The following is a 998,647-nucleotide window of genomic DNA, read 5'->3' on the forward strand; positions in this document are numbered from 1 at the left end:
TTTCTCTGCTCCAAACTCCAATGTTTCAGTTTGTTTGACCTCACTGTGTGTCGGGCACAATAACTTGCGTTAACAAAACACTCATTCTCTTCACCCTCTTGGGCATCAGCACCAGGTGGGAAATGGCTGCACTCCTTATTTAACCCTCCAATTTCTCCAGAACCTTTCCTTCAAGGAGAAATCTCTGGGCTCTGCAGGGACTGTGAGTGGTGACAGGTAACTCTGAGACTGATAATCTGGAGGAAAAGAGACAAGGTGTGGAAGCATCTGGAGAGTTGGGGCAAAGGCAGTTTCTCCGTGGAGAGGAGTAAATAACACAAGTATAAAGGCCCAGGCGAGGGGTTGGCACGAAAGGTGGCCTGACGGCACGTGGATCAAGGGCCCCGACTCAGGAGGTGCCCTGAGCAGGGCTTCTGACCCGGCGGCTGCAGTTTGGGCCAGGGAGGAGGGAGACGCGTGGGTCACCAGCCCTTGTTCTGACAGATCCTGGGAAGGAGCGGGTCGGCTCCTGGCTGATGAGCCCGGGGAGGGACTGGGTCTGTGTGGCCTGGTCAGGAAAGGGGGGCTCCTGAGTCTCAGCAGAGTCTTTGTGGGGAGGGGTCTTTTCAGGAAGCCATTTCCCAGACGCAGAGGGTGAGGGGATTTCTGGACCTTTAGGTCACCTTCAACATTGTCGAAAGGCAATGGGCTGTGACAGAAGGGAGGGGACACTCAGACCCTCGGCTGTGACGGGAGGGAGGGGACACTCAGACCCTGGGTTGTGACAGAAGGAGGGACACTCAGACCCTGGGTTGTGACAGGAGGGAGGGGACATTCATACACCTTGGTCACACCCAGGACATCCTCACATCCTGTCCTCTGACCTGTAGCCCCCGAGGTCACACTCAGAATGTCATCACATCCTGTTATCTGACCACTGGATGTCATCGTCACAGTCAGGACATCCTCTGGTCCCCTGTGAGGGTCACTATTATTCCTGTTATTATGATTCTAGGTTGGGGTATTTTCTCAATTCACATTTATGTCACATAAGAGCTTAGAAAACTGAGATCTTTATTTTGTAGTCAAAATCTTTCTCTCCTTAGGTCTTCTGGCTTTCAGCAGAAAATCGTCAGCTTTGTAAGTCATTCATGTGGCTTCTGAGAAATGGGACTACTGTGATTGATGTCTTGGCTGCAAAGTACCCAGTCTGCTCAGAATATGGTAGAGAGATGAGGAAGCATGAGTATCTAAACAGTCTTATGATCCGAATTAGATCTCCTAAAATTCACATGTTGAAATCTTAACCCCCAGTACCTCAGAATGTGACTGTATTTGGAGATAGGGCTTTAAAAGGTGTAATTTACTTAAAATGAGGTCATTGGGATGGGTCCTAACTCAATTAAGAAGCAGAAATTAGGACACAGGCATGTACAGAGAAAAGACCATGTTAGGATACAGGGAGAAGGTTGCCATCTTCAAGCCAAGGAGAGGGACCTCAGAAGAAATCAACCCTGCTGACACCTTTTTTTTTTTGGCCATGCCACGTGGCATGTGGGATCGTAGTTCCTGATCAGGGATCGAATTCGTGCCCCCTGCAGTGGAAGTGAAGAGTCCTAACCACTGGACTGCCAGGGAATTCCCCAACCCTTCTGACACCTCGATCTCAGACTTTCAGCTTCCAGACTTGAGAGAAAAATTTCCTTGTCGAAGCCACCCAGCCTGTGGTATTTGTAAATTCAGCCCGAGCAAACTAAAATACATAGGTATCGCCTGGAAGCAGAGTCCCACCTCTTCCCACACACAGGTGAGACGGTTGCCTTGAAAATGTGATCTTTTTGGTCAGAGAAACGTTCAACTGGCTTCTCAGCTCCTGTGCTGATGTAATATGTTGGCAGTATCTTTAGCGTGCTTCCTAGAAGAAGGATCAGTGAATAAGCACCTTGATAAAGAAATAGCATCCAAATAAACAGGTGTTTCTTTTCACAGACGCCATCCATTATGCATGGGAACAGTTCTTCTGGTCTGTTTTCTTTTCTTTTTCTTTTTTAAATAAATTTATTTATTTAGTTTTGGCTGCATTGGGTCTTCATTGCTGTGTGTGGGCTTTCTCTAGTTGCAGTGAGCCAGGGCTACTCTTTGTTGTGGTGCGCAGGCTTCTTATTGCAGTGGCTTCTCTTGTTGTGGAGCACGGGCTCTAGGTGCACGGGCTTCAGTAGTTGCAGCACAGGGGCTCAGTAGTTGTGGCTCACGGGCTCTAGAGTGCAGGCTCAGTAGTTGTGGCCCACGGGCTTAGTTGCTCCGTGGCATGTGGGATCTTCCCGAACCAGATATCGAACCCGTGTCCCCTGCATTGGCAGGCGGATTCTTAACCACTGCACCACCAGGGAAGTCTATGTATCTATATTTTTAAAGGATTTTTTTGAGCAGTTTTAGGTTCACAGAAAAATTGAGCAGAAACAGATTTTGCACATTTGTTACAGCTAATGAATCTACGTTGACACATCATTATCAACCAAAATCCGTGCTTTACATTAGAGTCTGTTCTGGGTGTTGTACATTCTATGGGTTTGGACAAATGTATAATGACATGTATCCACCATGACAGTATCATAGTGTTACGGTCTCGCAAACACACCTGCAGTTGCTCCCGGGGAGGGAGCAGATTCAAAAGAGAAACAAAAGCTTGCAGTAGGATTAGGTCATTTATTAAGCGCAGAAACACAAACCAATCGATCGGGGCCTCTCCCAAAAGAAGGGTGAGACCCCTCACTCAGAGGGTGATTTGGTTTTATACCCCCTTGTAAACAGGATGTTCATCTCAATTTCAAACAAAAGAACTGATAGAGCGTCTCCGAAACCCACTTTTCCCGTTCACGGTGGGCTGGCAAGCCAAGCTCAATTTCACAGAAGCCAAGTCATGCGGTTAGCAATAAAGCAGTAACAGCACAAACAGTTTTTGGAAAATAACATATTATTTATACCAGGTATTTGAATTGTATGTTCCGGGACATCGTGTCCCGCCACAATAGACAGCATTTTCACTGCCCTAATAAACCTCTGTAATATATTTTTAACTATAGAGATCATACACATTTTACAATAATATGCTTTTTTCAGTTGACTATCTTGGTCTCTACACATCAATAAATTTTATCTCACCTAATACCTGAAACATGATATAAAATTTCCAAATGTTCCAATTATGTTTTTATAGCTGGTTGTCCAAATTAGTATCTAATCCAGAATCACACAAGTGCTTGTGTTTCAATAATTTTTTGTGTTTTGAACAGGTCTATTTCAGTCTAATAAGTACTTATCTCTGTTTTATTAAGGTTTGGTTCTGAGGTTTTGTCTTGTTCTTTTGTTTGGAACATATTCTTTTGTTTCTTCGTTTTGCTTGACTCTCTGTTGGTTTCTATGCATTAGATAAAGCAGCCAGACTTAAAGCAGTGGCCTCCTGCAGGAGATGAGCCTGACCGTTCAATCCTGCCTCACTCTTGTTGTCTCTCAAACCTCAGTGACTGTCCAAGCAGCCTATTTTATTTTTAATAGCTCGTAGTAGATGAGGGTGTGCTAAGACCAGTCGGTGTTCCAAAGCAGGGGAATCTCAGTCAGAACCTAGATTCAGGCTGATTGGAAGCCAGACCCTCAGGCAGAAGATTTTAAAATATGCAAATATAAACAGTGCTGTGGGGCTGAAAGCCTAGGCCCCATGGCCACCAGAGCCAGGTGATGTAGAGGTGTCCCCTGGAGGCAGCCTCAGTTTTATAGACCCATATTTTTATTTCCCTGGTAACAAGCTAGTCATGATTTGTTTTTATTTAGCAGTGTCTTATTTTTTTCAGTTAAATTCTCTGAAATTATTTTTAATGCTATGAGTAAGCAAGCTCCAAACACCATAACTAAGTGAGGTTTGATGTTTGCTTCAATATAAAACTGACACATGACTGCAGACTATTAGGAGACACTCAAAGTCAATCCAGGGATTTGAGATCAAGTTGCTAGCAAGTTAAACCCTAAAATTCACCATGGTCAATTTTCAGGATGCTGAGCCATTTTAAGTAATACAGACGAGATTTATGCAAAACCAGAGCACCAAACCGCAGTCTGAAAATATTAAACGGAAAATTCCAGAAATAAACAATCCATAAATTTTAAATTGTGAGCCTTTCTGAGTAGCGTGATGAAATCTCACGCCCTCCTGCTCTGTCCCAGCCGTTATTCAGCTAGCAGCCGTCATAGTTATCAAATCGACTGTCACTGCGTTACTGAACCACACTTGGGTCCACTTGCCCACGGACAGTAAAACCAATCTACTTGACACCGGGTTATGGTGAAGGAAAGTGTAGTGTTTATTGTAAGGCATCAGACAAGGACAGCTAATGTTCAAAAACACCTGAACTCCTCAGTGGGTTTCAGGGAGCATTTAAAAAGGCGAGTTGAGGAAGGGGAATCCCAGGGTAGGTGATCAGCTCGGACACAATTCTCTGATTGGTTGATGTGAGGTAAGAGGGCGGTGTCACAGGGGTTAACATTATCAATACTGAGGCTCCTGTCAGTCTGGGGGCTACGTGCTCATCATGGTCATCAAGTAGTTAACTTCTTCCATTTAGTGGTGGTTTTAGCATTTGTAAAACAACTCGGGAAATGTGCATCAGATACTGTTACCTAGGTACTTCACAGAGGACCCAAAGCAGAGGACTCGGGGGGAGGGGTCTTTCCGGGGAAGACCCCGTAGTTCCTGCTTGGTTACTACAGCATCACAGTGCTTGTGTTCAAGGAAGCCTTATTAATGGCCCCAAAGTGCAAGAGTAGAGATGCTGGCAATTCGGATATGTCAAAGAGAAGCCATAAAGTTCTTCCTTTAAGTGAAAAGGTGAAAGCTCTTGACTTAGTAAAGGAAAAAAAAAAATCCTATGCTGAGGTTGCTAACAACTAGTAAGAACAAATGTTCTATGAAACTGTGAAGAAAGAAAAAGAAATTTGTGCTACTTTTGCTGAACCTCAAGCTGCAAAAGATACGGCCACAGTGTGTGATAAGTGCTTAGTTAAAAGATGGAAAAGGCATTAAATTTGTATAATAAAATATTTAGAGAGAGAGGGCACTTTCACATAACTTTTATTACAGTATATTGTTATAATTGTTCTATTTTACTATTATTGTTGTTAATCTCTTACTGTGACTAATTTATAAGCTAAACTTTATCATAGGTATGTATGTATAGGAAAAACTTTATACATAGTGTCCAGTACTATCCTTAATTTCAGGCATCCACTGGGGGGTCTTAAAACATATCCTCCACAGATAAGGGGGACATACTTATATGCCTAGGTATTTAATATTTTTTCATGCTCTTACAATGGAATTCATTTTCAAATTCAATTGCAAATTCTTTTGTTGTAAGTACATGGAAATACAATTTTTGTTTATTGATCTACCCAGGGACCTACCTAGCTAAAATAATTTACTAATTCTATTAGCTTGTATGTAGATCCTTTTGACTATTTTTTTCATCTACGTATTCTGGTTAACCACAAATAATAATAGTTTTATTAAAAAAAAAAAAAATACCAACCAGGGCACACGACATAAAGTTGGGGCACCTGATGTAAAGCCAGGGTACCTGACATAAAACCGGGCATGTGACTATATTTCTCCACATAGTAAGTTGAATGATCTGCTAATTTAATTCACAATATCAATTAATAAAGGAAGATTTTATAATATTGAAACATCCTTGAACTCTTGGAATAAACCCCAACCAGGCTCTTATTTCTTTCCCACAATTTTCAAGAGGAGACACAGGCAGAACCATCTTTACTCTGTCATCTTAAAACTGGAAACACCAAAAGAGATTTTTTAATGTGAGAAGACCATCAGGGGAAGCCTGGGATTTCGAGGACAGAGGGTCCAGGAGAATAAGCCTTAGATCTGAGTGTGAAAAAAAGTGGCTATAGGCCCAGTATAGAGATGGACTTGCAGAACACTGAACTATTGTGTGATTCTTTTCACCAGTCCTTATTTCTAAGGGTATTAGCTAGGATTTGGGCTGCTAGGGCTGATATAGCAGCTCCATGACTCTTCCTTCTGGCTGCTCTGTCATCTTCAGGGGCCACATCCTCATTCATAGTCCAAGATGCTCACACCCCTGCCAGCATTCCCTGGCTGAGGGGCAAGGGAGAGCATGCCTCTACTCTTTAAGACCAAAGCATTGCTTTTTCTTATAGCCCATTTGCTAGAAGTTACTCACATGTCCACACTTTACTATAAAGGCGGCTGGGAAGTATGTTATTTTTTCTGGACCGTCTTTGCCTTGCTAGAGATTCTGTTACATATAAGAAGGGAAGAACAGAGGTTGGCAGACGAGGAGTGGTCTCTGCCTCTGCAGGCCTTCTGTAGAGCCTTAGAAACTTGGCATGCACCTGTCCTAGCACTCTTAGTAGTAGAAGATTCATGATTATTTAGGAGGACTTATTTTTTTGTGTGTAAAATTAGGCAACTGGTTTATGATCCAACACTTGGGGCCATCATTTCTGTGACACTGTGATCTAATTCCTTATTTCTTTAGACAAGTCCTCATTCCTAGCTAAAGGTCTGCTTTGTGAATCTAGGAAGAAGTGGAAACAGCAGTTCTTGCCAAGAGCAATGTAATCCCCAGCTATCACTGTACCCAATCATGAGACCACTTTCCTATCTGAAGGAGATGAGCCATGTAAAGTGCTCATTTTGGGCAACAGTGATGATCAGAGTCAGGGCAAAGCAGAGATGAGTTCCTGGTCAGTGTCATGATCCCAGGCATAAGACGTATCCTAACCTCTAGTGGCACAGAAATAAAGAAAGCTTCTACCCAGGAGTTGGGGCTGAAGCCTTTGGATCATGTCAGCAACCAACGTTTATTGCACACCTCCTTTGTGCCAGGCCTTGTGCTCTAGCTGAGGACAATGGTGTTGAACAAGATAGATATAGTTCCTGCTCCCTGGAGGGATGAGAGAAAACAGAGATTAAATAACTGTCACCATTGAATAATTACACATGTGCCATGTACTGAAAAGTACAGGGTGATGTTGGCATGTGACTGGGGACCTGCCTTATTCTGGGTGGTCAGGGAAGACTAGCTTCCCACGGTAAATGGGATATGAGCTGAGACTTCAAGTAACAGTCAAGACAGAGGGTGAGAATGGGAAGTACATTCTAGGTTTAGAGAACAGCATGTTCAGCAAGTGGGGCTGAAGTTGAGAGGAGAATGGGAGTGCTAAGAGGCTGGAAGAGAGTGAGGGCTGGCCACCTTCCCCAGTGCAGCAGCACTGAGGGATCAGAGCTGAAAGAACAAAGGCCAGCTTGGTCACGGTTGGGAGGGAACTTAAGGGTGGTCAATTCAGTGGCTTTTGGTGCTTTCCCCTCCCCCAGGCCTCATTTTGGAATTTTACGGGGCCATTTTTGTCACAAGATTTGGGGGTGTTGGATGGGAGCCAGGGGTACCACAAATCCTGCAATGCACAAGACAGACCTGTCTATTGAAAGTTTTCACAGACTTTCATATGTCTTGCTGAACATTCACATAGGTAAAAACTGTTTATAAATTACCTGAATCTAGAGCTTTTTAAAAAAAAAATCAGGATGAACACAGTGTATCTTTGCACAGTTTTAACATAACTGAGTCTCCAGAAATATAACTACTGTATAATCAAGAGAAGATTCTGTGATCACCATTTTTTTTTTTTTTTCTATTTATGCCCATCTTGCAGGATCTTACTTCCTGGACCAGGGATCAAACTCGTGCCGTGCCCCCTGCAGCTTGGATGCGCTGAATTCTAACCACTGGACCGCCAGGGAAGTCCCTGTGCTCACCATTTTGGATAACAACTTGTGATTTTTGAAACACCAATATGAGATACAGCACTGTGGCATTCAGGCACGTTCTATGTGTAGAACAAATGATCTGACCACTTATTAGGTCTCCTATACCAGTCACGACCAAACCTATACGTTCTGAAATATATATTTTAAATCATAATTTTCCTTTTATTTCTCCTTTATTACATAAATGTTAGCACATAACATTACTTTTTATAATGCAGGTTGTTTATACTGTCTATGATCTTCTAAGCCATTACCTATGAGTTTCATGCCAGGAGAGTATGCTGGTCATTAGGAAATATTTGTTCCAGAAAGGGGGCCTTGGGTTTGACAGCATGCGATCCAGGCGTCCAGTCCGGAAACTCCCAAATCTGGTTGCACGGCAGCTTTACTAAGATACAAATCCCCGGCGCCACCCATGGTTTGGGCCCAGCGCTCGCCGCATTCTTGTCTTCCCTAGCTCACCGCGAGGAGCAACTGCTTCCTCGTTGCGACCCGCATCGGGGAGAAGGGTGCCAGGCTTCGGAGTACCAGGGCTTCGGTTGCAGGGGGCGGGGCCAGAGCACCGCCGAGAAGGAGCGAAGCTGCTCCTAGAGAGGCTCGGCCGGGGCCTGGTGACGCACTTCCGGCCGCCCGCCGCCGAGCAGCCCGCTTTGGAGGTGAGTACGGGCTGCGGGAGGCGGGGGCGGTGCCTGGTTCCGAGGCTCTGGGTGCGGCTGGGACGCTCCTTCCCCCTGCGTTGGCGGTGGGTTTCCTGTCGGGGGGGGGGGTCCTCTTCCCCCCTCCTCGACTCCCGCTTTGGTCTTGGTGGCCGATGACGTTCTGTCTCGTGGAAGGCGAAGCCCGGGTTACTGCCACAGCCACGAAGCCGCGAGCATTTAGCCCTTTTGGGAAGATGCTACTCGCCTTTTGGGAACTTGTGTTGGAGCAGCCAGGGGGGTAGAATATTTGCAGGCGTGAAGCGGTCTGAGGTGATATGAGTCTTTTGACATGCTGAGGTCGTGCAGGGGCTTTTACCTGCACGTTTTATGCATTTCAAGTATGGACTGTATGCGCCCCGCCCTCCTAACTCAGGGTGTGAATCGAGGCCAGTGGGGGAGCAGAAAAAGCAGAGCCCCTCCAGGCTATAGAAGAAGCCCGACTTTTGAGGGCACTGTCTGCAGGAGCCGTGTCAGTTCCAAAAGGTAACCCGGCCCAATTTCTCTTGGGCGGTGGGATGACAATGACCTGGGAATGATTTCTACAATGTAGAATATACTGATTTACTTAGTCCTAGAATACACAAAAAGTTCCAGAATGACTCATTCATACCCTCATGAAAGCAAGTTTACAAAAAAAAATACTATAAAACAGTAACGAAAACATGAAGTGTGGCTAGTAGTGTATTCAGAGGAAATTTTGTGGCCTTATAGGTTTTAATTGCCAAATAGGAAAGAATGAAAATAGATTTTAAAAATCATGCAACCTCAAGAAGTCTTTGGCTACAGGTCTTTTTAGCCTTAGAGAATTTAGTTAAAATACTGTTTTGCAGAGTTACTTAGTTCTTTTCTTTCCCATCACTTCACTGTGGTTATGCTGTGGTATAGTTAGGCTTATTTACTGTTGTTTGTATTTTTTGGACGTCGTCACCCCCCCATCCCATTCTGTCTATCTATCTATACATATGTATAGATAGATAGATAGATAAATACAGGTATAGATTTGTGAAACATTACTGTGGTTATGAAAGTCAGAACAAAAAGGCACAGGGAAGTATCATTTCCTTCTCATCCCTTCTGCACTGTTTCCTTCCATCCTGTTTCAGTTCCCAGGTTCCTTTCACCTACTTCCCATCCACACCTGAGGCCCCTATTCTCCTTAGTTTCTTGTTTTTCCTTCTGTTTCTTTTTGCACAAATCACCAGATACACATGTATTTTCTTATACTCCCTTTTTTTCTTACACAGAAGATAGCACACTACCTTTTGCACACTGAAAATCATTTCATATCGTAGAGATGAGTATGTATATTTTAAATGTTATGCATCTAGCATGGCATTTATGGAGCATAGTGGTGATGTGAGTACGCATTAAACACACCACACCATTAAGAAGAGCACTGCCCATACGGCTGCATCTGTGTGCTCCTCCCCAACCCAGTTCCCACATTCTCACCCCTAGAGGTAACAGCTCTCTTGAATTTTGTGTTAATCATATTTTTGATTTTTGATAACACATATCATATTTGTGTTAATCATATTTTTAAAAATAATTTTATCATATATACATGTGTCTGTAAATAATGTGATTAATTTTGTTTTTGAGCTTTATGAAGATGGCATCATGGTGTCTGTAGTCTTCTGGGACTTGCATAACTCAATATTAATGTTCCTAAATTCATCCATATTTTGTGTGTAGCTGTGAGTCGTTCATTTTTGCTACTGGGTAATGTTCCATTGTAAAAATGGTATGACAGCTTATTTATGTATTCTCAGTGGACATGTGAGTTGTTTCCAATTTTTTGCTATTAAAATACTGCTGATAATAATTTTGTATGTATATCACCTACATATGAGAGTTTCCCTAGGGTATAAGTTTTAAAATTTAGGCATGAATATTGAATTTATCCTACACTTTTGACATCCACTGAGATGGAGAGTATGTTTTTCTTTGATTTATTAATGTGGAAAGTACAATCTGTGCTAATATTGAACTTTACTTGCATTCATAGGATCCCTCTTAGTCATGATACGTCACATTAAGGAACTACTGGAGTCTAGTCCTCAATATTTAGGATTTTTGCATCAGTATTCATAAATGAGACTTGTTTATGGTTTTTGTATCCATATTTTGCTGGCATCATAAAAAGGTCTGGGAAACTTACTTTGCTGTTCTCTGCTACAGTTTAAATAGTGTTAGAATTATTCATTTCTTAAAGATTTGAAAGGCTTTTCCCATGATACATAAGGGCTCAGTGTTTTGTGAGAGTTCACTCTTTACTGGCTCTCTAAACAATTAGGTAAAAGTAATCATGGGTTATGGAGAAAAATCTATATAATAAAATTGGTAGAGTTGATTTATTAGATTCAGAGAGATTATATGTTCTTCCATCACAGGATAAGTTTTCTTTTTTTAAATTTATTTTATTGGAGTATAGTTGATTTACAATGTTGTGTTAATTTCTACTGTACATAAAAGTAATTCATTTATATAGGTATATGCACATATTATACACACATTCTTTTTCATATTCTTTTCCATTATGGTTTATCACAGGATATTGAATATAGGTCCCTGTGCTATAAAGTAGGACCTTGTTGTTTATCCATTCTACATATAATAGTTTGCATCTCCTAGTCCCAAACTCCCAGTCCATCCCTCCTCCACCGCCCTCCCCCTTGGCAACCACAAATCTGTTTTCTATGTCTGTGTTTCTCTTTCACAGATAAATTCATTTGTGTCATATTTTAGATTCCACATATAAGTGATATAATATGGTATTTGTCTTTCTCTTTCTGACTTACGTCACTTAGTATGATAATCTCTAGGTCCATCCATGTTGGAATAAGTTTTCTTTTTAAGCATCCATGGAATATTTTTAAAATGGACACTGCAGCCACAAAAGAAAACCTTTAAAAATCTGTAAAGCAGAAGTAAATAGATCAGGTTACTTAAACACCATGCAATAAAGCCAGAGAATAAATTAACAACAACAAATTATCCTGAACAGTTCTTTGTCCAGAGACAAAACACAGTTGCTGACGAGTTATAAAATAGTAATTAAAACATGAAATATGAAAAGCCTCTGGAATGTAGGGAATAATGTATTCAGAGGAACATTTGTAGGTTTAGATTGCTACACAGCAAGAATGAAAATGAATGAATCATGTAGCCTCAAGAAGGTAGAAAAAAGCTTTTTGTAGTCTAGCTTCCCCCGAAAGCAGAACATAGGACAGAGATTTGTGTGCGGCCAGTTTATTTGGGAATGTAGTCCCAGGGGCAAAGTGAAAGACAAGGAGAGTGCAATGGAGAAGGAGGGACAGCCAATACAAGGATGTGCTGTCAGGCTGGCCCTCCACAGGCGACTCGTGCTCTGACTTGCAGGGTCTTTGAGGAGCCTTGGAATCTCATGGCTGCCCACATGGGGGACTAAAGCTGGAAACGTTTATCCACTGACCTCTGTCTCATGTTGGTCAGTGGTAGCATCACAGGCATTAACTCCCCTATCCTTCAGGACCCAGCAGGTGTCCGCAGATGTCCCACACAGGACAGAGAAGCCCTAGGGCAGGAGCCAGGCATGTGTGGTGTAGACCCTTGAGGAGGCATTTGTAGGTTGTACTTGTGCAGAGCTGGTCAAAGCCTCTGGAAGTGGACTAAGAGTGGACGAGGATTTGGTGAGGTACATAGGTGTCTCTTACAGAGCTAAAAAACAAATTTTAAAAAGCAGAGTTTAATTTAAAACAAGTAGAGGGGGCTTCCCTGGTGGCACAGTGGTTAAGAATCCGCCTGCCAATGCAGGGGACACGGATTCGAGCCCTGGTCTGAGAAGATCCCACATGCCGCGGAGCAACTAAGCCTGTGCGCCACAACTACTGAGCCTGTGCTCTAGAGCCTGTGAGCCACAGCTACTGAGCCTGTGTGCCACAACTACTGAAACCCGTGTGCCTACGGCCTGTGCTCCACAAGAAGAGAAGCCACCACAAGGAGAAGCCCAGGCACCACAACGAAAAGTAGCCCCTGCTTACCGCAACTAGAGAAAGCTTGAGCGCAACAACGAAGACCCAGCGCAGCCAAAACTAAATAAATAAGTTAATTAATTTTATAAAACCAAACAAACAGGTAGAAAAGGGAGTGGTGTTCTAAATAGAAAAGCTAGTTTTTTGAAAATAAAACATTAAACTAGATAAACCATGGTTCAGCCTGTTATTAGTCTGCTTGGGCTGCCATAACAAAATATCATACACTGTCTGGCTTAAACAACAGAAATTTATTTCTCACAGTTCTGGAGGCTGGAAGTCCAAGATCAAGGTACCAGACGATGTGGTTCTTGGCGAGGCTGCAGGTGGCTGCCTTCACTGTGTCCTCACAGCAGAGACAGCTCTGGAAGACTCTTCCTCTTCTTACTAGGGTACCCGCCCTATCAGATTATTACCTTGTTTAACCTTATTACCTCCTCATGGGTCCTGTCTCCAAATACAGTCACATTGGAAATTAGGGCTCCAACATACGAATTTTGGGGGGACACATTCAGTCCATAACATTAACTAAGGCTAAAAGGTCTAGAGAGCATATATATTCAAAGAAGAAGTAGGAAAAGCAAGGTATACCTCAAGGTATGGAGGAAATGAAAAAAAAGCATGAGCCACTGTTTCCCATAATTCTACACTCAAGTTTAAATTCTGGAAGATATAGACAATATTTTAGGAAAATATAAAATTTCAAGACTGACTTTGGGAGCACTAAAAATCAGAAAATAACCGGTCCATGTGGTCTTGAATACAATGAACAAGGAGTGCTGGGTCATGGGGCCAGGGACGGGATGCTATAGTGACACCCTCTCTCAGGCAGCTGAGCCCTTGGCTTCTTTGCCATCAGAAGGCTGGAAGGTATGAGGAGCCATCCGGTACCTCACTTGTGGCCTAGCTTCCTCACAGTAAGCCTGGGCTGGGCAGGAGCCTAACCTCCCAAGATCTCTACAGAGGTATCAGGACTCTTGAGGGCAGTCAGCTGTGTGAGGGAACGGGCATTATGGGAGGGAGCTGCTGTCCCTTTCTCCAGGAGGTGCCTCCCTGGGGCCTGACTCAGGCCTATGTGCTGGGGCTGCAGCCCGTCCAGCTGGCTTCTCTTGCAGTATAATAGAGAGGGATGCTCGTTTAGAGCATCGTGTTGCTACACGAGTCTTTGTTTTATTATTCTTTAGACTCTGCATTTTATGCACACTCGTGTGTGTGTGTATGATATGTGTCCAGAATTGTAAAAATCCTAGGGTCCGTGGCAGTGAGTGTCAGTGTCATGGCCAGGAGGAGCCCTGGGCACAGAGCCAGTGAACAGATCACTCCTTTCTTCCCATGGCAGCTCCTGCTTGCACTTCTGTCTGGATGCTGGCTGCCTGCATCTCAGATCTTCTGTGAGGGGCTGTATTGTTCGTGGTGGGGGTGGCTTGTCTCACACCTGTCCCCCTGTTTTCCCTCAGCTCCAGTCCTTCTCTGAGAGGGAGACCAGGTGATGGCAGCCATGCTTCTGACAGCCTGGCCCCAGGTGAGCTGTGAGTCCTTCAGCTCTTCCTCTAAGCAGTTTCACATTGAAGAAAACTGAGAAGGGAATCTGGTGAGCCTTTCTATGAAAGCTGGAGGGGCCCTCCATGCTTCTGCCTGCCAGACTGGAGCTTGTGGGAAGAGCGATGATATGGAGGGATAGGGGCCAGAGACCAGGACAGGCAAGACAGAAGTGTTTGGAAGGCAGAAATATAGTCTTCTGCACACCAGTTTGCTTTGCTCTCCCAGCAGAGGGCTTTGGTGAATGAGAGACATGGAAGCTGCCCATGAATGGAAGAAGATAGCAGGGGACTAGGATTCCAGGGAGGGGGGTATAGATAAAGAGGAATAGCAGGACCAGATCCACATAAAGAATGGCTGTGCCTCTAATTCCAGGGGAAGGGGACATAAGGAGAGTGGGATCAAGGGAGGGAAAAAAGAAAGTCCTGTGTCTCATTGTGTCCTGGAGAGGCTTTCAGGGCTTGGGGTGCAGTGGCCAAGCTTTAGGTCTCTGGATCCTCTCCCCAGAATAACATGCAAACGAAAATTTCCATACGATTTCAGGGATTTCATGGACCCCACTGATGCTCATCCATGGACCTCCATGGGCTACAGTTTGGGAATAATCATAGTCCCAGTAACTCTAGTTACACCATTTGAGGCTTACTATGCCGCAGGCACCATACTAAGCACTTTACATGGATCACTCAGTCCTGACAGCCGCCCTGGGAGATAGGCGCTGTGCTGCGTTCATTCTACCACAAAAGAAACAGAGGCAAAGGGGAGTGAAGTGACTTGTCATTGTGTGACTCAACTGTTCAGTCCTATGACACGTATGGAGCCAGTGAAGTTAACGTGGTCAGGTTTCTGATGCCTGTGTGGGGAATAATTTTGAGGGGGGGTTTAAAAGCAAGGTGACCACTTCAGAAAGAGTCCTATTGGTCTAGGTGACATAGGCTTCATTAAGGCAAGTAGTTGCTAAAGAGGGAGACCCAATTCAAGTAATGCTTAACATAAAACTCTCTAGGAGGGAGAGTCAAAAGATTGGGGTGGGGTAAGGGGGAGGAAGGAGTCAGGACCGAATCCCCAGGTTTCTTTCCTGCGCGGATGGTGATGCGTGACCCCAGCTGAGGTTTGAATTAAGGAGGAGGCACCAGTCGTGGGCTAAAAGGGGATGGTGGGCGACAGCGAAGGCATTTCATTTTGTACCAAGAATTCCTTGTCTTATCCGAGTCACACAATGAAGTGCCCACAAGTTGGACTAGAATTGTTGATGGGTGGAGGCCCGTAGAATCAAGCAAGACAGGTCCTGGCAGAGAGCAGCTGAGAGGCAAATCGCCGCCAGTGTGTCCCCAAGGTTGTTACAGAAGGCCGAGGTGGGTAGAGCGAGGGCAGCCAGAAGAGGCAGCTGCCCGGAGGGGAGGGCGTGGCCCTGGGAGCGCTCGGCCATCAGCCCTGATGGTGGAGCCTGTGCTGGGCGCCGAGTGCCCAGTGATGCAGAGGAGCAGCTGAAAAGATGGCTGACCTCCCTTCTTTCCCAAACCTCCTTGGAGAGACAGTGAAGTCTTGGGTGAAGTTGGACAGGATGAGGCTTGTCTGGGAGAGGGTAACAGAAAATGGGTTTTTGGCGAGAGCCATTTGCAAGCAGGATGGGCTGCCTGCTCTCACCCCTCCCTCCACCTCCACGGTGCCCAGCCGATCTAGGCAGCACTGAGCTTCCTCTGCTGAAGGCGCTGGAGCGGAGGCTATGCAGCCTTTTGTAGGGGGGTCTATGACAGAAATCAGGTGGGGCTGGGTGAGATGGAAGCCATGGCTGTTCTTTGGGCGTGGCTTGAGGTTTGAGGGTGAGGGCGAGGGCGAGGAAGTGAGAAAGCCTGTGGTGGGTCCAGAGCTACTTCCCCCAGTGAGGGCACGGCCTGACTGAAATAAAGCAGTTGCGTTAGGGGAACTTGGTCATGGGAGGTGTTTTTCTTTCATCTCAACTTATGTCATCCTTTGTAAGTGTGAAATATGGCATGAGGTTTCTCTGCTGTGAGCCAGGTCTGATATTCCATGGTTTCCCTTCCAAGTGTTTTTCTCAAATCTTTCCCCCTGTTATTAATTTTGTGCTCTTCACAAGCCCCTCCTCAAGCCCTCATACTGCCCTCTGCCCCTCACCTAGGGCATGAGCCATGGAATTGGCCCCTAGGGCAGCAGGAACCTGTTGTTTCAGAAGTCGGACCTTTGAGGACGTGGCTGTGTACTTCACCCAGACGGAGTGGATGGCCTGTCCCCTGCACAGAGGGCTCTGTACAGGGATGTGATGCTGGAGAATTATGGGAATGTGGCCTCCCTGGGTAAGGCCTTTCTCCCCCGGGGACTCAGACTCTGCTGATTAGGGTTTCCTGGCTTCCTTTCCCCTTACTGGTTGCAGGTGGGGCCTCTGGTAATCCTTCACTGAGTGGGAACCTCAGGGGCTGATTCCTAATCCCCTAGACCCGGGGTTGCTGGGAGGGGTGAACCCCAAGCCCTTTTTGGGCCAATATAGGACTTTACTGGGACTGTTGTGCACTCTTGATCCACCCGATAGAGGCTGTGTTTTGGACACAGCGTGGAAAAAAAGTAACTTCCTGTTCTACAGCATTACCTTCAGGTTCCCCCTCACCCTACCTGGATATCTTGAGTGTTTCCAAGGATCTCGGTGTACTTGTAATATTTTAGGCCCTGGTCAAAAAATGGTACCTATCCCTTTTAGGCAGAATCTCCCTCTTTGCCCTGCATGAGGTCTCACAGTCTGGGGCCCTCCCCAACTCCTCCCGCATCTTCTCAAGCTTCTTCCTCCCACCCCCCCGCCACTTTCCCATAGTTCTTAGGCACGGGACCCTCTGGGCTCTTTCCTTCCCTCCCCATTGCTGACACAATCTGAGAAGAGGTTAGGAAATCAGCTGTGGGAGATTATTCACCTATCTTTCCTATTTCCTTTCCCCAAAACAGGATTTCCCCTTCTCAAACCTAACTGTGATCTCACAGCTGGAGGAGGAGGTGAGCTGGAGGGCCCATCTCCACTGCCTCTGGAACAGGCAACAGGCCACCAGGGCCTCTGGACTGGTAAGGAGGCACACATTGCCCATTATGCTGGAAAAAGTAATCCTTTAGGAAGAAGTCAGCTTTAGCAACATATAAAAGTGCCACATTTATTAGCTAACCGTACAGAGTAACATTTAAATTTTTTAAAAATTAATTAATTAACTTTTGGCTGCGTTGGGCCCTCGTTGCTGCACGCAGGCTTTCTTTTTTTTCAGTCGCAGAGAGTGGAGGCCACTCTTGGCTGCGGTGCACAGGCCTCTCACTAAGGTGGCTTCTCTTGTTGTGGAGCACAGGCTCTAGGCACACGGGCTTCAGTAATTTTGGCACATGGGGTTAGTAGTTGTGGCTTGCAGGCTCCAGAGCTCAGGCTCAGTAGCTGTGGCACACGGGCCTAGTTGCTCCTCGGCATGTGGGATCCTCCCGGACCAGGGCTCGAACCTGTATCCCCTACATTGGCAGGTGGATTCTTAACCGCTGCGCCACCAGGGAAGCCCCATTTAAATAATTTTTGATGATTTCTAGAGATAGCAACAGTTGAGACCTTTCTGACTATTTTCATAGTTTGCTATTTCTTTCTAATTCCAAGAAGAGATCTTTTTTTCAAATGCTTTATTGTAATTATTTTCAATCCTAATTTTGGAATGCTACCTTTCTCAGACAAAATGAATGGATTCAGTACTTTTTTTGGGTCCTTGCTACTTTCTAAGCACTGTCCACTTAATGTGAAGTGTACAGAATTAAAAGTCTTTTTACTTAGACTTTGGAGTAGACTTTCTGAGTTCCAATCCCAACTGTGCTACTTCTTAGTTGTGTGACTTTGAGCAGGTCAGTTATCTGCATTCTCTAAGAGTTAGTGTTCTCACCCTTGAAAATGGAGTAATAATTACAAAATGAGGTAATGTACTAGGTTTGATGATAAATGAGATAACATGTACCAAGTGCCTAGCTTATAGTGTGTGCTCAGTTAAATTCTGTTTTATTATTATTATTACTATTATTATTATTATTTGGGTGGGGAGAAATCTATATATAATAAGCTCTAGGAAATAAGGTGGGAGGAAGTAATGCTGTCAATTTGGTGCTTCTCAAAATATGAACAAATGCATCACCTGGGCATCTTGCAGATGTGCAGATTGTCATTCAGTTAGTTTGGGGCAGGGCCAAGATTCTGCATTTCTGTTAAGTTCCCAGGTAATGCCAGTGCTTCTGGTTCCCAGACCACTCTTGAAATAGTGAGGTTCTCATTGGCTCACGCAGAGTAGCTGCCAGGTGATTTCCCATCTCCCATGAGGCCCGGCTTTACTTCCTGCCTTTGGGGTCCATAAGATACTCTTGCATGCTTTTGATGAATCCTCTTTTTTTAAAAGATGGTTTCAGTGGCTTTTTGTTCCTTGTAATCATTCAACCAGATGTTCACTGACCAAGGAAGACATGTTTTGGAAATGGAGAGCTTAAAGTGCTTGACATATAGAGGGGGATGAAAGTGATATTGTGGAGATTCTTAGTCAAAGAAGTCTGGATTTCATTCTGTAGGCAACAGACAGTCCTGAAGTCTTTGAACAACCCATCATGATGTCAGGTGAGGATAGAAACATTCATCTAGTCAGTGTATGTAGGTTAATTGGGGTCAGGAATCATATGGGTTCTAGGCAGGAAGAAGGGGAAATCACAGGGCACAAGACGCATGTCAGCAGAGTTGATTTTTTAAAAAATTTTCCAGGTAATTTGAATTTTTTTCTTTGTAAGTTTCTGATACTACAGATGAATATTATTTCTATAATCAGGAAAAGACCAATATTATTTTGAAAATGGTTGCTAGGGAAGTCCAGGTCATTTGGGTCTGTTGAGGACAATTATAATGAAATACTGGGGTAGGGGGCATATTACATGTGGCTGAGGAGAGATGAGAGATGAAAAAATAAAGGAAGCATTTTGGGGCCAATTTTGAGAAATTTGAGAATAAATGTAGAGATCATTGGTTCTACTAGAACTATGGGATTATAGAAAGACTAATAAGATTATAGAAAGAATTTTAGGGAGTGACCAATTTTAGGATTGAGGGAAGAGGTAGAAGGAAAGGCAAGGAGAATGCTGCAGTGTTCTGGAGGGGTGGGAAGAGATGGGATCAAAGGGATCAAATGGGCCTGAACAGAGCCTTTCTGAAGTAGAGAAAAAAGAAGTTAAAGGAGAAGTTTTGGAAAGCCTAGAGTTTAAGTTCTAAGAAAATGAACAAGATTTGTTCCCATTTGCTTCCTAGTGCTAATACCTGCCATCCCTTGTTGCCACATGTTGTTGGATTCTGTGCCTTCTCCTTCTTAAGCAGTTTCCATTTTTATTAATAGAAACTGAAGAGTGTAGTAAAGTATGGTGTGATGGAAAGAATGCTGATCTGGCAGATAAGACCTAGAATTTTGTTCCACTGCTGTCACTTTTAACCTTCTTGTTACTGGTTATTGGTTTAGAGACTGGTGATCTTTTACAATCATTACTTTAAAATTTGTAATATTGGTACATGCTCAAAACAGTATAAAAAGTGCATAAAGTGGGAGCAGTGGGGAAGTCTCCCAAACTTACTGTGCCAGTTTGCTCAGTTTCTTGTGTATTCTTGCAGTAGTTTTCTAGGCATTTTCAAATATATGTGTTTATGTCAGCCCTTTTTACTCTCCTTTGCACAAATGGAAGATACTCTACATACCATTTCTCAACTTGTTTTTCTACTTAACAGTGTGTCTTTGACATCTTTTCATGACAGTACATATAGATTTATTTCATTTTATAACAGCTGCATGTTATTCCACCTTATGGATGAACCTTAGATTCTTTGACCTAGTCTGGTGATTTTAAAGAGCACCCCCCCCCCTTGATTACCCTGATCCTTTTTTCTTTCTATCACAGTTCTTTTTTTTTCTAACATGGTTCTTACATGATATTTTATGTTTTCTGTTTTTTATAGTAAATATTGATATCCAGACTGACAATAATTTGACAGAGGAAATGTATGAAGAAAAACATAATACATCATTTGAACTTCAAAGGAACTCTTCCCAGGAAACAGACTTTTCAGAAACTTATATTCTAGAGAAACAGCAGGAAGTCCACTCAGTAGGAAGTATGGAGAAAGAAAACAGGAGTGTCATTGATGGGACAGTGAAAGACAATATAAGCCCCATGGAGGAGTGTTTCTTTAGGCAAAGTCCAAACTTGAATCAGTGTCATACCATCTCCACTGGAGAGCAGTCCCCTGAGTGTACAGGATTGGAGAAAGCCTTCAGCTTTGACACAAAACTTATTCAACATGAAATAATAAATTCTGGGGAAAGACCTTTCAAATGTGAAGAATTAGTGGAAAGCTTTAGGTGTAACTCTCAACTTAATCAGGATCAAGATAGCTACACTGGGGGGAAGCCCAATCAGCGTAAGGAGTGTGGCAAAGCCTTTAGCGTTAATGCAAAATTAATTTGGCATCAAAGACTTCACAGTGGGGAGAAGCCCTTCAAATGTGTAGAGTGTGGAAAAAGCTTCAGTTACAGTTCCCATTATATCACACATCAGACTATCCACAGTGGGGAGAAGCCCTATCAGTGTAAGGTGTGTGGGAAAGCCTTCAGCGTTAATGGGAGTCTGAGTAGGCATCAGAGAATCCATACAGGAGAGAGGCCCTATCAGTGCAAGGAGTGTGGGAATGGCTTTAGCTGCAGTTCTGCATATATCACACATCAGAGAGTCCACACTGGAGAGAAACCTTACGAGTGTAATGACTGTGGGAAAGCTTTCAATGTCAATGCAAAATTAATTCAACATCAGAGGATCCACACTGGAGAGAAACCTTATGAATGTAATGAGTGTGGGAAAGGCTTCAGGTGCAGCTCCCAGCTTAGGCAGCATCAGAGCATCCACACTGGAGAGAGACCCTATCAGTGTAAGGAGTGTGGAAAAGCCTTTAGTAATAATGCAAAACTCATTCAGCATCAAAGAATTCACACAGGGGAGAAACCGTATGAGTGTACTGAATGTGGAAAAGCCTTTGGCGTCAAGGGGAAGTTAATCCAGCACCAGAGAATCCACACGGGTGAGAAACCCTATGAGTGTAAAGAATGTGGGAAAGCCTTCAGGTGTAACTCCCAGCTTCGGCAGCATCTGAGAATCCACACCGGGGAGAAGCCCTATGAGTGTAATGAGTGTGGAAAGGCCTTCAACGTTAATGCAAAACTAATGCAGCACCAGAGGATTCACACTGGGGAGAAGCCCTTTGAATGTAATGAGTGTGGGAAATGTTTTACTTCTAAAAGAAACCTGCTTGATCATCACCGAATCCACACTGGAGAAAAGCCTTATCAGTGTAAGGAATGTGGGAAAGCCTTCAGCATCAATGCCAAACTAACTAGGCATCAGAGAATACACACTGGGGAGAAACCATTCAAATGTATGGAATGTGAGAAAGCATTTAGCTGTAGTTCTGACTATATTGTACATCAGAGAATCCATACTGGAGAGAAACCCTTTCAATGTAAGGAGTGTGGAAAAGCTTTCCATGTTAATGCCCATTTAATTCGGCATCAGAGAAGCCACACTGGGGAGAAACCCTTCAGATGTGTGGAGTGTGGCAAAGGCTTCAGCTATAGTTCTGACTGTATCATACATCAGACTGTCCATACTTGGAAGAAACCCTATGTGTGTAATGTGTGTGGGAAAGCCTTCAGGTTTAGCTTCCAACTTAGTCAGCATCAGAGTGTCCATAGTGAAGGAAAATCCTAATAAGGATGTAGAAAACTGTCAAGGTTAATGCTGAACTAGATCAAGTATCCTCAGATTCACCCTGGTGGAAAACCCTGAGAGAGAAATGGATATAGCAGAGTCTTCACAAGGAAACAAATCTTTTCCATTTTATTCAATTTTAGATCAAGAATGACAACCAGTTTTAACATCCAAAAATAAGTGGTTTGTTTTATACCAACAACCAATAGAAAATATAATGAAAAGAGAATATCTCATTCCCAACAGCATCAAGAAAAGTTGACTTTCTAGATATAAACTTACTAGGACCTATGTGGAGAAATTATAAATCTCTGCTGAGGGGCACAAAAGGAAAGTTAAATAAATGGGGGGAGAGAGAGTGATACCTTGTTCTTAGATAGAAAAACTCATAAAGATACTACCTACCTAAATTAATTTATTGCCCTTTTACTTTTGACAACAAGCATGCATCACTTTTGTAAAGAGGAAAAACAATAAAGAGTTCCTTAAGGAAAAAATATGAGTAAATCTTTTTATTTTCATGCTATGGAGAAAAGCTTTCTAAGCATCAGATGAAAGCCAGAAACCAACCATGAGGGAAAATATTGATAAACTGACTTCAAAATGAAATATTTATGTTTTTGTTTTAAATAACCCCAAATAAGTTTAAAAGATAAAGCACAAAAAGTGGAAATACCTTTGTAAAGCTTGTGATATAAAAGTATCATACAAAGAGGTCTTAAATTATGAGAAAAATAAATGAAAATGGCAAGCAGCTTTTAAGAAGATATAAAAATGACTAATAAAGGAAGATGTTCAGTCTCAGTAGTACTCTATGGAGTAAAAATTTAAAACAAGCATACAGTCACACACAGGAAGCCCTCCAACCTCTCTCCCACTGACAAGACAAACACAGAGACCCTCTTATAGACACACAGCGTATCCCCACAGTGCCCCTTTCCCCATACCTGCTGCTGTGCTCTCTGTAGCTCGGGAGGCCCATGTTGGCTGGGAATGCTGTCTTGGCGTACCTCAAAGGAGCCACTCCTGTCAGAAAGCTACTGATACGGTATAGGACCTCAGCAGAGTGTCCAGGGCCATTGTGTAAGTGACATTCCCCCCACCCCACCTGCATATGGGTGGAGGCAGATCCTGGAGCCCCCAGAACAGAGAGGAGGGAGCAGAGTCCTTCCCCCTGACCATCTGGCCCTGCTCCTATGAGCAGCTCCAGACCATACAAAGAGACCCAGAAGTGCCCTGGGCCATGGGGTCCAAGTCCTTCATTTACTTATAGAGAAACTGAAGACCAGAGACGGATGGCACTGCCCCTGGTCACACAGCAAATCAGTGGCTGAGGTGGTCCATTACCCAGGCTGGAGGAGAGGTCAGAAGGCTATGGCTTACCCCAACCTTCCTAGATCATGAATCACCTCCAGATGGTCTCCAGATGTGACAGGGAAGATGGGGACTGGAAGTCCTGCTGTCCTGGCTCCCAGTGGGGTTTGGCAGTTTGTTTGCTGCAGCAGGACCAAGGCAAGGGCTCTAGGAGGGCTGAGAACTACTGAGGACAGGACCAGATGTTCCAGATCTGCCACCAATGTCCTGTGTGACCTTGGCCTCTGGGTCTCAGGCTCTTTCTCAGTGCAGGGTGGGGGCCAGTCCCAGGGCTCAACACCCTTCTCACCCAGTCGGTCCCTGAGGGTCTTCTCCCTCTCTGTAGCTTTGTTACTGTCCACAGCAGGTCCTTCTGTTCAGATCCCAAGGATATGAGGGTGAAGAAGGAAGATACCTGCAAAGTCTCATGAAGTCACGTGGTCCCATGGCCCAGGATTCCTGACACCCTGTAGTCTTGATGTTCACTACTCCAGCCAAGAGCTGCCTGGATTCAGTGGAGGCCTTATGAGGAAGGACAAAGAGGAGCCATGGCTCTGGATACCCTTTTTCCCCTCACAAAGGCACCTCTTTTCTGAAAGGGAGCCATGAGCCTGGAAGGGTCAGGATTAAAGTAAGTTTCTCCCTCAGTCCAGGTCAGCATGTTCTGTCCCTGCAGCACAGGGCACCCTCCCACCCTGGCCTGTCACCCTGGAAGGGGCCTCAGAGAACATCTGGTCCTGCCCTATCCAGGTCAGGAGGGGAAACAGGCTCAGTGGAAAACGCGGCTGCTGCGGGGCCCCAGCAGGACCAGGAAGCCTAGTGAGAGAGGTCCAAACACAGCTGGGAGGTTCCGTGGGTGGGTGGAGACAGGGCTTGGGTGTCATGTGCGGGGACGAGAGACTCAGCAGAGCTCTCCCTGGGCTGGCAGCCCTCTCCTGGTGATGGGTCTGGAAGTTCTGAAGAGAGGCACCTGGACGCTCTTCTGTCCTCTCTGCCTCTTAGGTCTCCATTCTCCCCAGACCACAGCCCCACCCTGTATGCTATCCTTTCTCCTGACAAGGAACTGAGGACACCCCTTCCCTTACACAGTCCATTCAATTCAGTTGAACATTTGCACGCCCTTCCACGGGCCGGGGTTTGCCAAGTCCCAGGGAACCTGAGATGGGGTAACCTCGGCCACATCTCCCCTCGGCGAGCTCCTCGCAGCCCCTTCCACCTGCTCTCAGGCCCCATTCACACCACAGACCACGTGGTCTCAGCAAATCCAACACTTCACGTGTCTCCTGAGGCTTCCGCCTGGTCTGAGTCCCCTTTGCGGGGCCCTGCGTTTTGCGCCTGCTCCTGGGCTGCCCGCGGCCTGACCGTCCCTCCGGCTCTGGCTTTCCCTCCCATCGCTCGCCAGCCTGTGAACGCGCAGGCCAGAGCCTGGGAGGTTCCAGTGCTCCTGAAACGTGGCCCCCACCTCCTCCCGGCCACTGAAATCCCACCCACGCTCAGCCTGAGCCAGCCTCCAAGAAGCCCTCCCGGAAGCACAGGCGCACGCGCCTCTTCCGGCTGGTTTCCTCAGCCCGCCACGGTAAGGGATCGTCCTGCCACAGGTTTGGCGCGTCTGTCAGCCGTGCGTGGCCCGGGCGCCCAGGGCCCATGTGCTCCAGGCGGCGACCCGAGGCTCTGGGTTCCACCCTCCCACCCCCGCCCTGGGCCACAGGCGCGCGGCACTGGCAGACGGGTGGCGGCCTCTACCTGCCGCCTCCCTCCCCGCCGGCCTTGGGCGCACGCCTTCTCGCCCTGGGACCCCGTTTTGGCCTCGAGGTGAGACGGAGCGGGGAGGCCGGGCCTGCGCGTTCAGGGCCCTGAGGCCAGCGCTGTGGGCGTGAGAAGCCATTACGAGGCACTGGCCGCCAGCCTGGGCCCCCTGCTGCCCCTGACGGCCGGTCCGCTCACTGCAGGGCGGGAAGAAAACGACCGCGAGGCTGCCCGGGTCCCCCTCGGCGCGGGCCGGCTCTCCCTGCTCTGATCCCGCGGAGTCTCGCGCGCGGAGTCCTGGGGCAGCCGGTTTGACCTCTCCGCGGAAAATCTCCTGTGGCTCCGCGGGGTGGGGGGGGTGGGTGGTGGTGGACACGGTCTTAGAGGCCCTGGAGGACTGCAGGGATACCTGACCGCGCGGAGCCGGGCTGCGGCCGGGACCCCGTGCCCTGAAGGCCAGTCAGAAGAACGCACACAACGCATTGCAAACTTTTCTTAAAAAAAGCACAGCCTGCTCCCCTCCCCCATCACCCATGAAATCTTGCTTAGAGGTCTATCTTGTAAGTGCACATATGTACAGCTGCTGCGAGGAGGGGGCAGTTGCCAGCGGGGCCCTGGGAGTGAAGGCCAGGGGTTTTGCTTAAACGTCCCTTGGGAGGTAAGAGGTCGATCCAGGATGGAAAGTGGAACGCAGGATTCAGAATGCAAGCGTTCGATAGCCAGGCCGCGGGCACGAGCTGGGTAGGAAGAACCGTACAAGATGGGGGAGGTGGGACCCGCCACCCTGCTTTCCTGGGAAGGGCTCCTGGGAAGGAGTGGTGAGTTGGAGGCTCCTCATGACAGGGAGGGAGGAAGAGAGAGGAAGCGCAGGAACCAGGGGAACAATGAGGAGTGTCCCTTATACCCGGAGAACTCTCCCCCTCCCCCTTCAGATTGAGCTCAGACAAAGGCCACCTACCTTCGCTGGCCTCCCTGGTCTCCTAGGTTGGCATTGGGTCCCCTGCTCTGGGTCCTCCGCCAGCTTTCTGCTCTCACCTTCGTCTAGTCTTTACCACTCTCTGCCTTCTCTACTTGGAGCTGCTGGTTTACCGGCTCGCCTTGTGGACCGCAAGGTCATTGGGGGTAGCGCATTGGGCCAGGCCGGAACTTGCTTGGGAATAATTTCTGAGCGGATGATGTCAGTGAATTAGTAAGGGAAGAAGTGTTTTTTTGCCTGTGTTTATATGGTTTATACATTTTCATCCACAACAGGCGCCCAGGTCAATTCTCCGGGGGCTCTAGTGAAGAAAGAGAAATTCTGGGGTGGGAGAGCAGTATCCTGAGCACAACCATCGAGTGCACTGGGCTGTGAGCACAAACGTCTTACGGTCAAGTTAGAATTGGGTTGCTCTCCGATTGCCCACCAGAGGGCGCTCAAGCCCCTGCCCATTTGACTATAGCTGGCCAGGGTCTCGGCAGGGGTACCTGCATATGATTGGTTCTTCTCCTGAGAAAGCAAAGGTAAGAAAACCACCAGCTAAACTGTCTGGGGTTTGGTGGATAAAGAGGAAGAAGGAAAAAATGCTACTGGGACTTGCAAGGCCTCCAACTCATTGACACAATGTCTGTTTTTGTTTGTTTTTAAATTGTGGTAAAATTTACCATTTTACCTGTTTTAAAGTGTACAACCCAGTGGCAGTACGTACATTCACAGTGTTGTGCACCCATCACCACTGTCTAGGTTCAGAACTTTTTTATCACCCTAAGAGGAGCCCCATGCCCATTAAGCAGTTACTCCCCATACCCACTGCCTTCCACCCCCTGGAAACAACTCATCTGCTTTCTCTCTCTATGGATTTGCCTGTTCTGGGTATTTCATGTAAATGGCCTCATACGATATGGAGCAGTTGTGTCTAGCTTTTTTCATAGCGTAATGTTTTCAAGGTTCATCCATGTTGTAGCATATATCTGTCCTCCGTTTGTTTTTATTGGTGACTAACATTCCGTTGTATAGATATACCACTTCTTGTTTATCCATCCATCCGTTGATGGACACTTGGGTTGTTTGCACCTATTGGCTATTGTAAATAATGCTGCTGTGAAATTGGTGTAGAAAAATCTGAGCCTCTATTTTCAGTTCTTTTAGGTATATACCTAGGAGTGGAATTGCTGGGTCATACTGTAATTCTATGTTTAACTTTTTGAGGAGCTGCCGAACTGTTTTCCACAGTGGCTGCACCGTTTTACATTCCTGGCAGCCATGTGTGAGGGTTCCAATTTCCCCACATCCTTACCAACATTTATTATTTTTTGTAGTTTTGTTGTTGTTACATCCATCCTAGTGGGTGTGAAGTGGTACCTCATTGCGGTTTTGGTTTATATTTTCCTAATGATTACTGATGTTGAGCATCTTCTCTTTTAACTGGTTTCTCAGACTTGCTCCCTCCTCCAATCTTTACACTGAAGAGTAGGCTGAGTCCTTATAAAACACAAGTCTGATCATGTCTCCCCTAGTTCAGAACCCCTCAGTGCCCTCCCACCCACTCTGCCTAGATACAGCACACATCCCTGCCCTCCCTGCCCCTAAAACACACAACTTCTGTGCTCCAGCCTTTAGAAAATTCTTCCGGTGCTAAAAGACACTTCTGCAAACCCTTGCACCTGCTGTTCCCTCTGCCTAGAACATCTTCCTATGCTCTCCTCTGCCCCTCCCCCACTAAGGCCTCCCATCCATCATGTCTCAGACCTCACTGGCTCCCCATAACCTTTCACATCAGGGTTCTGTGCCCCTTCTCTGTGCTCCCCCATCACACCCTCCCTCCCTCACCATGTCACTTTCCCCTCTGATTTGTAATTGCCAGTTCAGCTGTCAGTTTCAAAGGCTGAAACCCACAAGGGTCAAGGTCAGGTCTGTAGGCTCAGCCTTGAATCCTCAGAGCCCAGCACAGCCTGGGTCTCAGTAAAACACAGTGCAGACTGGTCACTTGGAGGGAAAGGTGATGGGCTCGTGGGTGGATGCCTAGATGTGTTTGATTGCCCACCTGGCCCCAGTCTGCTTCCTCTGCCCGGAAGTTCCTCCACCCTAGTTCAGACATTTTGGTCCCGCCACTTGGCCATGTGCACCTGACTCTCATCCGCGCACAGCCTGGGCTCAAGCCAGCGCCTTCATCCACAGACATGGTTGAGAGACAGTAAGTCCACATTATCTTTCCACATCTGGGTTTTAAATTCCTTTCCATCTTAAATTCCCTCTTCTGTGCCCTGGACCTCAGCCATCCCCAGCACCTCAGGAATCTTCCTTTGTCACTTCTGTCCCTCCGTTCCCAGCCTCTGCAGTATCTCCCACCCACTTATCTCTACCCTCTGTCCTATTTCCTTCCCTACAAAACCCTCTGCTTTGGAGATTCCAACCTTAGCTTTGGAATTGGAATCACAGTGGGAGGTCTGAAAATTCCCCATGCCCAGGCTGCATCCCTACTAATTAAATGGGAAAGGGGGGCACACAGATACCTGCACATGGGTACTTTTAAAGCACCCAGGTTACTTTAACTTGCGTCTTGAGTTTCAGAACCACTGTTCTCCTTGACCCTGTAACCCCTCAGGCTGCCCCATTTTTTCTTTTGTCCGAATGTCTCAGTTGAGTTCTCTGCACCCCGACTTCCATTCTTATAAGCAGCTAATTCTACTCTTAGCAATCTAGCATCTGGCCTAAGAGTGCCCAGAAAGCACCCCTCCAGGCTGCTGCAGCCAAGTGGCCCCCTGTCCCTGTCATCCTCCTCTGTCTCCCTGCAGCCTGGTGGAGGGCTGTGTGGGGTTGTGAGGACCTGGCCTCAAACCCTAACTCCAGCCCTTCCTTGCTGTGCCATCCTGAGCAGGTTACTTAAACTTTCTGAGCCTTAGTTTGCTTCAGTGTAAACCTCCCTCCTGGGTCAGCTCTGAGAGTGGGCTGTGATAATGCAGAAAATGCATGTCCAGTGCCTAACAATGCTCTGGATTATGATCCAGACCCTAGGCCCCTTCTACAAACCCTCTTCTCCATGGGCTGCCTCGCTGACCACTAGGTTCCTCCCACTGACCTCTCTCACCTCTCTCTTTCTTTCCTCTTCCTCAGTCTCCTAAGAATTGCTAACCCTGAATGAGCCTTGACTTGAAGCCTGGCAGCATCAAAGCCCTGTTAACCTCCAGGTCTGACCACAGCTTTAGGAGGAATGTAATCTCCTCATCTCCATTTTATAGATGAGAAAACTGAGGCACAGGCTGGCAAGCTATCAAAACTCATGCTGCTTGGAAGTGACAGGCCTGGGTTTCAAATCATGACAGTTTGACAGAAGGGCCAGGCTCCTCGCCCCTGCACCCATTGCCTTCCGTTGAGAGAGGCCCAGGCCTCGGTCCTGGACCCTCTGTGTTCCCTGCAACCCTTTCTAGATAGTGCCAAGTTCCTAAATTTCATAGATCTAGATGTGAAAGGTAAAATAGAGAAGCTGCTGGAAGAAACAAAAGAGCACATCATCATGACATTGGGGGCAGCAAATATTTCCTAAATAGGATTCTAAAATAACGAACCTTAAAAGAAAAGATAAACTGGATTGAATTAAAATCGAGAACTTTTTTTGCTAAAAAAAAAAAATCGAGAACTTCTGCTCATCTAAAGACACCATTAAAAGAGTTAGAAAGCCAGCCACCGAGTGGTAGAGACATACACAGTCTGCACAGCTGACAAAAGGTTCGTATCCAGCATAGAGAAAGAGCTTCTATGATTCAATCCACTTTCCCACAGACTTCCTTGTAAACATCATATAGGCCTGGATTCGGATCCTGGCTTTTCCACCTGTTTTAGTGAGATCTTGGACAAGTCCTCTCTGAGTTTCTGACACCCTAAATTAATTCTCATATTTCTAAATTGGGGATCAATCCATCGCCGGTATCCCACATTGTTGTGTTTCCTATGGGAATCAAAAAAGAGATAATTTTCCAAAAGTAGATCATGTATTAGATGGGTGGTTATGTGTATATATATCAAGACCGCCAACCCCCTATCCCTCCTCTCAGATTGAAGCTCCCCAAGGACTTGGGCCAGGTGTTAGGCTGATCTCTGACACTGTGCACAGGCCCTGGCACATGGCTCAGAGTATATGGGAGCACATATTTTTAATACATGAATGGGCAGGGAACAGCATTTCTGGATGAGGGAACCAGCATGAGGGTGGAAATGTACAGTCAAGTACATTGGGGGTCAAGTTAGGGTATAATCACAGGAAAAGTGAGAACACGCTGGGCCTGGATGGGGATGGATCTTAAATACAGGCATTGTCTGGAAGGCCCTAGGCAGCCATTACAGTTTTGGGGACAAGGGCTGTGTACAGGAAGGGGGAGAGAGAAAGGGAGAGACAGAGAGCTTAGAGATTGGAGGTCAGTGGTGGTAAAAGATTTCTTTCTAAGCAGCAGCCATTTCAGAACTTCCTGCTCAAAAGAAGGAAGCCGATGAGTGAGAAAAAACAGAAAAGAGTGCATTCAGTGGGAGGGGTGGCCAGTGGCCAGAGTGTGAATGAGGGGAGCAGAGCAGGAGAGGATCTGGCCTCACCACCCCTTCCTCTCCTGCCAGAAAGGGACCACCAGACAGAGTGCTTCTCCAGTGGGGTCCCCAGACCAGCAGCCTCAGTGTCACCCTCACCGGGGAGGTTGCCAGAGATAGCAAGTCTCAGACCCCACCCCAGACCCACAGAAAAAGAATCTCTGGGGGGTGGGCCAGCGCTCTGTTCTAACAAGCCCTCCAGGAGTTCCGAGTGTTGCCAATCTAAGAATCACGATGAGGCGACCGCAGAGAAGAAAGTCTTCCCTGATCTTCCCTTTCAGAGGCACTGGTGAGAGATGAGAGGTGACTGAGCCGGTCTCCCCAAGCAAAGGGGACTCACCTGGAGATGAGCATTTGAAACTGCTCTTGGGTGCAGCTCAACCCGACTCTCCATCTTTGCACAAACACTGGCTCTTGTGGGGCGCCCCAGAATCCAACCAAAGACTCATCCCCTGAAAAATGTCTCACTCCACCTGGCCTCCTGCTGTGAATTTACTTGGTACACCCCGTCTTATCCCAGGACTCAAGCATTATCAGACCTGGCAGCCCAGCAAGTGCTGTGTGGCGGGTGCTGGCTGAGGCCACGCCCGGTAATTGATGAGCCATTCAGGGCCCTGCACCTGACCCAGGTTCTGACCCAGGGCTTGATTATCAATTAGCATAAAGTAGCAGCACTGCAGGGGAAGGGGCAGTACCTGGGTGTGGGAGGGGCGGACCGGGGCTGGAGGAAGGTCTTCCCAGCGCACTAGCTGGGCGCAGTTCTGACCTCCCATCTCCAGGGTCTGACCTGCCTTCAGAGGTGAGTTTGCATGCTGCGGGGACTGGTGAGTGCTTGTCTTGCTGGTAGGGTGGACCCAGCTCTAGCATTTTGTGTTGAAGTCTGAGAAGAAGGGTTGCCTGTATTCCCAGCTCTGAGAGTAGAGTGGAGAGGGGAATCGGTGATACTGAATCTTCCTTGTACACTTTCTAGAAAGCCTTGTCTTAGGATGAAGTCCCCTCCACCCATGGAATCCTGGTTAAATGGCCTCCCTATCTTTAAGGTTTACCCACACGTGAGCCTGGGCTGCTGCCCATATCTCTTTGCCCATCCTCTTCACCCTGGGCTGGGAATGTGTGTCCTCCCCGCTTTCACCCCTCCCCGGGGGGGGGGGGCCGAGGCAGCCCCGGGGTCCCAGTTAAAGGAGACTGCTGCGTGTCTGGGCCAATTTGCTAAATTATTTAAACAAGTAACTAAGAATCATGAGGACCCCAAATTGTCAGTTGGGGAAGATGACAAAGAAAGGACTTGGTTGAAGAAAAGGCTCATGGCCTACAATTTTAATTTAGGTTTAAATAGCCACAGATATGCAAAAACTATCCAAGTTCTGCAGTGACAAATCTTCCTCCCATTCCTCTTTCCTACTTGCCCATTTCTATTCCCAAGGGCAATGCCCTTCTTAATTTCTTATGTGCATACAAAACATATGCAAGATAGGTTCTAATTCCATCTTTTTACAGCAAATCTGTGCATTATGTGCATTGAATCCACCCCTCCCCCATTAACTGACCTTGGGATTTTCCTTGTTCAGATGTAAGTGTCCTTGTTATTTTTAACAGTTGTGTCATATTCCACTTAATGCATATACTGTGACTTATCTCACCAGTTCCTTCTTATGGACTTTGGGTTTGTCATCTACTATCGTAAGCAATGCTGTGTTGCTTCAGTTTAGACATGGATTTTTATCTGAGGGCACCTTTAGGATAAATTCCTGAAAGTGGAAGTGCTGGGTCAGAGGGTAACTGCACTGTCACTGTGGTGGATACTGCCTTCCTTCCTCTGATGGGAAGTAGAAAGCAGACTGCTGAGAACCAGACAGGGCAGAATTTGAATCTCTTCTCCGTGCTTTCTAGCTATTTGCTCACCTGCTCAGAGCTTCAGTGTTAGAACCTGTAAAATGTGGCCCACACAGTTGTGTGGATGAAATGGGACCAACTATGTAAAGTATTTGGTTCAGGGCCAAAGACACAGTGAGACCTCCAAGTGTCAAGAGGAGTGGAGTCTGGCCATATAGCTGCCCTCACGTCTTCCCAAGGGCAGGCAGCGTGGGTACCCCCGGGTGTCTGAGAGCCAAGGATTGAGCCTGGTCTCAAGGCATTGGTTCCAGTTGGAGGATCCCCTCCCCAGCCTTGCACATCGTCTTCTCCCTGAAGCTTCTAATACGTCCTGAGAATGGAACACTGGGTCTCCTCAGGGCCTTCTGGGGATAGCTATTGGGCAGCCTGAAGGAAGGCATTTGGTCTGCCTTAAATCCTCAAAGCTCTGGTCCCTGGCACAGCCTCCAAATAAACACACTGTCTGCCATGTAGTGAGTGTTTGCCACTGGCCTGATATAATTATGAGTATTTCTACACGCATGATTCCATTCAGTTCTCAGGAATTATCCCCTAGGATGGGAAAGATTAAGTCACCACCAGCCAGACTCTTCATCATTCTGCAGCCTCGCCCCATCCAAAGGGAACGTCTTGTTTGCAGGACCGCTGAGTTCTTCCACGCTTTTCCCCTCTGGGGAGTACGTGGGGCAGGGTGGCAAGAGACACTGCGATGTGTGTGCAGTTTCCTGTTTCTTTTTTCTTTTTCTTTTTCTTTCTTAATAGCCATTCTAGGGGCTTCCCTGGTGGCACAGTGGTTAAGAATCCGCCTGCCAAGGCAGGGGACACGGGCTCGAGCTCTGGTCTGGGAAGATGCCACATGCCATGGAGCAACTAAGCCCGCATGCCACAAACTACAGAAGCCCACGTGCCTAGAGCTGTGCTCTGCAACAAGAGAAGCTGCTGCAGTGAGAAGCCCGTGCATCACAACGAAGAGTAGCCCCTGCTCGCCACAACTAGAGAAAGCCCACGCGCAGCAACGAAGACCCAACGCAGCCGAAAATAAATAAATAAATTTATTTTTTTAAAAGTTAGCCATTCTTCTTTTTTTAAAAAATATTTATTTATTTGGTTGCATGGGGTCTTAGTTGCGGCAGGCAGGCTCCTGAGTTGTGGCACGTGGTCTCCTTAGGTTGTGGTATGTGAACTCTTAGTTGTGGCATGCATGTGGGATCTAGTTCCCTGACCAGGGATCGGACCCGGGCCCCCTGCATTGGGAGCTTGGAGTCTTAGCCACTACACCACCAGGGAAGTCCCACCTCTTGTTTATATTACTCGTGGCGGGGGTTGGGGGTGAGCCCTCATTTGAAAAGTATACGGTCAGATTAAAGGGTGAATTTGATTTTAGAGGATGGGGAATGCAGTCTGTGTGTCTAGAAGGAAAAACATAACTTACCTGGTACTAACATCTCAAAAACATGCATGTGAAATTTTACCCTCAACACCATTGCTGCCAACATGTAGTATCACAAGTTAGTTGGTGACCAATCTTTTGAATCCTCTCCCCGGAGGAGTGTTCTCTGAGTCTTCTCAATAGACCCGGAACATTGTGTCTGCGTGTCAGCATCTTTTCTCTCTCTTGCTACAGGGCCTCGGGACGAATTGGAAACCAGGATCTGGGTGACGGGCTCATTCCTCTAAACCCTCGACCTGGTAGCTCAGGTACTTCATCGATCAAAGACCATGAGTGAAGAGAAGGAAGAGACCTCGTTCAGTATACTCACAATTTATGATGAACCAGGAGAAGAGGAGGAATGTGCCGAGAGCCCCGGCATTTCCTCCCAGCACGAGCACCATGCACAGTCCCAGCTGGGCGAAGCGTGTGGTCCCCCCCAGCAGCTCCCACGCTACCCAAGGCAGCATGACCTGGCTTATCAGGAGATGAGCTGTGTGAGTCCACAGCAGTGGGCCCCCAGGCCCTGGACAGATCTGAGCTGCAGGCCACTCAGCTCTCCGAGGCAGAATCAGAAGAAGCAGAGCCTGGCCTCAGGTAGGTCTCACCTGAACAAGACTGGTGGGGGGAGCGACACTCGTCTCAGGGAGAGGGATCCTGACACAGAGCTCTCCATCCATTCTCATGCCCTGACTCTCCCTCTCTCCTCTGTGTGTCACAGCTCCCCACCAGGATCCGAGGTCGGTAAGTCCCAGCTGGGACGGTGCAGGCAGGCAGGGTGTCTAGCCCATGGCTGGGCGTTGGATGGAGACCTGGAACGAGGCTCCTGGGTGGAGAGAGCAGTCTTCTCCCTGGATCCCGTGATGCTGTTGCTGCCAGACCTCCTCTCTCTGAGTGGCTGGCCGCTGCTGTCTCCCTGCAGGTCAGCCTTGTCCTTCACCTCATCCCAGTGAAGAAGTCTTGGCATTCCTCAGAGCAATTGTAAGTGTCTTTTTTTTTTTTTTTTTTTTTTTTTTTTAAAAATGGCATCTTTCCCTTCCTGTCACCCCTGGAACAAGAAGCTCGTAGGAAGAAGGTGAGGGCATGCGGTATGTCCACATCCTCACTCTCTCTCCCATAGGTGGTGGGTGCACTGGACTTCCTGCTTCTTTGGACCCAAGCTGCCCTCCTCCCATCACCAGTGTGTAGGGCCTCAGCTGACAGGGTCACTTTGAGAGCTACATCCTAGGAGACTCTGAGCCAGGCTCTGCTCTCATTGCTTATACTCAGAAGTGTCTCAAAATGTGGCCTGTTTATGAGGGAGGCCATCCTGGGCTAGTGCAGAAGGATGTCAGTGGTCTGGGGACCCCAGCTGAGGACACAGTCCTGCCTGAGGGTCAGAGAGGAGCTGTTGGATGCAGGGTCAGGAATCGAGTCAGAGGACAGGGAAGGCTGTCCCCCATGGATGAGGGCAGGTCAAGGCTGTGACCCTTTCATGGGCACCCCAGCCTCCCGTTCCAGATGAAGTGGTGGTCAGGCAGATGACCCCACATAAGTCCTGGAAGGTTGGCAAACTCCGCCACGGAAAGAAAGTCCACTCCCTGGCCATCAGCAGCTCTACTCACCACGTGTACACGTGCGGCCATGGCTACATCAGGGTGTGGGATAAGAGTGCCCTGCATGCCTGGGACCACGCCCCCCAGGCCCAGCTGAACTTACAGGTGAGGGGTCATGCAGAAGGCTCAGGGAGCCTAGATGTGACCTGTGTCCTAATACTTGGAGCCCATGCTTCCAGGAGATGATTTGAGAATGTCACCCATTCCTACAGGACCGTCAGAACTGTGTCCTCACCTGCAAGCTGTCCCCCGATGAGCAAAGCCTGATCACGGGGGGTCTGTCCCAGACCCTGACTCTCTGGGACCTGGCGCCCACCCCCCGCATCAGGGCACAGCTGGCCTCCACAGGCCCCATGTGCTATTCCCTGGCTGTCTCCTCCAATGCCCAGATCTGCTTGGCTTGTTTCAAAGGATTTGTTGAGATTTGGGATTTGCAGAACCAAATCTTGATCAGGTATGACCTGGGGGAGGCTGGATGGTGAGGCCTTGGGGAAGCCTGGGCCTCTTTTCCGACCTCACTCTCTCCTCTGCAGTAGGACTAGGTGAGTCGGTGTGGAGAACGCACTTGGGCTACGTATCTAGGGGCTTCCTGGGCCCAAAACTTCTGAGGGTCCAACCAGTGCATGAACCTCTGAGTTGTTTTCCCACCAGGAAGCACGAAGTCCCCATATACGGGTCCCGATGTGTGGACATCACGGGCAATAAGTTCTGGACGGGAGGTGAAGACACCAGACTGTATTCCTGGGACCTGAGGAACTACCAGAGGCTGCAGCAACACGATTTACAGCATGAGGTGCCCGGACGGCCGCGGCTGTGCTGAGTGCAGTCCCCCTGGGGACTGGAGTTGCGGGTGCCCGCAGGAGCAGAGTCCGAGTTTGAAGAGGTGGCCACGAATGATGGCGCCGGCAGCTTTGTGCGCTGACCCCAAACCTCCTTCCAAACAGATCCTCAGCATTACCCACGACCCCAGTGAGGAGTGGCTGTTAGTGGGCCTGAGAATGAGTGACATCGTAATCCTGCACACACACCGAAGGGAGAAGTTTAAGGCTGTCCTGCAGAAATATGTCTACCACCACAATCTCAAGTTTTCCTCCTGTGGTGAGTGAGCAGGCAGGGGACACCTCTGGGTGCCCTGTCACCTGACAAGGCATCCACTCACCTGTAGAGTCTGGACCCAGCCTTATTTCAGACTCTTAATTCCCCCCTCTCCAGCCCCAGCACTGGCCGGGCCAAGGTCCAAGGCCACCTTCCCACTGCCCTCGCCTCTGCTTCCTCCTATCACTGGTGTTCCTCCCCTGCCAGCCTGGCTACCTTTCCTCCCTTCTTTTTCTGCTCACCCCCTCTCCTTTTCTGGCCCTGTCTGTAATGGTAGCTTCCTATATGGAACCACAGCCCAAAGACATCGGCAGACAGAAGATGCTTGAAGCCCCACGTGGCTGTCCAGTTGTTCAGTGCCCCTCACCACAATCCCAGGACTGGCAGGAGGGAGAGGGCAGATGAGGGAATGGTTTGGGTCATGTCTCTGAGTTGTATAGATGGGGAAACTGAGTCAGAGAAGGAGTGGTCCTCTCCCTGGTCTAGTCGGGAGCAGAGAGCTGGGACTGGAAGGCAGGCTTGGCCTCTGGCCCTTCCATCTGTCTTTCCTTCGCCAGGGAGCTATTTTGTGTCCACACTGGATGAGTCGATCCGCTGCTTAGCTGCTCCTTCTCTACAAAGATTGTTTCAGGTACTGGATGGAGGCGTGTGCAAACCCAGGCAGCTGGAGCTTACAGCCCCAGATCCCAGTTGGTCGGGCCCCAGAAATAGTGCTGGAAAGTACCTCTGAGATGGCAAACAGGGCCATGGAGTACATCGAGGGAACAAGGACTCAAGGTCCTAGGAACTCCTGGGCTCCACCTTGAGCCCTGAACCTGGCCCGGTCTCCAGACTGGGCCTCAGGTCTACACGGAGCCCTGAAACAGACCTGCGTGAAGTGTGCGTCTCCGGCCCCAGTCTGGCCCCTGCATATCATTCCTCTGTGGCCTCTCTTTCCCTCCAGGTAGAGGAGTCTACAGACATCCTATGTTGTGATGTGTCTTCTGACAACCAGTACCTGGTCACGGGCTCCAAGAACAGTGCCACTGTTTACCAGCTCTTGTATTGAAGCTTGCAAGCCACGGTCCTGCTGGTGAAGACCCAAAGAAGACCAGTGTGCTCGGAGGGTGACCTTGGGGTGCCAGGCAACTCTAACACCTCCCACAGCCCCACCTTCTCCTCCCTGGCCGGTCATCTGTCCATTCCCCTCCCACCCAGCACACACCTGGCCTGTTCTCCAGGTTTTTTACTGTGTAACTTAGGGATTTTTCCTTTGTTATTTTTTCTACCACTGATTTCTTTATTTTGTAATTGATAAAATGGAAAAGCAAAAACCAAAATGGCTTGGATACCCGGTCAGTTATTTCAAACAACAAACTCGTCGTGATGGGCTGCTTATGCCCCCTTTCAGCAAATTCCAGGTTGGGGAAGGAATTTTAGACCAGACTTAGTTTCGTTTATAACTTTTCTGGAATTCTTGGACTCTTAAGAAAGCTCAAGAAGCAACGTATGTCCACGTACAAACTTTCAGATTGTATCAGCGTGTTGGTAGACCAACAACACCCAACCCTTGACGCAGGTTAAGACTCCAGTCACTGGTCTAACCATATCCCAGGATGAGCTGTCCTTTTAACTACCTACTTCGTGAAACCTCGCTTTATCTGAGGCTTTCAAAGTCCCGATCCTAATTCTGGCATTTTGTGCCGGTCAAAAGCTGCCTGTCTCTGTTTCCGGGCAACTTCCTCACGTTGGTGGGTGTGATATTTTGTCTGGCCTTTGCCAGGCTGAAAAAGCCCCAGCTCCCTGAACCAAGCCATAAAGGCCTGCTCTCTGGTCTTTTCCATCCTCCCGCCTCTTTGCTTGGTGTTGGCATGGCTGAGACAGCTAGCTGTCCACTAACGTTTGTAGCTTAGAGTTCACCGGAAGAGGCACAAAGCCAGGGAAAAAATTACCATCTTTTGCATTGAAATATTATTGGGTCCTAGTTCTTGCTGATGGATCATGAATGAAGAATGTGTCTCCTTTCCGGGCCAATGCTAAATGAGTGGGGTGTCCCCTCCAGGCTCTCTGTCCCCTTCGACCAGCTCCAGGCAAGCGATGTGAAGGCCCGAGGGGATTGCAAAACAATGAGATGGAAGCATCCCGTGTCCACAAATCACACGTGGAGAAAAGCTTCCCCCTTTGGGTTATTTCATGGGAGAGAAACTTGTATTCGAATTGTTATACATGTTGGAGCCTATTTGTTACTATAGCCCTGGAAATAGCAAACTTTTACTTAAAGGGCCAGATAGTAAATATTTTAGGCTTTGCCCTGTGGTCTTCGTCCCAATTACTCAACTCTGCTGCTGTAGCATGAAAGCTGCTATAGGCAACAGATAAGTGAATGCAACTGTGTGCCAATAAAACTTTATTTATGAAAACAAGCAGTGGGCCAGATTTGGTCTGCTGACTGTAGTTTGCTGACTCCTGTAGCCAGCGTGCCTCTAAATAATATATTTATTTAGCATCCATTGAAAAATATAATGCAGCCGGTAGAGTCCAACAGTAGGTCTATCCTACTGGGCTATAGTAACAATAAGACTCCCAGTGTCTCTATAACAAGTGTCCATCGATGGATGAATGGATAAACAAAATGTGATATTGTTATATATATAAAATATATATAATGGAATATTATTCAGCCTTTGAAAGGAAGGAAATTCTGACACTTGCTACAACATGGATGAAACTTGAAGACATGCTAAGTGAAATAAGTCAAACATGCTAAGTGAAACACAAAAGGACAATACTGTATGGTTCCACTCATATGAGGTACTTAAGAGAGGTCACACACAGAGACAGGCAGTAGAATGGTGGTTACAAGGAGCTGAGGGGAGGGGGAAATGGAAGATTAATGGGTACAGAGTTTTGGTTTTGCAAGATGAACAAAGTTCTGGAGATGGATGGTGGTGATGGTTGCACAACGGTGTGGATGTGCTTAATGTCACTGACCTGTATACTTTAAAATGGTTAAGATGATAAATTTTATGTTATGTGTATTTTACACACTTTTTTTTTTAAATGTAGGGAATTATAAAGATCAAATTCACAATGGTGGTAAACTATGGAGACAGAGGTAGAGAAATTGGATCATAAAAGGATATAAAGGGAGCTTCAACTCTATCTGCAATGTTTATTTCTTCAAAAATAAGGTTTGTCAAAAATGAGTGCTTCGGGGCTTCCCTGGTGGCGCAGTGGTTGAGAGTCCGCCTGCCGATGCAGGGGACACGGGTTCGTGCCCCGGTCCGGGAGGATCCCACATGCCGCGGAGCGGCTAGGCCCGTGAGCCATGGCCGCTGAGCCTGTGCTCCACAACGGGAGAGGCCACAGAAGTGAGAGGCTTGCGTACCGCAAAGAATAAAAAATAAAATAAAAAAAATGAGTGCTTCGAAAGAAGCCATCAACAAAGTGAAAAGAAAGCCCACAGAAGGGGAGAAAACATTTGCAAAAATATTTCTGGTAAGGGATTTATATCCAAAAGGTGTAAAGAAGTCTTACAACTCAACAATAAAAGACAAGTAAACCAATTTTTAAAAGGGCAGAGGATATGAATAGACATTTCTATAAAGAAGGTATACAGGGCTTCCCTGGTGGCGCAGTGGTTGAGAGTCCGCCTGCCAATGCAGGGCACACGGGTTCGTGCCCCGGTCCGGGAAGATCCCACATGCTGCAGAGCGGCTGGGCCCATGAGCCATGGCCGCTGAGTCTGCGCGTCCGGAGCCTGTGCTCCGCAACGGGAGAGGCCACAACAGTGAGAGGCCCGCGTACTGCAAAAAAAAAAAAAAAAAAAAAAGAAGATATACAAATGGCAAATAAGCACAGGAAAGGATGTTCATGAGGGAAATGCCAAACCAAACCCTCAGTGAGATGTCACTTCACATGTGCTAGGATGGCCAAGAATAAAAAGGACAGACAATAACAAGTGTTGCTGAGGACATGGAGAAATTGGAACCCCCATACCTCTGCTGGTGGGATTGTAAAACACATCGCAGCCACTTTGAAAAAACAGTTTGTGTGGCTTTTCAAAGTGCTAAACATAGAGTTACCATGTGACCCAGCAATTCGATTCCTAGATATATACCCAAGAGAATTGAAAACAAATGTAAGTTGGGAGGGTAATAAATGGAAATGATAAAGTAAAACAACTGTAAATTTTTTTTTTTCTGGAAAGAAGGCTAAAACTCCAAATTAATAGTAGTCTTGATAATCAAGGAGTAGTGTGGTAATTTCAAGATTAATTACTAAAAGAATATGAAACAACGGTACAGCTTCCCAAACTAATAGAGGAAAAATACTGGAATATAGAGTATAATAATATATATAATATAAGTTTAATAAATTTTATTACTTTATATTTATAATTGACATACTTTTATTATTAACTCATTATTAATAGTATATTGTTTAATTTGATATTAATCTAGTATAAATAAAATTGTATAATAATAATAACAAAGAAACACAAAACCTGACCAAATACTGAGCCATAAATTTCAGAGTATTTAATTCTTACAGAATATATTCTACGACCATAATGCAATTAAGGTAGAAATAAATAATAAAAAGAAAACTAGAAATTTCCCTATTTTGGAAATTAAGAAATATATTTCTAAATAATTAGTAGAGGCTAAATCACAAAGTAACTGGAAGCTGTTGTAAACTGAATAATCATAAACCGAAGGATTCAGCTAAAGCTATAGTTAGAGCTTGGCCATTCCCGGCTCATCAATGTCGCCCCACCTTGCTTTCCGGGGCCACGTAGGGGACCGGCACTGACAGCCGGTCTTGAAAGCTGGGTCTGGACTAGAGCGAGAATACAGTATCCGGAGACAGCCGAAAAAGAACGTGGAGACACGGCCTTGCTTCGAGTAGAGGAAGCTGGGGAAAAAGGAGATCGGAAGTGATCTCGGAGACCGAGATTTTTCACAGATGTTGCGAGAGGAATTGAACCACTCAGCAGCGCAGTGTCCATTTTCTTGCAGTCGCGCCGATGCCGCACGTTTTCACATTTACGGGTTTTTTATCTTATTATTATGGTAGAGGGGACAATGATCGTCCCTCGTGGGCCGTGGCTTGCGGGTGAATGGGCTCTATGTGGACTTAAGCATTTACTTTATGTCCTCTGGCAGCACGTGGAATTCCCCTTTACATGCTGGGCCCCGCGGGGCCTCTGTAAACACCATCCCAGAATATGCAGATTATTTTCTGTGAATGGCAGCAAAAACGCCATGAGTTCTCTGAAGCTCGAACTCAAGACCTTCAGATTATGAGACTGACGCGCTTCCTATTGCACCAAGAAGGCAAATATAGAAAAAGTCTTCCTTATCAATAAAGGGAAAGTGCCTGCAGCCCATTCCTCTGGCCAAGCCGCCTCCCAAGTGTCAGTGTCTCCCGGCAGAAATCCGGCAGGTCGCCGGACACGTGGGGAAGGAGGATCGCTCTTCGACGAGAGGCGCCGTCTTGCGGTGAGAGGGTGGCCCGCGCCTGCCGGGAGCGCAGCGGGTCCCGGGGAGGACGTGGGCTCGTGCAGCAGCTCGCGCCGGGGGACAGGATTGGGAAGGGGCGCGGCCGGTGGGGTTCTGCTGGGTGAACAGGAGGAGGCGGGGCAGAACACGCTAGGGCCAGGCGAGGGCGCAACCCGGAAGGCACGCGCCTGGCTTCGGCGCGAGGCCGGGCGAGGCCGGGCGGCGGGGACGCGAAGCGCACAGAGGAGGCCAGCGCGAGCGGCCTGTCCGAGCCGAGGGCGCCCGCACAGACGGCCACCGTCGCTTGAGCGCGCGGTGCGTGAGCTCAGACTCGTATTGCTGACAAACGGCGGGTGGACGAAGGCTGGAGGGGGCGACACCGGCTGCAGGTGGGCATCGAGGGTTGCCCTGAATGGTGGGAAGGGCCCTGGGGGCGCGGGCAGGTGGGGAGAGGAGGAGGAGAGAGTAGAGAGGGGCGCAGAGCAGTGGGGCGTGAACTTGCCTAGGCCCTGGTCCGGGATTGGGCCGTAGAGGTGACGTAGGAGAAGGGAGAGAAGATTCCAGAAGACTCTTGGATGTGAATTCCGCTGGAAAACGGAGGGAGAAACTACGGTTGTCTTGGACTTGCCATCTTAGTCGTTTATTCAACCTTGTGGTTCTGTTTGTTTCCTTATTACATATAGGGCGTCACATTTTGAAGGGCAGAGGAGTAGCAGCATTCCCTCGGAGCAAGGTTTTAGATCTTTTCATAAGAATGCAGGGTGGATGGATGAATGGATGAATGGACAGATGAGCAGAACATATAACCATCTCTAAGAAAGCATTCCTTCCTTACTTCTTCAGGGGAATTTCTGTTGCTGATGCCCGGAAGGGATGACTACAAACGAATCAGTACCCCCTCCCATGTGTCCAACGATTATTATGGGGTAGGATTACTACCTTGGACTGGGCCAGCTTATTTCTTTTTGTGGAATTCTTGTGGAATTCTTGTTTCCACCAGGGGAAACAATGTATTTTCATATCTGGTGGGTCTAGCCCCTTTCCCCCACTTGCCCCTTTCAGGGGTTTGGTGCTCAGTTGGACACAGGTTTCAGGTCATCTCTTGGACGGCTGTTCACACTGATTCCCCCTTCCTGTTCTGATTTCCTAGGGCACTTAGTGATGGTATTGCATCTTGTGGTCAGTTGTTCCCTGTATGTCAGTTCTGTCTCCTCCCTTGACTCGGCGCTCTGTGACCCACAGGCAGGATCTGAGCCACCCCTGGAAACACCATTTTCAGAGCATGCTCGGGGAGGTTCTGGACCCCACCCCCAAGCCACTCTCTGCTGACGCCTCCTGCCTAGACTCAGTGCTGGAGGGGGCTTGTGCAGTGAGCAAAGAGCACGGCACGGGGTCAGGGCTTGGCATCTCTTCTCTCTCGGCCACTACCCAGCCTTGACCTTGTGGCTCCCCCTCCCGGTCATCCTGGGGTGGTACAAATTCTGCCCCGGGAACTGGAGGAAGAAACTGGCTGCAGGACAGGCAGCTTCCCCAGAGGGACAGGTTCTCAGGGGCTGTGAGAGCTGTGTCGCCAGAGCTCCCTCCTACCACCCCCGCCACCTTGAGAAGCTGCAGAGCAAAGGACACGGTCTGTTCCAGGAATCTCTGTAAACACACTTTTCAAGGTGTCCCAGTCTTGAGTGGCTCCTCAGTGCCTTTGGGGAAATATTCGGTCGATAAGGCTACCCCTTAGCCTCTCAGCCGGATGAGTCAGGCCATGCGCTGACCTGCAGATCCACCCAGGGCCTTCCTGCCTCCCAGCCTCTGCTGCTGCCTTCCTGCCACCTACCCACGCCTCCTAATCCGATGTCAGTCACCCCCAAAGTCCCTCCGGCCTGGGCTCCCCTTGCACAGCTGACCAGAGCTAGCAGAGAATGTTTCCCTCTCCATCACTTCCTTGCACCTCTACTCTTTCCCTGAGATGATTTCTTTTTCTTTGGGGCAGAGGTTGGTTTGGAATTTTCTGGATCCTCTGCAGCAGGTACACAAGAACTAGTTTTAGCTTATTGATTGATTACCATAGAGATTTCTCTGTAGACAGGCCTACAAAGGACCAGAAGATCTGAGGGTTCAGGGTTGGGATTGAGTGACTGCAGGAGATGTGATCAAGGCCGGGTAGGGGAGGACCTGTGGAAGAGGCAGGTGCAGCAGGGGAGGGCGCTTTGTAAGGAGTCGGACATTGGTGGCTGGGCAGTGAGGGGCTGAGGGGAAGGGCAGGCACCAGGGAACATGGGGTGAGGCCCTGGCCCTGTTTTCCCTCTTTCCCTGGGAATTTTGTACCATCATCTTCAGTCCTGAAATCCTTTCCTCTTCACACTTAACTCAGATGTGATGCCCATGAGCCCCACCCTCCATTCTTTAGTTGGCGTCTGGTCCTCCCCTGCCTCCCTGTCCCATTCCAGCTCTCTGCTCACCACAGATTGTGTCTGAGACACCCAACACATCATAACCTCCATGTGGATAGGCAGGGTCACCTTCTCAGATTCTGTCCCCACGCACCCATCCCAGTGCCTCATACATGAAAAGCCATCTCTATCTGGGTGTTTCTTGAGCCAGTGATTTCAAGGATGCAGTGAGAGGAAAAACTGCTTTGTGTATGCTAGACCCCTGATATGACTTCATCAACAGAGTCCTGGGGGGTTCTGTAGAGGGACACTAGTAAAGACGGAGAAACCCTCAGGGAGGTGCAGGGTCAGGAAATCCATCATGCAGAGTGAAGCTGCCCAGGGTCTCAGGACAGGGACGCCTGCAGTTTTCCAGTATTTCCTCCAGGGGGCAGCCTTGCATTGCCTCTAAACTCCTGAATGCCTTGCAGGTGGGTGCAAAGACTCCTGCTTAGCGGACCTGGACTCTGTTCTCAGCTTTGACACTGACTGGCTGTGATCTTGAGAAAGTCTCTTCCTTTTCTGGGTTTGTTTCTCCTTTATGAAACGACAGGGTCAATCCCTTCCTGCCCGTTCTAGGATCCAGCATCACGTAACTTCACCTTGGGCTATGGCCATGCAGCGTAGAGAGTGGGACTTAGTGCTGCGCTTTCTACCTCTCATAATGTCATTAGAATCCAAGGTCTTGGAAATAAGGATGCATGGCCGCTGGAGTGAGATGCCTCTGTTCACCCCAGGTCTGCCTTGATTGGTTGTCTTAACCTCTCTGTTCCCATAAAATGGTGATCATACCTGAATTTACCTCACTGGGCTGCTGGAAGATTGAAGGGAGATACCATTCTAGAGTTTGCAGAATACACCGAGCTTGGGAAGGCAGCTGTGGTGACAGGTACTCATCACTGATGGTTTGACCACTCTCAGCTGGAGGACTCCCCTGGTCTTGCTGAGCCTTCCCTATTCACCGCCTGGTGTGGCGGGTTCACCTGTTCGCAAGGACCCTGTTAGGGTGTAGGAGCACCCCTGGGGCTGCCAGATCCCAGTCCTGTCTGTTGTATTCCCCCGGTTCCCAAACCCGGCTGCGCATTGGAATAACTGAGAGACTCTTGCTAATCATCCGTAGAAAAGGATTTATTTATAGTGGGAAGTTTATCACACTTAGAAATTAAATGCATTCATACTTACAGAGGTGGTAGGAGTTAAACTAAGAAGGTGATTCTGTAAATGATTCTATAGGTGGAAACAGTTTAGGCAGTGGTCTTTATAATGGTCAGTTTTTTTAAACTCCAAGCCTCAGATTATTGTCTGCATATACCCCTTGGGCAAAAGGAAGTTCGTACTTGTTGGGGGGGGGGCACAGATTGTATTTTCTCTAAGTAGGTCTAAGTGGAACCATAGGTGGAAGGGTGGCGCAGAAGGTCCTCCTAGATAAGACAGTGGTCTTCCTGGTGCGGCGGGCATCTTCGTCTCCATGTGATCATGGAAATCGTGGAAATGACAGGTGACCTGTGACATCGAGCTCTCTAGAAGAGAAGGGTTTCTTGCATCTGTTGGTGGGGCCCCGATGAACCAGCCAGGAGGCAGGCACTGCACTGGAGGGCTCAGGTGACCCCTGGGAATGGTTGTCAGGGCTTCCATTACGGGCCGGGCTCCCAGAAAAGGAAGAGTCTTAAGGCCCTATATGTTGGCTTATTATTAATACTGGGAGCAAGATTTCACCTGTTTTTGGTGGCTGGGCCAGAGGAACTCTGGTAGTTGAGAGTGTCTTCCAGGAAGTTTCTGGTGGACTGCTTACTTCTTGGAGCTGTTTTGTGGGGCACAGTTTGTTGATATTAAAGTTCATATGGAAAATAAACCTGCTAGAATATCCAGGGAAACATTGAAACAAAAGAGCAGGGCAGGGGGTGGAGGTGGTAGGTAGCTACCAGACATTAAAACAAACTGTAAAAGCATCTGTAATTAGGACAGAGTGGCCTTGGCACATGAATAGACAGACCAATGGAACAGAACAGAACATGCAGAAATAGACCTAAGTACAAATGGAAATTTAGTATATGACAAAGATGGGATCTCCAATCTCAGAGGCAGTGATAGACTTTTTTTTTTTTTTTTTTTTTGCGGTACGCGGGTCTCTCGCTGTTGTGGCCTCTCCCATTGTGGAGCACAGGCTCCAGACGCGCAGGCTTAGCGGCCATGGCTCACAGGCCCAGCCGCTCCGCGGCATGTGGGATCCTCCCCGAACCGGGGCATGAACCCGTGTTCCCCTGCATCAGCAGGCGGACTGTCAACCACTGCGCCACCAGGGAAGCCCTAGACTTTTAAATAAATGGTGCTGGGACAACTGAGTAGTCTTTTCAAAAAAGATAAAAATGAATTCACAGCTCACACCATATAGAAGAATAAAACTCAAATGGATCATGATATTAAATGTAAAAAAATGAACCACGGAAGTACTAGTGGAAAGAAAAAAGCGTTCCTGTTTTTTATTTTTTTAATGTATTTATTTATTTATTTTTGGCTGCTTTGGGTCTTTGTTGCTGCGCGGGCTTTCTCTAGTTGGGGCAAGTGGGCTTCTCATTGCGGTGGCTTCTCGTGTTGCCGAGCACGGGCTCTAGGCACGGGGGCTTCAGTAGTTGTGGCACACAGGCTCAGTAGTTGTGGCTCATGGGCTTAGTTGCTCCGCAGCATGTGGGATCTTCCTGGGCCAGGGATCGAACCCATATCCCCTGCATTGGCAGGCAGATTCTTAACCACTGCACCACCAGGAAAGCCCGATTTCTTGGTTTTGATCGTTGCATGACAGTTACCTAAGGGTTAATGTTTGGGGAAGCTGGGTAAAGGGTATTATGGGAACTTTGTTATTTTCAAACTGTTTTATAATTCTGAAAATTACTTTAAAAGGAAAAGTTAAAAGTTAAAAACAAATAAATAAAAGTGGAAGCCCTCAGGCCTTCCTTCAGAGATTCTGATTCAGTAAATTTTAGAAATGGTCTTGAGGATTGTACTTTTCACAAACTTCTTAGGTATTTCCAGTATTCAAGTGTAAATTCTCCCAGATCAGGTGACCATTAACATCTTCATTCATTAGCTCAAGAAGTAGTTGAATGAATAGTCAACACACATCAGTGGGTGAAAACAGAATAAATGAATGAATCAATAAAAGTAGGGCAGGTGTGCATGGCAAGGGGCAGAGTGATATGGGCTGTGGGAGTGGGCAGGTTTTTTTGGTTTTTTTTTGCGGCACGCGGGCCTCTCACTGCTGTGGCCCCTGCCGCCATGGAGCACAGGATCCGGACGTGCAGGCCCAGTGACCATGGCTCACGGGCCCAGCCGCTCTGCGGCATGTGGGATCTTCCCGGACCGGGGCACAAACCCGTGTCCCCCTGCATCAGCAGGCGGACTGTCAACCACTGCGCCACCAGGGAAGCCCAAGTGGGCAGTTTTATAAGTTTCTGTGTTGGGAATACATACAACTTCCATGCTGTTAATTAAAAAAAAAAAAATGCTCCCTCTGAATCAGACACTTTCTGCTTTAACTAAATCCCCAAATTCTTTTACTCAAAATATGTTTATTAGTGGTTTTGTGTGCTAATTTTTGTGAATGGTGTCATGGGGACAAAAAATAAAAAGACACAGCTCCTGCCCCCAGGGAGTTTATGGTTCATTGCGTTAAGGTATACACTGGGAACTAACTCTAATAGGGGCCAGGGTGTGGTCAAGACTCAAGGGGGCTTGGATTTGACCTGAGCTGGCAGGAGGGCGGGGAGCAGTTGGTTTGTTGGGAAGTGGGGGAAGGGAACAACCTAAGAGGCAGTTGGGAGGCGGTTCTGAGCAGAGAGGATGTTGGGGGAATGAGGAAGCTGCTGGAGAGGGATGGTCCAGGGCCAAGTTTCAGGTCTTAAAGGACCAGATACAGGATACAGTGCTGTGAGCCGAAATAGGAGAGCTAGGAGGGGACGCTGGTTGGAGGGATAGGTAAGTCCTGTATTGATTGTGCTTGGCTCTGCGAGAGGCACCTGAGGACAGATTCCTGCTCTCCAGGACCCCACACTGGGGATGGAGACCAGCATGGCCACCCTTCTGGATAGAATGAACTTAGGAGGTACAAGGCATGAGCTAACAGACTCAGGCTAGAGGGAGGGGCTGGGAACTTGGGGTGGGTTAGGTTTCAGAGGAAGACAGACATCCATGTGGATCTCTATCCCACTGGCCTTTGGAAATATGGGTCTGTTGATCAAAGGAGAAGACCAAGGCCAAAGATAAAAAGTTGAGATTGGTCCCTACAACTGTCAGAGGAGGAATTGTGGAGGGAGAATGTGTAGCTTGAGGGTCATGGAGGAGCCATGGAGAGTCCTGGGCCATCTCACTTGGAGGCCATATGAAAGCGTGGTTAGGAGAGGGGTGCTTGACATGGTAACCCACTTCAAACCCTTGTTGTGTGCATGTAAAACTCTGTCCTTGAGTTTTCTCATCTTTAAATCAGGGAACGAATAGAACTGATCTCAAAGCATTATTGTAGGATGTAATGGGCTTGTGCTTTTATATGGGTACAGTACTCAACAGATGCTACCATTAATTATGGAAGGAGAAGAGATTGAAGGAGCAACTCAAAGGGATACCAAGGTGGTGCTAACTTTCTGAGGCCTTGGGAAGAGCAGGGGTTAAGAAGTAGAAAGTGCAAGGTCGGATCTTAACAAACGGCACTGCGAAACGGAGGAAAGCTTCAACTGAGCTTTATTAGGGAGCTCTCCCGTACGAGGTTCACTGGTCCGAGAGAAAGGGGCCAGAGAAGTCGCCCCCGGGCGAGGGTTGGGCAAGATTTTGTAGGGGAAGAAGGGAAGGGGTGTGGTGAATCTGGGAGGGCGCAGGGTATTCCTTATTTGGTGGTCTTTTCGGGTATCCTGGGGGACCGTTTAGTCATTGCCCCTCGAAAGGCGTGAAGGCTGGGCCGGGTTCAAGTCCCCAGGTCAGTTCCTGGAACTGGTGTGGTCCGGGAATGTCTCCAGGGCAGTTTTCTGGAACTGGGTGGTCCGGAGAATTTCCGTCTGATGCAACCTGTGAATCTGATTGTGTTCCCCTGCCTTGGGCCAGTTGGCCTTACAGAAAGGAGTCACCTAGCAGCAGGTAGACGCCAGCTATGGAAAGTGCCTTATCACAGATAATTCTTACCAACCTTATGAGGGAGTTTCTGTTATCATCCTGACTCTGTGGTGGAACAAGCCCAAGGTCACAAGAGCATGACTTTAATTTCCTGTTCTGATCTAGACCTTGAGTCTTAAATGGCCCTTGGGTTGAAGGCTGGCCTTCCATGCATATGGTCAGCTGGAGGAGACCTTCCAAGGCCAAGGCTCTACCAAATGCTGGTGACCTTGAGATGAACACCCTCTAGCCGTACCCTCAGTGAGCTCCCAGGATGAGGGTTCCTGTAGCCCCTTCCTCCATTGTACCATGTCTGATACACCCCAGAAGGGCCTGTCCAAGGACCAGACTACACCTTGGCTTCAATGCCTTTCTATGGCTCACTGTGGCCTCCAGCCCAGGAACTGAATCAGCTCTACCCAAGCCATCCTCTGTCTGCTTTCAGGGCCTTGCCTGTGTCTGAGCCACTCCCCCAACCCAGCTTTATTTCTCACTGCTGCCCAATCCTTACCTGGTGCCTGGTCACACTGATCCCCTTCCTGCCTTATTAATACTCTTCATTCATCTTGGTCTTTTGGCCTGAAAGGCTGCCTCTGCCTCCACAGCCACTGAAATCTCACCCACCCCCTCTCACAAGTCCAGCCTGCAGGAAACCTTCCCTGGCCACACATCCGTCCACACTGATCTTTTCCCTTCTCTTTCTTCCTAGATTTAGAGATGGTCCCACAGCGTGACTCAGGGTGAGAGGTTATGCTTGGCTGATATCGTGTGTGTGTTTTGAGTTACATATGAGGATGGACGCGCCTCGAGCCGGGATGGTAACTTAGCCATCTCTGGGATGCCAACAGTCCCGCATGCTGAGAGCTATGGGGAAGTTCCAAAACCTCACCAAACTCGCGCCACTGTTTATGGCCATTTGGTGCCCAGGCCCAGCTCTGGGTTGCTGTGGGAGAAAGAGTACTGGACCGGGAGTCAAGGGTTTTGAGGTCTGTGCCATCCCACCCAACGCATTGCCAATGTCTGAGCAGATGGACTCTTCCGTCCGGCTTCAACCTCTACATCTGTAAACCAGGTTTTGTGTAGGCCTAGGATCTCCCCCAAGGGCCCTTCTGGTTACTAAGACCAGCATTCCTCAAATCTTAATACGCAAACAAATCCCCTGGAGATCTGGTTGAAATGCAGATTCTGATTCAATAGGTTTGGGGTGGGTCCTGAGATTTTTGCATTTCTAACAAGCTCCCAGGTGATGTTGATGCTGGTAGTCTGTGAACCAGGCTTTGAGTTACAGTGGTCTATCTAGCCCCGTGGTTCTCATCCTGGCTGAAATGTAGAATGGTCTGAGAGGTTGCTGCTTCTCCTCGTCTATACTTTCCCTGTTAAACAAAATTAAAGTTCTTGTGGGGAGACCAAAAAGTGTGATGCTGGCTTGCACCCCGGGCCAGTTAAATCAGAATTTCTGGGAGTGGGAACCTGGCGTCAGTGTTGTTTAAATCTCCCCAGGTGAATCTGATTTGCAGCCAAGGTTAGGAACGGCTGCTCTAGCTGTTTTCAGGTAAAGCTTTGGTCTTCTGCTGCCCCCTGGTGGCAGCACAGATTTCTAGCTCAAGATGATTTCTTCCAAAGGAGACAGGAGTATCAGGATAATGCTGCTGTCCAGGGTGAATGGGTTTCCCTGCACCTTCAGGATCCACTCTGTCATGAGCGAGGGTGTATAACAGCCATAATGGCCTGCAGAGAATGTGCAGAGAAACTTCTCTCTGCTTGACACCTTTGCCCCTTTTCTCCTTTCCTGGGATGAATCCTCTTTCTTAGAGACAAAGGATGGTTTCGACTTTGCTGAATACCCTGCATAAGAAATATTTCCCACGTATTGAATTCTCAAGGGTCCAGATTGTGGACAGACTTGTGCAGGATTCAGGGAACCAAGTGCTCCTTGGCAGGGTCAAAGTATGAGGGCTGGGAGAGTCACAGGAATCCATTCAGACACGGACCTTGTCAGAGAGGGGAGCTGCAGCCAGGAAAGGTGGGTGGCTTCTCTAGCTGGACAGCCACTGTGACCCATGGTGAATTAGGAGGGGACGGAGGAATAGGAAGCAGCTGGGACAAGGGACAAGTGAGGAAGGGGTATTGGCTTGTGTATGTTCCATCCCCCACAAATGCCTTCCCCTCTCTCCATATCTGTCTTCCTGTGTTTCCTCCTCAAAGCTCAGCTCAAACACCTTGGTCTGCCATTAGAGCCCCTCCGACCCATTTCCCTGGTACTTTATCCTCCTTTCTACTCCCCCAGCCCACTGCACTCCATCAAATCTTTGTCTCACTATGTTTCCTTGGTTGTCTGCCTCACTCAAGAAATTCCATGGTGGGTGGAACAGTGTCTTGTCATTTCCATCCCCAAAGTACTGGACCCAGTGGCTGGCCCGCATAAAGCCATCAATAGATGATGCTGGTGGGACACATTCAGGGAAGCAGTCAGAGAGACAAAGGGTCTTGTACACGGTGGACATGATTTCTTATCAACTGGGATCTTGAGGGTTCCCCCAGGGGTGATGCAGAGCAAAGGAAAATCTCCCCAGGAGGGGTTTGCTCTGAACCCAGCCCTCAGCTTTCCTGGGTGGGCACCACAAGAAATCTGACAGGTAGACCTAAGGTTTGGGTTACTTAGCAGTTAGCCACAGGGGGCGCTGTGGCTTCACCTAGATTCCTAGCTCTGGTGCCCTAGGCCTCTCCCTCTTGACCAGAATTGCTGACCCCAGTGGCAGGATGCCCACAAGCGGAATTGCAGCAGCTCAGAGCCTCCCGGCATGGCTGTCTGCAGCTGGCTGGCTCCTCTCCAGACCGAGTGCAGTGGGGAAGGAGGATTCCCGTCCACATAGCCTGCTCTGTGTGGGATGAGGAGGAAGAAGGTTCTGATGATGTCACCAGCTCAGGAATGCACCCTGGCCCAGGCCAAGAGCGCAGGTCTAGTCCTTACCTCACCGCTGACTTTGTGATCTTGACACATTCACTTCCCCTCTCTGGGCCTGTTTCTCCTCCATCAGATGGCAGGGTTCATCCCTTCCAGCCTAGGATGGAAAACGCCACCCAGCTACAGGGATCTGACATCCAGTCAGGAAAAGGTGCTGGGACTGTTTTAGAACGAGCCTAAATAGGGTCCAGACGTGGGCAATATGCTACTTTTTCTGTAAGTTGTCAGAACCCACCGGGCAGGTGTGACATGTTGATTTCTGGCTACACTAGTGTCCCATACCAGTAAGAAATATCCAGAGAAGGGATGCTCTGGTTATATAGTGCTTGTCCCAGAGGGGGAGTGGGTGACTGAAAGGAATAGCTGGGTAGTGGTCGATGGGGGAGCTTAGCTTTAGAGTAATGTTTACTCATTTAAAAAACTGGTCTGGCGCTCATACGGCAAAGCGGTAACATCTGTAGAATCTGGTTGGCTGTTGTTTTCTGAAACAAAAATTTTAGATTTGAATATGTGTATTTGCAAAGTAGAAGAAAAAAATGTGCCTCGGAATATAGTTTGCCTGAATGCTGTCTCTTCATTGTCACAGGCCTCTGGATGCAAAGGTGCCCTGCTGGGTGGTTTTCAACAGGAACCTGTGGATCAGACTAAAGTGTGACCACCAGGAAATGAAGACACGGGACGAGCCCTGGGGCATGAATGTCCAAGTCTGGCATCAGTCTCAGCCAGAGGAGGAGAGTGAGGTTGGTCCCTGCAGGACCGCTGGCCCGCCTCGTCCACAAGCAGCCTCTTGCTGTGAAACAAAAGCAGAGACAGACTGAGGGAACCGAGGAGCGGTTCAATGGAGGAAAAAATAAGGAAACCTCAGGGACTCGTCATTACTTATTGATTTCTAGGTATTGGCTGGCTGCTGGCCTCCGAGGGGCACAGAGAGGCTCCTGGCAGATGCTGTGAGCGGGCAAGTTTGGGGGACCATAAATGCACAGGTGATGGGCCTTGGAAGTGACTTGCTCCATGAACCAGTAGCTGCTACAGGTGCTGCTGGCCACGTTCGCACGTGAGCGTGGTTGCGGAGGAACGGGAGCTGGCCCGCCAGACTGGCATCTGCGAAAACCCGCGCGGCGCGAGAGTTGGGGCAGGGTCCTCTCTGCGCAGCCGCGGCGGCCCGTGGGAGGAGCTGCGCCTGCCCCACGCTACGTGTCCGCTTCACGTCCCAGGCCCCGCCTCTGACCCCGAGAGCCGCCCTCCCTGGTGAGGGCCGTGCTAGAGGGCCGGCCCGGCCCGGCGCCTTGGATGCCTTCACCTCCCAGCCAGGGAAGGGCAGCGGCTGCGGAGGAGGTGCGAGCCGGATGGAAGCAGGGCTGGGATCGGAACGCCCCGCTCCCCCGTCGGCTGGGACCCCACCGCGCAGTTCCACGGTGGCCTCGGAACCCGGAGGGCCCGGGCCTGCGGCTCTGCCACTCAAGGGCTGTGTCACCTTGGAAAAGTTACCTAAACCTCGTTGTGTACCCCAGTCTCCTCCTCTGTCGCATGGTGATCCTGAGTCCCGACCCGACTGGATGGCTGTGAAGTTTAAACGAGGTAATAAGTGCTGAAGTTTCTTTGAGCGGGGTTTCTTTACTTAGAAGGATTTTTAAAAAATTTGGAAGACTCTCTAAAAAGAGTACTTGAACTCAGCATCCCTGGGTGCCTGGCATTGCGGGGCGGGGTGTGGGGGAGAGTTCATGAGTGGGCATCAGGCATCGCTGGCACCCCTCCACCACCCCTTCAAGGCTGCGAAGCTTTGTGTCTGTGTGTATAAACCCCGCCCCCGCCACCAGGGACAGGGCCTACTGAGTGGGGTGCTCAGAGGGACTCAAGAGAGTGGATGCCTAGGGGAGTTCGCGTGACGTTAGGACTGGCGCTTCTCAGCCTCAGCAGTACTGACACCGGGGGCTGGATCGTTCTTTGTCATGGTTGGGGGTGGGGTGTGCTGCCCTGTGCATCGAAGGATGATTAGCAGCGTCCCCAGCCCTCGCCATGAGATGCCAGGAGCATCCCCTCCGATTTGTGACAATCAAAAACGTCTCCAGACATTGCCAGATGTCCTCGGGGAGGGGAGTTGGGGACAAAACCGTCTCTGGTTGAGAACTACTGCTTTGCGGTGGTCCCTGTGAGGTGAGCCCTCAGAAAGCGGCTGTTAGGTGCTGGGTTGAGTTTAGCGAGGTTACTTTTCTGAACCTCGGTGGTGTCTGCCTACTTCTGTGCACCATCTGGAGGCTCCCATGAAGCCATGGCAAAACGTTTTTTCAAAGTTGACGAACACAGACTTTTCAAACCCCAGCCCTTTCAGATATGAATTACTGGTTCCTAAAGCTGGTTGGGCAGCTGGATCGGCTGGAACTCGGTTTTTATTGTGTTTCTTTTCACTCAAACCCAAATTTTTTTTTTTTTTTTTTTTCCGGTACGCGGGCCTCTCACTGTTTGTGGCCTCTCCCGTTGCGGAGCACAGGCTCTGGACGCGCAGGCTCAGCGGCCATGGCTCACGGGCCCAGCCGCTCCGCAGCATGTGGGGTCTTCCCGGACCGGGGCACGGACCCGTGTCCCCTGCATCGGCAGGCAGACTCTCAACCACTGCGCCACCAGGGAAGCCCCAAACCCAAAGATTTTTAGAGCATTACACGCAGTGCTGTAAGTCACTCAGCCCTTTACTGTTAATTGACACCTGAGCTGCTATTAAAATTAAACAGTTATGTGGCGAACAAGGTCTTGAGGTAATCTTCTTGTGTGGTGAATACATTTTTGTTTTTTTAAAATCACAAACTTCAGCAGTGGTAGTTGCTCATTCAGGAGAGAGAACAGAGAAGGGTTTTAAGGAGAAGGCCCAGCAGGGAACGGATGTGGCAGAAGAATTGGAAGCATTTGAGGTCCCCACTATTTAGGAGGTGGTGTAAAAGCACTGCACTTGCTGTGCCCTCAGACCAGGGCATCCTGGATGCAATGAGGGTTTTGGGTCTTTTTTTTTTAAATGATGACTCATCCTCCATAGCCGAATCAGGCTCGCCTCTCCTTTCCCTGCTTAATTCCTGGTATACCTACTCGGACAGCTCCCCAGGAATTCCAAACGACTCGAGGATGTGTTGCTGCTCAGGAGTGAGGAATGTTCCTCCAGACATTGGAAGCTTTTTTTCTGAAGGCTCACGTGGCCTGCTTCGGGCAGTCCTTCAGTTGTGGGTCTACCAGCCAGAGATTCCCTCGTTGTTGGGACTGTGATGCCTGGTACCAGGCAGCAGAAGCAAGCTTTGGAAATGCTGTGGGTGCAACAAGGAGCACCTCTGGGTGAGGGAACCGAGTGCTGGTTTTTGCCTTGAGTCGCCCCTGCGCTCTGTGGGATTTGGGGATCTTGGCAAAGACCCCAGGCGTCAGCATCAGCGTGAAGTTGGGCTGTGGGAGGTACGTGTCCGTAGCGTTGAGTGTGGCCATTTGAGTCCCCCTTCCCATTTTGTGGACCTGGACGGTCATCTGCCCAGCTGGCCCTGTGAGCTCGGTGACGAAGATTCCATCTAGTGCCTTGTGACACCACGGCTTTGCCACGATACATGTAATGTACGCAGAGGCATCTGGAGTTGGGTAAGGTGTGTGCACCCTGGCAACATTGCTGGCTGCTTTAAAGCATGGTGGTGGTTCTCTGCAGAGCGAATGTGGCCGTTATCATGGGAGTCTCTAAACGATGCTGCTAGGATGTTGAGGGCTGCATGATATAGACCAAGTCGATGTTGCAGGTCATCATCGATGTGTGGGTTCAGAGATTCTGGTTTTCCATGTAAGTGTGGTAGCCATGGAGCTGGGCCTGTCAGGCTTGCAGTTAATTGCAAATAGCACCTCTTCAAGCTGGTCACACTGCACCAAGGATTGTGGTATGAATCGTCATAAGAGTGTGGAAGCCTCTCATTTGCTATGTAGACAGCAGAGCCGATGCTGGAGTATGTCCAGTCTCCACAGGTGGGGCCACAGTCTCCGGATTCTCACTGGGAAGAGCCAGGGAGGATTGCTGAGGAAGATGACGATTGAGTTGGCCCTGGCTTGGCTGTGTTTGTGGGTATCAGGTTGGTTCTCCCTTGATGCTGTGACACAGTGGCTCTTCTCCACGTATTTGCAGAAGTGAAAGGTTTCAGCAAAGCACAGATATGTGGTCAGGAGAGACCTCAGAGGAGCCCAGGACAAGATGTAGGGGCTTCCTCTGCAGGCCCGGACCCAAGTCCAGGCTGAACTCCTCCAGTGAGGGATGAGGAGGGGCTTGTAGGCTGACTCGGTGGTGGTGGTGGGAAGAGGCAGTTTAGCCAGTGGCCTTCACAGTGGTCAGACGGTTGTTTAAAACACAAACCTCAGATTGTTCTTACTGGGCAGGCCGGGGAGGGGAGCACAGTTTGTATTTTCTCAGTAGGTCTAAGGCGAACCATAGGTGGAAGGATGCAGGGGGCACAGGAGGTCTTCCCGGTGGGGCGGGCATCTTTGTCTCAGTGTGATCATGGAGATTGTGGAAATGACACATGGCCTGTGACATCCATTTCTCTAGAAGAGAATGGTTTCTTGCATCTGTTGGTGGGACTCCACTGAACCAGCCAGGAGGCAGGCACTGCACTGGAGGGCTCAGGTGACCCCTGGGAATGGTTGCCAGGGCTTCCAGTCTGGGCCGGGCTCCTTCAGCAGGAAGAGAGAGGCCCCACAGGTTGGCCTATTATTGATACTGGGAGCAAGACTTCACCTGTTTTGGTGGTTGGGCCAGAGGAACTCTCTGGTCATTGAGGGCATCTTCCAGGAAGTTTCTGGTGGACTGCTTACTTCTTGGAGCTGTTTCAAGAGACAGGGCTTGTTGAAGAGTCTCTCTGTTTCTTGGAGTGCTTGTCCTAAAACATGTCTGAAGTTGGCAATTCCCACCTTCTCTGTGGCAAGAGCTCTTTTAACATCCTGTACCCAGAACAGAAGTTTGTGGCTTTCCTGTTTAAGAAGGCAGATGTACATTTTAGAGGACCTTTTCTTGTTTTTCTAATTTTTTTCTCCAGGTCTTGGATTTTCTGCTTATTCCTTTTCACTTCCTCAAGCTGCTTCTGCTGTTTCTCCACTCTGATTGGCTGTCTGTGCACCAGCACAGACTCGTGGCTGACGACCTTCATGAAGGCCTTGCGTGGTTTTGCCTTCATTTTCCAGGGGAGCATTGGCCAGATGCAGGGGACACTTGCCCCCTTCACTGTTCCCCTTCCTCTTCCAACACTTGCCTGCTGGACACATATCTCATCTGGGATTGGAAGGCTGCATCTTTTTCAAACCATTCCCTTTCTTCCCGATTTGTTTGTGTTGTAGAGCCATGACTTGCTGCCGGTGGCCTTCTGAAGGCCCACGTGACTCTCTTGCGTTTTCGGTGGAGCGTGGGCTGTGCACCTTCCTTGTCTCTCTGCTGTGGCACAGTGATGCCTCCTCTCTCCATTTGGATGGGAAGGAGGCTGCCTCTTGCCAACCACTGTGGGCGGTATTTTGTCTTGGGATCGTATTTGTCATGATGGGACTCATCAGATTTCGGATTTTCTCATCCTGGGATTCAACTACCTTCTGACTCGGGGTGCATTGGATGCCGGGGTGGGGGCACAGGGCAGGGGGTGGGGTGTGAGCCATGGGAAATGGCACCAGGAAGTTGGGGTTTTTACCCACCGACTGCAGTCTCTCAGTTGAGGGATGCTTTGCAGGTGGTAACTCTCCGGGTCTTGTGGCCTCCCTGCCTTTTGGGGTCCATTTCTTTTCCCCTTTATACCTTTGCCTGGGGCTCTTCAGCTCCTTGCCCGTTAATCCGGCTGTGGTTTCAGCTGCTTAGTCTTTGATGCGATAACCTACTACAGAGGAGTGCCTCCTTCAGTGATTTTTCATGAAGCCAGAGGCCAAGAAAGGGGAGTCCTGAGCAGCAGCCGTCTTCCTTCAGGACTTAGAAAGGCCACCTTTGGGGTGAGATGAGCCATCCTCCTCTAGGCTGCGGCTCTGGGGACAGCTGGAGCCCCTTCAGTGTCATCTCTCTGCTGACATGTCCCTGGAGGGGACGTGCTGCCCTGTCCATACCTGTCCCAAAGCCGGGGTCTGCTATGTAGGCTTTTGTGATTCAGAGCATAGTTTTGTGGTCACAGAGGACTCTTCACAGCTTCACTTTGGTTTTTAAAATTCATATTCAGCATCCTTGTTTTTCGTTAACCGTTGAGTTCCATTTGCAATTTCTGCTCTAACAAGTGTTAGCGATCCCTTTTACGGGGGGTTGATGAGATTCTGGGCCCCGTTGGGGGCCGTTAGCGATGAGAGCCCATCCCCCTGCTCATGACAGGCTGACGGGTCACAGACTGGGCTGCACAGGTGGGCATCTGTCCTGTTCTGCCCCAGGCTGGTGGTTGATAAGCTCGTTTATGTCTCCGCGTCCCAGGGGCACGGGGCTGGCTTTTGGAGTGTGCAACCTGAGCAGCCACACAGGACCCCACGCTTGGTGTAATGCTCTGCTGTCGTTGCCTTGAAATTCTTCATACCTTTTTGAAGAAGGAGGCCCCGCAGTTTCTTTTTAGCACTGAGCCCTACAGATCATTTACCTGGTTGGTCCTGAAGAGGGGCAGTTACAGACCACAGTGTGTCCCTGGAATATTACTGAGGGCAGTGAGGGAAGAAGAGGGGACAGGTCACTGGAGAAAGAGTGTGCAGAGAGCCTGGGATTGCGGAGAGAGAGTGGAGGGTGGGCACAGAGGGACAGGGAGAGGGGCCGCCTTAAAATCAACGGGATGAATAGGATGAGAGATTAGGCATTTTGTATGGGACTGAAAAAGGCAAGAACACCCCTGTGATTATTTGCCTGCTGGAAGTGTTTGCCGTCTCCTCGACCGGAGCCTTATCCGGGCAGGTCTGTTGTGGTTCTTCATTATATAAACCCCAGCGTGAGTGTAGCTCATAGCCTGTGGTTAATGCTCCAAACAATAGTCGTCAAACAATGACAAACTTCGTAACCAAGCTGAATGACAGTGAAATCTGTTTCTTTGACAAGCAGCCAGGTCCCCGTTGTCGGCCAGGGCACTGGTTAAGCAGAAACCAGCAGGTCCTCCGGCGTTGATCACTGATATTTCCATGGTTGGTTTGATGTGATGGAGCACATGCCCTTTGGGACATATCCATGGGAATTGAGCTGGTGGCACTGACCCCGTGGATCGCTCTGCACCTTTTGAAGAAGTTTCTTCTCTCAGCTTCTGGCCCTCCAGTCTGGATTCTGTGTGTCTCTCCTGGGTGGTTCCTTTTTCCTCTGCCACCCCTCACCGCAGGCACTGTGGCGCTCCAACTCATGCACCTTTTAAAGACATCCACTTAACAGGATGACAGACAGCGTGGTTGGTCCCTCCAGCCACTTTTGTCACTTTCTGCCTATTTCCATGTTAGGTACAGGCTTCCCACCCGGCCAGCACTCCCACCCTTATCCCTGCAACTGAACAACCCCTTTGGTCCATGTAGGTGGTCTGTACATGATAAATATGCTTGCATTGCCTCTCTGGTATCTACCCAGTCCTACCTGCTTTCCCTCCCCTGGAGGCTGCTCCCTCCAAGGCCAGCTCTCCCTTGCTCCTCTCCATGTGTGGATGTGCTGGAGAAAATCCTCCAGGATGAGGCCCCTCCGGGAAGATGATGATGCTAGGAGCCAGGACAGGGTCTCTGTGTGGTGTCAGCTGTGTCCTGGGCAGCTGCAGCTTCCTGCGGGAGGGGACATGGGAACCTCCGGGGCCTAGGGTGAATTTCACCACCCTTCTTGGTTTGTGGCGGTTTATTATCAGTGGTCTCTGCAAGGTCCCTGCCTTGTTTCAGGCTCTCTGAATGAGCTTTCCCACTCCCATGCCTCCCTCTCCCACCATAGACCACCATTCTGGAACACTCAGTGGATGTCTTTTGGTTGTCTTAATGCTCTAACAGAGCATCGATGCTGTCTTGTAAGTACTTTTAATTCACATAGGTGGTGTTGTTACGCCATTTCTTAGTCTGTTTCCTTTCGCACTCAACACTGTTTTTGGATGTGGTTTTCCCCTCTACCTTCTTAAAACTCATTTGAGATTACCCAGAGAGCTTTTGTTTATGTGGGTTAAAACTCTCGATACTACTTACCGCATTTGAAATCAAAATGGAGACATTAAAAAAATTACTTATTTATTGAGTCATTTGAAAATAGCAATGATGAACACATTGTATGTTAACATAAATAACATTTTATCATTATTATGAAAATAGTTTTGACCCCGCAGACTCTCTGTCCTACAGTAAAGTATCAGTCTGTTCCAGAGAGTGAAAGGGCACCGTGAAGGACAAGGTCTGGAAAGTGAAAGTGAATTTCATTTGTATTACTTTATAATACCTTTGTCTGAAAAGAAAGGGTGAAATATATTCTATTTCAGCAAAGTTCGCTCAGGTTGGGTGGGCTTGCCTCCTTGGTTCACTGATTAATACCATTGCCTACAATACAGAAGGTTATTCTCGATAGCAGAGATTCTGTATCCCACCAGAAAACTTTTTGGTGCTTTACGTTGAACTCGCTGTGTCCTAGAATAGACCATTTTACACCACAAAAAATAGAAACTCCTCACTTATGAACAAGCTGTATGTATAATTCTGTTTATTTTACTTAATTTTTTCACAATCAGTGCCTGCATAGGCATTTTAAAAGAAAGTTAAGATATTATTCACCTTTGTAGAGAGTATAGGTCAGTGGGTTTTAGTATGTTATTAGGTTGTGCCACCGTCACCACTATCACCACTATCTAATCCTGCCTAATTCCAGAACATTTTCTTTTTTTTTTTAAAGACTTTTTTTGGTGTGGACCATTTTTAAAAAAGTCTTTATAGGGCTTCCCTGGTGGTGCAGTGGTTGAGAGTCCGCCTGTCGATTCAGGGGACAAGGGTTCGTGCCCCTGTCCAGGAAGATTCCCACATGCCGTGGAGCAGCTGGGTCCGTGAGCCATGGCCGCTGAGCCTGCGCGTCCGGAGCCTGTGCTCCGCAACGGGAGAGGCCACAACAGTGAGAGGCCCGCGTACCGCAAAAAAAAAAAAAAAGTCTTTATAGAATTTGTTACAATATTGCTCCTGTTTTGGTTTGGTTTTTTGGCCACGAGGCATGTGCGATCTTAGCTCCCTGACCAGGGATCCAACCTGCACCCCCTGCACTGGAAGGCGAAGTCTTAACCACTGGACGGCCAGGGAAGTCCCTCCAGAACATTTTCAGAATGAAACCCCATCCCCATTAGCAGTCACTCCTCAATACCGCCCCCCGCCACCCCGGCCCCCGAACCACTGCCCCAGCCCCTGACAACCATTAGTCTACTTTTGGTCTCAATGGATTTGTCTTTTCTGGACATTTCATGTGAATAGAATTATACAGTATGGGGCCTTTTTTGTGTAACTTCTTAGTATAATGTTTTTGAGGTTCATCCATGTTGTAGCATGTATCAGTACTTCATTCCGTTTTATGAGTGATTAATATTCCAGTGTATGGATACACCACATTTTATTTATCCATTCATCAGTTGATGGGCATTTGGTTTGTTTCCACTTTTTGGCTATTATGAACAATGCTGCTGTGAACATTTGTGTGCAAATTTTTATGTGGTTGTATGCCTTCAATACTCTTGGGTCTGTTTACTTTTAAATGTTGTTAATTAAGTTGGGTAACCAAGAATTGTTTCTCAGGCACCCATGATCATATATTAATCAAGTGTCTATATCCCTTCTGGTAACTCTTTAGATTCTCCCTTTTCAAATAATTTAATAAATATAGAAAAAAAGAGAAAACTTTCAAGGTACCTTTACACCTACTATGTTCTTTGAGATTTCTCAGAGGAGCCCTGGAAAATCACAAAGATTTGTTTTTGCATCTTATCAAAAGAGAGTGCCAGAAAGAATTAGGTTTGTTTGATGTGTTACTCTTATAAGATTTGCACAAGACGACTTGTCAGATCAGAGAACGTTTTTGGCCTTCCTGAGGTTATGCTTATACAGATGAAATGTTAATGTAAGTATTTTAGGAAATCGTTGTGGTTTATGGAAGCTCCTTGTGATTTGTCAGTGCCTCACTGCCCATATATTTTACCCTCAGGGGAAAGGCTCATCTAAAGTCTCATGAAATCGTTCCGTAGGATAGCCTGAGAGAGAAGTTTACTCTCCTCCATTTTGACCTTATTGGTTAGAGTAATCAATTAACCACAGCCATGAAGTCGTGTCATCTTAGAGATGTTTTCGTTTTAGTCTGGTGTTTTGCCTGAAGGCTCTGCTCTAAGCTGCAGGGTGCAGCGTGTGTCATCAATTGAAAAGGACAGTCTTAGAGCCTTGTGATAAAAGACTGTACCAGGTGCTTCAAACCGTTCATACTTTATATAAAGAATAGACTCTTGGGTGCAGCCTTCTGAGCTGACGTCAGTTAAGCAGCTCTCAGACTATAAATGGTGGATCGAGTCAGGATTTCCAGGACTCTTTTTGGTCCAGAAGCAGAGGCTTCATGAAAGCAGACTGCTAATCCAAGATCCAGTGGAACAAGAATGAATTACAGAACACTGCATGGAGGGATGTGGAATTTCATTGTGGTTATTTTTTAAAACTGTCGGTAATGTTGTTTTAACACTCAGCTTACTGGCTCTATGAGGAAGCCTTTTTTCTTCTTCAGCTCCCTGTCATCTGCAACAATTTAGTAGATTCTGCTTTTGTAAGCGGGGGTAAGACATTTAAAAATGATACTCAGTTTACACTGGTGTGCAGTGGGATCTCACAGTGGCATTTCCCTAATGGCTGATGATGTCAGTCGTCTTCGATGTGTTTGTTTGCCATTATAAACGCTATTCAGTGAGATGTCAGGGGGTAAGATTTTGAAGGAGGCTTGCACACCGTTCACTCCAAGCTTCCCATTCTACAGATGGGAACTTGAGACCAACAAAGGGGCTGTCTGGCCAAGTTCTCCCGGTTGACTGTGATCTTCTGAGTGGCAACAAAGGACAGGCCTAAGGAGGACCAAGCACCGTGACCCAGGCTTCTGGGTGGTTTCTAGGACCCCCCTCATGGACCCAGTGTGTGAGGTCAGCTCCTGGGCCCTGGCAGACAGAGCTGTCCCTTGGGGTGTCCGCCAGGTTTGGAGGACTCCCGTCCCCGAAGGAGGATGCGGCACACCAGGTGAGCGCCTTCTCTCAAAGGTGAGACTTCCCAGGTTTGGAACCAGCTGGGTCCCCGTGAGTCCTGGGGCAGCCACAGAACACACAGCAGAAAGCAGAGGAAGCCTCCTGTGCTACGGCCACAACAGACATCATCCCCACGGCTGCCAGTTAGTGAGACTCCGTGCCGGGCACCGTGCGAAGCGTGTGTGCGACTAGCATCCACTGGAATCCTCACAGAAACACTCACAGGAAGATATATTCTTACCCATATTTCATAATGTGACAGGAACACAAATATCGAGTAGGTGGGCCTATGTTTTATGTTTTGTTTTGTATTCACTTCCCGTGGCTGCTGTAGCCACTTACCACAAACTCGGTGGCTTAAAACAACACAAATTTATTACCTTACAGCTCTGGAGGTCAGAAGTCCAAAATGGGTTAAAATTGAGGTGTCAGCAGGCCTGTGCGCTTCTGCAGGCTCTAAGGGAGAATGTTTTCCCGCCTTTCCTAATTTCTAAATGCTTCCCGCTTACTGCATCGTTAGAAACTCTGGGTTCTGCCTGCCTCTTTCACATCCAAGGACCTTTGTGATGACTTTGGGCCCACCTGGATAATCCGAGATAGTCTCCCTGAGGTCAGCTGATTAGCAACCTTAATTCCTTCTACAGTCCCAATTTCCCCTTTGCCACGTAAAATACGTATTGCTACCTCCGAAGATTAGGGCTCAGACATCTTTGGGGCCACTATTCTGGGGAGCTGAGGGGTGCCAGGTGAGGAGGAGGTCAGAAGGAATGGTGCCCCCAGGTGTGTGGGTTGAGTAGGTGTGGGCAGGACAGTAGAGTGTGAGCACCGCCCTGGAGGACTTATCTTCTCGCTGGGGGAGCAGCTGAACGCACGTCAGGGCACGTCGTCATGTGCTATGGGGAAAATATTCCTGGTGGGGAGGGGTTATGGGCATCGGGTGGGGGGTGAGTGGGTTGCAGTTTAATCAGGGTGGGCCTCACTGAGGAGTCGACGGTTGAGCCAGGACCAGAAGGAGAAGAAAGGAGTTGCAAAGCAGCCTGGGAAAAGAGAGTGATGTCCAGCCTTGCACAAGCTGGTCCTGTCTGGTCCTTGAGCTTTACGCTCTGAGCTTCTCCCCTCTGAGCTTCAGCTCTCAAGGGACTTGCAGTCCCCCCAGTTGAGCCTGGCTTCCTCTGGCTCTGGTGCCACTGTGGACGCTGACGTTTTAACTGCCAGGCATTCTCACCAAGGAATTCACCCCCACCCCCAATCTAGGGACCTCTTCCTGTGCTTTTTCTGACCTACCACTTACCGTGCAGACTTGCAGGTTTCCTCATCTCTCAGGCCCAGGAGCCTTTAAGCTCTCGGCAAGCCAGGGACTCTCCTCTTCACTGCTGTGTCCCCCAGCACCTAGCGTTTGTCTGTCTCGTGGATGTTTGTGAAGGTCCACAATGTGAATGTGCAGTCTGGTTTCCGTTGGTGTCCTGACAGACGCCAAATGCCAGGCAGCGAGTCCCAAATCCCAGTTACTCCCCCGACCCACCCCAAACCTGCTCCTCTCCTGTCTCGGTTAATGGCAACCCACCACGCACCCAGTTGCTCCAGCTAGCAGCCTCGGAGTCATTTCTTGACTCCTGTTTTTCTTGTGTGTCACGTATCTGGTCCTTAGCAAAACCTTTTGATTCAATCCTAGAAACAGGTCCAGAATCTGCTATTGCTGTCACCTCCCCACTTCCTTGGCCCAAGTCATCAGCGTTTTCTCAGTGGCCCTGGTGCGTCAGCCTCCTAACTGGTGCCTCTGCTTTCTCCCTTGCCTCCTATAGTTTAGTGTTGACACAGGAGCCAGAGTGACCTTGAAATAAATCATGTCACTTCTCTGATGATCTCCCCCCTCAGTGGCTTCCTTTGACACCGTAAGATCAGAAGTCCTTTTTGTTGTGGCCTCCACCTGGCCTCACCTGTTTCCCCGGCCCCATCAACTGTTCACCCCCTTCCCTCATTCTGCCCAGCCCCAGTGACCACATTTCTGAGCATGCCAGGAACTCTCCCACCTCAGGGCCTTTGCACTGGCTGTTGCCTCCATCTGGACTCCCTTCCCCAAGATGGCAGCAAGGTCCACTCCCTCACCTCATTCACATCTCTTCTTGAATTTCACCTATTCAGAGAACCTAAAATAGTGCCTCCCTCCCCTCTTCCTATCTCTTTCCCTTGTTGAACTTTAGAGCACGTATCACAACTTTATGAACATTTTAATCTATGTATTGTCTTCTTCACCTTAGAGTATAAGCTCCATGAAGGTACTCAACAAATACTTGTTATTGAATAAAGGTGCCCATGGGAGTGGCACCCAAACTGGGAAGCCAGGGAGGGATTCCCAGAGGAAGGGGCAGTCCCTTTGTTGCTGCTGCCAAAGGGGGCGTGTGGGCCACACGTTCAAGGGTGCACCAGATACACCAAAGGGAGGCTCCTTGTGGGATCATGTGTTCCCCGAGGGTCAGGGCCATGCCCTCTCAGTGCCACCGAGCCTATCCCCTATGTCTTTGTCTTCCTTCCATCTCCCCATGCAACCTGTGGTAGAAAGTAGTTGTCAGGAAAATTATATTATTGACAGTTTTCTTGGGGAAAGAACTGCAGTGGTCCAAACCATTTTGGGTTCTTCCCAGTGACCTGGCACCTTGTGGATTTGACCACCCTGCTCTCTCGGCCCTGAGATGCAACTAATTCCAGCGAATCGAGTTAGCTGTGTGACAGGGCTCTCTTCCTCAGGACTTACTGACTGGACTTGGTGTTCCTGGGCATTTTCCTTTTTCTTCGTAGCCTGTTTCTGCTGGCCTTTGTGTTAGAAGGTGGGGCTGTTGATAGAGTTGCCTGGAGAAACTCAAGACAAGAGAAAGGTGCTGGACCTCACAGGGGTGGGGGCCGTTCCTGGGGTGGTCCTAGGAGGCTAGGGTAGAAGACAGGTGTCCCCCTCCAAAATACAGAGTTAGATGGGTTTGTGCCTGGCTTTTGGTAATCTTTCCAAAGGAATTTTGTGAATGGAGAATGTACCTGGGAGACAGTTGCCTTTAAGTTTGAAATCTCTGCGTCTGCATGGGACTGCTCTATTTTGGACTTTGGTCTCAGGTCCCAAGGCTCTATGTGGAATGGGAAATTCCACTCAAGGGCATGGAGCTGGGCTAGGATCTTCCGCTGAAGGGTTGTGTTTAGAGCTCACCAGCTCCTATCGCACCTGTGAGTCCGGCAGCAACAAAGTCTGGTGTCCACAAGAGAGAAAGAAGAGGGTGAAATGAATCCCAGATGCCATCCCACGCTCCCTGTCACCCCAGCCCCTGTTCCCCTGGCGTGGGCTCCTAACACAGGAGAGAGTCAGCACAGCCCTGAGGACAGCACGGCACTGTGATGGCCTTAGCATCACCCTCCCCTCTCCCTTTGTCTCAATAGACAGATACCTGCATTCACAATGAACTAAACGGGCTTCTGAAAGACCAGGTGTCCCTGATGGCATGAGTTTCCCCTTCTGCTGAATAGAGATTGTGCCTGGGAGAAAGGGCTCCCAGGCCCTTTCCCTTTCCAGCAAATCTGGGTCCCGGAGTTGCAATCAGGTAGAAAAGGACCCACCTCTGCCCCTGCATGGATCCCAGGCTGTGGCAACCGCTCCACCCCATCTTGCCTCGGGGGCTTTGAGGGGAAGCCCAGGCAGAAGCGGTGTGTGTCAGCAGGGCAGGTGTGAAGCTATAGACTGGGCTACAGCGCCTCATCCTGGGGGATGCTGGCCGAGGGACACCTAGGGATGATAGGGTGGGGGGCTGCGCTTAGTGGACAGGAGATCCCCTGGTAGGATACATAGGGGTGGCAGGGAAATCGGTATTAGGCAGTGCAACAGGGCCTCGTGGAGCTGGTGGGTGGTTCCCCTTCCCCTCACTCTGTTTCTGTCTCTTTCTCTGTCTCTCAGTCTCTGTCCTTCCACCCTTCCTTCTTTCCTGTGTTTTTCTCTGCATCTTCTCTCCACTAACTCTCTGACTCTCCCGGGGCTCTTGTTCCTACTCTTCTCAGCATCACTTCAGGCTTGTTTGGATCGCTGTCGTGCCACCTCTCGCCCCCAAAGCTGTATCACCACCCAGCTTCAATGCCACACATTCTGCCTGACAGCCCTGGCTCTCAACCTCAGATTCCAGGAGACTCTTAGGGGCCCCGCTTGGACCAGATGTTCCACTCTCGGCCCCGTCAGCTGTGGGCAGGCAGACAGAGGTCAGGTGGCTCGCCGGCTGCATCATCCAGGGGGTGAACAGGACAGGCTCTCTCAGAAAGGGGCGTGGCTGGGAAAGAAAGGAGGCGTAGATTCGACCCACAGGGCTCTATTGCTCCAGGTGAGTTCCTGGTTATTGAACGGACACTTCCAAAGTGACTTAACGTCTTTGAGCTTTAGTTTTTTCATCTGAAAATCGTATCCATCACAAGGATTGTTGCGACGTTAAATGAGGTAATGTCAAAACAGTCAGTATCTGATAGCATTAAAAAAAAATCAGGTATCTCTCTGTTCTAGGATCCTAAAGAGTTCTGTACACCCAAAGGCCATGCTGGCCCTATAACAAGGGGCATCTGATATGTTGCTGTGGGGCAAATTGCATTTCGAGGGGGAGAAGTTAAGTTCATGGTGCCTGGAACTCCTGGGTGGAGGTCCCCCCTGCTGGGTGGAGATCACCTAGTCCCACTGTTGCCACAGGACATTGGTAGCCCTACTGTAAAGAATTGTGGATCCAGGGAATTCCCTGGCGGTCCAGTGGTTAGAACTCCGAGCTTCCACTGCAGGGGGCTCGGGTTCAATCCCCAGTCAAGGAACTAAGGTCCTGCGAGCCGTGCGGTGTGGCCAATTAAAAAAAAAAATGTGGATCCAATCCTCGGGATTCATACCCTGGCTTTGCGCCGCCAACTGGCCCTAAGACATGGGCTCGTTACTTGACCTCTTTAATCTTGAGTTTCCTCATCTGTACGCTGGAGACAATCACAGCACCCCTCTCAAGGGACTAAGAGAGATACCGCAGGCAAACTGTTTTGCATAATACCTGGCATTTAGTAAACTTTCAATGAACTGATAACTGCTGTTATGATTTCAGAAACGTGGAAACAAACATGGAGCAGAGAAGTGACAGGCTGATGGAGAGAAGGCAGTGAGTGGCAAGGGAAAGTACAGCGTCCTGGGGTCCCACACCCTTGCTTCTAGTGGTTATGCCCCAGTTGGGTGGTCCCCTCACTCTCCCCACTCACTCGAGAACAGGCTCTCTCTTTGTCAGGGACTAGCGGCAGAGAGAAAGTTGACCACTCAGCCAGAACTGGGAGAGCTTCCACAGGAGAACATTTCCTTTTTATTGTCTGTCAACTCTTCTTTGGTAAACAAGAAACCCAAAGGGGAAAGGGAGCACGCCAAGTCAAGGACAGGGCCGGTGCCCGCCACGACAGGAGCTCTGAGAAGACAGCTACACCACTAGCGAGGCGGGGCATGGAACCTGGGGGTCCGGGGTGGCTGGTGGCATGGGGGAGAGGCAGAGGGGAGGGTGCACTCTGTTGGACGTAGAAGCCTAAATCATACAGCGAATGAGCTCATGCCTCACAGCGAAGAGAGCGAGGGACTCCCCACCTGTGCCCCCGCCCACCTTCTATGCGGTTGGTGCCCCTCTGCATGCAGAGCGCTGTGACTGGTCATCCAGGCTTGGGTTGGAGGGGGCTCCAGGGGGCCCGTCAGCAGCCCCTTCTGCATCTCTTCTTTCCTGCTCTGCAGGCTGGGGTGTGTGCAGATGGCAGGGGGCAGCGGGAGGGATGCTCAGGATCTCCGGGTCTGGGTGGGAAGTGGCAGGGCAGCAGGGGCAGGTTTGAGGGGAGGTGGATAAGCAGCCCCCATCCCCCCTTTTACATGGGTGGCTCACTGCAGAGGACAATCTCCAGGTCCTTGCGGTAGAGCTTCCCCGCCTCGGCCAAGGACATGACACTCTTTTTGTAGCTGGTGAGCTGTTGGATGTTCATTTCCTAGGAGACAGAGAGGAGAGGGTAAGAGGCTCAGAGGACGGCCCCACCTACACGGCCAGCTGTTCATTCAGCCAGAACCTTTCCCTTATCCCATCTCAGTGCAAGTAGCTTAGAGGCACACAAAGCATGGCCTTGGGAGTCAGAGAGCCCTGGATGAAAAACACTCTCCCTTTCACTTAGTGGCTGCATCGCTTTGGGAAAGTATTCAACCTTTGCTGAGTCTCAGCTGCCTCATCTGTAAAATGGGTACAGTAACGAGCCTGCCTCATCGGCGTGTTTTGATGACGTGAGGAAATGAATGTAAACAATGCTTAGCACAGTACCTGACACACAGCACGCACTCCAAACAGCAGCTGTTGATGACAGTCATTATCTATGCATGGCTTCTCCAAACTCCTCTACCTCAGTGAGCCTCCATTTACTCAATCTGCTGGGTCCCTGCAGGTGAGGAGGAGAATGCCAGGGGAGCTCCCCGGTTTCGTCTTCAGGCCCCTTGGATTCATGCTTCCTAAAAGCCTCACCCAGCGAAACAAGGGATTCTAACTCCTTTCTCCTCCAGCGGCAAGCCTACCAGCCTACTGCTTGTTCACTGGCTCCTTGTGGCCTTGAGGGGCACTAAGACAGGTGACCCACAGACATATGCCCAGAGTCTCATACAAAATGGAGGCCAACATGTACAGAACACCAACAGCCCACATGCCTTGTGTTGCTTTGGATGGAAATAGCCGAAAGTTCTGAAATAGAGCAAAGTCATCATCAACGTTGGAAACTCACTAAACAACTGTCTTTTCTTTCCCTCCTCCTTCCTCTTCCTCCTCCTTTTGTATGGAACACGTCGGCAGATCTTTTTTTTTTTTTTAAATAGTTCCCCTTCCAGGCTGATGGGTCGTTATTTCCATTCAGCTAATGAGAAAAGTGAGGTGTAAAGACTAAGGTATTGGCTAAAGGATGGGACCAACTCTACAGCCATAAGGAGTCTTTGTCCCCTGAGTAATTCTTTACGTGGCTCACCTGCCCTCAGTGCTCCAAGGTCAGTCTTTTATTGCATCGTTTGGCGACATCCCCTCACGTTACTGATTCCTGGGTTTGTGCCACCACCCAGCCCCAAGGCACTTTGCAAGCATCTCTAGCTCTGAGGGGCATCTTCACTAAAGTTGTGAAGTTCCTGGAAAAAACGTCACCTAGTCCATAACACCAGGGTGTGCCTGAGCGACCTACCACTCGATTAGGAGCTATGGAAGTGACCCCATATATCAAGCCTGCGCTTGACAAAAACCCTCCAGTTCAGTGTGGCATCAAGAGTTTTAGACAGGAATGACAGAGGGGGCTGCTTACTTTCTGTGTCTAGAAGTATTGCTTGAAGCTGAGGATGGCTTTAGCAAGTTGCAACTGTCTTAGGACTGATAGGAAATGTCGACGTTTGAAGCCCATCAGCCTGTCCCTCAGGAGCCTCAAACATAAATCTGCTCAGAAACCGAATCACCGTCCGTGAAGGCACCATCAAAATGGCATACACGGACTTCCCCTGGTTGGCGCAGTGGGTAAAGAATCCGCCTGCCAATGCAGGGGACACGGGTTTGAGCCCTGGTCTGGGAAGATCCCACATGCCACGGAGCAACAAAGCCCGTGTGCCACAACTACTGAGCCTGCGCTCTAGAGCCTGTGAGCCACAACTACTGAGCCCGCATGCCACAACTACTGAAGCCTGCGCGCCTAGATCCTGTGCTCTGCAACAAGAGAAGCCATCGCAATGAGAAACCTGCATTTGGCAATGAAGAGTAGCCCCCGCTCGCCGCAAACTAGAGAAAGCCTGCATGCAGCAACGAAGACCCAACACAGCCAAAAAATAATAAATAAATAATAAATTTATTTTTTAAAAAAAGGCATATGCATCTGCCATGTGGGCTCACCTAAAAATGGCCATTCCCCTCCCACTCAGGGGCTGTTATTTACAAGCATGCAGCTCTCTCTACTGATTCAATTCACTCAATCCCATGTGCTAAATCTGGAGCTTAGTACAGGTGAAGGCTCCCGGGTAAACAATTTTATTAATATCCTGTGTCTCTAATCTTCAGAGTTGTTTCCTAGCCCCAACACCTGACTCTTTGTTTCCACATCTCGAGTCAAGCTGTGTAGCCATATGAGTTGTCTTTAGTGGTAATCAAGAAAGAGCCTAGTTAGGATGATGACCAGGAAATTCGGATCCTCTCCCAAGATTTGATGCCTGCCTTCAAGGCCCATCAGCCTCAGGCATAAAGCAGGGTGATATGGAGAATAATCAGGCCTCATTAATACAATTACAGTTAAAGATATTTTCCATTACGATGTGCAACATTCCTTGGACACATAAGGATGCACAAGTAATTTTCTCCTAGAGTTTGGTGCCAGGAAAACGTCTGCTGAGTTCAAACACTTGGTGAGTACTTCCTTTCTTCCTAGGAAGTATTTGCTTATAATTTGTTTTCTGCCTCTTTCAAAAAGCAATTGTAGGTAGTGTAAAGCAAAAAAATAAATTTAGGGTGAAAGAAATGAAGGATGGTATTCAGGATAAAGAAGTCGGAAGGCAGTTGGAAAGGGAGACAGATAGACTCAGAGGCTGTGATGAATTTTTTGCCCTGAAATTGAGCATTATATTTAGCTCTAGCCTGACCGCCCAGGCAGTTAGACAACGCAAGGAATTATAGAGCGTTCCTCATCTAATTAAAGAAAGCAGCAAAACCATTTTCTCAGAGAAAGACATTTTGCAGGAGGTGGAGGAAAATGCTGCCAAGACTCATCTCCCGGTTCCTGTAAAAAGTCTTTTTTGTTGGCCGTGTGGCTGACACTTCCAAGAACTGGGCCACATCAAAACTGCCATGGCCTCATAGCTGCATTATTTACATCAGCCAGCAGGTAGAAGAAACCCAAGTGTCTGCCTGTGAATGGACAGATAAAATGGGGGCTAGACACACCACGGAATGTTACTGAGCCTTAAATAGGAAGGAATTTCCGACATGTGCTACAACATGGATGAACCTTGAAGACGTTAACGCTGAGTGAAATGAGCCAGACACAGAAAGATAAATACTGTATGATCTCACTTATATGAAGTATCTAGAGCAGTGAGATGCACGGAGAAAGTAGAATGATGAGTGCCAGTGGCCGGGGGCAGGCAGCAAGGGGGAGTTATTGTTTAATGGCTACGGAGTTTCAGTCTGGAAGGATGAAGAAGAGTGCTGGATGGTGGTGACAGTGGCACAACATCGTGAATGTAGTTAATGCCACTGAACTGTACTTAAAAATGGTTAAGATGGCAAACTTTTTTATGTGTATTAAAAAAAAAAAATCAGTCAATTCAACCAGAAGAAAACCAAACCAAAAAACTGCCGTTGCCTTGTTAGGGGGTGATCAGAGAGGAGCAAAACGCACTCCTCCGCCTTCCTTCCCACCCCCATCCTGCCTCCAGGACAGCACCCCACCTCCGGGCTCAGCCACTCACCTTCTTGTTTTTCTCATACAAATCCTTCAGGAGGGCGTCCAGCTCATTCTCATCAATGTAGCCACTTCCATCCTGGCGGGGAGCAGAGGGTCAGCACAGAGCCTCAGAACTCAGGCCCCGTGATCCCCGACCACAGTCTAGCTTTGCTAACGGTCTCTACTCTGAGCAAAAGAGGTGCTCAAATAACGTGTCACTTCTGACTTTACCAGTCACTGCAGGAACGGGAGGGTCCAGGGAAAACTGTTGGTAACCTTCCCTTCTGGTGTTTTTCATTTGCACTGAAATTGTCAGTGAGGTTCAAGAAGCATTTCGCTAACTCCCTGGGTGTCGAATCCCACAACAAGATGTCAGGATGAACACAGGCTATTTAAAGTTTACCCCCAAGCCTACAGTTCTAAGGAAAACCATTGGAGTCACCTACACAGGGGCAGCTAAGGGAGGGGCGACATTGGTACGGAGGGCCTCTCACTCCCCACTTCCTAGGAAGACAGCAAGATTATGACCTGGCACCAGGGGAGCAGTACTGAGCACCTCCTCTCTTTGGGTACCAACAATGTAATCACACCCTAGTTCCAGGCATAACCCTCTTCCATGAGCTATTCTCTCCTATACTTTTAAGGAACCAAAACCTTGGGTCCCACAGGCCACACACTGAAGGACATTTATCTTCTCACACAGCAGGAGATGCTGCAGGGAATCCAAAGGGACAGGAAGAAACTGCATGGCTCAGATTGCTGCTCCGACAGCTCGTTTACTCCTAAGGACCAAGGCGAGCCATTCTGGTGGGGTGGGGGAGGAGGGGGGGCTGGAACGGGCCTCCTGCTTTTCCATCCACACCGTCCTCTGTCTTACCTTGTCGTAAAATGTGAAGATTGCGTTGAACTCCTCCGAGGTCAGCTTCATGCCCTGGAAGGCCCAAGGTATTAAAGACAGAAGCCAAAGCCCTGCAGAGAGTGTGTGTGTGTGTGTGTGTGTGTGTGTGTGTGGTGTGTGTGGTGTGTGTGTGTGTGGTGTGTGTGTGCGCGCGTGCGCGCTGAGGAGGGGTGAGCTCAGAGGGGTGAGGGGAAGGGAGGAGGAATTGAAGAAAAGCAAAGAGGCTATTTTACCTGAAATTTAAGCAGGAAGTTTTCCTGTACAGGCAAGAGTCTGGAAAGAGAATGTTAGAGCAGCGATTAAGAGACAGAGCAGAAGCAAGAACAACTCGGACCTGGGGGGAGAGGATGCAGAAGGAGCATCTGTAGTTATGGAAACGATTCTCTGAGCACTTAATAATCGGGTGTCAGTGGAAAGTTTCTAAAAGAGGGAGACGGAACGTTGAGGTGATGCTCATGATTTGATCTAACTGATTTGTGCTCAGGACACCTGACCTGTGACCTTCCCCACTGATTGATCTTGGCGATAGGGACGGTAGCACAGGGATGATCTGCAGGGATCTTGTGAAAAGTGATGCTGGGGTGAGGTGAGGGCAGGCACTTACCGGGACATCTCCGAGAGGCCCAGTTTGCCGTCCCCGTTCAAGTCAAACATCCGTAGCTGTTGGGGACAGAAAGTGGTGTCTGGGTTATTTGCTTTGACTTTCTCTCATGTCGGACCTTGGCCTGCCATCCCCTGTACTTGGAGAGGAAGGAGGATGGGGGAATATGCTCATGCGTCCTCTGAGGTCACCTGGTGGCAGGGACCAGCATGGGCTGAATCGGTTCACTGGGGAGACAGCAGGGACTTGGTCACGGCTCCCCTCCCCCTTTCTCAGGGACAGGCCGCAGAAGACAGCAGACCAGCACCGAAGGCCCACCCTCTCCAAGTTTATCCTCTCCTGGAGCTGTGGAGGCTGTCATGGACAACAGATGCTCCCGTCTTACAGTGTCCCAGGAGCATTTGGCTGAGGGGGGACCTCAAGAGAGAAGGCTCAGGGCCCATGAACTAGCATCCCTCTTGCTGGCTGCCACTGGAGTCACCTCTCCTGGACCTGAAGAATCAGCTAACTAGCGACCCCACAAACCCTGAATCCACCGATTTGGGGCCCGCGTCCTGCACCCCTGGGGAGGAGGGATACTTTCAGCCACTCACTATGGTTTGGGTGTACTCTTGGAGCTTAGGTTCATCATATGGTCGGTTCGCCTTCTTCAGCAGGTCAGACAGGAATCCCTGGAATACCAAAGTCCTCTTCAGATCTCCCAGTTCAGGCTGTCTGTCCCTGACTCACTTACCTGCTCCTTCAGACGGTCACTCAACACTGTTTTCTGGGGCACATCATTTGCGTAGCTTGCAGCCCTCACAATTCCCTCACCCCTTAATGCTTGTGGAGTAACCCTGAAGGGGGAGGGAGCTGCTGGATGCAACCTCACCCCATAGGCCAGGCAGTAGAAACTGGCTCTGGCTCCTCAGAGAGCCCAGGACACATGCTAAGCAGTGCCTGGGACTCCTTGGGTCCAGAGGAATTTAGGGGTAGACGTGCAAGCGAGAAGGCCAAACTGCTGGAATGCCTGTCCTGGGCACTGACGTGCAGAGGAACGTGAACTGGTTGAACTCCTACAGCTCTGTGTTGCTGATTTCACATGGCTGAACATGTCCAACCATTCAGAGCTGGGCCTGAGTATCCCAAAGCAGACCACACACCTACATTCCTCACCCACCCTCTCCTCCCTCCCCAGGTTCCTTAAACCCACCACCACTTTGGTCTCAGGCCCATTTTCTGCGCCCTCCATGTCCTCTCCAAGGTTCATCTTACCTTGAGTTCGTTGGCTTCGATGTAGCCGCTTCTGTCTGTGTCATACTTGCGCCAAGCCTGCAATGGGAATGTCAACCTATTCACAAAGATTTATCCACACCTATAAGCTTCCCTCCATCTTCCTTTAACGGGCCAGGCCGGGTCTTGATATTCAAGAATATTACAATGAGATGGGGACATGGAGATGGTCCAGACCAGTCCCTTCCATGTCGCAGTTGAAGAGATAAGGGAAGGTGTCTTGGCCAAGGTCACAGAGAAGAAAACAAGCCTGCTGGGACAAGGTCTCCTTACTGTAACTGGCTTCAGGATCATCTTGTAACCAGGGTTATGGTTTTCTAAGGTGTTAACCAGGCAGATTTTTACCAGGGCCAGCACTATGATCTGTTGGATCCCATTTTTGCTGTGGGTATATTGGGTGTCCTTTTACTGTTCTGGAAGCTTCTCATTCTCCGCGTGGGAGTTGGGGGCAAGGGTAAGAACCCTCTGGAAGGGGCAGAAGCAGGCTTTGGTTACTCCTCATTGTACTGCGTCCTCAACCCCTCCACCACGATGCATATGGCAGCCACGTCTGAAGGTGGAACAGAATTGGTAGTGTAATCAGTTTGTTTAGACTATCCCAAGGCCACTCCCCCATCTTTCTGATAAAAAACATCGCCCCATTTTTTTTTAGGAAACCACCCCTCTCTCATGCTCAGTCCACATGGTTCCAGAGGGGCTGATCCATCTCCAGAGGGAGGCATGCGATCTAGGCCTAGACAATCGGTCCATCACTGGATCTTGCTCCATACTGGTTCTGGGCTCTGATATGAGTCCCAGATATTCAGTACATGCATTGGGTCCCTGTGAGGGACCAGAGAACTGCCTGCTGACCACAGCATCTGGGGGATCAAAGAGAAGCAGAGCTTCAGCAGGTGATATGGGTCTGACCACCTCCTTCCTCTCTATTCTGGCCATCCGAGCAGGAGCAGACATCACACAGGAGAAACAAGGAAAAACAGTTGGAATGGTTTTAAAATGTTTTCACCTCCCTAGTTTCTTCACCTCCCTAGTTTCCCTCTCCTTGAATGTGGACTGAACTTAGTGACTCACTTCTAATGAATAGAACACAGCAGATACGGCAGTGTGTGGCTTCCAAGCCTAGGTCATAAAGACATCGAGGCTTCCTTCTTGTTCTGCCTCTTTGATCACTCACTCTGGAGGAAGCCAGGTGCCACGTCATAAGGACACTCACTCAAGCAGCCCTATAGAAAGGCTCATGTAGTGAGAAACTGAGGCCCCTTGCCAACAGCCACGTGAGTGCACCACCTTGGAAGTGCATCTTCCAGCTCCAGTCAAGCCTTCAGATGACTGCAGCCCAGCTGACATCTTGACTCTGAACCAGAGCCACTTGGCTGAGCTGTTACCAAATTTCCAACCACAGAAACTGAGAGATAATAAATGTTTGTTGCCTTAGGCTGGTAAATTTTGGGGGGGTAATTTGTCACACAGCGATAGTTAACTAATACAATGGTCCTGAAAAAATCTGGTCCTGAATGCAGCTGTCCTGAAACCCCAGTGTTTAACCCAGTCTATCTTGTGGGGAGGTGGGAATACCATGGTGGGGGATGAGAGTGGGTGTATCTGTGACAAACGGCCCAGAGAACCCTGTTTCCCTAATCTTTGGTCTATTTTGGTGCCTGATCACAGTTCTTAGATTTTCTTCCAAGTTTTCTTCCCTTGATTTTTTTTTTTTTTTTTTTGCGGTACGCGGGCCTCTCGCTGTTGTGGCCTCTCCCATTACGGAGCACAGGCTCTGGACGCGCAGGCTCAGGGGCCATGGCTCACGGGCCCAGCCGCTCCGCGGCATGTGGGATCTTCCCGGACCGGGGCACGAACCCGTGCCCCCTGCATCGGCAGGCGGGCTCTCAACCACTGCACCACTAGGGAAGCCCTCTTCCCTTGATTTTTATTCCCTTCTCCCTCAGCTCCAAACAGCACAGTTAGATACCAGCAACTCTTGATTTTCTGAAAGTCAGCAGGCGCTAATTCTTTTCCCAGATTTGATCTCCTGTCTCCTCAACTTCTCCACATCATGTCCCCCACTTTAAAAAAAGTTTTTATTGTGGTTGATTTACAATGTTGTGTTAGTTTCTGGTGTACAGCAAAGTGATTCAGAAATATATATATATATATATATATATATATATACACACACACACACATACACACGCATATATATATATTTTTTCCATTATGGTTTATCACAGGATATTGAATATAGTTCTCTGTGCTATACAGCAGGACCTTGTTGTTTATCCATTCTATATATAATAGTTTGCATCTGCTAGTCCCAAACTTCCAATCCATCCTTCCCCCACCCCACCTCCCCCTTGGCAGCCACAAGTCTGTTCCCTATATCTGTGAATCCATTTATATTTCGTAGATAAGTTCATTTGTGTCATATTTTAGATTCCACATATCAGTGATATCATATGGTATTTGTCTTTCTCTTTCTGACTTAGTATGATAATCTCTAGCTCCATCCATGTAGCTGCAAATGGCATTATTTCATTCCTCCTTTATGGCTGAGTAATATTTCATTATATATATGTACCACACATTCATCTGTTGATGGCATGTCCCCCTTTTATTGTGAGGAGTGTGAGAATGTATAGATATTTTAGGATCTTTCTTCCATACCAGCAAACTAGGCTGTGTAATTCTCATGGTATAGTAGTGGCTCAAAAAATTTGATCCTGATTTTTTAAAGAGTTATGAGATATGAGCAAGTCCCAATAAAAAGGTAGATATATTCTACGTACAACTTGGGTAAATGATTTTTGATTAGGGGAGAGTTCTTTCTTTGGGGAAAGAAAATGCCCGGCTCCATCAAAATATTCCTTCCCATGCTCCGAAAGCCCGCCCTTGAGTAAGCACAAAGAAATATGTGCAGATTTTCAAATATGACTTCACCAACCACCTGCATGCCTTTAGTGTATAGGAATTTAGTTCATCTAGGTTGAGTCTTGACTGGGAGAAAAAGGCAGACACCCCCTAAATTGCCTCAGGGGAGGATAACCTGAAGGGACCCCAGTCCTCCCAGAAAGCAAAGCAGCCAGCTGCTTTCGGAGTGAGATCATCCTAGCAGTTCTGACCTCCCTCCCTCCCTCTCTCCCTCCCTCCCTGGATCCACACCCAGCTCCATGCTCTCACGCTGGACTTCTCTTTCCATCTCGTACTTTGTGCTCAGCCATCACAAAGTATGGTCATTATTCTCTTCCCATTCAAGGAAAAGAGTTCAAGGAACCTGGGCTTTGTGAAATCTCAAACAAATCCTGAGGTGTCACTTACGTTAGAAATTAAAATGTTGGGATGAGCAGTGGGATGGAAGCATCTGGCAGCACAAACCTTTCAGGGCTACAGAGGGGCCATTTCATGTTTCCAGCTGATAAAGATGGAATGAATGGACAGCCCCAGGAGGGGATGGTCCTGTAGGATGATGGGGTCCCAGGAAACCTGTGGGATGGGGGTGGCGTTGGCTCAGTAGTTATGCTGGGGCTTAAAGGATAAAGGCAGGTAAAATATGGAACCATGTCAACTACACAGAGAGAAACCACTGATGATTTAGAGAGAGAGGGTTTCCTTCCCCTCCTCTTTAAGCATCTCTGCCCCCTGCAAGCTGTCATCCCCATTCTCCTGATCATAGGTGGAAGGGAGGCCAATCTCTGGCCACCTCCCTATCAGGAAAGGAGTAATCAAGTATAAACGCTCCCTTTTCTACAGACAGAAAAACGGACACTCACAAAAGCAGCACCCTGACAAGTTCTATGTATAGGCGGACTTTTCCTCCTAGACAGGCAAGGGGGGAACTAAGAACAGAATCCAGCCTGTCAATGACCAGCTTATGGAATTTTGCCATTGTGAAAAAACTGGAGAAAATCCTTTAAAGCACAATAAAATTAAATCCATATCTGATGCTTAGGCAAGCTACCACTTAAAAAAATGAGTGTTCTGCCCTAAGAATCCATTATTTCTAACTGACTTTCTATCTGTATGGGGAACTCACTGCCACGTGTGTTTCTGAACTAGCTCTCTAGTCATGTTTAAGCAGTGAATCAGGGACAGGGGATTACCGGTGGCTAGAAATGGATTTAACATGACAAATGGCGACTGGAGTTGTGTTGAAGGCTAGTCATTATTTATCACAGCAGGCACTGTGTGTGCGTGTGTGTGTGGGTGGTATGGGTTGAATTTCACCTTGAGGGACACATACATTGAATCGCTAGGGTGCAGAGCCCCAGAAAAATAACAAAAATAACTGGTAGTTCGCTGGACATCAGGATTAGTAATATATTTGGTTAAACCGCATGGAATTTCCAATTTTTGTAAATAAAGAATGGTTAAATATGAGCAATTTCACATGGTTCAGTCTATCAATTGCATATTACTCAAAAGACACTTGAGTTTGGATGTCCTATTTCCCACGAGGATCTCAAAGAATTGCTACTGCAAAGATGGCAACATCCATTTTAAAGATGGACAGTGAAGCCCAGACCACAGTCAAAGACCAAACCTGGAAGATACTGGAAACTGGAATTCTCACTGGGCTTTTCCAGTTTTAGAATGGTACCTAAATCCATCCTTCTCAAGAATGCTCCTTGGAACTCTGAATTCCAGGAACACTAATGCTATTGAGTGAGAAGGAACTATGAAAGATTCTGGAGGCAAACCAAGTGAAACAGGTCTCTTTACTGCAGGATTTCTCAGAGCTTGTAATATGCAAATATCTGTGGCAAATACCCAAATGGGAAGTGGTGTGTACACATTATTTTCCAAAGGTACTTTACCCAAGCTTACTTCTCACCTTATTCCCCACACTTTAACGTGCACACACGTCACCTGGGGATCTTGCTAAAATGTAGATTCTGATTCAGTGGGTCAGGGACTCTGCATTTCTTTTTTTTTTTTTTTTTTGCGGTACGCAGGCCTCTCACTGTTGTGGCCTCTCCCATTGCGGAGCACAGGCTCCGGATGCGCAGGCTCAGCGGCCATGGCTCACGGGGCCAGCCACTCCGCGGCATGTGGGATCTTCCCAGACCGGGACACGAACCCGTGTCCTCTGCCTCGGCAGGCGGACTCTCAACCACTGTGCCACCAGCGAAGCCCGGGACTCTGTGTTTCTAACAAGCACCCAGGTGGTGGCGACATTGATGCTCCTGGTCCATGGACCACATTTTGAGTAGTTGAGCTACTCAAAAGGGGTTTAGTGTCTTCCAGGGACCATTCCCAGGCATTGGGTGGGCCTGGCTCTGAACACGAGAGAAAGTCAGGCCCCGATGTACAAAAGAGAAGGCAGCGCCTTGGTCTCACCTCCATAAACTCGGTGCTGGAGCCCACATGCTGCCTGAAGCACAGAAGGAAGTTCTCCTCGGTCGGCAAGATCTGCGCCAGCTGTGGGGATCAGAGAGCAACAGTAACATTACGGAGAGCCCTGCCAGGAAGCAAACAGACTTTCCTGTAGGAAGGATGGAAACCAGCCAGTGGCAAGGCAGCATGGGAGTCACATTTTGCTCCATTTTGCTTCCTTTCTTGAGAACAGGGGCTGACAGCCCTTCAAAGGGGAAGAAGGATGTTCTGAGAAGCACTTCTGGGTCACCCCCAAACCTTCAGGTATGAGCAGCTGGAGGGACAGAAAGTGGTGTCACTTTAAAACGCGAGTATCCAGACTCAAAAGAATACTTAATAGATGATTCCATATATATAATTCTAGAAAATGCAAACTAATCTGAGTGCAGGAGGGCCTGACCAGACAGAGGAACATTTTGGGGGTGATGGAGATGCCGTATTTTGATTGTGGTGGTGATTACATGGCTGTATACAGCTGTCTAAACTCATGGAATTTTACACTTCAAATCAATACTGCTTATTATATGTAAATTATACCACAACAAATCCGATTTTTAAAAAACTGCAAGTACCCTTGTGCCGCAAACACTGTTGGCTGCCCCCCTCCACCCCCAATGGCCTTCCGCTCTTCTCTGCTCCCAGCATGCTTGAGTCACAGGCAGATCCTGATTAGTCTCAGCTAGATGTGATAATCCCATTTCCCTGGCCAGTGGTTGGCTTATGGCTAGACATGTGACCTACTCCTGGCCAATGAAATGTGAGGGGCGGTCTACTGCTGGTACCCCTGGGAAAGATTTCCTTATTCTTCTCAGGGACCAAATGAGATGGGCCCCTTCTGCATCTGGATGTGATGCCTGGAACTGCTCTAGCCAGCTTGCTACCAGCCTGAGGATGAAGCTGTTTTAGGGGTGGAGAACAGAACCAAGAGAACTGCCGAGAAGCAGGGCTGGAGACCTTGTCTCCTTCACCAGGAGTCAGTCCTTCTCATGGCCTTTCTCATTAGGAGCCTCTCATAGTTTAAGCTAAGAGTCAGTATATTATGGCCCATGGGCCAAATCTGGCTCAATGCCTGTTTCTGTAAATAAACTTGTATTGGAACATGGTAGGGCCCTTTCGTTTACATTACTGTTTGTGGTGGTTCTGTGCCACAGAGCAGAGTTGCTGAAGGCAGGGTTTACAGCTTGCAAACCCTAAAACACTGACCATAGTCTGGAACTTTACAGAAGAAGCCTGCCAACCCCTGGTTTAAGCCCATTTGAGTCAGGATGTCCTGAGGCTTGCAGTTTAGGCATCTATAGGGATGGTCTTGGTGCTTTTCACAGATCACCGTTGACTAGGCTGGTAGCCCATCCCTCAGCTGCTGTGAAGGATGACCGCTGGTGGCTCATTGCTGCCCCCTGCAGGAGAACTGCCCTCCACCAAACTGCCCCAGCCATCCTCCCTTCCGACCCCCTTCCTGGAGGGGGCAGCTTGCATCCAACGCCTGATTGACATAGGGGTACAAAGGGCCATCCTACCGCTTGCTTCAAGGTGGGGCCAACCCCGTGGCGCAATCCACACTCCAGAGCCCCCACGAGATCAGGCCAAGACGAGGCTCCAGCTGAGACCACGCGCTTGCTTAGCTTCTTGCGCTGCCCTTTCCTGTTGCTCTCTCCTCCCTTCTCTTGAAATCCTACCCACGAATCTCTGTCTCAGTCTCTCCTTCCAGGGCACTGACCTAAGGTACCACGGCAACCAATTCACCGCGGGAGGAGTTCTGCCCTCCTTTATGTGCCGCTGTCATCATTCTGGACCACTTGACCGTGGGTTGCAGACTGATTTCCAGAGGTGTCTGGTTAGGCCTGCACACACAGGCACATGTAGATGTGTCTGTATAAGTGTATGTGTGTATATATAAATTGTTAAACAAGGAGGCCATTAGACTGAGGCAGCCTTAATGCCTTAGTAGCCTACGTTAGCAAACCAAAGTCTAAACAAACAGCCAAAGCAGCCAACTAGGCTCTCCTGAATGATGCGGCCAATCAGATAATTTCCTTGCTTTGTAACTGGCTCTTCCATATAAACGTCTTTCCCGTAGCTCCCATTGGTAGAGTGTTCCTAACTATTTTAGGTTCGGCGCTGGCCCATTTGAATGGATTTGTGCTCCAATAAACTCTTAAAATTTTTAACATGCCTCAGTTTATCTTTTAGCAATATGTATATATCTATGCCCATCAATACACACATATGAATGTATGTGTGTGTATATATTAATATATATAAATTATACATGCTACATATATAAATTATATACACACACACCTTTGGATGCCTTAAGGTGGGGCATGAGCTCTCCTGTTCTGCAAACTTCACTCTCTCTTCTGTCTTAAACTGAGCTCATCACACATTTATAGTACCCGTTGGACCCTGAGAGCATTAAAAGTCTTCATCCCTGTCTTAGGCCAATGTGTGTTGCTTCCTCGTTCCTTGTGAGTCAAAGGAGAAGCTCCATCTGTTCTCTTTCATCAGCCTAAGTGCTGGGAGGGGTGGTGGGGCTTCAAGACCACCACCTCACTCGGATCCCTAGAAGGACTCCTGTGCATGGGAGAGGCACAGGCAACCGACGGCCCTTCCCGTGTAGCTCTTAGCAGGATACTAGGACTCACCTCTGCCATCTCGATTTTCCCATCTGCGTTCTTGTCATACTTCTGCATGAATTCCTTCATCTTCTCCCCAAGGTTGTCACTCTTCGACATCTGCAGAAAGACAAAGGGCGCTGATTTTGCTGCTGGGTCCCCTGCGAACCGTGGATCTCTCACCCTCTTGGTGCAGCAATGGTGGGGAATCATTCTGCACCCCAAATATGCAGGGATGGAACCAGGTTGAACCAATGCTCTGAGTAATCAGGGCTGCACCATTTCCCTTTTTAGGGTTCCTCCAAATCTAAGTGTTCTCTCTTTTTTAAAATTTATTATTTATTTATTAATGTCTGCGTTGGGTCTTTGTTGCTGTGTGTGAGCCCTCTCCAGTTGCAGTGAGCGGGGGCCGCTCTTTGCCGCGGTGCACGGACCTCCCATTGCAGTGGCCTCTCCTGCTGTGGAGCACAGGCCCCAGGAGTACGGGCTTCAGTAGTTGTGGCACGTGGGCTCAGCACGTGCGGCTTGCGGGCTCTAGAGCGCAGGCTCAGTACCTGTGGCGCACGGGCTTAGTTGCTCCACAGCACGTGGGATCCTCCTGGACCAGGGCTCAGACCCGTGTCTCTTGCATTGGCAGGCGACTCTTAACCACTGCGCCACCAGGGAAGTCCTAAGTGTTCTCTTCTTTGAGGCTCAATCACATTATTTTCAAGGGGAAACAGAACATATGGATGTGCTCTGTACCACATAAGTAAACATGCCCGTCTGCCTTTGAGATGGATTAAACCATAAGTCTACCAGAAGGGTGAGGACTTATTTCCATCACTCAGATGTGAGAACTCAGGCCCCAACCTTTCATTGAGGCAGCTTCTAATAAGCCCAACCTATTGCAGGGGCCCCCAATAAGTTCTAGACATTCCACCAGAGCAAAGGTGAGTGCTCATTTTCTTCTTTAAAGACTAACTGGAAATTCTACAATGCTTTTCACTCTGATTTTAGGCTAGGAAGAATGTGACCAGAAAGTCTATATAGTTGAGGGGTCATTTAAATAGTCCACTAGATGAATGTGACTACTAAAAAGGCAGAGAGCTTCAAAAGTTCTATTGCGCCATCACCGCCTAACTTAAGTCTAAGGTTCTCTTGAAGTTCTCAGAGCTTCTCTTCGCTTGGGGTGCTGCTTGTTAAGTGTTTGCATTAGTGAGCTCTTCTTTATCCCTAATCAGTGATGAATCATCTTGGCATCTGAAGCCTCTTCGCTTCTTTAATGGCTTTCTGGTGGGTTGTGTGTTTCCTAGGATTGGGCCAAGGAAAATTCTACCAATTCTTAGAGTCTTCTGTTTTTGACCTTTTGGACTGGTCTCAATTTGCCCATATGTATTTGTTTATCAATATTTATCACGTTACATCTACAAATGTGCCTGGAATGAGCCTAGGCCCTTATCAGAAATGTGGCCATCCTGTTTGCTTTCCACAACAGTCCCCAAGATGTTAGTAGCCCGTCCATTTTACACACAAACGGAGGCTGAGATGACGTGACTTGTCCTGAGGTCACCAGCTAGTATCGTCAGAATTTGAACCCATGACTCTTGTTTCCAAGGCCAGTATTTTTTCTACCACAGAACAGCTGCTCTGAGATCCAGTCCGGGGTGATGTTAGTTGAGAATGTTGTTGACAGACTTGAAAATCACCCCTGATGCCATCTGAGGAAGGGAATGACTAAGAGAAGAATTTCAGATTTGAAGCACTTTGTAAAAACACATTCCTCTATCTACCCCACGATCCCAGAACCAGTTGTGAAGCCTGTGTTTTCTGTGATCCGGGCTTCATTATCCTAGTAATGAGGGGTGACGGGGGACTGTTGATAGACAAACCCATGAATCACCTCCATCACTTAAGCCCATCGCCTGGACATCCTCCTCACCAGGGCGCACTGACAAGCTCTGAACCAGGTGTTCACCAGTGGATTTGTGACTCATCTCCCAAAGCGCTCCATGAAGACTTGCTAATAAGCAGTGGATTGGCCAACAGACACGCAGCAGGGGAGAGTAGAGAGACCACCCCCCCCCCGACCAAAGGACCCGCAGGAGCTGGCGGGGAGGGAGTTGGTCTAACTCCATATATTCGAGAACCAGACATGGGAATCACAACAGACTAGCTCCAATCACCTTACGTTTTCAATATTTCAGACGGTCCCCCAAAAGGCTTTAGTGAAGTCAGTCATGCCAGGTTGGCACGTGGGGAAACAATATGCCTGCCGTTCAGGGCCTGGGACATGATTTGCAGTCACTTCAGGCCATGAAGGGCAGTCTGACGAATGCACACATGAGGCAGTACGATCTGGCTCAGATGCTGGTTTGGAGCAATCCTCCGCTTTCCTCTAGGTCCTTGCCGAGGTTCCAACCTTGGTTGGTCTAGAACAGTGGTTCTCTAGTGGGGACGATTCTGCATCCCCTGCAGGGGACATTTAGCAATGTCCAGAGACATTTTTGATTGTCACAATTTGGAGGGGTGCTACTAGCATCTCATGGGTAGAGGCCAGGGATGCTGCTAATCATCCTACAATGCCAGGGACAGCCTCCCATGACAAAGAGTCACTACCCCAAATGTCATTAGTGCCGAGGCTGAGAAACTCCAGTCTTGAACAAAGGCACTTGAAACCCCCTAGGCATCCAATCTTGAGTCATGACCCCTCTGAGCATATTAGGTAGGCTATGGACTCTTCCCTAGGAAAAAATACTTTTTATACATACAGACGCAGACACAAACTTTTGCAGTTTTGGGCAGTTTATCAACCCCCGGTACCCATGAACACCCCTCAATCCCAGACACCCAGAGATAGTGAGGTAAGGTACTCTTTTAAGGGAGTATTTCAATTTTTAAAATCCTTCCAGATAAAAGAAAAACGCTAAGGGTCAAGACCAGAGTTGTCAGGCTGCTGATGGAATGTATGACCTAGGACAGACAATGCTCAAAGCCATGCTCAGGATGACAGAAAATTCCAAACAATGGGAGAGGGGTCTGGGCTTACCATGCCAGAGCCTTTTCTTGCCTTCTCCAGTTCTTGGAAAAAGTTTTCTAGCTCTTTACCTTCAATATACCCATTTCCTGCAAAGATAGCAAAGAAAAAAAGCAATGAACCTCAGAGCTAAGTAGTAAAACTTATGGTGGATGGGTGGGGTGGGGAAATGGGGGGCTTCATTGAGAACTTGTTCTCCTCAGTGGTCAAGCAGGTGTCTGGGCCAGCCCTGGACTGTTAGGGATGTGGGTCCTGCCCTCTGGCCATTTGCAACCATAGAGATCCAAGATTAATAACGGTTTTGCCTTTGTGATATACATTCAGTAGTCAGAGACTGGGAGGGACCAGCGTGTGGGCCATGCTGGCAGAGGGAGCTGGGAGCTGTCTGTCCGTAGCCAGCTGGGAAGGCAGCAGGAGCTGCAGATCTGACAGGGGACAACAGGTCATCAGCCTCGAGATTTGTCAGCAGGTGGCAAGCCCTGGTCAGTAGGGCGAATGAGGTCAGAGGCAGAACTTGGGTCTTTGGGGTAGGAGGGTGTACTGAGTTGAAGAGTGTCCCCCAGGGACTTCCCTTGTGGTCCAGCGGTTCGGACTCCATACTTCCACTGCAGGGGGCACGGGTTCAATCACTGGTTGGGGAACCAAGATCCCGCAAGCCACTCAGTGCAGCCAAAAAAAAAATAATAATAAAGTAGACTTTCTAATAAAAAAAAAAAGTGTCCCCCCCAGAATCCATGTCCACCTGGAACTCAGGATGTGACCTTATTTGGAAATAGGGTCTTCGCATATGTAATTAGTTAAGATGAGGTCATACTAGATTAGGGTGGGCCCTAAATCCAATGACTGGTGTCCTTATAAGAAGGCCAAGTGAAGACACAAAGACACACCGGGAAGAAGGCCACATGAAGACAGAGGCAGAGATTGAAGTGATGCATCTCCAAGCTAAGGAGCTCTGTGAATTGCTCGTAACTACCAGAGGCCAGGAGAGGGACATGGAACACATTACCCCTCAGAACCTGGAACCAACCCTGCCAACACCTGGATTTTGGACTCTAGCCTCCAGAACTGTGAGAGAATCAATTGCTTTTGTTTTAAGCCACCCAGTTTGTCGTACTTTGTCACGGCAGCTCCAGGAAACTAATGCAGAAGGGAAGAGTGGCAAGAGAATAGCAGGGATGGGGGCACCTGAGAGGTGGTCACAGGGATCAAGCATATGGGAGGCAACCCACTCCACAGTAATGAAGAGAGGGGGCGCTGAGGTCTGTGGAGGTAGATTCAAATCCTGGTTCTGCTGTACTTACGAGCTGTATGGCTTTAGGAAAGATATTTAACGCATGTCATCTGCAAAATGGGTAATTAAATGGGATTTTTGCATGTAAAGCCCGTCACTCAGTCCGTTACGGGTGCAGTGTAAATGTTACTATTGTTTGAGTTCAATTACCAGAACTTGTATAAAAAACGGGAATGAATTTGGGTGAAAAGTGCCCTTATCGGGAGCAGGTCCCAAGGTCAAGGCCTGACTTGCAAGATCACGTACGTAGTAAGAAGTCCTTTAGGTTCTTCACCACTGAACCCAAAAGACCTAGAGACCAGGGCGAGCTGAGTCCATGGCCAAGCTCCCTGGTCCTTCTGTGACCGGGAGGAATCATTTGTGGGTGGGAGATCAGACAGGTCTAAGGCAGTGCTCCCCAGACTGCTGTGAATGGGAATCTCCTAGAATCTTAAAAAAAAATATGGATGTCTGGCTCCTATCCCCAGACATTCTGATGTAATTGGTTTGGGGTATGAACTAAGCATCGTGATTTTTAATACAGCTCCCCAGGTAATTTCCATGTATATAGCAAGGTTTGGAAACCACTGACCAAAAGTCAAGTTCCAAATCTGATCTAAAGCAGTGAGCAAGGTTCCCATAGAGACTTGAACAGGAAAGGGAGATGGTAGCTTGCTTCAAGGGCAAATGGAGTTACAAACTAAACAAAGAGAATAAAAATAAGTATTTAGCCTGGCCTTGGTGGGGGCTTTGGGAGGCTGGAGGGCGATGTGGGAGTCGGAGTGTGTGTTCTTCCTAGCCTCCCCCACTAGTGTCCCCTGAGAATTTAGATTTGGAATGAATAAGCCTAGTGGCGCCCTCTAGTGGAGAAGGTGCCACAATACATAGTGTATGGAGGAATCATGTGAGATAAATTAAGTTTTGTTTTTTTTGGTTTTTTTTTGCGGTACGCGGGTCTCTCACTGTTGTGGCCTCTCCCGTTGCGGAGCACAGGCTCCGGATGCGCAGGCTCAGCGGCCATGGCTCACGGGCCTAGCCGCTCCGCGGTATGTGGGATCTTCCCGGACCGGGGCACGAACCCGCGTCCCCTGCATCGGCAGGCGGACCCCCAACCACTGCGCCACCAGGGAAGCCCCTAAATTAAGTATTTTTATCTGCAGGGAAAAGATATGATTGTAATTGGAGGCCGGGGGTGGGCATGGTGGGGAGAGATGAGACTGGAGTTCCCTTTTTTACCCTAGGCTAGAGTGGTCATCTTTCTTCTAGGATGTTCTGAAAGCTTCTTGGGAGAGCTGGACAGCTGCAGCAGGGGGAGTGAGGAGGGGAGGGAGGGAGGGCTTTCTAAACAAAAAGGCAGTGGTCCAGTTGACAGTGCCACTGAGTTGGAGGAACGAGTACTCTTTCTCTCGCTGGTCGCTCCCTGCCGTGATCTGTCTATTCTTCCATTTCTCAGGCAGGACGGTGAGCTCAGCTCTGGGTCCAGGAGCAGGGGCTGGGGTTGGAGGGGCCGGGGGGCGGGGGGCAGGGGTGGAGCTCACATTGTGAGCATGCGCTGGGGTTTGAAGTACCAGAGGCCTCAGAGCTGGGCCCGGGCCAGGGCTGGGTGGACACCTGAGTCAGTGAGTATGAATCTGTTTTGTGAGTGTATTAGGAGGTGGCTGAAGTATCTATGAGGGCTACTTCCCTATGAGGCAGGGAAGGCCTCGCTGAGAAGCCCCAGCTACTAGCAAAGGCAGGGAGTGGGGCCCAGTGCCCCTGTGGAAAGAAACCCCTCTTCCCACGCTGGGAATTACAGTACCACCTCGCTCTGTGCAAAGGGACAGAAATGTTGTTCAATTCCACAAGCCTTTATTTATTTAATTTTTTCTGTACGTGGTTCCTCTCACTGTTGTGGCCTCTCCCGTTGCAGAGCACAGGCTCCGGACGCGCAGGCTCAGCGGCCATGGCTCACGGGCCCAGCCGCTCTGCGGCATGTGCGATCTTCCCGGAACGGGGCACGAACCCGTGTTCCCTGCATCGGCAGGCGGACTCTCAACCACTGCGCCACCAGGAAGCCCGCCTTTAGTTTTTTGAACTGAACAACAGTTCAACGTTGTGGGAACTATAGCCAAGTTTAGATATGGGCCTGTTCCCCAAGAGCATTTAATGGTCTACGGGGGTGAGGCAGCCAGACAAGAATAGCAGGGATCTACCAGTTGAAGGGAGAGGGTGAGCAGAGATTAGATAGGCAGGCAGTGTCTGCAGGGCCCAGACGGGGCATCCTCCAGCACTGGGGGAAAAGGTCTTCGCTACTTTGGCTTCCCTCAGAGCAACTCCCTAACCATCATGCGGGAGGCACCTATTACAGGAGGTGGGAGTAGAGGACAGGTTGGCCTCCCTCCTTCCAGGGAGGACTTCAGCACTGGGCAAGTGGTTTGCTTTTTCTGTGACCGTCTTATGGGGGGGGGGGGGGTGACTGGCCACCACGCAAATCTCATGTGGATGGGCATGGATAAGGATGTGGTTACCATAGCAACCAGCATTCCTAACTTCCCCATATCAAACCGCAACCTGTGAATATTAGGGAGGGGGATGAGAGGAGCCAGGGACCCTGCATCCGTCCTTATTCTGGGCTTGCTACCATTCTTCACCACCATGGTGCCTCAGTTTCCCCAAATTTTGAAGTGAGACAACACTTCTTTACAATTAATCTGACCACAGACACTTGGAAAACCTTGACCAAAGAATGCCCTGCCTCACAGTGAAAAGGAGCTTGTTTCTCACTGAGATTTGTGCGTACAGATTTTCTGAGAGTTGAACGGGTAAGAGGAGCCCGATTAAGGGTCGTAAGTCTACCACCAGCTCTGTGACTGTCCATGCAATGTCGAGCAAGTCAATCTCTCTAAACCTCAGTTTCTTGATCTCTAAAATGGGTATAACTATTTATGCTCAAAATAAATGCTTTTTTTTTTTTTTTTTTTACTTTATAGAACCATTGTGACAGCCATACAAGATAAGGCTGTGAAAGCATTCTGGAAAATGTAAAATCTCACATAAATGGAAAGCATCATTTTTATACTCTGTGCTCTTAAGGTCTTCCGAACCAATCCATGGCTGTAAACCCTTCAGCCCAAAGAGTTCCATCATGACTGCAGCCTCAGAGTCCTGATTTTCAGCCCAGGCTATGTATTAGAATCACCTGGGAAGCTTTTCAAAGTGTACCACTGCCTGGGCCTTACCCCCAGAGCTCCTGATTTAATTGATGGGGTGAGGGTGTCTCGTGGGCATGTTTTCAAAGCTCGCCAGATGATTCTGATGTGCAGTCAGGATTAAGGACTGCTTTAGTGCGACCTGTCTCAAATTTTAAGGTATGCAAGAATTACCTGGGGAGCGTATTAAGATGGAGATTTTAATTTGATGGGTCTGGAGTATGAGGGCTTGTCATTCAAAGTGTGGTCTGTGGAACGGGAACTTTGGAATTACCTGGGAGCTTGTTAGAAAGGCAGAATCGCAGGCCCCACCCCAGACCTGCTGACTAGAATCTGCATTTTAACATAGGAGCATGAACGTCTCAAAGCAGAACCACTGCTTCTGAACGTGAGCATCTTCTCCCTAGAGAGACAGCGCCTTTGGCTTCACATTCAAGGTTGAGGTGGGGGGTTGGTGTGAAGCCCGAGATGGTAGACCGGGGTCTCATTTTGACAAGTGATGGCACCTCTTTTGACAAGAGGGGCCTAGACCAGCACTATTCAAAGAGTGGTTGCGTCCTGACAGTGACAGTATCACCTGGGAGCTTGTTATAGATGCAAATTCTCGGACCAACCCCAGCCCAACTGAATCAGAATTGTTAGGAGTGAGGCCCAGAAATCCGCGCTTGAACCAGTCTCCCGCGCGCTCAAGTTCGAGAAGCACGGGCCTAGGGCGTGGTGCTCACCAATCTGTATTATTCTGTGTTGCGGAGTTTAAGGAAATCAAGGAGGGGAGTTATGCAGTTCTAGACTCCTCGTTACCTGCACAAGAAAGCATTCATGAAGCCAGACCTCCTGGCTGTCTGTCCGGAGTTCAAATTTATGGAAGGGCAGATAGCCCTCTACCCTCCAGCCTGAGTTCCTCTGGGACAAACGCCACCCTTTGCGGCAAGGAATTGACTTCCTCAGGCTCTGCTCCAATATAAATATTACTTTGCACGGTGCTCACCATTTACAAAGAGCTCTCCCCTCCCTGCCCCAGCTGGTCTTCAGGACACTACCAGGTAAACAGACGGGTGTTATCGACCTCGTGTTCCAGAGGAGTTTGAGAGGAAAGAAATTGAACCACGGCTAACAGCCTGTTTTCCTTCTGTTCACCCCAGGGACGATCTCTGTCCATATCTCTGTCTTGTTTTGATTTCTCTCTTTGTCAGTCGTGCGCGCGCGCGCACACACACACACACACACACACACACACACACACACACACGTGTCTCCCAGAGGCTCCTGGGGGGAAAAAACCCAGTGCAAACAGCTACTGGATGAATGTTTAGACACTTGACTTTTAATCTGTGTTTCTGGGCAGAGCTGCTTCTGGAACAGAGGCTCTGGAGCTGGGCTGGGTCTCCTGAACCTGTGGACATCTGGCAGCCTAATGCTGGGCCAGTTCCTGGTGTGGAGGAGGCCAAAAGGTTGGGGCAGATTGGGCTAGAGAGGAGGTGAGGCAGCCGAGAGCCAGAGAGGAGGGGGAGAGGGCCAAAGCCAGAGGCCCCAGCTGGGACCTGCGGGGCAAAGGCGGGATCTGATGCAGTCCTCCAGGACAGCCACCAGGTCCTGAGCTGGAGAGGCTCAGGTCTTGAAGAGCCTCACGCCTGCTCTGTTAATTCTGGCTCCCTGGGTATTGGGAGGGATTTCCCTGAGGGGTCTCCTTAGCCCCGGAAACCTCCCCCAGGGGCTCAGGTGGTGAAACTACTGAAGTCAAAGGGGAATAAACAAGGCGAGTAGGGCAGGGACGCGGGATCGCTGGTGGCCGCCCGTGCGAGGCGAGGCGAGGTGAGGCTGAAGTGTCCTGTTTGTGAAAACGCCCCCGCAGCTGCCTCCCTGGGGAGCGCCAGCTCTCAGACACAGCTGCGTCCCCCATCGGCTGGCTGGGCCATGGGGCATGAGGGCCTCACAGAGGACGTCCGCAGCTGGCATGCCGCGGACATCCACACCAAAGGGCACTGTTGGCAAAACAAGTGGGGAATTTGGGGGTGAAAGTGGAGGTGGGATCGGGGACTTGTTCCTAGGGCTTACCCCAGGTGGGGCAGGAGGCTGCTCCCAAAGAACCCCAAATCCTGACATCAGGCCTAAACGGGACACACGGACCCCACAGAGAAATGCCGACAGGGTTAAGAGAAAGCTGCCCTCAGACAACTTTGGCTCCCTGCCAGCACCAGACCCCTTTGCCTTTAATGCTCCAAGAAGCAATCATTTTTATAAATCCTGTAATTGTCTTATGAACAGCCCAGGTGTATTGCATAGTAACAGCCATGGGATTTGTGTGAATGCTTAATACATACCGGATATTCTCTAACCCTTTTGAGGCAGGTCTTTTATTATTATTAATTTTTATTGTTGTGTTAGTTTCTGCTGAGCAGCAAAGTGAATCAGTTATATGTATACATATATCCGCTCTCTTTTGGATTTCCTTCCCATTTAGGTCACCACAGAGCACTGCGTAGAGTTCCCTGTGCTCTACAGTAGGTCCTCATTAGTTATCTATTTTATACATAGAGGTCTTTTCAGTATTCCAAAAGACTTCGTCATTTAGAATTCCAGGGCAAGGTGCCCAGGCCTCTCTCCACCTCCGAGAGGCGCTGTTGTTCAGCTTTCTTCTGCTTCCCCTACCAGGGACACAAGCTCCTCAGTGACTGAGAACCGGCCTGAGCACTCTCTGTCTGGCCAGTGTCCCCCATGGGGGATGGGTTTGGAGGATGCTTCCGTTACTACTACTGGGTGTCGGGAGGAGAGAGGAGGGAAGACTGCACAGGGCCTTCCTCAGTTCTTGGTGGTCCTTCCTGTCATTCATTTCCAAAGTCCTCAGGGCCACACCCATATGGAACAAGGGTCAGTCCCTGTGCAAGGCTTTGAGAGCCTCCTGCATCACTAGGGCCATCTGGAGGCAGACAAAGGCCTAGAAAACTCTGGGCAGATCCCCACAACTGGAGATATATATGCATTTCTTTTGGGGGGGGGGTGCCCATAAAATTTTCTTCTTGAATATTTATTGTTTTGCTGATTACACAAGAAACACATGCTCTTGTAAAACACTACAGAAATTTACTTATAAAGTTAAAGAAAATACCTTTTAATTTTACATCATCTACTCTGTAGAGGACCACTGTTATTATTGTCTTTCAAATATTTTCCAGCATACTTGTTTCATTAATAGTAAAAATGGGCTCATACTGTAATAGTGTCCTGCCATAATTAAAAAAAAATCTCCATAATACATCTTGGACACTTCTCCATGTCAGTACAAAAGCCCCATCTCGATCCCATTGGTTGCATAATATTCCACTGTAGAGATTAGCAGGATTTATTTTTCTGTCCCCTAGGGAAGCACATCCTTAAAATTTCAGTATCCCAAAGAACTTGATACTAGGCCCCTTGTTCACATAAGTTTATGTACATGTACAAGTATATCCATGTAGGTTGATTCTTGGAGTGAGTGGGATTCCCTGCGTTGTCCTATGAATGTCTGCTGGCCTCTGGGAGAGGAAATATCCCTACACTTGCAGTTGCTCCCAAAGGGTAGCAAAGGCCAAGGGCAGAACTTGGCTCCCCACGGACCTCGTACTGATCGTCAGCAGAATAGGAGCCTGGTGGCCGTGTGGTCAGAACCACAAAGAGGCCAGCGTGAGCTCTGAGCTGGGCATCCCTCTGAAGCCTGGATCTCGCAGAGTGAGAACGTTTCTGACCAAGAAGTGACCAGGAAACAACAGAACGGGGGACTCAGTAATGTAGGGCATGTAAGGGTCACTCAGAGCATGGGGATGTTATGTGGAAGAGCTCCAGCCCCAACCTGGCTCATAGGGTGCACTCGGCTGCCGTCTTCCCTTCCTCTGCTTTTGAGAGATGACACCTGAACGCTTCCAAGGGCATGACCTTGGCTGACCACTGAGGAGGAGTGAGGGGGGGGGCTAGGAGAGGATTCCTGGGTCCCCCTACCCTCTCACTTTGCTGTGTGATCTTGTGAAAAGAACGTTGCCTCTTTGAGTCCCAGTTTCCCCCTCTTCAGACACCTGCTCCTTCATTAGAAATGGGCTGAGTTAGGAGGGTCAGATTCCCTGCGTCATCCCCACTGTCCTCGGAATCCAGCTTCTCTGCGGACTCCTAGTATCTGTTTATTGGAGTCCAGGACAGGTGGGGTGGGTCGGTGCTCCCCCTGCTTGGTGGCTGGGCTCCAGAGAGCTCACCCCAGGGACCTGGTGAGCCGTGGAGAGTCCTCCCAGAGCTCTTTAACTCTGTGAGCGGCAAGGGGACACTTAGAGTCGGGGGGAAAACCCCCAAGATAAAAACAGAAGCCAGAGTTAGTAAGAGGAGGCCCAGCCAGGGCAGGGAGCGCCTCAGGGGGGAGGGAGAAGCTCCCTGGCAGCCATGGGAGTTCAGAAGGGGACCGGTACGGGAGGTCCAGAGCAAGGTGACCCACAGCTTAATTCTGGGTCCTTTAGTCGAATTTCAATTTGGCTATAGCCTCATTTTCCTAAATCGCCTTCTGCGCCATCTCTGGTATTCTAATCCTTTTTGCTTTCCTTCTCTGTTAGGTCCATGGTCCCTCCTTGGGACTTCCCTGAAGTGGTGACCAGAGAGGGCGATGGGATGCCGAGGGGGACAAGGAACCAAGAAGCAGTCTAGCTCCCCTTTCACATTGTACCAGAGGTACGATGGTTTTGGAGGTCTTTAAAGACTCTTTGGCCTCACCCTAGCTTAGCTATGCTCCAGCCATAGGACCCCTTTCTGGTATTAAAGGGACTGCCCACCACCTCCGAGGCTGGATCAGGAGGGAAAGTAGGTGTCCAGAAACCAGAGTTGGGGAATTAAGCGCTGGCCAGGAACCAGTGCCGCCATCACCTCGCTACACGACCTCAGAGAAGTCACACTTTGTGTCTGTTCCCTCATGTGCACAAGGAGAATCATGGTCTGCCCACAGACTCACTGTGCAGGACTCAAGGTGCGACTGTGTTTTGAAAAGTACAAAGTCTCAGACAAATGTGAGGGTTTGCATGATTATCAAGAGCGCTCTTGGCCGACCCCGTGAGAACTGGGGGAGAAGAGAACCGTGGAGTCCTCTGTTTATAGCTGACTCATCTGGCAGGAGGCCTGTGGTATAACCTTGGCCGCTTGATAACTTTCCTTGAATCATGCAAGTCTCTGGTGCAGATAAACTGGCAGGAGAAGCCTTAGGGAGTGCGCGTGTCACCTAGAATACAGAGAGGCTGCAATCTTTTTATAGCCCTTTCCCCCAAGGGAGTTTTATGGTACCAGCCAGGGATTGGAAATACAACCCCTCCTTAGCCCCATTTTACAGATTTAACAATCTACCCACCTCCTTTAGTAATTCATAGGCAGATCACCATCCTAATCCAGGTGTCACATGCCCAGTCCTCTGCACCCCCAGATTCTCAGTTTGCTCCAAGGGAACAAAACTTCATTGGTTATCATACCCATTAACCCCTGCCTCTGCACAGCACTCTGGGCCGAGGGCCTCTGTTTAGCCACCTTTATGCCCGCCCTGCCGAGGTGAGGAAGGGAAGGGAGAAGAATGGAGGGAGCCTCCCCCTGATCCTCCCTCTGGTTCCCATGCCCCTCGCTCTCAATCCTAGGATAAACACCCTGGGCCACCACCCTCCCAGTGGTCTGAGATGCCAGAACATTTCGGATGCCCACCCCAGCCAGGACCTCAGAAGGAAATCAGATCACTTAATTTTTTGGAGTGGTGGAGAAAAATTTGTCTCTAGTGATATCAGAAGCCTCTAAAACGAGGTGGGGGGGGGCTCCCTTTATGCCTGAGTCAGGCCATCATAGACCCTTGTAATACCAGTCCTTAGAGCCAACTTCCAAAGGTTGTTCAGTCCAGCCCTCGATTTTTGGGTGAGTAAATGTCAAGACCACACAGAGCAGAGGGTGGGTCACTGAGGCATTTAAGATTGTGCCTCCCCCGACCCAGAGAAGGAAGGAGTCACCCAAAGCACCCAGGATTATCACCATGAGGGAACATGTCAGGCTGGCACCCGAAGCTTGCCTCCCACCACACCCTGTGAGTGGGACCTGAATGCCCGTGAGGGATGGAACGTGGGCAGAGGAAGCCTAGGGGATGCTCACTGCCTGGATGCCCTCTCCACTCCTGCTCCCACCGGACAGGCTGGGGAGGCCAAGAGTGTCCCTTCAGGACCCCCCAGTTTGCCCCAGTCCCCAGGACCCCACGGGGCTAACCTGGTATTCAACAAAAGGGGAACTTGAGGGAAAAAATGAGTGGGTGTCTGAGACCTGTGGCTGCCGCAGCTGAAGGCAGGATGTTACCTTGAAGAGAAAGGCGGGGAAGATAAGACGGCAGGGGGAGTCATGGGGAGCCTTGCCAGCCCAGGCCTCCCCTCTGGTAAAGCCCAAACTTGCCCAGAATGAGGCTGCAAAAGCCGGTGGGCTCTGTCGTCTCTGTCAGGGAAGAAAACTTACGGGCGGTTGTCACCAGGGCACCCAGGTGTCTCCCAAACTCGAGACCCCTACCTCAGCAGGCACTGCACCCAAAACACCCACTGGGGCAATCTCACCCCTGCCCGCAACTTCCTTGCCCTCTTTTCTCCACCGCAGGTCCCCTGGGGGCGAGCGGGCACACAAGTTGGGAGCTTTACTTACCGTCTGCGTCAAAGTGCTTCCAGATCTCCAGGAACTGGGACGCCGTCAGCTCCGCCAGGTGCAGGTAAGGGGGTTGCTGCTGCTGCGGCCCAGCCATGGCGAGCCGCTCGGAGACCTCAGGCAGCACTGCGCTCTCCCTGCGCGCCGGCTCCTCTACCGCACTCGGCCAGGTCTCGCGCGCCACGCTGCCTTTATATACAATCCGGAGGCTGCGCCCGCGCCCCGCTGCCAGCAGGGGGCGCGCGCGCTCAGAGAATCGGCTTGGGTCTCAGCGGGGCGGCGGCCGACCCGGGGCTCCGCAGGGGTTCTCAGGGTGGGGGCGCCCGTCTGTGCTGAGACCACTCCTCGCCTGGCCAGGGAAACAGAGGCTCTCGGGTGCAAAGGGGAGAGAGGCTGCCCTTGCCTTCCTTCTCCCTCTCTCTGATCATCTTGAGGTGCAGCCACCACGTATCGTCACTAGCAGCAGCAATAATACTAACAGTAGTAACAGCAACGCCGCCAGTAGTAATAGTAATAAAAGTTTGACAAGTCTTTAGCATCTGGACTTCGGAGTTCTCTAGGACTTTCTCATGCCTCCTCTCGTCTGACCCTTTCACAGCAGGAAGACCAGGGACCACTTTTCCGATGAGGGGACTTGAGACTTCAAAGGACCAAATGACTTGCCCAGCCCGGCTCTGTTTCCTCCCTCTCACAGCTGCTTAATGGGGCCCAGTCTTGTGGAGAAGCCCAGGGTTCTCTAGACTTTACTGGGGGTGGCTGGAATCAGCGACCCCCAGGAAGGATCCAGATGGTAGGGAGTGGAGGAGGGGCTTCCACTGATTGCCCTTGCCTGGGTACCTCCCTCCACCCTCTGGTGCCTGCCGCACCCTGGACAGGCTCTGGGGGCTTTCAGACACTCGTCGGAGAGCTGCAGAACTATATCCTCCTCTACCAGGTCTTAGCCACGCCCACCCATGGACATCGTGGGAATTTGCTTAGGCTGGTGGGCAGAGAAGGTCTCACGGCTGACCTAGGAATATTCTGCGCTGGTCTCAGAAAAGACAGAAGCAGCTGCTGAGGGTACAACCCGAGAATATAGACAGGACTCCCCAGCTGGGGGCTAGGCTCCCTCCCCATTCTCCCTGGGGGCCTGAGCCTGGGGGCCTGTCCTGGCCTTGTGGACCATTACCCCCAGAGTGGCAGCTTTGTCCCCACTTTCTCCCCTCTCCTGCTGAGTGACTGAGAAATGAATTGATGCTCATTAGCATGTGCTAATGAGTGTTAGCTGAACTGCCTTCCAAAAGGAGTGCAAAGGCAAGGAGGTGAGAATGAAAAGGAGGTCACCAGGGGAGAGAGGAAAACCAGGAGACAGAGGGGGTAGGTTGTTCCTTAGGGGAAGGGACAAGCCCACAGTGAGCCCAAAAGAGGCAATACAGAGTGAAGGTTCCAAAACCACTTGTTTTTTTTCTGCCCAGAGCAAAAGTGTTTAGAGTTCCTTGCAGGAACAGACTAGGAGAGAGGAGGTGTCATTAAGAAGCTAGCTTTCCAGGCCTGTATGCATCCCCCTCCCCCATGCTGCTGGTGAAGGGTCCAAGGGCTGAGGAATTCACCAAAACTGCTGGGTCTAGGGAGGCAGGATTGCTCAGTGGTTAAGAGCAGGCACTCTAGAATCAGGCTGCTTGGACTTGAATCCCAGAGTAAGCTGTGTGATCTTGGGCAAATTACATAACCTATCTGTGCTTCAATTGTTCTCTTCTACAAAATGCGAATGTGGGTATTTACCTCTTAGTATTTATTGTTCCGAGGATTAAATGAGCTCATGCTCTGGCTAACCTTTGTGGAGAAAGAGCAGCGGCGGTTGGCGGTTGGTGGTTGGCGGTTGGCGGTTGGCGGTTGGCGGCGGTTGGCGGTTGGCCGTTGGCGGTTGGCGTGGCAAGAAATTCTTTCGCCAGCATCCCTCCCCTGAGGTAACTAATAGTTTCTAGCGGGGCTAACCCCAGAGTGAGGCCCAGGGGAAAGGCTAAACACAAGCTCTTAACCAGTGTGCTGCCAGCCCCTCAGGGGCCAGGCTCAGCCCCTTCCAGCTCTGACACTGTCATCTGGGCTCTTCTGGCTCACTTCCTGCGCCCTCCCCTGGCCCAGATCTGGGGTGAGGGATCTCATCTCTGGCTCTCTAAAGACCCAAACCAGTACCCCCCTTGCTGCTTTGGTTTTCCTGGTGAGGAAGAGAGAGTGGAGCTCATGCTTCCTACTTTCCCGAGCTGCTGAGATGGGGGAAGATGTTGGCTTGACTAGGAGAGGTCCTGAGTATGACAGCAGGGTGACCACAGTGGTCTCCAAAGCCTGCATTGGGATAGCCCTGCATCGTTCATTTTAGATGCATGCTTGGAGTCTCTTTGTGGGAGGCGCATCCCTGACTCCCAGATACAGGCCCAGGGAGGGCTGCAGAGCCCAAGCACATCCCTTTGTTCCCAAGCTGAGTCCTGCAGAAGCAGCCATGTTTAGGATTACAAGCCCCTGCTGTGCGGTTGGAGAGATGCGGGTACAAAACCTCCTTTGAGACCTTGGCCAAGCTATTTAACTTCTTTGAACCTTAGTAAAAATACAGGTAATAGGGCTTCCCTGGTGGCGCAGTGGTTGAGAATCCGCCTGCCGATGCAGGGGACACGGGTTCGTGCCCCGGTCCAGGAGGATCCCTCGTGCCACGGAGCGGCTGGGCTCGTGAGCCATGGCCGCTGAGCCTGCACGTCCGGAGCCTGTGCTCCGCAACCGGAGAGGCAACAACAGTGAGAGGCCTGCGTACTACACACACACACACACACACACACACACACAAATACAGGTAATAATAATACTGGTGGCACAAAGTCAGTGTAAGGCAACCCAAAATAATGTAGTCGAGGAGTTAGTTAGCAAGAATCCTGGCAGCTGTAAGTGCTTGATTAACAGGTGGATATTGTTATTAATATAGAATGTTAGGAATTGTCTTGTTGTTCTGAAAGAGTAGCACAAAAGGGGCTTAGTATCCCACTTGTTAAGCTTCTCCCCAGGAGCCGGGTCCCTCCTGTCTGCTGGGCTGCCCTGTAGTTCCAGCCAAGGCCATGGGCTATGAAAGGAGAAGCTGCATAGGGGAGAGGAAGGAGCCTTAGTCTTTGGGGAATGCAGCGTGTGGGGCTCCTCTGAAGCCACACTTTGCTGGGGAGACTCCAGAAGACCTCGCCAGGTCTTGGGGGGTGCCTGCTGTAAGGGGACACTAGCAGGCCCGCCTGCTCCCGGAGCAGAATTCTGGAGTCTGGGCCCCTTGTGAAGACAGAACTGGTGCTTGTGTCTGACTTAGAGCTGTCTGAAGGCCCAGGCTGTCCTGTCCTGGGCCTAGAAGGAAAGGTGGGGGCGATGGCACCCCGTTCCTGTTCTCTGCAGCCCTTCCTTGGAGGTTGCTGTGGCTTCTGGGAAGGTGCACAGAGTTGAAAGGAGGAGCAAAAGCTAGATACTGCTGGTCGATCCTTGGTGTTGAAGGAGGCCGGGGTAGACCTGAAAATGGCTCCAAGAAAGCCTTCACTCTACCGTGCAAGGTGCCCTCGAACTCCCCAGAGACCAGCTGCAGTTCCCACACCCCGAGGTGACCAGATGGGTGGGAAGATCTCCTCCCTGCCCCGGCCCCTGCCCACCGAGGGAGGAGATGTCTCAGAGCCAGCCCCCTGCTCGTCTCCACGCTCAGCCCCCAGCCAAGACTGCAGGCTACAGCGGGGGGAGGAGGAGAGCTTTGAATAGCAGAAGAAACTGGAGTTGTCAGCTGGCCCTGACCAAGTTTAAATACCCGAATGTGAGAAGAAAAACATGGATGCAGACATGGCTCAGGGATGGGAAAGAGTTTCAGTGATCTGAGGTTCTGCTCCTCCTCCAGGATCTCCCCACACGTTTATAACGATGACAACGATGATAATGACCACAAGGATACCTTTAGTTGACTTTAAAAAGAGGGCTTTTACTGTGTCTTGCTTGGTTAGGTCCTCACAGCTAGCCTATCAGTGCGAGAGTTGGGCCTGTTTTGAAGATAAGGAGACCAAAGCTCGGAGAGATGAACACCCAAGACCTGGCAGGGGTGGGAGATAGGGAACATTTTGGCTCCTCTGGTCTATGGAGTCCTTGTGGACCAGGTGCTAAGGTCCTGGACAATATGTACAAAGTTCTTCCCATGTCCTGACCACTGGAACTGCAGGGAACCTCCTAGTGGCAAGGGATGACACCACGTCTACTGTTTCTGAGATGCCTAGGAGTTTGGCTGATGGCTGCTTCCTCCTTCTCCAGAAGGGGCAGACTGGGTGCCATCCTTCCTTTCGCACGTCCAGGCCACCAGCTGCATCACGAGGGCTGCAGTCCAGTACCAAGCATCAGCGAGAAGACCTGCCCTCTGCCTCAGACCCCAGACTTGCTCCCCCCAAGAAGGGAGGGAAGCCTGCTGACTGTCAGGTGGTGAGATGGAGAACAGATGACAACTTGTTAGCCGGTATCCACTGGGTCGAGGTAATTGGCAGAGCTGCTCAGAGCACCTGGTGTTATTTTGGAGAGCATCAAAGAAAAAATCAGAAACCCTGCTTGGTTCCTCCCTCTGCCTGGAAATATTTCTGTCAGATATTGCCTCTTTGGTCTTTTTTTTTTATATATATATAAATTTATTTATTTATTTATTTATTTTGGCTGTGTTGGGTCTTCGTTTCTGTGCGAGGGCTTTCTCTAGTTGCAGCGAGCGGGGGCCACTCTTCATCGCGGTGCACGGACCTCTCACTGTCGCGGCCTCTCCCATTGCGGAGCACAGGCTCCAGACGCGCAGGCTCAGTAGTTGTGGCTCACGGGCCTAGCCACTCCGCGGCATATGAGATCTTACCAGACCAGGGCTCGAACTCACATCCCCTGCATTGGCAGGCAGATTCTTAACCACTGCGCCACCAGGGAAGCCCCTGCCTCTTTGGTTTTTAAAATGGTTAGGCCTGGCTACTGGGGTGCCGGAGAGCTGGCCTTGCTTCCCAGAAAGAAGGATGAAAAGGATGCAGGAGCCCAGCAGTTTCCATGGAAACGAATCAGGTGGAGGGAGAATAGAGTCCAGAGGAACCCAGAGGTGGGAGCAGGACTATTGAATAAACTCAGTCTGAAGCCTGAGAATCTGTGGACAAAATACTCCCCTCTGAGCAAAGGATTTGGGCCACCAGGATAGCAGTAGGAGGTGGAATGACAGTAACTGGGGGCTGTTGAGTGACACCCTCCCCCAATAGGCAGGGACACAGAAGAGGCTGAGAGCTCAGGCTTCAGGATCCCACAGGCCCCTTTTGGCTCTTGGTTTTGCTGCTAATCAGCAGTTCTGCTGTGTGATGGCTGTGTGACCCTTGGCAAGGCTTCCAACCTCTCTGAGCTTTCCTTTCCTTGTTGGTAAGATCTAGTAACTTCCTCATATGACCTTTGTGAGCATTAAGACTTGGAAAGCATGTAAAGAGTGATGTAGGAAAAAAAAAAAAAAAAAAAAAAAGAGTGATGTAGGGCCTGGAACATATGAAGCACTCAAATGTTGTTATAGGTGAGGAAACTGAAGGCAGATGCTAAGGGGTCTCATTGAGTCAGTGCAGCCCACCCCCCGGCCAAAGTGCAATCAAGGATAGGAAGTAAGAGATCACATTCCAGAATGGGAAGGAGCTGCTGGAAGGGATGCCCTCTCTACGGCAAACAGACTGGTATGCCGCTGTGAGGTCTGGAATTGCTGCAGCCACCTTGACACCATGAGCGAGAGTCTAGAGTGACCCAAGATGGAGAAGGGCACGGAGTGGAGACTGAGGATGCAGTCCAATCACAAAAGGCAAGACAGAGAGACTGCAAGAAATTGGGTCACGTGTAGCATCATTTGAGCTGCTGGATCAAGCTGAGTCTGAAGTACCTTGGACTTTTCAGTTACGTGAGTTGATATATAACCATTGGTGTTTAAGCCCATTTATATTAGATTTTCTTTCATTTGTAACCAAAAAGTCCTAACTAATAATCCAAGAAGAGTTGTTCTCATGAGACCTGGACTTGGGAAACCTTCAGAGACCAAGGCTCCTCTCTTTCCCTTTTTCTTAGGGCAGCAAGCCACTCCTGCTCAGATTCTGTCTCCATCTGCACAGTTTGTCCAGTTTCTTCTCTCCCACAGCACCTGTCCTCACGACTTTGCCTTTCCTTGCCTGTCATAGCCACCTCGCCTTGACTTGTCCCAAGAGTCACAGCTTTCATTTCCCCTCTGTTTGTTTCCCTTTCCCAAATCCCAGGAGAAGGATCTGATCGGTCTAGTTCATCTCTTTGTGTCAGGCTATTCAAATCATAAGTTGCTGCCCAGCTGTGGATGGCACCCACCCCTTGATCCCATCAGCTGTGGATCCAGTCAGAAGAGGGTGAGGGGAGTGGGGGGGGGGTGCGCAGTGCAGAGAAACGGCTGTTTCCCTTAGAGGGAGTTGTGGGCACAGTGGCATTAATGAACACCTCTAGTCTTGGGTGCTCAACATGGAAAACTCAAACAGGCAGTGGGACATGTAAACCTGGGTAAAAAAGCACTCTGACCAGTGAGTCCAAATGTGAAAGAACAGGGGGAGGGGGGTGTTATCTAGAACAGGGGTTGGCAAACTTGTTTTTTGTAAAGGGCCGTGTAGTAAATTTTTTTAGCTTTTCAGGCCAGGGTGTCAGTCTCAGCTACGCAACTCTGCCATTGTAGCACAAAAGCAGCCAAGGACAGTATGTAAAAAAACATGGCTCTGTTTCAATAAAACTTTATTTACAAAAACATGCACTGGGCCAGATTTGGCCTGGGACATAGTTTGCTGATTCCTGATCAAGTAGAGTGAATTTTTAGTCTCTCTCTAACCTCTTAAAGCCTCCGTTTCTTCTCCTATGAAGCAGGAACACTAATAGAACCTACGCAGAAGAACTGTGATGATTCAGTAAAATGATGCATGTAAGTTACTCTGCACGGTGTCTGGCACAGAGTAGATAGATATTGACTGCTTTTATTCTTTTTATCACGGGGTTGGATCTCAGAATAACTGGATTCTAGGTCCACCAGCATTTATGAATCTACAAGAGTCTCTTCATCTTCTCTGAGCTGAGCTGGGAGCTGATAATTCCTCTCTCCAGAAGGTTAGAGAAGATCACTGAGGGACCGGGGTGAAGGAGGTCGAGTAAGATAAGGCTCAGGCAAGGCCGGCAGAGGGCAGAGGGAAATATCGCTGCAAACCAATCCAAACCTGCAGGGCCTCTGTGTGAGGCTGGCTTGGCCTCTGCTTGGGGCCTGGCAGGGAGCCCTGGGCTCGATTTGCAAACAAACCTGCTCCATTTCCTGCCAGAATGGGACTTCCTGGTGGCTGAGAATTTGGATCCTTTCACCAAGGATAGGTAAAGTGTCCCTAGAGGAGCAGTGTCCCACTTCCAGGATTTTCCAGGATGTACCAGGGATGTTGGAGTGAGGTGTTCAAAGGTCAGGGTTGCATTCCATTCGTTCATAAGCTCGTTTAAAACTGAATTATTCATGCCCTCAAAAAAATATTTAATAACCATCGGCTTTGTGCCAGGCAGTGTAGTAGGCCTTAAGGAGTCACTGGTTAGAAAAACAGAACTAGCCCCTTCCCTCAGGAGTTTAAAGTCGAGTGGGGGAGACAGATATTGATCAAACCACATAATGGAACATAGAAGGGCAAACAGTTTTTAACAAGAGTCCCGTAAATATCTAGTGTTTAAGGGAGGTCATTCTGAGGGGGAATTAACTGGGAGAAGGGAGGAGGGGAGCATCCCTGGGATTTGAACCCCATGCTCCGTGGTGGAGGAACTGTAAGAAGACTAGTGGGATTGGAGCATAGGGCGGGTGGGGTGTGTGGTGGGATGGTGACCCTGGAGAGGTAGGCGTTGGCCAGGGTCCATCTCCAGGGCTGGTGGCCACCTTCCTTCCGTCAAGGGCAATCCCTGGAGAAGGGTGCAGGTGTGACAGGTAGCAGCCAACACCTGCAGCAGCTGTGAGGTGGGAGCCCTGGTTAGGGAAGGGGATGGAGTGGGGCCCCAGGAGCAGCTGCTGCACCCCAGACGGGACAGGTGCATCGCAGCAGTGCAGCCAGCAAGAGAACAGGCCAGCCACTCTGGAGCAGCGGCCAGCAGGGAGGACCCAGTGTTCCTCCAAGTGACCTCCATCCCCCCACCATTAGTTATCCCGTTATCACTGCCCTCCCTCACGCTCAGACACCATGCTGGAGAAGGAGGTGAGGAGAGGATGGAAAAGACTGAACATTTCTCCAAAGGAAACCAGATTCTTCAAGAGTGCCCTTCTGAGCAAAACAGCATGGTGGTACCATAAATTGGCAGGCTTTTTTAAAAGTCTTTATTGAATTTGGTACCATATTGCTTCTGTTTCCTGTTTTGGTTTTTTGGCCACGAGGCATGTAGGATTTTAGCTCCCCGAGCAGGGATCGAACCCACACACCCTGCATTGGAAGGCGAAGTCCTAACCACTGGACCGCCAGGGAAGTCCCATAAATTGGCAATTTTCAAGTGTGTTCCCCCATTCCCGCCCCCCTACTGCCTGGCAGGATGGAGGCATTTGAGGAAGACAGGCCCAAGAAACTGTATCTTCGTTGTGCATCTCTCTCAGTGATTTGTGACCCCACCGTGCTCAGTTTTTCTCTGTCGCCCCCACTAGAATGGAGGTAGGGACCTTGTCTATTTTGTTCATCACTTTTTCCTGGCTCTCAGCACAGTTTGTGGCCCATATGTGCCCAATGAATAATTGCTAAGTGAATGAATGAATGAATGAAGGGCAGCAGAGAGGAAGAGGATGTTTCTACTTAGAGAATTACAACCCTCTGAAAGCTCTAGAAATGAGCCCTTGCATGGACCTCGCCAGCTCAACTCCTGGCAGTCAAGTGCCAGGCAGCGGGCCCCCAGGGTCACCCTCGGGAGGGCAGCTGCTTGCCCTGCTGGCGGCTGAAGCACCGTCTGGCGAGGAGGAGCTGCCTGGCTCTCGTCCTCTCCCTCATTCATTAATTCCCAGGCCTGGCTCATAGCTGCTTCCCTGCCCTGCTTTCCCCATCACGTCAGTGGGGATCCCCTCACAGGCGGAACACAGGGTGGGGGCTGGGCAGTGGTGGGCAGGGAGCAGGCCCAGGCCGGAAGGAGCCACACTGGGGCGCTTCCTGGAACCTTCAGCTCTGGCTGTGATTGCTGGTGGTCTGATACAGGAGCCAGAAGCCCGGGCCAAGCCCAGCCCAGCCAGTGCTGGAGGGTGACAAAGGAGGAGGTCCAAAAGCAAGAGAGGAACAGGGGGAGAAAGGGGAGTGGAGGGAAGGGAATGTGGTTTTCCAGGAGTCACAGAGACAGATAGTGAGGTCTGCGCCTACAGGGTCACCTGCCCATAGGAGATGCCAGTTGCGCCCTGCTGAGGACCCTTCAAACGATGGTACTACGCCCACCGGCTGCTGTGAGGGTTGACTCCTAGGGCTCAAAGCTGTACCATTCTCTGGAGAATTGCTACCTTGCCCAGAGATGCTCCCCTACCCCACCGTGGGACAACCCATAGCCAATGACTGACAGATACAGCATATCTCAGCCTGGTCCCTTGCCTCAGGGCGAGAGGACCCTGTGTCCCATTCATGCTCCAGAGCTCCCCAGAGATCAGGCTGAGGCCAGACTTCAGCTGAACCTCTACCTTCTCAGGGTTCCTCCTGGGTGTCCTCACCTCAATAATTCACCTGCACAGAATCCCTGTCGTGGTCTCTGCTTTTAGATCAGACCTAAGACACGCTGTCAGGCTAAGGTTCCTCTCTCGCCACTTGTTGGAAAGCCCCTCTCAGTCTAGGACTCTGGTTTCTGACACTCTCTCGAAATGTTGTGTTTTCACAAGAGGGCAGGATATTTCCAGCATGTCAGTGATTCTAACAAAGGGTTCTAGCACCACCATTTATTAGCTACGTGAACTTGGACCAAGACGTTAACTTCTCAGAGGTTCTATTTCTACATCTGAGGAATTGGGATACCATGTTGGAGTGTGGCTGTGAGATAGAGAGGGCTGGGGGAGCCGGGTGACAGAGAACCTGGCTTTAGAGTCAGATAGATCCGACTGGCTGTGTGTCTTGGGTGTGTTGTTAACCCCTCTCGACTCAGTTTTCTCATCCATAAGATGAAAATAACGCTGGTACTGAAGCCGTGGGTTCCTGAGAGCCCCAAGTACATGCAAAGCACTTAAAACAGAGCCTGGGTCATTCTGGGAATATTAGCCACAGAAGGTTTATATGGCACCTGCACAGACCGACTACCCAGTACGAAGTGAGTGTTGTTTTATTAATGGGGATGGTTCGTCTAAAGTCAGATGTCATAATAATGATAATAATAATAATAAATACCTTTGGTAATTTGGGAGAGGTGCCTAAAGAGTGGCCCAGAAGTGTGACGGATGGAACCCTCGGGGCCTGATACATCCCATGTGGGCTGGGGAGGGGTAGTCAGATGCAAGCCACCCTCAGTCAGCTGGCATGAATCCGAGGCCACTGTTCTAAAGCAGCTTGCTGCTGGTGGCTAGCCTGCATGCCAGCCCATTTGTCACCCTGTCTTCTCCACATTTGAAAGCAGATCCCCAGGGATCGTGGACAGAGCACACAGAACAAGGAGCCACTTTTTTCTCTTGAGGGCTGGAGAGGCGAGCAGCAAAGAATGACCAAGGGCTTGTCCTTGAGGAGAGGACGGTTTGACAAGATGGGAAATGTGCAAATTCTGTCTCATGGAGGACGGGGAGCTGCGAGCTGTGGATCTCAGGCAAAATCCAGCCACCTCCTATGTTTGCATAGTCTGCAAACTAAGAATGGCTTTTACATTGTAAGTGGTTGGGGAAAGATTAGAAGAAGAATATTTTATGGAAATGATAAATTTCAGTGTCCGTAAGTAAGGTTTTAGTGGGACACAGCCACACCTATTCATTTACTTGGTGTCTACGGCTGCCCTCGTGCTACGACGGCAGAGTCCAGGGATTGCAACAGAAACTCTACGGCCAGAAAAGCCAAAAATGTTTACTGTCTGAGCCTTTTCAGAAAAAGTTGGCTGACTTCTGACTCAGAGCATCAGGCTGACCAAGACTGGGTAGAAGGAACGTTGCTTCTCCCTGCTTACATTTGCTTTTCCTCCACAATGCCATCTCTTTTTAATAACCCTCCCCTTCAAATGCTTGGTACTTTCTTAACACCTGGCTAAGGCAGAGGGAAGAATCTGATTAATAAATTCACCCTAAGGTGTTGGTGACTTAATGTCTTGTGCCCTCCTTCTCCCAGGAGATTGAACTGAAGGAGTAAGTCTTTGAGTGGTGGAATTTTAGGAACTGTGGATTGTGTGTGTGTGTGTGTGTGTGTGTGTGTCTGTGTGTGTGTGTGTGTGAGAGAGAGAGAGAGAGAGAGAGAGAGAGACATAAAGAGAGAAAAATGTTTAATCACAAAGGAAGCTGTAGAGCCCTGGCCCTAAAGATATAATAGATCAGTAGCTTCCTTGGGAAGGACTCGCCTGGGAATGAGCAGTGTGAGTCCCCCTTAGTGGCCCCCGGAACTTCCGAGGGCGGGTTAGAGAAGGTGTGATGCTTCCTGATGTGAACTCTCAACCTGGATGGTACAAGGCTTCTCTGATGACCAGATAGTGCTGGGAGGACATGGAGTATGTGAACAAGTCAGGACAATGGGGGCACCCCCCCCCCGCCCCCAGGTGCTGCCCAGGAGGTCAAGCCCCCATGGCGTGGCCAGGGGACAGGTGACAGCTGGCTTTGTGCCTGTGTTGGCCTTGACACTTGCTTTGCAGGCTCTGGTGCTCTGGGTACCAGCTGCTTGCCTTTATGCAGAAGCATACCTTTGTCCTCCTCTTCTCTCTGCTGCCTGAATCTGAAGGTCAGTCGCAGCCGGAGGGCAGGGCGAGTGCAGCTTGGCCCCCACTGCTCAGCCGTCCCCCAGACTGCGGACTCAGCCATCCTGACTTCAGGCTCTGAGTGGCTGGAGAGCTACAATGGGTTTCATCCAGCCTGCCGCCTCTGGTTTCTCAGGCTGCCCTCTCCTACCAGAACCAGGGAGAGCTTTCTGAAATGCCTGCTGGTATGGGCTGAACTGTGTCTCCCCCATCCCCACCCCGTCCCCCATTCATATGTTGAAGTCCTAACCTCAGTTCCTCAGACTGTGACTGTATTTGGGAATAGGACCTTTAAAGAGGTAATTAAGTTAAAATGAGGTCCTTAGGGTGAGCTCTAATCCAATCTGACTGGTGTCTTTCTAAGAAGAGACACCAGAAAGACACACACACACACACACACACACACACACACACACACCAGGGGTGCTCAGAGGAAAGACCACGTGAGGACATAGCAAGAGGGCGGCCACCTACAAGCCACGGAGAGGTCAGAATGAAACCAACCCTGCCAACACCTGGATCTTGGACTTCTGGCTTCCAGAACTATGAGAAAATAAATTTCTCTTGTGTAAGCCATGCAGTCTGTGATGTTTTGTTATGGCAGCCTCAGAAAACTAACACTCCTGCCGAACCACAGAACTCCCGATTTGAAATCTACATGACTCTCCATCATCCAGGGTCTGCTTCTGCGTGGCCTCCATGCCCCCAGTCTCATCTCCCACCGCCCCGCACGCAGCCTTCATCCACCCCCACCAAACTCCTTGCAGTTGCCAGAGTGTGTGTTGTTCCCCGGGGCCAAGCCCTTGCATATGTTGTGTCTGTGTTGGAAAGGTCACTCCCCCACCTGGCAACTGCTATCTCTCCTTCAAGACTCCTTCCCAGTGTCACCTCCTCCAACCTCCCTGATAGGAGCCACTAAGTAGGGCTCTGGTGGAAGTTACGTGCTAGATACCCATGAGCAGTCACGTTGATCCTAGGCTTGTTTTATTTATCTCTGCGGCCCCAGAATTCAGCACAAGAACAGACCCAGGATACAGTAACACCTCTTACTCTGTGGTGGGTGATGGGCCTGAGCATCCCACATGGATTACCTCCTTTAACTCTCAGCTGTGACGTGGGCATCACGTACTTCCCACCTCCTATCACTGCGGCGAGGAGTCAATGTTATAATGTACCCAAAGTGCTTGACACAGTGCCCTGTGCCTCGGATAGCTTCCGTGGGCTTTGCTTCTAGTACCTCACACCTGTTCTCTTCCTCAGGGACTGCCTGAACCACTTCACCTGCAAGGGAACTGCTCGTGCGGGGTCAAGTCAGGCTGAGGCTTTAATAATTTTATTTATTTATTTTAAAATATTTATTTATTTATTATTTTGGCTGCATCGGGTCTTAGTTGCGGCATGCGGGATCTTCTTTGCCAGGCATGCGGGGTCTTTTGTTGCAGTGCGCAGGCTTCTCTCTAGTTGTGGCATGTGGGTTTTCTCTCTCTAGTTGTGGCGTGGGCTCCAGAGCACGTGAGCTCTGTAGTTGGCACGCGGGCTTTCTCCTTGAGGTACGCGAGTTCAGTAGTTGTGGCACGTGAGCTTAGTTGCCCCGAGGCATGTGGGATCTTAGTTCCCTGACCAGGGATCGAACCTTCACCCCCTGCATTGGAAGGCAGATTCTTTACCGCTGGACCACCAGGGAACTCCCCAGGCTGAGGCTTTACCTGACGTCATGCCCTGGCTTGGCCTCCTCCCTTTCCCCATCCTGCTGCCTTCACCCCCTTACTGGTTCCTCCTGGCAGCATTTCCTTGATAAATCACTGCCCCCAAATCCTTGTTCCACTTCTGAGAGACTGTAACCTAAGCTGGGGTCGGCAATAACAGGGCCAGATAATAAATATTTAATACATATTTTAGATTCTGTGGGCCTTATAGTCTGTCATAGCCACTCCCCTCTGCCATCCTAGTTCGACAGCACCCACAGGCATTCTGTGAATGATGTGCCTGGCTGTGTTCCAATAAAACTTTATTTAAAGAAGCAGGAGGTGGGCTGTATTTAGCCTGGGGGCCATAGTTTTCTGGCTTTAGACTAAAGACAACAGCCCTGGACGCTTGGTGCTGTCATATCCTCAGTTTTATAAACAAAGAACCTGAGGTACAGAGAGGTTGAGTAGCCCGCCCAGTAACATGCTGGTGAGTGGCAAGGCCGCAGCCTGGCTCTGAAGCCTCTGTGCTGAACTGTTCACCGAAGCCAGGGCCTAATAAACGAATGGCTCCAGGTGTCTTGCAGGGTGAAAGCAAACAGTGCAGGTGAGAAAGTTCTGGTTGGCTCAACTCCCCTCCATCTCCAGAAAGAAGAGTAGCAAACGAATCCCTGGGGTGGGGCTGGGGTGATGCATCTCCTCTAAAGTTCTGGGTGATTACTACTAAATCATTAATAGGTTCATTTGCCTTCCTAAAGCACTGGGTGGACTGAGCAGGACTCCTGGAATCCTTTGTGAAACTATGCGGTGGAATGATTTTAAAAATAGCACCAGATTTTTTGACAAGTGACGTGTTAATTACCCTGCCGCTCTGGCACCCTGGCCGGTGTGCTGCCGCCACTGTCCGCCCTCGGGCTTGGAGCCCTCCCCCAGCTTTGGATCCTGAAGGCTTTGTTGAGGAGTGAGGTGAGGCTGTCAGTATGCCCCCGAATTTTCCAGCTCAGGCCAGGGAACTGCTTCATGATGAGGGTCTCTAACCTGAACGTGACTCTGATGGGGACCTGGCGGATCCTTGCTTTCTGCACACCTCAGGGAGTGGAGTGGGGGGTAGAGGAGCCCAGGTTGGTGCCACCCAGTGGCCGCCAACCCAGGAAGCTTTCTGGCCAGCTTTCTGTGTGTACGTGTAAACTTTTTCTGAGCAAAAATAATTTATATTATTTGTAGTGAATCCTGCTGAACAAAAAGAAAAACCACCCACAATCCTACCCCCCGGGTTAGCGATTTATCACCATTTTGATTTAATTCCTTCCAGCCTTTTGCCTGTGCGTATATTCACACATTATTTATTTGTTACCAAAATGGGATCCTACTGTGCATATGAGTTCATTTCAATGACGTAGTTCGACCATCTTTCCACGTCATCGCATAATCTTCCACGTCTTTTAAAATGGCAATGCGTGAGACACTCTTTACATGCGTGTATCGTAACTTCTTTATTCACCAATTCCTTCTTATTAGGGAAAAGGTATTGTTTCCAGTTATTTTGCCATTATAAAAAAGTAGCTAAATCTTTGTTCAAGTCCTTGATGATCCCCTACAATTTTAGGCGTGGAGTCGCTGGGGCTTTGGGTAACTGTGGCGGGTTGGAGTCTTACTGATCTGTTCTAGTTTCCTACAGCTTCTTGACGAGATATTCTAAGGGAGCAATTAAGGGCACATGTTCTAAAGATTGAGCGGCTGGGTTTGATTCCCAGCTCTGTCTAGAAAACGTTTGAGACCCTGTGCATATTTCTTACCCTCAGTTTATTTGTCTGTAATGTTGGAACAACAAGAGTGCTTGACTTTTTCATGTTACAGTGATAATAACAATCTGATTCTCTTCCATTGATCTGGCCTGGTCCCCTCCTGCTCCCCCAGCCTCACTGATGGAATGTGTCAGTGACATGTCCACTACAGGACCTTTGCACTTGTTATTCCCTCAGTGTGATACATTATTCCTCCAGATTTCCATGTGATTTACTTCCTCAGTTCCCTCAGGTCTTGGTTCTGATGGTCAGGCCCCTTTCTGACCATCCCCTGTCAGTCACTGTCTGTCACTGTACTGGGTTTTATTTTTCTTAGACCACCGTGTCTTCCTGACGTAAGACATGTCTATTTGCTTTTGTTTCTCTTCCAGCCCCACCCCATCCTGAGAATATAAGTTCCTGGAGGGCTAGGAGTTTATTTTGTTCATGACCATGTCCCCAGTATCTGGATTATATGGTCTGTTGCATAGAAGGAACACAAACATTATTTTTGCAATGAATGAATTTTGCATTTGAAGTACTGAGTGCAGTGCCAACCCCAAGTTGATGTGCAGTAAATTGTTATTCATCTCCTAGAAGAGCTGAATGGAATGACAGAGAAGTTGAAAAGGGGTGTTCCAGGGGGTCTGAGCAGTGGTGATGCTCTGGGGAACAGCAGTGCTTGGTGGAACAGGAGTTGGGGCTGGCTGGGCTCATGGGCATCGGGAAGGTGTGGCCACGGTTCCCCCGTCTGTCCTCTTTCAGCACCCTTCACCTCAGGGGCACTGTCCCTCCTTCCCCAGATGCAGAGCCACTTCTCAACTAATCTCTTCCTGTGCTGTTTAATTTTTTTAAAAATTTTTATTGGGGTATAGTTAATTTGCAATCTTGTGTTAGTTTCAGGTGTACAGATTTTCTACATCTGTAACTCTATTTCTGTTTTGTAGATAAGTTCATCTGTAGGCTTTTTTTAGATTCCACATATAAGTGATGTCATACGATACTTGTCTTTCTCTGTCTGACTTCACTCAGTATGACAATCTCTAAAAAGAACAAAATAATGCCATTTGCAGCAACATGGATGGACCTGTGCTGTTTGATTTTAAAGGGGAGTTGGGCAGCTGGAAGCCCATGGAAAACCAAGGCACATTCCCTTTCTTGCCCTTGCTTTCTTCTTGAGCTGCATTTCTCCTCTCTTTCAGCCTCATTCTCCATGCTGCAGCTGCATTGAACTGCTTGCTGCACCCTGAATGCTCTCTCCTATCTCTGGGCTTTTGCATATGCGGTTCTCTCTGCCTGGAGCACCTTTCCTTCGTTCTATCCATTTGCTCACCCCATCCTAGCTAACTCTTGCCCAGCCTTCAAGACTCAGCTTAGGTTTTGCCTGGCAAGTACCCACTACCCCCTCCCCAGTCTGCTGCCTCCCCACCCCCATGCTTCTGTTCTCATCATTTTTCTCACGCTGCATTGTAATTCTCTGTTTTCTTGTTGGCCTCACCGACTACACTGCGTGGGTGAACACAGGGACTCTGCAATGCTCACCATTTATCCTCAGTGCCTTGCCTGACACAGAGAAGGTGTTCAGCACTGTTGAGTGAATGGATTAATGATGAAATGGGCACCACTGAGTGTCAGCAGGGGCACCCTCTTGGGCGGGTTGCAGCTCACAGTCACGTGGGCAATTTGTGCCAGGCCTGGAGTCCCAGGTTCTGTCTCCCAGGCTCTTACTGAACCTGGATTTGAATCTGCTTGCCTGATGGGCAGCAAAGCCAATCTACTGACACCAGGTTGTGGTAAGGAAAGTACAGCGTTTATTGCAGGGTACCAAGCTAGGAGAACAAGCAGCTAGTCCTCAAAAGACCTGACCTCCCCAATGGCTTTCAGGGAAGGGTTTTTAAAAGGAACATTAGGGGTGTGGGTTGCAGGGTGCCTGCTCAGCTCGTGGATGTTCCTCTGATTGCTTGGTGGTGAGGTAACAGGGTGATGTTTCAGAAGTCAACATCATCAAACTCCTGGTCCCAGCTGGTCTGGGGTCTGTGTGCTTGTGGTCAGCAGTTTTCATTTGGTGGGAGTCTGGTTTCCGTAAAAACAGCTTAGGAATGTGCATCAGACATTGTTATCTATGTTCTTCAGGGAGGAACTAAAGGTCCTGTGACTCTGCTGTATGGCTGATCTATTGTTTAAATTACTACCAGTTTCCTGGCCCAACAGCTATTCTTGTAACAACATGTTCACATTTTCCTAATCATTAATTTTTTTAAAAATAAATTTATTTATTTTTATCTTTGGCTACATTGGGTCTTTGTTACTGCACACAGGCTTTCTCTAGTTGCGCTGAGCGGGGGCTGCTCTTCGTTATGGTGCGCGGGCTTCTCATAGCAGTGGCTTCTCTTGTTGCGGAGCATGGGCTCTAGGCGCATGGGCTTCAGTAGTTGTGGCACGTGGGCTCAGTAGTTGTGGCTTGTGGGCTCTAGAGTGCAGGCTCAGTAGTTGTGGCGCACGGGCTTAGTTGCTCCGCAGCATGTGGGATCCTCCCAGACCAGGGCTCGAACCCGTGTCTCCTGCGTTGGCAGGCGGACTCTTAACCACTGTGCCACCAGGGAAGCCCCTAATCATTAATTCTTGAGCCAGGCTTTTGAGATTCAGGGGAAGCCTGAAGCCTTTTACTTCAAGAGATGGAAGATATGGGGGGCTTGTATACCAGAGAGGGTCTGGAAGGGTCCTGCTCGGTTTCAAGTCCAGTACTTCCATGGTTTCTGGATAAAGCATCCTATGTGTCTGGGGGGGTGACATTCTCTGCGTGGTGTGCCAGCCCTGTCAGATTCAAATGCTTTAGCGGTTTCTATAAATGTGAACATTTCAATTGGGCAGCAGCTGCCATGGTAAACAGGCTGAATCTTAGAACTTGGGGACCAGGAACAGACCAGAGATCAGACAAATTTTAAGGAGCTCCTTTTGAATTGTGCTAGTGTTTGGAAACTCACCAGTGAGAACTGACTGTCCAAGTGCCCCATTATGCCAGGACTCTGTGCTTCCCTCTCTATGGAAGGGATCTTTAAGGACTTTCACTGATTGTATTTGTGGCGTCTTCATCTTAATTCTCTTGGATCCCAGGTAGTTTGGGGCTCAGATGCAGCAGGCTGAGATTTTCCTTGGTACACCGAGGTTATAAGACTGGGGAAAGGATTTGGTCAAGCAGGGGGATGAAGGTTCACAGACACCTTTAATATTCTCTTCCAGTCTAACTTCCAAGTAACAATCCAGCCTCATGGGTACCTCCTTCTTCTGGAGCTTTCTTAAGTGGCAGGGCAGTATTTCTGAAACATTAACTAATGTTATTTCCCCATGGCATTTTTTTTTCCTCCCCATTCAGACTGTACGACTGTGTGGTCAATATTTTGCAACCCATACAGCTGTGGATATGCATACAGCTGTTCAGGTTGTGCACTGCATAAGTTCCATGGTGCTCCCTGAACTGTGCAGTGTGATGGCCCTGAAAAGGGATTTAACAACAAAAGAAAATGGACCTGCCTCAGGGATTTTTGCATTCAAAAGCCTTGGCCTTAGGGGAACAAAATGAACTCCAGGTTCCGATAAAAGGATGAGAGAATGTTGGATAACTAACAACAAGGATTCTTCACCCTCAGTCTAAAGAAAGATTCCTTGGGCTGTCAGAGGGAGAAGAAACAAGTGCATAGAAGTTAGTGGCTCACTGGGAAGAGGACCCCTGCCCTCTGCTCTCTGGGCCAAGTCCTGGTTAGGGCAGGACGGTGTGGCAAGAACCTCCAGTCAGTTTGCAGAATCAAAAATCTCAGCGATGTGTGTCCCATTTCCCGTGGAGCTCCAGAAAGAAAGGGCTGCATGGTAATTCTAGGCAGACAGGACCTCCAAATGTGAGGGGCAGTGGGATGACTTTGGTGCTGTGGGCATAGCATCCGAGTTGGCCAAGGAGTTGTTGAAACTGACCGATCCTGGGGTCAGGTGAGTTTTCTGGGCCGTCTTCTGTGTGGACCATTGATGAAGGTGGATGGGGTGATGGCTGAATCGGAGGAGGCCTGAGTGGACGGGGGACAGCCAGAATCGGACCTTCCTCCACCCCCAGCCCTAGACACTCCTGGGAACATAGATGCAAGTATGTGGGGAAGTGGAGCTGGGATCCTCAGTTTGGCCACGATTTGGTATTCTCTGGTGGGGTGAGAGATCAAAGTAGAGGTTAAGTTACATTAAAGAAAAACAAAGTGATGTTCTTGCAGTCAGGCCTGATCTGGGATACAAGATCTGTTCCTGCCACAAGAAATTGCTTCCAGATTTATAAAAATAAAGCCTGATTGGCTGTCACTGGCTTATATTGGTGTTATCCACCAGGGCTGCCTCTTAGAAAAACTTAGGGAGCTTGTAAAAACACATGTGTGCTTTTAGGCTTAGCGAAGCAGACTATCTCAGATGGGTCTGGTTTGTATATTCCGTTGGCTAGATTAGTGCCTAAAAAGTAGCCAGTGAGAATCTTTCTTTGCTGAATTTGCTGTGTGCTTTTGGGAAAAATTTCTTATTCTTTTTCCTGTTTCATTATTTATAAAAGTGAGTCTGTCTTCTTGGGAGTGACTCTGAACACTTAGAAATCCTCAGACGAAAGATCTTAAAAGAAACATACAGCCATGCTCTTCATTAAAAAAGCATTCCGTGGGCTTCCCTGGTGGCACAGTGGTTGAGAGTCCGCCTGCCGATGCAGGGGATGCGGGTTCGTGCCCTGGTCCGGGAAGATCCCACATGCCACGGAGCGGCTGGGCCCGTGAGCCATGGCCACTGAGCCTGCGTGTGCTCCGCAACGGGAGAGGCCACAGCAGTGAGAGGCCCGCGTACCGCAAAGAAAAAAAAAAAAAGCATTCCGTGATTACTGTTTAAAAAGGAGTCTTTGGCACTTAGAAATTCATTCTTTAATATTAACGGATGAAGTAATAAAATCATGATGATAGTAATAAACTAGTTACCTATGGGGGAGAAGGAATAGGGTGGGGGGACAGGGTCCAAAGCTGGACTTTTCAGAATGTACCTTTTCTGTAGATTTGACTTTGAAACAGTGTACGTATTTTACATGATTACCAAACAAAATGAACTGAGAAAAAGGGAAAAAAGCCCCAAAGTTACTGAAAGATGAAAATAACAATCCCTGAACATGGAACGAAACATGAAACGTTGGAACCTGATTGTATACCAAGTTGGAGGAGCACAAAGAGAAATTATTTCATAGGACTTTTAAAACACAGTATTTAACTGTACATACCTAGTAGAACATATTCCTAAGGACAAATAACTAAAAAATAGATCTTAAACTTTTATTTCAGTAAAAATATCATTAGAAATGATATTAGTATGATTATTCAAAACTATTTCTCTCTCTCTCTCTCTCTCCCTCTCTCTCCCTCTCTCTTCTCTATCACACACACACACACACACACACACACACACACACACACACACACAGAGTAAAATAATAAGTAATGATGTTATTAGGAAACCAAGATTTTCAGCATGAAAGAAAAGATGCAAATATAAATTTAAGACTTCAAAAAAATTCTGTTAATTTAAAATTTGATTCAGAAATAGTTTAGATTTATGATATATTTTCCTTTAAAAATACACTGTTTGCATTTCCTACATCTGTAAGCCCCCAAACTAGAACAATGACCAATTCCATAGCAATGAGAAGCTCGGGACTCAGTTTATGGTCTCCGAATTACCATTCAAACACTGGAAGGGGGACATTTCAACCAAATGCAGCGTGTGGAACTTTTAGATCCTAATTTGAGCAGAATAAAACTGTAAAGAAACTTTTCTGAAATGATTGGAAAATTTGAAGACCAGTTGATATTTGATGAAATTAAGTAATTATGATATTTGTGTTTTGGCTATGCTTTTAAAAAGAGACCTTATCATTTAAAGGTAGTCATGAATGACAGCTCTTGGATTTGCTTCAAAATAATCCCAGTAGGAATGGGGGAAAAATAGGGAGAGGTGTAGAAGAAAAAGATTGGACATGTGTTCATCATTGATTACATGGGGGTTTATTGTATCAATACTATTCTCTGTACTTTTGCCATATGTTTGAAATTTTCCATGAAAAGTTGCTTAAATGGAAAGGAAAGAAGGATTAGGAGAAGAAAGAGGAGGGGATTCCATCTCCCAAATCAAAGGAATCTTAGGTTATCCCCCAAAGCGAGAAGTCCAGGCACCTCCACACATGCAACACAAGCCCCTTCCCCTCTGTCCAGAAGTCACAGTGCCTGCCATGGCAGAAGGGGACACATGACTGGTGACCTAGGCAGTGATCCAGAAATCATGGCATGTGAGTTGGATTAATCCCATTTAGAGCGGCTGGCTGAGCTGGCCTGGTAGAAGGGCAGCTGGGAGCACAAGCGGAGAGACTGAGGAATGGGACCAGCTATGGGCCTGATCCCTCTTTTTCTCTTGGCCATGGCTTTTAAAGGTAACAAATCCTATTTTTTAAGGCAATATAATCCTATTTAGAAGGTGTCACTGGGAGGGGATCAACTGAATCTGGCTCTGGAAGGCACTTGTGTGATTCCAGCTTTAAAATACTTTTGTAATGCAAATGTTTTTTTCTTCAGATTATAAAAACAACATATTCTTAATAACGTATGTTATTAAATGACATATGAAAAAACATAATGTTTTGTGAAAGGAGCCAGGTACAAACAGAATACAGAGGATATTATTCTATTTATATAAAATTCAAAAGAGTAAAACTCTGTCGTTTAGAGATACATGATTAAGTGATGATTTCGAGGAAGAACAAGGGCGTCAACAACAAGACGGTGAGAACGGTTCTCTTTTAGTGAGGTGGGATGGGGCTATGGTCAGAAAGGACACGGTGGGGCTTCTGAGGTACAGATACGTGGGAGTGGTTATGTGGGTGTTTTATTCTACAAAAGCTGCAAATTTGTCTTTCTAGATGTGTATATTTCACAATATAAATATAAAAACAATATACTTTGCCAGTAGAAAACTAGGAAAATAGGGAAAAGTACAAAATAGAAAAAGGCCCCCTATGATCACTCCATATGACAGTAACCACAGTTGACATTTTGGTGTGAATCATTTTGGAAGGAGTTGAGCTTGGTGGTGAAGAAGTAGATTTTGGAGTTAAACAAGTACGCAGCAGTGTTCAAATCTTGGCCTTGGCAAGTATTAAAGGTGAGAACTTGGCAAGTGAGTAAAGTTCTCATCAGCAAAGGGGGGATAATAATAATAATAATAATAATATAATAATAATAATAATAATACCTCTCTTGGCGAGTTGTCATGAGGATCAAATTAAATAATGCATGAAGAATACCCAGAATGTAATAAATGTTCAATATGTTAGCTATTTTTAGCTCATTCCAATCTTTTAAGAACTTACGTATATATGTATTACATATAACCTGTGTATTACATGCATATATGTAGAATAAATAGTTTTATGAAATTATGATTGCACTCTTAACAATTCTGACCTGAGACAATTTTTAAAAAGTAGTGATCTCTCACTGAACTTCTCAGAGGACAGTTCTATACGATAAAGCCTGAATTATCTGGTATAACTTCCAAAGCTGTCTGTAACCCATGCTACTCCATCATTCTCCAAAGATTATCTGCCTGTACATTTGCTTACCACATTCCCACCAGACAAGGAGCCCCTTCTCCTTTTTTGCTCGTTGAAATTCTATTCATTCTTTGGGACCTAGCCTAACTGCTTACCCCTACCCAATTGGGGCAGGAGAGAGCAGTCCTCACCCTGAGGATTTCCTGGGCGATGGAAGCCTCAGTGGAGAAGCCCCCATTTCCTCCTAGCTCCAAGGCACAGGTGGAACCTTAGTCAATACCTTACCAATACGGGTGATGAACAGGTCCCAAACTTGTTTCCTGCTGATTTGAAAACCATTGGAAATGAGTCTTGGGTCAGGGCTCAAGGTGGGGATAACCTACCCAGATGCTAGGCCCTTGAGCAGAATTTTAAACAATTCAAGGTAGTATGACACCTTCCCATCATCTAAAAGCTGGAAAACATTGCGGATTAAAGCATACAAGGGCTCATTCTCTCATGTAGAAAAAAGTCCAGCGGTTGTGGTCTGGGCCTGTTAATAAGGGCTTTGCCACCTCCCAGCGCATGGCCGTCCTAAGGTCATTTCATGCACCATAGCCATTAGCTATCCATGCCAACCTGTAGGGCCAGGTCACAGAGGGAAAAAAAGTGGTGGTGGTGGGAATGCCTTCCTTCAAAAAGAGTCTTTCCAAAAGTCCCATACAACATTTCCATTTACATCTTATGGGCCCAGAACTTAGTCACCTGGCTCTACGTAGATCCCAGGGAGTCTGGGAAATATTGGTGCCCCAATACAACTTGCATCCTGTTATAAAGGAGGAAGGTGTGAGGAGGTTGTTGGGATAAACATCAAGCAGCCCCTGCCTCCGCTGGACGGCTCTGCCAACAGCAGTGTTACCTGCATGGCTACCTGTACCTGCTCTTACCTATAACAGGAGCTGGCATAGAACAGGCACTTCTGGGGGTGTCACTGGGTTGAGGGTGGGAGCATCAATGTCACCTAGAAATCATCCTGGAGTCCTGAAAAGTCACTTGTCCTGCACTGCAGTGGTTTCCTCTGGTCTTGCGTGTCTTCTTGCTCTGGAGTGCCCTGCCTTGGACCCCTTCTTAAAGGAGATCTTCCCCTCCCAAGCCCCCAACTTCCAAAATGTGATTCCCAATAATTGCTCTGTACTTTTCAAAGTGCTTTTACACTCATGGTTCTGTTTTATTCTTACCAAAGCCCGGTTTCAGGGTAGCATCACAGGTAGCGTTTGTGGATTTTGCGATACGCCGTGGAAAGGCTGAGCGCTTTTAAGGCCTCATCTCACTTCATTCTCATAGTGACCTAGGAGGGCCCCACCTACCGGAAGGCCCATTTTTTCACATGCAGAAATGGAGGCTCAGAGAGGTGAGCTCACTTGCCTGAGGTCACAAAGGTCACAGTTGGGATTTCAACCCAATTCTGATTGATTTTGAAACCCCTGCTCCATCAGGCTAACGTGACTCTTATTCCCCTTTGGGAAAAAGAGACCCTGAGAGAGTTAAATGACTTGAAAAAGGTTGTAAAACAAGTGGGTGGTAACGCTGTCAGGACCCCAGGCTCCCAACACTTGCCACTGAGCTGCGTGGCCTCCATGGCCCAGGACCTCAGAGTACCACCCGGCACGCTGACTGATGTGGCCCAGATTATCCTCAGATCCCTGCCCCATCCATGCCATTCTAACCTAGAGGCATCCAGGCTAATCAAGGCCAAAGGAGGACTGCTGAGGTTCTGGGAGTGGCTGCAGACTTAGCAGGAGGGAGTGAGAAGCATCTTTTGATTTGTGAGCTAAACCCCTTTGATCTGAAAATCAATAGGAATAAATTGGTTAGAGCCACAGAAGGCTCTTCCTGCCATGCCCTGCATGCAGTAGCTCTTGAACTTGCTGCTGTCCTCCAGCATTGTGACTCCAGGACAACCCTTGCAGTGGCCCCCAAGGAAAAGCAGGCAGCAGATGGAGTTATCATTGTGCCAGCACCAAACAGGCACAACCCATGGTGTGACTTCAATATCTCTTGCCCACTGTTTGGCAGGGGCAGCTGTCCCAGAGTCTTAGCTGTAGGACGAAGGCCTGGATTTAAGAGATCGTTATAGAAAATGCCAACTGGACCGTAGCAAAGCTTCCTGGAGACCCCACAGGGAGCACCACGGGGCTATTTCAAGACTCCCCAGCCTCGTTCAAGGACTGAGCCCTATGACCAGCTAGGCATTTGGGATGCATGGGCTGCTGGGCTGAAATGCAGCCCTCGAGCTTATCTGTCCTGTCCATTACTCAGAAGCTTTCACTGGCCACCTGATCTGTTTCCGGAGCACCCCCGATCAGCAGACCCAAAGCTGGAAAGGAATGCTACAGTCATCTTGCCCACTCCTGGATCTCCATGGCAAAGCAGACCTACCGGGAATATTTTCCAGTTATAAATAATTTGGCAGCATATCCTAGGCACTCAATGAATAAAAACTGCATGAATGAGTACGCGAACAATACGGTAACAAATGACTCAAGCCAGAGAGTTCTGCAGGAAACTCCGAGGACTCACATTCAATCATCCGCTGTACTGGAGTCGAGACAAGTGTGAGCTTAAGAAACCAGCACCTGGGTGTTCCCAGCATTCTCCTCACTGAGCACGGACCGGTTACTTGATCCCTTGTCCCGTCACAGGCAGATTTCCTAGACTCTGGTGGCTGTAGCATGGTGATTGAGACCGTGAGTTTCAGCATCCAGCACATCTGGGTTCAAATCCAGCCTCTGTCACTTGTTGGCTGTGTGACCTCAGGACAGTCACTTCATCTTTTTGAGACTCAGTTTGCTCACCAGCAGAATGGAGCAATAGTTGTACCTAACTCTTGGATTTATAGGATTGCCTGAGACAGTGCATGTGAAGGCTGCCTGGCACCTAGTAATAAGAGGGTCAATAAATAGTAATGGTTACTGTGACATCACCACCACAGTAAGTCTCCGGGTCACTCACTCCTGCCCACCTTCACCCCTAATCCAACCAGGTTCTCAGTATAGACCTTATGCTCTCCTGTTTTTCCAAAGCCAGATTTTTTCTAGTGGAACTTCACTAAGAAAAGAAGGGTTGATGAACCCTTCTAATGACCAAAAATAAAAAATTAAGCAAATAAGTGTTTGCCTACCATAAACTCATTTGACTGGCTTAGCTTACCTGATATACCACTCTAGTAGGCTTCTCTTTCATCATATTTGTCTGAGTATCCTTAATAATAATTTATTATTCATGGTTGATGATTTATTTACTGTATGCTACTATCATCCTGGCTTGGGGGATGCAGTGCTGGGTTAGTCAGACAATAAGCAAACAATTAAATATTTGGAACATAAGATGGTTTTCAGTGCCCTACAGCCAAAGACCACCAGAGGTGCAACTGTAGTTGAGCAAGGTTGGCTTTTTTGGCCCTTGGCAATGAGGGAGATTGTATACTGGAGGACCATGGGGCTTCTCAGTAAGATGTTATAAAGGACTAATTATAGGATTTGAGGTTGTGTTGGGTGATTTGGGGGGGAGTTCAAGGAAGTGGAGCTTTGTTCCAGACTGAATGCTGTAAGGAAGTAGGGATAATTCTGCAAGTGGTATCTGTATTAGTTTCCTACTGCTGTTGTCACAAATCACCATAAACCTAGTGACACAACAAATACTCATTATATTAGGAGGTCAGAAGTCCACAATCAGTCTCACTGGGTTAAAAGTCAAGGCATCTGCAGGGGTTGTTCCTTCTGGAGGCTCCAAGGGAGAATCTGTCTTCTTGCCTTTCCCAACTTCTAGAGGCCGCCTGCATTCCCTGGCTTGTGGCCCCTTCCTCCATTTTCAAAGTCTGCAGCATGGTGTCATCACATCTCCTCCACTGACTCTAACCCTACTCCCTCCCTCTTATAAGGACCACTGAAATTATATTGGGCCCACCTAAATAATTCATGATAACCCCCTCAGCTGAAAATCTTCCACTTACTCACATCTGCAGATTCCCTTTTGCCATATGAGGTGACATTTTCACAAGTTCTTGGGATTAGGATATGGACCACTTGGGTGGGATGTATTATTCAGTCTACCCCAGTATCTTAATAATTCTCATCCAGGAGTCAAGAGGAATGGAGCAAAGCCAGAGCTGTAGTAGGTAAAGCAGCAGCAACCACTCAGTATTAGCCAGAATGTGGGGATGATTGGGCTTTTTTGTGTTTTGGACCATGTTCGTATTTTTGTCTGTGTTTAAACATGATTAGGGAGTGGGCTTGTTTTTTTCTTGACCCATTACAGACACAGAGTGGCCTTGTCTGGTGGTGTTTTTCTGTGAAACTCCTTATGGTCAACAAGAGAATACCATGGCCCGGCTTATGGTGCCAGGTAAATTCTTGGCTGTTAGGGATGCTTTTCTCTTCCTCCTGGTGATGAATTCTATGAAGAAAAGTAAGTCAGTTTGAGGAAGATAAGGCATAGTGGTTGGGTGTGCTTTTATCTTACAGGCCTCTTCAGGGAAGGCCTCACTGATGAATTTGACGTTTGAGCAAAAACTCGAAGGATACGGAGGTGGAGGCTGTGTGGTCAGAGTGAAGTGCATTCCAGGCAGATGGATTATCAAGTGAAAAGGCTCTGAGATGGGGGCGTGCTTTGATGTTGGGTATGGCATGGGAAAAAGGGAATGCGCTCAACGATGGCTCTAAAAGTTGTAGCCCGGGGACCTCTCTGGTGGTGCAGTGGTTAAGTATCTGCCTGTCAACGCAGGGGACACCGGTTTGAGCTCTGGTCCGGGAAGATCCCACGTGTTGTGCAGCAACTAAGCCCATGCACCACAACTACTGAGCCTGTGCTCTAGAGCCCGTGAGCCACAACTATTGAAGCCTGCGCACCTAGATCCCGTGTTCCACAACAAGAGAAGCCACTGCAATGAGAAGCCTGCGCACCGCAACGAAGAGTAGCCCCTGCTCGCCGCAACTAGAGAAAGCCTGCGTGCAGCAACGAAGACGCAACGCAGCCAAAAGTAAATAAATAAATATTTAAAAAAACAAAAGTTTTGGCCTGAGCAACTGGAAAAATGGAGTTTCCATTTATTGAGATGAGAAACACTGAATTTTATTATGACAGGAATTTAATTTTTAATAAACGTTGAATGTTAGAATAGTTTTCGATACATAGAAAAGTTATAAAGGTAACAGAGAGTTTCCATATACCTCACACCCAGTTTCCCCTATTCTTAACGTATATTGGTATACATTTGTCACAATTAATGAACCAATATTGATACATTATTGTTGACAAAAGTCCATCTATTATTCAGATTTCTTTGGTTTTTACCTAATGTCCTTTTTCTGTTCTGGGGTCCCATCCAGGATATCATACTACATTAATCATAATGTGTCCTTAGGCTTCTCTTGGCTGTGACAGTTTTCAGCATTTCCTTGTTTTTCTTTTTTAAAATTTTTTTTATGAACTTGTAAGTTTTGAGGAGTTCTGGTCAAGGATTTTGTAGAATATCCCTCAATTAGGATTTGTGTGATTTTTTTTTTTCCCCCCTCATAATTAGGGCTGTGGTTTTTTTGGAGGAAGACCTCAGAAATAAAGTGCTCCAGAAATCTCTTGCATTCTTATATACTAATCATGAAAAATCTGAAAGGGAAATTAAGGGAACACTCCCATTTACCACTGCAACAAAAAGAATAAAATACCTAGGAATAAACCTACCTAAGGAGACAACTTAGATACAGAAAACTATAAGACACTGATGAAAGAAATTAAAGACGATACAAACAGATGGAGAGATATAACATGTTCTTGGATTGGAAGAATCAACATTGTGAAAATGATGATACTACCCAAAGCAATCTACAGATTCAATGCAATCCCTATCAAACTACCAATGGCATGTTTCACAGAACTAAAACAAAATTTTCACAATTTGTATGGAAACACAAAAGACCTCGAATAGCCAAAGAAATCTTCAGAAAGAAAAACGGAGCTGGAGGAATCAGGTTCCCTGACTTCAGACTATACTACAAAGCTACAGTAATCAAGACAGTATGGTACTGGCACAAAAACAGAAATATAGATCAATACAACAGGATAGAAAGCCCAGAGATAAACCCATGTGCATATGGTCACCTAATATATGACAAAGGAGGCAAGAATATACAATGGAGAAAAGACAGCCTCTTCAATAAGTGGTGCTGGGAAAACTGGACAGCTACATGTAAAAGAATGAAGTTAGAACACTCCCTAACACCATACACAAAAATAAACTCAAAATGGATTAAAGACCTAAATGTAAGGCCGGACACTATAAAGCTCCATGACATACATCACAGCATGATTCTTTTTGACCCACCTCCTAGAGAAATGGAAATAAAAACAAAAATAAACAAATGGGACCTAATGAAACTTAAAATCTTTTGCATAGCAAAGTAAACCATAAACAAGATGAAAAGACAACCCTCAGAATGGGAGAAAATATTTGCAAACGAAGCAACTGACAAAGGATTAATCTCAAAAATATACAAGCAGCTCATGCAGCTCAATATCAAAAAAAAAAACAACCCAATCAAAAAATGGGCAGAAGACCTAAATAGACATTTCTCCAAAGGAGAAATACAGATTGTTAACAAACACATGAAAGGATGCTCAACATCACTAATCATCAGAGAAATGCAAATCAAAACTACAATGAGGTATCACCTCACACTGGTCAGAATGGCCATCATCAAAAAATCTAGAAACAATAAATGCTGGACAGGGTGTGGAGAAAAGGGAACCCTCTTGCACTGTTGGTGGGAATGTAAATTGATACAGACACTATGGAGGTTCCTCAAAAAACTAAAAATAGAACTACCATACAACCCAGCAATCCCACTACTGGGCATATACCCTGAGAAAACCATAATTCAAAAAGAGTCATGTACCACAATGTTTATTGCAGCTCTATTTACAATAGCCAGGACATGGAAGCAACCTAAGTGTCCATCGACAGATGAATGGATAAAGAAGATGTGGCACACATATACAATGGAATATTACTCAGCCATAAGAAGAAACGAAATTGAGTTATTTGTAGTGAGGTGGATGGACTTAGAGACTGTCCTACAGAGTGAAGTAAGTCAGAAATAGAAAAACAAATACCGTATGCTAACATATATGGAATCTAAAAAAAACACAAATGTTCAGAAGAACCTAGGTGCAGGACAGGAGTAAAGACACAGACATAGAGAATGGACTTGAGGATATGGGGAAGGGGAAGTGTAAGCTGGGACGAAGTGAGAGAGTGGCATGGACATATCCACACTACCAAATGTAAAATAGATAGTGGGAAGCAGCCACATAGCACAGGGAGATCAGCTTGGTGCTTTGTGTCCACGTAGAGGGGTGGGATAGGGAGGGTGGGAGGGAGATGCAAGAGGGAGGAGATATGGGGATATATGTATAGCTGATTCACTTTGTTATACAGCAGAAACTAACACACCATTGTAAAGCAATTATACTCCAATAAAAATGTTTCAAAAAGTACTCTTCTCATCATATTACATCAAGAGTACATTCTGTCAACAAGACTTACCATGTTGATGTTCAGCTTGATAATCTGGATAAGATAGTGTTTTCCAGGCTTCTCTACTCTGCAGTCGCTCTTTTACCCCCTTTCCAGGCTGTACTCTCTGAAAGGAAGTCATTCTGCACAGTCTAAAGTTAAGAAATGCTATGCTCCACCTCCTTGAGGGCAGAGTATCTTCATAAATTATTTGAAATTCTTCTGCATTTAGCTAGTCTCCTTCATTTACTTACTTATTCATTCAGTCATGTATATTAGTATGGACCCATGGACTTCTACTTTATACTTTGAGTTGTAATCTAGTACTATTTTATTTTGTTGCGGAAGTTATTTCAGCTTTGACCGTTGAGAGCTCTTTCATTTGGTTCCTATGTCTTTTTGACATATCCCCATCACAATTATTTTTTTTCTTTGAGCATTTTCTTACCTTATCCTTTTTTAAAAAAAAAATAGCTATTACTGTATGTTTTATGCTTATGGGAATAATCCAGTGAAAAGGAAAAACCGATGATTCAGTAGCAAGTGAGGACCAATACCTACAATGTTTATTGAGACTTTCCTATTTGCTAACTGCTAACTGCTTTGCATGTACCATCTTATCGGTTACTCACAAACCCCTACAAGGTAAACATGATCCCCATTTAAAATATTAGAAAACTGAGGGCCAGAGAAATCAAGCAACTTAGCCAAGGTCAAACAGCTAGTGAGTGGCGGATCCAAGATTCAAACCCAGGTTCTTTTGATACCAAAGTCCATGTTCTTAGCCAATATACTCTTTTTTAAATCTTTGGGAAATTCCCTCTTCTCTTTCCTTCATTTGCTTCTTTCCTCTTCAGGAGGAAGAGTTTTTAGAACAATGGATATAGTGTGAGCTGATAACCCTTTCTGTGGTTGGGCTACGGAGCCACCATACTTCTCCTGAGCCACATAAACAAGGCAATAGTTTCTGGTGACTTTGAGGTGCTTAATTATGTTCCTCTTTTCCAATGAGGGGCCCAAGATCTTTCCTTCTTTCCTTCCTTCCTGCCTTCCATCCATCCATCCCAGAAACATACAGAGTACCTGATATATGTTAGGTGCTAGGGATACAATAGAAAATGGACACAGTGAATGCCTGCCCTCATGAAACTTAGTCGCCTTCCTGAGCACCTTTGGACAGAGGAGGCCAATTTTATGGCGAAAAGTGAAAGTGACCTTTCACTGTCCTCTGGTCTCAGGCAGGTAATATAAGGAAGGCAGAGGGGTTGGGTGTAGCACAAAAGGGATAAGCAGGGACTCTGGTTAACTGGAAAGTACATGGCCCACCTAAAGGGGACAGCCGCTCCCGAATTCCACCTGAATGCGGTCCCAAGGCCCAGTGTTGTCAGATATTTGTATTTTGTCAAAAGAAGGTGGAAATTAACATTTTAATGTGAGAACTCCCAATTTAAAGATTTAGGGAATTCATTCTAATAAATCCTCCCCTGCCTGTCCTCCCTCTTTGTGCCCCCAACATTCCCCCCCCCCCCATCTATGGGTCTGATCCAGTCTATGCGCTGTTGGTTTGCAATTTTTGCTTTATAGCAATCCTGTGGATTACCTAGAATGACAGTGCCCGTTTAAGAGATACTATTTCATCCTTGCTACTCTTTGATCTTTTTAAAAATTCAAATTGGGACTTTAGCCCTGTAACTATCACTGCTTAAGAATAATTTCTCTGAAATATGCCTTCTGTCTAGTGAAATTACTGAAGTGTACCTAGAGAATGCAGGCATGAACATGCGTTTAGCTATGTGGGTGTTACTTTAATTTTTAAAGCTACCTCGTTTAAGAAAAAAGTCAGAAAGAAATGTATTATAGGAAGCCCCTTTGGACTTTTGGAGACCACTTTGATAGGAACAGTAAGAGCAGAGGGACAGGACAACACAACTCAGAAACTTAGAACTGGGGCACAGCCAGTCTTTCATGTCTAGGTCACTGAATTGAATCCAGCCGAAGGCAAACTGTCTAAAACATGTAAACATCAACAGCTGCTCAGTGGACTGTGTGTGAAGGACTTGGGATTTCGATTTGCTGTCATATTTAGATTTTCTGTACCACTTTGTGGCTGAGCTTAGGTGCCGCCGCCCTTCATACCAAATACGTAAATGCTACCAGCATTGTCATACCCTATTTAGTGGCTGTAGACACCAAAGTGGAGAGAGGATGGGCTGCTATGTTTAGAGAGACCAAGAAGAAGCCAAGATTCAAGTCTTGATCTTGAATTTAGGTTCTTTGCTCACCATGTGTAATACGGTATTTCCTAAACGTCATGTGCTCTTACGTTGCCATAATGATTCTTACCACAGCTTTGTACCACCTGCGCTCTTATCTACACAATTTAAAAAAATTGATCCAGGGACTTCCCTGGTGGAGTAGTGGTTAAGGCGCTGCACTCCCAATGCAGGGGGCCCGGGTTTGATCCCTGGTCAGGGAACTAAGATCCCACATGCATGCTGCAACTAAGAGTTTACATACCACAACTAAGGAGCCCACCTGCTGCAACTAAGGTCTGGTGCAACTAAATAAATAAATATTAAAAAAATTCTGACCCATATTTTTGCTTAAATAATTTCTTTCATAAGGAAAATTTATCTCACTACCATTATTATTTGCCATAAATAGAAGGTAACAATATGGTATGATAAATTACATAAGCATTACAGTTTTGTAAATGTTTGTCCATGTATTAATTACACTTATTTTGCATGCCATTAGTGGAATGCATTAGGTCTAAATCCTGAGGAAAGAAGAGTATGCCTAGCTCTGCGTTATATGTAGGCCATAGGTCAGGTTCACCATTCTCCTGTATCTTTTTCTAGGAAGCTGTTAGTTCATTAATTCATTCATTGACTTGACAGTCATTAGATTGCCTACTCTGAACCAGGCATACGTTCCCAACCCTGTGATCCCTTTTAAGTGAGATTGTTTCCTTGGGTCATGAATGCTGGGTTGTTTTGCCCTGATTTTTGTCATGCTTCTTTGGCTGCAAACTGGGCCCATCTTCAGCTCTTTTACTGAGTAACTTGTGAGAAGAGCTATTTGGCAAGATGTTTTCCAGGAAACTTTTCTGTGGCCTCAGGCCAAGACAAACTTCCCAGTGTCTCTCCTGGGTTGTTCTTACCCAGATTGGTATTCTAAAGCAGATGCATCTGTAGAGGGCTCCACAGTTCATAAGCACTCCCACTGGTGAACCAACTTTTGGGTAGTACTCTTCAACTTATCCGCCTTGTGGGAAAAAAGAATTTGCCTGGTTATTGAGCATCAGATAGATCAAACCCCAGATGTCTGACTGATGTTTTGACTCAGTGTTTTTGATATTTGGAGTGCTAACTTAAGTTCCCCAGAGATGTGGCTTGCTGGACCATTGGAGCTGCTTTATTCATTGTGGCTAGACCAGGAGAAATGGCATGTGTGTCTTCAACCAAAGGGAGACACCGACAGTCAAGCTAGAAATACTTTGAGAATGGATTTTTCTAAAGAAAAGTGGATCAGTGGTTTGCTAACTTTTGACTTATATGTGTGTGTATATATATAAATCTCAGTACACACACACACGAGTTCATGAAATAGTACTTACTCTGTGCAAAAACACTGTGCATTTTTATTCCATTCTTTTATCTAAAAAATGCTGATCACAGCCCTCTAGTATTGATTTTGCTATATCCACAGTTTTAAAAACACCAGTATAGCTGGCCAAGTTCAAAGCCAGCACCTTCTGCCCTATTTGCTGTTGGCAGACCTGTCCACAGTACTGATTTCTGCCCACTAAATAGATTTGGTATGTGAAAAAAGGCATCCTAAAACCTCTTGAGCTAGCCACCAGAAGACGCACTTTTATGCTCAGTTTCTCCTCTTTCCGACCCTGAAAAATATTCTCTGACTATACAGCTGAATGTATCAATGTGGAAATCTGTGCGTCGAAAACAGCCCTTGTTAGCTGTCAGCCACTGTTCAGAGCACTTTGCATGTATTATCTCCCTTAATCCTCGTAATAACGCTGTTTGCCCGAGGTTGACACCATTCTTATCTCCATTTAAAGATAAATAAGTGGATTCCCAAGGAGATTTCATAAATTGCTCAAGGTTACACAGTTACGAGGGGGTGGAGTGGAGATTTAAATCCAGACCTCTCTGACTTCAAAGATCTTTAATAAAATGTTCTCCTTAAGATGTGTAAGTATGGGAGTTGAGTAATTTAGTTCAATTCTGCTGTGTAGTATTTACTTTTTCGCAGAAGGTTCAAATAACAGTACTTAGCCCAGTGCCCAGATCTGTGGCCGATTGTCACAGTGCACAGCTGCACGTGATGCTCAGTGCGTGACTGGCCAACAGCGAGGACTAAGCCTTGTTGATGGCCAAGAACACATCCCTCTGAACCTAAAGCACCCTGCCATCTGGAGAAATGCTTCTCTTACGTTTTGAGGGATTGCTAAACACAGCAGGCTCTCCTGCGGCAAAACATACCTTCCACATGCCTATATGTTGGCTTAGAGAAAATCCAGCCAAAGAGAACACAGTCAACTCAAGAGAGTAGGAAGAGAGCACACATGTTCAACGAGCACCTCTATTTGCAATTGAGGTAAATACACTCTGTAGCTCAAACCAGAGAGTTCAATATAGCTGCGTAAATGGCCGGTATAATACTGGTGCAAGCTTCCCCAAGGTCACCTGGGCATTGCAATATTTTACAGTCCAGACATCTGACATGAACCAGATGGCTCCCTTCTTTTTTCTTAATAACATGTTTACTTCTTCTCATCCTCTGTCTGACATTTATGGAGTACCTGGTCAGATGAGCAAAGAAAAATAAGGCAAGGCTCATCTGCTATTGAAGCTGACGCAGTCTCCTCCCCTCCAGAACTGCCTATTAACGGGGCTTTGTGCATTGCCTGAGACCTCACCTGTCTCTTTCTATTTTCTGTCTCTGCAGACTCCTCCCTACTTTCCCCAGAGATGATCGCAAATTAATGTGTGCAAGGAGACAAGCACATGAGGACATCAGGATGTCAAGGAAGTGGGTTTTCCCTGTGTTGAAATCATAGGCTCGGCGCCCTGTGGTTCCTCAACTCGCAAACAAACATGCTGATTAGATCCACATAAACAAGCAAAGTCTCAAAAGAGAGTGGTTTCAAAGAGGTTAAATGTAGAAAGCTATTCAGAGCTCTATTTACATTGCCGGTTAATATTTCTTACCCTTTGTTCTTCATCTGTAAGTATTGTTCTGTTCTCAGCCTGCATTCTCTTACCTACTCTACAGGATTCCTGAGAATGTTTTGCCATCATCTTCATCAGAGTTGACAAGTGGCACTTACATAGCTTTGGTGGTTGATCAATGGATGCTTTATAAGAATAGGTACTGGTGTCTCTTTTGATCTCCCTTTGACTGCACATGGCAGGTGCTGAATACATGTTTGTTGAACTGATTTATTTAAAAATTGATCTGGAGGACTTCCCTGGTGGCGCGGTGGTTAAGAATCTGCCTGCCAGTGCAGGGGGACACGGGTTCAAGCCCTGGTCCGGGAAGATCCCACATGACGCGGAGCAACTAAGCCCGTGCACCACAACTACTGAAGCCCACGCGCCTAGAGCCCACGCTCTGCAACAAGAGAAGCCACCGCAGTGAGAAGCCCGCGCACTGCAAGGAAGAGTAGCCCCCCCTCCTCGCAACTAGAGAAAGCCTGTGCGTGGCAATGAAGACCCAGCGCAGCCAAAAATAAATAAATAAATAAAAATAAACAAAATAAATTTGATCTAGGTAAGTATCACCGTGGTAGTTTTAGTGCCAAGATGTTGGATACAGCCCAGGTCCATCTGTAAAGGGTTTTCATTGTTCATGGATGGTGTAAAATGGAACATTCTCGAAAGAAAATACTCATAAAATGAGAACTCTGAGAGTCAACAAACATCTCTGGATTAGAGGCAAAGGTCCTATCAGCCAGTGTCAACCACCATCTTTTCTGATAGTGCCCTTTTGCTTGTCCTAGGTTGTGATTACAGGAATACAGAAGAGATAATAAAGCTAAACCTAAGAGAAGGTTGTGAAATATTACAGTGAGAGAAGTTTTGGGGACATTTGGACAAAATGTGACTGAGTTATATGGAAGATGATTAAAACCTTGTTCCCATCATTAGGCAAACATCAATTATCAGTAACATCTCCTAGAATTCCACAATCCAGACAGATCACTCTCTATTCCCTATACTTGGCTTAGGGCCCCCAAATGTTCCAAGGTTCTTCGAATTTTAGAGCTAGAAAGAAATTTCATTACCACTGAACCCAAGGGAATCTTGTTTCATAAATGGGTCTTGGGCTAATTGAATTCCTTCATTTGTTCATTAATTCAATCTCTATGTCTTAAAGATCTACTAGATGCCAGGCACTGAGCTTCTGTTACTGCAGGGCCTCCGTAGTAAACAAAACAGAAAAAGTTCTAACTACCTTCTTTGCTCTTCGGTGGTTTACATTCTGATGGAGTGACACAGGGGGAAAACCAGTCAAATAAATAAATAAGTAAGATAGTTTCAGATAGTGGTGAATACTGGGAAGAAGATAAATCAAGCTAATGAGACAGTGACTGGGAAAGGGGTTGGCCATGGGAGTAAGGGAACATGCCTCTAGAATGGATTTTTGAATTGGGATCTGAGTTGACAAGGAGTCAGCCTTGCAAAGGTCAAAGTGAAGAATTTTCTGGCTGCTACTCTGGCAAATACCACAAGGGAATAAGTTGTTATATTCAAGAGCAGAAGGAAGGCCAGTGTGACTGGATCACAGTGAGGGAAGGGGTGGCGCTGCAGTGGTCGTATCATGCATGATTTTGCAAGTCACGGCAAGTGTTTTGGATGTCGTTCTTTGTGTACTGTGAAACCACTGGGAAGTGTTAAGCTGGGAAGCAAAGTGATTTGATATTATTTTGAAAGGGCTACTCTAGCCGTCTAAGAAAAATAGGCTATTGGAGGTGGCAACAGAGAAGCACGGAGTAGAGAGAAGAGGCTTCTGCTTTGATCCAAATGAGTGATAACTCCTCAATCATAGAGTGAGTTAATGGCAGAGCCGGGCGTAAAAAAAATTAGGTTTCTTCTCACAGTAAATGGATTTGGTACAGTAGAAAAAAATGTAAGAATAAAAGAATAATTATCATTGGTTAAGTGCTTAGTGTTGCCAGGCTCTGTGCAATGTGCTTTATATGCACCATTTTATTTAATAGTTGTCATAATTATGTAAGGTAGATTCTATTCTTCTTTCTGTTTTACAGATGAGGAAACTGAAGCTTCAAGAATTTAAGTATACTGTCCAAGTTCACACAGATGGCAAATGACAGGAAGGCAGAATGGGGATTAAAATGCAAACTAAATCCCAGAGCCTATAAGCTACAAAGATCAGTCTCATTACTTGTAGTGAGGGGCAGTGTATTCTAATGGTTAAGCTTCTGGGTGTTGGAATCAGAAAGCCTGCATTCAAATCCCAGCTCCCTTGCTTACTAACTCTGTGACCTTGGGCAAGTCCCTTCATTTTTTAATAACGGGGTTGAATTTTTTGCTGTATTGCAACCCTGTCCACTCCCCCCGCCCCACCTGCCATTTCTCCACGGTGATTAGCAGTAAAACGCTGGAAAGAAATAATGATCCATGGGCTTTGTCTTTGCAGAGAACAGAGAAGCTGGGAAGACTGGGTCCCATGTTACAACCATAACTTAGAGAGTGGATGGTACCAGTGCCTGAGGTAAAGGAACAAATGCTGATTCTCTGGATCCCTGGGGGAAAAGGAGAAGGGAGGGGGGAGATTCTGAACTAGGCCTAATAAGCAGCCTTGGGGCTGAGTAGGCAGAAAGTCCTCATAGGTTCCTTGGTACATGTGTGGTCTGGTGGTCACTGAAACCCAAGTTCATTGTTTTCACTGGCTGTTCAGTGTTTATGCTCTTACACATGATGGTCAGCAGGGGGCAGAGTAGCCAATGTATTACTTGTGAGTAAGGGGTTGTCTGCTTTTCACATAAGGGTCTGGGTAAGAGTTTCTGTAGCCTAAAACTGAGCCTATGTAGGCAGTTTTAGACTCCTCCTGGGTAGAGGAGTCCACCTTTTCTCTTCTCCTAGATCCTGTTCTACCCTCTTTCCTCTTGTCTCCTGTTCTATTCTGCTTCCTCCCCTCCTTTGCTCTGCGTCACACCCGCAGACCTTTTATCTTCGTAAAGCATACTCGCACTCATTGCCTCCTTGGGTCCTCCTAAATATTCTATGAGAGAGACAGGGTCAGGTTAAATATTTATCATTTGCAGATGAAGAAACAAAGGCCTTCCGAAGTGCCTGGTCCCTAGCCCCTGTTCATTCCTCCAATGTACTTATAGGACATGAAATCCAATAGCTGAGACTGATCTTGTTTACCGTTCTAAAGAAGGCTATTATGCCACCAGGCACCACACACACTTTGGAATTAGAGCAAAAGCTCCCAGAGCAGTAAACCGAGAAGGAGCTTTTTCAGAGTTGTGAGCTCTCAGGTCCTATCAATTTCATAGGACCCTCCACTGAAAGGGTGAAAAATCAAAGGGCTAAACCCTTGAATACACATTTGGGACCAGGTAGGTACAGATCAATCTTTATGCTTTTTTTAAAAAAATAAATTTATTTATTTTTATCTGTGGCTGCATTGGGTCTTCGTTGCTGCGCGTAGGCTTTCTCTAGTTGCGGCGATTGGGGGCTACTCTTTGTTGCGGTGCGCGGGCTTCTCATTGCAGTGGCTTCTCTTGTTGCGGAGCATGGGCTCTAGGCACGCGGGCTTCAGTAGCTGTGGCACACGGATTTAGTAGTTGTGGCTCGTGGGCTCTAGAGTGCAGGCTTACTAGTTGTGACGCACAGGCATGTGGGATCTTCCAGGACCAGGGCTCCAACCTGTGTCCTCTGCATTGGCAGGCGGATTCTTAACCACTGCGCCACTAGGGAAGCCCTTTATGCTTTTTAAGAAAAGAAGCTACCAGAGCCTCTGGCTCAGGGCCCAGTTGGTTGGAGAGCCAGCCAAGCTGAGGCTATGTCCTTTGTGCAGAAGTGTCAGATTGTGAGCAAGTTTCTTCATTTCTTTAAGCCTCAATTTCCTTTCATATGAGGGGCAATTGTAATAGAGAAGTTGTGAGAGAGTCCACACATACCCTGCATTCAACCAGTATTGTTACTGGTGTCAAAATAGGTGTTTGACTGTTTCCACAGCTATTCATTGTGGAAGATTGATTGCATCAATGGCCCCAGTTAGTGACTCCATACCTTTGCAGTGAGAATTTCTAGTCCCTGCCCACTCTGACTCCAGGCTCGCCTTATGTCTTGCTTTGGGCCATAGAATGTGGCATCTTTTAGTTTCAAGCCGGGGCCTCCAGGTGCCTTGCACTCTTCTGCAATCTCTTGCTTGCTTTTGAAACCCTGCCACTGTCGTATGAAAAAGCCTGGACTAGCCTGCTGGAGGGTGAGGACCACGTGGAGCACAGGCTAGTTGTCCCAGACGAGGCCATCAGGACCAGGCCATCAGTAACCTACAGACCCCAGTGGTGTGAGAGCCCAATTAAGGTCAGCAGGACTGCCTACATGACCCACAGCTGACCTCAGTTACGTGAGTATGTCTAGCAGAGACCAGAAGAACTGCTCAGCTGACCCATGCAGACTCGAGCAATCACAAGTACTTACCGTTTCATGTTGCTTAGTTTTGGGGAGAGTTTACTCTGCAGCAGTAGCTAACTGATACGGTACTTAAAGTTTTACGTAGGCCAGTTGAAGGAGCGGGGTGATGCTGGGTGAGACTATTTGGAAGGTTACTAACTATATTACTAAATACTTAAGGCAACTTGATATTTTTAGAGTCTCAAGTTTAGGGATCAAAGACAGTGGTTCAGAGTAAACATTGGAATAAAACAGACCTGGTTCCAAATCCCTGCTCTCCCAGTTACTAAACGTGCACCTTTGGTTAAATTTCTGAACCTTTTGATGACTCAATTTCCTCTTCTGTAAAATGGAGATAATGATAGTTATTGGGAGGGTTGCTGTGAGGCTCCAGTGAGCGGATGCATGCCTAGTGTTTAGTGTGGTGCCTGGCACACAGTGAGTGCTCAGAAAGCATCATGCACTCTTCCTGATGATGATGAACCTCCAAAGGACATCTCCACATAGAAACATGTGGTTGCTGCATGTCCAATTGGTAATGTAGGACCGGATTTTGCAATTAATTCATCTAAAGCTCTGATAAAAAAATGACGACTGCATATATATATATATTTTTTCCTCCTTCCTTTAATTATAAAAGTAACATATACCTTAAGAAAAATCTCTTCTAGGGAAAAATTCCTGATTCAAGGAAAATTTGTATTGTGAGTTGTGACTTATAATTATGAATATTGATCTCCACTTCAGTGCATCGAAGTATATACTTTACTTTTTTAAAGAAAGAAACGTGCACACCACGCTCAGTTGTGAGACAGGGGCATAAATCTGTCTTTGTTGCAAATTGTAACAATTTACCCCATATATCATTGGACAAGGAAGCAGAGCAATCATCCACAATATCTAACGTAGGAAAAAAAATCCTCTGACCGTATAGCTCTCATGCAGAGGTTTAACTCAATGGGATATCTCAAAAGGAAATCAGATTTTGGTTTAATGTGCAGGGCAAAACTTCCTTCAGTGATCAATTCCTTACCGGCTTTCAGATGGCACTCATTGAAGTTTATTCCTAATGGAGAAAGAAAATGGTGGGGAGACAAGGAGTCAGGGTGGAAATTCTTCCGAGTCTAGAGAGGAATGCTGTGTTTACTCCTTGTTCCTGAGCAGAATCAGGCTGGGTGAGCGTTCACTGATTTTGCTGACTCTCAGTTGATTTAATTTAAAAAATAGTCATAAGAAACCTAATCCTTTCCCTAAACAGCACCTCTTCTCTTTTTGTCTTGTCTTCATTTTGTCTTGTCTTCGTCATGTCATTGGAGTGCCTGATGTTACCTACATACCTGTGAGTACCCACAACTCTCTGTGCATACAGTCTAGGGGTTCCCAGTCCCTGGAGTGTATCAAGGAGCTCCATGTTCCTGTTTTAGACGGAGTGGCAAGTTCCCCAAATCCCACAACCCACTAGTGGATCTAGCCCCTTCTCACACAGATCAGATGGAAGCTTTCCATACAGGAAAGCTTTTTCTATACAGGCCTATACAGTGGCCTGTATAGGCCACTTGTGTGTGTTACTGCAGGGATCACAGTGAACGCACTTGACATTATCACAAAAACTCATCTGTGAGTTGTCTGAAAGCGATACTGACTCCCCAGTGGGCTACAGAGGAAAGCTGTGATCGCACTACAGTTTGTGTGATCTGCTGCGTGGTCCTGCTCTGGTGATCCTGAGGTTCTTAGGTCACACTTTCCTGCAGCCTCACTCTCAGAGGGCAGCAGTGTGGTCGAGGTGGGAAAGAGGTGAACTGTGGTGGTGGTGGGGGGCAAGAGCTGATGAGCACCCAGAGTCCAGCAGTGGGCTGCACTAGATGTTTACGGTGAGTTCCCTCTGGATTGGTTGGCATTTGCGCCTTATCGGTGGTTAAGTATTATGACTATCACCCCTGGTTACACGTGACAGAAACCTAAACTTCTTATTGCACCTCTCAAATCCAGAGGAGGAAGCATTATCTATCTATCTGTCTCTCTCTTTCTTCCTCCCCTCCCCCGCCGCCCCCCTCATATGTGGCTCTCTGCTTATTTTGGAGCACAGCCGAAGATGGCTGCCTCATAGCTCCTGTTAATTTCAGTCCATTTGAAGCCTCTCCTAAAAACCAACCAGGGTCTCTGGATTGTAATTCTGAATTCCCGTGGGGGAACGTATCTAACTGGCCAGGTTTGGGTCAGGTGTCCAGCTCTGGACTGTGGCTAGGGGGTCACAGTCACATTATACAATCATACCATTTAGCCTGCCCCAGTGAGTGATGGGAGAGGGGCAGTTACGGTGACAGGCGGCTTCTGAAATGGCTCTCAAGGATCACTGCTTCCTGGCATCCACAGGAATTATCCTCTGTGTAACCCCCTCCCCTTAAGTGTGAGCTGGATCTAGCGACTCTTGCTTCTAATGAACAGACTGTGGCAAAATTAGGTTACAAAAGACTGGGACTTCCATCTCGCTCAGACTCTTTCTCTCTGGTTCTTGTTTATTTGCTCTGATACAGCAAGCTGCCACGTTGTGCCCTTTGGAGAGGTCCATGGGGCAAGGAACTCGGGGTGGCATCTGGCCAAGGGCCAGCAAGGAGCGAAATCCTGCCAGCAAGCATGGGTGTGAGCTTGGAAGCAGATCCTTTCCCACTCGAGCCTTGAGATACTGCAGTCCAAGCTGACACCTTGATTATAGACTTGGGAGGGACCCAGAGCCAGAGGCACCCAGCTATGCTCCAATTCTCGACCCACAAAAACCATGAGATAACAGATGTTGTTTTAAGCCACCAAGTTTTCCTCCACCATTCCGGAAGTTCCACCCCTAGGCTAGTAAATTTTGGGCTAGTTCCTCGTGCAGCAATAGATAACTAGGCAGGCACGTGGTGATTGAAGAGGCTCTGAGGTCAGATGACCTGTGTCTTGTCCTAACTTCACCAGGTGCTAGCTGTGTGGTTTTGTTCAAGCTCTTGAACCTGTTCAAGTCACATTCTCTTCTGTAAAATAGAGATAACAGTAATAATCTGGCTGTTGGGAGGACTAAATGAGTAACCCAGTGCCAGCACTAAGTTTAGCTACATTAATATCCATTCGTTCATTAACTAATATTAGCCATATCAATAAAGTGTAGCTACTGTTACTAAGCTTTCACAGCTCTGCTAACTCTATACTCTTGGGTTATTGTTGCTTCAGTTTCTCCTTCAAAGAAGTGGAGAACTCTATGCCCTTTACAGGGATGATACAGAGAGGAACAAAAAACATCCAAAAATCTCTTTAAAGCAAATGGCTATTTAACTGCTAAATATGGAGGGCTGTTTTCATTTTACTCTTTTTGGTTTTATAGTAAAGAACAATTTCATATCGTGGAGAAGTCACATAACAGAATTTGTGCTCTCCGATTCCAAATATCAAAAAATATTTGAGTTGATAGAATTTGTTTTTGCAGCTTCCTTCCCACAAAGGCGTCCAACAACCTGCTGCAGCCAATTATTTTGTGCTTCGAAATGCCAGGGCACTGTGCGGGTGGCCATCCATCACCGAGACAGAGCCTAAGATGCAGAGCAGAGCGATGATCATTGGCACTTAAAAGGTTTCTGCCTTCTGAGGCCAAAGCCCATTGTGTCAGGGTTTTCTTGGGATTTGCTCACTAATTCGAAGCTCCAATGCTCAATTACCATGTTTTCATTGCTCCTCGGGGATGCTGGTTTTCTCCCACTGGCAGCTGTGGACCTTGTGTGATGATGGGAGATGTCAGATTTGCAGATCTCCCACCCATCTCACCTCCGTGTTTTCCCCCACTCCATCCCAAGACCACTGCCCAAGCCCGGATTTCCCACCCGTCTCCTTCTGTCACGCTGTGTCTTTATTACAGTGCCTGGGGCTCGCCCACCTGCTCTCATCTCCACTCCTTCACACTGCTGGGCTGCTTCCTTCCTGAGCCTGGTTGCTGAGTGGGGAGCAGCTTCCTGGTTCTCCCACTTGTGCTGTTCTAAAGTCAAGTACAATAGAAGCCCTTTCTGTGTTAAGGGTGACACTACTCCTTGCTGAGAAAACACAGGGCAGCAGAAAGAGTAAATGAGGGTTGTGGTAGCCAGATATCCTTTGGAAAAAAAATACCAGGCTCCCTGAGAAGAGCCTGCCGCTGCCACCAGGCGGGGGTCTGTGTAAGTTCACCACATTTCATCTCCTCCCGCACCCAACCCTGTCCCTAAGGATGGTAGAGTGAAATGGCCAGTCTCCAAACAATTAAAAAAAACCACTTTTTTGCTTCCAGAATCACTGTCGCCATCACTCAATGAAATAAACCAGTTAAAAATAATTGCCAGCAACAACCAAACAAGGGAAAAGACCTTGTCCTCATGCTATAAACTGAAGAGCGCCCGACAAAAAGAAAAGCAGATTCTGGTGTGACTTAGTGCAGCCCTTACATCCCCCTTTCCCCAGAGAGTGGCACAAAGAAAGGAAGGAAGAATTCCCACCAATGCCCCGATTTGAATTGAAGCTGACAAAATTGGGAGTAGGGAACTTAGAGAAAAGGCAAGGAAATCTCTTCCAAGAGTAGAGGTTTCCACCTATGATCTCAGGTTTTCCTGAGCCAGGAAAAATCCCCGGGTGTTATCATCTGCCAGGATTCCATGAGTCAGGGAACTGAGATGAAGCCCGAGAACACCCGCTCCTCCCTCCACCCCCATGGAAAGGGGGTACCCCAGCCTGGACGTTGACAAAATCTTAGAAGAGAAGGTAAGCCCAGTCCTATACCAAAAGCTGCAGGAAGTTTGCCAAGCTCGTTCCCAAGTTCCTGCCCTAAGGCTATAGGAAAGTGGACGGAATACAGTTCCCTGGCCTCAGAATGTAGCTGGAAGGGGGGAAAAAAGGTCCTAGATAAGGTTGAGAAGTTGTCATCCCCTTTCTACAAAGCAGAATGAAGAACTGGGTAGAGCTGTACATTTGAAGCATGAGCAACATGTAGCAACATGGTAACTAAGGAAGCATTCTGCAGGTGAGTGAAATGAAAGGAAGAGTTACTTGAGGACACAGGGAGGGGGAAGGGTAAACTGGGACGGAGTGAGAGAGTAACATTGACATATATATACTACCAAATGTAAAATAGATAGCTAGTGGGAAGCAGCTGCATAGCACAGGGAGATCAGCTCTCTGCTTTGCGACCGCCTAGAGTGGTGGGATAAGGAGGGTGGGAGGGAGTCGCAAGAGGGAGGGGATATGGGGATATACGTATGAATATAGCTGATTCACTTTGTTATACGGCAGAAACTAACACAACGTTGTAAAGAAATTATACTCCAATAAAGATGTTAAAAAAAAAAAGTTAAATGAGCACAGCAGGCGTAAAATAGATGCCAAAAAAAAAAAAAAAAAAAAAAAAAGGAAGCTAGTTAAAGTTCCCTGCAATTGCTTTGAGCTACAGAGGAAATTAACATGAATTCAATAAGAAAAGAGTTTGAAAAAAAAAAAAAACCTACTTCAGTGATGAAATTCAACAAATCACAAGATGAATGGAGAGGTCAGGAAAGAAGAACTAATGCAACACTCATTACCAGGTGATCATGGAACAAATTCTACAAACTTGTGAGGGAAAGAAAGTCTAAATATCTTTTGAGAATAAAGGAGACATTTTTAAGCTTGCTCAAGCTTTGTACCTAGGAGCCCTCTTGAAAAAAATTCTTGAAACCATGGTAAAAAGACACAAATGGAGAAAGCATAATAAAAGGAAATGAGTTAACTTATATATGATGAGACCAAGGTTTGGGCCTGTACAACTGGGAGAGTGAGTTCCCATCTATTGACATGTGGAAGGCTGTGGGCAGAAGAGGTGTTTGGGACTGGAATTGGATCTCGGTTTGATCAGAGATGCCTAGGATGCATTTAAGTGGAGAAGTTGAGCAGGCAGTTGTATATAAGAGAATAGAGGTTGGAAGAGAGGTCTGGATTGAAGATATATATATATATATATATATATATATATATATATCTATCTAGGAATCATAGATCTAGAGATGACATTTATGGCTTGAGATTGGATAAGATCTCTCAGGGGATTAGTGTAGAGAAGAGGGCCAAGAAATGAGCCTTTGTTAACCCCAATGTTAAGAGTCAGGGAGAAAGGAGAAATGAGCAAAGAAGACTGAGAAGGAAAGTCAGTGAGGAAGGAGGTAAACCAGAAGAAGGTGGTGTCTGAAAAGCCAAGTGAAGGATGGATATTAAGGGAAAGTATGTGACTAACTGTGTCAAATGCTGCTGAGAGATCAAGGTAAGATGAGACTTGAAAATTGTCCACTGCCTTTAGCAATGCAGGAGCCATGCGTGATCTTGACAAGAGCTGTTTCAATGGCGTTGTATAGTAGTAAGCTTGATTGAAGAGTTTAAGAGAATTTTCAAGAAACGCTGTTGCATATGGGGTGAAGAAAAGGAGAGGTAGCTGGCTGGGATGGTGGGGTCAAGATAATGCTTTGTAAAGATGGGACTGGATGTGGTGAATAAAGGAGAAGAGGGATAATTTCTAATTCTCTTAGGCAGTTGGCCAGCTGGCTGTAGCCTCAGCAGTGAGCTCTGGGTTGAACAAGTAACGTTGAGAATCATCAGGTTATTTAAGGATTGCCTGGAAATTTGACGAGACATCCTAGGGGAGCATGTAGACTGAGGAGGGTAGAATAGAAGGCCTAGTGGAGGACTCTGAGGACACCAACATTTAATGCATAGACAGCGGTACTGGAGCCTACAGAGAAGCTTAAGGAAGAATGAGCATAGGAGGAAAACCAGGAGATTGTTGCCAAAGTCACAGAAAGAGAATGTTTGAAGAAGGAAGACCACAGTGTTGAATAGTGTCAGGAGTTCAGTAAAGATAAGGACAAAGAATTCCAGGTTGGATGTAACAACAAACAAGGTTATTTCAGGTCTTCAAGGAGAGAGTTTCAGGGATATGATAGAGGAGAAACATTTTTCATGAGTTGAAGAATTGCTGGGAGATGATGAAGTGAAAACCATGATCACACAGCTCTTTCAAGAACTTTGGCCATGAAGGAAGTAGGGGAGAGATAGGACAATGATTGGAGCAAGTCACGAGTTTGAGAGACTTATTTTCAAGATGGTAGAGACACGCATATGTAAATGTTGATGGAACCAGGAGAGAGGCTCCTCTGCGCCTTTGGGATGAAGTTCAGAGAGAGAGACCGAGAGATACAGGAGAGAGAAATGATTGATGGAGTCACATTCCCTGAGAAGGTGGAAAGACCCGGGACACAGAGGAGAGAAGGAGGGATTAGTCTTAGACACCTATTGCATTATGGCAGGAAGAATAGAGAGTGCAGGGGGGAAGGGAAGGAGGAAGGGATAGTTAGGCAGTTTGGGATTGACACGTACACACTGCTATATTTAAAATGGATAACCAACAAGGACCTACTGTATAGCACAGGGAACTCTGCTCAATATTATGTGACAACCTAAATGGGAAGAGAATTTTAAAAAGAAATAAAAAGTTAAAAGAAAGAATAGAGAGAGGGGCTTCGCTGGTGGCGCAGTGATTGAGAATCCGCCTGCCAATGCAGGGGACACGAGTTCGAGCCCTGGTCCGGGAAGATCCCACATGCCGCGGAGCAACTAAGCCCGTGTGCCACAACTACCGCCTCTGCGCTCTAGAGCCTGCGAGCCACAACTACTGAGCCCACGTGCCACAACTACTGAAGCCCGCATGCCCTAGAGCCTGTGCTCCGCAACAAGAGAAGCCACCGCAATAAGCCTGTACACCGTAACAAAGAGTAGCGCTCATTCGCCACTAATAGAGAAAGCCCGCGCGCAGCAACGAAGACCCAATGCAGCCAAAAAAAAATAATAAATTAAAAAAAAAAAAGGAATAGAGAGTGGGTACAGATAAGTTTGGGATGAGTGGCAGAATTCTGAAGGAGTTCTCTTCTGATGGTTTCTATTTCCTTTGTGAAGGAGGAGATGAGGTCATCTCCTGACAGTGAATGAGAGGACGATAGGGTAGGAAATATGAGAAGAGTGGGAGAAGTTTAAGGTAGTCTCTGGAAGAGAAAAAGACTAGTCATTTGGAAACACAGAAAGGGTGTTGGGGGAATAGAAAGGAGTTATTCGTTCCACTTTCTTCTTTGTCCACTGCCCCCAAGAAATGGACCTCTTTTCATTTCGAAATGTTAAGGGGATTCAAAAGTGAGTGATCATGGATTAAGTGCTCCAACCAAAAGACACAGACTGGCTGAATGGATACAAAAACAAAACAAGTGGGGCTTCCCTGGTGGCCTAGTGGTTGAGAGTCTGCCTGCTGATGCAGGGGACGTGGGTTTGTGCCCGGGTCCGGGAAGATCCCACATGCCGCGGAGCGCCTGGGCCCGTGAGCCATGGCCGCTGAGCCTGCGCGTCCGGAGCCTGTGCTCCGCAACAGGAGAGGCTGCAGCAGTGAGAGGCCCGCGTACCGAAAAACAAACAAACAAACAAACAAACAAACAAAACCTAAAACAAGTGATCAAGGAGGATGTGGATCAGTTGGGCTTGGATTCCTCTAGGTCTCTTGAGAGCCATTGTCAACAAGGTCCTCTCCTCCCTTTTGATCCCAGCTTTGTGGCCAGTTTTCTCATAAGCCTTCCTCAACTCCTTGGTTTGGAGGTATGAAGGGATTGTTGACCTAACTCCAACGGGGACTATGGATACACTGGAATCAGGATTCTGGGATTTGGATTGAGGCAGAGAGGATGTTCAGTGAAGGAACCAGAGACATAGGAGTGTCTATTTTACCATCTTCTACAGCAAGGTCCCCAAGCTATGGCCTATGGGCCAAATCTGGCCTACTGCCTGCTTTTGTAACAAAATTGTATTTCAATTCAGCCATGTCTATGTTTGCTTTCCAGCTACAACATCAGAGTTAAATGGTTGTGACAGCGGCCTTATGGCCTTATGGCCCACAAAGCTGAAAATATTTACTATCTGGCTTTTTTACAGAAGATGTTTGCCAACCTCTGTTCTAGAGGAAAGATGGGGATGTTTTGGAGGAAGGAAAACCTTGAGAAACCCCCAACTTCTGAGTCTGTTTCCTTTTCTGCAAAATAAGGACAACATTCATTAAGTCATTCTTTCATTTAACAAACATTTATTGATTGCTCACTGTGTGCCAGAAGCTGGGAGTGCAGAGATCAATAAGACCCAGGCTTGTTCTTTCAAAGCCCAACAGCAGAGATAGATGGGTAGACAAATAGTTGGAATACTGAGAGATAAATGCTCTGTGCATGCCATGGGGATGAAAGCGGGGCGCGGGTGTCTCACCTGGCCCAGATGGACCTGGGAAGGCTTCACAGGTAAACAGAAGAGGAGGAACTCATCAGCATGTAGGGCTGCTGTGGATGAAGATGAAATCAGCCAGGGACTGTTGGAGGCTGAGTGAAGATCAAGGGGAATGAGGGAGGGGAAATTCTTGGAAGCACCAAGATAGAAGGGGTAGGTGAAGGTAGATGAAGAAAAAACAGTGAGAGAGGCAGAAGGAAAATCAGGAAAGTGTCAGGAGTATCAGTGGGACACACAGGGCCCCATTCTACCACTCTGCCCTTGACATACCTCCCTGGGTGACCGTTGCCTGTCCAGTGGAGCCCAGATATTGTTTCACAATTGGCTCAACACAGCACTCTAGGCAGCCACCATCAATCAGGGTTTGCCCCTGTGATGAAACCCATTGGTGATCTTAAGGTATACACACTCTTAAGGTATATGCAATCTTAAGGTATACACAACCAATCTGTTAATTACAAAGCACCCCCAAATTGTAATGTGGTCTTACTATCAACTGTTAATTAAATCAAATGAAAGAAAAATTCAATAATATGGTAGTATGTGTAATTCAACCGAGATATCAGAATTTGAAATCTCTTTTGGTAACATAAACGTGACACAGAACATAACCTATTTTTAATAGATTCATTATACTCTTTTCAAATTGATTCTGAGAAGCAGGCTCATTCCTGAAAATCATTCATACATGTGATTTAGCTGAACAACTCGATTTCTACAGTGTGTGGGAGTTTGAATGGATTTAACAATGAGGCAGGTTGTCCTCTTTTTTATGTTTAAAATTTTTAGGGAATATTTCAGACATTCAAAGAAGTAATGAGAATAATATAACACCCATGTATCTACTACCTAGATTTTTTAAAGTGCTAATATTTTGCCACTGCTTCAGTGCTTAATAAAAAGAATAAAAACATTACAGATACAGTCGAGGTCCCTTTTGTGCTTCTTTCCCATCCCTTCTGTCTTCCCAGAGCTTACCACTCCCTGGAAGTTATAGTGTGCATCCTCCTCATCTGTGTTTTTATATTTTTACTATGTTTGTATCAATAAACATTAAACAGAATTGTTACGTGTGTTTTTAAACATTACACCAATGGTAAAGCAATGTAAAACTGCTGCCACTTGCCTTTATCATTCTACACTGTTTTCGAGATGCAGCCACGTTGATTCATGTGCTCATTCATTTTACAGCTGGCCCTCTTTCTGTTCTTTAAAACCTGCCCAAATTGTTGAAGACAGAAAGCAGATACATCTGGCAGCTTCTCAGTGACAGATGTGAAATAATTTGGTCTCAATTGTCTTCTCAGTTTTCCCTTTCTCTTCCTTAGTCTCCCTCCCTCTTTTCCTCTCCTGCTCTATTAAGGATTTTGAATAAAAAAAGAAACAGCAAAAGAAGGAACACTCTGCGAGGACGGCCTGAATTTAGCACCCTATCTTCCAGAAAAGAATAGACATTTTTCAGGAGCAGCTAACATTTGTCAGATATGGGCTAAGTGCAAAAACCCTGTACTAAGCACTTTACATTTATTTGTTAATCCTCAGTGAGACCCTTGGAGATTTTTCTTGCCCGAGGTCACAGAGCTCTAGATGAAGATTTTAATCTAGGCACTCAGATGCTAGAGCTGATATGCTTAACCGTTCAAAAAGAGAAGCCGTGTTGAGCCCAAGGAGGGACAGTGTTAGGTGAGCTGTTAACAGAAAGAATCCCCAGGGCTAGTGCTTTTAACAACTTTTGGTATGGATTTCACTTATGAATGAAGTATCATAATGGATGTTAATAATAAATAATAACAAAGTACTTAAAAATTCACAGGGTTGAGTGTTACCTCAGTTCAGTTTTCTCACCTGAACTTCAGCCACCCATTGATTTCAAACTCCCTCCAGGATATTTCTGCTTGGCTATTCCTCTACCATCCCTAACTCTCTAAGAACCAAACTTAGTTATTTCTTTTCTTCTTGACCATGTTCTATTGCTGCAGATTCTGGCACCTCAGTCTGGCTTCAATGGTCCTCTATACTCTGGTTCTTCACTACCTGCTGTGTACTGAATTGTGTCCTCACAAAATTCATGTTGAAGCCCTCCCCCTCAATGTGATGGTATTTGGAGGTGGGGCCTTTGGGAGGTAATTAGGTTTAGATGAGTTCATGAGAGGGGGGTCCCCATGATGGGATTAGTGCCCTTATAAGAAGAGACCAGAGAGCTTGCTCACTCTCTCTCTGCCTTGTGAGGACACAGTGAGAAGGCAGCCTTCTGCAAGCCAGGAAGAAAGCCCTCACCAGGAACCATATCTGCCCACACCTTGATCTTAGACTTCCCAGCCTCCAGTACCGTGAGAAACAAATTTCCATTGGTTAAGATTCCCAGTCAATGGTATTTTGTTATAGCAGCCTGAACTAAGATACCACCTATATAGCGTTTTAATCTTATTAACTTTCCGTCCCTTTTCTGCAATTATCCATCCTCTTCCCTGTTTTTTCACTTATGGTATTTTCTCTCTCCCCAAATAATAACACCCTTTTAAGGGAAAAATTAAAGTCTCTTTCCCCTATCTTTTCATTACTAGTTCCCCCTTTCTTTAGACTCCTACAACACTTAACCTGTACTGTACGATACAGTACTTAGTTGTATAATGTTATTTATTTTTTAACATCGTGTCTGCAATGAATTGCTTAATGCTTCAAGGGTGGGCCATGTCTTGTATTCTATTCCACATGTCAGTGTTTCCCAACTAATTTTTTTTTTAGCCTCCTGAGACCATCTCACGGTAATACATATCCTCTCTTAAACCCTTACATTTAAAAAAAGTCATTTTGGTCATTTCTACAAAAATAAAATAAAGAATTAATTTTAAGTAAAAACATATTTTAGGTCAGCATATTGTCAATGACTGTATTATAAATCTTGTTTTAAAGTTCACTTAAATATAATCTTGAATGCTATTCATAACATATAAAAACACATTTTGACTTTTCTTCCTTTAGTAAGTGACTCACTCTGTTTAGTTGACTTTAAATTAACTATATGAGAAAAAAAACATAAATTGTTAAAAAATAAATTTTATGAAAGACATTTCATATTGAGTTTTAGTCCTGAATATTTTAAAATGCAGAATGAAGTTTAGCTATGTTTACAGCACCAAAGATAGACAAAAACTGCTTTAATGATCAGATATTTAAAATTCTTGCATTTATGCTTAAAAATTAGTTGATTTGCTTTAATAATTTTTGTTTAGTTTCCAAACAGTAAGAAAAAAAATAGACTATAGGCTGCTGTTTTCAAGCATTTTCCCACAAATACCGCCATGTACAAGTTCTAACCAATGGCTGAATAGACAAATTGGTTATAATTTTTACTATATTTTCTCTTTTTAACATTGTATTTTGACAGTTTAAGGTGCTGCATGAGAATTTTGATCAGAATACAATTTAAAGATCTAGTGGAAGGTCGTCATGAGGGAAATTGGAAGACTTATTATCAGGTTTATAACCTTTATTGACTTCTGAAATTTCAGTGTCAATGTTCCCTTAGCTTGCTGCCTTTGAACAAGTCCATTCTATGTGGAAGGAAGAGAGGAAGCAGAACACTATGTGACAAAGAATAGGAACAGTTTAAGATTGTGTAATCGTCAAAACCAAGCCTAAATGCTGTTCACTAAGTCAGGTAAGTGGGTCAAATGACTGAGCCATAAAGACATTCACTTGGTCTTCACCAAATCGAAGCTGTTCACCTAAAGCTCACTTTGAGGCTCTCTTTACTGCATTAATGGGAAGTACTAGATACTCATTGTATGTATTTATTTGTTTTTTAGTGGAAAGAGATGCCATTTTTGCCTTTCATGCTGTGAATCTCTGTTTATTTCCCCCAATATTTTATTATGAAAAATTTCAAAAGAGAAAAGCTGAAAGAATTACATAGTGAACAGCCACGTGTCCACCACCTAGATTCTACAGCCGTGAACATTTTGCTATACTCACTTTATCATCGATCCGTCCTTTTCTCCATCCATCAACCCATCTTATGTGTAGCGCATTTCAAAGTAAGGGGCAGATGTAGTAGTATACTTCTCCCCTAAACATTTCAGCATGCAAATGGTTAACCTAGAGCTCAATATTTATTTGTGGCTCTTTTTTTTTTTTAAAGCAGAATTTATATTTAGTGAAATGCTAATCTGAATTGTACCATTTGATGAGTTTTGACAGATACATATACCTCTTAACCTAAATCCCCTATCAGGATATAGAACATTTCCATCACCCCAGAAAACTCCCTCTGGGGTTTTGGAACCACGATTTGTACATTGTCACCTCACAGAATCTGAGGATGTGATTAGAGACTCAGCAAGTTGATTGGTGATAAATGATCGCAGAAGCAGTTTAGTTTTTGTTTGCTTTGACAGAATTATAATCAGAGTAGAGGCCAGGGAGCCAGTTGTTTCAATTCTTGGATGCTACTTATGTTGTAGTCATGCCAGTTGAATATAAGGAACACTCAGGAACTGGAAAGAATAACTAATTGTAGCTAGCTTCCACTCAGGTACCGTGTATGATCATCAGAATATACTTTAAAAAGTTGAAACTAAATGCATTCACATAACTGCATTTTAATACAAATTTGCAAATACATTAGTGCAAGGCCTGGTTATTTTCTTTGAACTTTGCAAAGGTTTAAATACTAATTTCACTCATTCATTATATTTCATGTTTTCCAAAAACTTTGCGACAATCTACCTTCCTGCTTTTTAGGACAAAATGAATAAAACTCATCTTTTTTTTTTTTAAATTAAATTACTGGCCTACTGTAAGCATTTCTGGCCATGAATGTGGACTATAAAGTTGTTTTTAAATCACTGGAGGCAATTTCTAGGAATTCTCTGCAGAACAGATTGGCCTTGAAGTCAGGCAGACCTAGGTCCGAACCTTGACTCCACTGCTGACTGACTGCATGACCTTCAGCAAATTGCTTAATCACTTTGGTCCTTGATTTCCCTGTTCATAAAATGGGGACAGGGGCTTCCTTGGTGGCGCAGTGGTTGGGGGTCTGCCTGCCGATGCAGGGGGCGCGGGTTCGTGCCCCAGTCCGGGAGGATCCCGCGTGCCGCGGAACGGCTGGGCCCGTGGGCCGTGGCCTCTGGGCCTATGCGTCCGGAGCCTGTGCTCCGCGGCAGGAGGGGCCACGGTGGTGAGAGGCCCGCATACCGCAAAAAAAAAAAAAAAAAAAAATGGGGACAATACATATACTGACCTCATAGAGCTGTTGAGACAAGGAAATGAAAAACGGCAGTTTTCAGCGCTTAGCACGTATTATGTACTCAAAAAATGTTAATGTTGTGATTATTTTAGTAAAGACAGGCTCACTATAACCTTTGTTATTTGGAATATTCCTGATTATATTTATAAACTTTGGGGAACATAGTGATTGTGTTTAAGAGATTACATATCCTTTAATCTAGTCTTTGGTCCCATGAAAGAACAATATCCACAGCTTTTAGTTTTTAATTACTATTTATTAAGAATCAGATGTAAAAAGCAGCCATTTCCCACCAATAGCTAAAATAATAACGATTCACAACACCAAAATTTGGTGAGGACGTGAAGCAACCAGAATGCTCACATACTGTGGGTAGAGATGTAAAATGGTGTGAGCCCTTGAGAAAACTGTTTGGGGGTTGTTTGGAGAGTTCCACGTACATCTCCCTTGGTGATTCTCAAAATGACAATAATGCTAAGGTTGAGAAACCCTGATCTACTTCATTACACAGCCATATGATGGCTAGGTATTTACCCAAGAGTAAAGAAAACATATGCTCACCAAAATGTCTTGTACTGGAATGCTTACAGCAGGTTTATTCCTAATAGCCGCAAACTGGAAACAGAACTCAGATGTCCATCAGTAGGAGAATAGATAATTAAACTGTGGTCTATCCATATAATGGCATACTACTTATCAATAAAAAGGAACAAACTACAGATACGGAAGACAACATGGATGATTATTGTCAGGGTTCGGAACACACTACCACCAAATATGGTGTCTTGGCATACTGAATACTTTAAGCTAAAGGAATTTAAGAAATGGTAGGTGCAGGAAAGACTCTCTGACCTTGCTCTGAAGCAGGTCATAAGAACCTTGTGTGAGAGATGCCCTCCCTGTGCCTGGAGGAAAGAAACATCCTTATCCCCAAAGATGGAAGGACTCCAACAGGAATTTAAATGAAGGTACCTTGCTAAATTTCCCCCAGTTTGCCACTCTTAGCTCATACTCATTTGTCACATTTTCCCACGACTTTCCACTTCTCATCAAACCTATATAAAAACACTCAGGTCCTAGTATAAAAACCTAGTATAGGACTTCCCTGGTTGTGCAGTGGTTAAGAATCTGCTTGCCAAGGCAGGGGACATGGGTTTGAGCCCTGGTCCGGGAAGATCCCACATGCCATGGAGCAACAAAGCCCGTGTGCGACAACTACTGAGCCTGCGCTCTAGAGCCCACGAGGCACAGCTACTGAAGCCTGCACGCCTTAGAGCCCGTGCTCTGCAACAAGAGAAGCCACTGCAATGAGAAGCCCGCGCACTGCAACGAAGAGTAGCCCCCACTCACCACAACTAGAGAAAACCCAAGCACAGCAACGAAGACCCAATGCAGCCAAAATAAGTAAGTAAATAAATAAATATATTAAACAAACAAACAAACCCAAAATCCTAGTGTAAAAACAGTTTCTTCAGATCTTCATTTCCTTGTGAAGGCTTCCATGTCACAAAAAGCATTAATAAATTTATATGCCTTTCTTTCGTCAATATATCTTTTGTTACAGAGCCCCAGCCAAAAACCTAGAAGGGTAGAAGAGAAAGATTCTTTTTCTCCCCTACAATATAAAAAAAAAAAATTACACTGAATGGAAAGGGGCTGGAAACTAAAAATTATAAACTGTAATGATAGAATTTATATGACATTCTAGAACAGACAAAACTAAACTATAGTGTTAGAAAGCAGATTAATGGTTGCTTCTTGGGGGTGGGAGATTGGGAAGGGGCTCAAGGGAAATTTCTGGAATATTTAATAGGCCTTTGGCAAAAATGGTTGAGTAGTACACTTAAGATCTGAACATTTGACTGTATATATTATACCTCGAAAAAATTGAAAAAGGCAAACAACCTGTGAGTTTGGAAGATCTTGGAAGATCTTTTTCTTACAAACAGCTTTCCATTGGTCGCCCCTCAAACTCTCCAACAATTATATTTTCAGTGTTTCATTTTAGCTAGTAGATGTGTAATTGTATTTCATTTTGGGTTTTGTTTACATTTTCCCCAAAACATGAGGTCAAGCATCTTTTCATATGTTTATTCGCCTTTTGGATACCATCCTTTTGAAGTTTTTTTCTGGTTTTTGCCCATTTTTCCACTGGGACATCTTTTCTCATTTATTTGTAGGAGTTATATACTCTGGATACAAGTCCTTTGTCACATATTCGTATGGTAAATATCTTCTCTCACTCTATAGGTTGCCTCTTCACTCTCAGTGCTGTCTTATGATGAATAAACATTCTTAATTTTTTTTTTCTTTTGCGGTACGCGGGCCTCTCACTGTTGCGGCCTCTTCCGTTGCGGAGCACAGGCTCCGGACGCGCAGGCTCAGCGGCCATGGCTCACGGGCCCAGCCGCTCCGCGGCACGCGGGATCCTCCCGGACCGGGGCACGAACCCACGTGCCCCCTATCGGCAGGCGGACTCTCAATCACTGCGCCACCAGGGAAGCCCAACATTCTTAATTTTAATGTAGTTCAATTTATATATTTTTTTCTTTATGATTAGTGCTTTTTCCATCCTATTATAAACTTTTTGCCTATTTAAAGGTTACGAGGATGTCCTCTTATGTTTTCTGCTAAAAGAGTTATTGTTTGATCCTTAAAATGTAGATTGGCAATCCAAATGAAATCTATTTTTATTATGTGAGGTAAGAGTCCAAATAAAGTTTTTTCCATATAGATATCCAAATGTCCTAGCACCATTTTTTTGAAAAGACTTTTTTCTCCACTGATGCATGTCCTGGAAGACTTGTAAAAAATGTGTATATATATATATATATATATATATATATATATATATATATACACACACACACATATATCTACATCGACATATATATACACATATATGTGTATATATACATATATATGTGTGTATATATATATTACATAAATGGATCAAACTCTACACACAGTTCTATATTCTATTTTCATACAATACTGTTGGCACATATGGCCTATTAATGGCTGCATAGTATTTCATTATATGGATGTACCATAAAGAATTTAATTTCCTTATAGCAGACATTTAGAGTAACCAGGTTTTGTTACTGATGTAATTAAGGTGCTGTAATAAACATTTTGTCCAAAGTGAGTGCCAGTTGTTTGTTTTCTAAAGATAAATTGCTAGGAGCGGGAATAGCTGGGCTAAGGTGCAAGGCCATTTTGTAAGGTAGTACCAATTTTCACTCTCCCTCACAGTATGTAAACCTGTTTCTCCACATTCTCACCAAAAGTAGCTATTATCGATCTTTTAAAATCTTTGCTAAGTCGAGTGAAAAGAAAACATTTCTAATTATTTTTTAAAAAGTTAAACAGCTTTGTACTATATCCTTATTGGCTATATTACTGTTTTTGGGTGGCCTGTTCAAATCTCCCATTTTTCTTCTGAGGTTATCTTTTCTTATAGGTTTATAAATATATGTATGTTATGATAACAGAGTGTTATTTCGTAGTTTCCCTAGCTTGGCTTTTCTCATGTTCTTCTGAGCACCAGTTTGAAGTCAAGCAGTACTAGGAGTTCAATTCTACCCAACGGCAAAAGAAAACCTCTGCCCAGGGCCCAGGTGGGCGGGGCCAGCGTGTCCCGGACAGGTTGGCCCCGCCCCATCCCACGCCTCCACTCTCGAGGGGGCAGGGCCAAAGGACGCTCCGTCTGTGCGCGCAGTTGCCATAGCAGCCTTGGGGCGGGAACCTGGAGTTTCCCAGCTTCCGCACCTGCGGAGAAGCGAAACCTAGAGAGCCGAGGTCTCGGCGCTGCGAGAGTCGCCGGCGTGCGTAACGTTGACGTGTGACGCCAGCCGGGCCTTGCGGCGCATGCGCGAGCGTGTGTCCGGGCTCTCGGGCCGCCGTCTGCCGACTTTCGGCGGCGGCGCATCCTGGAGGAGTGCTTCTGCTCCGCGTGTCCTGCAGCACTAGAGTAAGGAGGGCAGGTCCCTGCCTCCTTCCCGGCCTCTCGGCGCGCCACCTCCCTTCCCTGTGTCGGGGACACAGAAGGCCTGAAGGAGCGACGCTCCCGGAAATCATCCCCACGAGCGGAAGTGGAGAATGCCCTACTCGAGTGAGGAGAGGGAGTGAAGCGCAGCCTCTGTAGACTCTGGGGGCTGAGGTGGGCGTGAGCGAAGGTAATCCAGGCCCTGGTTCCGAGCCCGGGTCCTCCTTCGACTTTCCAGTGGGTTAGGCAGGGGCTGGAACTGAAGTTCCTCCGAGTCAGGGACCGGGCCGTTCGAATGGAGCTTCGGACTCACTTTCACCGGAGGAATCTAGGTCTTGGGTGCTCCTCGCCCAAAGTAAAGCGCTGGATACACACTAGGCATTATTTTCACCGTTGCTAGGAGGAGGAGGAGCTGGCGGAAACACTTCTAAAACTCGTTTAAGTGTTGGAGGAGTAACAATTGTATATGAGATATTGCGGGTTTTGTGTTAGGCCGGCGAAGTTTGCGGGTATTCCCTTCGTGGCTTTGAGCAGGGGGTCTACATGACTCCCTACTCGACTCTGCAAAACAAGAATGGTAATACTGACCCTCGTAGCAGAATTATGATGCCACAAAGCTCTTTGGAGTGCTTAATGAGAGGGACAGAGGAACACATACTGGAAACTTTTATCTTATATCCTGTAAACCACAAGCATTTTTGTTGTTAAGCATTGCGGTGCTAGAGTGACGTTGAAGTGCATTGTTAAGACATTCAGAACCTAATCGGAGGAGTGCCTTTTGTGCTAATCTGATATCCCTTCAATTATTCGGTAAATACTTATTGAGTGCTTACTGTGTACTGAGTGCTTACTGTTCTAACTTATTGGAAGGATAAGTGAGTAAAGAAAACAAAGATCCCTGCCATGTGGAGCTTAGGTTGTAGTTTTGGGAAGACAGTTAACAGTAAACATAAATAAGTAAATTATATGTTGAAGGAAAAGAGTGCCATGGAAAAAAGAAAAAAAAAATACAGCAAGGTTCTTTACCATTGGTAATGCAAGATGCAATTTTAAATTAGGATGTCAGGGTAGGCTTCACAGAGGAAGTGACACTTGAGTAAATTCTTGAAGGAGGTAGGGGAAGTAACTATGCAGATATCTGAGGGAAGAGCATTCCAGGCGGAGGGACTAACTCGTGCATAGACAAACTTTCCCCTTGCAGTGTGTCTGAGGTCTTACCTGAACAGCAAGAGAGCCTGTGTGGCTGGAACACAATTAGTAAGAGGGGTAGTACTAGAAAATTAGGTTAGAGACGGAGTGGGGGTGGAGGACAGACATATTCAAGGGCCTTGTAAGTTACTGTGAAGACTTTGGCCCTTACTTTGAGATGGGGAGCCACTGCAGCCCAGTTTTGAGCAGAGCAGGGATACAATCTAACTTAGGTCTTACAAAGTTACTGTGGTGGGTTATGTTTCAGAATAGAATGTAGGAGGCAAGGGTAGAAGCAAAGAGACCAGTGAGAAGGCTATGGGAGTAATCCAGGAGAGAGTTGACAATCAGGAGGCTGATAGCTGGAGGTGGGTGAGAAGCAGTTGGATTCTGGGAATTTGATAGTAGGAAACAATGTTTGGATAATTTGTGGATTATTGACCTGAACATTATTCAATATAATATACAATTTATATATAAATATATAATATATAATTTTGGTCTGTGTTCCACAGGTATAGTCGGGAAGAACAATGGAGTGTTTGAATCACTTTAGTTGTTTTCCTGTGAAAATAATTACCTATTAGCTTAAGTAAGATTTCAGAGCTTACCTACAACCATTAATTAATATGTGAAGTTAATGACTAAAATCAGACTTTTTCCAAAATAGAATATAGTTGAAATCTAAAAGTTGTAGTTTCCAGTTAGCAAAGTGTGAGTTAGGACAGAATAACTTGTTGTAGTAAACTTTCATTTACCTTTATTTAGGATTTTAGTGAATGCCTTCTTTTTGCCATCTTTCAGAAGTTTGTCTAATATAGCTCCTAACAGTTTAAAAAAAATCTAAGGTAAGAAAAATATATTAATGGGTAACTGTGATTATCTGCAATTTTTGTGCAATGTGTAAATATATGGTGGCAAACAGAAATGGCTAAGAAGATGCTTGTTACTTTAAGAAGTTTACAAGCTAGTAGAGTAGACAGACTTGTAAATAATTTAAACAAAATGTAGGGCTTCCCTGGTGGTGCAGTGGTTGGGAGTCCGCCTGCCGATGCAGGGGACACGGGTTCGTGCCCCGGTCCGGGGAGATCCCACGTGCTGTGGAGCGGCTGGGCCCATGAGCCATGGCCGCTGGGCCTGTGCGTCTGGAGCCTGTGCTCTGCAACGGGAGAGGCCACAACAGTGAGAGGCCCACGTACAGCTTAAAAAAAAAAATGTAGAAGGATGAAAAAGTGTGTTAAGAGCAGAGTACAAATGCTAATAGAATACAGTCTTCTGGCTGTTATTTTGTTTATTGTATTGCTTGCTCACCTTTATCTCCCACTTTAATCTTCAGACTGGTGTAGAATGTATTGAATATGCTAAGTAAATGCAGTAGTCATGAACTGAAGCACCTATTGATTAACATTGTGCCAACAAGTACCGTGTAATACTCATTGCTGTATCTGCTGGAATTTAGAACTTTTCCAACACTATGCCATTAAGCCTTGCTTCTTTCTCTTGTATCCCTATCCCTTTCCATTGGACAGATGTTTTTGGTTTCTTAGGCAGTGTTAGAACACAGAATGTAGGGTTACTATTTGTAATTTGTATATTATTAAGGATATTTCTTCAGTTTAAAATTATTCTATCAAAGTGTATTAAGTTTTTGTGACAAAAAATAATATTTTATAATACAAGCATGGAGCTGTCTGACCAACCATATAAAGCAGGAATCTAGTTTAGAGACCTGCCAGGGTGAACTATAGGTCAGTTTCAACATTGATCAGGAGGCTAACCTGTCAGGTACACCACAGTTGACAAGCAAGATGGTGATGAGTGTTTGCTGGTAGCCTGTAAAGGCGATTTGGTACCACCAAAGTGTGTGTGTGATTTAGCAAGAGAGAGATCTGGACAGAGGACATATTTGGCAATCTTCGTAGGTGAGTAAGTGGGTGGTGGCAGAGAGGTCTGGTAACAGGACCAGTGCTGGGTTCAGGTGCAGGAACCTCTCCTGGAAGGAAGTGAGATTTGGAGGGAGCTAAAAAAAGCTAAAAGTCACTTGTTAGAGTTTGATCAAAGGTCACGTTCAGGGACGAATCTTAGTCTAAGTAAGTGTTTGGGGCCCTGTGGGCAGTGTCTCAGTGATGGGTAGAGGAGAACTTTGGAGAGGAGCTCAGTGCGTTACTTTGGTAGTAGGAGCTGCCAGTCACTGATGAATATTCTTTGGTATATGCTTTTTATATGCTAGCATGTTTTATCCTCATCTAAGAAAAGGATACCTCAATTTTTTAAATAAGAAACTGAGATGTAGAGTTATTTGCCCACAGCCACTTCCTAAGCTGTAAATGGCAGTGCTGGGATTTGAGCCCAGGTCTGTCGGATAGCAAAGCCTTTATTCTTTATTCCAGATTGCCTCATGATGTAATGAACTGTGCTGACATTAGTCTTCCCATTTTTGGTGGGTTGTCATGATTGTGATCCAGTTTGCTGTGGATGAGATTTCACTCACTAATAAATTTGATTCATTTAATTGTGTGTTTTCTTTTTCTAGATTTTAATTTAATTTGAAAATGAGTAAGTGCAGAAAGCTACCACTGGGTTCAAGTCCTGAGACATTCAGCTCAGATATTCTTGCTGATATTTTTGAACTCTTTGCCAAGAACTTTTCTTATGGCAAGCCACTTAACGATGAGTGGCAGTTACCAGATTCCAGTGAGATTTTCACCTGTGACCACACGGAATTCAATGTGTTTCTTGATTTGAAGAGCTCCCTAAATGAAGTGAAAAACCTACTGAGTGATAAGAAATTGGATGAGTGGCATGAGCACACGGCTTTCACTAATAAAGCTGGGAAAATAATTTCTCATGTGAGAACATCTGTGAACGCTGAACTTTGTACTCAAGCATGGTGTAAGTTTCACGAAATTTTGTGTAGCTTTCCACTTATTCCACAGGAAGCTTTTCAGAATGGAAAACTGAATTCTCTACACCTTTGTGAAGCTCCTGGAGCTTTTATAGCTAGTCTCAATCACTACTTAAAATCCCATCGATTCCCCTGTGATTGGAGTTGGGTGGCTAATACTTTGAATCCCTACCATGAAGCAAATGACAATCTTATGATGATTATGGATGACCGACTTATTGCAAATACCTTACGTTGCTGGTACTTTGGTCCAGATAACACCGGCGATATCATGACTTTGAAATATCTGACTGGACTTCAGAATTTCATAAGCAGCATGGATACCATTCACTTGATCACTGCAGATGGAAGTTTTGATTGCCAAGGAAACCCAGGTGAACAAGAAGCTTTAGTCTCTTCTTTGCATTACTGTGAAGCTGTCACTGCTCTGATGACTCTTGGAAGTGGTGGCTCTTTTGTTCTGAAGATGTTTACTTTGTTTGAACATTGTTCCATAAACCTGATGTACCTGCTAAACTGTTCTTTTGACAAAGTCCATGTTTTCAAACCTGCTACCAGCAAGGCAGGAAACTCAGAAGTCTATGTGGTATGTCTCTACTATAAGGGAAGAGAGGCAATCTATCCTCTTTTATCTAAGATGGTGCTGAATTTTGGGCCTGAAATGACCAGGAAAGCTCTCTTTCCCCATCACATGATTCCCGAATCTTTTCTTAAAAGACATGAAGAATGTTGTGTGTTCTTTCATAAATACCAGCTAGAGACTATTTCCGAGAACATTCGTCTGTTTGAGTGCATGGGAAAAGGGGAACAAGCAAAGCTGAATAGTTTAAGGGACTATGCTGTTCAGTATTTCATGCAAAAGTTTCAATTGAAGCCTCTTTCCAGAAATAATTGGCTAGTGAAAAAATCTAATATTGGTTGTAGTACAAATACAAAATGGTTTGGGCAGAGGAACAGATATTTTAAAACCTACAATGAAAGGAAAATGCTGGAAACCCTTTCATGGAAAGATAAGGTGGCCAAAGGGTACTTTAATAGTTGGGCTGAAGAACATGCTGCATATCATCCTGGGCAAAGTGCTCTTTTAGAAGGGACAGCTTCCAATCTTGAGTGTCACTTATGGCAGATTTTACAGGGAAAGAAACTGCCAAGGGTAAACTGTTCTCCTTTCTGTGATGGTGAAATTTTAAAGGCTCTTAATGAAGCAATTGAAAAGTCACTGGGAGGAGCCTTGAATTTGGATTCCAAGTTTAGGCCAAAACAGCAGTATTGTTGTTCTTGTCACATTTTTTCTGCAGACTTGGTATTTTCTGAGGTGTTTAGCCTTACAAAATGCCTTCAGGATGAGCAGGATGTAGAACCCAGCAACCAAGTAAAGTGCCTGCTTGTGGGTTTTCCACCTCTCCAACATGTCAAAATACATACACCATTGGAAGTTCAACTCTTGGAATCAGCTGAACTCATGACTTTTAGCTGTTCATTGCTTCATGATGGAGACCCAGCTTACCAGAAGTTATTTTTGGACTGCCTTCTACATTCATTGCAGCAGCTTCATACAGGAGATATTATGATTTTGCCTGTACTTTCTTGTTTTACAAGATTTATGGCTGGTTTGATCTTTGTACTCCACAGCTGTTTTAGATTCATCACGTTTTCTTGTCCCACCTCTTCCGAGCCCCTGAAGACTTGTGCAGTCCTGCTTTGTGTTGGTTATCAAGACCTTCCAAACCCAGTTTTCCAGTATCTGCAGAATGTGAATGAATTGTTGAGCGCTTTGGTTAACTCTGATGCACCCCAGCAGGTTTTACAGTTTGTGCCAATGGAGGTGCTCCTTAAGGGCACACTACTTGATTTTTTGTGGGATTTGAATGCTACCATTGCTAAAAGGCATTTGCATTTGATTATTCAAGGAGAGAGAGAAGAAATCATCAGCAGCCTTCAGTTATGAAGTTGAACTTGTCCTTTCTGAGATTTAACTTCATGGCATCTTTCAGTTTCCACTGGTATTGCATCCCTTTGTATTGATTTAAAACCTTTTATTTTGAGGAAAGGCCAACTTTTGCATCATTTAAAGTTTCATTTTTTCTGGAAAGCCATCAGCTAGTTCTGACCTCTAGGGTATATACACTCACAGACATAGAGTTTTCTATGTGGTAGAATATATGCAGTGATGATATTCAACCTCAAACATGAGAAGTGTGTATGAGCTTGGGGTGGACACACCCATGCTTGCATATGCAGTTTATGCAGTTGGTCTTATTTATCTGCTTAAGATTTGCACCTGTGTGCCTTCATTCAGATTAGATTTTTTTTCCAACTAATTTTCTTTCAGTGGGTAATACTGTTACTGAATTGATAGAGGTCTTTGATGAAAGGAGGTGAGCCACTACTCAGCAACACTAATTGCCTTTAATACTGACCATGTCAGTTATGGATATGTGGAATTCATCATGCCAGACATCTTGATAACATGCCATTCATTGCCTTTAGGCCATCGATCCGGTTTACTTCTGTGGTTTAAATGAAGCTACTGTGCTGTTTTATAAATATTTTACTTAACCACAACCATCCAACTAGAAAGGATATCAAGACAGCTTCGAACCCAAAGATCATGTTTAAAAAAATGAAAAATTATTATGTCTGAAACACTCCTATATGAGTGAAAAGTTTCACTTAGCAATGGTATGTAATTTTTAACTTCTGGGAAATAATCTGTGAGCAAAAAGATTTTTTTAAATTGCAAAGTAATGTTTATGGTCTCATGATGTGGACATGTGTATGTGATGAATGTAGTGAGTACTGAAGAGAAATTTTAACACTTTCAGAATGATGGTATAACATTAAAATTTTTTAAATTTTCATTAATTCTTTTTTTCAGTATGAAAGTAGCACTTTACCAGAAGATTAACCATGAGATCGTTACTTTATCAATTACGTTTGATTTCTTTTGAATTATATGTATTTGTCAGTATAAATGGGCTATTCTGGCCAATTGAATTAAGCGGATCTTTGTTACTTTGAAATTCTGCAAAGTGAAGAATATGTGTATTGTCACATGTGCATTTTAGACATTTTTGTTAGTTATATGAAAAGTAAATATATTCTTTGATGTATTTGGTTGACAAATATTAACCTGAATTTTTTCATGTTCTTTGCTATTTTGAGTTCCATTATAGATTTATGAATAAAGTCATTAGCAGAGAGATTTTGTGTTCGGTTTTTTAAAGAGAATCATGGGAGAAGTTAAAAATATAACTTGGAAACGCATTTTTTTTAAAGGAAGGTTTGAATGGGAGTTAACGTTCCTTCATTTCCTCTGATTTGTATTCATTAAAATTTAGTCCTTAATATTGCAATATTTATGGAAGCTCTGCTTCAGGAAAGAAATTGAGTACTTAAGGGAGGGAGGAAGAGGGTAGATGTGCTTCTTGTCAGGGAGGGTGTGGAGTACTAGAGGTAGATTTCTGAAAGAAATGTGATTTTCTTCTTGTGACTTTATGGAAGCTTTTATAGTTGTATAATGGTAGAAATCTGATAGAAAAATTGGTTACCAAGAGAGAATCAAAAACCACTCTTGGGAAACCATTTTGTGCTTAATAGTCTTTATGCCTTGGTTGATTTGGTCCAGTACAATGACTCAGTTTGTTTTTACTTAACTATTTGATTAGAAGGAAGTTGAAAGCCTAGGTCCAGGTTCTGGTACTAGCACTTTCTTTTAAGCCCCTCAGATAAGTATTGAATGCTTAGTTGTTTTTAACATTAACCTGTGTTGGAATATGTAACATACCTGGTGTATGTTAGAGTGTATTTTGGTTTTTAATCCAGTGTTTGGGATCAGTTGCTGTTCATCTGGTTTATTGGATTCAAATTTGCTCTAGAGGTGAGATACAACTTGAGGAAAGTTCATATTGAACCGGATGTAGCTGACGGGTACCAATGATTTATAAGAATTTCTCTTTAAGAAAAAGGGAAGGAAAAATGCTGTCTGAAAAATGAATAAAAAAATAGAGGAGGACCATAAGATGAGGGATGATTTGTATAGTTTATCAAGTTAGTTACTATTCTTAAAAAAATTCTTTTTAGTAGATTTTGAGATTTTTAACTTAATTGTGATGCTGTTTATTTATTTATGGCTGCGTTGGGTCTTCGTTCCTTCGTGCGGGCTTTCTCTAGTTGTGGCGGCGGGGGGAGCTACTCTTTGTTGCGTTGTGCAGGCTTCTCATTGCGGTGGCTTCTCTTGTTGCGGAGCACAGGCTCTAGGTGCGTGGGCTTCAGTAGTTATGGCATGCAGGCTCAGTAGTTGAGGCTCACGGGCTCTAGAGCGCCGGCTCAGAAGTTGTGGCATGCGGCCTTAGTTGCTCTGCGGCATGTGTGATCTTCCCGGACCAGGGATCAAACCTGTGTCCCCTGCATTGGCAGGCGGATTCTTAACCACTGCACCACCGGGCAAGTCCCAATTGTGATGCTTTATGAAAGGAATTTTTAACAGCCAGAAAATTTAAACATCACAAATGTGTTTCCTAACAAACTTAGAGAAAGAGGTCTTACACATTTACTTTCTTCAGTATTGATTTTTGTTCTCCCTAAGAGAAAAGTCAGTTTTGTATTTTAGTGAGGGCTTTTATATATTATACTAATGTCACATAAATATTTAAATGTGTTAACAGTATCTTTTCTGAATAAATTTAAAATCCAAATTTGTGGACTTTCTCTATCTTTAATTATTTTGTTTAAAAAGATTTGCATTACAAATTTTTTTCTACTCCAAAGATCTTGGAGTGTAATGAAAGAAGCAAGATATTAGGATAGTTGGAAAAAACATGTTTATTATGCTTTTGTTATTTTACTTATCTTTGATGAGAATACTGGGTCTTTTAAATATTTAAACCGTATCTTTTATTTCCAGATGAGGTCATTAATTGAATAGTTTTAACGTTAGTTATGGTACTGTTATATGTGGTATGGGTATATGAAATCAGTTAATACCTCACATTTTTAGAAATGAAAATATTGATTATAAACCCAATCAAAATCTTATTTTCCATGTTTAAATATTTAATACTTTTCATTGATTTTTTAAAAAGGGCAACATATTTCGTTTAGTATATTTTTGCCTTTTTTTTTTTTTTTTTTTTAAATTTTTTTTTTTAATTAATTTATTTATTAGTTTTGGCTGTGTTGGGTCTTCGTTTCTGTGCGAGGACTTTCTCTAGTTGTGGCGAGCGGGGGCCACTCTTCATCGCGGTGCGCGAGCCTCTCACTGTTGTGGCCTCTCCCGTTGCGGAGCACAGGCTCCAGACGCGCAGGCTCAGCGGCCATGGCTCACGAGCCCAGCCCCTCCGCGGCATGTGGGATCTTCCCGGACCGGGGCACGAACCCGTGTCCCCTGCATTGGCAGGTGGACTCTCCACCACTGCGCCACCAGGGAAGCCCATATTTTTGCTTTTGAGGTGAAAGTACAAAAAAGGAGATTTTTAGTTTTGTTTCAGTTTTTAAAATTGTCTCAAGCAGTAAATGATTATTACTTTTTATAAAACCAGTACCTCCTTACAAAGATTTTAACCAAAGTGTGAGAGGTTTTCTGTTAATTTTTATGTTCTAAAAAAATAAAAACATTTACTAATTACACTGGTACAATTATGTCTTAAATTTCCTTTGTAATCTGTTTAATACAATTTGAACAAAACTTAGACTTAATATAGATATTATCCTTTATTAAAATGATGAAAAATTATTATACTTAGATGGTACAGATAGCCAAGGCCTGGCTGAAAATTTGTTTACAACATAGTTACTATTGAAAAGAGAGACTCAATTATTTGATAATAGGCCTCCCCACTTTTTTTTTTTAAGTTAGATTAAAACTTATTTCTGGATGATCTTAGTAGAACTAATTATAAAACAAAAATTTCAATATTTCCTAATAAATTTCTATTTGGATGGTAAATATTTTTCCGGTTGGCCTAATGGCCAAGTAGCAAAAAACTAAAAACTTGATACTACATATAGTCACTTACAATATGTTGGTATGTTTTAGGGCATGTAATTAAAACAATAATCCTCAATAAATTTGTAATAAGTTATTTATTATTTTGTGCTTCCAATCAATGCATTCTTTAGTTTATATAAAATAGTTTATATAAAATTTTTGAATAAGAAGGGATTCCCCTGCCCTCCCCCCCATTCTGTTATTTGTTTTTTCTTAGTTTTGGTCAATACAGAAGATGAAGGTAATTTATCTTTGGATAAGTACAGGTTTATACTGGAATGTTTTGGGAAGAGGTGAAGCTGCTTTATAGCCACAGATATGGAAGATGCCAACTGTTCTTTACTAGTGAAAATATTTAGAAATTATCTGTCACTGAGCATAGGTTTGCATTTAATTTCACTCAATTGAAAATTTTATTTAAAAGTGTAATCTGCTTATGTTCATATATAGGTTGCGTACTCATTTACAAATTGTACCCATAATAGTGTTTTTCTAATTTTCTCAAGATCTTGACCGTTGTGTTTTTACAGAGTGTCTTAATAGATTAACTAGGTGTAATCATTCTATGTTCATTTATACCAAGTGCAGGAGCATCAGTTTAGCCTGTTACCAGGGATTTAATAATATTTAATATTGCAGCCACATGGTTGATTTGTGGCTTAAATTTGTTATGATATAGTTAAGGAACACATTTGTAGAGATTGTTCTTTTTCTCTACGTATACTATGCTAAAAAGATACTTTTATTTTGAAAAGTCTACATATCTTTGTGGATAAACCTATTTTGTTTACATGTATATCTACATCTTTTTTCTCTTTAAGGGTTTAGGATTTAAGATTGTGTGCATCAACACCAAATTAATTTACTGGGCAAGGCAGATGTGCTTTTACTATCTAGAATTTTGGGAGTTCTATTCTGTTTCCAGTGAACTCCAGGACTGAAAATTTAGTTTTTATACTAGACTAGCTGAGAAAATTCGAAACAAGCACAGATATCCTAATGAATTTTTTTTTTTTGTTGTTAGAGTAAACATCATTCCTGCAACTATCCTGTAACTCAAGTAATGTTAATCTCGTCCTGGAGCTGTTTTTACTTCACTTACTGCTTGGGTCATTCAACTTGAAAATTTTTGATTGGTTGATTTTTCTGCTCTCTGGAACATTTTATTTGCAGTATTTTTTATATATATATATATATATATATATATATATATATATATATATTATTGAGATATAGTTGATGCACAATATTATATAAGTTTCAGGTGTACAACATAGTTGAGAATTTATTAAAGATTATATTCCATTTGAACATTACTTACATTGTTCTTTCTTTTTTTTTTTTTTTTTTTTTTTTTTGTTCTTTCTTTTTTTTCTCCATTCTCTCATTTTCTTGCCAGAATTATAAACTCAAGGGCAAGGCACTATGACATATACTTATTTTGTATCTAATATTGTCAATATAGGTGTCTATAGAATACTATTTGATTTTGTGTTTTTATTATAGAAAACTTTCAAACATATACAGCATTAAAATTAGATAACAGCCCCCCATACCCTCACGCAGTTACCATAACTGTCCACATTTTTCTGAACTTATTTTATCCTCCACTTTTTTTTTTGGAGTATTTTGAAGCAAATTCATGAAATATCTCTAACAGATATCACACCTAACAAAATATCATCCAATACTTAGTCTGTGTTTAATTTTTCCAGATTGTCTCAAAAATGGCTTTTTACAGTTGACTCAAATAAGGATCCGAATAAGGCTCACACATTGCATTTACTTAATATGTCTCCAAAGTCTCTCCATCTATTGAGTCCGTCTCCCAACATTTTCTTTTCCATGCTAATTTAACTGTCCTGTAGTTTTCCACATTCTGGGTTTGGCTGATTATTTTAACTTGTATGTATGCCACACATTGTCTATAAAATGGTAGTTAGATCTAGAGAATTGATTGCTTTTGGCAAGGATACTTCATAAGTGGTGTTGTGTACTTCCTTTTCTATCACGCCACAAAGCACAAAATGGCTGGTTGCCCCCTCTCAGTGACATTAGGGTTAGTCAGAGATTCAGATATCAATTTTATTTTTACACTACTAAGTTTTCTGTCAACCTTTCACTTAATAGCATTAGCTTCTATTGAATATTGATTTTTAGCTCTATTAGGGGTTGCAAATTAGTGGTTTTCTGACCACATTTCTTCTGTACTAATTGGACTTTATAATATGTTCTTGAGGTCATCAACTATTTGTTTCTTCCTGAAGCAGTTTGTTCAGAAAAAGCTGGAGAAATGCTTAATTTTTAAAAAATTTAATTTTTTTATTGAGGTATAGTTGATTTGCAATATTGTATTAGTTTCAGGTATACAACATAGTGATTCAAAATTTTTATAGTTTATACTCCATTTATAGTTATTATAAAATATTGGCTATATTCCCTGTGCTGTACAATATATCCTTGTAGCTTATTTATTTTATACATAGTAGTGTGTATCTCTTAATCCCCTACCCCTATTTCCCCCTCCCCTCTTTCCTTTCCCCACTGGTAACCACTAGTTTGTTCTCTATATCTGTCACTCAGTTTCTTTTTTATTATATTCACTAGTTTAATTTTAGAGTCCACATATAAATGATAACATTCGGTATTTGCCTTTCTCTGCCTGACTTATTTCACTAAGCATAATATTCTCTAGGTTCATCCATGTTGCTGCAAATGGCAAAATTTCAATCTTTTTTATGGCTGAGTAGTATTCCATTGTATATGTATACCACATCTTCTTTACCCACTCATATTGATGGGCACTTAGGTTGCTTCCATATTCTTGGCTATTGTAAATAATGCTGCTATGGACTTTGGGGTGCATGCATATTTTTAAATTAGTGTTTTTGTTTTCTTTAGATAAATACCTAGGAGTGGAATTGGTGGATCACATGATAGTTCTATATTTAGTTTTTGAGAACCCTCCACACTGTTTTTCATAGTGGCTACACCAATTTACATTCCCACCAACAACGTACAATGGTTCCCTTTTCTCCACGTCCTTGCCAACATTTGTTACATGTGGTCGTTTTGATGATAGCCATTCTGACAGCTGTGAGGTACCTGAGATCTCGTTGTGGTTTTGATTTGCGTTTCTCTTGATGATTAGCCATGTTGGGCATCTTTCCATGTGCCTGTTGGCCATCTGTATGTCTTTGGAAAAATGCCTATTCAGATCTTCTGCCCATTTTAAAATTAGGTTGGTTGGGTTTTTTTTGGTATTGAGTTACATATTTCAGATATTAATCCCTTATTGGTCATATCATTTGCAAATACCTTCTCCCATTCAGTAGGTGGTTTTTTATTTTGTTGATGGTTTCCTTTGCTGTGTAAAAGCTTTTAAGTTTAATTAGGTCCCATTTGTTTGCTTCTGATTCCTTTGCAGTAGGAGACAGATCAAAAAATATATATTACTACAGTTTATATCAAAGAGTGTTCTGCCTATATTTTCTTCTAGGAGTTTTATGGTTTCTGGTCTTATAAATGCTTAATTTTAAAAAACACCTTATCAGTTTTCAGATAAGTAAGTTGGTGTCTTAGCAACCTCCAGGGGTGACAAAAATTTTTTTTGCAGTTGTTTTTTCTAAACTATCTCTAGGGCCTCATGGGTGGTTATATATTTGATGTGTCTTTTTTTTTTTTTTTTTTTTGCGGTATGCGGGCCTCTCACTGTTGTGGCCCCTCCTGTTGCGGAGCACAGGCCCTGAACGCGCAGGCTCAGTGGCCATGGCTCACGGGCCCAGCTGCTCCGCAGCATGTGGGATCCTTCCGGACTGGGGCACGAACCTGTGTCTCCTGCATCGGCAGGCGGACTCTCAACCACCGCGCCACCAGGGAAGCCCTGTTTGATGTATCTTAATCAATTACAATTATTGTTCTTACTTGATGCTTGAATTATCCTATTTGACATGGGTGTGTGGGAGAGAGACTCCTTCAAGTTGATACTATGTCATTTTTTACATAATTCAAACAGTCTTTGATACTTTCTGGCACAGCATGTGCCAGTTTCATCTTTTATATTTTCTGCCTAGACCTGATGTCATCCTGACCTTAGTGGGAATGTCTGCAGTGCTGTGGTTCTCAAGATTTTTGGTGTCAAGACCCCTTTACGCTCTTAAAAATTATTGAGGAATCCAAAGAACTTTAGTTTATGGGAGTTTATCTGTTGATATTTTCCATATCAGAAATTAAAACTGAGAAAAATTTTGTTTGTTAATTCAAAAATAATGATAAAACCATTATATGTCAATGTAAATATTTTTTATGAAAAATAACTTTCAAAACAAAATTTAGTGAGAAGCATGGCATTGTTTACATTTTTGCAAATCTTTTTTTTTGTCTTTATTATAGAAGATGGCTAGAATCTCATATCTGTTCTTACATTCAGTCTGTTGTGACACAGTTTTGATTGAAGTACTTAAAATCTGGCCTCAAGGCTATGTGGTTGAGAAATGGAGGAGTATTTAACAACTTCTTTATGTAATTATGGATATTCTTTGATGCTACTCTAGAATGTGACAGGTAATAGTTTCTTAAAAGTTGGTTGCAATGAAGAATCTTAAACTATATTAATAACATTTTATACTCTGTTACACTAACATCCACTGGTCTGTCTTGCACTTTGAGAGGGTCACTTACCCACATGTGGTTTTGTAACACCATGAATTTGTCATTTGGAAAATATCAGTTCATTGAATTTTGTACATCTTGCAAATGTTGACACATTTGATTATATGGTATCAAAAATAAATCACATTTTTAAACATCCCCACTAATCTCATCAGAGAACTCTAAGTACTGAGAAGCTGTCATGCTCATGGTGGTGGACAAAATTTTTCTAAAATTCTGATTTTCACTTGAGTGCTTGAATTTTATCATGGCAGCAAATATTGTCAGTTGTTTTCCTTGAAGTGACAGCTCACTTTATCAATTTTTGAAAAAATATCTGTCAAAATTACTCAAGTCTGAGTAACTATAGTTTGTCTGCTGGTCGTTCTTTAAAGTGAAAATGGTGTTCCATGAAAAATGCACCACTTCGGTTTACAACTCAGTCGCAGATATGCTTCCTGGATACAGCCATCCTACTTGGATATGCAGCAGAAGTGCTTCATGTGTAGTTCCCATTTCTTCACCTAGAATATTAAAGACATACTTAAGGGTTGAGACAATAAAATTCCTCATGTTTACTACTTCATCAAAGGTATTCATAGGTAAAAATGGCTTCCCCTCCCCCCACTCTGATATGTGTGATGAAGAATGACTACTAGTATAGTTTGTTGCCACTACCATGATTTGTGCTGAGACATCAGCAATTTTGCCCACTGCTTTTACATAACATTCACTAGTAACATAGTGAAAAGGGGAAATAATGTCTTGGTTGGGTCCACATACCACACTTTGAGAACTGGAGCTCTGGTGTTTCCCCATTATATCAGCTGCTGAGTTTTTAAAAGTTTGTTTCATTATTTTTATTTATATTAATGAGGTATTCCTATTTTTGAGGCTTTTAAAAACATAAATGAGTGTTCACTTTTCCATTTTTTGAAATCTGTGAAGATAAGCATATTTTTCTCTTTAGCTCTATTAATATGATTAGTTGTATTAATGGTTTTCCTAATATTGAACTCCTCTTACATTTCTGAAATAAGCACTGCTTGATCTTGATGGATTATTGGATTCTGTTTGCTAATAGTAGTTACAATATTTACATTAATATTTATAAGTGAAATTGGTCTATAGTTTTATTGAGCAGTATTTATCTAGTTTTGGAATCAATTTTATATTTGCTTTATTAAAATAATTTGGATGTTTTCTTTTTTTCCCCTGTGTGCTGAAGGAGTGTAAATAGCATTTGCATCATCTGATCTTTAAGCTTTGGTAGACTGCTTTGTGAAACAAGCTGAGCCTGGTGTGTTGTTGGCAGGGGAAACTTATTTATGATTTCCTTTATTTCTTTTTACAAAATTCATTTGTTTAGAGCTTTTGTTTCTATTCGTGTCAGTTTTAGTATATTTAGTTAGAGTGTTACTTTGTTCATCTAAATTTTATTAGAATTTTTTTTCCATAAAATTGTAAAATCATGTAGTCTCATGATTTAAAAAAATTTCCTGTTTTGAGTTAGTTTCTTTTGTGTGTTTGTACTTTCTTTTAAAAATCAGGTTAACTATTTCTATTTTGTTGATTAATTTTCAAAGAACCAGCTTTTTTGGTTTACTTTTTGTTTTTTCTGTTTCTAACTCATCAATTTCTGCTTTATTTTTTAAAAATTGACATTGTATTAGTTGCAGGTGTACAGCATAATGGTTCAGTATATGTATATATTGCAGAATGATCACCACAATAAGACTGGTTAACATTCATCAACATACATGAGTTACAAATTTTCTATTTCTTACGATGAGAACTTTGAAGATCTACTCTCCTAGCAACTTTCAAGTATACAGTAGAGTATTTTTAACTACAGACAGTTGACTCTTGACCAACATGGGTTTGAACTGTGCAGGTTCACTTACATGTGGATTTCTTTCACTAAATGTGTATTATATACATACACTATACTGTCCGTAGTTGGTTGAATCCATGGATGTGGAACTGTGTATAAGAAAGGCTGAATATAAAGTTATAATTGAATATTTGACTGCATCGAGCATTGGTGCCCCTAATCCCCGACTTGTTCAAGGGTCAACTGTATATGTATTAACCTCCACCTCTGCCAACCACCAACCTATTCTCTGTATCCATGATCTCACTTTTTAAATTTTAATTTTTTATATTCTACATGTAAGTAAGGTCATATGGTATCTGTCTTTCTCTGTCTGACTTATTTCAATTAGCACAATGCTCTCAAGGTCCATCCATGTTGTCACAAATGGTAGGATTTCCTTTTTTGTGGGTGAATAATATCGCATAATTCATACTGCATTTTCTTTTTCTTTCTTTTTTTTTTAAATTGAAATATATTTAATGTATAATATGTTAGGTTCAGGTGTATTACGTAATGACTTTACATTTGCATACACTATGAAATGATCACCACAATAAGTCTAGTCTTGTAACTAGCTGTCCATATGCAAAGTTATCACAATATTATTGACCATATTCCTTATGCTGTATATTACATCCTCATGACTTATTTATTATATAACTGGAGGTTTATACTTTTTTTGTGTGTGTGTGGTACGCGGGCCTCTCACTGCTGTGGCCTCTCCCGTCGCGGAGCACAGGCTTCGGATGCGCAGGCTCAGTGGCCATGGCTCACGGACCCAGCCGCTCCGTGGCACGTGGGATCCTCCCAGACTGGGGCATAAACCCGCGTCCCCTGCATTGGGAGGTGGACTCCCAACCACTGCGCCACCAGGGAAGCCCGAGGTTTATACTTTTTAATCCCCTATACCTATTTCACCCTCACTTCTATTTCTGGCAACCACCTGTTTGTTCTCTGTATCTATGAGTCTGTTTTCATTTTGTTTTGTTATTTTAGATTCTACATGGAACTGAGATCATGAGGTATTTGTTTTTCTCTGACTTACTTTACTTAGCTTATTTAATACCCTCTAGATCCATCCGTGTTGTCTCAAATGGCAAGGTTTTTTTATGGCTTAGTAATATTCCATTGTATATATATATACCACATATTCTTTATCCATTCATCTGTCGATGGACACTTAGCTTGCTTCCATATCTTGGCTATTCTAAATAATGCTGCAATGAACACTGGAATGAATACATATATCTTTTTGAAATAGTGTTTCTGTTTTCTTCGGGTATATACCCTGAAGGGAAATTGCTGGATCATATGGCAGTTCTATTTTTAATTTTTTGAGGAAACTCCATAGTGTTTTCCATAGTGGCTGCACCAATTTACAATCTCACCAACAGTGCATGAGGGTTCCCTTATCTCCACATCCTTTCCAACACTTGTTTTTTGTTGTCTTTTTGATAACAGCCATTCTGATAGGTGGGAGGTGATATCTCCCTGTGGTTTTGTGATCATCTATTGAGATGATCATATGATTTTTTTATCCATTTTGTGAGTGTGGTGTATCACATTGATTGATTTGATGTTGAACCATCTTTGCATCCCTGGAATAAATCCTACTTGATCATGGTGTATGATCACTTTTAATGTATTATTGAATTTGGTTTATTGAGGTTTTTGCATCTATTATTATCAGGGATATTGGCCTGTAATTTTCTTTTCTTGTGGCATCCTTGTCTGGTTTGGTATCAGGGTAATGTTGGCCTCATAAAATGAGTTTGGAAGTGTTTCTATTCTATTTTTTTGGAAGAGTTTGAGGAGTGGTATTATTTCTTCTTTAAATGTTTGGTAAAAATCACTAGTGAAGCCATTTGGTCCTGGACTTTTGTTTATTAGAATGTTTTTGATTACTTATTCAGTCTCCTCACTAGTAATCTGTCTGTTCAGATTTTCTATTTTTGTGATTCAGTCTTGGTAGTGTTTTTAGGAATTTACCTATTTCTTCTACATTGTTTAATTTGTTGGTGTACAATTGTTTATAGTAGTCTCTTATAATCCTTTGTATTTCTGTGATATCAGTTATAATGTCTCCTCTTTTATTTCTGATTTTATTTGAGTCCTCTCTTTTTTTATCTTGATGAGTCTAGCTAAAGGGTTATCAATTTTATCTTTTCAAAAACCAGCTATTGATTTCATTGATCTTTTCTATTGTGTTTTTAGTCTCTATTTCATTTATTTCCACTCTGATCTTTGTTATTCCCTTCCTTCTACTAACTTTGGGCTTCATTTCTTCCTCTTTTTCTAGTTGCTTGAGGTATAAAGTCAGATTATTTATTTGAGATTTTCTTATTTCTTGAGGTAGGCATTTATTGCTATGAACTTCCCTCTTAGAACTGCTTTTGTGGCATCCCATGTTTTTGTATGTTGCATTTCCATTTTTATTTGCCTTAAGGTGTATTTTGATTCCTCGTTTAATTTCTTTTTTAACTCACTGGTTGTTCAGTAGCATGTTGGTTAATCTCTCCATATTTGTGAATTTTCTAGTTTTCGTCTTATAATTGATTTCTAGTTGCATACCATTGTGGTTGGAGAAGTTGCTTGATATGATTTCTGTCTTCTTAAATTTATTAATACTTGTTTTGTGGCTAACATATAATCTATCCTGGAGAATGTTCCATGTGCACTCGAGAAGAATGTGTATTCTTTTGTTTTTGCATGGAATGTTCTAGATATATTTGATAAGTCCTTCTAGTATAACGTGTTATTAAAGGTCAGTGTTTCCTTTTGATTTTCTGTCTGAATGATCTATCCATTAATGAAAATGGAGTATTAGAGTCCCCTATTATTCTTGTATTGCTATCTATTTCTCCCTTTATGTCTGTTAATATTTGCTTTATATATTTCGGTGCTCTTTTGTTGAGTGTGTAAATATCTCTCATTCTTTTCTGAGGGACAGCTTAGTCTGGTAAAGTTTTCTTGGTTGGCAGGTTTTTTTTTTTTCTTTTGGAAGTTTGAATATATAATCACATCACATTCTCTCTTGGACTGCAAGGTTTCTGCTGAGATATTCAGTGATAGTCTTGTGGGAGTTCTCTTGTAAGTGCCAAGCTTCCTTCTCTTGCTACTTACAAGATTTGCTCTTTTTTTATTTTTATTTTTTGCAGTTTTATTATGATGTGTTTTGGAGAAGATCTCTTTGGGTTGAATTTGTTTGGGGACCTCTGAGCTTCATGATGTCTAAATCTCTCCCCAGATATGGGAAATTTTTATTCATTATTTCTTTAAATAAGCTTTTTGCCCCTATCTCCCTCTCTTTTCATTCTGGGACTTCCATAATGCATAGATGATGATGATGATGGTGATTTTGGTGCCCCTTAACTCCCTTAGGGTTTCTTCATTCCCTTTCATTATTTTTTCTTTCTACTCTTCTGACTGGATCATTTAAAATAATCTGTCTTCAAGCTCACTGATTATTTTTTTCTTCCACTTGATCGAGTCTGCTGTTGAAGCTCTTTATTGAATTCTTCAGTGCAATTGTTGAACTCTTCACCTCCAAAGTTTCTGTTTGGTTTTTATTTATATTTTCTATCTCTTTGTTGAAATTCTCATTTTGCTCTTATATTATTTTCCCAATTTCATTAAGATGTGTATCCATAGTCTCTTGTAGCAGTCTGACCATCTTTAGAACAATTATTTTGAATTCTTTTTGGGGTAATCTGCGGATCTCTATTTCTTTGGGGTCAACTACTGGAAGTTTACTGTGTTGCTTTGGTGGTGTCATGTTTCCCTGATTCTCCATAATCCCTGTAGCCTTGTGTACACATTTGCACATTTGAAGGATCAGTCACCTCTTCCAAACTTTATGGACTGACTTTGGTAAGGAAAGACCTTCACCTTTGGGTGGTGGCATGCTGGAGCATCTTGTGATTCTAAGTCTAGTGGTGTGGGGCACCAAGTGTGAGGGTGTGTTGTGGTTCTGGGTCCAGGAGTACATGGTGTTTTGTTAGCTCAGGCGGCTGGGTTCCACGACATTGACAATTGCGTGATCCTTGGAAAGAGCTGCAGGGGTCCACAGTGGCTGCAAGGGCTCCTGGTCCTCAGTGGTGCCTCTAGGTCTAGTGGCTAGGGACCAGGGCATGTGGTAGTGGTGGTTGGAGTCAGGGTATACACATACTTGGTTGCGGGGGCAGCTGCAGGTGCCTGCATGGTGGCAGGGGCTGGCTGCAGACACCCGTGCAGTGGCAAGGGCCAGAGCCAGCAGCAGGGACCAGGACCAACTGCTGTGGCTGCACGAACAGCTGTGGAGACCCTGGCTGTTGGTATGTACTCGTTTGACTAAAGGGGCAAGCCTTAGTAGGTGAGTGCAAGGCAGTGGAGGCTAGTGATAGGAGCTGGGGCAGGCAGCTTGCAGGCACACACTTGCAGGGGCTTGCTTCAGGCCCATGTAGCAGTACAGGCCAGTGACAGGAATCAGGGCCATCTCTGGGTCCACAAGCTGCTGAGGGGGCCTTGGCTGTCTCTGTGTACTCTTGCAGCTGCAGTAACTGGCCATGGGTGCATACACAGCAATGGGTGCATGCACAGTAATGGGGATCAGTTTTGGGGACCTAGGCTGCAGAGACTTACTGGTAGCCAGTGTGGATCCTGGGCTTTGGTGGGGAGGGACTTGTGCAGATGGTGTCTTTGAACATGAAAACCTGTGAGGTGAAAATCTCAGCAGCAAAATCTTTAGGGGCCTGCAGTGAGTATGCTTACCGTTGGTTTCCTCAGCAGCAAAAGCTGTTAGGGTCCTCTGCGAGGTGTCTGCTGGGATCTGCAATGAGATCTTCAGTGATAAAAGCTGGAGAGGCGGTCTACAGTGTCCGCAAGGGCCATTGTGGTCCTCAGCAGTGAAGACTTCTGTGGTCCTCTGCAGAGCCGGCTACTGGGAACCACATTTGCTCATGCTTCAGGACTGATACTGGTAGCTCCTGCCCTTCTCTGTTCCTAGCCAGCTCTAGGTATCTCAGCCTTGCTGGTCTCTGGGCAGGGTGAAAGTGAAGTGGGTTCTTCGTGCAGTGCTCCGAAAGGCTGGGGAAGCTGGTTGCTCACCCCACTTTCCTTTCACTGATGAGGGAAACTTCAGGCTGAGGAGTTTCCTCTTAGCACTGAGCAGTGCCAGCCTGGGGGGTGGGATGATACAGACAAAATGAAACTATTCTTCCTACCCTTTTTTTGTGGTTATTTTCAGTTTTTTGGCTCCATTGTGTTGCTGAAGCTTCTTAGGTAGACTCCTGAGCTCTCCCAGAGCTAATTTCATTCATGGATAGGTGTCTAATTATTATTCTTTGTGTGTGTGTGGGGTTCTCCTACTCCACCATCTTGATGATGTCACCCTTGTCCAGTCCTTTAAAAATGTCACACTATTGTCTTTTAGGTGCATGGTTTCTAACAAGATGGCTGTTATAATTGTTACATTATTTCTCTTTAGTAATGTGTCTTTTTTTCCCCTTTGCCTTCAAGATTTTCTCTTTGTTCTGTGTTTTCAGAGGTTGAATTTGATATGTCTCCATCTTGCTTGGGTATTTATCTTGGTTGGTGGTTTAGATCTGTGGTTTGATATATGCCATTAATTTTGGAAATTCTTAGCCATTATCCCTTCAACTATTTATTTTATCACAGTCTTTTTTTTTCCTTCTGGAATTCTAATTGAACATCTATTAGATCACTTGTTGTTGTCTTACAGTTCCTGGATGCTATATTCTATTTTTATTTTTAAATATTTTTTCCTTGTTGTTCAGTTTGTATGTTTAGCAAGTTCACTGATTCTTCCCTTAGCTTTGTTAAGTCTACTAATGAGCTTCTCAATAACAGTCTTGATCTCTATTACTGTGTTTTTTATTTTCTAGCCTCTCTTTTTTTTTTCTTATAGTTTCTCTCTCTCTGCTGAAATTCCTCATTTGACAATGAGTGTTGTCTAATTTTTCCACTGGAGCCTTTGACATATTTTTCATAGTTATTTTAAATTCCCTGTCTGATAGCACCAATTTCTGTGTCATGTATGAGTCTGGTTCTGTTGATTGTTTTGTCTCTTGGCATTGTGGGTTCTTTCTCTTGCTTTTTTTGTACACGACATTACTGGTAATTTTTTTTTTTTTTAATAGGGGAGATAGAGAAGAAGGATCTGGGCAGGACTCCATGCCTTTCCTGCAGCAGCTGCTCTTCCACTCCCCTAAGCCTGTACCATGAGGAGTGCTTTCTCAGGACTCTTGCCATCATTTTTTGTGAGTATCCATTGGAGTCTGCAGAGAGAGAGGCCGGTGAGTGGTGTGAAGTCCCCTTTATCTGCAGCCTTTAGAGCTCCATACTCTGTCACCAGCCTTCACCACTTTCTTAACAATTCTAGGTGAATTCTTCTTACCAGTGTTCAAGTGCCCCAAGTAAACAAGTGCTTGCATTTCATGTCTCCCTGTAGGCATTTGTCTCTCATATTTGGGGCTAGTTGGCATTTCTTCAACTTCAGCTCTGTGATGGATCCAGGAAAAGTCATTAACTAACTAGTTCAACTTTTTCTTTCTATTATAAGGTCTGTTCCAGTTCTCAATAGCCAAGCAGAAACCCAAAACCCAAAACCCGATCCTTCTTTTTACCCCCTAATATCTCTACTGGTAGGATGACTCTTTGTCCTGATTTATACCAGTCTAATTATTAATAGCATCCCCCTTACATTCAAGAGTTTCTTCATTTGGAAGATAAATTGTATGATCAGCCTGTCCTTGAAAATATTACATAATGAGGTTTCACTAGGAACATATGTTAAGTTTGGATGGATTTATTTTGGATAAAAATCAAATATTGAAGGTCATTTTGGTAATATTCAAAAGGACATGAGGAGAAAAGGTGTAAATGAAAGACATCAACCAAATCCAATGTGTAGACTTTGTTTGGATCCTGTTTCAATCCAAAACAATTTTTTTCAACAATCAGAGACATTTGAACATGGGCTTAGGTATTAGAAGATATTAAAAAATTATTGTTATTTGGTTAAGTATTACAATGATATAGTTATGTTTTTTAGAAATCTTATTTGTCATAGATAAATTCTGATGTATTTGGAGGTGAAATGGTATGATAGTGGGAATTTATTTTAAAATGCTCAAAAATAAAGGTGAAGGGTGAGAGAAATGTGATAGATAAAAACGAGAATGACAAAATATTGATAATTACTGAAGCTAGGTGATAGGTAATTATTTTATTATCTTATCTTTATTGTATTTTTTGTCAGTTTCCATAATAAAAACTTTTAAAAAGAGAGATAAGAATATAATCAGGAATCTATTTCTTTAAAAAAGAAAGGTAATTATCCTAAAATTTAAAGTGGTAAAGGTGAACTTTTCTTGTGGCAGATCAGAGGTCAGGCAGCCCTGCCTAAAATTTCATTTGAAAACTTCCTGTGCTTCAGTGATTATTTAGCAAACCAGATAATCTGTGATATGACAGGTACAGGGAGAAGAAAAAGAAGTGAAATGCCATGGTTTCAATGTAGTTCAGTCCTGCAGACCCACACTGGACCAGGAGGAGGGAATGAACCTTGCAGATGTCTTATTAATCCTGGTTCAATTCAGTGTCTATTTCGTGCAACCTTACCTTAAGGATACGCTCTGCTATTCTTCCCTTATCCAGGTTCTCACTGTCCGTCCATTCTCTCCTGTTTTCATAATTTGGAGAGACAAATGCCTTGGGAAGTGGGTAGCAAGGTTATAAACTCTGAGGGGCCAAGGAACAGTGAATGGTATACCTAGTACCATTACTGGCACATGAAAGACATTAAATAAATATTGGATGAAGAAATGAATGAATAAATTCACACTTGCTGCTTGCCACATGGAAGGGACCTACTAAATATTGTATTTGTTCAATTGAATTGTGAGTGACAGAACTGAAAAGAGAATTTTAGAGTTTTATGTGCATTTAGTGCTGGACCTCTTCAAGTGTTCGAAAGATGTCCAGATGAACAGAATTAGCCAACGTGATGTCTGTGAATAGGCAGGGGAAATAAAATGAAGTGCAGCTTCATTGAAAATGAAAAGAACATTATGCGGTTGCATATCGGCCACCTTTGTTTCAGATGTATTTATGGGAATGATTGGGAGAGGACAGTGATTCTCTCCTCCCCTCTAAAAGTCCTTAGCTATAGTTCTGCCAAGAAATCAGGAGATTGTAATATCCTGTCCACAAAAAGTTGGTATGACAGGTACCCTTAAATAAACAGGTGTGATTAATCATGGTGCTGTTTGTTTTGATGAGCATGCAAGAGTGACAAGTTAATAATAAATCTCCAGCTCATACAGGGGAGGTGGCTATAAGGAGATGCTGCGGTTTAATTTACATCTTTGGAAGGCACTGAAGATTTAATAATCTCCTTGTCTCATATATCAAACTAATACCCCTGAGGTAGAAAAGCAAAACATTTTTAACTATTAATCTGAGAAGTAATAAAATCTTGTCTCAGATCACAAATAAATTGAGTTTCTTGTGGTCTTAATGGACCCCTAGTATGTGTGATTTATTCAGATTCCAAAGCCACTGAGGACCCCTGGGAACCTTGGCTGCAAAACCATGCAAGCTGGGAACACCATGGGAATTGCCAATCCAATCAGAAGGTCTAGACCGAGGGCAGTGACTGATTTTACCTTAGATCTACCCAATAATTTATTTCCCTTTCTGTGTCGACTACAAATAGATTATGGAATACAAGTGTATGTGAATTTGAGATTCAGTTCTAAACAATTGCTTTTAGTTTTTGCTTTGGCTTAGTTCTGCTTATGTTAATACTTGTTCTTAAAAGATCAAAAGCTGTTTTGAAGTTTTTACTAAGTGTAGGATTTTAACCTGACTCGAGAAACTGGGATACAGAAAGGGGAAAACAATCCTTCATGGCACGATGAGCCACTTGTGAAATCTAAACTGTGTTCAGTCTTCCAGCTCTTTGTTTCTTAAGGAGCTAACCTATGGGGTGTATTGAATTTATTAATTTGAAAAACTGTCTCCTTATTGATACTAATAGAGAAGATATCATCTTCCTTGTTTAAAGAATGGACCATAATGGTCTTAGAGAAAGAGGAAGGTAGAATTATATGCATTTGCTGTATGTACAAGTGTATTCATTGCTCTAATTTGCTATGAAATAATTTTTATAATGAAATTAGATTATAAAGTATGATTTCTGTTCGTCTTTTTACTAATGCTGCTTATAATTTCAGCTGAATCATTGTGATGTTTAATGTACTGTTATAGGAAGTAGAACATAAAAATATCCAATTCCCCTCATCCTTCTACCTTCCTTCAGCCCTGTGGCTCACAGCTGTAAATTAAGGTTGCATTTTGTCATGTCTTCCAAGGGCACACTGACTGGCATAGAATGAGATTCACGCTTCAACTAGCATATCCATTCGACTTAGCAATTAGGAAAACACATAATATCACCCCAGATATACTTTGGCTGCTTCTGCCTGCCTCTCTTTGAGGAAGGCTATATTCTCCTGGTCAGGAGTTCAGGTTGGGCCAGGTGGGAGAAGCCTTAGAGGAAAATCTCTTCCTCCTTCGTGTTCACCTAGCAAACATCCATTGACTCCCTTAGGTCATGGGGATGTAAGGACAAACAGGCACAGAGGCAAAGAGCACTGTATCAGTTGCCTACTGCTACTGTAACAAATTACCACAAACGTAGTGACTTAAACCACACAAATTTATTATCTTCCTGCTCTGAAGGTCAGAAATCTAAAATCAAGGTATTGGCAGGTCTGTGTCCTTCTGGAGGCTCTAGGGGGAAGTCTGTTTCCTTGCCTTTTCCAGCTTCTAGAGGCTGCCTGCATTCCTTGGTTCATGGCTCCTACCTCAGATCACTTCAACTCCTGCTTCTGCTGTCCGTCTCCTACTATTCAACATATCTCCTGCTCCCTCTTATAAGGATTCTTGTGATAACATTGAGCCCAGGATAGTCCAGCATAATCTCCTCACCTTAAAACCCTTAATTTAATCACATCTGCGAAGTAGTATTTTCCATATAAGGGGTTCCAGGAATTAGGATGTGAACGTCTTTGGAGGCAGCATTATTCAGCAAGAATTTGGCATTGGACAGCTCTGCTACTCTCTGACTTAGTTTGACTATGCAGTAAGTTTCTTCACCTCTCTGAATCTCAAGCTTCTTATCTGAGAAATGGAGTAAGTAATACCTATCTTATAGGCTTGTGTGAAGATCAAATGGCTGAAAATAATTAGCATTGTGTCTGACACGTGTTACTAGTTCAACGAATGGGAAGTTAATGGATTATTGTTTTTACTGTTCAGTGATGAAAGGGCACAGTCTCACCTCTTTGAGGACTTGTAAGTCTAGTGCAGAAGATAAACACCTAAACAAATCATTATAAGTCAGTGTGAGGCAGTGTTACATGGGCTATATTTGTCTCAGGCTACAAGGTCCTCCATGCATGATTTCAGTCGTTCGTTTGTAGATGATTACCTAACATGAGTTTTGAGGTGAAGAAAGGCAAAACATAAAAGGTCGTCTCTGAAGCTATGACTGACGTGGAATGTCAGGTCCTGGAAGGTTGTGTATTTTTATTTTGATGATCTCATGTTTTTTCCTAAGAAAAAACTATTTCCTGCTCTTGAGATATTATGTTAACTTTCTTGGACTTAGGGTATATGCTGTTTAACAAGTTAGGGCCTTGGACGGCTCAGACTACATCATATGGTAAAAGGAGAGACCGTAGTGTAGGTCTGTAAAGGAAAGTTGAAAGTCTTCTTGCTCCTTTCTCCTCCTCTTGCTACTGACTTTCACACCTACTCTCCCCCATGGGGAAAGAGTGCTGATCTGTTTGGAAATGTCCCAAGATTGTAGCTGGGCCATGTTTGCTGGTGACTAGAGTCCCTGTATATGAAAACGTCTGCATTCTGAGTGGGTACCATTGTTGTGTCTCTCCCATCGTTGTGGCTTGAGTGCTGAGGACCAGGGTTCACTCTTTTCCTTCTGTGTATCAACTGGCCTGAGCACGTGTGCTCTCCCTATTCTGTCTGTCTTGTTTGCTGATTCTGCCCTCATTTTACCTCCCCCTTCAGCAGCAGACGATGCAGACTCTTCCTTTGGCTTCTAGAATACCACTTTCTTGTTCTACCTCATGTCCACTCCTTTTCTGTCATCCCGGTTGGGTCTTTCTCATTTCCCTGACTTAATATTCAAATTTACCAAAGCTCAGTCCCAAGACCTCTTATCTTTTCTGTCTCTATTTATCCCATTTGTATGGATTTAAATACCATCTATATATTTATGGTGCTGGCATTAGTTTTCCCTTGCTGCTGTAACAAATTACCACAAACTTAGTGGCTTAAAACAACACTAATTTATTATTTTACAGCTTTTTAGGTTAGAAGTTTGACACAGTCTCACTGGGCTACAATAGCCTGTCAGCAGGGCTGTATTCCTTTCTGGAATCTCTAGGGAGAATTCGTTTCTTCATCTTTTCCAGCTTCTAGAGGCCTCCTACGTTCCTTAGCTTGTCTTATTCCTTAGCAACGTCATATCTCCCTGAACTTTCTTCCTTCATTGTCTCTCTCTCTCACCACAGCTGAGAAGAATTCTCTGATTTTAAGGTCCCATCTGATAAGACTGGGGTCACTCATATAATCCAGGATAATCTCCCCATCTCAAGTTCCATACCCTTAATCACATCTGCAAAGTTTTTTGCCATGTAAGGTAATATATTCACAGGTTCTGAAGACTAGGTCATGGACATCCTTGGGAGGACATTGTTCTGCCTTCCACAATGCCCAAATATACGTCTCCAGCCTAGACCATTCTCCTTAACTCTAGGACCATATATTCAATCACCTACTTGACATCTCTGTTTGGTTGTTTCATAGACATCTCAAACCTAATTTGTCCAAAACTGAGCCCCTGGGCAACATACATATGCATATACTATATGTACATACATACATACATATACACACATATATGTATATATATAATTTGAGGTTAAACTTGAGCTTGGTATGGAATCTCAGCCCTCGATATCCAATGTCTAGAGTTCATGCAATCCAAAAGCTCCCTGCTAGAGTAAACTTGTATTCCAAGCCCCATTTTATAAGACCCAGAAAGGTTTTGACCATGTCTGGAGGAAAAGACTCATCTCTGGACCTTCAGTTTGATGCATGGAATACATCTTATCCCAAAGGTAGAACTGATAATTTGAGACGTCATAATGTATTCTTGTCTGTGGCTCAGCTTTTTGTGACATTAAAAGATTATTTAGGACCAAGTGCAAAACCTATCCTTTGTAATCCTGTCTGTGAACCGTCACTGGTATGACAGGAGGGGTCAATACAGACATAAGGACTTCTTTCCCTCACTGATAGGGGAGCTGGCCTCTGGCCCCCACAGCTGTTCCCTGCTGGAACGGTCATAGTTCCTAGGTGCTCTTTGACATTCTGAGCAGCTGCAATAGCAAGCAATTTAGTGCAAAATAATTCATCAGTTAATCTCTTTGTTATTGGACATTTCAGATGCTTGTGCCTTAGTTCATACTATAAATGAGGTGGGATGTGGCATGACTCTTGATTGTCACAAATCTCCCGACGTATGTCCTGCCTGTCCCACCAGTGACCCGTGGGGACTTCCAGAGCCCAGAGAAGAATAGGGACAGTGTTAGGAGATGGTGAGACAGGTAGCCTGTGGGTTATACACAACTCCCTCAACATTAGCAGTGACTCCACCCTTTGTCTCCCACCCCAGGAAACATATTAGGATGCCACTGAGTGAGTGGGCTAACTTTGGGGCCTCTTTAACTGTGACTAAAAGTACGTTATTTGAACATTTTAATACTTGAAACATTGGTGACAAACTAGTTTCAGGATATCATGGTTCAGAGCTACTGCTCTCTTGGAATACTTTAATAAATAAAGAAATGTAAAGCAATGTCTACACACTTCAGCAGAATTGTCCAGAGGCCTGACTTTTGCCAAAGCTGAAAAATCCCTTGGAAATCTTCAGCTTCACACTTAATTACCACCTCCTTCGGCTGTTTCTCTTTTACTGCTTTTCTCTCCTCCCCCTGTGATTTTCCCTTCTTGTTGCCAAACACACGTTCTCTTCCAGACACCATCTGTTTTCAGAATATATTTGCATTTTCTTTTTCCTTCCCAAAGTAGCCCTACTTTGGGGCCTATGTTTTCCCCTCAATGGACTGCTTCCACTATGTTACCCCATGCCTTGGTGGGAAGGAAAGCTGTGGCTTGCCGAATTGAAATATAACCAGGAACCCAACAGAGGCATTCTTCTGGACTTGGAAATATGCACCCACCCTCTTGAGGACCTCAGGGTACAGGGATTGGTTTGTGGTATGTCTTTAAGATAGCTTTCCTTTGTTATAAAACTTCAAAGAATTCCAAAGTATCAAAAGGAGAAAGTGAAAGTAATTCTTTCCAGTGTCTGCCATTCACATTCCTCAGAGGGCCATGAACTCCTCAGCCACACTCAGTGACCCTGTGACTGCTCTCAACAGTGCGGCCCATGTCCTTCTAGTCTCTTTTGCTATGTGTGTATCAAAATGTGTAATATGAATACGTAGACATGTAAAACAAGTTGGATTATGCTGTACATATTGTCTGCAGCTTGCTTGCTGTTATTTTACATAAATAGCATGGGCATCTTTTCATGTCAGTACACATACATTTTCTCATTACATTTAACAACTAGTATTCCACTGTATGAATGTACCATGATTTATTTACCCAACCCATTACTGATATAATTTCTAATATCTTATTATTATTACTAGTGCCTAACACATTTATCTTTACGCTTGTGCAGCTGTATTCTCTAGGATAGTTGGAATTGCTGCATCAAAGGGTATGTGCATTTTGAATGTTGATAAGGATAAAAGATATCTTTAAAAGGGTTATGCGGGGCTTCCCTGGTGGCGCAGTGGTTGAGAGTCTGCCTGCCGATGCAGGGGACACGGGTTCGTGCCCCGGTCCGGGAAGATCCCACATGCTGCGGAGCCGCTGGGCCCGTGAGCCATGGCCGCTGAGCCTGCGCATCCTGAGCCTGTGCTCCGCAGCAGGAGAGGCCACAACAGGGAGAGGCCCCCGTACCAAAACAAAAGCAAAAACAAAAGGGTTATGCATTTTAAACTTGGGTAGATACCATCCTAAACTTTATATGTAATCACAGAAGCACAGCATTTTCTTCCTTCAGTTATCAGAGATTATGAGATAAATGATACTAATTTGTAGCGTGTAAAGCATCTTACGAAGTATTTTTATTCAACTTATTTAACACTCACAGATATTCTATAGGGAGATAATGTTATCTCCAGTTTACAGGTGAAGAAACAGAGGCTCATCAAAATTAAGTGATTTGCCTAAGACAGTACACTTGGGTGGCAGATCCGAGCCCGAGTCCATCTTTTATCTCCAAGCCTGAAATTCTTTGTCCTACAGCACTGCTGGCTTCTCATGGAGGAGCGCCAAACCTTCTGCTGTGGTGGATTGACTGAGCATAGTGCAGGGGAGAGGGAGCGTGGAGGGAGTATTGGTCAGCTAACCCCTGAGGCGTACCCGTGGACATACAGACTTTTCTCTCTCTGCCATCACTTCCTTGGTGATGTTATTTGGTCACAGCTTTTAAATACCTCACTGTATGTCAGCGAGTCCTAAACTTATATTTCCAATCTAGAACTCTCTCCTTAACATATCCTATATGGAACTCTTGATCTTTCCTCCTAAACTTGCTCTACCTATAGCCATCTCAATTGGCTACTACCTCATCCTTTTAGTTCTTCAGGCCCAAATTCTTTTTTTTTTTAATTGAAGTATAGTTAATTTACAATGTTGTGTTAGTTTCTGGTACACAGCAAAGTGATTCAATTATACATATATATATTCTATTTCATATTCTTTTCCATTATAGTTTATTACAAGATACTGAATATAGTTCCCTATGCTATACAGTAGGACCTTGTTACTTATCTGTTTAATATATAGTAGTTTGTATCCTTTAATCCTAAACTCCTAATTTATCTCTCCCCCCGCTTTCCCCTTTGGCAACTATAAATCTGTTTTTTATGTCTGTGAGTTTGTTTCTGTTTTGTAAATAAGTTCATTTGTATCATATTTTAGATCCCACATATAAGTGATATCATATGATATTTGTCTTTCCCTGTCTGACTTAACTTCATTTAATATGATAACCTCTGGGTTCATCTGGTTTGCTACAAACGTTCAGGCCCAAATTCTTGATTCCTTTCATTCTCTCATACCCCTCATTCTCAGAGAATAGAACCAAGGCCAGACTGCCAGTTCCTACCAGGTTTGTAATTAAAATCCAGGCATGCCTTGCTTTAACACACACCTAGATTATACTGCTTTATTCTAATCCCATTAGCCTGAAGTATAGTTCTGATTTGACTCTTGGGATTTGTACTCTAGTTTAGGAGTCCATGGACTGAGTGAATGTTTAGACATGAGATCACGTTCTTAATAAATTATTTCTCCTGGTTTCTAAGACTACAAACATTGAAAATCTGAGTTAAACTTATTGAAAACATAATTAATCTTAGCTCAGGAGATCACTGGGCCCAGATTTTTAAAAACAAACAAGTCCTTACTAGGTTAGTTCTTCCACATTTCATGCATACATGTTGGGGGAAGAAAAATGGGGATGAGAGGAGTCCCAGAAAGGAACCTCTTGCTCTGCTGCTTATTCTCTCCCTCGCAAAAGTACAGGATCAGAATGAAGGTCTTCCAGTGGAAAGGCAGCTGATTTGGGGGGTTTAAGCAGGAGCTGAAGGCAAAGCTGTGGATCTTTCTCCATGCACAAAGGAATGCAAACTCTTAAGTAAACCATGGTGAAAAACTTAAATTACTGATCAGAAGGGGGATTTAGCTTGTCAGGAGATTTGATTTTAATTTTAGTGTACACTTTCGGTATTTGTGTTTCTGTGTATACGTTTTTGTATAAGAAGAAGTCATACTTAGAAAACAAAAGCTGAACAGTATGTGTGCTATTTAAGTTATAATTTAGTTGTCAACTGGGACCTCCCTGGCCTTAGGAAATTTTGGTAAACTTAATTCATCCTCAATTTTCCAGCCTGATTAGAGTTTGCTTGGGACAGAGGGGGTTCCTGGAATGCGAGCTTTCCAATGCTAATGTTGGAAAAATCCTACACAAATCACAACAAGTTGGTTACTCTGAGCTTGACTGAGTCCAGAGCCCTTGCTTAATTTTTTCTGCCTCCTTGTTGTGACTCCTCTATTCAGACTTTCTCAATTCTACCCTGGGAGGACCTGCATCCAAATCTCAGTTCCTTCATGGATTTCCACAAAAGATTCACTTGGCACTATGCATTTAAAGAAGTAAGCACCTTTCCTGAAGACTTAAACGGTCAAATATTACACGGAGTGGCCTTTAACCATGTCTTTGGCATTTTAGCATCCATCTCTTTCTTTCTGTTCCCTTCAACAAAGGAGCAAATTTGTTCTCTTGTCTTATCCAGAGTATTTTTGCCTCTCAAGGTCCTTGGTGGCAGGGGTCCCACATTTTATTCCATAGGGTACACCAAGAAATTTTTTCAAAAAAGGTGGGTCTCATCTAAGAGGAAGTCTTTACCCAGCTACTTAGAGAATAAAAATGTGTCCATTACATTACATAATGAAGAATATTTTATACAAACATGGGCAAAAAGTTTTGACCTGATTTGGGATTATAAAGCTGCCTTCCTTTTTTCCTCTTTGCTAAGATCTTGTAAGATGCAACTCTACCCCCCAATTATACAATGCCATTTTTTTTCTCCTCTCCTGGAGCTTACCAGTAAGGACTAAACTGAGGATAGAGCTTAACTGTCTTCTTGTTTTAGGGACATCATGGAATTTTCCTCAGAGGTATGTGGCTTTATGCATTAACAAATGCATAAAGGATACTGGCTATGCGAGGGGGAATTGAGTGTGCATCTTAAAAATCAAGTGATGCATCTTTCCTAATGGAAGGCATTAAAGATTCAGTTCTGTTCTCCATAGTGGCTGTACCAATTCACATTCCCACCAGCAGTGCAAGAGTGTTCCCTTTTCTCCACACCGGAAGCAGCCACATAGCACAGGGAGATCAGCTCGGTGCTTTGTGACCCGCCTGGAGGGGTGGGATAGGGAGGGTGGGAGGGAGGGAGACGCAAGAGGGAAGAGATATGGGAACATATGTATATGTATAACTGTATAATTCACTTTGTTATAAAGCAGAAACTAACACACCACCGTAAAGCAATTATACTCCAATAAAGATGTAAAAAAAAAAAAAAAGATTCAATTCTGGCTTGGACCAGAGGCAGTAATAATGAGGAAGTTGTGAAAACCATTGATCAGGAAGAGTCCAGAGGGAAGTGAGGTCAGATGGATGAGATTCTGGGTGGTCTAGAGCCTCTGAGTGAGGATTGTTTTGCTCTTCTTGGAAATGACACACCTGAGCAGGGATGGGAACCTGTTTGGGGTGGAGGTCAGAAGTCTCGCCTGGTTTCTAGTTCCTCTTATTCATTATGTCTGGACTGTGGGAAAGTCATGGAGTGTTATTAATAGGGAAATTAACCAAGAGAAGTGGGAGACATGGGGAAGGGCATACATGGGAGATATAAAAGGTGGATCAAGAGAGTATAAAATGTCTAGAAACTTCTAGAAGTCTCTGTCCAGGTCCCTATTTGAAAAGTTGTGCTTTGGTGACCAGAGAATAATAATAATAATAGTAGTAGTAGTTGCATACTTACTATATGCTAGACATGGTGTTTAATGCACACACAGAAAGGTGTTCAACCAGGGAAATGCAAATTGACACTGCAATGTGATAGTGCTACAAATCCACTAGAATATGTAAAATGAAAATGTCAGAAAATACCAAATGTCGTTGAGTATGTGGAGCGACTGAACTCTCATCCGCTGCTAGCAGGGATTTAAATTGGAACAACCACTTTGGAAAACTGATTGGCCCATCTGTTAAAACTGATACCCTCTGACCCAGAAATTCCACCTGACCCAGAATTGTATACATAGTTGCACCAAAAGACATGTACAAGAATTTTCATAGCAGCACTACTTACAATAGCCCCCAAATGGAAACAACTGAAATCTCCATCAAGAGTAGAATGGATAAATAAATCAGAATATTTGCAAAATGGTCTAGTATACAGCAGTGAGAATGAATGAACTCTAACCACGTGTAGCACTATGTGTGAATCTCATTTGCGCCTCACAGTAACTCTATGAGGTAGTTATTATTATTACTTCCATTTTACAGGTAAGAAAACTGAAGCACAGAGAGGGTAAGTTATTGCCTAAGACCACACAACTAGGAAGAGGAGTAGCTGGGATTCAAACCCTGGCAGTTGAATTCCAACCCTTAACTACTATGTACCACTGCCCCTAACCTCTAGCTGTACAAGCGGCAGGTACTTTGTGTGTGTGCTGCTTTAGTGTAACACACCCAGAGGCACAGGGTGGAGCTGGTGCAGGTGGGCCCTGCAAAAGGCACCTACCAGCTAACTTTAATTACCATGTGCCAGGCTGTGTACAAGTGCTTCACCTAGAGTATAATGTTTAATCCTCACAGCAGCCTTCATAGTGGGTACTCTTATTGTGCCCATTTTTACAAATGGGGAAACAGATATGGAGAGGTAAACCAGCTGACTAAGGTCATATCACTGGTATGTGATGGAGCCAGGATCCCAAGCCAAGTCTGTGTGCTACAGAGTCTGTGCCCTTCACTATCGCACCACGTGCCTCTCTTCAGCAACAACCAGGAAAGCAAAGCTGCAGGGCCTACATCCTAACAGGAACCGCTGCTCCCGGTTACAGAGCTTGAGTTCTTTGAACTGTATCAACTGACAACAACAGTGAGAATTTGAGACCAAACCCTGAGGTTTCATGAGACCATTTGACTTTGTTAAGCAAAGTATCTGCCATAGGTTATTTTCACCCACCTTCAAGGGAAAAAGAAGCCTGCATTTCCGTGGCTTTGACCACATCTTCCTGGAAACAAAAAAGATAGATAGAAATCTCTGCAGCTTTTGAAGTTATGCCAAAGTGCTCCCAGGCAGGCACTGAGCATGGCCCCCTTTTAACATCCAGAGCTGAGAGGACTTGTACTGGGGAGAAAGGAAGGGTTACTTAGCAGATGGGTGCATGTGGAATTCCTTGGTGAATTCTGAAACAGGCATGGGCCTGCACCCTAGGATTCTCTAACGAGAGGAGGCCTGAACACTGGCAACCTCTAGCCAAGAAACAGATGCCAGGCCTTCCTGCGTTGCCAAGAGCAGAAGACATCGGGGACTCAGGTTCTTTTGCTTGAATGTGTTGATGGAAGAGTGAGAGGGTAGGATACTTGGGGCATTTTTTATATTTCTTCCTGAGTGTAGAGTTTCATCATCACCAGCTGGCATCATTACAGTAGCTTCTTACCTGGTCTCCCTAACTCTAGCCTTTCTCCTCCCTGATTGACCTTTCTCACAGCCCGCAGGTAGTAAGTCCATACCTGAAACTCTGGCTGCCACTTCCCCAAGTACACCGTGCAGTTGAATGTTGCCATGTCTTTGCAAATGCTGAATCCTCCCACTTAATATGGCATGAGCCTACTTGTCTTTTTTTTTTTTTTTTGGCCGTGCTGCGCGCCATGTGGGATCTTAGTTCTCCAGCCAGGGATCAAACCCACATCCCCTGCATGGGAAGTGCTGCGTCTTAACCACTGGACCACCAGGGAAGTCCGAGCCTACTTATCTCTGAAGCACCAGTTCAAAGCTCAGTCTTTGATGTGGCCCTCCCTGACCACCTTCCTAGGTAAAAGGAAGTCACTGTTAACTCCTTAGCCACTCCCAAAATGACTTTTTTTTGCATTTTAATACATAACATCCCTGCTCTAACCATGTACTGTAATCATTTGCCATCCTGTCTCTAGTGTAGACTGTGGGCGTCTTATGTGCAGGAGCTGTGGTGTATTCCTCCCCGTATCCCTAGCACCTCACAGTACACAGCTTGTCTAAGTGCTGAGTAAACGTTTGTTGGATGAAATCCGAAAGCACAGAGCTTTCAGGTATATGATCATAGTGTTTACAGCCCTGACACAATCACTGGAAAAAAAAATGCTCTTCTCAGGTCAGCTTTCCCCTCTGCTGTCACATTGCTATCTCACCCATATGTGCCCCTTCTTAATTTCAACATTAGTGCCAGGAACTCTAGCTTTTAAGGGTAGGCAATGAGTTGCTTTCCTCCATGTCAATTTTCTCATTCAGGTGGGTGGTGGGGAGGTGACAGAGTTAGCAGGGATGAGGTCTAATGTAATGGAGTATTTGTGGGTGGGGAACAAGAACTTATTAGTTCCCTGTGCCCCCAGCTCCCATGATGGGTTAGCATATATCAAAAGCTTTAATAAGGGACTTCCCTGGTGGTGCAGTGGTTGGGAGTCTGCCTGCCAATGCAGGGGACACGGGTTCGAGCCCTGGGCCGGGAGGATCCCACATGCCGTGTTGCAGCTAAGCCTGTGAGCCACAACTACCGAGCCTGCGCTCTAGAGCCCACGAGCCACAACTACTGAGCCCACGTGCCACAACTACTGAGACCTGTGCGCTTAGAGCCCCTGCTGCACAAGAGAAGCCACTGCAATGAGAAGCCCGCACAACACAATGACGAGTAGCCCCTGCTCGCCACAACTAGAGAAAGCCTGCGTGCAGCAAGGAAGACCCAATGCAGCCATAAATAAATTAATTAATTAATTTGAAAAGAAAAGCTTTAATAAGCAAACTTTAAAAAAAATTGTATTTTTTAGAACAGTTAACTAAAGTGTATCACTTACTCAGATTTTCTTAGTTTTTATGTAATGTCATTTTCTGTTCCAGCATGCTACCCAGGATAGCACATTACTTTTAGTAATCCTGTTTATGTGGGCTTTTCTCTGTTGTGACAGTTTCTCAGACTTTGTTTTGGATGACCTTGACAATTTTGAGAAGCACTGGTCATGTGTATTGTAGTGTGTCCCTCTATTGGAATTTGATGTTTTTTCTCATGTTAGACTGGGGTTATGGGTTTTGGAGAGGAAGATCACAGAGGTAAAGTGTCATTTTCATCATGTCATATCAATAGTATAAGCAAACTTTAAAAAATGTGAGCATATAATTACCCTTCCCTGTCCTCAAACTTGTATTCCCGTCTGTATTTCCTATCTCGATTAATGGCATCATCACACACACAGTCATGAAGACTAGAAACTGCATGTACTCTTTCTTTTCCATCCTCCATCCGACAAGCCATCAGTTACTAAGGTGCTTCTGCCCCAGTAGCTCTGTGCTTTTCCCCTTCTCTCATTCACACTGTCTCTGGTTTATTCTGCGCTGTTTTTTCCACCAACTATAACCGTTGTTCTCTAACTAGTCTCCCTGATTCCATTTCCTTTCCTCTCCACTTCATTATTCCTATTACTGTCAGTTAACGGTTGGTTTACGTCAGCTCCATCTTCAGAAATCTCAGAATGGTTCCTCACACACAGTAATGTTTAAATTTCTAGATGTGGAATTCAAGTCTCTTCTGGTGCTAGCACCAAATGACCTTGTTTGCCATAGTAAATATTAGTTCCCTTACTCTATATTTGTTGGTTTTGGGGAATTAATTTATCTCAAAAATAAACGGGTGTTTTCTTAAAGTAATTTTTCCCCCAGAAGAGTAAATGAAATGATGTGTGCATGTGTGTGTGTGTGGGGTGTGTGTGTGTGCTCACGTGCACATGAGTGACATGTACACCTCACTGGGGATGTGTACCTCTCCTGGTCATGGCTTTATCTGGGAAAAAGAGCTACCCATGGCTTAAAGTCTGGTATGAATAGGACCCGTCCACTTGCAGCATAGTTTCTATCAAGTTAGAAAAGATGAGAGGGGAAAAGAAGGTGAGGAGAAAATAAAATACACTTTCCCAGAAGTGTGTGTAGGTGTTTAACAAAGCATCCACTCATTTTCCTTTTTTTTAGTGGGCTTAAAACAGCAGCATCTCTTCCCTCACAGTTTCTGTGGGGCAGGAATCCCAGCTCCCCTGGCTCAGGGTTTCTCACAGGCTGCAATCAAGGTATTAGCTTCTTCACTCATTTTCTTGCACTTCAATCACAAACACTTTCTAAAATGCACTGGCTAAAAACCTCAAGTACTTCAAACTTTAATGCAGAGAGCTTTTGTCATACTCCGGGAATAGCATTTAAATGTAATTGAATTCCTTCTTGCCTAGGAGAGCCAGTTGTCCATGTCACAAGATGTGAAATGAGTCTGTTGTGCTTGATTGTATAATATGGCTGTCCTAAATTTTAATGAGCAAATGAAATTGGCTTTCAAATTCCATCTGCGTATTATTCATATAAGTCCACAGTCTTCATTATTAAAGTTTAAAGTGCACGAGCAATTTGTGAAAAGTCTCTTGGGCAGCCTGGTGAGGAATGCATAAAGCAATCTAGACCAGGGACCATTTTCGTGCCCAACACTAGACAAAGAGAAGGGCTAACAGAGGTGCGGAAACAAGAGTGGGGAGAGCAGGAACCACGGGTCCGAGAGTGCTCGCAAGCAAGACTTTGGATAAGTCATTGGCTTAATAAATCAGGAAGACCAATGCTCTCTTTGCATAGTTATGCATATTGAACTGTTAACACCTCATTGAAGCTGTGTTATGGGAAAAAGGCAGAGACTGTGCAGATATCGTCACCACTGATTTGGAAATTTTTTATTTCCTGAGCTCCTAAATAATGAAATTGTTTTACTGAGAGTGGAACAAGAACAGTTATTTTGGGATGGGAAACATCCGCAGCTCATCAGATAAGAGCCGCAACTGGTGTTTTTGCATTCTTTGGGAATCCCATTATCCACGGTATAGAGTTGCTTCAATCTCACGTTATTTGATAACTCTATTGCCAGCTGCAGAGGTAAAAGCCTGTTTATTAAGGGTTTAGGTGGTAAAGGTGCAGACACTGGCAGACCAAGACAGTTGGTGAGGAACAGGAAGAACACATGGACAGAACACATCATATAATTCCACTCTATCCATGTGGACTTCGACTTTATGTCCTCTTCATTTTGGCTCTCAAGAAACACACACACACACACACACACACACACACACACACACAGCACTATCCACCCATGTATATATCAGCCATGTTCCTCTGCTAGGTTCCCAATTTTGCCCTCATTAGTAGAATAGCTAAGAATATTTTGAAGTACTCTTTTTTGGTGTATTATCCATGCCACGACTACCTTTATTAGTGCAAGTGGGCAATATTTGATTGTATAAATAGCCATGTTGCTACTACTTTTTAAATTTTCATTTCTTCTTTTTTTTTTTCTGTTTCTGTCGGGAGGATTATTTTCTTAAATTCTAGCATAATTTTAGATTTTACCTTGTTGTTCATTCCCCACCAAAAGTTGTTGCCCTCAGTTTTCAAAGTCATAACCATCTCTAGAGGGTCAGCAGCTAGGACCAAATCATATTGGGGTCATCCTTGGCTGCCATTAACCCCTCTGATATGTCCATCTGCTTTTCTAATGAGGCCTGGGGCTGAGGACTCTCTGAAGCCTCAGAGTTGGTCTAATGAGATGACAAGGGCAATGGGCTACTTTCAAATTGGACTTGGTTGTTTCCTCCTAACGTTCAGGCTGGACAGCTAATGAAAGACCACTGGCTCAGTGTCTGCTTCCTACTGGCCCCCTTCTCATGTCATTATCATGGAGGTTGTACCCTTTTATGTTTAGTCTAGCTGGAAAATGAACAACTGAGAATTTTCCTCTCTTATCCCTGGTATCTGACACAGTTGATACAGTCTTGAATATATAGGTGTTTGAGAAATTTGTGCTTAAATGAATGAATGGATGAGTTCTTATATATTCCTCTCCATTTCTGTAACAGGATATAATTATCAGAGCAAAATTATTATATGGACTCAAATCAGACCTTTCTTTCTTCTCTTCTAGGTCAACTGGGCATTTCGCAGAACCTTCCTCATTTTGCCAGAAAAGAGAGTATGAGATTTGTTGCAACCTTTTCCCTCTAAAATCAAAGTTATAGCCCATCTCCATTTTCTCCTCTATGTAGTTCGGCTCTGTTGCTTTCAGTTCTTTCGTTCCAAGTATCTAAGACTAAGTTTTATCTCAGAATTTGTCATCTTCACCGTGGTGAAGCCCTGACAAGCTATTTATGGGGATGTTGTGGCCCCGATATGGAGCCTCACCCCTCCTTTTCCTCTGCTCTCTGGGGCTCTTGCTGGTTCACAGCAGCATCACCAGTGCCTGGCATGGAATACATACTCATGAATAGCTGTGAGTATGTTAAATGAATAGATGATGGGGTTGTGAGCTTTCAGTGGCCCCCCAGTGACTGGCATGATCTGTTCTAGTGTGAAGATTCAATACAATATTTGATGAATCCATCAGAGGCATATTAATAAGTGAATCAGAATTTTACGGGTCCTTCAATGGCCACTTTAAGTTCAACCTCTCAAGCTTTACTCACAGCTGCAGCCAACGATGGTCTTGCCCTTCTTAACCACCCTTGTGTTTGTTGGATGTAATAATGTATTACAGTGCTATTTTGTGATGTCTTACACGTTAATATTTGCATGTCTATGTGCCTTCTCTCCCAGTGCTTTTATAGTATCATTTTCTAGAGAGAATAGGTAGTTCAGGTTTTTTTTCTCTAGCATGGTTGGTGTAAATTGGTGTATTTATTATTGATAGTTGCATGTATATCTTTGTCTGCTACCTCACAAGCAGACATATTCGCTCTTTGTGGTACTGCTACACCTTTGGGCCCTACAAACACAGGGATTCTATTTTGTGAGATTTTCATCAAAAAAAAGGAGAACAAACATAGTGCATCTCTAATTGTATAACTGCATTATCAAGTATTTTCCTAATAGGAGATGATTTTTACTTTGCCGGGATCTTGACAAGAACCAAATCCTCTGCCGACAATTAATTGTGCAGGCCTGATGACTGGAAGAATTTTTCACACACTAGCTCTGGCTCCACCTCTTTTAAACTGTAGGTCTTCTCTACCACATACTTTTGGTTCCAGAGCCGCATGACACTTTTGTATCATGAATCAATCCCAGATCCTGGGTGTTCACATATACTATTCTTTAAATTGTGTCTCAAGGCCAACAGACACAGCAAGTGTCTGGTGTCTTCTCTTGACAAGTGTTTCTCTCTGGGGCTCCTCTTGGCAGTTAATCACTGGCAGTATATTCCCATTGGCCGTTCTTGGATTTGCATTTTTAGGAAGTCCAAGACAGAACAAAATCTGGTTTCAAACTCTCTTCCAACCCTATTTGACTCTATTGACTAAGGACATGAGGTCATCCTTAGGGCCTGAGATAAGATATATTTTCCCCCTACAAGCAAAACAGTGGGTAATTAAACATGGTGCGGACAGTTTTTGTTCCTAGGCCCTGTAATAGCATTGTAATTAGTCTTTAATTGTTGAGCTGAGTTTGATGTCCTAGCAGGAGAAGTTCAGTTCTACAAATTGAATAAATATAAATCACTGATATCAGAGGGGCAGGCATGGAAGATGGAGTGCCACAAAGAACCAGGTGGGGAAACTGGGAGTTGTGTCATCTTGGTTAAGACCTTAGACTCAAGTCAGACAGACCTAAGTCCTGCCTCTTACTGCCTGTGTGATTTGGGGCAAGTCACTTACGCTTTGTGAGCTTCTGTTCCTCACTTGTGAAACGAAGAGAATAACCCCATGGTGTCGTGAGGATTCATGTGTAAAGCACTCTGCACAGAAGCACACATTAAGCACTTCAGAAATATTGGGTACCATTTATTTACTTCTAATGTTTCTCTCTCTTCTAGTTCTATCTATCTAGATAGATAGATATCTCATATATTTGGTTGTTTAAACCTTTTCCCAGAATCCAGCTTCTTTAGCCATTTTTCAGAAACAACTCTTTTGACAGCAGGGGCCAGGGCTTAGTCATTTTCTGCCCATAGTGCCTAAAAGCAGCACTTTGCACATAATAATCCCTCCCATTCATTCAGTAATTTACTATTTCCAAAGTGTTTTCCTCTGCTGTATCACTCAGTCTTGAAAACCACGCTCCGATGGCTGTGGCGGTGTCACCCGAGCTCACCGTGCTCAGCCCTTCTGCTGCCTCTCGTCCAGCTGGTGCCCAGCAGAGGGCCACCACCCTAGAGGCTCCTCCTTTGAAGATGCCTGGCTGCCCCTGTTGTCATTCAGATCTTACCACAGAGGTCACCTCTTCAGAGAGGCCTCTGGCTCATCACCTCAGTCATTCTCCATCAGCACATCCTATTTTACTATTTCAAGCACTTTTCCCATCTGATACTTGTTTGTTTATTTTTAATCCAACTTCTCATGCTAGAATATAGGTTTTGTGAGAGCAGAAATATCCTCTCTCTCCTTACAGTGTGCATTTTCAACAGGGGCGATAATATCCCTAGGGGGCAAAAAGTAGTTCTTGAGGGGGCAAAAAACTCACTCTTTTTATACAGATTTATATACGATACACCAACAGATATACAGTGTATACATGGTATTAAAATTTGGGAGGCAGAATTAGGACCAAAAATGTCTAAGAAGTCTCCTTAGAGGACCAATAATGAAATAAAAGGCTGAGAACATTGCTTCACAGTATAGAACAATACTGAGCACAGAGTAGGCTTATAAATAACATTTTTTTGAGTGACCGCATTATGCCCTTAAATAGCTGCAGAAACAGGTTCAGAGAGGTGAAGTAGCTAGCCTCAGGACATGAAGGTGATAGATGGTAGAATTGAGTCTCCAACCTAGGTTTCCTGGGTCTCGTGCTTTTTATTCTAAATGCTCAATATATGCTTTTTTGAGTTAGCTTGAACATACTAGACATTCCCACAAGAGGAAGCAAAGCAAACATATTTCCTAAGTGACCCAACAGGTGATCTCAGAAAGTCATTCTGTGCAGAAAGGTCCCAATAACCTTCTTCTCTGGGGGCATTAATGATGCTTGGCTCATCTTTGAAATGGGAGTTGGTTCCATCTCCGACTCTTGGTAAAATGAGAATGCAAAGGTGAGCAATATTTTTAGTGTCTTAGTAATTGTTTCAGTGCACCCCTGGGCAGAAAGAAATAACAAACAACTCCATTTACTAAGTAAGCAGGTCCAAATACCTTAATAAGCACTTCTGTTCTAACAATTTAGTGCCTGTTGAACAGTGCACACCTTTTCAAGCCTTGGAATCTTATCAGATACCATGAGTCTCATATCCTGTTCCACACTGACTTTCACGTGGTGCTTGCTTTCATCACAGCAATTACTAAAAGCCCAGCTCTGAAAAGATTTGGTCATTGGAAGCAGTATAATAATCTAATATTAAAACTGAACCACCTCAAGCTAGTAGTTTCTGACAGACATTGCTGTGATTCCCATGACGATATAAAATAACCTGAGACGCCCCTCTGAGTTCACTGTGGTACCCTGAAGTGCCTCAGCATATAGTTTGGGAACTGTGGCAGTAGACCAAGGCAAGATATGATGCTGGCTCGAGATGGAGTGATGGCAGGGCAGTTGGGAAGAAGTGGGAAGATTTGCAGAGATGAAGAAGTGAAAAATTAGAGGCAAAGAGAGCTGATCCAAAAATGGTAAACGAACAGGATGTGGAGGAAAGGTCTGAAAGATGAAGTCTGGCGCCTGGATACTTGAAGAACTCCCATGTAGTAGATGGCTTCTGGGGACTCTGCCCAGCCCACCTTCACTTTCTTGAGAACTGACAACCACCCTCCATACCGGAGTGGCCCTAGCAGCCATGTTCATCCACTGTGACTCATCTCTCTGGCAGAAGCGAATGGGCTCAGGGGATATGGGTTTGTCCATGAGTCAGCCTAAACCAATCAGATTTTCTCTCCCAAGAATTTGAAATGAAAACCTAGTGTTCTTGTTTCTTATGGCTGCTGCAACAAATCACCACCAACTGTGTGGCTTCCAATGATAGAAATTTATTCTCTCACAGTCTGGAGGCCAGAAGTCTGAAATCAAGGCATAGGCAGGGCCGCACTTGCTTTGGAGGCTCTGGGGGAGAATCCTTCCTTGCCTCTTCCAGTTTCTGGTGGTTGTTGGCAGTCCTTGGCTTCCTTGGCCATATCTCTTCAAGCGTTGCCTTTGTGGTCTCATTGCTGTTTGCCCTTTATGTGTCTGTGTCTTCTCCTGTTCTGTCTCTTTACAAGGTCAGTGGATTTAGGGTCCACCTGGGTAATTCATGATATCTTAAGACTCTTAATTACAGCTGCAAACACCCTTTTTCTAAATAAGGTAATATTTATAGGATCTGGGTTTTGGGATACAGACACATCGTTTTTGGAGCCACCATTTAACCCACCACACTTAGAGACTTAGAGATGCATGTGAACTGAGAGGATGGATACGTGGGGCACTGGGATGACTATTTTGTAAGATTTGGGTGGAAAAGTAGAGAAAGATAGGTCTATGGTAAAGGAGAAAAATGACATAGATGTAGAGAGAGAAGCAGAAACAAAGGGATGTTTGGGCCCAGAGAGAGAGATGTAGACAGAGGAACCTGCCCTGCTTTGGCTTAACTTTCCACTCCTTGGTTCCTGTTGCCCAGGAAGTCCAGCCGCCCTCAGGTTCTATGACTTAGTTGAATTCTTCAACAGATTCTCCTATTTGCTTACGCTAGTCAGAGTAGATTTCTCTAATTTGCAGCCAGGAGCCTTGACAAAGGCCAAACAGCAGAAGGGAGGGGAAGTGAGTCTCAGTTTAGGCAGACCTTCAGTCTTCTTAAGGCAGTGATTTATGCCACCCCACCCAACGTCAACAGGAAATTCGGATGGTGGCTACTCACAAAACGAGGCTGATTAGAGTTTTTTTAAATGTAAACCAGGAGAAGGTTTATTTACCTCACTGTCTCAGAGTGTGCAGAAGTAAAATTTTTTCTTACAATAATTCCACTCTACACACTACTCACAGCACTTGAAAGAACCGTGTGTTCCATTTTGAGGATTGATGAAGGAGGGCATTGGCCCAATGGCATTTGTCCTATGAAGCATGACTAGGATGTAAAGGGACTAGAAATCATACCACATGAGAAACTGCTTATGGGACTTGGGCAGGTTAGTCTGAAAAATGGAGAATTTAGAAGGCCATGGTGGGTGGTTTTTAAACTGGAAGGATTGTCATGTAAGAGAGAAACTATTATTGGGAGTCACATTCTGGGTTAATTCGGGAAGAGATTTCCAAAAAATTTTAGTTCTTCAAAAATGGATTGGCATGATGCTTGATCTTAGGTTTGAGAAGGTGTGAGAAGTAAGCATCCTAAAAAAGACTCTGAGCCCGTTGGGAGTAGGGACTGCATTTTATTTTCTGGGTGTACTCAGTACCTAACATAATGTTTAGTGCTTAGTGAGTTCTCAGTCAAAGCTTGATAAATGGGAGAATGAAGAGCAGGAGTTTCGACAGAGACTGAGTGTCTTAGTTCATTTGAGCTGCTATAACAAAAACACCAGAGACTGGTGGCTTAAACAACAGACATTCATTTTTCACAGTTCTGGAGGCTGGGAAGTCCAAGATCAAGGTGCTGGCAGGTTCAGTGTCTGGTGAGAGCCCACTTCCTTTTTCATAAGGAAAGACACTTCACTGTGTGTAGACACTGTGAGAGGACACTTCACTGTGTCCTCACAGTGAGAAGATGGCGTTTCTTCTCGCTTCCTCCTCACATGGAGGAAGGGGTGGGGGAACTTGCTGAGGTCTCTTTTTACAAAGGCGTTAATCCCATTCATGAAGGCTTCACCTTCATGACCTAATCACCTCTCAAAGGCCCACCTCCTAATACCATCACACTGGGGATTAGTGAATTTTGAGTAATGACACAAACATTCTGTCTCTAGCACTGGATGACTATTGAGAGGTGATGTCAAAAAGAAGACAGACTGAAGGATGGTGACAATATTAGCAAGAATGATAGCTTTCATTTGTTAGGCCCTTGGTTTATGTTATTATCTTATTTAATCTTCAGCAATTCTGTGGGGTGGTTGCCCCTATTTTATAGATGTGGGAGCTGCATGAAACACAGAGAGGTTAAGTAGCAATCTCCACACAAGGAATAAGTTCAGAACTGGAGTCATCTCATACTAGTAAGAAAAATTACTGCTCATGTATTGAGCAACTACTATGTTCTAAGAGTTTTATACACATTGAACTCTAAGGCTCTTTACAATGGTGAGTCCATGATTTCTGGGTATCTGTCTCTCAGCTTCTTGCCCAGGGCCCTCCTCTGCATGGGTCCCATGGACCAGGATTGCTGAGGTGGGCTTGGTGTCTTGGGGCCTTCAGGGTTACTGGCATACTTCATTCTGAAGTCTGAAGAAGTCTCTGTCTTCACAGTCTTATCTGCTCATTGACCCAGTTATCTGCTCACACCTTGGAAAGGACGAGGCCCTGACCTCACCTCTCACACCCGATCCAAATGTGAGTTTCCTTGGGGGTCAGGTAGCTTAGGAATGGAGAAGTCTTCATACTTCCTGTTAGCTTTTTTGGTTGAAGGGACATGTAAGTTAACAAAAATGATTCCTAAATTTGATCTACTTTTTAATATCATAATTAGCGTTCAGTTGGATATCCATTTCTGGATAGTTTTTGTTTGTTTGTTTTTCCCTGTGTTTGCCTGCATGCCCGTCTCCCTGGCACTGAGAACAAAGTAGGCTTCCATCATTGTGCACCAGCTGCAAATGGGCTCTGAGGGAGTAGCGGCCATGGTCACTGGCTTCAGGTCTCAGCAGCCCTGGCAAGGCCTCGGGGGATGGGGGCTTAGATGCTAGTCTTAGGTCTGAGGCTGAGGTGCTGTGTGACTAGATAATCTATTTTCCTATGATAGTGTGCACTTTGATCCTTAACTTTATACATCTTCTGCTGTTCTGCACTCTTCAAGTGTAGCACATGTCGCTGCCTATATTCATAGCCTGTCTCATATTTGTATGTAACTGTGGGCCGCAGTCATAAAGCAGCTTAATTTGTTTCTTCTAGTCTCTTTAAAATGTCTCTGTGGGGCAAATTGCTTTCCAGCCTCTGGGTTAACTCAGTCAGGTGCCAAGAGTTTTGTGGACCCTCTTGGGTGTCAAAACACAGTCTCAATATGTTCTGTCCAAGGTGATAATCAAAACTTTTAACTTAAAATTATGGCTCCCTCCTTTTTTAGTTTGGGCCTGCTGCAAGCAGGAAACCTGCAGTTGGGGAATGAAAGCATCATCACTTTCTGCTTTCTTTCCTGTTGTCTGCTAATTGGGTTTATTGCCAGCTGCTATACCTGTGCCCCCAGTTGGGTAACTAACTGTTTTCTGGCTCCTCTGGGATTAGATTAGGAGGAGGGAAGAGAGGAAAAGGCATTAAGGAAGTTGTTACTTGTCTGATACTGCTGTGATTAGAATACTTCCTCTTGTGGGGCACTTTCAAGTGTCAGAAAACTTACCCTCATCACTGGGCATCTGTACCCTGCAGTTCTCTTAGTGGGGGTCAAATGCATCGCTGTTTTAGCTGGATCTTTGCTTTTCCTTGGCCCCTAGGAACCTGACAGTACCATTAGCTTCCCTGCGCTGAGGTGTCTTTGTCTCTCTTAGAAAGGACGCAGAATAACCCTACACATTTCTCAAGAGAAATCTGTAGCACCATAGAAAGCACTCATGCATTTTTTACCCTTGATAAACCCTGAGGTAAGGTGATGGGTTGTTCCCAGCCAAGCAATTCTTCCTTTGTTCTGCTGTCTGCTTTCTAGTCCGCTCATGTCTTGCTCTTTAGAACAATTAGGTGGGATTCAGACACAAGCCCACTGTGCACCCTAGTATTTTAAACTTACTGAGTGGTGCCCTCAAACTCCTATTTTTTGGACTAGAGTTTAGGAAGTGGGGCTCACAGCTCAGGTCTCTTTGAAGAAATCCTCCTTAATCACCTACTCTTGCCTCTTTTATACACTCCATGTGTGAAAGGCTTAAGAGTTGTCTATCCTGTTTTCTTTGTAAGTTCTTGTTCCTCTATTTGAAATTTGCTACGTACCGTGCCTCCACTGAAAAGTCTGTTTTAACATCTGTAATAAGATAGCACTTGTTTAGTCAACTAGCATTAAGCTCTCACTAGACCAGTGCTGTCCAATAGAAAAATAATGCAAGCCACATATGTAGTTTATGTTTTAGAAAACATGTGTTTTCTAACAGATTAAAAAAAGGAACAGTGAGATTAATTTTAATAATAATCTTATTTAATCCAATATATCCAAAATGTTGTCATTTCAACATGAAATCAGTGTTGAAAATTATTGAGATATTTTACATTCTCATTTTGCACAGTCTTTGAAATCCAGAGTTTATGCTTGCCCCACATTCCGATTCAGGCCAACCACATATCAAGTGGTCAGTGGTCACAGGTGTCTAGTGGCTACTGTAATAGACAGCATGGCAGTAGACTGTAAGCTCTACAGGCAAGACTGGTGTTGTCCTTGCCTTGTCATTGTTACTGTATGCACCTACTACATACACCACAGTGCTTGGTATATAGTAGGTGTTCAAATTTGTGAAATTGAACTAAAATATATTAAATGAAGAAATTGTCAAGGAAATTGTTCAACAGCTTCCCACAGCACTTAAAGTCTAAATCATTCAAGTCTGCACACATTTAGTTTGCCCATGTAGTTTGTAAGTCATTTATCCCGCAAGCATTTAAGCTCTATGAAGGCAGAGGTGTCTTTGTCTTGTCCTCACCATCTATCCCAGTTCCTAGTATTGTAAAATGAAGATTCATGTAGTCAACAGATACTTATTTAGTGTCCATGCTGGGCTAGTTATTTTAGGTGCTGGGATACCTTCTTGAACAATGTAGACACAGTCTTTGCCTTCATGGAGCTCACAGACAATAAAATGTAACAAGGACTGAGAAGGAAATAACTCGGGTTATGTGATAGGGTGTAACTAGGGGGCAGAAGAGCAAGGGAGTAGGGAAAAGTAGCCAGTCCTTCAAAGAGCTAGGGGAAGGGCCATCTGACTGTGTCTTACCACAGTCCAACAGGCTCTCTCCTTTTCAGCCATATTGGCCGTTCATTTTCTCTTAACACCCCATATTCATTTATTTTAACTTTCTGTTTCCTTTGCCTGTGTTGCTGTCTTCCTTGCTCTTGTATAGGTGTTGTCTTCTCATGTCTCAGCTCAAATACCATCTCCTCAGTGTGAACTTCCCTGATCATCCTTTCTAAAGGGCTCATCACCTTAGACACTCTCCATGTCCCAAATTTTGTTTATTGCCATATTCTGAAATGATCTTGTCTGTTCATCTGCTGTCTCCCACGCCATAAGGAGAGCTCTAAGAAATTAGCGACTCTGTCTTGACAATTTCTATCTTCCAGTGGCTAGAAAAGTGTGTCTATGGTAAATGTACGACCCATAATTAGTGATCAATAGATAATTTATTGAATGAATGAATAAAGGTCAAGAGTTAAAGTCTTTGGGAGCTGTCTCAAGGCATTTGAATGAGGCCACAGTCTCAATGGAATCTGGGAAGAACGGCACTATTTTTTATCTTAAGTCTCTGAGAAGGAAGATGGGGGTAAATGCATACAGCAGTTATTCTTTTGGACTTTCTTGGGCATCCGGTAACCTGGTTTCTGGTTCTGGCTCCTTTAAGACTCTACAGTTATGGAGCGTCCTGGGTAAATGGACATAAATTTTTGCGTGTAACTTAATGGTTCACAGACCTCCTGAAGAGGTAAAAGGACCCTTAAGTTAAAAATTCCTGTAGAAATGAGGACCCTCACAGCAACACCGGCAGAAAAATGTTAAATAAGATAATGCATGATGTATTTAAAGAACTAGGACAGGTGCCTGGTGAAGGGTGCCTTTGGGGAGAGAGGGTGTCCGAAGAATTTCTAGAAAACAAATGCTTTCCAAGTATCGCTGCCTGGCGGTTGCTATGGACGCTTGCCTTCTCCAATCATCGAGCGGCTTGCTAAGCTGTGCGGCGCTCCGTGGTTGCTGTGGCAACGGATGGCAACAGCTGTGCGACCAGGCTGCACCCGAGGAGAGCCCGCTGCTTGGAGCCGGGTGGGGAAGCCCTTGCTGCTGCGTCTGTGAGTTGGACGCGGGGTCTTGGTGGGGAACGGGGCGCGGAATGCACAGGGGTTGGGGGTTGAACGGGGTCGGGGGGTCCTCGCAGTGATTGTGGGGTCACAATATGAGGGGCCTGGGGCCTGGCTGGGGCGTCCCCTCGTGTTCCAGCCGTTTGTCCCAGGGGTTCACCAAGTTTTCCAGATCCCATCCCTCCCCAGCCTCCTCTGGCCCTTTCTCTTCACCCCCATTAAAATAGCGGAACCTCAAATTTCTGTTCTTGGGATTCCCCAGCCAGACTACCTGTTTGGGTAGGGGCAGGCATCACCCTGGACAGAGACTTAGGAGTTCACCTTCCTTCTAACTTCTAATTAGCCGTGAGGCCTTGGGCAAGTCATTTTCTGTATTTCCTTACCAGAAAAATGGGGTGCCATGCTCCCTTCCTCTGCCTCCTCCCCTTTTCTCAGGATGACTGAGGATCAAATGCATGGCCAGTATACCCTCAGATGTGCTTTACCTGTGTGGTCTTGTTTCATAGCCACACCTGTGAAGTGACTGTGATGATTAACTGCCCTTTAGAGTTCAGCAGTCTAGGTTCAGAAAGTGTTCCATGATCAGGGCTGTTGGTATGACTCTTAACCACCACCTATGCTGACCACCTGGTGTCCTGTCCTTTACGTGTGCTCACCTGTTTAGCTTAGGTTTCTTGCTCCCTGTCTGTATTGGGTCTTGGCCTTTTCACTTCAGAATACTTCAACCAGTATGTATTTTATCAAGATGGTTCTTTCCCCCTCTCCTTTGCTTTACTCCTTAAAGTAATTGAGATCCTACTTCATGTTTAGTAGTAACCTAGGTGTTTACAGGAAAAAAATGTTAAGACAGGATCTGTGCCCTTGATGAACTTATATAGTGGAGTCTTGTTTTACTGTATTAGGCTTGGAGTCAGTGCTAACGTCAAAGTTGAACGCAGTCAAAAATATCCCTGGAAAATTCTTTAAATCACCTCTGAGCAACCTAATTCAGAAACTGAATCATTGAAAAGCTTTAATTCTGGGAACATTTAAGCACATTTCACACAGTTCTAATTTATAGACCTTTCCTTTTTGTCACCATAAATTAGTGGAAGGATAAATTAATCTGTTCCATTATGTCATTGTCATCTAAATTTTGCTGTGGCCCTCATTTCATTCTTGAGTTTCTTCCTTGAGAATGTTGACGAGGCTATCACCATTTACGTGGCTACCTGGACATCACTCTTTGCTTGGGGGGCTGTTAAAGCCTTGGAATCACTCATGCATCCTTCTCTGTCTCCCCAGTCTGCACTGGACTGACTTTTAAGCATTCTTGAAATTGACACACTAGCATTATCAGGACTACCATCTCACCTCATTCTACAGCCCACTGACTGGAACAGCAAAGACAATCACCCAACTATTTTAAAGGTTATATTTTTGTTTTTTGACTTAGCTAAATATGAATAAACTGAAGTTCCATCATCCACATTGATGTAACTCTCTTGAGGTCTTATCGTAGAGCTTGTACTTGCCCTGCATAGGCATCAACACTTGATATTATCAGCCTTTTAAAATTTTGTCTTTCTTACGGGAAAATAATGTTTACCACTTTGTTGTAATTTACATTTGCCAGCTTACTAGTGAGATCAACCAATTTATGATTATTGACTATTAATAATTGATCTTCTGTGGGTTGCCTCTCTTTTCCCAGTTTAAATTTGACTGTCCTTTTTATATTGATTTGTAGGGGTATTGTACATACTGTGGGTATTGATACTTTGAGATATTGATAATATATTGAGATATAATTTAAATTAATATTTTCTCCCAGTATGTTCTTAGCTATTTTTTAAAAGTCAGGTTTATGATGTGTAACTTACATACTGTAAAATTCACCTCTTTTATTTTTTTCTTCCAGTTTTATTGAGAGATAATTGACATACAGCACTGTATAAGTTTAAGGTGTACAGCATAATGATTTGACTTATATACATAATTAAATGATTATCACAGTAAGTTCAGTCATCATCCATCATCTCATGTAGATACAAAATTGAAGAAATATAAAAATTTGTTTTACTTGTGATGAGAACTCAGGGTTTATTTTCTTAACAACTTTTTTTTATTAGTTATCTATTTTATACATAGTAGTGTATATATGTCAATCCCAATCTCCCAATTCAACCGCTCCACCCCAGCTTTCCCCCTGCTTGGTGTCCATATGTTTGAACAACTTTCATATATAACATACAGCAGTGTTAATTATATTTGTCATGTTGTACATTACATCCCTGGAACTTACTTATCTTACAACTGGAAGTTTGTACCTTTTGACTGCCTTCATCCAGTTCCCCCTCCCCCCACTCCTCACCTCTGGTAACCACAAATCTGATCTCTTTTTCTGTGAGTTTGTTTGTTTGTTTGTTTTTGAAGTATAATTGACCTACAAACTAAACAAAGCTAGTTTACACTAAAAAGCTTTCGCACAGTGAAGGAAACTATCAACAAAACAAAAAGGCCGCCTACAGAATGGGAGAAGATATTTGCAAATGATATGTCTGATATGGAATTAATATCAAAATATACAAAGAACTCATACAACTCAACATCAGACAAACAACCCAATTAAAAATGGGCAGAGGATCTTTTTTTAAAAAATTTTTATTGAGGTATAGTTGATTTACAGTGTTGTGCTAGCTTCAGGTGTACAGCAAAATGTATCTGCCATATATATACATATATCCACTCTTTTCTAGACTCTCCTCCCATATAGGCCACCACAGAGCACTGAGTAGAGTTCCATGCACTACACAGCAGGTCCCCATTAGCCATCCCTTTTATATATTGTAGTATGTACATGTCAGTCCCAATCTTTCAGTTTATCCCTTACCCCCCAGTAACCATAAGTCTATTTTCTACATCTGTAACTCTATTTCTGTTTTGTAGACACATTCCTTTGTAGCCTTTTTTTAGATTCCACATATAAGCGATACCAAAAAATGGGCAGAGGATCTGAATAGATACTTTTCCAAAATTCATCCCTTTTAGATGTACAGTTCCATGAGTTTTGAAAAATATATAGTCATGTATCCATATAAATGTATGGAATGATTCCATTAGCTGAAAAAGTTTTCTTGTTGCTGGTTGTAGTCAATCAATCCCTTTCCCCACCTCCAGCCCCTGGCAACCAATGATCTAACTCGTTTTGTGTGTTTTCCAGAATATCATATACATGGAATCATAAAATACACAGCACTTTTGTCTGGCTTGTCTTATTTAACATATTGCTTTCGAGATTTATCCATGTTGTTATATGTAACAGTAGTTCATTCCTTATTATTGCTGAGTACTCTTCAACTGAATGGATGTACCACCAGTTGATGGGCATTTGGATTGCTTCCAGTACTTGGTGATTATAAATAAATAAGGCTTCAATAAACATTCACAGACAGGTCTTTGTATCAACACATGTTATTATAATTTTTGGATAAATACCTGGGAGTGGGATTGCTAGGTTCTATGGTATGTTTACTTTTATAAGAAACTGCCAAACTGTTTTCTACAGTAACTGTAGCCTTTTGCATTTTCACCAGCCTAGTGTGAGAGTTTAATCTGCTCTACATCCTTGCCAGCAGGTGAGAGTTTTGTTAATTTTAGTTATTCTTGTAGATGTGTAATGGTATCTCATTCTGTTTCAAATTTGCATTTCCCTGATGACTAATGATGTTGAACACCACGAGCTTATGGATTATTCTATCTCTTTTGAGGTGAAGTTTCTGTTCATATCTTTTGCCCATGTCTTATTCAGTTGTCTTCTTATTGAGTTGCCTTTTGGAGTCAAAAGTTTTAAATTTTGATGAAGTCCAGTTTATTATTTTTTTCTCTTATGGATTATGCTATCTAGAATTCTTTGCCTAACCCAAGGTAAAGAATTTACCGCAGACTTTCTTCTATGTTTTCTTCTTGGAATTTTATAGATTTAGTTTTACATTTTATTTCCCATTTTGCGTATGAGCAAACTTAGAATTATTCGGGGGAAGACACATCAATACCTCTGGCTTGTGCGTGAGAATGATTCATGTAATCACAAAGTAGAGGGGAAGTTATCATCTCTTATTAATTAGTGGTATGGTTTCACAAGCTTCAAAATAGCTTTGAGAATGTTTTTCCACATTAACATCAAACATATTTAGAAGATGAAAACTCATCAGAAGCCCACATAGCCTGTGAGTATTGAAACCATGTTTTAACTGGTACACTTAGGGATCCGTGTAGAGTAGAGATGCTTGACCCTGGGTTTATGTTTATGTTTAGATTTTAGATTTTATGCTTATGTTCATCTTTTGAGGGACAGTGTTCATAGCTTTTAACTGATTCCCAATGGGACTTGGACCTCAAAGGTTAAAGATCACTGGTTTAGGACAGCACATTGCAGAATGCAGGGCACTGTGATACGCTCCATCACAGTTGCTGTTGTTAAAAGCGAAGAAACAGCCGTTTCCTGAGGGCAGTTTCTTTCTCTCACATAATTTCTCACAAGATCTATTTCCTCATTAACACTGCAGAGGCACTTAGCATTTGGCTGTTCTTCATATAAAATACCTTGCAAGGGGCAACTAGGCTTGTAATAAGGCAAAAATCATGGATTTGTGTTGGGCAGAGCATAAGGGAGGAATTGGCATATCACAAAATGCCTCTACTGCAATTTAATTTTAAAAGCTGTGCAGTCAGGCTTTTTACATCTTTGAGGATTTAAATTGCTTTAGTAACATTATGATCTCACTGCATCTGTCTTGTTTTATTTCTTTGAACTACTATTGTAAGTCCAAGTTAAAAAACTTTGCCTAATTCTGTGTTCTGTACTATGTTGTTGATGCTTGTTTTTATTTTAAACAATCCACCCATGTTTGCGGCAATGGCTTTGAAAACTCCTTAATTAGAATAAATTTCAAGGTTAAGCTATTTTTATTCATGCCTCAGAACAATTACCAATACTTGTGGCTTTTAAAACAATGACAGTGTGGTAAGCATATTTCAAAACCAAGAAGGCAGAAATTTGGGTTCATGAAAGCCAAAAAATTAGTCTTACAATACTTTGGAATGTCCCTGGTAATTAATTATAGGTGATGTCTATTATATGAAACCTCAAAGATTTTAGCAGGAGGTAGAAAACAGGAGCCTTAGGTATTTCATTTCTGATATACCCTGTCACTCTCAGAGGGAATTAAAGTTTAATAAAAAAGGAATAACAGAGAAATGTAATCTAAGAATACTAATTAATAACTTTAGCTCCACCAGAATGAGATTCTGTAATAAATGGTAGGCTGTCAGTTGCTAAATCATGAAATATTGCAGAGAGGAAAAAGGCGACATACCCTTTCACAACATGGCTTGTTATGTTAAAACTGTTAGTGGTAGGGAAGTTTTGTACTTGTTAATCACTTTCGTTTTTGCATCGCTGTTTGTAATTACAATTACACAGATGGTTCCTAAAAAGATAGTGTGTTCTTAGCAATTAAAATCATGGCAAGCAGCTTTTCCTCTTCCCCAACATACAATTAAACTGAATAGAATCACACACTCTGTGGGTTCCTCAGAGAAAAGGTTCTGTGCAGATTCAAGTATATTAGCATTCTCTTCCCCAGCCCTGACAGCTTGACCCCTGCAAACTGAGAACATTAAAGCTGGCAGAGAACTTCCAAACTTGGGTTTTAGGAAGTAGTTACCCCTCTCTGCCCTCTTCCCAAGTCCTAGTCTTGCCATATGGGGATTAATAGAATAGGTTTTTAAATGGGATCTTTGGAACAACCTCTAACAACCATTGGATGTGTTGTTTCCAATATGGTTTTCTAAATTCTGGGAGCTCAGCTAGCCCATGAAATTCCTCAAGGGCACAGGATAATTTGTCCTTTTAATCTTTGCCAGACAACTAATGACGTTTGCTTGTGGAAAAAAAAATTCTCTCATTTCAGAGTTTTTAATCTAAAGAATGTAGAATTTACTTTGGGTTCTAGGGAAACCAAATTCTACCTTATTTAAGATCCCTATTACAACAAATTAACTTGAGGAGATTTTTCAACAAGGAGTCAGCACCCCATGATATATTTCACTAGTTGATATATGGCTTTGTGGCCAGTGTCCCTTCCTTGACCCGGACCTCAGCAGTGTTAATGGGTCTCCCCTAGAGCAGTGGAGTTGGAGCCCGTGGTGGTCTGCTCACAGATGAAACCTTGGAAATAAGTGTTTTGTTTGCAAGAGCATAAATACACCCAAGTACACTTTCAATGATTTTTAGGTACAGGCTTTTGTGCCCACAAGTAAGCAGTTATTTGCTGGTATAATTAACCATCTGCACCTTATTATGAGGGTGCAGCTGGCTAATTATGCCCAGCGCCTGTAGGGCAGGTTAAACTTCTCATCTGCATAAGAAGTGGATTTGCAGTAAAGGACACTGACCTTTACAAATGAGTCCCTAAATTTAACCAGTTCAGTTTGAGGTCACCACTCATGGATTTTTGTTTTGTTTTGTTTCGCTTAGAAGAGAAACTTATGTATGGGTAATGATGTTTCTATTTGTAAAGTAATGAATACAGAGCCATAGGACAGACATATTATTATGAGTCAGGGACAAATGATATCCCTGCTGAGTTCAAATTATTTTGGTTTCTCATTTTGGAAAAGTCGTACATCAGTGTGGAGTTAGTATTCATGAACTTGTATGAATGACAACTTGGACCATCATTGAGACTTCAAATGGGGTAATTTGTGTATGAACCATTTCAAAATCATTTTCAGCAATAGTTCATTATTCTTGTGACTTATTGGATGGATTGTTTGAGACAATAGCAGAATACTGGAGAGCACAATCTAACATATCAGTGTTGGTTAAATTCACAGTCAATGCCAATTAACTAAGTGTGAAGTAGGTCTGCTCTGGTGAATCTTCCCACATGTGTTTGTCCAAAATTGTCTTTAATCTACTCTTACTCTTGAAAGATATTTTTGCTGGTTATAGAATTAAAAGATGGCATTTTTTTCTTTCAGAATTAATAGATGGCAGTTTTTTCTTCCAGCACATTTGAATGCATCATTCTACCATTTTCTGTCTTCCATTATATTGAGAAATGAGCTCTCAATCGAACCATGGCTCCTTTGAAGATAATGTCTTTTTTATTGGCCTTTCTAATGAGTTATCTGTTTATTTTTGGTTTTCTTTACCATCTCTAAGATGAGTCTAGGTATGGATTTTTCCCCCATCTGTCAAGCTTGGGATTTGTTGGACTTCTTGAATCTATATATTGTCCTTTTACAACATTTCAGTAAAATTCTCAGCTGTCGTTTTTTAGATATTGCCTCTGACTCACCTCTTTTCTCTCAGGGCTCCAGTGATATCAGATCTCTCTCCTCTCTCCCTTAAGTCACTTGTATACCCAAGAAATTTCTAAATTTAGTTACTGTATCTTTCATTGCTAGATGTTCTATTTGGATCTTTCGAAATCTTCTATACAACTTCCCCCTTACAACATTCTGTTCTTAAAAATTTCCGGGGGAGGAGCTTCAAGATGGTGGAAGAGTAAGATGTGTAGGTCACCTTCCTCCCCACAAATACATCAGAAATACATCTACATGTGGAACAGCTCCTACAGAACACCTACTGAACGCTGGCAGAAGACCTCAGACCTCCCTAAAGGCAAGAAACTCCCCCACGTACCTGGGTAGGGCAAAAGAAAAAAGAAAAATCAGAGACAAAAGAATAGGGACGGGACCTGCACCAGTGGGAGGGAGCTGTGAAGGAGGAAAGGTTTCCACACACTAGGATGCCCCTATGTGGGCGGAGACTGCCGGTGGCGGAGCGGGGAAGCTTCGGAGCCACGGAGGAGAGCTCATCCACAGGGGTGCGGAGTGCAAAGTGGAGAGATTCCCGCACAGAGGATCGGTGCCGACCAGCACTTACCAGTCCAAGAGGCTTGTCTGCTCACCTGCCGGGGTGGGTGGGTGCTGGGAGCTGAGGCTCCGGCTTCTTCGCAGGTCAGACCCCAGGGAGAGGACTGGGGTTGGCTGTGTGAACACAGCCTGAAGGGGACCAGTGTGCCACAGCTAGCGGGGAGGGAGTCCGGGAAAAGTCTGGAACTGCCGAAGAGGCAAGAGACTTTTTCTTCCCTCTTTGTTTCCTGGTGCAGAAGGAGAGGGGATTAAGAGCACCACTTAAAGGAGCTCCAGAGATGGGCGCGAGCCACGGCTATCAGCGCGAACCCCAGAGACGGGCATGAGACGCTGCTGCTGCAACCACCAAGAAGCCTGTGTGCAAGCACACATCACTGTCCACACCTCCCCTCTCGGGAGCCTGTGCAGCCCGCCACTGTCAGGGCCCTGTGATCCAGGGACAACTTCCCCGACAGAACGCACGGCGTGCCTCAGGCTGGTGCAATGTCATTCTGGGCTCTGCTGCCGCAGGCTCGCCCCACACTCCGTACCCCTCCCTCCCCCCAGCCTGAGTGAGCCAGAGCCCCCGAATCAGCAGCTTCTTTAACCCCATCCTGTCGGAGCGAAAAACAGACGCCCTCCAGCGACCTACACACAGAGGCGGGGCCAAATCCAAAGCTGAGCCCCTGGGAGCTGTGAGAACAAAGAGGAGAAAGAGAAATCTCTCCCAGCAGCCTCAGAAGCAGCAGATTAAAGCTCCACAATCAACTTGATGTACCCTGCATCTGTGGAATACATGAATAGACAACGAATCATCCCAAATTGAGGAGGTGGACTTTGAGAGCAAGATTTATGATTTTTTCCCCTTTTTCTCTTTTTGTGAGTGTGTATGCGTATGCTTCTGGGTGTGATTTTCTTTGTATAGGTTTGCTTTTACCATTTGTCCTAGGGTTCTGTCTGTCCGTTTTTTTTTTTGTTTTGTTTTTCTTTTTTAGTATAGTTTTCAGTGCTTGTTATCATTGGTGAATTTGCTTTTTGGTTTGGTTCTTTCTTTTTTATTATTACTTAAAATTTTTTTTTAATAATTATTTTTTGTGTTTTATTTTAATAACTTTTTATTTTATTTATTTTATCTTTTTCTTTCTTTCTTTCTTTTCTCCCTTTTATTCTGAGCTTTGTGGATGACAGGCTCTTGGTGCTCCAGCCAGGCATCAGGGCTGTGCCTCTGAGATAGGAGAGCCAAGTTCAGGACGTTGGTCCACCAGAGACCTCCCAGCTCCATGTAATATCAAATGGCGAAAATCTCCCAGGGATCTCCATCTCAAAGCCAAGACCCAGCTCCATTCAACGATCAGCAAGCTACAGTGCTGGACACCAAACAACTGGCAAGACAGGAACAAAACCACACCCATTAGCAGAGAGGCTGCCTAAAATCATAATAAGGTCACAGACACCCCAAAACACACCATCAGACGTGGACCTGCTCACCAGAAAGACCAGATCCAGCCTTATCGACCAGAACACAGGCACTAGTCCCCTCCACCAGGAAGCCTACACAACCCATTGAACTAACCTTAGCCACTGGAGGCAGAAACCAAAAACAACGGGAACTACAAACCTGCAGCCTCAAAAAGGACACCCCAAACGCAGTAAGTTAAGCAAAATGAGAAGACAGAGAAACACACTGCAGATGAAGGAGCAAGGTAAAAACCCACCAGACCAAACAAATGAAGAGGAAATAGGCAGTCTACCTGAAAAAGAATTCAGAGTAATGATAGTAAAGATGATCCAAAATCTTGGAAATAGAATGGAGAAAATACAAGGAACGTTTAACAAGGACCTAGAAGAACTAAAGAGCAAACAAACAATGACGAACAACACAATAAATGAAATTTAAAATTCTCTAGAAGGAATCAATAACAGAATAACTGAGGCAGAAGAACGGATAAGTGACCTGGAAGATAAAATAGTGGAAATAACTACCACAGAGCAGAATAAAGAACAAAGAATGAAAAGACTTGAGGACAGTCTCACAGACCTCTGGGATGATATTAAATGCACCAACATTCGAATTATAGAGGTTCCAGAAGAAGAAGAGAAAAAGAAAGGGACTGAGAAAATATTTGAAGAGATTATAGTTGAAAATTTCCCTAATATGGGAAAGGAAATAGTTAATCAAGTCCAGGAAGCACAGAGAGTCCCATACAGGATAAATCCAAGGAGAAACACACCGAGACACATGTTAATCAAACTATCAAAAATTAAATACAGTGAAAAAATATTAAAAGCAGCAAGGGAAAAACAACACATAACATACAAGGAATCCCCATGAGGTTAACAGCTGATCTTTCAGCAGAAACTCTGCAAGCCAGAAGGGAGTGGCAGGATATATTTAAAGTGATGAAAGGGAAAAACCTACAACCAAGATAACTCTATCCAGCAAGGATCTCATTCAAATTTGATGGAGAAATTAAAAGCTTTACAGGCAAGCAAAAGCTAAGAGAATTCACAACCAAACCAGCTTTACAACAAATGCTAAAGAACTTCTCTAGGCATGCAACACAAGAGAAGGAGAAGACCTACAATGACAAACTCAAAACAATTAAGAAAATGGTATATCGGTAATTACCTTAAATGTAAATGGATTAAATGGTATATCGATAATTACCTTAAATGTAAATGGATTAAATGCTCCAACCAAAAGACATAGACTGGCTTGAATGGATACAAAAACAAGAGCCGTATATATGCTGCCTACAAAACACCGACTTACGACCTAGGGACACATACAGACTGAAAGTGAGGGTATGGGAAAAGATATTCCATGCAAATGGAAATCAAAAGAAAGCTGGAGTAGCAATTCTCCTATCAGACAAAATAGACTTTAAAACAAAGACTATTACAAGAGACAGAGACACTACATAATGATCAAGGGATCAATCCAAGAAGAAGATATAACAATTGTACATATTTATGCACCCAACATAGGAGCACCTCAATACATAAGGCAAATACTAACAGCCATAAAACGGGAAATCGACAATAACACAATCATAGTAGGGGACTTTAACACCCCACTTTCACCAATGGACAGATCATCCAAAATGAAAATAAATAAGGAAACACAAGCTTTAAATGATAAATTAAACAAGATGGGCTTAATTGATGTTTATAGGACATTCCATCCAAAAACAACAGAATACACTTTCTTCTCAAGTGCTCATGGAACATTCTCCAGGATAGATCATATCTTGGGTCACAAATGAAGCCTTGGTAAATTTAAGAAAAAATCATATCAAGTATCTTTTCTGACCACAACACCATGAGGCTAGATATCAATTACAGGAGAAAATCTGTAGAAAATACAAACACATGGGGGCTAAATAATACACTACTTAATAACGAAGAGATCACTGAAGAAATCAAAGAGGAAATCAAAAAATACCTGGAAACAAATAACAGTGAAAACATGACAACCCAAAACTTATGGGCTGCAGCAAAAGCTGTTCTAAGAGACCAGTTTATAGCAATACAATCGTACCTTAAGAAACAAGAAACATCTCAAATAAACAACCTAACCTTACACCTAAAGCAATTAGAGAGAGAAGAAGAAAAAAACCCCAAAGTTAGAAGAAGGAAAGAAATCATAAAAATCAGATCAGAAATAACTGAAAAAGAAATGAAGGAAATGATAGCAAAATTCAATAAAACTAAAAGCTGGTTCTTTGAGAAGATAAGCAAAATTGATAAACCCTTAGCTGGACTCATCAGGAAAAAAAGGGAGAATACTCAAATCAATAGAATTAGAAACGAAAAAGGGGAGGTAACAGTTGACACTGCAGAAATACAAAGGATCATGAGAGATTACTACAAGCAACTATATGCCAATAAAACGGACAACCTGGAAGAAATGGACAAATTCTTAGAAATACAGACTTCCGAGACCAAACCAGGAAGAAACAGACAATATGAACAGACCAATCAGAAGCACTGAAATTGACACTGTGATTAAAAATCTTCCAACAAACAAAAGCCCAGGACCAGATGGCTTCATAGGCGAATTCTATCAGACATTTAGAGAAGAGCTAACACCTATCCTTCTAAAACTCTTCCAAAATATAGCAGAGTGAGGAACACTCCCAAACTCATTGTACGAGGCCACCATCACCCTGATACCAAAACCAGACAAGGATGTCACAAAAAAAAACTATAGGCCAATATCACTGATGAACATAGATGCAAAAATCCTCAACAGAATATTAGCAAACAGAATCCAACAGCACATGAAAAGGATCATACACCATGATCAAGTGGGGTTTGTCTCAGGAATGCAAGGATTCTTCAGTATACGCAAATCAATCAATGTGACACACCGTATTAACAAGTTGAAGTAGAAAAACTGTATGATCATCTCAGTAGATGCAGAGAAAGCTTTCAACAAAATTCAACACCCATTTATGATAAAAACCCTGCAGAAAGTAGGCATAGAGGGAACTTACCTCAACCTAATAAAGGCCATATATGACAAACCCACAGCCAACATCGTCCTCAATGGTGAAAAACTGAAACCATTTCCACTAAGATCAGGAACAAGACAAGGTTGCCCACTCTCACCACTATTATTCAACATACTTTTGGAAGTTTTAGCCACAGCAATCAGAGAAGAACAAGAAATACAAGGAATCCAAATCAGAAAAGAAGAAGTAAAGCTGTCACTGTTTGCAGATGACATGATACTATACATAGAGAATCCTAAAGATGCTACCAGAAAACTACTAGAGCTAATCAGTGAATTTGGTAAAGAAGCAGGGTACAAAATGAATGCACAGAAATGTCTTGCATTCCTATACAGTAATGATGAAAAATCTGAAAGTGAAATTAAGAAAACACTCCCATTTACCACTGCAACAAAAAGAATAAAATACCTAGGAATAAACCTACCTAAGGAGACAAAAGACCTGTATGCAGAAAACTATAAGACAGTGATGAAAGAAATTAAAGGTGATACAAATAGATGGAGAGATATACCATGTTCTTGGATTGGAAGAATCAACATTGTGAAAATGACTATACTACCCAAAGCAATCTACAGATTCAGTGCAATCCCTATGAAACTACCACTGGCATTTTTCACAGAACTACACAAAAAGTTTCACATTATGTATGGAAACACAAATGACCCCGAATAGCCAAAGCAATCTTCAGAAAGAAAAACGGAGCTGGAGGATTCAGGCTCCTGGACTTCAGACTATACTACAATGCTACAGTAATCAAGACAGTATGGTACTGGCACAAAAACAGAAATATAGATCAATGGAACAGGATAGAAAGCCCAGAGATAAACCCACTCACATATGGTCACCTTATCTTTGATAAAGACAAGAATATACAGTGGAGAAAAGACAGTCTCTTCAATAAGTGGGGCTGGGAAGACTGGACAGCTACATGTAAAGGAATGAAATTAGAACACTCCCTAACACCATACACAAAAATAAACTCAAAATGGATTAAAGACCTAAATGTAAGGCCAGACACTATAAAACTCTTAGAGGAAAACATAGGAAGAACACTCTATGATATAAATCACAGCAAGATCCTTTTTGACCCACCTCCTAGAGAAATGGAAATAAAAACAAAAATAAACACATGGGACCTAATGAAACTTAAAAGCTTTTGCACAGCAAAGGAAACTGTAAACAAAATGAAAAGACAACCCTCAGAATGGGAGAAAGTATTTGCAAATGAAGCAACTGACAAAGGATTAATCTCCAGAATTTACAAGCAGCTCATGCAGCTCAATATGAAAAAACATCCCAATCGAAAAATGGGCAGAAGACCTAAATAGACATTTCTCCAAAGAAGATATACAGATTGCCAACAAACACGTGAAAGGATGCTCAACGTCATTAATCATTAGAGAAATGCAAATCAAAACTACAACGTGATATCATCTCACACCGGTCAGAATGGCCATCATCAAAAAATCTAGAAACAATAAATGCTGGAGAGGGTGTGGAGAAAAGGAAACCCTCATACACTGTTGGTGGAAATGTAAATTGATACAGCCTCTATGGAGAACAGTATGGAGGCTCCTTGAAAAGCTAAAAACAGAACTACCATACAACCGAGCAATCCCACTACTGGGCATATACCTTGAGAAAACCATAATTCAAAAAGAGTCATGTACCACAATATTCATTGCAGCTCTATTTACAATAGCCAGTAGTTGGAAGCAACCAATGTGTCCATTGACAGATGAATGGATAAAGAAGATGTGGCACATATATAGAATGGAATATTACTCAGCCATAAAAAGAAACGAAATTGAGTTATTTGTAGTGAGGTGGATGGACCTGGAGTCTGTCATACAGAGTGAAGTTGGATCTAGAGTCTGTTATACAGAGTGAAGTAAGTCAGAAAGAGAAAAACAAATGCCATATGCTAGCACATGTATATGGAATCTAAAAGAAAAAAACCATGGTCATGAAGAACCTAGGGGCAGGACAGGAATAAAGACGCAGACCTCTTAGAGAATGGACTTGAGGATATGGGGAGGGGGAAGGGTAAGCTGGGACAAAGTGAGAGAGTGGTAGTGTATATATGTCTATATATAGACTACCAAACGTAAAACAGCTAGCTAGTGGGAAGCATTCGCATAGCACAGGGAGATCAGCTCGGTGCTTTGTGACCAGCTAGAAGGATGGGATAGGGAGGGTGCTAGGGAGGGAGATGGAAGAGGGAAGATATATGGGGATATACGTATATGTATAACTGATTCACTTTGTTATAAAGCAGAAACTAACACACCATTCTAAAGAGTTATACTCCAATAAAAATGTAAAAAAAATTTCCGAATCAAAAGAAAACTTGAAATAATAGTACCTAAATATCCTTTACTTAGAGTCATCAGTTGTTAACATTCTGCCACATTTGCTTTTGATTCATTTTTTTTCTCCTCTCTCTCTCTCTCTTTTTTAAACTACTTGGGAGCAAGTTTATAACTTCCGGAAGAGAGGTATCATGACACTGCTCCTTTAAATACATTAGCAGGTATTTCCTAAGAAGAAGAACATTCTTTCACATAGTCACAATAGTGTTTTCACAGTCCATAAACTTAAAATTGTTACAGTATTATCTAATACATTCCATATTCATATTTCCCCCAGTTTTCAGTAATGCCCCTTGTTGGTTGTTTTTTTTTAAAATTAAATTCAGGATCCAGCCAAGGATCATATGCTTCAATGAATTTTTAAGCTTTGTAGTCTCCTTTAGTGTAGAACAGTTCCCTTGACATTTTGTGGGGGTTTTGTTGATTTTTGCTTTTCAGGACATTAACATTTTTGAAGTGTCTGTTTTTACAGAATTGCTGTATCATTTTTTTAAAATTTATTTTTATTTATTTTTGGCTGTGTTGGGCCTTTGTTGCTGCGTGCGGGCTTTTCTCTAGTTGCGGTGAGCGGGGGCTACTCTTCGTTTCGGTGCGCAGGCGTCTCATTGCAGTGGCTTCTCTTGTTGCAGAGCATGGGCTCTAGGCGCGCGGGCTTCAATAGTTGTGGCACACGGGCTCAGTAGTTGTGGCTCGCAGGCTCTAGAGCGCAGGCTCGGTAGTTGTGGCGCACGGGCTTAGTTGCTTCGCAGCATGTGGGATCTTCCTGGACCAGGGCTCGAACCTGTGTCCCCTGCATTGGCAGGTGGATTCTTAACCACTGTACCACCTGGGAAAGCCGCTGTATCATTTTTCGTTATAGATTCCTGTGTCCTGAAGAGATCTTCAAGCTTATCTGTTAGTACTTCAGACCCAGTAAGCATAGTTGTTTTATAGTCTGTATCCATTAAGTCTCCTCTATGAAATCTTTGATGATCTTTCTCCTGTCTGTAGTTTCTGTTAATTTTGCTCATGGTGTCTTGTCTTCTTGTGTGTTTGCTTGTTTTTGTTCCTCATTATCTTTGAAATATTATTTGTAGGGATTTTTATTTTTTGAGTCTGGTAGGGTGGTGCCTTACTCCATAGTAGATTTATATTTGCTTCTGCCAGACACGTCAGGATTTGTTAGTCTGGGACTAAAGTAAACCTAGCTCATGGCTTGAAGTTCTGTAGATGGTTTAAGTGGTAGGGAACTGGGCTGCAAATTTGAGTCAGAAGTGACCCCACCTTTTGGGGTATTTTTTTCCCCTTCTTTTTCTTTTTATTCTCTGTCTCTGATGAGCACCATGACAAATTTTACTTTGGCTTTCTGGGGATGGTGATGGAGTGGCCAGTTTTAACTGTGGGCCCCAGCCTAAAGTGAAAAAGATCTCTCATTATACTTCCCATCTTGAGTGGACTCTAATCATTAACTTCTCTCTCTTTGCCCAGCAAGGCCAGCTAAACCAAAGCCCAGATTTTTCTGTACTAGCAAATGCTGTAGGGCAAAAGTGGCTATGGGTTCTAATGCTTTGCTGACTTCTCTGGTGTTTGATTTCCTTTAGATTTTTGTCTGGTAATTCTGACTATCTTGAAAGCTCTTTAATACTTTTAAGGAGATAAAAAAATTTTTTTTTCACCTGGAATTTTTAGTTGTATTCACATGACTTGTTGGTTCATGTAACTGTTACCTGCTGTTAGTGGAAATGGAGGTCCTCTTTAATTTTAATTTGTTGTCCTTATTAGAGATATGGGCTGGATACAGATGTTTTTCATACTTTTAATGGGAATTGATCTGGCCAAGCCCTGTGAAAGCACCACAGTCAGAGTTTCCTAGTCAACATTTAGCAGTGTGATAACTGAAAGAAGAAAAATGGCCCTGTTACATGCTATACAGCTCAAGTACAGTGTTTTAGTTTGTAACCAATCTCTGTCATTGGTTTTTCATTACTGAATTCTGTTATGACAGCCATCCAGTATGAATTAAAAGAATTCCGTTTGACATTTGACATTTTAATAAAAGGTAGACGTGCAGCATTTAACAAGTAGCTGCCAGTGAGGGGGTATGAGACAGTGACCAGTGTTGAAAGCACTCACTTGAGCAGGGTCAGGCAGGGTTGGTGTTCACTTTCTTCTGGGGTTTGCCACATGCCTAATGGCTGGTGGAGATTGATGAAAGCACTGGTCCCTTTCTTCACTCATGTCAGTTGGAACTATGCAAGGGTCACTGCGTGAATCCAGATTTGATCTTATGTGAATGGCTGGCTTTATTAAAGAGATTCTGTGAAAGGAACTCTGATTCCCAGTCATTATTTTTGTCAGAAGGATTTGGTTAACAAATAAGATCACTTTTAAATAATGTTTGCTAATAACTCTAAGTTGGTAGTACTTGGAAAAAAATGATGCAAAATGTGTCAGTTTTCTGTAAAGGATTTTCTCTGTAACCCTCTATAGCCTTTCATCTTTAAAGTCTGAAAATGAAATATTTTAAGTCTTCTCTTCTGGACTCATACTTTCTGGATGACCGGAATATTTGTATCCATATGAGCTTCTGCAGAGACCTTGCTATGTGCTGATCATATTCAAATGTGGGCTTGGTAAGAGCAGAATAATTTGTATATGGAATTACCTGTCCTGGGTTACCTAATCCAAACATGCAGTGATTTTTCATGATTTCCAGGTTTATAGTACATCTGATGGTGCAAATGAATTAGCCTTTACATTATATGTAAATACAAAATGTATAAACTTATTCTCTCCTAATAGAAATGAGGCATTTTTAACTTGCTTTGGAAATAATAACTTATGCCTTTGCATAGTAGTTGTTTGCAAATCTTCCTCCTAAACGCTAGGAATAATTTTCAGGTAAATGTATGACTCCTAAGAATATAGCAGTTATCATTAGAGAGTGTTAGATTTCAAGTGACAGAATCTTACTTCCAACTTCAGTACTGCTTAAACAAAATAAGAAATTTATTAGATCATGTAGTTGGGACACTAAGACACTAGGATGGCTCATAGGGTCAAAAGATGAGCTGCAGATACCAGGGCCTCAAGGTTTAGAACTGCTGTCAGTATGATTATGATTCACTTATATTCATCTTTCTTGCCTCCTGTCATCCATCCATCCTGCTCACATTTCTGCTTTTACCTCCATGGCTTTGTTCTTCAGAAAGCCTTCTCCATGTGGTGGGAAAGATGCCTGCTAATATCTTTAAGTTCATTTTCAACCTAGAAGGTCCAAAGAAAGAACTTCTCTTTCCCAGTGTTCAGCTATCGTTTAAGGGAAGAATTCCAATTGGCATTATCAGGGTCACATGTTCATACCCAAGAACAGTCAGAGTATAGGAGAACAGGATACTATGATTGGCCAGGTCTGCTTACCCCTTGTGGACAGGACATTGGGTTCTTATAGGAAGACAGAGAATGGGAGGGGGGAATTATACTGGAGAACCCAAAGAAATCCTTTACAAAAATAGATTGTTAAAAAGCGTTAAATACTGTTAAAGAGTATTCCTTATTGAGTACGCATTCTTGAATACAAGTAAGATAAACAGATTTGAGAAAATAATCCACTATAAGGGGATCCACAAACCCTTTATACTCATATGAGAAGATATTTTCTCATGTTAGAAAATTCCATAGAAATGTTGACTATTATGTGAACTCTATTTGGCCAGTGGAAATGAAAATTGAAAAAGACTAAATAGTTAAATCCAAATAATTCCTCTGTATAAATGAATTATATAATTTTTAAAAAAGTCTCACACACACGCACACAAAAGGAAAATTCCATAGATTAGAGGAACTGATACAGCACACTAGAGGAGAGGACAATTGAATTAGGGATTGTTGTGTTAGAAAAGAAATTAATACACCCAAGATTTTCCTTTGCTTACATTTCTTCCACAAAGAAGTCACTAAGAAATGATAGACTGTAGCTTTTTTAAAAATTATTTTTTATTTTTGCTAAGCCAGCAAGAGTGAGCCATTTCATCTGTTGTTATTAAAATAAGCCCTCATTGATTTAATGGTTAGATCCAAAATAAGGGATTTTAGTTATCAGTAAGTGGTAATTTCAGTATCAGTTCTTCATTGCAGCAAATTCATAAATATGCATTTGTTTATGAATATTCTGCAATGAAAATAATATGAATTGACTAGCATTAATACGGATATAAAAATAGATTACCTTGAGTGATGTATGTGCATGTGTGAATTGAAGCAAATTCTCCAAATGAACATTCATCATGTGTAATATCTGTAGAAACCAAAAACATTCTCACTGTGCTTTTGCAAGCCTACTGGTTTTTAGACTCTGGTGGTAACAGAATCAATGGCATATAAATTAGAAGTTATTATATTTTAGTAAGGCAAACATGGATTTAAAATAGCTCGTCTGCTATATTTAAATTAGTATATCTGACAAAATGAACAAGTCTGTCAAAAACTGCTTTTACAAGTTACGGTCTGGAAACGTAACTCTCAAGTTGTTTATGCTATAGTAATACATTACAAATAATAGAGGGACTGCAATTATTTATAAGGAATTCACTTTGTCAGGAGACTGTGGCCACAGCATACAGCTCAGATGACACTTGTGTCAAAGAACATTAATTGGCTCAGATAACTCAAAAGTTCCTGGCTGGATCTAAGGATTCAAGTGATGTCATCAGAACTCAGTCTCTCGGCACTGCTTTTATTTGTGTGGCTTCGTTCTCAGCTTCCCCCCTCATTGGGTGCTAGAGGGCTGCCAGCAGAATTAAGCTCATATCTCACTTCTCAGCAACCTCAATGGAAAGAAAGCATGCCTCTTTTTCAGCAGTTGCAGTAAAGTCAGAATTAAGCCTCATCGACTGATTGGTTTGACTGGGGTCGTTTGCCCTGTCCTGAACCAGTCACTACGGCCAGGGAGGTATGATATTGGGGTAGGCCACTCCCGGATTGGAGTAAGAAGTGGGGTGTTTTCCTAAGCAAAAATGATATTGATCCCAGAAGAAGGGTGAATGGATGCAGGGTATTAAAAATCAATAAATATCTGCCAAATGATTCTTTTTTAAAATGAAGATATCCTTGAGAAAGAAAACAGAATAAATGATTCAGTGATTCAGATGCCCATTAATCATTCAACAAGTATTTATTGTCTCCATGCCTGTCACTATATTAGGCATATATGCTAGTGGTGAGCACAGTGGTCGAGGTCTCAGAACTCATAGAAGTTGCTCTCTGGTGGAGAAGGCAGACATAAAAATCTAGTTACACAAACAATTTACTTATTATGTGAAAAGTGCAATTGCTATGGGAACATATAACAGGGAGCCTTCAGGGAGGTCAGGAAAGGCTTTCTAGAGGCAGTGTTGTTTCAACTGAGACCTGTAGGATGAGTCTAAGCAAGGGAAAGGGGGTGGGATGGAAGGAGAGAGTTTCAGAGATTTTTACCTCTAAGTAACCCTGTAGTTTGATCAGAGGAACTGGGGAAGCCTGAGAACCTAGACAAAATGGGGACAGAGTGCACCAGTAGGGCTAACGGACTTGGAAGGCGATGCTGAGTGTTCCAGAGACAAGAGCTATGCATTTCACTGTGTCATCTGCGGGTGTCTGTGATAAGTGAGTCTCAGAATCCAGATCCATACATGGATCAAGACTTTCTGAAAGAAGATCTAGCTAAAGCTCAGAGAGTCTCAATTTTAATACACCTTTTCAAAAATTTTTGCTTTTTTGGGTTCTTCAAGTGAGAAGAGGCTGGAAAATATGCCCTTGGCTGCTTGACAGACAAAAATGTTTACTTTTGGCCATTAAAGTTCTGCAAGTAGCTATTCAGTGTTAACACATTAAGTGTCCATCTAAGCTAACAGTGATTGTATCTCAACCTTTTACCTGAAATGAAATGATATTGAGACATCAGCTCTGTATATCTTAGATTAGTGGCATGAATGGGTTTTCCAGGTAATTACAGACATCTGAGCATCTAAGTAGACTTCTACCAGTCCTGGACACTCTTTGTATTTTGCTTAATTTTTGCATTTTATCTTCAAAGTTTCAAAAAAGTTGGACTTTTGGAAAATTCTTTCGGCCTGGGTTAGGATTTCTCCCCTTATACCGTCTACACTCAGTAAATGAGGATATCTGCTCCTAAGAATGGTAGACTAGGTAATACAGGTCTACCCTCCTGCTGAGGGCAACTAGAAAAACTGGACAGATTATAAACAAAGGCCTGCTTCAAGGCACTAGAAGGCTAACAAATAGTGAAGAGGTATCATCCAATAAAGATGTTAAAAAAAAAAAAAAAAGCTATCAGACCAGGTCCTGGGGGAACAGCAACCCAGGGAAGTGAGCCCCAAACTTGGTGCCCCTGAGAGCACATGCAAATTCCAAGGAAGAAGCTGAGAGACTAAGAGGCTGGGCAGTCTTTGTGGGCTAATGCAATGAGAATTGGTGCCCAGGGTCTGCAAGGATACAGGGAGCCTGGTGAATCCTTTCCCTTTGGGTTTGGACCTTAAAGGGCTGCCTCAAAGGAGTAGGGATGAACTAGAAGTCAGCCCATGAAGCCAGATGAAATGAAAAAATAAGCCTGGGCCAAGACATTTGTAAAAACCTGTAACTGAACAAAGGGCTTGCGTCCGGAAGGACTTTCATCAATCAATAAGAAAAAGACCACCCAATAGAAAAAAGTCAAGAGAACTGAACAGTTCACAAGTATGAACTGTTACAAAAGGGACATCCAAATGGCCAGTAAACATGTGAAAAGGTACTTAATGTCGTTAGTAATCAAGGAAATGCAAATTAATACCACAGTGAGCTATCATGACACGCCCACCAGATAGCTGAAATTTAGGTTGCCAATAGCAAGTGGTAGCAAGGTCAGGGGGCACCCAGATCTCTCATACACTGCTGGTGGGAGTATAAATAGGCACAACAACTTTGGAAAACTGTTTAGCGTTATCTACCATAGTTTAAGATATGCATACCCTATGATCCAGCAATTCCAATCCTAGATATATATGCTGCTGGTCCTTGTGCACAGACGTATACAAGGGTGTTCATAGCTGCATTATTCATGATAGCCTTGTGGACCCATTATTCATTTGGGCTGGGAACAACCCAAAAGTTAACCAGTAGTAGAATGGATTAATAAATAATAGCATATTCAAACAGTGAACTATTATACTTAAATGAAAATGAACAGACTATAGCTAAATGCGACAAAACAGATACATAAATAGAGCGAAAGAATCCAGACACAAAATATTACATGCTGTGTGATTCCATTGTTCTAAATGTTAAAAGCCAGGCAAAACTATAGTGTTTAGGGGTACATGCTTAGGTTATAAATGAAAATCAAGGGAGTGATTTCTACAAAAGTGAGGACAGTGCTTACCGTTAGTGGGGAGGGAGGGCTTAGTGATGAAGAGGGGGTTTGAGGGGGTGCTGGCAGTGTTCTTTAGTTGGGTGATCATTACACAGATGTTCACTTTGTAATAATTAATTCAGCTGTACATTTTAGAGACGTTTTTCTACATGCATATAATATTTCACAATAAAATCTTTTAAAAGACCATATCACTTTGTCTTTTCTCCACCTCAGTGAAACTAAAAGCAGAATTTATGGCATACTCAATCAGATTGCAGCAGTGCTTTTCCCTTAGAGATGTGACAAAGCCTGAATGTGGGCAGACAGGCAAAGTCAGAGTCAAAATCGAGTTTGATTTCTGGGTGTTTATTACTAACTTTCATCTTCTTTCCTTATGATTTTACTTATAATTAACTAATACAGTGGCTTAGCGTATAGTAGACACTGTATTATTTAAGTATTTTAAAAATTTTATTTTTGGCTGCGTTGGGTCTTTGTTGCTGCACACAGGCTTTCTCTAGTTACAGCGAGCGGGTGCTACTCTTTGTTGCAGTGCACGGGCTTCTCATTGTGGTGGCTTCTCGTTGCGGAGCAGGGACTATAGGTGTGAGGGCTTCAGTAGTTGCAGCACACAGTCTCAGTAGTTGCGGTGCATGGGCTCAGTAGTTGTGGTGCGTGGGCTCAGTAGTTGTGACGCGTGGGCTCTAGAGATTTGGGGAGAGTGTTGCCCTTGGAGAGGGCATGAAAGCTCTGTTCCCCTTCCCCATACCTTGCCTTGTGCATCTCTTCCATTTGGTTGTTGCTGAGTTATATCCTTTTATAGTAAACTGGTGACCTAGTGAGTAAAATGTTTCTCTGAGTTCTGGGAGCCGCTGTAGCAAATTAATTGAAACTGAGGCCGGGGTCTTGGGATACTCTGATTTATAGCCAGTGGGTCAGAGCACAGGTAACAAGCTGGGCTTGTGACTGGTGTTTGAAGTTTGGGGGCAGTCTTAACCAGTGGAACACTTAGCCTGTGGAATTTGATGCCATCTCCGTGTAGATAAATTACTTGCTGTTTTGGGGAATACCCCTCCTGCCCCTGCCACAAGCATGCACACACAAACACGCATGCATGTTGGAATTGGTGACCAGAACAAAATACAAAATACATCTTTATTTTTCTTTTCTTCAACCTGGGTCAAATAAGAGGATTCTTTCTGAAATTTGTCTCTCTTTTATCTACCTCAGATATATGTCACACATTCTGCAGACAGATGTTTTCAGGAAGTATTTCAGGGAGAAAAGAGCAGAGGCCAATGTGAAACCTATGAACTCTGAAGTAATCCAATTTAAAAGAGATCAAACAAATAGAAAACCAAGGAGCATAACAGCTTTAGAAACAGTAGAAAACCAGAAGAAGCGCAAGATTAAAATATGAAAATTAATCCTTTTACTCCAAGTGCCTAGAGAACCTGTCACTGACAACAAAAGTCATGTTGCATTTACTTGAGCATTTTCTGTAATTTTTTTTCTTTGATATTTTCCTGCTAAAATGGTTCTTTGGGATAAAGAAATATTTATCAACATCCCAGAGTATAATTGCCCTTGCCCTCACTTTAGCAGTAGCAGAACTTGAAGACATGTGAACAGTTTCATATGCTCTTATTTATTTCCAGCAAGCAAGATTTAATTGAATGGAATTTCCATCTTTTCAGTTTTTTTAAACCAAACTTTCTGCTAATAACACTAAGAACAATTATATGCCAGGTACTGTGCAAAGTGAAGTACTTTACAAATATTATCTCATTTAATCCTCATAATAAACATATGAGGTGGATGTGATAGATGGCTTCCGATGATCCTCACTTCCTGATATTTACGTCCCTGTGTGGCCTCTCCCACATTGAATAGGGCTGATCTGTGTGACTAATAGATCTTGCATAAATGATGGTGTGTGACTTCTGGGGCACAAGCTACATTGCAGCTTCTCCCATGGTCTCTCAGACTGCTTGCTCTGAAAGTAGCCAGTCATCACGCCATGAGGACACTCAAGCATCCCTGTTGAGAGGCCCATGAGGGGAGGAACTGAAGCCTCCCACCAACAACCAGGAACAGCTTGCTAGCTGTGTGAGTGAGCCATCTTGGAAGTGGATTTTCTAGCCCTAGTCAAGCCTTCAGATGACTGTAGCCTTTGCTACCATCTCTGACTGCAACCTCATCAGAGACCCCAAGCAGGGTTCTCTTTCCTGAGTTATGTGGGAATACATTTTCCTCTGAAAGAAAGTACTCTGTCATACATACTGAACACTTATTTAACTAGATTCTTAGGTAGAAACACTAGAAGGAGCTGGAGGTTGACATTTAAATGAAGGAAAAAGAGGAAAATAGTTCCTCTGTGAAATGTTTTAGCCTAGTGAAAATTCTCTTTTATTGAGTGCAATTTAATATTAAATTCAATTCAACGAATGTTAACTGAGCCCCTTCTATGTGCCAATCACGCATGGTCTGTACAGCAAAGAAGCTTACATTCTGGAGGTAGATGCGGGCTGGTAAGCAAATAATTACTGTACAGTGTATTACATTCAATAATAGAGGCATGTGCAAAGGACAAAGTGATTGTCACTCTTTGAATGCATTAGGGAAGGCCTTCTGGGGACCCTTGAGATGAGTTTTGTAGGATGAATAGAAGTTTGCAAGGCAGACAAGGATAGGGATGTGAGAAGAAAGTATGAGTCTATAAAGGTATAGAGGTGTGAAATAGCCTGGCACATTTGGGGATTGTGAAAGTCATTTAATTAATTACAAACATTTATTAAATATGCATATGTATGAGGCCCTGTGCTGGGTATGGGGAATACAGTGATAAGAAACACAAAATTCCTGTGCTCAAGGAACTTATAGACTCAAGGCAGAGGGAGATTAATAAATAACCATGATGGGGTGAGCATGAGGGCCCGTGAGTTCATAAAGAAGGGGCAGCCTTGGGTAGTCAGGGAAGCCTTTATGAAAGAGGTCACATCTGAGTCTGGAAAGACAAATGGGAGTTAGTTGGGGAGAGAAGGGGAGGAGGGGAGAAGAAAGGCATTCCAGGTGTTATGTACAAGTCTGGAGGTGTGTGAGCCCCTGAGACTTTGTGAATTGCGAGTTGAGCATAAAGTGCGAGAAGGGCAGGTTCCTGGGATGGATGTCGTGCTGAGAAGCTTACAGAGTATTCTGGACTAAAGGATTTTAGGTAGGGAAATGACATGACCAGATTTTCCCTTTAGAATAGTCACTGTGGCTGCAGGGTAGAGAATGTCCAGGCTATGGGGGTGGGGTGGGAGTGGGGACACAATTCTGGAGTCAGGGAGGTCAGTTAAGAAGCTGTTGCAGCCACCCAGGCAAGACATGAGAGTGACATTAACAAAGGAAGGCAGCAGGGATGAAAGGGAGTAGATGGATTTGTGAGATGTCAGGAGGTAGATCCTCAGGGTGGAGGCAGAATAATGTCACCATCAAGAGTGTGGACTCCGGAACCAGAGTGACTGATTTTCCTCCCACTTCTTTCCTTTACTAGTGTGGGAACTGGAGCAGGTTACTTACCCTCTCTGTGCCTCTGTTTCCTTATCCGTGATATGGAGAGAATAATACTACCCACATCTAGGGTTGTTGTGGCGATTAAATGAGTACTTATAATGTTTGGAACACTGTCGGCACATAGTAAGTGTTCCATAAACATTTAGTTATTATATGATTGATAGGAGGAGAGAGAAGTCATAGGTGACTCTGGGCATGGGCAATTGTGTGAATCATGATTCCATTCACAGAGGGATACAGAAGAGAGCAGGCCTGGGGGGCATGCTGGGCTTGAGGTGCTTGTGGACACCTAAATGGAGACATCTTGTAGGCGTTGGAGTCAATGGAGTGGAGCTCAGAAGGGATCTGGGTGGGATAAATTCTCTAGAACTGCAGGGAGGGCATGGGCAGGGGCGTGAGAAATAGAAGGACTGAAATAGTTGTTGAGATGAGAGGTGACAAGGGAAAGAGATCGGGAGGTAGAGGCCCCAGTGGAGGCTAGAGACTCCGAATTTGCAGTCACATGATCTGGACCATTGTGTGGTTTTCTCCAGCAATCCTAACAGCCTGTTAGTATGAGAGAAGAGTTGAACAGCTAGACTGACCCAGTGTTGGGCTTTTACTGGCTGTGATGGCAAGGCTTGGAATCAGGACATTGACGATATTACTAAGAAACTGGAGGACAGGATCAACTGTGAGGTCTAGGCTGGAGAGGGAAGAGTGAAGATGACATGAGAGGGTAGAGAGAGCCATAGAGAGGCTAGGAGATGGAAGAGCATAGGATGTTGGAACCAGGTATATTGGGAGTATCAGAATGAGAGAGAGTGATCCTATGGAGAGAGGGTGCCCTCTCCACCCCCCACCATAGTGTTTGTTATTATTTTTAGACTTAAAAAGTAGTACATGCTTGTTGTAAAAAGTTTGAACACTTTAGACAAATCCACTTAGGAAGTGGAAGTCCCTTATTCTAATAGTTTCTTATAATTTTTAGTGTTCATTATTTTAAATGTATTGTTAACAGTTTAGTATATACTCTTCCGTATTTTTCTGTGCATCATTTCTTAGTATTGTTTCAGAAATTGAATCATTATACGTATTGTTCTGAAACTTGCTTTTCTTCGAATATACCTTGGCTATAATAATTTCTTGTACATTTAATCTTTGAGAATGGGTTATTTATTTATTCATTGTCCACAGTGATTTTAATTACTGTTCAAAAATTTTCCCTGTTATGACTTTTGGGTAGATTGAGAGGCTTTTCTTTCTTCTTTTTTCCTAAGAATTTTTTTTTAACATACAGAAATCTGTACATAATTAGTGTATACTACTTGATACATATGGAGATAAGTATACACCCATGAAACCATTACCACAGTCTATGCCATAGACCTATCCATCACCTCCAAAAGTTTCCTCTGGCCCTCTTATTCTTTATTATTATTAGCGTATGTGTGTGTGTGTGTGTGTGTGTGTGTGTGTGTGTGTGTGTGTGTGTGAGAGAGAGAGAGAGAGAGAGAGAGAGAGAGAGAGAGAGAGAGAGAGAGAGACAAGAACACTTAACTTTTGCCCTCTTAGTACTTGAAACTTTGTACCCATTGACTAATATCTCCCCCTAACCCCTGACAACCACCATTCCAGAGAGTGGGATATTTAAACTCAAGATTTTATTCGGATATAGAGCAGTATCTGGTGATGATAAGGTCTGGAAGGGCCTTCCTGGGAATGCAGATTGAAGTATAATGGAGGTGAGTGTTTTGAATCGGTTTCCGGCTCTATGGATGTTGCAGTCATCCAGAATGATGGCAGGAGTTGGGAAGAAAGGGAGGACAGTGACCCGGTTGGCAGAATCCTCAGTGTGTGAGTATGAGGATGTGAGTAGACAGAAGAGATGAAGGCAGGGAAGTGAGTATAGAGGGGCATGGTTTGAGCCACAGTGGAGCAGCATGGGTCAGTCTGCAAAGCAGATGGGAACCAGGCAGGGAAAGTGTGAACTTACAAGGAATGGGGATCAGGGAGAATAAAAGATGCAATTTATATATTTTAAAGATTTTATTTGGTAAGAATTGAAAGACTGAAGGCAGGCAGCCCTGCTGGGAGACTATTGTGGCCCTGGAAAAAATAGCAGAGCTTGGGGATGTGGATAAGAGAGATGTTTGCAGGGCCGACAGGACCTAGTCACTGATAGCACTTGACGTGAGGGGGCAGGAGAGTTGAGGGTGATTCTCCAACTACTGGTTTGAGAAAATGACAGTGAAAACTAAGATGATAAGAGACAGAGGATGAGGAAAAACAAGGAGTTATGTGTACGTGTATGTGTGCAGGCTGTGTAGGGGAACAGAGGGTGGAAAGAAATATAATGACTATTTAATTAAAACATAATTCCATGAGTTTGTGAAGTTAATTTTAAAAAATAAAAATTTATTCTAGATAGAAACTGAAGATTTGGAGATATGCCTAGATGAGATAGTAAATGCCCTAGTAAAAGTATTGTTGTCCAGACCTTTTTAGTTAAAAAGTTCTTTGGTTCATGGGTTCTTTTACCGTACTTTGACTGGAGGGAGGTCTTTAAAAGCAGGATGTTAAGTTAACCCATGAATTACATGACTCAAGGCATTCCAGGGACATTAATGCATGGATTTAGTCCTGTGTTAGATATTGGAGCAGTGGGCTAGGTGATTATCATTTTTCATGACACTCCTGAATACTGACTCTGTCTAATTTACTAGACGATGGTTCGTTAGAAATTCACAAGCATCCATTATATACAAGGCACTATACATTACAGTCTCTACCTCAAGGAGCTTGTATTAATATTGGAATAAGCACATACATAATTGCAAAGTAGAATGTTTTAGATGTTACAAGAGAGGGAAAAAGTAAGGTACCGGAAGGTCAAAGACGCTGAACAATCACTACTGCTGGTAGGATTAGATATTGCTTCGATAAGGAAATGACATTTGAATCAGGAAGTAATCTGTGTAGAGGTAAAGAGAGGACATTGCAGAGAGAAGGTGCAGTGTGAACAGAGTTTTAGGGAAACATACCTTAACCATTGTAGATACAGAGCTGTAAAAGCATGATCCAAGTATACTATAGGCTGGAGTTGTAATATAGTGCTATTTATCAGGAACAAAAAAGGAAAGTGGTCAAGATTTTTAAAGTAGTTAAATCAGTTACAGAAATAAATGAGTTTTAATAAAAAAATACCTGGGTAATCAGATTTTAATGCAATAACTACTCTGTATTTTGGTATGATAAAAGGACATGCTATTTCTATTTTGTTGAGATAGAGTGGCCAATTTAAGTTACAGCATAGCTTATGAATACATCTTTTCGTACTTGGGGTAAATTCTCCAGCATCAAAGGATATGTACAGTTTAAAAAAATTGCCTAATGAAGTTACTGATTTACATTCTACCTGTAGTGTATGAGAGTGCCCATCTTCACAACATCTTCATAAATAATGAGGTTTTTTTTAACATCTTTATTGGAGTATAATTACATTACAATGTTGTGTTAGTTTCTGCTGTATAACAAAGTGAATCTGCTATATGTATACATATATCCCCATATCCCCTCCCTCTTGCGCCTCCCTGCCACCCTCCCTATTCCCCGCCTCTAGGTGGTCACAAAGCACCCAGCGGATCTCCCTGTGCTATGCAGCTGCTTCCCACTAGCTATCTATTTTACATTTGGTAGTGTATATATGTCAGTGCTACTGTCTTACTTTGTCCCAGCTTACCCTTCCCCCTCCCGGGGTCCTCAATCCATTCTCTATGTCTGTGTCTTTATTCTTGTCCTGCCCCTAGGTTCATCAGGACCATTTTTTTTTTTTTTTTAGATTCCATCTATATGTGTTAGCATATGGTATTTGTTTTTCTCTTTCTGACGTACTTCACTCTGTATAACAGACTCTAGGTCCATCCACCTCACTACAAATAACTCAGTTTCATTTCTTTTTATGGCTGAGTAATATTCCATTGTATATATGTGCCACGTCTTCTTTATCCATTCATCTGTCGATGGACATTTAGGTTGCTTCCATGACCTGGCTATTGTAAATAGTGCTGCAGTGAACATTGTGGTACATGTCTCTCTTTGAATTATGGTTTTCTCAGGGTACATGCCCAGTAGTGGGATAGCTGGATCATATGCTAGTTCTATTTTTAGTTTTTTAGGGAACCTCCATACCGTTCTCCGTAGTCACTGTATCAGTTTACATACCCACCAACAGTGCAGGAGGGTTCCCTTTTCTCCACACCCTCTCCAGCATTTATTGTTTGTAGATTTTCTGATGATGGCCATTCTGACTGGTGTGAGGTGATACCTCGTTGTGGTTTTGATTTGAGTTTCTCTAATGATTAGTGATGTTGAGCATCCTTTCATGTGTTTGTTGGCAATCTGTATATCTTCTTTGGAGAAATGTCTGTTTAGGTCTTCTGCCCATTTTTGGATGGGGTTGTTCGTTTTTTTTGATGTTGAGCTGCATGAGCATAAATACTGAGTTTTGTCAGTCTTTTTCTTGAAAAACTAAACAAAATATAATTATAATTATACATTCACAGGAAGTTGCAAACAAAGTACAGAGAGGTTTCATATACCTTTGACCTCCTGTTTCCCTCAGTGGTTACACCTTATATAACCATAGTATAATATCAAAACCAGAAAATCATCATTGGTACAATGTATGTGTATAGTTATATGTCAACCTATTGCATATGTAGATTTGTATAACTTCCACCACGATCAAGGTACAGAAAATTCATTTATTAGCTTCAGTGATAGCACTAGAAATTGAACTCATAGCTTATAAGAAGTGAAAAACTTTCTGTTAGCAGGTTACCTCTTATTTACCCCAACTTTGTAAACCTCAAGATTTTACCCATTTTATTTCTTCTTTATGTGTATTCTATCACCTCAAACATCTCCTTTATAGTCATTTTTCCCCACCCTCTGCCAACCACTGGCAACTCCTGATTTGTTCTTTATCTCTGTAATTTTGCCATTTGTGAATATTATATAAATGGAATCACACAGTATGTGAGCTGTTAAGCATGTCTTTTATCACTTCTTTTTTTCCCCGAGATCCGTACAATTTGCTATATATATTGATAGTTTGCTTCTTTTTATTGCTGGTAATATTCCATGGTATGGATGTACCACAGTTAGTTTCACCATTCACCTACCGAGGGACACTTTGGTTTTTTAAGTTGCTAAGAATAATCGTGCACAGGTTTTTGTGTGGACATACGTTTTCTCTGGGGTAAGTGCCCCAGGATATGATTGTTGGGTCATAGGTTTACTTTTCCAAGAAACTGTCAAACTATTTTCCCATCAGCAATAAGAGAACCAGTTTCTCTGCATCCTTACCAGCATTTGATATTTTCACTATTTAAAAAAAAATTCCTGGAACATTATATTATATATCCATATAATGCCCATTAAAAATATCTCAATGTAAACCTTATCTTTAAATAAACAGCAAAGTTTTACAAAATTATTATAACAACTCATTATCATTAGTTTCAAGAACTGCTTTCTGGACTTTTTTGTTAAGTTAGAGGTCTGATTATACTACCAGAAAAATTTGAAGTTACTAATACTATTTTGATCCATATGCTTAAGAGAATAGGAATTCTATCATTCTATGATGAACCTTTTGCAGCTTTACTGAGGTATAATTGGTAAGAAAAAAAAAACCCTGCACGTATTTAATGTCTATAATTTGATGAGTTTGGATATATGCATAGACCTGTGATACCATAACAGTCAAGGCAATAAGCATATCCAATACTTCCAAAAGTTTCCTTGTGTCCCACACTTAACATGAGCTCTACCCTCTTAACACATTTTTAAGGGCACAATATCATATTGTTACCTATAGGCACTATGTTATACAGCAGATCACTAGAATTTATTCATCTTACATAACTGTTTACTTTAGCTGTTTTGATAGGTAAGTGATATTATTTAATCATGGTATTAATTTGTGGTTCCCTGGTGGCTAGTGATGTTGAACATCTTTTCATATGCTTTTTAAAAAAATTTATTTTATTTATTTATTTTTGGCTGTGTTGGGTCTTTGTTGCTGCGTGTGGGCTTTCTCTAGCTGCGGCGAGTGGGGGCTACTCTTTGTTGCGGTGTGCGAGCCTCTCACTGTGGTGGCTTCTCTTGTTGCGGAGCACAGGCTCTAGGCATGTGGGCTTCAGTAGTTGTGGTGCTTGGGCTCAGTAGCTGTGGCTCGCGGGCTTAGTTGCTCCACGGCATGTGGGGTCTTCATGGACCAGGGCTCAAACCTGTGTCCCCCGCATTGGCAGATGGATTCCCAACCACTGTGCCACCAGGGAAGCCCCTCATATGCTTTTTGCTATTGATATATCTTCAGTGAAATGTCTCCATGTCCTTTACCCATTTTCTAATTGGATTGTGTGTTAGGCAGAATAATGTCACTTTTCTGCCAAATATGTCTATGTCCCAATCCCTCAAGCCTGTGAATATGTTAATTACATGGGAGAGGAGAGTTAAGGTTGCAGATGGAATTAACATTGCTAGGCAGGTGACTTTGAGAAAGGGAGATTATCCTGGATTATCAGGGTGGCTCTAATGTAATAACAAGGTTCCTTAAAGGTGTAAGTGGGAGGCAGAAGAGGAGGTCAGAGTGATGTGGTGTGAGAAAGACTCAACCTGCCATAGTTGGCTTTGAAGATGGAGGAAGGAGCCCATACAGCAAGGAAATGGATTCTGCTAGAGCTTCAGAAAGGAACACTGCCCTTGCAGAACCTTGATTTTAGGCCAATGAGACCTCTGTTACACTTCTAACTTTCAGAATTTTAAGACAATAAATTTATGTTGTTTCAAGCCACAAATTTATGGTAATTTGTTGTAGCAGGAAGAAGAAACTAATACAGGTTTGTTTGTTTATTTCACTGTTTGGTTTTGAGCGGTTTTTTAAAAAAATGTACTCTAGATATGAGTCCTTTGTCAGACATGAAGTTTACAAATATTTTCTTCCTGTTTGTTTCTTTCATCCACTTAGAAGATTCTTTCCAAGTAGAAAAGTTTTTTTATTTTGATGAAGTCCTCTTTATTGACTTTTTCTTTTCTGCCTTATGATTTTGGTGTCATGTCTAAGAACCCTTCACTGAACCCTAGTCTAGAAAATTTTCTTCCTTTTTTTTCCTAAAAACTTTGTAGTTTTATATTTTACATTTAAATATATGCCCCACTTTGAATTAACTTTTGTGTAAGATGTGAGATTTGGATTGAGGCTTACTTTTTGCCTATAGAGCTCCAATGGCCCCAGCACCATTTGTTTAAAGGCTCTTTCTCTTACATTGAATTGCTTTTGCACCTTTGTCAAAAATCAATTTGGAATATTTGTGTAGGTCTATTTCTGAGTTCTCTGTTCTCCTCTATTGATCTATATCTATCCCTCTGCCAATACAACATAGTCTTGATTACTGTAGCTTATGTAATAAGCCTTGAAATCGGTTAGAATAATTCTTCTCATTTTCTTCTTCTTTGTAAGTTTGTTTTAGTTATTCTAGGGCCTGTACCCTTCCATATAAATTTATCTTTGTTTAAATAAAAACTTTGCTGGTATTTGATAGGTATTAGATTAAACTTGTGTATTAATTTGAGGAGAATTGACATCTTTGCTATGTTGAGTCTCCCAATCCTTGAACATAGATCTCCTTTTAATTAGATATTCTTTGATTTTTTTAATCAGCACTTTGTCGTTTTTAGCATATAAGTCCTGTATATGTTTTGATCAATTTACACCTATTTTTTTTTGAAGGGATGGCAGTTATAAATGGTATCGTATCTTAAATTTTGGTTTCCACATCTTCATTGTTAATATATAGAAATATGAATGATATTTGTATGTTTATCTTATATCCTGTGACCTTGCTGTACTCACTTGTTAGTTCTAGGAGGTTTGTTGTAGATTCTTAGGGAATATCTATGTAGACACTTATCCCATCTGCATATAAGGACAGTTTTATTTCTTGTTTTCTGCTCTGTATGCTTTTTCTTTCTTTCTTTCTTTTTTTCTTCTTATAGCACTGACTAGAACTTCCAGTACTGTGTCTGATAGCCATGTTGAGAATGGACCTCCTTGCCTTGTTCCCAGTCTTTAGGGGGAAATCATTCAGTCTTTTACCATTTAGTATGATGTCACCTGTAAGTTTTTTGTATATTTTCTTTATTATGTTCCTCTATATTCCTAGTTTTCTGGGAATTTTTATCATGAATGATATTGAATTTTGTCAGATGCTTTTTCTGCATAAATTGACGTGATCATATGATGTTTCTTCTTTAGCCTGCTAATATTATGGATTACATTGATTGATATTTGAGTATTGAACTTGCCTTACATTCCTGGACTTAACCTATTTGGTCATGGTATATAATTATTTTTACATATTGCTAAATAACTTGTTAAGATTCTGATAACATTTCGTTAAAATTTTTAAATTTATATTCATGAAGGATATTGGTTTTTAGGGTTTTGGGGTTTTTTTTGTACTTTCTTCATCTGGTTTTGTCTTAGGCTTCATAAAATGAATTGTCAAGTGTTCCCCTCTTTTCCATTTTCTGGAAAAGATTGGTAATATTGGTGTTAATTCTTCTTTCCATGTTTGCTGTCATTCTCCAGTGAAACCATCTAGACCTAGGTATTTTTTTTTTTTTTTTTTGTGGTATGCGGGCCTCTCACTGCTGTGGCCTCTCCCGTTGCAGAGCACAGGCTCCGGACGCGCAGGCCCAGCGGCCATGGCTCACGGGCCCAGCCGCTCTGCGGCATGTGGGATCTTCCCAGACCAGGGCACGAACCCGTGTCCCCTGCATCGGCAGGCAGACTCTCAACCACTGCGCCACCAGGGAAGCCCGATATTTCTTTTTTTGAGTTATAAAATTATGAATTCAGTTTCTTTAATAGAGTTATTCAAATTATCTATTCATATTAAATTGTTGTAGTATGTGTTCTTTGAGGAATTGAAGCAGTACATCTAAGTTGTGAAATTTATGAGTGTGGAGTTGTTTATAGTGTTCCCTTATTATCCTTTTGATATCTGTATGGTTTGTCCTCTCCTGTTAAATTCCTAGTATTGGTAATTTGTGTCTTCTTTCTTTGCTAAAGGTTTGTCAATATTATTGATTTCTCCAGAGAATCAGATCTTTGTTGAATTAATTTTCTCTATTGCTTTTCTGGTTTTAATTTTATTGGTTTCTGCTCCTGTCTTTATTATTTCCTTCTGTCTGTTTGCTTTCATTTTATTTGGTGTTCTTTCTTCTGAACTTAGGAGCTTAGATGACACATTTGACTTTTACTGCTTTCTAATCTAAATATTTAGTGTTATAAATTTCAACACTGTTTTAGCTAACTTTTCAATATTTTGAAATGCTGTGTTTTCATTTTCATTCAATTCAGTGTGCTTGTGGATTTCCCTCTTTGACTTATGTATTTATTTACAAGTGTGTTGTTTAGTTTCCAAGTGTTTGGAGAATTTTGTGTTATCTTTCTGTTGTGCATTTCTAATTTGATTTCACAGTGGTCAACCAGCGCCCTCTGTATGATTCCAATTCTTTTAACTTTGTTGAATTTTATTTCTTGGCCTAGGAAATGGTCTATCTTAGTATATGTTCCTTGGACACGTGAAAAGCACATGCATTCTGCTGTTGGGTGGACTGTTCCATAACTATTGATTAAATCATGTTGGTTGTGTTAAGTTCCTCTACATCTTGTTAATTTTCTGTTTAGTGCTTATATCAATTGTTGAGAAAGAGATGTTGAAGTTTCCAGCTACCATTGTGGATTTGTATAGTTCTTTTCATTTTTTGCATTATATATTTTGAAGCTTGGTTCAAATCACACATTTTAAAAGTTGTTTGGTGCACTTATAATTATGATTGCTATGTCATTTTGGTAGATTCACCCTTTTACATTATATAGTGTCCCTCTTTGTTCCTGATCTTTTTTTTTTTTGAAGTCAACTTTATCTAATATTACTGTAGCCCTTCTGGCTTTCTTTTGGCCAACTTTTGCATGGTATACCTCTTCCATCCTTTTGCTTATAATCTACCTGTATCATTATCATTGAAGTGATTCTCTTAATTCATAACTATCCTTCCTCCCTCTCTCTCTCTCTCTCTCTCTCTCTCTCTCTCTCTCTCTCTCTCGTGTGTTCATGTTTGCACACACACACTCTTTATTACTTGAGTGAAGTAGGTCATTTTCCTATAACATTTTCCACATTCTAGATTTGGCTTAATTTTATTCTTACAGAATACACATGTTCCTGCATTTCTTGATCTCCTGCAACCTAGCTGGTAGGTCTAGAGACTTAATTAGATTTAGGTTTAGATTGTTGTTCATAGTTCTGCACAGGTGGTGCTGTGTACTGCATCACGTCAGGAGGCACATAATATGTCTAGTTTTCACTCTTTTAGTGTTAAGACTGATTTAGAGGGCTCAGGTGTTGTTAGCCTGATTGAGCCATTATAAAGTTCTTCAGCAACATCCTTTCTAATGGTTTTAACATTGATGAACCTTTGTTTCATTAGGGGCTGCAAATGGTGATTATTTTTCAGTCATTTCTTCTGCATTTATTAGCTGGAGTTCTTCTATGAAGAATAATTTTCTGTCATCAACTATTTGGTTAACTTGCAATGCAATTTGTACAAAAATGGTACAGAATAAATGGTTGATTCTTCCCAGTTATTATTTCCAAAATAATTAGTCTGGTGCCTTAGTAACTTCCAAAGGTGACCAACGATTTTTTTTTAAATATCTTTTGAACTCCGAGTTTTAAAGACTAATCCATTGCAGACTTTTGTTTTTGTTTTCGTTTTCTCCAAATTGTCCTGTCTTTGGTGAATGGAAACTCCTTCAAGTGGCTCTGGGCTCCTTAGATACAACCCTAGTAGCCTTTGATAATGTACTTATTTTACAGTATAATAGAATGTTCCAAGTTCATCTTATACATTTCATGCCCCAGACCTTGAATTACCCATTTCTCTAAGGAGTTATGGTTTCTTTTAGTGGGAAATGGTGTTTAAAGACCACATTATGTCCCTGGACTGTCATTGCTTACTTAGCTTTCTTTGCTTCTGGGGTCTTTCAGTAGGGAGGTTATTTAAAAGGAGAGAATAATCAAGAGCTAAAACTCAGATTTTCTATTTAAATTTAAGATTATAGGGCTTCTTAATATAAGAACTTTTTTTTGTTTTATATTTTTAAAATGCTGAAATGCTTGGCTCCTAGCAATATTGATGTAGCTACTTGTTTTTAAAATATTATTATTAATATTATGACCAAACAATAAGACTACTATACGATGAAGATATATAGTCAAAAACCATGTTTTAAAATTGGTTGGAATAATTGTTTGGTGTTACAACACCAATTTGATATACAGCAAGGTTTATTTGTTTCACTTTTCAACTTTTAATAATTGATTTTTCAAAATGTTTTAAAATATATATTTTAATAACTTTATTGAGGTATAATTCACAATTCAGTTCAGGATACAATTCACCCATTTAAAGTGTACATACAATCCACAGTTTTTAGTATATTCATAAACACGTGCAATCATCACCACAGTCAATTTTAAACATTTTCATCATTTCAGAAAGAAATCTCATACCTTTTAGTTAACACCCTTCTATTCCTTCATTTCTCTCAGCCCTTTGCAACGACTAATCCATTACTTTCTCTCTAGAGATTTTCCTGTTCTGGTCACTTCATGTGAACAGACTCATACAACATGTAGTTTTTTGTGACTGGCTTATTTTATTTAACAAAATGTTTTTGAGGTTTTTCCCTGTTTCTGTGATCCAAGGGGATGCTTCAGTCTCATCCTGGGTTCTGGGATTTTCACAAAGGTGTCTTGTCTATGGATGATTGCTAGTTGGTCTTTTTGTGAGGGGAATTGAAGTTGGCAACCACCTATTCCACGTTGGTGACATCACACTGCCTATATTATTTTACACTGTAATAATTATGTGTATTGAATAGTGTATACTGTGATTGTATATGATTTATTGTTTGTCTTTAATATGTCTTCTTTGCTTTTTCTAAAATTGCTTTTGGTATTTAGGAAGGTGTATCTTTATATTCAGTAGTTTCTTTGTATATAAACCCTTTATAGTGCCTGTATTGTTATCTATTACTGTATAACAAATTACCCCCAGATTAATAGCTTAAAACACTGAATATTTGTTTTCTCAGTTTCTGTAGGTCAGGAATCTAGGTGAGGCTTAGCTGGGTGCTTCCTACTCAGGGTCTCTCATGCATCTCCTGTCAAGCTGTTGCCCAGACTGCAGTCATCTTAAGGCTCAACTGGGGCTGGCAACTCTGCTTTCATTCACATGGTTGTTGGCAGCCCTCAGAAGATCCACTGCCAAGCTCACTCATGTCATTGCTGTCAAGGCTTGGTTCCTCACCACATGGGCCTCTCTGTAGGTTTCCTGAGTGTCCTTACAATGTGGTAACTGGTGATTCGAGAGAGCCAGGCGGTGCCCAAGATGGAACTAATTTTCTTTATAACTGATCTCAGATGTGACATCCATCACTTGTGCTGTATTATATTTGTTAGAATACCTAAGCACAGCCCACACTCAAGGGGAGAGGATCATATAAATATATGAATGCTTGGAAACAGGTATCATTGACTGCCATCATAGGGGCTTTCTACCATAATTCCCTTAATTCTCCTTTATTCTATCTCGTTAAATGCTTTGATTCCTACCTAGTACTTATATAGTTGTTAATCTTGTCTACTTTTCGGCTGTCTTTCTTTTTTCTTTTCATTTAAAATTGCATCCTTTCTACTTTGTCAGAAAATATAACGTTTAAATTCTATTCTTCTCCTTATGTCTTCAACATTATTTTAATACCTGTACAATTATATATATGAAATGCTCATCATCAGTCCTTTTGCTGAAATTCCCCAGCAGCTTTTGGTTGGATGAAGCCCATCCTCTAGTATATTCTTCAGGAAGGGAACATGTTTATAATATTCCCTGGGCTTTTGCATGTTCAAAACTCCTTTTCTGTAGCCTCAGTGACTGAAGGAGAGCTTGGTTCCTTCTAAAATCCTTGGCTCCTGCTTTGTAAAGTCTTTGAAAAATGCTGCTCCTCTGTTTTCCCCCCGCATAATTTGCTTTTACAAAGTCCAATGACATCTAATTCTCTTGCCCTTGTACATTATTTTGACTTTTTGCCTGGATGCTAATTTTTAAAATTCTTTGAAGCCTAGTAGTTCTTCTAAGACATGACTTATAGTTGATCATTTTGGGTCAGTTTTCCTGGGTACCTACTAGTCCCTTTTCATTGTTTTTTTTTCTGGAATTTTTCTTGGATTATGGCTTTAAATATTAATTTCCCTCCAGTACTTTTTCTTCTTCATGGGCTCCAATTATAGCATGTTAGAACTTCTTTCACTCTCTTCTATTCCAATCATTTCTTTCTCTGATCTTTTTTCTTATTTTAAAATTTCATATTCATTTCTTTGGGTGTTTTACTGCTTCATTTCAGTGTACCTTATTACATTTTCATCATATCTCTTTTCCTTTATGCACTGCTTTCCCCTCCATTTTGGTCTGGTAGTGCCTTATTGTCTTTTGAACTTTTAACAATTTTAAGGTTTTTTATTTGACATTGAATCAAGCTTTTTTTTTTTTTTTCCTGCACAGGGTTGAACAACCTAGCCTGCTATTATTAAAAGTAGAAATCCCTACATAGTCATAAATGGACTTCCAAAGTTGCAAGTGTCCTGCTAGAAGTATATGGAAATATATGCAAAGGGGAGATGTCATATTTCTTTGCTTTGGAGGTATTGGGTGGCTGTTTAATGCCTTGTTTATTACTATAAACTTCAAAAAATTTTTCACAAACTTCTTTTTCCACGTATCATCTCATGCTGCCTTTTTCAATTCTCTGCCTAGGTGTGAAGGTTTGAAGCCTTATATTTATTGTGTTTGAAGGGTGCCATGAGAGAGAATTGTCAAATAAGCAGATAAAGTAGCAAACTATGAAGTATAGTTATTGAGCAGTTTTTGTTTATTTATCTGGAGAAGATAAAAGTACCAAAATATAGTAACTGCTTATGTTTTCATGTCTTCCCTGAGCTTAGTCCAGAATCACTTGCTTTTTCTAAAAGCGATCCTAGACTTCGGGATAAGGCTAAATCTAGACAGATTCATGGAATAGACTCCTACAGTTAAGGCATTTGTTCCAAGCATTGGATGTATTTTTGAAAATCGCTATTTTCTAAACCTTCGTATATTGGAAAAAGCCTCAAAAAATGTGACCTGTATTCAGGAATTAACTGTATTTATTCTAAAACTATTTTTTTTTCACTCTTAGGTATACAAAGGAAATAACTAAAAATGACAAGTAGAAGTCTTGAGGAGTCCATGGGGGCTGTTCAGACGGGGCTAGTCAGAACGCTTAAAGGATTCCAAAGCAAGATTTTGCCACCCCTGAATCCGAAGGTGGTTACAGAAGAAGAAGTAAATCGAATGGTAATGTATAAGAGAATTTCAGAGTAAAATACTTAATGCAGTCTTTCTCCTCAGGAGAATGACAGTTGCTACTTGACATTCTCAGAATATCAAACAGAATTACTGGCTGATAATACCCGTTTAGTTAACATGGGTAGATTGCTGCAGAGCACAGTTACCTTTTAAAGCTTGGGGAATTTTTGAAATTATATACATCAAAGTAGAGGCTTAAATTAAATTGCTTAAGTTAATCAGTTGAACTAAGACTATGCAAGCAAATTATTAAGATTTTGTAAATATTAGCTAGAACCTTAAGAAACTGTCATTTATGTAGTTCAAAAACAGTCAAATATCAGGATTTCATAGGTGTAACATATATAATCAATTACCTGTTGATTGGCAAGAGTTATTTTTGTTTGTGTATTTGTAGAACATAATGCATTAAAATGATGACTATATAATATCTAGGAAAAATGCATAACTTTTTCTGTCCTTTATGATAGAAAACAATTACATTTTTAATGAATTCTAATGATTTGGTGAGAATTGAATTATAAACTACATGCTATGGAAATACCAATAACAATTTAAAGTGTTAAACATTGGGTTCACTGCATTTTAAAAACTAGTCTCAGGTTATTTCCAATTAGAAAAATAAAATCTATCATTTTCTTTTGTGATTGTTCTTGTTTCAGCTTTAAAGTAACTCCTTACTTTTTGCTTGTAAGAGTTTATTTTTATTTAAATCACAACACAGCTGATACCTCATAACATTTTAACATTCTAATCTGTGTTCCAATCAAAAGGAATCTTAGAAGCTATATTAGATATATGCCTTCATTTAAATGGATTCAATCACAAAAATTAAATTTGTAGGGAATTTGAAGAGCATTGATTTTAACCCAAGGCGAAATGAATCAGCTAAACTATACACCCCTGAATGTTTTAAGAAGTCTTGGCACATACTTAAGCATTATGTTGCTGCCAGTGATCATAATCTCTTTGCATATAAAGTAGCCCTAGAACAAAGTGAACATTCCAGAGCAACAATCAATAGTGATTGGTCTTGGGTAAGCCCTTGCTGGTTTATTTAAATGATAGGTTACCTTTTTTTCTCAAAACAGTAGAAAGTGTTAAAGAATTTTGTGTTCTTGTTTGGGTATGTGGATGTGACTGGCTGCTGGATCTGATGATTGACTTAGAGCTCTTTTAAAACAAGGTCTAAATGTGCTCTTACGATTTCTAAAAAGTTCAAACTCGTTCCTAAGCAGCACAGTCATACTTCCCAGATCCTTTACTTTATAAGATTTCTCTTTAACCTGATATAACATGATAAACACCCAAAAGCTTTACTTGCATGTTGTAACTTCATTTGAGAAATAGAAATATTTCAAGGAGGATTAGCCTCCTTAGCTCTGAAGCCCTTAAGTGATTTTAGAAACCTAGAGTTTTATGCTCTTCTGAGCATAATGTTAAGCTCTTTGGTCATGTTCCCGTGCAATTTCTTGCCCTTCCTCTCCCCCACCCCAGGTTCTTTTGTGTGATTCCTTCAAAATCATAAGGAAACAGCAACCACATATCCTTTCAAATTATTGTGCAAAGAGCTCAGAAGTGCACGGGTACTTCGCTTGTATTATTCAGTTATTTTAAACGTTTTATAGGGGAACTTAGTGGCATTCCAGAATTATCCTGAAAGCTGCAAACACAAATTATTCATTACTGGCACTTATGAAAGCACTTTTTCAGTATTACCATTTATGAATCTTTGGCTCCTGTTGCTTTAAATTCTAGCTGACTCCCTCAGAGTTCCTGAAGGAAATGTCCCTCACCACAGAGCAGAGACTGGCCAATACACGTGTGATGTGCCGACCACAGATCACTGAACTTTTAGATATGAGGGAAACAACACATCAAAAGGTAGCTGCTTTCTGTCATACTTGCATATAAAGTAGGTCCTGGAATAATGTGAATATTCTAGAACAATAAGAACTAAGCAGTACTTATTGTTCCTGGGCTACCTAGTCCCTTATTGGGTTTGTTTTATGTATTCTTTTTCTACCTCTGTTGATCTTGATATCTATAATTTGATACAAAAAGAATTACACAATACAATAACTTTTAAAAAATATTTATTTATTATTTTTATTTATTTATTTTTGGCTGTGCTGGGTCTTAGTTGTGTCATGCGGACTCTTAGTTGTGGCATGCATGTGGGATCTAGTTCCCCAACCAGGGATCGAACCTGGGCCCCCTGCATTGGGAGCATGGAGTCTTACCCACTGGACCACCAGGGAAGTCCTCAACTAACTTTTGACTAGTCACATTTCTTCCTTAGCTACTTCTGGACACCATTGTTTACAGATTAGGAGTAATCCCAAGAATTATATTAGCCAAGCCCAATTAGGTTGTCCTCCTAGTGTAAGAAATCCCTCCTTACCTGAGCTGTCATAACTAGAAAGGAAGAAGGAGGAACTGTTTGTTAAAATAGGCATTTTTGTCTATTCTGGCTGATTTCCAATAACAAATGTATCCTTTTAGTCTCTAAAGAATAGCTATTTTAACATGTTTCTGTATTCTCATGTAAACCATACATTCCAGGCTTTAGGAGTATATGTTTTATAAAGTAGTTCTTATTTCCTACATTTTAATTAATTTCTTGAGTTATATGCTTCACTTTTTTGCACAAATTATGGTATGAGCCTCCATCAGTTAAACTGCTGGAGATTAGCCTCCTCTCAAAGGGTTCCCAGCTATTCCTGAGGGTTTTTCAGAGTGATTTCCCACAAGACAAGTGAGTCCCTCAGGCTCTTTTGCTCTCCTTGGCATGCCATTGCCACCCCATAAAATTTGCTCTTCTTCTGAGCACTTCTAGCTTTAGCTATTCGTTGTTTCCTCTCTTTCCCATAACACCCTCTAACTTTGAGAGCAGGGAACACAGCTTTCTCCAAAGCTAATTCATCCTAATTAAGGGCTAACTGCTCCTTTCCCAGAGCATAACTAAGACCAGACTATGTGTATTGTTCTGTGTGTACTGCTTGTGTGTGCGTTTTAATGTATTTTGATTCCTGCTATGAAGGATGAAGAAATTAGCGTACCACATCTCATCTTCTTGCCTCTGTCCTCTGTCAACTCAGTCAGTTATTTTTTACTTTGTTTTCCGGAGTTTCATTTGTTTTTTGGTAGATAGTCATACTCTTCTCATTTCCTCCAGAAGAGATTATGGAAACTATATTTCCTTGATTTTATAAATTTGATAATATTTGCCTATTGCCTTTATAGGTGAACTGCAGGTTTGTTAGATGTAAAATTCTTGGGTCACACATTTTCCCCATAAGAGATTTGCAGGCATTTTCTTCACTACCTTCTGGCTTTAAATGACGATATGCGGAAGTATGCAGCCTAATATTTTAGCTTGTATGCCCAAAGATTGTTTATTCTTATTTGATGCCCAGTGATTTTATTAGGATGTGACTAAATTTTTCCTAAGACACTGCGTACCATTATTTTATTTTTAGAAAGTTTTTCTTGAATTATCAAGTATTTGTTCATGCCATTTTTGTTTTTATGCTTTTTAGAAATATCAATTGTGAACATGCTGGATCTTCTTTGTCTGCCCTTCTACACCTTGCATTTCCTCCCTCATCCATCTTAAACTTTCTGTTCATTCCCATTTCATTGTAATTACATTCATCAACTTATCCTCTGTATCCCTTACTTTGAGTTGTGTGTGTGTGTGTTTCTCTTAAAATTCATTCTTAAGCTTGACCAGTTCAACGCACCTGGGTTGTCTCACAGCATTTTACAGTTAGTTTCTTTTTTTGTACTTTTTAATTCACTTGTGTCTCAGATATCACTCTTCTTTGGCTTTCTTCCTACTTAACTGGTTGCTTTTTTCTTATTTGTTGGATCTTTCTCCTCTTCCTGTTGGCTAAATATTGGAGTTCCCCAGTACTTGGTCCTTAAACTTCTTTCTCTTCTGAACTCATTCCTTAGGTGACTCCTTCCAGGAACAAGGCTTTAAATTTCACCTTTTAAGTGATTGCTTTCATAATTATATCTCCTGCTATGGCCTAGCCCCTGAACCCTGGATCATATATTCAGCTCAATGTGTGATTGGCAGCTCAAACTTAAAATCCTTAAGAGCTAATTTTTGCATTACATTCTTTCCCTAAAGGCATGATCTTTCCTCTTTTGTCTTTCCTCCCTCCACCATGTAATACCCCCATTTATCTATTTTCTCAGGCCAAAAACCTTGGTGTTATCTCTGATGCCTCTGTTTTTCTCACGTCTTATATGAAATCCAAAACAAGGGCTAATAATCACAAATATGTCTTTAATCCAACCACTTCTCACCACCTCCACCACTGCCATCCCAGTTCAACCCACCATCATCTAGACTCCTGAAATAGCCTCCCTGTTTCCAACTCATCGCCCCGTTACCAATTCTCCACAAAGAAGTAAGAGTGGTTTTTATTTTATTATTTATTTAAAATATTTATTTATTTATTTATTTATGGCTGTGTTGAGTCTCCGTTGCATGCGGGCTTTCTCTAGTTTGAGTGAGCGGGGGCTACTCTTCGTTGCGTTGCGCAGGCTTCTCACTGTGGTGGCTTCTCTTGTTGCAGAACATGGGCTCTAGGTGCGCGGGCTTCAGTAGTTGTGGCTCGCGGGGTCAGTAGTTGTGGCGCACGGGCTTTGTTGCTCTGTGGCATGTAGGATCTTCCCGGACCAGGGCTTGAACCCATGTCCCCTGCATTGGCAGGCAGATTCTTAACCACTGCGCCATCAGGGAAGTCCCAAGAGTGGTTTTTAAAAATATAAATCAGAACATGTTACTTCTGTGCTGAAAACCACCTAGTAGCTTCCTGTTACCCTCATAGTTATAAGTTCCTGCATTATCTGATCCTGAGTCCTTCATAGTCTTTTCCTTCCTCTCTCCCCCAGCTCATTCTCCTCTAGCTGCTCTCCCCTCTTGCTGCTCTTCAAACACTCAAGGATAATTCTCACCCTAGGGCCTTTGCATTTGTTATTCCTTCTAACTGGAATGCTGTTCTCTCAGATCTTTGCGTGACTTGCTTCAGATCATTTCCTCAGAGAGGCCATGCCTTGGCTACCTATCATAAAGAGCAACCATCCCCCATTCACTCTGTCTCCTTGTCCTACTTTGGTTTTCTTCATAGACTTATCACTGCCTGACCTCATATTATGTATTTCTTTTTTAAAAAAAATATTTATTTATTTACGTGGCTGTGCTGAGTCTTAGTTGAGGCCCATGGGATTTTCGTTGCCGTGTGTGGGATCTTTAATTACGGCATACAGGATCTAGTTCCCTGACTAGTGATTGAACCTGGGCCTCCTGCATTGGGAGTGTGGAGTCTTAGCCCCTGGACCACCAGGGAAGTCCCTATTTCTTTATTTTTTATCCATTTCCTTAAGCATTTCAGCTTCATGAGGCAGGGGCTTTATTGGCTTTGTTCACTACTGTATGCTCAACATATGGAAAATATTAGAAACTCAATTAGCATTTATTGAATGAACACATGAATTTTTCATCTCTTTGTCATTGTGATTATTATTATCACTCATCTTTGAAATAAAGAAGGGAATTCTTCCTGGACTTGCTGTTTGCAGGTAGTTAATGTTGAGGCGGGGCTCGGTAGGGTCACAGACCAGCAGGAATTCTCCATGATTCTAAGGGCAGCTCTTTATGAAAGCAAATCATATGTATGTGTTTATTTGGAAGGGAAATGAGAGGAAGGGAGGAGGAGTAACTGAGTTGTGTTAGCCTTTTCTTCTCCCCAGAGTTCTAACTTAGGGATTCTTATGATTCTTTTTTTTTTTCTTATGATTCTTTTACCCTGTCTAAATGATGGACTCTTCCTATAAATATGCATTTTGTGTATTTTCCATGCAATTGTCAGTAGTTCAGTGTAGATCTTCTTTAATTTCTGTCGATAATGGTTTGTAGTTTTTCCAGGTAAAGTTCTTGCACATCTTCCATTGGATTTATTCCTATGTATTTTATGTTTTAGGATGTGATTTTAAATGATATTGTTTATAAATTCCATTTCCTAAATGTTCATTGCTAGTACAAAGAAATATAATTGATTTTTTATGTTGACCTTGTACTCAGTGACCTTGATAAATCACTTGTTAATTCTAATTTATCTATAGGTTATTTTGAATTTTCTAAATAAACAAGTTTTTGTTCTGGGGAAAATGTCAGTTTTGTTCTTGATCAAAACTTCTAGTGTTAAAATAACCTTCTATTTCTGAGATAGACTCAACTTGGTCATGTATTATCTTTTTTATATATTGTAGGTTTCAGTTTGCTAATGATTTGCTTTTTTTTTTTGATCTATGGTTCATAACCTATAATTTTCCTCTCTCTTACTGTCTTTCTCAAATATATGAAAGTTATGCTAACAACATCATCATTAAATGGAAGACATTTAATTTTTTGTTTTTCTTTTTCATTGTAGTTTACTATAGGACATTATAGTTCCCTGTGCTATGCCGTAGGACCTTGTTGTTTATCTATTTTATATATAGTAGTTTGTATCTGCTAATCCCAAACTCCTACTTTCTCCCTTTCCCACCCTCTTTCCCCTTTGGTAACCATAAGTTTGTTTTCTATGTCTGTGAGTCTGTTTCTGTTTCATAAATAAGTTCATTTCTGTCATATTTTAGATTCCACATGTAAGTGATATCATATGGTATTTGTCCTTCTCACTTACTTTACTTAGTATGATAACCTCTAGGTCCATTCATGTTGCTACAAATGGCATTATTTCATTCTTTTTTATGGCTGAGTAGTATTACATTGTGTATATATACCATGTCTTCTTTAGCCACTCATCTGTCAATGGACATTTAGGTTGTTTCCATGTCTTGGCTATTGTAAGTAGAGCTGCTATGAACATTGGGGTGCATGTATCTTTTCAAATTAAAGTTTTATCCAGATATATGCCTAGGAGTGGTATTGCAGGATCATATGGTAACTCTGTTTTTAGTTTTTTTTAAAGAACCTCCATACTGTTCTCCGCAGTGGCTGCACCAATTTACATTCCCACCAACAGTGTAGAAGATTCCTTTTTCTCCACACTGTCTCCGCCATTTGTTATTTGTAGACTTTTAATGATGGCCATTCTGACCACTGTGAGGTGGTAACTCATTGTGGTTTTGGTTTGCATAATTAGTGCTGTTGAGCACTTTTTCATGTGCCTATTGGTTATCTGTATCTCTTCTTTGGAGAAATGTCTATTTAGATCTTCTGCCCATTCTTTGATTATTTCTTTTCTTGTTATTGAGTTGTATGAGCTATTTGTATATTTTGGAAATTAAGCCCTTGTCTGTTGAATCATTTGTAGATAATTTCTCCCAGTCTGTAGGTTGTCTTTTCATTTTGTTTATCATTTCCTTTACTGTGCAAAAGCTTATAAGTTTGATTAGCTCCCATTTGTTTATTTTTGCTTTTATTTCTGTTGCCTTGGGAGACTGACCTATGAAAATATTGGTACGATTTATGTCAGAGAATGTTTTTCCTATGGTCTCTTCTAGGAGTTTTATGGTGTCATGTCTTATGCTTAAGTCTTTAAACCATTTTGAGTTTATTTTTGTGTATGGTGTAAGGGTGTGTTCTAACGTCATTGATTTACATGTGGCTGTCCAGCTTTCCCAGCACTGCTTGCTGAAGAGACTGTCTTTTCTCCATTGTGTATTCTTACCTCCTTTGTCAAAGATTAATTGACCATAAGTGTGTGGGTTTATTTCTGAGCTCTCTGTTCTGTTCCATTGATCCATATGTCTGTCTTTGTACCAAAACCTTGCTGTTTTGATTACTGTAGCTTTGTAGTATTGTCTGAAGTCTGGTAGGGTTATGCCTCTAGCTTTTTTCTTTTTCCTCAGTATTGCTTTGGCAATTCTGGGTCTTTTATGGTTCCATATAAATTTTAGGATTAATTGATCTAGTTCTGTGAAAAATGTCATAGGTAATTTGATAGGGATCACATTAAATCTGTAGATTGCTTTGGGTAGTATGGGCATTTTAACAGTTTAATTCTTCCAAACCAAGAGCATGAGCTATCTTTCCATTTCTTTGAATCATCTTCGGTTTCTTTTATAAATGTTTTATAGTTCTCAGCATATGCCTTTCATCTGCTTCATCAGGTTTATTTGTATTTTGTATGTGATTTTAAAAACATTATTTATTTATTTATTTATGGCTGCATTGGGTCTTCATTGCTGCGTGTGGGCTTTCTCTAGTTGCGGCGAGTGGGGGCTACTCTTCCTTTGGTGCGCTGGCTTTTCATTGTGGTGGCTTCTCTTGTTATGGAGCATGGGCTCTAGGCACGTGGGCTTCAGTAGTTGTGGCTCGTGGGCTCTAGAGGGCAGGCTCAGTAGTTGTGGTGCACAGGCTTAGTTGCTCCATGGCATGTGGGATCTTCCTGGACCAGGGATCGAACCTGTGTCCCCTGCATTGGCAGGCAGTTTCTTATCTACTGTGCCACCAGGGAAGCCCATATGTGATTTTAAAGTGAATTGTTTTTTACTTTCCCTTTCCAGTATTTCATTGTTAGTGTAAAGAAATGCAGCAGATTTCTGTATGTTAATCTTGTATCCTGCTACCTTGCTGAATTTACTTATCAGTTCTAGTAGTTTTTGTGTGGAGTCTTTGGAGTTTTCTATATACAGTATCATGTCATCTGCATATAATGACAGTTTTACCTCTTCCAATGTGGACAAATTTTATTTCTTTTTCTTATCTGATTGCTATGGCTAGGCCTTCCAATATTATGTTGAATAGAATTGGTGACAGTGAGCATCCTTGTCTTGTTCCAGGTTTTAGTGGGAAGGCTTTCGGCTTTTCACTGTTGAGTGTTATGTTGGCTGTGGGTTTATCATAAATAGCTTTTATTATGTTGAGATATGTTCCCTGTATACCCACTTTGGTAAGAGTTTTTTTTAATCATGAATGGATGTTGAATTTTATCATATGTTTTTTCTGCATCTATTGAGATGATCATGTGGTTTTTGTCTTTTCTTTTGTTGATGTGGTATATCACATTGATTGATTTGCTTATCCTTGTGACCCTGGGATGAATCCAACTTGATCGTGGTGTGTGATCTTTTTTTACGTGTTGTTAGATTTGGCTTGTAATTGACTTGTAATTTTCTTTTTTGGTATTGTCTTTGTCTGGTTTTGGTATCAGGGCAATGGTGGCTTCATGGGATGACTTTGGGAGTGTTCTTTCCTCTTCAGTCTTTTGGAAGAGTTTGATATAAGAGTTTTGGTGTAAGTTCTTTGTGCGTTTGGTAGAATTCCCTAGTGAAGCCATCTGGTCCTGGACTTTCGTTTGCAGGGAGTTTTTAAATTACAGGTTCTATTTCATCTCTAGTGATTGGTCTGTTCAAATTATCTATTCCTTCTTGATTCAGTTTTGGTGGGCTGTATGTTTCTAGAAACTTACCCATTTATTCTAGGTTGTCCAATTTGTTGGCATATAATTGTTCATAGTATTCTCTTATGGTTTTTTGCATTTCTGTGGTATTGGTTGTTATTTCTCCTCTTTCATTTCTTATTTTGTTTATGTGAGTCTTCTCTTTTCTTCTTGGTGAACCTGAACAGAGGTTTGTTGATTTTGTTTATCCTTTAAATAAAACAGCTCTTGGTTTTATTGGTTTTTTTCTACTTTCTAAAAATCCCTATTTTATTTATTTCCTTTCTGATCTTTATTATTCCCTTCTTTCTGCTCACTTTAGGTTTTGTTTGTTCTTTTTCTGATTCTTTTAGGTGGTAGGTTAGGTTGTTTATTTGAGATTTTTCTTGTTTTTTACGGGAAGGCCTATATTGCTATGAACTTCCCTCTTAGGACTGCTTTTGCTCTGCTCTCTCTCTGTTCTGCCTGTTGCAAACTGACTGCTGCACTCTCCTCCGAGCCTCTGAAGCTTCCTTTCTGTCCCAGCTGATCACCACGCCAGTGAAGGGGCTTCCCAGGATGAGGGAACCTTTCCTCTTTCACAGCTCCCTCCCAGGGGCGCAGGTCCTGTCCTGATTCATTTATTTTTTTTCTTTCATCCTACCTGGTTATGTGGTAATCTTTCTTGCTATTTTGGTTTTATGATCTTCTGCCAGCACTGAGCAGGTATTCTGTGAGAATTATTCCACATGTAGATGTACTTTTGATGTATTTGTGAGAGGAGGTAAGCTCCTCATCCTTCTATTCTGTCATCTTGATTTGGCGACCCCTAATTTTTTGTCTTTCTTTCCTTTGGGAGAGTTCCTATAATGTTTGAGTTGTATTTTCTTTAAATGGCAGCGCCATACTTAAAAAAAAATTAATTAATTTATTTATTTTTGGCTGTGTTGGGTCTTCGTTGCTGCACGTGGGCTTTCTCTAGTTGTGGCGAGTGGGGGCTACTCTTCATTGTGGTGCATGGGCTCCTCACTGTGGTGGCTTCTCCTTTTGCAGAGCATGGGCTCTAGGGCACATGGGCTTCAGTAGTTGTGGCACATGGGCTTCAGTAGTTGTGGCTCATGGGCTCTAGCGCGCAGGCTCAGTAGTTGTGGCGCACAGGCTTAGTTGCTCCGCGGCATGTGGGATCTTTCTGGACCAGGGCTCGAACCCGTGTCCTCTGCACTGGCAGGTGGATTCTTAACCACTGTGCCACCAGGGAAGCCCCAAGTTGTATTTTCTTTAAATGTTTGCCAGAATTTGCTTGTAGAGATATTTGGGCCAGAGTTTTATCCATGAAAAGTTTTTACTTTACAGATTCAGTTTCTCTAATAGTTAGGGAACACTTCATATTTTCTATTTCTTTTTGTGCTAGTTTTTACAAATTGTATTTTTCTAGGAATTTATAATTTTAATCTAAATTTTCGCATTTGTTATCGTTTTACTTAGTTTGGGTTATGTAGTAATGTTCCTATTTTTTATAATTGGCTGTGTCTTCTTTTCTTGATCAGATTCAGGTATTTTATTATTTTTATTAGTCTTTAAAGACTCAACTTTTGGCTTTGTTGATTCTGTGGGACAGTTACCTTGTATTTCATTAATTTCTGCTGTTTTTGTTGTGTCATTTTTGGTTTTTTGTTTGGGTTTTAATGTGTTTTTTATGTTTGCTATTGTTGTTCTAAATTATTGAGGTGGATACTTACATCTTCAATCTCCAAACTCTCTGCTGAGGTGCACCCAGGATACAACCATGAACTCAACACGGCATCGTGGGGTATTCTGAATTTTTAAGGGAAACATGGCAGTACTCAAAACCTGTTGGATACTACATAAGCTACTAGCTTGAGATAATTCAGTTTTACCATTAGATAATACTGTCTTGTTAATCCCTCAGTGCCTCCAAACAGGTTTTTGTTGATACAGCTTTTCTTCTTATTCTCATAGGGGAGTTGGTTCAAATTACCTTATTCACCATTACTGGAAATGGAAGTTTTGAGTTGTTGTTCTAACTAGCCTATTTTTTAAATTGAGGACCAAAACCTAGAAGTTGATGACGATAACCTTACTGATTATAATAGTGTTTATAGTACTTTCCCCTTTTTGAATGTTTCCTTTGTTCTTGGTGTTAATATTCATAGGTATATGTAGTAATTTCTTATCTTCCCCGGTTGTTTCTGCCATTGTGTGACTATATGATTTTCTTTTTTCAACTGCAGTTTCCAGGAATTGACCTGGATCAGGCCTTATTCCAGCCCTTTCCGTCAGAAATTGTATTTCAGAACTACACTCCCTGTGAAGTCTATGAAGTTCCACTAGTTTTGAGGAACAATGACATAGTGAGTATGTTTGCTGGGATGACTGTACCTTTCATGGATATATAAGAAGGGATTAGATAAAATGGGATCCTGTAGGGTCTTAGATAAACTCTTGAACTTGATAGGCCTAGGAAGGCAGATAAAAACATGCCCTTTGACTATAAGCTTAATGAAGACAAAACTGTGTCGGTTGGTTTGTTGCTAAATGCTCAGTCCCAGGGCAGTACCCAACAACTGGTAAACTCCCAGTGTGTGCACTGACATTTTGTTGAATAAGAGATTGGCTAGATCAGTGTCATGAAGTTCTCATGAGTGACCATTTGGGCTAGGTTTTCATTTAATACAAGATGATTACTGTTCATGTTTACATGCTCCACGTTAGAGCCACTATTTCCCCAACTGAAGGTATCGACTCTACTCATATGAATTGCAGTTGTTGAGCCAATGCATTTAGATTCTGCAAATTGTATTAAAAAAAAAACAAAACAAAAAAGAAGATCCCCTTTTCTCTTTTCCATCTCCTCCCTTCTACCTCAGATAGCCTTCAGATTTTGTTCACAGATAGTTTTGGATGGCTTCTCCCACTGTCTGTACCTTGTTGCTTTGTGCTTGCAACTGAGGATTTCTTCTCCATCCTTATGCCTTTTCTTTCAGAGATATATTAGGGTATATTTCAAGAAAGAGTATTAAATGACTGAAGAGTTCCTTGACACGTAACAATAAGGAAAGGAAGAATAATGCAGAAGGTCAGCATGAAGCACAGTTAAGTGTGAAAAGTAATCAGGTAGGAAGGAAGGCATTAGAGAGATGCTAAGCATCAGGTGTTAAGGACAAGTAGAAATACTTATGGGAGTCTTAGAATGTTGAGACAAAAATTCTAGCTATAATAAAGTAGGGAAAATAAGTGAAGACTATGCAAGAATTCAAGGCAAATGGGAAGACTTGCAGTTATATTCAGTACAGTAGCTCATTAAAGGAATCAGTGATGCCTTTCAGAGATCAATGGGGTGATTTAGTGACAGCAAAGTCAGACTTTGGAGAAAATGGAACATTTAGTTCTCGCTGAAGGCGTGTTAGCAAGAGAAGCTCATGGGTTGGAAGCTAAAAGGTAGGCAGAGAGAAGAAAAAAACCCCGAGGTGTTCAGGGTTATGTTCCTAGACCTCAGGAAGAGGTGAGTTACATAGACATTAGAACTCTCTCTTTTCATGCAGGGCTGCCAACCAATTTAGTTTCTCACTTCGAGTTCTTGTTTTCCCTTTCTCCGTTACTTTTTGACTCTTGTTCAAGTTTTTTTAGGCTATTAAAGGCAGAGAGGAGCTAGTCCAAAGGGTACTTTGGGTACTCCTCCCCAGCCATAAGCAAGAAATGCTTGTCACTGAGTGTGTATGAGCACGTCAAGGATAAGAGGCATGTGTGAGTCTTGTCTGCCAAAGGGCATTCAGTTGTCATGTATAAAACCCACACTTCTTGGTAAGATGCTGCTAGAGTATTGGATCCCATGAAAGGAAGGTCCTCATCTAAGGAAAGTTCAACTATCAACAAGAAGACAGATTCTGTAGGCTAGGCGGGCTTGTTCTGGGTGAGTTACTCCCAGGACCTTCATACGAGGTGGCTGATGTAAGCCTGCTTCTCTACTTCCTGGTTCATGGATATGCAAGGAACCACTGAGATACATTTGGGGCACTGAGAAACGCTTTCTGTGTCGTTTACCTTTTATTTGCTTCCTGAGTGCCATGGAGTGCAAAAGACAGAGCCTGTTTGGTCTTTGTTTCTCTACCTCTCTCAAACACACAAGTTGAAAGTAAGCCATGAACACTCGACAAGCCACAACACAATTCACTTGGGGTACAATTATAAACACCCAGACTCCAGAGTCAGACTAATCTGGGTTCAGATTCTAGGTGAACTGTCTCCCAGATGTAGACTTTGGGCAAGTCACTTCACTTCTCCAAGCTATGGGGATAAGAATAGCACCCATTTCAATAGGTTGTTTGGAATATTAAATGAGATAATGGATGTAAAGTACTCAGCTCAGTGTCTGTCCTATAATAAGCACTAAAGCAGTGTTACTATTCTTCTTCTTCTTAGTGTTGCTGTTGTTTTCCTTTCTAGTTTTTAATCCACAGTTAGGCTCTTACTAAAGTATTCCCAGCAAGCTTATATGGCATCATTCAACACATCATAAACACCACTGCACATTTCTCTTACCAGCAAAGCCAATTCTATTCCTACCAGATATGTACACATCTCTTTCTTACCTCCCCACTCTCTAGTCTTTAGATCTGTCTGAATTCTCTCTGCATTTCTTCTTCCCTTCTGCATCTGGGTTTCAGCTTTGAGAGGTTGTGGGAGTTCCTGTTTCCTCATATTTCACCTGAGACTCCTAGGACATACTTAACTATAGTTAACTTTCTTCTGCCCTCTTTGAGTTTTTAAAAAAACAATCCTCTCCCATTCCTGTGTCTCTAGAACCTCCACCCCTGACCACCCCCCTTCTCACAGTTACATTTCTTTTTAGAAATATGTACTCTGGATGAGGCAAGCAGAGCAGAGGAATAAGACTGTAAAAGGATGGGACTGTTTGAAGCCGCTCTGAGACTGGCCTTGGGGATTGTACTGCCCTCTGTGTTCTTGCTTCACAGTGGTGTTTAGGTAGGACAGTCCTATAGGGAGGGAAGGTGGAGTTAGGCCGGGACTTGATCCGGAACACCATTGCTTGGTAAAGCTGTAGCACTTATGGCAAGTGTCTGTTTCCTCATCTGTAGAATGAATTGTAATGAAGCCCAGAGGTTATTGTGAGGATCAAGTGGCATCTCATGTGCAGTGGATGATCCACAGCAAGAGTGCAGTAAATGTGATTTCTTCTCCCAGAGCAGTTCTCAAATGTTGGGAAGTCCGGTGCAGCTCCACCGTGTGGGTGGGGTTTTAGATGATTAAGCAGTTAGTCTTCGAAAATAGTCACATTTAAATAATAAAATAAAGATTTGCAATAACAGTTAAATTGTGTAATAATAATAATGTTAATAAAAATTAAAGCTAAAGTACATTGAGTGCTTACTTTGTGTGAGGTCCTGGGGTAAAGGTAAGTACTGTCATCTCCTTTTACACTTGAGGAAACGGAAGTTCAGACCTAACCAAAGTCACACGGCTAGTAAGTAGTAGATGGAGATTTCACGTTTAACTGCAAGGCCTGTCCTTTTTCTTCTGCTTTCACATGTACAGTGCCCATTATTGTGTTTTTCTTGCAGGTTCCAAGGATGGTGAAAGTTGTTGAGGAAAGTTCACCTTACTTTAAAGTAATCAGCCCCAAAGATATTAGCCACAAAGTAGCACCAGGAGTGCCATCCGTTTTCCGAATCCTCTTTAGTCCAGAGGAGAACAAGGTAACAGCAGCGCTGGCAACAAACTGGTTGAATGCTTGTCGCTAGCAGTTTGCAATTCTGAGCATTCGAGGAGGTGGTGTTGGTGTTGGTATTGTTGGTGGTGGTGTTACTGGTATTGGTTGTGGTGTTGGTGTGGTGGTGGTGGTAGCTGTGTCGTCGACAGTGTTGTTGGTATCGTTGATGGTATCGGTGGTGGTGGTGTTGATGGTGGTATTGCTGGTGGTGGTGGTGAGGAGAGGGATGGTGAGGGTGGATGAGAGGAGGGGATGGTGCACCACTGGGAATACGGAGAGAATTGTCAAACAGTGATGAGGGCTTATATGAGCTGCAAGTAGCCAGAGTGTAAAGAAGGGTAATCCTGGATGCTCCCATGGAACCTACTTCAGCATATTTATGTTGGACTGTACACCGAAAAGGAAAAGATGTGGTCCAGGTGCAATGAGCTGAGACAAAGCGTAGAGATTACGCCTTCTTGGAAGTTTGGGATTCTTGTTAGTTGCATCCCTCCTCCCCACACCCTAATTAGTTTAGGAAAGAGTCCTAAGATCCAATATTGATCACAGTATCAGCCTCACTAATGGCAAAGAATGTGGCCAGGACCTGAGGCCATATTCTGCTCCTTAATGACCAGTAGATAACCAGTCCTCCGTGAAGGGGTGACCTCACCAGTAGCTCTTCCTAAGCACGAGTGGAGAGGCTAGAGCCAAAAGCAGAGACCTGCCCTGTCTGCTTATCCTTGTCTGCACACAGACCAGCTAGAAAGAGCCTGAGTTCAAAAAGAGGCCGTTTCCTTCCAGCATCACCACAGCTGTCAGGAATCTAGCCTATTCTCAGGCTCTCCTCAGTTGTATAAATTCCAGTTACTTCTGGAAGAAAAATCTAGCTTGGGTGACTGAGGGAGGAGGCTTCTCCCCAGCCCTTCTCCAAGACTGCAGAATTGTGGGTTGAGTTTTCCTCTGTAAGGGCCAAAGTGGGGGCTTGTGTGGAGGAGGAAAGGGCTTTTACCAGCATGACTGAAAGAGTGAGGACAAAAAGCAAGGCTAAAACAGGCATAACAAAATGTCAGGTTATATGTAATGTTAAATAGTGTGTTTGCTTATCTGTATTGTGCTGTTATGGTTGGAATCAAAAGAGCGTAATGGAGACATAGAGAACTGGCTTTGAATCCCTGCTTCTCCATCACTAATACTTATTAGCTGTTGCAAATGTCATTACCAGTATTCCTGGTGCTGGTGCTACTGTTTCTGCTTTTCTGGAGAGCAGGGATAGAGAATTTAATGTGGTCTGCCAAGCATATATCACTGGAGCAAGTGGTTAGAAATTTCATTACTATTATACTGCTGTTATTATTTTTCCACTCTGTAGTATTACTGTTTGTTTCTTGGGCTGTGTTTATGAACTTACCATTTTGTTTGGGGTATTATTGAAGTAAGCAGAAAGATAAATAGTTCCAGAAGTAGTGCTTTTTGTTACACGTTATTGAAGTCCTTATTTTTTTTCTCCAGGCTCTATATCTGAATGCTCTCTGTGAAGAGAACAGTACTTGGATTTAGTTTGGGTGTCAAATTTGCCTACACTGTCAATTAATTATAAAAGCTGAATATAATAAGCTTTTGTGCAGCTTGAAATATTAAACTTGCTGGATTTGAGGAGTTGGCTTTCCTTAATTTTTTTCTGTGCTGGAGAAAAAAATATCTTCTGTTGAATAAGTATTATTCTACCTGTAGGTAGTCCGGCTGAGAGAGGGATACACAGAAGTTTCTGAAGAGGTGGAATGTTCGATGTCATGATAGATGTGTGGGTTACATGGATGAATTCATTCATCAAAATTGTATATTTAATATTTTTGCACTCCAAAATATCTAAACTTTACCTTAAAAACTTTTAAAGTATAAAAACAATAGAAAGGTGAATGGATGGAGGTACAGATAAACCAGAATGACAGAATGTTAATAACTGTTGAATCTGGGTGATGGATACATGGGATTTGTTATACTATTCTGTTTTATTTGTGTATATTTAAAATTTTACCTCATCAAATGTTAAAAGCAAAGGGAGAGAGATTTTATTACTGCTTATCTATACAGCAAATAAATAACTGAAATATATTTTAGGTGAGTTTGTATTTACTTTAAGTATGAAATGCCAGCATTCCCATTGAGGCTTATTACTTGGCTATATTTTGTGGAAGCTTATCTTACTCCTAGTTTTTTTTTTTTTAATAAATTCATTTTATGAATTTGGTTTTGGCTGTGTTGGGTCTTCGGCTTTCTCTAGTTGCGGTGAGCGGGGGCTACTCTTCGTTGCTTCTCATTGCGGTAGCTTCTCTTGTTGCAGAGCACGGGTTCTAGGCACACGGGCTTCAGTAGCTGTGGCACGCGAACTCAGTAGTTGTGGCTTGTGGGCTCTAGAGCGCAGGCTCAGTAGTTGGGGCGCACGGGCTTAGTTGCTCCGCGGCATGTGGGATCTTCCTGGACCAGGGCTTGAACCCGTGTCCTCTGCACTGGCAGGTGGATTCTTAACCACTGCGCCACCAGGGAAGCCCACTCCTAGTTTTTTTATTCCCTCTTAGCATTCCATTTCACCAACATTGCCTATGGCCTATGGGGAAAGCCTTAATTAAAAAAAATAAGTTAAATGTTGTTTTACTGTTTTTTCTAAGTATTTGAAAGTTATCAATGGTTACATGCATGTATGAGGAGAGAGAGAGTGAGTACAATGGCTACCTATGAGAAACTTATCTAACTTTGGACACATTAGGATTTTGTGTTGGATTGAGCTCTAAGCTATGAAATAATTGACATAATACGTTTTTCTAAGGACGTAGTGATTTCTCCTGCTGACTGTCTAAGACTGATGGTGGGTTTTTGGGGAAGCTCCTGCTGCTAGTTTTGGTTCCCTTTTTCTGCAAAGGTCCTGCCACCCTTGCACCATCAGCAGGGCTCCATTCCAGTAGTTTTTCCAGTCGTCTGGGCATCTACATTCACTCTTACTGTTGGAAAACCAGCAGGGCCATGCACAGAATGACCAGCTAGGGTTAGTTGTGCTGTCTTTCGTGCTGCTCCAGAATGTAGCAGAGGAGTACTAGAGCCAGATTTATTTCAGGAAGAATAAAAGTCAGTCTTTTCACTGTGTCACTTTTTCTCCATTTGGCCAAATTGATAGCCAATGTGCATATGTATTTTTCCTCCTTATCCCCTGCTGATCTGAACACACTCCGTTCTCATTTACCCTCCTCACACCTGGAGGGTGAGATATGTAAATTGCAGCATGCCACAGTTTAATAAGCCAGTCCCCTTTCAATTGGATTTTCAGCACCCATGTATATTAGCATGTCGAAGATGATAATGCAATTTACATTTTTTCCTGTCATCTATTAATCTAGCTTCCTGGAGATTTAACTTGTTTAGAATGCCAAATACCCAGATAATGGGTGCAGGAAATTCACTTTGGCTTTCCTTATCTCTTCTTTTCACATGGACTTGAAAAAAAAAAAAGATTGGATATGTTATTTATCTAATAATCCTAGTGTACATGTCATGGATGGTAGAAACATAGTAATCAATGTTATCATAACACTATAAAATTCTGGAGACAGGCATTTTTCTTGACCTCTTAAATCTGTATCTTTACTATTAAAAGGAGTATAAAAATATTAGGCTTATGTAGGAAAGCAAAACTGGGTACTTTCTTGGACTTAAGAAAGCATCTCTTTGTAATAGTGTTGGCATATGGAAATGGCAGCAGTGGTCTGAAGAAAATATGAAGTGATGTAATCTTATTGCTCAGTTATGTGTTGAGAAAATATCTAGTTTGTTGTCAAAATAGTTTTCTTGATTTGTTACTATGAAATTTAAAGAACATGGCCCAAGCAAAGTAGAAAAACGTTGACATAATTTGTAACCCAGGTGTGTAACATTAATGAACTATAGTGCCAGCACTTTGAATTAAAGTATAGATGTCATAAGATTTTCTACAGTCAGTGATTCTTGTTGACAGAAATAATGATAGGGATTTAGTTTTCTTCCTGCCTAGCATTCGCCCTCCCTGGTTCTGTCTGGGCTTCCCCTGTAATCCAGGTGCCTAGTACGGGGCCTAACATATAGGAAGTGTGCAATAAATATTTGCCAAGTAAGATAAGGAAGTTAATCTCAAGAAAATGTAAGGTAGTTTCTTCAACTTGAGGATGGCCTGAAGATGATAAAAGCAAAGGCATATAAAAAGGGGGCTCTAATATCTTTTTGTGCCATGAATGTATTAGATGTTAACGTTTTTTCCCGTCATTTCAACCAGGAGAAAGATATCTAAGAAGGCTTATTTAAAGGTGTTTCTTCCCATTTTGTTTCATATCTTCAGTGAGTCACATCACTACTTTCTAGCTTTCTGGATTTGACAAATATCATTTTATAATACGGCTAATGAGGATCTCAGACATTCTCTTTATGAAGAACTCTTGATAATGTAGTATCCAAATAAAGATATTAAGATGAATATTATTTCACTCGCTCTGCACCAGGCCCAGTTCTGTCAGCCAGGATCCAGTGGAGAATAGAAGAAGCTTGGCCTTCATGGAGCTTATGTTCCACAATGAATAAGCAAACAGATCATTTAATGTCAGATATTGACATGATAGAGAACAGAGAGTGATAGAGAATGGGGACTGTTTCCTTTCAGCAGGAAGATCAGGGGAGACTTCTCTGATGAGGTAACATTTGGGCAGAGAGCTAAACGGGGAGGATATTTGTGTGGGAGCAGGAACAGCACTTACAAAGGCCCTGTGACAGAAATATGTCTGGCAACAGGTCAGGGAAGTGCAAGGCCAGTGTGGCTGGAGCAGAGGAAGCTGCTGGGAAAATGGTAGGAGACAAGGTTTGTAGAGGGTAAGACCATGAAGCGTCTTAGAAATCATGCAAAGTAGAATAGGAAGCCACCATAAGTTATTTAAAATATTTCTATTATGGAAGCTTTCACCCATATGTAAAAATGTAGAGAATGATATAGTGAACTGTCATCCCCCAGATTTTCAAGCTATCAGTGCGTGACCAATCTTGCTTCATCATCCTGTCCCCTGCCTCAGAGGATTTTGCAGCAAGTCCCATACATCATTTCATTGTAAATACTTCATTGTTTGTCTCTAAATGATAAGGTCCTTTCTAAAAGTTAACGTAACCACAGTACCATTATCACCCCTAAAAAATGACAGGAACTCCTTAATATCATCAGATATCTGTCAGTACTCACATCTCCCCAGTTGAGTAATATGAAAACATATATGTATATGTAGAGGTGTGTGTATATATGTATATAAATATCACATAAATCGATATATGTGCATTTTAAGTTGCTTAAATCAATCATATGTATATGTGTAAGTTGGTTTGCTTAAATTGGGATCCATACAAGGTACTGAGTGCAACTCCACCAGATTCCATAGAATGATCCTCCATCCCCTCTGTTTCCTGTAGACTGGTAATTAGGTCTAGAGCCTTGTTTAGATTCGTGTTTGATTTGGAGGGGCCAGAATTCTTAGGTAATGTGGTATTTCCTATTGCATCACATCAAGAGGCACAAAATGTCTGTTGTTACACTTTATTTTTGTAATGAGTTAATAAGGATCCTGAGGTACAGTTCATACAGGAAAGATAGGATAAATGCTTGTTTCTTTCCCTTTATCTGCCCTGGTGAGTTTTGATTAGGAATGACGTATCTGGCTTACATTTTTAAGATCACTCTGGTTGCTGTGTGGAGAATAGACTGAAGAGGGTGTGAGGCATAATGGCTAGTTGTCTACTCTTAACATCCATTTTCCCTTTCCTCATTGGTAAGAGAATCACATGTTTTGATTGGATTCGTTGCTGCCAGAAACAAAATGTTGCATTTCCCCAGCCTCCTTTGCAGCTGCATGTTGTCTAAATGTTGGCCTGTGAGATGTGAGCAGGGCTTCCAAACGCATGTACTTGACGGAAGCTGACACAGTGGAAAGTGCTCTATTCTGCCTTCTCCTGCCTGCAGCTTGGCTGTGAGAATAGCTGGCATCCCAGGAATCACTCTGCCCCATCCGGCAACATTGAGGATGGACCCTGTGCTAGACTGGTAGAGCAGGAATTTAGGAATTTGTGTCTCTCATGACACTGTGGAGTCACCATACCAACCTGGCCCAACTACCTCTGGACTTTCCAGGAGAGAAATAAACTTCTAGCTGCCTAGTTTAACTTGCTCTTATTTTCTTCTGTTCCCTGTAATTTGTAGCAGAACTGAACCCTGATGAATATAGAGACAAGCGTCTATTGTAATAGTTTGCGAGAAAAAGATGAGGATGATTTGGACGAGGGTGGTAACAGTGAGGTGATGAGAAGTAGGTGGACAAAGGATATATATTTTTATGGTAGAGCTGTCAGGGTTTGCTGATGAATTAGATAAAGGGTGTGAAGAAACAGGAGTCTAGTTTCTCATAGTATTTTGGCCAGCAGCTGACCGAATGGTGCCACCATTTGCTGAGATATGGAAAGTGGAAGAAAAACAGGTTAACGAGGCTGGGTAGGAGTGAGGTAGGGACTCAGGACCTCTTTTTTTATATGTTAAGTTTGAACTTCCCTTTAGACATCCAAGTGGAAATATCAAGGAAGCAGTTGGACACAATTGTCTGCAATAAAGGGGAAATGTTGGGTCTACAGACAAATATTTAAAAGTCATAGTGTAATGATGCTACTTACCACCAAGGGTGGAGGAGATGATTCTGGGAGTGAGTGGAGATAAAGAAGCGGGTGGAAAGAGGAGGAGATGCCAACAGAAGATGACACTAAGAAGGGGTAATCGTGAAGTAGGAGGAAGGCCAGGAGACTGCCGTGCTCTGGAGTCCAGGTGGATAAAGTATTTTAAAAAAAGAAGGAGAGATCAACTGTGTCCAAAGCTATAGAATAAAACAAGGATGTGGACTTAGCCATTAGATTTGGCAAAGTCATTAGTGACCTTGGTGAGAACAGTTTCTGTGGAATGTTGGGTAGAGAAGTCTGATGGGGTGGGTAGAAGAGAAAAGAGAAAGTGAGGAGGTGGTAATATTGAGTATAAATAACACCTTTGAGGAGTTTTGCTGTAAAGGGTAATTGGAAAAATGGGGCAGTAGCTGGAGGTGGATGTTGAGATTGAGGGTAGTTTATTTAATATTTAAGTTGAGGCTATCTAAGCATTGTTGTAAGCTGATGTTTAAGTTATTTAAGCATTGTTATAAGCTGTGAATGTTCAGTAAAGAGGGAAATTGATGCTTCAGGAAAATCCTAAGGTAAGTGAGAAGGATTGAAATCTAGTACGCAAGGAAAGGGTTTGGTCTTAGATAAGAACAGGAATGAAGGCAGAGTATATGGGTATAGACACAGGTTGATTGGTAGATTTAAGGTAACTTAGAAAGCAAAAAAGCTAAACAGGAAATTAATTACCTTAAGTGGATGATTTGTACATGAATCATGAAGTAACCACATTATCGTTGTATACTAATGATAAAGATGGTCAAAATAAATTTGGAAGTCCTCGGGTCACTTTACAAGCCAAAGATCAGAGGTCATTCCTTTTTAATAGGTGGAGAAGTATAGATGCCCCTAGGAAGCTCAGACCCCAGGTAAATCATATGAAGAGTCAGAGTGGTAGAGGGTAAGGCCCGAGAGACCTGATCAGTCTTGTTTTTAAACTGATTAGGACTTGAGAACTAATTCTTCCCTTTAGAGAGGTGAATTTCAGATTGAGTACTTTTAACTGGTTAGGGAATTTATAACGTTTTTCAGGGACAGTGAGTATTAAATGTGCTGAGTCCTGATCAAATCTGGTTTTACTCTGTGTTAGCCATTCCACCATCAAGTTTAGGAGTGGAGAAAAGGGAGAAAGAGGATTGTGAGGGCTTAACCACACTGGCTGTGCTTGCACTTGAATGCCTGGGGAGTCGTTTGCTGCAGTAGAAGACATCATTTTCCTTTGCCTGAGTTGTTAAAGGACAGAATTATTGCCATGTTTGCTTTCTATCGTGGAGCTAATATAAAATCAAGATTCATTCTTTTCACTTCTCAGAGTCAAATCTGCCACTTGCATATTCCACTGCCTTTTTTTTTTTTTTTTTAAGTTTGGAGGATAGGCAGGTTGGAAGGAAGGCTAATGGACAGAAAAAAAAATGGATAGGCAATTTCATCTGGAGGCCATTGTTATATAGAATAACATTTTGGGATATGAAGTAATTCATTGCTAAGTCTCATAGTAGATGGGAGAGAGTTTGGAATAAATATTTTGGCTCTGAATGGTGACCTGATTGCTCTGAATTTAAGTACAGAGGAAGGAAGTACATCAACTGAAGTAATTGCTTAGCTTGCAGGCTGACAAAGCCTCCCAAGTCATAACATCTGAATTAATTTTAAGCCAGTAGAGCAATATATAATTGTATATTATATAATCTAATATAGTCATATTAAATACAGAGCTTAAGAGATTGGAATACATTTTTAAGGAGTTTAAAGAATTTCTTCATATTCTTTTATGTGACTTGATTATGAAAAAATATATAATTCTGATCAAACTTCAAATCTTCCTCATTTGGAAATTTGAATATTTCAGTTAGCCTCCTAAAGTATTTTCAGCTGTCTTCAATTCCTTATAGAACAAGGCAGAGAATATGTAAACATAGAATAAATTACTTGGAGATCCCCTCTCATCGTGGATTCAGCAGCATCTTTTGTTCTTTCTCTCAAAGCCTCAGTTAATATTAAGTTTCCACATGTGCCAGCAGCTTTCCAGTTTCTAATTCCCAACAAAACCTTTGCTTGCTGGGTTTGATCTCCTAAGAAAAAATGAAAACAGTACTTATCTCTTTAGGATTCTGATGTAATCAGATTAGACTGTTTTGTTGTTGAATTCTGTGGAGTTTTCTAGGATCAAGTATGCTTCGTGTAATTTGTACTTTCTTATATCTGAATGGCATAATTTTTGAGCCTGGCATTACCATGCAGAAACCAGAATCACTTCAAGAGCTAAGAGTCCAACAACTCAATTTAAATAAATTTCATGAATACTGTCCATTAATTGTTATTACTTGCTCCTACCTTAGGACTTTCATGTTTGCACCTCTCCTTGCCAGGAACACTCCATTCCTATATCTTGCCTGACTGGATGCTTTGGCTATTCAGGTCTCTATTTGAAGGCCACCTCCTCAGGGAGGCCTCCTTGGTTGTTGTAACCTAAAGCAGCCGCTTCCCATATTATCACTTTACCATGTTTTATTTTCTTCAAAGTCCTTGTTGTTTTTTGAAATTATCTTGTTCCATTATTATCATCATTACCAGGATTATCATTATTATCCTAACAACAAGTACACAAAAATTGAGTTTTCCTACATGCCTTACACAAAACATTGTATTTTATGCAACACTTTAGTAATGACAACTAACATTTACTGAGTACTTAACTACTCGCCAAGCTCTAGGCTAAGCATTTATTGCACTAGGCCAGGTCAGTTTCATCTCTTGCCTGGACTACTGCAGTGGCTGCCTAACTGGACACCCTTTTTTCATCTTAGCCTCCCTACAGTTCGTTGCCTACATAGCAGCTAGTAATTCTTCTAAAACATAAATCAGGTACATCATGATCCGCTTTCAGCATCATTAATGTTTTTGGCCATCCTCAGGTCCTAACAATGGCTTACAAGCTCCTGTGTGATCTGGCTTCCCACAACCTCTTTGCTGCATCTCTAACCTCTCCTTACCTTATTCCCCTATGGCCACAGTCTCTGAATCATGCTTCGGCCAGATTACCACCCACCCCCATGACGTCATTTCTCCTTTCACTTAGATTTCTGCTGGAATGTCACGTCTTCATAGAGGCCTTTTCCCACTCACTCTTTTTTTTTTTTTTTCTTGCGATACGCGGGCCTCTCACTGCTGTGGCCTCTCCCATTGCGGAGCACAGGCTCCGGACGCGCAGGCTCAGCGGCCATGGCTCACGGGCCCAGCCGCTCCGCGGCATGTGGGATCTTCCCAGACCGGGGCACGAACCCACGTCCCCTGCATCGGCATGCGGACTCTCAACTACTGCGCCACCAGGGAAGCCGCCCCACTCACTCTTTATTCCCTTATGCTTTATTTCTCTTCACTCAGCACTATAGTACTCATTTGCCTGTCTTTAGCAAATATTTGTTGAATGTTTACTAAGTACCACGTCCTGTTCTAGGAGCTGGATATGTGAAGTCAGTACGATGGGCAGAATCCCTGTTGACATGGAGATATGGGGGGAGGCATACAATAGACTCAATAAATAGGTAACATATATAATATATTAGATGGCTTTGGTAAACTAAAGCAAACGAAAGGCTAGGGAGTGATGGGACAGGAGAGGGAGAGTTAAGTTTACAATAGGGCAATCAGGGGAGGCCTCAGGGAGAAAATGGACATTGTGCAAAGTCCTGAAGGAAGTGAGGGAGCAAGCAATGTGAATAATTACAGGAAAGCATGTTCTGGATGGAACGAACATTGAGTTTGAAGGCTCTGAAGGGAGAGCATCTCTAGAATACTCAAGAGACAGCAAGGAAACCTGTAGCTGGAGCACAGACGCAAGTGGGGGAGGGGGAGGTGTGGCCAGAGAAATGACAGGGGTGCCAGACCCTAGCACTCAGAGCCCCCCAGCTCTCTGCTTGGGAGATTTTGAATGGAGGAGCCTCCTGAGCTGACTTATATTTTAACTGGATCCCTCTGGCCCTTGTGTGGAAAATAGACTTTAGGGAGCAAGGGTTGAAATAGAGTCCAGTTAGCCCAGGAAAGATTGGAGTGGCTAGGGTCAGGGTGGCAGGGTGGAAGTAGTTAGACGTGTTTGTGGTCTGGATATATTTTGGAGGTCAGTCCTACGAGATTTACTAAGAAATTGAGAAACAGAGTGATCAAGGATGCCTCATGCCAGGATATTAAATCCAGGCCAGTGGAAGGATGGAGATTCATGTACCAAGATGGAGAGGCAGTGAGGGGACAGATTTAGGGTGGAAGGAAGGTCATGAGCAGGACCTCAGCTGGCATTGTGGAGCTTTTGTGGGCATGAGAAAAAGGCTGCCCCTCTAGGCCGATTCAGTTGGAGCCAGCAGAGTGGACTGGATTTCAGGCCCCGTTCCTTCCCTTGGTAGGGTATCTTTATGCACAGTTGCAGGCAGGGGCATTAGTCAGCAGCTTCGCTTTGGGCCATGGTAAGTTTGTATCCAGTGAGATGTTGATCTGGCTGCTGGGTATGAGTTTGGAGTTCAGGGAGGCAGAGAGATTGCAGGTGTAAAGCTCTGTCGTGGGAACATTCCTGGCTATTTTCTCTTTATATTTATTTAATATATTTGTGTATGTATTACATTGTACATTAGATATGCTTTATTTACCTGCTCACTGTCTCTTCCATCACTATGTAAGCTCGAAGTGATCCACGTCTGCGTTTACTACTCAGTTTCATACCCAGACCCAGCTCAGTGCCTGGCACCTGGACACTTAATAAACACGGTTGTATGAATAAACGAATTGGGGATACCACTGCTTTCTACTTGTCCTGTGGGTTTCGTGAAATTGAGTGCATGGCCAGGTCTAAATGTCAGTCAGTATGTCAGACATTCCCATTCCTGCTCTGTGCCTAAAGTCCAAAGAGAGGTTTTAAACCTCCACCACTGAAAACCATTTACTGCATGATTACCAAAAGGAAACTTAAGTTCCAAGAGGCCTTTATACTTATAAAGATTGCCTTGCAGCCAAAACACACACTAAAATGTTGGGGAAACTTAAAATGAAGGAAAATGAACCTGGTTTAGATAGCAAATTCCTTTCACAGTGACTTCTGAGCCTATTCTTTTTTATTTTATTTATTTATTTTTGGCTGCATTGGGTCTTCGTTGCTGCATGCAGGCTTTCCCTACTTGTGGGGAGCGGGGGCTACTCTTTGTGGCTGTGCGCGGGCTTCTCATTGTCGTGGCTTCTCTTGTTGCGGAGCATGGGCTTTAGGCGCGCGGGCTTCAGTAGTTGTGGCGTGTGGGCTCAGTAGTTGTGGCACACGGGCTCAGTAGTTGTGGCGCACGGGCTTAGTTGCTCCGTGGCATGTGGGATCTTCCTGGGCCAGGGCTTGAACCTGTGTCCCCTGCATTGGCAGGCGGATTCTTAACCACTGAGCCACCAGGGAAGCCATTTGAGCCTATTCTTGAGGAGACTGTTAATGCTTTCCTTTCACATTTAGGTTTGCTTGTTGGTGATGGTTTACTTTTAACTTTTTCTTTGTTGCACTGAGGATGAGATTTCCATTTTCCTATCTTATGAGAGGAGATAAAGGGTGACTTAATTCAGCATTTCTGTTGCATTTAGACTCAAGATTGGGGACGATGGATGCCTAGGGCCTCAGCATTTTTATTTGGAATGGTCAGTAATGGCTTTGCACAAGAGGTGAGGTTTAAAATGGGCTTTGAATAAGTTAGCTATTGTTGTATAATGACAGACCACTCCCAAATTCAATTATGGATATTATGGCTCACCAGACTATGGTTTAGCTAATCTTGACTGGGCCCACTCATGAGTTGGGTAGGCAACTCTGCTTAACTTGGCTGGGCTCTCTCACATATCTGGGGCAGTAGGCTGGTCTAGCATGGGACATTTGGGCTCCCATCCTGCCGTAGGCTAGACCAGGCTTGTTTTCATGGCAGAGTTTCAAGAGCAAGAATGGAAATGCCCAAAGCTTCTTGAGGCCTTAGCTTGGAACTGGCATAGCATAACGTCTGCCGCATTCCAGTGGTCAAAGCACAGGGTAAAGAAATAGACTCCACTCATGATGGAGAAGCTGCACAGTCGTATTTCAAAGAGTGTGGTCATAGAGAGACCATTATTCGGAGCTATCAGTCTAACACATGGCTTGAAGGATAAGTAGGTAGGGTTTAGAAGGAGGAAGTTACTGGTGTGAACCTCCTCTGATCTAAAGAAGAATGAGCCTCAACTGTCCTGCATCCCACCTCCCTAATATCCGGGAAACACAAGAAGCATAAGCTTCTCTATTGGCTTGTAGGTTTTAATACTTGAACTGTTCTCTTTTTCTTAGAAAAGAGTATCTCATTGAAGGTACATCCATAATTGTCTTGAGAAGGTTTCATAGAATATATATATATATATAAAGTTGTTTTGCAAGATGCTTGGCATACAGCCATATTTCTTGCAGTTATCTTGGTCATGTTGGTGTTTCCACAAGTAATGATTGTACCCTTCTCTTGTAGGACTATGCCCATATGTTGACCTGTGTCACTGAAAGAGAAAAGTTTATTGTGCCCATCAAAGCTAGAGGTGCACGAGCCATCCTAGATTTTCCTGACAAGCTGAATTTTTCTACTTGCCCTGTTAAATACAGCACTCAGAAGATTCTGCTAGTGCGAAACATTGGCAACAAAGATGCTGTGTTTCACATCAAAACTCATAGGTATGCATTCCTTCAGCTTTTGTTTTTGATTGATTATAACTAAATCTAGTCAGCACATGTAGTCTCCTCGAATAGCAGTCAAGATGCAACTGCTTATTACAGTCTTCACTTGCAAGGATGGGGGACCTCAATGATGTGGCGCAGACTGCTTCATCCCACGAGGAACCCAAAATTCAAGGTTACCTGTTTGGATACGGGTGGTTTTCTGAAATGCTGGATAAGAGACTTTCTATTTAGCATAGCGAATGGCTCATGGGAATATATTAATAGACATATTTGTTGTGACTGAGACTTTTATAACTGACTGTATTAGTTTTCTACTCCTATTGTAATAAATTACCACAAATTTCATGGCTTGAAACAACACAAATTTATTATCTGACCTTTCAGTAGATCAGAATCCTCACTGGGCTAAAATCCCAGTGTTGGCAGGGCTGTGTGTTCTTTTCTGGAGGCTTGATGGGAGGATCCATTTCTTTGCCTTGTCCGGCTTTAGAGGCCACCCACAATTTTCTTATCTGAAAAATGGGGGAAAGTAGCCACCTTATGGGGTTGTTGTGAGGAGTAGATGAATTAATAAACATAAACTGCTGGTATATAGCAAGTACTGTATAGTGAGTGTTTCTTCGTTTATTATTTCTTTAAATGACCTACTGCCAGTGTGGTGGGCAGAATAATGGCTCCTCAAATATGTGCATGTCCTAATCCCCAGAACCTGGAAATGTGTAGTGTTACATGACAGAGGGGACTAGGGCTGTAGATGTAATTAAGGTTGCTAATCAGCTGACCTTAAAATGGGCAGATTATCCTGGATTATCTGGGTGGGCCAAGTGTAATCACAAACATCTTTAAAAATAGAAGGAGGCAGAAGAAGAGTTTGAAGTGATGAGATATGAGAAGAACTCAACCTGCTTTGAAGATGAGAAAGCTGAGCGATAGAGAGGTTGTATAACTTGCTCAAGAGCACGTAGCTAGTAAGTGAAGCTGTTTGATTTCAATCTGATAATTTATGGTGTAGCTATAGTGTAGTAGACATTATGGGACAATCCTTGCCCTCATTGATCTCTCTCATAAGATGGGGAAGAATGGTTGTTATGGGACGTGAAGATGCTGGCTGATTAGCAGGGCCATAACAAGAATGGCCAGCTTGGGAACACAGGAGACAGAAGGTCAAGTTCTTTTTCTATGACTTTTTAAAAATAAGGCAGGTATTGAGCTGGATCATTTTCATAAGGGCTTTATCTGTGGAATCCTTCGCTAGTTTAAGGACAATCTCTAGTTTAAGGACACATCTCTCCAGTAAGGATTAGCATTTACTTCTGCCTGGTTCCCAAAGATTAGACTACATAGACTGCCTCTCTGGTAATTTCTTGGTTTAGGGGTCCCTGGACTGATCATGCATATCTAAACCCTAAACTGGTAGAATACACATGTCCAAAGTATGAATTCCCTAGAGAATCCTTGTTTCCCTCATTCAAAACCACGATAGACATCTTTCCTTGTGCTAATGGGAGAATGTTTTGGTAACCTTTGAAGTTTCCCAGGTTTATATGGGGATTTTGTTACCATTCCCCTGACTTAACCATCCATAGACCTTGTATCCTGCTGCTATTAGCAGGGCTGTTAAAACCCAGGCTTCAAGGGCTCAGTGGCTTACTGCTCTGGTTCTTATTTCCTCTTGTTTTTGAATCCTGTGGATTTGCCTCTTTTTTTTTGCATGCTCAGCTACACATTTATGTAAGTTATATTTTATCCAGACTTTCTAGGTATTTTCTGGTGGAAGAGTTTTCGGGTTACTTGGTCTGCCATATTGTAGGTAGCAGGGATGCCATAATGTGGGTTGAGGCACATCCCTCAGGAGGGAATTTGTGTTTATTCTTACATGTGTCCCAGGAGCATCACTAGCTCTAAACCATTTCATGTAGATTCAAGTTTCTGTTTGGTATCATTTTTTCCTGGCTGAGAAACTACTTTAATATTTCCTGTAGCACAGATCTAGTGGATATTACTCAGTTTTTGTCTACTTGAAAAAAAAGTATTTTGCCTTCATTTTTTGAAAGATTTTTTCTCTACAGTATAGAATTGTGAAATGGCAGTTATATATACATTTTTTTTTAGTACTTTAAAGATGTCACTTCATTGTCTTTTGGCTTACATTTTTCTAATGAGAATTCTGCTGTAATTCCTAGCTTTGTTCTTCTGTAGGTAATTATGTCTTTTTCTTGGGCTGCCTCAAGATTTTGTCTTTATATTTGGTTTTTAGCAGTTTGAATGTGATGTGTCTAGATGTGGATTTTGGTTTTGGTTGTTTTTTGGTTAAAGGATCTTATTTTGCTTTTATTTGGTTTTCGTTTCAATCCTGCATGAAGTTCTCTGAGCTTCTGGGATCTGTCATTTTTGGAAAACATCGGCCATTATCCCTTCAAATATTTCTTTTCTCCATCCTCTCTCACCATTTCTTCTGCTTGTAGGAATGTTCTGTCTGCCACAGGTGACATACTCTGCACATGTCTTGTCTTCTTTAGGGGCAGGGGATTGTCCATTTTTGTTTGCCCTGCAATCTCAGCTCTCTAATGGGTTTGAGAAAAATTGTGATTTTGTTGTTTATCTGGTTTGTTGTTGTTGTTGTTAGGGTAAAAGAAACACTCTTTTCAGCTCTCTACATCCTGGGTGGAAGCAGGACTCTGACCCACTTTAGATAAATCAACCGTCAGAGGCAAAGGAAAAATTCTTTTGAAAATCAGTGTCTCCTGACATTGTCAAAGTGCTTATAAAGGCTTCTTTTGTCATTTCGTGGTGAGACTCATATTTTGATTGAAGGGAAGAGAGCAGGTTGTTCAACGGGCTCACCATGACTTAGAAAGAACCAATCTCTTTCGGTTAAAAAAAAAAAAAAGAACTTTCATAACCACCATCCATAATACACATTAAAAACTTCCTGTGACATTGGTATTGTTCCAATGAAAAAGAGAGTCCACCTAAGGTGGAAGAACAAGCACAGGCAGCACATCTTCCTGAACTGTTTGGCTGAATCTTAAAAACTTCACATAATTGGCAATACATTCATGTAAAGTGAAACAAAATCACAGATTTAATAGTGTGAAGTTGCGGGAAAAGATCTAAAACTTTTATATACATGTAACTGTGAATGTGAATCATCTTTTCCTAATGTAGAAACACTTCTAAGGTAAAATGGTGAGCTAACTCAAGGACTAGCCAGCAATCATAATGACATTAGAAACTCTAGTCCAACATTCCCAGTTTACAGATGAAAGAAGGAAGGTCTGAGAAGGTAAATGACTTAGCCAAGTTCCCCCAGTAAGTTAATAGCAAAACTTGGATTAAAACAAACATGGGCCACTTCTGGCCTTGTTTACCTCAAGATCCATTCCTTGCCCTTCCCAGGCTTTGCTCAGTATCTATGTTGGGCTGTGTTAGCCCCTCTAGCTTCCACGACCTGCTGGATTCCACCTGGGTTTGACCAGTGGGGGGCACTAGAAGGAGGTTGGAGAGTAGGAAGAAGTCAGAGTATTTCTCTTCCTCCCTGTCTAACTTCAGTAGAGTCCCCAGCAAGCAGCTGTATCTCCCTTGTGGTTCTAGCTCCTGTCAGACAGACCTGCTATGGTTCCAACTTCTGCCAGGTCCCCAGGATCTGCTCATACTTCCTCCTCTCCTTTGGTCTCCAGCCCAGTGGTGGAAATGGCTTACTGCTATTACCAATCCCTGAGCTATCTCACCATCTTAAGTTGGGCTTTTCATAGCTTTCATCTTCTGTGTAACCAAGTCTTTCAATTAAATTTCCTGTTTATTTTTGTTTTCCTGTTTAGACTCTGCACAAAATGGTACTTTTATGCACAAAATGGTTCTTTCCACAAAATGCATGTATTCCAACCATGATGTCAATTCTGTGAGCTACCCCAAATCCTTCCAATAAATCCCTTTTCTGTCTAAGTTAGCCAGAATTGGTTTCTATTGTTTGCAACTGAAAACCCTAACGACTACAATGAGAAAGAATGCAGTTGAATTTGTGGTCACATTTTATTGAATCAGAATGTCTGGGGGGATTCCCTGATGAGTATCCATTCTGAAAAGTGCACAGGTGATTGTGTTGCCCAGCCAGGGCTGAGGACCGCTCTTTCATTGACAACCTGATTGTCAATAGACATAGTGGAGCAGTATATGTAGTTTGAGAATTTGGAGTCAAAAACATAGGGTCTCTACTCTTGGTCTTGCTGCTTTTATAGGCATTATACAGTTAGAAATAATATCTCACAGGAAATTGTTTAAAAAACAAATCATATTCTTTTCATTGAAATAATGATTTAATTAATGGTAAAGTTTATAAGTGGTCAGGTTCATATAAATTATAAAACTTTATGTGTCTGTTGCTCCCATTAGAATATGATCTCAAATGCAAGGATTGTATCTCTTTTCATTTGTATGTCCCCAGCATCTAGCAAATTGTCTAGAATAAATAAGTGCTTAATAAATGTTTATAGGATGCCTAACCAACAATATATCACAACAGCAGAGCTACAACTGTAAACCTCTACAATAATTTAAAATAAAAAATCATGCTCCAAGTACTATAAAAGAGGCATAGTGTTTTTTTACACTAATAAAAGGAGCCTCAGTGTGCTATAAAGTATACAAAGAACATAAACAATTACTCTTCAACTTTATTACAGATTTGACCTAAAACTCGAGTAGGTACCAGAATAACTTTGACTATTAAAGTAGGATTAATTTTGGAAGGTGAAGTAGAAAGAATTAAGGAGCACTTTCAAAATCTAAAATCTCAATTTAGGAATCAGTTAATAAGAAAGATTATCTGAAGGAAAAATACTAATTTTATATCCAGTGTTTAATATAATAGAACCAGTATTTAGTCTTCTGCTAAAATATTGAATCATTTGAATGGAATAGTTTTAGTTCTTAAGAGCAGTTCATAGTGGATTGAACAAAAACTCAAAATCTTTCTTGTGGCTCATGATTTTACACAAACCCGAGTTCCCTCCCTAATCAAGTATTCAGTATTAATGAGGATGTGATATCGAAACCAGACATTCTGGTAGACAGAGGCAGCTTTATACCCTGGAGGAACAGCACCTTTTACCTCTCTGTAAGATCATTTTCTGGTACTTGGTATTCTCTAGCCTTTTCAGCCTGTCTGCCTCTAGTAAAATGAATACAAAATCAAATTATAGACAATGTTTAAGCACCAGAACTTAACACACTCTATCCAAGTAATGTCTAACTTATAGAGAAAGCTTAGGCGGCTCTAAGTAGCAGTGGCTATCCCAGGTGATTTTCTAACCACTGAAGAAGTTTAGTGTAATATAAACCCAACAATTAGCACAAAAGGGAAGAACCTGTTACCACTGTATGGAATTAGGATTTCTGGAGGTCCTAAGAAGAGTCCCTTTGTCCATAGAAAATTAGCTTATGTTCTATAATGTAATACTATCCAATTCATTTCTAAACTGTTATTTTGCTACTAAGAAATGTTTGAGAAAAAAAATGAAAGCACAGTGTAGGGAGAAAAATATTAGAAACTGGGGAAGCGGAGGTAGAAGAGAATGTTACAATGTTGTTCCCAAAGCCAGGAAACTGGGGCCAGTTCTCAATTCTTCAGATTCTTCCTGAGGCCATAAGGAAGGAAAGAACTTTAAAGATGCTGAGACTCACCTTCATCTCGCATCAAGCAGAGATTCTTGTGATACCAAAAGTCTGCTCCTTTTCTGTTCCGCCGCGTTGTTATAAAGATTAAATAAAGATTAGAGATATTTTAAATTTCCCTTTAAAAGTTGATTATAATTCAATTTAACAACCTCTTTTGAGAGGCTCCTGTGAGTACAGAGCTATGCATGGGGTAGTGAGAGACACAAAGATAAATCTAACCAGGTGGCTTCCACATTGAGGGATGGTTTGGGGAGACAGAAAAAACTTGAAGGCAGGCTTCCATCCCTGCTCTACCACTACCTAGTTGGGTAGCTTTGGGCCAGTTGCCTGCCCTTTTAGAGCATCTGCTTTCTCGTATCTAAAATGCAAATAACAAGACCTACTTTCTCAAGATTTTGTGAGGATTAAAAGAATTGACATATGTAAAGTGCCTACTGTAGTACCCAGCATAGAGTATGTGCTAATGAAATTTTGTTTGCTTTCTCTTTCCTTTCATCTCAAGAGTCTCTAGCTATTGGGAGAGACAGGCATGAAAACTTATTATTGTACAAGGTGAGCTAATGTAAGAAGTAAAAATAAAGTTATAGCCTCTGAGAGGAAGGAGACATTATTAATAAGAGAGAATCAGGAAAGATTCTATTTAAAAGGTAACTTTGAGTCTAGGCTATGTTGGGTGACTTTGGAAGGAGTATGACATGGAAATGGTGAATGTTCCTATCTGACCCAAGCAGTTCCGGAACTATGTAGGGGGCACTGTCTGGTTGGAAGGAAGAGTAGGTGCAGTGCTGGGGAAGGTTATGGGTGTAGAGACTAAAGCCCTCCCATTCCGTCCCACCCCAGTCTGACATGGAAGGTGACAGGTGTATAATGTATTTGGACAGATGTATCTGTTTAATGAGAAGGCCAAAACTAGTTGGGAGTAGATTGTGTGGGACCTCAAATGTCGAGGACTTTGAACTTTATTACATAAGTTATGGGGGCCACTGAAGGTGTTTGAACAAGAGATTGATGTGTTATATCCTGTGTGTGATTTTTTACAATGTCTCTAGAGCAGTGTGAAGGATTGAGAGGAGGATGATAAAAACCTGAATACCCAAGATCATCCTCTGGCTGCCAATGAGTGAGATAACAATAAAGATAATAATAAACATTTGTTTAGCATTTCCTCCATGCCAGACATTATTCTACGCCTTTACCTCTATCAACTCCTTTAATTCTCACTACAACCCTGTGAAATGGGTGCTGTCTTTATCCTCATTTTACAGTTGAGGAAACTGAATGTTCAGTGACTTACCCAAGCTCATGGCTGATCTGGGTTTTGAACTTATTCAGTTGGCTCCTGGCTAGTAACTACTACCTCATGGTGCCCCTACTACAGTGCCTGGAGTTCATTGGAGGTTCGGTGCTGAAGGTATGGGAAAAGGACAGACAAAGGAATGGGAAAGTAGTGAAAGGAGAGGGCAATCCAAATAGAGGGCACCAGAGAAAATAAACAAGTGCCCGTGGTAGGAAGCACTCGAGGTCCTGCAGTGATAATTTCAGGTACCACCAAGTGCTACCCATGCTGTAAGCTCCGTACCCTCATAGAAGAAAGGTTAGGTTTTCTGAAATTAAGTTCATTATCTAAGGGAAGGTTTAAGGACTGAAGACTAAAAACAGTTGCGATAGAAGTAAATAATCAGAAACAGCTTAGCCTGCCAGATACATTGTCCAACACATTACTTTGAAAAACTGGCAATTTAAAGAAGTGAAATGGACCATGAAAATAATTAAAAGGGCTGGGTTTCCTGTTTAGAAGGAAGAGCTCTGTAAGTTACTTAAGGTACTTCATGATCAGATCCAGCTTCTCTCTTACTCTTCCTTTCCAGGACAATTAAAGTCAACTGTTTCCTGTTCCCAGATCCACCCTACCTCCCCATAAGGTCTGCATGGCCAAATTCTATTTTCAAGACACAGATGTCCCCAGTTTGCCTTTCCAAATGCTCTCCACCCTTCCCCAGCTTACTCTCACCCAGGAGGCTAACCTATATGGCAGAGGTCATTAGACTCCCCATGCCTTTGGCTTCTGGTTGGGTTCAGCCAGTGGGAGTCCCAGCAGGCAATCAGGCAAAGGATGTGAGGTCAAGGCACTTTTCCCCCTAGTGTCCTATGTGTGAGGTCTCCTGGGCTGACTGTCTCTCTTAACTAAAGCCCTTTGAGCCTCATAAGGTAGCCTTCTCTTATGACTCTGGTGGGTTTCAAAACCACTCCTCCTTGGCTCTTTGGGCCTAGAGGTGGTAACAGTTCTACTGGTAACAACCCTGGGCAATTGCATCGTCTCTTGCAGTTTCCCTACACCCCTTCCCCCCTTTTAAAAAGACCCCTTGTTAGACTGCCCTCCCCTTATCCTCATGTGATTGTGTGATCACTTTACTTTTGAGACTCTGGTATGTTTTTCCGTCATAAAACCCTCTCTTCACTGAACTCTCGCAAAACTTGATTTTTATCCCTTTGAAGGTACTGTTCTTTTGCAAATTACAGTATTTGCGTACATGTTATAAGTCTGTCCTTTACTGGAATCACTCAGTGAATGTTAAAAGAAAGGCTAAATGGCAAGGATACAAACAAGCATATTATGCATCATTTAAGTTTTTCTTACATTTGTTGTTCTATTACTGTTATTTTAACATTAATACTAAAGTTCTTTCACATTAACGGGAAAGTATACTTATGAATCACTGAATTGTGGTGTCGGGTCTGTGTTGTCTGCAGAACTGGAACTCATGTCTCCTCTCTCCTTCCCCCTCACACTAGTCGGGAATGTGTTCTTTTTTTTTTAATTGGAGTATAATTGCTTTACAATGTTGCATTAGTTTCTGCTGTACAAGGAAGTGAATCAGCTATATGTGTACATATAGGAATGTGTTCTGATGATGTGTCTCCATGTGTCTTGCAGGCCCTTCTCTGTAGAGCCATCTGTTGGAACTCTTAATGTAGGAGAGTCCATGCAACTAGAAGTGGATTTTGAGCCACAAACCGTGGGCAATCACAGCGAAAAACTTATTGTGTATTACGACACAGGTATGTGTTATTCTTTGTTAAAAGTTCTACATTTTAAGAAAGGTCAGATGGAAAACATGATGAGGCAAAACAGGAAATGGTTATTTTGGCTGCGTTAGAGTAAGCTAAGACCCACAAGGTAAAGAACTAAAGACTGATGCCTCCAGCAGAAATGATGCTGAGCCACGTATAAATCCCACCTACCAGTTTCTCCTGTGCTTGAAAGCCTGAGAAATATAGGGTTCAGAAAGAACGGAAGAAACCCATACCCAGAAGTTACACTGGTAGATTGAGGTTATTTATATGTAAGTGGAAACTTGAAGGTAACGTAATAACACGTGGGTTTTCCAGTTACTGCTGCATTAGTCTAACATATAAAAGATACAAACCCGAGTTCAGAATGTTCTCGTGTGTGTCCTCTAACTGGATGTAAGATCCGGTTACTTTAATCCTTAGAATATACAAATGTCTTACTTAAATCTAGGACTTTGTTTATTGCTGCTAGCATTTTCTTGAAGGCCCCACTCAGGATAGTAATGAAAATTCACTTACTGTTTTTGCAAATATTTAATCTGTGGTCATGTAGACTGCACGTACATTATGCAAGTCTCTGAAGTTGGTTTTCAAATTAATATTTATTACTACTATTTATTATTTCATGATTTTTCTCATTTCCTTCTCACTTCTTTTTTACCCATTTGTGTTGATTGACCCAGATTGTCTGCATCAGAAGGGCACTGTAGGGAGAAAACAGAAGTGCACAGTCAGAGAAAAAGCAACAAATGATACCTAGGTCATAGTTCAGCGCTGCTGACTTTGTGGATGCTTATCTGAGCAGGATCAGTCAAGGCCTTGCATAATAAGGACGTGTGGTTAAGTGGTCCTGGCTCCACACTGCCCAGCATAACAACAATTCATAATCAGTGGCACAGTCTATATTTATCTTTTAGTGTTGTCCACAGTTCACTGGCTGCTAGTAAGAAAAACCTAACCTGGACTAGCTTAAGCAAAAGGGGGAAGTTTTGACCCATGTAACCCAACAGTGGAAGATTAAGAGCACAGTACATAACCCACCAGGGATGTCAGTTTTTCAAAGTAGTGCCATTTTACACTCCCACCAGCAAAGCTTGGGAGTTCCAGTTGCTTCACACCCTCGCCTACCCATAGTGTTGTATTGTTCATTTTAGGTATACTGGATGTATGAAGTGATGTCTTCTGGTGGTTTTAATTTTTATTTCTCTAATGATTAATGATGTTCAGCACCTTTTCATGTATCTTTTAAAATTAAGTGTTGAAGTCTTTTGCTCATTTTTGAGTTGTTTTTCCTTTTGTCATTAATTTGTAAGAGTACTTAACAACTTGTTATTCTGAATACTAGTCATTTGTCAAGTATATGTGTTGTTAATTTTCTCTACCAGTCTGTAGATTGCCTTTTCATTTCCTTAATGATATTTCTTGATGAGCTGACATTTTAAATTTTTATGAAATCTGTATTATCATGATTTTAAATGCAATAACTTTTAAAAATTTATTTATTTTTGGCTGTGTTGGGTCTTCGTTGCTCCATGTGGGCTTTCTCTAGTTGCGGCGAGCAGGGGCAGGCTTCTCATTGCAGTGGCTTCTCTTGTTGCGGAGCACGGGCTCTAGGCACATGAACTTCAGTAGTTGTGGCGTGCGGGCTCAGTAGTTGTGGCGCACAGGCTTAGTTGCCCCACGGCATGTGGGATCTTCCCGGACCAGGGCTCAAACCCGTGTCCACTGCATTGGCAGGTGGATTCTTAACCACTGTGTCACCAGGGAAGCCCTTTTTTCTTTCAAGATTAACGCTTTTGCCTTCTTGCTAAGAAATCTTTGCCTTTTCCAAGATCATGAATATGTTCTCCTGTGTTTACTTTTAGAAGGGGAGTAGTTTTAGCTGCTAGTTTAAGTTAATGATTTGTCTTTGATTTCATTTTTGCATGTGTGTCAGGTGCGGACCATGTTTCTTTTTTTTTTCTCCATGTGGGTTATTGGCTCGTCTCCATTCTATTGTCTTATTCTGGAATTCCAACTACTTTATTATTCTATTACTTACTCTACTATTAGTCTGTTATTTATTACTTTTAATCTCTATTTTATGTTTTCCATTTTTTTGTAGACTTCTCTGGATACTTTCTTCCTATCTATTGTCCCATTCAATAATTCCCTCTTCAGCGAAGACTCACCTGCTGAGTTTTAATTTTTCAATTATTATAATTATTTTAATTTCTGAAAGTTTTATTTGGTTCTCGTCAAATCTGATTGCTGTCTACTCTTTTATTTTTCATGTTTCCCTTTTATTTCTTAAATATATTAAACATAGTTATATTGTGTATGTGGTAATTCAAACATACTAAGTCTGCTCATCTATTTATTTATTTTGCTGTTTGTTGTTTCTTATGGTTTTTCAATCATGGTATCTGTAGAGGAGGAAAAATGTCTTTTTCCTCTACCCATTTAGGTTTTTAAGATGGGGCCCCTGTAACAAAAGACAGATTAACAAGAGAAGAACATAAAAATTTATTTAATGTAAGTTTTACATGATATGGGAGGCTTCATAAGGAAATGAAGATCTGAAGAAGTAGTAAAATCTGAATTCCTTTATGCTGGTTCGATGAATGATGGAGAGTTGTGGGAAAACGTGACAGGACAATAAAATGACATGAGCTAAGAGTAGCAAACTGGGAGAAACAGTAAGGCCTGTTTATTCAGGCTCCTCTTGATGTCCCTCTATATTTCAAGATACGCATGCTTCTTTCTACCTGGTCTTGGAGGGCACCTCTCACATGGGGGATCTGTGACCTGCTTCAGGAGAAGTTAAGAAAATCCCTCTTGCACCTGCCATTTCTTATGTTCCTTCAGCTTGAAATATTTAATATGCCAAGGTGCCGTATTTTGTGGTAGTGTGTTCTGAACCCCATCATTATCTTATGCCTCTTTGTGTTTTGTAGCTTCTGGATTTAGCATCGTTACTTTGGGCAGGCCCTGGACTTTATGTCCTGTCCTAGGCACCCAATGCAATAGTTAAAACAGAAGTTCAAGGGTTAACAAAGTCCACTAGGGCAAAAGACAACCTTGGCACTAGATTATTTCCTGGTATTCTTCACTTTGCTTTAATGTCCTTATTTTCCTATCAGGTTAGTGATCAGTTTTAAAGTAGTTTGAAAAATGTTTTATTGAGTATTTTAGTTATTTCAATCTCCAGTTTAATGGGCTACTTAAAGCTGCTTTTAATGTATGTCTTTTTTCACATTATTCAGCAATACTTATGCAGTAGTTCATCCTTTCCCACTAGTTTTCAATCCTTTGTGTATATCATAAATACAGTTTATCCCTGCATGTAGCTAGGTTTTATTTAATTTCTCTCAGCAGCAGTTTTCTGGGTATAAGTCTTGAACATTTTGATTAGATTTATTCCTATATATTCATTCATGTTTGAGGATCCTGTAAGTGATTCTTCTGTTACTTTTTAAATTGAGGTACGATTTAGATATAAGATGCACAGATCTTAAATGTACAGTTTGGGGCTTCCCTGGTGGCGCAGTGGTTGAGAGTCCGCCTGCCGATGCAGGGGACACGGGTTCGTGCCCCGGTCCGGGAGGGTCCCACATGCCGCGGAGCGGCTGGGCCCGTGAGCCATGGCCGCTGAGCGTGTGCGTCCGGAGCCTGTGCTCCACTACAGGAGAGGCCACAACAGTGAGAGGCCCGCGTACCGCAAAAAAAAAAAAAAAAAAAAAAATGTACAGTTTGATTCATTTTGACAAATGTAAATGCCTGTGTAACACATTCAAGATATAAAACATCTGTCACCTCACAAAGTTCCCTCATGCCCCTTTCCAGTCAATCCCTCCATCCGCCATCCCAGAGATTCTGATTTCTATCATCTTATATTAGTTTTGCTTATTCTTGGACTTCAGATAAATGTACTCATACAGTATATACTCTTTTGAGTCTGGCTTCTTTCATTCAACATAATGTTTTTGAGATTTATTCATATTGTTGTGTGTATTGGCAATTCCCTTTTTACTCCTGAGCAGTATTCCACTGTTTGGTTATACATAGGTTATCCATTCTTCTGTTAATGTAACTGAATTGTTTGAAGTTTTGGGCTATTATGAATAAAGCTTTAATAACCATTATTGTACAAGTCGTGTGTGTGTGTGTGTTTGTGTGTACATATGCATTTATTTCTCTCGGGTAAATATTTGGGAGTAGAATTGCTGGATCATAGAGTAGTTATATGCTTAACTTTATAAGAAACTTCCAAAAAGTTTTCTAAAGTGGTTGAAGCATTTTACATTCCCGCCAGCAATGTTTAAGGGTTCGTTACTCCACATCCTCACCAGCTCTTGGTCATGTGTTTTTTTAAAAATTGAATTGACTTACAATATTAATATTAGTTTCGGGTGTACAACATAGTGATTTGATATTTTTATGTATTGCAAAATGATCACCACGGTAAGTCAGGTGACCATCTGTCACCATACAAAGTTATTACAATATTATTGACTATATTCACTATGTTGTACATTAATCCCTGTGACATTGGCTTTTTTATTTTTATTTTTTAAAATAATTTTTATTGGAATATAGTTGTCTTACAATGTTGTGTTAGTTCCTGCTATGTATAGTGAATCAGCTATACGTATACATATGGTATATGTATACATATGCTCTACGTATACATATATCCCCTCTTTTTTGGATTTCCTTCCCATTTAGGTCACCACAGAGCACTGAGTAGAGTTCCCTGTGCTCTACAGTAGGTTCTCATTAGTTATCTATTTTATACATAGTAGTGTGTATATGTCAATCCCATTCTCCCAATTCATCCCCCCTTCCCCCCCCCATATCCATACGTCCATTCTCACGTCTGTGTCTCTATTTCTGTTTTGCAAATAAGTTCATCTGTATCGTTTTTCTGGATTCCATATATAAGCGATATTATACGATATTTGTTTTTCTCTTTCTGACTTACTTGACTCTGTATGACAGACTCTAGGTCCATCCACATCTGTACAAATGACCCAATTTCGTTCCTTTTTATGGCTAAGTAATAGTCCGTTGTATATATATACCACATCTTTATCCGTTCATCTGTTGATGGACATTTAGTTTGCTTCTATGTCCTGGCTATTATAAATAGTACTGCAATGAACATAGGGTACATGTGTCTTTTTGAATTACATTTTTTTCAGGGTATATGCCCAGTAGTGGGATTGCTGGGTCATATGGTAGTTTTATTTTTCGTTTTTTAAGGAACCTCCATACTGTTCTCCATAGTGGCTGTATCAATTTGCATTCCCACCAGCTGTGCAGGAGGGTTCCCTTTTCTCCACACCCTCTCTAGCATTTATTGTTTGTAGATATTTTGATGATGGCCATTCTGACCAGTGTGAGATGATACCTTATCGTAGTTTTGATTTGCATTTCTCTAATAATTAGTGATGTCGAGTATCTTTTCATGTGTTTGTTGGCCATCTGTATATCTTCTTTGGAGAAATGTCTATTTAGTTCTTCCACCCATTTTTTGGTTGGGTTGTTTGTTTTTTTGATACTGAGCTGCATGAGCTGTGACATTGACTTTATAGCTGGAGGTTTGTACCTTTTAATCCTCTGTCCCTATTTTACCCATCTGTCCCCTCCCCTCTGGCAACCACCAGTTTGTTCTCTGTATCTTTGAGTCTATTTCTGTTCTGTTGTGTTTGTTCATTTGTTTTGTTTTAATTTGAGTCATTCTAGTGGAAGTGAAGTGGTATCTCTTCTGGTTTAAATTTGCATTTCCCTAATGACTTGTAATATCGAGTAACTTTTCATGTGCTTCTATTTTTATCTTCTACCCTCAGGTGTGTATTAAGGTTTTTGCCCAATCTTTATTGGGTTATTTATCATTTTGTTATTGGCCTGTAGTTTTTGTATATTCTCCCTACAAGTCTTTCAGAAATTATTATTGTTAATATTTTCTCACAATCAGTGGATTATCTTTCTAATTTCTTAACAGGGTCTTTTCATTAGCAAAGTAATTTAATTTTGATGAAATACAGTTTATCATTTTTTCCTTTTATAACTAGTGTGTTTTTTTCTAATTTTATTTTTTAAGTTTTTGTGAATGTATCAAAATACTGAATTTTGTATGTTGATCATTTATCTACAGAGCTTGATAAATTTACTTATTAGCTCATGATTTATCTGTAGATGATATTAGATTTTGTTTATATACAATCAGTCATCTGCAAATAATCATAGTTTTCTTCTTTTTAAATTTTTAGCCTTTTGTTTCTTATTATTTCTTGCATAGGCTAGGCCTTCAGTACAGTGATCAATGGAAATGATGATAGTGAGTGAACATCCTTTTCTTTTTTCTTTTTTTTTTTTTTGCGGTACGCTGGCTTCTCACCGCTGCGGCCTCTCCCGCCGCAGAGCACAGGCTCCGGACACGCAGGCCCAGCGGTCACGGCCCACGGGCGCAGCCGCTCCGCGGCACGTGGGATCCCCCCCAGACTGGGGCATGAACCCGCGTCCCCCACATCAGCAGGCAGACCCTCAACCACTGCACCACCAGGGGAGCCCAAAACAAACATCCTTTTCTTGTTCTCAGTCTCAGAGGAGAAGTGCTCAGTGTTTCATGAATTAGTATGATGACTTTAGTGGATACTCTTTATCAGATTAAGTGAATTCCCTTCTATCTCTAGATTTCTAAGACTTTCAATCTTGAATGTGTTTTGAATTTTATCAATTACTTCTGCTTTTGTTGAGATGATTATGTATTATTTCACTTTTATTCTTCTAATGCACAGATTGAATTTCAAATACTAAATCCCTGCTATATTCTGGGGTAAATGTAAGTTTTAGCCATTATCATTTTAATAAATCCCTGGATTAGATTTGCTAATATTTTCTTTGAAAGTTTGGCATCCAAATTCATGAGAAAGATTGGCCTGCCTGTAATTTTGTTTTCATGAAATGCCTTTGTCTTTGGTCTGAAAAAACAAATTGGTCTCATAAAACAAGTTGAGAGTTATTCTCTTTTAAAACTCTCTCTGGAAAAATTTTTTTAAGATTCATGTTATTTCTTCCTTAAATGATTGAAAAATTCATTGTTCAAGCCATTCGGGTCTAGAGCCTTTTAAAAATGGATTCAGTTTCTTTAGTAGATACAGATCTACTGAGATGTTTCTATTTTTTCTTATGTAATTTTTGGTAAACTTTTTCAAAGAATTTTCCCATTTAATCTAAAATCTTAAATTTGCTGGCGTAAAATTGTTTATAATAACTATAATCTGTGTAATGTCTTTAGGACCTATAGTGATATCTCCTCTTTCATTATTGATATTAGTAATTTGTATCTTTTTATTTCTTGATCTGTATTGTTAGGGCTTTATTCAGAGAACCAACTTTTGATGATATTCTCTATTGTTCATTTCTTTTCAATATCATTGATTTCTACTGTTTATTATTTCATTCCTTCTACTTTCTGTAGGTTTAATTTGTTGTACTTTTTCTAAACCTTAGGAGAGATGCTTAGAGCACTGATTTTTAACCTTTCATCTTATCTAATATATGCATTTAAGTCAATAAATTTTCCTCCAAACCTGACTATATCTTCAGCCCATATGTTTTTATATGTTTCATTTACATTAACACATAATTGACAGTATTTTAGAATTTCCATTTTTACTTCTTTGATCCATGGGCTACTTAGCAGTGTGTTGCTTAGTATTTAAACATTTGGGAATTTTTCTAGTTTTCTTTTTGTTATTGATTTCCAGCTGAGTTCCACTAGTGACAGAAAACAAATTCTGTATGATTTCTATCTTTGAAAATAGTTGAGACTTAGCATTATAGCCCAGAATGTGTTCCATTTTGGTAAATGAGCCCTGGGTACTTGAAAAGAGTACAAGTTCCTCAGATATCAATTAGGTCAAGTTTGTTAATAATCATATTGTTCAGTCTGTATCTCTACTAATGTTTTTCTTCTTATTTTATTAGTTATTGGAAGATGTCATTAAAATCCCCAACTATGATTGTGAATTTTCTATTTCTCTTTTTTTGGTGATATCAGTTTTCATTTTATATGTTTTGAGGCTATGATACTTGGTGTATATACATTTAGGTTTGTTATAACTTACTGTTCAATTAACTATTTTATCATTATGAAATGTTTCTCAATCATTTATAAGATTTCTGACATCAAAGACTGCATGATCTGATACTTGTTTCGTACAGCAGCTTTCTTTTGATTAGTGTGTACGTAGTATATTCTATTCATCCTTTTTATTTCAACTTTTCGGTGTCCTCATATTTAAAGTATGACACTTGGGAGTATCACCAGGTTGTTTTTTAATCCAGTCTGAGAATCTTTGTCTTTTAATAGTACTCTTCAGTCCTTTTATGTTGAATGCAATTTCTGATATATTTGAGTCTGAATCTTCTGTTTGACTGTGAAGTAACTGTTACCTTTATGGGAAAATTATTAGCTGAATTTCAACAAAGACCTTTGTGTTATTAGTGTTACTAGTGGATGAAAGTGAAAAAAATACGTGTTAATAAACTCAGTCAGTGATATATTTCTTCCATCTGGATCTCCATGTCTTTGTGAGGTATCATTTTTTGTTTATGTCAGCCCCTAAAATGAAGTATTGGAAAAATTTGTGGCCTTAGAATTACCTTTTTCAGATGACTATATCACAACATTTTAAACCAGGAGCTTAAAAAAGAATGAAGGTTAGTCAGTGTTTTAGCTCTCACTAAAATAATTAATTGTTGGTAAATTGGTAAATATATCAAATAAATTATCTTTAAAATATTATCATCATCCTTTTTTAATATTTTTGGTTGTATTTTTAATACAATTGACATGTGGCTATTGTAGTATATGGGTATAATTTATAAACAAACAAGTTTATATATGTTGGGGGTATAATGTCAAAATATTTTACTTGGTTGAGTTTTGAGACCAGCAGGCTTAGATTGCCCATGGATCAATAGAATCAAAACTTGAAAGAAGACTTCAGTGATAATCTAGTCCTTAGATTTGTTTGCATGTGTAAAACTGAAGCCCTAAGAAATTAAGTGGTTTGCCCATGACTCATATAACTAGTCAGAAGCACAGTTAGAACCCATGCTCAGGGACTTCCCTGGTGGCGCAGTGGTTAAGAATCCGCCTGCCAATGCAGGGGATACGGGTTTGATCCCTGGTCCGGGAAGATCCCACATGCCGTGGAGCAGCTAAGCCCATGCGCCACAACTACTGAGCCTGCGCACCTAGAGCCCGTGCTGTGCAACAAGAGAAGCCACTGCAATGAGAAGCCCGCACACCACAACGAAGAGTAGCCCCTGCTTGCCACAACTAGAGAAAGCCCATGTACAGCAACAAAGACCCAACGTAGCCAAAAAAGTAAATTAAAAGAAAAAAAAAAAGAACCCACACTCAGACTCTCAACTCACGTGTAGTGCTTTGTCCTCTATAGTGGATCATCTCCCTAATCTCTTGTATTACTACATGTGCCTTTTTACTCCCTTAATCTGTTGACTTTGAAATGCAGCCACGTTCTCCCAGTGGCCCTCAATCTGGATTTTACTTTTATGGAAATATTTGGATTGACACCCATACTTACATTTATAGTCCTGTGCTAAAGGAAATGAGTATTTGTGTATTAAAATTTAATCATGCATGGAAAAGTTGATTTCCATACCCTGAGGTGCTGGTGTCAAATTTGATTTATGAATAAAGTTATTTTCTGAAGATTGCAGATAGAGGTAAACTGTCTTGTAGCATTTTTCCTTACATGAAATGAACTGCTGATAAGGATATGCTTTCATCTTTATTGTGCCTTATCAATGACCAGGACCTATAACCTTTTATTAGTGAAAAACATTAATGACTACCTAAACCCAGTTAATCACAGAGCTTTTCCAAGCAGCCTTGACCATTGGCTTCTCATTTCACTAAATAAGCATCTTACTGAAATTTCTGCAGCTGTTTGAAGTATGAATTGATTTGAGGAGGGAAATTTAGCATCGGTTTTTCTTCATACTTCTTCAGTGTTCCAGAAGGAGGAACACTGATACTCCTCAACAGGAAGTACTCAATCACATTTCTAACAGTTGTGTTTATGCCCTTCCATTGCTGGTCCTCCACTGGATACATTCTTGATTAAATGCAGCTGGGAGATTTTGCTTTCTTGACATCCAGAGTTTGAACCAGTGCTCTAGTAATTAAGGAGGTCAAGTGTAAATTTCACCAATATCTAATACTTTACTCATTAGCATTTTCGTAAACCAAAACTCTCCCCTCCTTTCCTCCTGTGTATGCCCTTCTGTAGTAAAATCAAGCTTATTCAAGCGATCGATTTTACCCCAGGAATGATTTAGTTACCTTTTTATTATAGTCTAAAACTTTCAGAGAAAAAGCTGAAGTAACTTGGTACCTTTTACAAACTAATCTGTCCAGAAGAGATTAAGGATACAATTTCTCAAGGCTACATTGATTAACAGTGAAACAAAACAAAAAACAAATGAAAACAAAATCAGAACGAGTAAATTAGTTCTATCATTTCATTAAAACTGAGAGGTGAAAATATTGACTATTAGGAGACAAATGGTTAGTTGCTTAAGTTTTACACTTTTCAACTGGGTATTGAGAAACTTTATATAATCTAAGAATTCAAGCAAATATTAATATTTAGAATAGGCTTTTAAAAAAAGACATTCTTACTGAAATTTCGGTTACTTGAATGAGTGCTAGAAGTAGGAGCATAGCAGTGTTTTTTCTTTAATACCAGGTGAAGTTGCTGTCACTTAGAGGTGACATTAACTACTGGTATAATTAGGAAATAGAGCTAATGTACTTATTCAGTATTTTTTTTAAAGTATTAGATCTCTTACTGAAGGGGAGATATTTCAATTCATGGATCAGAAGTTGGCAAATAGGCTCTTTTCCCCAAAGGTGTGATGATGTATTGTTATTAAATATACAAGCAATCATAATATTAGTACTTCACAGAGCAGCTTTATGGTCAATTATATATTTTACTCTAATAAACCGTGAAGAAATTCTTTTTTTCCTCCTAAAGGCTAATAAACAAGTACCAAAATATAATATAGTAATTGAGCATGATATGATATCTTGCAGTTGAAACTGTTAAATAATATGTATCTGAATATACCCGTGCGGATTTACCTGTATGAGCTTTGTGTCAATTGTGCGATTATTATAATGAATTACAAGCATGTGCCATTATAATTACAAAATCTAGCAAAACATAGTTGTCGTAAAAGACCCAAATGTTTTTAAAATGGCTTTAGAGCCAATGCAAATATTCCTTGACCTAGTTTTCTTTTCTTTGTCTCTTATTCAACAGTTTAGGTTAGGGAATGGCAGAAGTTAGGATATACTGATGGTCAGAGATTGTTTAGGGAAGTGGAATGTTTTCGAAAATTACATAACAAGGGAAGACTCTCAAGTTATTAGGTGTTAGTACTTAAAGGGACATTAGAGCCCATCTCTGTAACTCCCTTCATTTTAGAGGTGAGTAAACTGAGGCCCAGAGGCTTAAATGACTGACTATACACCGAAGTACAGGTCTTTGGCCCCCTCTGAGGCCAGCATGCTTTCTATAATCCTAAACTGCTTTCTGTGCAGATTAAGAATACCGATTTTGGCATTGCCACCGGTGTGCTGGCTAAGCCCAGTCAAGTTGCTTAATTTGTTTCCTGAACCCTTTAGAGAAGGAGCACTTCCAAAGAAGTTTGATTCAGCAATTCACTTGAGTGGTGAATTTGACCCTGCTGTGACCAGAAGAGGAGAAACACTCTTTCCATCAACTTGACAGTTCCCTAGAGAATCTATGGCTCTACTCATATATTTTATTTACCGTGTCCTCCGTTGTCTGAAAATAACTGAAACCACAGTATGAAATGTATTGTGTATATAGCTAGCTTCACATTTTCTGGGTAAAATCAGTTTTGTTCATATTGGTTTTTGCTTGACTGATAGTAGCAAAACTTGCAAGATGTAATGAGACCTTCCACAAAATGTGTCTTTATTAAAACATAATAAATGACTGTGGCTAACCTCATCTACAGGGACTGCAGAATTCAACCTCAGAAACTGAAAAGAAACTATAGTGGTAACTGGCACTTCAAGGGCACAGAAAATACTAATGATGAGGCACAGCAAATTCATCCATTCTCGCAGGCATAATACCCTTTCCATCCTATCAGTCGTCTAAGTAGCGGCGGAGAGGGACCCTATTTAAGATTGTCTTCATGAAAGTGGGTGTGAAAAGCAAGTTCTTCAACAGCTATGGGGGAAGACAAGAGTTATTGCTTCCTTCACTTTGTGACCTGATGACTTTTGGAAGATAGTAGTGAAAAAATCAATATTAAATGGTTCTTGAAAAGAAGACAGTGGCTCTTGTTATATTTCTGGGAAGGAACGTTTTGCAGTGTGCAACTCAAATTGACGACATTAGTCTCTCTGACCCCTAGATTTTTATGAAATAAGTTAAGCCCTTGAATCCTTTTCCTTGATTAGTTTTTTTTTTTTTTTTTTTTTTTTTTTTTTTTTTTTTTTTTGTGGTATGCGGGCCTCTCACTGTCGCGGCCCCTCCCGCTGCGGAGCACAAGCTCCGGATGCGCAGGCTCAGCGGCCATGGCTCACGGGCCCAGCTGCTCCGCGGCATGTGGGATCTTCCATGACCGGGGCATGAACCTGTGTCCCCTGAATCGGCAGGCGGACTCTCAACCACTGCGTCACCAGGGAAGCCCCTTGATTAGTTTTTTCAACAATGAAATATTTCAGATATGTGCAAAAGCACAGAAATAAGGTAATCAACAACCATTGTATTTTAACACATCTCAACATTTTGCTATATATGTTTCTTTCAGATGTTTTATTTTATGGATAACTAAATTGACTATAGATTTGGAGTCGCTTTGTTATTCTTTCCTGATTTAACTCCCATGTATTAATCCTCAGGGGAGCTGTATTGGGTGCATTTTAATGCCATTCCTACATATTTACTTATCCATAAACAATACATACCATTGTCTTGAATAGTTTTAAACTTCACATAAATGGTATTATACTGTATATACCATTTCCCATCTTGACTTTTTCATTCAACATTATGTTTTAAGGATTTTAACACGTGGATATATAGCTGTGATTCATTTTAACTAATGTGACACGCTCCAGCATGTGAAAATACTGTAATTTATCTATTCTCCCATTAAATATTAGGATGTTCCTAGTTTTTTGCAATTACACACCATGCTGCAGTGAGTGTCTTTGTGGATGTCCTGTGTAGCTGTGTGAGATTGTCCTTAGGGATAAATAGCTAGAAGTGAAATTGCTGAGTTATAAGGCAAATGTATCTTGAGCTTTACTGGATACTAAATTGATTGGTCAAGTGGTTGTACCAATCTGTATTTCCATCAGTAGTATATGAAAATTCTTGTTTTTCTATGTGCTTGCCAATATACTGCCAAAACAGCATTGTCAAACGCTTTGATATTGGTTAATCTGATGGTTATGAAATGGTATTTTATTCTATTTTTATTTATTTCATTTCTCTTATTACTAGTGCTATCTAGCATCTTTACATGTTTCCTGGATGCCCTATAGTCCTTTTAACATTAAAGTTTTGGATGAGTAGTGTAATCATATGGTCAAAAATTAAAGCAGTATTTTAAAGGTATATATTGAAAGGTGCTATTTCCATCCTCCCTCATTCACCTGACCCTTCTTTCATTTTATTGCTTTCTTGTATACTCTTCCAGTGCTTTTATACAAATAGATGCAAACGTGAATGTATATTCTTACTTTCCCACCTTACACAAAAATAAAATACTATGTAAATTGTTCTAAACCTTGCTTTTTACACTTAATCATATATATTGGGGATCTTTCCATATTACTGGGTACTTTTTTATACCTGCACAGAATTCTGCTTCTAGGTGTAGCACAGATTATGTAACCAGGCTTCTCTTGATGAGTGCTCTGGCCTTTTCCACTCTCTTGTTATTAAGAACAATGCTGTAATGAATACCCTTCATCTTGTTCTGACTTATCTATAGGATAAATTCCTAGAAGTGGGCCATAGGGTAGTTTTATAATTTTGATAGATACTTTGATCCGTGCCACCAAATTCACTCCATGGACTGGGGAAGAATAATACCATTTTCCATTCCCCCAGGGTGTATAAGAATGCCTTCTCCCCACAGTCTTGACTATAAATTATGATCTAAAACGTTTGTTTTACAGTCTGATAGGGGGAAACGGTATGTAAATACATCTTTAGTTGTATTTCTTTTATTATGAGTTGATGCTCAAATTGAGCATCTTTTAGTACATATAGGGGGCCTTTATGTTTCTTTTTTTGCAACTCTATCCCATTCTTCTATTGGATTGTCTTACTGATTTCTAAGAGCTATTTATGTAATGGGTGATTTAGTCTCCATGTCTAAGATATGAATTAAGTATTTTACCTAGTTTTCTTTTGTTTTTGCTTATGACTTTTTGTGCCATGCAGAATTTCTTTTTTCATTTTTATGTAATCAAATTTCTTAATTTTGTAGGAGGGATCTGGATTTTGAGCCACAGTTAGAAAACTTTCCCCCTGAAAGCAATGAAGAAGTTTTTCTGTGTACCCTTCTACTCTTAAAGTTTCATATTGAACATTTAAATATTTTATTCACTTGGCTTTATCTGATGTTAAATGTGAGGTATGTTTTTCCGTATGGTTACCAAGTTTTTCCAATAGCACTTTTTTAAAAAACAAAGTTTGTCAATACACCAGTGATTCAAGATGCTGCCTTTATAATATAATGAATTCCAGTGTGTATTTGGGTCTTTTTTGACTTTTTATTCTATTCCATTGATCTGTCTCTTTATGCTGTCTTAATTACTTATACTATGTTTTAATTCTATCAGTTCCTATTTTATTGAGTTTTTAAATAAAAAAATGTATTTTGAATTTTGTCAAATTCCTTTTCATCAATGGAGAAGATCATATAATTTTTCTTCTTAGGTATATTCTATATCAGTAGGGTTTCTAACAGTGAGCCATCTTCACATTACTGAAATAATGTCCACTTGATTGTGAAGTCTTATTCTTTTAATGTGCTCATGAATTATGATTGCTAATTTTTTATTTAGGATTTTACATTAATATCTGTAAGTGTAATCGGCTTATATCTTGGCCTATTTATTTTATCTTTGTCAGGTTTTGATAACAATGTTATACTGAAAATACAATATTGGAAATTAAAGAATAATCATGTTAGTTTACCAGTAGAGTAGACAGAGCAGAAGACAGGATTAGTGAACCTGAAGACAGGTCAACAGGAAATACCCAAACTGAAGCACAGAGAAAAACAAAGAAGAATGGGGATGAGATGCGGTAGGGAGAAACAAAACAGAAAAGGCCATGTGGGTCACAGTCAAAAGGTCAGCATACATGTAATTTGAGTCTTAGAAATAGGGTAAAGAATGGGGTAAAAAGATATTTAAGAGATAATGGCTGAGAATTTTCCAAAAATGATGAATGACATTAATCCATGGTTTAATGGATTAACAAATCCATTAATTAACAAATCCATTTAATTAAACAAAGCTCAGCAAACCCTTAGTGATACAAATACTGCTGAAAACCAAAGCAAAGGGAATATCATAAAAGTAGCTAGAGAAAGAAAAACACATTACCTTAAAAGGAACACTAATAATACTGATGGCAAACTTTTCAGCTGAAATTATGGAAGCCAGATGATAGTAAAATGGCATTATGCAAGTGCTGAAAAGAAAAAAGGCTAATTAAGAATCCTTTACCCATTGAAAATATCCTTTAAAAGTGAAGACAAAACAAAGACATTTGTAGACCAAAAAATGCTGAAAAACTATAGAATTCTTGGTTGGCATTGTTTTCCCCTTCATCATTTTGAAGAAGCCATCCTATTGTGTTTTTAGTTTCCATTATTTCAGTTGAAAAGTTAGCTGTAATCCTAACCATGGGTCCTCTGAAGATAATCTTTTTCCCTCTGGCTGCTTTTAGTATTTTCTCTTTGTCTTTGATTTTCTTTAGTTTCACTGCAATATATTTATGTATGAATTTCTTTTAATTTATCCCAGTTGATGTTCATTGCACTTTTTGAATTGTAAACTGATGTCGTTAATCAATCCTAGAAAACTCCTAACCATCATCTCTTGAAATACTGTCTTTGCCTCATTATCTCTTTCCTTTTCTTCTGAGCTTTCAGTTAAACACTTCTACACCTTCTCACTTAATCTGCCTCATCTTTTACCCATTCATTTTGCATTTCCATTTATTTTTAATTCTTCATATTGCCTTTTGTATTTTCTGAACCATGTCACTATTTTTTCAGAAAATTGATAACATTATCTTATTGAGTATATTCTTAGAGTTTTTAAAAATTTAAGTTGTTTTGTTTCTATTAGAGCCTAGAGTGTAGCTCTTTTTCAGATTTTCTAGATCTTTTTAAAATCTCCTATTCCTTGGATAGAGCTTCAAGTGCATCCTTTGTTTCTTTAAACTACTAAGCATAGTTGGTCCTAGTATCTGATTCTTTGTGGGTCTACTTCTATTTTTCTTGTATATGCAGGCTCTAGCATATGGAGTTTTGTTTCTTTGCATGCCTGGTTATGTTTGGCTTTTTTAAAAAAAATGTTGAACAATTTGAAACTTTGGATGGAGGTACCTTACTCCAAAGAGAAGTGGGTTCCTTCTTCCAGGTTTCTGAAGGCAAAAGTAGTCCATGACCACCAAATTCAAGGCGCAAAGTTCTCTGAAAGACTTAGGTAATGCCAGCATAATATTTAACTCTGAACTAGGGCTAGTCTACTTCCCATTTACCCTCATTTTGAGGGCACAGTCCTTTGAGGATCAGCTTATTGTGGGGACATCCCTTTTTTTGCCTTAACCTCCCCCTTTGGTTGGTAGGCTTAGGGCTTTGATTTCTATCTCTCTTGACCCCACACGAATGATAGCTTCTTTGATGAATGATCAAAGAACGATATAACACACACTTGTGTGTGTGTGTATAAAATCAATTAATACATGAAAAAATGTTTAACATCATCTATAATTAAGAATATGCAAATTAAAGCAGCAAGTTTTCACTCATCAGACTGTTAAATTTAACTCATCAGAAAGCTTAAAAGTTGACAAGAGTGCATACCTTTATTTGAGAAGGAAGTACATGAAAATATTAACAATTCTTAACTCTAAAAAGCAGGCCTGGGATTGAGTGAAGGAGAGGAAGATGTTTTCTTTTCATGGTATATGCTCTTATAGTACTTAAAGTTTTTACTTCATGTACATATTTTTTAATAAAAATTTAAAATGCCTAGATACTTACTTTTTAAAAAAACATTTATTTATTTATTGGCTGCATTGGGTTTTTGTTGCTGGGCACAGGCTTTCTCTAGTTGCGGAAAGCAGGGGCTGTTCTTCATTGCTGTGCGCAGGCTTCTCATTGCGGTGGCTTCTCTTGTTGCAGAGCACAGGCTCTAGGCATGCGGGCTTCAGTAGTTGTGGCACGTGGGCTCAGTAGTTGTGGCTCGCAGGCTCTAGAGCGCAGGCTCAGTAGTTGTGGCGCACGGGCTTAGTTGCTCCATGGCATCAGGGATCTTCCCAGACCAGGGCTTGAACCCGTGTCCTCTGCATTGGCAGGTGGATTCTTAACCACTGCACCACCAGGAAGTCCCCTAGATACTTACTTTTTATTTAAATTTTGGGGAAGATGTTGCTGTGTTCAAAGTGATTGGGCCTAGAAAACATTTGTACTGTATAAAGGGTTATCAACTTGCTAAGTGGTGCTCAGTTCATATAGTCATGAATATAGCAGAAATATTTGCTAAAAAATAAAGTCCAAGTGACTAGGCTTTCTGGTTCTGATTAAAATGGTAACAGCACAGATCAACAGAACATTGATGATATTTAAGTGTTTCCTTTTTCTACTTTGACGTCAGACTGAGGCACCTGCTCTGACATTGCAGAGATCAGATAGAATATAGTTTGTAGCTTTGTGTCTTCTTGGAAGTCCCAGGGGCCTCATTTATATACCTAGAATCAAGGCAATTGGAGCATCCTGAATGAAGTCAAGGCCTTAAATTACTATGCTGAACAAAGGTGTTCTTAACATTTAAAAATTTAAACATAACTTTTGTCTTTCTGTGTTTTTCTTTCTTTGTAACCACTATCCAGAGATAGTGTTGTTTTGTTTTAATTGCTGTTATTTAGGAATGTGGTTCCCTTTTTTTTTCCTTTGAGTTTAAACTGTCGTTTATTATTATTATTTTTAACATCTTTTTTGGAGTATAATTGCTTTACAATGTTGTGTTAGTTTCTGCTGTATAACAAAGTGAATCAGCTATATCTATGCATATATCCCTATATCCCCTCCCTTTAGCATCTCCCATCCGCCCTCCCAAGGGATGTGGTTCATTTTAAATATTTGGTTTTCTATTAATGAAGTTATTAATGCTTCCTTCCTGATCCCCTTTGTTTGGACTTAGAGCCTCTCATACTGAGCAGCTCTTCCCAGATGTACTGGGTGCAGTTAATTTAAGAAATCCAGCTCATGCTTGCAATAAAGATGAGGCTAATGGTTATAATTCTACAACTCAGGTGCCCTCATGGTCAGGTTGTCGGATTTTAAGCTACTACAAAGAAGAAAAAGACTGGTAGCACTCACCACAACAATTCATATTTTATGTATTTTTTACAATAACCAAGCAAGATAGTTTTTCTCTATAACTGTACCAAACATAACATTTCAGGTTTCTGATCATGTCTGATCTCTGACTGATATGGGGGGCGGGGCGGGGGTAGTATGAAACGTCTCATGCTTGTGCTATATTCCCTAATGTCACCTTGGGGTAAAAATAGCCTAGTAGCATAGTTCTAGAATAAATCTCAGAGTGTATTTATACTTTGTTAATTTCTAGGTGAAAAAGTGTTTATATCTCTGTATGGAGCTGCTATAGACATGAACATAAGGCTGGACAAGAATTCCTTGATCCTTGAGAAAACTTACCTATCTCTGGCCAATCAGCGAACTCTAACTATTCACAACCACAGTAACATCATTGCCCATTTCCAGTGGAAGATATTTGCTACGCAGGAAGAGGAAGACCGAGAAAAGTATAGGTTTGTAAGAAAAATCACTGTCTATACGCTATCTATATAATTTGGGGGAACATGAAACTTAGTTATGAAAATTCTGTCACTTTTGTAGTAAGTTTCTAACTCACTCAGTGTCAGATTTATTATAACTTGGGTCCAGTGTACAATGCTCCCTTTTTCATTTAAAGAACTGGAGCTGAGCTATGTGGAACACAACATTGTCCATCCTCAGTTAATCTTATCCCAGTTTTAATTTATCAGTAGCTAAACTCCTGGATTTTAAAGACCAAATACATCATTCTTCACTTTTCTCTCAAAACTAATCTATATGTCTTTATTTCTTTTCATAACCCTAACTAGATCGATCAGTTTTCATAGGGATTCTAAAAATAATCTCTTTTGGATTGGGATCAATGTGGCCTTTTTATTTTTTTTCTTCAGTGAAAAGGTACTTTCAGAAAATATGAAGAATGGGGAAAAAGAGGGCTTAGATATAATGGCTTTTATATTTTCAGTTTTAGTAGCATTCTCAATTCCTGCTGACCGTATAATTTAATAGTGATTTCTTGTTGCTATCTTTAATCTACTGCTTTTTAAAATGATACTTCAGGCAGTGGAGAAAATTAATAAAATGGAAAACCAAACTGTTTTAATTAATCTCATCACTGTTAAATTTTGAATATTTCTTTTTACTGAATCTGTCCTTGATTACTGTAATTCCATTTGCAATTTTATCTTCTTCCATCCTCCCTGAATTAGTTCTTTTGCTGCTTTCATTGGAATTTATTTCAGCCTTTTTTATTTGCCTCTCCATTTTCATTAAAGATTAGCCCTGGGAAGCTTCAAAGCTTTGTTTAAAACCAAGTTAGTATGTGATAAAAATAAAAGTCTTAGGTCTAGGGAAACCAGGCAGAAATCCCCCAGTGTGCTGTCCGTAATTGAATCAGAAGGAGCTGTGACAGTGACAGGACACAGTGGACCAGAAGCTTTATCATTCAGACAATGAGCTTTAATCACCAGATTGCCCCCGTGCCATCTTTAAAAAGTGAGAAAAGAAAAGCCTTTCCTGCCTAAAAACTTCATTTTGCCTCATGGTATAGATACCAGTAGTTTAAAAAGGCAAGAGGAGACTACTCATCCATGGTTTCATCTGTCCTGATTCTTCAGCTGACATGTATGTACCAACAATCAGAATGGTCCAGGCATGTTTAAAGATAAGATAGGAGAGCAGGTACAAATAAAGAAACAGCAATAAAAGTAGTGTTTCAATATCCTACTTGTGCTGTGGGCATAATCTTTTTGGGAGAATGAGTATATACTATCAGAGGGAAAGCCAGCTTTAATTTCAACTATGTCTTTGTGTTTGACCAAATGTATAGCATGTGATTGATGCCATGCCTATGTCCAAAAAATATTTACAGAAGTTAATTTCAACAGTGAAACTCAGGAAGAATTCAAACCAGTTGCTATCAGAAATGCTTAAGATATAGAGAATATAATTTCAAACACACGTGGATGGATTTTCGCCCCCCCACCTTCACCTCCTCCAACACTCATGGCTCTATCTCTAATATTATCCTTGAGTCTTATTCTTCCTTTTCTCTTGCATTGTCTTTCTTTCACTGTCTCTCTTGCTCTTTCTATTAGTTCCCCTAGCAGTTTTTTTGTAGCAAGGGAACAGTATTGAAGAGCACTTTCATAACCATAATTGGAAGCCCAGTTTTATCATCTTGGATCATGCCCCTCCCTTAAACAATGAAGTTGAAGAGTGACTTCAGATGGCCAAATAAGAATACCTTGCTGTGTGTGGGTGACACACGGCGACATAACTCATGTTCCTGCAAACTGGATTGGTTGATCTAAGTGAAGAGTCTATTGAATATTCTGTTCCATGCCCTCTCCCTACCCCTCTCTTAGGGCCAGATGCCTAATCTCTTATTTGACCAGGTGTGTCTTCTCTCCTATGCCTCTCTTGTTTCTTGATACGTTCCCAAGCATGCCACAAGTTTCATATTATTAGCCATGGATTCTTGTCCTGGATGCAACTAGCCATGAAACGCCCATCCTCTCAGAAAGCAAAGCAAAGAAAGAGGTTTGCTCTTTACTGAACATTTGGTTCCTGTCTTTGGATAGCTGCCCCTCTGGTGGGTGGCTGTGCTCTTACTGTGGGTGTAGGCCCTCTCCTCCTCCCTGTCACAAACCCTTAGGTTGTCTCTTAGGCTCACATCAGTGGCAGATAAAGCAGAATGTTCTTGGGTAGCTTTCTTGTGGGCAGAGGTTTGCTCATCCCTGGGAAGCAGCAGTGAGCTCTTTAGCTAATGGTATAAACTCTCTCTTGAGCTCCCCAGCAAGGCCAGTGCAGGAATCCCTGGAATAATCTTTTTAATGTTTGACTCTCCTGCTCCTAATGGTGAGCAACCTCTTCCTTTTCTCTTCTTCCCTCAGCAGCCTCTGTAGTTAACGTGCAGAGCGAAAGGTCCACATTTGTCCTGAACTTGGAACAGAGATGATCTAAATGGGCTCATGTATACTTTGAGAGATTAAAGTTTCCCTTTGCAGCACCCAAATGACCTAAGATTTTAAAACTTCAGTGTATATTTTTAAGTGAGACTCAAGAGCCTGCCCACTGCTTTCCAGTTATAACGTGGCTTAAAACTCATCCCAAGGCATTCAGCTACAGGGGCTGAAAGTTGCTCCATGGTGGTTTCAGGAATTCTAACTGCTTTAGTATTATGGATGTCCTTAAGACCCTATTCCAGCCATCATGGCTTCTTGTTCTCCAGCATCTTGTTGATGTTCCTGAGCAAAGACTTGGACGTCTCTTCTCCCAGTGGGGGAATTTCAGCCCTACTGAGCCTTATTCCTTTCTGGCAGTTTATAATTTCCATTCTAGGAAGGATGACTTCCTCTCTGCCTACCAAAACACGTTGGTACAAACTTTAGGACACATGTCCAGATTTGGGGGCCTCGGGCTAATCTCAGGCTCCAGACTCTGACAATGAAGATGTTATTTCCCCTAGGAAGAAGTTCTGGGCTTAAAATTTTTTTCCATTTTTTTTAAACCTTAGGAATCAGATATAAGAACCTTTAAAAATCATCTTTTAGGTCTCTCCTGATACTTTTCTGAGAGTTGCAGAAATTAATCTCTTCAAAAACTGGTGCTGAATTCTTTCCTCCTTACTTCTTCTGTCTTGGCCTCAGGGATTATAAAACATCCTACAGGATTCTTTCATCCTCATTTTCATCACAGTTTATTATATTCAGAGACTTGGCATGGGCGTTTGAGGATTTCTGCTCCCTATTTCTCCATCAAGGTCATGGCCATTGTCTCAATAGCAACTGCTCTAATTCTAGATCTGCTCTGTGGAAGAACTGTAGAATCCTCAGTGAAGCCCCCCCACAAAGTGATCAGCATAGATGTGTTCCAAAACATTCCAGTGTTGGAAATGGCACGTTTCTCTAAATAAATCAGTTTTATTTGAGCTTTGAGCCTGCCACCCAGGCTCCAACTTAATCTCAGTTGTGGTCGGGGAGCCCTTCCCTTTCCTAATCATAAAAGAATCTGCAGACTTGAGTGGTACCTGATAAACAGGAAGAGGACCTCTAGTCCTCATTTTATAACAGGCACCACAGAGTTGTTGTGTGTCTAGGGTCACACAGTCCATCCGAAGGTGGATGGCTCCATCCTTTCCTTGCCAGGTGTGGACATGGGAGTATTTCTGCCAACCATGATCGCCAAGGTTCTTAGTTTTTAATCTCCTCAGCATCCAGTTACCACCTCTTAGGGGTGTTGTAAAGGAGCAGGGTGCAGGTCTCTAGGAACTCAAGATAAGGGGCAACACTAGTTCAATGCTACTGTACTTGAGACACAAGGGTTCCCCATTGAGTATAGTCCATTAGCTGGACTGTAGTTGATGCCTGAAGGTGATGGGTATTCGGGCTAGCAGACCATTTGCAAAATGGGTTAAATCCGTGGTTTTACTGAAAGAGAAGGTTGGTGTGATATTACACTCTCTGATGAGAGGTCTCTTCGTCTGTAAAACAGAACCACCTCTGAATTCAAGAGACCGTGAGTATCAGCACAACAAGATGGCAAAACAATAGACTGAGGTATACAGAAGTCCTCGTTGGAGTCAGCCCAGCTTAAGGTGGTATTGCACGTTCCCTTCTTAGGCTCTCAGCCTTGGCTCTAATTCTGCATAGAGGGCAAAGAGGATGACATCTGGTGTCCACCCCCCCATGCATTATACAGCTGTCACTGATACAAGAGTCCCGACAGCGTGGGAGAAGAGCATCATTTGGGAATTTTTGTTTTGTCCTCTTTTGTTTTGTGGTGTAAGGGCTGAGTTAATCATACTCCTCAATTCATAGAGCATCATCACCCTTGGTCCACATAAAGCATTTTATCCCCACACCCCATTTCCATTAACCCCCCTAAGTAAATGTAATGTATATGACTCCCATTATTTATTTAACCAATACTTCAATCCGTTACATCGAATTTACCCACTTTTTTTAGTATTATTGCTAGAACTTTGATGAACCTCTTTGTTGCTCTTTATTTACATCCATGATTGTTTTTTTTGAGAACTTATTCCTAAGGAATAGATATCAGTAAATTCCACTTGCAGGAATACATGGTTTCCTTTCTTTCTGTGGACTGAGCTGTCTTTAATTTGCCCTGCCCTGCCCAGCAATATAAAAGGACAGCTGCTCTGGCTACCGTGTACACTGCTTCCCATCTAGCAATAAAAAGGGAGCACAGAATGCTTTCTTCCTTGGGACCAGAACATACTGAACCTATTTCTTTGACTTCTTTATGCTATGTGACCAAAGGATCCTGAACACAAAAGTTATTTAAAAAGAGTTATTTGACATTGCTGAGCATGTGGTGTGTGAAGTCATTTAGAAAATAGGGCTGGGACTGGAATTCAGTGACCCTAGCCTCTCAGTCAGTACTCACATTACTAAATAATTTATCTCTCACCACTGGTAATACCAGTAAAATGCTGGGAAAAATAGTCATGTATACTGGGAGGAGATGAAATTCAGTCTTCAAAGGTCAGGTGAAGTAACAGACACCAGGAGTAATGTGAGCATAGCCTGAGTAACGAGTAGAATGTCGGGAAGGCTGCTTTTCTGACTTATCACAAGGGATATGAAGATCTAGAAAGAGGGAGAAAAATAGGACGTGTCTCCAGGTGTAGTCTGAGCATTTTATAAGCTTGACAGCTTGGTAATTGCCTGCGGTTGATACAAGGAGAAAACTGGCATTTATTGAGCAACTGTTTTGTCCCAGGAACTATACCAGGTCCTTGATCACATTTAATTCTCAACATATCTTTATGATGGAGGAGCTCCTGTTCTTTCCATTTTATTGATGAAGGCACTGAGGCTTAGAGGATTTAAGTAACTCCTGAAGTCACAGAGTGAGTAAATAGATAGTAGAGTCAGTACCAAAACCTAGGCGTTGGGACTTCCCTGGTGGCGCAGTGGTTGAGAATCCACCTGCCGATGCAGCCCTGGTCCAGGAAGATCCCACATGCCACGGAGCAGCTACGCCCGTGTGCCACAACTACTGAGCCTGCACTCTAGAGCCCACGAGCCACAACTCCTGAGCCCGCATGCCACAACTACTGAAGCCCGTGCACCTAGAACCCGTGCTCCAGAACAAGAGATGCCACCACAATGAGAAGCCCATGCACTGCGACAAAGAGTAGCCCCCGCTCGCTGCAACTAGAGAAAGCCTGCGCCCAGCAACGAAGACCCAATACAGCCAAAAATAAATAAATTAATTAAAAAACCAAAAACAAAAAAAGCTCTAGGCCTTGCTGGCTCCAGCTTCTGTTCTCTAGGTAATAACAGCTAGGAAGGAATTCAAGCTAAGCAAGTGTAGCAGAAATGAAATTGCACTTAAAGTGTGGGAGGCAGGGTATATGTTAAATATTGAAAAAGCAGCCTGGAAAACACAATTACCTAAAAGAAAATATTTGTACAAATATACTAAGGGCTCAGGAGTAAGCAAATGGGCATTGAGTAGGACAGGAAGCCTGGGAGCACTTCTTGAAGGAAGCAAGCTGAGGTTCTTGAGAGGTTAAAGTACAAGGTCACTCAGCTGGTATATTATAGATTCAGGGCAAGGAAGGACCACCCCAAGGTCATGGGTGAGACTATTCCCAAGAGGATGGGCTGGCGGGGAGCCCTTTACAATGTTCTTCATGGGAGTATCAAAATGAATCTCATGTTTCTTGCTTTTTTTTAGGGTCTGTGATGATCTTACCAAAGAGGAAAAGAATGAGATCGATGGGTTTCTTGAGGAGTGCATTACTGATCCTTCACTACAACAGTGTCTTTCCTTTCTGTCCCGCACCTTTGAGAATCAGAGAAAGCTGGTTCAGGCAGATAGCATGCTCTTCTTGAATAACATTTTCAGTGTTGAGCCTCTGGTAAGCACATAAATACAGTCTGACCTTACAGTAAATGTAGTAGGGATGCAGGGCTTAATTTGATGAGATTACTCTCTCTGAGATTGATATGGTGAGTTCCAAGAGCATAAAGATTCCATCTGAGGAGCCTCATTGTCGTTATGAGACAGTGAATGAAGATTAATAGTAAGAACACTCAGAGGTTACATTTATAGGTCACACTTTATATGCACCAGTCACTGTTAAACACTTCATATGTATTACATACTTTATCTTGTTTGTATATATATTATCAGTTTTAATCAGTCCCCCATTCTACAGATGAGGAAATTAAGACTTAGAGAAATTTGATAACTTACTCGAGCCCAAACGATTAGTGTCAGTAGTTAGAAATTTATCCCTCATTAGCCTCACTGTAGAGCAGAGTTTCTCAACCTCTGCGCTATTGACATTTGGGGCTGGATAATTCTTTGTCCTGTACATTGTAGCATATTTAATAGCAGCCCTGACTTTTACCCATCAGATGCTAGTTGTGACAACCCAAACTCTGTCCAGATGTCAGATGTCCTCTGGTGGGCAAAATCACTCGGGTTGAAAACTGCTTTGTCCTTAATTCACTCAATAAATAGTTACTGAGTGCATGTTCTGTACCAGGCACTGCGTATGTACCAGGCATCGATGAACAAAACAGACATAGTCCTTGACCTCAATGTCTGTCTAGTGAGACCTGAGCCAGAGTTAGAACAGGATCTGTCTGATTCCACAGACGAAACTTTTTTTTGTAGGTGTACAACATAGTGATTTGATATTTTTATAGATTATACTCCATTTAAAGTTATTACAAAATAATGACTATTATCCCCTGTGCTATACGATATATCCTTGTTGCTTATCTTTTTTATACATAGTAGTTTGTATCTCTTAATTTCATAACTCTATCTTGCCCCTCCCCCTTCTCTCTTCCCATTGGTATACACTAGTTTGTTTTCTATATCTGTGAGTCTGTTTCTGTTTGCTGTATACATTTGTTTGTTTTGTCTTTTAGATAATAACATATAGTATTTGTCTTTCTCCATCTGACCTATTTCACTAAGCATAATGCTCTCTAGGTCTATACACTTGTTGCGCATGGCAGAATTTCATTCTTTTTTATGGCAAAGTAATAGTGTGTGTGTGTGTGTGTGTGTGTGTGTGTGTGTGTGTGTGTATCACATCTTCTTTATCTGTTCATCTATTCATGGACATTTGGGTTGCTTCCATATCTTGGCTATTGTAAATAATGCTGCTATGAACATTGAGGTGCAAGTATCTTTTCGAATTAGTGTTTTCCTTTTTTTCGGATTATGTACCCAGGAGTGGAATTGCTGGATCATACAGTAGTTCTATTTTTAGGGTTCTGAGGAACCTCCATACTGTTTTCCATAGTGGCAGCTTCAATTTATATTTCCACTAACAATGTACAAGGGTTTCCTTTTCTCCACATCCTCTCTAACATTTGTAATATGTAGGCTTTGTGATGATAGCCATTCTGACAGGTGTGAGGTGATATCTCATTGTTTTTTTATTTTTTGCTTTGCATTTCTCTAATAGTTAGTGATGATGAGCATCTTTTCATGTGCCTGTTAGCCATCTGTATGTGTCCTTTGGAAAAATGTCTGTTCAGATCTTCTGCCCATTTTTTTTTTTTTTTTTTTTGCAATACGCGGGCCTCTCACTGTTGTGGCCTCTCCCGTTGTGGAGCACAGTCTCTGGGCACGCAGACCCAGCCGCCACGGCTCACGGGCCTAGCCACTCCACGGCATGCGGGATCTTCCCGGACCCAGGCACAAACCCGTGTCCGCTGCATCAGCAGGCGGACTCTCAACCACTGCACCACCAGGGAAGCCCCTTCTGCCCATTTTTAATCAGATTGTTTGTTTTTTTTTTTGATATTGAGTTCTATGAGTTGTTTTTATATTTTGGATATTAACTCCTTATCTGTCATGCCATTTGCAAATGTTTTCTTCATTCAGTGGGTTGTCTTTTCATTTTGTTAATGGTTTCCTTTGCTATGCAAAAGCTTTTAAGTTTCATTAGGTCCCATTTGTTTATTTTTTGCTTTTATTTCTTTTGCCTTAGGAGACAGATTAAAAAAAATATTGCTATGATTTATGTCAAAGAGTGTTCTCCCTATGTTCTCTTCTAGGAGTTTTATGGTTTCAGGCCTTACCTTTAGGTCTCTAATTCATTTTGAGTTTACATGGTGTAAGGAAGTCTTTTAGTTTCACTCTTTTACGTGTAGCTGTCCAGTTTGCCCAGCACCACTTATTGAAGAGACTGTCTTTCCCCCATTGTATATTTTTGCCTTCTTTGTCATAGATTAATAGACCGTATGTGTGTGGGTTTATTTCTGGGCTGTGTATTCTGTTCAATTGATCTATGTGTCTGCTTTTGTACCAGTACCACACTCTTTTGATTACTGTAGCTTTGTAGTATAGTCTGAGGTCAGGGAGCCTGATACCTCCAGCTTTGTTCTTTTTTCTCAAGATTGCTTTGGCTATTAGGGGGTCTTTTGTGGTCCCATACAAATTTTAGGTTTACTCGTTCTAGTTCTTTGAAAAATGTCATGGGTATTTCGATAGGGATTATATTAAATCTGTAGATTGTTTTGGGTAGTATGGACATTTTAACAGTATTAATTCTTCCAATCCATGAATGTGGGATATCTTTCCAGTTATTTGTTTCATCTTCTATTTCATTCATCAGTGTCTTATAGTTTTCAGAGTACAGGTCTTTCAACTCCTTGGTTAAGTTTATTCCTAGGTATTTTATTCTTTTTAATGCAATTGTAAATGGGATTGTTTTCTTGCTTTCTCTTTCTAATAGTTCATTATTAGTGTATAGAAAATCTACAGGTTTCTGCATATTAGTCTTATATTCTGCAACATTACTGAGTTCGTTTATTAGCTCTAGTAGTTTTTTGTTGGAGACTTTATGGTTCTCTCTATATAGTATCATGTCATCTGCAAATACTGACAGTTTCAATTTTCCCTTCCAATTTAGATGCTTTTGTTTCCTCTTCTTGTATGATTGCTGTGGCTAGGACTTCCAATACTATGTCAAATAGAATTTTCAAGAGTGGGCATCCTTGTCTTGTTCCTGATTTTAGAGAAATAGCTTTTAGCTTTTCACCATTGAGTATTATATTAGCTATATATTTATTGTAAATGGCCTTTATTATGTTGACGTATGTTCCCTTTATACCAACTTGGTTGAGAGTTTTATCATGAATGGGTATTGAATTTTGTTGAATGCTTTTTCTGCATCTATTGAGAGATGATCATACGATTTTTACCATTTGTTTTGTTAATGTGGCATATCACAGCAATTGATTTGTGTATATTGAACCATCCCTGCATCCCTGGAATAAATCCCACTTGATCATGATGTATGATCCTTTTTACATATTGTTGAATTTGGCTTGCTAATATTTTGTTGAGGATTTTTGCATCTGTATCCATCAGAGATATTGGCCTGTAATATTCTCTTTTTTTGGTAGTATCTTTGTTTGGTTTTGGTATCAGGGAAATGGACTCATAGAATGAGTTTGAGAGTGTTCCCTCCTGTTCAATTTTTTGCAATAGTTTGAGAAGGATAAGTATTAACTCTTCTTTATATGTTTGGTAGAATTCCCCTGTGAAGCTGGGCAGTCCGGGACTTTTTTCTCTTAGACGTTTTTTGATTACTGATTCAATTTCAATAATAGTAATTGGTACATTCAGATTATCTGTTTTTTCCTGATTCAGTCTTGGAAGATTGTGTGTTTCTGGGAACTTATCCGTTTCTTCTAGGTTGTCCAATTTGTTGGCATATGACCATTCATAATATTCTCTTATGATTGTTTGTATTTCTGTGATATCAGTTGTAATTTCTCCTCTTTCATTTCTTATTTTATTTATTTGGGTTCTGTCTCTTTTTCTCTTAGTGAGCCTGGCTAAAGGCTTATCAGTTTTATTTATCTTGGTTTCACTGATCTTTTCTATTGGGTTTTTTTCTTTTTTTGGTCTCTATTTTATTTACTTCCTCTCTTATATTTATTATTTCCTTCCTTCTGCTGATTTTGGGCTTCGTTGTTTTTCTAATCCCTTTAGATAGCAGGTTATGTTGTCTACTTGAAATTTTTCTTGTTTCTTGAGGTAGGACTATATCGCTGTAAATGTCCCTTTTAGAACTGCTTTTGCTGTGTCCCATAGATTTTGGAAAGTTGTGCTTTTATTGTGATTCATTTTGGTGTATTTTTGCTTTCCTTTTTGATTTCTTCATTGATCCATTGATTTTTAGTAGCATTTTGTTTAGTCTCCATGTGTTTGTGTTTTACCCGTTTTTCTTCCTGTGATTGATTTCTAATTTCATACTGTTGCAGTTGGACAAGATGCTTGATATAACTTCTATCTCTTAAATTTGTTGAGACTTGTTTTGTGGCCTAGCATGTGATTTATTCTGGACAATGTTCCATGTGCACTTGAAAAGAATGTGTATTCTGCTGTTTTTGAGTGGAATGTCCTGTAGGTATCTATTAAGTCCAGCTGGTCTGATGTGTCAGTTAAGGTCACAGTTTCTTTATTGATTTTCTGTCTGGATGATTTGTTCATTGATATAAGTGAGGTGTTAAAGTCCCCTACTATTATCATATTATTGTAAATTCTTCCCTTTATGTCTGTTAATATTTGCTTTATATATTTATGTGCTTCTTTCACAGACCAAACTCCTGACCACTCTGCCCCACTGCCTCAAAATGAAAGTAACCAGCATCTTCTGTGTTTACTATCTGCTAGGCACTGTACATTACCTTAAACTTAGCAAGCATAGAGTGCTGTGAGGGTAAAGACAGCAATAGGAGTTGAGAAGACCCACAGCTAGTTAGAGCTGCCATTCAAACCTGTTGGAGAGAAGACATGGGCACAGGGACACATTAGAATAAAAAGTCACTTGTGAGAAGTGCCATTGACCTGTACGTACCAGTTTTCCTTATGTCTGTACTTCCAAATTATTACAGTATATAACATAGAAAAGGGAGTCCATGGCTAAATAAGTATGAGAAACACTGGGTTCAATATTGCTTGAAAGGTTTATTTGCTGTTAGACTTAAAAAAGTCTTTCATATGATAATGAGCATTATAAATCCCTTAAGAGGGAGCCTTCCCCTTGGAGATATCCTTTGGAACTAATATTTAGTGGGACTTGCTGTGTGAATCACAGGTAAAGACAGACAATCAGGACACTAGTTCAGAGGCTGAGGTGATTATCATAGGCTAAGAAGTTAGAGTAGGCTTTTTGAGAGCAGAGCCTTGAACTGGGTCTTGCAGGATGGAACTTTTGGAAAACAAAATTGGGGGTGTGCATGGCATGGTTCATTCAAGGTTCCATTAGTGGATCAGTTTGCTTGAAGTAAAGGGTTCATGTAGGGAAACAAGGTTGGAGATGTGGGTTGAGGCTGAATCTTCTCTCCTGTCAGAAGACTATCCAGGGCTCAATTCAGCAAAGGGATCTTCAGATATAATGAGTTAGCCCAGAAAGAGGTTAAATCAAGGTGAGCATACAGTCTTGGAAGGACAGGACATGCACCTATAAAAGTAGGTCATGCCCAAAGGTGCTGAAAAGATCAGGAAGGCATGACAAGTCCAAGCAAGTAAGTTGCTGAGTGAGGCAGAGGCAGGGAGGAGCAATCAATCATGGCAATCTTAGACGTGGCTGGTAAGGTCCAGAGTGTAGGCAGTCCAAGATTCTTCCTAGCCGGTACGGAGAATCCAGACTGATGACTGCTGTCCTTTTCTCATAGCCTTCTGGGAGTGGGTGACTCTGGGGTGGCAAACATTGGTGGTGAGAAGGAGGTGGGAGGCCTGCAGGTAAGGCTTGTATATTTCAAATTCAGAAGTAGGAAGACTGGGAATACCTCAGATTTTCTTCTCCTCATGCACGAAACCCAAAGCTGCTTGCTGCAGATATATGTGTTAAAATGTGGCACTTAATATGATTCCTTTCAAATTCTAGATAGGAACTGAATTGGGCATTCTTATCACAAGGCATTTTTTCACTATTAGGAAGAAAAACATTTTGTAGAATAATGATACACAGAAATGATACCTTTTAAAATAAATGAGACTAATTTCATTTATATTATGTGAAAAAAATACCCAGGAAGGGGATAGATAATATTTGCTTAGTACCTAAGTGATGGTTATGGCATCTGTAATAATTTTGTCTTTTCTGTACAGTATTCAGGTTTTCTTCTCATGATAGTATTCATTAGCTGATTCTTGATCATTTTTGCAAAGTGAAAAATGAAGGCATGAATTTTTCCTAGTGTTATCCGTAGTGTTTTTCTGGCCAGAATAACAGAACTCATTGTCAGTTATACTGGTATATTTATTGATCTTAAATTTCCTTTTTTCCTACTTAGAGATCCTGATAGTTTTATAGAAATACAGTTCTTGTGAGTGTAATATAATCTTACCTTGTAAATTAGTTTTGAAGGTATTTGATGGGAAAATTCTGTAATTTCATTAGCTTCTTGACTCTAATGTGAACTATGGGTATTTTCCACTATTGAGATTTTGGTTTTATGATACAGGTAAATAAATTCTGTAGTATTTTTGGATGATAGAGTTGGGAAAGGGTTTATAGAAGAGATGAAATCTGAACTGAATGTTGGAGGAAGGGTAAGATTTAATTAAATAGAAAAGAAGAAGAAGGATGTTTCCAATTGGAGAAATTTTGAAAACAAAGAAAAGGGAAACTTGTAATAATAGGTTCATAGCATATTAAACAACAATGAAATGATGGATTTTTCTGGAGCAGGTGGTCATGGAGAATATAAGAAATGAGACTGAGAAGGAGAGTTGGCATATCTGGGCTGCCCTGGCAACCCGTTACACTATAGCCAACTGTCTCCCACATTATGTGTTCTGTAAATATTGGATCTGAGGGGTGGTAGTGTGTGTTCCTTGCCAAGGGGAATTTTGTGCTCAAATAAGTTTGGGAAATACTGGTTCAAGAGAAGGTGACTCTCAAAGGGAAAAGTGCAAACAGTATTTCCCCAGGACGAGAGACCCCTTTTCCCACACAGTATCCACCGGAGTCAGTGTTGTGTGGATCCTAGTTTGGTAACTGGTGCTGAGGGTATCTGAGACTCACTGTAAGGTTTGGATCAGGAACAGGATGTGTTCGGGGTGTTTTAGAAAGATTATCATAGCATCAGCTTGTGGATCAAATTGGAAGAGGATGGTTAGAGGGTGGGATGGATAGTGCAGGTCAGGCAGGGGAAATTCACTAGTGCAGGGAGGGTCAGGGAAACTGAACATCTCTGCAGGCAAGTGGAGGGTAACGTGTGAGGGTGACACTGACCTGGAACAGCCTGGTGATGGTCAGAAAGCAAAAGAAATGGCAGATGTGAGAGATGCTCAAAGGAAAGACACTAGAGTGCTCTTTGACTGACTGGCCGTTGATGGTGAGACATGGTGAGGAATCATATGTCTTCTCAGATCTGAACTAGAGTGACTGGGAGAATTATGATGTCTTTGATAGGAATTAGCAAGTCAGGAGTCCTGGGTTTAACTCCTAGCTTTGCCAATGGCGAATGTGACCTTAAACAAGCAGTTTGGTCTCCTTTGGCATCAGTTGCCTTTTACACAAAATAAGGATATTTGGGCATGTTGATCCTTTTTAGCTAGTAGGTTATGATTCTCCAGTTTGAGAACAGACTCCGAGATTGTCAACATCAAGGAGTGCCTTATCTTTATCCCAGGCCTAGCACAGTACCAATTAATGGGTGGCTGAAGGAAGGAAGGAACGAACGAACAAATGGAAATCAATTAATGATGATGATTTTGTTTCTGAACATGTTGAATTTGAGACGACACTAGATGTCCACATAATTTTGGGATTGCAGTACTTGTGGGATGGGAATCAGGACTGGAGGTGAGTATCCTTTAGAGGTCTTCATGGAAGGCGTGAAAAGCGGATGGAAATTTTAAGAGCAGAGCAAAGAAGGAAACTTGCAGTGGGCCCAGGACAGCCCCCAGGTGCTCATTTTTAGAGGCCCTGCAAAGAGAGGAGAGGCTGTGAATTCACAGAGAAGGATGGCCAAGAGGAGAACCAGACAGCTGAGAACTCGCCAGCCTATCCTACATGTCTTTCTACCCTATTATGCCTTGTTCATCACCATTTTCTACTGAAGGACCTTCTGAATCTTGCTCACATAGAAGATCAGTTACACCAAATAGCCACTATTTAATTTCTGACACTTGAGCTATGCATCATCGATTAGTTTTTTTATCAGGATGTGATTCCTTTTGATTAGCTTCTTGATATGAGCTGAGTTCATAGTAGAAGCAGAGATGATTAAAACCAAGCAGTGCCACCTACTGATCTAACAGTCAATCTCTAATTGACGTCCTGTTCAAAAAATAAAAATAAAATTGAAGGTTGATGCAGGGGTTTAGAGACTACCTTGCTTTCTGATGGGCCCTTCAGCCTCTGTGTCCACCAGGTAGGATATTGTCTTCAACTGAGGTAAACTTAAAAAGTAAACAAAACCCAAAAAAACCCATGTTACCTTAGGGTCTGAAAGGAAGTAAGAAATGCTATGCTTATATTCTCAGACCTATGTCTATATATGTGGTTCTTTAAATGCGTCAGCCAAAACAAAGTTTAGTTTAGCCCTTATTGTGTTCTCTGTGTATTGAGTGTTTTATGGGAACACTGTTCCTATTTTAGAGGCTCTTTCAATTTAAAGCAAGTAGATTCAAGATTAAGAGATCACTGTCCTTAAATTGTCAAAAAGTGGTGATGGGTTTGAATTTAAATCACATTTTATTTATGTGATCATGTGAGAAGTAGTTTGACTCAATGCTGTAAGAATGTCTGATCCAAAACTCTAGAACTTCAAGTTCTTACTCTGTTCTACCACCACCTGGCCACTGGCTAATTCCACTGTCTTCTCATCATGCTCATTGCCTACCATTGCCATGGGGTCTGTTGGAAGAACCTTGAGGAGTTATGCTGGGGCATCTTTGGTACTGATGTGGTCACAGAGTGCAGAAGTGGGAGTTTGTCTTTTGAGAGACCCCAGACATGTTCATTGAAGATGAAGTGGGTGGGCAAAGACCCAGGGAGAAGGCATTCCTGGGCAGATACAAGAAAATGGGCTGGAAGGAATTTTTTTTACTTGGTAGTTTATTGATATTCTAATAGTAACCATAATTGTTGTTCTAGTCATTAAAGCATGTGCTGTATTACTACCATTTTTATCAAATTCCTCATGTCCATTCTTTTGATAATGTCTTGAAATATTAATGCAATTAACCTAAAATTTCCCATTTATTCCTGACCTAGGGAAGGTAGTACGTTCTACAGAATACTGATCATTTCTCAAGCCACTTGCATCCATATAGTTTTCTTCCCCCTTTGGAAAAGAATTGTGAAATTTAGTCTATTAGGCATGTTTTGTGCCTTCCAGAAAAACAAGTGGAATTGACTACCTTCAGAAATACAATATTCTATTTTACTAGATGGACTTTGGCTGTACAGAATTTTGACAGTCTCATTCTGTTATTTCCTCTGCTTAGGTCTCTTGGGTACCCTGAGTGAGAGAGAGTCAGAGATAAAAAACACAATTGCGAGAATTGAGAGGCAGAAGAATATTACAGGGCAAAAAGAGAGAATTAAGCTTTCGGTTTCCATGGGCATCTAGGAGTCCTCTGAGAAATCACAGCACAGTTGTGCTAGCCTTGTTTCTGAACTCTGGTACTGCTGGCTCAGGTCACACTTTTAAGATGCAGCAATTTTCTGAATGTTGAACACTTGATATTTTCTCAGAAATAAGGGTCTGAGAATTTAAAGACCTTTGGCCAAACTGGCCCTAAATGATTGGCTGACTGACATCAGTGAGCAGGGAAGACATTTCTGCTCCTTCATCCAGAATCCCTGGGGAAGCTTCAGCTTAATGTAACTAAGCCTTAAAAAGGGCGAGAAACTTGATAATTTCTTTATTACCATGTAAGTAACAGTAAACTATGCTTTGTCATCACCTAAGCCTGCGGAAAACATGTGGTTCAGCAATTCAGACTTTGAAAGCACAGCTCACATTAATTTATTTTTCCCAAATCGGCATAGCATGTGAGCTCAGCAGAACCAGGTTGGGTGGGAGCCCAGATGGCTACCAAAGAGGAAAGATCTAGCTTTTTACTACAACTCCCTTCCACTTCTTGTACCATTAGTCGTGAGTCACATTGCAAACATGTGGGCGCTGACTCCTTGGAAAAGGACACTGGAAAGGAGAAAGGAGGACAGGGATCTGCTGAGAGCACACTGTCCTTGACAAGTCACGGCTCTTCTGTCGGTGTGGTTTTCCCATTCTTCACCCTCCCTTTATTATTGTTTGTCCTCTCAGATCTTTGTGCTCAGATTAGAGAACCATTGGAGGTAGAGGGAGGCCTAGGGAAGTCTTAGAAACAGCAAGGTTCCTCATGGCTTATGAAATAAATTAAGACCCTTCGTTGTTGGAAGAGACGTATGTCTGCTGTCTCCAGAGAAAGGCATGAGCATCATGCACAACTACCTCAGCCCTGCAAAACCCCACTGGAATTTTCACCGTACATGGGTTGGAGTATCTCACCCAAGATAGAACACACCTTTTGTGAAACTTTCTCTGACAGATGGCCAAATCTTAAACCCCTCTCTTAGAAACTTTTCTGGTCATTATTTTAAGAATCAAAACTTTACTAAATTCACAGTTTCTAGTCCTAGGAGATACACTGGACGAGAAAAATCTCCTTGCGTGTCATGTGCCAATTCAATCTTTTCTCTCCATGATAATTAGGATAGTTTACCTTCAGTTTTTTAGCTTCTGTTTTTTCCCTGTATCTCTGAGACACTTCTCTTTGCCCCAAGTGACAATAGAGAGCCTCCCATTGATCTGAAAGGTGCTACAAGAGCAATTGTGGGTAGTGACACAGATTATAGCTTCTAATCAGTGCTTTTATTTTTTTCTCTTATTGATTGATAGAAATTTGAGTTTAAGAGGATGTTTTTATTTCCCAAGAGAAATTCTTTAAATTTTTCTTAAATATGATAAGATAGCTGAAAATATTTGATTATATAGTCAAGAATATTTCCATTTTGGTGGAACATGATGGAACTCATTACACATTATAGCTGCTCTTGAAGTCATTATTCACTGAGCTTGTTCTGAGCTGGCTGTACCCTACCCCACCAGGATAGCTTGATAAAGATCCTCCAGTGTTGACTGTATCATCCACAAGAACTTCCTGTGAGTCACCTTCCAAGTTACCTGAATGTTTGAGTATGAAGAGTGTCCTACTGTGTTCACTAGACAGGAACACCAGGTCATGCTGGCTTCAATGAAGCCTGATTGTCGGTTATAGTGTTTTTAAATTTCTCCTGGCATTTTTTAAAAACAATATGAGAAAGGTGAGACCTGACATTTTGTTATAATTGCAGTCGGGTTCAGGAAGTTAAAGAAAAAAGTATTATAGAATCCCAGCTCTGCCACTTACTATTGATGTGGCCTTGGGTGAGATACTTAACTTCCCCTTGCCTTGGTTTTCTCATCTTTAAAATGGGGATAGTACTACTTCACAAGCTTGTAAAGATTGAACTAGATAATGTATATCAGCATTTTAACACAGTGCTGGGAACATGAGCTCTCAGTTAATGGCTGCAAATATTATAGTTTGGAGTTATATACAGTTCAGTCTTGTATTGTGTCTGATCTCTTGTCAGATTAGAAAGTATGATCGGAAAGTATAACATTTGAGCGGGCAAACGTTTAGATTACTCTTCTCAGTGTAAGTTGGGAATTAAAATGCAGCTATTTTATATGATAAATTTAGGCCTTGAGTCATGTTGTAAACTACTTTCCAGATAACCAAGTAAATTAAATGTGTACATAACCATCTGTTCTTGCACTTTGGGTTTTGATTTTGCAAAATTTTCAGAAATAATTCTTCATTGGAAGGAAGGAAGGAAGGAGATGGGTAATAGGTGGGGGGGGGGAAGAAAGGTGATTTTTTAAATATTTTATTTTTATTTAAAGATTTTCAATAGAGAATTTTTAAAGAGCCTCTTTAATCATTGCCCATATAATTTTAAAGGAGGTCATTTTAATAGACACCTTTCTCATGATCGTATTAATGACCTGTCATGAACCAGTGGTGACATGTTCATAGACAGCTTTCAGAAAGTCTCAGAACTGTCCCTGTCGAGTCACTTGGTTGTTCGTGTTCCAGAAATTCCATTTCCAGAAATATTTAATATTGGGGCAAAAACTGCAAACATGGGAATTAACTTTAGACCTGAAAATTCAAAGTTGATTCCTTCTAGCAGGTCACTTGATTAATAAGTGAAAGGCAGTCATGGGTCTGAGGGAAAAACGAAACATTAAGACCAAGAAGGAAGGTAATTACAGTAAAAGTGAAGGCCATTGGGACAGTTATTTTCATCAAACAAGATAATGGTCATTTACAGATTATATTCTCCATACTCATCTCTCATTTGGAGCAGGAAAATGGACAGTGATGGGAAAGGAGTCATATATGGAAGGAAAGCAGAACAGCAGGGGGTTCTGTACGATGAGGCTGGTTTCACAGGACTGGGAGGAAAGGATATTGATGTCAGAGCCAGTAGGGAACATTCTGAATGTTTTGGCTTTCAGAAAGAAAGTTTAGAACTGAGCAATAAAGAAAGAAACATTATTTTCAGAGACATAAATGGCATGGACGTTAACTTCAGAAGTGTGGGAAAAGTAATATGAAAGGTATCAAAGATATATAAGTAGCAGTGGGGTCATGTTAGGCTGGTTGCCTGTTACTGGGGTTTGCTCTCTCTGATTTGGTAGAAAATGCTATAGTGAGTTTTTGCCGTAAAGAAATTGAAGTTCTTTAACTTTTATTTTAATCCCAACTGAAAAATAAAAGTGTCCTTCGGCATGTTCCTACCTCCTTCAAATGACCTAATATTGAAAACATCCCTCTGTGGGAGGAAACTGAATGACCACACTTCTGTTTTTGTAGATACACTCAGCCCTCTTAATGCACATTACCTGATACAAGCCCAGGAGAGGTTTTAGCATAGGATTTGTCCTTGAATTGTCTCCGGGGGCTCAGTAAAAGCCGTAAATTACTACATCTTAAGCACAACACAACAGCTGCAGCCCAGGATAAGAAAGCACGGCACCCACAGTCCCATTCTCCCAGTCTGAAGAACCCCGTGGAGGAAGGGCTTCTCAGCTTCCAGGGGGCTCCATATCAGACAGTCCGCTCCTGGATCCACTGCTCCCTCCTCTTGGAGGTTCTGGTTGCTTCTCTGTAGCATGTCTGTCCCACGGTTTTCCAACCCACCAGTCTGATAATCAGACTTCTTTGATGATGGGATGTGCAAGAGTGCTTCTGGGATAGAACTTAAGTTTGTTGCCTTCTTGTATGCGCATGGACCCTGGATTTTCTTGTGTTTGAAAGTGGTCTGGCCCAGCTCAAACTGTAAGGCCCTTGAATTTTCACACATGTACCGAGCTTATCTGATTCCTAGCATATCCTTTTTGGGGCATTTCTTACCACTCTGGTGAGATTTTTCTAGCAGAGGATTTCTAGGGATCCAAGATGGCCCCAGTGGTCAGTTTGGATAGGAACGGGTTAGCTGTGTCCATTCTACACTTCTAAACAAAGCAGAGCCTAAACCCAGCAGGGGAATACATTTGTCTCAAGGGTTAGGAGTAAGGCCAGGTCTTTAGACATTCTGAGATGGACTACCCACTGATACACCAGTGAATGGATGAGCCACTTTTTCTGCCTGGCCTCTCTGCTCATTCTGGCCACGAGTGTTCATAGCACTCCATATCACTAAAAACCCCCACAAATCAAAATGGGCCAGGTAGTCGCTGTTTATCAGAATAAAACAGATACCCGTTCCAAGGTTTGGAAAAGCGCCACGGTGAAATGCGCAGATAAGCAAAGGTGCTTAGGACTTCCCTATGCCCTGAATGATCTCAAAAGTCCGTGTCAGCTCGAAAATTGTATGACTTTTGTGGTTCCAGTTGAGGAGAAAATGGCAGAAGTAGACTGCAAAGATGAATAGGCATTTACCAATAACTACACAGTGTGCAAACTGAGTGATGTGAATGACTCAGTAAATACGTTGAACACTTACTATGAGCCACTTCTGGTTTAGGTGCTGGAGATAGAGCAGCACCCACCCTCATGGAGCCTTCATGCTAGTGGGCTGATGTGGAAGTGAGAGCTCCTGGGACCCACATGACACCCACAGCCCTCACTGCTACTTCTTTTTTTTTTTTTTTTTTAATATTTATTTATTTATTTGGCCGTGCCAGGTCTTAGTTGCGGCACACAGGATCTTTGTTGCCACGTGCGGGATCTTCATTGCAGCATGTGGGATCTAGTTTCCTGACCAGGGATCGAACCCAGGCCCCCTGCATTGGGAGTGCAGAGTCTTAACCACTGGGCCACCAGGGAAGTCCCCCTCACTGCTGCTTCTCGGAGACTCTGTGCCCTTCATGCTTCTGAAGCAGGGCGACGTTGCCTGAGAAGCACACTCACCAGGCTGTTACCTTCGTAAGCAAACCCAAATTGGCTCTAGTTTTCTGTTTTCCCCATCTTGTTTGACGTCTGCATTTTAAACCACTTTGCTCTCTGCTTGATTCTTCACTCCAGCACTATGTTCAGTTCCAGCCAACCTAGAAATAGAACATGCATGTGGGACTGTCTGAAACTGGATCCTAATTATTTATCAAGTTGCCTTTCCTTAGTTTTCTATCCAGTTGGTAGGACCATTTATACATTTTTAGGTGTGCTTATCACTGATGTTCTTGGCCTTATTTACAGAAACCATAGGAAAAAAAACACATTTTCCCCCTAATTTTTCTGATACTTTCATCTTAGTCTTTCTAAGTGGCATAAGAATGACATCAGTCATAGCAAACAGTTATTTGCTGAGCTCTTACTGTGTACTGAATGTGGGTCAGAAAGCATTTGACCTGCATGACCCCTCGTCAGACCTTAGGAAACCCTTTGAGGCAGGTGCTATAGCATCTCCTTTTACAGCCCTGAAAAGTTACATGGTTAGTACAAAAATATTTTTCAAAAGATATCTCAAGGGGATTCTGATATGTGGTATGTTGCATTACAAGTTCAAAACTTGGTTTTCTTATTGTGACTTTTGAGTAGTTTGAGTTAAAACGAGAAATAATATCACACTGGATCAGAACCAGAGTTTGATCTGGCCGTTGTTCTGCCTTGAGCCATTGCCGTTTTCACAGAATAAGAGTATTTCCTTATGCTGTCACTCAAAAGTTAGGAATGGTTTTTCCATCAGGTGAGTTACATACTTCTTTCCCTGTGGCCTTTCTGGACCTTATATAGATAAGGCGCAGCACTTATCACGTATATTTCAAGATATTTGTGTACATTTTTATCATCTCTCTGAGGTGTGAGCTCCATGCAATCTTAGACCATACCTTTCTTCATCTCTGAAGCCCAATGCTGGACACACAGTGGCATATAATGAATGTTAATTGAATCCACAAATTTTAAAAATGCCCTAAACACCCTAGTTTCCTTTAGTAACTAATTATATATTCATGAACTCACTGAAATGATCTTTGAAGCTTGTTTGCAGCTTGTACCACCTCTTAACAAGTAGTAGAAATTTCCTATCTGTTGGGTAAAATTGTGCTTTCTTTTATTTGTTGTCAAAATATTTCCTTCAAATTTCCTGGAGTTACAACAACAGCATTTAAAAGCAGTGCATTCCCTCCATCATATTGTTTTTTAATGATTCTTTCACGTTTTTAGGAAGGTGATGTCTGGCCCAATTCATCAGCTGAAATCACTGTGTACTTTAACCCTCGGGAAGCCAAACTCTACCAGCAGACTGTTTACTGTGACATTTCAGGTAAAGACTTCTTCCATGTGGTAAACTCAGGTTACCAGGTACCTAGAGCATGAAGTGATAAAGTGTGTGTGTGTGTGTGTGTGTGTGTGTGTGTGTGTGTGTGTGTGTGTGTGAGAGAGAGAGAGAGAGATAGAGAGAGGGAGGGAGGGAGGAGAGAATGTTCAGGCTATGTGCAGTGTATGATATCAATAGGGGAATGATGGAGTCAAGCTAGGCATGTCACACTTCTTTCTAGTACAGATCAAACTTTGAAGTACATTACAATTGTGGTGTGGTGGGTGGGGATGGGAAACCATGGGTCTGGGTTACCCTTTGATTTTTAGAGCAGTAAGAATATTACTTGACACCAGTTCTCGCAGTGTTATATCACAATGTTATATTTTGTTCTTTTTATAGTATTTGGCTACTTAATATTTTCCTTTTTAAGTTTTTATCATAATAATGCAGGCCAAGTGAGATGGGAAGGCAGCCTGGCGGTGGCCAGAGCCACAAGGAGGGTGTACTAGTTGGGTGACAACCTAATGGCTTCAGGAGGTTGGATACATATAGAGGAGTTAAGCAAAAAGTAAATATATTGAGGATAACAAGAGCCAGTATTTTTCACTCTCGAAGGGAGGAGATACAAATATGGGAAGGAGGAAGCCTAAGATGAGCCCTTTGATATTGGAATGGAATTGGAGTTATCACTGTGAACTCAGGGTTGCTGATGTGCATGGATATAGAAATAAATGTAAATATATGTATATGTGTATGTACATACATATGCTTAATTCCTAGCTATGTTCATTGAGATGTCATGGAAGCTTTGAGACCCTAATAGCAATGAGCACAGCTAGCACCCAAAGGTTGGTTTCTAAATCCCACCCTCCACTCAAAAGGAACCTTGAAGAATTGATTGATTCTAGAACTGAGGCAGAGAAAGAGCAAGATGAGCCTGGAACATCCTTTTGTGCTGGAAAATAAGGAAATGCGTAAAGAAAGACAGATATGTCAAAATGACACAGAAGCCAGCAAAGAGACTCTCCCTGACCAAATTTGGAACAAGTCGAGAATCAAAATAAATAATGACACTAATAGATTATAATCAGTTGAATAAACAGGAATCTATGAATCTACTCAATAAAATTTGCCATTTGGCAATCATAGTAATAACCAATTCTGGTGAGAATCACCAATGGCTTAAAAACTAATAGGTGAAAGGGAGGTGTGGAACAGGCTTTAACATAGTCTCAAAATATTCTCCCTCAAAATACTTACTAATCATAAAGAGGAGAAAATTAACTTTACCCTAAACAGACCTGGTAGATGTCATTTAAATTCATACCAGCAAATAGAGCAAATCAATATTGTGTATCACCCGCTAGGATGCAAAGAAAACACAGCATGTCTTCAATGATATTAGGACCAAAATACCTAACTTGAGTCTAATAACAAGGAAGCATCAGACTAACCCAAATTGAAGGACAAAACGAGATGACTGGCTTGTAATCTTCAAAAAATATCAAAAAATTTAAGAAGAAAAGACTGAACAACTGCTCCAGATTGAAGGAGACCTGGGAGACATGATATCTGGGTGCAACATGTGAGCATAGATTGGATCCTTTGCTACAAAGGGGACTATTGGGCAAAGGATGTATAGAAGTTCTTTGCACTACTCTGGAGACTTTTCCGTATTTTAAAAATGTTTCAGAATTTTTTAAAAAGCTGATGCCATTAAATAAGTAAAACATGCATATAGTAAAATGAAGCTAAATAACAGTCTATTTCTCCAGTACTGCTTCCAAGAAGTGCTTTTACGTGTTTCTTGTGGTGGTAATTTCCTTTGCTGATTCTATGCTTGTATGGCTATTGTTGATTTATCAATTTTATATACTACTTTTGAGTCCTCATTATGAAAGATGAAGATTTAGTTCACCTCTGTCTCCTCTACCGCTTCCTGGGCTTATTGGTTTATAATTTACATGCAATGAAATTCACCCTTTTTTGGTGTACAGTTCTGTGAACTTTGGCAAACCTAAACAGTGATGTAACCACCACCAAAAGCAAGTGTAGAATATCTCCATCACCCCATAAAATTTCCTCATGCCCCTTTACAGGCAATTCTATCCCCCACCTTAGCCCCTGGCAACCCAATTATTTTTATTATATTTATTTTATTTTATGAGTTTTATTTATAGCCTTAAATAACTTTTATTGGGCTTCCCTGGTGGCGCAGTGGTTGAGAATCTGCCTGCCAATGCAGGGGACACGGGTTCGAGCCCTGATCTGGGAAGATCCCACATGCCGCGGAGCAACTGGGCCCGTGAGCCACAACTACTGAGCCTGTGCGCCTGGAGCCTGTGCTCCCAACAAGAGAGGCCACGACAGTGAGAGGCCCGCACACCGCGATGAAGAGTGGCCCCCGCACAACGATGAAGAGTGGCCCCCGCTTGCCACAACTAGAGAAAGCCCTCGCACAGAAACGAAGACCCAACACAACGAAAAATAAATAATTAATTAATTAAAAAAAATTAAAAAAAAAAAAAAAAAAAACTTTTATTTATATGCTTAAAAGTGTATTTTTGGATCCATCAGCTCTACAGTATCTCTGGATGTATAAAGATATTGGGACCCCTAACCTGCCCACTGCAGTTAACCCTATTTCTCCCTCTTCTGTGAGTTATTCTGCTTTGTGTTGTCATGGTTGATAACCACATTCAAGTCTTCTATTTTGTCTATATACACTGAAGGGTCAAGTTGTATTCTGAGATTACATTTTATATTCTGTTGGTTGAGTGTTCTGACCCTTAGACACTCAAAGAATGTCCTTAAGGTCTGTATCTTGTAGATTTTCTTTACTGTCCACCACTTAACTATACCTTGTTTTAGCTTACTTCATAATTGACTTGACTCTTTTGTACAGCTTTTGGTATTTCCCCCCCACTGTGGTTTCTAATTCCTCATTTCTTTATTCCTATCTAATTTCAGAATTCATGTTCTTCTTCTCCTTGAAGACATTTCCTCAGAGCCCACCAGCTTTTTATTCTAATTTAGATCAGTTACCTCCTGCACAGTTTTTATCCAGGAATTTTTCTTTAATTTCCATGTGTGTTCCATTATATCTTTTGACTCTCACTTTGCTCAAGTAACTTCCTCAGAAAAAGTGTATCTAGGTGGGAAACTTTGACCCTTGCCTGCAGGAAAATGTCTTATTCTGCCTCCATACCAACTTGAGAGTTTAGCTGACTGTAGAATTCTAGGTTCAAAATAATTTCTCCTCAGAACTTCGAAGCCATAGGGCCAACTTTATTGTAAAAATCCAGAAGTTTGAAGGCCACCCAATTCTCCTTCCTTTATAGGTGCCCTTGTATTTCTCTCTCATATTTTCTAGGGTTTTTGTTTTCATTTTTTTTCCTTTTTTTGTACTTGGGGTCTGAAATGTCATGAAGCTGTGTCCAAGAGTGAGTTTTCCTAGTTCGTTTTCTTCAGCTTTCTATGGGCCATTTGAGTCTGGTTACTCATGTGTCCCTTCCAGCTCTGGGAAATTTTTTTTTTTACATATTTTCCTCCTTTTTCTTTCTTTTTTTTTTCTTTTCATTTTATTCTTCCGGAAATCTTAACATTCCAAAGTTAGACCTACAGGATTGATTATCTGTTGTCAAACAACAAGATTTTAATCCTCAAACATGAATAATAAATAATATTAAATGCCATTTAAAGCAATTAAATAAGGATGCCCAGAGAAATACTGACATTTATTAGTCAGAAAAATCCAAGGTAGCAGGTATGCATTCATAGGGTTACTTCCAATGTCTTCTGGTCTGTGGTTATCTGTTTGTATATAAGAATAAGAAAATGAGTTTAATTTTCAGGGTAGCTAGTGCTACTTACTTCTGCTGTTTAATGTGTAGGTCTCCCAGGAATACAACCGTGGTGATTTTAAACTTGGGAGGGAGAGTAATAAGAGTACACAATCATTAGTATCCCCAAGTGCAAAAATTCCACTGTTCTGCAATATCTTGTTTTCCAGTCCATATCTATGGACTGTTTTCAGTTCATATCTGTGCAGTTACTTTTCTCTTTGTGTTAAGGAGTCAGGCAGTCTACAGGGGGGCTGCTTAACCCAAGACTCTGTCACCCTCCACCCACCCCAGGTATGTATCTCTTCCTGATGATATTTCCTGCACCTTCCCTGGATGTAACCATCACCTTGACTTTTATGATAGTCATTTTCTTGTTTTCATATATAATTTTACCACCTATGTATTCATCCCTAAGCAAAATAGTGTAGTTTTACCTGTTTTAAAAATTTATATGTTGAAATCATACTCTATGTCTTAAGCTGTTAGCACTAGGAAGATAAAGCCATTCAATAAATACTGATTAAATGAATGAGCAAATAAATGAAAAAAATGAAGGAATGAGTGAATGAATCCTAGTTTGATCTGCTATCTCCCTTGCCCATGTATGCTAGATTCTCAAGATGGTCCTAGAATGAATGAAGAATGGACTAGGAGTTTCTGGATTGACAGGTCTGTTTTCACACTTCAGACCAGTCTCATCTAGCCCGGACTTCTTTTTTTTTTTTTTAATAAATTTATTTATTTTATTTATATTTATTTTTGGCTGTGTTGGGTCTTCGTTGCTGTGTGTGGGCTTTCTCTAGTTGAGGTGAGCGGGGGCTACTCTTTGTTGCTGTGTGCAGGCTTCTCATTGTGGTGGCTTCTCTTGTTGCAGAGCACAGGCTTTAGGTGCACGGGCTTCAGTAGTTGTGGTATGTGGGCTCAGTAGTTGTGGCTCGCAGGCTCTAGAGCGCAGGCTCAGTAGTTGTGGTGCATGGGCTTAGTTGCTCCATGGCATGTGGGATTTTCCTGGACCAGGGCTCAAACCTGTGTCCCCTGCACTGGCAGGCAGATTCTTAACCACTGCGCCACCAGGGAAGCCCCTTCCCTGGACTTCTTAATGGATCTGGAGGAAATGTTGGTATATCAGTGTTCAGACATAGGCTGGAGATGGTCCAGTGGCCCCCACATCACAGGTGCTGGGACCTCCCTCCCAACAATGGCTTCCCTGGGATGTTGTGCTTGGCCATATACCAGGGGGCTGGCTGCTCTCCAGGAGGTTCCCAAACATTACATAACTAATTGCATTTATCTATTGTTTCCTTTGCAATTCTGAATTCTGCCACAGAATTCACATCCTGGGTAAACTGAACGGTGTAATTTTTCATCTCCATGACATTCTTCTTTATTTTGTTAGTGGTTTATTAAAAGATAGGATTGCCAGGGAAGGGTTTTGTTTACACAGTAATTCCATATTGTCTTCCCTGTAAATTCTGTGCAATTCTGTGTCTTTTCAAGGGCTGGTGCTGATTCTTTACTATTATCTTCAAAGCTTGGTAAAAACCTCCTGGTTTTAGGCCACTAAGAAATACTTCTTAGGCAAATAGAAAAGCTCCTTCCCTCGTTTTGTTTTGCTTTGCTTTTGTTTTCCTATATGCTTTGAGCATATAAAAGCAAATACATATAGATATGCTTTTCCTCATACCATTTTACATAAATGACAGCATACTTTACACAGTAGTTCTAACACTGCTTTTAAAATATTTCTTAGAGATTATTCCATAACACTAAATAAAAAGGGACCATCCTTTTTCATGGTTGTATAGGAATTCTTTGTATTTGCATACCACAATTTGACTTCTCACCTTTTGTCACTGAGAAATAGAACACAGATTCAGAAATGTACATAACGTGTGCTGTGGTAGGCAGAGTAATGGCCTCCCCAAGATGTCCATGTCCCCAGCATCTGTGGGTATGTTACTGTGGATATGTTACATTGCATGGCAAAGGGGAATTAGGGCAGAAAATGGAATTTAGGTTACTAATGAGCTTACGTTAAGATAAGGACAATGTCCTGGGACATTTAAGGACAAGGGTCGTTAAATGTTCAAGAGGGAGGCAGAAGGATCAGTCTCAGTGTTGGAATGATGCCCTGTGAGAAAGACTCTACCAGCCATTTCTGGCTTTGAAGCTAGAGGGCCAAAGAATTCAAGCAGCCTCTAGGAAAGGAAAAGGCAAGAAAATGGATTTTCTGCTAGACCATCCAGAAAGGAACGCAGCCCTGCCAACACTTTGATTTTAGCCCAGTGAGACCCATTTTGGATTTGGACCTCTAGAACTTTTAAGATAGTAAGTTTGTATGTTAAGCCACTACGTTTGTGGTAATTTGTTCTAGCAGCAATAGGGAACTAATATACACATGTACAGTATAACAAATAATTATAGGCAGACATTATGTAATTGCCACCAAGATCAATAATAGAATAATTCCAGCCTCAATAAGCCCCCCTGTGTATTCCTTCCCAATCACACTCCCTTCACCCCAACCTCTCCCTGAGATAATCACCATTCTATCCTTCATGATTATTATTTCCTTGCTTTCATTTATAGCTTATACTCCCATGTGTGTATAACTAAACATTACAATTTAGTACTGCTTGCCTTTGGAATGTACATAATTGGAATCAATCTGCATGTCTCATCCACGTTGTTGCTTGTAGCTCTAGTTGCATTTCATTTTCATTGTTGTATAGTGTTCCATTGTGTGAATGTATGTTCAGAGACAGGAAGTAGCAGGGAAGGCCAGTGTCATTGGTTTTGGGGAGGCCGCTCGGGATGCATGAAATTTAACCCACATCTCCAACGACAACCTTTTCTTCTTTTGAAAGCTTTTATATCTAGGCACCATGAGTACAGAGATGCACAGAAAGGCATAGAATTGCCCTCAGAAAGGCATAGAATTGAGTGGGGGGAAACGGACACATAAATCAACAGTTATGTAATGCCATACAGTGAATGAATGATAATAGTTGAAAAGAATACAGGACACACAGCTTAGTCTTGAAATATATGTTAGTCAAGTGAAAAAAAGGAGGGGCTGGGCCCAAGAAGCAGGGAAACACTTGTGAAAACACATAGAGAAACACTATGTAAAAATATACCATGAGCATGAAATGACAAATAACTGCAAGTTCCTGGAGTGTGAAACAGAGAGAGACAGAGAAACTTGGGAGGGGACAGGCGGGGGCAGGAAATGAAGCTGGAGGCTGGTGTAGTAGGTGGGAACCAGTTCTTGGAGGGCTGCCCTTGTCTGCCCGACTAAGAACCTCAGACTTCACCCAGAGTGAGTAAGGAATCACTGAAGGGCTCTAAGCAGGGGAGTGATCTGCTCAGACATGAATATGGCAAATACAACATCATTAAAATCTTTTCAGTTAATCTGAAACTGAATTTTTTTCTTCATTTAAAATTTTCATATTTCCTTAGAAGTAGTTAAACCTGTGTGTTAGATCTTTATAAAGACTTGCTGATAGTTTGATCTAGGTCTCAAAACTGATCTTTCATGTATCTTGACTTAACAATGGAATGTGTAAATACCTGATTTAATCACGAAGATTGCCTTAAAAAAAAAAAAACTCAAAGGGAAACTACACATATTTGGTTTGGATCACCATATGGGAACTTCAAAGGAAGTAACACTTTCTGATTTCAATTGTGAAATATATTGCTAGATAACCTCGTTAATGGGTGCTTCAGAGTCAAATGCAGAAGAGCAGCCTGTTGGAAATGACTCCAGACATACCCGCTTCCTTTAAAGACCCAATTAATATGAACCTTATTGTCCATTTTCATTCTGTGCATCATAAGAGAAACATCTGAGTTTTTAGCACAATTTGAGGCTTTTGAGTTTAATCCTAATTAAACTAAAGAATGGAGATTTAGGAAAGGAAAAGCTAAATCACCCCAATCATTAAAAACATTTTTGGATTTTCAGAGTAATAAGTGAGTAATACTCTACATATTTATAAGCTGTCTTTCTCAAAACTCATCAGATTGCAACCTGATAATAATATAAAGTATCTTAGTCCTATGAATGAGAAATTATTTTCTTGATCAACTACTTTAGATTATATTTACTTTGAATTACATTTTCAGTTATCAAATACTTCAAACATAAAGAAAAATACAGGGAATAATATACCAATGTCTTTTATACATACCCAAATTTAGGAAAACTTGAACAAATAGAAACGCCCATGTTTTTGGTCAGGAAAATCAACATTATAAATAGGTCAATTCTCCCTGTAAATGCAATGTGATCCCAATGGTAATATCAGTAAGGTTGTTTTTTTTAATTGGGTGGATTCTAAAATTCTTATGGAAGAAATAAATGAAGTAGGGTTGCCTAGAAAATTCAACAAGAATACTGTGGGAGGACTAGCTCCACCATATATTAAAACATTAAAACCTATAGTAAATACAGTTGTATGTATGGTTTATGAACATGAAGAGAAAGTAGCCATCGAATCAATATTTCTTTTTCTTTTCAACCATCAGCAGCAGCAGCAGCAGCATGTCCTAATCCCCTAAATCCTACCCTCCCCCAAATCCTTATTTCCCAGTGTCCTATGTGAGCAAAATAAAAACCCTAATTTGCTTAAGTCACTTTGTTCCATTTATCTTTTGATGCATAACAAACCATCCTAAATTTAGTGGCTTCAAACAACTAGCAATCACTTATTTTGCACACAGATCTGTGATTCAGGATTCAGCAAGGACAGCTCTCTTTGCTCCACATGAAGACAGCTGGACACGCTTGAAGGTAGAAGCTGATTTCATTTTTTAGCTCATCCATCTATATATCTGGCACTTGATCCTGGCTGTTGGCAGGGACCTCACCAGGTTCTGTTTGCTGGAACCTATCAGTGGCCTCTCCATGTGGCTGCTTGCTTCCTCATAGCGTGAACAATGGACTGAATTGTTGAGATGAGAAATCTACTGCAGTCTAATTTTAATTTCTTTAGGTTATCTGTCTTTCTATCAGATTGATATTAAGAATTACTTTATGCTTTGATGTTCTACAGTTTCACTGAGATGGATTTGCCTTTATCCTACTTGATATGCTTCTTTAATTTAAGAACCTTTAATCAATTCTGGAAAATTCTCAGCAGTTATCTCTTCAGTGTTGTTTTCATCTCATTATCTCAATTTTTTCCTTCTGTAAATTCTTTTAGATATATGTCTTTCCCATGGAATTGCAGAGTCTTTTAACTTCTCCTTTATATTTTTGATTTCTTCATCTCTGTATGATACATTCTGGGGTTTTTTTCCAAGATCTTTCTTCTAGTTGACTAATTCTTTCTTCAGCTATTTCTACTCTGGTATATTCATCTATTCAGTTTTTATTTCATCAACTTGATTTTTCAGTTTTAGAAGTTCTATTTGGTTTTAATACTTTCATTTTTGTCTCCTTCAAATGGTTTCTCTTTCTTCATTTACCTCTTTAAAGATTTTGAGAATGCTATGTTAGAGTTTATTTAAGACTGTTCTATTATCTCAAGCTCTTGGGGTACTAATTTGCATGTTTTCAGTAACCACTGATTTTCCTCATGTTGATTCTTCAGACGGCTTGAAATGTTTGTGTTGTTAGCTCATCTTTAGCATGTGCTATGGAATGAATGTTTGTGGCCCTGCCCCCTTGCCCCAAAATTCATATTTTGAAACATAATACTCAATGTGATGGTATTTGGAGGTGGGAACTTTGGAGGTGATCAGGTAGAGGGCAGAGCCTTCATGAATGTGGTTAGTGCCCTTTATAAAAGAGACCCCGGAAAGCTCCATTGCCCATCCTTCCATGTGAGTGAGAAGACAGCATCTGTGAAGCAGGAAGAGGGCTCTCACCAGACACTGGATCTGCCAGCACCTTGATCTTGGACTTCTCGGCCTCCAGAACTGTGAGAAATAAATGTTTGTTGTTTAAGCCACCCAGTCTGTGGTATTTTATTACAGCAACCCAAACAGACTAAGACAGTATGGGTACTGGATCATGGAGGTGTTCCTTCAGAACAATTTTTTATTTCTTCAAGACTTTACAACTTTTATTTCCACAGCTTCTGATTCTTTCACCTATAATATAATATAAATTTGGATCCCATACCTATACATGGGACTTAGATTTCTCATAGGGGCCTTTTCCCCCTATTCAGATTGCAAGGTAGAGGACAAGCTTCATCACTGCTCCCTTAGACCAATAGGTAGAATTTTTCTAGTTTCCTTTTTGGAAAGAGGCATCCTTTCCAAGGTCCTAAATTTATGCAGGGATCGAAGTTCAGTTCCTCATTCCCAGATAGGAACAAAGCCATATGCCCTATTTCTATGAGGGTGTTTAAACTGAAGCCATTAGACCATAAGGCTGTATGTACTTTAAAAATCTCTGAGTTCCCTTTTTATTTCTAGCACCTGGTGTTTTCCTTTCTTTCTTTTGGGCTTGGATAAGTATTAAAACTGTATGTTTGTCATACTTTTAATAATTTTTTTTGTATTTGAAGTGGAAGGATGTGCTGAGTCAGCTTACCCTGCCCTGTTGTCAGAAGTTAATATAGTTAACAATGTTCATATCTTTCTTGAGGTAATATCCTTAGAGAATCTGCATAGAGTCACTCTGGCTGCTCATTAAAAATGTAGGTTCTTGGGTTTCACCTATGTTTTTTGAATTAAAATCTGTGGAGATAGTGCTAAAGAATATTTTGACAAGGACTGAAAATTAAGTGTGTAACAAGGTTGCAGGATACAAGATTTATATATAGAGAAATCAATTATGTTTCTAGACAATGAACAATGGAAATTGAAATTTTAAAAAGCAATATTACTTATAATACAATAGCATTAAGAAATGTGAACTACTTAAAGATAAATTTGACAAACGTTGTGGAAGACCTGTACACTGAAAACTATAAAACATTGCTGAGAGGGCTTCCCTGGTGGCACAGTGGTTGAGAGTCTGCCTGCCAATGCAGGGGACACGGGTTCGTGGCCCAGTCCAGGAAGATCCCACATGCCACGGAGCGGCTGGGCCCGTGAGCCATGGCCGCTGAGCCTGCGCGTCCGGAGCCTGTGCTCCGCAACAGGAGAGGCCGCAACAGTAAGAGGCCCGTGTACTGAAAAAAAAAAAAAGAAGAAAAAGAACACATTGCTGAGAGAAATTAAAAACCTAAATAAATGGAGAACTGTACCTTGTTAATAGGTGAGTAAATTAAATATTCAGATGTCATTTCCCCCCAAAATTCATCTCTAGATTCAATGCAATTCCAATAAAAATCCAAACAGCTATTTCTTGGTAGAAATTGACAAGCTCATTCTAAAATTCATATGGAAATGCAAAGAATTTAGAATAATCCAAACAACTTTGGAATAGAAGAATAAAATTGGAAGACTACTATGACCTGATTTTAAGGCAACTTCTAAGCTACGGTAGTCAAGATAATCCAGCATAATATCCCCAACTAAAAATTCTTAACTTAATCACATCTTTTGTCATATAATTTTCACCTTTTTTGCCATATGAAATAATATTTATAGGTTACAGGAATTAGGACGTGGATATCTTTGGGGGCCATTTTTCAGCCTACCACAGATCCTATGTGGGTGCCCAGTTGTTTTAGCTCTTTATACTGTGTGGTCCACCTTTCTGTACTGATTTTCAACACCTGCTCTGTCATAAGTCAAATCTGCATATGTGTGCATTTATTCTGACTTCTGTATTCTGTTTCCTTAGTCATTTTGCACTTTCTGCCCCAATACCACACTATCATAATTACAATAGATTTACAACAGACTTTAATATATGAAAGGGCAAGTCCCCTCAATTTATTTTTCTTTAGTAACGTCTTGGTTGTTACTGGCCCTTTGATTTTACACTTAAATTTTATAATGAACCATCAAATTCCTCCAAATTTTACCTGCTGGCATTTTGTTTAATAGAGCATTAAAATTATATAGATCAGTTTGAGGAAAATTGACAATTTTATAATATTGAGTCTCCCATTTCAAGAATATAACCTAGTTCTCCATTTATTTAGATCTTTCCTAATATCTTTCAGTAAAGTTTTACAATTTGTTCCTTGAAAGTCTTAAGTATATTTTGTTAGATTTATTTCTAGGTACTTTATATTTTTGTTGCTATTGTAAAATTAATATCTTAAAAATTAATTTTTTGACTCTTGCTGTGTATAGAAATGCAGTTGACTTTTGTATTTGATTTGGTAACCATCATTCTTTATCTTATTAATTTTTAAAAGTATTTATAGGTTCTTTAGGATTTTTCAGGTAAGTAGTCATAAAATCTGTGAATTATGACCATTTGTTCTTCCTATTTATACATTCCCCCCCCCCCTTTTTCTTGTCTTACTGCACAGGAATGAAGCTCAAGTATCATATTGAACATCTAATATATATATATCTTAGATGGCACGTTTTTGAAAGCCCATGGTTACATTTTCTAGTATTTAATGCAATATGATCTATTGCATTCACAGATTTTAGGGCTATGAAAGGGGTTCTGTAGTACATCTCCCTGCTTCTCATGTGTGAAACCAGGACACTGTAATCATAGATGAGAAGCTTCCCTATTTTAAAAACATTTTAATATTTTGCTCTTCTAATAAGGAATCTGACCTTAGAGCTTACTAGTTCTTTCAAGCTTGTCCATCTTGCTGCCTTTTGCCGAAATCCCTGCTTCAAAAATCTTGTGGAAACATAGCATTTGTAATATAACATTAAAATTTAGACTGACTCTTACAAACACAAGCCTGGGTATTACTTTACTCCTATTCTGTCCTGGGTTAGGGAAATGGCTAGCTACAAATAAGAAAGTCTCCTTTGAAGTAATTAATAATTCCCAAAGAAACATTGGCTCACTGCTTTTGTACAACACATCTCCTTTTCTCTTTTTTTTTTTTATTAAGGAAGGCAGTCAAGATAACAGATTGGGAAAGCTTTAAGCCTGACAGTTATAAATAGTCGTGCAGTTTATTCCACAATGTATTTGCAGTTCTCTTTCTTTGCCGTTCTGAAAGTTGGATCTCTGTCAGAATACTTTTCTCTTGACCAAGGAGTACAAATCATTGCCTTCAAAACAGGTTTGAAGATTAAAACTCTAAAATAATGGAGTAGGGTGATAAGGTTTGGGCTCTCTGAGAATTTTACTGATGCTCTAGAGTGTTGTCAAACCAACACTGATCTTTAGAGGAACTTTAGAGGAACTTCTTTCCCAGGGATCACATGGATTGGGAGAACCCTTTGAATAAATGAGCTGTTTCCAGATATTGCTAAGATTGCTCTTGTTTCTTGTAATCAAAGCAATACTTGCCTAATGACCACTGTGTTGCCAAGCACTAGAGGGGACCCAGAGACAAGTATTCTTGTCTTTAAAAGGACAGTCATGGAGAGGAGGCATTAAAGATACAGATGCTGAATAGCAATAGAAGACAGTGGAACATAAAATGTCACAAGGCATTATTATGATGATAATAAATTAATATTATTAATAACAACCAACAATATCACTTGGTCGTTCAAAGTGTATTTGCTCTAATACTGAAAATTACATCTAACAGAGCATCAAAATAATTTTGAATGTTCAAAATGTTACACACAGAGCAAATACATAATTTTTCCCTAAATAACTTGAAATTTTAGTGGTGCAAATTTAGGGAAAACCTATTAAATTATCAAATATTTTCGAGTATTGATTTTTGAGGGAGAACATGGAAAGACAGAAACCATTAAAACTGTTGATGTTTTCGTGTAAATTAGTACAACCATTCTAGAAGACAATATGGCCATAGCTGTCAAACTGTCAAATGTGTATCCTTTTGTTCTGGCATTCTACTTCCTATAGTGGTGGGCTGGGTACTTTAACTCCCTTTCTCTCTCTCTCTCTCATACACACACACACACACACACACACACACACACGCAGAGCAACTAAAAGAATAAAAGAACAAGACAAAATATATTTTTTAAACTTGTTAGAAAGCAAAAGAGAGCTTCCAGGACAGTGAAGGATTTGCGGGCCAAGATCCAGGAGAAGAAAGAAACCAAAACAATCAGATTTGGGGGGCCTCTTTATCCTTAGTGACACTGACTTTTTGGGAAATACTGCAGAGACTGAAAAATTAAGCAGAGTTAAGGAAGAAAACATAGAAGTTCATGGGATGCCCAAGGAGAAAGGGCCCTAGAAATCCCCCATGCTTGAGGGTGGGACCCAGTAAAGTGGGGACTAGAAATAAGACTAGAAATAAGTCCTTATAAGAACTAGAGCTCAGCTTTGGATCATTTTTCAAGCATAGATTTGATTAAGACAGTTCTCCACTGGGGTTCCAAGAGTATTTAATCCCTAATGTTCTAAGGAATCTCTTATATATGAGGAATTAACTTCTCTTCTATATGTAGGATAGTACTAGCTACACACCCTTCTTGGGAGAATTGAGAAAATAGTCACTCCAGTGATTTGCTGCAGGGCTTAATTCCGTCACAGAATCTTCAATGGTTAGATTAGGTTATCTGGGATCGCTATTATCCCCTAGTCACCAGCCAGAACCTGGAAGAAGATAACATCTTAGTGTTTCAAATTAAATCTACAGTTTTTTATATACACTGATCAGCACTCAATCAGAAATAACCAAGTATATGAGGAGGTAGCACAGTCTGATAGAACACCAAGATAAACAAGAGGAGCAAACCCATAGAGAGCCAGGTGATAGAATTTCCAGACACAGATTTTTAAAAATGTTCTTACTAAAGATAATATTGAGCAGAGACCTGGAAACTACAAAAAAATCCAATAGGAAGTCTAGCATGGAAAAGTTATGATGACAAATTAAGAACTCAGTAGATGAATTTAATAGCCTGTTAGGTATGCCTAGAGGTAGAATTTGTAAACTGGAAATAAGATAAATCAAAGAAAATAGCCACACTAAAGCATATAGGGACAAAATGCAAGTAAGAACATAAGAACTGAGTGGAATATGGTAAAAAGCTCATATACGTGTGTGTGTGTGTGTGTGTGTGTGTGTGTGTGTGTGTGTGTATAAAGAAATGGGAAAATTGAGCATAAGCAATATTTGAAGAGATAATGACTAAAAAAGTTTCCAAATTTGATGAAATACATTCATCCACAGATTCAAAAAGTTCAATAAACCCCAAGAAGGATAAATGCAAACCACACTTGGGGACATTATAGTAAAACTGCTGAAAAACAAGACAAAAGGAAAATCTTAACGCAGTCAGAGGAGAAGACGTATAATCTCAAATGAGCAATAAGACTGTAAACTAAGCTCTCAACAGAAATGGTGGAAGACAAGAAACAATAGAATGGTATCTTCAAAGTGCTTAAAGAAAACATAGGAAAATTGATCATAAATGTACTAAAGGATATTAATTACATTGTAATTTGTTGTAATGAAAATTTGGAAGCCACTTAAATATCCAATAAGAAGGACTGGTTAAAAATATTTACTACATCTTTAGGTGATGATACGTAAAAATGTTCCAGATGTATTGTTAAGTGAAAAAAAGCAGGCTAAATATAATTTATAGCAGATGCTCTCATTTACATTAACAATTCTTAAATATGATTAAATGTGGAAGGATTGGCACCAAAATGCTAACAGTAGTTATCTTTGGGTGGTGGAATTATGATAAAATTTCTTTCCTTTTAATATTTTTATAATGATCACATATTATCAGATGCAGATACATACCCCATTTTAAAAGGGAGACAAAAGCAGTCAGTACTTCAAAGGCTTGTGCTCTGTATTGACCCTGGGTGCATTGTGGCTGTGTAGTAAAGGATACTGTTTAGTGGATTCCATTTCCTCTGTATGAAAGAAGCTGCAAAGTGAGGGTCAGGTAAGACTCCTAGACTCAGATCCCTTAATGCCCTGGCTCTTCCTAAATCTAGGGAAGATCAGTGTGAACAGGTCTCTTGGAGCCCCATGGCAGCGCTCATCTTATGCCATTCTTCTCTGATTTAGAGAAATTATTTTCCTTTATAAAAAACTTAAGGATACAGTTAAGATTGGGTTAAATTTTTTAAATTGTTTTTTTCTGCTAAAATGTCAGCCTAGCTTGCAATATAAGCTTTCCCCTAAAGTTAAGAAACTAACCAGTATTCTTGTTTCTTAAAGATAAGCTAAATCTTCAGCATTGGTTAAATTACACTCCCTCAGTCCATTGTAGGGAGTTGTTGCAATAATCTTGACTGCTTACATTAATAAGAGGTTGTGGGTAATCTGGGGTAATAAAGCATCACTGAGGGTAATAAAATCTGAATTGTTTTTATAGGCCGAGAGATCCGTCTGCCCCTGCGAATCAAAGGGGAAGGAATGGGACCAAAGATTCACTTCAACTTTGAGTTGCTGGATATTGGAAAAGTTTTTGTTGGATCTGTACATTGTTATGAGGTAAGCACTAGAATTGTGCATTGAGACTCAAAAGTACTTGGCTTTTTTTGTTTTATGTGTGTTTTTATTGATAGAAAATTTGTGACATCCCATTTTTTCCATTACTCATACCTATTCAGACCCCAAACAATCGAACTCCTCCTCCTCCCTCCCAGCCTTGTTGAGGGAAGCAACTTTTTCCATCCTTTTCAGCCTCTCTAGCTTTATAAAAAGCATCAAAGTCATAAGTTAATTGGTTTTATCATCATCATTTTGTAAATTGCAAAGGGGGACACTATAAATACGTCTCCCCATCTATTTTTTTTTTTTTTTTTTTTTTGTGATATGTGGGCCTCTCACTGTCGTGGCCTCTCCCGTTGTGGAGCACAGGCTCCGGACGCGCAGGCTCAGCGGCCATGGCTCACGGGCCCAGCCGCTCCGCGGCATGTGGGATCCTCCCGGACCGGGGCACGAACCCGCGTCCCCTGCATCGGCAGGCGGACTCTCAACGAGTGCGCCACCAGGGAAGCCCTCCCCATCTATTTAATGCTTGATCTCTGACAACATAAATCCTACAGATCAGAGGATAGAGAACCTTTTACATTTTCCAGAATGTCCTAATGAGGGTAGCTGTTTTCACACTTCAGAAGTTTCTCTAATTTAAAATTTTAATTAATTTTCTCTGATTTAAAAACCAATCGTCCTGATTTCTGGAAGAGATCTCCCTGCTTTGTCTTTCCAGTTAAATGGAAAATTATTTTTTACATGATGTACCCATGGGTTCGTGAGGATCAAAGTTACTTCAGTGTCACTTCATCACTAAATTCATATTCAGGACACTTGTTTACACTATATCAAACTATAACCATTGAAAGTTTATTGTAGAAAGATTCCTAAATTGTAAGTGTTTATATTTCTATAGAGGTAACAATAAAAGCATTTATTTAATGAGTGACAAATAGGTGTCAAGTTCCAGGCCTTATTATGTGTGCATGCCTACGTACGTGTGTGTGATTTCTAACTCTTACAGAACCATGAGTGGTGGGTTTTACTGTACCTGTTTTTTTTTTTTTTTTTTGCGGTTCGCGGGCCTCTCACTGCTGTGGCCTCTCCCGTTGCTGAGCACAGGTTCTGGACGCGCAGGCTCAGCGGCCATGGCTCACGGGCCCAGCCGCTCCGCGGCATGTGGAATCTTCCCAGACCGGGGCATGAACCCGTGTCCCCTGCATCGGCAGGCGGACTCTCAACCACTGTGCCACCAGGGAAGCCCCTACTGTACCTGTTTTTACACATGAGAAATATGAGGCAATAGTGGTTAATTCAGTCAACATCCTCACCCTTCATGTATGTTGAGCACATATGCATTAGTTCACTTGGTCCTCACAAAAACCCTATGAAGAAGGCACAATGACTATCCCCATTTTATAGCTGAGGAAGCTGGGGCTTAGAGAAGTTTTACTAGTTAAGGTAACCCTACATACTGTAACAAACAAATACAATAATATATCTATTTTGTTCCTAACATAAAGTCCCAGACAAGCTTGGTCATCAGCAGATGGCTCTCCTACCGCAGAGGATCAAGAACTCAGCCTCATTCTATCTCATGGCGCTCCAACCCCTAACATCTGAGTTGCAAGATTGTAGTCTCACATGTATCACACTGGCAGTAGGAGAAAGGCATGGAGGGATGCACATGAGAGGTTTTGTTTTGGTTTTTTTGCGGTACGCGGGCCTCTCACCGCTACGGCCTGTCCCGCTGTGGAGCACAGGCTCCGGACGCGCAGACCCAGCAGCCATGGCCCACAGGCCCAGCCGCCCCGCGGCATGCGGGATCCCCCCGGACCAGGGCAGGAACCCGCATCCCCCGCATTGGCAGGCGGACTCCCAACCACTGCGCCACCAGGGAAGCCCCACATGAGAGGTTTTTATAGGAGGTAGTAATGGAGGTGGCATGTATCGCTTTTGTTCATATCCTGTTAGGGTCTGTAACTGCAAGGCTGGCTGGGAAATGTAGTCTAGCTATAGGCACAGGAAGAAGAGGATATGGGTTCAGTGAATGGCCAACCTGACTCTGCCACATTTGTTAAGTAACTTGGCAAGGTCACACAGCCTGTAAATGTTAGTGATCCCCAGGGTACTAAGGCCCTACATTGTGTGGGAAGAGAAAGCCCTTTGCTGGCTTTTCAATCCCCTGGGTTCTCATTATGGGCAAATCTGGTCTACAACCAATTCAGCTCAGCCTAAGCATGGGAGGTAAGTGCCCAATTGATGTTGAGAGCTTCCTGCAGTGTCATTTGTCCTCACATTCATTAGACTTAAGGATGGGCCAAATGGGATGATTTGAAAGGTAAATAGAGACGTTAATGTCATGGAATAAACATAAGATGAGATGGAATATAGGGAAGAGCATAACTTAAATGAAGTAATCACTCACATGACTAACATAAAGTGGAAAGTGGCACAGCTACTATGTTGCATTGTCCTGTATTGCATTCTGAAAACAAATGGTCACTTAGGGAGGGAAAAAAAGGTATGAGTTCTTATTAAATTAAATTGTTCTTATTAAATTGATACTCTGCCTGTACTTTATCCAGTGCAAATTTCCCTCACACCTTACAGACTGTGTCTTATGGATGCCACATTGGAAAGGAACCTGTAGTTTGGATGCAGAATTGTTATCGAGTCCAAGCTCGCTCTGCTGGCTACACAACAAGGCAATAAATTGGGAGACAAGGTGTTGAGGCAAGGAATAGTGACTTTATTCAGAAAGCTGATAGACTGAGAAGATGGCAGAATAGTGTTTGCAAAAAACATCTTATTGGGGTCTGGATGCCAGTTTCTTTTATAGGGCAGAAAAGGGGAGGAGGTGAGGAAGTAAAGTAAAAAGGCCATTAGTTTTGCAAAATATCTCTCTGGTCGGGCTTGGCCAGCAACTGGGAGGGGATGTGTTAATTTCCTCTTTTCTGCAGCCATTCACAGGTGGGAAGGGTCAGATTGTCTCCCTGTGAGCTGAACAAAGGCACTTTAGTTTAACATTCAGGCAGAGGGGCAGGGTGCCTTGAGGCAAGCCATTATGTATGATTATAATAACAAAAGCAATGAAAAGCAAAGGTTAAATAAAAGAAACAGATCCAACATGGAGTCAGATTTTGCTCTCCCCTGTTACAAAATGGATAGGGTTTCTCTGAATGTAATAATAATTTCTTACAAATTTTAACAGAAGTATCCTTGAGACCATCACTTCCCACCCTCCCATAATTGAACAGTAAAGCAAACCACAGCCAGCTAAGTAAGTGTTAAATGAGGTGCTGCATCAGACTGGACAGTTTTGAGAGCTGTGCAGTGGCAGAGAAGGACATGGTAAGGTGCTTCTTAGGGGAATATTTTGCACTCTCTGCGTATTTAATGCTGATGCCTCATTGCATCTCTCTTTCAATTTATTACATTACCTACTTGAAACAAATTTGAGTAACTAGCTATTGCTGTTAGTCATTGCTGAGCTTAGCAGACACATGAAGACTAACCCCCAAGAGTATGCTATTCCCCAGTGTAATTAGAAGGAAAACAAATGAGAGGTGAAGTTCTACTATAAATTTTCCCCACTCCAAGGAGTTGAACTGCAAGGGTAAGGGCATTACTAGTAATCACAAGGTGTCAGAACTGTATTGTCAAACAATTTGCTGGATTCCTATACATAAGTAGTTGCTGGTTTGTCGGGGGGAGAAGAATGAAATGCATATTCTCGAAAATAGAGGAACTGGCAACTTATAGAAGAGCTGGGTAAAACAAGAAAAAAGGCAATCTGTGCACCAGCTCAGAGAGAAGAACATGTGTCCTTCGAGTTACCATTAACACCTTTGAGTTGCCTTCAAGTTATCACTAGTGCATATCAGTTGCTTCTTAAGCAGAGGTAAATCTTAAACCCATTCTGCTTAGCACTGGGGACGTAAATAGCAATTACTGTCTTTTATGAGCACTCTTTGTCATGCACTATTCTAAAAGTTATGCAATTTAATAAATGTCATTTTCACAGCAATCTGAGAAGTTAGTAATACATTTTTTTAAACATCTTTATTGCAGTATAATTGCTTTACAATGTTGTGTTAGTTTCTGCTTCATAACAAAGTGAATCAGCTGTACATATATCCCCATATCTCCTCCCTCTTGCGTCTCCCTCCCACTCTCCCTATCCCACCCCTCTACATGGTTACAAAGCACCGAGCTGATCTCCCTGTGCTATGAGGCTGTTCCCACTAGCTATCTATTTTACATTTGGTAGTGTATATATGTCCATGCTACTCTCTTACTTCGTCCCAGCTTACGCTTCCCCCTCCCCATGTCCTCAAGTCCATTCTCTACATCTGTGTCTCTATTCCTGTCCTGCCCCTAGGTTCTTCAGAACATTTTTTTTTTTATTCCATATATATGTGTTAGCATACAGTATTTGTTTTTCTCTTTCTGTCTTACTTCTGAACATTCTATTTTTAGTTTTTTAAGGAACCTCCATACTGTTCTCCGTAGTGGCTGTATCAATTTACATTCCCACCAACAGTGCAAGAGGGTTCCCTTACTCCACACCCTCTCCAGACTTTATTGTTTATACTTTCTTTGATGATGGCCTTTCTGACTGGTGTGAGGTGGTACCTTATTGTAGTTTTCATTTGCATTTCTCTGATGATTAGTGATGTTGAGCGTCCTTTCATGTGTTTGTTGACAATCTATATATCTTCTTTGGAGAAATGTCTGTTTAGGTCTTCTGCCCATGTTTGGATTGGGTTGTTTGTTTTGTTGATATTGAGCTTCATGAGCTGCTTGTAAATTTTGGAGATTAATACTTTGTCAGTTGCAAATATTATCTCCCATTCTGAGGGTTGTCTTTTCGTCTTGTTTATGGTTTCCTTTGCTCTGCAAAAGCTTTTAAGTTTCATTAGGTCCCAGTTGTTTATTTTTATTTTTATTTCCATTTCTCTAAGAGGTGGGTCAAAAAGGATCTTCCTGTGATTTATGTCATAGAGTGTTCTGCTGATGTTTTCCTCTAAGAGTTTTATAGTGTCTTGCCTTACATTTAGGTCTTTCATCCATTTTGAGCTTATTTTTGTGTATCGTGTTAGGGAGTGTTCTAATTTCATTCTTTTACATGTAGCTGTCCAGTTTTCCCAGCACCACTTATTGAAGAGGCTGTCTTTTCTCCATTGTATATTCTTGCCTCCTTTATCAAAGATAAGGTGATCATATGTGTGTGGGTTTATCTCTGGGCTATATATCCTGTTCCATTGATCTATCTTTCTGTTTCTGTGCCAGTACCATACTGTCTTTTTTTTTTTTTTTTTTTTTTTTTTTAGATGTTGGGGGTAGGAGTTTATTAATTAATTTATTTTTGCTGGGTTGGGTCTTCGTTTCTGTGCGAGGGCTTTCTTTAGTCGTGGCAAGCGGGGGGCCACTCTTCATCACGGTGCGCAGGCCTCTCACTATCGCGGCCTTTCTTGCTGCGGAGCACAGGCTCCAGACGCGCAGGCTCAGTAGGTGTGGCTCACGGGCCCAGCCGCTCCGCGGCATGTGGGATCCTCCCGGACCGGGGCACGAACCCGTGTCCCCTGCATCGGCAGGCGGACTCTCAACCACTGCGCCACCAGGGAAGCCCCTACCATACTGTCTTGATTACTGTAGCTTTGTAGTATAGTCTGAAGTCAGGGAACCTGATTCCTCCAGCTGCATTTTTCTTTCTGAAGATTGCTTTGGCTATTCGGGGTCTTTTGTGTTTCCATACAAATTGTGAAATTTTTTGTTCTAGTTCTGTGAAAAATGCCGATGGTAGTTTGATAGGGATTGCACTGAATCTGTAGATGGCTTTGGGTAGTATAGTCATTTTCACAATGTTGATTCTTCCAATCCAAGAACATGGTGTATCTCTCCATCTGTTTGTATCATCTTTAATTTCTTTCATCAGTGTCTTATAGTTTTCTGCATACAGGTCTTTTGTCTCCTTAGGTAGGTTTATTCCTAGGTATTTTATTCTTTTTGTTGCAGTGGTAAATGGGAGTGTTTCCATAGTTTCTCTTTCAGATTTTTCATCATTGGTGTATAGGAATGCAAGAGATTTCTCTGCATTAGTTTTGTATCCTGCTACTTTACCAGTTTCATTGATTAGCTCTAGTAGTTTTCTAGTAGTGTCTTTAGGAATCTCTATGTATAGTATCATGTCATCTGCAAACAGTAACAGCTTTACTTCTTCTTTTCTGATTTGGATTGCTTTTATTTCTTTTTCTTCCATGATTGCTGTGGCTAAAACTTCCAAAAGTATGTTGAATAATAGTGGTGAGAGTGGGCAACCTTGTCTTATTCCTGATCTTAGTGGAAATGGTTTCAGTTTTTCACCATTGAGAACAGTGTTGCCTGTGGGTTTGTCATATATGGCCTTTATTATGTTGAGGTAAGTTCCCTCTATGCCTACTTTGTGGAGGGTTTTTATCATAAATCGGTGTTGAATTTTGTCAAAACCTTTCTCGGCATCTATTAAGATGATCGATCATACGGTTTTTATCCTTCAGTTTGTTAATATGGTGTATCACATTGATTGATTTGCGTATATTGAAGAATCCTTGCATTCCTGGGATAAACCCCAGTTGATCATGGTGTATGATCCTTTTAATATGCTGCTTGATTCCGTTTGCTAGTATTTTGTTGAGGATTCTTGCATCTGTGTTCATCAGTGATATGGGCCTGTAGTTTTCTTTCTTTGTGACATCTTTATCTGGTTTTGTTATCAGGGTGATGGTGGCCTCGTAGAATGAGTTTGGGGTGTTCTTCCCCCTGCTGTATTTTGGAAGAAGTTGAGATGGATAGGTGTTAACTGTTCTATAAATGTTTGCTAGAATTCTCCTGTGAAGCCATCTGGTCCTGGGCTTTTGTTTGTTGGAAGGTTTTTAATCACAGTCTCAATTTCAGTGCTTGTGTTTGGTCTGTTCATATTTTCTATATCTTCCTGGTTCCGTGTCGGAAGTTTGTGCTTATCTAAGAATTTGTCCATTTCTTCCAGGTGGTCCATTTTATTGGCATATAGTTGCTTGTAGTAGTCTCTCATGATCCTTTGTATTTATGCAGTGTCAGTTGTTGCTTCTCCTTTTTCATTTCTAATTCTGATGATTTGAGTCTTCTCCCTTTTTTTCTTGATGAGTCTGGCTAATGGCTTATCAATTTTGTTTATCTTCTCAAAGATCCAGCTTTTTGTTTTATTGATTTTAGCTATTGTTTCCTTCATTTCTTTTTCATTTATTTCTGATCTGATCTTTATGATTTCTTTCCTTCTGCTAACTTTGGAGTTTTTTGTTCTTCTTTCTCTAATTGCTTTAGGTGTAAGGTTAGGTTGTTTATTTGAGATGTTGCTTGTTTTTTGAGGTAGGATTGTAATGCTATAAACTTTCCTCTTAGAACTCCTTTTGCTGCATCCCATAGGTCTTGGGTCGTCGTGTTTTCATGGTCATTTCTTCCTAGGTATTTTTTGATTTCCTCTTTGATTTCTTCAGTGATCTCTTGGTTATTTAGTAGTGTATTTTTAAGCCTCCATGTGTTTGTATTTTTTTACAGACTTTTTTCTGTAATTGGTATCTAGTCTCATAGCATTGTGGTCAGAAATAATACTTGATATGATTTCAGTTTTCTTAGATTTACCAAGGCTTGATTTGTGACCCAAGATATGATCTATCCTGGAGAATGTTTCATGAGCACTTGAGAAGAAAGTGTATTCTGTTGTTTTGGGATGGAATGTCCTATAAATATCAATTAAGTCCGTCTTGTTTAATGTATCATTTAAAGCTTGTGTTTCCTTATTTATTTTCAATTTGGATGATCTGTCCATTGGTGAAAGTGGGGTGTTAAAGTCCCCTACTATGATTGTGTTACTGTTGATTTCCCGTTTTATGGTTGTTAGCATTTGCCTTATGTATTGAGGTGCTCCTATATTGGGTGCATAAATATTTACAATTGTTATATCTTCTTGGATTGATCCCTTGAACATTCTGTAGTGTCCTTCTTTGTCTCTTGTAATAGCCTTTATTTTAAAGTCTATTTTGTCTGATATGAGAATTGCTACTCCAGCTTTCTTTTGATTTCCATTTGCATGGAATATCTTTTTCCATCCCCTCACTTTCAGTCCGTATGTGTTCCTAGATCTGAAGTGGGTCTCTTGTAGACAGCATATATACGGGTCTTTTTTTTGTATCCATTCAGCCAGTCTATGTCTTTTGGTTGGAGCATTTAATCCTTTTACATTTAAGGTAGTTATCAATATGTATGTTCCTAATACCATTTTCTTAATTGTTTTGGGTTTGTTATTGTAGGTGTTTTCCTTCTCTTGTGTTTCCTGCCTAGAGAAGGTCCTTTAGCATTTGTTGTAAACCTGGTTTGGTGGTGCTGAATTCTCTTAGCTTTTGCTTGTCTGTAAAGGTTTTAATTTCTCTGTCAAATCTGCATGAGATCCTTGCTGGGTAGAGTAATCTTGGTTGTAGGTTTTTCCCTTTCATCACTTTAAATATGTCCTGCCACTCCCTTCTGGCGCACAGAGTTTCTGCTGAAAGATCAGCCGTTAACCTTATGGGGATTCCCTTGTATGTTATTTGTTGCTTTTCCCTTGCTGCTTTTAATATTTTTTCTTTGTATTTAATTTTTGGTAGTTTGATTAGCATGTGTCTTGGTGTGTTCCTCCTTGGATTTATCCTGTATGGGACTCTCTGTGCTTCTTGGACTTGACTGACTAGTTCCTTTCCCATATTAGGGAAGTTTTCAACTCTAATCTCTTCAAGTATTTTCTCACTCCCTTTCTTTTTCTCTTCTTCTTCTGCGACCCCTATAATTCGAATGTTGGTGCATTTAATGTTGTCCCAGAGGTCTCTGAGACTGTCCTCCATTCTTTTCATTCTTTTTTCTTTTGTCTGATCTGTGGTAGTTATTTCCACTATTTTATCTTCCAGGTCGCTTATCTGTTCTTCTGCCTCAGTTATTCTGCTATTGATTCCTTCTAGAGAATTTTTAATTTCATTTATTGTGTAGTTCATCATTGTTTGTTTGCTCTTTAGTTCTTCTAGGTCCTTGTTAAACGTTTCTTGTATTTTCTCCATTCTATTTCCAAGATTTTGGATCATCTTTACTATCATTACTCTGAATTCTTTTTCAGGTAGACTGTCTATTTCCTCTTCATTTGTTTGGTCTGGTGGGTTTTTACCTTGCTCCTTCATCTGCAGTGTGTTTCTCTGTCTTCTCATTTTGCTTAACTTGCTGCGTTTGGGATGTCCTTTTTGAGGCTGCAGGTTTGTAGTTCCCGTTGTTTTTGGTGTCTGCGCCCAGTGGCTAAGGTTGGTTCAGTGGGTTGTGTAGGCTTCCTGGTGCAGGGGACTGGTGCCTGCATTCTGGTGGATGAGGCTGGATCTTGTCTTTCTGGTGGGCAGGACGGCATCTGGTGGTGTGTTTTGGGGTGTCTGTGCCCTTATTATGATTTTAGGCAGCCTCTCTGCTAATGGGTGGGGTTGTGTTCCTGCCTTGCTAGTTGTTTGACATAGGTTGTCCAGCACTGTAGCTTGCTGGTCATTGAGTGGAGCTGGGTCTTAGCATTGAGATGGAGATCTCTGTAAGAGCTTTTGCTGTTTGATATTATGTGGAGCCAGGAGGTCTCTGGTGGACCAGTGTCCTGAACTCGGCTCTCCCATCTTAGAGGCACAGGCCTGACACCCAGCCGGAGCACCAAGACCCTGTCAGCTACACAGCGAACAAGATGCACTGTGGTACTTGGTGCCAGGTGGCAACTACAGCTGCTGCCCAGGTTCCCTGGTTTCTCAGTAATACTTACATTTTACAGATGGGAAAATGGGCACAGAGAAGCCAAGCAGGTTCTGCAAGGTCACACAGCTAGTCAAGTCAGTGGAATAGCTGGGATTTGAACCCAGGCATTTGGCTTCTGAGACCCTGGTCATAATCACTTTTCTACGTGGTCTTTTTAAAAGGAATAAAGGATGAAGCATAACTCCTATGACCAGGGAACATAGGATGAGGGAGGTGGGAAATAAATGTAAAAAGATGAACAACGTATCAAGTAACACTTAGTTATGTACCTCTTTTGATACATCATCCATCTTCTCTTGGCAGGAGTAGTTGTCTTCCTTTGCAAGAGCCCCTGACTGTATCCTACTTATGCTCTTGATTCCTTCTTCTCTGCTCCTCAGGAGGCACCCTGATCTAGTGGACCCCCTACATCCACCCAGACCCTATTACCTGGGTTACCTAGTCCCCTTTTCTTATTACAAAAACAAACATCTAGGCTGGGCCTTAAGTGTGCATTATCTCATTTAATAGTATAAATAGACTAGGTCTCACCTACCATACCTTCCTGCAGCTTTGCCACCCTCATTTTCTCTTTTTTACCACTAATCTTCTCAAAACAGGAATCTAGAATAGTCAACCACTATTTCCTCTGCACCTACTCACTCCCTAAACATTTGTACTCCGGATTCTACAATCACACTCTATTGAAATTACTTTCTTCTTCAAGGGCAGGGATGGCCTCTAATTAAAAATTTTAAATCTATAGAATTTTCTCAAAGCTTATTCTCCTTAACCTCTATCCCCATTCAACCCCTTCTGAAAGTTCTTTCTTGGATTTCTCGGTTCCTGCCATGCCCCCCATACTTTTCTGAATCTTTCTTCATCATCTCCTCTTTTTTTCCTCCAGTGCCTTGATGTAGGTTGAAGGTACTTTCTAAGTAGACTGTTCACCCATTCAGGTATAAGCATTGGCAAGGAACAGAGATCGTATTTTAGAAGCCGAGGAATAGGACTGTGTGGCTATAGTACAAGTTCATGGATGGACTTGTGGAAAGTGACAGTGGGAGTGGTAGACAGAGCCAGCTGTGGAGGCCTCTGAATGCCAGGCATGAGCTTTGTACACACACCTCGTGTGCAGTCAAATATGGACAATGACTTGGTTCCAGAACATTAGTATATAGGAATAAAACTTTTCTGTATGGGACTTCCCTGGCAGTCCAGTGCTTAAGACTCCATGCTTCCACTGCTGGGGGGACACGGGTTCCATCCCTGGTCGGGGAATTAAGATGCCTCACACAGCACTGCACAGCCAAAAAATAAAAACAAAAAACCGAAACCAGACAAATGAACAAAAAACTTTTCTGTAGTAAATCAATGGCTTACATAAGCATCCCAAAACAGTTATCCATCCATTACAGTTTGAGATGAAAATATCACAATAGGATGAAATCTAATGGTACAACAAAGAGAATCCTTGCAATCTGGAATCCACAATAATAGCTTATTCTACATTCTTCAAGCTACGTTATAAACATAGGCTTAGATATTTCTTGATCCTCTATTGTAGCTTGCTTTTTATTTTTCAGCATGTCACTTAATCCCAGCCTTCTCATGTGTATAAGAGAAAGACCTACCTTCCCTTGGTTACTTCAGAGATAGTATTTTATTTTATTTATCTCTATTTTAAAGAGATAAAAACACAAAATTACTTTCTGGCTTGGGATTCCTGTCTTCAAACATTCAAGACAGAAGACTGCTTATTTTTCCCCTGGAGTTTTTCTGTGGTTCTACTTCCTGCAGCTGTTTCTGTGTTGGTGCTTATATGAGAATAAATCAGAGGCCCGTTGCCTACCTTTTCATTCTTGTCTTTTTGATATAGGCAGTACTATCCAACAAAGGCAGCATTGATGCCCTCTTCAACGTGATCCCTCCAACTTCGGCTGTGGGGACCTGCTTTGTTTTCAGTCCTAAGGAAGGCATCATCGAACCAAGTGGAGTCCAGGCTATCCAGATATCCTTCAGTTCTCCCATCCTGGGACACTTTGAAGAAGAGTTCCTGGTCAATGTCAATGGATCACCAGAGCCTGTGAAATTGACCATTATGTAAGTTACTTCTACAGGTAATGTGGAAACTGAAGTTTTTACCTAATGCTTTCTTAAACTTCAAAACTAGAGCACTTTACACATTAATGGAGAATTACTAGGTTGCCAAAATATTTATTTTTTTGTTAACAATATTGATACCTGCCTGAAAGTAGCAACAATTTGATTCCCTACTGTTTACTTTTTAAAATCCAGGCACAGAAGTAGAATGTAAAAATAAAATCTTTTCATAAACTTACTTTAAAAAAACAAAACTAGATCATGTCTTGAATGTCCATAACTGTCTTTGTTGACATGACCACATCAACATACTGGGGTGTTTTAAATTTCCACCAGTGTTTCTCTAGTGAACATGTTTAACTTATTACTGTAGTATGGATGCAGATGGTATTTTGGAATCTAGTTTTTCTGTAAGCTCTAACCTTATTAAATAAGAACTTAAACACTATATTAGTTTCTACTTACTCTCTGTTTTAGTATGTTTAGGGAAAGTAGGTTATTAACACGTGGATAAAATTGAAAAGTTTTTTCAACCGATGTTGCTGGAACAACTGGATATCCACACGCAAAAGGATAAAGTTGGACCCCCCCCAAACCTCAGACCATATACAAAATTAACATAATATGGGCCAAAGACCCAAATGTAACAACTAAAACTATACAACTGTTTAAATAAAGCGTAAGTGCAAATATGCATGACCTTGGATTAGGCAAAGGTTTCTTAAAGATGACACCTAAGTATAAGCAATCAAAGAAAAAATAAATAAATTAGACTTCATCATAATTTTAAAATTTTGTGCCTTAAGGAATACTAGTAAGAAAGTGAAAAAACAAACCACAATATGGGAGAAAGTATTTGTAAATCATATATCTGAAAAGGGACTTATATCTAAGATATATAGAGAACATTTACACTCAGTAATAAAAAGGCAGCCAGACAAAAATTGGACAAACCATCTGAGCAGACATTTCTCTAAAGAAGATATACAAATGATTAATAACATGAAAAGACTCTCAACATCATTAATCATCAGGGAGGTGCAAATCAAAACCATAATGACATACAACTTCACACCCACGTGGATGGCTGTAATTTAAAAAATGGAAAATAAGTGATGGAGAGAACGTAGAGAAATCAGAACCTTCATACACTGATGATGGGAATGTAAAATGTACAGCCACTTTGGAAAACAGTCTGACAGGTTTTCTCAAGTAAACGTTGAGTTACCATATGACCCGGCAATTCCATTCCTAGATACATACCCAAGAAAAATGAAGATATAAATCCACACAGAAACTTGTACACGAATGTTTATTACAGCATTATTCATAGTAGCCAAAAAATCCAAGTGTCTACCAACTGATGAATGGATAAACAAAATGTGGTCTACCCACACAATGGAATGTTATTAAGACCATCAAAAGTAATGAAAAAGGAAAGAAAGGATGTACATGCTACAGCATGGTACAATGAATGAACCTTGAAAATGCAATGACAAGTGAAAGAAGCCAGTCACAAAAGACCATATATTGTATGATTCCATTTATGTGAAATGTCCAGAGAGAGTAAATCTGTATATGGATAGGAAGTAGATTAGTGGTTGCTTAGGGGCAGGGGTGGAGGTGGGAGATAGAGAGTGATAGTTAAAGGGTATGGGGTTTCTTTTTGAGGTGATGGGAATGTTCTAAAGTTAACCCAGGTGGTGGTTGCACATATATGTGAATACTATACAAAAACCATTGACTTATACACTTTAAATGGGTGAATTGTATAGCATGTGAATTATATTTCAATGAGGCTGTTTTTTTTTTTAATTTCCAGGAGCCTATAATTCATTCATTTCATGGGTGAATTTTTTAAACCTCTGATCTCTTCTCCTGAAGATCCCAAACTAGTAACGCAAGTCACTAGCAATGTCTGAATAGGTTAGGGTCTACTTGGTTTTTCCACTGTGAATAATAGGGCTTAGGAATCTCCTAGGAACTTACAAGTAAACTTGGACTAGTTAATACTCCAGGTGCTCTGTGGAGGTTAAGTCTCTTGTTTTATCCTCTGCACCTTACCATTCACACCACTCCCATGCCACTTTCTTATTTTGGATGTTCATTCCTTGTTTCTTTCAAAGGAAAGGAAAGTCTGTGGAGAGAATGCTTATGTTCATCCTAAAACTGATCACAAATTGCTAAGAGAAATATTCTTGTCTAAATTGCATTTGTCCAAAGCGTTCTAGCGCTTCAAACCACAAACAGTAATTTCGAAAACTTGGCAAATATCTAGTGTCACAAATAAATGTCTAATGATAAAGGGTGAAATACATGTATAATTTATTATTTATTTCCAGCTCCACACAGGAATACTGATTTTACTTACGACCTTGCCAGGAACTCTTTCTTGAGCCTTATGGTCCAAGAAGTCTCTATGAAGTTAATATTGTGGATTCTGTAATTTTGTTTCTTATTCTTTTATTGTTGGGTAATCTTCTTTCCTTAGCACCACAGAATTTTGACTAGTATGCCTTGAAAGATCAGAACAGTTGCTGTTTCTGTTGATTTCTCCAGCTGCATGACACCGTATTTTAAGTGGTTGGACAAACAGCACTGTGAAGTTAATGCGATTTTTAAAATTACCCATGAACAGTTCTGTTCCCTCCTATTTTTACATATGTGACTTTATACAGTTTAACTCTAGTATATTTCGCATTCAACCCGTTTCACATAACATCATAATTCAATCACTCTCTTAGTCTTTAAAATTCTAATTTTAGCAGACCATTGCTTTGATGGAGGGCACCCACCGTCTTGGCAGAGACTATCTTAATGTTCAGGATCCCTGTTTGAATGAATGTGACAGTATCTAAGTCCAGTTGGTATTCAGCTGCAGTTCCCCTAGTTACATGTGCCTCTGAACAAATGTGATTTAACTCTGGTTTTTCTCTACTTCTACACTGATTAAATGACTGCTTTGTGCAGTTTTGTGATCTTTCTTATTTCTGTAGGCTTTTGTGCATTTCAGACACTTTTGATCTATTTGTTACTTTGGCCCGGCCAGAACTTCTTTTACAAGCCAAGTATCTAATCTGTAGGCTCCTTTGACTTATCTCAGCTGGATCCTAATTCCTTGCTAGGTACCAGCTGCTCCTTTTGAAACCACTTTGGATCATTAGCATGAAATAGAATAGATGGTCTGGGAAAGGCTTTTAGAATTGAAACTTGCTGCATTGATTCTTTGTTGTCATCTCTCCTCCCAGGCTTTCAACAGCCTCTCACCACATTATCATCCGATCTCTAGCAGCCGGAAGTATCACTAGGGCACCAAGTGTGTTCAGCATGGTGTGACACACCTACATCACCAACATCAGGGTCTGGGTGAATTAGGAGGCTCATGCTTAGTGAGGTTTCTGGTATTTGTGTGTCTATAACTTTTAAAAGCTTGGCACATAGATGGGGAATTATTTCAGTTCTTACCTTTGGTCTAGAGATTTTAGGGACATGGACCACGGAGAAAGACAAGAATAAACAAATATCTGATATATTGGTTTTCTATTGCTGCTTAATAAATTACCACAAACATAGTAGCTTAAAACAATACAGATTTATTATTTTACAATTCTATAGATCTAAAGTCCAACACAGGTCTTACTGCGCTAAAATCAAGGTGTTGGCCAGGGCTGTCTTTCTTTCTGGAAGCTCTAGGGGAGAATTCATCTCCTAACCTTGTTCAGCTTCTTGAAGCTGCCCACGGTCTTTGGCTCATGGTCTGCCTCCTCTGTGTTCAAAGCCAGCAAAGGCTGGTTGAGTCCTTCTCACATTGCCTCACTCCTGCCTCCTCTTCTGTCCCTGTGTTCTAATTTTAAAGACCTTTGTGATTACATTGAGCCCACCTGGATAATTCAGGCTAATCCCCTTATCTCAAGATCAGTTAATTAGCAAACTTAATTCCTTCTGCCACCTTAATTACCCTTTGCCATGTAACCTAATATATTCACAGATTGTGGGGATTAGCACATAGACATCTTTGGGGACCATTATGCTATCTACCACAACCGAAGTCAGTTAGAAGCTGTAGAATCTCCCTATTGTTTATTTTAAGCAAGAGTGTCACTCCAAGATCATGAGCCTTGTATGAGAGGGAAACAAAACAACAATAGTTAAAGAGTCTTTAAAGGCCACCTGTTCCAGTCTTCTCTTTTGTACGTTAGGAAAAGAAACTCAGGCCTACAGAGGTAAAGTGATTGGCCAGGATCACAGCTAGTTGGTGGTAGGAACTGGATTAAAACAGTTTTATAAAAGTGTGGGCCAAGGAATACCGGTATCATTGATAGTCTTTGATGTCTATTGTATGATTAGACCTATAATTTTTTCTTGCCTGAGTTAATAAATTTTCATGATATGTGTCTCATCCACATTAACATTTTGTGCCATTAGTTCAGTGATGTGTCTGCTCTGCCTCATCATTGATAGCAGTATGGTGGTAAGTTAACCATAGCATCGTTTGCTAAAACCCAAAGGTTTGAGAGTGGAAAAGGAATTTTCAGAACCATTGGGATAGACCACCATCTCACAGTTTCCTTAAGTCCTAGATGATGCTGTAATTGAGTTAACGCTAAATTATGGTTTTCAGTACTTACCTCTACCCACTTCTTGATTGTTACCTTGAATTCACTGGATTCTCTTTCCACTCCCTTACCTTGTATTCCTACTTTCAGAGGCTGTGTCATTGGACCTACCTTCCGTTTTAATGTTCCTGCTCTGCATTTTGGTGATGTTTCCTTTGGTGAGTACTTTACTTTTCCATTTTAAATTAGACATTGAGAAGAATTACTTTTCCCTCCACATGGAAGGAGGAAAGTTTACAAAGAACTTCTCTTACCATTTTGTGTGGGTAATAGCTAAGAGGGTCTAGAATTGTTCTTCCTCTGCAGAATTTTGGTGCTGTTTCCTAGTTTATAGGTGAATGTTATAGCCGTGTCTCCTGGATACTAGTAGTTGTCAGGCCATGGCTGTCCCCCCTCTTCCTGCAGTGGAACACAACAGAAAGCTTTATGCTTTATTCCACTGTCTTAACATTCTGAACATTCTATTTATATGCAGATTCTGATTTGCCACTTTGGCTACACAGCAACCTTTCCACAGAGATGCTCTCAGTATACCTGTGAGCTCGGTGGTGGTTTAATTCAGGTGTTTTATCACTGCAAAATGATGACTCTTCTATATGTTTGTATAGTCTTTTTACTCAATTGCTTCCCTGAGTCATTTTCTCCCATCTAAACTTCCCCAATAATAAAAATGATAATAACAACAGTGGCAGCAAAATTACCCATTAATTGGTTCTTTCTTGTAGTCCAGTTACTGCTAAGTAATTACATACGGTACTACATTTAAACGTTTTAGCAATCCTAGGAGAAGGCACTCTTTAAGGTCCCCATTTTAGAGCTGGACGAACTGAGCATTGGAACAGTTAAATCACTCCCAAAGGTCACACAGCAGTGGCAGAATTAGTATTTCAATTGAGATCTGTCTAAATCATATACTGTCAACTTGGGTGTTGAGAGTTGCCCCCAGAGAGGCAAAAATTGGCTCTTGGGTGTTGAAAAAACTTAGATATAACAATGGTTTGTGTTCCTTCAAAGTTCCACCCTGCCCAACAGAATCTTATTCCTTAGTATTTATTTTCTCTTGTTAGGTAGAAATTGTCTAATTTAAATCATATTTAATTAACTGATTTGACTTGATATAAAATTAATTTATCACAGCGGTTCTTTTTAGGAGGTGATGACTTTAAAAAATTGAGAAACCCTAGTCTAAATCTTTATTCCATAATTCTTTCCATTTTGCTCTATTGTCTCCCATTTTAACTTTCAGTTCTCTTGCTTCATTTCAAGTAGGCCTGTCTAACTTGGGGAAAAATAGTTCTTTAGAAAAAGCTGATTCATAATGCCTTTATCAGTTGCTTTAACATTTGGGTGTTATGAAAGTTTCTAAAACTCAGAATATATTTATTTATACAATGCTCCCACCCTGATCTACATTATATTGGGTAAGGCACATACCATAGGAAAATCTATATAAATGAAGTTGAATGTCTGTTCATGTAGAATGTGAAAATGGCTGGAGAGATGTTACAGATTTGTAGGGCATATTTGAATGATAGACTCTTTTGAAGGAAAATGAAAGTGGCCTACAACTTAAGGGTAACTGTAACTGATGCACAATAAGAGGGGAGTGTGTGTACCCAAAGACCTACGCAGTGTACTCCAAACACTTCAAACTGAGTCCATGGAGAGCTCTGAGCAGCTGGTGCCCACAGCAGCATATCCTTCCACAGGCATTTAAACACAGAGTCCAGTCCAAGTACATTTGGAAGATGTGCCCTATATTGTATGCCCTGGTGGGAAAAAACAAGTCAAAGTAAGCACCTCAAATCAGTTGCTCCAAGAAATCTCCACTGACTTATTGTCTAGAATGTGCCCTATTGCTCAGCTCTGACATGTTAATGTAAATACTTGTGCCAATGATAAGCCAATTATCGAACCCCATGAATATCTGAAATGCTTTTATCTAAAATCCAAACATTTTAAAACATCAAAGCCCCTAATAGTACATTTCCATGGAATATGGCAAATGTGTATCCCCAAGATGCCACTGATTTACTCAAAATGCTGTATTTGATATTGGCAAGCTCTTGGTCACACAATGGGTAAAACCATGTATGCATGCTCCAAGGCTAGTTAGGTTTTTCCAGTAACAGTCTTCCATTTGGTCCTCTCTTATCCCTAAGGATACAGGAAGGGCCATCACTGGGTAATTTATTCATAGTTTTCTTTCGCTATAGAGATAATAATCAACAGCTGTTCCTCATAGTTGGTCCAGCTAGAAGTTTTGGTAACTAGCTTAGGTGAAAATTAGAAATAGTTTATTTTCCTTTTGTATAATATCTTACTGAACTCTATGATGATACAGCAGCTAGACTCTTATGACATAAGAGGCTAGAAGACACTACAGAGCCATGACCCAAGATTTCCCAAGTCTGAGATACGAGAACTTACCCTCCTGAGTCCACCTTCAAAACCCAAGTTGCCTTTTCTTTTAGTTTGGATGTGCATTCCTTAATCTTCTCTGCATTATGACAGGAAATGTTAATAAAAACATACCCTTTTTCTTGCCAATAGGAAATCTAAGGTTTTCAAAACACCCGGTTCAGTAAATTCAAGCTACTTTGCAGCGCGTCTGGATTCTTCACTGTAATGGCCAAAGTTAGGGGCAGTTTTGCAATAATCTTTCAAAATTGTCTTATGGTATATTTTCAAATTCCAGAGTTGGAACTAAAGTCCTCATGACTCCAACACAAAGTATTACTTATTTCTCCAGGTAGATTGGCCTCCTATCACAAAGAAACATGGTTCTTAGGAGAGTTATTTATTTGAAACTATACTCTAAGAAGTGTATATAGTTAGTTCCAGATTCAAAAGAGAAATCAACTGTTACAGGAGTCAGCCAGAAACTGGAGGACTTTTTTAGTTATTTCAGGATGACAGATATATTGTGTGGAGTTAAACGAGGTCTTCAGAGACTGTTGTAGAGCTGGGGAGTACGTTAAGCTAACTAAAGTTGGTAGTATTGTCCCCATATTGGCAAGAAGGCCCATTCCTGAAGAGGCATCTGTTACAGGCTAGTGTTGGAGACATGGCATTTACTTGCTTAGAGATGAAGATCTAGATCTGGCATCAGGGTCTGTGGGGATCAATGATGTTAGGATATTATAAATACCATAAAGTAGGTGAAAGGTAATAGTACTGTTGGTTGGCATCTAAAATATTTAAAGTATGGCTGTGAATGCTGTTGGATGACCTGTCTAATAATTAATTAGTTTGACTGAAGCTACAGTATCATGAGAGAGTTAAATTACAGAATTTGGGTGGTGATTGTCCCTGAAGGAACACTGAGGCTTTGATCACTCCTCAGATTGGTCAAAGAATAAAACGGACCAAGTCATAACTGGTATTATGCCAGGTGATAGACCAAAATGGGCCGGATAAGTGTCTGCAAAGTCACTATTTTTCAGGAGGCACAAGAATTTGCTGAATGAGAATAAGGAATTTGGAAGGCTCCAGGCTTTCAGTGAACCTGACCATTGGATAATTGGACAGAGAAGTTAGGGTTTGAGGTTAGAGTTGTTGGGATAAATAAATATAAGCATCAAAAAATATACATGATAGTTGTCTCTTCCATGGCCAGGTATGAACTAGCAGTATTTTACTCAAGGGGAAGTATTTAAATTGACTTTAGGAGAGTGTAAAGTGGAGAGTCAGGGCCAAAGCTTAATTGTCATGATCATAGAAAGTTCATAGAAGGGTTGGCAGAAGATATTATAGTAGGCATGGGCAAAGCCTAGACCCAAATAAGTTATCATTAACAGTAAGGGAGACACAATAGGGGATATCAGAGTTGTTATGACTTTATGAAAGTAAATAGAGAATAATATGGCAGAATGATAAAGAAGGAAAGTATACAAGGAAAAGTATGAGAATCAGTAATGCCCGGTATGTAGCAAAATCTTGTTCCATCACTCTTGAGCAGAGTCTTTCTATTTCATGTAGAGTCTGCTTGTTCTGAGGAGCTTGGAATAGCAATCTGTTGCTGATGGTCATCAATTTCTGGCAGTTTTTTTTTTTTTTAGCAAACTTCCATTTAAGATCTCCAGTAAGAGTCATTTTCTACGTCTTCAGCAAGTAATTCAGTTTCTTTGGGTGTCTTTTTATCCAAAGGCTCACCTCTTTTTTTTTTTCTTTGCGGAGCACAGGCTCCGGACATGCAGGCTCAGCGGCCATAGCTCACGGGCCCAGCCGCTCCGCGGCATGTGGGATCCTCCCAGACCGGGGCACGAACCCGTGTCCCCTGCATCAGCAGGCGGACTCTCAACCACTGTGCCACCAGGGAAGCCCAGGCTCACCTCTTAATTAACTGCAGGGTCAGTTGTTAGAAGGCTCTAAAGAAGACTATTGATATATATTTTTTTTATTTTTGAGGTTGAAAGAGGGAGAGTTTCTGAGGGTGAGTTTTTTGGGAAGATTTCTTGAACTTATAGATGAACTGTTCTTGACAATGTTTAGTTATGTCTGTATTAAGCAAGCTTGATTCAGATTGATAAAAGACTTGTAATCCCTAATTATTATTTCCTAGGGTGAATAGTCTGAGTTGTAGAGGGAGCTAACCTGGGCTGATAGACATTAGAACCAAAGGTAAAACTCTTCACCAAAGAACTCCAAGAGCCTCAGAGAACTTGGCCAGTTTAAGACCAAAAATACTATTTTTGTGTTCTACATTTCCCAAGGATTGTAATTGTGAATTTTTTTATCACATGGTTAACACACTCTAAGATTCTTTATAAGTCTTCTATGTAAGGCTGGTATTCCCTAGGTGGGAAAGTTATAGAGTACAATGTCTTAGTCACATTTATGGCAGCGGCCTTTCTGTACAGGAAGGCTCAAATCCATATCAAGAATTTACAGACAATTACAACAACATATTTTAACTGTATAATTTCGGCACAGCCCATCTGTATTTGAAAGGTTCTTTGGAGTATGATGTAGACCCACAACTCACTGCACAGTTTTCCTGGAATATGATAGCAGAATGTAAGGCAGAAGCCAGCCACATCCCCAGTTACAGAAGAGAAATTTTGCTATCAACGCTTATTCAGAAATTATCTCATCTCTTTTATGATGGGACCTGTGGTATAAGATTTTTGTCAAAGACCAGCTCATACTTTGGGGCACGTCGTAGTTGGTGTGCCAGAGACCATTGACAGGAACAGAGGATCCCAATTTTAGGTAATGTTTGTTTTCTAAGTCTGAATTTTTTATGTTCAGAATGGATTGTGAAAATTGTGCTTATTGATCTCCCATATTGTGAATTATTTCTGTAGACAGCTACAAAAGTACCATCTGTTTTGCACAATGCTCTGCTAACACATTTCCCTTTGCTTTGTGGAGATTTTTATTTTACTAGAAAAATTAGGAATCCATTGTCTAAAATAGCCCGTGAATCCCCAAAAGTCTTATTAATTGTAATTTAATTTTTGGTCTTGAGTGTTGCTGAATCAGTTTAACACACATCTTAGCTAGGGTCCATTCTTAGTAGAGAGATAATGTTCCAAATAATGTACCACCTTTTGTCAGAAATGGAATTTTTCCTTTGCAGCCTTGTGATCTTTTGTCCCTAGTTTCCTTAAGTTTACTTTCTTTTTAGGGGCTTTCCAGGTCAGGTGACAATACACATATTGAATGAGAATCAATGAGACTATCATCTTTTAAATCATTATTTAAGTACTAGGAGAGGTATGAAGGCGTCTCTTTGTATCTTTGAGGCATTCTGGCCAAGCATGTTGTTAATTATTCCAAGAAAAGGCACATACGTGGTGTTGTTGTTGTTGTTGTTTTATGTACTAGGTGCTAAAGAAGGGAGTATAGAGGTCTACACTGTAAATTACTTGCATTCAGTTGGACTACAGATAGGGTAGTAATTCAGATTTGGTGCAACCAGAAACCTAGGAATAACATTTGTGTTAATGAGCCTTCAGGCTTTAATAAAATAATATCCCTTTTCTTCAGGCTCCTGGATAATCAATATGGGATATTACAAGTAGTTGTACAAGGAACTGTTCTAGTTAGGAGGTTGTAGTTGGCTTTATTCTCAGAAAAACTTCTAGCTTCAGGGAAGTAGTCTGGGCAATGGTTTGGAAAGACCTGTCTGAATCTTTATAGGATCCACTTCCATAATACACCCTATGTTTGAACAATATTTATCCCATAAATGGTCAGGTAAAACAAGAGTCATTGTTGGGAAAGTTCAGAAAAGTCAAATGTAGCGATCACATGATTGTGAAACTGACTTTCTAGAAATACCTCTGGAATTTCCAAGAATAATCTTTCAAGTGCCCTTAATCAGACAGTTCTTTTTCCATAAAAGATCTCTTCCAAGTAGATTGGCAGGTGCAGAATCACAGAGGAGACATGAATGTGTTTCTTCCAACAGTCCTAATGTATAGACAAAAGCTCAGACATGGGGTGAAGTAGATCGGTTCAAAATATCCCCAGCAGTACTGCAGTAATTACTCCAGGAGACCAATTGTATTTTATCACAGTAGTGTTCAACATAGAAAGAGAAGTGTTTACATCCAGTAGGAATATGCATATTTATTCTCTTATGGGTGTAGATCATTCTTGTTCTGAAAATGGTAGCAGATACATTGGCCACCTAGGGAATCCAAAATCAGAGTTCAGTTTATTGTTTACCAGGCAAGTAGGATCCACATCTCTAGGAAAGGAACATGAGTCTCCCTGAACTGAATGTAGGAGGGCTAGAAATAACATTAAAAAGCAGCTTTGTCTAAGGGAGGCGAAAGCCGATGTATTAGTCTCTGGCTGGCTCAAAAGTAGATCGTAAAGTCTCTCTCAGGAGAGGCTATTATTCTATTTTGTGTCATCGACTCTGAGAATATGAGCCTCAGACAAGTCTAGGATGAATTATATAATGTCTTGGCACGCTCTGGGTCACACAGCGGGCAAAACTACAGAGGCTTCTCCTTTCACACACTGGCAAATAAAAAGAGCAAATATAACTCTGTTCTTTGGGGAAAAAATCTGTATTTCTATATGAAAATTAGTTGTACAATGTGCTTCTAGAATATTACTCAGCCAACTGATTATAGAGACTGCCTCTAGAGAGGGGTCTGGATGTTGATGGAGGCGTTTGTTTCATGTCTATTGTTGTTACATAGTAAATGCATAGTAAGTATTCACTGAATGAATGAATGAGTGAAATACATTTATTGATTGTGCAACTGAAAACAATACTGGGGAGAGTTGGAATTAAGCAAGTAGTGTTGAAGTGCATAGGCAATTCATTTAAGAGGTTTGGCAGTGCAAGGGGAGGTTGAAGTTAAAGGGAAGGTCTTGTGGGGCTTTTATTTCTCACCTTACATTTTGTTTTCCAGGGTTTCCTCATACCTTGATATGTTCCCTCAATAATACCTCCTTGGTCCCCATGACCTTCAAACTGCGTGTGCCTGGGGATGGTGTTGGCCATAAAAGCATTTCAAGTTGGGAGCAGTATTCAGACAACAAAAAATCGTATTGGAACAAGGATGAAATACCTGTAATGAGACCAAAGGAATTCACTGTCACCCCCAACTGTGGCACCATTCGCTCCCAAGGATTTGCTGCTATCAGGGTAAAGTGCACAGCCTTCTAGCACATGTGGCCAAGCAGCTGAACTGTCAAATAGTTATTGGGACCACATCTAGAGTTTGCTTTATATGCCCAGTGTCAATGGGAGGGAGTGCCTCTAATTCACGTAGAAAAGTGAGTCTATTTCTATAAGGAAATAAACTACTGTAGCAAAAGAAACCAGACCAAATATATTGGGCAAAAGCGCTGACACTGCTCCAGTGGGTTTCCATCAATCTAAATGCATTGCCTTTACCATAACAGTGGATTCTAGCAATTTCTGCTGAAACCACTGCTCTAAACAGATAGTACGCCTATCAGTACTAACATAAAAATATTTAATAACTCGTTGATAATTAGGTCCTGCGTTAGACTCACATCATTTATACCACTAAGTATCCAGATTTATGCCACAGATGATATCCAGTTTATTCATATTTTTAATCTGAATCTGAGCTTCATGGTGAATGTGGGTGTGATATTCCTAACCGTGCTTTATATTAAGGTCCACAGTGTGATGCTTTGCTTATGGCCTCACAGTGCCACCAGCAGAATTATTTCACAGCTAACTGAGAAAGATTTTAGCTGTCTTCCCTCACTTACTTTTGCTTCTCCAAACAGTTAGGTCTAGCAATACTGAAGGCTGCTAAATTTAAATGATTTGATCTTTTCTGGAAAAGGAAAAAAATAAGACTTCATAGCTAAGGTTATAGTTTTCTCTTTAGTCATTACCTTTGAATATTTAATTCAGCTATGGTTTTATCCCCCAGATTTGCTTTTAATGCTTCATAATATCTCACCATGAATCTACTCATCCTAAATCTATTCTGGGAGTTTTCAGCTCTTCTAAGGGCTTCTCCACGGATCCAGTGAGGTTTGATCTCACACATCGTTGTAATTTCCCAGTGTTGCTCTCTCAGTCTGTTTGGGCTGCTACTGCAAAATACCAGAGACTGGATAGCTTGTAAACATCAGAAATTTATTCTTTACAATCTGGAAGCTGGAAGTGCGAGGTCAGGGTGCCAGCGTGGTAGGGTTTTGGTGAAGGCCGTTTTTCAGGTGGCAGACTGCCGACATCTCCTTGTATCCTCACATGATGAAGGGACAAGGGAGCTCTCCGGGGCCTATTTTATAAAGGCGCTCATCCTGCTCACGAGGGCCCCACCCTCATGACCTCATCACCTCCCAAGGGCCTCGCCTCCTAATACTATCACATTGTGAGTTAAGATTTCAGCATGTGAATTTGGGGCCAGAGGTGGGGACACAATCCTTCAGATCAGAGCAGTTGCTAACTGTGACTTGCCCAGGAAGAAGTGCAGCTGCAATGAGTTAATTTATTTTTTACTTAGTAATGCTTAGCTTACATATTACCTACCATTCCCCCCCTTTTGGGGGGCTTCTCCCAGATTAGTACAGGAAGATTTTAGAAGACAGAGCATCTATCTAGGAGCCTTCTGCCAGAACCACTTGTTCTAACCATAGCTCAGAGACATAAATAAGGGTTAGAGTCACTCCAGGAATCTGTGTACTGGGGCAGCTGCTTGTCTCCAAATCTGACAAGTTTTCCTTCCAAATCAATGACCCCCCTCTTTGCTTTATTTTTCCTTTGTATTTTGAAAAGCTTTCTCCAAGCCTCAGTTTTCCCTCCTGATCTGCACTTTAACCACGTCTGTGTGGACTTAAAAATTTGCATCCAACAATTCCCTTTCCAACCAAAACAATTTTAATTAGTACCTGATGCATAATTTATAGATAGAAAAGCTGTAACCTACGCCAGAAGCTGTTTTCTACACTTACAAGTATCTCTTCCAGTACAAATCATTTTAAGACAATTAAAAATTGCAACAGTGCTTCAAAAGCCTAAATGTCAGGTTTCACAACAGTAAATAAAAACATAGGGTAAAATATACTGGCCAGATACTGTCCTTGGATTGACCTTTCTTTGGAGCTTCTTATTTTCTTCTCTAATAATGAATATGGGAGGTGGGGAGGAACAACAAGATTTTGGTTAAAAAAAAAAAAAAAAGGCTATCTAGTTGATTTCTTATGCCATTTCTATAACTGACATTTATTTTGCCATAAGAGAAATCTAGCTGTAGTGTTTTATTGGTGTATTGAATTTTCGTAATTTATATAGCCCAGAGTCGTAGAGATCAATTTAAATTGCAGTAATTAAAGTTTGTTTGATGTTGCATATCCTTCAGGGCCCTGTTTCCCCTCGTGCAGGTGTATGACTCCTTTGATACGACCCCCTTGGAAACCAGCAAACCTATTGTACCAAAAGCCATTTGGTGGTTTCTAACCTGGCCTTTGAAAAAAACTCAGCATGCAGTAACCCCAAAACATAGCTTGTTTAACTAAAAATGTAAAATGCCACACATCCCCTAATAAAGTAGTTAGAAACTGCATTCATTAATGTGGTCCTCCCTTGGCCCCTTTCTCCTCTGTGCGGAGGGAGAGCTGGCCTTTGAGAAGAGCAGTTTTTCACCTTGTTCTTTCCAGGTGACCTTATGCTCCAACACTGTGCAGAAATATGAGCTGGCCTTGGTGGTGGACGTGGAGGGCATCGGGGAAGAAGTGCTGGCGCTCTTAATTACAGCGAGGTATTGCACTCACCTGCTTTCTCTTCCCCAGTCTTCCCTGAGCCGCCAGTAATGGGCTCTTTCTCCAGAAGGCAGCACGCCTACAAGCAGTTCACACTGCGTTTGTTCTGCTTTCCTGGGAGAGGAAGCTAAATCTGATATTTGAGTGACAAAGCTTTAGAACAGCAAATGCACCTTTGGTGGAGATAAGAGGAGGGATGCGTGTGTTTTGCAGTGTTAAGAATAATAGTGCTCTTTAATGGGTCTGACTTGCTGTGTGTATAACTGACAAGGTTTTAGCAGGAAGAGGTGAACAGTTGCTGTTTCTTATTGTTATCTTTAAAGATAGTACCCCAGAGTTCTGCAGCTGAAAGGGTGAGGCTCGCAGCCCTGCAGTGGAAGATCCTGCTCCTGGACTCTGTCATTATGCCTTTAAGGGAGGCTGCAGGCGGCCCCCAAAATGAGGCCCCCGCTAACATCACAAACTCCTCAGAAACCGTCACCAACTTGTCTCTCCGTTTTAATAGAGGCAGCAGTGGGCTCTGGAGTCAGGTTAAGATCCTGGCTCTGCCATTTGTGGACTGGGTCTCCTCCACTAAGTTACAGTCTTTCCGAGGGTGGTATGTCACTTACTGATGATGACAGTGATCCTAAATAAAATCGTTGGCCACACTCTTGCCAAAGCAAACAAATGCCCAGATCTGGAACTTGAGAGTGTGTATGAAAATACCATCTGAAGGAAATAGAGAAAGGTACTTACTGAAACTCTGACAGTATTCCAATCCCTAGAATTTAGCACTTCCATGAATCTTAGGAAGATGCGCCTTAAAGAGTGTGCAGCCGAACTGGTTGGTGGGGCCATGATAACTGGCACCATTTCCTGTGTCTTGGGTTTGAGTGAAGTCACAGGGCAGCCCTAAAATAAGGTCAAATTCTGCTTAGTATTCCCTCCGGAGACCTAACTGTTTGTTTAAAAACAGTGAAAACTCTTCCATCTGGTCCTCTCTGTCCCGAAGTTTGACTTTTTGTCTAGTCTTGCGTGTATTTTCTATGTGGGTTTATTCTGATACTTTCCAGCCCCTCTTCCCTGCAGCTCTCAGTAGAAAATCCTGAATTTTTAAGAAAAAGGGGAGGGGTGGTTCTAGGAGGCTATGGGTTTCCTACCATGTATTCTCTGTGACCCAGTCAAATACTATCAGTCCTCTCAGCCACAGTGTTTCAAGTAGTAAGCTTTACCGAAATCATTGGGTCAGCTGACAACTTCCACTCTAGCTAAAAATGAACAGTCATCTTGTGCTAAACCCAAACTTTGAGGTCAACAAGACTCTTTCATGTCACTGCTTTTGGTGCAGTCTGTAAGAACTGCTCAGAGACTCTCAACAGAAGAGCTGCTTTTAGAACGTGCTCCCTAAAGTAATTCTCCCAGAGAGCCAGCAGTATGGCTGGCGACACCCACCACCACAGGCTCATCATCTCTTCCCGAGCCATCGTGCGGCTCCGTGCCATACCCTTCATTCACACCGTCTTCTGTGTTTCCCTAAGAAGAGTTAATGATGCTAACATCAATCTCTAAAATTACCTTCATTTTACCTATGAGCAGAACAGGACTCTGGGAGGGAGAGCAGCTTGCTCAAGGCTGTACTTGGTAAGGTCAGTACTTGAACCTGGCTCTGACGGATTCAAACGCTAGCACCCCTCAGCACTGCACTATATTGTCATAGTGCAGTAGGGCAGGGCAGACTTCAAGACTTAACAGACACAGAATAAAACCCAAGTCACCTAGTACTAGGCCAGCTGCACACACAGGCCTTCCACTCCTCCCTGCCTCTCCCCCATCACACCCCCTCTGCACTGAGCAGCACTGTCACAGTGCCAGTTTTGGATCGAGCAGCTGCCTGAGCCTACTGATCCAAGGTAGCTGTTCTGCATAGGAATTAGAATTATTACCATTAGTTAGGTGGTGTGAGCTGTTGCTAGTCTTCGGGGGACTCTGACTGGTCCAAAGTGTCACAGCTAGTCAGGACCTCATGCCGGTGGCATTGGCCCTGTTTGTCATGGAAACAGATCCACAACCCTAAGGAATTTGTGCTGTGGAGTCTCTTTGCCAAAGGAAGGCCAAATATGAAAAACAATGGAAACGTTAGTCATTACCCACAGAAGACAGTGTTTAAGGAGTCCTCCTTCTAGCCCTTTTTTGATTAAAAAGTGGTGATTGGGGGCTTAGGGAGAGGGATGACAGGAGAGAAGATTTGAAAATGATTAATGTAGTTATTAGAGGAAAACTACTGTGTGACAGTGACAAATGTGTTTAACTTGGGACTCTGTGTCCTCCATGTATAAACAAGCTCTCCCTCCATCCTTTTGAATTATTTAATGGACTCCTTCCTTCGAGCAGGTGTATTGTACCTACTCTCCACGTGGTTAATACAGAGGTGAACTTTGGGCGCTGCTTCCTGAAGTATCCATATGAGAAAACGATCCAGCTTGTCAATCATAACAACCTCCCAGGATGCTATCAGGTCCTGCCTCAGGTGAGTTACTCTATCTTTTTTTTTTTTTTTTTTTTTTTTTTTTTTGGGCCGTACGCGGGCCTCTCAGTGTTGGTGGCCTCTCCCGTTGCGGAGCCCAGGCTCCGGACGCGCAGGCTCAGTGGCCATGGCTCACGGGCCCAGCCGCTCACGCGGCATGTGGGATCTTCCCGGATCGGGGCACGAACCCATGTCCCCTGCATCGGCAGGCGGACTCTTAACCACTGCGCCACCAGGGAAGCCCCTCTATCCCTTTTCAGTGTTGATTTTTCTTCAGTTGGATTCCTTCAGTGAGAAAGAGAAGACCTTTGAAAGAGCCATATTCCTGAGCACATGACTGTGTGTAATTCTAATTTTTAACCGTGGGATAACCTGGAGATGGGGTTATAAAGCTATAGCTGGATTGCCACCTGTATGAGTGAGCAGCTGCAGGTGGAAACAGTTGTTAATTTCCCAGGGTAATTGCCTTCTATAAAGAGGAGAAAGGGTCAATTAGGGCAGCATGCAGAAGTTGCACCTGCAAATTACTGCCTGTGCACTAACCATGCATGGGAAATGAGGCAGAGCTAGAAGTTTTCATTTATGTCTATGGCTGTGACTTGAACAGAATCACTAAGATATGGTAATGCAATATTTATAAATGAACTTGTTTGACCGGAAGGCTAGAGATAATATAGGAAAGAGAAAGGAGGAACTGTTTCTTAATGCTTTATGAAATGGATCTGCCCACATGCCATTACACCTAGCTAGGTGGGAGACTAAGCCATTAAACATAGATGGAAAAAAGATTCAAAAAGATCTGTATAGACTAGAGTAATGAAAGGTGACTAATGAGGGGCACTTTACCAAGGATGAATTTGGGTTTAAAATTCATTTCTGTAAGTAGTACTCTAATAAAAATAAATGCAAAAAATCAAATGGGGGTTTCATTTGGCTGTAAGTTCAAAATAAGTTAAAAGACCAGTGAGGTGACTCCATGGAGCAATGGATAGTGCCATTGGCCTTCCAAAAGACTGGTGTTGAGGCCACAGAACCAAGGCAGGTTTGGGCTGCATCGGAGAAACACAGTGTTCCACAGCTAAAGGAAGGAGAGAGCCACACATCAAAGCGGTGCTGGAATGTTGTCTTCAGATCTTGACAGGGTATTTTTTTAATGGCAACTTAAAAAAAAAAAAGAAGAATTCTGTTTGGAGTAACGAGAATGTCAGTCTCTGTCATCTGGAAATCCAAGTCATATGAGGAACAAGCACAAAGTCTAAACTGGAACAGAGAATTAGCTGGGATGAAATAGTTCCCACTAGTCAAAGGTCTACTGTGTAAAAAAGGGAATTCGAGTCATTCTGTGGGTGTCTCTCAGACAAAACCAGAAGCCACGAATGGGGGTGACAGGAGACAACTTTTCTAACTTTCAAGTGTTCAACAGCCGAACAGGCTCGCCCTGCAGAATGCACGGTCACCTCAAGAACTCAGAGCAGAGCCTGAGTCACCCAGGGTGATAGGGAAGCTGTTTGTACACAACTGGGCTGGGAAAAGGGTGAGGCACTTGCTTCAAGCACAAAATTTAGGGGAGAGCCAAAACACTCAGTAATCAAGATAGTCTATGATAATGTTTTCATGCTACACTTGAAGAAATCAAAACTAATACAAAAAATCCATGATAAGTAAGATATCAAAATGTTAGATAAAGGTGGAATCAGTATTACTGATTTTCCTTTGGCCTCGGGGTCCAGGAAGGCCAGGCGGAGCACTGCTGCTGAGGGAGGCTGAGTTAGATTAGGCCAAGCTGGACCAGACCAGGTGCGGAAAGACCACGGGGTGTCCCGGACTAGTGAAATGCTTGGTCCTTCCCTCCAGGAGCCGACGCTCTGAGAAGTGTTTCCCAGTTACTCAAGCTTATTCGACCATGGGATTTTTAAAGTTTTATTTGTTGTTGTTGTTGCATAAATGCTTAGTAATATGCTTCAGAACAGGGTTCTTAGGAACGTATGTTCGTAAACAGTGGACAACATTCCTTCATTCATTCACCTAACTCTTTCCCCATTTAAAAAACATGTACTGGGGCTTCCTGGTGGTCCAGTGGTTAAGACTCTGTGCTCCCAATGCAGGGGGCCTGGGTTAGATCCCTGGTCAGGAACTAGATCCTGCATGCCACAACTAAAAAGATCCTGCATGCCACAACTAAGACCCGGCACAGCCAAATAAATAAATATTAAAAAACAAACCAAAAACAAACAAACGTGTATTGAGCATGTATTTTGGCCAGAAAAGTGGGCACATCTTGAGGAGAGACCCAGGTCGTGCCCTAAGAAGTTTCTAGTCCTTGGAGAAGATGGACGCGTTGATAGTGCGTGGTGAGGAAAGGGACGGAAGGATGCTCCCTGAGGACAGAGCAAGCGCCCAGACTCTGGGGCACTGGGCATCCCTGGGGGTATAAGGATGAGTGTGCAGGCAGGTCAGAGGGTGTGGGCATTCCAGGAAGAGTAACCAGAAGTGCAAAGGGTTGGAGGTGGAAACAGTGTCATGCGTTCAGGAAATGCCAGTGGCCTCTACCAATGAAGCGCAAAGGGGTGAAGTGGATGGGGAATAAAGCACGAAGGTGCGGAAGGCCAGTTTTAAGAAATTTGGCCGTGGGAAGCTGTTGCCCTGAACTAACTCACATTGTGGATGATTTCTGCACTTTGCTGGGTTGCACACTTTGCATTTGGGGCCTTATGCACACCTCACTTAGCCAGAGTTCCTTCTGGCTGAATTGGGGTGCTCATCTCCATTCACTTGCTTTAATGATGATTCAATTCTAAAAGCCCTCCACAGACTCAGGACAACGCTTGTTCAAAATGATCTAACGTGCTGTTGATTTCATACTGAGCCTGGGGCTTGCTTATCCTTCTGGCTTCTCTGTCCCACCAGGTATATCAGGATGCACCAGCTGTGTTGCTGTCTAGTCCCACCCCCTGTGGGGTCATCCCCCCCCAACAGCACTGTTCACATACCTCTGGCCCTGGAGACCCAAGTCCTTGGGGAGTACAGGTCCACAGTGTACATCTCGACCTTCGGGAGCCAGGACCCCCCTATGGTGAGAGCCAATTTTCAGAATTGTAGTTATAATTGCCATACTTGCCGGACATTCCAGCCTTCGTATGTAAGGCACTCAACATATTTGCATATCCTCTAGTTGTTGGTAGTTCTAGAGTTTTTCATTTTCACTCTGCAGTGGTAAAATACCAGGGCTGTTACTTCGGGAATCTGTTTGTGGTTACATCTAAAAGTGGTGCTTTATAGCAATTGATTTTTCTCACACACAGAGACACACTTGACCCCTCTCCAGACCTATTAAATCAGAATCTCTGAGGGAAGAGGACCAGCACATCTGTATGTTTAACACCCTCCTCAGTTGTTCCTAGTACAAAGCTGGGTACCCCTAGCTTGCTACATGTGGGCTCTGAGATTGGTTTTACTCACTGCTCACCAGATCTTTTCCTGTAGGTTATTGGATATATATACAACTATATGCTATAACATATTCTATAATTGGACTTATATCCCAAAATTAGCCTACTGAAAGTCTTAGTTCTTTCTCCAAGCCTGGGAAGAGAGAGACATGGAAATCTCTCTGCTGCTTGAGCTGAATCGAAGGATGAATCTTGAATCTTGAAGGAAGTTGCCCAACAGACTGTGAATTCCTAGACGTCGGGTTTACTTGGAAGCTGGGTGATGTCAACATACATTTGTTTGAAGTGATTCTGATTGCTCAGAGAGTATAATATACCCAGATTTTGCTTTTATGTCTTCCATATAAGATGCCATAGGTAAGCCACCTGACTTATAAAGCAACATCACTAAGGCAGGCCAACTGAAAGGTGCCACAGTCCAGGTACCCTTCTAGCCAACAGTGTGCCTGCCCTGCACAGATGCAGCACATGAGAGGGTAGCTTGCTGAGCAGGAAGCACTTTGTGAAAGAGAAAGACCCCCTTCCTTGGGCAGACACAGTGCCTGGCCGAGGGCACAGGGCAAGGGGAGGAGAGCAAGGTGGGTTTCAGTCCCCAGCCTGCACAACTTTGCTCAATGGATGGCCCTATCGTGTTGCTAATACAACAGCAGAACTGAGACTCAGTCCAGCCACATCCAACTCTGAAGTGCTGGTCCTTAACCTCTAAGTGTTCTTGAGGCTGTAGTGCTGGGTGGCATATCAAGGACCATTATTCTAGTTTCCCCTCGGGTGCACGGCTCTGGGACTGACCCAGGGAAGTGGATCATTCTTTTAAGGGGAGGAATTCCAGGTCTGATCAGCATGGCCATCCCTGTGACCTTTGACTGCAGAGTACAGGGAGAAGCGATGTCAGTTCTAATAAGCACCCTTTTATGTCCCTGCTTTTTATAAAGGGATGCTTAAAAGCTTCTGTTTTAATTTGATTTTAAAGGCCAGCCATTTTCAGCCATTCCTGTGTTCTTTCTCTTACATGGAACGCAGGTATGTCACTTAAGGAGCATTGGAGAAGGCCCAGTTATCTACGTACATCCCACTCAGGTTGATTTTGGCAATATCTACGTCCTGAAGGACTCCCTCAGGATTCTCAAACCTGTCTAACCAGTCCTTAAATCCCCGCATTATTCAAGGCTATGCATGGTGAGTAGATTGTGGAACTGTCACTGAAAACACAGCTCTGCCTATATGTTAATAGGCAGTGGCCTTATTTTGGCAACATGCCTTTGAAAATGATCACCAGAAGCAGAGATTTAAATGGTTCAACTGCATGGAACTATGTTATTCTCATCCCCACTTCCTCTTTATTATAATCTTTTTGTTGATTTAGAAACACAATATACATGTAGTTTGGTAAACAAGCCAATGTATTGACTATAATCCCAGTTCAGGGAGATGCTTCAGAGATCTCCTTACTGAACTGTTCCTGAGCTCAGCCCCGCACTTCCAGAAAACACTTTTTAAATGTCTCTATAACTGGAAATGCTTCCTTGTATTTAATTTGAAGCCATTTGGCTACAGACTTGTTAGTATGCTTATTCTATTTTTATTCTCTCTTCCTTCTGGCAATATTTTAATGTAGTTTTTAAGGATGTAGGAAATACAACAAGATGGTAGTTTCCAAAAGTAGAAATTAAAGAACACAGCAAAACAAAGATAGATAGAAAAATAGATATAAATTGGTTCTAGAAATGAGTCTATCTTACTTCTGTGTATTTTATAATGACACTTAGATCCACTAGTCTTCTATAAGCTAATTTTTTAAACAGAGATACCAATTTTTTGCAGAATTTAGGAATTTCTAATTCAGTAATTGAAACTATTCTTGATTTTAGAAGAAGTTTTCTAAATTTAAATATAAAATTTAAAATAGTATAGCCTTTCTCCTATTTCCAAATTAATTGACATTTGAATGAGTGCTGACCTTTGGTTTCAGCATTTGTCAGATTTTTTTTTTAATTTAATTTATTTATTTGTTTGTTTTTGGCTGTGTTGGGTCTTCGTTTCTGTGCGAGGGCTTTCTCTAGTTGTGGCGAGCGGGGGCCACTCTTCATCGTGGTGCGCGGGCCTCTCACTGTCGTGGCCTCTCTTGTTGCGGAGCACAAGCTCCAGACGCGCAGGCTCAGTAGTTGTGGCTCACGGGCCTAGTTGCTCCGCGGCATGTGGGATCTTCCCAGACCAGGGCTCGAACCCGTGTCCCCTGCATTGGCAGGCAGATTCTCAGCCACTGTGCCACTGTGTCAGATATTTCGGAAAAATCAATTATTGTTAATTTTATAAAATATCAGAGGGAATAGGATCATAGTTTTCTATCGACTTGTAATGGCTCCTCAGAGTCATTGGTCCCAACTAGGAGCCATTTATCATTATCATTATTATTATATTATCATTTGTCATTACTCCTTGTAAAGACAGTGATTTCCGGTACAGTCACTGCTCTTTTGAACATGCGATTCAGACAGAAGCCCACTCTTGATCTAGTGCCTTGTTGATCTTGTATAATGAATAATGTTGAAAGAAAAATCCTACAGAAAAGGACACCTTCTCTAGTCTTTATCCAATGAGTCGCAGTTGGTGTGTTTGGTGGAAGCATGGGGTATTGCCTAGGAAATGTGGCTTCCGGTCCAGTTTTGTATGTGCAGAGTTCACAGTGGGTAGGAGGAGTCAGCCAACCTGTCTGAGTTGATGAGAGGGGGCATGAGAGGGTCCCAGTGGATTACAGAGGAAGGAGATGGAAAGAAACCACAAGAATGCTTACATACAAATACAGTAAGGATTCCCTTCCTCACTGCCTCCCCTTTCATTTTCAGATATCTCCAGATTTCACAATTTGTGGCAACTTTTGGTACATTTTAAGAAACAAAAGCACATCAAGGATCTGTTGTTTTTTACTAATATAGTATATATATTGAATGACCCATATGGTTGTTAAAATGGGACTTTTTCTTTTCCATAAAGGTTTTCATGATTCCATCTTTTTTGATTGTTTAATATCATCTTAAAACAGCAAGCTCCAGTTCCAAGGAGACAAAAGTGTGATGTTCTTCCCTCAGTCTCCTCTTGGAAAACTGACGTTTATTGATTTGATTACCTTTATAGCATAAAAGTCATTTCAACTGTATTTCTCATAGGTGAAAATTAAATTCCTTTCATATTTCGGCTGGGATTTTTGATGGATTTCCTAGTAAATACTATGTGTGTTAATATAGAAATTGAATTACACTAACTTAGAAATTAACTACAGTGGAGAAAGAAATTGAAATACCATTTATTAAATTTCAACTTGATATACCATACTGAATCTACAGATTCATCCTTACAGAAATCACTAAACATTAGGAGAGTTTCAGTTGATAGCTGTTTGTTCCCTAACCCCAGTGCTCAGTGCCCCCGTAAGTCGTGGTCAGATAATTATTGCATTTAACTTCTTGCTCACTCAGAAATAAGTAGCGCCAAGGGCACAGTCTTCATTTCTTATGTTATCACTATAAATCCATGTCTGGAAGTTCTTCTCTTTTCTGCTGGGTGCCCTAAAAGGAGGGGTCATTCTCTCCCCTCTTTTGACTGCCAGTCAAAAAGTCCACCCTCCCCAGATGCGGCACCCACTGCCAGCCGTCTGTCATGCTTTGCTTTGGAATGTTTGAAATATCAGCCTCCCCTTGAGGTTTTGAATGGGCCAGCTTACTTGGATTAAGGTGAAGGACTCCAAACAATAGAGTAAGTCACCTCTGGTTTGCGTGGGGTAAAAAATATCAGAATGTGAGAGCAGACCATAGAAAGACCCTTTTGGCAACAGTGTGTGGGCTCTGCTTGTGCACATGGTGCTCCTGTCGGGATGACAGCAGAAATGAGGGCGAGGATGTGGTCCCTGGCCACCGGGACCTCAGCCCTGGGCTGGAAGATAGATGCCTTCTTTGCATGGGTGCCCCTTGCTAGGTGGAGCAAGTGCATTGCTCAGCACTTGTTTGGAAGCATTTGGAATTCTTTTTCATTTACTCTTGGCTCTAATTCAACCTCAGGTGTACCGTTAACTCGAGAACTTGCGTACAGGCGTCAGTGACACCTTGGGATTCAGCTGGCACTAAAACGTTTTCACAGCGTCCTTTGCCCCTGTGATCTGCAAGAGAGCCCCTTGCAGTTAGGTCTTTATAGAGTTTCCGGGATCCAGGAAGCAGTAATTCTGATGTCTCATTCAAGCAGTTCTTTTTAAACATTTTTTTGGTCATTTGCCATAGAAATACACAGTGATGTGGCATCAAGGGAATCATCAGGCTTTCACATCTCCTTCTGCTCCTAAGCCATTGGGTTATTTTCTTGTGTAAGTAGGGATCCTCCTTTTTATATTTACTTATTTATATGCCTGTCTCCTTCAAGTGACAAGGGTCTCTGCTTTGAATTCCTGACGCATGTTTGTATTAAATCAAGCTTATGTATTGTATTGTTCAAACATTTTACTGCCTTAATTATTTGTATGATAGTTTCTGATATAATTTTATCAAAATCTCCCACTTTTCCATTTCTCCTTGTAATTATGTCAACTTTCACTCCGTATATTTAAAAGCTATGTTGGTAGGTGTATATAAATTCGTGACTTATATATCACAATATATTATTCCTTTTTTCATAGTAATTTGTCCATTTTAGCCCCTATTTATGCTTTTTGACTTAAATTCTATTTTGCCTGATAGAGATAATGCTACATCACCTTTCTTTTAGCTAGCATTTGCATGATATATCTTTTTCATTCCCTTATTTTCAGGATTTTTGGGTATGTATTGGTTTGTTTTGTGTGCTGATTTGTTTAGACTCTCTTAAAACACCACACGACTGAATTTTTTAAATGCTAATGATAGACTCTGTCTTTTAATTGATGAGTACATTAGTTTTCTATTGCTCCTGTAACAAATTTGTTATCTTACAGTTCTGAAGGTCGGTAGTCTAAAATGTGTCTGTAAGGCTGTGTGCCTTTTTGAGACTCTGGAGGAGAATCTACATCCTTGCCTTTGCCAGCTTTGGAGGCCACCTGCGTACCTTGGCTCATGGCTCCTTCCTGCACCTTCAAAGCCAGCAGCAGCATAACATCTTTGCTCTCTGACCTCTGTTTGCATTCTTACTTCTTCTCTGACTGTGACCCTCTTGCCTCCTTCTTATAAGGAACTTTGTGATTACATTGGGACCACACCAGTAATCCAAGATGATCTCTTCGTCTCAAGATCCTTAATCATATCTGAAAGTCCCTTTTGACATGTAAAACAACATATTCACAGATATCAGGGATTAGGATATGGACATCTTTGGAGGGCTATTATTCAATCAACCGTACCAAGACTAACCTTTTAAAATTTATTGTGATTATTGAAATATATGGACTTACTTCTACCATGTCTTTCCTATATACTATACTGTTTTCTTCTTTAGTTTTCTTCTTTTCTGCTTTGTACTGGATTGATAAATTTTCTCCAAGCCCCCCTCCAACCACTGCTATCTTATGTACATTTTTCCCATACTCGTTTGGAGGCTATAGATTTTATTTATTTATTTTATTTGTTATTAACCCTAACAAATAAATGTTATCTTTTTCTAACAATAATGAAAGAAATCAGTATCTTGGTCCTCCTCAAGAATAAGACAAGGACCCTGTCACACATTTATTATCTCTTAACCTTTCTTCACACCTGTCATTTGTAATTATTGTGTAGAATTTTGGATCTTCTCTTCTTTCCACAAAGTTGCTGAATTTTGTCATTCAGTAACTACTCACTAGTTATCAAAATAGTTTGCGAATTTCTCTTTATTCTTCTTTTATTTCTTGTATCTCTCTGCTTCCTTCTTGGTTTGTATTTCTTCTTGGTGAATTTTATCCCTTTAAGTTCTATGCTAGAGGTTTCATAGTTTATGTATATTTGACTATATCTTGATTTCACCTTCAGTCTTGCATGCTAGTTTAGCTGAGTATAAGAATCTATTTAACAAGGTTTTTTTTCCTTTGTACATTGATCTCTGGCATCAATTGTTGCTGATAAAATTCTGCTGTTAGTCTGATTATTATTCCTTTATTGGTAATTTGTCTTTCTCACTAGTTGCTTTTAAGACTGGGTTTTCATTTTTATTTTCTTAAATTTCTCTTTACTGTATCTGAAGATTTGACCCTTAAATACTGGAAAGTTTTTTGCCATCATCTCTTCAAATGTTTCTTCTCTACCAGTCCTTCTATTTTCTACTCTGAGGAAAACAATACACATATATGCACACGCACACACACACACACACACACACACACACACACGTTTCTGTGCAATTCTACAAGCTTAATTTTATTTCCATCCATATCTTTCATCTCTTCATCCATCTCTTCATCTCTCTGTGGTGCCTCCTCAGTGGTATGTTCCAGTTTCCAAATTCTCTTTTTGCTTTTGGCAAATCAAGTTTATCTTATCTACTTACTTTTTTTAATATAGTTTTTAAAAATACATTTATTTATTTATGCTGCGTTGAGTCTTCGTTGCTGCACGTGGGCTTTCTCTAGTTGTGGAGAGCGGGGGCTACTCTTCATTGCGGTGTGCGGGCTTCTCATTGTGGTGGCTTCTCTTGTTGCAGAGCACGGGCTCTAGGACGTGCGGGCTTCAGTAACTGCAGCACGTGGGCTCAGTAGTTGTGGTTCGCGGGCTCTAGAGCGCAGTCTCAGTAGTTGTGGTGCATGGACTTAGTTGCGCCGCGGCATGTGGGATCTTCCCAGACCAGGTCTTGAACCCATGTCCCCTGCATTGGCAGCTGGATTCTTAACCACTGCACCACCTGGGAATCCTTACTTTTTAAATTTAATTTCGGTGACTGTACTTTTCAATTCCAAGATTTATAATTGGTTATTCATATCTACAATTCTTGATTCATACCTTCATGTTTTTGTTTCATAATCCTTGTTTTATATATATTATCGTATCCTGAACCTCTACAAGGGTCTCGGCACATTTTCTAATCAATTTCATTTAGCTCTATTGATGCTCAAGAATGAATTCATTAACCAGTTGTTTGAGGTTGCATTTGGAATTTTAAATGATAAATTAATCAGGTGTGGGCTATTTTTTCTCTCATTCTCAGTGCTCTTATCTCCCTGTCCAGCATTTTTTCCATTTGTCTTCACCCTGAGCAAATCAGTAGTCCAGAGTCAAGTGTTGAGCCTTTTTTCCATGGGGATGTAGATTCAGTCATCACACTGGGCAGTGGCTTGGCCTGGAGCCTATCTACATGACAGTCTCTGTTTCACCACCATAATGTCCACCACCACTGGTACAAGCCTGTGTGTAGACTGTAGCCTCAGGAACATCACAGCTTTGTTTAGCCTTCTTTCAAATACAAGGAATCTCTGTTAGCTTGGAACCTTGACCCTTATCCTTTACTTCCTGGAGGCTCTTTTTGGTTTCTGTTTTTCTCCCTTGAGCTTCCTTTACTAGAAGTTTATTGTTTCTCTTCCACTTCTGGCCTATATGATGTTTACCTTGTTTTTGAGTACGACTGTGCCTGGAAACCAGCATCAAATCAAAAAGACAACCTACTGAATGGGAGAAAATATTTGCAAATGGTAGGATTGATAAGAGATTAATATCCAACATATATAAACAGCTCATACAACTCAACATCAAAAAAAAAGCACAATTAAAAAATGGGCAGAAGAACTGAATAGTCGTTTTTCCAAAGAGGAAATGCAAATGGCCAACAGGCACATGAAAAGATGCTCAACATCGCTAATCATCAGGAAAATCCAAATCAAAACCACAATGAGTTATCACCTCACACCTGTCAGAATTGCTATCATCAAAAAGTCCCAAATAACAAATGCTGGCAAGAATGTGGAGAAAAGGGAACCCTTGTACACTGTTGGTGAGACTGTAAACTGGTGCAGCCACTGTGGAAAACAATATGGAAGTTTTTTTAAAAAACTAAAAATAGGGCTTCCCTGGTGGCGCAGTGGTTGAGAGTCCGCCTGCCGATGCAGGGGATGCGGGTTCGTGCCCCGGTCCGGGAAGATCCCACATGCCGCGGAGCGGCTGGGCCCGTGAGCCATGGCCGCTGAGCCTGCGCGTCCAGAGCCTGTGCTCCGCAATGGGAGAGGCCACAACAGTGAGAGGCCCGCGAACAAAAAAAAAAACAAACTAAAAATAGAACTACCATGTGACCCAGCAATTCCACTCCTGGGTATATCTCTGAAAAAAACATAAACACTAATTCAAAAAAATACACACACCCCGGTGTTCACAGCAGCATTATTTCCAGTTGCCAAGATATGGAAACAACTATGCCTGGCTTTTCATTTTTCAAAACATGATCTCTTTTTATCTGTGTGTTAGAGTAAAAGACATGTTTTAAAGCTTAAACTCATTGATCTATTGTCAGTCCTCTTAACTGCTTTTTATAGTGCTTTATATATTATCGGTGAGCACTGACAAAAGCATGATGAACTGTACCTTCAGCTGGCCTGAGAGAGCAGAGTTCTTATGTCTTAGCCTTAATTGTGAAAAATCTATAAAATAAATTCACAGTAATAAGGAAATAAGACGAGAATAACATTCTAGTTTATCATGGTGGGCATCTTTTCTTTCACCACATAAAAGTCATAGCCATTCCAGAATAGACTGTGCTTTTCCTAAGCCATACCAAGTGACTCATTCAGTGACAAGAGGATACCAGTGGCAGTGATATCAAGAGACTTCCAGAAGCAAAGGTTTGTACTTGACAGAGAGCTGTAAGCCTCTCACCCCCACCCTCACTTGAGACCTCTTTTACTTTGGCATAGCTAAATGTGAAACTCAAAAGACAGATTCCAGTAGGTCATATTGATTATAAACCACCCTGAGAGAAGGAAAGCTACTGATTGAATGTTAGGTAACATGATGGGTCAGCACCTCCCCTGAATTTAGAGCGACAGCTCTACTGATTGAATATGATTAGTTCCAGTATAAGCTAGAGCCAAAATGAAAGGAGATTTGATTTCCTTGTCACTAAAGAGCTAGCCAGAAAATAAAAGAAAAATGTCTTGGTTTCCTGCATGCTTTGTAAACCTTTCCATCTTCATTCTGCCTATTCCAGCTCTTAATTAGCTTTAGCAAATTGTTTATGTTAATTAATTATTATTCAGGCAACAGTTAATACTTGTCACCACAGAGGGAGATTAAGGCAAAACTTCCTTCATATGGATCAAGTGTGTTTTTTTTTTCAAGTTCTAATTTCCCGCCTCCATAAAAATCTATAACTTGTTCCCTATTACCATCATCATCATCAACCCAACTGCAATGGGCTAAATGTTTGTGCCCTGCCCTCCAAATTCATATATTGAAATCCTAACCCCCCAAGTGATGGTATTAGGAGATGAGACCTTTGGGAGGTAATTAAGTCATGAAGGTAGAGTCCTCATGAATGAGATTAGTGCCCTCGTAAAAGAGACCCCAGAGAGCTTTCTCACCCTCTCCATCACGTGAGGATACAATGAGAAAAATGGTTGTCTGCAACCCAGAAGAGAGCTCGCGCATGCCAGAACCTGATCGTGGTGGCACTCTGATCTCAGACTGCCATCCACCAGAACTGTGAGAAATGAATTTCTGTTGTTAATAAACCACCCAGTATAGTATTCTGTTATAGCAGCCCACATTGACTAAGACACCAACTCATGTCACTTTTAGGGGATGCCTATTATTGTCATTATCAACTAAAAAATTTATTCTGCCTGTTTGTGCACTGACAGTAGACAGTCATTTTCAGTAATAAGCTAGTACAAAATGAAATAAACACTTTTATATAATGATAAAAGACAAGAAGAGATGCATGGTGTAAAAGTTTATTAATGGTATGAAATCCCCAACACACATACGTCAATATTATATGATGTTGATCAGGGAGCAGATCATATTCTTCCTTAGTCACATTTCATCTTCCCTGTCTCAAGTAAAAGGAAAGAGACTGGAGAGGCATATATAACATAGTAGAGCTCTCCATAGGGTGACACTTGGGGTAGTTTTTTAAATGTCAGTTGCGATAAAGTTGTATGCAGCATTGTTTCATGCTTTGGAAGAAAAAAATCCTCCTCTGAGATGTTAGGACATTAAACTGGGGTGTGTCTGGGAGGGGAGGACAACATTATCTGAGGGTGGGCATGGTCATGTGTCATGCACGGTTATCTTACATATGGTAGTCACTCAACAAAGAGTGGTTAAGTGTGTCAGTGCTGAAGTAGTATTCTGTACTATCGACAGTGTAGGTACTGTATTCAAACAGATCTGGAATCAAGCCTTAACTGTGCGTGCACTAATTCTGGGCACGTTATTTAATCTTTCAGAGCCTTTGGTTCCTTCTCTTTAAATGGAACTAATAATGGCATCTAGAAGATTAAACATGATAATCTATGTAGAAAGTGCCTGGTAAAAAATAAGCACTCAGCATTCAATAGATGGTAGCTTTGATTATTAATGTTGACAGACAAGAAGATCTAGGTGAAATGGCTTATGAAAAGACTTAAATTTTTATGACACTGTATCTTAAGATCTTTTATATTTTTCTTAGGTAAGAAAGAAAAAGAAATAAGGCACACTCAGAGAGGCCCCTAGGTTTCAAATTTAACTGATCCACGTAGTACAGTGCTCTGTCAAATGGGAACTCTAATGCTGCCTTTTTCCTTACTCTTCACTTGTTTCTATAATTTTTGACAGTGAAGCCATCTTATAAAATATAAAACATTTTTATTGATGAATCCATATGTGTTCTTCCACATCAAAGAAAAAAAGGTTTATTATATGTATATGTATAACTGATTCACTTTGTTATAAAGCAGAAACTAACACACCATTGTAAAGCAATTATACCTCAATAAAGATGTTAAAAAAAAAGGTTTATTAGCAAATAACTTACTTTAGAAATTTCAGGTTCATTAGCTTTCTAATTCTTTAGCTCCTTGGGGCTTATTTATTCATGTATTTGTACAGATGCTTCCTGGCACTGTGAAAATCATGCCTATGTGCTCAGAGCAGGCCTATTTCCTTTTATTTAACTATCATCATGACTTGTGTTTGATATGACACTTTTCACTGTCTTTTTAAAAATTTTTTTATCTTAAAAAAATTTTTTTAATTAAAATTTTTTAATCTGTCTTGAGAAGGCAGTGACTTTCAGAAAGAACATTATTGTCCTTGTTCAAAGATACCTTCTTGTAGCCTTAAAAGATTGTTGAAAAAGAATAGATACATGTATATGTATAACTGAATCACTTTGCTGTACACCTGAAACTAACCCAACATTGTTAATCAACTATGCTCCAATATAAAATAAAAATTTTTTTAAATTGTTGGTACACATTACTTAAGAGCTGTGTAAATTACAGATACCTGCCTCCCTCATACAGTCAAAGTCTGCTGGCCTTAAAATTCTCAGACTTTTTTTTTCCCCACAAATGGGGAAATTAAGAGGTAGGGCAATTGCTTGACCAACCGGAACTCTCAGCGTACCAAGCTCAGACCAAGCCCTTTCAATTCAATATATCATTCTGAACTACTTCCCTCTAAGAACAGAGAGAAAAGCTGGGCAAGATACGAAAAAGCATGAGTTTAAGGGAATGACGGAGCAAACAAAGCCAATGACAACCCAAAAGTAAAAGGAAATTGAGAAATATACATCCAGCGTTTGTGACTGCTTTTCCCACATAGTACCAGAAGAGGCTGAAAAACTGAAAGGAGCTTTCAGAAAACTCACTGGTCTAAGAAGATAAACATTGGAATCAGGACAGGCTAGAGAGAGAAAAATTGGAGAAGAATGGACTTGGTAAGACTCCCAAACTTTTGGTTAGTACTAGGAAAAGCTACATTCTGGGAACAAAATTAAGCTAGTACAGACCATCATTTTAATCTCTGCCTATATAAAGGAGTTCTGGGATTGCTGGTTTTCCCCAACATCTTTCCTAGAAGCAAATATATAGTCTCACCAGAGGAAGACAACATTGTTCTAAGCCTCAAAGTATCTCTACGGTTTTCATATACAACGTCAAACAGTTAATTTAAAAATTACCAGGCATACAGGAGACAAATTAATATAAATCTACAATATGCTTAATATACTGAAGGAAATAAAAGGCAAGATTTAAAATTTTGGTAGAGATCTAGAAAGTATAAAAGAGAAAAAATGGGAATTGAAGACCTAAAAAATACAATTGAAATTAGGAACTCAATAGATGGGTTTAACTGCGTATTACATACAGATGAAAACTGTGGAAGTGAACCGTCAGATGAAACTACCCAAAATGAAAATGTAGAAGAGTTGGTAAAACAAATGCACAGAGAGAGGGAGAGGAAAAAAGCTTTCATTATCTTCCGTAGAAGAAAATGGATAAGGCTCAAACTGAAAAATTAAGAAGTAGCAGTAGATTACTTACAGATGTGAAGGTAAACACCAAAAGAAAATGCTAAAAATTAAAGGGGTTGCCCTCATTAATGTGCAACAATGAGAATGAGAAGGGTGGGAGAGTGGGTTCAAGAGACAAGTGTTTTTCACAGTATACCTTCTTAAAAATATTTTTAAATTAATTTTTATTGGAGTATAGTTGCTTTATGATGTTGTGTTAGTTTCTGCTGTACAGCAAAGTGAATCAGTTATACATAAGCATATATCCACTCTTTTTGAGGTTCCCTTCTCGTTTAGGTCACCACAGATCATGGAGTAGAGTTCCCTGTGCTGCACAGTAGGTTCTCATTAGTTATCTATTTTTAACGTGGTAGTGTATATATGTCAATCCCAATCTCCCAATTCATCCCACCCCCTCTTACCCCCCTTGGTAACCATAAGTTTATTCTCTACATCTGTGACTCTATTTCTGTTTTGCCAATAAGTTCCTCTGTATCATTCTTCTAGATTCCACATATAAGCGATATTATATGATATTTGTTTTTCTCTCTCTGACTTACTTCACTGTGTATGACAATCTCTAGGTCCATCCATGTCTCTGCAAATGGCACTATTTCGTTCCTTTTTATGGCTGAGTAATATTCCATTGTATATATGTATCACATCTTCTTTATCCATTCCTCTGTTGATGGACATTTATGTTGCTTCCATGTCCTGGCTATTGTAAAGAGTGCTGCAATGAACATCAGGGTGCATGCATCCTTTCGAATTATGGTTTCCTCTGGATATATGCCTAGGAGTGGGATTGTTGGGTCATATGGTAGCTCTGTGTTAGTTTTTAAAAGAACCTCCATACCGTTCTGCATAGTGGCTGTACCAATTTACATTCCCATCAACAGTGTAGGAGGGTTCCCTTTTCTCCACACCCTCTCCAGCATTTACTGTTTGTAGATTTTTTGATGATGGCCATTCTGACCGGTGTGAGGTAATACCTCATTGTAGTTTTGATTTGCATTTCTCTAATGATTAGTGATGTTGAGCATTCTTTTGTGTGTTTGTTGGCAACCAGTATATCTTCTTTGGAGAAATGTCTATTTAGGTCTTCTGCCCATTTTTGGATTGGGTTGTCTGTTTTTTTGATAGTGAGCCGCATGAGCTGCTTGTATATTTTTGAGATTAATCCTTTGTCAGTTGCTTCATTTGAAATATTTTCTCACATTCTGAGGGTTGTCTTTTTGTTTTGTTTATGGCTTCCTTTGCTGCACAAAACTTTGAAGTTTCATAAGATCCCATTTGTTTGTTTTTGTTTTTATTTTCATTACTCTAGGAGGTGAGTCAAAAAAGATCTTGCTGTGATTTATGTCCAAGGGTGTTCTGCCTGTGTTCTCCTCTAATGGTTTTATAGTGTCTGGCCTTACATTTAGGTCTTTGATCTGTTTTGAGTTTATTTTTGTGTATGGTGTTAGGGAGTGTTCTAATTTCATTCTTTTACATGTAGCTGTCCAGTTTTCCCAGCACCACTTATAGAAGAGGCTGTCTTTTCTCCATTGTATATTCTTGCCTCCTTTGTCATAGATTAGGTAACCATAGGTGTGTGGGTTTATCTCTGGGCTTTCTGTCCTTTTCCAGTGATCTATATTTCTGTTTTTGTGCCAGTACCATACTGTCTTGATTACTGTAGCTTTGTAGTATAGTCTGAAGTCTGGTAGCCTGATTCCTCCAGCTCAGTTTTTCTTTCTCAAGATTGCTTTGGCTATTCAGGGTCTTTTGTGTTTCCATACAAATTGTCAATTTTTTTGTTCTAATTCTGTGGAAAATGCCATTTTTAATTTGATAGAGATTGCATTGAATCTGTAGATTGCTTTGGGTAGTATAGTCATTTTCACAATATTGATTCTTCTGATCCAAGAACATGGTATATCTCTCCATCTGTTTGTGTTGTCTTTGATTTCTTTCATCAGTATCTTATAGTTTTCTGAGCACAGGTCTTTTCCCTCCTTAGGCAGGTTTATTTCTAGGTATTTTATTCTTTTTGTTGCAATGGTAAGTGGGATTGTTTCCTTAATTTCTCTTTCTGATCTTTCATTGTTAGTGTATAGGAATGCAAGAGATTTCTGTGTATTAATTTTGTATCCTGCAACTTTACCAAATTCTCACAATATAACTTTTCTAGAACCATTTAACTTTGGAAATTGTGTATGTGTATACATTTAATACAAATAAAATTTTAAAATTTACATCATGCTTCAGGACAGAGTGTATAAGTATGCTACCATTTATGCAAGAAAAGTATATATTCAATAATATAAATACATATATGTCTAATTTTACTTATAAAGTTTCTCTGAAAAGCCAGGCAGAAAACAGCAAACAGTGGCTGCCTCTGGGGATGGTAACTAGTGATCATGCACAGGCATGAGAGACAGAGAGAAACTCATTATCCTTGAATCCATTTGAATTTAACACTGTGACATGTATTATTTATTTTTAAAGAAAAAGCTTCTAAGAAAGAAAGAAACTGGGAATGAATCTGAAGCAAGAGAGCAAACAGAGTTAAAATTAAATGCTCTCTAAAAGAGAAGACTGATCGTATCCTTTTAGAATGAGTTATTTATTCAAGAAGTATACGTGTGTCTTCTTGTTACACAAATAACATTTCCTTAACTTCTGTTTATTCTATAAGGATAGAGAAAAAAATCACTGTATGCCACCCTGAAGCTAACCACTATAAAATCTTTGGTGTACATCTTCCAAAACTTTACTGTGTTTGTGTGTCTGACTGTGTATTCCTACCCCCCACCGTCAAAAAATACTATTTCATTACCAGCTATTTTCATTCAACAGTGTATATAGTCAATTTTGTTATGAATTATTAAGGAGTATTCCTGTTCAGGTCATTTTCGGTGACTGACTTTATTGCATCATTTGGCTCCACGACAGTTGTTTAACTAACTAATCCCCTACTGGTAGGTGGTTTCCAGTTTTTCACCACTGTAAACAATGCTCACGTCTTAATTGCTGCTCCCATCTTTAACTGTTTCCTTAGACTAAATACCTAGAAATGCAATTGCTGGGTCAAATGGCATGAACATAACTAAGAGTATTGATACATCTTTTGATATTATGTCTCAGAAAGTTTGTACCAGTTTGTATCCTACCCACCCTACCCCCATCAGTGTTAAAGAATGTCACCCTCTCCAAGACCCTTGCTAACATTTTGTTTGTTTTACTAAACTGGCAGATGAAAAAAAGTGTTGTATCATTAGTTAAGTTTGTGTTTCTTTGGCTTACTGGTGATGCTGAACATTTTTCATATATTTATTGGCCAATAAATAAATATTTTAAAGCATCTTCCTCATGCCTGGGATAAACTCTGCTAGCTGAAGGGAGAGACATAAAAATGATCTTTCTTCATAAAATCATAAGAATGATCTCTTTCTTCAAAGAGTTTACAGTTTCAAAAAAAAGAAATGGATACAAAAATAACGCAGTATTACAGTATGCTGCTATGTTATATATAAGCACAGAGGAGGAAGTGGCTAATTCTTCCATAAAATTAAAAATGTTCAGAGGTAGGCACATTTGAGTGGAGACTTGAGGCATAAGGAGGAGAAGGACAGGGAAATGGGGTGTACATTTCCAGAGAACAGCATAGTTAAATGCAGTGATGATGTACAGCTCACTTGGGAAGATCTGGTGTGGCTGAAACCGAGGGTGTGTGTTGGAAATTGACAGTGCCTGGGAAGTAAGCCTGGAAAAGTGCATTGGGGCCCTCTAACAAAGGATTTGGAACAAATCCTCCAGACCATAGGTTCTTATCTGGTGTACCGGTCTTGATTGCAGACTGCCTTTATTTCAAACAGAAAAGATGAGAAACACCCACCATGTTTGGGGGTCAATGAACCCTGGAAATTATATGTAAAGTTTGGGATATGTGTGTGTGTGTGTGTGTGTGTGTGTGTGTGTGTGTGTGTGTGTGTGTGTGTGTGTGTGTACTTTTTCTATGGAGGGGTTCCATAGCTTTATCAAAGGGGAAAAAAATTCAGCACCACTGGTCCAGACACTGGGGAGCCACCCAGAATCTCCAGCAAGAGAGGCATAGGATCAGGCCTGTGAAAGAGATTCCTGTCAACTAGATTGGGGAGGGTGCAAGCAGGAAGGAGAACTGGACGTGAAGTTTTGAATGATAACGTTAATAATAACCACCAATTATTGAGTATTTACTTTGTGGTAGACAAAGTACTAGGTGCTTGGCACCCATTTTATTTCATCTTCAAGTAATACATTTAACAGATGAGAAAACTGAAACCTAGATTTTAAAAATTAATACAGAGCCACCTGGCTACAAATGGGCAGAGTCTACAGTTGACCAACAGGTCTCCGTGTGACTTTAAAGCCCCCTCTTTTAATCATGACCCTCTCTGCTTCTCTTATAAAGCTCCGGCATCATTTCTTTTGTACTTCATCTCCTAACGTTCAGTTAATTATTTTAAGCAGCAAAGTGACTCACTTCAGGGCAGAGAACCATATGACTACAGATACCATTTAGAGGACAAAAAAGAGAAAGGCCTCAGTGACTGTTCATTGTTCTTGTTCCACAAAGAATTGGTCATCTGCTGAGATAATAGTATAAATCCAAAGAAATCCCTCACTCTGCACCTTGGTTCTTGTTGTTATTTGTGTCCTCTCATTCCATGGAAGGAAATTCCTGCAGATTTCAACTGGCAAGCGAGTCATTTTAGAGAAAAGTGCACAGTGCTGTTTTCTTCAAGCTTCACAGTCATTAGCACTGCAGGATAGGAGGTCTGCCTGAGTGTATTTGCTCTCGTTTACTGTTGAAACGACATGTGCAAACACTTTTGTCTTTTATGGCAAATATTAAGTACATGATAGGGTAATTTATAAAAGCTCTGACTGTTTTACCTTGGGACCTGATCACTGCCTAAGAAGTGTGCTAATGCCCTATTGTCAAATAAAAAGCAAGTGTTAGCCTTAGATATGTGTACCCTCATATCTAAGGAGGAGGTTTTAACACTTATCACCAGTGGGCGTGGAATTCTGAATTGCAAAAGATCACATTTTTTCCATCCTTTGCACAGTCATATGCACATACACATACCAACCTCCTGTATGTGTTGTTCATGGGCTACTGGAATGACTCAGGCATTCTAGCACCAATTCATAGAAAAAGCAGAGGCAGCTGTTGCTGAGATTTTGGTAGAAGGCTTAGGAAAGCTAATTTTTTTCATCTTTGGAACCCTGTATTAGTTTTCTATTGCTACATAAACAATTACTCCAAACTTAGTGGCTTAATACAATACAAATGTATTACCTCAGTTTCCATGGGTCAGAAGTCCAGACATGACTTGGCTGGATCCTGCCTTTAGGATCTCAGAAGGCTGAGATCGAGATGCTGACTGAGCTGCATTCCCTTCTGGAGGCTTGACTAGGGAAAGATCCACTGCTAGGCCCCCTCAGGTTTGGCAAAGTTTGTCTTCTCTCAGTTGAATAACTGAGGCCCCATTTTCTTGCTAGCTGTCAGCCAGGGACTGCTGTCAGCCTTCAAGCCCCTCACAGTTCCCCACCATGTACCCCTTCCATAGACCCTCACATGCTTGGAATCTCCTCATTAGGAAGAGCCCGATCCCTTCTAAGGGCTCTGTGTTCCGGCGTAAGTCGGGAACACTGGGGTAATCTCTCCATCTGCAAAATCCCCTCACAGCAGCGCCTAGACTAGTGTTTGATTTAATAACTAGGAGAAGATAACCGGACACCAGGAGATGGAGTAGGAGTAGCCATCTTATATTTCTGCGTACTGTAAACCCTTATGAGATGCTTCTCTTCTGGCAAGAGTATTGTATGTTAATGTTTTCTTAGCATCCATCCTTACTGTCTCAGTTTTGTAATATATTTCAGGGACAAATACTATTGAGCCCATAATTGTGTCATGTGGGACATTTCAGCTCTTGGTAAAATGATGACAATAGCTGTCATTTATGGAGACTTACTGTGTGCCAGACACTATTCTGAGTTTTATATGCATCACCTCATTTAACCATCAACTCTGTGCAGAAGGTGCAGTCAGTATCATGAGCTGCAGGTGGGAAAGCTGAGGCTGGCCACGGTTAAGTGACATGCCCAATGTCAAACAGCTGGAATGTGGCAGATCTGGGACTCAAACCACAATGTCTCTTTTCCTTTAGAGCCTTCCTTCCTAACCTATCAGTCGTTGTCTTGCTGTGTTGTTATTTTGAAAGGGTTACCAAATGTTCTCCATAGCTATGATTATCACTCATCCATCCCTCCTTTAGTCAAATTTGCCATCTAATAACATAAAACATAACATAGGCCAAGTCCTCCCTAAAACAAAGGATACCCCTAAAAGCCAAATACCAAAGAGACACAAGGTGAGAGTGGTTTAGAGCCTGACTTTTGGTAAGGATAGTCCAGTACCTTAGCAGCTGGCATTTTATTTTATTTTTTTATTATTATTTTTTAATATATATATTTATTTGGCTTCACCGGGTCTTAGTTGCAGCACATGGGATGATCTTTAGTTGCCGCATGTGGGATCTTGTAGTTGTGGCATGCGGGATCTTTAGTTGCGGCATACGAACTCTTAGTTGCGGCATGTGGGATCTAGTTCCATGACCAGGGATCGAACCCAGGCCCCCTGCATTGGGAGTGCGGAGTCTTAGCCACTGGACCACCAGGGAAGTCCCAGCAGCTGGCATTTTAATGTGCCTTGTTCTTGGATTCTAGGATGTACTTTGCTGCCTGGTTTTATGCCAAACATTGATTAATAAGCTTCATCAAAAAGAAAACTTACCACTTCAGCCCTGGAGAGCAACTTCAGGTCTTCTTTCCAGAACAGCCAACCCGTGTCAGCAGGAATCAGAATAGAAATGGTACCCATCCGTCGAAAACTAATGTCCCCAGACTTGAAATAGCACTTAGGCTGGTGACACCCTCTCTTTATTGTAGACAGAGGGTTGACCTGTGCTACTGGCTAGACGAGGAAAATAAATGGTTAGAACAGGAAAGCTGACGTTGCCAATACCCTCTTTTGAAAGGCATTTTTTTTTGATAAAAGAAGGACAAAAATGGCATTGATTTATGTTTTGATTGTAAGCTGAGCCTCATAAATAAGTAAAACTATGTAGAGTGTTCAAAGGCCATATATTTGGGAAGAAGGGCCAACAGAATGAGATGATCCTGCCTAGAACGTTTTTATTATATCTTCTAGCTGCCCCTCCATTTGTCCTAACAGCAGATAGGTATGAACTCCAGGCCTGCAATTCCCATAGAAGTTGAAATACCAAATTATACTCCTACTTCTGTGTTCTGATAGAGTAAACTCTTCACCTTCCAAAATCTGAGTTGGGGGAAGACTTAAGGATGTGACAGTATACAGAACCAACAAGGTAGCTAGAGCAGAGAGTAGCTAGCAGTTCACCACGCCTGTCCTCCTTTACTCTTGGGCCAGAGCAGATGACATTTCCCAGCCTCCTTTGGAGTTAGGTGTGGCTGCGTGACTGAGCTCTGGCCAGTGGAAGTGAGCGGAAGTGATGTGTGCCACTTCCAGGCTTGTGCATAAAATCTTGGCATATGACCCTCCATTCTCTTATTGGCCAGGCAGATGTCAATGTCCACACTGGCTTAGAAGCCATGAATTAATAAACATGTCAGTATCTGTTTAGCTGGGGCCCTTGAATGCCTGAATGGAACAGAAGCCCATCCTCACTCCTGCCACCAACTGGAATGCGTGTGAGCCAGAAATAAGCTTCTGTATTATTAAGCCATTGAGTATCAGGAATCTTTCCATTATAGCAGCTGGCATTACTTTATCTAAAATAATAGCCTAAAATGATTACTGTATGTCTTTCAAAGTCAATCAGGACATTAAAATTTAAATTCTAAAGGACTTCTAGAAATGCAAAAGATTACATCAAATGTTGTGATTTTATTGTTCTATAGGAAATTAAACAAATATCTAACTTAGCAATTATATTTCAGCATTTTTTTTTCTTTCACTGGCTATATAAACCAGTCTCTGTATTCTCCTTGGAACCAGCTTTATTATCTACTGATTTTTTTCATTAAAGAGAGAAATCTTTGACAAAATAAAATAAAAGCCTAGAATAAAAAAAACTGAAAGTAAGACAGATAGTTCTAAGTAAAGAGAAGGGCTAGTTACTCAAGCATGGGAAATCTATTTCCATGTATTACTTTGATTATGTAGGTCAGACTGAAAATGATATGTCAGAGATTCCTATTTACTGTAATAAAAACTCCAATGAAATGATGCTATAATGACGCACTTAAAAATATCTATAGGAAGTTGCATTTGCATTTATAGCTCTTTAGAACTCACTTTTGTGTTATTTTCTATGGTTAATATGTTAGAGGATATTAGTATTTTCACTTTGGGACTGTGTCTTAGTTCAGGCTGCTATAACAAAGTACCACTAGGCTGGATCAGACTGAAGACTGATAACTTCTCACTGTATCCTCACATGACAGAGAGCAGAGCAGAGGCAGTGAGTCTTTCATGACTCTTAACGAGGATACTAATCCCGGTCATGAGGGCTCCACCTCACGACCTCAGCTAACTCTCATTACCTCCCAAAGGCCTCACCTCCTAGTACCATCACATTGAGGATAGGGTTTCAACATTAATTCGGGAGGAACACAAACATTCAGTTCATAACATTCCATCCTGGCCCCTCCAAATTGATGTCCTTCTCACATGCAAAATACATGCATTCCATCCCAACAGTCCCAACAGTCTTAACTTATTCCAGTATCAACTCCAGAGTCTCATCTAAATATCAATTAAATCAGGTATGAGTGAGACTCAAGGTACGTTCATCCTGATGCTTTGGGAGCTGTTTAGATGAAATGGATATATTTTACATATGTGAAGGGCATGAATTTGGGGGGCCTGGGGCAGAATGTCAGGAACTGAATGTTTGTATTCCTCCAAAATTCATATGCTGAAACCCTACCCTCCAATGTGATGGTGTTAGGAGGTGGGGCCTTTGGGAGGTAATTAGGATTAGATGAGGTCACAAGGGTAGAGTCCTCATGATGGGGTTAGTGCCCTACTAAGGGTCAGAAGATAGCTTGCTTCCTCTGCTCTGCTCTCTTCCATGTGAGGATACAAGGAAAAGGCAACAGTCTTCAGTCTGAAAGAGGGCTCTCTGCAGAACTCAACCATGCTGGCACTCTGATCTCAGACTTAGAGCCTCTGGAATTGTGAGAAACAAATTTCTGTAGTTTATAAGCCACGCAGTCAGTCTACGGTACTTTGTTATAGCAGTCCCAGCTGACTAAGACAGATAAGGGTGCTGAGAGTGGGTACTGCTGCAACAGATGCCTACAAATGTGACAGTGGCTTTGGAACTGGGAAATGGGTCGACGCTATGAGTTTTGTTTTTTGTTTCTAATTTTTTTTTGTTAAAGTATAGTTGATTTACAGTATCATGTAAGTTTCAGGTATACAGCACAGCAATTCAGTTACATATATATATAAATATATATAAAAATATTTATTCTTTGTCAGGTTCTTTTCCCTTGTACGTTATTACATAATGTTGAGTATATTTCCCTGTGCTATACAGTAGGTCCTTGTTAGTTATTTTTTAAAAATTTTTATTGGAATATGGTTGATTTACAATGTTGTGTTAGTTTCTGCTATACAGCAAAGTGAATCAGTCACACATATAAGGGTTTTGAAGTGCATGCCAGAGAACCCTACGTTGCTGTGACTGGGCTATCACAGACTGTTTTGGAAAAGTGGATAAATTAAGATGCAAAGAAGTTATTTCTTTGAACCTAAACATGAGCAAAATACAGTGGCGTTCAATTTTGTAGTTTCTCTTGCCAGTAATAATTGATCTGTAGTCCCCAAAATTGAATTTATGAGGATTATTATCTTTTTGTTACTAATATTTTAAGATAAAACTACATACAAATACAGGTTAATGTTCTGGAAAGACAGACTTTGCTTACTGTCTTCTTAATATTTTAGTACTCCACTAGGGCTAATTTACTGTGAGTAGAAAAGTTAGAGAGAAATTTTGGAAAAACAACTTGAGTCATACAAGCATCAACATTTCTTTTGGCAAGTGTCCACTGAATAGAGAAAATTCTCATACAAATATCTTATCTCAGCCCTAGTTTAACTAGTGTGGTATTCAATGTTTGTTTTCTTTTATATCTGTGTCTAGAGATGGCCCATATTAAAAGGTTATGAATAATAACAGGCATCTGGACTTAGAGTTAAACCTATAATTTCCATTAATACCAAAATTAAAATAAAATTTCCACATCATCATTCATCTACATCCTCTTTATAAACAACTTATAATCTTGAGAACTGTTCTTCTGTGCTTTGTTTAATTTATTTGAATTTTAAAATGCAATGTATTTATTAGTTCCCACTCAGACTTTCAAACCAGGAGGAAATATAATTAGCATTGTGGTCTATGGAATAGAATTTTCCTCAGTTGTTAATTGGGAAATTGGCATTTGAGTTTAAATCTTAGATTCTCCTTATTTAAGTGCCTGTGAGCCTGTCCCCAAGAGAGTGACCATGCAGGGCCCACTGAACAAATCCAGTCTCTGAATCTGCTTTGGGGCCAGACCTGGATTTTGGTGACATTCCAAAGCACTGCCATCCTGTGAGATTCTGCCTGGCTGAAATTTCTAACTCTTGCCTGCAAATTGCAACATACATTCTTCTTATTTACAACCATCATCAAGCAGTGCAACTCTATTCCAAACCCAATCTGTGCTTGTCAGGAAGTTTCTGATCCGCAGCTTTACATTGTACCTAAGCCCTCATAGAGCTACATGTGTTTTTACATTTGCTAGGAGAAATACACCATAGGAACTAAATAGAGGCAGGATAATTCTGGACTGGAGTGCCCTCTCAAATCCAGCCCATAGAGTGTATTTTACATTTGTTTTTAAGTTGTTGTTTTCTTCTATGTGCTTTTCTTCAGAGGGCTTATTCTGAGCTTCCCTACTCAGAAGAGTACGGGGAGCCAAGAAAGATTCACGAGGGAGTGATCAGACTCTTCCTCAGTGAAGTGGAGAGTTTGGCTTTGCCTCTCCATTATTATCCTGGAAGTTTCTAAATGATCTCTATACCAGTTCCTTTTTCAGCCTTTTCCCAGTGCATTGTTAGTCATCACTAAATATTTTCTATGAATATTTATCCATATAAATGTTTCTGAGTAATTTCTTCCTCAAAACAGGACTGTTAGAAATGATTTAAATGATACAGCAATCAAAATAGGGATATGGTGCTTTGTGTTAATTTTGAGATAATTGTTTATATATAAAATTAGAGTAGAATAAATTTGAATTTTATCAAGCAACAGTATAATACAGTTAGGGGGACTTCCCTGGTGGCGCAGTGGTTAAGAATCCGTCTGCCAATGCAGGGGACACGGGTTCAAGCCCTGGTCCGGGAAGATCCCACATGCTGTGGAGCAACTAAGCCCGTGCGCCACAGCTACTGAGCCTGTGCTCTGGAGCCCGTGAGCCACAACTAGTGAGGCCACATGCTGCAACTACTGAAGCCTGGGCTCCTACAGCCCACGCTCTGCAACAAGAGAAGCCACTGCAATGAGAAGCCCGCATACTGCAACAAATAGTAGCCCCCGCTCGCCGCAACTAGAGAAAGCCCGCACGCTGCAACGAAGACCCAATGCAGCCAATTAATTAAGTAACTAATATATATATATATATATATATATATATATATATATATATATAGTTAGGGGTCACACTACCTGAAAATTATGCTCAATTTCACATTTAGACAGAAAAGAAAATGTGTCTGGAAATTTGTCATACAGACAAAGAATTTCAATATCTTCTGCTCTGGAAATGCACCTTGTTCTTTAGATTTCCCTGAGGCACTTTCACCCCAACCTCCTTCTGACTTGCATTTTTGTTGTTTACACGGTGGTCTCACTGAATGTCATTACTATCAGCTTCTTGGGGGCAGGAATGGTGCTTTGGACATTTTTGTGTCTCCCACAACACCTGGACCTTAGAACCACTGAACGTGTATTTGCTATATGTACTGAAAAATCCTAAGAACAATTTGCTTATAAAATTTACAGTTGACTAGGAAGGATAGGAAAAGTAGCTAATAAGTCGAATGTCATAATCAGAATTTTTAAAAATCTCAAAAGGCTGAAAAATGTATAAAAAGAAAAGTAAATAATAAAACCTGAATTCAAAAACACACAAAAAACGCTGAAATTAATAACATAATAAATGTGTTTAATAGTGAAATACACACAGCTGAAGAAAGAATAATGAACTGGAAGATAGCTCAGAGGAAGTCCTCCAAAATGAAGCACAGGCAGAGAAAGAATGGAAAATGCAGATGAAGGCCGAGACAGAGAGGACACACTAGGAAAGTCATACCCATGTGTAATGGAGTAATACAAGGAAAGGAGAAGGAATGAGGCAGAAACAGTATCTAAAAACATAATGGCTGAGAATTTTTCAGAAATAAACACATCAAACCACAGATTCTGGAAGTGTAGCAAATTCCAAGCAGGATATACAAATAAACCCATAACTAGAGACATTGTAGTGAACCTGAACTATAATCAATCAAATACAAGGATAAAAATCTTAGAAGCAGCCTGGGAAAATAGATTACCACCAAAGAAACAGAATTTATATTTTTAAATTAAATAAGATGCTTATAGCATGAGTCATTTTTTATTATTTGACACTTTAACCAAATTTTCAACTTACTTTGGAGCCATATGAGGTTTTCTTCTAAAGCTGGATGTAGAATTTGAAGGGCTGTTGAACAAAAGAGGGAGATTTGATTTATTCTATTTAGCTCCAAGGGAGTGGACCAAATACCAGTGTTTGGAAGGTCAAAAACAAACAAACGTATCTCTAATATAAGGAAGACATATCAAATAGTTTGAGTTATTAAAACCAGGGATAAGTTACCTTAGATGATAAATAAGATCTCTAACATCAAAGGATTTGATTAAAAGGCAGATATATGAATTCATTTAACAAATATTTATTAAGCATCTCCTATGTACCAGGCATAGTTATAGATCCTAGGGATGTATCAGTGAACAACAATAACAAAAAAGACAAAAATCCCTTCTTTGGAGAGCTTATATGGTAGTGCAGAGAGACAGAAGCATGATCAATCAGTCATGCACAATGTTAGAAGATGGTGAATGCTCAGGGGAAAATATAGAGCAGGGTAAAGGGGATCAGGAATACTGGGGGGAAGGCTTGCAACTTAAAATGTGATGGTCAGAGTAGGCTTCACTGAGAGGTATTGTTTGGTCAAAGACCTTAGGGAGGAAAGAGAGTGAGCTATGAGGATCTAAGCAGTTAAAGGGAACAGGTTGGTGGGAGTCACTTCCAACTCTATAATTTAGTCCTATCACACATTTCAAAATAAGTTTGGAATTTTAGCAAATGAAATTCTATTGATTATGATGAAATAATAGAAACGAAGATGACTTCCTATACTGTGTTTATTAATGAAAGCTCTTCATCCCTACTATAACATCATGGAAACTTTGCATTTGAAAAACATTTCTTTTAAAACTTCCAAATTCCAGGAAGGATGTTGTACCTTCTGCTGGTTTCTCAGAATCTGGAGATTAGAGCAGATAATTAGTATAAGCTTGTTAGAGAACTGGGCTGTCGTCTTAAGAAAGAGATGTAAAGAATCTTCACAGAGCATTCAAAAGTAGAATTGTAGGTTTGCTCTTCAAAATCGTATTGCTTTTTGAAGAAAAAAAAAGAAAAGCCAACAAACACCCAGCTGCTTTGATTCAAAAAAGTAATGTTTGTCTCTGATGTTGAGTTCTGCAGTGCCAGGCATTTGAAATACAGAGGGCTTTGACACGTGCAGAATGAAAAGCCAAGAACATCTTCACTGCTAACTTGTAGTCTTGTGTTACAGGCACACAAAAAGTCCCTCTGGACGGTTGAGCCCAAGGAAGGCACAGTTCCCCCAGAAAGTGATGTTGAACTGACACTGACTGCCAACCTGAACGACATACTGACATTCAAAGACACAGTCATTTTGGACATTGAAAATAGCAACACATACCGGATACCTGTCCAGGCTTCAGGAATTGGCTCCACCATTGTTTCAGATAAGCCCTTTGCACCAGAACTCAATTTGGGAGCACATTTTAGGTAAGGAAATATCATGGACCAAGTTTTATGCATATCACATATATTCTATAAGCTGAGCATCACTCCTACTTTGGAAAATTCTTTTTAAGTAAACAGAACTAGCCTCGTCAGCCCCCTCCCTTCCCTATCTTCACTTTTCCCCCTCCAGATGGGTTCATCAGCCACAAGAAGACATTTCCTAGTCATAGTTTGGTTACATTCTCCAAGCTGTGTCCCTCTACACTAGAGAAGAGATGGTTCACAGGAAGTATATTCTTCTCTGAAACTTACTGTGGCTTCTCTGTGACAAATTCAGAATCTTGAACATGGTTTCTCTTCTTTGATTCCAATATATTGTTAATTCCTCTCCATGAATGTAGAAAATACAAATGGATCTTAGTGATAACCTAAGTAGAGTATAAATAGGAAGGTAAAAATATATTGCAGGGACTTCCCTGCTGGTTTAGCGGTTAAGGCTCCGTGCTCCCAATGCAGGGGGCCCCGGTTCGATCCCTGGTCAGGAAACTAGATCCCGCATGCATGCCGCAACTAAGAGTCCATGTGCCGCAACTAAAGATCCCGTATGTGGCAACGAAGATCCCACGTGCTGCAACTAAAGACCCAGCGCAGCCAAATAAAAAAATATTTTAAAAAAATTTTATATATATATATATATATATATATATATATATATGTATATATATATATATATATATATAGCAAATGTATCTTACCAGGTATTGCAAAGCCAGTAATTTTTTTTTTCGTATATGTTCTCTGCTTGCCTCCCCACCGTAGCACCAGCAACTGAGGTGGTTGTAGTTGGCTCCACCTGATCACTCAGGAAAAGCTAGAGAGTCTAAATATTTAAATAACAGGTGGTACAGGGTAGACATCTCTGAGCAGAACGATCTAAATGTGACTCTAAAAATGTATGGGGTTTGAATACTAACCATGGAGGACACGTGTGAGGGTTTGTTTATGGTTCCTCAGAAGAGTCATGCATTGTCACTAGTTGACGCTCAGGAGCCAACTGAATTGGTGCCTGTTTGTTTCAGTGCTGTGAACAGATCTCAAGGGGATGCTCCTGCCTTTTGGCCAAAGGCCCTGAAACCAAGATGGACACAGTGTGTTTAGAGATGTACCTGACAAAATACTGTTAGGAACCCTCCTCCCAAACCCATCCATACCTCCTTTCCTCTGCTTCATCTACAAAATATGGCACTTAATTGAGAATACAATAAACCAGTAGGAATTAAGTAATAGGCAAGTGAGATCGTTAATTGCATATGTTTTCAGAGAGGCATCCAATTACAGTTTTTGTGTCAACTAGATACGAAAAATGCTCCTCTCCTCCTATCCATTGACCATATGGTCATTGCATACTATTCCTGTTTCCAAATTTATTTGTTAAGTGCATTCAAATATAATTACAGAAAACAATATACTGCAAACCAGACTTAATTACATGTTCTCCTTAATCTACAAATAGTGTCAAATGACCCCAAAGGATATTCTGACACTTGCCTAGAATTGGAGGGATAGCTGATAGTTTTCAACAAATAAAGAAGCAACCTGTATCTTTTAGCTGCCAATTTCTGCTCTGCCTGAACCCTATTGTTCTTCTTTTTGACATAAAATCTTGATGCCAGCAATCTCCAGAAGAATCATCAAAAGCAGGGGTGGGAAAACTGCAGCCCATTGCCTGTTTCTATAAACAAACTGTTGTTATTGGAAGACAGCCACGCCCATTCATGTACATATATTGTCTACAGCTTCTTTCACACTACAGTGTCCCAAAAGGTCTAAAATATTTATTATTCAGTCCTTTACAGGAAAAGTTTGCCAATTTTGGGGGCACAGGGATCTAAAGAAATACCCGTATGCCACCTCTTCTGATGGCATATTTTTGGACAACTCCTTTAAATTTTCAGAGCTTCTGTTTCTTCATCAATAAAATTAATCAATATGCTTAGTATTACTGGGGTGCTATGATGACTGAAGTATACACTGTGAATAAGTGACAGAGACCCTGACTAGTTTATACAATAGTATATGTTGTTTATTATTTTCCCCAAAACCTACATTTAGCCCTGAAGTCAAACTACAAAGTGAAGACTCCAATGAGCATGCCCCATTGGACATATATTTAGCTAATAATGGTTATACCTGACAACTGGCAAACACTCCTTATTATTTAGCAAGCTTCAACTTGCTTATTAGACATGGTGTCTTTCCAAAGGAGGGACAGATGGGATGAAAACTCAAAGCCCCAAAAAATAAAAAATAAAATTTAAAAGTCCTGAGATGAGTTTTTTCCCTGAAGAGAATATTTTAAAGTAAGCTTATAAATCAGTTTAAAAAAAAAAAAAAACTCAAACAAAAACACATTTGAACCACCTCCAAGATCTTAGAAATTTCAGTGTCTAGCAAAGAGACAGACAATAAAGAGGTCTTTAGTAAATATTTGCAGAATAGATGAATGAATGCATGCATGCATGAGTAGTAGCATCTTTAAAGCACATTAGTCTGAGATAAATGAGCGATCCAGGTGGTGTTCTGATGCATTATAGTCCCCTTGACCTTTGGTAAGGTTTAGAGGATATGTGTTGTTTCTCTTTAAAGTTCCCTTCAAATTGAGTCCATCACAAGACATTTAACTAGTTACTAGAAATTTACTCAACACAATTTGAAATATACTTCTCCTTCAGTAGCTGTTTTGCTTTCACTTCTCAGTACCATTTCTCGTAAATTGAAGTGATTTTCACATGAACTGTATCTGTGTGTTATGTGGCAGCTTAACCTGCTGAGAAAGACTGGGGATGGGTGGGGCCACTTCCCCACGGCCCCTTTCCTGGTGATGGCAACTCAGGGACCAAACTCAAGTCACTGACTCAAGTCTAATGACCCAACGAGTAGATGTTACCTTGTCCTGGTAGTTCCTAGCAGTATCACCATTTAGCCTTCCTACATTAAAAAAATAATAATAATGTCTATTTTGTTGCTCACTTTTTAAATACTTCGGGACGAGTAAATCCCAAGGCTGTAGAGCTGAACGGAACAACTCAAAGCTGAATCCTCTCAATCCTTGCCTCCTCTTTTCCAGCCTGGACACCTATTATTACCGCTTCAAGTTGACCAACAAGGGACGTCGGGTCCAACAGTTGTTCTGGATGAATGAAGATTTCTGTCCCCAAGAAAAGCTGGGTAAGAAGAGACTGGCTAAGAAGAGGCGTGCTAAGAGCCACTGCCAATCCCAGTGCTCCCAGGCACCCAGGGATCCTCAAAGCCCCGTGTTTCAACTCCACCCCATCAGGATGGAGCTGTACCCAGGCCAGACGATTGACGTGATACTTGAAGGCTATTCTGCCACGCCCAGGGTAAGAGGACACACATTTAGAAGCTATTATTCTCCTAAATAAATCTTTGCTCTATTTCTTAGGAGAGTCCCTTGACATTTATCTGAAGAAAGGCTGTGGTTTCTCAAGGATTGCATACAGCACTGAGTTACCATGGCAGCACCCATCGCATTCAAGGTTCAGCTCTGCTGAGTTTTCTGTTTGTTTCTACAGCTACCATGAACCCAGTCTTAAAATACTGTTTAAAGCAGGTTCTCATCCCCAGAGTCAACAGAGCCAGCAAGTCTCTGGTAGAGGGACATCCACTGTTCAGCCAAAGCTAAGCCTCTGATTAATACTTAGCAGTATTCACTTAATATTTATTTTTAAGAAAATGTTTTTCTTAAAATTTCTCGGCTGCCTCTCCTATCCAGGTATTGGGATATCCTTAGTTCCTTCCCTCTCAGCTTGACTCAAAAGCATCACATTTATAATCATCATCTTTTTATGTGTCAGTGAAAGAGCTGCATTTATCTTCAGCAACTCTGATGTTCTGCTCTTATTCACATTATCACCATTCTGCTTAAGACATTTAGGCAGATCCAACCATGTGTCTCTTTATTCCTATTCCCTCATGGAGGCTGGAAACCATTAACAACCTAAAAGAAAGACTTCTGAAATCACTTACAAGCCCCTTCACAAAGGCAGACGTTGTAAATGAGAAATGATGGTTACCTGAGCTCCTGCTGGTGTCACCAAATTAGGATGTGATGCTGAACTTTCTCCTCATGAAAATAGGAAACAGTAGGAAATTGCCTCCCAGCAGACGAGATGGGAAAGCTGGTTCCCTGCTTAGTTCCTCGAGGGTCACGGATGGCACTTTGCTTCACTTACGTTGTTTCTTCACAGAACATTTTCAGGAAAAACACATCCTTAGTTTAAAAGAGAAGGTTATTTCCCATTATGGAGTGTATAATATGTTCTTTCTCTCTGTTACTGAGGGGTTCAGCCAACTTTCACTGAGTATGTACCACATGGCACACACTGTGCTAGGCACCAAGGATGCAAAGATGAATAGCATGCAGGCCCTCATCTCAAGACACTCACAGTCTGTTGCAGGCATGTTTACAGTGTTGTTCTCAAGAGTTGACTGTATTTTAAAGGCATTAAATCTGAGCTGCTGGGGTTCTAAATTCAGTTGTAGCTTTACTAAAATCTCCCCTGTATTCCAAGTTCTGCTACATAATTGAGAAGACTTGAATTCATTAACATCTGACGCCTGAGCAGTCTTCAATAAAGCCTATTCATGTTATAAATTCACTTTGAGTCCTTTCTACTCTATAAAAATCTAATGCTCTTGGGTCCAAAGAAGTGTTAATTACCGTACACGATTTTTAAATATTCAAATGTGAAAGGCAAAAATTTTCCAGCCAGCTTCCAACTACCTTGATAAGAAATTGTGTGTAACTACCATTGAATATTTTTGTTCAACTGTAGTTGAGTTACAATGTCGTGTTAGTTTCAGGTGTACAGCACAGTGATAGCCCATGAAGGATTTTTATCTGCATCTTCCATCACTGTTTTGCCTATCCAGTCCCTAACAGCCCTGATAAATCTTCCATAAGTACACTGGATGAGCTGAATGTAAATTGATTGTGTCCTCAGGGACAGTCAGCAGTAGACACAGGACCCATCCTGGACACATCTAACCAATCAGACTTTGTGTGACAGAGACCCATCCCTGACATGCACTGCTCAGAAAAATGTGTTCCTCCCTGGTGTCCCCAGGCAGGTAGTTGAGAATCATTTTGCTGATTGTTGAGAATTAGGTCTTCCAAGCTATAGAGGTTCCACAAACGCTGGTATATCTTGTCTGCAGATAGTCAAAGAAAAGCTGGTGTGCCACGCCATCATCGGGACACAAAAGGAGAAGAGCCTGGTGATGACGGTGAACATCATCTGTGAGTTCGTGGCACCGTTCATCCAGCTCTCCACCAAGCAACTCGTATACCGACTGGAGAAGGTCAGTGGGGTTGTGTCGGGGAGGGCCGGGTGCTCCAGCTAGGGGTGCGCATGTTCACGCTTTCATTTCGGAAGCTAAATTAATGGGAATCCTGTTACACCCACACCCAGCCAATGTTTTTTAAGCTTCAGAGGCCAATACACATTCAACTAAAAATTCTGACTCTAAACCTACATTCTTTTGAAAAGTGAATTGCCATAGAAATTCTACTTCCATCATTCCTGATGTATAAGACCAAAGTGAAGGGGTATTCCAGTGCACTGAAAATGCATTTCAGTCCATCATTTTACTCTAACTAGGTAAAATAAACATCACAGTATAGAAATGGTTGGAGAAGAATTATTGATAATTACAGTAACCAGTAAGAATAGCTACCACTAATGATTGGTACGTGCTGGGCATTGAGCCATGTTCATTACATACATTTTCCCATTTGTCCCTCACAGCAATCTCTGCAGGAGCTTCTCTTTCCCATGATACACAGGAGGAAACTGAGACACAAGTTAAGCTGTTTTGTAGATCACCTAACACTGCTTGGGAATAAACAACTTAAACTATTTGATTCACATTCTTTGATGTATATGCCCATAACTCTCTATAACTTTATGTGCCGTTAAGGGTGAGTGGTAAGTGGGGGAGGCCCAGAACAGGGGAGAGATGGGGATGACTGCTGCTCAGGGCAGTGGGCTGGGTGGTGAAGAGGAGGGGAGATATCACAGCAGGACTTGACCTAGTCCTAGGCAGGTTTCCAGCAGAGAATTATTTACTGTTCAGGACAGGTATGTGTGGAACACTTCCTCTGGGTCAAGGGCTGTGTGGGTGCTAAAAATCTGACATAGTCACAACTAAGAGACTGGTTGAGGTTAAAAACTGTCAACAAACTATTAAAATTTAATTGTTTAAATTATAATTCTAAACAGCGCTATGAAGAAGAGGTATAAGTTGCAGTGAGAGTATGTATCAGGAGACATGACCTTATTTGTACATGAGGTCATAGATGGCTTCCTTGAGCAAATGCCTCAAGTTGGGACTGGAAGGACAAATAGAAGTCCGTCTGGTGACAAGTGGGGGAGAGAGAAGTAGGGAACAACTTATGCAAAGGGCCTGAGTCACGAGAGAGCTTGGTCAGCATAAAACCTGAAGGGCCACCTCAGACAGAGATTATGCCAAGAATGACAATGAAGTCCATCTAGAGAAGTGGGCAGGGGCCAGGTGTGTGTGGCATGACTGGGACACATGTTGTGAACTTCGGGTTTTGTTTTGGGTGACCACTGGAGGGCTTCAGGGAAGGGAGTGACATGGTCAGATGTATTCATAACAGTCACGCTGGCTGTGGAGTGGAGTATTTATCAACACCTACCATGTGCCAGGCACTGTGTCAGGTCGTAGAGATACAACAGTGAGAATATTCCCTCTGTGATGAACTTCACAACCAACTGGGAAGACCAAGCATTAAGGAAGATCCCATGGTGTGATCTATGCTGTCACACGAAAGGACTGGGTGTGGCAGTGCCTAACCGGTCATGGGAGAACAAACCAGGGTTCCTTCTGTTAACGGAGGCTAACAAGAGAATGTTCAAGACCATTTGTTCTGGTGCATTCTATATATATTGTTCATATTAAATAAATATCTGTTGACCACCCACCATGGATAAGGTGCTCTGCCAGAAGATGAATAAGGGAACTTATAGGCTAGTACGGGAGGTGAGATGTACAAGTTCAATTTAAATCAACAAATAATTTTTGAGTACCTGCAGTGTATTAGGCAGTAAAGACACAGCAAAAACCCTAACCTAACAAACTGGTGGGAAATGTAGACACTGAAGAAGTAGGATAAAGGTTTCAGTTACAGGATGCTAAACTAACTGTGACAATCTCCATGAGACATATAAAAAGAAAATACTACCAGAATTCCTTCTACAGTTGTTAAGCTTTCATTGCTGTTTTAAATTCTTCCTTTTTCAAGTAATCAGGAAAGATATTTACTGGCAACAGCTGTGCCAAATTTGGTTGCATCATATTCTCTCTAAATGTAGCCATTCAGAGAACATTCAGTGAAGATTTATTGAATAGCTATTCTGTGCAAGACATTACAGTATATGATAAATATACAGCTTAGTTTCCTATTAGATTTTTTTTCCAAAGTACATAAACACTCATAAAAATGTGTGGGTAGTGTTCCTTTTCCTCTGTTTATATCCTTTTTTTAAAAAAAAAAAAGCATATTCTTGTTTAAATGTCTACTGTTTGAATTTATCACTAGAATAAAATAGCAAATATTTTGAATATGACAGTGACTTGTTGAATTTAAAAAATGAATTCAGTCATTACGCCCTATTTGTTTTTGTTCTTCTCTCCTTCCTCCCAAATATCGCAAGTTTGAAATCTGTCCTACTACTGTATTCTTCATTGTTCATTTCCTGCTCACATTTCACTCCATATCAGGGACAATGAAGAAATGCGACTTCATTACCCAGGGTATGCAGGAGACCTGTCTTGGTACACCCAATTATCCATTCTGTCTCCTTGTTTTTGGCTCAGGGCAGTGTATCTGATTTAGTACCTTAGACTTTAATTATACCAAGCCTGCCTATGGGAAGAATTTTTCTATAACCATTTCCTCAGATTTGATCTGCTCTATAACTATTGTACCATTCAGAAGCCACAGAGATGAAACCACATCTCTGTGGAACTGAAAAGGTCAATTGAAACTAGCAGTCAGTTTGCTTCATGAAGTCCAGAAGCAAATCCTGTCTCCTGATATTTGGCGAGACAGGCCAGAGAGAAAGGGTCATTTTAAAATAGAACGGGTTCTCTGTCCGTCGGCTCTTTCTCATCACTAACCTCTAAATGGCCTCTTGCCAAAACCAACCTAGTGTGGCTTCTTCACTTCAAAGCTACCTGCAGTGACACAGCAGCCTGGGGGGGAAGGTCGAAAGTGCTGCTTCATCCCTCTCCAAACGGTAGTATGAAATCTGCAAGTGCAAGGTGAACCCAGTACCTATATTACCATGTTAGAGGGAGGGGAACAGTGGCAGCTTCTCATGGTAAGTGCCAGACCGAACCTCCGAAAGAACTTTGGGAGTGCACGAGGGGCTAATGAGGTACAACCGAGGCAGGTGGCTCAAGCCAACTTTATGGACTGAATGTTTGTGTCCCCCCAAAATTCATACACCAAAGCCCTAATTCTGTATATGATCATGTTGTAAGTGGGGGCTTTGGGAAAGGATAGGGTTGTGGAGGTAGAGCCCTCATGAATGGGATTAGTGCCCTAATAAGAAAAGACAAGAGAGGTGATCTTTCTCTCAGGCATGTGAGGACACAGTGAGAAGACAGCTATCTACAAACCAAGAAGTGGGCTCTCACCAGACACTGGATGTGCTGGCACCTTGATCTTGGACTCCCCAGCCTCCAGAACTATGAGACTTCAGTGGCTGTTGTTTAAACCACTCAGTCTGTGATATTTGTTATAGCAGCCTGAACTGACTAAGACACCATGGACACTGGTCACCCAAGCTCGCTCAGAGCCAGTGGCTCCAGGAACCACAGTGGAAGAAAGACTATGCTGGACAAAGAAGCAGAGGCAGAGGCAGAGCAAAACATGGAGTCGGGAGGACTTAACTGAAATTGGAACAGGGAGAAAAGCAAATCAAAACAAATAGGCCGGGCTTCCCTGGTGGTGCAGTGGTTGAGAGTCTGCCTGCCGATGCAGGGGACACAGGTTCGTGCCCTGGTCTGGGAGGATCCCACATGCCGCAGAGCGGCTGGGCCCGTGAGCCATGGTCGCTGAGCCTGTGCGTCCGGAGCCTGTGCTCCGCAACAGGAGAGGCCACAGCAGTGAGAGGCCTGCGTACCGCCAAAAAAAAAACAAAAAACAAAAAACAAATAGGCCTGGGAAAAATAGGCTAGAGTTGTTGGAAGAGCCAGGGAATGGGAGGGAGATTCTTTTTGGAGGCCAGAAACTGAGGTTTCCAGTCACTTCCTAGTGATATTAAAGGACCCCCTTTCCAAGGCACACAATGAACAATGTGGATCCCAATGTCAGAGTGACAAAAATCCAGTCTGACCGGAAACTTCCAGCTTAAGATCCATTTATGATGCTTTCTACAACTGAAAAATGAAATTTGATCTAACAGAGTGAACCATGCTTCTAAATCAACTCTCCCAGTGTTATCAAGAAAATTTTCAGGAAATAGTTATAAGCGTTTGTCAATATAGCAAGATAAGTATATTTGCAAATTGGGTATTTTAAGCATGAAAAGAATATTGTGTAAGGAAAAAATGTTTTATTCATTGTAATGATACATGGGTTCTTCCATAAGATATCATTCATTTATTAAACTTTGTTTTATGATTCTGTGGAAACTTCTGTAGTAACAGTTCTACCCAGAGGCATGGCTTTTATAGGGTTTTTTAAACCAGGCAACAAGAAAGTAAGAAAATCTAATCTGTTTTCTGGCTTAAGTAGGATCTCTTCTAGTGAAATGGATGCATAGATACATAGATACATAGAAAATATCTATACCTATATCTACATCTATATTAATCCCTTATAGAGATTTAGATAAATCATTTGGAATGTATGGTGGACTACTGGGAAGTGAACCTATATAATATATAGATATATATTATCTATATCTTGATAGATAGATGACAGATAGATATAATATAAATCCATACATCTGTAGATATAAACAGAGAGAATGCTAATTCTGCTGTTAACAATGCATATCAGACATTTGTTGCTAAAGGCTTACTGTGTTTACCATAAGTTGGTTTGTTTCCTTTTTTCTCTTTTTTGCAGAAACCTGACACTATCCTGGAACCTCATTACCAGCCCTTGGTCATGAAGAACATTTCCAACCTGCCTGTGAACGTGTTGCTCTCAACAAGTGGACCCTTCTTTATCTGCAAGGCTGATAAATCCCCACTGCCCTCAATTCCTGAGGTAACTGGACAGAGGGTGTCCTAACTCCTAGGCGGGTGCTGTGTGTGTGACAAAAGAAGAGAATAGTATTGGTACACTGCCTAATTTCAGTCGAGAAAAATAAAAAGAATCCAGGAAACAGGAAAAATCTAAAATGAGTCATAATATCAATAAATTCTGATATAAATTGGTAGGAAAACCATTATTTACAATGTGAGAGCTTCTTGCTCATTATTATGACCCTTTCCTTCCTGCCCATTATAACGAAGCTCAACTTTAGAAAACAGTGACTTCCCACTAATGAGAGGAAAGATCTTTTAATCCCCCTCAAGTCTGACTAAAACTCAAATTTGACCAAAACTCAAAGCCCCAACCCTAAACCAGCCAGCCCATCTCCAGATAGTGAGAAATGTGAACCAGGCTGAAGCAGGAGGCTGTGAGCTCCCCTGGCCACCAGTCTGGGGCAGGATGCAGTGTTCTCTGAACATTCCCACAAGATCATCCCTGTGATCCCTGGCTGGGCATGAGGATACCAGTGGGAATGGCTGGGCCCTGGGGCAGGTGGCACTGCAGAGCGGTAGGGAAGGAGGATTGAAGGAGGGACCAGCCCCACACCCCATGGTGTTCGGCCTCCCAGTCCAGGGAGATAGCTAATGGAGAAGTGACATAGAGGAGGAAGTGAGGGCAGGCAGCGATCGCAGGATCTCAGAAGAGGGAGCCTGGGACTTAGGGACATCTGCCATGAGCCACACTCGGGGAGACGGATCTTTGTGGAAGATGGGAAACAGAGCCACTGGGTGAGAGCGTGTTGCAGACAGTACTGCACCGCCACCCTCCCCTGCCCTTTCTTCCTCACTGATTCTTTAGTGGGTCTCATTCAAACATGATTTGGGGGAAAAAAATAGCTAAGATCTTTGAACAGAGAAATAAAAGGAGGAGATGATCATAAGCAAGAGGCAGTTGAAAACCTCCTGCAAGGGAACCTGTGCCAGGAAGAAAACCCACAGTACGAACAGGGAGTTCTCTACAGTCTCACAGAAATTACAGGTGATATGACCTGTCTTTAAAAAGAGCTCAGGGACAAGATACAAGTGTTCAAAGAGGAGGTGAAGAGTGAACTCAAGAGCAGAGGAAAACAAATGGATGAGAAAATGAAAATTCAGGTATAAGCAGCTTTCTCTGTCTGGGTGGGAGGTTAGACCCACTCTTGTCCCTCCTGAAATCTTAATAAAAGTAGAAATGTTCAACAGGAAAGACACCCAGAGCAATAAAATAAAAGGGGAAGAGGAGGGTATAACCAAATAATGAGAGATTTAAACAAATTCTAGAAGATAGAATGAGGAAGGGAGTGGGTGGACAAAAAGGCATAAAGACCTGAAGCATAGAAAATTCACCAGTGAGGCTGCAAAGAAGTGGGAGTCATTCAGCCCAAGTAGCCTGGGCTTAGAGGCAACGAGTGTAGCAGAGGGCTGAAAACAGAGGGATTCTGTCTGTGCACCAGACAGCTGTCCCTGCTGACCCCACTCAAAAGACTTGGGCAGCTGACTCTTATCCCAAGACATAAAGATAAATGCTCTTCCCCAGAGAAACTCATCAAAACGTTCAGGGAAATTTAATGTTTCCTGTGTCAGTGTCGATACCCCAGAATAATCCCTGGTGTCTGAGTTGTGTGCATCACCGGATTTTCCCCTCTCTGCCCCAAAAAACTGTTCCATAGACCTGCTGTGCTACAAGAATTGAGAAATTGTGGCCTCAGGATTGTCGGGATGCCACGGTGGGTCAGGAACTACTGTTTCTTGTAATAACTCTTGTAGTGCATTTTGACCTTTTATATTACTTGCACATATAACTTTAATAAAAAGCATACATATAATTTTAAAAATAAAGAACTTCTACAAATCAACAGGAAAAATACCAACAACCCAATAGAAAAATAGGCAAAGGGAATGAACAGAGAGTTCACAAAAAGAAAAAGAAAATAGCTTTTAAATATATGAGAATATGCCCAACTTTACTCATGTTGGAAGAAATGCAATTTAAAATTACTATGAAACACACTATTTTTCCTATAAGATTGGCAAAGAGCAAAAATTGGATAATGCTTTGTGTTAGGGAGGGCATGTGGAAACAGGCATCCCCTAAGGTATTGAGGAAGTGTACATTGGAAGATAGTATGGCAGTAGCCGTCAACATTTTTTTTTTTTTAGTCATCAGTGTATACATGTCAATCCCAATCACCCAGTTCATCACACCACCAACCCCAGCCCCCCACAGCTTTCCCCCCTTGAGGTCTATACGTTTGTTCTCTACATCGCTGTCTCAACTTCTGCCCTGCAAACTGGATCATCTGTACCATTTTTCTAGGTTCCACATATGCGTTAATATACGATATTTGTTCTTCTCTCTCTGACTTACTTCACTCTGTATGACAGTCTCTAGATCCATCCACATCTCAACAAATGACCCAATTTCGTTCCTCTTTATGGCTGAGTAATATTCCATTGTATATATGTACCACATCTTCTTTATCCATTCATCTGTCAATAGACATTTAGGTTGCTTCCATGACCTGGCTCTTGTAAATACTGCTGCAATGAACACTGGGGTGCATGTGTCTTTTTGAATTATGGTTTTCTCTGGGTATATGCCTAGTAATGGGATTGCTGGATCATATGGTAATTCTATTTTTAGTTTTTTAAGGAACCTCCATACTGTTCTCCATAGTGGCTGTATCAATTGACATTCCCACCAACAGTGCAGGAGGGTTCCCTTTTCTCCATACCCTCTCCAGCATTTGTTGTTTGTAGATTTTCTGATGATGCCCATTCTAACTGGTGTGAGGTGACACCACATTGTAGTTTTGATTTGCATTTCTCTAATAATTAGTGATGTTGAGCAGCTTTTCATGTGCCTCTTGACCATCTGTATGTCTTCTTTGGAGAAATGTCTATTTAGGTCTTCAGCCCATTTTTGGATTGGGTTGTTTGTTTTTTTAATATTGAGCTGCATAAGCTGTTTATATATTATGGATATTAATCCTTTGTCCGTTGATTCATTTCCAAATATTTTCTCCCATCCTGAGGGTTGTCTTTTCGTCTTGTTTATGGTTTCCTTTGCTGTGCAAAAGCTTTGAAGTTTCATTAGGTCTCATTTGTTTATTTTTGTTTGTATTTCCATTACTCTAGGAGGTGGATCAAAAAAGATCTTGCTGCGATTTATGTCAAAGAGTGTTCTTCCTATGTTTTCCTCTAAGAGTTTTACAGTGTCCAGTCTTACATTTAGGTCTCTAATCCATTTTGAGTTTATTTTTGTGTATGGTGTTAGGGAGTGTTCTAATTTCATTCTCTTACATGTAGCTGTCCAGTTTTCCCAGCACCACTTATTGAAGAGACTGTCTTTTCTCCATTGTATATCCTTGCCTCCTTTGTCATAGATTAGTTAACCATAGGTTCGTAGGTTTATCTCTGGGCTTTCTATCTTGTTCCATTGATCTATATTCCTGTTTCTGTGCCCATACCATATTGTCTTGATTACTGTAGCTTTGTAGTATAGTCTGAAGTCAGGGAGCCTGATTCCTCTTGAGTTTTTATCCCTCAAGACTGCTTTGGCTATTTGGGGTCTTTTGTGTCTCCATACAAATTTTAAGATTTTCTGTTCTCGTTCTTTAAAAAATGCCATTTTTAATTTCATAGGGATTGCATTGAATCTGTAGATTGCTTTGGGTAATAGAGTCGTTTTCACAATATTGATTCTTCAAATCCAAGAACATGGTATATCTCTCCATCTGTTGGTATCATCTTTAATTTCTTTCATCAGTGTCGTATAGTTTTCTGCATACAGGTCTTTTGTCTCCCTAGGTAGGTTTATTCCTAGGTATTTTACTCTTTTTGTTGCAGTGGTAAATGGGAGTGTTTCCTTAATTGCTCTTTCAGATTTTTCATCATTAGTGTATAGGAATGCAAGAGATTTCTGTGCTTTAATTTTGTATCCTGCAACTTTACCAAATTCATTGATTGCTCTGGTGGTTTTCTGGTGGCATCTTTAGGATTCTCTATGTATAGTATCATGTCATCTGCAGACAGTGACAGTCTTACTTCTTCTTTTACAATTTGTATTCCTTTTATTTCTTTTTCTCCTCTGATTGCCGTGGCTAGGACATCCAAAACTATGTTGAATAATAGTGGTGAGAGTGGACAACCTTGTCTTTTTCCTCATCTTAGAGGAAATGCTCTCAGTTTTTCACGTTTGAGAATCATGTTTGTTGTGGGTTGCTCGGATTTGGCCTTTATTATGTTGAGGTAGGTTCCCTCTATGCGCACTTTCTAGAGAGTTTTTATCATAAATGGGGGGTGAATTTTGTCAAAAGCTTTTTCTGCATCTATTGAGATGATCATATGGTTTTTATTCTTCAATTTGTTAATATGGTGTATCATGTTGATTGATTTGCGTATATTGAAGAATCCTCGCATCCCTGGGATAAATCCCACTTGATCATGGTGTATGATCCTTTTAATGTGTTGCTGGATTCTGTTTGCTAGTATTTTGTTGAGGATTTTTACATCTATATTCATCAGTGATATTGGTCTGTAATTTTCTTTTTTTGTAGTATCTTTGTGTGGTTTTGGTATCAGGGTGATGGTGGCCTCATAGAATGAGTTTGGGAGTGTTCCTTCCTCTGCAATTTTTTGGAAGAGTTTGAGAAGGATGGGTGTTAGCTCTTCTGTAAATGTTTGATAGAATTCACCTGTGAAGCCATCTGGTCCTGGCCTTTTGTTTGTTGGAGGATTTTAAATCGCAGTTTCAATTTCATCTGTTCATATTTTCTATTTCTTCCTGGTTCAGTCTTGGAAGGTTATACCTTTCTAGGAATTGGTCCATTTCTTCCAGATTGTCCATTTTATTGGCATAGAGTTGTTTGTAGTAGTCTCCGAGGCTGCTTTGTATTTCTGCAGTGTCTGTTGTAACTTCTTTTTCATTTCTAATTTTATTGATTTGAGTCCTCTCCCTCTTTTTCTTGATGAGTCTGGCCAATGGTTTATCAATTTTGTTTATCTTCTCAAAGAACCAGCTTTTAGTTTTATTGATCTTTGCTATTGTTTTCTTCATTTCTATTTCATTTATTTCTGCTCTGATTTTTATGATTTCTTTCCTTCTGCTAACTTTGGGTTTTCTTTCTTCTTCTTGCTCTAGTTCCTTTAGGTGTAAGGTTAGATTGTTTATTTGAGATTTTTCTTGTTTCTTGAGGTAAGCTTGTATAGCTATAAACTTCCGTCTTAGAACTGCTTTTGCTGCATCCCATAGGTTTTGGATTGTCGTGTTTTCATTGTCATTTGTCTCTATATATTTTTTAATTTCCTCTTTGATTTCTTCAGGGATCTCTTGGTTATTTAGTAGTGTATTGTTTAGCTTCCATGTGTTTGTGTTTTTTACGGTATTTTTCCCTGTAATTGATTTCTAATCTCATACCGTTGTGGTCAGAAAAGATGCTTGATATGATTTCAATTTTCTTAAATTTACTGAGGCTTGATTTGTGACCCAAGATGTGATCTATCCTGGAGAATATTCCATGCGCACTTGAGAAGAAAGTGTAATCTGCTGTTTTTGGATTGAATGTCCTATAAATATCAATTAAATCTATCCGGTCTATTATGTCATTTAAAGCTTCTGTTTCCTTATTTATTTTCATTTGGGATGATCTGTCCATTGGTGTAAGTGAGGTGTTAAAGTTCCCCACTATTATTGTGTTACTGTCGATTTCCTCTTTTATAGCTGTTAGCAGTTGCCTTATGCATTGAGGTGCTCCTATGTTGGGTGCATATATATTTATAATTGTTATATCTTCTTCTTGGATTGATCCTTTGATCATTATGTAGTGTCCTTCCTTGTGTCTTGTAACATTCTTTATTTTAACGTCTATTTTATCTGATATGAGTATTGCTACTCCAGGTTTCTTTTGATTTCCATTTGCATGGAATATCCTTTTCCATCCCCTCACTTTCAGTCTGTATGTATCCCTAAGTCTGAAGTTGGTCTCTTGTAGACAGCATATATATGGGTCTTGTTTTTGTATCCATTCAGGGAGCCTATGTCTTTTTGTTGGAGCATTTAATCCATTCACGTTTAAGGTAATTATCGATATGTATGTTCCTGTGACCATTTTCTCAATTGTTTTGGGGTTTTTTTTGTAGGTCCTTTTTTCTCTTGTGTTTCCCACTTAGAGAAGTTCCTTTAGCATTTGTTGTAGAGCTGTTTTGGTGGTGCTGAATTCTCTAAACTTTTGCTTGTCTGTAAAGCTTTTCATTTCTCCATTGATTCTGAATGAGATCCTTACCAGGAAGAGTAATCTTGGTTGTAGGTTCTTCCCTTTCATCACTTTAAGTATATCATGCCACTCTCTTCTGGTTTGTAGAGTTTCTGCTGAGAAATCAGCTGTTAACCTTTCGTGAGTTCCCTTTTATGTTATGTGTCATTTTCCCTTGCTGCTTTCAATAATTTTTCTTTGTCTTTAATTTTTGCCGGTTTGATTACTATGTGTCTCAGTGTGTTTCTCCTTGGGTTTATCCTGTATGGGACTCGCTACGCTTCCTGGACTTAGGTGGCTATGTCCTTTCCCATGTTAGGGAAGTTTTCGACTATAATCTCTTCACATATTTTCTCTGGTCCTTTCTCTCTGTCTTGTCCTTCTGGGCCCCCTCTAATGCGAATGTTGTTGCATTTAATGTTGTCCCAGAGGTCTCTTAGGCTGTCTTCATTTGTTTTCATTCTTTTTTCTTTATTCTATTCTGCAGCAGTGAATTCCACCATTGTGTTTTCCAGGTCACTTATCCGTTCTTCTGCCTCAGTTATTCTGCTATTGATTCCTTCTAGTGTATTTTTCATTTCAGTTATTGTATTGTTCATCTCTTTTTTTTGTTCTTTAAACAGCAAAGTCATTCCTCTGGGGGAAGAAGTGTTTAAGTCAATCTCCAAGATATTTAAACACCAAGCATTGAGATGCCTAGTGCTGCAAATACCATGGTCTACAAGAATGACTTCTAAATTGTGGCAAGCTACCTGGGCCAAGTGGCCAGCGAGCCTTTCAGAGGGGATTAGCCAACTGAGGAATCATTACCCTCTGACTCTTGAATCCGGTGATTCGCTTTATCAGCTGAAGCCATCTGATCATGTCACTGAAGTGCACAGTTAAATACCTGAACCTTCAAACTCAGTGGAGAGGAAAGTGCTCTGTAAACAGATTTGTTGCTGTGCGCATTCTTCCTTACTGCCTCAGGGCACTTTCTGCAAAACCAGGAGGTGGCTTTCATGCCGATTAAATGTGGGGGTTAAGCAATTCTTAAAAAAGCCAACTCAGAGCCAGGCTTTCTATGGGAAGGTGTTTCTGTGGCCTTGGTGTCAACTAACACATGGGGATTTGAATCAAGGAGAGAAAAGAACAAACACAATCTACCGAACAAACTCTGTACGGCTCTGGAGTGTCATTTTAAGTTGAATAGAAAGCAGTGGAAAGTGGATACCACTATGCTGAAGAGTTAGAATTGGAGACGTTAGAAAAGAAATTAAATTACCTAATCCATCCCTTTCTGGGTCACCCTCTACAGAGCCCCTCCACCATGGGGTCCTTTAGAAAGCCTTTTTAAAATTTTCTTAAGCAAAGAACTTTTCCCACTTATCTAGGAAGAATGTTTTACAATCTAATTTATTTTCAGTTAAGAATATTTCATAATAATTATTCATTGCAGACTTTCCTTTTACAACTCCTCAATCCTTACAACCTCACAACGCTTATCAACATCACTTTTTTCAAATCATTTTTCTTCAAATTTTTCTTGCTTTCATTTTCAACTATTAAAAAATATATGTGTGTAAGTGCATAGAGATAGATAGATATGGGTAGATATAGATATCGATAGCGATATACTAGCTGTTTATGTGAAGTGTGGTTACATAGTTATGGATAAAGTGTATATATACATATTTCCTACTAATCTGTGTGTCTGTATGTATGTGTGTGTGCATATATATATATATATATGTATGTATATAACTTTGGTTGTCCTATTTCATGTATCAGGTTGGAAATGCACAGTATGGAGGTTGGTAATTCTCCATTATCTTGTTTGTAGCCTATTAAACTGGAGATGGGTGAAGAAAAAGACCTGCTGGTCAAATTCAACCCTTCCTATAAAAGCGATTTGAATACCTGGGTGGCAGAAGAAGTTCTAGAAATCAAGTATGTGGAGCACCCTCAAGTGGACAGCCTGCACCTGCGTGGAGAAGTGAATTACCCCAACCTCACCTTTGAGACCATGGAGCTGGATTTTGGCTGTATCCTGAATGATACTGAGGTGATCCGCTACATCACAGTCACCAACTGCAGCCCCCTTGTTGTGAAGTTTCGCTGGTTCTTCCTGGTGGATGATGAGGAAAATCAGATAAGGTACCAACTAGTGTGGCAATCCTGCAGAGCTCTCCCCTGCTCTTCATTTTTTTCTCCTTCAGGCTTTGCACTTGGTTTCCTGTATTCTGAGTACTGGTCTCTCATGAATACTTTCACTTCCAACAACTAATCATTGACAGAAGGAACAAAGAGCCATGGTCCATCCTAGGTTTCCAAACAGGAAAAGCAGATAAAACATCTTTGAAAGCCCCAATTGCCACCAAATTAACAAAGTGATATCCCTAAGCCTGCTCTAATTTTGAATCTAGTGGTTGGATCATTAGAAATTTATCACTAAAAATAGTCTTCATAGAGTTTCCTTAATAAGCATTTGAAACCCAAAGCACGAATTGAGCAGGGTGATACATGAGATGTGTGCTGCCCTGAGCTCTACCTTCTGCATATTTCAGTGGGTTCCATTATGGCCCATATATGTATGTATGTATATAGATATATACTTATGTACAAAATAGTGGGAGGTGGTGAGCGCCGGAAGGGAAAAGCTGTCTTTACAATATTTGGGTTTAGAAGTGTCTTTCCTGTTCAATTAGAAGCTAAAGCCAACTTAATTTGGAAAACACTCCCTTAAAGAACTAGGAACAGCCTATTTCAGTCAAGCCTCAATAACAGTTTCATGTGGGTCAAAAGCCATGTTGTTGGCCAGGATGGATGGGCTTGTGCATATTTCCTTATTGGATGTTTGGACAGCTCGGTTTTCAACACCTGAATTTTGAATGGCCATTCTTAACTGGGAAAGTCTCATGTTATTTCTTGGCTGGTCGATGCTTCCTGTACACTATCCTCATCTTGTGTATGATAGCCATCCTTTCTCTCCTGTGCCTGTTTCCATGGTAACTATGGCTTGCTCTGGATGTCTTCCATAAACATCTGATGATGACCCAGTGTAGCACCGAAGCCGGTTCTGGGCCTGAGTGATGGAGCCTGCTCATTAGGTGCCAATGACTGTTCAGGTTTGGGATGAAATTCTGTAGATGGTGAACATTTAAAATAATTATGGAAAACTCAGCCAACCTGACCTAATGAGTTTCAAACACCAGATTGTGTGAAGTTATTCTGATGGAACACAGCTAAATGAGTTTTTTCTATCTGGGAGCAAGGGACATGCTTTATGTATTTTTTTATTTTCGAGAGGCCATTTCCACAATTAAAATGATGACATTTTGAAAATGTTCTTGGCCAGTACTGGAGATGATACACTTAATTTTTCATTGGCTTAAGCACTCATTTAACCATATTTTTCCTTTCTTCTTTATCTTCTAATATCTTGATACTGAGCCTCTGCTTATATTTCATTCATTCATTCATTCAGAGAGTCACTCAGAAACCATTTGATAAGTGGCTCTTATGCACCAGGTAATGGGTGAGGTATCAGGGATACAGAAGTGAGTAAGACATGATCACTGGACTGAGGCTATTGGGGAAACAGATGTGTAAACCATGACACATGATAGTGCCAGCCTCTGAGGGATGCCGGGGGAATGAATGCTCGCAGGAGTCAGAGAAGGCTGCACTGAGAGGCACAGTTAAATGCTCCAGATGGAGAAGCAGAGAAACATTCTCAGTAACAGGAATAGCATGTATATACGTTCGGATTCATGGACTCTGTTGCAAGTGACAAGAAACCTGACCCTAAGTAAAAATGAAAAGCAGGGACTTCCCTGGTGGTGCAGTGGTTAAGAATCTGCCTGCCAGTGCAGGGGACACAGGTTTGAGCCCTGGTCCGGGAAGATCCCACATGCCGCAGAGCAACTAAGCCCGTGAGCCACAACTACTGAGCCTGTGCTCTAGGGCCCACGAGCCACAACTACTGAGCCCACGTGCCTAGAGCCCGTGCTCCACAACAAGAGAAGCCACCGCAATGAGAAGCCCACACACCGTAACGAAGAGTAGCCCTCGCCCATCACAACTAGAGAAAGCCTGCACACAGCAATGACGACCCAATGCAGCCAAAAAAATAAATAAAAAATTTTTTTAAATTTTTTTCTAAAAAAAAAAATGAAAAGCAAAGTTCATTCACTGGTTCCCACAACTCAAAAGTCCAAGTTCATTCTGGCTTCTGGCCTGGCTTAAAGCAAGGACTCAAACAGTGTTGCTGGAGCCAGGGTCCCTGTCTCAGCTCTGCTCTCCGTCATGAGTTAGCCGCGTTCTCAGAGCAGCTTTTCTCCCATGGTCACCAGGTGCTGCCAGCACTCCTGGGGCCATGTCTGTGCAGATTCTGAGCCACTGAAAAGGAACATGAGCCTTGGTCCCAGAACTTCCAGGAGATGCACTCTGATGGGACCATCTTAATCACCTTTCCTGTCCCCTCCCCTCACCGGTCACCATCAGGGGAGGGCGAAGCTCTTGATTAGCATTGGCCTGGCCGTGTGCCCCATGCCAAGCGCTGCAGTGATGACCTCAGAACCACATGGACCGAAGGAGTGGGAGTGGGGCAGATCTCCAGGCAAAAAACTGCAATCTAGGAGAAGGAATGCGGGAGAGGCAGGTGGCACGCCCCTATCAGTGTCCACAGGGGACCCGTCAGTGCAGCCACAGTGCAGACTTCATCAATGGGGGGCAGTCCGGGGAGGCGAGTCTGGGCAGGTAGGTTGGCAGCAGTGTGTGAGAGGCCTGGTATTCCATGATAAGGCACTTAGACTCTTTCTTGGAGGCAGTGGTGAGATTTGTAATCAGGAGAGTGACAGAGTCAGGTTTTTTCAGAAAGATAACCTTTAGCAGCATTCAGCACAGTTGTCCAACCCCTCCTTCCTGAAACACATTCCTTTCATGGCTTGAATAGCACCATACTCTCCTGCTTTTCCTCTTGTCCCCTCGACTGACTACTTCTCAGCTCTCGGCCAGCAGCAACTCTGATGGAGTTGTAGGACGCAGGGCTCCCTCCTAGGCTGTCTGCTCTTCCTGGAGTTGCATTTACCAACAGCTTCACTTAGCCCCGGTTGCAGAGGCTTCTGAATGCGTATCTCCACCGAGACCCCTCAGAGTTCCAAGTGCATCACCTTCTTGACATCTCCTCCTGGATGTCTCGCAGGTGACTCGTGTCCAGCGTACCCCACTCCAGTCTCAGGCTCTCCCCTGCCCCCTCCCTGCCTCTCCTGCAGGGCCCTTGTCCCAGTAAATGGCACCACTGTCCTGAGAGGCATCCAGATTCCCTCCTCTCCCTTACCCCACGCATCAAATCCATCACCAAGTTCTACCTATTGACACCTTCCTAAAAACCTTTCATTCCCATCTCCACGGTTGTTACCTAGTTGAAGCCCCCGATGCTCCTGCCTGCGACACTTGTGACAGCCCTGACTTGGCTCTCTGCCTGCCACTCCTGTGCCACAGTCCGTCACCCCTCAGCAGACACTCGATGAGCGTGTCACTGCACCTGGTTTTCAGCTTTGAAGGCGCCCATGCCTCTTGGGATAAAGTACAAATACTCACTGTGTTCTTCAAGCTCAGCTGCCCCTGTGGTGCCCCTGAATTCCTCTCCAGCTTCTTCTCACTTTGCTCTCCCCCTTACCATACTGACTTCTTTCTGTTTACCCACCATGCTGGCCTCTTCTGCCGAGTGGTGGTTTGCTGTCTAAACTGCCCTCTCTCTTGTTGGACACTGTCCCCTCTCCTCACCTAGTTAGCCCTGCTGCCCCCCCCTCACTAAGTCTTCAGCTTAAACCTCCTTCCCCAGGAAGCCTTCTCCGAGACCCTGCCCTACCCAAGGTCCCCTGTTATAGGCACCAGTAGGCCTATCTCCTTGGTGACTCATCACATTGCAGCTACGGCTAATGGTCAACTTCCTAGCTGGTGCTTAATCCCCATGAGACTAGGGAGCACATCCTGTTCTGTTGCCTTCTGGATCCCAGAGCCCAGCACAGTCCATAGCACCAGTCCTCAAAAGGTATTTTCTAGTTAATCAACTGCTCTCCCTGCCCCTGGTGTTTGTAGTGAGAGGAGAGTCATTTCATAACTGGTTTAACACTCTTTTCTGTTGGCTTCCTGGCACCTGCCAAATGGAAAGGTTCAAGGCATAAATACCACCTTGAAGAGAAAAAAACAATGCCACTTGCTGTCTAGACAGGCTCTGTCTGTGCAGCCCGTCAGAAAAACATGAACCACTCATTGGCTAAAGGTCACTTTTATCAGATATACCAACACGAACCTTTCTTTTCCAGTCAGAATTCTTCTAAGCCTCACAACTAGTAAAAGAAACAAAAGCATAAAAGAAGTTTTCTTCTTTTATTAGGCAGGATATGAGGAGGCCTAGACTCTCAACATTCCTGCCTGTCACAACACGTATACATCACACGTGTGTGTGTGTGTGCACATGTGGGAGCGTGTGTGTGCATGTGTACATGCATGTCTGTGCATTTGGGAGTGAGTGTGCATGTTTGTGTGTGTGTGTGTGTGTGTGTGTGTGTGTGTGTGTGTGTGTGATTTTGTAGGGAATTCTGACTCAGACATTCAAAGCATCTCTCTTGTTTGAGCATATTTTTGGTTCCAAGCTGGCCCTCATGTCACACATAAGAACAAAGAGAGAAGTAAAGTGGGCAAGCGTGTTAGGTAAGCACTCCCTAAGCCAGTCATTGCCTTAGAAACCCACTCATCCATGCGAGTCCACGTGCATGACAGAGTTCTGGACTGAGTTTGATAGATAACAGTCCACGCGCTCACACGTACGCAAGTAATGAGGAAGCTGGGAGGACATATCAGGGCTGGGCATGGCTGCCGGCACAACAGCACTGCAGAAACGTGCCCTTTCTTCGGCCTAACTGCTTAGCCGGATAAGAGCACGATGCTTTGTGGCATCTGTGTGAAACGGGAGCACAGGGAGGCCGACACTGAAACCAGGCTTTGCTTTTAAGAGACCAGAGAGAACCAAGCAGATGCTGGCTCAGCTGGCGTCTATGCCCAGACTCAGAGCTGCAAGCTGAGGCGATGTTAGAACTTGGAGCATGTGAGCCGCGTGGTCCCCAAGGACAGCTTTGCCTTTTTGCTTCCGAATCAGATTATAAATAAACCAAATTCAAGAGCCTAAGGGAGCCCAGCCTGACAGCAAAGGAACATGTGTTGTTCTCACACTGATTTTTTTGTGATGAGCATCAGTTGTCCAATATTGTGATTGGAAGAGGAGGGTGGAAGGGCTGGAAGTGGAGTGGAGGGTCCTTATCGCCTGGATGCTTCTGTCTGTCTCTTCATCACCCCTCAACTTCTCTTGCTTTGAAAGTGGAACTTTTTAAAGACATGGTATCAGTGGTAGTTGAGGTCCTGGGCTGTGGAATCAGACATGGCTGGTTAGAATCCCAGCTGTGTCCTAAACACATGACCCCGTGCCCTGGCTTACTTACCTGTAAAATGGGGATAATGCAGAAACCGAAAAGACTTGCTGTGAGCACTAAATGTTTATAAAGTGCATGTGTCTTTGAGATAACACATGAAAGAAAAATCTGAACTTGGTGGCTGTTTTCAGGTCTCAAAGGGTCCCTTCTTCTCCATTCCTTCCCACCAAGTGCTGCTAAGTGAAGCACTCCCCAGGATCCTAAAGTGTTGGAACCATAGGGTCCTTAGACACCAACATGATGGACTCAGCCCCTTTTCCTTCTGAAGGTTAGAAAATTCCTTCCCTGTACCAGGCCACATTCATCAAGGCTGAAGCCAGGCCCTCAAAGGCCACAGTCCGTGTGTGGTCAGGAGGGCCAGGCCCAGAGTGCCCTCTGTCTTCCCCACCACTCCTCCCTGCAGCCAGGTAAGCCCAGACCCATGCTCAAGGACAGGCCTCTGCTTTGCCCTAGGGCCCAGTCAAGGAAACGAAGATGTTTAGGGGGAAAATAAAACATGGTTCTTTATTTTTCTTTCAAAAAAAAATAATTATATTGAATCCCATGGGTCAGGCACTGGGCATCCTTGCACCCCAGCCTTCCAGGGCTGCTCAGTGTGCTAAGAGCCTGGCCTCTAAGGCAGCCTTCTACTCAGCCACCTGCCCCATGTGACCCTGATGGATGGCTGAGGGTCCCTGAGCCTCAGCTTCCTTGTCTGAAATGAGGGTGATTATAACGGCATCTCCCACATACGGATGTGGTGAGGATTGTCTCAGCCCCTACTGCAGAGCTCTTGGATCTGTGTGTCATATAATAAATGCTCAGTAAGTGTCAGGTGTTACGGCCATTCCTTTATTGAGGAAATTGAGTGGATTGGCACCCCTGTAATGCTAATACAGGACCTATTTGAGAAGCAGAATCCCGGAGGTGGCTTGGAAACATCTCCTGGAATTAGTCAGAAGCCATTTCAGGACACAGAGAGGCCTCACGGGGTCTGAGGGCCGCAGGTGTCTCTTGCTAGCTTGAGCTTCTGTCCCTTCAATAAATATCCCTCTGTCTTCCCCACAGGCCCTGCACCTCTCAGAATCCTTCAAGCTTCTGCAGTTGTATTTTTTTTTTTCCACCTCCCAGAGAAGTTTGGATAAGAGACAAAAGCGAGCGTGGAGCCTGGGGTCTAGAGGGAAAGCAGTTCTGATGAGGGAGCAAAAAGGGTCAAAAGAGGGAACAGAAGTGGCCACAGCTGTCCTCAGGCAAAGTGCCAAGTCAAGTTCTTATGCCCCTCCCACCCCCTTTCTTCCCTAACTCTCCCCCTGCTTGTACTTGAGCCAGAATGACAGTTTAACAGCCCAAAGAATGAATCCAGTGCAAACAGGGGCTATCCCCCTCGCCTGTATTAGTTTCCTATTGCTGCTGTAACAAATCACCATAAGCTGATGCTGGTAGGAAGTAGCACACCTAAAGGATTAGTCTAGATGAGATGAAGAAAGGTAGCAGAGGCCTGAAGGGACAAGGGATGAGAGTCTTAACCAGAACTTCTGTGGCCTCCCTTACCAACTCAAGGTGTTATGTGGCCTGCTTTTCTGAGTCATGTATGGCTGAGGGTTGAGGGGAAGTTGACCTTAAGAATATTCACTAAGCAGTAGTGCAGAAGTACTGGGGGTTAGAACTTCAACATAGTAGTTCAAAGGGGACCGATTCAGCGCATAACAGTCTTTAATTTAAAAAAATTAAATTAGTAAATACATGAATAAACATTTGAAGAGTAAAAAGGTCATGGTATCAGAAGCCCATGAGTCAGGGAAATGGTAGTAATATGACTGGAAAATTCTGCAGGGCCAGGTCAGGTCCGGTGTTGTAGGCCATGCTGAGGAGTTTGATTTTTTTCAAAATGTAGTGAAAAGCCATGGAAGGGTTTAAAGTAAGTGATTAAGAGAGAGTGACATGGGCTACCATGGACCAGAGTCAACAGAAATGGTAGTCCTTAGACTAACAGAACTGCAAGAGGTCATTATCAACATAAGAGCAGGTCATTATCTAAGGGGAAGCAGGCTCATTAAAGGCACTTCTACTGGGTATACTTAAGGAAGAAGGAAAATTATCTCAGACATATGTCTGAGATGCAAGAAGGATTTCTGAACTAAGAAAATGGTATATTATGGGTAAAATTAAAATACCATTAACTACATAAAGTAATAATGTAGAATATTAATGTAGGACTGAAATACTGTATAGTATGGAAGGGGAGAAATGAAAGATTTTAGGTCTTTGAGTTGTTCCAGAAGAGGGAAAAGGTAAGCTTTAAACATACATTTAAGTAAAGAAAAGAAGTAAAAGTATTTTATTACTAGAAGAAGAAAAAAAGTGAAGGGGAAAAATATAGTCAATCCAAAATAAATAAAAAATTAGGGGAAGGAGTGACATGGAAAAGAAACACAAAAATAAATAAACAAAAATTACAAAATAAGATGATAAAATAAATCCAAATGTATCGGTAATTGAAATCACTGTAAATAAAACTAAGAAAATGATTGTGCTTCTGGATTTTACTCACAATTATTTTTAAAAGAGATACCTGAAAAATAAGGATACAGTAACATAAAAGGATGGGGAAAGATAGAACAGGCATATAATGGAGGGAGTTCTGAGGAAGCTATGAAACATCAGTTAAAATAGACTTCAATTTTTAAAAAATTTTATCAGAGTATAGTTGATTTACAATGTTGTGTTATTTTCTGCTGTACAGCAAAGTGAATCAGTTATACATATACATATATATATATATATATATATATATATATATATATATACTTCTTTTAGATTCTTCTCCCATATAGGTTATTACAGAGTACTGAGTAGAGTTCCCTGTGCTATACAGTAGGTCCTTATTAGTTATCTGTTTTCTATATAGTAGTGCGTATATGTCAATCCCAGTCTCCCAGTTTATCCCTCCCCCACCTTTCCCCCCGGTAACCAAAAATGGACTTTAAAACAAAAAAGCATTACCAGAGGTCAAGAAGGTTACTAGGTCAGTTCACCAGAAAGATATAATAATCCTAAACTTCATACATCTCAAAACATAACTTCAAAATACATAAAGCAAATCCAATCCCCTATCTTTAATAACACTCTCTCGAACAGACAGAAAATCAGCAAGACTATATAGCTTACATTGCCGCATGTAGTAGCCACCAAACCTCATGTAGCTATTTAAATTTTTTTTTAACTTTTTAAATTAAAAATGTAGCTCCTTAGTAACACTAGCCACATTTTAAGTGCCCAGTAACCACATGTGGCTTGTGGCTGTTGTATTGAACAGCACAGATACAGGCCATGTCAGTCACTGTAGAAAGTTCTGTTGGACAGCTCTCCTACAGACAATTCGAACACAATTAACAGGCTCCATATAATATATGTAGAACACTCCATTAAGAAAAAACTCTTCCAGCCCTATGGAACACTTATGAAAAATTACCATATACTAGGGCTTAAAGCAAATCTCAACAAATCTGTTAATGTTAGAAATCAATAACAAATATATATTTAAAAACAAACAAGAAGAACATAGACATTTTAAAATACACTTCTGAATAACCTATGGGTGAAAAAAATCACAATGAAAATTAGGAAATGCTTAAGATTGAATGATGATGAAAAAAATCAGTGGTAATGAAACTGAAGTGGACTTCTAAAAATTTTTATTGGATTATAGTTGATTTACAATGTTGTGTTAATTTCAGGTATACAGCAAAGTGATTCAGTTATACATATACATATTTTCATTCTTTTTTATACATATACATATTTTCATTCTTTTTCAGATTCTTTTCTCATATAGGCTATCACAAAATATTGAGTAGAGTTTCCTGTGCTATACAGCAGGTCCTTGTTGGTTATCTATCTTATGTATACTAGTTTGTGTATGTTAATCCCAAGCTCCTGGTTTATCCCTCCCCCCCCCACCCCATTCTTCCCCTTTGGTAGCCATAAGTTTGGTTTCAATATCTGTAAGTCTATTTCTGTTTTGTAAATGAGTTCATTTGTATCATTCTTTTAAAATTAGATTCCACATATGAGTGATATCATATGATATGTCTTTCTCTGTCTGACTTCACTTAGTATGATAATCTCTGGGTCCATCCATGTTGTTGCAAATGGCATTATTGTGTTCTTTTTTATGGCTGAGTAATATTCCATTGTATATATGTACCACATCTTCTTTATCCATTCCTCTGTTGATGGATATTTAGGTTGCTTCCATGTCTTGGCCGTTGTAAGTAGTGCTGCAATGAACATTGGGGTGCATGTATCCTTTCGAAATATGGTTTTCTCCAGATATATGCCTAGGAGTGGGACTGCTGTATCATATAGTAGTTCTATTTTTATTTATTTATTTTTACTTATGAACTTATTTGGTAATTTTATAATCATCTATTGGCACATACTTTTTTTAAAAATAAATTTATTTATTTTTGGCTGTGTTGGGTCTTCATTGCTGCACACAGGCTTTCTCTAGTTGCAGCGAGCATTGGCTACTCTTTGTTGTGGTGTGCGGGCTTCTCATTGTGGTGGCTTCTCTTGTTGTGGAGCGCAGGCTTTAGGTGTGCAGGCTTCAGTAGTTGTGGCATGTGGGCTCAGCATTTGTGGCTCACGGGCTCTAGAGCACAGGCTCAGTAGTTGTGTTGCACGGGGCTTAGTTGCTCCGTGGCATGTGGGATCTTCCTGGACCAGGGCTTGAACCCGTGTCCCCTGCATTGGCAGGCAGATTCTTAACCACTGTACACCAGGGAAGTTCAGTAGTTCTATTTTTAGTTTTTTAAGGAACCTCCATACTGTTCTCCATAGTGGTTGTACCAATTTACATTCCCACCAACAGTGTTGGAGGGTTCCCTTTCCTCCACACCGTCTCCAGCATTTATTGTTTGTAGACTTTTTGATAATGACCATTCTGACTGGTGTGAGATGATACCTCATTGTAGTTTTGATTTGCATTTCTCTAATAGTTAGTGATGTTGAGCATCTTTTCATGTGCTGTTTTTGGCCATCTGTATGTCTTCTTTGGAGAAATGTCTATTTAGATCTCCTGCCCATGTTTTGGTTGGATTGTTTGTTTTTTTGACATACAAACAGCATGAGCTGTTTGTATACTTTGGAGATTAATCCCTTGTTGGTCACTTTGTTGTCAAATATTTTCTCCCATTCTGTGGGTTGTCTTTTCGTTTTGTTTATGGTTTCCTTTGTTGTGCAGAAGCTTTTAAGTTTAACAAGCTCCCATTTGTTTACTTTTGTTTTTATTTTCATTACTCTAGGAGGTGTGTGCAAAAAGATTTTGCTGTGATTTATGTCAGAGAGTGTGTCCTGCCTATGTTTTCTTCTAAGAGTTTTATAGTGTCTGGCCTTACATTTAGGTCTTTGATCCATTTTGAGTTTATTTTTGAGTATGGTGTTAGAGAATGTTCTAATTTCAGTCTTTTACATGTAGCTGTCCAGTTTTCTCAGCAGAAGCTAAAGTGGACTTAAATGAAAATCTGTAGTCTTAAGTCAGTGGTTCCCAACTGAAGGCAATTTTGCCCCCCAGGGGACATTTGGCAATGTCTGGAGACATTATTATTATTATTATTATTATTATCATCAGCATCAGCATCATCATAACCAAGGGGAGCTACTGGCTTCTAGTGGGTAGAGGCCAGGGATGCTACTAAGTATTTTTCAATACACAGGACAGCCCCCAACAACAAAGAATTATCCATTCGAAATATTGATAGCGCTACCATTGACAAGCCCTACTTTAGATGCTTATGTTACAAAAGAAAGGAGGCTGAAAATTGATTTGAACCTTCACAGCTATAAAAGTTGGGTAAGTAAATAAACAAATATAGCCAAAAAAAGACAGAAGGAAATATTGAATGTATGACCAGAAATTAATGAAAGAGAAAATTAAATAAAATACAAAGAATCAACAAAGCCAGGAGTTGACTGTTTGAAGAGACTATTAATAAAATCAACAAATTCAGGCAAGACTGATAAAGAAAAAAAAAGACACAACCATTACTAGGAATACACAAATGATATAACTACAGTTGCAGCAGATATTAAAAAGATGAAATTTTCATGAGTAACTTTATGGCAAAAATTTGAAAAATTGGATAAAATGAATAAAATCTTAGAAAAATACAACTTATCAAAACTAACTTAAAAAAAAAAAAGAAATCCCAGCTTACCCTTCCCCCTCCCCGTGTCCTCAAGTCCATTCTCTAGTAGGTCTTGCATCTTTATCCCAAGTGGCATGGACATATATACACTACCAATTGTAAAACCGATAGCTAGTGGGAAGCGACTGCATAGCACAGGGAGATCAGCTTGGTGCTTTGTGACCACCTAGAGGGGTGGGATAGGGAGGATGGGAGGGAGGGAGATGCAAGAGGGAGGAGATATGGGGACATATGTATATGTATAGCTGATTCACTTTGTTATAAAGCAGAAAGTAACACACCATTGTAAAGCAATTATACTCCAATAAAGATGTTTAAAAAAAATCCAAATGGTCTTTTAATCACTGAAGAAATTGAATAAATAGCTTCAAGTCCTTCTGTAATAAAACACTAGTTCTGATCGACAAAGGCAAGTTTTTCCAAGTATTCAAGGAACAAATAATTATTCCAAACTTACACAAATTCTTTTTTTTATATTACTTACTTTTTATTGGAGTATAGTTGATGTACATTATTGTGTAAGTTACAGGTGTATAATATAGTGATTCACAATTTTAAAGGTTATACTCCATTTATAGTTATTATAAAATATTAGCTATATTTTCCATGTTGTACAATATATCCTTTTAGCTTATTTTATAAGTTTCTTATTTTTGTTATTTTTTTATTCTTATTTTATAACATAATAGTTTCTACCTCTTAATCCCCTACCCCAATATTGCCCCTCCCCTCTTCCCTCTCCCCACTGGTAACCACTAATTTGTTCTGTACATCTGTGAGTCTGTTTCTTTTTTGTTATATTGACTAGTTTGTTGTATTCTTTACATTCCACATATGTGATGTCATACAGCATTTGTCTTTCTCTGTGTGACTTATTTCATGTAGCATAATGTTCTCCAAGTCCATCCATGTTGTTGCAAATAGCAAAATTTCCTTCTTTTTCTATTGCTGAGTAATATTCCATTGTACATATATACCACATCTTCTTTATCGACTAATCTGTTGATGGACACTTACGTTGCTTCCATATCTTGGCAGTTATAAATAATGCTGCTATGAACATTGGGGTGCATGTATCTTTTCAAATTAATGGGTTTTTTTTTTCCATATATACCCAAGAATGGAATTGCTGGGTCATATGATAGTTCTATTTTTAATTTCTTGAGAAACCTCCATACTGTTTTTTGCAGTGGCTGCACCAATTTATGTTCCCACCAACAGTATTTGAAGGTTCCCTTTTCTTCACATCCTTTGCAACATTTGTTATTTGTGTTCTTTTTTAATGATAACCATTCTGACAGGTGTGAGGTGATATCTCATTGTGGTTTTGATTTGAATTTCCCTAATGATTAGTGATGTTGAGCATCTTTTCATGTGCCTGCTGGCAATCTGCATGTCTTCTTTGGAAAAACGTCTATTAAGGTATTCTGCCCATTTCTTTTTTAATACCTTTATTGGAGTATAATTGCTTTACAATGGTCTGTTAGTTTCTGCTTTATAACAAAGTGAATCAATTATACATATACATATATCCCCATATCTCCTCGCTCCTGCCTCTCGCTCCCACCCTCCCTATCCCACCCTTTTAGGTGGTCACAAAGCATTGAGCTGATATCCCTGTGCTATGTGGCTGCTTCCCACTAGCTATCTATTTTACATTTGGTAGTGTATATATGTCCATGCCACTCTCTCACTTTTTCCCAGGTTACCCTTCCCCCTCCTTGTGTCCTCAAGTGCATTCTCTACGTCTGCATCTTTATTCCTGTCCTCCCCCTAGGTTCTTCAGAACCTTTTTTTTTTTGATTCCATATATATGTGTTAGCATACAGTATTTGTTTCTCTCTTTCTGACTTACTTCACTCTGTATGACAGAATCTAAGTCCGTCCACCTCACTAGAAATAACTCAATTTCGTTTCTTTTTATGGCTGAATAATATTCCACTGTATATATGTGCCACATCTTCTTTATCCATTCATCTGTCGATGGACACTTAGGTTGCTTCCATGTCCTGGCTATTGTAAATAGAGCTGCAATGAACATTTTGGTACTTGACTCTTTTTGAATTATGGTTTTCTCAGGGTATATGCCCAGTAGGGCGATTGCTGGATCGTATGGTACTTCTATTTTTAGTTTTTTTAAGGAACCTCCATACTGTTCTCCATAGTGGCTGTATCAATTTACATTTCCACCAGCAGTGCAAGAGGGTTCCCTTTTCTCCACACCCACTCCAGGATTTATTGTTTGTAGATTTTTTGATGATGGCCATTCTCACTGGTGGGAGGTGATACCTCATTGTAGTTTTGCTTTGCATTTCTCTGATGATTAGTGATGTTGAGCATCCTTTCGTGTGTTTGTTGGCAATCTATATATCTTCTCTGTAGAAATGTCTATTTAGGTCTTCTGCCCATTTTTGGATTGGGTTGTTTGTTTTTTTGATATTGAGCTTCATGAGCTGCTTGTAAATTTTGGAGATTAATCCTTTGCCAGTTGCTTCATTTGCAAATATTTTCTCCCATTCTGAGGCTTGTCTTTTCATCTTGTTTATGTTTTCCTTTGCTGTGCAAAAGCTTTTACATTTCATTAGGTCCCATTTGTTTATGCTTGTTTTTATTTCCATCTCTCTAGGAGGTGGGTCCAAAAGGATCATGCTGTGATTTATGTCATGGAGTGTTCTGCCTATGTTTTCCTCTAAGAGTTTGATAGTATCTGGCCTTACATTTAGGTCTTTGATCCATTTTGAGTTTATTTTTGTGTATGGTGTTAGGGAGTGTTCTAATTTCATTCTTTCACATGTAACTGTCCAGTTTTCCCAGCACCACTTACTGAAGAGGCTGTCTTCTCCATTGCATATTCTTCCCTCCTTTATCAAAAATAACGTGACTGGGGCTTCCCTGGTGGCGCAGTGGTTGGGAGTCCGCCTGCCGATGCAGGGGACATGGGTTCATGCCCCGGTCCAGGAAGATCCCACATGCCACGGAGTGGCTGGGCCCGTGAGCCATGGCCGCTGGGCCTGCGCATCCAGAGCCTGTGCTGCACAACGGGAGAGGCCACAACAGTGAGAGGCCCACGTACCGCAAAAAAAAAAAAAATTTAAAAAATAAGGTGACTGTATGTGCATGCATTTGTCTTTGGGCTTTCTATCCTGTTCCATTGATCTATATTCCTGTTTTTGTGCTGGTACCATACTGTCTTGATTACTATAGCTTTGTAGTATAGTCTGAAGTCTGGGAGCCTGAATCCTCCAGCTCCGTTTTTCTTTCTCAAGATTACTTTGGCTATTCGGGGTCATTTGTGTTTCCATACAAATTGTGAAATTTTTTGTTCTAGTGCTGTGAAAAATGCCATTGGTAGTTTGATAGGGATTGCACTGAATCTGTACATTGCTTTGGGTAATATAGTCATTTTCAGAATGTTGATTTTTCCAATCCAAGAACATGGTATATCTCTCCATCTGTTTGTATCATCTTTAATTTCTTTCATCAGTATCTTATAGTTTTCTGAGTACAGGTCTTTACCCTCCTTAGGTAGGTTTATTCCTAGCTTTTTTATTCTTTTTGTTGCAGTGGTAAATGGGATTGTTTCCTTAATTTCTCTTTCATATTTTTCATCATTAGTGTATAGGAATGCAAGAGATTTCTGTGCATTCATTTTGTATCCTGCTACTTTACCAAATTCATTGATTAGCTCTAGTAGTTTTCTGGTAGCATCTTTAGGATTCTCTGTGTATAGTATCATGTCATCTGCAATCAGTGACAGCTTTACTTCTTCTTTTCCGATTTGGATTCCTTTTATTTCTTTTTCTTCTCTGATTGCTGTGGCTAAAACTTCCAAAACTATGTTGAATAATAGTGGTGAGAGTGGGTAACCTTGTCTTGTTCCTGATCTTAGTGGAAATGGTCTCAGTTTTTCACCATTGAGAACCATGTTGGCTGTGGGTTTGTCATATATGGCCTTTATTATGTTGAGGTAAGTTCCCTCTTTGCCCACTTTCTGGAGGGTTTTCATCATAAATGGGTGTTGAATTTTGTTGAAAGCTTTCTCTGCATCTGTTGAGATGATCATATGGTGTTTATCCTTCAGTTTGTTAATATGGTGTATCACATTGATCGATTTGCATATATTGAAGAATCCTTGCATTCCTGGGATAAACCCCACTTGATCATGGTGTATGATCCTTTTCATGTGCTGTTGGATTCTGTTTGCTAGTATTTTGTTGAGGATTTTTGCATCTTTATTCATCAGTGTTATTGGCCTGTAGTTTTCTTTTTTTTTTTTTTTTTTTGTGTGTGTGGTACGCGGGCCTCTCACTGTTGTGGCCTCTCCCCTTGCGGAGCGCAGGCTCCAGAAGCGCAGGCTCAGCGGCCATGGCTCACGGGCCCAGCCGCTCCGCGGCATGTGGGATCTTCCCGGACCGGGGCACGAACCCGTGTCCCCTGCATCGGCAGGCGGACTCTCAACCACTGCGCCACCAGGGAAGCCCCCGTAGTTTTCTTTTTATGTGACGTCTTTGTCTGGTTTGGTATCAGGGTGATGGTGGCCTCATAGAATGAGTTTGGGAGTGTTCCTCCCTCTGCTATATTTTGGAAGAGTTTGAGAAGGATAGGTGTTAGCTCTTCTCTGAATGTTTTCATGTTTAGAATTCACCTGTGAAGCCATCTGGTCCTGGGTTTTTTTTTGGTGGAAGATTTTTAATCGCAGTTTCAATTTCAGTGCTTGTGATTGGTCTGCTTATATTTTCTATTTCTTCCTGGTTCAGTCTCGGAAGGTTGTGCTTTTCTAAGAATTTGTCCATTTCTTCCAGGTTGTCCATTTTATTGGCATATAGTTGCTTGTAGTAGTCTCTCATGATCCTTTGTATTTATGCAGTGTCAGTTATTACTTCTCCTTTTTCATTTCTAATTCTGTTGATTTGAGTCTTCTCCCTTTTCTTCTTGATGAGTCCAGCTAATGGTTTATCAATTTTGTTTATCTTCTCAAAGAACCAGCTTTTTGTTTTATTGATCTTAGCTATTGTTTCCTTCATTTCTTTTTCATTTATTTCTGATCTGATCTTTATGATTTCTTTCATAGCATGAGTTCTGCTAACTTTGGGTTTTTCTTTCTCTAATCGCTTTAGGTGTAAGGTTAGGTTGTTTATTTAAGATGTTTCTTGTTTCTTCAGGTAGGATTGTATTGCTATAAACTTCTCTTTTAGAACTACTTTTGCTGCGTCCCATAGGTTTTGGGTCGTCGTGTTTTCATTGTCATTTGTTTCTAGGTATTCATTTATTTCATCTTTGATTTCTTCAGTGATCTCTTGGTTATTTTAGTAGTGTATTGTTTAGCCTCCATGTGTTTGTATTTTTCACAGATTATTTCCTCTAATTGATATCTAGTCTCTTAGTGTTGTGGTTGGAAAAGATACGTGATACAATTTCGATTTTCTTAAATTTACCGAGGCATGATATGTGACCCAAGATATGATCTATCCTGGAGAATGTTCCATGAGCACTTGAGAAGAAAGTGTACACTGTTGTTTTTGGATGGAATGTCCTATAAATATCAGTCAAGGCCGTCTTGTTTAATGTATCATTTAAAGCTTTATTTTCCTTATTTATTTTCACTTTGGATGATCTGTCCATTGGTGAAAGTGGGGTGTTAAAGTCCCCTACTATTACTGTATTACTGTCCATTTCCCCTTTTATGGCTGTTAGCATTTGCCTTATGTATTGAGGTGCTCCTATGTTTGGGGCATAAATGTTTACAATTGTTATATCTTCTTCTTGGATTGATCCCTTGATCATTCTGTAGTGTCCTTCTTTGTCTCTTGTAATAGTCTTTATTTTAAAGTCTATTTTGTTTGATATGAGAATTTCTGCTCCAGCTTTCTTTTGATTTCCATTTGCATGGAATATCTCTTTCCATCCCCTCACTTTCAGTCTGTATGTGTCCCTAGGTCTGATGTGGGTCTCTTGTAGACAGCATATATATGGGTCTTGTTTTTGTATCCGTTCAGCCAGTCTATGTCTTTAGGTTGGAGCATTTAATCCATTTACATTTGCAGTAGTTATCGATATCTGTGTTCCTATTACCATTTTCTTAATTGTTTTGGGTTTGTTGTAGGTGTTTTCCTTCTCTTGTGTTTCCTGCCTAGAGAAGTTCCTTCAGCATTTATTGTAAAGCTGGTTTGGTGGTGCTGAATTCTCTTAGCTTTTGCTTATCTGTAAAGGTTTTAAGTTCTCCGTTGAATCTGAATGAGATCCTTGCTGGGCAGAGTGATCTTGGTTGTAGGTTTTTCCCTTTCATCACTTTAAATATGTCCTGCCACTCCCTTCTGGCACACAGAGTTTCTGCTGAAAGATCAGCCGTTAACCTTATGGGGATTCCCTTGTATGTTATTTGTTGCTTTTCCCTTGCTGCTTTTAATATTTTTTCTTTGTATTTAATTTTTGGTAGTTTGATTAGCATGTGTCTTGGTGTGTTCCTCCTTGGATTTATCCTGTATGGGACTCTCTGTGCTTCTTGGACTTGACTGACTAGTTCCTTTCCCATATTAGGGAAGTTTTCAACTCTAATCTCTTCAAGTATTTTCTCACTCCCTTTCTTTTTCTCTTCTTCTTCTGCGACCCCTATAATTCGAATGTTGGTGCATTTACTGTTGTCCCAGAGGTCTCTGAGACTGTCCTCCATTCTTTTCATTCTTTTTTCTTTTGTCTGATCTGTGGTAGTTATTTCCACTATTTTATCTTCCAGGTCGCTTATCTGTTCTTCTGCCTCAGTTATTCTGCTATTGATTCCTTCTAGGGAATTTTTAGTTTCATTTATTGTGTTGTTCATCATTGTTTGTTTGCTCTTTAATTCTTCTAGGTCCTTGTTAAACGTTTCTTGTATTTTCTCCATTCTATTTCCAAGATTTTGGATCATCTTTACTATCATTACTCTGTAATGATATCATTACTCTGTCATTAGATATCATTACTCTATCATTACTATCATTACAAAATTCTTTTTCAGGTAGACTGGCTATTTCCTCTTCATTTGTTTGGTCTGGTGGGTTTTCACCTTGCTCCTTCACCTGCTGTGTGCTTCTCTGTCTTCTCATTTTGCTTAACTTACTGTGTTTGGGGTCTTCTTTTCATAGGCTGCAGGTTCATAGTTCCCATTGTTTTAGGTGTCTGCCACCAGTGGGTAAGGGTGGTTCAGTGGGTTTTGTAGGCTTCCTGGTGGAGGGGACTGGTCTCTCTGTTCTGGTGGGTGAGGATGGATCTTGTCTTTCTGGTGGGCAGGACCACATCCAGTGGTTTGGTTTGTGGTGTCTGTGCCCTTATTATGATTTTAGGCAGCCTCTCTGCTAATGGGTTGACTTGTGTTCCTGTCTTTCTAGTTGTTTGGCATAGGGTGTCCAGCACTGTAGCTTGCTGGTCATTGAGTGGAGCTGGGTCTTAGCATTGAGATGGAGATCTCTAGGCGAGCTTTTGTCATTTGATGTTACATGGAGCCAGGAGGTCTCTTGTGGACCAATATCCTGAACTCAGCTCTCCCACCTCAGAGGCACAGGCCAGACACCAGCCAGAGCACCAAGACCCTGTCAGACACATGGCTCAGAAGAAAAGGGAGAAAGAATGAAAGAAAGAGAGAGGCGGGGTGGGGAGAGAGAGAGAGAGAGAGAGCGAGAGGAAGGGAGGGAGGGAGGGAGGGAGGGATGGAGGAAGGGTATAAAGTTATTAAAATAAAAAATTATTTAAAAAATTAAAAATAAAATAAAATAAAATAAATTAAAATAAAAAAATAATTAAAAATTTAAAAGTAATAAAAAAAAGAAAGAAAAGAGCAACCAAACCAGAAAGACAAATCCACCAATGATAACAAGTGCTAAGAACTATACTTAAAAAAAAAAAAGAATAAAAGGACAAACAGAACCCTAGAACGAATGGTAACCCTAGAACAAATGGTAAAAGCAAAGGTATAGAGACAAAATCACACACAGAAGCATACACATACACACTCACAAAAAGAGAAAAAGGAAAAAATATATATATATATATCTTTTGGGATGTAAGCTCTCTAGACCTTTGCTCTCGGTACAAGTGCTCCACGTCTTTGATAGCCCTTCTCTTAATCCTCTTGCATCATCACCATCTCTGTACAAGGAAACAGAAGAAAACAATACACTAGTCACCCCTCTCACTCCCTAATTTGACTTAAGCTGGCTTTTGGCCCCTCACTTAGCTGAAACTGCCTCTCTGGAAGTTCAGTGATGATTTCATTACCGAGTTGAGGCCCTTTTTCACTCCACAGTGTTCCTTGACATCCACTCTTGTTTTATTGTGAAATTACATCATGCAGGCAAAAGTGTGTATAACACATGTGCATAGCTTAAGAATAATAATGAATTGAACATCCGCGTCTTATCACCCCCATTATAAATGTAACATTATTGGTAAATTTGAAGCCTCATATGAAAGAGAACAGTGTGAAGTTGACCCCCAGCAGACCTGCTTATCCTCCATGCTGATGCCCCTGGAAGCCCCCCAGGCCCTCCATCACCCAGGCCTCCCATAGCCCATCCATCTAGAATCTCCTCTCCTGCTGTGATAGGCCAGCTAATTTATCTGACCAGGGGATCAGATTAGCCTCTGGGACTAATGGGAGGGCTGCACACCATGTCTCAAGTCTGAGCTTCCAGAAACAAGTTCCTGTCTTTGTAGTGAGCCTTCAAGTGACTTAAATCCAAGAAGAGGGAGACCTTTCACTCTCTTCATATTTAACTTAAAAGTTATCACCATGGGCTTCCCTGGTGGCGCAGTGGTTGAGTCCGCCTGCCGATGCAGGGGACATGGGTTCGTGCCCCGGTCCGGGAAGATCCCACATGCCGCTGAGCGGCTGGGCCCGTGAGCCATGACCGCTGAGCCTGCGCATCCGGAGCCTGTGCTCCGCAACGGGAGAGGCCACAACAGTGAGAGGCCCGCGTACCACAAAAAAAAAAAGTGATCACCATGTTAGGGATCACGTAGTCTGCTTCTATTTGCAGTTCAGTTTAGTCCAATTTCCTGAAATATTTGTTACCCCCTAGAGAAATGATTTGGGCTGTTTTTCATTTCAATTTTGAGTGTTATAAAACTTCTTATACGGCTTTTATGTTATTATAGAAGAAGTCTAGTTACCTTATTATAAGATTCATTCTTTTTAAGGCATCTTCCCAATGTCTCAAAATTCAGTGGAGGGCATCAGACTTTTAGATATTCACTGTGAACTAAGCTGGCTTCTAAAGAAGTCAGTGGAAAGTTACCAGTGCATATCTGAACCTGAGTTAGGATGATGTCTGCTTGCTTTGTATAGTGATCTGATTTATCCACATGTTTGTATTAATTACCCCCCCCCAAAGCTAGCTCTGTCTACTGAAGGCCAGACATTAAAAGAAATTGACTTTAAAAACTGTCCTGTTTTCAAATACACACTACTATATGTAAAATAGATAACTAATCAGGACTTATTGTATAGCACAGGGAACTCTTCTCAGTACTCTGTAATGACCTATACTGGAAAAGAATCTAAAAAAGAGTGGATATACATGTATGTATAACTGATTCACTTTGCTGTACACCAGAAACTAACACAACACATTAAATGAACTATACTACAATAAAAATTCAAAAAATTAAAAATTAAAATGCAAAAACAGAATATGTCAACTGTGAATAAAGATAGTTTTACACTCTCCTTTTCAAAAAAAAAAACTGTCCTGTTTTGAAAATATTTCTGAAGAGCTTTGAAGCTGATTATAAGGGAGATTTCACAGCCCACCTGTTCGGCAGCCTTTCTAAGAGCATGTAGCAGTGGAGACACCTTCTGGAACTTTTATAGAAGTGGTCATTTCTCACGGAAATCCCTCTGGAGAGCTTCGAGGTAAATTCTGGGCACATCCCTCTACTACTCACCTTGCAGCAAAACTCTCTGTAGGAAGTCACTTCAGGGACAAGGTCGACTGTGTCTTGCTTTTCCTTATCTAGATACAATCAGGATGGGTCCCTTTTCTTCCAAAGAAAGCTTCTAGACAATACATTGTATGTTCCTTATGTTGCGTCTTCCAGTTACTTTCAGGATGAAAAAAAACTACTTTATGAGTCACTGCCTTGGGCAGGGCATGGCATGAAGTAACCAAGGAGAAGCCTTCTCTTGTTGACCAGGTAGACTGTCCAGTAAAGCTGTTAAGAGCATGAGATTTGGAGCCAGGCTAACTTAGCTCAGCCACTTACTTGCTTTCTGAGTTTTGTCATCTGAAGACTGAGACCATCATAGGACCTACCTCATCAAGCTGTGGTGAAGATTTAACTAGGTAGTCCTTAGTAAGTGCTTAATATAATACCTGGTAGAGAGTAAGTGATGAATAATTGTTGGCTGCAGTTACTTTATTAGGGCCTGTCTTAGTCTGTTCGGACTGCTATAACAAATACCAGAGGCTGGGTGGTTTAAAACAGTAGACATTTATTTCTTACAGTTTTGGACGTTGGGAAGTGGTTCTTCAAGTTCCACAGGTGGTTCCAATGGACAGCTGCAGTGGGAACCATTGTTCTAAAAGCTCCTACTGCATCTCCTTTTGAGAACCTTTAAAAATACGGTTTTCACCCCCCTACAGTCTGAGTAACTTGAGTCTCAGCTGCTCAGTTATGTCCCACCAACTCGCAGTACGGGTGGCCAGTTGGAAGCATTCTGGGATACAATAAAGAGCTAATGCAGGCTGCTTTCCATGTGAGGAAGCATGTGCGTGCCAGATGGAAGCAGATGATGGTGATGACAGTGATGTTGACAGTGATGAGGGAGAGGAGGAGGATGGAGAAGAAGAAGACTAGAGAAGCGGTGGGTGGCAGTCAGGGCTATCCAGCAGTGGAGGCAGGCGTGGCAGGACAGGGGCCTAGCAGCCACGGGGACAGGAGAGGTGCCCATCCTCCTCCTGCCACTTTATTTTTACTGTTTTCGCACACCTCTTCCTCCTGGCATTGGGCACGGGAGGTTGACAAGCACAAACAGCAAATGTAGGGGGAGCATAGGTGCCCGAGTGATTGTGGTGGCCCCTACTCTCTGCTCCACTGTTCTCTTATTTCCATCCCTGCTGGCTAGCCAGCCACCCAGCCTTGCTCATGGACAGGCTGGGGAGGTGGCAGTAGGTGGGGATAGACCTCGGGCTGTGGTCTCTCAGGCTGGGCTCCTCACCCCAGGGCCATGGTCCTGCCATTCCACCTGCTAATATGCACTGGAACTTCCCACTCCATCTCCCCTTTGACCTCCTTGACCAAGGCTGCCATTATCTTTTTTCTGGATTTCTAACACTGTTTTCTATGTGGGCTTCCTGATTTTTATTTTTTAAAAAATCATAAAAAAACAGAACATCCCATTAGGTTATGCTTTCCATCGCTGTTTGCAGCATGGTTCAGATTTTTAGTCATTCTAGGGTTGTCCCCTTCTAATCCATGCTCCCTTCTGCAGCCCAAGTGAACTTTTCAGATCATTTCCCTTCCCCATTTAAAACCTCTGGGAAGACTCTCCATTTTCCTGAGGATAAAGCCAACTCCTTAGTGAGGCTTACAAGGCCCTTCAGGGTCAAGCCTCCTGCTCCCCAGCCTCCCCCTATTTGGATATCAAAATGAGAAAATGACCCACAGCAGCCACTGGTCTCCTATCAGTGGTCTTAGCATGGTTCAGAGGTCCAGTTTGAGTTTCAGCAATTCAAGGTTATGAATGTGTGCTATTCAGTATGACCGATTTCATTGTCGAGATATTTTCTCCTACAGTTACACCTCCTACTTCCATTGCTTTTAATGTTTAATCTGTGTGCCACATTAAGCAAACCACATGTCTTTACCTGTTAGACCTTACCAGGTGGTTTTTTACATTGCCATTCTTCCTCTCAGCTGTCTAACCTCTGCTTCTCTAATTTCCTTAAACCCCTCTCTCTCTACCTCTTTCCCTCCCTCCCTTCCTCTGACTCTACACATCATAAGCTTCCTCCAGATTAGATAGGCCCCCCAGTTCCCGCTTCTAAAGGGGGCAGATTATAATCATCACTTTAAATCATGTTAAAAGTAGGCAAATTCTTGAGCCTCTCTGAGCACAAACACAAAGTTCCAGCCACTTTTCCATATTTGTGGTCTTACACTTGCTGATCTTCCCACTTCGGGAAGCAAATGACAGATGAAACAGATGGGACTGGCTCAGCGCCTTCCCCAGCAGCACGTTCCAGCTCTGCCACATGAACAGGAGGAGCGAACTGCAGACATACACACATGGAAGACAGCCTGCCTTAGCCCTTTATTATGTCCCAGAATGCTTCCAACTGGCCACCCGTGCTGAGGTGGAAGTTGGTGGGACACACGGAGTAGCTGAGACTCAAGTTACTCAGACTGTAGGGGGCGAAAAACAGCTCCCAGGCAGCTCAGGGTGGGTGAGGCAGCTCCTGCTGAGCCAGGGCAGTGCTCCAGAGAAAGGTGCAGCCAACACCCACAGCACCTAGGGGATGGGTGCGTCATCTTAGTGACGGGGACCTAGTCTGTGCACCAGCAGCATCTGCTGCTGTCAGTAATTCCAAAAAAATATTAAACAACATATGAGCCAAACAAAACACACCTGAAGGACCTTTTTATCCAGCCAGTGGCCATTTGCACCCTCTGTATGGATACTCCCAGAATCCAGGTGCAATGAATCAACGTATTAAAAGTGTTTACTACAAGGCTGCCCCCACCTTTTTTTGAGACCTTGGCTGCACTGCAGAGAATTCAGCAGATGTGCAACATACACCATTCCATCTCCAAGTGTAGTCTGAAACACAACACACGACATTAACTGAAACACAAGCCTGTTCTCTGGGGTTTTATTTTGATGTAACACTGCTTCCAGTGAAGGGAGACCCGGAAACAAGAGTGGTGGACTTCTTTTAATTTGTAACACAAAAGATTGTATTGATCCTTACCGAAGAATTGAAAATAAACTATGGGGAGGGAAACTGCTGAGCCCAAACCAGCGTGGCTGATGGGCAGCGTGGCTGATGGGCAGCGTGTCTGACATCCACGCAGTTCTGTCACAGCTTAAGGGAGGGTTTCTTTGCTGGCTCCTCCTGTGATTCTGATATGGGCAGCTCTGGAACTGGAGCAGTATTGATTTTTCTTGTTTGCTACGCATTCTTTTAAAAATAACTGAATCTAATCCCGTTTGGGTTAGCATAACAGGAAAGTAATCATCTGTTCCTGAGAGTAAAATAAAATCTGATCCAAAAAACTCTACCAACATTCTATTTCAATTCTTTGGAGCAGGTTTTCCATTTTACTGATAAGTTAAAGCCTTCATTATGGTGAAGGTTTCTCTGTCTGCCACCTATTAGCAGCTGGGCTGCTTTACTGGTCTCCTTTGTTTCCAAAAGACCTCTCGCTTCCCCATTGTCCAGGTGTCATTGTCAGCTGAGGTGTTTTTCCTCCGGTCTGAAGACACTCTACAGCTTCGTGTTTTTCCTTTTTCAGATATTCCCCATTTGCTTTTTTTTTTTATTCAGCACAACATCCCAGGGGGGTGCAAATGTTGGATGAGAGAGCTGTTATGTGGGGCAGTGATCTGGCAGAGTCTCCCCAGGTGTCTCTGCTGCCCTGGGGTGATTTAATAAGTGCTCCGAATCATCCTCTGCTGATCTTCTCTGTCCCTAGCTGGTAAGGCTGAGTGAATGCCCCAGATTAATTACCAGCTCCAGCCCTTAGCTGTCCTCTGGCCCTTCCTTCCCATGGCGGGTCCTAAATTTGGCTGTACAGTAGAATTACCTGGGAAGACTGTTAAAAACCTAACTCCTGGGCCCTACTTGAGACCTGCCAAATCAGAATTTACCCAAGGATGAGGTTCAGGAATCTTTAATGAGCTTCCCACCACCCAGCCCCTGTGTCCTCTACCCAGAATGGTGTGATTTCAGCCTAAGATAATGTGAACTAGAGGCACCTGACCTGGAAGAAGCCAAATGGAAGTTTGTGCAAGAAGATGAAAAGAGCTTTTATACTCTTCTCTGAGGCCATCCCAGGTGGGGATGGGGTGGAGGTGGAGGTGCAGAATAGCCAAATTACCCTGCTTGCTGCTTACCTGTTCTCATTCAACCATCCATCCACTCAATCAGATGCTCAGATATTGAGCTCATGCCCTATGTATAAGACCCTGGCCTATGTGAGCTGTAAAGAGGGAATACCTTGGACCCTGCCCTCCAAGAGCTCACAATTCTTAGATGGTGCTAGCCCAGTGATTCCCCAAGGGGAAGCTGAACTGATCTCACTTCTTAAAAAGAGCAAGCAGGAATCAGTGCAGAGTCTTCACCAGGCAAGAAAATAGTAACATTAATTTTTCCCATCATATTGATTTTCCTAAATATGGTAGATAAAATTGGTTTTTAATTTATAGTAATGATATAAAATTTTCCTTTAAAATAAGCCTACTGATTAACACCACAATGTGCTATCACTACATAATCATTTGAATAGTTATAATTTAAAAGACTGAGTACCAAGTGTGGGTGAGGATGTGGACCAACCGGAGCTCTCATCACTGTGGGTGGTAGTGTAAATAGGTGTAAAGCCACTTTGGAAAACTGACAGTTTCCTATAATGTTATACAAATACTATACAATCCAGCATTTCCCTTCCTCAGAATTTACCTAAGAGGAATGAAAACATATGTCCACACAAAGACTTCTACACAATTGTTCTTAGCAACGTTATTCGTATTATTAAAAGCTGGAAAAAGCCAAGGTGTCCATCAACAAGAAGATGGTTAAACACGCTAGTCATCATCCATACTCTGGAATACTGCTCAGCGTTAAAGAAAAAAAAAAGAGAAGAGGCTACTGCTCCTTGCTACAATATAGATGATTCTCAAAAATACTGAGCAAAAGAAGTCGGACACAAAAGAGTGCATATTTAGGATTCCACTTATATGAAACTGTAGGCATAGCTTAATCTATAGTGATAGAAAGCAGATGAGTGTTTGCCTGGAGCCAGGGGTGTGGGAGGGGGAGGAATTGACTGGTAGGGGCACAAGGGAACTTTTGTGTGTGTGTGCGTTTATTTTATTTTTTTAATTTAATTTATTTATACAGCAGGTTCTTATTAGTCATCAATGTTATACACATCAGTGTATACATGTCAATCCCAATAGTCCAATTCATCACACCACCACCACCACCCCCCACTGCTTTCCCCCCTTGGTGTCCATACGTTTGTTCTCTACATCTGTGTCTCTATTTCTGCCCTGCAAACCGGTTCATCTGTACCATTTTTCTAGATTCCGCATATATGCATTAATATACGATATTTGTTTTTCTCTTTCTGACTTACTTCACTCTGTATGACAGACTCTAGATGCATCCGCGTCTCTACAAATGACCCAATTTCGTTCCTTTTTATGGCTGAGTAATATTCCATTGTATCTATGTACCACATCTTCTTTATCCATTCGTCTGTCGATGGGCATTCAGGTTGCTTCCATGACCTAGCTATTGTAAATAGTGCTGCAATGAACATTGGGGTACATATGTCTTTTTGAATTATAGTTTTCTCAGGGTATATGCCCAGTAGTGGGATTGCTGGATCATACGGTAATTCTATTTTTAGTTTTTTAAGGAACCTCCATACTGTTCTCCATAGTGGCTGTATCAATTGACATTCCCACCAACAGTGCAAGAGGGTTCCCTTTTCTCCACACCCTCTCCAGCATTTGTTGTTTGTAGATTGTTTGTAGTTGTTTGATGCCCATTCTGACTGGTGTGAGGTGATACCTCATTGTAGTTTTGATTTGCATTTCTCTAACAATTAGTGATGTTGAGCAGTTTTTCATGTGCCTCTTGGCCATCTGTATGCCTTCTTTGGAGAAATGTCTATTCTGCCCATTTTTGGATTGGGTTGTTTGTTTTTTAATATTGAGCTGCATGAGCTGTTTATATATTTTGGAGATTAATCCTTTGTCCGTTGATTCGTTTCCAAATATTTTCTCCCATTCTGATGGTTGTCTTTTTGTCTCGTGTATGGTTTCCTTTGCTGTGCAAAAAGCTTTGAAGTTTCATTAGGTCCCATTTGTTAATTTTTGTTTTATTTCCATTACTCTAGGAGGTGGATCAAAAAAGATTTTGCTGTGATTTATGTCGAAGAGTGTTCTTCCTATGTTTTCCTCTAAGAGTTTTATAGTGGCCAGTCTAACATTTAGGTCTCTAATCCATTTTGAGTTTATTTTTGTGTATGGTGTTAGGGAGTGTTCTAATTTCATTCTTTTACATGTAGTTCTCCACTTTTCCCAGCACCATTTATTGAAGAGACTGTCTTTTCTCCATTGTATATCCTTGCCTCCTTTGTCATAGATTAGTTGACCATAGGTGCATGGGTTTATCTCTGGGCTCTCTATTCTGTTCTATTGATCTTTGCCTCTGTTTTTTTGCCAGTATCATATGGTCTTGATTACTGTAGCTTTGTAGTATAGTCTGAAGTCAGGGAGTCTGATTCCTCCAGCTACAAGGGAACTTTTTAAGATGATAAACTTTTTTTTTCAAATACATTTCTCTTTTTTTTTAATGTTTTTTATTTATTTATTTTATTTATTTATTTTTAGCTGCATTAGGTCTTTGTTGCTGCATGCAGGCTTTCTCTAGTTGTGGCGAGTGGGGGCTACTCTTCGTTGCAGTGCACAGGCTTCTCATCACAGTGGTTTCTCTTGTTACGGAGCACGGGCTCCAGGCACCCGGGCTTCAGTAGTTGTGACAGGTGGGCTCAGTAGTTTTGGCTCGCGAGCTCTAGAGTGCAGGCTCAGTAGTTGTCACGCTCGGACTTAGTTGCTCCATGGCATGTGGTATCTTCCTGGACAAGGGCTTGAACCCATGTCCCCTGCATTGTCAGACGGACTCTTAACCATTGTGCCATCAGGGAAGCCTGATGATAAACTTTTTAAGTGTTCTGTATATTAATATGGTAGTGGTTACAATTGTATATATGTATTTGCAAAAACTCATCAAACTGTTTAAAATGAGTGTATGTTAATTATACCTCAATAAAATAGATGTATTAAATGATACTCAACAGGGCAGAAATCATGAAGTTGGTAGTTGAATGCCCGGTAGTGGTACTCAGGTATGTGGTAGACAGTGGACAGTATCCTAAAAGATGTGCACATGAAATGCTGTGAAACTTCAGAGGGAGGAAAAAGTTCTTCAAATGGGAAGATGGGAGAGTGCTGGGACCTTCATATAATAGGTAACATATATAATAGGTAACATTTCTGCTGAGCCTCTGAGAAAAAGTAGAGAGCATGTGGGGCAAGAATGAATATCAAAGTGAAATTGGGTTGAAATTAATATAAGGGGCCTGAGATGGGGGAGGGGAGGAGTCCCTAAAAAAGCCACATGCACCCTGGGGAAACAGGAAGAATGGGGGCGACCCCACCACTTTGGCCTTTATGACGTCAATTCAGTGAAACCTGGACATAAGGGCTTCAGCACCAGCTGGTGCAGTCACCAATTTCCCCCTCGGCCCTCTGCTCTGAGAATTGGAGTGGCAGCAAAGTAAACGCAGGGCCAGGACCAGGGTGGAGCAGTCCAGGCGCCCAGAGCAAGCACGATGGGAGGCAGGGTCCCACAAAGGCTGAGCCCTCACTAACAGGCCCCGAGAGTGAGTGCCTCGCATCCTCATCCTGCTTTCTGGTTATCTGGGAGCAGGAGCCCTGGTGACTCATTCTTTCCTAGCCATTCTGAGTGCCCCCTGCAGGCCAGGCACTGTGTTAGATGGCGTATTAGATACAAGTCCTCAGGGGGCTCACAGTCTAGCAAGAAGGGGAAAAACAAGTGTGAGAGGAGAAACCCGGTGGCCGTGGGTTCTCAGAGGAAAGACACTGGACCCAGACTGGGAGGGGGTGGTCAGCAAACTTTTGGAAAAAATGAAACCTCAGTTATGATTTGAAGGAGATAAATCCAAGAGAGGGTGTAGGGCAGTCCCTTCTCAACCTGCCTCGTCTAGGATTTGGAGTTTGGCCTTAGAAACCAAGAGCCTACCCCGGCACTGACTTGCAACAGCTGATGTGACTCTTTCCCTCCATCCCCATGCCTCTGTAGGTTTGTGATGTGGCCAAGGAAGCCCTACAGTGCCCCCCTGTCCCAGGTGGAATCCATCCCAGTAACCTTGGCATCTGTCAGCTTGGCAGCAGTCCCAGCAATAGAGTCCCCTGAGATGGATCTGAGTGATTTTGTTAAGTAAGTGCAAAGGCAAAGCCAGAATGGATTTCTTTAAATAGCATTCTTTTCTCTACACTGACTTACATTCTCAAACTCGTCTTTCATGTATTCATCCAGCAGTTTAATGAGTGCCTTCTCTGTGTTAGGCCCTGGAGGGGGCATCTGGGATACAGAGTTGAAAGTCATCTCTGCTCTCAGGGGATCATAGCCTCCTGAGTCCTGAGGGACTGAGCCCTTCTGATCATGTTGCCCTCTCCATCTGCCAAGCTAGGGTCAGGTCAAGGGTAGAAAGCAGAAAAGGATATGACAATTGGCCATGTGTTATATTCTCACAATAAAATGTTCCGGCCTTGGGGACACACCCAAGTTATCTGAAGAACTGCCAGAGCTTCTGAGAACTTTCTGTAAGTCAGACAAGGGCTTGATAGCCCAGGAAAAGAAGAGTTGGGGCCTATGGAAAATGGATGAGTTTGATGCCCTAGACTGCATGTTTGGGGGCAGGTAGTAACAGAGCACTGACCAGCTGACCCTTGAGAAACGTGTCCCTTGAATGAGAACCCCACTTATTCTTTGGGGTGCCGTAGAAGGGAGAGGAAGACAGGGCCATCATGCAGCTGAAAACTGTGTTGTGATGCTTGCCAAATGAGTGATTCTCCACATTTTCATTAAACTCCCCAGGACTATCCTTGTGGATGAAGAAGTTGGATCTGAAGAAAGAGAGACCAAAAAAGCACAGGTGTCCATCATGGCGGTCTCAGATGTATGGTTTCCTTTCCCTGGGGCGGGTGGGCTGCACATCTTTATCCGGGTTCCTTCCCAACCAAACACCCACAGAACCAACACTTCAGTGAGAACCCAGACACCTCAGCAAATGGTGTAATGGAAAAGCCATTTACCTCTAACCTTGGCGGTCTTGTGCTCTTCCCAGCCCCTAGATAGAGGCTACAAGAGGAGAACTGTCTTCCATAGTAAAAACAAAGAGTAGATTGAGAGCGTTTACAAATTCATACTCTTAAATTCTCCTTCTAGAATGATGACCTAAGGAAATCATCAGAAATACAAAGATGTATGTACAAAGGTGTGTGTTAAAACGGTTTAGAAATAGCAAAAAATTAGGAAAATTACTGTATGTCCCTGATAATATGCAATCTTTTAAATAAGGTTTGTCTCAATATTGGCAGAGTCGGGGAAAGCAAGCATTTTCACACTTCGTAGGTAGGAGTATGAATTGGTGTAGCCTCTATTACATGCAATCTGGCAGGTGTATCAAAATTTAAAATGCACAATTCCTCTGCTAGAATATTATTCTCCAGATGCAACTTTATGTTTACATAAAGACGTGTAACTATCCTTGTACACTGCAGCTTTGTTGGTAAAAGCAAGAAAAATTGGAAACGACTTAATTCCCCCAGTAGGAGACTGGTCGAGTAAACTAAATTACATCTACACAAGACAGTACTATGAAATCCATTTTAGAAAATGAAAAAGTTCTCTCTTTACTGATTTGGAGCAATCTCTGATATATTAAGTAAAAAATACTACATGTTCTGTTTTTTAAAGTATTTTAAATGATGCTTGTAAAGAATATTTAGTCATATGGGAAGGTATCATTCATGCTATAATGTTAACTGAAAAAATCAGAATACAAATATATATACATATATACTCACTCTATACACACACACATATATATCTGCAGAATAATCTAACGATGGATTTGTATTTCTTTCTTTGAAGCTTTCTGTATTTTCCACATTTTTTAGAATAAGTATGTGTGTGCATATAAAACACTTGTCTTTTAAATGTTAATTCTTTTCTTTTGTATATATTTTGAAAGATGTCATAGAAAATTCAAGAATGCAGAAACATGAAAGCAAAAATTCTCAAAATCCCACCATTCATAGAAAAATTTCAGCAAATAACCTCCTAGATATCTCTATTTGCATATGCAGATCTCTGAGTGAATTTATACACACTCACACTTGCAGGTGTGATACATAGGCCTGTGTAATATTACATAAATGGAACTGCTTTTTTACTCAGTAATATGTTGTGCACATCATCCCTGGTTTATAAATATACACTGCATCATCCTCCATGGATAGCAGTACCACACACACTTCGTTTAAAGTGATCCCCTAGTGATAGGTATTTAGTTTACTTCCAAAGTTTTGCTATTACAGAAAACACTGAAGTAAACATCCTTGTACATACATCTTGGACACCTCCCCAATTATCTCCGTAGGAAAAAAAAAAGTGCTATTTTAAAAATATATACAACATACTTCATTTTTCTATCAGCTAGGGGGAGGAGCACGTTGATGACAAATTATGAATGTTTGCAAGTTTTTCCTCACACTTCTAATTCCCAGGGATTAAAAATGATCTCTGCTGAAACAGAAAGAATAGACACAAACCAGAGCCAGGCGGAGTTTCAGGAATCGCCATGGATCTTTGAACAGGATGAAATGTTTTCCATTGGGATAGAAGAAGTAAGTAACACCTCATGGGCCCTAGAGTCATCTGATACAATTCTTCTTACTGAGCCCCTGCCCCAAGTTAGAAATTTAAATTTGCCCGAGCACTGTTACTGCCTTATCATCATGTATTTTCAGGGTGCTAGGCTAGTCACCTTTCATAGAGTCAAACAAGGTAAAGTCAGGAATCAATCTGTAAATTGGCTGAACTTTAGCTTGCCCTTTGCAGGTTCTCATATGGAATGACTTTCTCTGCAGGTGTTTGATATTTTGCCTCTTTATGGAGTGCTGCGGCCACACAGTAGCCACCAGATATCTTTCACCTTCTATGGACACTGTGACATCATTGCACAGGCTAAAGCTCTGTGTGAAGTGGAAGGAGGGCCCACCTATGAGATAATACTAAGGGGAGAGGCCTCCCTGGTCAACTATTCCTTTGACACCAAGGACATTAACTGTGGATTACAGGTATTGCCAGCCATCGGGAGGAGATTTTCTGGGTTTGCCTTAAACATCGGTCATAGTCTTTGTGCTCTCATCTCTCCTGGAACCCCAGTCAGCATAGTCTCACCATCACCCCTATCCTTGACCCCTAAGCTGCTTCCTAAGCCTGATCATCCCCCCACTGCCAACCATTTGCCAGACATTTTCACTTGCTTTTCTCATTGTCTCCTCAAATTCTGCATGTTAGACACTAAAATTTGCATCTTTATTCTCAGTCCAAAAGCCCATTCCACCCTCTTTGTTTCTTTCAATAGGACTACTCCCTTCTCAGTCCCTTGAGTTTACGAACTCCAAGGAATTTTCCACTGCATTCTGTCCTTCAGCTCCCCACATCCTTACAGGCCCGGGGTTTGCTAATTCATCAAGCATAATTCCTCTGAGTTGGTTTTCCCTTCCCATCACCACTGCGATTATCACACTGCAGGATCTCAAGCCATGCCTAAATTATTACAGCAGTTCTTCTCAAGCTGTGATGTGCATACGAATCACCTGGGAATCTTGTTCAAGTGCAGATTCTGATTCAGTAGGTCCAGGGTGGAGCCTGAGAGTCTGCATTTCTGACAAGTTTCCAGGTGATGTCGATGCTGCTGGTCCACGGACCCATGGAAGCAAGGGATTACAGTGCATTTCTGGCTTCTATCAAAAACTGATCTAAATATCATTGCCAGGTAGATTTTCCCAAAATTACCTTGGGAAAGGAGCAAAAATGATTGCATAGAGAAAAGAGTATTGTTTTGTATAGTCAGAAGAACTGGGATGTTATCCTACTTTTACTCCCTACTGACTATGACCTTGGGCACATCACCTAACCTCTCCAAGTCTCATTATCCCTCATCTCTAAAATGGGAATGGGGTAGCAATTCCTATTTCACCAGATGGTTATGGTTACCTAAGTAAAGTGTCAGGTCAGTACTGTGCCTGAATCAGAGAAGGCCTTCAGTCATGAGTCACTCTGTGGATCAGAGCCAGGTTCCTCCACCTGAGTAAGGGTATCCTAAGCCCCTCTATTAACTGATGCTCCTTACATATTAAACTTTGTGTCTCATAATTTCGCATTATAAACTGCTCATTCATTTATGGCCAAGCTGGTTTACCCACTGGCCCTAATGCAGCCCAGCCCTTTCTGCTTCCATTTTTCCTATTATATTATCTATCTCATCCTCCGCTCTGCCAACTCCAAAGTCACACATACTGTAAGACCCAGCTCAACTCCATCCCTCAGTTATCTTCCTCTTACACTATATTCTCTTGGCACTTAGAGTCTTTGCCATACTATAATGTACTTTCTAAATCTTGCTTTGGAATAATTGTCAGTTAATTCCATGTCTGTACAACTTCTCTCCCCAATTAGAATTTGTGTTATGTACTCAGATACCATATCTCCTACAAAATATGAATGGGAATCAGACCCCCCATTATATAGCCACTGCATTATTTTTTTATTATTATTCAGTATTATTACTGAATTGTGTGTGTACATATATGTTTACAGGTTAAAGATTGTGCCTAAAATCAAATTCACCTAACACCTATTGACACCTTGTGCGTTACTTTGACCAAATAGAATTTTCTTTCACTCCTTATCTCCAGGGTCTTCTGGGCAATTGGTTTTGGCTCAGCTCAGAGTGCTTCCTTTGTAGCAACTAGTTCTTCCCCTAGTTTGTCCTAAGAGCCCCCAAAGTGGCTTCAGTTTGTGGTTATTGGACCCTCTGAATTATGTTAGCAAAATCTCAGGAAAAAGAATATGGCTGGCCTATTACTCCCCTGTCTCTCCATAAAAATAGAAAAATTCATTCTAGAAAATTCTGAACTCAAATCTTATCTAAAAAAGCAAATCTTCGTAATATAAAAAAGCTTACTTTAAGATCCTCTAATATGAATTCTTTGTGGTGAAGAAACAGAGGTTCAGGAAGGTGAAATGCTCACCCCACAGCCGTACTAGACTAAATTTGTTGTTAGAAGACCTAAGACAGAGCCAGTCTCCAGGGTCTAGTGCTCCTCCCGCCCAGTAGGCACCTGGTTGTGATACTGAAATGTGGATTGGCCAGCATCTACCTCATGGAAAACGAAATCCGTGTCTGTGAGGCATACTTGTCTCCCTGCCTTTGTCAGGATGACAGCAGCATCCCAGAGGGTGGGTGACAGAGGAGTCACTCTTCTCCTTCTTCTCCTCTCAAGCTGTTTGACCATGTCACAGAGAGTGAAATCACACTCAAGAACACTGGGAAAGTTGGCTTTGAGTTCAGCGTTCTGACTGACCCCCAGTCTTCACCAGACAACCTTCTGCCCGGAGTGCCACTCATCCAGCCTCTCTCAGTAAGTAGCCCATCCCCCTACAACCCATGAGGGCCACCTGATGATGGTAGGAGGGGCCCAAACCCAAACCTGCAAGCCACACCCCAGGGGCTGAGATTATGCTAAACATTCACTGCCAGGATTATGGGTGTGATTTTTTTTTTTTTAATTAAAACTAACAAGCTCTCAGAGACAAGAAAAATAAATATATCCAAGCCCTTCCTTCATTCATTAAACAACTATTTAGTGTGTCCTCCATTAGCCAGGCACTGTTCAGGCACCAGGGGTTAAACAGTGAACAAGATATGCAATCCCATGGATTTGTTTTTCATGATTATAAGAATAGTTTATTTCCACTTATGTCCTCACACTTCCCTTGTAATTCCTTGAAGCCGAGGGCCTGCTCTACTCTGACTACAACAAATAAAAGCAGCTTTTTGCTAGCAGTAGTGAAAACACCAGTAGACTGCAGTGAGCCGTATTGGTTTTAGAAGCAAATGGAAGAGATGTTTCCTTGTACATATTATGTTAATCTAACAGTTTTAAGGAATTTTTGTCGAGTTCATCTCATCATGAAAATAATACATAATTGTTATAGAAAAATTGAAAGGTATGAAAAAGGATAAAGAATGAAATTATAATTGTTCATCATCTTACAATCCAAAGATAAAAGTGCTGTCATCTTGGGTGATAGAGTCTATTCTTCCCCTAAATTATCACATATATTTGGGTCTATTGCTAGTTTCTCTGTTCTTTATTGATCTGTTTGCCAGTACCTACATCCATAATATACTATTTTAAGTGTTATAGCTTTAAAATACATCTTAATGTCTATTAAGTCAACTCCCTTTTAATTCTTCTTTTTCCAATTTATCTTAGATATTCTTTTGAATTTTACGTTTATGTTCTTCCTAAGTTGAATGCCTACTTTTCTTTCTTTCTTAATTAATAATGAAAAAATGTGAGTACACATTTGCCTGAGTACACCTTTAGCTCCATCTCATAATTTTAAAGAAAATTATAGATTGAAAAAAGGAAGTTAACTTTGCATATTTCATACATTTTAATATCAGCCATTATAATTCTAATTATTTTCTAAGTTGTCTAGAATTGTAGTTTTATCTACAAGTGTAATTTTAAAGTATATTTTTCTCTTTTTCAAATTTCCAAATGACTCAGCTTTTTCTTTTTGTTATTGAAACTCTTGTTAATGTGAAGTCAATACTGAGTTTTTCATATCATGGCCAGGTAATACGACCTTCTGAATTCCTACTTTTATTAGTTTGTTAATATATTTTAGTGGTCTAAAATGATTTTTTAATACCAGTGAATGTTTGGAAACAATGTTGTCTGGACTATAGAATGCAGATTATGATGAATCTTTATTAAATTAACTTCTATTAAATTATATTATCCAAATCTTGTATCCCTTTTTCTGTTTAATTATTCTAAGACTAAGAATGGTATATAAAAACTTTTCTAAGACTAAGAATGGTTTATAAAGGGTTTTGGTATATAAAAGACTAAAAATGGTATATAAAAAAATATATAAATTTTTGTTTTATCCATTTTCATTTCTGTCTTATTTAACACACAAGATTTAATGACTATTAAGTGTTCATCCTGCACTGTATATTTTATCTATTTTAAATTGCCACTTTCTTCCCTTTTAATGCTTTTTACTTTGAATTCTTTGTTTGGTATTAATATTGTGTCTTTCGAAGTACCATATTAGCTATCTTTCACAAGGCTTGGTATGTTGTGTTTTTATTGTGGTTCAGTTCTATACATTTCATAGTAATCACAAGTATATCTTTTTCTTTGGCTGTGGGTTCACTCCGAGGATATGTCTTTCATTTATTATATCTTCAAGTATTGCTTCTCCCCTATTTTCTCCAGTCTTTTCTGCTAAAGCAACTTTTAGACATATGTTGGACCTTCTCATTCTGTCCATGTTTCTAAACCTATATGTCACATGTGTATCTCTTTACTCTTTATCTCTCTAAACTGCATTCAAGATAATTACCTCAGCTCTTTCAGTTAACTAATTTTCTTTTCAACTGAGTATGATCTACTGTTTATACTCTGCATTCCTAACCCTACTCTGCATTCCTAATTTCAGTGATCATATTTTTCATTTCAAAAATTCCACCTGTTATTCACCTCTTTCATTGGGATTTTAATTTCTTCATTTATCACTAATCATTTTGTAGATTCTTTTAAATTATTCTAATTGAGTTATTAGGGATGCCATTATTCCTATTTGTGTGACTGTTAACTCTCTTTCATTATCAATGCTTTCCCTGTATGATATGTAATTTTTGACTTGGGATCATCTTCCACTGAGACCGTTTTCTCTGTGACAGCCTCATTCACCCTGGATTGCAGGGTGGTGCTACAATAGTGTTGCAGTTGTTTTTGCCAGGTACCCCAAGGGGTCAGATTTTGAGTTAATGTTTGTTTTCTTTCTTATTGGAGTATAGTTGCTTTACTTGAGTTAATGTTTTGACCTGGATTAACCACAGTCATCTGTCAGTGTATGTGAAGACTCCATGCACATGCATGATACAGGCTTGAGCATTCTGTATCCCATAGGATACATATTTTCCCCACCTAGGATCCCAGAGAGATACAAGCTTCCTTGATTCTTCCCTGAAGTGCAGAGAAATAACAGGAGCGGCCGCCCTTCATGGCTCCAGCCTCGTGCAGGGATTTGCCAGGTGTGCCCACCTCACATGGGTCCAGGCTGCATCCCTCTATTTCAGTCCTTGGGTGGTAGGGACTGTAGTTGGGTCTGATGTCACCCGTGGTCACTAAGTAAAGGCTCTGAACTTAACCACACTGGCTAGGTTCCATCTGTTTCTTTTGCACATCAGAGGATCTGTTTTCTTTCAAGCTCACTATATATTGAAAGAGAGTTTTGTTTTTGCCTTTGTTGTTGTTGTGCCTTATTCAGAATATCCTTACACTTGTAGCATGAGAGGGAGCTATAACAGTGCAGTCACCAGCATTTTCAGAACCAGAAGTAGGAGGATTTTTCATCCCCATATACTTTTTCCTGGTTTGGGGTTACTCCCTGTCCCTGACTCTCTGCTCCTGCTGTTTACACACGGTGGCTTCTTGAATCTCATTGATACCATGGATTAGATATTATCTTATTTTTTCTTCTTTCTTATAGGAACTCATAGAATATATTTGCTCTTATTCCTCAGAATCATCCCTGTGTCATGGGTCCCCAGGATCATCCCCCAGGTTTAACGATTCTCTAGGGGGACTCACCAATAAGTTGTACTGGTGACTATGATTTATTCCAGCCAAAGAATACAAGTAAAATCAGCAAAGGGAAAAAGCACATAGAGCAAAGTTCAGAAGAAACCCGGTGCAGGCATCCAAGAATTCTCTCCCGGTGGAGTCACGCAAGATGCTCCTAATCCCCCAGCAATGAGCTGTGACTACACAATATGAGAGCTACCACAGAAGCCCACTGGAGACTCAGTGCCAGTGGGGCCCAGTCACACAGACACCCTCTGCCTGGCACATACCAAAATTCCAGTCTCCCATAAAGAAAACAGGTGTTCAGCATAAACCATAGTTGTTTGCACAAAAAGTTGAGGCACAGTGAGCCATTCTTGCCAACTTTGCAAGCAGGCCTTTCTAAGAGTAGTAGTTTTAGGACTGCTATGTTAACTCTTTTTTGTACTTCTCCCTTCTTTTGAACTGGACGTTGTTTTTATGGTTCCGAATGGGGTTTTTTTCTCTGTATGTTTTTTCTTTTCTATATTTACCAGATTTCCTGCTATAAGGCCAGATTCTTATAATGAAAACAAGTGTTTACAGAGTCCTGCAGTGTACATGAATGCTTGAACATATAACTAGATAGAGAAAAATTTTCCACCAGAATAACATGAGAGAACTATTGGTTATTGGAAAAATACATTGTTACTGCTCAAGATAAAAGCTGAGACCCACCCCACTACCCTCCAGGGCACTGAGTGCAGGAAGAAAGAGAATTTTGTAGGAAACAAGAGAATTTTGTGGATTGCTCAAGAGAGGGGTGAGGAGAAGAGAGAATGAGCGTGGGAGGGTGAATCCTGGGAAACACTGCACACTGCAATTTGACTCCACCTTATAACACTCCCCACATACACACTCACACTCACACATTCCATAAAATGTACAGAATTTCATAAAATGCTTCATGTGAGTGAGTGCATTGTGAAATTTGGTGACAAGGCTCAGTTCTGTTCAGTGAAGCAGATAGCATGTAAGGAAGTAAGAGAGTGGAGGCCAAGGGAAGCAAGAGAATTAGGCAATGGCTTATCATAGAAATGATGGCAATGATTTTTAACTGTCACAGGCACTTTGAGGGTTGGAGATAAGTTTATTAACACTAGTGGGCTCATGGACCCCCATGGTGTGTGTGGGTGTGTATGTGTATTTAAATAAAATATGGATTGATATCCACCAATCAGTGTTAATCATTATTTATGTGTCAGTAGTAAGCACTAGTGATCTTATTAAATTTTTTCTTGTCTTCATGCTCTAATTTTTCTTCAAAGAATATATATTACTTGTAACATCAAAAAACAATAAAATATGTTCAAAATTATGAGGCCTCTTCAAAAATGACTTTTAAAACACTTCTAAATAGCTTGAACCTATACTAGCATTTTTCCCTAGTTTTGTTTTTCAATGTTGGCTCCTTTTTGGAATTAAAAAAAAAATTTTTATTGGGGTAGAGTTGATTTACAATGTTGTATTAGTTTCAGGTGTACAGCAAAGTGATTCTGTTATACATATATCCACTCTTTTTTAGATTCTTTTCCTGTATAGGCCATTACAGAGTACTGAGTAGAGTTCCCTGGGCTATACAATAGGTCCGTATTAGTTATCTGTTTTATGTGTAGTAGTATGTATATGTCAATCCCAGTCTCCCAATTTATCCCTATAAATATCAGTTAAGTCCATCTTGTTTAATGTATCATTTAAAACTTGTGTTTCCTTATTTGTTTTCAATTTGGATGATCTGTCCATTGTTGAAAGGGGTGTTAAAGTCCCCTACTATGATTGTGTTACTGTCAATTTCCCCTTTTATGGTTGTTAGCATTTGCCTTATGTATTGAGGTGCTCCTATGTTGGGTGCATAAATATTTACAATTGTTATATCTTCTTGGATTGATCCCTTGATCATTCTGTAGTGTCCTTCTTTGTCTCTTGTAATAGCATTTATTTTAAAGTCTACTTTGTCTGATATGAGAATTGCTACTCCAGCTTTCTTTTGATTTCCATTTGCATGGAATATCTTTTTCCATCCCCTCACTTTCAGTCTGTATGTGTCCTTAGGTCTGAAGTGTGTCTCTTCTAGACAGCATATGTACGGGTCTTGTTTTTGTATCCATTCAGCCAGTTTGTGTCTTTTGGTTGGGGCATTTAATCCATTTACATTTAAGGTCGTTATCGATATGTATGTTCCTATTACCATTTCTTAATTGTTTTTAGTTTGTTTTTGTAGGTGTTTTCCTTCTCTTGTGTTTCCTGCCTAGAGAAGGTCCTTTAGCATTTGTTGTAAACCTGGTTTGGTGGTGCTGAATTCTCTTAGCTTTTGCTTGTCTGTAAAGGTTTTAATTTCTCCGTCAAATCTGCATGAGATCCTTGCTGGGTAGAGTGATCTTGGTTGTAGGTTTTTCCCTTCCATCACTTTAAATATGTCCTGCCACTCCCTTCTGGCGCACAGAGTTTCTGCTGAAAGATCAGCTGTTAACCTTATGGGGATTCCCTTCTGTGTTATTTGTTGTTTTTCCCTTGCTGCTTTTAATATTTTTTCTTTATATTTAATTTTTGATAGTTTGATTAATATGTGTCTTGGCATGTTTCTCCTTGGATTTATCCTGTATGGGACTCTCTGTGCTTCCTGGACTAGACTGACTAGTTCCTTTCCCATATTAGGGAAGTTTTCAACTCTAATCTCTTCAGATATTTTCTCAGTCCCTTTCTTTTTTCTCTTCTTCTTCTGGAACCCCTATAATTCGAATGTTGGTGCATTTAATGTTGTCCCAGAGGTCTCTGAGACTGTCCTCATTTCTTTTCATTCTTTTTTCTGCTCTGTGGTAGTTATTTCCACTATCTTATCTTCCAGGTCACTTATCTGTTCTTTTCCTCAGTTATTCTGTTATTGAGTCCTTCTAGAGAATTTTTAATTTCATTTATTGTGTTGTTCATCGTTGTTTGTTTGCTCTTTAGTTCTTCTAGGTCCTTGTTAAACGTTTCTTGTATTTTCTACATTCTATTTCCAAGATTTTAGATCATCTTTACTATCATTACTCTGAATTCTTTTTCAGGTAGACTACCTATTTCCTCTTCATTTGTTTGGTCTGGTGGGTTTTTACCTTGCTCCTTCATCTACTGTGTGTTTCTCTGTCTTCTCATTTTGCCTAGCTTACTATGTTTGGAGGTCTCCTTTTCACAGCCTGCAGGTTCATAGTTCCCGTTGTTTTTGGTGTCTACCCCCAGTGGGTAAGGTTGGTTCAGTGGGTCGTGTAGGCTTCCTGGTGGAGGGGACTGGTGCCTGTGTTCTGGTGGATGAAGCTGGATCTTGTCTTTCTGGTGGGTAAGACTGCCTCTGGTGGTATATTTTGGAGTATCTGTGCCCTTATTATGATTTTAGGCAGCCTCTCTGCTAATGGGTGGGGTTGTGTTCCTGTGTTGCTAGTTGTTTGGCATAGAGTATCCAGCACTGTAGCTTGCTGGTCATTGAGTGGAGCTGGGTCTTAGCGTTGAGATGGAGATCTCTGAGAGAGCTTTCGCCGTTTGATATTATTTGGGGCCAGGAGGTCTCTGGTGGACCAGTGTCCTGAACTCGGCTCTCCTACCTCAGAGGCTCAGGCCTGGCACCCGGGCGGAGCACCAAGACCTTGTCAGCCACATGGCTCAGAAGAAAAGGGAGGAAAAAAAAAGAAAGAGAGAGAGAGGGAGGGAGGGAGTGAGGGAGGAAGGGAGGGAGGGAGGAGGAAAAATAAAATAAAGTTATTAAAATAAAAATATATTATTTTTTAAAAAGTAACAAAAGAAAAGAAAGAAAGAAGAGAGCAACCAAACCAAAAAACAAATCCACCAATGATAACAAGTGCTAAAAACTATACTAAAAAACAACAACAAAAAAAATACCGGACAGACAGAACCCTAGGACAAATGGTAAAATCAAAGCTATACAGACAAAATCACACAAAGAAGCATAGACATACACACTCACAAAAGGAGAAAAAGGAAAAATATGTATATTAAAAAAAATAAAGGAAGAGAGCAACCAAATCAATAAACAAATCTCCCAATGATAATAAGCTCTAAATACTAAACTAAGATAAACATAAAACCGAAAACAACTTAGATGCAGAAAGCAAACCCCAAGTCTACAGTTGCTCCCAAAGTCCACCACCTCAGTTTTGGGATGATTCATTGTCTACTCAGGTATTCCACAAATGCAGGGTACATCAAATTGATTGTGGAGATTTAATCCTCTGCCCCTGAGGCTGCTAGGAGAGTTTTCCCTTTCTCTTCTTTGTTCGCACAGCTCCTGGGGTTCAGCTTTGGATTCAGCCCCGCCTCTGCATGTAGGTTGCCTGAGGGCGTCTGTTCTTCACCCAGACAGGAGGGGGTTAAAGGAGCAGCGGATTAGGGGGCTTTGGCTCACTCAGACCGGGGAGGGGAGGGGTACAGAATGCGGGGCGAGCCTGCAGCAGCAGAGGCCGGTGTGACGTTGCACCAGCCTGAGGCGTGCCGTGCGTTCTCCTGGGGAAGTTGTCCCTGGATCATGGGACCCTGGTAGTGTCAGGCTGCACAGGTTCCCGGGAGGGGAGGTGTGGATAGTGACCTGTGCTTGCAACAGGCTTCTTGGGGGCTGCAGCAGCAGCCTTAGCATCTCATGCCCGTCTCTGGGGTCCGCGCTGTTAGCTGCAGCTCACGCCCATCTCTGGAGCTCATTTAGGCGGTGTTCTGAATCCCCTCTCCTCGTGCACCCCAAAACAATGGTCTCTTGCCTCTTAGGCAGGTCCAGACTTTTTCCCAGACTCCCTCCCGGCTAGCTGTGGCGCACTAGCCCCCTTCAGGCTGTGTTCAGGTAGCCAAGCCCAGTCCCCTCCCTGGGGTCTGGACTCCAAAGCCCGAGTCTCAGCTCCCAGTCCCCGCCTGCCCCGGTGGGTGAGCAGACAAGCCTCTCAGACTGGTGAGTGCTGGTCGGCAGCGATCCTCTGTGCGGGAATCTCTCTGCTTTGCCCTCTGCACCTGCGCTCTCCTCCGTGGCTCCAAAGCTTCCCCCTGCCCACCCACCATCTCCACCAGTGAAGGGGCTTCCTAGTGTGTGGAAACGTCTTCTCCTTCACAGCTCCCTCCCAGAGGTGCAGGTCCCGTCCCTATTCTTTTGTCTCTGTTTTTCTTTTTTCTTTTGCCCTACCCAGGTACGTGGGGAGTTTCTTGCCTTTGGGAAGTCTGAGGTCTTCTGCCAGTGTTCAGTAGGTGTTCTGTAGGAGCTGGTCCTCACATAGATGTATTTTTAATGTATTTTTGGGGAGGAAGGTGATCTCCACATCTTACTCCACCATTTTGAAGCTATCTCCACTAAAGCAGTTTTCACAGTGATTTTTCCCATTGACATTCCCACCAGATGTGTTGAAATGTGAGTTTCTTTTGATGCATAGTCTTACCAAATTTGGCAAACTTTGCCAATCTTATGGTTTAAAATTTTTTTCATTATGATCTTAATTTGCATTTCCCTGATTACTTATAAGGAAAAGCAGCTTTACTGTTTGTTTGCCATTCTGTTTCCTCTTTTATGAAATGCGTGCCCACATGTGCTGCTATTTTTCTATTGTTTGTCATTTTCTCGTACCTTCATAGGAATGAATCTTGGAGGAGGAATGTGAGTGGACAGTATAGCACACTAGGCCCTTGGGATTATCTAGTCCATCAAACTGCCAGAAGCAAGAGTCCATTGTAAATTTTACATAAATTTTACGTAAATTTTACATAAATCTTAAAATTCTCTCCCATCTTTCTGCTGTATAGGGTTTTATCGGTTCCCATAAAGAGCAGGTGTTGAAGGTTTACTACTTGCCTGGAGTACCTGAGATCTTTCAAAGGAGCTTCCAGATACAGATTGCCCACTTGGACCCAGAAAATATTACTCTGAGTGGAGAGGGAATCTTTCCCCAAATCTGCGTCGATCTCCCCAGGAACCTCAAAGGTACTTCTGCCCTCTATAGTATTTCCCCACTGGATGACAAGATGTGTTTTAGCTGCTTATTATAAGGTTGATGGCAACTCACATTATTTGTTTGGCAGTCGTCACAGGTTCCCTTTTGTGTTATTCCTGAATTGCAAAAAACATCAAGAGTTGAAATTGACTTGGTGACCTGAGATGAGTAAGACAAGATAGGGTCCATGGTAGTTCCAAATTAAGACTCCTGGCCAATTTTGCCATCATTAAATTACTTAAAGAGGGATCAGGACATTGTACTTCCAAAAACCTTTTCCTCCATCGCATGTTCCTTCCAGCTGCACTCTCTCACTGAGTTGTCACTCACAGATGGCCGTTGAGAAGGCAAAGGCTGATTGTACTGCAAGGAATACAGTTCTCAAAATATCAATATAAACTGTACAGAAAGGCAGCTAAGGTTCCAACCCCTTATGCTGGCAGTACAGTTTGGAGGCTAATTTAGACTTATCAATTGTCTGCCCACATCCTTGGCCAAGGCTTTTCTGGGTAACATCTGCACCCAGAGCCATCCCTCTGTATCAGAGTATTTCTGTCTTGGCAGATCCTGAAGCTCAACCCAGCAGCTCTTTTATAGCCACAGACTGACTCTGGCTCTTTCTTCCTGACATGGACTACAGGATGAAGAGTCAAGAGAAACTTCTCACTCTTCTTCATGAACCCTCTTCAAGCTCTTTGAAATCTACATTCCCTAAGCAGCTTCAGACTAAGCCCTCCCACCTCAGCCTTTCCTCCTACCCCACTCCCCAAAGTCACTAACTCACCTGTTGATGGTCATGCATTAAATCCTAATTGTCCGCTCCCTGATAATATGAACACAAATATTAATAAATCGAAGACCATGTTACACTCTAGTATCTAGAGTTCCAGCCAGCCGGAGGTTAGTCCAGCTCTACGTATAATTGTCAAGAAGAAAAGCCTTTGCCACACGGTTGAAAACTGGGTGCCCAGCTGGCCTCATGATGGCGCTAGACATGTTTGCCCAATACAGGGCTTTAAAATAATTTAAATCTGAATACTAGTTGGGTCTTCTGTACTCCAGTTCACCACAGTCCCAGCACTTCCTATGGTTTCATAGAAGGCACTTTAATTACTTTGCTTACCTTGCCCCTCAAGCATTTGAATTTGCGCTGGCTTACTGGTGAACTGGTGAAATCTCTCTCCCCGTTGCCCAGCCTGCCTGATTCAGGGGACTGTAGCTTATTTAGTCGTAGTTAAAGCAACTTGAACCAAATATATTCTTTTTAACAGAGAATTAATGAACATGAAGACCAACCTAAAGGGTGACCATCCATCTGGGTTTGTCCAGCATGGAGGGGTTTCCCAAGTGGTGCAGCCATCGGTGCTAGAACTGGGAAAGTATCAAGTAGGCTGGGATCCAGTTGGTCACCCTATGAGCGGCTCAGGATGTTACTGTCATTAAGTTCTTGAGAAGCAGTTGGTAGCCCCCTAAAGCATAATCTCATAAAACTCAGTGAGTTCTCTTTTACAAATTCCACTCATTCACAGGTTATCCTCTGAAGCAGGGAAAACATGGCAGGCTAAGTTTCACAAAGTTCACTTCCCTTCTCACTTTATTTACCTTGAGCTTAGAGTCTGTGTTTTAGGCATAATTCATATATTTCTAGCCATTCAGATTTCCTTCTCCTTCCAACCCCCACAGGATGTGAGAAGTATGAACTCTTCTTAAATCAGGCCAGAAAAAACCTAGAAAAAACCAAAAATGAAATGTTTGACTACTTAGAGAGACCTGAGGAAGCGCCTGAGGATGAATCTTCTGAGGTAAGATTGGCTTCACTCTGCACAGGAAGTAGATTCACAGGAAGCTGCAAAAAAATGTTTTTCCCAGTGGTAACATCTTGCATAACTATAGAACAGTATCAAAACCAGGAAATTGACATTGGTACAAGCCATAGAGCTTATTCAGGTTTCATCAGTTTTCTATGTACTCGTGGGTCTATCTCTGCATGTCTGCATGTCTCTGTATGTATGCATATCTGCGTCTGTGTGTGGTTCTAATCCAGTTTTTTCACGTGTAGCTTTGTGTATCCACCGCCACAATTGAGATACAGAAGTGTTCCATCTCCGTAAGTATCCCTTGTGCTCACTGGGGAAATAGAATTATAAGCAAAAATCTCTTTCCAACCCACAAAATCTCTCCACAAAGGTGGAAGAGAAAGAATCCAACTTTATCATTGGTAAGCATTAAAGCAGAAAGTGTTCCGTGTCTCTGTCAGTCTGCTAGGAGATTGCAAAGACAGAAAGAAATCTCAGTCTTTCATAGAGCCAAGCAGATACATACAACCTATTATATACATGTTCTCAAGGTAAACAGTAACTAGTCCTTAAGTAAAAACTATAACTAGTCCTCAAGTAAGAGGACTTGACAGCACCATTTGTCACACTTGGTTCATGCTAAATTCACGTCGTAATTGGGGTGACCATCTGTGTTAGCTAATTGGCTTTACCCAAAGGGAAAACAAACCTTTTGTGTTTTTATGACAGGGCCCTCTGAAGTTGAGCTCCTATCCTCCCACAGAAATGGCGGGATAGGAGATGGGGCTCTATCTTCCTTGATGATGACATGTCAAAGAGATGGTTCCCAGGTCCTTAAGAAAGATGTTCCTGGGTTGTGAAGCTGATAAAAAGTCTTAGCCTATGAAAAGATTTATATATATTTCCAAGAGACAGAGAAAGATCTTACAAGTTTTCTTGAAAATGAAGCTGGAAGAAGTCTCTACCCTTATTTTCAACAGGGAGAATTGAGCCTCTTTTTTTTTGCCACACCTCATGGCTTACAGGATCTCAGTCCCTGACCAGGGATTGAACCGGGACCGCAGCAGTGAAAGCCCGGAATCCTAACCACTAGGCCACCAGGGAACTCCCTTGAGTCTCTTATTTTTAATTTGTTTTTGCCTTTACATGCTTCTCCCTTATAGCCATCCCCAATCTCCCTACCCTTTTCCCCTGGCAGCCACTATAGTTCTCCATCTCTATAATCTTGTTATGAGTATAGAAGAGTTATGTAAATGGAATCATACAGTATGTAACCTTTTGAGATTTTTTTTTTCATTCAGCATAATGCCCTTGAGATCCATCAACATAAATAGTTCATTCCTTACTCCATTGCTCAGTAATACTCCATGACACGGATGTACAGTTTGTTTAACCACCTTGAACCCCAACAAAACTTTTAACACCACAGATATACTGTATATCTATTTATTTACTGTGGCCCTTTGCAGGGCCATAAGCCATTGTAATAGCTAAGATTTTCTTACTCCTCCATGAAGCAACTTTCGCCCCCTTAGGGGTGGTTTTGCCCCCGTTGAGAATGCACGTTCTCAAAGAATTTGCTTACTTGCTCTTCTCTCTTGCTCCAGTTAAATGCTCAACTCCAGATGGAAGTAGAGCGGCTCATAGTCCAAGACTATGCCACAGAACATCAGAAATCAATTGTCCTTGGTTCCATGGACAACTTCTGCCATCCGAGTCACCGCAAACCGATCAAGTGAGCGCCCTTCCATGTCGTGTTTGTTTCAGAGTGTAGCAGAGCCAGTGGTGCCCTCCACCAGAGTGCTCCATGAATTAATGATTGACTATGTACGGATGAAATCCACTCGCCTTACATGTCTGCCGTTCTCTAGCAGCCAGCCAACCAGGCAGGTCTCTGCCTCTTAGTCAGAAACCTCCCACTTTGTCTAATAGATGGGCCGGTTTCAGGTCCTTAAGGACCAGCACTGAATGTGTTTAGAGATGATGGCTAAAGCAGCAATGTGGTCTTCTGGGGGAAGTGTCTTGTTCCTAGTCTCCATTCTGGAGAGTGGTGGTTCTCTACTCCAGAGAATAGAATTGTGCAGAGGAGATGGAAGAAAACCTCACACTCTTGCACATTTGGAAATGTGAGTGGTAAGAAGACCTTGTTAACTGTTTCAGAGTCCAGCTGCCAGAATATATCCTAGACTTTGGCTACATCATCCTTGGTGATGTCCGAACCCACATCATCAAGATCACCAACACCAGTCACTTCCCAGTGTCCTTCCATGCGGAAAAGCATGTCCTTCACGACACAGGTAACCAGGATGGAGACCCTTCCTATTGCACTCTGTCATTTCTAACACGATGCCCGTCTGTACTGTCCTGGAGTGCTTCTTCTGGGATCAGCTGAAAGCATTGTTGGGCCATTAATTGATACTTTGGGTGGTGGTCATCCTGCCTCCGACGGGCTGTATCTAGAGCAGCTCTTGATTGCTACTTCTCTTTTCCGCAAAGAAATTTTGTTTGTCTTGGTCCAGGCTTCAGTATTGAGCTAGATCGTGTGAAGAATCTGCCTTACTGTGAAACGGAAACATTTGAAGTGAGATTTGATGCACAAGGGGCCAGCCTTTCTGTTGGAAACAAAAAGGTCATTCTGCCCATCAAGGTAAGACGCATCACTAGGCCCAGCTGATCCTCCCCAGCTTCCAGCTCTGCTTGCTGATCACCCCTGTGATGATCCAGTTACTATTTCAGAGCCGTGATTCTTTCTCCAATCCCATGCTACATGGTAACAACAATTTTATGCCCACTCTAGGTGGTTGGAGGGCCAACAGTTCACATCTGTCTCCAAGCCAAGGTGACCATTCCCAGTATGACACTGTCTTGTGGAAAAGTGGAGTTTGCCACAATTCAGTGTGGACAGTGCCTCGTGGAAACTATTCAGCTTTCCAATCACCTCCAAGTCCCTTGTGAATGGTTTATCCACACCCATAAGCAAGTTAGAAAGGTAAATGAATTGTGGCCCATTGTCCCCTTTTTTCCATCTCCATTTAAGTCAGATTTATAATTCTAATCCTTCACTCTCTTCATTTCACCCTTCTGCTCAAAGACTTTCAGCAACAACCATTGCCCCCTGAATAAAATGTAGGCCCTCAGCCCAGCACTCAAGGACTATCAGGCCATGCTATCTCGCGAATGTCGTATTTATCTTTGTGCCCCGGGTATCCACACATCCCCTGACACCTGGGAAGTAATCAGTAAACATAGATTGAGTGGGTGGAGGGTGGAGGCATTTTCCAAAGAAAATGGTCTAATTGTCTACTATTTATTTGCCAGCTGGAGAAACACATGCCAAAGTACTTAAGACGGAAACTATGTGCTGAATTCAAGCCAAAGACACGGATCTTTGAGATTCAGCCCACTTCTGGGGTCTTGGATCCTGGTGAGAGGTCCAACATGCAAGTGAAATTCATGCCCAAAGAAGAGGTAAGCTTTAAAGAAATGCAGTCTCATTCAGACTCTCTGGATCTCTTTGAGCTGTACTCGAAGTCCATGTTTGATTGGGTCTCCAGGGAAACTTTGAGTGACCTGTCCCTCACTATTCTGATTATGACATTCAGTGCTCTGATTCATGCAGGAGCTGTGTCCTGGTGGTTAGGAGCACCGGCTCTGGAATCAGCAGATCTATCTAACACTTTGACTTTTACCAACAGACCTGGCTTAGTGGCCTTCTGCCTCTGACTAAGAGGCTGCATGGCTTTGGGCAAATTATTCAGCCTCGCTAAACCTCAGTTTGCTCATAGATAAAATGAAAAATAATAATATCACATGTCCAAAATCCCTTATTGCAATTCCAAAATCCAATAAGTTCTAAAAACTGGGGGAAAATTTTTTTTAAGTTTCAGACCCAAACTCATTTGGCAGAAAAACCTATCTGAACTGACATGAGACTACTTAACCTTTATTTATTCCCCTTGGTTTGCAGACTCAAACACTGCAGCTGCAGAAATATTAATGTGTTTGATTACAGGGGATACTGCTAAGGATACTATGTAACATAGGGTATATGCTCTGTGTTTACCTTTTTAAAACTCTGAATTTGAAAGCATCTGGCCCCTAGGGTTTCAGGTAAGAAACTATCAACCTGCAGTAGCTACCTCCTAAGGGTCATTTTGAAGATTAAATGAATTAATGTGAATAAAATGCATAGCATACTGCTCTGTATGTAGTGTCTCAGTATCTATTTACTATTATCATCAGTAGTTGTGATAATAATAAGTACTTTCTGGTAGACATACTCCCTGGGCCTCACAAGTGTTTCTTTTGCAAACACCATGAGCACAAAGCTACTCCTGACAAAGAATACAGTAAAAAAATAATAAAAATCCTAGAACCAGAGAGGATCTCAAGAGGTTACACTGTAAAGACTTTTGCTGAAAGCCTAAGGCATTTGGGAGATGTTTTTCTTTATTCTTTTAAAAGAAGAAATCGATGTGAGTTTTATAAAATACCCATGGTTAACTCCCGTTTTCCTGGTAACGGCTTTGAGGAAATGCTTCAGAATCTACAATGAGAAGAAAGAAAAGAGAATGACTTCATATCTGATTCTAAAATAGAGTCCCTGTTTCTGTCATTATCAAAATCTCCCCAGCCCTTTTAAAAGAAAAGAAAACTAATGTGTTTGTCATTCTTAGAGAGTCTTAAGACTGCCACCAGGTTTACTCAAGATTTTGGATGTTTTACTGAAAAAAATACCAGTAAATATAGTAAAAAAAAAAGATTTGTTTGGGCAGTTCCATAAGTGTTGAGTTAGCATTGGTCAAAATTAATAAAATGTTTCCACCAAATGGGATAGGAATTTTTTTAAGTAGCATTTTTTACTGAAGTATAGTTAATTTACAATGAATACATATATTTTTTTTCAGACTCTTTTCCATTGTAAGCTATTATAAGATATTGAGTATAGTTCCCTATGCTATACAGTAGGTCCTTATTGTTTACCTATTTTATATATAGTAGTGTGTATATATTAATCCCAAACTCCTCATTTATCTCTCCCCCCCACCCCACCCCACTCTCCCCTTTGGTAACCATAAGTTTGTTTTCTATGTCTGAGGTTATTTCTGTTTTGTAAATAAGTTCACTTGTATCACTTTTTTAGATTCCACATATAAGCGATATCATATGATATTTGTCTTTCTCTATTTGGCTTACTTCACTTAGTATGATAATCTCTAGGTCCATCCATGTTGCTGCAAATGGTATTATTCCATTCTTTTTTACTCCATTGTACATATATACCACATCTTCTTTATCCATTCTTCTGTTGATGGACATTTAGGTTGCTTCCATCTGTTGGCTGTTGTAAACAGTACTTCTATGCACATTGAGGTGCATGTATCTTTTCAAATTAGAGTTTGGGAGAGAAATTTATTGGCCGTATACAAGGAACTGGTTAGCCTTGCAACCCATACAGTCCACACCTATATCCTCACCAGCATCAGCAGCACAGAGAAACACTGATGTCCACATTAACAACTCCTAGACATTATAACATGCGTTCAGAATACTTTGTGTTAGAAAACAAGATGAATGAAATGTTTTAGAAATATTTCCCTGGGACTTCCCTGGTGGTGTAGTGGTTAAGAATCCACCTGCCGGTGCAGGGAACATGGGTTCAATCCCTGGTCTGGGAAGATCTCACCTGCCATGGAGCAACTAAGCCCATGCAGCACAACTACTGAGCCTGTGCTCTAGAGCCCGTGAGCCACAACTACTGAGCCCACGCACCTAGAGCCAGTGCTCTGCAGCAAGAGAAGCCACCGCAATGAGAAGCCCATGCACCACAACGAAGAGTAGCCCCTGCTCATCGCTACTAGAGAAAGCCCACATGCAGCAACAAAGACCCAATGCAGCCAAAAAAAAAAAGTAAGAAATATTTCCCTAAAAAGCAGTTAAAATATAGAAGTTTGGATCACATAAGGTGCTAAACCCATAACTATATAGAAAACCTTCTTAGCCAATAATTTGTTCTCTTACTATCTCCAACAACAGGTATTTTTCTGAACTTGTATCTATGTCCTTACACATTCTTTCCATCTGATTTTCCTTCCGTCTGAGCTAAGGTAGTTAAGAGCTCTCCAAATCGCTCAGCCAATCATGCTTTCCAAACCCAAGCCATGAGCCCAACAGTTTCAGAACAACCTGGGCATCTGGTTAAAACTACAGAATCCCCAGCCTTACCCTGCCCCTACCAAGTCAGGATCTCTAGGAATGGGCCTGTGAATATGCATTTTAATAGGTTCCTAAGTGAAACCAGATTAGAATAATTGGTGTCATTATCAACTGGTATTTGGATTGTAATTGTATCAGACGAACTGATTGCGCTAGCTGATCATCTCTGACTAGCTGCTTAACTGTATCTTTAAATAATGGAAATATGATCATTCAGATTCTCCAAGAAACAGACCTGGAGTCAAGAATTTGAGTGCAAGCAGATTATTTAGGAAGTGTAGGGAATACTAAAAGAGAAGTAGAAGGTGACAAGGAAAAGGAAGGCAGCTAATAGGGTGTGCGAGTGAGCCAGCTACCTTGGACACTGGACTGATTTATTGATTTATTTATTTTTGGCTGCGTTGGGTCTTTGTTGCTGCGTGCGGACTTTCTCTAGTTGTGGCTAGCGGGGGCTACTCTTCGTTGCGGCGCACAGGCTTCTCATTGCGGTGGCTTCTCTTGTTGCGGAGCACAGGCTCTAGTTGCACAGGCTTCAGTAGTTGTGGCATGTGGGCTCAATAGTTGTGGCTCATGGGCTCTAGAGCGCAGGCTAGGTAGTTGTGGCACATGGGCTTAGTTGCTCCACGGCATGTGGGATCTTCCCAGACCAGGGCTCAAACCTGTGTCCCCTGCATTGGCAGGCAGATTCTTAACCACTGTGCCACCAGGGAAGTCCTGGACACTGGATCTTAATCCCACTGGAAACTCGGAGAAAATATACAAAATGCACATTTCAGAATTATCCCTCTCAGGAGTCTTTATACAGTAACTCCTGAGAGTCGTTGGTTAAGGATTGTCCCCAGAAGGTGTTACTTCTCTGACACTTCTGCCTTGCCCTGCCCTACCCATGGGCAGCAGGGCCCATGAAATGAGAGCCCAGAGGTACAGACCCAGAGGTGCAGATAGGGGCAGTGGGACCTCTGAGCACATTGGAGGATCTGAGGGGTATGAGAGCAGCATTCACAGGACTGTGATGAAGCACTTGGTACAGTGCCTGGCATGCTAGATACCCAGTATTAACACTCTAATATAAATTGCTCTCATGCAATTTTATAGGAAAACTTTTCTCTCTTAATCTAAACAGGATCAATTTTGTCCCCCAGTGGTTATCCGTTTTACATGTCACATAACAGAAAAAAATTTAGTTGCTTGTTTTGTTTTTGTATTTTCCAGAAATTCTACAGCCAAACCTTGGTGTTCCAGATTGCCCAGAGTGCTCAAAAGCTTACCCTACTGGCACAGGGGCAAGGTCTAGAGCCATGCTTGGAATTTAGTCCCTCAGTTCTGGAGCTGGGGCCACTGCTGCCTTATGCACCTGGAGATGAGGCCGAGGTGGTGGTGAAGAATCCCTGCAACTTTCCCATTGAGTTTTACTCCTTAGAATTTGACCAGCAATATCTTGTAGAAGAGAAGGTGAGCAGAGACCAAAACCAAACTCCATTTTCCTACACATGCTGGGCCTTGCCAGGTACTCTTCTCTCTGCCTGGACAACTTCCTCCTCACCTTTGCTCCTTCTTCCTGTGAACCCTTCCCTGTCAATCTAAAGATCACTTTGCAGTCTTTCCTGACCTACTTCCCTTGCCCTAAGCAGAATTCATTCTTCTTTGTGATCTCATTATACATTTGAAACAACTAATTTAAAAACTAATACATGATCATGTTAAAATTCAAACAGTAAAGAATGTATGCCATAGTCATTATATTTGAAATGAGTTTCTTGTAGACAGCATATATTTGGGTCATCTTTTTTATACACTCTGGCAGTCTTTGTCTTTAATTGGTGTATTTAGACCATTTACATTTAATGTAATCACGTTAGGGCTTAAATCTGTCTTTTTTTTTTTTTTTTTCCTATTTGCTCTGGCTTGTATATTTTACAATTGCTCCTCCTTGTCCATTTTTTTTAAACTTTATTCTTCAGAGCAGTTTTAGATTCACAGGAAAATTGAGGGGAAGATGCAGAGATTTTTCATATAACCCCTGCCCCCACACATGCATAGCCTCCACCATTATCAACATCCCTCACTGGAATGGTATATTTTTTACAATTGATAAACCTATGTGACATCATAATCACCCAAAGTCCGTAGTTTACATTACAGTTCACTCTTGGTGCATTCTATGGGTTTAGACAAATGTATAACAACATGTAGCAATCATTATAGTGTCAAAGTATTTTCATTGCCCTAAATATCCTCTGTGCTCCACATATTCATCCCTCCCTCCTTCCAACCCCTGGCAACCATTAATCTTTTTTACTGTCTCTGTAGTTTTGCCTTTTCCAGAATGCCATATAGTTGGAATCATAGAGTATGTAGATGTTCAGATTGGCTTCTTTCACTTAGTAATATGCATCTAACGTTCCTCCATGTCTTTTCATGGCTTGATAGCTCATTTCTTTTTAGTGCTGAATGATATTCCATTGTCTGGAAATACCACAGTTTATTTATCCATTCACCTACTGAAAGACATCTTGGTTGTTTCCAAGTTTTGGCAATTATGAATAAAGCTGCTGTAAACATCTGTGTGCAGGTTTTTGTGTGAACATAAGTTTTCAACTCTTTAGGTAAATGCCAAGGAGTATGATTGCTGGATTCTATGGTAAGTGTATGTTTAGTTTTGTAAGAAACTGTCAAACTGTCTTCCAAAATGGTTGTAACATTTTGCATTCCTACTAGCAGTAAATGAGAGTTCCTGTTGCTCCTTATCCTCACTAGCTTTTAATATTGTCAGGGTTTTGGATTTTGGCTGTTCTAATCGGTGTGTAGTGGTATCTCATTGTTGTTTTAATTTGCATTTCCCTGAAGGCATATATAATGTGGAATATCCATTCATACGCCTATTTGCCATCTGTATATTTTCTTTGGTGAGGTATCTGTTAAGGTCTTTGGCCCAATTTTTAATCGAGTTATCTGTTTCCTTATTGTTGAGCTTTAAGAGTTCTTTACATATTTTGAATAATAGTCCTTTATCAGATGTGTCTTTTTCAAATATTTTCTCCCAGTCTGTGGCTTGTCTTTTCATTCTCTTGACATTATCTTTTGCAGAGCAGAAGTTTTTCATTTTAATGAAGTCCAGTTTATCAATTACTTTTTTCATAGACTGTGCCTTTGGAGTTGTGTCTAAAAAGTCATCACCATACTCTGGGTCATCTAAATTTTCTGTTATGCTATCTTCTAGAAATTTTATAGTTTTATGTTTTTTATTTAGGTCTACAATTCATTTGAGTTAATTTTTATGAAGATAAGATCCACTCAGATTTATTTTTTTGCCGGTGGATGTCCAATTCCAGCATCATTTGTTGAAAAAAACTCTTTGCTCCATTGTATTGCATTTGCTCCTTTAGGAAAGATCAGTTGACTATGTTTATTTCGGTCTATTTCTGGAATCTCTATTCTTTTCCATTGATCTATCCAGGTCCATTTTTACTGTCTCTACCCTGCTGTCCTACCTTGAGGCTGATCTGTATAAACTATGCCCTTATCTAATACCCTTAGTACCCTACTTTTTAGAAACTGCCTCTTACTTCCCTACTATGAGCAATAATGAAATTAGCTAAAAATCTCTTTTTACCTCTCCTCACCACCCTCTAATTTAAAATGATATTTCTTTACTTCCAGTTAATGCCTACTGGGTAATCATCTAATTTCCATCATTTAGTCTTAGTTCTACACTTGAACATATTTAATGCTCAACACCAGTCCTTGTGATGAGGCTTCTCCATTCGCTACTGGGTTGTCAGAAGATCATTCTCTAGTGGACTCCTCAGGAAGGGACCGTGGGAACAATATTTCCTGAGTATTCATGTGTTCGTAACTGTTTTTCCTTGGCTTTTGTGCTTGAAGATCGGTTTGATTGGATACAGTATCCTTGGCTCACATTTTCTGCACTCGTATATCTTGAATACATTGCTCCATTGTTTTCTCATAAGGTCTTGCTGTTCATGAAGTGTGATGTTATATTAGCTATCTATTGCTGCAAAATAAATTACTCCCAAGCTTAGTCACATAAAACAATAAATATTTGTCATCTCTTGTTTGCTCTGGGTCAGGAATTTAGGAATGGCTTAGCTAAGATGGTCTGCTTCCTCTGGACTCTCCATCAGCTTGGCCTTTGAATCTTCTGTCTTCTTTACATCCAGTGTTTGTGCTCTGCCCGGTTTGGATTCTGTCCCTCTGGATTCAAGTCTTTTCATTAGGTATTTATTAGATGTTCAATGGCTTGTGTTGGCACAGCATCCTCTGCTGTGGGTCAGGGTCAGTGGAAAGCAGAATCCAAGACTCTGAGATTTGCATGCAGAAGGTTTATCAGAGAGTACTCTCAGGGACGACACCTGTAAAGGATAAGGAACGTTAGACCCAGGCAGACAGAGAAGGTAAGCTGTGATGACATCGCACAGAGACTTCAGCTGATCCCACAGGACACTCTGCAGCTGGGCTGGCTGTTTACAGTCGCCTCAGATGAAGCAAGTTGGCCAGGCCTTTGTGTCTCTACATCAGCCAGCCTTTGGAATAGGCCTTCCTTTCCCCACTGATCTGCCATGCCACCTCTGTCCTGTGTCAAAGCTCCATATACACGTGGGTCTATTCTAAGCTCTCACCTCCATTTCATTGGTCAGTTTCTCTATTCAGCATCAATACCACCCTCTCCATTGCTCCAACTTCATAATTCCTGATATCTGGTAGGACAGTCCTCTCTATTTTTCTTCATTAGCATTTCAACTATTCTTAGCCCTTTGTTCTTCCATATAAATTTTAGAGTAAGCTCATTAATATTGGTTTTCAAACAACTAAAATTGGTGATCTTGGAGAAGGGTTACCTAACTGATTTTTCACACCAGTAGATTAGGTTGCGTAGGAAGTGATTGCTTTCTAGGAGTTGATTTTACTGTCTTTTATAAATGTACATACACACTAGTGTTGCTGGATTTAGCAGAAAGAAAAACAGGTTGCCGCAATTAAATTTGAATTCCAGATAAACAATATGGGACACATTTATACTTTAAAAATTATTCATTTTTTTATCTGAAATTTAAATTTAACTAGGCATCTTGTACTTCATCTGACAAGCCTAATTTACATCCCTCTCTGTCTCTCTCTCAGATATACACACACACACACACACATACACATACCTAAACAGCCATTTTGCCTACTTTTCTCTGGATCCTCTATATATCAGACAACCACCTTACCAAGACAACATTGCTGTCCGCAATATTTTTCAATAACATGTCACTCAAAGTGGATAATTGAGTTCTGTACTTTTGTCAATGGAAAACAACAACAACAAAAACAGTATATGTTATCTATAAAACAAGGGGAAAATTCTTTTCCACATGGGAAATGCCCAGGCACAAATGGGGCAAAATAAAAATTCGTTATCCCCACAGATCCAGGGCTCGGCCTTACACTTTAGACCTCTGCAAAGGACCCTACCCTTTGAGATCCAGAAAGTATTTGTATACACCCCAGCCTTGGTCAGGGGCAGGGTTTTTATGAGATGGATGGCAGACCCACCTGGGACTGTGGGGAGGAAACTTCCAGTGGGACCAACAGCAGTTCCCATTCTCCTTGAGCAGATCTTGCGAACACTGAAGGGCTATGATTCCTACAACTCCCTGCTGCTGCCTCCCCGCCTTCCGGGGGAAAACCTGCCCCCAGAGGTGTATGAATACTTTAAGGAGATGAAGAGGTCAAAAGAGGAGCAGATGAAGATGAAATATCTGGAGAGTCTGGCGCAGGAGAACGGTGAGAACTCAACAGTTCTGGAGCCCGCGGCTCCAGCCACTCCCCTGGCTTCTTTGAATTATCTCTGCTGGGAGACGAACCAGTTACTGAGCACCTTAGGGATTTCATTTCTAACCCTTGCAAAATGGTCCTGTTGTCCCCATTTTAGGGATGCAGAGATGGGGACACATTCTGCTCTCACTAGAGTCTGGTGGGGAGTTAAGACTTAAAAACAGCTAATTCAGATATAGAAGGACACTTGCTAGATACCAAGCCCTGTGCTGAGGGCTTCACACATAGAGATGAGAGAGGAAGCACTGAGAAGCCAGATCCACAGATTTAAGTGGCAGAATCAGGACTCAAGCCCAGGTCTCTCTGACTCTGGAGTCCACGACAATAACCACTCCACAGCCTCCACATCTGTGCCTAGGTAATGCAAGGTAATCAATCATGCGTGGTAGATGTTGGTGCCCTACAAGAGGTAGGGGTGGGAGTTCACATGAGGAAAGACCCTTGATGGTCCTCAAGGCCAAAACTCAATCACAAAGCTGGACTGTGCTCTTACGATCTTGCCCTTTCTTGCCCAGCACCCCAGAGTTATCCATCATCCACCCAGGATCCCCCCTTGTGTGCACTTGAGCATCAAGGTTCCAGGGAGACCTATGGGATCATGTAGCTTGTTGGGGTGCTCACTTCTCTGCTTCCCTGTGCCCTCACCCTGGAAATTTGCCCTCCGTTCTTACTTGCCCTCTTCTTCTGCATAATAGTCATCATATGTATTTTCTTCACACTTGTCTCCCCTCTAGACAAGCCCCCATAAAGGCAGTGATCATGTCTTCCCCAATGTACACCCAGTGCATGGACCAGCACCTGATACATCATAGTGCCTGATAAATGTTTCTGTAAGAGTGAATGAATGAATGAATGAAGTCCATTTCTCCTGCCCTTGGACCTGTCTTGTTGTCTCTCAAGACAGAAGGTAGTCGGAGAACACTAATCGGCCCTAAAAGGAGAAGATGAGAGAAGAAGGCTGCCTGTCCACCCAGTCTCCTGGTTGTATTCATTGAGCATATTAGTTCACTAGAACTGCCACTGCAAATACCACAGACTGGGGGGCTTAACCACGCAAAACTTATTTTGTCATAATTCTGGAGGCTAGAAATCCAAGATCAAGGTGTTGGTGGAATTGTTTTCTACTGGACCTCCCTCCGTGGCTTGTAGATGCCTGTCTTCCCCCTGTGTGTTCACAAGGACTTCCCTCTGTGTGTCTGTGTCCTAATCTCTTCCTATAAGAACACCAGTGATATTGGACTATGGATGGCTTAGGACACTCATTTTAACTTAATTACCTCTTGAAAGGCCCTAACTTCAAATAGTCACATTCTGGGATACTGGGGCAGGGAGTGGAGTGTGGCACGGGGGTGGTGCTTAGGACTTCAGCAAATGAACTTTATGGGAACCAGTTCAGCCCATAACAAGCACCCACTATGTTCTAAGCACTGAGCTGAAGTGCTAGAAGAAAGATCAATGAAATCAGCCCCTACCTTTGAGAGCTCAAAGTCAGGGAGGGGTGGGGGGATAGACATTTAAACTCAGGACTGCCTAGTGGCCTGAGGCAGAGAGTCACGAGGGTCTGCAATGTAAAGAGGACTTAGTGAGAGCTGAGAAGGGCCCATCGCTCTCATCCCTGTCCTACACGCCTTGGTTGTGGGTTCATTTTTCCATTTGGCCCATGGAAAGGTGATCTAGAGCCAGGACCTGAGGGTCAGTAGAAGTCCAGGGAGGCGCTCCCTCTGCTTCTCACCAGCACCTCTCTGAGCATCTGCTTACTCTGCTGTCACAGAGTACACATCCTTCTCTGCTTCCAAACCACATCCAGGGAAGGCCAGCAGCTACAAGTCATGTTATTGCCATTCCCAGGAGAGCTACAACCTCTCTGACTCAAATTCAAAATTAAACAAAGAAGGTGTCTTGGCTCCAGGGTAGAGCTGGGTCACCTTGTACAATGACATCCCAATGTACCCACTGAAACTCTGTGGAATAGGGGCATTGACGGTGGTGCAGGGCAGATAAAGTAGTAGATGTGCTCAACAATGACATGGAGAGATGTTCATGATAAATTAAGGGGGAATGCAGGCTACAAATTGGTATGTGTATAGTATGATCCCAACTTTAGTTTTGAAAAATTAAAAATCTGAGAGGGGGCTCCCCTGGTGGCGCAGTGGTTGAGAGTCCGCCTGCCGATGCAGGGGACACGAGTTTGTGCCCCGGTCCGGGAAGATCCCACATGCCGCGGAGCGGCTGGGCCCATGAGCCATGGCCGCTGAGTCTGCACATCCGGAGCCTGTGCTCCACAACGGGAGAGGCCGCAACAGTGAGAGGCCCGCGTACCGAAAAAAAAAAAAAAAAAAAAAAAAATCTGAGAGGTTGCCACTCTCCTATACTGGTATCATAAAATGAAGCTGCTGTTCCTCTATCACCATTTCTTTGTCTATCTATATTTCTTTCTGTAGCTAAATTTTATCATTTTTGCTCTTTTGAATTTCCAAAATTTTCTAAACCAAATGTATAATTTTGGTATGTATTTTTTCATGTTAAAATGTAGAAACACTCTGGGCAGAGAAATTTAACAGCAGACTGACTGCAGTTCTTGTTTATTGGGGTCAGATAGTCCAGGGTGATGGTAACCAGTTCAGTGATTCTCCTCTTTGTCTCTCTTCCCTTTTCTGCCCTATCTCCCTTGTCCTCCTCCCAACTCTTCCTGTGTGTTTCCATTCTTTGCTCCCTGGCAGAAGAGGACGATGGTCCCTTGTCAGAACAGGGAACCTCTGCCAGCACAAAGAGGACCTCGCTTAGCCGAGAGATCTCTGACACATCCAGCCTGGAAGAGCGGCATATCCCAATGGTCAAGTCCAAGACCTACCCAGATGAAGAGGAGGATGAAGAAAGCCTGGAAAAAGTCATGTTTCCAAGTAACCAAGCATTTTAATGTTGGGGTACCTGTTCTCTCTAAGCAAAAGTGGGAAGGCTGTTCAGTGCCTTTCACCTTTCTCCATAAGATGCATCTTTCTAGCACTATTATGTATTAATTCTACAATATGAATATGCCATCATTTATTTAGTCATTTCCCTTACTGTTGCATATTCAGCTAGTTTCCAATATTATTTTTCAGGAGAAGAGATTCCCCAAAGTGGGATTAAGAATCAAAGAGTATCTGTATTTTCAATTGTAGTAGCTACGGGCAGATTATTAGCCAAAACGGGCACTTCCGTGCACTACAGGGGGAGTGAGGCAACATCTGCAGCAGATTACGTTTATTTTAAAATAGGATGTTTACTAAGAAAAAGTCGTCCCCACTTCCTTCAGAGCCCAGGTGAGTTCTGGGTGTGTCCGCATGTATGTGCATGCACACACGCACACATGTATATTTAATTTGCAGCTGACAAGATTCAGAGCATTGACAGCCACTTTCCAGAGGAGGTTGGGGAAGTAGAGAACAACCCAGTGAGCAAGGCCATTGCTCGCCACCTGGGCATTGACATTTCTGCAGAAGGCCGCATGGCCAAGAACCGGAAAGGCATCGCTATCATCATCCATGGGACGCCCTTGTCAGGTATGCACAGCCCTGAGGGGTTTATGGTGAAGTTTGCACATGTAATTTTTTTTTTTTAACCTCTGGATGATGCCTTTTCTTTTTTTTTAAATTTATTTATTTTTGGCTGCGTTGGGTCTTTGTTGCTGCATGTAGGCTTTCTCTAGTTGCGGCTAGTGGGGGCTGCTCTCTGTTGTGGTGCACGGGCTTCTCATTGCGGTGGCTTCTCTTGTTGCAGAGCGCAAGCTCTAGGTGCACGGGCTTCAGTAATTGTGGCACGTGGGCTCAGTAGTTGTGGCTTGCATGCTCTAGAGCGCAGGCTCAGTAGTTGTGGCGCACGGGCTTAGTTGCTCTGCAGCATGTGGGATCTTCCCGGACCAGGTCTTGAACCCGTGTCCCCTGCAGTGGCAGGCGTATTCTTAAGCACTGCGCCACCAGGGAAGTCCTGCATGTGTAATTTTTGAGGCAGTAAAGGACTCTTCTGTTTGAAATTTATATACCAAAGGATTATCCCCAAATTGTTAAATTGCCAAGTTCAGAGATATGGAGTTAGAGAAAGAGCAGGGACACCTCATTCTTAATTAATACATCTCTGAATAGTTGGAGCTTGCATTCTTTCAATAATTTAATAACATTAAAATATTAAAGAAAAATCCAAGACATTAAGTTATTTAAAAAGAGAAGGGGGGGCTTCCCTGGTGGCGCAGTGGTTGAGAATCTGCCTGCCAATGCAGGGGACATGGGTTCAAACCCTGGTCTGGGGAGATCCCACATGCCGTGGAGCAGCTGGGCCCGTGAGCCACAATTACTGAGCCTGCGCGTACAGTTACTGAGCTTGCGCGTCTGGAGCCTGTGCTCCGCAACAAGAGAGGCCGCGATAGTGAGAGGCCTGCACACCACGATGAAGAGTGGCCCCCGCTTGCCACAACTAGAGAAGGCCCTGGCACAGAAATGAAGACCCAACACAGCCATAAATAAATAAATTTTAAAATTCACGACATATGTCAATATTTTTTTAAAAAAGAGAGAGGGGAAGAATATGTGCAAACTCTTTGGCCTGGCAGTATTACTTCTAAAAATTTATCTTAGGAAAATTATCACGTCGACAAAGATTAACTGCATGAGTGTTCACTGCAGCATTGCTGACCATACTAAAAATCTGGGAGCACTTGAAGCATTCGATATGCGGGACTAGTTAATTAAGCCATAGTATATTCATGCAGTGAATTATATCGCCATTAAAAACAGTGTCTTGGGGCTTCCCTGGTGGCGCAGTGGTTGAGAATCTGCCTGCTAATGCAGGGGACACAGGTTCGAGCCCTGGTCTGGGAGGATCCCATACGCCGCGGAGCAACTAGGCCCGTGAGCCACAACTACTGAGCCTGCGCATCTGGAGCCTGTGCTCCGCAACAAGAGAGGCCGTGACAGTGAGAGGCCCGCGCACCGCGATGAAGAGTGGCCCCCACTTGCTACAACTAGAGAAAGCCCTCGCACAGAAACGAAGACCCAACACAGCAAAAATAAATAAATAAATTACTAAAACTCCTACCCCCAGCATCTTCTTTAAAAACAAAACAAAAAACAAAAAAAAAACACAGTGTCTTGTACACCCATTTTCATAGCAGCATTATTCACAATAACGAAAAGGTAGAAACAGCCCAAGTATCCATTGATGGATGAGTGGATAAACTAAATGTGGTATAATGGGATCTTTTTCACCCACAAAAGGAAGGAAATCTTCACACATGCTACAACAGAGGTGAAACTTGAAGACATTATGCTAAGTGAAATAAGCTAGACATAAAAGAACAACTACTATATGATTCCATTTACATAAGGTACCTAGAGTCATATTCATAGAGACATGAAGTAGAATGGTGGTTTCCAGGGGCTGAGAAAAGGGAGGAATGAGAGGTTATTGTTTACTGGGTAAAGAGTTTCCACTTGGGAAGATGAAAACGTGCTGGAGATGGATGGAGGTGATGGTTGCACAGCAATGTGAATATCCTTAGCAGCTGAGCTGTACACTTAAAAACAGTTAAAATGGTAAATTTTGTATGTATACTATCACAATAAAAAGTACCATAGAAGTGTATTGAATGAATGGAAAAATGCTCATGATATATATCGTTTTAAGTGAGAAAAAACATGCCATGCTTACAATCTGTTATCTATATTAATATCCTATTGCTCCTGTAACAAATAACTACAAATTTAGTGACTTTAAAAAATGCAAATTTACTTTCTTAGAATTCTGGAGGTCAGAAGTCTAAAATGGGTCAACAGGGCTGCATCCTTTCTCAAGGCTATAGAGGAGAATCCATTTCCTTGCCTTTTCTTGCTTCTAGAAACATTATCTTCATTCCCTGGGTCACGGCCCCTTCCTCCATCTTCAAAACCAGCATCATAGCATCTTGTAGTCTGTCTGTCTGTCTGTGTCGTCTCTCTCTCTCACTCTCTGTCTGTCTCTCTCTTTGCTTTCATCATCGTATCACCTGTTCTTACTCTGAGCATCCTGCTTCTCTTATAAGGACCCTTGTTATTACATTGGGCCCACCCAGATAATCCAGGGCAATCTCCAACATCAAGATTCTTAATCATACCTGCGAAGTCCCTTTAACATATAAGGTAACATATTCACAGGTTCCAGGGATTGGAATGTGGACATCTGAGTGGGGGAGGCATTATTCAACCTACCACATAACCCATTCTTTTTTTATAAGAAATATGAATAAAATAGTTACATACGCATACTGAGCAGCCATATGCTAACTGTAGTCTCTCTGGAAGATCAAATTTCTTTTATCCCTGCTGTTATTTCTGAATTTTCTGCTTTCTTTTTAATAAGCAGGTATTTTGAATGAGAAAAAAACATCAACACAAGTTATTCTTTAAACCAAAAAAGTCTCTTCCCATTAGAATCAGAGACAGTAAGAGCTACAAAATTTTTAAAGCTCATCTGATAGAATCACTTTTTAAGCCGAGGAGAAAATCCAGAGGGGACGTGGGTTGCCATAGCACAGAGCTCATCAGGGGTAGAATTAGGACCAGAATCCACAGTCCTAACTCCTGGCTCAGGTCTTGCCTCTCTTTTCTGCTGCCGCCTCTGGCCACACGAGAGACTTAGAGGCAGAGACTTTGGAGAGATCACTTTCCAGTAGCCTCTGTAATAGAAGCTTCTTCTGTCTAGGACACTGAGGAAATGAGAGCTGTGAAATTCAACCTCCTGACCTTTTTTAATAGGAAAGTCGGCCACCGCAGTCAGCATAGCCAAGTACTACAGTGCAGCCTGCCTGAACTTGGACTCCATTGTGCTGCAAGCCATCTCCGATGGCAGCAACATCGCAGGGATCCGGGCCCGTGAGCTCTGCATCAGGGCCGCCCTAGAGCAGTCCATGAAGGAAGAGGAGTCTGGTGAGAGCCATTTCCCCTGACTCTTTGTGGCCAAGTGGCCCTTACCCCACTGGTAATGCACCTTCTCAGTTTCCCCCACCGAGCTTTTCTCCACAGCCCCATTGAAGGCTGACTTATAACATGCTGCCAGTTAGCATCCCAGAGAATTCTCTCCACCAGACACCTGTGGCTCTCCTGACTGCCCAGTGCACTTGGCACTGCAGGGAACAGGGCGACGGAAGAGATGTGGCCCACACCTTTGGGAGTGACCCCTGGAGGGGAGCAGACATGTGCTCATTCAGGGAAGAGGAAAATAATGTAACAGAACTACCAGCTTCTGTGAAAGACCAACTTTGGGATAGTTGGGTTCCAACAAGCATGATTTGGGGACGTTTTCATGGAAGTAGGCTTTGAAGGAGGAGGAGAATGTTGACAGGCAAAGATGAAGATAAGGACATTCCAGGCCAAGAAAGCAGGGAAGCTGACAGTAAATTAAAGGTGGGAAGGCAGGTTAAGGCCAATCATAGTTGAATTTAATGCCAAGATTAGGAATTTCGATTTTATTTTGAAGGAAAAGAGGAGTTGGGCAGTTTTCACCCTATGGGAGAAATGGTCCGAAAGTTGCAGTAGGAAGGGAGCTCTAGTGATGTCTTGTAATGGAAGAGAGGTGAAGCTGAATATGAGTGGGGCTGCGCTGGCTGACCTGATAGCCGCCTGCATGGCAGGGAATTGAAGGAGGGGGAGGCATTCAAGATGATGTTCACACCAAGATTTCTGGTCACAGAAACCAGGAAGAGAGCAATGTCATTTACCAAGACAGGGAACATGGGAGGAAGAGAAAGTTTACTGGAAAGGAAAATTAATTGAGTTTTTAAACCCCATAGTAGTGAGGCCTTACCTACCAGAGGTTAAGAATCCTGGCTCTCCCGGATCCTCTAAAGACATACAGGGCAGGAGGGTGGCTGCTCAGTGGGAAAATCTATCAAATATAATGAGAATACCTGCTCAGAGTAGAATCTTTTTTATATAAATACTTAGAACAACATGCCGTCATTCCTGATAGTGTCCCATGCCTGCTAGATGATAAAACTGGCTGGGGCTTTCAGGGATGTCACCTCCCCTTGATACCTCTGCATGGGATGCTTAGAGAAATGGAAGATTCTTTGCTGGGAAGATAAGAGAAACAGCTCTTCAGTGGTCTAGGGGAGAGAGAATAATTTTCTCTCTACTCTTCTGAGTTCTTGGCTGAGCCCCCCTGCAATAAAAGACAGATTAACAAGAGAAAAACAAACAAGTTTATTAACATGTTTACCTCATGTACCGTGGGAGATACTCAGGGGAAAATGGATGGCTTTAGAATTCAGAAGTAAATACCACCTTAATAGGAAAAGGGAAGGGGGATGTAGTCCTCTTAGGGGAGGGAAAATGGTTTTTAGGAAAGATGAGGGACCCTTACAAGAACGGATGGGAGGTGTGGCTGTTTGTGATAAAGTCTTTCTGGGTGTAGTATGGACTTGAGTCTCCTCTCCTGTGATAAGAGTCCATCTCCCTAGTTGATGAAACTCTCTGGAAGGGGACTTGTGACAGTGGAGCTTCTTTTGGAGGTTCTGTCTTTGAGCAAATAAGGGGAGGTCAAGGAAAGCCACTCCCTGCATTTACTGTGTTTCAGGTGCCTACAGCTCAAAATAACCAATATGCCAAAGCAGCATATTTTGAGGTGGCATATCCTGAACTCCTGTAGTCATATTTTGGAGTGGCATATTCTGATACCATTTAGTGGGAACCCCAGGCTGCATCACAATTCCAGTTCTCTTAGATTTTTTGTTTCCTTTTCTGTCAAATAAACTGCATTTCACAGAAGTCTTTGGAGCTGTGTTGACATCTCGTGACAAATCATGAATTTGAGCTCCCTGAGAAAGTAATGTCAAGCTAAAAGCTTAATAACTGGGGGAGACTTCCTCAACAAGGTGAGGGGTGCAGCCACTGGAGTAGAGGAAATCAGCCCAGAAAGTTCCAGAAAGAGAGGAGAGGGATGGATAGGGCAGGATGGGAACTTGGGGAACACTTCACATTTTAGGAGGAGGTGGGGGCAGGGGGAGAAGCCAGGGGAGGCGGAGAAGGCAGAGTGAGGGTCAGAAGGGTGGGCAGTCAGGAGAGCTACAGGCGGGACGGGGCCAGAAGGACTTTCGCATCTCTGCGGAGCCCTGTTTGGAGTCTGGGAGACCCTTCCCGCTTTATATTCCTCATAGCCCTTACCCCTAGTTAACAGACTGTTTATTTTATTTACTTATTTTATTGTCTGCCTCCTCCACGCCACCCCCGCCCCGGCCAAGAATGTGAGCTTCGGAGAGCAGAGATTTGTGTTAGTTTTCGTCACTAATGTATTCCAGGCATCTAGACTAGTGCTTGGCACATAGTAGACACACAGTAAAGATTTGTAAAAATGTGTTAAATCAGTAAGTGAATATAATCGGAGGTGGCTGAAGGTTCAGATAGAATGAGCCCTGAGAAGAGGGCCGCTGTAGTTCACAGTTCGGAGGTCACTGGCGACTTTGGAGAAAACCCTCTCAGTGACGGAGTCAAACCCAGACCTGCATTTGCTGTTTGCTGTGGAGTCAGCAGGCTGTACTGAAGTGACCAGTCTAAACCTGTCTGTCCCACGCAGGACCCACCGGCCCCTTGAAATGTGCCTAGTCCAAACTGAGATGTGCTCTCAGTATACAATACATGCTGGGTTTTGAAGATGCAGTAAGAAAAAAGACTGTAAAACAACACAATAATCATTGTGGTAGGTTTCCGGGGCAGTCAGGACTGTAGTGTACCAGCAGTTTCAGAGATGATTACCCTCTGGGTTGGAAGAGAAAGTGGGGGAGAGTATCGTGGGATCCCCTGGGAAGATGAGCAGTGAAGAGCCCGGGGCACCAGGCCAGGCTCTGCACACACCCGTCGTCATCATCCGTCCTTAGTGGGTGGAGCCTCTTCTCTCAGCCCTGCCAAGCCAGCTGCAGGTGGAGATGGCTTTGTAGTCTTCAAAAGAATCACACTATGTTTCAACTTGCCATCCTCGCTATTATTTCCTTATTATCCTAAGGTGACTTTTAATATAAACCCTCTCTCTCTGTGTAGCCCAGGAGGCTGTTGCTTTGAGCCAAAATGCCATGGGACAGTTACGACTGAGCAGTGAGACCCTGGGGATGTTAACTTCAGAATCCACTCTGGTAACTCCCGAAATTAAACCTGCCAAGCCTGTGCGTGGGAGTGTGCTCATCACCAAAGGCAAAGCAGACAGCCACAGCTCTGTGTCTCAGAAGCAGCATCACCACCCCTCGTCCGAAACACCACAGGTACAAATCAGGGCTCCCGGGAGGAAGGTTGGGATTTTTCCTTCCCGCTCCCCCTCTTCTCTTTTTTCTCCTCCTCCTCGGCATCTTGCATCCAGGTTAGCACAACTTCATTCCTACAGGTGCCCTTGCCAGGCAGGCCTGAGTACTGTCCCTGTACCACTCCTGAACGGAGTGTTCATCTAGCAGGTGTGAACCAAGTACCTTTAATGTTATAGGCATTGGGTTGGGTGCTGGCAAAGTGAAGATAAATAAAGCAAAATTCTTTCACTCAAGCTGCACTAGGAGTCTGATAAGCGTGATAACCACACATTCAAATATATGCAATAAAAAGAGATAGATGACAAAAGAGGTGTGTAAAAAGAATTAGGTTGAACCATATGAAACTGCCAATATTAAACCACTCGGGAACTCTACTGCAGCAATTTCATATGGCTCAAACTACTACTAAAGGCATGTGAAGGATGGAACCATGAATATAAGTTGTGGGAGAGCGGCAGGGGAGTCTTGGAAAGTCATAAAGAAGCCAGAGAGTTTGAGTCACATGCCGAGGGACTTCAGAAACAATCTCAGGAGGTGAGATGAATAGCAGGTGCTGAAGTCAGAGACAGTGGGTGGCGCAGTGAGAGACAGGTGGGTGATGAGTTGTGAGTGGGAAAGCCAAGTCAAATGAGTATAGGCTTCTAAGATATTTGAAGAAAAGGGAAAAAAGATCAAGTAGTCATCAGAGGAGCAAACCCAGAGTCAATGAGTTCTTTCTCTGAAAGGAGGTGGAGGCACAACGAGGTCTATTAAGATAGCTCCTGGAGAAGTATAAGGTGATGATCTACCCAAGAGGGAGTGAGATTCCAGGAAGAAACAGGGAGGGCAGGATTAAGCATTGTTGAGGAAGTTGGGAGCCATCTTCCTCTAGAGTCAATAAAGGTGAAAGTAGATACAGCTACTTGTAGGGGTACCGGGGTGGAAAATGGAGGTTGGAGAAGGTCTTGCTGAATGGCCCTAAGATGTATGCAGGATGCATGGTCTTTGCGGGCAGTGTTGAGGAAGTTGGGTTGCATAGCATGCTTGAGAAGAATGATAAAGAAAGCACTGATGTGTCCACTGTGAAGACAGAACCAGAAATTGGTGGGGGACAAAAGAAAAGATAGTTGAGAGTGCTGATGGCCCAGGCAAGATGTGAAGCCATAACTTCACGCTTGTAAGATTTCCCTAAGCAGCCCCTGGCAGCCCTTATTCAGAGGCAGAGAGAGAAGTTGTCATCATTGCAGGTGTGGGGGTGTGCTCGGAGCAAGGGTCAAGGGAGTTGAGAGTCGCATCAGTATAGGAAATCTGGCCTAGGTAGAGAAGGAATTAAAAGAAGGACAATAGAATGGGAGAAATAGGAAGAGTAAAAGGGTTTGTGGCTCTTGCTTCAGTCTGAGAGTGCTGTATAGGGGGAATGGGAGAGGTAGACATTTCAGAGAAGGTTGCTGAGGTGAATGGAGCAGAGGAGAGGAGAATCACACGTGTTGGATGGGGCAGGTCAGTGGCGGGTTGGTGGGGTAAGTAGAGCACTGGATGGGGCATGTGGACAGAGTGGAGGTGAAGGTCTTCATGTAAGAGGAGGTATGCTCGTTGGATGGGGCATCCATGGGGTGGGATTTATGCCAGATGATGTCACATGATCTTCACTTCAGTTGCATGTTCTTCTAGCACCTTGAAAACTGAAACCGTTGACTCAGTTTCTTTTGGAGCATCATCCTTTTAATCCTCTTCTCCAAGATCTAATAGAATATTCTTCACTTAGATGTTTATGGATGAACTGAACCCATATATTTCTATTAAATACGGTATCATGGGAAATGATTTTCTTTGGTTTGTTTCTGCCAATCTGGATAGTAAAGTGAAGCTTTTTAGAACATATCAAAGGCAGCAGAAAATCCCAATTCTGACTCCTATCTAAATAGCAACTTAAAACCTGTTCAATATCACAGTAGAAATCAGAGTTCAAAGACCTTCCCCCACCCGCACTGCACATGTGTCTGCCAGCATTGCTCCAGTGTTACAGGATCAAGTGGTTTGGACAGCTGTCGCCTTGTCAGAGTGCTTTTCCTAGAGATGGCTGTTTGGTTTTCTTGAAGCTCTCCTAAAGCATGAACTCTTCAATGATGGAAATTTTAGTCATGGTGCAAATGGGAAGAAATGTATACTATGTCACATGATGAAGAAATGACCTATAATATAAGGTCATTCACCAGTTTGAAATCCTAATATTTTGAATATTTAATCCAACACCTTGACTCTTCAATTCCACGGCCTCCTCAGCTACTCACTACTGTGGTCATATTCTAGACCTTATTCACTGTGACCTGTAGACTTGTGATCTCTACATCACACATCCTACTTTTTGACAACCATCTTCTAACTTTCCAGATGACCTTTTCTGGTAAATAATGGGTCCCAATGAAACCTCCAGTTCACATCTTCACTGCCTACCGACCCCTTCATTTCCTTTCTTACTCAGTTTGGATTCATGGTCCATCACTATAGGTGCTCCCTTTCCCCTTCCCCTTCATCGTACTCTCAATTCTCCACCTCCTCCATGTAGGGCAGTTGAACGTAGCTAGAAAAAACATTCATCTTTCCTGAATGGTCTTAATTTAAATTTAAGACCACAGGGATTGGAACCAAGATGGTGGAGTAGAAGGACATGCTCTCACTTCCTCTTGCGAGAACACCAGAATCACGACTAGCTGCTGGACAGTCATCAACAGGAGGACACTGGAACTCACCAAAATGATACCCCACATCCAAAGACAAAGGAGAAGCCACAATGAGACAGTAGGCGGGGCACAATCACAGTAAAATCAAATCACATAACTGCTGGGTGGGTGACTCACAGATTGGAGAACACTTATACCACAGAAGTCCACGCACTGGAGTGAAGGTTCTGAGCCCCACGTCAGGCTTCCCAACCTGGGGGTCAGGCAACGGGAGGAGGAATTCCTAGAGAATCAGACTTTGAAGGCCACTGGGATTTGATTGCAGGACTTCGACAGAACTGGGGGAAACAGAGACTCCACTCTTGGTGGGCACCCACAAAGTAGTATGCACATCGGGACCCAGGGGAAGGAGCAGTGACCCCAGGGGAGACTGAACCAGACGTACCTGCTGGTGTTGGAGGGTCTCCTGCAGAGGCAGGGGCTAGATGTGGCTCACACTGAGGACAAGGACACTGGCAACAGAAGTTCTGGGAAGTACTGCTTGGCGTGAGCCCTCCCAGAGTCCGACACTAGCCCCACCAAAGAGCCTGGGTAGGCTCCAGTGTTGGCTCGCTTCAGGCCAAACAACCAATAGGGAGGGAACCCAGCCCCACCCATCAGCAGACAAGTGGATTAAAGTTTTACTGAGCTCCGCCCACCAGAGCAACAGTCAGCTCTACCCACCACCAGTCCCTCCCATCAGGAAACATGCATAAGCCTCTTAGATAGCCTCATCCACCGGAGGGCAGACAGCAGAACTACAATCCTGTAGCCTATGGAACAAAAACCACATTCACAGAATGATAGACAAGATGAAAAGGCAGAGGGCTATGTACCAGATGAAGGAACAAGGTAAAACGCCAGAAAAACAACTAAATGAAGTGGAGATAGGCAACCTTCCAGAAAAAGAATTCAGAATAATGATAGTGAAGATGATCCAGGACCTCGGAAAAAGAATGGAGGCAAAGATCGAGAAGATGTAAGAAATGTTTAACAAAGACCTAGAAGAATTAAAGAACAAACAAAAAGAGATGAACAGTACAATAACTGAAATGAAAAATACACTAGGAGGAATCAATAGCAGAATAACTGAGGCGGACGAACGGGTAAGTGACCTGGAAGACACAATGGTGGAATTCACTGCTGCAGAACAGAATAAAGAAAAAAGAATGAAAAGAAATGAAGACAGCCTAAGAGACCTCTGGGACAACATTAAACGCAACAACATTCGCATTATAGGGGTGCCAGAAGGACAAGAGAGAGAGAAAGGACCAGAGAAAGCATGTGAAGAGATTATAGTCGAAAACTTCCCTAACATGGTAAAGGAAATAGCCACCAAGTCCAGGAAGCGCAGAGAGTCCCACACAGGATAAACCCAAGGAGAAACACGCCGAGACACATAGTAATCAAACCGGCAAAAATTAAAGACAAAGAAAAATTATTGAAAGCAGCAAGGGAAAAATGAAAAATAACATACAAGGGAACTCCTGTAAAGTTAACAGCTGATTTCTCAGTAGAAACTCTATAAACCAGAAGAGAGGGCATGATATACTTAAAGTGATGAAAGGAAAGAACCTACAACCAAGATTCCTCTACCTGGCAAGGATCTCATTCAGAATCGATGGAGAAATGAAAAGCTTTACAGACAAGCAAAAGCTAAGAGAATTCAGCACCACCAAACCAGCTCTACAACAAATGCTAAAGGAACTTGTCTAAGTGGGAAACACAAGTGAAGAAAAGGACCTACAAAAACAAACCCAATAGGAGCATACATATTGATAGTAATAGGTAATAGGAGCATACATATTGATAATCACCTTAAACATGAATGGATTAAATGCTCCAACCAAAAGACATGGGCTTGCTGAATGGATACAAAAACAAGACCCATATATATATATGCTGTCTACAAGAGACCCACTTGAGACCTGGAGACACATACAGACTGAAAGTGAGGGGATGGAAAAAGATATTCCATGAATATGGAAATCAAAAGAAAGCTGGAGTAGCATTACTCATATCAGTTAAAATAGACTTTAAAATAAAGAATGTTACAAGAGACAAGGAAGGACACTACATAATGATCAAGGGATCGATCCAAGAAGAAGATATAACAATTATAAATATGTATGCACCCAACATAGGAACACCTCAATACATAAGGCAACTGCTAACAGCTATAAAAGAGGAAGTCGATGGTAACACAATATAATGGGGGACTTTAACACCTCACTTACACCAATGGACAGATCATCCAAAATGAAAATAAGTAAGGAAACAGAAGCTTTAAATGACACAATAGACCAGATAGATTTAATTGATATTTTTAGGACTTTCCATCCAAAAACAGCAGATTACATATTCTTCTCAAGTGCGCACGGAACATTCTCCAGGATAGATTACATCCTGGGTCACAAATCAAGCCTCAGTAAATTTAAGAAAATTGAAATCATATCAAGCATCTTTTCTGACCACAGCGCTATGAGATTAGAAATGAATTACAAGGAAAAAAACGTAAGAAAACAAACACATGGAAGCTAAACAATACACGACTAAAAAACCAAGAGACCACTGAAGAAATCAAAGAGGAAATCAAAAAATACCTAGAGACAAGTGACAATGAAAACATGACGACCCAAAACCTATTGGATGCAGCAAAAGCAGTTCTGAGAAGGAAGTTTATAGCTATACAAGCCTGCGTCAAGAAACAAGAAAAATCTCAAATAAACAATCTAACCTTACACCTAAAGGAACTAGAGCAAGAAGAACAAACAAAACCCAAAGTAAGCAGAAGGAAAGAAATCATAAAGATCAGATCAGAAGTAACTGAAATAGAGACAAAGAAAACAGTAACAAAGATCAATAAAACTAAAAGCTGGTTCTTGGAGAAATAAACAAAATTGATAAACCATTAGCCAGACTCATCAAGAGAAAGAGGGAGAGGACTCAAATCAATAAAATTAGAAATGAAAAAGGAGAAGTTACAGCACACACTGCAGAAATACAAAGCATCCTAAGAGACTACTACAAACAACTCTATGCCAATAAAATTGACAACCTGGAAGAAATGGACAAATTCTTAGAAAGGTATGTATAACCTTCCGAGACTGAACCATGAAGAAAAAGAAAATGTGAACAGACCAATCACAAGTAATGAAATTGAAACTGGATTAAAAATCTTCCAACAAACAAAAGTCCAGGACCAGATGGCTTCACAGGTGAATTCTATCAAACATTTACAGAAGAGCTAACACCCATCCTTCTCAAACTCTTCCAAAATATTGCAGAGGAAGGAACACTCCCTAACTCATTCTATGAGGCCACCATCACCCTGATACTAAAACCAGACAAAAAGATACTACAAAAAAAGAAAATTACAGACCAATATCACTGATGAATATAGATGCAAAAATCCTCAACAAAATACTAGCAAACAGAATCCAACAACACATTAAAAGGATCATACACCATGATCAAGTGGGATTTATCCCAGGGATGCAAGGATTCTTCAATATATGCAAATCAATCAGTGTGATACACCATATTGACAAATTGAAGAATAAAAACCATATGATCATCTCAATAGATGCAGAAAAAGCTTTGACAAAATTCAACACCCATTTATGATAAAAAAAAAAAACTCTCCAGAAAGTGGGCATAGAGGGAACCTACCTCAACATAATAAGGTCATATACGACAAACCCACAGCACACATCATTCTCAAACGTGAAAAACTGAAAGCATTTCCTCTAAGATCAGGAACAAGACACGGCTGTCCACTCTCACTACTATTATTCAACATAGTTTTGGAAGTCCTAGCCATGGCAATCAGAGGAGAAACGGAAATAAAAGGAATACAAATTGTAAAAGAAGAAGTAAAACTGTCACTGTCTGCAGATGACATGATACTATACATAGAGAATCCTAAAGATGCCACCAGAAAACTACTAGAGCTAATCAATGAATTTGGTAAAGTTGCAGGATACAAAATGCACAGAAATCTCTTTCATTCCTATACACTAATGATGAAAAATCTGAAAGAGAAATTAAGGAAACACTCCCATTTACCATTGCAACAAAAAGAATAAAATACCTAGGAATAAACCTACCTAGGGAGACAAAAGACCTGTATGCAGAAAACTATATGACACTGATGAAAGAAATTAAAGATGATACCAACAGATGGAGAGATATACCATGTTCTTGGATTGGAAGAATCAATATTGTGAAAATGACTATACTACCCAAAGCAATCTACAGATTCAATGCAATCCCTATCAAATTACCAATGACTTTTTTTTACGGAACTAGAACAAAAAATCTTAAAATTTGTATGGAGACACAAAAGACCCCGAATAGCCAAAGCAGTCTTGAGGGAAAAAAACGGAGCTGGAGGAATCAGACTCCCTGACTTCAGACTATACTATAAAGCTACAGTAATCAAGACAATATGGTACTGGCACAAAAACAGAGACATAGATCAATGGAACAGCATAGAAAGCCCAGAGATAGACCCACGCACCTATGGTCAACTAACCTATGACAAAGGAGGCAAGGATATACAGTGGAGAAAAGACAGTCTCTTCCATAAGTGGTGCTGGGAAAACTGGACAGCTACATGTAAAAGAATGAAATTAGAACACTCCCTAACACCATACACAAAAATAAACTCAAAATGGATTAGAGACCTAAATGTAAGACTGGACACTGTAAAACTCTTAGAGGAAAACATAGGAAGAACACTCTTTGACATAAATCGCAGCAAGATCTTTTTTGATCCACCTCCTAGAGTAATGGAAATACAAACAAAAATAAACAAATGAGACCTAATGAAACTTCAAAGCTTTTGCACAGCAAAGGAAACCATAAACAAGACGAAAAGACAACCCTCAGAATGGGAGAAAATATTTGGAAACGAATTAACAGACAAAGGATTAATCTCCAAAATATATAAACAGCTCATGCAGCTCAATATTAATAAAACAAACAACCCAATCCAAAAATGGGCAGAAGACCTAAATAGACATTTCTCCAAAGAAGACATACAGATGGCCAAGAAGCACATGAAAAGCTGCTCAACATCACTAATTGTTAGAGAAATGCAAATCAAAACTACAATGAGGTATCACCTCACACCAGTTAGAATGGGCATCATCAGGAAATCTACAAACAACAAATGCTGGAGAGGGTGTGGGGAAAAGGGAACCCTCTTGCCCTGTTGGTTGAAATGTCATTTGATTCTGCCACTATGGAGAACAGTATGGAGGTTACTTAAAAAAACTAAAAATAGAATTACCGTATGATCCAGCAATCCCACTACTGGGCATATACCCAGAGAAAACCATAATTCAAAAAGACACATGCACCCCAGTGTTCATTGCAGCACTATTTACAGTAGCCAGGTCATGGAAGCAACCTGAATGCCCATCGACAGATGAATGGATAAAGAAGATGTGGTACATATATACAATGGAATATTACTCAGCCATAAAAAGGAACGAAATTAGGTCATTTGTTGAGACGTGGATGGATCTAGAGTCTGTCATACAGAGTGAAGTAAGTCAGAAAGAGGAAAAAAAATATCGTATATTAATGCATATATGTGGAACCTAGAAAATTGTACAGATGAACTGGTTTACAGGGCAGAAATTGAGACACAGATGTAGAGAACAAATGTATGGACATCAAGGGTGGAAAGCGGCAGGGGGGTTGGTGGTGGTGGTGGTGTGATGAATTGGGCGATTGGGATTGACATGTATACACTGATGTGTGTAAAATTGGTGACTAATAAGAACCTGCTGTATAAAAAATAAATTAAATTAAATTAAAAATTAAATAAATAAATTTAAGACCACAGATCTCAAGTGGACTCTCAGATCTGCCCTAGTACGTTTGCCCTCCATCTCTTCAAGATAGCTGTTTTATTGCCATTACCCCTCTCCAAACCTCTGAGACACTTTCCTCTTTCTCATTCTCAGCTACTGATCTCTCTTCTGGCTTCGTGGAGGGCACAGCAACAACCAGAAGACAACCACCTTATCCTCCGACCACCAAACCTACCAGCCAACCTTCATTCTCACCTGGTGCTCTGCCTTCCCTGCCCCTAAGTAACTGCCCCTGCTCTCATCCAAATCCTACCCCTACACATGAGCACTGGACTCCACCCCTTCTCTCTCATTCAAGGGCTCAATCCCTGCAGTTGTGTCCTCTCTCTCATTTGTTTATCTCCCCTGTCTGTTGAATCTTTCCTGTCATCGTCTATGCATGCTGCATTACCTCCCAACTTTAAAATACTTTCCCACAGCCCCAGATCCCCCTACAGGTATTACCTCATCTCTCAGCTCCTCTCCATAGCTATTCCTCCAAAGGGTTGCTGGATGATTGCGTCCTTTTGCTCACCACCATTGTCTCTTCCACCTATTCCGGTGAGCCTTTGTCCTCACCACTGCACTGGCTACTCTTCTCAAGGTCATTGACCTTCATCTTGTCCAATCCAGTGGCCAGTTTTCTGTCCTCACCTCACGTGACCTCTTTGGCAGCTGATAACCCCCTCCTCTGGGAAACGCTCTCTTTACTTGGATGTCAGAACACCATGCGCTTCTACTTTCCCATCTGCCTCATTAATGACTCTCTCCACTCCCCCAGTTTCTCCATCTCCTCCAGATTCCTAGGTTTTCAGAGTAGGCTAGGACTAAGTTATCTACTCTTTTCTTTATAGATGATTTCATCCACTTCATTTCTTAAAGATATTTTCAGTATCCTTATGACTCTTAAATTTCCATCTCCAGCCCTAATTTCTCCCCACGCTCAGGTTCATATATCCAAACTCACATTAAATATCTCTACTGAATGGCTTCGAGATGTCTCAAAATTTATATGTCCAAAAATTGACACTTATTTACCCCCAAAAAACAAAACAAGAGAAGGCAAATGTTCTTCCTTCAGTCTTTCCTGTCTTAATAAATAACTTCACCACTTTCCAACTTGCTCAGGTCAAAACTCAAGGAGTCATGCTTGATGCCTCTCTTTCTTTCATATCCCTTGCCAAATCCTATTGGCTCTCCTTCCAGAATATACCCTGTATCAGCCACTTCCATCATGACTGTCCTTGTCCCTGCCGCCATCACCTGCTGCCTTGACCACAGAGATATGTAACTAACTAATCTTCCTGCTTCCCTCTTGTTACCTTGTGCAGGTAGAGTGGTCTTTTAAAAAGCAAAACAGGATCATTTATCTGCCTCAAACTTGCCAACAACTTCCCATAATACTTGGAATAAAATCCAAATTCCTTACCGTCCTACAAGCCCTGCATGTTCTGGCCTGACTGTATCTTCGACTTTAAGCCTGACCATCTTCCCCATTGCTCACTCAGCTGCAGTCGCTGTGGGCTCCTGTGTGCTTCCCACACACCCACAGCACACTCATGATGAGGGACCTTGCTGTTCCCTTTCAGAAAGACCCGTCTCTCAGGATCTGGTCTCTAAATAGCCGTTGTTAAACCCTGTCATGGTTCTTTATTCCCTTAACTGATTGTTTTCTTCCTTGCACTCATCACTATCTGATATTATATCAGTGATCTGTATATTCGTGTGCTCCTTTTCTGTCTCCCGCCCCCCATTTGAACACAAGGACCACGTGGGCAGCAACACTGCCAGCCTCGTTTGTGGTTGTATCCCTGGTACTAGAGGGGTCCCTGGTGCATCAAAAGTGTTCAATGAATATTTGTTGAATGCATGAACAAATGTTTGCTGTTCGGTACACGTATAAAGCACCTTCCACAGTGCTCCTGCTTGAAGGTTACGGCAATTCTTTAAGTGAGATAGGAATCTTCCATTTTACAGTGCAATCCCCATTTTACAGATGAAGAAATGAGACCCAGAGAGATGAGATGATTTTCCCGAGGTAACATGGCTCATAAGTGTACCAGTTGTTGGAACACCAAGCTGGGTTCTAACTCTTGATCCTTCTTTCTCTGAACAGATTTCCTCCAGCCCTCTCTCCTCAGGACCCACACAGCGCTGGCTCAGCCTCAGCGCCAGTATTGGAGGTGATACCGGGCTTGTGAGCTGCGTGCTCCCTGAGGAGCTCTTCACTCAGATCCTGGCCAAGCGTATTCAGGTACGTCCACACCCACCTGCACAGAGATGCAGGGCTCACACATCGTCCCCATGCTGTGAGCTGAGATTCTGAGCCATCACCCACCCACAGCAGCTCAGAACCCAGGAGTCTTGGAGAGGAAAGATGGGTTTCTTCACCCTCTTTTGTCCTTTTGACACAGCCCTTGTCAGTCTCTGACCCTGGCTCAGTCTGCTGCCTGAAGCCACTCACCTTAAAGGACCAGTGGGCAGAAGGTAGCGCCTTCAAAACACACACACACAAAGGCAGACTCATGGTACAGCCCTACAGTGGTATGTTAAAAATTATAACGTGGAGCCATGAAAAGTTAGAATTTGGAGCTATGTTAATTGTGGTAAAGGTAAGTTTTCAATATGTTATTAACTGAAAAAAGCAGATTATGAAATAGTATGTAAAGCACAACTATATTTCTCTAAAAATATTTACAAATGTGTATCATACACATAGTAAAAACACTTAAAGTACATGTTAACTGTGGTTATCTTTGAATAGCAAGATTATAGGTTTATAACCTTCATACATTTCTGAATTATTTTATAATGATATATTGCTGTTAAAATCAGTAACACAATAACTGTTTCTTTTTGTTTTGATTTTTCATAAGTGGTGTACAGTTAAAAGAAAACTAGATCCGCAGGATTTGGGAGGGTTTGCTGCTTATGGTTTACAGAGAACGAAATTGTTCACCGTGTCCTAGAGTTCTGTGTTTGCTTTGGTTTCCGAAAATGGGCCGCACTATTAATTGCGCATTTAAATATAACAAAATTAGACTTGAGGTTCCCGGAAGAGGAGGAATGTCATCACCAGAAATGATTCGTGTTGAGGTTTGAACTCACTACTGCATTAAAGGTGCTGTTGCTCTCAGGTGATTTGAGCTAAGTGGTCTAGTAAGTGTGCAGGTGTTTCCTGCACCCAGATAAAGGCTGAGAATCATTGGTAAAGCCCAAAGTAAGCCAGGAGAGCTGTGCTACTCAAAGTACTGGCCTCTGATGAGAGGCGGAGCTTGCACTGCTTCCTTTATTGACAAAGTCTTCCTACAGGGCAAAAAAAACAGCAGCTAAACTAAATGGTGTATTTACTGATTGTAGTAGTTGATTTTCTGACACAAGATTCTTGTCTCGTCAAAAACTGGTAGTAATCAGTTCCTAGCCAATGGTGGCTAGTCTGTGCACTACACTTTAAGTAACACTGCAGCACAGCCAAGGCTGTTCTACAACAGCTAATGTTATGAAAACCACTACACTCCAAGGCAGGAATACCACTAAGGAAGATACAAATGGCCCATCTGCTACAGCTGCCCTTGCTGCATGGGGACACCTTTCCTTTGCATCTTCCTTTCCTGTACTTCATGGATCTTCCCAGACCCTCGCTTTAACATTTAGTTTGTCTTCTTTATCTCTATAGAGACAGAATAAATCCTTTACTCTACAAATATCTATGGTAAAGATCTTTCATGACTGCTAAAATATTTTTATTTTTCTCTCTTATTTAATTACAGCCCCTGGAATCTAGCAGGTGGAAGGGCAGTTGAATGGGATTTTCATCCGGACCCAGTAGGTCTGCAGAACCAATTGCAGCACCAGTAAAAGCACCAACAAAAGAACAAGCAACTTTTCTCCTTAGAGAACAGATGGTCTTGTGGCCACAGTAACTGTCTCTGCTCTCTGCTTTCAGCTGAGTGACTGCTACCGAGGAGTGGTGTTTGACAGCCTGGAGACGCTCTTTGCTCGGAATGCGGCTTCGGCTCTCCTCTGCCTGCTGAAGGCCATTGGCACCCGGGAGCATATCTATGTCATCAACATGGCCCGAGATTATGCAGCCATGAAGGCACAGGAGAAGGCCAAAAAGGAGCAAGAAGGTGAGCCCATACCCTCCTAGGCTGTCCATCCCAAGCCCTACAGGTCTTTCCTTTAAACAGAGCTCTAGGCTTTTTACAGTCCTTCCATGCCATGGTTTACATGAAACTATTACATTTGCCATCTCATTGGCACCCCACCTCTGCCCTGGAAGGTGGCTGGGAGTTCTTATTTCTACTTTTCATGTGAGCAAACTGAGACACAAGTGACCTTTTGAGAGATTCTAGAAGGAAGGATGAACCCAGATCTTCTGACTGCAGGCACCTTCCTCTTTCCCCCAACATCACACTGCATCCCTTCATCTTCTCTGTAATTACAGCCTAGCTGAGGTGACCCGATCACAGGTCCCATCCTGACTCAGTTGACGCATTAGCTTGTCGGTTTTAAGTCAACTGTGCATTTCCTGTAAGACCAGAGGTGCTCATCACTTTATGAAACAATTTCTACATCTTAGCCTACTGTGTACCAGGCACTGCAGCAGACATGGTGTACACTGTAAATGTCTTTAAATGACACTTTGGGTCATTTAATCTTCACAACAACCCTATGAAGATTGCTGCCCCAATTCTACAGATGAGGAAAATGAGGCTCAGAGGTATCCAAAGTCTTGTGTAAGGTCACATCGCAAATCAGTAAGGTCTATGTAACTCTGAACCCTTTTCTTTTTTGTCATTACATCAGTGGCCTGGAAAAAATTTTCAACGATTGAAAAATACATACACACACGCAAAGAAAGTAATGTTAGCTTAAGTTCCTGGTTGAGTCAGAAGCAGACCCAGCTGGCTGCATCACTGCCCTTCCTAACTCAGCCTTACTTTTCTCTTCTAGAACAATCTACACCAATCATAATGCTTTTCCATTTAAGGAAACATTCGCAAACACTGAGCTCTCTTAGTTCTTAAACAGAACTCAAAGATTGCTTCCTTTTATTCTCATGCAGAGAAAAATTCGAAAGAACAACCAGGCATCTCTCAGCAGTATTTCAACATTTAGATTCCTAGTTTCCCAGAAAGCTCATTTCCCCTCAATGATCAACTTTTAGAAAAAAGTATCTCTTTTCATTTTCTCAATCATCTGTAGATTGAAGTTTTAGTTTTTCACAGTTTCCATATGGGCTCCTAGTCCCTGAATCATTTTTAAAAATCCAGAGGGAGCGTACAGTAGCAATATTATTATATTAAAATCTAATTTTTATTGAACATTTATGAATGTGCCAGGCGCTGGGCTAGGTGCCTTACACGATTGCTTATTTGATCTCCACAACAGCCCTATGAAGGAGGAGTTAGCATTCTGACCTGTTACTATCCCTCGGTAAGTGTCAGAGAAAGAACGCAGGATGTAGATCTCCAAGCCTAAAGCTCAACCTTACAGAAATGTCAGGTGAGCATGCGGTGCTGGTGAAGGTGCAGAAGAAGCTGAGTGCCTTGGTGCCGAGGGTGAACCACACCTCAGGACCTGTAGGTGGAAGACGGCTCCCCTTGGTCTGCAAGTGGTTGTTTCGCCCTGAGCACTTTGGGGGCATATGTTAATAATAGGTAAAGTCAGTGGGTGGTATGTTACTTTGCTCCTATAACAAATTACTTCAAACTTGGTGACTTAACACAGATTTATTATCTTACAGTCCTAGAGGTCAGAAGTCCTAACATTGAGGTGTCAGTAGAGCCATTTTCCTGTGGAGGCTCTAGGGGACAATCCTTTCCCTTGCCTTTTCCAGCTTCTAGAGGCCGCCTGTACTTCTTGGCTCGTGGTCCCTGCCTCGCAGCTCTCTGACCCCTGCCTCCGTCGTCACATCTGCTTCTCTCCCTCTGCTTCTTCGTCACATCTTCTTGGGCCTGACACTCCTGCCTCCCTCTAGTGGGCCTCTGTGATTGTATTGGGCCCACTCAGATAATCCAGGATAATCTCCCCAACTCAAGGTCCTTAATATAATCACATCTGCAGAGTCCTTTTCTGCCATGTAAGCTAGCATATTCACAGGTTCTGGGTAATAGGACGGGGACCTCTTTGGGCCCTCTATTCAGCCTGCCACAGATGGAAACCAGTTTGGGAACTGTGTGAATGCAGGAAACCCCACCAGCGATTAGGAATGTCGCCTGTGGCACCAGCCACCTCTCACTGTCACACACCCTCCGCAGCCTGTTTAGGCTGAGAGCTAAACCACAGGGGAACCCTGCAGCCAAAGCTGCTGAGTGAGTTTTCCCCACCTTCCTGTTTGTTCCCCCGACAGAACACAAACGCAGGGAAGCGCTTCAGAGAGAGAAGGAGCGTCTGCAAAACATGGATGAGGAAGAATATGATGCCTTGACGGAGGAGGAGAAAATAGTGTTCAATCGAGAGGTTCAGCAGGCCCTCCGGGAGAGGAAGAGAAGGTCAGTGTCAGGGGCTTGTCAGAACAGAAGCGCAGCCCTGGGGAGCAACTTCTGTCAGGCACACGGCCCATCCCAGAGACCGTGGTCATCTGGGGTGGAGGAGCGGGGGAGCAGTGGCTACAGGAGACCCAGGAGGACGAACTGCTGAGAGCAGAGACACATATCTTACATATCCAGGGTGCTGGTTGCTGCAGCCTTGCCAGGTCTCCATTCTCCTCTCCTTCCTTCTTTCTTGGGGACAGCTGGGACTCAGGGAAAGGTTATGTAATTTGATGAGGGGAGGGGCTTCTGGCCCCTGTGCTGTCCTGGGGCTCCTGCTGGCTCCCCGTGACAACTGTGGCTCATCAACTTCTGTGCTCAAGTGTCCACAGCTGGTGACCCAGGGGACATTCTTGTGACATGGGCATGGTGGTTGCCCCTGCATAACTCAGCCATTTCTCTTCCTTCCCTGGCTACCATCTTGACCTTTCGTGGTGCTGTCCATTTGCTGAGTTCTGACCGCCTCTCTCACTTGATCCTCAGCCTGGGCAGTTCATCAGAGACCCTGGGCAGGCTCCCAAGCCAGTCCTCTCAGCCACCTTCTGTGCCTATCCCTGGGGACCACACAGGAACGACTGGATCCCCTCCACACCACCCAAGACACTTAGGCCACTATCTCAGGCCATCTCACATACAGGTGGGCAGCGAGAAATATGTCCTTTCTGCCCTCAGGTCTTCAAACATGCCAAAGGAGGGGGTTCTATTTCCTACCCCTCCTTAGGATTCCAAACATTGGAGGGGGAAGGCCAAGATGCTTGCCTACAATTTAACCCCCTTCTGTCCTCTCCCTCCACCTCCAGACTCCTCCCACTGGCCCCAAAAGAGTTTTCATGGCCTCTGCAGTATGCAGTACATATACCCTCATCTCTTCTCCTGCGTGGTCTACTGTAAACATGCCCAGTCCTCCAGAGGTATGCAAATCCCAGCTTTGGGATTTCAAAGGAGTCGCTTTTCTTTCTCATCCAGTTCATTACTTTCAGGCGTTCATCTCACAGTGGACTTAGGAAATGCAAATCTGATCCTCCAAGGTCGGCAGTGACTTGTTTGTATCTCTCTCTCTCTCTCTCACACACACACACACACACACACACACACACACACACACACACACACACGAAATAATGAAATCATGATGAGTCAGCTTCAGTGGACAGAGAGCCACAGCAGCTGGGGACAACTAGGGATTCCCAGAGATGAAAATAGATGGATTTCATATCTTCAGAAATGCTATCCGCTCCACTCTTGTTTGTACTTGGTGCCCAGGCTTGGTGCCCTCTCTGCCATTAGCAGCAGGGCAAACACGTTTGAATCCATAGCTGGAAAGGGAAGAAAGAGAAGGAAAGAGAGGAATTCGGCCTTCAGCTCCAGCACCATGGCTCCGAGCTAGCCAGGGTGGGGACTGCTCTTAAAAACACCATTTCTTCTCATCTAAACCTACGACGTGAGTGTAGGAAGGAAGCTGGGCCTCATCTGTACCGATATCAGAAGGATCCTTGAAAGTAGCTTTTTAAAAGTGCTAACATCAAGCTTATTTCCAGCCCTTGCCTCACTCTCCTATGAAAGGAGTTTGGAATAGAAATACAGATTAGTTGAGGATTCCTCTTAGTTGAGCTTCAATTATCAGTTTTGCTGAATGACCATTCAAAGATAGACGTGAGCCGTCCTCTCCTCCTTTCTTTCCTTCTTTCCTTCTCTTCCCTCCCTTCCTTCTTCCTTCCTTCCCGTATACCCAGCTTTCTTTGTTCCTTCTTTTTATGCCTGAGAAAGCTCTGCCCCATGTCCTCCCACCACGTGATCCCAGGCAGGGGAGGGGCTCGGGCAGGAGGGCCTCTGGACTCTGTTTTCTCTGCCTGGCTTGATGAAGGGAGCTGGAGAGACTGGCAAAGGAGATGCAGGAAAAGAAGCTACAGCAGGAGCTTGAGCGGCAGAAGGAAGAAGATGAGCTAAAACGGAGGAACAAAAAGCCAAAGCAGGGACCCGTGAAGGAGGAGCAGCCCGTGAAGAAATCTCAGACACCAAGTCGGCAGGTAGCAGCCCTCCCTCGTCCCTTAGCAAAGGTCAGGCACAGAGGGGTCCACCACTGCACCCGGCCAGTCAGCCCAGCACACTTCCCCTCCAAAGAACTGACCCGAGACTGGGTAGATGTTGTGGTGGTGCAGAGGTAGGAGGAGGGGGACCAACATTTGTTGATCACTGACTCTGCGTCCAGGGCTGTCTTATGCTTAGCCTAATCCTGCCCTTTTGCGTCCTGCTGTCCCTCGGAGGTTCATAGACGTGAACCCCATCTGAGGTTGAACAGGATAAAGCCATACCGGTTGTGTGTGAGCACAGACCTGGCTCTTTCCACTGTCCCCTGCAGTCCCCTGGGTGGTGCTAAATAGGCTAGTAGGAAAGAGTTGCCTCCAGTGAGCCACCAAGTCAGTGTGTTCAACCAAGCGCTGATCCTTGCCAACAGTCAAGGGAGATGCTCCAGCATAAGCTGTCCTTGCGTTTATCAGCCTGCCAAGCTCAGCTGTCACGTCTCTGCCCTCCGTGATACGGGAAGGGCAGAACGGCCAGAGCTGTGCCCAGGATGGCGCTGGTGGCCAAGGGGTGTGGCTAGCTGGTATGCACAGTGGCCATTCCAGCATCGGGAGTTCTGAGGGTGAAACTAAAGCCAGACTCCCAGACGAGGTGCAGACTGGTCCCAGGAGGTAGACATAAGGGCAAAGGACTCAGTGTCCAGGGATCCCCATCAGGTAGAGCTCAGGAAGGAGCAGGGTCTGAGTGCACAGAACTTCGGCACCAAAACAGGCACAAGAAACAAGCAGACCTGGAGTTCAGACTCCCGCAACCTTCCAGGTACAAGTCCTCCCCTCGGCAGGCCTATTCGTCCACGCAAAATCCACTTCTGCTTAGAACAGGGTGTCCAAACAGAACTCTCAGTGTCTTGGCAGTGACCTACAGATGGGGAATAATACAGTAGGCGCCAAGCCCCTCCCCTCAGTACACAACGAAGGTGAGACACCCCCGCCGGCAGACAGCCTTGCCAGCGGTTCTCTCAAGGCTGTAGAGAGGGCCAAGTGGAGGAGGAGTTGATGCAGTGCAGTGAGGTGAGTAGCCAACCTGGGCCGCTGCCTCCAAGCCTGAACTTAGGCAGGAACAGAGCTGTCACTGGGCTGTACTGCAGACAGTGATCCTGAGACTGAACTGGACTTTATGTCCTCAAAGAATGACCCAAAAGCCTGTGAAGCCTCCCAGAGGAGTTCATTGGAGCAGAGAAAATCAGAGCCCACAAAGCAGGTTTAAAAGGGCAGTAAGAAAGAGAATAAGGTTGGTTTCTCTATGCCAGCTTCATTATATAAATGCAGGTTTGTTTAAAAGGCTGGAGTACAGCCAGATTCTAAACCCTCATCTGTTCCCAACAATACTGATTCTATACATAACCTGTATAATTTTATAACTTGACATTAAGAGACCCTTTACTCTGTGGCAGACACTATTATAAGCTTTTTTAAAATTATTTTTACTGGAGTATAGTTGCTTTACAATGTTGTGTTAGCTTCTACTGCACAGCAAAACGAATCAGCCGTGCATATACATATATCCCTTCCCTTTGGGATTTCCATCCCATTTAGGACACCACAGTGCATAAGTAGAGTTCCCAGTGCTATGCCATATATTCCCATCAGTTGTCTATTTTATACATAGTGTCAACAGCGTATATGTGTCAATTAGAGAGAGTCATACAGAGTGAAGTAAGTCAAAAAGAGAAAAACAAATATCATATATTAACATATATATGTGAATTTAGAAAAATGGTACAGATGACCTTATTTACCAAGCAGACATAGAGACACTGGCGTAGAGAACAAATGTGTGGATACCAAGGGGGAGAGGGGTGGGGTGGGAGGAATTGGGATTGACGCTATTATAAGCTTTTTACATGTATTCACACATTTAACCTTCAGTAGTCCTCTGAGGTACTTATTAATATTACTATCAACATTATACAGATAGGACAGAGATGTGAATTGCTCACCCAAGATCACACAGCTAGCAGGCGGTGCGACCAGGATTGGATCTCTACGCTCTGGCCTCTCCCGAAGAGAGGATCATTTTGGGGATCCTTTCCCGCTGATCCTTCAAAACAGCAGCTCTCAACCACAAGTGCACATCACAGTTGCTGTGCACCTTTTACCAAGTGCATAATGCCAGGCCCCAGCCAGCTGTATGACAAGGAAGGACCACAGAGTGGATATTTTGAGAAAGGCCCCCAGGCGATTCTTAGGCACAGCCCTAGTGTGAATACGAGGTGCCTGGAATTGTATGAGGCCTTCTTACAAAACTAAACACCCTCTTGCTCTTCTTTATGCGATTTGCTCTCCCTTAAAGAACTCTTTTAAGAATAATTTATGTGTTTTGCCTCCTAGATTTTTACTTTTCCCAAACTAGAGCTGAAGAATGAGGCAATAGAAAGAAAAGTCTCTGTTAGGGAGCAGGTGACTGCGGAGAAGGAAGAATTGAACAAGAAGAAGAACCAGCTGTCAGATATCAACATGCTTGGGTTTCCTCTTGCCCAGGAACAAGAGGACAGCGAAGGGGACTTCCGGAAGGACACTGACAAGAACATGGCCCAGAAGTTTAAGACCTATGAGTTGTCTCTGAAGGATATCCAGAACATCCTCACGTACTGGGACCGGAAGGAAGGAGTTCTGCTGCATCATACCGCGGCCGAGGATGCGAGCCATGAGGACGGAACCGACCAGCGCCAGGTTCCGTCGTCGGGTGGGCGCCGAGGCCGCAAGGACCGGGAGAGGGAGCGCGCGGAGAGGGAGCGCGCGGAGAAGGAGCGCCTGGAGCGGGCGAGGGCCGAGAGGGAGCGGCTAGAGAAGCTCCGCACGCAGGAGGAGCGCAGCGACGGGGGCGAGGGCAAGGAGGAGGACCACGAAGGGAAGAAGGATCTCGGTGTGCCCTTCATAAACATCCAGATGCCCGACTCCGAAGGCTTGAGCTGGAAGCAGGCCCTGGAGAATGACAGGCTTCCCAAAGCGGAGCAGGTACAGGCTCTTCTCCAGGATGGGAGCCAGGGAGCTGTGCGGTGCTAATCCTCGTAAAAGTGTTGCTTTCAACACAAAATCCATATCCCCTTTATTCCATTAATCTCTGATGCCCCTTTGGATATAAGACAATAATGCCTAAAAGGACCTTTTTCTATGTGGTGAAACATCCATAGAGAGTTCCACAGATCTCAACTATTCCATCTAACCTCGTAAAAAGCCACCTGTAAAGTTGATTTTTAACATTGACAGTCCTGTGTTAGGGGTTGGCAAGGCAGGTATACTTCGGGGTGACGCAAGTGGCTCAACTATTCTAAAATTTCTTTCCCACAGGCTTCCCCCAGTGACAGAAATTATACTACCAGACAGCTTTTTGTTGCTAGAAACAAAACCATTGCATATCTAGAAGCCCCTTTGGCAGTGGTTTGGAGGGGATGATTATGATAGCCTTTTGTCCAGGGACAGACTTTTTCTGTGAAACGCCAGAAAGCAAATATTTGAGGCTGCAGGTCATACAGTCTCTGTCTTGACCCCCAACAATATGTAAATGAATGGGCGTGACTCTGTTCCAATACAACTTGATTTACAAAAGCAGGTAGCAAGTGAGATTTCACTAGAGGGCCACAGTTTGCCCACCTCTAGTTTAGTTTTTTTGTTTTTGTTTTTGTTTTTAATAAATTTTTTTTGGCTGTGTTGGGTCTTCATTGTGGTGCGCGGGCCTCTCATTGCGGTGGCTTCTCTTATTGCGGAGTATGGGCTCTAGGCACGTGGGCTTCGGTAGCTGTGGCACACAGGCTCAGTAGTTGTGGCTTGCGGGCGCTAGAGTGCAGGCTCTGTAGTTGCGGCACACAGGCTTCGTTGCTCCGCAGCATGTGAGATCTTCCCAGACCAGGGCTCGAACCCGTGTCCCCTGCATTGGCAGGTGGATTCTTAACCACTGCGCCACCAGGGAAGTCCCTCTGGTTTAGTTTTTATCAGAAACTAGATGCAACCTTAAAAGGTAGGGAGTGGAGCCAGAGAGGAGTCCTAGGTCAGACTGTAGCTTAAAGAATTCCCTGCCTCTGTTAATTTAATAAGTGGTACAAATTATTCATCCCTTTCCTCACAGACGTTCTAAATCCTGGGAGTTAACTCTAGCTACATGTTAGTCAGGAAGTGTCTTCTGCTGTCTGACCCAGAGAATTAGAAACACAAGATTACATGAAGGTAGTTACTTGCTAGACCTAATAGCCCATTTAGTCCATAGAATGGGCACTCAGATGGCCTAATTGTTGTGATGACAACAATTAATCAGGGGATAGCATCCTTATTCGCAGGGTTTTACAAGCTGAGAAGGAAGTTACTACTAGATTTTCAAGCCATCTGCTCTGGAGAATGCTCTCATTTATCATATATCAGAGTAGAATAGGAAAATGCTATAGGGATAAGTTGTCTCTCTCTCAAGTCTCTTTTTTTACTTTTCTCTTCATTTCCATCTTTTAACCCATTCCCAGAACCTTTGGTGGGTTTTTTTTTTCTTCTTCTTTTCTGTATATGACGTGCTCCAGCCCTAACTCTCTTTCACCTTTGGAAAGAAAGAACACTTAAAGGTAAAAGAAAAATTAACAGGAGATCTGAAAATAAATGAAACAACTCTATGCTATAGACATCAGAACCTTAGGAGCTGGTCTCTTTAAACGGAGATTGTTTTTGAGTACCTACTGTGTGCTAGGCCATGTGCTATATCGCCCTGGTTCCGGTCCTAATGGGCTTTACAGTCCAGTTGCAAAGACAGACAGTTATAATAAGATGACAAGGGTTATGATAAGAGAGGGAGCCCGCAGCCCACAGCAAGAGCCCCAGCCGGGTCTGGGGGCGTGGGGATCTGGAAGGACCTGCAGAGCTGTGTCAGAGACCCTTTACATGCTGTCCCTGACCCAAGCCCATCTCAGGGCATCAGAAAGTTGACAGAAAGGAGGGAGAGTCTGAGCGTCCTGTGCTCACTCAGGGAGGCAGTTAGGGGTAGCCCACCCTCTGCCCAGGAAATTAATCTTGGGCTTTTCCTTTAGATCCTAGACCTCTTGGGCCTGGGGTCCTCTGGACCACCCATCCCGCCGCCTACCTTATTCTCACTCATCTCCTACCCTGTGAAGCGGCTGCCTTTGGCCATGTCAGAAATCCTGGAGCATTTCACGTTTGTAACTCTACCGTCCAAAGAGCCCTCCCTGATGGAGGAGAAAAGAGAAGTGGAAGCAGAAGCAGAGCTTTCAGCCACCCCAGGCTCCTCAAAGGTAAAGGGAGCAGCTTGTCCTCCTGACCTTGGCGGGAGTTCAGTCGGGGCCCTCCACGTGGCCAGAAAAAGCAGTGTTGGGTGTTGTGCTCACTGGGGTGTTTCCCTCTACTCTCTGGGGATTCTGCCTGAGCCTCCCTAAGCTGCACCTTCCCCAGGTCTGACTCTTCCTACTCCCCTAAGAAGAGACTGAAAATGACCGATTCTTACCTTCCAACCTTTGCAATTCCTGTGGATGGTTTAGGGAACTTGCCGAATCACTCTGCAGCTCATCTGCAAGAAGAAGTAAGCAGCAAAACTATCTCTTTTAAAGAGATATCAGAATGTATTGTGAATCCAAGGTAATTTACACAGTGCATAAGAATACAAGAATCAACAGATACAAGTTAAGGCAACACGCACCATTAGAGAAAGGACAGATTATTAAAGAAATTATATGGGGAAGATTGGATATTTTGGATAAAGTTGCTTTTTAATCTCCTTGCCTGACTCAATACAGTAAGATTAATTCCACCTGCATTAAAAATATAAGCGATCAAAATGAAATCATGTAAAAGTAGAAAATATATATTACATATACAGTTAGTGGAATAAATCACAAAGCAAAAATAGATTTGACCGATAATATGCAGAATGCATGGATATTAAAAATTATGGAGGGGCTTTTTATTCCCAGAGGAGTATGGGGGCCCAAAATTTGAATCTCCCCACACAGCCTCCTTCGTATAAACCATGCATGTCAGCAAAAAACAAATAAAAGCAGTAAATAAAGTCACCTGTAGCCCCTGCCTATGGCTCAGTTAGGTAACAGAGAGCCCCAAACTTCAGTTTAATAAGTAAGTCGGAAATCAACATCTGAGGTCCCAGCATTGGTGGGCAGGCCTTACTTGAGCAGAGTCCAATAAAAAAGATAAAGAAGAAAATGTTGCCACCATCAGAGGTGACTATTACACCAACCTCTTTTCTGAAAACTGACCACTAAGAGGAAAGAGTTTAGCATTCTTTAACTTACGGTTTTAGGAGGAACTCTAGTTCATCTCCAACTGATGAAGGAAAGCGCTGCTTTCTGGAAGAATGGCAGCTAAAGTTATAGGAGGAATGGTAGAATTTTAAACGTACTGGTGTACCCAAGGACATAATTGATTAAGGAGCGCCAGTGGATACCCACAGTGCTGGTTTGTCAGGGAACAAGGCTCTCACTCTGAGCCAGAGCATCACCCCACAGGTGGATGCAAAGGGGAAGGTCCACTTTGCCATGGCCAAGATCTGGCGGGCACCGCTGCAGCCACACAGACACACTTTGCGTCTATAATCAGGGGTCAGCCTGACATTATTTGTCTCCCATCGTGATGGGGTGTGGTGTACACAGCATCATCTCTGAATCTAATCAAGCTTTTAAATCTAATTTTCAGTTTACATGAAATGCGAGAAATAAAGGAATAAGTTAAATGACACTCTGAGAATAGTTAGGAAATTTGCAGGCTATGGAATATTCTGTAAGAATACAGATCTGGTCTCTGCCAAAAGTCAGTGTGATTGGGAGGGAGGGAGGGGTCTAGATTAAAAGATATTAAGGAAACGCAACAACAAAATGCAATATAGGAACATACTCCCTGCCAGCTTCAAGCATTCTCTGGGGTTTTGGCCTCCTCCTCAGGGAATGAGGTGCCAAGGAGAGCACTGGACTCTCTCCACTCCACCTCTCCCCTTGTACCCTAGTGTCATAGGCTGGGCCCTGCTGCTCTAGGCAGCCTCCAGCCTCCTGAACCTGCAGCGCCATCACCGCAGGCTGCAGGCACATGGCGTGGGCGTCTCTGTCTCCTGCTCCTGTGTTCATAAGATGAATGTTTAAGACCCGGTGCTCATTTTTAATTAAGACCCAGGAGGAGCAGACCACCTCATCTAAGGGGAGCAGACAGAAAACTAAAGAAAAAACAGATCAGACCCGCGAGACTCAGAAGGAGAAACGTCGCATGGCCTCCAACAGGAAGGGCCTTTCTGGGGGAACCTCTGGAACCATTGCTCCCCTGTCGGACGTAGAGCAGAACAACCTCTCTGGGCAGCATTCACAGGAGAAATTCCCCAGGTGGGCCTCGGAGCAGCCCAGGGAGGGGAAGGCTGAAGCCCCAGATGGAGGGTGTGGCTGTCACAGCACCAGATGGGAACAGGGCGGTCACGCCTATAACCCCAGCAGGACCAGACTCCTCCCAGGCACCAATCCTGTCTTCTCTTGGCCCGAAGGAAGCGTTCTCACTTTAAAAGCCTGTGTGGTGGTCATTTTCAGGCTGAACCATTTCCGGTGGATCGTACCAGCCAATGGTGAGGTGACATTGCAAGTGCACTTCTCTTCCAATGATCTTGGGATCTTTGACCAAACGTTTAACTTTGAGATCCTTGGAACTCACCGCCAATACCAGCTTTGTTGCCGAGGTGTCTGCACTTACCCATACATTTGCCAAGACCCAAAGTAAGTGTACTTTGTTTTGAAAAGAAGAGGTTGACAGATACATTTTCGTTTTCCCCCATGGTGCCCTGAACCAGGTGGCTCTTAATACAAATGTGGAACTGGGACAGCATCTCAGGCCCTCTTGTACTGGGCTCCAGAGTCTTGGACATTGACTAAGTCACAGGAATGATATGGTACCATGAGACTGAAATAAAGAGAAAGTTAATAGGAGTGAAGAGGGGGGAAAAGTCTTCCTGTGACAAGTTAGTTTGCTTATTTAACTATATAGCAAATGTAAACAGATTTTATGTTTACTGTAGGACTTTTTATCCTGTAATATCCATATATGTGTGAATCTCCACAGGCAGGAGATTTTTCCCTGAGCTACCAAACACTGAGTCCCTTATGCACCACATAAAGGCACCTGACTGAGCAAGCTAGTGGGGCCTTTTATAGCTTGTCCACCGAGAGGAGCTTTTTTGCAGTTCTCGCCAAGGGACCACGTTGGACAGCGAATTCAGAAGCTGGTTAAGATCCACCAGAACTAGTTTTCCATAGGGTTTCTCAGGACTTTTTCTAGCTGGGCACACTAGAACAGGAAATCCAGCTCAGCCCCATCAGCTGATAAAGGATCCAGCTCACCCATCATCAGCGGTGAAAGACACCACTGGGAATCTTTTTTCTCAAGTTCAAACTGTACTGTCTTCACTCGGGGTTGGGGATGGGAGGGTACAGGAATAAAGGCTCAATAAATGTCCTCAAATTAAGAGTCGTTCTGTCTGCAGACACCTCCTTTGCTGAACAAAGAGTGTTGGGTTCATGTGTACCTCATGTGGAGGCAATTCACACAGCTCTCCTCTCCTCTTCCTCCCCTGTGTTCAGAGTGGTCTTCCCTCAGCAGAAGAGGAACATGAAGGCGAATGAGGTCATCTTTAAGAAGTATATTGTGAGCCTGGAGAGGTTTTACTTCGGGCCACTGCTTTGTGGAAAACCAAGAGATAAGTAAGCGTTCCATTATTTCAAAGCAGATTTCAGACCCCTGGGTTGGACTCATGAATAGTACAAGCAGGGTTCCTATGGAGACGTAGCTTTTACTAACATTGCCTCAGTTAGCCCAGAACCACAAATCAGGAGAACTGGGTTCTTGTGCCCCAAGTTTCTGCTAAGGTCCCAAATGAATGGGGGTGCCATTTTCCCAGATGGGGAAGCTGGAAGAAGACCAGGTTTTGGTAGGGGAAGGTAGGGTCAAGTGTGCACTTTGGGATATGTTAAGTTTGAGATGCTTGGGAGATACAGCCAGTAGCCACGTAAAGCAGGGCATAGTCTATACGGTTGTGGTTCTCAGAGGAGAGTCTATCTTCAAGACAACAAAAGCCACAGGTGTGGATGAGATCACCTAAGATGAGAGGACACAGTAAGGAGAGAAGGACCATGGTTGGAGCCTCAAAGGACTCCACCACTCACAAGAGGAGAGGCCAGCAAAGAAGATAAGAAAGAGAGCCAGAGCTATTGGTGGAAACCAAGAAAGGGTGGTGTCGTGGAGCCATGAGAAGAGGGTGTGGTCAGCTATGTTGATTGCGGCAGAGAGGGCGGAAAGATGAGAACATCAGCGTCCACAGGGTTCAACAACATGGAAGTCATAGGAGGCTCAGCAAGAGCCCTTTGCGGGGGATTTCTGAGGATGAAGCCCAGGTAACGTGAGTTGAGGAGTCAGTGGGAGGTGAGAGAATGGAGACGTAGTGTGGAGATAGCTCTTCGGGAAAGCTTGGCTGTGAAGGGAGATGGAGTTGAGGATGGGAGGGAGACGTGGAGTGCAGGGAAGGCTGTTTGTTCGCTCTTGTTCTTACGATGTTTGGATGTCAAGGGGAAGTAGCAAGGAAGAGGCGAGAGTTTCCAGAGCACGTAAGGGCCAACGGTGGTGCAGCTCCCTGGAACAACACAACAAGATGTGGAGATGATGGCCTTTGCCAGGAAGAGGGACCATCATCTCATGCTAGGTTGGAGGGAGGTGAGACGGCTTCAGGTGCAGGTAGGTTTACAGATTTGGCTGGCATGGTGAGGAGGTTCCCATGGAACTGTTTTCTCAATGATGAATGATGTGAGATCATCCCTAACAGTGAGGCAAGTGGAAGGAAGTTTAAAATGTTGAGAAAATGGATAAGGTATGAAACACGTTTTGTGCAAAGTGGGAGAGGGAGAATATTAGAGAAATAGATTAAGATTATCAGGTAGAACCGGGGGCCCAGGTAAGGTCAGTGACCAGAAATATTTAGTAATACTAGTTTTTTCAGTTATATATGTTTTTTAGTGTATAGGCAGGGAGGTGAGACTAAAAATAGAACCAGGGTCTCAACTATGTCTTAATCCAGCCTAGCATTTATTGTGATAAGTAGAGAATGATTATTTCTATGCCTGCTTGGTGAAACTAATGAGCATTCCCTTCATAACCACCAGTTTATTTCCTAAGGTGCTGAACTAGTAAATGAAGGGGAAGGGTGTTGACTGTTGATGGAGAGGATCTTCAAAGCCCAGTAGAAGGACTTAGGCGAGAGAAGGAGTGGGAGTCAGGTTGATGGACATGATGTACAGAGCAGCCTGGAGGTCGGATTCAGGGAAATGATGGCCATTCGGAGAGGCATGTATTCAGAGCTGCACTGGAATTAACCAGGATATGGGGCCAGACAGCGGGGATCCAGGAGGGCAATTACAGTGGTCCAGAAACAAGTATTATTCATCTATTCTTTTTTTTTTTCTTTTTCTTTTTTTGGCTGCGTTGAGTCTTCGTTTCTGCGTGTGGGCTTTCTCTAGTTGCAGCGAGCAGGGGCTACTTTTCATTGCAGTGCGCGGGCTTCTCATTGTGGTGACTTCTCTTGTTGCAGAGCACAGGCTCTAGGCACGTGGGCTTCAGTAGTTGCGGCACGCAGGCTCAGTAGTTGTGGCTCGCGGGCTCTAGAGCGCAGGCTCAGTAGTTGTGGCACACGGGCTTAGTTGCTCCGTGGCATGTGGGATTTTCCCGGACCAGGGTTCCAACCTGTGTCCCCTGCATTGGCAGGCGGATTCTCAACCACTATGCCACCAGGGAAGCCCTCTTCATCTGTTCTTTTAAGTCTTACTGAGCCTCAATGTCCTCATCTGCAAAGTGGGAAAATAATAGCACCCACTGCACAGTTTTGGGAAGACTGAACTGGTTAGTACATATGGAACTTGTAGCAGAGTGTTCAGTGGTGGTGATTACCAGCGAGCTGTGGAGGCCACCACCACTCTGGCTGTTACACAGACAGTGCTCTGTCTCTCGGACTTTGATTTAGTCTCTGCAATGCCCTCTCCTTCCTTCCTCCATCTTAGTCTGTCCAGAGAGCTTTTCAGACTGTTGCTGGGCACCAGTGGGTACTATGGTGCCCTGCTTTCCTGACCTGTGCTATGACCTCCTACGATGTGTGTGTTCATTAATCTTCCTTGTGCCTTCTGTGGCTCCTTTCCTGTTTGGTTGCATTAACTGGGCAGCTCCCAATGCTTAAAGTGCTCCACTCCATGGATCTCTCCCTAAGGCACTAAGGGAACAGAAACAACCTTGTAACAGTGAACAGTTACAATCCGCGTCGGAACAGTAGCATCCCGCGCAGGTGTAGAAGAAGGTGGTAAATGAGGTCATCTCTAAGACAGATATGAAATAACACGTTACTCAGATTATCATCTCTCCTGGAAGTATAAGCACTGGGAAGGAGAGAGCTACAGATTTTTCAGTCAGAAATCTTTGCAATAGTAATAACTACCATTTATTGGGTATTTGATATCTGCAGCTGTCCTCAGAGCGTTAGGTGCACTATTTCATTTAATAGTCATGGAAATCCTAAGGGATATTATCATCCCATCTTAGAGATGAGGAGACCAAGGCTTGGGATGGGAGTGGGGGCTGGTCACATCACAGCTCTAAGTCTTCACAACTACAAAGCTTGTGTTCCTAGCCTCCATGGCACTGCCTCTGTGTAGCCACATTATCCTTTGAAATTGCCTTACGCCTCACAGTCTCCTTTTCCACCTGAATTCTCAGCCAATCCTCACATCCACATCCCTAATTTTTGTTTGTTTCCAGGTACAAGTCATCCTTGTTCCCAGAAAACATGGAGACACTGACAATCCTCAACAGTTCCCCAATGGTCGTGGAGGTGTCCTTCTGTTTTGAGAACGATGTCAAAGCAAACACCTACTTCCTGGAGCCTGTCAACATGATTCTGAATCCCAGTGAGAAGCAGGTACAGTCACACGGATACAAGTCTACCAGGGCAAGGCTTTCTTGGGAAAGTTGAGGCCTTGGTATCCTCGGTGTAAACGTACTTTGTTTGGACTCTCCCATTAGAAGCTGAACGTTTGGGCCTACCCTACCGCAGTTGGTGTCTTTGAAGACAGCATTGTCTGCTGCGTCAAGGAGAACCCCAAGCCAGCCGTCTTCAAATTAAGCTGCCAGGGGGTCCGCCCAGAACTGGAGCTGGACCCCAGACAATTGCATTTTGACCGGCTCTTGCTGCACAGGTCAGCGTTCTGGGTGATACCAGGACCGGAATGACATCTAAAGAACTTTTAGTTCTGAGGTGACCAGCTCATCCTGATTTGCTCGGGACTTGCCTGGTTTTAGTATTTGAAGTCCTGCATCCTGGGAGACTTCTGGTCCTGTGCAAATCAGAATAGCTAGTAACCCTCTGAGTTCACAGGTTGTCACCTTGGGTTCAGTGAACGGACTTCAAAATGGTTAAGGACTCCCCTAAGATCCAAGTGTGTGCATATGTGAATTTTTCTCAGAAGAAGGACTACCTTTTTCCAGACTTTCAGTCCATTACCCTAAAAGGTTAAGAATCTTGGTTCTAGAAATTAGAGGACAAACACAGAACACTAGACCAAACCTAGAACTTACATATTCATTCACGGGAATTGTATTACTCTAAATAGAGAATGTTTATTTCTGAGGAAGCTGGGAGAGAATATTGATCACGTATCCTGCATTCCTTGCCCATCACAGGTAGGCCCCACTCCCTGATAAATACTTATTAGCGAACTAGCAGTAATAGAATAACCAGACGTGCTTTTTCTGACCTGCCATGATAAATCAAAATCATTTGAAACTGGCAAAATTTCTCTTGGTCTCTGCAGGAAAGACTTCAAGGTAGTTCTTCTCCGTAACATCACGCTACTTCCCCTGGCCTGGAGGATCACCAGCCTGGAGCACCTGGGCGAAGACTTCACCGTGTCCGCGATGCAGGGGACCATAGCCCCCAAGGCTGAGTATAGCCTACAAGTGCGCTTCCAACCCTCCAAACCCATCAACATCAAGAAGGCGATTCGGTTGGAGGTAAGGCTTCATACGTCTTCAGACTTGGTCACCAAAGTATGTACACACTGGGTTCCCTGACACACACACACCGACACACATACCCACCAAGCCAGGTCTCCGTGTTACACGCTCCCATCTGATCCCCGTTTGACACCCCCCAACCCACAACATCCTGCTCTGCTTACAACTGTAAGCTCCATAAAGGCAATCTTGTTCATGGCTGATTTCCCAGTGGCAAGAACGGAGCACTCGATCAGTGCAGAGTGGATGAATGAGTAAATGAATGAATGAACGGTGTTACTATTCCTCGAGAAGCATTAGATTTCTGATTTAAGACCCCCAAACCCAGTCACCCCTCAGAGTCCTAACTCAGTAAACATCAGCCTCCACCCAGTTGCTCCCAGCAGACACCCAGGAGTCATCCTTGATTCCTCCGTTTTCCTGTTGGCCTCCCCCTCCATCCCAGTCCTCCAACAAGTCTTGTCAGTTCTGTCTCCCAGTGTATCTCCTGCCCATGCCCTTCCCTGTCTGCACTGCCACCACCACCCTCATGCAGGCCACTTGCTGTGTCGCTCACCTGGACTTCCGCAGAGGCTTCCTAGCCGGCTTGCCTCTTCCCACTCCCCGCGGGTGTCCAGAGGGATCTTCACAATGTCCGTCAAATCAGGTCACTCCTTCCTAAAGCACTAGGCTGTCTTCCCATTGTACTAAGAATAAAGCCCAGGGTCCTCACCTACTTCTCAGTACCTGCCTGCCTCTGTATCCACATCAGGTTTTTCCTGCCTCAGCGCCCTGGCATTGCAGCACCCCTGCCGGGAGTGTTGTCCTTCTGCTCTGTGGGGATTGGCTTCCGCCTTAGGGTCTGCTCAACAGCACTGCCTCAGCTGGCTTTTCCTGATCATCCCACTGAGGAAACCTCATTATGTGCAATCGCTCACCCTATCTTCTGTCCTTCAGAGCACCCACCCCATTCGGACATTATCCTGTTTCTTTCTTTACTTCCTTATGTGAACTCCACTGGAGCAAGATCTTGCCTGAATTGCTCATCATCGGTATTAGTTTCCTAGGGCTGCTGTAACAAAGGACCACAAATGAGTGGCTTGAAACAACAGGCATTTATTCTCTCACAGTTCTGGAGGCCAGAAATTCAAAATCAAGGTATCTGCAAGGCCATGCTCCCTCTAAAGGCTCTAGAGAATAACCCTTCCTTGCCTCTTCCAGTGTCTGGTGGCTCCAGTTGTTCCTTGGCTTGTGGCTGCATCACTCCAATCTCTGCCTCAGTCTTTGCATGGCCTTTCCCTCTGTCTGTGTCTTCTCCTCTTCTGTCTCTTATAAGGACACTGTCATTGAATTTAGGGCCCACCTGGATAATCCAAGATGATCTCGTCTAGAGATCTTTTAACTTAATCACATCTGCAGAGACTCTTTTTCCAAATGAAGTCACATTCAGAGGTTCCAGGGGTTAAGACATGGACATACCTTTTGGAGGCCATCATTCAACTCACTACCCTATCATATTCCCAGTGTCTAGCACAGGCCTGGATGTAAAAGGCACTCAGTAAAATCTGTTGAATGAATGAACGAGTGAATGAATGAATGTCACTGACTTTTGATGGCTGAGCTGATAATGCAACAAGCAAGAAGTCACCCAAGCTTCTCTTTGAATATCCCCAGGGATAGAAGACTTACCAAGTATCTCCAGGTAGCCTGATCTTCCTTTGAACATGTCTGACTGTTAATGCCTTGTTCGGTTGCACTCAGATTTCTCCCTGTAATTTACACACATTAATCCTGTTTCTACTTTTGGGGGCCAGTCAATGGATCTAATTAATCTGTCTTATCACCTACCCCTGACAGCCCTTCATATAGCTGAAAACAGATACCGATAGATTCGTTCAATCCGCAAATGTATATGAATCCCAGAGGTGACAGTCAGCATTTTTAACACGTCTCTGCACAGACGGGGGTCTCTGCACAATGAATCCAGGCCACACAGCAGGTGTAGGGTCCCAGCTGTGCCACCTTCATCCTTTAGTTAATGGATCATGGGGAGCCCAGGGCTTCCCATGGTGAAGTGTGAGGGTGCAGGAGGCAAGCATCAAGGGGACGCTTGGAGAAGTCATCATGACAGCTGTTTATCAACTGGTATGGAAACATTTGTGTAATTTAACAACTGACGTCACATTCCCGTATGTTCCAACCAAAGCAGACATAGTGGATCTCCCCTCAGGCCCCCAAAGTGGTCTAAGGCTTCCCTTCCCCAGGTTACATTCCTTCAACATCTACACGAGGAAATGCCTTGCTTTCTGGTCCCTTTGAAAAGTGCTCTGGTGAACTCTAATTGATTTTTGCACCTCTTAAATTTTCCTTCTTATTTTCCTCAATTACAAAATTTAATTGCCCCCCACTCCCAAGCAGGGAAGCAAAGGAAATAGAATGCTCTGGGTACTTGGTATCTATCAGTAGAAAAGAACTATATAAATTCTGGATCTGATAAACCAAGTTCTTTGTCTTATTTTTCCCTCCTGCTGCCAGCCCTTCTTGTCATCTCTGTCAGAGTTTGAGCATCAAAAGAAAGAAGGTAAACTTAAACAGTCAGATTTGCTCTCTGAAGCACTGGCAAAATGCTTGATGGAAGATAAGATGGAAACTCTGCATTAAAACGTTTTTGGTGACAGCTACAGATTTCCCCGTTGGCACCTAAAACACAAGCAATGGGGAGCTGGTGACTTAGTTGCTTAGTTTTTCAAATTGAGGCTTCAGCAGGGAGGCAGGTGGTGTCCAGGTGGATGCAGGAGGGCCACACCCACTGCCCAGTGGCTCTTCCCCTTGACACACAGACCCTTTATTGCCCATCATTAGTCTCAAGAGTCAACAGTTGGATCCAGCTGAGAGCTGATACCAGTTCAGACGTTCTTCAGGACAGTGAGGGAGGTGCTACCACCAGGGGTGACAGCAGAAGGGACAGGGAGGCGATGGAGGCTAGGAGTCTTGCTTTTTTTTCACATTTCCAATAGTAATGATGTGCGCTTTTTTAAAATCTGAAATTTCCAAAAGAGAAACATTAAACGCTTATTTTGTATGAAAAATCTAACACTTATTTTATAGGAAAAATCTGACTCATAGGTTGAATCAGAGACAGAGAACAGAACGGTTCAGATTTATAAAATTAGTAAAGCAAGGATAATTTAGAATATAAATGTTTTTCATTTCAACTGTCAGAAAAATGCTCTTCAGGTTTATTTGACTTGAAAGTTCAAAGAACACTTTCCTGCAATGTATACTCACAACCCAAACTTCAGTAAGGTAGTGGCAATCATGCAAATAATTGAAACCCAGTAAGTGGACAGGTTGGAAGATGCAGTCCCATTTCCCCATCCTTGTATTGATTGTCTACACCAGCCTTCCCCAAAGGCTGTTATGAAGAACACTCATCCTACCAAATGCTCAGTGAAAACGAAAGCTGAATACATTTCAGAAATGTTCCTTACCATAGCCCCTTCTTCATGATTCCTCCTGCATGCTCCATAGTTCAGGCTCCAAGCACCTGTGGGTCTTGCTTTTACAAAAGAATTTCTCTTACCCCGACAGGTTTTAGATGCAGACAACCTCGTTGGTGTCGTTCAGATTGAAAACATCCTGATCTTTGCAGAGTCCTACGACGTTGCCTTGGACATCACCTTCCCCAAAGGTCTGTTGACCCCTTCAAGGAAAGGGTGTTTAGAGGTCACATCTTTTAGGCAGTATGTTTCTCGTGTAGAGAAAGATCCGTGGTTGCTGGGGAGAGAGGTGGAATTTAGGTAAATAGTAATCATGCAAGTTCAAGTGATGTTAGCAATGTTACTATGAATCTTAATTTCTCCGACTGGAGACAACAAGGCGTGGTCAAAATATAAAATTTGCAGAGCTCTCTTCTGAACAGTCATCTGAGAGTGAGCTCTTATCTGCCTGCCTGTGTTGTTTTTCTATCACTGCCCTAAAAAATCACCACAAGCTTTATGGCTTAAAACAATACGTATTTATTATCTTACAGTTCTTTAGGTCAGCAGTCCAAAATGGATCTCACTGGGCTAAAAGCAAAGTGTTGGCAGGGCTGCGTCCCCTTCTGGAGTCTCTGGGGGCGAACCCGTTTCCTTGCCTTCTCCACCTTCTGGAAGCCACACACGTCCCTCAGCTCATGGTCCCCTTCCTCCATCTTCAAAGCCAGCAATGTTGGGTCAGGTCCTTCTCACGCTGCCATCTCTCTGGTTCGCCCACTTCTGTCTCCCTCTTCTACTTTTAAGGACCTTTGTGATTACTTGGAGCCCACCCAGAGAATCGAGTATAATCTCCATTATTTTAGTCAGATGATTAGCAATCTTAATTCCATCTAATACCGTAATTCCCCTTTGCCATGTAGGCTAGCATATTTACAGGTACCAGGGACTAGGACGTGAACATCTTGCAGGGGAGGGAGTGGGGGTGGTGCAGGGCATTATCCTGCCTACCACACTGAGCCAACACCCAGGTTAGGGCCCTCCTTCCTCCGATAGGTCTCCTACTCAGCAAGACTCGTAGAATGTTAAAGCTACATATTTGCCTGGATGTCATTAGTCTTATGTACAACAACACTTACTGCAGAATTATTTATAATAATGGAAGATTAGGAATACCCTAAATGTCTATCTATAATGAAATATTATTATTGTAGGAATAATATTGTAAATTATGAAACAGCCATATTATACAGCCATTAAAATCACACTTATGGGGCTTCCCTGGTGGCGCAGTGGTTGAGAATCCACCTGCCGATGCAGGGGACATGGGTTCGTGCCCCGGTCCAGGAAGATCCCACATGCCGCGGAGCGGCTGGGCCCGTGAGCCATGGCCGCTGGGCCTGCGCATCCGGAGTCTGTGCTCCTCAACGGGAGAGGCCACAACAGTGAGAGGCACGCGTACCACAAAAAAAAAAAAAATAATAAAAATAAAAAAATCACACTTATTGGGAGTTTTTAATTGTTTGGGGAAATGTTTATGACATAATGCAAAGTATAACAATACAGATGTATACATTATATCCCAATTCTGAATATTATACACATGATTCAAAAATCTTTTTCAACACTGGGAGTTTTAGCTAATGAGAGACGTGAAAGGAAGAACAGTAGTCCTAGGGTAGAAGCCACAGGGAGCCACCCCGTTGAACTGGGTGCAAGAGCAGTGTCTGTTGTTTGTTTACGAAGGCTCAATTACAAGAGGCTTTTCTAGGCACAGTGTTTTCAGAAAACAGATTCTCTGAAATTGTCGCCGTGGATTTTCCGTGTGAACTTCAACTGGAAGCTCCCCTGCTTCTCACTGCCATGCCCACTCATCCCACCCTTCCCCACCCCGGCCCCTGGCTTCTGCAGGAGCTGAAGGAGGCTTCGATTTTGGGATTGTGAGGGTCATGGAGGAGGTGAAACATCCCCTGCAACTGAGGAACCGTGGGAAACACGAGGTCATGTTCAGGTAACCTAAAAATCAGACAGCATGTGGTCATCCACATCCACTCATGGCAAGAAGTGTGTTGCCTGAGAGATTTTTTTTAAAAGTCGATCAGGGAAATCATAAGAACCATCTCTGCTGTTAGCTCCTCTCGGCTTCAGATGAATAGAATCCCAACTGCTCTATAGCCTGGAGCCACAGGGGTCTGGGGGTCGGGGGAGAGCCTCAGGGGGAGGTTGGGAGGAGGAGATACTGGGGTGAGGTATGGTCTTAGGGGTGGAGTGAGAGACCGGAGATGGCGGCCCTGGCCTTAAGCCATCCTGCCCTCCTTTCAGCTCCTCTCTGTTTCATAAGTTGGCAGTCTACATAGGATTTCATGTAAGGACCTAGGGATTTTCCAGTTTTCTCTTTTAATTTTAAGAACTACTGTATTATAGACTCCAAGTGGTGGCCTGGTGGAGTAGAGCTCCAGCTTGTGCTCATCCTTGAGATTAAAAATGAAACACTAAATAAGGGAGATTCCTCAGAGAGGAAAGAGTGACGCTGGGTGCAGGGAGGGAGGAGGTCCCTCAGGCAGTGCCAGCACCTATGGCCAGTCGATTTTATGGAAGGTCATCCCTCCCCCAGAAGAATTCAGAGTTGATAAAGGAACTTCCCCCGGCAGACCTGGAGGCATTCAGTGTATTCATGATAATTTCGCTTTAGTTCAAATATTGCCGAAATTAGAGCAGTCCCACCTCAATACTACCGTTCCTTAGAACCCTAAATTGAAATAAATAAATATAAATAAAAGCTAAACTGGAATCCTGCCCGTCGTGAGTTTTGTTTTAGATTATGACAGGGCGTTAGCTCTGCTCTTTTAGGCTTCATGGAACAGAGGCACCCTTGGGCTGGAGTAAGTGATCAGGGTTCACTGAAGGGATGTGCAGGGGAGTGAGGAGGCACAGGCACCATGCACATAGCAACGAAGGGCCAGGTCTCCTGGGCCCTACTGGGGATAACATGTGGGTCCCCATGGCAACTGCAGGTGTCTCGCCTCAGCTTCAGTTTCTTGCTCCAGCTCCAGTCCCCCTGGCATCTCGTGAGTCAGCTTTTCTCTGTGACCCCTCACCTCACCTGCACTGGGCCGTGGCCTCACTTCTGAACACCTCTGTTGCATGACTTCTGCCCCCGCCCTTTCTCTCCTTCCTTAGATCCTCTGGCTTCTGCATCACTGTTGCCTCTGTGTGTGCTGCATTCGGTCTCAGAGCAGGGAGGGAGGAAGGAAGGGGGACAAAGAGAGAGAGGGAGACAGAGAGACAGGGAGGGAGAGAAATGAATTGATTTAGTTGGTCCTTATCCGGCATCACGTGTTCCTATTAGACACAGCTCTCCTGCAAGGACCCCTCTTAACCGCAGGCTAGAGATGGCTGTCTTTGCCTCAAGCACCAATGCTTGGCCTGGTCAATCCTGGCTGAGGAGGGGTGGTCACAGAGTACACAGCACAGTGAACACTGCTACGCATAGTGGTTAAACAGGGCTGGGGACATGGCAGGCACTGAACAGTCTAGAGTCTCATCTCTAGTGTCTTGGGTTCCCTAGATAATGACTAAAACTGACTTTTTATTCTTGCCTCTCAGCTTTTCTGTGGACTCCTCAGGGATTTCAGCAACCAATATAAGTTCCATGATCTCAGTCCAACCCAAGAAGGGCTCACTGACCACAGTGGAAAAACCCACAAATGTCCAGGTGCTCTTCCGTGCAAAAAAGGAAGTGAAGTTGGAGCACCAGCCAGTTCTGTGCTGTCAGGTAAGTGAGCTCAAAGGGAGGACCCACACGGTGGCAGGCTCGTGGGACTCACGCCTAAAGGAAGCGTACGCAGTCTAACCCATGCTCCAGGGGGGGAAAGGGAGTGCTGGCCTGGTGGCAACCAGAGAGGATACACCAGGGCTTAGGGAGCTCCAGGCACGGGTAGGTCGGGTGGGAGGTATGCAGAGTCCTCAGAAATTGACAACCCCAGAGCAGAAATGTGGCCCCTGGTCTTCGGAAGAGACAAGACCAGAGATAGGGAAACTGAGTCTCAAGTCAAAATGAAGAGAAGGGAAGTGAAAATGGGAGGCACACGTGGTGCGTTTTGACCCATGGCTGGTACACGGTAAGCTTTATGTTAGCATTTACTCGTACTGATGATGCAATAATATAAAGAGAATGATACAGAGAACTTGGCTTCGTGTCAATGAAGAAAATACGGAATGAAGTGGACAGTCATGGACATTCTGGAGTTATGCTGGTGGCTGACATCTTCCCAATCCTTTTTCCCTTTCTAGATTATTGAGCCCAGTATCTCAGAAGGAGGTAAAATCATTTCCAGCATCCCAATTAAGATCTCTGTGAATGCCGTGTTCTCCAGATACAGCATCAGCCCCTCCTCCATCATCAACTTCGGGGCTTTGATCTGTGGCACGCGTAAAAGCTCCTCCTTCACCATAGAAAATCAAGGTGTAATCGATTTCAAATACACCCTTTATAGGCTGACAGGGGAGAGCTCCCTCCATCAAAAGAAAGTGTAAGACAAGTATTTTCTTAACTCACACCGTTCCCTGGTTAATTAGTACTTTATATTTTACAATGAGCTTTCATATAGTTTATCTAAATTCACCCCCAATCCCCTTTTGTGGGTAAGGTTACTAAGGTTTAGAAGTGACTCATCCAAGATTATGGAAGAAATCATCAGTGGATCTCAGTTCTGAACCCACACGTCTGACTCCAGACTTCACATGCTTTCCAACTGCTGTCCAATATATGATACATTTTAATTGAACAAATGTAAAATCTTCTGTATGGGATTGTGTCTGTTGTCCTGGTGCTCCTAGTGTGCTACATTACTTACCAGTAAGTCATTGTCCTATCTGTCATTCTGTAGGATTTATAACAGCAAGCTAAATCAAAAGGAATCATAGCTGTGCTTCATCATGGGGGATGGCAAAGGGTACCCTGGAAATTTGGACTAGAGAAAGCCTGGTGAGGCCTTCTTTCCCGGGACTGTTTTTTTTTTTTTTTTTTTTGCGGTACGCGGGCCTCTCACTGTTGTGGCCTCTCCCGTTGCGGAGCACAGGCTCAGTGGCCATGGCTCACGGGCCCAGCCGCTCCGCAGCATGTGGGATCTTCCCGGACCGGGGCACGAACCCACGTCCCCTGCATCGGCAGGCGGACTCTCAACCACTGCGCCACCAGGGAAGCCCCCCGGGACTGTTTTTACCTTCTCCCCATGAAGACACTTTATCGCAACAGCTAACTTAGTAATTGTTCCAACAGCAAAACTCTGTATGCTTCAAAAGGTGGCTGTCAATCAATTAATCAAAACCACTTACCTTTCTGAGTGCTTTTGGCTTTTATTTGTCATATTCCTTTTTGACAAATTAGGGATTGTTTTTACCAGTTCCCAGGTACTTTGTCTTGACTTTCAAATGAATTGACTTTCTAAATAATTAGTAATTTAAGATTGACTTCCTAATTAATTGTTTTAAATCAGACATACAGCTTTACATTGTTTGTAATTGTTTTATATTTTTGTCGATCTCCTCTTCCATTTTGGCAAAGTTTGAACACATTAAGACATTTTAAATTAAACTGTCTAAAGTCTCTTTCTTCCAAATCTAATTTCAACCTAATTTTTCATTACTTATTTTATAATTTAATAATGTTTATTTATAGATATTATAATTTTGTTTTGCTTTAAATTGGTTTTAATTTTAATTTATTTTTCATCTTAGCATACACAAATTCATGCAAAGCACTCAAACTCCAGTTGTTCTGGTCATTAAGCAAGTGAATGCTCAAATATATAAAACTCTCAAAAGTTTAAAATTGTACCTCAAATACATTTGAATATTTTAGGTGAACTGGCCTCTAAAAAACCAATTATTGGGTAAACTAGTTTCGAGTGAAGTGAACACCTGCCAAAACCTGTGTTTGTGCTATTGTTTACGCTAAGTCTTAAAAACACCGTGAGTCTAAATGTGAAGAAGAGGGACAGAATTCAATCTATTGGCCGTTGCGCTTTTTAAGTGATAAAAGATTTGAGGTCTACAAATAATTTCCACACACAGCTTTCCAGTGAACTCAAGTAAACGTTTAAAATTATTATTTACTTGCAGTAAACTTTAATGTCCTTATGAATCATAGTTAATAAGTATAATTTCTGCATACTTCTTTCACAACTGTTAAATGAGTTTGGTTGATGATGAATAAGCTGACTATGCTCCCCGATGCCCTCTTGGGCAAGGAAAGGCCCTTTCCTCCATTCCAAGGAGAAGGGACCTTGCAGACAGACAGGCAGGTGGTATTTAATGACCACCCCAACCTGAGGGTATGCTCTTGCTTCTTTAATCAGTGTCAGCCACGTTAGACATGCAAGATCCCGGGAAAGAGAGAGCTTCTACAGGACTGGACCTTCTAAGGCAACCAAGTTCTCTGACTCTGTTCAGAAAGACATGAATGTCACAAACCAGGTGAGCACCCTTTTCCTTTTTCACAGAAACCCCTGTGTTCTAGCAACAGAAACCTGCCAACTAGTTCTAGCAACAAATACCTCCCTAGGATAGTGGGATTTGAATTTTGAATATTCCTACTATGGCAGGAATATTAAATAGTTATAATGAAATATCACTTTCCTCTTGAAATGAGGAGTTATGGCTTTTAATTTGGATATCCTCTTTTGCTTTAAAACCTTCATTGGCTCCTCATTGCTTTAAAATTAGTTTCTACTCTTCATAAGTATTTCAATCAAGAATCATTTGTTGATATGAAATAGAAGCCCATTCAGATTGGCTTAAATAAAAGGAGATTGCAGCCAGTTAAGCCGACTGTGCTCTTTTCCCCATGGGGGCCCGGTGCGCAATGGCTGCAAACAGCAGCCTCCTCGGTAGTGTATGCGGCCTGTTGCCTGTATGGGTTGCCCTAAGGGACCTTGGAGACAGCCCTTTCCAGTGGACATTAATGACTGGCATGCTGTCCCCAATCTAGGCTCCAGACAGGTATGTGTGGTGCCTCTGGAAAGCCCCAGGGCACAGTGGCCAGGGTCCACATTGGCAAGGTCATAATGTCCGTCCGCACCAAGCTGCAGAACAAGGAGCACGTGATTGAGGCCCTCCACAGGGCCAAGTTCAAGTTCCCTGGCCGCCAGAAGATCCACATCTCCAAGAAGCGGGGATTTACTAAGTTTAACGCAGATGAATTTGAATACATGGTGGCAGAAAAGCGGCTCATTCCAGTTGGCTGTGGGGTCAAGTACATCCCTAATCATGGCCCCCTGGACAAATGGCGGGCCCTGCACTCATAAGAGCCTTGGAGCTGCCCCTCCCTACCCATGCCCACCAATAAACTCTACTTTCTTTTCCCTGTCAAAAAAATAAAAGGAGATTTGAAGACTTTTACATCTGGTAAGATGAAGTAGACATCTTTTTCCCTAGTCTTCCAACTAAGTACAACTAAAAACCATGGACATTATGTATAAAACAAACACAGAAGACTGATAAATGGAGAGAAAAAAATCACACCGGCTAGGGTCCTTGGGACCCAATAGACATCACAGTGATGAGTTCCCTGATTTCTTTTTGCTTCGTATACCCTAGATCGGGTGCTGAGGGAGCCAGCAATCCAGAAACATCAACAAGCACGGACCAAAAAAGGCCCCAACAAAAGCCTTCTCCCACTAGCCAAAGGACCGGGAAAAGGTAGCCTAGCAAGACAGAGAACTTTCAGCTAAGAACTGTAATATCACAGTCAAACATGACAGAGGAATCCGTGGTCCTACCCCACGCATTTCAAGCAAAGGCCAGTGGGGAGCCTAGACTTCTCACTCAATCCAGGCTATAATGAGGTGCCCTGACCCCCTGCCAAAGTGATGATCAAGAACACTCAGTAGGGAGCCAGACATTCATTACCCACCATCACCTCCACCATTGTCAATGGCAACACCACATGGGGAGCCTTGACTTCCACTCCAACCCAGTGGTAATGAGACATCCTTCTCATCACCCCCCCAGGGGACCTCCTAACCCATGGAATCAACAGAACGGTAATGAGACACTCTTACCCCTCCCCACAAGGGAAATATTAGTCAAAGACTAGTAGGGAACTGGAACTCCCACCCTAAGAAGTCCGAGTGGAGAATCTGGACTACTCTCCCCACCTGGCAGTAACAAGGCAGTGTTACCCCCCTCCCCTGCCCGAGTGGCGTCAGAGAAAGCCAGCTCAAACAGAAGTTAAATAAGATCCAGAGTCTCATAATATAATACCCAAAATATCCAGGTTTCAACTGAAAATCACTCAGCATACCAAGAACCTGGAAGATCTCAAACTAAGTGAAAATAGATGCTGACACCAAGATGCCCAAGACGTTAGAATTATCTGACAAAGATGTTAAAGCAACCAGCATAATGTTTCAAAAAGCCGTTACAAATATGCTTGGAAGAAATAAAAATATAGTAAGTCTCAGCAAAGAAAGAGAAAATATAAAGAAGAACCAAATGGAAATTTTGGAATTGAAAAAAATGAATCACCAAAATTTAAAACTCAGTGGATAGGGCTTCCCTGGTGGCGCAGTGGTTGAGAGTCCGCCTGCCGATGCAGGGGACACAGATTCGTGCCCTGGTCCGGGAAGATCCCACATGCCTCGGAGCGGCTGGGCCCGTGAGCCATGGCCGCTGAGCCTGCGCGTCCGGAGCCTGTGCTCTGCAACGGGAGAGGCCACAAGAGTGAGAGGCCCGCGTACCACAAAAAAAAAAAAAAAAAAAAAAAAAAAAAAAAAAAAAAAACTCAGTGGATGGATTCAACAACAGAATGGAGGAAACAAAAGAAAGACTCAGTGAACTTGAAGCCAGAAAAATAGAAATTCCTGTGTCTGTTTCCTATTGCTCCCATAACAAATCACCTCAAACTTAGTGGCTTAAAGCAATACAAATTGTTTCCCTTGTTTAAATTGTTCTGTAGGTCAGAAGTCTGATACAGGTCTCACTAGGTTAAGGTCAAGGTATTGGCAAGGTACCTGCATTCTTTTCTAGAGACTTCAGGAGAGAATCCACTTCCTTCCCTTTTCCGTGTTCTAGAGGATACCTGCATTCCTTGGTTCATGATTCCCTTCCTCCATCTTCAAAACCAGCAATGGTGGATCAGGTCCTTCTCATATCACATTACTCCAGCCTCTTCCATAGTCACATCTCCCTCTAACTCTCTTATGTCTGCTTCTTCCATTTCTAAGGACTCTTGTGATTACATTGGGCCGAGGATAGTACAGGATACTATCCCCATCTCAAGGTTCTTAATTCAATCATATCAACAAAGTCCCTTTGCCATGTAAGGTAATATATTCACAGGTCCCGGGGATTAGGATGTTGACATCTTTACAAGAGATGTCCAATCTTAGGTGTCTTAGGATGCCCAATATAAAGAAAAAGAGAAAATAGACTGTTTTGCGTCTACTGAAAGTCTGTTTAGTCTAATGGGAAAAAAGTGAACAGAGCCTCAGGGACCTGTGGAACTATAACAAAAAATCTAACAACCCCTGTCATCAGAGTTCCAGAAAGAGGTAGGAAATAGGTAGGGCTGCAGAGCAAGCCTGCGTTTGCTATTAAACCGGCATTAGTATCAGTCAGGGTCTGTTATTGTCATGGTAACAGGCAACCCTAAAAGTTATCAATAGCTTTAAACAACAAAATTCTATTCAATATTTCTCACTAATGTCTATGGGGGAGGAGGGAGGACACTGCGCTGGGTTGCCCTTACACTCAGACCCAGGCTTTTGGGTTGCCATGGCAGACAGAAGGGGACAGTGTGATAAATTACACATTGTCTCTTAAAATTACCTCTTGAAAGTGACACCCTTTACTTCTGCTCACAATTCATTGACTAAAGAAGTCACATGGTTTAAGGTAATAACCATGTGTTCAAAAAGCTAAAAATATATGATGAACAGCACTAATTAAAATTTATCAAAAGGTGTAGCAATACTCTTTCTTACTTTGCTTCAAGCAGGGGTTCCTACCCTGCAGTTCAGGGCCTCCCAGGACTACTGGGTGATGAGTGACACAAAGAGAATAGAAGCATTCTATTTTTTATGTCACTTTGGAGAGGCTTTATTTTATGCTACTTTCCCGAATTAGTTGCAACTTTGGGACGCTCTCCATGGTTCCTCCTCTTCCTCTTTCTTCTTTTCTTCCTTCCTTCCTCTCTGCTCTACTTCTCCACTCTTACCTTCAGAAAGAAAGTGTACTGTATTAAAGAGGGAAATGTATTAATAATTACACTACTTAGTTGCTTAATAGTTCAAGAAATAACCTTTATTGGGTTACAGTGTTTGTAGAGCTATAATAATGTAAAAATTTGTATGCTATGTTATTAGAAATATACTACATTAGTGCATTTGAGAGAATGAGGTCAGAAAGTCCCTGTATAGACACAGGTAGGGTAAGGAGGAGGTGCTCGTGGATGGCTGTTTACATTCTAGCTACTACTTCACCAGTGAAGTAAGGAAAGAACACAGTTGGCATTCAAGCAAACGGAGCAGAGGATTCAGCCCAAACTCTGTTACAAAGTCTCCACTTAGTTTAAGGATATTATAATGTCCTTATAGGATATATGTATATATAATACGGAGGATGTATAATACGCTATTTTAAAAGCATATGCAAATGAAGAAAAATGATAACTGGTCATCGAGCAATGGTGGACTAGCTAATTCTACCCTGGAGAAAAGTCTGATGGAATTTGTGGTGGTGGTGGGGTCAGGGTAGGGGATATTGAAAGGAGAGAAAGAAGGAGTGAGATTCTTTGGAGAAGGGTTAGGAGCCAAACTAGAAAGGCATATTTGGGGAGAGTTGAGCATGCGGCCCTTCTTCCCTTTGGTGGGACTGGTCAGCCTGAATAAACCTGGTACATTGCCTTCTCCGTCTCATCTCTTTGGATAAATGGAAAGCAACCATAGATGGAGGCTTTTCCTTGTGAATCTCTCATTTAGTGTTTCATTTTGTTTTGTTTAATATTGGAGTATGGTTGATTTGCAGTGTTGTGTTGGTTTCGGTGTGCGGCAAGGTGATTTGGTTGTACATACATGTGTGTCTGTTCTTTTTCGGATTCTTTTCCCATGTAGGTTATTGGAGAGTGTTAAGTGGAGTTCCCTGTGCTATGCAGTGTGTCCTTGTTGATTATCTATTTCATTCATTTAGTGTTTTTTTAGTATTGTTATAAAAGGAAAATAGTCTTTTCTTACTCTAGTTGAAAAGTAAAATATTGATAGAAAGAAGCATAAACAACGCCTAATCCCATCACCCTGAGTTAGTTACTGATAATATTTGGCATATGTGCACAATTGAGGTGATATATTAGTAACTTTATACTATTTTTTCACTTACCTTTCTCATAAGCATTTTCCTAAGTCATTAAAACCTTTCATAAATATAATTTTGATTCCTATGAAATGTCCTATCATGTGAATGTACAAAAATATTTCCTTATTTTTGTTTTGTGTAAAATAATTCAGAATAAACCTCTACAAAGCTGTTTTGTTTTCAAAGAATGGAAATTCATGTTTGTCCTAAAACAGAACTAATATCGTAAATCCACAAATAAATAAAGATCATGACACCAAAAAAAAAAAAAAAAACAAATAAATAAATAAAAAGGAGAGAAAAGAAAAGAAAAAGAAGTAGGTAGGGTTGAAAAGGTACTCAAGGAAAAAAATGGCTAAAAGCTTCCCACATTTGGCAAAATATTTAAACCTACAAATGCCAGAATCTGGGAAAACCTCAAACAGGACAAATCCAAAGAAATCCACACCAACACACATCATAGTCAAATTTCTAAAAACTAAAGACAAAAATCTTGAAAGCAGTGAGGGAGGACTGACTCCTTACATGCTTACATATAGGGGGGAAACTTTTTAAATGACAGCAGATCTCTTACCAAAAACCAGAGGGGCCAAAAGGAAATGGCACAACATTTTGCAAGTGTGGAAAGCAAATCCCTGTGCACCCGGAATCTTATATCCAGCAAAGATATCCCTCAGCAATGAATGGAAAATCAGAATCTTCAAATGAAGGAAAACTAAATTTGTCACCGGCAGATCTCTCCTAAAAGAATGGCGAAAGGAAGTTCTCTAAACAAAAAGTAAACAATAAAAGAAGGAATCATGGAGCATCAGGAAGGAAGAAAAAACATGGCAAGCACTTATGTGGGTAAATTCAACAGACTTTCCTTCTCCTCTTGAATTTTCTAAATTACATTTATCAAAGAAAAAGTTATAACATTGTCTGATATGGTTCTAAAAGGATGTAGAGGAAATATTTTAAACACTTATAAAAGGCAGAGGGTAAATAAGCAATTGACAAGCAACACCGCTGAACACTACAGTTAAGGTGTGTATGGAGGGAGGGGCTCCAGAAAGATGGAGGAATGAAATCCTGCTGTTCCTGGTAGCTGTTAGAAGTCATTGAAGTAATCATTTTGTAATATATACAGGTATCAAGTCATCATGTCATACACCTTAAACTTATACAATGTTATATGTCAATTATATCTCAATAAGCCTGAGGGCGAAAAGATAAGAAAGGAAGGAAGCTCCTAAGAACCAGGGAAGTGTATGATAACACCCCGTGTTGTGAGCACAGATGCTTTGCTAATTGCTTCATACACATTCTTTTATTGAAGCCTCCGGTGATCTCAGGGTAAAGTGTTTAGCTTCATTTTACTGATAAGCTAAGACTCAGAGAAGTCACTTGTCCAAAGTCAAACAGTTAATACGCAGCAGGGCTGCGATTCAAACCCAGGAGCTTCTGACTCAAAAGTCCATAATCCTAACCCCTGTTTCCCATCTGGGTAAGTGTTGTACTATGCAGAATGTGTCTGTTCCCTTAGACCCCCACTTAACCGTGACACTTAACCGTGACACAAAAGGAATGTGCGTAGAAAGAAGTGCCGAGAAAGCCTGTCCCTGAAGAGCCCCCAGACTCTCCCTGCCTCCGGGAGAAGAGGTGGGCCCAGAGAGAGCCTGTGGGGAGGGCCCCCCAACCCCCCCCCACCACATCCAGTCCCTCTTGACACCATCTCATGACTCTGGTGGAAGGGCTCAGACTCTGCCACCCACTCTGCCTCTGCCCCTCCTGCCCCTCCCACCCTTCCTGCAGGCTCGCTTCACCCTCGGCATGTTCACCGTGTACCCTGGGTTTGGCTCCATCCCTTCTGGAGGAATGCAGGTCGTGACCATTGACTGTGTGGCTGACCCTGTGGGAAGATGTGAGGAATTTATAGCGATTGATATCTCTGACCGAGACCCAAGAGACCAGCCCGCTGGCATTCCTTACAGCCTGTTGGCCGAAGCCTGTCAGCCAGGTACTGGGCGCTCAGATGGGACAGCACCCCTTAAAAGACCTTCCTTCCTCTGTAAGAACCCCCTCCCTTGCAGATGCCTAATAGACGTGGCTGGGCTTCTTCCTTTGGGACCTTAGATCTTCCTGTGGTGTCTTCAGCCGTATTTTTCCTTATAGACTTACAGGGCATGCACACCTAGAAGGGGATGTGCAGCTTTAAACTCCTGGTCTTCCTGTGTTTGGTCTGGGATTCTCAGATGGATAGTGGTACCTGGGAATGATGGTGCAATGGGATATGGTACAGAACCCAGAAACACTGAATCCTGCTCATGGCCAGGCCACTCCCTGTAACATATGCACAGAGAACAGTGGTCAATGACTGAGTGTATTACAACTTTAACCCAGAAAGAGCTCAGATGAAGCACGGAGACAGCTCCTCTTGCTCTGGCTGTAGGTCCCCTGCAGCCTCTCACCAAAGTGGGCCAAACGCCTCCTCCCTTCCTCAGCTCACCCCGGATCTTATCCTCCTTACCATTGGGAGGAAAAGGTGGTTGGAGTCCGGAGACCAGCAAAAGCAGTCCAAAAGAGGAAGAGAAGACAGAATTTGTCCCATCCCTCACACCTTCTTGTGTGAAATCCCCTCTGTGATTGTCCTTTGCTGGAGTCTAAACCTCCAAATTAGGAATTGCAGAGAGCAGGAATCGAGCTCTCAGCCTTCGTCTCACAGCCTTCCCTCTACTCCCCAGCTTTCGTGACCGACAACACCGCCTTGATATTTGAGGAGCACCAAATCTGTAGCAGCGCCAACGTGTACAGCATCCTACAGACCATAGAGAGTGGGGGGCTGTTTGTGGAGGATGAGAACAAGTTCATCTTCTGCAATGTCCTGGTGGGCCATCGGGCCAAGGCTCGGTTCAAGATCTCCAACATGGGAAAGATCGCCTGTGACGTGAACATTGTGGTTAAGCCCGTCTCCAACAAGGTGAGTAGTCCCAGTGGCCCTGGCCCACCATGGTTGGCATAAAGCCAGGGCAAGAGCTCTTGGAAACCCCTGCTCTGGAGCCTGTATTGTGAATGGGGATTATCTGGCTCTCAGGCCCCCTGGAATTTATATGAGGGGGCATATGTTTATCCCAGTGGGCATCTCCTCTGGGTACCTCTGTGATAAACTGGTTCACACGATGGAACAGTGCACTCCTCCATCAGACACTCACGTGTCTACGGGACAAAGCACTGTGGGGAGAGCCAAAGATCGGGTCATGAAGCCTGCTCAGGTGGCATGTTGGTGGCGAGGGAGATTTGGCGGGTGTCAGACTAGAAATGTAAGGTGAAATGGTGAGCATTTATTGACCTCCTGCTGTATGCCGAGCACTGTGCTAAGTGATTTTCATTTATTATCTCATTTCATCCTCAGAAGTTTGTAGTATCAGATTTTGTATTATTATCCCCATTTTATAGTTGGGGAAATTGAGGCTCAGAAATGCTGAATTCTTCCCCTAGGTCCCAGAGCCTAGGGATATAAGGCTTGGTTTAAAGCCAAGCTTCATCTACATGCAAGGTAAATAATAAGTGTCCATCTCGGGGTCTTCCAGACCAAAACTGCCTTCCCTATCTGAGTCAGACCATACTGAGACCCTTTTCCCTCGCAGTGGAACAGAAAATTCAGGGTACCAAAAGAGAGGGCTAAGTCAGTGGGTTTCACTCACCCGTAATTTCCAGTCGATGTACTGCAAACACTGCCTAGTGTCAGCTCAGCCACATCAGTTCTCTGCCCGAAGATAGAATCTCGGCCCAGGTGGCCCTTGTGCCCCAGAGTTGGTATTGTTCTCATGGCTGATGGTGGTAGGGAGATGGCCGAGAGGCCTGGTCTAGTCTAGAGCCAAAAGTAGTGTGCATTTCCGGGAGATTGTCAGACAGTTGAGAGACGGCTTGAGAGACTGTTATCACTTTCTGACCTTTTGGGGACAGGAAAGGGCAGCTTTCTCCCTATTCTGTTCTAAAAACGTAAAAAGTGAGCAAGCCTGATTTCTAAACAAAGATCGGTTTTTAACAGGGATTTGCAGGTATTATGTTGTCATCTTCCTCCTTAATTTGCAGATTATTCCTTGGAAAGAGGAAAGAAACCTTATGCTCTCAGCTTAAGAGCAAGAAGGAATAGTCAGTCTTGAATCCCACCTGCCTCCCGTGAGAATAAAAAATCCTTTTGAGGCCGTTCCAGGGGTCCCTACAGTCCCTACAGTCTTCCCCAAACACTGGCCTAAGACAGGAGCAGAGAAGGTGCTGCAGAAGGTGGCTCTCGCCAAAGCTCTTGGAGTTAGAAGGAGCAGAAACCCACTCAAGATGGCCCCACCATAGCAAGGTTTGCTTCAGTGAATCCGAGACCTCACACGCAGGGCAGAACACAGCATGTAGCCAGAGGTCTGTGGGACTGGAACTGTCACCCGAAATCAGCTTTCAGAAGACCAGCCGTGGCTCCCCATCTGCCAAGAGCCATGTGTTTCTCACACATGGTGTCTCCATTGCTCCTTTCTCTCGTCTGGCTGCCAGCTCAGCCCCACGTCAGCAACCACCAGGGGTCTCTGGCATCTTAATTTATTTGTGTGTGTGGGGTGGTGGAGTGGCCAGGGGATCTGACTATCTGAGATATGGTTTAGTTCATCTGTTTGAGTCCAAGATCACAGGTCTGGCCGATTATTGCTCAGGGGCAGGTCCCTGAGTACCCAGGCCGCTCCTTCCAGAATCATGACTGTGCAAGCAGTGGGACATGCCTACTGCAGAGCTTAGAGGAGGGAGATGTCACAGCAGGGCTTGCAGAGGTGACCAGCAAGCCTTGTGCAAATGCAAAGTGGCACACACACCGATCCCTGCTTCCTCCCCGCCCCCATCCAGGTCTTTGCCCGCATCGCTGACATCTTTGAAGTGGAACCCAACAAGATGTGTGTTGCCAGCTGCTCGCATGCCTTTGCCACGGTGTCCTTCACCCCACAGACCATGCAGACCTACCAGTGTATCTTTGAGGCCACCGTGGACGGCTTGCCCAGGTACCAGCTCCCCAGCTCCCCCTCCTCCAGCAGGGCAGCAGGCCACCCTCTCTGTGAAATGTCATTCCTGCCATGCTAGGCTGACAGGCCTTGATCTTTCTGTTCCCTGCAGCAACCTGGCCAAGAATCAAAGCCTCATGTTTGATATTGTTGGAGAGGGGAACCTCCCTCGAGTGACCGTTGTGCGGCCGATTCTCTATAACCAATATGGAAACCCCTTGCTCCTCTTTAAGAGGCTTCTGCTTGGTCATTCAGAGACACTGCCTCTTGTCCTCAAGAACAATGGCACCATCCCTGCCAAGGTACTGCGGGAGGGTGAAGCATGGGGTGAAAAGGGAGAATCATTTAGAAGCAAGACTTCTGACACTGGGGTTTCTGCCATCCCTAACTCGTGAGGACTTCTTTGATGTTCCTCATATGTTAACCTGGGTAAAACATGGGACAGTCAGAGGGGAATTAGGCATGGTCTGACTACATAGTGCACTGATACATAGTACACTGGTAATTACTGTGCAAGGCAGTGAGCAATGATAACACACCAAGCTGAGTGGGTAGGGTTATGGGTGTTCTGAGTGTCTTCCTTATTTTTTCACTTTTTTTCTGTAGTGAACATTGCATTTGTAATAAGGAAAAAAGAAAGAAACTTCATCAGGGGTGAGAGATATAACATCAGAAGGGACTTTTGGTTCAGCAATTACGTTTTTATTTTACCAGAAAAAGAGTGATAAATTGTGTAAGTGTTATACAAAGAACTGTAGGGCTTTTGAAAATAATCTACTCCCATCTAGGGGAATCCGGGAAAATTTCACTATAAAATGACACTTGAGCTGGGCGTCGAAGGGTATAGCTGGGCTTCGTAAGTGGGCACTGCGGTGAGTGAAGCCTAGGCGGAGAAAGAAAACCGCAAAGACAAAGGCACAGAAGCAAAAAAAAAAAAAAAAAAAAAATTATAAGGTACAAATAGGAACTAGTAAGCACCAGCTTTGTGAGAGCATAGGGTATAGGTTGAAGAACAGTGAGAGATAAAAATAGAAGGGTAGAGTGAGGGGACAGTTTGTGGAGGGCTTTGGATTCTACCAGACATTATTACTGTTGTTGTTGTTGTTGATGTGGCTAGGACCCATTTAGCTTCACGCAGGAGTTACCATTTTTATTGCTCTCCATTCCTGCATCTCCAACCTACCATCTGAGATCCTTTTTCTACCTACTGAAGAATACTCTTCAATATTTCCTTAATGCAAGTCTGCTAGTGGTGAATTCTCTCAGTTTTTATTTGAAAAATCTCAATTTATCCTTTATTTTTAATGTAAATTTTGCTGGCTGTAGAACTCTGGGTTGGCAGTTGTTTTCTTTCAGCAAATGGGAGATATTATTCCAGTGTATTCTGGTTTCCATTGTTATGGCTGAGGTGTCAGCTTATAAGTCAAAAATGTTCCTCTAAGGCAGTCTTTTTCCCCTGGCTTTGTACCTTTGTATTTGTTTTCTGCAGTTTTACTATGATGTGTCTAGGTATGGATTTCTTTTAATTGATTTTTCTTGGAATTCACCAGGCTTCTGGACTCTGCAGTTGATGTTTTGAGTCAATTTTGGAAAATTCCTATATGTGTTTTCAAATATTGTTTCTATTCCATTCTGTCTCATCTCTCCTTGTGGGAAGCCACGTCAATGTATGGAAGGTCTTCTCATTATATCCTCTGTGTCTCACAACCTCGCTATATTTTCCATCCATTTTTCTCTGGGCTTCATTTTGCATGATTTCTTTTGTTCTGCCTTCAAGTCATTAACTCTCCCTTTGGCTATATCTAGTTTTCTATTAAACCTTCCATTCATTTCTTTTTTTTTTTTTTTTTTTTGCGGTATGCGGGCCTCTCACTGTTGTGGCCTCTCCCATTGCGGAGCACAGGCTCCGGACGCGCAGGCCCAGCGGCCATGGTTCACGGGCCCAGCCGCTCCGTGGCATGCGGGATCCTCCCGGACCGGGGCACGAACCGGTATCCCCTGCATTGGCAGGCGGACTCTCAACCACTGCGCCACCAGGGAAGCCCCATTCATTTCTTAAGTTGTTATATTTTTCAGTTGTAGAATTTTTATTAGATTGTTTTTCAAATCTGCATAACCAGTTTCTATGATTTCTAGTTTCATGCCAAAATTGTCACTTTTATTTCCTGAACACAGTAATCACAGCCATTTTGCAGTCTATACCTGATAATTCCAAAATCTGAAGCCCCAGTGGGTCTAATTCTGATATCTGCTGCTTGTGTTCATTTTTGCCCATGTTGTCTTCTCTCCTCATGTGCCTGGTTATTTTTGATCATGTGTTGTATTGTATCTGAAAAGTTAATCTGGAAATAATTAGACTAAGGATGTATTTTTATTCAGAGACAATTTTCATTTGCTTCTGCCTAGCACTTGGGGGCACTAGAAATGCAGGATCACCTTAAACTGGTTTTAGAGCTTGAGATTTTCTGTGTTAGATAACTCTGAGCAGGATTGCTATCCTTGGGAGAGCTGCTTTATATCCAGCCTAACTTTTGTCTTACTGTGCAGACCTTTGGGGTCCTAGTCTAGAGCAAAGAAAACACTCCCACCCCTCACAGAACTTTCTTTTGCCCTCTTAACACCAAGAGACCATCGGAAAAGCACAGTTCAGCCTCCCATCTGCCTCTTCCCGACTGGCAAATGACCCAGGTCAAAAACAGCCCAGAAAGTTAGGCTGGCCTCTCTAGACATCCCAGATCTTGGTCTGGTTACTCTTCATTATCTTCTTAGCTCTGTGATGCTTCTGAAATTGGTGGTGGGGGGGGGGGGGGCGGCTGTTTGTTTGGGTTTTGTTTTGCATTTCTTTATTGTCTTGAGTCCACATTACCTAGTTTACCATTACCCTGCATGGTTTCCATTATTGTAGCTTTATAAAATGTATTAGCACCCATTCCCTGTCTTTCTAATCTTAACGATTTTTTAACAGTCGCTCAGATGAACTTTAGACATCATTTTATAATGTTCCTCACAAAATCCTATTGGGATTCCTATGAATTATTTAGGGGGGAATTTCTACTTTTAGAGTATTTAGGCTCTCCACCAGGAACAACATTTAGGATTCCAACCCATTTATTTACATCTTCTTTTATGTCAATATTTTTTCATGTGATTCCTCTGTATAGTTTCTTATTAAGTTTATTTCTAAATATATATTTTTTTATCTCAGAAGCTTCCTATGTGATGTCACTATTTCTTCCTTCTTCGTGCCTCATTTTTTACATTGTTCAATCTTGTTCATGATGGCGCCAGCATTACTATCTTCTAAAAATGTCTGCTGGTTCCTCGTGCATAAAATATGATATATGGCTTTAGGTTTTTTTAATCAGCTACATGGCTTCCAGTGGGCTATAAAGCATCCCTTTTCTATAGGTACGTCAGATGTCCACCTTGGTTTTCTTCTTATCTCGGTAGGACGCTCAGCATGACACTGTCAGGCAACTAATGTGTTAGCACCTAGCAGATACTGGTTTTTAGGAACTCACATTCATGCAGGCCCTCACAGAATGACGAATATTCATTTCCATTTTACTAGTCTAGTGTATATTTCACAACTGCCTCTGTCAATAACAGAGGCCTTGGCAACCCCATTTTGACTGGGTAATCCCAAAGTCACCTATACTCTCTGGACCTCTGGTTCCTTATTTGAATAGCAAGGGCTGAGCTAGATTTTTGTTTGTCCTCTCCAGGTGTAATATTTATTATATCTGTCTTAGTAAGAAGCTCGAAAAAGTGGGCACTAGGCTCAATGATTTTTTGGGGTACTCCCCCAACAGCACAGTATCTCACTGCAGTTCAGAACTCATGAGCTGCCTGTAAGCTTAACACTCAATCTTATTTCCCGTATGCCAGTTGCATGTTGACCTGCAGGACCAAGTAGGAGTCTTCTCCCTGAAGGGGAAGCCGTCCACCTCCTACATCTACATCATAGAGGAAAACAAACCACAAGCAAAAGGTAAGTAGGGCAAGTATATCTTCTAGAGAGCAATGGGTCCCAGTAGCTCTTTTGTTAGAGGACTAACGTGTACTCAGCCAGAGTCAGATGCCCAGTCTCGTCACCAATGGCCTCGCTAGGCGAGGCTCATTCCCACATGAGGGCTGCTTTCCCTTGAGTCCAGGTCTTTATGGATACATCTTCCTTTAATCTGGTTCTAGATCATGTCTCTCTCTTCTCATTGCAGCAAAGAAGGCTCACACAGCCTCCCTGGTTGTTCCTCCTGGAGACACAGCTGAATTTGATGTTGTTTTCCACTCCCAGAAGGTTGGGAGAATGGCAGGCAACATCCACTTGTCAGTGATCAACAACCGGTACGAGGAGACAGTCATCCACATGGTGGGAGAGGGCTACGAGGATGACATCACCTTGGACAACATCCACGGGCTGGTGGCTTCCTCCAGCCAGGAGGCCTCAGATATCTCTGAGATCATCGAGGACAGCACGATGGAAGACTTCGTGGCAGGTGAGAGAAGCAGCAGTGAGGTGTTGACACCTGTTGGCTTGTGGTTCATTTTAAATAAGAAGGAAATTTAAATAACAGGTTGGCTAGCTTCCTGGGAATTTAGGACTGAATCTCCTCTTTGTTACCGTATGCTCCCTCATGCCTGACTCAGTCACTGCATTCATCCACGTGTTCCCTCAAAGAACAGTGGTTGAGCATCAGTGTGCATGTGCCTGGAGTTCCAAAGAGTAATTAATAAGGGAGTCTGTCCCTTAGGGAGCTTATTCTTTGAGCTCAAATTCCCATTTAGCTAATAAGAGAAATTCAAGTTCCAGATTAGCTAAAAAGTGAATACATGTCTCTCTGTAGTTTTCCCTGTCTGTACCTTTCAGCTGGCTTGCATTGGCATCCTCCGTTTCATCTGTATCATGTACCCTAGACATTCTAAGAGAAATGGCGGGCTGGTTTAATTAGAGAAGGCGTAGGTTTGTGCCACCTCTAGAAGACCGTTCTCCGCAGCCTCACTACTCAGTGCGCTGAGAACCTACAGCATCAGCATCACCTGGGAGTTGTTAGAAGTGCGAATTTCACACACCTCCCCAGCACCTCAGACCTTCTGAATCAGAATTTGCGTTTAACAAGAGCCCCAGGTGATCTGTGTGAACATTAGAGCTTAAGACATGCTGCGCTGCAGTTTATCAAGCACTGCGGCTTCATTTGCGGCTTTCTTTGGGTAGGAGAATATTTACTTCTTCATTATTAACAAAGCGCATTTGCTAAACACCCTAATTGTGTGGCTGACTGCTGTGAAGTGAGTTACAAACACAGTCTCACAGTTTCTCTAGGAGCTTAATTATAGTCCTGGAGTGTAGCCCTAGGCAGTCCATACAACATGGGTTAAAATCAGTGCTCCTCATGTATCTGGTGTTTCACCTCTGTTTGTAGCTACAGGGTGGCATCTTTCTTATCAGGGGTCAAGCAGGAGCCAGCAGTGAACCCTAGTTCAGAAATCAGATTTCATACTTATAATAGGGTTACCAGATTTAGAAAGTCAGAACACAGCAGTCCCCATTAAATTTGAATTTTAGATATTAAGTTTGAATTTTAAATAAACTATAATTTTTAGTGTATTTGTGTCCCAAAATTTTGCATGGGACATACTTATACTAAAAGTTACTCATCATTTACTTGTAATTCAAATTTAATGGGGGCTTCTGTGTTCTGTGTGGCAATTCCAGCCCTTAATAGTACTGTTTCAACAAACAAATGGAGTTGGCGGGCGGGCAGTGGGGAGCTATGTTTTCCTTTGTACAAATGGAGGTGAGGGCCAGAGTGGGTGGGTGGGTGGATAAGTAGACTCCCCTATAGGAGAGAGCTTGCTGGCGAAGGACTCCAGGCGTTTCCAGTATAACCATCCAAGGAAGGTGGGGTTGCGTGAGGGTGAGGCACAGTGTATTTCAGGAGCTGCCTCCATGGGGAAGTGAGCCTGCAGAGGAGGCAAGAGGGGACTCACTGCCCCCTGCTTCTGTCCCCTAGCTGCTCTGGTGAACCACATCCAGTTTGGGGACTGCCACGTTGGAAACAGCTATAACGTGAGCTTCACAATCACTAATCACAGCCAAGGGAATGTGATACGGTTCGAATGGCCCCTTTTAGCCACAGTTTCTTTCTCCCCACAGGTAAGTGAAAACCAGTCCTTGTTTTCTGCACTCCCTTAGGCCTAAGCCAACCCCAGTTTGATTGTCGGCCCATTCCCACAGATACGTAGGATGGGATGGATGCATCCCTCACTCCGACCTGGTACCAGAAATGTCCCCTCTGGCCTAAGAGCAGAGAATGAGGTCACCAAGACTGATGTTGAGGAATTCCATGGAGACCTCCATGGATGAAGACAGGTTCCAGTCTTCCCATCCCCAAGTATAGACCTGTGTCCCCCATGGTGTGTGTTCTTTGGAGCATTTGTCCTGCAAAAGTGGTTCATCAGAAGCTAAAACGGGGGTGGTGGGTTTTGTGGACAACAGAGATTTAGAAAATGTTACATCTTTCTCCTACAGATTCTAGATGCCCTTCAGCATATTAAAACCTAGTCAACTTTGTTTTACCTGGAATTTTCTAACCCCTTCTTTGAGGGTCTCACAGCACACATTTTATGATTTGCTAACCAAAGCTCGACCTCGAGCAAGGCCTAGGACCGCGTGGCAGCAGAGCCTCACCTCTGGCCAGCACTTGTTTTTCATCGACAGCTCACTTCTGAGTTCCCAGGACACTGGATGTATCCATGGCCTCTTGCTCTGTTTCAGCCACTGAGTTTGTTCAAGCACAGAACTCTAGGGGGTTGGAGCGAGGAGGGTTGGGGACCCTACTTTGTCACCTGTAAATTAGGGTGCTCTCAGGAAGAAGTGTTTTGCTTCCTGGAGAGATACGAAGTGATAGTCAAAGAAGGTAGAGATAAGCTTCTTATGGTCCATTGACACACCCATGGGCACACACTTGGGTATACACCCACGTGTATACACACACACACACATAGTTGTAGCCTTGGGAAGTATTAAACTTCCTTCTCCCTTCACTTTCCAGAGGAGGAGGGGTTTCTTATCTATTAGAAACATGAAAGGACTATATATATAGTATGTATTTGGGTATGTGTATGTGCATTTATGCATGTTTAATTACAAATGATTTTATTCTACAAACAAAATTGGATTTCCCATATATCGGGAACACTTCAGCAAATCTCAGCCTTTTTGGTCTCAGGACTCCTTAATACTCTTTTTTTTTTTTTTTTTTTTTTTTTTGTGGTACACGGGCCTCTCACTGTTGTGGCCTCTCCCGTTGCGGAGCACAGGCTCCGGATGCGCAGGCTCAGTGGCCATGGCTCACGGGCCCAGCCGCTCTGCGGCATGTGGGATCTTCCCGGACCAGGGCACGAACCCGTGTTCCCTGCATCGGCAGACGGACTCTCAACCACTGCGCCACCAAGGAAGCCCATGGACTCCTTAATACTCTTAAATATTACTGAGGACCCTCAAAGAGCTTTTGTTTATGTGGGTTATGTCTATCAATATTTACCACGTTAGAAGTTAAAACTGAGAATCTTTAAAAACATGTATTTGTTCATTTAAAATATAATAACAAACCCATTACATGTTAATATAAATACCATATTTTTATGAAAACGGCTTTATTTTCCAAAACAAAATTGTGCGAGAAGAGTAGCAATGTTCTACATTTTTACAAGTCCCTTTAATATCTGGCCTAGTAGAAGAGAGCTGGATTCTCATATTTGCTTCTGCATTCAATCTGATGCAATACCGTATGTCATGTAACCTCTAGGAAGCTCCATTATATACTCACAAGAAAATAAGAATGAAAAGGTCACATGTCATCTTAGTATTATGATCAAAATAGTTTTGACCTTGTGAACTCCTGAAAAGACCTTGGGACCCCCAAGGGTCACTAGATCACACTCTGAGAGCTGCTAAGGTACTGTGTACATCTGTCCATAATTTGTATAGGTCATGTGGTTGAGAAGTACAGGTGGTTAAGAGTGCGGTACCTGGAGCCATACTGCCTGGGTCTGAATCCAGATCTTCTAACATTAATGGTATGACCTTGAGCAAGTTACAAGTTTCCTTGTCTATCAAAGAGGGGTGGTAGCTGTACCTCCCATAGGGCTGTCGTGGGGGTTAGTAGAATTTTGTGAAGGTTTAGTATAGTGCCTGAAGCATGTAACAGTGGTAAATATTAGCTGCTTTTGTTTTTATGATTAAATTTCTATCTAAGAACTTTTGTACCTATTTAAGATGGTCTACGCATACGGGCTTGAATGATGCATTATTTTTTGCCAAGACTTTTGACCCTGCCCCTAGAGTGGCACCATGAGGCATCCAGAGTCCTCAGGATTGAACTCCCCAAAATACTAACGCAAGGCTCTTCCCCAGGTGGGCCACCTCCACCCTGGCTGTGCCAAGAACATAGCGGTGACCATGAAGTCAGACATGCCCATCAACCTGAAGAAGATGGAGATCAAGTGCAAGCTCTCCAAGATCATGTTTCAGCTCCCTGCAGACCAGGTCCCCGACTGGGACGACCGCATGCGCACGGTCAAGTGGGTGGATGTGCTCAGAAACATGCCCGGGACTTTCACTACAAAACAAAAAGTGAGTAGGGACACCAAGCCCCAGTCTGGCCAGGCCTGCCGTGCTTGGATGCCTCCTGCCCTCAAGCTCAGTGTCTCATCATTTCCTTGTTTCATGGAAAAAGGAAATGGTCCCTGTTCCACCTGGCCTGGGTTTCCAAAGCGGAGAACTGAACTTCCCAGCAAGCCACCTGCCATCCACACTACATGGACCACACAAACCACACAACTGGTAGAGCTTTCATTGAAGTTTTTTTTTAAAAATTATTTATTTATTTGGCTGCACCGGGTCTTAGTTGCAGCATGCAAGATCTTCGTTGCCGCATGCAGGATCTTCGTTGTGGCTTGTGGGATCTTCAGTTGCGGCGTGCGGGATCTTCATTTGTGGTGTGCAGGATCTAGTTCCCTGAACAGGGATCGAACCGGGGCCCCCTGCGTTGGGAGCTCGGAGTCTTAGTCACTGGACCACCAGGGAAGTCCCTCTCATTTAAGTCTTGATATCTAGTTTCTAGTTGAGCAAATCCTCCCACCTTTTTCTTCTTCAGAAACCTCATGGCTAGTCTTTTAGCTACTTCCTTTTTCCCCTCAGTGTCCAGAATTAAGTTAATTATAATCTATTGCTCACGTCAGAATCTCATCTTTGGTCCATGCGTGCCCCTCCTTTAATTATCCCTTCGTTGGTTTCTTTTTAATAATATAATAAACAGGGACGAACCCACACCCAACACAGGAAGTATAACCAGGATTACCTGGGTGGTTCTCAGCCATCCCACCCCTGCCTGTCTCTTAAGACGTGGTCACTACCCTGGGATCTCATTCCCTTGATTTTTGTTTTTATTTCTTTTTAAAATTAACCTATGCATTCTAAAAGGCATATTGTTTAGGTGTAGTTTTTAACTTTATTTTTTTTAAGGTCATTGCGTGTGGTCATCTGTATCGTTGCAGGCGGCTGTGGCACACCCATGTCACTGCTATACAGAAGTGCATTATTATTTACCCATTCCTCTTTTGAAAATTAGCTGGGGTTTGCTACTGTGGACAGTGTTTCTGTGAGCATTATAGTTCATGTCACACGGTGCTCATTTGCAAGAGTTTATATTCCTAAACTGAGTCACGGGAAGTGGAATTGCTGTCACAGGATGTGTGAATGCTCAGCTTTCCAAGAAAATGCCCAAGCATTTCCAAAGTGGCTCTTTGCTAGTAGGAGTATAAATTGGTACAGCCCACTTTGGAAAGCACTTGGGTATTATCTTGGAAAAATAAGAGTATTAGTCATTTTATTTTTGATAAACTCTTTATTCCTGTCTTTGTCTGCAAACGTGCTTGCCATATTTATCACTCGTATTTTGACTTTAATGAATCTTTTTTTTTTTTTTTTTTTTTTTTGCGGTACGCGGGCTTCTCACTGTTGTGGCCTCTCCCGTTGCGGAGCACAGGCTCTGGACGCGCAGGCTCAGCGGCCGTGTCTCACGGGCCCAGCCGCTCCGCGGCATGTGGGATCTTCCCAGACCGGGGCACGAACCCATGTCCCCTGCATCGGCAGGCGGACTCTCAACGACTGCGCCACCAGGGAAGCCCGACTTTAATGAATCTTTTCATGATTATCTCCATATTGTTTTATTCTGAAGTATTTTGCTTATTCTTGGCCCTTTACTTTTCTAAATAATTTTTTAATCCATTTAAACAAGTACTGTGAAAACCCTCATGGAAACTTGATTGGAATTGGATTGTATCTATACATCAGTTTAGGAAGGATTGATAATTTTATAACATTAATTCATCCTTTCCATTAGCAAGGTATATCTCTCTATTTAGGTCTTCTTAAAGATTTTTTTTTTACTACCATTCATTTTCTTTAATAGAAATAAGACTCTTTAGGTTTTTTAAATTTGTTTTTGAGTCCGTTTTATTAAATTATTCTTCTAGGAATTTTCCCTTCAACTAAGTTTTCATATGCATCTTCATAAAATTATTCACAGTATTTTCTTATCGTCTGTTTAAATGTCTGTAGGATGGATGGTGATATCTCCCTTTTCATTTATGATATTGGTTATGTGTATTTTCTCTTTTTTTCTTCTTGATCATTCTCACCACAGGTTTTCTAAATCTTTTCAAATAAACAGCTTTTAGTTTCATTGGTCCTCTCTGTTTTAGATTTATTTTCTGTTTCGTTAATATCTGTTCCTACCTTTATGATTTCCTTTATTCTACCTCCTTGGAGCGTATCTGACCCCAAAACTCATGCCTGTGCAGTCGTGATGCTCTCAGTAATTTCTTGTTCAATTTCTTCCTTTCCTATTGCTGAGTCATTTTAGGTTTGGCCTCATCATTTCTTCTGGAACTTGAATCTGTGAATTGGTTCTCATTTGCCTGGGTAGGAAGCACTGTTTTATCTCCCCATTATTCCTGTGAGGCAGGTGTCTCTGCATCACTGAGGACACGGCTGCCTTTGTTACAGGTGATAGAGACGGATCCTGAGCCTGCTTACTCAGTACTAGAAGAAAACTACCAAGAACTGCAGCTGCAGATCAGTGCCCACGTGAATTTCGCTTCGTACAAGTGCCAGACGAGCGATGTGCACTTTAAGGAGACACTGGTTCACCAGACCCGAGTGTTTGAGTGAGTCATCAAAAGCCTCCTGACACTCTCAGAGAAGTTCTTTAACTCCATCATTCACTGGCTCCTTCGTCAAACATTTATTCAGTGTCCACAACAGCATAGACCAGACATCACATCTGCGCACCAGAGGGTCTTTGTAGGTCCAATGAAACATTCAGACCCACAAAACTATTGAAGTTCGCACTTGAAATCAAGATGTAGACCTGGAAACACAGTCTTACCGGGAAGGTGGCATCAGGCAGTGGGCTTCGGTGGGAACAGTCCTTGCAACAGCCCGTATCACCACCCAGGAACTATTCCTGTTGTCCCTGCCCCAGGTGACAGCTTGGACAATACCTACGCTAGCGGGCATGGGGTCCATCTTAGCTTAGAAGGCCGTGACCAACAGAAGCCAACATTTCTCGTAACCACTCCATGGCTATAGCTTCCAGGATCCCTGCAAGGGACGTGCCCAGTTACAAGAGTCACTACACTCAGAGAACCCCAGTGCTATGGCCTCCCTCCAGGGAATCACGATTCTTCCCAGTCCAGCCCAAAGCAAGTTACCAATCAGGCGTCATTTTTACTATAAACAAAGTTGTCTAATAATATGGCTGACATTTCTCTCTTACCAGGCTTCCACGGAAACAGAACTAGAAAATTAATTCAAAGTTGAAATTGTCCTTAGAAGGAGAAAGGGTTATGTTAACGCTTTATCCACACTCAGGTGATACAAGGATGCTGTGGGTCCTGCTCTCAAAGAGCTCGTAGTGGGTGTTGGGGGAATGGGTGAAAATAGTTCAACTGATGGTTGCAGTACAGTGCTCTGGGTTTGCAGGAAGCATACCTAAAGCAGACCAAGATATAGGGAGAGACAAGTGTGGACAAAGTGGTGGTCCAGCTGAACTTCGGAGGAGAAATAGGAGGTGGCTAGGTGCGGAAGTGAGAAAAAGGGCCTTCAGGCAGAGAGAGCAACGTAGACAGAGAGAAAGCCTGTGACTATTCTTTGAGAATTACAAACACAAAAGCGTAAGCCACTGACATTTCTGCATTGTAAAAATTAGTAATTAACTTGTTCAACTCATTCTACATTTGTGGCACTTAAGGCGTCCTCTCAAATTATTATAGAACCAACAGGTAGGAAGCAGGAAGTGGGATCTTCTGCTGACGGCCATTTCACCTACAGCAGGGGTTGGTAAACTCTGGCCCGTGGACCAAACCCAGCCAGCTGCTTATTTCTATAGATACAGTTACGTGGACACACAGCTGTGCCCTTCTGTTTATTATCGTCCACGGCTGCTTCTGCACTTCCACAGCAGAGGGAGCAGTTGCTGCAGAAATCTCTGGCACGCAAAGCCAAAAACCTTACTATCTGGCCCTTTACAGAGCATTTGTTCACTCCTGGACCTAAACCAAGAATGCGTTTTTACTAAAAGCATTCTGTTCCACTGAGATTTCTCCTCTTTATAAAAATTTGCTTTAGGATAAAGACCAGTGCTCATAAATTCACACAATTCATAAATTCACACAAGCCCCTGAGGCCAAAGCACCTTGACTTCAGGCACAGCTACGTGGTCTACCTGGACCGGATAATGGGAACCTAACCCCTAAACCCCACCTTTAGACCTACTGCCCCACCGCAACTCTCAGCCCCTACTTCTCCCCTAAAACTGGGAAGAGCGTGTGTGTTTCTTTCTCTCGCACAACCATTTTCTTACATCAGGGCCTCATCCTCTTGCTGTGACTGTGATCAAGTTTAATCGTGATTCCAGAAAAAGCTTCTAGCTCCCAGTTCTTGTCTTAGAGCAGGGAAACTTGAGACAAGAAAAGTCTCCACTAATTGAGAATTTGAGACAAGTATGTGTCTCAGCCAGTGAAGGCATCTGAGGCAGGGGTCAAATGGTTTCTGACCACAAGGACATTGTTTCTGGTGGAAAGTGATTCAGGAAAGGAGAGGCTTTGGAATTTGCACCCGAGGAAGGTGCTGTCTTGTGAAATAGAGTTTGTTTCCTCTCTCATGGGAATTTTTCAGGACTACCATGATGCAGGCTGAGAGCTCATTGCACAGGCTGCCAGTAGCATGCAAGATGATTTAAGTGCTAAACATCTGCATACTTTTACTTTTAATAGCTATATATATATTTGTGTGTGTGTTTTAGAAGGAAATATAACAAGTATATCGCATGCATGGCTTCAGATAAAATTGCTTAAAACTTGTCTTTGAAGAAATATTTAAGAAACGAAGTGACTTGACTTAAAAAAGTTTACAGCACAGATGATGTGCAGACAGGACAAAAATCTGAAGCACGTTTCTCAATTCCATTCCCTGATCTGTTTGCAGGTTTGAACTGATTAATTCAGGAAACGTGCAGCTGGAATTCAGCTGGATCTCAGAAGAGACGGCAAAGGCTGTCAGCTTTGCAATGACAGACAACCAAGGTAAATGCGGTGACGGGTAAAACCCAGGGCTTGAACTGGGTCCCCAGTTAGCACAAGAGCCTTGTTCATGGAGAAGCAAGCACTGCTCCAACGGCCCCCTAAGAAGCAAAGGAGAAGCAGAGCAGAGGCCTCCTGGCATCTGCAGAGCCAAAAGGGCCTGAGAAACTCAAGAGCTGAGATCTGCCTTCCTGGGGCCCCCACAGATCCCTAGGAATCTTTTCTTTTAGATCTTAACCTTCTAGAAGATTACAGACTCTTGGAGAAACTGATGAAAGCTATGAACTGTCTCCCCAGGAAAATAGACACCCATGCCCAATTTGCACTTTAAAAAGAGCCCAACACTTAGTGGGCAATTACCCGTTAATTCTCTTTCAACTTGGAGTCTCCCAGACCTTCCTAATGAGCCCTTTTCCATGGGCCCCCAGATTATGAACCCCTACTTTAAAGCAATGATTCTCCAAAAATTATGTTCACAGTCTGTTATTCTTGAGGCACATGACCCACAGACATCTACTTGACCCACCCCCTTGAGCCAAAAGGAAACAAACATGAAAACTTGATGTAATTAATGGAAGTATTTTTCATGAGTCTCATGTGAGAGATGGGAGCCCATTCTTTGGGCCCTGGGGCCCAAAGTGTATACCCGCTAGCAGAGGTGAGCCCACAGAGGGTGCCTAGGGCCTGTGAGTGGGCTGCCCTACACCTGCCCTCCCACTGCAGATGCAGAATATCACTGGCGCTCTATCTGCCCCCAGGTTTCTCCCAAAATGACCAGCTTAGCCAGGGCACGCTGCACACGGGCAGCACCCTGGACAGTGCCATGGACCATTGGAACGAAGCTTCCCTGCCACCGTTCTCTGTGGAGCCCGTCTCAGGCATGGTGCCCGTGGGGAAGACCCAGAAGCTCAAAGTGAAATTCTCCCCAATGGAGGTTGGAGACTTCGAGAGCAATCTTTTCTGCCAGTAAGGAGATGATCTCCCAGCACAAAGCGCTGCAGCTCCTAGCCCCTCTTCTGTCCCACGACGCCCACCATTCTTTCCAGCCCCAGACCCCTCCTCAGTCCCACATTGCCACATTTCCCTTTGGAGGACAAGGAGAATCCATTCTTTTGTATAGCTCATCAACCCTCTTGTAGACCCTGCCTCCAGCCCACCTCCCCTTCCCGGCCACGTACAGGATTCCACTGGGCAACAGGATGGTGGGCAGCCAGCTGGGTTCCAGTCCTGGGGCAAGCATGAACTTGGGAAAGCTTTCTTGTACCTTTTCTGAGACTCAGTTTCCTCCTATGTAAAATGCAAATGACGAAATCCACCTTGTAGAGTTGTGAAGACTAAATGAGCTAATTCAAGTGAAGAGCTTAGAACAGTGCCTGGCACGCAAGAAGTACGATAAACATTAGGTGGTGGTGGCGATGGAGGAGGTGGACCTGGTACATAGTAAGTGAGGGACAGATGGGGCCCAGGTCCAGTTAGAGGAGAGTCAATCCAGTAACATCTGGCAATGAAAGTCCCTGATGTGGTACCCACTCCCCAGCCAGCTCCATGGAGAACACCTACCTTAGAGGAAGTCTGTGATCCATGGCATAGGGTGGCAGAGACCTATGTGAACAATAAGACCTATAGAAACCCTGCAATCACACTGCAGGGACCTTTCCCACACCTGGGCCACCTAAGCTTGGTGCTGGGGCTCGAGGTCTGCTCACATCTAGTGTACTTTCTCCAAGGAGCTCAGGGTAGTTTTGTAAGGATGTCTGAGTCCTTTTTTGTATCCCACTAGATGCCTATGAAAGAGCCCAGAGGGAAAGACTCTGTGCTGACCTTACAGCAGGGAGGTTTTCTCACCATTGGCAAAGGAAGTAACCTTGAGGCCATAGTAAGGTACACAGAAGGAACCAGAATTCAGGCCTCTCATACTCAGCCCATTCATGCATCCATCCACTCCACAATTAATTAGTGACCACCTACTATGTACCATGTACTGTTCAAGGCACTGAGGTTATATTGCTGACCGAGACAGACCCAGCCTCTGCTCTCATGGAGTTCACATTCTGATGGGTGTCATATTCATTTACAACCACGAAAGCAAAAATCGATTAAAAAGTTAAAAATAGATCAAAATAACCTTATCCTCTCAGGATTCCTAACCTGCCACCTGGAGAGCAAGGCCCAGTCCTGTCAGCAAAAGGGCGGAGCTCCCTGCCCTTCTGCCATTTTGACCTGAAAGACTCGGACTACATCAGCGGTCATCGGCGCAACCCAGATCTCCGAGGGCCTAGTAGTGGGGCTCTGGATCCAAACACCCGGGTGATTGAGTTCACCAGCGTGGGCATAGGAGGGAAGTATCTCCGGTGAGTCATTTAGGTTTGCACTAGTTGAGTTCATATCCGTCAGTCCTTCTAAAAACTCAGAGTAGGAATTCAGAGTAGCAAGCTAGACTGACACGTAGAAGCACGCTTGCTATCCTGGGGTTTGACTTTAGAGAACTGCCTCCGTGAGGAAGCTGTCTTCTGTCTCCCTGGTTTTGACACTCTGGAAAACTTGGAAGACATAAAAATAGGATCCCCGACCACTGCCTTGACCACAGAGGATCACTGGGACAGAAGAGCCCTTGGTGTCATTATTATTCCAAAGTCCAGAACTCTAGCCACACTTGGGATCCCCAAGTGAGATGCAGTTTTTGTTTCTGCAGTAATGAAGTGCTCAGAACAGTTCTGATTCCCACATTAAAGGAAGTGTGCTAGGGAACAGTCTAGAAAAGTTTCTCTTAATCCTCAAGCCCCCGTCTCACTCTCTGCTATCGATTCTTCCCCCCTCGGCCAGGACTTTTACAATACTGAACCCGACCAATAGCACCTACTCTTTCTGCTGGGTCTCTGAAGAAATTGAAAGTCTCCAGAACCCTCCAGCCTTCACATGCCTTACAGAAAAGGGCCTCATCCTCCCTGAAAAGAAAGCTGAGGTGTGTATGAATGGGGACCCCTTGACCCAGGACTTTATTAATTCTATGCCCCTCTGCATAGCAGGTCTGCGGTAGAGCATGGATAGAGTTAGAGAGAACAGCCTAAGGGTGTGTCCATCAACAAGTGTTTCTTGAGTGGCTACTCTATGTGTTAGGCAGTCCTCATGGACAAGACAAACCCGAGCTCTCTTGGTTGGCGATGGAGAAACAGAAGTTTTAAAAATTGAGATTATTAAAGCAAGGAAAGGAGAGTTGGACACCAATGCCTGGAGACTCTACTAGGACTCATACAAGAATAAGAAGTAAAGAGTTATTTTTGTCCAAGGGACTGACAGCAATAAAAGGACACAGATGTATTTTTACTTGGTCAGGCCAAAGGGCAAAACAGAAAAGTGGAGTCATGTTCCATGGTTTAGTCCTAATGTCCACACAGTGATTTAGAGCAGAGGGACAGACTTAAAGAAATACGAACTTGCTGGCCAAAACAGATCTGTGGACCCTATGTCCTGTAAATTCCACAGAGAATCTTGGAGGCAGAAATAAATCCATGAAATGGAAATTCCGAATTCAGTTGCCTTCAGGAAGACCATACAAATGAATGACGCAGGCCAAGGGGACAGTGATAGGGAATGATGGGCACCAGAGCTGGCTGGCCACAGTGCTTCTCTGGAAGGTCACCATACAGAGCAGTGGGCTCAGCATTGCTGGTTCTCCCAGACTTTTCAGGAAAAGCCCAAATTACAAGCTTCCCCCTTGAATCTTTCCATTTTTACATGCCATCCAGAGACATGGCATGAAATATGGTAGCCTAGCCAGCGGAGCCTGTGAGTGGGGTAGACCCCCCGAGAAATACTTGGTGGGCTGGGCAAACAGAGATTGATGTTGCTGGTACAGCTAAACTTACGTGCCCTTACAAAGAGGGTAGAAAGGAAGTGATGACCTGGTAATGTCAGCCAGCATAACCCCAGGGCTGGCAAGCCACTAAGGGCGCATGGAGTAAACACACAGAAGTGCCTCTAACTGCTCTGCTCCAAACTGTCTTCTCAGATTATCTTCCAGTTCACACCTTTCCATCTGGACGTCTCGGAAGCATTCTGGACTTTCTTAATCCCCGAACACAACATCACAGTCCCTTTCCTGCTGGTAGGCAAAGCCACTGACCCTCTCATCAATCTGGACAAGTCACATCTCAACTTCAGTTGTCTCCTCATTGGTAAGGCTGCCCTGTTGGTTTATATTTAGAATTGGCATGACCTGTGGGGGAGGGGCGTGGGACCAACCCAGCAGTGCGCTGCAGCAGCAGACATGGGCAGGGAGCTCTTCCTGGTGCCTTCCAGAAGCATGTCAGAGGGCCTCTATCACTATTCACAAGGCCACAAAATATTCAACCTCTCAATCTAATTTCCATCAAGTGTCTTCTAAACCCACACACCAATAACCTAAGGAAATTTAGGAGGCTTGCTACAGAGCCTACTTGGAAGATTCCTTTGGGGCCTGGACTGACTATGTGTATTTCCAGATCCCCACGTCAGCCCCATCCTGCTTGCATGTGCCCCCAGATTATGGCTGTATCTGTTTGCTTCTTGTTCTGTGCCAAAGTGATCACATTTCTCTGACACCCTTTCACACCTTTATCCAGCTCAACAAATATTACCGAGGCCCTTGTGTGAGCCAGGCACTCTTCTGTGAGCTGGGAATGCGATGGACAAAGCCCAAGTCCCGACCATCATGATGGTTACATTCTAGCAGCAGGAAGCAGACTACCAAAACATGACAAAGCAAAATGTATAGCATGTCAGATGTTGATAAGTGTTCCAGAGAAGAATAAAGCAGGGTAGGGGAATAAGGAATGCTAGTGGGCAGTGGGAAGGTGACATTTGAGGTGAGACTTGAAGGACATAAAGGAAGTGATTGGCAAGTCCCTTATAACACTGTGAATCTATCACATGGATGTGATGTTTTGTGTGTGTGTGTGTAAAATACAACTAAAGTCAGAGGATTTTTTAGTAATTCATTAGATTTTATTATTTATAAAAGTAATATTCTTTATACATCAATCAACGTGGTGTTGTATAAGGAAAAATGTAATAATCATTCCCCCCCCATTCTATCTCATCCTTTCCTTTCTGTCAAAGGAAACCAGTGTTAACAACGTGATGTGTATTACTTCCGTACATTTCTTATACTGATACATATAAACAGATAGGAGGAGATTGTGGCATTTAGTAAGGTTTTGAACAAATAAATGAGCAATGTAGCATAAGAATAATAAGACAAACAGGGTTTAATCTAGGAATGCAATGATGGTGCCTTTCAATATAATTGTTACACCAACAGATTAAAGAAGAACCAGGTGATCATACTGATATATACTGAAAAGTCATTTCTAAAATTCAGCAGACATTCTCAACAAAAACTCTAATAGTAAAATAGGAATAGAGGGAAAAATGTGAATAAAGAAGATTAACCAAAATCAAGGGGCAGATATTATCTGGTAATAAACTACTAAAGTCACTTCAATTAAAGTCAGGAATTAGGCAAGGATGTTCATTATCACCGTCATTATTGAACACTTTCTTAGTGATTTTAGCAAATACAATAGAACAAGAAAATTAAATAATTGACATAAACATTGGGGAAAAGAGAGGCAAAATTATCTCATTATGCTGTTGCTGATGACTTCATACATAGATAACCTCAAGAGACTCTAGAGAAAAGCAAAACAAACTACTAGAATCAACAAGATAATGTAGGAATGGCTGGATGCAAGACATGTGCAAAAATCAATAGTTTCTCTTTCTTTTAGCAGTAAGCACCTAGAAACAAACAAAAAATTCCATTCATAAGACCTATATGATAGCTAAGGATAAATGTAACGAGAAAAGCACAGGACCTATATGAATAAAACTAAAAAATCTTATTAAAATGCCCCCAAACAAGATCTGAACATTTGTCAATTCTCCCAAAATTAAATGCAAATTTAATCGAGTTTCAATTAAAATCCCAACTAGGGTTGTCAGATAAAATACAGGATGCACAGTTAAATCTGAATTTCAGATAACAATGAATAGTAGTTCAGAATGCCAAGCAATATGCAATATTTGGGACATACTTACACTAAAAAATTATTTGCTAAATCTGGCAACGTTAGTTCCAAAATGATTGGGGTGGGGGGGAGTTGGAAAAAATGATTCTGAAGTTCATGTGGAAAAATAAATGCTCTACAGTAGTCAAGGAGAGTAAGAAAAAGCAAAACGGTGATAGGAGATGTATTAGTCAGGGCCCTGTCAGCACACTGGTGACGTATCCAAAGCCTAATTCAAAAGAGTCCAATGCAGGGGTTGTTTACAGAGATATGGGCAGGGCTGAGGGGCCTACCAGCCCCCATTAACAAAAGCAGGAAGGCATTGGGTCTGAAGGAACAAGGAGGATCCCAGGAGAGCTGTGACCCAGGCAGAGCAGCCACCTAAGAGGAACAGGCAGTTGATGGGGTAAAGTGCTAGAAGGAAGAGGTAGAGTCCCTTTGGGAGGAAGGATCCTTGTAGAGCAAAAAGAAGGAAGAGAGGAGGCCAAAGGCCGAGGAGCTGGGAAGAGGAAGGGAAAGAAGCTGCGGAGCCTCTTCTACGAAGGCTTCCTCGTGCCTCCTGAGGTGGGCCAGGAGCAGGCACGAGGCCTCCCTGAGGGCAGTGTTTCCCCCTCCAGGCAGAGAGGCCAGGGAGACCGTGAACATCACCAACAAGGAGGAGCAGAGGTTCCATTTTGCCTTCCAGGACACCTCCCGATATTCTGAAGGTTTCAGCAGCAGCCTGGTCGTGTGTCCCATGGAAGGCTGGGTCCCACCGCTGTCCAGGTAAACAGAAAGGAAGGCCCCCAGGACTGCACTCGCCCAACATGGCAGGGTCCCAGGCCCAGCAGCCAGGAGAATCGGTTTCCTAGTGAACTGTAGAGCATTGAGAACTTTAAGCTCTTGTTCTCAGTATTTTCTTATGTTTATATTCTTTTCCTCGCTATCCACTGTGTTTGCAAATCCATAAAGCAGTGGCCTGCCGTGCCTGGCAAATCTTCAAAATTCATCGTGATTTGGAGTTAGGATGCCTTTTCCTCCTAGTGTATAATAGTTTAGTATTCAACCTTCTTTAACAGGTTGGTCTAGTTACGTAATCTGCTGTCTTCATCCCCAACCAGGTTCCCAATTGATATTTTCTTCACACCGAAGCAGGAAGGAGAAGTGAACTTCAATTTGATCTGCAATGTGAAAAAGAAAGCCCACCCCCTGACCTTAAATGTCAAGGCTCAGGGCTACTCTATGAATGTAGAGGTCAAGTGCAAGGACAAGACTGGCACCATCACTCTCTTGACTCCCAACCAGACCACGACTCTCAACTTCTATGAGGTAAAGACGAGAGAGGGCCTCGCTCTCTCTGTTTCCACACTGGCTGGGAAAAGCAGTACAAGTGAATTGTCGCTGAACCTCTGTTTCAAATGCCGGGGAGACCAGGAGAACAGAAACATGCCAGGAGCAGCTCCACCCCCAGAATGTGTATGGTTCTGATGTGAAAGCTTATTTTACTTTTCAGAGGGTGGAGAGATGGGAGAGAAGGGGGAAATGCTTGTCTTAAACCTACAGTAGGATGTTTTGCTACCAAGTGAGATCTAAGAATTAAGTTGTCATCTCACTCTTCTCACTTAGTAGCTCTTGCTGGACTCTCTGACTACTCTCTGAGCTAATGATACTCAACTCACGAAAATCATCTGCCATCACTATTACCCACAGGGTGTTTTCCCCCAACGTGTTGCATATCCTGACCCCACAGAAGGGAACCGTGGTTTGCATTCACTCAACATTCAACTCTGTTCTCTCTCAGGTGGAGTTGAATGAATGTGTCCAGTGTGAATTCAGCCTTATCAACACCGGCAAGTTCAACTTCAGCTTCCAGGCAGAGCTCTCCGGCCCCAAGTCCCTGCTGCAGTACTTGGAATTTTCACCCATGGATGGCAGTGTGGATGTGGGGCAGAGTGCACAGGCCTCCCTGTCTTTCCAGCCATTTAAGAAATGTGTCTTGAAGGGCCTGGAACTCAAAATCAAGGTGAGACCATTTAACGTTGTCCGACACTGAACGCATTCACAGCATTCTGTCTTGAGAGCTATGTCTGATGGCCACCCTTAGCTGCAAGGAAGGATGGGAAGTCAAGCATGTTTCCCAGGCACGTTGGCAGCCAGAGTCCTGCTAATGAGGAGGCCCTGGGAGGCAGACGTTGGGTAAGGGCTGGCAGTCTCTGCACACCCCTCCGCCTTCAAGCTGAATCATCACTGCGGGAGCAAAGCAAGAGCCAACGTCGGGCCCAGGTGCAGAGTAGTCCACCTTGCTTTCCTTAAACAAACATGTAAACTGTTCATCAGAATCTCTGCAGATGCAGCCCTGAGACCTGAATTTTTTTTAAGCACTCGACTGTTTCCCTCCTTCACCTGAGGGCATAAGGGCCCTTTCCTCTCACTTCTAATCACACTCCACCTGCCATTCCCTTCCCACAGATCAGCCACGGTCCCACATTTTTGTGCAGCATCTCAGGCTGTGCCGTGAGCCCAGCCGTCCATTTCTCCTTCACCAGCTACAACTTTGGGACCTGCTTCATCTACCAAGCTGGGATGCCCCCATACAAACAAATCCTAGTTGTCTCCAACAAGGAAGAGACGTCTATGAGGTAAGCAGACTTCCCAGAGCTTCCAGATGATTCTGCCACTCCTGTGGGTCCTACAGCCTCCACACAGGTGGGGTCCTGCCAGGACAGAAAAGGAAGGATTCTGGGAAAGCCTCAGACACAGGTGGGCGTGAATCCTGAGTCTCCTTGCCCCACCGCTAACACTCATACTTGGATAGCCATGAGCTACTCTGCTAAAAAAAAATCCTCTTCTGGAAATGAGGAGGGCAGTGCCGAATGACGTGACAAGAGGTTCGATGGCTTCCGTTTATTTTCCGCGTGTAATAGATGTGGAGCCGAGGTTTGGAGAGTTAAAAAGTTAATTTCTCAGGCGAGTGACCTTGCAGTAAATGGCAGATCTAAACTGGGCCTGAGCCTTCTGACTCAAATCCAGCCTCTCTGTGCCATCCCTGTGTAGAATGTTCCAGTCCAGGTTTCTGGGCCCTATTCCAGACCTCAGAAAACAAAACTGGCCCAGAGACCTATGTTTACTCAAAGTTCTCCAGGTTAGTACCCTGCAACTGAACTTCCTTCAGTGTCGGAACTGTTGTATGTCTGCACTGCCCAGTGCGGTAGCCTACAGCTGCACGTGGCTGTGGGGCACTTGGGATGTGGCTAGTGCCACTGCAGAACAGCACTTCATTTATTTTATTTTATTTTAATTAATTTTAACTTTAAGAGCCACATGTGTCTAGTGGCTACCATATCACATAGCACAGGTCTAGGTTCAAATCCCAGCACTTCCCTAGCTATGTGACCTTGGGCAAAATTTTTAAACTCTCTGTGCCTCTGTCTCCTTGCCTGAAGTGGGGGATAGTCGTACCTCCCCACAGGGCTATTAGAAGGATTAAATTAGTTCCTTTAGAGAGAGTACTTAGAACAGTGCCCGGAACATAGGAAACGCTCAGGGTTTTTTATCTGCTGCTACTGTTGCGGCGGTGATGGTGGTGATGATTCTCCGGAATGTTAAATTACAAGAGTGTCATGTAATTTTAAACTAATTTAAAATCTTATCTACCTACACTCCTCCTTGCCTGATTTGATCTGAGTCTTACTTTGCTTAAGGCATTGCGCTCTATTTTATTGCCTCAGCCAGAGTCCTTCTCTAAATACCCGGAAGGCAGATGAGGAGGGGTTGTAATGGAGGTCTACATGCTTCCTACCCACAAGTGAAGGGGGGTGGACATGATCTTTGAAGGTCCCTTCTAGTTGAGCAATTAGCAATAATAATCATAGCTCACCTTTATGGAATGTTTCCTCTGTACCCTGTCTAGTGACTGATTTAGTCACTTTATCTCATTTAATCCTCACAGCAATTTTATGAGGTAGCCATCACTACCCGCATTTTACAGAGGAGGAAACAGAGACCCAAATGGGCTGAGTAAACTGTTCTCAGGTCACATGGCTAGTTAGGGATAGAACCCGGATCCACACTCCTGTCTGTCTGACTCTGGACACGTACTCCTCCCCACTGTGCTTTACCACCCAGTTACTTCAGGAAGCTCCCCCTTCTTATGAAAGGGTACAAAACCATGAGCTGCATTATCAAGGAGGAGAGGATAAAGAAAGGGAAAAGAGCACTGGGCAAAAGGTCATGAGACTTTGCATTTGAGGCCTGGCTCTGCCAGGATCTCTGGATGTGACCTGGGGGAAGTAACTCAACGGTGCCCGGGAGACCACAGGCTGGATCACTGCTGAAGTCCCTTCCAGCCCTTACATTTGGACTCCAGGAAAACTGGGCAGGACATCAAGCAGTGGATCCAGCTCAGAGAAACAAGGGACAAAATCTCCCCCTCTGGGTCAGGCATCCGAGAGCTTACACACCTTCCTCCTGATCTTCTCCAGCTTAGAGTGTCTGTACACCAACACCAGCCACCTCGAGGTGAACTTCCGAGTTGATGTGGTGAAGCCAGGAAAGACACTGGAGATTCCCATCATCTTTTATCCTCGAGAAAGTATCAATTATCGAGAACTCATCCCCTTTGAAATCAATGGGCTCTCACAACAAGTAGTTGAAATCAAAGGGAAAGGCACTGAAATGAAGGTAAGAGCCAGTTGGGGAGATCCTCGGGCTGGGCACCCCTCCTTCTTGCCCTTCTTTGCCCACCTGAGCCCACCTGCCACCCCCTCAAAGTCTCCTGCCCCCAAGCTGCTCTGTCAGGGGGTCAACCAGTCCCACCAAGGGGTGAATCGTAAGATCAGACCCAAGTGAATCACGTAGATCTCATTCAATACCAAACTTTACTGTATCAAAGGATACAAGTAATCACAGGAGATCACTGGAGAAACACTCTTTTTCTTGGAGAAGTTTGAGACTATCAGATGCGGCACCCAAGCATGTCCTTTTCGTCCCACATCAGGGCATGTAGTGTTTTCAGGTTACGAGGCAAGACTTGTTTTAAGCTCTATATGCAGACAAACCTTTCAGTTATGGGACATTTTTCCTTAACAGCACACAGACTGACATTCTCCAGCCAGCCACAACTCCCAGGATCCTATTTGACTGCGGGCCTTCCTTCTAACCAGGTGCTCCTAATAGGAAGGGACTGGTCCGGTCCTGCTGCTAATCCCTTTCTTCCCAGTGTCTGGTTAACATTTAAGGTGTCTGTCTGGTAGGAGTATTTGCGTTTAATGGGGAGTTTTGGAAAACTGAAGACCTTCCAAGATCCTCGGCAATGCATGGGACATTTCAGCAACCAGAGAAAATGGGAGGGGTGTGTTCTGGCAGCCTTCCCATCAAGCCAGAGAGCAACAGGACCAGGCCACCTGGTGTGTCTGCACCCGAGCCAGTGATGGGGTCTCTTCTGATGTCATTGATTCATTCGAGTGTTCATTCTTTCATCACTCATTCAGCACCCACTGTGTCAGGTGCTTTGCAGAAATCCTGCAGAGGAGGCTTAAGCATGTTCTCTCACCTCCAGGAGTTCACAGGGTGGGGTTGGAGACCCTTGCCTTTGTACACAAAATGGAAACATATGGGCAGGATAGAAAGAGCGTGTAGGGGAGGGATGCAGTTTAGTGACTGGTCAAATGACAGTGACCAGTGGGTGCTATTCGTGTGGGTCACGTCATCCCGGAGGACAAGGTCCAGCCTGACCTTGGCCCGATCCAGGTCAGCATTTTGATCAGTACGTCAGATGAGGACTTTGAAATGTACCTGCTTCTCCCACCTCCGCTGCCACCATCACCTCTCACTCCTAAAGGCTCTCTCTCCTGCCCTCTTCCAGTCCATCTCCACAGAGGAGTGAGCCAGGGCACCCTCCCAAGATACACACTTGATGGGGCCGCTCCAGGCTGCACTGGCTTCCCACTTCTCCCAGAAGAAAGCCTGACCCCTCTCCGAACTGTCTTCCCGTGTCTCCCTCTCGCTCCCAGCCACAGGCTGTGAGTCCAGTCCACTCCCTCCAGCTCAGGGCTTCGCCACAGCTTGTCTCCTCCCTCGGGATCCAGCCCCACACCACCCTGATGCAAACCCACAGGATCCCACCCTTCCTTTAGCTCTCAGTAGGAACATGCCTTCCTCAGGGAAGCCTCCCTCACCCCCAGGCTGGCTCAGCCCCTTGTACCCTGAGCTTTTCCTTCCTAACATCTCTGAACCCGGCCGTAATTATGTGATTGTGCAACAAGTTGTTTAGTGGGCATTTTAAGCACATAAATGTTTGTTGAGTGGGCGAATGCCCATCCAATGTGAAGAATGAGAAGGAACCAGCCTTGCCTCACCAGGGTCCCCATATCGTATTTCTTTTTCTCATTAACTGATGAATCTCCTTCCCTGCTCTCTTTCTTGTCCCACAGATTTTAGTCCTCAATCCAGCCAATAAGACTGTGAAGTTAGGAGCTGTCCTGCCTGGACAGGTGGCGAAGAAAACGATTTCCATCATGAACAACAGCCAAGCCCAGCTCACATTTGACCTGTCAGCCCTGTTCTCGATTCCAGAACTCCAGGACCCCAAGGTTGGTGCTCGGGCCCCTAGTGGCATCTTCATGCCCCATCCCTTCCCCCACCCCCCGCCCCGATGACAGGGATGGCCGCGGTAGCAACACTGACACCTCACGGTTCTCGTGCACCTTCAGTGTGCCGGGCAGTTCTGAGAGCTCTCCCTGTCCTGCCTCTGGTCATCTTCACAGAAACGGTGTAGGGTGGTGCTTCTGTGATTCTCATTTTACATGTAAGGAAACCAAGGCTTGGAGAGGCTACATGCCTCTAGAGGGCAACAGTGATGTAGAAAGAGAAGTGCCCTTGATGGATTCAGAAGATCTGGGCTCTAATGAATATACATATATCATCACAGCAGAAAATTTGAAAAATATGGAAAATCACAAAGCAGAACATTTTGCCCATAATCTCATACCCAGAAATAATCACTTAACATTTTGGTACCTATCTTTCCCCTGTTTTTCCTACACATTTTTAAAATAAAATATTAATGTTCAGGTTGTTTTGAAACCTGCTTTTCCCAACTTGAAATAGCTCCTAAGCGTTCAATGTCATTTGTTCCTCTATACCTCCATCATGCAGACGGACCAATCCTCTGTTTCTGCTCATCTCAGGTGTTCCTGATTTTTTATTTTATAAGCAGCGTTGTGATATCCATGTAAACAAAACTTTGTGTGAATCCATGACCCTCTGCTTCATACATACCCGTAGGAGTGGGCTTCTTGGACCAAAAGGAAGAGTATGTTTCGATATACATCACTCATCTGCCCCCGAAAGCTTGTCCCTCTTTACACTTCAATCCGCTGTGTGAAAGAAGCATGCTTGTTGCCAAATCCATGTCCTCGAGCTCCCTAAATAGAGAAGCTACAGTCCTGGCCGCCGTCTACCCATCTCACAGTGTTTGGGTGGCCCTTTGAAAATGGACCAGGTGTATTTCGTTTTGAGGATGGACTATATCCATTCCTTCATTCAATTCATTCTTACATTTACTCAGTAAATCAGTGCTACGTGCTGGAAATATAAAGGTGTGGCTTAGTCAGCTTGGGCTGCCATAACAAAACACCACAGACTGGGTGGCTTAAACAACAGACATTTATTTTCTTACAGTTCTGGAGGCTGGAAGTCTGACATCAGGGTGCCAGCATAGTCAGTTTCTGGTGAGGACGCTCCTCCTGGCTTGCAGACGACCACCTTCTTGCTGTGTCCCCACATGTCAGAGAGACAGCAAGCCCCAGCTCTCCGGTGTCCCTTTTTATAAGGGCGCTAATCTCATCGTTAGGGTCCCACTCTCTTGACCTCATTCTAAACCTAATTACCTCCCAAACACTACTCACATATGGACTCGGGAGGACACAATTCAGTCCATAGTAAGGTGAATATGACATAGACTTTGGTCTGGTGGAGTTCACAGTCTTTTGGGGTCACAGACACATGAACAGTCCCAGGAAAGCCTAGAAGCTGCAGAAGCAGGGTGTGATTCAGGACCAGGGCTGCTCAGAGGAGGGCCTCACAGTGGAGAGAGGTCTGAACTGCGTTTTACAGGATGAAGAGGTATCTCCCAGGCAGACAGGTTGAGGAAGAGTGTTTCTGGCAGGCAAGATTATATAGGCTCAAAGGGGTTGATGCTTTTGGAATCCTAGGTGTGATTCAATGTGGTAGGAGTGTTGTGGACCATCTGAGGATTGCAGGATACAGGAACACTGGCTGTGAGAGGCCGACCAAAGCAGGAGACCCAGTGGGCATCTCGTCCCTGGACCCCCACATCACCCACTTTGCCTTCCAGAGAAAGAGGGAAAACTTGCTGCTTCCCTTTCCTCATTAATCCAAAGTAAAGTCCTCATTCCAGTGGGTCAGGGCCCCTCACAGTTCGGCTGCACCAGTTCTGCCTCTCGAGGTGGTGAGACGAAAGCTGCCAGAATGGCCTGGACCGGCACTGTCACCCCGGGGGGGGGTCACTTCCATCATTGTGTTTTGAGAAATCTCTAAGGTCACTTTCCTACTGTGATTCTCAGCCATTATCTCACTCCCCCCCACGCCTCCCTGCCCGCCACAGTCCACTTCCGGTGGCTGCTCAGCACTCCGTACCAAAGGGAGCTCAAGGATGAAAAGGGTTTGACTTCCTTCAAGCTGATTTTGATTTGATTTTTACCAGGACCAAGGGGAAAGAGCAGCCCCTTATATTCAACTTCCAACAGCGGTTCTCAAACTTTAGAACACATGAGTCCTCAAATGCAGGTTCCAAGCTCTCCCAAGGAGACTGGTTCTCTTGGGCTGGGGCAGGACCCAAGAGTCTGCCTTTTAACCAGCACACTGGGAAATGTGATGCAGGGAGCCCAGGGAGCGCGCCTTGAAAACCACCGGAGCACTGAGTCTTTTCTACTTGCTCTTACTGTTTCCTCCACCAGAGAACGGGGTTATTTGCAAGGGGTTGGAAAGAGAATTAACACTGATTGAATGCCTGTTACGTGCCACACATTTTGTACGGGTGGTCTGGATCTTCACCGTAGAGTAAATCACGGAAAGTTTCAGTAACTCACCACAGGTGACACAGCTGGTGAGAGGGCAGAATGATATTACACCTGGCCTGATACGGTCCCAGCAGCATGACCCCCAGAAATGGAGCCTCAGGAGCACCCCACCCTCAGCTGCTGAGGCTCGTTGTCATTTTATCCAGGTCATCACCTTGACACCATTCCACAACATCACTCTGAAGCCCAAAGAGGTCCGGAAGCTGGAAGTCAACTTCGCCCCGAAGAAGCGTGTCCCTCCCTTCTCCGAAGAGGTGTGCATGGAGTGCATGGGGCTCCTGCGGCCCCTCTTCCTCCTCAGCGGCTGCTGCCAGGCCCTGGAGATCTCCCTGGACCAGAAACATCTTCCCTTCGGACCAGTCGTGTGTCAGACACAAGCCACGCGTCGCGTCCTCATGTTGAACACGGGCGACATGGGTGCGAGGTAGGAGAGCCCTCTGGGCCTGGATTCCCATTTAACTATCCCAGGACCCTCTAAAGTGGTTAAGATATTGTCCCCATTTCACAGATGAAGTTGAGGCTCAAAGTGGTTATGTGACTTGCCAGCAGGGACCCACCCAGGCACTACTTGGGGAATGCTGCCATAGCCGTGCCCGCTGCGCACCACACACCTGCAGGGGGCACCCTTCACACCGACCTCAGTTAAACAGTGCCCTGAGGCTGTGGTATGGCAGCCTTGGCACTGGAAGCACTGGTCTGCACCATCCACCCTCTGTGTCCTACCTGGACCAAGTGCCAGACCACAGAGGGGGTGACCACACAGGGCCATCGGATCCCAGTGCCACCAAGAATAGGGGCAACTCTCATGTGAAGGGATCATCTCCACCCCCCTGATCAAACCTGAGAGGCAGTGCAGGGAGCAGCTATGGCCACAGTCTCAGGAGGGTTCCAGTCCTGGCCTGGCCACATCCTAGCTGTGTGACCTCGGGTACACGTGTAAGCGTGTTCACGCACATGCCCCTCAGTGTGCCACTTCCCACCCTGCTCAGCCCCAAGGGAGAGCCTGGAGATCCCACCCAGCAATGACCTGGCCTTTGTCCCACTGCCTCTGCTTTGCCCAGCAGTCTGAACCTCTCAGCTAAAAGCACAGGCAAAATCTCTTTTCTCAGCAGGATTGAGGACTCCCCAAGGATATTAGTAAACTACTTTGTCTCCTTTTGTCTTGGAAAAGGTTTAAATGGGATGCCAGAAAATTTGAGCCTCATTTCTCCATCAGCCCGGAAGAGGGCTATATCACCGCAGGCATGGAGGTTTCTTTCGAAGTGACTTACCATCCTACTGAGGTGGGCAAGGAGATCCTCCATAAAAACTTGCTCTGCTTCATCCAGGGTGGCAGTCCTCTGAGCCTAACCCTGTCTGGAGTCTGCGTGGGACTACCTTCGGTAAAAGAGGTCAGTAGGTGCTGCCCACAGATGGGCCAGTGGCCAGAGTGGGCCCAGCAAGCCCCACAGGAGAACTCAGTCAGGCCTTCTAGAAACAAGTGGCCCTGTTCAAACAGTCCTTGGTGCCCACATCAAACATGTAGACCTGCTCCCTCCTACCACAGGGCCTTCGCACATGCTGTTCCCGCCGCTGATATATTCATTTCCCCCTCTTCATCTAGTTAATTCCTATTTATCCTTCAGCTCTCAACTCAAGCATCTCATTCTGAGGGAAGGTTGTATTGAAATCTCGGGCTAGATCAAATTCTGTCATAAGCTCTGTAAGTAAGGGGTGAACACCTTTCGCTTTCTCTCTGGTTAAAAAGTGGGCTTGGGTTAATCCTCTGCTAGCCCTGTTCCTGGAAACCTAAAAGTGGAAACCTGATAGTTCCTGGCAACCCTTCTTATGGTCATAGACACCTGACCTCCATCTCCTGTTGTTTCAACAATGTTATATAAATGGAATCATGCAGTATGCTATAAATGTGTATGTACAAGTCTTGGCAAGAATATATGCTTTCATTTTCTTGGGTAAGTACGTAAGAGTGGAATGGCTGGGTCATAGGGTAGATGTATGTTTACCTTTTTAAGAACCTACCAAATTGTTTTCCGAAGTAGTTGTGTCATTTTACATTCCCATCAGCCACGTCTGACATTTCCACTTGTGCCGCATCCCTGCCCATACTTGATATGGTCAGTTTTTTAAAATTTTAGTCATTCTAACAGGTACGTGGTGATATCTCATTGTGGTTTTTAATTTGCATTTTCCTAGTGACTAATGAGGTTAAGCATCTTCTCAGGTACTTATTTGCCATCCATATATCTTCTTTGTTGAAGTGTCTGTTCAGATCTTCTATTTTTATTGGGGTTGTTTGTTTTCTTACTATTGAGTTTTGAGAGCTCTCTGTATATTCAGGACACAAGTTTTAAATTTAGATCCTCAGTCTGTTTAGAGTTCATTTTTATATGTAGTGTAAGACATGAATCAAAATTCATTTTTTTTGTACATGGATATCCAGTTGTTCCAGCAGCATTTATTTAATCGATTATCCTTTCTCCACCGAACTGCCTTTGTACTTTGGTCAGAAACCAATTGATAATATATGTGTGGGTCTCTTGCTAAACTCTATTCTTGTCCCACCGGTGATCTCTTTGACTCTCTTCACACCAATGCGACATTGTCCACGTTGCTAAGCTCAATGGCTAGTTCTCATGGCTCATCTTACTTGACCTGTCATAGCATTTGACACCTTGAACAAGCCCCTCCTCTTTCACGCACTTCCTTCATTACATGGCCTCCAGGGTACCACCCTCTCCTGGCTTTCCTCCCACCTTATTAGCTGCTGCTTCTTGTCTCCTCTTCTGATTTTTCTTAACATTGGAACGTGCCAGTCAGGAATTAGTCCTGAAATTCCTTCTTTTTTCCTAAATACACTTACTTCTTTATAATTTTATCCAGTTTCTTGGCCTGAAAAAAACATTGCTATACTGACAACACCCAAATATATAGAGAAAGAGGTAGTTATAGATATATAGATAGATAGATGTAGATAGATATCTATATATCTATAGATATAGATATAGATATATAGTTATCTATATATATATATGGCCTGAACCTTTCCTTGAACTCCAGATTTGTAAATTCCACTGCCTGCTTAAGGTGCCTGTTTTCTTCCAGGTGGTGAATTTCACCTGCCAGGTACGCTCCAAGCACGTACAGACCATCATGCTTTCAAACCACACCAACCAAACCTGGAATCTGCACCCCATCTTTGAAGGCGAGCACTGGGAGGGGCCCGAGTTCATCACCCTGGAGCCCCATCAGCAAAACAAGCCCTATGAGATTACCTACCGGCCCCGCACCTTGAATGTGGAGAACCGCAAACATCAGGTAGGTTGAGCCCCACCTCCCCCACTGTTTTCCTGGCATGGTTGGAGGGAGGAGTTGTGTGAGAGAGAATGGTAAGACAAGAGGGGACCCCACAAATGGTATTGGATCCACGGGGAATCATGTCCAAAGCTTATCAAGTCCACAACTTCCCTTTTTGTCCATGTATTTTCATGTTTAGGGGATTCTCTTGGAACCAGGGGCTCAGTTCTAAAATGGAGTCCTCAACTAGGCATCACGCAATTAATACTTCGTTTAAGTGCACAAATAGCATCATAGTGACTGTAATAAAAATCAAAAAGGGAAAAGAAGCCACAGTCTCCCACCTCCCCTCCCCAAAAAGAGCTGTTTTCTTCCGTCTTCGCTACCAGTCCTTATTCGAATACAGCCATAGCTGCCATCACAGCATCCTCAGTTTTGCATCCTGTTTACTTTTCCTTTACACTATGTCATGAGCATTTTTCTATTTAACTATGTAACCTTTGTGATAATCATTTTTAACGACTGACTAATATTTCATTGAATGACAGTTCCATAACTTATTTCACATCCCCCAGTTGTTGGATGTTTAAGTTATCTCTAAATTTTCATCAATATAAGTAGTTCTAATATACACATGTATGTATAGATTTAACTTTTTCTGCTGTAGGGGTTTTTCTTCAGTAAGTGCCTTGGGATGGGATCCCTGGTTCAAATACACATGAACATTTTTATGACTCTCGGGAACATATTCCCAAGCTGCTTTCCAAAGGTGTTATGCTTATTTGCAGAGCCTCCACTAATCCTGTGCTACTGCCGTGCCTGAGAGGTAGCTAAGAAAGGACCCTCTGTGTCATTCTGACCACATTTCTTCTTCTCTTAGGGCACCCTCTTCTTCCCCCTCCCAGATGGGACCGGCTGGCTGTATGTACTGCATGGGACTTCCGAGCTCCCCAAAGCCGTGGCCAATATCTACCGTGAAGTGCCATGTAAGACGCCCTACACTGAGCTCCTACAAATAACCAACTGGCTGAACAAGCCCCAGAGGTGAGGGAGTGGGGGAGACGGGGGGGAGGACTCGCACCGTCGAGCCTAGCCCCTCCCCTGGTCAGGGCCCCTAGAGGACAGTGGGGGCTAAAGAGTCAAAGTTCTGTGCTGCGGCCAGGCATTGCTTAACTGAGCCCCAGCGAGTCTCCTGTTCAGCGCTCTCCGTGAGCAGCCGATAACTTGAAAATCTCCTAGAACAGAGCCTGGCGCAAAATAAGTGCTCAGTAAATGTTAGCTGTCATTATTATTATCCAAACGATAATTGTGGTTGTTATTATTGAAAGCCCTGTCTTATCACCTAAGCCACTGGCCAGAGAAGGACGTCCCTTGGATCTTGTACTTGCAGTGAGAGTGGAGGAGAACAGAAGACCTAGAGGAGCTTGAGGCCAACCAGCCTGGTCCCCTTCTTTTATGGAAAAGAAGCCAAAGGCTGGGAGAAGAGAACTGCCTGCTCAGCATGGTGGATGAAGGCCCAGACCCAAGCTGAAATGCTAGTTCTGCCAATAACTAGGCCTTGTTAACTGAGCTGTCATCTTCCTTCTCTCAGCCTCAATTTCTTCCCTAGTAAGACGGAGAGGATAACGAGAGGTACCGCCGACAGGCACTGTGAGGACTAAAAGCCTGTAATGTAACACGCGTGGTGCACCGACTCAGTTCTGGCACAAAATAGGCGGTTAGTAAATGGTAGTTACTGTTATTGTTAGTGACAGAGTGAAGACTAGAACCCTGGACCCGTGTGCTTTCCATGATATCAAGAGTGGAGATGGCACCTTGCCTTCTTTCCTTTGGGCAAACTGTCTCATTTTGTCTGTCCTCTCTTCTTGCACCCCTGTGCTCCCCCAGATTCCGGGTCACTGTGGAAATGTTGAAACCGGAGAAGCCCGACCTGAGTGTCACCTTAAAGGGCCTTGATTACATTGATGTGCTGTCTGCCTCCAAGAAAGACTACAAGCTGAACTTCTTTTCCCACAAGGAGGGACTGTACACAGCAAAGGTATCCACATGTTAAGGGCACTGCCCTGGGACCCCGGAGATTTGACCCTGAGGCTGCTGATCCCTGTGTTGGGAGTGAAGATGCCCTCTCACAGCCAGCCTAGCGTTATCCTGTTAGGCTGACCATTCAGAGGGACCAGGCAAAGGCGTTCAGGATTCCCAGACTCTTCAAGATGAGACCAGATTGCAGGGCTAGCCAGCCAACGTGTAGGTCCATTCCAAGCCTTCAAGGTGGCAGAATCGTGAAAATCTTTAAGCAGTAGGTAACGGTGGACCAGCAAACACCAGACCACAAAAATAATAACAAAAGATCCCTTTTCTGAGGGTTTATAGAGTGTCCAGCGTCGTGCGGAGCCCTTGACACAGCTAGTCACATCAGAGCCACGATTCCGCTTAGAGCCATCGACCCTGAGACTCCTCAGGGTCTTTCACACGTGAGCTATTTGTCCTAATTCATTCGTCAATTGAACAAGCAGCTCTCGAGCACATGTGCCATATGCTATACACTATGTGCTGGTAATGCAGCGATGATCAAAAACAGGCACAGTCTCTGTTCTCCTGGAACACACAGTCCAGTGGAGGGAGATGGACATTCATCAAATAATTGCACTGTGAATGCACAATTATAAAATGGCCTAAGTGCTGTAAAGACAAGGAGCATATGGATCAGTGGCTCGCCGAGAGGTCAGGGCTGAAGAGCATTATAGAGGAATTACCCGCTTACAGGTAGTACTTGAAGCCAAGATGGAGGATGGAACCGCCTAGGGAAAGATTTTAAAGTGAAAAAGTAGCATGTGAGCACAAAGAAACGGCAAGAATAAAAGGAAATAATAACAAGTACTGGCAAGGGTGTGCAGAACATGAATCCTTCACGCAGTGCTGAGGGGCGTGTAAATAGTGCCGCTGCCTTAGAAGACAGTCAGGCAGTTCCTCAAATGGATAAACATAGAGTTACCGTAGAATTCAGCAATTTATACCCAAAATAGGTGAAAACATACGTCCACACAAAAACCTGTACATAAATGTTCATAGCAGCATTATTCATAAAAGCCAAAAACTGGAAACAACCTAAATTTCCATCAACTAGTGAATGGATAAATACAATGGAATATTATTTGGCAATAAAAAGTAATGGGAACAAAGTACTGATTCATGCTAACACTGAAAGGAACGCTGAAAACATTATGCTAAGTGAACAAAGTCAGTCACAAATGGCCACATATTATATGATTTTGTTTAAATGAAATGTCCAGAATAGGCAAATCTATAGGAACAGAAAGTAGCCTAGTGGTGCGTAGGACTATAAGGGATGGATTAGGGGGAAGTGGGAATGATTGTTACTGGGGACAGGGCTTCTTTTGGGGGTGGTGAAAATGTTCTAAAATTGAGTGTGGGGATGGTTGGATCACTTTATGAATGTAGTAAAACAGCACTAAATTGTACACTTTAAATGGGTGAATTGTATAGCATGTGAATTGTACCTCAATAAAGCTGAAAGGAAATATGAGACATAAAATATATATCGAGAGGTTCTAATACCCATCTAATAGGAGCTCCCGAAACAGAAAAACAAGATAATAAAAGGAAGAAAATACTCTATGAAATAATTGAAGAAAAAAATGTCCAGAGCTATTTGACAAAGTCTGAGTCTTCTAATTGAAGGAACCCACCAAGTTGCCAACCAAGGTGAATGAAAAACAGACCCACATCTAAGTACATGAGAACAAAATTTCAGAAAACTGGGATAAAAGAGAAAGTCCTAAATAATTCTAGAGAAAATAGATGGAAGTAATATTCACAATAACATCAGATTTCTCATGGCAACACTGAATACCAAAAGCAATAGGGTAATCTATTCAAACTGTTTAGAGTGACTTTCAATTTCGAGACGAGACTATCCAGACGAGACTTTTCCAGACGAGACTATCATGAGAGCACAATAAAGACACTTTTAAACATGCAAAGACTCAAAGTAACCAACCCATATACACAATCCCTATCTGAAAGACGTGCTACAAAATTTAAAAATTTTCTTTTTTTCTTTTTATAACTTGTACACAATTTATGTTTACGTTAACAGATACAGTGGAAAATATGAAACATTAATTCTAATTAGCAAAATGATTCCTCTTGTAAATGAATCCAAGAGGAAACTACAAGGATACAATGAACAAAGAATCAAAATTAAATTGATAATTGTTGAAAGTAATTGTTGAAAAGAAATCTGAAATTAATATTTCATATGACCTCAATATAGGAAATAGCAAGGGGAGGGATAAAATAAGGCAATGAAAAGAATTTTCTTTCATTTGGAAGCAAATGGGGAGATAAGAGAGTTTCTCATTCATAGAGAAGGGTAGGGAGAGAATTAGAGCTATGTGTAAACTGTAGGTATGAACAGAAAAATACCAGTAAATATATTTATTAACATACAAGTGAAGGGACTTCCCTGGTGGCGCAGTGGTTAAAAATCTCCCTGCCAATGCAGAGGACACGGGATCGATCCCTGGTCCGGGAAGATCCCACATGCCGCGGAGCGACTAAGCCCATGCGCCACAACTACTGAGCCTGCGCTCTAGAGTCTGTGCGCCTAGAGGCCGTGCTCTGCAACAAGAGAAGCCACTGCAATAAGAAGCCTGTGCACCACAACGAAGAGTAGCCCCGGCTCGCCGCAACTAGAGAAAGCCCATGCACAGCAATGAAGACCCAACGCAGCCAAAAATATAAAATAAAGAAATAAATAAATTTATTTTTTAAAAAATAAATAAAATACAAGTAAAATTTTGGGTAAAAATGACAACAAACCCAGATCACAGGATCTCTTTACAGTAACGTATATACTGAAATGAACAACAACAACCTAAAAGTGTTTTAAAAGTCAAAAATACTTTTGCTTCCGGTTACGTTGGAGTAACTAGACCCTCACCATGAACAACCGTAAAACTGGACAAAACATCTGAGGTGACTCTTCTTAGGCATCGGACAACAGGCAGCTCAATACTGCAGTCCATCAGAGAGAAGAGAAACCTATGCAGTGAGTCCTGTGATTGTCCTCTCTGGCTTGGGACAATTTCCTGACTGCTGTGTTGTCAGCTCTAGAGCAACTACTAAAAATCTATTATCTAAAAAGATAGGTAAGAAGCCAGTAGAGGAAATGAAATATATTACAAAAGATTACACATTGATCCAAAAGAAGGCAGGAAAGTAGCAAGCAAGGAATGAAAAAATAAGAGACAAATGGAAAAGAAATAGCAAAAGGGCTGACTTCAACCCAAACACATAAATGATTGCTTTAAAGGTAAAAGACTAAGCACTCCGATTAAAATACAGAGGGTATCAGAGCACTCTCAATTTAAAGACAGGAAGAGATTGAAAGTAAAAAGGCAGGTATGTAAAGAACTATTACCACCTACTGTAATAAGATAAACAACTCAAGGTATTAAAAAAAGCAAGAAACCAGAGTAGACTCTACGTCACAGAAGTAAATATGTGAATGACCAAGAAGCGCACGAGAAAATGCTCAACATCATCAGTCATCCAGGGAAAGAAATGAAAAAGGGGAGCAGCTTATCAACAGGTCAGACACAGGGGTGAGGGGACAACGCACTGCAGTTACAAGTGTGAGCTCTGGAGTCAGGCCAACCTGGGTTCAAATGCTGGTTCTGATACTACTCTGCAGGTGACAAGATAATAACTTGCTAAGCCCGTTTGCTCATGTTTAGAAAAACCGGTGAGGGGAATAGTCATGTTGCCTACAAGCTGTATGAATTAAATAAGTACTTCCAGTGCCCAGTACACAGTAATCAAGTGTTAGATGCTATCATTATCATTATTGTTATCATTAATATTATTAACTATTCCAGCAGCGGCAGGAATTGGAGTGAAGCCCACCACAAAATGAACCTCTTGGGGTCTTGCTTGTTCTCCAGGGCCACTCAGCTGTCCCCACTGGGGACACCATCTTCAGCTCTAGCCTCTCCTAAAGCAACCCAGGCTCCTTCATGCTCTCTCACCTGGGAGAAGCCAGAGCGGAATACCTGAAGAGAAGGGCTGGCTGGCAGGGTTCACAGGGGCTGGGAGGGCCTGTGTCAGCCTGGTCCCTGTGCTTCATGCGTCCACGCACTGCGAACAGGGAGAAGGATCGTGTAGACGGCGGAGGACCCTGGGCTAACCCCTCTGCTCTGCCCCACTTCCTCCCACTCTCTCTGTGAACCCAGGTGATCTTCCGAAACGATGTGACCAACGAGTTCCTATACTACATGGTGAGTTTCAAGGTCCTCCCTTCAGGCATCATCAAAACCATCGAGATGGTGAGCCCTGTCCGGCAGAGCACGTCGGCCTCCATCAAGGTGGAGAACCCCCTGCCCTACTCGGTGACCTTCTCCACGGAATGCAGGGTGCCCGACATCAGCCTGCCCTCCCAGTTTGTGGTGCCGGCCAACTCTGAGGTATGGCCCTGCCTGCCAGGGGCTCCCTGCCCCCATATCCGTGCTGGAGGCTCTGCCCAGGGGCCTCTGGATCCACGTTCTGCATCCCTTAGTTGGGCCAGCCTTGGCGGTGGTCGGGAGGGCAGGGGATGATCGACTGGTCGACAACACTCCTGTTCTCTCCTTTCCTCTGCTGCCCAAGTCCTCACATAAACCAGGGCCACATAGAGCTTTGGCTCAGGCATGTAAAAGGGACTTGTCTCTATTATGTGTTTGTTTGCCTTACTCAAATTTAAAATATTCTTCTTGTTTTTCCTAATTACATAAGTCACATAGAATATATGTGGTGAAAAGGACAGCAAGGGGCACATAATAGTGTATCAAGTGTACAGCACACACATTTGTCTATGTGCTTGTTTATGCGCAGACCGCTTCAGGGAGGTGGCACAAGAAGGCTTTGACAGTGGTTGGGCAGACATGGCCCGGAGTTATGACCTGGTGGGAAGATAAATGCTCTTTTCATCAGTTTGTGACTCCAAACTCTCACTGTCCGGATTCCATCAAGATCTCTTCTGTTTCCCCAACTTCAGCCCACCAGGCCTGTTCCCTGCACTCCCACTCTGTCTCTTCCTTCACTTTCAGAATCTAGTTATCTGTTTTGTTCTTCAGAGAGGGTCTCCATGCCCTTTATTTTATTTTTATATTTTTCACTGTGAACTATACAGAAAAGTATATAAAACATACATATACATATATGTATGTGTACATATAAACATGTATATGCATGCAAACATGTTTGTTTAAACAAAAAATTATGAAATAAATATCTGTTAAACCAATACCCAGGCCAAGAAATTAAAACTTGCCACTTCCCCAGACACCCCTCTCTCCCTCACTCCTAAAAGTTGCCACTATCCTTATTTTGTAATGATCGTGTCTTGCTTTTAAGCAATATAGTTTAGTTTTGCCTATTTTTGAACTTTATGCAAAAGAAATCATACTAAATACATTCTGTAATGTTTTATTTCTTTCGCTCAGAGTTGTGAATTGTGACGGTCCTCCATGCCATTGCCCACAGCTGAGGTTCATTCATCCTCGCCGCTGTAGACTATCCTAAATGACTAGACCACAATTTAGATATCCATCCTACTATGGCCAGACATTTGTGTTGGTTTCAACATTTGGCTATCGTGGAAAATGCTGCTACGGTTCTTTTTGCACAAGCGCCCTCTTGATGCACATGTGCCTGTATTTCTGCACAGTGTACACCCGGGAGTGGAATCCCTGGGTCATAGGATGTGCCTGCCTCTAACTGCCAATCAGTAGATAACTGCCAGTCAGCAATGCGAGTTCACCAGCCCTTGGTATTGTCAGAATTTTTTAAAGTTTACCAATCTGATAGACTCCTCATAAACTGATAACTCCCTTTTTACATACAGATTGATTTTAGTTGGGTAATAGTCTGTGTAGGAGATTTGCCTCTGTGCTCATGAACGAGAATGGACCACAGTTTTCCTTCCTCATACTCTTTGTTCAGTTTGGGTGTCACCTTTGCTAATTTTCTCACTTTCTCAATTCTGTGAAAGAGTTTATAAAAGATTGAAATTATGTCTTCTTTGAACTCACTGGTGAAGCCACTGAGAATTGGTGTTTTCTTTGTGGGAAGATCGTCTACTACTGATTTAATTCTTTCAGTGGGTTATTGGACTATTTAGATGTTCTGTTTCTTCTTGAGTCAGTAATAAGAGCACTTCCATTCCATTGATATACTGAAAATATTGGTATAACATTGTTACTATCCTCTTATTACCTTTTTTTTTGTTTTTTGATTTTTTTTTGGTACTGAAAAAACCCTCATTTTTTAAAATTAATTTTTATTGGAGTATAGTTGCTTTACAATGTTGTGTTAGTTTCTGCTGTACAGTAAAGTGAATTAGCTATACATATACGTATATCCCCTCTTTTTTGGATTTCCTTCCCATTTAGGTCACCACAGAGCATCAAGCAGAGTTCCCTGTGCTATACCGTAGGTTCTCATTAATTATCTGTTGTATACATAGTAGTGTATATATGTCAATCCCAGTCTCCCAATTCATCCCACCCCCGGTATCCATACATCCGTTTTCTACATCTGTGTCTCTATTTCTGCTTTGCAAATAAGTTCATCTGTATCATTTTTCAGGAAAAAACGCATACGCCCTTTTTGGCCAAGTGCATCATTGTCGACGTTCTCCATACTGTTCTCCATAGTGGTTTCCTTTGCTGTGCAAAAGCTTTTAAGTTTAATTAGGTCCCATTTGTTTATTTTTGTTTTTATTTTCACTACTCTAGGAGGTGGGTCAGAAAAGATCTTACTGTGATTTATGTCAAAGAGTGTTCTGCCTATGTTTTCCTCTAAGACGTTTTATAGTGTCCAGCCTTACTTTTAGGTCTTTAATCTATTTTGAGTTATTTTTGTGTATGGTGCTAGGAGGTGTTCCACAGATTCCACAAATAAGTGATATTATATGATATTTGTTTTCCTCTTTCTGACTTACTTCACTCATTCTCTAGGTCCATCCATTTCTCTGCAAGTTGCACAATTCCGTTCCTTTTTATGGCTGAGTAATATTCAATTGTATATATGTACCACGTCTTCTTTATCCATTCTTCTGTTGATGGACATTTAGGTTGCTTCCATGTCCTGGCTATTGTTAATAGAGCTGCAGTGCACATTGGGGTGCATGTGTCTTTTTGAATGGTTTTCTCAAGGTATATGCCCAGTAGTGGGATTGCTGGATCATATGGTAGCTCTATTTTTAGCTTTTTAAGGAACCTCCATACTGTTCTCCATAGTGGCTGTATCAATTGACATCCCCACCAACAGAGCAAGAGGGTTCCCTTTTCTCCACACCATCTCCAGCATTTATTGTTTGTAGAGTGTTTGATAATAGCCATTCTGACTGGCGTGAGGTCATACCTCATTGTAGTTGTGATTTGGAGTTCTCTAATAATTAGTGATGCTGAGCATCTTTTTGTGTGTTTGTTGGCCATCTGTATGTCTTCTTTGGAGAAATGTCTATTTAGGTCTTCCACCCATTCTTCGATTGAGCTGTTTGTTTTTCTTGATATTGAGCTGCATGAGCTGTTGGTATATTTTGGAGATTGATCCCTTGTCATTTGCTTTGCTTGCAAATATTTTCTCCCATTCTAAGGGTTGTCTTCTCGTTTTATGGTTTCCTTTGCTGTGCAAAAGCTTTTAAGTTTAATTAGGTCCCATTTGTTTATTTTTGTTTTTATTTTCACTACTCTAGGAGGTGGGTCAGAAAAGATCTTACTGTGATTTATGTCAAAGAGTGTTCTGCCTGTGTTTTCCTCTAAGACGTTTTATAGTGTCCAGCCTTACTTTTAGGTCTTTAATCTATTTTGAGTTTATTTTTGTGTATGGTGCTAGGAGGTGTTCTCATTTCATTCTTTTACATGTAGCTGTCCAGTTTTCCCAGCACCACTTATTGAAGAGAGTGTCAAAAGAAAGCTTCATTTTTTTTTTTTTTTTTTTTTTTTTGCGGTTCACGGGCCTCTCACTGTTGTGGCCTCTCCCGTTGCGGAGCGCAGGCTCAGTGGCCATGGATCACGGGCCTAGCCGCTCCACGGCATGTGGTATCTTCCTGGACCGGGGCACGAACCCATGTCCCCTGCATCGGCAGGCGGACTCTCAACCACTGCACCACCGGGGAAGCCCCGAAAGCTTCATTTTTAATTTAGCTTTCTGACTCTGTGCTTTTGCCTTCAATATTTTCTCAACGATTTTCTTCTCCTCAATAAGGAGAGCATGTTTGATCCTGTCACTGACACATTTAGCACACAGGGAGCTACCAGAGGCCCGGCTGACGTGTTTTTTCATTTTAGACAACCTCATAAGAACTTTAGGTCTCACAGCACGAATCTTATTACCTTTTTTATGTGACGTCCCCTTTTCATTTCTAATATTGGTTATTGTGCCTTCTCTCTTTGTTTCTTGATCAACCTTGCTAGAGGTTTCTCAACTGTTTTGTTTTTTTTTTTTTTTTTTTCCAAAAAAGCATCTTTGGGCTTTGTTGTTACGCTCTATTGTATGGTTGCTTTCTAGTTGATTGATTTCCACTCTTATCTTTGTTATTCCCTTCCTTCTGCTTCCTTTGGGTTAGTGTTGCTTTAACTAATTTCAAAGATAAACACTTAGGGAATTAACTTGTAGTCTTCTTTATTTTCTAATATACACACTTAAGATTATAAATCTCCCACTAAGTACTGCTTTAGCTGCAGCATACAAGTTTTTATATTTATATGTAGTATTTTTTACCATTAAGTTCAAAAGTGTTCTAATTTTCACTATTATTAATACTTCTTTTCTGACTCCTGGTTTATTAGAAGTTTCTTAATTTTCAAAGATGTGGGCTTCCCTGGTGGTGCAGTGGTTGAGAGTCCGCCTGCCGATGCAGGGGACACGGGTTCGTGCCCCGGTCCGGGGGGATCCCACATGCCGCGGAGCGGCTGGGCCCGTGAGCCATGGCCGCTGAGCCTGCACGTCCGGAGCCTGTGCTCCGCAACGGGAGGGGCCACAACAGCGCGAGGCCCACGTACCGCAAAAAAAAAAAAAAAAAAAAAAAAGATGTGGAGTTTTCTAGTTACCACTTTTAAAAATTATTTTGTGGTCAGAGAATATATTCAGTATTATTTCAGTACTCTAGAATTTTTTTAGACATGCTCTGTGGCCCAATATAGTCTTTTTTTTAAAATCCTCCATCTCTTTTTGAAAAGAATGTATTTGCTGTTTTGTTGTTCAGTTTTCTTTACCCTTACTGATAGTTTTGTCTGCTTGTTTAATCAGTTTTAGGAGAGTATATTAACATATACTACTATGATTGTGTATCTGTCTATCTTTGTAGTTCTGTCATGTTTTGCTTTATGTATATACTTTGAAGCTATATTACTAGTTAAGTAAAAATTATAATATCTTTCTGGTGACTTGAAACTCTTTTCATTATAAAGTGATCTTCCTTGTCTGTAGTAACACTTTTTGCCTTAAAATCTATTTTGTCTAATATTAATATAGGTTTCTTTTGGTTAGCATGCATGGTGTGGGGTTTTTTTAATCATCATACTTTCAATCTTTCTCTATCCGTATAATCTAAACGTGTCTCTTATAAACGGTGTACAGATGAGATGGATTTGGTTTTTTAACCCAGTCTAGCAAGGCTTCCTTTTCACTTGAGCATTCACGTCATTTATATTGAGTGTAAATAGTGACGTATTCAGGTGTACATGCAAATCTGTACTTTCTGTTTATCTTATCTGTTCTATGTTTTCTTTTTCTCTTTGTTCTGTAGTGATCTCTTCCTGGCATGTCTTCATTGTCTATAGCAATATTATTCTGCTCATCATTCACCTTTTTTATTCCTTTTCTGTTGTTCATTCTAACTTTTTCCATGCTTTTAGAAGGAAAAGGTGGCCCTGGATACCTTTTGTAGCTTCACGTAGCTAAGATTCTCTCTTCTGTTGTTACCACAAATATTTTTTAAAATACAGCTTTGTACTTTTTAGGGTTTTTTTTCCTTTTTCTCCCCACCTTTATCTGAGCTTTATCTTTCCTTTGCCCTAAGTGTCTCAGTCACAGCCAAATAGATTCTACTCTCAGAGGTTTCTCTCAGCACAAGGTTTTGTCTTAGAAGATAGTTTAAGTAAGTTGGTTTTAAGCTGCCCCACGTCACCCAATCTTATTGTGACATGTTTGCAGTGAGCGATAAACTAGAGCCTGAGATCATCCTTCCAGCTTAGGCTGCTGTTGTCAGTTGTCCCATCAAGTTTCCCAGGTTGAGTGGGACCCTCAATCTAGGGTGATTCTCTGGCTCTCAGACTGATGTTCTTTTGCTGTCTCTCCCACTCCTCCCAGACAGTGGCTTGCTCACACTAGTCTCATGGCTGTGAGTAATCAGCCCCACTCACCCATCTTTTGGAGTTGGTAGCTTACCTTTTCACTTAGTTATGTTATAGATGTTGCCGTTAAGCTGGTTCGTCCGAGTGTTTTGTGGGGGTTAGGGAAGACTGTGCGGCGGCCGCTGCTATCATCTTGCTCAAAACCTGACTGGCTTTAATGTATGACGTGAGGCAAGAGTCAAGTTTCCTTTTTCTCCAAGTGAATATAAATCATCTCAGACTGTGTTACTACAAAGACCGTCTTTTCCACACTGATTTACATGGCCATTTGTGAAATAAATCAAGTGTCCATATGTGCATGGATCTGTTCTAGGTTTCCTATAATATAATAATGACTCAATTTCTGAACTTGTACCAATACCACGGCATCCTAACTATTACAGTTTTATAGTATAGTTTGATATATGGCCAAGCAAGCAATCACTCTAGCTTTATATTAAGGCTTAATAATCTCTTATATTCTTTTTTTTCAAGAGTACCTTGGCAAGAATAGCATTGCATTTTTGGCCCTTTGCATTTCCATATATATATTTAAATCAGCTTGTCAAGTTCCTTAAAAAAAAAAAACACTCTGTTGGGATTTTGATTGGGATTAAATTAAGTCTATAGATTATTTTAAGAATGTATAAGTTTTCTGGGGTATTCCCTGGTGGTCCAGTGGTTAAAACTCCACGCTTTCACTGTCAAGGGCCTGGGTTCAATCCCTGGTCGGGGAATTAAGATCCCACAAGCTGCATGGTGCAGAAGGAAAAAAAAAAGAATGTATAAGTTTTCTGTTGATCCACAACAAATTATTCCAAAACTCAGCAACTTAAAACAGCAGACATTTATTACCTCCACAGTTTCTGAGGATCAGGAATCTAAGAGCAGCTGCCTAACCGGGTGGTTTTGGCTCAGGGGCTTTCATGAGGATGTCAGTTGTCAGCCAGGACTCTAGGCATCCCTAGGCTTGACTGGGGCTGGATAATCTGCTTCCAAACTCACTCATGTGGTTGGCTGTTGGAAAGGTCCTAGTTCCTTGCTGGCTGTTAGCTGGAGTCTTCAGTTCCTCACCATGTGGCCTCCCCCCCGCGAGCTGCTTTCAACGAGGCAGCTCACGTACCTTAGAGTGAACGATCTAAAAGAAAGTGAGGGGACTTCCCTGGTGGCGCAGTGGTTAAGAATCCGCCTGCCAATGCAGGGGACCCAGGTTTGATCCTGGGCCGGGAAGATCCCACATGCCACAGAGCAACTAGGCCCATGCACCACAACTACTGAGCCCGCACGCCACAACTACTGAGCCCACGTACCACAACTACTGAAGCCTGCATGCCTAGAGCCCGTGCTCTGCAGCAAGAGAAGCCACCACAATGAGAAGCCCGCACACCGCAACGAAGAGTAGCCCCCGCTCGCCGCAACCAGAGAAAGCCCGCGCGCAGCAACGAAGACCCAACGCAGCCAAAAAATATTAAAAATTAAAAAAATAAAAGAAAGTGAGGCAGCAAAGAAGAAAGCATGCACAAGACAGAAACCACAGTCTTTTCCTCTTAATCTCAAAAGTGACACGCCACCTCTTCTGCCACATACTTGTGGTCACATAGACCAACCTGGTTCAGTGTGGGAGAAGACTATACAAGGGTGTAAATACCAGGAAGTAGGGGTTACTGGGGGCCATCTTGGAGCCTGTCTGTCATAGGGGAGAATTCGAATCTTTATAGTATTGAGATTTCCAATCCATGAGCAAATCTCCATTAAGTCTTCTTTAATTTCTCTCAATAATGTTTTTTGTTTTCTATGTAGAGGCTTTACTCATCTTTTGTTAGATTTATTTCTAGGTTTTGTATATTTTGATGCTATTATAAATAGCATCTTTTAAAATTTTCATATTCTAAATATTTGTTGCAATCATTTAGAAATATAACTGATTTTTGTATATCACCTTTTACCCAAACATCTTATAAATAAAATTCACTTAATAATAATTTAAATTGTAGATTCTTGTATTTTGTACATGTACAACCCTATCATCTGTAAGTAATTATAATTTTGTTTCTTCCGTTCTAAACCTTTTCCTTTAAGTACTTTTTCATGCCTTATAGGGCTATCTAGGACCTCCAGAACAATGTTGACCAGAAAGGCAACAGAAGACATTGTCTTGTTCCTGATCTTGAAGGGAAAGCTTTCAAAGTTTCACCATTTATTATGATGTTTGTTTTGGGTTTCTTATAGGTACCCTTTATCAGATTAAGGGTATCTCCTTCTATTCCTAGTTTGCTAAGAGCTTTTTAAAAAACACTATGAATGGATGTTGAGTTTTATCAAATACTTTTACTGCATCTATTGAGATGCTCATTTGATTGTTTTCCTTTTAATTTGTTAATGTGGCAACTGATTGGTTTTTCCAGTGTTAAACCAACTTTTCATTCATGGAATAAGCCCAACTTAGTCATGTAGTATTCTCTTTTTTATATGTTGCTGGATCAGTTGGATAACATTTTTATTAGACATTTTGTATATATGTTCAGTAGGGAAACTAGCATCCAATTTTCCTTTCTCCTTGTTGGATTCTGATGTCAAGTTGAGGTAGGTTTCCTCTTTTTCTTCTCTCTGGAAGAACTTGTGGAATATTAGATTGGTAGAACTTAAAAGTAAAGCTTTGTGATCTGGAATTTTGTTAAGGGAAATTTTTTGTTTTATTGTTGATTAAATATCTTTCATGGTTATAGGACTATATGGGTTTTCTTTATCTTTTTGAGTCTGTTTCTGTAATTTATATTTGTTTATACATTTGTCCATTTTCATCCAAATTTTTTTAATTGTGGTAAGATCATGTAAATTTTTGTACTGTATTCTCTGTTAAACATCTGCAGTAATTTTAGTGATATCCTCTTTATTTTATTGTTCAGGAAGAAGTAGTTTTCTTTTGTTTTTTTTTATCAATTTAATTTATTTTATTTTTGGCTGCACTGGGTCTTCGTTGCTGCATGCAGACTTTCTCTAGTTGTGGCGAGCAGGGGCTACACTTCGTTGCAGTGCACGGGCTCCTCATTGCAGTGGCTTCTCTTGTTGCGGAACACGGGCTCTAGGTACACGGGCTTCAGTAGTTGTGGCTCGCGGGCTTAGCTGCTCCGTGGCGTGTGGGATCTTCCCAGACCAGGGCTCAAACCATGTCCCCTGCATTGGCAGGCAGATTCTTAACCACTGCGCCACCAGGGAAGCCCAGAAGTAGTTTTTTTTAAAAACAAACAAACAAACAAAAAAAAAACAACAATACCGGGCTTCCCTGGTGGCGCAGTGGTTGGGAGTCCGCCTGCCGATGCAGGGGACACGGGTTCATGCCCCAGTCTGGGAGGATCCCACATACCGTGGAGCGGCTGGGCCCGTGAGCCATGGCCACTGAGCCTGCGCGTCCGGAGCCTGTGCTCCTCAATGGGAGAGGCCGCAACAGTGAGAGGCCCGCGTACAGAAAAAAAAAAAAAAAAAAAACAACAATACCTACTCATGATAAAAACAAAATGTTAACCCTACAAAAGTACATGAAATAGAAAGTAAAAGTCCCCACAGTCCCATTTCCCGCATCCTAAGATAACTACTGGTAACAATTCAACATACCCTTGTCTCTTTTCTGTACATACATAGACATAATCTTCTTCACAAAAATAAGCTCATATACATTTCTAGAGCTTTATATACATTTCTAGAACCTTCCTTCTTCCACTTAAAATATTACCAGCACCTTTTATTTCAGCGCTTAGAGCTTTGCCTCTTCCTTTGTAATGGCTACGTAATATTCCACTGACGTGAATAAAGAATACTTTATTTACCCAGTCTCTTACTGCTGATGCATTTGAATTGTTTCCCTTGTTTTGCTATTATAAGCAGTACTCCTTGGTTCTTGTTTTGTTTTGCTTTGGATGATAATAGAAGAAGGAGAAGGCCTCCCCCAAATGACGATAGGACCCAGGAAACTGTTCAGAGATGGGCTATGAGCAAAGAAAGAACTGCCGGACCTTCAGCCCTCCTGCCCCTTCAGCCCACCCACCCCCATCTCCATAATTATGCTTCTCAAGAGAGGATCCAGTACCTTTTTTTAGATTCAAAGAGATTCCAGATATAGAAATACCCAGACTAGGGAAAGGTAGAAGGGGTCCAGAGGAGGAAAAGCGGGCTGGTTTGGACGGAGGCCCCCCAGGCTCAAGGTCAGTATAAGCATCTGCTACCAACCTGCTGTGAGGTCACCGGGGGGCAGAGGATGGGTCAGACGTTCAGCGTCACCCGAGCCTTCGTCTTCTCTTGCAGGGCACATTCTCATTTGAATTCCAGCCCTTGAAAGCTGGAGAAACCTTCGGGAAACTAACACTGCACAACAGTGATTTGGGTTACTACCCCTATGAGCTCAGTTTGAAGACCACGCCAGCACTGCCTGAAAAGCCTGTCCACTTCCAGGCTGTCCTCGGCAGTGGCCAGAGCATCTTTGCCAAGTTCACCAATTACGCCCGGCAGAAGACAGAATACTACTGCAGGGTGAGCAGCCCCTGCCTCACCCTCTGCCCTATGCTTTCCAGAAGTCTGGGCTCCAAAATAATGGGAGGGGGACACGGCGGGTGCAGAAATGTGAAACTCAGACTCAAGTGCGTTACCTAGTTGGAAACTCCCAGCTAGAAACAAAGAGTACCAGGCCTGGGTTCTTCCTCACAGACTTTCTAGCGTAACAAGCTGGGGTTGGGGTAGGGGGAGTTTTGCTTCCCACAACATACTCAGTGGTCAGTACAGTGAGACAATAGAGCTTAGTGGTCGTGAGTATCGGCTGTGGAATCCAGCAGACCTGGATTTGAATCCTGGCTTCACCGTTTACCCTTTGTATGAACAGTTTACTAACACTCTCACAGGATAGCTGTCAGGATTTTTAAATAGGTATATAAAACGAATCCTGGCCCATAGTAAGTGTTCCGTATGTGTTAGCTATTAAATCAGTGTGAATATAGGATTAACTACTGAAACAGAAAGCCCCGCAAACCAACAAAATAGTAGTTTATTCCTCTCTCAGATAGCAGTGTGGGCATAAGCAGTTTGGGCTGGAATGGCAGCTCCGTGACATCAGGCACCCAGACCCTTCTTTCCTGATGCTCTTCCCTCTGTAGGGAGTTGCTGCGGTGCACACAGACCAAGATGGTTTACTGTGACAGCCACACTGCAGCCAGCTACCTGGGGAAAACGGGGAAGCTGCATACATCACTGCCACTCGCATTCCACTGAAGAAAACTTCATGTGACCACACCCAGCAACAAGGGGAGCTAGGAGTGTAGCCTTACACTGGGTGGCCGTGTGCCCAGTTATCATCAGAGTCCCATGGCCATGGTCACAAGGCATAGGCTCTATTTTTAACTGAGGTATAGTTGATGTACAGGATTTTATAAGTTTCAGGTGTACAACATAGTGATTCATGATTTTTAAAGAGGCATAGGCTCTTCATCATCCCCATCCATCAGGAGAAGCCTGGTTATTCTGTAGTAACAAACAGCCCCAACATCTCAGTGGCTTAAAACAGCAAAGGTTTGCCTCCCATTCGTGCTTCTCTATCCAGGGAAGGTCAGCAGGGGACTCTGCTCATCACAGCCACCCGGGGATCCAGGCTAAGGGGCAACCACTATCTCAGATGTTTCCAGTCATAGCAGCAGAGGGGTGAAAAGACCCCAGAGGGACTTGCGCTGGCAAATAACTGCTCTAGTGTGGGAGGGACACCTTGCACTTCTACTCTCAACTTATTGTCCAGAACTAGTCCCACCCGTCCACGAGGAGCCAGAGTCTCCGGTCCTCCAGGGGCAGTGGAAGGAAAGAAGCACGGGATACGGGGGGGCAGCACCCAGGACTGCCGCCCGTATCATCCCGCTGTGTGTCTATTTAACACCTCTTGGCCTTGGTTTCTTTGTAGTAAAACAGGGATAAACTAGTAACACCTACTCTTCAAGGGAGTTTTAAGGGCACAGCTTTTGTATAACCTGCCCGTCCTCACGCAAGCGTAGGTTGCTCATGTCGGAGGGTGGAGGGCTGGGGACGGACATGAGCTGCTGGTTTGCTCTTCAGAGTCCTGGGTGAGCCGAGCGCGTTTGTTCTCCTTTCAGACCGACTGTCCAGACTTCCACACGGAAAAGTTCATCTCCGTGGCCCCCGGGGTGCAGGGCGGCACCGAGGTGAGTGTGGAGGTGTACTTCGAGCCCAGCCGCCTGGGCGAGAGCAAGGGCAACCTGAGCCTGTCATCGCTCGTGGGTGGCGAGTACGTCATCCCCCTCTTCGGAGTGGCTCTGCCGCCCAAGCCGCAAGGCCCCTTCCTGATCCGAGCTGGGTACAACATAGTCATCCCCTTCAAGAACGTCTTCTACCACCCGGTCACCTTCTCCTTCACGGTGGAGAACCCGGCCTTCTCCGTCCGCGCCATAGACTCCGTGAAGCCCAAGAAGATCAACAACATCACGGTCTACTTTGGAGGAAACCCATCAGGCAGCAAAACACCCATCACCAGCAAGCTGATTGTAGGCTGCCCTCCCGGCGAAGGCAGCGACACTGGAATTAAATGGGTTTATTACCTGAAGGGGATCACCCCTTAGTGGGAACCAGGGCCCGTGGCATCATGGAAAAGCCGTCTCCTCAGCCTTAATACCTATGTGTGGTTCTAGCCCTGCGAAGAATAGAGAAAATAATCAGAATTCTAAAGGTACTGTTGTATCCTCCAGTTCAATTACAGGGGCACTTATTTCCGCATTATATGAATTCCAGATATCTGTATGAAATATAGATATTCCATATTAAACATGGTAACTACACGAAACAGCTATATTTTACTTGACAAGGGCAAGTCTCTTCATTTAGTTTCTTAATATATCTCCAAAGCCCAAGCACTACGAAATAATGCTCATGTTTAATAAGATGACACAGGTCTTACACTCATGACCTTCCATCATACAGCACTTAGCAGTGTATGACTCTGGGGCCCCTTTTTTTTTTTTGCGGTACGCGGGCCTCTCGCTGCTGTGGCCTCTCCCGTTGCGGAGCACAGGCTCCGGACGCGCAGGCTCAGCGGCCATGGCTCACGGGCCCAGCCGCTCTGCAGCATGTGGGATCCTCCTGTACCGGGGCACGAACCCGCGTCCCCTGCATCGGCAGGCGGACTCTCAACCACTGTGCCATCAGGGAAGCCCACCACAGTTTCTTTTTAAAACCCATGGCTTTTTAAAGCCATGACTCTACTTTGACATGGTATCTTATTCTGCTTTCACATAAAAGTCAAATAAGTCACTACTTTCAAAGCAATGAGCAGGTACATTAGGGCAGTTATTGCAGGGACAGAGGTCGGGATGCTCCCTCCGTCTCTGAATCCCATATCTGTTTCCCACAGAAAGTTCTCGCTGAAGGTCAGGTCCTGGAGGGATGCTAATAGACACCCCAGTTCCCCACCCCCAGCCCTGTGCACAGCACTCAGCCTATGGAGCAGTGATTCTCCACCTAATTCTGGTCCAGACCCCACCTCCGCAAATACTGATTTAATCTGTCTGGGGAGGGACATGGCATCATTTCTTTTCAGCTTGTGTGGCAGTGTTGAGAACCAGCGCTACAGATCAAAACCCACCTGGCCATTAATGGTGCAACCAGTCAGGAATCTACTTCTAGAGAGAGGACCACGTCCCAGTGTCATATATTTCAAACTGCAGCCATTTTGTGTGCGCATACAGGGTGACGCTCTAAGTTGGTGCCTTTGTTCAGAAGGAAAGCACCGTGGAAACCCCACCTCCCAGGAGAAGCGGGCATGTGCAGACTCTCCCCCAGGGCCTGCAGTGGTATTAGTAGAGCCACTTACCTGTTGGCACCGCCTGTTGAAATGAAGGTGGTTAAAGACTGGCCCTGGAGTGGACTTGCTTCTGCACAAATGCACACACTCAGCTGTGCCTGAGGGTCCCCGGCGTCCACCTCCTGCCCTCTCCTCATCCCCTTCAGCCTACCTGCAAGAGAAGATGGAGGCATAAAAGAAGATGGCCATTTGGGAATGGATGCTGCAAAGAGGTGGTGCTCAAAAATGATCCCTGGACCTGCAGCCTCAGCATTGCCTGGGAATTTATTAAAAATGCAAATTCTCAGGGCCCACCCCAGACCTATTGAGTCAGAAACTCCAGGGTTGTGGCCCAGAAACCTGTGTTTTAACAAGACCTTAGGGCTTCCCTGGTGGCGCAGCAGTTGAGAGTCCGCCTGCCAATGCAGGGGACATGGGTTCGTGCCCCAGTCCAGGAAGATCCCACATGCCACAGAGTGGCTGGGCCCGTGAGCCATGGCTGCTGGGCCTGTGCATCCGGAGCGACGGGAGAGGCCACAGCAGTGAGAGGCCCACGTACCGCAAAAAAAACAAAAAACAAAAAAACAAAAAAACAAACAAACAAACAAAAAAAAAACAAGACCTTATAGCTACTAGAGGTGTTTTTTCTGCTTTTTTTTTTCTGATGCATATGTCCTTTTTTTTTTTTAACATCTTTATTGGAATATAATTGCTTTACAATGGTGTGTGTTTAATGGACGGATTCTTCCATCTCTTTGTACCTCCCGCCGCCCCTCAGCCCATTACACTTGACACACAGCTAGTACCAGATGAAGCCTGTCCTAAAGCATCTGCAGACACACACTTAATAGTTCATTTTTGTAGCCACTAAAGACCCTGCTGATAGGAATAAAGACAAAAGAACAAGACTACAGATACGCCAAGTGATTAAATGAGCAAACAACGCACTAAGCAGCAAACTGAGAAGGCACAGAGCCCAACGAGCTAGTCTTCTAACTGGCAGATACACAGAGCCTGAAGAAACGGCTGGTTCTCAAGTTTAGTATCTATCAGAATCGCCCCAAGGACTTGCTAAACCACAGACTGCTGGGCCACCCTCAGAGAGCCTGATTTAGTAGGTTTGGGCAGGCCCGAGAATTCGCATTTCTGCCAAGTCCTGGGCAATGTTCGCTGCTGATCTGAAACCACTGCCTCCTCACATCAGCATCACATGGGAACTTGCTAGGAATTCAGGCTCTCAGGCCCGGCCCCAGACCTACTGAGTCAGAATCTGCATTTTGTTGTTGTTGTTGTTTGTTTGTTTGTTGGGGGTTTTTTTTGCGGTACGCGGGCCTCTCACTGCTGTGGCCTCTCCCGTTGCGGAGCACAGGCTCCGGACGCTCAGGCTCGGCGGCCATGGCTCACGGGCCCAGCCGCTCCGTGGCATGTGGGATCTTCCCGGACTGGGGCACGAACCCGTGTCCCCTGCATCGGCAGGCGGACTCTCAACCACTGCGCCACCAGGGAAGCCCCAGAATCTGCATTTTAATGACATCTCCAGGGGGTTTGTATGCACACTGCAGTGCAGAGCACTGCTTTAAAGGCACCAGCAGAATTTGAGACTTTGCTGAATCCACAGCCCTAACGCTCTTCATTAGAGCCCTGGAGAGGATCTCACCAACTCTGCTCTCAGACGAAGTGAATGAAATGGTTGCCCGCCCCGCAAAGTCCCTCCTCCCACCCACTCCCCAGAGGCAGAGCTGGGGGGAGGGGAGCAATTGGCCCACCACCACCTTCTTCTAAACGGGTGCCTTTCCAACACTTCTAAACCTAGTATGATAAACAATCGTTAAGACTGCAGGAAAGACGGAGGAAGCCGTGTAGAAGTTGGCTAAAGCACCCACGGTCACAGTCGGAGCGTGATGAGACTCAAGATTCCTCTAACTGGGACTTCCCTGGTGGCGCAGTGGTTAGGAATCCGCCTGCCAATGCAGGGGACACGGGTTCGAGCCCTGGTCCGGGAAGATCCCACGTGCCACGGAGCAACTAAGCCTGTGCACCACAACTACTGAGCCTGCACTCTAGAGCCCGCAGGCCGCAACTGCTGAGCCCACGAGCCACAACTACTGAAGCCCACTCACCTAGAAGTCTGTGCTCCACAATAAGAGAAGCCACCGCAATGAGAAGCCCACACACCGCAACGAAGAGTAGCCCCCGCTCACCGCAACTAAAGAAAGCCCGCGCGCAGCAACGAAGACCCCACGCAGCCAAAAATTAATTAATTAATTTTAAAAAAAAGATTCCTCTAACTGTGAAGGTCAGGACTCAGATATGTCCCCTTGGGGCTGCAGGGCTCCAACCACCACCCCAGACACTGGCTGCTACAGACACTGGCTGCTATAGAAACTGGCCACTTCCCAGTGTCACCACCTGCAAAATGGTGCCTTTAGGTGGCCAGGGGCAGGTCCCCTCCTTCAGCCCCGCTCCAGCTCCCCCCAAGCCACTGAGTCTAGAGCCCAAGCCTCAGTCAGGCCTGGAGTGAGGAGGCAGACCGGCCTCCCTGGGATCAAGCAACCAGCTCAGACCCTGCCCCAGCATGAACCCCCTTCCCAGATGACTTGAGATGGGGTACATCACTTTCCTATAGGTGGTTCTTATGTTTTCTTGGCCTCAAAAAAGGCAATGACAAAATCGTTTCATATTGGCAAGTTTGGAATGTCACTCAGCAGAGAGCTGAAGGGGAGGCTTAGTGAAAACAAGCATTCTGACGAAAGCTAATGGAAGTTACATTTGAAAGAACGCATTCTCAGCAAAGGAAACCAGGAGACATCTCACTGGGGGGTGTTCAGAAAATATCAGGGCCCAGGTGGCACAATTCCAGAGACCATTGTGCACGGAAAACAACGTGAATGAGGCCCCCTGACACTGTTCGACACAGAGGCCCTGGTGAGTGTGGCATCCTCAGTCTAACCCCTTCTTTGGGCGAGTCCTGCCTCAGGTCAGAGGTGATTATACTGTGACGTCACGAGGGCCTGCTGGATCTGAAGCAATCCCAAGTTTGGGATCTCCCAAACCTCTCATACTGTGCCTCAACACGTTGCCCTGACACTCCAGCAAAATCACACTGCTGTTGGAGAAACTGCTTTGTGCAATTCAAGATTCCTACAGTGTCACCAGCACCCTCTTGCAACAATGCCCATAAGTTACGTAACACCAGCCAGGCCTCATCACACACATGTGCAGATGAGTTATAACTGTGAAATGATGGCCACTGTGCAACCAGACATACTAATTACCCACTAGTCTGGAAGAGTCTGAGCACGGCAGGCCTGGCCACCAGGGACAGAGGAGAAGTGAGCACATAGAGAAGGCGATGGTGGCCCTTGGGCTTTATTCTCAGTACCAACGCCAGTCCAATTATGCATAAATAACCTTAACTAGCTGACATTTTCCAAGATGTCAGAAAAAAAATAATAACTTATTTTCAGGAACTTCTGAACTAAAGGTAGGACAAAGCATTGGTTTCAGTCTTGAATGAAAAACTGGTTTCTTAGCAACCTAGGCCAGAATGTGATTTCAGAAGAAAAGAGTTCCTTGTGGTGAAAAAACATTTCCTTACTGTTTCAATTGTTAAAAAATTGTATCATATTATGACCCATGGGAAATTCAGTTCACCTTTAAGAAAAAGCCAAACCAAACAGCAAAAGAAACAGATGAAATACTATATTAGATATGGATCTAGTGGAAATGAATACACACTAAAGAAATAGATCCAAATCATTCCCATTGATTTTTTTTTGCATTGTTTTACCTCAACCATCATCAAAATTCTAAAGGCATAAACTTTGCAAGACATTTAGAAATGTCCTTATCAGTGCTACTTGGTATCAAGGTAAGGGGAGGAACCTATTAAGCAATACCTTTTCTTCTGGAGATGAATCTGTATCAGGGGCAGTTTTCAGGTTGTTGGTGCACCCACCTTCATTTGTCAGATTGTGTTGGCAAGGGTTTTAGAAGCTGTGAAAACCCCACCAGTAAAGGAAAGCACATTTTTCACAGATTTTTCTAGACACAATTACTCCATGACTTGCTGAGTTGGGGGATAGCTCCTGTATTTGTTTTCTATGGCCGCATAACAGATTGTCACAAATCTAGCAGCTTAAAACAACACAAATGTCTTATCTCAGTTGCCGTGGGTCAGGAGTCCAAAAGGTACTAAATTGGGTTCTTGGTTCAGGCTCCCACAGGCTGAAATCAACATGCCAGCCAGCTGCGTCCTCATCTGGAGGCTGAACTGGGGAAAGATTATCTTCGAACTCCCTCATTGTGTTAACAACATTCATTTCCTGGCAGCCATTTCACTGACGTATCATTTTCTTGGCAACTGACAACAGGGGACCAATTTTAGCAACGAAAGACCACTCTCAGGTCCTTACCCAGTGATCCATCATAGACAGTTCACTGTTGTTACTATCGACTCCTCAGGGCCAGCAGAAGAATATCTCTCCCATTTAAAATCTCTCCTAACTTCTTTTAAGGCCTCTGCTGATTGGGTCAGGCCCACCCAGGATAATCTCCCTTTTTAGTAACTCAAAGTCAACTGATTAGGGACATTAATTAGATCTGCAAAATATCTTCTGCTATATGACATGACAATTGTTAGAATGACAGTCCATCATATTTACAAGACTTAATCACAGTTGAAGGGAGGGGATTGCCCAGGGGGTATAGCAAAAAGGGTGGGAATCTTAGGGACCATCTTCAAATTCTATGTACCATAGCCCCTCACTTGTGTCCCATAGATTCTGATCTGTTGATTGAGGATAACACTCCATTTCCAAGACTGTTATAAGCTTTACAGGACTGCTTTTCACTCATTAGAAAAAAGTACGACCAGTGTTATTTCATATTGTTAAAAAAAAGAAACAGGCCCCAAATTGATTCACTTGTGCTAAACTCACGTCAGCAAACCAAGACTTAATATCTAACCTACTTGTAGTTTCAGCTTCTCCCAGCAATATGACCTTTAACTAGTTAATCTGGAATTACCTGATCAGCTCTGGTGAAGTAATCTGCATGATGAACACCCCCCTTCCCCAAAGGAAGGTGACATGCCTGAAACAATCTATAAAAGCCTTCCATTCTGTTGAGCTCCTTGAAGCTCCTGTCTGCTAGATGGGATGCTGCCAGAGTCATGAATTGTTGAATAAAGCCAATTAGAGCCTCAAATTTACTCAGCTGAATTTTGTTTTTTAACAATATTAATCCTCATTGGGTTCCACTGTGGTATTATTGTCCTAAGTCCCTGTTCACTATGGAAGCTTATGATAAGGAACTCTGATGCATCTCCCTGTTACTGTATCTTTAGCCACACTGCATCCATAAAGTGCTTTTTATCACACAGCTTCAACTTCTGTTCCACCACTTAGTGTGAAACTTCAAAGCACTTGGAGGGGCTGCTTTATAGTGGATCCACCTGGAGACCTGCAATCAACACATTTGGGGCTTCTGCTGTCTGTAACCCAGCCCTGCAAGGTATCAGAGCATGATAAACACATCCTGAGTCCCAAATGGTGGGGTGACAGCCACTGTTGGTACCTGAGATTTTAGATGGTAGGCAGATAGTTCTGTTTTTAATTGCAATTTATATGTTTTAGAAAAATATGTCACTACTCAAACCCATGATTTTAAGGCATAAGCAAGGCTAAAGAATGAATTTAAGATTTTTTTAAAGTGAGTTGATTAGAAAGTACTTTTAAAATAACAGTACAAGTGGCTAGGATATAGCGAAAATCAAGATGGTGTTACTCCAATGCGGGAAACTTTGGCATATGAGATATTGACTGGTGACTAAGTAGTGTGAATGAACTAGCAGATTCAGTAAGTATAGAATAAATTATCCTAAGCGAGTCAGGCTTCGTTCTCACGAACATCTACAGAAGCCCACCAAGTGCCAAGCCTACCACGTGCGGGCAGTTGACTGCATGTAATACAGGCCCAATTAAGCAGGTCTCAAACCAGACTCAGACTGTTGGGGTCGAAAGCTGGAGTGTGAGGGTAGAAGGTGAAGCGTTGTGGGGCGTGGCCAAACACCCTGCAGGTGCGTGCGGGAGCGTGGCTGGGGAGGGGCGGGTCCTAGCGGCGGAAGGCGGAAGCTGCTGCAGAGTCACCTGATTCAAGTAACATGGCTGTTACCCTTTAAGAACTGCGGTGCGGGTTCCGAGTGGGACTTCTGACCGCTTGGGCGGTCGAGGGCAGGTGTGCGGAGACGGGGAGCTGGCCCCGGTTCCGAGGCGGCGGCGGCGGCGGCGGCGGAGCGAGACAGGCGGCCCGGGGCGGCGTGGTCCATGAGCCGGCGCCGGAGGCAGTGCGGAGCCGCAGACTCCCCTAGCCCCGGCGCGGCCCGGGCTGCCGCGGGCTGAGGAGGCGCGGGGCTCCGGGGAACGCCCCGAGCTGCCACCATGAACCCCGAGAAGGATTTCGCGCCGCTCACGCCCAACACCATGCGCGCCCTGAATGACAAGCTCTACGAAAGCTGAAGGTGGCAGCGCTGGAGATAGACAGGTAAGAGCCGCGGGCACCCGGGATAGGCGTGGAGAGCGGAGCCGGGACTCCTTCCTGGTTCTGCAGGGGTCCCGCTCCTCCGGGCAGCTCCTCACGCCTTTGCAGCCAGTGTTGGTACTCCAGGTTTCAGGCCCTTAGGGCCGTGCTTAAGAGCAGGAGATTGGCAGTCCCAGCTTTGCTTCTGACTCTGTGACGTGGGCCAAGTTCTTTAACCTACTGATACCCCAAAGGGCTGCCGTGAGAATGAAGCGACGTAATATATGTGTGCTGCTCAGGGCTGCGGTGAGAATGAAGCGCCGTAACGTATATCTGGTGCTTAACACAGTGCCTGGCACATGGTGCGTCCTCAGTGTGGTCTCCATCAAAACGAGCAAATCAGAGACTGGCCTCTGATGCGAGGGAGATGGGAAGCGTGAGAATTTGCTAAGGATGTTGACCTGCCTCATTTCTTACCCAGCTTCTGAGAAGTGAAAGGGATAGTTAGTTGACCAGGTGGAGAAATAAGCCAAAACCTCAAGGCTCAGAGGGCTGTTTGTTTTACCTCTGTCAATATCACGCTTCCCTGCAAGCGGAAGTAGGAATAATTTGACCTTTCTTGTTTCTGCAGTATTATTACGGGTTCAGTAGGACCCTCTTATCTGTGGGAGATACGTCCCCAGACACCCAGTGGATGCCTGAAACCTTGCATGGTAGCAAACTTTATATATACTGTTTTTTCCTATACATACATATGTATGATAAAGTTTAATTTATAAATTAGGCACAGTAAGAGAATATCCCAATGGCCAGCATCACTAGCCTTGCACTTTAGGGCCATTATTAAGTAAAATAAGGGCTATTTGAACATAAGCACTGCGATACCGACAGTCGATCTGATAACCCTACTAGATGGGTAGATATCATATACAGCATAGATGTGCTGGAGAAACGGATGATTCATGTTCTGGTGGGACAGCAGGAGATTTCATCTCACCACTCAGAACAGCATATAGTTTAAAACTTAGAAATTGTTTATTTCTGGAATTTTCCATTTAATATTTTGGACCTGCAGTTGACCACCAGTAACTGAAACCTCGGATGACGGGGGACCACTGTATGTGTAACCATGATCTGACGTTTTGCTGTTTTCACAATCTACAAAACAAGATGTTTGTGAACATTTTATTAAGATTTGTCTGCTGTTATCTTACTTTTGTATTTTTTCCAGCCAAATCGTGATAAAGTCTGGTGGGTGGGTCATTTCAGAAGAGTGGAAAAGAGCAGGCTGTGAAACTGAAAGAATGCCAGTCTGGGTGTCAGGAAATACGGACTGTAGTCCTGCCCTGTCCAGTAGGGTAGCCACTGGCCATGCTTGGCTGTTTACATTTAAATTATTAAAGACAAAATAAAAAATTTAAATCGAGTTCTTCAGTCACACTACCCATATCTGACATATTCAGTAGCCACCTGTGGCTGTCAGATACCATAATGGACAGTGCAGAGTTTAGAACATTTCCGGCACTACCGAATGCTCTCTTGGACCCCTCTAATCTAGTCTGTGGTGTGACATTCTTTGACCTCCAGCAAATTCCTCAACTCAGGGTTTCTTAATCTCAGCAATGTTGACATTTGGGGACAGATAATTCTTGGTTGTGGTGGGCTGTCCTGTGCATTATAGGGTTTTTAGCAGCGTCCCAGGTCTCTGTCCACTAACACCAGTAGCTTTCCATCAGTTGTACAACCAACAATCTCTCCAGAAACACTGCCTAATGTCCCGTGGGGATGGACAGTCACCCCGGTTGAGAACCACTGCTTTAACTGCTTTGGGTTTTAGTTTCCTCCTCGGCTAAATGGTTTGGATTTTGCTAAGAGGACCCTCACGTTCGGCTCTAACATCCAGTATGTCCAGAACCACCTAGCTGCTTCTCTCATCAAGCACCACTTTCTTGAATGCTCTCTTTTCCCACCACTAGTGGTGGTTACCCTGACTCTCACCAGTGCCAGCAAGTCGTAATGATAAGTATTGCTATAATGAGTAGGAGACCCAGAGCTGATGTATAGACTTGGCTCCATATCCGTGGTTTTATCAGCTGATGCTACAGTGACACCTGTTTTGTCCATCACCCACTCTGTTTCTCAGGAATGTGCAGTTTTATCATAGCTTGAGTCATCGGTTGAGTCCTTGAATAGAGGTGTTCATCTCAGCATTATTGTTGCCTCCAACACATCTTGTGTAAGTGCTCTCACTCTGCAGGCTGTTCTGCAAGGGCTTTGTCTTTAATGGGGTTCATCTTGTGTTTGACATTGCCCTTGGCTTGTGGAATCAGGGAAACCCCTTAGGGCCTTCACTGGACTATAAACTCCTTAAGAGCAGAGACCCTGTTTTATTTATCCTCAGCATTTAGCACAGTGCCTGGCAGCATTTGACGGTTGGCATCTAAATGAATGAATGTTCATACATTCTTGGCAGGGAAATAACATTGCAGTCTAAGGACCTCGCTACTCAGAAGTGTAGCCCGCAGACCAGCAGCATCAGGATCCCCTGGGGACTTGCTAGGAACAGATTCTCCAGCCTCACCCCAAACCTATGGATCAGAATCTGCATATTTAACATGATCCCTGGTGCACATTAGAGTTGGAGGAGCACTGGCCTAGAAGACTCTACACTCAGTTTGGAGCCTTCTTCAGACATGTTTGGGATGAGGAGTGTCCTGTTTGATATCAGGGACAGAGGGACTTGTGCTTCACCTGGGAGCTTTCTAGTGTCTCTGCTTATAAGGACACTGATCCTATTGGATCAGGGCCACACCTATATGACCTCACTTAACCTTAATTACTTCCCCATAGGCCCTCTCTCCAAATACTGCCACCAGGGTTGTATGAATTGGGGTAGGGTGGAACAATTCAGTCCATACCATTGATCATTTTAAAAAGTGATCACGTGTAAAACACTGTCTGCCTTATTTGCGGGGAGGAGGATTTGGCCCTTGTACATCCCTCATCTCATTTATTTTGTGCAGCTGCCCTATGAGCTAGGTAGTGTTACCCCATTTCACAGATGAGGAAACAGAGGCTCCTTGAGGGTAAGGAATCATCCCAAGCTTCACAGCTAGAACCTGGATCTAAAAACTCAGGTTCTTCTGTCTCAAAAGGCTTCCCCACTACATGAATCGTTTTCCCTTCCGAAAGCAGAACATATACTTAATAAGTTTCATACTTGAACACCCCCATGGTAGTTTTAACTGCCACTTTTCTGTTTTCTGGAAACCATCTGTCTGCTCGAGTGGCAGAACCAGTACTGCATGGGGTGCTGGAGTGAGGGATTAAAACTCCTAATAAGAGGAGGGTGTTTTATCTTGATGACAGGCCTCTCAGACACTAAAAACGCAGAGACGGATGCTTGGCTCGACTGAAGGACCCCAGACTCTAGACTCTGAAGACGGGGCTGTGTTAAGTGACCAGGATCTGATGGCTAAATGTGTGAGCCTGCTGTGCACAGTCCTGGAGAGCCTTTACCCCACAGCCTGGCTCCAACACACCCACACAGCTTTCTCAAGGATAAGGCCCTGAGGCTAAGATTTTAGAATGGCTGTGGCAGGTTTTGCGGGCCCTGGGTGTCAGGGGTTATAGTCCCTGATGAGTCCCGAGGACAGGGATGGTGAGACCCCAGGCCTGCTCTCCGGGAGAGTCTAGCGTGGGGGAGAAACGCCAGCAGGCGTTCTGATAAGTGTGGTGGGTGCTCCCTCGCTGCGGTGACAGGGCCCTCACTGCAGGCTGGGAGAGATGATGCCCTTCGTGGTGACCAGGGATGGGCTCACTGGCAAGTCTCTGGTGTTCCTGAACTTTGAGTTCCCAAAGCCAGCACATGGAGGTGCCCAGGCCCCGCGCCCTGAGAACACCGAAGCCCAAGGAGGGGCTCCAGGATCAGAGCTCCTGAGGGATGAGTCCCTGCCTGCTGGGGAAGGCAGGGTGGGGAGGGTGGCGTGGGGAGCCGGGATCCCTGGGGCTCTGTGATCAGATCAGGGTTGAACTGCTGAGTTTGACCTGGCCTTTTGGAGCCTGCCACCTCTGTAGGGAGACACTGTTTATTACCAAGTGACTTCAGGCAGATTTTGGAGTGTGGGCCAGAATTCCACCCGGCAGATTGCCTCATTCAGGGGTCACAGACTGGCAGCCAGGGGCTATGTCCTGCCGGCAGACCTGTTTGGTTTGGCCTGGATCCCAGGGTATTTTTTTTAATAATACTTTTTTTCCTCCCTCTCTTGTGGAAGGGTTGGCGTGTTTTCATTGTTTGAGGTAAGCGTGATTTTGCTATTGTCGTTTTTTGTTTGTTTTATTTTGGGGGTGGGGGTGTTGCTTTTTTTTAAATTTATTTTATTGACGTGTAGTTGATTTACAGTGTTGTGTTCATTTCTGCTGTGCAGCAAAGTGATTCAGTTGCACAAAAATATACATTCTTTTTTTAATATTCTTTTAAAAATATTTTTAAATATTCTTTTTTTAAATATCCTATGGTTTATCATAGGATACTGAATATAGTCCTCTGCACTATACAGTTGGATCTTGTTGTTTATCCATTTTGTAAAAAATAGTTTACATCTGCTAATTCCAACCTTCCACTCCATCCCTCTCCCACCCCGCCCCCCCTCGGCAACCACAAGTCTGTTCTCTGTGTCCCTGAGTCTCTTTTCGTTTCGTAGATAGGTTCATTGTGTCATATTTTAGATTCCACATATAAGTGATATCATACGGTATTTGTCTTTCTCTTTCTGACTTCACTTAGTATGATAATCTCTAGTTGCATCCATGTTGCTGCAAATGGCATCATTTCGTTCTTTTTTATGGCTGAGTATTATTCCATGGTATATATGTACCACATCTTCTTTATCCATTCATCTGTGGATGGACATTTAGGTTGTTTCCATGTCTTGGCTATTGTGAATAGTGCTCCTATGAACATATGGGTGCAGATTAGAATTTTGTCTGGATATATGCCAGGGAATGGGATTGCTGGATCATATGGTAGTTCTATTTTCAGTTTTCTGAGAACCTCCATACTGTTTTTCCACAGTGGCTGCACCAACTTACATTCCCACCAACTGTGCAGGAGGGTTACCTTATTTCCACACCCTCTCCAGAATTTGTTATTTGTAGTTTTTAATCATGGCCATTCTTTTTTTTTTTTTTTTTTTAACATCTTTATTGGGGTATAATTGCTTTACAATGGTGTGTTAGTTTCTGCTTTATAACAAAGTGAATCAGTTATACATATACATATGTTCCCATATCTCTTCCCTCTTGCGTCTCCCTCCCTCCCACCCTCCCTATCCCACCCCTCCAGGCGGTCACAAAGCATGGAGCTGATCTCCCTGTGCTATGCGGCTGCTTCCAACTAGCTATCTACCTTACGTTTGTTTGGTAGTGTATATATGTCCATGCCTCTCTCGCGCTTTGTCACAGCTCACCCTTCCCTCTCCCCATATCCTCCAGTCCGTTCTCCAGTAGGTCTGTGTCTTTATTCCTGTCTTACCCCTAGGTTCTTCATGACATTTTTTTTCTTAAATTCCATATATATGTGTTAGCATACGGTATTTGTCTTTCTCTTTCTGACTTACTTCACTCTGTATGACAGACTCTAGGTCTATCTACCTCATTACAAATAGCTCAATTTCGTTTCATTTTATGGCTGAGTAATATTCCATTGTATATATGTGCCACATCTTCTTTATCCATTCAACCGATGATGGGCACTTAGGTTGTTTCCATCTCGGGGCTATTGTAAATAGAGCTGCAATGAACATTTTGGTACATGACTCTTTTTGAATTATGGTTTTCTCAGGGTATATGCCCAGTAGCGGGATTGCTGGGTCATATGGTAGTTCTATTTGTAATTTTTTAAGGAACCTCCATACTGTTCTCCATAGTGGCTGAATCAATTCACATTCCCACCAGCAGTGCAGGAGTGTTCCCTTTTCTCCACACCCTCTCCAGCATTTATTGTTTCTAGATTTTTTGATAATGGCCATTCTGACTGGTGTGAGATGATATCTCATTGTAGTTTTGATTTGCATTTCTCTAATGATTAATGATGTTGAGCATTCTTTCATGTGTTTGTTGGCAGTCTGTATATCTTCTTTGGAGAAATGTCTATTTAGGTCTTCTGCCCATTTTTGGATTGGGTTGTTTGTTTTTTTGTTATTGAGCTGCATGAGCTGCTTGTAAATTTTGGAAATTAATCCTTTGTCAGTTGCTTCATTTGCAAATATTTTCTCCCATTCTGAGGGTTGTCTTTTGGTCTTGTTTATGGTTTCCTTTGCTGTGCAAAAGCTTTGACGTTTCATTAGGTTCCATTTGTTTATTTTTGTTTTTATTTCCATTTCTCTAGGAGGTGGGTCAAATAGGATCTTGCTGTGATTTATGTCATAGAGTGTTCTGCCTATGTTTTCCTCTAAGTTTGATAGTTTCTGGCCTTACATTTAGGTCTTTAATCCATTTTGAGCTTATTTTTGTGTATGGTGTTAGGGAGTGATCTAATCTCATACTTTTACATGTACCTGTCCAGTTTTCCCAGCACCACTTATTGAAGAGGCTGTCCTTTCTCCACTGTACATTCCTGCCTCCTTTATCAAAGATAAGGTGACCGTATGTGTGTGGGTTTATCTCTGGGCTTTCTATCCTGTTCCATTGATCTATCTGTTTTTGTGCCGGTACCATACTGTCTTGATTACTGTAGCTTTGTAGTATAGTCTGAAGTCAGGGAGCCTGATTCCTCCAGCTCCGTTTTTCGTTCTCAAGATTGCTTTGGCTATTCGGGGTCTTTTGTGTTTCCATACAAATTGTGAAATTTTTTGTTCTAGTGCTGTGAAAAATGCCATTGGTAGTTTGATAGGGATTGCATTGAATCTGTAGATTGCTTTGGGTAGTAGAGTCCTTTTCACAATGTTGATTCTTCCAATCCAAGAACATGGTATATCTCTCCATCTATTTGTATCTTCTTTAATTTCTTTCATCAGTGTCTTATAACTTTTTGCATACAGGTCTTTTGTCTCCTTAGGTTGGTTTATTCCTAGATATTTTATTCTTTTTGTTGCAGTGGTAAATGGGAGTGTTTTCTTGATTTCATGTTCAGATTTTTCATCATTAGTGTATAGGAATGCAAGAGATTTCTCTGCATTAATTTTGTATCCTGCAACTTTACCAAATTCATTGATTAGCTCTAGTAGTTTTCTGGTAGCATCTTTAGGATTCTCTATGTATAGTATCATGTCATCTGCAAACAGTGACAGCTTTACTTCTTCTTTTCCGATTTGGATTCCTTTTATTTCCTTTTCTTCTCTGATTGCTGTGGCTAAAACTTCCAAAACTATGTTGAATAAGAGTGGTGAGAGTGGACAACCTTGTCTTGTTCCTGATCTTAGTGGAAATGCTTTCAGTTTTTCACCATTGAGGATGATGTTGGCTGTGGGTTTGTCATATATGGCCTTTATCATGTTGAGGAAAGTTCCCGCTATGCCTACTTTCTGCAGGGTTTTTATCATAAATGGGTATTGAATTTTGTCAAAAGCTTTCTCTGCATCTATTGAGATGATCATATGGTTTTTCTCCTTCACTTTGTTAATATGGTTTATCACATTGATTGATTTGCATATATTGAAGAATCCTTGCATTCCTGGAATAAACCCCACTTGATCATGGTGTATGGTCCTTTTCATGTGCTGTTGGATTCTGTTTGCTAGTATTTTGCTGAGGATTTTTGCATCTGTGTTCATCAGTGATATTGGCCTGTAGTTTTCTTTCTTTGTGACATCCTTGTCTGGTTTTGGTATCAAGGTGATGGTGGCCTTGTAGAATGAGTTTGGGAGTGTTCCTCCCTCTGCTATATTTTGGAAGAGTTTGAGAAGGATAGGTGTTAGCTCTTCTCTAAATGTTTGATAGAATTCGCCTGTGAAGCCGTCTGGTCCTGGGCTTTTGTTTGTTGGAAGGTTTTTAAGCATAGTTTCAATTTCAGTGCTTGTGATTGGTCTGTTCATATTTTCTGTTTCTTCCTGATTCAGTCTTGGCAGGTTGTGCATTTCTAAGATTTTGTCCATTTCTTCCAGGTTGTCCATTTTATTGGCATCGAGTTGCTTGTAGTAGTCTTTCATGATCTTTTGTATTTCTGCAGTGTCAGTTGTTACTTCTCCTTTTTCATTTCTAAATCCATTGATTTGAGTCTTTTCCCTTTTGTTTTTTTGATGAGCCTGGCTAATGGTTTATCTATTTTATCTTCTCAAAGAACCAGCTTTTAGTTTTATTGATCTTTGCTATTGTTTCCTTCATTTCTTTTTCATTTATTTCTGATGTGATTTTTATGATTTCTTTCCTTCTGCTAACTTTGGGGTTTTTTTGTTCTTCTTTCTCTAATTGCTTTAGGTGCAAGGTTAGGTTGTTTATTTGATATATTTCCTGTTTCTTAAGGTGCGTTTGTATTGCTATAAACTTCCCTCTTAGAGCTGCTTTTGCTGCATCCCATAGGTTTTGGGTCATCGTGTCTCCATTGTCACTTGTTTCTAGGTATTTTTTTATTTCCTCTTTGATTTCTTCAGTGATCACTTCGTTATTAAGTAGTGTATTGTTTAGCCTCCATGTGTTTGTATTTTTTACAGATCTTTTCCTGTAATTGATATCTAGTCTCATGGCGTTGTGGTCGGAAAAGATACTTGATACAATTAAATTTACCAAGGCTTGATTTGTGACCCAAGATATGATCTGTCCTGGAGAATGTTCCATGAGCACTTGAGAAAAATGTGTATTCTGTTGTTTTTGGATGGAATGTCCTATAAATATCAATTAAGTCCATCTTGTTTAATGTATCATTTAAAGCTTGTGTTTCCTTATTTATTTTCATTTTGGATGATCTGTCCATGGGTGAAAGTGGGGTGTTAAAGTCCCCTACTATGAATGTGTTACTGTCGATTTCCCCTTTTATGGCTGTTAGTATTTGCCTTATGTATTGAGGTGCTCCTATGTTGGATGCATAAATATTTACAATTGTTATATCTTCTTCTTGGATTGATCCCTTGATCATTATATAGTGGCCTTCTTTGTCTCTTCTAATAGTCTTTATTTTAAAGTCTATTTTGTCTGATATGAGAATTGCTACTCCAGCTCTCTTTTGGTTTCCATTTGCATGGAATATCTTTTTCCATTCCCTTACTTTCAGTCTGTATGTGTCTCTAGGTCTGAAGTGGGTCTCTTGTAGACAGCATATATATGGGTCTTGTTTTTATATCCATTCAGCCAATCTGTGTCTTTTGGTGGAAGCATTTAATCCATTTACATTTAAGGTAATTATCGATATGTATGTTCCTATTCCCATTTTCTAAATTGTTTTGGGGTCGTTATTGTAGGTCTTCTCCTTCTCTTGTGTTTCTTGCCTAGAGAAGTTCCTTTAGCATTTGTTGTAAAGCTGGTTTAGTGGTGCTGAACTCTCTCAGCTTTTGCTTGTCTGTAAAGGTTTTAATTTCTCCATCAAATCTGAATGAGATCCTTGCTGGGTAGAGTAATCTTGGTTGCAGGTTTTTCTCCTTCATCACTTTCAATATGTCCTGCCACTCTCTTCTGGCTTGCAGAGTTTCTGCTGAGAGATCAGCTGTTAACCTTATGGGGATTCCCTTGTGTGTTATTTGTTGTTTTTCCCTTGCTGCTTTTAATATGCTTTCTTTGTATTTAATTTTTGACAGTTTGATTAATATGTGTCTTGGCGTATTTCTCCTTGGATTTATCCTGTATGGGACTCTCTGTGCTTCCTGGACTTGATTAACTATTTCCTTTCCCATATTAGGGAAGTTTTCAACTATAATCTCTTCAAATATTTTCTCAGTCCCTTTCTTTTTCTCTTCTTCTTCTGGAACCCCTATAATTCGAATGTTGGTTCATTTAATGTTGTCCCAGAGGTCTCTCAGACTGTCCTCAGTTCTTTTCATTCTTTTTTCTTTATTCTGCTCTGCAGTAGTTATTTCCACTATTTTATTTTCCAGGTCACTTATCCATTCTTCTGCCTCAGTTATTTTGCTGTTGATCCCATCTAGAGTATTTTTCATTTCATTTATTGTGTTGTTCACCATTGTTTGTTTCATCTTTAGTTCCTCTAGGTCCTTGTTAAATGTTTCTTGCATTTTGTCTATTCTATTTCCAAGATTTTTGGATCATCTTTACTATCATTATTCTGAATTCTTTTTCAGGTAGACTGCCTATTTCCTTTTCATTTGTTAGGTCTGGTGGGTTTATATCTGCTCCTTCATCTGTGGTGTGTTTTTCTGTCTTCTCATTTTGCTTATCTTACTGTGTTTGGGGTCTCCTTTTTGCAGGCTGCAGGTTCATAGTTCCTGTTGTTTTTGGTGTCTGTCCCCAGTGGCTAAGGTTGGTTCAGTGGGTTGTGTAGGCTTCCTGGTGGAGGGGACTAGTGCCTGTGTTCTGGTGGATGAGGCTGGATCTTGTCTCTCTGGTGGGCAGGTCCACGTCTGGTGGTGTGTTTTGGGGTGTCTGTGGACTTATTGTGATTTTAGGCAGCATCTCTGCTAATGGGTGGGGTTGTGTTCCTGTTTTGCTAGTTGTTTGGCATAGGGTGTCCCACACTGTAGCTTGCTGGTTGTTGAGTGAAGCTGGGTGCTGGTGTTGAGATGGAGATCTCTGGGAGATTTTTGCCATTTGATATTATGTGGAGCTGGGAGGTCTCTTGTGGACCAGTGTGCTGAAGTTGGCTCTCCCACCTCAGAGGCACAGCACTGACTCCTGGCTGCAGCACCAAGAGCTTTTCATCCACACGGCTCAGAATAAAAGGGAGAAAAAGTAGAGAGAAAGAATTAGTAGAAGAAAGAAAGAAAGAAAGGGAAAGAAAGGAGGGAAGGAAGGAAAAAAGAAAGAAGATAAAGTAAAATAAAATAAAGTAAAATATAATAAAGTTATTAAATTAAAAAATAAGTATTAAGAAAAAAATTTTTTAAATGGACAGATAGAACCTTAGGACAAATGGTGGAAGCAAAGCTATACAGACAAAATCTCACACAGAAGCATACACATACACCCTCACAAAAAGAGGAAAAGGGGAAAAAATCATAAATCTTGCTCTCAAAATCCACCTCCTCAATTTGAGATGATTCGTTGTCTAAAGGAGGGAGGGAGGGAAGGGAGGGAGGGAGGGAGGAAGGGAGGAAGGAAGGTAGGAAGGAAGATAAAGTAAAATAAAATAAAAGTATTAAATTTAATTATTAAGAAAAAATATTAAAAAACAAAAACGGACAGACAGTACCTAGGACAAATGGTGGAAGCAAAGCTATACAGACAAAATCTCACACAGAAGCATACACATACACACTCACAAAAAGAGGAAAAGGGGAAAAAATCATAAATCTTGCTCTCAAAGTCCACCTCAGTGTGGGATGGTTCATTGTCTATTCAGGTATTCCACAGATGCAGGTACATCAAGTTGATTGTGGAGCTTTCATCTGCTGCTCCTGAGACTGCTGGGAGAGATTTCCTTTTCTCTTCTTTGTTCTCACCACTCCCAGGGGCTCAGCTTTGGATTTGGCCCCACCTCTGCGTGTAGGTCGCTGGAGGGCGTCTGTTTTTCGCTCAGACAGGAGGGGTTAAAGGAGCTGCTGATTCGGGGGCTCTGGCTCACTCAGGCTGGGGGGAGGGAGGGGCACGGAGTGCGGGGCGAGCCAGCGGCGGCAGAGGCCGGCGTGACGTTGCACCAGCGTGAGGCACACTGTGCGTTCTCCCGGAGAAGCTGTCCCTGGATCCCGGGACAGTGGCAGTGGCGGGCTGCACAGGCTCCCCGGAAAGGGGGTGTGGATAGTGACCTGTGCTCGTACACAGGCTTCTTGGTGGTGGCAGCAGCAGCTTTAGCATCTCCTGCCCGTCTCTGGGGTCCGTGCTTTAGCCGCGGCTCGCGCCCGTCTCTGGAACTCCTTTAAGCAGCACTCTCAATCCCCTCTCCTCACGCACCAGGAAACAAAGAGGGAAGAAAAAGTCTCTTGCCTCTTCGGCAGCTCCAGACCTTTTCCCAGACTCCCTCCCGGCTAGCCGTGGTGCACTAACCCCTTCAGGCTGTGTTCACGCCGCCAACCCCAGTCCTCTCCCAGTGCTCCGACCGAAGCCCAAGCCTCAGCTCCCAGCCCCGGCTGCCTCGGCGGGGGACCAGACAAGCCTCTCGGGCTGGTGAGTGCTGGTCGGCACCAATCCTCTGTGCGGGAACCTCCCCGCTTTGCCCTCCGCACCCCTGTTGCTGTGCTCTCCTCCGCAGCTCCTGAAGCTCCCCCACTCCGCCACCCGCAGTCTCCGTCCACGAAGGGGCTTCCTAGTGTGTGGAAACCTTTCCTCCTTCACAGCTCCCTCCCACTGGTTCAGGTCCCGTCCCTATTCTTTTGTCTCTGTTTTTTCTTTTGCCCTACCCAGGTGCGTGGGGAGTTTCTTGCCTTTTGGGAGGTCTGAGGTCTTCTGCCAGCATTCAGTAGGTGTTCTGTAGGAGTTGTTCCACATGTAGATGTATTTCTGGTGTATCTGTGGGGAGGAAGGTGATCTTTGCGTCTTACTCTTACGCCATCTTCTCCTCGTCCAATCATGGCCATTCTGACAGTTGTGAGGTGGTACCTCATTGTACTTTTGATTTGAATTTCTCTAATAATTAGCGATTTTGAGCGTCTTTTTAAAAAAAATTTATTGGGACTTCCCTGGTGGTGTAGTGGTTAGGAATCCACCTGCCAGTGCAGGGGACACAGGTTCGAGCCCTGTCTGGGAAGATCCCACATGCTGCAGAGCAACTAAGCCCATGCACCACAAGTACTAAGCCTGCGCTCTAGAGCCCATGAGCCATAACTACTGAGCCCGCGTGCCACAACTACTGAAGCCCGTGCGCCTAGAGCCCATGCTCCGCAACAAGAGAAGCCACCACAATGAGAAGCCCGCACACCACAGTGAAGCGTAGCCCCTGCTTGCCACAACTAGAGAAAGCCTGCGCATAGCAATGAAGACCCAAACGCAGCCAAAAATACATTTATTTAAAAAAATTTTTATTGGAGTATAGTTGATATACAGTTGTGTTAGTTTCAGGTGTACAGCAAAGTGATTCAGTTATGCATATACATATATTCATTCTTTTTCAGATTCTTTTCTCATATAGCTTATCACAGAATATTGAGTAGAGTTCCCTGTGGTGTACCGTAGGTCCCCATTGGTCATCTGTCTTATATGTGCGTGTGTTCATCCCAAGCTCCTGATTTATTCCTCCCCACCATGTTTCCGGTTTGGTAACCATAAGTTTGTTTTTGATATCTATAAGTCTGCTTCTGTTTTGTAAATAAGAACATTTGTATCTTTTTTTAAATTCCACATATGAATGATATCACGTGAAATTTATCTGTCTGACTTCTTCACTTAGTATAATAATCTCTATCTAGGTTGCTGCAAATGGCATTATTTTGTTGTTTTTTATGGCCGAGTAATATTCCATTGTATATATGTACCACATCTTCTTTATCCACCTCTCTGTTGATGGACATTTAGGTTGCTTCCATAACTTGGCTATTGTGCATAGTGCTGCAGTGTACACTGGGGTGCATGTATCCTTTCAGATTATGGTTTTCTCTGGATATATGCCCAGGAGTGAGATTGCTGGATCATATGGTAGCTCTATTTTAAGTTTTTAAAGGAATCTCCATACTGTTCTCCATAGTGGTTGTACCAATTTACAGTCCCACTAACAGTGTAGGAGGATTCCCTGTTTCTCGATCTTGTTTACCCTTTCAAATAACCAGCTCTTGGTTTTGATTTTTAGAATTTTTTAAAAATACCTATTTTATTTATTTCCTCTCTGATCTTTATTATTTCCTTCCTTCTGCTGACTTTTTACACGGTATTTTTTTTCATTTATTTATTTAATTAATTTATTTATTTTTGGCTGTGTCGGGTCTTCATTGCTGTGCGCGGGCTTTCTCTAATTGCAGTAAGCAGGGGCTACTCTTTGTTGTGGTGCGCAGGCTTCTCATTGCGGTGGCTTCTCTTATTGCAGAGCACGGGCTCTAGGCACGCAGGCTTCAGTAGTTGTGGCTCATGGGGCCTAGAGCGCAAGCTCAGTAGTTGTGGCTCATGGGCTTAGTTGCTCCGCAGCATGTGGGATCTTCCCGGGCCAGGGGTCGAACCCATGTCCCCTGTACTGGCAGGCAGATTCTTAACCAGGGAAGCCCCTGAAGGGTATTTTAAATTGAGAAATTTCACAGTGAATTTCAGGTTTCTGGCATCTCTTAAGGGAACCCTGGGGCTTTGTGATCAGATCAAGGTTGAACTGCTGAGTTTGACCTAGCTCTTTGGAGCCTACCGCCTCTGTAGAGGGAGACACTACTTATTACCAACTGGCTTAAGGCAGTTTTTACAGTGTGGGTCAGAATTCCACACAGCTCTGCTCTTTACCAGCAGTGGGACCTCAGCAAATTGCTTCATTCAGGGATCACAGACTGGCATCCAGGGGCTGTGTCCGGCCAACAGACCTGTTTGGTTTGGCCTGGATCCCAGGGTCTTTCAAACTGACAAATTTCATAGTAAAATTTGAGTTTCTGGGTTCTCTTAAGGAATGGGAAGATGTGGCTCTGTGGGACCCACATTCCCACATAGAAGATCAGGGGACCCAGGGGTCCAACCTCCTACCCCAGCCGAGACTTCGGCTCCCCGGTTTGCTTCCTGTGTTGACAGGTTCAGCACAGCCTGTCTTAACCTCCCTTGGCCTTCTCACTTGTGTCTCTTTCTTGGCCCCTGTAAGCATTTGAGTTTGTGACCTTGGGTTTAACCTCTCTGTGCCTCAGTTAACTCATCTTAAAAAGAAAAAAATGCACATTGAAAACATGCTGAGTGAAAGAAGCCCATCGCAAAAGGCCACGTATTGTATGATTTCACTTATATGAAATGCCTAGAATAGGCAAATCCACAGAGACAGGAAGTAGAGTAGTGGTTGCCTAGGGCTTAGGGAAGGGGATTGGGGGATATGGATAGTGACTACTAATGAGGTAATCTTTGTGGGATGATGAAAATGTCGTAAAATTGACTGTGGCGACAGTTGCACAACTTTGTGAACATACTAAAACCCACTGAATAGTACACGTGAATTTATGGCATGTGAATAATATCTCAATTTAAAAAAAGAAGAGCGCCTGTAGGTTGTGTTACAGTGTGAGGACAGCGCTTATTCAGTGGTCACAGTTACTGTCACCTGAGATCCAAACATGCCTCCTGCTGTCTCCTTTACAGTTTTTCCACTGATTATACCCAGTGGATGCTTAGTATATTTTGTTACTTAACTCACTCTTGGGCTTTTTCAGAAGCTCTTGGGCCTTTCCTCAGAGGCAGATGTTCCGCTTTTCCTGTTCAGTTATTGGAGAGTAGTGAGCAAGTGGAAACCACATTACTTAAATACTCAGCAAAGCAGATGGAGGAGATGTTTACCTGCCAGCTTCTGTTTGGGAAATCACTGCCTGGGTATGTTGCCCGATTACAGCGTGTCACATACAGAACTGAGGTGGATCATTGGACTTGCCAGGGTAATAAAGGCAGCCCAAAGCCCAGGCTGAGATTTTTACAGCACATGGACAAACACAACTCTGGATTACCTTTCTGTCCTACTTGGAGCAAGGAGCAAAGCAGGTTCTCAGTCAACAGTTAATGAAAGAATATGATCGTGTATGATGTGTTTAAGATCACAGTTTGTCTGATTGTGACTTTGCACTAATACTGTTACATGAATACATGCAGTGCAGAACACATTGCATGCATTACCTTATGTAATTCCCTAAAAACAGTGCAAAGGCACAGCCAAGGCTGTCTCCGCTAAAGACACAGAAATGTGCATGCAGTGGCTGAAACCTCTGCCACCTCCTGGCCGGGCCATTTGGACATCAACACATGAAATGAGATAGGGCTAAACGAAATAATACATGTAAAGTGCCTGGCACCCAGTAGGCATCCAACAGGTGGGAGCTTTGATGTTTGAAGAGAGGATAATGTAACGTGGTAGATTTCAGACCTGGTGTCAGAAAAATCTAGGTTTGATTTCTGCACCTCCCATCCATAAGTTGTGTGACCTTGTATGTTTCGTAACATCTCTGAGCCTCATTTCCCCCATCTGTAAAATGGGTATTATAGTACCTAGCTCTGTGGCTTATTTTAAGGTTTAAATGAGATAACACGTGTAAAGCATCCACCACATTACCTAGCATGTAGTAAGTGCTCAGGAAATGGTTACTTCTTTCCTGCCTTAATGGTAGAAAACCAGCCCTAGACCTTCAACATCTCAAGTATGTACTTCATCTGTATGTACACCGGTGTGTGGTGGAGGAATGCTTCAGAAATGTCTAACACTAGACAGTGGCAAAAATGCATGGAGAAAGCTGCACTTCAGTTGGGGCCTGAGTTCTGCACGAGGGAAGTACCCTCTGTAATTGGGTGTGTGCACTTTGCAGCTGACGTGCTTTAAGAAGATGGGCGGGAGGAACTGGTGTACAGTTGAGGGGGCCTGGGCTTTGTAGGTTCAGATCCTCTGTGACCTCAAGAAAGGGACTTGGTTTCCCTGAGGCTCTGTTTCAAATCTAAATGATGAGATGATAATAACTACAGAAGGAGGTTGCTGTGAGGGATAACCAACCCCTGGAATACTTAGAGTGTGTTCCTGGGAAGTGGTCAGCTCCCCAGTCCTCATGCAGCCTATGGTTGTCCCCGAGCTGCGTTACAGAGGCCGAGGGGCCCAGTGCGGGGCTGTGGTTTTGTTGCAAGAAAGAAAGTGGGGCGCAAGAGGATGGTCACATCCCAGGTCTCAGGTGAGTCCCCGGGACGGCCGCCGAATGTGGGTTCTTGTCTTCATGCAGGAAAGAATTCAAGAGCGAGCCATAGTAAAGTGAAAGAAGGTTTATTCAGGGAGATACACACTCCATAGACAGAGTGTGAGCCATCTCGGAAGGTGAGAGAGGTCCCAGGGTATGGGATTGTCAGTTTTTATAGGGGTGGGTAATTTCATAGGCTAATAAGAGGCTTATTCCAGGAATGGAGCCACCGCCCAGTTCTGGCCTTTTACTGTCCACCTCGGAATTGACATGGCGCCTGTGGGTGTGTCATTTAGCTTGCTGATGTGTTACAGTGAACCTGTACTGAGGCTCAAGGTTAGTAGAAGTCAATCATCTGCCATCTTGAACCTAGCTGTTTCTAACCAGTTTATGTCGTGTCCTCAATGGCTATGGCATTCTTGTAAAGGTTGTGCCCTGCCCCGTCCTGTCTCATTTGTGTTGCTGAGACGAGGCATCCTCGCCTGTGGCTCCTTCTCAATCAGGGACAGGGCAGTCGATGGGGCACTTTGTGAAGTTGAGAGCAGGGTAGAGAGCTTGGAGTTGGCCAGCATTGGGCGTTGTGCCTCCTGGGGAATGGGTGTTGCTGCCATCCTGCGACACCTCTGACTAGTTCAGAATGGAGGCTCTGAGCAATCTCTAGGGGATACTTCATCAGCCAGAGTTTTTAGAGAAATGAAGCAGAAGCCGATCTCTTCTCTGGGACATAGCAAAGGTCACTGGGACTTGTGATCTGGGCCAAATATTAACTTCAGAACTAGTTGAGATCCCCCAGCTGTGGCTCACAACGTGGAGATGAAAGAGGAGACGGGGTGTTCTTTTGAAGAGACACTAGCCTGGAACTGGGGATGCCCGGATTTCAAGCTTCACTTCCTCTGCTTCCCTTTGTAGTTGCTTTTTCTCTCTGCCTGTGCCCTGTGGAGAGACCAGGTCCTGCTGACGGGGGCTATTTGGGGCACCCCCAAGGGGTTGGTTCACCCCTAGGCAAATGCATGTCAAGTCACATCCTGGCATCGGCATCTGTCCCCAGCCACGGCCCTGGGGACCTGGTCCTTTTCAGTGTGCGTTTTGAGATCCTGGTAGTGGTGCCCTTTGTCCCTCCTAACTTGAATAGTAAACTAGGGGTTAGGCCCGTCCAAGTACAGTTCGGATTTACCCAACAGGTTAGGTGTAGATGAGCAGGCCACCCCTTGTCACCAGTACGGCAGCGTGGGGCTTTGCCCGTGTTTCCCTACAGCTTGCCCTGCGGCCCCGCCCGCCGGCACAGATGGGTCCCTGGGCAGATGCTTACTGATTCCTCACTTACTGTGTGGGGAGCGGGCTGGCGCTCAAGAGGCAGAGAATCGTGGCACCAGTCTGTCCTCAGGGACTCTGGCCTGGAGCTGTGGAGCTAGAAACATGAAACACGTGAGAAAGAACCCGTGACATTCCATGGTGCAGTGCTGGGCACAGACTGCGGGGTCGCCGAGTCCTTCAGCATTCAGAGGAGTGGTGGTCCTTCCTGGGATGGTCGGGAAAAGCAGGGGGCTGGATGTGAACTGGACTTACGGCTGGCTAGGATGTGGACGGGAGCGGGAGCTTCCCCATGGAGTGGAATGGACAGGAAGTGTCCAAGGAGTAGCATAGCAGGGCCCAGTAAGAAGCCCTTACTGGAGAGGAAAGTTGTGCTGGGCAGCTGAGCAGTGAGACGGCAGAGGTGAGCCGGCCCTGTCTTGATCACCCTGACCGTCAGGTAGAGAACGTGGGCTCGGGTCGTGGGACAGGTCTTCCTGCTGTGGCCCCAGGGGTGACCCACAGGGCCAGGCCCAGTGCTCTGAGAACTGGTGGTTTTGGTGAGAACATGTTCTCAGGGTTCCCTCCACAGGGAACCACTGTTTGTCATTGTCTCGATCTCCTGGACACTGATAATATTCTTCCTCCAAGAGCAGATAGAGACTTGGGGTTCCAGGCCCTCGGGAACTGAATGGGCCATTGTATTTGTAGTGGCCTGGGGTGCCCTGAGTTGCGTCCTGGTAAGATTCGGGGTGGGGGGACCTTGTAGCTGGTGTAGAGCGAACGGGAATGTCAGGGAGTGCTGAACACAGATATTCCCCTTGCCCATCTCCTCCCCCTTCAGGAGACCCTGTTACACTTGCCCACTGTCACCCGTCGTTAGTGCCCCATTCCTCACGCTCTCCCACCATTTGGTCTCTGTCAGCCTTTGCAGTCTTCAGAGTTCCCTAAACGCTGTTCGAATCCCTACCACCCACCGCTGCAGATCACTCGTACCTTCCGTGGCTGCTCACGGCCACCAGAAGCAAAGGCCACTTCCTTTGCCAAGCACGTGAGTGGGCGCAGCCTCTCTGGCCCTGTCACCCACGTCTCCTCCACCTGTGTCCTTTGTGCTGCCAATCCAAGTGCCTCTCTCCTTCCTCTGAGCCTTTGTTCATGCTGTTCCCTCTGTCCGGGCTTCCTCACCCTGAATGAACACCTACTGATCTTTCAGAACCCCTTTCAAAAGCTGACCCTCATGAAGCCACACCTCACTCCCTCCCCACGAAAGCTGCCTCTTGTGCTCTTTCTCGCCTGCCCCCTCCTCACCTTGCACTGTCCTCACCAGGTTTTTTTTCTGTTTTGCATGAAAGTCCTTGAGGCCTCTCTTGTTTCCCCTCCAGGGGATTCTGGCAGAGAGCCCCTCAGGGGCAGGGAATGCATGCCCTTTGCTGTCTCTCAAGTGGGAAGGAGGGCCCTTCCCGGTGGCTCAGGGACCGTTTGTGACCTGAAACAAGGAGACAGGCGAGGAGTTCCAGGTCGGGCTGCCCTGCTGGCAGGGCTGGGTCTTTGCTGCCCTGCTGGAGCCTCATGAATGTCGTTACTCCCATTCTCAGGGCTGCTCTAACACCGACGGAGCAGAAACACACATGGCCTGGCTTCCCCTGGGGCATCGTAGTCAGAGTCCCCAGGCAGCCTGTCTGGGCAGGCGGGGAGGCACAGCTGCTTGCAGTGGTTTTGGTGATCCCCACATCCTGGACTCCTCAAGAACAAGGGGACACAAGATCTAGGTCTCTGTGGTTAGGAAACAGGTGTGGAAAACTCAGGCTAGAAAAAAGTCATTCTAGGTTTTTCAGACTGTATCACCAATGCTGTAGGCAGTGTGAAATGTCAAATCCAGTCTCTTAGGATGATAAAAAAAAAAAAAGTTTGCTGCTGCATTGGCTGGGAATCGAACCCAGGCCTCCCGCGTGGCAGGCGAGAATTCTACCACTGAACCAGCAGTGCTCCAGCTGTGAACAGCTGTGTGAGCACCTCCCTTTAACCCCAGTCGTCTTGTCTGTACGCTGATTCACAGAATGGAAGGCCACATCAGCACAGCTGCAACGGCAGAGGCTTAGGCTCCAGAGCAGGAGAGAAGGCTGGAGGAGGCTGTGTGTGTGCGCGCACAAGCACGCGTGTGTGCATTACGTGTGTCCGTGAGAAGTTGATTTGCCTTCAGACGTCAGGACAGGAAGTAGAGCTCAAGTCGTTCGTTCTCAGTAGCAAAAAGCCCACTGAGACTCTGGGGACTTCCTCCTCTCTGAAGTGTGGGTCCTCCCATTCCACATTCACGTGGTGTGTTGAGCTGTTTTACAGCTCACAGGCTTCAGCACAGCTTCCTGCTGGAGACTGGCCAAGGCTGAGGGGGTGCAGCAGGAGTCCCCTTACCGGGGGAAGGGTCCCGCAGCCAGTGGTGGTGCCTCTGTGGAGAAGCCAGCTGCTGTTCGTGCTCACGAAGCAGGGAAGTGCGCTCGGAGATGCGCAGCACCCTTGGCTGCTGCAGGCTGGGCGTGACTGAGGAGCTGGATCCTGCAGCAGGATCTCTGGGGGAGCTTGCCAGGAAGAGGCCAAAAAGCAGCACTGCATTGGCCGGGAATCGAACCCGGGCCTCCCGCGTGGCAGGCGAGAATTCTACCACTGAACCACCAATGCTCTGGCTGTTCTCTGGCACACCTGCAGGGCTTTCCTCAAGAGGCTGTATCTGTCATGACAGAGAGCTCTGACACATCACTGGGCGTCGTCTGGCTGGTTTGTTCTGTTTGAGAATACAGCCGGTTTATGTAGAGCCATCCTTGCTGTGCCTTATTACACTGCTTAGGGAGGGGGCGCTTATGGAACTGGCTTCCTCCCGAGGCCCTTGGTTCATCCACAGCCCTCAGCCCCCTGGGGTGGGCTTGGTGGAATCACACCCTATAAAGATCAAAGCAAGAGGGCCCTCACAGACCATCTGCGCAGCCCCTTCCTGGAATCCGTTTCTGCTCCCACATCCGCCAGCTCAGGAGTCAGGCCTGTTTGATTCACCTGTGGCCACAGTCCCAGGCACAGAATAGATGCCCCCTACGACTTGCGGGATTGAATCTTTATCAAGCCCTGTAATCCCCATTGAACAGCCTTTTTACAGGAGTGGTCACAGCCTCACAGGACAGCACATGTAGTTAACGCTAATTACTAGCAGGTTCCTGACACTGATCTGGAACCACACAAACTAATTAATACCTTTTGGACTTGACTGTCCTTAAAATTCTTTGAGCCAGCTTGAGACCCCCATTTATGCCAAAGGCGAGCAGTGTACCTGCTGTGATGGGCAGAGCAATTAGGCAATGAGTCCAGGCAACTACTTTGAAAAGTCTGTGATCTCTAGGCCTCCCTCGTCACACCTTCAGCTGCTGCATGGGTCCTAGTCCCTCCCACCTTGTGATGAGACAGTCTCCCCCTTCGCATCCATCTCACAGCTTTTTTTTTTTTTTGGAGTATAATTGCTTTACAATGTTAGTTTCTTTTGTACAATGAAGTGAATCAGCTGTATGTATACCTATATCCCCTCCTTCTTGGATCTCCCTCCCACCCCACCCTCACCCCATCCCACCTGTCTAGGTCACCACAGAGCACCGAGCTGAGCTCCCTGTGCTATACAGCAGGTTCCCACTAGCTATTTTACACATGGTAGTGTATTTCTGTCAAACCTTATCTCCCAATTTATCCCACTCTCCCCTTCCCCCACTACATCCACATGTCCATTCTCTACATCTCCGTCTCTATTCCAGCCCTGCAAATAGGTTCATCTGTGCCATTTTTCTAGATTCCACATAAATGCATTAATATATTTGGTTTTGTTTTTCTGACTTCACTCTGTGTGACAGAGTCTAGGTCCATCCACGTGTCTACACATGACCCAATATCGTTCCTTTTTATGGCTGAGTAATATTCCATTGTATATATGTACCACATCTTTATCAATTCTTCTGCAGATGGATCTTTAGGTTGTTTTCATGTCCTGGCTATTGTAAATAGTGCTGCAATGAACATTGGGGTACATGTATCTTTTTGAATTGTGCTCTTTTCAGGTACATGCCCAGTAGTAGGACTGCTGGGTCATGTGGTATTTCTATTTTTAGTTTTTTAAGGAACCTCCATACTGTTTTCCATAGTGGCTGTATCAATTTACATTCCCACCAACAGTGTGAGAGGGTTCCCTTTTCTCCACACCCTCTCCAGCATTGTAGATTTTTTGATGATGGCCATTCTGACTGGTGTGAGGTGATACCTCATTGCAGTTTTGATTTGCATTTCTCTAATAATTAGTGATGTTGAGCATCTTTTCATGTGTCTCTTCGCCATATGTATGTTTTCTTTGGAGAAATGTCTATTTAGGTCTTCCACCCATTTTTTGCTTGGGTTGTTTTTTTGATATTGAGCTGCATGAGCTGTTTATACGTTTTGGAGATTAATCCTTTGTCAGTTACTTTGTTTGCAAATATTTTCTCCCATTCTGAGGATTGTCTTTTCGTCTTGTTTATGGTTTCCTTCGCTGTGCAGAAGCTTTTAATTAGGTCCCATTTGTTTATTTTTGTCTTTATTTACATTACTCTAGGAGGTGGATCAAAAAAGACCTTGCTGGGGCTTCCCTGGTGGCACAGTGGTTGAGAGTCCACCTGCCGATGCATGGGACACAGGTTCATGCCCCGGTCCAGGAGGGTCCTGTGGCTGGGCCCGTGGGCTGTGGCTGCTGGGCCTGCATGTTTGGAGCAGCAGGAGAGGCCACAGCAGTGAGAGGCCTGCGTACCGCAAAAGAAAAAAAAAAAAAAAGATCTTGCTGTGATTTATATCAGATAGTGTTCTGCCTTTGTTTTCCTCCTAGAGTTTCATAGTGTCCAGTCTTACATTTAGGTCTTTAATCCATTTTGAGTTTATTTTTGTGTATGGTGTTAGGGAATGTTCTCATTTCATTCTTTTACAGGCAGTTGTCCAGTTTGCCCTGCACCATTTATTGAAGAAGCTGTGTTTTCTCCATTGTATATTCTTGCCTCCTTTGTCATAAATTAGGTGACCATAGGTGCATGGCTTTATCTCTGGGCTTTCTATCCTGTACCATTGATCTACATTTCTGTTTTTGTGCCAGTACCATACTCTCTTGATTACTGTAGCTTACTGTAGCTTTGTAGTATAGTTTGAGGTCTGGAAGCCTGATTCCTCCAGCTCTGTTTTTCTTTCTCAAGATTGCTTTGGCTATTCAGGGTCTTTTGTGTTTCCATACAAATTGTAAAATATTTTCTTCTCATTCTGTGAAAAATGCCATTGGTAATTTGATAGGGATTGCATTGAACCTACAGACTGCTTTGCATAGTATAGTTATTTTCACAATATTGATTCTTCCAATCCAAGAAAATGATATATTTCTTCATCTGTTTGTGTCATCTTTGATTTCTTTCATCAGTGTTTTATAGTTTTGAGTACAGATCTTTTGCCTCCTTAGGTAGGTTTATTCCTAGGTATTTTATTCTTGTTGTGATGGTAAATGGGACTGTTTCCTTAATTTCTCTTTCTAATCTTTCATTGTTAGTGTATAGGAATGCAAGAGATTTCTGTATATTCATTTTGTATTCTGCAACTTTACCAGATTCATTGATTTGTTCTCATAGTTATCTGGTGGCCTCTTTAAGATTTTCTAGGTATAGTATAATGCCATCTACAAACACTTCTTCTTTTCCAATTTGTATTCCTTTGTTTCTTTTTCTTCTCTGATTGCCATGGCCAGGACTCCCAAAACTGTGGAATAATACTGGTGAGAGTGGACATCCTTGTCTTGTTCCTGATCTTAGAGGAAATGCTTTCAATTGTTCACCATTGAGAATGATGTTATTATGTTGAGGTGGGTTCCTTCTGTGCCCACTTTCTGGAGAATTTTTATCATAAATGGGTGTTGAATTTTGCCAAAAGCTTTTTCTGCACCTAATGAGATGATCATGGGGTTTTTCTGAAAACACTCTGACCATCTCTTCAAAACCCATGAGCAGCTTCCCTGTTACCCACGATGTGAGATCCCTTCTCCTGAATCTGAGCTGCTGGGCCAGCTCATCCCAGTTGATTTCCTGCTGTTCTCTGGACCCCAGGCAAATTTAGCTATTTTTGTCTCCTTGCCTTTCCCCACACATTTCCTCCTGCCCAGAACACCTGCTTCCTTCTCTCAGTGTCCCTGCCTCCTCTGAGGTCCAGCTCAGTTCCCACTCTTGGGAAGATGTCCCTGACCCCCAGGCCGCAGCTCCCCAGTGGTTATCGGGGCCCCTCCTGCCACCATTGGCCCTCATGAGGCTTCTCACTGCAGAGATGCTGTGAGCCTCTGAAGGGCAGAGTATCTTCACGTCCACTGGGCTCTGAAAGGAGACCCTGGTGCCTGACAGAGCTGGGTCTCCCTGTGCTCCCCTCCACTCGGGCAGGGCCTGCCTTGGGAGCATCCCCCCAGGGTGACCACAGGCGGAGACCCCCTCTCCCTGCTAGCATCACCCCCCAGGTGGGCACCGTGCAGGCGTCTCTACCCTTCCTGCCCTCTCCCTGCTGCTTCCCACTGCCTCAGCTGTATTTCAGGCCTCCTTTCCTGACCCTGATAGCTGCAGTGTTCTCCCTTGGAGATATTGCAGTCTCCCTCTGTCAAACCAGGCCACCCCCACCCGAGGCAGCCTCTCTGGTCAAAACATAGACATAAGTATGTCACCCCATTGCTGGAAACCTTTCACCAGCTCGTCTTTTTCTTTAACTGTCCCCAGCCACCCCCCTTCCACACACTGGACTCCTCACCCTTCCCTAAATATAGCATGTCTTTTCAGGGCCCCCGCCTTTAGCCAGGCTCTTCCCTGTGCCTGAGGTTCCCTGCCTTCCTTTCTTTACCAGGAAAAGGCCTGGTAATGGTACTAAGATCTGACTCAGATGGCGCTTCCCCGTCACCCCAGGGAGACTTACCTGCGGCGTTCTTGCTTCTGTGGTATTGCTTGTGTCATGTTGCTACACATCCTTGTTTGTTTGTGGATCTTCCCTGTTGGATGTAGGCCCAGTTCAGCACCGTCCCCAGAAACAATGACACAGACACAGAGAACCACTTGGGTGCATGAACTGCTTGCAACACTGAGCAAGTATTGAATGAAGACGGTGGATCACTACAGTTTTGGGGCCCCAGCAGGACATTCACTTGCATTCTCTCAGATTCCCAGAAGTGACACTGTTCCCCACTGTTCTTCATTCCGTCATAGACAAAGGGAAGTGGAGACCTAGAAAAGGGAAAGGACCATGACCCAGCCAACACCTCCCAGTCAGCAGCAGAACTGGGAAAGCCCTGCCCCGAGATGCCTGACTCCCAATTCCTCTTTCTAAACAGGTCATCTCCCCCCCTCACCCCAGCCCTGGGCCCCAGAGCCAGCAGCAGCAGGAGCAGCCTGATCCTGCTGGTCCTGCAGCCCCTCTCTGCTTCCTCTCCAGGCTGGTCCGGGAGTTCGTGGCGCAGAACAACACCGTGCAGATCAAGAACATGATCCAGACACTGTCTCAGGAATTTGCCCTGTCCCAGCACCCGCACAGCCGGAAAGGGGGCCTCATGGGCCTGGCCGCCTGCTCCATCACGCTGGGCAAGGTGAGCCCTTCTCCTGGAGGGACGTACACATCAGCCAGGACCTTGACCCTGAGCCCCAGCAGGGTGTTGCAGACTTGTGATTTCTTTATTGCCATTCTCTCCACATCTCAGACCTCAAGGCTGGCTCTGCGGCCTTGCACCCTGGGTCTTGATGCTCTTGGTAATTTAAAAAAAATCTTGTTTCACTTACAGTTAATGGAATAGTGTACAGCTCTATGATGAGAGTATAGAGTTATGTCAACAGCAGGATCAAAATACAGAACCATCTGTCCCCCTAATGGCCCCTCATGCTGACCCCACCCTGCCCCCAGTGACAGGGGCAATTTATGCTCAGCTCACCAGGGCATTCAAGCCAGACCACAGAGATGCAGGGTTTTGCCTTTTGATTAGTTCTCTCGACCTTGATTCCTGCTTTCAGTGCATCCTTTCTGCTGGTCCTTCAGCCTGTGTGAGGAGGGATGCTCCGGGGCCCTTTCCTGCCTGACTCAGGCTCTGTCCTCTTCCTCTGTGTCCACCTGACCCCTGGAGCCAGCCTGGGCCAGGGATTCAGCCAGGTCAGGCAGCCCCGCCCCCAGCAGGCAGCTCTCATGCCTTAGACCCACAGGACATCGTGACGGAGAGCAACAAGTTCGACCTGGTGGGCTTCATCCCCTTGTTGCGGGAGAGGATTTATTCCAACAACCAGTACGCCCGGCAGTTCATCATCTCCTGGGTAAGGTCTGGCCCCGCGACACTCCTTCTCCAGCTGTAAGGAGCCTCTAGTTGAGTGAGGTCTGCTCTCTGGCTCACCTGGGCACTTCCTGTGGCTGCGGGGATGCCTCACTGTTATCCCTCTAGGAGCCAATGACACCAGATAATCCGAAAACACATGTATTCAGCTTTGCCCCCAAAGCCCATCACGTTTGCCTCTGAAGAGGATGTGGTTCCTTCCTTGTCTCCAGAAACATCCAGATTTACCTTTGAAGCCAGCTGTGCTCCTCCAGCTGTCACACCTCTTCTAGCCTTGCCCACCTTTCCCATGGGTTCCCTCCCGCACCCCCCGCCCCGCCCCCGGGCATCTGAACTGCCCTGGGGTTAAATTGCTGTTCCCCTGCCCATTGAACAGAAACAACAGCTACTAGCACCCACTCCCCCGTGGGACACCCGCAGTGCCGTGAAAAGGTGCCTCAGCAGGGCCCCTTCTCGCTGGGCAGTCCGGAGGATGGGCGAGGAGATGCAGGTTCTCTGGCTGGTGACTTTCCCTGATGGTTTCCTCCCCTGGGGCAGATCCTGGTTCTGGAGTCCGTGCCAGACATTAACCTGCTGGATTATTTGCCGGAGATCCTGGATGGACTCTTCCAGATCCTGGGCGACAACGGCAAAGAGATTCGGAAAATGTGAGTGGAGGAGGAGAGGGGCGGGCGGCTGCAGGGGCCCCTCGGCATGTACGCGTACCCCACACCCAACAGACAGGCGGCGGCAGGAGAGCACGAAATTCACCGTCCTCTTCCTGGCTCGTGTGCTTCCTGCTTTGAGGAGCTAGGAGATCATCCACCCCCAGCCTCGGAAAAATGTCCATCTGACAAGTGTGTCCCACAGAGTACAGCAGAAATGGCACCACTGGTGGAGGCTCCTCTGGCTCTGGCTTCATGAGCTGTCTCCTTTCTCCTTTGCTCATTGGTAGGTGTGAGGTGGTCCTTGGAGAATTCTTGAAGGAAATTAAAAAGAACCCCTCCAGTGTTAAGTTTGCTGAGATGGCCAACATCCTGGTGATCCACTGCCAGACCACAGGTGAGCGTGTAAAGGCCCCAAGGCCACCACCACCTCCTCAGAAGTACCTTTCTGTCTCCCCATCTCAGAGAGAGTCCTCCTGGGAGTGTGAATCAATGTGACAGTGGGTCCTGGAGTGGTGGGTCCTTGTGGGAGAGATTCCAATTCTCTAAGAAAGGCATAACTAACCAAGTTCAGGAATTAAAAATGGGGGACCTTATTATATATCCTAATTCATGATTTAGCAATCCATAGTCATACTAACAGTGTTCTCCTTATGGCATAACTTTTTACTATATAAACAATATATGATGCTTGAGTATATAATTTAGAAAAACAGATACCAAAATAAAATACAGTCCCACAACTTAGGCAAAAGTGTTCCTCAATTCTTATAGAATGTAAACTACAAAACATTGAAAAATTAGAGAATACCAACATAAATGTAAAAGACATCCCACATTTATGGATTAGATGACTTAAGATGACAATACTTCCCAAATTGATCTCCATATTCAATTCAGTCGATACCAAAATAACAGCTGCATTTTTTTCAGAAATGTTTCAGATCCTAAAATTCATATGGAAATGCAAAGGATCCAGAATAGGCAAAACTACCTTTCAAAAGAGGAAAAAATTGGAAAATTCATACGTCCCAATTTCAGAACTTACTACAAAGCTACAGTAATAGATGGATAGATCAAACAGAACTGAGAATCCATAAATGAACCTTTACATTCATGGTCAGATATTTTTCTTAAGAGGTGCCGAAACAATTCAGTGGGGGAAATTAGTCTTTTCAACAAATAGCACTGGAACAACTGGATACCTGCATGCAGAAAAATGAAGTTGGACCCCCTCCTGCCACCATACACACACAAAGAAAAACTCCAAATAGATCACAAGCCTAAGTACTATATTTAGAACTATATAATTCTATTTAGGGGTAAATCTTTATGACTTTTGGCTAAGCGATGGCTTCTAAAATATGACAGCAAAAACACATGGGACAAGACAAAAGGAAAAAATAGGTATTTGGGGATTCATCAAAATTAAAAACTTTTATGCTTCAAAAGACACTATCAAGGGACTTCCCTGGTGGTCCAGTGGTTAAGACACCGTGCTTCCACTGCAGGGGGCATGGGTTTGATCCCTGGTCCAGGAACTAAGATCCCATATGCCACACTGCATAGCCAAAAAACAGAAGGAAAAAAGCAAAAGACACTATCAAGAAAGTGAAAAGACAGTTCCACAAAAGGGAAGAGAATATTTGTAAATCATATATCTGATATGGGGCTTGTATCTAGAATATATAAACAACTCTCAGTACTCAAACTCAGTTTTAAAAAATGAGATCTGAATAAACATTTCTCGAGAGAAGATATACAGATGGCCAAAAAGCACATAAAAAGGTGCTCAACATCCTTAGCCATAATGGAAATGCAAATCAAAGATACTATGACATACCACTTTACATCCATTAGTATTAGTATCAATGGCAAGTATCAAATAAAATAAAAAGGAAAATAACATGTTGGCAAGAACGTGGGGTAATTAGAAACCTTATACACTGCTGGTGGGAATGTAAAATGGGACAGCTGCTTTGGAAAACAGTCTGGCAGTTCCTCAAAAAAAACATTTGACCCAGCAAGTCCACTCCTAGGTATATATCCAGGAGAAATGAAAACCTATGTCCACGCAAAACCTTTTACATGAATGTTCATAACAACGTTATTCGTAATAGCCAAAAAGTAGAAGCTACCCAGACTTCTATCAACTGGTAGAATAGATGAGTAAAATGTGATATGTGCCTATAACTAGGTATTATTTTACATTTAATCCTGTGAAGGACCTGATCAGATTGGTTTCTTACAAAGATTTACTATAGGATCAATGCAGATAATCAGTTGCGGGGGTGGACAGGGAGACACTTAGAATGGAGACAGGAGGGACATCCGGAGATTGCTGCTATGTCCCAAAGATGCCTGAACTAAGGTAGCAGCAGTGTGATAGGAAAAGATGGGACAAATTTGAGAGATGTTGTCTAGAATTAATGGGCCTCAGCAAGTAACGGAGGACAAAAGAAAAGGGAACGAGGGGAGTCACAGCAAGCTCCTACTTCTCAGGATGCCACTCAGGCAACATCACCAGAGAGTAAAAGCTCCCAAACCGTACAATATCAAGAGTTAATAAACTTCCAGAAACTCTCTAATAGAATAGGCTACAGAACCAGACTCCCTGGATTCAAATCCAGCTTCTCCATTTCTTGTGTTGCCTTGGACAAGTTACTTTACATTTGCAGGCCTCCGTTTCCCATCTGTACAGCAATGATAATATCACCTATTCATAGAGCTGTGCGGATTAGACAGTCAATACATCAATACATAGAGACACTTTTAAATATTCTAGATGCATGCAAGTGTTCCATTAGTATTGGCTCCTCTTATTAAGTCCCTACCTTATCAATTTGCAGCAAGCCTATCTCTTTACCGTGACTTCTAAAATTTGCACAGCACCCAGCGTTAACTGATGTAGCTTATATCCTGTGAACACCTGATAGAGTCTCAAGCTGTAGCAAGGTGAACTTGTGGACCTATTCACCAATAACTAGCTAACAAATATTAACGACTCCATTGTAAAAACAGATACATTTAGACTTACGATATGAAGGTTAAAGCCTCAATACGCCAACTCCATTTCCCTTGACTAGTAGCCCTCCATCCACATAATATGTGTGTTTACTGTAATGACTGACTAACTGCCTTTTGCGGAAACTGTCAATATTCTGCATACACAGCATCTAGAAGGATTAAGCAGAACACTAGGGAATTAAAAGATAAAATTAAGTGAAAATTAAGAAGGAAATAGAAAGATGTGTTCTAAATCCCTAGAAAAGGGTTCTAGTAAACTTTCAGTCTTTTTCCCCCTTTTTTGTTAGACTAATATTAGAGTTCTGTCCTTTAACTGTCAAATGGTTTTCCAGCCTACAAGTAATCTTTCTTCACAGAGGAGTCTTTTAAAAGTTATAAATAAAATATCCCAAATATTTTCTTTTTCTCACAGATGAGAACATTGGAACACTGACATTTTAATCTGTTCTGTACAAGAACGAGTTGTGTCAACACAGTGCTCCCAGCTACAACACTGAAAAAAACAAGTTTAATTAAAGACAGAGAAGAAACCACATGTGGAGCCTAAGCCATTGAGATACAATGAAGAGTGTCATCTTCAGAGTCAGTTCTCTATGAACAAATCTCTTTTGTCAGTGTCAGGAGGGAAAAAAAAGACAGCAAAGTAAAGGTGTGCTGTATACCACAGGAAACTCTGCTCAATATTCTGTAATAACCTAAATGGGAAAAGAATTTGAAAAAGAATAGATACATGTATATGATAACTGAATCAGTTTGCTGTACACCTGAAACTAACACAACATTGTTAATCAACTATACTCCAATATAAAATAAAAAATTTTAAAAAACAGATGAATGGATAAAGATGTGGTGTGTATATATACAGTGGAGTACTACTCAGCTGTAAAAAAGAATGAAAACTTGCCACTTGCAGCAAGAGGGATGGACCTGGAGGGTATTATGCAGTTCATATTCTTATTATGAAATAAGTCAGAGAAAGACAAACACTGTATGATATCACTTATATGTGGAATCTAAAAAAATACAATGAACTAGTGAATATAACAAAGAAATAGACTCACAGATACAGAGAGCAGACAAGTGGTTACCAGTGGAGGGGGGGGAGAGGGGCAAGATAGGGGTAGGAAATGAAGAGGTACAAACTATCAGGTATAAAATAAATAAGCTACAAGGATATATTTTACAACAGAGGGAGTATAGTCAATACTTTACAATAACTATAAATGGAGCATAACCTTTAAAAATTGTGAATCACTATATTTTACACCTGTAACATATAATATTGTACATCAACTATACTTCAATGAAAAAACTAAGGGTACTTCCCTGGTGGTGTAGTGGTTAAGAATCTGCCTACCAATGCAGGTGACATGGGTTTGATCCCTGGTCCAGGAAGATCCCACATACTGCGGAGCAGCTAAGTCCACGCGCCACAACTATTGAAGCCGACGTGCCACAACTACAGAAGCCCATGCACCTAGAGCCCGTGCTCCATGACAAGAGAAGCCACTGCAATGAGAAGCCCACGCACTACAACGAAGAGTAGCCCCTGCTTGCCGCAACTAGAGAAAGCCCACGCACAGCAACAAAGGCCCAACACAACCAAAACTAAATAATTTATAAAAAATAAAAAATCAGACTTTCTGCGCAATTGTGAGGGGTTTTTTTTTCCTAATGTTTATTAGAAAATTCAAAAGAATCTTTAAACAATAACATAAGCCTTTGGGTGCTCAGATCTCTTACTAGTTTATAGAAGTCATAAAAGAGAGGCCATCATTTTTCACTAGCTAAAAGATAAAACAGCGTTTTGTAATTAATTGTCATTTTACATACCTACATAAACACAAACCTTAGTGTTTAAGCTTTCAAAAATTGTGATGAGAAGTTCTTTTAAGCGAACAAATTGAACTGTGAACGTTAAAGAAAGGTAGAAAACAACAACTCAGTTATTCAACCAATATTTATTAAGCACCCCCCTCGTGCAAAGCCTCTTGGGAAATACAAATATGACCGAGATGCAGATGCTGCCTGTGTGGGGCTTGCTGTATTGCAAATAACTGTTTCTGACCTTCCATTTGCAAAAATGGGCAGTGTTCCACAGGCTCTGTAAATTTAAAGTGCTCTGTAGGGCATTTTGAATTGGTTTGTATTCTAAAAGAAATGGGCAGGACAATAATATAAAGCATGGTAAAAAATGTACCCCTTAAGTTTTCTCCCCATTTTCCATTAAAACTTTAGCTTCTCTAAAAATTGTGATCATGTTGATAAACTATGTGCATATTGCCTAGGAATGAAAAAAAAAGAAGTAAAGGTGTGATGCTATAAAGGAAAAACATGGTGGTATCAATATTCAAGCTAAGTACTAAAACTTAGTATTTGTGTAGTACTTACTACTTACTTCCAGAGTTTGAACAGTACTCCTAACATCATAAAACATCTTTGGATATAAATAGATACCTATTAACCACATATATGTTATAAAAGATGGAGCTGAAGTACAAAAAGAGAAAGAAGCTTAGCCAAGATCACAAGGTAATGGTTTAACAAAAACGAATAATACTTTTACTGGGTTTATTCCACAATGTTGGTTATATTCCTTCCTCAAATTCTAATTTGAAGAAAAAACATACCATTATCACTACTGTTTTCCAAAGTTAAGCACAGCTCTAACTACATTCTAACAGTGGCTCGCCTGCGTGTCTCCTGCCCTTCTGCCAGGGCACCTACCATCAGAGAGGCAGGACAGCACAGTGAAAAGAAAACAGGGCAGATGGGCCCAGATTCCAGCCTCAGCTCTACCACTTCCCAGCTCAGTAACTTTTGGGCAGGTTACCTATTTGAGATTTATTTTGATTGCACCAGGTCTTAGTTGCAGCTCACCGGCTCCTTTAGTTGCAGCTCACTGGCTCCTTTAGTTGCGGCACATGTGCTCCTTAGTTGTGGCATGGGAACTCTTAGTTGCAGCATGCATGTGGGATCTAGTTCCCTGACCAGGGATAGAACCCATGTCCCCTGCACTGGAAGGCAGATTCTTAACCACTGCACCACCAGGGAAGTCCCTCTTTTCCCTCGTCTATAAAATAGGGTTGATAGCAACTACTCAATAGTGTTATGATAACGCTTCGATAGGATAATATATGCAAAGTACTCAGTTCATTTCTTGGCACATACAGTCGATCCTCCATAAATAATATTCTTATTAACTATTGATTTCTATATCACTGACCATTTGCTGGTATTACATGTTATCGTACTCTCCAGATTGTATATTTCTTATGACTACAACTTCTCTTTCTTCCTGTAATATAGCCTAACTCACCTTAGTGGGCATGTTTAGTACTAAATACCTACTGGTGTGCTCATACATCTATAACTTGGCTTTTTTGCAGCACAGTATTACAGAATGTCTTATTAGTATGGGCTCATTGTCAACACTGCCCACTGTAACTGATTACATTTCAATCCTGGCGTTGATACTTAATAGTGTACAACTTTTGGCAAGTTACTTAACTAACCTGTGTCTCAAACTTCCTCATCTGTAAGATGGGGATGTAAAAATATTTTATATTTATAGGGATGCTGTGAAGACTAAATACGTTAAATATACATAAAGCTATTAGAATAATGCCTGGTCCAAATAAGAGCACAAAAAACATTTGCTATTACGTGATAAATATATACGCACAATGAATATTATTTTATATTTATTGTAATAGTATTAAATATTCCTCAGAATTTATATGATACCAAGTTGTAGGAAGAGTGAGCAGGATAAATATCAGCATAAGAACAATAGGAACATTTATAAAGGGAAAATACTGACAAATATAAGACAGAAAGTAAGTGAATAAGAATTAATACAAAGAAAGAATACGGGCTTTACAGAGGGCACCAAACTTGAGTGAGTTAATAAATGTAATAGAATACAACAAACAAAACCGCCATATTTTAACTGTATTAGGGACAGCATCATGGAGAAGACAGGAGGAAGATTCAGAGATGACAAAGGAAATACAGGTTATTCAAAAACAAAAAAGACATAAGCAAATGTATGAGAGGAATATTGAAGGCCCACTTGGAGGCCAGTAAACAGATTTGTCTGCCTGGAACTAAGAGCTCATGTAGGAGAATGCCTGATACAGTGCTCTCTATTCCTTTCCCCTAGAGTTTGGCGTGGACACAAACAGTGCTCATTAATTATCTATGTAAAAGACAGAATGAATTCCAACTGCAGCTAGTCTAAAATGCTAGATTAAGCAGAGCTTCCCAGTAAGTATACCAAGGCATACTGGTGTGCCCAAATTAGGTGACGGCTGTACTGAGAGGGTGACTCAGCCCTTAGAATCCAAAACCTCTAGTCGTAAGACGGCTTGCTTCCTACCCCAATGTACCACACAAATATCATCGTTTTCTAAGTGTACCATGCCATAAAAAGTTGGGAAACATTGAGTTTAAAATATGGCTATTAGGCAGTATGTAATGGGTCAAAGAAAAAGAAGACTAAATAGAAGAGGATATACTGTACAACAGTCATTGCCTAGTTTGCTGGTACTGTGGAAAATCAAGAGGGAAAAGACAAGGAGCAAAAAGAGCCATTCAGGGCTTCCCTGGTGGCGCAGTGGTTGAGAGTCCGCCTGCCGATGCAGGGGACACGGGTTCATGCGCCGGTCTGGGAGGATCCCGCGTGCAGCGGAGCGGCCGGGCCCGTGAGCCATGGCCGCTGAGCCTGCGCGTCCGGAGCCTGTGCTCCGCAACGGGAGAGGCCACAACAGTGAGAGGCCCGCATACCAAAAAAAAAAAAAAAAAAAAAAAAAAAAGAGTCATTCAAAACTGCTGTTAATAGGCAAGGCCCAAAAACCAGGCCTAAATTAGACTAGCAACAAACGAGATAAAACAGGTTGTGAAAGAGTAAGTGCTTAGAGGCCAGGTTAGTTCAGTTCAATAAACACTTATTGCTGCCTATTATGTGTCAGCCATTTGCTGGGCAGTAGGGATTTAAAGTGAAGAAATTATTCCAGTCATTAGGAATTTTTTTTTAACTGTAGAAACAATTCCAGGTTTTCTTTAATACATTCTATTTCACCTTAGCTTGAAGAATAAAGGAAATATTAAAAGGTGTTACATACTGCACTATAAACCAAAGGTGGTTTTAACTTACTGAAGTTTCCAAAAGTAAGCCTTTTTCAGTTAAAAGGCTCAATATCAGGACCCTTAGGGCTATGAACAGAATCCTGTGGCACAGTCACCGAAACACAACAGCTGTACGAATAGTTCTTAATATATTTGTTTCTGAGCAAGTGTTAGAATACATGCTATTGGCAAATTCCTTCTAGGCTTTAGGAGAAGATAGTAACAGCTATCATATATTAGGGGCTCACTATATATCAAGCATCATGCTATTTTACATATATCATTTTATCCTCCAAATATCCCCAAAGGGTAGGTATTATTATTCTCACTTTGTTCATAAAAACCAAGGCTTAGAATATTATCACCTGTCCAAGGTTATCCAGCTAGTAAAATGGCAGAGCCCAAATTTAACACAGGCCCACCTAACTCTTAAGTCTATGTTCTCATTAAATGCATTTTAATAAATAAGTCATTCAAGAAAGGGCTTCAAGGAAGACACCTGAGATACAAAGAAAGAAGAGCCACTGAGGCAAACATGGGCAAGGCCCACCTGCACTTTTCTAGGAGAAGGTGTGCTTGCCGAAGGCTTACTGCCTAGATCCACATTATAAGGTCTGTGTTTTAGTTTTTCATTGCTGCTGTAACCAATTTCCACAAATTTAGTGGTGTAAAATACAGATTTATTGTTGTACAGTTTTATAGGTCAGAAGTCTGACATGAGTCTCACTGGTCTAAGATCAAGGTGTCAGCAGGGCTGTATTCCCTTCTGAGAACTCTAGGAGAGAATCTACTTCCTTGCCTTTTCCACCTGCTAGAGGCCACCAGCACTCCTTGGCACGTGGCCTCTTGCCATCATCTTCAAAGCCAGCAGTGGTGGGTTGAGCTCTTCCCATACTGCCCTATCTCTTGTTCTTCCATAATCCCATCACCCTTTCACCACAGAAAGGTTCTCCCATTATAAAGAAATGTGATTATGGTGGATTATCTAGGCGTGTCCAATCTAATCTCCCCATCTCAAGGACTTTAACTTAATCACATCTGCAAAGTCCTCTCTGCTGTGTAAGGTAACAGGTTGTAGGGATTAGGACACAGGTATCTATGGGGGTTGGTGGGGGCATTATTCTGCCAACCACATTCTGACTAAGAGAGTGGTGCCACTCCATGTTTGAACCATCTAACTAGCCTCCTCATTCTGGTTCCATATGTGCCAGGCAACTTACTGACAACACTTTAGCTTCCTCTACAGCTTACTTATAGGGTCAGTCAGGGGTTGAGGGTATTTAACAGGTCTACATCTATGATAAAATAAAAAAAAACCACTTGAAAATCATGATTAAGAAGCTGTATATAATGAGATATATCTAAGAATGCGGTTATATGTCACTCTCTTTGATTTACAAGACTTTTATCAACAAAGATTAGTTACAGTTTTCTAACTGTACCTGTGTGATCAATCAAATGGTTTGAAGTAGAATGTCCTTGGAAGGCAGCAGAGAATTTCAAATCAACAACTTGTAAAACTTGGATCACATGGTTGCCTAGGGCTGGAATATTGGGGGAGAATAGACAGTGACTGATAATGAGTATGGGGTTTCCTTTTGGGAAAATAAAAAATGTTCTAAAATCGATTGTGGTGATGGTTGCACAACTCTGAATAACAAAAAATTCATTGCACTGTACATTTTAAATGAGTAAATTGTATGGTATTGAATTATCTCAATAAAGTTGTTAAAAGAAAACTGGGTCACAAAGAGAAGGCAATGAGAGGAGGATCTGATTAAATACTAGGATGAAATGGGGCCGGGGGCATCTTATGATCTTAATGAAGATTCTTCCTTAATGTCTACTACTTTCCTCCTTCTTTCCTCTACTCTAGCTTTTTATAGATTCTGCTCTTGGAAAAGTCACAACTTCCCACCTCTTTCCTGTTTCTTAGTTTACTAATCAATCAGTATACACATACAACATATACAACAAACTTATTCCATAAATTATAAATAACATAGAATGTGATTCCAATGTTAACTCCCTCTGCTCTTTACTAAAGAGTAAGTATGGATGAAAGGAACGTTCCCATCCTGATCCTGTTTTAGATGCTCATGTTTTGTCACCCTTATTCTGTATTGTGTGCTGATTCTCTATATGCCCTGAATCATTCCATGTGCCATAAGAGCCTATGTAAAATTCTTGCCTCCTTGTATCAAGATTCTCATATCAAATTCAAAGAATTTTTGTTCTGTTTTATAGTTGTAACTATTACAGTGCCCAGTAGTGACTCCCCTGATCTGTACAATGTTACTGAATGAGCTCTCTGTAGTTCTTTTCACCTGCATCCTCTTTCTCAAGAGCAATGACATTCCCTTTATCCAAATACCATAGCAGAGGAAAACCTGCATGTCAGAGGTCACTAGGTAGCTATGCTTACAAATTAGAAGGCCAGGCAAGGTTTGGCTTGAAGCTTTCCTATAGTTGATATGAAAATGATCAACTGAATAGCCACCAATGCCACCTTTGAGTGAGTGATCAAGTCTTTTCATTTCAAAGAAAACACCTCCCTAAAACGGATACATTAAAGCAGTTTAGTTAAATTAATAAAATACCTTTATCTGAGCCCATAAACAGGGGTTCTTTCAACCTTGAGATGAAATACTTACCTTATAAGGGCTTAGAGAAAATGGTTAGTTACTGTTCTACTTGAGAATTATAAGAGATCACTGTCCATTCTCAGAGTAACAGAAATACCTGAGGTTGTAACCCTAATCCATGGTATAACTATGCTTATATACTGGGTTAGCCACTGAACCACAAGTCCACCACACTCTGTCATATGATTCCATGCAATACAGTTTATTCCCATATCATGGTATGCCCATTTGTATATGAAGAACCCAATCATCCAAGAAGAAAAGATCAATATATATGATCCACACTGTAGAGTGCAGTATTACATAATTTCCTTCCTCTTAAATATGAACAACTGAGGCCTGTGTGCTGGAGCAGAGCCCTGTCAGAGGGAGGCAAGTAGCAGAAAAGGCCAAATAAGGCAAAGGGGCATGTTGTATAGGTCCCATAGGCCACTGTAGGAGCCAGAGCGTTTCCTCTGCAATGGCCAAGGGAGAAGAGTGATGTAACTTTGTTTTGTAAAAAGGCCAGTCAGACTGCTACATTGAAGAGGCTACAAAGACGAGAGGAGCAGCAAAGACTATGTCAGTATCCAGGGTTTTTTTCGTATTATAAATAGAATACATGGAAGATGGGCGAAGATGGAGGAGTAGAAAGACCCTGAGAGCTCACCTCTCACAAGCACCCCAGAATCACAATTATCTGCAGAACAGCCATCAATGAAAAAGACCAGAACCTACCAGAAAAGAGCTTCTACAACTAAAGACATAAAGAAGGACCCACACGAGACAGGTAAGAGGGGCAGACTTGTGATATCATCAAGTCCCATACCCCCAGGGGTGGGTGACCCACAACCTGGAGAATAATTATAGAGCAGAGGTTCTCCCACAGGAATGAGAGTTCTGAGCCCCACATTGGGCTCCCCACCCTGGAGGTCCTGCACCAAGAAGATGAGCCCGCAGAGCATTTGGCTTTGAAGGGCAGCAGGGCTTAATTTCAGGAGTCCCACAGGACTGGGGGAAATAGAGACTTCACTCTTAAAGGACACACACAAAATCTCACACACACCGGGACCCAGGGCAAAAGCAATAATTTGATAGGAGCCTACTGGTTTTGAAGAGCCTCTCAGAGAGGCAGGAGGGGAGCTGCAGCTCACCCTGGGGACACAGACACTGGCAGCAGCATTCTTAAGAGCTCTCTAGTGCATGGACACTCGTGTGCGCAGGTGCCACCGTGGGATCCTCCCTCTAACTCATTAATGCCAAGTCCCGGCTCCACCCAACATCCTGTAGGTGCTAATGCTGGGATGACTCAGGCCAATAACTAACTGGTGGGTGACAGGGGGACACAGAGCCATCCATCAACAGAAAGGCTGTCTAAACACTTCCTAAGCCCACAGCCACCTCTAGACATGTCTCTAGACTCGGCCCTGCCCACCAGAGGGCCAAGGCACAGCTCCACCCACCAGTGGGCAGGCACCGGCCCAGCCCTCCAGGAAGCCTGCACAAGCCTCTAGACCAGCCTCACCCACCACAGGTTAGACACCAGACACAAGGAAACCACAGTCCTGCAGGCTGCAGACACCACCTGCCCACAGAAGGAAAGACCCTCCCCTACGACCAGCTGGGCCTTAGTCATGTCCACTAGCAGGTCAACACAGGCTTTGGGACACCCTGGACCCTGACCCATCTGTGTCAGGAACTGGTCTCCCCCCGTGAGCTGTGTGACACCAGCTCTGGGATCCCAGGGCCCTGCACCCAGACTCTAGGACTCAGCTCTGCCTGCCAGTAGTTTAGCACTAACCCCAAGCCATGGCTTCACCCACCAATAGACGGGCAAGAGCCCCAGAGTGTTCTGAACCCTGACTCTGCCCGTCAGTGAGCCAGCACTACCCCAGGGACCCCTGGGGTTCTGCAGTCAGCTGCTTTGGACCAGTCCCTGGTAACCAGTAGCCGGCATCCTCTGCACAAGGCAGGGCCTGGCAACCAACAGGGCTAGGGGCCAACCAAGCCTACCAGACCACACATATAGTCAGCCCACCACAACAGAAGGACCCACACAGCCCTCAGAGGGGGAACCCCAAGAGCATATAGCTTGGGTAACAAGTGGGGAACGTGCTGTTGGGACATAGAAGATGTATCCTACAGAAGCCTACTTCTCCAAGGTCAGAAAACCATAACTAACCTACCAGATACATTAAAATACAAATAGCAACCTAGGCAAAATGAGGCAGCAGAGGAACAACTTCCAGACAAAGGAACAAGATAAAAGCCCAGAAGAAGAACAAAGTGAAGTGGAGATAGGCAATCTACCCAAGAAAGAATTCAGGGTAATGACTGTAAAGTTGATTAAAGAAGTCGGCAGAAGAATGGATGCACAGAGGGAGAAGTTAGAAGTTTTTAACAAAGCGTTAGAAAATATAAAGAACCAGAGAAAAAGATTACAATAAAACAAATGAAAACTACACTAGAAGGAATCAACAGTATACTAAATGACACAGAGGAACAAACCAATGAGCTGGAAGACAAGAGTAGTGGAAATCCCTGATGCCAAACAGAGAAAAGAAAAAAGAACAAAAAGAAGTGAGGACAGTTTAAGAGACCTCTGGGACAATATCAAGTGCAAAATATTCATATTATAGAGGTACAAGAAGGAGAAGAGAGAGAGAAAGGGGCTGAGAACATATTTGAAGACATAATAGCTGAAATCTTTCCTAACCTGGGAAAGGAAACAGTCACCCAAGTCCAGGAAATGCAGAGAGTCCCATACAGGATGAACCCAAAGAGGAACATATCAAGACACAGTGGAATTACAATGACAAAAATTAAAGATAAAAGAGAATATTAAAAGCAATAACGGAAAAGCAACACATCATACAAAGAGAACTCACATAAGGCTATCAAGTGATTTTTTTAGCAGAAACTCTGCAGGAAAGAAGGGAGTGGCATGATGTATCTAAACTGATAAAAGGGAAAAACCTACAGCCAAAATACTCAAGCCAGCAAGGCTCTTGTTCAGATTTGATGGAGAAATCAAAATCTTTAGGACAAGCAAAAGCTGAAACATTTCAGAACCACTAAACCAACTTTACAACAAATGTTAAAGAAACTTCTCTAGGGACTTCCCTGGTGATCCAGTGGTAAAGAATCCACTTTCCAATGCAGGGGACGTGGGCTTGATCCCTGGTCAGAGAACTAAGATCCCACATACCGTGGGGCAACTACTGAGCCCACGCACCTCAACTAGAGAGCCCACGTACCGCAAACCACAGATCCCACGCACTCTGCAGCCCACGTACCACAACTCCAGAGCCCACGTGCTCTGGAGTCCGCACACCACAACTAGAGACAGAAAACCCAGGTGCCACAACTAGAGAAAAGCCCGCACACCACAACAAAGAGCCTGCACACCACAACTAAGACCCGACACAGCCAAAAATAAAAAATAATTTTTTTTTTAAAGGGACTTCCCTGGTGGTGCAGTGGATAAGACTCCACACTTCCAATGCAGGGGGCCCGGGTTCGGTCCCTAGTCAGGGAACTAGATCCCACATGCATGCTGCAACTAAGAGTTTGCATGCCACAACTAAGGAGCCCGCATGCCGCAAGTAAGGAGCCCACGTACTACAACTAAGGAGTCCACGAGCCACAACTAAGGAGGCTGTCTGCCACAACTGAGACCTGGTGCAACCAAATAATTTTTTTTTAAAAGAAACTTCTCTAGGCAAAAAAGAACACAACTAGAAACAAGAAAATTACAAAATGTGGGACTTCCCTGGTAGCACAGTGGTTAAGAATCCACCTGCCAATGCAGGGGACACAGGTTCGAGCCCTGCTCCAGGAAGATCCCACATGCCGCAGAGCAACTAAGCCCGTCCATGCGCCACAACTACTGAGCCCATGTGCCACAACTACTGAAGCCTGCACGCCTAAAACCCATACTCTGCAACAAGAGAAACCACTGCAATGAGAAACCCATGCACCACAACAAAGTATAGCCCCTGCTCGCCGCAACTAGAGAAAGCCCATGCACAGCAACAAAGACCCAATGCAGCCAAAAATAAATAAATAAAAATAAATTTTTTAAAAAAAGAAAATTACAAAATAAAAAGGCTCAAATGGTAAACATACAATAAAAGTTAAAAAGAATCACCCATGCACAAATTTAGGAGGAAGACTGTTTGCTTTTTTTCGTTTGTTTTTATGGCTGCGTTGGTTCTTCATTGCTGCATGTGGGCTTTCTCTAGTTGCAGGGAGCAGGGGCTACTCTTTGCTGCAGTGCGCAGGCTTCTTATTGCAGTGGCTTCTCTTGTTGTGGAGCACGGGCTCTAGGCCAGTGGGCTTCAGTAGTTATGGCACGTAGGCTCAGTAGTTGTGGCACACGGGCTTAGTTGCTCCACAGCATGTGGGATCTTCCCAGACCAGGGCTCAAACCAGTGTCCCCTGCATTGGCAGGAGGTTTCTTAATCACTGTGCCACCAGGGAAGTCCCCTTAATTTTTAAACTGAAGTATAGTTGATGTACAATATTATATGTTACAGGTGTACCTCATCACCAGCAAAGTCCCTAGCAGGAAGATTAAAAGACAAAAGTAGTAAAATCATCTATATTCACAATAAGTAGTGAAGGGATACATAAAACTATTCTATGTAAAATATGATATCGAAAACAGTAATTGTGAGGAGAGAGTACAAATGCAGGGGTTTTTAAAAAATGCATTTGAAATTAAGAGATCAGCAACTCAAAACAATCACATATATATAAAGACTGCTACATAAAAACCTTATGGTAACCAAAAGCCAAAAATCTATAAAAGATATACATACAAAAAATAAAAAGGAATGTAAACATAACACTGAATATAGTCATCAACTCACAAGACAACAAAAAAAAGGGGGAAATGATGAGCTATGAAAATAACCCCCAAGCAATTAATAAAATGGCAATAAGAACATACATATAATTACCTTAAATGTAAATTGACTAAATGCTCCAATCAAAAGACACAGACTGGCTGAATGGATACTAAAACAAAACCCATATATATGCTACCTACAAGAGACTCACTTCAGATCTAAAGACACACAGAGACTGAAAGTGAGAGGATGGAAAAAAGTATTCCATGCAAATGGAAATCAAAAGAAAGCCAGAGTAGCAATACTTATATCAGACAAAATAGGCTTTAAAATAAAGAATGTTACAAGAGACAAAGAAAGACACTACATAATGATCAAGGGATCAACCCAAGAAGAAGATATAACAATTGTAAATACACATGCACCCAACATACAAGCACCTAAATATATAAGGCAAATGCTAACAGACATAAAAGGCCAAATTAACAGTAACACAATAATAGTAGGGGACTTCAACACCCCACTTACATCAATGAACAAATCATCCAGCCAGAAAATCAATAAGGAAACACTGACCTTAAGTGACACGTCAGACCAGATGGACTTGATTGATATTTACAGAGCATTCCATCTGAAAGCAGCAGAATACACATTCTTTTCAAGTGACATGGAACATTCTCTGGGATAGATCACATGCTAGGCCACAAAACCAGTCTCAGTAAATTGAAGAAAATTGAAATCGTATCAAGCCCTTTCCCGACCACAACACAGAAATCAACTACAAGAAAAAACAAACAAACAAACAAAAAACCACAAACAGGTAGAGGCTAAACAATGTGCTACTAAAAAACCACTGGATCACTGAAGAAATCAAAGAGGAAATCAAAAAATACCTGGAGACAAATGAAAGCAAAAACACAGCAATCCAAAACCTATGGAACACAGCAAAAGCATTTCTAAGTGGGAAGTTTAAAGCAATACAAGCCTACCTCAGGAAACAAGACTGAACCAGGAAGAAATAGAAAATATGAACAGATCAATCACCAGTAATGGAATTGAATCAGTAATTTAAAAACTCCGAACATTAGCAAGGTGGCTGGACCTAGAGACTGTCATACAGAGTGAAGTCAGAAAAACAAAAACAAATACTGTATGCTAATACCTATATACGTGGAATCTAAAAAAAAAAAAAAAAAAAGGTTCTGAAGAACCTAGGGGCAGGACAGGAATAAAGACACAGACGTAGAGAATGGACTTGAGAACACGGGGAGGGGTAAGGGTAAGCTGGGACAAAGTGAGAGAGTGACATGGACATATACACACTACCAAATGTAAAACAGATAGCTAATGGGAAGCAGCTGCATAGCACAGGAAATCAGCTCGATGCTTTGTTACCGTGTAGAGGGGTGGGATAGGGAAGATGGGAGGGAGATGCAAAAGGGAAGAGATATGGGGATATATGCATATGTATAGCTGATTCACTTTGTTATAAAGCAGAAACTAACACACCATTGTAAAGCAATTATACTCCAATAAAGATGTTTAAAAAAAAAATTACTCCCAACGAACAAAGTCCAGGACCAGATGGCTTCACAGGTGAATTCTACCAAACATCTAGAGAAGAGTTCATACCTATCCTTCTCAAATTATTCCAAATAATTACAGAAGAAAGAACATTTGTGAACTCATATGCAGCCGGCATCACCCTGATACCAAAACCAGACAAAGATATCACAAAAAAAGAAAATTAAAGACCCATATCAATGATGAACATAGACCCAAAAATCCTCAACAAAATACTAACAAACATTATCCAACAACACATTAAAAAGACCATACACCGTAATCAAGTGGGATTTACCCCAGGGATGCAAGATTCTTCAATATACGCAAATCAATCAACGTGATACACCATATTAACAAATTAAAGAATAAAAACCATATAATCATCTCAGTAGATGCAGAAAAAGCTTTTGACAAAATTCAACACCCATTTATGATAAAAACTCTCCAGAAAGTGGGCAGAAAGGGAACCTACCTTAACATAATAAAGGCCATATATGACAAACCCATAGCAAACATCATTCTCAATGGTAAAAAACTGAAAGCATTTCCTCTAAGATCAGGAACAAAACAAGGATGTCCACTCTGGCCACTATTATTCAAAATAGTTTTGGAAGACCTAGCCATGGAAATCAGAGAAGAAAAAGAAATAAAAGGAATACAAGTTGGAAAAGAAGTAAAGCTGTCACTGTCTGCAGATGACATGATACTATACCTAGAAAATCCTAAAGATGCCACCAGAAAATTACTAGAACTAATCAATAAATTTGGTGAGGTTGCAGGATACAAAATTAATGCATAGTAATCTCTTGCATTCCTATACACTAACAACGAAAAATCAGAAAGCAAAATTAAGGAAACAATCACATTTACGATGGCAACAAAAAGAATAAAATACCTAGGAATAAACCTACCTACAGAGGCAAAAGACTATACTCAGAAGACAATAAAACAATGATGAAAGAAATCAAAGATGACACAAACAGATGGAGAGATATACCATGCTCCTGGATTGGAAGAATCAATATTGTGAAAATGACTATACTGTCCAAAGCAATCTACAGGTTCAATGCAATTGCTATTAAATTACCAATGCCATTTTTCACAGAATTAGAACAAAAAATTTTTCAATAGCCAAAGCAATCTTGAGAAAGAAAAACGGAGCTGGAGGAATCAGGCTCCCAGACTTCAGACTATACTACAAAGCTACAGTAATCAAGACAGTATGGTACTGACACAAAAACAGAAATATAGATCAATGGTACAGGATAGAAAGCCCAGAGATATACCCACGCAGCTATGGTCACTTAATCTACGACAAAGGAGGCAAGAATATACAATGGAGAAGAGACAGCATCTTCAATAAATGGTGCTGGGAAAACTGGACAGCTACAAATAAAAGAATGAAATTAGAACACCCCCTAACACCATACACAAAAATAAACTCAAAATGGATTAAAAACCTAAATGTAAGACCAGACACTATAAAACTCTTAGAGGAAAACATAGGAAAAACACTCTTTGACATAAATCACAGCCAGATCTTTTGTGACCCACCTCCTACAGTAATGGATCTAATTAAGCTTAAAAGCGTTTGCACAGCAAAGGAAATCATAAACAAGATGGAAAGACAACCCAAAGAATAGGAGAAAATATTTGCGAACGAAACTATGGACAAAGGATTAATCTCCAAAATATACGAACAGCTCATGCAACGCAAAATCAAAAAAAAAATAACCCGATCAAAAAATGGGCAGAACTCTTAAATAGACATTTCACCAGAGAAGACATACAGATGGCCAAAAGGCACATGAAAAGCTGCTCAACATCACTAATTATTAGAGAAATGCAAATCAAAACTACAATGAGGTATCACCTCACACTGGTCAGAATGGGCATCATCAAAAAATCTACAAACAATAAATGCTGGAGAGGATGCAGAAAAAAGGGAATCCTCTTGCACTGTTGCTGGGAATGTAAATTGATACAGCCACTGTGGAGAACAGTATGGAGGTTCCTTAAAAAACTAAAAGTAGAATTACCATATGACCCAGCAGTCCCAGTACTGGGCATATACCCTGAGAAAACCATAATTCAAAAAGACATATGTACCCCAATGTTCACTGCAGCACTATTTACAATAGCCAGGACATGGAAGCAACCTAAATATCCATTGACAGATGAATGGATAAAGATGTGGTACATATATACAATGGAATATTACTCAGCCATAAAAAGAAATGAAATTGGGTCATTTGTAGAGATATGGATGAACCTAGAGTCTGTCATACAGAGTGAAGTAAGCCAAAAAGAGAAAAGCAAATATTGTATATTAACGCATATACATGGAATATAGATAAATGGTACAGATGAACCTATCTGCAGGGCAGGAATAGAAACACAGATGTAGAGAATGGCCGTGTGGACACAGAGGGGGAAGGGGAGGGTGGGAAGAATTGGGAGATTAGCTTTGACATATATATATATATACTACCACGTGTAGTACACATACTACCACATCTAATGATGACCTAGACGGGTGGGAGGGAGGACGGGGGGAGGTCCAAGAGGGAGGGGATATATGTATACATATAGCTGATTCACTTCACTGTACAACAGAAACCAAACACAACATTGTAAAGCAATTATATTACAATTTTTTTAAACAGAGAAAGAATAGTCGTCAAATTTGGTCTTAACCTTTGGTTAAAATAAATTTTTAAATCTCTAATAGTACTAATGGCTGTGCAATGCTCAGTTTTTCCACATGAGTTATAACTTTTAAAAATGTATTTGTAGCAAATGGGCAGCACAGAGTCATAAGCCCAAAGTTCATCTCAGTTCCTCCATAACATTAACCAGGGTTTCAATGGAATATTCTGCTTAGACTTAAGTTAGTAGCCTAATATTTTCAAATGACCAAAAGATGAATTAACTATTAGTTGATCCATATGAAGATGCCATTGCTATAGGTCAAAACAGTCAAATCTTGGCAATTTCATGTAATCTAATAACAGCTTTTTAGACATTCAAACTATACTCTAGAGAAAAGCAAATACACACAAAAAACTGTTTACATGATGTGAAAATACATGTAAAAACGTTTTCAAAAGAAACAACTAACGCAAAGGTATAAAGAGAAATAAAAATAGTGGGCTTTATGAGAAGGGGGAAAAAATCAGGTAGTTCAACAGGTTATTGAAATCCTGGTAATGATCAATAAATTTATTTCTGCTTCACCTTTTATGAAGAGGCTGTACTTAGTAAATCACTGAGTAAGCTGCCTCAATAACACTACTGCTATCAAGTTTACTTGCAACGATTCCAACAAAGAAATTAATTTCTTCCTGACAAGAAAAGGTTATCTGAAACGGGGAAAACACAGGAGGCGGAACTTTCTGCTAATAAAACAGGTAACAGTCTAGGCACTGAATTCAGAGCTGTTTTATGCTCTGCAAGATCTGAATTCCTTGTAGCTCTACTACCATTACTTTAGACACACACACACACACACACACACACACACACACAAGTATATGAAGATATATAATTGCCTATTAACCTGTTTTTGCAAGGTTCCTAGTTTTAGCACTGAAAGTTCCATGATCTAGAAACCCAAGCCTAGGCAAACTGGGATGATTAGCTACCCTGATGTACAGCTCCCAATCCATGCACATGCGTGTGCTTGGGTGCTTACACCCCCACACACACCAATCTACATCCCAAACTCCAAAGAATGTTTCCTATAACTTATAAGGAATGTATTAACTCTTCAGAAAATAAGTGCTGTTATAAAATTATCTAAAAGTTATTACTTGTTTTATGACTGTATAAAATAAAATATGTAACTGGCCATGATCAAATCTGAGAACATGGAAACTACCATTCATCACAAATCATCAGACACACTCTTTCCCAAAAAGTTTCATGTGTTGACAAGCATTAGAATTGGTCACTTCTTACAATTACGCTCCCTTTTGTAAATATGAGGACAAACTCTGTGGCACTCTATAGGTTCAAATCTCAGTTTCACCACTTATAAACAATGTATCTTTAGGAAAAATTGCTTGACCTCATTAATTCTCTTTTTCCTACTATGTAAAATGGAGCAATAATAGTACCTACATCAAAAAAAAAATAGTACCTACATCATATGGTTTTCATGAGTACTAAATGATGCAATGTATATATAATATTAATTATATAGAATATGTTACCTAACATGTTATGGAAAACCCTGAATGAACTTTTTGGCCAATCCAATACTTAGTACAATACGTAGCATAAAATTAATTCTCAATAAATGTTACTTACTACTATAATTGCTATTAGTACATTGTACAGGTAAGAACTTGCAAGTGCTTTGAAAGTGGCAGTCACCCATTCCTGTCTTCTTTGGTGGACACATTTTCTATTAAAAATAATTTATTTCCTTTTATAATATTAAGATTTCCAGGATTATACTTTCTGACTGTAAAAACTAAGAGAATCTTGAATAGTTTTAAAAAAATAGTGTCCTTATATGAGATTAATTACTTCTTTTTTTCCTTCCTGCCTTTCTTTCTTCCTTATTTATTTATTTATGGCTGTATTGGGTGTTTGTGGCTGTGCACGGGCCTTCTCTAGTTGTGGCGATTGGGGGCTACTATTTCTTGCCATGAGCGGGCTTCTCATTGCGTGTCCTCTCTTTCTGACTGTAAAAACTAAGACAATCTTGAATAGTTTAAAAGAAAGAGTGCCCTTATATGAGATTAATTACTTCTTTTTTTCTTATTATTTATTTATGTTTGTTTGTTCATTTATGGCTGTGTTGCGTCTTCGTTGCTCTGAGCGGGCATTCTCTAGTTGTGGCGAGCGGAGGCTACTCTTCGTTGCCGTGTGCGGGCTTCTCATTGTGGTGCCCTCTCTTGTTGCGGAGCACGGGCTCTAGGCATGCAGGCTTCAGTAGTTGTGGAACGTGGGCTCAGTAGTTGTGGCACATGGGCTTAGCTGCTCCACGGCATGTGAGATCTCCCTGGACCAGGGCTCAAACCCATATCCCCTTCACTGACAGATTCTTAACCACTGTGCCACCAGGGAAGTCCTTATTACTACTTTATATGGAATTTCTTCCCATTATTGAATTTCAACATTGGATACAATAGTGCAAGTAAAGAATACAAGAGCTCCTTGACCCCTAACTTTAATAAAATATAATATTTAATATGTGGAAATATAGGTGGTAAACTTCTATCTGTGCTAAAAAGAACAAGTATAAAAATTAAATCAAAATAGAGTTAAATTAGATTTTAGAGTTTGAGGAAACCTTTAAAATCATCCAATCCAATCCCCTCATTTTATAAATAAGACCTAAAAAGCTGATTTGTCCAATGTCATATGGCCAGTATCAGAGATAATATAGGAATTCAAGTCTCCTGATACCTACTCCAGTTATCTATTCAACATGCTTTTCTCCAAAATCATAAGGGAAAATCACGAGACAAATTCCTATTCCAAAATTTCTAACAAAAACCAGGAGATGTGTTGAAAAGGATAAAGGAAAAATAACTAGTAGTATGTAGTAGAAAATATACTTGGAAGTCTAACAGAGCCAGCTCTGTCACTCCTTCCCTATGTGTCAATGGGCAAAGTACTGACTCTGAATTCAGGCTCCTCACTTATAAAATGGGGGTAAAACCACTTAGGACAAATAAATAACATATAAAAAGGGTTAGAATACCACAATAGCTGGCAGTCACACAACCAACCTCTGAATCCCAACCTAACAACTTACTTATTGTTTGACCAAGTTATATAACTTCTTTGAGCCATAGAAAGGACTTTAGCACAGAACATGGCACATAATAATGGCAACAGGTTTTACTTTTATCAATACTACATATAGATCACAACTTCCTGCTGAACAATCTTCAACAGGAAGACAATGGAATTCATCAAAAAAGATACCCCACATCCAAAGACAAAGGAGAAGCCACAATGATAGTAGAAGGGGCGTAATCACAATAAAATCAAATCCCATAACTGCTGGGTGGGTGACTCACAAACTGGAGAACACGTATACCACGGAAGTCCACCCACTGGAGTGAAGGTTCTGAGCCCCACGTCAGGCTTCCCAACCTGGAGGTCCAGCAACAGTAGGAAGAATTCCTAGAGAATCAGACTTAGAAGTCTAGCAGGATTTAATTGCAGGACATCACAGGACTGGGGGAAACACACACTACACTCTTGGAGAGCACACACAAAGTAGCGTGCGCACTGGGAACCAGGGGAAGGAACAGTGACTCCATAGGAGACTGAACCACACCTACCTGCTGCTGTTGGAGGGTCTCCTGCAGAGTCAGGGGGTGGCTGTGGCTCACTGTGAGGACAAGGACACTGGCAGCAGAAGTTCTGGGAAGTACTCCTTGGCGTGAGCCCTCCCAGAGTCCACCATTAGCCCCACCAAAGAGCCCAGGTAGGCTCCAGTGTTGGCTCGCTTCAGGCCAAACAACCAACAGGGAGGGAACCCAGCCCCACCAATCAGCAGACAAGCATATAAAGTTTTACTGAGCTCTGCCCACCAGAGCAACACCCAGCTCTACCCACCACCAGTCCCTCCCACCAGGAAACTTGCACAAGCCTCTTAGATCGCCACATCCACCAGAGGGCGGACAGCAGAAGCAAGAAGAACTGTACAATCCTGCACCCTGTGGAACAAAAACCACATTCACAGAAAGATAGACAAGATGAAAACGCAGAGGGCTATGTACCAGATGAAGGAACAAGACAAAACCCCAGGAAAATGACTAAATGAAGTGGAGATAGGCAACCTTCCAGAAAAAGATTTCAGAATAATGATAGTGAAGATGATCCAGGACCCTGGAAAAAGAACGGAGGCAAAGATCGAGAAGATGCAAGAAAAATTTAACAAAGATCTAGAAGAATTAAAGAAAAAACAGAGATGAACAACACAATAACTGAAATGAAAAATACATTAAAAGGAATCAATAGCAGAATAACTGAGGCAGAAGAACAGATAAGTGACCTGGAAGACAGAAGAGTGGAATTCACTGCTGCAGAACAAAATAAAGAAAAAAGAATGAAAATAAATGAAGACAGCCTAAGAGACCTCTGGGACAACATTAAACACAAAAACATTTGCATTATAGGGGTCCCAGAAGGAGAAGAGAGAAAGAAAGGGCCCAAGAAAATATTTCAAGAGATTATAGTCGAAAACTTCCCTACCATGGAAAACTAAATAGCCACCCATGTCCAGGAAGTGCAGAGAGTCCCAGGCAGGATAAACCCAAGGAGAAACACATCAAGACATATAGTAATCAAACTGGCAAAAATTAAAGACAAAGAAAAATTATTGAAAGCAGCAAGGGAAAAACAACAAATAACATACAAGGGAACTCCCATAAGGTTAACAGCTGATTTCTCAGCAGAAAATCTACAAGCCAAAAGGGAGTGGCATGACATATTTCAAGTGATGAAAGGCAAGAACCTACAACAAAGATTACTCTACACAGCAAGGATCTCATTCAGATTCGACAGAGAAATCAAAAGCTTTGCAGACAAGCAAAAGCTAAGAGAATTCAGCACCACCAAACCAGCTCAACAACAAATGCTACCAGAACTTCTCTAAGTGGGAAACACAACAGAAGATAAGGACCTACAAGAACAAACCCAAAACAATTAAGTAATTGGTAGTAGGAACATACATATTGAAAATTCCCTTAAACATCAATGGATTAAATGCTCCAACAAAAGACACAGGCTCACTGAATGCATATGAAAATAAGACCCATATATAAGCTGTCTACAAGAGACCCACTTCAGACCTAGGGACACATACAGACTGAAAGTGAGGGGATGGAAAAAGATATTCCATGCAAATGGAAATCAAAAGAAAGCTGGAATAGCATTACTAACATCAGATAACATAAACTTTAAAATAAAGAATGTTACAAAAGACAAGGAAGGACACTACATAATAATCAAGGGATCAAGCCAGAAGATGATATAACAATTATAAATGTATATACATCCAACATAGGAGCACCTCAATACATAAGGCAACTGCTAACACCTATAAAAGAGGAAATCGACAGTAACACAATAATAGTGGGGCACGTTAACACCTCACTTACACCAATGGACAGATCATCCAAACAGAAAATTAATAAGGAAACACAAGCTTTAAATGACACAATAGACCAGATATTTAATTGATATTTATAGGACATTCCATCCAAAAACAGCAGATTACACTTTCTTCTCAAGTGCGCACGGCACATTCTCCAGGATAGATCACATCTCGGGCTACAAATCAAGACTCACTAAACTTAAGAAAATTAAAATCATATCAAGCATCTTTTCTGACCACAACGCTATTAGACTAGAAATCAATTTCAGGGAAAAAACGTAAAAAAACACAAATAGGGGGGGACCTTGAAGATGGCGGAAGAGTAAGACGCGGAGATCGCCTTCCTCCCCACGGATACACCAGAAATACATCCACACGTGGAACAACTCCTACAGAACTCCTACTGAAGGCTGGCAGAAGACCTCAGACCTCCCAAAAGGCAAGAAACTCCCCACGTAACTGGGTAGGGCAAAAGAAAAAACAGAGACAAAAGAATAAGGACGGCACCTGCACCAGTGGGAGGGAGCTGTGAAGGAGGAAAAGTTTCCACACACTAGGAAGCCCCTCCGCGGGCGGAGACTGCGGGAGGCAGAGGGGGGAGTTTCGGGACCGCGGAGTAGTGCACAGCGACGGGTGCGGAGGGCAAAGCGGGGAGATTCCTGCACAGAAGATCGGTGCCGACCAGCACTCACCAACCCGAGAGGCTTGCTGCTCACCCACCGGGGCGGGCGGGGCTGCGAGCTGAGGCTAAGGTTTTGGTTTTGGACGGAGCTCAGGGAGAGGACTGGGGTTGGCGGCTTGAACATAGCCTGAAGGGGTTAGTGCACCACGACTAGCCGGGAGGGAGTTCGGGGAAAAGCCTGCACCGGCCGAAGAGGCAAGAGACTTTTTCTTCCCTCTTTGTCTCCTGGTGCGCGAGGAGAGGGGTCTAAGAGCGCTGCTTAAAGGAACTCCAGAGACGGGCGCGAGCCGCGGCTAAAAGCGCGAACCCCAGAGACGGGCGCGAGCCGCGGCTGAGGGCGCGAGCCCCCGAGACGGGCGCGAGCCGCGGCTGAAAGCGCAAACCCCAGAGACGGGCGCGAGCCGCGGCTGAGGGCGCGAGCCCCCAAGACGGGCGCGAGCCGCGGCTAAAACCGCGGACCCCAGAGACGGGCGGGAGACGCTAAGGCTGCTGCTGCCGCCACCAAGGGGCCTGTGTGCGAGCACAGGTCACTCTCCACACCCCTCTTCCGCGGAGCCTGTGCAGCCCGCCACTGCCAGGTTCCCGGGATCCAGGGACAACTTCCCCGGGACAGCGCAAGGCGGGCCTCAGGCTGGTGCAACGTCACGCCGGCCTCTGCCGCAACGTCACGCTGCCTCTGCCGCCGCAGGCCGGCCCCGCACGCAGTGCCCCTCCTTCCCCCATCCCCCATCCCCCGGCCTGAGTGAGCCGGAGGCCCCGAATCGGCGGCTCCTTTAACCCCGTCCTGTCTGAGCGAAAAAACAGACGCCCTCCAGCGACCTACACGCAGAGGCAGGGCCAAATCCAAAGCTGAGCTCCTGTGAGCTGTGAAAACAAAGAAGAGAAAGGGAAATCTCTCCCAGCAGCCACAGAAGCAGCGGATTAAAGCTCCACAATCAACTTGATATACCCTGCATCTGTGGAATACCTGAATAGACAAGGAATGATCCCAAATTGAAGAGGTGGAATTTAGGAGCGAAATCTATGATTTTTTTCCCTTTTCCTCTTTTTGTGAAGGTGTACGTGTATGCTCCTGTGTGACATCTAGTCTGTATACTCTAGCTTCCACCATTTGTCCTAGGGCTCTATCCGTCCATGACTTTTTTTTAAAAATTCTTTTTCTTAATAATTAAGTTTAATTGTAATAACTTTATTATACTTTACCTTCGTTCTTTCTTTCCTTCCTTCCCTCCCTCCTTTAGACAACGAATCACCCCAAATTGAGGAGGTGGTCTCAGGGAGCAGGATTTATGATTTTTCCCCCTTTACCTCTTTTTGTGAAGGTGTATGTGTATGCTTCTGTGTAAGATTTTCTCTGTATAGCTTTGCTTCCAACATTTGTCCTAAGGTTCTATCCGTCCCTTTTTTTTTTTCTAAATATTTTTTAATTCAATAACTATATTATACTTTATTTTATTTTTACTGTATCATCTTTCTTTCTGTCTTTTTTTCCTTCTTTCCCTCCTTCCTTCCTTCCTTCCTTCCTCCCTCCCTCCCTCCCTCCCTCCTTTCTTTCCTTCTTTGCTTCTTTCTTCCTTCCTTCCTTTCCTCCTTTCCTTCTTTCTTTCCTCATACTTCTACTAATTCTCTCTACTTTTTCTCCCTTTTATTCTGAGCCGTGTGGATGAAAGGCTCTTGGTGCTCCAGCCAGGAGTCAGGGCTCTGCCTCTGAGGTAGGAGAGCCAACTTCAGGTCACTGGTCAACAAGAGACCTCCCAGCTCCACATAATATTAAACAGCGGAAATCTCCCAGAGACCTCCATCTTAACACCAGCACCCAGCTTCACTCAACGACCAGCAAGCCACAGTGCTGGACAACCTATGCCAAACAACTAGCAAAACAGGAACACAACCCCACCCATTAGCAGAGAGGCTGCCTAAAATCATAATAAGGCCACAGACACCCCAAAACACACCACCAGACGTGAACCTGCCCACTAGAGAGACAAGATCCAGCCTCATCCAGCACAACACAGGCACTAGTCCCCTCCACCAGGAAGCCTACACAACCCACTGAAACAACCTTAGCCACTGGAGACAGACATCAAAAACAACGGGAACTACGAACCTGCAGCCTGCAAAAAGGAGACCCCAAACACAGTAAGATAAGGAAAATGAGAAGACAGAAAAACACACAGCAGATGAAGGAGCAAGATAAAAACCCACCAGACCTAACAAATGAAGAGGAAATAGGCAATCTACCTGAAAAAGAATTCAGAATAATGATAGTAAGGATGATCCGAAATCTTGGAAGTAGAATGGACAAAATGCAAGAAACAGTTAACAAGGACCTACAAGAACTAAAGATGAAACAAGCAACGATGAACAATGCAATAAATGAAATTAAAATCACTCTAGATAGGATCAATAGCAGAATAACTGAGGCAGAAGAACGGATAAGTGACCTGGAAGATAAAGTAGTGGAAATAACTACTGCAGAGCAGAATAAAGAAAAAAGAATGAAAAGAACTGAGGACAGTCTCAGAGACCTCTGGGACAACATGAAACGCACCAACATTCGAATTATAGGGGTTCCAGAAGAAGAAGAAAGAAAGAAAGGGACTGAGAAAATATTTGAAGAGATTATAGTTGAAAACTTCCCTAATATGGGAAAGGAAATAGTTAATCAAGTCCAGGAAGCACAGAGGGTCCCATACAGGATAAATACAAGGAGAAACACGCCAAGACACATATTAATCAAACTGTCAAAAATTAAACACAAAGAAAGCATATTAAAAGCAGCAAGGGAAAAACAACAAATAACACACAAGGGAATCCCCATAAGGTTAACAGCTGATCTCTCAGCAGAAACCCTACAAGCCAGAAGGGAGTGGCAGGACATACTGAAAGTGATGAAGGAGAAGAGCCTGAAACCAAGACTACTCTACCCAGCAAGGATCTCATTCACATTTGATGGAGAAATTAAAACCTTTACAGACAAGCAAAAGCTGAGAGAGTTCAGCACCACCAAACCAGCTTTACAACAAATGCTAAAGGAACTTCTCTAGACACGAAACACAAGAGAAGGAAATGACCTATAGTAGCGAACCCAAAACAATATATAAAATGGAAATAGGAACATACATATCAATAATTACCTTAAATGTAAATGGACTAAATGCTCCCACCAAAAGACACAGATTGGCTGAATGGATACAAAAACAAGACCCATATATATGCTGTCTACAAGAGACCCACTTCAGAACTAGAGACACATACAGACTGAAAGTAAGGGGATGGAAAAAGATATTCCATGCAAATGGAAACCAAAAGAAAGCTGGAGTAGCAATTCTCATATCAGACAAAATAGACTTTAAAATAAGGACTATTAAAAGGGACAAAGAAGGACACTACATAATGATCAAGGGATCGATCCAAGAAGAAGATATAACAATTGTAAATATTTATGCACCCAACATAGGAGCACCTCAATACATAAGGCAAATACTAACAACCATAAAAGGGGAGATCAACAGTAACACATTCATAGTAGGGGACTTTAACACCCCACTTTCACCCATGGACAGATCATCCAAAATGAAAATAAGGAAACACAAGCTTTAAATGATACATTAAACAAGATGGACTTAATTGATGTTTATAGGACACTCCATCCAAAAACAACAGAATACACATTTTTCTCAAGTGCTCATGGAACATTCTCCAGGATAGATCATATCTTGGGTCACAAATCAAGCCTTGGTAAATTTAAGAAAACTGAAATTGTATCAAGTATCTTTTCCGACCACAACGCCATGAGACTAGATATCAATTACAGGAAAAGATCTGTAAAAAATACAAACACATGGAGGCTAAACAATACACTACTTAATAATGAAGTGATCACTGAAGAAATCAAAGAGGAAATAAAAAAATACCTAGAAACAAATGACAATGGAGACACAACGACCCAAAACCTATGGGATGCAGCAAAAGCAGTTCTAAGGGGGAAGTTTATAGCAATACAAGCCCACCTTAAGAAGCAGGAAACATCTCGAATAAACAACCTAACCTTGCACCTCAAGCAATTAGAGAAAGAAGAACAAAAAAACCCCAAAGCTAGCAGAAGGAAAGAAATCATAAAAATCAGATCAGAAATAAATGAAAAAGAAATGAAGGAAACAATAGCAAAGATCAATAAAACTAAAAGCTGGTTCTTTGAGAAGATAAACAAAATAGATAAACCACTAGCCAGACTCATCAAGAAAAAAAGGGAGAAGACTCAAATCAATAGAATTAGAAATGAAAAAGGAGAAGTAACAACTGACACTGCAGAAATAAAAAAAATCATGAGAGATTACTACAAGCAACTCTATGCCAATAAAATGGACAATCTGGAAGAAATGGACAAATTCTTAGAAATGCACAACCTGCCAAGACTGAATCAGGAAGAAATAGAAAATATGAACAGACCAATCACAAGCACTGAAATTGAAACTGTGATTAAAAACCTTCCAACAAACAAAAGCCCAGGACCAGATGGCTTCACAGGTGAATTCTATCAAACGTTTAGAGAAGAGCTAACACCTATCCTTCTCAAACTCTTCCAAAATATAGCAGAGGGAGGAACACTCCCAAATTCCTTCTACGAAGCCACCATCACCTTGATACCAAAACCAGACAAGGATGTCACAAAGAAAGAAAACTACAGGCCAATATCACTGATGAACATAGATGCAAAAATCCTCAACAAAATACTAGCAAACAGAATCCAACAGCACATTAAAAGGATCATACACCATGATCAAGTGGGGTTTATTCCAGGAATGCAAGGATTCTTCAATATACGCAAATCTATCAATGTGATAAACTATATTAACAAATTGAAGGAGAAAAACCATATGATCATCTCAATAGATGCAGAGAAAGCTTTCGACAAAATTCAACACCCATTTATGATAAAAACCCTCCAGAAAGTAGGCATAGAGGGAACTTTCCTAAACATAATAAAAGCCATATATGACAAGCCCACAGCAAACATCATCCTCAATGGTGAAAAACTGAAAGCATTTCCACTAAGATCAGGAACAAGACAAGGTTGCCCACTCTCACCACTCTTATTCAACATAGTTTTGGAAGTTTTAGCCACAGCAATCAGAGAAGAAAAGGAAATAAAAGGAATCCAAATCGGAAAAGAAGAAGTAAAGCTGTCACTGTTTGCAGATGACATGATACTATACATAGAGAATCCTAAAGATGCTACCAGAAAACTACTAGAGCTAATCAATGAATTTGGTAAAGTAGCAGGATACAAAATTAATGCACAGAAATCTCTGGCATTCCTATATACTAATGATGAAAAATCTGAAAGTGAAATCAAGAAAACACTCCCATTTACCATTGCAACAAAAAGAATAAAATATCTAGGAATAAACCTACCTAAGGATACGAAAGACCTGTATGCAGAAAATTATAAGACACTGATGAAAGAAATTAAAGATGATACAAATAGATGGAGAGATATACCATGTTCTTGGATGGGAAGAATCAACATTGTGAAAATGACTCTACTACCCAAAGCAATCTACAGATTCAATGCAATCCCTATCAAACTACCACTGGCATTTTTCACAGAACTAGAACAAAAAATTTCGCAATTTGTATGGAAACACAAAAGACCCCGAATAGCCAAAGCAATCTTTAGAACGAAAAAAGGAGCTGGAGGAATAAGGCTCCCTGACTTCAGACTATATTACAAAGCAACAGTAATCAAGACAGTATGGTACTGGCACAAAAACAGAAAGACAGATCAGTGGAACAGGATAGAAAGCCCAGAGATAAACCCACGCACATATGGACACCTTATCTTTGATAAAGGAGGCAGGAATGTACAGTGGAGAAAGGACAGCCTCTTCAATAAATGGTGCTGGGAAAACTGGACAGGTACATGTAAAAGTATGAGATTAGATCACTCCCTAACACCATACACAAAAATAAGCTCAAAATGGATTAAAGACCTAAATGTAAGGCCAGAAACTATCAAACTCTTAGAAGAAAACATAGGAAGAACACTCTATGACATAAATCACAGCAAGATCCTTTCTGACCCACCTCCTAGAGTAATGGAAATAAAAACAAAAATAAACAAATGGGACCTAATGAAACTTCAAAGCTTTTGCACAGCAAAGGAAACCATAACCAAGACCAAAAGACAACCCTCAGAATGGGAGAAAACATTTGCAAATGAAGCAACTGACAAAGGATTAATCTCCAAAATTTACAAGCAGCTCATGCAGCTCAATAACAAAAAAACAAACAACCCCATCCAAAAATGGGCAGAAGACCTAAATAGACATTTCTCCAAAGAAGATATACAGAATGCCAACAAACACATGAAAGAATGCTCAACATCATTAATCATTAGAGAAATGCAAATCAAAACTACAATGAGATATCATCTCACACCAGTCAGAATGGCCATCATCAAAAAATCAAGAAACAATAAATGCTGGAGAGGGTGTGGAGAAAAGGGGACACTCTTGCACTGCTGGTGGGAATGTGAATTGGTTCAGCCACTGTGGAGAACAGTATGGAGGTTCCTTAAAAAACTACAAATAGAATTACCATATGACCCAGCAATCCCACTACTTGGCATATACCCTGAGAAAACCAAAATTCAAAGAGAGTCATGTACCAAAATGTTCATTGCAGCTCTATTTACAATAGCCAGGACATGGAAACAACCTAAGCGCCCATCATCGGATGAATGGATAAAGAAGATGTGGCACATATACACAATGGAATATTACTCAGCCTTAAAAAGAAATGAAATTGAGCTATTTGTAATGAGATGGATAGACCTAGAATCTGTCATACAGAGTGAAGTAAGTCAGAAAGAAAAAGACAAATACCGTATGCTAACACATATATATGGAATTTAAGGGAAAAAAATGTCATGAAGAACCTAGGGGTAAGATAGGAATAAAGACGCAGACCTACTGGAGAACGGACTTGAGGATATGGGGAGGGGGAAGGGTGAGTTTTGACAGGGCGAGAGAGAGTCATGGACATATACACACTAACAAACGTAGTAAGGTAGATAGCTGGGGGGAAGCAGCCGCAAGGCACAGGGATATTAGCTCGGTGCTTTGTGACAGCCTGGAAGGGTGGGATGGGGAGAGTGGGAGGGAGGGAGACGCAAGAGGGAAGACATATGGGAACATATGTATATGTATAGCTGATTCACTTTGTTGTAAAGCAGAAACTAACACACCATTGTAAAGCAATTATACCCCAATAAAGATGTTTAAAAAAAAAAAAAAAAAAAACACAAATACATGGAGGTTAAACAATACGTTAGTAACTAACCAAGAGCTCACTGAAGAAATCAAAGAGGAAATCCAAACATATCTAGAGACAAATGACAATGAAAACATGATGATACAAAACCTATGGGATGCAGCAAAAGCAGTTCTAAGAGGGAAGTTTATAGCAATACAATCCTACCTCAAGAAACAACAAACATCTCAAACAAACTAACCTTACACCTAAAGGAACTAGAGAAAGAAGAACAAACAAAACTCAAAGTTAGCAGAAGGAAAGAAATCATAAAGATCAGAGCAGAAATAAATGAAATAGAAACAGAGAAAACAATAGCAAAGATCAATAAAACTAAAAACTGGTTCTTTGAGAAGATAAACAAAATTGATAAACCATTAGCCAGACTCATCAAGAAAGAGAGGGAGAGGACTCAAATCAATAAAACTAGAAATGAAAAATAAGAAATTACAACAAACACCGCAGAAATACAAAGCATCCTAAGAGACTACTACAAGCAACTCTATGCCAATAAAATGGACAACCTGGAAGGAATGGACAAATTCTTAGAAAGGTATAACCTTCCAAGACTGAACCAGGAAGAAATAGAAAATATGAACAAAGGAATCCCAAGTAATGAAATTGAAACTGTGATTAAAAATCTTCCAACAAACAAAAGTCCAGGACCAGATGGCTTCACAGGTGAATTCTATCAAACATTTAGAGAACAGCTAACACCCATCCTTCTCAGACTCTACCAAGAAATTGCAGAGGAAGGAACACTCCCAAACTCATTCTATGAGGCCACCATCACCCTGATACCAAAACCAGAAAAAGATACCACAAAAAAAGAAAATTATAGGGCTTCCCTGGTGGCACAGTGGTTGAGAGTCTGCCTGCCAATGCAGGGGACACGGGTTCGTGCCCTGGTCCAGGAGGGAGGCCACAACAGTGAGAGGCCCACTTACCGCAAAAAAAAAAAAAAAAAAAAGAAAAAATTACAGACCATTAACACTGATGAATAGATGTAAAAATCCTCAACAAAATACTAGCAAACAGAATCCAACAACACATGAAAAGGATCATACACCATAATCAAGTGGGATTTATTCCAGGGATGCAAGGATTCTTCAATATACACAAATCAATCAATGTGATATACCACATTAACAAATTGAAGAATAAAAACCATATGATCATCTCAATAGATGTAGAAAAAGCTTCTGAGAAAATTCAACACCCATTTATGATAAAAAATCTCCAGAAAGTGGGCAGAGAGGGAAACTACCTCATCATAATAAAGGTCATATATGACAAACCCACAGGAAACATCATTTTCAATGGTGAAAAGATGAAAGCATTTCCTCTAAGATCAGGAACAAGACAAGGATGTCCACTCTCACCACTATTATTCAACATAGCTTTGGAAGACCTAGCCACCGCAATCAGAGAAGAAAAAGGAATACCAATTGGAAAAGAAGAAGTAAAACTATAACTGTTTGCAGATGACAGGATACTATACATAGAGAATCCTAAAGATGCCATCAGAAAATTACTAGAGCTAATCAATGAATTTGGTTAAGTTGCAGGATACAAAATTAATGCACAGAAATCTCTTGCATTCCTATACACTAATGATAAAAAATCTGAAAGAGAAATTAAGGAAACACCCCCATTTACTACTGCAACAAAAAGAATAAAATACCTAGGAATAAACCTACATAAGGAGACAAAAGACCTGTACGCAGAAAACTATAAGACACTGATGAAAGAACTTTAAGATGATACCAAGAGATAGAGTTACCATGTTCTTGGATTGGAAGAATCAATATTGTGAAAATGACTATATTACCCAAAGAAATCTACAGATTCAATGCAATCCCTATCAAATTACCAATGGCATCTTTTACAGAACTAGAACAAAAAAATCTTAAAATTTGTATTGAGACACAAAAGACCTGAACAGCCAAAGCGATCTTGAGGGGAAAAAACAGAGCTGGAGGAATCAGACTCCCTGACTTCAGACTATACTATAAAGCTACTGTAATCAAGACAATATGGTACTGGCACAAAAACAGAAATATAGATCAATGGAACAGGATAGGAAGCCCAGATATAAACCCACGCACCTGTGGTCAACTAATCTATGACAAAGGAGGCAAGGATATACAATGGAGAAAAGACAGTCTCTTCAATAAGTGGTGCTGGGAAAAGAGGACAGCTATATGTAAAAGACTGAAATTAAAACACCCCCTAACACCATACACAAAACTAAACTCAAAATGTATTAGAGACCTAAGTGTAAGACCAGCCACTATAAAACTCTTAGAGGAAAACATAGGAAAAACACTCTTTTACATAAAAAACAGCAAGATCTTTTTTGATCCACCTCCTAGGGTAATGGAAATAAAAACAAACATAAACAAACGGGATCTAATGAAACTAAAAAGCTTTTGCAAAGCAAAGGAAACTACAAACAATATGAAAAGACAACCTTCAGAATGGGAGAAAATATTTGCAAATGAATCAACGGACAAAGGATTAATCTCCAAAATATATAAACAGCTCATGCAGCTCAGTATTAAAAAAAACAAACAACCCAATACAAAAATGGGCAGAAGACCTAAATAGACATTTCTCCAAAGAAGACATACAGATGGCCAAGAAGCACATGAAAAGCAGCTCAACATCACTAATTATTAGAGAAATGCAAATCAAAACTACAATGAGGTCTCACCTCACACCAGTCAGAATGGACATCATCAGGAAATCTACAAACAACAAATATTGGAGAGGGTGTGGAGAAAAGGGAACCCTCCTGCACTGTTGGTGGGAGTGTAAATTGATACAGCCCCTATGGAGAACAGTATGGAGGTTCCTTAAAAAACTAAAAATAGAATTACTGTATGACCCAGCAATGCCACTACTGGGCATATAGCCAGAGAATACCATAACTCAAAAAGACACATGCATCCCAGTGTTCATTGCAGCACTATTTACAATAGCCAGGTCATGGAAGCAACCTAACTGCCCATCGACAGACGAATGGATAAAGATGTGGTACATATATACAATGGAATATTACTCAGCCATAAAAAGGAATGAAACTGAGTCACTGAGACGTGGATGGATCTACAGACTGTCATACAGAGTAAAGTAAGTCAAAAACAGAAAAACAAATATCGTATATTAATGCATTTTTGTGGAAACTAGAAAAATGGTACAGATGAACCAGTCTGCAGGGCAGAAGTTGAGACACAGATGTAGAGAACAAACGTATGGACACCAAGTGGGGAAAGCCGCGGGGGGGGTCTGGATGGTGGTGTGCTGAACTGGGCAATTGGGATTGACATGTATACACTGATGTGTATAAAATTGATGACTAATAAAAACCTGCTGTATTAAAAAAATAAAATAAAATCTTTTAAAAACAATAAAAAACTTATACTAAACTTTCTTTGGGTTACTTGTATGGAAATATGTTAATATAAATGTTTCAGACATTACAAGAAATTCCTAAAAATCTTATATATTCTGGTATAATGTTATAAGTCATAATTCTAGTTATTACTTTAAAATGTATATCTCAGAAATAACTAAATTTCCTTGTCAACTGCGTTATTATGAGCTTTCATCAAATCTTTAACTGTGGTCACTTTTAAGTCTTTTGTCATTTATAGACAGTTCTGGGTGTACTCTCATGCTTTTGCAAAAATGTTCCTATAAAAGGGTTTCATCTTCAAGGAATTCATGGAAAAGACTCTGACAAGTACAGGTTTCTGGTAACTGACTATACTGCTGAACTGAATGAATAAGCGTTTTCAGAATTGTAATGGAAAAGTGATGAATTCATAAAAGTGCTGACAAAAGATCAAGGTAAAAAAAATTAATTACATGGGACTGAGTGAACAGATGAGGATGATTATAATTTTTGTGACTTTCTGTTTGAATAAAAAAAGAAAAATGAGGGCTTCCCTGGTGGTGCAGTGGTTGAGAGTCTGCCTGCCTATGCAGGGGACACAGGTTCGCACCCCAGTCCGGGAAGATCCCACATGCCGTGGAGCGCCTGGGCCCATGAGCCATGGCCGCTGAGCCTGCACGTCCGGAGCCTGTGCTCTGCAACAGGAGAGGCCACAACAGTAAGAGGCCCGCGTACCGCCAAAAAAAAAGAAAAATGAAATGAAAAACAGATGTGGACAATGCTTTTTGCACAGGGATATTCTTTACTTTCTATTTATAATGTAAAAAACTAATATAAGTTCAACAAAAAATTGTATTGGAATGGTACAATATGATTCTGAAAAATTCTGATTTTGAAGAACTTTAATTATATGTAAATGTTCACAATAAAAAAAAGATCCAACATGCAGCAGAGCAACTAAGCCCGTGCACCACAACTCCTGAGCCCACGCACCCTCAACTACTGAAGTCCCCACACCTAGAGCTCTGCAACAAGAGAAGCCAGAAGCCACAGTGAGAAGCCTGTGCACCACAACGAAGAGTAGCCCCTGCTTGCCGCACTAGAGAAAGCCCATGCACAGCAACGAAGACCCAATGCAGCCAAAAAACATTAAAAAAAATTTTTTTTAATTTAATTTAAAAATAAAATGCAAAAAAGTTAAAAAAAAAAAAGACACATGAACCCCAATGTTCATTGCAGCACTATTTACAATAGCCAGGACATGAAGCAACCTAAATGTCCATCGACAGATGAATGGATAAAGAAGATGTGGTAAATATATACAATGGAATATTACTCAGCCATAAAAAGGAACGAAATTGGGTCACGTGTAGACATGTGGATGGATCTAGAGACTGTCATACAGAGTGAAGTAAGTCAGAAAAAGAGAAACAAACATCGTATATTAACGCATATAAGTGGAACCTAGGAAAATGGTACAGATGAACTGGTTTGCAGGGCAGAAATTGAGACACAGACGTAGAGAACAAACGTATGGACACCAACGGGAAAGTGGCAGGGGGTAGGTGGTGGTGCTGTGATGAATTGGGAGATTGGGATTGACATATATACACTAATATGTATAAAATGAATAACTAATGAGAACCTGCTGTATAAAAAAATAAAATTCAAAAAAAATACTACATATCAATTACCTGTCACTTAGTGGATAGTGAATAATAAAAACCACCACCACAACCAACAGCAAAAACAAAACACCTGCTTTTACAAGTAAAACAGATGACAAAGGCAACATGCTATAAAAACCAACACCACCTATCTTAAAATATACCCATGTAAGTAAAGTTCATTAGATTGGGGTTAAATGTCAAATTTTAAAGTACAAAATTTTAAATCTATCAAGTAAATAATCATTCTATAGTGAGATATTTAAGAAAATTGTGGTTTTCAGGGTATTGGACTCAGTTCACAAGTCAGAAAAGTATGGTATAAAGTCAGAAGTTAGGTAATATTAGAATTGTTACAAAGAATGAAATAAAGCTAAAATTACAGCATTAGTACATTAGAAAATCTGTAAAAGACCCACTGTGCATAGAAGAAACCATCAACTTTGGAAGACTTTCTAATATGACATGGTTTATATAAACTCCTAATCAAAAATATAATAAAAGAAAAAGAGACAGTAGAAAAACACATCCAACATATCACCATTTAAAAGAACCAGTTCCCAGGTGATTAGAAAAGATCTCTGAACCGGGTGGAAGGGTATAATTCCTAAATACAAAGCGAAATTAAAACCACAAAGTTTAAACATAGCAGCATGGAAAAAATCAATACCTCACAAAATAAAAAGGAATAATTTAGGTTTCATCTTTCTCTTTACAATAATTCTGTTTTTTAGATCATATACAGTGCCTTAAGATGCTACCATGTCTTTAAGCTCCATTTTGTCGGGAAATACCTGTTTGTCTGCTACTTCTAAAGGTAAATAGGAGGTTTTACATTTAAGTTACAATGTGGAATACTTCAGAGTAACCTCATGCCAAGGCGACACATTTCTGAGGGATGCAAAGATATACAATAAACAGCTTTTAAAGGCATATTTTTAAACTTGCAGCAGGAAAGCTTTTCTGTGTCAAGACAATTATTCTTTTAATAGCACTGATCAAAGTGTTATTCTTCAATGACTGTACAATACCTTTTAAAGGAATACAACAAGGCACTAGCGTTACACACCTCTGCAGAGCAGACATCTTATTGGAAAAAAGGGAACAGTGGCCAAGATATAGTCAGTAGCTTTCATGCTTCTAATCAGAAACCTTTTCCTCCCTAGCTACTTCATTCTGAACTCCACAACTGACATTATCCAAAGATTAAGTGTAAGATCTCTTTACTTCCGTAATTTAGAAGCATTTTCACAGAGGCCTAAACTGCAAGATCTCAACTGTATCTCTGTAGATATTACAGTATGGCCTTGGAAACATCCTCTCAGACAGGGCCAGTGAGAAATTATTCATGAAGATTAGAAAAGAATGATGGTTTTATTCACTTTGCTACTCTCTGGGGAAAGAAGTGTATTTTAAGAAAGTTTTCAGATAATCACTGTTCATATTTATTGACAAAGCCAAATACTAAAAGAACATTAAAATTACATATTACTCTACCATAAAATAACTCTGTCAACTAACACTGATTAGGTAATCTTTCATAAAAGGGAACTATTTAAAAATCATCTTAAAACAAGTCCTTTTTGTTGGGGTATTCATGCTTTAAGAAAGATAAAATAGAGAGATTGGTTCAAGATGGCAGAGTAGAAGGACGTGCTCTCACTCCTGCTTGTGAGAGCGCCAGAATCACAACTGCTGGAGAATCATCGATAGGAAGACACTGGAACTCACCAAAAAAGATACCCCACATCCAAAGACAAAGGAGAAGCCACAATGAAACGGTAGGAGGGGCGCTATCACAATAAAATCAAATCCCATAACTGCTTGGTGGGTGACTCACAAACTGGAGAACACTTATACCACAGAAGTCCACCCGCTGGAGTGAAGGTTCTAAGCCACACGTCAGGCTTCCCAACCTGGGGGTCCGGCAACGGGAGGAGGAATTCCTAGAGAATCAGACTTTGAAGCCTAGGGGAATTTGATAGCAGAACTTCGACAGGCCTGGGGGAAACGGAAACTACACTCTTGGAGGACACACACAAAGTAGTGTGGGCATTGGGACCCAGGGGAAGGAGCAGTGACTCCATAGGAGACTGAACCACACCTACCTGCTGCTGTTGGAGGGTCTCCTGCAGAGTCAGGGGGTGGCTTTGGCTCACCGAGAGGACAAGGACACGGACACTGGCAGCAGAAGTTCTGGGAAGTACTCCTTGGCGTGAGCCCTCCCAAAGTCCGCCATTAGCCCCACCAAAGAGCCCAGGTAGGCTCCAGTGTTGAGTCGCCTCAGGCCAAACAATCAACAGGAAGGGAACCCAGCCCCACCCATCAGCAGACAAGTGGATAAAGTTTTACTGATCTCTTCCCACCAGAGCAACACCCAGCTCTACCCACCACCAGTCCCTCCCACCAGGAAACTTGCACAAGCCTCCTAGAAAGCCTCATCCACCAGACGGCAGACAACAGAAGCAAGAAGAACTACAATCCTGCAGCCTGTGGAACAAAAACCACATTCACAGAAAGACAGACAAGATGAAAAGGCAGAGGGCTATGTACCAGATAAAGGAACAAGATAAAACCCCAGAAAAACAACTAAATGAAGTGGAGACAGGCAACCTTCCAGAAAAAGGATTCAGAATAATGATAGTGAAGATGATCCAGGACCTCGGAAAAAGAATGCAGGCAAAGATCAAGAAGATGCAAGAAATGTTTAATGAACACCTAGGAGAATTAACAAACAGAGATGAACAATACAATAACTGAAATGAAAACTACACTAGAAGGAGTCAATAGCAGAATAACTGAGGCAGAAAAACAGATAAGTGACCTGGAAGACAGGATGGTGGAATTCACTGCCGTGCAACAGAACAAAGGAAAAAGAATGAAAAGAAATGAAGACAGCCTAAGAGACTTCTGGGAAAACATTAAACGCAACAACATTCGCATTACAGCAGTCCCAGAAGGGGAAGAGAGAGAGAAAGGACCCGAGAAAATATCTGAAGAGATTATACTCAAAAATTTCCCTAACATGGAAAGGAAATAGCCACTCAAGTCCAGGAAGTGCAGAGAGTCCCAGGCAGGATAAACCCAAGGAGAAACACGCCTAGACACATAATAATCAAACTGGCAAAAATTAACGACAAAGAAAAATTATTGAAAGCAGCAAGGGAAAAATGACAAATAACATAGAAGGGAACTCCCATAAGGTTAACAGCTGATTTCTCAGCAGAAACTCTACAAGCCAGAAGGGAGTAGCATGACATATTTAAAGTGATGAAAGGGAAGAACCTACAACCAAGATTACTCTACCCAGCAAGGATCTCATTCAGATTCGACAAAGAAGTCAAAAGCTTTTACAGACAAGCAAAAGCTAAGAGAATTCAGCACCACCACACCAACTCTACAACAAATGCTAAAGGAACTTGCCTAAGTGGGAAGCACAAGAGAAGAAAAGGACCTACAAAAACAAACCCATTACAATAAAGAAAAGGGTAACAGGAACATACATATTGATAATTACCTTAAACGTGAATGGATTAAAGGCTCCAACAAAAAGACATAGGCTCCCTAAATGCATACAAAAACAAGACCCATATATATGCTGTCTACAAGAGACCCACTTCAGACCTAGGGACACATACAGACTGAAAGTGAGGGGATGGAAAAAGATATTCCATGCAAATGGAAATCAAAAGAAAGCTGGAGTAGCAATACTCGTATCAGATAAAATGGATTTAAAATAAAGAATGTTACAAGAGACAGGGGAGAACACTACATAATGATCAAGGGATCAAACCAAGAAGAAGATGTAACAATTATATATAAATATACATGCACCGAACACAGGAGCACCTCAATACATAAGACAACTACTAACAGCTATAAAAGAAGAAATTGACATTAACACAATAATAGTGGGGGCATTTTAACACCTCACTTACACAAATGGACAGATCATCCAAACAGAAATTAATAAGAAAACACAAGTTTTAAATGACACAATAGACCAGATAGATTTAATTGGTATTTATAGGACATTCCATCCAAAAACAGCAGATTACACTCCCTTCTCAAGTGTGCACGGAACATTCTCCGGATAGGTCACACCTTGGGTCACAAATCAAGCCTCAGTAAATTTAAGAAAACTGAAATTATATCAAGCATTTTTTCTGACCACAACACTAAGAGATTAGAAATCAATCACAGGGAAAAAACTGTAAAAAACACAACCACATGGAGGCTAAACAATACACTACTAAATAACCAAGAGATCACTGCAGAAATCAAAGAGGAAATCAAAAAATACCTAGAAACATATGAGAATGAAAACACGACAACCCAAAACCTATGGGATGCAACAAAAGCAGTTCTAAGAGGGAAGTTTAAAGCAATACAATCCTACCTCAAGAAACAAGAAACATCTCAAATAAACAAACATTACACCTAAAGCTATTAGAGAAAGAAGAACAAAAAAAACCCCCAAAGTTAGCAGAAGGAAAGAAATCATAAAGATCAGATCAGAAATAAATGAAAAAGAAATGAAGGAAACAAGAGCTAAGATCAATAAAACTAAAAGCTGGTTCTTTAAGAAGATAAAACTGTTAAACCATTAGCCAGACTCATCAAGAAAAAAAAGACTCAAATCAACAGTATTAAAAATGAAAAAGGATAACAACGGACACAGCAGAAACAAAGAATCGTAAGAGATTACTACAAGCAACTATATGCCAATAAAATGGACAACCTGGAAGAAATGGACAAATTCTTAGAAAAGCACAACCTCCTGAGACTGAACCAGGAAGAAATAGAAAATATAAACAGACCAATCACAAGCACTGATATTGAAACTGTGATTAAAAATCTTTCAACAGGGGCTTCCCTGGTGGCGCAGTAGTTGAGAGTCCACCTGCCGATGCAGGGGACACGGGTTTGTGAGCCGGTCCGGGAAGATTCCACATGCCGCAGAGCGAGTAGGCACGTGAGCCATGGCCACTGAGCCTGCGCGTCCGGAGCCTGTGTTCCGCAACAGGAGGGGCCACAACAGTGAGAGGCCCGCATACCGCAAAACAAAACAAAACAAAAAATCTTTCAACAAACAAAAGCCCAGGACCAGATGGACTCACAGGTAAATTATATCAAACATTTAGAGAAGAGCTAACACCCATCCTTCTCAAACTCTTCCAAAAAACTGCAGAGGAAGGAACACCACCAAACTCATTCTATAAGGCCACCATCACCTTGATACCAAAACCAGACAAAGATATGACAAAAAGAGAAAATTACAGACCAGTATCACTGATGAATATAGATGCAAAAATTCTCAACAGAATACTACCAAAACAGAATCCAACAACACATGAAAAGGATCATACACCATGATGAAGGGGGATTTATCCCAGGGATGTAAGGATTCTTCAATATACTCAAATCAATCAACGTGATACACCATATTAAAAAATTGAAGAAGAAAAACCATATGATCATCTCAGTAGATGTAGAAAAAGCTTTCGACAAAATTCAACAATCATTTATGATAAAAACTCTCCAGAAAGTGGGCATACAGGGAACCTACCTCAACATAATAAAGGCCACATATGACAAACCCACAGCAAACTTCACTCTCAATGGTGAAAAACTGAAAGCATTTCCTCTAAGATCAGGAACAAGACAAGGATGTCCACTCTCGCCACTATTATTCAACATAGTTTTGGAAGCCCTAGCCATGGCAATCAAGAAGAAAAAGAAATAAAAGGAATACAAATTAGAAAAGAAGAAGGAAAACTGTCACTGTTAGCAGATGACATACTATACACAGGGAATCCTAAAGATGCCACCAGAAAACTACTAGAGCTAACCAATGAATTTGGTAAAGTTGCAGGATACAAAATTAATGCACAGAAATCTCCTGCATTCCTATACACTAATGATGAAAAATCTGAAAGAGAAATTAAGGAAACACTCCCATTTACCACTGCAACATAAAAAATAAAATACCTAGGAATAAACCTACCTACAGAGACAAAAGACCTGTATGTAGAAAACTATAAGACACTGATGAAACAAATTACAGATGATACAAACAGATGGAGAGATATATCATGTTCTTGGATTGGAAGAATCAATATTGTGAAAATGACTATACTACCCAAAGCAATCTACAGATTCAATGCAATCCTTATGCAATTACCAATGGCATTTTGTCACGAACTAGAACCAAAAATCTTAAAATTTGTCTGGAGACACAAAAGACCCCAAACAGCCAAAGCATTCTTGAGGGAAAAAAACACAGCTGTAGGAATCAGGCTTCCTGACTTCAGACTATACTACAAAGCTACAATAATGAAGACAGTATGGTACTGGCATAAAAACAGAAATATAGATCAATGGAACAGGATAGAAAGCCCAGAGATAAACCCAACACCTGTGGTCAACTAATCTATGACAAAGGAGGCAAGGATATACAATGGAGAAAAGACAGTCTCTTCAATAAGTGGTGCTCGGGAAACTGGACAGCTACCTATAAAAGAATGAAATTAGAACACTCCCTAACACTATACACAAAAATAAACTCAAAATGGGTTAGAGACCTAAATTTAAGAGTGGACACTATAAAACTCTTAGAGGAAAACATAGGAAGAACACTCTGACATAAATCACAGCAAAATCTTTTTTGATCCACCTCCTAGAGTAATGGAAATTTTTTAAAAAACAAAAAAAACCCAAATGGGACCTAATGAAACTTAAAAGCTTTTGCAAAGCAAAGGAAACTACAAACAAGACAAAAAGACAACCCTTAAAATGGGAGAAAATATTTGCAGATGAATCAACGGACAAAGGATTAATCTCCAAAATATATAAACAACTCATGCAGCTCAATATTAAAAAAACAAACAACCCAATCAAAAAATGGGCAGAAGACCTAAATAGACATTTCTCCAAAGACATACAGATGGCCAAGAAGCACATGAAAAGCAGCTCACCATCACTAATTAGTAGAGAAATGCAAATCAAAACTACAATGAGGTATCACCTCACACAGTTAGAATGAGCATCATCAGAAAATCTGCAAACAACAAATGCTGGAGAGGGTGTGCAGAAAACGGAACCCTCTTGCACTGTTAGTGGGAATGTAAATTAATACAGCCACTATGGAGAACAGTACGGAGGTTCCTTAATAAACTAAAAATAGAACTACCATATGACCCAGCAATCCCAATACTGGGCATATACCCTGAGAAAACTGTAATTCAAAAAGAGTCATGCACCCCAATGTTCACTGCAGCAGTATTTACAAGAGCCAGGTCATGGAAGCAACCTAAATGTCTATTGACAGATGAATGGATAAAGAAGATGTGGTACATATATACAATGGAATATTACTCAGCCATAAAAAGGAACGAAACTGGGTCATTTGTTGAGATGTGGATGAATCTAGAGACTGTCATACAGAGTGAAGTAAGTCAGAAAGAGAAAAATAAGTATATATTAATGCATATATTTGGAACCTAGAAAAATGGTACAGATGAACTGGTTTGCAGGGCAAAAATTGAGACACAGATATAGAGATCAAACGTATGGACACAAAGTGGGGAAAGTAGTGGGGGCAGGTGGTGGTGGTGTGATGAACTGGGAGGTTGGGATTGACATCTATATACTAATATGTATAAAATGGATAACTAATAAAAACCTGCTGTATAATAAATTAAATTCAAAAAAAAGAAAGATAAAATAAATTCCGAAACTACTTATAAAAATTAATCACATGAGTATACAAACTCATAAAACACTTCCATCAATTCACCAAATTTCTAACCATTCAGCAAATAGAGCTAAGGGTGGAACAAAAATAGAAAGGGAGACTGTTCCTGCTTTTCATGCAAAACATTTACTTATTTTTCACTGTTAAAGAAAATATGACTTGAGTACAGAATTACACAAATATTGCAGATACGCTGATTGCAGCCTAAATGTCTACCCTTTGCAAACTATTTAAGGGCCTCATAGAGTCTAAAGAATGTTACCAATAATAATTATAGTCTTGCATCAAAAAATAAAACTCAACTTTACAGACAACACCAATGCACTTCATAAACCTTTTCCCTAAAAGTTAAGTTTTAAAAGTAGAAGACTCTGGGCTTCCCTGGTGGCACAGTGGCTAAGAATCTGCCTGCCAATGCAGGAGACACAGGTTTGAGCCCTGGTCTGGGAAGATCCCACATGCCGCGGAGCACCTAAGCCCGTCCGCTCCGCCACAACTACTGAGCCTGCGCTCTAGACGCTTTGAGCCACAGCTACTGAAGCCCACGTGCCTAGAGCCCGTCCTCTGAAACAAGAGAAGCCACCGCAATAAGAAGCCCATGTACCGCAACAAAGAGTAGCCCCCACTCGCTGAAACTAGAGAAAGCCTGCACACAGCAACAAAGACCCAACTCAGCCAAAAATAAATAAATGAATAAATTTATAAAAGAAACCAGGTAGTAGGAACATCAAAAGATTTTTTTTTTTTTTAAGCACAAGAATCTAACTCCTTTTAAAGGTGTGAGTTTGGGTGTGGGTATGTGGGTGTGTAGTGGGAGGAAAATGTTAAGAGGAGAAAGTTCCTATGAATGGCTTTCCAAATTTTATTATCAAACAGAATATTGTTTCAGGCAAAGCAGATAAACAGAGCATCTGAACCAACTCCATCACTGAAAACAAGTAAAAATGCAAGGTAATATACAAAAACATCTTAAAAGCATCCCAGTTGATAAAAATAGTAAGAAATTATTAATATAAAATCTAAAGGAAACTGGGAAATCAGAGAAGGTAAGTGTAGTGCTAAACCTGCTTTTGCCCTAAGTATATTGGTCAACCATTCTGACCAAAGTTAAAATGTACAGATCTGGTTTGGAATGAAGGATAGAAAACAAACACAAACACCATCTAAGAGTCTAACAAGAGGCTCTCCTCCCATGAAGCTGGGAACTCAATGAGTTAGGCCCACAATGTAATGGTAACCCAGGAGTCTGGGCTTAAGGGACTGTAAGGAAATCCATCTTGGCGATGAACAAAACAGAAGAAAACATAAAACACAAGTTGTAAACATAACCTAGCAGTCAAATAAATATACACGCCAAATTCACATCACCCAAATGGGTCCAAATAAATAAATAAATATAAAGTTATATGTGACTGGAAGGGCGGAGTCAAAATGGCAGAGTGGGAGGATGCGGAGTTTGCATCTCCCCACAACTAGGGCACCTATGGGACACTGATGGAGGTCCTCCACGCCTGAGGAGATGGGAGGAATCCCCAAGCTACCCAGTAGTACATGGGGGGACTGAGGGGGGAGGAGAAGTGGAGGCCAGACAGGACCGGTGCCCCTGAGGGGTGGCTGGGAGAGGGGAGGGGTTCCCACATCTGAAGGGACCCTTGGGGGCTTGGAGGATCAGAGGGCAGTGTAGCTAGCGTTTCCCCTGCCCAATCGGCCCCAGGAAGCCTGCTGGGCTCCCAGGCTGGGTCCTCCCCCTCCAATGCCCCTCCAGCTGCACTGGTCCTTGGGGCGTAGGAGGGAGGGGTGGGAAGAAGAGGAGAGGTTGAGGTAAAGGGGCCCTCTGGGATCAGAGGATCAGGGGAGGCACAGTGGGCATTTCCACACACACACACACACACACACACCCACACACGGCACACTCGGGTCCTGGAAAGCCTGCTGAGATCCCTTCCTTCGCCCTCCAGGGCCCCCTACAGCCCCATGGGTCATAGGGGCATGGGTGGGGAGGGGGGATGAATAGAAAAGGTGAGGTGGAGGGGCCCTCCGGGATCGGAGGATCAGGGGAGACTAGTTTCCCCTGTCCACTCGGGCCCAGGGAGCCTGCTGGGGTCCCAGACCTGGTGCTCCACCCTCCTGGGCCACAGGCACTCCTGGGCCTCTCCTGGGTGGGTTGCCTGCGTGAGACACTGAGCCTAAGCCCCGCCCCCACACCAGCCCCACCCCTGGGGCCTTTTCTGGCCCTCTGGATCCTAATAATAGGGCTGCCTCCTACCTAAATCCCACCCCTGCCTAAGCCCCATCCCCCACAGCCAAGGCCTTTTCTGGCTTTTTCTTTTTTTTTTTTTGCTATTGTGATTCTATTTTACCTTTTGGTAAAAGGTTGTTTCATTTATATTTTTATTTTTTCTAACATATCTATTAGTTTTCTAATCTTAGTTTTTACTCTTTATTATTGTTCTGCTCTTTTTTCTTCCCCCCTACAGAGCTTGCAGGATCTTGGTTCAAGAGCTGGTGTTCAGGCCTACGCTCCTGTGGTGGGAACTCTGAGTCAGAACCACTGGACTAACAGAGAACCACGGACCCCAAGAAATATTCATCGGAGTGAGGTCTCCTGGAGGTCCTCACCTTGGCACCAAGACGTGGCTCTACCTAACAGCCTACAAATTCCAGTGCTGGAAGGCTCAGGCCAAACAGCCAGTAAGACAGGAACACAATCCCACCCATCAAAAAGAAAACGAGATGACAAAAAAATATGTCACAGATGAAAAGGCAAGGTAAAAACCTCCAGGACCAAATAAATGAAGAGGAAATAGGCGAGCTACCTGAAAAAGAATTCAGAGTAATGACAGTAAAGATGATCCAGAATCTTGGAAATAGAATTGCAGCATGGATTGAGAAAATACAAGGAGTGCTTAACAAAGATCTAGAAGAACTAAAGAACAAACAGACAGAGATGAACAACACAATAAATGAAATGAAAAATACACTAGAAGGAATCAGTAACAGAATAACTGAGGCAGAAGAACAAGTAGTGAGCTGGAGGACAGAATGGTGGAAATAACTGCTGCACGACAGAATACAGAAAAAAGAATGAAAAGAAATGAGGACAGTCTCAGAGACCTCTGGGACAACATTAAAGACACCAACAGTTGAATTATAGGGGTCCCAAAAGAAGAAGATAAAGAGTCTGAGAAAATATTTAAAGAAAGTATAGTCGAAAACTTTCCTAACATGGGAAAGGAAATAGCCATCTAAAGTCCAGGAAGTGCAGAGTCCCATACAGGATAAACCCAAGGAGAAACACACCGAGACACATATTAATCAAACTAACAAAAATTCAATTCAAAGAAAAAATATTAAAAGCAGCAAGGGAAAAGCAACAAATAACATACAAGGGAATCCCCATAAGGTTATCAGCTGATTTTTCAGCAGAAACTCTGCAAGCCAGAAGGGAGTGTCAGGATATATTTAAAGTGATGGAGAAAAACCTACAACCAAGATTACTCTACCCAGCAAGGATCTCATTCAGATTCAACTGAGAAATCAAAAGCTTTACAGACAAGCAAAAGCTAAGAGAATTCAGCACCACCAAACCATATTTACAACAAATGCTAAAGGAACTTCTCTAGGTGGGAAACACAAGAGAAGAAAAAGACCCACAAAAACAAACCCAAAACAATTAAGAAAATGGTGATAGGAACATACATATCAATAATAACCTTGAGGGCTTCCCTGGTGGTGCAGTGGTTGAGAGTCCACCTGCCGATGCAGGGGACACGGGTTCGTGACCTGGTCCGCGAGGATCCCACGTGCCGCGGAGCGGGCTCGCTGAGCCTGTGTGTCCGGAGCTTGTGCTCTGTAATGGGAGAGGCCACAGCAGTGAGAGGCCCGCGTACCGCAAAAAAAAAAAAAAAAAAAAAAAAAAAAAATGTTGTAATAATAACCTTGAATGTAAATGGATTAAATGCCCCAACCAAAAGACACAGACTGGCTGAATGGATACAAAAACAAGACCCATATATATGCTGTCTACAACAGATGCACTTCAGACCTAGGGACACATACAGACTGAAAGTGAGGGGATGGAAAAAGATATTCCACACAAATGGAAATCAAAGGAAAGCTGGAGTAGTAATACTCGTATCAGATAAAATACACTTTAAAATAAAGACAGTTACAAGAGATAAGGAACGACACTACATAATGACACGGGATCAATCCAAGAAGAAGATATAACAATTATAAATATTTATGCACCCAACATAGGAGTACCACAACATATAAGGCAAATGCTAACAATCATAAAAGGAGAAATCGACAGTAACACAATAATAGTACGGGACTTTAACACCCCACTTACACCAATGGACAGATCATCCAAACAGAAAATAAGGAAACACAAGCTTTAAATGACACAACAGACTGGACAGACTTAACTGATATTTATAGGACATCCACCCGAAAGTGGGAGAATACGCTTTCTTCTCAAGTGCACAGAGAACATTCTCCAGGATAGATCACATCTTGGGTCACAAATCAAGCCTCAGTAAATTTAAGAAAACTGAAATCATATCAAGCATCTTTTCTAACCACAATGCTATGAGATTAGAAATAAATTAAAGGGAAAAAAACCTGTAAAAAACACAAATACGTGGAGGCTAAACAGTGCACTACTAAGTAACCAAGAGATCACTGAAGAAACCAAAGAAGAAATAAACAAAAAAAAAAATACACAGAAACAAATGACAATGAAAACACGATGACCCAAAACCTATGGTATGCAGAAAAAGCAGTTTTAAGAGGGAAGTTTATAGCAATTCATTCTCACCTCAAGAAATAAGAAAAATCTCAAACAATCTAAGCTTACACCTAAAGCAACTAGAAAAAGAAGAACAAAGAAAACCCAAAGTCAGTAGAAAGAAAGAACTCATAAAGATCAGAGCAGAAATAAATGAAAAAGAAATGAAAGAAACAATAGCAAAGATCAATAAAACTGAAAGCTGGTTCTTTGAAAAGATAAACAAAATTGATAAACCTTTAGCCAGACTCATCAAGAAAAAAAAGGAGAGGACATAAACCAATAAAATTAGAAATGAAAAAGGGGAAATCACAACTGACACCACAGAAATACAAAGAACTGTAAGAGACCGCTACAAACAACTACATGCCAATAAAATGGACAACCTCAAAGATACTGACAAATTCTTGGAAAGGTACAATTTTCCAAGACTGAACCAGGAAAAATTAGAATATATAAACAGACATATAGCAAGCAATGAAATTGAAACTGTAATTAAAAATCTTCCAACAAAGTCCAGGCAGATGGCTTCACAGGCGAATTCTATCAAACATTAGAGAAGAGCTAACACCTATCCTTCTCAAACTCTTAGAAAACATTGCAGAGGGCGGAACACTCCCAAATTCGTTCTACGAGGCCACCATCACACTGATACCAAAACCACACAAAGGTATCACAAAAAAAGAAAATAACAGACCAATATCACTGATGAACATACACGCAAAAATCCTCAACAAAATACTAGCAAACAGAATCCAACAACATATTAAAAGGATTATACACCACAGATCAAGTGGGATTTATCCCAGGAATGCAAGGATTCTTCAATATATGCAAATCAATCAATGTGATACACCACATTAACAAATTAAAGAATAAAAAACATATGACCTCAATAGATGCGGAAAAAGCTTTTGACAAAATTCAACCCCCATTTATGATAAAAACTCTCCAGAACATGGGCACATCGGGAACCTACCTCAACATAATGAAGGCCATAGATGACAAACCCACAGCAAACTTCATTCTCAATGGTGAAAAACTGAAAGGAAATCTTAGAGGAAGTCTCTAAGATCAGGAACAAGACAAGGATGTCCACTCTTGCCACTCTTATTCAACAGTTTAGGAAGTCCTAGCCATGGCAATTAGAGAAAAAAAAGAAATAAAAGGAATACAAATTGGAAAAGAAGAAGTAAAACTGTCACTGTTTGCTGATGGCATGATATTATACCTAGGAAATCCTAAAGATGCCACCAGAAAACGATGAGAACAAATCAATGAATTTGGTAAGGTTGCAGGGCGCAAAATTAACGCGCAGAAATCTCTTGCATTCCTATACGCTAAAAGAAATTAAGGAAACAATCCCATTTACCATTGTAACAAAAAGAATAAAATACCTAGGAATAAACCTACCTAAGGATGCAAAAGACCTGTACTCAGAAACTATAAAACACTGAAGAAAGAAATCAAAGGTGACACAAACAGATGGAGAAACAGACCATGTTCTTGGATTGGAAAAATCAATATTGTGAAAATGACTATACTACCCAAAGCAATCTACAAGGTCACTGCAATCCCTATCAAATTACCAATGGCATTCTTCACAGAATTAGAACAAAAATTTTTACAATTTGTATGGAAACAAAAAAGACCTGAATAGCCAAAGCAATCTTGAGAAAGAAAAATGGAGCTGGAGGAATCAGGCGCCCAGACTTCAGACTATACTACAAAGCTACAGTAATCAAGACAGTATGGTACTGGCACAAAAAGAGAAATATATGGAACTTCCCTGGTGGTGCAGTGGGTAAGAATCCGCCTGCCAATGCAGGGGACACGGGTTTGATCCCTAGTCCAGGAAGATCCCCCATGCCGCAGAGCAACTAAGCCTATGCGCCACAGCTACTGAGCCTGCACTCTAGAGACTGTGAACCAGTCTCTACTACTGAGCCTGTGCGCCACAACTACTGAAGCCCATGAACTCTCAGCCCGCGTGTCGCAACTACTGAGCCCACATGCTGCAACTACTGAAGCCCACATGCCTAAAACCTGTGCTCTGCAACAAGAGAAGCCACCACAATGAGAAGCCTGCACACCGCAATGAAGGGTAGCCCCGCTCGCCACAACTAGAGAAACCCACACACAGCAACAAAGACCCAACACAGTCAAAAATAATAAATAAAATTATTTTTTTAAAAAACGGAAATATAGATCAATGGTACAAGAGAAAGCCCAGAGATAAACCCATGCACCTATCGTCACCTCATTTATGGCAAAGGAGGCAAGAACATACAATGGAGAAAGGACAGTCTCTTCAATAGGTGTTTCTGGAAAAACTGGACAGCTACATGTAAAAGAATGAAATTAGAACACTCCCTAATACCACACACAGAAATAAACTCAAAATGGATTAAAGACCTAAATGTAAGACCAAACACTATAAAACTTAGAGGAAAACACAGGAAGAACACTCTTTGACATAAATTACAGCAAGATCTTTTTTGACCACCTCCTAGAGTAATGAAAATAAAAACAAAGTAAACAAGTGGGACCCAATAAAACTTAAAAGTTTCTGCACAGCAAAGGAAACCATAAAGAAGACGAAAAGACAACCCTCAGAATGGGAGAAACTATTTGCAAACGAAGCTACAGACAACGAATTAATCTCCAAAATATACAAACAGTTCATGCAGCTCAATATCAAGAAAACAAACAACCCAATTAAAAACTGGGTGTAAGCCCTAAATAGACATTTCACCAAAGAAGAGATACAGATGGCCAAGAGGCACATGAAAAGATGCTCAACATCACTATTAGAGAAATGCAAATCAAAACTGCAATAAGGTATCACCTCACACCAGTCAGAATGGCCATCATCAAAAAATCTACAAACAATAAATGCTGGAGAGGGTGTGGAGTAAAGGGAACCCTCCTGCAGTACTGGTGGGAATGTAAATTGATACAGCCACTATGGAGAACAGTATTGGAGGTTCCTTAAAAAACTAAAAATAGAACTACCATATGACCCAGCAATCCCACTGCTGGGCATATACCCTGAGAAAACTGTAATTCAAAGAGTCATGTACCAAAATGTTCATTGCAGCTCTATTTACAATAGCCTGGAGATGGAAACAACCTGAATGCCCATCGACAGATGAATGGATAAAGAAGATGTGGTACATACATACAATGGAATATTACTCAGCCATAATAAAAAGGAACGAAATTGGGTCATTTGTAGAGATGTTGATGGACCTAGAGTCTGTCATACAGAGTGAAGTAAGCCAGAAAGTGAAAAACAAATATCATATATTAACGCATGTATGTGGAACCTAGAAAAATGGTACAGATGAACCTATTTGCAGGGCAGGAATAGAGAGGTAGACGTAGACATAGAGAACGGACATGTGGAAACGGGGTGGGAAGGGGATGGTCAGTTGAATTGGGAGATTAGGATGGGCATATATACACTACCATGCGTAAAATAGATAGCTAGTGGGAACAAGCTATAAAGCACAGGAAGCGCAGCCCGGTGCTCTCTGATGACCTAGTTGGGTGGGATGGGGTGGGAAGAGGGAGGTCAAAGAGGGAGGGAATATAGGTATACATATAGCTGATTCACTGCATTGTACAGCAGAAACTAACACAACATTGTAAAGCAATTATACTCCAATAAAAAAAAATTTTTTTTTAGTCGGATGCGACTAGTCACAATGAAAAAAGCCAGATTGCAATGAACACAAATGTTATCTGGTGGAAGAAACTATGCATTATGGAAGAAACTAGCAAAAACAAACCTACGAGTTCATTTTTTGGAATTATCAAACACAGATTATATAGTAACCATGTTTAATATGTTTAAAATAATTTTTAAAGTGTAAAAATAAATCCACAGAACAGAAAATTTAAACTCATGATGTAAAATGTTCACAAGACATTTATATGAAGTAAATATACAGTAGCTGAAAAAAATTTTTTTCTTGGTTTCTTGGTACTACAGGTCTTTTTTTTTTTTTTTTTGCGGTACGCGGACCTCTCACTGCTGTGGTCTCTCTCGTTGCGGAGCACAGGCTCCGGACGCGCAGGCTCAGCGGCCATGGCTCACGGGCCCAGCCGCTCCGCAGCATGTGGGATCCTCCCGGACCGGGGCACAAACTCGTGTTTCCCGCATCAGCAGGCGGACTCTCAACCACTGTGCGACCAGGGAAGCCCACTACAGGTCTTTTTTAAATTGAAGTATAGTCGATATACAATATTGTGTTAGTTTCACAGCAAAGTGATTCAGTTATATATATATATATTCTATATATATATATTCTTTACATATATATACTTTATATATATATATATTCTTTTTCAGATTCTTTTCCATTATAGGTTGTTATAAGACATTGAATATAGTTCCCTTACTCTACAGTAGGTCCTTGTTTATCTGTTTTATATATAGCAGCATGTATCTGTTAATCCCGAACTCCTAATTTATCCCTCTTCCCGCTTTCCCACTTGATAACCATAAGTTTGTTTTCTGTCTGTGAGTCTGTTTCTTTTTTGAAAATAAGCTCATTTGTATCACTTTTTAAGATTCCACATATAAGTGATATCATATGCTATTTGTCTCTGACTCACTTCACGCTAGTGTGATATCTTTACATCCATCCATGTTGCTGTAAATGGCATTATTTCGTGTTTTTATGGCTGAGTAATATTCCATTGTACATATATACCACATCTTCCTTATCCATTCATCTGTTGATGGATACTTAGGTTGCTTCCATGTATTGGCTATTGTAAATAGTACTGCAATGAATACTGCGGTGCATGTATCTTTTCTAAGTATGGTTTTCTCCGGATATAAGCCCCAGGAGTGGGATTGCTGGATCATATGGTAGCTCTATTTTTAGTTTTTCAAGGAACTTCCATACTGTTCTCCATAGTGGCTTCACCAATTTACATTCCCACCAACAGTGCAGGAGGGTTCCCTTTTCCCTACACCCTCTCCAGCATTCATTCTTTGTAGATTTTTTGATGATGGCCATTCTGGCAGGTGTGAGGTGATAGACTCCTCACTGTAGTTCTGATTTGCATTTTCTAATAATTAGCAATGTTGCTCATTTTTCATATGCCTGTTGGCCATCTGTATGTATTCTTTGGAGAAATGTCTGTTTAGGTCTTCTGCCCATTTTTCGATTGGGTTGTTTGTTTTTTTGTTATTGAGCTGTATGAGCTGTTTGTATATTTTGGAAATTAAGCCCTTGTCAGTTGCTTCATTTGCAAATATGGTGGCATGTGGGATCTTAGTTTCCCAACCAGGGCACGCCCCCTGCATTGGAAGCATGGATTCTTAACCACTGGAATGCCAGGGAAATCTCTGAAAATGTTTTATATCTTGATCTGGAGATTATATATATATATATATATATATATATATATATATATATACACGCTCTGTGGCATATAGGATCTTACCGGGCCAGGACTAGAACCCGTGTCCCCTGCATTTGCAGGCGGATTCTTAACCACTGCGCCACCAGGGAAGCTCCATTCTAACTTTTAAATCTCAAATATAACTCAATCAAATTCAATAGAGCAAAACAAATCTAGAATTTTAAACGATTAACTATACTGTAGTTCTGTGTAAAATTCATAGATGATCAAAAGTAGACAGATTTAAAATCCTCTCCCCAGTATTTTCAGTGTACTTACAAAATGTCCATCACATTGAATGAAACACCACAAAACCAACTGCATTACACCTTTCATTTGCCCTGTGTGTATAATTAAATTCAATAAAATATAAAACTACAATGAAATCTTTCTACAACATTAGCAGGTCACCCTCAAACAACTTGACCTACACATGACTTGTCTAGCCAAGACAACCTATCTTTCACAAATCAATCCTCCCCTCTTCTCTCCCCATAATACTCCATAAGCAGCAACAACTAGGGAGAAAAAAAATATCTAGTAATAAAGAATCAGAAGTCCCTGCTATACATTCAGGAAATTCAGATGAAAACCTGATTGTAATCTTAAATATAACACTATTCATATTCAGGGAAAAGAAAGAAACAAGATACATACCTTTTCTATCAAGACATATTTCAGATGACAAAAAGTTTCAGGTGGAAGAGAATATTAGATTATGATTTAAATAGTAATTCCTCGCCCCACCCGGCCACCAGAGCCAAGCCCAAGGTCCCGCCATGGAGCCCCACTCGCTCGCTGACTCGGGACTGGAGCCGCCGGCCGCACGCCTCTGAGCCCCTCGGCATTCTTGGAATATGAAAACAAGCCTGGACGACCTAGCAGGCCACCCTCACCAAAGCAGAATGTGAGGAAGAATATTGACTTTGAGCCTCTCTCCACCACCACACTCATCCTGGAAGACAGACCAGCAAATCTCTCAGCAAAGCCAGCTGAAGAAGCTCAGTAACACAGGCAACAGTATGAAGAAATAGTGGTTCTGGCCAAAAAATGAGAGTTGAAAGAAGCCCAGAGAAGGAAAAAGCAGCTGGAAGAAAGATGCAGATTAGAAGAAAGTATTGGAAATGCCGTCCTCACTTGGAATAATGAGATTTTGCCTAACCCGGGAAACAATGCGGTACTCTAGGAAAAGTTAGAGATTTATGGTGGCAGGGAATCCCTCCCAGTGTGAGAGGCAAAGTCTGGAGCTTAGCCATTGGCAATGAGTTAAACATCACCCAGGAGCTCTCTGACATCTGTCTTGCCCAAGCCAAGGAGCAGGGGTGGTCCTTTAGTACAGGAGGCTCTGAAGTAGAGAATGAAGATGCTGGTTTTTCAGCAGCAGACAGAGAAGCCAGTCTGGAGTTTATTAAACTAGACATTTCCAGAACATTCCCTAATCTCTGCATTTTCCAGCAAGGTGGCCCGTATCACAACATGTTGCACAGCATTTTGGAAGCTTACACTTGTTACCGACTGGATGTGGGTTATGTTCAGGGAATGGCCTTCATAGCAGCCGTGTTGATCTTGAACTTACCGTAGATGCCTTCATTGCTTTTTCCAATCTTTTGAATAAACCCTGTCAAATGGCTTTTTTCCAAGTGGACCACGGCCTTATGTTGACTTATTCTGCTGCGTTTGAGGTATTTGTTGAAGAAAATTTGCCAAAATTATTTGCTCATGGGCTTCCCTGGTGACTTAGTGGTTGAGAGTCCGCCTGCCGATGCAGGGGACACGGGTTTGTGCCCCGGTCTGGGAAGATCCCACATGCCGCGGAGCGGCTGGGCCCGTGAGCCATGGCTGCTAAGCCTGCGCGTCCAGAGCCTGTGCTCTGCAACGAGAGAGGCCACAACAGTGAGGCCCGCGTACCGCAAAAAAAAAAATTAAAAAAATAAACAACAAAATTATTTGCTCATTTCAAGAAAAACAACTTAATTCCAAACATCTACCTAATTGATTGGAGACAAAAGGCTTACTTCTAGAAGGTAAAGTCCGAACGTCATCTGAAACAAGGCTCAGTCCCTTAAATAAAGCCGATTTGTCTGCACTGTAGACAAATCTTGGGAGCAAGCCTTTGGGACTCTCCGCGTTTGTTGCTTCTGTCCCAAACCCTGAGACTGTTCTGACACTGCTGAATTCTCGCTGGGAACAAGGTTTTGGAGGTGAGAGCTCATAGCTGAGGCCACAAGTGCTGGTGTCACTGTGGAATAGTACACACATCAGGCCATGAAGTGGCTGCTGGCGGGGGTGCTGGGCTGGCCTGTCTAGCTGTGCCAGGCAGAAGTGTTTGGGGCCTGCCTTAAAGAGCACCTTAATTTAACCAAAAAATGATTTATCCAAAACATGAACACTCAACTCTTGCACAGGCTGTCCCTCTGCACCCCTGTTGGTGCACCTGTGCTGTAATTTGACTGTGAACCCTGACCTTGCAGACTCCCAGGCCTGGGGCCCGTGACCCCTGGGGAGGGGGTGTTAGGAGAGGATCACATGGGACCAGAGTCTTCAGCTTCTACCTTACATATTTTAGGCCCCCAAGTTAGATTCTTATGATTCCAGGCTAAAGGGAAGTTTGGAAAATACTGTCCTAGAATAGTGTCTTTTAAACATTTTTCACCCTGACTTGCAAAAGGAAATACATTTTATGTTGTGACCCCCCTGCAAAAAAAAATAGTAATTCCTCATTTCATTTTAAAGGATACAAACCATTACATGTTATATGGTGATGAGATTTAACTACTCACTCTTCACCGAGTAAAATTTGACTCATCTAGATCCAGCACCTATAAAATATATTATAAACTGACATGATGTGACATGATGTGCATATATTACTTTCCCTGGTCATTTAATTGAGCTCTTGTCCTCCTGTTCTACAGGCAAGGAATTTCTTCCAGTTCTCATAACACTACCTTACAAATTTAGGTTACTGCTCACAAAAGGACAATGGACATCATTGAAAATCTCAGAGTAAAAAGCTCTGAAAACACTTTCCTCCATAAAAGCAATGAGAACACTAGCAAAAACTGTCAAAATCAACTTTCTCAAAATGCTAGAAATTAACCAAAGACTGGCAGCCATCTAGGGAATGATTATTCAAGGAAAAGAGCTGAATCTCAGTAAAAACAATGAGCTTTGTGGCATTTTAATTTCCCTGTGCTCATCTGCCCATCCCCAGGTACACAGGAATCTTGAAAAACAATAGCCACAACCAAGTCTGGCAGTCCAAGAAGTTGGAGTTCCCAGAGAAGGGTCATTATTGGACATGAAAGACTTCACATGTAAGGCTGTCATTATTGAACTTACTCAGAGCTCACTAGTACAAAAAGTGGTCTCCCCCCAAGAAAATCTATCAAAACCAACCAGAGACAGTTGTTGAACATAACTCTTAAAACTCAACAATAAAAAAAGGAACCCATTAATAGACAGGCAAAAGATCTTAACAGATATCTCACCAAAGAAAACAGATGGAATAAAAGCATATGAGAAGATGCTTAACATGATAATGCATTAGGGAATTGCAAATGAAAACAATTAGAAATCACTATATACCTATAAGAATGCCAAAAATCCAAAACATTAATAATACCAAATGCTGGTGTACATGTGGAGCAACAGGAACTTTCATTCGTTGCTGGTAGAAATGCAAAATGGCACAGCAACTTTGGAAGATACTTTGGCAGTTTTTCTTTTTACAAAACTAAAATACTCGTACCATAAGACCCAGCAATTGTGCTCCTTGATATTTACCCAAAGAAACTGAAAACTCACATCCACACAAAGCTTGCACATGGATGCTCATAGCAGCTTGATTCACAATTGCCAAAACTTGGAAGCAAGCAAGATGCTCTTCAGCAGGTGGACAGATGAATTGTGGTACATCAATACAATGAAATTTTATTCAAGGCTTAAACGAAATGTCTTCATAGCATGACAGCTCATGTTGAAACCTTAAATGCATATTACTAAGTGAAAGAAACCAATGTGAAAAGGCTACATACTATATGATTTCAACCATATGATATTCTGCAGAGGTAAAACTATGAAGACAATAAAAAGATCAGAAGTTGCCAGAGGTTGGGGGATGGGGTGAGAGGGATGAATCAACAGAGCACAGAGGATTTTTAGGGCCGTGAAACTATTCTGTATGATACTAAAATGGTGAATACATGTCATTCCTTGTGTCAAAGCCCATGAAATACAAAATGCCAAGAGTGAACACCAGGACTTCCCTGGCAGTACAATGGTTAAGACTTCACCTTCCAATGCAGGGGGTGTAGATTTGATCCCTGGTCAGGAAGCTAAGATCCCACATGCCTCCTGGCCAAAAAACCAAAACATAAAATAGGACAATATTGTAACAAATTCAATAAAGACTTTAAAAACGGTCCACATCAAAAATAACTTAAAAAAAAAAAGAGTGGACACAAACTGTAAACTATGGACTTTGAGTGATAATGATGTGTCAATGTAGGTTCATCAATCAAAGCAAATGTACTCTGGGTGCAGGATGTTGACAGTGAGGAGGCTGTGCATATGTGGAAACACAGGGTATATGGGAACTCTGTATGTTCCACTCAGTTAATAATACCAAACAATTAAGGAAGAAGTAGCATTAACTCCTCACAAACTTTTTTTTTTAAATAAAAAGGAAGAAACACTTTCCATCTCACTTTATGACACCAACAATACTAAAATCATACAAAGCCACTACAGGGGAAAAGAAAATTAGAGAACCATAATATTCTCCCAAAATTAGACATAAACATTCTTAACATTAGGAAATCTGACTTGGCAATATAAAAATAATTATAGTAATAATAACACATAATAATGGAGTTTATTCCAGCTATGCAAAGTAGGCTTCACAGTTAAAAATCAACGTAATTCTCCATATTAATGGAATAAAGAAGAAAATCATATGATAACCTCAACTGATACAGAAAACCACTCAACAGAATTCAACATCTCTTAGTGATGAAAACTCTCAGCAAAATAGGGAATGAAAGGGAATTTCCTCAACCCAGTGAAGAACAACTATGAAAAAGCTGTAGCTTTCATCATACTTAATGGAGACAGACTGAACATTTTATCACCAAGACCAGGAATAAGGCAAAGATGTACTGTCACTTCTATTAAACATCATATTGGAGGTCCAAGATGATGCAATAAAGGTAGATAGATAGATAGATAAAAGACATATACATTGGAAAGAAAGAAGTAAAACATCACAGATAAATTTTTTTTTTTTGCAGTACACGGGCCTCTCACTGTTGTGGCCTCTCCCGTTGCGGAGCACAGGCTCTGTACATGCAGGCTTAGCGGCCATGGCTGACGGGCCTAGCCGCTCCGCAGGATGTGGGATCTTCCCAGACCAGGGCACGAACCTGCGTCCCCTGCATCGGCAAGCGGACCCTCAACCACTGCGCCCCCACGGAAGCCCACGGATAAATTTTTGTAAATGTAAACCAACTGAATTTTAGCAAGGTCACAGAATTTTAAATTAATATACAAAAATCGAAAGCTTTTTTTTTTTTTTTTGGCGCTACGTGGGCCTCTCACTGTTGTGGCCTCTCCCGTCGCGGAGCACAGGCTCCGGATGTGCAGGCTCAGCAGCCGTGGCTCACGGGCCTAACTGCTCCACGGCATGTGGGATCTTCCCGGACCGGGGCACGAACTCATGTCCCCTGCATCAGCAGGCAGACTCTAAACCACTGCGCCAGCAGGGAAACCCGAAAGCATTCTTAAATACTAGCAATTAGCAAAAAATTAAAGGAAAACAAAATTTGCAATATTTTCAAGAAAAATGAACTACTCTGGGATGAATTTAACAACATTTCTGCAAGACCTATACAAGAAAAACTACAAAACACTACTGAGAGAATTTAAAGATGATGCAAACAAATCAAAGATACCACATGACTGAAAAACTCATATTTCTTACTGAGATCATTACCAACTTATTGGTCTAACACAGATTCAGGGTACTCCCAAACAGGTTTTTGTAGAAATTGACAAGTTGATTCTAAAACTTACAAGGGAAAGGGCCAACAATCACAAAGATGTCTTAAAGAAACATAAAAAGCTAAAAGAGTGACACTGAAAGGATCTACATGGTGGAGTAGAAGGACATGCTTTCACTCCCTCTTGTGAGAACACCACAATCACAACTAACTGCTGAACAATCATCAACAGGAAGACACTGGAACTCATGAAGAAAGATACCCCACATCCAAAGACAAGGAGAAGCCACAGTAAGACGGTAGGAGGGGCGCAATCACAATAAAATCAAAACCCATAACTGATGGCTGTATGACTCACAAACTGGAGAACACTCAGACCACAGAACTCCACCCACTGGAGTGAAGGTCCTGAGCCTCACATCAGGCTGCCCAACCTGAGGGTCCGGCAACAGGAGGAGAAATTCCTAGAGTATCAGACTTTGAAGACTAGTGGGATTTGATTGCAGCACTTTGACAGGACTGGGGGAAACAGAGACTCCACTCTTGGGGGGCACACACAAAGTAGTGTGCGCACTGGGACCCAGGGGAAGGAGTGGTGACTCTATAGGAGACTGAACCACACCTACCTGCTGCTGTTGGAGGGTCTCCTGCAGAGTCAGGGGGTGGCTGTGGCTCACCATGAGGACAAGGACACTGGCAGCAGAAGTTCTGGGAAGTACTCCTTGGCGTGAGCCCTCCCAGAGTCCGCCATTAGCCCCACCAAAGAGCCTGGGTAGGCTCCAGTGTTGGGTCACTTCAGGCCAAACAACCAACAGGGAGGGAACCCAGCCCCACCCATCAGCAGACAAGCGGATAAAGTTTTACTGAGCTCTGCCCACCAGAGCAACACCCAGCTCTACCCACCACCAGTCCCTCCCATCAGGAAACTTGCACAAGCCTCTTAGATAGCCTCATCCACCAGAGCGCAGAGAGCGGAAGCAAGAACTACCATCCTGCAGCCTGTGGAACAAAAACCACATTCACAGACAGACAAGATGAAAAGGCAGAGGGCTGTGTACCAGATGAAGGAACAAAATAAAACCCCAGAAAAACAACTAAATGAAGTGGAGATAGACAACCTACCAGAAAAAGTATTCAGAATAATGATAGTGAAGATGATCCAGGACCTCGGAAAAAGAATGGAGGCAAAGATCGAGAAGATGCAAGCAGTGTTTAACAAAGATCTACTAGAATTAAACAACAAACAAACAGAGATGAACAATACAATAATGAAATGAAAAATACACTAGGAGGAATCAATAGCAGAATAACTGAGGCAGAGAACAGATAAGAGACCTGGAAGACAGGTTGGTGGAATTCACTGCTGCGGAACAGAATAAATACAGAATAAATAAAAAAGAATGAAAAGAAATGAAGACAGCCTAAGAAACCTCTGGGACAACATTAAAGCCAACAACATTCGCATTATAGGGGTCACAGAAGGAGAAGAGAGAGAAAGGACCCGAGAAAATATTTGAAGAGATTATAGTCGAAAACTTCCCTAACATGGGAAAGGAAATAGACACCCAAGTCCAGGAAGTGCAGAGTCCCATACAGGATAAACACAAGGATAAACACGACGAGACACATACAAATCAAACTGACAAAAATTAAAGACAAAGAAAAATTATTGAAAGCAGCAAGGGAAAAATCAACAAATAACATACAAGGGAACTCCCATAAGGTTAACAGCTGATTTCTCAGCAGAAAGTCTACAAGCCAGAAGGGAGTGGCATGATATACTTAAAGTGATGAAAGAGAAGAACCTACAACCAAGATTACTCTACCTGGCAAGGATCTCATTCAGATTCGATGGAGAAATCAAAAGCTTTACAGACAAGCAAAAGCTAAGAGAATTCAGCACCACCAAACCAACTCTACAACAAATGTTAAAGGAACTTGTCTAAGTGGCAAACACAAGAGAATAAAAGGACTTACGAAAACAAACCCAAAACAATAAAGAAAATGGTAATAGGAATATACATATCAGTAATTACTTTAAAAGTGAATGGATTCAATGCTCCAACCAAAAGACACAGGCTCAGTGAATGCATACAAAAACAAGACCCGGGCTTCCCTGGTGGTGCAGGGGTTCAGAGTCCGCCTGCCGATGCAGGGGACACGGGTTCACGCCCCGGTCCGCGAAGATCCCACATGCCACTGAGCCTGCGCGTCCAGAGCCTGTGCTCCGCAACGGGAGAGGCCACAACAGTGGGAGGCCCGCGTACCGAAAAAAAAACAAAAAAAAAAACAAAACAACAACAACAAGACCCATATATATGCTGTCTACAAGAGACCCACTTCAGACCTAGGGACACATACAGACTGAAAGTGAGGGGATGAAAAAATATTCCACGCAAATGGAAATCGAAAGAAAGCTGGAGTAGCAATACTCATATCAGATAAAATAGACTTTAAAATAAAGAATGTTATAAGAGACAAGGAAGAACACTAAATAATGATCAGGGATCAATCCAAGAAGAAGATATAACAATTATAAATATATATGCACCCAACATAGGAGCACCTCAATACATAAGGCAACTGCTAACAGCTATAAAAGAGGAAATCGACAGTAACACAATAATAGTGGGAGATTTTAACACCTCACTTACACCAATGGACAGATCATCCAAACAGAAAATTAATAAGGAAACATAGGCTTTCAATGACACAATAGACCAGATAAGATGTAATGGATATTTATAGGACATTCCATCAAAAACAGCAGATTACACTTTTTTCTCAAGTGTGCACAGAATATTCTCCAGGACAGATCACATCTTGGGTCACAAATCAAGCCTCAGTAAATTTAAGAAAACTGAAATCATATCAAGCATCTTTTCTGACCACAACACTATGAGACTAGAAATCAATTACAGGGAAAAAAACGTAAAGAACACAAACACATGGAGCCTAAACAATACATTACTGAATAACCAAGAGATCACTGAAGAAATCAAAGAGGAAATCAAAAAATACCTAGAGACAAATGACAATGAAAACACGACAATCCAAAACCTATGGGATGCAGCAAAAGCAGTGCTAAGAGGGAAGTTTATAGCTATACAAGCCTACCTCAAGAAACAAGAAAAATCTCAAATAAACAATCTAAACTTACACCTAAAGCAACTAGAGAAAGAAGAACAAACAAAACCCAAAGTAAGCAGAAGGAAAGAAATCAAAGATCAGAGCAGAAATAAATGAAATAGAAATAAAAAAAACAATAGCAAAGATCAATAAAACTAAAAGATGGTTCTTTGAGAAGATAAAACAAAATTCATAAACCATTAGCCAGACTCATCAAGAAAAAGAGGGAGAGGACTCAAATCAATAAAATTAGAAATGAAAGAGAAGAAGTTACAACAGACACCGCAGAAATACAAAGCACCCTAAGAGACTACTACAAGCAACTCTATGACAATAAAATGGACAACCTGGAAGAAATGGACAAATTCTTAGAAAGGTATAACCTCCCAAGACTGAACAGGAAGAAACAGACCAATGACAAATAATGAAATTGAAACTGTGATTAAAAATCTTACAACAAACAAAAGTCCAGGACCAGATGGCTTCACAGGTGAATTCTATCAAACATTTACAGAAGAGCTAACACCCATCCTTCTCAAACTCGTCCAAAAAATAGCAGAGGAAGGAACATTCCCAAACTCATTCTATGAGGCCACCATCACCCTGATACCAAAACCAGACAAAGACACTACAAAAAAAGAAAATTACAGACCAATATCACTGATGAATATAGATGCAAAAATCCTCAACAAAATACTAGCAAACAGAATCCAACAACACACTGAAAGGATCATACACCATGATCAAGTGGGACTTATCCCAGGGATGCAGGGATTCTTCAACATACGCAAATCAATCAGTGTGATACACTGTATTAACAAACTGAAGAATTAAAAACCATATGATCATCTCAATAGATGCAGAAAAAGCTTTTGACAAAATTCAACCCCCATTTATTATAAAAACTCTCCAGAAAGTGGGCATAGAGGGAACCTACCTCAACATAATAAAGGCCATATGTGACAAACCCACAGCAAACATCATTCTCAATGGTGAAAAACTGAAAGCATTTTCTCTAAGATCAGGAACAGGAAAAGGATGTCCACTCTCACCACTATTATTCAACATAGTTTTGGAAGCCCTAGTCACAGCAATCAGAGAAGAAAAAGAAATAAAAGGAATACAAATTGGAAAAGAAAAAGGAAAACTGTCACTGTTTGCAGATGACATGATACTATACATAGAGAATCCTAAAGATGCCAGCAGAAAACTACGAGAGCTAATCAATGAATTTGGTAAAGTTGCAGGATACAAAATAATGCACAGGGCCTCCCTGGTGGCGCAGTGGTTGAGAGTCCACGTGCCGATGCAGGGGACACGGGTTCGTGCCCCGGTCTAGGAAGATCCCACATGCCGCGGAGCGGCTGGTCCCGTGAGCCATGGCCACTGAGCCTGCGCATCCGGAGCATGCGCTCCACAATGGGAGAGGCCACAGCAGTGAGAGGCCCGTGTACAGCAAAAAAAAAAGAAATCTCTTGCATTCCTATACATTAATGATGAAAAATCTGAAAGAGAAATTAAGGAAACACTCCCATTTACCATTGCAACAAAAAGAATAAAATACCTAGGAATAAACCTACCTAGGGAGACAAAAGACCTGTATGCAGAAAACTATAAGACCCTGTTGAAAGAAATTAAAGATGATACCAACAGATGGAGAGATATACCATGTTCTTGGATTGGAAGACTCAATATTGTGAAAGTGACTATACTACCCAAAGCAATCTACAGATTAAATGCAATCCCTATCAAATTACCAATGGCATTATTTACATAATTAGAACAAAAAATCTTAAAATTTGTATAGAGACACAAAAGACCCCAAATAGCCAAAGCAGTCTTGAGGGAAAAAAACGGAGCTGGAGGAATCAGACTGCCTGACTTCAGACGATACTACAAAGCTACAGTAATCAAGACAATACGGTACTGGCACGAAAACAGAAACATAGATCAATGGAAAAGGATAGAAAGCCCAGAGATAAACCCACGCACCTGTGGTCAACTAATCTATGACAAAGGAGGCAAGGATATACAATGGAGAAAAGACAGTCTCTTCAATGAGTGGTGCTGGGAAAACTGGACAGCTACGTGTAAAAGAATGAAATTAGAACACTCCCTAACACCATACACAAAAATACACTCAAAATGAATTAGAGACCTAAATGTTAGACTGGACACTATAAAACTCTAAGAGGAGACCATAGGAAAACCACTCTTTAACATAAATCACAGCCAGAACTTTTTTGATCCACCTCCTAGAGTAACAGAAATAAAACCAAGAATAAATGGGACCTAATGAAACTTAAAAGATTTTGCAAAGCAAAGGAAACTACAGACAAGACGAAAAGACAACCCTCAGAATGGGAGAAAATATCTGCAAATCAATCAACGGACAAAGGATTAATCTCCAAAATATATAAACGACTCATGCAGCTCAATATTAAAAAACAAACAACCCAATACAAAAATGGGCAGAAGACCTAAATAGACATTTCTCCGAACAGGACATACAGATGGCCAAGAAGCACATGAAAAGCTGCTCAACATCACTAATTATTACAGAAATGCAAATTAAAACTACAATGAGGTCTCACCTCACACCAGTTAGAATGGACATCATCAGGAAATCTACAAACAACAAATGCTGGAGAGGGTGTGGAGAAAAGGGAACCCTCTTGCACTGTTGGTGGGAATGTCAATTGATACAGCCACTGTGGAGAACAGTATGGAGATTGCTTAAAAAACTAAAAATAGAATTACCGTATGACCCAGCAATCCTACTACTGGGCGTATACCCAGACAAAACCATAATTCGAAAAGACACATGCACCCTAGTGTTCACTGCAGCACTATTTACAATAGCCAAGTCATGGAAGCAACCTAAATGCCCATCCACAGACAAATGGATAAAGAAGATGTGGTGCGTATATACAATGGAATATTACTCAGCCATAAAAAGGAATGAAATTGGGTCATTTGTATAGATGTGGATGAATCTAGAGACTGTCATACAGAGTGAAGTAAGTCAGAAAGAGAAAAACAAATATCATATATTAACGCATATATGTGGAACCTAGAAAAATGGTACAGATGAACCGGTTTGCAGGGCAGAAATTGAGACACAGATGTAGAGAACAAACGTATGGACACCAAGGGGGGAAAGCAGTGGCGGGTGGGAGTGGTGGTGTGATGAACTGGGAGACAGGGATTGACATGTATACACTGATGTGTATAAAATGGATGACTAATAATAAATAAAAGAGGGACACTACTAGATATTAAGTATTACAGACTTAGAGAATTATTATACCTAATTTCAAAACAGTATATGGCAGCAGCATAAGGGATAGCCATATAAATCAGCAGAACAGTGAGTCCAGGAATAGAATAATGCACATTAGGTTGACTGATTTTCAAGAAAGGTGCCGAGGTATTTCAGAACTTCCTTCAGCATTCCTTATAGTGAAGACCTGCAGGCAGAAAATTCTCTAAGTTTTTACTTATCTAAAACATGCTTTATTTGGGGACTTCACTGGTGGTCCAGTGGTTAAAACTCTGCGCTTACCCTGCAGGGGGCACAGGTTCAATCCCTGGTCAGGGAACTAAGATCCCATATGCTATGTGGCACAGCCAAAAAAATAAATAAATAAAGCATGCTTTATTTGACCTTCATTCTCAAAAGATATTTTTGCTGAAGAGAGAATGAAGGTTTACAAGGGTTTGGTTTTTTTTTTCTCTCTCAATACTTTAAAGACATCATTCCTTTGGTTTCTGGCCTCTGCTGTTTATGAGAAAAATGAATGCTAATTCATACTGTTCTGTTCTATAAGTAATGTGTCATTTTACCCTAGATGCTTTCAATATTTTCTCTTAATCTTGGTTTTCAAACAGTTTGACTACAATCTCAAGCCTTGCTGTCATTTTCTTTGTATCTGCCCTGTTTTTTGTTGCACTCTGTAAATTTATGTCTTTCACCTCATTTAGTAAATTTTCATTGTCTCTTCATATCCTTATTCTTGTTTTGCCCCTCTTTTGGCCTCTTCTTCTGGCACTCAAATTAGGTGTGTATTAGATATCTTGATATCGTTCCATGTGTCACTGAGGCTCTGTTCACTTTTTTTTTAATTGGAGTATAGTTGATTTACAATGTCATGTTAGTTTCAGGTGTACAGCACAGTGATTCAGATTAATATACATACATATATATGTGTATATATTTCTTTTTCAGATTCTTTTCCCTTATACAAAATACTGAGTATAGTTCCCATCTGTTCACTTTTGATTAGTCTTTTTTCTGTTGTCTTCACGTTGGATCTTTTGGTCTGTCTCCAAGTTCACTAACTCTCCTGTTACGTGAATCTGCTGTTAAGCCCATCTACTGATTTGGGGGGTGGGGGGTGCTGTTTTTTTCAACTCTAGAATTCCCCACCGCTTTTTTTTTTAATAAATGTATTTATTTTTCTATCTTTGCCTGAGTTGGGTCTTTGTTGCTGAGCGCAGGCTTTCTCTAGTTGCCGTGAGCGGGGGCTACCCTTCGTTGTGGTGCGCAGGCTTCTCATTGCGGTGGCTTCTCTTGTTGCGGAGCATGGGCTCTAGGTGCACAGGCTTCAGTAGTTGTGGCTCGCCAGCTCTAGAGTGCAGGCTCAGTAGATGTGGTGCATGGACTTAACTGCTCCACAGCATGTGGGATCTTCCTAGACCAGGGCTCAAACCCGTGTCCCCTACATTGGCAGGCAGGTTCTTAACCACTGCGCCACCAGGGAAGTCCCACACCACTTCTTAAAAATAGTTTCTACTTCTCTGGTGAGATTTCCTATTTCTTAATTTATTGCAACAAATTTCCCTTTATATTATTGAGCATACTTATGATGTCTGCTTTAAAATCCTTATATTCTAGGGACTTCCCTGGCCATCCAGTGGTTAAGACTCCACGCTTCCACTGCAGGGGGCACAGGTTCAATCCCTGGGCAGGGAACTAAGATCCCACATGCCACACGGCCAAAAAAAAAAAAGGCATAAAAAATCCTTATATTCTAATTCAATGTCTCAATCGTGTTGAGGTCAGATTTCATTTATTGCCTTTTCTCTTGGACAAAATTCACATTTTCCTGTTTCTTTGTATGTTTAGATTTTTTTCACTATATCTTGGACATTCTGAATGATTTGTAGAGATTCTGAATTATTTTGTGGTTCTCTGAAGAATACTGATATTTCTACTGCAACAAGCAGTTAACTCAGCTGAAGTCAAACACCAAACTGTTTTTCCTTTCATGGGCAACAGTTGAAGTATCTGTTCAGATCTTTTGGATTTACCTGGACTGCCTGAAAACAGTCTCATGAATGCCCAGTTCAGGGGTCAGGTGACGATATGGGTGAGTTTATAAACAAAATTTAGAGCTCCCCTTTGTGATTCTGTCATTTCCTTACTCACTTTCCAGCTGCTGAGGTCACCCCAAATCCTGCTCTCGAAAATCCTATTTAAGCTTTAGCTTGGCCTGCATATTGGAGTAATAAATGTGATACACATAGGAAATTCATGCAGTGCCATTTCCCTTTTCCAAACAGATACTCCTCCAGTTTCTGCTGCTTTTGGTTGTTCTGCATTTTATTCAAGTGGTTAAACTTCCATCTTTTTGACAGATTATAATTGTTACCACAGAAGGGTTGTTCAAAAAGGTGGTACTCCTTCCTTACCAGAATCAATGGTAATTCAGTTGGGAGAGGTAAAAATGGTACTAGAAGAATTGGATATCCATATGGAAAAAGTGAATCTTAACCCTCCCCTCATGCAAAAATTAATACAAAATAGGGCTTCCCTGGTGGCACAGTGGTTGAGAGTCCGCCTGCCGATGCAGGGGACGTGGGTTCGTGCCCCAGTCGGGGAAGATCCCACATGCCGCGGAGCGGCTGGGCCCGTGGGCCATGGCTGCTGAGCCTGCGTGTCCAGAGCCTGTGCTCCGCAACAGGAGAGGCCACAACAGTGAGAGGCCCGCGTACCGCAAAAAAAAAAAAAAATTAACACAAAATAGATCAGAGATCTAAATACAAAAGCTGAAACTATAAATCCCAGAAAGAAAATCTTTGTGACCTTGACGTAGACAAAGATTTCTTATGACACAAAACGCATCAATCATGAAATTATAAACGGATAAACTGGACTTCATCAAAATTAAAAACTTCTCCTCTAGAACAGACATCATTAAACAATGAAAATGCAAGTCTCAGACTAGAAGATATTCTGAACATGTGTAATTGACCAAGTACTTTTATACAGAATATGTAAGGAACTTTTATATCTCAATAAAAAGAAGACAAGCCAGTTCTTAAATTGGCAAAAGATTTGGAAAGACACATCCTGAACACTACCTGAATACCCAATGAACACATAAAAAAATGGTCAACGTCATTAGACACCAGTAAAGTACAAATTAAAACCACAAAGAGATAGAAATATCCACTAGAACAGTTAAAATTCAAATAATTAATAGTTCCAAGTGTTGACAAGGATATGGAGAATTGCAACTCTCATACATTCCTGAAGGGAACATAAAATCATATAAATACTTTGGAAAACAGTTTGACAGTTTCTTATAAAATTGAACAATTACTGTGTGATCCAGCAATTCCACTTCCTAGATACTTAACCCAAAGATTGCATACAAATGTTCACAGCAGCTTTATTTATAATGGCTTCAAACTGGAAACAATCCAAATGTCAATCAACATATGAATGGATAAACAAATTATAATATATAAATACAGATACAGAAACACCAGGGAATTCCTTGGTGGTCCAGTGGTTAGGACTCTGCGCTTCCACTGCAGGGGGCACAGGTTCCATCCCTGGGTGGGGAACTAATATCCTGCAAGCCATGTGGCGCAGCAAAAAAAAAAAAAAAAAAAAAAAAAAAGAATTTCATTCCATAGAAATACCATAATACTGATGCACACTAAAATAGGAGTTAATGTCAAAAACATAATACTAAGAAACCAGATACAAAACAGTACATACTGTATAATTTCATTTATATGACATTAGAGAAAACAAATCTATAAAGTCAAAAAGCACAACAGTGGTTGCCTAGGGTTGGAGGGGAAGGGATAGAAAATGACTGAAAATGGGACAAGAGAACTTACTGGGGTAAAGGGAGAGAATGGGGAAGAAGCTATATCTGAGAAGAATTGATCAAGAATTTTACAAAACTGGTAAAAATATATCAAGCCATGATTCAACCCTACAAAAGGATGAACAGTATGCATTATAAAAAAATATATAAGCCTAGGCACACCATAATAAAACTACTGAAAATCAAAAAGGGAAAGTCTTAAACGGAGTCAAAGAGGTAAGTTCCTTTTAAAGGTGTAGAAGTAAGTCTGATAGCTAACTTGTAAGGAAAAACAGTAGAGACCAGAAGACAATGGAATTACACCCTCAAAAGGATGGGAAAACCAAACTATCGATCCATAACTGACAAAACTACCCTTCATCAATGGAGGTGAAATGAAGACTTTTTTCAGATATATGAAAAATTATGAGAATCTGTCCTCAACAAATCCATATTCAAATAAATACTGAAGGGCATTCTTCAGGCAGAAGGAAAATGATCCCACCAATGGAAGCTAGGAGAGGAAGGAATGAAAAGTCACAAAAAAAGGTAAATCTACAATAATGGTAACGTCTTAGGGGATTTTAAACACCTAGAAAATATAAAATAATAGCAAAATATGAAAACATGAGTGTAAATGTAAGGCAATGATAGATTTGATAAATCAAGAATATAGAACAGAGGGGGGAAATGAAATTTTTTTAAAAATCCAACAGAAAGCAAAAAAGAAAAATAATGAGACAAATAATAAGATGGTAAATATCAAATCAACATATTTTTAATTATTAATATGTTAGTAATTATATTAAATAAAGAAGGGCCAATTGCAGGGATCTGATTTCTAACCACTTGACTCTTCAGGACCCCAAGACCTCATCTCTTGAGGCTCTATGCCTCTAAAACTCAAGCCTCGGGACTTGCCTGGTGGCACAGTGGTTAAGAATCCGCCTGCCAATGCAAGGGACACGGGTTCGATCCCTGGTCCAGAAAGATCCCACATGCCGCGAAGCAACTAAGTCCATTCAGCCCAACTACTGAGCCTGCACTCTAGAGCCCACGAGCCACGACTACTGAAACCCGCGCCCCTAGAGCCCGTGCTCCGCAACGAGAAGGCACCGCTTGCCACAGCTAGAGAAAGCCCGTGCACAGCAACGAAGACCCAATGCAGCCAAAAATAAATTAATTAAAAAAAAACAAAACTCAAGCCTCTTTATTACTGAGACCTGTATCTCCTTACTCTCAGTATAACAGTTTGATCAGCCTGCAGGCTTACTGCTCTTTTCTTCCAGCACTTTGTTTCTGGACCCTGGGGACTTTACTTTTTTATATATATGTTTGTAGGAGAAGTTATTTTAGGTTATCTTTTCCTCCATTATGCAAAAACAAAAAATCTTACCTGCCCAGTGTTCTTCTTTTAATTTATGTCTCACCAAGCAAGCACAGTAGTCATTTGCATTTTAAAGTATTTTATTGCTAATTGCTGTAGGGAACTAGGCAGTGCCTAGCAAAAGTAATGAAGATGAAGAATGTATTAGGACAGCAGTGACGAATTACCATACAAACTGAGAGGTTTAAAACAACTGAAATTTATCCTCTCTCAGTTCTGGAGATTAGAAGTCTGAAATCAAGGTAGCAGCAGGACCATGCTCCCTCTGAGGACTTGAGAGAAGGCTCCCTCTTTCCCTCTTCTTAGTTTCTAGTGGTTGCCGAAAATCCTTTGTGTTCTTTGGTTTGCAGCTGCGAAATTCCAATCTGTTTCCATCATCACATGGCCAGAATCTTCCCTTAGTGTGTGTGCTCTCTGCGTCTCTGTATTCAAATCTCCTTCTCCTTTCTCTTATAAAGATACCAGACACCGGATCAGGACCCACCCTAATCCAGTATGACCTCATCTTAACTTGGATAAAATCTTCAAAAACCTTATTTCCAAATAAAATCATATTCACAAATAACAAGGGTCAAAGACTTAAACATGTTTTGGGGCAGGGGGGACACAATTCAACCCACACCAGAGACTGTCTCTAAATTTAAGAAGCTGTACAGAGTTCTAATAATTTCTATCCATATTCTGCAGGTCTGGGTTTCTGGAAGTCCCTTGGGCCTCCTGTTTGCTTCATTTCTCTGTGAGTAGTGCTTTTTAAATGACCCTGGCACTCTGAACTTACAACTCCTATAAAGCCCTCTCTACAAAAATTTATCTTTCCAGGTAACAGGCTTGATGGTGTAGTTAGAATAAATTCCTATCCTCCTTCAGCGCAGGGATCAAATCTTTATAATTCCCTAAAACCAGAATAGGGACTGATACCAATAAACTAGAAAGCATTCAAGTTACCCTCGTTTCAGCTGTGTTATCTGTTTTTCATGGGACCTCCTGATTAGGTGATTACCTTTTAACTGAGCTCCTCCGCCAGGTAAGAAAGATCTCCTTATCGCTTTTCCTCACACCCCACATCCTTGTTTTCCTCCGAGACTACTTGATTGACTTCTGAGAGCAGAACCACTTTACAAAATATGCATTAGTGAAATTGCATTCAGGTCATCATGCTTTACATTTTTGCTTGGTGTAGTATTTCCAAAGGAAACCACAACTTCTTTAAAAGAAGTTATATGATTACAACTTCGTGAATGCAAATCAGTCTTCCCCAACATCCTTTTCTCAATTGGTCGTTATCTATCCTCAGGGCTTATTTTATTTCATTTTATTTTATTCTTTTGGCCGCGCATGCTGGATCTTCGTTCCCCGACCAGGGATTGAACCCGCGTCCCCTGCACTGGAAGCATGGAGTCTTAACCACTGGACTGCCAGGGAAGTCCCTGTGCTCTTTTGTAAGGAGAAAAATTTTACCTTATTTATTCCTTCCAGGTTCTACCTCCATTTTGTTGTGCCCTTTGTATTTTCTTATAAGAATTATTTGAGGGGGCTTCCCTGGTGGTGCAGTGGTAGGGGGTCCGCCTGCCAATACAAGGGGCGTGGGTTCGTGCCCCGGTCCGGGGGGATCCCACGTGCCGCGGGGCGGCTGGGCCCGTGGGCCGTGGCCACTGGGCCTGCGCGTCCAGAGCCTATGCTCCGCGGCGGGAGAGGCCACAGCGGTGAGAGGCCCGTGTACCACAAAAAAAAATTAAATAAAATTATTTGAAATATTCTAAAAGTAAAAATCAAGTAAAACTAACTCCTATATACCTATCATACAGCTTAAGAAATAACACATTGCCAAATATAGCTTAAACACACTATAAATTCTTCCTTAATGACATTCTTCCTCTCTTCCCCTCCTCCACTACAAGTAAATGCCACTAGTTATCTCCACAACTAATTACTACCTGGAAACTGATGTTTATGATCCCCATGTTCAATTTTATACTTTTAATAAATTATATTGTGTTCTACAACATATTTTTAAACTTTAATTTGGTATTATACCTGTTAGATTACTCTGCAATCTTTTTTTTTGCTCAAACTATGACTGTGAGGTTCATCATACTGATACATATTTCACTTCATTATTTTAATACCTTCTTCACTTTTTCATTCTGAGAGTATGCAACCATTCCTATACTCATTCGTCTACTGATGGACATTAAGTTAGTTTCCATGTATTTGCAATTATAAACAATGCTATTTGAATAACCCATAAATGGATCACAACTAGTAGTTTTTTCCCTTTCTTTGAACAGCCTTATTGAGATATAATTCACATACCAGAAAATATGCCTTTTAAACTGAACAGTTCAGTAGTTTTTTAGAATATTCACAACCTATGCAGCCATCACAAGTATCTAATTCCAAATATTTTCATCATGCCCCCCAAAACCCCATGTCTACTCCAAAAAAAAAAAAAACCCCATACCCACTCCCCGTTCTCCCCTGTCCCACTGCCTGGCAACCACTAATTTACATTCTGTCTCTATGGATTGCCTATTCTGGATACTTTATGTAACCAGACTCATACAGTATGTGGCCTTTTGTGACTGGCTTCTTTCGCTAAGCATACGTCTTCAAGGTCCATCCATGTTGTAGCATGTACATTAATGTGATTGTAGTGATGATTTAATGGGTGTATCCATATGCCAAAACATATCAAACTATGATTTAATTATATGTAATTTGCTGTAGTTAATTATAACACAATAAAGCTGTCCAAAAAATAGGCAAAAGATTTTAATAATGCTCCACCAAAGGAGATATACATATAGAAAATAAATACATGAAAGATGCTCTACATCATTGGTCCTCAGAGAAATGCAATTAAAACTACAATGAGGGAATTCCCTTGTGGTCCAGTGGTTAAGAATTCGCCTTCCAATGCAGGGGATGTGGGTTCGATCCCTGGTTGAGGAGCTAAGATCCCACATGCCCGGGGGCAACTAAGCCTGTGTGCCGCAGCTAGAGAAGCCCTTGTGCCACAACAGAGACCCAGCAGAGCCAAAATTTTTTTAAAAAAATTTTTTTAAACTACAGTGAAACATCAATATACACTGATAGAATGGAAGAGTTAAATTTAAACTACTAACATCATCAAGAGCTGATGTGAATGTAGAATAACTAGAACTGTCATGTGCTGCGGATAGGAAAACAAATGGAATAGCCACTTTGGAAAAAAGTTTGGCAGTATTTTAGAATGTTAAACATACACTTATCATATGACCTAGTAGTTTCATTCCTAGGTAGTCACCCAGCAAAAATAAAGATCTACGACCTGTAGGCAAATGGTTAGAGCAGCTATATTGCTAATAGCCAAAGCCTGGAAACAACCCAAATGTCCATTAACTGGCTAATGGATAAACAGATTATGATACATATGTATAATGGAGTACTACTCACACATAAGAAGGAATAAACTACTGATACATGCAACAACGTGGATGAATCTTAAATTCATTATGCTAAGTTAAAGAAGACAGACATAAAAGGTATACAGAATTCTATTAACATGATGTTCTCAAAATGCAAACCTATAGTGGCAGATATCAGATCAGCAACTGCTAGAGGATAGGTATGGGGTCTGAGAATTGATAAAGGAGCATGACAGAACTTTATAAACTTACAGAAATACTCTATATCTTGATTATGGTGGTAGTTTACAACTGTTTACATTTATCAAAGTTCTAAGAACTATATTCCTAATAAAAGTGAATTTTACCATATATAAATTAAGCTTCAATAAAACCGACTTTTTTAAAAAAGCAGCAGCCAGGAAAAAAAAAAAAAGACATTACATACAGGAGAACAAAGATAAGAATGACTCCAAATATCTAACTAAAAACCTCCACTCTCCCTGGATCAATAGATTTTGACTTACTGGGAGCTGGAAGGGAAGGTGAGGGCTTGGTTGGGTGGTCTTGGAGCCATGCAGTTTCCAAAACAGAAAAGTCTCTAAGATCCAGATCTTCAGACCCTTTGAGCCACCGACCCCGCTGATAGTTCTGGACCCTCTGTCAGAGAAGTGCACATGTACACAAAGTTTTGTACTCAAGTTCCTCTCTCCTCCACTTCCCTACCCTCCAGTTCATCCCTGGATCTCTGCTCCCTGGCCTGAGGGTTTAGACTCATTAAAGGCAGTCCATTCACTCACATCAATTCTGTGACCCACAGTCGTCACAGCATCTTAGCTCTGGAAGGTTCTCAGAAATCAACTTGGTTTACCCCTTCATCTTAAGGAGAAGCTTATGTTCTAGATGAAAAAAATTGCCTGAGGTCACATAGGGAATTAGTAATTTTTTGGCACAAAACGTGGTTCCTTTAAGATTAATTTTGCAGGTACATTCTCGCACATTTTCTTTTGGGTGCACACAAATGCCCTCGTGGGCTTCTCCCATGTGTTCTGTTTCTTTGTCTGTCTTTTCCTACTCATCTCCTACATTCCCCTGTCCAAAACTGATTGTCATTTTGGGTCCAGTTCTCAGGCCCCTCCTTCTATGGTCACATGCCGCTACTCCCACTGTTCTCAAAACACTTAACCTTAAGCCCCAAGTGAGGTTGAGGTCAGAGCTGACTCTAAAGAGGAGTGGAGTAGTGGGGATTGATGCTTTGAAAGATGTGGAAGAGGAGACAAGATTCCAAACATCTAGGCAAGGAACTGGATGTGACAGAGGTAAGGAAGGAAAGGGCCAAGTCGGCCATAATACAAGACATGAGTCACACCTATATATTAACTAAAAACATTTTCAAGTTAAAAAAACACTAACAGGGATTCTCTGGTGGCGCAGTGGTTGAGAGTCCACCTGCCGATGCAGGGGACACGGGTTCGTGCCCTGGTCGGGGAAGATTCCACATGCCGCGGAGCGGCTGGGCCCGTGAGCCATGGCCGCTGAGCCTGCGCGTCTGGAGCCTGTGCTCCGCAACGGGAGAGGCCACAACAGTGAGAGGCCCACGTACCACAAAAATAAATAAATTAATTTAAAAAAATAAATTAAAAACAAATAGTATGAAGGATCCAAGGGCCAAGAATAAATAAGGCAAAGAACAACTTGGTATAGGGAGTAAGGGAAGCAGTTAACCTATTGGATATTGTCTTATTTTAGCACTAAAGTACTTAAAACACTGCTATATGTGCAGAGCTAGACACATGCGATAGACTAGAAAAGGTCAAAAACAAAACACATATATATTGAAGCTATATGGGAACATGACATTATCCAATCTGTGAGGAAAGGATGTCATATTTCAGGGGTTGGCAAAGTTTTTCTGTTAAGGGCCAGACAGTAATATATTAAGCTTTGAAGCCCATTTAGTTAAGTCTCTGTCACAACTACTCAACTCTGACGGTGTAGCACAAAAACAGCCAGACAACAAGTAAACAAATGGATGTGCCTGTGTTCCAACAGAATTTTATTTACAAAAACAGATGGTGAGCCAGATTTGGCCCATGAGCCAAGGTTTTCTCAACAGCAACGGAACAATTAACGAGTTCTAGTAAAAGCTATTTATCACATCATACACAAACTAAGTTTCAGGTGAACTAAATTTCTACTGTGAAAAAAATAATGCTTGACAATATAAATTATATTCAGGACACGTTATTTTTTCACAATAAAAATTATTTTAGGGCTTCCCTGGTGGCGCAGTGGTTGAGGGTCCGCCTGCCGATGCAGGGGACGCGGGTTCGTGCCCCGGTCCAGGAGGATCCCAAGTGCCGCGGAGCGGCTGGGCCCGTGGGCCAAGGCCGCTGGGCCTGTGCATCCAGAGCCTGTGCTCCACAGCGGGAGAGGCCACAGCAGTGAGAGACCCTCATACCGCAAAAAAAAAAAAAAAAATTATTTTAATATAAAACATCCAAAAAATTAAGCCACATAAATTATTTTAACTCCCTGTTGATCAAGAGTTTTATATGTATAACTGATTCAATTTGCTGTACACCTGAAACTAAATCAACTATACTCCAATAAAAAATTTGTAAAAATTGAATATCAAATTGAACTCTGAAATAAAAAAAGAATTTTCCTACTTTTTATGTTAACTCAAAAAGATATAAAATCTTACCAATTTTCTTCCTGTATGCCTGTGTGCCCATACCCTCATCTGTGAATGACCTTCCTATAACTTTAGAAAGCATTTCAGTGTCTTCTCTAAAATTCTTAACTCAGTGCTCATTTTGAAGCTATGCTACTAATGTATCTGAGTAGGATCCTATGGGGCCTTCCCAGTACAGATTCTCCCCTCCCCCATGTCCTCCACCTGCCTCTAGTTTGTAGAAAAGCTTCAGCCTCCTAGGCCTTCCCCAAGTCCCAAAGAACAAAATTTAATCAGAAGTGAGAAAAAACAGAAACAAAGGAAAACAATCAAGCAAGACAAAATAATAACAGTTCAGCCATAAAACAAAGTCAAGGACCTTTAGCTCCTCCTTAAGGGAGGAACTCAGATAATGTTCTGAGCTATATCCTTTGCGCTCTTTTGCAGATGCTGAAACCCACACCAGGTGGAAGAAGTTAACTGCATGCTGACCCAGACCAGTTGGAACCAGAAGATTTAATGATATCAACTCCCAATTACCTCACCAACAACCAATTAGAAGAATGTCCATGAGCTGACCATACACCCCGCAACCCTCTCTCTCATCCTGTCTTTAAAAACCTTTCCCTGAAAGCCATCAGCGAATTTGGGCCTTTTGAGCATTACCTACCTTGACTGCTTGTTCGGTGCGTGCAGTAAATGCTGCACTTTCCTTCACCACAACCCAGTGTCAGTAGATTGGCTTTACTGGGCACGGTGGAGCAAATAAAGGTTTGCTCTGGCAACACTAATACAACTGCTTCAGCCTTCTCAATCCCCACTTCCTTGAGAACTACAAATCTTAAAGCAACTCAAATTAAACGACGGCCATTTCTTACAAGTAAGACACTTAGCTGCTTTGGCTGTTTAACTACTTCTACTTTTTAGAAAAATAGAAATAAACCTCTAGAACTGGACTGAAGTCCTTCGGGTATCCATACTTCAAAGTGGACTTTAAAACTCCCTGAAATTGGTATAAAATTTCTATGCATCATATTCGAGTCAACAACTGGGACAAGAGCTTACATTTTTGTAGCGCTTTATACCGCGCTTCAAGTTGCTCAGGAGTCTTTTCCACACTGTCAAGGACAGGTAGAAAGTTTCTGACAGTGTTGGTGATGGAGAGCCGGATATAATTACGAAAGAGGTCGGGAGAGTCGAGTACGCTCAGGGGAGGTGTAAGCACGGCAGGGTCGGAGGGTCGCTACTGGGGAGGGAAGGAACTGAGAGACACCGTTGGCGAAAGAAGAGGAAAAGGGAGCGTCAGGAGGAACCTCCCTCCAGGGGCGACAGAATAGGGGCGGGCGCGTTGTCTCTGAGACGCGAGGAAAACGACGTGACAGAAGAACCTAGAGGCTGCGAGGAAGGGAACAGAGGGGCTGCCTCAGGGAGGGAAGCAGCCCGGCTGAAGCCCCCCATCTCGAGGCGGCTTGTTTGACTCAGCGTCCCTGCACCTCGGCCGCCCTTATCGTCCTTCTCCCCTCAAGGTCACTCACCACCGAGTTTGTCGACTCCAGCAAGACGCCCAGCTCCACTCCTCACCTCACGAACTCCCGGCGCCACAAATTCAAATATGAGTTCCAGCGTCCCGCAGCCCGGAAACTCTCCCAGAGTGAAGGACGGATGGACCAATCGAAGCCCGGCTGGCTATAAATGTAAAAGAAGGTGGGCGGGGCGAAGGGATGGGGTGGGACCAAACAGCGTTACCACGACGACGGCTTCGGGTGGGCGGGCTGTGGTGACAATGGCCAGAGGGCGAGACTCGGCGGGAAAATCGGTCCTGTTAGGTGGTCCAGGTGGTTTGGGGCTGAGGCCGTCTCCTCAAGAGTAACCGTGGGCCTGTTCTACGGTCACGCCACCGGCCTCCGTTTCCTTTAGCCTTCTCTCTCACCAAACGACTTTCCTGTCCAGTTATAAAGTGAAAGCTGTTTCCCCAAGGTAAGCGTGTAGTACCACCACCCCTTGTTGGGTAAGGGGTAACGGAAACTTGAGTCCACTTTGTTACCCGGGGAGCGGGTACTAAAAACAGAAAAAGGTGAAAATTTGGATTTCTAAACATTTAGTAATTTCTTACCGTGTGAATTTTTACTGTATCGTGCACATTTAGTAGTCTTTAAATATTGGGTGCAACTTGAGTTACAATTAAATTTACCATTCTAGTTCTTTCTGACCCCAAAATTCCATCTGACCGGTTAACGAACAAAGACCTGAATTTTTTAATTTTCTGTAACAGTCTCAAAGATTCTCTACCTTAAGTTTTTAATCTCACCTAAATCTGAAGGCGGGTGGTAAAATGGGCAGGTGCTTTGAGTCCAAACCGTTAGAAGAATCAAACTAATTCAGCTGAGGCTCCTCCTTTCTTAGATCATCACTTGAATCTAAAATAATTGAAACCAGATGCCGAACATGGTTCAATATGTATCTCATTAAATGCTGATGGTCTCACAGAGGTCTCATTTAGGAAAGAAAGTAAACAGTGTTGAAATGATGGGGGAGAAATAAGGCTTTCTACAGACAAGTCGTTCTTAGAAAAAAAAACCTTACAGCTTTGAAACACATCTTGTAACAAACCACAAAGTTGTTGTTAAATTCTTGTCTCCAAAATCTAAAAGAAAACTTCAGCAGAACTTACTGGCTTATCAAGTAGAATTTCTTCCTCTAGACTTAAGGCAGAGAAGCATTTATGAAAGCTTAGATCTATATGTGTTTAGATACCTGCCAATCCTTCTCTTAAAATTCCATCTTCAAAACCCCCTGCTAATGAACCAGCCAGCTGCATCTTCATCTGGAGAGTCAACTGGGGAAAGAGTCTCTTCCAAACTCTCTCAGTCTGTTGACAAAATTCATTTCCTTGCAGCCATTTGAAGTCCCATTTTCTTGGCAACTGACAACAGGGGACCATTTTTAGCAACTAGAGACCATTCTCAGGTCCTTACCAAATGACCTGTCATAAACAATTACTGTTGTTACTGTTGACTTCTCAAGGTCGGCAGGAGAATCTCCCTCCCACTTAAAATCTCTTCTAATGGCTTTTAACTCTGCACATGATTAGGTCAGACCCAGTCAGAATAATCTCCCTTTTTAGTAACTCACAGTCAGATGATTAGGGACCTCAACTACATCTGCAAAATCTCTTCTATATAACGTAATACTTGTTAGAATGACAGTCCATCATATTTACAAGACTCAATCACAATTGAAGGGAGGGGTTTGCACAGGGCATATACCTAAAAGGGAGGGACTCTTAGGGGCCATCTCAGAATTCTACCCACCTATAGCCCCTCACTTGTGTCCCATAGATTCTGATCTGTGGATTGAGAATAACACTCCATTTTCAAAACTGTTATAAGCTTTAAGTGAGTGCTTTTCACTCAGAAAAAAGTACCACCAGTGTTATGTTCACATTGTTAAAAAAAAAAAAAGAACAAGCCCAAACTGAGTCACTCACTTGTGCTAAACCCACATCAGCAAATCAAGACTTAATATCTAACTTAATTGTAGTTTCAGCTTCTCCCAGGAATGTGACTTTTAACTAGTTTATCTGAAATTACCTGATCAGCTCTGGTGAGGTAATCTGCATGATAAACACCCCCCTTCTCCAAAGGATGGTGACATACCTGAACCCATCTACTTCCTTCCCAGCCCCCTCCCCCTTCTGCCTATAAAAGTCTTTGAAGCTCTTTGAAGCTCCTGTCTGCTAGATGGGATGCTGCTGGAGTCATAAATTGTTGAATAAATCCAATTATATCCTCAAATTTACTCAGCTGAATTTTTTTTTTTAACAATATTAATCCTCATTGGGTTCCACTGTGATATAGCCTTGTCCGAAGTTCCTGTCTGCTGTGGAAGCTTATGATAAGGAACTCTGATGCATCTCCCTGTTACTGTATCTTTAGCCACACTGAATCAATAAAGTGCTTTTAAAATTTTTAGCACATAGCTTCAATTTCTGTTCCAGGATTTAGTGTGACACTTCAAAGCACTTGGAGGGGCTGCTTTCTAGTGGATCCATCTGGAGGCCTGCAAGCAACACATTTGGGGCTTCTGCTGTCTATAACCCAGCCCTCCAAGGTAGCAGAGCATGATAACACATCCTGAGTCCCAAATGGTGGGGTGACAACCACTGTTGGTACCTGAGATTTTAGGTGGTAGTATAAGCAGGTACAGTAGGGGGTCCCTGGAGAAAGAGTACCAGGCAAGGCTTTCTTGACATAAGAGAAGTGGCCTAAGCTGTTTTGTGACCTAAATCTGGCCACAGTGCCTGCCCTGGAACAGGTCTCAGTAATCATTGATATTAAGGGAAGTAAGGGAATGCAAGAACAAAGGAAAAGCAGTCAAGTAAAACAGTTCAACTATGAAACAGAGTCCTAGTTCCTCCTCAAGGGATGTACATAATAATCTGATACGGTCTTCGTTGACCCTCGTGACTTCAATCAACTAAAGCTTGGACTCTGTTGACTGTGGCTCGAATTCTATGCTGAATTCTCCACTGCTCAAGCCCCTTCATGAATACCCATGTACCTTTAGCTTAAAACTTCCCCAAATTTGCTGTTGGGAGAGACACTGCTTTGGCAGAGATCACTGGTGTTCTCCTTACTTGCTGCAAGAAATAATAAATGCTTCCTTCTCCCTAACTTTGGCTTGGTTGTGACTTTTGGCTCAATACCCACCAAGAGGTGAACCCACTTTTGGGGTCACAATAGACAGATTATTCTGTTTTTAATTGCAATTTATTAATATGTTTTAGAAATATATATATCACTATTCAAACCCATGATTATAGGGCATGAGCAAGGCTAAAGTAGGAATTAAAAATTTTTTTAAGTTCGTTGATTAGAGAAAATATTTTTTAAATAATAGTACAAATGGCTAGGATATGGCGAAAATCAAGATGGTGTTACTCTAATTTGGGAATCATTGGCATATGAGAAACTGGCTGGTGACTAAGCAGTGGATGAAGTAGTGGATTCAGTAGATATAGAATAAATTATGCTAACCGAGTCAGGCTCCAAGAGCCCCTTCGTTCTCAGGAACGTGAACAAAAAGAAGCCCACCATGGTCCAAGCCTACCACGTGCAGGCAGTGGAGTGCATGGTATTCACGCCCTACTAAGCAAGCCTCAAACCGTGGGGGTCTACAAGCAGGAGTGTGATGGGAGAAGGTGGAGCCTTGTGGGGGCGTGGCTAATCCACCTGCGGATGCGTGTGGGGGCGTGGCTGGCGAAGGGCGGGTCCTAGCGGCGGAAGGCGGAAGTCGGTGCAGAGTCACCTGATCTGAGTAACATGGCCGCTGCACCGTGAGCCCGGCAGGTGCTGGCCGGGAGTGGGTCTCGTGAGCTGTTTGGCGGCCAGGGGCAGGGTACGGAGACGGGATCCAGGCCCGGGTTCCGAGGCGGCGCGCGGCGGCGGAGCGAGACAGGAGGCCCGGGGTGGCGTGGTCCATGAGCCGGTGCCGGAGGCAGCGCGGAGCCGCAGACTCCCCTAGCCCCGGCGCGGCCCGGGCTGCCGCGGGCTGAGGAGTCGCGGGGCTCTGGGGAACGCCCCGAGCTGCCACCATGAACCCCGAGAAGGATTTCGCGCCGCTCACGCCCAACATCGTGCGCGCCCTCAATGACAAGCTCTACGAAAAGCGGAAGGTGGCAGCACTGGAGATCGAGAAGTAAGAGCCGCGGGCACCCGGGTTGGTCGTGGAGAGCGGAGCCGGGACTCCGTTCTGATTCTGCAGGGGTCCCGCTCTTCCGGGCAGCTCCTCACGCCTTTGCAGCCAGTGTTGCTATTCCAGGTTTCCGGCCCTTAGGGCCGTGCTTAAGAGCAGGAGATTGGCAGTCCCAGCTTTGCTTCTGACTGTGTGACGTGGGCCAAATTATTTAACCTCCTGGTACCCCGAAGGGGCTACCGTGAGAACGAAGCAACGAAATGTATGCGTGGTGCTTTGCACAGTGCCTGGCACATGGTGCGTCCTCAGTGTGGTCTCCATGCAAACAAGCAAATCAGAGAGTGACCTCTGATGGGAGGGAGGTAGGAAGCATGAGAATTTGCTAAGGATGTTGATCTGCCTCATTTCTTACCCAGCTTCTGAGAAGTGAAAGGGACAGTAAGTTGACCAAGTGGAGAAATAAGCCAAAACCTCAAGGCTCAGAAGGGCTGTTATCTCTGTCATATCACGCTTCCCTGGAAGTGAAAGAAGGAATTATTCTTGTTTCTGCACTCTTACTACACGTACAGCAGTACCCTCTAATCTGTGGGGGATATGTCCCCAGACACCCAGTGGATGCCTGAAACCTTGGATGATACCAAGCTCTATATATACTATGTTTTTTCCCATACATACGTATGTATGGTAAAGTTTAAGCACAGTAAGAGAATATCCTAATGACCGGCATCACCGGCATTGCACTTTAGGGCCATTATTAAGTAAAATAAGGGCTATTTGAACATAAGCATTGCGATACCGACAGTCGATCTGATAACCCAGAAGCTACTAAGTATGTGGGTATCATATACAGCATAGATATGCTGGAGGAAGGGTGACTAATGTTCTGGTGGGATAGCACAATATTTCATCTCACCACTCTGAGCCGCATACAGTTTAAAACTTAGAAATTGTTTATTTCTGGAATTTTCCATGTAATATTTTCTGACCTGCTGTTGACCATTGGTAACTGAAACTGGATAACGGGGTTCCATTGTATTTGTAACCATGATCTGACATTTTCCTTTTTTTTTTTAATTATAAAACAAGGTATTTAACTGCGAACATTAAGGTTTTTCTGCTGTTATTTTACATTTGTATCTTTTTTTCCAGCCAAATCGTGATAAAGTCTGGTGGGTGGGTAATTTCAAAAGAGTAGAAAGAGGCAGGCTGTGAAACTGAAAGAATGCCAGTCTGGGCGTCAGGAAATATGGATTGTAGTTTTGCCCTCTCTAATAGGGTAGCCACTGGCCATGGGCGGCTATTTACATTTAAATTATTGAAGATAAAATAAAAATTTTATCCAGTTCCTCAGTCACACTGCCCATATCTGACATGTTCAATAGCCACATGTGGCTGTCAACTGCCATAATGGACAGTGCAGATTGTAGAACATTTCCATCACTACAGAATGCTTTGTACAGCTCTAATCTAGTCTGTTGTGTGATACTCATTCTTTGACCTCCAGCAAATTCCTTAACTCAGGGTTTCTTAACCTCAGCACTACTGATATTTTTGGACAGATAATTCTTGGTTGTGGTGCGCTGTCCTGTGCATTATAGGGTTTTTAGCAGCATCCCTGATCTTTACCCACTAGACACCAGTAGTTTTCTGTCACTTGTACAACCAAAAATGTCTCCAGACACTGCCTAATGTCCCCTGGGGAACGGACAGTCACCCCGGTTGAGAACCACTGCCTTAACTGCTTTGGGTTTTAGTTTCCTCCTCGGCTAAAGGGTTTGGATTTTACTAAAAGGACCCTCCCTTTCAGCTCTGACATCCAGTATGTCCAGAACCACCTAGCTGCTTCTCTCATCAAGCACCACTTTCTTTTTCTTTTTTTTTTTTTTTTTTGACTGCACCTTGCGGCTTGCTGGATCTTAGTCCCCTGACCAGTGTCCTATTTGATGTGTTCCTCAGAGTATGTGTTTCACAACTTGCTCAGGGCCAGAGGGACTTATTTGTGCTTCTCCTGGGAGCTTTCTAGTGTCTCTGTTTATAAAGACACTGATCCTATTGGATCAGGGCCACACCTATATGACCTCACTTAACCTTAATTACTTACCTTATAGGCCCTATCTCCAAATACTGCCACTAGGTTTGTATGAACTGAGGGGTGGGGGTGGGGACAATTCAGTCCATAACGTTGATCATTTTAAAAAGTGATCACGTGTAAAACACTGTCTGCCTTATTTGGGAGGAGGAGGATTTGGCCCTTGTACATCCCTCATCTCATTTATTTTACGCAGCTGCCCTATGAGCTAGGTAGTGTTACCCCATTTCACAGATGAGGAAGCAGAAGCTCCTTGAGGGTAAGGAATCATCCCAAGCTTTTGCAGCTAGAACCTGGATCTAAAAACTCAGGTTCTTCTGTCTCAAAAGGCCTCCCCATTACAATGAATGGTTTTCCCTTCCAAAAGGGAGACAAATACTTAATAAAATGTCATACTTGAACACCCCAATGGTAGTTTTAACTGCCACTTCCTGTTTTCTGGAAAGCATCTGTCTGCTCGAGTGGCAGAACCAGTACTGCATGGGGTGCTGGAGTGAGGGATTAAAATTCCTAATAAGAGGAGGGTGTTTTATCTTGATGACAGGCCTCTCAGACACTAAAAATGCAGAGATGGATGCTTGGCTCGACTGAAGGACCCCAGACTCTAGACTCTCAAGACCAGGCTGTGTTAGGTGACCAGGATCTGATGGCTAAATGTGTGAGCCTGCTGTGCACAGTCCTGGAGAGCCTTTACCCCACAGCCTGGCTCCAACACACCCACACAGCTTTCTCAAGGATAAGGCCCTGAGGCTAAGATTTTAGAATGGCTGTGGCAGGTTTTGCGGGCCCTGGGTGTCAGGGGTTATAGTCCCTGATGAGTCCCGAGGACAGGGATGGTGAGACCCCAGGCCTGCTCTCCGGGAGAGTCTAGCGTGGGGGAGAAACGCCAGCAGGCGTTCTGATAAGTGTGGTGGGTGCTCCCTCGCTGCGGTGACAGGGCCCTCACTGCAGGCTGGGAGAGATGATGCCCTTCGTGGTGACCAGGGATGGGCTCACTGGCAAGTCTCTGGTGTTCCTGAACTTTGAGTTCCCAAAGCCAGCACATGGAGGTGCCCAGGCCCCGCGCCCTGAGAACACCGAAGCCCAAGGAGGGGCTCCAGGATCAGAGCTCCTGAGGGATGAGTCCCTGCCTGCTGGGGAAGGCAGGGTGGGGAGGGTGGCGTGGGGAGCCGGGATCCCTGGGGCTCTGTGATCAGATCAGGGTTGAACTGCTGAGTTTGACCTGGCCTTTTGGAGCCTGCCACCTCTGTAGGGAGACACTGTTTATTACCAAGTGACTTCAGGCAGATTTTGGAGTGTGGGTCAGTATTCCACCCAGCAGCTTGCTTTATCCAGGGGTCACAGACTAGCAGCGAGGGGCTATGTCCTGCCGGCAGACCTGTTTGTTTGGTTTGGCCTGGATTGCAGGATATTTTAAATCAAGAAATTTCACAGTGAAGTTCAGGTTTCTGGCTTCTATTAAAGAATGGGAAGATGTGGCTCTGTGCGGCCCACATTCCCATGTAGCAGTAGGGGACCCAGGGGCCCACCCTCTTCCCCCAGCCAGGACATGGGCTCCCCAATTTGCTTCCTGTGTTGGGAAGGTCACTACAGCCTGTCTTACCTCCCTTGGCCTTCTCACTTGTGTCTCCTTCTTGGCTCCTGTAAGCATTTGAGTTTGTGACCTTGGGTTTAACCTCTCTGTGCCTCAGTTAACTCATCTTAAAAAGAAAAAACTGCACATTGAAAACATGCTGAGTGAAAGAAGCCAGTCACAAAAGGCCATGTATTGTATCATTTCATTTGTGTGGATTCATAGGCAAATCCACAGAGACAGTGTAGATCAGTGGTTGCCTAGGGCTTGGGGGAGGGGGGTTGGGAGGAAATGAGTGACTACTAATGAGTACAGGTTTTCTTCTGGAGATGATTAAAAAAAGTCTAAAATTGATTGTGGTGACACTTGCACAGCTTTGTGAATATACTAAAACTCACTGGATTAATTGTGCATGTTTAAAGAGTGAATTTATGGCATGTGAATAATATCTCAATTTTAAAAAATAAGAGTGCTTGTAGGTTGTGTTACAGTTGAGGGAAGCACTTATTCAGTGGTCTATTGTCACCTGAGATCCAAACATGCCTCCTGCTGTCTCCTTTACAGTTTTTCCACTGATTATACCCAGTGGATGCTCAGTATATTTTGCTACTTAACTAACTCTTGGGCCTTTCCTCAGAGGCAGATGTTCCGCTTTTCCTGTTTAGTTATTGGAGAGTAGTGAGTAAGTGGAAACCAGGTTACTTAAATACTCAGCAAAGCAGATGGAGGAGATGTTTGCCTGCCAGCTTCTGTTTGGGAAATCACTGCCTGGATATGTTGCCTGATTACAGCCTGTTACATAGAGGACTGGGATGGTTCATTGGACTTGTCAAGAAAAAAATGGCAGCCCGAAGTCCAGCCTGGAATTTTTACAGCATAGGAATAAACACAACTCTGGATTATCTTTCTGTCCTTCTTGGAGCCAGGAGCAAAGCAGGTTCTCAGTCAACAGTTAATGAATGAATATGATCTTGTTAGGTGTGTATAACATCACGGTTTGATTCTGATTTTGCACTAATACTGTTACGTGAGCATATGTAGTACAAAACACATTATGTGAATTATTTTATTTAATTATCTAAAAATAGTACAAAGCCGCAGCCAAGACTGGCTCCTCTGAACACATAGGAATGTGCGTGCAATGGCAGAAACCTCGCCACCTCCTGGCCGGGCAATTTGGATATCAACACATGAAATGAGATAGGGCTAAACGAAATAATGTGTGTAAAGTGCCTGGCACCCAGTAGGCATCCAACAGGTGGGAGCTTTGATGTTTGAAGAGAGAATAATGTAACGTGGTAGATTTCAGACCTGGTGTCAGAAAAATCTAGGTTTGATTTCTGCACCTCCCATCCATAAGTTGTGTGACCTTGTATGTTTCGTAACATCTCTGAGCCTCATTTCCCCCATCTGTAAAATGGGTATTATAGTACCTAGCTCTGTGGCTTATTTTAAGGTTTAAATGAGATAACACGTGTAAAGCATCCACCACATTACCTAGCATGTAGTAAGTGCTCAGCAAATGGTTACTTCTTTCCTGCCTTAATGGTAGAAAACCAGCCCTAGACCTTCATTTCAACATCTCAAGTATGTACTTCATCTGTATGTACACTTGTGTGTGGTGGAGAAATGCTTCAGAGATGTCTAACACTAGACAGTGGCAAAAATGCATGGAGAAAGCTGCACTTCAGTTGGGACCTGAGTTCTGCACGAGGGAAGTACCCTCTGTAATTGGGTGTGTGCACTTTGCAGCTGACGTGCTTTAAGAAGATGGGCGGGAGGAACTGGTGTACAGTTGAGGGGGCCTGGGCTTTGTAGGTGCCAAGGTTCAGATCCTCTATGACCTCAAGAAAGGGACTTGGTTTCCCTGAGGCTCTGTTTCAAATCTAAATGATGAGATGATAATAACTACAGAAGGAGGTTGCTGTGAGGGATAACCAACCCCTGGAATACTTAGAGTGTGTTCCTGGGAAGTGGTCAGCTCCCCAGTCCTCATGCACCCTGTGGTTGTCCCCGAGCTGTGTTACAGAGGCCGAGGGGCCCAGTGCGGGGCTGTGGTTTTGTTGCTGAGACGAGGCCCCAGGTTCTCCTTGGGTGAAAGACACATCCTGGCCTGTCTGTGGCTCCTTCTCAGTCAGGGACAGGGCAGTCGGTGTGGCACTTTGTGAAGTTGAGAGCAGGGTAGAGAGCTTGGAGTTGGCCAGCATTGGGCATTGTGCCTCCTGGGGAATGGGTGTTGCTGCCATCCTGCGACACCTCTGACTAGTTCAGAATGGAGGCTCTGAGCAATCTCTATAGAGGATACTTCATCAGCCAGAGTTTTTAGAGAAATGAAGCAGAAGCCGATCTCTTCTCTGGGACATAGAACAGCAATGCGTGTGACCCTAATGTTAGCAAAGGTCACTGGGACTTGTGATCTGGGCCAAATATTAACTTCAGAACTAGTTGAGATCCCCCAGCTGTGGCTCACAACGTGGAGATGAAAGAGGAGACGGGGTGTTCTTTTGAAGAGACACTAGCCTGGAACTGGGGATGCCCGGATTTCAAACTTCACTTCCTCTGCTTCCCTTTGTAGTTGCTTTTTCTCTCTGCCCTGTGGAGAGACCAGGTCCTGCTGACGGGGGCTATTTGGGGCACCCCCAAGGGGTTGGTTCACCCCTAGGCAAACGCATGTCAAGTCACATCCTGGCATCGGCATCTGTCCCCAGCCACGGCCCTGGGGACCTGGTCCTTCTCAGTGTGCGTTTTGAGATCCTGGTAGTGGTGCCCTTTGTCCCTCCTAACTTGAATAGTAAACTAAGGGTTAGGCCCGTCCAAGTACAGTTCTGATTTACCCAACAGGTTAGGTGTAGATGAGCAGGCCACGCCTTGTCACCAGTACGGCAGCGTGGGGCTTTGCCCGTGTTTCCCTACAGCTTGCCCTGCGGCCCCGCCCGCCGGCACAGATGGGTCCCTGGGCAGATGCTTACTGATTCCTCACTTACTGTGTGGGGAGCTCTAGACGCGGGGAGAGGGCTGGCGCTCAAGAGGCAGAGAATCGTGGCACCAGTCTGTCCTCAGGGACTCTGGCCTGGAGCTGTGGAGCTAGAAACATGAAACACGTGAGAAAGAACCCGTGACATTCCATGGTGCAGTGCTGGGCACAGACTGCGGGGTCGCCGAGTCCTTCAGCGTTCAGAGGAGGAGTGGTCCTTCCTGGGATGGTCGGGAAAAGCAGGGGGCTGGATGTGAACTGGACTTACGGCTGGCTAGGATGTGGACGGGAGCGGGAGCTTCCCCATGGAGTGGAATGGACAGGAAGTGTCCAAGGAGTAGCATAGCAGGGCCCAGTAAGAAGCCCTTACTGGAGAGGAAAGTTGTGCTGGGCAGCTGAGCAGTGAGACTGCAGAGGTGAGCCGGCCCTGTCTTGATCACCCTGACTGTCAGGTAGAGAGCGTGGGCTCGGGTCGTGGGACAGGTCTTCCTGTGGCCCCAGGGGTGACCCACAGGGCCAGGCCCAGTGCTCTGAGAACTGGTGGTTTTGGTGAGAACATGTTCTCAGGGTTCCCTCCACAGGGAACCACTGTTTGTCATTGTCTCGATCTCCTGGACACTGATAATATTCTTCCTCCAAGAGCAGATAGAGACTTGGGGTTCCAGGCCCTCGGGAACTGAATGGGCCATTGTATTTGTAGTGGCCTGGGGTGCCCTGAGTTGCGTCCTGGTAAGATTCGGGGTGGGGGGACCTTGTAGCTGGTGTAGAGCGAACGGGAATGTCAGGGAGTGCTGAACACAGATATTCCCCTTGCCCATCTCCTCCCCCTTCAGGAGACCCTGTTACACTTGCCCGCTGTCACCCGTCGTTAGTGCCCCATTCCTCACGCTCTCCCACCATTTGGTCTCTGTCAGCCTTTGCAGTCTTCAGAGTTCCCTAAACGCTGTTCGAATCCCTACCACCCACCGCTGCAGATCACTCGTACCTTCCGTGGCTGCTCACGGCCACCAGAAGCAAAGGCCACTTCCTTTGCCAAGCACGTGAGTGGGCGCAGCCTCTCTGGCCCTGTCACCCACGTCTCCTCCACCTGTGTCCTTTGTGCTGCCAATCCAAGTGCCTCTCTCCTTCCTCTGAGCCTTTGTTCATGCTGTTCCCTCTGTCCGGGCTTCCTCACCCTGAATGAACACCTACTGATCTTTCAGAACCCCTTTCAAAAGCTGACCCTCATGAAGCCACACCTCACTCCCTCCCCACGAAAGCTGCCGCTTGTGCTCTTTCTCGCCTGCCCCCTCCTCACCTTGCACTGTCCTCACCAGGTTTTTTTTCTCTGTTTTGCATGAAAGTCCTTGAGGCCTCTCTTGTTTCCCCTCCAGGGGATTCTGGCAGAGAGCCCCTCAGGGGCAGGAAATGCATGCCCTTTGCTGTCTCTCAAGTGGGAAGGAGGGCCCTTTCCGGTGGCTCAGGGACCGTTTGTGACCTGAAACAAGGAGACAGGCGAGGAGTTCCAGGTCGGGCTGCCCTGCTGGCAGGGCTGGGTCTTTGCTGCCCTGCTGGAGCCTCATGAATGTCGTTACTCCCACTCTCAGGGCTGCTCTAACACCGACGGAGCAGAAACACACACGGCCTGGCTTCCCCCGGGGCATCGTAGTCAGAGTCCCCGGGCAGCCTGTCTGGACAGGAGGGGAGGCACAGCTGCTTGCAGCAACTTTGGTGATCCCCACAACCTGGACTCCTCAAGAACAGGGGGACACAAGATCTAGGTCTCTGTGGTTAGGAAACAGGTGTGGAAAACTCAGGCTAGAAAAAAGTCATTCTAGGTTTTTCAGACTGTATCACCAATGCTGTAGGCAGTGTGAAATGTCAAATCCAGTCTCTTAGGATGATAAAAAAAAAAAAGTTTGCTGCTGCATTGGCTGGGAATCGAACCCAGGCCTCCCGCGTGGCAGGCGAGAATTCTACCACTGAACCACCAGTGCTCCAGCTGTGAACAGCTGTGTGAGCACCTCCCTTTAATCCCAGTCGTCTTGTCTGTACGCTGATTCACAGAATGGAAGGCCACATCAGCACAGCTGCAACGGCAGAGGCTTAGGCTCCAGAGCAGGAGAGAAGGCTGGAGGAGGCTGTGTGTGTGCACGCACAAGCGCGCATGTGTGCATTACGTGTGTCCGTGAGAAGTTGATTTGCCTTCAGACGTCAGGACAGGAAGTAGAGCTCAAGTCGTTCCTTCTCAGTAGCAAAAAGCCCACTGAGACTCTGGGGACTTCCTCCTCTCTGAAGTGTGGGTCCTCCCATTCCACATTCACGTGGTGTGTTGAGCTGTTTTACAGCTCACAGGCTTCAGCACAGCTTCCTGCTGGAGACTGGCCAAGGCTGAGGGGGTGCAGCAGGAGTCCCCTTACCGGGGGAAGGGTCCCGCAGCCAGTGGTGCCTCTGTGGAGAAGCCAGCTGCTGTTCGTGCTCACGAAGCAGGGAAGTACGCTCGGAGATTCGCAGCACCCTTGGCTGCTGCAGGCTGGGCGTGACTGAGGAGCTGGATCCTGCAGCAGGATCTCTGGGGGAGCTTGCCAGGAAGAGGCCAAAAAGCAGCACTGCATTGGCCGGGAATCGAACCCGGGCCTCCCACGTGGCAGGCGAGAATTCTACCACTGAACCACCAATGCTCTGGCTGTTCTCTGGCACACCTGCAGGGCTTTCCTCAAGAGGCTGTGTCTGTCATGACAGTCAGAGAGCTCTGACACATCACTGGGCGTTGTCTGGCTGGTTTGTTCTGTTTGAGAATACAGCCGGTTTATGTAGAGCCATCCTTGCTGTGCCTGATTACACTGCTTAGGGAGGGGGCGCTTATGGAACTGGCTTCCTCCCGAGGCCCTTGGTTCATCCACAGCCCTCAAGCCCCTGGGGTGGGCTTGGTGGAATCACACCCTATAAAGATCAAAGCAAGAGGGCCCTCACAGACCACCTGCATAGCCCCTTCCTGGAATCCCTGTTTCTGCTCCCACATCCGCCAGCTCAGGAGTCAGGCCTGTTTGATTCACCTGTGGCCACAGTCCCAGGCACAGAATAGATGCCCCCTACGACTTGCGGGATTGAATCTTTATCAAGCCCTGTAATCCCCATTGAACAGCCTTTTTACAGGAGTGGTCACAGCCTCACAGGACAGCACATTTAGTTAAACAACGCTAATTACTAGCAGGTTCCTGACACTGATCTGGAACCACACAAACTAATTAATACCTTTTGGACTTGACTGTCCTTAAAATTCTTTGAGCCAGCTTGAGACCCCCATTTATGCCATAGGCGAGTAGTGTACCTGCTGTGATGGGCACAGAGCAATTAGGCAATGAGTCCAGGCAGCTACTTTGAAAAGTCTGTGATCTCTAGGCGTCCCTCGTCACACCTTCAGCTGCTGCATGGGTCGTAGTCCCTCCCACCTTATGATGGGACAGTCTCCCCCTTCCCATCCATCTCATGGCTTCTTAAAACACCCTTTGACCATCTCTTCAAAACCCGTAAACAGCTTCCCTGTTACCCACAATGTGAGATCCCTTCTCCTGAATCTGAGCTGCCGGGCCAGCTCATCCCAGTTGATTTCCTGCTGTTCTCTGGACCCCAGGCAAATTTGGCTATTTTTCTCTCCTTGCCTTTGCCCACACATTTCCTCCTGCCCAGAACACCTGTTTCCTTCTCTCAGGGTCTCTGCCTCCTCCGAGGTCCAGCTCAGTTCCCACTCCTGGGAAGATGTCCCTGAGCCCCAGGCCGCAGCTCCCAGTGGTTATCGGGGCCCCTCATGCCACCATTGGCCCTCATGAGGCTTCTCACTGCAGAGATGCTGTGAGCCTCCGAAGGGCAGAGTATCTTCACGTCCACTGGGCTCTGAAAGGAGACCCTGGTGCCTGACAGAGCTGGGCCTCCCTGTGCTCCCCTCCACTCGGGCAGGGCCTGCCTTGTGAGCATCCCCCCAGGGTGACCACAGGCGCTGCCTCCCTCAGACCCCCTCTCCCTGCTAGCATCACCCCCCAGGTGGGCACCATGCAGGCGTCTCTACCCTTCTTGCCCTGTCCCCTCTCCCTGCTGCTTCCCACTGCTTTGGCCATATTTCAGGCCCCTCTTCCTGACCCTGATAGCTGCGGTATTCTCCCCTGGAGATGTTTCAGTCTCCCTCTGTCAAACCATGCCACCCCCACCCAAGGCAGCCTCTCTGGTCAAAACATAGACATAAATCTGTCACCCCATTGCTGGAAACCTTTCACCGGCTCGTCTTTTCCTTTTGTGTGTGTGTGTGTGTGTGTTACGCGGGCCTCTCACTGTTGTGGCCTCTCCCGTTGCGGAGCACAGGCTCCAGACGCGCAGGCCCAGCGGCCATGGCTCACGGGCCCAGCCACTCTGTGGCATGTGGGATCTTCCCGGACCAGGGCACGAACCCGTGTCCCCTGCATCGGCAGGCGGACTCTCAACCACTGCACCACCAGGGAAGCCCTTGTCTTTTCCTTTAACTGTCCCCAGCCACCCCTTCCACACACTGGACTCCTCACCCTTCCCTAAATACACCATGTCTTTTCGGGGCCCCCGCCTTTAGCCAGGCTCTTCCCTGTGCCTGAGGTTCCCTGTCTTCCTTTCTTTACCTGGAAAAGGCCTACTATAATGGCTCTAAGATCTGACTCAGATGGCACCTCCCCGTCAGCCCAGGGAGACTTAACCTGCGGCGTTCTTGCTTCTGTGGTATTGCTTGTGTCATGTTGCTACACATCCTTGTTTGTTTGTGGATCTTCCCTGTTGGATGTAGGCCCAGTTCAGCACCGTCCCCAGAAACAATGACACAGACACAGAGAACCACTTGGGTGCATGAGCTGCTTGCAACACTGAGCAAGTATTGAATGAAGACGGTGGATCACTACAGTTTTGGGGCCCCAGCAGGACATTCACTTGCATTCTCTCAGATTCCCAGAAGTGACACTGTTCCCCACTGTTCTTCATTCCGTCATAGACAAAGGGAAGTGGAGACCCAGAAAAGGGAAAGGACCATGACCCAGCCAACGCCTCCCAGTCAGCAGCAGAACTGGGAAAGCCCTGCCCTGAGATGCCTGACTCCCAATTCCTCTTTCTAAACAGGTCATCTCCCTCCCTCACCCCAGCCTCAGGCCCCAGAGCCGGCAGGAGCAGCCTGATCCCGCTGGTCCTGCAGCCCCTCTCTGCTTCCTCTCCAGGCTGGTCCTGCAGCCCCTCTCTGCTTCCTCTCCAGGCTGGTCCTGCAGCCCCTCTCTGCTTCCTCTCCAGGCTGGTCCGGGAGTTCGTGGCCCAGAACAACACCGTGCAGATCAAGCATGTGATCCAGACGCTGTCTCAGGAGTTTGCCCTGTCCCAGCACCCGCACAGCCGGAAAGGGGGCCTCATCGGCCTGGCCGCCTGCTCCATTGCGCTGGGCAAGGTGAGCCCTTCTGGAGGGATGTACACACTAGCCAGGGCCTTGACCCTGACCCCCGAGCCCCAGCACGGTGTTGCAGACTTGTGATTTCTTTATTGCCATTCTCTCCACATCTCAGACCTCAAGGCTGGCTCTGTGGCCTTGCACCCAGGGTCCTGGGCGTGATCCCTATCCCAGGAAGCTGACTTGCAAAGGGTCTTTCAGCCCAGCCCTCACTCGAGGGTCTGAGCGTCTCCAAGGGAGCCAAGGGCTGGGTCCCCGAGGTCTGACCCATTCTGAGCTGCTTCTGCTCTTACTCCATCGCAGGACTCGGGGCTCTACCTGAAGGAGTTGATTGAGCCGGTGCTGACCTGCTTCAATGATGCTGACAGCAGGCTGCGCTACTACGCGTGTGAGGCCCTCTACAACATCGTCAAGGTGGCCCGAGGCGCTGTGCTGCCCCACTTCAATGTGCTCTTTGACGGGCTGAGCAAGGTGACCGCTCCTCACTCGACTGGGCTGAGCGCACCCAACACACCTGACTTGACCTTTCGGGACCTTGAGTGCTGGCCTCCCTTTTCCCAGATGCAAGGGGAGCAGATAAGCACATACTGCCAGGGGTGCTTGTTGTCTGTTCAATCTAATGATATATTTTTAGATGGGCTTGTAAATATTTATGTTTGTTTTTCCCCCACACCTCTATTAATTTATCTTTAGTGCATTTTACAAAAGCATCAGTCCACCACAAATTGGAGGGGAAAAAACAGTCATTTGAGAGCACTGACCTCTCTTATAGAAGGTGAAGGTGGTGATTTCATAGTACAGACTGTATTTCCCCTGCAAGGAGAGCGTAGCCCATAAGCTCTAGAAAAAGCTCTGCTTAGGAAGGCTTTGGGTTCCCTGGTAGCTCATCGGCACCTCTCTCATCGTCATGGAGTTCTCCTCCCTGAAGTCGTTTCTAGAGGATTAGCCTCACAGCTGATCCGTCCCCTCCTCCAGGAGTGGAGAGAGGACCCAGCATTTTAAGATTGGAAAGCCCTGAGGAAGGCCAACGGGAAGCAACCACCTGACTGGTGGCAGCAGGTCCCAGCGGTCCCTGAGCAGAACAGGGGTCTGCCACATCTCGGCAGCATTGCCAAGTTCTGCTTTACCCCCTTGCCTCCCCTGCCTGTCTTGCATCTGTGCACTGAGAGAGGTGCCTATGCGATGTTCAGGCTGCCCCAAGGCCTTTGCTGTTGGACTTCAGTGGATTCCTTGTCTTATATATTGACAGTGACCCTCTCTCCACCTCTGTCTCTCTCATAGTTGGCTGCTGACCCAGACCCCAATGTGAAGAGCGGCTCTGAGCTCCTAGACCGCCTCTTAAAGGTACTTGTACTTGGTCCCCACTCTTATTTTTAGCATCTGTTTCCTCCATCTGTACAGCTTATAAATTCTATCATTGGGATGCTCTTCGTAATTAAAAAAATTTTTTTTCATTTACATACAGTTAATGGAATAGTGTACAGCTCTATGATGAGAGTATAGAGTTATGTCAACAGCAGAATCAAAATACAGAACCATTCTGTCCCCCTAATGGCCCCTCATGCTGACCCCACCCTGCCCCCAGTGACGGGGGCAGTTTATGCTCAGCTCACCAGGGCATTCGAGCCAGACCACAGAGATGCAGGGTTTTGCCTTTTGATTAGTTCTCTCGACCTTGATTCCTGCTTTCAGTGCATCCTTTCTGCTGGTCCTTCGGCCTGTGTGAGGAGGGATGCTCCGGGGCCCTCTCCTGCCTGACTCAGGCTCCGTCATCTTCCTCTGTGTCCGCCTGACCCCTGGAGCCAGCCCGGGCCAGGGATTCAGCCAGGTCAGGCAGCCCCCGCCCCCAGCAGGCAGCTCTCATGCCTTTGACCCACAGGACATCGTGACGGAGAGCAACAAGTTCGACCTGGTGGGCTTCATCCCCTTGTTGCGGGAGAGGATTTATTCCAACAACCAGTACGCCCGGCAGTTCATCATCTCCTGGGTAAGGTCCGGCCCCGCGACACTCCTTCTCCAGCTGTAAGGAGCCTCTAGTTGAGTGAGGTCTGCTCTCTGGCTCACCTGGGCACTTCCTGTGGCTGCGGGGATGCCTCACTGTTATCCCTCTAGGAGCCAATGACACCAGATAATCCGAAAACACATGTATTCAGCTTTGCCCCGAAAGCCCATCACGTTTGCCTCTGAAGAGGATGTGGTTCCTTCCTTGTCTCCGGAAACACCCAGATTTACCTTTGAAGCCAGCTGTGCTCCTCCAGCTGTCACACCTCTTCTAGCCTTGCCCACCTTTCCCATGGGTTCCCTCCCGCACCCCCCGCCCCGCCCCCGAGCATCTGAACTGCCCTGGGGTTAAATTGCCGTTCCCCTGCCCATTGAACAGAAACAACAGCTACTAGCACCCGCTCCCCCGTGGGACACCCGCAGTGCCGTGAAAACGTGCCTCAGCAGGGCCCCTTCTCGCTGGGCAGTCCGGAGGATGGGCGAGGAGATGCAGGTTCTCTGGCTGGTGACTTTCCCTGATGGTTTCCTCCCCTGGGGCAGATCCTGGTTCTGGAGTCCGTGCCAGACATTAACTTGCTGGATTATTTGCCGGAGATCCTGGATGGACTCTTCCAGATCCTGGGCGACAACGGCAAAGAGATTCGGAAAATGTGAGTGGAGGAGGAGAGGGGCGGGCGGCTGCAGGGGCCCCTCGGCATGTACGCGTACCCCACACCCAACAGACAGGCGGCGGCAGGAGAGCACGAAATTCACCGTCCTCTTCCTGGCTCGTGTGCTTCCTGCTTTGAGGAGCTAGGAGATCATCCACCCCCAGCCTCGGAAAAATGTCCATCTGACAAGTGTGTCCCACAGAGCACAGCAGAAATGGCACCACTGGTGGAGGCTCCTCTGGCTCTGGCTGCATGAGCTGTCTCCTTTCTCCTTTGCTCATTGGTAGGTGTGAGGTGGTCCTTGGAGAATTCTTGAAGGAAATTAAAAAGAACCCCTCCAGTGTTAAGTTTGCTGAGATGGCCAACATCCTGGTGATCCACTGCCAGACCACGGGTGAGTGTGTAAAGGCCCCAAGGCCACCACCACCTTCTCTGAAGCACCTTTCTGTCTCCCCATCTCAGAGAGAGTCCTCGTGGGAGTGTGAATCAGTGTGACAGTGGGTCCTGGAGTGGTGGGTCCTTGTGGGAGAGATTCTGATTCTGTCAACATGGAGGCCCTTTCACTTGGTCTGACCCTAGAGGGGAGTCAGATCTGGAGGCCTTCTTGCTGGCAAGCTTGCCATTAGCACTGTGATTGAAATGCTTGGAGATTGGGGTCGTGTATCTCTCTGCTTCTACTGAGTATCAAGCCACCACAAAATGCAGTTACTTCACATAGCAGTCCCTTGGTATTGTCCTGAGTCTTCGGGTCAGCTGGGTGGCCCTGCTCCCCTGGGCCAGGCTCAACTGGGCTCAGTCATGTGCCTACAGTCAACTGGAGGGTCGGCTGAGGTGTTACTCATGGTCAGTGGTGTCACTCATGTCTGGTTATTGCCAGCTGTCACGTGTGGCAACAGGAACAGTCGTTCCAGGTGTCTCATCATCCAGTGGGTTAGCCCAGGTGCATTCACGTGGCATCAGTGGATTCCGGGAGGCATGATAGACGTCAGCAAGGCCTCTAAGGCCTAGGCTTGAACCAGGCACACCATCATTTCTACCACCTTCTCTTGGACAAAATAGCAGGGCTGGCCCAGATACCGGGACAGGGGAAGTAAACTCCAGCTCTTGATGAGAGAAGCCACAGAGACCCATTACAGGGTAGTGGACACAGGGGGGATAGAGAATTGTGGCTACTCTTACAATCAGCCACAGGGTTGTAATTCCATGTCACCCTGGTACCTGTATATTCCTTTGGAAGGAAAAAGCAAGGGCGAGAGTATTCGTGAGGCTCGAAGCTGTGCCAGCCCTCAGGTGCCCTCCGGTTCTCCAGTCCCATTTGTGGACATGGTCAGTGGGAGGGGCGCTCTGGCTGCTCATGCGGACCCCCTGGAACCCACCAATTCTCCTTCCAGACGACCTGATCCAGCTGACAGCCATGTGCTGGATGCGGGAGTTCATCCAGCTGGCCGGCCGGGTGATGCTGCCCTACTCCTCTGGGATCCTGACCGCTGTCTTGCCCTGCCTGGCCTACGATGACCGCAAGAAGAGTATCCTTCACTCTGGAGAGAGGACACGAGAAGCCCCAAAGGGGGCCATAAAGTTGCAGGACCCTGGAGTGGGGGATGGGGGCTCCCTTAGGATCCATCGTACCTCCACATTTCCCCAGGCATCAAAGCAGCAAGAGGTGGAGCTGAACATGGACAGGGAGAGCCAGGGCAGCACTAGGGATGTGGCGCTAATGCCGCCATCCCCAAACCTCACCTGGTTACTTACAGATCTGGAGAGGCTCTCGCAGGTCCCAAGGTGCCAAGTCTTTGAGCTCCCACTGCCCCGCATTGGGTGGAAGAAATCCTGTTGATGAGAGGTCCACCAGGAAGGGCCCCTGTGAGGAGACATAGGAGCTTCTTGCGGGGAGCCCAGCGTGGCAGGGAGAACAGGGACTCAGTTCAGCCTACCTGTCTGCCCACTAACATACCCCTGGATCAGGCTGCTCCTTACATCAGTGGACTCAGGCATCAAGGAGGTGGCCAACGTGTGCAACCAGAGCCTGATGAAGCTGGTCACCCCCGAGGACGACGAGCCTGACGAGCCCAAGCCAGTGGTTCAGAAGCAGGCAGAACCCAACCCTGATGACTCGTTGGCAAAGCAGGAGGGAACCGCCAGTGGTAAGTGGTCTCTGCCTCCTGCCCCTCACCTCCCAGGGAGGGCCACGGGGACCCAGAGGTTGTAGAACCTGACCTGGGGCCTCACTCAGCCAACCAGGGCTGCTTTCCATATCTTAACTCCTGATTCCAATAACAGCCCAGTGAGGTGGGAACTGCTGTTACCTTCATTCTACAGATGGGCGCAGGGAAGATAAGTACCACCGCCAGGATCTGGCGGTCTGGCAGCTTTGAACCCTGGCAGTCTGCCTCCAGAACCCATAGCTCTTCACCCTTTCTGCCTCAAAGAGCATTAATGCTTTCTTTACTCTTTTTCTGGGTTCAGCTATAGTCGATGTAGAAAGGTTTGGAGCGTGGCAGGAGTACAGTCTGCAGGGTTCACTTGAGTCTTGGCGGTAGACATCCAGTGACTCGGAAGCTGGCTGCCTTTCCTGTGCCAGTCATTCTCAGGGTGGGAGGGTTAAGGAAGCTCCAGCTGTGGTTTATTTGGTCCTTGGGAATTCTGCTCTCCTTCAAACTCCTTTAACATTAACGTCTTGTTTATCCTTAACATGAAGAAAACCACTTTTATGCCGATTGGAGTCTGGAGTTTGACTCTAAATGTTTTCTAGAACTCTAGACTTTTCTAATCTCTTGGGCCTCTGTCGTCACTGAGATGTCACCAATCAGCTCTGGAGTGATGTTCTCCTTTCCAGAGTCAGCCAAAGAGTAAATTGATGCAGAAACTACTCCGGTCGTTAAGGCTAACAGACTGCGGCCTGGAACCTGCCCCCCAGAAGCCAAAAGAATTTCTAAAGCCTTTTCCCCTGTTGCCTTTCATCGGAGCAGAATGTCAGGCATGTGCGCCCCATGGGCCTCCTCCCATGGGTTTGGCCAGCAGAATGGAGCAGCATTCCATGCTGGACCATCTGAGGTGTCAGGTTACAGCCGTGCCAGTGCCACTGTGTGCCAGAGCAGCAAAACAGCTGCGGGCAGAGCGGCATTCAGCTGGAGCATTGGTGGTTCAGTGGTAGAATTCTCGCCTGCCACGCGGGAGGCCCGGGTTCGATTCCCGGCCAATGCAGCTCATTTAACCTTTTATTTAGACAGTTTTCCTAAACATTCCTAAAAACAGCTCCCGGCTCAGGAGAATCTTATCCTAAATCAGGATACATTCAGGCAGCTTGCTTTCAGGTTTTACTGCCTCATAAACAGCACTTCAGCAGATGCAGAGCTCACTTTATAGTAGTTGCCAGAGATGGCCGCAGCTAACTCTGGGGCTCCACATCCACTCCAGACGCGCTCAGCTTGTAACTAACCACCACTTTACGAAGGTACCAGCAATCCAAGAGAGTCAGGGTTTAGTTCCTCAATCCACGCGTTCATCCAGCCCTCCTGCTTACTCTCACTCTGACCCTGTGCCACTCTTCCAGCCTGGCAAAGGCAGGAACCTCCTGTCTGGTTTCCCTCCTCTAGTGCCCCTGTCCCCGACTCAGCCTGCGTTGTGTGTCCCACAGCACACCGCGTTCTCCACTGCACACCTCCGGGCAAGCCCCACAGTGAGGCCCGTCAGCCAGGCCCTCTGCACGCGAGCACACGCACACACACGCTTGCACATGCACGTGCTTCTCCCTCTCCCCTCACCACGAGGCTTCAGGCAGGGCAGGCCCTTGTTCGTGTCACACTGCTCCCAGCCCCCTCCACTTGCTCTTGCTCCCCCTTTGCCCTGCTGCTTGGGGGGTCCACAGTGCAGTATCCTTTCTCCGATTCTGAGTTCCTAGGCGTTTGATGCATCCTCCCAGTTCCCCTCCATGACGTCCCCTGATTATCTCAGGTGTCACAAACTGGAGTCCACAGTCAGAACTGCCCGCCTGTGCATCCTGGCCCTGCTGACTTCATATCTGTTGCCCTTGGACAAGCCACTTGGCCTTTCTATGCCTTAGGTTCCTTATTCATTGAATAGGGCAACAGTGATAACACCGAACCTATGTGTGGTTGTGAGTTTCGGAGATTTTTGCATGTAAAGCTCTTAGCACACGGCATAGGCCACACACTCCCAATAACAGGTGCTTTAGTGTCAAGTTGTTTTAATGTCTGTTTATAATGAGACCCACAACTTAGCAAGGTTGTCAGGGGCAGGGCTTTTGCTCCCGTATCTTTTATCATCAGCTTTGCCCAGGTGGTAATGGGCCCCTGATGGGTCCCAAGTGAGGGATCGGTGAGGGTCAGGGGTGGAACTTCATGTGGTGAGTGAGGAGCAGATCTATAAACATGGTTTCCAGTGGAAGACTGGTGACCTCCGTGGGTGAGCATGAAATGGAATCCGCCCATTTGCAAAGCTTTGATGGGACTGCGTGTATCAGCACCCTCTTTGGACACTGCACATGTAAGTGAATCAGACCCAGGACCTGCCTGCAAGGAGTTCAGGGACAGGTCCTCAGAGGAGTGATCGTGTGACAGCGGATGTGGTCGCAGAGGACTGGGGGCACCAGGCCGGGCTTCGTGGAGGTTATTTGAACTGGATCTTCTCTTTCTCCTTCGCTTCCACTCTCCCCTAACCCCACCCTCATTTTTAACTCTGGTTATAAGAGAAATACACATTCCCTGGAGAGATTTTGGAAAAAACAGACGTTCCTACTGGAAGGTGGAGAGTAAATACATTAAATACGTTGTCTGGTAGATACATTTGGCAGTGTGTATCATAACATTTAAGAATTTATCCTTAGGAAATAAATATAAATGTGGGTCAGGTTTTTCATCTTAACAAGTGTTAGGCTCCTTTACTGTCCTAACAAGCCTCTGGTGCAGGCAGTGGCGTTAGCACATTATACAGGTGAGGAAATGGGGGCAAAGGCAAGTGACCTGCCAAAGGTCACACAGTGAATGAGTTGGAAAGTCAGGCTCAAACCCAGGCCCAGGGGCTCCTGAGTCTGGGAATTGATACAAAAGGGCAACCAAAGATGCTCAGTTTGCCTGGGTATCCCAGAATTGCAGAGTAAAACAGTGTCTCATTTTTACTCATCAACTTGGCAAACACTTGAAAGATTACTAATATCCCAGTGTGAGGCTTTGGGTGGGTGCGGGGGATGACTGCTCAGGAGAACATTCCTAAAGGGCAGCTTGGCGACAGCTATTAAAGCAGCAGGTGCCTGACCCTCCCCCGCAGCAGCCCCCTCTAATGGATCCTGGAGAAGTGCCCACACCCATGTGGAAGGAAGCACAGGTGAGATCTAAGAGTGAAAATTAGGAAATAATCGAAGTCAATTTGAAGCCGGTTTCTGACATGCTATCATTTCATCTATAAATGCGTGTGTTTCCAAAAGGCAGGAGAGAGGGAGGCCACCAGTGGCAGGGAACCCCAGCTGCTGCTCCCAGCTGGCCCACCCATGCTACCCCGCATATCCTCCTCACCTTTCCCCAGGCCTGTTCAGGTGGACGGCAGGCAGCTCAGCAGGCCCAGCTGGCGCCCACAGCTACTCCTGCCCGCTCTGGGCTGTGCCATGTCCCACAGAGGGCCTCTGGGACCAGAGGGGACAGGCGGCAGCTCAGAGCTTTTCTGTTCAGCGTGGAACTCAAGGCCCCCTTTACTGGGGGACTTTGAACATCCATAGTCTACAACTGGAGTGGCGCAGCTTGAAGACACAGTAGGAAGTGAAAAAAGCAAGTTGCAGAAGATAGACTCTGATCCCATTTACGTTTACAAAACAAAAAGTAAGACTGGGAAAAGACGAGAGGGACCTTTGCCTAACCAGTAAATTAGTGAGTTACCTGCCCATAAAGTAAGATTGAAGGTTAAAGAGAGAAGGCGGGGACTTCCCTGGTGGCACAGTGGTTAAGAATCCACCTGCCAACGCAGGGGACACGGGTTCGAGCCCTTGTCCGGGAAGATCCCACATGCCACGGAGCAACTAAGCCCGTGCGCCACAACTACTGAGCCTGCGCTCTAGAGCCCATGAGCCACAACTACTGAGCCCACGTGCCACAACTACTGAAGCCTACACGCCTAGAGCCTGTGCTCTGCAACAAGAGAAGCCACTGCAATGAGAAGCCCGCGCACCACAACTAAGAGTAGACCCCGATCGCCACAACTAGAGAAAGCCCGCGTGCAGCAACAAAGACCCAACACAGCCAAATAAATAAATAAATAAATGAGAGAGAAGGGGGCTTTGCCTTGTTGTGTTAGGAATTTTTAGTGTAAAACTATGTGTTACTTGTATAATTTAAAACTTTTAGGAGGCCAGGGCTGGTACCATTTGAAAAACAATATAAATAATGATAGTTTTAATGTGTAACCCACAGAATAAAATAAATATGTATGGGTCAGTGATGATATAAATGAATGAATGGATGGATGGATGAATAGATAGGTAAATGACGGAGAAGGAACAGTTCTTCTGTATAGAAGAATTCCAGTTAATAAATGTAGAAGGAAAGAGGAATATAGAAAATCACCATTAGTCAAACTCCATAGTACTAATTGTAGGCAACATCCACTGATGGATGATAAAAACAGTGGGGGAATGTTTGAGGGGAAAAAACTGGATATTTGTCTAGTCTTAAGTATCTTCTGCAAGATATTTATTCATTACAAAAAGAAAATAGTAACTTTACAGGGGAGAAACCTGGTAGGCACTACCGTAAATTGGGTAATAGGGTTAACGTCACCAGTAAAGAAAGATAGACATCATGTACCCCTGATTTGATGTACTGAGAAGGCAGTAGCATTTTTCCAAAAATGCATAGCCTTAGCCTAGTCATGAGAAAACATGAGACAGGCCCAAATGGAGAGATGTTCTACAGAGTAACTGACCAAGGGTTTCAAAAGCATGTTCATGAAAGATATGGAAAGACTGAGGAGCTATCACAGATTGGAGGGGACCAAGGAGACAGGAGAACTAAATGCAATGCAGGGTTCCGGATTTGATCCTGGAACAAAGGACATGAGTGGTGAAATTGGATTAGGTCTGTAGTTTAGTTAGCAAAACTATCAATGCTACTTTCCTGTTTGATAATTGAGCTATGGGTTTGTACAATACTAATATTAGGGGCAGCTAGATGAAGAATCTCAAGAATTCTATACTATTTTTGCAACTTTTCTGTAAATCTAAAATTATCTTAAAAGGTTTTTTTTTTTAATTTATGAAAATGGCCATCACACCCTTGTCTCCTCTAGTCCTCAGCAACCTCTAATCTACTTTCTGTCTATATAGATCTGCCTATTCTAGACATTTCATATAAATGGGATCAAAATGTGATCCTTTGTGACTGCTTTCTTTCATTTAGCATAATGTTTTCAAGATCCATCCATGTAGCATGATCAGTACTTCCTTTTTATTGCCAAATAATAGTCCATTGTATGGGCTCCAACACATTTTGTTTGTCCATTCATTTGATAGACATTTGGATTGTTTCCACTTTATGGCTGTTGTGAATAGTGCTGCTGTGAGCATGGTGTACAAGTTTTGGATGTGGACGTAAGTTTTCATGTCTCTAGGAGTGGACTGGCTGGGCCATATGGTAACTAACTGTTTGGAGCCTTTTGAGGAGCTGCCAGACTGTTTTGCAAAGCAGCTGCACCATTTCACATTCCCACCAGCAATGTACAAGGGTTCCAGCTTCTCCACATTCTCACTCTCACTTGCTACTAATATCTGTCTTTTTTGTTTTAGCCACCTGGTGGGTGTGAAATGGTATCTCATTGGGCTTTTGATTTACATTTCCCTGATGGCTTATGATGTTGAGTGTTCCAGAAGTCACTTTTAACATCCATGGTCCTTGAACCAGCAACACCTTCTGAGATTTCCCAGATATGTTCAGCCCTGGAGAGCCCCTCCTTGAGAGGTCACTGTGCCTAAAAACCTACAAGCATGGGTACTGTCCAAAAGCTTTGGGGAATGAATAGGCATTGGGTCTTCAGGGCTCCAGAGTTACATCCCTTTCCAAGAGCCAGAATCAAGGTGTGGGGGACTAGAGGGTCTGTGTGTCCTTGTGACAGGGGTCTTGTTCATTTGGAAGACTCCAACAGCCTTTCTCATGGTGCCTTGTTCCCCTTTCTTTCCCCAGGAGGGCCCGATGGTTCTTGTGACTCCAGCTTCAGTAGCGGCATCAGTGTCTTCACTCCAGCCAGGTAAGTGGTTTGTTCTGGCCAGAGCTGTTTGTGGAAAGTGAGCAGCCTCCATCTTCCCTGGGTGCAGGAGACTGCAGCAAAGCCCTGAGGCAGACTTTGCTTGGGGCCGCTACTTGTGGGACACAGGAAGTGCCTGATGAGGGAGTCCGAAGGATATTAAGAAAGCCCACCCAACCCGGTTCTGATGGACACATGGCCTCTTGGGAGGGATTAGAAGCTGTTTGAGGTGAGTAAATACAAGTTGTAAGAGTGTAGCTAATGCATGATGACCACAGGGAGACGCTCGCAGATGCCTTTGCCCAGCACCTTTCGCTTGTCCAGGATAACGCGAGGCTGATGAGACTGAGCAGGGAAATGCCGTTCAAGGAGAGTCCAGAGCACAGGCAGGGAGGGTGCATAGGCTGGGATGCAAGAGCGGTCCTTTCCCCGGTGCCAGGTCGGCTGTAATGGTGCAGCCTTCCACATGGGGGCAGTGCAGGCTGTAATGGCGCAGCGACGTAATCCTCTTCCTTGCCAGCCCCCGCCATGCTCTGCAGGATGATGACATTGCCCTGGGAGGGAATCATCACCATTCTGTCCCTGTCTGCGTCCCCTGGACTTGCCCCATGTCACTTTTTCCTTGGGAAGGATTGGCTGTGGGGTTGGAATAGATGGAGGTTCTCCTATAAGGGGTTTCTTCCCTCTGAATTCAACATTGAATGTGGACCCTGGGGGAACGGGTCACTCATGAAGAGAAAATATACACTCAACCCCAAGAGACTCTCTTCTCCTCAGACCCTTAGGATCTTTTCTCCTTTTATATCATTTCTTTATTCTTATCTCTAAGGACCTTGTGGGTGTTTTCAAAGTGAGTACTGACTATAAATGTGGACTGTTCCTAAGACCTCTCCCACATTGTTCAAGCAAGCCAATAAACACTGTTCATTTATGTGTTTTTAGCCAGTCATCACACACGTCCAGAGCCTGTGTTCAGCCCTGCAGTTTCCAAGATAAAGATATGGCCCCTGAATGTGGTCCCTGATCTTGAGGTTCTCCACTGGGGAGGCAGAGAAGTAAGGGTAGTGGTGGTTTTGCTGAGGGCTCAGACGGTGTTGGGGGCAAGCGTTGGCGCCCCAGCTGAGGCTCGCTGGAACACTGGCTGACAACCATGAGCGCTCCGGGAGGGCTTCCGGGGCCTGGCTGTGCCCAAAGCTTTGTGTTGCGTCGTTAGGTTTTGCTGACGTTTAAATCCCGTGGGGTCAGTAGTAGCATTATCTCCACTTTAGGGCTGAGGAGGGACAGGAGGTCGGGGCTGTTGTGTGGAGAATGGATTTAGGAGGGACTCGGGTGGGTGCAGACCGGTCAGGGGGCCACCGCCACATCCCGGTCAGACGGGATAGAGGCTCAGACTGAAGAGGTGGCAGAATGTGGAGGAAGTTGATAGATTTGAGATCTGTTTTGAAGGTAGAATTGACAGGAATTGCCGAGGGATGGGATGGCATGAGAGGAGGAAAATGAGGGAAAGAAGAACTTCTAGATTTGGGGCTTGAGCCAGATCAGGGCATCGTGGTATCATTTCCCAAGCAGGGGCGGAAGGAGGAACGGGTGTGTGAGCGGGCCCATCGAGAGCTGGGTTCCAGGCGGCTCTGAGCATCCCCCAGGAGCATTTAAGGAAGCAGGTTTGGATATTGGATTCCAGAACTCGGGGGAGAGGTCTGGATGGAGATGCAGGGGGACTGGCCTGTCCCGTAGAGGAATCGCTTTAGTTCTGAGGGCCCTGGGAGTGAGGGGGACAGACCTGTGGTTTAGAAGCCCCTCTGGCGGCGCCGGGGAGGGTCGGTGAGGGAGGGGGCCAAAACTGGCAACAGAAGGGCCTCTTGCAGACTTGTCCCTAATCTAGGCCACAGGGAGGGGATGATCATGCTCCTTGGGGGCTGGGGAGGTCCAGGAGGAGCAGAGACCTCCCTCACGCGGGAGGCGGTGGTCCGTTCGCCTGAAGGAGGCCTTGGTTCCTGTGCTGCAGCCGGGAACCACCTGGCTGGAACCAGTGCCTTGATTTATACCCGTTGTTCAGCAGCAAACACCAGTCCTGTCTTTGAAATTAAAAAACCAAATGAGAACGAGTTATCTAGTGCTTTGTTTCCCTCGAACGGAGGTTTCCTCGTGGCAGCTGCCGATCTGAGTCACTAGCTATGCCAGAGAGGAGGGCGGCCTTCAGAGTCGTGGAACCTGAGCCCGGCCCCCCACCCACTGGAGACGGCAGCTGAGGACAGGAGGGTGGGGTGCCTACTTCCACCAGTTGGTGCTGCCAGAGGGGGACTGAGCTTGGGCAAGATGGCATCTTCCAGGGACACTGAGAAACATAACCCACCCTGTGGTTTTCCAGATGCGCCGCTCGCCCAGGGCACTGCCCGCGGGTGCCACTTTCACTAAGTTCAGGCCAGCCTAGGGCAGCAGCCCAATTGGGGTCCCCTCCCATGGCAGAGAAGCATCCCCCCCTGGCAGAACACTGTCAGCGAGGTGACACTCGATCTGATGAAAGCTCTGGGCCTTCTCCCTTATTCACAAAACTCTAAATACACTTTCAGGGGTTCAGGGATCTCCTCGAAGCCAATTCTTGCACCCCAGACCTTTTTTTTTAATCTCTAAATCCTCACTTGGCCCTAAACACAGGGAGAGTAACTGACAACCCAAGAGCATAAGCCTCTTCTTCCTCCTCATGTCCCCTCTGTCCCAAGATGCTGGGAAAGCCCCAGGCGGCCCCGGGTGAGCAGTAGCCACAGGGGAGAGCTATCTGAATGAGCAGGGGCTACGAGGTCATCGTAGTGAGGAAGGGCTCCAGGTACCGGAGGCTGGGTTCCTCCACCCTCCAGGAGTATGAGAAATGCATACGGAGCTGGAAACCGGACTCCTTAGGAGGACAGGGGAAGAGGGATGGAGGCAGCGTGCTTGCAGCTGAGGGAAGGGTTAAGGAAGAATAGTATACACCTCTTTCTCTCTGTCCCTCCCCTTCCTTCTCTCCCTGTCTAATGCTGCTATGTGCACCAGGCACATTCTTCATCACCGTGAATCCTCTGAGCCGTGGAATCCCACTGCCTGAGCGCACATCCTGACTTCACCATGCCTGGCGGTGTGGCCCTGGGCAAGCAGCTTAACCTCTCCCTGCCTCTGTTTCCTCATCTGTAAACTGGGTGTGATGATCTGCTCATCCTGTAGTAGTATATGGAGCTTAAAGGAGTCAAAGCATGTAAAGAGCACAGAATGGTGCCTCACCCACAGACAGCACTTTACACACTTCAGCTACAATTATTATTACAAGAACCTTGTCATTATCCCCATTTTACAAGTGAGGATACGGGCCCAGAGAGGTTAACTTCTTGCCCAAAGTTGTTCAGCTAGCTAGTGACGAGCTTGGAATTCAGGCTAGTAAGTCTGTCTGACCCCCAGGCCCACGCATTTCAGCTTCATTAGTCACAGTTGGAGAGTTGCTGGAGCTTTGCATGTTGGCCTGTGACCTGATACAGGAGCCCCAGACAGGCATTGCCATGGGCACAAGCTTCTACTCTGAAGCCCTGGGCCTCGCTGAGGACCAGTGTCATCGGGGACATTTAGTATGGGTCTTCTGGTATAGCTGGCTGCATAAGGCAAGCAGAAAGATCTAGAAATCAGTGCTTCCCAACTTATAGCACCTGCTGATTGAAAGAATTAGTAAAGATCTTTTATAAAAAACAACTTTGAATTCAGCAACAGTTCCCTTTTAGATTTACCTTTGTTCTAATTTGATTAGAGCCGTAACATATGAGTGCCATCAAGGGTTAGATGTTACAGAAATAAAGTGCTGCTTCCCAGAGAGAAGCGCTGGATTTTATCACGATGTATTAGAAGTATCAGAAGCCGTATTCAATAAATCAATATTTTAATAGCCACAGTAGCACCATTCATTTAGAAGTCGTAGTACATATACTTGTAAGACCTTCATTATGAGATGCTTTATGAGAAAATGCTCCGTGAAAATGGAGTTTTGGAGACACTTTGAAATAACTCAGAAGCCCTCAAGAGTGACTAGTCTAGACATTTTGGAACCGGTGCAGAAATGTGTTTTAAACTGTGAGTGAGCTCCGTTCTGTTCTTTCTGGGTAAAGTAAACCAGGGCAGAGGGAGCGCACCTCCGGCTCCAGCCCAGCAGCTCAGGAGCTGAGCACAGGGTGCAGCGTGCCCGCTCTAGGAGGGGCCCAGGTTCCAGAGTCCTGGCTTCCCACCGAGCACGCGCGGAGCCCAGCACACACAGCCCACCCGGCGTAGCAGCTGAGAGCTGTCCCCTCAGAGGCGGGCAGGATCATCTATCCTCCCTTTCCCTGGTGCCCTGGGCCGTGCCTGCTTACCATGGCCTTCACCTCCAGCCAGCCAAGGGAAGTGGGAGCCAGGGAGAGCGTCTCCAGCTGAGGGAGTGAGTTCTCCATGCCTCATGGCCTCGGACAGGCCCCATACTGCCTCATCTGTGCATCAAAGGACTTTGACCATCTGTGCATCTGTGCATGGTCTACATGAACTATGGAGCCTCTTTCAGCCATGAAGTTCTTGGTTGTTTGAAGCTGACCCCTGCCTCACCATCAGTCCAAAGGTACCCGTGTCTGGGGAGGGCTGCTGTGGGGAAAGTCGGAGACTGTTAGCACACACAGTGCTGCCAGTTTATACACCAGCTCCATGAAATCCTTCCTTTGTTATTTGGCCCCAACAGAGCGCCACCTGAGGGAGATGCCATAACGGGCATCGATTTCTGCCCTCAGTAGAGATGCTCAGCTGGCCAGGAGCATCTCGGGACCACTGTGAGTTAAGGAGCCCGGCTGGCCGAGCGACTGTCTATCCTTGGCATCTCGGGATCCTATTTGGGCCACTTGGATTTGGAGCGCCCCCCCACTCCAAACACAGATCAGCACCAGGCTTCCCCAGTGTCCTCTCTCGCGCGGAAATGGTGCTGCCGTGGACTCTCCTGAGTGCGGCCCATTAGGAGCCAGTGCCATGCAGTGGGTGAGGCCACTCTGGACTCGGATGCTCGCGTTCAAGTTGCCAGCTCCGCCACTCCCCAGCTGTGTAACGTGGAGAGGTTACTTAACGTCTCTGTGCTCTGATTCCCTCGTCTCCAGAATGGGAACAGCATTGCTGCTGGCGTAGGGCCCTCGAGGGAAGTGAGTCGGCCGTGCAGGTAGAGCTCAGCTTGACGCCTCGCACAGAGTATTTATGCAGGACACGAGTAATCATCGTTTTGAGTGCCATCGCCGTCATCACTGCTATCAGAGCCGTGTGTCATCTTGTCTCCCCTACCCCAGCAAGGTTCATACACCCCACTGGGCCTGAACTGCAGGGTGGATGGGGGAGCTGGGTTTGGCACTGCCTTCCTCCCCACCAGCAGGACACAGCTGTGCTAGATCAGTGCAGCCCTGAGTCCCCCAGGCCTCCCTCCTGAGGGCTGTTTCAGCTAAGAATGGGGCAGCGACCTGCCAGACATGGGGCACTCATGGCACCCTGGGCCCCATGTGGCAGCTCCTGCTGTGGAGAGGGACTCACTGCAGACCTTGGGTTCACGGGGTCAGGAGAGAGCAGGCAGGGAAGGGGCTTCCGTTCATTCCCCACTGCTTTCCGAGCTCGCTTTGTTAAGGCCTTGGGCTGCAGGTAGGCATCTGAAGTGTCTCCAGCCATGGAGACACTAATCTCCAAGTTCCTGCCCACCCAAGGAGAAGAGCTTACAGAGCACCCCAGAAGGTGCTCAGTAGGAGGCCAGTGCTATGGGGAAAAGAGGAACTTGGAGATTAGACAGTAAATCCTGGCCATCGGAGGAGGGAGAGGAGTGTCTAGGAAATTGTCAGAGAAGAAAAGAAAATGCTTGGGAAGCCCTGGGATGGCCTGCCAGCCTGCCCCTGCAGAGCCTGCCACGTGTGCTGCCCAGTGTGTGCGCCGTGGTCCATCTGAGCTGAGGGTGCTGAGGGCATGAAAGACACACTGGGTTTAAAAGACTCCGGACATAAAAAGAATATAATGTGCTTTATTACTAATCTATATATTGATATTTATATTGATTCTGTGTTGAAGTGATATTTGGGGTATATTGGGTTAATTACCATATATCACTAAAATTAATTTCACCTGTTTTCTTTCTACTTTTTAATATAAAACCGAAAAGCATAAAATTCTATATGTGACTCGCATTATGTTTCTGTCGGACAGTGAGTGTGAGAGAGCTTAAGAGATTGTCCGGGAGGCTGCATTTGCCACCCTGGACTTGTCTGTCTGTGGGGGAGTTTCCCCATCTGTCTTAGGCTACCAAAGACCCCAGAACTTCCAGACGTATGGCTCTTGGGGAGATCTCAGTGGCAGCCCCACCCAGAGGCTCAGGTCTGCTGGGTCGCGTCACTCACACGCCCAGCGCCTCTAACCACCAGAGGATAGAAGTGCCCACTTGCACCCCCGAAACGAGCACCATGGGGAATCATCAAACTGTATTAAACAGCAGTTTCGTTTAGCACTTAACAGAGCTAAGATCATTCCCGGTAGGAATTCACTTCACATGAGCTTCAGGAAGTCTGCAGGCGAATTGGGAAAGCACAGGCATCGAGTTCCTGATGCAAATGAATAATTGAGCAGCCTGGAAATACCATGAAAGGCCGTTTTGTACAGGCGAGCGATAGTGTCCTGCGTCGGAGGGGAAAGGAGCCCCTGCCTGACATCCTAAGGCCCTCTGTCCTTGCCGTCCCCATCCCCGACTACCCTGGCCAATGCCTGGACACCGTGCTTTGGGCAGAGGGCTAAGTGTCAGTGTCCCAGCAGCACCCAACCTTCCTGGGGCTGCTTGGCGGGACTTTTCTCTGCCTGGAGACCAGCAGGGCTTTGGGCTAGGGAAGCGGGGAGCCTGTGCCCCACTGGAGCAAAGGCATCCTGAACAAGCTCCATTCTGTAGGCTGAGGCTGTGTCACCTCTTCCCCGACTCAAACAAGAATGTTACAGCTTCACAGGCAGCTCTCAAGGCCTCTCAACCAGGTCAAACGTGGTGCTGAGTGCCCTGGAGTGTGACGAGGCAAAGAGCCACGATCCCTGTCCTCACAGGAGAAGTGTTCTTTGGGTGCCTGGTGAAGGACCTGTTGGATTTAAGGGGTGTTACCAGGGCCATCCCCTGGACTCTCTGGACATGGTGGTTTTGTTTTATCAACAAAGGGTCTGGACGTAATGCCCTAAGGGCGCTAAACAGTCTTTCAACCATGAGGTCTGCTAGGGCAGAGCTCTTTGATATCAGAGAGGTTTTCTCTGGTACAAGCCTGCTAGTGCTGGAAAGAGAAAAAGGGGAAGCGGGTGGCTGCCCGGCAGAACGGCTTTCCTCCCCAGACGTGGTTGCTGGAGCTCCTACCTTGGAGAGGGAGGAGGGGAGCGGAGGGAGAGGGGCCCTCTGAGCGCTTTGCGCGGTGTGTGCCCTCTGCCACTGCCCCAGGACAGCGGGCTGAGCGTGCGTTTCTCAGTGTGCGGGGCCAGGGTGCGTCTGCAGCTCTAGGGGCGGGGGCCTGATGGGCTTCAACCTGGCTCCTTCCTGGTCTCACCCGCAGCACTGAGAGGGCCCCCGTCACCCTCCACCTCGACGGGATTGTGCAGGTTCTGAGCTGCCACCTCAGCAACATGGCCATCGGGATGATGACCAGGATCGCTGTCCTCAAGTGGCTCTACCACCTCTACATCAAGACCCCCCGGAAGGTGAGCCCCCGGGCCCCTCAGCCCTGCAAGCCACGCGGCTGCTTCTGGGTGGAGTTTGAGGGCCTGCCCGTGCTTGGTAGGATTTTGGTCGTTGCAGTTCTGGAGAAACCGTGACCAGGAGAGAGGTGGCAGATGCCTGAGGAGCCCTCGGTGTCTTGAGGGGGGTTTGGGAGGTGCTCCCTGCAGTGGGGGAGCTCACGTGGGTCCCTGCTTCTCTGCTCTCTCCAGATGTTCCGGCACACAGACAGCCTCTTCCCTACCCTACTCCAGACGTTATCAGATGAATCCGACGAGGTAGGTCACCAGTGCCCCCTCCTCTGTGCCCCGGCTGCCAGCCTCTCCTTTTGATGGGATTGTGTAGCTGAGGGGTGCTCATTTTGTTGTTGTTGTTCTCGTAAATCAACACCCCTGAAATCACCCTATTCCTCCTACCTGGTGAGGTGCATCCATTAAGGGAAAAGCTGTTTACTGCCCTCAGCTTTGGGAATAAGGACGCTGTCTTTGTGGGCCCTTCTGAAGAGAGCGCTGGGTCAGGGCACTGGCGAGGAAACCAGTCCGGCGGGGAGCTCCTTGTCCCTGGAAGGCCGTGGAGAGTGGTGATGGGGAGCCCAAGGGCAAGGTCCATCCCGCCTAGCTGCCCAAACTAGGGCAAGTCACTGCCCGGCTCCGCACCTCAGTTTCCTTCTCTGTCCGACGGGGTAGTAACAGCACACGGGGTTATGAGAACGAAATGACCCACGAAAAATGCCGGGTGCTGTGCTGGGCACCCGCTAAGCACTCAAGGAGCGTCAGTTGTGATTCGTTTCAGCTGGACTCCATTTTGACCTCTAGTTTGAAATCGGACCCTGAAGCTTTGCGTTTATTGGGGTCACCGAAAGTTAAAGGGAGAGGCTGGCCCCGTCCCAGGCAGCAGGAGTAACCCCAGGTGCGGGGGGGGTGTCTCAGAGTGGGGCAGGGGGAGCAGGACCCTGCATCTGGCCATGTGGGGGAGGGGCTCCTCCAGCCGCACCTCTCCCCACGCCATTCCCAGCAGCGTTCTGTTGCGTGGACTTCCTCACCAGGACTCCCCTGCTTCCCAGCCAAGGGGCAGGATTTGTAGTTGGGTGTTGCCATTTGCCGGGGTAGCATCCCTTCCCTCCGCCAGTACCAGCTCCAGGCTCTGTGTTGGCCGCTGGCGGCCCGCGCCTTGACCCGCCCCTCCCTCCCCTCTTCTTCCCTCCTCGGGGCTCCGGGCAGCTGTGGGCTCGGTGAGGCAGCAGGCTCGCGCGCACCTGCAGACCTCCCAGCTGCCCAGCGGGAACGAAGAGCAGACGGGCTGGCACGGTGGGAGAAAGAGGGAGAGGGACGTGGCTCATGACTTCCCGTGGCAGGAGGCACCTTGGTCCTTCCCGGGCTGGTACCAGGCTTGTGTGGAGCCCAGGGAAGCTGTCCTGCAGCCTGACTTTGCTTCCCTGAACCTGAGCTGAAGAGAGATGCAGACAGGCAGGTGTCCACCTCTAGGTCCTCTCAGGGACTCTGCACTTCCAGAAAACTCAAAGCAGGTGGTCTGGGAGTCTGCCCGTGTCCCCTCCTGCCTGTCCACCGCACACACGCCTGTGCACACACACGCCACCACCCCCTTTTTCCCCCACCACCGCTGCAGTGTGAGGCCCAGGTGGACGTGGCCCAGTTCTGCCTGAGTTAGGACTGACTCACTGCACAGTCACGGCCCTCATTTCAATACAAAAAGGGAGAGAATAGCTTTGCTGATTGGTTCCTTCCCGAGTACTGCAGTGGAAGCAGCTGAGTTTTCAGTCCTTTAAATGGAGTCGTTTAAGCCCATCCAGCCTTCTTTGCTCGCGATCGGTCTTTGCGTGCGTGTGCATTTGAAGGGAGCCGGAGGAGACGCAGTCCATGAAACAGCTCTGTTCAGGTTGCGGCTGTGGGAGCTCGATTTGCTGAAGTGCCAGGTGTTGTGGGGCTTTGGGGCCCATCTTGTGGGCCTCCGGTGGGGAGGGGATTGCAGCTGCTCCTGGGGACAGTGACCGGAGTGGGGTGAGGCGGGAGGGTGCTCCTCTAACAGCCGTCAACGTCCCTGCTTTCCCATCTCTCCAGGGGAGGTAAGATTTAGGGACCTCAGTATCAGTGGCGAGTTGTGGTTTTGCCGCATCCTGGTTCTTCACCAGAATCACGTCCCCAAATGTCCCCCACCGAATCTGGTGACCTTGAGAGGGTACAGTGTACTTGGCAGTGGAAATACAGCCATGAACAAGACAAAGTCCCTCTTCTCCTGAAGTGAGCTTCCTTTCCAGGGTATCTAGGAAGTGCTGTCTGTGAGAATATCCCAATACTTCCAGGTACAGCCCTGATCTCAGATTGGAGCTCCCTGGGGTGCAAGACCCTGAAAGGCCATCTAGTCAAGTTGGACCACAGATTGGTGGGGAGGGGCCCCTTCCTAGGGAGGGCTTCACAGAGCCCCCTCGCTGATGGAATGTAACTGTGGCCCACCCTACGCAGGGCCGTACATCCAGCCTGGGGCCTCAAGACACAGTTTAGCCCATTTGTAACAGCTGACTTGTGTGAGGTCGTTACAGTGCCAGGAACTGTGCTTAGACCCCTTAGCTGTTGTATCTAGAGAAGGTTCAACAGTTCTGTGGGGGAAATACTGTTATCATTTCATTTTACAGTTCAGAAAACACGGCCGAGCGAGGTGAGGTTAAGCTGCACACAGCCGGGGAGTGGTGGAGCCAAACTCAGAACCGGATCTGTTTGACTCCAAAGCCCGTCCTCTTAGTCGCTTAACCACCATGCCCGTGTTTCACCACCTGCGGCCCTGACCGCCCACATCGGAACCCCAGCTCGTGTTTAGTCATATCGTCATCCCCATATGCCTTTTTCTCTTGTTCCACAAGTTCTTGAGAAGAGTTCTCTCAGTCTGGTGTGGAGAGGGGTGTGTGTATTCTGAAAAAATTCTCCCTCAGCCCCCTGACCCTTTGTCCGCTTTTCTTATTGGTTTATAGGAGCTCTTTGTATATCGGGGACATTCCATTTATCATGTATGATTGTGATACACCCACGTGCCCATCACCCTTGGTGAGAGCCACTGGCCCCCGGGGGACAGAGTGTACCCAAGTGCTAATGATGCAAAAGCTGGGCACAGGGAGGGGCAGAGCCTTAGAGACCTAGCTCTGCCCCCCACCACCATGCAGTCCCCTTGGCACGTGGCCTCACTGGGGTGTCTTGTGTGCCGTTGTTTCTCTGTCCGCCTCCCCTTCCCCCTGCTCCAGTGGCAGCTTGGTAGTCCACACCCTTCCCCCGCCCCACTGGCAGCTTGGTAGTCCATCCACACCCACCTGGCATCCTCAGGTCGTCTCTGCTTTACCTTATTCAGGAGAAGCGGCTGTTTCCTCAGTACCGCCTGCTCCTTGCAGACTTTATCTGAAAATCCCTTTTGTCAGAAAGAATTTGCAGGTGTCAAATTAATATTCTTGGCACTGGAGTAGAAATCCTCCCATTAGCTGGAGATCCAATGACTTGTTTTTAAGTGAAAATGCAACCCCGATTCAACAGCGCAGAATGCATGGCACGTGCACAGAGCTTCCTGCTGGACCCTGGTGGGAGGTGGGGCTGCTTCTTCCCCTGCCCGGAAGATGCCAGTTGTCGGCTGCCTCCCGAGCCTGCAGCTGCCGGGGCGGGCTCTGTCCGTGAGCCCCCAGAGGACAGGTCTTCTCCATGTTCCTGGTGGTGCGGCTGGCTCAGTTGCAAGGGGGTGGGGGGAGGGGTGGCTCGGTGATTCCTCATCCTCATCTTACTCTCAAGCACAACTTGCCTCCTAACCTGGATTTAAAATCCTCAGCGGGTGGGGGGAGGACTTCCCTGGCAGTCCAGTGGCTAAGACTCCTCGCTTCCACTGCAGGGGCTGTGGGTTCAATCCCTGGTCAGGGAACTAAGATGCCATGCGGCACAGCCAAAAAAAAAAAAAATCCTCAGGGGGTAATGGTGGGTACGTGTCATTATACATGTGTCCAAACCCACAGAATGTACAACACCATGAGTGGACCCTCATGTCAGCTATGGACTTCGGGGGATATTGATGTGTCAGTGTAGGTTCATCGATCGTAACAGATGCTCTGCCATGGTGAGGAAGACTGATAAGGGGGAGGCTGTGCGCATGCAAGGGCAGGAGGTATGTGGGAAATCTCTGTACCTTCTGCTCAGTATTGCTGTGAACCTAAAACTTCTCAAAAAACTAAAATCTATTTTAAAGAAAGAAATATGTAGAATTAAAAATAAAAAGTCTCAGTCTCAGAAGAGACCTGGAAGGATGTCTGGTGCCCCTCCAAGGGAATGTAGCATCCCAGACAGCCAGCCACCAGACCTGAGCTCGAATCACAGGAGCTCTAACCCCTCCTCACCATGGACCATGGGCAAGAGCCTAACCGCTCCAGCCTGCGCAAAGGGCCATGATGTCTGGACATGCCTCATAGACCACTGTTTAAGGGGACAGAGTAAAACTCCTGGTCCGATCCTGGCCCTTCCTAACAACCTGTGCATCACCCCAAGTTCTTCAGGGGAAATTGGCATTTCGCTCTGTTGAACTCTTCTGCCCAGGAGCAGGGCTTGTCCCCATTTGAGTCATCTTGTAAAGCTTCGAGGTCTTTTTTGTAGGTCTTATTCATTATGAAGTTTACTTTCAGTATTTAAAATTTTGTTGTGACTTTGAGGGGCATTCCTTTCCGGTAATATTTTTTCCCAAGTGACAGTGCAGCCCGGTGGCCAGGCTGTCCAGGAGTCTGGTCCTGACTCTGCCACTTAATAGTTGGTTGGGGGATTCCCTGGCAGTCCAGTTGGTTAGGATTCTGCGCTTCCACTGTAGGGGGCACAGGTTCTATCCCTAGTCGGGAACTAAGATTCCCCATGCCGCATGGCGGGGCCAAAAAAAAAGTTGGTTGCCCTTGAGCAAATTACATAGCCTCTCTGAGCCCACTTTTCTTATCTGAAAACCGAAAGTAATGGTGGAACCACCCACCCAGGTTGTTGTGAGGATTAAATGAGATCGAGAATGTCAAATGCTCAGCACAGGACACAGCACATGTAAACACGTGGTAAACGTTAGCTCCTCCGACGCTGGTTATAATTTCTGTGAAAATGGCAGAGACACACACTGAAATCAGGAAGGTGGGCTCCACGTTTGCCCCACGTCCTTCCTGCCTCCGTTTCAGCAGCAGAAGCTGGAATGGAAGCAGGTCTCTGTCCTGTTTCCCTGCCTGTCTCTAGGACCACACAGGCCCTTTGCAGATGGCCAGAGTAGGTGGGGCTGTTGGGGGTTCATCGTCCATTTCCAGGTCACAGAAAAACCAAGAGGAAGGCTGTGCTTCCTCCCCCTCTATCAGCCCCCCAGCAGCCCTGAGATAGTGCTGCCCAGAGCAGGGAGCCCATCGTCAGTGGGCTGTGTTGCAGTGTTGCCGGTGGAGGGGCTCCCAGCTGGCTGCCCCGGGTCCAAGGGAAGGAGGAGAAATGCCATCTGCAGCAGAGGACCTGCACTGGGGCCTCTCACTGCCACAGCTTCTTGCTGATGCCATTGAGATCCAGAGGGGCACACCTCCTGGGGCCACCAGAGGCAGCCTCCCAGAGGCTTCTCAACATCTCGGAGCTGGGGTGTCCCTAACACCTTAGAGCAGACATTCTCAATCCAGGAGAAGTCCCCCCCTCTTTCCCCTCCCCTAGTTGCAAAGTAACTATGAAGAGAAATTGTGGATGGGAGTTTATGGCTTATGTGTTCAAATTCTAGAAAATTTGGAAGGTAGGTTAGTGAGGGCATTACTCACGGCAGTGGTAGAGTTTCTAACTCCGGAATCCATTAACTGCATGGAAAGTGTGGTCTGGCTGTCACACCCAGTGGGACATACAGCCATGACTAGGAGGCCAGAATAATGGGGGGATAGTTAGACGGGTCTAAGAAGTGATCTGGGGGCATCTAACAAAGGTACTTAAAGTCCCCCATGGGAACAGTGATGTACCCCAGTCCAGAGTAGCCCAGTGCCTTTCCTGTCCTCTACCCCATGGTACATCCCAGAAGTGTCCAGACCCGTGGGCGGGAGTGCAAGAGCTGCCCCACCCTCTGCTGAGTCCTGAGGGAAGGGGGGGCCGTCAGCTCTTCTCTCTAGTGCGAGACTTGGCCCATCAACCCACTCTGTCTCGGGGCACTCGGACCCTCACCAGCAGGGGTGTTATCAGGGAACAGACACGACTATATTTGAGGGTGGTGGGCTTTGGGGGACAGGGAGAGGATTTCATTTGTTTTCATGGTCCAGATCCCAGGAGAAATGGAGCGGGAGAGGTTCTCAAATCTCTCAAAAGAGAGAGCTCTGCGGGGCTACGCTGAGTCGCCCCAAAGAGAAACGGGCCGAGGCCGGTATAAGGGATGGGCAGAGTGGCTCTGGGATTGTGCTGTGACTGTTGCCGCTGCTGCTGCTGACTGGAGGTCTGAGCCCAGTCCCCCGGCGCAGACTTGGAGCGAGGCTGCCTTTGACTTCTTCTGCCTCGGGAAGCGGCAGCCGTGCTGTCGCATCATGTCCCTTTCCCTCTCCATCCCTCATCCTACCTGGTCCACAAAAGCACTCCCTCAACTTTTCCTCTCCCCAGGAGCCCTTGTCACTATGGTCTGGTGGGGTCGGCCAGTTGGGCCCAGGGATTCATCTCTCTGCTGTAAAGGGATTTAGTTGGTGGCAACAGAACCTTCCGCATTGGGGGAGGCCCCAAACCCAAGAGCTGTGCCCTGTGGGTGGTGGGGAGGCGCCAGTCCCCATGGGTTCCTCTTCTGACTCACATTCCAGCATGACAGGCTGTGCTCTCCTGCCCTCGGGAAGGAGGGCCTTCTGTTGGAAATTGGCCATCCCTCAGTGTCTGCCCCAGAAATGAGGGCTGCCACTTATTTAGAGGCCCCTGTAATTGACAGCAGCTTAGAGAGCCAGTGATGGCCTGTCCGACGCCCCCAGCACTGGCGTCCTTTGGAAACCGTGCTGGTTACTGTGTGCCGGACGCCACGTGTCTGGGAGAAGGAGAGGCAGAAACCAGTTTATGGAGTAGTTGCTCTGGTCAGAGTGCATCGCATCTGTTGCCTTAAGGAATCTGCCTGGTGATCTTGGAGTGGTTTTCATTATCCCCAGTTTGACATAAGACGAAGTTCAGGCGTGAGGACGATAACTTGCCCAAGGTCACACTGCCAGGAGCCAGAATTGGAAGTCAGCTCTGTCTGATTGCAGAACATCTAAAACCCCGCAGGAGGTCTGACCTCGCTGCACAGCGGGAGTGCCGCCAGGATGGGGTGCACTTTATTCTTCAGTCTGGACACACTTGACTTTGACCTGCCCCATTGGGCTGCCCCGGGGCTGCTCACCCACCCACGGCCCCATCCAGAAGGAATGGGCCAGTGGCAGGGACGGCTGAGGGGCGGTGTGGAAGCAGCCTGGGTGGAGAGCAGGAGGACAGGCCTCTGCTCCACGCTGCCCACTCTCCCCGTGGGACCGGGCAAGTCCATGGCATCTCCTCACCTCCATTTCCCTCCCTAAATTGCGGTTGGACTGGATCGTGTTAGTCCCTTCCAGCTCTGACTTTGTGTGGTCCTGACTCCACTGCCTGGAATACTAATGCAGCCTGCTCAAAAGTGGACAGTCTTCTGTAAGAATGGGGCTTGTTTTTCCTTCTCATATCCTTGCCTCAGTTTTTATTTCACTCCAATTTTCATTCCATCCACTCTCCAAAACAAACAAAAACAACCCCTCCACCACCCACCACCCCCCGCTTCAATTTCGAAGATTTCTTTATAGTCAGATCACACGATCAGGTCAGATGCCAGCCCGGAGAACCGAGGGGTGAGATGTCAGGGGCCAAGAACTTGCTTCCTCTCGCCGAGAGCCCACCTCACATGGAGAGATGAGCTGGGCCACAGCACAGACAGCCGAAACAAGGAAGGTGTGGACCCTCTCCTGCTGCAGCCTTCCGGGGGCTGGTCCACTCAGCTCTCCCTGGGGCTCACCCTGCGGCTTCCGTTGGAGGCTTTGGAGAGGAAATGAGAGGAGGGGAAGTAATGAGCAGGGAGAAAAGCTGTGGCCAGCAGGGCAGAGACACAGGCCTCTAGTCACAAGCCACAGGGACAGGTGGCCCCAGGCCCCCACGGCCCAGCAGAGGCACTGGCCGTCAGCACTAGAGGTCCTGGAAGGTCTTCTGCAGTGAGCCCTTGATGTAGACGATTGCCGTGGAGGGGGCAGGGGAGAGGGGCGCGTGGTCTCAGTCCCAGAATTGAGCCTATGGGGAGGCCTGCTGCTCTCATCCTTCCATATCTCTGCACTGTGTGCTTTCACTGCCCCACATCAGCCTCCTTCAGGTAAGGGGGGACCCACAGTACTCGCCATCGGCCGCCATCACCTGCTCTAGGAAGGCAGGTTTGTGTGCCGGGAGAGTTTTCAGTCTTCATCTCTGTCTGGATTCCCTCCACTGATGGGCAAGTGAGGACCCAGAGCTGCACCGTAACTGGAGCACCTGAGTTGGGCAGGGGCCTCCTGGTGAAGGCGAGGGTGGACTGAGAAGGGCAGATGAAGGGGAGGTTTGCTTTCCCGAAGTAGGGCTGGGCGGCACAGGAGGGAGTCTACAAAGGGGAGCTGGTTGCGAACCGTCTTACCCTGGACAGGGCTGGGGGCTCCCAGAGAGCCGAGCTACAGGCCGACTGGCCTCCAGGGATGAGCAGACCACCTGCCGCAGCCCATCTCTCCTTGAACTCAGGAAGTGATCAGTCACCTCACCTAGAAAGTCCAACAACCCAACAGAAGTGCCACAGGGAGCCACGCACACCAGGGCCACTGTCAGAATCCTCTGGAGCTTTTTTTTTTAATAGGTAGGTTGTTTGTTTTGGCTGCACCGCATCTTAGTTTCAGCATGAGGGATCTTTGTTGCAGCATGCAGGATCTTTAGTTGTGGCACACGGGCTTCTTAGTTGCAGTGTGCGCGTGGGATCTAGTTCCCCGACCAGGGATCGAACCCATGCCCCCTCAGTTGGGAGCGCAGAGTCTTACCCACTGGACCACCAGGGACCCCTCTCTGGAGCTTTTTAAAATCCGGCTGTTTGGGCCTCAGCCCAGACCGCCTGAATTGTTCTCTGAGGTGCAGCCTCATGGCCTGGGTGCTGGTATTCTCCACAACCCGCAACGATTTTGATGCTTGTCTCTGGTTGAGAACAGATCAGCCTAAGATCCTATTGGGAGGCTAGGGGCCAGGCCCCTAGCTCTCAGCCCTGATGCCCTCTCTCCATAGCCCTTGTGGTGGTGGCCAGGCCAGGGGCCCTGTTTTTACCCGCACCCCCACCCCACTTGCAGCATCTTGAGAAGTCAAAATTTCTCCCAAGATATGTGTCGATTTCTTCTCCTCCAGAGACGGCCAAAGCTGAGTCAACTAAATTTCCCTGACATCTTCCTGTTGGCAGTTCGCAAGGCCCACGGACGGGGCGGGGAGTTCTGGTTGCTAGAGATGCTGAGGACAGGAAGTGTACCTAACGCTCGCTCCACGCCAGACCTGTGCTGGGCATCACCCAGCAGGCGTGGTCTTAGTCCGTCTCCACAGCAGCCCCTCGAGGGTGCGTTCTGCTGTGTCCCCACTTTACTAAGTGGAAACAGACTCAGGGAAGTGAAGTAACTAGGTCAGGATCTCGGCTTGATGCTCCGTGAGTCCACGAAGCCTTATTTGTCACGTACGCCACCCACTCCTGCTCATCAAGGCCGGCCAGGTCCCCGTCTGTGTCATCATAGCACCCTGTGCCCTCAGACCCTCTCACAGCCCTTTCACACTCTATGAGGACAGAGGCTGTGTCCAGCACATAGAAGGTGCCCAGATGCGTTTATGAGCAAGTGAAGAGACGGGGTGGGGCAGGTGGTGAGCTGACCCCACTGCGGCCTGCCCCACCCTCCTCCCTCCCTTGCTGGGGCCTGGTTCTGCCTCCTCGGACCAGAGCTGAGTGGCTTGCAAGCACGCTGAGATTAAGTGGAGACCTGGTAGTGGGCAGGAGACCGGGCAGCCCCACGCCGCTCTCCTGGTTGCCATGGACTGGTGCCCCGGAGACAGCGGCCCCTCGGCTCATCGCCTGGTAACTGAGCTGTAACAGGGTGCACACTGCTCCCGAGCTGCCCGCAGCGTGGCCGGCCCCTTGCCTGTTCCCTGTCTGGCTCGTGGGGAGAGTTTGCCTCCTGGAGGTGCACCTACTGGTCAGGGCCTCTGGGATGCAAGTGAGCGATGGCTGGCTTCAGCAGGAAGCCCTGGGAGTGGGAGAGAAGGGGTGGCGGGGGCGGGGGGGACTGGTCTCCAAGTTGTCTCACCCCAGGCTGGCCTTTCCCTCCTCTCCCCTCAGAGGGATGGAGGCTGGAAGGCTTTAGGCTGCCAGAACCCATGCTGTGCTGTCACTGTGGAACTTAATAAGCAGTAGGTGCTGGCCTTTGGCATGTATGGCACATTTCAAACTTCACTAAAAGCAGAAGAGAAGAAAGAAAGAAAAGAAAGCAATCTTGATTCCTAAGGGCATGCTTCAAAGTCAGGCAACAAACCAAGATATAATCCTTTTTTTTTTTTTTAAGTTGATTTTGCTTTACCAAGCCATACAAGGTTTTAATCTGCGTAGTTTTCTCAGTGGGAAAATAGGTCTAAGCCTAAGCCGTCCTTCTCCCCCACCCCCAAATCTAAGTGTTCTTTTTGGCAGTGCTTTCCTTGCTTGTTGCAGAAGGCAGGGCTGCAAGGCTGCGGGACCCGCCTCCCAAGAGTGCTGGGCATGGCCTGCTCTGACCCCGTTGCAGCGGAAAGCTTTTCTGGGAAAACCGCTCCCTCCTGGGCTGGGTTGCGCTGGGCCAGGCTGGAGCCTGGTCACTGCTTTCTCCAACCTAGGTTTGCTCTGTGTCCAGGGCAGGGGCTTCCAGTCCCAGTGCCGGCTAGTGCCAGGCGCCATCACCTAGAGCTCCATAGTTTGACTGCTGCGGGGCCTGTGGAGATCCTTTGACCTTCCCTCGGCTCCCCCAGGGGACCCTTCCTGGGGACGGCAGCCTGTGTTCCTAGAGTCAGTTCTCTGGCTGATGCCACCAGCCGCAGAAGCCATTCTATAGGTGTCAGGAACTCAAGAGGCCTTGGCCTGCTGGGCTGTACCCGTTGTGAAGAAAGGGGACAGGCTTCTGTGTGGAAGGAAGCAGAAGGCCCCGAGGCTTCCTGTGGATGCCTGGCCTCGGTGCCTCTTCATTTACTCTTAGCTCCACTTCCCAAGAGTAAGGAGTGGCCTGATCTGATCCAGCTCTCAGGCATGGCCCTGCAGCCCCACTGCTCTGGACAGAGGCATCAGATGGCAGTGGCCCGCAGACCTCAGCCTCCAGGACCTTCAGCCTGAATTCACCTCTCCCACCAGCCCGAGTACATCACTTGGAAACACTCTTGTGGCCTCCTCCTGGCTGGGACTGGAAAGGGCCCACCCTGGGGATTTCCTTCCCTCCTCGTGGGACTGGAAGGCTGAGCCAGTTGACATCTGGGGCCTCCAGTGGCCTAGCCAAACTTTGGAGAAAGCTTCTTAGAGTTAAGTGGGTAGAGAAATGGGAGGCTTTTCCAGCCATCCCCTTGGCAGAAGCTGTCCAGAAGCATCCATCTTCCATTTCCTGCCTGGCACTGCAGGTCAGCGAGAATTTATTCAGTATCTGCTGAGTGCTTCATCTGGGGCTTCATGTTCAGGAGTCTTGGTAGGAGGAGAGGACGGGCCTGCAAGCCTAGGGAAAGCTTTGACCTTGCAAAGCTCTGGGTCTCCAGCTATTCCCAAGGTGGCGAAGGACCAACGGGAACGTGTTGCGGAGGGGGGAGGGAGCCTTCCGCCCCGAGCGGTTTTCCAGGGCTGGTCTGTGGACCAGGTGTTGGGACAGAGAGCGCCTGGATGGACCAAAAAGGGAAGGAGGGAGCAGTCACCATCCGGGAGACTGTCCTTGGCCTACTGGAATGCAGGGGGTGACAGCCTGCCGTGGCCCATCCAGACGATGACTCCCCTCCCACACTGAACTGTGCCCTTAGCTGCTGTCAGGTCACCTCCTAGAAGGAAGGCCTTTCTCAGGAGTCCCGTGGCTTCCTTACTTTGCTCCCCAAGCCACGGAGGGTGTGACACCCCTTCCACCTCACCTCTGCCACCTTCCCCTCAGAGTTGCTTTGTCAAATGTTTTCCTTACCCAGTTGCCACCGACCCTTTCACTTCATCGATGGCCAGCTCACTCAGGGACCAGGGACCAGCTGATGTGCCTTCCCCACCCCCCCAACCCGTTGCCATGGTGACGGCAGGCACTCCTCCTCCTGCAGAATATTGCTTTCTTGTAACCTTTTTCCCTCCCTCTTTCCCCCCTTCTTTCTCTCACACAGAAAGAAAGCACAAGTGTTTTATATTCATTCCGCGAAAAGCTGTGTAGTGCATACTAATTGGTGTGGCTTCCTCCTGCTTCTTTGAGCCTTATCCCGTCCTCAGAGCCAGGACCACAGGCCAGCGCAGGCATGGGCCCAGCCGGCCCGCTCTCTGGAAGGGGGACTGGCTGTGCGTTTCTAGAGGCCGAGCAGTGCGTTTATAGCTCTCGGCCTTTTGTCCAGGCCGTGAGCGTGATCAGGGCTGCTGAGATCACCGTGTCCTTCTCCCCGAGCTTCCTGTCCTCAAGCCAAGGGCTGCGAGGTCTCCAGGGGAGTAGAGCGCTAACACCCTGGCTGGCACAGAGACTCAAAGCCAGGTCCAGCTGGAGAGTGGCTCCTCTGTGGTCTCTGTTGCTCTGTCCCAGGCCCCCTGTTGGCGTTGCCCCCTGGAGCCTCTCCTCACTCCCCAGGCAGAGGCAGAGTCCCGGCCTAGGCCTGCGTCAGGATTGTGGTTCCGTAGCCTAAGTCCAGCACCTGGACTGAGTGGTTTTGCTGCTTGGCTGGGGGAGAGCCAGTGGCTGGACTTGATGGGCCTCGGAACCAGGAGCGGCTCCCCGCCAGCTCCCCACTCTGCTCTTCAGGCAATTCCTTGCCCTCCATTTTGATAGCCCCTCTCAAGCCCCTTGCTCTGGAGGCTGAAGGAGATGAGGGTGTGTTCTCTGACTCCCACTTAAAGGGAGCTCCCACTGTACGGGACAGGAAGGACGCTGTGTGCGCGCGTGTGTGTGTGTGTACAGCAGACAGTGGGGCTGTCTGTTGGCTCTAGCCCCCCGGGAACCAGAGACAGATCTTGAGGCGTGGCCGGGATCACTGAAGGAACCTGTAGACGACATTTCCAGCTTTAATTGTGCAATTGAAGTGTAATTTGCATTCATTTGCCATTTGGTGTTAAACTTTCTAAAATAAGAGAATTCAAAATGCGAAGTGAGAAATGAGAATTCAAAATGCAGCTTTGCTGGCTGTGCTCTCCAGTGGGGCAGGAGGAGGTGTACAGAGATGGGCGCTGCAGACTGTCTTTGGTGCAGAGCTGAAATCTGAAGGCCTCGATGTGTGCGCTGCTGTTCCTGCCCAGTCCCTGATCCAGGGCCACTGACCAAGCTCGGCTGTGGCACCAAAAATCTCAGCACAGAAGTAGTACGTGAAGTATCTCCTGTAATCTTAACAACCTTGCAAGGGCGAGTCCCCATTGGCACATATGAGGAAACTGAGCCCCCCATATCACCTGCAAAACCAAGTTCAGACCTGCCTCTTTTTTTTTTTTTTTTTTTTTTTTTTTTTTGGTACGCGGGCCTCTCACTGTTGTGGCCTCTGCTGTTGCGGAGCGCAGGCTCAGCGGCCATGGCTCACGGGCCCAGCCGCTCCGCGGCATGTGGGATCTTCCCGGACCAGGGCACAAACCCATGTCCCCTGCATCGGCAGGTGGACTCTCAACCACTGCGCCACCAGGGAAGCCCCAGGGTCCTAGTTCTTGATGACCTGCTTCTGCCTGTGGCTTCTGCCTGATCTCTGCACCAGCCCCACACCCCACTCCGGAGCTGGGCCGAAGCCTAGTTTCCTGGAATGTGCCACAGGGTCTGGCCCTGTATCCATGAAAGGCTTCTGCTAGTTAAGAGAACGCTTTGCGTGCCTTCCTCTAACCCCTGGTTCCCAGGCAAACTGGGGCTCAGGTACTTCCGAAGCCTCCCAGCCCCCCTCAGGCCGAGCTGCTGGCTCCTGTTGCACAGGCACTGCCTTATCAGTGCGTCAGGACCGCCCATCTCCCCCAAGGTCACTCTGGTCCGAGGCAGGGCCCAGTTCAGCCTTGCAGCCTTGCATCTCCTCCAACCAGCACAGGCCCCGGCAGTAGATGCTGGGGAATTGGGGGAGGGTTGGTCACTGGTCCACTGGTGATGTTCACTGGTCCAGGGTCAGGTGGCTGAAGAGCAGGGTCAAGATTGGAAGTCAGGGGGACTCCCATGGTGGCGCAGTGGTTAAGAATCCGCCTGCCAATGCAGGGGACATGGGTTCGAGCCCTGGTCCAGGAAGATCCCACATGCCGCGGAGCAGCTAAGCCCATGAGCCACAACTACTGTGCCTGCACTCTGGAGCCCATGAGCCACAGCTACCGAGCCCGTGAGCCATAACTACTGAAGCTCATGTGTCTAGAGCCCATGCTTCGCAACAGAGAAGCCACCACAATGAGAAGCCCGCGCACCACAACGAAGAGTAACCCCCACTTGCCACAACTAGAGAAAGCCCACGCGTAGCGACGGAGACTCAATGCAGCTGAAAATAAATAAATTAATTTATTTAAAAAAAAAAAAGATTGGAAGTCAGGATTGTGACCACAAAGCCCTGTGTAGCTTATTGGTCTCCAGTTTGTGGACTAGAGCTGGGTTTGAAGTGGACCCCCTGGTGCCTTGAGCCGGTGCCTGTATGTGAGACTGAAGACAAGTGAGGTCATTACCTCCAGTTGGGAGCGAGGACAGCTGCCTCTTATGGCCCAGCCCTGGGGCCACTCACAGGGTGGGGACATCTCACAGGCCAGACCTCTCAGGCAGGGTGGTTCTTCCCAAGCATCTTTTCTGTTAGGGAAATAAGTACCTGCTGGACCTGGTGTGGGTCGTTGCAGCCTTCATGGCGGTCAACGTCTGGCCGAGCGCTGGCCTGGCCCCAGCTGCCTTGCAGTTTTTCTTGCTGACAGCATTCGACCACCAGGATTTGCTGCCCACCTGTGCAGCCAGACCTGAGAGGAGTAGCCTGTGGTTCAGAGGTACAGTCGGCACGAGGGGTGCAGTGGGGCTGGCAGATGCCATGAGATGTAAAGAAACACAGGTTGCCCCCCAGCTCCCTCGGCTCCCCTGTGAGTCCGAGGCAAGTGTGAGATCACGGGGAGTGAGTGAGGCCCCACCAGCCCAAGCTGTGGGCAGAGCAAGAACTGACTGCTCTGCCAGTGCCCCTGGGCTGGGAATTACGCTGCTGATTTGGGGCTTTGACTTCTTTTTTTTTTTAAGATGAATTTCACATACCATAAATCTCAAACTTTTAAAGTATACTACACCCCAAAAAGAAACCCCTGTGCCCCTTAGCAGTCACTCCCCCGGCCCCTGGCAACAACAGCCTACTTTCTGTCTCTACAAATTTGTCTCTTCCGAATGTTTCATATAAATGTATTATATGTGATCTCTTGCAACTGGCTTCTTTCACGTAGCACATGTTTTCAAGGTTCATTCTTGCTGTAGAAGGTATCAGAACTTTGTTCCTTTTCATTGCCAAGTAGTAGTCCATGGCGTGGATATGCCACGTTCTATTTTATCCATTTATCAGTTGATGTACGTTTGGGTTTGTGGTATTGTATATATATATAGTAAGAAATACATATTTGATCTTCCTCGTTTCTGGCACAGAGGTTCTAAAACTGTTGTAATTTCCTAACTGAAGAGAGCAGTAAAGATGTCTTTCATCATCCAGTTCCAGGAAGAGGAGAGGGGCTGAGATTGAATCAATCACCAAATGCCAACGATTTAATCAGTTGTGCCTATGTAATGAAGCCCCCATAAAAACCCACAAGGACGGGGTTTGGAGAGCCTCCAGGTCGGATATTCAGGGAGAGTGTCACCCCTGGAGAGGGCATGAAAGCTCTGTGCTCCTTTCCCCATACTTTGCCCTGTGCATCTCTTCCATCTGGCTGTTCCTGAGTTGTATCATTTACAATAAACCACTGGCCTAATGAGAAAAATGTTTTCTGAGTTCCGTGAGCTGCTCTAACAAATTAAACCCAAGGAGGGGGTTCTGGGAACCTTTGATCCATAGCCGGGCAGTCAGAAGCACAGGTGACAGACAGCCTGGACTTAGGATTGACATCTGAAGAGAGCCTTCTGGGGGGCCGTCTTGTAGGACTCTGCCCCCAACGTGTGGGTTCTGATGCTGTCTCCAGATTAGACAGTGGCAGAATCAGGGTGCATTGTGGGATACCCAGCTGGTGTCGGAAAATTGCCTGGTGGTGTGAGATAAAGACATACATCAGAATTGGTGTCAGAATCTTAGGGCTGTCTCCACTTTCTAGCTATGATGAGCAGTGATACCGTGAGCTTTCCTGTGGAAGTTGTGTGTGAACATGTCATCAGCCCCCTTGGGTAAAACACTAGGAACCCATAGCTCTGTTTAGCTGTTTGAGGCACAGTTGGCTTGCTGCTCCCTGGATGGATGTGCCAGATGGAGGGGCTACTCCATGGTGCGGCGCTGCACCATTGCTGCTTTGCTGCCTGTTCCCCTATCCACCTTCTCCCTCTGTGTCCTCTTTCTGCCATTGCTGCAGTAGGCAGCCTTCTGGGGGCCTCCCTTGATGAAGCAGAGGCCTGGGCCTCTCTGCTTCCAGGCCTAGACCCACCCAGGCCCTGGGCTCTTGGCCTGGGCATAGGGGCCACCCTTGCTCCTGCCATCTGTCTGGGTTCTTAGCAGCCACGACTTTCAGCCAGCACGAATCCATTCCCTGCAGGCCCAGCAGTCAGAATGTTCTGAAATCACGTACACCGATGCACAGAAGGGCAGGCTAGTGTGGGTCTGCCCGTCAGGTCGTGGCAAGGGCAGGTGTGACTCATCTGCAGCCCCAGCACCCAGCACAGCGCAGGGCAGGGCTCAGGCAGTGCTGAGAGTCAGCAGAGAGACGAAGGAAAGGACGAGGTTGGACAGATGGGAGGTGACGTTTGTGTGCATGAGTTCCACGTCCGACGTGGATGGGACCGGGGTGCGGCAGGGTAGGAAGCAAAGCAAGAGGTTCTCGGGGAAGCTGCGTGCCAACCACACCATGCTGCTGGGAGAGGTGGATGGGCCAGAGCTGACAGAGAGGACACCAGGAGGAGAAGTGACAAGTGGGGCAGGGTAGGAAGAGGTACTGGCATGTTACTCGCATTGAGACAAGAATCGCCTTCAAGCTGTGGAGAGAGGATAGTAGCATTATCTTTTATTTTTTTAGATAAAAAATATTTTTATCTAAAAATATTTAAATATTTTAAAAATATACAATTTAAAATATACAATTTGGGCTTCCCTGGTGGCACAGTGGTTAAGAATCCGCCTGCCAATGCAGGGGACATGGGTTCGAGCCCTGGTCCGGGAAGATCCCACATGCCGCGGAGCAACTAAGCCCGTATGCCACAACTACTGAGCCTGCTCTCTAGAGCCCGCGAGCCACAACTACTGAGCCTGCATGCCACAACTACTGAAGCCCACGTGCCACAACTACTGAAGCCCATGTGCCTAGAGCCTGTGCTCTGCAGCAAGGGAAGCCACATGATGAGAAGCCTGCGCGCCGCAACGAAGAGTAGCCCCCGCTTACCACAGCTAGAGAAAGCCTGGGCGCAGCAACAAAGACACAACACAGCCAAAAATAAATGAAATATCCAATTCAGTGGGTTTGGTATATATACAAGGTTCTGGAACCATCACCACTGTCTAACTCCAAAACATTTTCATCATCATACAAACAGCCTGGGAGCAGCCTTATTTTGACTATAGTCACCACGTTCCATGGCTGGCCTGTCGAGCCACACACAGCCCACCCACCGGGGCCCCATCCGCCGGTGCTCTGCGTCACTTCCACTGGTTCAGGACTGAAGCCCTTGGTTGCCGTGGTAGTTCTTGGCCTGGGCTCAGGCACAGTCATCCATCTATTGGATGGTGCCTGTTGGGCATCCACTGGGTGCTAGAGATAGTCTTGCGGGTACACCTGTGCTAGGACAGGCACAGTCCCTCTTCAGAGCACAGAGATGAGTGGGGAGCAGAAAAGGGTGGGCAGCCCTGCCTGCAGTGTGGCAAGGGCTCCGCTGGAGGAGCTGGGACAGGTGAGTTACACACGCACACACACACACACACAAACAGGGTGCCCTACCCCCACCCTGGTGAGGCACCACCCTGCTTGCCGTTGTTGCCAGGTGAGGAGCTGGAGGAGATGGGTGCTGTGCAAGGGGAGACAGCCTCTAAAGGTACAAGGGCTTTTTGGATTGTGGGGTCTCCCCTGGGGACCTCTCATATCTTTGTATGAATGTCGCAGAGGTAGCCGAGAACTGAACCTTGTGTCTAGAAGTTGGAAACTTCTCTGTCCTGGAGACCAGAATTACACCCCAAATGTGGCAGGTGGCCTGGGGTCACCCCTGTAGAAGGATCTGCCCTGTGGCCTGGTGGTGGGCTGGGCCGTGGCTGGCACCCCCAGGAGTGTGGCCTGGAGGGCACTGTTGGACCCTTGCACAGGTCGACATCGAGGCCTGGCCAGCCCTGGGGCACAGACTGCACCCTGGGGACCATTTAAAATATACAAGAGGAGTGGTCATGGGAGAGCTGACTCCCGGGCCTTGACTCCGGCTTCCTTCCTGCACTTGCCCCCATCCACTGCCTGTCGTTGCTCTCCTCGGCCCATGTCCTTTGCAGAACCCTCTGAGTACTGTTAGAGCCACAGTCTTGGCAGCTCTCACCAGCCCTGTCGCCCTCTGCAGACCCCTTCCCACCCCCTGGAGGGAGCTCTCCGTCTCCAACCACAGCTCAGCACGGAGGTCCTTGTCCCTCATCCTCTGCTTTTCTCCCCCAGGTTATTCTGAAGGATCTGGAGGTATTGGCAGAAATTGCTTCCTCCCCCGCAGGCCAGATGGATGACCCAGGCCCCCTCGATGGCCCTGACCTCCGGGTCAGCCACTCAGAGCTCCAGGTGCCCACCCCTGGCAGAGCTGGCCTACTGAAGACTCCTGGTGAGTCCTTCCCGGAGGGTTGCAGCCTCGGGGACCCTGGGAATGGCAGTGCTCAGTCTTGTCCTGGACCGGCTGGCCTTTTGGCTGTCCCTCTTTCCGCACCCTCCTGCCTCACACTACAGCAGCCCTCCACCCCTGTAAGAGACCTTCACAGCCCTTTTTCCTCATCTCCCTGCAAGTCTCGGGCTTTTGGGCCTTTGGCTAAATATAAAACCATCCGGGTCAGCTGACTGTCTCTTTCCCTGGGGTGGCATCTCCCAGTCAGGAATCAAGGGGCTTCAGAGTCTTGGGTGTCACAGGTTGAAGACTAGGCAGCTGCTCCCTTCCTCATCGAGAAGCTAAAAATAACATGGCAGGCAGCCCAGGCCGGAGAGCAGATAATTCAGACAGGATGTTCCCGGGCAGTCCTTCAACGTGAAGGTGGCCGTGGCACTCCTGGAGCTCACCCCTCAGCGTCCTTCCAGACAGCAGGTGGCTCTTCTCCCTGGGCCTGTGTGACTCCCAGGTCCTCCCTCCCAGGCAGACGCCTCTTCCCTCCAGTGACACGATCCTGGAAAATGCCCAGGGATGCGACTTGGAAGGAAAGTACCCAGCGAATCTTGGGCATTTGCCTGGGGTGTCTCTTTGTCCCCTGAGCAGCTCTTGACATCCAGATACAAGGTCCTAGACCTCCTTTGATGCAGAAGCCAAGAGTCAAGTAGATCTGGGGCCTTTCAGTGGCAGCTTCCCTCCTGCAGCCCCACCATACTGGTCCCAGAAGGCGTCCCGGTACTCGGCCCTGAGGACACCTGCTTGGTGGAATTGGAGGTGACCTCAGGGCTGCCGTTCAATCACAGAACGCCCATGCATTAAAGACATCTGCCTGATGACACTTGAACTGAAGCCCCTGCGGTGGGGTGTCACATAGGACCCCAGGCTTCAGGCTACCGCCACTGTGCACGCTCTTGGGCCTGCAGCTGGTCCCAAGTTTCCAGCTGTTTCTGACCAAAGCAAGGAAGGAGTGAGGGGCTCTAGCAGCAGCCCAGCTGCCTTCTCTCATTTCACAGGACACGGTGCTTTCCCTGCCTGTGAGCCGTTTCCTCTGGGCAGTCAGAGGCCACAGCCGGGAGGCTCCCACGTCCTGACCAGGAGACCCCTATGGAGGAGATTCCTACCCTTTGTCCCACAGCTCAGGAGTCCATTCTCCATCCTGTGTCCCCATGTCAGCACTTGGGCGTCAGCCTGAAGTATCTGGATGGGAGGCAGGAGTGCCAGAGGTTGAGTGTGAGGCCAAGCCTCGCCGCCCGGGTGGGACAAAAGGGGGAAGAGCAGCAGCTGAGGGAGGGGTTCCCACCGGTGCGGCCAGGCCCCCAGATCTCCCTGCCCAGGAAGCAGTTAGCACGCATCCTCAGGGGGAGAAGCTGAGGTAGCATAGCCTCGGGCAGGGGATACCTTGTCCTCCCGGGACTGTCTGTGATCTGTCCCTCCATCTGTAAGGTATCTTTTCTCTTCCTCCCGGGCACAGAGAAGTCGATGACTGTGAAACGCTTACTGGCTAGTGGAGATGGGCCAGAAAAGAGCCATGAACAGCTCAGGTCTGTGTTGGAGAGGGCCTGGTCCAGGGAGTTCCGGCAGCAAGCCCTCTACTGCTTGGGAGCAGGGGCTGAAAGGGACTTGGAGGGCAAAGAGGTTGAACCCCAGCTCCTGGCCCTGTCAAGACAGGTGGGCCGCTAGGGAGGCCAAGGTGGTGAAGACTTGCCCCAGCTCACAAGGCTGTCAGACCGGCTCACATCAGCCAGGGCCTCACCCCGAATTCATAGAAAACAGCTGAGTATGCCAGATGGGAAGAAATTCCATCCTGGAAAGAGCACCAAGGAAGTGCCTGAAGCTAGTAATGCTTCCCTACTTCAAGGATACACAGTGCCATGGGCCCCGAGCTCTTAGCCCGAGACCTGTGTGTGCCCTGCAGGGAGTGTGGGAACCACACATGCGTGCTGTCCATAGTTGACCCCAGATCTGTCCGACGGGTCCATGGTTTTAAAAGGTCAAGCTCAAGGTGGTAATAGAAGAGCATGGGAAGCCAGAGCTGTACCCTGTCCCCTCTCCCGTCTCAGCCACCTTGGGGAGGGCACACGCCAGGCCCCAAAGGCCCCAGAGCTGTTAGGATGGTAGGGGTGCTTGTGTGAGTCAGAAAGCACGCAGGAAGTGCGCACTCATTCCCTGCGGCCGCTCTTTATCCCATCGCTTCTCAGGCGTGTGAGGGGGTTGTTCTGTCCACTTCCGTCTGGCTGTGCACAGAGGCTGCGAGGCCAGCCCCTCTTCCTGTTTGGTCGCTGCCTTCCTCTGCTCTCCAGGGCACAGCTCTGAGAACTTGTGGAGTGCAGAGCTGTGCCCCTTTAAGGTCGTTTGCCACCTTACCGCCACCCCAACCCTCCCGTCCCTGTAAAGGCACTTTGGAAAGCCAAGGAGGCTGGGAGCCAAGCAAAGAGGAAACCGGTGGTGTTTGTAGGGAGCTAAGTGGCCCTGCCTTCCTGTCGGGTCTGTAAACTCGGAGGGTGCAGATTGAACGCAGCAGGAGCAGTAGGGAAGCCAGCCCATTACACGCCTGGATAGTTGCTGTGCTGGCCTACAAGCGCCACAGGAATGGTCCCCAGGGCCACAGGCAGAGTTGTCCACAGGGGATTTTGCTCTCGCCTGGCCTAGCATGAACATCTCTGGCTTCAGCACAGAGTGGCAGGGGCAGAGGCGGTGGTCTCCCTCCCCCGACCCCACCCCACCCTGGCCTGCCCCCCTTCACTCCTGACCTTGGCAGAGCCCCGGGGCTGGGTAGAGGGCCACTTCTGGGGCAGTCAAGAGAGGAGCTGCCTGGGTGGGTGGCCCCGAGGGAAGCCTGTGGAAGGCTCCCTGTCTCCCTAACTTGTGTTTTGGTGATATGACACGAAAACAACCGGTTGGGTCCCCTGTGACTTGGCAACTTTTGTGCCTTCTCTGTGTGGTTCCACACGGCTGGGGCCCTGCCAGGCTCTGGGGAGAGGGGATGGTGAGCCCCCTGGAGGAGGCCTGCAGTGGGCAGGCCCAGCAGAAGCAGGCAGGCTCTGGGCTGAGTGTGTCATTGGAGACGGGCCTGGACATCCTGCTGCACGAGAGGCAGGCCCCTGGGCCCCGCACCACAGCAGTGTGGCGATCTGGGACCAAAAGTCACCCCAGGACTGACGTTTGCCCCCAAAACCCAGTCTTCATGACCTTCCCTTCTGGCCACGGGGCCCATTCTTGGGATAAAGCAGCTCTTGTCAATGTGCCCTGCAGGGCTCTCTGGTCCCAGCTCTAAACACACGGGCGAAAATGAACGTTCTGATTCAGTTTCGTTGCTTATAGCTCGGCCTGGCGTGACCAAGTGCAGAAATAAATTCTAGGAGAAACCTGGGAAGCCACCCCTGGTAGTTTTGCCGATAGTACCGGTGACTGTAATATGCTGAGCTCTTGCTTAGGACTAGGCACCGTTCTAAGCACTTCGCATGTCAGCTCACTGAACCCGCCCCGTGGATCAGCCCTTGACCCTTGTGCCATCTCTGAGGAGGGCACTGCTGTCATTCCCACCTGGGCTGGGGGATCATGGCAGCAGTGGTGCTGGCCCGGGAGCCTGGCCTGAGAGCCTGCTCTCTTCACCTTCACACTCAGAAGACAGCAACACACGTGAACCCCACCCTGTCCAGCAGAGATGGTGGAATCGGTGGTCCAGCTTCCTCCTCTGTGTGCTGGGCTGTGGCCTCAGCCTGGCAGTTTTGGGGGGTATCCCTCCTCTTCACAGCGACTTCAGGGACCCCATTCCAGCCTTAAGCCACTCAGCACCTCATTTCCTGTCCTTCTGCTGCCTCCCCCCTGGCCTGCCCTCTACTTCCTCCGGCCACACCAGACCATTTCCCAGCGCACACACCCTTTTCGGGCGGCGTAAAAGCACACGGGTGCTGGGGTTGAAAAGCTCTAGGTTCACAACCCAGCTCTGCCCGGCCTGTCTTGTGACCTTGGGCAAGTGTCCTGCCTCGGTGCCACCTCTCCTTCCTGTGTAAATCGGGTGATGGGCCCCTGGGGGGCTTTGTGAGCGCTTGCATGGAAGGGGGTAAGGTAAATGCCCTGTATGTGTAATGTACTGCCCTTGCTTCCATCCTTCTATGTTACAAGAGCTTACGCGTGCTCCAGGCCAGCTCAGGTGGCTTCTCTTCCATACAGCTTTCTAGGATATGCCAGGCCAGACTCCTTTCTCGCACTTTGTTCCTTCCACCAGTCACACTGTGGGGTTCGCATCTGTTTCCCCCCTGGCCGTGACCTCTTAGACCCCCTGAAAGTGCAGGTTATGGCAGCCTCAGCATCGCCTAGAGCTCATCAGAAATGCAGACACTGAGGCCCACCCCGGAGTCAGAATCACATTCTATCAGGATTGCTGGGTGACTTGTGTGCTCCTCAGTTTGAGAAGCACCAGCTCATACCGCAGGGGCCTGCTATACTCACCTCTGAACCCCCAGCGTCAGGTGCCCAGTAAGGGTCAGCACCCCTCTTTCAGAGTTTCTTAAATTGACAGAAGGAGCGGGTACCAGGACCGATCACCCAGTCCCCATTGTCGGGTCTGAGGCTCCCCTAGCACATCTGCCCAGGCCTTCACTTGTCCCCAGATGGAGAACCTGGCCCACTTCAACCCAGGCCCCTTCCTGGTCTCTCCAGTGCCCCCTTGGCCCCAGCCCCTGCTCTCCCAGCAGGGGCAGCGCGGCCCCCCTCCACCGCCACATCAGCTGGAAGGTCCTCCCAGGCCCTGCCCTGGCCCATCAGCTTATCTCTTGCTCCGAACCAGGCAACTGGAAAGCCTCCTGGATTTGGGTGACTGCCCAGGGCAGAGGACTCCCGGCTTTTCCACAGAAAAGAAAGTTTCTGCCCTTTGGATTGGGTCCCGAGGGTGCCGTTGCTGCAACATCTCAACCACCCTTTTGTCCACACAGCCATAGGGTTTGGGCCCTCTACTTGGTGGACTCCACACCCCCTGAGACCCTGCTTCCCGAGTGGCCGGGGCCTCCCAGTCTCCCGGCCCCTGTTCTGTGTGTAGGCTCTCCCTTCCCTCCTCATCCCCCTCGGTTCCATACCAGCCTCCCAGTCACGCAGCCCGCTCCTCGGAGCACTTCCTGTGCCAGGCATGGCGTCACGCTCCTAACCCCCACGAGGTTCACAGATAGCTACCGGCCCAGAGAAGGTGTCACATCCTCAGGAGTGCCCTGCCAGTCAGCCACAGGACCTGCATCTGCGCCGGGTCCCCGGCCCTTCCCCCTCCTCTCAGGGCAGCGGAGCCAGATGCCCACTGGAGGTGCTGGCCAGGCACATGGTCCCAGCCCTCAGGGGAGGTAGCTGGGAGGGCTGGGAGAGGAGCGGAGACCCTGCTGGGCCCGGGCTGGGCGCCTGGTGTTTTTGCATCTGGTTTTGTTGAACTGTAACTCGCGTTGTGTATTGAGGCCAGAGCTATTTTTATCCTGACATGTGAGGCTCCTTCACGTCATAGCCGCAAAGCTCAATCCAAAACATCCCAGGGAAGGCTGTTTGTAAGACGTTCTCCAGATTCTCATGTCGCCACATCAGGTTTCACTTAGTAACATCTGCAGGGCTGGCTCCCTGGCCGCCCACGCCCCGGCCTGGTTTTGTATACAGGGTGCTCCCAGCAGTATCTGTTGGCCCCTCGGCCAGCCGGTGGTCACGTGAACATCCTGCCAGAGCCCACTCCTCTAAACCAGAAATGCCAGGCAGGCGGCACTGGGACTGGTCCTCGGCAGGAGTAGAGAATGGAAATCCCACTCTTCTCAGCCCCTCAAAGGGCGCCTCCCTCCTGAGACCCGTGTCCAGGTTGCTCCCAGCCCTCTCCTCACTTCCCCACCTCCTGGGCCCCCGGCCAGAACAGCTCCCCGACCGTCCGCGGCGGGCCTGGAAGACCGTGCTATCAGCAGTGTCTCCTGAGTCAAAGCCTCCCAGCCCTGTCGTCCCAGCAGATCCTCATGTTGGAGGGCGGGCCCTGACTCCGGGCGCCGGGCCCCTCTCTGGCTCTGCCCTGTCCTAATGGGCCGGCAGCATGTAGCCCCGGGCCCCTCCCGAGGGAGAGCTGAGCCGAGTAGGCTTTTATGGGCTGCTGAGAAAGGAGGCCGATTCCCAGCCGAGCTTGTTAAGCACGCAGACGAGCGAGAGGCAGAGGCGGCCGGTGGAGGCGCTGTGAGCTCCCCACGGGGAGGAGCAGGCTGCGGTTGGGCAGAAATTAGTTCAGTTGAGAGAGGCCTGTCATTCCCTGTAGTAACACCCCTGGAGCGGGTTTGTTCTCTCTGCACCCCATCTCCTCCTCCCGTGCCTGCAACCTTGCCTGGAAACATCTCACAGGTTCCACCTCAAGCCAGCTGGGCCAGAAGGGCTGGTGAATCAGAAAAGTGGCCGGTGGGGCCAGTGGGAAACAGGCTGGGAAGGACAGAATAGGCCCTCACCCTGTCCGTGGTGAGCACTGAGATGTGCCCCATCCTTGCCCGGCCCACCTGGCCAGTGTTGCCCTTCCCCCCGAGCTTCCCAAGGCTGCCGCCCTCTCCTGCAGAGGCTTCTCTCAAGGGCAGTGGCCCTGACCAGAGCCCGTTCTGGTGGGTGGGAGCCTGAAGGGCCACCGGCCTCGGGCAGCTCCCCCGAAGCTCCCACCCTCCTAGTCTCAGCCTCAGGAAGGCGCCCGGCGCCCACTTCGGTTGCACTCGGCCTGCTGCTCCTCCTAGTGCTTAAGCCGAGCAGCGGAAGCTTTCTCAGTAACCACTGCACTGTAAGAATGGGAGGCACTCGACGTGGCTTCTCCCAGATGTGGCTCTGCCCCCTGCTGCCTCCTAAGGGCCTCAGCTCCAGGGGCCACCATGCGGGCCTGGACGTAGAGAGTGGATTGTGGGGCCCAAAGCGGGCTGTGGCTAAGGAGAGCGGCGACATGTGCGGAGCAGCCCCAGGCCTTCTCTTCTGCCGGTCTGTCAGCTGAGAGGTGGCCAGATCTCCCTCCCTGAATGTGGGGGGTGGGGGAGGGGTCCCAGGCGATCCCCTCTCCTCACAGCCTCCCTGCCCCCCAGCAGAGGACTGTGAACTCGTCCCAGATCTGACATTCCAGACTATCCCCAGCCCTCAGTCGTCCAGTCCGAGACTCGGAGAACGGGAACCATTTGCCTCATGCGGTGCTCTGGGTTATGGCACGTTTGCCAGGGATAGCAGCCCCGGTTTACCGAGATCAGACTATTTAGGAAGCCCCAGGCCAGGTACGTTACATGTTTGTCTCGTTTAATGAGGGCTCTCATTGCCCCCACTTTACAGATGAGAAAACTGAGGCTTAGAGAGGGTAAGAGACTTGCAATTCTGGAGCTGCACAGCTAGTCAGTGGTTGAGTGGAGGTCTGATCTGAAGCCAGGTCTGATGGACTCCCAAGCCAAGCCCTAAACACCATGTTTCGTGCTTCCCACTGCCTCTGTAGGGACAGAACCACCCAGCACCTCTCCCCAGTGCCTGCCCAAGACACCCAGTCCCTGGAGACTGGAGACTGTGGCCCCAGATGGGGAGGATTTCTTTTTGGTCAGTCCCTGTTTTGGTCCCTTTGTCCTTTGGAACCTAAGCCTAGAAAAGGGGTGGGACAGAGGTGTACATACAGAAGCTAGAAGGGGACAGGGACATAAGGAGTCATCATGAACAAGCACCCAAGAGAATGCTGCAGGCAGCTGGGCTCCAGTCCACACACACCTCCACTGGGGGGCGTGGGGGGAGCCTCTGCCCTCCGGCCAGGCCACCATGTATTCCGGCAGAATACATATCCTCAAGTGTGGGGAGGGGGACAAGGGGCTGAGAGGCAGCCAGGCTGCCTCCGCAGCTGTATCTGCAGCCACCTCTTTGGAGATCAGCCCCAGCTGGGCCTGGGGTAACTCGATCTGTGAGAATGTGACACTTGATTCTGCAAACAGCCCCTCTGGGCAGGGAGCAGAGACTGTTTGCCATTCCAGAGTCACTCAGGACTGCCTGGGCCAGGCTCTTCTGGACAGGGACCCAGAACAACACACTGCAAACAACAAGAAATTCAATGAGGCCTGTCCTTGAACTGGCTTCTCGCCCCGTGCACAGTTCACAGGAGCTGTAAAAGAGGTTCAGGAGAGAGGACAGTATTTTGAAGGTGTGGCTCCTGGTAAGAAATCCTCATAGAGTAATTCACAGCCAGGAAAAACAAAACAGGAAACACCTTTTCCAGTTCCCAGCCACTTCCTCGTAAGGACCACGTGAGGACGTAAGGAAGACTGAGTTCAGCAAAATGACAGAACTCCTGGGAGAAGGTTTTACTGCTGCTTCCTGGCATCTGATGAAGTCAGCCTGTAGGGGCTCCTCTGTAAGGCTCACTTGTAGTGCTCTGGACGATGCTTCCACACGTTCCTGTTTTGTGCTCTAGGCTGCTGCTTCTGGGAGCTGATACTCCTTGCACAGCCAAGCTTGATTCCCAGAGACCCCCCACACTGCCTGTTTCACTAAATCGTACCCTTTAAAAGGGTGAACTTTATGGTATATGAATTATATCTAAGTTAAGCTGTTATTTTTTTTAAAAAATCAGATGTCCTGTTAATGCCTCAGGCAGATGGAATGAGGAGTCCTAGCATCACTGACACCTCTTTCCAGCAGTGCTGTTGAGGTCATCATGAAAGGAAGGACGGGGGGAGATCCCAAGGGGTGTGTGAACAGACACTACGTTGGGATCACCCAGGCATTGTGTCAGCCTCGCCCTAGTCCTCTCCGCACTGGAGGCCTTCCATAGGGGACCATGTGCAGGGCTGGGGCTGGGACGGGGTTGCAGGGACAGTGTGGTGACGGCTGTATCTGGCTTTCAGTGTATTTTCAGCTGGTACACATAAGAGGGAGACCTCGAGTGTGCTTCTGGTTGTAAAGCCAGCTCAGGGTCTTCAAAGTACTACTCTAAAAGAGCGTCTTTGCCTGAAGATGAGGAAGAATCTCTGATTTCAAAACATTGGGTGCAGATGGAAACGCTCGGTCACGTTCTGTCGGTGTGTGCTGTCTTGACCCTGGTGGCTGTGTGCATCATTGACTTATTCTTAAGTAGCGGCGGGAAGGGAGTATGGCTTCTGCCTCGCAGGATCTATCGGCTTCATGGACCATCGAGGTTGTGTGTCTGCCTTCTCTCTTCTCTTTGACTTGCCATTTGCTCTTAACCAGTCAAACAAAGCCCAAGTGTATTTTATTTATTAGGATAATGAGTAAAAAAAAAATTTTTTTCCAAAACTTTCTGACACCTAGCAGCAGGTCTCACACGTAGGAGGCGTTCACTAAGTGATGGAGGGTCAGCTGGAGGGGCGGACAGGGAAGTGGGTGCCTTTTGCAGTAAGCGGAGTTGTATCAGCTTGCGCACACTTGTTTGGTCCTGGCTTTTTTGCTGCCAACGTGGCCCTTGATTGAAGGTGTTCCCTCATCCTGTTACACAGAGACTCTTCCCCCACCTTTTTGGCGTTGATCATTGTTTATATTCTGTGGACACGTAGAATAAATCCCGGCTCTGTCCCTTTCTCTATAGGTACCAAAGGCTTGGAGTGTTCTCCTTCGACTCCGACCATGAACTCCTACTTTTACAAGTTCATGATCAACCTTCTCAAGAGGTTCAGCAGTGAACGGAAGCTTCTGGAGGTCAGAGGCGGCTTCATCATCAGGTTAGCCTCCGCGTACCTTCTGTGGTCCCACAGCCTCGGCTTTTCATTCTCCTACCATACAAGGGGTCAGGGCAACCATTTTCGCTTCCACTCCTCTCTCCTCCTTTTCCTGACCTTTGAGCTCTTAAAAGAAACAAAGAAGGTTCCCCCTTCACACCAGGTTGCTGGTGCTACTGACATGGGTTAGGTCGATGTCACCATTTTTCGAACAAATGAATTCGTTTTTCACTTGTTGAGACAGCTTTCCTTGAGGCTAAATATCCTCTCATTGAACACTCTTGTGGGAGTCTTCAGGGAGAAAAGGAGGTGAGCCAGACAGAACATGAACCTGGCTGCGCTGGGTGCCCAGCTGTCAGCACACCGTTTGGCCACAGCTGGTGGCAGCAGTGGCTCTGGCGGAGCCAGGTTCTTGTGCTGTGTGAGCCCAGCCCCGGACAGTCCCAGGGCACCAGCCCCAGTCCCTGGAAGCCTCCAGAACTGTCACCGCCAGCAGTATGGCCAGGTCTGGCCCTGTGCCTCTTGCTTGGCTCCAAGGAGCAGGGTCACCAAGAGAGTAAACTTAGGCCAACAGAAATCTAGAGGGGACACAGATTTCTCCAGGCTTCCCAGAAAGCCAGGCAGAGGAATTTACCAGAATACTCTGAGTGACCCTAGATACTCTACAGCAGTGGTTCTTGGCCCTGACTGCACGTTAGGTCACCAAGGAGGCTTGAAAAAGAAGGTGATGGCTGGGCTCCACCCTGACCAGTGAAATCAGGACCTCTGGGGCGACGGAGGTTAGTAAAGCCATCCAGGGTGCTCAGGAAGCAGACTGATGTCCCAGGAGTTGGGGGGCTCCTGATCAGGGCCATCTGGGGGTCGGGGAGTTGAAGGAGAATTCCAGGGGGAGGGTCCACCCTGCACAGAGGCTTCAAGGCAGGAAGGACGTTGGAGAGTTCATTTTGCTGTAAACCAGAAGGCGAGGGGAGAGGGGCTCAGCCGTGTGAGCTGGACTAAGGACTGGGGCCCTTACCCAGAGGTCAGCGGGAAGCCGCTGAATGGGCTTGAGCAGGGGAATGGTGTGACCGGATTGCTGCTTTTTTTATATATATATAAATTTATTTATTAATTTCTATTTTTGGCTGCGTTGGGTCTTCGTTGCGGTGCGCGGGCTTCTCATTGCAGTGGCCTCTCTTGCTGCAGAGCACGGCCTCTAGGCACGTGGGCTTCAGTAGTTGTGGTTCGCGGGCTCAGTTGTAGTTTGCAGGCTCTAGAGCGCAGCCTCAGTAGTTGTGGTGCACGGGCTTAGTTGCTCCGCGGCACGTGAGATCTTCCTGGACCAGGGCTTGAACCCGTGTCCCCTGCATCGGCAGGCGGATTCTCAACCACTGCGCCACCAGGGAAGCCCCAGATTGCTGTTTTTACAGATTACTGTGCTGCTGGGAGAGAATGGGTGGATGTGTGGGAGACCGGCTGGGAGGCTGTTGTCCAAGGTGGCAGCTTGGTAGGGGAATGGGAAGAAGCAGTGCAGTGCGATGGAAGAATTAGTAAGAAGTGTGTTGATTGGTGATGAATTGCATGAGGGAGGGAGGGAGGAGAGAGGGAGTTGGTGGGGACGGCCAAGACTGGTGTGAGCAGCAGGGTAGATAGTGGTAGCTGTCCCTGAGGTGGGAGCCCCGGAAGAGTAGCTGGGAGGGAGGGGTTTCAAGTAGCTTTGGGAACGTCAAAGGAGAGACATTGAAGACATCGCTATGTCTGCCTCTGAAAGGAGGGATCTAGGCCCACGATACAAATCTGGAGGTTGATGGCAGTCATTCATTCATTCACTCTCTTATCCATTCATTCAACAGATATTTACTGAACACTGTGCGGGGTTCCATTCTAGATAATTCTACTTTGTGGATTTCATTCCTAGGGACTAAGAATGGTTGGTGGTCAGAGCGAAGGAAGGCTGCCCGGAGCCGGGCCCTTCAGAGTTCCAGTGTGTAATAGTTGGGTCTGGAGAAGCCAGGAGAGGAGGCTGAGAAGAAGGGCCCAAGAGGTAGAAAGAAGCAGAGGAAAGAGGCAGATGGCGGGAGGCAGCGAGAGGAGAGGAGGCTGGAAGAGGGCCGGCTGGAAGGCGTTGGGGAGTCTGCTGAGCGCGGGGCGAGCTGAAGGAATGGGGGACAAGGAAATGGGGGGAGCAGGCCCAGGGCTTGCCTGTGTGGCGCCGGTGGGTGGAGGAGCCACAGGGCCCCAGCTCCAGGCAGAGGGTGGCATTGAGGCCTCCCTGGGGAACAGGCCAAAGGGTAGAGTCTCAGGAGGGGACAGGCCTGCCTGGTCAGAAGGACAAACGGCAGGACCACAAGTCCCTGCCCATCAGGAGGAAGGGACTTCTGATGGTCTAGACCACCCAAAGGCGTCCCGGTGGTGGTGGGATGGTGTCACCACCCTCTGCTCTCCTGAGCTCTCACAGAGCAGGGTTTCTCAGCGTCGGCATTGTTGGCATTTGGGGCCGGGTAATTCTTTGTGGCAGCGGCTGTCCCGTGCGCTGTAGGGTGTTGAGCAGCATCTCCAGCCTCGACCCGCTGGATGCCAGTGGCACTGTCACCCACCCAACTGGGACAATCAAAAATGTCTCCAGACAGTGCCAAAGGTCCCCTGGGGGGCAGAATCGTCCCGGGTGACAACCACGGTTACAGAGCGACAGAAATGGATTCTTATCGTCACTTGCCAAAAGAGGAAGGTTTCCATGGTTTTTTTTTCACATCAAGTTGGACGGTTGGGGCTTGAAGAGACCCCCTACCAGGAAAATGACGGACTCTTCCCACACGAGTGGCAGTTAGCTTCGTGCGGCTTTCGAAATTGTAGAGGTGTCAGCTCTTTTGATGAGCCCTCCTTGCCTGGAAGACTTTCAGGAAACCAGTGGAGAGAAAGGCCTTTGAAAATGGAATTTGTAGCTAGTTTCCTCTCTGGAGAACTGCGCTGTAATGGGTGTTTCCATCCTCTGTCAGCCTCACGTGCCCTGTCAGGGGCCTGGGGAGAGGATGCTCGGGGAGTCGGGACTATTCCCAGACAGCACCAGGCAGAAGTGCGGGCAGCGTGGGCGCGCATGGGTGTGTGTGAGTGTGTGCGCGGGTGCTCTCCCCACCCACTAGGGCCGAGGCTCCGTGGAGCTGGTGCCATGTTCCCATTCACAGCCTCTAGGACAGTGTGGCTTCGCTTGCTTTGCAGTGTCTCCCAGGCATCCTAGGCTGATGAGAATCCTCATTTTGCAGGAGGGAAATGAGAGGAAGCCGCGTGCCTGCCTGGCTCTGTTGGAGCTGGGCTGCAGACCGCTGCACTTTGCTAATTTCGCAGCTGCCCCTCTGTCCCTTCTGTGAGAGAGTGTCGAGCCAGGTGCCTTGAGGAGCCCTGCACGGCCTGCAGACCAGGACCACCTGGCGCCCAGTTCCTCAGAGGGTCTTCCCTCCTCATCCTTCCGGGGCTCAGTATCCAGCATGGCAGTCACTCGCTGTTCCAGGGCTCACACTCCCCATGCACCACACTGGGGCCTCAGTGGGCATGGCACCTGGCCTCCAGAGCACGTGTCACTCCCACCCCGCACGGCCACAGAGGTCTCCTAGCCCTGGGCAAAGAATCCGGTGGGCTGGACAGAAGGAACCTGTGACTGGGCCCCTCACATTTGTTGTCCCTCCTAGCCCTTCGCTTCATTTGTCCAGCCTGCCGTTCCCCCTGAAGCAGTACCAGCCCCTGTCATTTCGAGCTACAGCTTCCTCTGGGCCACACCAGCTCTGTGGGGTGGCTACCTGCTAAGCCAGCATGCCACGCCACCCAGTCTGGGTTCTCAGGGGGAGCACAGCCCAGTATCCGACGTGGAGGAGGCCTTGAAGACGTGTGCCTTTCTCCTTCCCGTGGCCAGACGGGCCGAGGCCCTTCAGCAGAGGTTCACTGGGGCCCAGCCCTCGGAGTGTCAGCCTGCCCACCTGCCTTTCGTTTCATTTCCTTATTTTCTGCTGGTGGCTTTAAAGAGGAGCCTAATAGTGATACATGCAGGCTGAGAAGAAGCCACAGGCCTGATAAGAAACACAGTAAATGAAAAACTTTAAAAAAAAAAAAAGAGAGAGAGCGAGAAGCAGGGACTTCCCTGGCGGTCCAGTGGTCAAGACTCCATGCTTCCACTGCAGGGGTCATGGGTTTAATCCCTGGTCGGGGAACTAAGCTCCCTCATGCCGTGCGGCGCAGCCAAAAGAATTTAGAAAAGAAAAAAAAAACACAGTAAATGATCCTTAACCCCCATTTCCTGGTGTTAAGCCAGCTATGATTTGCTCCTCTCAACCCCCAAGATTGAGCAGAGAAAGGAAAGAGATTTTTCTGGCAAACAAGTGAAGAGCCATTGTTTCTGTAGTAGTGTGTTTAGCTCAGGGTCCAGGAACAGCTACTGTCTATAGAAGGACAAAGGCATCCAGCCTTCTTGAGGACAAACATCTGGTGGGGGGTCTTGGCCTTGAGGAAGATGCATGACTCCTCAGGCCCCGGGGTGTTTCCAACTCGGCTTTCCCAGGCTGCACCTCCATGGGGCGTGGGAGTAGGGCCCCAAACTCCAGCCAGGCCCCTGGGTGGGTTGGACATCCTCTCTGTGTCCATGTGGCCTCGCTATCTGGTGGATGTAACAGTTCAGAGGCATGTTGAGTTTGGGGAAGTCAGTGACTCCAAAACCTCGTCTCAGCCAGACTTGCTGTGACCCACTCCGGGCCCAGGCCCTTCTCCCAGCTGCGGGAACTGAGGGAGGGAAGAGAGGGACATGAGCAGATGCCACCCCAGCCCTGCCCACACCCACGCCCCCTCCCCAAGGCTCCACAGGAGTCGGGCAGATGCCACAGGCACTCAGGAGCTGGATTAAGAGGGGAGCTTCTCGAGTCAAACAGCCTTGGGTTCGAATCCCAGTTCCTCTAGTTTTTAACTCTGTGACCTGTTTCCAAGCCCGTTTTGCTTTGACTATAAGACGAAGGTAATTGTGCCTGCCCTGTGGTTTTGCGGAGAGGGTTACATAAGACCCTGCGTGTTACAGCGCTCCGCACGGCTTGGTCCAGGGGAGCTTGCTGGTCTGCCTCGTGATGCAGCCTCGGCCTTCCACAGTGGTCTGTGGGGAGGGGAAACCAGACCCGGGCGAGGGTGAAAGAATTGAACCTTCTATGCCGAGAGCTGGCTCCTGAGCGCCAGGCCTGCTGCGCCGACACCCAGGGCGCCCACCAGCGGCCTGGCCCTGGCACCGCTAAAACAACTCGGCCCTAAGTGGGTGTTCGTGTACATTTCCCTCCTCTGGCCTCTCCCCGCTCCCCCCCCACCCCGCCCGCCACCGCCAGTGCAGACAGAACAAGCACAGAGCTTGTTTTCCCACGAACCGTTCCACTATACTCAGTAGAAAAGGAGAGGAGGGAGAAAATGCAGCCTCTTTGATAGGCTGTGATATGAGCTCCAGCGTAACCCAACAGCTGTGATCTTTACAAGGCCTGCTTCTGTGCTGGGAGGGCAGCGAGGCTGAGGACGCTCACGCTGCCAGCCAACGCGGCCCTCTGACCAGCCGTCCTTCGGCTTAATCAGCTGCGCCTTTCCCCCTCCCCTTCCTCCCTGCTGCCTTGCAAAGAGGACTTGCCAGAGAATGCTTTCTTTTCAACGAGTGACTGTGCTGTGAACTCGAGGGCTCCATCCCCATCCAGCCCTGTCCATGGTGGCCGAGCACCCTCCCCGGAGAAAGGAAGCCCTCAAGATGAGGTGCAGGTGGGGGTCCAAGTGAGAGATGGGGGAGCCGTCACGAGGCTTCTTCCACGAGACCCCGACCCCGAGAGCCCCACGATAAGGTTCCTGGTTCCTTCTGGTCCCCTCTTGCCTCTGACACAGGCCTGGCAGCCTCTCCAGTTCAGCCAAGGCCCAGAGTCCCTAATATGTACCCAAGCTAAGCCTGCCCTCCCCTCCCCCAGTGCCCCGGCTTTGCGTGAGAGCCCTGTGTTGGGGGGCGGGCGAGTGAGGAATTGATTGGCCGCTGAGGTGGGTGGTGGGGCTAGGAAGCCCCTGGACTTGTTTTGAATTGCAGGGTGGGAGGGGGGCACAGTGGCTCAAGAGAAGAAGCTCTCTTTCATGCCCTAATTGGGAATTTCCACTTTGCTGTCCTTGTCCGTTCCTTGGCAGGGGGTCAAACGGCCTCTGCGGCTAGGGCAGCGCACACCACAGATCCTTGCCGACCCCAGCTCCGCCCCCCTCGGTCTCTGTATCCACCGGGCCTCTGGAGTTCATTTGCATCGGGGGCACCCCCTTTCCCCTGTCCCTGCGTGCCACCTTACCTGCCAGGGGGCATCAGTTGGGTCCCCAAAAGCCCATTGTGCTGATGCTAATGAAAGATGAATTGAGTGAAGTGGCAAGACCCAGATCCCTGTTCAAATGGCATTTGAGAAAAGCAGCTTCGCTTCTGGCCCCCAGCCTGTGGAGAGAGCTGCTGAGAGGCCCGCTCGGCTGTCTTCCTCTCGCCCCTTTAATGGATTGCGTTCATTTGCTCAGAATAAAAACAAATCGCTGTGACAAACACGCACCAACCTAAGTCTGTCTGTGGAAACAGGCCCTGATCCCCCTCCCCAGAATGCAGGCGGATTTGGGTCTTTCGTCACTTGTAGCCGTGTTGATTGGGGTCCCCAGCTGAGGGGAAGGAGACAGAACATTGAACAGGGCTGGAGGGTTGCTTCGAGGAATTTCTTACTTCCCTCTCAGAAGAAGCTTCTCTTCCTGTCAGCTTTAAGTCAGTCTGCCCAGTTCCTTGTGTGAATCTTCTGGAGCCTTCCCCAGTCATTCTTCTCCAGGGGCCAAGGTGCTTTTGTTGAGACGCAGGACAGCAAAGGGAGTGAGTGGCAGAAGCTGCTTTGCACACCCAGCTCTTGGCTCTGATCTCCGAATTGGGACAACGCTGAGGACCTGTGAATGGCAGGGCGGCCCCATCTGACATGCCAGAGAAGATTGCCTGCAAGAAAGCCCTGCCCTCAAACGTGAAAAGGTGTCCCTGGGAGGTACAAAGTGCAGGCAGCCCAGAGAACCCAGCCTGGCCCATGTCCATTGTCCCCTAATGCATGGCAAAGTGCCAGCATCCCAGCACCTCATAGAACCATCCGTGACCCAGGGGTGGCAGGGAGGGCTGGGGACAGCCAGTGGCTTTGCTCTGTCTCCTGCAGGCAGTCCCCCTGCTGTCCCTGTAGAGCCCACTGTCATACACACTGGTGCTCCCTGCAAGAACGGATGTATTTTCTTCTGGAATATGGAAACCACATGCGATAAGCCTTGCTAGGCCAGGCTGGGATTAACTAGGTGCAGCCAGGGGGGAGGGGGGGAGGAGAGGAAGTGCTGGCCAGAGGGAGCCCCGTGCAGCGTGCTCTGGAAGTCTGGGGAGCTTTAGAGGGAAGTGGCCCCATGTTTCAAGGGTCCTCCTGGATCCCTTGTGGGCGGAGGGCTGCTGATGGAAGCAGGGGCTGGAAGGAGCCCAGGGATCCACTCGCTTCGAGCAGGGCTCGTGGGAGGTTAGGGGTCACAGGTGAACTGGGCACGGGGAGGCCAGGTGACCCACAGAGCCAGCCGTTTGCCCCCACGTCCAGGAGCATCTGTGGTGGGGGGAGGACTCGGGAGCCATCCTGCACCTGCCGCATGGGAGGCCTTAAAAGGCCTCCAAAGACTCATCACATGGGTGGTGGCACCTGCGGGGCCCTTTCCAGCCTCCAGTTAAAAGCACTTTCTTTGTAGTCTATACACCTGAGAAGCCTCAGCTCCCCAGCCCTGTTGCCAGGGGCTGAGAGCTTGACAGTGAATTTCTTTCTGAAGCTCTAGAGGTTATGGAATCTGCAGTTGTCTCTGGACCTGTTTATACTTTACCTAAGGATGCCAGGAAACTAGCAAAGCTTTGACCTTGGTAAGTCAGACAGCTTGGTTAATGAGCAAGTAGCTGCTGGAATCGTAATGTAGCAACTTAAAATATCGGCAGGTTTGGAATTGGCCCCTAGAGGTCACTTCCATCCTCCTGCCTCCTTGGAGTTGGGCTGCATCCGAGCCAGGAGAGATAAGTGGGCGTCCTTAGCTTAAAAGTGCTTTTAAACTCCTGGAACAGCAGTTGCAGAAATGTATCCTGTTTGTCCATCGTAGAACGTGGTTCTCAGGAAGCTCTTTATTTCATCCTTTTAACCCAACCTTTTCACCATGGGTGCCCTGGGAGGCCCCTGTGTGGTCCTCCCCCCTCTCTCCCCACAAGGGTATTCTTTTAGCAGGTGGCCACAAAGATCACAGACACACGCGTACCCACTTCCCACCGCCACCCCCATCGTCAGAAAAATAACACAGAAGGGTTTCCATCACATGCGGTTTGTGAAAGGCCATCAGACCAGCTGCCCCTTCCACATAGAAGGAGAGTTCCCGTCTCTGAGCACGTGTGATGGTGACACCTTGCAGGGGCCCTGGCCTGGGGGGACCTTGGCGCTGAATTCAGCCTCAGACGGTGAGCACAAGCCCACGTGAAGTAGCGTACAGCCCGTGGGGAAGGGTGCTTTGTAACCCGGGCTGTAAGGGCCCACCGAAGAGGCTCTTGGGACCTAAAGTGGATAATGGAACTCTCTTTACAAGTATGCAGCCTCAGCTCCCAGGAGAGCATGGGCTTTGGGTCTGTTGCTGTCATCCTAAAATCTTTCAGTGTCTCTGTAGCACCAGCGCATTTGCCCCCAGCTCCCTCACCCCACGTCTTAGGACATCTCCATGGGGGTGCTGTGTACCATCTAGAGATCCCAGAGCTGAGGTTCTTGGTTGTCTTCCAGACTGGGTGCTGGAGGCCATTTGGGAAAACTGCCCAGTTTCCAGTCTGGACTTGCTTTTCCTCAGCCTCATTGGAAAGAAGCTATGTTCTCTTGTGGCGCCTCCCTTTTGCCCGGAGTCATTGACCCACAGAAAATCCCCACCAAGACCCGTCCTGATGTGGCCTCCTTCTCATCGTCCTCTCCCGGGGCTCTCCTCCTACCGCCTGTCACCTCTCAGAAGTGAAACACCGAGTAAATCTGCGGATCCTTCCCTGTCTTCCTTCTAGGCCCCGGGCCCTCCAGACTTCTGCCCGGCCATTATCCTGGCCCATTTCTGGTCTATATTTAGATTACATAATCTCATTGGAACTGCCTGGCACTTGGACAGTGACTGTCTTTCTTGGTCTAAATCTCTGTTTTGACCCTTGCTCGAGAGGACAAGTTTCCCCCTCCATACCCAGATCATTTGTTTTTCCTTCTGGTTTATCACAGTTGCTCACATCACCCACATTGGCCTCTCTCTCTCTCTGGAGCTGAGCTGAGATGGATTTCAAGTGCAGTCCTGAGTCATCTCTCATTTTTCTCTAGTCCTCTGTCGAGCATCCCGTGCTGTCTGTTTCGAGCCTTGCCTCTCCCTCTTTCCTTTCAGAAGCTGCTTTCCTAAGCATGAAGTTTTGCATCTCTTTCTCCGTTTCCACCGGCCGCACCCCCTGCCCGGGCTGCGGTCACAGTCACGCGCCCCAGTGCCAGCTCTCACATGTGACCAGTTTCCCGAACATGGGGCCATCTGAGCCTCCTTGTTTTGCTCCCCCAGAGAGCTGCTGCTTTAGCCTAATAATGGCGCTCGTGTCTCCACTTCACTCTCAGCCTTGTCATCGGTAAACTCGTGGCCTCCTGTGTCCCCAGAAGTTCTGACTTGTTTTCTGTGCCATTTTGCCATCTCTTTGGCAAAACCCTCTCTCTTTCTTAACCACGTAAGCTTAACACTTTTTGCTTCAGTGCCCCAGATCTATCTTTTCCTTCTCCTGATCAGGCCACCATGGCAGCCTTTCCTCCCTCCATGCCTCAATTTCCACAATGCCTTTTTTGAATCTAAATTTTATATTAACAACATACTATATAAAAGTACACAAATCATAAGTGTACTACAGTTTGGTTAGCTTTCACTAATTATCTACATCCGTGTAACGAGCACTCAGATCAAGAAGTAAAGGGCTTCCCTGGGGCGCAGTGGTTGGGAGTCCGCCTGCCGATGCAGGGGACGCGGGTTCGTGCCCCGGTCCGGGAAGATCCCACATGCTGCGGAGCGGCTGGGCCCGTGAGCCATGGCCGCTGGGCCTGCGCATCCGGAGCCTGTGCTCCGCAATGGGAGAGGTCACAACAGTGAGAGGCCCGCGTACCGCAAAAAAAAAAAAAAAAAAAAAAAAAAAAGAGCATTTCTAGCGCCCAAAGTTCCCTTTCATGTTTCTTCCCAGTTACTACCCCTACCCTCCTCCCCAAGGTAGCCATTGGCCTGAATTCTAACGCTGTACATTCGTTTACCTGGGTTTTTGTTTTGATTTTGGGTTTTGGGGGTTTTTTTTGTTAACCTGGTTTTTTGAACTTCATATAAATGGAATCATGTAGTTTGTGCTCTTTTACAAACTGTAAACTTTCTTTTGACCCACCTCGTGTTTGTGAGGTTCACTTGTGTCCCAGGTAGCAGTAGTTCACATTTCTGTCAAGTCCCCCACTGTGTGAAGATGCCGTGGCTCATTTACACATTCTGCTAGTGATGGGCATTTGGGTTATTTTCAGTTTGGCACTATTGTGAATAATGCTGCCATGAGCATCCCTTCACATGTCTTCTGGTGAACATACATGTACGTTTCTCTCAGATAATACCTAGGGGTTGCTGGATCAGGGACCATATATGTGTTTAGCTTTGATAGATATTGTCTGAGCTGCACCAATTTCCACTCCCATCCATGGTGTGAGAGTTCCCGTTGCTCACATCCTCACCAACACTTGATATCATCCGTCTTTGATTTTAGCCTTTCCTGTAGGTGTATGGTGGTATCACCTGTTGTTTTAATTTGCATTTCCCTGAAGACTAACAAAGTCAAAGAACTTCTCATCACTTTTTGCCTTTTGGGTATCCTCTTTTGCAATGAGCCTGTTCCAGTCATTTCCGCATTGGGTTTTTGGTGCCTTTCTTATTGATTTGTGGAAGTTCTTTATATATTCTGGATACAAGTCTTTCTCCAATGTGTGTACTGTAATTATCTCCTCCTACCCTGTGGCATGCCTTATCACCCTTTTAAAAGTGTCTCTTGTTGAACAGAAGTTCTTTATTTTTAATGTAGTCCAGGTGACCAGTTTTTCTTCTCAGCATGTTTTATGGTTTGTGCTGCTTTTTCAGGGGATTAGGAGCTCATGAAACTACCCATAAAGCTGCCTGTTTCTGGTAAGCACTCCTAGTGAGCTGAACACTGAGTACAATCCGCCTAAAAAGGTATTATATCTTCACTCTGGACGGGGTCTTGGAGGCCACCTAGTCCAGCCTACTTATGCAAAGATTCCCACTCCCTCTCCATCCCCCCACCCAGCTAAATCCCAGGGGCTCCTGGTGCAGCCAGGCCAGTGGAGGTCTGCAGCCTGGAGTTGGGAACCGCTTATCTAACTATGGTGGTCAGCAGGAGGTGGGAACCCAGGTCAAAGGCACCAGTACGAGCAAGGGGGCTTGACCGGCCCATGTAGCCAGACCAAGGCGGAGGGCTGCAAGGCCCAGGAACCCAGCGTCTTCCTGTGGTGCCGTCCATCTTCTTGGCCTCTGTTTGAGGTCAGCCTCACTGCTTTGGTCTCTTCCAGTGGCGGAGATGAGGTCGCCACATCACATGGCCATCATGCCCCAGCTGTCTGTGCTCCGGAGGAGCTCTGGTTGGTTCCCATGGGGTCACGTGTCCCCTGTGGTAGGGGAGGCGGTGGCAGGGTGCTGCAAGCAGCAGCCCTGACAGAACCCCAAGTGGAGTGGGGAGCGGCAGCTCTTCAGAGGAAAGGGGCTCCCACGGGGCAGCTTTCCTGAGCAGTTTTCTCGTGTGAAAAATGGGGACGCTCACCATCGTGATCTACTGATCCTCGGGAGGTTAAATGATGTTACAAAACAGTACTCAGAAGAGTGTCTTGCACCTGGTAACTGTACAGGAGGTGTCCCGGTAGCGACTGTGACAGTCGTTGTGAAGAGAAGCATCCACCCTCTCTCTGCGCATGTCAGAGTCAGGGAGCCCGCGGGCGGGTGGGCTGGCGGTCCCAGAGCCGACCTGGCCCCCGTTCACCCCCTTCCCAGGCCCTTGCCGCTCGCTGCCTCAGGCTCAGCTCCTGGAAAGCAGATGTTCTGGGGTTGACTGTCACTTTCTCTTGTTTTCTAGGGAAGAGTAAGAGAGAAAGCCATTGAGCAAACTAAGACTTGCCCCCAGGTGTCCCCCCTTCCTCTGCCCTTCACCCCCCTCACCGCCCCCCACCGAGACCCCCACCCTGTTGAAAGCTGCCCAGTCTGGACTCTTGAGCACGTGTGACAGAAAACCAGTTCTCACAGTTCTGTTGAAAAAAATGAAGGTGCTGTGTAGCCAGGGACCAGGATTGGCAACTCTGCAGCTAGCACCCTCCTGGCGTCCTCAGGCCTCCGTCTCACCTGCTCGCCTCCACAGCAGGCTCTCCTCCCTCTTCTGTCAGCCCCGTGCCCCGCAGGCCGTCTGTCCCGTGACAGGACAGCCACCGCAGCTCTCAGCTCACTCCTCACCGTTAGCAGCCAGCCTTCAGCCGCGGGGCTGGCCTTGAGTCTCACTGGACCCGTCACTGTGCCGTGACTGCTCAGGACGGGATTGTGTGCCCACCCTCCCGCGCAGGAGGAGGAGACATTGTTCGTGGGAAACTGGATCTGGAACCAGAATCCCAGGCTGTGGACACCAGGGAGGCAGACGCAACCAGCGCCCGCCCTGTGGTCAGGTTCAGTGCTGCCCGAAAAGGGGTGCGAAGCAGGCCCCACTGAGGGCCCACCATGGCGGCAGTGGAAGGAGAGACACTCCCTCTCCACTCTCCCAGCAGCCAGATTCTCCAGGAAGGAGGGCAGGGGGAGGGTGGAGCTGTGTGTGTGCCCCAGTGACCTTCCCAGAGACCACCACAGAGGCAGGTGGGGAGCAGGGTGGCCTCTGAGGAATTAGGCCTCCAGCTGACCCCTTCTCTAGGGCTTCCTTCCATTTGCAACACTGCACCTTGCCAGAGACTAGAAGTTGTCTGCTGTGTCATTGTGTGTGGAGCTGGGGGTTAGACTCAGACCCAGCCCCTCCCAGGACAGCCACTCGTGCCTACGCGTGTGCTCCCAGAATGGTAGCCCCAGGCCATGATTGAAGAGAGACCAGGAGAGTCTCGGTCTGGAGTTTAAGCTCAGTTCAGAGTGACCAGAAGGGACCTTAAGGGTCAGCTGAGGTCTTTCACACAGGAGGGAACCGAGGCTCTGATTTTCCCAGTAAATATTTCCCTCGCGCTGCCCCGTGCCCCGCCTGGGCTAGGCGGACGCAGGACCAGCCACCACAGTCCACACGCGGGGCACTCAGGTGTAGCAGGAGCACGGGGTGGGGGTGGTGGGGGCAAGGAAGAGCTCAGGCTAACCCAGACGGGGGACAGGGGTCAAAGGTTCACTCCCCCTGGTTCATTCCGTGGCTGTTCCTGGAGCACCCGCGGTGTGCCAGGCCCCACGCCAGCCCTGGGCACACACATAACCGAGAGCCGGTTCCTGCCTTCACCGAGGTGGCAGTCCGGTGGCATAGGCAGACAGATGACAAGTGACTAAGAAATGTGTGCCCTGGTGTTGTGATTCCTGCTCTGGAGGAACTGCAGGGGCGGGGGTGTCCTCAGGTTCGGGCCTGTGGGCCGGGGGGTGCCCGTAGCTTCAGCAGAACTAAGAAGCTGTGACCTGGATCTGATGTTTTCTCAGAGCATAAAGGTGCCCTAGTTTTCCCTCTCCTCAGGCTCAGCTGAAGCTACGCCAAGAATTGGCTGTTAAAGGCTGCCTGAGATGTGGTTTGGAGCCAAAAATCTATAGAGCCAGTGCATTTGTGACCTTGTTGAAAATGCTTACTGAGGAAAATCGGGGTGTGGGGGGTAGGATTTGGGAGTTATGTTGTTGTGGTTTTTTTCCTTTTTTAAAAAAAAAAAAGAAGAATCAGTTTGGCCGTCCTCACCTGCATCCCTTTCCCTCTCTGCACAGCCCCTCCTGGGTTGCCTGACTCTTCCAGCCCCATGGCACTCATCCCTCCCGTTTGTCCACACCTCCCCCATCCCCAATCCCTCTCCATCCCCTGTGCTTCAGGAATGAAAAATACCAAGTGGGTAAAATTAAGGAGCCTGGGTATAGCCCTGGAAATTAGGCCACAGCTGTCAGGCCAGGCAAGAGTCCTCGTCTCTGAATCGGAACTGCCGGGAGCAAGCGCTCGGCCCCTTCCCTGTGAGGATGGATAAAAAACCCCAGCTCCCCACCCCCCCGACCCGGGAAGGGGCTGCTGCCTGCTGGCCTCAGGAGGGCCAGGGAATGCTGTTTGTCACTGAGCAGACCTGTCCCAGTGCCCACCCGCTGGGGCACCGCAGTGGGCAGAGCTCATCCCTGCCCTCCAAGGGATGGTCCCAAACTCGAGTAGCGATGATGCTCTGTGGGAGGGGTGGGGTCGAGGAGCTCCTGGCCCTGATGGAGGGGTCTGAGGAAGCTTCTGGAAAGAGATGCTGTCTACCTGAGCCATGAAACATAAGGAACTGCTGGGGGTGAGGGTGGGAGGAAAAGGTGCTTCTGATGTAGGAAGAATCTGCTCAGAAGCCCAGGCGCCAGGGCCCGGGCAGCCCCAGGGAGCTGGGAGTGTGGCTGGGACCAGGCCCAGGCAGCCCTGACGTATTCCCAGCGAGCCACTGAAGGGCCTGCGCAGGCTCAGAAAACTCTCTCCACCTGCCCTGGGCCTGCACAAGTCCTGAGAGACACCCCCGACACGTGGCCACCCTGGAGTCCTTGGGATGGCACTGAGCCAGGGGGACTGCAGGGCCTCATGAGGCTACACCTGAGGCAGCTGGTCCCAGAGCCCCGTGCCCTGAACTCCAGCGAATGGCAAGGAAGTGGGGCCCAAGGCTCACGGTGGCGGGCACACTTGATCGCCGTCCACAGCTGTGCCGTTAGCCTCCTCCAGCACCGAAGGCTGGTTGAGGAGAGGCTCAGGAAGCTTGCCTGACAGGGCTCCGGCTGCTGCATCACTTTAGAAGGTTCCGTGATGCTGGGACCGGCAGTGTGAGCAGATAATCTGGACTAAGTTTAAAACCTTCTGGAGGCTCCAGACATCCCTGCCCTGCTTTCAGCCAGTTAATTCCAGGTGCCTGTGAATTCAGCCAGCTGGCCTCAGCTGCTCCCAGAGAGCAGTCAGCTTTTCCCTTCCTCCCACGTGAGCTGGTCCCCTTCCTGACAGACGAGGCCTGCCTCCTCTGAGCCCTCTCCTGAACGGGACCCCTGCCCACCTCTGCCGGTAGCCCCTGGCCCTAACAGTTGGCAGGTTCCTGGAAGTTACCTCACTTCCTTCCTGCCCTTGAAGCCTGAGCAGCTGCCCCAGTCCAATTCCTTCTGCCTCTCCCGGCCCCCCCAGTAGCGTGGTAATTGGTTTCTCAGATCTTCAGCTGTGCACCCCATCTGTGAGTATTTCCCGGTCCCGACCCTCTGCAGGAAGACCTGTGATCTTACTGCTGTGGAGACCCCACGGGGAGGGGGCCATGGAGAAGGGACTGTGCCTCCCTTTCTGCACCCCTCCCGTTCCTCTGCCCCACTCCCACCAGTGAAGCCTGAAGTAGCACCAGCACCACCACCTTCTGCCCCCAGCCCCACCGCACAGCCCAAGGTCACACTCCCCCCAGGATGGGGTGCTGGGCCTGGTGTGACGGAGCAGCAGCTGCCCGGTGATATCTGTCCCCAGCTCAGCTCCCGAGATGAGTATCTGTAATTACAGCTCTTGGAAGGTCACAGCTTTCGATTCATTTTTGTGGTGTTTGGGAAAAAGTTCAAACGTCCCTATACATGTTTAGTCTTCCCGAGCCAGCTAGGGGTTTTCTGGGAGAGAAAAGACAGCCATCAAAGATGTGCCCACAGGCCAAGCATAATGGCTGTGGAGAGTGGGGGGCCTGGGCTGGGGGAGGAGAGGCGGATAGACCTGGACAGGCGTGAGCGCCCTCGGGGCTGGGGAGGGTGGAGGGTGGCACGGAGCCGCAGCGCTGGCTCACCCACAGCTGAGCCGCCGCTCGAGGGCCACGAGCGGCCTCGGTGGCGGCCACCTCCCTGAGATGTCATCATCTGAGTCCTGCAGCGGTGGTCCCCGCCTGCCGTCTGCCCAGTTCGTCCCTGTTCCTCAGCCTCGACTTGGCCCTGACCTTCCCCTCAGAAAGGGCATCTATAAAGGCAGCCCCCAGACCCTCTGTACTTAAAAGTGGAAGAAGGTGGTCGCATAAGACAAAAGCGATTAAAGTAGCAGCCCAGAAGGGAGGCCTCCCCGTGCGAAGCTGTGATCTCTCAGATCTCACCCTGCCTGGCTGCAGCGCACCCGTCATCCCCAGGCCCTCTGTGCGAGGCGGCTTTCTGGCTCTGATGGAAGATGGGGGCTTCATCTCCATTGATGAGACTTTGCTGTTCTGCTGCGATTCTATTTCAGGAGAAGCCTCCCCTGTAGCAGGCACTCATGTCTCAGAGCGGAGCCAGGCCTTTTCTCCCGAAAGGAGTATTATGCTAATCACTCCTTGCAAACAGGCAGACTTTGTAGGAGGTTTGCCTGGTTTTAGATGAAGCCTACGCCTTTGAAGCAAAGAGCCACCGTAGCTAAAAATATCATTTCCCGGCTGTTGATCCTCTCATTTGTAAGATGCTTGTTTCCATTGTCAGATCTCCCCTGCTCTGTCTCTGAGATCTCCATGAGGGAGTCCAAGATGATCCCCAGATGTGTAGGTTTCTAAATGGTTTCTGTATTGTTTAAAAAGAAATTTTAATCCACGTAAGATAAAAATTGAAATAATGCAGAAGAATGTACTGCAAAATGTAGAAGACCTTCCCCACCCCTTCCTCCCCCAGACGTAGCCTCTACTTTCATTTTCATGTATCTTCTTCCCAAACTTGTCTTTGCGTTTATAAATGTATAAGTCTGTTTGGTTGTGGTTAAGGCTGAGGTTTTCCGGCAGAGGATTCCAGACTCAGAATTGCTCTGCAGCTTGCTCTGTTTTCACTCACTCACACGTCACCCGTCGTTCGGCAGGCGAATCTCTGTCAGGATCCCAAGCTCATTGGGACGCTGCCCTCTAACCTCTAGGCCGAAGCAGAATGGCTCAGGGTCACTCTCCCTTATCAAGGCCTCCACATCAGCGTTAAACTCCAACGCCCGTTTTCTGTGTGCGGCGTCCAGACTCTGCTTCAGGGGCAGTGGGTGGTGTGGTGATGGGGTGCTGGTGTTTCCCCGGCAGGCCCCTTGCCTGGCACAGCTCTGCTGGGGGTCAGAGGGTGGCCTGTTCTGTAACCAAGACCTGGGACTCCTCAGGCACCTGCAGGACACTGTCACATCTGGAGCCCTTTTCATTCTCGTGCGTTTAATCCGATAAAGATTTCCCGGGCTGGAAAGGGACATTCGGATGAAAAGCCTATTTCATGCGTCTTAAATTTCCCTGAAAATGACTGATTACAAAAGGAGTTTTTTCAGTCTCCTGACAGGATGGAGGAGGGTACCAGTAAGAGAAACCCCCCTTCCGTTTGGCCACGAAGAACTAAAGGAGTCCCCTCCACACTCTCTTTGTCCATCCCTTCTGCTGTTGACCCTTCTGTCCTCCCAGCCCTTTCACTCTGATCTCTTCACATTGTCCAAGAGACTCAGCAGTGAGGCTGCTGTGATATTTGCTCTTTGTTACCAGCAGTAGGTATTAGTGTTTCACTTCCCGTTCTGTTTTCTGACGTTTATCTCAGTGCCCTTTAAGTGGGCACTTGTAAAGAGCTACAGAAAACAATGTCAGTTCATAAAATTCCATAAAACTCCCAGACTAAAGATTTGAAGGCCAGAAAAGCACTAATCAGCCTAGCTCCTTAATCGGAGACTGTTATCTCCTGTGGAAGCCAAATGTAGCCAGGAAGGCGGGAGAGGCACATGCCAGAGGGGGCTAGAGCTGAGCTTCCTCCCCCAGGGCCTCTGAGGCTGGGAGAGGAGATGCCGCCCCGCCCGAGGAGAGGGTGGTGGTGCAGTCCTGGGCAGGCGGAAGTCTGGCCGGAGAATTCATCTGTTCCGCCCTTTGGACAGCTCGAGTCCGGGCTGTGCACAAAGGGCTTAGGACCCTAAGGTGGAGACAAGGCAGAAATGCAGGGAAAAACAGGACCCCGGCTCTGGGGAGGTGAGCGTGTGGTTGGGAGAAGGAAAGCAACGGGCCCTTCACCAGAGCTCTGAGGCAGAGCCCAGGCTCTGTAGCCCTTTGCGGCCGCTGGTGAAACCTCCCCATTTCCACACGGAGAGTGGCATCGCCGGGCTTGCAGCAGTGGCAGTTTGGGGACAGTGGTTCTCGGTCCTGACTGTGAAGCCTGTTAGGAATACAAACCGCCCCCTTCCTGGAGTATCCCAAACGGTCTTCGGGTAACTCCAGTGTAAGCCAGGTTCAGGGGTCTCTCAGTAAGCGGCTCTTTCTGGCGTGGAGGGCTCTCCTGGTTCTGGAGGGTCATTGTGAGACCTTCTGGGTGGGCAGGTACACTGGTGGAGCAAGAGATGGGCACTGAGACGGCCACCAGAGCAAACTGGCAACCCCTAGTGGGCACTCTTCAAGGCACAGTAAATCCCTTGGAGGAGTCACCACCAGAATGTGAGATAGAAGTGGATCTCTGTGATCACCCGGCAGGACCCACACCACGAGGACAGCCCATGTGCGTGAAGAATTTGAGGAGGGGGACATTCTGGCTTTGGTGCAGTGACCACGTGACCACTGGGCTTCTGGGCCCAAGTCGCGTGCATGGCTTTAAGGGTAGAGGGGCAGAGTTATGGGAGCTCAGGCCTCGGCGTCTGGGCTCAACTCTGACTAAGGTGGAAGGGAGGAGGTGCTCACCATCTGTAAGCGTTTGTGGTCGTATAAGCAGCAGCAGGGAGTGATCCCTTGGCCTGGAACGAAGGACTAGTTTGGGAATAATGGGATGAAGTAAAGGAAATTGTGAACAAAGCAGCTTGGTAACAGGAAGACTGTTGGGGCAATCCCCAGAGCCCTTCCCAGGGATGATGGGGCAGCCCCAGCCGGGCTCCCCGGGCTCCTGGCACTTCGGTTACTTGCCTGCCTCATTTCTCAGAAGGTCACCCCCTTAGTTTGAAGGGGGAAATGTCAGAGATTCAGGGGTGCCTTTCCCTTACCTGTCCCAAGACAGACCCTCTACCTCAAGGGACCCTGATTATGGTCACATGTCATGGGGTGAAGAGGTGTCTGTGCCCTGGGCATTCGTCGCAGGGAGTTGGAGCCCTCAGGTGGAAAGAGGGGCTGGCCCGGGAGGGAGAGGTCTGTCCTTCTGCAGGTGACACACCGCGTGGGACTGTCTGGCAGTATGAAACTTGAACTCTGGGTCAGGGACTTGACTCCACCACTGCTCTGGCTATGTGGCTTGGATTTCTTCCTCTGTCCCATGAGCGCTTGATCTCTGAGGGCCTCCGTGAGCCTGGCTGGAAGCTGTCAGGGGCGTAGGTGGCAGGCAGGTCTGGGGCCTGGAAACAGTTTACCAGGCTGGCTGTGCGTTGGCATCGAGGCAGCTCGAAGCCTCTTCCCAGGCCGGGCCACCTCGGTGGGAGCCTGAGTGTATTCTGGGGAGGAAATCCCTCCTGGAAGGCCAGGAGCTCAGAGGACTTCAAAGAGGAGACAAGTTCCATCCGGTTCTCTAAGGGTCCACCCAGGGCACTCCCAGGCGTGCGGGGCTCAGGGTGCTGTTTCCCTGGCTGTCTCAGCCTGGATTCAGAGCGCTGCCGGGAGTCATTGTACTAAAACCCCCGCCTCGCCCTGGAGCTCAGGCAGCAGCAGGCCTGGGAACCGGCTGATGGAGTCATCCCCATGGGTGACTCGCCCCCCGCAGGCTCCCAGACTCTGCCTCCTGTCTCACCCCTTGGAGACAGGCCACCACTGCAGCAGAACAGCCCAAGTATAGGTGCAGATCACCACTGTCCCGACCAGGTGTGGCCAAGTGTGGTCAGTGCCCTCCACCCCCAGAGGTAGCCCCAGGGTGAGGGTGGGGTAGAAGGAGCTGGATTTCCGATACACTGCCCCAGAGCCTCAGGAAGGTCCTGGAGAAACTTGGGCCCTGGTCCATCAGAAGGCCTAGTGATATCTGTAGCCAAGGTGCCCTCCTTCTCCCCAAAAAACCATCCGTCTTCCAGAAAAAGCACTTCCAAGCCCCTGTGCAAGCTGGGCCCTGGATACCGCGAGCTGGGTGTATGGCGAGGCAGCAGCTCTTGGGTGCCCAGGTGGGCGGACCAGATGGGGACCTTGGCAAGGCTCTGGGCTTTGCCCTCATCCTCTGTAAAAGAGGATGGCTAAAATGACGCCTGTCCCGTGTTAAATGGGTTTAAGGTACAGGATGTGCCTAACATGGAGAAAACGCTCACAGATGTCAGTTATGTGGGCCAACGCTGAGGAAACGGTGATTCAGCTTGAAGGGAATCCCTGTGACCGGAGAGGCAAGAGCCCAGCCTCTCTCAAGGGCTTGTTGGAGTTGATGTCGTGGAGACAACAGGATTTCCTTTGGTGGCCCACCCCTTTGTTTTCATTTGCCCTGAGGGCTCGAAAGATGAAATACTCTGAAGCCATGGGCTTCGCTACCCAGGGTTTGAGGCTTGGAGGCCTGGAGAGGTGACCCCCCCAGGGGTCTTCCCAGAGCCTCCAGCATGGGTCCCACCCCTGCCATCTGACCTGCCTCCAGCCATGCTCAGGGCAAGCTCCATGTGGGACAGGCCCGGAGGGGGCCGGAGAGGCACCTGTGAGTGGACAGTGGGGCCAGGCTTGACCAGGTTGCTTAAGAACACATGGGAAATGAGGCCCCGTGGGTCAGCCGGGCGTGCGCAGAAGCTGGCTCCTGTCCTGGGGAGTGGGCAGGAAGGGCCACCGGACCACCCTGGGCAGTGGAGGAAGCCTTGATCCCTAGAGCAAACCCCAAGCCTGGAGAGGGGGGCTGTCTCGCACAGGGGGGCTAAGGCCCCGGCTGCCTCTACAAGACCCTTTGGTTTTCCAGGCCGCTCCTGCCCAAAGGAGGCCTCCCCTGAAGGTCTCCGGATGAGCCCAGGTCAGGTGTCTGTGGTCCCCCAGAGTCTGGCCGTGCCGCTCTTGAACAATCAGACGGAGAGCTAAGTGGACAAGAGACCCTCTGCTTCGTCTTCTGCCTCTTCCCCATCATGCTGCGGCCCTCGCTCCATCCCCTTTGCACCAGTTCCCAGCAAGACCCAGAAAAACAAGTCCTCATGCCCCCTCCGCCCACCCCTACCCCCCGAAAAAAAAAAAAAAACTTATAAGTGTATCAGACACATCGACTGCATTAAACACGATGAATTTTTTAGGCATGAGTTAGCAGGGTTACCATGGCTGCCTCTGCCCTGAGGGGCACACTGCCGAGGATTGATTGAAATAAATAAAACAGATTTACAATTTTCATACTTGGGAAGCAGAGAGCTGGAAAGGAAGAGAAGCAGGGGAGCTGTTGGGGGAGGATACAGTGAAACTCTGGAGCTTTCTGAACTTCCGGAGGGGAGGCCACTTCCTCCTCCCCTATTCTCATGTTATAGGACACGAAAGCTGCTCTCTCTTTAAATTTCTAAAGGATCCCAGCTGTTGGGCAGGGACAAGGCAGGGAGGGCCCTTTCCGGTGGGAATGGCTCTGGGCCCCTGTGTTCTCTGTACTTGACATTAGGCTGCACTTCAGAGTTATGGCTGTGAGGCTCCAGGTGTCTCCCAGGAAAGCCTGTGTCCCATTGGCCTTGGTCTGCTGAGGGGACGTGGACACCAGCTAGCGGCCAAAGGAGAGAGGAAGTGAGGGCCTGGCCCTCCATGCACAGTGTTGGCCTGGTCAGGACACGCATGGCAGGGGATGGAGACGAAGGAAGGAGACTCAGGCTAGAGGGAGAAGGTGGGCCCTCTGGGGAATGATCCGGCCCTGCTCTCCAGGATGCCTAGACGAGAGGCGCCTGAAGTGTGGTGTGCACCTTTTCTCACCTGCCGTGCATGCAGCCCAGGCAGGGGGAGGGCAGGTCTCAGAGCCACTGGGCAGGTCTTGGCTTCCACACTGAGACTTGGCCTTGCCCAACCTGGTACAGGTCCCTAGAAAAGAAGTGGCGTGTGGTCCCTTTCCCACGCCAGCACAGAGCAGAGGACAGCACCAGGCTCCCTGGTGGCCCAGTGGGGCTGGCCTCTGCCCGTGCCTTCACCCATGAGGCAGCTTCCTCACGCCCAGCCTGGACCACATGGCCTCGGGGCACAACCGGCCCTCTCCAAGCCTCCTGCAAGGCAGCTGATGTCTTCCTCCCATCCACTTTGGCCCACATGTCACCTGAAGCAGGGGCCGTGGGTGGGCACCAGGCTGGGGACAGGAGAGCACCTCCCACCATGGCCACCACCGAGGCCAGTGGGTCTGGTGGATGCTTGGCCAATGTTTGTGGTTGAAGGGACAGTGACACGAAGCTCACACCAGCCCAGCAAGTGTGGTGTGGCCACTTTCAGGCAGGCACTGCCCCAGAGTGCCTTCCTCGGCCCCAGCAAGTGTCTTGGCCTTTTGAGGCCGCCCCAAAGAAGGCCTCTCTGTGCATTAGGGAAAGTGGCAGTGCCCCTCTTGCGTCCCGGGGGCTTCAGAGCTGACCGAAGGCAGATTGCTCCTCTGAGAGCTCCTGGTATGTGACAGAGGGACCAAAGAGAGCTGTTCCCTCCCCAGCATGAACCCAGACCCAGAGCACAGGAACAGCTGTCCAGGCAGCACCAGGTGGCTGGAGGAGGGTGAGGCAGAGCCCCGTCCGCGGGGCCTCACGGCCACACACCACGGGCCACCTTGAGGCCCACGCATATGGACCCCGGTCCTAAGGTGAGCCTCTAGGTTGTGCCCCCCCAGACCCCATCCAGGTTCACTCCCACCCCACCTCTGCCTTGTCCCCAAGTATTTTCCAAGCCATTGTCTCATGATGAATAGCACTTTAATATGGGTATTAAAAAATATGGGCAAATGTTTAATGCTTGCAAGCTGTGTTTCATTATTGATGCTCTGCTTGAGAGCCCAGCAGGCAGCTCAAGCCAGGCGGGGGCTCAACAGAGAAGTGATGACGCAGCAGCCCTGCAAGGCAGCCATCTGCCAGGCCCCCCCGGGCGGGGACAGCCCCCGTGCCCGCTCACAACAGGCACCTAGGAGGCAAAGTGGGGAAAGGAACTTGGCCTCTGGGTCAGCATCCACCCTTCCTCGTCCCCTGGGCAGCTGTGTGACTAGGCCTCTCTGCCTGAGGATACAGGATGCCGCAGGAGGAGCCCGGGGCCGGGCGCAGGGAGACTGAGGCCGCCTGTGTGGGTCGTGTCACAAACTCAGGGCTGAGTGAAAAGTGGGCCCCTTTCCTTCCTCCCCCACCTTCCTGATGCAGGAGGAAGAATCCGGCTCAGGTGTCCAGAGCTCGCAAGGTACAGCCCAGCCCACCGACCCAGACTTGCCTTCCCCTAAAATGCCCAGATGGTGCCCTGAGCCTGGTGAGCACGTGCAGACGTGAGCCTCTGACCTTTCTATCACCCCCGAACTGCCCCAAGTGGACTCATGTAACACCCTCTGCACGGTGCCCGGCGTGTGCTTAGGGCTCCCTGGGAGCTAATACCTTATTATTCCTGCCTCCTGGAAGCCTCATGACCCAGCAGTCTGGAGGCATCTTCCTTTTCTGCAGTCTACAGTGACCTTGGGATGAGACAGCAAAGACCGGGTGAGGTGACAGGTGACCCCCACCGCCACTCCCCTCCACTTCCTGCCCCTACCGGTCTGCAGGGCTGGAGCCCCCTTCGATGGAGCCCTATGAGCCGCTGCCGCAGGCCTCCAGGCTCTGTCCAGCAGCCTCCTGGGGCGGGAGAGACAACCCCCCTGAAGCAGGGGTAGCTGTGGACATCCAGAGCACAGCGCGCAGGGCATGAAGGCTAGATGCCGCTTGTGCCGCCGCTGCCGCTCCTCCATGGTCCCTCTTCCCGGCTCCTCCCCGGCCCTCCCCTCCCCTGGTGGTTTAATTAGCGGTGCTCAGGGGGAGACCCCTTGGTGTGATGTCTTGTGGCTGACCCTTCAGGCTGTCCTGGCGGCTTGGGCGTCTCCTGAGGTCTCCCTGGACCGGGCAGCCAGGTCCTGGGTGATAGGCTGAAAATGTACCGTCAGGGCAGCTGCTCTCTGCATACCAGGCTGGCACAGCATGCCGGGGCATGCCCAGGAGCAGCTAAGGGATGTGCTGGAATGGGGCAGAGGAACGTCTCCGGGGCTGCTCATGAAACCTTGGGTGGAGATCAGCGCAGCTCCTCCATGCGGTAATGTGCAAAAGTGATTCTTGGTATGAGGGACATGAGGGTCACAGGCAAGGCCCTGCCCTTTGCAGCTCATGTTCTGGTGGGAGAGACAGCAGGGGACCCAGTAAACGAGTCCATCAACCAGATGACTCAGGTGATGAGAAACGCTTAGAAAGAAACAGGACTTCCCTTAGAAAGGGCTGGTGGCAGAGGGGTGCGCATGGGACAGAGGCTTCCCCTGAGGCTGCTGTTGGAGCTGAGATCTCCATGGCTGGAGGGAGCCAGATGTGCGCTGGTCCCTGGGAGGAGCTGCCCAGGCCAGGGCAGAGGTCAGGAACAGAAGAAACACAGGAGAGGCCTGCACGTCGTGGGTAAAGGAGGACTCATAAGAGCTGAGGTTGTGAGGAGCTGACCAGAAAGTGTGAGGGCCTGGAGGCTGTGGTCAGGAGCTGGGTTTATTTAGATCCAGCAGGAAGCCGCTGAGGAGGGCCATGCTCTGATTAGGACTTTTTAAGAAGCGCCCCGGTTGGTGCATGGAGGGTGAATGGTGGGGTGAAAGGAGACACAGGGAGACCAATTAGAAGCTGGCTTGGAATTGACCAGGCAAGAGAGGGCTGACCCTTGGCCCAGGGCAGGGTAGCTGAGACGGGCCAGGAGCCAGGTGTGCCCTGCAGGCAGATCCCCTGGGCTTGTTGGTACACTGGACAGAGGGGCCCAGAGGATCAAGGAGGACTCCTTGGTTTGGGCTGGAGCAGCTGGGTGGGCAGCGATGCCACTTCCTGAGGCCGCAGGTCACCGATGCTCCCCTGAAAGCTGAGGGACCAGAGTCTAAGGGGAAACCAAGAGGTGTGCTTTGGCCCCGCCGAGTCTGAAGTGCCTGTTGGGCAGCCATGCGGGGCATCCACCAGGCAGGCGGTGTCCATCCAGAGCTCAGTGGGGGCTCAAGAGGCACGTGTGGGAGCCGCTGATCTAGAGATGGCTTTGAAGATTTCCATGGGACCGGACATGACCACCAAGAGGTGCAGACCAGGGAGAGAGCAGAGGAGGAGAGCGCCGTGGTGGCAAGAGTATTTCCGGAATACTCTGCCTCCCTGACCTTCTGTAGCTCCCCAGTGCTTCCGGGTTCTCAGGGACACCAGGAGGCCTTGGCGCCCGCCTCTGCTCATCGCCACCCCCTTGCCTATCCCTCCGCACCCTCCTCAGCCGTCCTCACGTGAGAGCACCACCCCCGCCCTTCAGCTGCTGCAGGTCCCCTCGGGCCTGTGGCCCCTGGAGAGCGCGGCCTGGCAACAGCCTCAGCTGTTGGCCCATCATGGAGACAGCAGCAGCTGCAGGCGACGGGCATTTGTGACCATTTGTCAGAACGCTCCCCTTCCTCCCCGGCCTGCCCTCCTGAAACGTTTCTATCCCACAGCCCTGGAGATGGGGTCGTCTCGGGGTGGGAGGACCACAAGGGGACAGGAAGTGCTGCCTAGGCTCCGCTGAAGGGCCAGGCGTCCTCCTGGGAGCTGGCCCTCGTCCCCCACCCATGGTACCAACAAGGTACCCAACCAGGGGTCCCATTTGCCACATACTGTGCACCCACATGAGCTGCCACTAGTTTTGATGACTGCCCTCTGAGTAGCCCCCATGGTGCAGGTAGATGTCACCCCCATTCGGAGGTGGAGAAATTGTCACACAGACACACACTGGGCCACACAGCTGGGCAGGGGCACCGGGCTCCAGGGCCCGGGCCCCTCCTCCACCCACACCAGGTGAGCAGGGGGGCTCCGCCTACCCTCCCACAACTATGGCAGGGCTTTCCCCACACCACCCGCCGGCCCCATCCCCCCAGCAGCTTTGTTTCCATTTCTCTGGTGGTCTCTTGCCCAAGCCTGCCGGTTCCAGCTGGGCCTAGGCTGGAGACGGCCTGCCTGCTGTTTGTGCCTCGTGGTTTGGCCTCTCTGTTACCAAATGCTCTGGGATTTTTTGGAGCCGGGTGTGGGGAAGAAGCTTCTCCAGTCTGGCCCCAAGGCGTGGCTGGCGTTTGGAAGGAAACAGGAAGCCAGACCGTGATAACGCTGAGTTTAGGGTGAGTCCAGTGACCTGGGGTGGACATATTTCAGGCTCGTTGGCTCCAAATGGGGCTTATTTTGTCCAGCACCTGAGACCTTGAGGCCTCAGACCCGTTGTCCCCACAAGCCTGAGGCCTGGTCTGTGGATGCTTCCCTGGAGCAGAGACCAGGAAGAGATGGGGAAGGGGTGCCATGCTGACACCGGTCCCCAACAGGCAGGGCTCGGGGGCCACACCCCACCCTCCTTACCAGCCACTTGCCAGCTCCTTGGTTTGCTCTTAGTTTCAGGAGCCTTGGGATCCTTAAACTCCCAGCAGGAAGGCCTGCTTACCCCCTCAAGGCCAGGCCTCTGTGGGCAAGCGGCCAACTAGGGAGGTCCACAGGCTTCCCTGAGGCGTGTCCTTGATACCTGCCTGTCACTGTGGATGTCACCTTGGCCCAGGGACCCTGGGAAAACTGCTTTCCTCCTCCATTCTCTGGGTTCCCTGTTTTCCCTTTTATAAAATGGAATCTCCTTTTCACAAAGCCCAAGCCTTATCCCCCCCAAAACTCTTATTAGAGGAGAGATAGTGGGAAGAAGTGGCCCTAAGTAATCCCGTGACCTTGGCCAGGTCACCTGGCCTCCCCACCAGAGTTTCATTATCGGAACAGGGAAGGTAGAACTCAGGGTTGCCTTAGGGCTTGTTCATCCCACGAGCACCTACCGAGCCCCTGCTACGTGCAGGCACCACTCCAGGCGTGGGTGGCACCATGAACAGCCCAAACAAGCTCCTGACCCAGGGGCTCTCACGGGGGAGGGTGGGGGGACACCATCCACGGATGACCAGAATGCGGATTTGTCACGTGAAGATAATCTCTAGGCAGAAAAGTAAAGCCAGGAAGGGACACAGAGCGCCTTGGCACATGGGGAGGCGTTGCTATGCTATGTGGGAGATCAGAAAGGTACCTCAGGGCTCCTGGGGCCACACTGGCAGCCAGAGGCCCCGCTGCTTTTCTCGGGATCCCACTTCCTGGCCTGGGGTGGGCCGGGGGATAGATGGAGCCCGTGGGGCTCTGGAGTTGCCGAGAGGCGTGGAGCCAGGTCCGCTGTGAGCAGCCCCCTTGGCCCCCCGCAGGCCCCAGAGCCGGGGTCCCACACCAGGCCCAGGAAAGAGCAGGTTTCCTCAGGAGAGGGCTCGGAGCTGCGGCCCAGAGGCCTCCAGAGCCTCCACTCAGCCCGTTTTCCAGGCAGCTCTGCCTCCTGCTGAATGCGGAGAACATCTTCCACTCGATGGCAGACATCCTGCTCCGGGAGGAGGACCTCAAGTTCGCCTCGACCATGGTCCACACCCTCAACACCATCCTGCTGACCTCCACCGAGCTCTTCCAGCTGCGAAACCAGCTGAAGGACCTGAAGAGCCCGGTACTGCTTGCCCACGGGCTCCAGCCTGGTGCCATCTCTGTGCCCATGGGCGCGGCCCTGCCAGCCCACCCCTCATTACCCGGAGGTTGGCGGGGAGGAGACGAGAACGTGACCTGAGGTCTCCCTGGTCCGCCGTCAAATAGGGGTCCCCCTGGGTTGGCTGCGTGTAAGTGCCAGCCATGGGAGGGAGTCACAGCGGGTTTCCTTGGAGCTACCCGCTCTGGGGGTCTCTGCCCACAGAAGACTCCAGACCCCGCTCCAGGTCCACGTGCCCTCCCTGACACCCCGCACCCCACCGGCACTGCCCCCTCGCACACAGGGTAGGTTGGGTTCCGAGCCCGCCTTGCAGGACCTGCAGGGTCAGACCTGCCGGGCCGTGTCACCCAGTCAGGGTCAGGCCTCTGGATTGCAACCCCACTGGGGATCCGGTGTCGTTGCTCTCCTCACCCTCCTCCTTGGCCAGGACCCCGCTCTCCCACAGAGGGACACATCTGCTTACAGATGCCCTGTGTGAGCCAGGGTGTGTCATAGTGCTGTCTGCCCCAGGCTTTCGGTGAGGACCCACCAGGGCTGGTCAGAGAGAGCGGGGAGTGCTCACCAGTCTACCGAACTGCTCTGGGGGACACGGGTCAAAGGCCTCGCTCGGCCCAGAGGAGGGGGGCTGAGCCGCAGAGGGCCCCCAGGGGTAGCCGCCATCCCGGACGTGCTGGCAGCTCCAGCACGTTTCATCTGGGCTGTGGTCACCACCTTCCCATCTCAGACCCTGCCTCGGCCCTCTCTCAGGGAGTCTCCAAGACTTCCAAGCCTGTGCCTGAGGGCATCTGTGGCCGAGCCACTGGGAATGACCCAGGCCACACCCCTGCCTTCTTGCTGTGGTTCCTTCCAGACATTCGCAGAGGCCTAAAGAATGTTCCTCAGGGCAGGGGCTCTCGAGTGTGGGCTCAGCTCCTGGGCTGGTTCCCGAGTGCAAGGTGGGCTGCAGAGGAGGGAAGAGATGGCATTTGAGGACGGCAGGAGGGCACTGCTGGGGAGAGCCTGGGCCCTGAGGACACTTTCTCCCTGCCCCGCTCCGGTCACACCCCCTCCCAGCCCCAGAGGCTGGGGACCATGGGCTGTGGAGAGGACGATTACTGTTGTTTGCCGAGGGCAGAAATACCAGCACAAAGGACAGGCTCACTCCCAAGCAGCAGGCCCTCACAGCCGTCACCACGTGGCTCTGTGGGACGGAGAGTAATGACAGGGTCTGAGGAGGAGCTGTCAGCGTTTCCTTTGTGACAGCCCGTTCCCAGCTGGGCTCCCTGGCGCTCTGAGAGGGGCCCTGAGTCTGGGCCGCGCACCCGCGGGGAAGGAGCGGGGGCTCGATTAACTGCTTACACCTCTCCCCCCTCAGGAGAGCCAGAACCTGTTCTGCTGCCTGTACCGCTCCTGGTGCCACAACCCAGTCACCACGGTGTCCCTCTGCTTCCTCACCCAGAACTACCGGCACGCCTACGACCTCATCCAGAAGTTGTATCCTTCACTCACTGTTCTTCCAGTCCAGCCTCGGGGGCGGAGCGGGTGCTCCCTTCCCACCCACGTGGGCCCGATTGCCATCCTTCTGCCCTGACCCTACGCTCCGCCTCCAGGCCTTGGGCCATCAGGACCCGTGAGGGCACAGTGAGGGGTGGATTCCAGTAAACAGGGTCATCTAGGGCCTCGTAGAGGGGAGCTAGCCCTGGAGAAGCTTTGTGAGCTGGGGATCAGGGATGGGTGCTTACCTAGGTAAGGGTGTCCCGAGAAAGAGGCAGGGTGCCCTCTGCGCGGTGCTGGGGCAGGGTGGGGAGAGAAGGCCTGGGAGCAGGGGGGCTGCCGGGCTGCAGCAGGCCGGTAGGTGAGGAGCTTAGGACCTTTGGGGCCCACAGAGCCAGGGCCCAGCAGAGGACAGGACAGGGAGAAGCAGGCTGGAGGAGAGGCCTCAGGGAGACGGAGCGCCGCTCAGGGCCTGCCTCAGAGAAAGGCATCCATGGTCGGCTTTTTGTTTGAAACACCATGAAGCAAACCAGCTTCCTCTGTGAATGTCTGGTGTGTGACCCGGATTGGACGAACATTTAGGATGCAAAATTGGTCTCCTTCCCTGATGGGCCAGGACTTGGGAGGTAAGGAGAGAGGGGCCCTGAGGTGCCTCCACTGAGAGCCAGCTGTGGCCTCGCCTGGCTCCCTCAGGGTGCCCACTCGCCTTCAGACTACAATTTGCTCCTCTCCGCCACTGGTGTGGCCCGAGGACTGCAGGCCCCAGGCTTGCAGCAGCCCTGACCTTGGCCCTGCTGACAGGCATCCACTCAGGCAGGAACAGGGGCCTTTCCTGCCCAGCCCTCCCCCAGAGGCTGCAGAGCGGTGATGAGAGCCTTTCAGGGCCTGGAGGGCACAGAGGAGAGAGCGGCAGAGCAGAGCTGGAGTGCCACGCAGGGGGACACCTGTGAGGGACAGAGAGGCAGGGGGACCATAGGCTGCTGTCCTTTGTGTCCTGATCCTGCTCAGGTGGAAACATGCTCTGTGCCTGCAAGCCAGGGCCCAGTGGGAGGTGTGCTCTGTGCCGCTGGGTCGAGCTCCTAGGGCCCAGCTCCTCGGCTGTCCCCGCCCCCAGAGAGGCAGGCTGCCCTGGCCAGTGGTTCCACTTCCCTTGACCACCCACCCAGCGGGGACCTGGAGGTCACTGTGGATTTCCTCACGGAGGTAGACAAGCTGGTGCAGCTGATCGAGTGCCCCATCTTCACATGTGAGCGCCCTGCCTCTGGCCTCCGCGGGCTTGGAGGGAGGTGGGAGGGAGAGCAGCTCTTGGCTGCCACTGGGGAGGGAGCGAGGACAGTCACCCCAGGGATGCTTCTAGAATGTCAAGAACGTAAGGATGGGGATGACAGGGCTGAGGAGGTACACAGGGCTGGGACATGCGCATCAGAGCGTGGGTCCTGCCCGTGCGCCTTAAGGCAGGGCTCGACACAGGCCAGCGCTGAGGGCAAAACCCACCTGAAGAATAGAGTCACCTCTGCAGGGGGAATTGGAGCAGTGCCGTCAGGGGACAGGTGGAGCAGCCGTCCCAGAGCTGTCCCCGGCCACCCCTCCAAGCACGCTGCCCTCTGCTGTGGCTCTTGGAAGCTGGGGGCACCCTGGGCCCACCCGCAGGTTGCTCCCTTGTGCCCAGGAGCCACGCCCTCGTCCCTCTGCAAAGCAGAGCTGGCGTTTGCTAGGAGCTGCCTGATTGTAACACCCGGGCTGAATGTGCAAAGTGGCAGCTGGCTGGGGTGAGTGCAGCTCCTGGCGCCTCAACACATACAGTGCCCGCTCCCCAAGGCAGGCAGGTCTCTGAATGACGCTCGTGTGCTTACGGCCTGGTAGCGAAGCTGGGAGGCATCCCTGCCGGTGGCCACCCTCCTGCCGGGCTGGTCAGCCAGGCCTCCTGCTGTGGTGGCACCCCGATCTGCCCAGGCCAGGCCTGTCGGCCTTCACCCTGGAGCCCAAAGGCAAACCCAGGGGCCGAGGGGCCCCTCCCATCCAAACAGAAGACAGCTTCTCCAAACAGCCAGCCATCACAGTAACAGATGCCCGGGGGACCCAAGAGCAGGAGGGAGACCCTGTTCCCAGGGCAGTGCATCGAAGCCTGTCCCAGATGGCCCCCTGGCCTGACATTTCACTTCCCCAAAGGCCTCCCAGGGCAGCCTGGCACACACTCGCCTGGGGGCAGGTCCAGCCTGACCCTAGAGAAGCCATGAACACCTCTCCAGGCCCAGGGCTCTGGTGGGGTGACCATAGCAGACGTCCCCTGGTCCTGCCTAGCACCCATTCCAACCCTAGGTTGCCTAGACCCCCCTGGTAGCTGGCTTGGCCCCGTAGCCCAGCTTACCCAAGGCCCAGGACTAGATTCAAAACAGGTCCCCGCCTCTTCTGGAGTCGCTGGGCCTGGGCAGGACTGCCACCTGGGGTGAGGGGAGGGGCTGCTGTGAGAGGCCCCTGCTTCCTGGCTCACCCTGGCCCCAAGGCCCCCATCCAGCTGCTGGGGTGACATGGTCTCTCCAGAGGTTTGTGGTTTGTCCTCCACCAAGGACGCCTGAGGCTGGGCCTCAGAGAAGGTAGAAACGAGTGATGCTCCTGGAAGGGCTCAGAGGAGAGCCACGTGGGCCTGTTTATCTGGGACGGATGCTGGGCAAGGCCCGGGTGCGTCTCCCCGCCGTCTGGTGGGGGAGGCAGGGCTGGTATCTGACATGGATTTCCAAAAGCATCCACCAGACACTTAGGGGCTTGATGTGTGTTTGGTCGCACACCAAAGCGTTTTTCCATCCTGCCCTCCCTTAAAGCTGCCCTAATCCAGTCTTTCTCTCCAGCTCACCCTATTTATAGCTCTCTCGTGCTGGCACGTGCAGAGCAGACCCGGGAATCTGTTACGCTACAGGCCCCAAGCCCCCTCATCGCCAGGGAGGCAGTGAGTGCTGGGGGAGGGGACCAGACCTGGCAGCAGGTTGGGGGTCGCCAGGCTGAGGTGACGGTTGGGAAGATCAGACGGAAGGCAGGTGGGCAGGTCAGGAGAGGCAGGGGGATCATGGGGACGGCTAAGACGCTGCAGGAGGAGAGGCAGGCATGTCTGGCTGGGAGGAGCCCCGGCCACCAGGCTGGCCCGTTCCTGGCCGGGCTGAGGTGCCACCCAGAGCAGTGCCTGACCCGTGCCCTCTGCCCTCGCACAGATCTGCGCCTGCAGCTGCTGGATGTGAAGAGCAACCCGTACCTGATCAAGGCCCTGTACGGCCTGCTTATGCTGCTGCCCCAGAGCAGCGCCTTCCAGCTGCTCTCCCACCGGCTCCAGTGCGTGCCCAACCCCGAGCTGCTGCAGACGGGGTAAGTGCCCAGCTGGCAGTGAGCAGGGCCAGGGCTGGCCGGGCTGGCAGGGCCTGGCGAGCGGGGAGTTGTAAAGGGGCCACCAGGGCCTGCCCTCAGCTCGGCGTCACACCTCCTGTCACTGCGGACACTGTCCACCCCTCAGCCGCTTGCCCGTGGGTTTCCATATCAGAGCACCGGGCTGGGAGATTCTGGGAGCGTCTGTCTGTGCGGTGGTAGGTAGTTGGAATACCTTCTCCCAGCAGTCAGGGTGGAGTTAAATCAAAAAACCCGAGAGCATGCTGGCGTGACCCAAACAGAGGCCCCTGGAGAGAAAGTCCAGAGGGGAGGAATTCGTGCCTCAGCTCAGCCACTGCGTCCCAGGTGGTACATGGGCAAGAGAGCTACATAGGGTCCCTCCCGGGCCTCAGACAGCCCTCCCTTCCCATCTGTAGCAGAGGCTCAACGCTTGGCCACTGAGTGACCCTGGCACTGCTAGGACCCTCCCAATCTCCTCCTGACTGGAGTGGGAGGCAAGGGTGCCCCCGTGGCTACCCCGCTCGCGACCTGTCCGCGGGAAGCACGGGTCCCAGGCGCTCTGCCGTGGAGAGGCCCAGCACGGCAGCCACTGGGGAGGAGGGCTGCAGCCCCTCAGGGGCATCCAGGCTCCCACCCTGAACCCACTGCTGGCCCGGTCCCCAGAGTCTGTTGGGTCATGTCTATATTTGGTAACCCTTGGAGGCTTTGCCTCATCCACAGGCATTTGGCATCAGAGATGGAAAATTTCACTTGTCGGGTCGCCATGGAAACAAGCAGAGCCACTGAGAAGATTTACGCTGAATGGAGCACACCCAGCTTGCATCAGATGCCCTGTGTGTCTAGAATTCCCTCCCAAGCTGTTAGACCCCCTCGGCAGGCCTGGCGCCTCACCCCCCGCCAAAGGTCTCGGGCCTTTGCCCTTGCGATGGATGCAGGCAGCCTTGAGATGGGCCTGCCCGGCACTCTGGGCCCCTGACCCGAGCCCCTGTGCCCTCCGTCTCCCAGGGTCTAGGCCACCACCACCCCTCCCACCTGACCTGGTCTCTCCAGGGGCTGGGCGTGGGGCCCCTAATGGGCTGTCGGCCTCAGGCCACTGGAGGGGCTGGGAAACCCCAGCAGGTGTGGCCCCCAGGCCAAGGCCCAGCTCCTGCCCACCCTGCCCCTTTCCCCAGACAGCAGCACTCAGGGGTGGAGGGCTGGTCCCTGTCCCAGCTGCTCCTGGTGCCACCGGGTAATCCTCAGGGGAAGGCATTCAGCGTACTGAGTGTCCCAGGGAAGCGGGAGCAGCCGCAGAGTTAGGTGTGCATTTTATTCCCTTGGCCGGAGCACCTCTATCTCCTGGGAGTCGGAAAGGCCCTGACGCCATACCTCGCTTTGCTGCCTTGGCCTCTGCTGGCCTTTGCAGTGCCCAACGGGTGTTAGGGTCACCCTGGCAGCCACTTAGGAGGGAAGGTACAGCTGAAAGTGAGAAGGAGGCAGGAACGGCTGCTTCCTTGTGACCTCTGGGCCAGGCCACAGCCCCTGTGCTGCTGAGGGCCAGTCCCTTCTCAGAGCTCTGCCTGCTACATCTCCTCATATAGGAACATCCTATGGAAAAGGAAGGCAGGCTCAGAGTAGTCGGACTCCTCCCTGCGCTCCCTTAGCCAGAACAGAGCAAGTCTGCAGAGGAAAGCTGGGGGAAATGAGGCTTTCCCCTAGATCTCCCATGGTCAGAGTCAGGAAGTCTTGAGCCAAAGGGCTGAGGCCTCTGGGTCAGTGGATGGTTCGCAGGCCTGGACTAGGATCTGGTCCGAGCTCTGCTGTGGATTTGCTCTGTGACCTCAGGCAAGCCCCATGCCCTCTCTGGGCCCTTGGTTTCTTCATCAGTAAGTGAGCATTTGGACTGAATGGATCCTTGAGGTTCCGCTCAGTCTTCAAGGCTTTGGGTTCCCAGCCTTTCTTTGCAAGGACCCAGGAAGAGCTGTCATAGAAAAAGGCAGCGGAGCCCTGGGCAAGGAAGGGGCCTCAGGAACAGCTGGGGGCAGGGGCAGGTTGTAGGGTTGGGCACAGAGAGGGACAGCTCCCGCCCTGGAGAGGGGGCTGAGGACAGTCTCAGCCCCGGGAGAGGCAGGCAGCTGGAAGACAGCGTCAGGTTGCCCGACAGGCCCATGTGCCGGGAACAGCTGGGGGAGTCTCTGCTCCTTGCCCATCCCCCCCCTTCTGTGCACTCAGGGTGCCGGCAGGGCTAGGGAACCCTGGCCCTCCGCTCGGGCTTCTGGCCACTCCCCAGGGACCGTCTCCTCAGTGAGGCAAGAGGGAGCCTCTGAAGGAGAAGCTGGTGACAGGTGCGTATGTGCGGTGGCAGGAAAGAGGGCTGGCTTTGGGTTCTGGAACCCCAGCTCTGTGCTGCTGGCTGGGTGTCCCCTAGCCACTCACTGCCTGAGGGTTGCTATAAACACACAGAGAACATGAAGGCCTGAGCAGCGGCCGTGCCCACTGTGACTAGCAGGGAGAGGCCCAGCCTCAATGCTCAGCAGAGTCCCGGTACCCATGGACATACCCCTCCCTGCTACCAAGACTTCAGGCCAGGAGAGTCTGCCCAAAGGGACGCTGAGTCATGGGGGGAAGGACTTGTTGCCTCTGTGAGGGCCCAGAGAGCAAGGTGCGGCCCACTCCTCCCGACGCCTACCCTCACCTGGCCACATCTGTGCACATCACCCTGGACTTGCCATCCATTGCTGGCATCTCCCTGGAAGCCCCTAATCTCAGCTTCCCTCTGGATCTAATGCAGAGAGTGTTGCGGAGAGGAGCATACAGATCCGTGGGTGCCCAGCCTCAGACAACACCCTTCAGGATCATCTCTGGCCTGTACATCTCTCCCCCTGTTCCGGCCCACATGGGCTGGGGTAGCATCTGGGCACCCTCTGGAGTTAGGGCTCCAAGCTGCAGGGTGTCCCTCAGCGTCCTCAGGAGCGGGAGTTGCTCTCTTGGGGCAGTAGCACCCGGGCCACAGGTTACTAGGACAGGGATGGCCCTTCCCCATTCCCAGGGGAGTTGAAAGCAGCCGGAGACCAGAATGCTGCCCGCAGTCTGGCCCCCTAGAGCGAGCCCCACCCAGCTCGTTTTGATCTTTGTTGAATTTGCCTGAGTCCCCACTCCAGAGGCAGGGCCTGAGGCCCAAGAAAGAAGCAGCCACGGCCACAGTCCAAGGTGTTGTCAGGTGGTGTGTCTTTAACAGGAAGGGACCAGGCTGAGTAGGGGTACAGGGGCCCACTTCCAGGCTCCAGATGGCATCCCAACCATGGGAAGAGTTCCCAATGCCCCTGGTCCTGGTGGCTTGTCAGAGATGGCTTTCAGGCTCTGACCATTGGTGGGCTGCGCCTTACCAGGAGCCAGGCTCGTTGGTGAGGGTTCCATTTGGGTGAAGCACCGTTGTGAGTCACCCAAATGGAATGAGCTGCTGGGCCCCGCCTGGCCTTGCCTCAATGGGACAGAGTTGTAGCCACAGTGGGCACCCATCGGGTACCTAGGCTGGGGCTGGGCATCAGGCCAAGTTCTTCATGTCAAGTATGGAGGAATCCTCACCCACCCCATGGGGGGCTCCTGTGGCAGTGCCCCCTTACAGAGGAGGACACTGAGTTACCTGTCCAAGGTCAAGTGGCTCGGGGGTGGTTGTGTTACAGTTGGGTCCAGGTCTGTCGAGCTCCTGTGCTCAGCTGCTACCTGGACCTCTCCTGCCATATTGGGGTCTTTTCATGAACTCAAAGGGCCCAAGGATTCTCTGCTTAGCTGATCAGCCCACAGCCTTCATGAGATCCCTTACCAGGGCCACCAGGCCTCAGGGCCTGGAAGCAGATCCTTCCCAGCCCACAAAGATCTGCTTCCAGTGAGGCCAGAATGAGGGAGAAGCAGAGTATTTTCTTGGGACTCTCTGCTGGGGTGATGGTTAGGAATGGGACAGGGGCCCAAGTGGATCTAGTCCCCCGGGGCAAGCTCAACACTGGGCTTGAAGGGGGCAGCAGGGCGAATGCATTGCCCAACTATAGGGAGCATCAGGCCCGTGGCAGTTGTGCAGTGCACAAGCTGTGAGGCGGTACGGAGCAACTGCGAAGAGTGCTAGCAAGAGGAGTTCCCGGAGGCATCAGCTGCCCAGTGGGGAGACCAGCTCTCCTTCTGCCGGGACAGAGAGTGACTGCAGGCCTCTGGGCCCTAACACTCAAAAACAGATGTCCTGCCAAGTTGAGGGCCAGTAGACTTCAGCCACCCCTGTGGTCCCCGGCCCTAGCCCTGCCCTAAAGAAAGGGCCAGACTGCCTCCTCCCCCTTCTCCCTGGACCCTGTTCCAGGCCCCAGCTGGCTTCCTGGCTGGCTCCTAGCCCTGGCTTTCACCCCAAAGGGAGCCACTCATAAACAGGAAATGCTTCCCGATGTGATGCCTGCTCTGGGCACCGTTGCCAGCCCACAGGCTGAAGGCCCTATCCAAGCAGCAGTGTTGACTGGTCCCACCAACTGTGGGGGAGGGGAATGCTCATAGGGCTCCCTGCTCTTTGGGGCTGACTGCTGGGGAAGGGTTGTTGGGCCTGAGGTGGCCAGACTGCCCGAGGTCGAGCTTCCCCAGCCTGTGGCCCTGCCCCGACCCCACTGCCCCGCTGCGGCTGATGCTTACCCGCTCCGGCAGCCCCATCATGTGCTGAGACACTGACGCGGAGCCCTTCTGCTCCCTTTCCCCAGAGACGGCGCGAAGGCAGCCCCCAGGTCACAGAACGCAGACTCCCCGAGCATCGACTACGCCGAGCTGCTGCAGCACTTTGAAAGGGTCCAGAAGAAGCACCTGGAAGTGAGGCACCAGCGGAGTGGGCGTGGGGATCCCCTGGACCGGAGGGTTGTCCTCTGATAGGCCTGGCCTGGGGACGGGCCCAAGGAGTGGTCCCATGGAGCACTTGGGGTCTTCAGGCCCCCTCCCCACAGAGCCTGAGGACCTGCCTCAGGGGCAGGGCTGGGCCTGGCCACCAGCGCAGGGCAGGGTAGGGGGCTGGAAGCTCTGTCCACCCAAGCTCCTCTCACAGGCCCTCCAGCGCAGTCAGCTGCACTCTGGCATTCAGACAGAGCTGGCTTCCTGCCAGGGTGAGGCCGCAGCCTCAGACGCCCCCATTTTCTGGAATCGGGTTCTTTCTAATGCCCTCTTGTAAAAGAGCTTGACCTCCCCAGCGCACCAGAGCTCTGGCCTCCTGTGGATGTGTGTGTACACATGTGTATACACATCTGTGCACATAGGGACCAGCACAGAGGTCCATATGAATGGCGCACCCTCTGTCCCAATAAAGAAACGCAACCCGTGCCTGGCCTGCTCCTTCCCACTGATGCCTGCCCCAGGACCTTGCTGCCTGTCCTAGAGATTTGTTCTCATGGTGGTCCCAGGAGTGCTGGCTCTGCCAGGAGAGGCTGGTCGCTCTCTGCACGCTCACCTGACTGGGGTGTGGGCCTTGGGCCCAGCCCTTACCTCGGTAGAACCAGCCCCTTCTTCCTGGAGAGCACAAAGCACTGGCCTGGCCCCCTGATCCCTGCCTTCTCAGGCACCTAATCTGACTTTTCCATCCTGACAACCCCCCGCCCCGGGGGCATGGGACATGTCCCCATTAGACAGATGAACTGAGCCTCAGGAGTTTCTGAATGAAGGGGCACACTGCAGAACGTTCCAGGTCACTGGGGATGGAGGGGAAGGCCCAGACCAGTGCAGGGAGTTGGGCGGGGCAGGGGGTGGGCTTCCCACATCCCCACCCCTTGATTTGGCTAAATGAGCCTTAGCTCACCAAACCTATAAGATAGAGTCCACCTGACCCCAGGCTTTGGGAAGCCTCAGATTGGCCTAATGATCTCCCAAGTGGCTCTTGTGGGCCCCTGGAATAGAAGAGAAGGATCTTGTGCGGGCTTTTCCCCAGAGCCCCAGCATAGGGCCGGGCGGGTGGGTTTCCCTGCCTGGAGTCTCCAGAACGGGATGACAGACTGAACTCACCATGGCCAACGTACACACACATGCATCCGCATATGTGGGTACCCTGGCGTCAGAGACGGGACAGTGGCCCACCTCTGTTCTGCTGGTCCCACATGGCCCCAACCCGAGGAAAGAGGTTGCTTGAGGACCAGTACATCACCATCCCCAAAGGCCCGGCCTGGGGCACCCCATGCAGGTGGCATCAGCACTGGCACTGCTTGGAAGAGGAGCCACAGAACTTCTGGAGGAGGGTCCAAACCCTTTTGTGCCGGGGATAAAACGTTCCAAGGCGGGTAGCCTCCAGGGCACCGTGCGCCCCTGCTGAGGGTGGTGTATCCATCCCACGGGATGCGCCCCGAGGACCCCAGCCTGCCCCCCTCTTCTTAAAGCGCGGGAACACCCACCCCCCGACACACACACACACACACACACGCACCCCGACGTACACACATACACACACACACCGGCCAGAGACCAAAGGCTGGAGGGGGTGGTGGTGTTGGGCACCTTCCCGGAGCGGGCACCCAACCACTGGTCCCACTCCCGCGGGCAAGCCGGGCAGCCCCGCCCCAGCGCCGCCCCCGAACCGCGGCGGCGCCTGCGCCTGCCGGGCCCTCTAGCCCGACCAGTTCGGCCGCGCCGGGGCTCGGATTTCAAAGCCCGGGCTCCATTCCTGGTGAATGGGCCGGAGCTCGCCCGGTCTTTCCCACAGACCCCTCCCGCCACGGGCCTGCCCCTCCCCACGGCCCTCCCTCCGCGCGTCCACGTGACGTCCAAGCCTCGGCGGCTCGGATTACGGACGCCGCTCCAGTCCCCGCGCCGCCCGCCAGCCCCGCCGCGACATGGCCCGCGCCGCCCCGCGGCGGCCCGCGATCCCCGAGCGCGGCGCGGCCGGCCGCTGAGCGCAGCCCGGAGGCTGCAGGCCCGACCCGGCCTCGGAGCGAAAGCCGCCGCGGCCTGGGTCCCCTCGCCCAGCCTGCGCCCCGCCGCCGACGCTGCCGCCCGGCCCGAGCATGGAGACGGCGGAGAAGGAGTGCGGCGCCCTGGGAGGGCTCTTCCAGGCCATCGTCAACGACATGAAGGTAACGGGGCGCGGCGGGGCTGGCCGCCCTGCAGGCGCGCGGGTGCTTGTGCGGGTGCGTGCCCCCTCTGGGGACGCGTGGCGGCGGGCAGCCGTGCCCCGCTGTGTTCGTGCACCGCCGTGTCTGTTTGTCTGAGCGCGTCTGGCCTGCGACTGCCGTGCGCCCGGGTCTCTGGGTGCCCGTCTTGGGGGGTGTGGGTGCTCGTGTGTCGGGGTGTCCGTGCGGTGCCCGGGGTCCAAGCCCCGGGTCGCCCGGGTCGCAGCGCCCCCTTGGGGACCAGACCCGAGCCTGCGCACACGCGGGCTCCCCGCGCCCCAGACCCCCAAACCATGAATGGGGTTTGGCTCCGGGAGCGACTCCACGGCCCTTTAACGGGCCCGGGGTCTCTCTGGCCTCCGCCCCCTACCACCACCATCCCCCCCACTCCCCCGCCCACGACGGCCCGGGAGCCCAGACAATGCTGTCACCGCCAAAGCAGGGGAAAATAATAAAGCAGGGAACCGTTAACTCCTTCCCTGCCGGCCTCGGCCTCCGCACCCGCTGCCCGGGTCCCCAAAAACAAGATCCAGGACTCCAAGGTCTCCACGATGAGCGTTCCTGCATCCCAAGGCTTCTGTCCCCACCTTGGGAGGAGGAGGGAGAAGGTTGGGTTGATGGAGCAGCCCCAGGGAAGGGCTACTCTTGCTCCGGGCTGTCAGCTCCAGCCCCTCCCCATGATTACCCAAGGTCAGGCTGCAGCGGGCCACCAATTCCTGGCCCACCGCTGGCTCACCAGGTGGGGAAACTGAGGCCTGGGAATGGTTCAAGGTCATTAAGGAGACTGCTGGACACTCCCTGACCTCACCTCTCACTGGTGGTCTAGGGAGTGAGGGGGCTCCTCTCCCCCAAAGAGGCTAAGGTTTGGCAGGGCCGCCCCAGGCTGACTGGGCAGAGGGTAAGGGCAGCTCCGACGACAGGATGGGGACCAGGAAGCAGCGTTTCTACCCTTCCCCTCTGGGGCAGGCCTGTGGGGCAGGGGAAGAGCAGGGGAGAGAACTGGGACCTCGTCAGACCCCCGCCCTCACAAGCTGTCTCACACTCCCAAGTACACAACATAGACTCCTACTGTGGGGCCGCAGGCCCCGGGAGGACACACCGCAGTGCCCAAGCAGGCCCTTCGGGGGCTCCCAGTGCTGCCAGGGGAACAGCCCCAGGGGCAGCTGCCAGATCCCTGCGCCCGCGCCCCCACCCCCACCCCCAAGAGAACTGGAGCCACCCTCACTAGGAACTACAGGGTTAACAGCATGCATAGGTGCCACTCACTGCCCCCGTATAGGGTGCTCCCCTGAGCGCTCCATCCCCTGCAACTCCACTCCAAGCTGCTTCTGCCGGCCCCCAAAAGTCCTGGCCTCTCTCTGCCCTCAGCAGCCCCTCCTGCCCTGTGGACATCACAGCCCTGGCACCGGCTTTCCTTCCTGGGACCAAGCAGCCCAGACAACCCTCCCCCAACCATTCCCAGGGCTGGCAGAGGGGGGGACCTTCCCACACCCTCCTCCTTCTGGCATCCTCTCCACAAACACTGCAGAGAGCAGCAGCTTTTGCACAGAGCAGAGGGGCAGGACTGTCTCCCTCCCTCTCCAGGCAATTTGCAAGGCACTTTGGGATGAGATAGAAGGAAATGGGCCCAGGTTGTAACAAGTGATTGAGGCAGGATTTTCTGACATGTGGAAGCAAACTGGGAGAGGTTTCACCTGCGGTGATGCCAAGTCCCGATATACCTACGACACATGCATGTGTTTGGGCCAGGGACAGAGCAGGGGACCGGGCCACCTGGAGGTCGATCATCTGGATTTGAGGCACGGCTTCTGGCTGTTTCCTTCTGTGGCCTGAGCCACAGAAGCAGCAGGGTTTCCGTAGAGGAACGTGGCCAGGTTGAGGTGACTGAGCTTACCTGTGAGGCCCCTCCACACAGGGCAAGCACGGCCACAGGCCCCACAACAGCACACCCCGGCCCTCCTGGAGGCCCAGACCCTGGCGTGGGAGAGGCAGAGTGGGGGAGGAGGACTTACACCTGGAGGCTGGGGGGCCTGGAGGAGGACAGTAGCTCAGGGATCGGGAGGGGGCCCTCGGGAGCTTTCCTTGCCTGCTGTGCCTCATTTAGCTCAGATGCCCATCGAATCTCAGAGAAGGGCAGGGACTTGCCCAAGATGACAGGGCTGGGTGTGGCACCCAGGGCTCTGCCTCAGCCCCAGGCCTCACCTTCAGCAGCACTGGCCCATCCAGAAAACAGGGTCATAATCTTTGCCTGCCCTCAAGAGTGGGGAGTGTCACCCGGACACATAGGCCCTGGCCAGGTGGGAGAGGCTCCTGGCAGAGAAGCAGGGGTCAAGTGTCTGCTCTGTCTGCCAGCATTAACCTAGCATTTACTGTGTGCCGGGCACTGTGCTAGTGCTTTCCATGCAGTCTCCATACTGACCTGCTGACATCGGTGCACTTCCCATCCTGACCTTACAGGTGAGCAGACAGGCTCAGAGGGGATGCCCTGGCCCAAGGCCACCCAGAAAGACCCCTCTCTGGGATTGCAGCCTGAGTCGCTCACCTGCACAGCCCAGGGCCCGGTCAGAGACAGTGTCCGGGGGCCAGGGGCCTGGGGCCCAGCAGCCTCCATATCGGTCTCATCCCATCCACTTGAGCACCTCTAGTGAGCATGTAACCTCTCCCCTCCAGAGCAGCCCACTGCTCTGGGGGCAGAGCTGGGCATCTCTCCCATCCATGTAGTTCCTGCCCCCTACCCACCCTTGATGCCCAGATATTCGTCTCCGTGCATTCCAGAAGTGGTGGGGGGTGGATCCCTGACGTGTAGTGACCAGTCAGACAAGGGATCAGATCCTGACCCTGGCACTCGATGGCCTTGGGCAAGCTGGTTAATCTCTCTGAGCCTCAGTTTCCTCTTCTGTAGAATGGGGGTGACAACAGTATTCATTTCACAGGGTCATTGTAAGGATTCCATGCGATCACACAGTGCCTGGCCCACCGCACGCTCTTGATCAACAGTAGCAGTCCCTGTCACTAGTGATGACAACCCAGGGTCCTAGAACCTGACAGCCAGGGCGCGGCCCACGTGAGGGCACAGGTCCAGGTGAAGACTGAGGACACCCCTGGGGCCCTGGCTGCTTCGGCCCCTCAACCTCACCTCTAGGGTCCTCATGAGTTACTAGTGGCAGGTGGAGTCTCAGGTCCTTAGAGACCCAGGTGCTCCTGTCCATCTGCTGAGGAGGGACTGGGCCTGGCCTCCCCCACGCCCCATCCTGTCCCCTCTCCACCGGGAAAGCCAAGGCTGTGAGGGTCTGGGTTGGAGCCATCCTGGCTGGGCAGAAGCGTCGGGGTGGGCCCCAGCCGGGGACTTTAATGGGGTAGGGACCTGTGTCTTCCCAGCTTCTCCCAGTCTGCTGCCCTCTGAGACTGCCCAGAGGCTGCTGGGAGTGCTTAGGTTTTCTGGGGGCCAGGACGGTGCCTCTGGACCCCTGTACCCACAGCATCATCCCTCCTCCCTGGAGGTCTTGGCAAGGCTTAGGGCTGAGGGTGTTGAGGTCACGGAGGGCGCCAGGCCCTCAGGACTGTCAGGGGTGGCCTCCCGGGCTCCTTTACCCTGAGCTGTGCCGCACAGAGACAGCCCACGCACAGCCTCCCCCTTCCCGCTCCAGCCTGTGTGAACTTCTCAAATATTTGCTTTCCCTGGCCACTGGTTGGGCTGGGCTGGGAGGGGATGGAGTTTCTGAGGCTCCCAGAAGCTGCCCTGTTCTCCCCACCCCTGCAGGCTGGCCCTGTCCCTGGGGTTCCAGCCTGGCAAAGCCTCCCTCTGAGGCCTTGGGGACTGGGGTCTCTGCCTTCCCCCTTTCCACCGGAAAATCCCCAGCTCCCAGCGTCCCATCCCACATGGAAGGGAAGGTCGGCAGCACTTTGGGGCTAGGGGCTTTGCCGGCCTGAGGCTCCCCTTCAAGGATCAAGTCTTCCACAGGGCCATTGGGCCAGGACCCAACAGCCATGCGAGGGCCCCATTAGCCAGAAAAACCCCTTGATCTCACTGGACAACTTGATCACCAAGAGCCTGGCTTCCCTACTGGGAAACCCCCTCCCAACTCAGAACTTTGGGCCAGGCTGGGATAAAGGCCACACTGTGTCCCCAGGAGGGGAGGGGAGCCGGGGGTGGAGAAAGGTGGCTCTGTTGGCCGCACAAGGCCCCATTCAGCCTGGGGCCTGACTGTCCCAGGCAGGCTGGCCAGGCTCTGAAGCAGCCATAGCCTCCCCAGGCCTGGGAGCCACCTCTGCTGGCCCAGGATGGATGGATGGCCGGGCTGGCAGCTCCTTCCAGGGCACAGGGTGGGGGCCCCAGAGGCCCCAGTTCAGACCTAGCATGCCTTGAGCCCTGGCACTGTGCCTCTGCCCCCATGCCACGTGGACCATCCTGGGCTGTGTCGGGGGAACATAGTTCCCCTCGTGTGGCTCAGCCCAGATTCCCTGCCAGGCCCCTCCCATCCCCGAGGAGACAGGACCTGCCATTCACTGTTTCCATCTCCGTTGAGGATGTGGGCCACCATTGCAGACAGTGGGCCAGAGTTCCTGACTGTCAGGAAGGGAGGAATGGGCAAAGGTGCCTGTTCCCAGGGCCAGGCCTTCTTCATGCCCCAGGTCTCTGTCCTTGGTCGCCTTTCCCCCTAGAGAGCCCAGGAGCCTTCCTCTCCGCAGGGGCAGGGCTGCTGTCTTAGAAACTGCCCAGAGTCTGGACCCAGGCATGTGGGGAGCCCAGCCCAGGTAGAGCCCTGCAGTCTTCATGGAGTCTCCCTTCCTCTCCCATCTCCTCTGCAGGGCTCCTACCCCATCTGGGAGGACTTCAACTCCAAGGCCACAAAGCTGCATTCCCAGCTGAGGTGAGGCTGCTGAGGGTGCCCCAGCTGGGGAGGGAATGGGTAGAAAAGACACCTCACCCACAGACCATCCCGCTGTCCATCTCCCCAGGACCACTGTGCTGGCTGCTGTGGCCTTCCTGGATGCCTTCCAGAAAGTGGCTGACATGGCCACCAACACCCGAGGTAGGGAGGGGGCATGGCTGGAGGTTGGGGATGCCCCAGGTTGGGCTTGGAAGCTGGAAAGGCTGAGTGGAATATGAACTGGGAAGAGGACACCAGGCCCAGAGTCGGGACCTTGAGTTCTCCCTAATGGAATGGGCTTTTTGTGGAGAGAGTGAGCCTCTCGTCATTAGAGGCATGCAAGCAGGAGTGGGTGAAAGATGACAGGATGTTACAAAGGGGGGTTCCCTTCTCGCTTCTGGGCGGCTGGTTTGACCCCTCAGCCACAGTTGTTCGTGCTTCCCTATGGTGAGTTTGACTGTGGCTTCTTTTCCACCGCCTTCTGCCCTTCTGAGAGCACAGGGGGCAGGTGAACATTCCCTGTTGGCCTTGGCATCTCCTCTGCATTCTGGTCCGAGGAGCAGGGACCTGGGTCCCCTGCTCCTTCGGGTGGTGAGAACCAAGGCAGTGGGCGCATGCTGGCACTCTCACACCTGCATCTGGGCACACCTGGAGGGGGTTCCTGGTAGGGCAGGAGGGGATTTTGGTTGGATCTTTGGATGTCTTTGATGCCAGCCTCTCCCAGCTGGGGTGAAGGGCAGCTCCTGGCCCGACCAGCAGAGCAGCCGCAGCTGCAGGAGGCTGGCATAGCCAGGATGGGCAGGACCTTGGTCCAGTTCGGAGGAGGGCCTTGGTAAATACTGAGAAGAGATCAAGTCGCCTGCTGGGGCCGGCAGGATTGCGGAAAGCTGGGGGGCGGGGCGCGAGGTGCCGGCTCGGCCTTCGCGGGCCTGTGCGCCCCCTCGTGGCCTGAGGCCGGGACTGCAGAAGCCCCGGCGGGCCCATTCACATGCTGCGCGCTTGCCTCGCCAGGGGCCACGCGGGATATTGGCTCGGCGCTCACGCGCATGTGCATGCGCCACCGCAGCATCGAGACCAAGCTGCGGCAGTTCACCAAGTGAGTGGGCGCTGCGGTCGGGGAGGGGGGCGTGTCACGGGGACACCTCCATGGTGGACCTGACCCTCTTGCCCCCGCCCACAGTGCGCTCCTGGAGAGCCTCATCAACCCACTGCAGGAGCGCATCGAGGACTGGAAGAAGTCGGCCAACCAGCTGGACAAGGACCACGCAAAAGGTGGGTCTGGGGCTCGGCCCGTGCTTCCCGCCCCCCACTGGACGGAAACCGCCGTCACAGGGCTCCTTTCTCATCCCTTGCACAGAGTACAAACGAGCCAGGCATGAGATCAAGAAGAAATCTTCAGACACGCTGAAGCTGCAGAAGAAAGCACGCAAAGGTAGAGCCCAGAGCTGGCCCACAGAGGCACAGCCCCACGGGGCCCCGCTCTGTATCCCCTGCTGCCCTGTGGGGCACCCCAGGGCATCATCCTGGCCTGAGGGGTCCTATCCCGCACACAGGACCCTCCAACCTGTTGGGTGGGGCAGAGGGAGCACCTTGCACCCCAGACCCGACCCAGGACCTCCCCTCCCAGGGAGGCAGCAGGAGGCCAACAGGCCCAGGCACCCCCAGACCCCACCCCACCCCTACCCCCAGGAGTGGCTCTGTCCATCCGGCTGTCTTTCACACATTCTTTCTTTCTCTGTCTCTCCTCTCCTCTCCTCGTCCCAATCCTTCCTGTAGAGCTACTTGGTAAGTCAGATGTCCATCCCTCCAGCTGCTCCTCCCGTCCTTGTCGTCCTTGTCGCATTTGTCTGTCTCCCCCAGCTCAGGGCCAGTGGAAGGAGCCTCTCCAGGCCAAGGAAGAGCGAGGAAGGCGGTCGGTCCAGCGAGGGAGGGGCCTGGGGCACAGTCCCCTTGGGGCCCCTGGGGCCCCTGGCCAGGGATGAGTCCGGGGCCACTGCTGGGGTCAGTCTGCCAGGCCAAGAGGGGTTGGACCGGGCAGGGTGGGGACACAGGCCCTGGCTGCCCCGCCCCCACCAGGCCCTCCCAGAGTCCTTACCTCTTGCCTCCCCACTTCCTGTCTCGCTGTCTCCTTTACATCATCTTCTCGCCTCTCCGTGTCTCTCTCGCCGCTTCTTGGTGTCGCTGTTGCTGTCCTTGTGCATCATTCCCTGAGCTGAGGGGGGACCCACACGGAGGCACCCCGTTCCCTGTCCCCTGGGCCCAGCCCCTAGCCCTCTTGGCCCCTACACCCCCTCGTGGCCTGGCCTACAGCTGCGCCCCCCACGCTCTACTTTGTCCTGCTTCCCTTCCTCCTCCCTGTGCCCTGGGACGTGAGGGGCCACCATCCTGTGGGCAGTGAGGGTATCCTGGGGGGTGGAAGTCTCAGCTCTTGTGGAGGCTGCCACTGGGCTCTCCTGAGCACAGCTGCACCAAGGGCGGCCCTGGGGCTGCCCAGGGCTCTGCTCACCCCAGGACCTGGGTGGCTTCGCAGCTTTGGTATCTTTCCTGTGTGCTTTGTTTATCTGTCCTCTCTGTCTGCTCTGGGGACCAGCCCTTCCACGAGCCCCAGCGTCCCGACTGCCCTCCCCAATCCCCTGGCCCCCATGGCAGTGCCCAGCCCCACGACCAGGGACACCACCACAGGGTCTGAGCTGTGGATGCAGTGGGCCGGGCCGGCATCCCCAGCGTGGCCTCTCCTCCCAACCCCTCCAGGGAAAGGAGACTTGCAGCCCCAGCTGGACAGTGCCCTGCAGGACGTGAACGACATGTACCTGCTGCTGGAGGAGACGGAGAAGCAGGCGGTGCGCCGGGCCCTGATTGAGGAGCGTGGCCGCTTCTGCACCTTTATCACCTTCCTGCAGCCTGTGGTGGTGGGTTCCTCGGGAACAGAGAGGCGTTCTGAGCGTCTCCACCATTGGGCTAGTTGAGGGGTTCCCAAGAACCATGATTTGGGAGCCTCCATCAGCCCAAGCAGCGTTGGTTGGTGGGAAGGGGTGAGGGAGGGGAGACCCAGTGTGGCCTGGTCCTCCAGGGTGCATGGGCAGGGGCGGGGCCGAGAGGCTGACTCACTGCTCCATCAGAACGGCGAGCTGACCATGCTGGGAGAGATCACCCACCTGCAGGGCATCATCGATGACCTGGTGGTGCTGACCGCGGAGCCACACAAGCTGCCCCCCGCCAGCGAGCAGGTGCGGCCAGCCCTGGGGACAGGACAGCGGAGGGGATGGCTTGCCCTTGGTTGGGGATGATAGAGGAGAAAAGGGGACAGCATTTGGAGGAGGCAGCTGGACACAGAGGGCCACCTGTGGGGATCTAGGAGCATCTGCCCAGGTGAGGGGCGGTGTGCCCAGGACCCAATGGGGGCCTTATATCGAGAGCAGACGGGTGGAAGTCCCAGACCCACAGGATCCCCCTGAGAAAGCAAGGCCTGATGATGCCTACCTGGCATCCACACCCAGACCCGTCAGCTCCCCTAGACACAGACGCTCCTGCCCCCATGTGCCGCCCTGCCCACTTCGCCTCACCACCATGCTCCCATTGCACTAGGGTCAGCCCTACCTGACAGCGCCGTGGCGTTGCTCTCACTAGGCGCCTACTGTGTGCCCAGCCCACACGGAGCACTTCCCATGGGTCACCTCATTCATTCACCCCAGTGGCCCTCTAAAATAGGAATGATTGGCTGCATTTCACAGGAGAAACCCAGGAGAGACCCAGGAACTTGCCCGAGAGCAGAGCAGAGCCAGGATTTGAACCCCGTGGTGTCCTTCATGGTCACTCTGGCCTGGCTCCTCTGCCAGCGACAGTGAGTCCTCAGGAGCACCAGGTTCTCCCATGTCCTGGCCTGCGCGGCTTCCCTGAGAAGCAGAGGGGGCAGAATCTCCCCAGGCATCCCCCCCAGCCCTCTGGCAGCCCTGCTTCCTGCCCCTGAGTGAGGAGCTTGTGTTAGGAAAAGGCTGGGGGGCAGGGGGCTTCAGACTCCCAGGGATCTCCTTTGGGGCCCGGTTCTCAATTGGGAAGACAGCAGGGGGCCTCTGGCCCTACTAGCCCTCGGAGGGGAGGCCCAGGAAAAGGATGAGGCTTTCTGCAGGGCAGGGCTGCTTCCAGTGACCCCATTCATGTCCATCCAGGTAATCAAAGACTTGAAGGGCTCAGACTACAGCTGGTCCTACCAGACCCCACCCTCATCGCCCAGCAGCTCCAGCTCCCGGAAGTCCAGTATGTGCAGGTCAGTGGGGGGCTGAAGTGGGGTGCAGGGAGGGGCAGGGGTACTGCAGCAAGGGATCGGGAAGGTCCCACCAAAACTGCATCAAGAATAGCTTCAGGGCCCCAGAATTCACACAACTCCTACGTCACCAAGGAATCTGCAAGCATAGGGGAAACTTCTCTCGTTGCAAGACTGCTGCTAGTGCAGGCGTGTGTTGGGGGCGGGCGGAGGGGCAGCAGCTTCATTTATGGAGCAGTAAGTATGCACCAGGTGCCGTGCTAAATGCTTTATGCATTTTCTTCATTGAATCCTAGCACCACCGTATCAGGTATGGTGTTGTCTCCATTTCACAGACGGGAAGGCTGAGGTACAGAACCCCAGCATTTAACCACTAGACTCTGCCAGGCTCAACACGTCCTGGGGCAATAGTAAGAGCCTGAGACGGGGAGGGCGCTGGAGGCATTGGGGAACATGCGCTGAGGCTACAAGCTTATTACCTTATGGACACTGCAGCCTGGCTGGTTCCTGAGAGCTGGTGCCTGGGCAGCTGCCACAGGCCCGAACCTCGGCCTAAGCTGGGCCCCGAGGTCTTGCAGAGCCAGGGAGAGGCCAAAGGTCTTGCTCGGTCACCGGTCGGGCTCAGACGCAGGAGCACTTCCTGGGTGGGATTGGGAGAGCTATTTAAGATTCAAGGCTCCTCGGCGGGAGGGCAGTGAGCATAGTGCGGGTTCCTGGCGGGGAGACCCCTCTGTGCCAGGCACCCTTTCCCCAGATCCACCTTGGCTGGGCAACCGGGGGCATGGGCAGTAAGGCAGGCACAGCAGTCAGCGGCTCCTGCAGGGAGAGGAGGGTCCACGTCAACTGGCGGCTCTTCAGCCCCCGGGTGGGTGACTGGCACAGGAGGGGAGAGTTGATTGCAGGGGACACCCATGACCAAGGGTGGAGGCTGGGGACCTTCCCGGTCATGCTCAGGAGGAAGGCGACCTTCATTGCCAGGAACGTTGCCCAGGGATGAAATGGTTGCGTAGAGGATATGAACTACAGAGGGCTGGACACCCTTCAGGGGGCGGAAAGGATGAGGGCAATGGTGAGTCCAAGCCCCACACAGACCGTCACCACGCAGTAGACATTCAATTAGGATTTGATAGCAAATATCAGACTTTGAGAAGACAGTCATGATCAGGCTTATGTCTGGTTGTAGCCTCACTGGGAAACTCTTTGATGCTGGGTGACTCCGTTTCTTCCTTGTTAACCTAAGGTCTCCTGTTCTTGATGGCAGAGTAGGAGGTAGCACTGGGGTGCTCCGGGGGCAGGTGCTGGGCCAGCTCTTCAGTGTGGTCCCCTGCCCAGGCCCCACCCTGTCCCACAGTCCTGGAACCCAGCTCCTCTGTGGCACTTTGGTCTCAGGACCTTGTAGTCTGACATTGTCTTTTCCTTCCTTTGCCCCTCACCTCTCTCCCCCACCCTCGTCTGTCACCCTTCCACACACACCCCTGTGTCTCCCTGTCTGGCTGCTGTGCACCCCCCTTCACTCCCCCAGCGCCCCCAGCAGCAGTAGCAGTGCCAAGGGTGGCGGAGCCCCGTGGCCTGGGGGTGCCCAAACATACTCACCTGGTTCCACCTGTCGCTACCGCAGCCTGGCACAGCCGGCCACCGCCAGCGCCCGCCTTTCCAGCGTCTCCTCCCACGACTCTGGCTTCATCTCCCAGGATGCCACCTACTCCAAGCCCCCCTCGCCCATGCCTTCAGACGTCACCAGCCAGGTGAGGGGGCATCTGCTGAACCACCTGGGGTAGGGTGCAGTGGCATCATGCCAGCCTCAGGCCATCCACGTTGGGGGCCACCTACAGCTGTTGAGACTAGCCCTGGAGGTCCCCAGGGCCACCACATTGAGGACCAACCTCAACTCACTGCCTCAAGGCTAAGGAGAGTTGGAAGGTCTTAGAGCAGCTTACCAGCTCTGGCGCCTTGTGACCCTCCCCCTGCATAGGCTGGCTGTGATGGAGTGGCTGGCCCTAGGAGGCACCCCCAGGAGCCCCAGGATCTGCAGACATCCTCCCCCTTCTCCACACTTTGGCCAGTTCATTCTGAACACAGAGACTGGCCCAAGAATCTCTTCAGATGCAGGCTCAGATCCTGCAGCCTCAGTGAGATGGAAACAGGAACTACAGCAGAAGACAGAGGGAGGTCAGGCCACATGCCCAGGGTGCTGTCCTTCCCCATCATGGCGAGTGCCTCCATCTGAGCTCAGCATTCTCTCTTTTCCTGCCCTCTTGCCCAAGGATGTCCCCACTGCATTGCCAGTCTCCCCTCCTCTGCTGGCTCATTCCTGTCAGCACACAAACACATGCTCTAGTGTCATCCATCTTAAAAGCCCTCCTCCCTTCCTCCATGTTCTCCTCCAGCCACCTAGTCTCTCCTTCACAGCAAAACTTCTCAAAAGACTTGTCCACACTGACCACCTCTACCTCATTCCCCATTCACTCCTGTCTGCTTTACCTATCAGTAATTGAAAAGCTGGAATTGTTCATTTCTCCCATATAGCTCTATCCGTTTGCTTTATATATTTTGAGACTATTTTATTAGGTGCATACAACTTCAAAATGTTAACTCTTCTTAGTGAACTGAATCTCCTAACGTGATGTAGTTGATCTTCTGTTACTTTTATGTTTTCTAGCTTAAAGTCTGTTTTGATATTACTACAGCTCCTTGAGCTTTATTTTGCTCAATGTTTATGGTATCATTTTCTGTCTCTTAGCTTTTAAGCTCACTATGTCCTTATGTTTTAGATGAGTCTCTTATAAACAGCATATGCCTAGATTTTCTTTTCTTATCCAATCTGACAATCTCTTAATTGACGTTTTTAGTCCATTCACATTTATTATGATTACTGGCATATTTAGACTTCTGTCTTACTTTTTTCTTTCTATTCATTCTGCTTTTTCTGTGCTGCTTTTGTCTCTTCTCTTGCTTTTTGTTTTTTCCTTTCCCCATTATTTTCCTTCTACTGGATTTTAAGTTATACTTCTTATTTCATTTCTTTTACAGGTTATCTTGAAATTTTACCATGCATCTGTAGCAAAGTCACAGCCCCACCTCCTGAATAATTCAAGGACCTTAACGTATATTTTAACTTCAGTCACCCACTCCCTCCCCTTATAAGCTATATATATCTCCTTTTTAATCGTCCCCATGATTGACATTTTTCTTCTTAATTTTATCATTATTTTATACATACAGTATCTGTGTGTTTAGATTTACCCATATGTGTTTACACTTTTTTTGTTCATTTTTTCCTTGTATCCCATCTTCCTTCTAAGGTCACTTTCCTTCTTTCTGAAGTAAAATATGTCCTTTAGAAGTTCTTTTAGAATGCGTCTGTAGTAGTGAACTCAGTTTTTGTTTATCTGTAAACATGCTTTATATTTTTCCTCTTTCTTGAAAGTTAGTTTTGCCAGGGATGCAATTCTGGGGTGACAGTTACTCCGTTTCCACATTTTGAAGATATATTCCCCCTGTGTTCTGGATTCTGTGGCTGGTTGTAACGTCTGCTGTCAGTCACTGTTGTGCCTTTGTGAATGATCTGACTTCTCTCTCTGGCCACTTTAGTTTTTCTACAATGTATCTAATTGTGGATTTGTTTTTCTTTAACCTCACTTGGTGTGTTTGTGTTTCTCTATCTCTGTATTCATGTTTTTCATTTGTTCTAGGAATTTTCAACCATTATCTCTCTTTTTTTCCATATATAAATTTATTTATTTATTTATTTATTTTTGGCTGAGTTGGGTCTTTGTTGCTGCACGTGGGCTTTCTCTGGTTTCGGCGAGTGGGGGCTGCTCTTCATCGCGGTGCGCGGGCTTCTCATTGCGGTGACTTCTCTTGTTGCGGAGCACGGGCTCTAGACATGCAGGCCTCAGTAGTAGTGGCTTGCAGGCTCTAGAGCACAGGCTCAGTAGTTGTGGTACACGGGCTTAGTTGCTCCACGGCATGTGGGATCTTCCTGGACCAGGGCTCGAACCCGTGTCCCCTGCATTGGCAGGCAGCTTCTTAACCACTGCACCACCAGGGAAGCCCGTCAACCATTATCTCTTTATTCTTACTTTCATTTGTGTGTTTCTTCACTGTCATATTTCCCATCTCTTTGTTTCTCTGGATAATTTCTTCAGGTCCATCTTCCAATGTACTTTTTCTCTATTTTATAGCTATTTAACTTATCCATTAAGGGTTTGTTTTAATTCTGAAATAATTTTAGCCTTGTAGAAAATCTGTAAAAAGAGTGCAGAGTTCCCACCCACCCTCCCCACAGTCTCCCCGGATGTTAACATCTCACGTAACTACCAAACAATTTTCAAAACCAGGAAATTAACACAGGCACAATACTGTTAACTAGTCAACAGACTCTTCACATTTTGCCAGCTTTCTCACTAACGTCCTTTTCCTGGTCCAGGAGTCCAGAATCCAGTACAGGACCCTGCCTTGCATTTTATTACCATCTCTCTTTAGGCTTCTCCAGTCTAATAATGGCTCCTCAGTCCCTCTTAAATGACTTTTGAATAGTGGTTATGTATTTCGTAGAATATCCCTCATCTTGAGTGTCTCTGATGTCTTCCCATAATTAAATGGGCAGGAAGAGCACAGCAGTGGTTTACTGCTATTCCACCTCCTCACCAGACCTTGGTATCCTTTTCATTTGAGCCGTTCTGATAGGTATTATATCATAGTGCCCTGTGTCTTTAATTTGTATTTCCCCGATGACTAATGAGGTTGAACACCTTTTCATACTTTTAAAGGCCATTTGGATATCCTCTTTTTGTGAAGGACCTGTTCAGATCTTTTGCTTATTTTTCTCTCCTAGGTTGTCTGTCTGTTTCTTGTTGATTTGTAGAACTTCTTATATATTGTGGATACAAGCTTTTCATCTGATCATCTTCTCTGATTCTGTGGGTTGCTGTTTTACTCCCTTGATGGGGTCTTTTAATGACCTAAAGTTCTTAATTTTAATGTGTGTCCAATTTCTCCATTTTTTTTCAATTGTTATTGCTTTTTCTGTCCTGTTTGAGGTATTTTGGTGTACTCTAAGGTCACAAAGATGTTTTCCTCCAAAAAAAGCCTTTTTGTTTTACCTTTTCTTCATTTAGATCTGCAGCTCATCTGGAATTGATTGTGTGTGTGTGGGGGGGGGGGGGGAGGTAGAGGTTTTTTTTCCATGTGAATATCTAATTGACAATTTTTTGAAAATACCATCTTTTCCTCCACTGCACTGTAGTGTGTTAATCTTTGTCATAAAACGGGTGTCTGTGAATGCATAGCTGTTGCTGGAGTTTGTATTCCATTCCACTGGTTGATTTGTCTGTTCTTGTACCAATACCACACCATCTCAATTATTAATAGCTTTATAAAAAATCTTGATATCTGTTAATAAAAGTCCTCCAGCTTTGATATTCTTCAATATTACCTTGTCAGTTTTTGGCCCTTTGCATTTCCTTATAAATTTTAATATCAGCTTGTCAGTTTCCACTAAAAAAAAAACAAAAAGCAACCCCTGGGATTCTGACTGGGATTACGTATGTCTCTCCATTTATGATGGCTTTACCTTCTCTCAGTAATATTTTGCAGTTTTCATGTGAGGATCTTACACATCTACTGCTGGATTTTTTTGCCCTGGGTATTTGATGTTTATTGATGCTATTTTAAATTATTTCAGCTTTTTTCAGAGTCTTTTACTTGTTTTTTAGCTGCTGATATTTAGCAATTTGATTTTTTTTCTATGTTGATCTTGTATCCAATAACCTCACTAAAAACACATATTAGTTCTTTTGAATATTCTATAATACATACACAGTCATGTCTTTTACAAACAACCATTTTCTTCTTTGCCAGTCCTTTTGCTTTTTACTTCTTTGTCATGCTTTATTGCACTGCTAGAACTTCCAGTGCTAAGTAGAGATGGTCATCCTTATCTTTTTCCAACCTCAGAAAGAAAAGTATTGGTATTTTTGGAGATAACTCGTTATCAGATGAAGGAAGTTCCTTTCTATTGCTAGTCTAAGTGTTTTCCGTGAATGGGTGTTGAATTTTTCCGCTGTTTTCTAAATACTTTTTTCCTTTTTTATTTTTGTCTTAACAATTATATTGGTAAAATTCTAAATGTGTTTATTATTTCCTCCGAATCCTTACCTATAGAGTTTAGCTCCTTTTATTTTAGTCATCTTGGCTCATCATAAACTATTAAAAAGATCTGGGAGTCTAAACCAGGATGATTTAGAGAATCTTACTTGGCTGGTACAGGATCTGGAGAGGTGCTACTGATTAGTTCCCTTCCAGGTTTAATTTGGGTCATCAACAGGGTGAGCTCTCCACCTTGCCACTTGCCCAGTCTCTCAACCACAGTGCTGAAGCCAGCCTCTGCCCTGGGGACCCTCATGGTCCTGTTTCTGCCCTTGCTTTTTTCTTCATTCTTTGTTGTTGTTGTTCTTTGTTATTTATGTATTTATTTATTTGGCTGTGCCGGGTCTCAGTTGTGGCATGCATGTGGGATCTAGTTCCCTGACCAGGGATCAAACCCAGGCCCCCTGCACTGGGAGTGCAGAGACTTAACCACTGGACCACCGGGGAAGTCCCTCTTTGTTGTTTTGAGTTGGGGGGCCTCCAGGGCACCTAGTTCCTGCCACTGTCCAGAGCAGGAGCCTCCTGGGCACCCTCGGTCCTGTCCTCCGTGGGCTTCTGCCCCACCATTCTGTGAAACAGTTCTGGAGGTCTGCACAGACACCCCTCCGCCTCATGTGCACAGACCCCCAGCAGCCGAGCACAACTGCCCCTCCCTCCTTTGCGCGTCAGGTTCTTCCCCTGATTCTGTGACATCACCTGCTCGTGGTCTTCCTCCACGCCACCAGCAGCTCCTGTCACTCCTGTTCACTGGGCCATCCTCTTCTTCCAAAGCACTGAATGTCAGCCTGACGTCCTTGAACCTTTTCTCTAACCACCGTCATCCTGACTGCCTAGGTGACCTAATTCTGTCCGACGGCTGCTGGATTTGTGGTTCCAAACCTGACTTCTCCCTAAACTCCAGACTGTAAATACAATTGCCTGCATTGCATCTGGGCATAGATACCTAACAGGCAGCTCAGCTTAACATGTATAGGATGGAACTCTGGACTCCATTCCTCCCCCAGGCCTGCCCTTCTGAGAAAACAGTGACACATCAACCCAGCAGTTCAAGCCAGCACCCCACTGCCCTCCTGAGTATCGCTCTTTCCCTGCCCACCACATCCAGGCCATCAGCAGCCAGCCTTCTTGTTAATCCTCAAAAGTGTGTGGTTATCAGGCTGGGCTGGGGGGCAGGTCATTGCCCATGGCGTGCGCTCTGCCTTCCACTGCATACGCTCACGGCCGTGGCCATGGCCCTGGAGGGCGTGGGGTGGGAATGCTGAGTCAGCAGGCCCTGCTGCATGCCAGCGCTGTGACCAGATCTGTTCCCTCCTCTCGTCCTGCCTCCCCGCCCATCATCCTGCCTGCTCGCCTCTGCGTGGCAGAAGTCCTCCAGCTCAGCATCCTCCGAGGCCTCGGAAACCTGCCAGTCCGTCAGCGAGTGCAGCTCCCCTACCACGGTCAGTGCTTCCCACCCGCAGCGGGACACAGGGAGGGCCCAGGTTCAACCAGAGGGGCGTGCACGAAGCACTTGCTCCCCGCGAGACAGGCCTCCTGGGCACCACATGCAGCCACTCCCCACACGCTCACATCTTTCCCTCGCGGGGCTCCCCATCCTGCCCCTGGGCCTGGCAGGACTGGGGTGTCACAGCGCCCTCCGTGCTCTGTCCTTGGCCATGATTGTGAGCCTGAGGCCCCATGTGGGTCTGGAAACCCTGAACTTCAACAACAGTGAGGGCCCCCTTGGCCATGCCCTGCAGGACTGGGCCAAGGCCGGCTCCCACGAGCAGCCCTCAGGCAGCACCCTGCAACGGAGGAAGGACCGAGTGGAGCTCCTCCGAGACACAGAGCCAGGCCCGGCTGTCGGGGGCACCCTGGGCCCCAGTGGAGAGGAGGCCCCGCGACCCCGCATGTCCCCTGCCACCATCGCAGCCAAGGTAAGCGGCAATTCCCTGGGCAGCCCAACCAGGGCCCCACCTTCACTCCTAGGTCAGCTTCAGGAGGCCAGGCAAGTGGTCGCAGGGCCAGCTCAGACTGCTCAGCCTGTTGGGGGCTGCCTGCAGTCCGGGCTGAGGGGGAAGCGGGGAGCAAGGCTTCAGCCTGCAGTCTTACCACCCCCAGCACGGTGAGGAGGTGTCCCCTGCGGCCAGTGACCTGGCCATGGTGCTGACCCGCGGCCTGAGCCTGGAGCACCAGAAGAGCAGCCGGGACTCCCTGCAGTACTCGAGCGGCTACAGCACACAGACCACCACGCCCTCCTGCTCCGAGGACACCATCCCCTCCCAAGGTAGGCCCCGGGGGCCGGGGGCAGGCGGCTGGGCCTTCACAGGCCCCCAGGGCCCCAGGCCCACTGCATCCCGTGCCCCCCAGGCTCCGACTACGACTGCTACTCAGTGAACGGGGACGCAGACGGGGAGGGCCCACCCGAGTTCGACAAGTCATCCACCATCCCTCGCAACAGCAACATCGCCCAGAACTACCGCCGCCTGATCCAGACCAAGCGCCCGGCCTCCACTGCGGGGCTGCCCACCGCCGGGCTGCCCACCACCTCGGGCGCACCCCCTGGCGTGGCCACCATCCGCCGCACGCCCTCCACCAAGCCCGCCGTGCGCCGCACCCTCTCCAGCGCCGGCCCCATCCCCATCCGGCCGCCCATCGTCCCCGTGAAGACGCCCACGGTGCCCGACTCCCCCGGCTACGTGGGGCCCACGCGGGCGGGCAGCGAGGAGTGTGTCTTCTACACCGACGAGGCCGCCTCGCCCCTGGCCCCGGACCTGGCCAGGGCCTCCCCGAAGAGGCTCAGCCTGCCCAACACAGCCTGGGGCAGCCCGTCCCCCGAGGCCGCCAGCTACCCGGGGCCGGGGGCCGGGCTGGCGGCCGAGGGCGACGAGCAGCAGCAGCAGCAGCTGGCTGCCAACCGGCACAGCCTGGTGGAGAAGCTCGGGGAGCTGGTGGCAGGCGCCCACGCCCTGGGCGAGGGCCAGTTCCCCTTCCCCACTGCCCTGTCGGCCACCCCTGTGGAGGAGACTCCCACCCCGCCCCCCGCTGCCACCAGCGACCCCCCGGCTGAAGACATGCTGGTGGCCATCCGGCGTGGGGTGCGGCTCCGCAGGACCGTCACCAACGACAGGTCGGCGCCCCGCATCTTGTGATCCCACCCTCTGGCCCGGGCGAGGCAGGTGGCCTGGTCGGTGGGCAGCGGCCACTTCAGAGCAAAGGCACAGTCAGGAGAGAGCAGAGCCAGGCAAGCTTTTTTTTTTTTTTTTTTCTTTTGAAGTCATACGAGGCAAAGCTACTTTATTGGAAAGAGACACGCATCTTGGATTTCAAGGTTTAAACAGGAAATGACTTCTTTAACAAACCTCGCCAGGACGGAGCCTGCGGGCCTGGAACTTGGATTTGGAGCCTGTTTCAACCTTTGCTTGCCCACTCTGTCCCTCCTCTTCCTCCTTCTGGGCCCTGCCTTTTCCTGGTGTGGGTGAGCCCCAGAGCCATGCTCCCTGCCCACAGCAGCAGGGCCAGGCCAGCCTCTCCTGGTCCCACCAGCCTGGGTGGGCCCGCAGTGCCACCGCTTAGCTAGCCTGGCCTGGCTTCTCGCCATCTCCCCAGGGACGGTGGCCTCGGGCTCTTCCGGAATGCTAGCCCACCCCGCCCTGACTGAGCCCCCGCCTCCTCCCTCCTCCGTCGTCTCATCTCTCTGCCTCTCCAGGCTCCTCTCCGTCGGGGAGCAGGGCCGACGGGGAGCAGCTGTGCAGGGCCCAGGGGCCCAACCGGCTAAGGTATCTGGTTTGCTGAGAAAGCTCTACGGGATGGCTGGCTGTTGGGGGCGCGCGGGGTGGGGGGAGGGCTGGGGAGGTTGCAGCTGGGAGTCCAGATGCCGTCGCCGCCGCCGTCGTCGTCGTCGTCGTTGTCGGGGAAGGGGGCCTGGGCCCAAGTCAAGCCTCTTGGGGAAGACATGCAGGGGACCTGCTTGGAGGAGGCTGGGGACCCTGAAGCAGCATCCCCTCCCCCCAGAGGTGGCTGGGGTTGGAGGCAGGGCAGGGCTGGGCAGCAGGGAAGGAGTCCAGAGGCTAGGGGTCACCTGGCCAGTCCCCCAGGAGCTGCTTTCGGATGCCGTGATGGTTTCAGCCACCTCTGGGGATGGGGGCTGGAGCTGGGGGTGGGGGGAGGGACAGGAGGGGGTTCTTTTATGAACACACAATAAAATGAGCTGACCGGACAAGGACTGCTTGTGGGGACAGGGTAGACGGTACAGGGTGTGTCCAAGAGTGCCTGAGGGACGGGGGCGGGGGGGCCCACACTGGCGTTGGGCCTGTGGCAGGAGGAGGGCCTAATGGCTCCGGAGGCCAGAGAGCAGCTCTTCTCTCCAGCGTCCGGAGCAAAGCCGCGGTGAGGTTGGAAAGGGCTGGGGGCTGGGCCTCCTGTCAGTCTGCTGCAGACCAAGGGGTGGGGGTGGGGGGAGATTAGCTTTGACTCTGTTGTCAGAGGAGCCGCCCTCCCAGGATGGTCCGGGCGGCGGGGAGTGAGGTGGCAAGTGCCCCCGCACCATGTTGCGCGCCAGCTCCAAGCAGGTAAAAGCACGTGTGACAAGTGCGAGCGGAGGACTTCCTGCGGCCCCGCAAGGCAGCCGAGGGCGGCCAGGGCGGCAGGGTCACGGGGCAGGGGCCCCTCCCGGGGTCAGGAGAGCTGGCTTTTCCTGGTCTGGATGGAGCCCAGGCTCCTGGTAGTTCTTGTGCTGGAAACTGGGGTCCAGGCACGGCAGCCAGGCGGGTGTGGGGAACCAAGGATGCCCCTGAGTATATGGAGCCCCGCGGGGTCCCCGAAGGCGGGTGGAGAACGGTACCTGTAAGTCGCTAGGTCGGAGAAAGGAGACTTGCTGAGCGCACCACACCTGGAGGAGGGCCGGGCGAGGAAGGGGGCAGGAGAGCAGGTGGCCTGTATTTGAAGGCTTGGGGCGGGGCTTACACTGCCCCTCGCCACAGGGTTTGCCCAGGTGGGCTGATTTAAGATGCAGGTTATGTGATGTGAGCAGGGTAAGGGGCAGTGGGGTGGGGGGAGAGCTGAGTCCCCATGAGGAAGAGCTTGCCCCTGGGAAGGGGGGTGGCTTCAGAGACCCAGGGAGGGGGTGGGTGCGGCACAGCTGCCCCCCACCCACCCATACTCCAGTGGCGCCCTTCCCCTCCAAGCCCCCCCCCCCCCCGCCGGGGGCTGTACATAACTCCTCCATCCCCTTGATCGCCTCGCGTCCATTTAGTGACCACCTTGCAGGCCCACCCCTTTGGGATCCGAGCCAGCCATTCCGCATCACAAACTTTGGTTTGGGGGACTTCTTTACGTTTGTTTCATTTTTCTTTTTGTACAGAGAAATATTCTTTTCAAAAAGTGTCTTTTGACTGAAGTAACTTTTCTGGTGCTGTTAACTTGTTCCTTTTTTTAATTTATTTCCCCACCCCAGGCTCCCCCTCCTGGTTCCTACTCACTTTTTCTTCCCTCCACCACCCCCTCACCACCCCCATTCCATCTGAACCATTTTGTTTCTTTTCTTTCTGTCAGTTTTTGGATAAATGATCCTCTCCTTCCCCTCCCCCCACGCCCCTGCAACCCACCCTCTCCTTGATTTAAATAGTCACTGCTACAAGTAACAAATGCACTGTGAAGATTCCAGTATTAATAAAGTTGTACTGTAATTAACACCCCTGCCTCCACCTGGCTTTCTCCACCGCTGCTCACCTGCCAGCACCCCAGCCCTTGCCCATCCCATCCCAGATCCCCGCTGGGGGTGGGGCTCCCTGCAGGGCTCCGTGATGGGGGGGGTGGGGGGGCGTGCAGGAGTCGCCAGGTCTCATGTCAGGACCCATGCCTTTGAATGCCTCAGCTCTGTCCCTGCTGGGGGCGGTCTTGGGGCTGCCAGATGGAGGGGAAGAGGGCCGTGGCGAGGATGCACTGTGGGAGATAAACCCCCCCCGCTCCCCCCCCCCCCCAGCAGTCAGGCTGGCTAAGGCTTCAGGGGCTGGGGCAGGGCTAGAAGGAACTCCGTCCCCCAAATATCTACCATTCCAGGGCCCTGGCTAAGGCCCTGACCACTCCACATCTGAATCCTCAGACCGAGGCCCCAGGGCCAGACCAGCCCATGCCCCTCCTCCTGCCTCCTGCACCTGGCAGGAGGGGAAAGCAGCCTGCTCCAGGTGGGCCTTCTCCAGGTTCACCCTCGAAGATGCAAAGCAAACCAAAACAAACCAAAACAAAGCAGGTGTTTAATAGAAAAGATAAAGGGAACTGTGGCAAGATGTGGCATTTGGCTATGCCCTCTCCCCAGCTTTGCTGCCCTCTCCCTGGCCTTGCCGAGGCATGTCCCCACCCCCATGCCCACCTGGTACAGCTCTCACCTCTTTGGGCCTAGGAGATGGTCAGCCCTGCCCTCAGGGAAGAGGGCAGCCCGGGCAGTGCCAGGAGGGGCTGTAAGCTCTGTCTTCATTGACCTTCAGGTGCCCCCAGCGCCCACCGCTCCAGGTGAGACCATGGGAGGTATGGAAGGCGGGAAGCTGAACCCTTCTCAGGCACTGAGTCCCCCTCAAAGGAAAAATGCCCCTCTAGGGTCTCCTCTCCCAAGAGGGGCTCCCCACCACCACCCAGAGAAGCCTCAGGCCCAGTCCATCTCCTGCAGGAGCTCCTCCAGCTGCCCCACCCAGTTACCATGCAGCCCACTCAGGGCAGGCGGCCTTCGCCCTGTGCCCTCAGCAGCTTCACTGAGCCGGGGCTCCAGCCGTGGATGCCGGGGGGTGGGGCAGGGAGGCGGGGGACTGCTGGCGCAGGGGGTATAGCTGGGCGGCCACACACTGTGACGAGGGCTCCAGGCCGTGAGGCTGAGGCCTTGGCACCTCACAATCCTGCCAGTTTAAGACAGGGCTTTGTTTACCTGCAGGCAACACAAACACACAAACACACAGACACAAATAAGACTGCAGGACTGGTCAACACCCCGCTCATCCCCAGACCAAGCCACACTGTCCTCCCTGTACCCAGGGCCCATCTCAGCTTCCAGAAACGGCCTGTAGCCCTGGGAAGCAGAGGGCATGCCGAGGAGGGTCCCAGCTCTGCTCAGCGACCTGGGCTCAGACACCCAGTGTCCCACCCCCAGCCCCTCAGAGCTCCTTACAGCAAGAGCAGTACAACAGCTCCATGACCCGCAAGCAGTTGTCCAGCAGAGCTTTGGGCCGCACTGGCTTCAGGCTTCCTGGGGCACTCAAGAGGGACAACACTGCTTCCACCTGGGGGCTCACCTCCACACCCTGAAAGGGAGGAAGCCTTTAGGACCACAGGTGCCACCCCCAGCCTGTGAAGAGATCCCAGGAGAGCTCTGGGGGGCGGGGTGGTGGTGGCTGTCCTGCCTGGAAGAAGGACAAGAGATCCCTGTGACCAGGACGCCTGAGAGCAATTTCTCTCCTTCCTGCAGGTGCCATTTTTCCTGGGAGGGGCTCCCTCGATGTCCCTCACTCAAGCACAACACACAGAAGCTTCTCTTTTCCTCTCCTAGGGGCAGGCCAGACAGGGAGGAGGTGGGGGCATCCTTGCTGTTCTAGCCCAGGCCCGGTCACCACCACATGAGAAGTCCCTATCCCAGGGACACTGTCCTTCAGGATGCAAAGACCCACACCGACTCCCATGAAGAAGAGACAGGACCCTCAGGAGGGTCGGTCATATCGTGAGGCGCACTAGGCACACCGACAGGGCTGGGTCTCCGGCTCCAAGCTCGGGGGCTCCTCTCCACAACACTTAACAAAAGGAACTTGGTGTGGGGAGCACCAGGCACCATGGGAGGGACAGAGCAGGGGCCAGAACTGTCGTAGAAGACACAGAGCACGGGACTTCCCTGGTGGCGCAGTGGTTAAGAATCCGCCTGCCACTGCAGGGGACACGGGTTCAAGCCCTGGTCCGGGAAGATCTCACATGCCACGGAGCAACTAAGCCCGTGCGCCACAACTACTGAGCCCCTGTATGCCACAACTACTGAAGCCCGCGCACCTAGAGCCCGTTCTCCGCGACAAAGACAAGCCACCGCCGAGAAGCCCACGCACCGCAACATAGAGTAGCCCCCGCTCGCCGTAACTAGAGAAAGCCCGCACACAGCAACGAAGACCGAACGCAGCCAAACAGAAAAATAAATAAATGTATGTATAAATAAATAAATAATAATACTTAAAAAAAAAAAAACAAGACATGGAGCAGGAGGAAACGCGGGACCTGAGCTGGGGAAGGACGTTCCTAAAAGTGAAGTGTTCTAGGTTGAACTGTGTGTCCCCCTGCCCCACAACCCCCTAAAAAAGCTCTGTCCAAGGCCCAGTCCCTAGTACCTGCGAATGTGACCTGTTTGGAAATGGGGTCTATGCAGATGTAATTAAGTCAGGGATCTCCAGATGAGATCAGTCTGGATTTATGGTGGGCCCTAAATCCAATGACTGTTGTCCTTGTAAGAGAAAGGACACAGGTCCTTCTCTGGGACACGGAGGGAGAGGCCATGTGAAGACCGAGGCGGAGGGTGGAGTGATGCTGCACAAGCCAAGAACACCATCAGCCCAGAAGCTGGAAGAGGTGGGAAAGAGCCGCCTCTGGAGCCTTTGGAGGGAGCATGGCCCTGCTGACACCTTGATTTCAGACTTCTGGTCTACAGAACTGCGATAGAATCATTTCTGTTGTTTTAAGCCACCAGTTGGTAGTAATTGGTGACGGCAGTCCCCAAAAACTAATATACAGAGGCTTAGAGAGAGAAGTGAGGGTGGCAGGAGGGCAAAGGGGCCCATGCCCATGGCCCTCTCCCTAGAGGGAGGACCCCCTGCCCCATAGATGTTGGGCACATATGGAACGGGCCGTCAACCATTAACATTGTGAGAAAGAAGAGGTTAAAAGTTGGTTCAGGGACTTCCCTGGCGGTCCAGTAGTTAAGACTTCGCCTTCCAATGCAGTGGGTGCGTGTTCAATCCCTGGTTGGGGAGCTAAGATCCCACATGCCTCATGGTCAAAAACAAAAGCATAAAACAGAAGCAATATATTGTAACAAATTCAATAAAGACTTTGAAAATGGTCCACATCAAAAAAAAAAAAAAAATCTTTAAAAAAACAAGCTGGTTCAATCTGAAGAGCCCAGGTGGGCAGGGCCTCAGTCTACCCTCAATCTCCTTCCCAGCTCAGCAGAGCTCACAGAGCCATAGACACTCCCAAGGAAAATTGAGGATGGAACACAGTCCGGTCCCCGCCAGAATGGAGAGCCTCCACAAAGTTCTCGGCAGCTGCAAAAGCAGATGCTGGCCCCGAGCCCTGGTGTCAGCAGAAGCTCACAGTCGGCTTCCTGTTGGCTGTTCTTGCTGGGCAGCAGGTGGGGCCCCAGGGCAGTTGTGTACCAGGGTCCTAAGGAGGGCTGTGGGGGTCAGTAGGGCAAGGCGGGTGTGTGGGGAGGGGTCCCATTGCACACACATGGCCTGCGAGGATACACACTGACCCCGTCACCTTACTCTGTAGGCTTTTTGGAAGATGCATCCCCCAGGCCTCCGATCAACACTGCTGAACAGGCAGCAATTGGGAACCTCTATTATTATTATTAATTAAGGTCCATTTACGTTAGGGTTCACTCTTTCTGTTGTACATTCAATGGGCTTTGACAAATGCAATTATACTCACTGTTACAGCATCATACAGAAAAGTTTCATCGCCCTCAACCTCCCTGTGCTCCACCCATCTATCCCTCCCCCTTTCCCTCTTTTCTTAGATGTGGAAATAAAGTGAGAGGGATCAATGACTCGCCCAGGGTTGCAGAGCATAACAGGGTCTCAGGCGCATCTCTTGCCCCCCAAGCCCAGTCCACCACCCTGCCCCCCCCATTTCTCCCACACTCTCCAGGACATGCCAGAACTTTCCATGCCTTTACCTTCTCCCTTGATAGTTTTTGGCCACACACACACACACACACACACACACACACGCACGCACGCACCCACCCTGGCCACCTGCACCTCCGCACGACTCACCGGGAGGCCTTGTTTGACATCCAGCAGCAGTGTATGTACCTCCTCCAGGTACTTCCAGGATGGATGGCCCTCGAGCAGCACCTCCTGCACCCACTCAGTAGCACTGAGACTCACCAAGACCCACAGATACCGCAGCTCCTGTTGGCTCACCCGGGCCCTCTGCTGCAGGGACAGGAGAAATTATTGAAACCCCAGACAGGAGCCTCTGGGCCTGCCCCCCACAGCTCTGACCGCCCCCCACATTTGCCCTGCACAGGGGGCAGACCCCGGGCATCCACTGTGGATGGGATGGGAGGGGCACCTGGGGCCTAAGCCAAGGGCAGGCTTGCTTGAGGGGCCAGGAAAGACCCCTGGCAACAGGATCTTCCCAGACCAATGTGCCTCCAGGCAGGGCCCACAGGATGTCCCAGGAGGCAGGGGCCTCCCCATTCCAGAGCGGGGATTCTCACCAGCCTGGTGACGTTGGCCATTCGGAGTACCCCCTCATAAGGCACACTGACCCTGTAGTTGATGGGGAAGTAGTGTTTCTGGGGAGATACAAGAACAAAGGATGAGATCAGAGTCAGAAATGGCTCAGACTCCCCCAACCTCGGAGAATAATTTGATGCAGGACCGGCCCTTGATGGCAGCGGTGGTCCTCTACAGAAAACATGTGCTTGGCTCCCAGTTGGGATAAAGACAGCTCTTTCCTCTGGGACACAGGGAAGGTGAAACAAAACAAAACATGTTAAGGCATAAGTCTCGGGCCAAAATGTAGGATGAGAAGCTTACTACTCCTAGAGAATCATATGCTTTAGGAGGGGTGAGGAAAATGACTTTAAAAGATTGCTCTAAAACTTATCATGGTGATGGTTTCATGACTTTGCAAATATACTAAAAGCCATAGAAATGTACACTTGAACAGGTGAGGTGTGTGTGGTATGTGAACTATATCTCAAAAAAGCTGTTAAAAAAAATAAAAGACCTACAGAGCCACATGCGATGTGGTCCACCCTATAAAAAGAATCAAACATTCTAATTTCTAGGTCCTTATCTCCCCTGCTAAATAGTGCCTGGGGTTCCCCCAAGGTTTCCTGGAATCCATTCCTGAGTCACTGGGTGAGTGCCACGTGGAGGTGGGATCAAAGGTCAGATCAGATAGGAGGGTTGGAGGCCCCAGGGATGGATGGCAGGAGCAGGGACAGGAAGTGCAGATGAGGCACATGGGTGTGTGTCAGGGAGAAGGGAGCCATGGCAGGCACAGGCCTGACACAAGTCCAAGGAGAGGGACTGAATTTCCAGGTCCTTACGTCCCATGAGCCACAGGGCTTTGGAAGAGGGACACAACGAGTGCCCACGTGGTTACCATGTACTGAAGGCGGTTCCGGTACTGCAGCTTGTCACGCAGAAAGCCAGTGATGGCACACTCCTCGCTCCGGGTTAAAGGCCACACCTCCAAACCCTCGTTCCCCAAGGCCATGCCCAGGAGGATCCCGAGATCTGTGGACCACACACAACAACACGTGAGCCACCTGCGTGGCTCCCACACTGCCCGGGTACGCAGAGCTGTGCACACGACCTCCCTTTTCCCAGTCACAAGTCCTCTCGGAAGGGTCGGGGTGGGGGGCGCAGGGTCCCAAGGAGGCCTTCCCAGAGCCAGGAATACTCTCCCTGGGGTCCGGGCTGCAGGACAGCAATGCAGGCAAGCATGAACCGTCCAGCCCAGCCACCTCCCACCCCAGGCTGGCAAAGCCCCCCAGGAGCCATGCCCTGGGATTGGTCTCCAGTCTCCTTCCCACTCCCGCCCCAGGGGGCAGGCACAGCCTCCTTTCCATGGCAACCCCTGCCCCTCATCTAGAGGCTACGAGTTTTCAAAGCCTTTCGCTGCATTTTCCATCCAGAGACCTTGACATGCCTCTTAATTAGAGGTACCAGCAGGTTTGTAGCAGCCCTTCCAGTCTGGTCTTTCCGGGATGCTGAGCGAACCTCACTCAGGCTGTTTCTCTTCCCCGCTAACAAACGATCCAAACATTACCAGCCTTCACCACTGCAGGTCACTGTGACTTTAAAAACAGTGTGATTTCTGTGTAACTGAACAGACTTACAAAAATTATCTGAGAGAATTTGCAACAAACGTGAACAAGGGTTAAGTTGATGGGAGCAGAAAAAACAAAATATAGACGGGCAAGAGATGTATCTGAAACTCAACTTCGCTAATAAATTCACGTCAAAACAATCGATACGTTTCACCTATCAAATGGAAAGACTTTTTTGTTGTTGTTGCTGTTGTTTTATTTTAATAACATTTGCTGCTGGCAAAATAGTGAGGCAGATGCTCTCATCCTGGAAAGCAATTTGGCAATTTTTGTTATTAATGGACTTAATGCCCACACACTTCGACCCACTAAGCTTTAAAATTGTCCACACCCTTTGACCCATTAAACTCATTTCTAGGAATAAATGTGAAGGAGAAGAAAAGAGAGACATAACTGAAAGATCTGTGGACCAAGTCTTCCTTTGCAGTATTATTTTGTAATAGTGAACATCTGTAAGTGGCCTAGATGTGCAATAATAACGAATGTAGCCAATAAAAATCACATTGCCAAAGGATACTTAGGATATGATTATATGATAAGAAAAATACTTTTGATGTGCTTAGCAAAGTTTTAAAAAGCATGATTCAACACACTGTATCTGGGTATAAAGCATGACTTGAATTTTGTTAATTATGTATATATGTGCATAGAAAATGCAATGGAAAGAAATGCACCAAATCTCTATGGGAGATTTTTATGTTCTTTATATTTTTTAGGATATATTTTACATTCTATAATTAGTATCTATTATTGTTATAGTCAAAAGCAGTATTTTTTTTTCCTTTTCTCCCTCTTCCTTCCTTCCTCCCTTCCGTCCTCCTCCTTCTCTCTCTCTCTCTCTCTTTTTCTCTTTCTTCCATTTTTCCCCCCAGATAGCCAGGCAGGCTGAGTCACCTCTTTGATTTGCCCCTGGTTGTGAGCAGCAACTACTGACTGGACTTTCTGCCCTCACTTCCCTGGCACTTAGGGAGACTTTTGTTCTTAAACCCTCACGGGCCTGAGCCTGCTGACACTCACTTTCCCACCCACTTCTCGGTGCTGCTGCCATGCCTGTGCCCCTGCTGGGCCAGAAGCTCAGGTTCACTCAAGCCCATGCCCCTTATGGCCTGCAGCCCACCAGCCCTTCCCCTCATAGAAGTCTGACACCACATTTTTTGCAAACTTACAATCCATCTTGTACTTCCTCTGTCTCTCTCTTCCCATATTCTCAACCCAATATCTGGACAAGGGAACAGATAAACCAGTGTTCCTGCTTGCTTTCTCCCTTGTCTCTACATCATTAACACTCTCAGCTTGGCACCCCTGCTGGTCAGGATCATTCCTGCCTCAGGGTTTAGGCTCACACATTGCCCCTGCCCTGGGTATCCTCTCACACGACAGACCCCTTCCAAGGTCTCACCAAGACTCCTTCCCTCCCCAGAGGCTCCCCTGCCTACGCCAGCCACCAACCCCTGTCACTAGCACCATCTGTCCAATTCACTCATTGTCTTTTTTTTTTTTTTTGGCTGCTTTGGGTCTTCATTGCTGTGTGTGGGCTTTCTCTAGTTGCAGTGAGTGGGGGCTACTCTTCATTGTGGTGCGCGGGCTTCTCATTGCAGTGGCTTCTCTTGTTGCGGAGCATGGGCTCTAGGCGCGCGGGCTTCAGTAGTTGCGGCACGTGGGCTCAGTAGTTGTGGCTCATGGACTCTTAGAGCGCAGGCTCAGCAGTTGTGGCGCACGGGCTTAGTTCCGCCGCGGCATGTGGGATTTCCGGGACCAGGGCTCGAAACTGTGTCCCCTGAATTGGCAGGTGGATTCTTAACCACCGCGCCACCAGGGAAGCCCCTCACTCACTGCCTTGACCAGACAACGCAGCAGCCAGTGTGTGAATGCACAGCACTGTGAACCACAGCAAGGACGTGTTACTCAGCACTTTGGCGTTCACGTCAAGCAGGGAACCGGGATCAGGCATCTGGGTCTCCTGTAGAAGCTGGTAATGGCTCACCCAGGGTATTTGATTGAGCAGGTATGAGGTAGTGGCGGGGGGAGTGCAGAGAATCTGCATTTCCAACAAGTCCTGAAGTAAAACTGATGCTGCTGGTCTGGGGACCGCACTTGGCAGAAAGTGACAGTTTACAAAGTGGTGTCCTTAGGGCCACATCCTGGTTCACAGAGATTTCACATAAAAATCCAAATTTCCATATTTTCTTTAAAAATCAGTATCCCTGTCCACACTGAGTCTTCTTTCCAATGTGGCAGTCACCCTGTGGCTGCCCACTCCACCCCAAGTCCTACCCCACCTGCCCTCATCTGATTCCCAGTCTGGAGCCTTTGGGGGCCTGGCCACTAGCCTCGTAGCAGAGACTTACAGAGCCTCCGTGCTTCCCAGCCTGGCACACACGGGTTGCCCCAGAAACTCTGTCCATAGATGATCTGCCTTCTCCCAAACTTAGACCTCCTCCAAGTCTGCAGCCCAACTACCATTCCCAGTTTTAAGCTCCCTTCCTGTTGCCTCCACTCCGAAAAACAGGCCACAAACAGGTAACTAGACAGGGACAGCACAGCTGTAGCCTCACGTACCCTCTGCACTCTGAAAGCCCCACAGCTAGTGCAACCCTGGTTGGGAGGCCCGCCGTGCCCCGCTATTTCCACAGTTAAGAGGCCTGTAAGACAGAAGAGGAGACTGAAGAAAGAGTAACATCCTGTGCGCAATGACAAATGGGGCTTGTCCACCACCCCCATATCTGTGCCTGTGTGTGTAAATACCCCCAAATTTATGTTCACCAAGAACCTCAGATGCAACCTTATTTGGAGATAGGGTCTTTGCAAATGTTATTAAGAATCTCCAGATGAAATCCTCTTGAATTTAGGGTGGGCCCTAAATTCAGTGACCGGTGTCCTTATAAGAAGAGGAAAGGACACAGTGACACATGTAAGGAAAGACCATTCACGTGGCCTTCGCAGATGAAGGCAGATTGGAGTGATGCAGCCACAAGCCAAGGAATGCCAGAAGCCACCAGAAGCTGGAAGAGGCAAGAAGGATCCTCCCCTAAAGCCTTCAGAGGGAGCATAACCTTGACAACTTGATTTCAGACTTCTGACCTCCAAAGCTGTGACAGAATACATTTCTGCCGTTTTAAGCCAAGATTGTGGCAATCTGTTACGGCAGCCACTCCTTTTCCAGCACCCCAGCCCCGCTCTGAGCCCCTGATCCTCAGCCCTCCCTCCCCCTCACCCCACGGCCAGTCCTTGCCAATCCTGCGCTCTGCTTTCATGAGCTTTGTCCCCTCTGCCAGGCCTCTTCATTCTCACTTCCATCTCCAGAAGGAACCCTCATCACCTCATCACATCCTGCCCAGGAGGTTGTAACAGCAACTCCCCAAAGCACGGCCAGATTGATCGCTCGAAAGCAGAGTAACTCTCAATCTCAGCTCCCACGCCCAGGTCACAGACCTTCCAGGGCTCCCTGTTACCTCATGAATTAGCCACTCTTCACCCTGGCTTTCAAGGCCTCAGCCACCTGAGCCCACACCAGCTTTCCAGCCTGGCCTCTCACGCTCTCACTGCTGAGCCTTTGCTCCGCTGCTCCCTCTCCATGGAAGGAACACCGTCCTCACCTCCCCACCCACCTCTGAGACCATTTCAAGTGGCACCTCGCCGTGCTGTTTCTCCTGCTCGCCCTGCTCCTCAGGACTTGGAAGATTCCAGAACACTGGGTCTGGGTCCTTCCACCTGTTCTGAACATCCAGACCCTTTGCAGTACCCTCCACAAGGGCCAGGGTGGACCCAGCTCCTCTGAGAATCCCTCACAGGGTCAGACCCTGGACCTCATGCAAGTGGCACACAGTTCCTAGCACCTAACTCCATGCCAGGTGTTAGAGAGACACACACGAGATAGCCCAGGTCCTTGTCGCCATGGCAGTGTCTCTCCAGTGGGCATGTGGGCGGCACCAGAAAAAAATATGTTGAATTTAAGTCAATTATATTGAATCTTGGAGTCTGAAGGGAGCTTGGTCTGGCCTCCCACCAGCAGGCAGGCCTGAGAGACTTGTCGATTCTTTTTCTTTTCTGTCCTCATTTCAACTATTTTTCTTTTCCCCAAGGACACTGTTCTCTTTCTGCCTTTTGATTTAGTTCTTGATGGAGGGAAAGGCAGAGGGAGCAGGTTGCACTTCTCCCATGTGTCAAGGGGCCCAGGCAACTTCACAAGTCCCCACCGCCAGCTGGTCACGCCCAGGAAGGCCAGAAATCATCTCTCTGCCACCTCCATCCCCACCGTACTCCTCAATGAGCACCAATGAGTCTGAGCAGGTGAGACGCAGCCTCCTACCCCCAGCACCTGCCCTGTCCCTGTGACCCACTGACTGTGCCCACCCAGCCTAAGGCTCATACCCACCATGCCCATCTGAGCTGCAGTCAGCTGGAGACAGGGCAGACGGCGTGCGAGTCCCCAAGGGTGCCTGCCATTAAGCTGGGAAGCATCTCAACTTCTCACCAGGAAGAATGCCCTGGTTGCCATGGTTACAAAGCCTGGCTCTGGGCCAAGCTCTCCCTGGGCAGTCCCCACACACACCCCCCCCCCCCCCCAGTACTCACAGCGCAGCCAGGCGAATCCCCGGGGCATGGTGGTACGCTGGGTCTCCCAGAGAGCAGAGGTGGTATCCCCAGCAATGTGTCTATCCACAGAGGCCTGAGTGGGGCCTACATGGCCTCGGGTCAGCAAAGGTGGCCCAAAGTCGAGGAAGGACTAGCCACGGAGGAGTGGCCCAGCAGGAGGTGGCAGGTGCTCCTGGGCAGGGCTCACCCTTATCTGCCTGGCAGTGCAGAGGGCAGCCGCGGGGCGGTGGCTCTGAGTCCCATGGCAGCCAAGACCTGGCCTGAAACGGCTGCCTCGGGGTCTTCCTTCCAAGCAGGAGGAGAGAGTCCCCAGCAGGCCCCTCGGAATCTGAGGCTGGGTTGTGCTTTCTCTGATTTCTCTGTCTGCAGCTGCTCAGTGTGAAATCTGGCTCTGGAAAGAGAAAGGAGGAGAGAAACTGATTATGTAAGAGTGGTGCTGCCACTCAGCCATCAGCCACAGGCGCACAGAGCCTACTGTGCAGGCTGCACCCACCGCCGGCCGGGACCACCAGGGAAGGCCAGAGGTGCACAGCCCTGCCCCGGTTGCTGGCTACTTGGGGACACAGAAATGACAGAACAACCGAAGGGCAGCCCCAGCCCAGGAGTAAGTTAAAAGGACACCAGCTGACAGCCTGGGGCCAAAACGAAAGCAGGACCAAGGAATGAATGAGCTGTGTGGGTTAAATCAAGGGAGCTTCCTGAAGGCGGCAGATCAAGGTAAAGTACATGAACGGCTTGAACTGCGGGGAGGTTAAAAAAAAGCCCAGAATCGGGCTCTGCACCTCTCCATGCCCCAGAGAACACTCTCCTAGCCACCTCCTCACTCAGAAATCTCCCAGAAAGGCTCCCACCACGCACCCTAGACCACCAGACCGGGACAGAGAAGCTGAGAAAGTAAGAACTGGGGTCATGGTCACCTTCATGCCACACCACAGAGTCCTAATCCTGGGTGCCATCTGTGGTCCCACCCATCCACTGAAATGGGGGAGATGTGCGGAAGCCAGGAAGGCACAAAGTGGGAGGTACCTAATGGCACAGAAGCCAGAGTCTTCTCTCAGGGGGAGGGGCACAGAGGAAATCACCTAAAAGAATGGGGGTGTCTGTCTGTCTCTCTCTGGTGGGGAAGAGGGAGGGGGAGGAGTCTGAGAATGGCCTCTCCCACCCCACCCCTGCTCTACCCAGGGCTTTGGAACAGCCCTTTAGAAGCTCATGCAGAGAAAAGTTGGACAAGTAAAAGTTGGAATATTATTCTACATAATTCAATTGCAAATAGCATTTTCAAAGTCACAGTAGCAAGTAAAAAGTGAAAGTTAGTTTAACAGAAGCATGACTGAAGGATCCTGGAAGGACAAGGGCCTGGGGAGGGTGCACATGAGTGGTGAGGGAAGCGGGTGACAAGGAGCTACACGTTCCTTGGTGGGAAGTCAACAGATAGTGCCTCAAACGAATGAGCAACACGAGCACATATATAACTGAATCACTTTGCTGTATACCTGAAAGTAACACAACATTGTAAATCGACTATACTTCAATTAAAAAGAAAAAAGTTACGGATGGGGGTGCGTGTGAAGAATTAGGGCCACTTTTGCAACCAATCTATTACACCTACACAGAGCATTCTTCTCCCCAAAGTGACCAGGCCTGACCTGAGGCCCAGGGGACAGAGCATTGGACCACCTGCTCCAGCTTGACAGCTTCCCTCTAAGCAGGGCAGGGCCACGAGGGTCTCAGAGACATTCCAGGCAACCTCTACATCCAGAGGTGAGGAAACAGGCCTGGGGGGAGGAAGCTGTCCCAAGGCCTCATGCCCAACCCCATTGTCCTCCTGTGAATCAAGCCCCTCTGCCCTTTGAGAATGTAGGGAGGGACATTCTAGCAACTAGCAGCCCTGTAGAGTGAGTCACAGATGCTCAGTTTACGGAGGAGGTGGATGAAAAATAGGGCTGAGTTGAGGCCACAGAAAAAAGAAGATAAACAAAAGCATAAAAAGGAATGATTTTTTTCTGGTTAATTCCATTAGCCCAGGGTCTATATTTCTGAATAACATTTCATTCACCACCTCTGCTCAGTGGAGAGGATTCTAGACCTGGGGCACATGAATAACACAGGACCCACTCTTGGCCACATCTGAGTAGTAAGTCTCATTCAGAGAGGTGGGCTGAGTCAGATCCCTGACTGGCTCCCTCGGCTCCCATATCCCATTCAGTACAAGTCCAATCTGCAAAGGTGGCTCTATTTCTACCCCTCTTTAATCTGGGCTTGGCCGTGTGACTTGCTCTGACCAGTGGGATGTGCCTATGCCTTCGGCTTGTCCTCTCTTGTTGCTGGGAGGGCTTCATGTCATGTAAACAATTCCGGGCTAGCTTCCTATAGGAGGCCTCAGGCATTTGAGTGAGACCGTCCTAAACTAGTCCATCTGGCCCCTGTCAAGTCAGCCCAGAATCCCAGCTGCCCCACAGAATCATGAGAAATAATCAGTGTTTGTTTATTTTAAACCACTAAGCTTTGGGGGTAGTCTGTTACACAACAAAAACTAATTGATACAGCCTGAAAGTGCATCATCTCTGCAAATGCTCTGTAAAAAGCCAGGTCAATTCTAAGCCAAAGCATCTTCTGGGAGTGGTTCCAGTGGCTTCTCTCTGAATGAAGCTCAGTAAGCCTTGGGGGCAAAGGTGTGCTTTCATTGCCCTAGGGCCCAGCTCAGCATCTTCTATTGGAGGATGAACTTTCTGGAATTCAATACTAATCAAGACTTTTTTTTCCCCTCTGCCATATTTGATTTATGTTTTGAAACTTTATTATAGTATTGTTAAACAAACCCAAATAAGGTAGAATAGGATAATGGATCCTCATACAGCTATTATTCAGCTTCAAAAATTATCAATATTCTATCATTCCTGTTTCACCCATCCTCCATTTTTTCCCCTAGAGTATTTTAAAGCAAATCCCAGACAGGCCATTTTACCAGTATGTAAGGATTTTTTAAAAATATATAATCGCATTACTACTATTGCACATTTCCAAATCAATAATCCCTTATATCATCTAATACAGAATCCATGTTCAAATAAACCCACACAACTAATTCACTACAAAGGTACCAAGAACATACAATGGCGAAAGGATAGTCTCTTCAATAAATGGAGTTGGGAAAACTGGACATCCACATGCAAAAAAATTAAACTACACCACTATCCCACACCATACACAAAAATCAACTCAAAGTGGATCAGAGACTTTAATGTAAAACGTGAAACCATAAAACTCCTAGAAGAAAAAATAGGCAGTATACTCTTGGGCATCAGTATTACCAATATCTTTCTAGATATGTCTCCTCAGGCACAGGGAAACAAAAGCAAAAATAAACAAACAGGACTGTATCAAACTAAAAAGCTTCCGCACAGCAAGGGAAACCACTAACAAAACAAAGACAACCTACCAAATGGGAGAAGATATTTGTAAATCATATGTCCAATAAGGGATTAATATTCGTAATAGATAAAGAACTCATACAATTCAACAACAGCAAAAAACAAACAACCTGATTAAAAAATGGGCAGAGGGGCTGAATATACATTTTTCCAAAGACATACGGATAGCCAACAGGCACATGGAAAGATGTTCAACATCACTAATTATTAGGGAAATACAAATCAAAACCACAGTAAGATACTACCTCACATCTGTTAGAACTGCTATCATCAAACAGGCAAGAAATAACAAGTGTTGGTGAGTATGTGGAGAAAAGAGAACACTCATTCAATGTTAGTGGAACTGTAAACTGGTAAAGCCAGAGTGTTACCAGTACAGTTTTCTCAAAAAATTAAGAATGGGACTACCATACGACCTATTTCACTTCTGGGGTTTTTTGTTTGTTTGTTTGTTTGGGCAACGCCATGTGGCTGTGGGATCTTAGTTCCCCGACCAGGGATTGAGCCTGGGCCCACGGCAGTGAAAGCACGGAGTCCTAACCACTGGACCGCCGGAGAATTCCCAACACTTCTGGGTATTTTTTTTTTATATAACTTTTTTTTTCTTTTTTCCTTCCTTTCTTTCTTTTTTGGCTGCTTTGGGTCTTCATTGCTGGCTTGCGGGCTTTCTCTAGTTGCAGTGAGTGGGGGCTGCTCTTCGTTGCAGTGCACAGGCTTCTCATTGCAGTGGCTTCTCTTGTTGCAGAGCATGGGCTCTAGGCGTGCGGGCTTCAGTAGCTGTGGCACGCAGGCTCAGTAGTTGTGGCCCGTGGTCTCTACAGCACAGGCTCAGTAGTTGTGGCGCATGGTCTTAGTTGCTCCATGGCATGTGGGATCTTCCCAGACCAGGGCTCAAACCCGTGTCCCCTGCATTGGCAGGCAGATTCTTAACCACTGTGCCACCAGGGAACTCCCCCCAACATTTCTAGGTATTTATCCAAAGAATATGAAAATACTAATTTGAAAAGAGATATGCACCCCTATGTTCATCATAGCATTATTTTAAATAGCCAAGATATGAAAACAACCTAAGTGCCAATAAATGGATGAATAAATAAAGAAGATGTGGCATATATTATATATACAATGGAATACTACTCAGCCATTAAAAAGACGAAATCTTGCCATCTGTGACAACACTGATGCACCTTGAGGGTATCAAGCTAAGTGAAATAAGTCAGAGAAATACAATACCATATGATTTTGCTCACGTGGAATATAAAAAACAAACGAACAAACCAAACCAAACAAAAACAAACATGTAGATACAGAGAACAGAGTAGTGGTTACCAGAGCGGAAGGGTGAGAAGGGCAAAATGGGTAACATATGTTGTAACTATATGGTTGGCAACTGTATGGTGACAGATGGAAACTAAATTTTTGGTGGTCAGCAGGCTGTAGTGTATACAGAAGTAGAAATATAATGCTGCATACACGAAACATGTAATATTATACACCAATGTTACATCAATTAAAAAATAAATTAAAAAAAAAAGAATCCACATTCAATTTTCCCTGATTGTTTAAAAAACGTCTTTTTTTAAGTTGCTTTGTTTGAATTAAGAGCCCAGTAAGTTGGTCCACTGATTGATGGGTCTCTATGTCTTTTTTCCTCTCTTTTTAAAAAAAAATTTAAGGGACTTCCCTGGCGGTCCAGTGGTTAAGACTTCGCCTTCCAACACAGGGGATGGGGGTTCGATCCCTGGTCAGGGAGCTAAGAACCCACATGCCTCGTGGCCAAAGAACCAAAGCATAAAACAGAAGCAATATTGTAACAAATTAAATAAAGACTTTAAAAATGGTCCACATCAAAAAAAAAAAAACCTAAAAAAATTAATTAATTAAGATATAACTCACATGTCATAAAGTCTGCCATTCTGAAGGGCACAATTCAGTGGAGATTTTTAGTATATTCACAAAGTTGTGCAACAATTACCATAATCTAATTCCAGAACATTCTCACCAACCTAAAAATAAACTCTGTAGTCATCAGCAATCACTGTTTATTTCCTCTTCCCCCTGGCCCCTGGCAACCACTAATCTGCTTTCTATCTCTATGGATTTGCATATTCTGGACCTTTCATGTAAATAGGATCTTATAATATGTGATCCTTTGTGACCAGTTTCTGTCACTTGGCATAATATTTGCAGGGTTCATTCATCATGTAAACTGAATGTTTGTGCCTCTGCCAAATTCCTCTGTTGAAGCTCTAACCCCCAATGTGATGTTATTTGGAAATGGGGTCTTTGTGAGGTAATTAGGGTTGGATGAGGTCCTGAAGGTGGGGCCCTCATGACAGGATTAGTGCCCTTATAAGAAGAGACATCAGAGAGCTTGTTCTCTCTCTCTCTCTCTCTCTCCATGATCCCATAAAAAGGAGGTCACATGAGCACACATCCAGAAGGTGGCTGTCTGCAACCCAAGGGGAGAGCACTCACCAGAAACCAACCATGCTGGTGCCCTCATCTTGGACTTCAGCCCCCAGAACTGTGAGAAAATAAATTTCTGTTGTTTAAGCCTCCCAGTCTATGGTATATATTCAAGACCCATTTATTCTCTAGTTCTGCCCACATGGAGACACCCTCCTTGAAAAGGCATTGAACCCTTCCGTTCACTTTAACACCTTGGGCTGAAAACACGTGTTCCAAGGTTTCAACTATGAGATCCACATTCTTAAAGCACTAATTCTTTTTTTTTTTCTGGTTTTATTGAAGTATAATTGACAAATAAAAGTGTAAGGTATTTAAAGTGTACAACGTGATGATTTGATATACATATACATTGTGAAAGGATTCCCCCATCCATCACCTCACATATTTATTTACCTTTGAAAGCACTAATTCTTAAACCTCATCTAGATTTCTCCCCTTGGATGGGGGGAGATGACCCAAACACAACGAAGAACAGCTTAGGACTGTGAGCTCTGCTCGCCCAGAAGACCTTGCAGCTTCCCTGACCACCCGGCTGGAGCCAGGATTAGGGCCCTGAGACGAGGGGCACCTGCTGGGCTGCCACCACAGGCCCCAACTCCTGTCCTCTTCACTAGGCTGGCTGTCACCTCTAGTTTCCCTGGAGTCTGGGGACTCCAAAGGGTCTCTGCTCACACTTCCGTATCACGCCTGTTGCCTCAGCACTGCTGATCCACACCAAGGGGGAACAGCACACAGAACTGCTTTTCAACACACCAACGTTCCACACAAAAGTTATTTTATAAGCCTGCAGGTTCTTTTTCATCAGAGGACATTCCCAAGGCCATGACTTCCCCTGGCTCTCCACTGCCCTTGCCAGCAGACTGGACATGCGTGGCCGCAGTGCTGAGTCGGGCACACCCCCCTGGCTCCACTCCGGCGCACTCTCCTGGAGAACTGAGGATGGTGCCCTGGCCTCATCAGCTGGATCTGTCCCAAAGCCAGTCCTAGAGTGACAAGAGCCACACCTTCAGGTCTATTCCACTGACCAGCCTCACAGGACCGAGCTGGGCCCACGGACCTTGGTCTGGATTGTGTTGGCTGGTCATTCTTGCCTAGGTTCACAGGCCAACTGCCACTGTCCTTCCTTTCCTGCTCATCACTGCACCAGCATCTCACTCCTACCTGCTGCCGTCACACGCCTGGCAACCTCTTGTTCTGGGGCCAGCCAAGAACTGAGACCCCAGCAGGCCCCTAGTTCCCAGAAGGCCCCATTAAACTACTACTGCCTAGCCGTGTTCTCGAGGCTTCAGAGCCCGGGAGAGTGCGGAGAGCATAGCAAACCGCGGCGCCCCAGCCCCGGACCGGGCTCCATGGAGGCGCGGGAACCTCGCCGCACCCCACCCCCCAACACAGGCGACCTCTTCGCCCGCCTGTCCCGCGGACCCGGGCGCACCTCCGGCCACCGGGACGCAGGACGGCGACGCGGGGCTCGGCTGACGCGGGGCTTGGCTGGTGGCGGGTGCTGGGGTGGGCGGGGACCCGGGCTCCAGTCCGGAGGCCGCGCGGACCGCCGGGCCCACCTCCGTCCCCGCCGCCTGGAAAGCTATGGTATATTATTATGGCAACCTGAGCAGGATAAGACATAGCATCTATCAGTACTTCCTTTTTTTATTTTTTATTTATTTATTTATATATTTTTATTTTTTTTGCGGTACGCGGGCCTCTCACTGCTATGGCCTCTCCCGTTGCGGAGCACAGGCTCCGGACGTGCAGGCTCAGCGGCCATGGCTCACGGGCCCAGCCGCTCCGTGGCATGTGGGATCTTCCTGGACCGGGGCACAAACTCGTGTCCCCTGCATTGGCAGGCGTACTCTCAACCACTGCGCCACCAGGGAAGCCTCCCAGTACTTCCTTTTTTTAAAAAAATAAGGGTGAAACATTTTATTCTCAATTTTCTTTTTTAAATAAATTTAAACAGTAAAACAAAAATTCACAAGCTGTCTCCCTGTTCACTCTCTGCCTCCCTCCCCTACCTGTAGTCTTTAGTCTGGCTCCCTTTCCTTCACCCCACTCACACAGGCACAGGGTATCCAACTAAGAAGACAAACTGCTCTAAATAGATGGAGACATGATGAAGGGAGGAGGTGACCTGTGTCCACATTCCAGGTTAAACTGCACAAATCTGCATTTTCTGGGTTCTAAATAGTTTCCTTTCATTTCTCAAATTGAAAAAAAAAAAAAAAAAAAATCCCTGGACCAGATGCTTCAAAGTTCCCAGGACCGCCAAAGAACGCCTTGAACTCTCAAACTCCTAATTTATCCCTCCCCCACCCCCTTTCCCCCTTGGTAACCGTAAGTTTGTTTTCTATGTCTGTAAGTCTGTTTGTTTTGTAAATAAGTTCATTTGTATCATATTTTAGATTCCACATATAAGTGATATATGGTATTTGTCTTTCTCTTCCTGACTTACTTCACTTAGTATGATAATCTCTAGGTCCATCCATGATGCTGCAAATGGCATTATCTCATTCTTTTTTATGGCTGAGTAGTATTCCATTACACACACACACACATACACGTCACATGGCTACTGTATATATATAAAGAGTATATCTACATATAATAGCTGTATATAGATATCTATATATAATAATTATAAGCGTCATTGTAATCTTTCTTGACATAGTATGCACCTCTTGCTCCTTGAAAGACTGTTTCCTTCATTTCTTTGTGGTTGAGCAGCTCTGGCGCAGTTGCTGCCATTACCACATCACACTCTGCAGCGGCCACCATCTTACCACCAGGACCAGTACTTCATTCCTTTTTATTGTAATATAACATTCTAATGTATGGATACACTACATTTTCTTCATCCATTCATTAACTGATAAGACATTTGGGTTGTTTTCATTTTTTGGCTATTATGAGTCATATTGCTATTAAGATTCGTGTACAAGTTTTTGTGTTGGTGTATGTTTTCAGTTCTCTTTGGGTATATTCCTAGGAATGTGGTTGCTGGGTCATATGGCTACTCCACGTTTAACTTTTTGAGGAACTGCCAGTCTGCTTTCCAAGGCAGCTACACCATTTTACATTCCCATCAGCAATGTACGAGGGTTTTGATTTCTCACCAACACTTGTTATTATCTATCTTTTTCATTACAACCATCCTAGTGGGTATGAAGTGGTATCTCGTTGTGGTATTGATTTGCATTTTCCTGATGACTAATGACGTTGAGCATCTTTTCACCTGCTTATAGGCCATTTGTATACCTTCTTTGGAGAAATGTTTATTCAAATCCTTTGCCTATTTTTTTAAACTGGTTTATCCTTTTTTTTTTTTTTTTTTTTTTTTTTTTTGCGGCACACGGGCCTCTCACTGTTGTGGCCTCTCCCACTGCGGAGCACAGGCTCCAGACGCGCAGGCTCAGCGGCCATGGCTCACGTGCCCAGCCGCCCCGCGGCATGTGGGATCTTCCCAGACAGGGGCACGAACCTACGTCCCCTGCGTTGGCAGGCAGACTCTCAACCACAGCGCCACCAGGGAAGCCCTATCTTTTTATTTTTGAGATACAAGAGTTCCTTATGTATGCTGGGTACTAGACTCTTATCAGATGTATGATTTGTAAATATTTTCTCCCGTTCTGTGGGTTGTCTTTTCACTTTCCTGATAGTGTCCCCGATGCACAAAACTTTTTAAGTTTGATGAAGTCCAATTTATTTTTTATTTATTTTTCTATTTTTTGGTTATTTATGCTTTTTGGTGTCATATCTAAGAAACTAGTGTCTAATCAAAGGGCACAAAGATATACATGTGTTTTATTCTAAGAATTTTATAGTTTTAGCTCTTGTATTTAGGTCTTCGATCCATTTGGAGTTAATTTTTGTATATGGTGTGAGGCAAGAGCCCAACTTCATTCTTTTGCATGTGGCTAACCAGTTGTCCCAGCACTAGTTTTGTTTTTTTTTTAATTAATTAATTTATTTATTTATTTTTGGCTGCATTGGATCTTCGTTGCTGCACACAGGCTTTCTCTAGTTGTGGCGAGCGGGGGCTACTCTTTGTTGTGGTGCACAGCCTTCTCATTGTGGTGGCTTCTCTTGTTGCGGAGCACAGGCTCTAGGTGTGCAGGCTTCAGCAGTTGTGGCCCGAGGGCTCTAGAGTGTAGGCTCAGTGGTTGTGGCTCACGGGCTAGGTTGATCTGTGGCATGTGGGATCCTCCCGTACCGGGGCACGAACCCGTGTCCCCTGCGTCGGCAGGCGGACTCTCAACCACTGCGCCACCAGGGAAGCCCTGCACCTTGCTTTTTAAAAACTATTTTAAAATAAAACATAGAGGTAACAGAAAACAAATGTATAGTTTAATGAATTATTATAAGATAAACAAACTTTATATCTACCATGAAATCAAGGAATGGAACCCAGTCAGCCAGCCTAAAAGGTCCTCCATGAGCCCCATCTCAACTATAGCTTGCCAAAAAAGTAACCAGCATCCTAATTATTACAGCAATCACTTTGTTGGCTTTCTTTCTGGTTTTATCAACCAAGTATGCCTCCCTAGACAGTATAGTTTAGTTTTCAGCCTTGCCCATTTTAAAAATTTCATATCTTTTAAGCCTCTTTTAATCTACAATCTACAGGATTTCTCCTCCATCCCATCCTTTTACATTTCATCTGTTAAAGAACCCAGGATATGTGTCCCAGAGAGTGCTCCCAGTCTGCACTCACTGTGCAATTCAACACATTCCTCTGTTCCTGCTTTTGCACACTGGGGGTTGGATCAGACTCAAGCATAAATCCTTTGTCACGACTACACATGGTGCTGGGTTCTCCCAACAGGAGGTAATGTCTGGTTTTCACTCTTTTCTGATGTTGATACCTATCAATGCTTAATGCCTAGACCCATTAATTCATCAAGGGTTGCTAAGTGTGATATTCTCACTCACATGGCTATCTGATCAAGCCTTTTCCCATGAGGCAAGCAGAGTCAGTAGCTTTGCCAAGCAGCTTTGCCAAGATATCTGATATGAATGACATAGTGTACTTTCCTCCCACGTCTGACCTATGAAATCAGGAAGTCTCCAGGCCTGTGTGATTTGTTTTCAAATGCCTGCTTCTCAGAAAAAGATTGGCTGGCATCAAGACATGCACTGCCTTTACCCTTGTAATCCAAAGCTACCTGAATGATTTTATCAACCAAGACTCACTCCTGGGTCCACAGACCAAATGCCTGTAGCAGGCAGTACACTTCTGACAGGTGATGCATGTATGTGATCGGTGTTAGCATGTCTGGGAGGCTTGGCACCTACACCAGATCCCTAGGGCATCTCCCAAGCTGGAGTATTGACTTAGGTGAAGCAGAACAAAAAAACCTGGACTTTCCTGGTGGCGCAGTGGTTAAGAATCCACCTGGGGCTTCCCTGGTGGCGCAGTGGTTAAGAGTCCGCCTGCAGATGCAGGGGACACGGGTTCGTGCCCCGGTCCGGGAAGATCCCACATGCCACGGAGTGGCTAGGCCCGTGAGCCATGGCCACTGAGCCTGCGCGTCCGGAGCCTGTGCTCCGCAACGGGAGAGGCCACAATAGTGAGAGGCCCGCTTACCGCAAAAAAAAAAAAAAAAAAGAATCCACCTGCCACACCATTGTAAAGCAATTATACTCCAATAAAGATGTTTTAAAAAAAAGAATCCTCCTGACAATGCAGGGGACACGGGTTCGATCCTTGGTCGGGGAAGATCCCACATGGAGCAACTAAGCCCATGTGCCACAACTACTGAGCCTGCGCTCTAAAGCCCGCAAGCCACACCTAGAGCCCGTGTACCTAGAACCCATGTTTCACAACAAGAGAAACCACCGCAATGAGAAGCCCATGCACCAAAACGAAGAGTAGCCCCCGCTTACCGCAACTAGAGAAAGCCCGCACGCAACAATGAAGACCCAACACAGCAAAAAAAATTAATTAATTAATTTTTAAAAAGAAAAACATAAAAGCCTGCCTAGTGCTGCAGACGACAGAAGCACTGAAACAGGAAGATGCGTTACTCAATGTTTCCTTAGAACCAGGCGTCTAGCACAGAGCTATCTGGGCCATATCCACATGTTTGAGGTATATTTCTCTATAGTCACTCACCTTTTTACTGTAATTTATTTGTAAAGAAAACACTTACATTGAGAGGAAAACAATTCTAACTTGCCAAAATGAGAAAGTAACATCAAGGAAAGCAAAATAATGTAAATTCGAGTGAGAAAGCATTGTCTGCTGAACTAGGGATCTGCTCTCTCTTTTTGGAAAAGGGAGACTAGCAAGGGTTAGAGAGGTGTTTGAAATATATTAGCACCAGACTGAGTCTTTCTCCTAGAGCAGTCATTCTCAGCTGGGAGGTGGATTTTGTCCCCCAGGTGACATTTGGCAATGCCTAGAGATATCTTTGGTTGTCAGAACTGGGGGTGGTGGTGCTACTGGCATCTAGTGCGTGGAGGTCAGGATGCTGTAAACATTCTACCCTGCACAGGGCAGCCACCCCACAGCAAAGAATTTTTTGGCCCCCAAATGTCAGCAGTGCTGAGGCTGAGAAACCCTTTCCTAGAGAAGTAAGAAGGATTGAAAAAGAACTGAAAAGAAATTTCCTCACTTTGGGATTCAATGTTATTTAATGCAGGATCCAAGTACCAGTACCATGTTACGCCATCCAACATTAACTAATGGCACACAATCCACACTTAGAGAAAGCTGTTTAAATGATGAGATGTCTTGGAACGAAAGCACCAGTGCTAAAAGAACAATGTTATCAGAGAGCTCATCTCGGAGAAGTCCACAGATCCAGCGGCAGTACTAGTTCATGCTGTGCTGCACGCTGTTCTTACAGTCAACATTTATTAAGCACCTACTATGTGCAGCCACTGTGCTGGGAACTGGTCAGGTGTGATTCCAGTAAGAGGTATACAGGCCAGTGGGGGAGGCAAGGAGGTAAATAAATGAGTAGAAAACAGTATCATGGGAGTGTGTGCAGCTAAAGGGAAGATGAGAAAATACCCACTGGGGATGGTGGCAGGGGGTTGCCAGGGAAGGTGATGATTCCAGTTCTTAGCACTCTCAAGGAGCTCCCTCTAGTTAGAAGCAGAGCTAATTCAAAAGCAATGCATGGCTTCTGGCTTCCGGCTTCTGGCAGAGTGCATGGATCCAAACACTTCTAACACTAATTGTAGTATGGATTAAGATGTGTAAATATACTCTAAAATAATTTTAAAGAAAAAAAAAGCAGTATGGTTGGAATATCCATTGCATTGCTGTTTACACTTGAAGAAAGAAAACTGGAAACAACTTAAATGCCAAACCACAGGAAAGCAGTTACCATAATCTGAGAACTAATTGCTGTTTATTGAGTCCTGACCGTGTGCCAATGGGTATATATCCAGCGTAGCACAATGATTGTACCTTTTTCTCCTTGTAGCGACTGCGAGAATTAATCCTCCCATTCCCGGGGAAACGTCAGACCCAGAGAAGACATGGAAAGGGAGTCTTTTCAACCAATGCTGCAGAAACTACTGGAAATCCTTACTTAAAAAAAATTAAGCATAACCCTTACCTCACACCATGCATAAAAACAACTTGAAATGGATCATAGACATAATTGCAAAACCTAAAACTATAACAATTCTAGGAGAAAATACTTGTGGCTTTGAGTTGGGCAAAATTTTCTTATATTTGACACCAAAAGCACAAACCATAAAAAAAAAAAAAGGTGCTGGGGGGAGAAACAATAGGAATAAGTTAGAATAATACTGTTATCAGAGTATTTGTTTTTATAGTTATCATCTATCTTTGGCAAGTGATATGAATCTCCCATTTATGGTAGTGATATAATGTTTCCTTTTTGAATAAATGTGACTAGGTTTCCAAAATGTGAATGACCCTAAGGAAAAAATGTGCAGGTAAGATATGTACAGACTCTGAAGCTAGAACCCTTGAGTTCAAATTCTGGCTCCACCTTGCCTTGGGAGAGGTCAGCATCCTCTTCTTGCCTCAGGTTCCTCATCTGTAAAATGGCCTTGATACAAAATTCTGACCTCAAAGCGTTATGGGAGTATTTACCGAGTTTCTATATATGGAAAACTTAGAACATGGGATGTATGCAGTAGCTCAGTATTTACTATTTTTATTATTCACTATTATAAATTGCAGTAAAGATGGGTTTTGGAAAACTTAAGCTTTCTTTTTTTTATTTTTTCAAAGCACAGGCTTTTATTAAGTGGTAATTTTACAGTTTTAACTTTAAAGGCAACTTATCCACCCCCACTCCCCACATATATTCCAAGACCAGTGAACTTCTCTCTTTTATTTTTGAATGATTTCCTTTATTGCTGTTGCTTGTGTACCATCAATAGAGATCTGTGAGCAAAACACTTGACTGTGAAAGAAAGAAACAAACAAACACAGTGTGGAACTAGTCACGTGGGAGCCCTGAACACTCTGAACAGCTCCTGCTTCAAGAAAGTTGCTGATGTCCTTCTGAAGGACTCCAACCTCTGATCTCCAACCTCTGACCTCCAACAAGCAAGGAGACTCAAGAGTAGAACAGAGTGTGGAGGGTCCATACTTTTGCTCTCCTCAGAAAAAAGGGACAGTGGACAAAGGGACTCCAGCAGACCTTTCTGCCTGAAAGCTTCCTTGGAGCAACACGATAAAAAACAAAACAAAACAAAACAAAAAGGAGGGAAGCAGAAGTCAGTAGCTGGAGGGACTTCAGCTCGACAGCTCTGTGGATGGAAACCTCTGCAGAGTTATCCTCTCTATGCATCAAAGAAAATAACTACCACCAAGAAAGTAACCAAGTTCACGAGGATACGAAGCAACCGGAACTCTTACACATCGCTCTTGGGACATACAATCATTTTGGAAGACTGTTTGGCAATTCTAATAAAGTGAAATATACACCTGCCCTATGAAGCAGCAATCCTACTCCTAGTATTAACCTAGAAAAATCAAGATCTATGTCCACAAAAAGAACAAACGAGAATGTGCATTGCTACTATATTCATGCTATGAATAATATGCAGTTCCAAAAGCTGAAAACAATCCAAATGTTCATCAATAGAAGAATGGATATACAAACCGTGGTATAATCACACAGCAGAAGACTACTCAGCAAGAAAAAGGAGCAAACTGGTGATCCACGCAACAACATGGATGAATCTCAAAAACATTTTGAGCAAAAGAGGTCAGGCATGAAAGAGCACATGCTACATAATTCCATTTACTCGAATGCAAGGACAGGCAAAAAACTAACCTACAGTTACAGAAATCAGAACAGTGACTGTCTAGGGTGGGTGCTAGTGGCATGAACTGACTAGAAAGGGGCATGAGCAAATCCACAGTGATGGAAATATCCTGGTTGTTGACTGGGGTGGTGGTCACCTGGGTATACACAATTGTCAAAAGCCATCTGTACTGGGATGAATAGTGTCCCCCCCAAAATTCATGTCCACTGGAATCTCAGAATGTGACCTTATTTGGAAATAGGGGCTTTGCAGATTTAATTCGTTAAATTAGAGTGAGGTCATACCAGATTACAGAAGGCCCTAATCCAATGATTGGCGTCCTTATAAGAAGAGAAAATAGAGACACACAGGGAGAATACAACGTGACGATCGAGACAGAGATCAGAATGACATGTCCACAAGCCAAGGAATTGTGAGCAACCACAAGAAGCCAGGAAGAGGCAATGAAAAGTCAAAGAAATCATGGCCCTGCTGACACCTTCATTCTGGATTTCTAGCCTCCAGGCCTGTGAGAGAACACACTTCTGTTCTTTTAAGCCACCAAATTTGTGGTACTTTGTTACGGTAGCCCTAGGAAACTAACAAACCATCAAACAGAATGTTTAAGGTCTGTGCCTTTTATTTTAAGTAATTATACTACAATTTTTTAAATTGCAAATAGCTCATTGGAAACAGCAAGCTGGTGATGAGGCCTCCTTTGGCTCCTGCTTCACCAAATTAGACAGAACACCTGAAGGAGAGCCAGGCAATGCTGGTCAGAATCCACATTTAGTGGGAGAACCGGGGCACTGCCCAGGGAGCCCCTCCCTCCCAATGGCTCCCTTCACACTCAACCAACCTCCGCATCTGTTCCCTCTGCCCACAGCAAAATGCCTCTTTTACCCTCTCAGACACAAATACTATGGGGACCACAGGCAGCACTACCTAAGAAAGCCACCTTGCAGATGCCCCATTCAAAAATGAACCAACACACTTCTGAGGGAGGTCCAAGCCTTAGAATTAAAGGCTGCAGAAAAGCCTGATTAGGGGCCAAGAGCCTCAACCCAGCTCTTCAGTAACTCACAAATTTATTATCTGAAATATCAACCTTAAGGAATCTTCCATTCCTTTGCTTTCTGCAGCCCAGACACTTAGAAAAGGGGAATTTTTATTTCATTATTTTGCTTCATCTTAGAAGCCCCTGACCCTGAGAACTTGTCAGTCACTAGTCTAAGCACACTGGCAGATATCTGCATGAGGATTGGCATCAGCAAAGGTCAGGAAAGTCACTGAATGCAAAGACCACCTGGCCCAATCCACACTGGATGCTCTAATCTCCATTCCGCATCCCCCACATTTATGGCCAAGGAACTTGCCAGGCATGAACTCACTGAATCCTCACAACAAGGCTAGAGGCAGGACCATTATTATCTTTCATTTTCAATGAGGGCACTGAGGACCAGAGAGGTGATATAACTTGTCTGAGGTCACACAGCAGTACACAGAGGAGGGATTTGAGCCCAGACAAATTGGCCTGGAAGTCTTAACCACTGGCTGCACTGCCAAGTGGATGCCTCTTCTTTGGATTGGGCACTGGATTCCCCAGTGACTGAGAACCCAGAGGTTTGTTACATATCCAGACTCCTTCAACTTTTTTCCCTTCTTGAGAAACAATAGAGCAGTGAGTCCCAAAGCCTACTGGGACATCCTCCAAAACATTATATAAACAAAAACTGAGTGTAACAGGATTAAGGTTGTTTAATTTTGTTTTTTGGGTTTTGGAATGTTTTGTTTTGTTTTGAAATGAAATTTAACCAAAGGACAACAGAGCGAAACTGAAAAAAAAAGGCTAAGATCAGAAACATGCATTTTTTCCCAACTGGATGGAAAACCCCAGTTGTTGGGGGTTTTTTTGTTTTTTCTTTTGGCTGCACCACATGGCTTGTGGGATCCTAGTTTCCTGGCCAGGGATTGAACCCGGACCCACGGCAGTGAAAGCAAAGAGTCCTAAACACTGGACCACCAGGGGATTCCCAAAACCCCAGTTTCTGTTGTCCATTACACCAGGAAGGAGTTTGGAGTTGGGTTTGCTAAAAAAGAATCAAACCAATGGTTCCTTACTTTAGGAAAGGACACTTCAGCCCATATGTACTGACTCTGTACATGTCCCTAGACCCTCTCCAGAGGAGTCCACAGTAGCTGTTGCCTCAAAGAACCGTCTCCAGAAAAAAAAAAAAGAACCGTCTCCAGTAGGGTGGCACAGCACACTAAAAAGACAAAGGGAGGGAATTCCCTGGCGGTCCAGTGGTTAGGACTTGGTACTTTCACTTCGGTGGCCCAGGTTCAATCCCTAGTCAGGGAAGTAATATCCTGCAAGCCATGCGGCGTGGCCAGAAAGAGAAAGAAAGAAAAGACCAAGGGGAATTTACTGCAGGAATACAGGGATGGTTCAATATTAAAAAACTTCTTTTTTTTTTTTTGGCTGTACTGCACGGCTCACAGGATCTTAGTTCCCTGTCCAGGGACTGAACCCAGGCCACGGCCATGAAAGCCCAGAATCTTAACCACTAGTCCACCAGGGAACTGCCAGAAACTTCTTAATATAGTATAACATAATGATAGATCCCAGGAAATCCATAAATGTTGAATAAGCATTTGACAAAATTTGACCAAAAAAAACACACTTTGCTGATAAAAAATCCCAAAGTAGGAATCAATGGATAATTCCTTAATAAGATAAAATATATAAATCTCAGTCAAAAGCCAGCATTTTGCTTAACTAGAGAACACCAGACGCATTCCCACTAAAGTCAGATATAACACACATGTGCACACTATCACTGTACAGAAGGTACCAGCCAGTGCAATTAGATAAGCTAAAGAAATGAGAGATAAAATAATTGGATGAGGGAATATAATGTACAGCACGGTGACTATAGTTAACAATACTAGGGCTTCCCTGGTGGCACAGTGGTTGAGAGTCTGCCTGCCGATGCAGGGGACACGGGTTCGTGCCCCGGTCCGGGAAGATCCTACATGCCGCGGAGCGGCTGGGCCCGTGAGCCATGGCCGCTGAGCCTGCGCATCCGGAGCCTGTGCTCCGCAACGGGAGAGGCCACAACCCACAACAGTGAGAGGCCCGTGTACCGAAAAAAAAAAAAAAAAAAAGAAAGAAATTAAAACAATACTGTATTGTATATTTGAAAGTTACTAAAGGAGCAAATCTTAAAAGTTCTCATTATAAGAAAAAAATTATAACTACTTGTGGTGATGAATGTTAACCCAACTTATTGTGGTAATCATTTCACACATATACATATATGGAATCATCATTTTGTACACCCAAAACTAATACAATGCTTTATGTCAATTATATCTCAATTAAAAAAACAAAGATAAAGAACTGCATAGGAGGAATTGGAATTGGAAACATTTCTATTTATAGATGAAATGATTATAAGCCTAGGACAGCTAAAAGAATCAATTAAGAAACTACTACAAACAATAGCCAGTTAGAAAAGACTCCATAAAAAACATAAAATATCTAGGAATAAACCTATCAAAAAATGTGCAAGATCCATACCAAAACACTGCAAACAATACTAAAGGACACAGAAGATTTAAACAAATGGAAAGACATACCATGTTCCTGGATAGGAACATCCAACATCATCAATATGTCCATTCTCTGAATTTAATGTATAAATTTGAAGCAATCCCAATACATTTCACGAAAGAGAATATTTAAATAGCCAACAAATACATATTTTAAAGTGCTTAACCTCATTAGTCATTACAGAAGTGAAAATTAAAACCACAATTAATTACCACTACACACACACCAAGTGTGTGTAAGTAAAATCCAAATGACCAACAAAACCAACTGTTGCAGGAACTAGGAATAACTGGAATTCCCAGATACCACTGGAAGGAGGGTAAATGGTTACATGTCTATTTGGAACACAGTTTGGCAGTATTTTCTGTAGTTGAACATATGCATATCCCATGTATAAGTTCTCTCGTAAGTAAATATCCAGCAGAAATGTATATATAGGGGCACCAAAAGCCATGTGTTACAACGTTCATGGCAGCATTATTCATGATAGCCAAAAACTGGGAACAACTTAATTGTCCATCAGCAGGAGGACAGACTTAGAAAACCTCACAAATATAATGTTGAGCAAAAGAAGCCAAATACAAAAGAATCCATTTATATAAAGTTTAAAAAAAACATCAAAACTAATCTATGACATAAGAAATGAGGACGATAATTACCTTTTGGAAGAGGGCGACGTAGTAATAACACCTTGGGGACCGGAGGGGGGCTTCTCCATGCTGGTACTGCTCCAGTTCCAGATCTGGGTAATAGTTCAGTTTACTATATGATAATTCATCAAGCCGTATACTTACAAGTTGTTCCCTTTCCTGTATGTGTGTTATACTTCAGTTTTTATTAAAGCAATTCCAGTAAAAACACCAACACGTGTGTGTGTAATTACATACCAGATTACAAAGTTCAAATAGAAAAACAAATAAGCAAGAGTAGCCTGAAAGAGATCTAAAAATAAGGGGCAGCCCTTCAATACACCAAAAGATATTTTTAAATATTGTAAACCGTAGCAAGCAAAACCATGAGCATGAATGAACATGAGTAAACAGAGAAACCAATGGAAAAGAGTAGCAAGTTCTGAAACAGACCCACATATGTATGAGAAAAAAAGCTTATGATAAACAGCTTATGATAAAAGTAGCTTTTCAATTCAGCAGAGAAAAGATAGCCATCTGAAAAAAAAAAAGTTGGATCTATACCTTACAGCATACCTCAGGATAAATTCCAAATGGATCAAAATTTGGATGTAAAATAATAGAAGAAAATAAATAACATGTTATCTTGAAGTGGGGCAGACCTTTGTACCTATGATTCAACATTCAGAAGCCGTAGAAGAAATGACTGATAAATTTGACGGCAAAAAATAAAAACACATGCAAACAAAACCAACCAACCATCAACAAAATAAAAGAGAAACACTAAATTAGACACGACTTTTATCAAAGGCAAAAGGCCAACCTTCCCTAATAGATAATCAGTTTCTAGAAATAAAGAAAAAGGCAACCATACAATTTTTTTAAAGATTTTTTTTTTGATGTGGACCATTTCCAAAGTCTTTATTGAATTTGTTACAATATTGCCTCTGTTTTATGTTTTGGTTCTTTGGCCTCCAGGCATGTGGGATCTTACCTCCCCGACCAGGGATAGAACCCACACCCCCTGCATTGGAAGGCGAAGTCTTAACCACTAGACTGCCAGGGAAGTCCCTACGATCCAATTTTTTTTTTTTTTTAGCAAAGCATTTTTATTTTTTTTTTTTTATTTTTTGCGGTACGCGGGCCTCTCACTGTTGTGGCCTCTCCCGTTGCGGAGCACAGGCTCCGGACGCGCAGGCTCGGCGGCCATTGCTCACGGGCCCAGCCGCTCCGCGGCACGTGGGATCTTCCCGGACCGGGGCACGAACCCATGTCCCCCGCATCAGCAGGCGGACTCTCAACCACTGCGCCACCAGGGAAGCCGATCCAATTTTTAAAATAAGCAGAATACTTACAGTAAGAGAGTCATAGAAAAAGAAATAGAAATGGCCCGTAAACACATATTCTAAGTTTAAAACTTTCATTACAAATTTAAATGAAGATTCAATTGAGTCACTGTTTTTCACCTACCAGATTGATAAAAATCTAATGATATGACAATTTAACGAGCTGACAAAAAGGTGAGAAAACAGTAACTTCTCATACAAAGCTGGTGGTGGTGCACATTGGTACTAACTTAAGGAGGGCAAGTTGGCAATATCTCTTGAAATTACAGATACCTAGCAATCTCATTTCTGGGAATTTATCCTGCACATATAATAAGCACTGGTAAAATGCCACCTATACAAGCAATGTCTGTGATAACAGAATGGAAACAACTGTTATCACACAATAGAATTGTGTAATATATTCAGTGAAACAAGCAAGGCACAGAACAGCACCATGTATTCTAGTTTGTAACTTGTGTCGGCAGCGGTGACAACGCATTAAATATATGTGATATATGCTATTATATATAGTTAATATATGTTATATAGAATACTTATTTGTATATGCTTGTATTTGTATAAAGAGATGCTGTATTAGAATAATTCACACTAAAGTGTGAGAGAGTGGCAGCTCAGAACCTCTTAGAGATGGTGCATCATTAAAAGAAGATGCTTGTTAACCCAAGTAAATGTGTAATTTGATGGACTTTTTGTCAGGATGATAAAGTGAATTGGAAAAATGCATATACTGCAAGTTCAGAGATTTTGGGGGTCATGAGGGTAACCATATATCAGGAGATTCCACAGCTTTGTCAAGGATCAGCTTTAATTAGGTTAAATCCAATAAACTAAAAACAGTTACCTGTGGGGGACTTCCCTGGTGGTCCAGTGGGTAAGACTCTGCGCTCCCTATGCAGGGGGCCTGTGTTCAATCCCTGGTTGGGGACCTAGATCCTGCATGCGTGCTGCAACTAAGAAGTCCACATGCTACAACAAAAGATCCCTCATGGCGCAATGAAGAGCCCGTGTGCTGCAACTAAGACCCGGCACAGCCAAAATAAATAAATTTAATTAATTAACAAAAACAGTTAACCTGAGGAGGAAGGTACTGGGTGGTTATGGAACAAGAGTTAAAGAAAAACTTTGACTATAGTCCTTTATTATATGATGTTTAAACCATGTGAACATATTATCTAATCAAAACAAGAAACTGTAAAAGAAGAGCTGCAGTTCATGAGCTCCTAAGCCTTGATCAAGACCCACAAAATCTATCCCAGCTCATGTTCCAAGAGCCTCTGTCATTTATCACAGGTAATCTTAAATATTTATGAGGAGTTTTATTACCCTGTAACAGCTGACTTTGCCAGAAACATCTTATGTCAATAATGCTATGCAAGACATTGTGAGATAGAAAGATCTTGGGCAACTCACTTAACATCCCTTAAACTTCAGTTTTCTCTTTGGCAAAGCAAGATAAAGACAAAAGAACATCCCAGAATTGCTGTGGAGTGCAATGTGAGCGCTTCCAGAACCGCAAAGCAGCACCGAACAAGTTCTGTATACAACAGCTGCTCTACAGCCAAGCCTCTGCTAAAATAAATGTTACTTGACTGAGGGTGCTTCTCAAAGGTCAGCGTGCTTAAAAGTCACCTGGAGAGGCTGTTAAAACACAGGCTTTTAGGGCCGACCCTCAGAGATGTGATTCAGTAGGTCTGGAGCTCAGGAGCTGACATTTCTAACAAGCTTGGGTGATACTGATGCAGCTGGTTTAAGGACTACATTTGAGTGGTCTTGTCCAGAGCAGGGCTCCTCAAACTGTGATATGTATATGAATGGCTTGGGAATCTTGTTAAAATACAGATTCATAAGGTCTGGGGTAGGACCCAGGACTCTGAATTTCTAACAGGCTCCTAGGTGTTGTAGATGCTCCTGGTCTGCAGACTACACTTTGAGGACCAAGGCTCTGGAATATCCAGCTCCATTTGTTTAGATGAGGAAGCTGTGCCAGGCAAAAAGTAAATGACTTGCCCAAGGCCACTTGGACGGTAAGGTGAAACACTGTCCAGGTGAAACCCCGTCCAGGGAGGCTGCCACTCCTCAGGAGTGCCTTCCCTGCCGTACCCAGACCTATATCACAAACCTGCCTGAGCCAGCAAGTGATGCCAGCCCTTTAGAAAATGGTGTGGAAATTTACTAAATCATACACAGTCCTCTGTGCTTCTGAGAAATCAGTCACTTACCGGGGAGCTTAGCTCAAATCACCAGTATGTTCTTTACAAAAATGCACTTTTGGCCAAATTATTTCTTTAGCCGAGTCACTTTCCCCTCCAGTGACTCGCACCTTTGACAGGCACTGCTGTTGAAACCTGAGGAAGACACCGGCACTTCTCAACGTATCTGACTGTGGGGAGAAGAGGGTGAGGAGAAGCAGAAATGGGGGTGGGGAAGCTGATCCTTGGGAAAACCGAGGAATTTCCTGATATATGGCTCCCTCATGCCCTCAAAACCCTACGGAATTGCACTGTATGCATTCTTCCAACTCACTTTACCACCCTGATAAAAAGTCCATCGAATTACAGATTTACTGGGGTTAACAAGCAACTTCTTTTCAGGATGCATTGTCTGTGAGCTGCCAGTCTTTCACACTTTAGTGTTAACTACTCTAATACAGGAGGAAGTGGGTAGAATTCTGGACATAAAGTCTCTGGAGCAATTCATGCAGAGGGGGTCTTACCTGAGATGAAGCTTCATCTGGGAGCACAGCTGCTGGTAAACCACAGCTGCGACATTGGCTCTGCACCACATTCACCAGCAGGCCTCACCCCATACCCCTGATGCCTTCTGGCTGTTGGATAGTTCCTGGGCCTGGCCCTGCCACTAACCTGTTGCATGACTGAGTAAATCACACAGTTTTAGGGACTTTCAGAGCTGGAAGTTTCTGAACCTAGAAGCTCACTTTCTAATCCAAAAAACACATGGTCTCTAATGGCCTGTCTAAGCTTGGTTTCCCCAGAAGCAGAGCCTGGGACAGGGTTTGCTTTTATGTGAGTTATTGAGGGAGAGCTTGCCAGAGAAAACTTTCAGGTGAAGGAGTGAGGGGAGAGGATAGGGAAGGGCAGGTCTTGGGGGTGCTAAAGCATTCTTAAATAACACCAGAGGACTTCCCTGGTGGCACAGTGGTTAAGAATCCGCCTGCCAATGCAGGGGACACAGGTTTGAGCCCTGGTCGTGGAAGATCTCACATGCCGCGGAGCAACTAAGCTTGTGTGCCACAACTAGTGAGCCTGCGCTCTAGAGCCCGTGAGCCACAACTACTGAGCCCATGCGCCACAACTATTGAAGCCCGCACGCCTAGAGCCCGTGTTCCGCAACAAGAGAAGCCATCACAATGAGAAGCCTGCGCACCACAACGAAGAGTAGCCCCCGCTCACCACAACTACAGAAGGCCTGCGCACAGCAACGAAGACCCAACGCAACCAAAAATAAATAAATTTATTAAAAATAAATAACTAAATAAATAACACCAGAGTCCTCCCACCCTGGGGCAAGGCGGCTGGGTTTTCATACCCCTGACTAGTCAGTGGCCTCCCCCGCCCCGGGGTGTGTGACCCCACCAAGTAACTCTGGTAAGGTGACTTAGAGAATGACATGGTGTCTGCTGTTTGTGACAGCCCGGAAATAGGTACAACAGTGGCTAAAGGGGATCTGGTGGGCACAAATACTTCCTTCCAGTTCTGAGAGTCCCTCAAATGTTTCCAAACAAGAGGCCCCCCAAATCACAAAAGACAGAAGGTGAGAAAAGAATACAAGCATTTTTTTCATTTTCAGAAGAATCCTGGAATCTGCACTTAGAATAAGTCCTCACTGTTCCCCGTGACTTCCCACACACACTGCAAGGTGACCCCTCCCCCAACTCCACCCACTGTCCAAGCAGACACTGACCTCCAGCTACACATCAAACCGACTCCTCCTTAAGGACTATGTCTGTTATCTCTGCCTAGAACGTCCCACCCCAGATTTCTGCCCAGCTGCCTCTTTCTTGTCAACTCAAACATCACCTGCATAGAGAGGCTTCTCTGACCTGCCCAGGTCATTCCCTGTCACACTCCCTGTGGCACTTCTGCATTTATCTTGGCTGTGTTCACTTGTATGTTATCTTGTAAGAAGGGCCTCCAGAGCCTTGTTCTGCCCTCATCACTGTGTCCCCAGAGCCTATGCACACAGAAGACAATAACATCTGATGAACAATATCTGAGTGAATGAGTAGGACATTTGGGCCAGATGCTGAAATGCCAATAGAGAAGGAGAACTAGGTCAGCTAAACCCTCAGCCCAAGAAGCTGGAGGAAAAACCCCGCCCAAGGCCAGGATGAGGAAGGACAGAATACACCAAGAGTTTCTTTGGCTACTTGATTCCCTTCTCCTCTCCCAGCTCCCTCTCTCAACTACTCTTCAACTTAGGACCAGGGTTAGCATCAACCCTGGGGAGATCCTTCACCTTTTAGAAAGGCACAAATGCCTCAAAACGACCAAGGGCATCTGGATTCCAATTCTAGCTCTAGCTCTGAGCCTCCCCTTCCCCGCTGGTACCTGAGTGGGGCGCAAGGATCATACCAGCCCGTGGCACAGCGGCACCGCAAACGCACATCACTGCACGCTTAAACCAGGGCAGGGTGCATTCCTGCCCCTGGCTGCTTCTGTGGCTCCTCCAGCTCCAGAAGAGTCTCCACCGCAGCCGCACCGGATCTGGGCACCTGAGATGCCCCACATGTTACCCAGCATTTCCCACATGCCAGGCACTGTGCCAGGCGCTTGCTCATCTGCCCGGTGACACCGAATTATCATCGGTACCCACACCTCTTGGTATCATTATCTCCATTTTACAAGTGAGGAGACTAAGGCTGAGAGATTCAGCCATTGGTGGAAAGACACGGCGAGTGAGTGGGGGGCATCGGCTTCGAACACAGTCCATCGGCCACTTTTATCTGGTTTATTTAAGTGCTTTGGCACCATGGGTTCACTGAAGAGAGCAGTCCTGGAAGGAAGGATCATTACCTTCATTGCACACAGAAGGGAACTGCCGGCGCGCGTGTGGCCTGGTGGGCGGTCTCCGCTGCACTCAGGAACCCTTCGTGGGGCGCGCAGACTGGCCGCAGCTTGCGGCCTCCTGGGTCAGTGCGTGTGCTCTGGCTGCCCAGCCACCACCAGCTCCGTTTCGCAGATGCAGAGAACGAGGCTCCAGGAGATGCAAGGGCTGAGCGTTGAGACCCTGCAAGAGAGCCTGAGAGCAGGGACCGCTTCACCCCACGAGCACACAGGCTGTGGGGAGCTGCCGCTGGGTCCCAGGTTGGCCCCTGGCTCAGCTGGGGTGGCTCACCTGAGGCGGCAGACGCAGGCAGCTGTGTCTGGCGGTACGTGTTGTCCCCGCCCTTGCCCTCTGTCCCCTCCCTCCTTCTCCCCGGATGACTGGGCACTAAACCCAGTTTACTTGGAGGACAGTCCCCGGGATGCTCTGGAGGAACCTGGATGCCCACGTCCTATACTAATCTCACATGCAGTACCAAGAACGAAGGGTTCGTTTCACATTTGAAAATCGAGCATTGTGAATTCCCCATGTTAACAAACTAAAAAAGAAAAACCTATGATCACCTCAGCATATGTAGTAGATTTTGTCCCTTTGACAAAATCCAACATCCACTCTCAAGGAAACTCTCAGCAAATTATGAATAGAAGGGAATTTCCTCAACCACAAAGAGAGCATCTATGAGAAACTTACACAGTGAACGACTGAATGTTCTCCCCCTAAAATTGGGAACAAGATGAGCTAATAAACGAGCTCAGCAAGGTTGCAGGACACAAGATCAACATTAAAAAAATCTACCTAATTTCTTGGGCTTCACTGGTGGCACCGTGGTTAAGAATCCGCTTGCCAATGTAGGGGACGCGGGTTCGAGGCCTGGTCCGGGAAGATCACACATGCCGCGGAGCAAATAAGCCGGTGCGCCACAACTACCGAGTCTGCGCTCTAGAGCCCGCATGTCACCAGTACTGAGTCTGCGCTCTAGAGCCCACGAGCCACGACTACAGAAGCCCGGAAGCCCGCGCACCGCAACAGGAGAAGCCACCGCAATGGAAGCCGGCGCACTGCAGCGAAGAGTAGCCCCGGCTCCCCGCAACTAGAGAAAGCCCGCGTGCAGCAACGAAGACCCAACGCAGCCAAAAATAAATAAATAAATGTACTTTAAAAAAAACAGTTCTGGAAATAGGGATAATGGTTACATAACACTGTAAATGTGCTTAACATCACTGAATTGTACACTTAAAAATGTTTAAAATGGTATGTTATGTATATTTTACCACAGTAAAATAAAGTAAAAGTAGCTAAAAAAATATTGCATGTAAGTGGACATGTGCATTTGAGGGGAAAGAGGAGGGTTCTCTGCTTTTCTCAGCCTAAGGGATGTCTGGAACAGCCCTCCTCCCATAGGACCTACAGCCTTCCCCTCTCACAGGACAAGACTCTCATGATCCTTTGCTCCATGGAGCCAGGATCACCAGGGGGTCAGGCTCTCACCCCTGCAGCCCACCCCTTCCGCCCCACGATGACTGACCGGCCTCAATCCCTTTGCTCCTGCTGTTCCCTGAGCAGAATGCCCTTCCCCCTTCCCCTGCCACCCTAATTCGCCCTCCTCCCCACCTCCCCTCCCCCACACCCATACCCTCCCAGACCCTCTCACATGCTGCCCCTGACCCACATAAGGTAGCCAGTCCCCTGATTTCTCCAGCTGCCCCCTCTCCAAGGGGGCTGTCCCTCTGTACTCCCCCCATGCCCCCTCCCCACCCTCTTCCTTTGACCTGATCACAGTGTCCTGAACATCTATTCACTGTCTCAGCTCTGGCTGGGAGGTCCTCAGAGTCTCAGACTTCTAATTCTCTCTGTCTCCTGACTTTTCAATTCTGGTTTAGGGACAGCATAGCCAATCAACTGCCAGGACTCGGGCTGCGCCAGTCCCTTCTTTACCAATTCAGGAATGTCCCTAGTGGAGAACAATGGAGAAAATAGAAATCTCGGTGAACAGAGCAGCTTTGTTTCTCATTTTTTGGCTCACAGAGGAGGGACTGTGAGGACTTGGGCAGGCTGAGCACGGTGCCGAGAAGCCTGGCTTTGGCTTCTCCTTACTGATTTAGTAAAGCAAATCGGTTGCTTCTCTAGGCCTCACTTTACCCACCTGAAAAATGGAGCTTGAGAAACTCCTCTTCAAGCTGAGTTGAGAGGGAGGAGTGGTGGAGGGGAAATGGGGCTGTTTGCAGAGGTCCCCACTGTGGGGAGCGTCTTGGTCACACAAGGCCCAACTTCCCGCAAATGTTTGGCTTCACACTTGTTGAGTTTGGGTTCAAGCCCTGCTCTAACAAGGCTGCTGGCAGGGACACAGGCCCTGGCACACAGGCTCTGTTCTGGCTCATCATCAAACTTGTTCTGTTACACCTTCCAAGAGCAACGAGGCCTGTGTTTTATAACAGCTACTGCAATTGTAATTAAACATGCATCAGTAGTTTCGCATCCATCCCCACCCCCATCCCCACCGGAACATAAGCCCCACTAAATTCCTAGCTTAGTGCCTATCATGAGGCGCATTCAATCACCATGTTAACTAATTAACGCAGGGAGGCCCGCAGTGGAGGCCTGGTCTGTCTTTTCTAACACGCATATATCGCAGCTAAAGGGGAATCAGATGCAGTCCCCTGTCCCCAAGCCACTTGGAATAGGGAGGTCTGGGGCCAGGGGAGAGTCACCAGCCTCCACTCTCATCACACACACCAGTCCGACCCAGGACCCTCCCTGGTTCCACCACAACCCCTACTGTTGCCCATGCCACCTGTATGAGAACGTGAAACTTGTTAAATGAGTCAAAGTTAAAGTCTGTTCTACATGCATTTGTGACCCGAGCCTCTCCTGTGTGCCAGGGGTTGGCACACAAGACAAAAAGCTACAAGCCTAGCCTGGAGCAGCTGACACTGGTGGGGAGGCCTGGTCACAGAGCAGGTGGGTGAGAGAGAGGGAGGCACAGAGAGGATGGGAGGCTGGGAAGGGGCGGGCCTTCAAAACCTTCCTAACACATGATGAGAAGCCACTCAAGGTCCCTCACAAGGGGACCCAGCCTGAGTAAGGAGGGTTCCTCAAGAACTTCCAGAAATGTCTGTTACCAGAGTTGGTGGCCCATAGACTGGGAGTCGGGTCCATCTCGCAACAGGGAGCAGTGGTGGGCAGCCTCGGGTTCTACCAGCAACCCCCCATTCTCCCCCTACCCTCCCCCCACCTTTCCCACAGTGGGCCTCAAACCCAAACACAGGCGTGTACCTAGGAAGAGACAAGGAGGAATCCAGCCTTCAGAGGGAGCATGGCCCTTGATTTCAGACTGCTAGCGTCCAAAACTGTAGGAGATAAAATGTCAGGTGCACGTAATGTGCCCCAACTTTACCTCACGTGTCCGGCTTTACGTCAGTTGCCAACACCTGTCCTTCCACACCTTTCTCCTTGCTCACACCAACACATGAGCGCATATATACACAGGGAGGAGGTATGCTTGTTTGTATGAATAAAATGGAATCACCAGATCCATGTAACTTGCTTTCTCCCCCACTTCACAGTGGGCATATCTGCAAGTCAGTATTCTAATTTTTTTTTCCTGCGGAAACAAACACACAATCAGTTATCCTACTCTATAAACAGGATCAGAGCAGAGAGGCTGAAGGTTGTAGATATTTTCATTTGCACCAAAATCTCTTTTTTTCCTTCTTCTCTTCCTTCACCTGCAGCCCTGATGGGAAGCCTTCACCACCTTCTTCATGCTCATGTATCTATACAGAAATACACCGAATACAAGTGTGGGGTTTAGGGTCGTTTGGCTTTATTTGGAGTTTCTTTGCAAAAAGGGGATCATAATAGTACCTGTCTCTATTTCTTACTTTTCTCACTCAATAGTAAAATTCTTCAGGAAAATTCCTTCAAATCTTTTTTTTTTTGCTTTTTTTTTTTTTTTTTTGGCTGTGCCACGGTGTCTTTCAGGATCTTAGTTCCCCCACCTGGGCCCCTGGCAGTGAAAACACTGAGCCCTAACCACTGGATCACCAGGGAATTCCCCCTCCAAACCTTTTAATGGCTGCATAATACTCCCTGGCTGAGGGACTTTTACTTTGTTTCCAGTTCTGGTGGTGGTGGTGTGGTGTTTGTTTGACAGTAAATATCCAGGGACATTTATCTTCTTTTTTTTTTTTTTCTTTGCAGCAAAGAGAGGGTTTATTTGCAAGGCAGCCCAGAGAGGATTCAGAACAAACCTCAAGTCCATGAAGGCAAGGGGCTTGGGGGTATTGATGGGATAACAAATATCAAAGCAGGGCAGTTTGAGGCACAGGAGAGCGTGGGGAAAGGTGATTGGGGAAAGGTGATTGGAGAAAGGTGCATGGTTCTGCACAGGCCTAAGCTCTGCATGTTCAAGAGGTCACTGAGGGTACATTGCACATGCCCAGCTGGAGGGTGGGTGGTCCTAGCCAGTCCTTAACCGACTCAGCTTGATCTAGATGCAGCTGACTCCAAGTTCCTAGAAAACAACTCGGGCAAACATCTTATTGTTTAGGCTACATGCCCCTTGGAGGACCTGCAAATCTTAAAAAAAACCTTGATTAGTGAAGGCAGGTGAAATGGATTTAACCATGGTTTCAGGGTCTTTACAGAGTTAAGTTAAAATGAGGTGGTAAGGGTGAGCCCTAACCCAGTATGACTAATATCCTTCTGAAAAGGAGAAATTGGACACAGAGGCAGATGCAGAGGAAAGACTTTATGAAGAGAAATGGGAAAAAGAACTACAAGCCAAGGAGAGAAGCCTGGAACAGATCCAGCCCTTAGAAGATGCCAACCCTGCCGACACCTTGATTTTTTTCTTTTTGCTGTTTTTTAATTTTTATTGGAGTGTAGTTGACTTACAATGTTGTGTTAGTCTCAGATGTACAGAGAAGTGAATCAGTTATACATATATATATCCATTCTTTTTCAGATTCTTTTCCCATATAGGTCATTACAGAATATTAAGTAGAGTTCCCTGTGCTATACGGTAGGTCCGTGTTAGTTATCTATTTTATATAGGGTGTATATGTTAATCCCAATCTCCTAATTTATCAGTTCCCCCCACATTTCCCCTTTGGTAACCATAAGTTTGATTCTCTTGCTTTCTTTCTTGATCTTGCTGCTGACTCCCTCATGGTGGCTGGCTTCCTCATGCATTTCTAATTTGGACTGTTCATGTTTGACAGGCATCCTGTGGGCAGCCTGAGCAGGCTGGGTTGAAGGTTTTGCTTTTGCTTCTTCCAGGTGTTCCAAGGAGTACCAGGTAGGAGTAGTTTTTTGGGTTTTTTTGTTTTTTGTGTGTGTTTTTTAAATTGTGGTAAAATATACATAACATAGAATTTACTATCTCAGCCATTTTTAAGTATACAATTCATCTTGGGGAATGGTCCTTTGTCTTGGAGCCGAGAAGCGGCATCACGGTGTCATGGGAGTCTACTTTGGTCAGGCAGGCCTACACAGGACTACAGAAGGCCTTGAAAGCCAAGCAGCTCTTGAGTGTCAGGCAGCAGGGAGCCAGTACAGGTTGTGAGCAGGGGAATGACCTGGTGAACACACTCACTCAGGGAACACTGATGTGCAAGATGAGCTGGAGGCCGAAGCTGGAGGCCAGGACAACAACCATTCCTCCAAGCCCTGCAGTGAAGGAAGGTGACCTCTAAAGAGTCTCTACTGGATGTTCATGTGCCTGGCAGGGCCTGGGGGACAGTTCTTCCACGCGGTTTGAGCCAGGCCTAGATGGAAAGGAGTCCTAGACCCTTTACAGAATTGTCCCTTCAGGGCCGGAGCCACCCGGGCATTTGCCTGGTGTATTCCCAGGAGGTACAGCTATGTGAAGAACCATCCTCTACTCAGTAAAATTGGTAACACCTAACAGATGCAGGGGATCAAGAACACATTGCTTACATTTGTACAGAGTGTAAATCACCATATAAGTAAATCCTTTCTGCCTCTAGGAATTAAAGAGATGTATTTGGTAAGAGACACATATGTCTGATACATGCTCACTGATAAAATACTCCAATTTTTCTGGATCGGTCCTACCTGGCAATTTGTAACAAGAACCATAAAACTAGCTAAACCCTGTGAGGGGGTAACTCCACTTTAAGTGGTGGACGCCTAGGAAATAATCAGAAATAGCCCAAAGCAGTGCCACTTGGGAAGGTGGGAGCCAAAGAACCACCCAAGAACCTAAGAGAGAGGAAAAGGCTCAGCTCAGCCAGGAGGGTCAACATCAGGCACCACCTGAGCTGCCTGAGTGAGGCCTTAACAAACGTGTCAAGTTGTGGGGAAGGACCCCAACTGTGTGTGCTGTCACCCTGGGTGCTGGGACCCTCTGGAGGCAATGCAGTGTTATTTGGCTTCAGAGCTCCCGCTTCCTCATCTATAAAATGGGAACGAAATTTGCAGTTATTGGCCCTCAGCCTGGTCAGTGGTGAACTATTATTACTACATGTATGACACATACAGATAAGAACAGCTCCACCCTCACTGCAAATGGACACAAATAATTTTAGCTGGGCTGGGGGATGGGTAGAGGGTGGCACATATGTGGCTGCAGGGCATCCCTTGGCTCCAGTGTCTGAGGCAGACGTGGGAAATGGGATGCCAGAGAGCCCAGTGCCATGTCTAAGAGTGTCACCTCCAGCCTGGGAGGGAGACCCAGGTGGGAAAGCCAACTTGGCCCACATCTGCCACTCAGACACCTTGATCCCAGCAGCTGACTGCCTCTCCCCGGCTCTTCATCATAACCTCTCATGACCACAGTTCCCTCTGCACCTCTGGGGACACCCTGATCACTCCCCTGGCAGGGTTACTCACAGTATAGATAAATCCCTTTCCTCCTGAGGTCATCCAAACAAGGTTAGACTCGACCCCAGAAGAATGTGTCTAAGAAGAAACCGAGAGGAAACAAAACTAAGGAATTAAAATGCAGCCATCTGGGAATAGGAGGGCTTCCAAGTCATTAATCTGATATGAATCTGGCTCCAGACTGGGCTGGCAGCCTCCTTTAGCTGCCTCCTCACATCCTCCTCATCTCTACCCATTTGCCTTAGCAAGAAGCCCTCCTTTCAAGAAACTGCTTCTTCTGGCCTTGAGCAGCCTTACCCATAGCTCTTGGCAGGACCAGACTCTCTGCTTGAGCTCTTGGAGAATTTGGTTGGCCCCAGACAGTCCTCCTTCAATCCTGAGCCCTTCCCACAGGGATACTACCTGCTGTGCAGAGTTTTTGTAAGGACTGGAGATCTAGTTGGTGATGCCAACTGCAACAAATGTAAGCTCCATGAGAGTAGGACTTCCTTTTGTTCTCTGCCCCATCTCCTGTGCCTGGCCCATCGTAAATGCTCATGGATGTTTGTCAAATGAATAATAAATATAAATATGAGCTTGAGTATGTATTTCAATCTCTAGAAGGACCCACAGAACCTAGTATCAGTGATTGTATTTGGACAGATGAAAACAGAGTCCTAAGGAATGGGAAACGGAGAGGAAGGTACTTTTCACTGTAAACCAATCTTATCTTTTGATTTTTTTCTGATTTTTCCCAGCTGCGCAGTGTGTCACGTGGGATCTTAGTTCCCCGACCAGGGATCAAATCCATGCCCCCTGCAGTGGAAGCATGGAATCTTAACCACTGGACCTCCAGAGAAGTCCCTGATTTTTTTTTTTTACTGTGCACATATATTATCTACTTGAAATTAAAAACACACCACCAGACTTCCCTGGTGGCGCAGTGGCTGAGAATCTGCCTGCCAATGCAGGGGACACGGGTTCGTGCCCTGGTCAGGGAGGATCCCACATGCCGCAGAGCAACTAAGCCCGTGCACCACAACTACTGAGCCTGCGCTCTAGAGCCTGCAAGCCACAACTACTGAGCCTGTGTGCTGCAACTACTGAAGTCCGCGCGCCTAGAGCCCGTGCTCCACAACAAGAGAAGCCGCTGCAATAAGAATCCCACGCACCGCAATGAAGAGTAGCCCCCGCTCACCACAACTAGAGAAAGCCCACGTGCAGCAACGAAGACCCAACAGAGCCAAAAGATTAAATAAAATAAATAAAAACACAACACCACTTACATTAGCACCCCCAAAATGAAATACTTTGATATAAACCTAACAAAATATGTTGAAGATCTACATGATCAAAACTATAAAGCTGTGATGAAAGAAATCAAGGAAGACATAAATAAATCGAGATATTCCATGTTCATGGATAGGAAGACTCAATATTGTTAAGATGTTTGTCCTCCCTAACTTGAGCTATAGATTCAATGTCATCTCAATCAAAATCCCAGCAAGTTATTTTGTGGACATCTACAAACTGATTCTAAAGTTTATATTGGACAGGTAAAAGACCCAGAATGGCCAACACAATACTGAAGAACAAATTTGGAGGACACACACAACCTGACTTCAAGACTTATATAAAGCTACAGTAAACAAGACAGTGTGGTACTGGCAAAAGAATAGACAAATAGACCCATGGAACAGCACAGAGAGCCCAGAAGTAGACCCACATAAATATAAGTAACTAATCTCTGACAAAGGAGCAAAGACAATTCAATGGAGAAAGGACAGTCCTTTCAACAAATGGTACTGGAACGAGTGGACACCCACATACCAAAAAAAAAAAAAATAATAAGCATATGAAAAGATGCTCAACAACATATGTCACTAGGGAATTACATTTAAAACAACAATGAGATAGCACTATACACCTATTACTTTGTGGCTAAAATCCAAGAAACTTACACTACTAAATGCTGACAAGAAGTAGAGCAACAGGGACACTCATTGATTGTTGGTGGAAATGCAAAATGGTACAGCCACTTTGGAAGACAGTTTGGTGGTTTCTTACAAGCTAAACATAGCCTTACCATATGTTATGTCCACATAAAAACCTGCACACATACGTTTATAGCAGCTTTATTAATAATCACCAAAAGCTGGAAGTAACCAAAATATCCCCTAATAAGTGAATAAACTATAGTACATCCATACAATGGGACATTATTAGGCACTGCAAACAAATGAGCTATCAAGCCACAAAAAGATATGAAGGAACTGGAAATGCATATTTCTAAGTATAAGAAACCAACCTGGAAAGGCTACATACTGTGTGATTCCAACTGTATGATATTTTGGAAAAGGCTAAACTACAGAGATGGCAGAAAGATTGGTGGTTGTCAGAGGATGCAGGGAGGGAGGGAGGAATAGGTATAACACAGAGGATTTGTAGGGCAGTGAAACTATTCTGACATTGTCACAATTTCATTATACATTTGTCAAAATCCATAAATGTACAACACCAAGAGTGAACCCTAATGTAGACTATGAACTTTAATAATGTTTTAATATACTAATAATAATGTATTAATATTGATTCATCAATTGTAACAAACTTACCACACTAATAACACATGTTAATAACAAGGGGCACTGTGTGACTGGGGTAGGGTGGCCATATGGACCTCTTTATACTTTCTCCTCAATCTTTCTGTAAATCTATTGATAAACTGTCCTAAAAAAAACCCCACTAATTATTTTTTAAAAGCTTAAAAATTATAAAATAAAAATTATGTAGTCAATGTTATGGGCTTTGCCAGCAGACAGCCCAGGGTTTAAGTCCCAGATTTTGAACCAGCCTCAGCTTCCTCCTCTGGGGTTAACAGTCACGCCTTATAGGCTTCCAGGTTCCAGAACTCCATTGCTGCAGCCTGACAGTCAAAAATTATGTTGCCTATGTGATTTCCACGGACAGGGAGAAGAGTGGTCTTCTCTTGGCTGGGAGGGGAACCAGGGCAAGTAGGACCAGGAGGCACCCTCTGCAGAGATGTCATCCAAGAAAGGTTTCCCAGCTGCAGGAAGACACTGGAAAGCACCTGGCCCCAGCCCAGCCTCTGCTGGGCCAGCTGGTCTGCTGGCCTCTGTGCAGAGCTGCTTCACTGGGGCCTGGGACAGACCCTCCAAAGAGACAAGCAGGAGGGCTACATAGCCTAAGACCCAGTGCAGTGGAGGTGGGAAGGGGCCTGCAGAGCAAGGCGGGCCAGAAGGATCACCACCCTGCTCTGGTGTACCCCTTCCACTATGGGACCGTGGGAAGCCCCTAATCACCTTCTTCATCCACAAAATAGCACTACCCAGGCCCACTCCCAGGGTGGCAGTGAGGGTACTAGGAGGGAGGAGGAGAGCAATCTTAAATGTACGACTTCTCCACTAAGCAGCAAGTGGCACTAATATTACTGCTATCGGATCAGCTACCAATGCAAAGCCTCCAAGGCAGCAATGGGGAGAAAGAAAGATCTGAGCTTCTGAACATGTGACTTAACCTCTCCAAGCCTCAGTTGCCTCATCTGTAATATGGGAAAATTGCAGTTCTTCACCTCCTGGGCTCTGTGTGAATTTGGTGAGATAGTGCCCGCATAGAGCTTAGCACCCTACCTGGCACGGAGATGTCTTTAAATGGTAGCTCCCTGCATCTTCATAAGGTGTGAATGGCATCCCCACTAACTGGGTCACTCTGGCTCAATCACCGTCCCTGCCAGGGCTTCCTCTGTAATTCGAAAGACAGAGGAGGCCACCGTATTGCCACCATTAAGGACAGCATTTATTGACTTGCGGGTGCTAGCCTGGGAACTTGGACAAATTGAATCATGTGGACAAGGCCTTGGCACCCAGAGAGCTGGGCTGGAAACAAGACAGTTGCAAAAAAGGCAGAATGAACTCAACAGCTATGGGAAAGACTTGGAGCCCTGAAGAGAGTTGTCAAGTAGGGTCCTGTTAAACAGAAGAAGGGGGACATTGAGTGACAAGGAGCCTGGCTCCCAATAAGGCCAGTGTTGTCTGCAGTGTTATCCTTGAACCCTGGAGACCCAAGCAGGTGGGGTCTGGCACCGCAGAGAAACCCGTCAGAGTGAGGGGGGCACCGAGGACTCACAGGGGAGGTGGCACCTGCTAAATCCCTACCTGTGAGAGTGTCAGGACCCAGGAACTATCAGTCAGGGGCAGGGTGGCAGGGAGTAGGCAGCTTGCGGAGGCAGATTTGGAGACTTCCACCCAACAGAGAGGGCTAGCACCAGACCGCCTGGTTTCAAATTCCAGCTCACTGCCTACTGGCTGACCTTGGGCAGGAGATTTAAGCCCTGGGCCTCAGTTCCCAGGAGTAAAATGAGGATGACTGTAGCACCCACCATACAGGGTTGTGGTGAGGATCTGAGATCAAGCCGGTTTAGCATTTAACAGTGTGTACCCAGAATAAGTGGCAGCAACTATTATTACTGTTGTTTAGGGGAAGGCTGGCAGCAAGCCTTCTCACCTGCCTGCCCCCTCCCTCTTACTTGGGTCCCACCTTTACACAGGCCTGTTACATATAACTTTGCCGACTGGATCACATTAGAGAGGCGCAGAGCCTAGGAAACCCTCTGACTCCACCCCTACTCCATGCAGGAGTCTCCTCTACAGCTTGCCCAGCCTCTCCTCACATGCCTCCTCTAATGGGGAGCTCACCACTCCATGAGGTAGCCTGTTCCACATTTGGCCAGCTCTGGTCACAAGTCCTCTAGGCGGAGCTAAAATCTCCTCCCTGCAAACTGCCCCTTAGTGGAAGTGATTTTTTGCCAGGGACTTTCCGATGTCTGGAATCTACCCATCCCACAAATGCTAGGAACCCTCTGAGCAGGGCCTGTCATTCCTCCAGGAAGTCTCCCCTGATGAGAGACTTCAACCCCATCCCGAGCATCTCATGCAGAATGGCACAACTGCTCCCCACAGGGATACACAAATCTCCTCCAATGCCTGGGTCCATGAGGCAAAAAAGTCTTGGATGTTCCCAGATCTGACATTAATAATAATTCACATTCACTTGTCTCACTCAACTCTTACAAAACCCCTGTGAGGCATATACTACTTTCTCCCCCAAGTTTTAAAATTGTACTGATATACATATAACATAAAATCTTAACCATTTCTAAGTGTACATGTCAGTGGTATTAAGTACATTTACATTGTTGCAACCATCACCACCATCTATCTCCAGAAATATTTTCATCTTGCGAAACTGAAACTCTAAATCCATTGAACAATAACTCCCCCATTCCCTCCTCCCCCCGGCTCCCGGCAACCACCATTCTACTTTCCATTTCTACAATCTGACTACTTTTAGGTACCATACATAAGTGGGATCATACAGAATTTGTCTTTCTGTGTCTGGCTTATTTTGCCTAGCATAACGTCCTCAAGATTCATCTGTCATAGCATGCATCGGAATTTCCTTCCTAAGTCTGAATAATATTCCAGAGTGTGTGTGTGTGTGTGTATACATACACATATACATATTGTTTATCCATTCATCTGTCACTGGACACTTTAGTTGCTTCTACCCTTCTGCCTATTGCAAATAATGCTGCTACAAACATGGGTGTACTAATATCTCTTTGAGACCCCACTTTTAATTCTTTTGGGTGTACACCCAGAAGTGGGACTGCTGGGTCATATGGTAGTTCTAGTTTTAATTTCTTTAGGAATTGCCAAACTGTTTTCCACAGTATCATGGAAATGGATTGTACCATTTTACAATCCCACCAACAGTGCACAAGAGTTCCAATTTCTCAATATCCCAGCCAATGCTTGTTATTTTGTTTTCTTTCTACATAGCAGCCATCCTAATAGGTATGAGAGGGTACAGGGAGAGCCTATGCTTACTCCTATTTTACAGCTGAGGAAAGTGAGACTGGAGAGGTGCCCTGACTTGCCCAAGGTCTCACAGGCAGCATGTGGCAGAGCTTGGATTCAAGTTCAGGCTGTCTAAGCCTGTCCAGTGCTCTCAACAGCTCCCATCCCTGCAAATCCCTGCAGTCCAACTGATCAGTGACCACTCTGGAGCCTCCAACATCCTCTGAGCTCCATCCAGGGAGCCCTGGCCAGGGAGGAGGTGTTGACCTTGGACATACCCCCACCCTGCCCCAGAGTGCTAAACTAATCCCAGCCCCTGGATCGTTTCAGCAAAGGCCTTACCCTGCATGGCCTGCAGAGATGACAGCCTGGAGGCATCCTCTAGTTGGTCCCTGCTCTCAGGGCAGGAGCGGGGAAGGGGCTGGGGGCTCGCTCCACAGCTGCCTGACGGGCTGGTAGCTGCTTGGATTATCTTGCACGAAAGCAGGGACAGCCCTGGCAGCGCAGAGCAGCCCACAGACTCTTGAATCCGGTGAGACCGGGGCTCGGCAGAGGCTGGAGCGCAGGGTAGGGCCTCTCGGGAGACGAGGCAGGGCACACGAGGTGACAGCAACCTATGCAGGGTTGAGTGTGTCCTCTGCACTGCCTCATCACGCCTGAGTGACTGTGGGAAGCTAGCAGTCCTCCCTGCACCTCAGTTTCTTCATCCGTAAAACGGGGGAGACTAAGTCAAACCTACCAAGGAGCTGTGGACATTAAATGAGCACCAGACACACACTGCCTGGCTGAAGAGTGGGCACCGACAGTGCTGGCCACCACTGCCTCCTCCCAGGCCCATGTGATCTTCCACCTACCCCACACTTGTCCCACCTCTATCCCACACTGCTCTGCCCCTCACCATTGATGGGCTGGCAGAGCCTTGAGATTAAGCGTCCAGTCCCCCAGGTGACTGTGAGGACTAATACATTTGAATGTGTTAGTTCTGGTCTGATTCCTAGAAAGACAAATAAACACCATAACAGTAATTCCTTCAGGTAAACAAAGACATGGTGACAACAATGTTTGTGAATGCATTATTTCTAACAGTGATAACTTGGTAGCACCTGAACTTCTTCCATAGGAACTAGCTGAATTACCATCCGACCATGCAATGGGATACTACGTGGCCACTATAAACAATGATGGAGGGCTTCCCCAGTGGCGCAGTGGTTGAGAATCCGCCTGCCAATGCAGGGGACACGGGTTCGATCCCTGGCCCGGGAAGATCCCACATGCCGCGGAGCACCTAAGCTCGTGCGCCACAACTACTGAGCCCGCCTGCCGCAACTACTGAAGCCCACACGCCTAAAGCCCGTGCTCCAAAATGAGGGAAGCCACTGCAATAAGCAGCCCGTGCACTGCAATGAAGACTGGCCTCCACTCACCGCAACTAGAGAAAGCCCGCATGCAGCAACGAAGACCCAACACAGCCATAAATAAATAAATAAGTAAGTAAGTAAGTAAGTAAGTAAGTAAGTAAGTAAAATTAAAAAGAAAAGAATCTGCCTGCCAATGCAGGAGACATAGGTTCGAGCTCTGGTCCAGGAAGATCCCACATGCCGCGGAGCAACTAAGCCCGTGCGCCACAACTACTGAGCCTGCACTCTAGAGCCTGCAAGCCACAACTACTGAGCCCACGTGCCACAACTACTGAAGCCCACGCACCTAGAGCCCATGCTCCACAACAAAGAGAAGCCACCGCAATGGGAAGCCCGCACACTCCAATGAAGAGTAGCCCCCACTTGCCACAACTAGAGAAAGCCCACGTGCAGCAACAAAGACCCAACACAGCCAAAAAAATAAAATAAATTAAAAAATAGTAAAAAAAAAAAAAAAAAAAAGTCAAGTATAGATGATCCCATAGGACATAGAGCTGTGTGCGTGTATACTTACAGACCTCTGCTCCTCCAAGTATGGTTTCCTGATCAATAGCAGTAGAATCACTTAGCTTGTGGAGTCTTGGGCCCACCCCAGGCCTTTGTAATGAGAATGTAACAAAATCCTCAGGTGATTCATGTGCAGGTTACAGTTTGAGGAGTGATGAAGTAAGGCACTGTCTGGAGAGTTGCCCAGTAAAATATTATTAGGGAGTGGTTCCCTTTGGGGAGTGGGATTGAGATTTTCTCTTCTTCTTGTGCTTTTCTGAATTGTTGGTATTTTTTTTTTTTTTTTGGTATTTTTTATAATAAGCACATATCATAAAAACAATAAAGCTATTAAATGCTTACACAGGCTTAAGATCCAAAACTATAAAACTCCTAGAAGAAAACAAACGTAAAAAGCTTCATGACATTGGATTTGCAATGACTGCATAGATATGATATCAAAAGCACAGGCAACAAAAGCAAAACTAGACAAATGGCACTACATCAAAACTGAAAACTTTTGTGCATTAAAGGACACAGCAACACAGTGAAAAGGCAACCTATGGAATGGAAGAAAGTATTTGCAAATATGATATGGAGTTAATATCCAGAATATATAATGAACTCCTACAACTCACAACAAAAAAATCAAATAAGCTGATTAAAAAATGGCAAAGGACTTGAGTAGATATTTTTTCAAAGAAGACATACAAATGGTCAACAGCTAAATGAGAAGATGCTCACCATCACTAATCTCCAGAAAAACACAAATAAAAACCACAGTGATATCACCTCACACCCATTAAGATGACCACTACCAAAAACCCAGATAATAAAAAGTGTTGGCGATGATATGGAGACACTGGAACACTTGTGCACTTGTGGTAGGGTTGTAAAATGCTGCAAGTGCCATGAAAAATAGTATGGAAGTTCCTAAAAGTTAAAAACAGAATTACCATATGATCCAGCAATTCCATTTCCAGGTATACACCTCAAAGAATTGAAAGCAGGGTCTTAAAGAGATATTTGTATACCCATGTTCATAGCAGCACTAGTCACAACAGCTAAAACATGGAACAACCCTAGTGTCCATTGACAGATAAATGGATAACAAAACGTGGTATATATACAAGGGAATATTATTCAGCCTTAAAAAGGAAATTCTGATGCATGCTACAACACAGATAAGCCTTGAGGACATTATGCTAAGCGAAATAAGCCAGATACAGAAAGACAATACTCTATGATTCCACTTATGTGAGGTACCTAAGACTAGTCAAATTCATAGAAACAGAAAGTGTAACAGTGGTTGCCAGGGACTGTCTGGCGGGAGAAAGGGGGAGTTTTCGTTTAATGGGCACAGTTTCAGTTTTACAGTATGAAAAAGTTGTGGAGATCTGTTTTGTAACCATGTAAATGTACTTTAATACCTTTGAACTATACACTAAAAAATGATTAAGATGGTTAAAAAGTGCATATGAAGAGATGTTAATGATTTGAGAAAGTAGGAAGACAAAGAAGCAGGGAGGTTCTAGCTCTTGGTAAAGAGGGAAAGGCAGATGTGGCAGCTGGGAAGGGAAGATTGAGGAGACCTGTGGGTGATAGATAAAGTCAGAAGTGGGAGCTTGGATGTGGTAAGAGTCCTGGGCCAGAATGTGGACATTCTCATGCTACGACAGATAACAGGCACCCAGAAAGCTTGAAGAGCAGGGCCTGACCTTTCTGAATAGCTGCCCACATGGCAAGTCCACATCTCTTTGGCCTTTCAAATTCTTCACCTTGACCTCAACGTTGCTAACTGTAGCCACATCCCCACTCATCCACCTCTTCATCACCTGAGATCGACCCAAGGGGGAAGCTCTGGCTGGTTCTCCAGGCATTGGCTATTGAGCCCTTCCTGGCTGAGATGCACAGACAGAACACTCCCAGCATCCCCTGGGAAGTTTGGGAGGTATGTTCCCAGGATGTCCACAGCCCTGTTCCAGGGCACACCATCCCCCAGTTGTGGAACAGGGCCCTCAGGCAAGCGTGCAGGAGAGTCAGAGCCCAGAAGCCCCCTGGGATTGTCACAGGGCTAGAGGCCACAGTTCTCGGACTTCCATGGAGCCTCTCAGGGTCAAGGGGTCAGTCCACTTCAGACAAGATGCCTCTTCCTCCCAAGGCCAAGGCTGGGTCATGGACAGCCACCATGGACAGTGTTGCAGGGGTGGGGGGATAGGATGAATGCAGTCTCCAGAGACATTTTGCAGACCTCCAAAAGGCAAGAGCTGTAAGAAACCTGACTGCCCTGAACTCTCAGCTGAGGCAGGAGAGGAGACCCTGGGTCTGATCATAGATCTGGGACCAGAACCCCAGAACCCTGGGCCCCAACTTGCAGGCCAGGCTTCTCCAGGCCAAGTCTGTTTTGAGAATCCCACTCTCTGCAATGATTTATCTTGGGTACCATCAAAGCCCCTGAAATGGGGTGGAAGGCTGGGGGCATTCCAGGCCTCGAACATCATCCTCTACCCCCAAAGCTGTCAGAACAGGCATCCCCAAAGCCACTTAAATCCCCATATACTTGAGACGAAGTCCAAATTCTCACCTGACTTTCAGGGTTCTTCAGAATTTGGTCCCCACCACTTCCTCTAATCTCCCTTTGCAGCCCTCCTGAACTTCCCCCCCTTTCCCAAATGCCATTGGGCTTTAGCACTTGCTACTCTCGCTTCCTCCCCATCTCTGCCTAACAGATTGTTCTTCCTTCTTAAGGAGGGGGCTGTCCTGAAGTGCCCAGGCAGCTGCAGTCAGTCTCCTCTGTCCCTTGGGATGGGCTGTACACCTGTACCAAGAGCAGGGAGCCTGTGTTATATATTGGGTTGGCTAAGTTCGTATGGAAAAACCCGAACAAACTTTTTGGCCAACCCAATATCTCTCCCTAGCTTCCAGCACCATGACCAGCCAGCCCGATAAATGTTTATTGACTGAGGCAATGAAACATGAGTTTTCTGCCTGTCTTTTGTGGCTAATTCTGGTACTTTCTCAAAGGCTCTGGAACATGGCCTTGACCTTCCACAGTAATGGGCCCCTAAGTGCCAGCTGCTTTACCTATATTATCTCATGTAATTCTATGGCACAGGTATTAACATTCCCATTTTACTGCTGGGAATTTGTGCAGCCAGGTTAGAACCCAGCCTATGCGTATTCCATTGTGCCTCCATGTGGCCTCCCAGCAAACTACCAGAGTGGGGAACAAAAGGTGTGTCCACAGACTTCCAAGGAATTCTCCACTCTGTCCAGTGATCCCTTAAACCTGCCCTTTGAGGAAGGTGGCTAAGAGATGGGACTGGTGGCATCCAGATCTGATGGCAGGTGGCTGAGTCTGGGGGACCTTTGGAAAGAGGCTGATCTAAACTGCAAGTTCCCTGATGCCCAGTTCTCCAGCCTTAGCACAGATAGGGGCCCAAGTTTAAAAAAAAAAAAAAGAAACAAATAACCTCTAACAGCTGGCTGAATTAGAAGAGAGGAAGGGGTCAAAAAATGCACTTCAGATGACTCTCAACTCTACCCAGCTTCTAAAATCGGCCAGAGAAAGCCCCAGGTTCGAAACAGCCTTCCAGGGGTGCTTATTAAGCACCAATGTTGTTTTACAAATACTATCTCTGCCTTTCCTAGACCCCTAAGGAGTTTTATAATCTGTATTTTACATGTGAACTAATTGAAGTCATTAGGTGAGAGTTCAAGGTCAGGCAGCTACGCATACAAACCCAGGCTAGCCTGCCTTCAAAGGCCAAGTCTCAACCACTGCGCTAGACTGCCTCCATCCCACTTCCTGAAAAATCCAGAGAAAACAAGTTACCCACCCACTCCCTCATGCCATCATGGTCCTGAAGTATTATGAGTGAGCTCATAATACCATGTGTAACATGAGCTGAGCTACATAAATGTTCTTGGGTTTACCTCAAGTATTTATTCTGGATGGAGAATAAAATCCAAGGAGAGATTAAAAAAAGAAATCTAAAAGACAAAGTTATTTCCACAGAGTTGTACATAAAAGTCAAATTATTAATTGCAAAACACCTGGAAGCAATCTAATTTCACAATTTAGGGACAAAGGCTGCATATCCTGGAATGGGCTTGTTAACGTGGCAGATACCACATGGACTTTAAAAATCACAGTTAGTTGGTTTATGTGCATTTATTAGAATAAATGCAAAGTGTAAAAGCAGAACACTTCATTTTAATTTCAGAATACCAACTGAATGAGGAAGGCTCATGTATGCCATTCTTGTTCCTTTCCATTAAAGAATTTTAAATAAATTTTTGATAGGTAATTCATGTACATAATTCATGCACATAGTACATTAAGGTCTAAGGAACTAAAGCAATATCCAGTGGAACAGCCCCCAGTAACCCATGACAGCCATTTAAGAAAGTGGGTTTGTTGAATTACAAAACTCAGAAGGGAACGCAGAGAGAAGCAACTTGCTTTATGGTTATTTGGATGTTTTTTTCCTACAAGGCTGATGAAAGCAAAGGTTTAAAAAAGAAACCCAGAGCAGAGAATTCACACCACTTTTCTGACACATATTTAAGAGCTTCTTTCTGGGGCTGTGTTTTTCAAGTCTAGCTCAAATCCCTCTTGCTATGATCTGTGAAGGAAGGAAGCAGCTAAGTTGGGGTGGTCAAGTCAGGCAAAGAAAACCATGTGAGAGAAAATTGACCCCTTTCTTACCTGTTCACATACCAGGATGCAGTTTTCTAGGGCTTGGAACAGGTACCTAGGAGCTGGGGGCAGTGGGTGCCAGGTGGGAAAAGCTGTGGCTTCCCCCAGCCCACAATCCAGGCTTCCCGACTGATGGGAAGGGCGGGGAAAGCAGGCCACAGCAGACTCAGAAACTGGAGCCAGCAAGGGCGGGGCAGGGCCACGTGGCCCCAGCCTGCCTTGGAGAATGGAGTAGGAGGGGGCCACAAACCCAGACGATCAGACCGGAACTCTTCCGACCAAGTGCGCCTGGCAAGTTAACAGTGGCAAGTTAATGGTGGGAGTCCGCAGAACCAAGTATTGGCTCCCAGGCAGGCTAGGTCGTTTTAAGGGGTTACCCCAGCTCCTCTCCAGAACACGTTTACTCTAACAAAAACCCTTCTACAAAACTTAATAAAACTGGGTGATGTGGTAGTGACTGGAGTGCATGTGTACATAGGGGGACAAACATTAGATGGAGAAAAGGCCTTTGATAAATATCATCAGTGTTGAGGACCAGTCAATTACCCAGTCTACAGATGGAGACATGAGCCCAGAGAGATTAAGTATCTAACCCAAGATCACACAGCCAGAGGGCTTCCTTCCTTACATGACTTGGCCTGTCCTGGTGTAATATGTGATCTGGCACAGCACTTGTGGGAGTTCCTGATGACATGAAAGAGAGATCCTTTGCTCAACCCGATCTCCAAGGACAAGGGACACTCTCACTTTGCCTGCGTCAGAGAGCTGAGAATGGTTCTGCTAGCACAGTTCTGTGGGAACTTAAGGGGGAACTCCATCTCTAACAAGCTCCCTGATGTACTTAGACTATATTTGGAATATTTAGGGGTGGGCCAATTCCCCAAGGGATCCTTTTTTTTTTTTTTCAGCCGCACTGCATGGCTTGCAGGATCTTAGTTCCCTGACCAGGGCCTGAACCCGGGCCACGACAGTGAAAGCACCGAGTCCTAACCACTGGACAGCCAGGCAATTCCCTCAAGGAATCCTTTAGTTCCCCCACCAGCAGACAAATAGAGAGCAAGGGACAGGGGAAGGGCTGTGCTCAAAGCATCAAACTACCCAAGATAGTTTGCATGTTTCCCTGAAAGTAAGCACAGAATCTTTACTAAGGAGTCCCTTATTAACATCTAGGATTCCATAGCACCTGGTTTGGGAAATGCTGGCCTAGAAGATGTTAGCATATCTTATTCTGAATGTCAATGCCTGGCAAAAGTAGTTGTTCAAGAAGTTTCCCAAGGAATGGTTTCTCAGTTGGACTGACAAAACCAGATTCCTGGTTTGGCCAGCAGGACAATAATGCCCACACTGGAATGTACTATGGCTAATTTCCCACCCCTGTGCCTAAGGCCGTGACTACACCGGCCACACCGTCAGCAAGGCCTTGCTGTATTTCTACCAAGCTGATTCATAGTAGTCAAGCAGCCCATGGGAGGGCAAGTGGGGTGGAGGTGATGCGGGTACAGCCACAGCATATCACTGGGGTCTCACAGAAGTCTGAACAAACTCCACTGTGCCCTCTCCAGGACCTCTTGGCTTAGAATGATGCCCTTTTCTTTCAAAGCATCGCATATAGGGCTGCAATTCAAGATGGAAGTGGCTCCAGTTCTCCCAGCGCTTTTGGATCCAAGTTCTGTGGCCACACCTCCTCAGACACCCTGGAAGCTCAGTGGAAAGCACTTCGCTGTTACTACGACCCCTAGTAACAAGAGGTTGGTCTTATTCTCCCATTTTACAGAAAGGAGGCTGAGACCAAGCTTAGAGACTGGTGAACACAGGTCGTGTGACTTCATATCCAGTGTTCTATGGACTTCACTCCTACTTGGCATTTGGCAGATGGGATCTTGTTTCTGATTGCTTTATGTGAAGTCGCCTTTCTCCAGTTGCAGCACCAGCTCCTTAAAGGCAAGAGATTCCTCAGTGTGCCTTGTTAACAGCACTAGACCCCCTAATGACTCACAGTAAATGCTAATACTTTTCACCATCACATGTCACACTAGCTTATACACATTTACTCATGACCCCAAATTATTAACTTGTAAAAACTCTCCTCAAATGGCCTAATCAAAAGCAACTCTCATTCCCTGAGATTTTGCTTGCAGTTAGAAAAGGGTAAATTCTGCCGGGTGGGCCTGTGGGATAAAAATCTGAGGACCAGACTCTAATAGACAGAGGCGGGGAACTGGGGTGGGTTTGCCTCCGGGATTAGAGCCAAGCCTGACTGGGTGCTGACAGAGCTGCTGGATTTAGAGGGTGAGCTGGGGCTGACAGGGGCCTTTAGCTACGTCCAGTTGAGTCTCCCATCCTTGTGTCTCCTATAAACTTGGTGTTTTCTTTTGCTTCATTTTAAACAAGAGGCAATGTTCCCTCATTCTCCTGGAAACCACCTAGTGATTTCCATGTCTGATTATTATTACCAGATTGTGAAATATACAGATGCCCAGACACCCCCAGCAGAGTAATCTGGAGAACAGAAAAGCCACTGCAACAGATTTCCTAGCTTCCTGACCAAAAATCTTTGGCTGTCTACTCTCCACCTCCTCATTTTTCATACTTGGGACCTTCTGACTTTTCCCAGAAATCCCAAGGCTGTGCCTGTTTTATCTGAGAAAACTAGAGACATGGGCCTTAGGTTCCTGTGAAATTTGTCACCAGGCTCTCTGGCAGACTCAACGTCACCACCAGACTCAGAGGGACAGAAACAGCATGCTAAGTTACAAAAACTCCTGGGTGTAGAGCAGATATTCAAGGAGGTAACACACAGTAGGTGCTCAGTAAATATTGGTGGAATAAATGAATGTAGCACCATCTTCTAGTGTATTAGGCATATCTCTTGATGTTGACTTTCAAAGCTTCTACAGAAAAGCTCTTGGTGATGCTAATGCAGAGTGGTGAAGGGGATTCTCTTGAGTGCTGTGTAGTCCGTATCTACTGATTTCAGTTCACTCAAACTTCATACAAGGCCCACACAGTGGGTTATCAGATCCCCAAATATAAATCAGCCACTGACCACAGAGGTGTTTCTTCCCTACCCATACACCCCAGACATCGTCACCCATGTACCCCAGTCATCTGTATCCCTACATTGTTATTTTTTTGGACAAGGTTTGACTTCAGCACCAGAGATCTGAATACAGCCTTTGAATATATTTTAAGGGTGCAATAAACTTAAAATATTCACATACAATATTCCATATTCAAATGAGCAAGTGGATGATTCACACAAACACATGGCATTTCTATTTTGAATAGAAGCAGGATTTAGGAATTAAAAAAAAAAAAACTGAAAGCCAGGTTGATTCATTTGAACAATTCTCCCAACATTTCTGGCTTCCCACTAATAACCTCAAGAGAGGCTGCAGTCATAGGAGCAGCATGGATTCTGGAGACCAGAGCTCTCCCCATGAGGTAAGTGAACCCCAAGAGTCTTTCCCAGCCCCAGCAGCTGTCTTGCTAGCATTAAAAAAAACAAAAGCCAACATTCCATCCACAGTCCAACTTGAACCCCCCTCCCCCAAAGGAATGCTATTCATAGCAAAAGATCTTCCAAATGAAACAACATCTGTGGAAACTCCACTCGTGAGGTCAGGGAAAAGTTGAGGCAGCTAAAAACTTTTCAGTACATTTTTAGACCCAAACTGCAGAGATTTAACAGCAGCAGAATGGGAGCAATCCTAATAACCAAGAGCAAATGCCTTGGTGGGGTGGCCTTCCTTCTCAGTTGTATGGCAGCCTCTAATGTGTTTTGCAAAACAGGACAGAGTTCTCCATTTACCTGGTTGCACAACTAAACCAAAGGAGTTGATGTGGTCCCCTTAACACTTACACAGATGGGATTTGTAATTTAGCTGTATCCAATCACTAAATTTTACTAAACACTTTCTGTAGGTCCTACAGCAACAACTATGAACTAGACAAAACTGGTCTCAACATATTCAAGCCTAATTCCTTGTGCCTGTGCTCCTAAAATTCCACTTGTCAGCGCCCTGTTTTGCAGAGAACAAGCAAACCCACTGATATGCAGAGAAAGCTCAATGGTGAAAATTCCTGGATACAAAAAAAAAAAAAAAAAAAATTCCTGGATACACCTAAAACACAAAACACAAGCAACAAAATAAAAAATAAACAAGTGGGACTACATTAGACTAAAGTCACACAGCAAAAGAAACAAAGTAAAAAAGACAATCTATGGAATGGAAAAAATTATTTGCAAACCATATATCTGATAAAGGGTTAATATACAACAATATAAAGAACTCAGACAACTCAAAAGCAAAACACAAAAAATCCAATTAAAAAATGGGGCAAAGGACCTGAACAGGCACTTTTCCAAAGAAGATATATGAATGGCCAACAGGTACATGAAAAGATGCTCAACAAAACTAGTCATTAGGGAAATGCAAATCAAACTACAGCTAAGTCCTCTGTCCTTCAGGTGAGCTAAATCACCTCACCCGTTAGAATGGGCATCACCAAGAAAACGAGAGATAAATGCTGGTGAGGATGTGGGGAAAAGGGAACCCTTGTGCAGTGTTGGTGGGATTGTAAACTGGTACAGCCACTACAGAAAAGAATATGGACAACCCTCAGAAACGTAAAAACAGAACTACCTCATGACAGAGCAATTCCACTTCTGAGAATGTAGCCAAAGGAAATGAAAACACTAACTCAAAGAAACGTGTGTACTCCCATGTTCATAGCAGCGTTATTTACAATAGCTAAGTTATGGAAACAACCTAAGTGTTCATCAACAGATGAATGGATAAAGAAAATGTGGGGTGTGTGTGTGTGTGTGTGTGTGTGTGTGTGTGTGTGTGTGTGTGTGTGTGTGTTTGCAGGACTGGATAAATCTTGAGCATTATGCTAAGTGAAATAAGCCTGACAGAAGAAGACAAGTTATTGTATAACGTCACTTATATACAGAATCTAAAAAAACAAAACCAAAAAAGGAAACTCACAGAAAAAGAGATCAGATTTGTGAGGGAAGGGGTGGGGAGCAGAATGGGGGGACAGGACATCAGAGCAAAGTGGTCAAGATATAAACTTCTAGTCATAAGATAAATGAGTACTAGGAATGCAATGTACATGATGACTAGAGTTAACACTGCTGTATGATATATATGAAAGTTGGTAAGAGTATATCCTAAGAGTTCTCTTCACAAGAAAAGTTTTTTCTTTTTTTGCTTTTTCTTTTTATTGTATTTGAGATGATGGATTTAACTATATATGTCAAACCATTATGACGTACACCTTAAATAGATACAATGATGTATGTCAATTATATCTCAATAAAACTGGAGAAAAGAAAATCTTTCCAGCTGTGAGAATTCAGAGAAATCAAATCCAGAGAAGGCCCCTCAGTTATGGAGCTGAAATGCTGTCTGTATATCCTTCAAAACTTGTATCTCATCCAGCACCCATTTGGCCACAACAGAGAACATGACAAAGTCAACAGACACATCAAAAGCAAAGCAATGTAAGGGGAAAAGAGAACATCACTGTGATGTGGGAGGGGTGGGAAGGGAAGGAGATCCGCATCCATGGTGACTCCTAAATGAAAATGGAAGACTTCACTGTGCTGATCCAAGCCCCACATATTAAGGGCTGGGGTTTGGATCAATAAGAACCTACAACATGCTGGGCTGACTGCTGGGTGTTTTAGGTATATGCTCTCATTTTATTGTGACATCAACCCTGTTTATCTCCACGTTATGCACGAGAAGCCAACTGGCCTGACCAAAATCGTGGATCTAATCAGGGGCAGAGACTTGACTGAACTCAGGCCTGTGAGTTCATGTCTAGACTTATTTACAAATTCCATTCTAGATTTACGGGGGAGACTCCTAGGAATCTGTATTTTTTATTGAGTGGCCTAAGGGATGATTTTCATGATTAGGAAAATTTGGGGAAAAAAATAAAACAAACATACAAACACAATTTGTACTCCCAAGAGATACAGGGTCACTGACTTGTTGATGAATGTTGGGATTCTGAGGAACTAAGATGCTGTTTTAAGTCAGGTTGGGCTACATACTTAGGGACTTCTGTGCAGCGTATATTACACCTCTCCTTTCACTTTCTACAGCTGGGGGAGCCAAGGCTCAGAAGTTTTAATGGCTTGCCCAAATTCACTCAGCTGTTATTTGGCCCAACCAGATCAGACACGTTGCCTGATTCTAGTTCTCTTTCTACTATAAACACATTTGGCTGATTATTTCCCATGTATAAGCCTCCTCTCCCCTACCAGAATGTCAAGTTCAGCTGAGCGAGCCTTGAGAATTTCTCACTGTGCTTAGCACGATGCTCAGAATATAAGCTCATGATTTGCTGTCATCTATCAGATAACATTTTCCAATACACACCCATATTTCTCTGACAATTCCACTGAGTTTGTTATCATTTTCCCCGGGAATGGAAGAGAATCTTGTAATACACTGGAAGCACAAGATGATGATCTAATGTGAAATTCACCCTTGCCTGGCCTACCAGTAGCTCTCTAGTGGAGCAATAATCAGATGACCACACATTCCCAGTTATGGTGTAAGATCTAAAATTAAGGTCCAGTATCTCATGCTATAAAATCAGAAGGGCTTCAAGTGGCCTAATCGCCAAAGCTTCCCTCCCCACTCTGTTCTCATGAATGAGGTTCCCTGGCTAAACAATCCTCTGTACTAAAGGACCAGGCACAGGTCCTGCCCACCTCTGGGGAGGTTTCAGCTCCTTGCCAGTCTGTGGGTTTATTCAAACAAGCCAATCACAACTTCCCACAAGAACAGGAGAAGTTCCACCCTCTTGATATTACAAAGCCTGCCTCCCAAAGCCCCTAGTTGTTTACTGGGTTCCTGAATGCAACCCCCATGTTGTCTAGCATGGATCGCATGCAGTATCCCTGAGTGACGTGGTGTCTTCCTCCCCTGGGTTGGACAATAAACTGCTGTCTACATAATAAAAACAAAAAAAGGGTGGCAATTCCTGATTCTATACAGAGATCAAGTTTTCCATTCTTACATAACCCCACTACTACTGTAGGAAGAAGTATTTCAGGAGAGAGCCTAGGAACAAGGAGCCACTGCTCAAATATCTATGCTGAGTTTCTCATACTACCGCACATCAACATCATACAATCAATCTGACAGGCTAAATGGAACAAGTGCGGGGGGGGCACAGCAAAAATGAGCCCTGGAATCAAACTATGCAAATGTAATTCAAAAGTACTGTCTACTATGTATACCCATGAACTGAGAAAATGAAGTGTCATTTAGGGATTCAATTCCTGGCAAAACTCAGGTCTCTACTGACTGATCCAAAACCAAGCTGTGATTAAAGAGATACACAGCTCCAGGGATAGCATCAGGAACCCTCTCTGCACTTGGAATGTGGGCTGTTAGAGGTCAAAGATTATATCTAACCACCTCCATTCCTGACTCTAACCCAGTGCCTGCCAGAGAATCTGTTCAATGGAAGTGCTGAGCACACAAACAAAAAAGGGTTTTACTCTGTGAAGTACTCAGAAAACAAATGACTCAGGCCTCTCCATGTTCAATGAAGCTGACGGATTGCCTGGAACATTAAGGCTTCCCACACAGTTTGACAGGGGAAGGCTGAATTCTCAAGTGTGAATTGGAACATTTGACACTGGGTCACTTCCAGCTGCTGCCTCCACATACTCCAAAGGCCCTCCAGAGCCCACCTAAGATGTCTGTTGAAGACAGGCCTCCCCCTCCCTGACCCCATTACCCATGTGCCTTTAAAAAGGGACCACATGTACTGACTTTATTCCCAAGGGCAGGTTCTTCTGTACTTACTGATCCTTCCTAGTAGACAGATGGCAAATGATCATTTCAGGAGCTGTGGAAGTAAAAGGAGCATCTATTAAGAGACTAGGCAGCTGGAATTCATGCCAAATCCTTCACTCTAAGGCTTCAAAGTAGAAGGGAGCTAAAACAGGGAAGAAGAAACCAGCCACCCTTCCTCACTATCCAATGGGAAGAGATATGGATGACTATATAATTATTATCGAGCCCAAGTTTCATCTGCATAGTAGAAAAGACTAGAGAAAGCCAAAAACCATCACAGAGCTGGGAGCATGAGGCCACAGGGTGCCAGGAGTCCAAGTTGGTAACTGGAAGGAGGACACTCAGTTCTTCCTGCTCCAACTTGGGATCCAATCTCCCACCTAGATTCTCAGCAAAGACACATGGACACCAGCCACCTTAAAAGCTAGATTTGTATTTCTGGTTAGGTTCCAGGGTGGCAGAACTCCGGAGTTGTACTATAGCCAACCTGGTCCCCACCTCAGCTTGTCTCCCGCCTCCCACAAAGATAACATCTTACAAAACTATATTTACAGATTAACCAATTAAAAATTAAGGGTGTATACAAAAGTAGAGAGCAGAGCCAAAAATATCAATGCGAGAAAGCTCTGGGAAAAGGGACACTGTATTCCACACCGGAACCTGGGGGCAATGTATTATGTACCAGGCAAGGAGAAGTGTAGCAAATCTCAGTGCCAATTTTAGGGGAAACCAGTCACTCCAGGGGAAGAGTGGATGGGGAAGAGCTACTAGCTTTAATATTACAAAGTCTTAATTATACAGCCACCCTTCTTCTGTCACATGGATTCAGAACCAGGTGGTGAGGGAAATAAGGTCTCTGACAAGCCCCATAGGAAAAGGAAGGGCTCAGAAGGCGTAGCGAGTCCGGATGTCCTCAAGCTTCTTGGACACCTCAGGTGGGGTTCGGTCCAGTTCTTCAGAGACATTCTTTTGTTTGTTGGGCTCCATGGAGTTGAATTGCTCACAGAGATCTCCATCAATCACATTCTAAGGCATGAAAAAATGGGAGGAAGAAAAAGCTTAGATGCCCAAAGAAAATGGCACATGCTAAAGCAGCAACTGCAAGGAAAGCATTTTATTCTCCCTCAGAAACCTGAACTACATTTACAGAGCCAGGAATACTATTCTAAGTTGACCCTTAGTAGCCAGAGTTCAGATTAGCAAAACTGGGTGAAAACTTTTCTCTGGCTATGGTCTGCCCTGCGCTAAGAGGTCTCTGAATATCACTAACTACTCCTCTCCCACATTACTGCCTCCATCAATCCACATCCTCAATGCTCCTTCATTCAGGACTGTTCCGATTTTTAAGGGAGGGAGGCCCAGAGAAAAAGACTGGTTAAATATGCTGAGGATCCCCTTTTTCAACTCGAGTTTCCAAGAAAGACCTACCTTAACAGGGAAGTAATAGGAACGAAAACTGAGGTGGTCTCGCCCACAGAGAGGGGGATGCTCAGACCGGAGGTGCATTTCCACATGCTGGAAGAAGTCATGGTCCTGGCAAAGAAACGAAGAATCTGTCACTAAAAGAAAAAAGTGATTTCAACTACTAGTCTACAGTTTCCAAAGCACAATGAACAGAGAAGCTATTGATTTTTACCACCAAGGAGATGTTAAATATCTAATTGCTCCTCATGACCACAGGTTCTCCTGCTACAACAAGATAGCTAAAACCTGAAAGAAAACCCCTTCGTATTTGCAAAACATGAGAGAAAACACCATATGCAAAGAGTGGTTTGTAAAGTCAGATTCCTAACCACAGCTTCCTTGGCTGCAATTACATAAACCAAATCTAGCCAAGCCAAGAGCTGACTCTAGGAGGCATTAAGTGCCCAGTCCACACCATCCCGTCATTCCTGGTCTGTGGGGTTTTGTTCTGGGGCTTCAGCCTCTGACTAACCAAACCCTGGTACAGTATACAACCAGATGGCTTTCCACAGGGGGGGAAAAAAAAATTCAAGATTCCTATCTCCCCAGGCACTCCTGTCACCTTATAAAAATTGCACAACACTCCTAGTTGCAGACGGAGACAAAATGGATTGCCCTCTTAGGCAGATTTAGCACCAAGAAACAACCTTGGGAAGGCAAAAGCCAGACCAGTGTGGAAGATGTCACCTCATGGGATGTGAACGGGACAAGGATGCCAATTCCTCCTGACAAGGTGGTATAGACAAGCGATTCTGAGCCTCCAGGGATCAGCGTGGTCTTCTGTAACGAAAGTACTGTCTCGCCCACGTGATAGTTCATGATCACTTCTGCCTGCAAGTTGAAACCAGAATAGTGACTATATGTGCCCTCAGGAGCATGCTCTAGATTCCCAAGAGCAAACAGTGCCTCCAAAGGCCAGATTTCACCACTTTTGGAAATTCAAAAATTACTAAAATTTAAAAATACTTTGAAATGTCCTTAGCATTTACTTAGAGCTTAATGCCCTCACAAACATGCTGAAGTTAGATCATTTTTGATTTATAACTACAAAACCTTTTTGTTAAATTATCAAGTCTGCAAAAAGAAGAAAAGTATAAAAAACAGCAATCTCTAGGCTTGCCCTCTAAAATGGATCTATTTTTAAAAGTCCAGAGATACAGAAGTATATATCTACAGGAGAAGAGTAAAGCCCAGGGCATACTTCAGAGAAGAGCTGGTTAGTATCTGGAATGAACCTGTGCAACCATCCTTTCTAAGGAACCCACTATGCAGAGATTTATACTGCTAAAATGTCTCAGAAAAATTTCTCTTCTATTGTCATAAAAATGGGATAGTAACTTGGTCACCTTGTGTCAAACCCACCATGCATGGGAGAACACTCAACATAGTCACACGCACTGTGGATAATTCACTAAAGAAATGTTTCCTCGGTGAGGGTCATGAAGAATGTGCTACACAGGCTTGTGCCCCTCCTTTGCAGTCCCTTCTGCAATCTTACCTTCTGAGAGGCCCCGTTGAGCAAACCCCGGTCCCACAGGGCTTTGTTTCCAGTGGGATCCTCATCCACTTCATCATTGGTGTTAGGTGGGAGCCTCACCTACAATGAAGTGACACAAATCACAGGGCTGGGTCCTGAACCTATTCACCTCGGTCACCAAGCAACGTTTGCCCCAGGTCCTTGCACGCAAACCTTGGGGCCCCGAGTTTGACAGGGGCCTGAGCCCAAGTCTCCTGCACCTCTTTTGATGTCCGAGGAGTGACGAACTCAAAAGCAAAAAACCCCAAAAAACAAAAAACTAAAGAGCATAAATGGAGACCACAGAACATAAACAAGAAAAGCCAGACTGGGCTTTAAAAGATAAGCCAAAATTTTGGCAAAATGTAAAAATAAATATTAGTCCTTAGCTCAAACTAAATCTACCATTATTAAATCATGTTGCATGGGGATGAGAGAGGCGAATGGGGTGTGGGTAGGGGAAACTTAAAGAATTTTATACCCATTTTTACTTTCCATATCAGAGATCACAGTCTTGGGTCATTGGCTTTACCACAAACAAACTGGGGCAGCCTTCCTATACATCACTGTAACCCAAGTAAACATCAACTTACGACACAAATGTTGCCAAACTTGTCTGCCCCAGCCACAGTATCGTAGTCCAGGAGGCTAGCTGTTGTGACCCATCGGGGGTAGGTATCATCAGCAAAGATGATAAGCTGGTTCTCATTACGCTTGTAGCGAACCCAGATGAAACTTTCCTGGACATCAGATACAATTACCCTATGTCCAATTGTCTGGATCCCAGAGATGTAATTGGCGATATGCTGGAAAAAACAAGGACAGCAATGGGTGTAACCTTGGGGTGCAGTATCAACAGAAAGTCCAGGTTACCATGACTGCAGCATATATATGGTCTGAAGAATGGCACACACCAAAGAAGAGGAGTCAACAAGGAGTCAGCAATAAATTCCTAGAAGGTGGGAAAAAGAGCTAACCGGTTTTAATATAGTGGAAATATATGCCTGTCACAGTTAAATTCCTTACAGAAGCAAGGAGAGAAATCTGGCTCTTAGTGTAAAGAAGTCAAGAAACCCACCTACTCCTCCCCTTCTCAAGTCTCAAGGGCCTAATTCTTAACCTGGTATTGGAAGACAAAGAAGGTCCTGATAAAGACATATCATTCTAACAGTTGCTGTCCACCACCCCACCAGGGTCTCCATGTTTACCTTGTTCTCACACTTTCGGAGTAACTTCTTCTTTCCCAGGTCATAGACTCGCAGAAGCTTCCCCACACCAATCAACACCCTCCCCTGGAATGGGGCAATGGCAGCAGGGACCTCTTCCACTGGAGTCTGTGAGAGGAAAAACAGGTGATGCAGCTATTAAAATATACAGCCATACCTCCTCAACCCAAAATGCCTTCTACAGGCATCTGTCAGGAAGACAGACAGCAAGTGATCATCTTTTGCTCAGAGAAAATAAACCACACATACAACAGTCTCTATAAAACAGAGTATTTGGGTAAACACTCCACTTCCCCAAGTGGATCAATGCCACAAGTGAAAAGAAGTCCTGGTACCTGATGAACACTTCAGAACCCATGTGAATTCAACTGGCACCATTAACTAAATGTGAAGCCTCAATATCAGAAAAGTGACTGTGGGACATGGAGGGAGGGGAAAGAAGTGCTAGTTTAAGGGACACCTTAGTTGTAAGGGAGACACAATGAGTTTAGCACAAAGAAGCCTCTGTGAAGTAACTATTTCCTAGAGAACACTCCCCTTGTGGGATGCCTGGAGAAATCACATTCATGTGCTGTCAGTGTGGAAGAGAGAATAGGAATTTCTTCTATTTTAAAAATTATGGTAAAATATACACGACTTAATATTTAAACCATTTTCAAGTATATAGTTCAGTAACATTAAGCATATTCACAGTGTTGGACAATCATCACCACTATCCATCCCCAGAACTTTATTATCTTTCCAAGGGAAACTGTGTAACCATTAAACAGAAATCCACATTGTCACCCCTGTCCCGAGAATATTAATTCATTAGAACTGCTGAATTTTGGTTACAAATTGCTGCCTACTTAGTAAGACTAGAAAACAAGGGGCTACTTCAGTATGCATCTATTCCCCATGGAGGGTGGTTAGCACACAGGCCTCCTGTGGGACCAGCAAGCAGCGGAGCTTCACTGGAGCATTTTCCACGTGCCACCAAGAGATGGATCAGAAAGACCTGATCCACAACTTACACAAAAGTGGGAAAGTTTAGTAGGACCTAAGAACCAGGAAAACCACTGGCTGGTTCCTACCTTGTGCAAAAACTCCAGTTTTTCCCCATTGTTCACGAGCTTGTAGGTATAGACAAAGCCCCCGGCTACAGATCGGGGATTCAGTATCAGGTCTTTGGCCACACCCACCAGCACATACCAATCATCGCCAGTGTTGGAGAACCTGCACACAGCCACACTGCATTTACAGAGAAAGAATCAGGAGTCAGGTATTAGTCACAGCCCAGAGAATTCCCATTCCAGTCTTCAAAACTCTGTATGTCCTGGGTTCCTTACCTAAAAGCAGCTTCATTCTGTTCCAGCTGGACAAGGTCCAGTGTGTTCCCCTGAATAGGATTCATCACTCGGATCACAGAGGCCCACTGTCCATTGCCAGCCTTAGGAGCTCCAAAAATGGACTCAGGGAGGTTTTCATTGAGGAATGCTGCTGCCATCTCCGCAGCCAGCTCTCGCTCATCCTCCCCTGCTGCTTCTACCATTTCCTAAATCCAAAGAACCAAGGAAGAGTTGGTGTGTTCAGAGGTGGGTGCTGGGTGAGAAGTGGACAAGTAGCAAGAACACCTCCAGGGAGTGTTCATAATACACGAAGTAGCCAAATCTGTCCACCAAAATCAGGATCAAAGGGAGAGGTATACAGACAAGGGGAAGAGGAAAGATCACTAAGGGGAAACTAAAGAACTAACATCAGCTGTGGCGAATACTTGACTGGTGGTCTGAGAAACATGAAGATGAAAACACCTTTTTTCTATCTAACCCATCTGATTTCTCTTGCTAAGAGTACTTGTTTCCTCTTTTCTAGGCCAGATACAGTTTTATATAGTTGGGACCATTTGTTTTTTGCTGGGAAATGGTTTCTGGAAGGAGCTGGTGTTGTGGGGAATACAAAAGCAGTCTCCTCTGGGCCCAATTTCAGGAAACAGATTGTTTTGGAAGTTCCAGGACTGGAGAACCGTTCCAGAGAAGTAGCTGAGTACTGAATAAACCCAGCTCAGCATTTTAGTCCTAAGTCACAAGAAAACCTCTAAAACCAAGGACTGTGGTAAAGGGCTCTGCTTGAAGGACCTGAAAAGAGCCTAGATCTTCAAATATAACGAAGACTACAGCCATCAATTACACAGAGGTTTAAACTTTTCAACACAATTTCACAGGAATGCCTTTTTATTGAACCCTGAAGGTTAAATGCATTACCTCTGCCATCTGCTGCTTCCTCTGAGCTTTTGTGGCCTCAGTGTAGGCATTATGGTCAGTCTCAATGATGATAAGGTTGTTACTTTCAGGGTGGATGACAAATTTCCTGGGTGTGTACTGCAGTGGAAAGGCTACTTGATTGAAGACAGCACCCAGCTTCTCCAATGCCAAAATCCTACGGCAAAAGGCAAGGAGTTAATAGGTCACCCACTCAGGACCAAGAAACTGGGGTTGAAATGGTCTTATAAGCAGTCACAGCAAACACGTCAATCCCTAAAGCTCTAATGTTGGCATTAGACAACAAGAAACAATAGCCTTCTTATCTAGATGATTACACGTTAAGAGACAAGGAGATCAGGGGAGGGCCTTTACTTTAGCAACAGCCCATCACTGTTCATGGTGATTCCAGTTTCCACCAGTGAAACCTACATTAGAACCCTCAAAGGATTTTTTATCCCTCCAATAATAATGTGACAGTGAAAAGTTAAAATTTCCTCTTGATTATTACTGACAAACCCTGATATAAGGAGTACAAATTCCAGGGCTTCCCTGGTGGTGCAATGGTTAAGAATCCGCCTGCCAATGCAGGGGACACAGGTTCGAGCCCTGATCCGGGAAGACCCCACATGCCGCGGAGCAACTAAGCACGTGAGCCACACAACTACTAAGCCTGAGCTCTAGAGCCCGTGAGCCACAGCTACTGAGCCCACAAGCCACAACTACTGAAGCCCATGCGCCAAGACCCATGCTCCGCAACAAGAGAAGCCACTGCGATGAGAAGTCTGCACACCGCAACGAAGACCCAATACAGCCAAAAAAATAAATTAATAAAATTAAATTTTAAAAAGAGTACCAATTCCAAATTTGTTGTGAAGCACTGCAATTATCTGAACATATGTGGTACTTGTATGACAGTGTTTCATAAAATAAACTGGATGCCATCCTGAACGATAATCACCTAAGCTTTAGGAAATCCACAACGACGCACAAAGAGATGACAAGTATGAGTTCTACAACCTTTGTCAAAAGGGACAGAGATGTGGACTTCCCTGGTGACACAGTGGTTGAGAGTCCGCCTGCCGATGCAGGGGACACGGGTTCGTGCCCTGGTCTGGGAGGATCCCATATGCCGTGGAGCAGCTGGGCCCATGAGCCATGGCCGCTGAACCTGCGCGACCGGAGCCTGTGCTCCGCAACGGGAGAGGCCACAACAGTGAGAGGCCTGCGTACCGCAAAAAAAAAAAAAAAAAAAAAAAGGGACAGAGATGTGCATTAAGTCAAACTATAAGCAAAATGAGCAGAACCCAGATGCTCTTAAAAATATAGACACTTGGTCTCTAACAATGGAGTTTTATTTTTAATTTAAATATTCTTACAGATCATGTACAATCTGACAGCAGACCTAAAAAATAATGGAAGATAGGAAAAACCATTTCAAAGTGCTGAAAGAAAAAAACAGCTAATTAAGAATCATTAAGGGACTTCCCTGGTGGCGCAGTGGTTAAGAATCCGCCTGCCAATGCAGGGAACATGGGTTCGAGCCATGGTCTGGGAAGATCCCACATGCCGCAGAGCAACTAAGCCTGTGTGCCACAACTACTAAGCTTGTGTGCCACAACTACTGTAGCCCGTGTGCCTAAAGCCTGTGCTCCACAGCAAGAGAAGTCACTGTAATGAGAAGCCCATGCACTGCAGCAAAGAGTAGCCACCATTCACCACAACTAGAGAAAGCCTGTGCACAGCAACGAAGACCCAATGCAGCCATAAATAAATAAATAAATGTATTTAAAAAAAAAAAGAATCATTAAAAAAGAGTACACTATAAAAACCAAAACATCTTCTAATAGACTATGATTAACAACATTCCACTCCCATAAATATCCAAATATTCTGAGGGGATAATTAGCAAGGTCCCTTTACTTGCAGACATTAAATCAAATACTTTACCAACATGTGAGTAAAAAAAAAAAATCAACTGCTAAACATCAAAAACTGTCATTCTGCAAGGAAAAAAAAAGTACGGCATTAAAAAAACCCACAACCCCTGAGTTTTGATTCTTCTAGTCCAACCCACACACTGGCCTGCTTTCATAAAGGCACTCTACCACACCAAAAGGCAGACTCCAGACAGAGGGAGCACCTGCCCTAAGGGAGAAACATAACATGGGAAGGGACACAGATGCTCCCGTGTTGTATTCTTCCTTGGAAAACATGAGGCTAGCCAGCGTTTGTCAAAGTGGGGCATATACCACTGCTGATACCCAAGATGATTTCAGGCAGTTCTCAGATGGAGTTTTTTTTTTTTTTTAATATTTATTTGGCTGTACCAGGTCTTAGTTGCAGCATGCAGGATCTAGTTCCCTGACCAGGGATCGAACCCGGGCCCCTGCATTGGGAGCATGGAGTCTTAACACTGGACCACCAGGGAAGTCCCTAAGATGGAGTTTTTAAAATATAATTCTTTAAAAAATAATTAGCCTTTTGTGTGCCAAAGGATACCACCAAGAAAGTGAAAAGACAGGACTTCCCTGGTGGCGCAGTGGTTAAGAATCCGCCTGCCAATGCAGGGGACACGGGTTCGAGCCCTGGTCCAGGAAGATCCCACATGCCGCGGAGCAACTAAGCCCGTGCGCCACAACTACTAAGCCTGCGCTCAAGAACCAACGAGCCCCAACTACTGAGCCCATGTGCCACAACTACTGAAGCACACACACCTAGAGTCTGTGCTCTGCAACAAAGAGAAGCCACTGCAATGAGAAGCCCGCTCACCGCAACGAAGAGTAGCCCCCACTTGCCACAACTAGAGAAAGCCCACGCGCAGCAACGAAGACCCAACACAGCCATAAATAAATAAATACCAAAAATAAACAAAGAAAAGAAAGTGAAAAGACAATCCACAGGAGAAAATATCTGCAAATCATATTATCTGATAAGGCAGTTGTATCTAAAACATAAAAAGAACTCTTACAAATTCAATGATAAAAAGACAACCCAATTAAAAAATGGGCAAAGGATCTGAATAGACATTACTCCAAAGAAGAACAAAGAGCCAATATAAGCACATGAAATGATGCTCAACATCATTAACCATCAAAGAAATGCACATCTAAACCACAATGAGATATCACTTCACACTCTCTAGGATGGCTAGAATCAGAAAGTCATATAATAACAAGTGCTGGTAAAGATGTGCAGAAATTGGAATCCTCAAACCTCACTGGTGAAAACGTAAAATAGTCTAGCCACTTTGGAAAGCAGCCTGGCAGCTCCTCAAAAAGTTGAACAGTTACCAACAATTCCACTCTTGCAGGTACATACCCAAGGAAAATGAAAATATACACCCACATAAAAACTTGTACGTGAGTGTTCACAGCAGCGTTATTCATAATAACCAAAAGTGAAAGTGAATGGTTCTGACAGTAAGTACTATGGACAGTGGTGTTTAAACTATGTTCCCAAGAATTCTTCTTTTATGTTTCACACAGCAGCCTTCCCTGATATTGTTCTGGGGGAAAAATGTTCTGCTGCTACAAAAAAAGTTTGAAAACCTGTGGAATTGTCAAAATTAATAAGGAATCAAGGAGATAGAGAGCACATGTCGATAAAACAATTAGAGGATACATGGATGAGGCTAGGCCTTGAAAGGCAGAGATGTGTGTGGGAAGCATTCCAAGGACAGCTGCAGAGATAAAAAACCAGGAAGGAATATATGGAGGTATGCAGGGAGAGTAATTCTGCTGGAGCATAAGGTATACAAAGGTGCTGACGCTTAGAAAGAGAGCGACAATGACTGAAAACTTCCAAAAGTCTTTGCAAACAAATCTGGCAGTTCACTTGATTAAGTACCAAGTGACTCATATATCAAGAGGTCAGAGTTCCATTGTAAACAGCCAACAGTTATAACCAGGACATGTATGACCAACAGTTATAACCAGGACATGTATGACCAACAGTTATAACTAGGACATGTATGACACTAGTGGCATTAAAGGGTTAAAAAAGAAAACAAACACAACCAACCGCCAGAACTCTAGACAGTCAAACTGAATAGGTTATTTTCCATCTTGCAATACAGACAGAGTTCACTCCAATGTGATCAGTGTAAATAATCTGTCAACCTGCAAAAGGCCTAAATAATTTATATTGGTTAATATTTAAGATATAACACTGCAAATGCAAGACAGAGTGAGAAAAGATTATCAGTGAGCCAACAACGCCTGCTCTAAAACCAATCCAATGGCATGGCCCTTGAAAGCTAGAATCTTAAATCTCAGAGACTGAACTACACTGCTGAGTATAGAAACTTGGCACTGAAGGTCTAAACAGAAGCTAAAACTCCCAAACACCAAGACTTGGCTACCAGGTACTTAAATCCTGAGCCAAATGAAGGCTTCAATTACAACACTAGTGCCATGGCAAAAAGTCAGCTCTCTGCAGCCTCTTGCGGGGCTTCAACTGTGGGGCTCTCTCACCTCAGGGTATTGGTGGAGATGGCCACAATGCCCTCAGGGCACTGTTCAGAGGCGAAGCCAGATGCAAACTCCAGGGTCTCGTAAGACAGGGGGGTGAGATGGAAACGAGATTGGTAAGAATAGCTCAACCATGAGCGGCTTGACATGGCCAACACCTGAGGAAAGAAAAACATCTCCAATAAGCTTGGGAAAAGCCCAAACATGGTATGCTAACCAAATTATCCTATCCCCAAATTTCAGTGTGCAGAATATCCCAAGGAATTTTAGAAACCTAAAGGGCTACCTTAAGAAAAACAGGCCTAGAGAAGAGGCAGTATGGCTTACTATTTGCTAAAAGCATTGGCTATTAGCCAGATGACCTACTAATCACTCAATCTCTGAGCCCCAGTTTCCACATGTGTAAATTGGGAATACTATCACAAGGCTGGATAGTTGCAAGTATTAAATGCAGTAACAAGTAAAGAACTAGCAGAGCACGCGGCAACACTGATATTCTTAGCTACAAAGGACACAATGTTTCCCAGCCTCTTTCACATTACACAGTAAGCCATGACACTGATACCAGGTTGCTCCTGGGTAGTGGTATCCTACATCGGAGGTTTCCAGCTAACTGTCAGTGTACTCCATTTGCTCAGCCTCAGGATTGAAGGGATCAATATTCTAACTCACCTATAACCAAATCATGGCACAGTGCCATGGAAATCCAGTTAAGAAGCTCTAGATTAAGGGACCCAAGACTTCCCACATGAAGGAAACTAATCAAGATAAAGCTAATGTCAACTAACTACAACACTGGTGAATTAATGACAGCAAAATTTATACCAAGGGGATTTTTCTCAGCTGATGCCACTAACATCCAAAAACACTATCTCGCCCCTTTCATTACTTACTGCCTCCTGGCCTTGCATCCGGACACGAAAGAGTTTCACAGGACGGGACCCCAGGTACCTAGTGCGGGTGTCAGACAGATCCCCAGTGACAGGGTCCAGGACTGTTCTCAGCAACACACCATTCTAATAAAAAGGAGAGGAGTGGTTAAAGCCAATACATAATGGAAGCTTCTTTAGCTACTTTAATTTCAGAGCAAATGGAAGGAAATGACTAGGTGGTTTAAATATATAGTAATCAGCCAGCCATTCATTCACTCTCTCCTAAATCACTCTCACTCAAATAGCTATTGAGTATTTACTAAGTGAAAAGCACAGTTACTTTTCACTGTGTATCCTTAAAAATATTTTTACCAAGTATGTTAAACTCTTCTTCATAATTTTAAGTTTTAAGATATATGCACAGTTTAATATCCACGCCTATTGTGGTCTCTAAATACCATTTCCCTTAAAAAGAATAAGAATCGGGCTTCCCTGGTGGTGCAGTGGTTAAGAACCCGCCTGCCAATGCAGGGGACACGGGTTCGAGCCCTGGTCCGGGAAGATCCCACATGCCACGGAGCAGCTAAGCCCGTGCGCCACAACTACTGAGCCTGCGATCTAGAGCCCACAAGCCACAACTACTGATCCCGCATGCCACAACTACTGAAGCCCGCGCACCTAGAGCCCGTGCTCCACAACAAGAGAAGCCACCACAATGAGAAGACCACGCACCGCAACGAAGAGTAGCCCCCGCTCACTGCAACTAGAGGAAGTCCGCGCACAGCAACAAAGACCCAATGCAACCAAAAAATAAATAATAAATAAATAAAATTAAAAAAAAAAAAAGAATAAGAATCCTAAGAGAAATGGCTTCTTCAGGTCTGAAGCAAGAATGTTCCAAATGTGTGTGGGGCACTTTGTTGTGCCAGGAAGAAGCCTCCAAAGATAGTGGGGTCATGTTAAAAGGACAAAGGAGCCAACTTGAAAGGGGAACTCCCACTCATCTAAAATGTGGCAATTTAGCATCCAAAACAACTATAATAGTTTGATGCACAAATATTATAAAATCTGCAAGTTCATAACGTTATTTAAAAAACAAAACAAAACAAACACTTCATCAGTCTTCACTGGAGTATGCTACGGCACCAACTCCTTACTCTGAAAATAAGTGAGAAAAGGGGGAAAAAAATGAAATATTTATCCTTTCCCTATATGAACTGTACTTCAGGGTAAGCAAAGATATAAAGCAAATTTTGTCTCTAGAGAAAAGTTCCAGCTAATTGAAGAATGAAATAGAAAACCATCACTTCCCAACCCCTAATGAATCTAAGCAATGTGTATCACTGGCTGTTATTAAGTAAAAGATGGACAGGGAGCTTTAAAACAGGTCATTCAAAATAGATACTCAACATTCTAACATCATTAAATTAAGTGGGACAACCAGACTTCATATGCCACCTGATATAATAGGAAAACAAATGGCACCTATAAAAATATTCTTGTCCCTCACCCAAAACAAATCTAATCAACCTCTTGGTCTGTGCTAATACTATAACCATCAAGCCACATGTGGTTAGTTAGAATTAGAAGTGTGCTATTAGGACTTCCCTGGTGGCGCAGTGGTTAAGAATCCACCTGCCAATGCCGGGGACACGGGTTTGAGCCCTGGTCCAGGAGGATCCCACATGCCATGGAGCAACTAAGCCCGTGCGCCACAACTACTGAGCCTGCACTCTAGAGCCTGCAAGCCACAACTACTGAAAGCCCATGAGCCTAGAGGCCGTGCTCCGCCAACAAGAGAAGCCACTACAACGAGAAGCCCGCACACTGCAATTAAGAGTAGAGAAAATAGAGAAAGCCTGCGCGCAGCAACGAAGACCCAATGCAGCCAAAAATAATTTTTTTTTAAAAAGTGCTGTTAAGTGCAAACTACCAAATAGCAGATTTCAGAGACCTAGTTCTCCCCATACCCAAAAAAATAAAAGGGAGAAAACATAAAATATCTTAATTCTCTACTGACTACAAATTGAAATGATATTTTGGATATACTAGGTTAAATAAAACATTAAATTTAACTCCATCTGTTCCTTTTTTGTGGCTACTGAAAAACTTAAAATTAGACCTGTGGCTTGCATTATATTTTTAATGGATAGCATGGTCTAATCTACCCACCAGTTTGCAGGAAATACAAAGGATAAAGGAACATTAAACACACAAGGAATGACTGTCAAATCCAGAAGGTGGGAAATTCCACAAGAAAAGTGATCTGGTTTCTTTAAAAAAATTTGTTTTAACAGGTTGGGACAGTTATTAAAAGAAACATAAAAAGATAAATCAAGCAGATGAAAACTGTGGACAGCTTTATGTAGATCCCGAGTGGAACCAAATGTAAAAACATTTTTGGGAAAAGAAAAAAAAAGGAGAAAACTAGAATACGGGGCTATCAGATGACATTAGGGAATTGTTAGGGCTTCCCTGGTGGTGCAGTGGTTTGAGAATCCGCCTGCCAATGGATCAGACACGGGTTCGAGCCCTGGTTCGGGAAGATCCCACATGCCGCGGAGCAACTAAGCCCGTGTGCCACAACTACTGAGCCTGCACCCTAGAGCCCTCGAGCCACAACTACAGAAGCCCGTGTGCCTAGAGGCCGTGCTCCGCAACAAGAGAAGCCACTGCAATGAGAAGCCCGCGCACTGCAACGAAGAGTGGCCCCGCTCGCCACAACTAGAGTAAAAGCCCGCGCGCAGCAACAAAGACCCAACGCAGCCAGCCATAAACAAACAAAGGAATTGTTAAATTTTGTTGAGCATGATATTAAGGCCTCAACACACACACACCCCTCGGCACAGCTACATTCTCAAGTACTTAAAGATGAAACTATATACCATATTGGATCTGCATTAAAATACTCCAGGAAAAAGAAGGGGAAAAGACAAAGTGCTGATAACTGGTAATAGGTACATGGAGGTGCATTACATTAGTCTAACTCCTAGGCATGTTTGAGAAATTCTAAATTAGGAAGTGAAATTAAAAAGCAAAAAGTACCTGGCCTAGATGAAAACAGAAAGTATCAATATATGGTCAAAACCCCTGACAATCTCTGATCCTTAGGTTCCTGCCTTTTGGGCCATGAAGAGCTCAGGTGCTTTGACAACAGGGAACATCTAGGGGCCCTCTATTGCTAATGGAGCCCATTATGAACTGTGAGACCCTCCGTATCCAGGGGTTCTGAATTCACGGATTCAACCAACCATAGATCAAAAATATTTGAGGGGGAAAAAAAAATTCCAGAAAATTACAAAAACCGAAACTTGAATTTGCAGCCGCTATTTATATAGCATTTACCTTGTATTAGGTAATTAAGTAATCTAGAGATGATTTAAAGTATATGAGAATATGCAATTACTATGCCATTTTATATAAGAGACTTGAGTATCCTCAGACTTTGGTATCCAAGGGAGATCCTGGAACCAATCCCCCAAGGATACCAAAGGAAAATCGTATTAGTTTCAAAAGGTGCATACTGTGAGTACAGGCAACTCTTAAGAACCCCATCTAGTTCTGCCACAGAACAGCGATTGCTAAGCATTTTTATCAAAAACTCTTCACAAAAATACTTTTTTCTAGGCCTGATTTGTTCTAATTAGAGGTGAAATAAGTGGAACACAGAGCAGCATTGCTCACTTCTCATAAGGTGGGTAACTGAAACCATAGGCACAGTATTGAACAAAGGAGTCATGAAAGTAAAAGAAGCCCTGACACCAACAATGTGAGCTTCTAGATCTCTTACCTGTAGCCCAATATTCAGGTATAAGAAGCCAATAGAGCCCCTCTCACCCAGCTCATCCTGCTTCTCAGTCCCACCCATTTCCACAATACACAAGGACTCAGGCTGGGCTGGGAGAGCCTGCATGCTCAAAGGTTGCAAACAGTCCTAAGGGGGAAAGAGAAAAGAATAAAACATCGGAAGTGACCAATTCTGGAAAAAACCTACCCAGAGAAATCTAATTCTAGAAGTGAAGAACAACTCTTTCTCATGGACAGTGAAAACCTGAAAAAGGAGTTCTATTTAGACTGAACCTTAAAACAATCTCTGGAGAGGATTGTGCTTTCCTTTTTTTTTTTTGCAAAAGTGGATAATGGTAAAAGTAAATATGCAAAGGGCACCTCTTTAAAGTCATCCAAGGCCCTTGTCTGTAAAAACAGTCTTGGATTTTTTTTTTTTGTTTCTGTTTAAACTAAAAAAGGGAATCAAGCCATAAGCCAAAGAAGCAGGCACTGTAGAAGACTCCTGAGGTGTGCTGCTACAATAATCAGGAGAAGCAGCAGGTGGAGATTTCAGGGTCCAGCCCAGCTGATCTCAGAGAGGGACATCAAAAATGGGTCAGGTGCTCAGGTTCCAAGTGGAAGATCCTCAAAGTTGAGAGTGACACTCACTGAGGGATCCAGGGAGATGATTCTGACAGTATTGTCCACCAGCCCCACAGCCAGGAAGCGAGACCGCTGCTCTCCAGGGGGGACGTTGGCCAGACTCATGCACACCACATCTGCTGACATCTCCTTCCGCTCTGTGTATTCATTCAGCTGTCCTGACTACAGGAATGAAGACAGAGAGAGGTCACAAACCACTCCAACTTGCCCCCAAACCCTGGGCCTGGAGAACAAAGGGAGCTTGTTAAGTTCCTTTTTGCTTCCTCACACTCTTCTTACTATAATCAATGACCAAGAATATCTCTACCTAAGGTTCCAAGACTAAACTCTACAGGCTAATGGAAAGCAAAATTACTGACAAGAGAATCAAGAGACCCTTGACAGGCTTCCCTGGTGGCGCAGTGGTTGAGAGTCCGCCTGCCGATGCAGGGAACACGGGTTCATGCCCCGGTCTGGGAAGAGCCCACATGCCGTGGAGCGGCTGGGCCCGTGAGCCTTGGCCGCTGAGCCTGCGCGTCGGAGCCTGTGCTCTGCAACGGGAGAGGCCCGCATACCACAGAAAAAAAAAAAAAAAAAAAAAAAAAGAATGAAGAGACCCTTGACAAGTATAATGCACCACAAATTTTCTAAGCCAACCTAGCTCTCAGGAAATGAAAATATATAAAATTGTTTATTTGTTCATGAAAGTACTCTGGGTGAAAGAGAATTCAAATATGGCATTTAAAGACAAAACCCCTCAATCATAGGTACAGTTGGACTATACAAGTTGGCCACATCCAGAGACTTCTTAAGAACATAATTAAACACACCTAACATCCTTCCATATATAAAAGTAAAATAAATTTCTGAAATTGATTCAGATTGCAGAAACTAAACATATGGCAAGTAATCTGGTGGAAAACTAGAGTGTGAAGGGCAGAAAAATTGTTTCATTGCTAAGATGGCATTTCATAACTCCAATTAGAATTAAAGACATGAAAACATATCCACCTCCAACCCCCTTGTAAAGGGCTTTAGGACACTTGCCCTTCTCATTTCCCTTTCATTTTTAAAATTTTATTTTTTATGTTTTAATAGATCTTTATTGGAGTATAATTGCTTCACAATACTGTGTTAGTTTTTTGTGTGCACAACAAAGCGAATTAGCCATATGCATACACATGTCCCCATATCCCCTCCCTCCCACCCTCCCTTTCCCACCCCCTAGGTCATCACAAAGCACCAAGCCTATCTCCCTGTGCTACGCTGCTGCTTCCCAGCAGCCAACTATTCTACATTTGGTAGTGTTCATTTCCCTTTCTTATGAATATGTAATCTAGAGACCTGGACTGCAGCTCCCATCTTCACCTCTGAACCCTACATTAAGTCCCACAGTGAATGGTAAAATAACATACGGGATCCATTTCAAAATAGACCAGTTCTCCTCCTGTCAGGGCGATCACCACTTGTCGTTGGTTCACTGCACATTTCACAATTGTTTTCTTTCCAGGAGTCTTCCACTCATTGACTCTCTTGTCTGCTCGTATGTGCCGAATGCCATCAGGATACACCTTGAGGCAGTAACAGAAAGAAACCCAACTTTAGCAATTTGACTCATCACTCAAGCATGACCCTCACACGTATCAGATCTGTCAGATCTAGAGGCACTGTATTTGAGGCACCAGTTGGGTCAATGACAAAAAAGAGTTAAGAGGTCCCAGGCAAGGTTAACTTCAAAAAAGTTCATGTTTTGCAGCATCCATTTCAAAGAAGTTCAAAGCTCCTTAAATGTGAACCCAGCAATCCACACCATAATGAGGTCAAAGAAAGGACAAAGTAAGGTGAGCAGGTTAAGTAGCTCTCTGGAATCCTCACCTGCACTAAGGCATCATCTCCTAACAAGGAGCAGGACAAGGTTGGGGTAGTGCCCAGAAACCCAGAGTCAGTCACTTCTTCTACAGTCTCTCCAATGGACAACACAAGTGTGGCATTCACGAAAGACACAATGATGTAAGCATCAAACTCATCTGAAACGGAAAGAGAAGAAAGAAATGGGTTAGCTAAGAACTCATTAGTTACAAAGCCAAATGAGACACACTAAGCATTCTCTTCAGAAACTTTCCAAGGCACTTCTTCTATGTGTAGTCATCACACACAGTCATGTGGCAAACAGCACAGGATGATCCAAAAGATAATTAAAGGTCATAACAGCCTACAGATATACTTTGCTTCCTTAAATGGCTAAACAGTACATAAAGTAGACATGCCCACATCTAATACCTTTGAAAATTAATATTTTCTTGAGACATTTGCTAGAAAAATGCGAGAGAACAAAGCAAGAGGAAATTTTGTATACAATATTTATATGTACTGAAGCTAGAGTTTCAGATGCCAATCACAATCCATTCTTAAGAGATAACTCCCTATAACCAAGGAAGGTCCCCATCTTCTTCCAAAAGTATCTTATGTGAGAACACAAGACCTAATGAATAAAATAGTGATTACTTAAGCCTCCATGAGACTAAGACATTCTAGGGTTGGAAACTGAGAATCCTAGGATGTCCCGAAAGGAATGATGTAAGAACACTGGATAACCAGGGAGGGGGTGGGTGGTGGTGGTAGTTTATATTGTCAGCCCTTGAACTCTCTAGTTTTTCACATTTAAAAATATAACCATTCGATGGTCATGAGCAATCCTATTAGAACTTGCTTTTCATTTAATAAAATGCACTTGGATAAACAAACACCAAGTTTTTCAAGGAGGTCAGAGGTATACAGGCAACCCCAAAAGTTTCTCACACAGATCCCACAGTTAAAAGCTGTCTACTTCCTACACATTCCACCCTACAACATAAAACAACTTCTGTATGTATCTCCCACATCCAGCACAATGTTTGGCATAAAGCTTGATAAATGGTGAATAAATGTATGTTCATTTTTTTGAGATGAATTGAGATTTTCCTACTTTACATTTGAATTTTCTATATCAATTCCCCTCTTCTTGTCCCCTTCACACAGAAATCAGGCAAACAAGGGATAGAATGACAAGCAGACAAGGTACTAAATTAGAGTGGCTGCCTCACTCATAGCAGAAGCAGCTGAAGGATCCTGCTTGCCTGAGTCCCTGTCAGAGCTCAATACCATAGGCCTGATCCACCCCACTCACATCAAGGACACAGTATGGATTGAGTGCTCCAAGGGTCATTCAGCTGAACTAAGATTACTCAATGAGTTCAGCAGAATCAGTGCTCTTTACAGAAAAAGGGGCCAGATGAAAATGTATTATTGGTATAACCTATAGTAGCATTCTGACCTATTAGCAGGACATAAAATCAATTTTGTGGACTGCAATCAGCATTTTAAAATACAAATATATAGAAATAAATATAATTTATGAGGATGCCTCATAGTAAGGGTAAGTACTATTCTGCAAAACTGTTGCTTCAGTTAATAATACGTGTGCACTGAATGAGTGGCTGAAAGGCAAGGATCAAAGATCTTTCCCAATGGGTATAATCTAATGGCTACACCAGGAATCCAGAGCAAGGGTTCCATCATAAGGTATAACACTGAACAAGCAGATAATTGGTTTTAGATTACTTTACTATAACTGTCAACACGTATCGCATGCCTGGGGACACCTTATAAAATGGCTTTGTAAGAAGACCGCACTGTTCGCCATCATAAAACATGGAGTGTGGACGTGGTTGTCTCTGAAATGGATGCCTTAATAGCGCACAACAAAACCATCTTCACTCTCCACACAACACCAAGCTTGGAAGCTTTGCTCCAGCTCTCAGTTTTTGAACTGGAAATTTCTGGTATGTAAAAGTAACAGGAATTGCTTAATTTTAACATTATATAAATATCGTGTCCTTTCCCATGTTCTCAACACTGAAACCTTGTATTTTAAAAGCTGTGCCAGAGCAAATTAAAGCCAAACAAAAATGGCTCAAACTGGTCAGGATTTCAGCCTCTTTCTTCAGTCAAGGGAAAAGGTGGGCTTCCAGAAAAGAAACCACACATTTATAACTTACATGCAGAGAATGAGGGGAGTGAGGGAAAAAGGACTGCCTGGGCCCCTTATCCTTCCTCTGACCCAAGGCCCCAGACTGCTCAGGTATAAAAATAAAGAGATGCTGGGTGGACTTAAATAGGGTCTTATGTTTGCTGGGCAGTTCAACAAGGAGTAAAGCAATGACTGACATCTGAAAGCTCCTTTACATCACGGATTTCCTCAAAATATCCACTACCCTGTAAATACTAAGCACACTGTAACTTCTACCCTTTCCATTCTACGGCCAGGAAGACCAGAAACAGATAAGCTGCTCTTGTGTCCTAGGCAGGTTATAGGTTAAAAGGTGGACTTCAGAACAAAAATCAAGCTTCAGTCAAGATAAATGACTATGAACTATGAAATCTATGTTGCCTTCTTCCAGAGGTTTCAAATTTCATATAAATGACCATTAGTTCAAACCTCAGTGAAGAATCTATTAGGATATGAGAACGCATCTTTGTCTCAGTTAAAAAGGACTTCTATCTGTCTGAGCAATACGGAAGCAGCCCACAGAAGAGGGAATGCTTTCTTCTTCTTTCCCCTGCCTTAGTATCTCAGGCTCAAAAAACAGCTCACTACTCCAAAGGGAAAAGTGAGTGACCATCCAGATGATTTAGGCCTCCAATGTCTCACTCTCACTCTATACTCAGACTACTCAGTGCTTGTCTTGCCTCAGCACAGTCTTGATTATACTCAAGAGAAAAAGGGGGGCTTTCTCCAGGACCTAATCTTTCAGTCAGTACATGTGGAACATTACAAAAACATCAAGAGAGAGTATGAAGTTAAGATTTTCTAGCCACAGCCTCTTTTAGCTTAATGAGAGGCAAATTAATCAAATGTTCTATATTCTGTAGGAGAAAGTGATTCCTGCCTCAGACTATTTAACATACAGGCAGATGGGTGTGCACCACTAACACTGCACATGGAGAGCCAACTGCAAAGTTACCCTCTGAAAGATGCTACCAGGGCAGCCTCAATATTTTGTGCAGGTCCCTCTCCCTGGGTAATCTCTAAGACCCCATAGTAGACCCTAGCAATAGGTACAAGGTACACACCTGTGGTGATCAGCACCTTCACCAGCCACCTGTGGAAGAGAAAAAAAGGCTTGGTATTGGTAGTGTGCATCACCAAGTACCAGCCAAGGTTAGTAGTTGCCTGGAAGACTGCAGCATGTGTGGACATGTGGAATAGTAACTTAGGGTATCTGGAAAGAGAATGAACAGAGAGAACTTGACCTGTTTTGTGGGTGATCACCCAAATTATAGTTTCTAAAGAGTAAAATTTATCAGGATGTAATCATTTCCTAGATTTTGGTATCTAGAGGACAAAACTTTTCAGGTACAAGTTCTATCATGCAACATACCACAGATCACGAACTTATCTAACTTACCCCAAAAGCCTTTCCTGATTCTCAAACACATGCCTGTTCCCTCTTCTCTAACCCCTCCTGGCAACATGCTTGTGCCTTTCATCACATCTGAACACACAACAGTTTTCTGTTTTGGTTTTGGTTTTTATTGCGGTACGCGGGCCTATCACTGTTGTGGCCTCTCCCGTTGCAGAGCACAGGCTCCGGACGTGCAGGCCCAGCGGCCATGGCTCACGGGCCCAGCCGCTCCACGGCATGTGGGATCCTCCTGGACCGGGGCACGAACCCATGTACCCTGCATCGGCAGGCGGACTCTCAACCACTGTGCCATCAGGGAAGCCCACAACAGTTTTTTATATTTACCTTCTTTTTTAGATGGTACATGCCCTGAGAGTAGAGTCCTATCTTAACTACAAGGTAGCAGGATGAGAATACTGAACTTATCCTAGAAAACCAGCATGACCCAAACTCACTATAGGGTTAGTCAAATGAACACTGGATTGAGATTCGGGAGACACTGCTTTCAGTCTCTATTACCTAGGTGCCCTATCTTGGGATAGTCAATGCCTGTGATTTTCGGCCTTCTTCATAAAAATGAGGGGTTAACTTTCCTGCAAATCTAAATTGATTTTACAGTAAAGTTTAATAAGTGAAAACAAAAACAAACAAAAAAAGAGGAGCAAACTAGGTTTTATCTCAAAGGCTCTTTCTAATTCAAACAGTCTGGGAAATGTTTTCAAGAGCCTAAATATCAACCAGCCAATCTGCCACCAAGCTAAAGGTGAACATCAACAGTGACCAGTTTCTTTATGAAGACATTACACAAAATGGGGAAATCTTTCAAAACCAATCATCCAATAATTACCTTTTCAGCTAAAATGAACCTACTAATTTCCTATTCACTTTTTTTTTCTTTCTACTCAACTCAGATTGGATTCCAATGCTTACATGAGACAAAATCCACTAAAATGTGTACTCTATTAAAAGAAACGAGATTTCCGTCCTCCACATTTCCCAGCTCCCTTAAATTTGTTCCATACAACCAAAACATCTAAATAGCAGGAAGATTTCCAGCTGTTTTCTTTAAAAAGCTTTGTATATTGGCCAGTTCCACATTCCTGAGGGAACAAGAGGAAAATGAGGTCTAGGAATAGAAATGACCTACGATCCCAAAGAATCAAAGGGAAAATGAGAATTGAGTTTCATCTCTAAGGGAATGAAATTCAGTTGTCACAAGACTTTCCTGCTATTGCACCAAAATGAATTTTCGCATAACTTTCAATTTTTTAGGATGAGGTGACCATTTTTATTCTGGAGCTCAGACTTCCTCTTTCCTCCATCCCTTCTTTTCTACTCACTCTAAAATTCTGATTCCATTCAATCAACCTCTGCTTTCCTTAAACACAACTACTATACCTATTGAGCATTAACAAACTTTACCAATCTCTTAATACCCAGAATAATAACTTTAATTTCACTGTGATTTCAGCACAATAAGAGAGAAAACATCGTTGAAGAAAAAAGAAGCAAAAACTTTCCCTTACACAATACTCCTCACACAAATGGAAAGAGTATCTTAAAGATGAATACAGTCAAAGAACACAACATACGACAGCTCTATCTATGATACTCAAGTGTATATGTACTGAATATTAACAGCCACCCTATGCTCCCCTTACCCATGTGTACAAAAAGTAGTAAGTGAAGGCACCCTGATTGGGAGAGCCTCAAAAACATGGTGTTGAGTCAGAAGAAGTTTCTAGTATATGGTGCTAGATGATGTGATATAGAAGCATTATAAATGCAATCTCTTAAGCCTTCTATTGTCAGTGGCACCCAGACCCTCATTTTGACTGTTGGGAAAGGGCTGCTTACCTTCAATGTGCCGACGCACTGTCCAGACAGCATTGGGGTTACCGGGTAACTCTGAGACAGCCATTTCTGATACCTGACAGGGAGAGGAGACAAACCACAGATCCATTGAGCATGAAACTCAGCCCCTTGCTTACAACTACACTAGATAGTACAGTCCCAACATAGCAGTGCTCACACTGCATACTTGATTAAAACACTGGAGCCATCTAGTCAAAAAGAATGTAAGAACCAAAACGCTAGAGGCACTGGCAATTCCCATAATAGACTTCAGCAAGAAGTGATGGAACATCTAGGACAGTTGTTGCAGCCAAGACCAAACACTTCCTTTGGGTATAACATGCCTGCGTCCTCCTCAAAGTGAGCACGTGGGAATGAAACAGTCCATCTAAGTTAGCATCCCATTTCTTTCTTTTTTGAAAACGTATTTATTTAATTGATTTTATTGTATTCGTTTTATTTTTGGCTGCGTTGGGTCTTCGTTGCTGCACGCGGGCTTTTTCTAGTCGTGGCGAGCAGGGGCTACTCTTCGTTGTGGTGCTTGGGCTTCTCACTGCGGCGGCTTCTCTTGTTACGGAGCACAGGCTCTAGGCACGGGGGCTTCAGTAGCTGTGGCATGTGGGCTCAGTAGTTGTGGCTCGCGGGCTCTGGTGCGCAGGCTCAGTAGTTGTGGCACACGGGCTTAGTTGTTCTGCGGCATGTGGGATCTTCCCAGACCGGGGCTCGGACCCGTGTCCCCTGCATTGGCAGGCAGATTCTTAACCACTGCACCGCCAGGGAAGCCCCCCATTTCTTTTCTTTGTTCCCTCAAGGCCAAATTCCATCTCCCTTCACAGAACAATTCAAATGCCACATTCTTTAGGAAAAATCTTCCCTTATTCTCTTGGCTGGCAGTCATCTCTTCCTCATAAGTTCTCACAGGAATCACAATCACCACCTCTTAGGACACTTACCTAAAAAGTGATCTGAGGAATTGTTTTGTCCTTCCTACTAGGTTCTTATGCTCCTTAAGGTCAGAGTCAAGAATCCTCTGAATGTCCTATAGGCTTTCAAATGAGAGTAAATGCAATACTAAGATGAACTCAAAATGATCTAGAGGAGAAAGCTAGGTGTGGGTTATATATTAACTGTCTGTAATATCCTTGCAATTTTTCTGTAAATCTAAAACCATTCAAAAATAAAAATTTTATTAAGTGTTTTTTAAATGACCTAGAAATAAAAAATTAGGCAGCCTATTATACTGTACAGTGGAACTACATCTTATAGGAAGAACGCTAGTATATATATGAAAGACATTACCCTTTTGTTGGTTTACTGACGTGATAATAGCAGGAATACCTGATCGTGGTACAGGAGAATCTTGGAAAACTTCACCATCAATAAAACGTAAATGTCAGGTATACCACACTCTATACACCAAATGTAATATCTGACAGTGACCGTGTTCAACTGAGACCATAATCTAGCTAGACAACAAGGTTCAACAAATAGATATACAGGAAAAAAGAAACGTCCAACAATTTAAAAATAATTTTATATAACATAATTTTTTTTAATATAATTAGAAAAAATTAGGAGGAAGCAGATGACTCACAAACAATGATTCTTAATTGGGTCCTTTAACTCTTACACGGTACACAAAATTTTCTGTTAATGCATATATGTATTTTTTGTGTTGAGCGCTTGCTTTAATCAGATGCTCGATAGGATCCAATTAGCAGTAACTAACTAATCAAGAACTACTGGTCTAGGGCTTCCCTGGTGGCGCAGTGGTTGAGTGTCCACCTGCCGATGCAGGAGGCGCGGGTTTGTGCCCCAGTCCGGGAAGATTTCACATGCCGCGGAGTGGCTGGGCCCGTGGGCCATGGCCGCTGGGTCTGCACGTCCAGAGCCTGTACTCCGCAACGGGAGAGGCCACAGCAGTGAGAGGCCCGTGTACCGCAAAAAAAAAAAAAAAAAAAAAAAGAACTACTGGTCTAAATTGGGTTCAAGTCATCGAAAATTTGGTGACCTGATGAATATTTTGGCAGTCAAAATTTTTTGAATTCTCTGAAACTACAATATTAATAGCTAACATTTATTGAACAGTTACTATATGCCAGAACTTGAGCTAAGTGCTTCATACACATTCTCATTTAATTCACACAACAATCCTTTAAGGCGGGTCCTATAAAGCTTAGTAATAACTATTAAGTAGTAGAGCCAGAATTCAAAACCAAGGTCATCTTCCCTGTGTTCCAATAAAACTTTCCAAAAACAGGCAGTGGGACTCTAAGAGCCTGGAGCCTGCTCAACCACAACCTCTAAGAGCAAAGTGTCAGAAAAAGCTTTATTTTACTCCTAACAAAATCAAGTCCAGTGTACTTGCTAAAAGCCATCAACACTAGAACCATGGTGAGAAGAGGGTGTGGGATTTGAGAAGGTAATTTTGAGTATTCATATCACCTAAAAAGTCCAACAATAAAGGATTCATTGCGGGAGGTGGGAGGGTGGAGGGATGAATTGGGAGATTGGGATTGACCTATATACACTAATATGTATAAAACAGATATACAATAAGAACCTGTCGTATAAAAAATGAATTATATTAAAAAGTAAAGGATTCATTAAATAAATTCTAATCTACCCACTGTGGAAATATATTGCAAAAACATTAAAAATGACATGACAGGGCTTCCCTGTCATGTCCCGCATGCCGGGGAGCGGCTGGGCCCGTGAGCCATGGCCGCTGGGCCTGTGCGTCCGGAGCCTGTGCTCTGCAACGGGAGAGGCCACAACAGGGAGAGGCCCGCGTACAACAACAACAAAAAATAAATAAAACTAAAAATAATGACATAAGAGCACACAGTAATCAGGAATGTAGTAAGATACAAAAATATATACACAATACTAACATAGTTAAAAATATAAGTATCTAAAAGCTACGAAAAAGACCAACACTAAAAGGAAACGGAGTAAAATGTGCCATGCAGATTTCCTAACCTCCACGTAATGGCGACTGAACCTGGAACTAACAGACGTGTTTCTCCCCTTTGATTCCTATTTGCCAAATTTTTAAAATGTGCTTGCTGTGCTAACATGTTAAAGGATAAGAAATTTAAACTCTAAACTTTATGGAAATGGGGAGAAAGAAAACATTTTTCTTTCACTTTGATCTCATCAGAATAAAGCCTTAGGCTGCTTTGTCAATGCTTTCCTCCAAACCCTGCATATGATCTAGAAATTCCAATCTTACCTCAAGTCCATGCCTTAAGACCCTCAGAGATGACCTCGGTCCCCTACCACAGGCCACATATAGCTGTGGAGTGTCTTCATTGGCCAGGTCAGCTATCTGCACAGAGAAAGGGGAAAAAAATGTCTACTTCTGCTACTTTTCCGTACCCAACCCTGATTGTTCTCAGGGCGACAAACCACTTTTTAGTTTATTAGACTTAAATACTGCTACTGGTCCTGGGGGCACAGAGTGGAAAAGACCCAATGTTCCAAAAAGCAAACAGTTTGAAGCAGCAAGTTTTACCAACCAAAAAAGCTTGTTCTTTTTTTTTTTTTCTTGCCATGCTGCGTGGCATGTGGGATCTTAGTTCCTTGGCCAGGTATCAAACCTGTGCCCCTTGTAGTGGAAGCGTGGAGTCTTAACCACTGGACCACCAGGGAAGTCCCACGTGTATCAGTTCTTGAGTTAACAAAATATTTTTTACAATCAGTGAAATTGTTATATAACCTCAAACTGAAATCTCAGCATTTCCTTCCAACCAAAAATATAGACAATGAATTAATTATCTTTATCTGTGACTTTGTCACCAATATTAAAGTTTATAGACACCTCCAAATATCATTTCCCTTATCACTATTTCAAAATTACATTTACTAGATCCGCTGTTAGAACGCACATGACCACAGCTGCCCTATCTACTACAGACGTTCCTATGATGTATCTGACCAATTACGGAGTAACTCTGCACCTGGCTGTTTGCCACCAAACGGGGAAGCCATGTGTTCTTTTACTAGTCACCCTAGATATCGAGCTGCTTTCCAGTACAAATATTTGTTGATCAACATGTGGAAAGAAGTTATTTGTATTGTAGTTTTGTCAAACTGTACAATTCAAATGAAAATTCTTGACTGTAAGGCAGAGCAGCCTACTGTAACATGGTTGTGAGTGTATATAACCTTCACACTGACTTCTTTAAAAAATTAACTTACCTATTTTAAATGCACTATCTTGTTATTTTAAGCCCATTACAGAAGCACATATACTAATTTTTCACAATTTAAAAAATAATTTGCTCTCTTGGCTATCATATGTTTATTACTATATGCATTTAAAAATATTATTCACAGAGGGGATCCAGAAGCCTCACTAGGCTAGTAAAGAGACACATGGCAAAAAATGCTTATAGCCCTGCTACAGATACCTGAACTTCCTGTTAATTTTATTCTTGACCTATAAACTATTTACACAATTATCTCCTCAAATTCCAATGAAAGCAGAAAAAAAAAAAATCAGTAAAAATCCAATTAGGAATTATTCATACTTATTTTCTATTGCCCTCAGGAGTAACCCTTTCTCAAAAAGAAAGAACAAAAGCAGTTAACTTCAAACTGCTACTTTTACCAGGAAGAGTGCCTGAATACTGACTGTGTGTCCCTGGCACAGTGAGCAAAACTCTTCCACTAAAAGTGTAATCATCTAGACAGGGTAGGGTGCTGCCTAATGGTCACTGGAACCCCAGGAATCCAGGATGCAACAGCATGGTAAAATTTCTGCCACACTTGAGTGCCAGTAGTGAGAGACACAGTTCCCATCTTGGGCCACCTTGGGTTCCCAAAAAGGTTCTGTTACTGACTGATCCCAGTGTCTCTGGAGTACTTTACGGAGGAAGTGACTGTTAAAATGAGATATAGATATTCACAGACTGTTAAGTGATAAAGGTCTACTTCAGAATACTGTAAAGGATATGAGCATATTTACATTAAAAAGAAAAGTGTAACACACAAATGCTTATAGATGCAGAGAAAATGTCTGAAAGCAATCACAGGAAGCTATTAATGGCACAGCCTCGGTGGAATAGAGGGTTGAAAAGACTGGGGATTGCACTTTTACTTTTTATCTTTTGTACAGTCTGAATTTTTATAAAACATGACTTTTATCATTTAAAAAAAATTTTTTTAAGCCCAAGGATTTATGTAATGGTTTTTAATTACCCAACTACCTTTAGGTGCTTCACCCTTATACTCTGGCAATACCACAGATATGCTGATGAACCTCTTAAACTAGACCTTAATTTAATTGGATTTAAAACTTTAAACTCATTCAGATTCAGAAACAGTTGGCTAGCACTGTTCATTATGGAGTGACTGGAAAGATCCTCACCTGGCAAAACAAAATGGGAGAGAGGCTGTCCAACTCATCAACCAGCACAAGGTTTTTGAGTGGTCTTGGCTGAAAAAAGAATGTATCTCCTTCTTCCAGAGGCATGGCAGATGAAAACTCAGGTTCTTCATCATCATCTCCAAGATGTGCAATTTGATATAAGTAACTAGAGAGAAGCAAAGACTTTAGTTAAAATATTTTCTGTCTGATGTACAACATGATAAATATAATTAACACTGCTATATGTTATACATGAAAGTTGTCGAGAGTAAATCCTAAGAGTACTCAACACAAGGGAAAAAATTTTTTTTCCTACTTCTTCAATGTTGTACCAAATGAGATGAACTGTGATAATCATTTCATAATGTATGTAAGCCAAATCATTATGCTGCAACACCTTAAACTTATACAGTGCTATGTCAATTATATCTCAATAAAACTGGAAGGAAGAAAGCAAATAGCATTTAAAAAATATTTTCTGTCTGAAGATGTTTGCCATCAACATAATGCTCATAAATCACTTTAATATTGAGTCAGCATCTATAGTTTGAGATCTCTGCTTATCTGACTGGGGTTTTCTTTTTCTTTAAAAAGAGGGATAAAGAAATTAAGACTACTGAATTCAAACCGGTAAAGTGGCAGGACCTTAGCATCACAGTGGTTAAGAGTACTGGACTTGGGCTTCCCTGATGGCGCAGTGGTTGAGAGTCCGCCTGCCAACGCAGGGGACACGGGTTCATGCCCTGGTCCGGGAAGATCCCACATGCCACGGAGTGGCTGGGCCTGTGAGCCATGGCTGCTGAGTCTGCGCGTCTGGTGCCTGTGCTCCGCAATGGGAGAGGCCACAACAGTGAGAGGCCCGCGTACAGCAAAAAAAAACAACAAAAAGAGTACTGGACTTCCACTAGAGTGCCTGGGTCTGAATCCTAGCTCTGCCGCTTAACTAGCTGCATATTATTACTTAATCTCTCTTTGCCTCAGTTGCCTCATTTATAAAATTGAATAGTACCTTCCTAAAGAATTCAATGAGTACTTAGAACATTGCATCACACCTAGTAAGCACAGTTTTTGTCAAATAAAATGAAGTATGGATAAATGAAACCCAAAGAAAATCTATAACCACTTCTTATTTTAACCAGTCACCAGGCCAAATGTAACAAAAAACAAGAATTGGTTATTTCACAAAAGTATGCAGATACTGTATTATTATTCCTGAAACAAAACATAAACATATCCAGAGATAATAAGCAACAAAATCATCTTGCCCTTCTCCTGTCTGTCCTCTGGGGGTCTGTAAACTGATTCAAAGGCAAACCACAAAAAAAAAAATAAAAAAGGGAAAGCAATTTGGGAGTAGATAACCTGTAACAATATACCATCATAAACTGAGTGTGCAATGAGCACACTTTTGGGAAGCAGCTCAATTAAAATAAAATCACACTGCTGGTCATATTTATTCTTTTTTTTTTTTCATATTTATTCTTTAAGTCATATACCAAACCTTCAATACAAAGCCCTTTGAACAATCCAGTGTAGCTTTTTAGGAGCAAGATAAAATGATTACATTGGGGTCTGAAATACATAAGACACTCAATAAATGTTAGCCAAATAAATCTCAGCATATAACCTTCTGGTAAACTCATCAGATTCTATGCTAAATTATGAAAAAGCAAACAGGGTTATTATCCTTGAATGATTTACAAACACACTGAAAAGAAAGAAAAAGTTAAATAATACAAACTTCTTATTCAGGCAAGATGTCCATATACAGATGATAAAGATCACCCATCAAAGACACTTTCACAGATAACCAAGAGCATGCTGGGTTCACTACCTCCATCACAAGAAAGGTTGCTTCGGCTGAATCTCGATAAAACAGTTTCTGGGATTATAATGTGCTTCAGAGCAGGAACTTTGGAACCAGGTGGTCTGGCTTTGAGTTAGATTTAGTTGTGTGATCAAATTTCTTAAATTCTCTGTGACCCCAGTGCCCTTACTATAAATGGGTTAACAGCACTGTCTTACAGGGAATGTTATGCATCAATATTTGTAAAGTACTTAGAACACAGTAAATGCTATATTAAGTATCTGATTGATAAATAAGTTTGCTTTATGAGTTAACACCCACAGCACGTTTCTGATGCCCCAAATCTCCACTCTTATGTCTTCCAGATTTCAGGTGCAACAGTAATGGATAATTTCTCACAAGTTCAAACCCATCTCACTCTAACAAGCATCCCACCTGTGCACTGTAGTCTTTCTATTCTCTGCCCTCAGAACATCTATCCCGTTGGGAGCTGCCTGAGCAACAGGATGTACAGGGGACTTCATGCCCTCAGGGGTAACCTTCAACCCAAGAGGGAGAGGAACTGGTGCTGTTAACCCCCAGGTGGGCAATTTTCAAAGGCATTCTGCATGCTTCTCAGCAGATCTTGACAGAAGCCAGTTTCCAATGACCACAGCAGGAACCTCAGTAATGGGCCCTTAATACAGGCTTTTCCTCTTTTCCCTATCTCTCCCCACTGATCCCTCACTCTTGCTTCCTGCAATTACCTCCCAATAATCTAGCCTTGTCTCGGGCTCTGCTTACAGGGGAGCCCAAACTGAAACAATATAAGAAAAATGTTTAGAACAGTGCCTGTTACATACAGACAAGTGCTCAACAAATGTACACTATGATTCTTTAGAACAAAAGGAATCACTGTCTGTATTATTTCTAAAAAGACTTAGAAGACTTAACAATTAGAATGTGTAAATCCCAGCAAACACACTATCTGCACAAGGTAATGAGTAAGAATAGAATACCTTATATGTCTGCAGCTACTGACTCCACCCACAGCCTTATCAAGACAGGTTATTATCTAAGTTTTTAATGTCTGCCAATCGGCTAGGTGAAAAAACAAAGTGGTTTTCTTTTTCTTTTTTTTGGCCACACCTTGAGGCACGTGGAACTTCCCAGACCAGGGATCAAACCCAAGTCCTCTGCAGTGGAAGGCAGAGTCTTAACCACTGGACCAGCAGGGAAGCCCAACACCTTGTTTTCATTGGCATTCCTTCAATTATGAATTAGCTTGAAAATCTTTTTACATATTACACTTATAGACCACTAGTATTTCTTTTACTATGAAAGGCATGCTCAAATCCTGCACCCATTTTTCTATTGACTGAACTGCTCATTTTTACTCAATGATTTTTAAGAGCTTATTAACTCTCCCTTTTGCATGTAATGAAAAGAAAAAAGATTTCACACACCATTTGTGGGAATGTAAACTGATGTCATCTTTTGAAGTACAATTTGGCATCCCCTATCAAAATTTTATCCCGCATATAGAAATTTAAACTATGGCTTTATTCAGCTAACATGCAAAGATACACCTACAACGTTCACTATAACACTGTTGGTTTTGTTTTTTTTTTTTGATAGATAAGAAGTGGATTTATTTAGACAGAAACACACTCCACAGACAGAGTGTGGGCCATCTCAGAAGGTGAGAGAACCTATAGCACTGTTTATAATACCAGAAGTACAAACACCCTAAATATCCATCAAGAAGGGGTAGAGCCATAAAATATTATGTAGCCATTAAAAATGTCTTCTCTAGGGCTTCCCTGGTGGTGCAGTGGTTGAGAGTCCGCCTGCCGATGCAGGGAACGAGGGTTCGTGCCCCGGTCCGGGAGGATCCCACATGCCGCGGAGCGGCTGGGCCTGTGGGCCATGGCCGCTGAGCCTGCACATCTGGAGCCTGTGCTCCACAGCGGGAGAGGCCACAGCGGTGAGAGGCCCGCGTACCGCAAAAAAAAAAAAAACAAAAACAAAAACAAAAAAAGATCTGTACGTATCGGTAAAGAAAAATATTTATTACTTACTACTCTATAAAAAAAACAGGTTACAAAACAATATATAGTACATAGTTGCAATTCCGTAGAAACATTTAAATATATACACACACAGGAAGGCTACACAAAAAAAATGTTATCTTTGGGTGGAAGGATTACAGGAGACATACTTGCTTACATGAACTTTCCAAACTTTTCTACAATGAAAATTCCTTGTTAAAAAAACTAAAAAATTAGAAATGGATGAAAATAGTCATAATAACAGGCTAAATGAAAAATGCATCAAAAGAGGTATATAAACTGGGAAAAGGAGTAATAAAATGACAGCTGGAATAAAGTCAATAAAGAAGAGTAAAAGGCAAGTTAAAGAAAGGGAGAACTGGAGACAAGGCAAAATTGGAATAGAATTGCAGAATTCTAAACAACACCTTCATTTTCATTACGAAGAAATAGCATTAGGTAAGTGATCTGCACACACTTTACCACATACTGGCAAAACCTGAACTAGAAAGCAAGACCATGGCAGCTTATCTCATAAGCAATTTGGAGTCTTCAATACTGGTCTTGAATTCAACGCTAGGGTTCAGACTTAAGCCATTTGTCAAAGAAAAGCCATCAGAGACTGTAACACGGGATGAGGAAATTTCATCAGGGTTGTGTCTTGTATGCTTAATGAGATGACTCTATAAAGGCCGAGTTTTACAGGAAAGACAATGAACTGCAATAAGCAAACTAGGGAACTAGTTCAGACTAACACCAAAAAAAAAGGGATACAGAAGTAAAAACAACTTGGCGTTCAACTGAAAGTTGTAGAGAACAGCAAAATCGAGACTTTACACTCAAGTTGCTGGAACTGCCCCATCAGACATTAACAGAAATACTGAGAATGGTAATAGCCAAGACATGGAAACCGACTAAATGTCCACTGACAGAAAAATGGTTAAAGAAGATATGGTACATATATGCAATGGAATATTACTCCGCCATTAAAAGGAATGAAACTGTGCCATTTGCAGGGATGTGGATAGACCCAGAAACTGTCATACAGAGTGACAGAGAAAAATATCGCATAATACCACTTATATGTGGAATCTAGAAAAATGAAACAGATGAACTTATTTGTACAGCAGAAATCGAGACACAAACGTAGAGAATGGACATATGGATACTGGGGGGGAAGGGAGGCAGGATGAACTGGGGGATTGGGATTGACATATATACACTACTATGTATAAAATAGATAATTAATGAGAACCTGTAGAGCACAGGGAACTCTACTCAGTGCTCTGTGGTGACCTAAATGGGAAGGAAATCCAAAAAAGGGGATGTATGTATAGCTAATTAACTTTGCTGTACAGCAGAAACTAACACAACATTGTAAAACAACTATACTCCAATAAAAACTTTAAAAAAAAAGAACAAAATAATGCCATTTGCAGCAACATGGATGCAACTAGAGATTATCATACTAAGTGAAGTCAGTGAGAAGGAGAAGGACAAATACCATACGACATCACTTACATGTGGAATCTAAAATATTACACAAATGAACCTATCTATGAAACAGAAACAGAATCACAGACATAGAGAACAGACTGGTGGTTGCCAAGGGGGAAGGGTTGGGGGAGGGATAGATTAGGAGGCTGGGGTTAGCAGATATAGGCTTTTATATATAGAATGGATAAACAAGTTCCTACTGCATAGCACACAGAACTATATTCAACACTCTATGATAAACCATAATGGAAAAGAATATTAAAAAAAAGAATGTAAAAAAAACAAGTGAGGTTGGAAGAGTTGGTGATGTGGCTGGGAAGCTATGGGTTCTGATGAGCTTCAACTTCAGATTTATACAAGTGAAGTGTCTGTGGAACATATATTTAATACTAAGTAGTTCAATAGATATTTATTCATTGAAGTATCCAGCAAAAAGCTTAGAAGAGATCACTTTTAAAGCTGTTTTTTGCAGCTACCCACAGGTATTGATTGAAGCCACTAAAGTAGAGGAAGTCACCAAGAGAAAGATATAAAAGGGGAAAGAGAGCAAAACTTGTTCTGAAGAAACTAAAATTCTTGGGAAAAGCTCCACAGCCTTGAAACTACATCTCCCTTCTGCCAACTTTTATAGTAACCAGGGTGAAATCGAGTAATAAAAGGATTACTCACTGGTTTCCAAATTCTGATGCTACGAAAAGGAAGCCTGTTTTAAGCACACACATGGCAGCAGCAACAGGCACAGTATCAAAATACTTGAGCCGGATCTCGGTAACCTGGAGTGGAAAGAGAAAAAGATACTAGTGAATAGGCAAGTGAAGCCACGCCATGGAAAATAGCCCAGTATTATAAGGTAGTGTAATAAGCAAAGTAGCAAATAAAATACTGTCCTTCATTTCCAAACCAGCGGTCAGCAAACTACAACCCTCAGGCTAGTCACACAGTTTACACAGTACTTACGGCTGCTTTTGTGCCACAATGGCAGAGCTAAGTAGTTGAGACAGGGACCACATGGCCCACAAAAGCCAAAAATGTTCACTACCTGGCCTTTACAAAAAAAAACTTGCCACCTCCTGAGCTCTTTTAACAGGTATCTAAGAAATCGCCCAGTGTTCAGCACTCCTCCATGGGATGAAAAAAGTAACAGATCATGTGTATTACCAGTTTTCAGTAGACATGGAGAACTTTCTCTTGTTATTCACTAGAAACGGCATTACCCATTCTCACATTATATGGCATCAGACCAAAAATCTGTTAACCAGAGGGAGAAAACCTACATTCATGTACCAGTTCCAAACTTTAAAAGCTTTAACACCTTAGGCAACCACTTTTTAAGGCATTCTGTTTCCATTTTTTTAACTTGTAAATTATCCTTTCTATTTCAGAGAGTAGTTGTAATGAACAAATGGTTTATAAAACCACTCTGTAAATCTTAAATGCACATATCAGTTTTTAAAATAAGGTTACTTAATTAAAATTAGGATGAAACTTTAGAAAGTTTCATTAACTAGACTAACCACAACAAATAGGTTTTTTTCATTTTTTTCCCTCCCTCCATGGTCTACTTACCATATCTTCATCTGTCTCCAAAGTGATCTTAAAGATATCTCCCTGCTCAGTTTGGGCCAAAAAGAAGAACATTGACTTGGTCTTATGGGTGGCAGAGCAGACAAAAATCATTCCTCTTTCAGGGTCATCCAGGTCATTCTAGCAAAGTCAAATACACAACCAACATCTTGGAAATGAGTACTCCTTTTCTGGAATTCAACACTTTACCGACAAGGATCATACGGGCCATCCAAGGCCTAGAGGCATCTGGAGCCTCTCCATGCAAGCTTTGACCCAGAGCAGCCTGCCGGTCACAGGACTAAAACACAATAACCAAAAATTCTTGTCTACCATAAATACATAATAAAGCTTACTTTTTAAAAAAAAAAAAAAAAAAAGCCACAATTCCACTCTACAGCCTAATCAGATCAATAAGGCAAGAACTACCTCCAGAGAAATATGTCAGAGAAGAGACATGAAATTTAAAGAATCATCATTTCAGGCTGTGAATAAGACTGTTACATGTTCATGACAATACCATCCAAAGCATCATCATCAGCCCTTATTTCCAAAGGGCATTCCCCCTTGGCTGGACTTTGGTTTTATTTTTTAATGTTTCCAACATTTTGTACTTCTCTCAGAGTAAGTTCAAGGGCAAAACATGTTTTATACTTCTTTGCAGCCCCAAAGCCAAGTACAGCACCTGGCAGTCAGGTCAACTAAATGGATCAACTAAACTGATCAACTAAGCGGAATCACTTATCACTCCTTACCAAGAATTTAACTTGCTAATCTTACCAGATATTCTAAAATTGATGGAATCTTACTCAGATACCATGTACTAGATAAACTAAGTCCTAAAAGATTTAACCTCAGCACCTATAAATTAATATTAAAAAGATAATCTGTGGTGAGAGGAGAAATTGAGGAAGCAGACATCAAATAAGATTACCCATGTGCTGTTGATAACTGCTGAAGCTGGGTACACAGAAGTTCATTATATACACAATCATCCCTTGATATCTGCAGGGGATTGGTTCAAGGAGCAGCCAGATACCAAAATCCACGGATGCTCAAATCTCTTATATAAAATGGGGCAGTACAAGGAATAGTTAGCCCTCCATATCCATGCATGAGAACCCTGCAGATATGGAGGCCCAATTGTATGCTTAACGGTTTCCACAGTAAACTTAAAATTAAAAGCAATAAAGCACCATTTTCAACCACCAGTGTATGATTGAGAGGAAAACCACTGTGTGAAAAGATTTAGGGGAAAAGAGTATTTACACAGTCTCAAAGTTCACTAGTTTCCACACCAATTACAAAAAGGAAAAGGTACCTTTACAACAAAGAGAAGTAGCAGGTGATCAATTTAGCATTACCAATAATGAATCAAATCAGCATTATGTGCGCGTAATGTAATGTAATGAGAAATATATATAAGCACCTAAGTAATAATTCTATCAAAAATATAACATGGATGTTATCATGAGGAAAAAGACTATGAGACAAACTACAAAAAATTAACCCAAACTCTTAAAAAAAAAGTCAGTATCATAAAAAAACAAAGGTGAGAGGAAATATTCTAAATTAAAGGAGACTAAAGGTAGATATAAGGGATCTTGGGGATACAATGAGAGAACTGTACAAAAGATAATTGTATTACTCAAAATGGTAAATTTCTTGGGCACAATACTGATAGTGTAGGAAAATTTCTTCCTTCTTAGGAGCTACATCTTAGGAAATTCTTGCAGTGTCATACAACCTATCTTCAAATGGTTTGCCTAAAAAAATTTGCAGATACATAAGAAAGAAAAGGCAAATGTAGCAAAGCAGTATTAATTGGGGAATCTAAGTGAAAGGTATACAGGAATTCACCATTCTCTCCTTTTAGATTTTTCTGTATGTTGGAATGGGGTGGGGTGGGAGAGGATGAAACACAATTTATCTCCAATGAATACACCTGGATTCTTCAAACTAGAAACTTTCAGGAATTTCAAATTGATAATCTCCATAGGTTCTTCGAGAATGAAAACTGTGTGGGGTTTTTTTTAACTGAAGTACAATTGACTTACAGTATTATGCTAGTTTCAGGTGCACAACATAGAATTGTGTTGACTTTTAACTCCCTTTCTCAAAGATTTTGTTTTGCTTTTGTTAAGGTATTTTACTGGCTTTATTAAAAACATTTACAAAGAAACTAAAACTTGATTAATAGATAAATTAAGAGAACACACTGTAATTACAAAAATTAAGTTCATTTCACAAACACAAATATATTTTCTCTTATGGCAAACAAAGACCTTACCCGTCTCCTCGGAATTGGACAGCGGATATCTGGTTGGTCACCAAAGTTCTTATAGGTGATGTAGTTTTCAGAGCAAATCAGCACTCCACTTGGACCATCTGAACCCCCTGGAACTGTCAAGAGAAAATGAAACTCAGCAGTGATTTGACATAACCATGAATTACAATTTAGCCTTCAATTCCTTCCCTCCTTCAGTACAACTTGAAGGTACAGTGTGCCTGAAGGTGATAAACATTCAGTGTTTCTTTTCCATGATAGTTATGCTAGACAAGGATAGGGCACCATTTGGGGACTCTCAGCCTGTCCAGATCTCTGATAATGCATCTTAATTTTTTTTTTTTTTTTTTTTTTTGTGCAGTACGCGGGCATCTCATTGTTGTGGCCTCTCCCATTGCGGAGCACAGGCTCCGGACGCGCAGGCTCGGCGGCCACGGCTCACGGTCCCAGCCGCTCCGCAGCATGTGGGATCTTCCCGGACCGGGGCATGAACCCGTGTCCCCTGCATCGGCAGGCGGACTCTCAACCATTGCGCCACCAGGGAAGCCCCTGATAATGCATCTTAATGTTTAGCTCCAAGCCCAGAACTCAGTTCTTACGTTCGGACCTATAATCCAACTGCCTACTGGACACTCTCACATGGATATTCCATAGCAGCTTAAAAATGAACGTATTCATAAACAAGTGCAGAGTTCCTTCCCAAACCACCTCCTGGGTTCTCCACCTTAAAGAACACTGTCATCGACCAACAGACCAAACCAAAAACAAGAATGTCATCCTTCAATTCTCCCCTCTCCCACAGCCCTATTGATTCTACCTCCTTAGCAGTCCTCATGCTGCGAATCTCTCTTGGTTTAGTGAAACAGCTTCCTGACAAATCTCCTGGCTTATTATCTTCTATTCCATTACCAAAATGAAAGCATGTGATCTTTTAAAAACGTTCACCTTTAAACATGTCATTATTTTCCTGCTTAAAAATCCCTCAGGGCTTCCCTAGTGGCACAGTGGTTGAGAGTCCGCCTGCCGATCCAGGGGACACGGGTTCGTGCCCCAGTCCGGGAAGATCCCACATGGCGCGGAGCGGCTGGGCCCGTGAGCCATGGCTGCTAAGCCTGCGCGTCCGGAGCCTGTGCTCCGCAATGGGAGAGGCCACAACAGTGAGAGGCCTGCGTAATGCAAAAAAAAAAAAAATCCCTCAGTAGCTACCTCCCACCTCTACCCCATCCCTTTACCTCCAATCACAATGAGCTTTCAGTTCTTTCAATGAACCATGTTTTTTCCTGCATTTCGTCTTTTGTGCATTCTGTTCCATTTGGCCATAACAGAAACTCCTCCTCAACCCCCGTTACACTTAGCTAACTCCTAACTGGTCCTCAGTTCTCAGCTGAGAGCACTTCTTCTGAAACCTTTCTCTGACGCATTGCCTTCCTTCCCTAGGTTAGGGACCCCTCCTCCATGCTGTCATACCATCTGGCACACTCCGGCAATTTTTTTGCTACTATCATATATTCACCACTACACTCAATCTTGCATAAAAGGAGACACCACATCTAATTTTTCATCACTGCAGTCCCAGAGCCCAGTAGACTGATTTTGCACATACTGATTGTAGAGGCTCAGTAAAAATTTGTTTTAATGAATGAAACCCTCATAAATGAGAAGTACAATAATACATTACAGCAAGTAATTAAATACAATCTATTTTCTAAAATTCTTCTGCTTAATATATAAGAGGTCTCTTCCTAAGATTTAATGCTCAAAGACAAGCACTGTTTTGTATCTTTCTTCCCTAAAATCCTCCCCCAACAACTGACATATTTCACTTTAGAAATTAATTCAAGTGCAAATAACTTGAAATAGAAAGGACTGGATCACTGTCTTACTCAAGCCTGATGAAATTTAGATTACCACAAACACAGTTGCCCTCCTTTAGTCTTTTAATATGAATTAAACCAACACTGATTCTTCATAGTGAACATCTTTGAGCTCCTACAAAAATCGTACTTTGCTCCAGTGCATCTAAAACACTGTTGATCTGATTTGCTAAAATTTAAGGTTTTTGCACTCATAGTCACAAGTATAACCAGCCTGCAAATTTTTCTTATTACTATCCTTCTCTATTTTTGGTACTGAAGTTATATTAGGCTCATAAAGTGGTACAACAGTTTTTATTCTTTTTTCTAACCTCTGGAGAAATTTAAGGTCCCTGAAAATTCTGGACCTTAAATCTTCTGAGAGAAAGAAACTTTGGATTATTGCTCCAATTTCTTTAACAAATGCTGGTCTATTCAGGTTCTTAATTTCTTATTGGATCAATTTTGGTAACAGTTACATTTGTCTTTTCACAAAGCCAGGTTTTGATTTTTGTAATGAGTGAAAGATTGACTACAGTCAAGACACCAGAGCAACCAATAGTAATCAATATTCTAAGCTGACTGCTCTCTTTTCTTCCCTGCCCCCATTAGAGGATAAGAGTTAACCACCACATGAATCTCTAACCTTGCCAAAACATAGACAAGGCACTTAGGTTTACTACAAATTGATTATAGTTTCCAAATCATATTAAGCAAACAGTGCTAAGTTTGAACATAAAATGGACTAAGCAAAATGGTACAGAGCAGCTCTAAGAGAAAAGTACCTGTAATAAGGAAGTTTCCATGTTCCTCCAAAGGTTCACTGTATTTTCGGACCACATGATTTAAACCAAGGTCTAACTCATAGAAAGTAAGTGTCTGCTGGGTATTAGCCGCTGCTTCCCCAGTTGGATCATTGTCTGCTTCCTATAGAATAACAGTGGCACGAAGACTAATCAGTACCATAAAATCAAACTTTTAAAACTGGAAAGTAAAAAAGAGTGGATATATGCATATGTATAACTGACTCACTTTGCTGTACACCTGAAACTAACACAACATTGTAAATCAATTATACTCCAATAAAAATTATTTAAACAAACAAACAAACATAGCTGGAAAGGGCATCAGGATTCTTCCATTTCACAAACGAGGAAGCAGAGGTCCACAGATGCCAAATGGTTTGCCAAAGTTCACACTAAGTAATGGCAGAGTGAAAGCAAGAGCCCAGGTCTTCTATTTCTGAGACCAGGGTTAGCTCTACTAGAAAATACTGTCTTCCTCTCAAGCAAAAGAATGGTATGCCCCATCTTTCACTATCTCCCAGTGAAAAAATATCCCCAATACACTTTCACCTCCTTTTTCAGGGAGCTTTTCCCAATAAATACCCTGTTTCCACAGGGTGACTATTCAAATCAGGTAAATTCTGAAACACTCCAAAGTATTTCAGAAAGGTATTTGGAATAGAAAAAAAAAAAATTGTGAGCAAGTAAGATATAAGAAATGCACAATGAAGAAAATAATCTCAGGAAAGCACCAAGGTGAGTGGAAGAAACCCAAAGGAGGGAGACGGGGAGAAGGGAGGGGAAGGAAAAGGTGGGTAGAGAGATTGAGACCCCCCCCACCATCACCTCATAATCCATTTCCAGACAAGCAAACATTGGATTTTCAAATCCCACATCTACTCCGACCACATGATACACTAAAGTGTTCGCTTTGTGGGCCTCCAGTGGAGATGAAATGGTAAGCCGGGCTGCAGCATCTCTGTTCAAGATATACACCAATTTCTGTTTCTCAATGGCGCCTGTTGAAGGAGACAAAACATATAAATACTCCAGATAATGAAACCAGAGGCTACAGAACAGCTAGATTCACGTCACAATTATTTTCTGAAAGATCGTTAATAGCCAGTACTAACTCTACAAGCGTATGCATGCTTTAGGATTTTGCTAAAATAGACAAGAGCATAATTTTACCCCCCTCCTTCCTAATAGGGATCTTAATATCCCACTAACTCTTCAAAAATTTTTATGACAAACTAAACAATAATTCATAGAATTGCCAGCTTTATTCTCTGAATTAGATCTAATGATTTTGTGACTGGTCAAAGAAGGTTGCCCTCTGGAAGCCTGATCAGATACACAGAATTTTCTTCAAGATATTTATCAGAGAAGAGACATGAATGTGAATCATCACTTCAGGCTGATGAAAGCAACCATATTCATTGTCTAATAATGTAAAATCTTACAGTGTAGCCTTTTTGCTACACTTAAAGAAATGGAAAAACACCCATTTCCAACTAGATAAGAAGTAGAAAAGGTGTGTTAAAACTTCTCCCATTGTTTTAAAAGGAAAAGCAACTTTAAACTTTAAACATCCAAAATGATCCAAACTTTACCCAGCTGAGTGATTTCTTGGCACACTATCAAGATCACAGCACTGTTACCCTGAACTGAGCTTCTTTAAGAGTCAAAAAGTCAACAGAGTAAGTCACTCACTAATCATAACAGCTCGCCCTTTGGGATCCACAGCTAAGAACTGGCCAGGAACAATGCGGCGGCATCCACTCTTGCCAAAGGTTTCTTGGTGAATTTTCTCAAACATATTCTTAGATGGCTGGTATTCCAGAATAACAATCCGACCTGAGTCACTACCAACCACAATGTAGTCTTTTGTGCCACCTGTCAACCTAAAGGCCATGAGTGACCGGATGACACCAAATACTTCCACAGTTAGTAGAGTGTGTACTTTGCCGGTGTTGGGGTCAGGGCGAAGCAGCTCCAAGATCTTTCCCCGGGAAACAACAATTTCCTGTTGTTTGGTTCCTGAAAAACACGAAAAATAAAGATCATGAACAATCAGAACTAGTAACCTGAATGGATCAAAATTCCACTAAAGGGACTTCCCTGGTGGTCCAGTGGTAAAGAATGTGCCTTACAATGCAGGGGACACGAGTTCGATCCCCGGTCAGGGAACTAAGATCCCACATGCTGCAGGGCAACTAAGCCCGCACACCACAACTACTGAGCTTGCGCGCCTCAACTAGAGAGCCTGCATGCTGCAAGCTACAGAGCCCACGTGCTCTGGAGCCCGCGCACCACAACTACAGAGCCTATACGCCCTGAAGCCCCCACACCACAACCACAGAGAAGCTCACGGGCCACAACGAAAGATCCCGCCTGCCGCAACTAAGACCTGACACAGCCAAAAAATTAAATAAATTAAATTTTAAAAAAAGCAAAAAAAAAAAAAAAAGCCAAAAAAGATAAATGTAACCGAGCTGGGGGCTTAGTATTTTAAGTTAATTTGTTCTACTTTAAAAGGTACTTTTCCTGGGCTTCCCTGGTGACACTGTGGTTAAGAATCTGCCTGCCAATGCAGTGCAGGGGACACAGGTTCGAGCCCTTGTTTGGGAAGATCCCACAGGCCACGGAGCAACTAAGCCCGTGCGCCACAACTACTGACCCTGCTCTCTAGAACCCACAAGCCACAAGTACTGAGCCCGTGAGCCACAACTACTGAAGCCTACACGCCTAGAACCCATGCATCACAAGAAAAGCCACCACAATGAGAAACCCGCGCTCCGCTATGAAGAGTAGCCTTGCTCGCCGCAACTAGAGAAAGCCCGCGCACAGCAATGAAGACCCAATGCAGCCAAAAATAAATAAATAAAATAAATTTAAAGGCAAAAAAAAAAAAAAAGGTACTTTTCCCAGAATTTAAAACATCTAACAAAAGTGGTATCAAAGAACTTTTCAAAAATGGTCACACAAGTTATTTTAAAACTTCCTTTTTATTTTTCTGAGATTTGCCATCAATCTGCGTTAACTCAGAGTTGCCTACAAACGATATTAACATATAATGTTTTGGGGGCTTCCCTGGTGGCGCAGTGGTCAAGCATCTGCCTGCTAATACAAGGGACACAGGTTCAAGCCCTGGTCCCAGAAGATCCCACATGCCACTGAGCAACTAAGCCCGTGTGCCACAACCTCTGAGCCTGCGCTCTAGAGCCTGAGCCTCAGCTACTGAGCCCACGTGCCACAACTACTGAAGCCCACGCGCCTAGAGCTCATGCTCCGCAACAAGAGAAGCCACCGCAATGAGAAGCCCACGCACCACAACGAAAAGTAGCCCCTGCTCGCCGCAACTAGAGAAAGCCCACATGCAGCAACGAAGACCCAATGCAGCCAAATATAAATGATTTAAAAACAAAACAAAAAAAACCATATAATGTTTTGCTTCATAAAATTTAAAATTACCAAAGGCTCTTTCTAGCCCATCTTTAAGGCTATTGTTCTAAAAAATCATATTAACTTTTTGGGCTGTTAGCTGTAATATCTCAAAGACCTTTTAAAGCTACCACCTAATATATGCTGTTTATTTCTAAACTGACTCCTAAAAAGCTCACTTGCTTTTATAACTGCAATCAACACCTCCAAATACGTAACAGTCAACTTGTCCCCATCTCTCCCTGCTATGTAATTCCACCCAGATGAGTTGTCATCACCTTTAAACTAAATGTTTAAAATATCCAAGTTCCTCCTTCCCCAAACACACTCTCTGGTCTCAAGTAACCTGCTATCAATGTTACTGTCATTTTCTCTGCCACCCAGGTTGCAAACTCATATTTTCTCTTTCCTTCTATCCTCACTGCCCTAATATAGATCCTCACTATCTAATGCCTAAATGGCTTCCTATCCTATCTGATATGCCACTCCTACCCACCTGAATCCATTCTCATTTGCTCAATGCCATCACTTATCAGGCCACCTTATTTTCCAAAGGTCCTTTGGAAGATCAAGTACTCCAAAGTGCTTTAGAAACTGTAAAGCATCACATAAATTACAATATTCTCTAACGATTAAAAGATTTTTTTCATAATTTGTTTTAGAAAAAAGGTTTGAGATTGAAAAAGCAATTTGAAGCATAAAACTAGTAATATTAAAAATGTTAGAAATTCCCTGGCAGTCAATTGGTTAATACTCTGCACTTCCACTACAGGGGGCACAGGTTCAATCCCTGATCAGGGAACTAAGACCCCACAAGCCGCGTCATGTGGCCAAAAAAAATTTTTTTAAATGTTAAGCTCAGAAAGATAATAATAGAAAAACTTACCAGAAAAGTTGCCATGAATGGCAAAGCTGATGCCAGTGGCTCGCTGCAAGGTCAAGTTGTACAGGAACATGGTAGCAGTAACACTGAGCCACCCACAACTCCACAATCCAGGTTTTGGTTATACCAAGTCAAAGCAAGCTAAGAGTACATAAAAACAGAAAAATATCAGCTGTGCAACTGTTATTTTAACAGACATTTCTGTATGGGAACTTCTGGCTGAAGACAGCAGAACCAGGAGAGTAAGGCCTATTGAGGAACAACATACTTGTAATTAAGAGTGCCTTCTACATACCAGGCACTATGCTACTATACACTCTGTTTCAACCTCACAAGAAACCTATGAAGTACTCAATATTACACTAATTTTACAGATAAGAAAATTGAGCTAAGAAATTAAATTGTCTGCCTGAGGTCACGTAACAAGTAGTATTATCGCTAGGAGCTGGGATCTGTACCATTAAACCAACACTGTCTATTTGACTTTGTCACAGAAACCAAGTAGGTCTACATTTACTTGTATTTGAATAGGCTCTACTTTCACATGGTTCAGAATTCAAAAGCACAGCAAAAAGCTGACTCCATCCATTCCCTAGCCATCCAGTTTTCCTCCCTGTAGGAATCAATTTCACCAAGTTATACTGTGTCCTTCCAGATATTTTCTGTATGTACAAAGAAAAATATATATTAATACTGTCTATTATCCCTTTTTAACTAAAAGTTAGATACTGTATATCATACACTCACATCATAGTGCAACTGATTTTTTATCACTTTACCTATCTTTTGAGATAGCAACAAACAAAAGGCTTTCTCAATTTTACAACTACATAGTATTCCATTGAAAGAGTATATCACAATTCATTTAGCCAACACCCTACTGAACATTCAGTTTCTTCCCAATCTCTTGCTATTACGAACACTGCTGCAAAGAAAATCTTTCATATATAGGCCATTCATATGTGCATGACTGTATCTCTAAACTGAACTGTCACTTCAGGAGCAAGCCTCCCCAAAGGAGTATACAGTCACAGAAAAGGATTCTTCTCATCAGACAGAACTGAAGACTGCAAACTGATGCACTTCTACCATAAAAGAGTTACCAAAACTACACCTATACACAGTTAGTGCTGGAAAATAAACTGAGCTATTTTTCCTCAATTACAAAAAGAAGGGATCTTGAGAAATTCAAAGTGATCACCGTGTAATTAATGTACGAGTTTGGTTTTGTTAAATGAGAAAAGAAAATGATGAGCAAATGTCCTTATAAATAATAATCATTTGGGGGATGGGCAAGAGCAGGGTGCCTAAGAGAGGAAAAGATCCTGCAGTCTGGAAACAGGTCCTGAGACATATACATTCTCCTACTTGAAACCAAGGAACATCAAGGAAACCAAGGAATGTTCTTCTAGGATCACAGGGAAAAAAGGAAAAAGTCTTGAGATGGAACAAGAAGGGAGTGAGAAATGACCTACAAGAAGAAAAATAGAAAAAACATACAGACACAGAGACATAGATACACACACACCCAGAAGGGCTTAGACATTGGGAAATTTCCAGGGAAAGTTGTGCTCAGCTTAAAGTCTGGGTAAAAAATAAGCAGAGAATGTGTTAAAGTTGCTCTCTGAAAAGTAGTGAATGTGATTCTCAGACATAATTTATTCTGTTACATCTTGCTCTTATTATAAAATTTCAAACATAATTTCAAATCTCCAGTTATCAACAACAGAATTTACAATGAAAGCCCTACCATGTTGTCAATGTGATCCGTGTTGCAGGACTGATTACGTTAAAAATAAAGAATTTTTTAGAAAACAACAGAGGAAACCACAGGCCACTTCTGAAACCCGGAAAAGCTTTACAACCTACGCTATCCATTACTATCTTTGGAATTCATTTTCCCCAAACCTAGTTGGATCCAGGTTCCCCAAGTATTGTTATCTTGGGTAATGGAGGAAGTTGCAATCTGGAAGCAGACCAGCCAAGAACAATATACCAGGAACCAGTAACGGCCAAAACTTGGTAAATTTTGATTTCCCCCACTTCTATCTCCTGCCGGTGAATACTAGGAAATGAGCCTGTGATTGCTCCCTCCACCCCTTCTCCATGTGCCAAAAGAACATCACCGCATGAGGATCAGAGAAGGAAACAAGTCGCCCAAATGCCAAAATACAAAAGTCTTGACTTCAAAGGCTGTTTCCATTATTTACACTTTTAACACCCTCGATCTTTCCACCCTCCCGTGTGTCGTTTACTTTCTCCAGAAAACGTCCCTCCTGCTTGCTCCTTCTCACACCTCCCCCAGCGCCTAAAAGGTACACAGTTTCTAGAAAGCTTATTTTGAGCCAGGCCTGGTTCCCACACTGTGAACGGAAACGGGAGACGATTCCCTAAAGCCGCCCCAAGCATTCCCTTTCCCGTACCTCTCGGGCCTAAGCTGCCTCAGAAACCCCTGCCACAGGCTCGGCCCACCCTCCTACAAGGCCGCTATCCGCCTCCCCGGTCTCGGGGAGGTCGGGGAGCTGTTTCTTTACCCTGCAGCCAGGAGGATGGCGTAGATATCCGACAGATCCTCAGTTTCCTTCAAGCCTTAAACAACCACCAACGCCAAGCCACCGGCGTCCGCCATTAGCTCCTAAGACAGGGACCTTCTGGTTGGCGCGCGACGGAAAAAGGTCCCCAACCGGCGCCTGAAGAATGTATATATAATTTTTTTTTAACTGCTTCTGTCTTGCTTCCACACAGCATTGAAAATTATTTAAATATACTTTATGACCGTCACTTTTTCCAGGAGAATAGGAAATGAATTGACCTTTTAAAGTAGACTTAAAAAAAAAAAACCCAAAAATCTACAAATTCATTGGGCACTGCCGTGGGCAGCCCCAAAGACGTGGAGCGCCAACGAGCCGTGGAGGGGGGGGTCCTCGCGGGGCCGGAAGCGAGGAATGGGGACCAAGATGGCCGACCTCGATTCCGCTCAGAGGCTGTTAGGGGTGCCTCCGCCGCCTGACGGCGTGGGAGGAGGCAGCTGTTCGGGAATCTCCACTGAGCTTATTCGCTCCCTGACCGAGCTGCAGGAGCTGGAAGCTGTGTATCAACGGCTCTGCGGCGAGGAGGTGGGGGGCTGAGCTTCTTTTTCCAAGAGGATGCAGGGGCAGTGGGCTTAGGAGCCGTCAGTCTTGGGAAATTCAGGCTGTGGGAAGGTCTCTTCTTGCCGAGGAAACAAAAAAGCACCTACTCGAGAAGCAAGCGTGTAGTTGGGGCGACCTGACTTCTCTGTTTACTCGGTCTCATGCCCCCAAGCATGTTTTCCTGTCATCTAGGGGATCTGCCCCCCCTCCCCCGTTGATTTCCCTGGCCCTTAATCTCTAGGTTTCTCCGCCAGAGTGAAGTTAGACTTGAGGGTATACGCCGACTCGCTTGCTTTTCAAAATAAGAGTAAAGGCTCTCTTGCAACGGCTTAGCAATTTTAAAAATTACGAAATCCTTTTACCCCATTATCTCATTTAAGCGAGAAATCATTGCAAATAACCTTGATGCGTTTTAAGATTTCCTCCTGTGGGGAATGAATTTGGGGGTGTAGTTTTAGTGTTTCAGTTAAATGCAGGGCTTTATAGAAGCTTGAGATTTTAAGACTCAGGCACAACTGATCTAATCTTGGACAAGTCACTTCATCTCTTGTGCCCCTGCGTGGTGTCAAATGAGGGGCGTGGGCTATATTCTGTCGAAGATTCATTCCTTGCAGGCTGCTTTACTTTTCCGTGCGACTTGATGATGTCAATACAATTTTGAATGCCATTGGGCTCCTTGCCAGTCAGAAGAAAGATCTAAACTCTAATCTAGAAGTTTAGTAGCTGTTTCCTAAACCAAACTATTATTAAGGTTGAGCACAAAAGGCAATTTCATACTGGAGCAGAGGTGGTCATTGATATCTTGAGAATTTTCAAATATAATATTAACTTATACCAACTCTAGCAGCTTCTAATACGTTTTTCAGCAAGATGTGCTTTATAAAGTTCAGTACTAAGCTTGCATTCAATGAATGGGGGGAAAAATTAAGTCAGTCTTACAAACAGAACAAACAATATTAGTTTTGTATTTGTATTTGATGACTGTCAAGGGCATGTTTTCCTCTGGATCCTACTGGACTATTTCAGTAGAAACATATAGCTGATACTTATGTCTTCTGTTGAGCCATACGCGACATGCTACGTTAAGCACTTTATATGTGTTTTCTTGTTTGGCTCACACAACAGTCGTATGGGGTATATATTACTGTCCCTAGTTTACAGATGAAGAAACTCAAGCATAAGAAGGTTACATTAGTTAAGGTAGTGCAATAAATGCCTTGGCTGAGAGAGAATTATATTTATCGCTTCTGGCTACTGACTATACACTAGAAGAAACTTTGTATAACTGCCACTCTAGAAGTTTCATTTGTTTATTTGAGCCTTTATATTTTAAATGCCTTCCTGTGTTAGGCACTGTGCTAATGACATTGAATAAAAGTTTATGTACTCCCTTTGTTGTGTTCATCTCCTAGATGGATAGATACACATAAGGTAATTATTATGTAATATGGTAAGTGCAAAAATGAAGTATTGTTTGTTAAAGTCCTAGAGGAGCTTAGTGAGAGGAAAGAAGACATTTGAAATGGGATTTACCCTTCAGCTAAGTGGTTGGATTAGATAACTCTTAAGGTTCCTTCTGATCATGCTAATGACAGGTTGTTTCTCTGTGTTTCAGAAAGTGGTGGAGAGAGAGCTGGACGCTCTTTTAGAGCAGCAAAACACCATTGAAAGTAAAATGGTCACTCTCCACCGGATGGGGTGAGTCTTCATCTCAGCAAGACCTATTGTTAATTCCATTAGGGTCCACTGGATAGGTTATTATTTTTCCTAACATTCTGTTAATACAATGCAAGTTGAGTTTGAATTGAAAAGGAGCATTACCTCCAGGTAAAGTGTTTACCTAAGGGTATAGTTAAGCTGTTCTCAAAGTGTCCTTGGACCAGCAAGTATCAACATTTGGAAACTTGTTAGAAAAGCAAATTTTGGGACCTCACCGCAAACCTATTATACCAGAAACTCTGGGGGTGGGGCCCTAGACTCTCCAGCTTAATGTGCATACCAGGTGGTTCTGATATATGGCTCAAGTTTGAGAACCCCTGTTTTTACATATTTTGTATATTTTCTAGTCATAAAAATTGCTCTTTGATTTCATCATCCTCTTAGATTGTTAATTAGTGCATTTTATGCTCACTTAACACTTGGAATCTAAATAGGTTCTTTGGCAGTACTTATTTAGGGGTGTCTTTAATAGTTATTGAAATTAATTTATTATTAAGTATAGGCCTGAGTTTTCACTAAAACACTCTTGAGAGAAAGCTGTGAATAGAATGAACAGAGCTAAGAGTTGTAGGGAGGTACAAAAGAAGTAGAAGACGTAGTCTCCATCTGCAAAAAAAATTTTTCCATCTCTTCTACTGTCTACTCCTATGGATATGTGTGCTGACAATGTGTGTCTCCAGTCCCAACCTGCAGTTGATTGAAGGAGATGCAAAGCAGCTAGCTGGAATGATCACCTTTACCTGCAACCTAGCTGAGAATGTGTCCAGCAAAGTCCGTCAGCTTGACCTGGCCAAGGTAATCCCGTTGAGCTTTTGATATTTAAGTTAGTAGAGGGCAGTAGAGAAGCTACCACGTTAGAAATTAGAGTAGCACCATCCAATAGAAACCTAATGCAGGATTCCAAAACCAGACGAAGGTCTCACAAAAAAACTCCAGACCAATAGCTATTATGAATATAGGCATACAAATCCTCAAAAACACTAGCAAATCAAATCCAGCAAAGTATATGAAAAAAAAGACTATACTGTGACCAAGTGGGATTTATCCCAGGCATGCAAGGTTGGTTTAGCCTCTGAAAATCAATGAATGTAACATATCATATCAATAGAATAAAGGACAAAAACCATAAGATCGGGCTTCCCTGGTGGCACAGAGGTTAAGAATCCGCCTGCCAATGCAGGGGACACGAGTTCGAGCTCTAGTCCAGTAAGATCCCTTAGTTGCCGTGGAGCAACTAAGCCCACGTGCCACAACTACGGAGCCCGCGTGCCTAGAGCCCATGCCCCGTAACAAGAGAAGCCACTGCAATGAGAAGCCCGTGCACCACAAGGAAGAGTAACCCCTGCTCGCCTCGAGTAGAGAAAAGCCCGCACGCAGCAACAAACACCCAGTGCAGCCAAAAATAAAAATAGGTAAAATTAAAAAAAAAAACAACCATATGATCATCTCATAGACTCAAAAAAAGTATTTGACAAAATCCAGCACCCCTTTTGATAAAAATACTCAATAGACTTGGAACAGAAGAGACTTCCTCAACCTGATAAAGGGCGTCTGTGAAAATCCCACAGCTAATATACTTATTGGTGAAAGACTAGGTGCTTCCCCCCAAGTTCAGGAACCAAACAAGGATGTTAGCTCTTGCTGCTACTCTTTAACATTGTACTGGAGGTTCTAGCCAGGGCAGTTAGGTAAGAAAATGAAATAAAAGTCATTCAGATTGGAAAAGAAATCTAATATGAACCCCACATGTGGTGCAAAATTTCCCAGTGACCGTTTTTAAAAAGCAAAACAGAAATGAGTGAATATAATTTTAACAATTTAAAAATAACATTTGTTTAACCCATTATATCGGAAATACTATGAAACGGTATCAGTGAGATATTTTACCTTATTTTGTGCTAAGTCTTTGAAATCCAGTATGTATTTTACTCGTATACACGGGCCTCTCACTGCTGTGGCCTCTCCCATTGCGGAGCACAGGCACCGGACGCGCAGGCTCAGCGGCCATGGCTCACGGGCCCAGCCGCTCCGCGGCATGTGGGATCTTCCCGGACCAGGGCACGAACCCGTGTCCCCTGCATCGGCAGGCGGACTCTCAACCACTGCGCCACCAGGGAAGCCCTCTTGTCTTTTTTTTTATTTTTTTAAGATACAGTTTATTGCCACATTTATACCTCTTTTTTTTAAAGTTTTTATTTTTATTTTATTTTTTTTGGCCATGCCACACAGCTTGTGGGATCTTGGTTCCCAACCGGGAATTAAACCTGGACCACAGCAGTGAAAGCGCCAAATCCTAACCACTAGACCACCAGGATATTCCTCACGGACTAGTCACGTTTCAAGCACTCATTAGCCACAGGTGGTTCGTAGCTGCTGTATTGAGCACAAGCACAGGATCTGGGTTCTTGAACAAGTCAGTCCCAGCCTCAGATTGCCCCTGTGAAATAGCATAACAATTCCCTATCTATTTGTTCAGATTCTGCCAAAATAATTTACCATGAAACGTTATAGCCACACAGCTGCCAACTCACATATTAAAGTTTTCTTAAATGTCTTGCTTCTTTAAAACAAAAATACTGGACTTCTCTGGTGGTGCAGTGGTTAAGAATCCATCTGCCAGGGCTTCCCTGGTGGCGCAGTGGTTAAGAATCCGCCTGCCAATGCAGGGGACATGAGTTTGAGCCCTGGTCCTGGAAGATCCCACATGTCACAGAGCAACTTAAGCCTGTGCGCCACAACTACTGAACCTGTGCTCTAGAGCCCACGAGCCACAACTCCTGAAGCCCACATGCCACAACTACTGAAGCCTGCGCACCTAGAGCCTGTGCTCCGCAACAAGAGAAGCCACCGCAATGAGAAGCCTGCGCACCACAACGAAGAGTAGCCCCTGCTCGCCACAACCAGAGAAAGCCCACACACAGCAACGAAGACCCAACGCAGCCAAAAATAAATAAAATAAAATAAATTTTAAAAAAAAGAATCCACCTGCCAAAACGGGACACGGGTTTGACCCCTGGTCTGGGAAGATCCCACATGCTGCAGAGCAACTAAGCCCATGCGCCACAACTACTGAGCCTGCGCTCTAGAGCCCGCGAGCCACAGCTACTGAGCCCATGTGCCACAACTACTGAGCCCGTGCTCTAGACCCTGTGAACCCTAGAGCCCCCCCCACCCCCCGCTCACTGCAACTAGAGAAAGCCTGCATGCAGCAACGAAGACCCAATGCAGCCAAAAAAAAAAGGACATTGTAAATCAACTATACTCCAATAAAAATTTTACAAAAAGAATGAAATACTGATAAAGATAATATATGAAAAGTAAATAAAACAAAAATACTTTTCCTGTATTTTGCATATTTTATTACCTGGTTTACAATATCATGTCCCCAAAAAGTCAAATACATTTTGATTGTGTTATAAATTAAACAGTATAAGCCAAATATAAATATGGATTATTCCCGTTCCTACTTCCATTAAAATAAATGACCTGGTCAATCAAGTAAATAAAATTGTGTGATACCCATCAGTAGTATTGACCATCGTCAACAAGTTTTGTGAGTGGTAGTGGTGGTGCTTTTTAGTTTACCAATGAAAGCTGAAAAGGACGTCTGGTTAATCACATTCAGCCCCTGAAACTCTACCTTCTGGAGAGAGATATTTAAAAGAATAGGACATTGTTTCTAACCACCAGGTCTTTTTGCAGAATCGCCTCTATCAGGCCATTCAGAGAGCTGATGACATCTTGGACTTGAAGTTCTGCATGGATGGAGTTCAGACTGCTTTGAGAAATGAAGATTATGAGCAGGCTGCAGCCCACATTCATCGCTACTTGTGCTTGGACAAGTCAGTCATTGAGCTCAGCCGACAGGGCAAAGAAGGTTGGCATCCCAAACTGTTGATTTGTAGTTTAGTTACAAGCATCTGTAATCTAGTTTAAACATCTGTAATTTCTAGTTTAGGTACAAGCATCTGTAATCTGAACTAGGCAGTCTCAACCAGCAAAAGGACATCTGTTAGGAAATTTCCTTGTCTGGTACTAGACCCTGTGTAGGTCCTAGACCATCACGAGGCAGAGGTTGTTATTCCTACTTTACGGAAAAGAAAACTGAATCCAGGCCTACTACCTGTGGGTTCTTTACACTTGACCATGTTGCCTGCTTATAAAATTTAAATTAGGGACTTCCCTGGTGGTCCAGTGGATAAGACTGCATGCTCCCAATACAGGGGGCCCGGGGTTGATCCCTGGTCAGGGAACCAGATCCCGCATGCCACAACTAAGACCCAGTGCAGCCAAATAAATAAATATATATATTTTTTAATTTAAAATTAAATTTTTAGCTTGGTATTCTGGGCCTTCTATGATCTCAACCCACTCTGTCTTTCTAGCCTTATTTCATGCCATTCAGTTACGCGTCCATCCATTGTGCACACATTTATTGAGCTCCTCTATATACCAGGATATGTACTATCTGCAATACTCTGCATCTTTCTGTTTCTAATCCTTTGCTCATTTCATTCCCCTTGCCTGGAATGTATGTTCCCCCTGCTCAGGTATCAAAATCCTGCCCGTCTTTGAGAGATGGAATATCATCTCTAGGAAGGCTTTTCTGATTACTTCAACCAGATATGTGACTGTGGCACCTTTCTTATGACACTTAACCATACACTGAATTTTATTACAGTTATCTGCATACAAATCTTATTTTGTTCAGTTGATTGTAACTTCTCTGACAATAGGATCATGGCTGATTCATCTCTTTTTTTTTTTTTTTTTTGCGGTACACGGGCCTCTCACCGTTGTGGCCTCTCCCGTTGCGGACCACAGGCTCCGGACGCGCAGGCTCAGTGGCCATGGCTCATGGGCCCAGCCACTCCGCGGCATATGGGATCCTCCCAGACCGGGACACAAACCCATGTCCCCTGCATCAGCAGGCGGACTCTCAACCACTGCGCCACCAGGGAAGCCCTTCTCTTTTTAAATTTTTTTTATTTTTTTTATTTTTTGCGATATGCGGGCTTCTCACTGTTGTGGCCTCTCCCATTGCTGAGCACAGGCTCTGGACGCGCAGGGTCAGCGGCCATGGCTCACGGGCCTAGCCACTCCGTGGCATGTGGGATCTTCCTGGACCGGGCACGAACCCGTGTCCCCTGCATTGGCAGGCGGACTCTCAACCACTGCGCCACCAGGGAAGCCCGGGAAGCCCTACTCTTAATCATCCATATTGTTAGTACAGCATCTTACACACACTAAGTGCTCATTACATATTTTTGGAATGTGCAGACCAGGTGGCATATACCTTACATAGTACCATTCTTTACCTTAATTCTCATTTTCTCCCCATTGTGCAGGCAGCATGATTGATGCCAACCTGAAATTGCTGCAGGAAGCTGAGCAGCGTCTCAAAGCCATTGTCACAGAGAAGTTTGCCATTGCCACTAAGGAAGGGGATCTGCCCCAGGTGGAGCGCTTCTTCAAGATCTTCCCACTGCTGGGTTTGCATGAGGAGGGACTAAGCAAGTTCTCAGAATACCTTTGCAAGCAGGTATGACTCCTGATTGCTTGGCAGGATAATGTACAGTTCTCCACTGGATGGATACATTTTCTGTGGATACTTTTTTACCTCTGGATTTGACTCCCCTTTTCTGCTGTATCCTGGCAGGACTGGATGCATACATTCATTCAACACTTACCTATTTCCAGTCTACTGTGTATCAGGCATGGTCTAGACATCTGCTGCTGTACATTTATTTCCAACAGACCAAGTGAAAGTATAGAAAAATTAAAATGCAGGCTCTCTGACAAGCTGAATCACCCTTTCCAGGCTGTCAACCAGGGACTGGCTTCTTTTAAGAGCATTCAGAGAAGTTGGTTAGTGGTTTTAAGACTTCATAACCAAGCTTGAGTCTCAAAATAAGACTTGGTGGTGAGGGGGGAAACCCAGGCGTACGTCTCAAAAATTGAGATGAAGCAGGTGAGGTCACTTAAGATTAAAACTGAAAAAGAAACAGGCTTCAGTTAGTCTCAGCCCGCCTCCGCCCAGCCCATCCTTAGATGGACAGAAGCAAACATCAGTAGGCATATGTGCACAGGGTTGTTGTTATTTAACTATATGTCACAGTGCATCCTGTCCCCACCCCCTCAATTCTATATAATGGAACATTATTTTGCCATTAAGAAAAATGAGACAGTTCCATATGTGCTGACACATTTTACTCTCTAACATGTGGTTGGTTAAGTTAAATAGCAGTATGCTATTATTCATGTTTAAAATGAAGGGAGTGGCAGTAAAAATGTATGCTTATATAAACATAGGGTATTTTTGGAATGGTTAACAGTGGTCGCCTCTCAAGAGGAGACTTAGGAGACCGAGAGACATAGGTAAGATGAAGAACTACTTTTCACCAGACACTCCTTTGTTTCTTTTGAATGTTTAAGTATGTTTTACCCATTCTAAAAATTAATTAACTAAAAATAAAATATAACTGCTTTATGGGACTTTTTCTTTTTAAATTTATTTTTGGCTACATTGGGTCTTCATTGCTGCACACGGGCTTTCCCTAGTTGTGGCGAGTGGGAGCTACTCTTCATTGCGGTGCGCAGGCTTCTCATTGTGGTGGCTTCTTTTGCTGCAGAGCATGGGCTCTAGGCGCGCAGGCTTCAGTAGTTGTGGCACGTAGGCTCAGTAGTTGTGGCTCATGGGCTCTAGAGCGCAAGCTCAGTAGTTGTGGCACAAGGGCCTAGTTGCTCCACAGCACGTGGGATCGTCCCGAAACAGGGATCGAACCTGTGTCCCCTGCACTGGCAGGCGGATTCTTAACCACTGCACCACCAGGGAAGTCCCTTTGGTACTCTTATATCAGTATTTTTTTTTTAATCAGTACTTTGCCATCTGAAACCTGGAAATGGTTTCTACTGTTAATCCCTTAAAAATCCCTTCCAAGTACCCAGATTCCTTCCCCTGCTCAACGAAGCACCATTAATAATAACTTTGAGTTATACTTTGAAACAATTATTGAAACTTGGGACTCTCTCCCCAGTTTAATGACTGTAGATGTTATCAAAGAAAAGGAAAGCTTTATTTATACCTCTGAATGGAAGAAGAGTTAACTGTGTTAAGTTCTTTGTCTTCCCTGACACCTGGACAACCCAGAGCCCCCAAGGGATGTTCCTGTGTGCTGCCTAGGCTTTCAAGCATCAAGGGAAAAAGAAAGCCAATGGGAGGTCTTTTTGGAAAACTGAAGCTAGCCTTTGGTCTAAGAAATATATGTGGGGACTTCCTGGGTGGCGCAGTGGTTAAGTATCCGCCTGCCAATGCAGGGAACACGGGTTCCATCCCTGGTCTGGGAAGATCCCACATGCCGCGGAGCAATTAAGCCCGTGCGCCACAACTACTGGGCCTGCGTTCTAGAGCTCATGAGCCACAACTACTGAAGCCTGCATGCTCTAAAACCTGCGTGCCACAACTACTGAAGCCCACGCACCTAGAGCCCATGCTCCTCAACAAGAGAAGCCACCACAATGAGAAGCCCGCACAATGCAACGAAGAGTAGCCCCCACTCGCCGCAACTAGAAAAAGCCTGCATGTAGCAGCAAAGACCCAACACAGCCAAAAATAAAATTAAAAAAAAAAAGTTGAAAAAATAACTTTAGCATTCTCTTGTGCGTATATGTGCGTATATATGTTCAAAACAGAAATATGAGCAGTTAACCTTTAAAAAAAAAATGTGTGGATTTTCTACTTTTTCAGGTGGCCAGTAAAGCTGAGGAGAATCTACTGTTGGTTCTAGGGACAGACATGAGTGATCGAAGAGCTGCAGTCATCTTTGCAGATACACTCACTCTTCTGTTTGAAGGCAAGCCCTTTTTCCACTCTTGGGAGACGGGAGTCACTTATAACACCTGCATCACTAGCCTTTCTTTTCTCCTCGCTAGCCTGACGCCTTTAATTTAATCCTATGGTTTGCTATGTGTTGACTTATTGGAGAATTAACTTCCCAATTCAGTACCTGATTAGCAAAGATTAGTTAGCGTCTCTCAGATGTATTGATTCTCCCTAGTCCTCGAGACCCAAACTCTAAGAGTGAATTTAACCCCAAAATAAGAGAGGGAAGAGTGATGCTTATTTCCAAAGATGCTCCTGTAGAAACTATTAGTATAATTTATCAAATGCCTGCTGGTTTACTAAGCACTGTGCATATTTAATAGACAGATTTGCTTAGCAACTCCTGGCACTGACGAGTACAATTTGTGTTCATTTTGGGAAGTAAAACAGCCAAAAAGGGTTGAATTAGACCCCAGGTCAGTCCTGGATGGAAGAAAGGAGTTTATCTTGTGGGAAGAATATTTGGAATACAATCCTCTCACTGTTTCCCTTCTAGGGATTGCCCGAATTGTAGAGACCCATCAACCAATAGTGGAAACCTATTATGGCCCAGGGAGACTTTATACCCTGATAAAATATCTGCAGGTGGAATGTGACAGACAGGTGGAGAAGGTGGTAGACAAGTTCATCAAGCAGAGGGACTACCACCAGCAGGTGAGCAGGGGAGGCTTATAGGTGGTTTAGTAGCAGCATTAGCGAGCAACGCTGAATAGAATAAATTAGGGAGGGGAGTGAAAAAAGGTGCAGCTAGGAGAAAAATGGCAAATGCAGACTGGCCTGCTTCTTGCCTCTCACCAGCTACTTTGGACTTGAGGTGTTGTCAAGTTAATGATGGCCTCAGTACATGACTGAGAAGGAAATAGAAAGGACTTCCTAAAAGGAACACAACAGAAACGTTAGACCACTTCTCTATCACAAAATGTACAACAGTGCCTTCTAGTGATTTAATGGAATTTTACTTCTTAAGGTCCTATTCAGTGTTAAGTAATTTGTCTCAAATTTCTCCTTCATTCCTTAAGTGCTAAAGGTGTAACATTTGCTTTTTTAGAACTTTGTTTGTCCATTCCTTTGAGCAGATAAAGTAGGAGTAGGACTTAGAAATAGGAGTAGCCCCATACAATTTTATTTCTAGAACTCTGGGAGACTCTAGACAATAGTCCATTGGAACAGTACTAGCATCACTTTTAAGTGTGATAACAGAGATGAATGTTAGCGTTATAAATCACAAGGAAGTCTTTGGCTCCTCATCCTGAGAGCCTACTTTTGGCTTGTCTGTTAAACAGACTAAACCTAAACATACTTATGCCAGAAGTTTGGAGTGACCAGCGAGGGGCAGAAAGAAGGAGGGAGGGGAAGAGCATTCTCATTTCTGTGGTATATTGCAGTTCCGGCATGTCCAGAGCAACTTGATGAGAAACTCTACATCAGAAAAAATAGAACCAAGGTAATGCGCTTTTCTTCAGCCCATAGGAGTTTGAATTGGTAATCAAGTATCATTCAGAGACTGCTCTCTTACAATGTGGTTTATGTTTTAAAAATACTATATCTATGACTCTTTTTTAATTTTTTTTATTTTTTTGCGGTACGCGGGCCTCTCACTGCTGTGGCCTCTCCCGTTGCGGGGCACAGGCTCTGGATGCGCAGGCTCAGCGGCCATGGCTCACGGGCCCAGCCGCTCTGCGGCATGTGGGATCTTCCTGGACCGAGGCGCGGATCCGTGTCCCCTGCATCGGCAGGCGGACTCTCAACCACTGCGCCACCAGGGAAGCCCCTTACCAATACTTTTGAACTCCCCAAAGTGACTCTCCTCCGCCAAAAGTAACTACTACGCTAAAATTTTTAACTTTTACTTTTTTCTAATAAAAGTAACATATGCTTATTAAAAGAAATGCCAAACATAAAAGTGTATTCATTCAATCAGTAAATTTTTACTGTATACATATTATGTGCCAGGCACTGGTCCTTGGTACTGGGGATATGTCAGAAAGCAAAGTGAACAAAACAGACATAATTTTTTTTTCGTGGCATTTATGGTCTATAAAGTAGACAATAATAGCTAACATGTATATAGTGTGTACTGTCTGCCAGACATTGTTCTAAACACTTAACCAATATTAAATCATTTAATCTAGGGTTTCTCAGCTTCCATACTATTGGCGTTTTGGCTGGGTAATTTTTTTGTTGTGGAGAACTACCTGTGCATTGTAAAATGTTTAGCAGCATCCCTGGCGTCAACCCACTAGATGCTGGTAGCGTGATATCACCAGACATTGCCAAATTTACCCCAGGAGGTAAAGTCGCCCCCAGTTAAGATCACTGATTTAATCCATGAACACTTTTTACAGATGAGGAAACTGAAGCCTGGAGAGGTTAAGTGACTTGCCCAAGGTTGTTCAACTAGAAAGTGGCAGAGCCAGGAATAGAATCCAAGCAGTCTGAGTCTAGAGTTGGTGCTGTTAACCATTACAACATACTGAGCATAGAGTACAGGAAAGCATGTAATAAAGGGATGTAACCTAAGCTGATGAAGTTCAAGAAAAAAATCGTGAGGAAATGACCTTAGATATGAGACTTTAAGAGTAAATAAGGGGACCCCCTGGTGGCGCAGTGGTTAAGACTCCATGCTCCCAATGCAGAGGGCAGGGGTTCCATCCCTGGTTGGGTTCCATCCCTAAGATCCTGCATGCCGCGCAGCACAGAAAGAGTAAATAGGAATAAGAGGTGAAATGTGTAACACGTAGAGCAGGGAAAGCATGTGCAAAGACCCTGTGTATTTGAAAAACCCAAAGAAGGCCAGTATAGCTGAAGTGCAGAGAGTTGGCAAGAGCCTGCTATGAGATGAACCTGGTGAGGTTGTTAGAGTCAGGCCATTCAGTGTCTTGTATCCTAAGAGCTATGGAAATCATATGATTACGGTATGACCAGATTTATGTTTTGAAAAGATTTCTTGGACTTCAGTGTGGAAAATGAGTTAATTTTTTCTATAATGTGAGGGAGGGGATCAACTTCATTCTTGGTAATGTGGATATTTGTTATCCCAGCACAATTGTTGAGAAGACTACTCTTTCTTCATTGAATTGTCTTAGCATTCTGGTTGGAAATCTGTTGACCATAAACATCAAGATTTCTGGACTGTTAGTTAATCTGTATGTCTATTCTTATGCCAGTAAAACCACACTGTCTGGTTTGCTGTAGCTTTGTAGTAAGTTTTAAAATTGCGAAGTGTGAGTCTTCCAAGTCCTTACTTTTCCAAGATTGTTTTGGCTATTCATCTGGATAGATGAATGGGTGTGAGACATAGTTTAAGGACGTACCCTAAAAAATCCCAGCACAGCTACATGAGGACTTAGGAAGGTGTGATTTCTTTCCCATGAAGCATCGATAATTTTTACTAATAGATCATTTTAAACCACTAACAAAAATACGTCTCCCAATCTCTTATTTAGCCCTGGCAGGATTTTAGGGGGTGAATAGTTCAGGTGAAACATGCAAATGGGATATGTGGTTGACAGCTGTCTCTGATTATAATTGGACCAGCAGAGCCAGGAGGTCCATCAGGCAGAGCTGACCCTTCTGGGCCCAGGGGGAAGGGGAGTTTGGGACTATGTTTTCCCTGTAGCTCTTATATCTGAAGGAATCCAGTGTCCTGCTTATTCTTTCTGCTCCATGTGTCTCAGGGAACTGGATCCTATCCTGACTGAGGTCACCCTGATGAATGCCCGCAGTGAGCTGTACTTACGCTTCCTCAGGAAAAGAATCAGCTCAGATTTTGAGGTGGGGGACTCCATGGCCTCAGAAGAAGTAAAACAAGGTAAAGGCATTTCCCATGTTCTCTGGGATGGGTTGGGGTATAGTTGGCTCTGTTTTGTAATACTTAAGTCACAGATCTTTTAATAAGGAAATAATTGGGGCTTATTAGTCTGTGGGGGGAGTGTCTGTGGACAAATTGACTCCCAGGAGGAAATCTAGACTTCCCAGATTTTAGAATTGGACTGGCTCTTTGAGGCCATCTAATCATTTTACAGATGAGGAAAGCTAAAGGCAAGAGTGGTTCAATGATTTTCCTCTGCTCTTTTCCCCACACTGTGCTTCCTCACCAGCTCAGATTTAGGGATTGGTGTTTAAGTAGGTGATACGTGCACAAGATAGATAGGTAGGTAGATAGAACAAAAAAATATACATAATTTCATGAGGGAACTTAAAGGAGTGATAGAAATATTCTAAAACTGGATTGTGGCTATTGTTACAAAACTCTATAGAACTACTAAAAAAAATCATTGAATTGTACATGAATTTTATGGTATATAAATTATACCTCAATGGAGTACTGAGGTATAATATTGAGAAAAGAATATGTAGTATAAAGAGTACATAAAAAGAGTACATGGTATAAAGAAAGCCTTTCACTCCCTCCCTCAGTCTCCCAGTTCCTCCAGTCGCAATTTTGGAAGGGATAAATATGTTGAATAAAAAGGTGTGCCATGGTCCTATTTCATGGACAAATTGACTCTCCACATTTTTAAGAAGACCATTTAATTCCTACTGGTTGAGTATAGGCAGGATTCCCTGAACTGGAGACCTGAAACTGACCCAACATCTGTGGCATTCTGCATGGCTTGTATCAATAATACACGGCAAGGGAATTATTTATATGACCCAGGTGGGTTTTGTTTTTTTTTTTTTGCCACGCTGCGTGACTTGCGGGATCTTAGTTCCCCGACCAGGGATCGAACTCATGCCCCCTGAAGTGGAAGCACGGAGTCCTAACCACTGAATCACCAGGGAATTCCCTGAATTGGTGTTTAAAGGAGGATTCATGCTCATTTAGAGTTTTGTGCTTATTGCTGTTATAATAATAGCCATGTGTGTTCAGAGTTGCACTGTTTAATACAGAAGCCACAGCCATTTAATTAAAAGTAAATAAAATTTAAAATTCAGTTCCTCTATCATATTAAGCACATTTCAAGTACTTAATAGTGGTACTATATTAGACAATAGATATAGAACATCTCCATCATCACAGAAAATTCTGTTGGATAGCACTGGTTAGAGAATGAAATGGTCTGTACCCAATATATTTTAGTCTTTGGCTTTGGAAGCTTACGTCTTTTGAGTCTTACCAGTTAATTCTAAGGAAATAATGGAAAAGAAGTAAAAACTTCTTTGTACAATAACATTAACTAAAATCTCCAATGACTATGATTTTCAGTTATCTCTAATAATGGCAAAATGTTTGGAAATAACCCAGGTGTCTAAAAACAGAACATCTACATGATAAGATATCACAGCCATTAAAAATAAGTAAGCTAAAAAGAAGAACTAAGCCATGTAGAAACATTGAAATATTTGTGGTATAATTTTTAAGCAGAATACAAAATTTTATTGGTACTGTGTTTATAACCATGTAAATCATGTACAGATTTGGAACAGAGATTAGAAAGGGACCTGAAAAAAATGATCCATTTCCCTTGGGGAAGAAGAGTGAGTATTCCTTTCTTGGCTGTCTCCTAGAGCACCAGAAGTCCCTGGACAAACTCCTCAATAACTGCCTACTGAGCTGCACCATGCAGGAGCTAATTGGTCTGTATATTACCATGGAGGAATACTTCATGAGGGAGACTGTCAACAAGGTAGGAGAGAGGACACATCCCTGGGAATTGGGGCTTCCTGTCCAAGAAGCCAGGCTGAAGGGAAAGGCCGAGGCATGTCATAGTTCTTGGTCCTGCTTTGAGAATACCCTTGCATGCAGACTGAGTGTACTGCTTTGAATAGTTAGAGGGTATCTTTGGTGTGATCAGGCTCTTTGTGGACCCAATTGGGACTTCTTTCCCAAGGATCACAAAAGAACACCTCAGCTCCTCAGGGAACCTACCTGTTCCCTGCCTCTCTGGAGGTATGTGAGTGAGGAGCCTTGGGAAAGAAGGGCCTTGCCTAGTGTCTTACAACCTACGTAACAGATGTTCCCAAGGCAAACGCCCTAAATACTTAATTTCCTAACGTGGTGATCAGTAGGGAAGTGAGCTATTTTGGCAAGGAAGAACCACACCAAGCTGTGACCAGAATAAGCTATGTTGGGAAAAACACGGACAAGGTACAGAAAAGGGAGCAGAGCCAGGGCCTGTTTCAGAACCATCTAGAACCGTGACATACAGAACTGGGGCCCTCATTGGGTGCTTTGCCTTTTTTGTAGGCTGTGGCTCTGGACACCTATGAGAAGGGCCAGTTGACATCCAGCATGGTGGATGATGTCTTCTACATTGTTAAGAAGTGCGTTGGGCGGGCTCTGTCTAGCTCCAGCATCGACTGTCTCTGTGCCATGATCAACCTCGCCACCACAGAGCTGGAGTCTGACTTCAGGTACAGTTAATACCCTTTCTGCTTTCTAGGAGACAAAAAGGTCCTAGTTGTGGTTGCTTCCTGAGGCCCATTTTGTTTCTTCCTTTTTTTCCTTATGATTGTAGTTCAGTTCTATACAGGATATAAGCTCCCATCCGTAGCACAACATCCTTGACTCCAGGCAGTTGTACAGCAACCAGATATGTTATAGGCCAAAACTGTGTTCCCTGGACTGGATTGGAGGAGTTATTGGCCCTCAGACCTAGGAAAGAGACCAAGCAGCTCAGATGAGGGCAGTAGTTGTAATTTTAACAATGATAATTATCACTGCTACAGACCAGGCACTGTGCTAACTTCCTGCTCCTGTTCGGTCCTAATAGCGACCCTATGAGGTAGGAACCATTAGCTCTCTTTTGTAAATGAGGAGACAGACTCAGGGAGATCACACATCTCATAAATGGTAGAATATGGAGTAGAGTGTGACATTCAAAACCTATTCTCTCAACTCTTACACGGTATTGCCTTTCACTAAGCTGTACTGCCTTCTCTTGAGTATTTTGGAGCTCAGTGGCGTTAAGTGAAAGCCTCATAGGGAGTAAAGAGTTGGCCAGTCTCCTCTGTATTCTTTCATACCAGTGCCTTTGAGAGGGTGTTGGCCTCTCATACCCTGGCTGCTAAGCGTCTCGTGTGGTGATCTCAAGGATTGGTTATTCCCTGGAAAGAGCAACTTATGCTTCTGGGTCAGGATAGTGAGCCCTTTGGTGATGCTGAACTGGAGGCCAGGTTGAGTGCTGTCAATCCTCATATGCCAATCTGCCCCCCAGGGACGTTCTGTGTAACAAGCTGCGGATGGGCTTCCCAGCCACCACCTTTCAGGACATCCAGCGTGGGGTGACAAGTGCCGTGAACATCATGCATAGCAGCCTCCAGCAGGGCAAATTTGATACTAAAGGCATCGAGAGCACTGATGAGGCCAAGCTGTCCTTCCTGGTAGGTAGCCCCACAGATTGGGAGCTGCTCAATTTATCTCAAGGGGTTGAACTGTGACCTCTAAGCCACAGTATAACAAGCCTTCAACTGGAGGCTTTTCCTCCAGTGTCTATATACAAGGAAAACTCCTCCTTTAAGGAAAGCTCCTCCTAGAAGGTTGTGAAACCATTTCTTACCCAGGGACCTATTTCAGAGCAGCCCGAGCCGGGACATGCACTGCACTGTTCCCTGCCTGGAAGGCTAGGCGCCTCAGCTCTCCCCAGCGCTTATTCCCAAGAGCACTACCCAGCTGCTGAGGGGCTCCACTGAGTATCAAGCTTGGATTACATCTGTGCCAGGCCCCCAGACTACTTCCCTGAGGACATCCTACAATATGGGTTGGGGCTGACCCGTTAGGCCTACCAAACTGCTTTTCTAGCGTACTTCTCAGGCTCTCAGCTTCCTCAGAAAGGTGACCTTCTTAAAGTCCTGCTACACAGAACGGCAGTCTTACCATTGTGTGACAGCTGGGGAAGGAGAATCGTGGAAGGACAAAGGGATTTATACAGGGTAACAACCAATTTGTGATGAGCCAGAAAGAATGCCGATGAGCCCTGGGCCTGTGATCAGGCGTTTCTGGCACATGGTGTCTTTTCGTGTGTGGGTACAGCACCGTCAGAGGTCATTCTGCTCCACCCCGACACTGGCCAGGCTCTGAGTCTGCTTGGCTCCTGGGGTTCAGAGACCTGATGGAAGCATCCAACAGCAGAGCTCTCAGTCAACAGTCCACAGATGGGGTCTCTGAACACCTGGGGGTAGGATGCAAAAATGTATACACTTTTTTTTTCTAGAAGCAAGGTCCTTAGCTTTTATCATTCTTAAAGGGGCCTATAACACCAAAAAAGTTAAGATGTTGCTTTCAGAGACAGAAGCCTAAACATGTTAATATCTACTTTGCCCCTATGCAGGGGAGCCCACAGTAACTAGTCCTCAGACAGATCCAATGAAGTCTATTTAGGAAACCTTACTTTCTCCTTGTCATTGAAAATATCTTCCCTGAGCATGGGTTCTATCTTTTTAGGATGTCATGGTTGATGCCCAAAAAGGGGATGAACTCCAAGAAACTATTGCCTCTGAAATATAGTACCTTTGGAGAACTTTGCCAAAATTTCTGGCAACCAACTTCATATGATCATGAACTGACTTAAATTTTTCATTTTGTTTGCTTTCTATTTCATTTTTTATAGAACTTATTTTCATTCTTTCATTTCTTTGCTCAGAAATGACTCCTTGCTACCTACCATATCAAAACTAGACATCTTTGCCTGACAGTTTGTTGAAGGTCTCCAGAATGTGATCCATCCTGTCACTCTAGTCCTATTTTCCATCCCTTGGCTCCACGAGTTCCCAGTATGCTGGCTGCTGTGTGTTCACACATTCACTGCTCCCATTCAGACAGCTTCATTGTTTGAGGGCCCAGAAGATAAGGCCAACAAGAAAAGGTGATGCTAAATGCTTGGTGACAGTTTTCTGGTTTTCCTGATGCCAAGTACTTAAAATGTCATCACTCCCACTGTAGGACCTATTTCTTATGTCACCTTGATTCCTTTGGCTGTCAAGATGAATTCCCCAACAGTGCTGATGTATCATTCACCATGAGCTAGCGATAAGCCCAGTGAATCCATGCTTACAAGTACTGTCAGTACAAGGAAACTTTGACATCACAGTTTTTGGTATTTGAAATCAATACCCTTTGAACTCAAATCCGTTTTTCCCTCATGACAGATTTTAATTATGCCCTCAAGTGCCTTGGAAACATTTATGTTGTGGCCTTCATCCTTGAGCTGTCATGACAGTGCAGTTATTTCTCTGGAAGCTTGCGATGTTAGCAGCCTTGTGCTGTGGCATGCTAATGAAAGACCTCAAGTCTCATCCATCCACCATGCAAGTGGTCTTAGCAGCATTGTCAGCAGCATGATCTTGCAGTATTAGCTGCAGGACACTGACAAGGGCAGTATTTTTGTGGAAGACAGGAGGGACATCCTAATCTCAATCCCTGGGGTTATGGGATTCTTCTTTCATCCTGAAGCTTCTGACTCATCTCTTGAAATACTAGCCCCTCCCTACCTCACCTCGGCCTTCCTGGTCATGGCACCAGAACACCAGTTCAAAGGCAATGTGATCTTCTTAAACTCTAATTTCTCCTACGCAAGGCCTCTAAATTAGTATTCCCAAACCAGAGCTGTGCTCGTGTGGCATTCACCCGCTTTAAATAATCGTCAGTGCCACTCCGTTGTCCGCAGGACAGCATAGCTCCCAATTCCCAGTCTGACTTCACTCATCTCTGCAGCTCCACCTCTTGCCATTTCCCTGTACATGTCTGTGCACTGACTCTCCTGGTCCCCAAATACCTTTTTGGATTTTATGCCACTCTGCATTTGCTTGTTATCCTTTCTCCAGAAAACAGTCATTCACTCATTCAGTCATTCAACAAATATTTATTAAGAAACTTCTATATATCAGGCACTGTTCTAGGTTTTTGAGCTGCACTGCCCAGTATGGTGTGGCTATTTAAATTTAATTTTAAACTAAAAATCCAGCTCCTGAGTTGCACCAGCCACATTTCAAGTGCTCAGTAGCAACACGTGGCTATTGCTACTTTACTGGACAGTTCAGATTTAGAATACTGCCATCATCAAGAAAGTTCTCTTGGACGGTGCTATGCTAGAGATACAGCTGTAGAGAAGACAGACTAGATCCCTGCCTTCTGGAGCTCTCATCCTAGTGGGAAAGGGAAGCAAGAAACAAACAAGACAATATCAGATAATCCTAAGTACCATTAAGATAATATCAGACAGGAGACTGGACTAGAGGAGGCCGATAGGGTTGGAGAAATGTACTCACCCTCCTCTCCTATCAGAATTATGTTCCAGCCTTTTAAGTTCCACTCAGTTACCTACTCTACCATGGAGTTTCCTAGAATGCCTCAGACCAAAACATTGTGTCTTTCCTCTAAATGACCATAGCAGTTTTTACCTTAATTGTCACATGCTGCTTTTTATGATTGGTGTTTCTGTACCAAACTCATAAGGCCGTTGAGTTATGAAGGAAGGAGCCCTTGGCCTAGATTGGGGAGACCTAAATTCTAATCCTGGCTCTAATCCTGTCACTCTTTGAATTGCTGTCCTCCTACCCTGCTTTATTTTTCCTCATGGCATTTATCACTACCTGACACTTATTTATTGACTTCCCTTCTGGAATGTAAACTCTGCGAGGGGATGGATTTTGTCTGTTAACTGCTTTCTTCCCAGAACCTAGAACAGTGCCTGGCTCATAGTGGGCACTTTAAATATTTGCTGAATCAAAAGTTGACTGACCTTGGTGAATTATTTCACCTTCTTAGGAGTCATGTTTCCACCTGTGAGCTGGCTTGATAATACAGTTGACTCTTGAACAACACAGGTTTGAACTGCACAGGTCCACTTATACGTGGATTTTTTTCAATGGTAAAATACTACAGTACTACACAATTCACAGTTGGTTGAATCTACAGATGCAGATACGGAGGGCCAACTCTAAGTTACGTGCTGATTTTGGACCGCATTCCTAACCCCTGCGTTGTTTAAGGGTCAACTATACTTGTTTTGAAGAAGGTATTCAACAGAGCCAAAGAACTAATGATGAGAAAATGCCTCATAGGTGGTAGGCTCTCAGGAAGCATTTCTTTAATCAATGTCAGCTGTTGCATCACCGACCTGGGCTTGGAGGTTTGGAGCCCAAGGACTTCTCCGAGACTTGCATGCCTAAACATGGAACAAAAAGACCTGAAACCTTGGGTCACTACCTCTGAGGTCAGATGGCTTCGCTGCCTTTGTGTCAAGCCCAGGAGAAAGGGCGAGCCTGGTTCACCATTCTGCCCACCGAGACCTGAGCCCACTGCCTGATGACACTGGTGTGGGTGGTCCTTAGCGCCCCCCACCCCCACCCCGAGCCTCAGGAGTGCAGCTGTCAGCCAGTCTGGCCTTGGAGTGGGTACAAATAATAATGATCAGGAAGTCACATTCTTCTGTCCTTGTCTCCCAGGTGACCCTGAACAACGTGGAAGTCTGCAGTGAAAACATCTCCACTTTGAAGAAGACACTGGAGGTACAGGGGAAATTGCCTATCAGCTTTCAGTGGCTGTAGCCTCCCCAGGCCTCCTTTTGAGAGTGAGCCCTGTGCACTCCTCCTAGTGGGAGCGATGGCATTCCCTGGCATTGAGCCAGCTCTTCTCCAGAGCATTTGAAGGGATTCATTAGTGAATGACATGGTAGCAGGACATCTCTGAACTATGGAGAGAGCTCTGACCCATGAGTTAGGAGATCAGAATTCAAATTAGCTCTTCCAGCACATACCTGGCATGTGACCTTGGACAAATCCCTTAACTCCCTGAGCTTCAGTTCTCTCATCTGTGAAACAAGATACAGATCTCCATGGTGCCCCGCTTTGGGTTTGTTGCTTGGCCCGAGAAAAAAACAGAATTGAAAGCACTTTATAAAAGTGATAAAGCCGGGCTTCCCTGGTGGCGCAGTGGTTGAGAGTCTGCCTGCTGATGCAGGGAACATGGGTTCGTGCCCCGGTCCGGGAAGATCCCACATGCCACGGAGCGGCTGGGCCCGTGAGCCATGGCCACTGAGCCTGCGCGTCCAGAGCCTGTGCTCTGCAACAGGAGAGGCCACAGCAGTGAGAGGCCCGCATACCGCAAAAAAAAAAAAAAAAAAATGATAAAGCCCTCTATAAATTTTGAGATTAAGATGATATGGGGGGAATTCCCTGGTGGTCCAATGGTTAGGGCTCTGTGCTTTCACTGCCAACGGCGCAGGTTCAATCCCTGGTCAAGGAACTAAGACCCCGCAAGCTGCGTGGCGTGACCGGAAAAAAAAAGAAATGATGATATAGGGTTCACTTAACCCTATACAGATCCAGTTGCTGTTGTCTTTTTTTTTTTTTTTTTCAGTACGCGGGTCTCTCACTGTTGTGGCCTCTCCTGTTGCCGAGCACAGGCTCCGGACGCACAGGCTCAGCGGCCGTGGCTCACGGGCCCAGCCGCTCTGCGGCATGTGGGGTCCTCCCAGACCAGGGCACGAACCCGTGTCCCCTGCATCGGCAGGCGGACTCCCAACCACTGCGCCACCAGGGAAGCCCTGTTGTCATTTTTTTAAGGAAGGCCATATAACAGTGGAAATTGCTTGGGCTTGGAAGTCACATACCCCTGAGTTCAAGTCCCCACTTGACCACTGACCAGTTGTGTGGCCTGAAGCAAGTTCTCTAACCTCCCTGAGCCTCAGTTTCCTCTTTTGTATACAGGGGTAGTGCTCTCTGCCTCACAGGTTTGTTATGAGAATTGAACAAGAATATAAAGCACCTGGTACATGAGTGGCATGCAGTGGTAGTTAATGATTGTATTAGTAGTTATACATAACATGGAGCAATCACTTCATTAAGTATTAGAAAACGAAGAGCCCAGCTCTCCATCACTCCCCAATTCTGCCTCTGGGAGAAGAGGGAAGCCAGAGTCCTGCCTACGCAGCGGACACTCATACCAGGGAAGATGCTTGGCTACAGAAGCATGGGGCTCAGTGCCAAGGCTGGTGCTGAGTGTTGGCTTTAGGGCTGGGCGGACTGAGGAGGCCGGGAGCCAGCACGTGAGAAGAGGGCCTAGTTGCTGACGGGGTTCCTGAGGGAGGCTCGGAGAGAGCAGTCAGGTGGGAGTTTACAGTGTAAACTGGACCAGATTAGGAATTCACCCCCAAAAAGGCCTTAAAATGCAATAAAATAAGAGCAATATTCACTAACTACCAGCAGTGTAGTGTCTCTCACGTTATAAGTGTTCAACAAGGTAGTTGTTTTTAAGTCATGGCACGTTAGACTGTATTCCAGACTTTTTCCTTAACGTTAATTAGTCTGTTGGATTTTGAAGTAAATTTTTGGGAAATGTTAGGAATTCAGAACTGAGCCAGCAGAATTAGCCAAGTGAATGAAAAGAAGGGTAACAAAGAGCTGGAAAAACAATTCCCATAAATCGCCCCTCCCCCTTAGATTTGCATTTCACATGTATTCTTTCTCAACCCCGTCAGCAGTCCTTTGAGATAGGCAGGTCAGGTGGTGTGACATCCGTTTAACAGATGAGGTTAAAAGGCTAGTTAAAGATAGTAAGTATTGGAGCTGCCACAGGGACCAGGGACCTCTCCCGGCTAGATCAGTCCCTTTGCAGCTCTTCCTCACAGCTGCTCCTACTGTAGCCAGAATGGCACCAACTGTTAGGAGGCTATAGGAAATGCAGGCAACTTTTGCCAACCCAAAGCAGCTCCCCCTGTGGCATTCTCTGCAGCTAGACCTTATTGTGGGATTAGGAACAGGTGCCCTGGAGCCATAATTCCCAGCTTGAATCCCAGCTTCACGACTTACTGCTGTGTGGCTTTAGGCAAGTTATTAATTTCTCTGTGCCTTAGTTTCCTCATCTATACAGTAGGGATAATAATAGTGCCTACTCTATAAGAAAGGTACTTTAATTAATAAAAGTAAAAAGCTTAAAACTGGGGCCCTGGCACAGAGTAAACACTTAAATCTTACCTATGGTCATGACAATATCCCCTGGGCATCCAGACCAAATTATTTACAAAGCAGATCCTATTACAATAGCTAGTGTCTCCTTAGTGCCTACTACGTTCCAAGCACTGGGCTAAGCACTTTGTGCATCATCTCATCCAACTCTCAAAACCACCATGGGAGCAGGAATGTGTTCCCACTTTATGGCCAAGGAAATTAAAGCTCAGAAGCTTTAAATCACTTGACCAAGGTCGCTCAACTAACACATGGCTGAGCCAGGATTTGAAGCCAGGAATGCCTGACTCTAAAGGTGTGGAAAACTTCTGATATTTGTGTTTCTTACTCACACCCCCTGACACCAATACCCTCATATTACAAAGAAGGAAGTGGGAGCCAAATGACTAGCCACGGGATCAAATCCAGGTTTCCTGAGACCCAGCCAGGGTTCTTGCCTCGGATTGACCAGAGCTGCTCCCAGAGAAGGCTGGAATAGGAGAAATGGCTGCTTTCATGTTGGCCTCTTCACCCTCCTCACACGCCCATGACCCAGGCATGCTCAGAAGCCTGATGGCTGGGTGTTTTCCCCTAGAGTGACTGCACCAAGCTGTTCAACCAAGGCATTGGAGGGGAGCAGGCCCAGGCCAAGTTTGACAGCTGCCTTTCTGACTTGGTTGCCGTGTCCAACAAATTCCGAGACCTCTTGCAGGTAAGCCCCAGGTTCAACTGCTGCCTGAATCCTGGGCCTGTGTCTCGCTCTGAGAATATTGTCACTGGCTTATCATGGGCTTCGTGCATATAAGGAAATGGGAGGCGGGGAAGACGAGGCACGAGGGAGCAGAGTGCAAGCCACTGAACTTGTGTGAGTCCCTTGAAGACTAAAGGTTTTTCAGCAGTGCAGCTGTCATGTTGACAAGCTGGCATTCTGGTCCTCTAAAATCTCCACAGTGCCAGGAGCCCTCAGAAGGGTCCTCAGAGGAAATTGAACCATGTGGGTACTGAGATCTGCTTGGCCTTAGCCGAAGGTGCTGCCTAGTACCAGGCACTCAGAAATCTCTTCTTTCAAGAGTTTAACAGACCAACCCCATGGTCTCATCTCTGGCCTGGACCTGAATCAGAATATATCTGGAAGGGAACAAGTTGTTCCTGGAGTCTTTGATTAGCATTATTTCTGTTAGACTTCAGACAGGGCCTGCAGAAAAGCCTCATGGCTGGAAGGATGCCCTGACAGTCAAAGGATGGGTAGAGCAGGAGAAAGGGAAGGGATGGAGGCATGTGCCTTCTGTGTCTGATGTATCTTTGCCTTGTCCTACAGGAAGGGCTGATGGAGCTAAACAGCACAGCCATCAAGCCGCAGGTGCAGCCTTGGATCAACACCTTTCTCTCTGTTTCCCACAACATCGAGGAGGTCAGCCTGACCACGGACGGCCACAAAGCCCAGGATTACCCCTCATTCCCCGGCCCACAGCTAGAGTGCAGTGGAGCTGTCTGAACAGACTAGACCTTACATATTTCTCAGGCCCACTTCCCCTGTGCTCAAAGGCTAGGTTCGTCCCAGAAACAGGTGGTTCCTCCCAGAACAGGTTGTTCCTGCAGTCAGAGGGCTCCGAAAAGACACCTAAAGGGAGTTTGCCTTGACCTGATGCATTCTCATTTATTGAGGCTCTTTTTGCCCCACATCTTATAGACTTGGGATCTCTCTCTCTCTCTCTCTCTCTCTCTCTCTCTCTCTCTCTCTCTCTCTCTCTCTCTCCCTCTCCCCCCACCTCTCCCTCCCTCTCTGCATTGAGTCTTCATTGCTGTGCATGCACTTTCTCTAGTTGCAGTGAGCAGGGGCTACTCTTTGTTGCGGTGCATGGGCTCTAGGCACACAGGCTTCAGTAGCTGTGGCACGCGGGTTCAGTAGTTGTGGTGCACGGGCTTAGTTGCTCTGCAGCATGTGGGATCTTCCCAGACCAGGGCTCAAACCCGTGTCTCCTGCATTGGCAGGTGGATTCTTAACCACTGCACCACCAGGGAAGCCCCTCTAGCCTAATCTTTTCATTCCTGTATAACATGAGATACAAGAGGGGATAAACTGCCAGGAGCTTTGCCATATTGCGTGGGCCACTGCTGCAGCCCGGGGCTGTTTGCTGGTCACAAGTGTGATGCAGAAATGGCAGCAGTTTCTGCCAGCCTGATTTTAAGCTGATTTCAGGCTGGATGAGTTATAAGCTACAAGGGTGGGGGTGAATGGCCCTTCTTGGAGACGCCCCTGGTGACCCACCTTGCTTCCTGATAATAGGAAGAATTCAATGACTATGAGGCCAATGACCCTTGGGTACAACAGTTCATCCTTAATCTGGAGCAGCAAATGGCAGAGTTCAAGGTGAGCAGGGGCTCTTGGGACCAGCCTATAGAATTACCCACCTCTGCCCCAGTCAGCAGCCTGAGGCTTCTCATCACACTCCTGCTGGGAACCCAGGAAGCTCTTCCGAGCCCCAGGCCATAGAAATACTCCCACAGGAGAAAGACTCCTGGGAGGCAGAGGGGTGAGTTGGGACTCCCGCTGATGCCTAACCTGTTTGCAGGCCAGCCTGTCTCCAGTCATCTACGACAGCCTGACCAGCCTCATGACCAGCCTTGTCGCAGTCGAGTTGGAGAAAGTGGTGCTGAAGTCCACCTTCAACCGGGTAATGTCAAGGAGGCACAGGCCCCCCCGCTCTGTTGCTTTCCCTCTAAGGAAGACAAGTCCGTCCCCTCTGTCTGCCCAGGCCCTGCATATCTAGGCTCAGTCCTGCCCTGAGGCAGTGGGGCCAGCTGAGGCACCATCTGAGGCCCAGCTGGCCTTGCAGCCCAGCACTGAGTGAAATAGGGAGCCAGTTCTGCTTGGCCAGAGGGCCAGACCTTAAACAGTGACTGGGCCCGTGTTCCCTTGCAGCTGGGTGGTCTGCAGTTTGACAAGGAACTGAGGTCACTCATTGCCTACCTTACCACGGTGACCACCTGGACCATCCGAGACAAGTTTGCCCGGCTCTCCCAGATGGCCACAATCCTCAATCTGGAGCGGGTATGTAAGGCTCCCTTGGCCTAGCCAGGGAAAGGTGACTGGGAAGAGAGGCAGAGACAAAATTTGAATCCCTGCCACTCCCTCAAAACCAAGTCTCCACCAGCAACCCAGCCCTGCAGGCCACCTTCTTCCTGGGCACCCCTGCTCTGCCTGTGGTGGAGCCCAAGGCCTTCTCTCAAGATAGCCCCTCCTTGCTGACTCATCTCTGTTCTTCCCCGTAGGTGACCGAGATCCTAGATTACTGGGGCGCCAACTCTGGCCCACTGACGTGGCGCCTCACTCCTGCTGAAGTACGCCAGGTGCTGGCTCTGCGCATAGACTTCCGCAGTGAGGACATCAAGAGGCTGCGCCTGTAGCTGCCAGGGTGACCCCACCTGGCCCTTCATACTTTGGGGCCCATTCCCTAAGTGGCCACAGCCCAGACTGTTCCACGGCTGGCAGCAGGAAACAAGGCCCCGACGCAGTCCACTCTCTGTTCTCAGACCTGTCAGGGTGCTTTGGGGGACAGTCTCTCCCCACCAAGTGAGGTAGGTCCCCCTTGGCTCCTAATTAGGTGGGGAAGACAGGGCAGGCCAGTCTCCTGCACGGGTAGTCATTCTCTCGTCCTTGGACACTGCAGCAAATGGGCTGCCTCCCTGCCAGTCTTAAAGGACTTAGGTTTATCTAGGGACCTAAGGAATTAGGTTTATTCCGAGGAGAGGCTGTGATGTTTATGATCACCCTAAATAAAGATACTCCTTGAAGAGATGCCAGTGTGCTGTTTCCAGGAAGGGCTGGATGCTACAGAGCAAGACAGGTCCATCAGTTGCACTGAAATGTGAAGGCAAAAGCCTAAATCCTCAGCCTCCTCCCACACCCAGAGAGGCACATGGCCACCACCAGGACCCACATGATAACAGGTACCTCATCCAATCCCGGACCCTTATCCCATCTCTTGGGCCCTCAGCATCAGAAGTTGGATCATCCCAGGGGCAGTTTCCCACAGTGCCAGGGGAAGTGGGAATTGCTCCCAGCAGGAACAAAAAAGATCTTTATGAGGACAACCTTGAAGAGCAGAGTGAATTTATTCCAAGAAGATTGCAGTCCTGAGAACTCACGGCCCACAGGCACATGGCAGAGTTGCTGGTTAAGGCCACGATTAGCAGTGACTTGCTGCAGGACTGCACTGGCTCTCTGCCACAGACACGAGTGTGGACCCTCATCCCTGTTCCCACTCCCCCATTAAGTCAGCTTGGGAGTGAGTGTGGAACAGGAAGTCTCTACTCAGGCAAAAGCCTGACCTCTAAGGAAGGCCACAGGAAATGCCTCAAAGGGCCTCTTCAGGGTCGGCCTTACCAAGGGATCCCAGCCATCTGCCAAGGCTGGTTGTCATCCCCTTCTTCCAGGCCCTCATGGAGAGTGAGAAGGCCAAGGCCCAAGCTGGGCCATCAGATTTGTAAAGGTCACAGTGGACGCTGAACTTAGGACCTTCCTGTGTCCAGATGGAGCAGACACCAAGCCTAGGCCACTGTCAACCAGGAGGTCACAGTCCTGTTCCCAAGCACCATCTGTGCTTCACCAACTTTTAGAAAGGGCTGGGCCTGAGCTCAGGTTGGCTTCCTTTGGAAGCAGATTCACAAAGAAGTGGGTGGAGAGTAGAAGATTGAGCGCTCCCATGGGGGAAGGAAGGGAGGGCCTGCTATAGCTCCAGGCTTTCTCCTCTTGCAGAGGGAAAAACCTCATGAGAAGGGGCATCAGGCTGAGGTCTCAGTCCCCCAGCAGCTGCAGGCTCAGGCCCTGAGTGTCCACTTCTACCAGGTGGATGCTGTAGTTTCCGAGGCCCTAGGAGCAAAGGACAGGAGGTGCTTAGAGGGTTCTGGGTGGGTTTTAGGCTTTCGGGAGGCTGGACTGTGGCTGCAGGGCCAAGGGGACTTACACCTGTAGCCGCTGGTTAGCTGGTGGGCCACAGGGAGGGCTCCTGTCCCGCGCCAGATACCATACCCCAACCACACCATACCTCAGTCTTGGCCAGCACAGCCTCCAGAGCCTCCTTTTGCCGCGGCTCCTTGGTCAATAGGTAGAGAAAGCCCCCGCCACCTGCCCCTGCCAGGCTCTGGCCATGCACGTGGGGGGCCAGGACATCCATCATACGCCGCACAGCCAAGGGCTCACAGCCTGGAGCCATGAGCTTCTTCTGCTCCCAGTATGACGTCAGGCACTGGCCCAGCAGAGGCAGGCTCCCTGGGGTGGGGGCAGAGAGGGGAGTTGTGTGCCTGAACCAGGATATTCACTCAGTGCCCATCTGTAGACTGGATGGGGTGCCAAGAGGCACTTCTTAACCAGTGTCATAGTTAAGAACCTGGGTTCAGTACTCACTGGAAACAGGAGTGATAAAGCCCACCTCACGGGGTTGTTTGAGGACTAACGAGCACAGAGCAGTTGGCGTGGTACCCGGCACAGTGTTCACTGAACTGTGTAACCCGAATCAGCTCTGACTCCCTGGAACTCGGCTGTGGAGCCAGGCCTCTTCCCCCATCTGCTTCCTGGTAGGTGGGGCTGGAGGCCTTCCCCAGGATGCAAGTATTGACCTGAGATGTGACTCCCACCTAAGTGTGGGACCCTGCAGAGGACAGAGGCTTCATACCTAGGGCCGGTGCCAAGTCTGCAAAGGCCCCGGGCCTCAGACCCACAGGCAACAGGCACTCACTCCTGGTGCCTGAGCTCCGGGGAAGAAGCGCCTTACCTTGGCGGAAGGCTTCAGCACACTCCTCAGTGTGCCGCACCAGGTTGTGGGCATTCTGCACAGCGGCAGGCAGCCGGGCATACCAGCTCCTCAGCACGTCCTACAGATGGGGCAGGAGGGGTGCAGTGAGGCTCAGCCTAGCTGAGCCGTCTCACGTCCCTCCCTTCTGGGGCCAGGGCTCACCTGCAGCAGATTCCGGGCCAGACGGGTCTTGCCAGTGTACACCAGGAGCAGGTGGTCATTGAGCTTCTGGACAAAGCCCACAGGCACAGTGATCTCTTCCACTTCCACCTTCAGCGGCAGCTGAGCCCGGGAGCGCCCCACCTTGATGCCAGGCATTAGGCCACCCACTTGGTCCTGCCAGCCACCTCCTGCGAGAGCCCGGGCCCCGTCACTGTTGGAGCCTATCTGGCCCAGCTTCCCTCTCCCAGTACAGGCTCCTGGCCTTGCATCCCTGGCAGGGACCAGTGTGGGAAGACAGCTTCCCCCCACAACTTCAACTGGGCCAGGTGAGCTGTGCAGCTTCTGCCCCCGCCCTGGGAGCAAGTTGAGCCCAGCAATGGAAGGGGCTTCATTCTGGAGCCAAGCTTAGAATGCACAAGGCCTGAGTTTTGTTGCAGACCTAATGTGTACTTGGAATTGGGGTAAACCACATCAAAGGATTAAGACCTTACACTAACCTTTCCCTCTGAGGAGGGATGACATAGGACTTTCCCTACAGCCTAACAGTCCCTGCACCCTGGCTTGCCTGATAAAGGGTGTTGATGGTGGAAATAAGCTTCTCAGCATTTCTTATCAAACTTAAAATAGCTTGTTCACATTTTGCTTTACTAATGAAAGGTATGGATCTCTTTTCTTCTTGCAGCTATATAAAAATGTCAAAACTTGAGATGATTCTGGGATAGGCCTTTGATATTTGGAGAAGGGCCTGCAAGGATTTCGAGTACAAAATGCAAATGGCAGGAGGCATCTGGAACTTTACAGCCAAAATGTGGTTAGTGTCAGGCCTGGAATGTCAAGAACTCCTTAATTGCACCCCTCTCCTTCGGAGCACGTAGCGTAGCTTGTAATTATACATTTATTGGAGTGGTTATTGATCAGTGTTTGTCTCCAATAGACCGTAAGACTTTTGATGGCAGGGATGCTGTTTTTGCTTGTTTTATCCCCAGGACCCAATACAGAGAGGGTATTCGATAAATAGTTGTCATTTGACCAAATGAGAGATATGTTTTAGTTTTCTCAAAAGAAAACTAAAAAAGCTTCCCCATCTGCCCTTTTTGCTAATGACTACCTATTATGGGATGTGAGTCATTACAATGAAAGGAGGGAGCTAGGCTACAAAGTGGCCAGAGAAGATACCATAATCAGGCATCTATACATCTTTGTGGCAGTTTCCCTCCCAGAGTCATGCTGAAGATGAGGCCTGGCATCCTGAGGTGACCAGAGCACCCCAGAGCCAGACCAACCTCTGGCTGCTCTCCATTGTGCATGGATGCTAAGGGGCCACAGTGATGAGTAGGAGAAGCTAGTGACATTCTGTATGATCACAGCCATGGTGCTAGTGGTGACATTCTGTATGATCACAGACATGCACCGGGTACCCCATCATGTGGTGGGGGAAGTGAGGGACAAGTGGCCCTAGCCCAAGAGAGAGGCACGGTGCTGAAGAACAGGCTGAAGGTCCTTTCCCCTAATCCAAACCCAGCACTGCCCTGAGGGACAGCCCTGGGTAGGAACAGAGACATGAGGAATACCTAACACACATGAAAGGTGCAGCACAGACCCTTAACACTTAGTAGGTGCTCCTACATCAAGTTCTTTGAGGTAGAAATATTTCATTTTGAAAACCACCAGAGGGAGAGTGTCAGAGTGATAAGAGGGAAGTTCTAACCATTGTAAGGAGCAGCACAGTTCTGTCTGCAGGTCCAGAGAAGCCCCTGGAGGCCCCTGAAAAAGTTCCAGTGACCTCCCTCTGCCCTGGGGCAGGCCATACCTGTGGTAAGCACCTGCTCCAGATGCAGCACTGCGTGGATCAGGGCCTCCGTGCCCACCGCCCGGCCTGCGGCCCGCTGCAAGGCGGCCAGGGCAGCCCCCGCCAGGATGCTGCTGGTGCCTGCAGGGCACGGAGGAGAGTACCAGCCATGAAACAGCTCTGCCCAGCCCAATCCTGCCCCACCCCCTCCCTCTCCACTGGGCAGAGGCTGGGGAGAGGATTGGAGGCAAAGCTGAAAGGGGGAAGGGAGTCGGTGAGCAGCAGGGAGACAGGGCCTGCTCACCAAGGCCAGAGCCATGGGGCAGCTCAGACCAGGTATGCAGCTCAAAGCCGCCCCCAAAGGTACACAGCAGCTGCTCACTCAGCGAGAGCTTGGAGTGGACACTCACGATCCCCGCACAGATGAAGGCCGCCTTCAACAGCGCCCCTGTGGAGTGAGCAGCATCCGGCAAGGAGTTTGGTCTCCAGGGGTGGAAACAGACACCCCACCCATCTCAGCCTGGCCCGGGGCTCATCTAGGGTATAAAAGCCCAGCAGCGGTGCAGACCCCATCCCCAAGCCACGAAAGGTCCTCTGGGCTCCATAACACCAGCAAATGTGCCAGCTCTACCTCCTGTGCCTGGGCAGTGTAACGTCAGGGCTCCTCCACCAGACTGGCTCGCCCTCAGGCCAGGCACCCGTGGCCTGCAGGGTCTCTCGGGTTCTGCCCCCATCCCCCAGCTGGCTAGGTGTGCCATCCCCAGCTGCGCAATCCACAGGTGCCCTGACCTGGGGCATGGGGCTGGCAGTAATCCTGCAGGTCATCCAGGCTCCCGCATACTATCTTCGTGGCCATCTTGTCCTGCCGAGGTCCCAATGCCAGCCACAGCTCGGGCTCTGGGATGCAGCGAGCCCTGGCCCCAATGGGCCGGCGGCCATTCACTCGCACAGCCAGGCCCAGCACTGCCCCACCAAGCTCATAGGCAAGGGGTGGCGTGTCACTCCAGCCCCCTGTGGCAATTGAACAAGACCAAGCTGGTCAGAGGGGCTGCCAGCTCAGTTCTGGGGTGGCTACCCTCACCCCTACCTCCCTCCAAGGGGCTCACCAGAGAAGTCCACTCGAGCCGGGCACTCAGCCACCACCCACTGCCCAGGTGCTGGCAGCTCTACCGGCACCGAGGAGACAAAGTGCTGGGCTGACATCACAGCCTGGCGGATCAGGATCTGCCCAGCCCCCTCGTAGTGGCGGGCAGCTCGTACTAGTAAGGCTGGTCTGCCAGGAGGGAACAGAGAGATGGTGACATGGAGCCCCAAGCTGGGGGCGGGCTGCTTGGGTTTGGGGACCGACTGCCCTAGGTGACCTGAGGACACTCCACCTCTCTCTGGGTTTCCACCTCCAAGGACGGCAAGGGGCTACTCCAAGGGTTTTGACATCGTTAGCACCCACCTGCTCAGCCACTTGTCCCGCTCCTCGGCAAGTGCCGCCACGCCCCGCGCCAGGTCTCCACACTCCAGGTACGAGAAGGGCCGCACCCACTCAGGGTTGGCAGCTGGCCCACTCCGTAAGCCTCCTTGGCCCTCTGCCATGCAGCCCAGGACATCCGCCACACAGGCCAGTGCCCGGGCTGCCACGCCAGGGTCTCCCACACCAGCTGCCACTGAGGGACCAGGAGTCAGTAGTAGCTGGGGAGGAGGCCCGCCCTCAATGCCCCCTGCCCTCAAGCACCCCAGACCTCTTCACTTTTGCCCAAGATGTATCCTTGCCCGGGAATGCTCCCCACTCTTCTGCCTGGCAAAGTTCTCATCCCACCAGCCCCAGCCCAGACATGCCTCTGCGCCCCCCACCCAGGATGCCCTTAATGAGTAAGAGCTCAGGCTTGGGGGGCAAACCACCTGGGTTCAGTCTCAGCCCCCCACCAACCAGCTGTGTGGCCGAGAGTGAATAACTGAAATGGGGAATGAGGCAGTCCCTGTGAGGCTAAGGCTGAGTCCCCAGCCAGAATGCCTGGGTCCCATGCAGGGCGGGCCACATCCCCCTGGGGCTGTGCTGGAGCTCTTCACCCACATCCGGCCCCCCCCCCCCCCCCCCCCCCCCCGCACAGAACGTGCAGGCTTTGCCGATGCTCACAGGACCCAGAGGCTCAGCCCCAGGCCTCCGTCTCTCACCAAACTCCCCACTAACAGGGATGGAGCTTCCCAGAAACCTAAAAGTTAAGTCCATTTGTGTCTTTCCCCTGCTTTAAAGTCTCATGACTCCCTAGTACCCTCAGGTCGATGACCTAGAGGGCAGACAGGGCAGGTGATGCTGGGTCTGGCTTCCCAGCATGGGTGCCCAGCACACTCACCCTGGTCCAGGGTGGCCATCAGGGGCCCAGGACAGCCCTCGCGCACAGCAGCCTGGATCAGCGGGCGCAGGCTGAGGTCCTGTCGGGCCTCCAGCACGTGCCGCGCCTTATGCAGGGCCTGGCGGAAGAACAGGTGCCGGCGGGAGGCCAGTGTGGCAGCCCGATCCAGGCACGGCTGCAGCTGCTCCCATGACAGACGCCAGGAGGCTCGCCAAGCCCGCAGGGCCTTGCTCCCAGCCTCCTGGGGGTCCAGCATCCACAGCATGTCCTGGGGCCCCAGGGCCCTCGAGGGGTGGAGCACGGGAAAGAGACGGGCACTGAGAAGGCAGCGCTCAATGGGGGGCATGTCTGGGTCCCACAGGTCCCAGTCCCTGATGTGGGGAGAAGACACATGAGCAGGAGGGAAGCAAGTGCTCCTGCCTGGTCACCAAGACCTGACCACCTGTCAGCTGGGGGTTGGCTCATTCATGGGGACAGGACGAACTCCAGAGGCCTCACAAGCAGGCAATTCAGGGAGGGAGGCCCAGCTGCCCTGCCTCCTTCCCCAGGCCATTGAACAAAATCCCAAAGCCTGAGCACGGCCAGGAATTTGGAGTTGCCCAGGGAGAAGATGCTAGGGGAAATCAGGCTGCTCGAAACTACCCCAGGGGACTTCTTTGGCGGCACAGTGGTTAGGAATCCGCCTGCCAGCACAGGGGACACTGGTTCGAGCCCTGGTCCAGGAAGATCCCACATGCCGTGGAGCAACTAAGCCCACGAGCCACAACTACTGAGCCTGCGTGCCACAACCACTGAAGCCCGTGTGCCTGTAGCCCATGCTCTGCAACAAGAGAAGCCACTGCAGTGAGAAGCCCGTGCACCACAACGAAGAGTAGCCCCTGCTCGCCGCAACTAGAGAAAGCCCGCCCGTAGCAATGAAGACCCAACGCAGCCAAAAATAAATGAAATAAATTAAAAAAAAAAAAAAACTACCCCAGACTGCAGGGATGGTGGGAGGTGGGGCAGGATGAGCAGAATGAGCCTCCAAGCAGCTACCACCCTGGCTGCCGAGGCCCACAGAGGCCCGTGGGGCCACCAACCCTACCGAATGCCTGTCTTCTGGAAGAACTGACTCCAAGACATGTTGAGATACGTTCCTGTCCCCTGTCTCTGGGGAAAGAGAAGGAAGCAGTCAGGGCTGCAGGGGCCACAGGAAGGGGTTAAGGGCAATAAGACCAGAGGACCAGGATCTGCTCAAGAGGGGACAGGAAAAGAGACAGGGGCACTTAGGCAAGCAAGTTCTGAGACAGCATCAAGTCCTGGAGCTTCCACATTCCAGCCTGGGTGCCTGGAACTTGGAGCAGAATCCTGGCGCCTGACCCTCCATAACTGGCTCTGCAGCCCAAGGCGGGTCACCTCCCTCTCTGAACCTCAGTCTCCGGCCTGAAAAATGGGGATAAGAATCCCCACCCAGCCTGCGTCAGAGCAGCTGAGGAGGGAGGTAAAGGCCTGTTGAGACTCTACTGGCTACACTCTCCTCACTGCCTATCCCTCAGGTGAGCGCTCAGAGAGCCCTGCAATGAAGCTGCGCTAGGACCCCCGGTGCTCCCCAAAGCCTAAAGAATGGGGGCGAGGGGAGGCAGGTGAGCACCTACTTCCCAGCTGTCGAGACGGCCAACGAGGGTGAAGGCCCGGCTGCGGGCGCCGTGCAGCTGCACATGGTGTCCCTGCAGGACGAGGTCGTGCAGCTCCAAGCCGTGCAGTGCCTCGGACTGGGCCACGTCCAGGCCACTCACGAAGCAGCCGGTGCCGATGTGAATGGGGCCCTGGCAGGGGAGCGGGCAGGCGTCCTGCGTGGGCAGGGGAACCCCAAGCATGCCCACAAAACATACAGGACCCTGGCTTCCGTACCCTTGCCCTCCCTCTGCCTGCCCTCTCAGGCCTCACCCGCAGGTGGCAGTGCTGCAGGACACTCCCAGGACCCAGCTGGACGGGGCCCTCCAGCAGGCAGCTGACCACAGAGCTCCCGGCCCCCAGTAGCTGCCGCTCCTGTGAAGCCAGGGAGAAAGCTGTGAGGGCCTGGGGCGGGGGCTGCCCCAATTCTCCTCCACAGCCAGGGCCAGAATTCCTGCTGCTCCCTGCGCCTGTCGGCCAGCCAGATCCCTCTCGATATCTCCCTGGCCACAGCCTCAGGCTGACTCCCATCCCATCTTGATTTCTGCTGCTCCCCCAGGGGCACGCTCTCCCCGCCTTCTCCTCCAAAGCAAATCTGCACCCAGTAGTGGAGGTCCCACCAAATGAGAGCTCCCCCAGAAAACCTCTCCCACCTGTCCAGCTACCCCTACCCCTGCCACCCTGAGGGCCACCTCTGAACTCTACCTGCCCCATCACCATGAATTTGCCTGAATCCCCAAGCAGACCCTTCAGAAAGGGTGTGTGGGGGGGAATCTTCTCTAGCTGCTCACTCAGACTTGGATGTAGAATCCTGACTTGGCCACTTACTGGCTCTGTGGTCTTAGGCAAGTAACTTAACCTCTCTGAGCCTCCAGTGACTCACGTGCAAAATGGGGATAATAACACCTACATGCATAGATAATCTGTCCCAAGAGTGAGCTATTCCCTCCCCTCCCTGCATCCCCCCCATTCCTACCTGTCTTCAGGTACCCCGTAGGCCCCTCTGCTGGCCTTACCTCCAGGCAGGTCTTACCTCCACCTGGGAGTGCACGACCTGGGCCCCAGGATTCCCCGGGAATGTGAGACTGTGCAGGAACTCACTGGCTGAGTTGGTCATGTAGTTGTAGCTGCCGTCAGGGACATATGCTGTAAAGATACAAGTACTGACTCCAACACCCTGCACGTTGCAGCTCTGACACCAGGCTGGGCCTCCCACCAGAAGACACATCTTCATCAGGGCCTGGGAGGGCAAGCATGGAAATGAGCCCACTGTGCCAATGGGGAAGCCGAGATCCAGAGAGGCTCAGCAACCTGCCCAAAGTCACACAGCTAGAAAGTAGAAAGACCTGGACTGGAGCCCAGGAATGAGACAAAGGAAGAAGAGGAGAGTTACCTCAGCAGGGGACTCGGAACTGGGAGAGGGTAACTGTCCAGTCCATGCACTCACTAGCCCTGCCTGGTCCAGCAGCCTGGGGGCCAGGCAGGCGGGGTGGGAGCCTCATTCTGGGGGCCTTCACTCCCATGGCCTCCCCACCCCGGAGAGCCAAGAGGCAGTACCCACCCACTGTGAGGGGCTGATCCCGAAGCTCCCTCCACAGCTCAGCCCGGGCTCCATGCCGATAACCTGCGATGTCTGCATCACCTTGCCCCATCTCTGGGGGCTGCCCCACCAGGAAGTCCTCCCTTCTCACGTTCCGGGCCATGCAGAGCAGGATGTCAAAAAATAGAGACAGCTGGGACAAGGGTGGGAAGCACTGCTATCAGTGGGTTCCTAGGCTGAGCTGGGTGGTTCCATCTCTAGAGACGCTGACATAGAGAGGGGAAAGGACTGGCCTGGGGTCACACAGCCAGGCTGCCAGTGTCAGTGCCTCATGCCCAGGCCAGGACCTGCCAGTCCCCAATCCCAGTCACCTGGACAGGCCGGGCTCCGGAGTCCAAGCCCATGTAGGTGCAGGCGTCCAGAGGCGGGCTCACATGGGTGGCCAGGAGGTGCTCAGCAGTTTCCACAGAGAAGAAGACAAGCCCAGAAACCTGGAGGGGCCCCACAGGGGTCAGGTGGGAGACCCTGAGGCCAGCCTTGTGCCTGAGTTGGGGAGGGCCATGTGCAGATGGGCCAAGCAAGGCTGACTGCCACACCGGACAGGATCATTCATCTTCTGGGCCACTCCAGCACCGCGACTCCAGGCTTACTGGAGGCAGCTCCACCAAGGGCCCCTCAGCAGGCAACTTCTAGGACCCCCTCAATTTTTAGGTCTCCTCCCAAACCCAGTTCTCCATCTTCCCTATAGTCTAGTCCCAGGCTCTTATCCACCACTCGTACCTTTGTCCTTCATTCTAGAAGGATCCCCTGAGTCTGGTTCCAGCCTTTCTCATTTGGGACAAGACCCTGAATTCCAAGGCTGCCCCCTCCTCAGATTTTGGCTTCACCTGCTCCCCTGAATACCAGTTCCAGATCTTCCTCAGATTCTGGTTCTAGCCTTCCCCAGAAGGAGTGGGGCTCTGCCCTGGCAGCCATACCAGTGGCACCCGCCCATCAGGCCTGGCACATCGTTGTATCTCTGCCTCGGTGCCTTGGTAATAAATGTCCAAAACGAAGCCCTACGTGGGAGCAGAAAACAGAGTTAGGGAAGGGAGCAACAGAGGATTACGAAAGAGGGCACGCAAGGATGTTCTCCAGATGTAAACCCAGGATGCAAGTCTGACAGGCCCCAGCATACTCCTGGGGATACAAAGGCCTGAGACCTCCCCCACCCTGACAGCAGAGGGCAGGCTTCAAATGTCTCCACAGCCCCAAGCCTGGGCACAGAGCCTGGCACAGGATCAGGGGCAATTCATGTTTGGTGAAAGACTAAGTGAGCTGCTGCCATGGGGCGAAACTCCTCCAGATCCAGACCATGCCAGAAAGTCCAGGACGAGGCTGCCCAGAGCACAGGACCAGGAGGCCATCCCAAGATGGCTCAGCTGCCCACGCTGCTGCCCCAGGGGCACTACCTGGGAGTCCATGAGGTAAACACCATGGTTCCGGGCATAGGCCGTGCTCCCCGGAAGGGCGATCACTCTGGCTCCCCGGAAGCCGTCCCAGCTGATCCCTGCAGGTGGGGGAGTCAGGAGGCTCTCCAGGGACCCCAACCCAAGGAACGGGGGAATCCCTTCCAGGAGGAGGGCAGGGGCATCCAGGCACCTCTAAAGAAAATATGGTTTCCAAAGCCAAACGGACATTCCTCTGGGAGAATGACAACACCTCACCCCCAAAGTTTGTCCACAGAGCCCTTTGGGGCAAAGGGGGCAGGGCTGGGTATCTCCACTCTACGGACAGGCAGACTGGCCCAGCAGGGGAAGCCCTGCCTCCAGGCCAGGCCCAGAGACGGGGTGGGTGAGGAGAGGCAGAGCCACGTTGGCTGTGGCTAGGGAAGGCAGTCCGAAGCCTTCTCAGGCTCACCTGGGTTTGGAGGAACAGACAGCAGCATGTCGGTGCTGCAAACCCACACGCCTGGCGGGGAGCCTGGGCCCAGCTGTGGGGAGAGAGAATGAAGCTGGTGGCTGGGCCCAGCCCTTCCTCTGCTCCCACACAGCACAGCCTCGGCCTGTTCCAGGGAGACTCAGGCTGCTGAGGTAACAGGGGCCTTCCTATATCCATGGTGCTTATGCCAGCCCTCCCGCCTACTTCCTGAGGCCATACCTCCCCGCAGTGTGGCCAACGCTAACATCCTGAAGCTCTAACTAACTCCAGGCACCCGAAGCCATTGTTCCTGGCATCCCCTGTCTGAGCCAGCACAGACTATGGCTGGTGGCTCAGCAGGAAGGCCCCATGGCAGCTGCCTGTCTCACCCGATGGCTCATGATGTCCAGCAAGCAGTCCAAGTTGCAGACCACGGCCTCCACAGGGGCCTGGGGGTTCTCCACAGGGAGGCAGGTGAAGGCCCGGCCACAGTCATCGAAGGGGAAGTCTCGGCCCTGGGGCGGGAGCAGGGACAGGCAGAAGAGCTTGAGGCAGAGAGCCTGGGCAGAAAGCCATCAAGCTAGAGGACTTTTACAGAGTGTGTTCTCATGTGATTTGTTTAAATTACATGATTATGGTAAAAAATTAGCAAATGCAGATACACAGAAAGAAAAACAATCCCTCAGGGATAATAACCGTTGCCCTTATTTTGAGGTTATGCCCTTTCATATACCTCATATGCATACTATTTTTTTCTTTTTTTACAAAAATGAAAAAGACGGAGACAACAGAACTTCACACACACACACACACACACACACACACGAGTACAAGTCAAACTGGAGAAAGATTGGGAACCATATCAATGTCAATATCCTGCCTGTAATTATACTATAGTTTTGGAAAATATGACCATTGGCGAGATCTGGGCAAAGTTTACAGAGGCTTCCCTCTGGATTATTTCTTAAATGTGGATCTACAATGATCTCAATCAAACTTTCAATTAAAAAGGCTGAGATCATTCTATACAAACTTGTGCGGCTGGCCTTTTTCACTGAACGATGAAAATATATTCACCGATGCTCACAGTGAGCCAGGCCAGGCCCCAATTTCAGCATTTGATGGGTCATCTCAGCACATCCACAGGAAGTAGGAACTGCTGCCATCCTCATTTTACTGATGAGGAAACTGAGGCCTAGAAACAGTCAAGTGACTTGTCCCAGGTCACAGAGCTGGTCAATGCACAGGTCGGTGCAGAGAGTTAAATGGACATTTCAATCATTGTCTAATACTCCACTAGGAGGATATGCTGTTTATATTTAACCAGTTCCCTATTTTGGACACCTGGATTAATTGTATTTCTGATTCTTCAGGATTTGCACAATGCACACTGGCACACAAAGGCAGAAGACCCCTAAAGTCCCATCCAACCCCGAGGATTGACCATCCTTCTGCATGGCCCCTGCCCAGCATTCTACTGACCATGTGCAGGATGAGGATCCAGGCCGAGTGCAGAACATCTGATGTGACCACCTATCAAAAGTGGAAGAGCACTGTTCACAGAGGTCTGGGCGGATGGCACCCTCTTGTGCAGGGAGAGACCCCAGCACAAGTCCACACAAGAACCAAAGGGGGGACTTCCCTGGTGGTGCAGTGGTTAAGAATCTGCCTGCCAATGAAGGGGGACACGGGTTCGATCGCTGGTCTGGGAAGATCCCACATGCCACGGAGCAACTAAGCCCGTGCACCACAACTACTGAGCCCGTGCGTCACAACTATTGAAGCCCACGCGCCTAGAGCCCGTGCTCTGCAACAAGAGAAGCCACTGCAATGAGAAGCACGCACACTGCAACGAAGAGTAGCCCCCGCTCACCGCAACTAGAGAAAGCCCGTGCGCGGCAACGAAGACCCGACGCAGCCAAAAATAAATAAATAAAATTAATTAATTAAAAAAAAAAAAGAACCAAAGGAACAACCAGCAAGGTCAAGACCAATGGCCACAGGCAGGCACGAGGCAGCCCTGGCCACTCCTGGATAAGGAAGCACAGCAGCCTTCCAGTTGGGCCACTCCCCTGTCCCCTGTTTTTAGGGAAGGCTGCAGGCGACAACGTGGGGCTGGCTGGCGGGTGACTCGCAGTAAGTCAGCTTCATGGCAACCACACAGTGGTTCCCTCCCCTGCGGGTGCCACCCCCACTGCCAGAGCGTGTCCATGCCTGTGACCACCCTCACTGCCTGTGCCAGGGTGCCATGCAGGCAAGGTGATCTCGTGAAGTGGCTGGGTGTGTGTGGGACGTGGGCCCAAGCTCTACGCACCGGGGGCCACTGCACCTCAGTTCCAGCAAACCACTGCTATGTGGGAAGGAGAGTCCAGGGTAGCAAGATGAGATTTCTCAAGGGAAGCCAGAAAGCCTAACTCCTAGATACTGGCTCTGACTTTCTAAAACCACTACAAAGGCTGCCCCTGCCTTCTGCCCTCACCTGGACGAGTCTGCTCAATCTACAGATGCAAAAACTGATGCCAAACCAGAACTGGGCAGAAAAATGGAGCCCGAAGAGCTGGGGACCTTGGAAAGGCTCTGTTTGAAGCCCCCATCCCCGCTGTACCCAAGGGGGCACTTGAGCAGCACTCACAGTGAAGCCCGCACGGGCACTCAGGTGCTCAGCAGCCACCAGGAGGGCGTTGAGGGTGGCTCCTCCACTGCCCACATGAACCTCAGGGTCTTCCACGGCCAACAGCAGCGTCCTGGCGGGGATCTGCTCTCGCTTCTGCCGTATCTCCAGCTCTGCAGTCAGAACATGACTGGGACCTGTCCCCCAGCCTCTCCACCCTGGTCCCAAGCACCTCAAGCAAACCTCCTGACAGCCATTATTTAATCTTCTTTGACTTAGCAGCTTTTCATCTAGTAGCTCATCAGATCTTTTCCCAACTCAGTGAGGTAAGTACAATTACTCCCACTGCACAGATGAGAAAACCGAGTCTCAGTGAAGTGACCTATGTCGGAGGTCACGCGGCTAGGAAGAAGCAGAATCTGGGTTGGAACCCGGGTCTGCCCAGCTCCTGGGGCTGTAGGGGTATGTGACAAGGAAAGGGGAGAGGGTTCCACATTAGGGGCAGAGTGGAGAGGGAAGTCAACTACCTCTCTGGAAGACCTCGACGCTGTCCTTGTACTGGCATGTCAGGATGATGACCGTCCAATCAACCCCCTTCGGCTGCTCCATTCTGGCCAAAGTTGAGGGGCTTCCAGGGCAGAGATACAGGTATATGTGAATTTTTTAAAAATTATCATACCCTAAAATTGATTTCTTTGGTTGTAAGTAGTTTTATGAATTTTAATACATGTATAGATTCTTGTGGTTACTACCACCATCTGCATCTTAAAAAGCTCCCACATGCTAACCCTTTACAGTCACACCCTCCTCCATCCCTCACCCCTGACAACCAGCCATCTGTTCTCCAAAGCTATAGTTGGAATGTAATCTTTTGAGATTGGCTTCTTTCACTCAACATAACGCCTCTGAGATTCATCCAAGTTGGCTATGCATATCCATAGTTCTTTCTCTTTTTTTGCCAAGCAGTATTCCATTGTATAGACATCGCACAGTCTGTTTCTCCACCCACCCACTAAAGGACACCTGGGCTGCTTCCAGGTTTTGGTAATCATGAATAGAGCTGCTATAAACATTCATGTGCAGATTTAGCGTGAACATAAGACTTCATCTCTCCAGGCGGACACCTAGGTGTGGGATTGCTGGGTCACGTGATGAGTGTATCTTTGACTTCATCAATCTGGGTGCATGACATTTCCTCAGGAGAGGAAGTAAGGGGAGCGGGGTGGGGTTGACAGGGGATCCCACCTTAAAACAAGGGGCTGCCCTTTCTGTACCGCAGGCCCCTCATCATCCAACCATTGGCACTGAGCTGCAGGGAGGGAGGCTCTAACTTCTAGGCTCCTGAGGCTGAGGGCAATTCCCCGGAAAAGAGGGAAGCTCTGGGAGAGGTGTACCAGTTTGTTCAAGCACAGCATGCTAACAGCACCCACTACAGGGACCTCAGAGGGGACCTCCCCTCCCAGAGGCTCCAAGCCAGAAGGGGGCTGCAACCCCACCTGTCAGCCATCTTCCTCCAGGGCACTCTGAGCAAGTGAGGGGAAGGTGAAGCCAAAGCTATGGCTTCACCCACTCCTCTCCCCCAACACTCCTTTCCTACCGGATAAGAAACCAATCTGACTGTAGAGACCCTGGCCTCCCCAAGACCTCTGTGGACGAGTCCCTAGGAGTGCGCTGGCATCTACCTCTGGCAGGGTCCCAGTTGCTGTCCCATGCAGCAGCCCACCCCCACCTCTTCCCTCCAGCCCCCAAAGCTCAGTGTCACCCCAGCTGGAGCCAACAGGAAACCTGAACCTCAGTAATGGTTCCTTCCTATGCCAGACTCTGCTGCCACCGAGCCCAGGGTTCAGGCTGACAGACACTGCCACTGAGCAACGCTCATACTCCCACGAGCTTTCAGGGAAAGCTTCCACCGCTAACAAAAATTGCTCTTTCCCTGTTCAGCTCAGGAGGGAAATCCAGAGGGGAAACCTGAGCTAGAGATCTTGGCCAGGCATCTGAGGTCAAAGGCATTCCCCAGGTTACCCATCTGGCCTTCTCAGTAAAGGGGGTGTCTGGGGATTCCAGACTGGCCACCAACTCCCTGTGTGATCTTCGGCACCCCTAACCCTCTCTGGCCTCCTGTGGTAGGGAGTGTAACGGACAGATGCCCCCATCTTGTTCACACAGAGACCATGCTTCCCACCAACCAATGACATGAAGAAGACAGACCCACTCCTACAAGATGGGGATCCTCTGACAGGCACTCTTGGCTCCAGAACTCCCCATCAACCCAACAGAAACTGTCTTACAACCGCACTGCAGTCTGAGAGCTTTCTACCCATCCCTCCTTTCTTCCTTCCGGTGCTGTCACAGGAAGCAGAACTGAAAACTGACAGCTCTCTCTGCTTCCTCCAGCTCCCTCCCCTTCTTCCCTCCCCCAATAAATCTCTTGCAAGTCTAATCCCATCTTGTTCTCTGCTTCTCTGAGGAGCTAAACCATCATGGGAGTATATCATCTTCCTCTTGGGACTGCCAAAGGAAAAATTACTGTAAGAACCTCTAAATTAAAGTCTGGGAAGTACTTTCTTTATCCTTAAAGATGAAGAAACTGAGGCACAGAGAGATTAAGTGACTTGACCAAGGTCACAGAGCTAGCAAGTGGTAGAGCCAAATTTGAACCCAGACACCTTTTTTCCAGAGTCCATTCTCTTAACCCCTACACTGAATCTACTTTTTAGGATGGAAAAAAGAACAGACGTACTAAATATATGTAAAGTGCCCAATACAATGTGACAATGAAATGGGGATGGCATTAATGATAACAGCCACTAGAAGTGAGCTCATCCACCCATTCTGACCCATAGTTAAGGCACTATGATTTTTCATCTTCACAACACCACTGCCAGGTAAGTATTCTGTCCACTTTACAAATGCTAGTTGATGCTGCATCCGTGACTGGGACCTGGGTGTCTCAGATTCTTATTTAGGTGATGGTGATAATGATGTTTGATCCCAAGCAAACGTTCTAAAAGAGAGCAATGAAGAAATGCCCCAAGGAGAGTCCAAAGGTCTGAGCCCGGTCTTGGCATAGTGACTGAGAGTCATGAGCAGATGACAGGTCGCAGGCAGAGGAGGGAGGACGGCATGATCTGGACTGTACTCTACTAGAAACTGGAGCAGAGGAATAGTCCTGGGCTGCGAATCAACCCCCAGAGGCTGTCCCCAACTCTCCCTCTTCCTGTGTGATCTTGAGCAGGTTACTTAACCTCTCTGAGCCTCAGTTCCTTAATTGAAAACTGGGGCCAAGATAGCAACCTCCTAGGATGGTTGCATTAAATGAAACATAAAAATATGTGGCACACAGCAGGAGCTCAATGAATGGTAGTTCTCTCCAGTGAGGAAAAGCAACAGGAGAGTTCAACTTGACCCTGAAGCGGGTTGGAGCGAAGGCTCTGATATATTCTCTGGGTCAAAGATGCCCCTGTAGAAGAAAAAAATCAGGGAAGGCCTGGGAAAATGAACCAAGGCTAAGTAGCATGCCTTGCCTGATAAGACTAAAGGGTATTATGAGAACACAAAAGGTGGAACAGTACTGGTGGCATAGGGAGTGTCTTCTTCAGGCACCACGCCAGAGACACGCTGAAGTATCAGCTCAGGTGACCCACTCAACAGCCCTATGAATTGAATTTTACCACATCTACGTTATATTTAAGGAAATTGTAGCATAAAGAGATGAAATAGCCTGCCCAAGGACATAGACAGCTTTTACAGGCAGGTCAGGTGTATCCAACTCCAAGATTCTTGTTCTTACCCACCCTGTAGAAACAAGACATCTCTCCTGGAGTCTTTAACCTCTGTCATACCTGACATTTGTACAGAAATCTTAGATAATACAGGCCTCTATCCAATATTCTGCACATTTCCAACAGAACTTCATCTACTGAGGCCAAGTTGAAATAGTTCTTAATGTCCTCGGCCACACGCTGCCTAAAATTAGGATGGGGAAGGGAAGCCAGGGACAGAATAAAATAGTAAGGCCTCTTCATATTTGCTTTTTGAAGAGAAGTGGGGCAGGGATTTTGCATTTTAAGGGGAAAGAGTAGCCCCACGGAGGAATCTGATTTATCTTCTGGGAAGCGAAAAAAGGCAGAAGGAAGGTGAGTGGGAGTAAAATTACATTGCAAATTACACAAACGTCATATAATTGAGATTTGTGGATAATGACGAGCCCCGATGGGGCAAACGGAGGCAGGAAAAGCGACCTCAAAGGAAAAATCACCAGCGCCAGCATCCAGAGGCCCACCTGCCTATGGTCCCTGTCCCGGGCGTCCCCAAGTCCCGGAGCTCCTGTAGAAAGACCCAGGCCAACGGGTTGAAGGACCCGCAGACGCCCCTTGGAGCAAGTGGGCGCCCGGAGGCTGCTGCAGAGTTCCCCGACGCTCTTCCCTATCAGGAACCAGGCAGCCAGTGGCCCGGCTCAGTCTTGCGGGTCCAAGAGTGTGGGAGGGAGGCGGAGAAACGCCGCAGAACACTGGGGGTACCGTACCGGTATCCGCGCGGTCTGATATACGTGTCTCCGCCGGCTCTCGGCACAGCAGGATCTTTAACGCGGGGCTGTGCGTGCCTTCGCGGCGCACCCTGGTAAATGTAGTTTCAGTCCTCCGCTCGCCCAGGCTTGTCCTCCCCAAAAGCCCAGCTCGGAGCTATCGCCTGAGCCAGCGGAGATGGTCAGGGCAGCGCTTTCCTAAAGGGCAGTGATTCTTCCCTTCGAGAAGTGAGGTGAGGGGAGAAGGCGGCTCCGCTGGGCAGCAAAACTACAACTCCCAGAGGAACCAGTGCGTTGTAAAGACAAAACTCGTTTTCTGAGACTCGGGGTTCCAGGTTTGTGTTTTGTTCGTTTGTTTAACCCCCTGGCGGGGGGCGTGGTGCCGCCGCGTTTCCCCGAAGAGACACAAATCAAACCCTGAGGAAAAAACCCCACAGGTGTTCGAGCGTAAGCGACTACAGTTGGATTGGCAATTGGCCATGCTTTGGCGGGTTCATTATGTGGGTCCTTCCGGTAGAAACTTTTCAACTCTGTAGTGGGAAAAAGATCTGTGGCTTTTTTGGAAAAGTTATGAATGGCAGCATTGTTCGTAAGAGCGGAAAACTGTAAACTCTCTCTCCCGGGTACTGGGAAAATAAACTAGGCACATCCATGCAATGGAATACTATGCAGCAGTTAGAAATAATGAGCTAGATCTACATGTTCAATAGGGAAAAGTGTTCAAGACACTTTGTTAAAGAACATTATGTACGGGAATCTACTCATGTCAAAAATAATGTATGCGGACATATAGTACATGTGGATAGGAACCGGACTGGAAGGAGCACCCTCTGAGGTGGAGACTGCCAGGGATGGGGATAGGCAGGGAGAACTTGAGCTTTATTTGTATTGTTTGAATTTTTCCTATGAGAATATACTTGCCAAATCTAGTGTCCTTAATAGGGAGCCTGCGAGGCCCAAGCGGTCAGTCTCAGAGAAGATGAGGGATTCTGCTGTAACTCTGTGTAACCTTGGCCAGTCCCTTGGCTATTCTGCCTCCTTGTCTTTATCTGTAAAATGCGGTAATAGTAGTGTCAAATGCCTAAGATTCTTATGAGGATAAGATAAATACATTCTTGACTCCATAGTAAATTCTCCAAAAATATTAACCATTATTATGATGACTGTTGTTACTCCCATGCGGACTCCTTAAAGCTGGATCAATGGTTTGTTCACTATTGTATCCTCAGTCACTAGAACGTGCCTAGGACATTGTAGGTGGTTAAAACAATTTGGGTTTGTATTGTTTGTTTTTCTGGGGTTTTTTGGCCGCACCACATGGCTTGCGGGATCCTAGTTCCCCAGCCACGGATCAACCCCGGACCTTGGGTTCTCGGCAGTGAAAGCGTGGAGTCCTAACCACTCTCCCACCAGGGAATTCCCAACAATTTGTTGAATGAAGGAATGAATAAAGAGCAGTCCCCTACTCAGCTCCTACTACCCCGCCTCCTCCGCCAAATCTCTCTCCTCTCAGTCTTCTCCCACTAGAGTCATCCCCCCTCTTCACTTGGCCCAGGTCTCATCCTCCTTCTCCCACTTCAGCACCTGCTCTCTTCTACTGTGAACCCAGCAGGCCTCCAGGGAAGAGATGAGCTGCCTCCCATTGCTGCTGTTCTCAGCAACGCAGATCCCCGCTCTGCAGTGGAGTGGAAGACAGGGATGCCTGCAGCCGCAGCGTGGCGGGGACTCAAGGAAAACAGCTCCGAGGAGCTCAGAGGCCAAGGGCCTCCTAGGGCGGGCATGCTGGCCACGTAGGGAGTGGCTCCAAGGCCACTAGCAAAGATACTCACAGAAGGCTTTTTTTTTTTTTTTTTTTTTTTTTTGCGGTACACGGGCCTCTCACTGTTGTGGCCTCTCCCGTTGCGGAGCACAGGCTCCGGATGCGCAGGCTCAGTGGCCATGGCTCACGGGCCCAGCCGCTCTGCGGCATGTGGGGCCTTCCCGGACCGGGGCACGAACCCATGACCCCTGCATCGGCGGGCAGACTCTCAACCACTGTGCCACCAGGGAAGCCCCAGAAGGCTTTTTAATGAGATAAAGCCCTCAGCAGCAGACACAAAAGCATGTAGCTCTCCATCCCATGGTCTGGGGTAGACAGAGCCATGAAAAAACATTCTGATGCTATAATATAGAGTAGATTCTAGTAGTTAAATACAGGGTTTGGAATCAGACAACTCCTCCCCAGTTCTCATCACTTTCTGACTGTGAGCAAGCCACTCAAATTCTTTGAGCTCAGCTTTCTTCCTCAGCAAGAATACAACAGTATTTGCCTAACCAGGTTGTTGGGAGAATTAAATGAGCCAATGCATTTAAAGGGTCTGGCACAGAGTAGGCATCCAACTTCCTTATTAAACAATCATTCTGCCAAAATGTAAGGGTGCAAGTCTGGAAGGCTTCTTGGAGGAGGTACAATCTGCAGGACCCTGCATGAGATATGAGGCTGCTGGTAGCAGGAAATCCCTCTGGGAGCCAGGACTACCCACAGGGATATCTTAGGTTGAGTTCCCTAGATGCCTTAGGTTGAGTTCTCAGAGCCTGAGAAAGGGATTCTTGTGCAAATGATCTCTTAGGGCAGTGAGGGAGGCAGGATAGGGCAGGGGAAGAAGCCAAGCAAAGATGTCGGTTCAGCTAAGTCTAGCCTCAGTCTGATCCTCTGGGGAGCTCTGGAGTATAAAATACATCACAAGGTTTATCCCTCTTAGAAGCAAGGGAGCTGGACTTTTTACCCCACATCAGTCATTCGTGGGCTGTAGGCAGGCCAGGGAGAGGTAGGGAAAGGAGGGCATCTCCAGGCAAAGCAGCTCACAGGGACTGATACCAGTTCTTCAGAGAAGGGTGCATCTATGAGACATTAGCAGCCAGCGCTCACAACAGCAGGGGAATGGGTGCAACCATCCCTGTAAAGGTATATAACCAAGAGTATTTACTGCCAAGGGACTGGCAAAGAGATGGGAACTGGATGAAGAAAACGGGGAGAGGATATTAAATTCTCCTACTGGGTCTTCCAAGGAGAAATTGAAGCAGCTGATATGTTTTTGTTTGTTTGCTTTTTTTTTTTTTTTTTCCGGTACGCTGGCCCCTCACTGTTGTGGCCCCTCCCGTTGTGGAGCACAGGCTCCGGACGCGCAGGCTCAGCGGCCATGGCTCACGGGCCCAGCCGCCCCGCAGCATGCGGGATCTTCCCAGACCGGGACACGAACCCGTATCCCCTGCATCAGCAGGTGGACTCTCAACCACTGCGCCACCAGGGAAGCCCTGTTTGTTTGCTTTTATTTTTTGCCGTACCACACAGCTTGCAGGATCTTAGGGATCCCACAGGGATCGAACCTGTGCCCCCTGCAGTGGAAGTGCAGAGTCCTAACCACTGGACCGCCAGGGAAGTCCCTGGTATGGTTTTATAAATTTATTAATTTATTTATTTTGGCTTGTTGGGTCATTGCTGTGCGCGGGCTTTCTCTTGTTGCGCCGAGCGGGGGCTGCTCTTTGTCGTGGTGCACGGGCTTCTCATTGCCGTGGCTTCTCTTGTTGCGGAGCACGGGCTCTAGGCGCACGGGCTTCAGTAGTGGCAGCACGTGGGCTCAGTAGTTGTGGTTTGCAGGCTCTAGAGCACAGGCTCAGTAGTTGTGGCGCACGGGCTTAGTTGCTCCGCGGCATGTGGGATCTTCCCGGACCAGGGCACGAACCCGTGGCCCCTGCATTGTTAGGCAGATCCTTAACCACTGCACCACCAGGGAAGTCCCCTGGTATGGTTTTTAAATAACTAAAACCCAGACCTGATAGGATTACCAAATAGTTAACCCTTTCTGGAGAGCTAATAAGTGTACTTTATAATTAAGTGGCCCATCTTCTCCAATGCCTGATTTGCCTTTGCCGAATATCTTATGCAGTATTTTTCAAAAGGTGCTGCTATAGGATGTTAACAAGTGTTGCTGTAAAGGAGGTACAGATCCATTAAACAAAGGTAGAAAGGTTTATTTTCTTCCCACAACTTTTAAACCAATATACTGGATCAACAAAAACAATGGAATATTATTCAGCCATAAAAAGAATGAAATACTAATACATACTGCAACACGGATGAGTTTTGAAAACATTATGTAAAATGAAAGAACTCAAACACAAATAACTACATATTGTATGATTCCGTTTATATGAAATGTCCGGAATAGTTAAATCCATAGAGACAGAAAACAGATTAATGGTTGCCAGGGACTGGTGGGAAGAATGGGGGGTGATCGCTTAAGGGGTAGAGTTTTCTCTTGGGATGATAAAAATGTTTTGGAACTAGATAGAGGTACTGGTTACAAAACATTGTGAATGTACTAAATACGCTGAATTGTATGCTTTAAAATGGTTAATTTTATGTTATGTGAATTTCACCTCAATTTAAAAAAACAATCAGGACAAGCTCAGTGTGCTTGTTGCTAATGGGGTGTCACTGTTCTCAGGCCTTCTCAGTGGACACAGCTAAGGAAAAAAATACCTATATGCATGGGGAACCTCTAGGCTAACCTATAAAGCATTTCACAAACAGGTTAGGGAATCCTTTTTTGAGAGCATCTCACAGGACCTATGATGTAGAAGGCTGACCCAGCACATGGAATGTTGGTGGAAATGTTTTTGTTTGTTTGGGGTTTTTGTTTGTTTGTTTTGGGGGGATGACTTTTGGTTTTGGTCAAGCCGCAGGGCATGCAGGATCTTAGCTCCCCAACCAGGGAATGAACCCGAGCCTCCTGCAGTGGAAGCGTGGAATCTTAACCACTGGACCACCAGGGAAGTCCTATGACTTCTGTTTTAATCAGCACTCTTCTTCTGCCTTTTTGTATAACTTTGGAGAAACTGTTTCTCTGAGCTGGGACTTACTTTATACACCAGACCAATGGTCTCCATTGATATAATTGAAAGGACTGTAAAAAAAAGTTTAACACTTTTAAAGTCTGTCACAGTGCTTTACTAGGTTTCAAGCTCCAAGAAGATAGGGTCTAAGTCTTCTATATCAGTAATTTTCACAGTGCCAGCCAGTGGGCTTTCCACATAGGCACACACATAGGAATAGGTAGTACACACATAGGAATAGGTAGTACACATTCTATGGAAGACCGTGGACCAAGCACTTTACCTCCCTGAGCTATCTGCCAATTTAGTTCTGCCAGAGGCTAAGAAATAATTAATTTAATCAACATTTCTGGAAGGTCTGTTTGGACCTACAAAAGCCGGTCCTCTGCTCTCCAATAGTCTGTTATCTAGTGAAGTAATGATAACAAAAGACACCATCAGTTGAAACTTCCCCAGTTCCATTCATTTAATCTTTAATCTGGATCATCAACATTTAGATCATTTTTAATCTTTGCTCTTACAACGCTATAACAGATATCCATCTCTATATGTAACTAAGAACATGTACGAATAGGATATCTTCCTAGAACTTACTAGGTCAAATTGTGTGTGCATGTGCACTTTGAAGATATTACCAAGTCTCTTTTCGTAGAGGCTGTATGGATTTCCAGCCACATTGGCAGTGGCTGGAGAATCCTTGTTCCCCACACGCTTGCCAAGATAGCTATCAAGCTTTTTGATCTTTGCCAATCTGATAGGTGAAAAATGATATCTCAGTGTGGTTTTAATTTGCATTTCTTTTATTAAGAGTGAAGCTCTGAGAAAATAAGTGTTAGTTAGAATGTGGAGAAATTGGAACACTTGTGTACTGTTGGTGGGAATGTAAAATGGTACAGCCGCTGTGGAAAACATTAAGGTGGCTCCTCAAAAAAATTAAAGACAGAATTATCATATGATCCAGGAATTTCACTTTTGGAGTATATCCAAAAGAATTGAAAACAGGAACTCAAAGAGATATTTGTAAACCCATGTTCATAGCATCATTGTTCACAATAGCCAAAAGATGGAAGCAACCCAAGTGTCCATCAATGGATGAATGGATAAAACGTGGTATATACATACAATAGAATATTATTCAGCCTAAAAAAAGAAGGAAATCCTGACACATGCCACAACATGGATGAACACTGAGAACATTATGCTAAGTGAAATAAGCCAGACACAAAAGGACAAATATTGTCTTCATACTTACATGCCTTGATAGTCAAATTCATAGAGACAGAAACTAGACTGCTGGTTGTCAGAGGCTGGGAGGAGAGGAAAATGTGGGGAGTTATCCTTTAATGGCACATAGTTTCAGTTTGGGAAAACCAAAAACTTCTGAAGATAAATGGTAGTGTTTGTTGTACAACAATGTGAATGTACTTAGTGTCACGGAACTGTACACTTAAAAATGGTTAAGATGGGGCTTCCCTGGGGCGCAGTGGTTGAGAGTCCGCCTGCTGATGCAGGGGACACAGGTTTGTGCCCTGGTCCGGGAGGATCCCACATGCCGCGGGGCGGCTGGGCCCGTGAGCCATGGCCGCTGAGCCTGCACGTCTGGAGCCTGTGCTCCACAACAGGAGAGGCCACAGCGGTGAGAGGCCCGCGTACCGCAAAAAAAAAAAAAAAAAAAAAAAATGGTTAAGATGGTAAGTTTTATGTGTATTTTAGCACAATTTTTTAAAAAAGAGTGAAGCGGTCCAGTGGTCAAGACTATGCACTTCCACTGTAGGGGGCACAGGTACCAGGGAAACTAAGATCTCGCATGCCACGAGGTGTGGCCAAAAACAACAACAACAAAACATAAAAAAGAGTGAAGCTTTGCATCTTTTCATGTCACAGCCATTTGTGTTTCCTTCTCTGTGAACTGTCCGTTTATATTCTTTTCACATTTCCTGTTCCTTGGTCATCTTCTTACTGATTTACAGAGCACTTTGTATTAGCCTTTTACCCTGATATAAATTGCAAACTTTTCGTCCATTTTCCTATTGACTTGGTTTTTGTTGTGTTGTTTTTTTTTAAAAATAAACTTATTTATTTATTTATTTTTGGCTGTGTTGGGTCTTCGTTGCTGCATACAGGCTTTCTCGAGTTGTGGTGAGCAGGGGCTACTCTTCGTTGCCATGTGCGGGCTTCTCATTGTGAGGCTTCTCTTGTTGCGGAGCATGGGCTTTAGGCGCTCAGGCCTCAGTGGTTGTGGCTCGCGGGCTGTAGTTGTGGCACATGGGCTTAGTTGCTCCACGGCATGTGGCATCTTCGTGGACCAGGGCTCGAACCCGTGTCCCCTGAATTGGCAAGCAGATTCTTAACCACTGCACCACCAGGGAAGCCCTTGTTGTGGTTTTGGTTTTTAGCTAGGTATGAGGTAGAGATCTGACTAAACTTTTAAAAGCCGTTTTATAAATTATAACTTAGGAGTTTGGGATCAACATATACACACTACTGTATATAAAATAGGTAAACAACAAGGACCTACTATGTAACACAGGGAACTATACTCAATATCTTGTAATAACCTGTAATGGAAAAGAATCTGAAAAAGAATAAATATATATCCATAACAGAATCACTTTGCTGTACAGTTGAAACTAATACAACACAGAACTGTGTACCTTGCTCTGGATCACACAGGCCATTAGGGTGGGAGTTGCCAAATGGGTCAAACAGAAAGCCAGGCAGGGAGGGAGCCAGCTCCACTTTGCACCTTGCTACTTAGTAGCTGTCTGCCTCCAAAGCCCGGTGCTCACACCCACCATGTTCACTTCCTGTTCCACTGCTTTCCTTGCTCTGGATGCTCACCAGCAAAGGTAGGCTTTTAAGAGAATGAGGCAAATTCAAGTGCTACCCGAGGGGTGATGTTCACTGGTGGCTGTGCGGCTGAGGCAGTTGGGAAGAACCTTGTGGAAGAAGGAAAACTCAAGGTAGACTTTGGAGAGTCAGGCAGAATTTGGATGGGTGGAGAGGATAGGAAAACACAACCGGCAAGGGAAAATGGGTAAAAACCGATTTGACATCTAACTGGGAGGTAGTCAGGGTGATGATGGGGCTTCCTGTTGGAGTTGAGGGATTAGAGAGGGTCTGTCTGTCTTGCCCATGAAAGGACATCTTAATTCTGCCTGGGTAATCTGCTAACAGAGCTTTGGGAGACGGATGTAAATTCAAAAAGGCTAATTACCTTCTGCCTGTGAGGGAATGTTGCCATTGCATGTGACTCCGGTACAGAGGCAAAGCCGCCTGGCAGCTGGTTTTAGGGGCAGAGCATGGGGTTGCCTGTGGATTACTTAGCCCCTCTACGATCTGTGACAGGGACACACACACACACACACACACACACACACGCGCGCACACACACACCCAAAAAAAAAAAAACAGGAAAGCAGTCAAGGGTCAACATTAGTTAGGGCCCAATGCCTCTGGTGGCCTCTTGGCTACTTGCCCAAGGACCTAGCAATAACTTGCCCTTTGGCCCTTGGTGGATGGGAGGAAGGCTAGAGCCTGGGGCCCAAGAACTCATAGCGCATACCCACTTTGTCAAAGATAAACAAAGCCAGGCACTAGTTAAAGTAGTAAGGACAGATTTTAACCAATATACTATCGCAATAGTATATTGCAACTTCAATTTGCACAGAGGTGACTGGGCCTTTTAAAGGGAGAATGAGGGAGTATGGAGGGAGGCGAGCAGGGGCTCCGTTGAGTCAGGGTTGGTCAGTGTAAACGCTGATTAGGCCAGCTGTATTTGTTAGCTGGCAATAATTGAAGTCAGGACTCCACCCACCCACAGAGCCTGGGAGACAGAGGCCCTATCTGTCCCAATGATTACATTTCAAGGGAATGGCTTTCAGGTCCTTGAGAAAGACACATAATACATATACATCTGATATACACCTGAAAGGGCCAGGAAGAAGTCACAGTTGTAAGCCCTTTTTAGTATAGGCTCTAAGAAAGGGGTGGTGGTGGGGAGCTTATTACAAGTGTTGTCTTGAACAAACAGTAAATTCTGGAGCTTTCTCTGGCAGGCAGTTTAAAGGGGGTTAGGGTCATTCTAGGGATGTGGCCTTGAGGTGTTAGAAACTATGTTATTGGGTTTAAGTCTTTTAATGTGGGCGGAGGAGGGTGGATAAAATTATTTGTGTTGAGAGTGTAGGTTTTGTTTGTGCGTTGTTTTTTGTTTTTTTTTTTTTGGCTGCCCCTCGCGTCATGCAGGATCTTATTTCCCCAACAGGGATTTAACCCATGCCCCCTGCAGTAGAAGCTCGGAGTCTTAACCACTGGACCACCAGGGAAGTCCCAAGAGTGTAGTTTTTATAGGCCAAGGTTGAGACCTATTGGAGAAGAGGGCCCAGAGGAGCCTGGCTAGAGTTTGGTGGAGCAGAGAACATTTGTCATCTCACAGCTGAAAGAATCTGAGATCGTGCCTGAGGGTGAAGGTCACCAAGTTCCCCCTTCTGAGGTTTGTAGCTCCCAGAAAATCATGTGGTAAGTAGGATCTACCTGGGTAGGTGTGAGAGTCACTCTCTG

General features: G+C 44.7%; 12 protein-coding genes, 1 long non-coding RNA gene, 8 other non-coding genes and 1 pseudogene across 36 annotated transcripts; 11 read left to right on the forward strand and 11 right to left on the reverse strand.

Moving 5' to 3' along the window:
* The first annotated feature begins 8,474 nt into the window (after positions 1–8,474).
* On the forward strand, positions 8,475–22,375 carry ZNF23 (zinc finger protein 23). The gene is given in 6 exon segments (XM_032612370.1): positions 8,475–8,499; positions 14,012–14,076; positions 16,234–16,331; positions 16,334–16,408; positions 17,046–17,159; positions 20,092–22,375. Coding segments are annotated over 4 exon segments (2,079 nt in total). The 5' UTR covers positions 8,475–8,499; positions 14,012–14,076; positions 16,234–16,243; the 3' UTR covers positions 21,894–22,375.
* An 11,759-nt stretch (positions 22,376–34,134) lies between these two features.
* TLE7 (TLE family member 7) lies at positions 34,135–37,582 on the forward strand. The gene is made up of 8 exons (XM_032614825.1): positions 34,135–34,441; positions 34,767–34,825; positions 35,332–35,544; positions 35,652–35,893; positions 36,091–36,232; positions 36,384–36,537; positions 37,092–37,165; positions 37,478–37,582. Exons 1-8 carry the CDS (start codon positions 34,135–34,137, stop codon positions 37,580–37,582), a joined length of 1,296 nt encoding a protein of 431 aa, XP_032470716.1.
* Positions 37,583–69,046: 31,464 nt separating this feature from the next.
* Positions 69,047–98,226, reverse strand: CALB2 (calbindin 2). The gene is made up of 11 exons (XM_032613697.1): positions 98,068–98,226; positions 86,965–87,041; positions 83,967–84,056; positions 81,286–81,366; positions 75,937–75,993; positions 75,276–75,353; positions 74,686–74,741; positions 74,315–74,354; positions 74,061–74,114; positions 73,209–73,280; positions 69,047–69,730 (listed from the first exon to the last, which is right to left on the reverse strand). Exons 1-11 carry the CDS (start codon positions 98,162–98,164, stop codon positions 69,614–69,616), a joined length of 819 nt encoding a protein of 272 aa, XP_032469588.1. The 5' UTR covers positions 98,165–98,226; the 3' UTR covers positions 69,047–69,613.
* Positions 98,227–156,698: 58,472 nt separating this feature from the next.
* Positions 156,699–164,300, forward strand: CMTR2 (cap methyltransferase 2). Of its 3 annotated transcripts, none has more exons than XM_032613278.1 (2): positions 156,699–157,025; positions 160,557–164,129. In XM_032613278.1, exon 2 carries the CDS (start codon positions 160,576–160,578, stop codon positions 162,874–162,876), a length of 2,301 nt encoding a protein of 766 aa, XP_032469169.1. In that variant the 5' UTR covers positions 156,699–157,025; positions 160,557–160,575; the 3' UTR covers positions 162,877–164,129. The 3 variants fall into 3 exon arrangements, with proteins under 3 accessions (XP_032469169.1, XP_032469171.1, XP_032469170.1); XM_032613280.1 differs by having other exon boundaries at positions 156,737–156,961; positions 160,557–164,300; XM_032613279.1 differs by having other exon boundaries at positions 156,877–157,009; positions 160,557–164,300.
* Positions 156,907–590,637, forward strand: HYDIN (HYDIN axonemal central pair apparatus protein). The gene is made up of 85 exons (XM_032613277.1): positions 156,907–157,025; positions 179,581–179,736; positions 247,673–247,830; positions 249,601–249,726; positions 259,481–259,600; positions 262,829–262,963; positions 276,204–276,403; positions 285,021–285,145; positions 304,113–304,314; positions 310,553–310,736; positions 326,579–326,678; positions 342,845–342,963; positions 354,632–354,855; positions 359,562–359,629; positions 366,851–367,086; positions 369,585–369,685; positions 372,060–372,195; positions 402,031–402,269; positions 405,355–405,628; positions 407,466–407,609; positions 412,414–412,557; positions 420,660–420,973; positions 450,590–450,727; positions 451,388–451,469; positions 453,082–453,201; positions 453,445–453,654; positions 455,869–456,006; positions 465,043–465,220; positions 466,914–467,032; positions 468,634–468,761; positions 469,187–469,323; positions 469,546–469,673; positions 469,824–470,015; positions 470,345–470,494; positions 474,455–474,694; positions 478,864–479,032; positions 481,804–481,983; positions 482,452–482,625; positions 485,848–486,018; positions 489,124–489,341; positions 500,060–500,197; positions 501,890–502,073; positions 504,299–504,440; positions 506,344–506,506; positions 508,892–509,518; positions 511,567–511,788; positions 513,665–513,873; positions 514,072–514,254; positions 515,116–515,235; positions 518,327–518,486; positions 518,591–518,763; positions 519,379–519,577; positions 523,151–523,250; positions 524,947–525,046; positions 526,642–526,810; positions 527,329–527,567; positions 529,395–529,512; positions 536,182–536,386; positions 537,111–537,346; positions 539,254–539,405; positions 539,518–539,707; positions 543,294–543,396; positions 543,623–543,901; positions 545,417–545,559; positions 547,822–548,040; positions 550,477–550,637; positions 552,958–553,055; positions 553,811–554,018; positions 555,191–555,403; positions 555,876–556,014; positions 557,062–557,227; positions 559,717–559,864; positions 560,200–560,407; positions 560,880–561,101; positions 561,548–561,717; positions 563,560–563,758; positions 565,510–565,668; positions 568,326–568,603; positions 569,351–569,570; positions 571,282–571,494; positions 572,354–572,517; positions 573,361–573,511; positions 577,728–577,958; positions 588,171–588,395; positions 589,994–590,637. Exons 3-85 carry the CDS (start codon positions 247,696–247,698, stop codon positions 590,474–590,476), a joined length of 15,027 nt encoding a protein of 5,008 aa, XP_032469168.1. The 5' UTR covers positions 156,907–157,025; positions 179,581–179,736; positions 247,673–247,695; the 3' UTR covers positions 590,477–590,637.
* LOC116744885 lies at positions 529,848–529,982 on the forward strand. The gene has a single exon (XR_004347210.1). It is a non-coding gene; the product is annotated as a small nucleolar RNA SNORA70 (small nucleolar RNA).
* A 7,244-nt stretch (positions 590,638–597,881) lies between the features above and the next one.
* On the forward strand, positions 597,882–629,194 carry LOC116744691 (protein VAC14 homolog). 3 transcript variants are annotated; one of them, XM_032614771.1, is made up of 6 exons: positions 597,882–598,236; positions 623,838–623,988; positions 624,521–624,700; positions 625,255–625,364; positions 625,652–625,758; positions 628,801–629,194. In XM_032614771.1, the coding sequence occupies exons 2-6, from the start codon at positions 623,887–623,889 to the stop codon at positions 628,827–628,829; spliced, it is 528 nt and encodes a 175-aa protein (XP_032470662.1). In that variant the 5' UTR covers positions 597,882–598,236; positions 623,838–623,886; the 3' UTR covers positions 628,830–629,194. The 3 variants fall into 3 exon arrangements, with proteins under 3 accessions (XP_032470662.1, XP_032470661.1, XP_032470663.1); XM_032614770.1 differs by having other exon boundaries at positions 624,585–624,700; positions 628,801–629,172; XM_032614772.1 differs by having other exon boundaries at positions 597,965–598,236; positions 624,593–624,700; positions 628,801–629,172.
* TRNAG-GCC lies at positions 618,265–618,335 on the reverse strand. The gene has a single exon. It is a non-coding gene; the product is annotated as a tRNA-Gly (tRNA).
* TRNAG-GCC lies at positions 618,952–619,022 on the reverse strand. The gene has a single exon. It is a non-coding gene; the product is annotated as a tRNA-Gly (tRNA).
* A 7,913-nt stretch (positions 629,195–637,107) lies between the features above and the next one.
* LOC116743573 lies at positions 637,108–648,872 on the reverse strand. Its single transcript, XR_004346811.1, has 3 exons — positions 648,861–648,872; positions 637,758–637,763; positions 637,108–637,247 (listed from the first exon to the last, which is right to left on the reverse strand). It is a non-coding gene; the product is annotated as an uncharacterized LOC116743573 (long non-coding RNA).
* Positions 648,873–673,514: 24,642 nt separating this feature from the next.
* LOC116744756 lies at positions 673,515–683,742 on the forward strand (annotated as a pseudogene).
* A 26,962-nt stretch (positions 683,743–710,704) lies between these two features.
* Positions 710,705–808,594, forward strand: VAC14 (VAC14 component of PIKFYVE complex). Of its 3 annotated transcripts, none has more exons than XM_032611797.1 (20): positions 710,718–711,102; positions 723,010–723,160; positions 723,464–723,631; positions 724,442–724,504; positions 725,040–725,147; positions 725,702–725,811; positions 726,099–726,205; positions 727,203–727,337; positions 727,803–727,955; positions 733,995–734,058; positions 741,627–741,771; positions 742,000–742,065; positions 760,769–760,925; positions 770,497–770,629; positions 781,805–781,849; positions 798,222–798,396; positions 799,787–799,905; positions 801,072–801,151; positions 803,109–803,259; positions 807,987–808,592. In XM_032611797.1, the coding sequence occupies exons 1-20, from the start codon at positions 710,999–711,001 to the stop codon at positions 808,147–808,149; spliced, it is 2,397 nt and encodes a 798-aa protein (XP_032467688.1). In that variant the 5' UTR covers positions 710,718–710,998; the 3' UTR covers positions 808,150–808,592. The 3 variants fall into 3 exon arrangements, with proteins under 3 accessions (XP_032467689.1, XP_032467688.1, XP_032467690.1); XM_032611799.1 differs by lacking the exon at positions 781,805–781,849 and adding an exon at positions 794,052–794,088; XM_032611798.1 differs by lacking the exon at positions 781,805–781,849 and having other exon boundaries at positions 710,705–711,102; positions 807,987–808,594.
* TRNAG-GCC lies at positions 719,641–719,711 on the reverse strand. The gene has a single exon. It is a non-coding gene; the product is annotated as a tRNA-Gly (tRNA).
* Positions 720,325–720,395, reverse strand: TRNAG-GCC. The gene has a single exon. It is a non-coding gene; the product is annotated as a tRNA-Gly (tRNA).
* On the forward strand, positions 728,945–729,015 carry TRNAG-GCC. Its single transcript has one exon. It is a non-coding gene; the product is annotated as a tRNA-Gly (tRNA).
* A 1,458-nt stretch (positions 808,595–810,052) lies between the features above and the next one.
* MTSS2 (MTSS I-BAR domain containing 2) lies at positions 810,053–831,319 on the forward strand. Of its 4 annotated transcripts, none has more exons than XM_032611800.1 (15): positions 810,053–810,329; positions 815,175–815,236; positions 815,325–815,398; positions 816,248–816,332; positions 816,417–816,508; positions 816,594–816,668; positions 817,013–817,021; positions 817,988–818,145; positions 818,356–818,463; positions 819,403–819,500; positions 821,020–821,242; positions 827,012–827,086; positions 827,387–827,563; positions 827,748–827,913; positions 827,997–831,319. In XM_032611800.1, the coding sequence occupies exons 1-15, from the start codon at positions 810,261–810,263 to the stop codon at positions 828,776–828,778; spliced, it is 2,253 nt and encodes a 750-aa protein (XP_032467691.1). In that variant the 5' UTR covers positions 810,053–810,260; the 3' UTR covers positions 828,779–831,319. The 4 variants fall into 4 exon arrangements, with proteins under 4 accessions (XP_032467691.1, XP_032467693.1, XP_032467692.1 ...); XM_032611802.1 differs by having other exon boundaries at positions 810,121–810,329; positions 821,116–821,242; XM_032611801.1 differs by lacking the exon at positions 817,013–817,021 and having other exon boundaries at positions 810,121–810,329.
* A 541-nt stretch (positions 831,320–831,860) lies between these two features.
* IL34 (interleukin 34) lies at positions 831,861–892,671 on the reverse strand. Of its 3 annotated transcripts, XM_032611981.1 has the most exons (8): positions 865,764–865,818; positions 861,732–861,814; positions 842,296–842,707; positions 836,991–837,124; positions 836,095–836,172; positions 835,646–835,807; positions 832,783–832,915; positions 831,861–832,542 (listed from the first exon to the last, which is right to left on the reverse strand). In XM_032611981.1, the coding sequence occupies exons 3-8, from the start codon at positions 842,321–842,323 to the stop codon at positions 832,370–832,372; spliced, it is 708 nt and encodes a 235-aa protein (XP_032467872.1). In that variant the 5' UTR covers positions 842,324–842,707; positions 861,732–861,814; positions 865,764–865,818; the 3' UTR covers positions 831,861–832,369. The 3 variants fall into 3 exon arrangements, with proteins under 3 accessions (XP_032467872.1, XP_032467870.1, XP_032467871.1); XM_032611979.1 differs by lacking the exons at positions 861,732–861,814; positions 865,764–865,818 and adding an exon at positions 887,434–892,671; XM_032611980.1 differs by lacking the exons at positions 861,732–861,814; positions 865,764–865,818 and adding an exon at positions 868,084–868,941.
* Positions 892,672–895,669: 2,998 nt separating this feature from the next.
* Positions 895,670–942,931, reverse strand: SF3B3 (splicing factor 3b subunit 3). Its single transcript, XM_032611978.1, has 26 exons — positions 942,809–942,931; positions 940,278–940,415; positions 937,661–937,987; positions 936,794–936,966; positions 935,948–936,089; positions 933,313–933,425; positions 931,026–931,163; positions 930,129–930,232; positions 924,126–924,291; positions 921,987–922,082; positions 918,755–918,827; positions 913,329–913,480; positions 912,869–913,024; positions 911,481–911,636; positions 910,834–910,977; positions 907,065–907,187; positions 906,175–906,329; positions 901,703–901,877; positions 900,791–900,996; positions 900,536–900,692; positions 899,445–899,570; positions 898,830–899,042; positions 898,219–898,317; positions 897,408–897,551; positions 896,685–896,789; positions 895,670–896,282 (listed from the first exon to the last, which is right to left on the reverse strand). The coding sequence occupies exons 2-26, from the start codon at positions 940,345–940,347 to the stop codon at positions 896,142–896,144; spliced, it is 3,654 nt and encodes a 1,217-aa protein (XP_032467869.1). The 5' UTR covers positions 940,348–940,415; positions 942,809–942,931; the 3' UTR covers positions 895,670–896,141.
* Positions 931,420–931,510, reverse strand: LOC116744840. The gene has a single exon (XR_004347170.1). It is a non-coding gene; the product is annotated as a small nucleolar RNA SNORD111 (small nucleolar RNA).
* On the reverse strand, positions 937,288–937,367 carry LOC116744841. Its single transcript, XR_004347171.1, has one exon. It is a non-coding gene; the product is annotated as a small nucleolar RNA SNORD111 (small nucleolar RNA).
* A 279-nt stretch (positions 942,932–943,210) lies between the features above and the next one.
* On the forward strand, positions 943,211–970,692 carry COG4 (component of oligomeric golgi complex 4). 2 transcript variants are annotated; one of them, XM_032613959.1, is made up of 19 exons: positions 943,211–943,390; positions 945,021–945,103; positions 945,805–945,919; positions 948,827–949,001; positions 950,473–950,666; positions 952,872–952,977; positions 953,503–953,660; positions 954,392–954,450; positions 956,684–956,817; positions 958,518–958,636; positions 959,197–959,363; positions 960,167–960,332; positions 964,395–964,457; positions 967,489–967,605; positions 968,212–968,304; positions 969,181–969,264; positions 969,467–969,568; positions 969,817–969,945; positions 970,167–970,692. In XM_032613959.1, exons 1-19 carry the CDS (start codon positions 943,220–943,222, stop codon positions 970,299–970,301), a joined length of 2,370 nt encoding a protein of 789 aa, XP_032469850.1. In that variant the 5' UTR covers positions 943,211–943,219; the 3' UTR covers positions 970,302–970,692. The 2 variants fall into 2 exon arrangements, 1 of the variants encoding a protein (XP_032469850.1); XR_004347020.1 differs by having other exon boundaries at positions 943,215–943,390; positions 965,308–967,605; positions 970,167–970,691.
* Positions 970,693–970,990: 298 nt separating this feature from the next.
* Positions 970,991–989,347, reverse strand: FCSK (fucose kinase). Of its 4 annotated transcripts, none has more exons than XM_032611897.1 (24): positions 989,213–989,347; positions 985,215–985,315; positions 984,709–984,860; positions 983,559–983,609; positions 982,466–982,636; positions 982,077–982,149; positions 981,629–981,726; positions 981,155–981,235; positions 980,549–980,668; positions 980,199–980,370; positions 979,671–979,783; positions 978,911–979,012; positions 978,619–978,789; positions 978,069–978,133; positions 976,985–977,355; positions 976,087–976,297; positions 975,746–975,912; positions 975,429–975,650; positions 974,944–975,087; positions 974,661–974,780; positions 972,851–973,038; positions 972,668–972,767; positions 971,942–972,165; positions 970,991–971,766 (listed from the first exon to the last, which is right to left on the reverse strand). In XM_032611897.1, the coding sequence occupies exons 2-24, from the start codon at positions 985,294–985,296 to the stop codon at positions 971,692–971,694; spliced, it is 3,273 nt and encodes a 1,090-aa protein (XP_032467788.1). In that variant the 5' UTR covers positions 985,297–985,315; positions 989,213–989,347; the 3' UTR covers positions 970,991–971,691. The 4 variants fall into 4 exon arrangements, with proteins under 4 accessions (XP_032467788.1, XP_032467790.1, XP_032467787.1 ...); XM_032611899.1 differs by lacking the exon at positions 989,213–989,347 and adding an exon at positions 988,970–989,204 and having other exon boundaries at positions 975,022–975,087; XM_032611896.1 differs by lacking the exon at positions 989,213–989,347 and adding an exon at positions 988,970–989,204.
* Between the last annotated feature and the right edge of the window lie 9,300 nt (positions 989,348–998,647).

Source organism: Phocoena sinus, chromosome 19, assembly GCF_008692025.1.
Source record: "Phocoena sinus isolate mPhoSin1 chromosome 19, mPhoSin1.pri, whole genome shotgun sequence".
Classification (NCBI taxonomy): Eukaryota; Metazoa; Chordata; class Mammalia; order Artiodactyla; family Phocoenidae; genus Phocoena; species Phocoena sinus.

Excerpts from the sequence above, each read along its gene's own strand:
- FCSK (XM_032611897.1), bottom strand. The coding sequence starts at position 985,296 with ATGGAGCAGCCGAAGGGGGTTGATTGGACGGTCATCATCCTGACATGC. Across the intron at positions 983,610-984,708 it reads GTGCCCGTGCGGGCTTCACT|GTGGTCACATCAGATGTTCT; the intron begins GTGAGTGCTGCT and ends CACTTTTGATAG. Across the intron at positions 982,637-983,558 it reads GGATCCTCATCCTGCACATG|GCTCTCTGCCTCAAGCTCTT; the intron begins GTCAGTAGAATG and ends CTTTCTGCCCAG.
- SF3B3 (XM_032611978.1), bottom strand. The coding sequence starts at position 940,347 with ATGTTCCTGTACAACTTGACCTTGCAGCGAGCCACTGGCATCAGCTTT. Across the intron at positions 936,090-936,793 it reads GTCTGGAAATGGATTATGAG|GAAGCAGACAATGATCCAAC; the intron begins GTGATGGTGGGG and ends GTTATTCTATAG. Across the intron at positions 910,978-911,480 it reads TCATCTCCCTGGATCCCTCA|GACTGTTTGCAACCTTTGAG; the intron begins GTGAGTGTCACT and ends TTTCCCCCTTAG.
- VAC14 (XM_032611797.1), top strand. The coding sequence starts at position 710,999 with ATGAACCCCGAGAAGGATTTCGCGCCGCTCACGCCCAACATCGTGCGC. Across the intron at positions 727,338-727,802 it reads CTACGATGACCGCAAGAAGA|GCATCAAGGAGGTGGCCAAC; the intron begins GTATCCTTCACT and ends CAGTGGACTCAG. Across the intron at positions 727,956-733,994 it reads GCAGGAGGGAACCGCCAGTG|GAGGGCCCGATGGTTCTTGT; the intron begins GTAAGTGGTCTC and ends TTCTTTCCCCAG.
- TLE7 (XM_032614825.1), top strand. The coding sequence starts at position 34,135 with ATGAGTGAAGAGAAGGAAGAGACCTCGTTCAGTATACTCACAATTTAT. Across the intron at positions 35,545-35,651 it reads AGGCCCAGCTGAACTTACAG|GACCGTCAGAACTGTGTCCT; the intron begins GTGAGGGGTCAT and ends CCATTCCTACAG. Across the intron at positions 37,166-37,477 it reads CTCTACAAAGATTGTTTCAG|GTAGAGGAGTCTACAGACAT; the intron begins GTACTGGATGGA and ends CTTTCCCTCCAG.
- HYDIN (XM_032613277.1), top strand. The coding sequence starts at position 247,696 with ATGACAAGTAGAAGTCTTGAGGAGTCCATGGGGGCTGTTCAGACGGGG. Across the intron at positions 474,695-478,863 it reads AATATCTTGTAGAAGAGAAG|ATCTTGCGAACACTGAAGGG; the intron begins GTGAGCAGAGAC and ends CTCCTTGAGCAG. Across the intron at positions 515,236-518,326 it reads TGTGGAAAACCAAGAGATAA|GTACAAGTCATCCTTGTTCC; the intron begins GTAAGCGTTCCA and ends GTTTGTTTCCAG.
- IL34 (XM_032611979.1), bottom strand. The coding sequence starts at position 842,323 with ATGCCCCGGGGATTCGCCTGGCTGCGCT. Across the intron at positions 832,916-835,645 it reads ATGTCAAACAAGGCCTCCCG|GGTGTGGAGGTGAGCCCCCA; the intron begins GTGAGTCGTGCG and ends CCTCCCTTTCAG. Across the intron at positions 832,543-832,782 it reads GCTGTTGTACTGCTCTTGCT|GTAAACAAAGCCCTGTCTTA; the intron begins GTAAGGAGCTCT and ends TGTTGCCTGCAG.
- MTSS2 (XM_032611800.1), top strand. The coding sequence starts at position 810,261 with ATGGAGACGGCGGAGAAGGAGTGCGGCGCCCTGGGAGGGCTCTTCCAG. Across the intron at positions 816,333-816,416 it reads AAGCTGCGGCAGTTCACCAA|TGCGCTCCTGGAGAGCCTCA; the intron begins GTGAGTGGGCGC and ends CCCCGCCCACAG. Across the intron at positions 827,087-827,386 it reads AGTGCAGCTCCCCTACCACG|GACTGGGCCAAGGCCGGCTC; the intron begins GTCAGTGCTTCC and ends CATGCCCTGCAG.
- COG4 (XM_032613959.1), top strand. The coding sequence starts at position 943,220 with ATGGGGACCAAGATGGCCGACCTCGATTCCGCTCAGAGGCTGTTAGGG. Across the intron at positions 950,667-952,871 it reads CAGAATACCTTTGCAAGCAG|GTGGCCAGTAAAGCTGAGGA; the intron begins GTATGACTCCTG and ends CTACTTTTTCAG. Across the intron at positions 953,661-954,391 it reads AGAGGGACTACCACCAGCAG|TTCCGGCATGTCCAGAGCAA; the intron begins GTGAGCAGGGGA and ends GGTATATTGCAG.
- CALB2 (XM_032613697.1), bottom strand. The coding sequence starts at position 98,164 with ATGGCTGGGCCGCAGCAGCAGCAACCCCCTTACCTGCACCTGGCGGAG. Across the intron at positions 75,994-81,285 it reads CCAGCACCGAGTTTATGGAG|GCTTGGCGCAAGTATGACAC; the intron begins GTGAGACCAAGG and ends TTCCCATTGCAG. Across the intron at positions 74,115-74,314 it reads ACTTCCTGCTTAAATTTCAG|GGCATGAAGCTGACCTCGGA; the intron begins GTAAAATAGCCT and ends TGGGCCTTCCAG.
- CMTR2 (XM_032613278.1), top strand. The coding sequence starts at position 160,576 with ATGAGTAAGTGCAGAAAGCTACCACTGGGTTCAAGTCCTGAGACATTC.
- LOC116744691 (XM_032614770.1), top strand. The coding sequence starts at position 598,189 with ATGACAAGCTCTACGAAAGCTGAAGGTGGCAGCGCTGGAGATAGACAG. Across the intron at positions 625,365-625,651 it reads GGCAAAGAGATTCGGAAAAT|GTGTGAGGTGGTCCTTGGAG; the intron begins GTGAGTGGAGGA and ends GCTCATTGGTAG. Across the intron at positions 625,759-628,800 it reads GATCCACTGCCAGACCACAG|ATGAGAACATTGGAACACTG; the intron begins GTGAGCGTGTAA and ends TTTTTCTCACAG.